This window comes from Microcaecilia unicolor, chromosome 3 (assembly GCF_901765095.1).
Source record: "Microcaecilia unicolor chromosome 3, aMicUni1.1, whole genome shotgun sequence".
NCBI lineage: Eukaryota > Metazoa > Chordata > Amphibia > Gymnophiona > Siphonopidae > Microcaecilia > Microcaecilia unicolor.
The window spans coordinates 534499105-535449104 of record NC_044033.1 but is presented as its reverse complement, the minus strand read 5'-3'; the positions used below and the strand labels follow the sequence as shown (position 1 = coordinate 535449104).

General features: G+C 44.9%; 8 protein-coding genes and 1 long non-coding RNA gene across 15 annotated transcripts in view; 4 read left to right on the top strand and 5 right to left on the bottom strand.

The window, feature by feature from the left end:
- The first annotated feature begins 11083 nt into the window (after window positions 1–11083).
- LOC115465275 (olfactory receptor 2D2-like) lies at window positions 11084–12028 on the top strand. The gene has a single exon (XM_030195675.1). It carries the CDS (start codon window positions 11084–11086, stop codon window positions 12026–12028), a length of 945 nt encoding a protein of 314 aa, XP_030051535.1.
- Window positions 12029–161905: 149877 nt separating this feature from the next.
- On the top strand, window positions 161906–166487 carry LOC115464842 (olfactory receptor 2D2-like). The gene is made up of 2 exons (XM_030195200.1): window positions 161906–162814; window positions 166461–166487. The coding sequence occupies exons 1-2, from the start codon at window positions 161906–161908 to the stop codon at window positions 166485–166487; spliced, it is 936 nt and encodes a 311-aa protein (XP_030051060.1).
- A 27926-nt stretch (window positions 166488–194413) lies between these two features.
- GTF3C2 (general transcription factor IIIC subunit 2) lies at window positions 194414–511777 on the bottom strand. 4 transcript variants are annotated; one of them, XM_030199228.1, is made up of 19 exons: window positions 511676–511775; window positions 507463–507836; window positions 486365–486785; window positions 445334–445640; window positions 409783–409862; window positions 394736–394813; window positions 372312–372410; window positions 365587–365814; window positions 342317–342428; window positions 321440–321557; window positions 315407–315438; window positions 276316–276445; window positions 263703–263847; window positions 258834–258995; window positions 247856–247943; window positions 230874–231002; window positions 215118–215309; window positions 207613–207720; window positions 194414–197683 (listed from the first exon to the last, which is right to left on the bottom strand). In XM_030199228.1, exons 2-19 carry the CDS (start codon window positions 507479–507481, stop codon window positions 197468–197470), a joined length of 2664 nt encoding a protein of 887 aa, XP_030055088.1. In that variant the 5' UTR covers window positions 507482–507836; window positions 511676–511775; the 3' UTR covers window positions 194414–197467. The 4 variants fall into 4 exon arrangements, with proteins under 4 accessions (XP_030055088.1, XP_030055089.1, XP_030055090.1 ...); XM_030199229.1 differs by lacking the exon at window positions 511676–511775 and adding an exon at window positions 508008–508060; XM_030199230.1 differs by lacking the exon at window positions 394736–394813 and having other exon boundaries at window positions 511676–511776.
- A 62-nt stretch (window positions 511778–511839) lies between these two features.
- On the top strand, window positions 511840–662989 carry TRAPPC3L (trafficking protein particle complex 3 like). 4 transcript variants are annotated; one of them, XM_030199234.1, is made up of 9 exons: window positions 511840–511980; window positions 526305–526541; window positions 550581–550707; window positions 570053–570194; window positions 604459–604506; window positions 616801–616898; window positions 623316–623415; window positions 640601–640786; window positions 662499–662989. In XM_030199234.1, the coding sequence occupies exons 4-9, from the start codon at window positions 570147–570149 to the stop codon at window positions 662616–662618; spliced, it is 600 nt and encodes a 199-aa protein (XP_030055094.1). In that variant the 5' UTR covers window positions 511840–511980; window positions 526305–526541; window positions 550581–550707; window positions 570053–570146; the 3' UTR covers window positions 662619–662989. The 4 variants fall into 4 exon arrangements, with proteins under 4 accessions (XP_030055094.1, XP_030055096.1, XP_030055095.1 ...); XM_030199236.1 differs by lacking the exon at window positions 526305–526541; XM_030199235.1 differs by lacking the exons at window positions 526305–526541; window positions 550581–550707.
- CALHM4 (calcium homeostasis modulator family member 4) lies at window positions 534148–549917 on the bottom strand. Its single transcript, XM_030199232.1, has 2 exons — window positions 549344–549917; window positions 534148–534973 (listed from the first exon to the last, which is right to left on the bottom strand). Exons 1-2 carry the CDS (start codon window positions 549902–549904, stop codon window positions 534563–534565), a joined length of 972 nt encoding a protein of 323 aa, XP_030055092.1. The 5' UTR covers window positions 549905–549917; the 3' UTR covers window positions 534148–534562.
- LOC115467354 lies at window positions 657554–661196 on the top strand. Its single transcript, XR_003941681.1, has 3 exons — window positions 657554–657585; window positions 660687–660690; window positions 661103–661196. It is a non-coding gene; the product is annotated as an uncharacterized LOC115467354 (long non-coding RNA).
- A 12123-nt stretch (window positions 662990–675112) lies between the features above and the next one.
- CALHM6 (calcium homeostasis modulator family member 6) lies at window positions 675113–699980 on the bottom strand. Its single transcript, XM_030195199.1, has 2 exons — window positions 699428–699980; window positions 675113–675529 (listed from the first exon to the last, which is right to left on the bottom strand). The coding sequence occupies exons 1-2, from the start codon at window positions 699977–699979 to the stop codon at window positions 675113–675115; spliced, it is 969 nt and encodes a 322-aa protein (XP_030051059.1). The 5' UTR covers window position 699980.
- Window positions 699981–719258: 19278 nt separating this feature from the next.
- LOC115464840 (dermatan-sulfate epimerase-like) lies at window positions 719259–773441 on the bottom strand. The gene is made up of 5 exons (XM_030195198.1): window positions 773026–773441; window positions 761291–761544; window positions 759203–759442; window positions 733223–733430; window positions 719259–720738 (listed from the first exon to the last, which is right to left on the bottom strand). Exons 1-5 carry the CDS (start codon window positions 773439–773441, stop codon window positions 719259–719261), a joined length of 2598 nt encoding a protein of 865 aa, XP_030051058.1.
- Window positions 773442–901091: 127650 nt separating this feature from the next.
- The window catches only part of DSE (dermatan sulfate epimerase), a 167596-nt gene continuing 118687 nt past the window's right edge, over window positions 901092–950000 (bottom strand). The window contains exons 4-7 of the mRNA XM_030199227.1: window positions 941813–942066; window positions 927795–928034; window positions 914925–915132; window positions 901092–905241 (exon numbers count right to left, since the gene is read on the bottom strand). Coding sequence (XP_030055087.1) covers window positions 903489–905241; window positions 914925–915132; window positions 927795–928034; window positions 941813–942066 — 2455 coding nt within the window. The 3' untranslated portion in view covers window positions 901092–903488. The remainder of the gene's footprint in view (window positions 905242–914924; window positions 915133–927794; window positions 928035–941812; window positions 942067–950000) is intronic.

The following is a 950000-nucleotide window of genomic DNA, read 5'->3' as shown; positions in this document are numbered from 1 at the left end:
GCAATACTTATGTACTTATGTACCCTAACCCTAACCCCAAACCCTAACCCCTAACCCTAACCCCTAACCCTCTCATTCAGCCAAATTCCTAACCCCTCACACCAGATTGGCTGCTGATTGGTTAAATAACGCTTAACCGGCTCTTTGCTGATATTTATCAGGATTAACTGGCTATCCTCATCTGAATATCCTCAGTTTGTGGTTAGCAGATAGGCAATTATATCATCCGATATGACTACCTATCCGCCTATTTTTAAACCACTTAATCAGCCATATTTGGCTGCCTGACAACCTGGAATATGTTTTCCTGGTTTGAAGATAACCAGCTGGTTATTTTCAAATCACCCAAAAATACAATGGATATTCAATGCAAGTCACCGGAAATGGCCTGGCTTTCAATATGTAGTGTTACCACCAACTGCGAGAGTTACCAGTCTATCTGAATATTGGCCCCAAAGAATATTATAATGCTTCTGTATTGCTCCATGGTGCAATCTCACTTTGAATATTGCATGCAATGCTGGTTTGCCATGTGTCAAAAAAATATAGTGGAATTAGAAAAGATTCAAAGAATCAAAATGATAAAGGGAATGGAATTCCTCTCATATGCTAAAGGCTAAAGAGGTTACAGCTCTTCAGTTTGGAAAAAGAGACTGTTGAGCAGCGATATCATTGAGGTCTACAAAATCCTGCATACTATACGATGGGTAAAAGTGAATCAATTTTTTACTCTTTGAAAAAGTAGAAAGACTAGGGGGGCACTCAATGAAGTTATATGGTAATATTTTTAAAACAGAAGAAAATATTTTTCACTCAATATATAGTTAAGCTCTGAAACTGATTTCTTGAGGATGTGGTTACATCATTTAGCATATCTGGGTTTTAAAAAGGTTTGGAGAAGTTCCTGGAGGAATAATCCATAGAATGCAATTGAGATTGAAATGGGGAAGCCACTGTTTGCCCTGGAATTGGTAATACGGAGTGTTGCTACTATTTGGGATTCTGCCAGGTACTTGTGACCTGGTAGCAGGATACTGGGCTAGACTGACCATTGGTCTGACCTAGTATGGCCATTCTTACGATCTTATGTACTCTGATCCATACACTCTCTCAGATCTTAAGAAAATTTGTACATGCTCTATTACTGTTCTCTTGATTACAGTGACATTCTATATAGTGGACTGTAATCTATTTCAATATGTGTAATTCTTATTATATAATCAGACAGTGAGGCCGATATTCAGAAAGATATGGCCACTAAAATGGCATTTAGGAGGCTATCTGGCGTTATTCAGCACCGGACTAAATTTCACCGGTTAGCACTTAAAGGTAACTGGTTATATCACATGATATAACCAGCTATTCACCAATTTTAAAAGTCAAACCAGCCAAGGTTTGCTGCCATATGTGGCCAACAAAATAGGTGGAATAACTTTGGCTCATCAGACGTTAACAGGGCCAGTGTTGAATATCAGTTTGGCCGTTTAAAGTCAAACTGGCCAAAGTTAAACCGGGGACCTGATATTCACACTGCAGGAGATAGCTGGGCTCTGTCCCGTGGTCTGTACTTGACTCATATATTCAGTGCTGGGTCATTTCTATTTTTTTCGCCACTTTGAAGATAGCCAGCTATGTTGATATTCAAACATAACTAGTTACCTTTAAACTGGCCACAGATATACCAGGGTTTGACACGGCCAAATATGACCACCAAACCCAGTTTGCAAATTGGCAGGTAGCTGGTTATATCGCGTGATATAACCGGTTATTCTCTAGCCACTAACCATGGATATTCAGAGATGAATAGCCTGTTATAACTCAATGAATATCAGCGGGTATTCAATGCTGATCATTGGAAATGGCCCTGCATTAAATATCCAGGTTCAACGTGGACAGCGGGAGACATCCTAGCTATCTTCCGTGGTCTGAAAATCAGGCGGAGTATTTTTACAGGTCATTATACAAACCACACCACTTTACAAACTAAAGCAAACCATACGCCTGGAAACAACTTCAAAGAAAATACAAATATACCATAAGACAAACTAAAAATTATATTACAAAACTGAAATTGGACCAACCTACAAAGACACACATAAACTCTTCCAACTCGTGAATAAACTACTAGATACTATTCCAGTCGCTACCAACAGTAAAGATGCACCAGAAGCAGACAATCTCGCGAGATACTTCAATGAGAAAATCGTACAATTGAGACTTAAGATACCTGTCAGTACCAACAACTACGCTGAATTCCTTGACTGTCTAGACCCAGACCCTGGCGTATACCCAGCAGACAGAACCTGGACCAACTTCGAGATATTATCAGAGGATATCATCTCCCAAACGCTTAAAAGATTTGCCAAATCTCATTGCAATTTAGACATATGCCCAAACAACCTTATGACATCTGCTCCTCAACAATTTATAACAGAGCTAACGAAACACTTGAATTATATGTTACAAAATGGACTTTTCCCAGAAGGAGAAAGGAAACATTCTACTTACCCCCATACCTAAAGACGCAAAGAAAAGTGCCAGTGACCTAACCAACTACAGGCAAGTAGCATCCATTCCCTTAATAACCAAACTAACGAAAGGGATGGTGACCAAACAACTTACCAACTATCTAAATAAATTCTCAATACTTCACGACTCCCAATCAGGATTTCGGTCTAACCACAGTACTGAAACAGTACTAGTTACTCTCATGACCAAATTCAAACAAACGATTGCAACTGGCAAGAACATACTACTCCTACAATTTGACATGTCCAGTGCTTTCAACATGTTTGATCATGGAATACCACTACACATCCTCGAATACTTCGGAATTGGAGGCAACGTTCTCAATTGGTTCAAGGGGTTCCTAACCACACAATCATACCAAGTGACATCCAACTCGACTACATCAGCCACATGGATACCTGAATGCAGAGTCCCACAGGGATCCCCCCTCTCGCCGACTCTATTCAACTTAATGATGATACCCTTGGCCAAACTACTATCAAACCAAAACCTCAACCCATACATATATGCAGACGACGTAACGATCTACATCCCATTTAAACAAGACTTAAATGAAATTTCCAATGACATCAACCAAAGTCTTCATATCATGCACTCATGGGTGGATGCATTTCAGCTGAAACTTAATGCAGAAAAAACCCAGTGCCTTATACTCACCTCTTAACATAACACAAGCAAATTCACCACCATTATCACACCAAATCTGGCCCTTCCAATTTCGGACACCCTAAAAATTCTTGGAGTTACCATCGACCGACATCTAACACTTGAAAATCACGCAAAAATCATAACCAAGAAGATGTTCCATTCAATGTGGAAATTAAAAAGAGTAAGACCATTCTTCCCAAGGACTGTTTTCCGCAACCTGGTACAATCAATGGTGCTCAGTCATCTAGACTACTGCAACGCACTCTACACTGGCTGTAAAGAACAAATAATCAAGAAACTTCAAACAGCCCAGAACACTGCAGCAAGACTCATATTCGGTAAAACAAAATATGAAAGTGCTAAACCCCTGTGAGAAAAGCTACATTGGTTCCCACTAAGAGACCGCATCACGTTCAAAATATGCTCCCTAGTCCACAAAATCATTCATGGAGATGCCCCAGCCTACATGTCAGACCTGATATTACCACCCAGGAATGCTAAAAGATCATACTGCACATTCCTTAATCTTCACTTCCCTAACTGTAAAGGTCTAAAATACAAACTAATGCATGCGTCTAACTTTTCCTACTTGAGTACACAGCTATGGAACGCATTACCGCGCAACCTAAAAACGAATTACGGACTTACTAACTTCCGTAAACTACTGAAGACCTATCTCTTTAATAAGGCTTACCACAAAGATCAACATACGTGAATATACATAACTCCTCCACATATATTCAGAACTGTCTTATAATATCAGCTTGTTATACAGTGGTGGAAATAAGTATTTGATCCCTTGCTGATTTTGTAAGTTTGCCCACTGACAAAGACATGAGCAGCCCATAATTGAAGGGTAGGTTATTGGTAACAGTGAGAGATAGCACATCACAAATTAAATCCGGAAAATCACATTGTGGAAAGTATATGAATTTATTTGCATTATGCAGAGGGAAATAAGTATTTGATCCCCCACCAACCAGTAAGAGATCTGGCCCCTACAGACCAGGTAGATGCTCCAAATCAACTCGTTACCTGCATGACAGACAGCTGTCGGCAATGGTCACCTGTATGAAAGACACCTGTCCACAGACTCAGTGAATCAGTCAGACTCTAACCTCTACAAAATGGCCAAGAGCAAGGAGCTGTCTAAGGATGTCATGGACAAGATCATACACCTGCACAAGGCTGGAATGGGCTACAAAACCATCAGTAAGACGCTGGGCGAGAAGGAGACAACTGTTGGTGCCATAGTAAGAAAATGGAAGAAGTACAAAATGACTGTCAATCGACAAAGATCTGGGGCTCCACGCAAAATCTCACCTCGTGGGGTATCCTTGATCATGAGGAAGGTTAGAAATCAGCCTACAACTACAAGGGGGGAACTTGTCAATGATCTCAAGGCAGCTGGGACCACTGTCACCATGAAAACCATTGGTAACACATTACGACATAACGGATTGCAATCCTGCAGTGCCCGCAAGGTCCCCCTGCTCCGGAAGGCACATGTGACGGCCCGTCTGAAGTTTGCCAGTGAACACCTGGATGATGCCGAGAGTGATTGGGAGAAGGTGCTGTGGTCAGATGAGACAAAAATTGAGCTCTTTGGCATGAACTCAACTCGCTGTGTTTGAAGGAAGAGAAATGCTGCCTATGACCCAAAGAACACCGTCCCCACTGTCAAGCATGGAGGTGGAAATGTTATGTTTTGGGGGTGTTTCTCTGCTAAGGGCACAGGACTACTTCACCGCATCAATGGGAGAATGGATGGGGCCATGTACCGTACAATTCTGAGTGACAACCTCCTTCCCTCCGCCAGGGCCTTAAAAATGGGTCGTGGCTGGGTCTTCCAGCACGACAATGACCCAAAACATACAGCCAAGGCAACAAAGGAGTGGCTCAGGAAGAAGCACATTAGGGTCATGGAGTGGCCTAGCCAGTCACCAGACCTTAATCCCATTGAAAACTTATGGAGGGAGCTGAAGCTGCGAGTTGCCAAGCGACAGCCCAGAACTCTTAATGATTTAGAGATGATCTGCAAAGAGGAGTGGACCAAAATTCCTCCTGACATGTGTGCAAACCTCATCATCAACTACAGAAGACGTCTGACCGCTGTGCTTGCCAACAAGGGTTTTGCCACCAAGTATTAAGTCTTGTTTGCCAGAGGGATTAAATACTTATTTCCCTCTGCAGAATGCAAATAAATTCATATACTTTCCACAATGTGATTTTCCGGATTTAATTTGTGATGTGCTATCTCTCACTGTTACCAATAACCTACCCTTCAATTATGGGCTGCTCATGTCTTTGTCAGTGGGCAAACTTACAAAATCAGCAAGGGATCAAATACTTATTTCCACCACTGTATAACTATCATGTTTCATCACTATAATGCTACCAAGATCCTTCTGTAACACTAAATGTCTATTTTCAAATCTATTTCCATCATTCATGATATATTGTAAGCCACATTGAGCCTGCAAAGAGGTGGGAAAATGTGGGATACAAATGCAATAAATAAATTATAAAGCAGGTTTAGACATAACTTTCAATCAGCATGATCCAAAATCAACAAACTTGAACTGAAATAACAATGAAAAGAACTCATAAGAGAGAAACATTTTGCATGTGATTAGGATGTGGTCTTCAAAGGTGGAATCTAATTATACAACAGGGACACAATCACAAGGGTATTTTCTAGTCAAATATATCAACCTGAAATTTTGCATTTGAAGTAGCTGGAGCTGTGAAGATTCCTTTATCACAAGGTGTCAATAAATATTTTCTTATGTTAGACAGAAAATTGTTGAGTATATTCTTTTGTACACATTGTTAAAAATAATAATCTTAGAGATTTCAATGTGAACGGAACTGCATCTCCTTGAAATTTAACTTATTGAGAATTTGCACATGCAACTGTGTTCAAAGATAGTGCATGGTCTTAAACTGTTTAAAAATGGCTTTTCTTAAAGTAACAAGGACATTTTCCATCAATAGGCGTTTTCAAAGTCTATATAAGGCCCAATTTACTAAGTTCTCTTTCCGCAGACATAGAATGACAGAGGGAGTTTAGCGAGTCAGTCAATACAGTAGACCATGCCTTTGCTATAAGTCTCAGTACATAAAAGTACTGACAGATACTGAAATTTCAAACCCGAGGCAGACACTTTTAGCAAGTAAAATAAGATATTATACATCAAAAGAAAATATTTTTTGGGATGAACATCCATCACATTTTTCAAATTTGCCACACGTTCATGTCCAGTGAGGAGAATTATTTTATTCTTGATGTGTCAACTCCAGAATAATGAAGGTATGTTCTTTTTCCATCTACTTAACTTCTAATTTTTTAGGATTCAGTGATGTTCTGTCTATTTACTCTAAGAATTTAGCTTTTTGATTTTTTAGTTTTCATCAGGTTCATTTTTAGAAGTTTATGGATCAATATTTAAACACTGCAGTCATTTTTTTTTTTCAAATGCTGGCCACAGTGTTTAAATGTCTACTGGAATATTCAGAACTAGCTGATGTCCAGATATCTGGGTTTAGCGACAATCAGCATCATAATCTGGATAACAGAGTTATTCAGCACCATTATCCGGATAATGACCTAGATATTCAGCATTAGCTGATATCCAGCTATCAGCACCAACTATTCAGATATAGCAACAACTGCCATTATTATATGGATAACAGAGAAATTCAGCCTCACTTAGCTATTCAGCACCAGCTGATTTTGAGATATCAGTATTCGGTACTGAATGTTCAGGTATAGCAACAACTCTCCAGATATGCAACACCATTATCTGGATATTCATTGGCTGATGTCCGGTTCTATTCAAACAAGCAGCAGCTGTAGATTTCTGTATGTGCATTTCCTGGGTCAGTTTTTCAAAAGGAAATTTTTCTCTTTGAACTTGAACGCACCAGTCTGCAGGTGATATGTAATGTTGCTTGAAAGTTGCCTAGTTGGAAGGTAATTTTCAATTTCTGTTTTACTTCACTGAAAACAAAGTGCTCAATGCTTACTTATAGACTGCTGAAAATTCATACAGGCAGTTTTTGTATTTAACTCCTGAATTTTATGCGCATTACGTATCGGCCTGGCCAGATAAATGAAGTAAAACAGAAATTGAAAATTACCTTCCAACTAGGCAACTTTCAAGCAACATTACATATCACCTGCAGACTGGTGCGTTCAAGTTCAAAGAGAAAAATTTCCTTTTGAAAAACTGACTCAGGAAATGCATGTACAGAAATCTACAGCTGCTGCTTGTATGAATAGGTTTTCTGCAAAATTTCTGTAAAAATCAAAAAGTACACATGTAAACGAGACAAGAAAACTTAGAACCCTGACTTTAATCTTATATAATACTCTAAGATACTATCAATGTTTGTTTAGAGCAAAAACCAAATGAACCAGGTATTCTGAACTGTCTGAAGTCTTTTTAATATTTGTTTAATGCACCTAAGCAAGTAAGTGGAGTGGCCTAGTGGTTAGGGTGGTGGACTTTGGTCCTGAGGAACTGAGTTGGATTCCCACTTCTGAGCAAGTCACTTAACCCTCCATTGCTCCATGTAAGCCGCATTGAGCCTGCCATGAGTGGGAAAGCGCGGGGTACAAATGTAATTAAAAAAAAAATAATCCAACATGGACCAATCTAAATTCACCATAATTTTTTTGTTCTAAAGCCCTATTTTATGTGGTGAAAACTTTTTTAAAAATAATATTTTTCTATTCTGAGCACAGCACAATTCTCTTTTCAATTGATTCACAGCAGTTCTTCCCTCTTATGTCTAACCACATGGACTGGACCCATAAGAACAGCTTCCTCTGTTGAAATAATTAATTTGTAAGTCAAATTTATCTTATGTTCTCATTTATTTTATCCTCTTTACTATTTTATGTGTTTTAATTTAATTAACTAAATCACATAAGGGTAATTTTCAAAAGCATTTCTGTCAGTTAAACATTGCTCTGGGTGAAGAAAGATACATTTAAAGAACTTCACTTCCAGTGCACTGGTTATGACCCAACTTAAGTAACTCAACCCTGCAACACTTCACTATTAAAGATCGTACTGGACATTAATGAACTCTTTTACCTCAACCAAACTTGACTGAATCTTATCGTCCCTATCCCAATACAACATTTTGTACCTATCCCATACCGGATTTGGCGAATGCCTTCACGGTATTATGTAAGCCACATTGAGCCTGCAAATATGTGGGAGAATGTGGGATACAAATGTAACAAATAATAATAATAATAATAATAGCCTGTATATACATGAATTTAGATTTAAGAGTAAACACAGTGTAAAAAATCACTGACCTGAATTTTTTAATGCAGGGAATATCAGTTTTGAAATATGACTGTTGGGGACACAAACAATTTTGGTAAAGATACCTATATTGCTTTTATAAAATACATTCATAAAACACACTAATGTTACCTTTATAACATAGACTTAGGACAATCTTACGTGTTACCTTTATAAAATACACTCCAAACATCCAAACGGAAGTGATATTGTAAACAATATCCTTCAAAAAGGACTTTCAATAAATATCCAAAATATTTTCATATCATTTTTAAAAACATTTTTTTAGTCAATGGAGAGAAATATATTTTGAGTTCTGGAATAATCATATATGAGGCAAAAGGCTAGTTCCCAATATACAAAGACTTCTATTGCTTCCAAGATTATAATCATCTGCCCAGAAAATAAGAATACAAGAATATCCATACTGGGTCAGACCTAGTGGTGTGCTGGAGCCAGCTCACACCAGCTTCCACACGCTGTTTCTTAATTTTTAAAGAATTTGGGGAGCTGGTTGTTAAACTTTAACAACTAAACATGTATACCCTGGAGGAAAGGAGAAACAGGGGTGATATGATACAGACGTTCAAATATTTGAAAGGTATTAATCCGCAAACGAACCTTTTCCGGAGATGGGAAGGTGGTAGAACGAGAGGACATGAAATGAGATTGAAGGGGGGCAGACTCAAGAAAAATGTCAGGAAGTATTTTTTCACAGAGAGAGTAGTGGATGCTTGGAATGCCCTCCCGCGGGAGGTGGTGGAAATGAAAACGGTAACGGAATTCAAACATGCGTGGGATAAGCATAAAGGAATCCTGTGCCGAAGGAATGGATCCTCAGGAGCTTAGTCAGGATCGGGAGGCGGGGCTGGTGGTTGGGAGGCGGGGATAGTGCTGGACAGACTTGTACGGTCTGTGCCAGGGCCGGTGGTGGGCAGCGGGACTGGTGGTTGGGAGGCGGGGATAGTGCTGGACAGACTTGTACGGTCTGTGCCGGAGCCGGGGGTGGGAGGCGGGGCTGGTGGTTGGGAGGTGGGGATGGTGCTGGGCAGACTTATACGGTCTGTGCCCTGAAGAGCACAGGTACAAATCAAAGTAGGGTATACACAAAAAGCAGCAAATATGAGTTATCTTGTTGGGCAGACTGGATGGACCTTGCAGGTCTTTTTCTGCCATCATCTACTATGTTACTATGTTACTATGTTAACTGGCTTTCAAAATTTGGGCTCGGGTCCCTTCTCTGCATCATTGTCCTGCTCCTTTTCCCCTATCGCTTGTTCCAGTGGCGTTGCTACAGGGGGGGCCTCAGGGCAGTGGTGTGCTGGTAAATGTTTAACAACGGGCTCTCTCCCCAGTCTCCCTCTGCGCCCTCCCCGGTCCCCCTCTGCACCCCCAGTCTCATAAGGTCCTCTTGAAATTTTTCACAATCCTCTTGCGATTTAACAACTTTGAATAACTTTGTATCGTCAGCAAATTTAGTTAGCTCACTAGTAACTCCCATCTCTAGATCATTTATAAATATGTTATAAAGCAACGGTCTCAGCACAGCCCCCTGGGGAACCCCACTATCTACCCTTTTCCATTGAGAATACTGACCATTTAACCCTAAGCTCTGTTTTCTATCTTTTAACTAGTTTTAATCCACATCTTTTGTCAAGGTTGTGGCCACGGCCTGAAGGATGCTGGGCTGCATAACGAAGGGTATAACCAGCAGAAGAAAGTGGGTGTTGATACCCCTGTATAAATAGTTGGTGAGGTCCCATTTGGAGTACTGTGTTCAGTTTTGGAGGCCATATCTTCCTAAGGACATTAAAAAACTTGAAGAGGTTCAGAGAAAAGTGACAAAAACGGTATGAGTTTTGTGCCACGAGATATTTGAGGAAAGACTTGATGACCTGAAGATGGTTAATATAAGATTGGGGGTTTTTTATCGCCATGGTACAAATGGCCTTATCATCTGGGAAAGACTCATTTTATGCAATGAACTCTGTGCTGAAATAACCCAACTTTTGTTTAAATAACCTGATTGGTGGTAAAATAACTTAACTTAACAGTAGCCCACATTGGTAAACTTCTCCCTAAATAAAAACCACTATTATTATTGTTACATTTGTAACCCACATTTTCCCACCTATTTGCAGGCTCAATGTGGCTTACAGAGTGTCAAAGTAGAAGAAATATGGAGGGAGATTATATATTAATTAATAAATAACAATGAAAGTATAATATGAACAAATTTAAAAAGTACCTCGCTCAAACATGGGACTCTACTGCTCCTTCACCTGAGTCCAGTCACTGTCCTGTTCAACAATAGAAACTGTCTCCTGCAACTGTACAGTTGCTTGAAATAATTAACCACTGGTATTTAATAAAACATTAACCTAGGAAATTTCAAAAAGAAATTCATTCCCAGAGTTTGAAATGTTTTATAACTCCTTGGTGTAAACATTGTGAAAATAATTTCTGCTAAATGTTGGAAAGATTAAGATTTTCTTCTGCTGCTATGGCTTTGTATTGCATTTTGCTTATCATATTCACCTTTGTATTACAGTAAATAAGTATTTTTATTACAGATAAATACAATGAGAAAAATGCAAAGAAGCAACCAGAGCTCTGTGACAGAATTCATCTTGTTGGGAGTTTCAGATAAACCATGGATGAACATTTTGCTCTTTATACTGTTTTTAATAATCTATATGATAGCTCTGGTAGGAAATCTTATCTTAATTACAGTAAGTAGACTTGATTCTCGTCTCCACACTCCCATGTACTTTTTCCTCAGTAATTTGTCCTTCCTGGATATCTGTTACACATCGAGCATTGTCCCCAAAATGTTGGAAACTTTCCTGGCAAAGAAGAAAACCATTTTGTTTCGTGATTGTGCAGCACAAATGTACATCTATCTTTCCTTAGGGGAAACAGAATGCATCCTGCTAGCTGTCATGGCATATGATCGCTATGTGGCGATATGTCATCCCTTGCGTTATACAATTATTATGAACTGGAGAGTCTGTATAATAATAGCAGTTGGTACGTGGACGGGTGGCTTTCTTTTGTCAATAGTACATGTTGCTTTTACACTGACAATGCCCATGTGCGGTCACAATGTAATTAACCATTTCCTCTGTGAAGTTCCTGCTGTGTTAAGTTTGGCATGCGTTGATACTTTCATCAATGAAATTGTGATTTTTGTTGTTGGGGTGTTGATACTATTGATCCCTGTTTTCTTAATATTTTTAACATATATTTATATTATTTCAACAATAATGAAAATCAGTTCTGCTGATGGAAGAAGCAAAGCCTTTTCCACCTGCACCTCTCACCTGACTGTGGTGACGATATTCTATGGAACGGCTATTTTTATGTACATGGCGCCCAAGTCAAGTCATTCTCCAGATAAAGACAAAATGATCTCTGTGTTTTATCTCATTATAACACCAATGCTAAACCCCCTGATCTATAGTCTGAGAAACCAGGAAGTGAAAGGAGCATTAAGAAAAATTACAAGAAAACTGGGGAGGCAGTAATATTCATACATTCGCCACCACATAAGTGTATGAATGAACCTCTTATCCTTATGCCTGACATTCAGTGGTTATATCAGTTTAGGTAAGACTGCTGAATATATATTCCTGAACTTATGGATGTGGTATAATATCACTTTTTTTCCCACCACAAAATTTACCATGTGGTACTTTGTCACTCAGGCTATAGCTCATGCAGTAAATTGAAGTATGTGTCTGTTGTCAGTTATGTAACCATGGGGAGGGGGGGGGTGCTTGGAGGCCTGGGCCCCCCTCAACTTTGCAGTATCCTGAATGGCTGGCAGGGATGCCGAAGCCCCATCAACTGACGAGCTCTGTGGCCTGAACCTCCCTGGAGTGAAGAAGTCGATGGTGTGCTTTCCAGCTGCCAACACTAGCACTCCTCATGCATGCTTTTTGTGTACGTGAACTGAGCATATGCAAGGATGTGGAGCTCTTCAGTTGGTGGGGCTTGGACATCCTCACCAGCAAAGGTAAAATCTTTAACAGGGTGGGGGGGGGGGGGCAGATAGAGAGAGCAAAGAGGAATGAGTGCCCCCCAAATCCACCCTGGGACCCCTCTAAAAATGGCCTGCTGGTGTCTCTGGAATGTGCATTATTCACCTCAGCCATGTACAAATAGCAGGCTCCTAGTTGGACTCACTTATTTTTTTAAAGGATCTCTTGTTTTAAAAATTTATTCTCCCACCCTAATTACCCCTATCAGGAACACCCTTCCAAAATGGCCCCACTCCTGACTCCCTACCCCAGTACCTACTGACGATTTCCCTGGGTGTTAGTAGAGTGGGGCAGCTCCTGCTCTCAAAACAGCTGCTTAAGCCCCTTAGCATTACTACTTTTAGGGGGCTGAGGTGGCCTTTTTGAAAACATGAACTGCTGGGCAGAAGCATCCGACTATTGCTTTTGATCTCACTCCCACTAACTAACATGGGAGGAAGGGATCAAGGGGGTGGGTAGGTACTGTGCAGCATTCTTCTATGTTTTCATATAAATTTAGCCCTTAATTATGCTGCCATTTGGCTAACTTCGGTCCCCAACCTGTCCTTATTGAAAACCTGGGGAACTGGGTTCAATTCCCACTGCAGCTCCTTGTGTCACTTAACACTCCATCACCACACGTACAAATAATCTTCGATTGTGAGCCCCGTATATGAAAAACAATTTGACTGAATCTACTGAAAGGTGGAATATCAAGTGTGGAATAAACATAAACCGTGTACCCCTCCTAATCTTGTATGGATCATGTTTGGACAAATACTATGCATTAAACGACATGGCAAATTGGAATAAAAGAACTTATGTGGTGAATACCTAATGCTAATATGGGGTGTTTTAGAAAATGCAAGAAAAGGCAATTCAAAAAAGCTGGAAACCAAATTTATGCACCAATAGTGCACCTAGTTTATAGTTAGGAATGTAATTACATCCAATATTTAGTATTATATGTGTGGAAGTGCAAGGCACTATTCTATAAACAGTAAGCCAGAATCACATACTACCTAATTCTATATATAGCACTCAAAATTGCATCACAATTTAATTGCAGAACAAGTCAATTAGTGCTGATAATTTGGTACTAATAATCAATTACTGACAGTAATTGGCAAGAATTAGAATTTACATGTGCATCTTTATAGCCACTATTCTATAAAGATGCGTCCACACAGATTTGAAAAGGGGGCATGGCTGTGGGCGGAGCATGGGTGGGTCAGGGACGTTTCTAAGAATTCGGGGATCTGAGCCCAATTTAGGCACAGGTATTTGCACTATTGTTCAGTTGGTATAACTTTTCATGCCCAGCACTCTTCCATAAACAGAATAGTGCTTAGCGTGCATTTTATTTGAACATCATTCAGAGCAATATTGTTGTCACTCACTAATTAGTACTGTACATGAAACACAGTAGATTATAATAAAATAAATACATAAAAACTTATAGAATACTATCAGAATTTTGCACTAGAGTCAGTGGCATAGCAAGGGCGGGGCGGTGGGGGCAGTCCGCCCCGGGTGTCATCAGGTGGGGGGGGGGGGGGGGTGCTCCGCTCCCTCTGCTCCGCCTTTAAAAAAATTTTTTCGAAGCGCCGGAGAGTGGCAGGCAGCGCGCCTCGCATCTGCCCTGCTAGTAAAGAAGATCTCACTGACATCGTCGCCCTTCCCACATTGAGTCCCGCCCCCCTCTGAGGCAACTTCCTATTACTGCGAGGGTGGGCGAGACTCAGTGTGGGAAGGACGACGACGTCGACGAGATCTTCTTTACTAGCAGGGCAGATGCGAGGCGCGCTGCCTGCCACTCTCTGGGGCTTCAAAAAATTTTTTTTTAAGGCAGGACAGGGTAGGAGCAGCAGGAGAACGGATCTCAGCTGTCGGGGGGGGGGGGGGACAGAGGGGAGAAGGGGATTGGGGAGGGGTGGGGGAGCTCAGAGGGGTGCTTAAAGGGGATTATGGAGGGTGGGGGAGCTCAGGGGAGAAGGGGATTGGGGAAGGGTGGGGGAGCTCAGAGAGGGGAGAAGGGGATTGGGGAAGGGTGGGGGAGCTCAGAGGGGTGCTTAAAGGGAATTAGGGAGGGTGGGGGAGCTCAGAGAGGGGAGAAGGGGATTGGGGAGGTGTGGGGGAGCTCAGATGGGTGCTTAAAGGGGATTAGGGAGGGTGGGGAGCTCAGAGAAGGGAGAAGGGGATTGGGGAGGGGTGGGGGAGCTCAGAGGGGTGCTTAAAGGGGATTAGGGAGGGTGGGAGAGCATCAAGGAGGGGCGAAGGGGATTGGGGAGGGGTGGGGAAGCTCAGAGGGGTGCTTAAAGGGGATAAGGGAGGGTGGGGGAGCTCAGAGAGGGGAGAAGGGGATTGGGGAGGTGTGGGGGAGCTCAGAGGGGTTCTTAAAGGGGATTAGGGAGGGTGGGGAGCTCAGAGAGGGGAGAAGGGGATTGGGGAAGGGTGGGGGAGCTCAGAGGGGTGCTCAGAGAGGGGAGAAGGGGATTGGGGAGGGTGGGGGGTGCTCAGAGGGGGAGGGGAGTGCTCAGATGGGAGAAGGGGTCTGAAGCTGGAACTGGGGTCTGACAAGGGGGCAGGAGGGAAAATGGGTCCATGCCTGGGGCAGGTGGGAGAATGGGTCTGGGGCTGAAAAGGGGGGATGCAAGGCATGTGGTGGATGAAGGGGGCTGAAACTGTGGGGACTAGGGGCTTTAAAGGGGACAGGGAGAACTAACTGGGGCTGAAGCTCAGGACTGGTGAGAGAAAAGGGCTGGGGTTGAAACTAGGGGCTGAAAAGAGGACAGGGAGAAGTGGCTGGGGGCTGAAGCTCAGGACTGATGGGAGAAAGGGGCTGGGGACTGGTGGGATAGTGGGGCTGAAAAGGGGGGCAGGTGGGAGATGTGGGCTGGGGCTGGAACTAGGGGCAGGTGGAATAAGGGGGCTGGAACTGGGGACTGAAAAGAGGGGGCAGAGAGAGAGGGGATAGAAGGGGGGAGCGTGAGGGAGGGCAGACCCTGGATGGATGGTAGAGGGAGGACAGACGGATTGAAGGGGCAGAGAGAAAGGGCAGATGGTGGGCGGAAGGGGAGAGAGAAAGAGGGCAGACTGGGGCAAATGGTGGATGGAAGGGGCAGAGATAGAGGGCAGATGTTGATGGAAGAGGGAGAGAGAGATGGCAGACTGGGGCAGATGGTGCATGGAAGGGGCAGAAGTGGATGGAAGGGGCAGAGAGAGAGAGGGCAGACACTGGATGGCAGAGAGAGAGCGAAGACAGATGCTGGATAGAAGGAAGACAGTGAAAAGATGAGGAAAGCAGAAACCAGAGACAACGAACTGTAAATATATATTTTTATTTTTTTGCTTTAGGTTAAAGTAGTATTGTAGCTGTGTTAATAAATGTTTATAATAGAACATGTAAATAAGGTAATCTTTTTATTGGACTAATTTTAATACATTTTACTTTCGGAGAACAAAACCCCCTTCCTCAGGTCAGGATAGGACACTGTAACAGTACTATACTGAATTGACCTGAGGAAGGAGGTTTTGGCCTCTGAAAGCTAAATGTATTAGTCCAATAAAATGATATTATTTGTTTTATTTCTATTTGTTAATTTGTAAAGTGGTGATTGGTATTTGTTAGTTTTTTTCAAATTTACATCTGCTGTCTTTATATTTTGCACAGTACTAGAGGACATTTTCTGTTTCTGTGGTGTTGCATTGTATGCAGAGTCTGGCATCGGGGGTTCAGTTTAATTTTTGTCTAAATAGAAAGTTTATGATTACTTATTCTATAGTGGATTAGGGTGTATCTGTGTTTGTGAAAAAGACATGGCTTTCAGTTGGCATTGACTGTGCAGGATCGACGATCTGTACTATTCTGTCTGTTTTTGTTTTACAATAGGTGAATTGATGTTCTAGTGCTCACTGTAGTGTTTAAGATGCTTTCCTTTTCCTTGTGTGACTCGTACAAATTACTGCTTATGATATGGTAGAACTGCTCTATAGGTCCTGAGTGTTTTGTATTCTCGGTATGCCTAGTACTGGATTTCGGGGGGGGGGGGGGTGTTAAAAAATGACCGGCCCCGGGTGTCAACTACCCTAGCTACGCCACTGCTGCTTAGACTCTTCTGCACCAATGGACCCTTCAGAGCTCCTGCCTGCCTTCTGCTGCATCCCCCCACGAGAAGACATCATCATTAGGTTCTATAAAACCAGCGCTATACTGCTATTGGGTAATAAGCAGGTGTTCCCTAGATTATGGGCCTAGGGCCTAGACATGTGTTTGCTTTAAACCCTTTTTAAAAAGGGTAAGTTATGTTTTTTTATGAAGGGCTGTAGGAGGGAAACAAATAATCCTTTGGATAACAGCTACCCACAGATTATTTACCAAGATTCTCCGATGCAGAAGTCTGTCTAACAAACTCACTAGCTCTGTCTAGGGTGATATATATATCTGTGGCGTACAAAGGGGGGGGCGGTCCTCCTCGGGTGCACGCCGCTGGGGGGTGCCGTGGCGCACGCTTGCTCCGAGTTTGCTAAACTTCGTCGCTCGTTCACTGCAGCTCCCTCTGCCCCGGAACAGGTTACTTCCTGTTCCGGGGCAGAGGGAGCTGCAGCGAAGCGAAGTTTAGCGAACTCGGAGCAGGCGCGCGCTGCGGCACCCCCCCCTAGCGGCGTGCACACGGAGGGGGGTGTCATTTCGCCGGAAGGGGGGGGTGAAGGTGTCATTTAGCGGGGGGCACGCTGCACCCGGGGGGGGGGGGGCGCATCGGCGCTCCGCCCAGGGTGCCATCCAGGCCAGGAACCCCACTGATATATATATATATATATAGGAATCTTGCTTCTGGCCCCCCCCCCTCCAGGTGTTTTTGTTAGAGAAGTGAACACAAGCCACTGTGATATATATTATATTTATTAGAAGTAAGAAAATAGATAAGATACAAAATAGAACTCTGCACAAGCTTCTCTGCACTATAAATCTCTTACTGATAAGAACACTACCAAAATATATGGTCTAACTATACACACTGATTAGCCTTAGACTAAGTACCGTAATGATTAGAACAGTACAAACGATATCCTAATGATCATTATGAGAAAATCACACATCTTATGCAAAATACACAGTAGCAGCTTATTCTCTGACCAAGAGCTGACATAAACTAATTTTACTTAGATAAGCCACTCGCTAACCCCAGACTAGGAAGTAATTCACCGTGATCTCACTGTTCTTTTTATGACGGCTTCAGATGACAGGATTAGATTCCCCAGACACTGTCTCAGCTGTTTGTGTCTTAGATGTCGAGCAGGTCTCTCTCTGCAGCAAGCAGGTTTCCGTCCCTCCTTTGGATCTCAGAGCCAATTTCTCCGCCACACGTAATTGCACCAGTTATGCAGGTCACAATCAAACACAGTCTCTGGCTCACCCCGAGCCTTGCTGGATTTCTCAGGTCCTCGCACCGGTTGCTCCTCTTACGAGGGTCTCCGCCTTACTACCTTCTTCAGTTCCCGCTTTTCCCAGTACCTCTCGGTCATGTGACTGCAGGAACCCAATTATGATCTCGTCCAATTAGTACCTGGGCGAGCAGAGTTCTTTGTTTTGTGACCTTGGAACTTCTGGTGCTAAGTCTGCCTCCCTTCTCAGCTTCTCAGAATGATAAAAAAAGGGAGGGGGTTGGAACACAGAATGTCCTTGGCTTCAGTGAATCTGCCAGTGTTTTTCCTCAAGCTGAAGCTGGATCTCACTGACACAGTAGGATTCATGTCAGAGGTGATAGCATCAATCTTGTTTGTAACAGGATGCACTAGGCTTGTATCAACCAAAGCCATCACAGGTAAGATCACAGGGAAATACCCCTACAGGGCCTCCTCTTATTGTTGCCTCCTGTATTCTAGTAATTTATGTGCTGCTAAAATAAATCTATTTTATTTTTATAATTATTGGCCTGTTTCATTGCTTGTCAATATAACTGGGCTGTGGACTTGGATCCATAAGGGAACATAAGATTGGTTTTTATAAATCCCAGGGTGCTAATCATAATTATAATAAAGTTCAGTCTCAATTGCCCCTTCCTCTGAAAGGAGATGGGGTGATCTGTTTTGCCCCCATATTATCTCCTAAAAATCTTCCAGGACATATTGGAACCTTTTTAAGAAGTTCATTACCTATTATTAGCTCTTCTCCTGTATATCTGGTCATGATTACTGGGCGCTTTACTTTCATTTCACCCATTTGAGCCATACCACAAGCCGCCAGTGGGGTATTACAGGGAGTCAAACAGAGGGCCCCAGGGTCCCACAAAGAGACTTCTAACTTCCTGAGAAGGTTTTGTGTGATCAAAGATTTCCATTACTGTATCTATTAATCTCTTGCACCAAAAAGCTTCCTGAATCAGAACCGAAAGGGTATATTGCTGATCCTTTGGCTGGAGTGCATCTAGGAAGTATTGGTGGCTATGTACAGGGTCTCTAGCTGTGGCTGAGCTCTCGTGCGGTATATTATTAGCATTGGTATTGGCCAAACTTACATAAGCAATAGATGAGCTTACTTCCTGTCCAGAGATATCAGGAGTCAATGGTCTGCAGGTACTTACAGTTTACAGTCCATTCAGACTTTCTCTACCACCCATACTGACATGCAGAACTGAGCAATGTACAATCTAGTATCAAGAAACAGAAAAAGAATTACAATATTCAAAGGACAGATAAAGCATTCACACAATTAGGACAGATCCAATCAACAACAAAAAAAGGAGAAAGTGTACATTTCAGCAACAAAAACATCTTAAAATTCACCAAAGGATAAAGCAAATAGACAGAGAGTGACACTATACCCTACAAATTTATGAATCAAATGCTCACTCAAATAACCATGTTTATATAGCTAGCTTAAATTCCTTAATAGAGGAAATGCTGCGGATAGGAAGTGGTAAATTGTTCCAAAAAGCACTATGACTCGTCGATTCAAGATGTGCCTGTTTGGGGCCAGGAAGGACCAATCGATAATTGTTTATAGAACGCAGGACTCGTGATGGAGAGTAAGGAGATTGTAAGAGTGGCCAAATAATCTGGGAAGCCCACTTTAAATGCCTTAAAGATGAGTAGCAAAATCTTGTAAGCCCCATTTCTGATTGTCTCCAACTCCAGCTCTGTCTTTTCTGGTCCCTGCCTTAGTGCTCTGCTCTGAGAAGGTGGTTTGCTTACTGCTAGCCGATTGCTCATGTTGGATCTTTTCTTACTGTACACCACCTTGAGTAAATTCTTGCCAGGTATTTGTGACCTGGATTGGCCACTGTTGGAAACAGGATGTTGGGCTTGATGGACCTTTGGTCTGTCCCAGCGTGGCAATACTTATGTACTTATGACAAGCTGCATTAGGACCTGCTTCAGCTGGCTGAGAGTATTCTGAACATGCATGTTAAGGGGAAGTCTGTCCATGACAGGATAATATTTTCTGTTCACATGCTGTGGATCTAAATCCCTGTATACATTTTGTATAACCATCTGGATTTGTGTACTCATAAATCCTGTGGTCTCCTGTAATTTACAGGACAAAGATAGTAAAAGTCTGCCCGGCACTGTCCTCGTGTTCAAAGCCACTGGAGTTTCCATCGAAGCTCTCTCCAGCCCACCCTAAACAGGATCGCTATATGCAGGATTCAGACTGTACAAGCCAGCCCAGCATCAGCCTTAGTTGATGCAGCCAGTTACTACTACTACTAATACTACTATTTAGCATTTCTATAGCGCTACAAGGCGTACGCAGCGCTGCACAAACATAGAAGAAAGACAGTCCCTGCTCAAAGAGCTTACAATCTAATAGACAAAAAATAAATAAAGTAAGCAAATCAAATCAATTAATGTGAACGGGAAGGAAGAGAGGAGGGTAGGTGGAGGCGAGTGGTTACAAGTGGTTACAAGTCAAAAGCAATGTTAAAGAGGTGGGCTTTCAGTCTAGATTTAAAGGTGGCCAAGGATGGGGCAAGACGTAGGGGCTCAGGAAGTTTATTCCAGGCGTAGGGTGCAGCGAGACAGAAGGCGCGAAGTCTGGAGTTGGCAGTAGTGGAGAAGGGAACAGATAAGAAGGATTTATCCATGGAGCGGAGTGCACAGGAAGGGGTGTAGGGATGGACGAGTGTGGAGAGATACTGGGGAGCAGCAGAGTGAGTACATTTATAGGTTAGTAGAAGAAGTTTGAACAGGATGCAAAAACGGATAGGGAGCCAGTGAAGGGTCTTGAGGAGAGGGGTAGTATGAGTAAAGCGACCCTGGCGGAAGATGAGACGAGACGGGCAGCAGAGTTTTGAACCGACTGGAGAGGGGAGAGGTGACTAAGTGGGAGGCCAGCAAGAAGCAGATTGCAGTAGTCTAAACGAGAGGTGACAAGGGTGTGGATGAGAGTTTTGGTAGAGTGCTCGGAAAGAAAGGGGCGGATTTTACGGATGTTGTAAAGAAAGAAATGACAGGTCTTGGCAATCTGCTGGATATGAGCAGAGAAGGAGAGAGAAGAGTCAAAGATGACCCCAAGGTTTCGAGCTGAGGAGACAGGGAGAATGAGAGAGCCATCAACAGAAATAGAAAATGGGGGGAGCGGGGAGGTGGGTTTGGGGGGGGGGGGAAATGAGAAGCTCGGTTTTGGTCATATTTAATTTCAGGTGGCATTGAGACATCCAGACAGCAATGTCAGACAAGCACGCTGAAACTTTGGTTTGGATGCAAGGTGAGATATCATGGGTAGAAAGGTAGATTTGGGAGTCATCAGCATAGAGATGGTAGGAAAAGCCATGGGATGAGATTAATGAGCCAAGGGAAGAAGTGTAGATAGAAAAGAGGAGGGGACCAAGAACAGAACCCTGAGGTACACCGACAAGCAGAGGGATAGAAGTAGAAGAGGATCCACCAGAGTGAACACTAAAGGTGCGGAGGGAGAGGTAGGAAGAGAACCAGGAAAGGACAGAGCCCTGGAATCCAAGTGAGGACAGGGTATCGAGAAGTATGCTGTGATCAACAGTGTCAAAAGCAGCGGAAAGATCAAGAAGAATGAGGATGGAATATTGACCTCTGGATTTAGCCAGTAATAGGTCATTGGAGACTTTAGTAAGTGCAGTTTCGGTTGAGTGGAGAGGGCGAAAACTAGATTGTAGTGGGTCAAGAATAGCATGTGAGGAGAGAAAATCAAGGCAGCAGCGGTGAACAGCACACTCAAGTAATTTGGAGAGAAAAGGAAGGAGGGAGATGGGTCGGTAATTAGAGGGACAAGTAGGGTCGAGTGAAGGCTTCTTAAGGAGAGTTGTGACCACAGCATGTTTAAAGGCAGCAGGGACAGTCGCAGTGGAAAGTGAGAGGTTCAGAATGTGACAGATAAAAGGAACAAGAGCAGGAGAGATGGCATTAAGAAGGTGGGTGGGAATGGGATCAGAAGAACAGGTGGTACATTTTGAGGAAGAAAAGAGAAGTGTAGTTTCCTCAATAGTAACTTCAGGAAAGGAGGAAAGGGAATGAGGGGAAGGAGAGAGAGGGGAACGGACTAGTGGAGGGAGAGGTGGTGAGGTAGAGAAAGCAAGGTTTATCTTTTGAACCTTGTTGTGAAAGAATTCAGCAAGGGTCTGAGGAGATAATGAAGGGGGAGTTGGGGGAGGGGGCACCTTGAGGAGAGAGTTCAATGTGGTGAAGAGAAGTCGAGGATTAGAGCCAAGAGAGTTGGTCAGTTGGATATAATAATCCTGTTTGGCACGTAAAAGAGCAGATTGGAAGGAGGTCAGCATGAACTTAAAGTGTAAGAAATCAGCAAGGGCCCAAGATTTCCGCCAGAGGCGTTCGGCGGAGCGGGTACAGGAACGTAGGTAGCGGATATTAGAAGTCAGCCAAGGTTGGGGTTTTGTACGCCTTACAGGGCGGGTCATCAAAGGTGCAAGAGTGTCTAAGGCAGAGGATAGAGTATTGTTGTAAGAAGAAACAGCCTCGTTGACAGACGTGGATGGTGCCACAGTAGAGAGGAGGTTTGAAACATGGGAGGATAGAGATGAAGGGTCAATATCGTGAAGATTCCTAGATAAATTAGATAAGATAGGACGGGACTGGGAGGGAGGAGATTTAAGTGTGAAAGTTATAAGATGGTGATCAGAGGAGGGAAGATCAGAGGCAAGGAAACTACAGGGTGAACAGTTGGAGGAGATGATGAGATCAAGAGAGTGACCATTTTGATGAGTGGGGGAGGTGGAGCATAGTTGGAGATTAAAGGAGGACATTAAAGCGAGTAACTTGGAAATATAAGAGTTGGAAGGATCATTAGCAGGAATATTAAAGTCACCAAGGATGAGAGAGGGGGAGGAAGGATCATGGAAGAAGGCAAGCCAGGCATCAAAGTCACTAAGAAAGGATGAAAGGGACTTATCAGGGGGACGATAAATGACCGCTATTCGAATAGGCAGAGGAGAGAAAAGGCGGATAGAGTGGACTTCAAAGGAGGAAAAACAGTGAGATTGAGGTGGAAGAAGGGGTTGAAATCTGGAGGAGGGAGAGAGAAGTAGTCCAACACCGCCCCCACGGCCAGCAGGGCGAGGAGTATGTGAAAATAGATAACCGCCATGGCACAGGGCTGCGACTGAAGCAGAGTCATCAGGGCAGAGCCAGGTTTCTGTTATGGTGAGCAGATGGAGGTGACGCAAGATAAAGAGGTCCTGGATATAGGCGAGTTTGTTACAGATAGAGCGGGCATTCCATAGGGCGCAAGAGAAGGGCAGAGAAGAGGAGGGGAGTAGAGAAATAGAGATGAGGTTAGAGAGGTCGCGGTGAGATCTGTAGAGTTGGGATAATAGTTGGTGAGGGGGGCCAGGATTGGGATTGATGTCACCGGCTGAGAGTAAGAGAAGGAGTAAAAGAGAGCGGAGGAGAGTAGGAGAGGTGTGGCCACGAAGGCGTCGAAGGCGAGAGGTATTTAGGTGGAATGGGGAAGGCAAAATGGACGGAAGAAAGAGGCGGAGATTAAAAGCCAAGAGGGAGGAAGAGGGTAGGAGAGAAGGTGAGGTGATGAAGTCGATGGATGGGCAGTGAGTTCCTGTAGCGGAGAGAGGTAGGGGGTGAGGGAAAAGATTAGGAAGGGACAGGGCTAAGAAGAGAATGTGAATAGGGGCCATAAATGACTGAGGTACTTTAGCAACTGGGAAGAAGATTAGATGTAAAGAGAAAAATGCCCCGCGCACAGTTGCCATCTAAGCACCACTTGACATGCAAACACATATGCAACCCTTTAAGTTTTTTTTTAAAGTAATTTATTTTCTAATTAAAGATCCTCTGTCTTCATCCCACGCCTTTTTGAATTCTGCCACAGTTTTCTTTCACCAACTCCCTCAGGAGGTCATTCCAGGCATCCACCACCCCCTCTCCATGTACAAGTTGTTGGTGAAGCCCCACCTGGAGTATTATGTTCAGTTTTGGAGGCCGTATCTTGTTAAATATGTAAGAAGACTTGAAGTGGTCCAGAGGAAGGTGAGAAAAATGATATGGGGGCTTGCACCAAAATACAAATGGAAAGAGACTGGAAGACCTGAATATGTATACCCTAGAGGACAGGAGGGACAGAGGAGAAATGATACCGATGTTTAAAAACTCAAAAGTTATTAATATATAAACAAATATTTTCCAGAGAAGGGAAAACTGTAAAATTAGAGGACATGAACTGAGATTGTGGGGTGGTAAACGTAGGAATAATGTCAGGAATGCCCTCCCAAGGGAGGTGGAGAAAAAATGGTGGCAGAATTCAAAAAGGAGTAGGATGAACAAAGAAGATCTCTAATTAGAAAATGAATCTGTCTGCAAGTCAAGTGGTGCTTAGATGGTGACTCTGGCTGTAAAAACTAAGATCAGTGATGGGCAAGCTTGTACTTTCTTGGTCGCGCATATGGAAATCTGGTTTAGGATGGTCTAGAGAAGGTTTCAACAGAATGGTTGGAATGTGAGGACAGTGCTGGGCAGATTTTTATGGTTTATGTCGTGGAAACAACAACACAGATTCGGATAGGCTGGAGTGGGCTTTGATGACAACTCCAGTAGTTGGAACATAAGGACAGAGCCAGGTGGACTTCTACATTGTATGTCCCAGAAACACCAAAGAAAGACCATGATCAAGTATATAATATCATGTTCCTTGTTGATTTAATCATGAATTGAAAATGAATGTGACTGTTGGGCAGACTGGATGGACCATTCAGGTCTTTATCTGCCATCACTTACTATGATACTATTTGTCCTAGGAGGTTGTAGACTCACTAATTTTTGTAATTGTTTAGATTATAAATTTGATGTTAAAACATGGTTGGGTGAAGGAGGAGAGGATGATTAAGTACTGGGTCTTGTATAGTCATTTCTGGTGGATGGAACAGAACCAATAAGGAAGCAAACAAAAAGTGGGCTTCAGGAGTTGAGCTCCTATTGATGGCAGCTGGGAGATAGCTTGCAGTTGGACAGGACTACAAATGTATCAGGTCAATTATTCTTCTTCTGCCATCATCTACTGTGTAACTAAAACATAAAAACATCTGTAACTCAAAGTTAAGTCTCAAGAGTGATATGCCCTTCTAGTGTAAACATTCATGCACTAATGAGACTTAAAACCAGTTGCACTGGGCATTATTAAAAAGTTTGTGTTTCAAGATAAATAGTAATAATGTATTCAAGGTTACCTTGGGAATAATTAAAGTAAATAGCTTTAGCTTGCATAATAGCCAAAGTAAACCAAATAGGCATAATTAAAAAGTTCATAGTTTAAAAACTTAGACATTTCACAGTGAAATAATTTCAACCAACAATGAGGCCATGAAGAATGTGCAACAGCGAAAAAAAGAAAGAAAGAAAATGTTAGGAATTATTAGGAAAGGAAGAGAACATAAAACAAAGACTATTGTAATGCCTTTATTGCTCCATGGTACATAAGTACATAAGTATTGCCATACTGGGAAAGATCAAGGGTCCATCAAGCCCAGCATCCTGCTTCCAACAGTGGCCAATCCAGATCACATATACCTGGCAAGATCCCAAAAAAGTACAAAACATTTTATACTGCTTATCCCAGAAATAGTGGATTTCCCCAAGTCCATTTAATAATGGTCTATGGACTTTTCCTTTAGGAAGCCGTCCAAACCTTTTTAAAACTCTGTTAAGCTAACCACCTTTACCACATTCTCTGGCAGCGAATTCCAGAGTTTAATTACACGTTGAGTGAAGAAACATTTTCTCCGATTCATTTTAAATTTACTACATTGTAGCTTCATCGCATGCCCCCTAGTCCTAGTATTTTTGGAAAGCATGAACAGATGCTTCACATCTACCGATTCAACTCCACTCATTATTTTATAGACCTCTATCATATCTCCCCACAGCCGCCTTTTCTCCAAGTTGAAGAGCCCTAGCCGCTTTAGCCTTTCCTCATAGGGAAGTTGTCCCATCCCCTTTATCATTTTCGTCGCCCTTCTCTGCACCTTTTCTAATTCCACTATATCTTTTTTAGGATATGGCGACCAGAACTGAACACAATATTCGAGTTGCGGTCGCACCATGGAGCGATACAAAGGCATTATAACATCCTCATTTTTGTTTTCCATTCCTTTCCTAATAATAAATACCTAACATTCTATTCGCTTTCTCAGCCGCAGCAGCACACTGAGCAGAAGGTTTCAACGTATCATCAACGACGACACCTAGGTCCCTTTCTTGGTCCGTGACTCCTAACGTGGAACCTTGCATGATGTAGCTATAATTTGGGTTCCTCTTTCCCACATGCATCACTTTGCACTTGCTCACATTAAAGGTCATCTGCCATTTAGACGCCCAGTCTCCCAGTCTCGTAAGGTCCGCTTGTAATTTTTCACAATCCTCCCACAATTTAACGACTTTGAATAACTTTGTGTCATCAGCAAATTTAATTACCTCACTAGTTACTCCAATCTCTAAATCATTTATAAATGTGTTAAAATGCAGCGGTCCCAGCACAGACCCCTGGGGAACCCCACTAACTACCCCTCTCCATTGAGAATACTGACCATTTAACCCTATTCTCTGTTTTCTATCTTTTAACCAGTTTTTAATCCACAATAGAACACTACCTCCTATCCCATGACTCTCCAATTTCCTCTGGAGTCTTTCATGAGGTACTTTGTCAAACGCCTTCTGAAAATCCAGATACACAATATCAACTGGCTCACCTTTATCCACATGTTTGTTCACCCCTTCAAAGAAATGTAGTAGATTGGTGAGGCATAAACAATGTCAGGAGTCAATAAATCAACGACTTCTTGCCCTTTAGAAAAATGCTGAAAGCTCATCTCTTTAAGGAAACCTACCCAAATGCCCCAACCTAATCTCGCCAACTTCCACCCCCAATTCTGGTTTGACTTAAATACCAACCTCCCATCCTTCTCTTTCCATCTCTCCTTAATTTTATCCCTCCTTACCCTTTCTCCCAAATTACACTATCCTATCCTGTCTACCCTCTTTTATCCTAGTCATATATTATCTAGCTCAACTTATCAAACACTACTAAGCCCAACTTTACATTGTTTTACTACTGTTTTATTAAAATTCTATTAACTTTGTATTTCAAATTACTATGTAAGCCGCATTGAGCCTGCATTGTGTGGGAAAGCGCGGGGTACAAATGTAATAATAATAATAATAATAACAATATCAGGAGTCAACAAATTGATCTAAATCAATATGGGTGTCAGTATACACAATTTCATGTAAAAAATGCACAACATGCATAAACTTCAAAAAAAGTGGTAGTGGAATAATAAATAATAAACCTCAAAACCCGAGTAACTCTACAAATGACCCACTCAGTTCACAAAATAAGTGTATGTGAAAACATTCAATATGTATCTTCTTTCAAAAGAAGGAAAAAGCCTCAAGGACCTCCTGACCTTAATGGCGATCAATACGACCTGACATCATAGGCTTAAAAAACCTTCTTATCAAGACTCTCAAAAATAAGTTCAAAAGCCCTTGTGTTAAGCGCCTTCAAATTAAATTATTTAGGTTTCTATTCAAAATTCAGGTTAGTACTTAACTTGTGTTCATATGGATAGTCGTCTCTGCTTAACTCCACAGTACGCGCTGCTGCAGTCTTTCAGTGTGCTGAATCGACTTTGCTGCGGAGCACCCTGGACCAACGGTGGCCAGCGCTTCGCTCCAATTCTAGTGGGCTATGCTGCATCAGGATCCAGTATGACGGGGGCTGCAGATAAATCAAAAGTTCTTAAGCATCCATACATCAACTGTGCATTCATTTCACATTTAAATCCACTCATTCTTGCTTCAATGACAGCATTCCAGCATTCAACAGTGGCCAATCCAGGTCACAAGTACCTGGCAAGATCCCAAAACAGTACAATACATTTTATGCTGCTTATCCCAGAAATAAGCAGTGGATTTTCACAAGTCCATTTTAATAATGGCTTATGGACTTTTCTTTTAGGAAGCTATATAAACCTTTTTTAAAATCCTGCTAAGCTAACTGCTTTTACCACATTCTCTGGCAACATATTCCAGATTTTAATTACATGTTGAGTGAAGAAATATTTTCTCCAATTCGTTTTAAATGTATGTAGCTTCATTGCTTGCCCCCTAGTCATAGTATTTTTGGATATCTCCGCCCTCAGTCATCTTTTCTCCAAGCTGAAGAGCCCAAGCTGTTTCAGCCTGTCCTATAGGGACATCATACCCTTTATGATTTCCGTCACCCTTCTCTATACTTTTTCTAATTCCACTATATCTTTTTTGAGATGCGGCACCTAGAATTGCACACAGTATTCCAGATGCGGTTGCACCATGGAGCGATACAAAGGCATTACAACATCCTCGTTTTTATTTTCCATTCCTTTTCCAATAATACCTAACATTCTATTTGCTTTCTTTGCTGCGCAGCACACAGAGAAGAGGGTGTCATTGTAGAAAATATGCTGAAATCTTCTGCTCAGTGTGCAATGGTGGCCAAAAATGCAAACAGGATGCTAGGAATTATTAGGAAAGGGATGGTGAATGAGACCAAAAAGACTATAATGCCTTTGTATCGCTCCATGGTGGTGAGATCACACCTAGAGTATTGCATTCAGTTCTGGTCGTCGTATCTCACAAAAATATATAGCAGAATTAGAAAAGGTTCAAAGAAAAGAGACCAAAATGATAAAGGAGATGGAACTCCTCTCATATAAGGAAAGGCAAGAGTTTAGGGCTCCAGTTTGGAATAGAGAGATGAATGAGGGGAAATATGATTGAGATCTACAAAATCCTGAGTGGTATAGAACAAATAGAAGTAAATCAAATTTTAACGCGTTCTAAAAGGGGGGGGGGGGTCACTTGAGCAAGCTACATGGAAATACTTTTAAACAAATAGGAGGAAATATATTTCACTCAATGAATAATTAAGCTCTGGAACTCTTTGCTAGAGGATGTAGTAACAGCGGTTAGCATATCTGGGTTTAAAAAAGGTTTTGATAAATTCCTGGAGGAAAAGTACATAGTCTGCTATTCAGACAGACATGGGGAAGCAACTGCTTGCCCCAGGATTGGTAGGACGGAATGTTGCTGCTAATTGGGTTTCTGCCAGGTACTTGTGACCTGGCTTGGCAACTGCTTGGAAAACAGGATACTGGGCTAGATGGACCATTGGTCTGACCCAGTATGGATACTCTTATACATTGTCTTCCCTGAGAGGGGTGACCTGTATTGCAGATGACCTGCTGGTCTATGACTGTGGAGATACCATCAAAGCCATCTTAGATGCAGACATAAATGTATTTATTTAAACAAAGTGAAATTGTGCCTCCACTGCAAATCTTTAGAGTTTATGGTGCAGGTGCTGTTGGTGGAAAGACTGTAGCCAGATCCATTGAATATTAAAGCAATAGACAATAAGCCTGCACTTACAGATAAACATGGAGCCTTGAGATGATTTGGTATGGTGAGGTATCTAACAAAGCTTGTACCCTGGATTCTCTGAAATATGTTTACCCAAGAGAGAACTGTGCGAGCAAAAAAAACAAATTCATTTGGCAACCTAAGAGACAAGGCACAGTTAGATGAGCTGAAGAACTTATTGAGGGAGGCCCCAGTGTTGGGATTCTATGATGCCAACACTGATCTTGTGGTGCAATACGATGCTAGCCAGCATGGTCTAGGGGCTTGCATTTTGCAAAATGGAAACCCTCTTGTATAAAACTTGACCAAATATTACAAGCAAAGGAAAAATCAAAATGTACAATGCTATACATATTTTCCGTCTAAATCCTAAGGAGGCATTCATTCACATTACCAAACTATTCTATGAAAATGGAGAAAAAGACCTCAGTGACTAACAGTATCAGGGTCCCCCTAGAATCGGGATATCCTATTCTACACATCTCTGGTCATAAAAAACTCCATCCCATTTTATCTTTTACCTTATCCTTTAATTTTATAACTCAGATGTTACATAACCATTCTCCTCAGGCTTATTGGAACTAATACTATTCATGACGTCTTTAAGTCTATAGTTCATGTTCAAATGCAAAACCACTTAGCTGGCAGAATATGTCCTTAGATAGCAGTGAATCCTTTTTCAAAATGCTACTCCTTAAAACTGCAGGATAATTAAATCCAAGAAAATCTCCAGAGACAGTTCTTAAACTAGGTAGTTTTGAAACAGGCCTTAGGCTAAGTGAATCAGGAGACAAGAGGCAAATGATTCCGAAAACAGGACACCTTTATTGCTAGCAATGAACAGTACTGAGTTCAGTCTCAGGATACTGCCTCCTGAGCGTCATCTGACATTCGGTCTTATACAAATTAGTGATCATGCGCATAAAACACACCATACATCACACATGCACATGCGCAGTACCTGCACATGCGCAATACATTAGTAATTCTGTAGTTCTCACAGAGAAAAGATACGTCAGTTTCATAGCTTTCATAGAAATTGTTACTTTGCAAGAAAATGTAACGTATTGCAGTGTTCCAGCACGTTCACACAATACAGCCTCTATACATGGGTCACGAGACTGCCTTGGCAGAGCCCGCTGCCTTCCCTACAACCCTGAATTGCTGACTACTACAACTTGTTATCTGACTGCTGGTTAACAAATACATACTTCTAGTAAAAGTCCAAACTGCACAGATTTAGGTCTTAGTCTAGGCCCGATCCGAAACTGCAGGCCCAATCACTCAACTTTCATACGCCACAAGAAACCCTCCCGTTCGGTTTCTTCGCAATGCCTAGTGGGTTTCGGGACCTAGTCCATATTAGCCACTGGCCAAGAGGGTGATCAAGCCTCTTCTTCGACCCTTTACCGGGTCGGTCGCTACCCAGAGTATACTCGCCTGTCCGTCGTCGTTCCAGGCCCGTCAGCGCGCTTCTCTCCGGAGTCGAGAAAAAGGTGTCTTGCCGGAACCACACAGCCCCACCGCCAGCTAGCCAGCGTCTATCAGCCCTCCCTCGGGAGATGGACGCTGAAATCAGCGGTGGCCACTCACCACCTTCTCGGGGGGGGAGCAGATCACCCGACCCGCCCGCGGCGGGGGAGGGGAAAGAATTTAATCCGTTTCCCTGTTGTACTCCTGGCTGGCTCGCCAAATGAAACAGGCCCTAGGCTAAGTGAATCAGGAGACAAGAGGCAAATGATTCCGAAAACAGGACACCTTTATTGCTAGCAGTTTCACAGCTGCCTCATTCACAGTTTGCCACAGTGATTCCATGTCCCGACAAGGGTTCCTTGTTTGGCCATCTAGCGCCTGCCTCAAGGAACCAAAAGCTATTAAATAACAATTATATATCAATACAAAAGCAGAAAATTCACCATTTAAAAAGAATCCTGCCAGATAATGACAAATCAAATATGGCATCTTGCCTAGCAGACCGCACTGAATATAAAGGTTATAGTCTCGTTCCAAATATCACAAGAGCTCAAATACCCAATACAGCATGCCTGAACATAATCTTTTAATCTTGAAAACCTCCTATCCACTCAACATGAATTTTACTTAAAAATTGACGATTCCTTGGATTTAATTATCCTAAGGAGCTGCATTTTGAAAAAGGATACACTCTTCCAGCTATGTACACATTCTGCTAGCTAAGCGGTTTTCCATGGAACGGTTTGTTAATGGGAATGAATGCCTCCTTATGACTTAAAAGGAAAATACTTGTAGCCTTGTATATTAAAACCTCTTGCTGAGCACTGACAAAGATGGAGCAAAACTATGCCCAAATAAAGAAAGAGCTTCTAGCCATAGTTTATGCACTTGAGAATTTTCAGACTTATCTATACACTATGCAAGTGACTATTCAAACTGATCACAAGCCACTGGTCTCTATCTTCAAGAAACCCCTGGCCACTGCACCTAAATGACTACAGAGAATGCTACTTCACCTTCAGACATATATCTTTGAAATACAATATGTACCGAGAAACTGAAGCAGAAAGTTATTTTAGATGTTAATCTGAATACATCATCAATGTTCTTTAAATTTGGTGTGTGCTAAATAAGGAACAGAATGAATATTTACTATGGTGATAATTATTATATACTAGTAAATAAGGCCTGTTTCAGAGACAAAATTAAACAGGCGCTAGCAAGGTTTTCCTGGGAGTGTGTTTGCTTGAGAGAGTGTGTGTGAGAGTGACTGTGTGAGTGAGAGAGTGAATGTGCGAGTGTGTGTGTGTGTGACAGAGAGTGACTGTGTGAGTGAGAGAGTGAATGTGCGAGTGTGTGTGTGTGTGACAGAGAGTGTGTCTGTGAGACAGAGAGTGTGTGCGAGTGTGTTTGTGAGACACAGTGACTGTAAGAGAGAGAGTGTGTTGAACACAGATACACTGTGTATGAGAGAGAGTGTGTGTGAGAGAGAGTGTGCGAGAGTATGTGTGCAATACACAGACTCTCTGTGAGTCCAAGAGAGTGTATTTGAGCAAGGGTGTGAGACCGAGAGTGTGTGTGAGACCAACTGTGTGACACATAGAGAGTGAATGTGATTCTGTGTCGGTGCCGGGCAAGATGGTGGAGGCTATTATTAAGAATAAAATTGCAGAGCATATACAAAAACATGGACTGATGAGACAAAGTCAGCACGGATTTAGTGAAGGGAAGTCTTGCCTCACCAATCTAATGCATTTTTTTTGAGGGGGTAAGCAAACATGTGGACAATGGGGAGCCGGTTGATATTGTATATCTGGATTTTCAGAAGGCGTTTGACAAAGTGCCGCACGAAAGACTCCTGAAGAAATTGCAGAGTCATGGAATCGGAGGTAGGGTATTATTATGGATTAAGAACTGGTTGAAAGATAGGAAGCAGAGAGTAGGATTGCATGGCCAGTATTCTCAGTGGAGGAGGGTAGTTAGTGGGGTCCCGCAGGGGTCTGTGCTGGGTCCTTTGCTTTTTAATGTATTTATAAATGACCTAGAAATGGGAATAACTAGTGAGGTAATTAAATTCGCCGATGACACAAAATTATTCAGGGTCGTCAAGTCGCAGGAGGAATGTGAACGATTACAGGAGGACCTTGCGAGACTGGGAGATTGGGCGTGCAAGTGGCAGATGAAGTTCAATGTTGACAAGTGCAAAGTGATGCATGTGGGTAAGAGGAACCCGAATTATAGCTACATCTTGCAAGGTTCCGCGTTAGGAGTTACGGATCAAGAAAGGGATCTGGGTGTCGTCGTCGATGATACGCTGAAACCTTCTGCTCAGTGTGCTGCTGCGGCTAGGAAAGCGAATAGAATGTTGGGTGTTATTAGGAAGGGTATGGAGTCCAGGTGTGCGGATGTTATAATGCCGTTGTATCGCTCCATGGTGCGACCGCACCTGGAGTATTGTGTTCAGTACTGGTCTCCGTATCTCAAAAAAGATATAGTAGAATTGGAAAAGGTACAGCGAAGGGCGACGAAAATGATAGTGGGGATGGGACGACTTTCCTATGAAGAGAGGCTGAGAAGGCTAGGGCTTTTTAGCTTGGAGAAGAGACGGCTGAGGGGAGATATGATAGAAGTGTATAAAATAATGAGTGGAATGGATCGGGTGGATGTGAAGCGACTGTTCACGCTATCCAAAAATACTAGGACTAGAGGGCATGAGTTGAAGTTACAGTGTGGTAAATTTAAAACGAATCGGAGAAAATTTTTCTTCACCCAACGTGTAATTAGACTCTGGAATTCGTTGCCGGAGAACGTGGTACGGGCGGTTAGCTTGACGGAGTTTAAAAAGGGGTTAGATAGATTCCTAAAGGACAAGTCCATAGACCGCTATTAAATGGACTTGGAAAAATTCCGCATTTTTAGGTATAACTTGTCTGGAATGTTTTTACGTTGGGGGAGCGTGCCAGGTGCCCTTGACCTGGATTGGCCACTGTCGGTGACAGGATGCTGGGCTAGATGGACCTTTGGTCTTTCCCAGTATGGCACTACTTATGTACTTATGTACTTATGACATAGTGTGAGAGACTGTGTGAGAGAGAGAAAGACACTGACTGTGAGAGAGTGTGACTGAGAGACTGTGTGTGTGACAGAGATACCTCGCCCCTCCCTCTGTGGTCTCTGGACTCCCTCCCCCCTCTGAGGTCTGTGGACCCCCTCCCCTTCCTCCCTCCTGTGGTTTCAGGTCTCCCTGCCTCTCCCCCCCCCCCTCTGCGTGGTTTGCAGCACCGTGCGAGTGTGTGTGTGTGTGTGTGACAGAGAGTGTGTGTCTGTAAGACAGTGTGTGTGTGAGGCAGAGAGTGTGTGCGATTCTGCTGTCTCCTCCTGCCCCCCTGCAGCCACCCAGCGTTTCTGCTCTCTCTCCTGCCCCCCCCCCCCAGTCACCCAGCGAATCTGTTCTCTTCCCTGCCCCCCCTACAGCCACCCATTAATTCTGCTGTTTCGCTTGCCCCCCCTACAGCCACCCAGCGATTCTGGTCTGTCCCCTGGCCCCCCCCAGCGATTCTGCTGTGTCCCTTGCCCCCCTTGCAGCCACCCAGCGATTGTGCTGTGCCCCTGGCCCCCCCCCCATCTTCCTCCTCTACATCCACCCAGCGATTGTGCTCTCTCCCCTGCCCCCCCTTCAGTCACCTATCGGTTTTCCTCATCTCTCTTCTCTCTATTTAAAACGCACCTCCAGCGTTCTTTTGAAGCCTCCGTAAGTTCCAACGTTGGTGTAGTGGTGTAGATTGATGTCTGCCCCGCCCTTGCGTCAAACGTGATGACGTTGAGGGAGTAGTGATGCGATTGGTTTAGAGCCATTGCTCCGCCCTTGCTGTCATCATGTTTGAGGCGAGGGCGGGGCAAACACTCATGGGCGAATTTTGATCTACACCACCATGGATTTATTTATTTATTGCATTTGTATCCCACATTTCCCACCTTTTTACTGGCTCAGTGTGGCTTACAATACATCATAAATGGTGAAGATATAATAGAAAAATAGACATTTAGTTTACAGAAGAATCATGGTAACATGATAATGATATAACAGGATAGTAGTATAACAAGCAGATATTATAAGGCAGTTCTGAATATCTGTGAAGGAGTAGTGTATGTTTACATTTGTTGATCTTTGTGGTATGCTTTATTAAAGAGATGGGTCTTCAGTAGTTTTCGGAAGTTGGATAGTTCATAACTCATTTTTAGGTTGCACGGCAGTGCGTTCAACAGCATCAACAGATAGAATCTAACAAGCACTGCAGGATCTAGTTTAGTATTAAGGGGGAATAAAAAGAGAGAGAGAGAGAGAAGCAAGCAACATTAACTAGTTGCCGTGGAGGGGCATAATCGAATGGAAACGCCTATCTCCATGGGCGTTTATCTCCGAGAACGGGTCCGTGAAGGGGCGGGCAGAACCGTATTTTCGCAAAAATGGACTTTTTTGAGCTGGGCGTTTGTTTTTTTTAGCGATAATGGAAACTAAAAACGCCCAGCTCAAAAACGTCCTAATCCGAGCCATTTGGTCGTGGGAGGGGCCAGGATTCGTAGTACACTCGCCCCCCTGATATGCCAGGACACCAACTGGGCACCCTAGGGGTCAGTGTGGTGGACTTCAGAAAAAGCTCCCACATGCATAGCTCCCTTACCACGGGTGATGAGCTCCTAACCCCCCTCCCCCAAAACCTACTACCCACAAATGTACAACACTACCATAGCTCTTAGGGGTGAAGGGGGCACCTACATGTGGGTACAGTGGGTTTTGGAGGCCTCCCATTTACCAGCACAAGTGTTGCAGGTGGGGGGGGGGGGGGGATGGGCCTGGGTCCACCTGGCTGAAGTGCACTGCGGTACCCACTAAAAGTGCTCCAGGGACTGCATACACGCAGGCCTCTAGGACTGGTTGCTGCTATATAACATTGGCACACCAGTTGACACCTGAAGACTAATCTCTCCAAAAACGTCCTTTATTGGAATAACCGCCTTTACTCACAGTTAACTGCAGATCAGAGGTTGTGCCCCACTGGCAACAAGTCTCCCTGGTACTGAGATTAGCAGTAGGTCAGAGCTGGCAGAATGCTGTACAATGCCCTCTTTCAGCCACATTCAAGGTAAGAACTAAGTTCTCTAACGTGGCTAACACAGGAAAGGGAACTAAAACTGGCTTACAAAAATGGCCACTACCACATGGACTACAACAGGAAACACAACAGGGCACACTCTGACCCAGTAGGCAGGGGGAAAAGCACCATGGGAGAAGAGCCTACCAACTACCAACATCGTGAGACTGTAACACAAGCTAATGAAATCACGGAGCCCAATACCCTACACCCACCACTGTGCAATGCTGATGTGACCCTGTACTGCACCCGAGAGCCACATCTGACCCAGGGAAAGGCTGTGACAGGATCAAACACATTCTGTTGTCACGGAGGTGGATGTCCCGTCCGTGGCCGTGACAACCCTCAGACTTACCCTGTTTCTGGGAGTCAGTGTCTGTGCTGGCTTCTGCTTGTCTCTGTGTCTGTGTCTGTCTAGGTTCTCTCTGGCTCTGTGTGCTGATTGCCCTACTGAACCTCACCTGTGTGGGCTTTGCCTCTTCCAAGATGGCTGCCGCCTCCTCCTGCTTGCCAGTATCCAAGATGGTTCCCGCTGTTCCTTCCTATGGGATGACTGCTTTGTGTGTCAAGCCTCTGTTTGGTTGCAAGGTAATTGCTGCAGCTGTGGCTCTGGTGTTGAAGGGCTTTATTAATCACTTGAAGACTACAGTCCTGGCCTTTGCATCTCATCTAAAGGTCCTGGTGTATAGAGTGCTCTGTACACAGTTTCAGTGTTTGCTCTGTGTGAGTTTCTATGTTTGTTTAGACTAGCCAGCTTAGGCACCGTGTGGCTTGTAGCCTGTGTATAGCTTTGCTAGTGTTCTATATTTGTTCAGACTAGCTAGCTTAGGCACCGTGTGGCTTGTAGCCTGTGCATAGCTCTGCTAGTTCTCTGTGTTTGTTTCCAGTGCATGACTAGTTAGCTTAGGCACCGTCTGGCTTGTAGCCTGTGCATAGCTCTGCTAGTTCTCTGTGTTTGTTTCCAGTGCATGACTAGCCAGCTTAGGCACCGTCTGGCTTGTAGCCTGTGCATAGCTTTGCTAGTGCTCTGTGTTTGTTCCTAGTGTAGACTAGCCAGCCTAGGCACCGTGTGGCTTGTAGCCTGTGCATAGCTCTGCTAGTTCTCTGTGTTTGTTCCTAGTGTTAGACTGGCCGCCCTTGCTAGTCACTACATAAGTACATAAGTACATAAGTAGTGCCATACTGGGAAAGACCAAAGGTCCATCTAGCCCAGCATCCTGTCACCGACAGTGGCCTATCCAGGTCAAGGGCACCTGGCACGCTCCCTAAACGTAAAAACATTCCAGACAAGTTATACCTAAAAATGCGGAATTTTTCCAAGTCCATTTAATAGCGGTCTATGGACTTGTCCTTTAGGAATCTATCTAACCCCTTTTTAAACTCCGTCAAGCTAACCGCCCGTACCACGTTCTCTGGCAACGAATTCCAGAGTCTAATTACACGTTGGGTGAAGAAAAATTTTCTCCGATTCGTTTTAAATTTACCACACTGTAGCTTCAACTCATGCCCTCTAGTCCTAGTATTTTTGGATAGCGTGAACAGTCGCTTCACATCCACCCGATCCATTCCACTCATTATTTTATACACTTCTATCATATCTCCCCTCAGCCGTCTCTTCTCCAAGCTGAAAAGCCCTAGCCTTCTCAGCCTCTCTTCATAGGAAAGTCGTCCCATCCCCACTATCATTTTCGTCGCCCTTCGCTGTACCTTTTCCAATTCTACTATATCTTTTTTGAGATACGGAGACCAGTACTGAACACAATACTCCAGGTGCGGTCGCACCATGGAGCGATACAACGGCATTATAACATCCGCACACCTGGACTCCATACCCTTCCTAATAACACCCAACATTCTATTCGCTTTCCTAGCCGCAGCAGCACACTGAGCAGAAGGTTTCAGCGTATCATCGACGACGACACCCAGATCCCTTTCTTGATCCGTAACTCCTAACGTGGAACCTTGCAAGACGTAGCTATAATTCGGGTTCCTCTTACCCACATGCATCACTTTGCACTTGTCAACATTGAACTTCATCTGCCACTTGCACGCCCATTCTCCCAGTCTCGCAAGGTCCTCCTGTAATCGTTCACATTCCTCCTGCGACTTGACGACCCTGAATAATTTTGTGTCATCGGCGAATTTAATTACCTCACTAGTTATTCCCATCTCTAGGTCATTTATAAATACATTAAAAAGCAACGGACCCAGCACAGACCCCTGCGGGACCCCTCCACTAACTACCCTCCTCCACTGAGAATACTGGCCACGCAATCCTACTCTCTGCTTCCTATCTTTCAACCAGTTCTTAATCCATAATAGTACCCTACCTCCGATTCCATGACTCTGCAATTTCTTCAGGAGTCTTTCGTGCGGCACTTTGTCAAACGCCTTCTGAAAATCCAGATATACAATATCAACCGGCTCCCCATTGTCCACATGTTTGCTTACCCCCTCAAAAAAATGCATTAGATTGGTGAGGCAAGACTTCCCTTCACTAAATCCGTGCTGACTTTGTCTCATCAGTCCATGTTTTTGTATATGCTCTGCAATTTTATTCTTAATAATAGCCTCCACCATCTTGCCCGGCACCGACGTCAGACTCACCGGTCTATAATTTCCCGGATCTCCTCTGGAACCCTTCTTAAAAATCGGAGTAACATTGGCTACCCTCCAGTCTTCCAGTATTACACTCGATTTTAGGGACAGATTGCATATTTCTAACAGTAGCTCCGCAAGTTCATTTTTTAGTTCTATTAATACTCTGGGATGAATACCATCAGGTCCCGGTGATTTACTACTCTTCAGCTTGCTGAACTGACCCATTACATCCTCCAAGGTTACAGAGAATTTGTTTAGTTTCTCCGACTCCCCCGCTTCAAATATTCTTTCCGGCACCGGTGTCCCCCCCAAATCCTCCTCGGTGAAGACCGAAGCAAAGAATTCATTTAATTTCTCCGCTACGGCTTTGTCCTCCTTGATCGCCCCTTTAACACCATTTTCATCCAGCGGCCCAACCGACTCTTTGGCCGGTTTCCTGCTTTTAATGTATCTAAAAAAATTTTTACTATGTATTTTTGCTTCCAACGCTAATTTCTTGTCAAAGTCCTTTTTTGCCCTCCTTATCTCCGCTTTGCATTTGGCTTGGCATTCCTTATGATCTATCCTGTTACTTTCAGTTGGTTCTCTTCTCCACTTTCTGAAGGATTGTTTTTTGGCTCTAATGATTTCCTTTATCTTACTGTTTAGCCACGCCGGCTGACGTTTAGTCTTTTTTCCCTTTTTTCTAATACGTGGAATATATTTGTCCTGAACCTCCAGGATGGTGTTTTTAAACAGCATCCACGCCTGATGCAAGTTTTTTACTCTGCGAGCTGCTCCTTTCAGTCTTTTTTTCACCATTTTTCTCATTTTGTCGTAATCACCTTTTCTATAGTTAAACGCTAGCGTACTTGATTTCCTAGTTTCACTTCCTTCAATGCCAATATCAAAACCGATCATATTATGATCACTGTTATCAAGCGGCCCTCGTATCGTTACCCCCTGCACTAGATCATGAGCACCACTAAGGACTAAGTCTAGTATTTTTCCTTCTCTTGTCGGCTCCTGAACTAGCTGTTCCATGAAGCTGTCCTTGATTTCATCAAGAAATCTTATGTCCCTTGCGTGTACAGATGTTACATTAACCCAGTCTATATGCGGGTAATTGAAATCCCCCATTATTATTGTGTTGCCCAGTTTGTTTGCGTCCCTGACTTCCTTTAACATTTCCGCATCCGTCTGTTCGTCCTGGCCAGGCGGACGGTAGTACACTCCTATCACTATCCTTTTCCCCTTTGCACATGGAATTTCAATCCACAGTGATTCCAAGGAGTGTTTTGTTTCCTGCAGAATTTTCAATCTATTTGATTCAAGGCTCTCGTTAATATACAATGCTACCCCTACATAAGTACATAAGTACATAAGTAGTGCCATACTGGGAAAGACCAAAGGTCCATCTAGCCCAGCATCCTGTCACCGACAGTGGCCAATCCAGGTCAAGGGCACCTGGCACGCTCCCCAAACGTAAAAACATTCCAGACAAGTTATACCTAAAAATGAGGAATTTTTCCAGTCCATTTAATAGCGGTCTATGGACTTGTCCTTTAGGAATCTATCTAACCCCTTTTTAAACTCCGTCAAGCTAACCGCCCGTACCACGTTCTCCGGCAATGAATTCCAGAGTCTAATTACACGTTGGGTGAAGAAAAATTTTCTCCGATTCGTTTTAAATTTACCACACTGTAGCTTCAACTCATGCCCTCTAGTCCTAGTATTTTTGGATAGCGTGAACAGTCGCTTCACATCCACCCGATCCATTCCACTCATTATTTTATACACTTCTATCATATCTCCCCTCAGCCGTCTCTTCTCCAAGCTGAAAAGCCCTAGCCTTCTCAGCCTCTCTTCATAGGAAAGTCGTCCCATCCCCACTATCATTTTCGTCGCCCTTCGCTGTACCTTTTCCAATTCTACTATATCTTTTTTGAGATACGGAGACCAGTACTGAACACAATACTCCAGGTGCGGTCGCACCATGGAGCGATACAACGGCATTATAACATCCGCACACCTGGAATCCATACCCTTCCTAATAACACCCAACATTCTATTCGCTTTCCTAGCCGCAGCAGCACACTGAGCAGAAGGTTTCAGCGTATCATCGACGACGACACCCAGATCCCTTTCTTGATCCGTAACTCCTAACGCGGAACCTTGCAAGACGTAGCTATAATTCGGGTTCCTCTTACCCACATGCATCACTTTGCACTTGTCAACATTGAACTTCATCTGCCACTTGCACGCCCTCCACCAATCCGATTCACCCTATCACTACGATATAATTTGTACCCCGGTATGACAGTGTCCCACTGGTTATCCTCCTTCCACCAGGTCTCAGAGATGCCTATTATATCTAATTTTTCATTTAGTGCAATATATTCTAACTCCCCCATCTTATTTCTTAGGCTCCTGGCATTCGCATATAGACATTTCAAACTATGTTTGTTGTTCCTAAGTACATCATGCTTAGTACTTGACAGTATTAATTGGCAATCTTTTGTCTGATTTTTATTGTTATTTAAAGATACCCGATCTACTACAATCTCTTTTGCAACCTCACTATCAGGATACTCTATCTTCCCTGTTATGGTGATATCTTTGAAAGATACCTTATCCCGAACCATGCTCTTTTGGGCGACTGTCGGCCTTCCCCCCATTTCTAGTTTAAAAGCTGCTCTATCTCCTTCTTAAACGCCGATGCCAGCAGCCTGGTCCCACTCTGGTTAAGATGGAGCCCATCCTTTCGGAATAGGCTCCCCCTTCCCCAGAATGTTGCCCAGTTCCTAACAAATCTAAAGCCCTCCTCCCTGCACCATCGTCTCATCCACGCATTGAGACTCTGGAGCTCTGCCTGTCTCTTGGGCCCTGCGCGTGGCACAGGTAGCATTTCAGAAAATGCTACCCTGGAGGATCTGGATTTCAGCTTTCTACCTAAGAGCCTAAATTTTGCTTCCAGAACCTCTCTCCCACATTTTCCTATGTCATTAGTACCCACATGTACCAAGACAGCCGTCTCCTCCCCAGCACTATATAAAATCCTATCTAGGTGACGCGTGAGGTCCGCCACCTTCGCACCAGGCAGGCAAGTCACCAGGCGATCCTCACGTCCACCAGCCACCCAGCTATCTATATGCCTAATGATTGAATCACCAAGTACAACAGCTGTCCTAACCTTTCCCTCCCGGGCAACATTTGGAGATATATCCTCGGTGCGAAAGGATAATACATCCCCTGGTGGGCAGGTCCTGGCTACAGGAGTACTTCCTACTTCACCAGGGTGATGCTCTCCTTCTAGGAGACCTCCCGAGACTGTGTTTGTTCCTAGTGTTAGACTGGCCGCCCTTGCTAGTCACTATCCCGAGACTGTGTTTGTTCCTAGTGTTAGACTAGCCGCCCTTGCTAGCCTCTATCCCGAGTCTGTATTTGTTCCTAGTGTTAGACTAGCCGCCCTTGCTAGCCACTATCCCAAGACTGTGATTGTTCCTAGTGTAGACTGGCCAGCCTAGGCACCGTCTGGCTTGTAGCCTGTGCATAGCTCTGCTAGTTCTCTGTGGTTGTTCCTGGTGCAGACTAGCCAGCTTAGGCACCATCTGGCTTGTAGCCTGTGTACAGCGTTGCTAGTTCTCTGGGTTTGTTCCTAATACTTGACTAGCCAGCTTAGGCACCGTGTGGCTTGTAGCCTGTGTAAAGCTTTGCTAGTGTTCTGTGTTGTTTCCAGTGCATGACTTGTTAGCTTGGGCACAGCTTAGTTGTTAGCTGGTGTATAGCCTTCCAAGTCTCCTGAGTTTGCTCTGTGTATGTTCCTGTGTATGACTGGTTTGCCTGGGTATAGCGTTCCTATTAGCCAGGGTACAGTTTACTAGTCATTGTGTTGATTCCTGCCGACTGCCAGAACCCGGACAGTCCCTGCTTGTCTGCCTTGCCTTCGCCTAGGTGCCAGGGGGCACTCCTGGATCTTCATTCCTGCTGTTCCTGTAAGTCCTACCGGCTGCCAGAACCTGAGGGCTCAACCCTCGGGGAAAGGCAGTCAAGTGTAGGTGAAGCCTAGGTCCAGGGTGTTCCAGTTCCGCGGGTTCCGCTCCAGTGTGTTCCAGCCCAGCGGGTTTCACTCCTGTATGTTCCAGTCCAGTGGGGCCACTCCAGTGTGTCCAGTCCAGCGGGCCCCACTCCAGTGCGCACCCGTCCGGTGCGTTCCAGTTCCGCGGGTTCCGCTCCAGTGTGTTCCAGCCCAGCGGGTTTCACTCCTGTATGTTCCAGTCCAGTGGGGCCACTCCAGTGTGTCCAGTCCAGCGGGCCCCACTCCAGTGCGCACCCGTCCGGTGCGTTCCAGTTCCGAGTGTTCCGGTGTAGAACTCCAGTCCGGAGTTCCGGTCCAGTTTTGTTTCCTCTCTACCTGGAGGGTGATTTTGCCTAAGGACTCACAAACCCGGGGAAGAAGCCTGAAGGTATGCCAAGGTCCTCGAGAGCGCGGCAAGCGTGAGAGACGCGACAGTGGATACGGCATTTGAGGCTGGCATAGAGGCTGGAAAAAAAGTTTTTAAAGTGGGGTTTTTTTTGGTGGGAGGGGGTTAGTGACCACTGGGGGAGTCCGGGGAGGTCATCCCGATTCCCTCCAGTGGTCATTTGGGCAGTTGGAGCACTTTTTTGGGACTTGTTCGTGAAAAAAAAAGGGTTCAAAAAAAGTGACCCAAAATCGCGGTTAAAAATGCCTTTTTTTTTCAATTATCAGCTAAAGACGCCCATCTTTCCTCGGCTGATAACCACGCCCCAGTTCTGCCTCCACCACGCCTCCGACACGCCCCCATCAACTTTATTCGTTTCCGCGACAGAGTGCAGTTGGAAACGCCCAAAATCGGCTTTCGATTATACCGATTTGGGTGCCTTTGCGAGACAAACGTCTATCTCCCGATTTAGGTCGCACTATAGGCCTTTTTCTCTTTCGAAAATAAGCTGGATAGTGTACAAACCCTTTTCCCATAGTTTTAAAGTGAAAATTTCTCTAGAAATAGGCATTTTTCCATAGTTTTAAACTGAAACCTTTTCTAGAGGTAGAAACTAAACAGCCAAAAACTCTTGTTCTAAAAGGCAGTTATTTTCTGTTCCTTGGCTGCTGGAGAGGTAGCTCATCCAGCGACCTCAATTAAGTGTTAATTAAGGTGTGGGGAAGTAGAATATTTGCATAGGTTGCTGAGTCAGCTTCAAAGAGCCTGTTTAAAAGAGGCCCCTTAGATTCAAAACTATATAAAGAGGAAAGGTCCTACTGAACTTTCTTTCTGTGAAGTTCCGAGAGAAGAGGACATTTCTCTGGTAAGTGAATGCTATTTTGCTTTGTGCTTTGGGAACTTAAAGATTGGGGTTTAAAGGAGGAACTGTAGGTTAGTGTTAGGCAAAATAAAAATATAAAAAGCAAATTTTAACAACTAATCGCCATGGTCTTTTCCACTTACTTTTATGTTTCAACATTTTTATTGATGACAGATCAAAATAAACCACCAACGAACAGCAGATACCACAAAGTTCATAACCAAAACATCTAAGCATGATAATAAACACATCATCAACATTTTAACACTTTTCTCCCCCCCCCCCCCCCCCTTATCCAATGGTCTCATAAACCACCCTGTCCCCGGTTGAAACACAGCTAACCTATTGGTTAAAGTAACAATACATAAAACATAGGCCATCATATTTCAAAATGAACTTATGATACATGTTCAGCTAAGTGTCCAGACAAGAGGCTTTGTTTCTTATAGCCTCCCGTCACCCAGCGACAAACACAACCGAAATGTTTACATAAAACAAAAATGTCACTCATCGAAACTTTTACACCTTTCCTCCTCCCCATTCCCTACCCCCCTCTCTTTTCCTTTATGGTTCAACCGTTTTTAGTTGCAACAATCCACCGTACATACTCAGCAGGCTCAAATTTGTGCCTTAACTCGAAACCAAATCTTCTGAATCTGAGCAACGCAAGAGGCTCATCCTCAACCTTTAACCATTTATCCCCCCCCTTTCCCCACTAATCCCCATTTAAGCCCCCCCTCTTGCTGAAATTCACAGGACCGATATGAAACCCACTAACAACAAAAAGAACATTTTAATCATACAATGAACCGGTACCATGTCTCCAAACCCCCCCCCCTCCCCTCCCCCCTTAACTCCTCCATATACCTCATCCAATGCTACAGCAAGCTGGCCTCACCGGATCCAACCTCTAAGGACCCCCCCCCCCCCCACTCCTCCCCCCTTACCCTTCCTTTGCACCTCCAGTAAAAAAAAACACTTCTCTCTTTCCCTCCTCCTCCCCCTTCAAAAGCCATTCAACACAGGCCCTAAGTGACAGTGATTGCATATAAAGGCCCCATACTTCCAAAAACCTGGCTCTTTTCTTCTGGGAGGGTCCCACCGCCTTACATTCTTGTAATAAGAGATCATACAAACTGTTCCTCCAATGCCAGTATTCAGGCGGGGCCCCACTTAGCCATTTATTCATCATCAATTTTTTACCCAGTATGCAAGCCTTCCGCAAAAATTGCTTAATCCCCCTCCGCTGAAGCACAAACAATTCATACTTATCCAACAGAACTACCAGGGGAGAAAAGTTAATCCTAGCGCCCACCAGACCCTCTAAATACTTAAAAATCTCTTTCCAATAGGCTTGTATTAGAGGACACTCCCAAAGATAATGAAACAATGTGCCTTCCTCCTGGTGACACTTGGAACAAAGGGGATCCGGGACTCCTCCCATCCTGAACACCTGCGCTTTAGTCAAAAAAGCCCTAAACAAAATCCTATACTGACACTCTCTAAGATTTGCATTTACTGAGAGCGTTGGCACTCGGGAGACCAGCTTTATATAGTCCAACTCCACATTCGATCTCTTCAGATCTCGCATCCAACGAGCCTTGATCTCCGCTATATCTTTACTAGGCCCTATTTCCCATAACATCTTATATAATCCCGACACTGACAACCGTTCCCCAGGCACCGCCCTAAAGAACTCTCTAACTCTCCGCCCATGACCAGTACCCAGCTTGTCCGGACTAAGGGTCCGAACATAGTGCGCCAGTTGTTGATACGTGAACTCATGCCCAATATCTATATCCACCCCCATCGCCCCCAAACTCAACAATTCACTCCCTGTCCCCAGGACATGCTCTAGTCTCGTGATCCCCAGAGACGCCCAGCTCCGAAACACTTTGTTATCCGAGTTCCACTTAGTTTTAAAAGCTTTGTACCAAAGCATTAACAGATAGAATCTAACAAGCACTGCAGGATCTAGTTTAGTCTTCCCACCCACCCTCCCCAACACCCATCCACCGCTAGGACAATTCTTCAATTATAGTCAGTTATTGTAATTAGGGTAACTAGCAAGGAGTGCTCTTACAGAGTTTTAAATACATTCCATTACCATCTAAGAAGGAAACACTAAATAAATCATACAATATACTATATAAACTAAAAGACACTTTTTTATTAGGCTAATATCCTTAATACTGTAGCAAGTTTTAAATTATTGAAAAACTCAAAAACACTAAGATGGAGTCAGCAGTCCAGCAGCGAGAGGGGTGCTATCCAGTCTTTCGCGTTGAGTGTCGCATGTATGATTATCTCCCAGTTGGTGAGATGTCAGATGTGTGTGCCCGATGCAAACAGCTCCTAGCTCTTAGAGAACGCTCTTGAGGCTAGAGTAGCAGACTTGGTGGAGCTGAAGGAGACAGAGAGGTACATAGAGGAGACCTACAGGGATGTTGTAGAGAAGTCAAACCTCCAGTCTGGTAACCCTTGTGATACCTTGGAGGAAGGAAGTCTCTTAGAAGGAAAGCATCACTCTGGTGAAGTAGGAAGTACTCCTGTAGCCAGGACCTGCCCACCAGAGGATGTACTATCCTCTCGCACCGAGGATATGTCTCCAAGTGCTGCCCGGGAGGGAAAGGTTAGGACAGCCATTGTAGTTGGTGATTTGATCATTAGGCATATAGATAGCTGGGTGGCTGGTGGATGTGAGGATCGCCTGGTGACTTGCCTGCCTGGTGAGAAGGTGGCGGACCTCACGCTGGGGAGGAGTCGGTTGTCTTGGTACATGTGGGTACCAATGACACAGGAAAATGTGGGAGAGAGGTTCTGGAAGCCAAATTTAGGCTCTTAGGTAGAAAGCTCAAATCCAGATCCTCTAGGATAGCATTTTCTGAAATGCTACCTGTTCCATGTGCAGGGCCCAAGAGACAGGCAGAGCTCCAGAGTCTCAATGCGTGGATGAGACGATGGTGCAGGGAGGAGGGTTTTAGATTTGTTAGGAACTGGGCAACATTCTGGGGAAGGGGAAGCCTATTCCGAAAGGATGGGCTACACCTTAACCAGGGTGGGACCAGGCTGCTGGCATCGGCATTTAAAAAGGAGATAGAGCAGCTTTTAAACTAGAAATGGGGGGAAGGCCGACAGTCGCTCAAAAGCGCATGGTTCGGGATAAGGTATCTTGCAAGGATACCTCACAAACAGGGAAGATAGGGTTTCTGGATAGTGAGGTTGCACAACAGACCTTGGTAGGCCAGGTGCCCTTAAATACAACTAAAGATCAGACAAAAGATGGCAAATCATTAGTGTCAAGTACTAAGCATCATGCAAATAGGAACAACAAACATACTCTGAAATGTCTATATGCAAATGCCAGGAGTCTAAGAAATTAGATGGGAGAGTTGGAATATATTGCACTAAATGAACAATTGGATATAATAGTAACATACATAGTAACATAGTAGATGACGGCAGAAAAAGACCTGCACGGTCCATCCAGTCTGCCCAAGAAGATAAATTAATATGTGCTACTTTTTTATTTGTACTGTCCTCTTCAGGGCACAGACCGTATAAGTCTGCCCAGCACTATCCCCGCCTCCCAACTACCAGTCCCGCCTCCCACCACCAGCTCTGGCACAGACCGTATAAGTCTGCCCAGCACTAGTACCGCCTCCCAACCACCAGCCCCGGCACAGACCGTATAAGTCTACCCAGCACTAGCCCTGCCTCCCAACCACCAGCTCTGTCACCCATTCTAGGCTAAGCTCCTGAGGATCCCTTCCTTCTGCACAGGATTCCTTTATGTTTATCCCACGCGTGTTTGAATTCCGTTACTGTTTTCATCTCCACCACCTCCTGCGGGAGGGCATTCCAAGCATCCACCACCCTCTCCGTGAAAAAATACTTCCTGACATTCATCTTGAGTCTGCCCCCCTTCAATCTCATTTCATGCCCTCTCGTTCTACTGCCTTCCATAATAGGCATTACTGAGACCTGGTGGAAGGAGGATAACCAGTGGGACACTGTCATACCGGGGTACAAAGTATATCGTAGTGATAGGGTGGACCGGACTGGTGGAGGGGTAGCATTGTATATTAACGAGAGCCTTGACTCAGATAGATTACAAATTCAGCAGGACACAAATCACACCTTTGAATCATTGTGGGTTGAAATTACATGTATAAAAGGGAAAAGGACGGTGATAGGAGTGTACTACCGTCCGCCTCGCCAGGATGAGCAGGTAGACACAGAAATGAAAAAAGAAATCAGAGACGCAAACAAAATGCGCAATGTGATAATAATGGGTGACTTCAATTATCCAAATATAGACTGGGTAAATGTATCATCGGGATACGCTAGAGAAGTACAATTCCTTGATGAAATCAAGGACAGCTTTATGGAGCAGCTGGTGCAGGAGCCGACGAGAGAAGGAAAAATTCTAGACTTGGTCCTTAGTGGAGCACATGATCTGGTGAGGGACATTAAGGTACTGGGGCCGCTTGATAACAGTGATCATAATATGATCAGTTTTGATATCAACCTTGAAGTAACTATACACAGGAAGTCAAATACGTTAGCGTTTAACTTTAAAAAAGGAGACTATGATAAAATGAGAAGAACGGTTAAAAAAAAAAACTTAGGGGGGCAACTGAGAGGGTAAAAACTGTACAACAGGCATGGATGCTGTTCAAAAATACCATCCTGGAGGCCCAGGCTAAACATATTTCGCGAATTAGAAAACAAAGACGGAAGTCCAAAAGACAGCCGGTTGAAAAGTGAGGTGAAGGAAGCTATTAGGGCTAAAAGAAACGCCTTCAGAAAATGGAAGAAGGAACTGTCTGAAAATAACAAGAAGCAGCATAAGGAGTGTCAAAGCAAATGCAAGGCGCAGATAAAGAAGGCCAACAGGAATTACGAAAAAAAGATAGCATTAGAGGCAAAAAAACATAGTAAAAAAATTTTTTTTGGTATATTAAAAACAGGAAGCCGGCAAAAGAATCGGTTGGGCCGCTGGATGACCGAGGGGTAAAAGGGGCGATCAAGGAAGATAAAGACGTAGCGGAGAGATTGAATGAATTCTTTGCTTCGATCTTCACCGAGGAAGATTTGGGTGGGATACCGGTGTCGGAAATGGTATTTCAAGCAGACGAGTCGGAGAAACTTACTGACTTCACGGTAAACCTGGAGGATGTAATGGGGCAGTTCAGCAAACTGAAGAGTAGCAAATCTCCTGGACCGGATGGTATTCATCCTACAGTACTGATAGAACTGAAAAATGAGCTTGCGGAGCTAGTGATATGCAATTTATCCTTAAAATCGAGCGTGGTACCGGAAGATTGGAGGGTGGCCAATGTAACGCTGATTTTTTTAAAAGGTTCCAGGGGAGATCTGGGAAATTATAGACCGGTGAGTCTGATGTCAGTGCCGGGGAAAATGGTAGAGGCTATTATCAAAAACAAAATTACAGAGCATATACAAGGACATGGATTACTGAGACCAAGTCAGCACGGCCTTTGTGTGGGGAAATCTTGCCTGACCAATTTACTTCAATTCTTTGAAGGAGTAAACAAACATGTGGACAAAGGGAGCTGGTTGATATCATGTATCTGGATTTTCAAAAGGCGTTTGACAAGGTACCTCATGAAAGGCTACAGATGAAATTGGAGGGTCATGGGATAGGAGGAAATGTCCTATAGTGGATTAAAAACTGGTTGAAGGATAGGAAACAGAGAGTGGGGCTAAATGGGCAGTATTCACAATGGAGAAGGGTAGTTAGTGGGGTTCCTCAAGGGTCTGTGCTATGACCGCTGCTTTTTAATATATTTATATATGATTTAGAGATGGGAGTAACTAGTGAGGTAATTAAATTTGCTGATGACACAAAGTTATTCAAAGTCGTTAACTCGCGACAGGGTTATGAAAAATTACAGAAGGACCTTACTAGACTGGGAGACTAGGCGGCTAAATGGCAGATGACGTTTAATGTGAGCAAGTGCATGTGGGGAAAAAATAACCCGAATTATAGCTACATCATGCAAGGTTCCATGTTAGGAGTTACGGACCAAGAAAGGGATCTGGGTGTCGTCGTCGATAATACGCTGAAAACTTCTGCTCAGTGTGCTGCTGCGGCTAGGAAAGCAAATAGAATATTGGGTATTATTAGGAAAGGTATGGAAAACAGGTATGAGGATGTTATAATGCCATTGTATCGCTCCATGGTGCGACCGCACCTTCAGTATTGTGTTCAATTCTGGTCGCCGCATCTCAAGAAAGATATAGTAGAATTGGAAAAGGTGTAGCGAAGGGCGACTAAAATGATAGCGGGGATGGGATGACTTCCCTATGAAGAAAGACTAAGGAGGCTAGGGCTTTTCAGCTTGGAGAAGAGACGGCTGAGGGGATACATGATAGAGGTATATAAAATAATGAGTGTAGTGGAACAGGTGGATGTGAAGTGTCTGTTCAGGCTTTCAAAAAATACTAGGACTAGGGGGCACGCGATGAAACTACAGTGTAGTAAATTTAAAAGAAATCGGAGAAAATGTTTCTTCACCCAACGCATAATTAAACTCTGGAATTCGTTGCTGGAGAACATGGTGAAGGCAGTTAGCTTAGCAGAGTTTAAAAAGGGGTTAGACGGTTTCCTAAAGAACAAGTCCATAAACCACTACTAAATGGACTTGGGAAAAATCCACAATTCCAGGAATAACATGTATAGAACGTTTGTACGTTTGGGAAGCTCGCCAGGTGCCCTTGGCCTGGATTGGCTGCTGTCGTGGACAGGATGCTTGTCTCAATGGACCCTTGGTCTTTTCTCAGTGTGGCATTACTTATGTACTTATAGTATTTCAATGAAAAAATTGCAAACCTACGCAACATGCTACCTCAGGACAACACTGACATCGAAATCTTCCTTAATGAGTTGGACCCAACCACTGGAGAATACCCGGCTGACCGAACCTGGTTAAAATTCGCCCTCCTTACCGTCGATGCAGTTGCACAGGCGATCAGCAGGTTCTCCAACAGTCACTGTAAACTAGTGTTGAGAATTGAGGGGTCCCGAGCCCCCTCAAGAAGGCTAGAGTGACCTTAATCTGACTCCATCTCTAAATAACACTAGTACTGGGGTAATCAAGGAGTTATTGCCTCTAAGGGAGACGTTAGGTCTAAGGAAAAGATACCAGCCTTATGACAAACTGGATTTAGATTACAAGTTATACAATGCATTTATACTTACAGCCTTTGATCATTAAGTGAAGCCCACAAATCATCATCTGGAATGAGGAGTTTATTTGCTAAGGTATAAGTCAAATCAGGGATTGACAATAGGCACGTACAATCAATTAATCATAGGAATATAATAAGCTGCAAACAGGTGTTAATTATTTGCTAATCTTTTATAATTTCTTTTACCAATTAAAAGTTTTACAAGGGAAAGCAATTAGGTAATTTGTTAATTCTGCTGGACACATTGGTTTCCCTTGGAGAGAGAGTGCCAACCCTTGTCTCTCTAACTTAAACCAGGAAATACCCTGATTTTTATAGGTGCCCTCAGGATATGGATAATATGACAGTAGATATACCTGATTGGATCTATGCTAATGTCATGGTTGTCACTGATTGGCTCATGCTAATGAGTAGCTTCTATCTTGCTAACATGGTTTTATCTTTAGCTCGCTTGACCACAAATCTTAAGCAAGACCCTGCTCACAGGAAAGTCTCCCTCCTTTCTTGGACAGCTAGTTCCCTTTTTTTCTTTGCACCTGGCATGACTCACTCACTCATTGCTCAACTTGTTTTTCTAACTAACATTAGAGAATTTTAGGCCTCAATCCGGGCTACAAACTAAGCCATACTTTTCCAGTAAGCTCCCGGTTATGTCAGCCATCAGATTTCTGACTCAGCCAAGGTCTGTAATGGCCTGAGCTCTATGACTGGGCCCTCCACCATTCCAGTGGGGGGGTCTCTGGCTGTACCATAATTATACATTCCCCACTTGTCACCCCCTCTGGGGAGGGGTGACACAAAACTAGTTTGTCACTATCTATTCCAGAAGGTGCCAAACTATCAAACGAGAGGACGAGTTTTGCTCTTAAGGATTGCTAGCAGATATTATGCAAGACAGGAAACTTCATTCTTAGGTGGTATATTTTTGGGCATATGGAATTCCCTTTATATTACCCAACCCCTTGGGCTTAATCCTGATGTCATCTCTCTTGAGACTTACTCAAACCTGTAGTGAGAAAGGTTTTATGAATGGGACAAATCCATGAGTTCATCTACAAAATCTCAAGAAGTATAGGTATGTGGATAATAGCAATTTCAGGTGGATCATGCTAATAAATACTTTCAGGTCTTGCTATGGCTTCTATTGTATCTGTTGCATAGTGCATGGGGAGATAATCTAATGTATCTATCTCAGTGGTCTTGAGAAGGAACAGTGGTTTTGATTAAGCATTGTTATGGTGGCTCAACAAATATATGGTTAGTACTCAGATTGCAGGCTGTTTTAGGTTGTAGGTATTCAGAATCCTTAAACAGGTCGGAATGCCTGGACCTTACTATTACTCATCATTAGCATCCAATCATGAGCACTAAAAAGTGGATAGCAAGTATGAGGTTGCCTCATACAGCAAAAAATGGTCAATCCTAGGAAAATTTATATTAACAAAGGTCATGCATGGATCTTGACATATGCATAACTTAAGTAAGCCTACACCAGAGTTAAACAATTGCATAACTGGTTGATACTAACAGGGTTTACACCTACATCATGATATCATAGTCAGTATTAGGGTTTGATGTTACCCTTGTATCTGAGCAATATCAACTTCAATTTAAATTACATAAACAGAAATAACGGGGAAACTCTTAGAAAAACAATTAGAACAATAAAGGAAATAATAGGAAAATAAAAATAAAACCTTTTCATTATATAGACAGGATTACTGTTAAACTGAAAATAAAACAAAATATGAGTCTATAATGTCCATAAACAGCAACAGTAAATCTCAAGTTAAGTATCAGTTCTAAAGTCTCTTTCATTGATCATGGTTGAGGCGGTAGAAGCGCTGAAGAATCTGGACGGAGATCTGGGTTTTCAGGCTGGCCTGCTGAAGGAAGTGGCCGGTCTTGAGATGGTTAGGCTGGTAACATCTGGTTCTGCGGCTGAGTAAACCCGTATATCTTTCACATGGACCCAAAACTTGTGGTCCAGTAGTTTGCAAGGTGTAAAGATTATTGCCACAACCTTGGGGGATCTAACATCATTTGGGCCTGGATAGATCTTGAAGACATACTTGTGGTGTACAAACTTGGATCTTTCCATGTCTTTATTCTAGGCATGCACCATCATAATCAGTCCATCAAGAGTCAGAGGCTGGCAAAGGAATAATCAAAATAACTGTATGCCTAAATGATACATTGCTATATCTTGGTGGGCATAATCAGTGTGAACTGAATAAGCAAAAATAATATATAGATGTCAAGAGACATGAAAGACAATGTAAACATGGAGAAAACAGTGCTAATTAAGTGCAAAAACAAAATTTACATAAATAGCAATAGTATATATGAAATTATATCTCCTGATTGGTAGGGATCAGAGCTTCAACTTCAACCCTCTTAATACTAGGAATTGGGATTTGCATAATATATCCCCACTTCTGGCTTGCATAATGTGCAAGACAGATTTGTAATTATTACAAAGAGATGATCAAATAACAATAGTTAAGTATATGGAACAAAAGAAAAGAGTACAAAAACTAACAATAAAAATTGATTGTTCGAGTTATTGATGCATGGAGGGGTAGGAATATGGTGAACAAAAATAGTCAAAAGGCACGGGCAATGCATTGAAATCTATCGCCAATAGTTATGGAATCTTCACCTGCGATGACTAACATTCACCAAGGGTTGGGCCCTCAGCTTCAGGAGGCCAGCAGGACTTACGAGTTAGATGATTCAGAAAGAAGGGTAGCTTAGGAAATAGTCATAATCAAAGTAGAAGACTAATGTGCATAAATTTAAAACTCATAACTAGTCCAGGTGATGGAAGTATCTTCTGGAATCACGGTCGCTGTCTGTTGTAATAGAGAGCTCATACGTAAAGTGACATGTAGGTTCTGGAAAAGATGAGCCTGCAAAAATATTCAATACAGCAGAATATTTAAGAGCATAACCACGAAGGTCTAAATTAAGGACATCATTTGGACAAAAGAAAATTCTCATTGGAGAAGTTGGTGCTCCTTTTTCTTGCCAGAGGTCAGTTGCAGTACTAAACTGGAATAGAGGCGGTAGATCAGGAATTGGATTTGCAGTCTTCACTCAACCTACAGGACTTAATAAATAGAGCTGATATAAGAAGTAATATCTAGTGGTCAAATCTCAGTACAGGACCATTAGAAAGAAAAGATCAAAGAATGCATTGCTAGTTCTTTGGGGCACCAATAGGAGCATAGTTTCAATATATAAAATCATAAGTTACAAGTAGAAAACAAGTAGAAAACAATTTTTCTCTGTAGATGAGATGTTGCTGGCACAGGAAGTCAGCAGAGTCTGAGGAAACATTGTGGTCAGAGTCCGCTCCAGGAAAATGCGGCCTTTAACATGATATTTTAAAAGATAGAGAAAAGCCAATATCAGAAAAGAAAGATGTAAAAACTATATATTTCTATGAGGCCTCCTCACGTGACCTTTACAAGGTTTAAATAGGTCAAATGAGAAGGACAATAACTTATAGTCCTCTGTAATAGTTCAGAGCCAATTTGGAAAATAAAAATTATATTTAATTTTAATTTGATCATTTCTATGCTTTCACAATTTGGGCCCTAAATTATGACAGCATATCAAGATTCACATTCAGAGGGATAGCTAAAAATAAGCTTATATATTCCCAGGAATCAATTTACAATTTAAAGTATATTTTAAATACAGAGGATAAGCAGCTTTATAAGCAGGAAACAAGTAGAAGCATTACTTTAAACATTTTAGTAAAATTCAAAAAAGCAAGGATATAATCACAAATCTTATTAAATCAATAAATGCACACAATGGACCATTAGAATATGTTCATATAGACCAGTATGATAAATGGAACAGCTTGTATGCCTACATTGTAAATTGAATTCTAAACAAAGTAGCAAGGATAACACAGAATCACAGAAAAACCCATCTAGTTATTAAAAATCTGAAACACGTAATGAATTCCTGTATCATATACTGAGTTCAAAGCATTTGTAAAGATGAACTTTAGAGAAAATAAGAACTACAAGGGTTAATCTCTGTCATTCGGTCCTAAGGAAATCACGAAATAACGGTGCTTCCTGTGTCTAATTTGAGTTTACTGCTCACTGCAAGCAGTGGATATTATGGTGACTGAAAATAGGTCTATACATCAGACAAAAACTGTAAGTTTAAGTTCTCGTATTAAAACTTCATGCTGGTGTGATTAGTCTTCATAGAATTAATACTTCAGGAGAGGAAAAGGAGGAAAAGAAGATTATTACTTTATCTGTTTCCAGAGATACGGTTCTCAATGAAGAGGAAATTGGCAATTGTAGCTAGTCTTATCTGAACATAGCTCTGAAATAATAGCATCTTGAATTTCTTTAGTTTTGTTTTACCAGTTAGTTATGTTATGCAAGGGTTAATCTCTAAACCCTATCGAGAACCAAAAATGCTGGAACTCTATACAATAATATATCTTAAAACTATAAATCTTTAAGAGGCAGGGAAGGAAGTTTGAAAGTAGTATATAAGACGTGAAAAGAGAAATTAAAACAGTTAATTCATTCTTACGGAACACATCCCCAATAGAGAGCCAGGAAGTGAACATCAGCAGTAGTTATTTTAAACAACGTCACAAATAAACAGTGTTTTAGATGGCACATATTATAAAACCTTTTATAGTAAATATCTGGAATAATTAAACAATTTTCAAAGAATACATACACGGACGCACACCTATAAAATTAAAACTAAAAAGTGCTTGCATTTCTAGTGAAAGCAATTTACCAGAAATCAAAAACAATCAGGTATTTAACATCACGTCACAAATCAAACAAACATTGCTTAAATGAAATAATATACAATCCTGGGAAAAAAACACTCCTTTGAGATTTACTACCACTGCAGTTGATAGGCAATCTCGCAGAGTAACCTTAAAGCACTAATTTAAAACTAAAGAAATGATTCCTTAATAACTAGCTGGTTTAGTTTATGCCAATTATCACAGGACACACAGGAACATATAGACGTAAAATTAAAACAGTAATCAAACCCTGATAAGTAGAAAACTTAAAGCACAGAAGAGGAAGCCAGATATTTCTAAATGTAGTTTAAAACCAATCATTGGAATTGTGCACGGTTAAGGAATTGTTTAGGGTTTCAAAACAAAAGACATAAAAATAAATATTCCAGTAGCCAATCACAAGTCACAGCACACAGACAGAAAAGGAAAACCACACTCATACACAGACACAGTTATTGTCCCACATACAGAGGGGTCCTTGTGAATTGAGGACAAAATCTTAATCCTAAATTTGGTAAAATAAAACATTTAAATTAGAGCTAATCTAACAGGCCATGAAAGTATACAAAGGCAAGCTTAATAGTAACACATATAATAAATGAAAATATACTCACGATTCGTACAATGTAATCTCCAGCGCAGAAAATCAATTGAGAAGGAGGACAGTTGGTGGGATCACTACGCCCTTCCGAACTCTTGGTGGCGTAGGGAGGTCAACCGCAAAATAGAAAGGTTTGTTTCGTACGGAAAGTCCTTACCAGAGATCTGAATAGATGTCAGATCACCAGTATCTGGTGTTGGGTGCGGAGAGGAAGATATGGCATAATGGGTAGTGAACAACATCACCCAATATATATAACAACGGGACCTAGTGAGTAAGTGGTCCACAAACAAACTCCAGACCTGTAACATGCTATAGAAAAATGAACTAGATTAGTAATATATATTGACCAGACCTAGAACCTGGTACAAGGTCAGTGGTTCAAAAGGCAGCTTCAGAGATAACAGGGAGACCTAGAAATGATAATGTGCTAACAGTTTACAAAAACATGCGATGATTATCCTGATAGTAGAACATACAGAGACATAACACATTCATACTCACGCATCTGCTAATGTATTCCAACATAGGGACCCAAAATAAAAATTACTAATTGGCGGAAAGCTCAATGCTTTTGCCGCAGGTTAAATTAACAAAGGAATGGAAGTCACAAGATGAAGGCAGTGTTTAAGACAATAGTGCTAGAGTGCATAGTGTCAGCTATTATATATTTATACTACTCTATCCCAAATTAATAAAGACCACTCCCCAGAGTGTGCTTCTAAAGACAGCTACAACTTGCCTGCCAACAACTTTTCCCGGTTATCGGCCATGGGCTACAACGCCATGATAGAGCCCCCAAAAAGGGACATTGCAATCACTCCCAAAAAGAACCCAAAAAACCTGCGAATAAGGTCCTCTGAGTCGAGGAGTAGCGGTCCAAAGGGTCCCGCTGATTAGCTACAACATAATCACCCCAATGAACCTTAAGTGGTCTACAAACCACTCAGGGGTCTACAAACCCGTAGCGCTACAACGCAGTAAAATAAAAATTTTATAGGTTAGGCTCTCCCGCGTATACATCTAACCATTTCTAAAATTTTTAAATGCCCGAGTCAACCTGTACACAATCACAACGAAAGTCGTTAGACGTCTCTTTATTGTCCCCGCGGTCATGTGTACAAGTAACTCCTACATGGGCAATAATGCCGAATCCGCAGGCCACTCCGAAAATGGAATGGAAGTCTGCTTCTACTAATTGAGATACCGTCATCCATTGAAGGGTCACCTCCGATGGGTGTAAGCCCCGGGCATCGATATCAAAGCCAATGATTATAGCATAACACTGGTATATAAGAAAACAATAAAGGTATAGTATGTATTATACACTAGATACATGTCCCAACTACCTAATGAAATCTGCCCTTGACCGCTTCATAGCAGATCTCACATCCCACCTAAACTACATGCTTCAGCAAGGTCTCTTCCCTAAGGAAAATGGCAATATCCTACTCACTCCGATACCAAAAGACACCAAGGAAAAAAACAAATGAAATCCTTAACTACCGTCCAGTAGTATTCATTCTGTTGTCAGTCAAACTGATGGAAAGCATGGTGTCCAAACAACTTACAGATTATATAAACAAATTCTCAATATTACACGGATCACAGTCAGGTTTTCACCCCCTTCACAGCACAGAAACAGTACTACTCACTCTTCTAAACTAATTCAAGCAGGAAATAGCAATAGGCAAAAACATCCTCCTCCTCCAATTCGACATGTCTAGTGCATTTGACATGGTAAACCATAATATATTAATAAGATTACTAGATAAGTTCGGGATTGGTGGAAACATATTTAGCTGGATCAAGGGTTTCCTAACCACAAGAACATATCAAGTAAAATCAAACTCAAACATATCATCACCGTGGAAAGCAGACTGCGGAGTACCACAAGGATCACCACTATCACCTATCCTCTTCAAACTAATGATGACCCTAATAGCCAAGTCCTTATCCAACCAAGGCCTTAACCCTTTCATCTATGCAGACGATGTCACAATATTCATTCCTGACAAATCTAAACTGACAGAAATCACCAACGAAATCAAAATCGGCTTGAACATCATGGACTCTTGGGCAAATGCATTTCAACTAAAACTAAACAAAGAAAAAACACACTGTCTCATCCTCTCATCCCTACACAGCGCGGATAACCCCACAATTATCAACACCCCAGATTACACCCTCCCTATCTCTGACAGCCTGAAAATCCTCGGTGTTACAAAGGACCGCAATTTAACACTAGAGAGCCAAGTGACATCCACAACAAAGAAAATGTTCCATTCAATGTGGAAACTCAAATGCATGAAACAATTCTTCCCAAGGGGAACATTTCGCAACCTGATACAATCAATGGTACTAAGCCATGTAGACTACTGCAATGGAATTTATGTGGGATGCAAAGAAGAAACCTTAAAGAAACTTCAGACCACTCAAAACACGGCAGCTAGGCTTATCTTCGGAAAAACGTGATTTGAAAGGGCAACACCCCTTCGTGAAAAACTACACTGGCTCCCAATCAAAGAACGCATTGCTTTCAAAATCTGCACTCTGGTTCACAAAATTATCTAGGGTGAAGCTCCGGGATACATGACAGATTTGATCGACCTACCAACTAGAAACACATCCGAATCAACACGAACATACCTAAATCTGCACTACCCAAGCTGCAAAGGACTCAAATACAAATCAACCTACACGGCCAGTTTTTCCTACATAAGCACACAACTGTGGAACGCATTACCAAAAGCCTTGAAAACTACGAACGACCACCTAAACTTCCAGAAAACACTTAAAAGTAACTTGTTTAAAAAGGCATACCCTACCGATCCAACATAAATGCCTGATCTCTGCAACACAACAAAACTAAAGAACGTAATGGACATAACACAACACTTCCGTTGTACAATTCCCTGGTGTGGCTGTGCTACATGAACTTTATCTTACTACAACATCACTTTGTATTTGTTTACACCGTAGTCTGTAACGCCTCTCCGGTACTATGCAAGCCACATTGAGCCTACAAATAGGTGGGAAAATGTGGGATATAAATGTAACAAATAAATAAAATAAATCCATGAACTGTGGAATTGAAAACTGTGTCCAGAGGTGCTATGTGTGTGCTAAAATCTAGTTAGACACTGCCTGAGAAGCCCTATGCCTTTACCCAGCGCCTACTGGGTCATAGCAAAAGGTGAAAATCAACATTTCAGTTTTCAAACGTTGTGTACCTCCTAGTAGTGGGCAGCTTGAGCAATTACTTTGAAATTGAGTGCCTGGATAGGAAAAAGTGCAAAGACATCATACACTGACTAAAAAAACATTTTGCATGCCATGGTATTCCAGAAGAAGTGTTTAGTGACAATTCTCCGTTCAACTTCAAAGAGTTTGCAGAATTTGCATGAATTGTGACATACATGTCTTTCCCCAGATACCCTCAAACAAATGGGAAGGCCAAAAATCTATCTGAATGGCAAAGCAAATGTTATAGAAAGCCTCTAAGGCTTGAGCTGATCCATTGCTGTGTCTACTGGATTGGAGGGATACCCCATCTTAGGTATTAGGAGGATCTCCAGCTCAAATAATATTTGGGTGACAAACCTGGACTCTTCTACTTATTATGAATGTTCTGCTGGAGATTCCATCAGTACAGACAATTCATCATTGCTTAGAGGCAGCTAAGGATAAATATGCCTACTATTACAATAGGAAGACCAAGGAAAGACCAGTCCTGAAAGAAGGCCAGACCATCCAGTTCAAAACTGATGACAACAAGGCCTGAAGGATAGCAGAGCTTACCAAACAACTCCCACATTGCATGTTCTTGGTCAAAATGAAGGACAGATCAGAGAGGAGAAGAATGTCCAGACATATTTGCTTAGTCATGAGCCCCAGTTGCAGTGAAAGATTTGGATTGCAGTACCAGGTTAGGAGAGGTATTGCACTGCCTGGATATCTTATAAAAGAATATTCTAACCAAGAGCCCAAGACACCCAGAAGTGTTGCACTCCACAATACCTGAGACACAGTCAACTGTGGAACTGCTGCAGATCACGGTACCCACTAGGACATGTTTTAGTCAAGTTATAAGAAAAGTAGCCTGATATATATAGAACTGTAAGTTAAAGAGAGGGAGATGTGACAAGTCATGTTGGCTGTTGTGTAAGTCTTTATGATCCCTCTAGGAAGCTAGGAAGTAGAGGGTGTACTTGAGAAGAATACATCACTTCCTGTTGTTGCCGTGAGTTATAATAAACTAAGTAGTTGAGACTGTTTATCTGGCTTGAGTGTGTCTTACTACATTATTTATTTATTTATTTATTTATTTTTGTTTGCATTTTCAATATGACACCAATACAGAATTGAATTAGGATAATAAACTAATCCAAGAAAATTATAATATTAAATTTGAAAAAGGAGAGTCCACAAAGGAAAGAGGAGCAAGAATTGTAACTATTCTAAGCATGGGAGTAGTTTTGGGGGGGCATTGCCCCTCCCCAAACGCAAGGCCGGCGCAGCGCTGAAGGCAGCTCTCCCTCCGTCCTGCCCTCAGCTCTCAGCTCCGCGACCGTCAGCCCTCCTCTCCGTTCCTCCCCCCCCCGCGCATTTACCCTTTTTATTTTCAATGCCAGTAAAGAAGAAAGCACTGCAGGCTCACATCCAGCTTCTCCCTTCCCTCACACAGTGTCCCGCCCTCGCGGAAACGGGAAATGCATCATCGCAGAAGGCGGGACACTGTGAGAGGGAAGGGAGAAGCTGGATGCGAGCCCGCAGTGCTTTCTTCTTTACTGCCATTGAAAATAAAAAAGTTAAACACACTGGGGGGGGGGGGGGGGAGGAACGGAGAGGAGGGCTGTCGGGGAGCTGAGGGAGGGCAGGGAAAATCACAGGACATGGATGGGAGGGGAAGGCAGGGGGAGAGAAGAGATCGCTGGACATGGAGAGGAGAGGAGGGCAGGGGGAGAGAAGAGATCGCTGGAAATGGAGAGGAGAGGAGGGCAGGGGGAGAGAAGAGATCACTGGACATGGAGAGGAGAGGAGGGCAGGGGGAGAGAAGAGATCGCTGGACGAGGAGAGGAGGGGAGGGCAGGGGGAGAGAAGAGATCGCTGGACATGGAGAAGAGAGGAGGGCAGGGGAGAGAGGAGAATTGCTGGACATGGGTGGATGAATGGGGGCAGGGGAGAATGGAAAGTTGCTGGACATGGGTGGATGAATGGGAGCAGGGGAGAATGGAAAGTTGCTGGACATGGGTGGATGAATGGGGGCAGGGGAGAATGGAAAGTTGCTGGACATGGGTGGATGAATGGGGGTAGGGGAGAGAAGAATTTTGCTGGATATGGGTGGATGGAGGACAGGGCAGGGGAGAATGGAGTGTTGCTGGACATGGATGGATGGAGGGGCAGAGGAGAGAGGAAATTAGCTGGATATGGATGGATGGAGGAGAGGGCAGGGGAGAATGGAGAGTTGCTGAACATGGATGGATGGAGGGGAGGGAAGTCAGGAAGGAGATGCACATGGATGGAGGGGAGGGAAGAGAGGAGAAATGCTGGACATGGATGGAGTGGAGGGCAGTTAAGAGAGGAGAAATGTTGGACAAGGATGGAGGGAAGGAAAGACAAAGGAAGAAGATGCACACGGATGGAGGGAAAGGGAGAGAGGAGAAATGCTGGACATGGATGGAGGGGGGGGGAAGACAGATAAAGTAGATGCACCTGGATGGATGGAGGGGAGTGAGGAGAAATGCTAGATATATCTATGGAGGGGAAACTGCTGAATTTAAGGGCTGGATCGGAACACTTAGAGGGCAGATACTGAAACTCGAGGAAGGAAAGGGACAGGGCTACAGATGGTAGACAGGACGCATAAGGACACAGGAGGATGGTGGACATGGTGAGTGAAAAAATATCAAATGGAAAGAAGACACTGCATAAAACAGAAGACACTGGGACCAAAGCAAATAGAAAAACTAAATGCTCAGACAACAAAGGTAGAAAAAAGTATTTTATTCAGAATGTATTAATTGGAATATGTCAGCTTTTGGAAATATGCATCTGTGATATTTTGCATGTAAGTTTCAATTTTTCTAGTATTTCTGCATGCTGAGTCTGACTTCTTGAGTTAACTTTCCAGTTCAGTATTTTGCCTTCATATTTTTTTATTTCTAGTTCCTTGTGTCATACCTGTTGTCATGTGTTTTCCATGTGTGATCAAGGTGCAGTATTCTGCTAGTGTGTAGTATTTGCAGCCCTCTTTGTTTTTTTTTTTTTTTTTCATTAGGTAGTGTACTGGTGTTTTAGAGCCCGGTGTAATTACAGTGCTGCCTTTCCACGCATAAGGTTGTAGCTCGTCGTGTCCTTGGAATTAGTTCTGTTATGGTTTGGAAAGGTTATGAGTGGGTTTTTGCACAAGTTTGTGTATAGTGTTTTGCACTGGAGAGATTGTGTGTTGGCCTTACTGAGATGGCACCAAAACATCAGAAAGGGTGTAGAGCTTAAATCATGACACACTACCTCTTAAAGGATCTACATATAGAGCTTATGCATTTCTAAGGTCTACATTGGCATGGTATGGGAAAGGGGGTGGGGAAATACTTCTAGAGAGGAAGAGGGAGTGCTGGGTAAGGAGGAAAGAAGGAAGGAAGGGAGGGAGGGAGAAAGAGCTGGATTTTTTGTGAATAAGCATAATATATATGTATGAGATAGCTCATACATATTCATTATGGTTATTCCTAAAAAAGCTAGTTCTTTCTCCCTTCCTTCATTCCTCCATATATATATATATATATATATATATATATATATATATATATATATATATATATATATATATATATGTAAGCCGCATTGAGCCTGCCATGAGTGGGGAAGCGTGGGGTACAAATGTAACAAAAATAAAATAAATATATATATGTATATATATATATATAGAGAGAGAGAGAGAGAGAGAGTGATAAACACAGTGACTGCCCTACCCTGAGGAGGCCGCCAGAGGGCGCTCTCCTACAAGAGATCTGGTAAATGCCCTGATCTGGCCACTAGAGGGCCCCAAAGGGGATACACCAGTGTAGTGACCAGAAGAGATAGGTAGGGGGTGCTCATGGTATAGGACCTGTCCTTCCCTGAAGACGTCACCAGGAGAATCTCTCAGAGCAGAAGCTGGAAAGTTGGAGAGAGTTCTGGGTCTGGACCTTTCTGGAAGTAGGGGGAGAGGCCTAAAGAGGTGGGGTGGATTATTAGCCACCCTATAAAAAACACCCTCTAAGTCAAGAGAAGGGGAGATGAGATAGAAGGCTGCTGGAGAAGTACTGGGACGAGAGAGGAGAAGGAGATTCTAAAAGTGAAGGTACTTACCAGGCCAGGCTGTGGATGGATTTGTGAACCAGGCCATGTTGTTGATAGACTTGTGAATTGTTTAAAATGAACTAGCAGCCGTGGAATGGAAGATAGGACTGTAAAGTTGTGGTGAATGAAGAAAGTCCTATCCAGGGGTGGAGGTTGTTTAAACTGGGACCCAGGTCCCAAAGTAAAAGGGGCTCAGTAAAGAAGAAATTTGCAAGTGAATAAGAACTGGAGAAAAGTTGCTTCACAAGACTGAATCCAAGTACTAATAAAGTGAATTTGCATATGATGACTGCCTAATTTGCATATTTGTGAGGTCTGGAGAATCCGAGTTAGAGTCCCAGGAAAAGTGCAGTGGGTCACTGTCCGTGAACCAGAGGCGTGACCGGGGCACACTGGACATAACAGGGAAGGATTTCCAGCAGGAGGAAGGCATGGCAGAGCAGTCACCCTGAGTAAGGAAGGAGCCCAGGATGTAGAGGTGGGTGCTTGCCAGTGACTGGTAGACCAGTTAGAGTTTTGTGTAGGTGTACAGGGCCAGTGAGGCCAGGTGGAGAACAAGAAGTGCTCATGTTTTTACAAGCAGTTCCAGAGCCAAGTACTAGAGAGCCTCAAGAGGGCTTAACACAAGAATACCCTGAGGGGGTTATAAAAGAAACCACTTTGTTTTAAACTGTTTGTTTGAGCAGTTTTTGCTAGAGTTACCAGGGATTGACCACTGGTTGTTTTGAACTGCTTTAGTTGGAACTGTCTGTGGCTGAGCTGTTTGCTTGACCAAGTACAATATATAGCTTGGCTTGGGAGCCAAGGGAACTCCAAGGAGACTGGCAAGTGAGACTCTGGCTAGCAGAGGGCTCCATTGCTGAATCACACAGTGGCCAAGAGCTTTACAACCTTGGCTGACTTCTAATATCCACTACCTATGTTCCTGTACCCGCTCCGCCGAACGCCTCTGGCGGAAATCTCAGGCCCTTGCTGATTTCTTACACTTTAAGTTCATGCTGACCTCCTTCTAATCTGCTCTTTTACGTGCCAAACAGGATTATTATATCCAACTGACCAACTCTCTTGGCTCTAATCCTCGACTTCTCTTCACCACATTGAACTCTCCTCAAGGTGCCCCCTCCCCCAACTCCCCCTTCATTATCTCCTCAGACCCTTGCTGAATTCTTTCACAACAAGGTTCAAAAGATAAACCTTGCTTTCTCTACCTCACCACCTCTCCCTCCACTAGTCCGTTCCCCTCTCTATCCTTCCCCTCATTCCCTTTCCTCCTTTCCTGAAGTTACTATTGAGGAAACTACACTTCTCCTTTCTTCCTCAAAATGTACCACCTGTTCCTCTGATCCCATTCCCACCCACCTTCTTAATGCCATCTCTCCTGCTCTTATTCCTTTTATCTGTCATATTCTCAACCTCTCACTTTCCACTGCGACTGTCCCTGCTGCCTTTAAACATGCTGTGGTCACACCTCTCCTTAAGAAGCCTTCACTCGACCCTACTTGTCCCTCTAATTACCGACCCATCTCCCTCCTTCCTTTTCTCTCCAAATTACTTGAGCGTGCTGTTCACCGCCGCTGCCTTATTTTCTCTCCTCACATGCTATTCTTGACCCACTACAATCTGGTTTTCACCCTCTCCACTCAACCGAAACTGCGCTTACTCTCCAATGACCTATTACTAGCTAAATCCAGAGGTCAATATTCCATCCTCATTCTTCTTGATCTTTCCGCTGCTTTTGACACTGTCGATCACAGCATACTTCTCGATACCCTGTCCTCACTTGGATTCCAGGGCTCTGTCCTTTCCTGGTTCTCTTCCTACCTCTCCCTCCGCACCTTTAGTGTTCACTCTGGTGGATCCTCTTCTACTTCTATCCCTCTGCTTGTCGGTGTACCTCAGGGTTCTGTTCTTGGTCCCCTCCTCTTTTCTATCTACACGTCTTCCCTTGGTTCATTAATCTCATCCCATGGCTTTTCCTACCATCTCTATGCTGATGACTCCCAAATCTACCTTTCTACCCCTGATATCTCACCTTCCATCCAAAACAAAGTTTCAGCATGCTTGTCTGACATTGCTGTCTGGATGTCTCAACGCCACCTGAAATTAAATATGACCAAAACCGAGCTTCTCATTTTCCCCCCCAAACCCACCTCCCCGCTCCCCCCGTTTTCTATTTCTGTTGATGGCTCTCTCATTCTCCCTGTCTCCTCAGCTCGAAACCTTGGGGTCATCTTTGACTCTTCTCTCTCCTTCTCTGCTCATATCCAGCAGATTGCCAAGACCTGTCGTTTCTTTCTTTACAACATCCGTAAAATCCGCCCCTTTCTTTCCGAGCACTCTACCAAAACCCTCATCCACACCCTTGTCACCTCTCGTTTAGACTACTGCAATCTGTTTCTTGCTGGCCTCCCACTTAGTCACCTCTCCCCTCTCCAGTTGGTTCAAAACTCTGCTGCCCGTCTCATCTTCCGCCAGGGTCGCTTTACTCATACTACCCCTCTCCTCAAGACCCTTCCCTGGCTCCCTATCCGTTTTCGCATCCTGTTCAAACTTCTTCTACTAACCTATAAATGTACTCACTCTGCTGCTCCCCAGTATCTCTCCACACTCGTCCTTCCCTACACCCCTTCCCGTGCACTCCGCTCCATGGATAAATCCTTTTTATCTGTTCCCTTCTCCTCTACTGCCAACTCCATACTTCGCGCCTTCTGTCTCGCTGCACCCTATGCCTGGAATAAACTTCCTGAGCCCCTACGTCTTGCCCCATCCTTGGCCACCTTTAAATCTAGACTGAAAGCCCACCTCTTTAACATTGCTTTTGACTCGTAACCACTTGTAACCACTCGCCTCCACCTACCCTCCTCTCTTCCTTCCCGTTCACATTAATTGATTTGATTTGCTTACTTTATTTATTTTTTGTCTATTAGATTGTAAGCTCTTTGAGCAGGGACTGTCTTTCTTCTATGTTTGTACAGCGCTGCGTATGCCTTGTAGCGCTATAGAGAGAGAGAGAGAGTAATAAAGTCACATCCAGGATAGTTGGGTAAGGCAGTGTCAGTTTGAAATACAAGTCCCAGAAGGCATTGCAGGTAAGGAGCCAGGGGATGAGATGAGGAACCCGGATTGGACTTCTAGCTGCAATAGGGGAAGACATGGGTGCAAGCTGGCAGGACATGTAGATGGGCTGCCACTAGGGGGAAAGAGAGATAGGAAACCCTGTGTGCAGGAGCTCATCATTAGTCTAATGCTTAACTCAGCTGGTATGGGTGTGGGGGAAGCTAATGGAAGGAGAATGATTGGCTGTGAGAGCAGAAGCCAGGGATTGATTAGGCAGGTGGGAAGGAGTCCCAGAAGAGAGAAGCAGTTGCAGGCTGAGAACTCTTGGATAAGAGAGGTCCCTAAAGTACTGAAGCAAGCTAAAATCCCTTGGGTGTGAGGAAGTCCCAAAAGTATTTGCAGGCTGAAAATCCTTGGGTAAGAGAGGTCCCTAAAGAATTGAATTTACCAGTGAAGCTGATGCACAGGGTGAAATTCCTTGAGTATGAGGCGTCCCTAAAGTATTGAACTCTCCTGAAGGTAAAGAGAGTAGAAGGTAGAAACTGCTGCTTTGTGATTTAACTGTGATGATGAACTGAAAGAACTGCTTCTATTTGGAATTGAACTACTGTTTATTGTGCACTGGATAAAGAGCCCAGACTGGAGCTGACTGTGAACCTGTATTGAATCCTGGTATGTGCTGATAGCCTACTGCTTAAAGGGGACTATTTGCCACACACTTTCAGGTGGCTTATATGTGCTTAAGATTGAAGGTGAATGCTGCTGTTGGAACTGTGTATCAGGTCTACTAGAAACCTGCATGGAATAAAGTCCTTAAAATTTAAGTTGCTGGTGGACATTTATTTCTTGACTGTACCAGAAGCCTGTGGCTGGAGGAGATTGTTCTATCCTTGGCTGCACTTAGAGGTGCCTGGTGACAATATATATATATATAGTGATAAACACAGTGACCACCCTACCCTGAGGAGACCACCAGAGGGCGCTCTCCACATGAAAACCTGGGATATGCCCATTCTGGTCACTAGAGGAGCCAAAGGTGATATGCCAGTGTAGTGTCCTGAAGGGACAGCTAGGGGTGCTCGTGGTATAGGACTTGTCCTTTCCTAAAAAGACCACCAGGGGGATCTCTCAGAGTAGAAGCTGGAAAGTTGGAGAGAGTTCTGGGTCTGGACCTTTCTGGAAGTAGGGGGGGGGGAAGAGAGGCCTATAGAGGTGGGGTGGATTATTGGCCACTCTATATAAAGCACCCTCTAAGCCAAGGAGAGAGAAACGAGATGAGAGCCTGGAAAGCCTGCTGGAGAAGGAGTAGCGGGAAGATGGAAGAGAGAGAGAGAGAGAGAGAAGGAGACTCTAAAAGTCTAAGAAGGTACTTATCAGAGCGGGTTGTTGATGGATTTGTGAACCAGCCCATGTATTGTTATGGACAATTGTTAAGGAGAATGAACTAACAGCCGTGGGGTGGAGGATAGGACTGTAAGGTCAATGAGAGTGAAGAGTGTCCTATCCAGGGGTGGAGGCTGTTAGACACTGAGACCCAGGTTCCCCACAGTAGATGGGCTCAGTGAGAGAACTTGTGCTAGATGACTAACGGCTGGAAAGAAGTGAGTTCCACAAGACTGCAGTATAGTCTAATAAACTGAATTTGCATTTTGATTGTCTCATTTGCATATCTGTGAAGGCTGGAGAATCCTAGTTGAAGTTCCAGGAGAGTGCGAGGGGTCACGGCCCATGGATCAAAGGGGTGACCAGGGCACACTGGACTGGACAGGGGAGGATTTCCAGCCGAAGGAAGGCATGCCCGAGCAGTCACCCTGAGTAAGGCAGGAGCCCCAGAAATAGTGGTGGGTGCTTGCAAGTGATTGGGAGAAGACCAGCTGGAGACTTGCTCAGGAGTGTGGGGCCAGTGAGGTCAGGTAGAAAGTAGTCAGGGCATCTGTTTTTGCAGATTGCCCTGAAACCAAGTGCCAGGGAGCCTTAAGGGGGCTTAGTTCAAGAATACCCCATGGAGAGGAAGATAAAGAAACCCCCTTTGTTTTGCACTATTTGCTTCTGTGCTGTTTGGTTAGCATTACCAGGGATCTACCACAAGTTGTTTTGAACTGCTTTGGCCTGTGGCTGAGCAGTTTGCCTGGTCAATTGTAGTATGTAGCTTGGTTTGGGAGCTAAGGGAACTCCCAAAGAGACTGGCAAGTGAGACACCAGCCAGCAGAGGGCTGCATTGCAGAATCACCCAGTGGCCAGGAGCTTTACTATATATATATATATATGTACACTAATATGCCCTGCACCATCCTTCCCCCCCCCCCCCCCCCCCAAATGAAACAGTCAAACTACACCCATGATTCTTAAGAAGAGGAAATTTAAAAGAATCAAAACACAAACATAATTCAGCAGGTTGAATGTCCCAATTATAACAGCTCTAAAAAACAGAGAACTCATACTCCATTAACCGCAGATACTTTGCCTTCTAGAAAAAAACTGAAGTTGAGATGCTTCATAAAAGATATAAGTATGATTACCTAAGCATAGAATATATTTACAGGGATATCTCAACTGAAACTTAGCACCAATGTCCAAAACATTTTGATGAAAGGTCAAGGACTGCCTACATATGGCTTGGGTTGATTTAAAGAATATGTTTCCAAAAAGACAACACAACAAGACACTCAGTCTGTGCACAAGACAGTGACCAACAGTGACGATCCTAGGTCGGCTGCCACCCAGGGCGGATCGACGATGCCCATCCCCCTCGGGTGCAGCACGACCCCCCCCCCCCCCAGGGTGCATTCTTAGCTGCTGGGAGCAGCTGCGCGGCTCGCGGGTCCCTGCTCCCTCTACCACGGAACAGGAAGTAACCTGTTCCAGGGCAGAGGGGGCAGGGAACCAGCGGAGCCAACAGGCGTGCAGCTGCTCTCTGCACCCCTCCAGCAGCGTGCACCCAGGGCGGACCGCCCCCACCGCCCCACCCTTGGTAAGCCGCTGGTGACCAATAACACTAGCATAAAGTAGAGAAAAAAAGATCTCAGTAGACATACCACACTCCTTACTGATATATAGAGCTAGGGAGTACAACCATCATGGGACAAAAAAACCACAAAAACAAAGAGTGTCTGCTGTAGTCAATTTCAAAGGAAAGTACATAAGGACTACAATTCAAACAATTAATTCAATGATGAGGAACAGTTCATATCTTAACTTCATGTTGCCAATTCAAAACACCAAGGGAAAAGAAAAAGCTAGGGAGTACCAGAAAGATCTCTACATGTGTTTTATCGATTATTCAAAGGCATTTGATATACCTGAGCACAACAAGCTCTGGACCTTCCCGAAGGAGATGGGCACACCACCACACCTGATTGAACTCATAAGATCACTCTATCAAGATCAAGAAGCTACAGTCTGAACGCCATATGGAGAGACAGATTGGTTCAAGATTTGAAAAGACACACAAGTTTGCATCCTGTCACCAGCAGCTTTCAACATGTATGCTGAAACCGTCGTACGATGAGCAGACCTGAATGACTCCAAGATTGGCATGAAAATAGGTGGCAGAAACATCAACAACCTCCGATATGCTGATGATACCAACCTGCTGGCTGAAAATAAGAAGGATCTTGAACATCTGATCAGGAAATTCAAAGAAGAAAGTAAGAAGGTTGGACTGCACACGAACATCAAAGGCAAAGATCATGACATTACAAAAAAATGTGAAAGTTGAGATCAAGATCAACAAAGAAGAAACTGAAGTTGTCAAATATTTCATCTTTCTTGGCTCCAAAATTAATCACGATGGTGAGTGCATCCCTGAGATCAAGAGACGGCTGACACTTGGAAGAAGTGCGATGGTCAGCATGATCAACATCTGGAAGAGCAAGGACACTGGCCTGGCAACCAAATGTAGATTGGTCAGTGCAATCATCTTCCCAATAGCAACATATGGCTGCAAATCTTGGGCACTGAGAAAGACAGACAGGCAAAAAATGGATGCATTTGAATTATGGTGATGGAGACGACTGTTACGCATCCCATGAACTGCCAAAATAACAAACCAAGAAGTTCTAGAACTTATCAAACCAAAACTCTCACTGGAGGCCAAGGTAGCAAAACAAAAGCTCTCCTATTTTGGTCCCTCAAAAAAGACATTATATTTGGAATGGTTAGTGGCAAAAGAAAAAGAGACCACCAAAGAATTCACTGGATAGTGTCACAGTTGTGGCAGTGCCCCATGTCTATATTCACCTCTCCTCCCAGTGGCCAGGCTCTATGGCTGTTGTGGACTGCTTTTTCCATGTTTCTCAATTGTGTTCTGAATTGATTTGCTCCTTTCTGACACTGACAGGGCAGCTATGACCCATTACCTACATAGCTAAAGGCTCAAACTTCATCTTTGCTGAGAGCTGTAAATGCTGTGAATACAAGGTCATGCTGAACCAGCAAGGAGTGCTCGTCCCCTCCCTGGCAGAATTGGTGCCAGCTCAGACAAGGACATTAAGAATGTATTTACAGTTTGAGAGGGAAGAAGTGTTGAGATTTTAGATAACAACACTATAATAAACATGGGTGCTGGAGAAATTCCTGTAACGAAATGGCAACTACAATTTTAAGTAAGAGAAACCTTGGAAATGCTGTGTTCTATAAACAAATGTTCTGTGTGCTTTAACATTTAGATAGTGTGTTCCATTTTATGTAAACAATAAAGTAAGACAGACATTAGCTGAGTAACACAGAAATTGGCTGAAATTGCAAGTTGTGGACTGAATGGGAGGGGGATTGATGCCCAATCCACTGTATATAAGGCACTGTTGTGTTGTATCTAGTCAGAAGGGTGAGATGGTCAACTGAGTGACTCTTTATCACAGTGGTCTCTCTTTCCCTCTCGTAACAAATTGCTATTACCTGATTTCTTTGCTATTTGTTACTTTGCCTAATTACTTTACCTAATTACTTTGCCTGATTACCCTGCCCAATTGCTTTATTGCCTGATTGCTTTGTTATCATCTATGTTGGAATAAAGACTATCCCTCTAAAAGGAAAATAGTGTCTGTCCTTTCTATCACGGTATTTTGGGGTGGGTGTAAGGACGTAGAAACCCTATTTGCCCTACATTTCCAAATTGTATATTTCTTATGGTAAGTAGATATATCAGATAAATAATTCCCACATAATTACAGCCCTCTCACTGATACTAGGTTGTCAGAGGGGGCCATATAAGAACAGACTCCACTATAAACAGTTCCAGCAATCATTCCAGTCCTACTCTGGTGTTCTTGCAGCCAAGCCTCACTCACTCTGGTGTTTCGGAAGTCAAGCCTCGCTCTGGTGTTCTTGCAGCCAAGCCTCATTCTTAGTTATGACATCATCAGTAAAGTCCTTTACAAAGCACCTTGGAACTTTTATGCTTTGCCTTTGCAACAGAGGTCTTCAGATGAGTTTTTTTTGTTTGTTACATTTGTACCCCGCACTTTCCCGCTCAATGCAGCTTACATGGGGCAATAGAGGGTTAAGTGACTTGCCCAGAGTCACAAAGAGCTGCCTGTGCCTGAAGTGGGAATCGAACTCAGTTCCCCAGAACCAAAGTCCACCACCCTAACCACTAGGCCACTCCTGTCTGTTGCACTTCCAGTGCGCTCCTGCTTTGTCTCTCATCTATAATCTTGCTTCAGTTCCAGTCCTGCTCGTCTTCAGCTTCAGTTCCAGTCCTGCTTGTTCCAGTTCCATGAATATAATGGGTGTCACTACTGTAAGCGTGCGCTAACTTTTAGCACATGCTAAAAAGTTAGTGCGCTTAACAGGGCCCTACATCTTTAGTCTTAAAGCAAAGTCACAGTAAAACTTCCTTATCTTGGTTAAAGGCAAAAGTCACCAATAAGGTTGTTCTCAGCACAACCTCCTCCTGTGATTTCTCCAGTACATCCAGGAAGTTTAGACTGTCCGAAGAAACATCCACCACCAATGATTCTCGTTCAAGAGTAGACTGTTTCTTAGAGATCAGCAAATAATATAATCCATGCAATGGAGGAAGCACATCATTACAATATTTAAAGATATCTTGAAGATATTTATAAAACGTTTCCTAGGTGACAATCCAGCTTATTTTCGAAAGAGATTGCCGGCCATCTTCCGACACAAATCGAGAGATGACCGGCCATCTCCTTAAACCTGCCAAATTGGTATAATCGAAAGCCGATTTTTGGACACACTCGCCGGCATTCCATCGCGGAGGCGGCCAAACTTCAAGGGGGCGTGTTGGCAGGGTAACAAAGGCAGGGCGTGGGCGTGCTTACGAGATGGCTGACTTCAGCTGATAATGGAAAAAAGAAAACCGAGGAGGATTTGGGGGGGACACCGGTGCCGGAAAGAATATTTGAAGCGGGGGAGTCAGAGAAACTAAACAAATTCTCTGTAACCTTGGAGGATGTAATGGGTCAGTTCAGCAAGCTGAAGAGTAGTAAATCACCGGGACCTGATGGTATCATCCCAGAGTATAATAGAACTAAAAAATGAACTTGCGGAGCTACTGTTAGAAATATGCAATCTGTCCCTAAAATCGAGTGTAATACCGGAAGACTGGAGGGTAGCCAATGTTACTCCGATTTTTAAGAAGGGTTCCAGAGGAGATCCGGGAAATTATAGACTGGTGAGTCTGACGTCGGTGCCGGGCAAGATGGTGGAGGCTATTATTAAGAATAAAATTGCAGAGCATATACAAAAACATGGACTGATGAGACAAAGTCAGCACGGATTTAGTGAAGGGAAGTCTTGCCTCACCAATCTAATGCATTTTTTTGAGGGGGTAAGCAAACATGTGGACAATGGGGAGCCAGTTGATATTGTATATCTGGATTTTCAGAAGGCGTTTGACAAAGTGCCGCACGAAAGACTCCTGAAGAAATTGCAGAGTCATGGAATCGGAGGTAGGGTACTATTATGGATTAAGAACTGGTTGAAAGATAGGAAGCAGAGAGTAGGATTGCGTGGCCAGTATTCTCAGTGGAGGAGGGTAGTTAGTGGGGTCCCGCAGGGGTCTGTGCTGGGTCCGTTGCTTTTTAATGTATTTATAAATGACCTAGAGATGGGAATAACTAGTGAGGTAATTAAATTCGCCGATGACACAAAATTATTCAGGGTCGTCAAGTCGCAGGAGGAATGTGAACGATTACAGGAGGACCTTGCGAGACTGGGAGAATGGGCGTGCAAGTGGCAGATGAAGTTCAATGTTGACAAGTGCAAAGTGATGCATGTGGGTAAGAGGAACCCGAATTATAGCTACGTCTTGCAAGGTTCCACGTTAGGAGTTACGGATCAAGAAAGGGATCTGGGTGTCGTCGTCGATGATACGCTGAAACCTTCTGCTCAGTGTGCTGCTGCGGCTAGGAAAGCGAATAGAATGTTGGGTGTTATTAGGAAGGGTATGGAGTCCAGGTGTGCGGATGTTATAATGCCGTTGTATCGCTCCATGGTGCGACCGCACCTGGAGTATTGTGTTCAATACTGGTCTCCGTATCTCAAAAAAGATATAGTAGAATTGGAAAAGGTACAGCGAAGGGCGACGAAAATGATAGTGGGGATGGGACGACTTTCCTATGAAGAGAGGCTGAGAAGGCTAGGGCTTTTCAGCTTGGAGAAGAGACGGCTGAGGGGAGATATGATAGAAGTGTATAAAATAATGAGTGGAATGGATCGGGTGGATGTGAAGCGACTGTTCACGCTATCCAAAAATACTAGGACTAGAGGGCATGAGTTGAAGCTACAGTGTGGTAAATTTAAAACGAATCGGAGAAAATTTTCTTCACCCAACGTGTAATTAGACTCTGGAATTCGTTGCCGGAGAACGTGGTACGGGCGGTTAGCTTGACGGAGTTTAAAAAGGGGTTAGATAGATTCCTAAAGGACAAGTCCATAGACCGCTATTAAATGGACTTAGAAAAATTCCGCATTTTTAGGTATAACTTGTCTGGAATGTTTTTACGTTTAGGGAGCGTGCCAGGTGCCCTTGACCTGGATTGGCCACTGTCGGTGACAGGATGCTGGGCTAGATGGACCTTTGGTCTTTCCCAGTATGGCACTACTTATGTACTTATGTACTTATGATGAGCATTTGGCCGGTTTTACTTGGTCTATTTATTTTCACGACGAAGTCTCAAAAAGGTGCCCAAACTGACCAGATGACCACCGGAAGGAATCGGGGATGACCTCCCTATACTCCCCCAGTGGTCACCAACCCCCTCCCACCCCCCCAAAAACTTTAAAACATTTTTTTGCCAGCCTCTATGCCAGCCAGCTCCATGACAGCAGTATTCAGGTCCCTGGAGCAGATTTAAAGCCAGGTGCACTAAACTGCACGGAAAAGTCCTTCCCTTACGGTAAGGGAAGGGCATTCATGAAGGAAATCGAATGCAAATGAGCTGCTCATTTGCATGTGAATTTCCTTCCCTAGGAGGTGAAGCCAGTCGGCCAACTTGGAAAAAAAAAAAGGATCTTGCTGATCAGTTATGTTATGACTTGTTCTGGAGTCCTGTATTTTGTGATACTGTTTTGAGAAATGTTAAATAAAGACTTCATACAAATTTTGAAAGTCCCTGACGTGCACTTTCCCTTAATGGCTGTCTTTCTCCCCGAAATCAAAACTGTTTTTGCTCACAGCTTTTTTAGTAGTAACAGTGAGATTTGACCCAGCCACCTCTGCATTACAAGACCAGTGCTGTTACTACTTGGCCACAGCTCCACTTACTTGGTGGTCCCTCCCTTTTGATTATACCCCTTCAGGTCTCTCTCAGCCAATCACATCACGTGCCGACGCGGACCTAACTTTTCCCGCCAAGGCAGCATCGGAGCTTTCCGTCGTCTCGGAGTCTAACCGCGATCCTCTTGCTCCGAACCAGACCGAACCAGACCTCCCCAGGCCCCCGGAACAAGCCTCGCATGACCCCGAAGCTGACCTTCGCGCCCCGCAACACGACATAGTAGATGATGGCAGAAAAAGACCTGCACGGTCCATCCAGTCTGCCCAACAAGATAAACTCATATGTACTACTTTTTGTGTATACCCTACCTTGATTTGTACCTGTCCTCTTCAGGGCACAGTCCGTATAAGTCTGCCCAGCACTATCCCCACCTCCCACCACCTGCTCTGGCACAGACCGTATAAGTCTGCACAGCACTATCCCACAAAAGACTGTGGCCAGTTGGTGCCCAGTACAGACCTTTTTTTAAAGAAAGATAAGTGCTTTGTGATTACTTTTCTCAATGTAAAAAGAGGGGGTGGGAAACCCCCATATAATCTAATTTGGCAAGAAGAGGAACACAAAAATATGCTTCAAGGTAATTGGCAAAACTCAGTTAACCAACGTGTGAATTTGCCCTAAAAAGGACCAAGAAGTTCTCAACTGCCACCTAACTTGGGATCGTGCCAGGTATTTGTGACCTGGATTGGCCACTGTTGGAATCAGGATCCTGGGCTTGATGGACCTTCAGCAATACTTATATACTTGGGATTCTGAATGGAATGTTGCTACTCTTTGGAGCTCTACATGGAGTCTTGTTACTCTTTAGGATTCTAGAATCTTGCTACTCTTTGGGTTTCTGCCAGGTGCTTGTTACCTGGATTGGCCACGGTTGGAAACAAGATGCTGGGCTTGATGGACCTTTGGTCTTTCCCAGTATGGCAATACTTATGTACTTATATGGTCCTGTTGTTGTGAGTTTTAGGCTCTGGAATCTTTGTAACGAAGCATTACTACTACTATAAATCACTTTGAACGGTGCTTCACAGATTCCGACGGTACTGACATGGCACAAAAGCCTTACCTCAGTTCCCCAGCTACAGCTGTTCACGTTCTAGTCCAACCGAACTGAAAGCTCTCAGCCCCAGACTTTAAAAGAGTACTGTGGGGAAAGTCCGTCGAAATTAACAACCTGTGTTTTTGTTTTTTGTTTTTTTTAAAGAGGCAGGAGGCTAAATAGCTAATTCATGTAACTTCTTCAGGCTGACAGGGGGAGAAGGGTAGGGACCTGGCACCACCAGGTGTATCCCAAATTGTGCATCAGCACCTCAACCCCAGCAAAAGCTCAACACACCCGAGGGAACGGGATAGGGGCCTTAGCAACAGAGCTGCACAGTATGCTCCCTTCTACCTGCTAGATAGAGAGAATACTGAAGTTAGGATGGCTGCACATGCTCTGTTGAGGCAAACTTCTGAGTTCTCTCTATCTAACCTGCTAGAGGAGGGGCATAACCCACAAGTCTCTGGATTGATCTGAGGGGACGCTATGGAATTAAACTTGCCAATGACACGAAGTTATCCAAAGTTGTTAAATCGCAAGAGGATTGTGAAAAATCAAAAGACGACGTTACAAGACTGGGAGACTGAGCATCCAAATGTCAGATGATGTTTAATGTGAGAGAGTGCAAAGTGATGCACGTGGGAAAGAGAAACCTGAACTATAGCTACGTATTGCAAGGTTCCACATTAGGAGTCACCAACTAGGAAAAGGATCTAGGAGTCATCATTGACTATACTTTGCAACCCTCTGCTCAGTGTGCTGTGGTGGCAAAGAAAGCAAGTAGAATGTCAGGTATTATTAGGAAAGGAATGGAAAATAAAAATGAGGATGTTATAATGCCTTTGTATCGCTCCATGGTGCGACCACACCTTGAATATTGTGTTCAATTCTGGTAGCCGCATCTCAAAAAAGATATAGTGGAATCAGAAAAGGTAAAGAGAAGGGCGACAAAAATGATAAAGGGGATGGGAAGATTTCCCTATGAGGAAAGGCTAAAGTGAATCACTTCTGTATCTCTAAAAGGCTTTTGGTCATTTTGATGAAGATGAATAATGAAGTGGAGTGTTTTTATGACTAATGATTATGTACTACTACTACTTACTACTACTTATCATTTCTATAGCGCTACTAGATGTACGCAGCGCTGTACACTTGAACATGAAGAGATAGTCCCTGCTCGACAGAGCTTACAATCTAATTAGGACAGACAAACAGGACAAACAAGAGATAAGGGAATATTAACGTGAGGATGATAAAGTATGGGTTCTGAACAAGTGAATAAGGGTTAGGAGTTAAAAGCAGCATCAAAAAGGTGGGCTTTTAGCTTAGATTTGAAGACGGCCAGAGATGGAGCTTGACGTACCGGCTCAGGAAGTCTATTCCAGGCATATGGTGCAGCAAGATAAAAGGAACAGAGTCTGGAGTTAGCAGTGGAGGAGAAGGGTGCAGATAAGAGAGATTTACCCAGTGAATGGAGTTCCTGGGGAGGAATGTAAGGAGAGATGAGAGTGGAGAGGTACTGAGGAGATGAAGAGTGAATGCACTTATAGGTCAATAAGAGGAATTTAAACGGATAGGAAGCCAGTGAAGTGACTTGAGGAGAGGGCTAATATGAGCATAACGACACTGGTGGAATATTAGTCGTGCAGCAGAATTTTGAACAGATTGAAGAGGAGAGAGATGGCTAAGAGAGACCTGTGAGAAGCAAGTTGCAATAGTGTAAGCGAGAGGTGATAAGAGTGTGGATGAGGGTTCTGGTAGTGTGCATAGAAAGGAAAGGGCGAATTTTGCTGATATTATAGAGAAAGAAATGACAGGTTTTAGCAGTCTGCTGAATATGTGCAGAGAAGGAGAGGGAGGAGTCGAAGATGACCCCAAGGCAGTGGTGTGCTGGAGCCAGCTCGCACCGGCTCGCAAGAGCCGGTTGTTAAAATTTTTACCGGCTTGCAAGCCAGTTGTTCCTGAGGGTGAGCCGGTTCTCCTTCCTCCCTCCCTCCTTCCTACAGGGTCGGCTCCCTCCCCTCCCTTGTCCAGCACTGACCCTCCCCCGCTGCCAGATCGCTTTTTAAAAATGGCCGCCGAGACTTCCAGTGGCGGCCTCGCGAGACTTCTGCTGAAGTCTTGGAGGCCGCCCTTGTAAGTCTCGGCGGCCATTTTGAAGAGCGATTCGGCAGCGGGGGAGAGTCAGCGCCGGCAGCGGGCAGGAAAGACTGGGGATCTCTCCTGCCTGCCCCGAAGAATCCGCTGGACAACCTCGGTGGCTGGAGGGGGGGCAGGGGAGAGAAGGGAGTCGCTGGACATGGGTGGCTGGAGGAGGGGGTAGGGGAGAGAAGGGAGTCGCTGGGCATGGGTGGCTGGAGGGGGGCAGGGGAGAGAGGAGAGTCACTGGGCATGGGTGGCTGGAGGGGGGGCAGGGGAGAGAAGGGAGTTGCTGGGCATGGGTGGCTGGTGAGGGGGGCAGGGGAGAGAAGGGAGTCGCTAGACATGGGTGGCTGGAGGGAGGGCAGGGTAGAGAGGAGAGTCACTGGGCATGGGTGGCTGGAGGGGGCAGGGGAGAGAGGAGGGTTGCTGGGCATGGGTGGCTGGAGGGGGGCAGGGGAGAGAGGAGGGTTGCTGGGCATGGGTGGCTGGAGGGGGGCAGGGGAGAGAGGAGGGTTGCTGGACATGTGTGGATGGAGGGCAGGGGAGAAGAGGGTCGCTGGACATGGGTGGATGGAGGGAAGGGCAGGGGAGAGAGAAGAAATGCTGGACATGGATGGAGGGGAGGGAAAAGTGAGGAAGGAGATGAGATGAGGGAAAAAGGAAGAGAGGAGAAAAACTGCACATGGATGAAGAAAATAGGCAGAAGCTGGATCCACTGGACAGTCAAGTCTGCGGAGGACCAGAAATGAAAAAGAAAGGAGGAAAGGAAAGAAATAAATGGAAAGGAAGCCCTGGAAACGGAGTTAAGAGGACAGATAGCAGCAGAATCGGATATTGGGCCAGCATGATCAGAAAAACAAAGTCACCAGACAACAAAGGTAGAAAAAATCATTTTATTTTCATTATAGTGTTTGGAATATGTTCACTTTGAGAATCAGGTGCTCAACATTAAAAGTTGATATTTATTTACTTATTTATGGCATTTTATCGCACATTAAACATGAATTAGATTGGAACCTGGGATCATTTAACTTTTTTCCCTGGAGAAATGCATTCCCCCCCCCCCCCAGGCTCTCTCCCCGGCTATAGCCAGCTCTGCAATTTGGGGGGGGGGGGCGCAGAGGTGGACGGGGGGGGGGGGGGCGCAGAGGGGGACCAGGGAGAGAGTCTGTTGTTAAATATTTACCAGCACATCACTGCCCCAAGGTTACGAGCTGATGAGACAGGAAAGATAGAGAATGGGGGAGGAGGAGAGGTTGGTTTAGGGGGAAAAATAAGAAGCTCAGTCTTTGTCATGTTTAGTTTCAGATGGCACTGAGACATCCGGGCAACAATGTCAGACAGGCAGGCTGATACTTTGGCCTGGATTCCTGCTAAAATTTCTGTTGTGGAGAGGTAGATCTGGGAGTCATCAGCGTAAAGATGATACTGAAAACCATGGGATGAGATCAGAGTACCAAGGGAAGAAGTATAGATGGAGAAAAGAAGAGGTCCCAGGACAGATCTCTGAGGTACACCAACTGACAGTGGGATAGAAGTAGAGGAGGATCCACTAGATTATACACTAAAGGTACGCTGGGAGAGATAAGAAGAAAACCAGGAAAGAACAGAGCCCTGAAATCCAAGTGAGGACAACGTATCAAGGAGTAGGCTGTGATCAACAGTGTCAAAAGCAGCAGATAGATCGAGAAGGATGAGGATAGAATAGAGAGTCTCCTATATTCATGAAGGTTTTGCCTTACTAGTAGGTGTATGTCTTATTCATTCTGAAGTTTTTTTTCTCCACTGTCTTTGTTACTGAATTTTACAACACTCCTTGAGATACAGAATAACATTGTTGAAGCTTTTTTGTGCGTTGTGATTTTCAACTCTACAGATTCTGAGTTAGGTTGGTAATTGAAATCACCCGTTATTATAATGTTGCCCAATTTGCCCAATTTGCCAGCTTTCCTAATTTCTGTAAATATTTCTTCACTTGCCTGTTCATTCTGTCCTGAACTAGCCCGTGAGGTCACTTCCTTTTCCAGCCTTCCTTCCGAGTCCCCTACTGATGTGGCGCTTCCGGTAATTGCAACCGAAGTGCCTCCCCTTGACACACCTCCTTCTACTCCTTCGGACTCCACACACTCTGAATCCTATTCTCCAAACACCCCACCTAATTATCCTCAAAATTAGTTGTGAGATTGGGGACAATATGGACCGAGCTACTGATATTATTGGGAACAGTTGTAGAATGCAAAACAGGAGAATCAGTGAGGACAGGAGTAGTCGCAGAGGTTTCAATAGGCTCTGGAGGATAGCCAGTTGAAAAGTCTGTCGTGGCAGATGTGTCTGCCCAGGGGGTAGGATGACTGGTGGCAATGGGACCTATCTTTGAGGTCGTCTGGGGGGATCTGTATCCAAACAGGCGGGTAAATGCGGTGTATTGTTGGGGCTCTGTGTAGGCTGCTGTAGTAGGTGATGGAGCAGGAGTAGATGTAAGTACCGAAGTAGTTACAAGTACTGCTGGAGTAGTTGCAAGTACAGAAGTAGTTACAAGTACTGCTGGGGTAGTTACAAGTACCGATGTAGTTGCAAGTACCGTGGCGTTTCCGGCTGGCAAGGTAACGTTGCCAGTGGGAAAGGCAGTAAGTGTGATCCAAAGATCCAGGAGGTTACTGTCAGCAGTATAGGTAAACAGGGTAGTGAAAAACAAAACCAAACCTATACAAAGTAGGATGATGCACACGAGTCCAACAGCAAACAATCGAGCAGATGGAAAGCAGAAGAAGAGGGTGTATTGATGTAACACCGTCACTGCTGCTGAGACGACGCTCGGACGGGTGCTGGTTCCGTCCGTGTCGTCAGGATTGGTGTCGCCTTCCAAATAAGTGTCGTCGAAGTCGTTCGACCAATGGGAATTGGTTTCAGATACCTGCTCAGAGTTACACTTATCAACAGGGTAAAGTCCAATGTCCAGTGGGTCTGGTGGGATCAGGTTCCTTGATATTGTCGAGGGCAGCAAGGTTCTCAGCAGTTGGTTCCCTGCGGAGACTCTTACCAGCGGGGGAGGGTGGTGGTATCAACACTTTCACAGGAGTGGTTGGGAAAGGTGGTATTGGAATAGGAACTTTATGTAGAGAAATAGTCTGTAAGGGAATGAGTTCTTCTGGAGTGAAAATCGGCGGGAATTGCTGTGGCATTTATCTGACTTGATTGGGGAAGTACAAATGTAGAATGTCAAGCAGCTCACTGATGTTGTTGTGCAAATTCTGTACTATGGCAGACGCAACAGTCTCTCGTTCTTCCACACTCAATTCTTCAGCTAAGTTGCGGATTTGGGTGAGATCCTCTGCAAGGTTACGGATTCGGATGAGACGGATGTGAAGATCTACGTATGGAAGTGGGAGTGCTGGAACAGTTGGAGGAAGAGGTGAGGACGGCAACTCAAAAGCAGGTTGCAATACAGGTGGTTGTTCAGATGGTGACTCTGGAGAATCAGCGAAGGTTTGGATGACAATGTCAGCCAGATCAAGGAGGTGGGATTCAGGAGATGGATGGTCTAAGTTGATTAAGTGGTTAAGTCTTTGGTCGAGTTGGTCAAGATGGTTCAAGAGTGTTGGATGTGGGGTCGGTGGTCTTGGGCTCAGTGGTGGTGGAGATGGAGTTTGTGGTGGGACTGGTCTCTCCAGTGACTGTTGTGCTGGAAACATCAATGGAAACATCCAGGAGGCCTGATTGGGTATTTGGATAGGCGCGGATATCTTTCAGATGGACCCAGGATGTGTGGTCCTCAAGCTTGGCAGCTGTGGCTGACAGAGCTTCTATCTTGAAGGGCCCAACGTAGATGGGATCTCGCCAGGTCTTGTGCGTGTAATAACGCCGGTGCACTAGATCGCCCACTTTATAAGGGGGGGATCTATTGGCATCACAATCCCCGGTCGCTGAGCGTACTCGCTGACCTTCCTTCCTCCCATTTGCACGCCAGAGGGGATATTGACCCTCGAAGAGGGGATATTGACCCTCGAACGCTGTATTTTTACACGCTAATTTTTGAACCCAGAGGGGATACATCTATGTGTTCAAAAATTTCTTTCCTGTCTTTCCATTTTCTTCCTTGTTCTTCTTCTGCCCCTCTCTTCTGTCCATCCTTTTGATTCCTTTCCTACCTCTGTCCGAGCCTTCATTCACTGCTCATTGCAGTTCTTGGACAGTACACTCCATCTGCCCTCCCGTATGTCCTGCGCTCTCCATTAGGATATCTCTCTGTCCTGCTTGCCCTCCCCAATTGCCCTATTTCTATTGCCCCCCTCCTTTTCGTCTCACTTGCCTATTCTGGCTATCTTTGTACTTACTCTGATCTCTGTTCTTGCTCACTGCAGTTCTCTGCCTATACACTGCTGTGAACTCCCTCTAAAAAGACCTGCGCTCTTTTCTCAGCGCTGCACTTAACCTCCGATTCTGCTTCTACCTTGTAAGCAATTGTCCCGCACTGTCTCTGTGAATTGCTGTACATTTCTGATTCTGTCTTGTTACAGCTTTGCTCTGAAACCCTTTTCTTACTATTGCGGTATCTCCTTTTGTAAAGGGATGTCCTTTCTCTGTCATTCCTTTATTCCCTCCGTACTTCTGCCTCTCACGGACATTGCCCACTTGAGGGGTATTGGGCACTATTATTCTGTCCGTTCCTTTCTTACCTCTCACCTCTCTCCCCATTGTCTCCTCTTTTGCTGGCTTCCTATGCTGGACTAATACACCTGTATCTTTCTCCTTGTACGATTCTGTCCATCTGACTGTTCTTATACTTCATCTTGTATTCATCACCTATATACTGTTCCTTTTGAGTGTTTGCTGTATGAAAGAATATGTATGCCATCTCGATTCTGAGTTTTGGGAGACCATACTTAGCAGATGGTGACTGTATTTTCTTTTTCAGCACGATTGTCAGTAAGCGGTCTTATGCGGGCTATTCTTTGCCTAACGCCTTGACATTTCGTGTCTTAAGTCTCTGTCCAACATTTGTTTTCCTCCTTCTTTTTCCCTGAACCCCTGTGTATTTTATGTCCTATCTTCTGTCCTTCTGACAGCCCATGCCCCCCCCCCTTCCTGCCCAAACACTTCTGTTTCATTGCCCTTGCCTGCCATCTAAAAACACTTCGGCTTCGCTGAAACCTGTGATTTGGGTTTCCCCCTTCTTTCAAACTGTATTGCAGCATTTCTATGAAAAATAATTTCTTATAGCATCCTTACACTGCTTGTTTTCTCACTATAAAGCGCATTTCCTGTTCCTTCTTTAAGGCGTTGTCCTACTGACCTCTTTTTCACAACTGCTTTGTTCTACATTTTTTTTTTTACTACTTGGGCGTTGTTCTTGTCCCCCTTTTGTCTGTTTTTGTCGGACTTTTACTTCGTTTGCAAGCTTACAAGACATTAGTGTCACCTTTCAATTTTGATGCCCTGCAAAGCTATTCTTTTTGCAGCCCCATGTAACACAGTTTTTGTGCTTCCGGAACTTCGCTTAATACATTGCTAGTTGAAGTCATAATTGATATATAGTTATTTCCTGTTGAACTAACTCTTTGCTTGCCAGTTACAGAAAAACATATTCTGCTTTCCCTTATACTTCACTTTATAGGATGCCCGTAGTTGTTCTTGGTACACTGATACCGTGCTCACATTTTATAAAAATACTGGATGCCATTGTTTCCTGTGGTATCGCATTTACCGCTTTATACATGTTTAATCTGCCTCATCTGAATGTTAGGTACTTTTTCTCTGCAAGTATCAAAGTAGTAAAATTACTTATCTTTCGATGGCTCATGTTGCCGAGTTCAGTATATGTGCACTTCTGTGCATGTAGCAATGTACGGAAGTATTTTCTTGCTTTCACTTTTAGGCTTACGGCACAGCACGGCACAGCCTTTTAGGGTCTTAAAATTATAATATAACACTAATCTATAGCCTATTTCTTTTCTTCTTTTCTGCATTTCTCGTCTCAGTAGGAAACACCTGCCTCCTCTTAAGCTAGTACAGTTTGTATTGTATACTGAACGTATCTTATCCGAAGAGCTTACATATGCTTACTTTGCTTTAAAATTTTATTCTCTCTCTTTGTCTAACATCGGACATTTTTACATATTGTTCATTCTTTTAGTATGGAACCTTGTCCTTATAAGCCTTTATAAGTCCCGTCTTTCTGTTTTTCTCTCCTTTTTCCTTTCACATTAAAAGTGCGTAGATGCTCCACTTCTCCTTTTTGGGCGGTGCCCACTTCCTTCTTCTTCTCAATATTATATTCTCTCCCTCTTCACTCTGCTAATCTTTAGCTTAGGCATCTCTTGTAACATTTTGTTTAAAAAAATAATTTCTGTTATAACCTCTTGCCCTGCACTTGGTACCGCTTCCGGTGTTTCCCGCATTGGAATCTACTTTTTCTCTTGCCTATATTCCCTGCCCTTATGTCAGCAAGGTTACGTTCTTATCTCTGTCTGTGATTTCTTTGCTATATCATTTTGTTACTCATTGCTTTAACTATACATATTTCTGGTGACAGGTCTGTTGCAAGTTTAAGTATTGTCAGCCCGTGTTTTTATTTTTTTCTCTCTTTGAGAGCTTATTGTCAGGTCATACGTTGTAGAGATTGTGTGTCATCACTTTTGATAAACTGCTACCGTCTTCTGTGCTGTTAATTATTTTTCTTTTTCTGCTAAAACTCCCATTGGGAGTATTGCCTGCCACCTGGCTATTATTGTATTTGAAATGGACAATGCTATTCTCTAATTGCTATCGTACACCACAGTTTGCATATTAAGATTTTTAGAGCTGCATCTGTTTGACCTTGGAGCCTAACTTAAACATATTTAGTAATCAACCTTTTTCTACGGTCCTTTTCAAACACTTGCGTTGTTTTTATTGGCCACTGCTGCATGAGCTTTGGGGACTGAGCTTCTACCATGATTTCTGCTTGCCACGATTAATATGCACTCATTTCCTGTAAAACTGCTTGCCCGTAACTTTCCTGCACACAAGTGATTTAAGCTTACGATACTGTGCCTGCGTTCTATAAATAGATAGTGTACGGCAATGTTCTTAGTCCAATCATATATTTACTTCTCTGTAAGTTTAACCCTGTTTTATGATACATAGTCTCAGTATATGACAAACAGCAGTGTTTGAATGCTTTCGGTTTCAATGTTAGCGATCGTAGCGCTACATCTTTGCTTGTCTAGAATGGGTTTTGTTTTTGCAGTATAATATTATGCGAGCTCCATTATAATGATTTATAGGTTGTTTTTACTAGGGGATTTTTTGTTTCATTACTTGAAAATCCAATTTTGTTGTACAGTTTTTTTCCTCCTCTGATATGGTGAACAGACGAAGGTTGTCGTTCATTGGTTTGCACAGCTTGTCCATCATTTTTTTTCTCCTCTTTCTCTCCAAGTCCCACCTACTCTCCTACTTTGCTTCTGTCACTCTTGTGTTTAACTTTTATGCATGTTTATGCTGTGCAACAGTGTGAATGATTTTATTTTGTATTGTGTTGTCCTGGTTTTGCGGGCCTCTTCACTGTCGGCTGTCTTATTTTAATGCTTTTGAGTCCCTTTTTATGAATTATTTAATAAGCAAATCTATTGTCTTGTTACTCTTTTATGGTACCTTCCCCCAAGAGCTTACATGTGTTTAGTGTTAAGTTTTTCTTCCAATTTTCTTTTAACAAGATTTATCTTATTTTTACTATTTTTGCAGTTTGTTTCAGGGGCTCTTCCCTGGGATGGGCTATACCTTTTATTCTACTTTTACAAATTTTTTTTTTGTTTTTTCTCCCCTTATATACCAGAGTCACGCTATAATTATTGGGCTAGATACCGATGTCTGATGTCTGGGACTCACACCCATTTGAGGGCCACAAAACCCTCAATGGATGACGGTATCATAAATACTAGATTTAAAGCAGAATTCCATTCAATTTTCAGAGTGGCCTGCGGATTCGGCATTATTGCCCACATATGCGTTACCTAGTACAGATGAGCGTGGGTGCAATATAGAGACGTCTGACGCATTTCGTTGCGAGTTTGGACAAGTTAACGAGGGCTTCTCAATATTTTTGAACTGTTAGTGGTAGACGAGCAAACTCCTAACTTTTTCAATGTTTTAGGAAGGTTAGTAGTAGAAGAGCAGACTCCTAACCAGGTTAGTGGTAGAAGAGATGACTCCTGACCATAAATTTTTGCTTGGTTTATAAGGTTCATTGTGGAGGTTAGTTGTAGAAGAGTAAAACTCCTAATCAGCGGAAACTCTGTGGACCGCTGCTCCTTAATTCATGATACCTTGTTCGCTGGTTTCTTGAGTTCTTTTGGGAGTGTTTGCGATATCCCTTTTTGGGGATTCTACCATGGGTTGGAACCCATGGCCAATAGTAGCAGGAATAACTCTTGGCAGGCAGTAGCAGCAGAGAACACTCCTGTCTTTAGAAGCACACTCTGGGGAGTAGTTTTTTTTCTTAATTTGGGGTAGAGTAGTATACACGTTGACACTATTCTCTTAAACACTTTGATCACCTTTGTGGCTTACATTTACCTGTTCATTTAACATGCGGCAAAAGCATTCGGGCTTTCCGCCAATTAGTAATCTCTGTTCTAGGTTCCGCCACCGGAACGCTCTTGAAGACGCGTGAGTATAACAGTGTTTGGTATATGCATGATGCATGTTTTTGTTTAGATAATTTTCCCTTGCACGTTATTGTTTGTATACTTTAGCTGCCCTTGTTATACATCCAAGAAATTTGACTTGAACCATCTCACTTATACATATTGCGTTATATTGAATACGCTCTTCTATGAGTTCCTATGTGGATTGTCTTCCCCCTATTTCAGATCCCACTATGTCCCCCTCCTCATCCCCTAGTCCCCTGGAAAGAGTCCTTAATTTCTTTCCCGCTGATAGAAAAGAACTTACCCGCTTATGTCAAACCTGGCATACCGGTTGGTCCGCTAAGGATCAAGGACTGGAATGGCCATCAAAGGGCTCATTTGATCAGGGCAAACTCCAAGCTTTGGTCTGCTACAATGAGTCCCACAAAACAGGAAAATCTAGGGATAAACATTTAGCTGCCATTAATAAATTCATACTTATTGCACAAAACCAGAACGATAGGAGTTTAGGTAGGTCCGATTGCGACCCAGCTCCCTACCAGGAGGCAGTAATACCTACTGCCCCACCACCTTATGATGCTGCTACCGCTGCAGGTACGACAAAGCTTCTACCATGTGCAGTGGGATATACCCCGATACCCCCAGGATATTGTGATAAACCGGTCACAAGTCCTCTGCTGCAGAATTCTCAAGGATCCCAGACAGTAACACCCCCGCTGCCTGCAGTATCTCCCGCTCCTATATTTGACCCACCCACTACCGTGCACATTGCCGGTGTTGTTGATCTATCTCTTCCCTCATCACAACAAAACTCAATCAGCCCAATATCTCAGGGGTCAGTACAAACTCAGACGCCCTTAACCCCTTCAGCAATACCAGTGGCTCAGACTGTTGCTCAGTCGCCCACGGCCACGACTGCCCCAACGATGCAAGCAACTACCCAAACGCTAACTCCACAACCTCATGTCTATCGTACTATTGGAGGTTATGAGATTGACATACCCCCCCCCATTATTGAACATTACCCTTGTGTCCAGGACCCTTTGGTTCCGGTCTCCATTCACCACCCAACTATCATTCAGACTGATGCGGCTGCCCAGACCTCCACCTGTCCTGTGCCAGGATCAGGATTGACCTCACACATGACTACTCAAACGGCTACCTACCCATACATGGGACATTCAACTCAGACATCACCTCCACCGCCACATTTGGACTCCTCTGTCCAAACTGGTTCCTTGCCTCCCGCATCCCTGCATTACCCTATTCTGTCTCAGTTACGACAGATGGGCTTCATTCCATGTAGTCCTGCTACACAGACACGGGCTATTTGTCAGGAACTCTGTGATCGGGGTTTTATTACAGCGCCCCCTGTTCCAATGAACCCTTCCATGCCGACTCTAGAACCTGAGTGTTCTACTCCTCCTAGATGGGAGCAATTGGGTGCACGCCCCAAGGGTAAAATTCCCCAATTAGCAGAGGAACTGGCTCGTCTCCGCCGTCCTCTCATACTTCCAGCCAAACCAGGTACTGGGGATCTACCAAAAATAATATCCTCCCCATTAGACGCAGCATGGGAAGTTTTACAACAACAACTCCCAGCTAAATCTGACCTGGAGGATATTCGAAATGAACCTCCCCCAGTGCTAAATTTCTCCTCCTCGGTGGAAGGAGATTCATCGCACCTGGAACTACCCAAGACCCGTCCCCCTGACACTCACATTCCTTCAGGGGCATGTTGTATACCACAACAGGGCACCACATTGGCCAGTATGGGAGATGACCTCGCATTCGTTTCAGAAGGACTTCGTTCCTTACGTAAGTCCATTTCAGAACTCCCGGATACTATTGCATCTGCTGCATCAAAATCCAAAATGCCCCAACAACATGATGTTATTTCACATCATACCAGACAACGCCACCCTCAAAGTTATCTTACTGACGAGGGATCTAGTCGCTGCCTTGCAGTCATTGACGGTCCCCGTCACCCTACAGGTCTGAACATTGATACAGAACCTGGCTTATCTGGTCCACCTAGCACACCCGCCCAATATGTGGCATTACATGAAAATTCATGGTATTATGTTCAACCATGGATTGATAATCTTGCAGGATGGTCTGAGGCGCTTCAGCCCCAGTCCGCTCTCTTCCCACGTGAAGGATCCTTGCGGTCTGACAAACTCTCACTAGTGAGAGATCTTATTTATGACCACCCTGACCCCCATTGGGATCAGAAAACAACCCTCTACCTAATCCAAGGTCTTCAGGTTTGGAAAAAGTACGAGAATCAATTTCCCCCAACCGCATCGATCGATCTTCTTACATCTTCATTGATTAAACCCTTTGAGAAAGTAAAACTCTTTCCCCTGCTGAATAAGATGTCAGGTGGTGTTCCTCATACGGAGTACACTCCACTTTCAGCAGTTGAATTAAATAGCCTCATACTGCAACTCCCGGATATTACATTAGGAGGTAACCGATGGTTAAAGAAATTTCAGGACATTACACTAGGGACCACCCTGTCAGTTGGAGACATGAAAGCGCTTTTGGGCAGAACCCCACACGCCAGTGTCACTGACATATTCACTCAATCGGGCTATGCCAAATTTGTAACAGATACCGAGTATGATGGCAATCCTTTAACAGAGATCCAGACCAAAGTATTCCAGAAAATCCGGACCATGTATCCGGCTCTAAAAGACTTTTCAGTTATCACTTCTCAGAGATGGGAAATGGATTCAGAGCCTATTGAGGCTTACTTACTCAGACTCCAAGATCTCTATAAAGAAGAGACGGAGGAAAAATTTGACTCCGATAATGCTCTTCCGGTGTTCTATCATTTACTTAAGGGAACCCTACCTTCACAGATTAAAAACAAACTTGAGGACACAGTTGGTCTCCAACTAGAAAAATGGCCAAAGATTCGTGAACACATCCTTCATCATTGTAGAAAGCTTCTAAAAAGCAAGCAAGATGAAGTCCAACATCGTAAGACAGTACACACTAATCTGGAAGTACTACAAACTGAAGATCTCAAAGAGAAAAGAGCCTCCAAGTGCTCTGACACAGATCCCAATACCCCCGAGACCACTCCCCCTGTTATTCTTATGTATGCTGACCAACGCTATGACAATAACACCCGAAATCAGGGCCCACGGCCCTACCGCCCAGACCGTAGAACTGATTACCCAGAAGAAAGAGGTCGTAGCTCCCAACCTCAGCGAGGTCCCCCAAGGGGTCCCCCGGATGTCTATAGACAACCCAGAGACTACCGTTCCCGACCTAGTCCAGATCGTTATGCAGATGTTCAGTGCTATCGCTGTCAGCAATACGGCCACTACGCACGGGAATGTCTGCAACCCTTACAACACAGACCCAGGGTTCAGGTCCGCCAAGAACGGCAAGAACGTCAGTCATTCCCTTTATGGAACCCAGATCAACGCCGCCCACAGTGACTAGGCGTGGTCCACACTGCTGCAGGATTGGATGATCCCATGATCACCTTGTTAATCTGTGATGTCCCTGTTCCCTTTTTAATAGACACAGGCGCCTCTCGCTCTGTGCTAGCCCATGTCCCGCACAAATTGCAGAAACTTCTTAAAGTTTCCCCTAACAATGTTACCACCACAGGCTTTGATGGAGTCCCAACAGACACACCCCTGCTTGAGCCTTTACCAATTACCTATGCGGATCAACAACTATCTGCTCCCTTTTTGTATGCTCCGTTGTGCCCTGTCAACTTACTTGGGAGAGACCTGTTGACATTGTTTCACTTTGAAATTCATTTTGATCCTTCCCCTAATGAAACCACTTCACTCATTATGGCTGTCACCTCTATGGTTGAGAAACAAATAGAGGTCGCTCTAAATGACCTACCAAGTTTTCTTTGGGCCACACCTGAGAAACCCTATGGTGAGGTTAAAGGCCCTCCCCATCGTATTCAGCTGCTACCGGGTTGTAAAGGCCCTAAAATTGCCCAGTATCCGCTAAAACCTGAAGTTATTGCTGGAGCTCAGGAACAAATTGATTCCTTATTACAGCAAGGTATCATTGAAAAGTGTAATTCACCATACAATACTCCATTATTCCCAGTGCCAAAGAAAGAGCCTGGCGCCTTCCGTATAGTACAAGACTTACGCGCGCTAAATGACCTCACTTACGCGGTATTTCCAAACGTGGAAAACCCAACTACACTCCTCAATAGTATCTCTTTGCAGACATATCATTCCACCATTGACCTATCCAACGCCTTCTTTTCCATCACCCTTGACCCTGTAAGCCGTCCGCTAACGGCTTTCCAATTCAATAACACAACATATCAGTGGACCCGTCTCCCCCAGGGATTTACAGACAGTCCAACAGTCTTTTCTCAAACTTTAGCAGGACACATACAGGAATTTAAACAGTACAGATACGATCTCCCACCACAAACCTCTATTGTACAATATGTAGACGACATGCTCATTACCTGCCCTGATTTTGACACATGCGTTCAGGTCACCTGTGACTTCCTTGGCTTTCTTGCTACGAAAGGCTATAAAGTTAACAGAAAGAAATTAAAAGTAGCTCAGACACATGTTACCTTCCTTGGACACCACATAGGCCCCCGTCAGAAGGGCCTAGGTCCCGATACTCTCCAACATGTATCCTCCTTGCGGATGCCCACTACTGTTTCTGATCTCAGAGGTGTCCTTGGCATGTTGAATTTTTGTCGCCTTTGGATACCCAATTATTCAGCTCGAACACAGCCATTTTATATGAAACTACAGGGTAAACAGAAAATTAAACGAGAACCCATTAACTTCACAGCTCAGGAAACATCAGATCTTATGGCTCTTGTAAAAGATGTTATGCTTTCCTCCCCATTGGCAACTATTGATGTTTCTCAGGATGTACACCTTTGGGTCGTGCATACTGAGACTACTTGGTCTTGCTTAATCACTCAAGAACATGATGATCTTGCCTGTGGTTACCTTTCAGGTACTTTTTCCCCTGTTGAAAGAGCCTTTGCCACTTGTGAGAAAGGCCTTGTTGCCGCCAGCACAGCTGTCACGAAATTATACAGCTACATTCCTCACCTTCCGGTGATTCTTCACACGTCCCATGATGTAAAATATCTGTTGGACAAACAGATTAGTCACATGACTGTCTGCCGCTTGCAAAAGTATCAAGTACTTTTGTTCAGTGTAGTGCACTCTATTCACCCATTAACTTTAACTGACCTTCAACGCCTAGATCCATTACTCACTGTAACAGAGACAGCACAGAATACAATCTTTCCCCATGAGTGCACTACCCAATTGTCTGTTCCCGAATCCCTCCATCTGCATTCAGAAATCTTGCAGAGTGGCGAGGTTTGGTTTACAGATGGTTCTCAGCAAAACGGAGTTGCCGGCTTTGCCGCCCTCCATTATACACCGGAAGAACATATACTGGATCCTATACAATTCAGGTTACCAGATGCATTTACAGCCCAAACCGCAGAACTTGCAGCGGTTTTATACGTCCTTCTGTATAAAGCACTACACTCTGATTTGAGCATTGTCACCGACTCAGACTATGTTTTTGCTTCCTTGCATTCCCATGTTCGCAAATGGAACCAGAGGGGTATGATTTCCTCTACGGGACAACCTCTCAGTCACTTACCTTTGTGGACTGCACTTTTTGATGCGTTGGAGAAGCGCCATCAAAAAGGCCTCCGCACTAGTATCTCCTGGATTAAAGCTCATCAGGAGACAGTTTTTTCTTTCGCCATTAATGGGAACCATGCTGCTGATGAACTAGCCCGTGAGGTCACTTCCTTTTCCAGCCTTCCTTCCGAGTCCCCTACTGATGTGGCGCTTCCGGTAATTGCAACCGAAGTGCCTCCCCTTGACACACCTCCTTCTACTCCTTCGGACTCCACACACTCTGAATCCTATTCTCCAAACACCCCACCTAATTTCCCTGTACCTCCTGTCATAACCTCTTTACTATCTCCTGAATCAGAGCCCCCTGTTACGTCCCCTCCCTCTGAATCCCTAACCTCAGACTTCTCTACCACCCTCACTTCCTCTCTTTCACAAGCAGAACTCACTTTGTGGAAGCACGCTGGATGTTTTCTTAATCCAAATGGTATTTGGACCCATCCTAATGGTCAATTATGTGTTTCACAGCATGTTTTATCCCTTCTTTTGCATGCCCTCCATTATCCTTTACATTTGAATGCTAATACACTGTATGATCAATTGTCTTCCAAGTTATGGGCTCCCCAAATGATGCCCATGTGTCACACTGTAGTTCATAATTGCTACAAATGTTTTCTGTATACACCTAAACGAGGACCTGTCATCCCTTCCGGTCATTTGCCTGTTGTCCAGGGACCTGGCCAACATTGGTATATTGATTTCACAGATATGCAGTCACCTGTGCGTGGTAAACGGTATCTGCTTGTCTGCGTGGACAGTTTCTCTAAGTGGGTGGAAGCTTTCCCTTGCACTAGAGAAACCGCACAAACCATGGCACAGTCACTGTGTAATGAAATTATTCCTCGATTTGGTATTCCTGGCAAAATTACCACAGATAATGGTACACACTTTGTGAATGAACTCTTGCAGAACCTCCTTCCAGCACTTGGCATTACACATAGAACTGTCTGTGTTTACAAACCCACCAGTAATGGTTTGGTTGAAAGATACAATGGGTTGCTCAAAACAAAAATGCGTCAGCTTATGGCAAATGGGATAAAGAATTGGCTTGATGCCCTCCCCTTGGCACTGTTATCTCTCCGTGCCACTCCATCCTCTTCCCTTAAACTGACGCCGTTCCAATTATGTACAGGTCGCCAGATGCGACTCCTACCTGGCAATCCAGACACTCAAGTACCCGATCAATACTCAGTATATTGGGATATCTTGCAGACTATTGTAAGTTCTCTGTCCTCAATTCCACAGGCCATTTCGGACAGAAGAGGGGATTGTGATGCCAATAGATCCCCCCCTTATAAAGTGGGCGATCTAGTGCACCGGCGTTATTACACGCACAAGACCTGGCGAGATCCCATCTACGTTGGGCCCTTCAAGATAGAAGCTCTGTCAGCCACAGCTGCCAAGCTTGAGGACCACACATCCTGGGTCCATCTGAAAGATATCCGCGCCTATCCAAATACCCAATCAGGCCTCCTGGATGTTTCCATTGATGTTTCCAGCACAACAGTCACTGGAGAGACCAGTCCCACCACAAACTCCATCTCCACCACCACTGAGCCCAAGACCACCGACCCCACATCCAACACTCTTGAACCATCTTGACCAACTCGACCAAAGACTTAACCACTTAATCAACTTAGACCATCCATCTCCTGAATCCCACCTCCTTGATCTGGCTGACATTGTCATCCAAACCTTCGCTGATTCTCCAGAGTCACCATCTGAACAACCACCTGTATTGCAACCTGCTTTTGAGTTGCCGTCCTCACCTCTTCCTCCAACTGTTCCAGCACTCCCACTTCCATACGTAGATCTTCACATCCGTCTCATCCGAATCCGTAACCTTGCAGAGGATCTCACCCAAATCCGCAACTTAGCTGAAGAATTGAGTGTGGAAGAACGAGAGACTGTTGCGTCTGCCATAGTACAGAATTTGCACAACAACATCAGTGAGCTGCTTGACATTCTACATTTGTACTTCCCCAATCAAGTCAGATAAATGCCACAGCAATTCCCGCCGATTTTCACTCCAGAAGAACTCATTCCCTTACAGACTATTTCTCTACATAAAGTTCCTATTCCAATACCACCTTTCCCAACCACTCCTGTGAAAGTGTTGATACCACCACCCTCCCCCGCTGGTAAGAGTCTCCGCAGGGAACCAACTGCTGAGAACCTTGCTGCCCTCGACAATATCAAGGAACCTGATCCACCAGACCCACTGGACATTGGACTTTACCCTGTTGATAAGTGTAACTCTGAGCAGGTATCTGAAACCAATTCCCATTGGTCGAACGACTTCGACGACACTTATTTGGAAGGCGACACCAATCCTGACGACACGGACGGAACCAGCACCCGTCCGAGCGTCGTCTCAGCAGCAGTGACGGTGTTACATCAATACACCCTCTTCTTCTGCTTTCCATCTGCTCGATTGTTTGCTGTTGGACTCGTGTGCATCATCCTACTTTGTATAGGTTTGGTTTTGTTTTTCACTACCCTGTTTACCTATACTGCTGACAGTAACCTCCTGGATCTTTGGATCACACTTACTGCCTTTCCCACTGGCAACGTTACCTTGCCAGCCGGAAACGCCACGGTACTTGCAACTACCTCGGTACTTGTAACTACCCCAGCAGTACTTGTAACTACTTCTGTACTTGCAACTACTCCAGCAGTACTTGTAACTACTTCGGTACTTACATCTACTCCTGCTCCATCACCTACTACAGCAGCCTACACAGAGCCCCAACAATACACCGCATTTACCCGCCTGTTTGGATACAGATCCCCCCAGACGACCTCAAAGATAGGTCCCATTGCCACCAGTCATCCTACCCCCTGGGCAGACACATCTGCCACGACAGACTTTTCAACTGGCTATCCTCCAGAGCCTATTGAAACCTCTGCGACTACTCCTGTCCTCACTGATTCTCCTGTTTTGCATTCTACAACTGTTCCCAATAATATCAGTAGCTCGGTCCATATTGTCCCCAATCTCACAACTAATTTTGAGGATAATATTACCTTGCTTGAATTACGACCCACCCCTCCTCCTTATTCTCTGGTTCCTCCTAGTGACGCTCCTCCTCCCACGAATACTACTTTAGCCACTCCAAACATCACCGTCCCAGCCACTCGACCTCCCAGATAGCTCATCATCCTTAAGTAACCATCAATATATGTCCCAGAATTTACCAGATAACCCGCCCTCTCCACCTGATTCTCCCCCACCATCGCCTTTTAGTATAGGTGTACACTTAATCCCTGAACCCCCAGAGTACCTTTTTGATTTAAGAGAGTTAATACATCCTCATTGGGACCCAGCTCCAGAAGACGATCCCAATTGGGACCCCTTCACCCGATATCTGACATTGTGTGAACCTTTGTTTGAGAATTGGACACTAGGTCCTAGCCGAACGGTTACAGACACTGTGATACTGTTTGGAGGAACTTTAGGGTTACAAATAGAACAAACCGACGACCTCCTAATAAGGCCAGCAACTGGTGACGTTGTAGATTTTTGGATTATCACATACGCCGTACTGGGCACTGATTGGATACCCTTTGTGTTCATTAGAGAGGTTGGATTGGGACCTTTGGAAGTATACAGTCTTTTTGTTATCCCCGACACTCCTGAAAGAGGAGCTGTTAGAATTTACCCACCCTACCCAGTCGTTAGAATTTACCAACCCAACCCAAATTCTTCCTAATGATATATCAATCTTTGGTATACCTAGGAATATTAATTATAGCAATTACAGTTCTGGTTAGGACCCTAGGATTTATTGTGTTACTCATTTTCATTAACCGCCAATTACCTTTGGTACAGTCCACATCTTACATTTAACCATGAAAACTACCAACATGAAGTCCTTAGTCCTCCTGTTGTGTATGCTCACCATGCCCACGATACAAGGAACACAGAATCTAGAAAGTTTCCTACAACAATTTATTACCACCTATGAAATAACATTACCCACTACCAAGGACACAACCACAATAACCCTTGATGTGTGTGCTTACACAATGTGTGGGGAACATCCGGTACAGCAATATTTGTCAGCTTTTGAGGTATACCTGTGTCCCTTCTCCAATTGCGGAAGTTGGGCACATGTATGGTGGTACACAGGTTCATGGGTTCCCTACTCAGGTAGTGAGATTCCAGATCTAAAAAAGAGCATTTCCATCATGAAATTGCGATGGACTGGCCTTTGTCCAATGACTAAATGTAATCAAGTGGCTATCACTTTCAGAGGAGTAACGGCTGTTACATACAGAACTTATTCCTTAGGAATTGATGCCACAGGTAGAGATCCCATTGGAAAATTCAAAATTATTCCACCTCCAGCCCAAACTGAAGCGAATCCTTTGATGCCAACAAAAATCCCAGATGTAAAGATTCCTTACCAGATTGTGCCAATTAACAATTCTAAAGATTTGATAGCATTAGAAACAGGATTTGGAGAAACAAACCTATGGCTCGAATGGGCGCATTATACTACAAAGAGTTTGAATGTCTCTAATTGTTATTTTTGTGCCCATGCAAGAGCAGAACCAACTGTAGTTCCTTTCCCTTTAGATCTCTACAATGATCCAGATGGTTTTTGGTGTATGTTAGAATTATTGCAGGTAAAAGACAAAGTCAATCAGTCTTGTCAGCATCTTGACAAGCACCACCCCTACTTACCCCCTCGGCTGAGGGTCCCACCCGCATTCAGGATTCCAGATCCTGCTACCAGATATCATACATGTCTGGAACGATATGGGTTGAAGAATACGCGGTTTCTGGGTAATTTGACCAATTGTAATACAACCCTAGGACAAGGGACTTTACAAAATCTAAATCTCACAAACTTTTCGCAGGCTAGAGCAGACATATGGTGGTATTGTGGAACCTATACTATCCACCATACCCTCCACAGGAGTTGGACAGGCAGATGTGCCTTAGTCAAATTGGTAATTCCAATCATTATAGCATCCTTGCTCCCTCCTCATAGCAGCTCTTCCTCACGAGTGAAGAGAAATGCAATGCCTGGATCTTTTGATGATCGGGTCTATATAGATGCTATTGGAGTTCCAAGAGGGGTTCCTGATGAGTTCAAAGCCAGAAACCAAATAGCTGCAGGATTCGAATCTGCCTTCTTTTGGTGGGCGACGATAAATAAAAATGTAGACTGGATAAACTATATATATTACAACCAGCAGAGATTTGTCAATTATACCAGGGATGCAGTTCAAGGAATTGCAGCGCAATTAGACGCCACTAGCCGGATGACGTTGGAAAACAGATTAGTACTTGACCAACTTCTGGCAGCAGAGGGCGGAGTGTGCCATAAAATAGGTACACAGTGTTGCACCTTTATCCCCAACAATACAGCTCCAGATGGATCAATCGCCAGAGCTTTGGAAGGCTTAACCTCACTGTCACAAGAATTGGCAGAAAACTCTGGCGTTGATACATCCTGGACTGGTTGGATGGATAAAGCTTTTGGTAAATGGAAGACATTTATCATTTCAGCTGCCACAACTATAATCATAGTGGTAGCAATTTTTGTGCTAGTAGGGTGTTGCATAATCCCTTGTGCTAGAGGCTTAGTAGAACGCTTAATTGAAACCGCAATCACGAAAAAGACAACAGCAGGACAATATGTCCTGTACGAAAATCTCCTTCCCAACACCACGGGAGATGACACATTGGACTATCTCCCTCTGAGAAGGACCAATCGCTATGCAACTGCTAGAGACACTCGAGAAATGTCTGCATCTGTATAATCAGGTAATAGCACACACAGGGATACAATTTAACCATATAAAGCTTTATAAGATAAGATATAATCAGTATATAACCAAAGAATTAATGATTAAATAGGTAAGAATAAGATAGAATTTGCATGTTAAAGGGTAGAAGTATAGTAGTTTTTGTATAACCATAGATATTGATAAGTAGAAATGATTGAAATAATTGAAGTGGTGCCAGAATGGTAATCAGAAACCAAATAACTCAGACTGTACCAGTTTGCACTGAGACTCAGAAAATTTTATGGCCTTGTAGGATACCTTCTGGAATGGATGGTACCATGGTATATTTACCCTGGTGTCACCCTATGGGATAGGGTGAAGAGGGGAATGTTAATATATGGCCTGGTTTTAGATCTACCACTGGAATAGTGATGGACAAAGCCACAGGGCCTAAAACATCTGAAAAAGAACTGACTAGGCCAAATAACTAACGAATGAAATAATATTAGATAATCTGCAGAAAGCAGGTCTGAACAATGAGTCTTGACACAAACAGGTATAGGTACAATATTCAAATAATATATAGCACCTGAAATGAAAGAATGATGGATAAAATGGAAAAAAAATGTGGCTTTCAAAATGGAGTCAATTGTTTATATTAATGTATAAAATGATACAGAGATCAGAAGATGTGATGAGAGGTGTTGCAAAAACATTATGTGAAACTGGTATCTCAACAGAAAAAAATGTTAGTAACCGCAAAAACAGTTTGTTCCAAAAAAAACATGTTGATATAACCGGAAAATGTTGCAACCTTGTGAAATACATGGAACGGAAGAGCTGGGTACAAAATGCACAGATGGCAGGACGCGACAGTTTAACCGCAGAAATTGAGAAATATTTGAAAAAAACAGGTCCCAAAATAGGTGCTGCCATAGACTTCAATAGAGAGATGAGAGTATAAAAGAAGGGTGATTTTGGCTTAAGTTCGGAGTCGTCCCCAACGCATCTCAGACGGCAGAGCGCTGTGCCATTGAACCCAGAATCCATCCGATGTCTGTATTAATTTGAAACTTTGGTAAGAATAAATGCCTTCTATCTGAAACCTTTCTCTGTCTTCATTTTCAAGTATTCCTTACCTGTCACTTATTTTACTAACTAAACTAAACACACACCAGACACTCATTTTGTGCACAAAATACTGATAGATTCAAATAGACTATATGTGGGAACATAAATGGCCCAGAATACACCTAGACCCAGAAAGGCAGAAAGCAGTGGTTATGGGAATTAGTTTCGAATTGCGGCTGTTGATGCCTGCCCAGACCAGACCCCCATGGGACTGGGTGACAATGGAAGTAAGAAAAACAATTCAGAACCTTCTGGATGAACTTAGTACGTTCAATCCTCCACATGGAATAGCCCAAGGAGGACGAAAACGAGGTCAAACAAATCAGTAACATAACAACCCCTACCTGAATACTGTTTCAGTCACACATGGAATTTCTATCAGTTTCATGTGGAATGTTTATTTTGTTTGAGTCAATTCCCTGTTTAACATAAAGAGCACCCTCCCTCCAATTTGATCCCCTCTATCATTGTAATATAATTTGTACCCTGATAACACAGAGGGGCATAATCGAACGGCGCCAGCCAAATCGATGGCCGGCCATCTTCGTGGCCAGCTCAGTGAGTGGGCGGAGCCAAGCGCATTTTCGAAATATGCTTGGCGCTGGCCAAATCGCTCACCGAGTTTGAAACAGGATCGCCGGCAGATCGCCGGGTTTAGATGAGATGGCCGGCTTCGATTTTCAGCCATAATGGAAACCGGACCTGGCCATCTCAAACCCGGTGAAATGCAAGGCATTTGGCCATGGGAGGAGCCAGCATTTGTAGTGCACTGCCCCCCCTCACATGCCAGGACACCAACCGGGCACCCTAGGGGGCACTTAAAAAATCTTTTAAAAAATACAAAATTAGCTTCCAGGTGCATAGCACCCTTCTCTTGTGTGCTGAGCCCCCCAAATCCCCCCCAAACCCACTGCCCACATGTCTACACCATTATCATAGCCCTAAGGGGTGAAGGGGGGCACCTACTTGTGGGTACAGTGGGTTTTGGGTTTTTTTGGAGGGCTCAACATTAACCACCACAAGTGGAACAGGTAGGGGGGGATGGGGTCCTCCACCTGCCTAAAGTGCAGTGCACCCACTAAAAACTGCTCCAGGGACCTGCATACTGTATACTGCTGTCAGGGAGCTGGGTATGACATTTGAGGCTGGCATACAGGCTGGCAAAAAAGGTTTTAATTTTTTTTTTGTGGGAGGGGGTTGGTGACCACTGGGGGAGTAAGGGGAGGTGATCCCCACTTCCCTCCGGTGGTCATCTGGTCAGTTGGGGTTCTTTTTTGGGACTTGGTCCTAAAAATACATGGACCAAGTCCGGCCTGTGAAATGCTCATTCGAGCCGGCCTCTTTTTTTTCATAATAAGGTGAAGCCGGCCATCTCGTAACCCCCGCCCCACCCCACCCTCCTTCCTGCCTTCGCTACCCTACCAACACGCCCCCTTGAAGGTTGGCCAGTGCCGCAATGATAAAGCAATTGAGGCCGGCAAAAATCGGCTTTCAATAATACCAATTTGGCCGGGATTGAGAGATCACCAGTGATCTCCTGATTTGTGTCGGAAGATCGCCGGTGATCCCTTTCGAAAATAAGCCTGACAGTGTCCTATTGATTTTCCTCCTTCCACCAGGTCTCTGAGATGTCTATTATATTTACCTCATCATTTAGTGCTATAGTCTCCAACTCTCCCATTTTATTTTTTAGGCTTCTAGCATTTGTATATAGACACTTCAAATTGTTTTTTCATTTACAAGCTGCTTTGAAGTTGATTGGGATCATTTGTATGCTTTACTCTGTTCTCCAATTAAACACTCCTGGATCTCTCTCTCATTATTATTGAAACCTTTCTATTGGGATTCCCTGAAGATCTTGTTTCAGTAGTATCCTTTGAGGATATTCCACACTGAACCAACAGCTCCTAGGTGACTGTCGGCTTCTCCCCCCCTCCCATTTTAATTTAAAAGCTCTCCATCTCTTTTTTAAAAGTTAACGCCAGCAGCCTGGTTACATCCCGGTTAAGATGGAGCCCATCCTTTCGGAATAGGCTCCGCCTTTCTCAGAATGTTGCCCAGTTCCTAACAAACCTAAATCCCTCATCCCTGCACCATTGTCTCAACCATGCATTGAAACTGCAGAGCTCTGCCTACCTCTTGGGTCCTGCGCATGGAACAGGGAGCATTTCTGAAAATGCTACCCTGGAGGATATGGATTTAAGCTTTCTACCTAAGAGCCTAAATTTGGCTTCCAGAACCTTCTTCCCACATTTTTCTTTATCATTGGAACCCACATATACCAAGACAGCAGGCTCTACCCCAGCACTATGGAAAAGTTTATCTAGGTGATGAGCGAGGTCCACCACCTTTGCACTAGGCAGGCAAGTAATCAGGCAATTCTCACATCCACCAGCCACCCAGCTACGTCTAATGATCATATCGCCAACTACAACAGCTATCCTAACTCTTCCCTCCTGGGTAGAAGATCCATCCTGGAGACACATGTTTGGTGTGAGAGGATATTGCATCCCCTGGTAGGCAGGTCCTAGCTACAGGATTACTTCCAGCGTCACCATTACTACTACTAATAATAATTTCTATAGTACTACTAGACATATGCAGTGCTGTACATATTATATACAGGTACTTTCTGTGTCCTTAAAGGGCTCACATCTAAGTTTTGTACCTGGGGCAAAGGAGGGTTAAGTGACTTGCCTAAGGTCACAAGGAGCTGTAGTGAGAATTGAACCCAGGTTGCCAGGATCAAAGCCCACTGCACTAACCATTAGGCCACTCCTCCCTCTAGGAGGGAGGAAAATATCCTTCTAGGAGACCTCCCTCCTCCAAGACAGCATAGTGGCTGCCAGACCGGAGGTGGGACTTCTCTATAACGTCCCTGTAGTCCTCCTCTATGTAACTTTCTGTTTCCCTGTGTCATTTGCTATGTTTCTATGTACAGAGGAGGAAGGGATTTTAGGAGATGGACTTTGTGTCTTAGTACATAAGTACATAAGTATTGCCATACTGGGAAGGACCAACATCCTGTTTCCAACAGTGGCCAACCAGATCACAAATACCTGGCAAGATCCCAAAAAAATACAAAACATTTTATACTGCTTATCCCAGAAATAGTGGATTTTCCCCAAGTCCATTTAAAAAGGGACTTTTCCTTTAGGAAGCCGTCCAAACCTTTTTTTAAACTCCGCTAAGCTAACCACCTTTACCACATTCTCTGGCAACAAATTCCAGAGTTTAATTACACATTGCGTGAAGAAACATTTTCTCCGATTCATTTAAATTTACTACATTGTAGCTTCATCGCATGCCCCCTAGTCCTAGTATTTTTGGAAAGCGTGAACAGACGCTTCACATCTACCCGTTCAACTCCACTCATTATTTTATAGACCTCTATCATATCTCCCCTCAGCCGCCTTTTCTCCAAGCTGAAGATCCCTAGCCGCTTTAGCCTTTCCTCATAGGGAAGTTGTCCCATCCCCTTTATCATTTTCGTCGCCCTTCTCTGCACCTTTTCTAATTCCACTATATCTTTTTTGAGATATGGCGACCAGAATTGTACACAATATTCGAGGTGCAGTTGCACCATGGAGCGATACAAAGGCATTATAACGTCCTCATTTTTGTTTTCCATTCCTTTCCTAATAATACCTAACATTCTATTTGCTTTCTTAGCCGCAGCAGCACACTGAGCAGAAGGTTTCAACATATCATCAATGAGGACACCTAGATCCCTTTCTTGGTCCGTGACTCCTAACATGGAACCTTGCATGATGTAGCTATACTTCAGGTTCCTTTCTCTGTCTTTATGCGCTGAGGATCTCTAAGGGGGAGGAAGGGATTGCAGAGATTAGTAGTTTTAGTATGGATAGGCAGACTCTATAGGCTGTATGGCCTTTATCTGCTGACAGCGATATTCCTGCTTGGCACGTTTTGTAACTGATTCTCCTCCAGTTTTGTTTGTGCTTTCGATCTATGTATCTTGTATACTTGCCAATTACAAGCCTTTTTAAAGACTCCTGAGGCAGGCGTTGTTCGCTGAAACATGGTGCTGTGTTATCTGCTAATAAAGAACATTATTTTATCTCTCGTCTCCGTGTTAAGTGTCCTGTTGATCACGCTACTTCCTTGTCTCTGCATTGGCCTTTATCTGCGTCATTTTCTATTTTTCTATATAGAAAGGATCTTTGAGGGGGAGGAAGGGATTGTAGAGATTGGTAGTAAGTGTGGAGGAGAACTAGATAGGTGATATGGAGGGGCATAATCGAACAGAAACGCCTATCTCCATGGGCGTTAATCTCCGAGAACGGGTCCGTGAAGGGGCGGAGTGAACCGTATTTTCAAAATAAAATAGACGCCCATGTTTTATTCGCCAAGGTGTGAGCTGGGCGTTTTTGCTTTTCAGCGATAATGGAAAATGAAATCGCCCAGCTCAAAAACGAATAAATCCAAGGCATTTGTTCGTGGGAGGGGCCAGGATTCATAGTGCACTGGTCCCCCTCACATGCCAGGACACCAACCGGGCACCCTAGGGGGCACTTTTACAAAAACAAAAAAAAAGGTAAAAGAGCTCCCAGGTGCATAGCACCCTTCCCTTGGGTGTTGAGCCCCCCAAATCCCCCTCAAAACCCACTGCCCACAAGTCTACACCATTACTATAGCCCTAAGAGGTGAAGGGGGGCACCTACATGTGGGTACAGTGGGTTTGGGGGGGTTGGACGACTATGCATTAAGCAGCACAATTGTAACAGGTAGGGGGGGGATGGGCCTGGGTCCACCTGCCTGAAGTCCACTGCACCCCCTAACAACTGCTCCAGGGACCTGCATACTGCTGCCAGGGAGGTGGGTATGACATTTGAGGGTGAAAGTAAAAAGTTGTGAAACATCATTTTTTTGTGGTGGGAGGGGGTTAGTGACCACTGGGGGAGTCAGGGGAGGTCATCCCCGACTCCCTCTGGGGGTCATCTGGTCATTTAGGGCACTTTTTGGGGCCTTATTCGTGAAAAAACAGGGTCCAGGAAAAGTGCCCTAAATTCTAGCTACAAACGCATCCATTATCGGCGAAAGGCGCCCATCTCTGTTCGGGTGATAACCACGCCCCAGTTCCGCCTTCACCACGCCTCCGACACGCCCCCGTCAACTTTGTCCGCATCCGCGACGGAGTGCAGTTGAAAGCGTCCAAGGTTCGGCTTTCGATTATACCGCTTTATTTGTTTTTGTGAGAAAAACGCCCATCTCCCGATTTAGGTCGGAACTTGGGCGTTTTTCTCGTTCGATTATAAGCTGGATGGTCTTCAGCTGTGTCATTTTCTATATTTCTATGTACAGAGGAACTTAAAGGGAGAGGAAAGTTTTGTAGAGTATATTAGTACATAAGTGTTGCCATACTGGGACAGATCGAGGGTCCATCAAGCCCAGTATCCTGTTTCCAACAGTGGCCAATCCAGAGATTAGCAGTTGGTGTGGAAGGTCAGACTGGATAAGTTGTATGGTCTGCCATCAGTTTCTGTGTTTCGACATACAGAGAATTTCAGAGAGGGGGGGAGGAGGAGTAGAGATTAGTAGTTGGTGTAGATGGGCAGACTGGATAAGCCATATGGTCTTATTCTGGGCCTGCCGTTATTTAGACTGGTACCAGGGTAAGTGCCTAGCTTCAGGAAGGAGAGTCTTTTTGCACTGATCCAATTAATGGACTGAATATCTTTACTAACCAGGTAAATCTGCCCGTAGTCCACTTCAGCACTCACAGCAGATTTTTAGTGCCATTGTGCACTTACGTGCAGCTAGAAATCATGAGATGGCCTGCGCTGCAATTTAGCCAGCCTCTGTCCTGCCCTGTTAAATCATTCTGAAGATCTGCTCCTTGGGAAATTCAGCATGACCTGATATGGATATCCTTTTCCTACCTGGACTACCAAAGCAAAATTGGGCATAAGAATATCCATACTGGGTCAGACCAAGGGTCCATCTAGCCCAGTATCTGCTTTCAACAGTGGCCAATCCAGGTCAAAAGTGCCTGGCAGAAACCCAATTAGTAGCAACATTCCATGTAGAACCCCAAGGAATAGCAAGATTCTGGAATCGTAAAGAGTAAAAGATTCCATGCAGAATCTCAAAGGGTAGCAACACTCCCAAGCTACCAATCCCAGGTCAAGCAGTGGCTTCCCCATGCCTATATCAATTATAGAACATGGAATTTTCCTCCAGGAACTTTCCCAAACATTTTTTAAGCACAGAAACATTAACTGCTGTGGGGTGGACTGAGAGTGGTCTTGGCCCCCGGGCACTGAGAGTGGTCTGGGCCTCCCGCCTGACTGCTGCCAGACACAACCTCTACTGCTGCCCCCCTACCACCACAGCTGATGCCCCCGCTTTCCCGGTCCTATCTTAAAGGCCCTGGTGGTCTAGAGGCCTCTGTGGGAGGGGACCATATTCTTTCCTGCCCGCTGCGTTGCCACTATTCCCCTGCCTGCTGGCGCCGCCGTGTTTTCAAAATTGCAGCCAAGACTTCCCACGGTAGTCTCGTGGGTCCAGGGAGTCTCAGCCGCAATTTTTTAAGTAAATGGTGCTGGCAGGGGGAATAGCAGCAGCACATTGGGCAGGAAAGAACATGTCCCCTCCCCCCACAGAGGCCACTAGATCACCAGCGGAATGCCTTTAAAGGTAGGAACCAGGGATAGGGCTGAAGTGTGCCGGTGGGCCCTCAGGCACTGCCCGGTTGCCCCCCTGTCACATCCTCTGGTAATGAGTTCCAGAGCTATTTGTTGAGTGGAAAAATCTTTCCTCCTCTTCATTTTAAAATTAGTACCATGTAACTTCCTTGGTTGTTCCATTGTCTTTGTACTTTTTGAAAGAGTAAAAAATTGATTGACTTTCAGTTGTTCTACACCACTAATTATTTAATCTAGGTAGCTGGATCCACACCTGAGAAGGGTCAGAATAACCCAAAGTGACCAGCCATTGGCTCTCCCTGTCTGATCAATAACTTTGAACTTTGATGCAAAGAATAGTATACCAAAAGTGAAAACATTTTGTAGACTCTTAGGATGTGGTTTTCAATGTTTACATTTACCTTGAAAATCAAATGTTAAATCTAATTGTACGTCTGGGACTCAATCCCAAATGTATGCATACAATGACTATAGTTGCCTCATTTTTAAAATTTGAAGATCCCCAGAACATTTAAAAGCTCTGTGTCACGAGGACCCCATAATATAAAGTGTTATTCTATAAGGAAGTTAGAGATTGTAGAGCAATATCATTCCTACTATCATGTCCTAGATAGAAAGCTTAGTGGTAAGAAGCATGATTCTGTGCTATATTCCAACTGCAATGTGCAAAAGGAAACTGTAGGTCATTTTAAATCCTCTAACATTTTTCTGTGCCTATATTTTGGTTCACTTCAATCAACAGAAGTTCTTTTGACCAGAACCAAAGGAACCCCATTATATATTATCAGTACTGACTGAAGAAACAATTATATCAACTCAAACTCAGACATTTTCATTAAGTAAATATATTCCTAACTGCCCCAGAGATATTCTGTCAGAAAAATTTACACAGGCTTTTAAAAACTTGTGACATGTTTGCATTTGTTAGAACTGTTTCCTGATAATGCATCAGCTCCTGAGCTTCATCGAAGGTAAGTTATTTAAAATCATCCATTAGGTTTCCGGTGCTTTCGTTTTGTTTTTCTGGTGGTAGTATTAAACGCTACAATTGAACATGTTTACAGTATTTTTATATACTTGATAAGGATTAACATAAATTAATATTCATTTTAAACCTGCATATCCTAGCAATGTTGTACAATGAAAGAGTAGAAAAAGATAATTTGATATTCAAACCAAAAATTCTTCCTGGTTCCATGTGGCGCTCAAAAATCAGTGCATGATACTATCAAAGCTTTTATGCTGGAAGAATGTTCTTTCAGTATAGGAACATTAAGGGTTCACCTACTTTTGTGTGTTCATTTTAACAAGTTACATTTGGTTACTTCAATAAAAAAATATCCAGAGTAAATCACAATTATCCACAACATGACAAGTAAAATAAAATGTCACATAACAACTTGCTTTCAAAAGCTTGAACCACTGGGTCAGAAAGGACTCCTGCCTGGCTGCTTCTGGCTCAACCAACTGCATGGACTGTGATGTCTTTAGGTGTTGTTTGCAATACTGCAAACCTTCAGTACTCTGCCTTCTACTTTCCTCTAGTTTGGTGGTGAGCATGTTTTCACTCTGGATACCTGAACCTCTTCTAGCACCTAGCACCTTCTCAATAAAGACACATTCTCTCAGGCTCACTCCGAACCTTCCTCCCTCCTACTTCATACCATAAAAAATAAAATTATGCTTTTGGATAGGAGCTTTCATCTTTCTAGAATTTACAAAAACATGTCAAATGGTTTGAATGTTCACATCACTTACCTCCTTTCCATTTTCCTCCAGTGACTGCAGTGTCTTAAACAGTTTTAGAACAGTTTGTGTTGCCATTTTAATATTCTTTGAACTTTTATCCCCTTAACATCTTTATAAAGCTTTGCATAATGCCAAGAGGAGGCTTAAGTACATAAGTATTGCCATACTGGGACAGAGCAAAGGTCCATCAAGCCCAGCATCCTGTTTCCAACAGTGGCCAGTCCAGGTCATAAATACCTGGTAAGATCAAAGTACAAAACATTTTATGCTGCTTATCCCAGAAATATTTTCCCCAAGTCAATTTAATAATGGTCTATGGACTTTTCTTTTAGGAAGCTGTCCAAACCTTTTTTAAACGATGCTAAGCTAACCGCCTTTACCACATTTTCTGGCAACGAATTCCAGAGTTGAATTACACGTTGGGTGAAGAAAAGCTTCCTCCGATTCATTTTAAATTTACTACACTGCAGCTTCATCGCATGCCCCCTTGTCCTAGTATTTTTGGAAAGCGTAAACAGAAGCTAAAAGTCAACCCGTTCCATTCCACTCATTGTCTTATAGACCTCTATCGTATCTCCCCTCAGCTGCCTTTTCTCCAAGCTGAAGAGTCCCAGCCACTTTAGCCTTTCCTCATAGGGAAGTCGTTACATCCCCTTTATCATTTTTGTTGCACTTCTCTGCACCTTTTCTAGTTCCACTATATCTTTTTTGAGATGCGGTGACCAGAATTGAACACAGTATTCGAGGTGCAGTCGCACCGTGGACCGATACAAAGTTATTATAACGTCCTCATTTTTGTTTTCCATTCCTTTCCTAATAATACCTAACATTCTATTTGCTTTCTTAGCCACAGCAGCACACTAAGCCGAAGGTTTCAACATGTCATCAACGACGACACCTAGATCCCTTTCTTGGTCGGTGACTCCTAACGTGAAACCTTGCATGATGTAGCTATAATTTGGGTTCCTCTTTCCCACATGCATCTCTTTGCACTTGCTCACATTAAACGTCATCTGCCATTTAGACGCCCAGTCTTCCAGTCTCATAAGGTCTTCTTGTAATTTTTCACAATCCACCCGCGATTTAACTACTTTGAATAACTTTGTGTCATCAGCAAATTTAATTACCTCACTAGTTACTCCCATCTCTAGGTCATTTATAAATATGTTAAAAAGCAGTGGTCCCAGCACAGACCCCTGGGGAACCCCACTAACAACCCTTCTCCATTGAGAATACTGACCATTTAACTCTACTCTCTGTTTTCTATCTTTTAACCAGTTTTTAATCCACAATAGAACACGACCTCCTATCCCATGACTCTCTAATTTCCTCTGGAGTCTTTCATGAGGTACTTTGTCAAATGCCTTCGGAAAATCCAGACACACTACACAATATCAACAGACTCACTTTTATCCACGTTTGTTCACCTCTTCAAAGAAATGTAGTAGATTGGTGAGGCAAGATTTCCCTTCACTAAATCCATGTTGGCTTTGTCTCATTAATCCATGCTTTTGAATATGCTCTGTACCGGCACCGGCATAAGACTCACCGGTCTATAATTTCCCAGATCTCCCTTGGAACCTTTTTTAAAAATCGACATTACATTGACATTCAATAGTCACTTCTAGGAGGCCAATAATACTTCTCCTTTTCTGTAATAATTCAATTTGTGTAAAGATGCATAATAATAGTTTGCAATGTTGCATTACTACACTAAAAGGGTAATGTAATAATTGGTCATTTGTATTTAGATACCACTTGCATGCATGAATTTACAGAGTACCAGCATTTTCTGGGTAAGTGCACCAGGGGCGTAGCCACGGGTGGGCCTGGGTGGGCCCAGGCCCACCCATTTCCACCCAAGGCCCACCCAAAAATAGTGGATCGCAACTTCAGTTGTGGCTAAGTCTTCTTTTCCCTCCCTCACCCCCACCGCAAAGCATCTAGTTTAAGGGTCCAGCCGGCAGCGTTTCACAGAGAACCACTCCGAGTCCGGAGCCTTCCCTCTGTGGCTGAGATGAATCTTCTTTTCTCTCCCTCACCCCTGCCGTAAAGCATCTAGTATAAATTAAGGGCGCGGCCAGCAGTGATTCGCTGAGAAGCACTCCGTAGCCTTCCTTCTGCCGCGATCTGCCCTCTCGGAAACAGGAAGTTGCGCTGAAGAGAGCGGCGGAGGGAAGGTCCTGGAGCAGGTCTTTATCTGGGAATCACTATCAGCTGGTGCGCTTAATTTAAGCTAGAAGCAGCGAAGCGAGAGTGAGGGAGGAAAAAGGAGTGGCTGTAACTGCAGGGTGGGAGAGGGACAGGCTGGGAGACAGTGGCTTCACCTGCATGTGTGTGTGTGGGGGGGGGGGGCTTGAGGCCAAAGGGAAGGGAGAAGTTCTGGACCTTCAAAGGGGGGGGTGGGGTTGGCTGGAGAAAAGGGAGAGAGATTCTGGACCTGCAAAAGGGGGGAGATGGCTAACTGGCTGGAGGGAAGGGAGAGAGAGGTTTGGGACCTGCAAGGGGGGGGGGGTGGCTAGAGAGAAGGGAGCCAGGTTTGGGACCTGCAAGGGGAGAGGTTGCTGGCTGGAGGGAATGGAGCGAGTTTTGGATCTGCAAGGGGGGGGCCTAGCTGGAATGGAGGTTCTGGACCTGCAATGGGGGGGGGGGGGGTGGCTGGAGGCAAGGGAGAGAGGTGCTGGACCTGAAAGGGGGAAGGACGATGGAGGGAAGGATGAGAGGTGCTGGACATGCAAGGGAGAGAGGCTGGGGGCTGGAGGAAAGGAAGAGAGTTGTTAGACCTGCAAGGGGTGCAGCAGTGGCGTAGCCAGAAGTCAATTTTTGGGTGGGCCAACAGGTTGGATGGGTGGGCACTAGACAGTGGTGTGCTGGTAAATGTTTAACAACAGGCTCTCTCCCCGGTCCACCTCTGCGCCCGTCCACCTCCCCCCCCCCCTTAAAAATTGCAGAGCTGGCTATAGCCGGGGAGAGAGCCTGGGGGGGGGGGGGGGCAATGCATTACTGTCTCCAGGAAAAAAAAATTAAATGATCCCAGGTTCCAATTTAATTCATGTTTAATGTGGGATAAAATGCCATAAATAAGTAAATAAATATAAACTTTTAATGTTGAGCACCTGATTCTCAAAGTGGACATATTCCAAACACTATAATGAAAATAAAATGATTTTTTTCTACCTTTGTTGTCTGGTGACTTTCTTTTTCTGATCATGCTGGCCCAGTATCTGATTCTGCTGCTATCTGTCCTCTTAACTCCGTTTCCAGGGCTTCCTTTCTATTTATTTCTTTACTTTCCTCCTTTCTTCTTCATTTTTTGCTCTATATCCATAAGTAAAAGCTGGGTCCTCTGCAGACTTAACTGTCTAGTGGATCCAGCTTCTGCCTATTTTCTTCATCCATGTGCAGTTTTTCTCCTCTCTTCCTTTTCCCTCATCTCATCTCCTTCCTCATTCTTCCATCCCCTCCATCCATGTCCAGCATTTCTTCTCTCTCCCTTCCCTCTCATCCATCCATGTCCAGCAACCCTCCTCTCCCCTTCCCTCCATCCAGCAACCCTCCTCTCCCCTTCTTCCACCATGTCCAGCAACCCTCCTCTCCCCTTCCCTTCAACCAGCAACCCTCCTCTCCCCTGCCCTCTCCTCTCCCTTTCTTCCACCATGTCCAGCAACCCTCCTCTCCCCTTCCCTCCATCCAGCAACCCTCCTCTCCCCTTCTTCCACCATGTCCAGCAACCCTCCTCTCCCCTGCCCTCTCCTCTCCCCTTCTTCCACCATGTCCAGAAACCCTCCTCTCCCCTTCCCTCCATCCAGCAACCCTCCTCTCCCCTTCTTCCACCATGTCCAGCAACCCTCCTCTCCCCTTCCCTTCAGCAACCCTCCTCTCCCCTTCTTCCACCATGTCCAGCAACCCTCCTCTCCCCTTCCCTTCATCCAGCAACCCTCCTCTCCCCTGCCCTCTCCTCTCCCCTTCTTCCACCATGTCCAGCAACCCTCCTCTCCCCTTCCCTCCATCCAGCAACCCTCCTCTCCCCTTCTTCCACCATGTCCAGCAACCCTCCTCTCCCCTTCCCTCCATCCAGCAACCCTCCTCTCTCCCCCTACCCTCCCCTCCATCCACCCATATCCAGCAACTCTCCTCTCCCCTGCCCTCTCCTCTCCCCTTCTTCCACCATGTCCAGCAACCCTCCTCTCCCCTTCCCTCCATCCAGCAACCCTCCTCTCCCCTTCTTCCACCATGTCCAGCAACCCTCCTCTCCCCTTCCCTTCATCCAGCAACCCTCCTCTCCCCTGCCCTCTCCTCTCCCCTTCTTCCACCATGTCCAGCAACCCTCCTCTCCCCTTCCCTCCATCCAGCAACCCTCCTCTCCCCTTCTTCCACCATGTCCAGCAACCCTCCTCTCCCCTTCCCTCCATCCAGCAACCCTCCTCTCTCCCCCTACCCTCCCCTCCATCCACCCATATCCAGCAACTCTCCTCTCCCCTGCCCTCTCCTCTCCCCTTCTTCCACCATGTCCAGCAACCCTCCTCTCCCCTTCCCTCCATCCAGCAACCCTCCTCTCCCCTTCTTCCACCATGTCCAGCAACCCTCCTCTCTCCCCCTCCCCTCCCCTCCATCCACCCATATCCAGCAACTCTCCTCTCCCCTGCCCTCTCCTCTCCCCTTCTTCCACCATGTCCAGCAACCCTCCTCTCCCCTTCCCTCCATCCAGCAACCCTCCTCTCCCCTTCTTCCACCATGTGCAGCAACCCTCCTCTCCCCTTCTTCCACCATGTCCAGCAACCCTCCTCTCCCCTTCCCTTCATCCAGCAACCCTCCTCTCCCCTTCCCTCCATCCAGCAACCCTCCTCTCCCCTTCTTCCACCATGTCCAGCAACCCTCCTCTCTCCTCTCCCCTTCTTCCACCATGTCCAGCAACCCTCCTCTCCCCTTCCCTCCATCCAGCAACCCTCCTCTCTCCTCTCCCCTTCTTCCACCATGTCCAGCAACCCTCCTCTCCCCTTCCCTCCATCCAGCAACCCTCCTCTCTCCTCTCCCCTTCTTCCACCATGTCCAGCAACCCTCCTCTCCTGTCTGCCCTGTTTCCTTCCGCCCCCCCCCCCCGCGCCGTACCTTTAAATATTATAGTTTTGCTGGAGTCGCGGGCAGCCGGCATTGAAAAGATCGGCAGGCTTACGCCGGTTCCAGCAGCCTTCCCTTCCCTCGTTGCAAGTCGGATGATGGCTCCGCCCTCGTAGAAACAGGAAATACGTCAGAAGAGGGCCCACCCAGGCCCACCCGTGGCTACGCCCCTGGGGTGCAGGCTGGAAGGAAGGGAGAGAGGTGCTGGACCTGTGGGGAGGGGGGGCTAGAGGCTGGAGGGAAGGCCTGCAGGGGATGCTTGAGGGAAGGGAGAGAGGTGCTGTACCAGGAGGAGAGATTAGAGGGAAGGGACAGAGATGACGGATCAAGGGGATGAAGGAAGAGGGAGACATGTTTAACCCACAGTGGGAGAAAGAGTCAAAAGCTGGAAGAGAGAAGCAGAGTAGCTGGATAGGTGGGATCGGAGAGGAGAGAGAGACATTGGTGTGAGTGAGGAAGAAAGGGGAGATACAGAAACAGACGTGAGATGCTGTATTGGAATGGCATATGAACACAGAGGGGTAATGCCTGACAGAGAGGGGGGAATATAGGAATAGAGAGGCTATGCTGGACACTGGGAGGGAGGGGTTTACGGTCACAGGGGAGACATACTACACATAGGGAACAATAGGAACTCAAAAGGGAGATACTGAGCATGTGAGGGCATAGGGACACAAGGGGTGATGCTGGACACAGGGGTAGGGGGTAGAAGGGTGGTGATGGATGGAGGAATTTGAACATAGTGGAGATACTGGACACGGAACTATAGGGACACAGAGATGGGAGATGGATGGTGGACATAGAGAGAGAAGAAATAAATAGACAGGAGACCCTGGTAAGTGAATTAAGACAGAAGAAAGCAGAAACCAGAGACTAGAACCAAGCTGATTTGAAAAATAAAATAGCAAGACATCAAAAGGTAGAAAAAATAATTTTCAATTTTGTGATTAGAATATGTCACATTTGGAATGTACATCTTGCCAGAGCTGGTGTTAGACATGGCTGGAGCCCAGGCCATAAATTTTGGAGGGAACCCCAAAGCCCATCACCAGACTGCACTGCCTTCAACTTCCATCATGCTTGTGGCTCTCTCTGGCCAGGGGACCAAGAGCAATTGTTCTAGCTGCACTCCAACACCATCCCTGTCACGTACTATGCTTATATTTTGCACAGGAGGAAATGCATTTCTTTCTGTATCTCTGGTATTGTATTACATGCAAGGTCTGGCTTTTTGGGGGCTTGGTTATATTTATCTTTATAATTTTTAGTCAATTATTCTATATTTGGCATTTTTATTCCGTGTGTGTGATCGAGGTATTCTGTTAGCATGAATTTTCTATGTAGCCTTCTGTAGTAAGTTTGGTTTGTTTAGTTTTCCCAATAGATGCGATGAAACTACAGTGTAGTAAATTTAAAACAAATCGGAGAAACATTTTCTTCACCCAATGCGTAATTAAACTCTGGAATTCGTTGCCGGAGAATGTGGTGAAGGCGGTTAGCTTGGCAGAGTTTTAAAAGGGGTTGGACGGTTTCCTAAAGAACAAGTCCATAAACCCCTACTAAATGGACTTTGGAAAAATCCACAATTCCAGGAATAACATGTATAGAATGTTTGTACGTTTGGGAAGCTCGCCAGGTGCCCTTGGCCTGGATTGGCCGCTGTTGTGGACAGGACGCTGGGCTCGATGGACCCTTGGTCTTTTCCCAGTGTGGCATTTCTTATGTACTTATGTATTAATATTTTACGGCCCCACTGTAATATGTAGGGCAATGCCTTTTTCATAGGTAGGATCCTTCTTTTGGAAGTTAGTGCTGGCATTGTAAATTTGCACTAGGTTATGAGTGACATTTTGTTTTAAAGATTGTTTTATTTACCATATGGCGGCTGTTGAGATTACGGTGAGTTTTATGGGGAAATGTCCTAACTCTGCTCTGTACCCATTGGGGGAGGGACAGGGGGTTCTGTGGATGCAGAATTTATTTGCCTTTAATACAAGACTATACTTTCTGAGATCATTTCTATAGCGTGTAACTGGAAAGATATGTTGAAAAGTGTTTGGTCTTGCTATACAGGCTAAGTATGTGTGTTAGGGAACCGAGGCTCAATGGAGGCGGAAGAGTGCAATCTCTTGTACTTCCCCCTGAAGGCTGCACTGCTACCCTTATTGAAGTTATTGGGAGTGGGGTATCAGGTGGCAAGTTTTTCAATTTCAAAAAAGTTGGCAACCCTGGTGCCCACCCATCTGACATGTTGGCCCACCCAAAAATTGTTTTCTGGCTACTACAACTACTTAACATTTCTAGAGCGCTACTAGGGTTACGCAGCGCTGTACAGTTTAACAAAGAAGGACAGTCCCTTCTCGAATGAGCTTACAATCTAAAGGACGTCAATAGAAATCAAACAAAATAAAACATGGAAAAGAAAATAAGATGATACCTTTTTTATTGGACATAACTTAATACATTTCTTGATTTGCTTTCGAAGGTTGCCCTTCTTCCTCAGATCGGAAATAAGCAAATGTGCTAGCTGACAGTGTATATAAGTGAAAACATTCAAGCATTACTATGACAGTCTGACAGGGTGGGAGGAGGGGGGTGGGTAGGAAGTATGTATGGGGACATCAAAGCATATCATTGATATTCTAACAGGATGGGTGTGGATAGGTGAGGGGAGGGTGATCAACAGAGACATACAGCTTTATGGTTTATAATGGGCTAGGAACCCCAAATCCTTGTTAAGTCCTTTCTGTTGGGTGTTAAAATATTCAATCATTCTGACTTCAAAGGTCTTACGTTCTTGTATGGTTTTAAAGTTACCTTTCAGGATTCTCACTGTGAAGTCACTGGTACAGTGTCCTGGTCCTGTAAAATGTTGACCAACAGGCGTGGGAACCCTGCTGGCACCAGTATTGTTCATATGATGTCTATGTAAATTGGACAAAATGTCAAGTTGGGGCAGTTAAGATTTCCTGAATAGAGGTGTAGTGGCTACACCACTGAAGTGCACACGTCTGGGCATAAAAGCTGGCAGGCTGCTTAAATGGCATCAAATGTAAATGCAAGAAGAATATGCATGAGTGGGTCAGAGGGATACAATGGGTGAGGCTCCCACGTACAGATATCACTTATAGAATACTGTACGATATGCACTTAAATGCCAAATTGTCATGACTACAGTTATGCCAGTACTATGGCAGATGCAACTGCAGACATGTAAACGATACACAGCCGGGTATAAGGTTACTCTGAGATATCTCTTTAGAATAGACTCCCACCATGCGCACTCGGGGTGCCCAAAGGAAGATGTTCAGTTATAGAAGTGCCCCTTAGGAGGACAATTCTATAACACAGGTGCTAATATTTATGAATCCATTATGGATGTAAAAGTTTAAAATAATGGCACATATGCACACGTGTGTGTATATACACATGAACATGATACAAATTCTCCCTAAGCGCTATTCTGTAAATACCTGCTTAACTAACAGCAAAAACGTATCCTGAAGTGCACTTATGCAGTATCCAATAGTAGAGTGGAGTCCCACTATTCAATATCTGAATAACTTGGAATGCTCTTATTCAGTATCAGATAGTAGGATGGAATGCTCTTATGCAGTATCTGAGAGTAGGATGGAATGCTCTTATGCAGTATCTGAGAGTAGGATGGAATGCTCATGCAGTATCTGAGAGTAGGATGGAATGCTTATGCAGTATCTGAGAGTAGGATGGAATGCTCATGCAGTATCTGAGAGTAGGATGGAATGCTCTTATGCAGTATCTGAGAGTAGGATGGAATGCTCTTATGCAGTATCTGAGAGTAGGATGGAATGCTCATGCAGTATCTGAGAGTAGGATGGAATGCTTATGCAGTATCTGAGAGTAGGATGGAATGCTCTTATGCAGTACCTGAGAGTAGGATGGAATGCTCTTATGCAGTATCTGAGAGTAGGATGGAATGCTCTTATTCAGTATCAGATAGTATTGTGCAATGCTCTTATGCAGTATCTGAGAGTAGGATGGAATGCTCATGCAGTATCTGAGAGTAGGATGGAATGCTCTTATGCAGTATCTGAGAGTAGGATGGAATGCTCTTATGCAGTATCTGAGAGTAGGATGGAATGCTCTTATTCAGTATCAGATAGTAGGATGGAATGCTCTTATGCAGTATCTGAGAGTAGGATGGAATGCTCTTATTCAGTATCAGATAGTAGGATGGAATGCTCTTATGCAGTATCTGAGAGTAGGATGGAATGCTCATGCAGTATCTGAGAGTAGGATGGAATGCTCATGCAGTATCTGAGAGTAGGATGGAATGCTCTTATGCAGTATCTGAGAGTAGGATGGAATGCTCATGCAGTATCTGAGAGTAGGATGGAATGCTTATGCAGTATCTGAGAGTAGGATGGAATGCTCTTATGCAGTATCTGAGAGTAGGATGGAATGCTCTTATGCAGAATCTGATAGTAGGATGGAATGCTCTTATTCAGTATCAGATAGTATTGTGCAATGCTCTTATGCAGTATCTGAGAGTAGGATGCAATGCTCTTATGCAGTATCTGAGAGTAGGATGGAATGCTCATGCAGTATCTGAGAGTAGGATAGAATGCTCTTATGCAGAATCTGATAGTAGGATGGAATGCTCTTATGCAGTATCTGAGAGTAGGATGGAATGCTCATGCAGTATCTGAGAGTAGGATGGAATGCTCTTATGCAGAATCTGAGAGTAGGATGGAATGCTCATGCAGTATCTGAGAGTAGGATGGAATGCTCTTATGCAGAATCTGAGAGTAGGATGGAATGCTCTTATGCAGTATCTGAGAGTAGGATGGAATGCTCATGCAGTATCAGAGTAGGATGGAATGCTCTTATGCAGAATCTGAGAGTAGGATGGAATACTCTTGTGCAGTATCTGAGAGTAGGATGGAATGCTCTTATGCAGTATCTGAGAGTAGGATGGAATGCTCTCATGCAGTATCTGAGGGTAGGATGGAATGCTCTTATGCAGAATCTGATAGTAGGATGGAATGCTCTTATGCAGAATCTGATAGTAGGATGGAATGCTCTTATGCAGTATCTGAGAGTAGGATGGAATGCTCTTATGCAGAATCTGATAGTAGGATGGAATGCTCTTAGGCAGTATCTGAGAGTAGGATGGAATGCTCTTGTGCAGTATCTGAGAGTAGGATGGAATGCTCATGCAGTATCTGAGAGTAGGATGGAATGCTCTTGTGCAGTATCTGAGAGTAGGATGGAATGCTCATGCAGTATCTGAGAGTAGGATGGAATGCTCTTGTGCAGTATCTGAGAGTAGGATGGAATGCTCATGCAGTATCTGAGAGTAGGATGGAATGCTCTTGTGCAGTATCTGAGAGTAGGATGGAATGCTCATGCAGTATCTGAGAGTAGGATGGAATGCTCTTATGCAGTATCAGAGTAGGATGGATGGTCATGCAGTATCTGAGAGTAGGATGGAATGCTCATGCAGTATCTGAGAGTAGGATGGAATACTCTTATGCAGAATCTGAGAGTAGGATGGAATGCTCTTATGCAGTATCTGAGAGTAGGATGGAATGCTCATGCAGTATCTGAGAGTAGGATGGAATGCTCTTGTGCAGTATCTGAGAGTAGGATGGAATGCTCATGAAGTATCTGAGAGTAGGATGGAATGCTCTTATGCAGAATCTGATAGTAGGATGGAATGCTCTTATGCAGAATCTGAGAGTAGGATGGAATGCTCTTATGCAGTATCTGAGAGTAGGATGGAATGCTCTTATGCAGAATCTGATAGTAGGATGGAATGCTCATGCAGTATCTGAGAGTAGGATGGAATGCTCTTATGCAGAATCTGAGAGTAGGATGGAATGCTCTTGTGCAGTATCTGAGAGTAGGATGGAATGCTCTTGTGCAGTATCTGAGAGTAGGATGGAATGCTCTTGTGCAGTATCTGAGAGTAGGATGGAATGCTCTTATGCAGTATCTGAGAGTAGGATGGAATGCTCTTGTGCAGTATCTGAGAGTAGGATGGAATGCTCTTACGCAGTATAGTACGATGGAATGCTCTTACAAAGTATCTGATAGTAGTGGAATGCTTTCTGAGAAGTTCTGAGAGATGAGAACATCTCTGTGGGTAAGTGACATTATTTTCATCTGAGCTTGGTAACTTCAAGATTAGGGTTTAAAAGAGGAACTGTAGGATATTGATAAACAGTTAGAATTTTAAAAGAAAAAACAGCAAGCAAACTTTAATAGCTAGTCTCTATACCCTTTTCCCCATACCTTTAAAACTTGAAGTTTCTGCCACAGCTGAAAGATTGGGGTTTAAAAGAGGAATTCTAGGATATTGAGAAACAGAATTTTAAAATTTAAAAAAAAGAAAGCAAACTTTATTAGCTAATCTCCATACTCTTATCCCTATAGTTTTATGTTTAAATCTTTTTTATTGAAGAATAATAACAAGAATTAGCAGTTACAGTTCTCAAAGAAGAACACAAATACAGAATGTCATCAAAAGAAGCTCAGACCATTATACAAACTTACAATTGTACAATTTTACATTTTCTCCCCCCCTCCCATCCTCCACCCCCAAACAACCCCACCCCCCTTTCCATACTGTGGTGTCATCTTTACTGTTCAATCAATTTTTATTGATGTGTTAAAACTGAATTGCATCTACTAATCTCTAAACATCTCACAGTCACACGTTATAAATTATATAACAAAGGCCAGGGTAACTTTGGTACCTATAATATTGTCATCAGTTATTTCTTTTATTCCAGCCCCTATCTAATGGTCAATAGATTAATCATACATCATTCCTTCAAATAGTCTTTCCCCCCTAATCCTGTCCTCCCTGGATTCCACTCAACGTTCAATGTATTAAAAGTTCAACAAGGAACTTCTCCCTTTGGAGGGAAGGGTAACCTACAAGGGTCCTCACATTGCCCGTAACCTCAGGCCTGGGGCGCTCTCCAGATCTGTAATTCCACATCCGTCTATACGCATTTGTTTTATTAACTGTGATCTCCAGATTTGTATCAGAGGCCCCTCCTTAAGTCTCCATGACTGTAGAATGGAAGTGATTCCAAAGTATACAGCTATCTTTGCAAAAGCTTTAAATCCCTCTGGGGGGTCCGTCGAGTACTTACAGTTATTAAATAGCAACAAAGGATCACAAATTAGAGTACAATTTCACATCTGTTCCACCCTCCCCAGTACTTTCTTCCAAAAGCTTTGTAGAAGTGTGCATTGCCAGAACATATGTCCCAGCGTGGCAACGTTGCCCACATTTGGGACAAGTCCCGCAAATTGCGAACCCCGCCCAAAATGCTCTACGCGGGGACACATGTGTTCTCAAAATCCACTTATACAGTCTCTCTCTCTGTGGTATGGAAAGTCTCTGCGTGTACAAAGATTTTATATAGGACCTACACACATCGGCTGAGACCTCGCACGCGAGGGATGGAGAGCTGTGCCCCCCATAGTGAAGGTCTCCAACAAGACCTCCACTACATCCTCTGTCAAATCAGTCCACTCCAGGGAGGCAATATAGTGTTTTAATTGGAAGTATTCAAAGACATTACCCGGGGAGATCTTATATTGAGATTGCAATTCCGAGTAGGTGTGTATATGACCCGCTTCTGTTACTACATGCGCTAAGTACACTATTCCTTTCTTGGCCCACTTATTAAATACACTAGCTCCCTGTCCCGGAGGAAGCGCGGGATTATTGCATATGGATAACCATGGTGATGAGGTGGCCGAAAAATGATGCCTCCTACAAATTCATCTCCATGTGGCCCTTAGGGCCTGGTGCATCGGATGTCGCACAAAAACACAATGTGGTAAGGTACCCCCTGAATGTAGGAGATGGCTAAAATGTATCCCTGGGAACAAGGATGTCTCTACTGATGTTAAGGAAAATTCAGAGACCCCCAGTATCAGTCATTAATATGTCGCATTGCGCAGGCAATTGTTAAGAACTTAATATTTAAGAGGTCCATACCCCCCCATTGCACGGGACCGCTATCTTGTCATATGGTAATCTTGTTTTTTTCCCCTGCCACAGATAGTCTTGCACGAGTCTCCTCAATACCCTCTCTTCTCTGTTTTTCAAGTAAAGGGGAAGTTGCTGGAATACATATAACCACTTAGGGGCCACCATCATATTGAGTGGGAGTGCCTTCCACATGGATAGTTTGCATTTAGTCATATCTAGCAGTGGATCAATGTTGTCCTTGTATAGAGATATCTTGTCATTCGTGATGAATACCCCTAAGTATTTCATCTTCGAATCCACCCACTGAAGTGGGAACTCCCCCTTCCACCCCGTCTGCGTCTCACCATCCAATGCCATTGCACATGATTTGCTAGGGTTGAGGGTGAAACCTGACAACGATCCGTACTCCTGTATCAAGCTCAGAGCAGCCTCTAAAGATCGTTGCGGTTCTGATAGAACCAGGAGGATGTCATCTGCGCACGCTAGAGCTCTGACCTCCTGGTCCCATATGGTTACACCCCCAATCTCAGGACTAGAATTCAATAGTTGAAGCAGGGGTTCCAATGCTAAATCAAACAGCAATGGAGAAAGAGGGCACCCCTGTCTCGTTCCCCGACATACCTGAAAGCTTTTTGATATCCCACAATTAGCCGCTATATGTGCCTCCATACCATTATAAAGAGTCTCCACCGCTTGTATAAACCCATCTGGCAAACCTACCCATTCAAGAACCTGGAACAGAAATCCCCACCCAACCTTATCAAATGCTTTGGCTGCATCTAAACTGACTACTATCCCCTGGCAGTGTTGATAATTACATTGGGCCATTGCTAGCAAGGTCTTCCTTATATGTAGAACAGAATGGCATTTAGGTATAAATCCCACCTGAGCTGGCCCTATTATGTTTGGCAAACATGAGCCTAGTGGCCAAGATCTTAGCTAACAATTTAACATCAACATTAATTAAAGAGATAGGACGGTATGACTCAGGTTCCTCTACGGCCTTTCCTGGTTTTCAGCAATAGGGAAATACGTGCTGTATTCTCATACAGTGGGAAGCTCTTCTCCTGGATAACTGCTTGGTGGTACGCAAACAGCGGGCCAATCAGGGAATGCTGCATAATTTTATAGAATTCTCCTGAGAATCCATCTATCCTCGGAGCTGAAAAGGCTTTTAATTCTCTTATCGTCCCCTGTAGTTCTTTCAGCTGTAACGGTGAATCTAACCAGGATGCTGCTGCCTCTTCCAGGCACGGCATCTGCGCCTTAAGGAGGAAATTCCTCACCATTTCCGGTCTTACCAATTGTTCAGGGGCGTATAACTGTTTAAAGTGATCGTCCAGCAGCCTAAGTATTTTATCCGTTTGTTATATTCCCCTTCTTATCTTTCAACACTGGAACTGTTCTATTCCCTCCTTTCTTTTGCATCATTCTTGCCAATAACCCTCCTGACCTGTTACCAAATCGATTAAACCGGTATTTTTGAAATGTCTGATTTTGTTGCATTTGTTCTTGTAACAGGGTATTAATGGTCGCCTGTAGTGATAAATAATCATCTTTATGGGATTCTGTTGGCATCGCTGTATATCTGCGCCTGGCCCTTTGTAACTGTCTATTTAAGTGGAGGAGACTAAGGGGGGGATGCACTAAAGTCGCTGTTAGAGCCGTTCCGTACCGAATTCCATAGCGAATCGGTAGGGAACGGCTATGCATCAAGGAAAGGGAATGCAAATGAGCTACTCGTTGTAGCTCACTTGCATTCTCTATTCCTTCTTAAAACAGTCGGAGAAGGACTTCCGGTGGAGCCGAGCGGGAAGATGGCCGCGGACTAGAGGGCTCCACACCACCGCACGAGGGACTTCTATTCCACCCGCTCACAGGGTCCCCCCGCGACCAATAATGCTGTCTAAAGGTCCAGCGAGTTAAAAATATTAGCGGATTGCTGCCGAAGTGGCCAGCGGAGCGGTAATAGGAGCTTAATCACCGCGTTCGATGCGGCCCAAGATGGCGACCGGAAGAACTCGGGAGCGGACAGAGGAGAGGCGGCAGCATGGTTTAGCGGCACGTAGCAGCATGGCAAACCGCGGGGCTCAACAAAAGAAAGGCCAATAAAGTGGGAGCAACTCAGCGATAGCACACCCCGGCTCTCCCTCCCCCACGTCGCAGAGGGTCCTGGACTGGTATACACCTACCCCTATGGTCGGCGGGAAAGCATGACGAACCGAGGGAAACAGAATGGCAAGCGATGCACAGGTGATTCCTATGGCTTGTAATTCGTTACAACTGCTCTCATAACCTTTGTGGAAATATCTGCTAGCAGACGAGCAGAAGTGCGGAAAGAGTGAGATTCTCATATAGCTGGGACAAAGATTTTTTTTTTTTTTTTTTTTTAGGAGAGTATTATCCTGCTCATAATAATTAATACTATCGCAAGGAACGAAGTAGTAATACGCACTGGCAGGGGGATAGGTAACTTCCGTAGACACCCTCATATACGGGTTCCAGTGTCACAAAGTGGGCGCGCGAAGTGCGGCACAGGGTAATATACAGACTGTATGGAGCAATATCTGAGACCTAAATCTGCTGGCACTACGCGAAGCGGCACCAAATACGATAAAGGGAAAATTACTCCCACACCCATAGCAGGCCAAATGGCTGAAGGAAAACTTGAAAAGCTGGGGGACTTTTCTGAAAAGCAATTGGCTCAGATTACCATGGCAGTGAGCGCTGCACTTAACCCAAGATTTGATCTGCTAGAACGCCAAATGAGTAACATGGAAGCGAATATGACGGATACAGTGAAAAGACTGGGGGAAGCGGAAAGCAGAATCTCAGTCTTGGAAGACACCAGGTCACAAAGCACCCAAGATGTAATCCGGTTGACGGCTCAACTCAAAGCACAACAAGATAAGATTGAAGATATGGAGAACAGAGCAAGAAGATGCAACTTGCGCATTGTGGGCCTTCCAGAGGCAATCCCAGAAAAATTGCTGGGGCACGTTCTGGAACAATGGCTTAAAAAAGAGCTGGCTTTATCTGATAGCTATGGAGAGCTGTGCATAGAAAGGGCGCACAGGTTGGGCAGATGGCAGCAGGAACAGCAAAGGCCCAGACTGGTGATAATCAAAGTTCATAACTACTTGCACAAAGAGGAAATCCTGAGAGGCTTTCGTTTAAAAAGAGACACTCTGAGATATGACGGAGCCCAGATAAAAATCTTCCAAGATTTCTCAGCAGGAGTACAAGAACAAAGGCGCAGATTCCACCCGCTTTGCACAACTTTGGTCAACAGAAAAACAAGATTCTTGCTGCTCTACCCGGCTGTTTTGAAGATTCAGCACGAAAACAGATGGCGCTCTTTCCATTCAGTCCAAGAGGCCCAACAGTTTATAGACGTTGAACTACAGGCAACTAACGAGGCGCCTACTTGACAAAGCTGATTTGCAGATTATCGTTAAAAGCCTAAGCAGCTTTCCAGGTTTATAAGAAAGAGATGATGACATGATCCACTGAGGTTATGCATATTATGCATTTAATGGTGCACTATAGATAAAATACGAATGTTATGTGTTTCATTAATAGGAATTGTATTGAAGGGAGTTTATATATTTTAGGATCTGCATAGAATGGCCCGGCCCAAAACGGGGGGAAGAATTACAACTGAGAGCCGGGGTGGTGATCTGGGGGGTGGGAGAGAAGGGGCTACCTCAAAGCGGTAAATGTCACCCGGAAGTAGAGAAGTAAAGGTCAGGGTTGGGAGGGAGGGGGGTTTAGTTAATGGAATGGGTAAAGGGAGGGAAGAACGAAGATCCGGGAAGAATCAGTATCTAAGGGAGGGAGGGTGCTCCAAAGTTGCAAAGACAAGGTCTCACATACAGGCCAAACAAAAGGGAGGACAACGCTGGTACAGCATGCACATGGGAATGAGAACAATAGGGGCAGTAATATGTACACAGCCGCTGGGGAAGGGCTGGGACCCAGGGGCTGAGCTTTTAGAATTTATACGTTGGAAGATAGCAAATTGGTACGATTGCACACTGTAAGATAGTAACTTGGAATGTGGGGGGCATCACATCTCCCATTAAAAGGAAAAAGATAATAGCGCACTTAAAACATCTTAATGCAGACATAGCATGCCTACAGGAAACGAAGCTAACAGCAGAAGAACACGAAAAACTTAAACAGGGATGGGTAGGAAAAGTGATATACGCATCTCCAGAAGGGCGAAGAGGAGGGGTGGCAATATGTATACATCGCAGGCTGGCCTGTAGGTCAGAAACGATCCTACAAGATCCCAAGGGGCGATTCCTCTTGATTAAGTTATGGCTACAGGGGAGAGAGTTATACTTACTGAATGTTTATGCTCCTACCCCCCCTGATAGTTCCTTTTTCCCGGGGTTGCTGAGGCGGTTATTACCATATGAAGACAAATATCTAATCATAACAGGGGACATGAATATAACACTTGACCCCAGGATAGATTATTCAGGGGAGGGTGGCAGAGGAGTTGAGGGTCGGAGGGGGTCCCAGATGCTAGGTGAATTTGCCAACTCCCTCTCAGTCGTGGATGTGTGGCGGAATTTACACCCTGATCGGAGAGATTACACGCACCAGTCCAGGGCTCATGGGACGTGGGGAAGGTTAGACTACATATTCATTTCTGCAACTCAGTTCCACTGTGTCAGGGACACGAAAATTGAAGAAGTTTTAATATCTGATCATAGCCCGGTTTGGCTGGAGCTGGAGGCACCAGGAGGCTTCCGGCTGGCCAGACGGTGGAGATTCCCTAGCCATTTGGTAAGGGATAAAGTTTTTCAAAAATTTTTAGTAAAAAAGTGGGAAGAATATGAAATGTTTAATAAAGAACACAAATCGAACCCTCAGCTGTTTTGGTGCGCTGGGAAGGCGGTGTTACGGGGTGATTTGATAGCGTACGTAGCTAACAAACGGAAAAAGAATGCAGCTAGCCTTCTGCAGCTTAATAGACGGTTGAGGAATGCTAGACGCCAGTATGCCGAACGACAGTCTGTGGCTAACAAAGAGGCCTATCTGTCTTTACAAGCGGCGGTAAATTCCCTATTACATGAAAGAATGCTAAGGAATGGAACCTTTCAAAAATATAAGTTCTATCGTTTTGGAAATAAAACAGGGGGTATGTTAGCCAGATTGGTAAGGAAGCGAGAAGGAAATAGAACTATATCGGCCCTTAAAGGAAAAACGGGAGATCTCACTAATGATCCAGATAGAATCCTTCAAATATTACAGGACCATTTTAGTCACCTCTACAGGGCCAATCAACCTGCCGTGGAAGCCAATTTAAATGACTTTCTAGGTAGGGCACAAATGCCAAAATTGGGAGAGTCAGAAATAGCATGCCTAGAGGCCCCTATCCAACTTAAGGAGCTGTCTGAGGCAATAAAGGGGCTAAAATCCTTTTCCGCTCCCGGGGTGGATGGATACTCAGGAGAATTTTATAAACTATTACAAACTCAGCTGATAGGCCCATTATATGAATATCACCAGGCGGTAATAAGGGAAGGGAGGCTCCCATTGCATGAAAATACAGCCTGCATATCATTACTGTTAAAGCCGGGAAAGTGCGAGGAGGACTCTGAATCTTACAGGCCTATCTCGTTGATTAATGTGGATATCAAATTGCTAGCGAAGATTTTGGCCACTAGGCTCAATATGTGTCTACCGAGTGTGATTGAGCCTTCACAAGTGGGATTTATTCCCAAACGACACTCGGTGTCACATATCCGAAGAGTTCTACTAACAATGGCAAAGTGCCAGAGTGAGGGAGTCCCGGGGATGTTGGTGAGCCTCGACGCTACAAAGGCGTTTGATAGGGTCGAGTGGACCTTCCTGTTCCATATGTTAGACTGGATAGGTATTCCTGAAGAAATGAGACAAGCAATTAAGGCCCTATACTCTGGTATGGAAGCCTATGTCACAGCAAATGGGGGGATCTCGAGTAGATTCCAAATAGGTAGGGGAACGCGTCAGGGTTGCCCCTTATCCCCACTTTTGTTCGATCTCACATTAGAACCATTACTACGCCTTCTAAATTCGGATCCGGGAATTGGAGGGATTCAATTGGGGGAACAGGAGATACGAGCTTTGGCTTACGCTGATGATGTCCTCCTGGTTCTAACTAACCCACGGGAGTCCTTCAAGACTGCCCTGACATTGATTGAGGAGTACGGGCAGCTGTCCGGGTTTAGCCTGAACCTCTCTAAGTCATGTGCGATGTCTATGGATAGTGATAATAAATTAAGCTGGCAGGGAGATGGATTACTCAGATGGGAGACTACAAAGATGAAATATCTGGGAGTATATATAACTAGAGATGGTGCCTCCATGTACAGAGAGAATATAAGTCCTCTGATAGAGATGACGAGAAACAAGTTGTCTATGTGGAGGGATCTGCCACTCACAATCTGGGGCAGAATAGCTTTGTTCAATATGATGGTTGCCCCCAAGTGGTTATACGTTTTTCAGCAGCTACCACTGTTTTTGAAAAATAAAGATGAAAAACTCCTTCAACGCCTTATACAAAAGTATCTATGGCAAGGGAAGAAACCCAGAATTCCCTATCGTTTAATAACGGCCCCAAGAGAGGGGGGAGGTATGGGACTCACAAACATTAAATTTCTGGCGATTGCAAGTTCCATGAGACACATAAATGACTGGTTTCGGGGGACGTCAGATTTCTCAATTACCCCAGTAGAGACGTCACTATTTCCAGATGTTCATTTTAGTCACCTGCTTCATACTGGGACGGCTCTGCCTGCTGCAGCATTCCGTAGACACCCCCTTTTGAAATCTCTTAGGGAAACGTGGAGGTGGGTGTGTAGGCGCTACCACTTTTCTGCGTGCACATCCCCCTGGTTGTCAATATGTGATAATCCAGCGTTTCCGCCAGGTAACGGTATAAGCATATTTAATAGATGGGCAAAAAAGGGGATGGTATATTTGGCACACATAGTCACGGATCAGGGAAGAATTCTTCCATATTTAGAGCTTCAGACCCGGTATGGGATCCCCCCGACACATCAATTTGCATATCGCCAATTAAGTCACTATGTTGCTTCCCTGAGGTGGACAGACCTCACGGAGGACGTAGTGGAGGTCCTCTCGGAGGAGTTCACACTGGGAGCTCAGCTCTCAGTCCCACTGAGATTTCATCACAGACAGCTGAAGGACACAACAGCAGAATTAGATTTCAGACAGATCGCACGGGAATGGTCAAGGGACCTAGGGTGTACATTCACAGAGGAAGAATGTAGATCATATTTAAAAGCCATTTACAAGCAAAGACTCTCAGTACCTCAAAGAGAGAGGTTATATAGATGGTTGTTAAGAACGCATATATCCCCACACAGAGCACAGAGAGCAGGGTTCTCGGCTGAAGGCACTTGCCCCAAATGTAGCCAAGGGTCGGCCTCTCTGGGTCATATGTTTTGGGGTTGTCCTAATGTGGGGTGGTTCTGGAGACAGATTATAGCAGGAATAGACCAATTATGGAATTGTACTGTCATTTATGAACCCCTAATCCTATTTAATCTCTTTAAATTCACCACGGAGCCCCCAGAGGGCTTTAGGGCATTTGCCAAAATGGCTATATATTTCGGAATAACCACAATTTTGCAATTTTGGAGGGCAAAAGAAACACCCCCATTACAGATATGGCGTACACAGATGGTACGACAAATGAGAATAGATAGATGTGGGGTGACTGATCTAGAAAGCCCATCAGGCCTCAGGTTCAGGGCACAGTGGGAAATGCTTTGGATTACCCTTCCAGCTAAGGCACAAAGTTTACTGTTAAATTTTTGAGGCCTTCACTCATGTCTCAGGGGCCCAACCTATGAATAGGAGTGTTGATGACAGAGACATAAAACATACAACGTCTGTTGAAAGATGGACAGACAGTGTGCAATGAGAAGTACCGCTATTTTGGATGGAGATCTGGTGAGAATTGAATTTCTGACACAGCTGACATGGTAAACGGAGCAAGGGAGGGGAGGGGAGGGGGTAGGATAATGGGTGGGGACAGACAACCAGGGGGGTAGGGAGCGGGACCCTTCCGGATTAATAAAGTTGAATGTCTTACATAACTTAACATCGAATGAAAGAGATTATTTTGAAATGACTCAGACAGATGTATGTCAAGTATTGCTTTGTTCTATTTGTAGTTATAAAATGTGATCAGATAGGGCGGATCATAGGGTCATTAGAAAAGGGGAAGGGAAGGGAGGGGAGGAAATGTAAAACACTTTGTTATAGCTTGATCGGCTGATTTAGCCTGTTGGTTGACAAGTTCATGAATAATTTACTTTGTGGCACGAAACTGGTTTATTTGTCTGTTACAATTAATAAAAATGATTAAACTAAAACAGTCGGAGAATCGGCCCGTCAAGCATGCGCAGAGCAGCAAAGCGTTATGCTGGCTGCTCTGCATGCCAAATACGCCTTTATAATACGTTTTTATTATTGCGGGGGAGGACGCACAAAATGGACGTTTTTTTTTAAGCGAAGCTTTATTTTAAAAATCACAGGCTCCGATGCTGCTTCTGCTAATGTGTTGATAGCAAGCAAGTGCAGTTTGGAAGTTGTTAGTCTTGAAAAGGTTCATGAATGGCAGAATAACAAATGTTCAAATAAATAAATAACAATGGGGAGAAAATAATAAATAACTCCAATTTTAACAAAACTATTAGTGGGATTTGAACCCGCCACCGGTGCTCTAACCACTCGCCACAGCTCTATTTACTTGGATGTCCCTCCCTTACTTCCAGGTCTCTCAGCTGAGTGAAGCACGGGCAAAAAAAGACGTTTTTATTGTGGGGGAGGACGCACAAAATGGACGTTTTTTTTTAAGCGAAGCTTTATTAAAAAAAAATCAAACAGGCTCCGATGCTGCAGGCTCTTTTTTGGACATCATTCAACCCCGGAATAATAAAAACGTCCTTTTTGCCCATGCTTCACTCAGCTGAGAAGTCTCTGAGCCAATCACAGTGTGTTTAGCTCAGCTAAATGTGCTGGGATTGGCTCAGAGACTTCCAGGTTTTTTTTTTTTACATTTTAATAATTTTTCCAATCCCGCCCAGCCCCAATGAGAGGTACAGACCTCTCGTTAGATTTTCCAGCGTTTTCCAGCGTTAAGGCAATCGGAAAAGGTTAGTACATCTCATTACAATAGGGTTTCTACACGATTTGCTCATTTGCATTCCGTTTTTGTTAGCTGCTACCGTCGTCGGAAAAAAGTGTTTAGTGCAAGCCAGGGTTTACACTTGCTCATTAATGGCTTGTTATTGGCTCGTAAAATTTAGTGCATCTGGCCCTAAGTGCAGTTTTCTTGCGCCGCGCTGCTACATAAGCAATCAGTTCTCCTCTCATTACTAGCCAGCGCACCAAAAGACTTGTGGGTTAGATTTGTGTTCCCCATTATGTGCCACATATTCCTTCCACTTTGTATGCAAGAACTTCTGAAAGTTCTTATTTTTTGATAAATAGTTGGGAAATCTCCAGCTCCTGGTCTGTTGAAAGCAACCTGGGGCCTCTAATTCAAACCAGACTGGTGCATGATCTGAAATCACTATTTCCTCCATTCTGGAGCCCTTTATTCACGAAAAAAAGGTCAGTGGTCACCAATGTATAATCAAGGCGTGCCCACGTCCCGTGGGCTCTAGATCTATGTGTGAATTCTCATGCGTCTGGGTGCAAATGCCTCCATACTACCACAGAGAGAGAGAGAGTTCCCGAATTCGTGTAAGGTCCCTCCATCCCTCCGTCCCTCATGTCCTCCCCTCCTGGCTCCAGTACAATCTACATTGGAATCCATCAAAGTATTCATGTCTCCTGGTACAATTAAACTTTTGCCCTGATATGGGAGCAATTTCCTCAATAGCCCTGAGAAGAATTGACTTTCAGATGGGGTGGGAGCGTAAAGATTGAGCAAATACAGTTCTCTGCCCTGTAACCATAATTTAATCATTATATATCATCCCTTGGGGTCTTGTACGACTGTCTCAGCAGAATAAGCTAGCTGTTTGTGAAGGCATATTGCCACTCCCCCTTTCCGGCCATCTGGGGAGGCATAGATCACCTGTCCCACCCAGCCTTGTTTAAGTTTTTCATGTTCTTGGTCTGTTAATATGCAATATCTGTCTTGAGATGTTTTAAATGTACTAAAAAAAATTTCCGTTTAATCGGGGAAGAGATCCCTCCCACGTTCCACGTTGTTATTCTACAGTGTGGTACAATACCTCTTTTTCATAACAGTAGTATTAGCGTAATGTGTAATCTCTGGGCCCCAGCCCTTTCCCAGAGGCTCTTCCTTCTTAATTATACCTTGAATGACACCCATTTCCATAGTAAGTTTAGTAATATGTAGCTTCCCTCCCCTTTCTCCTACTTGAAGATTGCTTGCATAATTCTTGTGCTTCCCTCTCCCTCTTCCCTCCCTCCTCCTAAGTCCCCCCTCCTCCTATCTTCCCTTTCCCCTTTATCCCTACCTACCTTCCCCTCCCTCCCAATCAGTTTTCCCTGAAATTCGTCTCCTATGAGTCTTCCCCTTTCTACTGTAAACCCTATTTCCATCATCCGGTCCCGAGTCATGCCAGGATCCCCACCCCTCCTGCCTCTCATGTTGATTCATAACCGCATTCCCCCATCACGTTAAAATTTCTGTGCAGATTAAATACAATGTATACTTTTATAATAACAATCCTTGGCCTTTTTTTTTTCTTGTTGTTGCCGACCAACCCTGTGGGCACGCTCAATACACAGTGCCCCATAACTGTCGGACAGTGCAAGCTCTTTATTTAGCCATTGCTCTAAAATGTGTCCCAGCGATTTCTCTGGTATTTTTTCCTGTAAGCCAACAAGTCTCAGATTACATCTTCTTGACCGATTTTCCAGATCTTCTAGCTTCTCTTTTTGGGCCTTGATCTGTTCTTTTACACGCGAGACCTCTGGCTCGTTCTGAGCACGCGAGTCTTCCAACGTCGATATCTGACCCTCTGTCTCCCCCAGTCGCTTCACCGTGTCTGCCAGAGATGTTTCTAAGTTATTTAACTGGCTTGCCAATAAGTCGAACCGTGGAGTTAGAGCCGCACTCAGTGCTTCTGTGATTTGCGCCAGTTGTTTATCAGTAAATTCTCCGCCGCCATCACCTTTCACCTCCGCCATCTTGGAGTTTGGTTTTGGTGGTGACAGCTTTTCTTTATCAATTTTTGTTCCCCGACGTGACGATCCTGAAGGCATCGGTCGTAGGAACTGGTCCATGCAGTTAGTACAATGATTTATTGTTGAGTGCTGCTTTCTGGGGGGGGGGGGGGGGGTAAATTCGGCATTTATAATGGATTTAGGGGGTGAGGATCCCGGAGCTGCGCTGAAACACAGCCGCTACTCACACCGCATCGCCAGAAGCATCCCTATAGTTTTAAAACTTTCTAACACAATATTAACAGTCTCTAGAAGGCACAGAAGTTCCAAGTTCAGTCCTCAGGGACGTTATAGAGAAGTCTCACCTCCAATCTGGCAGCCCCTGTGCTGCCTTGGAGAAAGGAGGTCTTCTACAAGGACAGCATCACCCTGGTGCAGCTGGAAGTAACCCTGTAGACAGGACCAGCACACCAGGGAATGCCATATCCTCTCACAATGAGAATGTGTCTCCAGGAGCTACTACCCAAATGGGAAGAGTTAGGATGGCTGTTGTAGTTGGTGTTTCGATTATTAGGCATGTAGATAGCTGGATGGCTGGTGAATGTGAGGATCACCTGGTCACTTGCCTGCCTGGTGCGAAGGTGGCGGACCTCACACGTCACCTAGATAGGATTCTAGATAGTGCCGGGGAGGAACCAGCAGTCTTGGTACATGTGGGTACCAATGACACAGGAAAATGTGGGAGAGAGGTTCTGGAAGTCAAATTTAGACTCTTAGGTAGAAAGCTCAAATCCAGAACTTCTAGGGTAGCATTTTCTGAAGTGCTACCCATTCCACGCACAGGACCCAAGAGACAGGCAGAGCTCCGGAGTCTCAATGTGTGGATGAGACGATGGTGCAGGGAGGAGGGTTTTAGATTTGTTAGGAACTGGGCAACATTCTGGGGAAGGGGGAGCCTATTGCGAAAGGATGGGCTCCACCTTAACCAGGGTGGGACCAGGCTGCTGGCATTGGCATTTAAAAAAGAGACAGAGCAGCTTTTAAACTAGAAACTGGGGGAAGGCCGACAGTTGCTCAAAAGCGCATGGTTCAGAATAAGGTATCGTTCAACGATATCACCAAAACAGGGAAGATAGGGTATCCCGATAGTGAGGTTGCAACAGAGACCGTAGTAGATCAGGTGTCCTTAATTAAAAATAAGAATCAGACAAAAGATTGCAAATTAATACTGTCAAGTACTGAGCATGATGTAAATACGAACAACAAACATAGTTTAAAATGTCTATATGCGAATGCCAGAAGCCTAAGAAATAAGATGGGAGAGTTAGAATATATTGCACTAAATGAAAAATTAGATATAATAGGCATCTCTGAGACCTGGTTGAAGGAAGATAAACAGTGGGACACTGTCATACCGGGGTACAAATTATATCGTAGTGATAGGGTGGATCAAATTGGTGGAGGTGTAGCACTGTACGTTAAGGAGGGCTTTGAATCAAATAGATTGAAAATTCTGCAGGAAACAAAACACATCTTGGAATCCCTATAGATTGAAATTCCATGTGTAAAGGGGAAAAGGATAGTGACAGGAGTGTACTACCGTCTGTCTGGCTAGGATGAACAGAGGGATGTAGAAATGTTATCGGGAATTAGGGAGGCTAACAAACTGGGCAACACAATAATAATGGGTGATTTCAATTACCCCAATATTGACTGGGTAAATGCAACATCAGGGCATGCTAGGGAGGTAAAATTCCTTGACGAAATCAAGGACTGCTTTATGGAGCAGTAGGTACAGGTGCCAACAAGAAAAGAAAAAATTTTAGACCTAGTCCTTAGTGGTGCACATGATCTTTGATTCCTCCCTCTCCTTTTCCGCTAACATCCAGCAGACGGCCAAAACCTGTCGCTTCTTTGTCTACAACATTAGCAAAATTCGCCCCTTCCTCTCTGAATACGCTACCAGAACCCTTATCCAAACCCTTGTCACCTCTCGCTTGGATTATTGCAATTTGCTTCTCACTGGTCTTCTGCTCAGCCATCTCTCTCCTCTCCAGTCTGTCCAAAATTCTGCAGCACGACTTATTTTCCGCCAAAATCGTTTTACCCACACTAGCCCACTCCTCAAATCACTTCACTGCCTCCCTCTCCGCTTCCACGTACAGTTCAAATTTCTCTTACTGACCTGGCTTTAAATGCATCCATTCTGCAGCCCCCCCATTACCTCTCCTCTCTCATCTCTCCCTACATTCCTCCTCATAAACTCCGCTCGCTGGACAAATCTCTCTTGTCGTCCCCCTTCTCCTCCATTGCTAATTCCAGGCTTCATTCCTTTTCCCTCGCGGCACCTTATGCCTGGAATGGACTTCCTGAGCCTGTACGCCTAGCTCCATCTCTGCCTGTTTTCAAATCTATGCTGAAAACCCACCTTTTCACCACTGCTTTTGGCTCCTAACCACTACTCAATTCCCCTATCCTTGTTCCTTCTCACCCAGTACTTTCCTCGCCCTTAATTGTCTTGTCTGTCTGTGTTTTTAGATTGTAAGCTCTATCGAGCAGGAACTGTCTCTCTGTGTCAGGTGTTCAGCGCTGCGTGCATCTGGTAGCGCTATACAAATGTTAATAATAATCTGGTGCAGGAGATAATGGTGCTGGGGTTGCTTGATAACAGTGATCATAATATGATCAGATTTCATATTAGCTTTGGAGTAAGTATACATAGGAAATCCAATATGTTTGCATTTAACTTTCAAAAAAGGAGACTATGATAAAATGAGAAGAGTGGTGAAAACAAAACTTAGAGGAGCAGCTGCAAAGTTCAAAAATTTACATCAGGCACGGATGCTGTTCAAAAATACCATCCCGGAAGCCCAGGCCAAATAAATTATGTGTATTAAAAAAGGAGGGAGGAAGACCAAATGACAGCCGGCATGGTTAAAAAGTGAGGTGAAGGAAGCTATAGAGCCAAAAGAAAATCCTTCAGAAAATGGAAGAAGGAACTGACTGAAAATAATAAGAAACAGCATAAGGAATGTCAAGCCAAACGCAAAGCGCTGATAAGGAAGGCAAAGAACATTGTGTTGGAGGCAAAAACACAAAGTAAAACATTTTTTAGCTATATTAAAAGCGAAATACTGGCAAAAGAATCGGTTGGACCGCAAGAAGACCAAGGGGTAAAAGAAGTGATCAGGGAAGACGAAGCCATAGCAGAGATAATTAATGAATTCTTTACTTCGGTCTTCACCAACGAAGATTTGGGAGAGATATCGGTGCCAGAAATGGTATTAAAGCTGACGAGTCGGAGAAACTGAATGAAATCTCTATAAACCTGGAGGATGTAATGGGGCAATTTGACAAACTGGAGAGTAGCAAATCTCCTGGACTGGATGGTATTCATCCCAGAGTACTGATAGAACTGAAAAATGAGCTTGCGGAGCTATTGTTAGTAATATGTAATTTATCTTTAAAATCGAGCGTGGCACGGGAAGATTGGAGGGTGGCCAATGTAACTCCGATATTTTTAAAAGGTTCCATGGGAGATCTTGAAAATTATAGACCTAGACCCCTGACATCGGTACCAGGCAAAATTGTGGAGACTATTATAAAGAACAAAATTACAGAGCATATTCAAAAGCATGGATTAATAAGACAAAGCCAACATGGATTTAGTGAAGGGAAATCTTCTCTCACCAATATATTACATTTCTTTGAAGGATGAACAAACATGTGGATAAAAGTGAGCCGGTTGATATTATGTATCTGGATTTTCAGAAGACGTTTGACAAAGTACCTCATGAAAGACTCCAGAAGAAATTGGAGAGTCATGGGATAGGAGGTAGTGTCTTATTGTGAATTAAAAACTGGTTAAAAGATAGAAAACAGAGAGTAGGATTAAATGGTCAGTATTCTTAATGGAGAAGATAGTGGGGTTCCCCAGGGGTCTGTGCTGGGACCGCTGCTTTTTAACATATTTATAATTAACCTAGAGATGGGAGTAGCTAGTGAGGTAATTAAATTTGCTGATGACACAAAGTTATTCAAAGTTGTTAAATCGCAAGAGGATTGTGAAAAATTACAAGAGGACCTTACAAGACTGGGAGACTGGGTGTCTAAATGGCAGATGACGTTTAATGTGAGCAACTGCAAAGAAATGCATGTGGGAAAGAGGAACCCGAATTATAGCTACGTAATGCAAGGTTCCACGTTAGAAGTCACAGACCAAGAAAGAGATCTAGGCATCGTCGTTGATGACACGTTGAAACCTTCTGCTCAGTGTGTTGTGGCAGCTAAGAAAGCAATTAGAATGTTAGGTATTATTAGAAAAGGAATGGAAAACAAAAATGAGGACATTATAATACCTTTGTATCAGCCCATGGTGCGACTGCACCTCGAATATTGTGTTCAATTCTGGTCACCACATCTCAAAAACAGATATAGTGGAATTAGAAAAGGTACAGAGAAGGGTGACGAAAATGATAAAGGGAATGGGATGACTTCGCTATGAGGAAAGGTTGAATGGCTAGGGCTCTTCAGCTTGGAGACAGACGGCTCAGAGGAGATATGATAGAGGTCTATAAAATAATGAGTGGAGTGGAACGGGTAGACGTGAATCGTTTATTCACTTTTTCCAAAAATACTAGGACTAAGGGGCACACAAAAAAAGCTACAAAGTAGTAAATTTAAAATGAATCTATGAAAATGTTTGTTCACTTAACGTGTAATTAAACTCTGGAAGGTGGTAAAGGCAGTTAGCTTAGCAGGGTTTAAAAAAGGTTTGGACGGCTTCCTAAAGGAAAAGTCCATAGACCATTAATAAAATGACTTGGGGAAAATCCACTGCTTATTTCTGAGATAAGCAGCATAAAATGTATTGAAGCTTTTGGAGATTTTGTCAGGTATTTGTGACCTGGATTGGCCACTGTTGGAAACAGGATGCTGGGCTTGATGGACCTTTGGTCTCTCCCAGTATGGTAATACTTATCTACTTATGCTCTTGTATAGTATGTGATAGTATTGTGGAATTATCTTATTATCTGGTAATAGTGTGGAATGCTCTTATGCATTATCTATCAATTGTAAAATCCTTTGAGAGAGACACTCCAAAATGTAAAATTAAACAGTAGTCTGTTTGGTATATAGGACACTCAGAAAAGGATTCCATACTCAAAGAAATCATCAACAAATTAAGTTAAAGAAGGAAAACAAAAGGAGAATTCAGTATAGGAGGTTCCCACAGCCGAGCCACGTTTTCAGTGAGTCTAGCCGTAACAACGGCTGACTACCAAGCTCTATAGATCATCAATACTACTTACTCTGAAACCCTAGAAACTTTTTCTTGTGTATAAATTCAGAAAATTCAAAGGTATTCAAAAACGAATGTGAAAAACTTTAATGAAAATCTCTGTAACCCTCTTCTAAGGAACCCTTCAAACAAGTCCAATCAAAAATGTATAAAGATAATTATGTTAAAATGTACTTCAAAAATAGCAGAGCACCAGACATAATGGAGACCAACAGACAGGGGCAATAACTTAAGCTTCTGTTATAGAGTTTGATTTGTCCTTGCCATTCTCAGGGCACAGACCGTAGACGTCTTCCCAGCTCTGTTCTTGTAGTAAAAGTTCTGAAGCTAATGTCGAAGCCCCTTAAAATGTACACTCTAGCCCATCCATATCTATTCAGTCACAATCAGAGAACAGAACGTAGAAGTCTGCCCTGCATTGGTTTTGCTTCCCAATTACCGGTGTTGTCACCCAATCTCTGCTAAGATTCCATAGATCCATTCCTTCTAAACAGAATTCCTTTGTGTTTATCCCACGCATGTTTGAATTCCATTACCGTTTTCATCTCCACCACCTCCCAAGAGAGGGCATTCCATGTATCCACCACCCTTTCAGTAAGAAAAATAATTCCTGACAGGAGTAATGAGTCTGCTCCCCTTCAACCTCAATTCATGTTCTCTAGTTCTACCACCTTCCCATCTCCAGAAAAGGTTTGTTTGCAGATTAATACCTTTCAAATATTTGAACATTTGTATCATGTCATCCCTGTTTCTCCTTTCCTCCAAGGTATACATGTTCAGGTTGGCAACTCTCCTCGTACAGTTTGGAACGCAAATCCCATACCATTTTTGTATCTTTTCATTGCACTGCTTCTAGTTTTTTTTACATCTTTAGCAAGATACAGCCTCCCAAACTGAACACAATACTCCAAGTGGGGCCTCACCAACGACTTGTAGAGGGGCATCGGCACCTTCTTTCTTCTGCTGGTTATACCCCTCTCTATGCAGCCTAGAATCCTTCTGGTCACAGCCGTTGCCTTGTCACATTGTTTCTTCACCTTCAGATCCTCGGACACCAACACCCCCAAGGTCTCTCTCCTGAGTTGAGCTTACTAATCTCTCCCCTCCCATCAGGTATCTCTCTTTTGGGTTTCTGCACCCCAAGTGCATCACTCTGCACTTCTTGGCATTAAATTTTAACTTGAATAACTATGGAAACCTATGTATATATAATCATTTCATATAAAAATAAATACATTTTTAGTGAATAGTGCTCAGAACTGAGTTCATATCTAGATCTGTAAACCAGCTCATTTGATAGCACTACTTCCCACCATCACAGCACTAAAGTCCACCTTCCTACCTATTATATCATTCACTTTAACGTGAAGTAAAAATCAAACTTATCTGAAGGCTTTGATGTTCCGGATTGTGTACTTGAAGTCTCTGGTGGTTAGTAATTTTCTAATGACATGCTCTGTTCCTTGTGCTCCATGAATAATACTGTGAAAATGTAATGTGCCTTGTACTGACATCTTCAGGAGAACGTTAACTGAAACATGAAATATTTATCATATACATCACTCAATAATACTCTTAAACATAATTTTCTCATATGTAGATAATGTATAACCATCATTTTGGGCTAACCTGTGATGGAGACTGATTGTCTGTTCTCTCAACACCGGCAGAAATGCCGACGCATGTGCTCTAGGGCTCTCTAATCCCGCCATGTTTTTAAATACCTTCAGAAGTGTATTAATGATCATCAATCAATTTCTTTGTTTAGCCCCTTTGGAATTAGTGTCTGCCAACGAAAAATGAATTGTTGTTCTTTTTTTTAATAAAATGGCTGAAATATCACCCCCTCTGTCCAGAAATACTTGAGACAAAATTATAAATTGTAAGTCTCGCTCTTCATGATGGTATTGTTCCCAATGGCTGACAAGCGGTGCTTCCTTCTTTTGTGTCCGTAAATTGCTGTGATGTTCAGCTATCCGATGCTTGATCTTCCACTTGGTTTGTCCAATGTACCATTTGTTACAAGGACACATGAACTTAATGACTACATAAACAAATTCATCATACTACATGAGTCACAATCAGGATTTCGACCCCAACACAGCACCCAAACAGTACTACTTACTCTTCTAACTAAATTCAAGCAGGGGATAGCAATAGGTAAAAGCATTCTCCTCCTCCAATTTGACATGTCTAGTGCATTCGACATGGTTAACCACAATATACTGTTAACACTCCAAGATTACTTTGGAATTGGTGGTAACACTCTCAATTGGATCAAGGGTTTTCTAACCACCAGATCATATCAAGCATAAACATATCGTCACCCTGGAAACCAGATTGCAGAGTACCGCAAGGATCACCACTATCACCGATCCTCTTCAATCTCATGATGGCCCCACTAGCCAAGGCCTTATCCACCCAAGGCCTTAACCCATTTATCTACACCGATGATGTTACACTATACATCCCCTACAAGCATGATCTGGCAGAAATCACCAATGAAATCAAGCTCAGCTTAAACATCATGAACTCATGGGCAAATGCATTCCAACTAAAACTCAACACAGAAAAAACACACTGCCTCATCATCTCATCCCAATACAATACATACAAACCTACAAACATTAACACCCCAGGATACACTTTTCCTATCTCAGACAGCCTGAAAATTCTCAGAGTAACAATTGACCGAAATCTCTCACTAAAGACCCAAGCGAAATCGACCATAAAGAAAATGTTTTTCTCAATGTGGAAACTCAAATGCGTGAAACCATTCTTCCCGAGGGAAATATTTTGCAACCTGATACAGTCAATGGTACTAAGTCATGCAGACTACTGCAATGGAATTTATGCGGGATGCAAAGAACAAATCATAAAGAAACGTCAAACCGCCCAAAACACAGCAGCTAGGCTCATATTTGGAAAAACGCATTTTGACAACGCCAAACCACTATGAGAAAAACTGCACTGGCTTCCAATTAAAGAACATATCGCTTTCAAAATCTGCACAACAGTTCATAAAATGAGTTATGGCGAGGCACTGGGATACATGACAGACCTCATCGACCTGCCAACCAGAAACACTAGGAAATCAGCACCATCATACCTAAGATGAAGAAAAAGCAAATTTGCTAAATAGATACTTTTGTTCTGTTTTCACAGAAGAAAATCCTGGAGAAGGACCACGATGGACTGGCAAAAGTACATTTGAGAATGGAGTGGATATAGCACCGTTCATGGAAGAGTGTGTGTATGAACAACTTGAAAATCTAAAGGTGGACAAAACCATGGGACCGGATGGGATCCACCCCAGGATATTGAGGGAGCTCAGAGAGTTTCTGGCACGTCCTCTTAAAGATTTGTTTAATAAATCCTTGGAGATGGGAGAGGTTCCGAGGGATTGGAGAACGGCGGATGTGGTCCCTCTTCACAAAAGTGGAGATAGGAAAGAAGCTGGAAACTACAGGCCGGTAAGCCTCACTTTGGTTATTGGAAAAGTAATGGAAGCGATGCTGAAGGAAAGGATAGTGAATTTCCTGGAAGCCAATAAGTTGCAAGATCTGAGACAACATGGTTTTACCAAAGGGAAATTGTGCCAAACAAATCTCACTGAATTCTTTGATTGGGTGACCAGAGAATTGAATCATGGATGTGCTATAGACGTAATCTACATAGATTTCAGCAAAGCTTTTGACACGGTTCCCCACAGGAGGCTCTTAAATAAACTGGACAGGCTGAAGATAGGACCCGAAGTGGTGAACTGGATTAGGAACTGGTTGACGGACAGACGCCAGAGGGTGGTGGTTAATGGAATTTGCTCGGATGAGGAAAAGGTGAGTAGTGGAGTGCCTCAGGGATCGGTGCTGGGGCCAATTCTGTTCAATGTATTTGTGAGTGACATTGCCGAAGGGTTAGAAGGTAAAGTTTGCCTATTTGCAGATGATACTAAGATTTGTAGCAGAATGGACACCTGGGAGGGAGTGGAAAACATGAAAAAGGATCTGCGGAAGCTAGAAGAATAGTCTAAGGTTTGGCAATTCAAATTCAATGCGAAGAAATGCAAAGTGATGCACTTAGGGAGTAGAATCCACGAGAGACGTATGTGTTAGGCGGTGAGAGTCTGATATGTACGGACAGGGAGAGGGATCTTGGGGTGATTAGTATCTGAGGATCTGAAGGCGACGAAACAGTGTGACAAGGCGGTGGCCGTAGCTAGAAGGTTGCTAGGCTATATAGAGAGAGGTGTGACCAGTAGAAGAAAGGAGGTGTTGATGCCCCTGTATAAGTCGTTGGTGAGGCCCCACCTGGAGTATTGTGTTCAGTTTTGGAGGCCGTATCTTGCTAAGGATATAAAAAGAATTGAAGCGGTGCAAAGAAAAGCTACGAGAATGGTATGGGATTTGCGTTACAAGACGTATGAGGGCTGCGGATCAAGATGGCGGCGCTAACGGTTGTGTGAGCCCTGGGCTCCGCGGTTCCAGCGATCGTAAAAGCAGACAGAAGTTCTCTTTCCGATTAAAAATGGGAAAGAGAAAGGGGAAAACGCAGGCCCCTACCTCCATGGTGCCAACGTCGACTCCAATCTTGAAGCAAACGACGTTGGAGAGCTTCGGAGTCAGGACTCCGGGCGAAAGAATGCCTACTTCGATGAGTTCGACTCCTTCGGGAACCGAACGCAGCGCTGAGGGAGTGACGCTGAGTCCTCCCGATTCCACCCCCCCTCCACAACCCGGAAGTGTGATGGCGCCGGCAGGACCGCAGCAGTTGGTGAATGCAGCCGAGCTGTTTGCGGAAGGAGGATCTTTCGGCGCACAGACTCCTGTGATGGAAACAACGAGTCGGGGACAGACGCTGGACGCTGCCCCTAGAACCCAGGATCTACCTTCCGAGGATATTGGAGGTATGAAGAGACCAATGAGGGTGACAATGGAGACATTGTGGGAGGCAATCCAGGGGTGAACAAGACATTACTGCAGATGAATGTTTCTCTTTCTGGCGAAATTAAGGACTTAAAACAATCCTATCAAACATTGACTAAAGATGTACAAGAACATAAAGGGCAAATTGAGGTGATTGAAAATGAAGTAAAACAATTAAAGAATTTAACAACTACTTTGATTAAAGATAAAGAAACCCAAGAGAGAAAAATAGAATATCTGGAGAATAATGGGAGAAGAAATAATCTGAGGTTTCTGAATTTCCCCAAGTCACCCTTAATCTCAGCAGTGGATATGCTCAAGAAATATTTCAGTGATATATTGGGGATTCCTATGGAGGGATACCCCCCTATAGTGAGGACCCAATATATTTCAGGGATAGCGAAACACCCGATTGAACAACCACAGATAACCCCAAGTTTAAACTTGACTGAGTTTCTTGAAAACTCTCTGGAGTTCGTAACAGAGAGAACCACGCTGATTGTATCATTTGCTCTTGAACTTGATAGAAATAATATTCTGAGACTTTATTTTCGCCATTTAAACGAAACTTTTCTGGGACAAAAAGTTCAAATTTTTCCCGATATGGCAAGAAGTACACAAAAAAGAAGGAAAGAATTTCTCTCTTATAGATCTAGAGTTGTTAAATTGGGTGCTACTTTCTTGTTAAAGTTTCCCTGTAAATGTTTTGTAACTTTTGAAATGAATAATTATATATTTTTTTCCCCTTTGAAATTGTTAGAATTTATCTCATCTAAAGAAAATGTTAAGTCGCCAACTGTGTTGCTTCCCTAATTACAGTGCTGTTAACGTCGGCTGTAGACATTCATAGCCCCTCCCGTTTTATTTTTGATTAATTATATAGATTTAAATTTCCTAGTGTCTTGATCCACTTATTGGGGACAAATGTAAACTATTTTTTCCAGTATAATTTAACCTGTTTAGGTTATTGTAATTTGATTACCTTTATTTTATTGCTGATATTTCAAGTTTATATTATTGGATGTAAACAAAAAATTATAAATAAAGAAATTAAAAAAAAAAAAAAAAACAAGACGTATGAGGGAGAGACTTGCTGAACTAAACATGTATACTCCTGGAGGAAAGGAGAAACAGGGGTGATATGATACAGACGTTCAAATAATTGAAAGGTATTAGTCAGCAAATGAACCTTTTCCAGAGATGGGAAGTCGGTAGAACTAGAAGACATGAAATGAGATTGAATGGGGGCAGACTCAAGAAAAATGTCAGGAAGTATTTTTTTCACGGAGAGAGTGGTGGATACTTGGAATGCCCTCCGGCAGGAGGTGGTGGAGATGAAAACATTAACGGAATTCAAACATGCGTGGGATAAACATAAAGGAATCCTGTTCAGAAGGAAGGGATCCTCAGAAGCTTAGCTGAGATTGGGTGGTGGAGCCAGTGGTGGGAGGCAGGGGTGGTGGTTGGGAGGCGGGGCTAGTGCTGGGCAGACTTCTACGGTCTGTGCCCTGAAAATGACAGATACAAATCAAGGTAAGGTATACACAAAAAGTAGCACATATGAGTTTATCTTGTTGGGCAGACTAGCTGGACCGTGCAGGTCTTTTTCTGCCGTCATCTACTACGTTACTATTTTAGTTCATACCGGAATCGGCTAACGCCATTTACGGTACTATGTAAGCCACACTGAGCCTGCAAATAGGTGGGAAAATGTGGGATACAAATGTACCAAATAAATAAATACTACTGGTGCTGACTCACAAGTTGTAGAATGTCTCAGTTCAAATTGACTTCCTGTTACTGGACGTTCCACCCTGGTTGTAACCCAGGCTCTGTTACATTTATTATGTCCTTCAAATGTGTTAGATGATGTCAAAGGGATCTGCCTTTTCAATAATTCACCCAAATTCCTGCTTCTAGTGTATACAAATCGGGGTTTTGACATTATTCCATGTAGACGTAAAAGGGGCCAATGTTTTTGAATTATGTGCTTTATTTGAATCACTTGTGCTGAATGTGGTAAAACACTACTCTGTTGTCATAATCAGCTTCTATATGTGGTGGTTCTAATAACCATTGTCTGTATGTATTTGTAGCCCTGAGGGATCTTATGGAGGTCTCCTCCCTTGTCATTAGATGAGCAGACAAGGGAGGAGCTATAGTAATTCAAGATAAGGCACAGTATTTGAAAGAAGCTTATGCTCAGCTGTCCCAAACTAGCTATTATGTTCATTTAGCACAGGACCCTACACCAAACATACAGGCACATTGAAGCAAATAGAGCGGGCACTTTGTCATACAAAGAATATAAATATCTATACCGACCCCATCCAAAAATTCCATATATACATTTTGTCCCAAAAATACACAAATCTATTCAGAATTCCCCTGGTCACCTCATAGTTTCGGGCAGGGGATCAGTGCTAGAACTACTTTCTCAATACATAAATTATTGTTTAAAACCTTATGTAGAAAGGGCACCATCGTATATAAGGGATTCAACCCATTTGATGCAAATGTTGATGGATATTCGTATACAACAACATGATCCAGTAATATTTGCTACATTGGATATCACAGCATTATACCACAAATATACCTCAACAAGGGGCTTTAGAGATTATTAATCAATATTTATCACAAGCACATATTTCAGCTGACAAATTGGATCTTTTGAATAACATGAGTAAACTGGTTATAGAAAATAATTATTTTGTATTTGAAAACCAATATTATCAGCAAATCAAGGGGGTGGCCATGGGGCAACTGTAGTCCCCTCAGTGGCCTGTCTATATATGTCCAACTTTGAGGAGCAATTTATATTTGGAAGCTGTTTTATGGGGAAAGTGATGATGTGGAAACGCTTTATAGATGATTATATGGCAAGGATCTGAATGTGAATTCCAACAATTTGTGGACTACATCAATCAAGTAGATAGCCACATCAAATTCACAGGGCAGTGGGATTATACGTCCATATGTTTTTTGGACATAACCATCAGTCGAGTAAATCAACAGCCGGTCACTATGGCATATAGAAAAGAAACTATCTAAATATGATGTTACATTATTCAAGTCACCACCTGAGACATCTACAGTGGTGGAAATAAGTATTTGATCCCTTACTGATTTTGTAAGTTTGCCCACTGACAAAGACATGAGCAGCCCATAATTGAAGGGTAGGTTATTAGTAACAGTGAGAGATAGCACATCACAAATTAAATCCGGAAAATCACATTGTGGAAAGTATATGAATTTATTTGCATTCTGCAGAGGGAAATAAGTATTTGATCCCCCACCAACCAGTAAGAGATCTGGCCCCTACAGACCAGGTAGATGCTCCAAATCAACTCGTTACCTGCATGACAGACAGCTGTCGGCAATGGTCACCTGTATGAAAGACACCTGTCCACAGACTCAGTGAATCAGTCAGACTCTAACCTCTACAAAATGGCCAAGAGCAAGGAGCTGTCTAAGGATGTCAGGGACAAGATCATACACCTGCACAAGGCTGGAATGGGCTACAAAACCATCAGTAAGACGCTGGGCGAGAAGGAGACAACTGTTGGTGCCATAGTAAGAAAATGGAAGAAGTACAAAATGACTGTCAATCGACAAAGATCTGGGGCTCCACGCAAAATCTCACCTCGTGGGGTATCCTTGATCATGAGGAAGGTTAGAAATCAGCCTACAACTACAAGGGGGGAACTTGTCAATGATCTCAAGGCAGCTGGGACCACTGTCACCACGAAAACCATTGGTAACACATTACGACATAACGGATTGCAATCCTGCAGTGCCCGCAAGGTCCCCCTGCTCCGGAAGGCACATGTGACGGCCCGTCTGAAGTTTGCCAGTGAACACCTGGATGATGCCGAGAGTGATTGGGAGAAGGTGCTGTGGTCAGATGAGACAAAAATTGAGCTCTTTGGCATGAACTCAACTCGCCGTGTTTGGAGGAAGAGAAATGCTGCCTATGACCCAAAGAACACCGTCCCCACTGTCAAGCATGGAGGTGGAAATGTTATGTTTTGGGGGTGTTTCTCTGCTAAGGGCACAGGACTACTTCACCGCATCAATGGGAGAATGGATGGGGCCATGTACCGTACAATTCTGAGTGACAACCTCCTTCCCTCCGCCAGGGCCTTAAAAATGGGTTGTGGCTGGGTCTTCCAGCACGACAATGACCCAAAACATACAGCCAAGGCAACAAAGGAGTGGCTCAGGAAGAAGCACATTAGGGTCATGGAGTGGCCTAGCCAGTCACCAGACCTTAATCCCATTGAAAACTTATGGAGGGAGCTGAAGCTGCGAGTTGCCAAGCGACAGCCCAGAACTCTTAATGATTTAGAGATGATCTGCAAAGAGGAGTGGACCAAAATTCCTCCTGACATGTGTGCAAACCTCATCATCAACTACAGAAGACGTCTGACCGCTGTGCTTGCCAACAAGGGTTTTGCCACCAAGTATTAGGTCTTGTTTGCCAGAGGGATTAAATACTTATTTCCCTCTGCAGAATGCAAATAAATTCATATACTTTCCACAATGTGATTTTCCGGATTTAATTTGTGATGTGCTATCTCTCACTGTTACCAAAAACCTACCCTTCAATTATGGGCTGCTCATGTCTTTGTCAGTGGGCAAACTTACAAAATCAGCAAGGGATCAAATACTTATTTCCACCACTGTAAGTAGGCCAATTTCTTCATATGAGAAGGTTGTGTTCATCCAAGGAAGAATCTGTGCATCATGCAAGTAACATGGCTTATAGATTTCAACAATGAGGTTATCCCAACCAGGTAGTGAAAAAAACGTTCAAGAAGGCAAAACATGCTGATAGATGCTGGCTATTGGCAACTAAACCTCGTCAAACAGACCCATCAATGGTGTATGTACTTCCATTTTCATCGATGAAACACAATATAAGATCTTTGATTTACAAATATTGGCATGTGTTGGGTGTGCATCCCCCCTTTCATGAGCTACCTAGATTTGCATACAGCAGAAGCAGAAATTTTGGGGAGATGTTATCAACCCCACTATGTAAAGTGGAGGGAGAAGAAAGGAGGTGTTGATGCCCCTCTTCAAGTCATTGGTGAGGCCCCACTTGGAATATTGTGTTCAGTTTTGGAGGCTGTATCTTGCTAAAGATGTAAAAAGGCTGGAAGCAGTGCAAAGAAAAGCTGCAAAAATGGTATGGGATTTGCGTTGCAAACCGTAGTAGGAGAGACTTGCCAACCTGAACATGTATACCTTGGAGGAAAGGAGAAATAGGGGTGACATGATAGAGACGTTCAAATATTTGAAAGGTATTAATCTGCAAACAAACCTTTTCTGGAGACGGGAAGGTGGTAGAACTAGAGGACATGAATTGAGGTTGAAGGGGGCAGACTCAGGAGTAATGTCAGGGTGGTGGATACATGGAATGCCCTCCCGCAGGAGGTGGTGGAGATGAAAACGGTAATGGAATTCAAAGATGTGTGGGATAAACACAAAGTTATCCTGTTTAGAAGGAATGGATCCACAGAATCTTAGCGGAGATTGGGTGGCAACACCAGTAACTGGGAAGCAAAACCAGTGCTGGGTAGACTAGGTAGACTTTTACAGTCTATGCCCTGATTGTGACTGAATAGATATGGATGGGCTAGAGTGTAAATTTTAAGGGGCTTCGATGTTAGCTTCAGAACTTTTAGTACAAAAACAGTGCTGGGCAGACTTCTACGGTCTGTGCCTGAGAACGGAAAGGACAACTCAGACTCGGGTATACACATAAAGTATCGCATACCAGGTAAAATGAGTTTATCTTGTTGGGCAGACTGGATGGAACGTACAGGTCTTTATCTGCCATCATTTACTATATGTTACTACTACTATATATAAAAATACCTATAATGAGTCAGCCCAGTGGCCAATCCAGGTCACAAGTTTATCCACTCCTACCCTAGCTGAGATGATATTTAACCATCTCTCTGACCTCATGTGCAACTTTCTTCAAATCAGTCACCTTATTTTCTAATTCTTCCTACTTTCTTACTCATCTATATGTTACAACTTTGCCTTACCCTTCACTACCAATTATAACGTTCTATTACATATTGTGTAGTCATTGCAAGTAGTATACCATGCCATACTTTGTATTGTTACTTGAATATTTTTACTGCTGTAATTGCCTATTGCTCATGTTTGATCTATTCTTACTGTACACCGCCTTGAGTGAATTCCTTCAAAAAGGCGGTAAATAAATCCTAATAACTAAATAAATAAATAAGTACCTGGCAGAAACCTAATTAGTAGCACCATTCCATGGTACCAATCCCAGGGCAGCTTCGCCCATAGCCAGACTATGGACTTTTCCTCCAGGAACGTGTCCAAACCTTTTTAAAATCCAGATAGCTAACCGCCGTTGCCACATCTTCCAGCAATAAGTTCCAGAGCTTAACTATTCTTTGAGTGAAAGAATACTTCCTCCTATTTATAAAAGTATTTCCAAACAATTTAATTGAGTGTCCCCTGGTCTTTCTATTTTTTGAATGAGTGAAAAATTGATTCTCCTCTACCCGCTCCACACAACTGAGGATTTTGTAGACCTCAATCATATCCCCTTTCAGCCGCCTCTTTTCCAAGCTGAAGAGCCCTAACCTCTTGAGCCTTTCCTCATATGAGAGGCGTTCCATCCCCTTTACTACTACTACTTATCATTTCTAAAGCGCTACTAGACATACGCAGCACTGTACACTTGAACATGAAGAGACAGTCCCTGCTCGACAGAGCTTACAATTTAATTAGGACAGACAGACAGAACGAACAAGAGATAAGGGAATATTAAAGTGAGGATGATAAAATAAGGGTTTTGAACAAAGTGAATAAGGGTTAGGAGTTAAAAGCAGCATCAAAAAGGTGGGCTTTTAGCTTAGATTTGAAGACGGCCAGAGATGGAGCTTGACGTACCGGCTCAGGAAGTCTATTCCTTTATCATTTTGGTCTCTCTTCTTTGAACCTTTTCTAATTAAACTATATCTTTTTTGAGATACAACGACCAGAATTGAACACAATACTCAAGATGAGGTTGCATTATGTAGTAATACAGAGGCAATATAATATTTTTGGTCTCATTGTGCATTTCTTTACTAATAATTCCTAGCATCCTGTTTGCTTTTTTTGGCTGCCACCGCACACTAGGCAGAATATTTCAGCATACTGTCTACAATGACACCTAGGTCGTTTTCATGAGTGCTGATTTATTTATTTATTTATTTATTTGTTGCATTTGTACCCCACATTTTCCCACCTATTTGCAGGTTCAATGTGGCTTACATAGTACCATCAAAGGCGTTTGACCAGTCGGTGGATAACAAATACAAAGTTGTATAGTGATCATATGAGGTATAAGTGGAGGGTCGGAATGGATGAAGATTGCGTGATGTCCTGTTCGATCATAGTCATGCTGTGTTGGTAAGTGAAGAGGGTTACGTGGGGTTGTTGGGGTGGGCCTTTTTGAAGAGGTTGGTTTTTAGTGATTTCCTGAAGTTCAAGTGGTTGTGGATTGTTTTCACAGCTTTTGGGGGCCCATTCCATAGTTGTGCGCTTATGTAGGAGAAACCGGATGCGTAAGTTGTTTTGTATTTCAGTCCTTTGCAATTTGGGTACTGTAGGTTTAGGTAGGATCTTGATGATCTGACTTTGTTTCTAAAGTGGATTCGTATTATTCTTTCCAATGTGCATCATTTTGCATTTGTCTACATTAAATGTCATCTGCCATTTGGATGCCCAGTCTTCCAGTTTCCTAAGGTCTTCCTACAATTTTTCACAATTCGCATGCATTTTTACAACTTTTAATAGTTTTGTGTCGTCTGCAAACTTAATCACCTCACTCGTGGTTCCGTTTTTCAGATCATTTATAAATATGTTAAATAGCACTGGTCCCAATACAGATCCCTGCGGCACTCCCCTATTCAACCTTCTCCATCGAGAAAAATGGCCATTTAATCCTACCCTCTGTTTTATGTCCAATAACCAATTCCTAATCCATAGGACATTGCCTCTTATCTCATGACTTTTTAATTTTCTCAGGAAACTCTCATGAGGAACTTTGTCAAAAGATTTCTGAAACTCTAGATACAGTACATCAGTTGGCTCACCATTATCCACACGTTTATTTACGCCTTCAAAAAAATGAAGCAAAGTGGTGAGGCAAGACTTCCCTTGGCTGAATCCATGCTGACTCTGTCCCATTAAACCATGCTTGTCTATGTGTTCTGTAATTTTATTCTTTATAATAGTTTCCACTATTTTCCCAGGCACTGAAGTCAGGCTTACTGGCCTGTAATTTCCAGGATCACCCCTGAAACCCTTAAAAAAATCAGCGTTACATTGGCCACCCTCCAATCTTCAGGTACTATGGACAATTTTAATGACAAATCACTAACAACAGATGAGCAATTTCACGTTTGAGTTCTTTCAGTACCCTGGGGTGTATACCAGTGGTTCCCAAACCGTAGATGCATAAGTGCTGATCCATGGAGGAGTAACTACATGCATGTATGTGCTGGTAGAAACCAAACTTATGCATGAATATTAGAACACAGATGCAAAATTGCCACTCCACTGGGAGTGCCTACATTTAATCAACTTATAGTAGATGCAGTTTTTCCTGTAGAAATATTTATTTACTTATTGAGATTTATTAACTGTCTTTATGAAGAGATTCACCCAAGGCAGTGTACAGCTTGAAAAGTATTAATGAACAAATGAACTTTTTCCAAAGATGGGCAATCCGCAGGACTAGAGGACATGAAATAAAGGAAAGGGTAGTGGATGCTTGAAATGCCCTCCTGGTAGAGGTGGTGGGAACCAAAATGGTGACAGAATTCAAAAAGGTATGGGATAAACACAGATGAGCCTTATGTGTCAAGACGATAGAATGAAAGTAATAGATCATTTCACGAAGAGCAAAACTTACAATTTTTATACTTCAAAAGAGGCATAGAGGGGAGTAACCCATATGGAGAGGCAAGTACAACCCTAGAGACGTGACAGTTACAAACCTAAACAAAAGCATGGAGGGGGGTAACCTGCATAGTGGCAGATGCAACCCTGCCCATCTTTCTGGGCAGACTAGATGGCCCATGCTGATCATTACTTGCCGTCAATTCCTATGATCCTCTGTTACTATGGTACTATATTGCTTTATTAGTATGATATTCTGTTACTATGGTACTCTGTTAGTATGGTACTTAATTACACTGCTACTATGATAGTCTACTACTCTTAGTATGGTACTCTGTTACTCTGTTAGTATGATTCTATGGGGCTCATTATCAACACAAATAAATGCAGCACAAAGCAGCAGATGGATTTTTTTTGTCAAAACTTCCAAATCGCTATTTTAAAAACCAATTTTAAAGACAGCTTTGGTTTCAATCATGACTAAATCACAAAAAGGTTATCATCTGGTCATTAAGGGCAACTACAGGGATTAAGACATGATCCTCCCTTTCTTCCCCAGTGCCCTCTGATCTCTTTCCACTCCCCACAGATGTGAAAGAAACAGTATATACCAGCCTCTATAACAGCTTCAGATGTAATTATGTATCACCGTTCAAAGAAGAGCGACCAAAATGATAAAGGGGATGGAACTCCTCTTGTATAAGGAAAGGCTAAAGAGGTTAGGGCTCTTCAGCTTGGAAAAGAGACGGTTGAGGGGAGATATGACTGAGCTCTACAAAATCTTGAGTGGTGTAGAACGAGTAGAAATGAATCAATATTTACTCTTTCAAAAAGTATAAAGACTAGGGGACACTCAATTAAATTACATGGAAATCCTGCTTGCCCTGGGATTGGTAGCATGGAGTATTGCTACTATCTGGACTTCTGCCAGGTACTTGTGACCTGGATTGGCCACTGTTGGAAACAGGATACTAGGCTAGATGGACCATTGGACTAACCCAGTATGGGTATTCTTATGTTCTTATGTTAAAGCCAGTCCTAGTAGAGCAGCAAACAGATTCCTAGAGTAGCCTAGTAGTTGGTGCAGTTCAGTGTAGAGAAGAGAACCCAGGCCCTTATCCCACCCTGTTACACCCTGTTGTGGTGGAAAGTGTGAATCCTCCAAAACCCACCCAAAAACCTACTGAACCCAAATATAGGTGACTCCTCAGGGGGAGGAATGCTGGCTTCGGCCTAACCCCTGGTAAGCCTTTCCTCAGCTGAGAGGTACCCACCTCTACCACCGGCTGCCTTTCAGGTGCTGTGGAGGACTTGCAGCTCATCTGCATATCCTTACAGCCTTCTCCGGGGTGACACCCAGGTCCACCCCGATCCACTCAGGGCCTCCGCTCTAGGTGCCCAGCGCTCCCACCAGGTGCTGTGGAGGACTTGCAGCCCTTCTGCATTTCCTCACAGCTGTATCCGGGGTGACTCCAGTTCCACCCCGACCTTCCCAGGGCCTTCTCTCCAAGTGCCCAGAGTTCCCAGGTGCTTTTTGGCTAGGATCAGGCGACCCTCAGGGGGAGGAATGCTGGCTTCGGCCTAACCCCTGGTAAGCCTTTCCTCAGCTGAGAGGTACCCACCTCTACCACCGGCTGCCTTTCAGGTGCTGTGGAGGACTTGCAGCTCATCTGCATATCCTTACAGCCTTCTCCGGGGTGACACCCAGGTCCACCCCGATCCACTCAGGGCCTCCGCTCTAGGTGCTGCGCGCCTAACGGCGCGCGGGGCATTTTTCTCTTTGTATCTAATCTTTTTCCAGTTGCTAAAGTACCTTAATCGTTTATGGCCCCTATTCACATTCTCTTCCTAGCTCTGTCCCTTCCTAATCTTTTCCCTCACCCCCTACCTCTCTCCGCTACAGGAACTCACTTCCCATCCATTGACTTCATCACCTCACCTTCTCTCCTACCCTCTTCCTCCTTTTTGGCTTTTAATCTCCGTCTCTTTCTTCCCTCCATTTTGCCTTCCCCATTCTACCTAAATACCTCTCGCCTTCGACGCCTTCGTGGCCACACCTCTCCTACTCTCCTCCGCTCTCTTTTACTCCTTCTCTTACTCTCAGCTGGTGACATCAATCCCAATCCTGGCCCTCCTCACCAACTATTATCCAAACTCTACAGATCTCACCGTGACCTCTCTAACCTCATCTCTATTCCTCTACTCCCCTCCTCTTCTCTGCCCTTCTCTTGCGCCCTATGGAATGCCCGCTCTATCTGTAACAAACTCCCCTATATCCAGGACCTCTTTATCTCGCGTCACCTCCATCTGCTCGCCATAACAGAAACCTGGCTCTGCCCTGATGACTCTGCTTCAGTCGCAGCCCTGTGCCATGGCGGTTATCTATTTTCACATACTCCTCGCCCTGCTGGCCGTGGGGGCGGTGTTGGACTACTTCTCTCTCCCTCCTCCAGATTTCAACCCCTTCTTCCACCTCAATCTCACTGTTTTTCCTCCTTTGAAGTCCACTCTATCCGCCTTTTCTCTCCTCTGCCTCTTCGAATAGCGGTCATTTATCGTCCCCCTGATAAGTCCCTTTCATCCTTTCTCAGTGACTTTGATGCCTGGCTTGCCTTCTTCCATGATCCTTCCTCCCCCTCTCTCATCCTTGGTGACTTTAATATTCCTGCTAATGATCCTTCCAACTCTTATATTTCCAAGTTACTCGCTTTAACGTCGTCCTTTAATCTCCAACTATGCTCCACCTCCCCCACTCATCAAAATGGTCACTGTCTTGATCTCATCTTCTCCTCCAACTGTTCACCCTCTAGTTTCCTTGCCTCCGATCTTCCCCTCTCTGATCACCATCTTATAACTTTCACACTTAAATCTCCTCCCTCCCAGTCCCGTCCTATCCTATCTAATTTATCTAGGAATCTTCACGACATTGACCCTTCATCTCTATCCTCCCATGTTTCAAACCTCCTCTCTACTGTGGCACCATCCACGTCTGTCAACGAGGCTGTTTCTTCTTACAACAATACTCTATCCTCTGCCTTAGACACTCTTGCACCTTTGATGACCCGCCCTGTAAGGCGTACAAAACCCCAACCTTGGCTGACTTCTAATATCCGCTACCTACGTTCCTGTACCCGCTCCGCCGAACGCCTCTGGCGGAAATCTCGGGCCCTTGCTGATTTCTTACACTTTAAGTTCATGCTGACCTCCTTCCAATCTGCTCTTTTACGTGCCAAACAGGATTATTATATCCAACTGACCAACTCTCTTGGCTCTAATCCTCGACTTCTCTTCACCACATTGAACTCTCTCCTCAAGGTGCCCCCTCCCCCAACTCCCCCTTCACTATCTCCTCAGACCCTTGCTGAATTCTTTCACAACAAGGTTCAAAAGATAAACCTTGCCTTCTCTACCTCACCAGCTCTCCCTCCACTAGTCCGTTCCCCTCTCTCTCCTTCCCCTCATTCCCTTTCCTCCTTTCCTGAAGTTACTATTGAGGAAACTACACTTCTCCTTTCTTCCTCAAAATGTACCACCTGTTCCTCTGATCCCATTCCCACCCACCTTCTTAATGCCATCTCTCCTACTCTTATTCCTTTTATCTGTCACATTCTCAACCTCTCACTTTCCACTGCGACTGTCCCTGCTGCCTTTAAACATGCTGTGGTCACACCTCTCCTTAAGAAGCCTTCACTTGACCCTACTTGTCCCTCTAATTACCGACCCATCTCCCTCCTTCCTTTTCTCTCCAAATTACTTGAGCGTGCTGTTCACCGCCGCTGCCTTGATTTTCTCTCCTCACATGCTATTCTTGACCCATTACAATCTGGTTTTCGCCCTCTCCACTCAACCGAAACTGCGCTTACTAAAGTCTCCAATGACCTATTACTGGCTAAATCCAGAGGTCAATATTCCATCCTCATTCTTCTTGATCTTTCCGCTGCTTTTGACACTGTCGATCACAGCATACTTCTCGATACCCTGTCCTCACTTGGATTCCAGGGCTCTGTCCTTTCCTGGTTCTCTTCCTACCTCTCCCTCCGCACCTTTAGTGTTCACTCTGGTGGATCCTCTTCTACTTCTATCCCTCTGCCTGTCGGCGTACCCCAGGGTTCTGTTCTTGGTCCCCTCCTCTTTTCTATCTACACTTCTTCCCTTGGTTCATTAATCTCATCCCATGGCTTTTCCTACCACCTCTATGCTGATGACTCCCAAATCTACCTTTCTACCCCTGATATCTCACCTTGCATCCAAACCAAAGTTTCAGCGTGCTTGTCTGACATTGCTGCCTGGATGTCTCAACGCCACCTGAAATTAAATATGACCAAAACCGAGCTTCTCATTTTCCCCCCCAAACCCACCTCCCCGCTCCCCCCGTTTTCTATTTCTGTTGATGGCTCTCTCATTCTCCCTGTCTCCTCAGCTCGAAACCTTGGGGTCATCTTTGACTCTTCTCTCTCCTTCTCTGCTCATATCCAGCAGACCGCCAAGACCTGTCGTTTCTTTCTTTACAACATCCGTAAAATCCGCCCCTTTCTTTCCGAGCACTCTACCAAAACCCTCATCCACACCCTTGTCACCTCTCGTTTAGACTACTGCAATCTGCTTCTTGCTGGCCTCCCACTTAGTCACCTCTCCCCTCTCCAGTCAGTTCAAAACTCTGCTGCCCGTCTCATCTTCCGCCAGGGTCGCTTTACTCATACTACCCCTCTCCTCAAGACCCTTCACTGGCTCCCTATCCGTTTTCGCATCCTGTTCAAACTTCTTCTACTAACCTATAAATGTACTCACTCTGCTGCTCCCCAGTATCTCTCCACACTGGTCCTTCCCTACACCCCTTCCCGTGCACTCCGCTCCATGGATAAATCCTTCTTATCTGTTCCCTTCTCCACTACTGCCAACTCCAGACTTCGCGCCTTCTGTCTCGCTGCACCCTACGCCTGGAATAAACTTCCTGAGCCCCTACGTCTTGCCCCATCCTTGGCCACCTTTAAATCTAGACTGAAAACCCACCTCTTTGACATTGCTTTTGACTCGTAACCACTTGTAACCACTCGCCTCCACCTACCCTCCTCTCTTCCTTCCCGTTCACATTAATTGATTTGATTTGCTTACTTTATTTATTTTTTGTCTATTAGATTGTAAGCTCTTTGAGCAGGGACTGTCTTTCTTCTATGTTTGTACAGCGCTGCGTATGCCTTGTAGCGCTATAGAAATGCTAAATAGTAGTAGTAGTAGTAATAAGAACTACTGTAGTGGTGTATAGTTGGATACAGTAGGTTTTAAATGTGTTTTGGAGGGCTCACCATATAAGGGGGTAACAGTGAAATGTGTACCCAGGACCTTTTATGTGAAGTCCACTGCAGGGACCCCTAGAGTGTTCCACTGCTCTGCCTCTGTGGCCAGTCTACTAAGAATGCTGGCCCCATACATCCCAATGGCTTGTTTTTGTGTGTTTTCCCCTTCTACTTTTTCTTTTTCAAAAATGGTCCAGAAAGATAGATGCACTGAGCATAAAAAACATCTAGCAAATGGTCATTTTTGAGACAAAAGTTGGACATTTTTCTGGTTTGAAAATGGCCATGTTCACTACTGGATTTTTGGACATTTTCCGCAAAACGTTCAAAATCGGATTTAGATGTTATCCCCCGGATTCTATATATCACACCAAGATCTCCATGCGGAAATTGAATCGTATTCCATAACAATGAGCATAACCTAATTGGTTAACAAGCTAATCAGTGCTGATAATTGGATGTTAACCAACTATCAGCACTCATTGGCAATAATTAGAATTTACATGCCCTACTTGCTACGCATTTCTAACTCAGTACTTTTATAGCTTAAATAAGGCACAAGCATTGAGCCATTCTATTACTGTAGTATTCGTTAACTCTAAACCGCTAAATGCTTTTTATATGCTTTTTATGTATCCTATAGCATAATACTGTACTGTAGAACTGTAGCCAGCTAAAATTGACCCTAACCACTTCATCTGTTCTAACCTGCAACATACTGAATTGTGCTACGAACTGTAAGTACATACGTACACTGCACTGCACGACTGACTGTAAATTTCAATCAACTACCACGGTATTGCAAAACGGAACACCAACTCACATCCGTTCAAAATACACTACATGAACCAACGCCATTATGAATATTAACAAATTACTCCTAATCATCTACTGTCTTTCCCTAATCCATCACACACTGACAACTCCTCTTTCACAAACTACGACAATAACCGATTGGATCACAACAGACAATCTGGATTTCCTACTTATTAGCGAAACCTGGATCCATGACCTTAAAGATCCCATTATTTTAGAGCTATGCCCTACAGGATACAAAATCTCCCACTGGACAAGGAATGGAAAAAGAGGAGGAGGCGTAACCATAATCTACAAAACCCAAAATACCGTCACAACAACAGCCGAATCAATACTTCCCCAACTTGAAATAGCTTCAGTTAGAATCAGTCACCCAACCTTACATGACCACCTAAACCTTATCCTGTTTTACAGGCCACCAGGAAACTGGCAAGACTGCCAAACACACCTCATGGATTTCATATCAAATACATGTGTTTCCACCCAAAACCTTCTTATAGCAGGAGACATCAACCTTCATCTTGAGGATACCAACTTAACAAGCGTATGTGAATGCAAGGACTTCCTCCAACTACGGGAACTTAACTGGCCAAACATGCAACCCACCCACATTAAAGGACACTCACTAGACATCATCACATACAAATTCTCATCAGCATTAAATCTCGCACTAATAGACACAAAATGGACAGCTATACCATGGTCCGACCACTACAAAGCAAACATCTCCCTTCACTGGCGAATAAAGGACTCACAACACAAACAAGAACAACGAACCTACACCACGAGAGGCAAAATAGACCCACTAACATTTTGGCAACAGTTCTACAACAACGAATGGACAGCACCAACAAACTCATCCCAATTTCTCCTTGAATGGAACAGATGTAGACCCATATTAGACAACATAGCACCTCTTCAAACCAGAACCTCACACAGAAGGAACTTAACACCCTGGTTTAATGAAGAATTGAAAGAATTAAAAACACAAGTCAGAAGACTAGAACGAGCATGGAATAAGAAAAAAGACGATATCGCACTCAACGACTGGAAACAACTACAAAGAAAATACAAATACACCATCAGACAAACTAAAAGATCATACTATAAAACTAAAATCGGACCAGACTACAAGGACACACATAAACTCTTCCAGCTTGTAAACAAACTACTAAATATCACGCCAGTTACTTCTAATAACATAGATACCCCATCAGCAAATAATCTTGCAAACTACTTCAAAGAGAAAATCATAAAGCTACGACTCATGATGCCTACCAACGCAACTGACTATGTAAACCTCCTTCATTGTCTAGATCCAGTACCTGGGGATATCCAGCAGACTGGTCATGGACCAATTTTGATGAACTCTCAATCGACAGCATCTCCCAATCGCTTAGAAGATACGCCAAGTCACAATGCAAATTAGACATATGCCCTAGTAACCTTATAAGATCCGCCCCTCAGCAACTCAAAATAGACCTCATGAGCCACCTGAACTACATGTTACAAAAGGGTCTCTTCCCAAAGGACAAAGGAAACATTCTGCTCACTCCCCTACCTAAAGACGCAAAGAAAAGTGCAAATGACTTAACTAACTACCACCAAGTAGCATCCATCCCGCTGATAACCAAACTCATGGAGGGCATAGTGACGAAACAGCTCACTACCTACCTAAATAAATACTCAATTCTCCACGAATCCCAATCAGGCTTCTGGTCGAACCATAGCACTGAAACAGTACCAGTGACCTTAATGAACAAATTCAAACAAGCAACTGCTACTGGCAACAACATACTTCTCTTACAATTCGACATGTCCAGTGCCTTCGATATGGTAGACCATGGAATATTACTACACATCCTAGAATACTTTGGAATTGGAGGTAACGTTCTTAACTGGTTTAGAGGATTCCTGACCTCAAGATCATACCAAGTAACAACTAAAGAAGCTATATCAGCCCCATGGACACCTGAGTCCCCCAAGGATCCCCTCTCTCGCCAACCCTTTTCAACCCGATGATGATACCCTTAGCCAAGCTACTAGCCAACAAAAACCTTAACCCATACATATATGCACAAGATGTCACGATCTACATCCCGTTTAAACATGATCCTAAGGAAATCTCCAATGAGATCAACCAAAGCTTCCAAATAATGCACACCTGGGCGGATGCATTTCAGCTAAAACTCAATGCAGAAAAAACACATTGCCTTACACTCACCTCACAATATAATACAAATAAATTCACCACCATAACCCCACCAAACGTTTCCCTTCCCGTCTCAAATACATTGAAAATTCTTGGAATCACCCTTGACTGAAATCTCACACTCGATAATCACGTGAAGAATACAACTAAGAAAATGTTCCACTCCATGTGGAAACTTAAAGGAATAAAACCTTTCTTCCCGAGATCCATCTTTCGCAACCTGGTACAGTCGATGGTACTAAGCCACCTGGACTATTGCAACGCACTCTACGCCGGCTGCACAGAACAGAACATCAAGAAACTTCAAACAGCCCAAAATACCGCAGCCAGACTCATATTTGGAAAAACAAAATATGAAAGTGCAAAACCCCTAAGAGAGAAGCTACACTGGCTCCCACTTAAAGAACGGACCACATTCAAGATCTGCATGATGGTTCATAATATCATCTACAGAGACGCTCCAACTTACATGTCAGACCTCGTTGATTGACCTCCCAGAAATGCTAAAAGATCTTCCCGCACATTTCTTAACCTACACTTCCCGGGCTGCAGAGGATTAAAATATAAACTAACACATGCTACCAGCTTTTCCTACATGAGCACGCAGCTGTGGAATGCACTACCAACAAATCTGAAAACAATTAATGAAATCACTAACTTTCGCAAATCTCTGAAAACCTATCTCTTCAACAAAGCCTATTACGAGAATCCATAGCTTAACTATAACACCCCACCACTCCACCGTACTCTGATTGACGCATTTCTATAACTGTCTGCTTAGTTCTTCTATGTTGATCTCATTGTAATACCAACTGTAACTTCTACCCAGGAATGGCGATGCCATAACAGGTCTTTGTAAGCCACATTGAGCCTGCAAATAGGTGGGAAAATGTGGGATACAAGTGTAATAAATAAATAAATAATGCGTGGTGCCAAAAATGGGGTGGCGTGGAATGGGCAGGCTGTGAGCATTGCAAAAACCTATGCACTGGGTTATAGACTACACCTGCTCCACGCATAACAGGCACTGGCGTAAATGGATGTGCTTAGTGTTAGGTGATGACATGGCCGCTAGGCGTATTCTGTAATCCATATCCAAATCTAGGCACGTTTTATAGACTACACCTAAGCGGACATTTTTTTGGTGCCAATTTTTCAGGCACCATAAATAGAATCTAGTCCAATATTGAAAATGCCCCTCTATATTACTCTGTTACACTAGGGAGGTTTATAAGTACTACTACTAAGAATAACTTCTATAGTGCTACTAGACGTATGCAAGACTGTACACATTATATGCAGGTACTTTCTCTGTCTCTAGTGGCCTCACAATCTAAGTGGGGCATTGGAGGGTTAAGTGACTTGCCCAAGGTCACAAGGAGCTGCAGTGGGAATCGAACCCACTTCCCCAGGATAAAAGTCTGCTACACTCCTCCACAAGTGCCTACTTGAGCCAGTAAAATGCTATTCTAAATGCTCACATCATTTCATAAATTACACTGTATACAATGATTGAATAAACAAGTCCTTATGAATGTTATTTGATGGCCTTAATATTGCATTAATTTTGCTTTCTGTACCTGTTGAGTCCCTATAGGTAAGCCCACTGACTAACATGGAAAGAAGAAATCAGAGCTATATAACAGCATTCATCTTGTTGGGACTTTCAGATAAACCAAATACAAATATTTTGCTTTTTATAGTATTTTTACTCATCTATATAGTAACCCTCGTAGGAAATCTTATCTTAATTACAGTAAGTAGACTTGATTCTCGTCTCCACACTCCCATGTACTTTTTCCTCAGTAATTTGTCCTTCTTGGATATCTGTTACACATCGAGCATTGTCCCCAAAATGCTAGAAATTTTCTTGGCAAAGAAGAAAACTATTTCATTTCGTGATTGTGCAGCACAAATGTACATCCATCTTTCCTTAGGGGAAACAGAATGCATCCTGCTAGCTGTCATGGCATATGATCGCTATATGGCGATATGTCATCCCTTGCATTACACAATTATTATGAACTGGAGAGTCTGTGTAATGATAGCAGTTGGTACATGGATGGGTGGCTTTCTTTTGTCAATAGTACATGTTGCTTTTACACTGACAATGCCCATGTGCGGTCACAACGTAATTAACCATTTCCTCTGTGAAGTTCCTGCTGTGTTAAGTTTGGCATGCGTTGATATTTTCATCAATGAAATTGTGATTTTTGTTGTTGGGGTGTTGATACTATTGATCCCTGTTTTCTTAATATTTTTAACATATATTTATATTATTTCAACAATAATGAAAATCAGTTCTGCTGATGGAAGACGCAAAGCCTTTTCCACCTGCACCTCTCACCTGACTGTGGTGACGATATTCTATGGAACGGCTATTTTTATGTACATGGCGCCCAAGTCAAGTCATTCTCCAGATAAAGACAAAATGATCTCTGTGTTTTATCTCATTATAACCCCAATGCTAAACCCCCTGATCTACAGTCTGAGAAACCAGGAAGTGAAAGGAGCATTAAGAAAAGTGAAAGTAAAAACCACAATGTTATAGAAAATGCAACATCTTCAACTTCATTTCTAAAAATGGAGCGATTAATAGTGATGAAATGTTGTTCATTGATAATAGTTAACAATAAATATACTTATTGTTAAACATTGTCATTGTTATTCAAAATAAAGTGTTTAAAAGAAGTGAGGAGTACGGACAGTGGATTGGGTATACAGGATTGTACTTCTGGTTAATTCACTACATCCCCATTGAATATATATTACACTGATAATAGTGCCAAGGGCCACCCAAAGCAATCTGCTGCCCAAGGCAGAAATGAAATGCCACCCCTGCACTCGGTCTAGCATCTCCCCCCTTTCTTCCTTTACCAAATTATTTCCCCAAAAGGAAGCGGCGGCAGTGATTCCCATAAGCCGCCCTGCCCTGGTGCCACTGGCACTGGCTTTTTCGCTACTGCGTCCTGCCTCTGAGGAAATAGGAAGTTATGTCTAGAGGTGGGTCACAGTGGGAGAAGAGACAGGTGCGGCAGGGCAGCCTATAGGAATGGCTGCAACCTTTTGGAAAAAACAAACTAAGGTAAAGGGTTGAGGAGGGGAGGGGAGAGTGCTGCTCCTCGCCTCAGGTGGCCTAATGGTAGAGCTGCCCCTGAATAGTGCATACCATGTGTAAAGACAGTGCACTGTTCTTAAAGCGTAAGGATCATATATTTAATATATTGCCTTTTTGTACATTTATTATATGTAGGTATCAGAATGCAGACTATCACCTAGATTCTATATCTTGCACTGGGATTTCTGCACGGAAATTGAAGCGTATTACATAACAATGCACATAGCCTAATTGGTTAACAAGATAATCAGCGCTGATAATTGGATGTTAACAAACAATTATCAGCATAAATTAGAATTTATGTGCACTACTTGCTAAGTGTATTCTGTAAAGTGCGGTGTGTAAATTCTAATATGCGCTGCAAAAAAGGGGGTGTGGAATGGGCAGTTTGTGGGCGTTCCAAAACTTTGCACGCAAGGGTACAGAATACACCTGCTCTGCACTTAACTTAAATGCCGGTATTTACACTGAGTCTTCCTTGCCTAGAAGTTAGGAGCTCACATGGTCGCTAGTGTATTCTAGAAACCCACTTAGGTGCACTCTATAAACCTATAAATCTACACACTGTTTATAGACGATGCCTAAGCAGAAATTTTTTCAGCGCCAATTTTTCAGACACCATAAACAGAATCTAGTCCTATGTGCAGAGAGGGTGTACTCTTCTTGCAGAGTGCGCACTCTTTCACAAAATTGTACGTATCTACATGGACATATTCTTGCTGCGTGTGCACTCTTCCCTAATAGTGCACTCATGTATATGCATGTATTCTTGCAAGGTTCACCCTCTTTCCCCTTAGTGTTTGTATGTACATGCACATATTCTTGCAGAGTGCACCCTCTTTCCCCATAGTGCAAGCATGTACAAGAACGTATTCTTGCAGAATGCAAGCTCTTTCCTCATAGTGCACGCATGTAAATGTACCTTATTCTTACAGAGTGCACCCTCTGTCTCGATAGTGCTCACATGTACATGCACATATTTTGCAGAATGCAGCCTCTTTCCTGATAGTGCGCTCATGTACATGCACGTATTCTTGCAGAGTGCGCCCTCTTTCTCGATAGTGCTCATATGTACATGCACATATCCTTGCAGTGCACCCTCTTTCCCCATAGTGCATGCATGTACATGTACACATTCTTGCAGAGTGCACCCCTTTCCCAATACTGTGCGCATGTACATGCATGTATTTTGAGGTGTGCGATCTCTCCTTATAATGCTTGCAAAGTGTGTGCTGTTTCCCAATAGTGTGCTCATGTACATGTATTTACTCTTGCAGTATGTGCGATCTTTCCATATAATGCTTGCACGTATTTTTGCAAAGTGCGCACTCTTTCCCGATAATGTGCTCACGTATATGCACATATTGTTGCAGAGTGTATGCTCTTTCCCAATAGTGTATGCATGTATATGTATGTATTCTTGCAGAATGCGCACTTTTTCCTGATAGTGCATGCATGTACATGCACTTATGATACACTATTGGGTAAGTAGTACGTTCTCATTTACAAAGGGTGCACACTCTTCACAACATTTGTTTGGGAATGAAAAAAAAACCTGGAAAAAAATGACGTGAAAATGTTTTGGCTTAGAAATGATAAGTATAATCTCCCATGTAAATGATTTTATAGTAACTACTGAGGTATCAATAAGGAAACACATCAAGAAAACAGTTAACTGACATTGTGAGCAACTTAGCTGGTACTTATTTTATTTATTTATTTATTTATGTATTTGTACATTTGTTATACTACCTTTCAAATGAATACCAAAGCGGTTTACCATAAATTAACAAATATCCAGAACATTAAGAAAAAAACACCTAACAAACAAGTACAAGAAAAATGAAATGGAAGTGACTTGTACAATTATTTCCATAGACACTGTTTAAGCAGAACACACAAGGGACAATCAATTCAGTTACATGTTCTTACTTGTTCCTAAAATTGAAAATGATAATACTTTAAACATTAAAGAATTGCTGAAATAACCAAGTTTTCAGTCCTTTCTTAAATTTATGATGACAGGATTTTAATCTAAGAGTAAGTGGAAGAGAGTTATATTAGAGGACAGTTCCCAAAGCCTTTTATCTGAGTGAATAAGTTTTTGTGAAAATTGCATGGCTCTGCCTAAGGCCTTCTTTTAGAAGATCATGTATGTGTGAATACCAGCAGCACATACATGTGTCTAAAGCGTACGTCTTTAAAATCCAATTTTACAAAGCCGGTATTTACCTGTCTGTGTCCTATCTATATTTATCTTGAATGTGGCTATGGATTGAGTGGTCTATAGGCGGGGCTGAAATTTACACATGTAACACTTATTGCAGAAGGGGACTTAACAATGTTTGGATTTACACCTGCTCTTTCCACAAACATGTTGTGGCGAGGTGCTCTTTTGGGTAGGAAACATAGTAAAGTAGGCTACTTTCCTGGCCACAATATATTCATTAGCCAAACGACCTTCCCCCATACCTCCATCATTAGTTCACCTCCAGATCAGAAGCCTCCCCCCCCCCCCAGCATCATTTCCCCCCTCCCACATACACACATCAGTTTCCTCTGGAAGAGACCCCCCAGATACAATTTCCCCTCTAGATCAGACCCTCCTATCTGAACCCCCCTCAGAAAACAACCCCCATCCCCTCTTGAATTACCCCCCAATTGAAAGCCCTTCTTGGCTGTGCTGGACTCTCCCCCTCCCCCTTTCTGGGCATCCCAGGTGGGGATCCTGTTGGTCTAGTGGTGGGGTTTGGGAGTGGTCCTCCTCTGCTCCCACCCCATCTGTCCCAGTTACAGAAATAGCAGCCATGACCCCTAGTGAATCTCACTCAGAAGCAGATGTAAATGTACACCCATGATTTATATACACCACACATAAACCATGGTTCCAGCTCTGCTTTGCCCAAAATCTTCCCCAAAACATGTGTACAATCAAGTTATGTTAAGTACCTGGAGGAAAAGGCCATATCAAATCATATAGTAATGCTTGAACTAACTAAAAATACATGGTAGACTTCTGCATAACTGTCATACTTATAATAACTTTGTTTAGGCTTTAACTAGACAAAACATTTTTTAACAGTTTGAAAGAGAAGCCACTTACATAAACTGATCAACAATCTAAATCATATGGAAAGGGATGTGCTGCTTGCACAGTTATTAATGAAATGAGATGATCACAGGCCTTATGTAATAATCTCCTACCTTGCTCTTTGTGCAGTCTCCTCATATCTTCACAGAAAAGTGCAGCCAGGATAGGGTTAATTTGCTTCTTCTGCAGCTCCATTTAAACATGGCTGCCTCAGCCTCTCACTGCCTCACTGGAATAGATCACATGACCAAGAGCCAATGAGAATGCAGAGGGGGATCTGGCTATTGGACAAACAATTTTAATTCTACTTGGGCTTTTGAATTCTATTAGAAATGCAGTAAGAGAGCAGAAGGTCAGTGTTTATTTATTTATAGCACACCTTTATCCAAGGAGGGCAACAAACCAACATACATAATCTAAAATACAATGCACAAACTACTCACAAGCACAATAGAACTAACACAGCAGCAAACAGCAGTACAAATAACATGAAGCATTTCAAATCAATAGGATGGTCCTACAGATAACACTTAAACATCTGTTTAAAAGATAGTGTTCTGCTGAGATTTCAACACCAGGGGCAACTTGTTCCATGCCCAAAGGTCCAGTCACAGAGAGAGAGCACCAGTTCTGGTGATTTGCAGGCGTACACCATCTCACAGTGAGCTAGTGTGGGAAGTGGCATATATGAGTATATGCAGGGCTTTTTTTGAGGGGGTACTTGGGGGTACTGAGTACCGGCACCTTTTCATTTGTCTGCTAAAATTGACCCATGGTCCTTAAGTTTTAATGAAAGAGCTCAGGCTCTACACACCAATTTTGCCTTGTCATAGATTCTTTGGTTGCAGGGGGCCTGGCTATTGTGGGGTGGATCCCTCAGTGATCACGCCATCCCTGAAGGGTAGCCTGGCATTTTGAGTACCGACACCTTTTTCGCTAGGAAAACTGCACTGAGTATATGGCTTGTTATGAAACTATTTTTATTTATTTTATTGCATTTGTATCCCACATTCCCCCACCTATTTGCAGGCTCAATGTGGCTTACATAGATTTGTTAACATTGTCGAATCAGGAGATCAGATACAGTTAGTAGTGTGTAGCGATTAAGGAAGGAAAGAGGGAAGAAAGAAGAGAGTTGTTAGGGTTGTTAAAGAGGTGGGTGTTCATAGTTGAGTGAGTTGGTGAGGTGACTTAGTGAGGTAATAAGTTCTCATTGTAGGTCTTGTTGAAGAAGAATGTTTTGAGAGATTTTCGAAAGATAGTTGTTTCTTTGATTGCTTTCAAGTAATTGCTTTCAAGGTAATGCATTCCATATCTGCATGCTTTTGTAAGAGAAGGTAGTGGCATGCACCAGCTTGTATTTAAGTCCTATGCAGCTGGAGTAGTGCAGGTTGAGAAATTTGCGGGATGATCTTCTGGCGTTTCTGGGAGGTAGGTCCATGAGGTTTAGCATGTAGATTGGGGCATCTGCATGAATGATTTTGTGTACAACTAAATGTATTACCAGGATTTAGTGCCATGACTCTGCTAGTTCTTGTCTTTACAGTTGTTGCATCCTTAATGCCCTTATCCTCCAGGTGAACTCCCTTTACCACTACTCTTGGTTCCTTCCTACGCAACCAATTTCTAACTCAGTCACTTTAGAGCTTGTATTATCAAGGGAGTCTGGTATATGTCAAAACATGTGTTGAAATATAAAGATACCTCATTGACTGCTCTCCCCTGATCCATCACTTTGGCCATCCAGGCAAAGAAATTAATCAGATTCACCTTTCAAGACTTTATTTTGCTATAAAACCATACTGCCTTGGATCCTGCAATGCACTGGATTCCACAAACTGCAATCTTCTGTGTTTTAGCACTATTTCTACTAATTTACTTATCACAGAGGTCAGACTAACTGGAAATGCTGTGGAAAATCTTACATTTAAAAGGATTTTATTCACAACAATAGATAAAAGAACCAGATGCTGCCAACAGAATCCCAACATGGCCCCACATTTTACCTTCTTCGGCTTCCTCAGAAGAAATGTACTTGTACTGTGTTCAAAATGGAACCCCAACTTCCAAAAGACCCACCTTTAAAACATTTCATAGTGGAACATTAATTCCCAGACCAAGGAATATTATAGTGTGGTTATTATTTTGAGTTTGTTGTTTTCCCTTATCTTTTAATTTTCAATTTGCAGAAGACACAAAGGGCCTTGTTTACTAAGGTGCACACGCGAACCGTGTAGGTCCCTATCGGGATATTGTAGGAACGTACACAGTTAATGCACGTTAAAAATGTTAACATGCCTATTACATGGCTTAGTAAACAGGGCTCAAAGTTTGCAAAGTTGTTACTCACAAGAGAATTGTGAGAAATTGCAGGAAAAAGTTTCAAGACTGGGCATCCAACTGGCAGATGAAATTGAATGTGCAGTAGTACAAAATGACAGTGGTGTTCCTGGGGGGGGGGGGCGGTGGGTGCGGGGTGCTGCGCGCCTGTCCGCTACGTTCGTTCTGTGCTCCCTCTGCCCCGGAACAGGTTACTTCCTGTTCTGGGGCAGAGGGAGCATGGAAACGAACGAAGCGGACAGGCACGCGGCACCCCCCCCCCCCCAGCAGCATGCACCCGGGGGGGGGGGGTAATTTCGCTGGGGGGGGGGTTGTCCTTTCGCCGGGGGGCGGGGCGCATCGGCAATCTGCCCCGGGTATCAGCCCCCCTAGGAACGCCACTGCAAAGTGATGCAGATAGGAGTGGAGGAGTATCCTAGTGGTCAGAGCAGCAGACAGTGAACAAGACTAGGGTTCAAATCCCACTCATGCCCCTTGTGAAAGTCACTTTGGACTGAATTCTATAAATGGCGCCTAAAGAATAGTGCTAAGCACTATTCCAGGGGCGTAGCCAGATGGCCAATTTTGGGTGGGCCTGAGCCTAAGGTGAGTGGGCATGGAATTCATCCCCCCCCCCCCCCCCCCGCTTGCTCCTCTCTCCACCTCTCCCTGTCCACAAACCCCAAATATTAAATACTTGAACTGGCGGGGATCCCCAAACCCTGCCAGCTGAAGATTTCCTCCTCCTCAAGCAGCCAGCACTCTTCCAAATGGCAGCCAGCAGCACTTGCTTCAAATTGATGCCATGCGTGATCAGTGCTTTTGCTTGTGCGAAAACTGAGCATGTGCAGAAGGGCCAGTCTCAGCCTCAGTTCAAGGCAAGTGCTGCTGGCCAACATTTGGAAGAGTGGGGACTGCCCAAGGACAGAAAATATTCAGCTGACAAGGTTTGGGGATCCCCACCAGCCACAGCAAAATTGTCACAATTTTGGGTGGGCCTGAGTCCAAAGTGGGTGAGCCCCGGCCCACCCAGGCCCACCTGTGGCTACGCCACTGCACTATTCTACATGTAACCCACCCGGACACGCTCCTTGGACTCATTTCCGGGGAGATCTCTCTCATCCACACATACTCCCCAGAGGCCGGGGAGGGAGGGATTTACAAATACATTTCTTCTTCTCTGCCTCACACTTACAGCTCCAATGACAGATTCACATGAGCTGGGTGTGGGCCTCCCACTTAGTCACCTCTCCCCTCTCCAGTCGGTTCAAAACTCTGCTGCCCGTCTCATCTTCCGCCAGGGTCGCTTTACTCATACTACCCCTCTCCTCAAGACCCTTCACTGGCTCCCTATCCGTTTTCGCATCCTGTTCAAACTTCTTCTACTAACCTATAAATGTACTCACTCTGCTGCTCCCCAGTATCTCTCCACACTCGTCCTTCCCTACACCCCTTCCCGTGCACTCCGCTCCATGGATAAATCCTTCTTATCTGTTCCCTTCTCCACTACTGCCAACTCCAGACTTCGCGCCTTCTGTCTCGCTGCACCCTACGCCTGGAATAAACTTCCTGAGCCCCTACGTCTTGCCCCATCCTTGGCCACCTTTAAATCTAGACTGAAAGCCCACCTCTTTAACATTGCTTTTGACTCGTAACCATTTGTAACCACTCACCTCCACCTACCATCCTCTCTTCCTTCCCGTTCACATTAATTGATTTGATTTGCTTACTTTATTTATTTTTTGTCTATTAGATTGTAAGCTCTTTGAGCAGGGACTGTCTTTCTTCTATGTTTGTGCAGCGCTGTGTATGCCTTGTAGCGCTATAGAAATGCTAAATAGTAGTAGTAGTAGTAGGCCAGGGCTGGAATAAATCCTTAGCCAAGGATATTCTCTCTAGGCACACTGACTCCAAGAATTAGCCAGCAGTCTCAGCTGCAAAATCTTGCTTTACTAACAAACTTGGAAAAACAGTTCATAAATGTCAACTTCAGCTGAAACATTAGGGTGCTTATTTCTACTTCAGATGGCCAGCACAGCACAAAACAGTCAATGATATCAGGGTAATTAGGTTCTCAGCTTCAATCTTATCTCCTCTATTCATACAAATATAACCCAGCTCTCACCCATTTCTAGCTTTGGATCCGGGACACAAAAGACATTCACTCTCTCTCACTTCTTCAAATCTCACAGTCTTTGGTTTTCCGCAGGCCACTCTTATCACACACCTCAATTCCAGTCCATTTGTAGTCAAGATGGAAGTGGGTCAGTGGTCTAGAATAGCAACTTGGGGGTTTGGGAGAAACGTTATCAGTTCTGGGTTCCACTCAGCTCTTCAGTCCATGAACCATGCTGCTTAAACAACAACTCAATCTTTATTGAACTTCTGCAATGAGCAGACGGCAACTTGAAATGATCTTCACCTTAGTCAACTGTATAACTCTCATATAACTTAACCTCAGACTTCTGTCGTTCTGTGGGGAACACCTTTACCACAGTACTTCTCAGGGATATTTACAGTACAAGTTTCTTCATGGGGCAATTTACATTTATGTTTCAATCATTTTTATTCAAAACTTAAGGAACAAGAAAACATCATCATGTATGAACGTCTGATATTTTCCCCCATGTGGCTAAACTAACACATAGTACTTCCAGGGGCGTAGCTACGGGTGGGCCTGGGTGGGCCCAGGCCCACCCAATTTCAGCCCAGGCCCGCCCAGCGCCAGCTCCCATTGCCAGCCACTGCTGCTTTTCCTGATGAGCAGCAGGGCCGGCGCTACAAAAAGAAGAAGCGCTCAGCTGACTGAGCTGAGCGCCAACGCTAATGATGACTCGACGAGAAAAAATGTTTTTAAAAAAAACGCAGCACCGCAGGCAGCCTCGAAGCATTGGCTGCTGGCTCTGCAGGCTCCGCCCGTCTCTTACATCACTGCCCCTGGAGCAAAGCAGGGGCAGTGATGTAAGAGACAGGAGGAGCCTGCAGAGCCAGCAGCCAATGCTTTGAGACTGCCTGCGGTGCCGCGTTTTTTTAAAAACATTTTTTCTCGTCGAGTGAGTCGTAGTTTGCGTTGGCGCTCAGCTCAGTCAGCTGAGCGCTTCTTCTTTTTGTAGCGCCGGCCCTGCTGCTCATCAGGAAAAGCAGCAGTGGCCAGCAATGGGAGCTGGGGCTGGTGGGCCTGAATCGGGAGAGGGAAAATGGATGGCAGGATGGCAGAGAAAGAGGGAAAACGGAAGGATGGGGAGAGAAAGAGGGAAAACAGATGGGAGGATGGCAGAGAAAGAGGGAAAAGGGAAGGATGGGGAGAGAAAGAGGGAAAACAGATGGGAGGATGGCAGAGAAAGAGGGAAAATGGAAGGATGGGGAGAGAAAGAGGGAAAACGGGAGGATGGCAGAGAAAGAGGGGAGATGGATGAAAGGATGCAGAGAAAAAGGGGAGAGACTGGAAGGATGTGGAGAGAGAAGGGACACTGAACAGAAAAGGGTAGAGAGATAGACACTGGTTAGAAAGAGGGACATTAGATGGAAGGATCAGGAGAGAGGGTAGATGGGTGGAAGGATGGGGAGAGAAAGAGTGAAGACGCTGGATGGAAGGGTAGGGAGAAAGAGGTGACACTGGATGGAAGGATGCAGAAAGAAAGAGGGGAGACTACTGGAAGGATGGGGAGAGAGAGGGGAGACTGGAAGGATGGGGAGAGAAAGAGGAGAGCTGCTGGATGGAAAAGGGGAGTAGTGAAAGACTGGAGAATAAGAGGAAGGGGCATGGGGAGAACAAGGGTGAGAAAAAGATGAAAAGCCATAAGTAGATGAAGGAAATTAAAGAATGGATAGTAAGAATGAATTAAATCAGGACAGAGAGAGAGAGAGAGGCAGAAAAATATTGAAGAAAGCAAAGAAAAAGGAGAGAAAAATGACAAATGGCCAGGAAACCCTGGCAGAAGAGTTAAGCGAAAACGAAGGAAAGCAGAATCTAGAGACTGGGAGCAACACAATGAGAAAAAGTAAATGGCCATACAACAAAGGTAAAGAAAATAATTTTATTTTTAATTTAGGATAAAGTAATATGGTGTTAATAAAGTTTCAGAGACCAATACTTCCTTCCTTAGGTCAGGAGAGGATACCGTAACAGTGATGCAGGAATTACCACTATTGTTAGCAGAATCTATGGTACTTCAGGAGTCAAATACCACACACCAGAATGAGAGAGAAAAGTCTTCTTTATTTGCCAGCAAACAAAGTAGGACATCAGCGCTAGCCCTCTCCTTCTCTTGGCTCTCTGTGTCTTGTCTCTCTGTGTCTTATCTCGTCTCCTCTTTCTTTCTAACGTAAGCTGCTTCTGTTCTCATTTATATATGTGGTTCTAAACCCCTCTAGCCCCTCTTTCTCATCAGATGGTAAGGAATAGATTGATTACCTTGTCTTGAACTAATTATCTCTACACTTACTTACAATATCAGTTACATAGGTTTCAGATATTTCCTAAACTGACCTACGACCTGGGGCCTCTCAAACTAGACAATGTGGCACCTATCTCCTGCATTTTATTATTATTAAATTCTCAGATTCCCAGTTAACTTCATAACTTAAAATGCTAACTGGACTCTGGCATTCATTAAGGGGCCAGTCCTACACTTAGCTATAATCAATCAAGGAAAAGAGTTGACTTTTCCTGACCTCTTTCACCTTTAGCTTCATACACAGAACTAGCTAGGAATGTGGATAATTGAAACCAGATGATGACCTCTTAAACTGTAGAAAATCTCACTTGAAAAGTCAGACAAAGATGTAAACACTGAATTGAAAAGGTATTTTACAGGGAGAAATAGAACTTATTAAAAGAAAGTATTAAAATTAAACAGAATAAAACATATTTTAAAATAAGCAGAGATCAGAATTCCTTATAAGATAGAATCTAAATTATCAAGAAATTATTTAAAATCTAAACGATCTCCTATTTCCAGGACTGCCTCAACAGCATTATACTGACCTGAGGCAGGAGGTTTTGGCCTCTGAAAGCTCCCTGAAAAGGATTAGACTATTAAATAAATTGTCTGAAATCTGATGCACTGAAAGCAGCACTTTACTCTGTGTGACAAATGCATCTGAGTGTGACTAAATTTTGCTGGGGGGGGGGGGGGGTAGAGAGAAAATTTTGTGCCCACCCACTTTGGGTTCAGGCCCACCCAAAATTGGCAGTCTGGCTACGCCACTGAGTACTTCTACACCAACACGTAAGACTTAACCTTCCCTCCCAGCAATTTACATTTACAAAGGTTCTCCAGTCCATGCCTATCCTGGGAGGCAGTGCTAAATCCCGAAGGCTTTCTCAATCAGTTTATCTCTAGTGGGCTCACCCTGTCTGACCCCTCTCCAGCGAAGATCCCTCTCTAGATCCGCCCTGGACCTGGGAATGATCTCTCCTAGCTCCAATCCCACTGGTCCCGGGCTGGGACCCTTTTCTGCCCATAAGTACATAAATATTGCCATACTGGGAAAGACCAGCCATAGCACTTGTCATCCACCGGTTGCCACTTTGTGGAGTAGCCCCCTCCTTGTCAGCCAAAGGTTACACTCCTTCCAACAGGCATGGCCACCGAGAAGTGGTGGGGTGCAGGGGGAGCAAAATTCAACCAGGCCCAGCCTCCAAGGGAGGGGCCTGGCGTGAGGGAGCAGAACCTTCTTCCTGCCTGCCTGCTTCCAGGTCTGTCTCTCTCCTGCTCCTGTGTGCTAGGACCTGGATGATTACAGTAATGTGATAACTCGGTCCTGGCACACAGGAGAAGGAGACGACAGACCGAGGAAAGAGCACAAACGTTTACAGCAAAAAAATAAAAAAAACTCTTGGTGTAAATTCCTGTTATTCTATAACAACGCACATAAATTAAAGGAATGCCCTTGATCCACCCCTGACTGTGCCCCCTCTGTGGACCTGCACGTAAAATATGCAGGTAAATTTTAGTTAATGCCAATTAGCAATGATAATTGATTGTTAGAACTGTGGAAATAGCATTTCTATAAATAAATCCAATTACAACTGGTCAGAGAATTAGTCATTTATTTTAGATTTGCATAGCTTGTTAACAAGGAGGAACATCCAGCCAGGAATAAGCTGGAAGGGCTGAACTTAGGATGCAACTCTGGAATACACTACCACGCAACCTGAAAACGATCTATGAACTAACGGACTTCTGCAAACGATTAAAGACTTATCTCTTCGAGAAAATTTACTGCAAGGATCAAAACACATGAAGTCCACACACACTAACAGAAATGCATCAACACACTCTCTTCTGAATTCTCCTACCCGTATCTTCACCACAATTAATACCCCACCCACTTGTAAAATTGCTACACCCTAAGGTTGTCGTGCTATTGTTATATCGCCCTATCTTTTCCCCATTGTAACATTCCACTGTTTATACGCTCTAAATGTTGTTTTGACTTGACTTGTCTTCCCACAACTCCTCATAATGTAACCCATAATTGTACTGTAGCACATTGTATTTCCATCATTCATAATGTATTGTAAGCCACACTGAGCCCGCAAATAGGTGGGAAAATGTGGGATACAAATGCAATAAATAAATAAATAAATAAAAACTGGATAGGAAACTGGTTGTCCGACAGGTGGCAGAGGGTACACTTCACACTTCATCACCCTCTCCCTCAGTCCCGCCCATTACTAACCACCACTTCCAGAAATCTCCAGGCTGTCGACCCTCCCACCCTTTCCTCTCAAATCTCCAATCTCATGTCCTCCGAATCTGTCGACAAGGCTGTCTCTACTTACAGTGCCACTCTCTCCTCTGCTCTGGATATCCTTGCACCATCCATCTCCCGTCCCACAAGACGTACTAATCCCCAGCCCTGGCTGACCCCTTGCATCCGATACCTTCGCTCCTGCGCCCGATCTGCTGAACGCCTCTGGAGGAAATCTCGCACCCATAGTGACTTCTGTCATTACAAATTCATGCTATCCTCCTTCCAGTCCTCCTTATTCCTTGCCAAACAGGAATATTACACGCAACTGACTAATTCTCTCAGCTTCAACCCTCGTCGTCTCTTCGCCACCCTTGTTGTCTCTTCGCCACCCTTAACACCCTCCTCAAAGTGCCCTCCGCTCCCAACCCCCTTCACTCTCTCCTCAATCACTGGCTGACTACTTCCGCGACAAGGTGCAAAAGATCAACCTCGAATTTGCTACCAAGCCACCTCCTCCTCTTCACTCTTTAACCCACTCCCTCAACCAACCAACCCAAGCCTCCTTCTCCTCGTTTCCTGATATCACCGAAGAGGAAACAGCCCAACTTCTCTCCTCCTCAAAATGCATCACCTGTTCCTCTGATCCCATCCCCACCAACTTACTAAACACCATCTCTCCTACTGTCACCCCCCCCATCTGCCACATCCTCAACCTCTCTCTCTCCACTGCAACTGTCCCTGACTCCTTCAAGCATGCTGTCACACCACTCCTCAAAAAACCTTCACTAAACCCTACCTGTCCTTCCAACTACCGCCCCATCTCTCTCCTACCCTTCCTCTCCAAGATACTTGAACGCGCCGTTCACAGCCACTGCCTTGATTTTCTCTCCTCTCATGTCATCCTCGACCCGCTTCAATCCGGTTTTCACCCTCTACACTCAATAGAAACGGCACTTACTAAAGTCTGTAATGACCTGTTCCTTGCCAAATCCAAAGGTCACTACTCCATCCTCATCCTCCTTGATCTATCCGCCACTTTTGATACTGTTAATCATAATCTACTTCTTGATACACTATCCTCATTTGGGTTCCAGGGCTCTGTCCTCTCCTGGTTCTCCTCCTATCTCTCCCACCGTACCTTTAGAGTACACTCTCATGGATCTTCCTCCACCCCCATCCCGCTCTCTGTTGGGGTTCCTCAAGGATCGGTCCTTGGACCCCTTCTTTTCTCAATCTACACCTCCTCCCTGGGCTCACTGATCTCATCTCATGGTTTCCAATATCATCTTTATGCCGACGACACTCAGCTTTATCTCTTCACACCAGACATCACTGCGGAAACCCAGGCCAAAGTATCGGCCTGCTTATCCGACATTGCTGCCTGGATGTCCAACCGCCACCTGAAACTGAACATGGCCAAGACTGAGCTCATTGTCTTTCCACCCAAACCCACCTCTCCTCTCCCTCCACTCTCTATCTCAGTTGATGGCACCCTCATCCTCCCCGTCTCATCTGCCCGCAACCTTGGAGTCATCTTCGACTTCTCCCTCTCCTTCTCTGCCCATATCCAGCAGACAGCCAAAACCTGTCGTTTCTTTCTCTACAACATCAGCAAAATTCGCCCTTTCCTCTCTGAACACACCACCCAAACTCTCATCCACGCTCTCATTACCTCTCGCCTTGACTACTGCAACCTACTTCTCACTGGCCTCCCACTTAACCATCTATCCCCCCTTCAATCCGTTCAGAACTCAGCTGCGTGTCTTATCTTCCGCCCAAACCAATATGCTCATATCACCCCTCTCCTCAAATCACTTCACTGGCTTCCGATCAGGTACCGCTTACAATTCAAGCATCTCCTACTAACCTACAAATGCTCTCAATCTGCAGCCCCTCGCTACCTCTCTACCCTCATCTCTCCTTACGCCCCTACCCGTAACCTCCGATCACAGGGCAAATCCCTCCTCTCAGTACCCTTCTCCACCACCGCCAACTCCAGACTCCGCCCTTTCTGCCTTGCCTCACCCTATGCCTGGAATAAACTCCCCGAGCCCATACGCCAAGCACCCTCCCTATCCATCTTCAAATCCTTACTCAAAACCCACCTCTTCAATGTCGCTTTTGGAATCTACCATTGTACCTCCTCCCAGGTAATCTAGACTGTTCCAATTTTTGATTGTCTGCACTCCTTGTCCTCTGTCCTTCTTGTCCTTTAGATTGTAAGCTCCTTTGAGCAGGGACTGTCCTTCTTTGTTTTTGGACAGCGCTGCGTAACCCTAGTAGTGCTCTAGAAATGTTAAATAGTAGTAGTAGTAGTAGTAGTAGGTAGTGGTAAATGGAATCTGCATGGAGGAAAGGAGTTTCTCAGGGGTCGATGCTGGGGCCTATTCTGTTTAATATATTTGAGAGATATTGCTGAAAGGTTGGAAGGAAAGGTTTGCCTTTTTGCGGATGACACGAAGACAGCCAATAGAGTGGATACCCTGGAGGGAGTAGAAACAATGAGAAGGGATCTCCAAAAGTTAGAAGAATGGTCAAAGGTCTGGCAGTTAAAATTTAATCACTATAATCTATTAGGGTTCAAGTATCTCAAACTGGCGTAATTACCCCAACCACTTGTACTTAACACCAGTAATTTACAATCCATTATTTCATATATCAAGGATTCGACTCATTTATTACATATTTTAGCATCTTTTTCATTACCTACAGACAGAAAAGTCATCTTAGTAACGTTGGACATTCAGGTACTGTACGCCAACATTCCCCAAAAGGGAGCAATAGATGCCATAGAGGCCAGCGTACACAATTTGGAAATATCTCCAGATACAAAAATGATTTCTGCTGACCATAGTGCAATTGGTGCTACAACTCAATTGCTTTCGATTTGAACAAACACATTTTTTACAGATCAAGGGAGTCACCATGGGGGCAACAGTTGCCCCCACGGTTGCTTGCCTTTATATGTCAGAATATGAAAAATCTTATATCCACCCCTTGGAGTATCAGAAGAACATAGTTATATGGCGCCATTTCATTGATGATGTCCTACTCGTGTGGGATGGCAACAGAGAAGAATTAGATTTTTTGAGGTACCTAAATGGAAGTGACCCAACATACAATTTGCATCGTGCATAGGGGATCAAAGTGTGGACTTTTTGGATATCCACATCAAGATAGAACACGGAAAGTTCAATACAATACTATTCAAAAAGCTCACTGACAGGAACACTATTCTTCATTATAATAGTTGTCATCCACTACCTCTGAAAAAGGGACTTCCGATAGGATAATTCCTGCGAGCCAAAAGATTATGTAGTAAAGAAGAATCATTTTAACATCAAGCACACCTGATGCTTAATAATTTCAAGCAAAGAGGCCATCCCGGTAAAGTAGTCAAACAAGCCTACAAACGAGCAAGGTATGCACATAGACAGCGGTTATTGGAACCACGGCCCTTAGACAACAGCTCCCAAAATATGATACAGTGTGTGCTTCCATATACCTCTCATGGGTCAAAAATATCACAGATTATTCATAGGCATTGGCCGATTTTACAACTGCACTCACAATTTGAGAATAAACTTCGTATTGCTTATACCCGGGCCCGTAACATGGGAAAGCGGTTATCCATATTCCGGTGCTTAAACCCGCAGACAGAAGAACAAGATAGAGGACATACGAGGTGTCAACACTGTATTTATTGCAGGCATGCCATGGAGGTGCACTTTGTGATCAGTCCCAATACAGGAAAACGATACTATTTACGAGAGCGCACGGACTGTAATACATCACAAGTGGTCTACGCAATCAAATGCCCGTGTGAGAAATGGTATGTGGGCCAAACAAAATGAAAAATTAAACAACGTATTGGGGAACATGTGAGCAACCTTTGGAACAAGGAAAGGGAAGCCCCTTTAGTAGACCACTGGGATCAATTTAAACATCAGGAATCAGTCGAAGTATGTAATATTATCACACATTCAATTACGGTGGGGGGGGGGGGGAGATGTATCTGCAGTTTTGATTCGGATGGAACAGCAGTTCATTTATCAATGGGACACGGTTCAGCCTAAAGGTTTAAATAAGGAAATAGATTGGTTAATTTAACTCAATTCAATTTAATAGATGCCAATAAGCCTCAGTATTGACCTTAGGTGAATTCTATACTTATTAGCTGGATGATATAAATACATAGGATAAGGAGCATGCGTCAGAGAACTGATAGCATGGAGGAGAACAGACAGGGATCCCATCCCGGAGTGACCGCAAGTAAGGATTTAAAATTACCATATTGATAAGTAAATTTATTTAGATTTTGGTCACAGTAGCTCAAGGTGAGTTACATTTAGGGACACTGGATATTTCTCTGTCCCAGGAGGGCTCACAATCTAAGTTTGTACCTGAGGCAATGGAGGGTTAAATGACTTGCCCAAGATCACGAGGAGCAGCTGTGGGATTTGAACTGGCCACCTCTGGATTGCAAGACTGGTGCTCTAACCACTAGGCCACTCCTCCATGAATAATATCTAAAAATGAATCAATGACGGTATGGTGTGCTATTAACTGTTTTTAGTTGATTCCCCTGAGGACGCCGAGTAGGTGAAACGTGGCACCCACATTGGGAACAGACAACAGCGGAGATGTTAATTTAATCAGTTTTTAAGCACGAATAACACATTTGACACAGACATCAGGAGCACACACCAACAGCACTGAACCGGTCCTGCAGCACTTCATGTTAAGCTAAGTGTCTAAGTTTCTACAAATTCAAGTTGTTTTTTGGATTAAGAATTTAAGAGCAACTGATCCATTATTAGTATAGGCAGGACAGGAGGGGGCAGTGCAATAATGGAATATGGTCACTGTGCTTAATATAGTTGTTATAGAGCACTTAGATGCACACTGAGCACTGCAAACAAAAAACAACAATATTTTTTTAGACACATATTAAAATAGAAATTACTGGTGTTAAGTACAAGTAGTTGACTTAAAATTTAATGCCAAGACGTGTAGAGTGATGCACTTGGGGTGCAGAAACCCAAAAGAGAGATACCGAATAGGAGGGGAGAGATTAGTAAATTAGACTCAGGAGAGAGACCTTGGGGTGTTGGTATCAGATATGAAGGTGAAGAAACAATGTGACAAGGCAATGGCCATGGCCAGAAGGATGCTAGATTGAATAGAGAGGGGTATAACCAGCAGAAGAAAGGAGGTGTTGATGCCCCTCTACAAGTCGTTGGTGAGGCCCCACTTGGAGTCTTGTGTTGAATTTTGGAGGCTGTATCTTGCTAAAGATGTAAAAAGACTGGAAGTGGTGCAAAGAAAAGCTACAAAAATGGTATGGGATTTGCGTTGCAAACCGTACGAGGAGAGACTTGCCGACCTGAACATGTATACCTTGGAGAAAAGGAGAAACAGGGGTGATATGATACAGACGTTCAAATATTTGAAAGGTATTCATCCACAAACAAACCTTTTCTGTAGACAGGAAGGTGGTAGAACTAGAGGACATGAATTGAGGTTGAAGGGGGGCAGAATCAGGAGTAATGTCAGTAAGTATTTTTTCATGGAAGGGGTGGTAGAGACATGGAATGCCCTCCCGCAGGAGGTAGTGGAGATGAAAACGGTAATGGAATTCAAACATGCGTGGGATAAACACAAGGGATCCTGTTTAGAAGGAATGGATCTACGGAAGCGGAGATTGGGTGTCAACACCGATAATTGGGAAGCAAAACCAATGCTGGACAGACTTTTACGGTCTACGCCCTGATCGTAACTGAATAGACATGGATGGGCTGGAGTGTAAATTTTAGGGGCTTCAAAGTTAGATTCAGAACTTTTAGTACAAGAACAGTGCTGGGGAGACTTCTACGGTCTGTGCCATGAGAAAGGCAATTACAAATCAAACTCAGGTATACATATAAAGTATCACATACCATGTAAAATGAGTTCATCTTGTTGGGTAGACTGGAAGGACCGTTCAGGTCTTTATCTGCCATCATTTACTATGTTACTGTGTTAGATGGCCTATCTCTGGATCAAACCGAACAGAGAGGGTAAACAGCATACATAGGAAGTACACGAACAAAAAAGCAACACTGGGCCTTCTAGACTGAGACAACAGGAATATTTTATTGACAAGTGACCCGACACGGGCTGTGTTTCGGCGTAAAACAACGCCTGCCTCAGGGGTCTAGCAACAAAATATATAAGAACATATAAATCACAATAAAATATAACAACAATTAAAAAAATTAGCTGATTAAAAATGATTTATAATGGTAATAAAAACATATAGTAAAAAATCTATAGTAAAGAAACATCACTATGGAGTATATATGTAAAATGTCTTAGTGGCTTTATGTAGACAAACAACATTGAGAGCTTTTCTATATGTAAAAATACATACATTGAAAATTCAAGCTGAATAATAAAATATATATATAAAAAAATATATATACAGAACAAAACAAATATATCTCTCAAAACATGTTCAAAGATAAACATTCATATATAAATATACAAAGGTAATAATTGTGGAAGTACTCAATAAAAATCAAGTTAATTACAAATATATTCTTCTAATTTCTGAATATGTATAATTTAGAAATTAGTGTTTAAACCATATTAAATGTTGAATATTTTCCTTAAGCATTCTAGATTAACATTAACCATTTATTCACCAGATTCCACAGGACCCAATTATCAGTGCTAATTGGCTGATTATTCAATGAAGTTGCATGCACACATTTGAGCACCTGCTCAGATTTACACATGCAACTCATAGTGCCACATATAAAGAATTTGGGGATGAGCTCCTCCATTGTCTCAGGTGCAAGCAGTGGCTTCCCCATGTCTGTCTCAATAACAGCAGGGGCGTAGCCACGGGCGGGCCTGGACGGGCCCAGGTCCAGCCACTTTCCCTCCAGGCCCACCCACCCAACATCCTTCACTGCTGTCGCTGCCTTTTCCTGTGGCTCTGGGTATGACCGTCCGGGAGGCAGCATTCAGTGTTGCCTACCTGCTCTGAAATAATTCTTCTCCCCAGGCTCCGCTGCATCGGTCCCTGCATCCTCTATTTCGCCCGTCGCACAGCGCTGCCATTCTCACAGGCAGCTCCACTCCCCCCTGCCGCGTCCATCTGGCCCTACGTAAACAGGAAGTGCATAGAGGGGGAGTGGAGCTGCCTGTGTGAATGGCAGCACTGCGCAACGGGCGAAAAAGAGGATGCAGGGACCGATGCATCGGATCCTGGGGAGAATTATTTCAGGGCAGGTAGGCAACGCTGAACGCTGCCTCCCGGACGGCCGTACCCGGAGTCGTGGGAGAAAAGGCAGCGTCACAGCAGCGAAGGATGTTGGATGGGCGGGCCTGGAGGGAAAGTGGCTGAGAGCTGCTGGACATGGGAGGGAGAAGAGGAAGGGGCTGGAGAGCTTCTGGACATGGGAGGGAGAGTAGGAAGGGGCTGGAGATCTGCTGGACAAGAGAGGAAGAGGAAGAAGGGACTGGAGGGAAGGGACAGAGCTGCTGGACATGGGAGGGAGAGGAAGAAGGGACTGGAGAGCTGCTGGACAAGGGAGGAAGAGGAGGAGGGGACTGGATGGGAGAGAGCTGCTGGACATGGGAGGGAGAGGAGGAAGGGGCTGGAGAGCTGCTGGACAAGGGAGGAAAGGACTGGAGGGAAGGGAGAAAGAGCTGCTGGACATGGGAGGAAGAGGAGGAGGGGACTGGATGGAAGGGAGAGAGCTGCTGGATGTGGGAGGAGGAAGAGGGGGCTGGAGAGAAAGAGCTGCTGGATGTGGGAGGAAGAGAAGGAGGGGATCTGGATGGAAGGGAGAGAGCTGCTGGATGTGGGAGGAGGAAGAGGGGGCTGGAGAGAAAGAGCTGCTGGATGTGGGAGGAAGAGAAGGAGGGGATCTGGATGGATGGGAGAGAGCTGCTGGATGTGGGAGGAGGGAGAGGGGGCTGGAGAGAAAAAGCTGCTGGATGTGGGAGGAAGAGGAGGGGGATCTGGATGGAAGGGAGAGAGCTGCTGGACGTGGGAGAAAGAGGGGGAGGAGAACTGGAGGGAAGGGAGAGGACTGCTGGTACAGCACAAAGAGGGAGGGAAGGGAAACAGAGATACTAGACCAAGGAGATGAAGGAAAAGGGAATAAATACTAAACCTACAGCATGAGGAAGGAAGGAAGGAAGGGAGGGCAGGCAGGCAGGGAATCAAGCAACCAAACCAGATGTTGGAAAGGGGAGGGCGTGAGAGGGAGAGAAGCTGGATGGGGTAGGGTCAGAGAGGGTACAGATATAATGGCACTGGGGACAAAGAGAGGGGAGAAGCTGGACAGAGAAATATAGGGACACAGAGTAAGGGAGATACTAAACATGGAGGAAGATAGAGGTACAGAGATGGAAGAAGATGGATAGTGGACATGGAGAGAGAGAGAGAGAGAGAGAGAGAGAGAGTAGAAATATCAAATGGACATGAGACCTTGGTGAGTGAGTTAAGAGAAGACAGAAAGATGTAAAAACCAGAGCCTGGGACCAATATGACTTGGGAAAAATAAAATGAGCAGACAACAAAAGGTAGAAAAAAGAATTTTATTTTTCTGTTTTGTGACTAGAATATGTCAGATTTGAAATGTACATCTTGCCAGAGTTGGTGTTAGTAAGCTTTAGGGTCCCCTCCTAAATATCGGCCTTGGGCCCCAGCCATATTCTAACAGGCTGCACCTTCTTCAGCTTCCAGCTGGCCTGGAGTTCTCTCTGGCTAGGGGGCCAAACGCAGTTGCCCTAGTTGTACCTCCCCTAACACTGTCTCTTGCATGTGCTATCATATTTTGCACAGTATAGGAGAAAATGCATCTCTTTGTATTTCTCTGTGCTGTGCTAAATGCAAGGTCTGGCCTCTTGGGATTTTGATTTGTTTATGGTTTTTGGTCACTTATTCTGTATTTGGCATTTGTGTTCTGTGTGTGTGACCAAAGTATTCTGTTAGCATCAATTTTTTATGTAGTACTAGTAAAAAAGGCCCGTTTCTGACACAAATGAAACGGGCGCTACCAAGGTTTTCCTTGGAGTGTGTATGTTTGGGAGAGTGTATGTGAGAGTGACTGTTTGAGAGTCAGAGTGAAAGTGTGAGTGTGTGAGAGAGTGAGTGTGTGTGTGTGTGTTTGTGAGAGAGTGTGTGTGTGAGAATGAGAGTGTGTGCAAGTGTGTATGTGAGACAGTGTGAGAGAGAGTGTGTGTGTGTGGGCGAGAGAGAGAGTGTGTGTGAGACACAGATTCTCTGTGAGAGTGAGTGTATGAGACCAAGCGAGTGTGTGAGTGACTGTGTGGCACATAGAGAGTGAATGTGATACAGTGTGAGACAGAGTGTGTGAGAGTGAGAGTCAGAAAGACATTGTATATGAGAGAGAGAGTGTGAGCCGTGCCCTCCCAATCCATGGCCATCTGTCCCCTGCCCCCTCCATTCATCCTTTTCCAGCAATTCCCCTCTCTCCCTGAGCCCTGCCCTCCCAATCCATGGCCATCCATGTTTCTCTGTCACCTGCCCCCTCCATTCATCCCTATCCAGCATTTCCCCTCTCTGCCTGAGGCCTGCCCTGCAATCCATATCCATCCATGCCCATCTGTCCCCTCCATTCATCCCTATCCAGCAATTCCCCTCTCCCTGAGTCCTGCCCTTCCAATCCATGCCCATCCATGCTCCTCTGTCACCTGGCCCCTCCATTTTTCCCTATCCAGCATTTCCCCTCTCTGCCTGAGGCCTGTCCTGCAATCCATATCCATCCATGCCCATCTGTCCCCTCCATTCATCCCTATCCAGCAATTCCCCTCTCCCTGAGTCCTGCCCTTCCAATCCATGCCCATCCATGCTCCTCTGTCCCCTGCCGCCTCCATTCATCCTTTTCCAGCAAGTCCCCTCTCTCCCTTCCATGACCCCCCCTCACATCCATGCTCCTCTCTCTCCCATGTCCCAGCCTGGCCCGCCCTCTTCTCCCCCCCCCCCCTTTGCATCCATGCATCCCTTTTTATTTTTTTCTTCTTTTTAACTTTACCTCCGTGGCGGTTCGTGCAGCGAAGCGTCAGGGAAGGAGGCGGCGCTCCCGACGTCTAGCTTTCCCTTCGCTGTGTTCCGCCTTGGCGGAACACAGCGAAGGGAAGGCTAGACGTCGGAAGCGCCGCCTCCTTCCCTGACGCTTCGCTTCTGGATTTGTTTGGTTTGAGGCGAGGGCGGGGCAGAGACGGCTGGCTGGCTTGAAGGCTTCACACCACGAATCCACGAACCCTTCAGCCTGGGAGTGACGTCAGATGGCTTCATAGGACGTTGTCCTCAGAACGTTGAGGGTGCGTTTTATTATATTAGATTCTATAGTACTTTGGTTTGTTCAGTTTTCTTCATAGATGTATTGATATTTTAGGGCCCCACTGTAATATTTAGGGCACATTTGGGGGACGCATATGTGTGTTGGTGGACCGTGGCTCAGTAGAGGATGAAGAGTGCACCCTCTTATATGTCTCCTAGCTCTCAATGTGGCCTGCAGCCACTGAGGCCAATACTGCTACTCCCATTGAAGTTATTGGGAGTGGGGTAGGTGTGCGGTAGGAGTAGGGGTGAGGGCAAGGCATATCAGGTGGCAGGTATTTCTCTAGTGCCCATCCATCCAACCTGTTGGCCCACCCAAAAATTGCCTTCTGGCTACGCCACTACCTCTCTCCCACATTTTCCTATGTCATTGGTACCCACGTGTACCAAGACAGCCACCTTTTCCCCAGCACTATCTAATATCCAATTTAGATGATGCATGAGGTCTGCCACCTTCACATCAGGCAGGCAAATGACCAGGCGATCCTGATGTCCACCAGTCACCCAGCTATCTACATGCCTAATAATCAAATCACCAACTACAACAGCTGCTCTAACCCTTACCTGCTGGAGACACATCCTTGGTGCGAGGGGATAGTGAATCCCCTGGTGTGCTGGTGGCTAACAGTTCTTTGCATCGAGCATACACACAACTGGGAGAGGTCATATTGATCGTTATTATTACATTTTGGGTTTTTGCCAGGTTCTTGGGGCCTGGATTGGCCGCTGTCTGAGACAGAGTGCTGGGCTTGGTCTTTTCCCAGCATGGCAGTGCTTATGTACTTATGTATACATGTGACATTCATTGCAAAAGACTGGATAGCACCCCTCTCGCTGCTGGACTACAGTCTGCATCTTAGTATTATAGAGTTGTTTAATTAAAACTTCTTAAGGTACTAGGGATATCAGATGAATACAAAGAGCCCTAAGATTGGTGTAATTTGTAATTTATTTAGTGTTTCCTTCTCAGAAACTAATTAAATGTTATTAAAACTCTAATGAAAACTCCCCTCTTGTTGTCCTAATTAGAATAATTGACTATAAATGAAGAGTTGAGCTAGGGGTGGATGGGAGTTGGGGAAAGTAGATGGGAATGAGAACCGAACTAGGCCCTACTGTGCCCTCTAAAGTCTTATTTGTTAATGCTGTGGCAGAAAATTCAAGTTTTAAAACTATGGGGAAAAGGGTATGGAGACTAGCTAATAAAGTTTGCGTCTTTATGTTTTTTAAAATTGTGTTTATCAATATCCTACAATTCCTTTTTTAAACCCAATCTTTAAGTTACCGAGCACAGAATAATGTCACTTACCCACAGAAATGTCCTCTTCTCTCAGAAATCTTGAATAGTTTTGTATCATCTGCAAATTTAATCACCTCACTCATTGTTCTCATTTCCATATCATTTATAAATATGTTAAATAGTACCAGTCTCAGTATAGATCCCTGTGGCACTCCACTGTTCACTCTTCACCACTGAGAGAAATGACCATTTAAACCTACCCTCTGTTTTCTGTCCAATAACCAATTCCTAATCCACACCAGAACCTTGCCTCCTATCCCATGACTCCTTATTTTTCTCCAGAGTATCTCATGAGGAACTTATCAAAAGCTTTCTGAAAATCTAGATACACTACATCAACTGGCTGACCTTTATCCACATGTTTATTTATGCCTTCAGAAAATGAAGCAAATTGGTGAGGCAAGACTTCCCTCGACTGAACCCATTCTGTCCCATTAAACCATGTTTGTCTAGGTGTTCCATAATGTTATTCTTTATAATAGTTTCCACTCAACGCGTAGTTAAACTCTGGAATTCGCTGCCGGAAAAGGTGGTTAAGGCGGTTAACTTAGTAGCCTTCAAAAAAGGGCTGGACGGCTTCCTGGAGGAAAAAGCCATAGAATGTTATTGAATGGACGAGGGAATACAGTATTTCTAGGATGGGCGGGACAAATTGCTTGTTTTTTTTGGCCGCTGTTGGTGACAGGGTGCTGGGCTCGATGGACCCTTGGTCTGTTCCAGCATGGTGATGCTTATGTACTTATGCACTATTTTGCCCAGCACTGACATCAGGCTTACCAGTCTGTACCGGATCACCCTAGAACACTTAAATTGGCACGCACTGGCCACCCTCCAAATCTTCAGGTACTATGGATGATTTTGATGACAGGTTACATATTACCAACAGCAGACCAGCAATTTCATGCATATGTTCTTTGAGTATTCAATACTTCAGATCCTTAGACCTGATCATGTGAGAACTTACAGGGCATAAATTACAGTACGTCTACATTTCTCTCTTTTGGGAATCCTAAAGCAAGGTGAACGGGTCCCCAAACCATCTGATTGCTGGGTTCTTCATTGTACAGTAGAAAAGGTGGGATAGAAAAAGCTAAACACATGGAAATGACACAGAAACATATAAATGAGCTGACAGAATACTAAAGGAGCAGAAACAGCAACATCCATGTCAGCATTCGGGCACGATTCCAGGGTTGCTTTGGTAAAGGGTAAATAATTAGCATTTAAATATAAGACCACAGAGTCATGGACAATTATGACTTTGGTTGTACTTTTGGTGATGACATGTTTACAAAACGTTAGAGCACAGGATATAAAACTGCGCTTACTGAAGTCTCCAATGACCTATTACTGGCTAAATCCAGAGGTCTCTTCCATCCTCATTCTTCTTGATCTTTCCGCTGCTTTTGACACTGTCGATCACAGCATACTCCTCAATACCCTGTCCTCACTTGGATTCCAGGGCTCTGTCCTTTCCTGGTTCTCTTCCTACCTCTCCCTCCGCACCTTCAGTGTTCACTCTGGTGGATCCTCTTCTACTTCTATCCCTCTGCCTGTCGGCGTACCTCAGGGTTCTGTTCTTGGTCCCCTCCTCTTTTCTATCTACACTTCTTCCCTTGGTTCATTAATATCATCCCATGGCTTTTCCTACCATCTCTATGCTGATGACTCCCAAATCTACCTTTCTACCCCTGATATCTCACCTTGCATCCAAACCAAAGTTTCAGCGTGCTTGTCTGACATTGCTGTCTGGATGTCTCAACGCCACCTAAAATTAAACATGACCAAAACTGAGCTTCTCATTTTTTCCCCCCAAACCCACCTCCCCACTCCCCCCGTTTTCTATTTCTGTTGATGGCTCTCTCATTCTCCCTGTCTCCTCAGCTCGAAATCTTGGGGTCATCTTTGACTCTTCGCTCTCCTTCTCTGCTCATATCCAGCAGATTGCTAAGACCTGTCGTTTCTTTCTTTACATCCGTAAAATCCGCCCCTTTCTTTCCGAGCACTCTACCAAAACCCTCATCCACACCCTTGTCACCTCTCGTTTAGACTACTGCAATCTGCTTCTTGCTGGCCTCCCACTTAGTCACCTGTCCCCTCTCCAATCGGTTCAAAACTCTGCTGTCCGTCTCGTCTTCCGCCAGGGTCGCTTTACTCATACACTACCCCTTCTCCTCAAGTCGCTTCACTGGCTCCCTATCCGTTTTTGCATTCTGTTCAAACTTCTTCTACTAACCTATAAATGTACTCACTCTGCTGCTCCCCAGTATCTCTCCACACTCCTTCCCGTGCACTCCGCTCCATGGATAAATCCTTCAATATCTGTTCCCTTCTCCACTACTGCCAACTCCAGACTTCGCACCTTCTGACTCGCTGCACCTTATGCCTGGAATAAACTTCCTGAGCCTCTACGTCTTGCCCCATCCTTGGCCACCTTTAAATCTAGACTGAAAGCCCACCTCTTTAACATTGCTTTTGACTCGTAACCACTTGCCTCCACCTACCCTCCTCTCCTCCTTCCTGTACACATTAATTGATTACTTTATTTTTTGTCTATTAGATTGTAAGCTCTTTGAGCAGGGACTGTCTTTCTTCTACGTTTGTGCAGCGCTGCGTACGCCTTGTAGCGCTATAGACATGCTAAATAGTAGTAGTAGTAAAACAGTATCGGGGAATCCTATGGGAAATAACACAACAGGGGATGAAGATAAAACACAAAACAAGTTGAACTGTAACATTTCAGTAACTAAAAATCAAAGGAGACAATGCAATAATAAAAATAAAAAGTAGGAAAAGTCCATAATTGTTTTGAAATGTACACAGCTAAAAAACGCTGTTGCAGTAATAGGCAGACAATCTAGATGACAGATGAATCTACAGTAGTCAGGGTTGGTTCTGGTATTGTGAATCAACAGACTTTGCACAGTTGTAGTAGAGACCAGCGCTGGAATGGTTCACACAGTCGGGGTTTCACATGGGAGATGTTATGCTGCTTCTGGAAGGCTTCAACTAATAGTAAATAAGAGTTCTTTGAACCTGCAACATGACTCAAAACAATAAATCAGTTAAACATGTTATCATTGCTTGCAATGAGGGTCTCATATTTGTTAAGGCCACAGATCAATTACTTTCTGCATAAATTCCATCTAGCTGTGTCATTTCTATTAATACTATCCTCCTTTCCAATCTATTTAGTTCTATTGACTATCGTACCATCCCAATTCCTTAACAAAATTCCATTAACTCAATGTTTTTCTCAGATTTTATGCTTTACAAGGTTTTAGTTATTTATATTTCATTCACAATAAAATCAATTGCTATTCTGGCCTATCCCAAAAGATATACAGTGGGGGAAATAAGTATTTGATCCCTTGCTGATTTTGTAAGTGTGCCCACTGACAAAGACATGAGCAGCCCATAATTGAAGGGTAGGTTATTGGTAACAGTGAGAGATAGCACATCACAAATTAAATCCGGAAAATCACATTGTGGAAAGTATATGAATTTATTTGCATTCTGCAGAGGGAAATAAGTATTTGATCCCTCTGGCAAACAAGACCTAATACTTGGTGGCAAAACCCTTGTTGGCAAGCACAGCGGTCAGACGTCTTCTGTAGTTGATGATGAGGTTTGCACACATGTCAGGAGGAATTTTGGTCCACTCCTCTTTGCAGATCATCTCTAAATCATTAAGAGTTCTGGGCTGTCGCTTGGCAACTCGCAGCTTCAGCTCCCTCCATAAGTTTTCAATGGGATTAAGGTCTGGTGACTGGCTAGGCCACTCCATGACCCTAATGTGCTTCTTCCTGAGCCACTCCTTTGTTGCCTTGGCTGTATGTTTTGGGTCATTGTCGTGCTGGAAGACCCAGCCACGACCCATTTTAAGGCCCTGGCGGAGGGAAGGAGGTTGTCACTCAGAATTGTACGGTACATGGCCCCATCCATTCTCCCATTGATGCGGTGAAGTAGTCCTGTGCCCTTAGCAGAGAAACACCCCCAAAACATAACATTTCCACCTCCATGCTTGACAGTGGGGACGGTGTTCTTTGGGTCATAGGCAGCATTTCTCTTCCTCCAAACACGGCGAGTTGAGTTCATGCCAAAGAGCTCAATTTTTGTCTCATCTGACCACAGCACCTTCTCCCAATCACTCTCGCATCATCCAGGTGTTCACTGGCAAACTTCAGACGGGCCGTCACATGTGCCTTCCGGAGCAGGGGGACCTTGCGGGCACTGCAGGATTGCAATCCGTTATGTCGTAATGTGTTACCAATGGTTTTCGTGGTGACAGTGGTCCCAGCTGCCTTGAGATCATTGACAAGTTCCCCCCTTGTAGTTGTAGGCTGATTTCTAACCTTCCTCATGATCAAGGATACCCCACGAGGTGAGATTTTGCGTGGAGCCCAGATCTTTGTCGATTGACAGTCATTTTGTACTTCTTCCATTTTCTTACTATGGCACCAACAGTTGTCTCCTTCTCGCCCAGCGTCTTACTGATGGTTTTGTAGCCCATTCCAGCCTTGTGCAGGTGTATGATCTTGTCCCTGACATCCTTAGACAGCTCCTTGCTCTTGGCCATTTTGTAGAGGTTAGAGTCTGACTGATTCACTGAGTCTGTGGACAGGTGTCTTTCATACAGGTGACCATTGCCGACAGCTGTCTGTCATGCAGGTAACGAGTTGATTTGGAGCATCTACCTGGTCTGTAGGGGCCAGATCTCTTACTGGTTGGTGGGGGATCAAATACTTATTTCCCTCTGCAGAATGCAAATAAATTCATATACTTTCCACAATGTGATTTTCCGGATTTAATTTGTGATGTGCTATCTCTCACTGTTACCAATAACCTACCCTTCAATTATGGGCTGCTCATGTCTTTGTCAGTGGGCACACTTACAAAATCAGCAAGGGATCAAATACTTATTTCCCCCACTGTAACAGATTAATTCATATACATATCCCTGTTCAAATACTTTCACATATATTCACTTCACACATATCTTTCTAGCTAACCTGCAATTTCCTTTCTATACATGCTGCTTATTATACTAGCAGTCACCCCTGCCATGTAAATATTCACAATATGTACTGTTAAACATTTCACACAACAAATAGCTGGTGATCAGGGGTTCTCAATCCAGTCCTCAGGACACATCTAGCCAGCCAGGTTTTCAAGATACCCACAATAAATATACGAGGTAAATTTGCAAACAACAGAGGTAGGGTATGCAAATCTGTCATGCATATTCTTTCTGGGTATCCTGAAAACCTGACCAGCTAGGTGTGTCCTGAGGACTGGGTTGAGAATCCCTTTTGTAGATATAAAGCATTATGAAAAACACCAAACTGGGAGTTGGTCCATTTTCCTGATGTCAGGCAGGATCCACACCTTAACTAGGTGCTCAGCTCTGGTTCTTTTCGGCCATTAAAAGGCTAGGTTTTCAAAAGAGCCAAAATGTGTAAATTACCAAAGTAGTAACATGGCAAGGAGGTTTGATCACAGAAGACGGCATTTATTTTATTTATTTTTGTTACATTTGTACCCCTCGCTTTCCCACTCATGGCAGGCTCAATGCGGCTTACATGGGGCAATGGAGGGTTAAGTAACTTGCCCAGAGTCACAAGGAGCTGCCTGTGTCTGAAGTGGGAATTGAACTCAGTTCCTCAGGACCAAAGACCACCAACCCTAACCACTAGGCCTATCTGGCCGATTATTATTTATTTATTGCATTTGTATCCCACATTTTCCCACCTATTTGCAGGATTATGTGGGATGAAGCCATACATACATAAGTATTGCCATACTGGGACAGACCGAAGGTCCATCAAGCCCAGCATCCTGTTTCCAACAGTGGCCAATCCAGGTCACAAGTACCTGGCAAGATCCCAAAAAAGTACAATACATTTTATGCTCCTTATCCTAGAAATAAGCAGTGGATTTTTCCCAAGGAGCCATCCAAACCTTTTTTAAACCCCGCTAAGCTAACTTTCACTACATTCTCTGGCAACAATTTCCAAAGTTTAATTACACGTTGAGTGAAGAAATATTTTCTCAAATTTGTTTTAAATTTACTACTTTGTAGCTTCATTGCATGCTCCCTCTTTGAGCAGGGACTGTCTTTCTTCTATGTTTGTGCAGCGCTGCGTATGCCTTGTAGCGCTATAGAAATGCTAAATAGTAGTAGTAGTAGTAGCCTGGTATTTATTATTTGTTACATTTGTATCCCACATTTTCCCACCTTTTGCAGGCTCAATGTGGCTTACATTTTACCATTAACGGCATTAGCCAATTCCGGTCTGAACAAATACATGGTATGAATGAATATAAAGTGATATTGTGGTAGAATGGGGTACATATATGGTAAGTACAACTGGGGGGAACTTAGAGAGGGAGCTGAAGCTGACTCTTCCTCTCCTCTCCCCCTCTGAGAGGAAGAGTCAGGTAATGTCCATTACGGTCTTTGGTTACATTGTGTCACAAGTGTTCGGTATTTTATGTTGGGTCGGAGGGGTATACTCTCCTGAACAGGTCTGTCTTTAGTGCTTTCTGGAAATTTAGGTGGTCGAGCATAGTTTTTACTGCTTTTGGTAGTGCGTTCCATAGTTGTGCGTTTAAGTAGGAAAAGCTGGATGCATAGGTGAAAACAGTAAACAAGCGATTCACATCTACCCGTTCCACTCCACTCATTATTTTATAGACCTCTATATCTCCCCTCAGCTGTCTTTTCTCCAAGCTGAAGAGCTTTAGCCACCAGTAGGCGGAGATTACATTATTTTGGGTGTACCAAGAAGGTGACGGCTGCATTGGGGAGAATTAAAACTTGGGTGGAGTGGATCTAGCTTTAGCCTTGTGAGATCATGCCATCTCCTGTTATCAAACCTCTTTGGAGTGGAGGAGTGGCCTAGTGGTTAAAGCACCAGTCTTGACATCCAAAGGTGTCCGATTCAAATCCCACTGCAGATCCTTGTGATCTTGGGCAAGTCACTTAACCCTCTATAATCTCAGGTACGAAAATCAGATTGTGAGCCCTCCAGGGACAGGTAAATACACAGTGTACCTGAATGTATCTGTGTACCTGAACGTATCTCATCTTGAGCTACTACTGAAAAAGGTGTGAGCAAAATCTAAATAAATAAATAACTTGATCTTATAGAAAGAAAAACAGCATTTGAATGTATTTACATATTTTATTATTTTTATTTTTTTACTAAACAGAAGAAATAACAATATTCCCAATTACGCTCAATGTGAGCAAGTTACGTGCTTTTCTCACACACTGAGAAAGAACACAGGATTATCCTACCGAAGTAGTAAAATGCAAAATGTGCAGCAAGGTTCATGCACAGTCCCTCATTTTCTGACATTGTCCAATAAAATATAAGAATTGGATTGAGATTTGGATGTCTAGGTCTTCTGACACGGCAATTTCTTTGCATGAAGTGCCTTCTCACTGTTACAGGTCAGTCCTGAGACAAACTATTTTGTTACCAAAAGGATCCCTACCACAAGTATAGACAAGTATAATTTTCAAATGTCACTCTTCACTCCTGCAGACAAATGCAAGTGACTATAAATATATATCTACACCATGTACAACCCTGGACACGGGTAAGTATATTACAAAAGGACATATTTATCAGCAGTCATAAATGGGATGAGAAAAGCAAATGACATTATAATTATTTAAATTATTTATAACCTGACCTAAAATCACTGTACAACAGAACTTCACTCTAGCTTTGGAAGCTACCAGAGAAATGCTGATGAGACACCGACCATCAATAGGCATTTCTACAATTTTTACATCCCAAACCCATTTGTCACTAAAAATAATAAAAGTGTATGACAAACAGTTGTTTATAATTAGTAGAACAAAACCCAGAAATAAATAGAAAAGTATAGAAGAAAATGCTCTCCTAAAAACAGTTCCTATTCCTAAATAATTGCTTTGGAATTTGAGTGAGGGGCTCATTCTCTCTGCTTGATGACTTTAGTCTCCCCAGGTGTTCACACAAGTTTCAGGAAGAAGAGACAGACTAGAATCTGAGGCAAATGATGTCTACCACCCCCCCCCCCCCAAAAAAAAAAAAAAAAACATCCAAAGAAAATGATAGCAAAAATGTAACAAAACAAGTATCAGGAAATACTCCAGGTAAGTTAGGAAATTACAGAAAATGCTCAAATTGCAGAACTATATATATATATAGCTTCCCAATGTTCTGGTGTTTGTTCCCTCCTCCATTAAAAGAGCCTTATTAAATTAAAATTCTATTTTTCCCCCAACACGAACTGCTGATACAAAAACAAATTAATATTTTCCCTGTTTCAAACCATGGGACAATACTGACCACATAAAAGCAATATCCTCCAACAGGGTTGGAAATACTTCAAGTTGCTTAAGCACCTGGGGCCTGATGTTTTATTTTTGATATTGTCCTAGGCTTGTTGAAGTCCTGTCGTTGCTGGCCTGGGCCTGCTGTAGGATGTCAAACTCAGCAAGACACACCACTGCTGTTGTTACCACTCTCTCAGGCCTCATAAGACCCTCCACAGCCAGTCCAAGTCCGGTGAGAAATCCATCACTGTTAGTCCATGACAAAGGCCCACTGCCACTCTCAGAGGAAAGATGCAGTGAGGATAGAAAGAGGCAGGTGAGAAGAATGGGCAGAAAGGATGGAGGAGGAACTGGAGAACAAAGTGAAAAATTAATGAGAAAAAAATGAAAAAAAAATAAAGCAAAATAAAAAAAAACCCCTATAAAAATAAATTAAAACAAACATGAAATTATCAGGGATACAAATGATTTTTCTGGCTGCTAAAAAGTTTTACCTGGCACCCAAATGCTCAGAACATTTTTCTACCCATACACTGGAGAACAGCAACTACACAATGAAAGTAGCTATAATCTTTGGTATGGAAGTGTACGAACAGTGACTAGAATCTCATTATGCTTCAGATAAAATTGTGGCATGAGAGAAGCATGTCCTCTATCCTGCCTAATTATCAAATATTCTTGTAAATAGAAGGCTAAAATCAGATAGGACAATTCACAGATTGAAAAAGAATGTGAAACCAGGGTGGAAGGACTCCTCTAAACTGGTTACTAAAGGAAGAATAAAAAATCAAATAAAAATTAAATAACGGGAACATCACTAGTGAACCTACCTCCATCTTTCAGCGATATACAAAGTAGCAGCCTTTAGAGCTGTTTAGGGTTAACTATTCCACACGGCATTAGAAAACTGATAAGTAGTAACTGGTTATTCATGTCAATACTCTTGCAGTGAAAAAGTGGGGAATATGTCGAGGAGCTTCTACTCCACCATAAGCTCAGCATCTGCCAGTTCCAACATTACAGAGAGCACTTCTTAAAATGCCCCTTTGAAAATTTGGGGTCTACTGGCACTGTGCATACTTCCTTACAAAGTGAGTTCTCCAATCTCCTCACACGCTTTGCTGACCCTACCCCTTTTTCTACTTACTTACCCAGGTAAAGAGATTTCAAAATAGCCTTTGAGGGTTCAATTTTAAAACTGGGTACCTACCGGAAAAGTACAACAATGTACTTATTTTCTAAATGCAGCACAAAGCACCTGAATGCTATTATAAGATCCCCCAGCAGTTTCCAGTTTACATCTGTTTTAAAGGAAGTGTAAATATGTGAATGCATCCTATTCGTGTTGAAGAGTGCTTTACAAAATGAGTGTACACTTTCAAGCACATCCCCAGAAATGCCTACATGCAGACCATGGAACAGTAGGTGCAATCTTTCAGTATGTCTACACAATTTATAGGAGCCATTTCCCACATGCAGATCATTACTTACATGTGGAAAATGCTTTATAAAACCTCTAGTGCTTCATTCTATTCTTTCATTACTTAAATAATCAACTGAATAAGGCTGGAATGAAATGAAGGTTAACAAACCAATCATATTCCTTAGTCACTTCCTCAAATTCTGAGCCCCTGTTCCAGTCATTGAAAGATAGGAGACTGGTTCAGAGACAGCCCAATCTTCCATAATTATTCTCTACTACAGAAGTCCTTGTTTCCGTGTCTGTCCGATCTTCCACGACTATTCTCTTCTGCAGAAAAAGCCGTTTCCATGGCTTTCGCTGTATGTCTACCCTTTGATGCAGAGTGGAGAGACAGACCAGGGCAGGGCCAGCCGAATAACGTGTAATGGTACGGTAATACTTGCCACTGTGAAACAGCACATGATGGCACAGCAAAAGCACCTATTCCAAGTGTAGAAGATGTGATGGGATAGTGGCATTCAACCCATTACTCCAGCTCCACGAGGGTGTGCATAACAGCAGGGCTGTACGCAGTCTCCTCCACCACATCCTCATACATTGCACTGAACTGGGCCTGGCACTCCATTAAAAGTTTTTCACTGATGTGTGAACTTAGACCTTTCAAACAGTGGACTCGGACGATACCAGCTTGTCCTCCAGAAATTATCCAGCAATATGAGTCCAGATTGGGACTGAATCGAACCTGAAAAAGAAGGGAGGGGGGGAAAAATCAACATGAATTTCTGGAAATAGTGTGTCTCTCTTCTGTGCTGAGACCAAAACTACTAAACACAGCTCATAGAACAAGCAGGCTTTCTGTGGAGCTCTTTCAAATCAAGCAAAAAATCCTGAACTGAAAAACAACCAGTTTCTCCACTCTTTAGCCTCACACAGAACCCAGTCAATTCATCTCCTACTTCTGCATCAGTAAAGCCTCTGCCCCTAACATTGCTATAATACTGTACTTATACCCTAGTATTTACAGATATCAGTGCAGAGCCTCTGACCCCAACATTGCTATGATGCTTTATGGGCATAACATAAGAAAATATGAATAATCATACTGGGTCAGAACAATGCTCCATCGAGCCCAGTATCCTGCTTCAAACAGTGGTCAATCCAGGTCACAAGTACCAGAAACCCAAATAGTAGCAATATTCCATGTAAAATCTCAAAGAATAGAAAGATTCCGGAACCCCAAAGAGTAAAACATTCCAAAATCTCTAATTGTAGCAACATTCCATGCTACCAATCCCAGGGCAAGAAGGCTTGCTCTATGTCCATCTCAAACAAGATATAGCAAAATTAGAAAAGGTTCAAAGAGGAGTGACCAAAATGATAAAGGGGATAGAACTCCTCCCATATGAGGAAAGGCTAGAGGTTGAGGCTCCTGTAATGGAAGTGAATTGTAAAGATTGTTTTTCATCTCTGTCTTGAATTGAAGTGGTGCAAAGAAAAGCTACGAAAATGGTATGGGATTTGCGTTACAAGATGTATGAGAAGAGACTTGTGGACCTGAACATGTATACCCTGGAGGAAAGGAGAAACAGGGGTGATATGACACAGACGTTCAAATATCTGAAAGGTATTAATCCGCAAACGAACCTTTTCTGGAGATGGGAAGGCGGTAGAACTAGAGGGCATGATATGAGATTGAAGGGGGCAGACTCAAGAAAAATGTCAGGAAGTATTTTTTCACGGAGAGAGTGGTGGATGCTTGGAATGCTCTCCCGCGGGAGGTGGTGGAGAGGAAAATGGTAATGGAATTTAAACATGCATGGGATAAACATAAAGGAATCCTGTTCCGAGGGAATGGATCCTCAGAAGCTTAGCCGAGATTGGGTGGCAGGGATAGTGCTGGGCAGACTTATACAGTCTGTGCCAGAGCCGGTGGTTGGGAGGCAGGAATAGTGCTGGGCAGACATTTTTACGGTCTGTGCCCTGAAAACGACAGATACAAATCAAGGTAAGGTATACACAAAAAGTAGCACATATGACTTTATCTTGTTGGGCAGACTGGATGGACCGTGCAGGTCTTTTTCTGTCGTCATCTACTATGTTACTATGATCGACCAGTGCACACGGGGTCTGTATTGTTGATTAGAAGTAATTCTGTTTAAAAATCATTGTAACTTTGATTGTGTGAAAATAAGTTGGAATGCAGAAGAAAAGGCACAGCTCTAATTAATTTGGTATGTGAAGGGGAGGATGGCACTTGTTTTCCAGGCCCAGCTTGGCCACCTGGACTTGGGAAAGCATGTGACCATGTTCCCATAGTATGGCTTGTTTACCTAAACAAAAAAGCATTCTGTAATTTTCCTTAGAAGCATTCTGTAATTGTCCTTAGCTCTGAACATAACCTCAGAGCCTAATAAAAAGGGAGGACTTGTCACAGCAGAGTGGGAGCTCATCTGTGAGTAACATAGGTACTGCGCAGAGGATCTGTTCCTGGTCTAAAAAGCTCCTGGCTTTCACTGTAACGCCCCCCCCCCCCCCCCAGCTGATGATAAGAGCCTGGATGATGTAAGGACCAGTGATGATTGTATGTATAGTGTATGTATTCCTTCCTTTCCAGGTCTAAGAGCTCTTTGCATTGCTTAGGTGTAGAGACCAGTGATGTAATGATTGTTTATACAGCCAATCACTGTGTTTATATAGGTAATCATTGTATATACCTTAATCATTGTAGAATTTAGCTCTGCTAATAAAGGTTTCATTTACTCAATACGAATCCAGTAATTATTGAGTAGTCTGTGTCACTGAGACAGGCTGTAAATTCATAGCAGTTCAGCTCCTCAGCTTGGAAAAGAGACCACTGAGGGGGGATATGATTGAGGTCTACAAAATCCTGAGTGGTGTAGAAAGGGTAAAAGTGAATCAATTTTTCACACTTTCAAAAAGTACAAAGACCAGGGGACATTCAATGACATTACATGGAAATACTAAAACAAATAGTTGGAAATATATTTTCACTCAAAGGACAGTTAAGCTGTAGAACTTATTGCCAGAGGATGTGGTAACAGCGGTTAGCGTATCTGGGTTTAAAAAAAGGTTTGAACAAGTTCCTAGAGGAAAAGTCCAAAGTCTGCTATTGTGATGGACATGGGGAAGCCACTGCTGGCCGTAGGATTGGTAGCATGAAATGTTGCTACTATTTGGGTTTCTTCAAGGTACTTGTGACCTGGATTGGTCACTGCTGGAAGCAGGATACTGGGATAGATGGACCACTGGTCTGACCCAGTATGCCTATTATGTACACTTATTACACGTTAAAGCTGGCTAGTAACGTTCACACTGATGCCTAAACTAGTACCCAAAAGTTAACTATAAATGATCCATTCACTCACTTAGAGCAGGATGAAAAGACCTTATATGTGCTGGATTGAATTTTTTGTGATAAGTACATAAGTACTGCCATACTAGGACAGACCAAAGGTCAATCAAGCCCAGTATCCTGTTTCCAACAGTGGCCAATCCAGGTCACAAATATCTGGCAAGATTCCTGATGTATGAGGTCTTTTCCTCCTCTCTGAGTGAGTGAATGGATCATTTGTAGTTCACTTTTGGGTACTGTAAGGGGTATTTTCCTGTTATCTCACCTTTGCTGGTCTGAGGCCTGTCCATGACAGAACCATCTTTTATCATCTAATATGGATTCTACAGCCTGTGGCCTGAATACACCTGAAATCGAAACCAGCTTTTCTACAAAGGAAAATTACTGCTTGGCATACCCATGATGACTTCATCCAAGGACACGTTGTTTACTGCAAACTAGCCTCCCGTTATCTCCTTGGAAGAGTGGAGGAGCTTACCTCACAGAAGACAAATGTCTCTGGGAGTATATGTGAATCAAGAGGGAGGTTGCTACCAGAAGCCTAGTGACTGAGAAGACTTTCTTTGCTGCTATCACAAGACCATGCATTGTCTACCATGAATTCTGCTGGACAGAATCACGCCTTTTGTGATTGGTCCATAGGTATCACCTGATCCAGAGGGATGCCAAGGTTTGACTGACGAGAGGAGAGAGACGAACAGAAGACTTGTCAGTGGATAGATTGCTCTGAGAAGAGAGAGAGACTGATTTTCCTAAACACCAGAGAAACTGAATTTTCCTTGTAATAAAGCTGACAAGGTCAGTTCTGCTGCAGCACTAAGGCCTTCCCAAAAGACTGTGTAATCAGTATACAGAGTACAGACCTTGGATTTTATAACTGGACTGAGGTTGATTCACAGAGGCTTCTGCTAGAGTCTCAACAGAGGAATATGATTCTTTTCCACTGGTAGTCTGCAATAAGGACTGCAGGGTAAGAGATAAGCAGGATTTACTACCTATGGTTCAGAAGTTTATTTAGTCCATGGTTTTATCAGTGAAAGACTGGGTTGTCCCAGGAGTTGTGGCATGTAGTGATATAACTAGCTGCTAAGTGTATTTTACACAATATATTTTTGTTGTATAATCTCTCATAAAGATCTAGGTGTGGCCGTTGATGATACGTTGAAACCTTCTGCTCAGTGTGCTGCTGCAGCTAAGAAAGCAAATAGAATGTTAGGTATTATTAGGAAAGGAGTGGAAAACAAGAATGAGCATGTTATAATGCCTTTGTATCGCTCCATGGTGTGACTGCACCTTGAATATTGTGTTCAATTCTTGTCGCCGCATTTCAAAAAAGATATAGTGGAATTAGAAAAGGTGCAGAGAAGGGCGACGAAAATGATAAAGGGGATGGGACGATTTCCCTATGAGGAAAGACTAAAGCGTCTAAGGCTCTTCAGCTTGGAGAAAAAGGCAGCTGAGGGGAGATATGATAGAGGTCTATAAAATAATGAGTGGAGTTGAATGGTTAGATGTGAAGAGTCTGTTTACACTTTCCAAAAATACTAGGACTAGGGGGCACGTGATGAAGCTACAATGTAGTACATTTAAAATGAATTGGAGAAAATGTTTCTTCACTCAATGTGTAATTAAACTCTGGAATTCATTGCCAGAGAATGTGGTAAAGGCGGTTAGCTTAGCGGAGTTTAAAAAAGGTTTGGGCAGCTTCCTAAAGGAAAAGTCCATAGACAATTATTAAATGGACTTGGGGAAAATGCACTACTTCTGGGATAAGCACTATAAAATGTTTTGTACTTTTTTGGGATTTTGCCAGGTATTTGTGACCTGGATTGGCCACTGTTGGAAACAGGATGCTGGACTTGATGGACCTTTGGTCTTTCCCAGTATGGTAATACTTATGTTCTTAGCTGATCAGATATCTTTGTATCTAGCAGGGGCGTAGCCACAGGTGGGCCTGGACGGGCCCGGGCCCAGCCACTTTCCCTCCGGGCCCGGCCACCCAGAATCCCCTCGCCCGGGGTTTAAATCTTTTTTTACCTCTGTTGAAGTGGCTGCGTCATTGAAAGCCCTGCCCATCGAGCCTTCCCTTCGTGAGTTTGTTCCCTCAGAGTCTCTCCTTCTGACATCATTTCCTCTTTCCACGAGGGCGGGACTCTGATAGAACGAACTCAGGAAGGGAGGGCTAGAGACGGGCAGGGCTTTCAATGATGCAGCTGCTTCGACGGAGGTAATAAAAAAATATTTAAACCACGCAGGGCGCTGTGGCAGGAAGAAAAAGGGGGATGTTGGGGGGAGAAAAGGGCGGGCAGGTGGATATGAATGGGAGGGGAGGATGGGGGCGAAGGAGAATCACTGGATATGGATAGGAGCAGGAGGAGAGGCAGGGGAGAGAGGAGAATCACTGGGTATAGATGGCTGGAGGGGGGCAGGGGAGAAAAGAGAATCGCTGGGTATGGATGGATAGAGGGGGCAGGGGACAGAATAGAATTACTGGATATGGATGGATAGAGGGGGCAGGGGACAGAATAGAATTACTGGATATGGATGGATGGAGGGAGGCAGGGGAGAGAAGAGAATTGCTGGATATGGATGGAGGGAGGGCAGCGGAAAGGAGAGTTGCTGGACATGGGTGGATGGAGGGGAGGGCAGGGGAGAGGAGAGTTGCTGGACATGGGTGGATGGAGGGGAGGGGAAAGTTGCTGGACATGGCTGGATGGAGGGGAGGGGAGAGTTGCTGGACATGGGTGGATGGAGCGGAAGGCAGGGGAGAGAGGAAGGTTGCTGGACGGGTGGATGGAGGGGAGGGCAGGGGAGAGAGGAAGGTTGCTGGACATGGGTGGATGGAGGGGAGGGCAGGGGAGAGGAGGGTTGCTGGACATGGGTGGATGGAGGGGAGGGCAGGGGAGAGGAGGGTTGCTGGACATGGATGGATGGAGGGGAGGGCAGGGGAGAGGAGGGTTGCTGGACATGGATGGATGGAGGGGAGGGCAGGGGAGAGGAGGGTTGCTGGACATGGATGGATGGAGGAGAGGGAAGGACACGAGAAGAAATGCTGGACATGGATGGAGGGGAGGGAAGAGTGAGGAAGGAAGGAGATGAGACGAGGGAAAAGGAAGAGAGGAGAAAAACTGCACATGGATGAAGAAAATAGGCAGAAGCTGGATCCACTGGAAAGTCAAGTCTGCGGAGGACCCAGCTTTTACTTAAGTATGTAGGGCAAGAAATGAAGAAGAAAGGCGGAAAGTAAAGAAATAAATGGAAAGGAAGCCCTGGAAACGGAGTTAAGAGGACAGATAGAAGCAGAATCGGATACTTGGCCAGCATGATCAAAAAAACAAAGTCACCAGACAATAAAGGTAGAAAAAATCATTTTATTTTCATTATAGTGTTTGGAATATGTCCACTTTGAGAATCAGGTGCTCAACATTAAAAGTTTATATTTATTTACTTATTTATGGCATTTTATCCCACATTAAACATGAATTAGACTGGAACCTGGGATCATTTAAATTTTTTTTTCCTGGAGAGAGTAATGCATTGCCCCCCCCCCTCCCCCACCAGGCTCTCTCCCCGGCTATAGCCAGCTCTGCAATTTTGATGGGAGGCACAGAGGTGGACGGAGGGTGGGGCGCAGAGGTGGACCGGGGAGAGAGCCTGTTAAACATTTTCCAGCACACTGTCTAGTGCCCACCCATCCAACCTGTTGGCCCACCAAAAATTGCCTTCTGGCTAAGCCACTGATATCTAGCTTGGTGATAATCTACATTTTTGTAGTACAAGTCTATTTTTGTAACCTGTTTGCATTTTGCCACATGTATTTTTATATCTACAATAAATAATATATTTCCATTTGTGGCATTGTTCCTTTCATTGGTACAGCTAATCAGGACAAATAAGAGGTACATTCATCCCCTAGAAACGTGTCCAGAATAATTGCTATTTAGTAGTTTTCTGCCAGCCCAAGTACCTCAGACTATACACCAGGGGTTTGTCCTCTAATATATATTCCTACATGTACTTACACACTATAGAAAGGATAAGCTGTAGTGTGTCCAGTATCAGTGCTGAGCCTCTGATCCCAACAATACTGTGATACTGCACTTATACACTATAGAAATGATAGTATTTATTGTCAGGATGGCTGGACATACTTAAAATTAATATAGAGTAATATTAAACCAGCTTCTGACCTCTGAGAACTCTCCCCCTCCCTCAGGAATCATTGAGGATGGCAAAATGGACCAAATGGTGCTCAGAGGCCTGATAGCCCTTTTGTTTCTCAATTACTCCTGATTAACATACCTTTTGTTCTCTAAGAACAAAGGAAGCCAGACATAGAGGCTCCATCACTAGGGACTTCAAACAGGAGAACCTGTGAAAATCATCACCTTCCTGACTTCAGAAAGCAAACTGGAGTTTGGCTGGGAAGGAAGATAAGTTTTTGATCTCTTTGTTCTTGAGGTATAAAGCAGAGCACATGCTCAGGGCACTTCTCTCTGTCTTTCCCCCTGCACCTACCCATCTCCAGCCACCAGAGCTCCGGCACTGGCCCCCCCTTTCTTCCCCAAAGCCTTCTCTCCCAGAGCCCATGGCTTAGCCTTCTTAGGCCCTTCTCTCTCTTCCTTTCTCTCTGCACACATATATACCTCTTGCAGCACAACCCCAAGGCTTCTCTCTTCCTCTGAACAAACACCCTATCCTTTCTTTCTCTCTCTAAACACACACCCAGAGACAGCCTGTACCATTTACCTGTACTAAGTGCTGTGAGCCTATACATATCTGCAAATATAATATACTTTATATATCCCAACTCGTGTGGATTGTGTATTCTTTGGGAACCTACTGCCTCTACGAACTCACTGTCTCTGTGAACTGGACCCCGGGACCAAACCTAGACAACGACTGCTGACACTTATGTTAAAGAGGGAATTGAGTCAAATAAAATAAACATTCCACATGAAGGCTAAAAGAGAATATGAAGAGAAATGACACAGAGGCTAAAACTCACAGTAACAACTTACCCTACATTATTGTTAGCTGGAACTTAGATTTGGATTTAGCCCACACCTTTTCAATAGTACCTCAAAGCGAGCTACTTATCTGCCTGTCCCCAGAGGGCTTACAACCTAAATTTGTACCATTTGGCTACTCCTCTACCCGAAAGGCAATTTTTCTTATTCATATTTGCTTAATGGTACAACCAAGGTAATGAGGCCAGAAGAAAAGAAAGCCTACATACTCTTCCTCTATTCCAGTGCTTCCTAACCTAGCCTTCGGGACACACTAAAAATTCACTTTACTCTCCCCATTACCCCAGGTACAAAAGTTAGATGTAAGCTCACCAAGGACAGAGAAAGTATTTGTATGTAATACGTAAACTGCTTTAGTATGTACCACAGAAAGGTGGTACACTAAGAATGTTATAAACAAACACCCAGCTAATCAGGTTTTCAGGATATCCACAATGAATAGGATTCAGATAGATTTGCAAGCACTGCCTTCTTGGTATGCAGATCTATCTCTTGCATAGTCACTGTGGATATCCTCGAAACCTCAGTGGCTGGTTTCAGAACCAATTTTCTCTATTCTACATCCAAAACTTTGGGGTGAAAGTAGAAGGGAGAGTAGCATTATAAAAGACAGCAAAATAGAGAGGTATTTCAAAATTAAGCTTAGGGACAAAACAGCCAAATTCTCTGGTCATAGAGAAGAAAAAAAGGCTAGAGGTGCTAGGATTCTACTACTACTTATTTCTAAAGCGCTACTAGACGTACGCAGCACTGTACACTTGAACATGAAGAGACAGTCCCTGCTCGACAGAGCTTACAATTAAATTAGGACAAACAGGACAAACAAGAGATAAGGGAATATTAAAGTGAGGATGATAAAATATGGGTTATGAACAAGTGAATAAGGGTTAAGAGTTAAAAGCTGCATCAAAAAGGTGGGCTTTTAGCTTAGATTTGAAGACGGTCAGAGATGGAGCTTGACGTACCAGTTCAGGAAGTCTATTCCAGGCATATGGTGCAGCAAGATAAAAGGAACGGAGTCTGGAGTTAGCAGTGGAGGAGAAGGGTGCAGATAAGAGAGATTTACCCAGTGAACGGAGTTCCCGGGGAGGAATGTAGGGAGAGATGAGAGTGGACAGATACTGAGAAGCTGCAGAGTGAATGCACTTATAGGTCAATAAGAGGAGTTTGAACTGTATGCGGAAACGGATAGGAAGCCAGTGAAGTGTCTTGAGGAGAGGGCTAATATGAGCATAACGACACTGGCGGAATATTAGTCGAGCAGCAGAATTTTGAACAGATTGACGAGGAGAGAGATGGCTAAGTGGGAGACCTGTGAGAAGCAAGTTGCAATAGTCTAAGCGAGAGGTGATGAGAGTGTGGATGAGGGTTCTGGTAGTGTGCTCAGAAAGGAAAGGGCGAATTTTGCTGATATAGAGAAAGAAATGACAGGTTTTAGCAGTCTGCTAAATATGTGCAGAGAAGGAGAGGGAGGAGTCGAAGATGACCCCAAGGATTCATACAGGTCTAGTAAGAGTCACTACAGGCATTCAGATATTAGGCACAAAAAGGCCTCAATTTCTATGTTTTTGTTTAAAAAAGAACTACTTTTATAAGGGTACTTTTACTTTAGGTACACACTTAGAGACCTATGTATTGGCTTCTCCCCTTTTTGGGTCAATGGGATAATGTTTCATAAACAGGACGCTTAGACTCGCTCTGAAATACCAATCAAAAGGCCTGATCTAAATGTGACCCGCTGAGAGAGAAGGTACCAACCAGAGGTAAAGACTATAAAAGTTTGAATGAGTAAATTTGGGCAACTTTCAACTTTTAAAGTTTTGTGTATTACAGGGTCAGTAGAATGGGACTATGCAATTTTTTTTCACAACTTTAATATTTTCATGTTCTACAGCTTAAAAACTGCAAGCGCCTACAAGGTACCTAAAATGGGCTTTTTCATCGATAAACATTTCTCGTTTTTAAAGATGCAATTAGTCTACACCTGAGGCTGAAATTTTGCAGGATTATTGTTTACTATTTATAATCTGCCTATATCCAAGGAGGAGCAGAAAAAAACATACAAAATCATGAAACAAGCAAGAAAACAGCACATATAGCAACTAAAGATAAAAACAAGTCAGCAGTTATGTAGTTGATATCCCTCTATCTTGTGGTATAAGTCACATACCCCACTTTTGGTACCCTTTCGGTCATGGGGTCACAAATGTAAATATTCCCTCTAAGTGTTTTAACTTTTGGTTATCAACATATACATTTACCACCAACCTTATGAATGGATTCAAGCAGCATCCGATCCATGGCCAGGTCTCCTTTGGCTTCAAACTTGTGCATCCTCCTCATAGGCTCACGGCTGAGAAAATGTTTAAAGTTTCGCTGTATTAAAAAAAAGCCATCAGAAAACACTGTATTTATGTAAAGGAAAGTATAGGCTAATGATAGAACGGTTTTCATTCCTATGCTCAGCCTCAAACATTAGTTTTTATTTCCAGAAACTCTGAACTGCCTGTGACTCCAGTTATTGCAGGAGAAGCCTGTGACAAACAGTGGGTTATTTCTTGAAGTGTATTTCTCCAGCTTGGTCAGCAGTGGTGCATGTTTATGTTTAAAGCTGTTACAGAGGAATGACTGTTCCTTCTTTAGTTAGCACACAGAGACGAGGTAACCTGCAGTGATCTGGCCAGCTACTTTTAAAATTCCCTATTCTGAGCTCTGATTGGTCCAGGAGCTCAAATTCAGTTTGGAAATACTAGATTTTTCTCCAGTCTCAGAATGGGAGGGAAGAGAGAAAGATCTCTTCACTGATACCCTGTGAACAGATATATTCTATAACCTGTGAGCAACTATATTTCTTGTACGGTACTATTCAGGCAGTGAACAAATGTTTAGCAATCCATATTAATTACCTGTTATTATGTGCTGTTTTGTTTCATCTGTTTTTTTGGATCACTAGTCAATATTTTTATGACAATAAACATTTTTAGTTTATTGTCTCTGCTTGTCTGGATTAACTAAGAATCCTGGTGATTTGTGTGGTGGGTCTGTGAGTGTTTTCTAGGAACTGTGGGACCACTGGGAGTGTGGCTCCCCCAGTATCCTAGAAATCAATGGGTAATAATTTGAGAGTGGGAGAATTGCCCAGAGGCGATTGTGATCCAGTTGGTGGGAAGAGGGTGCTAGTTTAGAGCACAAACGGCAGGTGCAAGTGGACCTGGGCTGTGCTGGGGATAGACCCTCTAAGTGGCCGCAGGGGTAGCCACAGATGAATGCTAGGCATTTCATGACAAAGCCCATATAGGCATAACACATCAAGGGGGAAACTGGAACGTCCAATTCTACAGTAATTAGAGGCAAACCGAAAGAAGGCTCTTTGTTTGGCTGAAATTTGCCGATTGGTTTCAGCTGAAGCCAAAGCTGAAACTGGCCTAGTCAGGCCCCCCCGAACCGCACCCATTCCCCTCCTTCTGTGATCAAAAAAAGACTCCTTCTCCACGCCCCCCTCCCTATGGCTTGTGACTCCAGTTACACCCTTGGTGGTTAGTGGCCTAACCAGGACAGGAATGATGCCCAGTAGCTTTTGCCCCTGCCGCCTCCACCATCAAAATGACAGCCAAGAACTTCAGCTGCAGTCTCTCAAGACTGCTGCTGAAGGTCGCAGTAGCCATTTTGAGATTTGAGCTGACATAGGCAGCCATTTTGATAGCAAATAAGAATAAAAACCAAAAACCTCAAAACTGGTGGAAAATCACAACTATAGCAATCAAGTTATTAAACTGTATATATTTTAATTTTTTACACATATAGACATTATTGGATTTCAAGGGAGAAAAGACCTCATCTGGTATGCAAGATTGTTGCTTCACCACAGGGCAAAATGCATCATTGCATAAAACGCCCAACTTTTAATCATAATTATTTATTATTTTTAAAGAGTTCAATAATGTCGATATTTTCTTGTAATAAAACTTCTTTGCACAGAACTCCATTTACCCAATAATGCAATTCAAGTATCAGCAAAAACAAGTTACAGAACAAAGCAGCACTTATCTTCAAAATTGATCCCTGATCCCAACGGGGATCTCTGTTTCACCATAATGGCTTTCTCGTGACAGCAGTTTTTGCTCTATCCCCTGAGGAAGCCGTCTTGCAAACCCCATACCATTTTTGATGTTTTTCTTTGAACCGCTTCAAGTCATTTTACATTCTTAGCGAGATACAGCCTCAAAAACAGAACACAATAACCAAGTGGGGCCTCACCAACGACTTGTATAGGGGCATCAACACCTCCTTTCTTCTGATGGTTATACCCCTCTTTTTGCAGCCTAGCATCCTTCTGGCCACGGCCACCACATTGTTTCGTCACCTTGAGATCCTTAAACACCATTACCCCAAGGTCCCTTTCCTGAGCTGAGCTTACCAATCTCTCCCCTCCTATTTGGTACATCTCTTTTGAATTTCTGCACCCCAAATGCATCACTCTGCACTTCTTTGCATTAATTCACCTGGGGACAAATGACCTGGCCAACAATAGCACGTTTACAGCACAGAGAGCGTTTCAGAAGTTTGGTGAGGGACTGAAATCTTTGGTTCGGACTCTGGCTTTTTCTGAAGTAATTCCTATGTTGGGGAGGGGAGAGGAAAGACTACGCAAAACAGAGGAATTCAATAAGTGGCTTGAGTCTTGGTGTAAAGAAGAAGGTTTTAGATACATAGGAGAATGGGGTAATACGTGGAAAAATAACAGGCTGTACTGTAATGATGGGCTACATCTTTCTGTGATGGGAAAAAGGATCCTTGGGGAGAAATTCAGACAGTATGTTTCTAAACATTTAAATTAGAGGGTGGGGGTGACAAAAGGAAACAGGGGATTTCGAAAAGTCACCCCCAGAATAAACATGATGGCAGAGGGAAAGGTCATGCAAATATAAAAACTCACTAAGCACATGGAAAGCCATGTGCACAAATGCTCTTAGTCTAAGTAAAAAAGGTTCAAGACTTGCAAGCCCTGATGTTTGAAGAAAACTTGGATATTGTTGCTATTACGGAGATGTGGTTCAACAATTCTCATGAATGGGATGTGTGACTGTACCGGGCTATAATATTTTTAGGAAGGATAGAGAGGGCTGAAGAGGTGGAAGAGTGGCTCTGTATGTGAGAGAGAATATCAGAGCAGCTGAAATGCGAGGAACCTGGGGAAAAGAAGAAGCTTTATGGATCGTCCTGGAAAGAGAAGACGGAACTTGTATCAACACGGGGGTTATCTACAGACCTCCTGCACAAACAGAGAAGTTAGACAAGGATCTGATAGAAGATATTCAAAAGATTGGTATAAAAGGGGAGGTGCTACCGTTAGGAGATTTTCAATTTGTCTGATGTGGATTGGAACGTCCTGTCTGCGGAATCGGAAAGAAGTAGAGAGATTGTGGACGCCTGTTAAAGTGCCTTGCTCAGACAAATGGTGACGGAACCCACGAGGGAAGGGTCGATGCTGGATCTAGTGCTCACAAATGGAGGTAGTGTCTCCAATATACGGGTGGGTGCCCACCTATGTAATAGTGATCACCACACTGTATGGTTTGATATAAGGGCGAAGGCGGAGTGTAGACGCACAAAACTCAAAGTACTGGATTTCAGATGTACTTATTTTGATAAAATGGGGGAATATCTGAAGAAGGAGCTGTTGGGGTGGGAAGGTGTAGGAGATGTGGAAAAACAGTGGTCCAAGCTAAAGGCTGCTATAAATATGGCGACTGATCTTTTTGTGAGGAAAGTAAACAAAAACAAGAGAAGCAGGAAGCCTATATGGTTCTCCAAACAAGCAGCTGAAAAAATAAGAGCAAAAGAGGCTTTGTTCAAGAAATACAAAAGAATGCAACGAGAGGATCACGGAAAAGATTATCGGATTAAACTGAAAGAAGCGAAGACGGAAATACGCCTAGCGAAAGCGCGAGCGGTAGAAAAAATGGCTAAAGATGTAAAGAGAGGTGACAAGACTTTTTTCAGGTATATTGGAGAAAGGAGAAGAGATAGGAATGGAATTGCGAGACTGAAGGATAATGAGAAAGGCTATATGGAGAGTGATGAAGATAAAGCGAACGTGCTAAACAATTATTTCTCTTCGGTGTTCATGGAGGAAAATGCTGGAGAAGGACCGCGGTTGGCTGCCAAGGGAAAGTCTGGGAATGGAGTGGATACAGCGCCGTTTACGGAAGAAAGAGTTTATAAACAACTGGAGAATCTGAAGGTGGACAAATCTATGGGGCCGGATGGGATGCAGCCCAGGATACTGAAGGAGCTCAGAGAGGTCCTGGCGGGACCTCTTAAAGATTTATTTAATAGATTTTTAAAGATGGGAGAGGTTCCGTGGGATTGGAGACTAGCGGATGTGGTCCCTCTTCACAAAAGTGGAGACAGGGAAGAAGTGGGAAACTACAGACCAGTAAGTCTCACGTTGGTGGTAGGAAAAATAATGGAGTCGCTGCTGAAAGAAAGGATAGTTAACTTTCTAGAAGCCGACGGGTTACAGGACCCGAGGCAACATGGCTTTACCAAAGGAAAATCCTGCCAAACGAATCTTATTGACTTTTTTGACTGGGTGACCAAAGAACTGGATGAGGGACGTGTGCTAGATGTAATCTACTTGGACTTCAGCAAAGCCTTTGATATGGTCCCCCACAGAAAACTCGTGAACAGGGTTGCACTTAGGACCGAAAGTGGTGAACTGGATAAGAAACTGGTTGACTGACAGGTGGCAGAGGGTGGTGGTAAATGGAATCCGCTTGGAGGAAGGGTGGTGGTAAATGGAATCCGCTCGGAGGAAAGGAAGGTGAATAGTGGAGTTCCTCAAGGGGCGGTGCTGGGGCCTATTCTGTTTAATATATTTGTGGGAGATATTGCTGAAGGGTTGGAAGGAAAGGTTTGCCGTTTTGCAGATGACACAAAAATAGCCAATAGAGTGGATACCCCTGGAGGGAGTAGAAACGATGAGAAGGGATCTCCGAACCTTAGAAGAATGGTTGAGGGTCTGGCAGTTAAAATTTAATTGCTTTAATTAAGAAACCGTTATACTGTATATTTTTTGGTTTTTTTTTTAAATTGCTGTGACTCATGTGTTGTCTGTGAAACATATATATAATATTTTTTGTGAGTGCTCAGTAAAACCTGCTGCTGAGGCTGGACTATTTGGAAGCAACATACCATGCAAACATCATTGCACTGTCAGCCCTCCCTACCTCCTTCGAAATTATGGAAGCTAATATGTTGTGATTTATATAAATTCTTTTAAGAATACTATGCACTATCAGTGCTAATACGAAAAAACCTCCAAACACTTAGCTTCGGGCTGGATCATATCTTCTTTTTGTTCCGTGCAGCTTCTGTCAACAGTCTGTGTCTTCGTGAACGATGTGATTTAAAACAATGGTGGATCAGCAGCTCAGTGTGTGTCTTAATTCTCTCATTCTTAATCTTTGTTCTCAACACATTATGTGTTTCGCACTGTAGGCGTCTTCAGGAGAACTTAGTCTTATCGCACCTGATTTCCGCTATTTCTGAACGGCACTCCCTATGAGACATAAGCGATACATAATGTAGGTGATACTTGCTCTCTTATTTTGTTCTCAATACTAGATATTACTACTAATTATTGAGGTGCCACAAGTCCTCATAATTCTGACTTAATCACCAAACTTCTTTACTATATATGCAAGGCTTACCTTATGTCTCATAGGGAGTACAGTTCAGAAATAGCGGAAATCAGGTGCGATAAGACTAAGTTCTCCTGAAGACGCCTACAGTGCGAAACACATAATGTGTTGTGAACAAAGATTAAGAATGAGAGAATTAAGACACACACTGAGCTGCTGATCCACCATTGTTTTAAATCACACCGTTCACGAAGACACAGACTGTTGACAGAGGCTGCACGGAACAAAAAGAAGATATGACCCAGCCCGAAGCTAAGTGCTTGGAGGTTTTTGCGTATTAGCACTGATAGTGCATAGTATTCTTAAAAGAATTTATATAAATCACAACATATTAGCTTCCATAATTTCGAAGGAGGTAGGGAGGGCTGACAGTGCAATGATGTTTGCATGGTATGTTGCTTCCAAATTGTCCAGCCTCAGCAACAGGTTTTACTGAGCACTCACAAAAAATAAGATATATATGTTTCACAGACAACACATGAGTCACAGCAATTAAAAAAAACCCCAAAAAATATACATACAGTATAACGGTTTCTTAATTAAAGCATTTAAATATAGTACTGAAACCAGAAGAGAAAGATACCCCATTGAAACGCGAGTTAAAATTTAATGCCAAGAAGTGTAGAGTGATGCACTTGGGGTGCGGAAACCCAAAACAGAGATACCGGATAGGAGGGGAGAGATTAGTAAGCTCGACTCAGGAGAGAGACCATGGGGTGTTGGTGTCGGAGGATCTGAAGGTGAAGAAACAATGTGACAAGGCGACGGCCGTGGCCAGAAGGATGCTAGGCTGCATAGAGAGGGGCATAACCAGCAGAAGAAAGGAGATGTTGATGCCCCTCTACAAGTAGTTGGTGAGGCCCCACTTGGGAGTATTGTGTTCCGTTTTAGAGGCCGTGTCTTGCTAAAGATATGCGGTGCAAAGAAAAACTACAAAAATGGTATGGGATTTGCGTTGCAAACCGTACGAGGACAGACTTGCTGACCTGAACATGTATTTCATGAGCTTGATTACATTAGCATGCCACTTGCGCTGTTTACATGCTTGTTTGTTTCTGCACTTTGGGCCTCTGTACATTCTGTTCAGGTAAATGTGGGCACTAGCCCAGCGCTAATTACCAATAGCGCCCGTGTTTACCTTTGAACTTCAGGGCTATAGAGAGGGAGAGGAATGGCTATTTGTATTCACTAGAGATTGGGTGGCAGAGCCGGTGGTGGGAGGTGGGGCTAGTGCTGGGCAGATTTCTACAGTCTGTGCCCTGAAAATGGCAGATACAAATCAAGGTAAGGTATACACAAAAAGTAGCACATATGAGTTTATCTTGTTGGGCAGACTGGATGGACCGTGCAGGTCTTTTTCTGCCGTCATCTACTATGTTACTATGTTAAGCTTCTGGGGATCCCTTCCTTCTGAGGAGGATTCCTTTATACCTTGGAGGAAAGAAGAAACAGGGGTGATATGATACAGACGTTCAAATATTTGAAAGGTATTAATCTGCAAATGAACCTTTTCCGGATACGGGAAGGCGGTAGAACTAGAGGACATGAAATGAGGTTGAAGGGGGGCAGACTCAGCACTAATGTCAGGAAGTATTTTTTCATGGAGAGGGTGGTGGATATGTGGAATGCCCTCCCGTGGGAGGTGGTGGAGATGAAAACGGTAATGAAACTCAAACATGCATGGGATAAACACAAAGGAATCCTTTTTAGAAGCAATAGTTCTGTGGAATCTTAGCGGAGATTGGGAAACAAAACGGGAGCTGGGCAGACTTCTACGGTCTATGCCCTGATCGTGACTGAATAGATAGGGATGGGCTGGAGTGTAAATTTTAAGGGGCTTCGATGTGAGCTTCAGAACTTATTAGTGGGCAGACTTCCACGGCCTGTGCCCTGAGAAAGGCAAGGAAAATCAAACTCAGGTATACGTATAAAGTATCACATACCATCTAAAATGAGTTTATCTTGTTGGACAGACTGGATGGACCGTACAGGTCTTTATCTGCCGTCATTTACTATGTTACTATATTAACAGGAAAATAAAGCATAAACAAACAATTTTGTTTTTACCAGATCAGTGTCCTGATACAGGATGGAATATCTGGTGACAGCTGAGTGATAAGACTTGGAGTCCACTGTTGGTGACTGCTCTACATCCGTCCCTGTCTCCTCTGTGGCTGCAAGATGCCCTTCCTCTGAGGCTCCCTCTACAATTGGTGTGTTTACAGAAGCACACAGGAGGAGATCGGCTTTGTAGATTGGCTGTTTGAGGATGAAAAGAGATCGATCAAAGCAGGCAGGTGCTGTATTTCCATGCATTAATTTATATGACATATAATATTCTTTAAAGTGGAACTATTTGCTCCTGGCTCTAGATCAAGAAAAAAAAGGGCAGACTAAACATGCTTTATGGTCTTTCTTTCTTTGAAATGGCATATATCCCAATAGGCTCCGTGGCATCTTATTATCTGCTGAATCCCAGAAGCCACTGCACAGTTCATTGAAGTTTGATACCTGGAAACTTGATGTTTATTTAATACTAGGAAAAAAGGCCCGTTTCTGAAACCAATGAAACGGGCGCTAGCAAGGTATTGGCTTCCTGCAATTAATGTTTTTAAAGGGATTGTTAGGAGAAATGTTTTGTCATGCTAATGAATAATTTACATTGTTGCATTATGTGTAATATCTTTTTTGTTGTTTTTCTGTTTTTTTTTTTTGTGTTGGTTGTGTGTGTGGGTGTGAGTGAGAAATGCTGATTCTGCATGTTAGAGGTTGTGTATTTATTGGGGGGGGGGGGGGGGGGGGGAGTGTGTGGGTGTGAGTGAGAGACAGAGATCTTGATTCACCATGGCAGAGTTTGTGTATGTGTGTGAGTCAGAGAAAGATATGTTGAATTTCCTTGGTAGAGTTTGTGTATGTGAGTGAGATATAGAGATGCTGCCTGTCCATGGCAGAGTGTGTGTATGTTCTTGAGTGTGTGTGTGTGTGGGGGGGGGGGGGTTGTGTGAGTGAGAGATGTTGATTCTCCATGGTACGGCTTGTGTATTTATTGTGGGAGGGGGGAGTGTGTGGGTGTGACAGAGATGCTGTTTCTGCATGCAAACAGAAAGTGAATGATACATACCTGTAGCAGGTGTTCTCCGAGGACAGCAGGCTGATTGTTCTCACGACTGGGTTGACGTCCACGGCAGCCCCCACCAACCGGAACAAAACTTTGCGGGCGGTCCCGCACGCAGGGCACGCCCACCGCGCATGCGCAGCCGTCTTCCCACCCGTGCGCGACCGTTCCCGCTCAGTTGAATGACAAGCAAATTAATGAGTAAAACGCAACTCCAAAGGGGAGGAGGGAGGGTAGGTGAGAACAATCAGCCTGCTGTCCTCGGAGAACACCTGCTACAGGTATATATCATTCACTTTCTCCGAGGACAAGCAGGCTGCTTGTTCTCACGACTGGGGTATCTCTAGCTCTCAGGCTCACTCAAAACAAGAACCCAGGTCAATTGAACCTCGCAACGGCGAGGGTATAACAGAAATTGACCTAGGAAGAACAACTAACTGAGAGTGCAGCCTGACCAGAATAAATTCGGGTCCTGGAGGGTGGAGTTGGATTTAAACCCCAAACAGATTCTGCAGCACCAACTGCCCGAACCGACTGTCGCGTCGGGTATCCTGCTAGAGGCAGTAATGAGATGTGAATGTGTGGACAGATGACCACGTCGCAGCTTTGCAAATTTCTTCAATAGTGGCTGACTTCAAGTGGGCCACCGACGCTGCCTTGGCTCTGACACTATGAGCCATGACATGACCCTCAAGAGTCAGCCCAGCCTGGGCGTAAGTGAAGGAAATGCAATCTGCTAGCCAATTGGAGATGGTGCGTTTCCCAACAGCGACCCCTTTCCTATTGGGGTTGAAGGAAATAAACAATTGGGCGGACTGTCTATGGGGCTGTGTCCGCTCCAGATAGAAGGCCAAAGCTCGCTTGCAGTCCAATGTGTGCAACTGACGTTCAGCAGGGCGGGTATGCGGTCTGGGAAAGAATGTTGGCAAGACAATTGACTGGTTAAGATGGAACTCCGACACCACCTTTGGCAGAAACTTGGGATGAGTGCGGAGTACTACCCTATTATGATGAAATTTGGTATAAGGAGCATGAGCTACCAGGGCTTGCAGCTCACTGACTCTACGAGCTGAAGTAACTGCCACCAAGAAAATGACCTTCCAGGTCAAGTACTTCAGATGGCAGGAATTCAGTGGCTCGAAAAGAGGTTTCATCAGCTGGGTGAGGACTACGTTGAGATCCCATGACACTGCAGGAGGCTTGACAGGGGGCCTTGACAACAGCAAGCCTCTCATAAATCGGACGACTAAAGGCTCTCCAGAGATGGCTTTACCCTCTACACGATGATGGTAAGCACTAATCGCACTAAGGTGATTCCTTACTGAGTTGGTCTTGAGGCCAGACTCTGATAAGTACAGAAGGTATTCAAGCAGGTTCTGTGCAGGACAAGAACGAGGTTCTAGGGCCTTGCTCTCACACCAAACGACAAACCTCCTCCACTTGAAAAAGTAACTCTTTTTAGTGGAATCCTTCCTAGAGGCAAGCAAGACGCGGAAGACACCCTCCGACAGACCCAACGAAGCAAAGTCTACGCCCTCAACATCCAGGCCGTGAGAGCCAGAGACTGAAGGATGGGGTGCAGAAGCGCTCCGTCGTTCTGTGAAATGAGAGTCGGAAAACACTCCAATCTCCACGGTTCTTCGGAGGACAACTCCAGAAGTAGAGGGAACCAGATCTGACGGGGCCAAAAAGGCGCTATCAGAATCATGGTGCCGTGGTCTTGCTTGAGCTTCAGTAAGGTCTTCCCCACCAAAGGTATGGGAGGATAAGCATAGAGGAGGCCGGTCCCCCAATGGAGGAGAAAGGCATCCGACGCTAGTCTGCCGTGTGCCTGTAGTCTGGAACAGAACAGAGGCAGCTTGTGGTTGGTCCGAGAGGCGAAAAGGTCCACCGAGGGAGTGCCCCACTCTCGGAAGATCTTGCATACCACTCTGGAATGGAGCGACCACTCGTGCGGTTGCATGACGACTCTGCTCAGTCTGTCGGCCAGACTGTTGTTTACGCCTGCCAGGTATGTGGCTTGGAGAAGCATGCCGAACTGGCAGGCCCAATGCCACATCCCGACGGCTTCCTGACACAGGGGGCGAGATCCGGTGCCCCCCTGCTTGTTGATGTAATACATTGCAACCTGATTGTCTGTCCGAATTTGGATAATTTGACAGGACAGCCGATCTCTGAAGGCCTTCAGTGCGTTCCAGACCGCTCGGAGCTCCAGGAGGTTGATCCACCCCAGGCGAGATGCATCCGTCGTCAGCACTTTCGTGGGCTGTGGAATTTGGAATGGACGTCCCAGGGTCAAATTGGTCCGAATGGTCCACCAGTGCAGTGAATTGCGGCAACTGATGGAGAGACAGATGACATCTTCTAGATTCCCGGTGGCTTGACACCACTGGGAAGCTAGGGTCCATTGAGCAGGTCTCATGTGAAGGCGAGCCATGGGAGTCACATGAACTGCGGAGGCCATGTGACCGAGGAGTCTCAACATGTGCTGAGCCGTGACCTGCTGAGACGCTCTGGTCTGGGATGCAAGGGACAGAAGGCTCTGCGCCCTTGCCTCGGGAAGAAAGGCCTGAGCCGTCTGAGAATTCAGCAGCGCTCCTATGAATTCCAGCGATTGGAATGGCTGGAGATGGGACTTCGGGTAATTTAGCACAAACCCCAGCAGCTCCAGAAGGTGGATAGTGCACTGCATGGACCGAAGGGCTCCTGCCTCTGAGGTGTTCTTGACCAGCCAATCATCGAGATACAGGAACACGTGCACTCCCAGCTTGCGCAAGTACGCCGCCGCCACCACCACGAGACACTTTGTGAACACTCATGGCGCAGAGGCGAGCCCAAAGGGCAGCACACAGTACTGAAAGTGCCGTGTTCCCAAACGGAATCTGAGATACTGTCTGTGAGCTGGCAGTATCGGGATGTGAGTGTATGCATCCTTTAAATCCAGGGAACATAGCCAATCGTCTTTCTGAATCATGGGTAGAAGGGTGCCCAAGGAAAGCATCCTGAACTTCTCTTTGACCAGGTATTTGTTCAGGTCTCTCAGGTCTAGGATGGAGCGCATCCCCCCTGTTTTCTTTTCCACAAGGAAGTACCTGGAATAGAATCCCTGCCCTTCCTGCCCGGGTGGTACGGGCTCGACCGCATTGGCGCTGAGAAGGGCGGAGAGTTCCTCTGCAAGTACCTGCTTGTGATGGGAGCTGAAGGATTGGGCTCCCGGAGGACAATTTGGTGGAGTGGAGGCCAAATTCAGGGTGTATCCGCACCGCACTATTTGGAGAACCCACTGGTCGGAGGTTATTAGAGGCCACCTTTGGTGAAAAAGTTTCAACGTCCCCCTGACTGGCAGATCGTCCGGTACGGACACTTTGATGGCGGCTATGTTCCCATGGATCCAGTCAAAAACCCGTCCCCGGTTTTTGCTGTGGAGGCGCAGGGGGCTGCTTAGGCGCATGCTGTTGACGGGAACAAGCGCGCTGGGACTGTCCCTGTGCCTGATGAGGCCTTCGGGCCGGCTGGGTGTACCTACGCTTGTTGAAGGCGTAGGGCGCAGCCTGCCGGGCCTGGGAAAAACGTCCATCTGCAGAGGTGGATGCTGAAGGCGTCCGGTGGGAGAGCTTGTCGAGGGCGGTTTCCCGCTGATGTAGTTGGTCCACCAACTGCTCGACCTTCTCGCCGAAAATATTATTCCCCCACCAAGGGACATCAGCCAGCCTCTGCTGGGTGCGGTTGTCCAGGTCAGAGGCACGCAGCCATGAGAGTCTGCGCATCACTATACCTTGGGCCGCAGCTCGAGATGCCACATCACAGGTGTCATAAATACCCCTGGACAGGAACTTTCTGCACGCCTTCAGCTGCCTGACCACCTCCTGAAAAGGCCTGGACTGCTCCGGGGGTAGCTTGTCGACCAGGTCCGCCAGTTGCTTCACATTATTCCGCATGTGTATGCTCGTGTAGAGCTGGTAGGATTGGATGCGGGTCACGAGCATTGAAGATTGGTAGGCCTTCCTCCCAAACGAGTCCAGAGTGCGAGACTCCCGCCCCGGGGGCGCCGAAGCGGTATCCCTCGAACTCCGTGCCCTCTTGAGAGCAGAGTCCACGACCGCCGAGTCATGAGGCAATTGGGGCCGCATTAACTCTGGGTCTGAGTGGATCCTGTATTGGGACTCCGCTTTCTTGGGAATGGTGGGATTAGATAAAGGTCTCAACCAGTTCCGAAGCAGTGTCTCTTTGAGGACATTGTGCAATGGTACCGTGGAGGACTCTCTAGGTTGTGATGGATAGTCGAGGACCTCGAGCATCTTGGCCCTCGGCTCATCCACAGAGACCACGGGAAAGGGAATGCAGATAGACATATCCCTGACAAAGGAGGCAAAGGAGAGGCTCTCAGGTGGCGAGAGATTCCTCTCTGGTGAAGGAGTGGGGTCGGAGGGAAGGCCCACAGACTCCTCTGAGGAGAAATATCTGGGGTCCTCCTCCTCCCCCCACGAGGCCTCTTCCTCGGTGTCGGACATGAGCTCCTATAGCTCAGACCTCAACCGGGCCCGGCTCGACTTCGAGGCACCGAGTCCTCGGTGGCGTCGTCGAGCGGTGAACTCCCGCGCTGGCGGGGATGAAGCTCCCTCCATCGACGTCGACTCCACCTGCGTGGCGGTCGAGACCGGCACCGCAAGCGGCGTCGGCGTCGAAGGCCTCGGCACCGGGCTACAGCACGCCGGCGCCTCCGTCAACGGCGCCGGGGGCGCAAGCACCCCCGGCGCCTGCACAGTCTGGCGCATCAGCCCTTCCAGGATCCCTGGAAGGATGGCTCGGAGGCACTCGTCAAGGCCCGCTGTCGGGAAAGGCGAGGGGGCCGGTAGAGGTGCCGGAATCTGCTCGGGTCCAGGAGACGGCACCGAAGTGCTGGTGCAGTGACGTAGCGATACCTCTACCACCGAGGGGGAACGCTCCTCCCGGCGCTGCCGCTTCCTTGGTGTCGAGTCATCTCTGGAGCCGGTAGCCACATGCGCCGTGGGCGACCGATGACGGTGCTTTTTAGCCTTCTTCCGGTGCCCGTCATCGGCGCTTGGCGGTACCAAAGAGGAGGAGGTAGATCCCCCTCGGCCTCGAGTCTGACAGGGTTCGGTCCCGAGGGCCCTGGGTAGAGGGAGTGACCGGGGCCGAATGCCCACGCGGCCTCTCACCCCTGCCATCTCCGGAAGACCGGCGGGCCAACGGGACCTGTGCTCCTGGGGTCGGTGCCGTCGGTGCCGATTTCGTGGACATCGGTACCGGTACCGAAGATGCGGCCGTCGACACCGATGCCGTCGAAGTCGAGGGGCCGGCGCAAGTTCCGAAAAGATGGTCCCGAAGAACTTGCCTCGCCACCTGTGTCCGTTTCCGTAAACCGAGACACAAGGTGCACGTCTTGGTATTGTGCTCCGGCTCGAGGCACTGGAGGCACCAAGCGTGAGTGTCGGTCTGCGAGATATGCCGGCCGCACCGACCACACTTCTTAAATCCGCTCAGGACCTTCGAGGATATCGATGGAAAAATCGCGTCGGTGAAGTCAAAGTCGTCGATGGTGGCGGTAAAAATCACACCTCGAAAAATAAATCGACCGCCGAGGCGCCCCCGCTAAAAGTACGAGGGGAAAACAAAGTTTTCTCTTTTTTTTTTTTTTAACAGAATAAAAGAAAACAATCAAAGAAAAACAACGAAGAAAAAACTTGCGACTAAGGCGCGGTCCGGTTTCCGGGGCTGACAGAGATGAACACGGCTCTCTCCAACGCGGAAAAGAAAAGACTGAGCGGGAACGGTCGCGCACGGGCGGGAAGACGGCCGCGCATGCGCGGTGGGCGTGCCCTGCATGCGGGACTGCCTGCGAAGTTTTGTTCCGGTTGGTGGGGGCTGCCGTGGATGTCAACCCAGTCGCGAGAACAAGCAGCCTGCTTGTCCTCGGAGAATGTGGATTCCGTTGCAAGCAGCCTGTGCAGTGTGTTAGTGCCAGTTCCTGCACCGCTATCGCCAGGTGTCTTACCAGTGCCAGCACATAGCCCTGCGAAAACGCAGCATGCGGCCGAGATCCAGAGAGAGACAGAGAAGAAAACGGTGAAGTCAGGGCCGAGCCTGGCGCTTTAAATGTTTGGAGGGGTAGTTGGGGAGTGAGCCGCTGCATGTTTACGAAGAATCATTTTTTCCGCTGCCTCCTGTGGCTAGGGGGTTGATGTGCCCGGGGTGTGGGGGGATGATGCATCGAGAGGGTCGATGTCGGGTTGGCGGTGGGAGGGTAGTCTGTGGACGGCGGGAGGGTGGGGTTGATGCGCTAAAACGCACCTGCAATGTTGTGAAGCTGACACCGTGGCTTCATTGAAGGTTTCACATTCATAAGTCTGTCATATCTGTCTGTGCCCTGCACTTGCGTCATGACGTCTTGACGCGGTTCCCTCTGATAGGTCCGCCGCCCTCGACGTCATCACGTTTTGACGCGAGGGCGGGGCAGAGAGAGAGATGTGACAGACTTACGATCTTACGAACCCTTACAAACCCTTCACTGAAGCCACAGAGTCAGCTTCAGAACGTTGGAGGTGCGTTTTATTATAGTAGAGATTTGTTATACTGTCCATTGTCAAACATCTAAGTGATTTATAAGCAATCAGCAAATATATTTAATATATAATCAATTGATATAATCTAGAAAAATGGTTTTCAGTCCAGTCAAGTTTTCAGGATATCCATACCTAAGGAATATGCATGAGAGAGATTTGTATGCACTACCTCCACTGTATGCAAATCTATTTCATGCATATTCATTGTGAATATCCCACTGCCTGGATGTATCCCAAGTACTGTGTTCAGAACCAGGTTTTGGGCTCTTTGGTGGTGAACTTTTATAAAATTTCATAGCCAAACGTGTGTAAAGACATTTATGCTTGCCAATAAGATCATGGGCACTTGTGTGATCCATTCATAGATACAGCCAGGGCAAAGTTGTGAGGTACACACATATTAAGGTCATTCCTCGAGATCTTCATGGACCTGGCAGATGCTGCAGCCGTCAATAACAAAACCATACTATGCTGACACCTCAAACAGTGCCTTATCTTTTGCTGGTCCACTTTTGTAGAACAAATTGCCTGGCACTCTCTGTATGAATCAGGAAACAGTCCACTGGGTTCGGAAACCATAGTGTTCTTAAAAGGATCTATCAGATCAGTGCACCTTCCCCTAATAAGGCTAAATGAGCCTAGCATATATCTGAAAAGGGGCGTAACGCAATCCTTAAGTGTATTTTCTCCAATTTTTTCCGTTTTTAATTTTAAACAACTTTTATATTTTTTCTTTCAGTTATTGCGCACAGCATTTTCTTAATATATTAAAGTACTTAGCTTTTAATTTTCAATTTAGCAGTTTTAGCTTTTCATTATATTCATAGACTGGAGACCAGATGTCAACCGACACAGATCCATGTTTTGCGTTACAAAACGCTGTTTCAAGGCAGTGTCCTATGAAGAAAATACACATTCTCAGAACATATTCATATCACTATGTCCCAGCACACAGCAAGACTTTTACTCACCACGCATATGTCAAACAGTCCCCATCAAAGATGGCCGACATTACATGATGAGCACTTTAGTAGAATCTTGAGCGCTCTTGATTACCATGCTGTTTAAAGCTCTATCAGCTGTTTTGTCTCGGGGATTTGGAGCGGCGCTCTACGTCACAGTTTACGTGACCAGATATAAAACTCATAGAATTGTAATGTCGGCCATCTTTGATGGGGACTGTTTGACATATGCGTGGTGAGTAAAAATCTTGCTGTGTGCTGGGACATAGTGATATGAATATGTTCTGAGAATGTTTATTTTCTTCATAGGAGACTGCCTTGAAACAGCGTTTTGTAACGCGAAACATGGATCTGTGTCAGTTGACATCTGGTCTCCAGTCTATGAATATAATGAAAAGCTAAAACTGCTAAATTGAAAGTTAAAAGCTAAGTACTTTAATATATTAAGAAAATGCTGTGCGCAATAACTGAAAGAAAAAATATAAAAGTTGTTTAAAATTAAAAACGGAAAAAATTGGAGAAAATACACTTAAGGATCGATGAGGATTGCGTTACGCCCCTTTTCAGATATATGCTAGGCTCATTTAGCCTTATTAGGGGAAGGTGCGCTGATCTGATAGATCCTTTTAAGAACACTATGGTTTCTGAACCCAGTGGACTGTTTCCTGAATGAGTATATTGATGGAATAGTAGAGTGAAGTAGAGCATTTATTAAACAGGTTGATTGTGAGCTCCCTTCCACGTAAATAATTTGGTGCTTATTGACTCTCTGTATGATGACATCAATATCTGATTTTAAGAAACAGTTGAAAACGCCATTATTTGTACAGGCCTATACTTAATGCTGTTATGGATTTAAGCTTGGAATCAGTGTTAATTATACTTGTTTTTAGTTTTATTTGTAACCCGCTTAGGGCTTGGACAGATTCCTGAAGGAAAAGTCCATTGAACATTATTAATTTTTTTTTTTTTTTTTTTTTTGGGGGGGGGGGGGGGGGTTGCCAGGTTCTAGAAGCCTGGATTGGCTGCTGTCAGAGAGAGGATGCTAGGCTTGATGGACCCTTGATCTTTTCCCAGTATGGCGGTGCTTATGTGCAGAGGAAGGCAACAAAACGTGTGCCAAAAGATGTATGAGAAAGAGAGTATCTCAATATGTATACCCTAGAGGAAAGGAGGGTTAGGGGGTGTATATCATAGAGGCCATGAAAAGGTGCAATGCAAACCATACATATTTCTAGTTTTTATTTGAATTGATTTGCTCTTTATCATAGGCGGTCGGTGGCCCAATTGTCTGGGGAGGCTAAAGGGGGTGGGGTTTACATCCATAATTGTCTGACACAGAAAAAAAAATAAGTAAAAATAAAATAATCACAATACCTTTTATTAAATTTAGATATTAAATATGTATCATGTCAAAGAATAAAGTGGTTGCTCAATGCATATACTAACCACAATTGCTCAACTGCAAAACAATATGCACAACTTTGTGCAAAAACACACTCATAACCTTACTGTACCATAAATATTACACTGGGCAGAACCTAATACACCAATATACTACCATACGGAAAATGCAGACCGTCAACAATATGAAACAAGGGATCATAATATCATGATACGTGTAGAGCCAAAAAACACCCTTTTAAGGTGGCTAGTGTTCACAATGAGCTCCTTTTATTAACGACCATATGTAGATCCTTCAAGAGGTAGTTTGTCATGATTTAGGCTCTAAAACCCTTTCTGATGTTTTGGTGCCACCTCAGTAAGGCCAACACACAATCTCTCCACTGCAAAACACTATACACAAACTTGTGCAAAAACACACTCATAACCTTACCAAACCATAACAGCACTAATTCCAAGGACAGGACGAGCTACAACCTTATGCCTGGAAAGGCAGCACTATAATTACACCTGGCTCTAACACCAGTACACAACCTAGTGAAACAAAACATAAACAAAACAAAAAGGGCTGCAAATACTACACGCTAGCAGAATACTGCATCTTGATCACACATGAAAAACACATGACAACAGATATGAAGGCAAAATACTGAACTGGAAAGTTACCTCAAGAATTCAGACTCATCACAGACAGTTCCAGGGTCCCCCTCCCTCCCAGACAGTTCAAGGGTCCCCCCTCCCTCCCCAACAGATCCAGGGTCCCCCCTCCCTCCATCACAGACAGTTCCAGGGTCCCCCTCCCCCCTGCATCACAGACAGTTCCAGGGTTCCCCCTCCCTCCCTCCATCACAGACCGTTCCAGGGTCCCCCTCCCTCCCAGACAGTTCCAGGGTCCCCCCTCCCTCGCTCCCTTCGAGTTCCAGGCTTCCTCCAAATTTTAAACATCACCTATCATACCTCGTGGTGTTAGAGCAGCAGTGAAAAGCATTGCAGGCTGCTGGGCTCCGTGCTTTGTTTTGCCTTCTCTCTCTCTCAGCTCTGGCCCGCCCTTGCGTAAACAGGAAATGAGGGCGGGCCAGAGCTGAGAGAGAGAGAGAGAGAAGGTAAAACAAAGCACAGAGCCCATCAGCCTGCAATGCTTTTCACTGCAGCTCTACCACCACGAGGTATGATAGATGAGAGAGAGAGAGAGAGACGCTTGGGGCTTGCGGCTGGGGAGGCTTAGCCTCCCCAAGCCTCTTATACTGGACGCCTATGCTCTTTATCCACTGTTGGAATTCCCTACATTTTTTTTAAAGATGTTATGTTCGCTGTGTCTTAACAAGAAAATCAGTGCAGGATGTTTTGGTAATACGATAGTTGGGTTCAGCTGCAGATTCTCTGAATATTGTCCTGTGATTGCCTCTGTAAGTGCCTAACAGACATCCATTTGTAAGTATAATTTGACTATATCTTTTAAGAAAGTCTATTAGGTTTGTTTTTTGTTGTTGTTTACATTATGGCAAAATTGTAGTAAGATGTTTATTTTTACACAGCGAAAAGAATTAGAATATATTTGTAACCAATGACATGATTGCAACAAAGGACAAACTGATTTTTTTTTGGCCATATAAAGGATCCTTTGATTTACAAATTTTGCAATAATTTATAAATTACTAGTAAAAGAGGCCCGTTTCTGGAGCAAATGAAATGGGCGCTAGCAAGGTTTTCCTCCCCAACACCCCCCCCCTACCCACCCCTTTGTCGTTGTGACGCCATTGCTCCGCACCTCCTGAACGTACGCCATTGCTCCGCCCTCAGTGTGTGACGCCATTGCTCCGCCCTCGACGTCATCACGTTTGACGCGAGGGCGGGGCCCGGAGACTTGGCGATTTCTGTGGCTTCACCACCACGAACCCTTCGAACCTGTCTTGAAGGAAATGACGTCAGTGGCTTGGCTTCACTGACGTCAGTGGCTTCAGAACGTTGAGGGTGAGTTTTATTATATAGGATATTGAAAAAACTAAAAAGAGGTACCTCTCCTGAAGCACCTTCAAGCTTTAAACCAGTAAGTTTTCGTTTCTCAACATGAGAATGACATTGACTCCTTACTTCAGAGTGAAAAATTTCCTCCCCTGCCACATACAGCGTAGCCAAGTTAGTTATTGTTTCTGAGAATAGTTGTTTGTTCCCTTATATCCCACTTAGTTTCACTGGCAACAGATCTAAGGTAGTCTGTGTTGTCAAAAGCCTGTTAAAAAAAAAAAAAGTCTGTTTCTTTTCTTCTTCCCTTCACACAAGGTCATATATTTTGTTTTGTTCTCCTGATATGCACTACTAGCAAAGGCTGAGTAATTAACACATTCCTGTATCTGACAGTTTAAGCTTTAACTCCTAAACCTTTTCTGTTAATTTTCCCTTCTTTATTTCTTGCTCCGTCACAGTTGCGACAGTGCGACACACTGTCATCCTTTTAACCGTAAAGCACTCTGACAAGCATCTCATTTCAACCATAAATCACACACTTAAACAGTGCATTCCAATTCTGTACCTTTCTCATGCTGTTTATCCTGTCTCTAACGGGTTTTTAGATAAGCAAATACTGTTAACAAAATAAACTCATTATTTCTGTTTCAAGATTTCGCATGGAACAATGCAATGATTCCCGGAACTGTGTGATTCACAGATAGTTTCCCTTTGCTGTTCTAAGTTATGCAGACGGGATTCCCATTGAAATAGCTTAGTGCAAGCTTTTTAATTCCAACTCAAATCGCAGAGCTAGATAGGTTTTGCAACTTACAGCCTTGAAACAAGATTTGTCTATGCCTAGTTTAAAAGTTTGTAGCTATTAGATTGAAGATTAAGAATTGTCCCATATACACAGGACCAGACTGTGTGTGCTTAAAAATCCCCAGATGCTTTTCTAAGTTACTGTCTATGTCTGTATCTATGTCTGTTTTTATGTACAAGTGGATAGAGACTGATCACCTCTATCCACTCTTTTTTTTTTGTTTGTTTGTCTCTTATTTCACAAAAATTGTAAAATCTGTTTATATCTTTGCCTTTGTTTGTAATATTCATTAATCATTAACAAACTGTTGCTAGACAAAAATTCTTGCTAGGAGCCTTCTTTCTCAATTATGAAAAATAGTTTATGTTTAATGGTTATGGAATTAATGTCTATTGTTTGAAATGTGTTAGAGTAAATAATATTCATTGGTCATGTTCTTTTGCTAATTGACATAGCTATTCCAGTGGAATATGGAAAGTATATATTTACTTATTCCTCAGTGCATTCCATCGGGGTTTCAGCTGCAGTTTAATCCCGATAGGGTATCTTGTACATTTTTTCTGCCTCTGAGGTAGCTGTGTTAATTCATATACATAAGAAGTACTTCTAGGTCTAAGACACCATTTTGGTAATTTATCATATTTAGTTGAATATAACACCATGTTTACTTTAAAAATTATGCCCAGTATTGAATTTTGATAACATGATCTAATTTATAACCTTTTAATTCCTTGTCTTTCATTTGTTAGTCTTTGCTGCTTTACACAGAATTGAGTATTGGGTTTCATCAATAAAATCCTTGTTGGTAAAAGTGAAAACACTCACCACGTGTCTTTCCTTGGTAACTCAATCTAGTTTACTGTCTGTGTCTTTATTTTTCATTTTCTGCTAGCATGTACCTTGGTGAAGACACACTAATGTGTTGGAACTGGTGCCTAGTGACTATCTTCTAACTCTTCTCTATTATATATCCACTTCTAAACTTCCATCCTTTTTTAAGGTTGGCAACCACTTGTTGTTCTGGCATATATATATATATATTTTGTTACATTTGTACCCCGCGCTTTCCCACTCATGGCAGGCTCAATGCGGCAGGCAATGGAGGGTTAAGTGACTTGCCCAGAGTCACAAGGAGCTGCCTGTGCCGGGAATCGAACTCAGTTCCTCAGTTCCCCAAGACCAAAGTCCACCACCCTAACCACTAGGCCACTCCTTCTCAAGGGCGGTCTTCATGCCAGCCTCACTGAACTCCCATGGGATTTATGCCATTCCAGCTATCATTCTAAGCCTCTCTTCTCCATAAAAGAGAGCATTTCTGACACACAAAGCCTGCTCCGGCTTCGCCCCGTACCAACTTGTGGGAAAGTTAAATATATTCATCAATTTTTATACTTACATAAAGTCTTATCACCGAGAACTGTTTTCGTGTCCTAATACCTAACATTTAAGAACAGCTGTGTTTTTTCTTTTACTACTTCCTGGCAGCAGAGGAGTTAAAAGCCGCAGCTCTGTTTTTTTTTTCTCTTCTCCTTTCTCTTGATGTGTGGGCGTGACTGTAACGTTCCAGTTTTGTTTTTCTTTCAGAGAAAATTCAGCTGCCTGTGAAATTTATTGTACGCAGACCTTTCCTTTAAAATTAACTGGCTTTCCTGCCTCTTGCTTCTTTATTACTTTTTTAACAGCTCAATTTTATTAGATTAAGTTCATGCTGAATGTGAATGGTGACTGAGAGACTGTCCTCAGTGCGTATACCCCTTGAAAAAGCCATAAGGAGCGAAACAGGCACCTGTCGGGGCAAGATCAGCACCTGGACGGACCGGAGGAAACGAGCGAGCATCTTTACAGATAAGTGGAGAATGCAGACGGCCATTATTGACGGTTAAGACGGCTAGTGCTTGGGCGCGAAAAGTATGGCTGCCCGAGCCATGAACAATTAAGCTCAGAGTGAAGACGGCTATTGTTAAGTGTGGACACCCAGTGTAAGGGCGCGTAAAGCATTACTGCAATAACCGAGCATTACGACAAATACCGTTGACATTTTTGGAATAGCAATACCAGAGGGTATAAAGCATATACATAAGTTGTGGAACATTTAAAAAAAAGAAAAAAAGAAGCAATATTAGAAATAAGAAAAATGTATATAAAAACAGATAAAAAAAAACTTTACATATAGTGGAAGGAGGGGGTCAGTTGATGATTACAACTGTCACAGAGGAAGGATACACCCGTGATTGGTGAGATACATTATCCTGGTGACCATATGAGACTGTCCCTGAAGTAAATCAGAATATTCACGCATCTGATACTCTCACAATCACTTCTACTGGTGTATGTGTTTATATTTCTAGAATAAGCAGCATAAAATGTATTGTACTGTTTTGGGATCTTGCCAGGTACTTATAACCTGGATTAGCCACTGTTGGAGACAGGATGCTGGGTTTGATGGACCTTATGCCTGTCTCTGTATGGCAATACTTATGTACTTATGATGTTATCTTGCCTCCTTCTGATTTCATGCTGTTATTGGTTGTGAGACCTTTAAGTAATGGAGCCGTCATGTTTGTGTGAGCCTGGACCAATAGCTGATTACAGCACCGTGTCGATGTATTGAGGTGTTTAAGCCTTTTGATCACTGAATTTATTTCGCACAGATTGTCTGGTATTACTGATAAGGTGTTCTTTTGCAGTTCCCAGTCCCTGAAGTAGTTTGCGAAACGCTGGCAGCATTGGACCCAGAGGCTGAATGTTTTCTATGAAAAATACGTTATTTTGGACTTTGGATATTAATGAAGACAGTTTTTTTCCTGGCTTTATGTGAGACACGTTGTCTGTGGAGGTTTTTATGCCTTTGATTGATTAGCGCTATAACAGGTTGCCTACGGGCCTTTACTCCATTCTTATTTATAATATAAGGTGAAGTTTCTTTTGAAAGATTTGGAATTTTTTTTCTTTTTACACATTTTAGAAGAACTCAAGACACCAACATACAAATCTTCGTTCTGAGGTTCGCTTGATATGGCTAGGATTGAGATTCAGGTCAGGCAGTACAGCAGCAATGACTTCTCCAGTGAGGTCTCCAGCAGTAATGCTGTTCAGCCAGTCTGAGCCAGAGATACTCTGTAAGGGAACATAAAAAAGTGAAAACATGGTGAAATGTCTTATTACTTTTAGACAGAGACAATACTAATTTTACGCACAGAATAGTAGTGGTCAATATTCAGTTTTGTCAAATCCTGTTAACTCTAACTGAATACTTAAAAAGATATCCAATGAAGTCAGAACCATTGAAATATGGCTACTTAAAGTTAACCAGACACTTTTTCTGGTTAACTTATTTCACATTTCAATCTGATTTAATATACCACCTATTACAAAGAGGCATATTTTCAAAGCACTTAGCCTTCCAAAGTTCCATAGGTTTCTATGGAACTTTGGAAGGCTAAGTGCTTTGAAAATATGCCTCTATCTCAACAGAAACTATCTAGGCTATATCTGGTCCAACTTAACTGGTTATATTTATCCAGATAGCATTCAACACTGGTGCCATTCCTGGAGAAATTCTGCACAACTGTCCAATATGGAACACCTGCAGAATTCCTTCACTTTGCACTTGCTCACATTAAACGTCATCTGATTATTGTCATGCAGATTATTGCAACGGAATCTACACGAGATGCAAAGAACAACTCACAAAAAAACTCCAGACCGCCCAAATTACAGCAGCCAGGTTGATATTCAGCAAAACACGCTTCGAAAGTGCCAAACCCCTTTGAGAAAAGCTGCGTTGGATCCCAATCAAAGAACGGATCATCTTCAAAATCTGCACTTTAGTCCACAAAATTATATATGGCGTAGTCCCAGGATACATGATAGACCTTATAGATCTACCAATAAGAAACAGTCGGATCGTCAAGATCATACCTAATCTTACACTACCCAAATTGCAAAGGACTGAAATATAAAACAACTTACACATCCGGCTTCTCCTACATAAGCGCACAACTATGGAATGGCCTCCCAAAAGCTGTGAAAACTATCCATGACCACCTGAACTTCAGGAAATCACTAAAAACCAACCTCTTCAAAAAGGCCTACCCCAACGACCCTACATAAACCTCTTCACCCAGAAGCACAGCATGCCTAATGATCGTACTGGACAACACACAATCTTCATCCCTTCCGACCCTCCACATATACCTCATTCGATCACTATACAACCTTGTATTTGCTAACAACTGACTGGGCAAACGCCTTGACGGTACTATGTAAGCCACATTGAGCCTGCAAATAGGTGGGAAAATGTGGGATACTGTTGAACAAAAGCATAAAAATGTTGAATAAAAGTATTAAAAATTGAAGTGGAATGCTTCAAAGAACAGCAGAGCTAGCTGGTTCAACACTAAATCTCCTGGGACATGATGGGGCCCACATCCATCAGCCAAAGGCAGGCTCCAGAAAGTCTGTGGGCTAAATAGGGGGGTAATAGAAAGCAGATGTTCTGCACATGATTAACAGTTTGTGGTATTCAGAGACTTGCACAGGAATGTTGTATGAGAGAATTAGTCAGAGGCCCGGTATAAAACTAGAGGGAACAAAGAAATAAGTAAGCATTTTGAATTTCTCTTTGTCTGTCTATAGCATTGCTTTAAGCACTCTGATTTCTCTCTCTGCTGTACATTGCTTTGTTTTTAAGCATTCATTCTGACTCCTTAGCTTTAAGCATGCTAATATCTTTGCTGTATATTGCTTGTGTAGATATGATTTGAGTACAGAAATGCTTCCTGACTATCCCAATTAAGGGTAATCAGTAGAATTGTAAATAAACTGTTATATTAAATATGAAATTCGTCTAGTCTTCTCTTCAAAGTGGCGAGCCAGCCAGGAGTACAATTAGGCCGCACACGGAAAAGAGAAGGCGAGACGAATAACAAATTAAGTGTTTGTTGTTAACGAAGTTTTTTACAGGATTTTGAGAGAGCAAGCGTTGTTTACGCCTGATTACTGTGCTCCACTGATGTGGGATTGATCAAACTACTGACGTGGACATACAGGTGACAACTCCTGGGCTTGCTAAAAAGAGAAATAAGAAGACGCGTAAGTAAGCTTACATTGTGGACTTATTAGTAGTATATTTGTTTAGCTTTGTAGTTTTCTGTTTTGTATATTTTCTTGGTTTAGGTGCAGTAGTATATTTTTGTAGGTTGTGGCTTTATAGGAGAAATTGTAATAGTCAGAATAAAATGAAAGGAAAAGGGGCAGATAAGAAAGAAAAGCCTCCTGTATATGCTATGTATTTAGATTTAGATAGTTCAAAAAAATGCACCCCTTTGCAGCATGTCATAGAATTATTCCCATTAGAAAAAAAACAGATTGAAAAAATACATGAGAAATGGGTTAAATATGAAGGAAAAGATTCTGTTTTGAGCTGGTCTCAGGATGGATCATTTGATCGTCCAAAATTATTATCTCTCCTGAGCTATTTACAAGAAAATAAAAATAAAACTAGGCAGAAGAAAAGCTTAGAGAAGCATCTTACAATTTGGAATTTATTTTCTGTAGCAGCAGATCTCTTTCATGCTGATGTAGATAGGATACAAAAAGAGGCAGAAAGAAATAATCCCCCGTCATATGAATCTAGCAGGGACACGTTGTGCCCCCTAAGGGCGACTGATAAAATGAAGGAATTAAAGTCAAAGCGCTCTGTGCCATGCGCTGGGTATTCGGCTCTTGATGACCCCCCCAGTGAGTCAGAAAGTGAAAAGGGAGGGGATAATGAGGACAGTGATGTGGGGACTAGGGAACAGAAAAAGGAAAAAAAACGGGTGAGACAGAAAGAAAAAGGAAAATCTAGTGCAGAATCAGGCACTTACCCTGATTTGAAAACCCTAATTACATCAGAACAATATGATCTGGCAACACAATTTGAAATTGAGGGACGGCTTCGGCTATGTACCGAGTCACCCCCTGAACCTTCCCTTAGAGTAGATCCTCAGACACCCACGTTTAAAATCAGGGAAACACCGCCCAAATTGACACCCAGACCGTCAAAGGCAATTTTTAAGGAAACCCATGTAGCTGCAGAACTTGTGAGATTGGATAAAACTAAATATGGGGCAGAATGGTGGGGAGTTACTAAGAACCTGTTGGAAGTTAAAGATCTCCTTTTCCCCTGTGATAAGGGAGGACCTACCTCACATGAGGACGTACAGAGTTTGACAAAAGTAATAAATAAATATTGCCCCAAGGCGGGAAGCCTGGGCTTTATTAAAGCAGGGCTGGAGTACTGGGACGATTGGTTTTACAAAATGAAACAGGCTGAAGAAGAGGTGGAAGAGGAAGGTAAACAGGAGATTTGCAGTGCTTTAGATAGTAGTGCTTTACACATGCCAGTTATGACGCGCTTGGACGCAGCTGGCAATCGAATACAACATTACAAACCATACACCCCCGTAGATGTTACAACTTTAGTTGCAAAAATTCCCAGTATAGTGAAAGGAGCTCGTATGTGGTTAGATGGGATAGAACAGGCAACTGCAGGGACTCAATTGACTATTGGAGATTTTAAAGCTTTATGTGCAGCATCGGGTATCAGTATTTCTCAACTGGCAGTGCAGTGTGGATATCAGCGTCTGCTGTTACATACTGCAGATGGGGATGTATATGCAGGGAATGTTAAGGCTGCTCTTTCTGCAGCTCTGCATGTAATGTATCCAACCCCGATTGATTTTTCAGCCATAACGGCAAATAAGTGGGACCCTAAAACTGATTTTTCGGCACATTTGACAAAATGTATAAATTTGTATAAGGCTCAAACAGGGCAAGATGCAGATGTGGATCATAATGTAGCAGTATTTTTACACCTATTTATGTCCACACTGCCTGATAATATGCGTAAGAATTTAGATGCTGTTATTGCCCTGTCCTCAAAGCCGTGGCCAGAAATAAGAGAGACATTGATGCATTTTAGTAATGTGCATCGTAAACTGATAGAGACCCCACAGAAAGAACAGGCTAAATTAACTTCTAAGTTAATGACTATGCAGTTAAAGGATTTGGAAAGCAAGGAACAGGATAGAAATAAAAAACAAGAAACAATTGTAACACCCTCTGCCTCACCTCCACAGGTCATTTACTATGTACAACCGGGATATAGCCGGCCGTACCAACCAAGGGGACGAGGTATGGTTAGAGGCAGGGGTAGAGGTCGAGGGATGCAAGGATCAGGACTATCACCTAATAGAAGGGCACATGTACAATGTTGGGGATGTCAGCAATTTGGTCACTATGCTTCAGAATGTTATCAGAATGCAGGAATGCCCCAAGTACAAATGCAGACACAGCAAGGATTGATGCCACAAGTAATAGGGATGCCTGTGAGTGCCCCGCAGACTGCAATACAGCAGCCAGCGACGCAATCACAGGGACCAAGAGCGGCAGTACAGAGACAGGGTACTGTAAATGCTTTTCCAACTTGGCAGAATATTCCAGATCAATGCTATTGACTGGAAGCAGACCAGTGTCAGGAAGAGGGAATGATTTTCAGATTAGACACAAGGGAACCCTTTATTACATTGACAATTGGCAAATATGGAACTCCTGTGAGATTTTTGATAGATACAGGGGCGAGTACTTCTGTGTTGTGTGTAAAACCACTAGGAGTTAAGCTTTCAAATCAGTATAGAACAACAGTGGGATTTACGGGGATAGAACAAAGAAAAAGGCTAACAGAACCGATTCTGGTGCGCTTGGAATGCCAACCGCACGGTTCAAGGGAGGCTGTGGTACCCTTCTTAGTGGCACCTGATTGCCCAGTAAATTTGTGTGGTAGAGACTTATTGTCTCAATTAGGATTGTGTTTAGATTTTGGAAATAAAGAAATACCAAGTTTGCTCACCATGGTTCAACAGTTGAATAATGAAAATAAAGTAAGGGTTATGGAAGAATTACCACAACATATTTGGAGTACAAGTGATTCACCATATGGACTAGCTGTAAATGCAAAACCCCATAAGATAGAATTAATAGAAGGGGCAAAGGGGCCGAAGCAAGACCCTTACCCCATACGACCTAAATTAGTATCCAAAACCCTGGAGCACATTGATAAATTATTGAAATGTGGTATTATTGAACCTTCAGTATCCCCGTATAATACCCCATTGTTTCCAGTCCCAAAAGGGGAAAACAATGTAAGGATAGTACATGATTTAAGAGAGCTAAATGAGGTTACAAAAAATCAATTTCCGATTTGTGCAAATCCTGCTACACTTTTGCACACCCAGAATATATATGCATATAACACTGTTATTGACTTGTCTAATGCATTCTTTTCAATACCTCTTCACCCAGAGTCTAGGGATTTGACGTCATTTATAGTACAGAATGAGGCATACAGGTGGACTAGGATGCCTCAAGGCTTTACTGATAGTCCATCGGTATTCTCAAAACAACTAATGATGGATTTAAAGGATTTCAGGAGTCAATTGCCTGACACGGTGTCATTGTTTGTCTATGTAGATGATATTCTACTGTCTGCTGAGACTGAAGCAGAATGCCTAGAATGGACTAGAAAATTATTTTTGTTATTAGGAGAGCTAGGATATAAATGTAACAAGGAGAAATGTATTGTAGCTCAGTCTACTGTCACCTTTTTAGGACAAAATGTTTCAGCAGAACATAAGGTCATTATACCGGAAGTTATATCTATTTTAAATGAGACTCCGGTACCGCAAACAGTTACCCAGTTACGTGCTGTTTTGGGAATGTTAAATTACTGCAGACAATGGATACCAAATTATACACAAAAAGTAATGAGACTTTATAAACATTTGAAACTGCCCGCAGCCACACCAAAGAATACACTAATTGTATTGGAAGAACAGGATAAGATGGTATTGGCTAAGATTGTGAGGGATTTATTATCCCCAGGACCGTTAGCAGTAATAGATATCCAATCACCTGTGCATCTATGGGTAAAAGACATGGGAAACAGTTGGGCAGCTATGATTAATCAAAATAATGAAGTAAATGCACCAGTAGCTTTTTTGTCAGGCTCTTTTAATCATGTGGAAAAGGGAATGAAAGAGGTACCAAAGTTACTGACAGCTATAGTGGCTGCAGTAGGTAAATGGAGAGCACAAATGCCTTTTGTTCCTATTGTAATACATACCAACCACACGATTAAAACGCTGTTGAGCCCTAGCCAGACGGCATTGACAGCCACTAGATTTGGAAAATATCAAGCAGTACTTTTAGGACAAGATATAAGAATAATACCATTAACTAAAGAACAGAGAAATAAAATAGATCTGCTTTTTCCTGTCAATTTGGAGGGTGAGATTGATACTATAGAAATTCCTACATTTCACTGTCTTACTTTTGAACCCTTATCTGATGGATTAATATGGTTTACAGATGGAGCTTGTGAAAGGACTGTTGCAGGCTTTGCCTGCGTGCAGGTAGATGAGAATCTAAGAAAGATAATGCAAGTACAATATAAAACCCCTCCTGATCATACTGCACAGCATGCTGAACTTTTAGCCGTTATTACGGCCTTACAACACACTGATATGACTCAAAATGTCACTATATATACTGATAGTGGTTACATTGCAAGTTCACTACAGTATCATATATTAAAATGGCAGCGTAGGGGGATGATAACCAGTGCAGGTAAAAATTTACAACATTACACATATTGGAAATTGCTGTTTGAAATTTTGGCAAGAAGGGAACGTGAAGGTAGAAAAACTGCAGTTGTGTGGACCCCGGCCCACACTGAAAAGCCAACTTTTGAGGCACTAGGTAATGCAATGGCTGATGCAGCAGCAACGGAGGTGGTTAAGCAAAGTGAAAAGATTTTGTATAATACTAGACAGACACAGGAAGGGCCACTTACGAATGTAGATAAGATTGAAATGTGGCAGCCAGAGGGACAGGAAAGTGAAAAATGGTTGAAGAGAGGATGTATGAAGTTGGGAAGTGAATGGTTTAATGAGGAAGAAGGATTACCTTGCATGCCAATGAGCCAGGCGATTAAGGTATTGGCTGAGTGGCATGCAACCATGCATTGGAATAAAGATACAATGAAACAACAGTTTGAGCAAAGATTTTGGACTTTAAAAATTGATAACTTGATTCAACAGGTTGTGCAGAATTGCATGGTATGTAATATTAACATACCTAAACGAGGTCCTAAAATATCACCTGGGACACTTCCAATACCAGAAGGCCCAGCAAAAGAATGGTATATTGACTTCACTGATATGATTATTCCAGTGCAGGGAAAAAGGTATTTGTTAGTTTGGGTGGATGCTTTTCAAGGTGGGTAGAAGCATTTCCATGTAAAAGGGAGACAGCACATGAAGTGGTACAATGCCTGGTAACTCATATTATGCCAAGACATGGGTGTCCATCTAGAATAATTTCTGATAACGGGACACATTTTAATAACAGTGTTTTGAAAGAAATGGCAACGATTATGGGTTTAACACACAGAAAGGTATCAGTGTATCGCCCCACCTCCAATGGTTTGGTGGAACGCTACAATGGCATTTTAAAAACAAAATTGAGAGTCTTACTAAAATCTCTCAATAAAGAAATGGTGGGAAAATTATATACCTGGCTTGATTTGTTACCATTAGCTTTGATGGTTATAAGGGCCCAACCTAATGGGCGTACTAAATTGACCCCATTCCAAATTCAGACAGGACGTCATTTCTTCCCGATGCAGACAGCAAGTACTGATAATACAACTCAGTACTGGCAAAAATTACAACCAATGCTAAATTTGACCAGTGACATGATTCGTACAAATGTATCACATCAGGTAGGGAATAATGATGTTTGTGCTTTTAAAGTAGGTGACCTAGTACTGCGAAAGAACTTTACACATAAAACATGGAAGGATCCTGTGTATGTAGGGCCTTTTGCTATCACGGCCCTTACTCAGACCTCTGCCCGTCTGGAAGGTCATACTTCTTGGATACACTTATCAGATATTCGACGAACTAATAATATTGAAATGGACAAAGAATAAACAAACATGTCCCGAAACATGATGGTATTGGGATGTTGTTGTTTGTTAATGGACAATGAACACATATGATAATAGACTTGTTACAGTGGCCAAGATGTTGAATTTGACTGATTGTATCATATGTGCCCATATCCTTGTCCTTGCCAACTATGATATATGGGACTACAATGATAAAACCATGACTGTGATCCCAATAATACCTGTGTAAGAGATGATGAAAACCTTCATTGGACAAATGAGACTATTTATAAGCAAGCCTTGCTTATGGACAAGTACCCACAGACATCATGTTGGTGTCTGATTAATAGTATGACAACTGAACACATTCCCCCGATAAAGTGCACTTACACGCAGAATGTTGTAACAACTGTTAATGAATGTTATGCTTTTAATTTGTGTAATTTTTAATGCCACATCAGCTAATGAAAAGTAAGAATGAATGACAGTGTACTTCCCTTTGATGAAGCTCACTGTCCTATAAATTATATACCTCAAGAAATATGTACCCTAGTACAATTGAATCTGTTTAATGTTGTATAACATGTATTAGCATGTTTGCAAAAATGTGCCAGGATGCTTTTAAAATGATAACTGAAAAAGAATGAATAGAACTTTAATATGTCAGCCAAAAATATTGAAAAAGCGTGCAGAAACTGAATGCCACAAACAAGGGGGGAGGAGATTTAGAAGGGAGGTAAGGAAACAACAGACTGGAGCTGAAACAGATGTTTGAGGCCTGAAACAATTAGTCCTCAAAAGGGAGGATTTGTTGAACAAAAGCATAAAAATGTTGAATAAAAGTATTAAAAATTGAAGTGGAATGCTTCAAAGAACAGCAGAGCTAGCTGGTTCAACACTAAATCTCCTGGGACATGATGGGGCCCACATCCATCAGCCAAAGGCAGGCTCCAGAAAGTCTGTGGGCTAAATAGGGGGGTAATAGAAAGCAGATGTTCTGCACATGATTAACAGTTTGTGGTATTCAGAGACTTGCACAGGAATGTTGTATGAGAGAATTAGTCAGAGGCCCGGTATAAAACTAGAGGGAACAAAGAAATAAGTAAGCATTTTGAATTTCTCTTTGTCTGTCTATAGCATTGCTTTAAGCACTCTGATTTCTCTCTCTGCTGTACATTGCTTTGTTTTTAAGCATTCATTCTGACTCCTTAGCTTTAAGCATGCTAATATCTTTGCTGTATATTGCTTGTGTAGATATGATTTGAGTACAGAAATGCTTCCTGACTATCCCAATTAAGGGTAATCAGTAGAATTGTAAATAAACTGTTATATTAAATATGAAATTCGTCTAGTCTTCTCTTCAATACAAATGCAACAAATAAATAAATTAGAACACTACTACTACTAATGATCATTTCTATACAGTCTATACATTTCTATATATTATCTACGGTGAAGCTCCGGGATACATGACAGACTTGATCAACCTACCAACTAGAAACACATCTGAATCAACACGAATGTACCTAAATCTGCAGTACCCAAGCTGCAAAAGACTCAAATACAAATCAACATACACGTCCAGTTCTTCCTACATAAGCACACAACTGTGGAACGCATTACCAAAAACCTTGAAAACTACGAACGACCACCTAAACTTCCGGAAAACACTAAAAACTAACCTGTTTAAAAAGGCATATCCTACCAATCCCACATAAATGCCTGATCTCTGCAACACAACAAAACTAAAGAACTTAATGGACATAACACAACTCTTCCGTTGTACAATTCCCTAGTGTGGCTGTGCCACATGAACTTTATCTTACCACATCATCACTTTGTATTTGTTTACACCGGAGACTGTAATGCCTCTCCTGTGCTATGTAAGCCACACTGAGCCTACAAATAGGTGGGAAAATGTGGGATATAAATGTAACAAATAAATAAATATACAGCTACTAGATGTACGCCGCGCCGCACACATTACATGCAGGTACTTTCTCTGTCCCTAGTGAGCTCAAACTGCCCCTGTGGTATATCTTATTACCTTGAACAAATAACTTTATCTTCTATCAACACAGGCACCCAATTAGAGTATAAACATGTAGACAGTGAAAAATTGCAGGAAGATCTTTGGAAATTGAAAGACTGGGCATCCAAATGGCAGATGAAACTTAATGTGGACAAATGCAAAGTGATGCACATTGGAAAGAATCATCCAAATCATAGTTACCTAAGGCTAGGGTGCACCTTGGGGGGTCAGCATCCAAGAAAAAGATCTAGATGTCATTGTAGATAATATGCTGAAATTCTCTGCTCAGTGTGTGGCAGCGGAGGCCAAAACAGCAAACAGGATGCTAGGAATTATTAGGACAGGGATGGTAAATAAGCATGAACATACTTTAATGCCTCTGTATCACTCCATGGTGTGAACTCACCTTCAGTATTGCTTTCAGTTCTGGTTGCCATATCTTAAAATAGATACAGCAGAATTAGAAAAGGTTCAAAGAAGAATGACCAAAATGATAAAGGGGATGGAACTCTTCTCATATGAGGAAAGGCTAAGGAGGTTGGGGCTTTTCAGGTTGGAAAACAGATGGATAAGGGGAGATATGATTGAGGTCTACAAAATCCTGAGTGTAGAACGAGTAGAAATAAATCGATTTTACACTCTTTTAAAAATTACAAACACTAGGGAACACTCAATGAAGCTACATGGAAATACATGAGGATAAAAAAGGTTTAGACAAATTCCTGGAGGAAAAGTCCATAGACTGTTATTGAGACAGACACAGAGAAGCACTGAATGTTGCTGCTAATAGAGTTTCTTCCAGGTACTTGTGACCTGGCTTGGCCACTGTTTGGAAAGCTGAATACCGGCCTAAATAGACCATTGGTCTGACCTAGTATGGCTACTTGCAAGTTCTATCTGAAATCTAAAAGCCTTGCAGAACAGACCATAGTAAATAAGGTGTCCTTAAATAAAAATCAGACAAAAGATTGCAAATTAACACTGTCAACTTGTAGGGGTATTTCCCTGTGATCTAGCCTGAGCTGGTCTTGGCCTATACAAGTCTATGACATCTTGGTACAATAAGATGGCTGCTGCAACCCTCTGACCTGCTCATCTCTGTGTCAGCAAGATCCAGCTTCAGCTTGTGGAAAATCACTGACAGGCTTGCTGAAGCCAAGGACATTCTGTGTTCCAACCATCCCCCTTCTATCTCTGAGAAGCTGAGAAGGGAGGCAGAGCCATGGCACCAGAAGTTACTATCTCTATGGTCACAAAACAAAGAACTCTTCTTACCCATGCACTGGACTGTACGAGAAGGATTGGTCAAGGCTAGCAGCCGAGCGAGAGGTCTGGAAGAACGCGGGAAGAGTGGGAGAAAGGTTAGTTGGAGACCCTCGGAGGAGGAGTACCTGTGAAGGAACTGAGAAATCCAGCAAGGCTCGGGGTGAGCTAGAGACTGTATGATACCAACCTTGTGACCTACATAACTGGTGCAAATACCTGTGGCAGAGATATTGGCTCTGAATACCAACGGAGCGACGGAAACCTGCTTGGTTGCTGAGTAAGACCTGCACTATATCTAAGACACAGACAGCTGAGATAGCGTCTGGGGAGATTCTGCTCTGGTCTTATCCGAAGCCGTCATCAGGACAGCGTGGTAAGATCACAGTGATATATTTCCTGGTCTGTGGTTAGGCAGTGGTTTTATCTAAGTACGACTGGTTTATGTCAGCTCTTGGTCAGGGACAGCTGCTAATGTGTATTTTGCATAAGATGTGATAAGTTTTCATAAGGATCATTAGGATGTCATTTGTACTGTTCTAATCATTACTGTACGTAGTCTCAGAATAATCAGAGTGTAGTTAGCCAATATATTTTGTTAGTGTGCATATCAGTAAGAGATATTATATTGTATATAAGCTATTGCAGAGTGTTCCTATTTTTCTACCTACAATAAATTATAATATTATCATCTGTGACGTGGCTTTGGTTCTTTGGCGGGGAACAAAACACTGGCAGGGTGCCAGCAACAGGGTTCCTATATAATTTTCCCCTAGACTGAGCGGGAACCTTGTAATAAGTATTATCAGGGAATAATTATTGCCCTAATTACTTATTTTCACCCTACAAACTACTGAGCAAGATGTAAACAGGAACACCAAACATAGTTTGAAATGTCTATATGCAAACACCAGAAGCCTAAGAAATAAGATGGGAGAGTTAGAATATATTGCACTAAATGAAAAATGAAATATAATAGGAATCTCTGAGACCTGGTGGAAGGAGGATAACCAGTGGGACACTGTCATACCAGGGTACAAATTATATTGCAGTGATAGGGTGGATCGAATTGGTGGAGGGGTAGCATTGTATATTAAGGAGAGCCTTGAAACAAATAGATTGAAAATTCTTCAAGAAACAAAACACATCTTGGAAATCCTATGGACTGAAATTCCACGTGTAAAGGGGAAAAGGACAGTGATAGGACTACTTTCTGGAGAAGCTGGTATAGGAGCCAATAAGAGAAGGAAACATTCTAGACCTAGTCCTTACTGGAGTGCATGATCTGGTGCAGGAGATAACGGTGCTGGGGCCATTTGATATCAGCTTTGGAGTAAGTACACACAGAAAATCCAATACATTAGCGTTTAACTTTCAAAAATGAGACTTTGATAAAATGAGAATAACTTAGAGGAGCAGCTGCAAAGGTCAAATATTTACATCAGGCCTGAATAGTAAAGTTGAATGGAGTGTGTTTTCCTGAAAGGGTACAAATTATATTGTAGTGATAGAGTGGATCGAATCGGTGGAGGGATAGCTTTGTATGTTAAGGAGAGCCTTGAATCAAATAGACTGAAAATTCTGCAGGGAACAAAACACATCTTAGAATCTCTATGGATTGAAATTCCATGTGTAAAGGGGAAAAGGACAGTGATAGGAATGTACTACCGTCAACCTGGCCAGGATGAACAGAGGGATGTAGAAATGTTATCAGAAATTATGGAGGCTAACAAACTGGGCAACACAATAATAATGGGTGATTTCAATTACCCCAATATTGACTGGGTAAATGTAACATCAGGGCACGCTAGGGAGGTAAAATTTCTTGACGAAATCAAGGACTGCTTTATGGAGCTGTTCGTACAGGATCCAACAAGGGAAGGAAAAATTCTAACCCTAGTCCTTAGTGGAGCACATTATTTGGTGCAGGAGGTAATGGTGCTGGGGCCGCTTGATAAAAGCAAACATAATATGATCAGATTTGATATCTGGAGTACGTACACACAGGAAATCCAATATGTTAGCATTTAATTTTCAAAAAGGAGAGCAATGACAAAATGAGAAGAACATTGAAAAAAAGAAGAGCAGTTGCGAAGGTCAGAAATTTACATTAGGCGTGGATGCTATTCAAAAATACTATCCGGGAAGCCAGGCCAGTTATATTTCATGTATTAGAAAAGGAGGAAGGTTGTTTAAGGAATGAGTCCATCGGATCTCTTTAAAAAAATACCTACAAGAAGTAGCTATTCCCCCATATAACAAGATCTACTATCTATCATTGCCTAAACAATCAGAAGCTGGTGTTAAGGTTGGAGAATCATTATCTTCAAAATAACCATTGGTATTACAACAAAATGTTCAAGAGATCCAAGATATCTGAGCTTTGTTAGAAGAATCAATCTCAGAAGTGGCTCAATGTCGAGCTTTAATAGTATCACTAGTTTTTGAGCAAGATCTGAATTCTATAATTAAAATGTACTTTAAAAACTCCTTAAAACCATATTGTGGACAAAGAATCTGGATTTTTCCGGATGTCATTAAATCAACACAAGACAGGAGGAAACAATTTTTGACTTTAACAGAAGAGACCAGGGCAATGGGAGCTACATTTCTATTAGTTTATCCTTGCAAATATTTAGTTAAATAGATGGGAAATAAATATGTATTCTTTGAACCAGAACACCTAAAAAATTTCTTGAAATGAAAAAAAATATCCAATAAGCCAAAAGAGTAAGAGTAAGACAACTGATTACTAAATGTATATAATGGGATATTACAGACCAGGCCATTTACTAATCTTACTTTATAATTTTTCATTATGATCGCCTTATCTTCCACACGTCTCCCCCTTTGATTTAGATTGTGGTCTAAGGAAATGAAAACTTGACTGTGAAAAAGCATTGTTATTTGTTTCTTTGAGAGTTATTCTCAAATTTTTCATTGTATTTCCATGCATGTGTATCATGTAAAATTGTAAAAAAGCAATTAAATAAATGATTAAAAAAAAAAAAAGAAGGAGGAAAGAATGCCAAACGACAGCAGTGAGGTGAAGGAAACTATCAGAGCTAAAAGAAAATCCTTCAGAAAATAATAAGAAACAGTATAAGGAATGGCAAGTCAAATGCAAAGAGCTGAGAGAGAAGGCAAGGAAAGATTTTGAAAAGAGGACTGTGTTGGAGGCAACACACATAGTAAAAACCTTTTTAGGTATATTAGAAGCAAGAAGCCGCCAAAAGAATCAGTTGGACTGCTAGATGATCGAGGGGTAAAAGGGGCACTCAGGGAAATCAAAGCCATAGCAAAGAGATTAAATGAATTCTTTGCTTCGGTCTTCACCGAGGAAGATTTGGGAGAGATACCGGTGCCAGAAATGGTATTCAAAGTCGACGAGTCAGAGAAACTGAATGAAATATCTATAAACCTGGAGGATGTAATCGCACAATTTGACAATTTGAAGAGTACCAAATCGCCTAGACTGGATGGCATTCATCCCATGGTACCAGAAGATTGGAGGATGTCGATTTTTTAAAAAGGTTCCAGAGGTGAGCTGAGAAATTATAGACAGGTGAGCCTGACATCAGTGCCAGGCAAAATGGTAGAGACTACTATAAAGAACAAAATTACAGACCATATTCAAAAGCATGGATTAATGAGACAAAGCCAACATAGATTTAGTGAAGGGATATTTTGCCTCACAAATCTATTACATTTCTTTGAAGGGGTGAACACACATGTGGATAAAGGTGAACCAGTTGATATTGTGTATTTAGATGTTCAAAAGTCATTTGACAAAGTACCTCAGGAAAGACTCCAGAGGGAACTGGAGAGCCATGGGATAGGAGGTACTGTTTTGTGGATTAAAAATTGGTTAAAAGACAAAAAAAACAAAGGGTAGTAAATGGTCAGAATTCTCAATGGAGAAGGGTAGATAGTTCGGTTCCCTAGGGGTCTGTGCTGGGACTGCTGCTTTTTAACATATTTATAAATAATCTAGAAATGGGAATAATTAGTGAGGAAATTAAATTTGCTGACGACACAAAGTTATTCAAAGTTGTTAAATTGCAAGAGAATTGTGAAAAATTACAAGAGGATTTTATGAGATTGGGCATCCAAATGGCAGATGATGTTTAATTTGAGCAAGTGCAAAGTGATGCATGTGGGAAGGACGAACTCGAATTATAGCTACATAATACAAGGTTCCACATTAGGGGTCACTGACTAAGAAAGGGATCTAGAAGCCATCATTAATGATGCATTGAAACCCTCTGCTCAGTGTGCGGTGGCAGCTAAGAAAGCAAATAGAATGTTAGGTATTATCAGGAAAGGAATGAAAAACAAAAATGAGGACGTTATAATGCCTTTGTATCGCTACATGGTGCGACCGCATCTCAAATATTGTGTTCAATTCTGGTTGCTGCATCTAAAAAAGATATAGTGGAATTAGAAAAGGTACAGAGAAGGGCGATAAAAATGATAAAGGGGATGAGACGACTTCCTTATGAGGAAAGGCCAACGTGGCTAGGGCTCTTTGGCTTGGAGAACAGACGGCTGAGGGGAGATATGATCGAAGTCTATAAAATAATGAGTGAACGGGTTGACATGAATCAATTGTTTACTCTTTCCAAAAATAGTAGGACTAGGGGGTATGTAAATGAAGCTAGAAAGTAGTAAATTTAAAACGAATCGGAGAAAATCTTTCTTCACTCAACATTTAATTAAATTCTGGTATTCGTTGCCAGAGAATGTAGTAAAAGCAGTTAGCTAAGTGGGGTTTCAAAAAAGTTTGGACGGCTTCCTACAGGAAAAGTCCATAGACCATGATTAAAATGGGCTTAGGGAAAATCCACTACATATTTCTAGGATAAGCAGCATAAAATGTACTGTACTTTTTGGGGATCTTGCCAGGTACTTCTGACCTGGATTGGCCATTGTTGGAAACAGGATGCTGGGCTTGATGGATCTTTGGTCTGTCCCAGTATGGCAGTACTTATATAGGACATTTCTAGAACATAGCACTTAGAAGGAGCTTATTCTATTGAGGAATGCAACATCTACTTTTCTTTTGTACAATATAAGCCTAACGGTACATATGCATCTAAAAGTTAGCCGAGAGCACTTACACAGCTTTCGAGCTGGTGTCAGTGTTACTGCCTAATTGTCACAGACAGGAACTAAGTTATAGCATTCTGTAAGTCCTCTCCTTGCTCCACCTCTGCACATGTTATGCAAATTAAAAAGATATTTGCACAATAGAGCTTAGGGAGAATTCTGGCTATTATTCAAAACATTTGTGTGTGTAATTGGCATCTACTTTATGCATAAGCTTACCTACATGTCAAAGCCTGTTTGTGTGCCTAAAACATTGTTGTACAATTTTTACATCGTTTCCCCATCTCATTGAATCTCAATGTATGGACTTGAATATGATTGACAGACGATTTTCTTTTTTTCTTTTGTCTTACTTAATATTGAAATATGTTTATTGTTATATCATACTTTTCTGTAGAAGTGCTTTTCTTTGCTTAATTTTTGAATTATTGATAAATTAACCCCCCACTCAAAAAAAATACATTGTTTGCCATTTTAAATGGCTGTACAATTTTAACATCATTCCCCCCTCCCATTTACCCCCCCCAAAAAAATAAAAAATAAAAAACAAAACAAAACAAAACAATGCCTTACCCATACAGTTCCTTTCCTTGGGGCAATAAAAAAGGCCTTGAATCCCAGATAGCCAGCATCCAGGTAGTGAACTCCACAAACTCCGTAACTAAAACAATTTATAGAGAATAATTAGATGTAAAGATGTTTCTGCTTAAATATTCTCTTACTATAGTCCTTGCATGCATACTTTAAATATGATTTAAATTAAATTGAGGCTTCTGTGATGCTCCCTCTGCAAACAGACAGACTACTTTCTTCTCAATTATTGCTCAGTGACACTTGATGTCTCTGATCCCAGTAAAAATCTACAGAAACGTACATTCACTATTTACTAGGCCATTACATTATGGAAATATGACAGATCTAAGAAAACAGAAAGCTGAGAACAAGTATCAAGGGGAATAGAAAACAAGGGCACCTGGCAAGCTTCCCAAACGTACAAACATTCTATACATGTTATTCCTGGAATTGTGGATTTTTCCCAAGTCCATTTAGTAGCGATTTATGGACTTGTCCTTTAAGAAACCGTCTAACCCATTTTTAAACTCTGCCAAGTTAACCGCCTTCACCACGTTCTCCGGCAAAGATTTCCAGAGTTTAATTACATGTTGCGTGAAGAAATATTTTCTCCTATTTGTTTTAAATGTACTACACTGTAGTTTCATCGCATGCCCCCTATTCCTAATATTTTTGGAAAGCGTGAACAGACGCTTCACATCCACCTATTCTACTACTACTACTTAACATTTCTAGAGCGCTACTAGGGTTACGCAGCGCTGTACAAATTATTTTATATACCTATATCTTGTCTCCTCTCAGCCGTCTCTTCTCCAAGCTGAAAAGCCCTAGCCTCCTTAGTCTTTCTTCATAGGGAAGTTGTCCCATCCCCGCTATCATTTTCGTCGCCCTTTGCTGCACTTTTTCCAATTCCACTATATCTTTCTTGAGATGCGGCGACCAGAATTGAACACAATACTCAAGGTGCAGTCGCACCATGGAGCGATATAACGGCATTATAACATCCTCACACCTGTTTTCCATACCTTTCCTAATAATACCCAACATTCTATTTGCTTTCAGAGCCGCAGCAGCACAATGAGCAGGTTTCAGTGTATTATCAATGACGACACCCAGATCCCTTTCTTGTTCCGTAACTCCTAATGTGGAACCTTGCATGACGTACCTATAATTCGGGTTATTTTTTCCCCACATGCATCACCTTGCACTTGCTCATATTAAACATCATCTGCCATTTAGCCGCCCAGTCTCGTAAGGTCCTTCTGTAATTTTTCACAATCCTGTCACGAGTTAACGACTTTGAATAACTTTGTGTCATCAGCAATCAGAATCCACAACAAAACCCTACGCGATCATTTGAATTCTGTCTTGTTTTACAGACCTCCAGGTAACTGGAACAAATGCCAAATTAGCTTCATGGACTTCATCTCAAACACATGTGTAACCAACTCCAATGTACTAGTACTAGGAGACATCAACCTTCATTTAGAAGACCCAAACTCAATCAACACACGGGAATGTAAGGAATTCCTCCACTTATGGGATCGCAAATGGCCACAAATGCAAGCAACCCACGTCAAAGGGCACACACTTGATCTCATCTCACACAAACTTTCAACAGACCAGAACTTAATAATAACCGGTATTAACTGGACTGAAACACCCTGGACTGATCACTACAAACTAAACTTATCCCTACACTGGCGGAAGAAGGGATTACACCAAATACAAGAACACACATCCTACAGCACAAGAGGTCAAGCAGACACGAAAACATTCTGGCAACTGATATAGAACAATGAATGGACTGCACAAACAGACTCCATATACTTCCTGATGGAATGGGATAAAAGATGCAAATGCATACTAGATGAAATAGTACCCTTACGAAAGCATAAATTGATACCATGGTTCAACGATGAACTAAAAAAGCTAAAAACACAATCCAGGAAATTCGAACGAGCATGGAAAAAAAAAAAGACGAACACACACTCAACACATGGAAACAATCACAAAGAAAATACAAATACACAATAAGACAGATAGATCATACTATAAAACTAAAATAGGGACAGATTACAAAGACATGAAGAAATTATACAAACTCGTGAACAAACTCCTAGACACCAACTTGGTCACTACAACGAATACAGACATCCCATCTGCAGATGAACTTGCTAAGTATTTCAATGAAAAAATTGTAAACCTACACAACACGCTACCTCATGACAACACTGACATCGAAAACTTCCTTAATGAGTTGGACCCAACCACTGGAGAATACCCGGCTGACCGAACCTGGTTAAACTTCACCCTCCTTACCGTCGATACAATTACACAAGCGATCAGCAGGTTCTCCAACAATCAATGAAAACTAGATACCTGTCCCAATTACCTAATGAAATCCGCCCCTGACCGTTTCACAGCAGACCTCACATCCCACCTAAAACTACATGCTTCAGCAAGGTCTCTTCCCTAAGGAAAATGGCAATATCCTACTCACTCCGATACCAAAAGACACCAAGAAAAAAACAAATGAAATCACTAATAGCATCCATCCCATTGATAGTCAAACTGATGGAAAGCATGGTAGCCAAACAACTTACAGATTATATAAACAAATTCTCAATATTATACGAATCACAATCAGGTTTTCGCCCCCTCCACAGCACAGAAACAGTACTACTCACCCTCCTAGCCAAATTCAAGCAGGAAATAGCAATAGGCAAAAACATCTTCCGCCTCCAATTCGACATGTCTAGTGCATTTGACATGGTAAACCATAATATATTAATAAGATTACTAGATAAGTTCGGGATCGGTGGAAACATACTTAGCTGGATCAAGGGTTTCCTAACCACAAGAACATATCAAGTAAAATCAAACTCAAACATATAATCACTGTGGAAAGCAGACTGTGGAGTACCATAACGATCATTGCTATCACCGATCCTCTTCAACCTAATGATGACCCCACTAGCCAAGTCCTTATCCAACCAAGGTTTTAACTACTACTACTACTACTATTACTACTATTTAGCATTACTATAGCGCTACAAGGCGTACGCAGCGCTGCACAAACATAGAAGAAAGACAGTCCCTGCTCAAAGAGCTTACAATCTAATAGACAAAAAATAAATAAAGTAAGCAAATCAAATCAATTAATGTGAACGGGAAGGAAGAGAGGAGGGTAGGTGGAGGCGAGTGGTTACAAGTGGTTACGAGTCAAAAGCAATGTTAAAGAGGTGGGCTTTCAGTCTAGATTTAAAGGTGGCCAAGGATGGGGCTCAGGAAGTTTATTCCAGGCGTAGGTTGCAGCGAGACAGAAGGCGCGAAGTCTGGAGTTGGCAGTAGTGGAGAAGGGAACAGATAAGAAGGATTTATCCATGGAGCGGAGTGCACGGGAAAGGGTGTAGGGAAGGACGAGTGTGGAGAGATACTGGGGCGCAGCAGAGTGAGTACATTTATAGGTTAGTAGAAGAAGTTTGAACAGGATGTGAAAACGGATAAGGAGCCAGTGAAGGGTCTTGAGGAGAGGGGTAGTATGAGTAAAGCGACCCTGGCGGAAGACGAGACGGGCAGCAGAGTTTTGAACTGACTGGAGAGGAGAGAGGTGACTAAGTGGGAGGCCAGCAAGAAGCAGATTGCAGTAGTCTAAACGAGAGGTGACAAGGGTGTGGATGAGGGTTTTGGTAGAGTGCTCGGAAAGAAAAGGGCGGATTTTACGGATGTTGTAAAGAAAGAAACGACAGGTCTTGGCAATCTGCTGGATATGAGCAGAGAAGGAGAGAGAAGAGTCCAAGATGACCCCAAGGTTTCGAGCTGAGGAGACAGGGAGAATGAGAGAGCCATCAACAGAAATAGAAAACGGGGGGAGCGGGGAGGTGGGTTTGGGGGGGAAAATGAGAAGCTCGGTTTTGGTCATATTTAATTTCAGGTGGCGTTGAGACATCCAGACAGCAATGTCAGACAAGCACGCTGAAACTTTGGTTTGGATGGAAGGTGAGATATCAGGGGTAGAAAGGTAGATTTGGGAGTCATCAGCATAGAGATGGTAGGAAAAGCCATGGGATGAGACCCTTTCATCTATGCAGACAATGTCACAATATACATATGTTACAAATCTAACCTGACAGAAATCACCAACGAAATCAAGAACAGCTTGTACATCATGGACTCTTGGGCTAATGCATTTCAACTAAAACTCAACAAAGAAAAAACACACTGTCTCATCCTCTCATTCCAACACAGCGCGGACAACTCCACAATCATCAACACCCCAGATTACACCCTCCCTATCTCTGACAGCCTGAAAATCCTCTGCGTTACTATGGACCGCTATTTAACATGCTGCTTTTAACTCCTAAACCTTCAACTGTCCCCTATCCCTGATATGTCCTGTCTGTCCTAACCCTTATCCCTTACTTGTCCTGTCTGTCTGTCTGTCATAATTAGATTGTAAGCTCTATTGAGCAGGGACTGTCTCTCCATGTTCAAGTGTGAAGCACTGCGTACGTCCGGTAGCGCTATAGAAATGATTAGTAGTAGTAGTAGTAACACTAGAGAGCCAAGTGACATCCACAACAAAGAAAATGTTCCACTCAATGTGGAAGCTCAAACACGAGAAGCAATTCGCAACCTGGTACAATCAATGGTACTAAGCCATGTAGACTACTGCAATGGGATCTATGCGGGATGTAAACAACAAACCTTAAAGAAACTTCAGACCGCTCAAAACATGGCAGCTAGGCTTATCGTTGGAAAAACGTGATTTGAAACCGCAAAACCCCTCTGCGAAAAACTACACTGGCTCCCAATCAAAGAATGCATTGCTTTCAAAATCTGCACTCTGGTTCACAAAATTATCTATGGTGAAGCTCCGGGATACATGACAGACTTGATCGACCGACCAACTAGAAACACATCCAAATCAGCACGAACATACCTAAATTTGCACTACCCAAGCTGCAAAGGACTCAAATACAAATCAACCTACGCATCCAGTTTTTCCTACATTAGCACACAACTGTGGAACACATTACCAAAAGTCTTGAAAACTACGTACGATCACCTAAACTTCCAGAAAACACTAAAAACTAACCAGTTTAAAAAGGCATACCCGGCCGATCCAATATAAATGCCTGATATCTGCAACACAACAAAACTACGTAATGGACATACCACAACTCTTCCGTTATACGATGCCCTAATGTGGCTGTGCCACATGAACTTTATCTTACCCACAACAGTATTTGTTCACACCGGAGTCTGCAAACGCCCTCTCCGGTACTGTGTAAGCCACACTGAGCCTACAAATAGGTGGGAAAATGTGGGATACAAGTGTAACAAATAAATAAAAACAAAATCGGATCACCTACGTGTACACTATTCAAAGTCGCATAATTTATTTATTTGTAGCATTTGTACCCCACATTTTCCCACCAATTTGCAGGCTTAATGTGGCTTACATTATGCCGTAATGGCGATCGCCATTATTGGATGAAGAAATTACAAATGATATTGCATTAAGGCACATACATGGTAAAGTGGAATGCAAGGTGGTATTACATAGAAGTTCCTGCTTGATAGAATAACATAACATAAGTTAAATAGTCGACTATAGAAGAACATTTCCAGCATGTGATAAAGTGTTAGTGTGTATTGTGTAGCTTATATTGGTAGCAACGAGGTAGTCCGTCGAGTATAAAGAGTTCGATTTTGTCGAGTTCGTGTAACGTCTAGTTGTCTGGTATTTAGGAACAATCGTTATGGTATGCCTTCTTGAATAGGTCAGTTTTCAGTACTTTTCAGAAGTTTGTTAGGTCGTTCATTGTTTTTATGGTCTTCGGTAGTGCGTTCCAGAGTTGAGTGCTAATGTAGGAGAAGCTGGATGCATATATGGTTTTATATTTAAGTCCTTTACAACTGGGGTAGTGGAGATTCAAGAATGTGCGTGCTGATTTTTTTGTGTTCCTGGTTGGCAGATCTATGAGGTCTGCCAGATAGATCGGGGCTTCTCTGTGAACGATTTTGTGAACCAGGGTGCAAACTCTGAACGCAATGCGTTCTTTTAATGGGAGCCAATGTCGTTTTTCTCTTAAGGGTTTGGCGCTTTTGTATTTCCAAATACGAATCTGGCTGCTGTGTTTTGGGCAGTTTGAAGTTTCTTAATGATTTGTTCTTTGCATCCGGCATAAATGGCATTACAGTAATCTAGGTGGCTTAGTACCGTTGATTGTACCAGGCTGCGGAATATTTCCCTTTGGAAGAAAGGTTTAATTCTTTTAAGTTTCCACATCAAGTGGAACATATTCTTTACTGTGTTTTTCGCATGGCTTTCGAGTGTGAGGTTTCGGTCGATTGTTACTCCAAGAATTTTCGGACTGTCTGAGACAGGAAGGGTGAAGTCTGGGGTGATTATGGTGGTGGGTTTGTTCGTGTTGTATTGTGAGGAGAGAATGAGACATTGTGTTTTTTCTGCGCTTAGCTTTAGTTGGAATGCGTCCGCCCATGAGTTCATTATTTGGAGACTGTGATTGATTTTATTTGCGATTTCGGTTAGGTCGTGTTTGAACGGGATGTAGATCGTGACATCGTCTGCATAGATGTAGGGGTTGAATCCTTGATTAGATAGCGATTTGGCTACAGGTGTCATCATTAGGTTAAAGAGGGTTGTTGAGAGCGGTGATCCTTGGGGTACTCCGCAATCACGCCAACACTTCACAATTCTTTCTCTGAAAGCCAAGTCTCCATACAGCTCCACCGGAAACTTCCAAAAATTGTGTCTACAATTCTTTTGACCCCAAGGCCCAGTCCATACACACCCATGCATGATCCGAAATTGTATAAGGCCCAATCCCTACTGTGAGAACTTTACCAAACAACTCCCTTGAAAGAAGGATATAATCAATCCTTGCCTGGGTAGAGTGCGCTCGTGAAAGATGGGTATAGTCTCTATCTGTAGGATGAAGTACACGCCAGATGTCCACTAAGTCTAACGCCCCAGACGTTGCAGGCCTCTATTAGACACCCCCATATCCCACCTCACCCCTTGCGAGATAATTGGGGATCCCAAACTGTATTAAAATCCCCTCCCACCACCATAGGAGCCCTGGAATAACTAAGTAAATGGCCAATCACTGTGTTGTAAATCTTCTTGTCATACTGATTTATTTATTACAAAGTAGGATTTTTTTGACCCTGGATTTCCAATTCCACCAATACATATCGTCCCCCAGGATCTATGGAAATGGGCCTAACTGCCGCTGCCACCCCCCTACGGATTAAAACTGCTACTCCTCCTTTCTTACCTAGGGCTGCAGCAGACACACAATCACCCACCTACCACGTTTTAAGTTTGGCACGCTCTACTTGACTAAGGTGTGTCTCCTGTAGTAGCGCAATATCAATGTTATGTCTCTGTAAGTGCTGCAATATTTTGGCCCTTTTTACCGGTGAGTTAATACCTCCTACATTCCAAGTTACCAACTTTACCATAAACAAAACAATTGAACGATACTGTTATCAATGAATCTCTAATACCAGCACCCAGGGTGGCGTCCCAGCCAGTGCCTTCCCAGATCATACCATACCCCTCTACCCACACTCCCACCACACAGTAGCTTCCATCCACACTGTGCTCCCCCATTACCCACACCTATGGTTATTATCATCCCCACAGCAAACCTGAAAACCCCCTTCATCATTCCCCTCCCTCCATCCCACCCCCCCGCCCCTCCATCCCTGTATCCCCCCAAAGAGCGTTCCCAGAAGGGGAACTATCATGACTTAATGCCTCCCCATCCGCTCCCCCCAGTGACAAATACTACATATACCCGAACAGTTACCCTAACCGGCCTCTCAAAAAAAAAAAACCAAAAAAACAACAACTTTACACGGCTCACTTGGCTTGCACCCTTAACCTACCCTGAAACAAGACAGAACCTGCTGCAGTTCCTATATCTCTTAGCAAGCCGCCCTTACCCAAGATCCTCAGTCCAAAGACTACCATAAGACCTCCACACCAAAAACAACGCTTTTCCTCTGTAGGAGGAACAAACATATATACCAATGTTCCACTGCTGGCCATTTTAGCCCCTTTTTTCGTCCAATATCCAGACAGCTCCCCAAAGCATCTGTAGGATCCAGATGGACCCTTACATGCACATTCTCCCTTCAAGGAGCCCCCCAAAAAAGGGGGAATTCCCAACTCTCATTTTAGAGCGGTGTTGCTCTTCTGGTCTCTGCTGCGATTTTCTCCTCCAGTTGGGCCACATACACCTTCGCCTCCGCCATCGAATCAAACGAGCGGGCTGTCCCTCTGTGTGATCTTCAGCACGGCTGGATACATCAAGGTAAAACGGATTTTCAAGGAAAACAATTTAGAGCAGAGCGGCGAGAAAGCACGCTGCTTCCCCGCCACCCCCGCTGAGTAGTCTTGAAAACACAGGATATGTTTATTTTCAAATGACAAGGTTTGATCCAAAAGCGAGGTCTGTAAGATGAATTAGTACATAAGTAATGCCACACTGGGAAAACACCAGGGGTCCATCAAGCCCAGCATCCTGTCCACGACAGCGGCCAATCCAGGCCAAGGGCACCTGGCAAGCTTCCCAAACGAACAAACATTCTATACATGTTATTCCTGGAATTGTGGATTGTTCCCAAGTCCAATTAGTAGTGGTTTATGGACTTGTCCTTTAGGAAACCGTCTAACCCCTTTTTAAACTCTGCCAAGCTAACCGCCTTCACCACTTCCTCCGGCAACGAATTCAAGTTTAATCTTGTGAACCTTATCATGAAAGAACTCAGCCAGAGTCTGGGGGGAAAGTGAAGGCACTTTGAGGAGAGAGTTCAGTGTGGCAAAGAGACGATGAGGGTTTGAGCCAAGAGAATTAGTCAACTGGATGTAATAGTCCTGTTTGGCAAGTAAAAGAGCAGACTGGAAGGAGGTCAGCAAGAATTTGAAATGTATGAAGTCAGCATGGGCACGGGATTTCAGCCAAAGGCGTACGGCAGAGCAGGCACAGGAAAGTAGGTAGCGGATTCTAGAGGTCAGCCAAGGTTGGGGTTTGGTACGTTTTACAGAACGGGGAATGAGAGGAGCGAGAGTATCCAGAGCAGAGGAGAGAATAGTATTATAGGAAGAGACAGCCTCATTGACTGACTTGGATAACATAGTGGTAGAGAAGAGATTTGAAACATTGGAGGACAGAGTAGAAGGGTCTATAGCCTGAAGATTCCTAAATGTATTGGTTAAGATTGGACGGGACTGGGGAGGAGGGTGTTTAAGTGTGAAAGTTATCAGATGATGGTCCGAGAGGGGAAGAGTTGAGGCACAGAAACTGGAGAGTGAGCAGTTTGAGGAGAGGATAAGATCAAGACAGTGGCCATTCTGGTGAGTGGGGGCAGTGGAGCACAGCTGAAGATTGAAAAAGGATGTTAAAGCAAGAAACTACGAAGCATAAGAGTCAGAGTCAGAGGGATCATGAATGTTAAAATCCCCAAGAATGAGGGAAGGAGATGAAGGATCAAGAAAGAAGGAAAGCCAAGCATCAAAGTCAGTGAGAAAGGAGGTCGATAAATGACTGCTACTCGGAGAGGCAGAGGAGCAAATAGACGGATGGAGTGGACTTCAAAGGAAGAAAAACAGTGAGACTGAGGTAGAAGAAGAGGTTGAAATCTACAAGAGGGTGAAAGTAATAGCCTGACACCACCTCCGCGGCCAACCGGGCGAAGAGTATGGGAGAAAAGATAACCTCCATGGCATAGGGCTGCAACTGAAGCAGAGTCTTCAGGGTAAAGCCAAGTTTCAGTGAGGGCAAGCAGATGGAGAGTACGAGAGATAAAGAGGTCATGGATGTAGGAAAGTTTGTTACAGACAGAGCGGGCATTCCACAGAGCGCAAGAGAAAGGCAGGGAAGGAGGGGGAAGGAGAGGAACAGAAATTAGATTGGAGATATCACGGTGTGACCTGCACAAATAGGATGAGAGCTGATGTGGAGGACCAGGATTGGGATTAATGTAACCAGCGGAGAGCAGGAGGAAGAGTAAGACAGTACGCAGAAGAGTAGGAGAGGTACGACGACAGCAACGAAGGCGATGAAGGCGAGATGTACTCAGATAGAAAGGAGATGGATGAATAGAAGGAAGGAAATGTTTACGGTTGAGAGTTGAGAAAAAGGAAGAGGAAAAAAGAGATGGTGAGATGATGAATACAGATGGTGCTCCATTCTTGGTTCTATCCTTAGGGATCCACTGTATTTATCCCACTTCTTTCTGAATTCCAGCACCATTTTTGCCTCCACCACCTCCTTCCGTGCTCTCACTACTCATTCAGTGAAGAAATCAGGGTGGCATGCACAAGATAAACGACAGGTACTTACCTGTGATGGAGTAAAAGCTATAAGAAATAAATGCTCCAAAAACAGGATTAGATTGCTAAAACCCTCAACAATCCATATGTAAGTGTCATGTGCAACTGTGTTTATACTGTGACTACACTGTGCCCTGGCAAGCAGTGCGTCATGACAGTTCCTAAATCCCTGAGGCAGTGGCAATGCAAATCGGCGAGTCGGGTCTCTGGGGAGAATGCAGGTGCACATTTTTTTCTAATCAGTACTGTATATGGACAGAGGAAGAGTCCTTTAAAGTATTTTTGATTTTTTGGCTATATTTGATATGTGGATATTTACATGAACTTTAGTTAGAAACACAGTGTGTGGTCACAGTACAAAGCTACCCTGTGACTGTATTTGAAATTTGGTGTTTAGCTTAACATAGTCAATGGCCTTTACCTATCAGCATTCCTCCCTTTTGTATAATTGCATTTTGGCATTTTTATAGATTGATGTTGAGAACTAAAAGCTATGGCACACCGTAACAAAAGATCTTAAGGACATCTCCACTCTGGAGGTTTTGCAGATACTCTAAGCCATAGTTAGAACATGTAAGAACAACAGCAAAACACACAACTCACGAAGCATAGCAGTTATCTTGTGCTACAGTCACTCCACTATAAGGCAACATCCAAGTAACTTCGGTGCTCAGGAAACGCTTCATGCAGTTGATAGGCTCATATGGTCGCCTTAAGTCCCAGAACTTGATTTTTCGATCATTCCCAGCTGTCATCAGAAAGTTGCTGAAAAAACACCCCACAAAAACAAATCACTATGCTTCAAATGAAGATGCTAAATCACTATTACATTGCAGAATAATTCCCTTTCAGATTTATTTTTATTTTTGATACATTTGTACCCCGCGCTTTCCCACTCATGGCAGGCTCAATGTGGCTTACATGGGGCAATGGAGGGTTAAGTGACTTGCCCAGAGTCACAAGGAGCTGCCTGTGCCTGAAGTGGGAATCGAACTCAGTTCCTTAGTTCCCCAAGACCAAAGTCCACCACCCTAACCACTAGGCCACTCCTCCATATATAAGCACTTGAAATATTAAACCCTCTTTTGCAAATACTCTAAGAACATCCAGAAATAAAATACTCTCCAGTCATAGGCCCCGTATAAGAGGCTTGGGGAGGCTAAGCCTCCCCAGCCAGCCCAATCGTGGACTTCCCTTGGCTGCTAGGTGGGGCGCAGGGGGAGCGGTCGCTCCCCCAAACAGATCTTAGTGACCCTCAGACGCGTCCCACCTCTGCGTAAGACAGGAAGTTGCATTACAGGAGGCGGGACGCGTCTGAGGGAGAGGTTCCGACGCAGGCAGATTAAGGCTGGCTATGTGAATCGCCGGCGGCGGAGGGAGAACGCCTCAGGCCGGAGTGACCACGCGGATGGGTGAGAGCGGACGGAAGAGACAGGACCCCGGGGGGGGGGGGGGGGGGGAAGCAAAAGTTACGGATGGCTGGAGGGGGGCGAGGAAGGCTGCGGGACATGAGTGGATGGAGGGGAGAGCAGGGTTGCTGGACATAGGTGGGTGGATGGAGGGGAGGGCAGGGGGAGAGGAGGGTTGCTGGAAATGGGTGGATGGGAGGGTTGGGGGGAGAAAGCAAAAGCTACGGAAAGCTGGAGTGGGGGCAGGGGAGAGAAGAGGTGGGCAGGGGGAGAGGAAGGCTGCTGGACATGGGTGAATGGAGGGGAGGGCAGGGGGAGAGGAGGGTTGCTGGACATGGGTAGATGGAGGGGAGAGGAGGGTTGCTGGACATGGGTAGAGGGGAAAGGAGGGTTGCTGGACATGGGTGGATGGAGGGGAGGGCAGGGGGGAGAAGAGGGTTGCTGGACATGGGTGGGTAGATGGTGGGGAGGGCAGGGGGACAGGAGGGTTGCTGGACATGGGTGGGTGGATGGAGGGGAGGGCAGGATGTAGGGGAGGGTTGCTGCACATGGGTGGGTGGATGGAGAGGAGGGTTGCTGCACATGGGTGGAGGAGAGGGAAGGAAGAGAGAAGAAATGCTGGACATGGATGGAGGGGGAGGGAGGAGTGAGGAAGGAGATGAGATGAGGGAAAAAGAAGAGAGTAGAAAACTGCATATGGATGAAGAAAATAGGCAGAAGCTGGATCCACTGGACAGTCAAGTCTGCGGAGGACCCAGCTTTTACTTATGGATGTAGGACAAGAAATGAAGAAGAAAGGCGGAAAGTAAAGAAATAAATGGAAAGGAAGCCCCGGAAACTGAGTTAAGATGACAGATAGCAGCAGAATTTTTTTTTTTTTAATTGATTGCATTTGTATCTCACATTTTCCCACCTCTTTGCAGGCTCAATGTGGCTTACAATACATCATGAATAGTGGAAGCATATAAGAAGATATACATTTAGCATTATAGAAGGATCTTGGGTAACATGATAATGATAAAACATAATAGTAGTTTAACAAGCAAACATGATAATGATAGAACATACTAGCAGTTTAACAAGCAAATATTGTAAGGCATTTCTGGATATTTGTATTGGAGTTCATATTTGTTGGTCTTTGTGGTATGCCTTGTTAAAGAGATGGGTCTTCAGTAATTTGTGGAAGTTGGTTAGTTCATAGAGCGTTTTTAAGTTGCACGGCAGCGTGTTCCAGAATTGTGTGCTCAAGTAGGAAAAGTTGACGCATGCGTTAGTTTGTATTTTAGACCTTTACAGTTGGGGAAGTGAAGATTAAGGAATGTGTGGGATGATTTTTTGGCATTCCTGCGTGGTAGGTCTATCAGGTCTGACGTAGGCTGGGGCGTCTCCGTGGATGATTTTGTGAACTAGGGTACATATTTTGAATGTGATGCGTTCTTTGAGTGGGAGCCAATGTAGCTTTTCTCGTAGGGGTTTGGCACTTTCATATTTTGAGTTGCCGAATATGAGTCAAGCTGCAGTATTCTGAGCTGTCTGAAGTTTCTTGATTATTTGCTCTTTGCAGCCAGCGTAGAGTGCGTTGCAGTAATCTAGATGACTGAGTACCATTGATTGTACTAGGTTGCGGAAGATGGTCCTTGGGAAGAAAGGTCTTACTCTTTTTAATTTCCACATTGAGTGGAACATCTTCTTGGTAGTGTTTTTCGCGTGATTCTCAAGTGTTAGATGTCGGTCAATGGTGACTCCAAGAATTTTTAGGGTGTCTGAAATTGGAAGATTGAATTTTGCTGCGTTAATGGTGGTGAATTTGTTCGTGTTATGTTGCGAGGTGAGTATTAGGCATTGGGTTTTTTTCTGCATTGAGTTTCAGTTGAAATGCGTCCGCCAATGTGTGCATGATATGTAGGCTTTGGTTGATGTCATTGGAAATTTCCTTTAAATCTTGTTTGAATGGGATGTAGATTGTTATGTTCCTCAGTTCCCCAGGACCAAAGTCCACCACCCTAACCACTAGGCCACTCCTCCACTCCTTTTGTTTAAACATAACTAAATGGGCTATAAGCCCCTAATGCAGTCCATTGGTTTTCTTATGTTTTGCTGAACAGGGAGGAAGGGCAAGACAGTGGGGCAATGTTGGATTGGGGGGGGGGGGGGGGGGAGAGAGAGAGAGAGAGAGAGAGAGAGGGTTTATAAGTCAAAATAAAAATAAATATTTTGTTTCATGCAGATCTCTTGTTTAAACATAACTAAATGGGCTATAAGCCCCTAATGCAGTCCATTTTGTTCTTGTGATGACTTATACTGATACTGTGCCAAAATTGAAAACTCTTATCTCTGTCTGGTCATTAATAAAAGAGCTCATTGTGAACGCTATCCACCCTAAAAGGCTGTTTGTGCATAGTGTTTTGCGGTTGAAGGATTGTGTGTTGGCCTTACTGAAGTGACATCAACACTTTAATTTTAGTTTGTCATAACATCAGACATGATTTTAGAATATTTTGGAGGATATGATGTCGAATTGTTCCATAGATGTGTATGTGATTTAGTGATGGTAAATGCTTGAAATAATTGAGTTTAAAATATATGTCATTTATGATATATAAATCCATTTTTACATGCACATAGAAGCATTACTTGTCAGTAACCAGCAGCCCTTCCTTGGGACTCAGTCTCTTCTCCACCATGACAAAATTATATACCAAATACACTGCAAGAAAACTTTCACTTGCTAACCTTCAATCTCACTAATTAGGGTGGTGCTTGTAACTTTTCACATTTGGGATGTTGTACTTATTTTTTTTTTCTGTGTGTTGACAATTATGGATGTAAGCACCACCCCTAACCCCACCCCCTTTAGCCTCCCCAAACAGTTGGGCCACCGACCGCCTATGGAAATAGGTTGGTTAAGCTGAGAAAAGAAGCAGGGAAGAAAGAGTACTGGGAGTAATGTTAGATTCTTCTCTCCTTTGAAGCACAGATCAAAAATCTATTCAGGAAAGTTTTTTTTTTTTTTAACTGAGAAAGCTGCAAACTGTTTGACCTTATTTTCATGATTTTACTCTTCCAGTCTCGTCAACCCTGAAAATCCTTGGTGTCCTGTTAGACTCTCACTTGCAACTGGATTGGCAGGTTAATCTCATCACTAAACGTATGTTCTACTCAATGTGGAGATTGCGGCATATCAGGAAATTCCTCCTGAGGGACCTCTTCCGTACCCTCATTCACTGGTTAGTCCTCTCCCATATAGACTACTGCAGTGGTATTTATGCTGGTAGCCAAAAAGTTTTCCTGACAAAACTACAGACTGTCCAAAATACAGCTGCTAGACTTGTTTTTGGCAAATCACGCTTTGAACATGCAGAACCTCTTCATTTCAACCTGCATTGTCTCCCCATTTTTGCTCATCTCACCTTCAAAATCAGCACGTTAACTCAGAAGATTATCTATGGGGAGGCCCCTGACTACATGGAAGATTTGATACATCTGTCATCCAGAAATGCTTCCTCGACCGCTCGATCTTACCTCAACCTTCACTTTCCTAGCTGTAAATCTGTTTGATATAAAATGCTCCTTTCCTCATCCTTCACCCATGTCAGCCCAAAGACTTGGAACAGTCTACCTAGGTCCTTAAAGGAGATTGACGACCATCAAATTTTCAAGAGATCCTTAAAAATATTTCTGTTTGAGAAGGCATATCCCAACTATATCTCTCAGCCCAAACCTTCTTCCTCTTGACTGTACCTGCTTATTGATATGTAATTTTTGTAAGCCGCATTGTGCTCGCTTTTGTGGGAAAATGTCGGGGTATAGGTGTACTAAAAATAAATAAATAAACACACTAAACAATGATACTACCATACCATTTAAATTATATTTAGCTCAGGATTTTCATTGTTAACTCAAGGTGAGTTACATTTCAAAAGTGACTGTGCGCAATAAAAATCACTTCATGCAGTTTAAGCACTCATGTACATTTTTTCTGTTTTTCTCAAATAATTTTGAATGATTTAGGTGCACTGTTACATATATCACATAAATAAAGTAACTTAGAAAATAATCTCACCTGTTAGCTTTGCACCATGCAACACTCTTTACAGCATGGTCATGGGCAAGGAAGCAGCTGAATGGATATATCCTGACAATACCATCTGCCTGTCGAACACGCTGAAGTACAGATTTTGTAGTTAAATCCCAAATTGCCACGGTGCCTATTGGTTTGGAAAGAAAGAAACATAGCGCTATTGAAATATAGTGCATATATTTTTCATTTTATTTAGGAGAAATATCTTATCAAATTCACTGTGAAAGAGCAGTATCTTTTAAAAATAGTTGAACATTGTTACAATAATAAATAATAAAAAAGTTATAGAGTATTGCCATACTGGGAAAGACCAAAGTTCCATCAAGCCCAGTGTCCCTGTTTCCAACAGTGGCCAATCTAGGTCCCAAATACCTGGCAAGATCCCAAAAAGTACAAAACATTCTATACTGCTTATCACAGAAATAGTGGATAGTACAGCCTTGTACTGTGCTTCAGCTGTGGTGTTGATGAACACAGATTAAACAGAATATCTTTGTACTATGAAATATGAAAGCCTGACTAACCCTACAGAATGAGGTTTTGACTGCACAAACCATCGGTGCCACTTTGCTGCCTTCTGGAGGTTACATTTACAAATTTATCCAACATAAGTACATAAGTAATGCCATACTGGGAAAAGACCATGGGTCCATCAAGCCCAGCATCTTGTCCACGATAGCGGCCAATCCAGGCCAAGGGCACCTGGCAAGCTTCCCAAACGTAAACATTCTATACATGTTATTCCTGGAATTTTGGATTTTTCCAAGTCCGTTTAGTAGCGGTTTATGGACTTGTCCTTTAGGAAACCGTCCAACCCCTTTTTAAACTCTGCTAAGCTAACCGCCTTCACCACATTTTCCGGCAATGAATTCCAGAGTTTAATTACACGTTGGGTGAAGAAAAACTTTCTCCGATTTGTTTTAAATTTACTACACTGTAGTTTAATCGCATGCCCCCTAGTCCTAGTAATTTTGGAAAGCGTGAACAGACGCTTCACATCCACCTGTTCTACTCCACTCATTATTTTATATACCTCTATCATGTCTCCCCTCAGCAGTCTCTTCTCCAAGCTGAATAGCCCTAGCCTCCTTAGTCTTTCTTCAAGGGAAGTCGTCCCATCCCCGCTATCATTTTAGTCGCCCTTCGCTGCACCTTTTCCAATTCTACTATATCTTTCTTGAGATGCGGCGACCAGAATTGAACACAATACTCAAGGTACGGTCGCACCATGGAGCAATACAAAGGCATTATAACATCCTCACACCTGTTTTCCATACCTTTCCTAATAATACCCAACATTCTATTCGCTTTCCTAGCCGCAGCAGCACACTGAGCAGAAGGTTTCAGTGTGTTATCGACGACGACACCCAGATCCCTTTCTTGGTCCGCAACTCCTAATGTGGAACCTTGCATGACGTAGCTATAATTCGGGTTCTTTTTTCCCACATGCATCACCTTGCACTTGCTCACATTAAACGTCATCTGCCATTTAGCCGCCCAGTCTCATAAGGTCCTCTTGTAATTTTTCACAATCCTGTCGCGAGTTAACGACTTTGAATAACTTTGTGTCATCAGCAAATTTAATTACCTCTCTAGTTACTCCCATCTCTAAATCATTTATAAATATATTAAAAAGCAGCGGTCCTAGCACAGACCCCTGAGGAACCCCACTAACTACCCTTCTCCATTGTGAATACCGCCCATTTAACCCCACTCTCTGTTTCCTATCCTTCAACCAGTTTTTAATCCACAATAGGACATTTCCTCCTATCCCATGACCCTCCAATTTCCTCTGTAGCCTTTCATGAGGTACCTTGTCAAACGCCTTTTGAAAATCCAGATACACAATATCAACCGGCTCCCCTTTGTCCACATGTTTGTTTACTCCTTCAAAGAATTGAAGTAAATTGGTCAGGCAAGATTTCCCCACACAAAAGCCGTGCTGACTCGGTCTCAGTAATCCATGTCCTCGGATGTGCTCTGTAATTTTGTTTTTAATAATAGCCTCTACCATTTTCACTGGCACCGACGTCAGACTCACCGGTCTATAATTTCCCGGATCTCCCCTGGAGCCTTTTTTAAAAATGGGCGTTACATTGGCCACCCTCCAATCTTCCGGTACCACGCTCGATTTTAAGGATAAGTTGCATATCACTAGCAGTAGCTCCGCAAGCTCATTTTTCAGTTCTATCAGTACTCTAGGGTGAATACCATCCGGTCCAGGAGATTTGCTACTCTTTAGTTTGCCGAACTGCCCTATTACGTCCTCCAGGTTTACTGTGAAGTCAGTAAGTTTCTCCGACTCATCCGCTTGAAATACCATTTCCGACACCGGTATCCCACCCAAATCTTCCTCGGTGAAGACCGAAGCAAAGAATTAATTCAGTCTCTGCGCTACGTCTTTGTCTTCCTTGATCGCCCCTTTTACCCCTCGGTCATCCAGCGGCCCAACCGATTCTTTTGCCGGCTTCCTGCTTTTAATATACCGAAAATTTTTTTTACTATGTTTTTTTGCCTCTAATGCTATCTTTTTTTCGTAATCCCTCTTGGCCTTCTTTATCTCCGCCTTGCATTTGCTTTGACACTCCTTATGCTGCTTCTTGTTATTTTCAGACAGTTCCTTCTTCCATTTTCTGAAGGCATTTCTTTTAGCCCTAATAGCTTCCTTCACCTCACTTTTCAACCAGGCCGGCTGTCTTTTGGAGTTCCGTCTTTCTTTTCTAATTTGCGGAATGTGTATGGCCTGGGCCTCCAGGATGGTATTTTTGAACAGCGTCCACGCCTGTTGTACAGTTTTTACTCTCTCAGTTGCCCCCCTAAGTTTTTTTTTTACCGTTCTTCTCATTTTATCATAGTCTCCTTTTTTAAAGTTAAACGCTAACGTATTTGACTTTCTGTGTACAGTTACTTCAAGGTTGATGTCAAAACTGATCATATTATGGTCACTGTTATCAAGCGGCCCCAGTACCATAACGTCCCTCACCAGATCATGCGCTCCACTAAGGACCAAGTCTAGAATTTTTCCTTCTCTCGTCGGCTCCTGCACCAGTTGCTCCATAAAGCTGTCCTTGATTTCATCAAGGAATTATATCTCTGTAGCATGTCCCGATGTTACATTTACCCAGTCTATATTTGGATAATTGAAGTCACCATTATCACATTGCCCATTTTGTTCGCGTCTCTGATTTCTTTTATCATTTCTGTGTCTACCTGCTCATCCTGGCGAGGCAGACGGTAGTACACTCCTATCACCGTTTTTTTTCCCTTTTATACATGGAATTACAACCCACAATGATTCAAAGGTGTGATTTGTGTCCTGCTGAATTTGTAATCTATCTGAGTCAAGGCTCTCGTTAATATACAATGCTATCCCGCCACCAGTCCGGTCCACCCTATCACTACGATATACTTTGTACCCCGGTATGACAGTGTCCCACTGGTTATCCTCCTTCCACCAGGTCTCAGTAATGCCTATTATATCCAATTTTTCATTTAGTGCAATATATTCCAACTCTCCCATCTTATTTCTTAGACTCCTAGCATTTGCATATAGACATTTCAGAGTATGTTTGTTGTTCTTATTTGCATGATGCTTAGTACCTGACACTATTGATTTGACATCTTTTGTCTGATCTTTAGTTGTATTTAAGGGCACCTGGTCTACCACGGTCTGTTGTGCAACCTCACTATCCAGAAACCCTATCTTCCCTGTTTGTGAGGTATCTTTGCAAGATACCTTTTCCTGAACCATGCGCTTTTGAGCGACTGTCGGCCTTCTCCCCATTTCTAGTTTAAAAGCTGCTCTATCTCCTTTTTAAATGCCGATGTCAGCAGCCTGGTCCCACCCTGGTTAAGGTGGAGCCCATCCTTTCGGAATAGGCTCCCCCTTCCCCAGAATGTTGCCCAGTTCCTAACAAATCTAAAACCCTCCTCCCTGCACCATCGTCTCATCCATGCATTGAGACTCTGGAGCTCTGCCTGTCTCTTGGGCCCTGCACGTGGAACAGGTAGCATTTCAGAAAATGCTACCCTAGAGGATCTGGATTTGAGCTTTCTACCTAAGAGCCTAAATTTGGCTTCCAGAACCTCTCTCCCACATTTTCCTATGTCATTGGTACCCACATGTACCAAGACAGTGGACTCCTCCCCAGCACTATCTAAAATCCTATCTAAGTGACGCGTGAGGTCCGCCACCTTCGCACCAGGCAGGCAAGTCACCAGGCGATCCTCACGTCCACCAGCCACCCAGCTATCTATATGCCTAATGATCGAATCACCAACTACAACAGCTGACCTAACCTTTCCCTCCCAGGCAGCACTTGGAGACATATCCTCTGTGCGAGAGGATAGTACATCCCCTGGTGGGCAGGTCCTGGCTACAGGAGTACTTCCTACTTCACCAGTGTGATGCTCTCCTTCTAGGAGACCTCCCTCCTCCAAGGTAGCACAAGGGCTACTAGACTGGAGGTGGGACTTCTCTACAACATCCCTGTAGGTCTCCTCTATGTACCTCTCTGTCTCCCTCAGCTCCACCAAGTCTGCAACTCTAGCCTCAAGAGAACGGACACGTTCTCTAAGAGCTAGCTCTTTGCATTGGGCGCAAACATATGACATCTCACCAACTGGGAGATAATCATACATGTGACACTCAATGCAAAAGACTGGATAGCACCCCTCTCGCTGCTGGACTGCTGACTCCATCTTAGTGTTTTTGACTTTTTCAATAATTTAAAACTTGCTACAGTATTAAGGATATTAGCCTAATATAAAAGTGTCTTTTACTTTATATAGTATATTGTATGATTTATTTAGTATTTCCTTCTTAGATGGTGATGAAATGTATTTAAAACTCTATAAGAGCACTCCTTGCTTGTTACCCTAATTACAATAACTGACTATAAATGAGGAGTTGTCCTAGGGGTGGGTGGGAATACTAAATTAGATCCTGCAGTGGCTGTTAGATTCTATCTGTTAATGCTGTGGTACAAAGCTTTTAAAATTAAGTGGAAAAGACTATGGAGATTAGCTGTTTTCTGTTAGCTGTTGAAATTTGCTTTTTAATTTTGCCTAACACTAACCTACAGTTCCTCCTTTAAACCCCAATCTTTAAGTTCCCAAAGCACAAAGCAAATTAGCGTTTACTTACCAGAGAAATGTCCTCTTCTCTCAGAACTTCTCAGAAAGAAAGTTCAGTGGGACCTTTCCTCTTTATATACTTTTGAATCTAAGGGGCCTCTTTTGAACAGGCTCTTTTAAGCTGATTCAGCAACCTATGCAAGTATTCTACTTCTCCCACCCTTAATTATCACTTAATTGAGGTCACTGGATGAGCTAACTCTCCAGCAGCCAAGGAAAGAAAAATAACTACCGTTTAGAACAAAGGAGTTCCTATCTCTAGAAAAGGTTTCAGTTTAAAACTAGGTCACTGGATGAGCTAACTCTCCAGCAGCCAAGGAAAAGAAAAATAACTGCCGTTTAGAACAAAAGAGTTCCTACCTCTAGAAAAGGTTTCAGTTTAAAACTATGGGGAAAATGCCTATTTCTAGAGAAAAGTTCAGTTTAAAACTGTGGGGAAAGGGTTTATACACTATGGCAACTAGTTAATGATGCTTGCTTTTCTCTCTTTTTATTCCTCCCTTAATACTAAAGTAGGCCCTGCTTGCTTTTCCCTCTCTCTCTCTTTTTATTCACCCTTAATACTAAATTAGATCCTGCAGTGGCTGTTAGATTCTATCTGTTAATGCTGTGGTACAAAGCTTTTAAAACTAAGTGGAAAAGACTATGGAGATTAGCTGTTTTCTGTTAGCTGTTGAAATTTGCTTTTTAATTTTGCCTAACACTAACCTACAATTCCTCCTTTAAACCCCAATCTTTAAGTTCCCAAAGCACAAAGCAAAGTAGCGTTCACTTACCAGAGAAGTGTCCTCATCTCTCAGAACATTTACTTCTGTAGCTAATAGGTCAGCACCTAGCTTTAATGATTTTTAATGGATAAGTGGGATGGATGAGCTCCAACTCTGTGGTTCTTGAGTGGTCAGTTCTCAAGTGGATAAAGAACAATACATCCATTTGGTGAACTGTGAATTAAGTCTCACAAGGTCACCACTGGAACTCTTGGCAGCCATTTTGAAGTGCCGCTGGTAGTGAATGGGCCGAAGAAGCCCCAGGCAGGAAAGAGGGTGCTCTTTCCTGCCCTGAAGAGAGGCAACTAGACCACCAGGCACAAAAAGGAAAAGGTAAGGGATGGGAGGGGAGGACACCCTGAGACTGGCCTGTCCGATTCATATGACGGTGGGAATAGGGATTGGAAGGAGGGGGTTAGTGATGTTCTGAGGGCTGGGAGGGTGGGTTATTGGACAGAGGGGCTTGGTGATGTTCCCGCGGTTTACCGTACAGCCCACCAGCCAGCCTGCACTGATTAGTGTCACTGAAGCCAGTTTAACTGCAACAGGGAAGTAAATTTCAGATCTCTCTACAAGTCGAAGTCTAGTGAAACATTGTCAATAAGGAAGTTTATTGATTTACTATCAATAAGGAAGACTGTATAGCTCTGTTGCAGAGTGTTAATTGTTTGGTTCCTATTAAATCAGTTACCCTTGTGATACATAAGAACATAAGAGTAGCCATATTGGGTCAGACCAATGGTCCACTTAGACCAGTATCCTGTTTTCCAAACCGTGGCCAAGCTAGGTCACAAATACCTGGCAGAAACCCAAACCGTGGCAACACTCCATATTACAAATTCCAGGGCAAGCAGTTGCTTCCCATGTCTGTCTCAATAGCAGACTATGGAATTTTCCTTCAGGAATTTGTCCAAACCTTTTTTAAACCCTGATACGCTAACCGCTGTTACCTCCTTCTCTGGCAAAGAGTTCCAGAGCTTAACTATTCGTTGAGTGAAAAAATATTTTCTCCTATTTGTTTTAAAAGTATTTCCATGTAACTTCCTCAAGTGTCCCCCTAGTCTTTGTACTTTTGGAACGAGTAAAAAAAAATCAATTTACTTCTACTCATTCTATACCACTCAGGATTTTGTAGACCTCAATCATATCTCCCCTCATCAGTCTCCTTTCCAAGCTGAAGAGCCCTTACCTTCTTTAGCCTTTCCTCATACGAGAGCAGTTCCATCCCCTTTATTATTTTAGTCGCTCTTCTTTGAACCTTTTCTAATTCTGCTATATCTTTTTAGAGATACGGCGACCAGAACTGGATGCACCATGGAGCGATACAAAGGCATTATAGTATTTTTGGTCTTATTCACCATCCCTTTCTTAATAATTCCTAGCATCCTGTTTGCTTTTTTGGCCACCACCGGCACACACTGAGCAGAAGATTTCAGCGTATTATCTACAACGACACCCAGATCTTTTTCTTCAGCACTGAGCCCCAAAGGTGGACCCCCAGCATCAAGTAACTGTGATTTGGATTATTCCTTCCAATGTGCATCACCTTGCATTTGTCCACATAAAATGTCATTTGCTATTTGGATGCCCACTCTTCCAATTTCCTAAGGTCTTCCTGCAATATTTCACAGTCCACACGTGTTTTAACAACCTTGAATAGCTTTGTATCATGTGCAAATTTGATCATCTCATTCGTTGTTTCAATTTCCCTATCATTTATAAATATGTTAAATAGTACCGGTCCCAGTACAGATCCCTACGGCACTCCACCCTCCTCTATTAACAATTTAACCCTCTGATTTCTGTCCATTAGCCAATTCCTAATGCACACCAGAACATTGCTTCCTATCACACGGCTCTTTAATTTTCTCATGAGTCTCTCATGAGGAACTTTATCCAAAGCTTTCTGAAAATCTAGAAATCTGAAATCACTGTACCAGTGATTTCACAGTGAGAATACTGAAAGGTAACTTTAAAACCATACAAGAACGTAAGACCTTTGAAGTCAGAATGATTGAATATTTTAACACCCAACAGAAAGGACTTAACAAGGATCTGGGGTTCCTAGCCCATTATAAACCATAAAGCTGTATGTCTCTGTTGATCACCCCACCCCTCACCTATCCACACCCATCCTGTTAGAATATCAATGATATGCTTTGATGTCCCCATGCATACCTCCTACCCACCCCCATCCTCCCACCCTGTCAGACTGTCATAGTAATGCTTGAATGTTTTCACTTATATACACTGTCAGCTAGCACATTTGCTTATTTCCGATCTGATGAAGAAGGGCAACCTTCGAAAGCTAATCAAGAAATGTATTAAGTTATGTCCAATAAAAAAGGTATCATCTTATTTTCTTTTCCATGTTTTATTTTGTTTGATTTCTATTGATAACCTTAAGAGTGGACTAACACGGCTACCACACTCCTCTACTGAAATTCTAGATACACTATATCAACAGGCTCACCTTTATCCACATGTTTATTCACACTTTCAAAGAAACGAAGCAAATTGGTGAGGCAAGACTTCCCTTGGCTGAACCCATGCTCTGTCCCATTAAACCATGTTTGTCTATGTGTTCTGTAATTTTATTCTTTATAATAGCTTCCACTATTTTGACCGGCACCGACGTCAGGCTTACTGGTCTATAATTTCCCAGATCACCCCTAAAATCCTTTTAAAAAATCAGTGTCACATTGGCCATGATTTTAACAAGTTACATATTACTAACAGCAGATCAGCAATTTCAGTCTTGAGTTCTTTGAGTAGTCTTGGATGCATGCCATCTGATCCAGGTGATTTACTACTCTTTAATTTGTCCATTTGGCTCAGTACATCTTCCAGGTTCACCAAGATTTCTTTCAGTTCCTCTGCATCATCACCCTTGAAAACCAATTCCAGTTCAGGTAGATCTCTTACATCTTCCTCCGTAAAGACAGATGCAAAGAATTCATTCAGTTTCTCCGCTATGGCCTTGCCCTCCCTGAGCGCCACTTTTGCTCCTTTGTGATCAAACAGTCCCACGGATTCTCTCACATATTTTCTGCTTCTGATGTAACTGAAAAAGTTGCTACTCTGAGTTTTAGTCTCTGTGGCAAGTTTCTCTTCATATTCTCTTTTAGCCTTCGTTATTAATGGTTTGCATCTAACTAGCCAGTGCTTATGTTGCTTCTTATTTTCATTTAGGTCCTTTTTCCATTCTTTGAAGGACAATCTTTTGGCTGTAATGTCCTCTTTTACTTTACCTTTTAACCATGTTGGCTGACATTTTCTCTTCTTTCCACCGTTGCAAATATGTGGAATACATCTGGACTGTGCTTCCAAGATGGCATTCTTGAATAACATCCATGCCTGATTTAGTGTCCTAACCTTTGCAGCCAATCCTTTTAGTTTCTTTTTAACCATTTTCCTCATTTTATTATAGTTGCCTTTTTGAAAATTAAATGCAGATACAGTAGATTTCCTTTGAGGGTTCATCCCAGATAGTAGCTCAAACTTGATCATGTTATGATCACAATTTCCTAGGGGACTCAACACAGCCACCTCTTTAACTATGCCCGGCATGCCACCAAGGACCTCCAAAGGGGCTCCCCCTCTTGACGGTTCCTGGACCAGCTGCTCCAAGAAGCAGCTGGTCTGTAGTACCTGAAGATTGGAGGGTGGCCTATGTGACGCTGATTTTTAAAAAGGGCTCTAGGGGTGACCTGGGAAGTTATAGACTGGTAAGGCCAAAGTCGGTGCCAAGCAAAATAGTGGAAACTATTATAAAAAATAAAATTACAGAACATGTAGACAAACATGGTTTAATGGGACAGAGTCAGCATGGGTTCAGCCAAAGGAAGTCTTGCCTCACCATTTTCCTTCATTTCTTTGAAGGCATGAATAAACATTGGATAAATGTGAGCCAGCTGATGTATATCTAGATTTTCAGAAAGCTTTTGATAAAGTTCTGCATGAGAGACTCCTGAGAAAATTAGAGAGTCATGGGATAGGAGGCAAGTTTCTGGTGTGCATTAGGAATTTGTTACTGGACAGAAAATATCAACTTAGGCAACCGTTAGGTTGGGTTATTTTACCACATGGCTCCATTTTATACAATGAGACCCTGTGCTAAAATAATCTGACTTAACAGTAGCCCACATTGATAGCTTCTCCCCCTATTGGCTTGTATTTTATTCTGGGATGTTTATTTATTGGGATTTTTTTTTAACTGCCTTTATGAAGAGATTCACCCAAGGTGGTATACAATAGGTACGGTTTAACATAAAACTTATAATTTTGTTAACAGCATAACAATAGTAAAATAACCAAGGATAAACATAAATGCAATAAAAGAGGTAAACTTGAAAACAGTAAATTGACACCTAATAACAGAACTATTGTTAAACAGTATCATAAATGTACACATTTAACAGCAGTGGAATTCAAATACCAGAGATATAATACAATGTTAACATAATACTAATGATACACCTAATAAGCATGCATTAGAGCATTCAACTAACAGATATGATGCTAAAGATTTTCTACAATACGGCTTACCATATAGCTGGTTCTACCTCTCTCTATAAAGCCTAGCATTCTTCTGGCCATGGTCACCAACTTGTCACATTGTTTCCTTACCTTGAGATCCTCAGACACCTTCACTTCAACATCCCTCTCCTGAGCCAAACTTACCAATCTCTCCCCTCCTATTTGGTACACCTCTTTTGGATTTCTGCACCTAAATACATCACTCTGCACTTGGCATTCCACAGTTGGAATGGGTACGGACTGAGCACATTAAAACACATATCACATTGTGAGGGATAGCAGTTGTAGTGAGCTATTTCTTTTTGATTAATTAGTTTTTCTGAGATTTAGTAGTAATTGTTTGACTTAGGAAGTTTAAGTTCTTCCATTTATATATACTTTTGTATTGATTAAATTTTAACTGTCAGACCTTTGACCACTCTTCTAATTTTTGAGATCTCTTCTCATGGTTTCTACTCCCTCCAGGGTATCTACTCTATTGGCTATCTTTGTCTCATTCACAAAAAGGCAAACTTTTTCATCTAACACTTCAGTAATGTCTCTCACAAATATATTAAACAGAATCGGCCTCAACACTGCCCCTGAGGTACTACACTGCTCACCTTCCCTTCCTTTGAGTGGATTCCATTTACCACCACCCTGTCGGTCAACCAGTTTCCAATCCAATACAGCGCTGCGTACGTCTAGTAGCACTTTAGAAATGATAAGTAGTAGTAGTCAATCCAGTTCACCACTGGGTCCTAGGTTCAGTCCTCTAAGCTTATTCATGAGTCTTCTGAGTGGGACTCTATCAAAGGCTTTCCTGATTTCCTCCGCCTGCACTTTTGCTGGCCGTATTTCCTGCTTCGCTTCTTTGAGTTTAATTTGGTAATCTTTTCTGTGATCCTCTTGTTGCATTCCTCTGTATTTCTGGAATGAAGTCTCTTAAGATCAGTTGCCATATTTATAGCAACTTTCAGCTTGGACCACTGCGCTTCACCCAGGGGTGTGCTGGTAAATTTTTAACAACAGGCTCTTTCTCCGGACGTAGCCAGCTCTGCAGTTGGAAGGGCCAGGGGTGGCCAGGGGGTGGGGGGGGGGGGGGGAGCAACACTTGCCTCTCTCTTCTCTCTCCTCCCTCCCTTCGGGCACGCTAGGCATACCTTTGCTGGCAGCCAATAAATGGACTGCCACCACTCCCAACATCTTGCTCTGAGCAGCATGCTGGAACTTCTCTCACATGCTCGAGAAGTCGCAGCCTGCTGCCTAGAGCTGGAAACAAGAAGCGGGGAGCAGCAGTAGTCTATTTACTTGGCTGGCAGGGCTCAGCATCCCCACCAGCAAAGTAAAAGATAATTCAGCAGGGGGCCCAAGCCCACATTTTGGAAGCCAGTTGTTAAAGTAGCCATGGAGGGCCCTACTTTAACAACCGGCTCCCAAAATTCTTAAAAACTTAACAACCGGCTCTTGCAAGCCTGTGAGAGCCTGCTCCAGCACACCACTGGCTTCACCTATGCCTACCCGTACCATCAGCTCCTTCTTCAGGTATTCCCCCATTTTACCAAAAACACCCTCTGATCAGACTCCATCATGTGTATATCTTTTTGGATGTGCGGCCTTCAGAACTGTACTTTGAAATCCAGTACTTTGAGTTTTGTGCATCTGCAGTCTGCTTTCGCTTTTATATCAAACCATATCACTATTGCCTAGGTCTGCACCCATCTGGACACTGGAAACACTTCGTCCATTTGTGATATCGCAAGCAGACTGAAAAATTGCAGGAATACCATAGAAAATTGGAAGACTGGGCATCCAAATGGTAGAAGAAATTTTAATGTGGACAAATGCAAAGTGAAAAATAATCCAAATTATATTTACCTGATGTTAGGTTCCACCTTAGGAGACAGCACCCAAGAAAAAGATCTAGGTGTCATCATGGACAATGAACTGAAAACTTCTGCTCTGTGTAGCAGTAGCCAAATGCTAGGATAAATATTTTTTCTGTATGTTATCCACCGTAGTTCGTGGTTACTGTTTTATTATTGTTCTATGGTTCAAGTCAACAGACAAAGATATTTCAAACAAAATTGACACTTGAAGAAATTATCATCAGTCATCAAGCTAACTGTGGTGTCATTAATGTTCTATAACGTTACTATATTAAGAAGTCTTACCATCATAAAAACCAGCAGCCAAGTGATGGTGGGGTTTGGAAGGCATCCAAGAAAGGCTAAAACACTGCCCACACTCAGCTGATGTGTCAACCTGGACTGCTCCCACGTGCAGGCTTGCAACACATTGTACCTACAAAAGAATGAAGTACTAATAAACTAAGTAATAGTCTTGAAAAGTTGGAAGCTACCAATATGATATTTTCTTTCATCTTCTTCAACAAGACACTTCAACAGAACTTCTCACAGATGCTCTATCCATTTGCTGTGTGTAGATATCTATTATTTTTCAAGGAAAATCAAATGTTCAAATATTATTTACACTGAAGACAACAGCAAGAGTATGAATCAATTTCCTTTCACTATTCAGAAAACTACAAAGGAGAAAGAACTTGGGGTGCAGGTAAAGGGACTAGATTTAGATTATGCCTTTCTCAGTAGTTCAAGGAGAGTTGCATTCAGAAACATCAGGTATCCCCCCCCCCCAAAGGGCTTATAATCTGTTTGTACCCGAGGCAACGGAAGGTTCTGTGACTTCCTCAAGATCACAAGCAGCAGTAGTGGGATTTGAACCTAGATTCCTTGCTGCTCTGTTTTCTTTCAATCAAAGGAAAAGATATAGGTAGAATAGACTCAATTTAGAGACAAACATACAGCTGCTTAACAGATCCAATGGCAAAGATTTGCTGATTAAACATGGGATATACCAGCCTAGTAGGGAGGATTTTAAACCAAGTTCATTGGGATGGAGATAGCAAAAGCCCACAATTAAGCACATCGTATAACTACAATAAAACAGTATAGGAATGGTAAGGTCTATAGAGTTTTATATTAAGTGGATATAATGAAACAGTGGTAAATTGGATGGAAACTGAATGACAGTGAATTAGGAAGAACAAATGGACTGGGAGAATTGTTGCAACTTTTCATAATGAAAAGGTATAAATTAAGAGACAGGGAGCTAGAAAAAAAACTTGGAAAATCATATCTACAAATGTTCTTTGTCTCTACAATAAATTTACCACGTAACAAAAAAAGGTTATCGATAAGGTTTCAGTGACTGAATGTTTATGTTTATTTAGATTTGCAAAACCACTTTGCCTGGACAGAGCAGAGTGGTGTAAAGTGTCAAAACCTTAAATACATAAAGAAAAGGAACTTCAAAAATTTGATAGGAAAGGGTACAATCATGCAAAAAACGATACAAGAACACCACATTACTCAAACACAGAGAAAAGCAAAACCTAATTCAACTGACAGCCGCTTTGAGCCAGCCCTAATCACCAAACGCTTCTCTAAAAAGCCATGTTTTCAGATCTGCCCGAAAGCTGGGAAGAGATGAGTGACTACAAGGGGCAACGAGCTCCAAATGTGGGGGGAGAGAAAGAAGAAAGCGAAGTGCCTAGTTGTTTTCAGTTGGGCAAGTCTAGGGCTTGGCAGAACAAGGCAGTGATCATTTAAGGAACGGAGTATCCTCCCAAGTGAATAGGGAATAATAAAGTGGGAGAGACAGGTGTACCTATCCTAAAACCCTTGAAAGTAAGTAGTGCCACTTTGTAAGTAATCCTATACTCAGTGGTGTGCTGGTAAATTATTAACAGGCTCTCTCCCTGCCCAGCAATTTTTTTTTTTTTGGGGGGGGGGGGGGGGGCGGCGCAGAGGTTGACTGGGGGGGGGGGGGCAATATATTACTCTCTCTACTTCCCCCCTCATGTCAAAGCTCCCATTAAACCATAAGACCCCCATTAAGCAAATCTTTATAGCCCAAATCAAATGCCATTTTCATAGCCAAATAAATAAATAAATAAATAAATATATATATATATATATTTTTTTTGTTACATTTGTACCCCGTGCTTTCCCACTCATGGCAGGCTCAATGCGGCTTACATGGGGCAACGGAGGGTTAAGTGACTTGCCCAGAGTCACAAGGAGCTGCCTGTGCCTGAAGTGGGAATCGAACTCAGTTCCTCAGGACCAAAGTCCACCACCCTAACCACTATATATATATAAATAGATATATATACATATATATATATATATATATATATATATATATATACACACACACACACAGTGCACTCCATTTAAACGCACATTGGATAAGCGCATGCTCTGTTTAACTGCATGCCATATTTCGGTCCTGTTTTTGGCACCATCAATTTCTATGGGGACAAACTTCGGTTTAGCGCACCACTGATAAGTGCAAGATTTGCTTATATGCATGGTTTAAGACCGCTCCCGTGTAGGAAAGACTCTGCATAAGTGCGCGCACGGAATATGGAAGCCGACTGGCGCAAGACAACCAACGAGATTTCAAATTTACCGCCCCTTTAACTGCCACAGGCAGAATAAGCAAAAGAATGTTGTTGTTAGAGTGTACATTGGGGTCGTCGTCGCGCAACTGTAAGACTTTAACACTGGCTGAATGAATAGTTCTTAAAAAATTAGAAAACAAAGTCAAGCATCTATTGCTAAAGAATATGGTGTCAATCACAGTCAAATTTCACGTGTCTTGAAGCAGAAAGACCAGCTTCTGGAAGACTGGCAAAACAATACAAATCCACAACGGAAACGAAAACGGGCGGGAAAAGCTGAGGAGGTAGAAGATGCTCTTCTTCGGTGGTGTTAGGCTTTCTAGGCAGAAACTGGATTTGTGAGCCCTTGGACCACTGCCAAGGAGCGGCAGTGGCAGGCAAAACCACCCCACACCAGAGACAAGGCAGAACTCTGACAGGAACAGCTAGACTTCACCTGCACTTGACCGACGTTCCCCAGGAGTTGAGCCCCTGGGTGCAGGTGGCCGGCAGGACAGGGCAGGAACTGGATACCAACTAGGCTGAACAGGGACTGAGGGTCAGAAGGGAAAGGAATATACATTGGAAGCAAGACAGAATACTGGGCTAGGACTCACAGACAGACAATACAACACTAACCAGGAAGTGGACAGGCTAAAGGACCAGAACTGAAAGCTGCCAGGCAGCCACTGAAAAGGGTACAAAGACAGGTAACAGCAAGGACTGAAAACTGCCAAGCAGCCACTAGAGAAAAAACACTGACAGACAAGAGGGCAAGAACAGAAAGCTGCCAAGGCAGCCACTAAGGAGGGAACTAGCAAAAAAGCTAACAGCTAACCTACACACAGACTAACCAGGGACCAGACAAGGAAACACAATCAAGAAACAAGACTAGAAAACAAGCAACAAAGTACGAGCTAACTACACAAAGACTAGACTAGAACCAAGCAAGGATTTCAGAGAAGAAACAGAATAACCAGAAGTCCAACAGAGCACACCAACATACCAGGGACCTTAGACAATGCAAAGGCAAACACAGAAGTTTCCAGGTGTTAATAAAGCCCATCAGCAGCTGAAGTTCAACTGCAGGAATCACAAGGCAGCTACAGGTGCTGTTCAGGCACAAACAAGAAAAGCAAGTCTGGCAGCCCGGAAGATCTGGACCAGGCTGAAGTCTGGAACGTGTGACAGTCCATAGCAGCCACCTGTTCTGGCCACCACAGGGCGAGGTGAGCACAGCCAAGGAAACAGTCACCATCGTGACAGTACCTCCCCCTCAAGGCCCCCCCGACCTTCACGGGGAATTCAGGTCTCCATGGGTAACAATGGTGAAACCTACGGAGGAGCTTCAAAACATGACCAGGGGTAGCTGGGCTGGGGCTTGAACAGGAGTCAAGACTGGACCTCGGACTGGAATCAGGACTGGAACTTGAACTGGCATCAGGACTTGAATTTGAACTGGAATTCAGACTGGAACTCGGAGTGGACTCAGCATCATCTTGGCTGGAACTCAAACTCGGACTGGACTCAGCATCTCGGCTGGAACTGGAACTCGGAGTAGACTCAGCATCTCGGCTAGAACTGGAACTCGGAGTAGACTCAGCATCTCGGCTAGAAGCTCCACTCGGACTGGACTCGGAGGCTTGGTTCGAAGCACCACTCGGACTGGAATCGGAGGCTCGGTTAGAAGCGTCACTCCGGCTGGAATCAGAGGCTTGAGTGGAAGCGCCACTTGGACTGGAATCGGAGGTGTGGTATGACGCGCCACTCGGCCTGGCCTCAGGGACTTGGCTGGAAGTGCCACTCAGACTGGACTCAGAGGCTTACTGAAAAGCGCCACTCGGATGGGACTCAGAGGCTTACTGAAAAGCGCCACTCGGACGGGACTCAGAGGCTTGGCTGGAGGCGCCACTCGGACGCTGGAATCAGAAGCAATTCGGTGGGAAGCACCCCGCAGGCTGGACTCAGCAGCTAGGCTAGAAGTACCCCTCAGGCTGGACTGCAGGTAAGCCTGGAGCTTGGGATTCTCAAGACGCTTTCTTTCAATGGCAGCCTTCAGAGTATCCCGCAGGGCTGGATAGGAGACAAGTAGGCGGCGGTATTCGCAGAGCGGGGTCAAAGGGTCAATGGCAGAAACTGGGTTTTCAGCAATCATAAGCTCCAGGACACGCTTTCTCTCTGCTGCCACTTCAGGAAGCTTCTTCAAGGCTGGATCAGACAAAAGTGTTCCATGATACTTATTAAGTGTTATGAAAGGATCAAAAACCATAATTAAACTGGAACCGAACTTCACCTGAGAAACAGGAGCTATCCCTGGGCGGTGACCCGGATTGCCAACAGGTGAAAAAATCCTAGGCTGGAAGGGTGATTTTACCGAGCTCATGGCCTTTGCATTCGGTTAGGCTTTCCAGGCAGAAACTGGATTTGTGAGCCCTTGGACCGAGGAGCAGCAGTGGCAGGCAAAACCACCCCACACCAGAGACAAGGCAGAACTCTGACAGGAACAGCTAGACTTCACCTGCACTTGACCGCTGTTCCCCAGGAGTTGAGCCCCTGGGTGCAGGTGGCCGTCAGGACTTACAGGACAGGAACTGGATACCAACTAGGCAGAACAGGGACTGAGGGTCAGAGGGGAAAGGAATATACATTGGAAGCAAGACAGAATACTGGGCTAGGACTCACAGACAGACAATACAACACTAGGCAGGAAGTGGACAGGCTAAAGGACAAGAACTGAAAGCTGCCAGGCAGCCACTGAAAAGGGTAACAGCAAGGACTGAAAGCTGCCAGGCAGCCACTAGGGAAAAACACTGACAGACAAGAGGGCAAGAACAGAAAGCTGCCAAGGCAGCTACTAAGGAGGGAACTAGCAGAAAAAGCTAACCTACACACAGACTAACCAGGGACCAGACAAGGAAATACAATCAAGATTCAAGACTAGAAAACAAGTCAGACGCTGGTGGTAAATGGAGTTCGCTCGGAGGAGAGAAAGGTGAGTAGTGGAGTGCCTCAGGGATCGGTGCTGGGGCCGATTCTATTCAATATATTTGTGAGTGATATTGCCGAAGGGTTAGAAGGTAAAGTTTGCCTTTTTGCGGATGACACTAAGATTTGCAACAGAGTGGACACCCCGGAGGGAGTGGAAAGCATGAAAAAAGATCTGCGGAAGCTAGAAGAATGGTCTAACGTTTGGCAATTAATATTCAATGCGAAGAAATGCAAAGTGATGCACTTAGGGAGTAGAAACCCAAGAGAGACGTATGTGTTAGGCGGTGAGAGTCTGATAGGTACGGACGGGGAGAGGGATCTTGGGGTGATAGTATCTGAGGACCTGAAGGCGACGAAACAGTGTGACAAGGGGTGGCCGTAGCTAGAAGATTGCTAGGCTGTATAGAGAGAGGTGTGACCAGCAGAAGAAAAGAGGTTTTAATACCCCTGTATAAGACGTTGGTGAGGCCCCACCTGGAGTATTGTGTTCAGTTTTGGAGGCCGTATCTTGTGAAGGATGTGAAAAAAATGGAAGGGGTGCAAAGAAAAGCTACGAGAATGGTATGGGATTTGTGTTACAAGACGTATGAGGAGAGACTTCCGGACCTGAACATGTATACCCTGGAGGAAAGGAGAAACAGGGGTGATATGATACAGACATTCAAATATTTGAAAGGTATTACTCTGCGAACGAACCTTTTCCGGAGAGGGGAAGGTGGTAGAACGAGAGGACATGAAATGAGATTGAAGGGGGGCAGACTCAAGAAAAATGTCAGGAAGTATTTTTTCACAGAGAGAGTGGTGGATGCTTGGAATGCCCTCCCGCGGGAGGTGGTGGAGAGGAAAACAGTAACGGAATTCAAACATGCGCGGGATAAACATAAAGCAATCCTCCTCAGAAGGAAGGGATCCCCAGAAGCTTAGCCAGCGGTGGGAGGCAGGGCTGGTGGTTGGGAGGTGGGGATAGTGCTGGGCAGACTTATACGATCTGTGCCAGAGCTGGTGGTCGGAGGCGGGGCGGGTGGTTGGGAGGTGGGGATAGTGCTGGGCAGACTTATATGGTCTGTGCCCTGAAAAAGACAGGTACATATCAAGGTAAGGTATACACAAAAAATGACACGTGAGTTTATCTTGTTGGGCAGACTGGGTGGACCGTGCAGGTCTGAAACGTGTGACAGTCCACAGCAGCCACCTGTTCTGGCTACGAATAACAGATATTAAATGGACAGAAACTCCTTGGTCCGACCACTACAAACTAAACCTATCCCAACACTGGCAGAGGAAAGGATTACACTGTACACATGAATATATAACCTACAGAGGCCAAATAGACCCAAAGGAATTCTGGCAACAGGTATATGGCAACGAATGGTCAGCACGAACGGATTCCATACACTACCTCTCAGAATGGGACGAAAGATGCAGAAGCGTACTAGACGTATTAGTACCCCTAAGAACAAGAACATCAAGAAGACAAAACTCGATACCATGGTTCAACGACGACCTAAAAAAACTCAAAACACAATTCAGGAAACTTGAACGAGCATGGAAAAAAATAAACACACACTCAATGCATGGAAACAAATACAAAGAAAATAAAAATATGCAATAAGACAGACCAAAAGGTCTTACTACAAAACTAAAATAGCTCCGGATTACAAAGACCTGAAGAAACTATTCCATCTCGTAAATAGGCTACTAGACACCAATTCAATTACCACAACCAACACAGACATCCCATCCGCTGACAATCTTGCTAAATACTTTAATGAAAAAAATAATAAAATTACACAATACACATCCTCAGCACAACATCAACATAGAACATTTCATCAATGGCCTGGACCCGACCTTGGGAGAACACCCAGCAGACCATACCTGGTCAAACTTTGCTCTCCTCACCATTGAATCAGTTACCCAGGCGGTTCATAGGTTCTCCAGTTCCTATTACAAACTGGATACTTGCCCCAACCATCTACTTAAATCCGCCCCTGACCGCTTCATAGCAGACCTCACATCCCATCTAAACTACATGCTCCAACAAGGTCTCTTCCCTGAGGAATATGGCAACATCTTACTCACCCCAATACCAAAGGACACCAAGAAAAAAACCAATGATCTTAACTACCGCCAAGTTGCATCTATCCCACTAGTAGTTAAACTGATGGACAGCATGGTGACCAAACAGCTTACTGACTACCTGGACAAGTTCTGTATACTACATGAATCACAATCAGGATTTCGCCCCCTCCATAGCACTGAAACTGTGCTAGTCACTCTCCTGGCCAAATTCAAGCAAGAAATAGCTAAAGGTAAAAGCATACTTCTCCAATTCGACGTGTCGAGCGCATTCAACATGGTAAACCATAATAGTCTACTAAATCTTCTTGACTACTTTGGGACTGGTGGAAATAAACTTAGGTGGATCAAGGGTTTTCTAACCTCTAGAACATATCAAGTAAAATCTAATTCAAACATATCACCACCGTGGAAAGCAGACTGCGGAGTCCCTCAAGGATCACCACTACCACCAATACTCTTTCATCGTAATGATGATTCCACTGGCCAAGTCCTTATCTAATCTAGGCCTCAACCCGTTCATCTATGCAGATGATGTCACAATTTACATTCCCTTCAGACATGACCTGACAGAAATCACCAATGAAATCAAGCTCAGTTTGAACACCATGGACTCATGGGAAAATTAATTTCAACTGAAACTGAACACTGAAAAAACACACTGCCTTATCCTTTCATCTCAACACAATAAGTTCAAACCTACAACCTTAAACACCCCAGATCACACCCTCCCTATCTCAGAGAGCCTAAAAATACTCGGCGTTACAATCGATTGCAACCTAACACTTGAAAGCCAAATAAACTCTACTACAAAGAAAATGTTCCACTCAATGTGGACACTTAAACGGATAAAACCTTTCTTCCCGAGAGAAGTATTTTGCAATCTAATACAATCAATGGTATTAAGCCATTCAGACTACTGCAACGGAATCTACGAAGGATGTAAAGAACAACTTACAAAGAAACTCCAGACCGCCCAAAACACAGCAGCCAGATTGATTTTCGGTAAATCAAGATTCGAAAGTGTCAAACCCCTCCGAGAAAAACTGCATTGGCTCCCAATCAAGGAACGTATTACCTTCAAAATCTGCACCTTGGTCCACAAAATTATTTACGGCGAAGTTCCAGGATACAGGACAAACCTAATAAATCTACCATCCAGAAACAGAACCAGATCATCCCGAACATACTTAAATATCCACTACCCAAGCCGCAATGGTCTCAAATACAAATCAACCTATGCATCCAGCTTCTCCTATATAAGTACACAACTATGGAATGCACTGCCAAAAGCTGTGAAAACAATCTACAATCATCTCAACTTCAGGAAATCACTAAAAACCAACTTGTTCGGAAGGGCATACACCAAGGATCCAACATAAGTGCCTACATCCTGCAACACAGCAAAACCAAGGACTGTAACGGACACTTATAACCCTCCCTACCTTTAACCCCTTTATGCTTGAAACACATGATCCTCATTCGACCACTACACTATTTTGTATTTGTATATCTAACAGACTGGAGACCGCCTTTACGGTACTACGTAAGCCACATTGAGCCTGCAAATAGGTGGGAAAATGTGGGATACAAATGTGATAAATAAATAAATATGCAGAAAGAAACCTGGAATCATGTTACACAGGCAACCATTGTGAACTGATACAAGTGGGCAAGCTTTGTTAAGGATGTGGAGAGGGACGAAACAGATGCAGCTGTTGCAGACACACCAGATGAACAGGTTATTGACATCCCAGCCAGTGTTACTGAAGAGGAGTTTCATCACTACGTAGCTGTTGATTACGATCTACAAACAGCTGACGACAGCACTGATGTTGAGATATGCACCTACATGCAGGGTGACTGGAGGGAGGCAGGGGAGAGAGGACAATCACACACACTCTCTCATACACACACACTCGCACAGTCTCACACTCAGTCACACACACACACACTCGCACGGTGCTGCCAACCACGCAGGGGGGAAGGGGGTCCTCAGACCTGAGAGGGGGGAGGGGGAGGTATCTCTGTCACACACACACTCTCTCATGGTCAGTGTCTTTCTCTCTCTCACACAGTCTCTCGCACTACGACTCACACTGTATCACATACACTCTCTATGTGTCACACAGTCAGTCTCACACACTCGCTCTACTACACTCTCGGACTCACAGAGAGTCTGTGTATTGCACACATACTCACACACACTCTCTCTCTCACACACACTGTATCTGTGTAAAACACACTCTCTCTCACAGTCACTGTGTCTCACATAAGCACACCAACACTCTCTGTCTCACACACACACACTAGCACCCTCACTCACTCTCTCTGTCACACAAACACACTCGCACATTCACTCTCTCTCTCTCTCTCACACACACTCTCCCAGGAAAACCTTGCTAGCGCCCATTTCATTTGTGTCAGAAATGGGCCTTATTTACTAGTATATATATATACTAGTGAAAAAGGCCCGTTTCTGACAGAAATGAAACAGGCACTAGAAAGGTTTTCCTCGAAGTGTGTATGTTTGAGAGAGTGTGTGTGAGATTGACTGTGTGAGAGAGAGTTAATGTGCGAGTGTGTGTGTGTGTGACAGAGAGAGAGTGAGACTGGGTGCGAGTGTGTTCGTGAGAGGGAGAGTGTGTGTATGAGAATCAGAGTGTGTGCCATGGGCCCCGCCCTCCTCCCTCCGAGTTCCAGGGTCATTCCCCCTCCCTCCCTCAGAGTTCCAGGGTCATCCCCTCCCCTCCGAGTTCCAGGATCATCCCCCCTCCCTCGGAGTTCCAGGGTCCCTTCCAGTTTCAGGGTCCCCCCCACCCTCCCTCATAGTTTGAGGTATATATATATATATATATATATATATATATCTCATAGTGCATGATTTTTTTTTGTTACATTTGTACCCCGCGCTTTCCCACTCATGGCAGGCTCAATGCGGCTTACATGGGGCAATGGAGGGTTAAGTGACTTGCCCAGAGTCACAAGGAGCTGCCTGTGCCTGAAGTGGGAATTGAACTCAGTTCCTCAGGACCAAAGACCACCACCCTAACCACTAGGCCTATCTGGCTGATTATTATTTATTTATTGCATTTGTATCCCACATTTTCCCACCTATTTGCAGGATTATGTGGGATGAAGTCATACATACATACATACATAAGTATTGCCATACTGGGACAGACCGAAGGTCCATCAAGCCCAGCATCCTGTTTCCAACAGTGGCCAATCCAGGTCACAAGTACCTGGCAAGATCCCAAAAAAGTACAATACATTTTATGATCCTTATCCTAGAAATAAGCATTGGATTTTTCCCAAGGAGCCATCCAAACCTTTTTTAAACCCCGCTAAGCTAACTTTCACTACATTCTCTGGCAACAATTTCCAAAGTTTAATTACACGTTGAGTGAAGAAATATTTTCTCAAATTTGTTTTAAATTTACTACTTTGTAGCTTCATTGCATGCCATCCTAGGCCTGGTATTTTATTATTATTTGTTACATTTGTATCCCACATTTTCCCACCTTTTGCAGGCTCAATGTGGCTTACATTTTACCATTAACGGCATTAGCCAATTCCGGTCTGAACAAATACATGGTATGAATGAATATAAAGTGATATTGTGGTAGAATGGGGTACATATATGGTAGGTACAACTGGGGGGAACTTAGAGAGGGAGCTGAAGCTGACTCTTCCTCTCCCTCTCTGAGAGGAAGAGTCAGGTAATGTCCATTACGGTCTTTGGTTACATTGTGTCACAAGTGTTCGGTATTTTATGTTGGGTCGGAGGGGTATACTCTCCTGAACAGGTCTGTCTTTAGTGCTTTCTGGAAATTTAGGTGGTCGAGCATAGTTTTCCTCGGAGTGTGTATGTTTGAGAGAGTGTGTGTGAGATTGACTGTGTGAGAGAGAGTTAATGTGCGAGTGTGTGTGTGTGACAGAGAGAGAGTGAGACTGGGTGCGAGTGTGTTCGTGAGAGGGAGAGTGTGTGTATGAGAATCAGAGTGTGTGCCAGGGGCCCCGCCCTCCTCCCTCCGAGTTCCAGGGTCATTCCCCCTCCCTCCCTCGGAGTTCCAGGGTCATCCCTCCCCTCCGAGTTCCAGGATCATCCCCCCTCCCTCGGAGTTCCAGGGTCCCTTCCAGTTTCAGGGTCCCCTCCACCCTCCCTCATAGTTTGAGGTATATATATATATATATATATATATATATATATATATATATATATATATATATATATATATATATCATAGTGCATGATTTCTTTTTGTTACATTTGTACCCCGCGCTTTCCCACTCATGGCAGGCTCAATGCGGCTTACATGGGGCAATGGAGGGTTAAGTGACTTGCCCAGAGTCACAAGGAGCTGCCTGTGGCTGAAGTGGGAATCAAACTCAGTTCCTCAGGACCAAAGTCCACCACCCTAACCACCAGGCCACTCCTCTTGGAATTTCTCCCCTGAGGTTTCTCACCCTGAGACCCATCCACAAAAAATCTTTGCGGTCCAGACCTTCAGTTTGAGAAATCATTCCTGCCTGAGTAAATAACTTGGATCAAATAAACTAAAGGAGAAGGTTGGCATGCTGAAGTACAAATTTTGATAATGAAACAGTGATTGACTGACTCTGGACAGTTCTGCACAAAAGAAACCCTTTCCTCATTAATCAATACCTTCTCTGTGAAATAGTAGTAATGAAAAAAAAAGGCATGTGCATGTTATTATTTATTACTAGTAAAAAAAGGCCCGTTTCGTAAACAAATGAAACGGGCGCTAGCAAGGCTATAGAGAGAGTGAGAGTGTGTATATGTATGTGTGTCTGTGACACAGAGAAAGTGTGTGTGTGTGTCTCTGTGTGAAAGAGAGTGTGCACAGGTAGGGTGAAAATGAAGAGACAGCAGTGAAATTTTACATAGGAGAGCTGAACCATTTGAGGCGTGTTTGTGTGTCTGTGTGAGAGAGTGCGTATATTTATTTATTTTTTGCACTTGTATCCCACATTTTCCCACCTCTTTGCGGGCTCAGTGTGGCTTACAATAAGATATGAATACAGAGAATACAGTTGATACAAATTGGTTATGGGTTACATTGTACAAGTTATGTGAGATAATCAAATTATCATTAGGAATATCATAATGGGACATCAACAGGGAGACTTTGGGAGGAGATAATAGGAAGTTTAAGGGCAGTGTTAAGACATTTAGGCACATGGTTTACCTACTCCTGTAAGTATATGTATGAGTAGTGTGGAATTGGGGGGAATGAGAGATCTTGAGTGGATGTGTGATGCATTGATGTAAGTGAGTGTAGACTCTATGTGTTTTGGTTTTTTCCGTAGATTGACTCAAACAAGTGGGTCTTCAGTAATCTGCGGAAGGATGCTTGTTCGTGGATCGCTCTTAAGTTGCATGGCAGTGAGTTCCAAAGCTGCGTGCTCGTGTGAGAAAAGGTTGACGCGTGTAGCGTCTTGTATTTCACGCCCTTGAAAGTAGGGAAATGGAGGTTGAGGTATGTTCGGGAAGATCTCCTAGCATTTCTGGGTGGTAGGTCAATCAACTCGGACATGTAGGCTGGGGCTTCGCCGTAGATGATCTTGTGGACTAGTGTGCATACCTTGAAGGTGATGCGTTCCTTCAGTGGAAGCCAGTGTAGTTTCTCTCGTAGTGGTGTTGCCCTTTCATATTTTGGTTTTCCGAAGATGAGTCTGGCTGCTGTGTTCTGGGCTGTTTGAAGTTTCCTCAGTGTTTGCTCTTTGCCGCCTGCGTATAATGAGTTGCAGTAATCCAGATGGCTAAGGACGAGGGATTGCACTAGGTTACGAAAGACGAATCTTGGGAAGAGTGGTCTTATCCTTTTCAGTTTCCACATGCAGTAGAACATCTTCTTAGTTGTGTTGTTTGCGTGGGCTTCCAGTGTTATGTGGCGGTCGATAGTGACTCCAAGGATTTTTAGCGTTTCTGAGATTGGAAGGTTTAGGTTTGGTGTGTTTATCGCGTTGAATTCGTTGGTGTTGTGTTGGGAGGTGAGTACCAGGCATTGAGTTTTTTCTGCGTTTAATTTCAGACGGAATGTGTCTGCCCATGTGTTCATGATGTGTAGGCTTTGATTGATTTCGTTGGAGATTTCTTTGATGTCATGTTTGAAGGGGATATATATTGTCACATCATCAGCATATATATGTGGATTGAGGTTATGGTTTGATAGGAGTTTTGCTAGGGGGATCATCATTAGGTTGAAAATAGTTGGTGAGAGGGGTGATCCTTGTGGAACTCCACATTCCGGTATCCATGCCTTGGACGTGGTTGAGTGTGATGTAACTTGATACGAGCGCAGGGTTAGGAACCCCTTGAACCAGCTTAGGACATTTCCTCCAATGCCGAAGTATTCAAGTATGTGTAGTAGGATTTCATGGTCGACCATGTCAAAGGCGCTTGACATGTCAAATTGTAGGAGGAGTATATTGTTCCCGGTTGCTATTATTTGCTTAAATTTGTTCATAAGGGTGACTAGTACTGTTTCTGTGCTATGGTTCGACCGGAATCCGGATTGGGCATCATGTAGTATTGAGTGTTTGTTTAGATAGCTTGTGAGTTGTTTGGTTACCATCCCTTCGGTTAACTTGGTTATTAGTGGTATGGATGCTACTGGTCTGTAGTTGGTAATTTCGCTCAGGTTTTTCTTTGTATCTTTTGGAATTGGGGTGAGTAAGATTTTTCCTTTTTCTTTTGGGAAGAGTCCATTTTGTAGCATGTAATTTACATGATTCGTTAGGTCAGTTGTGAATTGTTGAGGGGCTGATTTCATGAGGCTGTTTGGGCATGCGTCTAGTTTGCAGTTGGATTTGGCATATTTTTTGAGAGCTTTAGAGATGAGGTTTTCTGGTAGTGGTTCGAACTCGGTCCAGGTTCTGTCTGCTGGGTGTGCTCCTTCTTCTGGGTCCAGACAGTCTAGAAGAGTGGCGTATTCTATGGGACTGGCGGGTATTTTGTGTCGTAATAGTATGATTTTCTCCTTGAAGTACTTCGCAAGGTTGTCGACGTCTGGTATATTTTCACCGTTATTTGTAACTGGTGTGGTATCTAGCAGTTTGTTCACAAGGCTGAAGAGTTTATGTGTGTCTTTGTAATTTGGTCCTATTATTGTTTTGTAGTGTTGTCTTTTTGTTTGTTTTATGGCGTATTTGTATTTTCTCCGAAGTAGTTTCCAGTCGTTTAGTGTTTGTTCGTCTTTCTTTTTGTTCCAAGCTCGTTCTAGTTTCCTGACTTGTGTTTTAAGTTTTTTCAGCTCTTCGGTGAACCATGGGTTTGTTTTTTTCCTGTGTGATGTTCTAGTTTGGGTTGGGGCGATTTTGTCTAATGTTGTTGTACATAGCTCATCCCATTCTTGGAGGAATTGGATGGTGTCAGCGTTTGTTGTCCATTCGTACTGATAGATCTGTTGCCAGAATGTCGCGGAGTCTATTTTTCCTCTCGTTGTGTATGTTGTTCGCTCGGGTTTATTGGTCGTGTTTAAGTGTGTTTTTCGCCAGCAGAGAGTGACATTTGCTTTATGGTGGTCTGACCATAGTGTAGGTGTCCAACTTGTGTCCGTGATCATGATGGTTGAATCCGATTCGAATTTGTTCGTTATGATATCTAGTGTGTGTCCTTTTTTGTGAGTCGGTTGCATGTAAGGTGCTTGTAGATCCCAAAGTTTTAGGAATTCTTTGAACTCTCGTGTGCTTAATGAGGTGTCATCTTCTAGGTGTAAGTTGATGTCTCCTAGTATGAGGATGTTTGAGGAAGATACGCAGGAATTTGAGATGAAATCCATGAGTTGTGTTTGGGAGTCTTGCCATTTCCCTGGGGGTCTGTAGAATAGGATTGTGTTGAGGTGGCCTGTTAGATTTGGATGGTTTATTCTTGTCGATGCAATTTCGAGTTATGGGGAGGTAGATTCACCCGTGATTGTGATGGTGAATTCGGGTTTGTAAATTATAGCTATTCCACCTCCTCTTTTTATTCCATTCCTTGTCCAGTGGGTGATTTTGTATTCTGGTGGGCATATTTCAAAGATGGCTGGATCTGTAGGACTATGGAGCCAGGTTTCTGTGATAAATAGGAGGTCTAGTTTATCTGCGATGATCCAGTCTAGTATGTCTACTGAGTTCCTTACTGCTGATCTTGCATTGATGTATCCTAGATGAATTGAGCGATATGGTTCCAAGGGAGGGTTTGACGTGTTTATTTTTATTAGTTGTCTGTTCCTTCGGTGGTTGAATTTGTTGCTGTTATTGTTTTCCTCATTTTGTCGATTGTGTTCGTTTCCGGAGGCTATTGCTCTTGATTGGTTGTTGTGTCTTTGGTTTGGTGGGTTGTCGCAAGGTTGTGCATATGATTGGTGGGTTGGTGGTGAGTTATTATGGGTGCTGTTTGGGGCGTATATTGTGTCTGTGTGAGTGTGTGTGGGTGCGTGTGTGTGTGAGATAGAGACAGTGTAAGTGTGTGTGTGTGCGTCTGTATGAAAGAGAGTGTGAAAGGGTAGGATCAAAATGAAGAGACAGCATTATAATAGTACATAGCACAGCACAAACATTTGAGGCAGTTCTTGCCTTATCTCCCCTGCCGCCCCCTCCATACCCAACGATTCATCCCTTGTCTTCTATCCCCTCTGTGTCCCGTGTGTATGTGTGTGAGAGAGAGATGTGCTAGCAGTCCCTGTGATAGTGGCAGGTCAGTTGCTCATTATAGCCAGTTAAGAGTGAGAGTGTGTGTGAATGTGCTGGTTTTTTTCTTTCCCTCCTATGCCCTCCGTATCCGTTGTTTGTGTGGAAAGCAGATATCTATATGGTCCTTTTAGCTTTGCTGTTGACGTCGCGTAGCAACTGTGTGCTGCTGGTTTTCATTGTTCCGCGATGTGTCTTATGTCACGTTCCGTCGCTTAGTAACGGGTTCGCGATGCGATTGGTTGAGTGTCATTGGTCCGCCCTCGACGTCATGACGTTTGACGCGGGGGGCAGGCCCAACACTCATGGGCGAATTCCTGGTTTCACCACCATGCATTTAGAACGTTGGGACTTGTGGAGGCTTCAGAACGTTGGAGGTGCGTTTTATATAGAGAGATTATTTATTGCATTTGTACCCCACATTATCCCACCTTTTTGCAGGCTCAATGTGGCTTACAGAGTAGGGTTATGATAAAGTCAGTACATTATTTAAATACAGTTGATCATAAGCTGAGGTAAAAGAGGATTTAGATAGGCGGATGTTGGGTATGTTGTGTGAGAAGTGTTTTAGGTGTGCTTGGGTGGTTTGGGGGATGATTTGTATCATTGAGGGTGATTTTTGTAAGCTTTGTTAAAGAGGTGTGTTTACAGAGCTTTATAATATACCACTGCATTCCACAAAACAAAAGGAGTAAGTTTTTTTCTTTTTGTAGGCACAGGATAAAAAACAAAAGATTTTAAATGTTCCCAGGTTCCAATCTAATTCATGTTCAATGTGGGATAAAATGCCATAAATAAGTAAATAAATTGATAGAAACTCTGAATGTTGAGCACCTGATTCTCATAACATGATGTTTGTTTAGTGGCCCTTTACCAGGAGAAAAAAAATCTCTGCACGTTTACAGTATCCTCTCCCCCCCCCCCCCCCCCCCCCCCCACCTAGCTATTCCAGAGCTCCTCCATGATCCCCCGAGCTGCAGAGTGCCCTCCCGGCACAAACATGAAGCCACCCTGGTGGTCTAGTGGATTCTTTGGGGCAGGAAAGATCCCCAGTCTCTCCTGCCTGCTGCTGGCACTGACCCTTTTGCTGCCGCATCTTCTTTAAAATGGCTGCTGAGACTTACCATGGCAGCCTCACAAGACTTCAGCGCATCTGTGCTCTTAAAACGAGGAGGAGACAGCACTCAAAGAACTTGGTACTCGGTAGGCGAGAGGCTGGAGCAAGTGCAGCATACACTTCCACGAGAACCCCATAAGAACTGCTTCTGTCCCCACGGGAACTCAGCAGGAACTGCTTCTGTCCCTACAGGAACCCCGCAGGAACTACTTACGTCCTCACGGGATCCCCGCAGAACTGCTTTCGCAGAACTGCTTCCATCCCCACTAACTTTATGATGGGTCCCCTGCACCTCAACACCAAATATAGAACCATTAGACATAAGACATAAGCATCGCCACACTGGGACAGACCAAAGGTCCATCTAGCCCAGCACCCTGTCTTCGACAGTGGCCAATCCAATGGCTCCATAGCCAATGCAAATAGAATCAGGGAGCAAGGACAGCCCTGACGAGAGCCCCGCTGAAGCTCAAAGGGTTCCGAGTATCCCCGTTCACCTTCAAACGCTCTCTAAAGGCATGGTATAGATCATGCAAATTGAACTCAGAAACCTAGGCCCCAATTCCACTTTCTCTAGAACCCGGAACAAGAAGGCCCAGGAGACCCGGTCAAAGGCCTTCTCTGCGTCCAGGGAGAGCAGAAACATAGCCTGACCAGACCCCCTGGCTCTATTAAGCACATTCAAAACTCTCTGAATATTATCTTCCGTCATGCACCCTGTCACAAACTTGGCCTGATCCTGGTGTACTAACCCAGGCACCCAAAGAACCAGGCAATCTGCCAACACTCTTGTTAAGATCTTGGTGTCTACCCCAAGTAGAGATATTTATTTTGTTACATTTGTATCCCACATTTCCTACCTATTTGCATGCTCAACGTGGTTTACATAGTACCGTAATGGCGTTCGCCATTTCCGGCATGAATAAATACAAGGTGTTATTATATTAGAATAGGGTTCATGGCTCCCAATAAAAGAACGTATTACTTTCAAAATCTGCACCCTGGTTCATAAAATTATCTACGGCAATGCCCCGGGCTACATAGTAGACCTCACACACCTACCAACCAGAAGTACAACAAGATCAGCATTAACATACCTAAATCTTCACTATCCAAGCACAAAAGATCTCAAATACAAATCAACGTATGCATCCAGCTTTTCCTATTTAAGTACACAACTATGGAACGCTCTGCCAAAAATAGTAAAAACAACGTACGACCACCTAAATTTCCGGAAAGAACTAAAAACAAACCTGTTCAGGAAAGCATATCCCACCGATCCAACATAAAAGACTGAGTTCCTGCAACACAACAAAACCAAAGACTGTAATGGACATACCCAACTTCCTTCTTCCTCCCTAAGTTCCCCAATATATCAACCACACACGAACCCTATTCTAATATAATAGCACCTTGTATTTGTTCATGTCGGAAATGGCGAACGCCATTACCGTACTATGTAAGCCACATTGAGCCTGCAAATAGGTGGGAAATGTGGGATACAAATGTATCAAAATAAATATCTCTATTGGGGGTAGACACCAATAAGTTATTAGTAAGCTCAAGAAGGATTCGTATGGGGAAATGGCATAAGTTGTAACTGCAATTGTCTGATGCAATGTGATTTGTTCTAAAATAGTGTAAGATATGAATATTATAATACAGATATAGTTTATAAGTAACATCGGTGCCATAGTTACTTGATTGATGTAGTTAAACCCTTTTGAATACTGACCCCGCCAGTGGGCTCCCACTGAATGCAAAGTAGAATGGAGGCAGACAGCAATATTACTCTTGCTCCAGATTTCTTCTCTGCTAGAATTTGACAACCTCTTCTTGTCGTCTTTATCTGTTTATTTACTTTTAATTTCTGTTGGCTGACTAAGAAGGGGGGAGGGAGGAACCTAGACTCCTCTGGTTATGTCCCAAGACCAAAAATAGATGGAAATTAATTCCTGCAGATCTTCTGGAAATCAGATAGTTAACTAGACAAGGAGTGGACCTCAACAAACCAGAACAGGAGCTGTACAAAAAACCACCTTCTAACTGCTGGTGATAATGAGGCAGCCATGGGCAGAGAAAATCATATTTGTTAATTCTAACTTTTAAGTCCTTGCAAGTAAAGTGAAGGAATGCCAGATGGTTTAGATTACTTAGAAATCTAGCTTTGCTGGGATACAGGGCAGAAAGGTCAGAAAGACCCTTGTGAGTGATGGATTGCTAAATGCTGGCACATCTGTATACTATTATGAATGAACAAAGCATGAGCCAGACATACTGTAGTTTAAAAGTAGGCAGATTAAGAGGATTAGTTTAATGCTAGTTAGAAGTGAATAATTCTAAATAATTCTAGATATTCCTGATGTTTAGATATGTCTTATAAGGAATATTGATTCTGCTTATTTTAGAATATGTTTTTCTGTGTAATTAATAAGTTTTGTTTCTGTGTAGAAGGTCTGTTAAATTCTGTATTACTCTTTGTCTGACGTTTCAAGCAAAGACTGCAGTGAAAATGTCAGCATATGGTTTGAGTTAGCTGCAGTCCTGGCTAGGTGAAAGAGAAGTCAGCTCTCTTCTCCTTGATTAATTATAGGTAAATATAGGAATGGTCCTGAAAGAAATAACAAACTATAGCTGTATGCTATTAAGTAAGATTGGCCCTTGACCTCTTAATGAATGCCGGAGTTCAGTTAGCAGTTAGTACTAGGAATATGAGATCAGATTGGTCCCTTAGTTTCTAAATGAACCCAGTTTAAGCTATAGCTGAGAAATCAATCATAATAAGAACATGTAAGAGATGGGAGCCAAAATGTCTGGTCTGAGAGGCCTCAGGTCATAGGTCAGTTTAGAATGTCTGGAACCTATGTAACTGATATTTTGGAAATATATGTATGGTAATAATTAGTTCAAGGTAGGGTGATCAATCTATTCTTTACCATCTGGAGAGTAAGGGGGGCTAAGAGGGGGATAGAGCGGTATATAAGTGAGAGCAGAAGCAGCTTACGTCAGAAGGAGCTCAGAAGAGAAGAAGGAGAGAGCTGAAGAGGACAGACAGAAGCCACAAGATCCAGAGAGCTGAGAGAGCGAGAAGAGAGCTAGAACTGATGTCCTATTTGTTTGCTGGCAAATAAAGAAGATTTCTCTCTCATTCTGGTGTGTGCTGTTTGACTCCTGAAGTACCACAAGTTCTGCTAACAATAGGGGTAATTCATGCATCAATTCCTGCAACAATTCTTGGTGTCAGAAGTGGGATCCTGAATCCTGCATTAATCCCAGCACCCAACTGACTGAAGAACATTCGCCGGGTATGTATTCTGTATTCTGTATTGTAATCCTAGCTAGGAAACTGTAAACCAGCCCCTCACAAATTGAGGGAAGGGGAGTCTGATCAACTCTCAGCGAAGGCCCTAGTAGCTTCTAGTCATGGGGACTAGCAGTGAAACCGCTTAAGCTTATCTGTATTTGAGAAATCTGAAATTGTTGGGTGGGATTTGCTGTATTGAATGTGTGATGCCTGAATGATTAAATGAGTGCGGACTTCTTATAGCTGCGTTTCCAATTAACGCGAGTTCAATTGGCCAGTGACAGAAGGAAGCGATTGTTGTCTGTCTACCTAGTGTCTCGAGAGTGTGGACCCCTTACTGCACTTTCAAAAATTCCCCCCCTCTTTGTGTGTTGTAACTGTAAGCATTATGGGAGGGACATCATCTAGAAAAATTGATACTCCCCTAGACTGTATGCTTAAGAACTTCAAAAAAGGATTTTTAATTAATGATTATGGACAGACTTTAAGCTCAACTACTTTAAGAACCTTGTGTGAAGTTGAGTGGCCATCTATGGGAGTGAGGTGGCCCCCTAGTGGCAGCTTAGATATTGAAGTAATCCGGAAGGTCTACAGCATAATTGTAGGAGAACCAGAATATTCTGAACAACTCCCTTATATAGATTCCTGGGACAGCCTTGTGACTGACCCTCCCTCTTGGTTGAAAATTTATATGGGATCCCCAGTAAAATTCATGTTAGGCCGTGCTCAGAGACAGATTAGAAAATCTAAACTAGAAGAGGGAAAGAGCCCTAGGAAGCCTACCACCCAATCGGTGGCTTCCGCCCCTACCCTGTCTGAGAAACCCATACTCTCTGATGACCCCTCAGATCTTGAGCCACCACCTTATGGCCCATTGTTGGGGTTCCGTGCTACCCCCAGAGATCCACGCCGCCCAGCCCAAGCTTCTCCAGCACAGGCTTCTCCGGATAGTTCCTCCCCTACTGTGCCACATCCTAGGATGGACCTTTCAGCCAGCCTCTACCCTCCTCTGTCACATCCTCCCCTGTTAACCTCCCAAGACCCGCTTTGGGCTGCACCCCCTGACTCCTCAACTCCCGACAGCCCAGCCTTTCCCTCTAATACCCCTCCCCACTCATTAGGGGCCCGGCATCCCTTTCAATGGACTGAATCACCTGTGACCACCTCTCAGTCTATGAGTACCCCTCCTCATCCCTCAGGGGTTCAACACGCCTCCACTGAATGGGTTAGACCTGCAGCAATCACCTTTGAGCATGATAGGAGGGTAGCTCCTAGCTCTACCTCAGGTTCCATTCCCACCTCCTCGAGAGTTCTGCCCCTGCGTCAGGTAACCACCACTCGACCGGATCCTGATAATGAGGGTCAGGTTATGCAGGCACAGGCCTACCAGTATGTACCTTTCACAACCACTGATCTCCTGAATTGGAAGACGCATTACCCCTCTTATACTGAAAAGCCTCAGGCAGTGGTGGACCTAGTGGCTAGCATTATGGCCACCCATAACCCAACCTGGACTGATTGTCAACAACTTCTCCTGACCCTCTTCACAACTGAGGAGAGGCGGAAGATTTTACAAAATGCTGAGGCCATCACGCGAGCGCGTGCCCCCGAGGGGACACAGAACCTAGAGGAATGGGTTAGAGCTCGGTTCCCTCGCGCAGCTCCAGCTTGGGATCCAAATGATGGGCAGCACTATGAACTGTTGTCTGGCTATTGCCGGGACTTGCTGGAAGGTATGAGGAAAGGCATAAAGAGGCCCATTAATCTGGCAAAGGTCTCAGAAATTCTCCAAGGGGCAACTGAATCCCCTGGGGCCTTTTTAGAGCGACTAATTGAAGCCTACAGAACATACACCCCATTTGACCCTGAAGCACTAGAAAACCAGAGAATGGTGAATAGCGCACTGGTGGCCCAGAGTATGCCAGATATCCGGAAGAAGTTGCAGCGTCAGGAGGGATTCGCAGGGATGAATACCACCCAGCTAATTGAGATCGCAACCAAGGTTTTCATTAATAGAGATCAGGAGGTGCGCCGAGAGGCTGACCGGAAGATGCAGAAGGCCGACCTTTTAGCGGCAGCCATTACTAATTCCACCCTTAACCGAGGTCGACCTCTAGCTAATGGGAAGCCAAAATGGGACCCTGGACCACCAGCCAGGCCCCGAGATTCCTTCAATCAATCCCGGCCAAGGGGGGAGAATCCCAGACCAAGATTGGAGAGGGATCAGTGTGCTTACTGTAAGGAAAGAGGGCACTGGAAAGATGAATGCCCCCAGAGGCGCCAGGGACTGAGAAGGGGACCAGGAGATCGAGGAAGCCGAGGCCGAGTTCGAGAGGGAAGATATGAGCCTGCAGAATCTGACATCATTGGGATAGCCGAGATGGCAGAATGGGACGAATAGGACAGACCGGGTTCCTACAAACTGGGCTCCCAGGAACCTATGGTCAAGTTAACTATAGGGAGCCGCTCAATTCCATTCATGATTGATACAGGAGCTGAACATTCTGTTGTGACGGAGCGATTAGCGCCTGTGTCTGGAAAAACTGTCCGAGTGGTGGGAGCCACGGGGGTGCAGAACCGGAGGCCCTTTCTGACGACCCGTAGATGCCAATTAGGCTCACACATAGTTACTCATGAATTCCTGTATATGCCAGACTGTCCAATCCCTTTGTTAGGTCGAGACCTGCTGTCCAAGCTTAGGGCCCAAATTTCCTTTGACTCTGATGGCCAGACTTCAGTCTCCTTTCGGCCCCCGACATCCAGCCCTAAGGGTATATTGAGTTTCTGCTGCCCTCTTGAAGAAGAATGGCGGCTGCATCAGTCGCAGGGCCAAGTTGACCTACCCCCTGGCAGACAGCTTTCAGGTCAGTGGGGTATGGGCAGAAGATAATCCCCCAGGGTTGGCCCGAAATATTCCTCCTGTTCATGTAGATTTACTTCCAAGTGCCCGGCCAATCCATCTTCGCCAATACCCAATTCCCCGAAAGGCTCTGGAAGTGATTCAAGCACATCTGAATCGTTTGTTATCCCATGGAATTATTCGTCCTTGCCAGTCTCCATGGAATATGCCACTGTTGCCAGTTCAGAAGCCAGGGACTGAGGACTACCGGCCAGTCCAAGACTTACGAGTGGTCAACAAATCCACTATCTCATTACACCCTGTAGTGCCTAATCCATATGTCCTGTTAGGATTGATACCTTCTGGAGCTACCCATTTCACGACACTAGATCTAAAAGATGCCTTCTTTTGTATTCGGGTGGCCCCCGCTAGTCAACTGCTTTTTGCCTTTCAATGGGAAAACCCAGTAACAGGAAGGAAGCTTCAGTATACATGGACCCGCCTGTCACAGGGGTTCAAGAACTCCCCCACCATTTTTGGGACAGCCCTAGGGCAAGACCTTAAGACTTTTAAATCTGAGCCTTCCAAGCGAGTTTTACTCCAGTATGTAGATGACCTCCTGATTGCAGCAGTGACCCAGGAAGAGTGTTTTGAGGCTACCAGAGAATTGCTGGAGCTACTCTTGGATGCAGGCTATAAGGTCTCACGCTCAAAGGCCCAACTCTGTCAGTCAGAAGTGAAGTATCTGGGCTTCTGTATTTCCCAGGGAAGTCGGAGACTGGATGTTAGTAAGAAGCAAGCAGTTGCTGCAATTCCCCAACCCAAGTCCAGAAGAGAAGTTAGGGAATTTCTGGGAGCAGCTGGATTCTGCAGAATTTGGATTCCAAATTTTGCATTAATGGCGAAACCCCTTTACCAGGCCACAAAGGGGGGTGAAAAGGAACCATTTGAATGGGGACCAACTGCTCAACAATCCTTCATTGCTATAAAGAAAGCCCTACTCCAAGCCCCTGCGTTAGGCCTTCCTGATGTGGAGAAACCTTTCTCACTGTATGTCCACGAGCGACAGGGGGTTGCTCTGGGGGTGCTGACCCAGATGATGGGATCCTGGCAGAGGCCTGTTGCATACCTGTCTAAACAGCTGGATGGAGTGGCTAAAGGATGGCCAGCCTGCATGAGGGCCATTGCAGCAACAGCCTTACTGGTCCAGGAAGCTGACAAGTTGACCTTGGGGCAAGAACTGGTTGTTAAAGTCCCCCACGCAGTTCTTACTGTCCCGTCTGTGGCCGTGCCACCCTTCAGACTTACCCTGTTTCTGGGAGTCAGTGTCTGTGCTGGCTTCTGCTTGTCTCTGTGTCTGTCTTAGGTTCTCTCTGGCTCTGTGTGCTGATTGCCCTACTGAACCTCACCTGTGTGGGCTTTGCCTCTTCCAAGATGGCTGCCGCCTCTTCCTCCTTGCCAGTTTCCAAGATGGCTCCCGCGGTTCCTTCCTATGGGATGACTGCTCTGTGTGTCAAGCCTCTGTTTGGTTGCAAGGTGATTGCTGCACCTGTGGCTCTGGTGTTGATGGGCTTTATTAGTCACCTGAAGACTACAGTCCTGGCCTTTGTATCTAATCACATCTCATCTAAAGGTCCTGGTGTATAGAGTGCTCTGTACCCGGTGTCAGTGTTTGCTCTGTATGAGTTTCTATGTTTGTTTCCAATGTATGACTAGTTAGCTTAGGCACCGTCTGGCTTGTTGCCTGTGCATAGCTCTACTAGTTCTCTGTGTTTGTTTCCAAGGTATGACTAGTTAGCTTAGGCACCGTCTGGCTTGTTGCCTGTGCATAGCTCTACTAGTTCTCTGTGTTTGTTTCCAAGGTATGACTAGTTAGCTTAGGCACCGTCTGGCTTGTTGCCTGTGCATAGCCCTACTAGTTCTCTGTGTTTGTTTCCAAGGTATGACTAGTTAGCTTAGGCACCGTCTGGCTTGTGGCCTGTGCTTAGCTCTACTAGTTCTCTGTGTTTGTTTCCAATGTATGACTAGTTAGCTTAGGCACCGTCTGGCTTGTTGCCTGTGCATAGCTCTACTAGTTCTCTGTGTTTGTTTCCAAGGTATGACTAGTTAGCTTAGGCACTGTCTGACTTGTTGCCTGTGCATAGCTCCACTAGTTCTCTGTGTTTGTTTCCAAGGTATGACTAGTTAGCTTAGGCACTGTCTGGCTTGTGGCCTGTGCATAGCTCTGCTAGTTCGCTGTGATTGTTCCTCATGCCAGCTAGCCGTCCTGCTAGCTATTTCTAAGACTGTGTTTGTTCCTCGTGTCAGCTAGCCGTCCTGCTAGCTATTTCCAAGACTGTGTTTGTTCCTCATGCCAGCTAGCCGCCCTTGCTAGATACTATTCCAAGACTGTGTTTGTTCCTAGTGTTAGACTAGCCGCCCTTGCTGGCCACTATTCCAAGATTGTGTTTGTTCCTAGTGTTAGACTAGCCGCCCTTGCTAGTCGCTATCCCAAGACTGTGTTTGTTCTTAGTGTAGACTAGCCAGCTTAGGCCCCTCTGGCTTGTAGCCTGTGTTAAGCCTTGCTAGTCTTCTGTGTTTGGGTCCAGGGCATGACTTGTTAGCTTGGGCCCAGCTTAGTTGTTAGCTGGTGTATAGCCTTCCAAGTCTCCTGAGTTTGCTCTGTGTATGTTCCTGTGTATGACTGGGTTGCCCGGGTACAGCGTCCCTATGAGCCTGGGTCCAGCTTACTAGTCATTGTGTTGATTCCTGCTGACTGCCAGAACCCGGATAGTTCCTGCTTGTCTGCCTTGCCTTCGCCTAGGTGCCAGGGGGCACCCCTGGATCTTCATTCCTGCTGCTCCTGTAAGTCCTACCGGCTGCCAGAACCTGAAGGCTCAACCCGAGGGGGTAGGCAGTCAAGTGTAGGTGAAGCCGAGGTCCAGGGGGTTCCAGTTCTGCGGGTCCCGCTCCAGTGTGTTCCAGCCCAGCGGGTTTCACTCTTGTATGTTCCAGTCCAGTGGGGCCACTCCAGCGTGTCCAGTCCAGTAGGCCCCACTCCAGTGCGCACCCGTCCGGTGCGTTCCAGTTCCGAGTGTTCCGGTGTACAACTCCAGTCCGGAGTTCCGGTTCAGTCTTTTCTCTTTTCTACCTGGAAGGTGATTTTGCCTTAAGGACTCACAAACCCCGCGCTCCCGGGGAAGAAGCCTGAAGGTATGCCAAGGTCCTCGAGAGCGCGTCAAGCGTGGGAGGCGCGACACTTACCCTCATGGAGTATAAGGGCAACCACTGGTTTACAAATAGCCGTATGGTTAAGTACCAAGCTAGCTTGTGTGAGAATCCACGGATACACCTGGAAACAGTGGCTACATTCAATCCCGCCACTCTTTTGCCAGCATCTGAGGGACCACCGGATCATGACTGTATCCAAACCATGGATGAAGTGTACTCCAGTCGACCAGATCTCAAAGATGTTCCGTGGAGGGACCCAGATGTAATTTATTTTACGGATGGAAGCAGTTACGTGGAGAACTCCAAGCGATTGGCAGGCTATGCTGTGGTGACAGAGGACAAGGTGATAGAAGCAAGAGCCCTGCCCCAAGGAACTTCAGCCCAGAAAGCAGAACTTGTGGCCCTCATACGAGCTCTGGAGCTAGCAGCAGGACTGGTGACCAACATCTATACTGATTCCAAGTATGCCTTCACAACTCTACATGCTCATGGAGCTCTGTATAAGGAAAAGGGACTCATAAATGCTGCAGGCCAATCTGTTAAGTATGGACCTGAAATACTGCAGCTGCTAGAGGCTGTTTGGGCCCCTAAGAAGGTAGCTGTCATTCACTGCAGGGGACATCAAAGGATAGATACTCCAGTGGCCCGAGGGAATCGCCATGCTGATCGGGTGGCCAAGGAAGCTGCTCGAGGACCCCCAGCAAGTACTGTGACCCCCCTGTTCCAAATTCGATTGCAAGAATGGACGCCTATGTATACCCAAACGGAAGAGAAATGGGCTCAAGAGGAAGGTGCAGTAAGGAGACCTGATGGCTGGTTACATCTCCCTGATACCAGAGTTCTGGTGCCACGCCACCTAGCTTGGCCTGTAGTGTCTCAAGCTCATGACCTATCACACTTAGGGAAAACAGCACTAGCCCGCCTACTCAGTCGAGTAGTGGTCTTGGAAGGATTGGATAGTCTGGTTGCCACTGCCTCTGCCCGATGTACTCTCTGTGCCCAGAATAATGCTCGTCAGGGACCCCGTATTCCACCAGGAGTTCAGTCTAGAGGACTAACACCCTTTGAGTCCCTAGTTATAGACTTCACAGAAATGCCCAGGAGCGGTAGGCTCCGATACCTCTTGGTCATGGTCTGTACCTTTTCTGGGTGGGTGGAAGCATATCCTACAGTCACTGAGAAAGCCACAGAAGTAGCTCGAGCCCTCCTTAGGGATGTCATCCCCAGGTATGGACTGCCCCTTGCCATAGGTTCAGATAATGGTCCCGCCTTTGTTGAAGCCACACTTCAGGCCCTGTCCCGCGCATTGCGCATTACCTGGAAATTGCATTGTGCCTACCGTCCCCAGAGTTCAGGGCAGGTTGAGCGAGCAAACAGAACCTTGAAAAATAGCCTAGCAAAGATTTGTCAGGAAACCCAACTGAAATGGCCACAGGCACTGCCACTAGCCCTCTTCCGCCTCCGATGCACCCCAACTAAAGGAACAGCCCTCTCTCCCTTTGAAATTGTGTATGGGAAGCCCCCAGCCATTTTACAGGGAATTAAGGGAGACATAGGGACTTTAGGGTCTGCCCAGGTGCAGGAGCAGGTAGCCCTCTTGGGCAAGATAATTTCTGAGCTTCAGTCTTATGTGAGAGAAATAAACCCTGTCCCCTTCCAGGCTCAGGTACATTCCTTCCTGCCAGGGGATAGAGTTTGGGTGAAAGACTGGAGGCTCCAGCCTTTGGGGCCCCGATGGAAAGGACCTTTTACTGTTTTGCTTTCTACCCCTACAGCTGTGAAGGTCGCAGGGATAACTCCATGGGTCCATTGGTCTCGAATTAAGTCTGCTGACCAGACTGAGCCCAGCACGGATCAGACGGAGCCTAGACAGTGGAGAGCAGAAAGTGATCCAGCGGAGCCATTGAAGTTGCGCTTGACCCGAACCAAAGAATCTACTAGCTGAAAAGAAGGGTCAACTGCATACTGCAGGAGCGGCTGAACTTCGGCTTCACACTGAGACTCTTTCTTGCCCAGATTCTGGCTTTCTTGGAATTTGAGAGCTTGATCCTTGTCAGTTGAGGGTCTATCCCAACTGGTATAAGAACTCAAAGACTGAGAACATTATATGAGAGTAATCTGTGACTAGCACAGACTGTTGGAATATTATTGCTTAATTAGTTACTGTATTTGTTTTAGATTAGGAAGAAAGAAAATGTTAGTAGTTTGGATGCTTTTGTTGTTTTCTACTCCTTGCTTCCTTTTTCCTAGTACCCCAACTCGCTCCAACCTTTGGTTACACTCTGTCCAGGAACTAATTAGCCAGGCAAAGATTACTTCCCCTTGTATTGTGTGTTCCCGATTTTCTCCTTATACTACAGATGTCCCCGCTGTTCCTGTCCCTGTGCAGCTCCCAGCTCTTATACCTCCCTACTTTTCGAGTTCAGGCCCTTGGAGCCAGGATTATACTTGGTGGTCCTTTTATAATGCTACTTCCCCCTCTGAATCTTCTCTAAGGCCAGTCTTTACATCTCCCTATCCAGCTTCTGGAGTGTTTTGTTTAACAAGAAACATCTCAACTGTTCTTCCCATTCCCTGTAACTATACTAATGTTCTCCCAGAAAAAGGGGAATCTGTGTGGGTAGTTTCTCCAGGTACTCCTATGTGCCCTACTACTGTACCTGCAGATTATGACCAAGGTGATTATCTGGCTCCTAACCTTACTACTGAGAAGACTATAGTGTCCCGGCCTATTTTCTACTTTCATAAGTCCCCGGGGTATGAAGGGTTTGCACCATATGAGCAGCCTGTCACAATTGGGGATTGGCACCTATGGTGTACAAAGTCTCCATTTCTTCTTAGTTCCCCCTGGGATAGGGGCTCGCATTATGGGCATCCTAGTGTCCATCCTGTGCCAACATTTATTGGGAACTTTCCTCGCCCTCTCCTTGGTCATTACTGGCTCTGTGATAATGTCCTCCACATGATTCTTCCTCCCACATATGAGTTTTGTGTATTGGTAACCTTGAATTATTTTCCTAAAGTTATTCCTCTTCTCAAGCCACCATCCCCGCACCGCTCTAAGCGAGAGGCCTTGTCCTTACCTTCCTCCGTTGCTACAGAGGATGAGGCGATTGAATTAGCCCTCCAGTATATCAACTCTACTTATCCTTTGACTAAAAAGAGACTTGTAGCCCTTTCTGCCACGGCCTGGATTCCAATTGGGGGTCCGGTAGCGGGTATTACTGAACTAGGCATGGCTACCCGGAGACTTCAATCCCTACTCCATGTTTTAGTTCATGAGCTGAACGTGGTAGTCAATGCATTGCAGGATCAAATTAATGAATTAAGTATAGTTTCTCGGTATAACCGTATGGGTCTTGACTACCTCTTTGCAGCCCAGGGTGGCCTCTGCACAGTGCTAAATTCTTCAGAGTGCTGTACTATTGTCATAAATAGGACACATGTAGTTAGGCATGCTATGGATAAAGTCCTACAGTTGGCTAGCCTTAATGTGGAGGATTACCGAGGAGGATTAGACCTTACCTCCTGGTGGTGGTCACTGACTTCCTGGATACGTCCCTTGTTCATTTCCCTAATAGTTTTAGTTTTAGCAGGGTTGTTGTTTTGTTTCCTGGCCTCATGTGCTTCGGCAGTACACCGTCGGACTTTAACAAGTAGGGTAATGGTGGTTCATAAGTCTATTCCTAATTAGGACCACTATAATCTCCAGAGTTTGAGTTGTGAGACTTATCTCTGCATAAGCTGATTTTAGTCTCAAAGGGGGGAATGAGGCAGCCATGGGCAGAGAAAAATCATATTTGTTAATTCTAACTTTTAAGTCCTTGCAAGTAAAGTGAAGGAATGCCAGATGGTTTAAATTACTTAGAAATCTAGCTTTGCCGGGATACAGGGCAGAAAGGTCAGAAAGACCCTTGTGAGTGATGGATTGCTAAATGCTGGCACATCTGTATACTATTATGAATGAACAAAGCATGAGCCAGACATACTGTAGTTTAAAAGTAGGCAGATTAAGAGGATTAGTTTAATGCTAGTTAGAAGTGAATAATTCTAAATAATTCTAGATATTCCTGATGTTTAGATATGTCTTATAAGGAATATTGATTCTGCTTATTTTAGAATATGTTTTTCTGTGTAATTAATAAGTTTTGTTTCTGTGTAGAAGGTCTGTTAAATTCTGTATTACTCTTTGTCTGACGTTTCAAGCAAAGACTGCAGTGAAAATGTCAGCATATGGTTTGAGTTAGCTGCAGTCCTGGCTAGGTGAAAGAGAAGTCAGCTCTCTTCTCCTTGATTAATTATAGGTAAATATAGGAATGGTCCTGAAAGAAATAACAAACTATAGCTGTATGCTATTAAGTAAGATTGGCCCTTGACCTCTTAATGAATGCCGGAGTTCAGTTAGCAGTTAGTACTAGGAATATGAGATCAGATTGGTCCCTTAGTTTCTAAATGAACCCAGTTTAAGCTATAGCTGAGAAATCAATCATAATAAGAACATGTAAGAGATGGGAGCCAAAATGTCTGGTCTAAGAGGCCTCAGGTCATAGGTCAGTTTAGAATGTCTGGAACCTATGTAACTGATATTTTGGAAATATATGTATGGTAATAATTAGTTCAAGGTAGGGTGATCAATCTATTCTTTACCATCTGGAGAGTAAGGGGGGCTAAGAGGGGGATAGAGCGGTATATAAGTGAGAGCAGAAGCAGCTTACGTCAGAAGGAGCTCAGAAGAGAAGAAGGAGAGAGCTGAAGAGGACAGACAGAAGCCACAAGATCCAGAGAGCTGAGAGAGCGAGAAGAGAGCTAGAACTGATGTCCTATTTGTTTGCTGGCAAATAAAGAAGATTTCTCTCTCATTCTGGTGTGTGCTGTTTGACTCCTGAAGTACCACAAGTTCTGCTAACAATAGGGGTAATTCATGCATCAATTCCTGCAACAATAAGAGTAATACTCAAGTACTGGAGCTGCACAGTATCCTTACAGGGCAGTACACAATTCTGTTTTCTAAATCTCTAATTGCTGGTTAAGAACTTAAGAATAGTCATACTGGGTCAGGCCAATGGTCCATCTAGCCCAGTATCCTACTTCCAGCAGTGGCCAATTCAAGTAACAAGTACCTAGCAACAACACTGCATGCTATCAAACTCAGGGCATGAGGGCTTCCCCCATGTTTATCTCTATTCTTCCGCACCCTAGTACAGTCATTAGTGATAAGCTACTTGGACTACTGTAACGCTCTGTACGCAGGCTGCAAAGAACAGACCATTAAAAAACTCCAAACAGCCCAGAACACCGCAGCTAGACTCATTTTTGGAAAACCTAAATATGAAAGTGTGAAGCCCCTAAGAGAGAAACTGCACTGGCTTCCGCTCAAGGAACGAATTCAGTTCAAGATCTGCATGACCATGCACAAAATCATTCACGCAGATGCCCCACTTTATATGTTAAACCTAGTGGACTTACCGCCCAGAAACGCCAAAAGATCGGTCCGCAAATTCCTCAATCTGAACTTCCCCAGCTGTAAAGGAATGAAATACAAGCAGGCCTATGCTACTACCTTTGCGTACAAAAGCACACAGTTCTGGAACGCATTACCCATGGCCCTGAAAACCATGAATAATCTAAGCAGCTTTCGCAAAGCTTTGAAGACACATCTCTTCAACAAAGCCTACAAAAAACATCCTTAATGAAACAAATCATTCCTTTAAACCACCCAAGTACATCAAAAAAACACCTCTCACACGACCTTACCCAACACCTTCCATCTAAATCCTCTTTACCTTCAGCTTATTATCGACTGTATCTAAAATCATGTAATGACTATATCATTACAACACTCTGTAAGCCACATTGAGCCTGCAAAAAGGTGGGATAATGTGGGGTACAAATGCAATAAATAAATAAATAAATAAAGACTATGGACTTTTCCTCCAGGAACTTGTCCAAACCTTTTTTAAAACCAGATACACTAACTGCCGTTACCACATCCTCTGGGAACAAGGATACTCCTATTTGTTTTAAAAGTATTTCCATGCAATTTCATCGAGTGTCTCCTGGTCTTAGCACTTTTTGAATGAGTGAAATTGATTCACCTCCATCCGCTCCACACCACGGGAGGAAAAGCCCATAATTTGTTACTGAGATGGACATGGGGGAAGCCACTCTTGCCCCAGGATTGGTAGCATGGAATGGTGCTACTAATTGGGTTTCTGCCAGGTACTTGTGACCTGGATTGGCCACTGCTGGAAGCAGGATAATGAAGATACATACCTGTAGCAGGTATTCTCCGAGGAAAGCAAGCTGAATAGTATCACTGATGGGTCGTCGTCCGCGACGGCCCAGGAGACCGGAGATTAAACAGCTTAAAAGTTCTAGAAGAAGCGCGACGCGCACGGGGATAACGCACCACGCATGCGTGAATGACTTCCCGCCCGCCACGCCTGCTTCCCTCAGTTATATAAAAAGCAAACAAGAAAATATTAACTCCTACGGGGAGGAGGGTGGGTTGTCATACTATTCAGCCTGCTGTTCTCGGAGAATACCTGCTACAGGTATGTATCTTCATTTTCTCCGAGGACAAGCAGGCTGAATAGTATCACTGATGGGGTATCCCTAGCCACTAGGAGTGGCCTAGTGGTTAGGGTGGTGGACTTTGGTCCTGGGGAATTGAGGAACTGAGTTCAATTCCCACTTCAGGCACAGGCAGCTCCTTGTGACTCTGGGCAAGTCACTTAACCCTCCATTGCCCCATGTAAGCCGCATTGAGCCTGCCATGAGTGGGAAAGCGCGGGGTACAAATGTAAAATAAATAAATAAATAAATAAAACAATGAACATTGGTCAATTGGGCCTTGCAACGGCGAGGACATAAATGAGATTGACCTGAAAACAAACACAACTAAGTGAGAGTGCAGCCTGGAACAGAATAGAAATGGGCCTAGGAGGGTGGAGTTGGATTCTAGACCCCAAACAGATTCTGTATCCTGTTGAAGGCAGTAGTGAGATGTGAATGTGTGGACAGATGACCACGTTGCAGCCTTGCAAATTTCTTCAATGGAGGTTGACTTTAAGTGAGCCACTGACGCAGCCATAGCTCTAACATTGTGAGCTGTGACATGGACCTTAAAGTCAACCCAGCTTGGGCATAAGTGAAGGAAATGCAATCTGCTAGAAAATTGGATATGGTGCGTTTCCCGATGGCAACTCCCATCCTGTTGGGATCAAAAGAAACAAACAACTGGGTGGACTGTCGATAGGGCTTCGTCCGCTCCACGTAAAAGGCCAATGCTCTCTTACAGTCCAAAGTGTGCAACTTGTCCCCTCACCCCATATGTGGACGGGGCAAAAATGTTGGCAAGACAACTGACTGGTTCAGATGGAACTCCGACACCACCTTTGGCAGGAACTTAGGGTGAGTGCGTAGGACTACTCTGTTATGATGAAATTTTAAATAAGGAGCATGCACTACCAGGGCTTGGAGCTCACTGACCCTACGAGCTGAAGTAACAGCCACCAAGAAAATGACCTTCCAAGTCAAGTACTTCAGATGACAGGAATTCAGTGGCTCAAAAGGAGGTTTCATCAGCTGGGTGAGAACGACGTTGAGATCCCATGACACCGGTGGAGGTTTGACAGGGGACTTTGACAAAAGCAAACCTCTCATGAAGCGAACAACTAAAGGCTGTCCAGAGATAGGCTGACCCTCTACACGTTGATGATAAGCACTGATTGCACTACGATGGATTCTTACTGAGTTAGTCTTAAGACCAGACTCTGATAAGTGCAGAAGGTATTCAAGCAGGGTCCGTGTAGGACAAGAAAAAGGATCTAGGGCCTTGCTGTCACACCAGACGGCAAACCTCCTCCATTTAAAAGAGTAACTCCTTTTCGTGGAATCTTTCCTGGAAGCAAGCAAAACTCAGGAGACACCCTCTGAAAAGCCTAAAGAGGCAACTTCTAAGTTCTCAACATCCAGGCCGAGAGAGCCAGAGACGGGAGGTTGGGATGTAGAAGTGACCCCTCTTTCTGAGTGATGAGGGTCGGAAAACACTCCAATCTCCACGGTTCTTCGGAGGACAAGTCCAGAAGAAGAGGGAACCAGATCTGACGGGACCAGAAAGGCGCTATCAGAATCATGGTTCCGCCGTCTTGCTTGGGTTTCAGCACAGTCTTTCCTACTAAGGGTATGGGAGGATACACATACAGAAGACCTGTCCCCCAATGCAGGAGAAAAGCATCAGATGCTAGTCTGTCGTGGGCCTGAAATCTGGAGCAGAATTAAGGGACTTTGTGATTGGTCTGAGTGGCAAAAAGATCCACCGAGGGGGTGCCCCACACTCGGAAGATCTTGTGGACAACATCCATGTTCAGAGACCACTCGTGAGGTTGCATGATCCTGCTCAACCTGTCTGCCAGACTGTTGTTTACGCCTGCCAGATACGTGGCTTGGAAAAACATGCCACGCTGCTAAACCCAAAGCCACATCCTGACGGCTTTCTGACACAGATGGCGAGATCCTGTGCCCCCCTGCTTGCTGGTGTAATACATTGCAACCTGATTGTCTGTTTGAATTTGGATAATCTGATTGGACAGCCGATCTCTGAAAGTCTTTAGCGCATTCCAGATTGCTTGTAACTCCAGAAGGTTGATCTGAAGACCTGATTCCCAGATGGACAAAGCTCCTTGAGTGTGCAGCCCATCTACATGAGCTCCCCACCCCAGGAGGGATGCATCCGTCGTCAGCACTTTTTATGGCTGAAGAATTTGGAATGGACGTCCCAAGGTCAGATTGGTGCGAATGGTCCACCATTGTAGGGAATTGCAAAAATCGGTGGAAAGATGAATGACATCCTCTAGATCTCCCGTAGCCTGACACCACTGGGAAGCTAGGGTCCCATTGAGCTGATCTCATGTGTAGGCGTGTCATGGGAATCACATGAACTGTGGAGGCCATGTGACCGAGAAGTCTCAACATCTGCCGAGCTGTGATCTGTTGAGATGTTCGAGCTGAAGAGACTAGTGACAGAGGATTGTCTGCCCTTGCCTGGGGAAGGTAAGCTCGAGCCATCCGTGTGTCCAACAGAGCTCCTATGAATTCTAGTTTCTGCACTGGGACAAGATGGGACTTGAGATAATTTATTACAAACCCCAGTAGCTCGAGCAGGTGAATAGTCATGCGCATGGACCGTAGAGCACTTGCCTCTGAGGTGTTCTTCACCAGCCAATCGTTGAGATAAGGAAACACATGCACTCCCAGTCTGCGTAGCGATGCTGCGACAACTGCCAAGCACTTTGTAAAGACCTTGGGTGCAGATGCTAGACCAAAGGGCAGTACGCAGTACTGAAAGTGCTGGGTCCCCAGACGGAATCGAAGGTACTTCCTGTGAGCTGGAAGCACTGAGATGTGAGTATAGGCGTCCTTTAAGTCCAGAGAGCATAGCCAATCGTTTTCCTGAATCATTGGAAGAAGGGTGCCTAGGGAAAGCATCCTGAACTTTTCTCGAACCAGATATTTGTTCAGGGTCCTGAGGTCTAGGATGGGACACATCCCCCCCTGTTTTCTTTTCCACAAGGAAGTACCTAGAATAGAATCCCAGCCCTTCTTGCCCGGGTGGTACGGGCTCAACCGCATTGGCGCTGAGAAGGGCGGAGAGTTTCTCTGCAAGTACCTGCCTATGCTGGAAGATGTAGGACTGAGCTCCCAGTGGGCTATTTGGAGGTTCTGATTCCAGATTGAGAGTGTACCCGAACCGGACTATTTGAAGAACCCACCTGTCGGAGGTTATGAGAGGCCACCTTTGGTGAAAAAATATTAACCTCTCCCCAACAGGCAGATCGTCCGGCATGGGTACTTCTACCTCGGCTATGCTGCTCTGGAGCCAGTCAAAAACTCGTCCCCGGTTTTTGCTGGGGAGCCGGAGGGGGCCATCGGTGCATGCCGCTGATGGGAGTGGACCTGCTGGGAACGAGCCTGAACAGGCTGTCGAGAGGCAGGAGTGTACCTATGCCTGTTATAGGAATAGGGAGCACTCCTCCTCCCTCCAAAATACCTCCTAGAGGAGGAGGTAGGAGCAGAAGCTGTCCGGCGTGAGAGAGAATCCATACCATCATGATGCTTCTTGAGGGTATCAATCATATCCTCAACCTTCTTTCCAAAAAGGTTATCTCCCTGGCACGGAACATCCGCCATTCGCTGCTGGGTCTTCTGATTCAGGTCCGAGACACGCAGCCATGAGAGCCTGCGCATCACGATACCCTGAGCAGCTATTCGGGATGCGGCATCAAGAGTGTCGTAAGCTCCCCTGGCCAGGAACTTGCGACACGCCTTCTGCTGCCTGACCACCTGGTGAAAAGGTTCAGCAAGCTCAGGAGGAACAGCGTCAACTAAACTGGACAGTTGCTTCACCGAGTTCCGTAAGTGAATGCACGTGTAGAGCTGGTATTTCTGAATTTTGGCGGCGAGCATTGCAGCCTGATACGTATGCCTCTCAAAAGAATCCAAGGTCCTAGACTCTCTGCCAGGGGGTGCCGAAGCATAGTGCCTAGTGGATCGTCTGAGAGCAGAGTCCACCACCATAGAATCATGAGGAAGCTGGGCCTTCACCATCACAGGCTCACCATGGACTCTGTACTGGGACTCGGACTTCTTGTTGACAACTGAATTAGAGAGAGGACCAGACCAATTCCGCATCAGCACTTCCCTGAGTGTATTGTGCAGAGGGGCCATTGTAACCTCTGTAGGTGGAGAAGGATAGTCCAGGACCTCGAACATCTCAGCCCTGGCCTCATCCACAGCCTCCATGGGAAATGGAATGTCCTTAGACATTTCCCGCACAAAAGATGAAAAAGTAAGCCTCTCAGGTGGAGATTGTCTGAGGTGGAGATTGTCTGACTTCAATAGGCGGAGTAGGATCAGAAGGAAGCCCCTGGGTATCTTCCTCCAAAATATACCTGGGGGTCTTCCTCCTCTTCCCATGAATGTTCCTCCTCGGTGTCGGACAGAAACTCACAAAGAGCAGCCTGAATCCGATCCTGTCTCGACTTGGAGGATCAACATCTTCGTGGGGGGTGTCGAGGAGTCGACCCCTGCCTGGACTCCAGCGAAGCTTCCTCCACCAACGTCAACCCGGTTGGTAGCCTGCTCTGGTACCGCAAGCGGTAGCGAGGGCGGAGACCTCCTCACAGGGGATGGGCCAGGCAACGTCTCAGCAGTAGGTGCGGGAGGCGCAAGCACCTCAGGCACCGAAGCAGAACGACGGAGCCATGCAGCCAGAAGATCTGGAAGAACGGCCCGGAGACGATAGCTTCCATTGGGAAAAGCTGTGGAGCCGGTACAGGAGTCGGTGCCAGAATCCGTTGGGGCTCGAGAGCTGGTACTGGGCTGCCTGACGACCTACGCATCGGCACCTCCTGAATGGAGGGTGAGCAGTCCTCCCGGCGCCGATGCTTCTAGGGCGCCCACTCCCTCGGCTCCCCGGAGCTCTCGGTACCGTGTCTTGAAGGAGATCGATGGAGATGCTTCTTCGCCTTTGCTCGACGCCCGTCATCGACACTCCTCGGTACCGATGAGGACGTGGAATCCTCATGCCTCCTCGGGGCCGGGTCCGACGGTCCAGGGGGCCTGCATAGCAGGAGGTCTTGAGACGGGCGGAGACTCGCTCGATGCCTTACTGCTCCCAGCTGTAAAAGGTCTTTCGGCAGCCATTACCTTATCTCGCGATGCTGTCTCCCTCGACGTCGACGCCCTCGGTACCGATGCCAAAGGACCTAGCCGATCTGAGAAAAGCTTCTCGTGCTGAGACTCTCGAGCCACCTGGGTCCTTTTCTTCATCAACTTACACAACTTGCAAGCAGTTGGAAGGTGATCGGGCCCGAGGCAATGGATACACCACATGCGAGGGTCAGTACATGAGATGGCCCAGTTACAGCGAGAACAGCGCATGAAGCCGCTGGGAGGCCTCGAGGACATGGACGGAAAAATAGCGTCCGCGAAATCAAAGGACTCGATGGTGCCTAGTGAAAAAAGGCACAAAAAGGGAAAAGGAAATGCGGCCCAGCGGCCTAAGGACAGCCGCAAGCGAAAAAGAAAGGAGACTTGAAAAGGGAAAAAAAATAAGAAAAAAACTAAAGACACTAGTACTTTTTTTTTTTTAATTAGAAATTGAAAGAACAAAAAAGGAAAAAAGAAAAAAATGTGTAAACGCGACTCACAGTCTCCTGGGCGAATGAAGAGCACAGGAAAAATCCAACTCTCTCGATCGCAGAAAAAACAAAACTGAGGGAAGCGCGCGGGCAGGAAGTCACTCGCGCATGCTTCTTCTAGAACTTTTAAGCTTTTTAATCTCCAGTCTCCCTGGGCCACCGCGGACGACAACCCATCAGTGATAGTATTCAGCCTGCTTGTCCTCGGAGAAACTGGGCTAGATGGCCCATTTGTCTGACCCAGTATGGCTGTTCTTATGTGCTGACATTTTCTATATTATGAATATACATTAAAATTAAGCATGAAGGCAACAAGTGAGTAAACAGCAAAGAAATATATAAACAGATCACACTCACCTTGCAGATGGTGTACTTAGCCAAATGAGAATCTAGAAAGGGGGGGAAAAAAAACAAAGGAAGTTCCAGATGAAGAAATAAAAAAGCTCAAACTAACACATTTTTAGATGTTAGTTTAGTTTTCAACCCTAGATCCAGAGGCAAGGACAGCCTTGAATTATCTTATCCCCGACACTAATATTGAATTCTCTCCCCACCAGCATTTTCTGCTCTCTCCTTTTGTCCCAAACTAGCTCTGCACACTTCTCTCCTCCCAATCCAACATTATTGCTTCTTTCATTTTATTTATTGCATTTTTCATATCTTATTAAAAAAAATGTGAAAAGTGCGGTATAAAGTTTCTTTCCATGAATCACAAATAAAAGTTAACATACAACACAAATATGTAATATATAATACAAAGAATATCTAATAAATAATACGTTTAATTAAAGTACTCAAAAGTATTTCCAGATCCTAATGTGGATCCCAATAGTTACCCAATTCAATGGCATAGTAAAAACTAAAATAGCATTCTGCAGGCAAAGATGTAAACTTAAAAGACAAAGTTGGAAAAAGCATCCTCAGCTTTTCACCCATTATGAAAACACTTGCATACAAAGACAAGATTTTAAACACATTTGAAAGATAAGGACCTGAGCTCCTTTGAGCCAGAGGGAATTTATTTCATAATTCTGGAACAGCTCCAGTAAATGCTCTGAAATGAATACAAACTAATTAAGCCTCCTTAATTGAAGGTTCCCGTGTGAACTTTAAAGACTGGCCATAAATATACAAATGCTGGCTTAAATTGAGTAAAGTAATTAAAAAAGGTGATAAATAAATCCTCCAAAAGTCTTATACAAAAGATACCATCCTTTCCATACGTATCAAATTGATTATGCGCAATCTCCATTGTTGCCAACATTCTGCTAGTCGCTTATATTCTACTTCAGGGGTCGTGTCCTTTATGTGGCGGTGATGGTGTGCCAGCGGTACTTTCACTTGAACTTCTAGTGAGTAAGCTGATGACAGTTCTTCTTGCACATCTTCTGTTAAATCCGTCCACGACAATGTTTGGATGTAATGCTGCAATTTGTGCATAATGGAAAATGTCCTTCGAGGGAATTAAATACTCTGTTTTCAGTTCTTGAAATGTTTTGAGTTTACCCTCCAAAGTCAGCACTTGTAGAAGGTACATAATCCCTTTCTGCTTCCAGCTAGAAAAGGTTGGGTATATGCATCCTGGTTGGAATTTTGGGTTGTTGACTATAGATAGGAATGGAGTCACTTTGGGAGAGAATTGGTGCAACTGACATATCCATTTCCATGTCGCTTTTGAACTCATTATTCCTGTGACTTTCAGAATTCTTGGTATTTCCCCTCCTCCAGTGTGCAGACAGTTACTAAAATGTGTCTGTGGGAGAAGGCGCATTTCCAGTTCAGTATTTGAATAGTAGGATGTCGAGCGAAACCAGTCACTAATGTGTCGCATTCCACTAGCCACAGTTATGTTTTTTTATACTTATTAAACCCATTCCACCATATTCCGTTGGGGTATACATTGTCTGTAGTGATAGGCGTGCACTTTTCCCTTTCCAGAGAAATCGTCTTAATATTTTGTTCAGCCTGCGTTCTTCTTTATTTTTAAGAAACATAGGCAGCAATTGAAATGCATATAACCATTTGATTAATCATCTTTACCTATATTCTATAAAGAAGATTCTACATCTGAATGTTTTTTTAGGGGTGGAGTTTTCAGCGAGAGCGTCTGACGTCAGCTTATAAAAAACCGCAGCCATCTTGTGATCATTTGGCAAATGAGTTCAGATAGAGACTGTGCCTTGTAAGAGCAGATGAAGTGCTTTTGAGCTCTGTAAGTTCGGGAGGACTGCACTGATGTATGTTTTTCTTTTCTCTTTCTTTTTTCAGATCTTTTTCAGTCAAACACCACGGACCCTGAGGCAGTATTTCGAAACTTTGGCCGGGGTTGGGCCGTGGATGGTGTCTGTTGACTGTTATACAAAAAGATAAGTAACCGATTAGTGAATTTTCACACGGTATATTTTTGGAAAAGTATTTTGAGCATATTAGCCATATTTAGAAGAGGTTTTTGCCTATGATGATTTAGAGGACCTCCTTATGTTGATATTATCGATAGAGTTCTCCTCTAGATTTTGAGGCTTTTCCTCTAATTATAATTACATACATCGATTATCAGTGGATATTGAGTATAGCTGATTTTCTCTCTCATATATTTTTTGCATATCCTTGCTTGCTCTTTATGATGTTTTAGATTCTTCTACTTCTTATTATCCCATTAGCCAAAATTGCTGCTTTTGGTTGATTATATAAAGTTTTCACTGCTTTTTGATACCATTCACCAAATCCCATGTGTTCTAAGGTTTGAAAGAGGAAGTCCCAATTAACTTTATCAAAAGCTTTTTCAGCATCCAAACTTAACAACATAGTGGGACTTCCTTCTTCTTGACACCTGGCCATGGCCACCAGTGCCTTCCTGACGTTCAAGGCCGAGGTCCTATTTCTGACAAAGCCTACCTGATCTGGCCCGATCAATCGAGGGAGGACTGGGGCCAAGCGCTCTGCCAAAATCTTTGCTATCAATTTCATGTCAACGTTTAATAAGGAGATGGGTCTATAGGACTCAGCTAGCTCTTTTGGTTTGTTTGGTTTTGGAATGAGTGTTATCGTAGACGTGTTAGCATATAGGGGAAAGGCACCTCTCTCTATGACCTCTTCAAAATAGTCTAACAGAGCGCCTCTGGCCTTCGGTGGCAACAATTTGTAGTATTCTCTGGAGAATCCATCCGGCCCTGGTGCTGAGTGTAGTTTTAATTTTTTCACTGCTGCCTGTAGTTCCTTCATAGTCAATGGGTCATTCAGAGCCTGCTGCTCCATTTCAGTCAGTTTAGGGAGTTCGGCCTGTACCAAGTATTGCTTTATTTTTTGTGGGTTTCCTAACTGCTCTCGGTTGTACAAAGTGGCGAAATGTGTGGCTAATATTTGTGCAATTTTAGTAGAGTTATTTATCATCATCCCCTGTTGGTCTTTTAAAGTGTCTATCGTTCTAGGGCCACCCCAAACCTTTATTACCTGAGCTAATATCCGACCCGGCCTATTACCATATCTTTCCAATTTATATTTCCCATGTAATTGGGAGTGCGTTTCCTTTTCATGTAACAAGGTGTTGAGAGACACCTGAATTGCCTTTAAATTCTCTAATGTCATTGTGGATGGGTTTTGAGCGTGTGCCCGCCTTGCCTTTTGCAATTGTGTTTCTAGCAATAACACACTGGCGGTTGCACGTTTTTTCTTAAGAGTAATATACGCGATGACATCTCCTCGCAATACTGCTTTGGAGGCCGACCAGTATAGGGACGCTTGTTCTTCATGTTGTGCATTATTTGTTGCATACTCGTCCCACTTCTCACAGATGTATTTTTGGAAATGGGAGTCTGCATATAAATAGGCTGGGAATCTCCAGCTCTTCCCTCCCTTTCCACCATTATTTATTTCTATATCTAACCACACTGAAGTGTGGTCCGAGATCTCTTCCGGCCCTATTGTCACCCCATGTACTCTGTAAAACAAATCTCGTGCTATTAACATATAGTCCAATCTGGCCTGTGTCCAATGGGCCCGGGATCTATGTGTGAAATCTCTCTCTGACAGGTGGAGAGCCCTCCAAGCATCCACTAAGTCTAGGGCCTGCACTACTGATGGTAAGGTTTCCCCTCTGTAGCCTTGATAATGCTGGGAAGTGGGACTTGTACAGTCTAATTCTTGGTCCATAATCAGATTTAAATCTCCCACCATCATTAATGGAATATCTCCATTTTGGTGACATAATTTAAGTATTGTCTGATAAAACTCTGGGTCCTGTTTATTTTGACCATATACCACCAACAAATTCATCTCTAACACTTGTAGCCATATCTTTAGCATCAAATAATGCCCTCTCTGGTCTCTAGCTATCAGCAAGGCTCTGTATGACAGGCCCTTTTTAAATAGGATCACCACTCCTCCTTTCCTGCCTTGAGAGGGACTTGCAAAGACCTCTCCTACCCAAGCTCTTTTTAATTTTCCATGTTCTACCTCAGATAGGCGAGTTTCTTGCAAGCATGCAATGTCCGCGCCATGCCTGTGTAGGGCTGTTAGTATTTTTGCATGCTTGATCGGTGATGTTATCCCACCCACATTCCATGTGATTATACTTGCAGGCATAACCTAGGCCTTGGGAGATTCCGTGATACACCTAGTTCAGTTTGAAGTGTATGGGCTATCAAGTGCATTATTCTCAACTGCTGTGTCTCTCTGGTAATATAACTCCAAGTTCGGTATAACTGAGTGCCTTTCGAATCTGCCAATTGACCACGCAATGCTAGGAATACATGTGTCTTACCACTAACTCTTTCCCCCTCCCACTCTCTCACCGTCTGCCCCTCCCTTCCCCTTACCTCTATATTACCCCACATCATTTTCCCAGGCTGCTATGCCCACGAAAATGTGAAAACCACGATCTCTCGTTGTGAAACCCCCACCCCCATATACTTTGCAAAACATACATTACTTTACTAAAATTACACTTGAACAACAACCCAGTCGTATACAATTACCATCAAGTTTCTTACTCATGTTCTTTCAAGTAGTTGATTGTCTATTAATACTTTACGCGCCTCTTCCACTGAATTAAAGGTTTGCCATCTGTCCTGAAGAAATAATCGCATTTTTGCAGGATATTGCAGCGCAAACTTTATCTTTTTCTCAATCAATTTGGTACATAGAGGGTGAAACTTCTTACGCTGTTCTTGGACTGCCATCGTGTAATCCTGGAAGATCAATATGTTATGGCCACCATATTTTAGTGAGTCTCTCCGGAGCTTAAATCCTTGCAGGATCTCTATTTTGTGCTTGTAGTTGAGGATTTTCGCCACTACTACGCTCGGTCTGTTGTTTGCCTCAGTTCTACGCCCCACTTGATGCGCACGTTCTATTACCAGAGAGCCAGAGGAATCTGTGAGGGCCAACTCCTTTGCCAACCAATTCTCCAGCCAGGATTCTAGATTATTTTCTGGAAGTTGCTCTGGGAGCCCTACTATGCGCACATTGTTCCTTCTTGAGCGGCTTTCCAAATCTTCAAGCTTTTCACCTTGCTCTTTCAGCTGTTGTTGTAAGATTTGGATGTCGGGGCCATATCCACGTGAGTCATCTTCGATCGCCGACATTATGGTTTCCAGGTAGCCCGTTCTGATCCCCAAGCCATCTAGCACCGTCTGAAAACTGTCCAATTTGTCATGCAACACAGACCATTTCGGATCCCATGCTTTTTCGATTGCAGAGGTTAAATGTATCAATTGCTGCTCCGTAAAACTTGTCTGCATCACCGCGGTCAATGAGGCCTCCGCCATTTTCCCATCTGGGTTCCCCGCTTTAGTTTTTTCCTTTTTTGCTGACCGATGCACCATTTCCACTGGCGATTTGTTGATATACTTGTCCATATGCAAGTTACCAACTGTGCTAGCGGTATTAAAAGCGTTCATCTGCAGCGAAGATAGGTGCTCTTGGGGTGAGGGTCCTGGAGCCGAGGCAATTCACGTCTTGCTCAGCTCATAGCATCACGTGGTCCCTCAGTGACATATTTAAAGTTGCAACTATTTTCTATAGTGCTATTAAACACATACCACACTATACATAAAACATGTAAGAGACAGTCCCTGCTTGACAGAGCTTACAATCTATTCAAGACAGACAAACAGAAAAAATAAGGGATTAGGGTGTTATTTATTGTAGGAATGATTAAAACAAGCATGTATACTGATCAAGTGAATAGGGAAGAGTTAAAAGCAGCCCCCAAAAGTTTGGCATTTACCTATAAATATTCAAATTTAGGCTATTTGTAGGAGATGAAAACAGAATATAGCCTGTTTGGTGAGGCTTTCTTACTGCAGTATCTCTAAAAACAAACAAACAAATAAATAAATAAATAAATAAATAAGGCATAGGGCAGTCTGGGAAATGTCTGTCTTTTCCTACCTTTTACCTGCATTTTCTTGTGTGCGTACAGAGAATCTGGGTGTGGTAGACTGTAGATTTCGACATTCCCACCTGAGAACGCAGCTGCCAGAAGGCCCAGTCTTGGCATTTGGGGATTCTGTACAGGAAATTCAATAATTTAATTTGCTGCCTTTTGGAAGAAATTCACCCAAGCAGTGTACAGCAAGAATAAGCTTGACAGGCATAAGACAATTACAGCAGTAAAATTATTTAAATAATACATGAGGTCAGAGAGATGGTTAAATATTATCTCAGCTAGGTTAGGAGTAGATAAACATGTCCTGCTGCATTATGTGCAGCTCATGCCACTCCTTGTGTGTGTATGTGAGTGAGACTAACAAGTCAGTTACTTCTTCCATTAAAGGCCTGGTTGAAGAGCCAAGATTTAGCCTGCTTCCTGAAGTACAGATAGTCTTGTGTTAAGCGGAGCCTTTCAGGGAGTGCATTCCAGAGTGTGGGGGTTAGCCCTGAGAAGGTTCGCTTGAGGGTAGTACTCATGTCTTTTGGAGAGGGTGTGATTATAGTGATACTCCTTGAGAGTACCCTAGTGTCCTTGCAGGTGTGTAGAGAAACATCCTATTCTTCAGGAAATCGTGGACCATTTCCTTTAAGGGCCTTGAAGATCAGATATAGTGTTTAAATTTAGCCCTGTATTGTACCAGTAGCAATCGGATAAAAGGTAGTGTTCTAGTGTAGATTAAAAACTGGTTAAAAGATAGAAAACAGAGAGTAGGGTTAAATGGTCAGTATTCTCAATGGAGAAGGGTAGTTAGTGGGGTTCCCCAGGGATCTGTGCTGGGACCGCTGCGTATTAACATATTTATAAATGATGTAGAGATGGGAGTAACTAGTAAGGTAATTAAATTTGCTGACAACACAAAGTTATTAAAAGTTGTTAAATCGCAAGAGGATTGTGAAAAATTACAAGACTGGGAGACTGAGCATCTAAATGGCAGATGACGTTTAATGTGAGCAAGTGCAAAGTGATGCATGTGGGAAACAGGAAACCAAATTATAGCAATGTAATGCAAGGTTCCACGTTGGGAGTCACTGACCAAGAAAGGGATCTATGTGTCATCGATGATATGTTGAAACCCTCTGCTCAGTGTGCAGCGACGGCTAAGAAAGCAAATAGAATGTTATGTATTTATTAGGAAAGGAATGGAAAACAAAAATGAGGACATTATAAGGCCTTTGTATCGCTCCATGGTGCGACTACACCTCGAATATTGTGTTCAATTCTGGTCACCGAATCTCAAAAAAGATATAATGGAATTAGTAAAGGTACAGAGAAGGGCAACGAAAATGATAAAGGAGATGGGACGACTTCCCTAAGTGGAAAGGCTGAAGCAGCTAGGGCTCTTCAGCTTTGAGAAAAGACGGCTGAGGGGAGATATGATAGAGGTCTCTAAAACAATGAGTGGAATGGAACGGGTAGACGTTAATCATTTTTTTACTCTTTCCAAAAATACTAGGACTAGGGGGCATGCGATGAAGCTAGAAAGTAGTGAATTAAAATTTTTCTTCACACAGAGCTTCAAAGGGAAATGAACCTGGTTTCCCAGGATCTCAACCCACTGCCGACCGTCAGGCAGCAGAGGGAATCAAACCCAGTTCCCTAGGTGCACAACCCAGTGCACTAACCATTTGTCCATGCCTCCACTCCACTACATCTGAGCAGATTCATTCTTTTTAAGCTTCCTTAAAGAAGCCAATACCTTCTGACCTTGATCTCTCATTCTTGGATCATCCAATATCCTGTAAGGAAATTGCTAAAACTATCTCTTCTTGCAGCAGGCAGTGATGAATTCACTACAGAGTTTCATCAGAAATTTTACACATTGTCGTCACCCTAGTTGCAACAATTATATCAACAATATCACGGATAAACAATGCTCCAGTTCTCTTCCTGAAGCTGTTGTGGTTCTATTAGCTAAACCGGGCATAGACCCACTGTCTGCTAGCAACTATAGACCGATTTCATTTCCATACTATGACTGTAAAACATATGCTAAGGTTTTGGCCCATCACCATTCTTCTGTCACTGGGTAACTGGTAGCCCCTCAACAAAGTGGTTTTGTCATTGGGAGACTAGTGATGGATAATAGTAGAGTGTTTAATTAAGTTCTCCATGCTGCCCACCAGCTGAATAATCCAGCATGTGTGATATTGTTGAATGCTGAAAAGGCGTTCAACTATACTGATTGGCCCTGCAGCATGGCAGGGAAACATCACGTCAAAGCTATTGCCTCAGTTACAGCTTCTGCTTCTGTGCAGACAAAAAATGTGATCCAAGATGAGGGGCTACCTTCCATGTTCGAGATGTTTTCAGATTGAATACTACTACTACTACTATTTAGCATATCTATAGTGCTACAAGGGGTATGCAGCTCTGCACAAACATAGAAGAAAGACAGTCCCTGCTCAAAGAGCTTACAATCTAATAGACAAAAAATAAAGTAGGAAAATCAAATCAATTAATGTGTACAGGAAGGAGGAGAGGAGGGTAGGTGGAGGCGAGTGGTTACAAGTGGTTACGAGTCAAAAGCAATGTTAAAGAGGTGGGCTTTCAGTCTAGATTTAAAGGTGGCCAAGGATGGGGCTCAGGAAGTTTATTCCAGGCGTAGGGTGCAGCGAGACAGAAGGCGCGAAGTCTGGAGTTGGCAGTAGTGGAGAAGGGAACAGATAAGAAGGATTTATCCATGGAGTGGAGTGCATGGGAAGGGGTGTAGGGAAGGACGAGTGTGGAGAGATACTGGGGAGCAGCACAGTGAGTACATTTATAGGTTAGTAGAAGAAGTTTGAACAGGATGCGAAAACGGATAGGGAGCCAGTGAAGCGACTTGAGGAGAGGGGTAGTATGAGTAAAGCGACCCTGGTGGAAGACGAGACGGGCAGCAGAATTTTGAACCGATTGGAGAGGGGAGAGGTGACTAAGTGGGAGGCCAGCAAGAAGCAGATTGCAGTAGTCTAAACGAGAGGTGACAAGGGTGTGGATGAGGGTTTTGGTAGAGTACTCGGAAAGAAAGGGGTGGATTTTACGAATGTTGTAAAGAAAGAAACGACAGGTCTTGGCAATCTGCTGGATATGAGCAGAGAAGGAGAGAGAAGAGTCAAAGATGACCCCAAGGTTTCGAGCTGAGGAGACAGGGAGAATGAGAGAGCCATCAACAGAAATAGAAAACGGGGGTGTGTGGGGAGGTGGGTTTGGGGGGAAAATTCCATTATGAAAGAAGTTAAGGAACCGAGAGAGGAGGTGGAGAGGTTGAGAGGCATCTGCGAAAATGAGAAATTCATTGATGAAATAAACTGTGATAAAGAAAGGGAAATGGGACTTGATATACCACCTTTCTGAGGTTTTTGCAATTACATTCAAAGCGGTTTACATATATTCAGGTACTTATTTTGTACCAGGGGCAATGGAGGGTTAAGTCACTTGCCCAGAGTCACAAGGAGCTGCAGTGGGAATCAAACTCCGTTCCCCAGGATCAAAGTCCACTGCACTAACCTCTAAGCTACTTCTCCACTCCATCTAGACTCAAATCACGAGACCCTGAAGTACTGATACCATGACTCCATCTGCCCTCAAACTGAAGAACCAGTATGCAGCCCTGTACTTGAAATTTCAGTTTATTTTTGATACTGCTTGATGTTGATACTGCTTAATGTTGTTACCGTTTGTTGTTAAGACTGCTCAATGCGGATACTGCTTGAAATTACATTACTCACTGCTTAATACCCCTGTATAAGATGTTGGTGAGGCCCCACCTGGAGTATTGTGTTCAGTTTTGGAGGCCGTATCTTGTGAAGGATGTTAAAAAAAATGGAAGCGGTGCAAAGAAAAGCTACGAGAATGGTATGGGACTTGCGTTACAAGACGTATGAGCAGAGACTTGTTGACCTGAACATGTATACCCTGGAGGAAAGGAGAAAAAGGGGTGCTATGATACAGACGTTCAAATATTTGAAAGGTATTAATCTGCAAACAAACCTTTTCCGGAGAGGGGAAGGCGGTAGAACGAGAGGACATGAAATGAGATTGAAGGGGGGCAGACTCAAGAAAAATGTCAGGAAGTATTTTTTCACGGAGAGAGTGGTGGATGCTTGGAATGGTGGAGAGGAAAACGGTAACAGAATTCAAACATGCGTGGGATAAACATAAAGGAATCCTCCTCAGAAGGAAGGGATCCCCAGAAGCTTAGCCGGTGGTGGGAGGAAGGGGTGGTAGTTGGGAGGTGGGGATAGTGCTGGGCATACTTATACGCCGTGCCAGAACCGGTGGTGGGAAGTGGGGATAGTGCTGGGCAGACTTATATGGTCTGTGCCCTGAAAAAGACAGGTACAAATCAAGGTAAGGTATACACAAAAAATGGCACATGTGAGTTTATCTTGTTGGGCAGACTGGGTGGACCGTGCAGGTCTTTTTCTGCCGTCATCTACTATGTTAATGTTCACACTGCTTGATGTTGACACTGCCTAACGCTGACACTGCTTGATGTTCATACAAAATTTCATTCAATAATACCTTCAGGCACAACCAAACACCATGAACCAAAGCCAATATGAACACCAACAAATTGCTCATGATAATCTACTTCCTCCCCCTAATCTACCACGCATGGACTACTCCCAACATAAACAATAATCTACCCACAGTACACAAACCCTACAGACAACCCATTCACAGCTCACCAGACCAAAAGAACAACCAAATAAAAGGAAAAACAAATACATACGGAAATAATCAACAGAAAGGGAAGAAAGGACACAACAAAACCAGATACCAAGAAAACAGGCAACTAATAAAAATTAACACATCTATGTCCAGAACCGAACCTTACCGTTCAATTCAAATGGGATACGTAAACGCCAGATCAGTAGTAAATAAAACAGAGATTATAACAGACTGGATCACTACAGACAATCTTGACCTCCTATTCATCACTGAAACCTGGATCCACGACCTTAAAGACCCCATAATCTTAGATTTATGCCCACCAGGATACAAAATTATCCACTGGACAAGAAACGGAAAAAGAGGAGGAATAGCCATAATATACAAATCCGAGTTCACCATCACAACCACAGCTGAATCCATTCTGCCGCAACTTGAAATCGCCTCGGTAAGAATCAATCATCCAAATTTGCAGGAACACCTAAACGCAGTCCTACTCTACAGACCACCAGGCAACTGGCAAGACTCCCAAACGCACTTTATCTTGAACATTTGTGTCTCTACCTCAAACCATATCATAATAGGAGTGGAGGAGTGGCCTAGTGGTTAGGGTGGTGGACTTGGGTCCTGGGGAACTGAGGAACTGAGTTCAATTCCCACTTCAGGCACAGGCAGCTCCTTGTGACTCTGGGCAAGTCACTTAATCCTCCATTGCCCCATGTAAGCCACAATGAGCCTGCCATGAGTGGGAAAGCGCAGGTACAAATGTAACAAAAATAAAATAGATACTATTGGAGATTCTACATGGAATGTTGCTACTATTGGAGATTCTACATGGAATGTTGCTATTCCACTAGCAACATTCCATGTAGAAGGCTGCGCAGGCCTCTGTTTCTGTGAGTCTGACCCTCCATTGCCCCATGTAAGCCGCATTGAGCCTGCCATGAGTGGGAAAGCGCGGGGTATAAATGTAACAAAAATAAAAATAACAAACCTGCACTTTGAAGATTTAACCTCAACAAGCACCCAAGAATGCAAAGAATTCTTACAACTATGGGATCTTCACGGACCAAACACGCAACCAACTCACACTAAAGGACACACACTAGACATTATCACACACAAATTCGACCTCGACTCAAACCTTATACTAACAGATACAAAATGGACACCCGCACTGTGGTCAGACCACTATAAAGCATACATCTCCCTCCAATCGCGAACAAAAGACTTACTTAACAAACAAGAACGAAAAACCTACACCACGAGAGGAAAAATAGACCCGGTAATATTCTGGCAACAGATCTACCACAACGGATGGACAATAAAGACAGATACAAACTAATTTCTCCTAAAATGGGACGATAGATGCAGATTAATACTAGACAATATTGCCCCCAACTCAAACCAGAACCTGACACAGAAAGAACTCAATACCATGGATCAATGAAGAACTGAAAAAACTTAAAACACAAGTTAGAAGGTTAGAACGTGCGTGGGACAAAAAGAAAGACGACCCCACACTCAATGCCTGGAAACAACTTCAAAGAAAATATAAATATACCATAAGTCAAACTAAAAGAATATATTACAAAACTAAAATTGGACCAAAATACAAGAACACACAAACTCTTCCAACTCGTGAATCAACTACTAGATATCACACCAGTCACAACCAACAGCAAAGATACACCAGGAGCAGACAATCTCGCGAGATACTTCAATGAGAAAATCATAAAACTGCGACTTGAAATACCTGTCAGCACCATCGACTACGCCGATCTCCTTGAGTGTCTAGATCAGACCCTGGTGTAACATAGTAACATAGTAGATGACGGCAGAAAAAGACCTGCATGGTCCATCCAGTCTGCCCAACAAGATAAACTCATATGTGTATACCTTACCTTGATTTGTACCTGCCTTTTTCAGGGCACAGACCCTACAAGTCTGCCCAGCAGTATTTCCTGCCTCCCAACCACCAGTCCCGCCTCCCATCTCCGGCTCTGGCACAGACCGTACAAGTCTGCCCTCCACTATCCTCGCCTCCCAACTACCAACCTCACTTCCCCCACCTGCTCTGCCACCCAATTTTGGCTAAGCTTCTGAGGATCCATTCCTACTGCACAGGATTCCTTTATGCACATCCCATGCATGTTTGAATTCCGTTACCGTTTTCATCTCCACCACCTCCCGCGGGAGGGCATTCCAAGCATCCACCACCCTCTCCGTGAAAAAATACTTCCTGACATCTTTTTTGAGTCTGCCCCCCTTCAATCTCATTTCATGTCCTCTCGTTCTACCGCCTTCCCATCTCCGGAAAAGATTTGTTTGCGGATTAATACCTTTCAAGTATTTGAACATCTGTATCATATCACCCCTGTTCCTCCTTTCCTCCAGGGTATACATGTTCAGGTCAGCAAGTCTCTGCTCATACGTCTTGGAATGCAAATCCCATACCATTCTCGTAGCTTTTCTTTGCACCGCTTCCATTTTTTTAACATCCTTCGCAAGGTACGGCCTCCAAAACTGAACACAATACTCCAGGTGGGGCCTCACCAACGACTTATACAGGGGCATCAACACTTCCTTTCTTCTGCTGATCACACCTCTCTCTATACAGCCTAGCAACCTTCTCGCTACGGCCACCGCCTTGTCACACTGTTTCGTCGCCTTCAGATCCTCGGATACTATCACCCCAAGATCCCTCTCCCCCTCAGTACCTATCAGACTCTCCCCAACATCGAGATACTATCGGAAAATCAAATCTCCCACACGCTCAAAAGATTCGCCAAATCTCATTGCAAATTAGACATATGCCCAAACAACCTTATGACATCTGCCCCTCAACAATTTATATCAGACCTAACGAATCATTTGAATTATATGTTACGAAATGGACTCTTCCCGAAGGAGAAAGGAAACATTCTACTCACCCTCATACCCAAAGACAAGTGCTAATGAACTAACCAACTACAGGCCAGTAGCATCCATTCCATTAATAACTAAACTAACGGAAGGAATGGTGACCAAACAACTCACAAACTATTTAAACAAATTCTCAATACTACACAAATCCCAGTCAGGATTTCGGTCCAACCACAGTACTGAAACAGTACTAGTTACTCTCATGACTAAATTCAAACAATTGATTACAACTGGCAAGAACATACTACTTCTACAATTTGACATGTCCAGCGCCTTCGACATGGTTGATCATGGAATACTACTACATATCCTAGAATACTTCGGAATTGGAGGCAACGTTCTCAACTAGTTCAAGGGGTTCCTAACCACATGATCACACCAAGTGACATCTAATTCGACTTAACACTTGAAAGTCACGCGAAAAAAACAACCAAGAAGATGTTCCACTCAATGTGGAAATTAAAAAGAGTAAGACCTTTCTTCCCAAGGATCATCTTCCGTAACCTGGTACAGTCAATGGTACTCAGCCATCTAGACTATTGCAACGCAGTCTATGCGGGCTGCAAAGAGCAAATAATCAAGAAACTTCAGACAGCCCAGAACACTGCAGCTAGACTCATATTCGGTAAAACAAAATATGAAAGTGCTAAACCCCTACGAGAAACGCTACACTGGCTCCCACTTAAAGAACGCATCATGTTCAAAATGTGTACCCTGGTTCACAAAATCATTCACGGAGATGCCCCAGCCTACATCAGACCTGATAGACTTACCACCCAGGAACGCTAAAAAATCGTCCCGCACATTCCTTAATCTTCACTTCCCCAACTGTAAAGGTCTAAAATACAAACTAACGCATGCGTCAACCTTTTCCTACTTAAACACACAATTGTGCAACGCGCTGCCGCGCAACTTGAAAGCGATCTATGAACTAACTTCCGCAAACTACTGAAGACCCATCTCTTTAACAAGGCATACCACAAAGATCAACAAATGTGAACTCCTACACATATATCCAGAATTGCCTTACAGTATTTGCTTGCTTTACTACTATCATGCTTTATCATTATCATGTTACCCAAGATCCTTATGCAATACTAAATGTCTATTTTCTTATATATTTCCACTAATCATGATATAATTGAAAGCCACATTGAGCCTGCAAAGATGTGGGAAAATGTGGGATACAAATGCAATAAATAAATAAATAAAAGTACTGCAAATCATATAAAGGGGATTGGATGACTTCCCTATGAGGAAAGGCTAAAGAGGCTAGGGCTCTTCAGCTGATATGATAGAGGTCTATAAAATAATGAGTGGAGTGGAATGGGTAGATGTGAAGCGTCTGTTTATGCTATCCAAAAATGCTAGGACTAGGGGGCATGTAATGAAGCTACAATGTAGTAAATTTAAAACGAATCGGAGAAAATATTTCTTCACTCAATGTGTAATTAAACTCTGGAATTGGTTGCCAGAGAATGTGGTAAAGGCAGTTAGCTTAGCGGAGTTTAAAAAAGGTTTGGACATCTTCCTAAAAGAAAAGTCCATAGACCATTATTAAATTGGACTTGGGAAAATCCACTATTTCTGGGATAAGCAGTATAAAATGCTTTGTACTTTCATTATAAATCATTTCTCTAAGCTGTTACAGCTCCAGTATACCCACTGCAAAATAAGACAGCAGATGTAAATTCTCAAATTGGACATATTCCAAACACTAAAATGAAAATAAAATTATTTTTTCTACCTTTGTTGTCTGGTGATTTTGTTTTTCTATCCATATTGGTCCCAGTCTCTGATTCTGCTGCTATCTGTTCTCTTAACTCCGTTTCCAGGGCTTCCTTTCCATTTATTTCATTACTTTCCTCCTTTCTTCTTCATTTCTTGCCCTACATCCATAAGTAAAAGCTGTGCCCTTCTCCGTGGAATTGACTGGAGGAGGTATATCGTGGATCCAGCTTTTGCCTATTTTCTCCATCCATGTGCAGTTTTTCTCCTCTCTTTCCTTTCCCTCATCTCCATCCATGGTTCGGGATAAGGTATCTTGCAAAGATACCTCACAAACAGGGAAGATAGGGTTTCTGGATAGTGAGGTTGCACAACAGACCGTGGTAGGCCAGGTGCCCTTAAATACAACTAAAGATCAGACAAAAGATGGCAAATCAATAGTGTCAGGTACTAAGCATCATGCAAATAGGAACAACAAACATACTCTGAAATGTCTATATGCAAATGCTAGGAGTCTAAGAAATAAGATGGGAGAGTTGGAATATATTGCACTAAATGAAAAATTGGATATAATAGACATTACTGAGACCTGGTGGAAGGAGGATAACCAGTGGGACACTGTCATACCGGGGTACAAAGTATAGCATAGTGATAAGGTGGACCGGACTGGTGGAGGGATAGCATTTTATATTAACGACAGCCTTGACTCAGATAGATTACAAATTCAGCAGGACACAAATCACACCTTTGAATCATTGTGGGTTGAAATTCCATGTATAAAAGGGAAAAAAACGGTGATAGGAGTGTACTACCGTCTGCCTCGCCAGGATGAGCAGGTTGACTCAGAAATGATAAAAGAAATCAGAGACGCAAACAAAATGGGCAATGTGATAATAATGGGTGACTTCAATTATCCAAATATAGACTGGGTAAATGTAACATCAGGACACGCTAGAGAGGTAAAATTTCTTGATGAAATCAAGGACAGCTTTATGGAGCAGCTGGTGCAGGAGCCGACGAGAGAAGGAAAAATTCTAGACTTGGTCCTTAGTGGAGCGCATGATCTGGTGAAGGACATTATGGTACTGGGGCCGCTTGATAACAGTGATCATAATATGATCAGTTTTGATATCAACCTTGAAGTAACTATACACAGGAAGTCAAATACGTTAGCTTTTAACTTTAAAAAAGGAGACTATGATAAAATGAGAAGAATGGTAAAAAAAACCCCAAAAACTTAGGGGGGCAACTGAGAGGGTAAAAACTGTACAACAGGCATGGACGCTGTTCAAAAATACCATCCTGGAGGCCCAGGCCAAACATATTCCACTAATTAGAAAAGAAAGACGGAAGTCCAAAAGACAGCCGGCCTGGTTGAAAAGTGAGGTGAAGGAAGCTATTAGGGCTAAAAGAAATGCCTTCAGAAAATGGAAGAAGGAACCGTCTGAAAATAACAAGCAGCAGCATAAGGAATGTCAAAGCAAATGCAAGGCGCAGATAAAGAAGGCCAAGAGGGATTACGAATAAAAGATAGCATTAGAGGCAAAAAAACATAGTAAAAATTTTTTTCGGTATATTAAAAGTAGGAAGCCGGCAAAAGAATCGGTTGGGCCGCTGGATGATCCAGGGGTAAAAGGGGCGATCAAGGAAGACAAAGACGTAGCGGAGAGATTGAATGAATTCTTCGCTTCGGTCTTCACCGAGGAAGATTTGGGTGGGATACCGGTGTCGGAAATGGTATTTCAAGCGGACGAGTCGGAGAAACTTACTGACTTCACATTAAACCTGGAGGACGTAATGGGGCTGTTCGGCAAACTGAAGAGTAGCAAATCTCCTGGACCGGATGGTATTCATCCTAGAATACTGATAGAACTGAAAAATGAGCTTGCGGAGCTACTGCTAGTGATATGCAACTTATCATTAAAAACAAGCGTGGTACCGGAAGATTGGAGGGTGGCCAATGTAACGCCAATTTTTAAAAAAGGTTCCAGGGGAGATCCGGGAAATTATAGACCGGTGAGTCTGACGTCGGCTTTTGTGTGGGGAAATCTTGCATGACCAATTTACTTCAATTCTTTGAAGGAGTAAACAAACATGTGGACAAAGGGGAGCCGGTTGATATTGTGTATCTGGATTTTCAAAAGGCGTTTGACAAGGTACCTCATGAAAGGCTACAGAGGAAATTGGAGGGTCATGGGATAGGAGGAAATGTCCTGTTGTGGATTAAAAACTGGTTGAAGGATAGGAAACAGAGAGTGGGGTTAAATGGGCAGTATTCACAATGGAGAAGAGTAGTTAGTGGGGTTCCTCAGGGGACTGTGCTAGGACCGCTGCTTTTTAATATATTTATAAATGATTTAGAGATGGGAGTAACTAGCGAGGTAATTAAATTTGCTGATGACACAAAGTTATTCAAAGTCGTTAACTCGTGACAGGATTGTGAAAAATTACAGAAGGACCTTACGAGACTGGGAGACTGGGCGGCTAAATGGTAGATGACGTTTAATGTGAGCAAGTGCAAGGTGATGCATGTGGGAAAAAAGAACCCGAATTATAGCTACGTCATACAAGGCTCCACGTTAGGAGCTACGGACCAAGAAAGGGATCTGGGTGTCGTCGTCGATAATACACTGAAACCTTCTGCTCAGTGTGCTGCTGCAGCTAGGAAAGCGAATAGAATGTTGGTTATTATTAGGAAAGGTATGGAAAAAAGGTGTGAGGATGTTATAATGCCGTTATATCGCTCCATAGTGCGACTGCACCTTGAGTACTGTGTTCAATTCTGGTCGCCGCATCTCAAGAAAGATACAGCAGAATTGGAAAAGGTGCAGCGAAGGGAGACTAAAATGATAGCGGGGATGGGACGACTTCCCTATGAAGAAAGACTAAGGAGGCTAGGGCTTTTCAGCTTGGAGAAGAGACGGCTGAGGGAAGACATGATAGAGGTATATAAAATAATGAGTGGAGTGGAACAGGTGGATGTGACGCGTCTGTTCACGCTTTCCAAAAATACTAGGACTAGGGGGAATGCATTGAAACTACAGTGTAGTAAATTTAAAACAAATCGGAGAAAATATTTCTTCACCCATCGTGTAATTAAACTCTGGAATTCGTTGCCGGAGAATGTGGTGAAGGCGGTTAGCTTGGCAGAGTTTAAAAAGGGGTTAGACGGTTTCCTAAAGGACAAGTCCATAAACCACTACTAAATGGACTTGGGAAAAATCCACAATTCCAGGAATAACATGTATAGAATGTTTCTACGTTTGGGAAGCTTGCCAGATGCCCTTGGCCTGGATTGGCCGCTGTCGTGGACAGGATGCTGGGCTCGATGGACCCTTGGTCTTTTCCCAGTGTGGCATTACTTATGTACTTATGTGCATCTTCTTCTTTTTTCTTTCCTCCACTCCATCCATGTCCAGCACTTCTCCTTTCTCCTCCCCTCCATCCATGTCCAGCATTTCTCCTCTCTTCCCTCCCCTGTATTCTTATAAAGCAATAATTCTCTCTCCCCTCTCCTCCATCCAAGTCCAGCAATTCTTCTCTCTTCCCCCAAACCTCTCCACCCATGTCCAGCAATTCTCCTCTATCTCCTGCTCTCTTCTCCATCCATTTCCAGCATGTCTCCTCTCTCCCCTCCCATATGCAGCGAATCTCCTTTATTCTTTCCAAAATTTCTCCTACTTAGGTACACAAATGTGGAATGCACTACCAAAGAGTGTGAAAACGATCCATGACCATCTAAACTTCAGGCGATCATTAAAGACCTGTTTTGCAAGGTTTACCCTACTGACCCAACTTAAAAGCCTCAACTCTGCAATGCATCAAAACCTTACATCATATTGGACATTACTGGAGTGGAGTTATTGGAGTGGAGGAGTAGCCTAGTGGTTAGTGCAGTGGACTTTGATCCTGGGGAACTGAGTTCGATTCCCACTGCAGCTTCTTGTGACTCTGGGCAAGTCACTTAACCCTCCATTGCCCTTGGTACAAAAAAAGTACCTGCATATATGTAAACTGCTTTGAATGTAGTTGCAAAAATCTCAGAAAGGCGGTATATCAAGTCCCATTTCTCTTTCCCTTATTTCCTTGACCCTTATTGTAATTGTATACCCTAATCTTACCTGACCCTTATTTTATACTGTATTTGTTTAACATCTACCGGACCTGGCGATCGCCTTTACGGTATTATGTAAGTCTCATTGAGCCTGCTAATGGGTGGGAAAATGTGCACCGCTTTATAACCTGATAGACAAACATTTAATAGTGCTGAACTATTTTGATCCATTATCCATGTCTCTGTTATCAGCAGCAAACCTACATCTCAGTCTTCAATCAAATGTTGTAGAATAGTTGTTTCCATGTTTCTCTCATTCACCAAGTGATGATGTAAGCTGTTACTTTTAATGCGCATGCTCGATGCATTTTTCGTTGTAGGCCCAGACGTGGGAATCATGAGAAGACTTCTAGCAAGCTGTGGAGATGGTGCATCTCATTACAGTGCTGAATGATACTGACTGCGGCTTTGCTCTCATTCAGGAATACAGTGACCTCATGACAAAAGATGAGTCACTACTTCAGTTCTTATTGGAAATTATTGAACAGCACCAGCAGGTTTATCCAGATATAAATAAACATAAAACAAAACAAAGAAAGGAAAATAGGAAACCCAGATCTTTGTTAAGTCCTGTCTGGTGAAATGATGAAATATTTTGACAACCACCAGACAGGACTTAAAGATCTGTAACATAGTAGATGTCAGCACATTAAAACCTATACGGTCCATCCAATCTGTCCAACAAGATAAACTCATTACATATGGTGTGTATACCTGTTCTTGATTTATCCTTGCCATTTTTAGGGTATAGACCGTAGAAGTCTGCTCAGAACTAGGTTAGTGGTTAGGGTGGTGGACTCTGGTCCTGGGGAACTGAGTTCGATTCCCACTTCAGGCACTGGCAGCTCCTTGTGACTCTGGGCAAGTCACTTAACCCTCCATTGCCCCAGGTACAAATAAGTACCTGTATATGTAAGCCGCATTGAGCCTGCCATGAGTGGGAAAGCGCGGGGTAAAAATGTAAGAAAAACAAATCTCCTGAAAAGCTCCATTCCGGCCCCTCTAAATCTAATTCACCACCCCCCTCCTCCTGTGGGAGGGCATTCCAGGCATCTACCACCCTTTCAGAGAGAAAAAAAACTTCCTTACATTATTCCCGAGTCTGCCCCCTTTCAACTTCAATTCATGCCCTCTACTTCTAAACCATAAACCATAGTTATAAACCATAAATTTATTTTGCTGTGTCACCCTCTGATCACCCATCCATCTCTCCCTGTTTCTCACCCCCCCCCCACTCCTACTTTCCCCATGAGACTGTGATTGGAATCAAACATATAAATGACAAGTGACCGACTCACTCGCAAATGTGCAATAGAGACTTCCCTCTCTGTCCCGCCCTCGCATCAAGACATGATGACGTCAGAGGGCGGAACAGAGAGGGAAACGGACGCTGACGCTGCCCTGGAGATGAAGGAACATCGCCGGCACACCAACATCCACCCCCCCCATCCCCGACGTCGTCGCCGCTCCCTCCCCCCTCCGTATTGGGCCCCCTGCACTAACATGACAGGCAGCGCTTTCACACGGAGGTGAGAGGCGCTCTCATGTAAGTGCGGGGGCCCGGCATGGAGGGGGGAGGGAGCGGCGACGAGGATGGTAGCTGGACATGGGGGGAGGGAAAGGGGGAGAGAGGAGGGTTGCTGGACATGGGAAGAGAGCATGGCAGAGAGGAGAGTTGCTGGACATGGGGGGAGAGCAGGGCACAGAGGAGGGTTGCTGGGCATGGGGGAGAGCAGGGCACTAGGAGGGTTGCTGGGCATGGGGGGAGAGCAGGGAAGAGAGCAGGGGGGGGAAACCAAAGGAAAGAGGAGGATTGCTGGATATGGGGGGAGGGCAGGGGAGAGAGGAGGGTCAGTGGACGGGGTGAGGCCAGGGGAGACAGGAGGGCTGCTGGACATTGGGGGGGGGGAGGGTAGGGGAGAGAGCAGGGTTGCTGGACATGGGGGAAGGGCAGGGGAGAGAGCAGGGTTGGGGGAGGGGGGAGGCCAAGGGAAAGAAGATGGTTGCTGGATATGGGGGGAGGGCAGGGGAGAGAGGATGGTTAGTGGACGGGGGGAGGCCAGGGGATACAGGAGGGCTGCTGGACATGGAGGGGAGGGCAGGGGAGAGAGCAGGGTTGCTGGACAAGGTGGGGGGAGGCCAAGGGAAAGAGGAGGATTGTTGGATATGGGGGAGGGCAGGGGAGAGAGGATGGTTGGTGGATGGGGGAGGGCAGGGTATACAGGAGGGCTGCTGAACATGGGGGGGAGGGCAGCGGAGAGAGCAGGGTTGCTGGACATGGATCGGGGGACTGGAGGGCAGGGGAGAGAGGAGGTTTGCTGGACATGGAGGTGAGAATTACAAATCTCGCCCATTTTAATGGCCTTAACAGCTAGTGTTTTTATATTTCACATATATATTCTGATATGTCATCATTTGCTCTTTTCTGAATTGAAGAACGTACTACCTTCGAAAACCAATCAAAACATGTATTAGGTCAGTCCAATAAAAAAAAAAAGGTATCATCTTCTTTTCTTTGCTTTATTTCTATTTATTACCTTTAATAGTGAACTACAATGGCTACCACACCACTTTACTCCAGATAGCATGAAACTGAAAAGACTACTAATTTTGGTGTTTTTCTACTGCATTGCTGCATTATAGATTTATAAATGCCAAATGTCTGTCTGAATATGTTGCATAATTGACAAAGAACTGATTTGTGAAACAAATTTGTGTTTCTGAAAATTTTGGTTTTATAAATGTATTTTCACCAACTTTGAGATGATTGAGCTACCTCTAGATATTCAGAAGAGGTTCAAACATTTTGGCAAGTATCTTCACCCTATTGATCAGACAAGACAGTCAGATAAGAGCATCACATCATAAGCATTGTCATACTCGAACAGACCAAAGGTCTATCAAGCCCAGTATCCTGTTTCCAATAGTAGCCAATCCAGGTCACAAGTACGTGCCAAGATCCCAAACGAGTAAAACACATTTTATGCTGCTTATCCCAGGATTTTCTGTGGACGGGGTAAGGAACTGGTTGAGTAGAAAGCGACACAGGGTACAGGTAAATGGCGCTCATTCTAAGGAAAAGGATGTTACCAGTGGTGTGCTGCAAGGTTCAGTTCTTGGGCCAGTTCTTTTTACCATTTTTGTAAGTGATATTGCTGAAGGGCTATCTGGTAAGGTTTGCCTCTTTGCAGATGATAACAAAATCTGCAATAGGGTACACACCCCTGATAGTGTGGATAACATGAGGAAAGACTTAGCGATGCTAGAGGAATGGTCTGGAATTTGGCAGCTTAAATTTAGTACTAAAAAATGAAGAGTCATGGGCTGCAAAAACCTGAGGCAATGGTAAAGTTTAGGGAGTGAAGAACTTTTGTGCACGAAAGAGGAGCTGGACTTGGGTGTGATCATATGTGATGATCTTAAGATGGACAAACATGTAGAAAAGGCAATGCTGAAAGCTAGAAGGATGCTTGGGTGAACAGGGAGAGAAATGATTTCTAAGGGAGAGTACATGGCATGAATGGGCAGACTGGATAGGCCATATGGTCTTTATCTTCCCACATTTTTCCAGGTTTAATTCTACCTTAATAATGATTTATTTTACAAATTTGTCCAAACCTTTTTAAACCCTGCAAACTGTTTTTACCACATTTTCTGGTAACGAATTCCAGAGTTTAATTACACATCGAGTGAAGAAATATTTTCTCCGATTTGTTTTAAATTTACTACTTAGTAGCTTCATTATGTGTCCCCCTAGTTCTTGCATTTTTTAGAAAGAGTAAACAAGCAATTTACATCTACCCGTTCTGCTCCACTTAGTGTTTTATAAACCAGTAAAACTCTGTGTGGTTTTAGTCCACTGGTTACCTTCTATAAACTGTGACTGTTCAACAAATGTTACTAAAGTTGTTATTCATTTGTCATGGGATAGGAGGTAGTGTCCTATTGTGGATTAAAAACTGGTTAAAAGATAGAAAACAGAGAGTAGGGTTACATGGTCAGTATTCTCAATGGAGAAGGATAGTAAGTGGGGTTCCCCAGGGGTGTGTGCTGGGACCGCTGCTTTTTAACATATTTATAAATGACCTAGAGATGGGAGTAACTAGTGAGGTAATTAAATTTGCTGTTGACATGAAGTTATTCAAAGTTGTTAAATCGCGAGAGGATTGTGAAAAATTACAAGAGGACCTTACGAGACTGGGTGTCTAAATGGCCAATGACGATTAATGTGAGCAAGTGCAAAGTGATGCATGTGGGAAAGAGGAACCCGAATTATAGCTACATCATGCAAAGTTCCATGTTAGAAGTCACAGACCAAGAAAGGGATCTAGGTGTCATTGTTGATTATACGTTGAAACTTTCTGCTCAGGTTCTCCGGCGGCTAAGAAAACAAATAGAATATTAGGTATTATTAGGAAAGGAATGGAAAACAAAAAATGAGGATGTTATAATGCCTTTTCCATGGTGCGACTGCACTTCAAATATTGTGTTCAATTCTGGTCACTGCATCTCAAAAAAGATATAGTGGAATTCGAAAAGGTGCAGAGAAGGGCAACAAAAATGATAAAGGGGATGGTATAACTTCCATATGAGGAAAAGCTAAAGCGGCTAGGACTCTTCAGCTTGGAGAAAAGACGGATGAGGGGAGATATGATAGAGGTCTATAAAATAATGAGTGGAATGGAAAGGGTAGACATGAAGCATCTGTTTACTCTTTCCAAAAAATACTAGGACTAGGGGGCATTCAGTGAAGCTACAAAGTAGTTCCAAGATGGCAGTCGTATAGTGGATGCGGGAGCCGTTGGCTCCTGATGCCATCGCCGCAGCGGACCGTTGCCTGACTATGGTCTGGCCCGATCTTTTTGGTAGTTGCTTCGTTGGCTGTCGCGGAGCTCCGATAATCTTTCGGCCGATTCCCTGCTTGATTTCCTCTCATCACCAGCAGCATCTGGCGGAGGGTGTGGCGCACTTGCACTGGGGCGCGGTCCGGCTCTGGTCCACCCAGCAGGGCCCAGTACGCAACAGGGGGCTTGTCTGACCCACCAACTGCGGCCATCTATCTGTTCCTCTAGGCCGATGGTTTCTTCTGCGCTGTGGGTCTCCCCCCGTCGACGGCCTGCTACTCGATCGATCGCTGGCCGTTGCGTCATCGTCGTTGGGACCTTTTGGTGTCTGAGGATCTGCAGGTGAAGAGAGTACATCTTCTGGTGAAGTGCCTTGTCTCCTGGTGTCTTGCTGCTCTCATCTGCGTAAACGGCTTGCTTTGTCTGAAAAATGGAGGCCGGCAAGCAATCAGCTGTTTTCATCGACGATGTTGTACACGTGAGCTGGAGTGGTCGGTTAAAGGAGCGGATTTCAACTTCACTTTCACCATGCACGGTCAACTTGGATTGTTCAGAAGGTTTTCATCTCTTCCAGCCAAACGGTTCAGCCTACTCCAAGGATTCCATATACAACCTGAAGCCCTTCCCAACATTTCCTGGGACCATTTTGGACTCTCTTACCCTTTCCCTATTTCCTCTTCCCTGTTTCTTCTAGTCTTTCTTATCTAACTTAATTGTAATTGTTTCACCACTGGTCTGGCGATAGCCTAATCAGTACATTGTAAGCCACTTTGAGCCTGCTAACATGTGGGAAAAATGTGGGATATAAATGTGCTAAATAAATAAGTTTAAAACAAATCGGAGAAAATATTTCTTCACTCAATGTGTAATTAAACTCTGGAATTCATTGCCAGAGAATATGGTAAAGGCAGTTAGCTCAGCTGTGTTTAAAAAATGGTTTGGAAAGCTTCCTAAAGGAAAAGTCCATAGACCATTATTAAAATGGACTAGGGGAAAATCCACTGCTTATTTATGGGATAAGCAGCATAAAATGTTTTGTACTTTTTTGGGATTTTGCCAGGTATTTGTTACCTGGATTGGCCACTGTTGGAAACGGGATGCTGGGCTTGATAGACCTTTACTGTGTCCCAGTATGGCAATACTTTTGTACTTACGTTGAACTGTCACAGTTCAGAGTTTTATTGATTTCAGTGGGGTGGTTTTTTACGCCAGTGACGCAACTACCTTTTAAGTCCTGTCACCCAAAACCAAAGGGTGAAGGTGGGGTCCTGAGGCTTCCCCCCACCTCCCAATTTATACCAAAGCCTGTTGCAGGAAATTCTGTAATTTTAAGTACAGATTTTGAGTTTTGTCGGTGATTTGGAAGAGAATATTGTATTGATTGGTTAAAATTAAGGATTGACAATTTATGTGTGTCATGCATTCTTGATTTTTTTTCACATTATAATGGTTTTTGTTTGTCTAATTTTGCGATTCATATGTATGTTCATTTATGTTAGACCCCTGATGCAGCCTACATGGGTGAAGTGGCCACATCAGGTACAGCTTTAGCCAGTCAAGGATATTCAGTGGTTGAACAAAACCTTTTCTGAACATTCTTCTGGACTTTGGTAGTGTATATCACAGAGGCCATGAACAGGACCAAACCATACATATTTCTAGTTTTTATTTTAATATAGCTATTTTGCTGGGAGCAGACTTAAGAGTTGCAAGAGAGCTATAAATGTGCTTTTTCTGAAAAATATCTTTCTAAGGCTGTGGTTTGACATTTGGCCTATGCTAACCTATGCTAACTTGTGATAAGTTGCTGGTCAGCAACTAAGAGCCAGAGACTCCTATGACTAAGGACATCTGCTGTATCCAGATAAACAATCAAAAGGAGAAGTAAGTGGGTGTGAGTAAAATTGTAGCCTCAGCTAGAGGGTGGGGGGCAGTAACATGGAAACTTTACCCATTATCTAATGAAAACTTATGCTTATGTGCATGACAGGCCCTGTCAATTTAAGGGAATAAATGATAGAATTTGATGGAACGTACTGGCAACTGGATTCATCATAACAGGAAACAGAATATTCTGGAAAGATGCATATTCATTAGGTGGGAAGGGTAATTATAATTAAGATAATGAAGAAAGGAAGAAAAAGTATTTAACAGGAAACAGAACTGAGGATGGCGAGCCTCAGTGTGTCCACTAGCAGCTGGACATATTGACAGCTCCCAGGGAAAACTCTGTTTTTATTTGCTACATATTATACTGTATTGGGAGTTCATTTGTTACTATTTCAATATTTACTGACTGGCTTCTTTGACAATTTAAATAAACATTTATGTCTAATACTTATTTAGTAGCCAGAGTTTTTCTTGCCTGGAATTCTGCCTGGGGGGCATGGGTCCACCCTCCAGGAGACATCCAGAAGGTTACTCCTTTCTCAGAGGCAGAGATAGGAAATGCAGTAGTTTGGGCTATTTTTTTGTTGTTGTTCATGGTTAGGACACATTACAGAGCAAATCGTATTATACATTCCTATATATTTAGAAAAGAGTCAAGCTCAACATAACCATTATTGTACCTTCCTGTGTGTGCTTGGAAGCTCCCAGGCCCCACTCGGGCAGAATTTTAGATCCCAGATACAGCCAAGATCCACTGCAATTCCATAGGTAAAAGTAGCTTTTGTAGTAGAGCTAAGGAAATAAATAAAAGCAGTGAAATTGTTTATAGTTTATTTCCTTTTGTAGAACTGCCTCTGAACTCAAAGTGTAAGTAGAAATCTTTTGCTTACCATTTTACCAAATTAAGTTTCACATTCTTTGAAATGTAGTCTAAACAGTACCTGGTTTTGTTGAGTTTCTATATTCAAGGCAAGTTAAATACCATATTTTCACACACAACACGCATGTCATATGCGTTTTTAAATTCTGGTTGGCCCCTCTGCGTGCTATGGTTTTTTTTTGTTTTTTTTACATTTAAGCAGCAAGCAGATGCAGGGAAAAAAAAGCACATTTAAAATATCTGTATACAAATGCTAGAAGCTTAAAAAATAAGATGGGACAGTTAGAATATATAGCACTAAATGAAGAGGCAGATCTAATAGGAATCTCTGACATCTGGTAGGAGGTGGTCAATTAAAGAAAAACACTCATTAGGGTAGAAATTATATTGCAATGACAGGAGGATCAAATTGGAAGAGGGTTGTGCTATATGTTAAAGAGGGAACCGAGTCAAACAAAATAAACATTGTACATGAAACAGCAGCATGGAATCCTTATGGATAGAAATTCCATGTGCGAAGGGAAGGAGTATTGTGGAAAGGCTGTACTACCATCTGCCGGGACAGAATAAACAGAAATTAGGAAAGCTAGCACACAGGGTAACAGTATAATAATGGGTGTTATCAACTACCCCATTACTGACTGGGTAGCGCTATAAAAATGCTAAATAGTAATAGTAGTACCCTGATGGCGAACCTATGACATGCGTGTCAGCACTGACACGCGTAGTCATTTTCGATGACTTGCGGCGCCGCCGCAGTGTGGTCCGCCCAGTGCTCCCCTGCTCGCTCCCTGCTGTTTGCACCGATCCCTGCCTCGTAAAACTTATTTTTTCGCGAACCGGCAGACTGAAGAAATAAAACAAACAGCTGACAGGCTTGCCTCCTTCGATCGCGTCGGCCGCTTCCTTTCCCTGCATTCTGAGCACGTCCCGCCCTCCTCTGATGTCATTTCCTTTCCTCGAGGGCGGGACACGCTGAGAATGCAGGGAAACGAAGCGGCCGACGCGATCGAAGGAGGCAAGCCTGTCAGCTGTTTGTTTTATTTCTTCAGTCTGCCGGTTCGCGAAAAAATAAGTTTTACGAGGCAGGGATCGGTGCAAACAGCAGGGAGTGAGCAGGGGAGGGTGAGCAAGTGGGGCTGGGGGGGGGGGTGTGTGTGGCCAATTGGGGCTGGGGGGTGTGTGTGGGCAAGTAGGGCTGGGTGTGTGTGTGGGCAAGTGGGGCTGGTGGTGTGTGTGTATGGGCAAGTGGGGCTGGGGGGCTGGGCAAGTGGGGCTGGGGTTTGAATGATCTCAGGGGCAGGTGGAGGCTGGGGCGAGTCACTGGACATTGAAGGGAGGGGGAGGATAGAGGGCAAAAGAGAATCGCTGGACATGGAGGGGATGGGATAGTAGGGCAGGGGAGAGAGGAGAATGGAGAATTGCTGGACATGGATGGAAGGGGAAGGCAGGGAAGAGATAATTGCTGGACTTGGATAGGAGAGGAGGGCAGGGGAGAGAGAAGAATCACTGGACATGGGAGGGGAGGGGAGAGGAGACATGCTGGACATGGATGGAGGGGAGGGAAGTTAGGAAGGAGATGCACATGGATGGGATGGCAGGAGAGGAAGGAGAAATGCTGGAAATGGATGGAGAGGAGAGCAGAGCAGGAGATAGAGAATTGCTGGACATGGATGGATGGATGGGTTGGCGGGGAGAGAGGAGAAATGCTGGACATGGAAGAAGAAAGGAGGAAAGTAAAGAAATAAATGGAAAGGAAGCCCTGGAAACGGAGTTAAGAGAACAGATAGAGAGCAGCAGAATCAGACACTTGGACCAGTATGGATAGAAAACAGTCACCAGACAACAAAGGTAGAAAAAAATTATTTTATTTTCATTTTAGTGTTTGGAATTTGTCCAATTTCAGAATTTACATCTGTTGTCTTATTTTGCACTGGGTATACTGGAGCTGTAACATCTTACAGAAATGATTTATAATGAAAAAAAATCACAAGTTATTGTTTTTCTCCTATACTAGTATATTTTCAATGATGTCTGTTTATATGCGCCATGGCTGATATAAGGGGTGTGGCTAATGTGGGTGTGGCTATCATAGGGGTGGAGCCATATGTGGTGACCCCACCCATAATGAGTACCGGCACCTTTTTTTCTACAAAAAATGCACTGGGTCCGCCCTCCCTCCTCGCTCCCGGAAACTAACCTTAAAGCCTCCGTTCACGTCGCAGCAAGCAGCAGCAGGGCAGGCCACTCCTTCCTTCTGTGTCCCGCCCTCGCCTGACGTAACGTCTGCGAGGGCGGAGCACAGAAGGAAGGAGGAGAGGTCTGCCCTGCTGCTGCTTGCTGCGACGTGAAAGGAGGCTTTAAGGTTAGTTCTGGGCCCGGTAGCGGGTGGAGGGGGGGGGGGCCCAGCGACCTCGGGTGGGCAGCGATCTCGGGTAGGGGGGGGCCCGGGGGCGGTCCTAGTAGCAGTGATTTTTCTTGAAGTGACACACCACCCGAATTATGCTCGGTTTTTTGGCGAATTTTGACACATCAAGCTCAAAAGGTTGCCCATCACTGTAGTAGTAGTAAGTGTCACATCAGAGAGTTTTAGGGAGGTAAAATTCCTGCCTTGTGGTCCTTGTTGTTCTCATCTGCACCCAGCGATTCTGGGGGTGGGAGCAAGCTCTGCCCCCTCCTGTGACATCAGATACTGTTCTCCTCTTGAAAGGACACAGCATGCTGCTGGTGTGCTGCCTAAGGCGCAAGACGAAGGCGTGCTCCTTAGCACGCTTCTTTGCGAGGCAAGGAGATTTTTCTTTTTAATGTACTTTTTAAATTAAAAACATTTTTTTACTATTGGATTCATTATTTTTAAAAGGGATATTTTTCAAAATGGCCTGGCTTTGGTCGCTTGTTTTTGGCCTTTTGGTTCTTTCTAGTATGAACATTCAAAATTCTGTATTTTTTTGACGGATTCTATGGTTCCACAAGTAGTTCCTGTTTTAAACTCTGGAAAGAAGCTGAAGTCATTCAGAGGTTTTAGAACTTGACTTGATTGCTCACAGGTGATGTCTCATTAACGTAATCACAGGCAAAAGACCATCTTGCCGGAAACAACTACATGGATCTCAAATCTAGAAATGAAAAGCGAGTTGCACAGACAACAGGGAGGAAGGGATACATGCACTACATGGGTTCGGATTAACCAGGGATCTCAGCCTGGTGATAGAAGTCAAAGGAACATGGGAATAGTAGGAATGGATGGATGGGAAGGAACAAGGGACAGGGGGAGGATAGGGATGTAAAGAGATGCAACGTAAGTAGGAGTAGAGAGAAGGAGGAATTGCAACACATAAGGGTTAGTGCTGATGAGGGAGACACAGCACGGAATCTAAATGCCACACAATGCAACAAGCAACAATGTGGAGCATGTCGAGAAAGAAAGGAGGAACCTGGGGAAGGGCTGGGACCCAGGGGCCTCAGATTATAGAACTGAATTTGCAAAGCAACAGTCTCTTGATTTACACACATTGTAGAATAATTACTTGGAACGTGGGAGGTATAACCTCCCCAATTAAGAGGAAAAAGATCTTAACACATCTAAAACATTTAAAAGCAGATATCGCATGCCTACAAGAAACTGGATTGACAGACTTGAAAAGCTCGCCCAGGGATGGGTGGGGCAAGTCCTTTATGCATCCTCTGATGGACGAAAGGGGGTAGTGGCGATAAGCTTAAATAAAAGACTGGCCTACTCTGTAGAGAAGGTCATGCAAGATCCAGCAGGGCGCTATCCACTGGTCAAACTATGGCTGCAGGGAAGGAAATTATATTTATTAAATGTCTATGCCCCCACTCAACCTGAAAGCACCTTTTTCCCCGGGTTAGTGAGGCGCTTGCTTCCATATCAGGGAAAGCAATTGGTTGTTGTGGGAGACATGAATACATCAATGGATCCCATGGTAGATTGCACAGGGGCCAGAGGACGAGGAGGGGGGGCCACAAGGAATATAAATTACTGAAGGAATTTGGGAACTCTCTCTCTGTGGTGGATACATGGAGGACCTTACATCCTGAGGTTCGCGAGTATACGCACAGGTCCAGGGCCCATGGAACTTGGGGCAGGCTAGACTACATTCTAACATCAGAGGATCTCTTCCCCAGTGTCAAAGAATCAAAAATTGAAGAGATAATGATCTCAGATCATGACCTGTTTGGGTGGAATTGGGTGCCCCTTGTAGCTTTCAACCGGCCAGACGCTGGAGATTTCCTAGTCATCTGGTAAAAGACAAATCATTTCAAAAAATTTTAATTACAAAATGGGAGGACTTCACGTTGTACAACAAAGACCATATGTCTAACCCCCAGTTATTTTGGTGTATGGGAAAGGCAGTAATAAGGGAAGACTTGATAGCTTACGTAGCGACAAGGTGGAGGAAAACAGCAATGAGCCTCATACTGTTAGACAGACAACTACGCAAGGCTAAACGCTGTTACCTGGCACAGGCAACAGAGGCGAATAGAGACAAATATTTATCCATTCAGGCAGCTATTAACTCATTATTGCACGAAAAAATGAAGAGGAGCCAGATTTATCAAAAATACCGGTTTCACAGGTTTGGAAATAGAGTAGGGGGACTATTAGCTAGATTAGTGCAGAGGAAGGGGGGGGGGGGGGGGGGGAACAGGACGATACCGGTAATGAAGGATAAGACGGGGGCTATCACTAACAGTCCATATAAGATACTTAAGATATTGCAGGAACATTTTAACTATATACATCCGAACAATCCCGGGGAGGGATAAAGATAAGAGAGTTATTACAGCGGGCCCAGATGCCAAGACTGGGAGAAGAAGAGATATCCTCCCTTGACACCCCACTGCAGCCCAGGGAATTACAAGATGCGATAAAGGGCCTAAAATCCTTTTCGACCCCCGGGATGGACGGATACATGGGAGAATTTTACAAACTTATGCAACCATCCCTGATGGGCCCTTTGTTTGCATACCATCAGGCTGTTATCCAGGAGGGGCAATTCCCCAAGTATGAAAACACTGGAAGCATTTCCTTATTATTGAAACCAGGGAAGACAGCAGAGAAGCCAGAGTCTTATAGGCCCATATCTTTAATTAACTTAGATATTAAACTATTAGCCAAGATTTTGGCAATACGCCTGGCGAAGTGCCTACCGAGTATCATTGGCCCTGCACAAGTGGGCTTCATCCCTACTACTACTACTATTTAGCATTTCTATAGCGCTACAAGGCATACGCAGCGCTGCACAAACATAGAAGAAAGACAGTCCCTGCTCAAAGAGCTTACAATCTAATAGACAAAAAATAAATAAAGTAAGCAAATCAAATCAATTAATGTGAACGGGAAGGAAGAGAGGAGGGTAGGTGGAGGCGAGTTGTTACAAGTGGTTACGAGTCAAAAGCAATGTTAAAGAGGTGGGCTTTCAGTCTAAATTTAAAGGTGGCCAAGGATGGGGCAAGACGTAGGGGCTCAGGAAGTTTATTCCAGGCGTAGGGTGCAGCGAGACAGAAGGCGCGAAGTCTGGAGTTGGCAGTAGTGGAGAAGAGAACAGATAAGAAGGATTTATCCATGGAGCGGAGTGCACGGGAAGGGGTGTAGGGAAGGACGAGTGTGGAGAGATACTGGGGAGCAGCAGAGTGAGTACATTTATAGGTTAGTAGAAGAAGTTTGAACAGGATGCGAAAACGGATAGGGAGCCAGTGAAGGGTCTTGAGGAGAGGGGTAGTATGAGTAAAGCGACCCTGGCGGAAGATGAGACGGGCAGCAGAGTTCTGAACCGACTGGAGAGGGGAGAGGTGACTAAGTGGGAGGCCAGCAAGAAGCAGATTGCAGTAGTCTAAACGAGAGGTGACAAGGGTGTGGATGAGGGTTTTGGTAGAGTGCTCGGAAAGAAAGGGGCGGATTTTACGGATGTTGTAAAGAAAGAAACGACAGGTCTTGGCAATCTGCTGGATATGAGCAGAGAAGGACAGAGAAGAGTCAAAGATGACCCCAAGGTTTCGAGCTGAGGAGACAGGGAGAATGAGAGAGCCATCAACAGAAATAGAAAACGGGGGGAGCGGGGAGGTGGGTTTGGGGGGGAAAATGAGAAGCTCGGTTTTGGTCATATTTAATTTCAGGTGGCGTTGAGACATCCAGACAGCAATGTCAGACAAGCACGCTGAAACTTTGGTTTGGATGCAAGGTGAGATATCAGGGGTAGAAAGGTAGATTTGGGAGTCATCAGCATAGAGATGGTAGGAAAAGCCATGGGATGAGATTAATGAACCAAGGGAAGAAGTGTAGATAGAAAAGAGGAGGGGACCAAGAACAGAACCCTGAGGTACGCTGACAGGCAGAGGGATAGAAGTAGAAGAAGATCCACCAGAGTGAACACTAAAGGTGCGGAGGGAGAGGTAGGAAGAGAACCAGGAAAGGACAGAGCCCTGGAATCCAAGTGAGGACAGGGTATCGAGAAGTATGCTGTGATCGACAGTGTCAAAAGCAGCGGAAAGATCAAGAAGAATGAGGATGGAATATTGACCTCTGGATTTAGCCAGTAATAGGTCATTGGAGACTTTAGTAAGCGCAGTTTCGGTTGAGTGGAGAGGGCGAAAACCAGATTGTAGTGGGTCAAGAATAGCATGTAAGGAGAGAAAATCAAGGCAGCAGCGGTGAACAGCACGCTCAAGTAATTTGGAGAGAAAAGGAAGGAGGGAGATGGGTCGGTAATTAGAGGGACAAGTAGGGTCGAGTGAAGGCTTCTTAAGGAGAGGTGTGACCACAGCATGTTTAAAGGCAGCAGGGACAGTCGCAGTGGAAAGTGAGAGGTTGAGAATGTGACAGATAAAAGGAATAAGAGCAGGAGAGATGGCATTAAGAAGGTGGGTGGGAATGGGATCAGAGGAACAGGTGGTACATTTTGAGGAAGAAAGGAGAAGTGTAGTTTCCTCAATAGTAACTTCAGGAAAGGAGGAAAGGGAATGAGGGGAAGGAGAGAGAGGGGAACGGACTAGTGGAGGGAGAGGTGGTGAGGTAGAGAAAGCAAGGTTTATCTTTAGAACCTTGTTGTGAAAGAATTCAGCAAGAGTCTGAGGAGATAATGAAGGGGGAGTTGGGGGAGGGGGCACCTTGAGGAGAGAGTTCAATGTGGTGAAGAGAAGTCGAGGATTAGAGCCAAGAGAGTTGGTCAGTTGGATATAATAGTCCTGTTTGGCACGTAAAAGAGCAGGTTGGAAGGAGGTCAGCATGAACTTAAAGTGTAAGAAATCAGCAAGGGCCCGAGATTTCCGCCAGAGGCGTTCGGCGGAGCGGGTACAGGAACGTAGGTAGCGGATATTAGAAGTCAGCCAAGGTTGGGGTTTTGTACGCCTTACAGGGCGGGTCATCAAAGGTGCAAGAGTGTCTAAGGCAGAGGATAGAGTATTGTTGTAAGAAGAAACAGCCTCGTTGACAGACATGGATGGTGCCACAGTAGAGAGGAGGTTTGAAACATGGGAGGATAGAGATGAAGGGTCAATATCGTGAAGATTCCTAGATAAATTAGATAAGATAGGACAGGACTGGGAGGGGGGGAGATTTAAGTGTGAAAGTTATAAGATGGTGATCAGAGGAGGGAAGATCAGAGGCAAGGAAACTAGAAGGTGAACAGTTGGAGGAGAAGATGAGATCAAGACAGTGACCATTTTGATGAGTGGGGGAGGTGGAGCATAGTTGGAGATTAAAGGAGGACGTTAAAGCGAGTAACTTGGAAATATAAGAGTTGGAAGGATCATTAGCAGGAATATTAAAGTCACCAAGGATGAGAGAGGGGGAGGAAGGATCATGGAAGAAGGCAAGCCAGGCGTCAAAGTCACTGAGAAAGAATGAAAGGGACTTATCAGGGGGACGATAAATGACCGCTATTCGAAGAGGCAGAGGAGAGAAAAGGCGGATAGAGTGGACTTCAAAGGAGGAAAAACAGTGAGATTGAGGTGGAAAAAGGGGTTGAAATCTGGAGGAGGGAGAGAGAAGTAGTCCAACACCGCCCCCACGGCCAGCAGGGCGAGGAGTATGTGAAAATAGATAACCGCCATGGCACAGGGCTGCGACTGAAGCAGAGTCATCAGGGCAGAGCCAGGTTTCTGTTATGGCGAGCAGATGGAGGTGACGCGAGATAAAGAGGTCCTGGATATAGGTGAGTTTGTTACAGATAGAGCGGGCATTCCATAGGGCGCAAGAGAAGGGCAGAGAAGAGGAGGGGAGTAGAGGAATAGAGATGAGGTTAGAGAGGTCACGGTGAGATCTGTAGAGTTTGGATAATGGTTGGTGAGGAGGGCCAGGATTGGGATTGATGTCACCAGCTGAGAGTAAGAGAAGGAGTAAAAGAGAGCGGAGGAGAGTAGGAGAGGTGTGGCCACGAAGGCGTCGAAGGCGAGAGGTATTTAGGTGGAATTGGGAAGGCAAAATGGAGGGAAGAAAGAGACGGAGATTAAAAGCCAAGAGGGAGGAAGAGGGTAGGAGAGAAGGTGAGGTGATGAAGTCAATGGATGGGCAGTGAGTTCCTGAAGCGGAGAGAGGTAGGGGGTGAGGGAAAAGATTAGGAAGGGACAGGGCTAAGAAGAGAATGTGATTAGGGGCCATAAATGACTGAGGTACTTTAGCAACTGGAAAAAGATTAGATACAAAGAGAAAAATGCTGGGCACCTCTCAGCTGAGGAAAGGCTTACCAGGGGTTAGGCCGAAGCCAGCATTCCTCCCCCTGAGGGTCACCTGATCCTAGCCAAAAAGCACCTGGAAACTCTGTGCACTTGGAGAGAAGGCCCTGGGAAGATCGGGGTGGAACTGGAGTCACCCCGGATACAGCTGTAAGGAAATGCAGAAGGGCTGCAAGTCCTCCACAGCACCTGGTGGGAGCGCTGGGCACCTAGAGCGGAGGCCCTGAGTGGATCGGAGTGGACCTGGGTGTCGCGTCTCTCGCGCTTGCCGCGCTTTCGAGGACCTTGGCATACTGTCAGGCTTCTTCCCCGGGAGCACGGGGTTTGTGAGTCCATAGGCCACTACCGTGGAGCGGCAGTGGCAGGCAAGATCACCTTCCAGGTGGAGATGAGACAAGACTGGACCGGAACCCCGGAATGGAGTTCTACACTGGAACACTCGGAACTGGAACGCACCGGACGGGTGCGCACTGGAGTGGCCCCACTGGACTGGAACATACAGGAGTGAAACCCGCTGGACTGGAACACACTGGAGCAGAACCCGCGGAACTGGAACACCCTGGACCTAGGCTTCACCTACACTTGACCGCCTTTCCCCGAGGGTTGAGCCCTCAGGTTCTGGCAGCCGGTAGGACTTACAGGAAAACCCGGAACTGGCACTTGCAAGCAGGAACAGCAGGAATGAAAATCCAGGAGTGCCCCCTGGCACCTAGGCGAAGACAAGGCAGACAGGCAGGGACTGTTCGGGTTCCGGCAGTCGGCAGGTTTAACACAATGACTAGTAAACTGTACCCAGGCTAATAGGAACGCTATACTCAGGCAAACCAGTCATACACAAGAAACATACACGGAGCAACCTCAGGAGACTTGTAAGGCTATACACCAGCTAACAACTAAGCTGTGCCCAAGCTAACAAGTCATGCACTGGAAACAAACACAGAACACTAGCAAAGCTTTACACAGGCTACAAGCCACACGGTGCCTAAGATGGCTAGTCAAGTATTAGGAACAAACACAGGGAACTAGCAAAGCTATACACAGGCTAACAAGCCACACGGTGCCTAAGCTGGCTAGTCTAATACTGAGAACAAACACAGAGAACTAGCAGAGCTATACACAGGCTAGCAAGCCACACGGTGCCTAAGCTGGCTAGTCTAACCCTAGGAACAAACACAGAGAACTAGCAGAGCTATGCACAGGCTAACATGCCAGACGGTGCCTAAGCTGGCTAGTCTAAACAAACACAGAGCACTAGCAAAGCTATACACAGGCTACAAGCCAGACGGTGCCTAAGCTAGCTAGTCTAAACAAACACAGAGCACTAGCAAAGCTATACACAGGCTACAAGCCAGACGGTGCCTAAGCTAGCTAGTCTGAACAAACACAGAGCACTAGCAAAGCTATACACAGGCTACAAGCCATACGGTGCCTAAGCTAGCTAGTCTAAACAAACATAGAAACTCACACCGAGCAAACACTGAAACCGTGTACAGAGCACTCTATACACCAGGACCTTTAGTTGAGATGCAAAGGCCAGGACTGTAGTCTCCAAGTGATTAATAAAGCCCTTCAACATCAGAGCCACAGCTGCAGCAATCACCTTACAACCAAACAGAGGCTTGACACACAGAGCAGTCAGCCCATAGGAAGGAACAGCGGGAGCCATCTTGAATACTGGCAAAGAGGAGGAGGCGGCAGCCATCTTGGAAGAGGCATAGCCCACACAGGTGAGGTTCAGTAGGGCAATCAGCACACAGAGCCAGAGAGAACCTAAGACAGACACAGACACAGAGACAAGCAGAAGCCAGCACAGACACTGACTCCCAGAAACAGGGTAAGTCTGAGGGTTGTCACGGCCACGGACGTGACACTGGGTGTCACCCCGGAGAAGGCTGTAAGGATATGCGGATGAGCTGCAAGTCCTCCACAGCACCTGAAAGGCAGCCGGTGGTAGAGCTGGGCACCTCTCAGCTGAGGAAAGGCTTACCAGGGGTTAGGCCGAAGCCAGCATTCCTCCCCCTGAGGGTCGCCTGATCCTAGCCAAAAAGTACCTGTGCACTTGGAGAGAAGGCCCTGGGAAGATCGGGGTGGAACTGGAGTCACCCCGGATACAGCTGTGAGGAAATGCAGAAGGGCTGCAAGTCCTCCACAGCACCTGGTGGGAGCGCTGGGCACCTAGAGCGGAGGCCCTGAGTGGATCGGAGTGGACCTGGGTGTCACCCCGGAGAAGGCTGTAAGGATATGCAGATGAGCTGCAAGTCCTCCACAGCACCTGAAAGGCAGCCGGTGGTAGAGCTGGGCACCTCTCAGCTGAGGAAAGGCTTACCAGGGGTTAGGCCAAAGCCAGCATTCCTCCCCCTGAGGGTCGCCTGATCCCTAAGAGACATTCGTTATTGCATGTACAGAGAACCCTGTTAGCAATGGCTCAATGCAGACATAAGCAAATCCCAGGGATTATAGTAAGTTTGGATACCTCCAAAGCATTCAACAGGGTTGGATGAGATTTCTTGTTTGAAGTATTAGAATGGGTAGGACTCCCCGGTGGGGTGCTGCAGGCAATAAAAGCCCTTTACACTAATATGACAGCACACGTCACGGCAAATAGTGGAATATCACAGAGCTTTCAAATGGGTCGAGGAACAAGACAGGACTGTCCCCTTTCCCCCTTGTTGTTTGATTTATTCCTGGAGCCCTTGTTAAGGCTCCTGAACTCTGCGCCAGAGGTTAGTGGGGTAGTGATAGGAGAACATGAGATACGAGCTTTAGCATATGCAGATGACATTCTCCTGGTTCTCACAGCTCCACAGAGGTCACTGCAGGCAGCCTTGAGGGTAGTCAGGGAATATGGCCTGTTATCGGGGTTTACCCTTAATTATGATAAATCAGGTGCGATGCCATTAGATGATAATACCAGAGCAAATTGGAAGGGGGAATTCCTCATTAAATGGATTGACTCCAAAATTAAGTATTTGGGGGTACATCTCTCAAGTGCTCAGGCCTCTCTTTACAGAGGAAATATTGACCCACTATTAGATATGACCAGTTGTAAATTAGCCATGTGGAGGGAATTGCCCCTCACAATGTGGGGAAGAATTGCATTGTTTAATATGGTGATTGCACCTAGGTGGCTATATATATTCCAGACCCGGTAATATTCTGGCAACAGATCTACCACAACGGATGGACAATAAGGGCAGATACAAACCAATTTCTCCTACAATGAGACGACAGATGCAGATTCATATTAGACAATATTGCCCCAATTCAAACCAGAACCTCATACAGAAAGAACTCAATACCATGATTCAATGAAGAACTGAAAAAACTTAAAACACAAGTTAGAAGGTTGGAACGTGCGTGGAATAAAAAGAAAGACGACCCCACACTTAATGCCTGGAAACAACTTCAAAGAAAATATAAATATACTATAAGACAAACTAAAAGATTATACTACAAAACTAAAATTGGACCAAACTACAAGGACACACATAAACTCTTCCAACTCGTGAATCAACTACTAGATACTACACCAGTCACAACCAACAGCAAAATACACCAGGTGCAGACAATCTCGCGAAATACTTCAATGAGAAAATCATAAAACTGCGACTTAAATTACCTGTCAGCACCATCGACTACACCGATCTCCTTGACTGTCTAGATCCAGACCCTGGTGTACACCCAGCAGACAGAACTTGGACCAACTTCGAGATACTATTGGAGGATCTCATCTCCCACACGCTCAAAAGATTCACCAAATTAGACGCCCAAACAACCTTATGATATCTGCCCCTCAACAATTTATATCAGACCTAACGAATCATTTGAATTATATGTTACAAAATGGACTCTTCCCGACGGAGAAAGGAAACATTCTACTCACCCCCATACCCAAAGACGCAAAGAAAAGTGCGAGTGAACTAACCAACTACAGACTAGTAGCATCCATTCCCTTAATAACCAAACTAATGGAAGGAATGGTGACCAAACAACTCACAAACTACTTAAACAAATTCTCAATACCACACAACTCCCAGTCAGGATTTCGGTCTAACCACAGTACTGAAACAGTACTAGTTACTCTCATGACTAAATTCAAACAATTGAGATTGAAGGGGGGCACACTCAAGAAAAATGTCAGGAAGTATTTTTTCACGGAGAGAGTAGTGGATGCTTGGAATGCCCTCCCGCGGGAGGTGGTGGAAATGAAAACAGTAACAGAATTCAAACACACGTGGGATAAACATAAAGGAATCCTATTCAGAAGGAATGGATAATAAGGAGCTTAGCCGAGATTGGGTGGCAGAGCCAGCCGGTGGTGGGAGGCGAGGATAGTGCTGGGCAGACTTATACGGTCTGTGCCAGAGCCAGTGGTGGGAGGCGGGGCTGGTGGTTGGGAGGCGGGGATAGTGCTGGACAGGCTTATACGGTCTGTGCCCTGAAGAGGACAGGTACAAATCAAAGTAGGGTATACACAAAAAGTAGCACATATGAGTTTGTCTTGTTGTGCAGACTGGATGGACCATGCAGGTCTTTTTCTGCCATCATTTACTATGTTACTATGTTACTATGATTGCAACTGGCAAGAACGTACTACTCCTAGAATTTGTCATGTCAAGCGCCTTCGACATGGTTGATCATGGAATACTATTACATATCCTAGAGTACTTCAGAATTGGAGGCAACGTTCTCAATTGGTTCAAAGGGTTCCTAACCACACAATCATACCAAGTGACATCTAATTCGATTACATCAGCCACATGGATACCTGAATGTGGAGTTCCACAGGGATCCCCCCTCTCACCGACCTTATTCAACTTAATGATGATACTCTTGGCCAAACTACTATCAAACCAAAACCTCAATCCATATATATACGCAGACGACGTAACGATCCACATCCCATTTAAACAATGATATCAACCAGAGCCTACATATTATGCATTCATGGGCGGATGCATTTCAGCTGAAACTCAATGCAGAAAAAACCCAATGCCTAATACTCACCTCTCAACATAACAAGAACAAATTCACCACCTTCCGTAACCTGGTACAATCAATGGTACTCAGCCATTGATACTCAGCCATGGAGGAGTGGCCTAGTGGTTAGGGTGGTGGACTTTGGTCCTGGGGAACTGAGGAACTGAGTTTAATTCCCACTTCAGGCACAGGCAGCTCCTTGTGACTCTGGGCAAGTCACTTAACCCTCCATTGCCCCAGGTACAAATAAGTACCTGTATACAATATGTAAGCCGCATTGAGCCTGCCATGAGTGGGAAAGCGCGGGGTACAAATGTAACAAAAAAAAAAATCTAGACTATTGCAACGCACTCTATGCTGGCTGCAAAGAGCAAATAATCAAGAAACTTCAGCTAGACTCATATTCGGTAAAACAAAATATGAAAGTGCTAAACCCCTACGAGAACGCTAAAAAAACATCCCGCACATTCTTTAATCTTCACTTCCCCAACTGCAGAGGTCTAAAATACAAACTAACGCATGCATCAAACTTTTCCTACTTGAGCACACAATTCTGGAACGCGGTGCCGCGCAACTTAAACATGATCTATGAACTAACTTCCGCAAACTACTGAAGACCCATCTCTTTGACAAGGCATACCACAAAGGTCAACAAATGTGAACTCCTACACATATATCCAGAACTGCCTTACGATATTTGCTTGTTATACTACTATCATGCTTTATATTTATCATGTTTACCCAAGATCTTTTTGCAATACTACATGTCTATTTTTTTATATATTGCCACTATTCATGATGTATTGTAAGCCACATTGAGCCTGCAAAGAGGTGGGAAAATGTGGGATACAAATGCAATAAATAAATAAACAATCAGAGGGAGAAGTAAGGGGTGTGGGTAATACTGGAGGTTAAACTAAAGGGTGGAGGGGGCTGGCATGATGACTGGGCATACCAAGGACATTAGGTCAACTCATATCAAATAAAAACTTATGCTTTATATGATAGATTTTAAACTATCAGAAGCTGGAAAAGGCTGAAACTGGATTTTTGCCATAAAAGAAATAGAATATTCTGGAAAGATGCATATTCATTAGGTAGGAAGGGTAATTATTATTAATATTAAGATAATGACGGAAGGAAGAAAAAGTATTTAAGAGGAAACAGAACTGAGGATGGCGAGCCTCAGTGTGTCCACTAGCAGCTGGACATATTGACAGCTCCCAGGGAAAACTCTGTTTTATTTGCTACATATTATACTGTATTGGGAGTTCATTTGTTACTATTTCAATATTTACTGATTGGCTTCTTTGATAATTTAAATAAACATTTATGTCTAATACTTATTTAGTAGCCAGAGTTTTTCTTGCCTGGAGTTCTGCCTGGGGGAGTAATGATTTTCTTGAGGATCCAACCCCCCCAGGATACCTTCAGAAGGTTACTTCTGTCCCAGAGGCAAGTCAGAAGTATACATCACCCTCCTCCATTGAGAGAAATGGCCATTTAACCCTACCCTGTTTTCGGTCCAATAACCAATTCTTAATCCACAGAAGGACACGGCCTCCTATCCCATGACTACTTAATTTTCTCAGGATTCTCTCATGAGGAACTCTGCAAAAGCTTTCTGAAAGTCTGGATACACTATATCAATCAGCTCACCTTTATCCACGTTTATTCATGCCTTCACAGAAATGATGAGTGGAGTGGAACAGGTAGACTTGAATCGCTTGTTTACACTTTCCAAATATACTAGGACTAGGGGGAACATAATGAAACTTGAAAGTAGTAAATTTGAAATGAATCGGGGAGAAAATATTTCTTCACTCAATGTGTACTTAAACTCTGGAATTAAACTCTGGAATTCGTTGCCAGAGAATGTAGTAAAAACGGTTAACTTAGAGGGGTTTAAAAATGGTTTGGATGGCTTCCTAAAGGAAAAGTCCATAGACCATTATTAAAATGGACTTGGGGAAAATCCACTATTTCTGGGATAAGCAGCATAAAATGTATTGTACTGTTTTGTGATCTTGCCAGGTACTTGTAACCTGGATTGGCCACTGTTGGAAGCAGGATGCTGGGCTTGATGGGCCTTCAGTCTGTCCCAGTATGGCAATACTTATGTTCTTATGAAGCAAATTGGTGAGGCAAGACATCTGGAGAAAAATAAATCTATCAAGTGCTATCAAAGCAGATACAGGGAAAACCACTACTTATCCCTGGGTTTTGTGATCTTGCCAGGTACTTATGTCCTGGATTGGTCAGTGTTGGAAGCAGGACACTAGGCCTGATGGACCTTTGGTCTGACCCAGTAGAGCTATTCTTATGTTCATTTATTTATTTATTTGAAAGATTTGTATTCCGCCTACAACTAGGCGAATCACAAGTCAAGATACACAAGATAACAAAAATATTAGAACAAAGCAGTACAATACTCACAGAAAACAAACATCAGCGCCATGCATGTTCAAACAAATATGTCTTCAGCAATTTATCAAATTGAGCCCTGCTGCTACACAATCTTAATTAACCTAGTAATTTTTTTCCAAATTTGTGGACCTGCTATCAAAAAAGTGGAGTTCCAAGCAGTGGTGTGCTGGTAAATTTTTAACAACAGGCTCTCTCCCCAGTCCACCTCGGCGCCCCCCCCCCCCCCCCCGTCCACCACTGCGTGCCCCCCCATCCACCTTGGCGCCCCCCATCCACCTCTGCGCCCCCCCCAAAAAAAATTGCAGAGCTGGCTATAGCCGGGGGGGGGGGGGGGGGGGGGGGGGAGGGCAATGTATTACTCTCGCCAGGAAAAAAAAAATTAAATGATCCCAGGTTCCAATCTAATTCATGTTTAATATGGGATAAAATGCCATAAATAAGTAAATAAATATAAACTTTTAACGTTCAGCACCTGATTCTCAAAGTGGACATATTCCAAACACTATAATGAAAATAAAATGATTTTTTCTACCTTTGTTGTCTGGTGACTTTGTTTTTCTGATCATGCTGGCCCAGTATCCGATTCTGCTGCTATCTGTCCTCTTAACTCCATTTCCAGGGCTTCCTTTCCATTTATTTCTTTACTTTCTGCCTTTCTTCTTCATTTCTTGTCCTACATCCGTAAGTAAAAGCTGGGTCCTCCGCAAACTTGACTGTCCAGCGGATCCAGCTTCTGCCTATTTTCTTCATCCATATGCAGTTTTTCTCCTCTCTTCCTTTTCCCTCATCTCATCTCCTTCCTCACTCTTCCCTCCCCTCCAATTACCAAAACTGACACAGTTCAATCAATAAATCAAAAATAAAATTATTTTTCTACCTTTTTTTGGTCTGGTGTTTTTTCCCCTAATCGTATTGTTCCTAGTTGCTGCTTCTTCTTTCTTCTATCCTCTTAGTGTGCTGCCTGTCCAGAGCCTCCTGCCCATTTGCCATTTATTTTCTGTATTCCTATCTTCTTCATTTCCTCATTGATTTTTTTCATACTCAGCTTTCTTCAATTTATTTTCTGCATCTTAAATTAAATGTCTCCTTCTCATCCTCCAGTCTTCAAGCTCCCTCTTTCTACTGTTTCTATCTAGCTCTCCATTTGTCCCTCACCCTTGTCAAACATCTCTCCTCTTTTCCCTTCTTCTTAAACCACATCAGGCATCTCTCCTGTCTTCCCTTCCCTCATGACGTTATGTCACCCTGATCTTCCCTGTCACCTACCTCCATGTTCAGTACGTCCTCCCATCTCCCTTTCCACTATGTCCAGCATCCCCCCCCCCCCCCCCCCAGTTTCCCATGTTACTCTATTTCCAGGATCTCCCTTTCCACCTTCATCTGTGGCCAGTATATCTTCCATCTACTTTTCCACAATACCCAGTGTCTCCCCCTGATCTCCCCTTCCAGTTGGCTTCCAGCATCTTCTTCTGATGTCTCTTTTCATATGGCCTCCTCTCCAGCATCTTCCGCCAATCTCTCCTTCCATCCACCTCTCTCTAGCGTCTACCCCCCTCCTCACCAACATTTCCCCAATGTTTCCTTCCACCCACTATCCCGTTTGGGTAGAGGGTGGAATAGGGGAGGGAAGGAGGTGCTAGATGCTTGTATCCTAGATGCCGGGGTGAGGTGGACATGGTGGCAGCTGTGATGGGGCAATCCAGTGCAGCAAGCTTTAGGTGCCCCTACACTTGAGCCCTCTAAGCCCAGTTTCCCTATTCTTTTCCCCCCAGAGTCCAGCATATCCCCTTTCCCAAACCAAGAAGGTCTGTCATTTTTCTTCTCCCTCCCCTTTCCCATGTATTCCTACATTTCCCTTCTCTGTCTGTCTTTCTCTCCTTCTTCCCCATCCAACATTGCCCCTTCTTGCCCCCCTCCCTATTCCCTTCTTCCTGGTGTCCAGCAATGCATATCCCAACCCACAACTGTGTGCCATCTTTCTTCTCCCTCCCTTGCCCCACATATTCCAGCATCCCCTCACTCCTTCCATGTCCAGCTTTATCCACCCCCCCCCCCCCATCCACTCCCTTCCCTCAAGCCTGTTCTCGTTCCGTTGCTGGACTTCCCCTGCCCAACGTGTTGAAGGATCAATCTCTCTTTCTCTCCCCTCCCGTTCTGCTTTGTCCCTTCATGCACTCTTCCCCCCGCCCTCCGCTCCCTCACCTCAAACCTGTCCTCGTCTCGTGGATCTTTCCCAGTGCAGCCAGAAGTAGAAACGGCAGATGCGGAGCCTCGTGCTGTTGTGAATCAAGTTGGAAGAGCCGCCCCCTTCTTGGCAGCAGGAAGTGCGTGAGAGCGAGGGAGGGTGCATCCGGCAGACAGAACCCCCCCCCCCCCCCCCCGCTGTAACAATGGAGTCTGTAACCAGCTGGTTTTAGTTTCTGCTCATCGGGGCTCTACTGTGAAGGAGCTGCAGGGCAGTACTAGGACAGATCTGAAGGGAGAGAGCGGGCGGGGGAAGAAGAAGGGGAGAGAGATACTAGAACGCTTTCAGCAGGGAAGGGACAAGGGAGAGTAACGCATTCAGTCCAGCAGCGTTGGGGAGGGATTCACCACTGCGGCTGCTGCTGCGACGATAACGATGAAGGAATCAACTATTTACCCCCCAGAGTGGCGGGTTGCGCCGCCCCTGGGAGCCGGCTCGCCTGCCGGAACAACCGGCTCGCAAGAGCTTTAAAAATTTAACAAACGGCTCTTGCGAGCCGGTGCGAGCCGGCTCCAGCACACCACTGGTTCCAAGTAACAGCATATCTCACAAATTCCATTTTATCATTCACCAATAACTTCCAATTCTCAGACCACAAAGATCTGGCGGGCTGATACTCCTAAATCACATTTTTAAGGTACCAGGGACCACAATCAGAGTACAATGCCTGGTGGATCAAACGTACCACTTTGTACTATACTTGAGAGTGAAGTGGCAACCAATGCAGTGATCGAAGGATCGGTGCAATAGGTTCAAACTGAGACACACTTGCCAGCAATCGAGTTGAAGCATTCTGTATCACCTGCAATGCTTGTTGTTTAGATTTTGACAGACCCAAATACTGTATAACGCATTGCAGAAATCAATACAGGCAATCACTAAACTCTGTATCACAGACTGGAAGTCACACTTTGGCAACCCAGGCCTTAACTGAGCCAACAGATGAAGCTGAAAAAACGCTGACTTATCAACAAGCAGTACTTGATCCTTAATTGCGGTGGAAGGGGAACAGAGAGGGGGATGATTAAGAGGTTTTGCTGTCATGGTCAAAGAGCACGGGACAGGGAGTATAATGTAAACAAACGATATAATCAGAGTGGAAAGCCCATAACTTCAGATTTTGAAGATTAGAATGAGAATTCTGTAGGTGATTCTGTGTGATACTGGCAGCCACTGCGCAGTTATAAGAAGGGGGATGACATGGCCAAATTTCCTAGAATCCACGATCAATTTGATGGAGGTGTATTGAATTAGTTGTATACGGTGTAGGTCTTCCTGCCTGTGAGGCCTTTGTACAGTATGTTGCAATAATCTAATTGAGAATGAAAGAGTGTACTAGTGTGTAAGGCAGACTGTTGAAGAAGTGATTTAATCAATCTGATCATGTGTAGCTTGACGAAGCAATGCTTTGTGGTCTAATGTGATCTCCAGTATCTTTAATGACCTTACTAATGGGACTTGTAGGACTGACTGCATTTAAACATCAGCTAAAGGATCATTTGTTTGTCTCGCCTACCATGTTCCTTTTGAACATGGATCATTTTGATTTTTGCCTGGGCTGCCTTTTACAGTTTTTCTTTACTCAGCGCGTAGTTAGACTCTGGAACTCATTGCCGGAGAAGGTAGTGATGGCAGCTGGCCTTGCTGAGTTTAAAGGGGGTCTGGATAGATTCCTGAAGGAAAAGTCCATTGATCGTTATTAAATTTTGGGTTTTTGCCAGGTTCTTGGGCCCTGGATTGGCCGCTGTCGGAGATGGAGTGCTGGGCTTGATGGACTTTGGGTCTTTTCCCAGCATGGCGGTGCTTATGTGCTATAACCATTCATAATGGATTGTATTGTATGGATGTGTTGATTCTTGACTTTGTTTGATTTTGTTTGTTATTTATGTGTATCTTATCTAGGTTGTATTGTTCACCGCTCTAGATAAAGGTGGGTTATAAATTTATTTATTTAATTTAAAAGCTTAAAACGTTCTTAAACCTAAGTGGCTATCATAAAAACATACACAAAAATACTATACAAAATAACATACAATTAAGACAAATGAGCTACTATCATCCTCCACTGTAGTTGCATAAATGCCACCCTCCCAGAATCAAATTGCCTGGACAAAAGTAATAATAAATCTAAAAGAGAATATGAAGCCAAAAAGTCCAGTATCTGGGGTACACAGCTGTGAGAGGACAGGTGAAACCCCAAATCCGGAAGGTAGAGGCAATTACTCAGGTGCCAAAACTCCAGGCGAAGAAGCAAGTGTGAGCCCTCCTTGGGATCATGAGATATTAACACCGGTTTATGCCCGGGTTTGCTGAAAAAGTAGAACTCCTGCAGAAGGCGGCTCCCGAGAAGGTACACTGGAATGAAGAGTTGGATGTGGCCTTCCAAGCTCTAAAAAGGGCTATTTGTTCAGAGCCAATGCTGGTCAGCTTGTATTTCAACCAGCCCTTTATTGTCCAGGCTGATGTATCAGAGGTTGGGCTTGGGGCCATTCTGGCCCAGGAGATGAATGGGGAAGATCACTCAGTGGCATATATTAGCCAGAAGCTGTTCGAAAGAGAGACGATCTATGCAGTAATTGAAAAGGAGGCTCTGGCTGTCAAGTGGGCTCTGGAGACATTGCAGTATTATCTGCTGGGCTGAACTTCCTGTTAGTCACTGACCACCAGCCCCTGCAGTGGATAGCTCGACATAAAGAGTCGAATGCATAGGTGATGCAGTGGTTCCTCAGCCTTCAGCCTTTCTGCTATCAGGTGAAACATCTGGAGGCCCGAGAGCGTGCCAATGCGGACTTTTTGTCCCAGGAGGTGGACCCTGACAATGCAGACGCTCAACTGAGTGTGGTTGAGCTGAGGGGGAGGGTAGTTGAGGGTGTTTATAGAACACTGCCCCTCACCCTTAAGAAAGATCCCTCTATAACTGGCCAGGACCACCTTAAGAGCACAGGTCTGGCCTCGAGAGGAAGTGAGCCGGGCGGGGTGGAGTCGAGACTGGGGAATTTAAAGGAAAGGGCCCGGCAGAGGTTGAGGAAGCCCAGGTAAGGAAGAGGTGAAGCGCCAGACTACGCCTTTACAACATATGCTTAACTGCGGTGACCTGGCTGAGGTAAGCCATTGGTACTATTTAACTGAACTGTGCAAGCTGCTGGAGGACTGGAAGGAGCCAGACCTGACCAGTGGAGTATAACTGAAAAGCTGTGTTTGGGACAGGGCAACCTCGCAACCGCAGACTGCTTGAGCTGCTAGCTAGAGGCCTACTCAACTGATACTAGCTAAGAGAAACTGTTTTACTTTATAACCCCGGCCCTGTGACGCAACAGGCCGAGAATTGAGTTAAATAAATACTTATGTTTGTTTTATCCCCTTTGTCTGGTTGTTTTCTTTCACCGGCTCACTCCCAACCCTCACCCAGGGTCTCACAGGCCATAATTTAGGCACATTAAAAAGCCTCTGGGGGTGGGGGGTGATATTGTCTGTGCTTGTTGTGACTGTGGGTTCACATCGCCATGAAGAACTAACATGTGCGGTCTGACCCGATTGGCTTGTATTATTTGGCTGGGAAGGGGTGATGGGAGAGGTGAAAATTGAAAATTGCCACATTGCATTGCCTTTTTGGCATGTTTAGTTGTCTTGTATGATTGTAATAAAGATTAATTTTTTTAAAAGCCTTACAGTATTGGTGTGTAGCATGTTGTTTTCAAACTGTGAAGATCCATCTAAGAGGGACTGTATTTCTCCTGTAACCAATTGTTTCTCTTGTTTGCTGATCTGATCCATTAAAGCATTTTGTCCTCTCATTTTGCAAATCCTGTTTCTTTTCCTCCTTGCACAGCTGGGCTCTTGTTCTTTCCTTCTACTGGCCAAGTTTAAGGATGGAAAGTGACTCTTACTTTTGTACTTGGGTTCTATTGATGTTCTTAAATATGTTTGTAGGCTATGGTAGTATTTATGTATAGTCTCAAAGACCTTCTCAAAATTACATCATGGGCATCAGGAAGTTCTTATATCTATTTTTCAAAACCTTTGAGGCCAGTCTACAATTCCAAAGTTCTACGAGAACACAAGGATCACAGATTGATCAATAGTTGCATATTATTCTATGCTGTTAAAACACTTTTAAATATCAGTTTTCAATTCTTCATATTGTTACTATGTAAGCCGCATTGAGCCTGCCATGTGTGGGAAAGCGCGGAGTACAAATGTAATAAATAAATGAAGAGTCCAATACATGCATGCACTTCTGTACTGGTAACACAAACACCCAAAGTCACAGAACGGCAATGAAGTAAATCCTGATCCTTACGCTCAACACTAAAAAACAGTGCAGGAAAAACTGGTGCTGGACTAAGGTAAATCTATACAAAACAAAAGCACAAGAGAAAAAGGCTATCCAAACAGGGATAGAAATATATGAGGGAGAGAACCCCTCAGAACCTAGTTGTATACCTAGGACTTCTGGTCCGATAGGTTTTGAGGGGTTCTCTCCTACATATATTTCTATCCCTGTTTGGATAGCCTTTTTCTCTGGTGCTTTTGTTTTGTATAAATCCTGATCCTTCCCAACAAACATCAATTCAGTTTTAGGACCATCTACAACTTTCTAAGCGCATTAAGTGTTACAGGTGGGTCAGTGTCCAGATTTAGGGTTTTACAGAGTTAGTATTAGATCTGCTGTAGGGCCAAGTTTCAAACTGAAATGTTTATCCAATAATTCTGTACAAACTTACCATGTCTCCTGCTGAAGGTGCCCCAGATTCCAGAGCTGCAGCAGACCTGGGCTGATGTGGGCTTTTTCTATCTTGTGCGTTTCATCCATTCTCTCATTACAGTACAAGGCAACATACTGACAGGCAGCAGAGCCCTCAGGAGTGGGACACCATTCCATGGACCACACAGGACCCCCCACAAAGAACGTGCTGTCCCATCGCTCCTCATGTGGCTGAAGAGAATTAAACCTGAAACATGCACAGAATATGTAAGGCATAGACCAGTTGTGGCCTTCAATTCACACGTGTTTTCAGTTTCAAACTCTCTAAATCCCTAGCAATTTGCTGAACTTCTTCTCTGTCCCTTATGCACCAGACAGCCAGCGAGTCTCAACTTTATTCAGTTTGCCTCTGTCCTTGGTCCTTCTCCTCTATCCCCAACAACAGTTTTTCCTATCGCTTCTATCGCTGTAGCCTAGAACACTCTAAACTCCCAGGGCCCGATATTCAGCCGGTGGCAATCAGCATTTTGCTGCCAGCAGCCAGCGTTATTCCCAGAAACTCCAATGCTGGGCTATGTAAGGGCTTCGGCATTAAATTTCTGGGTTTGCAGAGTCAGCTAATGCATAGCCGGTTAAATGCCAGCTACAGGTTACTGTATAAAGATAGGACTGAGTTTCATGCGGTCCTATTAATGCAGTTAACTTGGTCGGTTAAGTTCTGAATATCAGCACTTAACCAGCCCCAGTGCTGACTCTGTCCCCAGAATGCCTCCAAAATAGCTGTTTCGAGTTTGCCTCTAACTGGTTATTTTCAGCAGTTCTAAAAAGTTAAGGGCTGCTGAAAATGAATGGTTAGCCCCAAACAGGCAATTTGACCAGCCAGAAGCAATTTCAGGCCGGTTAAATCACTTTGAATACTGACCCCGAAGAATGAGTGAGTTTGTACACTAGTGCAAGAATATCCGCAGTTCAGCAAGAAATTCATAACCCCAGAGAAGTATGGAAGACTGAATGGATCCACAGAAGCTTAGCGGAGATTAGGTGGCAACACCGGTAACTGGAAAGCAAAACTAGTGCTGGGCAGACTTCTATGGTCTGTGACCTGAAAATGGCAAGGACAAATCAAGGTCAGGTATCATATATAATGAGTTTATCTTGTTGGGCAGACTGGATGGACCGTACAGGTCTTTATCTGCCGTTATCTACTATGTTACTATGTAAGCACAAAAATATTTATTTATTGGTTCATTGCTTTATTTAAACTATTTGGGTCTGACTTTCAAAAAAACTTGAGCTCCAAATTTTGTGTCCTATTCTCAGTTAATCTATGTTTTCAGATGAAATTCATCTTAATTGGCCACTTTTGTGGACAGGATGCTGGGCTCGATGGACCCTTGGGTCTTTTCCCAGTGTGGCATTACTTATGTACTTATGTTTAAAAGGCCTGCCAGTCATCTGCCTATATTTATAAGCCTAGTGCTGAAAATCAATGCTAAGCTCCTAAAATTATTTTCCCTCAGCCCTAAATCTGCCCCTGTTGACACCCACATTTAATGCTTCTAAATTTAGGCGTTTAGGACTAGATTCTACAAATGTCACCAAAACATTTAAGCGCTGAGTGCTATCCTTTAAAGGATCCATGACCTGTACAGAATAGGGCTAAGCGCATAAATGACATCTGACTTAAGGCACTGGCAATTATGCCTGCTGAAAACAGGTGTAAACACTGGCGCCCGATGGGGTCTATTCTGTAAAAATGCACGTAAATTTGGGAACGTCCGTTGAATTTACACATGGTATGATCCACATGTAAATCCTAATTCAGACCTTAGCCTACTTCTGGTGATGATTGGCTCATTAATCACTTAAGTTGCTGATGTCACAAAGTTATTCAAAGTTGTTAAATTGCAAAAGGATTGTGAAAAATTACAAGAGGACTATACGAGACTGGGCGTCTAAATGGCTGATGACATTTAATGTGAGCAAGTGCAAATTGATGCATGTGGGAAAGAGGAACCCGAACTACAGCTATGTAATGAAAGGTTCCAAGTTTTGAGTAACGGACCAAGAAAAGGATCTCGGCATCGTTGTTGACGATATGTTGAAACCTTCTGCTCAGTGTGCTGTGGTGGCTAAGAAAACAAATAGAATGTTAGGTATTAGGAAGGAATAGAAAACAAAAATGAGGATGTTATAATGCCTTTGTATCGCTCTACGGTGTGACCGCACCTCGAATATTGTGTTCAATTCTGGTCACTGCATCTAAAAAAAAATATAGTGGAATTAGAAAAGGTGCAGAGAAGGGCAACAAAAATGATAAAGGGGATGGTACAACTTCCCTATGAGGAAAAGCTAAAGCGGCTAGGGCTCTTCAGCTTGGAGAAAAGACGGGTGAGGGGAGATATGATAGAGGTCTATAAAATAATGATTGGAGTGGAAAGGGTATATGTGAAGCATCTGTTTACTCTTTCCAAAAATACTAGGACTAGGGGGCATTCAATGAAGCTACAAAGTAGTAAATTTGAAACGAACCGGAGAAAATCTTTCTTCACTCAACGTGTAATTAAACTCTGGAATTAGTTGCCAGAGAACATGGTAAAGGCGGTTAGCTTAGTGGAGTTTAAAAAAGGTTTGGACGGCTTCCTAAAGGAAAAGTCCATAGACTGTTATTAAATGGACTTGGGGAAAAGTCACTATTTCTGGGATAAGCAATATAGAATGTTTTGTACTTTTTTGAGATCTTGCCAGGTATTTGCGACCTGGATTGGCCTCTGTTGGAAACAGGATGCTGGGCTTGATGGACCTTTGATCTGTCCCAGTATGGCAATAATTATGTACTTATTATTATTATTGTCAGTTTTGTGTGTCATACCTGGACCTTGGTTAATCATGAATACCTGTTTTAAGCAAACAGAAGACTGGTCGTAGCCTGGTTTGGACTTTGGGGTTCTGCCATGGTTACCAGCTTTGAATAACTGGAGGATTCATTACAGCCTAGTTACCTATTCAGAATGATCCCCGCTCCCCCCGTTTTCTATTTCTGTTGATGGCTCTCTCATTCTCCCTGTCTCCTCAGCTCGAAACCTTGGGGTCATCTTTGACTCGTCTCTCTCCTTCTCTGCTCATATCCAGCAGATTGCCAAGACCTGTCGTTTCTTTCTTTACAACATCCGTAAAATCCGCCCCTTTCTTTCCGAGCACTCTACCAAAACCCTCATCCACACCCTTGTCACCTCTCGTTTAGACTACTGCAATCTGCTTCTTGCTGGCCTCCCACTTAGTCACCTCTCCCCTCTTCAGTCGGTTCAAAACTCTGCTGCCCGTCTCGTCTTCCACCAGGGTCGCTTTACTCATACTACCCCTCTCCTCAAGACCCTTCACTGGCTCCCTATCCGTTTTCGCATCCTGTTCAAACTTCTTCTACTAACCTATAAATGTACTCACTCTGCTGCTCCCCAGTATCTCTCCACACTCGTCCTTCCCTACACCCCTTCCCGTGCACTCCGCTCCATGGATAAATCCTTCTTATCTGTTCCCTTCTCCACTACTGCCAACTCCAGACTTCGCGCCTTCTGTCTCGCTGCACCCTACGCCTGGAATAAACTTCCTGAGCCCCTACGTCTTGCCCCATCCTTGGCCACCTTTAAATCTAGACTGAAAGCCCACCTCTTTAACATTGCTTTTGACTTGTAACCACTCGCCTCCACCTACCCTCCTCTCTTCCTTCCCGTTCACATTAATTGATTTGATTTGCTTACTTTATTTATTTTTTGTCTATTAGATTGTAAGCTCTTTGAGCAGGGACTGTCTTTCTTCTATGTTTGTGCAGCGCTGCGTATGCCTTGTAGCGCTATAGAAATGCTAAATAGTAGTAGTAGTAGTTTTATAGTGAAAGGACATTTAGCAGTTTTATCATTTCCACTCCAGTACCTATTGATAGCAATTACTGAAAACCAACAAGAAGTTCATATCTGGTACCTAGTCACCCCGGTGGACTGATAACAGGGGACTAGAACGTCACCTACTGGAAATACTTTAATAGGAGGAAATATTTTTTCACTCAACGAATAGTTAAGATCTGGAACTCTTTGCCGGAGGATGTAGTAACAGTAACAGCGGTTAGAGTGTTTGGGTTTAAAAAAGGTTTGGACAAATTTCTGGAGAAAAAGTCTATAGTCTGCTATTGAGAAAGACATGAGGAAGCAACTGCTTGCCCCGGGATTGGTAGCATGGAATGTTGCTGCTAATTGGGTTTCTGCCAGGTACTTGTGACCTGGCTTGGCAACTGTTTGGAAAACAGGATACTGGGCTAGATGGACCAATGGTCTGACCCAGTATGGCTACTCTTATGTTCAGTGTTCATGAGCCCCCTCCCTACCCATCTTCAAATCCTTGCTCAAAGCCCACCTCTTCAATGTTGCTTTCGGCACCTAACCTTTATACCTTTCAGGAAATCTAGACTGCCCCTATTTGACTGACTGTACATTTGTCCTTTAGATTGTAAGCTCCTTTGAGCAGGGACTGTCCTTCTATGTTAAATTGTACAGTGCTGCGTAACCCTAGTAGCGCTTTAGAAATGTCAAGTAGTAGTAGTAGTTATCTTCAGTCAGGATGAACTGCTATCTCCTTGGTGCCTGGTAGTACTTGGATTGATATGGATCCTATTAATTTCAGGATTAGGCTACTGTGTGCTATCTTAGTTCCTTTGACAGGTACTTAACGTACTGTACCACCATCTGAGTGAATTTACATAATTCAGAGTCTCCAATTATATTTGCTACTTGCTGCCGGCATTGCCTAATAGCTCTGCTATCTTTTTATAATAACATCTGAGCCTTGCGTCTGTTACTTTCAGTATTTGCTTAGTAGATATAATTTAGGGCTGTTATGAGCGAGTTATGCGAGTGAAGTCCTGAGCTAATATCCCAGAGTGCTGTAAAAATGTCATCATTTGTCTTATTTGGGTTTCTCACTCACTTACCAGCCTTGCACAGGGTCTGGTAGATGTGGATTGTCCCCATGCGTTTGTACCACATAGGATCCTAATTTAGATGCCTATTTTCAGCTCAACTTGGGAGTCCAACATTCTTCTTGATCTTTCCGCTGCTTTTGACACTGTCGATCACAGCATACTTCTCGATACCCTGTCCTCACTTGGATTCCAGGGCTCTGTCCTTTCCTGGTTCTCTTCCTACCTCTCCCTCCGCACCTTTAGTGTTCACTCTGGTGGATCCTCTTCTACTTCTATCCCTCTGCCTGTCGGCGTACCTCAGGGTTCTGTTCTTGGTCCCCTCCTCTTTTCTATCTACACTTCTTCCCTTGGTTCATTAATCTCATCCCATGGCTTTTCCTACCACCTCTATGCTGATGACTCCCAATTCTACCCCTGATATCTCACCTTGCATCCAAACCAAAGTTTCAGCGTGCTTGTCTGACATTGCTGCCTGGATGTCTCAACGCCACCTGAAATTAAATATGACCAAAACCGAGCTTCTCATTTTCCCCCCCAAACCCACCTCCCCCCGTTTTCTATTTCTGTTGATGGCTCTCTCATTCTCCCTGTCTCCTCAGCTCGAAACCTTGGGGTCATCTTTGACTCTTCTCTCTCCTTCTCTGCTCATATCCAGCAGACCGCCAAGACCTGTCGTTTCTTTCTTTACAACATCCGTAAAATCCGCCCCTTTCTTTCCGAGCACTCTACCAAAACCCTCATCCACACCCTTGTCACCTCTCGTTTAGACTACTGCAATCTGCTTCTTGCTGGCCTCCCACTTAGTCACCTCTCCCCTCTCCAGTCGGTTCAAAACTCTGCTGCCCGTCTCATCTTCCGCCAGGGTCGCTTTACTCATACTACCCCTCTCCTCAAGACCCTTCACTGGCTCCCTATCCGTTTTCGCATCCTGTTCAAACTTCTTCTACTAACCTATAAATGTATTCACTCTGCTGCTCCCCAGTATCTCTCCACACTCGTCCTTCCCTACACCCCTTCCCGTGCACTCCGCTCCATGGATAAATCCTTCTTATCTGTTCCCTTCTCCACTACTGCCAACTCCAGACTTCGCGCCTTCTGTCTCGCTGCACCCTACGCCTGGAATAAACTTCCTGAGCCCCTACGTCTTGCCCCATCCTTGGCCACCTTTAAATCTAGACTGAAAACCCACCTCTTTAACATTGCTTTTGACTCGTAACCACTTGTAACCACTCGCCTCCACCTACCCTCCTCTCTTCCTTCCCGTTCACATTAATTGATTTGATTTGCTTACTTTATTTATTTTTTGTCTATTAGATTGTAAGCTCTTTGAGCAGGGACTGTCTTTCTTCTATGTTTGTACAGCGCTGCGTATGCCTTGTAGCGCTATAGAAATGCTAAATAGTAGTAGTAGTAGTAGTAGGCTGAAAATAAGTTTAACTTCAATTCTGTGGCCCTAAAACTGAGGGCTGCTAGTCACTTTCCTGACACTAGAAAAACCATGAAGCTCCTAACTTCGTTCTTCTACCTCATCCCTCCCCCACTGCACCATTTTTAGGTTTTTATTTAGGCAAAAGTTAGATTCCTAACTCTTAAAGCATATCAGCATCAACAATATTATCTGTGCCAGCTGTTTGCTTGACCTATGACTGTTTTGGCTCCTAGCAGCTCCAGGTGTCCACTATCGCTAGAAAGAGATGCCCTGCTTACTCTTACTCCCAACTCCCTCCAACACAGTCCGTTAGATGAGGGATGCTCAGCTGTACAAATGGTACCTCTTTATTCTGTAGCAGGCTTCATCTTCTGTGATCCCTTCTCGTCGAATAGTAAACAACGGAGACTTTGTTTCCTGTGGTAAGTATTTACAATATTCACTGTAGAGAAAGAATAATTGTGAGCTGTTTTAAAAACTACGGTCCAAAAATTCAGCCACTAATTGTGGCACTTGGTATTTTAAGTGATGTACATAATAGTATTACTTGAGAGATGTTCCTAAACAAGAAAAATGGAGCCACATCTTCCACCCCTCCCTGAATGCACTTTACAAATAAACATATTTCATTCTTTCTCCATCCCACATTGAACAAGCAATACTACAATGCACCTAAACTGTATAACACCCATACACAATTTATTTATTTATTAGGATTTATTTACCACCTTTTTGAAGGAATTCACTCAAGGCGGTGTACAGTAAGAAAAGATCAAACATGAGCAGGAGGCAATTAGAGCAGTAAAAATATTTGAACAACAATACAAAGTACGGCATGGTATACTACTTGCAATAACAATACAAAGCGAATGCTACATACCTGTAGAAGGTATTCTCCGAGGACAGCAGGCTGATTGTTCTCACTGATGGGTGACGTCCACGGCAGCCCCTCCAATCGGAACACTTTCTAGCAAAGTCCTTTGCTAGCCCTCGCGAGCCGATGCGCACCGCACATGCGCGGCCGTCTTCCCGCCCGAACCGGCTCGTGCCCGCCAGTCTCATATGTAGCAAGACAAAGAGAAGGGAAGACACAACTCCAAAGGGGAGGCGGGCGGGTTTGTGAGAACAATCAGCCTGCTGTCCTCGGAGAATACCTTCTACAGGTATGTAGCATTCGCTTTCTCCGAGGACAAGCAGGCTGCTTGTTCTCACTGATGGGGTATCCCTAGCCCCCAGGCTCACTCAAAACAACAACCATGGTCAACTGGGCCTCGCAACGGCGAGGACATAACTGAGATTGACCTAAAAAATTTACCAACTAACTGAGAGTGCAGCCTGGAACAGAACAAACATGGGCCTAGGGGGGTGGAGTTGGATTCTAAACCCCGAACAGATTCTGAAGCACTGACTGCCCGAACCGACTGTCGCGTCGGGTATCCTGCTGCAGGCAGTAATGAGATGTGAATGTGTGGACAGATGACCACGTCGCAGCTTTGCAAATCTCTTCAATAGTGGCTGACTTCAAGTGGGCTACCGACGCTGCCATGGCTCTAACATTATGAGCCGTGAAATGACCCTCAAGAGCCAGCCCAGCCTGGGCGTAAGTGAAGGAAATGTAATCTGCTAGCCAATTGGATATGGTGCGTTTTCCCACAGCCACTCCCCTCCTGTTGGGATCAAAAGAAACAAACAATTGGGCGGACTGTCTGTTGGGCTGTGTCCGCTCCAGATAGAAGGCCAATGCTCTCTTGCAGTCCAGTGTGTGCAGCTGACGTTCAGCAGGGCAGGAATGAGGACAGGGAAAGAATGTTGGCAAGACAATTGACTGGTTCAGATGGAACTCCGACACAACCTTTGGCAAGAACTTAGGGTGAGTGCGGAGGACTACTTTGTTATGATGAAATTTTGTGTAAGGTGCCTGGGCTACCAGGGCCTGAAGCTCACTGACTCTACGAGCTGAAGTAACTGCCACCAAGAAAATGACCTTCCAGGTCAAGTACTTCAGATGGCAGGAATTCAGTGGCTCAAAAGGAGGTTTCATCAGCTGGGTGAGAACATTGAGATCCCATGACACTGTAGGAGGCTTGACAGGGGGCTTTGACAAAAGCAAACCTCTCATGAAGCGAACAACTAAAGGCTGTCCTGAGATCGGCTTACCTTCCACACGGTAATGGTATGCACTGATTGCACTAAGGTGAACTCTTACAGAGTTGGTCTTGAGACCAGACTCAGACAGGTGCAGAAGGTATTCAAGCAGGGTCTGTGTAGGACAAGAGCGAGGATCTAGGGCCTTGCTGTCACACCAGACGGCAAACCTCCTCCACAGAAAGAAGTAACTCCTCTTAGTGGAATCTTTCCTGGAAGCAAGCAAGATGCGGGAGACACCCTCTGACAGACCCAAAGAGGCAAAGTCTACGCTCTCAACATCCAGGCCGTGAGAGCCAGGGACCGGAGGTTGGGATGCAGAAGCGCCCCTTCGTCCTGTGTGATGAGGGTCGGAAAACACTCCACGGTTCTTCGGAGAACAACTCCAGAAGAAGAGGGAACCAGATCTGACGCGGCCAAAAAGGAGCAATCAGAATCATGGTGCCTCGGTCTTGCTTGAGTTTCAACAAAGTCTTCCCCACCAAAGGTATGGGAGGATAAGCATACAGCAGACCCTCCCCCCAGTCCAGGAGGAAGGCATCCGATGCCAGTCTGCCGTGGGCCTGAAGCCTGGAACAGAACTGAGGGACTTTGTGGTTGGCTCGAGATGCGAAGAATTCTACCAAGGGGGTGCCCCACACCTGGAAGATCTGACGCACTACACGGGAATTGAGCGACCACTCGTGAGGTTGCATAATCCTGCTCAACCTGTCGGCCAGACTGTTGTTTACGCCTGCCAGATATGTGGCTTGGAGCACCATGCCGTGACGGCGAGCCCAGAGCCACATGCTGACGGCTTCCTGACACAGGGGGCGAGATCCGGTGCCCCCCTGCTTGTTGACGTAATACATGGCAACCTGGTTGTCTGTCTGAATTTGGATAATTTGGTGGGACAGCCGATCTCTGAAAGCCTTCAGAGCGTTCCAGATCGCTCGTAACTCCAGAAGATTGATCTGCAGATCGCGTTCCTGGAGGGACCAGCTTCCTTGGGTGTGAAGCCCATCGACATGAGCTCCCCATCCCAGGAGAGACGCATCCGTAGTCAGCACTTTTTGTGGCTGAGGAATTTGGAAAGGACGTCCCAGAGTCAAATTGGACCAAATCGTCCACCAATACAGGGATTTGAGAAAACTCGTGGACAGGTGGATCACGTCTTCTAGATCCCCAGCAGCCTGAAACCACTGGGAAGCTAGGGTCCATTGAGCAGATCTCATGTGAAGGCGGGCCATGGGAGTCACATGAACTGTGGAGGCCATGTGGCCCAGCAATCTCAACATCTGCCGAGCTGTGATCTGCTGGGATGCTCGCACCCGCGAAACGAGGAGAAAGCTGTCTTTCAGGAGAGGGATCGGAAGGAAGACCCTCAGACTCCTCGTCAGAGAAATATCTGATGTCTTCTTCCTCTTCCCACGAGGCCTCACCATCGGTGTCAGACACAAGTTCACGGACCTGTGTCTGCAACCGTGCCCGGCTCGACTCCGTGGAACCACGGCCACGGCGGGAGCGTCGAGAGGTAGACTCCCTCGCCCGCACCGGCGAAGCTCCCTCCGCCGACGTAGTCGGGGAGCCTTCCTGGGAGGCTACCGCACTCGGTACCGCAAGCAGCACCGATGTCGGAGACCTCACCCCGGACAATGGGCCAGCCGGCGCCTCGCTCGACGGTACCGGGGGTGCAAAGAGGGGTAGGGCGCAACAGCTCTCCCAGGATCTCTGGGAGAACGGCCCGGAGGTTCTCGTGCAGAGCGGCTGTGGAAAAAGACATGGAAGCCGATGCAGGAGTCGATGTCAGAACCTGTTCCGGGCGTGGAGGCTGTTCCGGGCTGTCCAAAGGGGAGCGCATCGACACCTCTTGAACAGAGGGCGAGTGGTCCTCTCGGTGCCGATGCTTACTGGGTGCCGACTCCCTCGGCGACCCAGAGCTCTCGGTGCCGACACGGCAAGGGGACCGGTGACGATACTTCTTCGATTTTTTGGAACGAAGCGAAGCACGTCACCGGAGCTTCCCAGCACCGACGAGGAGGACGTAGAATCCAGCCGTCTCTTCCTCGGGGCCGAGGCCGAAGAGGGTCGGTCTCGGGGGGGCTGTACCGCAGGAGCCCTCAGGGTAGGGGGAGACCCACCCGAAGGCTCACCGCCACCAGCAGGGGAATGGACAGCCCTCACCTGCACTCCAGACGAAGCACCACCGTCCGACGACATCAGCAGACGAGGAGGTCTCGATACCACCGACGCCGACGCAGCCCTCCGATGTCGCCCCGATGCAGAGGGCCGATGCCTCGATGCACTCGATGCAATCGGGGGCGAGGATGAAGGTCCGGGCGCCGACGACGTCGAAGCAGTCGATACTCCGGGTGCCGATGCCGACGAAGAGCCCGAGAACAGACCGTTCCACTGGGCTAATCTCGCTACCTGAGTCCGCTTTTGCAAAAGAGAACACAGACTACAGGCCTGAGGGCGGTGCCCAGCCCCCAGACACTGAAGACACGACGCGTGCCTATCAGTGAGCGAGATTACCCAGGCGCACTGGGTGCACTTCTTGAAGCCGCTGGAAGACTTCGATGTCATGGGCGGAAAAATCGCGCCGGCGAGATCAAAACTCGAAATGGCGAAAAATGGCACCACAAAAATAGGGAGAAGAAAAACTTCGACCGAGGCCTAAATAGGGCCTACCCTGACGACGAAAGAAAACTTACCGGGGCAAAACTAGAAGTACGGGAAGGGAGAAAACCATAAAGATCTCCTTCCAACACCTTTTTTTTTTTTTTGAAGAACGAAGTCGATAAACGATGCGCGAGGTTAACTTTGGGGCGCAAACGGCGAAACACGACCGTACCGAGCGCGGACAAAAGAAGACTGGCGGGCACGAGCCGGTTCGGGCGGGAAGACGGTCGCGCATGCGCGGTGCGCATCGGCGCGCGAGGACTAGCAAAGGACTTTGCTAGAAAGTGTTCCGATTGGAGGGGCTGCCGTGGACGTCACCCATCAGTGAGAACAAGCAGCCTGCTTGTCCTCGGAGAATATGTAATAGAACGTTATAATTGGTAGTGAAGGGTAAGGCAAAGTTGTAACATATAGATGAGTAAGAAAGTAGGAAGAGTTAGAAAGTAAGGTGATTCATTTGAAGAAAGTTGCACGTGAGGTCAGACAGATGGTTAAATATTATCACAGCTAGGGTAGGAGTGGATAAACATGTCCCGCTGCAGTATGTGCAGCCCAAGTCAATCCTTGTATGTGTGAGTGAGACTAACAAGTTTGTTAGTTCTTCCATTAAAGGCTTGGTTGAAGAGCCAAGCTTTCACCTGCTTCCTGAAGTAGAGGTAGTCTTCTGTTAAGCGGAACCTTTCAGGCAATGCATTCCAGAGTGTGGGGGCTACTCCGGAGAAGGCTCGCTTGTGGGTATCACATTGTGTAATGCCTTTTGGAGAGGGTATAGTACATTTCTACCCCACATTTTCCCATGCATGCAGGCACAATGTGACTCACATAGGATTAAGCAAAATGACAATACAGTAAGAGATATGGTAAGAGACAATTAGGCAAGGAAAAGGAGGGGGCATTACAGTATCGGGATAGGTAAGTGGGATTATTAATCGGTAAGAGTGCAGGGGGAGTAGGCCAGTCCAAATAGGTGAGTTTTAGTGCATTGCAGTAATCCAGTCTTGATGTTACCATGGCATGCACAACTAGAATAAGATTTACTTTCTCAATGTAAGGAGAGAGACAGCGTAGCTGTCGCAAATAGTAGAAGCAGCTCTTGAAGGTTGCTTGGATTTGGGGAATGAGAGTAAGTGTTGAATCTAACTGTACTCCAAGGTTCCTGACTTGTGATTTGAGGGGGAGTTCATACTTCCCAAAAGGGATTTTGATGTCAGATATGTATCCACTTGTGTTAGGGACCCAGAGAAGCTCGGTTTTACTTGGGTTCAGGCAAAGTTTGTTGTGTTTAGCCCATTCTTGAATTGATGTTAGACAAGTGATCAGTTTATTCAAGGCTGTAGGTAAGTCAGGTTCAATGGGTATGAGTAGCTGCATATCATCCACACAGATGTAGAATTGAGTGTCCATTGGCCAAATCAACTCAGCTAGTGGCTTGAAGTAGATATTGAGCAGAATAGGTGACAGTATCGACCCCTGTGGTACCCCGCAGATCAGTGTCCATGGTGGTGATGAGTTGCTGCCAATCATTATGGATTGTTGCCTGTCTGATAGGATCTGAACCAGGCAAGTACTGTTCCATTGATACCTGTTTCTATCAGTCATGCTAGCAAGACATCATGATCGACAGTGTCAAAAGCTGCTGAGAAATCTAGCAGTACTAACATCGAGGCAAATCCCTTGCTTCGGTTTCTGTGAAGATCATCTAGCAGGGATATGAGGACCGTTTCTGTTCCATAACCGGGTCTGAATCCAGATTGACATGGATCTAGCCAGTTACTCTTTTCTAGCCATTCATTAAGTTGAACACAGACTGTTTGTTCTATGAGTTTCCCTAGAAACGGGATGTTGGATACGGGCCTGTAACTTTCAAGTTTGTCCTGGTCAAGGTTGTTTTTCTTCAGCAGAGGGCAAACCACTGCCCTTTCTAATGCTGTTGGTAGTTGCCCATTAGAAAGAGAGGTGTTCACAATTTTTGTGGCGCCTTCTATAAGGCCCATACTTGCCTGCTGCACTATCTTTGATGGGCAGGGATCGAGGGAGCAGGTAGTTGGCTGAAGGTCTCTTAGGATTTTGTCAAGGCTCTCCTCTGTCATTAGGTTAAAAGTGTTCCATCTGTCTCTGTTAGGAGGGGGCGAGTTTGTGCACCCCTGGCTGACTAGTTGGGCACTGGGTGGGATTGCCTGTAAATCCTGGTAGAGACTTTTAATTTTGTTGGCAAAGTATGCAGGAAAATCACTGCAGTTCAGTTTAGACTGGGCAGACAGGTTTTGTTGTGGGGGTTGCAGTAGGCTGTTTACTATACTGAACAGCTGCTTGGTTGAATTGGCAGCCTGTGAAATGCATTGAGAGAAATACTGTTTTTGGTTGCTGTTAAGGCTTGGCGGTATTTTGCCATGTGTTTCCTGCAGTTTAGCCTGTCTTCATCCAGATGAGATTTGCGCCATCTCCTTTCCAGTTTTCGTCCTTCGCGTTTAAGGATCTGAAGTTCTGGAGAAAACCAAGGTGAGCGTTTGTGAATGGGGCATAAGACCTTTTTTAGTGGTGCTGTTTTCTCTAAGGTCTTGGCTAGGTGTGCATTCCAAATGTCAACTTGTTCTGCTACTGTTGTCTTTTCATCTATATGCGGATAGTCCAAGGCCTCTAGGAAATTCTCAGCGGTCAGCTTTTTTTTTGTCTCTGATCTCCTTCCAAACTCAGAGGCGCCATTTGTTTCAGGTGGTCACTTAGGGAGAATTTAATTAGAAAATGGTCTGACCATGATAGGGGTGTTATTTCAATACTGTTATCCCAGAATTCTGGGATATTAACCCCTTTGTAGAATACCAGGTCTAGTATGTGACCCTTTTCGTGGGTTGGAGAATTGATCACCTGTGTAAATCCTAGTGCTGTCATCGTGTCCAGAAAGGCAGCTGTGGTGGTATCTGGGGTTTTGATGTGTAGATTGAAGTCTCCCATGATCACCAGCCTAGGGTAATTCAGGGTCACTTGAGTAATCAGGTCTAGGAGTTCTTGCACAGATAATGTGTTGTTACAAGATGCTCTGTAAATCATGAGCAGCCAGATTGGCTTCTCCTCTTCAAGTTGGATTAAAAGAGATTCGGATCCATGTAGCTGGGGGATGGATATTCTGCGCAGTTTGATTGTGTCCCGAATCAATACTGCTACCCCTCTACCCTATCTTCCTGGTCTTGGTTGATGTTGGATATTGAAACCTGTTGGGCATAGTTCAGCCAGTGGTAAACCCCCACTTTCATCTAGCCAGGTTTTGCTTATTCCTAGGATGTCAAGATGCTGTTCATTTATGGTATCATGAATCAGCGAGGATTTCTTTGCAGCTGATCTGGCATTCACCAATCCTATAGTTCCCAATGGTGGTCTGGGGGTGCTGTGGGTAGCTTTGGTGTGACAATGAGGTGATCTTTTAAGTACTGTTATGTAGGTGTTTGACCTCTTGCACTTTTGCCTTCTCTTTGGTTTGTGAGGGTTATGGTTTCCTCTCCCACACACCACTGGGATGCTTGCATGACACATTTTTGTGTCAGAAGCTAGTTAGGCAAACTTTCACTGGGTGGCGCTGCAATCCACTCTTTGGAGTGCACCCTGTAGATTAGCAGTCTTCCTAGTTGGCAATGCAGGGTTAAGGCTTTAATAGCTGAAAGAACAGACCTTTTAAAGTTATAAATTCAGACCAGGCCTGTGAGATCCAAGTCTTCCATCAAATAGAGAAACAAATGGCTGCACTTAGCACTTCTATGTGAAATTCTTGGAGACAGTGCATACATTTCCTTTAGTTTTAAAGGTAATCAATAGAAATAAAACAAAAAATAAGATGATACCTTTTTTATTGGACATAACTTAACACATTTCTTGATTAGCTTTCGAAGGTTGCCCTTCTTTGTCAGATCAGAAATAAGCAAATGTTGGTAGATGACAGTATATATAAGTGAAACATCAAAGCATTTCAGTGACAGTCTAACAGGATGGGGGTGGGTAGGTGAGAGACCAGGAGATATTCATGGGAACATCAAAGCATTTCAGTGACAGTCTAACACGATGGGGGTGGATAGGTGAGATATGCATGGAGACAGGAGGGTGACAAACAGAGCAATACAACTTTATGGTTTATAATGGGCTAGAAAACCCAGATCTTTGTTAAGTCCTGTCTGGTGGGTGTCAAAATATTTAATCATTCTGACTTCAAAGGTCTTATATTCCTGTATTGTTTTAAAGTTACCTTTCAGGATTCTTACTATGAAATCACTGGTACAGTGTTCTGGTTTTGTAAAGTGCTGCCCCACAGGCGTGGCATCCTGGCTGGCACTGGCATTTTTCATGTGATGTCTATGTAAATTTTATTTTAATTTCTGTTTATTTGTGAGTCAAAGATAATGGAATGTACACTCTTGCAAATCAAGTACAAACTGTCCATAGTAACAAATTACAACTTAACCTTCTATAAACTTATAGACATTTGCAACTCTCACTCCACCAAATTCTCACACAAGTGCAAAAAAGAACAAAGAAATTACTCACAACTTTTCCACCCTTCCACCCCTAATCATTATCCTGCACATTGCATTTATAAAGATTTTGATATACACACATTGGTTCAGGTATTCACAAAAAGTCCTTTCGCTCTTGGAGTCAGTGTTTGCCAAAATGGGGTCCATATACGGAAAAATACTATTTCAGTAAATTTTGAATCAGACTTTGCCACTTGTCTCTCAAACCTCATATATGCAATCATTAAGCTACACCATTGTTGAATTGTGGGACTATTAGGGGAGATCCACTCACTCAGGATTAATGACTTAGCTATGATGGTCAATCTGTGTGCAAACCCCTTAAGGCCTGCCGGAGTAGGGATAACCAATGAGGGCTGCCCAAATAATAACAGTGGGTCACGTCTCCATTTAGAGTGCTATATTTTCGAGATATAATTTAAAAGACGGGTCCAAAATAACACTATTTTCGGGCAAGACCAATACATATGTCCCAAATCTGCACCTGGAGCCAGGCACTTGGGACACGCTCCGTCCGGAGAGACACCTACATAAAATGCTCATCGCGGTGACATGTGGACTCGGAGTGCGAACTTATACTCCAATTCCTGGTGTGCCATCATCTTTGAAGAGTTCCTAATGTTGAGGACAAAGCTTTGTAGCGTGGGTCTATACTGTAACTGCCAAATCTGTACTCCAAGCTCCGGCCAAAGCAGTGAAATTAGGTTCTTGTACAGAGTCTCTAATGTGTCTATGATACATCCTCAGTGGAACTTTGTTTTGAGCCTGGAAGGCAAATGCTGATGACAGCTCATCTTGTACGTCTTCAGTCAATGACTCCCAAGGTAGACTATGCACATAGTGTGTCAATTGAAGATAGTGAAAATAATCAGAGAGTGGCAATGAGTATTGAGCTTGTAGATCTGCGAATGATCGTATCTGGCCCTCTTCTGTTAAAATTTGTATGAGGTACTGAAGTCCCTTCCGTTTCCATCTGGTAAAGGTTGAGTATATGTTGCCTGGCGGAAATTTAGGGTTGCCACAGATCGCCATAAACGGAGTTATTTTCGCTGAAAATTGATGATGGCGGCAAATCCACTTCCATGTCGCCTTTGCAGTGGTAAGAATATGCAAGTCTGCCAGGACTGTTGTTAGTGGGCCCCCTCCCACATGGAGGAGGCAGCTAAAGTGTGTATCCTGAGTGAGTGCTGTTTCCATTGTTGTGGCAGAAAAATCAGAGACTGAGCGGTACCAATCAGAGATGTGGCGCACTCCACTTGCTATTGAAAGATGGCGTATACTCAGAAGGCCCAACCCACCATATTCTCTAGGAGTGCATAAAATCTGTATAGGGAGCCGAGCCCTTTTTCCTCTCCATAGAAATATTTGTAAATGTTTATTCAGTTTCCTCTCATCCTCCAATCTAAGGTAGAGCGGCAATGTCTGAAAAATGTATAGCCACCGTGGCACTATCAGGATGTTATATAACATTATTCTGCCTAACAATGACAAAGGATAATCTTTCCATAGTTTCAGCTTTTGGCATGTCATCTCCATCAAGGGAGTTACATTAGCCTGATACAACTGCGTCAGGTCCTGAGTTATATATGTGCCTAAATATTTAATTCTCCCTCCCGCCCAAGTTAAAGGGACATCCAACTTGCCCGGACCCTCATCTGTGGGGTACATTCGGAGACCGATCGATTTCTGGACATTCAACGTGAAACTCTGGGCAAGTCACTTAACCCTCCATTGCCCCATGTAAGCCGCATTGAGCCTGCCATGAGTGGGAAAGCGTTGGGTAGAAATGTAACAAAAAAAAAACAAACAAAAAAAAAAACCGGAGAATCCTCCGAACACTTGAATTAAATCGATCAGTTTTACGAGTGAATCTTGTGGTTGAGTAGTGATTATCATAAGATCGTCTGCGAAAGCCAGGGCCTTAATTAATTCTCCACCTACTCGTATTCCTGGAATCTCTGCTAAATATTTAATGGCCCTCAAAAGAGGTTCCATAGCTAAGATAAATAGGGTCGGTGATAGGGGGCAGCCTTGTCTATTGCCGCTTTGTATTGGAAATGTTTTTTTCGATTGGACCCCATTAAGTATCACTGATGCTTCAGGATGAGAATATAAAGCTTGAATGGCCCGGAGCATCCACCCCCCAAATCCCATATATGCAAGCACATTAAAGATATATTTCCATTCAATCTTACCGAATGCTTTTTCAGCATCGAGAGAGTACAAACACATTGGGATTTGCTGGTGTTGGCTAGATGCCATAGCTAATAGCATTCGGCGTACATTCCCGGCTGCCTGTCGTGATTTTACAAAGCCCACCTGTTCCTCCCCAACTAATCTAGGTAGGATATTAGATAGTTGATTTGCTAGTATTTTGGCCAAAATCTTAAGGTCTACGTTAATCAATGATATAGGCCTATAAGAGTTCGCCTGTTCTTCTGGATGTTAGGGTGATTAGAGCTAGGTTGAAATGTTTCGGGAATCTACCCTCCCTAATTACCTACTCATAGAACTCGTAAATTTGAGGATAAAAGGAGACCGGTAGCAGCTTATAGAACTCCCCAGAGTATCCGTCTGGACCAGGCGCTGATCCCAAGGGCAAAGTTTTTATTGCCTCATATATTTCTTTAAGCATTAAGCGGCATTCAAGATCTTTCTGCTCCTGTTCCGACAATTTCGGCTGCCTTACTTGAGCCAGAAACTGATAAATTCCTTCTATGTCTACATTTTGGGATGGCTCATACAATGAACTAAAGAAAGTTTGGAGGATCTCGGCCATCTGCTCGCTATTGTTATGTAGCTTCCCACTGCGATCTCTGAGAGCAACAATTGGCTTCTGCGGACTCCCAGCCTGGACTAATCTCGCCAAGAATGCTCCAGACCTATTCCCATACCGTTGAAATTTGTATTTTTGAAGTGCTAGCGACCGACAGGCTCGTTGGTGGAGCAAAGAGTTAAGAGTCACCCGCACTGTGTGGAGTTGCTCTTTTGTGGAGAGAGAGGGATGTTTAAGGTACTGTGCTTTTACTCTTTTTAGATCTTTTTCTAGACGCAGTATGGCATTGGCTATTTTTTTGTTGTGAGCATGGACATAAGCTATTATCTTGCCATGCATCACTGCCTTGGCTGTTGCCCAGAACAACCCTGGTTGATCTTTATGCTGATCATTATTCTTAGAGTAGTCTTCCCATTTCTGGGTAAGAAACATTTTAAAATCTTTATTTTGGTACAGGTAGGCTGGGAATCTCCACCTCTTCGCCTGTTGATAAAAGGTTGGGGCCTCCAAGTTCATCCACACAATGGAGTGATCCGAGACCTCCTCTGGACCTATTTCTGCATTTATCACCCATGGGAAAGCAGAATTAGCAACTAGTATGTAGTCGAGCCTAGAGAAATCTTAAGGTATACGGACTCATGAGTGTAATCACATTCTGTGGGGTGAAGGCTACGCCAGGCATCAACTAAATTGAGGGTGTGCATAAAATGTGGGAGCGCATGCGATCTTGGGCCACCTCTGTGTGCTGACTGAGGATTGGAACAATCTTGTTGTGGATTGGCCACTAGATTAAAATCTCCCATCACTATAAGTTGTGGCAATTTATGAGGCATGCAGAGTTTAATTAGTGTACAGAGGAATTTAGGATCATAGGTGTTTGATCCATATATACCCAAAATCAAGAACTCCCTATCATTTACCCTTAGGCGAATCATTATGTAATGCCCTTCTGGGTCTACTGCAACTACTTCCGATTTTGCTGCTAGGCCTTTCGGTATTAAAATAGCCACTCCTTCCCTTCGGTCTCCCGAGGATGCTGAATGGACCTCCCCCACCCACTGATGTTTTAATTTTTTATGTTCCACCTCTGAGAGCCTGGTTTCCTGTATGCATACAACGTCAGTTTTATGCCTGTTTAGGGCTGTCAAAATTTTTGCTCTCTTAATCGGGGTCGAAATACCCCCTACATTCCATGTACTAAATCGAATAGACTTTACCGTTAAAGATTTCCAGGTTGTCTTATGCTGATAATGGGGTGTTACATTTATTCCTCAGGCGCCCTGCCTCGCCCAAGGGACCTCTCTATTTCCTTGTTTCTGATTTATGAAAAACTGCTCCATGTGTGTATTGTGTCTAGACGTAGGAACCCCTGTGCAGAATTCAATATAGTTATGTCGCAACCAATCTTCCCTCCCATTCCTCCCCCCCTCTTACTTGTCCCAATCCTTTATCCAATTTGACCTACACTCTATCCAATCTGTATCTACCTGTGAGATCAATGATGGTGGTCTCCCCACACCAACTGTGTGATATATAATGTTCAACTTGTCCAGCCATCCACTGTAATACTCACTATTTCAAAAATTTAAGGTACAAGTGTCCCCATGTTTCTCTGATGTCAACCTTCATGGTGGGGAAACTTTGGTCAAATCCGCTGGGACCTCATGCGGGTCTTTGTAAGTCTGCCATCTGTCCTGGTGATATATTTTTTAAGTCATTGGGTATACCAAAGCAAATCTGTGGTTTGAGTATGCCAGAGTTCTGCATACAGGCCCAAATGCCCGACGTCTCTCTTGTAAAGAGGCAGAAAAGTCCTGGAATATTTTGATCAATTTACCTTCAAAATTAAAGTGTCTCTCTTCTGCCTCATCCCTCGCAATATTTCGACTTTGTGGATGTAATTATGCACTTTGACCAGTATCACTCTCGGTCTCTGGTTTGAATCAGTCTTTCGACCCACTCTATGGGCCCTCTCGAGACACAGCGGCCCAACGCTATCGGACAGTGCAAACTCCAATTTTAACCATTTTTCTAGCACATCCGGTAAATGATGTTCTGGGGTGGATTCCAGGAAGCCTACAATTCGTAAATTGTCTCGCCTTGACCGGTTTTCTAATTCATCCAATAGCTGTGAGTGTTTCTGTACCAGGTCGTTCAGCTCTTTCATCCGCGACGCCGTCCCGGCCTCCTCATCCTCCATTGCTGACATCCGTTGTTCCAGCTCTCCGGTTCGCTTAGTGGTATCTGCCAAGTGCGATTCTAGAGAGGTTAGTTGATGAGAGAGCTGCTGTAATTGGGGATCCATCGCGGTCTTGACTGCAGTTACAATTTGTGTGAGCTGTGCTTCAGTAAACTCCGGGGGGGGGGGGGGGGGGTTCGTCTCCGTGGTAGGGCTCGCGGCCATTTTGATTTCAGATAGTCGGGACTTCTCAGTCTCTTTCTTCCCGCTTTTTGGAGGCATAGTTTGATCTTTGCGGGTTACAAACTGGTCCATAAAACTCCGCCGACTCTTCCTTACGTTGATCGATGGTGGTACGCCGAAACAATCTTAATTGGGCGCGGGCAGGAGGGTAAGACCTCGGAGAAGAGCTATTTCGCGTCCGCTCCCCTCAACTCATCACGTGATCTCCCGATGTCTATGTAAATTAAATCTTGTCTTTAGCATCTGGCTTGTTTCTCCAATATAGCATCCTTCGTCACATTTTTTTACACTGAATGATGTATACCACATTGGAAGATGAGCATGTAAATGATTCCTTTATGTTGAATATTTTTCCTTTGTGAATGACTGTGGGGTCCTGTGAAATGCTTTGGCATAGCTTGTAGCTGGATATATTGCAAGGATGTGTGCCATTCTCTTCTTTTTGAGTCTGTGTTGGACGCTTACTTCTGATTAGCTTGTGTTTTAAGTTGGGAGGCTGTCGGAAAGCAAGCACTGGTGGGGATGGCAATATCTCTTTCAGTAATTCATCCTCCTGGAGTAGAGGCTGAATATCTTTTATGATTTTTCTTAAATTTTTCCAGCTCTGATGAAGAAGGGCAACCTTCGAAAGCTAATCAAGAAATGTATTAAGTTATGTCCAATAAAAAAAGGTATCATCTTATTTTCTTTTCCATGTTTTATTTCTATTGATTACCTTTAAAAGTGGACTAACACGGCTACCACACCTCTCTACTTTAGTTTTAAGGAATCTAAAAGATTCAGAGTTATAAAAGTAGATTATGTAGTTAAAATAAAAATTTTTAACACACGGATTGCAGGTATGAACTTTAGAGGCTATTATTAAGAATAAAATTGCAGAGCATATACAAAAACATGGACTGATGAGACAAAGTCAGCACGGATTTAGTGAAGGGAAGTCTTGCCTCACCAATCTAATGCATTTTTTTGAGGGGGTAAGCAAACATGTGGACAATGGGGAGCCGGTTGATATTGTATATCTGGATTTTCAGAAGGCGTTTGACAAAGTGCCGCACGAAAGACTCCTGAAGAAATTGCAGAGTCATGGAATCGGAGGTAGGGTATTATTATGGATTAAGAACTGGTTGAAAGATAGGAAGCAGAGAGTAGGATTGCGTGGCCAGTATTCTCAGTGGAGGAGGGTAGTTAGTGGGGTCCCGCAGGGGTCTGTGCTGGGTCCGTTGCTTTTTAATGTATTTATAAATGACCTAGAGATGGGAATAACTAGTGAGGTAATTAAATTCGCCGATGACACAAAATTATTCAGGGTCGTCAAGTCGCAGGAGGAATGTGAACGATTACAGGAGGACCTTGCGAGACTGGGAGATTGGGCGTGCAAGTGGCAGATGAAGTTCAATGTTGACAAGTGCAAAGTGATGCATGTGGGTAAGAGGAACCCGAATTATAGCTACATCTTGCAAGGTTCCGCGTTAGGAGTTACGGATCAAGAAAGGGATCTGGGTGTCGTCGTCGATGATACGCTGAAACCTTCTGCTCAGTGTGCTGCTGCGGCTAGGAAAGCGAATAGAATGTTGGGTGTTATTAGGAAGGGTATGGAGTCCAGGTGTGCGGATGTTATAATGCCGTTGTATCGCTCCATGGTGCGACCGCACCTGGAGTATTGTGTTCAGTACTGGTCTCCGTATCTCAAAAAAGATATAGTAGAATTGGAAAAGGTACAGCGAAGGGCGACGAAAATGATAGTGGGGATGGGACGACTTTCCTATGAAGAGAGGCTGAGAAGGCTAGGGCTTTTTAGCTTGGAGAAGAGACGGCTGAGGGGAGATATGATAGAAGTGTATAAAATAATGAGTGGAATGGATCGGGTGGATGTGAAGCGACTGTTCACGCTATCCAAAAATACTAGGACTAGAGGGCATGAGTTGAAGCTACAGTGTGGTAAATTTAAAACGAATCGGAGAAAATTTTTCTTCACCCAACGTGTAATTAGACTCTGGAATTCGTTGCCGGAGAACGTGGTACGGGCGGTTAGCTTGACGGAGTTTAAAAAGGGGTTAGATAGATTCCTAAAGGACAAGTCCATAGACCGCTATTAAATGGACTTGGAAAAATTCCGCATTTTTAGGTATAACTTGTCTGGAATGTTTTTACGTTGGGGGAGCGTGCCAGGTGCCCTTGACCTGGATTGGCCACTGTCGGTGACAGGATGCTGGGCTAGATGGACCTTTGGTCTTTCCCAGTATGGCACTACTTATGTACTTATGTACTTATGAGTTTCTGGTTCTGATATCCTTGGATGGTCCAACTGATGCAGGTTGCTGTAAGCTTTTTCTGTATTGTTCCAAAGGAAAGATAGATGTAAATAAGGATCCAGCTCCAATCTCAGAGCACGAGGAGAGTTATTTAGGGGAGATAAAATTACCTTTCTCCAGCCAAAAATAAATGGAAGAAGTTCAGAGTAAAATTGAGGATTGGTACCCCAACACAGACTGAGCAGAAGTCAGTAAAAGTTTGGGTTGTAAATAAGCAGAAGATAAGCAGAATATGCACTTATTGAGTCTACGCTGCAGAGCCTGATGTGAACCCAGCCAGCCCAGCCAGTACCTCTATTAGATCATTGCATTATATGCAAGTTTGTGAGGGAATCCATGAACTCTCAAGTCTTCGGGTTTTTGAGGCTCTCGTCTAATTTGTTTAAAATCACTTGCATAGAGGAGGAAATGACGTCATGCACCAAGGTGGAGGTCTAATTGAGAGCTCTGCTGGAGCTGATAAAAAAAAGGTGCCAAAAAACTTACCCCTGCGACGAGCGACAGATCGGGAGTGAGTCCCTCTGGGTTATGCCACCTAAGAAGACGTAGGAGCGCTTCTGCTTCAGTCCGGAGTGTCGCGAAAAAGCGAGTGTAGTGAAAGCGGGGCCGGAGCTCAGGGGAGCCAAGATGGCGGCCGATCGCGCTCTGCAAGAATCAGCGGTAAGGGGCGAAGAGGTGGCAGAGGCTGCTAGCATGCTGCAATCAGATGTAGCGGGGCTGGTCAAGGAGTTAAAAGCGGACTTTGCTGGGATCAGATTAGATGTCCAGAATGCCCTTAAAGAGATAAGAGCGGAGATACACGGGTTGGGGTCCCGCGTGGGCAAAGTGGAGGAGGGGTTGGTGGCCTACAGTCCGAGGTGGACACCATGAGGAGGAAAGGGGCTGAAGATCAGGGGGAATTGAGCCAGCTCAGGGATCAAGTTGAAGACCTAGAGAATAGGTCACGGCGTAACAACCTCAGATTCAAAGGTATTCCTGAGCTCGACATTTTTGCCAACTGCGAAGTTGTAATAAAGGAGTTCTGTCAGCATATCCTGATGCTTGGCTCGGAAGCTCACCCCCCTGAAATACATATACAACGCGCGCACAGAGCGCTGGGACCACGCGGAGACCTTCAACCTCGAGATATGGTCGCATGCTTCCTGGAATTCCCTATAAAGGAACAGTTCCTGCGTTAGGCCAGAGCAAGCAAGGAAATCACCTGGAAAAACTATAAAATAGAAGTTTGCCAAGACTTGGCCCGCACTACGTTGTTGAAACGTGGAACATTTAAAGATGTTACCAGGTTTATGCGCTCTAAAGGGCGGTACAGATGGTTGTTTCCCTTTGCGGTGTGGATTACAGTGGATGGGAAATCACGGAAGGTCACAACGCCAGAGGAAGCGTGGTTGGCGCTGCGGGCCTTGGGATGCAAAGACGTTCCAGTACAGAATCAGGACATGCGAGCTCCAGCTACTCCTAGGCCGGATTCTGCGTGGCAAATGGCAGTCGGGAGAGGAAAGAACAGGGATAAACAGGCATCCTAAAATGGCCATTGTTGTAGACCTCACAATCGCCTGGGAGAATCAGGTTTAATTTCTGGGCCTGACATGACAGTTTGGACACTTAAAGTTTGAGGACTGGTAAATCTGTGGGGGAGCCGGAGATCTATAACCATATTACTACCTGGGCAAACTCTCAAAGATAATAATTGGATCCAAAGGCGGTCGATGAGCAGACAATGGCAGAGTGGAGGTCGGAGAGGTGGATGCCGGAGAACTGGTGTACTAAGGTTGAATGTGTGGAATGGTAAAGAGGGGGGCCACCAATCTCTGATGGAGGTCCAGGACGTGTGTTGAAGACTTGATGTAATGTTAAATGTTGTTGTAAGGAACAGTGCATTAGATGGGAGGGTAGCATGGTTTTCGAGTGGGGCAGGGCAAAGACGAGGTTTGTATCTGGGAGGGGTGGGGAGAGGGGGGAGTTTTAGAAGGATATTTTAGACCAAAGCTCTGGTATAGTACGTTAAATTTTTTTTTGTTGTTACATTTGTATCCCGCGCTTTCCCACTCATGGCAGGCTCAATGCGGCTCACATATTGTATACAAGTACTTATTTGTACCTGGGGCAATGGAGGGTTAAGTGACTTGCCCAGAGTCACAAGGAGATGCCTGTGCCTGAAGTGGGAATCGAACTCCGTTCCTCAGTTCCCCAGGACCAAAGTCCACCACCCTAACCACTAGGCCACTCCTCCACTGCCTACCGTGGCTGGTCTTTCGACTCAGGGATCAGCAATGGGAGGGTCGGGAGAGGGGCGGTTTAGAAGTGGGGTCGTGGAATGTAAATGGGCTTAACCATCAGGGGAAATGATGCTGAGTATTTAAAGAACTGAACAGGCTAAAATGGGATGTGATAATGCTGCAAGAGACGCATCTGAGACTGAGGGATGCGCATTTGTTGCGGCATAGGTCCTATCAGATTGTTCTGACACACCAGGGACGGGAACCCAGAAGGGCTGGGGGAGTGGCTATTTTGGTGCAACACAACTGTGGGCTGCGCATACATGAGGAGTTTCGGGATTCGAGCGTCAGATGTTTGGGATTTAGGGGGCTTCTTCAAGGTAAAGAAATTACAGTTCTTATGCTCCAAATGAAGGTCAGAAGCAGTTTTTCCATTTGTTGAAGGGAGAAATTCAAGGTTTCACCAAAGGTCAAGTGATTATAGGGGGTGACTTCAGATGCAGATTTGGATCACTCCAAAGGGAGAGGTGGTACAGGGGGTTCGGGGCGCAAGGCATTGCTGTCCTTTTTGAAAGGGTGTGAAGTGGTGGATAGATGGAGATTGTTACATGGGACTCAAAGAAATTATACACATTACTCACACACCGCCCAGTCATATGCTCGATTAGATAGTATATGGGTGTATCGCAATAGCTGGCATCTGTTAGAAGTGGCAGAGATAGAGCCTTGCCAGGTTTCTGATCATGCTCCGGTTTGGATAAGGCTTAAGGGGCTGGAAGGCAAAAGGAGGGGGGAGGGGGCTCTGGAAACTAAATGAAACACTACTGGGAGATGAAACAGTGAGAGAAGATGTCCAGGGGGCAATAAAAGAATTTTACCAGTTCAATGATAATGGTGACGTAGTGGATAGGTGCTTATGGGAAGCCATGAAAGCCGTGGAGAGAGGAGTCTTTATTAAATGGGGGGGCTTGGAAAAAAAGAGAGAGGGGGCGAAAATCCCTGGAGTTACTTACACGCCTTGTGCAGCTGGAGAAACAACACAAAAGACAACCTACCAATAAGTTGGGGGAGGAGCTTAAAGAGGTGCGGGAGGCACTGGCACAGCTGCAAATGATAGATATCGAATATATGCAAACTAAGTTGAAACAGAGAACCTTCGAATTTGCGAATAAATCTACTGCGCTTTTGGCACGCAGGTTAAGGGCTAGGCGAATTAAACACTTATCCAAAAATTAAAAGATGGTAAGGGGGGGTTGGTATTATAAAGACACAGATATAGCTGAAAGCTTTAGGTTGTATTACGAACAATTATACATGGCTGGGAAGGAAACGGATAGGGGAGGGATGGGGTCATTTCTCGACCGGCTACAGTTACACAATCTAGATGAAGTGGAACAAGCGCGATTGGGGGAGCCGGTCAATATACACCATTTTTCGCGATAGGACGGGGGACTAGGCAGGGTTGCCCCTTGTCACCACTATTATTTGAAATTTATATTGAGCCTTTAGCCGAGATGATACGTAGACATCCCGAGTTCCGGGGCATTCGAGCGGGAAAGAAGGAACATCACTTGGCTCTATATGCGGATGATCTGCTGCTTTATGTGACAGACCCTGGGAAGACACTTGAGGTGGTGGAGGAGACGCTGGGGGAATTTGGAAGGTATGCTGGTTTGCAAGTTAACACAGATAAATGTGAAGTTCTGGGCATTTCGGTCATTGAAACTTAGGTTTGCCTTTAAATGAGCCAAGAATTACATTAGATACTTGGGGGTTCTTATTCCTAAGGATTTGAATAAACTTTTCGATCTTAATTACGGGACAATAGTAGACCACATCCAGTTGGAATTGTCTCAATGGAAGGGGATGTGGTTGTCATGGTGGGGCAGGATGGCGGTCATTAAAATGAATACCCTACCCAGGCTGTTGTTTTGTGCCTGCCGGTGGCGGTGCTCAATGGGATAGTGCGTCGGCTACAACATCAGAGTCTCCAATTTGTCTGGGAGGGCAAGCACCCCCGGCTAGCAGGGAAAGTATTATGGGGAGAAGTAGAAAGAGCGGGAAGAGCAGTACCACAACTGGAATGGTATTATCAGGCAGCGAAGGTTAAAATGATTTTGGAGTGGGAAAGGGAAAATTTAAAGCCAGCGGGCCAGGTAGAACAGGAGTGCTTTCCAGGGAGGCGGTTAAAATCGCTATTATGGACTACAGAGGGAATGGGGGATAGATTAGTGGGGGTGGATAACCCATTCTTTAGGCATCTGCTGCAAGTCTGGGAGGAGTTTCGGGGAAAATGGGGACAGGGAGAGGGAGTATCTACTAGGGCGGGTATCCACTGGGAGCCGAGATTCAGAGCAGGGAAGGACAATAGGGTTTTCAGGAAGTGGGACCAGTTGGGCCTTTCGAGCTTTCGGGACCTGCTACAGGGGGATCAGATAAAAAGCTTTGAAGAATTGAGGCAACAGTATGGTCTCCATGAGGGAGATTATTTTTCGTATGCTCAGGTAAAGTTATTTATGGGTGCAATGGGTTGGAGGGGGAGAAAGATACAAGAAAAGGAGAGCTTGGAGAATCTATGGGGAATACTACGGAGGGTGCCTAAGTCCATTTCAGTGCTCTATAGATTTATTAGAGGTAGTAACCCCACTCCATTTCGCTTTAAGGGAGCGCGGGAATCAGATTTAAATTGTAGATTTAATGATCAGGAATGGGAAAAGATATGTGGGGCGGTCCAGAAGGCATCCACATGTGCTTTAATGCAGGAAAATGCATAAAAGGTACTCTCAAGGTGGTATTATACTCCTGAGAGAATTAAGCGTATGTACCCTACTGCTTCTGACCGGTGCTGGAGATGTGGACAGCATAGGGGTACATTTCTACACATTTGGTGGTCCTGCCCAAGGTTGCTACCTTTCTGGATAGCGGTGATAACAGCGATGGTTAAAATGACTGGAGACTCTATGGTGTGTAGCCCACAGGTGTGTTTGCTTGGGATGCATAATGAAAGTGAATCCTGGGAGCAGAGTAAGCTATTGCGTTGGGGCCTGGCTGCGGCAAAGTGCTTGGTAGCTCGGAAGTGGAGAGACATCAATCCTCCTTCCGTGGGCGACTGGAGGGAGAAAATTGAACAACTCATAGTGCTGGAGAGACTCACGCATATCGCAGAGATGGGGAGCTGAGGCGTAAGAGGGGTTGGGCTCAGCTACAAAAGTGTGTGGAGACAATAAGGGCATAATAGGTTCTGGGAGGGAGGGGGGAAGAGGGGGGAGATAGGGAGGAAGGGGGGTAGGGAAGGGAGGAATGGGAGGGGAGGGGTACAAGAGGTAGTAAAGGTCTGGTAAGGAGCTTCACCTTGGAGAGGGAAGGTGGGGGGGAGGTTTGATTTTTCCAGTTTATAGAGTATACCAAATTCACACCTCTAGTTCTTTATTGTTATAATGATAGAGGTATAATGTTGTATAGATTGGTTTTTATTTTAGTATATTATGAGAAGTTGTTGTTTCACATATAATGTGGTGTAAGTGTTTTCAAGCTTCTTTAATAAAAACATTTAAAGTAGGAAAGAAAAATAAAATCACTTGCAGAGCCCCTCTACCCCACGTCCAGCATGTGACCCAGTTTTGTATCTTTACTCGTGTATTCAGTGCAACGCAACTCTTACCTAAAAAACAACTGGGAAATTAGCTGTAAACTGAATGCAAGTTCTCCTCACCTCTCTGACAGGAAAATCCATTTCTTACTAGAGGGAATCCATTCTGAAAACTGCCAAGCAGAATGATGCTGTTCTCTGCTGTAATATATAGAGTTATATCACAAAATAGTAATCATTAGCTTTATTTCTACACGCCTCTCACACTAGTGTCCAGTGGACAACAATTACTAACTCTGTTTATGCTGAAACCAAAACAACCTCTGCATAAGTTAATTTATATAAATACGTAATGTATAGTGGGTGCCTTCAACATTCATAAACAGGAGGTTTCCACAGCTAAGTTGTTATCAATGATACACATAACCATCTTCTGTCACTCACTATCAATGCACATTAAACGTTAATGTATTTATACTCTCATGTAAAGCAGTGTTTCTCCAGCTGTTCTTGGAAGATTCCTAGCCAGTCAGGTTTTCAGAACATCCGCAATGAATATGCATGAGATACATTTACATAAACTGCCTCTATTACATACATAATACAAAGGGGGTAATGAATTTCATATACCGCCTTTCTGTTGTACATCCAAAGCAGTTTACAATGAATATACAGATATTTTCTCTGTCCCTAGTAAGCTGGGGTTTTTTGTGCCTGAAGCAATGAAGGGTTAAATGACTTACCCAGGGTCACAAGGAGCTAAAGTGGGAACTGAACCCAGTTCCCCTGGTTCTCAGCCTACTGCTCTAGCCATTAAGCTACTCCACTACTACATTATGCATATCCTGAAAACCTGATTGGCTAGGGAGTAAGTCCAGGACAGGTTTGAAAAACCCTGGTCTAAAGTATACAAGCCTGAAAACATTTGGAACAAAGTTCTTTGGACTGATTAAATTAAAATTTGACTGTTTGACCACAACCACATAGCAAAGCTACTCACCTGTAGCAGATGTTGTACGTGGAGAGCAGGACATAAGTTCTCTTCATTCTGGAAGCTTTTGGCCAATCCAACTGCACATGCACACGTGCCTTCTGCATGCCTGACTCACACGGGACCCTCAGTTGAATAAAAGAGCATAAAGAATGCAACTCCTAGGGGAGGTAGGAAGGTATGTGAGAACTTATGTCCTACTGTCCTTGGAGAACACTTGCTACAGGTGAGTAACTTCACTTTCTCCAAGGACAAGCAGGACATCAATTACAACAGTTGGGAATCCCTAGCTACAAGGCTCACCGAAAACAACAAACCATAATCAATAGAGACTTGCAATGGCAAAGCCAACCAGAACCAAGAACAAACAACATTCCTGCTGTGAAGGTGCAGCCTGGAACAGAAACGAATGGGCCACAAATTCTGCAGAACTTTCTGACCACAACGGGAATGCTGTTTAAGCCAACAGTGAGATGTGAATGTGTGGACTACAGACCACATTGCAGCGCTGCAAATCTCCTCAATGGAGGTTGACTTCAGGTGGGCAACAGACACCTAGAACACAAGAACATAAGCATTGCCATACTGGCACAAACCAAAGGTCCATCAAGCCCAGTATCTTGCTTCCAACAATGGCCAATCCAGGTAACCAGTACCTGGCATGATCCCAGAACAAAAAAAGATTTTATGCTGCTTATCCAAGAAATCAGCAATGAATTTTCCCCAAGACCATCTTAATAATGGTTTATGGACTTTTGTTTGAGGAAATTAACCAAAACTTTTTAAAACCATGCTAAGCTAACTACATTTAGCACATTCTCTGGCAACAAATTCCAGAGTTTGATTACTCGTTGAGTGAAGAAATATTTTCTCTGATTTGTTTTAAATTTACTACTTAGTAGCTTCATTGCTTGCCCCGTAGTCATAGTATTTTTGGAACGAGTAAACAAGCGATTCACGTCTACCCGTTCCACTCCACTCAGTATTTTATAGACCTCTATCATATCTCCTCTCAGCCATTTCTTCTCCAATCTTAAAAGCTCTATCCTCTTTAGCCTTTCCTTATATGGATGTCATCCCATCCCCTTTATCATTTTTGTCGCCCTTCTCTGTACTTTTTCTAATTTCACTATAGCTTTTCTGAGATATGGTGACCAGAAACTCACACAGTATTCGAGTTGCAGTCGCACTATAACATTCCTATTTTTGTTTTCCATTCCTTTCCTAATAATTCCTAACATTCTATTTGCTTTCTTAGCTGCTGCACACCAAGGAAAGGATGACACCTAGATCCTTTTCCTGGTCAATGACTCCTAACGTGGTACCTTGCATTACGTAGCTATAGTTTGGGTTCCTCTTTCCCACATGCATCGCTTTGCACTTGCTAAAATTAAACGTCATCTGCCATTTGGATGCCCAGTCTCCCAGTCTTGTAAGGTCCTTTTGTAATTTTTCACAATCCTCTCATAATTTAACAATTTTGAATAACTTTGTGTCATCAGCTAATTTAATTACCTCACTAGTTATTCCCATCTGCAGAACGTTTATAACTATGTTTAAAAAAAGCAGTCCCAGCACAGATCCCAGGGGAACCCCACTATCTACCCTTCTCCATTTAGAATACTAACCATTTAACCCTATTCTCTGTTTTTTATCTTTTAACCAGCTTTTAATCCACAATAGGATATTGCCTTTTGAAAATCCAGATACACAATATCAACTGGCTCACCTTTATCCACATGTCTATTCACCTCTTCAAAGAAGTGTAGTAGATTGGTGAATCAAGATTTCCCTTGACTAAATCCATGTTGGCTTTGTCTCACTAATCCATGTTTATTGATATCAGCACCAAAATTGCAGAGCGTAATAGTCTCTACCATTCTACCTGACACCAATGTCAGGCTCACAGGTCTATAATTTCCCGGATCACCTCCAATCTTCCAGTACCATGCTTGATTTTAAAGATAAATTACATATCACTAACGACAGATCTGCAACTGTGGCGTTCAGGCCCACCTAATAGCAGCACACGTTTAGTGGTAGCTGGTGAGGATCCCAAGCTCTACCAGCTGAAGACTTCCCTCCGATGGTAACAAAAACGCTATTCGCTACAATACAGGTACCTGCTCATGCTCAGTTTTCAGCATATTCCTGCTGCACTGCCAAGGTGGAAAGAAGCGTTTTCCCACCAGCTGAGATTTTTTTTTTTTTTTTTTTGGGGGGGGGGGGGGGGGGGGGGGGACACTTGGTGCCCACCCACTTCTTGCCTAGGCCCATCCAAAATCTGTTGTCTGGCTACACCCCTGATCTGCAAGTTCATTTTCCAATTCTATCAGCACTCTGGGATGTATACCATCCGTTCCAGGCAATTTGCTACTCTTCAGGTTGTCAAATTGCCCCATTACATCTTCCAGATTTACAGAGATTTGTTGCAGTTCCTCTGACTCATCAGAACTGAATACCATTTCTGGAACTGGTATCTCTCCCATATGTTCCTCGGTGAAGACCGAAGTAAATCAATCCATTTAATCTCTCTACTATGGCCTTGTCTTCCTTAAGTGCCCCTTTTTACCCGTCAGTCATCTACCAGACCAAATGATTCTTTTGCTGGCTTCTTATATTTTATAGTTTACTTAGACTTGCTAGACTGCTTTAGCTGCCAAGGCAGAGCAGAGCAGTGTACAAGCTACAATCAAAGCAGAACAGAAAAGGACCAGGAAAGATAACACAGGAAAGCAAATGGGCAGAGGCAGGGAAGGGCAAGAGGGGCGAAAGAGGAAAGAATCTCATGCTGGAGAGTCCCATCAGTCCGAGCTCTCCGTATGCCTGTCTAAAAAGCTTTCAGATTAGCCTTAAAAGTCAATGGAAAGTTCACTGTGGAGAAAAAGTGTGAGAGTATTCCAGATATGTGGTAAGGGGAAAAAAAGCAGTGTCTCTAGATTTGTAGTGGGCAAGTTAGGGGCCAGGGAGGACAAGGCGTTGACTATTAAGGGAACTGAGAACCCTCGCAGGGGAGTTAAGGGATGGTGAGGCAGGGAAGATAATCAGGAAGATCTATTCTGAAAGATTTAAATGTTAAGAGGATGATCTTATATGCTATATGTTTTTTAAGGGGCAACCAATGATGACGCTTCATTAGAGGAGTAGTGTGATCATAAAGGCGGTTGCGACAAAGCAGTTTGATGGAAACATTCTGAAGGGTTTGCAACTTTTTTTTTAAGGAAGACCAGGGTAAGCCTTCATAGATAACGTTACAGTAGTCAAGGCGGAAAGTGAAAATTGAGAGGATAACTCCATGGAATTGACTAGAATTAAAGAAATGACGTACACTGCGCAGTTGCCGGAAGAGAAGAAACCTTCTAATATACCTAAAAAAAATTTTTACTATATGTTTTTGCCTACAACGCAAACTTCTTTTCAAAGTCTCTATCTTCCTTAACAGTGCTTTGCCATTCCTTATGCTGTTTCCTATTATTTTCAGTCAGATCCGTCTTCCATTTTCTGAACAATTTTCTTTTAGCTCTAATATTTTTTATTTTTCTTAGATTTGTACCCCGCGCTTTCCCACTCATAGAAGGTTCAATGCGGCTTACATATTACATACAGGTACTTACAGCTTCTCCTCCTAACCTACAAATGCACTCGATCTGCAGCCCCTCACTACCTCTCTACTCTCATCTCTCCTTACATTCCTACCCGTAACCTCCGCTCTCAAGACAAATCCCTCCTTTCAGTACCCTTCTCCACCACCACCAACTCCAGGCTCCTCCCTTTCTGCCTCGCCTCACCCCATGCGTGGAATAATCTCCCTGAGCCCATACGCCAGGCCCCTTCCCATCTTCAAATCCCTGCTAAAAGCCCATGTCTTCAATGTCGCCTTTGGCACCTAACCACTACTCAAGAATTCTAGACTACCCCAACTTGTCATTTCGTCCTTTAGATTGTAAGCTCTTTTGAGCAGGGACTGCCCCCTTTTTGTTAAATTGTACAACGCTGCGTAATCCTAGTAGCGCTATAGAAATGTCAAGTAGAAGTAGTAGTAGTAGTTTTATTTTTCTTAGATTTGTACCCCGCGCTTTCCCACTCAGAGAAAGTTCAATGCGGCTTACATATTACATACAGGTACTTATTTGTACCTGGGGCAATGGAGGGTTAAGTGACTTGCCCAGAGTCACAAGGAGCTGCCTGTGCCTGCAGTGGGAATTGAACCCAGTTCCCCAGGACCAAAGTCCACCACTCTAACCACTAGGCCACTCCTCCACTCCATAGATTCCTTCACCTCACTTTTTAACCATGCCGGCTGTTGTTTGGCCTTCCTTCTTTCTTTTTTAATACACGGAATGTATCTGGTCTGGGCTTCCAGGAATGTATTTTTGAACTGCATCCACACCTGATGTAAATTTTTGAACTTTGCAGCTGCTCCTCTAAGTTTTTTTTTTTTTTTTACTATTCTTCTCATTTTAAGAAAGTCTCCTTTTTGAAAGTTAAATGCTAACATACTGGATTTCCTATGTGTATTTACTCCAAAGCTTATAACAAATCTGATCTTGTTATGATCACTGTTATCAAGCAAAACAAATACTATTTTCGTCACATAAGAAACAGCATAAGGAATGTCAAGTCAAATGCAAAATTCTGATAAGGAAGGCTAAGAGGGACTTTGAAAAAAAGATTGCGTTGGAGGCAAAAACACATATTAAAATTTTTTTTTAGGTATATTAAAAGCAGGAAGCCGGCAAAAGAATCAGTTGGACCGCTGGATGACCGAGGAGTAAAAAGGGCGATCAGGTAAGACAAAGCCGTAGAGGAGAGATTAAATGAATTCTTTGCTTCGGTCTTCACCGAGGAAGATTTGGGTGGGATACCGGTGCCAGAAATGGTATTTGAAGCTGAGTCGGAGAAACTTAATGAATTCTCTGTAAACCTGGAGGATGTACTGGGGCAGTTCTACAAACTGAACAGTAGCAAATCTCCTGGACTGGATGGTATTCATCCCAGAGTACTGATAGAACTGAAAAATGAGCTTGCAGAGCTATTGTTAGTAATATGTGATTTATCCTTTATCAAGAGAAATCAAACAAAATAAAACATGGAAAAGAAAATAAGATGATACCTTTTTTATTGGACATAACTTAATACATTTCTTGATTAGCTTTCAAAGGTTGCCCTTCTTCGTCAGATCGGAAATAAGCAAATGTGGTAGCAGATAGTATATATAAGAGAAACATCAAAGCATTACTTTGACAGTCTGACAGAGTGGGAGGGTGGGGGTATGCATGGGGACATCAAAGCATTTCATTGATATTCTAACAGGATGGTGTGGGAAGGTGAGAGGAGGGTGATAAACAGAGAAATAAACAGAGAAATACAACTTTATGGTTTATAATGGGCTAGAAAACCCAGATCCTTATTAAGTCCTGTCTGTTGGGTGTCAAAATATTCAATCATTCTGACTTCAAAGGTCTTACGTAGTGAAGGAGTGGCCTAGTGGTTAGGGTGGTGGACTTTGGTCCTGGGGAACTGAGGAACTGAGTTCGATTCCCACTTCAGGCACAGGCAGCTCCTTGTGACTCTGGGCAAGTCACTTAACCCTCCATTGCCCCATGTAAGCCGCATTGAGCCTGCCATGAGTAGGAAAGTGCGGGGTACAAATGTAACAAAAAAAAAATATCCGAAAGAAAATGCATTCTAAGAAAAGTGACAACCGTGAGTTAAATTATTGGTTAGTTAGTCCACAAGTAAGAGAGGGATCTATGAATATGTCCAAAGGAAGTTGGATATAGGAAATATTACAAAAGAAAAATACAGGTAGCTACCCCTTTCACTCTTAATCAGCTAAACATTTGGTTTCCTCCCTTGCTACCCTGTGAATTCAAGAAACTGCGCAATTGAAGAGGTTCAAAGAACACATATTTTTTGTCTTTAAAGAAAAGAATACATTTGCATGGAAATCGCAACTGAAAACGAGCATTTAGTGAAAGAGTCTCTTGTTTCATATCCAAGAATTTTTTCCTCCTTTGTTGAGTCGATTTAGAAATATCAGGAAAACTTGTCACTGTCCCTCCTAGAAATTCAGGTTGGGTTTTTTGAAAATAAAGTCTTAATAAGGCTTCTTTATCTTGTAGGAATACAAGAGACCAAAAGTGTAGCTCTAGTTTTAATTTCCTCTTTAGATTGTTCCAGAAAGGTAGAAATATCTAATTTATCCACAGATATAGTAACATAGTAACATAGTAGATGACGGCAGAAAAAGACCTGCATGGTCCATCCAGTCTGCCCAACAAGATAAACTCATATGTGCTACTTTTTGTGTATATTTTTATTTATTTATATTATTTTTTATATTTGTACCCTGCGCTTTCCCACTCATGGCAGGCTCAATGCGGCTTACATATACAGGTACTTATTTGTACCTGGGGCAATGGAGGGTTAAGTGACTTGCCCAGAGTCACAAGGAGCTGTGCCTGAAATGGGAATCGAACTCAGTTCCTCAGGACCAGAGTCCACCACCCTAAACACTAGGCCACTCCTCCCTTGATTTGTACCTGTCCTTTTCAGGGCACAGACCGTGTAAGTCTGCCCAGCACTATCCCCGCCTCCCAACCACCAGCCCCTCCTCCCACCACCGGCTCTGGCACAGACCGTATAGGTCTGCCCAGCACTATCCCTGCCTCCCGCCACTGGCTCTGCCACCCAATCTTGGCTAAGCTCCTTAGGATCCATTCCTTCTGAACAGGATTCCTTTATGTTTGTCCCACGCGTGTTTGAATTCTGTTACCATTTTCATTTCCACCACCTCCCGCGGGAGGGCATTCCAAGCATCCACTGCTTTCTCCGTGAAAAAATACTTCCTGACATTTTTCTTGAGTCTGCCCCCCTTCAATCTCATTTCATGTCCTCTCGTTCTACCTCCTTCGCATCTCCGGAAAAGGTTCGTTTGCGGATTAATACTTTTCAAATATTTGAACGTCTGTATCATATCACCCCTGTTTCTCCTTTCTTCCAGAGTATACATGTTCAGGTCATCAAGTCTCTCCTCATACGTCTTGTAACGCAAATCCCTTACCATTCTCGTAGCTTTTCTTTGCACCGCTTCAATTCTTTTTACATCCTTTGCAAGGTACGGCCTCCAAAACTGAACACAATACTCCAGGTGGGGCCTCACCAACGACTTATACAGGGGCATCAACACCCCCTTTCTTCTGCTGGTCACACCTCTCTCTATACAGCCTAACAACCTTCTAGCTACGGCCACCGCCTTGTCACACTGTTTCGTCGCCTTCAGATCCTCAGATACTATCACCCCAAGATCCCTCTCCCCATCCGTACCTATCAGATTCTCCCCGCCTAACACAGATTTTTCCTGTTGTTCTTGATCTACCTGTTGCTCTCGAGTAAACTGCTGTTTAAATTTTGTATTTAAGTAATATAACTTCTGAACTGGTGGAAAAGATTAATCTGGATATTTAAAATTCTCTCTTAGAAACTTATGAAACATTTCCCTTGGAGCAATAAACTTTGAGTATGGATAATTGAGTATTCGTAGATTTAAGTTCCTTGTTATGTTCTCTAAATTTTCAATTTTACGATGAAGAAGTAATCTATCTCCTGCGAACTGAGCTTGATTCTCTTGAACTTTTACCATGTCCATTTCCAGTTTAATTTGTTTAGCGGAAAAATTTTCTATAGTTTTCTTGACTTCTCTTACTTGCACAGAATTATTTAAAGACACAGATACAAAAGAAGAACAAACCTTGTGCAGGGTGTTTCAAGAGCAGTCCAAATGGATTCCAGCGATATTTCCTGTGGTCTTTTCAGTAGCTGAATCACTGAGGCACACAAGGAAATTTCCTACTGAGAATAGCCAGTAGCAACAACCTCCACCGTTGCCTCTCAAGACGCCATAGTCGGAAATTGCTGGATCCCCTCCACTAAAGGCCGAGGAATAACTTCGGCAGTATTTCCATGAACTGCTTCCTGAGACGTGGTTCGCCTCCCCTTCAAGTCTCCGTTAACCTGTACTCTCAGTACCGATGACTCATCCGGTCGTGGGAGTGGAGGGGTAGCTGGTCCTACCGGGCTGATCAAAAGTTTGCCCTCCTGACCGGGGCTCTTCCTCGCCCCAGTAACGGAAGCGCCCGAATGCGGGGTTGACACTAAATAGGCTGAGATAGAAGCTTGACACGATGAGGGGGCTTCCAGCTTTGGGAGAGGAGGAAGCTTGCCCTTCCTCTTCGGCATACTCGTTGTGAGGAAAATGAAAGTTTTCAAGCTTTTAGTGGAAAAGCATTCTCCTCAGCCTTTCTGTATCGCCGCCATCTTAGATCCCCTGTCAGAGACTATTATTAAGAACAAAATTACAGAGCATATTCAAAAGCATGGATTAATGAGACAAAGTCAACATGGATTTACTGAAGAGAAATCTTGCCTCATCAATCTACGACATTTCTCTGAAGGGGTGAACAAACATATGGATAAAGGTGAGTCGGTAGATATTGTGTATCTGGATTTTCAGAATGCGTTTGACAACGTACCTCATGAAAGACTCCAGAGGAAATTAGAGAGTCATGGGATAGGAGGTAGTGTTCTACTATGGATTAAAAACTGGTTAAAGGATAGAAATCAGAGAGTAGGGTTAAATGGTCAGTATTCTCAATGGAGAAGGGTAGTTAGTGGGGTTCTCCAGGGGTCTGTGCTGGGACTTTTTAACATATTATAAATGACCTAGAGATGGGAGTAACTAGTGAGGTAATTAAATTTGCTGATGACACAAAGTTATTCAAAGTCATTAAATCGTGGGAGGATTGTGAAAAATTACAAGAGGACCTTACGAGACTGGGCGTCTAAATGGTACATGACGTTTAATGTAAGCAAGTGCAAAGTGATGCATGTGGGAAAGAGGAACCCGAATTATAGCTACATCATGCAAGGTTCCACGTTAGGAGTCACAGACCAAGAAAGGGATCTAGGTGTCGTCGTTGATGATACGTTGAAACCTTCTGCGGCTAAGGAAGCAAATAGAATGTTAGGTATTATTAGGAAAGGAATGGAAAACAAAAATGAGGACATTATAATGCCTTTGTATTGCTCCATGGTGCAACCGCACCTCGAATATTGTGTTCAATTCTGGTCGCAGCATCTCAAAAAAGATATAGTGGAATTAGAGAAGAGCAACGAAAATGATAAAGGGGATGGGACGACTTCCCTATGAGGAAAGGCTATAGCGGCTAGGGCTCTTCAACTTGGAGAAAAGGCGGTTAAGGGGAGATATGATAGAAGTCTATAAAATAATGAGTGGAGTTGAAAGGGTAGATGTGAAGTGTCTGTTTATGCTTTCCAAAAATACTAGGACTAGAGGGCATGCGATGAAGCTACAATGTAGTAAATTTAAAACGAATCGGAGAAAAGTTTTCTTCACTCAACATGTAATTAAACTCTGAAATACGTTGCCAGAGAATGTGGTAAAGGCGGTTAGGTTAGCAGAGTTTAAAAAAAGGTTTGGACGGCTTCCTAAAGGAAAAGTCCATAGACCATTATTAAATGGACTTGGGGAAAATCCACTATTTCTACTAATGCACTCAGTCTGCAGCCCCTCACTACCTCTCTACCCTCATCTCCCCTTACGTTCCCACCCGAAACCTCCGCTCACAGGACAAATCCCTCCTCTCAGTACCCTTCTCCACCACTGCCAACTCCAGGCTCCGCCCTTTCTGCCTCGCCTCACCCTATGCTTGGAATAAACTTCCTGAGCCCTTACGCCAAGCCCCCTCCCTACCCATCTTCAAATCCTTGCTCAAAGCCCACCTCTTCAATGTTGCTTTCGGCACCTAACCTTTATACTTATTCAGGTAATCTAGACTGCCCCAATTTGACTGCCCCTATTAGACTGACTGTACACTTGTCCCTTAGATTGTAAGCTCCTTGAGCAGGGACTGTCCTTCTATGTTAGACTGTACAGTACTGCGTAACCTTAGTAGCGCTTTAGAAATGTTAAGTAGTAGTAGTAGGATAAGCAGTATAAAATGTTTTGTACTTTTTTTGGGATCTTGCCAGGTATTTGTGACCTAGATTGGCCACTGTTGGAAACAGGATGCTGGCCTTGATGGACCTTTGGTCTTTCACAGTATGGCAATACTTATGTACTTATGCTTTTCTTTAAACCGCTTCCAGTCTTTTTACATCCTTAGCAAGATATGGCCTCCAAAACTGAACACAATACTCCAAGTGGGGCCTCACCAACTTGTACAGCGGTATCAACACCTCCATTCTTCTACTGGTTGTACCCCTCTCTATGAAGCCTAGCATCTTTTTGGCCACGGCCACTGCTTCGTCGCATTGTTTCATTGCGATATAATAATCTCCCATTATTATTGTGTTGCCCAGCTTGTTAGCCTCCCTCATTTCTGATAACATTTCATCCTCTCCAGGTGGACAGTAGTAGCCTCCTATCACTATCCTTTTCCCCTCTGCATATGGAATTTCTATACATAGGGATTCCAAGATACTACTACTACTTATCATTTCTAAAGCGCTACTAGATGTACGCAGCGCTGTACACTTGAACATGAACAGACAGTCCCTGCTCGACAGAGCTTACAATCTAATTAGGACTGACAAACAGGACAAACAAGATATGAGGGAATATTAAAATGAGGATGATAAAATAAGGGTTCTGAACAAGTGAATAAGGGTTAGGAGTTAAAAGCAGCATCAGAAAGGTGGGCTTTTAGCGGCTAGAGATGGAGTTTGACATACCGGCTCAGGAAGTCTATTCCAGGCATATGGTGCAGCAAGATAAAAGGAACGGAGTCTGAAGTTAGAGGTGGAGAAGAATGACCAAAATGATAAAGGGGATCAAACTCCTCTTGTATGAGGAAAGGCTAAAGAGGTTAGGGCTCTTCAGCTTGGAAAAGAGAAGGTTTCAAATCTCTTCTCTACCACTATGTTATCCAAGTCTGTCAATGAGGCTGTCTCTTCCTATAATACTATTCTCTCCTCTGCTCTGGATACTCTCGCTCCTCTCATTCCCCGTTCTGTAAAACGTACCAAACCCCAACCTTGGCTGAACTCTAGAATCCGCTACCTACGTTCCTGTGCCCGCTCTGCCGAATGCCTTTGGTAGAAATCCCGTGCCCATGCTGACTTCATACATTTCAAATTCTTGCTGACCTCCTTCCAGTCTGCTCTTTTACTTGCCAAACAGGACTATTACATCCAGTTGACTAATTCTCTTGGATCAAACCCTCGTCGTCTCTTTGCCACACTGAACTCTCTCCTCAAAGTACCTTCACCTCCAACCCCCCCTTCACTTTCCCCCCAGACTCTGGCTGAGTTCTTTCATGATAAGGTTCACAAGATTAAACTTGAATTCTCAACCAGGTCACCTCCACCTCTCCTTCCCTTAGCCCAGTCTCTCAACCCTCCAACCCCTGCCTCCTTTTTTTCCTTTTCTGAAATCACTGAATAGGAAACTACACATCTTCTTTCCTCCTCGAAACTAACTACCTGTTCCTCTGATCCTATTCCCACCCATCTACTTAACACTATCTCTCCTACCGTCATCCCGTTTATCTGTCATATCCTCGGTGTTTTGTGTCCTGCAGACTATTCAATTCAAGGCCCTCCTTAACATATAGGGCTTCTTTTACAAAGCCATGTTAGTGATTCCCGCATAGCAAATGAGAGGAAGCCCATAGGAATTGAATGGGTTTCCTCTCATTTGCTGAACCAAGAACCGGTAGTGCAGTTTTGTACAAGAAGCCCATAATGCTACTCCTCCACCAATTCGATTCACCCTATCACTACAATATAATTTGCACCCAGTTATGACAGTGTCTCACTGGTTATCCTCCTTCCACCAGGTCTCACAGATGCCTATTATATCTATCTTTTCATTCAGTGCAATATATTCTAACTCCCTCATCTTGTTTCTTAGGCTTCTGGCATTTGCATATAGACATTTCAAACAATGTTTGTTGTTCCTATGTACAACTTGCTCAGCAGTTGACAATGATAATTTGCAAGCTCAAATATCTGCTTTTTATTTAAAGATACCTGGTCTACTATGGTCTCTATTTCAACCTTGCTATTGGGATGCCCTACCTTCCCTGTTTTGGTGATATCTTTGAAAGATGCCTTGTTCCAAACCATGCTCTTCTAAGCAATGTCTGCCTTCCTCCAGTTCCTAGTTGAAAAGCTGTTCTATATCCTTTTTAAATGTTGATGCCAGCAGCCTAGTTCCACCCTGGTTAAGGTGGAGTCCATCTTTCCAGAACAGGCTCCCCCTTCCCAGAATATTGCCTAGTACCTAACAAATCTAAAACCCTTCTCGATGCACTATCGCCTCATCCATGCATTGACACTCCATAGCTCTGCCTGTCTCTTGGGCTCTGCACATGGAACAGGAAGAACTTCTGAAATGCTACTCTCGAGGTTCTAGACTTGAGCTTTCCACCTAAGAGCCTAAATTTGGCTTCCAGAACCTCCTTCCCACATTTGCCTATGTCACTGGTACCCTCATGTACAAAGAAAGCAGGCTTCTCTGCAGCATTATCTAAAATTTTACCTAGGTGTCACGTAAGGTCCGCCACCTTCGCACAAAGCAGGCAAGTGACCAAGCGGTCCTCACATCCACTAGCCACCCAGCTATCTACATGCCTAATGACCAAATCTCCAACTACAATGGCCATCCTAACCTTTGCAGAAGCCACTGGAGACAAATTCGTGGAGGGAAAATGCATCAGGGACCCCGCAAGGACCACATGAAAACTTTGAGCATCTCTAGAATCTCTGTAACCTCATCAACGAGACAAGAGAACTGTTCAAGACGGAAGAGTCGGATCACATGGAACCACTCGTGGGGGAGCATCATCTAAGTCCGAATCAGAGAGGGACTGAGCATCAGAGAGGACCTCCAGGTTCTCCCTCAATATCCTGGAGCTGGCCGGGACATCTGCAACCCCCAATCTCCCCTGCGGTGCTTGGCCCCCAATAAGGGGGCCCCAGCTGGGAGCACCCAGGCCCCTAGGGGTCAGCCTCCTCCTGCAGGGCTTGTTTGACCATTTAAGTCAAACATTGGAGCTAAAAAACCAGTGTATCACCCCTGCTGGCAAACCCAAGGTGGGTGGGAAGGGAAGGCAAAGCAAGCCCCCCCCCCCCCCAAAACACATCCTCCCAAGATCCAATCAGTGATATGAAGAATCCTGCTGCTGAAAAGTAGCGTGAGAAAAAACAAGCTGGGACAAAATGGCCGTCATTCCTGCTGAGGCTATTAGGACCGAGGATCCCAATGCCTTGGAGAAGGGAGAAGAGGTAGCTCCAGTAGCCCCTAACTCCACCCTGGTGCCTCTTCCGAAGTCAGAAACGGCCCGTCACAGAAGGGGCAAAAGAGCCAGCAGATAGACTGATCTGCTAGCTCTTCAGGCATTGCAGCATTTGCTTGCAGACATGTCCAGCCATGTGTAGGCCTATTCTGCCACTCGACTTGACTTGGGCCCAGGGCTCCAGCATCTCCTCCACCACCCCCTCCCCACTCTCTTGGGTGTGCTGACTTCCCCCAGCAAAAGCTTTACTCCCTGAACCAGGAAAAAAAAGCTGAGCCAGGCAAACCAATTCGTAATATATATTTTTTAAGACTGGTAGCTGCAGTGGAGCCCACGGGAAGTAGCCCAAAACAGGATGAGCGAGCAAGGAGGGTTAGGGGGATAGGGACCCACACCCCTCGGGCTTGGAAGCCTCACCCAGTGGATGCTAATAAGCACAACTGGGGACAGCAAAGCCAAGCTCCACACTCACTAGTCCAGGAGACTCAATAACCTGGGAGCGGCCTTTAGTCTCAACCAAGATGTCCGGCTGCAGCCAGCAGAGCAAGGACCAGGGATACTGGATAGCATGACCTAAAATCTGCTCAGGTAGAGAAATACTGGCTCTTTCCAATAAGCACCATCAGCTAATACCTGTGAGGTCACAGGGTAAAATTCAGTTTTCTCTACCTCCATTTGCTGAGAAGAGGAGAGATACCTACTTGTGCAGAACAGCATCTCTGGAAGCTAAAAAAATGCCTTAGTTTTATATTTAAAAATAAATATTGAGCAGGGGGCTGAAAGTGTGCAGCACTGACTACACCTAGTAATACTATAGAAATGTCAAGTATTAGTAGGACAGAGTTTAAAATACTTACTAGTCCATAGTGACTCTGCAGCATTTCCACACTGGAAACATTATGCAATTGTGAAATCCATTCTCAGACTGTTTGGACTTCTGTATGTGAGGGAAGAAAAAAACACAATTTGCATAAAGCTGAGAAAGTAATAGACTAATAGACATGAAGACAAAGACAAAGTTCTACACTCTCCTAAAGCAGCTCTCTGGAGGACTTTGCACGATTTTAACGCTTACTTCTTGGGATTCCTGTCAGACCTCACATTGATGGAAAAGTCTTCCAGTGGAAATCTGGAGGAGCAACCTAGCGATTAGTGCTGTAGGACAAGTCCCTTCACCCTCTATTACTTCATGTACAAAGAAACCCAGTCCTCTGGGGACAGGGAAATCCACTGTACCTGAAAGTAACTCAACTTCAACTATCAATGAAGAGGTGTAAACTACATATATATATATATATATATATATATATATATATATATATATATATATATATATATATATATATATAAATGCCATTCCCAGCAAGACTCAATATTACTTACTATGTCCAAGCTTGTGCTAGCCTGCCTCAAACAAGAACTGCATACAAATAAACATAGAAAAATGAATGCAGATCAGGACCATATGGCCTATCCAGGCTGCTCATCCATGACATCTGCTCTCCTTTCCTCTCCCTTGGAGATCCTATGTACTTGTCCCAAGCTTTCTTAAATTCAGATACAGTCTTCATCTCCAACTCCTCCACCAGAGGCAAATGGTAGAGACTATTATAAAGAACAAAATTACAGAGCATATTCAAAGCATGGATTAATGAGACAAACCCAACGTGGATTTAGTGAAGGGAAATCTTGCTTCACCAATCTATTACATTTCTTTGAAGGGGTGAACAAACATGTTGATAAAGGGGAGCCGGTTGATATTGTGCATAGGCGCCAGTATAAGAGGCTTGGAGAGGCTAAGCCTCCCCCCTGCTGAGGCAGAATGGATCAGCTGTGGAGTCCAGCTGCTCTGAGGGGATTAAATTGTTGATTTACCTCCATCCTCACAGCAGGAGCCGCAGTGAAAGCCCTCTAGCAGTTGTAGAATTGGTTTATGGTTTGTTTACCTTACTGCTGGGAAAGCAGGGGGGGTTGGCTAGAGGTGTCCTGAGTTGCCAGGGAGATATTTAACGAGGATGACTTCCTGACCTGCACTGAGGACAGATAGCAGCAGAACGGATACTGGGCCAGCATGATCAGAAAATGTCACCAGACAACAAAGGTAGAAAAGATCATTTTATTTTCATTATAGTGTTTGGAATATGTCCACTTTGAGAATCAGGTGCTCAACATTAAAAGTTTATATTTACTTATTATGGCATTTTATCCCACATTAAATATGAGAGTGGAGGAGTGGCCTAGTGGTTAAGGGTGGTGGACTTTGGTCCTGGGGAACTGAGTTTGATTCCCACTTCAGGCACAGGCAGCTCCTGTGACTCTGGGCAAGTCACTTAACCCTCTGTTGCCCCATGTAAGCCGCATTGAGCCTGCCATGAGTGGGAAAAGCGCGGGGTACAAATGTAACAAAAAAACAAAAACAATTAGGGTGTTTGTGGCTCTACATGAGAATTGTGATGATATGATCCCTTGTTCATATTGTTGACGGTCTGCATTTTCCGTATGGGTGGTATATTGGTGTATTACAGTTGGAACAAAAATGGATTTTTCAGTTACATGCAGTAGAACCTGTTGGTTTTAAATGCCAAGATCGATTGGTCTGTATTTTTTTGAGACAGGGATATATACTCTTTGAGCATAACATTATGCCTGTGTAGTCTCTTTTTTTACACAGTTGGGAGGGAAGGGTTGGTTTTTATACCCCTTACCAATTGGTAGCTGTGGGGTTAACATTCAATCCGCGAGGATGTGTGGTTGGTTGAACTGTTCATTGTAGGAAACATATGCGAGTGTGATTGTGGTTTTACATACTTTTTTACCATTTTATTTCCTGCTGGGCCTTCCATAGAATTGCTGTCCCGTTTGGGAAATATAGATGATTAAAGTAGTACAGTAATTTTCCGGCATGCCAGATTTTCCGCCGGTTCTTTAAAAAGATCGGTACATGTGACGTTTAATCACGTCTAATCAGCTGTTCCCCCCCCCCCCCCCCCAGTAGGGTTTAAATGCCCAGGGGTTTGTGGGTATCTTGGCACATATCTTTTCGGCGGCTCCACTTGCTTGTCCGGTAAATGTTATTAGAGTGGCTGATTCAATCCTTAAGGTGTTTGTAGATTTTTGTGAGACATGTAAGATATTGAATGTTTGTTGTATGTTTGCTTTTTAGATACTTACCACAGTTCGATGCTACAGGGAGCTTTTCCCTTGACAAAGCCCTAGTGGCAAAACGGGACCGTTGGGGAGCCTCCTGGTTGGCGCTAGCTATGAGCTAAGTAGCTGTGATGTTTAATATATGTTAAAGACGGGGGCGATAGGCAGCACCGTCATAGAGCAGCAGCATACAAATTAATATGGAGGGGCGGAGGTTGGTAGAGGGCCAGTGATTATATGATTATGGCCACATGAATATCATTTCATTGATTAAAAAGGTGGCACTGGTCTGAGGTCCTCTCCTCCTCTGTTTCTCATTGAGATAGAATTTGTTTCACAATTGTTATTCAACACTCACTGTTTTTCAGTTGTATTAGGTTCTGCCAGTGTAATATTTATGGTACAGTAAGGTTCTGAGTGTGTTTTTGCACAAAGGTTGTGCATAGTGTTTTGCAGTTGATGCGATTGTGGTTAGAATATGCTTTGAGCAACCACTTTATTCTTTGACATATGATACACATCTAATATCTAAATTTAATAAAAGGTATTGTGACTTTTATTTTTATTTATTTTTTCTGCGTGTTATCAGACATTATGGATTTAAGCTCCACCCCTGGCCCCACCCCTAACCCCGCCCCCTTTAGCCTCCCGAAACAGTTGGGCCACCGACCGCCATGATATTGTGTATCTGGATTTCCACAAGGCATTGACAAAGTACCTCATGAAAGACTCCAGAGGAAATTGGAGAGTCATGGGATAGGAGGTAGTGTTCTATTGTGGATTAAAAACTGGTTAAAAGATAGGAAACAGAGAGTAGGGTTAAATGGTCAGTATTCTCAATGGAGAAGGGTAGATAGTGGGGTTCACCAGGGGTCTGTGCTGAGACCGCTGCTTTTTAACACTTATAAATGACCTAGAGAGGGAATACCCACTGAGGTAAATAAATTTGCTGATGACACAAAGATTTTCAAAGTTCTTAAATCGCAAGAGGATTGTAAAAAATTATAAGAGGACCTTATGAAATTGGAAGACTGGGCATCCAAGTGGCACTACTACTACTACTACTTAGCATTTCTATAGCGCTGCAGGGTTACGCAGCGCTGTACAAGTTTAACAAGGGGAAGGATCGTCCCTGCTCAAAACAGCTTACAATCTAAGGTTACAAACTATGTAGTCAGTGTAGGTATCATGAGTGGGGGAAGGTGGTTTATGCGCCAAAAGCAAGGGAGAGAGATGGGCTTTGAGTAAGGACTTGAAGATGGGCAGGGAGGGCGCATGACGTATGGGCTCGGGAAGGCTGTTCCAGGCATATGGTGATGCGAGGCAGAAAGGGCGGAGTCTGCAGTTAGTGGTGGTGGAGAAGGGTACAGATAGGAGTAATTTGTCCTGAGAGCGGAGGTTACGGGCGGGAACATACGGGGCGAGGAGGGTAGAGAGGTACTGGGGGGCTGCAGATTGAGTGCATTTGAAGGTTAAAGGAGAAGCTTGAACTGTATATGGTAGCGGATCGGGAGCCAGTGAAGTGACTTGAGGAGAGGGGTTGATATGTGTCACATCCCTCGCTAACTCCGTCTGTGCTCACCTAGAGGCCGGCCCCGCGGCCATGGCCGGCCTGACCCCGTCGCCGGGCGATGCGCCTGCTCCTCACCTCCGATGCCGGCCATTCCGGTCCTCGAGGCGATACCAGCCAAGAGCGAGGGCCGGCCGCCGCCGCCGAGACTGCGGCCGAAGACCCGGCCTACTGTGACTTCCAGTTCTCCATCGCCGGCCATGGAATCCACGCTTGCTCCGGAAGGGAAGATGGCGCCGGGAAGCTGGAGCCAGCGTTCTCTTCTGCCTAGTGAACGCGGGAACCAAGACCCCGCCCTGGAGGACCCTGATTGGGTGGTTGGAACCAAGGCTCCGCCTGAAGACCGGCCTTGAAACACTCCAAAGGGTTTCCTCGAGGGAGATCATCTGAAGTCTCCACCCCTGTCCGCTGAGGCTCGCTTGCTGATCACTGGTAGTATTTAAGGCATAGCCTCCGGCAGGCATATTGCTCGGCTTCTGTTTCGTGAGGCTCCAGCCTAGTGGTGATTCCTGGACTACTTTGCTTGTTGCCTGTTTTGACCTCCTGCCTGTCCCTGGACTACTCTACTCGCCGCCTGCCTTGACCTCCTGCCTGTCCTGGACTACTCTACTCGCCGCCTGCCTTGACCTCCTGCCTGTCCCTGGTCTACGCTGCTCACCTTGCCTGCTCCTCTCCCCTGCAGGGGTTGGGAGGCTAGTCCCCTGGTGTCCGTACACCCCCGCGGTTCCGGAAGTCCCGTTGGCCACCTGCAGCTGGGGGCTCAACCCCTGGTGAACGGTGGTCGCCGCGGGTGAAATCTCGGGGTGCTCGGCTGTCCTTTGGGGGAACATTGAGGCATTCCTTACGCTCTCCTGGGGGACCCAAGGGCTCACAACTCATCAATCAGGACAGGAAGCCGAAGCCATGAGCTCGCCGACGCAATCTGATCTACGGGACTTGGCAAAGATCCTCCAGCAACAGCAGGAACAGTTGAACGCCCTGTCGGGGGCGCTCCAGAATGTTTGTTCTCAGTTGACGGCGGTTCAGGCTCAGAATCAGGCCGCTGCGGCGGCTCCCCATCCGGGAGGGTCCTTCGCGGACCTCGATTCCCTGAGCCGGGCCGGTTCGATGGAACCCCGGGGAATTGTCGTGGGTTCCTGAATCAGTGCAACCTGTACTTCGCCATGCAGTCGGGGGCCTTCTCATCGTCAGGTGAAGGTGTCCTACATCATTCTCTCCTAACCGGGCCGGCGCTGGCCTGGGCTTCTCCCTTGTGTGAACAATGGGATCCGATCCTGTCTAACTATGAAGAATTCCAGCGTCGGTTCCGCATGGTCTTTGATATCCCAGGAGATCCTCCTCATCCGCTTCTGCCTTGCTGCGGATCCAGCAGGGCGACGGGACAGTGGGCGAATATGCGGTCCGGTTCCGACCCTGGCCACCGAGCTACGGTGGAATCAGGAGGCCCTGTCGGCCATTTTTTTTGGCAGGGCCTCCAGGACCGCATCAAGGATGAGCTGGCCGGTCGGGATGTTCCGGAGGCATTGGACGCCCTAATAGCCCTCTGTATCCGCATAGACACCCGTTTTCGGGAGAGAGCCCGGGAGCACGCTGCCCGGCGCTGGGCCCCGGGACCCGAGCCAAACAGACCTCTTCCCCGCGGCGGACCTCCGGAGGCTCGGGGAGGCACCAGAGGAACCCACGGTTGTCGGCCGTCAGCGGCTAACCACGACCGAGAGGTCTCACCGTCTACGGAGCGGCCTCTGTTTGTATTGTGGCCAGCGGGCCATTTCATCAATGTCTGCCCCTCGCGGCCGGGAAACGCCGCCCCCAAGGCCCAGTAGGGGGAAGGGTCTTGGGTCACTCCAACCCCCTGCCTGATAATTTGATCACCCTTCCCGTGACCTTGCGATGGCAAGAAGCGGTGGTGCACACCCGAGCTTTTTGGACTCTGGTGCAGGAGGGAATTTTGTCAGTTACGAGCTCTTGAAGCAGATGGGGTGGCCCACTATACCCTATCGCCCTGCGTTGCAGGTGACGTCCATCCAGGGTACAGTGCTACCCCAACCGATTACCGAGGCTACTCCGTTTTTAGGACTGCAGGTGGGGAGTGCCATCGGAGGAGGCCCAATTTTTGATCCTGCCCAGAACCATCCACCCCGTGGTCCTGGGCTCCCCTGATTATGGCGTCACGCGCCTGTAGTGTGGACCCGGGGGGATTCGAGCCTGGGGATGTTCTTGCGCGGAGTCCTGTCTGCAGGGCAAGGAGTCCAGCTGCTCGGCCTGTGCGGCCGCCCCGCAGGGGCTACAGCCCTGTCAAGCCGCCCTGCCCAAGGAGTACCGGGACTTCGCGGACGTTTTCAACCCTGTGGAAGCAGATGTGCTACCTCCACATCGATCCTTCGACTGTGCTATCAACTTAGTACCCGACAAGATGCCCCCGCGGGGGCGGGAAGAATCTAAGGTCATGCAAGCCTACATTCGAGAGAATCTCGAAGGGTTTCATTCGGCCTTCCACGTCTCCAACCGGGGCGGGGTTCTTCTTCGTCACCAAGAAGGACGGCTCCCTGAGGCATGCATTGATTATCGAGGCCTCAACGCCATCACGGTGAAGAATCGATACTCCCTTGCCGTTGATTCCAGCATTATTCGATCGCCTTCAGGACGCCCAGATTTTCACCAAGTTGGATTTGCGGGGGGGCGTACAACTTGGTGCGCATCAGGCAAGGGGACGAATGGAAAACAGCCTTCACTACCCATGAGGGGCATTTTGAATACTTGGTCATGCCCTTCGGGTTATGCAACGCTCCTGCTGTGTTCCAGAGCTTCATGAACTTTGTGTTGGAAGACCTTCTCTGCTCCACCGTAATAGTGTACTTGGATGACATTTTGATCTTTTCCAAGGACCCCAGGAACATGTGTCGCACGTCCCGCACGGTGCTTCAACGCTTACGACCAATTCCGACTATTTGTCAAACTCAGCAAGTGCTCATTCCATCAGCATACTCTTCCGTTCCTCGGACCATCATCTGCCTGGGGGGTTGTGCATGGATCCAGACAAACTCCGGGCTATCGGGAGTGGCCCAGACCCCAGGGATTGAAAGCGCTGCAACGATTCCTGGGGTTCGCCAATTATTATCGTCAGTTTATTCCCCACTACTCCCAGCTGACCGCGCCGCTGACGGCGCTCACGAGGAAGCATGCGGACATCAGGAACTGGCGCAGAAGCACTACGGCTTTCGCCCGCTTGAAGGATGTCCCGTCCGTGGCCGTGACAACCCTCAGACTTACCCTGTTTCTGGGAGTCAGTGTCTGTGCTGGCTTCTGCTTGTCTCTGTGTCTGTGTCTGTCTTAGGTTCTCTCTGGCTCTGTGTGCTGATTGCCCTACTGAACCTCACCTGTGTGGGCTTTGCCTCTTCCAAGATGGCTGCCACCTCTTCTCCTCCTTGCCAGTATCCAAGATGGCTCCCGCTGTTCCTTCCTATGGGATGACTGCTTTGTGTGTCAGCCTCTGTTTGGTTGCAAGTTGATTGCTGCAGCTGTGGCTCTGGTCTTGATGAGCCTTACTTAGTGACTGGAGACTACAGTCCTGGCCTTTGCATCACATCTAAAGGTCCTGGTGTATAGAGTGCTCTGTACCCGGTGTCAGTGTTGCTCTGTGTGAGTTTCTATGTTGTTACTAGCTAGCTTAGGCACCGTGTGGCTTATAGCCTGTGCATAGCTTTGCTAGTGTTCTATGTTTGTTCAGACTAGTTAGCTTAGGCACCGTCTGGCTTGTTGCCTGTGCATAGCTCTACTAGTTCTCTGTGTTGTTTCCAGTGTATGACTAGTTAGCTTAGGCACCGTCTGGCTTGTTGCCTGTGCATAGCTCTACTAGTTCTCCGTGTTTGTTTCCAGTGCAGACTAGTAGCTTAGGCACCGTCTGGCTTGTTGCCTGTGCATAGCTCTACTAGTTCTCTGTGTTTGTTTCCAGTGCATGACTAGTAGCTTAGGCACCCGTCTGGCTTGTAGCCTGTGCATAGCTCTGCTAGTTCTCTGTGTTTGTTTCCAGTGATAGACTGGCCAGCGTAGGCACCGTGTGGCCTTGTAGCCTGTGCATAGCTCTACTAGTTCACTGTGGTTGTTGAGTGTTAGACTAGCCGCCCTTGCTAGTCACTATCCCAAGACTGTGTTTGTTCTAGTGTTAGACTAGCCGCCCTTGCTAGTCACTATCCCAAGACTGTGTTTGTTCCTAGTGTTAGACTAGCCGCCCTTGCTAGTCACTATCCCAAGACTGTGTTTGTTCCTAGTGTTAGACTAGCCGCCCTTGCTAGTCACTATCCCAGACTGTGTTTGTTCCTAGTGTTAGACTAGCCGCCCTTGCTAGTCACTATCCCAAGACTGTGTTTGTTCCTCGTGTTAGACTAGCCGCCCTTGCTAGCCACTATCCCAAGACTGTGTTTGTTCCTAGTGGTAGACTGGCCGCCCTTGCTAGTCCCTATCCCGAGACTGTATTATTCCTAGTGTGGACTAGCCAGCTTAGGCACCGTCTGGCTTGTAGCTTGTGCTTAGCTCTGCTAGTTCTCTGTGTTGGTTCCTAGTGACAGACTAGCCAGCTTAGGCACCGTCTGGCTTGTAGCCTGTGTAAGCTTTGCTAGTGTTCTGCGTTTGTGTCCAGGGCATGACTTGTTAGCTTGGGCACAGCTTAGTTGTTAGCTGGTGTATAGCCTTCCAAGTCTCCTGAGTTTGCTCTGTGTAGTTCCTGTGTATGACTGGTTTGCCTGGGTATAGCGTTCCTATTAGCCTGGGTACAGTTTACTAGTCATTGTGTTGATTCCTGCCGACTGCCAGAACCCGGACAGTTCCTGCTTGTCTTGCCTTGCCTTCGCCTCAGGTGCCAGGGGGCACTCCTGGATCTTCATTCCTGCTGTTCCTGTAAGTCTACCGGCTGCCAGAACCTGAGGGCTCAACCCGAGGGGGAAGGCAGTCAAGTGTAGTGAAGCCTAGGTCCAGGGTGTTCCAGTTCCGCGGGTTCCGCTCCAGTGTGTTCCAGTCCAGCGGGTTTCACTCCTGTATGTTTCAGTCAGTGGGGCACTCCAGTGTGTCCAGTCCAGTGGGCCCCGCTCCAGTGCGCACCCGTCCGGTGCGTTCCAGTTCCGAGTGTTCCGGTGTAGAACTCCAGTCCGGAGTTCCGGTCCAGTCTTATCTCCTCTCTACCTGGAGGGTGATTTTGCTAAAGGACTCACAAACCCCCCCGCGGCTTCCGGGGAAGAAGCCTGAAGGTATGCCAAGGTCTCGAGGAGCGCGGCAAGCGCGAGAGACGCGACAAAGGAAGCGTTCAAATCAGCCTCTATTTCCATAGCCCAGATCCCAGTAAACCATTTGTGGTAGAGGTGGACGCCTCTGCATTGGCGCTGGAGCCGTCCTCCTCTCAAATCAATGCCAAGGGAGACGCCAGCCGTGTTTCTTCTCCCAAAATTTTCCCCGGCTGAGCGAAATTATACGGTGGGGGACAGAGAGCTGTTGGCCTTGAAGTTGGCCCTTCAAGAATGGAGACATCTACTCGAGGGTGCTGAGCACCGGTTCACAGTGATCACTGACCATAAAAATCTTCTGTACTTACAAGAGGCCCAGAGGCTGAACCCGAGACAAGCCCAGCTGGTCGCTGTTCTTTGCTAGATTCCAGTTCCAACTGGTTTTCCGCTCTGCCGAGAGAACACCCAGGCAGATGCCCTTTCCAGGGCCTTCGAGGCCCCCGATGATCTCGAGGAACCCCACCCGATGTTGGACCCCGGCCTGTCTACCCGCGGCACCAGGAATTGTCCTCCGGCCCGGGAGTTCGTGTCACCTCAGAACCGGGAAAAGATGCTACACTGGGGACACTCATCGGCACTAGCAGGGCATTCGGGTTTCAGAAGACGCTCCGCCTAATTACCCGACATTATCAGTGGCCCCGCATGAACCAGGATATCCGCCAATTCGTGGCGGCATGCCCTATCTGCGCTCGCACCAAGGCGGCGGTGGGACGACCTTGGGGGGACTTGCAACCCTTGCCAGTTCCAACGCTCCCCTGGGAGGAACTCTCCATGGATTTCATCACGGATCTTCCTCGCTCACAGGGGCATACAGTGATTTGGGTGGTGGTGGGCAGATTTTCTAGAATGGCGCACTTTGTGCCCCTGCCCGGTCCTTCCGTCGGCCGCAGCCCTGGCCCGCCACTTTATTCAGCACATCTTCGCCCTCCATGGGCTGCCGGCCCGGATCATTAGTGACTGAGGAGCACAGTTCACATCACGATTTTGGAGAACATTATGTACCGCTCTAGGGGTAGCTACCCACTTCTCCTCGGCCTACCACCCCCAAACCAATGGGATGGTGGATAGGGTCAATCAAAACCCTGAAAGGGTTCCTGCGGGCCTTTGTTAACAGTCGGCAGGACGACTGGGCGTCTCTCCTCCCGTGGGCGGAATTTGCATACAATAACAGCGAACATTCCACCTCCAAGGAGTCACCTTTCTTCCTCGTATATGACGACACCCACGCCTCCCACCACCCATATCCACAGCCTCGACTAATCCGGTGCTGACGGCAGACCCTGGGTGACCTGCAAAGAGTCTGGAACTCAGTCCGGGAACAGCTTCAGAGGACGGCCGCCAGGTACAAGAGATTCGCAGATCGGCATCGAAGCCCTGCTCCTGTTTTTCCAACCAGGGCAGAAGGTATGGCTGAGCACGAAGTATCTGCGACTCCGACTGCCATCTCGGAGGTTGGCTCCGCGTTTTATAGGACCCTTTATGGTTCAGTCTCGGATTGGGGCAGTAACATACCGCCTCCGACTGCCAGGGAGTCTACGTATTCACAATGCATTCCATGTATCCTTGTTGAAGGCCTCCCGGGGTCCACATGGCATTCTCAGAGGGAGGAGCCGACCGCGCTGGATGCAGAGCCAGACCACGAATATGAGGTCGAGGAGATCCTCGATGCCAAGAGGCGGCGGGGAAGATTATTTTATCTACTCTCCTGGAAGCATTTCGGGCCAGAGGACAACTCGTGGGAACCGGCCGCTAATATACATGCACCAGATCTGGTTCGGGATATTCCATGCCCGTTACCCCCATAACCAGGACCCAGAGGGAAGGGGCATCAGGGGAGGATACTGTCACATCCCTCGCTAACTCCGTCTGTGCTCACCTAGAGGCCGGCCCGCGGCCATGGCCGGCCTTGACCCCGTCACCGGGCGATGCGCCTGCTCCTCGCCCTGATGGCCGGCCATTCCGGTCTCGAGGCGATAACAGCCAAGAGCGAGGGCCGGCCGCCGCCGAGACTGCGGGCCGAAGACCGGCCTACTGTGACTTCCAGTTCTCCATCGCCGGCCATGGAATCCACGCTTGCTCCGGCAGGGAAGATGGTGCCGGGAACCTGGAGCCAGCGTCTCTTCTGCCTAGTGAACGCTGGGAACCAGACCCCGCCCTGGAGGACCCTGATTGGGTGGTTGGAACCCAGGGCTCCGCCTGAAGACCGGCCTTGAACCACTCCAAAGGGTTCCTCGAGGGAGATCATCCGAAGTCTCCACCCCTGTCAGCTGAGGCTCACTTGCTGATCACTGGTAGTATTTAAGGCATAGCCTCCTGCAGGCATATTGCTTCGGCTTCTGTTTTGTGAGCTCCAGCCTAGTGGTGATTCCTGGACTACTTTGCTTGTCGCCTGTTTTGACCTCCTGCCTGTCCCTGGACTACTCTACGTCGCCGCCTGCCTTGAACTCCTGCCTGTCCTGGACTACTCTACTCGCCGCCTGCACTTGACCTCCTGCCTGTCCCTGGTCTACGCTGCTCACCTTGCATGCTCCTCTCCCCTGCGGGGGTTGGGAGGCTAGTCCCCTGGTGGCCGGTCAAGTACCGTACACCCCCGCTGTTCCGGAAGTCCCGTTGGCCACCTGCAGCTGGGGGCTCAACCCCTGGTGAACGGTGGTCGCCGCGGGTGAAGTCTCGGGGTGCTCGGCTGTCCTTTGGGGGAACATTGAGGCATTCCTTACGCTCTCCTGGGGGACCCAAGGGCTCACAACTCATCAATCAGGACAATATGAGAGTATCGGTTCACGCGGTAGATAAGACGTGCGGCAGAATTTTGGACAGATTGAAGGGGGGATAGATGGTTAAGCGGGAGGCCAGTGAAAAGAAGGTTGCAATAGTCAAGACGAGAGGTGACGAGCGAGTGGGACGAGGGTTCAAATGGTCTGTTCAGAGAGGAATGGGCGAATTTTGCTAATATTATAGAAGAAGAAACGACAGGTCTTAGCTGTCTGCTGGATATGGGCAGAGGAGAGGGAGGAGTCGAAGATGACTCCGAGATTGCGGGCTGAAGCGACGGGGAGGATGAGGGCGTTGTCAACAGAGTCGGAAAGTGGGGGAAGAGGAGAAGAGGGTTTGGGTGGAAGACAAGGAGTTCAGTCTTTGCCATGTTCAGTTTCAGATGCCAGTTGGACATCCAGGCAGTGATGTCTGAAAGGCAGGGCCAAAACTTTGGCATGGGTTTCGACCATGATGTCGGGAGTGGAGAGATAAAGCTGGGTGTCATCAGCATAGAGATGGTAACTGGAAACCATGTGATGAGATCAGCGAGCCCAGGGAAGAGGTGTAGATCGAGAAAGAAGCGGTCCAAAGACAGAACCTTGAGGAACCCCAACAGAGAGAGGGATGGGGGTGGAAGAAGAGCCATTAGAATATACTCTGAAGGTGCGTTGGGAAAGATACGAAGAGAACCAGGAGAGGACGGAGCCCTGGAACCCGAATGAGGACAGTGTGTCAAGAAGTAAATTATGATTGACGGTGTCAAAGGCGGCAGATAGGTCGAGGAGGATGAGGATGGAATAGTGACCTTTGGATTTGGCAAGGAACAAGTCATTACAGACTTTAGAGAGTGCTGTTTCTGTCGAGTGTAGTGGGCGAAAGTCGGATTGGAGCGGATCGAGGACGGCCTGAGAGGAGAGGAAATCATGGCAGCGGCTGTGGACAGCGCGTTCAAGTAATTTGGAGAGGAAGGGTAGAAGAGAGATGGGATGGTAGTTGGAGGGACAGGTGGGGTCTAGTGATGGTTTTTTTGAGAAGTGGTGTGACTACAGCGTGCTTGAAGGTGTCAGGGACAGTAGCAGTGGAGAGAGAGAGGTTGAGGATGTGACAGATTGAGGGGTTGACTGTAGGAGAGATGTTGTTAAGCAGATTGGTGGGAATGGGATCAGAGGAACAGGTGGTGCACTTAGAGGAAGAGAGAAGGCGAGCAGTTTCCTCTTCGGTGATCTCAGGGAAGGAGGAGAAGGAGGAGGAGGGGTATAGAGATGAGATTGGAGGCATTCTGGGATCGGTTACGTGGATATGGAGAGGAGAGGTGGGGAGGGACCTGGATTGGGATTGATGTCACCTGCGGAAAGTAGGAGAAGGAGTAAGAGAGTGCAGAGGAGGGTGGGGGAGGAGGATCGACAAGATGACGAAGACGGGATGTGTTAAGGAGGAATGGGGATGGTTAATGGTGGGGAGGAAGTGTAGAAGGTTGAGAGCTAGGAATGACGAGGGAGGCAGGAGAGCTGGGGAGGTGGTGGGGGGAGGTAGGGTAGGGGAGTAATGAGCAGGACGGAGGGGACAAGGGTGGGCAGTGAGTTCCTGAGGTAGACAGTGAAAGGGGAGGGGGGAAGAGGTTAGGAAGGGACAGGGCGATGAAGAGATGTGTATAGGGGCCATATATAGGGGCTAAGGTGGATGCGGGTAGATGTGAAGTGGCTAAGGTGATAGGAGTAGAGGAGGAAGGCAGGAAGGCTAGGACAGGGACAGCAGGCAGCAGCTAAGGCATAGGGAGTGATAGTGTTTAAAGGAATCCTAGCCAAAAAGCACCTGGAGACTCTGTGCACTTGGAGCGAGGGCCCTGGGAAGCTCGGGGTGGACCTGGAGTCACCCCGGATACAGCTGTGAGGAAATGCAGAAGGGCTGCAAGTCCTCCACAGCACCTGGTGGAGTGGTGGGCACCTAGAGCGGAGGTCCTGGGTGGATCGGAGTGGACCTGGGTGTCACCCCGGAGAAGGCTGTAAGGATATGCAGATGAGCTGCAAGTCCCTCCACAGCACCTGAAAGGCAGCCGGTGGTAGAGCTGGGCACCTCTCAGCTGAGGAAAGGCGTACCAGGGGTTAGGCCAAAGCCAGCATTCCTCCCCCTGAGCAAGTGCAAAGAGATCCAATTATAATTATGTGATGCAAGGTTTCACATTAGTAGTCACTGACCAGGAAAGTGATCTAGGCGTGGCATTGATACGTTTAAACCCTCTGCTCAGTGTGTGGTGGCGGCTAAGAAAGCTAATAGAATGTTAGGTATTGTAAGGAAAGGAATGGAAAACAAAAATAAAGACTCTACAATGTCTTTGTATCACTCCATGGTGAACCAACACCTCGAATATCGTGTTCATTTCTGGTCATCGCACCTTTAAAAGATGTAGTGGAATTAAAAGGTACAGAGAAGTGTGAAAAAAATTATAAAGGGGAAGGGACGAGCTATGAGGAATGGCTAAAGCAGATAGGGATCTTCAGCTTGGAAAAAAGAGGGCTGAGGGGAGATATGATAAGAGGTCTGTAAAATAATGAGTGAAGTGGAATGGGTAGACGTGAATCGCTTATTTACTCTTTCCAAGAATACTAGGACTACGGGGCACGCAATGAAGCTACGAAGTAGTAAATGTTAAAAGAATCTGAGAAAATTTTTCTTCACTCAGTGTGTAACTAAACTGTGGAATTTGTTGCCAGAGAATGCAATAAAAGTAGTTAGTTTAGCAGAGTTTAAAAAAAAGGCGTGCATGGCTTTGTAAAGGAAAAGTCCATAGACCATTATCGAAAGATACCTATTTGCCTATTACCTTACTTTTACATAGTTTAATTGTACTTTTTCTGTACTGTAGCCTACTCTACGGTAGTGTGTAAGCCACATTGAGCCTACAACTAGTGGGAAAATGTGGGGTATAAATGTATTAAATAAATAAATTGACTTGTGGAAAATCCACTGCATATTTCTAGGATAAGTAGCATAAAATTTATTGTACTGTTTTAGGATCTTGCCAGGTACTTGTGACCTGGATTGGCCACTGTTGGTAACAGGATGCTGGACTTGATGGACCTTCGGTCTGTCCCAGTATGGCAATATTTATGTACTTATGACCATTTCCAGGATCCACTGATCGGATAGTGAGGTGGACATACTTGTTACAGAAGAGAGACAGCCTGCTATCCACCAGAAATGAGAGGAATGGCGATGGGCTGGCTGAGCAGCTGCAGTCCTGCCTGAGAGACCTGAGGTTCCAGCTTGATTGGGGCCTCAAAGGACCCCTTGCTTAAAGGACCTACTCTGCCCCCCCTACCTGGACCTGAAATTGCCCGCCCCCTTGTGGCTGAGGTTCACTGCTGTCCCCACCCACCTGGACCCGAAATGGCCTGCCCCCTTGAGGCTGAGGTTCACTGAGCACCCTTGCTGCAGTTTAGGGAGCTAGAGAGCCACGCCTCCCCCATATCCTTCACCAACTTATATAATTCTTCACAATGTAACCCATAATTGTACTGCAACCAACTGCACTTCCATCTTTTACAATGTATTGTAAGCCACACTGAGCCCGCAAATAGGTGGGAAAATGTGGGATACAAATGCAAATAAATAAATAAATAAACTTGTCTAAGGCGTCACCAAAGAATAAGTGCCCGCTAAAGGACAGCTGACTCAAAAGCTTCATGGAAGCCACATCCATACCCAGTGGTGAATCCATGACAACAGCGACCCCCAACGCTGCCACTGAGTGGGAACCAGTTGGACCAGATTGAACAGGACATCCACCCAAAAAGACATCACAACTGCAGCCAAGAAATCTCCGGGGACCCCAGCAACCACTGGAACCAATGCAGTATGGAGGTACATAACTGCCCCCACCAAAAATGCTGCTCCACATTCTTTTCATGGAGCTCTTCAACTGCAAAAGTGACTAATATACCTGACCCAATCTACATGAGAGAGAACAGAAGGTTTCAACGTTGTTGATGATACGTTGAAACCTTCTGCTCAGTGTGCTGCTGCGGCTAAGAAAGCAAATAGAATGTTAGATATTATTAGGAAAGGAATGGAAAACAAAAATGAGGATGTTATAATGCCTTTGTATCGTTCCATGGTGCAACCGCACTTCGAATATTGTGTTCAATTCTGGTCCAAACTTCAACAGACAAACAACCAGGTGGGGTTCACACTTTCCACAGGAACGGAACACAAACAGAAACTGGGTTGAAAGGAACCAGTATCGGAGTGATCAGTCACCACATCAAGGTAAATGCTCCAAAAGAAACCTTTATTGGGACCCAACATGGTCCGTGTTTCGGCTAAAACGCCTTCATCATGGGTCTATGAAAAGCTATTCCGTTATTATACTTCCTCTGTGTTCATCCGTATGCTGCACAAGCCGGCATGTTTAAAAATACGTGAGATTAATAAAAATGCTACCAGCAATAAAGAAACGACGGCATAGATGGATGCAGTAACATGTGGAATTAGAAAAGGTGCAGAGAAGGGCGACGAAAATGATAAAGGGGATGGGACGACTTCCCTATGAGGAAAGGCTAAAGCGGCTAGGGCTCTTCAGCTTGGAGAAAAGGCAGCTGAGAGGAGATATGATAGAGGTCTATAAAATAATGAGTGGAGTTGAACGGGTAGATGTGAAGCGTCTGTTCACGCTTTCCAAAAATACTTGGACTTGGGGCATGCGATGAAGCTACAATGTAGTAAATTTAAAACGAATCGGAGAAAATTTTTCTTCACTCAACGTGTAATTAAACTCTGGAACTCGTTGCCAGAGAATGTGGTAAAGGCGGTTAGCTTAGCGGAGTTTAAAAAAAGGTTTGGATGGCCTCCTAAAGGAAAAGTCCATAGACCGTTATTAAATGGACTTGGGGAAAATCCACTATTCCTGGGATAAGCAGTATAAAATGTTTTGTACATTTTTGGGATCTTGCCGGGTATTTGTGACCTAGATTGGCCACTGTTGGAAACAGGATGCTGGGCTCGATGGACCTTTGGTCTTTCCCAGTATGGCAATACTTATGTACAATATAATACTTAGTGGGGCCTGAATGATGTCAAGTGGGATTCCATACTATGATGTCGCCATGATCAATGATATATCATACACTTTTATTGTTCTGTTCTCATATAGATTGGGTCAGGTATTTTGGTCAGTTTTGCATTTCTAGCAAAGTCTTTTTTTTACTTTTAATTGTCTTGACATCAGATGCTTTTGACTTCAAGCATCACATAATGGACAGAAGTCTCAAGAAGGCACATCCTAGCATGGTGGTGAAGCGCGTATTCCTAAAGTGGAAGTTGAAAGGCAGACCTAATGCATAGTCAGTTCCTGAGGAAGATGCGGAATAAGGTACCTTGTTGAGCCGTGGAACCTTCAACTGCCATGCCACATACAGGTAAGTGATGGGTTCAGTATATCTTGAACTGACTTCAATATTAATTTATCTAATCTGAAGAGCAGACATTCTACAGACTTTTAATTCTGACTCACCTGAATTTCATCCTCTGCAGCACTCTTGATCCAGCAAGTAGTGAGGCGTGGGAGAAAGCTCCACTCAAATTGATAACAACAGGGTTTGAGTGCGTCAGCAAGCTCCGCCCACTATTCAGTGATGCAAGATGCTGTAGTTTTTTACAAGGAACTTTACTGCTCAAATTTGTACATCTAATCTGAAGAGCAGACGTTCTACAGACTTTTAATTCTCACTTCCATTCTCTGCAGCCCTCTTGATCCAGTGAGTGTGAAGCATGGAAGAAAGCTCCGCTCAAACTGATAACAACAAGCTATGAACCTGTGGGAGCAAGCTCTGCCCATTGCTTGGTGATGCAAGATGCCACGCGGCATGTTGCCGTTCAGTGCGCTGCCTAGGCACAAGCCAAAGGCTGGAAGGTTTTTATAACATCAAGCAGACAACAGATAGTGATTGTTTATTTAGTTGTATAGCAGAGTGGTGGAGTGGCCTAGTGGTTTGAGCACCCATCTTGACATCCAGAGGTGGCCCGGTTCAAATTCCACTGTTGCTCCGTGCGATCTAGGCAAGTCACTTAACCCTCCATTGCCTCAGATACAAACTTAGATTGTGAACCCTCCAGGGACAGAGAAATACCCAGTGTATCTGAATGTAACTCACCTTGAACTACTACAAAAAGGTGTGAGCAAAATCCAAATAAATAATTTGATTTCCTGCTGTAGTGTAGTTTCTCGCTCTGGTTGAAAGATGTTTTGGTTTTATATTCTATTACTGTATTGGTTAGGTGTTAGTGTATTGGAGTTTGTGTAAAAATTGTCCATTCTACATGAATCGCAATCGGGTTTCCATCCAGCCCACAGTACAGAAACCGTCCTACTCACTCTAATATCCAAATTCAACAGGAAATCTCATTTGGAAACAACATCCTCCTTCTACAATTCGATTTATCCAGTGCATTTGATATGGTAAATCATAATATTCTAACCAAACTACTGGATAAACTTGGGATAGGCAGAAATATCATTAATTGAATAAAGGCTTCATCACCTCAAGATCTTACCAAGTTAAATCAACCTCAACTATCTCATCTCCCTGGTCTCCAAACTGCAGTGTACCTCAAGGATCCCCTTTATCCCTGATCCTATTCAATCTTATGATGATCTCCCTAGCCAAAGCTCTATTCAGGCATGGTCTCAACCCTTTCATTTACACCGATGACATCACCATATTCATTCCTTTCAAATCTAATCTAACAGAAATCTCCGACAAAATATCTTTGGCCATGAACATCTTAACCTCTTGGGCCAATGCCTTTATGATGAAAATGAACAAAGAGAAAATGCAACGCCTAATCCTTTCATCTCAACACTCCGCGCCCCTCCCAACTATCTTAACACCTCCAGCATCACAATCCCCATATCTGACAACTTGAAAATCCTTGGAGTGACATTAGACAACCATCTCTCTCTCGAAAGTCACGCAAAATTCACTACAAAGAAAATGTTCAACATGATGTGGATACTGAAATGCGTAAAACCATATCTTCCCCTGAAAACATTCCGGAACTTGGTGCAATCCACGGTACTCACCCATGCCGACTACTGTAATAGTATTTCTTAGGCTGCAAGACCCATATCCTAAAGAAACTTCGGACTGCCCAAAATACAGCAGCAAGACTCATTTTTGGCAAATCACAATTTGAATGCGCTACACCTCTTCGTAAAAAACTTCACTGGATCCCTATCAGAGAACGAATCAACTTCAAGGTCCACACATTAATCCACAAGATTATCCACGGTGAATCTCCGAGTTATATGCTCAATCTGAATGACCTTCCCACCAGAAACATGTCTGAAACTTCATGAACTTACCTCAACCTATATTATCCCAATTACAAAGGACTCAAGTACAAAACCTATTATTTATTTTTTCTTACATTTTTACCCCGCGCTTTCCCACTCAGAGAAGGTTCATGCGGCTTACATATTATATACAGGTACTTATTTGTACCTGGGCAATGGAGGGTTAAGTGTACTTGCCCGAGTCACAAGGAGCTGCCTGTTGCTGCAGGTGGAATTGAACCCAGTTCCCAGGACAAAGTCCACCACTCTAACCACTAGGCCACTCCTCCACTCCATAGATTCCTTCACCTCACTTTTAACCATGCCGGCTGTTGTTTGGCCTTCCTTCTTTCTTTTTTAATACACGAAATGTATCTGGTCTGGGCTTCCAGGAATGTATTTTTGAACTGCATCCACACCTGATGTAAATTTTTGAACTTGCAGCTGCTCTCTAAGTTATTTTTATTTATTTATTTTTTTACTGTTCTTCTCAATTTAACAAAGTCTCCTTTTTGGAAAGTTAATGCTAACATACTGGATTTCCTTGTGTATTTACTCACAAGCTTATAACAAATCTGATCCTGTTATGATCACTGTTATCAAGCAAAACAAATACTATTTTCGTCGCATAAGAAACAGCATAAGGAAGTCAAGTCAAATGCAAAATGCTGATAAGGAAGGCTAGAGGGACTTTGAAAAAAGATTGCATTGGAGGCAAAAACACATAGCAAAAATGTTTTCAGGTATGTTAAAAGCAGGAAGCCGGAAAAGAATCGGTTGGACCGCTGGATGACCAAGGAGTAACAAGGGCGATCAGGTAAGAAAAAGCCGTAGAGGAGAGATTAAATGAACTATTTGCTTCGGTCTTCACCGAGGAAGACCTGGGTGGATACCGGTGCAGAAATGGATTTTGAACCTGGAGGATGCACTGGGGCAGCTCTACAACTGGAGAGTAGCAAATCTCCCGGACGGATGGCATCCATCCCAGTGAGGCAGCTTGGGCAGAGAAATCATATTTGTTAATTCTGTTTAAGTTGGTTCAGTCCTGCAAGTGATGGATGCCATCTGGTTATTGATTGCTCCAAATGTCTAGCTTTTGCTAGACTAGAGGTTAGAAGGTCAGTGAGAAATGAAACTTTCTTTGTCCCTTTGTGAGTGATGGATTGTTCATAGGTATTATTTACCACATCTGGATGCCATTCTGAGCAAGGCATACTGGACAGTTTCGCAGGCAGTTTAAAAGATTAGGCTGAATGTTGTTTAGAAGAAGATAGTTTAGATATAGATATTCTTGATAATTAGATTTTGTCTTATAAGGAATTCTGATTTCTGCTTATTTTAAAATATGTTTTATTCTGTTTAATTATAAGTTCTATTTCTATGTAAAATATCTTTTCAATTCAGTGTTACATCTTTGTCTGACTTTTCAAGTGAGATTTGTCTGCAGTTTAAGAGGTAATCATTCTGGTTTGAATTATCCACAGTCCTAGCTAGGTGAAAGAGGTCAGGGAAAGTCAAGTCTTCTCCTTGATGGATTATAGCTAAGTGTAGGACTGGCCTTCTGAAAGTAATAACAAACCATGTCTGTGTGCCATTAAGCAAGACTGGCCCCTTAGCCCCTCAATGACCCAGCTCAAGTTATGAAGTTAACCGGGAATCTGATTATGTGATAATAATAAAATGCAGGATATAGGTGCCACATTGTCTAGTTTGAGAGGCCCCAGGTCATAGGTCAGTTTAGGAAATATCAAACCTATGTAACTGATATTTTTAAGTAAAGGTGTAGAGATAATTAGTTCAAGACAGGGTAATCAATCTATTCTTTACCATCTGGTGAGAAAGGGGGGCTAGAAGGGTGTAGGACCCTATATAAAGGAGAGCAGAAGCAGCTTACGTTAGAAGAGAAGGAGCTGAGACGAGAGAGACAACAGACAGGAGAAGACAGGAGACACAGAGAGAGAGCTCAGAAGAAGAGACACAGAAGGACAGGACACAGAGAGAGCTAGAGCTGATGTCCTACTTTGTTTGCTGGCAAATAAAGAAGATTTCTCTCTCATTCTGGTGTGTGGTGTTTGACTCCTGAAGTACCACAGATTCTGCTAACAATAGTGGTAATTCCTGCAACATCAGAGTACTGAAAAATGAGCTTGCAGAGCCATTGTTAGTAATATGTAATTACTTCTCCTTCTTAGGCAGCCAACTCTGGAATGCCCTCCCCAGACCCATCCGATCAATCAGCGACTACCTACCCTTCCGGAAATCACTAAAAACCCACCTGTTCAAGCAAGCCTACCCAAATGAACCAATCTAATCCTAGGATCCCTCCTACCCAACACATATCCAGAAGACAACGACAATGACTCAGACTACAACTCCCACCTAATTTCTCTATATTTTTCCCTTGTCCCATCCCCCTCCCACCCCCTCTACCCCTCCTCCAATGCTCATCTACTCCTTGCTCACACCTCTCCTACTCCCTTCACCTTTCCCCATTTTTACCTACCTATCTCTTTTACTATTCTTATATAATTAACCTATTTTATCTCTATCAATACTCTGTAATACATACCATTATGTAAGCCGCAATGAACCTTCTTTGAGTGGGAAAGCACGGGGTACAAATGTATTAATTAACAAATAAATAAATAAATAAATAAAGAGTGCTACAGATTATAGTCATGAATAACTGGTCACGGTGTTCTAAACCACTTTGTTATAATACAAATGTAATAGATTATTTTAGTGTATGTCCTAGAATAATATCAGTTCTTACGAGTGCTAGAAGAAAGTTGCTTGCTTTAAAGACTCTTCAGTACGTAACAGTCTTGTTGAAATATCTTGTAAGCAGAATAAAAAGGTCTAGTGGAGCTAATGAGGTTATGGAATGTTTATATTTTAAAGCCAGGTCTGTTTGTAGAAAAGCTTTCCGAATAAGGGATTTATTGCTGATCTTTCTCCAGGATTAATTTTCATTGTGGAGACATGGATTCCTATCTCCATTCTCTTTACGTTTTATCATCTGTCCTAATGGTTACAAAATTATTAATTGTGCACTTCAAAAATAAGAAAGGAGGAGAGTTGCTTTGATTTTACGGCTATGGCTTTTACATATTTTTTGGAATCCTTTGAATCTTGTGTTAGATCAATCCTTAATTACTCATCAGAAAGGTCATAAATTGGATTTTATAACTTATTTTAAATATATGGCATGGTGACCAAACAACTCACAGAGTATCAAACAAGTTCTCGGTACTGCATGATTCCCAGTCAGAATTTCAATCTAATCACAGCACGGAAACCGTACTAGTCACGCTTATGTCCAAACTCAAAACAATTGATAGCACGGCGAACAACATACTACTGCTACAATTTGACATGTCAAGGCGCATTCGACATGGTCGACCATGGAATTTGATTACACATCCTAGAATACTTCTGAATCGGAGGTAACGTTCTCAGATGGTTCAAGGTTTCCTACCACCCGCTCATATCAAGTGACATCAAACTTGACAACATCAGCCACAGGACACCTGAATGCGGAGTTCCACAGGGATCCCCTCTCTCACCGATCATATTCAACCTAATGACAACCCTTGGCAAGCTATTATCGAATCAGAATCTAAACCCATACATATATGCTGATGATGTAACAATCTTATCCCATTCAAACACGATCTAAGAGAAATTTCCGACGAAATCAACCAAAGCCTACATATTATGAACTCCTGGGCAGATGCATTTCGACTGAAACTAAATGCCGAAAAAACCCAATGCCTAGTACTCACCTCGCAATACAACAAGAAGGAATTAACCACCATCAACACACCTAATCTAAGTCTACCAGTCTCAGACACCCTAAAAATCCTTGGAGTCACCATTGACCGACACCTAACACTTGAGAACCATGCAAAAAACATAACTAAAAAGATGTTCCATTCAATGTGGAAACTAAAACGAGTCAGACCATTTTTCCCAAGGAATGTCTTCCGATACTGGTACAATCACTGGTACTTAGTCATCTGGACTATTGTAATTCACTCTACGCCTGTTGTAAAGAGCAAATACTCAAAAACTCCAAGAGAGCCCAGAACACGGCAGACAGACATATTCAGCAAACCAAAATACGAAAGCGCAACACCCCTTCGCGAAAAACTACACTGGCTCCCACTCAAAGAACGCATCACGTTCAAACTCTGTACCTTGGTCCATAAATCATCCATGGTGACGCTCCAGCCTACATGTCGGATCTAATAGAACTACCACCCAGAAATGCAAAAAAATCCTCCCGCACATTCCTCAATCTTCATCCTCCAAAATGTAAAGGCTTGAAATACAATCAATGCATGCATCAACCTTTCCTATACAAGCACACAGCTCTGGAACTCACTGCCACGTAACCTGAAATCGGTCTACAAAATGACCACTTTCCGCAAACTCCTGAAAACTTATCTCTTCGACAAAATATATCATAAAGAACAACATGCATAACTCTACTTTCTTCAAGATATCCAGGAATGTTCTTTAATGTCTTTTGCTTTCACACTATCTTGTACCTAATGCCTTTGGCTCTAACACTATCATGTATTTCACCATCATGTAACCAAAACTTCTGCTAAAACAAATGTATATTCTTTTCTATTTCCAATATTATGTATTTCACCATCATGTACCCAAAACTTGCTGTAAAACCAAATGTACATTCTTTTCTATTTCCAGTATCCACGATGAATTGTAAGCCACATTGAGCCTGCAAAAAGGTGGGATAATGTGGGATACAAATGTAATAATAATAATAATATATGGGGTTAATTAATTTGGGTCATATACATTGGGATCAGTTAATTTGGTCTGATCACTTTTTTCTTTCTTTTCATTTAAAGTTGTTTAATGTTCAAACTGTACAAGTAAATGATAGTCTTAAAAAGTTACAGAGGAAAAGGGTGGACCTACTATATTTGGAATGAAATTTCTTCTAAGATTTGTAATGGGGAATCTAGTCTCAGTCCTTAAAAGTCTGGGATGATTCAATAAATGATAATGTAGAAACTTTTGCACCACTTATATGGCAGCGTTTGATGCTTTAAACCATTCTGTTCTCCTTTTAAGTTAAAAAAAAAAATTAGGTATCTCTGGTATAGTATATAAATGTTTTGATCAATTCTTTAAAAATAAGATTTATAGTGTTAAGGGAAGGAAGATCTTCTAGTCGGATGCTGAGTTCCACAGGGCTCTCCACTTTCTCAGTCTCTTTTAATGTGTATTTCAGCTCTCTGGGTGACTATTTTTTGGGCAATATTTTGGTATTATCCTACGCAGATATATATATCTTTTGGGAACTGTTTTACCCCACCCGGGACAGTACTTTACATTTATTAATATTACATGTCTGTGATAGATAAGGGGCTACGAATCACTTTTTGAAATTAAATAAACAGAAGACAAAGGTATTTTGGTTTGGAGATATAACTAAAATACCAAATACAATTATTACTTTCTTCAGGAGAGCTACTGAATGTTGTTAGTCACTCCACGGTGTTGGGTGTGATTTTGGATTCGACTTTAACTTTTGAGAAACAGATAAATGTCCTTAGTAGGAGTTTTTTTTTTAAGCTTCATTAGCTTCAGACAATAAGGGCTTTATTAAAGTAAGATGACTTTAGAACAATAGCTCAGGCAGTTTTGCTACCACAGTTGGATTGCTGTAATTCACTTTATTCTTCAGTTTCAGTGAAGCAGTTAAAGGTCTGCAGTTGATGCAGAATACAGACTGATTAGTAGGATTAGTCGTTTTAATAGTGTTTCTGTTATCTATTGAGATTTTCACTGGCTTATGATTAGTAAACGGATTGACTTTAAGATCAATCTTGAGTTTGAACTCTGAGGGTTTAATTGAGCTATTACCCTTTCCATCTGTAGCGAGGACCTTGGGCTTCCTACAAACACTGAAGCTGATGTTTAGTATAGAACTGTTTGGTTTTGCAGATCAGCCAGCTTTGTATATATAATCTACCCACAGCACACAAACCCAATTACAGCTCACCAGACCAAAAGAAAAATAATCAATTAAATGGAAAAACAAATACACATGGAAATAACCAAACAGAAAGGGAAGAAAGGACACAACAGAACCAAATACCAAGAAAACACACAACTAATAAAGATTAACACATCTTCGTCCCAAACTGAACCCTATCAACAAATCCAACTGGGATACGTAAACGCCAGATCTGTAGTTAATAAAACAGTAATTATAACAGACTGGATCACAGCAGACAATCTCGATCTCTTATTCATCATGGAAACCTGGATTCATCCTAGATCTCTGTCCACCAGGATACAAAATTACCACTGGACAAGAACGAAAAGAGAGGAGGAGGAATAGCCATAATCTACAAATCCCAGTTCACCATCACAACCACAACCGAATCCATTCTGCCACAACTTGAAATTGCTTCGGTTAGAATCAATCACACAAGCTTGCAGGAACACCTTAACACAATCCTGCTCTACAGACCGCCAGGCAACTGGAAAGACTCCCAAACACACCTTATGGACTTTATTTCGAATACATGTGTCTCTACCTCAAATCTTCTCATAGTAGGGGATATCAACCTGCACCTTGAAGATCTTACCTCAACGGACACCCAAGAACGCAAAGATTTCTTACAACTATGGGATCTTCACAGGACAAACACACAGCAAACCCATATCAAAGGACATACACTAGACATCGTCACATATAAATTTGAACCTAACTAAAACCTTGTACTAACAGACAAAAAGTGGACACCAACACCATGGTCCGACCACTATAAAGCAAACCTCTTCCTCCAATGGCGAATGAAAGATTCACCCAACAAACAAGAACGAAAAACCTACACCACGAGAGGAAAAATAGATCCTGTTATATTCTGGCAACAACTCTACTATAATGGATGGACTATAAAGACAGACACAACCCAATTCCTCCAAGAATGGGACAATAGATGCAGCAATATACTAGACAACAACGCTCCACTCCAACCAGAACCTCATAAAGAAAGAAATCAATACCATGGTTCAACGAAGACCTGAAAAAACTCAAAACACAAGGTTAGAAGATTAGAACGAGCATGGAACAAAAAGAAAGACGACTCCACACTTAACGCCTGGAAACAACTACAAAGAAAATACAAATACACCATAAGACAAACCAAAAGGTCATATTACAAAACTAAAATTGGACCAGACTACAGGACACACAAACTCTTCCAACTCGTGAACAAATTACTGGATACCACACCGGTCACCTCTAACAACACAAACACACCAGCAGCAGAAAATCTTACGAAATACTTCAATGAGAAAATCGTAAAACTACGACTTACGATACAGCGAATGCTACATACCTGTAGAAGGTATTCTCCGAGGACAGCAGGCTGATTGTTCTCACTGATGGGTTGACGTCCTCGGCAGCCCCCTCCATCGGAAAGTTTACTAGCAAAGGCCTTTGCTAGTCCTCGCGCGCCCATGCGCACTGCGCATGCGCAGCCGTCTTCCCGCCCGAAACCGGCTCGAGCCGGCCAGTCCAGTATGTAGCAAAACAATACACTTCAAGGGAAGACTCAACTCCAGAGGGGAGGCGGGCGGGTTTGTGAGAACAATCAGCCTGCTGTCCTCGGAGAATACCTTCTACAGGTATGTAGCATTCGCTTTCTCCGAGGACAAGCAGGCTGCTTGTTCTCACTGATGGGGTATCCCTAGCCCCCAGGCTCACTCAAAACAACAACCATGGTCAATTGGGCCTCGCAACGGCGAGGACATAACTGAGATTGACCTAAAAAATTTACCAACTAACTGAGAGTGCAGCCTGGAACAGACAAACAGGGCCCTCGGGGGGTGGAGTTGGATCCTAAAGCCCAAACAGGTTCTGAAGAACTGACTGCCCGAACCGACTGTCGCGTTGGTATCCTGCTGCAGGCAGTAATGAGATGTGAATGTGTGGACAGATGACCACGTCGCAGCTTTGCAAATCTCTTCAATAGTGGCTGACTTCAAGTGGGCTACCGACGCTGCCATGGCTCTAACATTATGAGCCGTGACATGACCCTCAAGAGCCAGCCAGCCCAGCCTGGGCGTAAGTGAAGGAAATGCAATCTGCTAGCCAATTGGATATGGTGCGTTTCCCTACAGCCACTCCCCTCCTATTGGGATCAAAAGAAACAAACAATTGGGCGGACTGTCTGTGGGGCTGTGTCCGCTCCAGGTAGAAGGCCAATGCTCTCTTGCAGTCCAATGTGTGCAGCTGACGTTCAGCAGGGCAGGAATGAGGACGGGGAAAGAATGTTGGCAAGACAATTGACTGGTTCAGATGGAACTCCGACACAACCTTTGGCAGGAACTTAGGGTGAGTGCGGAGGACTACTCTGTTGTGATGAAATTTGGTGTAAGGGGCCTGGGCTACCAGGGCCTGAAGCTCACTGACTCTACGAGCCGAAGTAACTGCCACCAAGAAAATGACCTTCCAGGTCAAGTACTTCGGATGGCAGGAATTCAGTGGCTCAAAAGGAGGTTTCATCAGCTGGGTGAGAACGACATTGAGATCCCATGACACTGTAGGAGGCTTGACAGGGGGCTTTGACAAAAGCAAACCTCTCATGAAGCGAACAACTAAAGGCTGTCCTGAGATCGGCTTACCTTCCACTTGGTAATGGTATGCACTGATTGCACTAAGGTGAACCCTTACGGAGTTGGTCTTAAGACCAGACTCAGACAAGTGCAGAAGGTATTCAAGCAGGGTCTGTGTAGGACAAGAGCGAGGATCTAGGGCCTTGCTGTCACACCAGACGGCAAACCTCCTCCAATGAAAGAAGTAACTTCTCTTAGTGGAGTCTTTCCTGGAAGCAAGCAAGATGCGGGAGACACCCTCTGGCAGACCCAAAGAGGCAAAGTCTACGCCCTCAACATCCAGGCCGTGAGAGCCAGAGACTGGAGGTTGGGATGCAGAAGAGCCCCTTCGTCCTGCGTGATGAGGGTCGGAAAACACTCCAATCTCCACGGTTCTTTGGAGGATAACTCCAGAAGAAGAGGGAACCAGATCTGACGCGGCCAAAAAGGAGCAATCAGAATCATGGTGCCTCGGTCTTGCTTGAGTTTCAACAAAGTCTTCCCCACCAGAGGGATGGGAGGATAAGCATACAGCAGGCCCTCCCCCCAATCCAGGAGGAAGGCATCCGATGCCAGTCTGCCGTGGGCCTGAAGCCTGGAACAGAACTGAGGGACTTTGTGGTTCACTCGAGATGCGAAGAGATCTACCAAGGGGGTGCCCCACACCTGGAAGATCTGTCGTACCACACGGGAATTGAGCGACCACTCGTGAGGTTGCATAATCCTGCTCAACCTGTCGGCCAGACTGTTGTTTACGCCTGCCAGATATGTGGCTTGGAGCACCATGCCGTGACGGCGAGCCCAGAGCCACATGCTGACGGCTTCCTGACACAGGGGGCGAGATCCGGTGCCCCCCTGCTTGTTGACATAATACATGGCAACCTGGTTGTCTGTCTGAATTTGGATAATTTGGTGGGACAGCCGATCTCTGAAAGCCTTCAGAGCGTTCCAGATCGCTCGCAACTCCAGGAGATTGATCTGTAGATCGCGTTCCTGGAGGGACCAGCTTCCTTGGGTGTGAAGCCCATCGACATGAGCTCCCCATCCCAGGAGAGACGCATCCGTGGTCAGCACTTTTTGTGGCTGAGGAATTTGGAAAGGACGTCCCAGAGTCAAATTGGACCAAATCGTCCACCAATACAGGGATTCGAGAAAACTCGTGGACAGGTGGATCACGTCTTCTAGACCCCCAGCAGCCTGATACCACTGGGAGGCTAGGGTCCATTGAGCAGATCTCATGTGAAGACGGGCCATGGGAGTCACATGAACTGTGGAGGCCATGTGGCCCAGCAATCTCAACATCTGCCGAGCTGTGATCTGCTGGGACGCTCGCACCCGCGAGACGAGGGTCAACAAGTTGTTGGCTCTCGTCTCTGGAAGATAGGCGTGAGCCGTCCGAGAATCCAGCAGAGCTCCTATGAATTCGAGTCTCTGCACTGGAAGAAGGTGGGACTTTGGATAATTTATCACAAACCCCAGTAGCTCCAGTAGGCGAATAGTCATCTGCATGGACTGCAGGGCTCCTGCCTCGGATGTGTTCTTCACCAGCCAATCGTCGAGATATGGGAACACGTGCACCCCCAGCCTGCGAAGCGCCGCTGCTACCACAGCTAGGCACTTGGTGAACACCCTGGGCGCAGAGGCGAGCCCAAAGGGTAGCACACAGTACTGGAAGTAGCGTGTGCCCAACTGAAATCGCAGATACTGTCTGTGAGCTGGCAGTATCGGGATGTGTGTGTAGGCATCCTTCGTCCAGAGAGCATAGCCAATCGTTTTGCTGAATCATGGGGAGAAGGGTGCCCAGGGAAAGCATCCTGAACTTTTCTTTTTTCGAGATATTTGTTCAGGGCCCTTAGGTCTAGGATGGGACGCATCCCCCCTGTTTTCTTTTCCACAAGGAAGTACCTGGAATAGAATCCCAGCCCTTCTTGCCCGGATGGCACGGGCTCGACCGCATTGGCGCTGAGAAGGGCGGAGAGTTCCTCTGCAAGTACCTTCTTGTGCTGGAAGCTGTAAGACTGAGCTCCCGGTGGACAATTTGGAGGTTTTGAGGTCAAATTGAGGGTGTACCCCTGCCGGACTATTTGCAGAACCCACTGATCGGAGGTTATGAGAGGCCACCTTTGGTGAAAAGCTTTCAACCTCCCTCCGACTGGCAGGTCGCCCGGCACGGACACTTGGATGTCGGCTATGCTCTGCTGGAGCCAGTCAAAAGCTCGCCCCTTGCTTTTGCTGGGGAGCCGCGGGGCCTTGCTGAGTTGCACGCTGCTGACGAGAGCGAGCGCGCTGGGGCTTAGCCTGGGCCGCAGGCTGTCGGGAAGGAGGATTGTACCTACGCTTGCCAGAAGAGTAGGGAACAGTCTTCCTTCCCCCGAAAAATCGTCTACCTGTAGAGGTAGAAGCTGAAGGCTGCCGGCGGGCGAATTTGTCGAATGCGGTGTCCCGCTGGTGGAGAGACTCTACCACCTGTTCGACTTTTTCACCAAAAATGTTGTCCGCACGGCAAGGCGAGTCCGCAATCCGCTGCTGGAGTCTATTCTCCAGGTCGGCGGTACGCAGCCATGAGAGCCTGCGCATCACCACACCTTGAGCAGCGGCCCTGGACGCAACATCAAAAGTGTCATAAACTCCTCTGGCCAGGAATTTTCTGCACGCCTTCAGCTGCCTGACCACCTCCTGAAAAGGCTTGGCTTGCTCAGGGGGAAGAGCATCAACCAAGCCCGCCAACTGCCGCACATTGTTCCGCATGTGTATGCTCGTGTAGAGCTGGTAAGACTGGATCTTGGACACGAGCATAGAGGAATGGTAGGCCTTCCTCCCAAAGGAGTCTAAGGTTCTAGCGTCCTTGCCCGGGGGCGCCGAAGCATGTTCCCTAGAACTCTTAGCCTTCTTTAGGGCCAAATCCACAACTCCAGAGTCATGAGGCAACTGAGTGCGCATCAGCTCTGGGTCCCCATGGATCCGGTACTGGGACTCGATCTTCTTGGGAATGTGGGGATTAGTTAAAGGCTTGGTCCAGTTCGCAAGTAATGTCTTTTTCAGGACATGGTGCAAGGGAACAGTGGACGCTTCCTTAGGTGAAGGATAGTCCAGGAGCTCAAACATTTCAGCCCTGGGCTCGTCCTCCACAACCACCGGGAAGGGGATGGCCGTAGACATCTCCCGGACAAAGGAGGCAAAAGACAGACTCTCGGGAGGAGAAAGCTGTCTCTCAGGAGAGGGAGTGGGATCAGACGGAAGACCCTCAGACTCCTCGTCAGAGAAATATCTGGGATCTTCCTCTTCCTCCCACGAGGCCTCACCCTCGGTGTCAGACACAAGTTCACGGACCTGTGTCTGCAACCTCGCCCTGCTCGACTCCGTGGAACCACGTCCACGATGGGGGCATCGAGAGGAAGACTCCCTGGCCCGCATCGGCGAAGCTCCCTCCGCCGACGTAGTCGGGGAGCCCTCCTGGGAGGTGGCCGCGGTCGGCACCGCACGCGGTACCGACGTCGGGGACCTCAACCTGGGCGATGGGCCAGCCAGCGCCACGCTCGATGGTACCGGAGGCGCAAGCACCGCCGGCACCGGAGGGGTAGGGCGCAACAGCTCTCCCAGAATCTCTGGGAGAACGGCCCGGAGACTCTCGTTCAGAGTGGCTGCAGAAAAAGGCTGAGAGGTCGATGCAGGCGTCGACGTCAGAACCTGTTCCGGGCGAGGAGGCTGTTCCGGGCTGTCCAGAGTGGAGCGCATCGACACCTCTTGAACAGAGGGTGAGCAGTCCTCTCGGTGCCGATGCCTGCTGGGTGCCGAATCCCTCGGCGACCCAGAGCTCTCGGTGCCGACACGGGGAGGAGACCGGTGTCGATGCTTCTTCGACTTCTTCCGAAGCATGTCACCGGAGCTCCCCGGCACCGACGAGGAGGACGTAGAATCCATCCGTCGCTTCCTCGGGGCCGAGACCGAAGAGGGTCGATCTCGGGGGGGCTGTACCGCAGGAGCCCTCAGGGCAGGAGGAGACCCACCCGAAGGCTCACCGCCACCAGCAGGGGAATGGACAGCCCTCACCTGCACTCCTGACGATGCACCTCCATCCGACGACATCAGCAGACGAAGTCTCGGTACCACCGACGTCGATGCAGTCGCCCGATGCCTCGGCGCCGATGCAGAGGTCCGATGCCTCGATGCAGTCGATGGAGCGGCAGCCAAGGAAGATGGTCCGGACGCTGATTACGTCGATGCACTCGATGCCTCCGGTGCCGATGTCGACGAAGAGCCCGAGAACAAAACGTTCCACTGGGCTAATCTCGCTACCTGAGTCCGCCTTTGTAACAGGGAACACAGACTGCAGTTCTGAGGGCGGTGCTGGGCCCCCAGACACTGAAGACACGCAGAGTGCCTATCAGTGAGCGAGATTACCCGGGCGCACTGGGTGCACTTCTTGAAGCCGCTGGAAGGCTTCGATGTCATGGGCGGAAAAATCACGCCGGCGAAATCAAAAGCCGAAATGGCGAAATTTGAAGCACCAAAATTTAGAGGGAGAAAAATCTCTACCGAGGCCAAAAGAGGCCTACCCCGACAACGAAAGAAAACTTACGGGGCAAAAACTGAGAAATACGGGAAGGGCAGAAAACCCGAAAGGGTCTTCCGGAACACTTCCGGAGCGCTTCCCGAACTTTTTTGAAAGAAAATAAGGAAAAAACACGTCGAAAAGGACGCGCGAGGTCGACTCTCTGGGGCACGAACGGCGTAACACGACCGTACCGAGCGCGGACGAAAGAAGACTGGCCGGCTCGAGCCGGTTTCGGGCGGGAAGACGGCTGCGCATGCGCAGTGCGCATGGGCGCGCGAGGACTAGCAAAGGCCTTTGCTAGTAAACTTTCCGATGGAGGGGGCTGCCGAGGACGTCAACCCATCAGTGAGAACAAGCAGCCTGCTTGTCCTCGGAGAACTACCAATACCATTGAGTACGTTAAACTCCTGGACTGCCTAGACCCAGATCCAGGTGAATACCCAGCAGACAGAACCTGGACCAACTTCGAGATACTAACAGATTATACCATCTCCCAAATGCTCAAAAGATTTGCCAAATCCCATTGCAAATTAGACATATGTCCTAATAACCTTATAAAATCTGCCCCTCAACAATTTATAGCAGACCTCATGAAACACCTGAATTATATGTTACAAAATGGACTCTTCCCAAAAGAGAAAGGAAACGTTCTACTCACCCCCATACCCAAAGACGCAAAGAAAAGTGTTAGCGACCTAACCAATTACCGACCAGTAGCTTCTATTCCTCTAACAACCAAACTAACAGAAGGCATGGTGATCAAACCTCTCACCGACTATCTAAATAAAGTCTCAATACTCCACGACTCCCAATCAGGATTCCGGTCTAACCACAGCACGGAAACAGTACTAGTCACTCTCATGACCAAATTCAAACAAATGATCGCAACTGGCAAAAACATACTACTTTTACAATTTGACATGTCCAGTGCTTTCGATATGGTCGATCATGGAATACTACTGCACATCCTCAAATACTTCGGAATTGGGGGCAACGTTCTCAATTGGTTCAAGGGGTTCCTCACCACACGATCATACCAAGTAATATCTAACTCGACCACATCAGCCACATGGATACCTGAATGCGGAGTTCCACTAGGATCCCCCCTCTCGCCAACTCTATTCAACTTAATGATGACACCACTGGCCAAACTATTATCCAACCACAACCTCAACCCATACATATATGCTGATGACGTAACGATCTATATCCCATTTAAACAAGATTTAAAGGAGATTTCCAACGACATCAACCAAAGTTTCCATATCATGCACTCATGGGCGGAAGCATTCCAGCTGAAACTTAATCCAGAAAAAACCCAATGCCTTATACTTACCTCACAACACAACACGAGCAAATTCACCACCATAAACACACCAAACTTATGCCTTCCAATCTCGGACACCCTAAAAATCCTTGGAGTCACCATCGATCGACATCTAACCCTAGAAAGCCATGCGAGAAACACAACCAAGAAGATGTTCCATTCAATGTGGAAACTAAAAAGAGTAAGACCTTTCTTTCCAAGGACCATTTTCCGCACCTAGACAACTGCAACGCACTTTACGCTGGCTGTAAAGAACAAATAATCAAGAAACTTCAGACAGCCCAAAACATGGCAGCCAGACTCATATTCGGAAAAACAAAATATGAAAGTGCTAAACCCCTATGAGAAAAGCTACACTGGCTCCCACTCAAAGAACGCATCACGTTCAAGATATGCTCCCTAGTTCATAAAATCATTCATGGAAATGCCCCAGCCTACATGTCAGATCTGATAGACTTACCACCCAGGAATGCCAAAAGATCATCCCATACATTCCTAAATCTGCACAGTTGCAAAGGTCTAAAATACAAGCTAACGCATGCATCAAACTTTTCCTACTTGAGTGCACAGTTATGGAACGCGTTACTGCGTACCTTAAAAACGATCTACGAACTGACTAATTTTCGCAAACTTCTGAAGACCCACCTCTTTAATAAGGCATACCACAAAGATCAACACATGTTAATGTAACACATCTCCTCCAAATGTTTTCATTTACCTGTTTGTCTAAATTTTACTACTGTACTATTCAAGATCTTTATGTAACAACAATTGTCTATTTTCTAAACTATTTCCATCAAGATCGATACATTGTAAGCCACAATGAGCCTGCAAAAAGGTGGGAAAATGTGGGATACAAATGCAATGAATAAAAAAAATAAATAAATAACTTATTCCCTTATCTATGATCTATAGCTTGCCTGTGGTCTTCTTGGCTTTCTCAGGGACAAGTTAACACACAGGCTTGCTTGGCCTAAAATAATGGGCCATAAAATGTAAAGCTTCTGTTTGCATCAAACACTCTGAACTAACACAGAGGGACTCTGTGTTAAAATATTAAGGGAGATTTGGGGTTGCAAAGGGCAAATGATGGATAATTGGGAAAAATACCAAAGAAGCAGAATTATGTGAAGGTGACAGAGGTCAGAGTTGAAGAATACCAGATGAGAGAAAATATAAGACATTAAGTGATTGGACAAAATTAAGCTTCACTAATCTGACAAGCACATCTTGTGGCAGTCAGATTTGTTAAGCTTCCAGGGAAATACACAGAAAGACCAGGGAGAGATTTTTATTTTCCTTATACTGAAATTCAGATTGATATATAAATAAGAATTCAATTTTCTGTAAAACTAGGATAAAAGAATTTTTATTGTAATCATTTATTTACTCTAATAAATTTTAGCATTATTATAAAAAAGAGAAACATTAAACTCTGGTGTGTTTTTTCTTGCCAGAAGGGCTTGCTTTCAGTCTCTTCTGAAGTTGTTTACCTCCTCATTAGAGGCAAGAGGGGGGCTATACAATTTGGTTCCTCGTGTGAGGATCGAGCTCACGACCTTCAGATTATGAGACTTCCCTCTGTGACTAAACAGTGGGTTCAAGAAAGCTTGGGACAAGTACGCAGGATCTCTAAGGGAGTAACAGGGAGAGTAAATGGCATGGATGGGCAGATTGGATAGGCCATGTTTATCTATGTTGCTATGTAAAAAGGCAGTCTGCTTCTTTCACTGCCAGGGAGCAGTATTAATAGAAACAAACTGAAGACACAAATTCTGCTATCTTGGTATAAAACTGGGAACTCACATTGCAAAGCGTCCGAGGAAAACTACGCCTCTGGGTTTCCAGCTCAGAGTCTGATGCCTCATCACTGAAGTCATTTCCTTCCTCATCTTGTTCATCCTCCTCCTTCTCCTCCTCTGTCAATACAAAGTCTGCATCCCGAGAAACATCATCATCATCATAATCCTCTTTTTTTTTCTTTGAACCTCGTTTCTTTTGTACTGGGGCATCGAGATCAGAAGGTTGAGTATTTTCTTCCGCATGGTTTGCAACTGAAGCTGGATACGTTGAACTAAGATCTTCTGCCAATTCCTGTAAAAACAACAAAGCCCTGTCCAGAAAAAAAGAAAAGATAATGGTAGAACTGAATGCAGAAGGGAGAATACTTAATATTACTAATTTTCATAGTGCCAGTGGATGTAGCCAAAACCGTACAGTAGTGGTAAGTATACATGTACAATATGTCCCTTCCCAAAGAGCTTACAATCTAAGTGGGTGCCCAAAGCAATGAAAAATTAAGTTACCTGCTAATTTTCTCTCCTTTAATCCCACCAGACTAGTCTAGAACCTGTGGGTTGTGTCTGTTAATCAGCAGATGGAGAAAAAGAAAGTAGTTTTGTGTGGATCGCCCTATAAGGGTACCATGAAAGAACATAAGAATAGCCATACTGGGTTACACCAATGGTCCATCTAGCCCAGCATCCTGTTTCCAGCCATGGCCAAGCCAGTTCACCTGGCAGAAACCCAGATCGTGGCAACATTCCAAGCTACAAATCCCAGGGCAAGCAGTTGCTTCCCATGTCTGTCTTAATAGCAGACTATGGACTTTTCCTCCAGGAATTTGTCCAAACCATTTTAAACCCAGATACGCTAACTGCTGTTACCACATGCTGAGGCAAAGAGTTTCAGAACTTCACTATTCATTAAGTGAAAAACATTTCCTCCTATTTGTTTTAAAAGTATTTCCATCTAACTTCCTTGAGTTAGTCTTTCTACTTTTAGAACAAGTAAAAAAATCTATTTACTTCTACTCATTCTACACTACTCAGGATTTTGTAGACCTCAGTCTTCTCCCATCATCTGTCTCTTTTCTAAGCTGAAGAGCCCTAAGCTATTTAGCCTTTCCTCATATGAGTTCCATCTCCTTTATCATTTTGGTCACTCTTCTTTGAACCTTTTCTAATTCCGCTATATCTTTTTTGAGATACAGCGACCAGAACTAAACACAATACTCAAGATGAGGTCACATCACGGAGCAATACAGAGGAATTAAAGTATTTTCGGTCTTATTCACCAACCTAATAATTCCTAGAATCCTGTTTGCTTTTTTGGCCACCGCCGCACACTGAGCAGAAGATCATCATTATTTCAACTTACAAAGCATTGTGGAATCCCTTTTGGCCAAGTCATTTTCCATAAGTTAGCAAACCAAGATATCACTATTAAATGATTTTGAAAGTTACATCTGTTGGCTAAACCACCGTACCTGGCGTCCACCATTACGGTATTTTGTAAGCCACATTGAGCCTGCTAATGTGTGGGAAAATGCGGGATACAAATGTTACAAATAAATTAACAGTAAACCTAAGCAAAAAGTGGGAGATACTACTGGAAGCCAAAAAGAAAAAAAAAATGCTAGGGTGGACCTTTGGACAGGACCTGTTAGGATTAAAGGAAAGAAAATTAGCAGGTAAAAAATTATTTTTCCTTCATTAGCATCCTCACCAAACCAGTCCAGAACCTGTGGAATCACTTGACTTTGACTCTCGAACTTGTATTTTCCCCCACATTCTATATAAGACACGCACCCAATTTACATGTGCAACTTAATTTCTGAGAAGTTCTGAGAGAAGAGGACATCTCTGTGGGTGACAATATTTTATTCTGAGCTTGGTAACTTAAAGATTAGGGTTTAAAAGAGGAATTGTAAAATATTGATAAACACAGAATTTTAAAATAAAAAAAACAAGCAAACAAAGTTTTAGTCTCCACAGGCTTTTCCACATAGATTTAAAACTTGAAGTTTCTGCTATAGCTTAAAGATTAGGGTTTAAAAGAGGAAATATAATAATAATGGGTGATTTCAATTACCCCAATATTGACTGGGTAGATGTAACATCAGTGCACACTAGGGAGGTAAAATTGCTTGACGAAATCAAGGATTGCTTTATGGAGCAGCTGGTACAGGAGCCAACAAGAGAAGGAAAAATTCTAGACCTAGTTTTATTTATTTATTTTTTTTGTTACATTTGTACCCCACGCTTTCCCACTCATGGCAGGCTCAATGTGGCAGGCAATGGAGGGGTTAAGTGACTTGCCCAGAGTCACAAGGAGCTGCCTGTGCCGGGAATCAAACTCAGTTCCTCAGTTTCCCAGGACCAAAGTCCACCACCCTAACCACTAGGCCACTCCTCCACTAGTTCTTAGTGGAGCGCATGATCTGGTGCAGGAGGTAATGGTGATGGGGCCACCATAATATGATCAGCTTTGATATTAGCTTTGGAGTAAGTATAATCAGGAAACCCAATACGTTAGCGTTTAACTTTCAAAAAGGAGACTATGATACAATGAGAAGAACGGTGAAAAAATAAAGAACTTAAAGGAGCAACTGCGAGGGTCAAAAATTACATCAGGCGTGGATGCTGTTCAAAAACACCATCCTGGAATCCCAGGCCAAATATATTCCATGTATTAAAAAAGGAGGGAGGAAGACCAAACAACAGACGGCATGGTTAAAAAGTGAGGTGAAGGAAGCTAATAGAGATTTTTTAAAATCCTTCAGAAAATGGAAGAAGGGACAGACTGATAATAAGAAATAGCATAAGGAATGGCAAGTCAAATGCAAAGCATTGATAAGGAAGGCAAAGAGGGACTTTGAAAAAAAGATTGCGTTGGAGGGAAAAACACATAGTAAAAAATTTTTTAGGCATATTAAAAGCAAGAAGCCAGCAAAAGAATTAGTTGGACCGCTAGATGACTGAGGGGTAAAAGGGGCGATCAGGGAAGAAAAAGCTATAGCAGAGATATTAAATAAATTCTTTGCTTCGGTCTTCACCGAGGAAGATTTGGGAGAGATACCAGCGCCAGAAATGGTATTCGAAGCTGACGAGTCGGAGAAACTGAATGAAATCTCTATAGACCTAGTGGATGTAATGGGGCAATTTGACAAATTGAAGAGTAGCAAATCTCCTGGACCGGATGGTATTCATCCCAGAGTACTGATAGAATTGAAAATTGAACTTGCGGAACTATTGTTAGTAATATGTAATTTATCTTTAAAATTGAGCATGGTACCAGAAAATTGGAGGGTAGCCCATGCAACGCTGATATTTAAAAGAGGCTCGAGAGGGGATCTATTTATTTATTGCATTTGTATCCCATATTTTTCCACCTCTTTGCAGACTCAATGTGGCTTACAGAGTTGTTGTTGTTATATAAAGAATAGCAAAATTGAGAATTAACAATTGGATGTAAGAAGCAAAACAGTTTTGATAATAGGTACAGGTGTCATAAGGTAACGTGGTCAAGATTTAAACAAGCAGATATAAGCAAAACATTTCTGATAGTAGGTAGGTAGTGTAAGAAATATAAAGAGTTGAAAAAAGTTCACAGCAGCAGGAAGTGCTGACAGTGATTGATTAATGCAACCTCCCCCCCATGTCTTGAGAGAGAGTGCTGCAGAACGGGCAAGGGCAAGGCGCCTGAGTGTCTGTAAGAGAAAAGAAAAGTGAGCAATAATGGGAAGCAGATGCGGCATATGTTCTGCTTTAAGTTAAAGGATTTATGGTATGATATAGCCTGCACGTGATGTTAGAAGAAAGAGCAGGGAAAAACAGTATTTAAGCAGGATGAAAGGAATATGTATTAAGCATTCTGCTTTGTCTAGATATGCTTCCTGGATACCTCCATTGCAGGTACCCGGTAGAATTGTAAATAAACTTTTTATATTAAATATGAAATTCGTCTAGCCTTTTCTTCAAAGTGGCGAGCCAGCCAGGAGAGTTTATGCCGCACACGGAAAAGAGAAGGCGAGATGAATGACAAATTAAGTGTTTGTTGTTGTTAATGAAAGTTTTTACAGGATTTTGAGAGAGAGCAAGCGTTGTTTACGCCTGATTACTGTGTACCACTGATTTGGGAGTGATCAACCTACTGACGTGGACATACGGGTGACGACTCCTGGGCTTGCTAAAAAGAGAATAAGAAGACGCGTGAGTAAGCTTACATTGTGGACTTATTAGTGGTATATTTGTTTAGCTTTGTAGTTTTCTGTTTTGTATATTTTCTTTGTTTAGGTGCATTAGTATATTTTTGTAGATTGTGGCTTTATAGGAGAGATTTTAATAGTCAGAATAAAATGGAAGGGAAAGGGGCAGAGAAGAAAGAAACTCCTGTATTTACTTTGTATTTAGATTTAGATAGTTCAAAAAAATGTACTCCTTTGCAGCATGTCATAGAATTATTCCCGTTAGAAAAAGAACAGATTGAAAAAATACATGAGAAATGGGTTAAATATGATGCAAACTGGTCTCAGTATGGATCGTTTGATCGTCCAAAATTATTATCTCTCCTAAAATACATACAAGACAATAAAACTAAGAAGAAAAGCTTAGAGAAGCATCTTACAATTTGGAATTTATTTTCTGTAGCAGCAGATCTTTTTCATGCTGATGTAGATAGGATACAAAAAGAGGCAGAAATGTATAAAAGAAATAATCCCCCGTCGTATGAATCTAGCAGGGACACGTTGTGCCCCCTAAGGGCGACTGATAAAATGAAGGAATTAAAGTCAAAGCGCTCTGTGCCATGCGCTGGGTATTCGGCTCTTGATGACCCCCCCCAGTGATTCTGAAAGTGAAAAGGGAGGGGATAATGAGGACAGTGATGTGGGGACTAGGGAACAGAAAAAGGAGAAAAAACGGGTGAGACAGAAAGAAAAGGGAAAATCTAGTGCAGAATCAGGCACTTACCCTGATTTGAAAACCCTAATTACATCAGAACAATATGACCTGGCAACACAATTTGAAATTGAGGGACGGCTTCGGCTATGTACCGAGTCACCCCCTGAACCTTCCCTTAGAGTGGATCCTCAGACACCCACGTTTAAAATCAGGGAAACACCGCCCAAATTGACACCCAGACCGTCAAAGGCAATTTTTAAGGAAACCTTTGTAGCTGCAGAACTTGTGAGATTGGATAAAACTAAATATGGGGCAGAATGGTGGGGAGTTACTAAGAACCTGTTGGAAGTTAAAAACCTCATTTTCCCCTGTGATAAGGGAGGACCTACCTCACATGAGGATGTACAGAATTTGACAAAAGTAATAAATAAATATTGCCCCAAGGCGGGAAGCCTGGACTTTATTAAAGCAGGGCTGGAGTACTGGGACAATTGGTTTTACAAAATGAAACAGGCTGAAGAAGAGGTGGAAGAGGAAGGTAAACAGGAGATTTGCAGTGCTTTAGATAGTAGTGCTTTACACATGCCAGTTATGACGCGCTTAGACGCAGCTGGCAATCGAATACAACATTACAAGCCATACACCCCCGTAGATGTTACAACTTTAGTTGCAAAAATTCCCAGTATAGTGAAAGGAGCTCGTATGTGGTTAGATGGGATAGAACAGGCAACTGCAGGGACTCAATTGACTATTGGAGATTTTAAAGCCCTGTGTGCAGCGTCAGGTATTAGTATTTCTCAACTGGCAGTGCAGTGTGGATATCAGCGTCTGCTGTCACATACTGCAGATGGGGATGTATATGTAGGGAATATTAAGGCTGCTCTTTCTGCAGCTCTGCATGTGATGTATCCAACCCCGATTGATTTTTCAGCCATTACGGCAAATAAATGGGACCCTAAAACTGATTTTTCGGCACATTTAACAAAATGTATAAATTTGTATAAGGCTCAAACAGGGCAAGATGCGGATGTGGACCATAATGTAGCAGTATTTTTACACCTATTTATGTCCACACTGCCTGATAATATGCGTAAAAATTTAGACGCTGTCATTGCCCTGTCCTCAAAGCCATGGCCAGAAATAAGAGAGACATTGATGCATTTTAGTAATGTGCATCGTAAATTGATAGAGACCCCACAGAAAGAACAGGCTAAATTAACTTCTAAGTTAATGACTATGCAGTTAAAGGATTTGGAAAGCAAGGAACAGGATAGAAACAAAAAACAGGAAACAATGGTAATGCCCTCTGCCTCACCTCCACAGGTCATTTACTATGTACAACCGGGATATAGCCGGCCGTACCAACCAAGGGGACGAGGCATGGTTAGAGGCAGGGGTAGAGGTCGAGGGATGCAAGGATCAGGACCATCACCTAATAGAAGGACGCATGTACAATGTTGGGGCTGTAATCAATTTGGTCACTATGCTTCAGAATGTTATCAGAATGCAGGAATGCCCCAAGTACAAATGCAGACGCAGCAAGGATTAATGCCACAAGTAGTAGGGATACCTGCGAGTGCCCCGCAGACTGTAATACAGCAGCCGGCAACGCAATCACAGGGACCAGGGGCTGCAGTACAGAGACAAGGCACTGTAAATGCCTTTCCAACTTGGCAGAATACTCCAGACCAATGCTATTGACTGGAAGCAGACCAGTGTCAGGAAGAGGGAATGATTTTCAGGTTAGACACAAGGGAGCCCTTTATTACATTGATAATTGGCAAATATGGAACTCCTGTGAGATTTTTGATAGATACAGGGGCGAGTACCTCTGTGTTATGTGCAAAACCACTGGGAGTTAAGCTTTCAAATCAGTATAGAACAACAGTGGGATTTACGGGGATAGAACAAAGAAAAAGGCTAACGGAACCGACTCTGGTGCGACTGGAATGCCAACCGCACGGTTCAAGGGAGGCTGTGGTACCCTTCTTAGTGGCACCTGATTGCCCAGTAAATTTGTGTGGTAGAGACTTGTTGTCTCAATTAGGACTTTGTTTAGATTTTGGAGATAAAGAAATACCAAGTTTGCTCACTATGGTCCAACAGTTGAATAATGAAAATAAAGTAAGGGTTATGGAAGAATTACCGCAACATATTTGGAGTACAAGTGATTCACCATATGGACTAGCCGTAAATGCAAAACCCCATAAGATAGAATTAATAGAAGGGGCAAAGGGGCCGAAGCAAGACCCTTACCCCATACGACCTAAATTAGTATCCAAAACCCTGGAACACATTGATAAATTATTGAAATGTGGTATTATTGAACCTTCAGTATCCCCGTACAATACCCCATTGTTTCCAGTCCCGAAAGGGGAAAACAATGTAAGGATAGTACATGATTTAAGAGAGCTAAATGAGGTTACAAAAAATCAATTTCCGATTTGTGCAAATCCTGCTACTCTTTTGCATACCCAGAATATATATGCATATAACACTGTTATTGACTTGTCTAATGCATTCTTTTCAATACCTCTTCATCCAGAGTCTAGGGATTTGACGTCATTTATAGTACAGAATGAGGCATACAGGTGGACTAGGATGCCGCAAGGCTTTACTGATAGTCCATCGGTATTCTCAAAACAACTAATGATGGATTTAAAGGATTTCAGGAGTCAATTGCCTGACACTGTGTCGCTGTTTGTCTATGTAGATGATATTCTACTGTCTGCTGAGACTGAAACAGAATGCGTAGAATGGACTAGAAAATTATTTTTGTTATTAGGAGAGTTAGGATATAAATGTAACAAGGAAAAATGTGTTTTAGCTCAGTCTACGGTCACCTTTTTAGGACAAAATGTTTCAGCAGAACATAAGGTCATTATACCGGAAGTTATATCTATTTTAAATGAGACTCCGGTACCGCAAACTGTTACTCAATTACGTGCTATTTTGGGAATGTTAAATTACTGCAGACAATGGATACCAAATTATACACAAAAAGTAATGAGACTTTATAAACATTTGAAACTGCCCGCAGCTACACCAAAGAATACACTAATTGTATTGGAAGAGCAGGATAAGATGGTACTGGCTAAGATTGTGAGGGATTTGTTATCCCCAGGACCTTTAGCAGTAATAGATATCCAATCACCTGTGCATCTGTGGGTAAAAGACATGGGAAACAGTTGGGCAGCTATGATTAATCAAAATAATGAAGTAAATATACCAGTAGCTTTTTTGTCAGGCTCTTTTAATCATGTGGAAAAGGGAATGAAAGAAATACCAAAGTTACTGACAGCTATTGTGGCAGCAGTAGGTAAATGGAGAGCACAAATGCCTTTTGTTCCTATTGTAATACATACCAACCATACGATTAAAACGCTGTTGAGCCCTAGCCAAACAGCATTGACAGCCACTAGATTTGGAAAATATCAAGCAGTACTTTTAGGACAAGATATAAGAATAATACCATTAACTAAAGAACAGAGAAATAAGATAGATCTGCTTTTTCCTGTCGATCAAGAGGGTGAGATCGATACTATAAAAATCCCTACATTTCATTGTCTTACTTTTGAACCCTTATCTGATGGGTTAATATGGTTTACAGATGGAGCTTGTGAAAGGACTGTTGCAGGCTTTGCCTGCGTGCAGGTGGATGAGAATCTAAGAAAGATAATGCAAGTACAATATAAAACCCCTCCTGACCATACGGCACAGCATGCTGAACTGTTAGCTGTTATTACGGCTTTACAACAAACTGATATGACTCAAAATGTCACTATATATACTGATAGTGGTTACGTTGCAAGTTCACTACAGTATCATATATTAAAATGGCAGCGTAGGGGGATGATAACCAGTGCAGGTAAAAATTTACAACATTACACATATTGGAAATTGCTGTTTGAAATTTTGGCAAGAAGGGAATGTGAAGGTAGAAAAACTGCAGTTGTGTGGACCCCGGCCCACACTGAAAGGCCAACCTTTGAGGCACTAGGTAATGCAATGGCTGATGCAGCAGCAACGGAGGTGGTTAAGCAAAGTGAAAAGATTTTGTATAATACTAGACAGACACAGGAAGAGCCACTTACGAATGTAGATAAGATTGAAATGTGGCAGCCAGAGGGACAGGAAAGTGAAAAATGGTTGAAGAGAGGATGTACGAAATTGGGAAGTGAATGGTTTAATGCAGAAGAAGGATTACCTTGCATGCCAATGAGCCAGGCGATTAAGGTATTGGCTGAGTGGCATGCAACCATGCATTGGAATAAGGAAACAATGAGGCAACAATTTGAGCAAAGATTTTGGACTTTAAAAATTGATAACTTGGTTCAGCAGGTTGTGCAGAATTGCATGGTATGCAATATTAACATACCTAAACGAGGTCCTAAAATATCACCTGGGACACTTCCAATACCAGAAGGCCCAGCAAAAGAATGGTATATTGATTTCACTGATATGATTGTTCCAGTGCAGGGAAAAAGGTATTTGTTAGTTTGGGTGGATGCTTTCTCAAGGTGGGTAGAAGCATTTCCATGTAAAAGGGAGACAGCACATGAAGTGGTACAATGCCTGGTAACTCATATTATGCCAAGACATGGGTGTCCATCTAGAATAATTTCTGATAACGGGACACATTTTAATAACAGTGTTTTGAAAGAAATGGAAACGATTATGGGTTTAACACACAGGAAAGTATCAGTGTATCGCCCCACCTCCAATGGTTTGGTGGAGCGCTACAATGGTATTTTAAAAACAAAACTGAGAGTCTTACTAAAATCTCTCAATAAAGAAATGGTGGGAAAATTATATACATGGCTTGATGTATTGCCATTAGCATTAATGACAATAAGGGCCCAACCTAATGGGCGTACAAAATTGACCCCATTCCAAATTCAGACAGGACGTCATTTCTTCCCGATGCAGGTAGCAAGTACTGATAGCACAGCTCAGTACTGGCAAAAGCTACAACCAATGTTGAACCTGACAAGTGATATGATCCGAACAAATGTAGCATCACAGGCAGGGACTACTAATGATGTTTGTGCTTTTAAAGTAGGTGATCTATGAAGAGAGGCTGAGAAGGCTAGGGCTTTTTAGCTTGGAGAAGAGACGGCTGAGGGGAGATATGATAGAAGTGTATAAAATAATGAGTGGAATGGATCGGGTGGATGTGAAGCGACTGTTCACGCTATCCAAAAATACTAGGACTAGAGGGCATGAGTTGAAGCTACAGTGTGGTAAATTTAAAACGAATCGGAGGAGGATCACGTGATGCACGACTAGAGGAAGGACGTCGTCGTGCAGAGCTCCCTCCCTATCTACAACTATTTGAGCCTCTCACTCTTTAATCGGAGGGACCCCACTTACGCAAACCAAATCGCTGAGTGTGGGAAGTGTTACAGACGCTTTTGGGAAACGCGGAGCGCGAATTACAGCAGCGGATGGCAGCAAAATCCGGAAAAAAAGAAGGAGCGCGAAACCGAGCGCCAGAGCAAAAGATGGCGGACGCAGCTGGCGGGGCCTCTCCGACGGTGAGCTCCGCATGGGCTGCGGAGGTGGCGGCGGAGGTCTCCTTGGTGCTTGAGGCATCCGTGGATTTAAAGCTACAAAAGATAGCAGACCAGTTGCAGGGCATCGACGGTAAGCTGGATGGTATACAGTCTGAATTTGCCCAGTATAAACAACGTTTATCGGACGTAGAGGATGCGGTCCAACAACAGCAGAGCTCGGGAAAGGCTTTGCAGCAGAGGGTGGACAGACTTGAAGCGAAGCTGGAGGACCTCGAAAACAGGGCGCGGAGGAGCAACGTGCGAATGGTAGGGCTGCCAGAAACAGTCAAGGACAGCGAACTGAGATCTTTTTTGGAGTCCTGGCTTCCCAAGGCCCTTAAACTGACATCAGCAGCAGGCCCGCTGCGAGTGGAGCGTGCCCACAGGTTGGGGCCAATACGTAAGGAGGATCCGCGCCCTAGAGTGGTGATCTTCAAAGTTTTGAATTTTGCCCATAAGCAAGACATATTTCAGGCTCTCCGGAAGCTAGGGCAGCTGAGATATGAGAATGTGGTGGTGCGCTGTTTTCAGGACTATTCCAACGCGGTATCTTTGCAGCGTAAAGCGTTTCGAGAGGTCTGCCAGCTATTATTTTCCAGGAAGATACAATTTGCCCTGCTATACCCTGCCCGCCTGAAGATTTGGCATCAGGGATCTCAGCAGTTTTTCACCGAAGCTGAAGAAGCATTGAAGTTTGTCCAGCAGGATTTGTCTGGTGTAGACCCGGTTTGAAGATCTGAACCCTCAGATACTGGGGTATTGAAGTGAAGAGCGGAGAGACCGGATCTGGTGTGCGGCTGATGTGCTGTGGAGGCATGATGGCCCAACATGGACATTTAAGTATTTCTTTTGCAGTTCATGATGTAGGAATGGCCTGCCTGTAATGTTATGAGTGTAGTGCGCAGGGGGAGGGTTTTTGCAATGGGATGTTTGTTTTCTTTTCTTTTTCCTTTTCTCTCCCCCTCTTTTTAGTGCTGGAGTGTGTTGGGGATTTAGTTGTATGGGATTGTTTGGAAATATGTAAAGTTGTAATAAAAATGTGCTGGAGAATGTGAGAACATTACTTATTTTAATAAGATGGGGAGGGAGCTCGCGTGATTTGGCTCAGATAGGGCTATGATGGGTAGATCAGGGACGGGGTTGGGGTTTGGGGGGCTAGGGGTTAGGGCGGGGGGGAGAGGGTTTGGGAGATGTCTGGGGTTCCCATGGAAGAGGTTTGATTGGACCAGAAGAGTGTGGGGAGGGTGTTCATGGGCTGGGGGGCACTCTCCGAGATTTTTGATTTGGGTCTGCTTTATAAGGAACATCAAAGAGTACTGGGTGTATGGGTTCACTTAAAATTCTATCGTGGAATGTAGGGGGGGTCACTTCGCCCATTAAACGTACCAAGGTACTGCAAGCACTGCAAAGGCAGAGGGCGGATGTGGCACTCCTCCAGGAGACGCATTTGTCTTCGGGAGAACATGCGAAATTCAAGCAAAGTTGGGTGGGATCTTTGGTGGAAGCTCCAGCGGTAGGCCGTAAGGCAGGGGTCCTGATTCTTTTTCGCAAGGGCATACCGCTCCAGCTTAAATCAGTTAAGGCGGATACAGAGGGGAGGTGGGTTTTGGCGGAAGTAGAGATTGGGGGTCGCTCATTAGTATTATGTAACATATATGCCCCTAATGTTTTCAGTGATAGCTTCTTCCAGGCTTTGATTAAGAGACTGTCTCCGTTCGCAGGGGGGGGAACTGATTTTAGGAGGAGATTTTAATTTGGTGTTTGATCCCCTAATGGATCGTTCCAGTCCGGGTGTCCAGAGTTCGGGGGGAGGAAGCAGGACATTATCATCTTTATGTAAAGTGTTGGAGTTGGTTGACGTGTGGAGGCTGTTGCATGCCTCTGAGAAGGACTTTACTCATCTTTCGAGGGCACACGGCTCTCAGTCTCGAATTGACTACTTGTTTGTCTCCCGCTCTTTATTCTCACAGGTGCAGAAAGCAGAGATTGGTCCGTATGCGGTATCTGACCACGCCTTGGTTTGCTTGCTCTTGGTTAATACGGCGAAAGGCCCAGGCTGTCGGTTGTGGCGGTACCCATTGGAGTTGGTGAGGGATTCGAAATTTCATGATTATTTGGCAAGCCGATGGGATGATTATGTATATCATAATAAAGCACATGAGGATCAACCAGCTCTCTTTTGGGAGACAGCGAAGGCCGTAATACGAGGGGATATTATCTCATATCAGGCGAGAAGGCGAAAGATGAGAGATGGAGAAATAATGCGCCTAAGTGCACTAGTGCAGAAATTGCGGAGAGTTTATGGTCGTTCTCCCACATCCAGGGGTAGGGAGGCATTACTGGAGGTGCAGAAAGAGCTGAATGAATTATTGCATCAAAGAGCGGTCAAGACACAGAGTTATTACAAATATCGCTTATTTCAATACGGTAATAAGGCGGGGAGGTTATTGGCTAGGATGCTTCATAGGAAGGGGGGGGTCAGAGGGGTGCTGCAGGTGAAGGCAAAGGATGGGCGGATGATGCGGAAAGATGAGGACATAGCGGATACTTTCGGGCAGTTCTATAAAGCTTTGTATGCGTCAGATCCAGATGAACTGCAGGACAGTGATATGTATTTAGACAATCTAGAGCTCCCTCAAGTTTCTGATTGCCAGCGGGCGAGACTGGATATGCCATTCGCTGAGGGTGATTTGATGTTAGCTTTGCAACAGTGTGCTTCCCATAAAACTCCTGGTCCAGATGGTTACAGGGTTGAGTTCTACAAACAATTCTTTGATAGAATCAAATCGCCACTAATATCCTTGTTTAACTCGATGGTGGTCAACCAAATGATCCCTGACACCTTTAAGGAGGCCCAGATAGTAGTGCTTCCCAAAGAGGGGAAGAATGCGGTGGAACCGACATCATATAGGCCTATTTCGCTTATTAACGTAGATGCGAAGTTATATGCGAAAGTTTTGGCCAATAGATTAGCACTGATTCTCCCGTCCTTGGTTGATGGGTCCCAGGCTGGATTTGTGAAGGGAAGGTCCGCAGTGAAGAATATTAGGTCAATTTTGACATCCCTGGAGGTGGTGGGCCAGAAACGTCTTTCTTCACTATTAGTCAGCTTTGACGCAGAAAAGGCGTTTGACAGGGTGAATTGGTCCTATATGTTTGCTGTGTTGAGACATTATGGTTTTGGAGCGTCTTTCATAGAGGCAGTTCGAGTCTTGTACCTGGAACCGCGGGCCTATGTTTGGGTGAATGGAGTGCGCTCCGAATCTTTTCGGATTTATCGAGGGACGCGGCAGGGCTGTCCCTTGTCCCCTCTTTTATTTGTTTTGACTCTGGATCCTCTTCTTCGGGAAATTCAATCCCATCCGGAGATTAAAGGTGTGCCGATAGGGGGTTCGGAGTTCCTACTTTCGGCCTTTGCAGATGACTTGCTGGTTCATCTCTCTGAGCCACGTGCTTCTTTGTCAGCCCTTTTGGAACTTTTTCGTGAATTTGGAGACTTTGCGGGGTTCCGACTTAACTATTCTAAGTCTTTTGCGCTACCTTCGGCGGCTGCTCTACAACAGGAGTGGGGGGCGGAGTTTCCTCTCCGGTGGGCTCAGGGATCTTTTCAATATTTAGGTTTGAGGTTATCCATGCGAGTTTCTGAGCTTTATCAATTAAACGTCGCTAGGTTGTTACAAGCATCAGTGGAGCGGTTGCGAGCCTGGAGATCTCTGCCGCTGTCGCTCAGCGGGAGGATCCAGTTGTTTAGAATGGTGGAGTTCCCCAGATGGATATATCTGCTGCAGATGTTGCCTATTTATTTGAGCAAGAGTGATTTGCATAGGCTCAGAGGGGCAATTAGACGTTTTTGTTGGGGAGGGAAAAAAGCCAAGCTTTCGCTGGATGTATTGCAGGGGACATGGAGGGAGGGGGGATTGGGTATACCGGATTTGAGGCGATATAACTGGGCATGCCTTTTGCGTTACTTTGGGGATTGGTTTTTGGCTCGAGATGATTATATTTGTAGACACTTGGAAAACCAGTATTATGCGCCTTGTCAATTTTTTTTTCTGCTACTGGCACCTGGCAAGTTGATTCCGGTTTCGTTGCGTAATAGCATTCTTTTGACCCCTCTGCGAATGCTTTGGCGAGATATGACGCGGCTGTTTGGACTGAACAGATGGGTGTCGGATATCCTCCCCATCCGGGGGAATTTATCGTTTCAGCCAGGTCTGGACAATGTGGTTTTCCGGAGGTGGGCAGGACAGGGCATCACCAGGTTAGAGCATGTGTTAGATCTACAGGGTATGATGTTGAATCTGGGAGCCCTTGGATTGGGCTTTGACCTGGGGGGTATCTTTGCCTACAATCAGCTAAAGCACTATGTTGATTCATTGGATAGGGTGGCATTGGGGTCGAGGCATTGTCATTTTCTGAGACAGTTTTTTCACTCCATAATGGGAGACCGCCTTTCTATCTCAGGTTTGCATAAGGCATTGGGGAAGTATTGGGGTAAAAAAGATCGGGACCTACTTCTTCAGCGGTGGGCAGGAGATCTCTCGAGGCCCCATCTCTCTTTAGATTTTGATATTTTGACATCCAGAATACCTAGTCTTACAGGTAACGCGGGGTTAAGAGAATGTCAGTATCGGATTCTGCATAGGGCCTATCTCACAAAGTCTCAGATTTTTAAGATGGGAGGCGTATCTACGCCCTTGTGTGAGAAATGTGGGAGGGCCCCGGGGTCTTTCTTCCATTGTCTGTGGGGGTGTTATAAGGTAAGAGGTTTTTGGAATTCCATGGTTCACTACTTAGAATCACTTCTCGGATCGAGGGTCATGTGCTCCCCGATGGGAATTTTACTAGATAAGCACGAGGTGTTTGTTTTACAGAATGGAAAGGCGCGTCTGCTGATCAGGAAAGCTTGTTTGATAGGCAAAACGCTTATAATGAGTCAATGGGTGGGGGACTCCCCTCCGGACTTTTGGCATTGGAGGAACAAATTACATGAGCTCATGTTATTTGAAAAGAGGGGTGTGGGGTGTTCCCCTAGGCGACGGAGGCAGTTCCTGGATATTTGGGGGCCATATATTGATAGCTTATCCGCCAAAGGGAGGAGTTTGGTGGTCAATTCTCTTTAGGGTGAGAGTGTTGAGGAGGTAGTTTGGTTGTAAATTCTTTGGGGATCGGACATCTCCCTGGGAGGGGGGAGGGAGGGGAAGAGGTTGGGGGTAGGGGGGTTTACGGAACTTGTAATACTTTAGATAATAAGACAGTTGTTTTGATGCTTGTTAGATGCTGACTTTATCTTTTTGTCGACGGGACGAATTCGAGGAACTGATTTTGGTGTGCACAGTATTGGTGTTGAGATGTTTATTATAAACTGTCGGAACGGAGCAGCACGAAGAACAATACCACATACACCTCATTCTGCCCGGTTGAGGAACTGTGGCTCACGGCTGAGGCACTAAGTCTTTCAGTCTGGGACTAGCAGAAACAAGGTCCCCTCTGTAGGTCTATGTTGCTGATGTCTATGCTGCCTCATGAGCACCTGATTTTACTTGTTTTCTTGTTGCAGGTTTTTGAAGCACATTCAGACTGTTAATACAAGATTTCAAGAGAGAAGGTTCCAATATAAAAGGCTAACAGGCGAATGTAGTAGCGTGGGAGGGGGGATTATCAGGATAAAAGCTCGATGACTATAAGTAGTAAATTGTTTTTACCTCTGTATTCATATAGGCTGGTGTTGGCAGCGGGGAGAATGTAGATTTTGACTTGCGTTCTCATTAACAAAAAAACTGTTGAACTTTCAGGTAAAGATGCTAAGGGGGGTGGGTAAAGGGGGGAAAAATGTTGTAAAAGATTGATGATGCAGTTAAGGAATCTGTATAGAACGCAGACAGGTTATTACGATCACAGAGTGTTTGATTTCTTTGATTCTGTTCAAAATGTTGAATCATCAATAAAAACCGTTGAAACATAAAACGAATCGGAGAAAATTTTTCTTCACCCAACGTGTAATTAGACTCTGGAATTCGTTGCCGGAGAACGTGGTACGGGCGGTTAGCTTGACGGAGTTTAAAAAGGGGTTAGATAGATTCCTAAAGGACAAGTCCATAGACCGCTATTAAATGGACTTGGAAAAATTCCGCATTTTTAGGTATAACTTGTCTGGAATGTTTTTACGTTTGGGGAGCGTGCCAGGTGCCCTTGACCTGGATTGGCCACTGTCGGTGACAGGATGCTGGGCTAGATGGACCTTTGGTCTTTCCCAGTATGGCACTACTTATGTACTTATGTACTATGTACTAAGAAAGAACTTTACACATAAAACGTGGAAGGATCCTGTATATGTAGGGCCTTTTGCTATCACGGCCCTTACTCAGACCGCTGCCCGTCTGGAAGGTCATACTTCTTGGATACACTTATCAGATATTCGACGAACTAATAATATTGAAATGGACAAAGAATAAACAAACATCATGTCCCTAAACATGATGGTATTGGACTGTTGTTGTTTGTTAATCTCAGCAGAGTGGACAATGAATACATGTGAGAATAGACTTGTTACAGTGGCCAAGATGTTGAATTTGACTGATTGTATCATATGTGCCCACTGACTGACATCATCCTTGTCCTTGCCAGCTATGATATATGGGACTACAATGATAAAGTTGGGTGGGCACCGTTATCCCAATAATACCTGTGTAAGGGATGATGGAAACTTCATTGGACAAATGAGACTATTTATAAGCAAGCCTTGCTTACGGACAAGTATCCACAGACATCATTTTGGTGTCTGATTAATAGTATGACAACTGAAAACATTCCCCTGATAAAGTGCAATTACACGCACAATGTTGTAACAGGTAATTGGTCTATAGGAAGAAGTACAGTGATTGTAAATGTCACAGCCACCAAAGAAAAGTGTGGCAATAAAACAAATTGTAATAAGAACAACTGATTCAATGAATGTTAATACTTTGGAATATGCTTTTAATTTGTGTAATTTTTAATACCACATCAGTTAATGCAATTAAGCATTATCCTTATAATTGTTCTTATATGAAAAGTAAGAATGACAGTGTACTTCCCTTTGATGAAACTCACTGTCTGTATTCAAAAGAAATATAAATTTTGTACCCTAGTACAGTTGAATCTGTTTAAGGCTGTGTAACATGTGTATTAGCATGTTTGCAAAGATGTGCCAGGATACTTTTAAAATGACAATGGTAACTGAAATCAAGAATGAATAGAACTTTAATATGTCAGCAGAAATATTGAAAGACGTATGATAAAGATGATGGAAAGACAGAGCTTGCAGGCATAGCATGCCATAAATAATGAGGGGGTGGATTAGAGGAGGTATGTATATGAATGTCCTATTTTCTAATCTTGCAGACAAAAGGAATCCAGTACCAGACCCAAAAGTGCACACACATAAGAAAGTGTGAGATCTGACTGACAAGTCATCAGATCTCAAGGGAGGATTGTAAGAAATATAAAGAGTTGAAAAAAGTTCACAGCAGCAGGAAGTGCTGACAGTGATTGATTAATGCAACCTCCCCCCCATGTCTTGAGAGAGAGTGCTGCAGAACGGGCAAGGGCAAGGCGCCTGAGTGTCTGTAAGAGAAAAGAAAAGTGAGCAATAATGGGAAGCAGATGCGGCATATGTTCTGCTTTAAGTTAAAGGATTTATGGTATGATATAGCCTGCACGTGATGTTAGAAGAAAGAGCAGGGAAAAACAGTATTTAAGCAGGATGAAAGGAATATGTATTAAGCATTCTGCTTTGTCTAGATATGCTTCCTGGATACCTCCATTGCAGGTACCCGGTAGAATTGTAAATAAACTTTTTATATTAAATATGAAATTCGTCTAGCCTTTTCTTCAGTAGGTAGTTAATCGTTGATAGTGGGTGGGCAGAGATGTCATGGAATATATCGTGATCAAGTTCAGATAAACATATATAGTCAGACACGTTCATGATAGTAGGTAAGGTTGTGGTGTATTACATTGGTAGTAGCTGATCTTATTGGTATGCCTTGTTGAATAAGCGGGTTTTCAGGGATTTGCGGAAGTTGGTTAGTTCATAAGTAGTTTTTAAGATGCTTGGCAGTGCGTTCCATAGCTGTGTACTCAGGTATGAGAAGTTTGATGCATGCGTTAGTTTGTATTTTATGCCTTTGTAACTGGGGAAGTGAAGGTTTATGGTGGTGAATTTGTTCGTGTTATGTTGCGAGGTGAGTATAAGGCATTGCGTTTTTTCTGCATTGTTTCAGCTGAAATTCGTCCGCCCATGAGTGCATGATGTGGAAACCTTGATTGATGTTGTTGGTAATTTCCATTAGATCATTTTTAAACGGGATGTAGATCGTTATGTCATCTGAGTATATGTATGGATTGAGGTTTTGATTGGATAGTAATTTGGCCAAGGGTGTCATCATTAGGTTGAAGAGAGTCGGCGAGAGGGGGGATCCCTGGGGGACTCCGTATGCAGGTGTCCATGTGTCTGAGGTGGTCGAGTTAGATATCACTTGGTAAGATCGAGTGGTTAGGAAGCCTTTGAACCACTTGAGTATGTTACCATCAATTCCGAAGTATTCAAGAATGTTTAGTAGTATTCCATGATCAACCATATCAAAAGCGCTGGACATATCGAATTGTAGAAGAAGTATGTTATAACCCATTGCGATTAGTTGTTTAAATTTAGTCGTAAGATTAACTAATACTGTTTCGGTGCTGTGGTTAGATCAGAAACCTGATTGAGAGTTGTGCAGTATGGAGAATTTATTTAAGTAGTCGGTGAGTTGACTGGTCACTAGTCCTTCCGTTAATTTGGTTATTGGAGGAATGGATGCTACTGGACAATAGTTGGTTAAGATCGTTTGTGCTTTTCTTTGCATCTTTGGGTATCGGGGTAAGTAAGATATTTCCTTTATCCTTTGGGAAGAATCCATTTTGTAGCATATAGTTCAGGTGTTCGGTGAGGTCTGTTATGAATTGTTGGGGGGCTGACTTTATTAGGTTGTTAGGGCATATGTCTAATTTGCAGTGAGACTTGGCGAACCTTTTGATCTTTAGGGTGATGATGTCCTCTGATAGCGTCTCGAAGTTGGTCCAGGTTCTGTCCGCAGGCCATTCGTCAGGGTTTGGGTCTAGGCAATCAAGGAGTTCGGTATAGTTTATGGTGTTGACCGGTTTCAGGCGACGTAATTTTGTGATTTTCTCATTGAAGTATTTCGCGAGATCGTCTGCTGCTGGTTTATCTGCAGTGTTGGAAGTTACCGGTGTAGTGTCTAGTAGTTTGTTCATGAGTTGGAAGTTTGTGTGTGTCCTTGAAATCAGGTCCAATTTTGGTTTTGTAGTATAGTCTTTTAGTTTGTCTTATGGTGTATTTATATTTTCTTTGTAATTGCTTCCAGGCGGTGAGTGTGGAGTCGTCTTTCTTTTTATTCCATGCTCGTTCTAATCTTCTGACTTGGGTTTTTAGTTTTTTCAGTTCTTCGCTGAACCATGGTATTGAGTTCTTTCTGTGTGAGGTTCTGGTTTGGAGTGGTGCTATATTATCTAATGTGTTTCTGCATCTTTTGTCCCATTCTTGGAGAAATCGGTTTGAATCAGTCTTTGTAGTCCATTCGTTATCATAGAACTGTTGCCAGAATGTTGACGGATCAATTTTGCCTCTGGTGGTGTAGGTTGTGCGTTCTTATTTGTGGGTTGTTTCTTTCTTTCGCCATACGAGGGAGAAGTTTGCTGTATAATGGTCGGACCATGGTATGGGTGTCCATTTTATATCTGTTAGTGCCAAATTTAAGTCGGGGGCAAATTTGTGTGTGATGATATCTAATGCATGTCCTTTAGAGTGGGTTTGCTGCGTAGTTGGCCTATAGAAGTCCCATAATTGAAGGAATTCTTCGCATTCTTGAACGTTTGTTAAGGTAGGGTCTTCAAGGTGTAGGTTAATATCTCCAACTATAAGTAAGTTTGAGGCAGTGACACATATGTTTGATATGAAGTCCGTAAAGTGTGTTTGGCAGTCTTGCCAATTACCTGGCGGTCTGTAGAGCAGGACTATGTTAAGGTGTTCCATTAGGTCTGGGTGATTGATTCTTACTGAGGCAATTTCAAGTTGGGGCAGGATGGATTCAGCTATGGTTGTAATGGTGAACTGGGATCTGTAGATTATGGCTATTCCTCCTCCTCTTTTTCCATTCCTTGTCCAGTGGATAATTTTGTAGCCTGGGGGACATAGATCTAAAATTATGGGGTCTTTAAGGTCATGAATCCAGGTTTCAGTAATGAGTAGGAAATCAAGCTTGTCTGTAGTGATCCAGTCTGTTATTGTTGTTGTTTTATTAACTACTGATCTAGCGTTTACATCGCCTAGTTGTATTCCTTGGTAGGGGTCGGTTTGGGATGTGGATGTGTTGATTTTTATTAGTTGTCTTTTTTCTTGGCATCTGGATTTGTTGTGTTCTTTCTTCCCTTTCTGTTGGTTGTTTCTATGCGTAGTTGATTTTCCTTTTAATTGGTTGTTATTCTTTTGTCCTGTTGTATTGTAGTTGAGTTGTCTGTAGGGTTTGTGTGCTGTGGGTAGATTGTTGTCTGCGTGGGGGTTTGTCCATGTGTAGTAGATTAGGGGAAGAAAATATATTATTAAAAGCAGTTTGTTAGTGTTCATGTTGGATTTGGTTGGTATAGTGCAGTAATCTAATTAAAAGTATTGGTCTGTCGTGCAGGACGGTGTTAGCTGATGAGGTTTTACAGTCAGTAGTAAAGTGTGGTGTATTGTGGTAGGGTGACTTTACAGTGGTCGTTGGTTAGAAGTCGTCGGTAATAGTTGTTATAACATTTCACAATTATTCAGTGATATAATTGCAAATAATATTACAATTCAAGTATCAAGAATAAATTCAGTGCTATAAATACAGCAAAATTGCTATTAAAAGTACTACGGGAAGTAGAGGCTCAGAAGTCCTCTGCATAACCTGTTCTAACGTTAGAGGTCTAGAGTCCCATCTGAGTGATTTAAATTTTGCTTAGTCCCTATTTCCGCTCTCCTATATTTTCGTCAGGAGCGGAGGAAGTGGTTAAGGGTCTACCCTGGCAGAATAAGTACATAAGTAATGCCATACTGGGAAAAGACGAAGGGTCCATCGAGCCCAGCATCCTGTCCACGACAGCGGCCAATCCAGGCCAAGGGCACCTGGCAAGCTTCCCAAACGTACAAACATTCTATACATGTTATTCCTGGAAGTTTGGAGTTTTCCAAGTCTGTTTAGTAGCGGTTTATGGACTTGTCCTTTAGGAAACCGTCCAACCCCTTTTTAAACTCTGCTAAGCTAACTGCCTTCACCACTTTCTCCGGCAACGAATTCCAGAGTTTAATTACACGTTGGGTGAAGAAAAATTTTCTCTGATTTGTTTTAAATTTACTACACTGTAGTTTCATCGCATGCCCCCTAGTCCTAGTATTTTTGGAAAGTGTGAACAGACGCTTCACATCCACCTGTTCCACTCCACTCATTATTTTATATACCTCTATCATGTCTCCCCTCAGCCGTCTCTTCTCCAAGCTGTATAGCCCTAGCCTCCTTAGTCTTTCTTCATAGGGAAGTCGTCCCATCCCCGCTATCATTTTAGTCGCCCTTCGCTGCACCTTTTCCAATTCTACTATATCTTTCTTGAGATGCGGCGACCAGAATTGAACACAATACTCAAGGTGCGGTCGCACCATGGAGCGATACAACGGCATTATAACATCCTCACACCTGTTTTCCATACCTTTCCTGATAATACCGAACATTCTATTCGCTTTCTTAGCCGCAGCAGCACACTGAGCAGAAGGTTTCAGTGTGTTATCGACGACGACACCCAGATCCCTTTCTTGGTCCGTAACTCCTAACGTGGAACCTTGCATGACGTAGCTATAATTCGGGTTCTTTTTTCCCACATGCATCACTTTGCACTTGCTCACATTAAACATCATCTGCCATTTAGCCGCCCAGTCTCCCAGTCTCGTAAGGTCCTCTTGTAATTTTTCACAATCCTGTCGCGATTTAACGACTTTGAATAACTTTGTGTCATCAGCAAATTTAATTACCTCGCTAGTTACTCCCATCTCTAAATCATTTATAAATATATTAAAAAGCAGCGGTCCTAGCACGGACCCCTGAGGAACCCCACTAACTACCCTTCTCCATTGTGAATATTGCCCATTTAACCCCACTCTCTGTTTCCTATCCTTCAACCAGTTTTTAATCCACAATAGGACATTTCCTCCTATCCCATGACCCTCCAATTTCCTCTGTAGCCTTTCATGAGGTACCTTGTCAAATGCCTTTTGAAAATCCAGATACACAATATCAACCGACTCCCCTTTGTCCACATGTTTGTTCACTGAGCTACACAAAAAGCATTTAGAAAGTATCTAGAGGTTAGGAGTTATCAAACAGTTTAACAATACAAATAATATAAGTATACCCATCAGCTCAGCCAGCCAGTTCAGGGCAGCCAATAGCCAGTAGCAAGTGGCTCGCGATGAAATCTACATGGATCTCCACAGGTTAGGGTCTTGGGCCTGGCGATCTTCTCGTGCTTCGGTCGTCTCCGCAACTGGTGATCCCTCGCTGCTGTTTCCTCCGAGGCTGGTATCGCGGTGCAGCTACAATCAATTGAATTACCTGCTGTTTTGCCGCTGCTGCTCCCTCCGAGGCTGATGTGGTGGTGCGGCTGAGATCGGATGATTTCCCGCTGCTTTCGGCTGCGGTCATATTACGTTGGTCTCGCCGATTTCCCCACTGCAGCCTCCGCTGGTCTTGCCCGTAGGAGTCGGCAAAAGGTAAACGGATACACCGGCCGCTGGGCTCAGTTTCAGCTGGGCCACGTGACTGGGTTAGATCACCTCGGCCTCCGATCCTTGGTCTGTGCTCTCGCATTTTAGAGTTTGATGCTGGGATCTGTCTTCTCTTACTTCGTTCTGGGTCGTTTCCTCTGCCTCCGTAGCAGTGCGAGTGAGGTGTTATGTAGTCGGGCTGTGGGTAGTAGCGCCTCAGTTCTTTTCGCCATCCACCACTCGATTTCTGCCCAGCTCCGCGAGTCTAGATGGCCGGGTAGGAGGATGTGGCTAAGGCGGGGTGTTGGTCCGGGTCTGTAAAGCAGCAGTACTTCGGTCGTCTCCCGCTGCTCGGGTCCGCACCTTCAGGTGGTGATCGGTCGAAGTACCGTTCCGTCTCTATTTGTCTCGCAGCTAGCCGCTCGTCTCCTCTTTTCTGTGCCTGCCTCGTGCAGCCTTCACACAGGTACGGAGCTCATCAAGGTCCGTCTTGTTCCGTCGCCATCTTGGACAATGGATTATTGACTGGTGAGCCTGATGTCGGTGCCAGGCAAAATGGTAGAGACTATTATAAAAAAATAAAATTACAGAGCATATTCAAAAGCATGGATCGAGACAAAGCCAACATGGATTTAGTGAAGGGAAATTTTGCCTCACCAATCTATTACATTTCTTTGAAGGGGTGAACGAACATGTGGGTAAAGGCGAGCCGGTTGATATTGTGTATCTGGATTTTCAAAAGGCGTTTGACAAAATACCTCATGAAAGACTCCAGAACAAACTGGAGAGTCATGGGGTAGGAGGTAGTGGCCTATTGAGGATTAAAAACTGGTTAAAGGATAGAAAACAGAGAGTAGGGTTAAATGGTCAGTATTCTCAATGGAGAAGGGTACAGAGTGAATTTATATATAGTAATATATATAGTAGATGACGGCAGAAAAAGACCTGCACGGTTCATCCAGTCTGCCCAAGAAGATAAATTCATATGTGCTACTTTTTTATTTGTACTGTCCTCTTCAGGGCACAGACCGTATAAGTCTGGCCAGCCCTATCCCCGCCTCCCACCACCAGTTCTGGCACAGACTGTATAAGTCTGCCCAGCACTATCCTCGCCTCCCAACTACCAGTCCCGCCTCCCACCACCAGCTCTGACACAGACCGTATAAGTCTGCCCAGCACTATCCCTGCCTCCCACCACCGGCTCTGGCACATACCGTATAAGTCTGCCCAGCAGTATCCCCGCCGCTCAACCACCAGCCCCGGCACAGACCGTATAAGTCTGCCCAGCACTAGCCCCGCCTCCCAACCACCAGCTCTGCCACCCATTCTAGGCTAAACTCCTGAGGATCCCTTCCTTCTGCACAGGATTCCTTTATGTTTATCCCACGCATGTTTGAATTCCGTTACTGTTTTCATCTCCACCACCTCCCGCGGGAGGGCATTCCAAGCATCCACCACTCTCTCCGTGAAAAAATACTTCCTGACATTCTTCTTGAGTCTGCCCCCCCTTCAATCTCAATTCATGCCCTCTCGTTCTACCGCCTTCCCATCCCCGGAAAAGGTTTGTTTGCAGATTAATACCTTTCAAATATTTGAATGTCTGTATCATATCACCCCTGTTCCTCCTTTCCTCCAGGGTATACATGTTCAGGTCCGCAAGTCTCTCCTCATACGTCTTGTAATGCAAATCCCATACTATCATCGTAGCTTTTCTTTGCACCGCTTCTTTGCACGGCCACCGCCTTGTCACACTGTTTCATCGCCTTCAGATCCTCAGATACTATCACCCCAAGAGCCCTCTCCCCATCCGTACCTAGCAGACTCTCACCGCCTAACACATACGCCTCTCTTGGATTTCTACTCCCTAAGTGCATCACTTTGCATTTCTTTGCATTGAATTTTAATTGCCAAACCTTAGACCATTCTTCTAGCTTTTTCAGATCCTTTTTCATGTTTTCCACTCCCTCCGGGGTGTCCACTGTGTTACAAATCTTAGTATCATCCGCAATTAGGCAAACTTTACCTTCTAACCCTTCGGCAATGTCACTCACAAATATATTGAACAGAATCGGCCCCAGCACCGATCCCTGAGGCACTCCACTACTCACCTTTCCCTCCTCCGAGCGAACTCCATTCACCACCACCCTCTGGCGCCTGTCCGTCAACCAGTTCCTAATCCAGTTCACCACTTTGGGTCCTATCTTCAGCCCATCCAGTTTATTTAAGAGCCTCCTGTGGGGAACCGTGTCAAAAGCCTTGCTGAAATCTAAGTAGATTACGTCTATAGCACGTCCACGGTTCAATTCTCCGGTCACCCAATCAAAGAATTCAATGAGATTCGTTTGGCACGATTCCTCAGGGGTCTGGTCTGTGCTGGGACTGCTGCTTTTTAACATATTTATAAATGATCTAGAGATGGGAGTAACTAGTGAGGTAATTAAATTTGCCGACGACACAAAGTTATTCAAAGTGGTTAAATCGCGGGAGGATTGTGAAAACTTACAAGAGGACCTTACGATACTGGGCATCTAAACGGCAGATGATGTTTAATGTGAGCAAGTGTAAAGTGATACATGTGGGAAAGAGGAACCCCAACTATAGCTACATAAGGCAAGGTTCTATGTTAGGAGTCACCAACCAAGAAAAGGATCTCGGCATCGTTGTTGATGATACATTGAAATCCTCTGCTCAGTGTGCTGTGGCAACTAAGAAAGCAAATAGAATATTAGGTATTATTAGGAAAGAAATGAAAAACAAAAGTGAGGACATTATGACTTTGTATCGTTCCAAGGTGCAACCGCACCTCGAATATTGTGTTCAATTCTGGTCGCCGCATCTCAAAAAATATATAGTGGAATTAGAAAAGGTACAGAGAAAGGTGATGAAAATGATAAAGGGGATGGGATGACTTCCTGATTGTAGGATGGTATGTATTGAAGGAACTGTAAAATTGTTTCAGAGTTTCTTCCCCCTCAATCCAAATCATAAAAATGTCATCGATGTACCGGTAGTATTTTAGGGGTTTGGTCTGGTATGTATTCAGAAATGTCTCTTCCAGCTCAGGAGTTCCATCCCTTTATCATTTTGGTTGCTCGTCTTTGAATCTTTTCTAATTCCGCTATATCTTTTTTGAGATACGACGACCAGAACTGAACACAATACTCAAGGTGAGGTTGCACCATGGAACGATACAGAGGCATTATAGTATTCTTGGTCTTATTTACCATCCCTTTTCTAATAATTACTAGCATCCTATTTGCTTTTTTGGCTGCTGCGGCACACTGAGAGAAGATTTCAGCGTATTATCTACGACATCTAGACCTGTCTTTGAGTGCTGATTCCTAAGGTGGACCTTAGTGTCACATAACTATGGTTCAGATTATTCTTCCCAATGTGCATTTGTCCACAATAAATTTCACCTGCAATTTAGATGTCCAGTCTTCCAATTTCCTAAGGTCTTCCTGCAATTCTTCACAATCCACATGTTTTTACAACTTTGAATAGTTTTGTGTCATGTTCAAATTTAATCCACCTCACTTGTTCCGTTTTCTAGATTATTTATAAATAGCACCAGTCCCAGTACAGATCCTTGAGGCACTCCACTGTTCACCCTCCTCCTTTGAGAGAAATGGCCATTCAACCCTACTCACTATTTTCTGTCCAATAACCAATTCCTAATCCACAAAGAGACATTTAGGCATATTTTCAAAGCACTTAGCCTTCCAAAGTTCCATAGAAACCTATGGAACTTTGGAAGGCTAAGTGCTTTGAAAATATGCCTGATTGCCTCCTATCCCATGACTACTTAATTTTCTTAGGAGTCTCTCATGAGGAACTCTGCAAAAGCTTTCTGAAAGTCTACACACACTACATCAACCAGTTCACTGTTATTCACATGTTTATTCACACCTTCAAAAAAATGAAGTAAACTGGCGAGGCAACACTTCCCTTGGCTGAATCCATGCTGACTCTGTCCCATTAAACTATGTTTGTCTATGTGTTCAGTAATTTTATTCTTTATAATAGTTTCCACTATTTTGCCTGGGACTGAAGAAAGGTAGGAAAGACCAGGCACCCAATGAGTAAAAGAGGTAAGGTTAAAACCATAACTACATTTACTCACTCAGAACACGAGTCTGCCTCTCACTCACTCATCTTCCCTGTCCTCATCCAGCCGTCCCCACACTATCACACTCCACCCACTTAGCCAGTCCAAACTAGCTGATGGTCCTACCAGCATAGAGGTAGGTACCCCTCCCTTTTATTTGTTACATTTGTACCCCGCGCTTTCCCACTCATGGCAGGCTCAATGCGGCAGGCAATGGAGGGTTAAGTGACTTGGCCAGAGTCACAAGGAGCTGCCTGTGCCGGGAATCAAACTCAGTTCCTCAGTTCCCCAGGACCAAAGTCCACCACCCTAACCACTAGGCCACTCCTCCACTCCACTCCTTCTACTTTTAGGAGTGCTAACGCTGCCTCTTCTGCAGAAACAGGCTATCCTGACATCTGCACTCTTTGGCCACTGAACATTCAGTAAATATAAGTACATAAGTAATGCCATACTGGGGAAAGACCAAGGGTCCATCGAGCCCAGCATCCTGTCCACGACAGCGGCCAATAAGGGACATGTGATGCAGGAAAAACTTGTTGATCTCCCTGAAACCACAAGATCAATAAGCTGTTCCTAAAGCATATGGCTCAGATTCACTGAGAACCCACTGCTGCAGTGCAGATGGTAGGAAAGCCCATTTTCTCAGAGAGGCAGCCAGGAATGGAGAACATGAAATTCCAGGCACTGGCGCCCAGGATTTATCAACCCCTGATTTACAGAATTAAATGAAGATACTTACCTGTAACAGGTATTCTCCGAAGAGAGAAGCCTTCATATTCTCACAAGTGGACGACACTGATCCGTGTCGCCCGGTCCAGCATTCTGCCAAAGCTAAAAAGAGAGCTTTGTGGAGCACAAGCCGTGCTCCACCACGCATGCGTGAGTGCCTTCCCGCCCGTCGCGCACACACGTTCTCCTCAGTTTAATTCTAAAGCAAAAAAAATAAAGTAAAAATAACCAAGGAGACAACTCCAAGGGGAGGTGGGCGGGATTGTGAGATTATGAAGCCTGCTGACCTCGGAGAATACCTGCTACAGGTAAGTATCTTCACTTTCTCTGAGGACAAGCAGGCTTCTATCTTCTCACAAGTGGGGAATCCTTAGCATCCAGGCTGACCGAACACAACAAACACTGGTCAACTGGGCATCGCAACGTCAAGGACATAACAGAGATTAACCTGAAACCACATACAATTTGAATGAGAGTTCAGCCTGGAACAGAATAAAATGGGCCTAGGAGGGTGGAGTTGGATCCTAGACTCCAAACAGATTTTGCAACACTGTCTGCCTGAACCGATTGTTCCATCAGGTATCCTGCTCAAAGTAGTAATGTAATGTGAACGTGTACACTGAAGACCACGTCGCAGCCTTGCAAATTTCTTCAATGGAGGCTGACCTCAAGTGGGCTACTGACACAGCATGGCTCTGACCCTCCAAGGTCAGCACAGCTTGGGCATGTGAAGAAAATACATTCTGCCAGCCAAACTATGTGCCAGCTAAAAATGTGAGCGCACCTTAGTAAAGGGGGTCTATATAAGCTGAACGTCCTGTATAGGATAGCACTTAGCACTGAATTTTTTTCAGTGCTCATGTTTCAATGCTGTTTAATGAATTCCTCCTAACTTGTTCGAATATTTTTACTGCTCTAATTGCCTATTACTCATGTTTGATATTGTATATCTGGATTTTCAGAAGGCGTTTGACAAAGTGCCGCACGAAAGACTCCTGAAGAAATTGCAGAGTCATGGAATCGGAGGTAGGGTATTATTATAGATTAAGAACTGGTTGAAAGATAGGAAGCAGAGAGTAGGATTGCGTGGCCAGTATTCTCAGTGGAGGAGGGTAGTTAGTGGGGTCCCGCAGGGGTCTGTGCTGGGTCCGTTGCTTTTTAATGTATTTATAAATGACCTAGAGATGGGAATAACTAGTGAGGTAATTAAATTCGCCGATGACACAAAATTATTCAGGGTCGTCAAGTCGCAGGAGGAATATGAACGATTACAGGAGGACCTTGCGAGACTGGGAGATTGGGCGTGCAAGTGGCAGATGAAGTTCAATGTTGACAAGTGCAAAGTGATGCATGTGGGTAAGAGGAACCCGAATTATAGCTACGTCTTGCAAGGTTCCGCGTTAGGAGTTACGGATCAAGAAAGGGATCTCGGTGTCGTCGTCGATGATACGCTGAAACCTTCTGCTCAGTGTGCTGCTGCGGCTAGGAAAGCGAATAGAATGTTGGGTGTTATTAGGAAGGGTATGGAGTCCAGGTGTGCGCATGTTATAATGCCGTTGTATCGCTCCATGGTGCGACCGCACCTGGAGTATTGTGTTCAGTACTGGTCTCCGTATCTCAAAAAAGATATAGTAGAATTGGAAAAGGTACAGCGAAGGGCGACGAAAATGATAGTGGGGATGGGACGACTTTCCTATGAAGAGAGGCTGAGAAGGCTAGGGCTTTTTAGCTTGGAGAAGAGACGGCTGAGGGGAGATATGATAGAAGTGTATAAAATAATGAGTGGAATGGATCGGGTGGATGTGAAGCGACTGTTCACGCTATCCAAAAATACTAGGACTAGAGGGCATGAGTTGAAGCTACAGTGTGGTAAATTTAAAACGAATCGGAGAAAATTTTTCTTCACCCAACGTGTAATTAGACTCTGGAATTCGTTGCCGGAGAACGTGGTACGGGCGGTTAGCTTGACGGAGTTTAAAAAGGGGTTAGATAGATTCCTAAAGGACAAGTCCATAGACCGCTATTAAATGGACTTGGAAAAATTCCGCATTTTTAGGTATAACTTGTCTGGAATGTTTTTACGTTTGGGGAGCGTGCCAGGTGCCCTTGACCTGGATTGGCCACTGTCGGTGACAGGATGCTGGGCTAGATGGACCTTTGGTCTTTCCCAGTATGGCACTACTTATGTACTTATGTACTTATCTATTCTTATTGTACACCGCCTTGAGTGAATTCCTTCAAAAGGGCGGTAAATAAATCCTAATAAATAAATAAACTGAAATGGTGCATTTTCCCGAGAGCGACCCCCATCCTGCTGGAATCAAAGGAAACAAAAAGCCGAGCCTTTGGGAGGAAGTGACGTCATGGTCCGAGATGGCTGCTTGATCGTATGGCTCCGCTGGGGCTGATGTTTTACCATAAAATTTTACCATAAAATTATGTATCATACCTGATAATTTTCTTTCCATTAATCATAGCTGATCAATCCATAGACTGGTGGGTTGTGTCCATCTACCAGCAGGTGGAGATAGAGAGCAATCCTTTTGCCTCCCTATATGTGGTCATGTGCTGCCGGAAACTCCTCAGTATGTCGATATCAAGCTCCATCCGCAGGACTCAGCACTTAGAGAATTACACCCACAAAGGGACACTCTGCCCAGCTCACCACCGCCGAAACGGGGGAGGGGAATTAACCCAGCTCATCCCCACACAAGTGGGGGAGAGGAATCCGTCCAGCTCATCCCCGTGGAGCGGGGGAGGGACACCACACCCGCCGATGCGGGGGGATCTGGCTTATCCTGCAACCGCAACCGCGGGAGGAGCTGACTGACCCTAACACCGCCGAAGCGGGAGGGGTACAAAGCTGCCCTACAGCCGCACGAAGCGGGAGGGAGTGCCGGCAGAATTTATGTCTCAATCCAGCCCCGTAAAACGGAGGGGAGAGGAATGCAGCAGCTCACTGTTACACAAACTCGTCTCAACTCTTGTAGGATCCAAGTGAAAAAACTTGAACACGAAGTCCTCCTGAAGTAACTGAAGACTAAACTTGAACCTAAAATTCAACCAGAATATAAACAGCACAGATATCTGGGAGGGGCTATGGATTGATCAGCTATGATTAATGGAAAGAAAATTATCAGGTATGATACATAATTTTACCTTCCATATCATCAAGCTGATCAATCCATAGACTGGTGGGATGTACCGAAGCAGTACTCACCCAGGGCGGGACATTGAAATCCCTGACCGCAACACTGTGGCTCCAAACCGGGCCTCCGCCCGAGCAGCCACAGTCAAGCGGTAATGCTTGGAGAAAGTATGGGCCGATGCCCAAGTTGCCGCCTTGCATATCTCTTCCAAGGAGACGGACCCGGCCTCTGCCATCGAGGCCGCCTGAGCTCTTGTGGAGTGAGCCTTCAGCTGGATAGGCGGCATCTTCCCCGCGGCCACATAAGCCGCTGCAATGGCTTCCTTGACCCATCTTGCCACTGTAGGCTTAGCAGCCTGCAGACCCTTACGAGGACCTGCAAACAAGACAACAGATGATCCGATTTCCGGAAATCATTGGTCACTTCCAAGTATCTGATGATGACACGTCTCACATCCAGATATTTGAGAGCAGAGTACTCCTCTGGGTAGTCCTCCCTACGAAAGGAAGGGAGACAGAGCTGCTGATTCACATGGAAGCGAGAAACAATCTTGGGCAGGAAGGAAGGCACTGTGCGAATAGACACTCCTGCCTCAGTGAACTGCAGAAAAGGCTCCCGACATGAGAGTGCCTGGAGCTCAGAAACTCTTCTGGCTGAAGTGATAGCCACCAAAAAGACTGTTTTCAACGTCAGGTCTTTCAGAGATGCCCTCGACAAGGGTTCAAAAGGCGGCTTCTGCAATGCTCTTAGCACCAGGTTGAGATTCCACGCAGGCACCACAAAGTGCAGAGGAGGGCGCAGGTGATTAACTCCTTTGAGAAAGCGCACCACATCTGGCTGAGAAGCCAGGGAAACACCCTTCAGGCGGCCCCTGAAGCAAGTCAGAGCCGCTACCTGGACTTAAGGGAACTGAGCGACAGGCCTTTCTCCAGACCTTCTTGCAGGAACACCAACACTGAAGAAATTGGAGCAGTGAAGGGAGAAAGGGAGCCTGCTTCACACCACGCTGCAACGATACGCCAAACCCTGGCGTAAGCAGTAGAAGTAGAGCGCTTCCTCGCTCTCAGCATAGTGGCGATGACCTTGTCTGAGAAGCCCTTCTTTCTCAGACACTGCCGCTCAATAGCCAGGCCGTAAGACCAAAGGGGGAGGGATCCTCCATCACCACGGGACCCTGATGAAACAGGCCCTGCTCCACTGGCAGTCGCAGAGGATCGTCGACTGAGAGCCTGATCAAGTCCGCATACCAGGGACGTCTGGGCCAATCCGGACCCACCAGGATTATCCGGCCCGGATGCTTTGCCACCCGGTCTAGCACCCTGCCCAGCATGGGCCAGGGCGGGAACACAAAGAGAAGCTCTTGTGTCGGCCACTGTTGGAGAAGAACATCTACTCCCAGGGATCGAGGGTCCCGTCCTCTGCTGAAAAAGCGCGGCACTTGGCAATTGGCCGATGACGCCATCAGATCTAGGCTCGGCTGGCCCCAGCGCTTCGTGATGTCCAAGAACGCCTGAGCCGATAGTTGCCACTCTCCGGGCTCCAAGGCATGGCGACTGAGAAAGTCCGCCTTGACATACATGACTCCAGCAATGTGGGCCGCTGACAGCTGTTCCAGGTTCGCTTCCGCCCACTGGCATAGATTCATGGCCTCCTTGGCTAGAGGGGCGCTCTTGGTACCCTCCCTGGCGGTTGACATAGGCCACAGCCGTGGCATTGTCCGACAGGACCCGTACTGGCTTCAAGGCCAGTACCGGGATGAACTCCAAAAGCGCCAACCGAATGGCTCTGAGTTCCAGGAGGTTGATAGACCACTTTGCCTCTGCAGGAGACCAGAGCCCCTGCGCTGTCCTTCCCAAACAGTGGGCTCCCCAGCCCGACAAAGAGGCGTCCGTCGAGACGACAATCCACTCTGGGGTCACCAGAGGCATTCCTGCAGACAACTTGACCGTCTGCAGCCACCAGCTCAGCGCCTTGCGCACTGCTGGGTCCAAGGGAAGGCGCACAGCATAATCCTCCGACAACGGAGTCCAGCGCTGCAGCAGGGAGAGTTATAGTGGTCTCATATGAGCCCTGGCCCAGGGCACTACTTCCATCGTGGCCGTCATAGAGCCCAACAGCTGCACATAGTCCCAAGCCCGAAGAGGAGAGGCTACTAGGAACTAGTCCACCTGAGCCTGATTGTCTGGCAGGAACACTCTGCCCACTTGGGTGTCGAATCGAACTCCCAGATACTCCAGGGACTGAGTCGGGCGCAGCTGGCTCTTCTCCCAGTTGATGATCCATCCCAGGGAGCTCAAAAGAGCAACTACCTGGTCCACAGCTTCGCCGCACTCTGCATAAGAGGAGGCTCGGATCAACCAGTCGTCCAGATAAGGATGGACTTGTACTCCTGCCTTTCGCAGGAAGGCCGCTATGACCACCAATACTTTGGAAAAGGTCCGCGGAGCAGTAGCCAACCCAAAAGGGAGGGCTCTGAACTGGAAGTGTCGTCCCAGGACTGCAAAACGCAGGAGCGTTGATGAGGAGGCCAGATGGGAATATGCAGGTACGCTTCCTTGATGTCCAAGGAAGCCAAGAACTCTCCTGCCTTCACTGCCGCTATAACAGAGCGGAGAGTCTCCATGCGAAAGTGCCGCACTTTCAAGGCCCGATTGACCCCTTTGAGGTCGAGGATAGGCCGGACAAAACCTCCTTTCTTTGGTACCACAAAGTAAATGGAGTAACGTCCCTTGCCAATCTGATTTTCTGGCACCGGAACGACCGCACCCAGGCGGATCAGGTTGTCCAAGGTCTGCTGCTCTGCCACAGCTTTGACCGGAGACTTGCAGGGAGAGAGTACAAACCCGTCTCTTAAGGGTCGGCAGAACTCTAGCTTGTAGCCGTCTCTGATGACTTCCAGCACCCAAGCGTCTGAAGTTATTGTGGTCCACTCGCCCAGAAACGAGGACAGCCGTCCTCCAATCTGCACTGGGGCGTGGACCAAGCCCCCGTCATTGGGTACGAGACCCTGGGGGAGGACCGGAGGGAGCACCTCCGGGACGGCGGTCTCTGCGAAAGGAATGCTGCTTGGGGGAGAAAGTCCTCTTGAAGGAAGAGGGGGCAGAGGAGCCCGACCTGCCCGGGCGGTACCGACGGGCTTCCTGAAACCGTCCTCTGGAGGTACCGGAACGAGTACTAGCCCGAGCCCTGACCTCTGGTAACTTCTTGCCCTTAGACGTGCCAAGATCGGTCACGATTTTGTCCAGCTCGACCCCAAAGAGCAGCTTGCCTTTAAAAGGCAATCTAGCCAGGCGGGATTTAGAGGCGTGGTCAGCAGACCAATGTTTCAGCCAAAGCCACCGCCGCGCAGAGACTGTCTGAGCCATGCCTTTAGCTGAGGCTCTCAAGACATCATACAGCAAGTCTGCCAAATAGGCTAAGCCCGATTCCAGGGCCGGCCAATCAGCCCTCAAGGAATGATCCTAGGGGGAAGCCCGCTGCACCATAGTCAGGCACGCCCTGGCCACATAGGAACCGCAAACTGAGGCCTGCAAACTTAAAGCAGTCGCCTCAAAGGACGACCTTAAGGCCGCCTCCAATCTTCTGTCTTGGGCGTCCTTTAGGGCCGTGCCACCTTCCACCGGCAAAGCCGTTTTCTTAGTCACCGCAGTGATTAAAGAATCCACGGTAGGCCACAGATAGGCCTCACGTTCACTTTCAGGCAAAGGATAGAGGCGGGACATAGCCCTAGCCACTTTGAGGCTCGCTTCCGGGACATCCCATTGAGCCGAAATTAAGGTGTGCATGGCATCATGCACGTGGAAGGTTCTAGGTGGGCGTTTCGTCCCCAGCATAATGGAAGAGCCAACAGGGGCTGAGGGAGAGACGTCCTCCGGAGAGGAAATCTTCAAAATGCCCATGGCCTGCACTAACAGGTTGGGCAAATCCTCTGAGCTAAAAAGCCGCGCTGCAGAGGGGTCATCCGCTCCAACCGAGCGGGGATCAGTCTCCTCCAAGGAATCCGCAAAGGACCGTTGGGAGAACTCAGATACGCTGCCCTCATCTACATCGGAGGAGACAAGGTCCTCCAAGGCCTGGGAATCAACCCGAGGGCGTTTACCTCCGGGGACCTCAACCTCTTTACCAAACGAGGGAGCAGGGGCAGCGTTTTGCATAAGGAAGGCCTGATGCAGCAGCAAAAACAAACTCGGGGGAGAAACCCCCCAGACTGTGCACTTCCGCAGCCTGGGCTACAGCCCTAGACGCACCCTCAACCGGCGCTCGCAAGAGCGGGGGAGAGACATGCTGCGCATCCAAAATGGCGTCCGGTGCGACACTCCCGCGAAGGAGCCGCACGGGAAAAACGGTGCTTAACTTTAGCCGCTTTGGGTGCCGTCGCCCAAATTAAGGGCGTCCATGGCATTAATGTCTCCCTCAAGGGCCGGCCCACGAAGAAGCCGTCCGTGCCGCGTGGCCGCCAATATGGCGGAGGCGAGCAGCGGGGGAGGGGCGTTTATGGCAGGAAAAACCGCCCACGCCGGAGGAAGGACCGGGACACTCATCGGGTCACGAAACTGGTCACCCAACAAGGCGAATCAGACTTTAAGACCCCCGCATCCCTCTGGAAGCGCCTAAGCTATCTGGGGAGCGACTCTTTGCGCCCTCGCCCTCCGACGCCATAATGCCACGGGGAGAACAATCCGGGGAACCCCCTGCCCGCTATAAAAAAGGTAAAAATTACCTGCTTTCCGCTCCGAGCTTGTAACGACCTGGTTTCCCAGTGAGTAGCTGCAATAAACGTTTAAATAAACGTCGAAATAAACGCCTTAAGGACGTTCAAAATTTTTTTTTTTTTTAACGGAGCCAGCGGAGGGGGGAGAAAAGGAGGGACCTGGCACCACCAGGTTTGCACGTGCTCAAGAAGAGCCCTCAACCCCAGGCACTCAACAAAACCTAAAAATTAGGCTTGGAGGCCTAGCCAGAGCTGCTGCTGTGTGTGACCACCACCTGCTGAGATAGAGAACATACTGAGAGTTTCCGGCAGCACATGACCACATATAGGGAGGCAAAAGGATTGCTCTCTATCTCCACCTGCTGGTAGATGGACACAACCCACCAGTCTATGGATTGATCAGCTTGATGATATGGAATGAGCAAATTTCACTATCCAAGCAGGCTACTCGAGCACAGAAAAGGCGGGAGAGTGATGATCCCAGATAATGCCACCGAAAAAAGCTTTGTAATGGTTCCGCTTCACACCAGAGAGGTGCGAAAAATCGAAAGGAGAAACAGCGGAGCCGGGGTGGAGAGAAAGAAAGATGGCGTCTCTGCAGGCTAACCCAGAAATAGAAAGGCCCTCTGACGGCACGGAGGAAGCTACCAACATACTACTACTTATCATTTCTAAAGCGCTACTAGACGTATGCAGCGCTGTACACTTGAACATGAAGAGACAGTCCCTGCTCGACAGAGCTTACAATCTAATTAGGACAAACAGGACAAACAAGAGATGAGGGAATATTAAAGTGAGGATGATAAAATAAGGGTTCTGAACAAGTGAATAAGGGTTAGGAGTTAAAAGCAGCATCAGAAAGGTGGGCTTTTAGCGGCCAGAGATGGAGCTTGACATACCGGCTCAGGAAGTCTATTCCAGGCATATGGTGCAGCAAGATAAAAGGAACGGAGTCTGAAGTTAGCGGTGGAGGAGCAGAATGACCAAAATGATAAAGGGGATCAAACTCCTCTTGTATGAGGAAAGGCTAAAGAGGTTAGGGCTCTTCAGCTTGGAAAAGAGAAGGATGAGGGGAGATATGACTGAGATCTACAAAAGGGTGATAGTATCTGAGGACCTGAAGGCGACGAAACAGTGTGACAAGGCGGTGGCCGTAGCTAGAAGATTGCTAGGCTGTATAGACAGAGGTGTGACCAGCAGAAGAAAAGAGGTTTTGAGGCCCCACCTGGAGTATTGTGTTCAGTTTTGGAGGCCATATCTTGTGAAGGATGTTAAAAAAATGGAAGCGGTGTGAAGAAAAGCTACGAGAATGGTATGGGATTTGCATTACAAGACATATGAGGAGATACTTGTTGACCTGAACATGTATACCCTGGAGGAAAGGAGAAACAAGGGTGATATGATACAAACGTTCAAATATTTGAAAGGTATGAATCCGCAAACGAACCTTTTCCGGAGATGGGAAGGCAGTAGAACGAGAGGACATCAAATGAGATTGAAGGGGGGCAGACTCAAGAAAAATGTCAGGAAGTATTTTTTCACGGAGAGAGTGGTGGATGCTTGGAATGCCCTCCCGCGGGAGGTGGTGGAGAGGAAAACGGTAACGGAATTCAAACATGCGTGGGATAAACATAAAGAAATCCTGCTCAGAAGGAAGGGATCCCCAGAAGCTTAGCCGGTGGTGGGAGGCAGGGCTGGTGGTTGGGAAGTGGGGATAGTGCTGGGCAGACTTATACGGTCTGTGCCCTGAAAAAGACAGGGACAAATCAAGGTAAGGTATACACAAAAAATGGCACATGTGAGTTTATCTTGTTGGGCAGACTGGGTGGACCGTGCAGGTCTTTTTCTGCCGTCATCTACTATGTTACTATGTAAGTAGAAGTAAACAATTTTTTACTTGTTCCAAAAGTACAAAGACTAGGGAACATTTGAGGAAGTTACATGGAATCACAAAATCTGATGTGGTGGGCTGGTTTCAAGACTTAAAAATGGACTTTGCGGGGATCAGGAAAGATGTGCAAAACGCCCTAAAAGATATTAGGGCTGAAATTCATGATTTGGGGTCCCACGTTGGCGAGATGGAGGAAGGGATGACGACCCTCAAAATGGATGTGGAAACGCTCCGAGGGAAAGCGACTGCGGATCAGGAGGAGCTGCAACAGCTCAGGGAGCAGTTGGAGGACCTGGAAAACAGGTTGCGTCGCAATAATTTGCAATTTAAAGGTTATCCCAGAGTTGGACATTTTCAGTAACTGTGAAGCTGTAATACGAGAATTGTGCCTCTACATATTGACTCCGGGAGAAGGGGCCCAACAACCAGACAAACGCATTCAACGGGCGCATCGAGCTGCAGGCCCACAGAGAGACTCTAATCCGAGGGATGTTGTGGTATGCTTTTTGGATTACCCCACCAAAGAAAAAATGTTGAATCAGGCCCGTGTACAAAAAGAAATACTTTGGAAAAATTATAAGATTGGGGTGTATCAGTATTTGGTGCGCACCACACTGTAGAAGCGTGGAACGTTTCGAGAAGTCACAAGATTTATGCACTCAAAGGGATCCAATACTGATGGCTTTTCCCGTTTGCCGTGTGGATTACGGTGGACAGGAAGTCCCACAGAGCCAAGACGTCGGATGAAGCTTGGTCAGCGATGCGGGCTATGGGGTGTCCTGATTTGCTGATGCAGCGACCAATGGAGTCTACTGAGCCTACAACAGATTCAGCATGGCAGGTGGTGGTGGAGCGCGGGAAGAAAGTCGACAAGCAGGCTTCGTGAGGACCTGGTCTGTCATGTGATGAGGGAGTAACATCCAGCTGGGATACTTGAATATTGTGACAAAGCGCAGGACTTGTTGCTTCAATACCAGGAAAGATTCCACTAAGAGGTGTCTCTTTTAAATGGATGAGATTTGCCATCTGGTGTGAGAGCAAGGCCCTAGATTCCCTTACTTGACCTACACAGACCCTGTTTGAATAACTTCTACACATAAAGGAATCCTGTTCAGAATGGATCCTCAGAAGCTTACCAGAGATTGGGTGGCAGCACCGGTGATCAGGAGGCAGGGTAAGTGGTTGGGAGGCGGGGCTAGTGCTGGGCAGACTTCTATGGTCTGTACCCTGAAAATGACAGATACAAATCAAGGTCAGGTATACATATAAAGTAGCACACATGAGTTTATCTTATTGGGCAGACTGGATGGACCGTGCAGGTCTTTTTCTGCCGTCACCTACTATGTTACTTGTCAGAGTCTGGTCTGAAGACCAACTCCGTAAGGGTTCACCTTAGTGAAATTAGTGCTTATCACCATGTAGAAGGTAAGCCCATCTCTGGACAGCCTCTAGTTCGATTCATGAGAGGTTTGCTTCTATCAAAGCACCCTGTCAAATCTCCAGTGTCATGGGATCTCAATGTCATTTTCACCCAGCTGATGAAAGCTTCTTTTGAGCTACTGAATTCCTGCCATCTGAATTTCTTGATCTGGAAGGTTGTTTTCCTGGTGTCTGTTACTTCAGCTCGTAGAGTCAGTGAGCTTCAGGCCATAGCAATGGCTGCACCTTATACTAAGTTTCATCACAACAGAATATAGTCCACTGCACGCACCCTAAGCTCCTGCCGAAGGCAGTGTCAGAGCTCCATCTGAACCACTGAGGTAGGAAGTTCATCTTTCCACAGCCAAGTCTGGTTTGCGTACCAGTTCATTTTTTCAGAAGATTGTTACGTCTTCCAGAAATTATTTAAGCAACAACATACAGGGACTCCTGAGGCAGGCCTGAGCGGCCGAAACACGACTCGTGTCGAGTCCACATTTTAAGAATTAAACTTATGCTGTGAACTTTGTAGAGTACAGTAGAAGTTTTTTGCCATCATCTTTTCTGTCTCCTTCGCTGTGACTTTTTCCTTGTGGTGACATAGGTAGCAGTCAACACCGGGGCCGCACCACAGGCTGATGCACACCATTTCGTAAGGCCATCCAGCAGCTCAGGGAAGAAGGCCCGGATGCGAGGGCCAACACTGGGAAAAGCTGGGGTGCCAGTTGAGGCACAGGGTGCAGAACTGCTGAGGTCGACGTGAGAGCGGAATCTTGGCTGCTTGGAGACAAGCGCATTGGAACCTACTGTATAGAGGGGGAGCGATCCGCTCGGCACCGACGCTTCTCGGGTGCCACATCCTTCGACTCCCCAGAGCTCATGGCACCATGTGACGAGGGTGACCAATGACAATGTTTATTGGCCTTCGTCCAAAGCATGTCACCGAGGTTCCTTGGTGCCGAGGACGTTGAATCCTCATGTCACTTCGGGGTCGGGTCTGACGAAGGACGGTCCCAAGGGGCCTGCAAAGCAGGTGGCCCCGAGACAGGTGGAGACCTACTCAACACCTCACTGCTCCCTGTGTCTAAGGGTCTAGAAGCAGCCATGTTTACTGATGCTCCTGATACCGGTACGATGCTCGACATCGATGTCAACATCTCCAACCTTGATGCTGAAGAACCGGACTTGGCTCCAAAAATCCTCTCTCTTGAGCCGCTAAGGAAACACAGGTCCTCTTCTTCATATGAAGACAGAGAACACAGTTAGAAGGGTTATGGTTGGACCGAAGACACTGCAGACACCAGGAATGGGTGTCCTTTCCCAAGATAGTCCGACTAAACCAGGTACAGCACTTGAAGCTACTGGAAAAATAAAAGCACGGGTTTGAAAGAGGTCCAAGTAAAGGAGCCACAAGAGAAGACTAGAAAAATAGCTGGAAGGCACTAAACATCTCTCAAAAACACCGGGCGAGTGAGGAAAGGACAAAAAAACCCCCACATCTACTCCTCACATGGAAAAAATAGAACTTATGAGACGATAGAAGACTGCTTGTCCTAGGAGAATTTTCTTTATGGATAGGGTGGTGGATGTTTGCATCAGCCTCTCAGTGGAACATGTACAGAGGATCTCTGAGGGAGAAGGGATTGTAGAGCTTAATGGATGATGCAGATGGGTAGACTGAATAGGCCACAATGTCTTTAACTGCTGTCATACATTACTTAAAGAAGAAATCAGTACATATAGAAAATTAAAAACAAGCAGTCACTTACATTTTCGCTGCTCGTCTTTTGGGACGGCCTCCAGGTGTAGTCTCTGTATCATCTATTGTGTAGCTTTCCTCCAGTTTATGGTTATGGCTCAGCTCTGGTGTTCGACATTCCAAGTCCTGTGACAATCGCATCATCATCAGCTCCGCTTTTGACTTTCTTCCACGTTTCTTTGGAACTTTCAGAGACTGTGAAACCTCAAGGTTTCCTATTATAACCTGAGTCTCAGTTATTCCATCACCTTTCACCTCAGGCTGCTGAGGGGGAAGTTTTGAAGAGCTAGATATTTTTTTTCTCTTTTTGGTTTTCAGAGGTCGGCCACGTTTTCTTTTTGTTTTGGCTATTCCTAACACCAAATTTTCTGTTTGGACTGCTGAGGTTTCCAAAGTTGACGGGACGTTGTCTCGGTTACTCAAAGAATCTTCTGCAACAGGAAGGACAGGATAAAGCACATGAAACTTACAAATATGCTAGAAGCTGTAAAAGATCACTGTTTATCCCTTTATATCTTCAAATATCTTATGACTAAAAAGCAACTGGAAAAAAAAAACACTCCCTCCATCTTTCCTATTTTTTTTTAACCACATATAAAATAGTACATACACATTTCAAGGTACAAATCCAACATAAAATATAAAACAACTACAGATATAGCAGCATGTTAGGTTTTCCATGTATCATGCTAGCTAGTGGTGAGACCGGCTTTTATCCTATTCTACGCTACCTAAGGCCAGGACCAACAATGGGCTTAGTAAAGTACTCATTAAAAGCTGCAAAGTGGGAGAGGGTAGTGTGAATGAAATGTGCTGATGCAGGGGGACTTGGAGAAAGAAATATGTATCTGATAAAAGATGGGGCGTTTATTATTTTTTTTTAACTAACCTTTATTAAAATGTTTCAACAGCAGAAATGACACACACCATGACAGATACACAGTGGTTTCTTCAGTGCATCTATCTAATACAAAAGAAATCTAACTACCCAACACAGACCGCCTCCACCCCCCAAATCACTCTGAATCAGTCTCTGAGAATCAGAAGGATAATCCAGCTTACATCCATTACAGGTCCACAAGTCTACTTCCATTAGATATTTAACACCCAACGTCAATCAAAAGAACGCACCCCTATAGTGACGAGGTGCTGTCAAACAGTACATTGTATACCACTAATCCAGTTTGTGCTTACTGCAGTGAGGCTGGGAGCCTGAGGCAGTTTCCAAATAGCAGCAATCATCACACGGGCCAAAGTGAGACCCAGCCTCTGCAGAAGGTCTGTGATTTGTCCAGATGGGGTACTGGCAGTTAGTGTCAATGTCCTCCTGCAGAATCCGAGAGAGGAATCCAAAAAGGTTGCACCAAAGGACAATCCCACCACATATGATAGTATGTCCCCCAGTATCCACAGCCCCTCCAACATAAATCTGACGAACTGGTCCCCACTTTGGTCAAATTCACAGGGGTAAAATACCACATAAACAGCACCTTATACCCATTTTCCTCGATTAAAGATAGACCCAAGGAGGTCGTCCATTGACAAATAGTTTCCCAGTCCTACATATATTGGTGTTTAAGGGGTCCCCCTCTGGTTCAAACATTGATAGGTTTGAGAGATGGCTCCCCTCTGCACTACAGGACCTAACAATTTTTCAAACTGTCCCTTACCTTTACCTAAATCCATCAACACTGTAGGCCCCTGTAAATAAAGAAAAACATCCCCCAGTAATAGCACATATCGCTGTTGTAGGTCCTCAAAAGTTCAAGCCCCTTCGCTAATCAAAAAGTTGTCCCATGTACACCAACCCCTCCGTTCCCATTTCCTAAACAAGGCTCAACCCTCCCAGAGAAAAACTCTTCATTGTACAACAATGTATAATGTTTACCCCCCAAGAAGTCTCATCCACACTGTCCACCAGAGTAATAAGTACATAAGTGTTGCCATACTGGGAAAGACCAAAGGTCCATCAAGCCCAGCATCCTGTTTCCAACAGTGGCCAATCCAGGTAACAAATACCTGGCAAGATCACAACAAGTACAAAACATTTATACTGCTTATCCCAGAAATAGTGGATTTTCCCCAAGTCCATTTAATAATGGTCTATGGACTTTTCCTTTAGGAAGCCGTCCAAAACCTTTTAGACTCCACTAAGCTAACCGCCTTACCACATTCTCTGGCAATGAATTCCTGAGTTTAATTACACGTTGAGTGAAGAAACATTTTGTCTGATTCGTTTTACATTTACTACATTGTTGCTATTCATCGGCATGCCCCCTAGTCCTAGTATTTTGGAAAGCGTAAACAGACGCTTCACATCTACCCGTTCCACTCCACTCATTATTTTATAGACCTCTATCACGTCTCCCCTTAACCGCCTTTTCTCCAAGCTGAAGAGCCCTAGCCATTATAGCCTTTCCTCATAGGGAAGTCGTCCAATCCCCTTTGTCATTTTCGTCGCCCTTCTCTGCACCTTTTCTAATTCACAATATCTTTTTTGAGATGCGGCGACCAGAATTGAACACAATATTTGAGGTGCAGTCGCACCATGGAGCGATACAAAGGCATAACAACATCCTCATTTTTGTTTTCCATTCCTTTCCTAATAATTCTAACCTAACATTCTATTTCCTTTCTTAGCCACAGCAGCACACTGAGCAGAGGTGTCAACATATCATCAATTACGATACCAGATCCCCTTTCTTGTCTGTGACTCCTAACATGGAACCTTGCATGACGTAGCTATAATTTGGGTTCCTCTTTCCCACATGCATCACTTTGCACTTGCTCACATTAAACGTCATCTGCCATTAGTCACCCAGTCTCTCCAAGATTCTCTTGTAATTTTTCACAATCCTAACTTTGTATCATCAGCAAATTTAATTACCTCACTAGTTACTCCCATCTCTAGGTCATTTATAAATATGTTAAAAAGCAGCGTCCCAGCACACACCCCCTGGGGAACCCCACTACTACCCTTCTCCATTGAGAATACTGACCATTTAACCCTACTCTCTCATTTCTATCCTTTAACCAGTTTTTAATCCACAATAGAACACTACCTCCTACCCTATGACTCTCCAATTTCCTCTGGAGTCTTTCATGAGGTACTTTGTCAAATGCCTTCTGAAAATCCAAATACACAATATCAACCGGCTCACCTTCATCCACATATGTGTTCACCCCTTCAAAGAAAGGTAGTAGATTGGTGAGACAAGATTTCCCTGCACTAAATCCATGTTGACTTTGCCTCAATAATCCATGCTTTTGAATATGCTCTGTAATTTTGTTCTTAATAATAGTCTCTACCATTTTGCCCAGCACCAATGTCAGACTCACCGGTCTAAAATTTCCCGGATCTCCTCTGGAACCTTTTTAAAAAATCGGTGTTACACTGGCCACCCTCCAGTCTTCCGGTACCACACTCGATTTTAAGGATAAATTACATATTTCTAACAATAGCTCCGCAAGCTCATGGTAAAATTATGTATCATACCTGATAATTTTCTTTCCATTAATCATAGCAGATCAATCCATAGACTGGTGGGTTGTGTCCATCTACCAGCAGGTGGAGATAAGAGAGCAATCTTTTGCCTCCCTATATGTGGTCATGTGCTGCCGGAAACGCCTCAGTATGTCGATATCAAAGCTCTATCCGCAGGACTCAGCACTTAGAGAATTACACCCACAAAGGGACACTCTGCCCAGCTCACCACCGCCGAAGCGGGGGAGGGGAATCCGTCCAGCTCATCCCCCACGAAGCGGGGGAGGGACACCACACCCGCCGATGCGGGGGGATCTGGCTTATTTATTTTTTGTTACATTTGTACCCCGCGCTTTCCCACTCATGGCTGGCTCAATGCGGCTTACATATTGTATACAGGTACTTATTTGTACCTGGGGCAATGGAGGGTTAAGTGACTTGCCCAGAGTCAGAAGGAGCTGCCTGTGCCTGAAGTGGGAATCGAACTCAGTTCCTCAGTTCCCCAGGACCAAAGTCCACCACCCTAACCACTAGGCCAGTCCTCCACTTCTTATCCTGGTACCGCAACCGCGGGAGGAGCTGGCTTACCCAAACACCTCCAAAGCGGGAGGGATACAAAGTTACCCTACTGCTGCACGAAGCGGGAGGGAGCGCCAGCATAATTTAGTTATCAATGCAGCCACCGCTGAAACGGGGGGGGGGAGAGGAAGCAGCAGCTCACTGTAACACAAAATCGTTTCAACTCAAGGAAAATCCAATTGGAAGAACTTGAACACGAAGTCCTCCTGAACAGGAACTGAAGATTAAACTTGAACCTGAAATATAACCAGAAGAAAAACAATACAGATGTCTGGACGGGGCTATGGATTGATCTGCTATGATTAATGGAAAGAAAATTATCAGGTATGATACATAATTTTACCTTCCATTTCATCAAGCAGATCAATCCATAGACTGGTGGGATGTACCAAAGCAGTACTCACCCAGGGTGGGACACGGAAATCCCTGAACGCAACACTGAAGCTCCAAACTGGGCCTCGGCCCGAGCAGCCACATCCAAGTGGTAATGTCATGAGAAGGTATGAGCCGATGCCCAAGTTTCCGCTCTACAAATCTCTTCCAAGGAGACGGATCTGGACTCTGCCATCGATGCTGCCTGCGCTCTAGTAGAGTGCGCCTTCAGCTGAACAGGCAGAAGCATCCCTGCAGCCACATAAGCTGCCGCAATCGTCTCCTTCACCCAACATGCCACAGTAGGCTTAGATGCCTGCAGACTCTTACGAGGGCCTGTGAACAGCACGAACAGGTGATCCGACTTCCGGAAGTCATTGGTCACTTCCAAGTATCTGATGATGACTCGTCTCACATCCAGACATTTGAGAGCAGGGTACTCCTCTGGGTAATCCTCCCTATGAAAGGAGGGTAGACAAAGCTGCTGATTCACATGGAAGCGAGAAACAATCTTGGGCAGAAAGGAAGGCACTGGGCGAATCGACACTCCTGCCTCAGTGAACCGCAGGAATGGCTCTCGACACGAGAGTGCCTGGAGCTCGGAAACTCTTCTGGCTGAAGTGATAGCCACCAAAAAGACCGCTTTCAACGTCAGGTCCTTCAGCGATGCCCTCGACAAGGGCTCAAAGGGCAGCTTCTGCAAGGCTCATAGCACCAGATTGAGATTCCACGTAGTGCAGAGGAGGGCGCAGGTGATTAACTCCTTTGAGGAAGCGCACCACGTCTGGCTGCAAAGCCAGGGAAGCACCCTTCAAACGGCTCCTGAAGCAAGCTAGAGCCGCCACCTGGACTTTCAGTGAACTGAGTGACAGGCCTTTCTCCAGACCCTCTTGCAGGAACGCCAACACTGAAGATATTGGAGCAGTGAAGGGCGATTGAGAGCCTGCCTCATACCATGATGCAAACATACGCCAAACCCTGGTGTAAGTAGTAGAAGTAGAGCACTTCCTCGCTCTCAGCATAGTGGCGATGACCTTGTCTGAGAAGCCCTTCTTCCTCAGCTGCTTCCGCTCAAGAGCCAGGCCGTAAGACCAAAGGGGGAGGGATCCTCCATCACCACGGGACCCTGATGCAAAAGGCCCCGCTCCACTGGCAGCCTCAGAGGGCCGTCCACTGAGAGCCTGATTAAGTCCATATACCAGGGGCGTCTTGGCCAATCCGGACCCACCAGGATCACCCGGCCCGGATGCTTTGCCACCGGGCCTAGCACTCTGCCCATCATGGGCCAGGGCGGGAACACGTAGAGAAGCTCCTGTGCCGGCCACTGCTGGAGAAAAGCATCGACTCCCAGAGATCGAGGGTCCCGTCCTCTGCTGAAGAACCGCGGCACTTGGCAATTGGCCGAGGACGCCATCAGATCCAGGCTCGGCTGGCCCCAGCGCTTAGCGATGTCCAAGAACGCTCGAGCCGACAGCTGCCACTCTCCGGGATCCAAAGTATGACGACTGAGAAAGTCCATCTTGACATTCTACTACTACTACTACTACTATTTAGCATTTCTATAGCGCTACAAGGCATACGCAGCGCTGCACAAACATAGAAGAAAGACAGTCCCTGCTCAAAGAGCTTACAATCTAATAGACAAAAAATAATTAAAGTAAGCAAATCAAATCAATTAATGTGATCGGGAAGGAAGAGAGAAGGGTAGGTGGAGGCGAGTGGTTACAAGTGGTTACGAGTCAAAAGTAATGTTAAAGAGGTGGGCTTTCAGTCTAGATTTAAAGGTGGCCAAGGATGGGGCAAGACGTAGGGGCTCAGGAAGTTTATTCCAGGCTTAGGGTGCAGCGAGACAGAAGGCGCGAAGTCTGGAGTTGGCAGTAGTGGAGAAGGGACATTCATGACTCCCGCAATGTGGGCCGCCGACAGCTGTTCCAGATTCGCTTCCGCCCACAGGCATAGCTTCATAGCCTCCTTGGCTAGAGGGACGCTCCTGGTTCCTCCCTGGCGATTGACATAGGCCACAGCCGTGGCATTGTCCGACAGGACCAGTACAGGCCTCAGCCCCAGTACCGGGAGAAACTCTAGAAGCGCCAACCGAATGGCTCGGAATTCCAGGTTGATGGATCACTTCGCCTCTGCAGGAGACCAGAGCCCCTGCGCTGTCCTTCCCAGGCAATGGGCTCCCCAGCCCGTCAAACAGGTGTCCGTCGTGACGACGACCCACTCCGGGGTCGTGAGAGGCATTCCTGCGGACAGCTTGTCTGGCCTCAGCCACCAACTCAGCGCCTTGCGCACCGCTGGATCTAAGGCAAGGCGTATCGCGTAATCCTCCGAAACTGGAGTCCACCGCCGCAGAAGAGAGTGCCAAAGTGGTCTCATATGGGCCCTGGCCCAGGGCACTACTTCCATCATGGAGCCCAACAGCTGCACATAGTCCCAAGCCCGAAGAGTAGAGGAGGCTAGGAACCAGTTTACCTGGGCCCGAAGCTTGAGACTCCGGTTGTCTGGCAGGAACACTCTGCCCACTTGGGTGTCGAATCGAACTCCCAGATACTCCAGGGACTGAGTTGGGCGCCGCTGGCTTTTCTCCCAGTTGACGATCCATCCCAGGGAGCTCAGAAGAGCAATAACCCTGTCCGTAGCTCTCCCACACTCTGCGTAAGAGGGGGCTCAGATCAGCCAGTTGTTCAGATAGGGATGGACTTGCACTCCTTCCTTGCGGAGGTAAGCCGCGATGACCACCATTATTTTGGAGAAGGTCCGCGGAGCAGTAGCCAACCCGAACAGGAGGGCTCTGAACTGGAAGTGTCGGCTCAGGACTGCAAAGCGCAGGAAGCGCTGATGAGGCAGCCAGATGGGAATATGTAAGTAAGCTTCCTTGATGTCCAAGGATGTCAGGAATTCTCCTTTTTTCACCGCAGCTATTACGAAGCGGAGAGTCTCCATTCGGAAGTGCCGTATTTTCAAGGCCCGATTGACTCCCTTGAGGTCGAGAATAGGCCGAGCAGAGCCTCCCTTCCTGGGCACCACAAAGTAAATGGAGTAACGTCCATTGCCAAGTTGATCTACTGGCACTGGAACCACCGCGCCCAGGCGGATCAGGTTGTCCAAAGTCTGCTGCACTGCCGCCGCTTTGACTGGAGACTTGCAGGGAGAGTTCACAAACCCGTCTCTCAAGGGCCGGCAGAACTCTAACTTGTAGCCGTCTCTGATGACTTCCAGAACCCAGCGTCTGAAGTTACCCTGGTCCACTCTCCCAGAAACGAGGATAGCCGTCCTCCGATCTGCTCTGGGGCATGGACCAGGGCCCCGTCACTGGGTACGAGACCCTGGGGGAGGGCCGGAGGACGAACCTTCGGGCCGGCAGTCCCTGCAAAAGGAATGCTGCTTGGGGGAGAAGTTCCGCTTGAAGGAACAGGAGGAAGAGGAGGTCGACTTGCCAGGGCGATACCGACGGGCTTCCTGAAATCGGCCCTTGGAGGAACCAGGGCGAGCACTGCCGGCCCGAGCCCTGACCTCCGGCAACCTCTTGCCCTTAGACGTGCCGAGCTCCATCACGATCTTGTCCAGCTCGTCTCCAAAGAGCAGCTTGCTTTAAAAGGCAACTTGGCTAGTCGAGATTTTGAGGCATGGTCAGCCGACCAGTGCTTGAGCCATAGCCACCGCCGGGCAGAGACTGTCTGAGCCATACCTTTAGCCGAGGCTCTCAAGACATCATACAGCAAGTCCGCCAAGCCCGACTCCAGGGCCGGCCAGTCCACCCTCAAGGAAGAATCCGAGGGGGAAGTCTGCTGCAAAACGGTCAGGCATGCCCTGGCCACATAGGAGCCGCAAACCGAGGCTTGCAAACTCAGGGCGGCAGCCTCAAAGACCAACTTTAAGGCCGCCTCCAATCTCCTGTCTTGAGCGTCCTTCAGGGCAGTGCCACCTTCCACCGGCATAGCCATCTTCTTAGTCACCGCAGTGATAAGGAGTCCACTGTAGGCCAGAGAAAGGCCTCCCGTTCACCCTCAGGCAGAGGGTACAGACGGGACACGGCTCTGGCTACTTTAAGGCTCGCTTCAGGGGCATCCCATTGAGCAGAGATTAAAGTCTGCATGGCTTCATGAACGTGGAAGGTTCTAGGCGGGCGCTTAGTTCCCATCATAATGGCTGAGCCCGCTGAGGCTGAGAGAGGGTTTTCCTCCGGAGAGGAAATTTCAGAATGCTCATGGCCTGCACTAACAGGTTGGGCAAATCCTCTGAGCGAAAAAGCCGCACTGCAGAGGGGTCATCCGCTCCATCCGAGCGAGGATCAGTCTCCTCCAAAGAATCCCTTAAGGACCTTTGGGAGAACTCCGATACACTGCCCTTCCACATCAGAGGAGACAGAGTCCCCTAGGGCCTGGAGATCCACCCGAGGGCGTTTGATCATAGAAGCGTCGTCACCCTTCTCAGACAGGGGAGCAGGGGCAGCGTTTTGCATAAGAAAAGCCTGATGCAGCAGCAAAATAAACTCAGGGGAGAAACCCCCCAGTCTGTGCACTTCTGCAGCCTGGGCCACGGCCCTAGAGGCACTCTCAACCTGCGCTCCCAAGAGCGGGGGAGGGGCGCACTCCGCATTCAAAATGGCGTCTGCCGCGACACTCCGCAAAGGAGCCGCGCGGGAAAAATGGCGCTTTAATTTCACCGACTTTTACTGTCGTCCGAGTCAAGGGCAACCACACTATTAATGTCTCTCCCACCTCAAGGCCGGCCCAAGAAGAAACCGTCCAAGCAGTGTGGCCGGCCACAACCGGGAGGCTGGCCAGCTGGGGATGGGCGCCTAAGGCGGGAAAAACCGCCACACTGGAGGAAAACCCGGGGAACTCTCCCGACTTCGAAAAGGCGCCCAAAAAAATGCGTCTCTGCCTTTGAACCCCCCCGCTTGCCCGCTAGATGCGCGCCACACGGTCCGGGAAGCTTCTTTTCGTCGCCCTTGCCGTCCGACGCCATAGCCACGTGGAGACCGTTCGGGGAACCCCCTGGCCCGCTAGTAAAAGGTAAAATTACCTGCCTTCTCGCTCCGACTGCAACAATTTGGAGCCCCAGTGAGCAGCTGCAACCAAAGACGTTTTTCTCTCAAAGATGTCTATTTTTCTGTTTGTTTGTTTTTTAAAACGGAGCCAGCGGGAGGGGGGAGAAAAGGAGGGACCTGGAACCACCAGGTTTCACTTGTTTAAGAAGAGCCCTCAACCCCAGGTACTCAACAAAACCTAAACAATTAGGCTTGGAGACCTAGCCAGAGCTGCTGCTTTGTGACCACACACCTGCTGAGATAGAGAACATACTGAGGAGTTTCCGGCAGCACATGACCACATATAGGGAGGCAAAAGATTGCTCTCTATCTCCACCTGCTGGTAGATGGACACTCGATTTTAAGGATAAATTACATATTTCTAACAATAGCTCCGCAAGCTCATTTTTCAGTTCTATCAGTAATCTGGATGAATACCATCCGGTCCAGGAGATTTGCTACTCTTCAGTTGTAGAACTGCCCCATTACTTCCTCCAGGTTTACAGAGAATTCATTACGTTTCTCTGACTAGTCAGCTTCGAATACCATTTCCGGCACCAGTATCCCACCCAAATCTTCCTCGGTGAAGACCGAAGCAAATAATTCATTTAATCTCTCCTCTACGGCTTTGTCTTCCCTGATCGCCCCTTTTACTCCTAGGTCATCTAGCGATCCAAGCGATTCTTTTGCCGGCTTCCTGCTTTTAATATACCTAAAAAAAGTTTTTACTATGTGTTTTTGCCTCTAACGCAATCTTTTTTCTAAGTCCCTCTTAGCCTTCCTTATCAGCGCTTTGTATTTGACTTGACATTCCTTATGCTGTTTCATATTATTTTCAGTCAGTTCCTTCTTCCATTTTCTGAAGGATTTTCTTTTAGCTCTAATAGCTTCTTTCGCCTCACTTTTTAACCACGCCGGCTGTCGTTTGATCTTCTGTCATCCTTTTTTAATATGTGGAATATATTCCTTTTTTAATATGTGGAATATATTTGGCCTGGGCTTCCAGGATGGTGTTTTTGAACAGCATCCACGCCTGATGTAAATTTTTGACCCTTGCAGCCGTTCCTCTTTTTTTTCATCGTTCTTCTCATTTTATCATAGTCTCCTTTTTTTTTTTTTTTGATTTATGGAAGTCTTTATTAAGCAATTCGTAAACAATACAGTATGTACTCGGTTCAATACAGCACAACATTCTTCATATCCTATAAATCTAACAGTGAGTAACTAACTATAAATCACTCCAACCTAGACGAATGCTAAAACAGTTACCTATTATACGTCAACATTTTTTGTCACTTTTTTGTTATGTAAGTCCAAACTGCTCCCCCCCCCCTCCCCTCCCCGTCTTCCCTTCCCATGACATTAAATACAGGTATTATCCAGAGCATTTTGTTAAAAACGGTTCCCACACCCTTTTCCACTTAGGCAGGATGTTCCTTTTCACAGCAGTCAATCTCTCCATCTCACAGATATAGCGCACTTTAGTGAGCCACCTCGCCATTGAGGGCACCTGCAAAGTTTCCAGTTTTGGCCAGGTGCACTCTAGCCGCCTGTAAGGAGTTCCTCACCAAAAGCCACTGATCAGACATAATGCCCTCTGGGCGCTTCCCCAGCAAAAAGATCAAAGGATGCCACTGCACAGGCCTACCCACCCACACCTGAATTCTTGACTGCACCCCTCTCCAATAGGCCTGAGCTTTAGGACACAACCACCGAATGTGTCCCATAGTTCCCTCTCCCCCACAGTTCCGCCAGCATCGCTTTGACGTCTGAACAAACATGTGGTGTAATCTTACCGGTGTCAAGTACCATCTATAAAAAAACCTTTATAGCATTCTCTTGCATGGCCACTGATAGGGAGGATCTCAACAACCCCTTTTCCAAAGACACCCAGGCTGGCCTCCGAGAGCGTAAACTGTAACTCCTGCTCCCACCTTATTCTATGTAGAAGGGACGGTTTTCAACATGTCACTAGGTAGGAGTACAAAGAAGATATCATTCCTCTCGTACCCCTCGAATCTACACACACCTCCTCCATCGGATGTATATCCCTTCTCAGGCATCTAATATACTTTTGCCCTTTCAAAAAATGCTGGAGTTGTAGATAGGCATATCGATCTACGGACTGAAGCCCAAACTCTGCCACCAGCGTCTCAAAAGGTACGATGGTCTCTCCCACATGCAGCTAATCAAGCATGTCTAATCCTGAGTCTGCCCACCTACAAAAGATAGTATTCCTATACCAGGCTCCAAACAAGGGATTATCCACTATCGGGGCCAGACCGGACACCGGTGGCTGCCTCTCCGGGAACATGTAGTCCCAGTAGTAGAAGGTGGCCTGTACTGTAGGCGGAAACCTGTCCACCCTCCCTCTATGCTTACCCTCCAGCCACATTAAATGTCCTAACTTCCGGGAACCCACTAAGGCTTGTTCAATGTCCACCCACAGTTTATGATCATCCTTCTAAACCAATCTACCGCTGCCCTGCCTGCGTCTGCGCAATAATACCAAAGCAGATTGGGCACCCCAACGCTCCTGCGCGTTTACTCTTATATAAAGGGCCCGAGAGAGCCACGGTCTCTCTGGTTCCATACAAAACAGGTTAACATGACTTGCAAACCTGAGATAAAGGCTCTAGGCCAATCGCAAGGGGAGGACCTGAAACAGGTACAAAAAATGAGGCAAATATTCATTTGATCGTCGTTTTCCTCCCGAACCAGGATAGGCCCATGGACTGCCATCGGTCTAGGTCTCTCTGCACCTCCCGCTTGAGTGCCGGGTAACTGACCGCAAATAGCTCAGACAATTGGCCAGGAATCCTCACCCCAAGATAACTCAATTCGCTCCCCTCCCACTTGAAAGAGAAGGATGACTTCAGTGTGTCCATCAAGCTCGGCGGGACCCCTACTGCCAGGTCCGTGGATTTACTGGCATTGAGTTTGTAACCAGATACCTGTGCATATTCCTCTATCACCTTCATTAGGTTGGGAAGAGAGACTAATGGGTTTGTTAAGGACAGGAGAACGACATCTGCAAATAGTGCAATTTTATATTCCCGCTCTCCCACCCTGACTCCCGTAATATCATCATTTTCTCTAATCGCTTCTGCAGGGGTTCCATCGCTAAGGCGAACAGTAAAGGAGACAACGGGCACCCCTGTCGTGTTCCCCGCCCCAGCGTGAATGCCTCAGAATTCCCTCCATTTATTCGAATACAGGCTCTCGGCAAGGAGTACAGTGCCTGAATCCAGGTTCTGTATTGCTGACCAATGCCCACTCTATGCATTACCTTATCCAAATATCCCCAGTGGACCTGGTCAAACGCCTTTTCTGCGTCTAATCCCAGCAGTACCACTGGTCTGGCTTTTGTCTGAGCTGCGTATACAATATCTACCGTCCTCCGAATGTTATCAATGGCCTGACGTCCGGTTACAAAGCACACCTGGTCCGGGTGAATTAAACTAGGGAGCACCTTCCCCAAGCGGTTTGCCAGAACCTTTGCCAGTATTTTAACATCTCAGTTAAGTATCAAAATTGGTCGATACGAGGAGCACTCAGTTTTATCTTTACCGGGTTTTGGTATCACAGCCACCCACGCCTCCATCATTGTCTTAGGGAGTGATACCCCTTCTCTCACAGAGTTATTAATCATTATCAGATGAGGCGCCAGGTGCCCCACACATGCCTTAAAGAATTCATTCGTAAACCCATCTAAACCTGGCACCTTACCCGCCGGCAGTTCTTTTATAACCTTAATGACCTCGTCCACCCTCACCGGTTCCCCAAGTTCCCCTTTCTGAGTCTCTGACAGAGTCGGTAAGTCCCTCCAAATAGCCATCTATTTCCCCCGGTCTGTACAGCAGCATCTCCTTGTATAGGGTCTCATAATATTGGGCGAACCAGTCCCTGACCCTGGGCGGACTTTTGGACCACAGCCCCCTTAGCATTTCTCACTTACATTGAAGCAATCTTGTTTTATGGCCGGGGCTTTCTGACCTGCAATTTGATAAAGTACCCCTCTCGATACAGCCTTAAAGGCATTCCAGACCATCCCCAGTGAAGGCCCGAATCCAGGTTAATCTCGAAGTACTCTTCAAGAGGTACAAAACCGGCCACAGTTGTCCAGGTCCTGTAGCAGACTGTTGTAAATTGTCCATCATTTGTCTCTCACTCCTCCCATAGGGAAGGAATGACAAACCAAACGGGGCATGGTCTAAAATGGTAGTTGGACCCAGGGCTGGGCCAAGGGTCTCTGGCGCCCCCCTGCAGACTATCAGTGGCGGCTCCACCCTCCCCCCCCCCCCCCCCCCCCCCCCCCCCCCCCCCCCCCCCCCCCCCCCCCCCCCCCCCCCCCCCCCCCCCCCCGGACCTGCCTGGCTCCAAGGCGCATGGAACAGTGTGAACAGTGTACATTATATTGCTTTTGTCATAGCCATGCCAGTGGCGTAGCCAAACTGCCAGTTTTGATGGGCCTGAACCCAAAGTGAGTGGGCACAAAATTTTCTGTCTACCCCCCCTCCCCCAGCAAAATTTAGTCACACTAATCAGATGCATTTGTCACACAAGGGTAAAAGTGTTGCTTTTCAGTGCATCAGATTTCAGAACATTTATTTAATAGCCTAACACCCTTTTCATGAGCTTTCAGAGGCCAAAACCCTCCTGCCTCAGGTCAGTATAATGCCGTTACAGTATCCTCTCCTGACCTAAGGAAAGAAAGTATTGGTCTCTGAAACTTTATTAACACAGGTACCATATACTTTATCCTAAATTAAAAATAAAATTATTTTCTTTACCTTTCTTGTATGGCCATTTACTTTTTCTCATTGTGTTGCTCCCAGTCTCTAGATTCTGCTTTCCTTCATTTTCGCTTAACTCTTCTGCCAGGTTTCCTGGCATTTGTCATTTTTCTCTCCTTTTTCTTTGCTTTCTTCAATATTTTTCTGCCCCTCTCTCTCTCTGTCCAGATTTAATTCATTCTTACTATCCATTCTTTAATTTCCTTCATCTACTTATGGCTTGTCATCTTTTTCTCACCCTTGTTCTCCCCATGCCCCTTCCTCTTCTTCTCCAGTCTTTCACTACTCCCCTTTTCCATCCAGCAGCTCTCCTCTTTCTCTCCCATCCTTCCAGTGTCTCCCTCTCAATCCCCATCCTTCCAGTAGTCTCCCCTCTTTCTTTCTGCATCCTTCCATCCAGTGTCACCTCTTTCTTCCTACCCTTCCATCCAGCGTCTTCCCTCTTTCTCTCCCCATCCTTCCACCCATCTACCCTCTCTCCTGATCCTTCCATCTAATGTCTCTCTCTCCCTCCTTCTAACCAGTGTCTCTCTATCTCTCTACCTTTTCTGTTCAGTGTCCCTTCCTCTCTCCACATCCTTCCAGTCTCTCCCCTTTCATCCATTCTCCCCTTTCTCTCCCCATACTTCCATCCAGTGTCTCTCTCACCATCCTTCCATCTGTTTTCACTCTCCTCTCCCATCCTTCCATCTATTTTCCCTCTCTCTCCCCATCCATCTGTTTTCCCTTTCTCTCCCCATCCTTCCATCTGTTTCCCCTCTTTCTCTCCCTATCCTTCCATCTGTTTTCCCTCTTTCTCTCCCCATCCTTCCATCTGTTTTCCCTCTTTCTCTCCCCATCCTTCCATGTTTCCCCTCTTTCTCTGCCATCCTTCCATCTGTTTTCCCTCTTTCTCTCCCCATCCTTCCATCTGTTTTCCCTCTCTTCATTCTTCCATCCAGTGTCTTCTCTGTTATTAGTACCTGGTCTTTCCTCCAGGCTCCGCCCAGCGCGCCAGCCCCCATTACCGGCCACTGCTGCTTTTCCTGTTGAGCAGCAGGGCCGGCGCTACAAAAAGAAGCGCTCAGCTGACTGAGCTGAGCGCTAACGAGAAAAAATGTTTTAAAAAAAAGCGCGGTACCGCAGGCAGCCTTGAGGCATTGGCTGCTGTCTCTGCAGGCTCCTCCCGTCTCTTATGTCACTGCCCCTGCTTCGCTGAAGGGGCAGTGACGTAAGAGACGAGCTGAGAGCTTCTTCTTTTTGTAGTGCCGGCCCTGCTTCTCAACAGGAAAAGCAGCAGTGGCCGGTAATGGGAGCTGGGGCTGGCGCTGGTGCGCTGGACGGGCCTGGAGGAAAAGTGAGCACTGCTTGTGGAATGTAGCAGGGCGGAGCTGAGGTAAGTGGCGAGGGTAAGCACCTCGGCGGCGCCCTCCAGAGGTCTGCGCCCCCCTGGTTGGACCTATACCAGAGTCTCCCCCACCCAGACATTGTTTTATCCAAAAAAATATAGTCCAATCTGGAGTAGGAGAGATGCACCGGGGAGTAATAGGTATAATCCCGCCCTCTGGAGTGTCCCATTCTCCACACATCATACAGACCCATTTCATCTACAAAGTTTTTCAGACCTCGAGATATTCTACAGTCCTGTGAAGCAGGAGGAGCCGATCTATCAAGCCCTGGTTGCATAGTAGCATTAAAGTCCCCTGCCACCAGCACCTTGCCTCTGGCAAAAGCCTGCAGCTCTCTCAGGAGACACAAGAAAAAACGTTCCTGCCCCTCATGTGGTGCGTAAACACTAACCAAAGTGTATTCCTCCTGCTCCAACAGAACATGCAGAAAAATGAATCTCCCCTCTCTGTCCCTTCTCGAGTGCAATATCTGCACCTGAACATCTTTGTGGAACATTATAGCCACCCCCCTTTTTTTCGCACCCTTCACATCGATGCACAAGCCACCTGTGGGTATTGTTTAGAAGATAACAGTCCTTCATATTTTTTTAAAAAATGGGTTTCTTTAAGAAAACCATGTGTGGCTTCATCAGACGCATTTCACACATTAAGGCTTGCCTTTTGTATGGAGAGTTTATACCCTTTATATTATAACTAACAAATTTAAGATCCGCCATCTACCCCCCTCTGATACAACCAAACTTTTAATGGAAGACTCCTACCCTCCCCAAGTTCCCCCCCCCCCCACACTTTCTCCCTCCCCCTATCCCCCAACTATACCCCCCCCCCCATTCACTCTCCACCCATCACCAACCAGTGCCATATAGCACTGCTTGGGAACAAGAAGAATGTGACCTCACCATCCGAGCCTGTAACAACAACACTGGCTACAACAAAGTTAAATATAGCCCCCCCGGTCCGCCCGCCCCGCAATCATATCCCACCCCAAACCTTGACAGTCACTTATTCATCTCTCACCATCCAGCTTATTAGTCTCTCGTAACTCCTATCTCCCCCCAAGTCACTGTACATAGCCCCCTGGAGGGCTATTATTCCAGGACCTGCACTCTCACCAACCAGTTCAGCCCAACAGTCTCTCAAGTCTTGGATCTCGTGTCTTGGCCTCTTTCTCCACTCGTTGCCATCTCTGGTAGCCTGGCTTTCGTGGAAGGCATTTATCTCCATCGGCAGGACTGCCGTCGGCGCTAACCCCACTTCATGCAGTGTTTCCCACGCTCCTCCCACATTGCGGCATCGCTGCTGCTCCCCGTTAAGCTCGAAGCATAGAGCAAACGGGAAGGCCCATCTGTAGGGCCTCTTCTCTTTTGTCAGGATCTCAATGACGGTTTCATGGCTCTCCTCTGGTTCAACGTAAACAAAGAAAGGTCCTGGTAGATCGCCACACGTGCCCCATTGAACTCCAGGGCAGGGGTCTGTCGGGCTTTTTGTCAGATCAGGTCTTTGCAGGCATAGTTAGTAAACCGCACTATAATGTCTCCCGGCCTGTTTTCTCTAACTTTGCCCAGCGCGCGGTGTGCTCTGTCAATGCCCATCTCCTGTGAATCAAATTCAGCTCCCATCAGCTGTGCGCACAGGGCTCGCACCACCGTCGGTATATCTTACCCGTCTCCATTTTCCTGGACTCCTCGGAACCGGAGGTTTTGTCTTCGCCCCCGATTCTCGAGGTCGTCCAGCTTGTATTGGAATTCCTCCGCCTGCTCTCCCATTTTTTTTAAAAGCCTGTCCACTTCGTCGTTTTTCTCCTGCTGCTCATCTGCCCGCTCTTCTAGGGCCTCCACCCTGCCTCTCAGGTCCGCACTTATGGCGTCCATGTGCTCCAGGATCTCCTCTTTTGAGGCTAGGATTTCAGCCCTGATCGCTTCCAAGCATTTAGTTAGGTCTTGTGGCAGAACTTACATGAGGGCAGAATCACCACGCTCCTCGCAGGAGGAAGTCGATCCCGATTGTGACGGTCTTCGCGATTTCGGGGATTCACGGCGTGCTGGGCCTTGCTCCGTCTGTCTCGCTGATATTCGCTCACTTTCCCGCTGCGGCGCTCCATCGTCCCTAATTTACAGCCCTTTCGTGCTCTGGGAGAGGGTTTTCAACTTGGATGGCACCTAATTGCTGGTGGAATGGCGCGGAGCTCCGGGACTAGGCTGCCATTCGGCTTCATGACATCACTTCCTCCTCCATAGTCTCCTTTTTTAAAGTTAAACGCTAACGTATTTGATTTCTAATGTATACTTACTTCACAGCTAATATCAAATCCTATCATATTATGATCACTGTTATCAAGCAGCCCCAGCACCATTACCTCCTGCACCAGATCATGTGCTCCACTAAGGACTAGGTCTAGAATTTTTCCTTCTCTCGTTGGCTCCTGTACCAGCTGCGCCATAAAGCTGTCCTTGATTTCATCAAGGAATTTTACCTCCCTAGCATGCCCTGATGTTACATTTACCCAGTCAATATCGGGGTAATTGAAATCACCCATTATTGTGTTGCCCGGTTTGTTTGAGTCCCTAATTTCCTTTAACATTTCTGCATCCGTATGTTCATCCTGGCCAGGCGGACGGTACTACACTCCTATCACTATCCTTTTCCCCTTTACACATGGAATTTCAGTCCACAGTGATTCCAAGAAGTGTTTTATTTCCTGCAGAATTTTCAATCTATTTGATTCAAGGCTCTCCCCACCAGGTCTCACACAGATGCGTAATATATCTAATTTTTCATTTAGTGCAATAAAGGAGTTTTTCTTGCCTGGAATTCTGCCTGGGGGAGTAAGTACTCTAGGCCAGGAGATCTCCAGGTTACTTCTGTCTCTGAGGCAAAACAGAAAGTGAACAGTACCTATTCCATTCCACTCAGTATTTTTAAAATCGAGCGTGGTACCGGAAGATTGGAGGGTGCCCAACGTAACGCCAATTTTTAAAAAAGGTTCCAGGGGAGATCTGGGAAATTATAGACCGGTGAGTCTGACGTCAGTGCCGGGCAAAATGGTAGAGACTATTATAAAGAACAAAATTACAGAACATATTCAAAAGCATGGATTAATGAGACAAAGCCAACATGGATTTAGTGAAGGGAAATCTTGCCTCACCAATCTACTACATTTCTTTGAAGGGATGAACAAACATTTGGATAAAGGTGAGCCGGTTGATATTGTGTATCTGGATTTTCAGAAGGCGTTTGACAAAGTACCTCATGAAAGACTCCAGAGGAAATTGGAGAGTCATGGGATAGGAGGTAGTGTTCTATTGTGGATTAAAAACTGGTTAAAAAATAGAAAACAGAGAGTAGGGTTAAATGGTCAGTATTCTCAATGAAGAAGGGTAGTTAGTGGGGTTTCCCAGGGGTGTGTGCTGGGACCGCTGCTTTTTAACATATTTATAAATAACCCAGAGTTGGGAGTGACTAGTGAGGTAACTAAATTTGCTGATGACACAAAGTTATTCAAAGTTGTTAAATCGCGGGAGGATTGTGAAAAATTACAAGAGAACCTTACGAGACTGGGTGTCTAAATGGCAGATGACGTTTAATGTGAGCAAGTGCAAAGTGATGCATGTGGGAAAGAGGAACCCGAATTATAGCTACGTCATGCAAGGTTCCACGTTAGGAATCACAGACCAAAAAAGGGATCTAGGTGTCGTCGTTGATGATACGTTGAAACCTTCTGCTCAGTGTGCTGTTGCGGATAAGAAAGCAAATAGAATGTTAGGTATTATTAGGAAAGGAAAACAAAAATGAGGATGCTATAATGCCTTTGTATCGCCCCATGGTGCGACCGCTCCTCGAATATTGTGTTCAATTCTGACCACCACATCTCAAAAAAGATATTGTGGAATTAGAAAAGGTGCAGAGAAGGGCGACGAAAATGATAAAGGGGATGGGACAACTTCCCTATGAGGAAAGGCTAAAGCGGCTAGGGCTCTTCAGCTTGGAGAAAAGGCGGCTGAGGGGGAGATATGATAGAGATCTATAAAAGTGTGTTTACACTTTCCAAAAATACTAGGACTAGGGGGCATGCGATGAAGCTACAATGTAGTAAATTTAAAATGAATCGGAGAAAAGGTTTCTTCACTCAACATGTAATTAAACTCTGGAATTCGTTGCCAGAGAATGTGGTAAGGCGGTTAACTTAGCGGAGTTTAAAAAAGGTTTGGACGTTCCTACAGGAAAAGTCCATAGACCATTATTAAATGGACTTGGGGAAAATCTACTATTTCTGGGATAACCAGTAGAAAATGTTTTGTACTTTTTTGGGATCTTACCTGGATTGGCAACTGTTGGAAGCAGGATGCTGGGCTTGACAGACCTTTGGTCTTTCCCAGTATGGCAATACTTATGTAAACCTCTATCATATGCCCCCCTCAGTTGTCTCTTCTCCAAGCTGAAGAGCCCTAATCGCTTTAACCTTTCCTCCTAGGGATGTCGTCCCATCCACCTTATCATTTTCGTTGCCCCTCTCTGTATCTTTTTTTTTTCTAATTTCGGTATGTATTTTTTTGAGATACGGTGAAGAGAATTTGAGGTGAACTTGCACCACAGAATGATACAAAGGCATTGTAACATTCTTATTTTTGTTTTCCATCCCTTTCCTAATAAAAAGCTATAGTTTTTTTTTTTTGACCGATGATTGATGTGGCTCATGGTACACACAATAGACATACTGTTGGTATGACAGTGTGATCACGTAGCGGGTTCTGAGGTCCTTTTTTTTAACCTATAAATAAACATGTTTTCTATTTAATTGCTTTGTTGATGTTGGATGAGTGACATAATCACAAATTAGAAATTCTTATATCATTAGATTTGACACTGTTATATACAGAAGAAATTTATTCTTAAGCCATTTGTTAAAAAAGGTTTGGGCAAGTTCTGGAGGAAATGTCTATAGTATGCTATTGAGATAGACATGGGGGAAGCCACTGCTTGCCCTGGGTTTGGTAGCATGGAACCTTTCTGCTATTTGGGTTTCTGCCAGGTACTTGTGATTGGCTAGAAGTGGGATACTGGGCCAGATGGACCTTTGGTTTGACCCAGTATGGATATATTCAGATTATTATTACTACTTATATTTTGCCCACACCTTTTTCAGTAGTAGCTCAAGGTGAGTTACATTCAGGTACACTGGGTATTTTCCTGTCCCTGGTGGGCTCATAAGCTAAGTTTATACCTGAGGCAATGGACGGTTAAGTGACTTGCCCAAGATCACAAGGAGCAGCAGTGGGATTTGAACCAGCCACCTCTGGATGTCAAGACCAGTGATCTAACCACTAGGCCACTCATCCACTCAGAGCTTTTGTGGTAAAGTGCAGCAATTTGATGTATATACTCTTTCAGTTAATAAAGCTGCCAAAATTAAAAAGGAGGAAAGGGAAACAGACGTAATCAAGGGAAGCTATGTACCTGGAGTCTGCTGTACCATTTTGTCTTCCTGAGCCACCCTGCTTTCATCATGATACTGCTGCCAGGGGACTCTCCTCTCTCAGTATGCAGACATGCTGGTGTCCACGGGGTCATTACAGCTCCTTGATGAGAATAACCTTGCAGTGCTGCCACACTTCCTTCCTGCACCTTACTGGAGTTGGACTCTACAACTGTCAAATGCATCCCATGTACACCTGCACTGACCACACCAGTCGACACCGGAGGAGAAGATACTGCGTCCTGCTGTGGGCCTGCAGCAAACCCTGCTGTATGGCACATCAAAGGAGAAGAGTCCATGAATGCTGTTATGGTGCAGGACGTCTGTCCCCCACACAACGATCAGCTTGTAGCATCTAAATCACAGACACAGAAAAATATGTAAGATCACAACTGCAAAACTCATCCCCAAAGCCTAGTTCCCCCCTCTCCCACTTCTTCCCTGTAGTTTCCCCTCCTTCACTCCTACCTAGTCCTTTCACCAGTTTCCCTTTTTTTCCCCTTTCCCGATGTGCTTTCACCCTCACCTGCGATTCCTCTTCCCGATTCAGGGTCATTAAATTTTGACAGGGCAATCTGAAAACATTGTCAACAATACATAAAATAAGGAAAAATGCATTATAAAGAAAACAAGATAGGAGACCACCATCTCCCAAAGTATCTGTGTATCTTGCATTGTACAGTATTTATTTTCTTTAAACACTTTTTATGTATATCTTTTAGCAACATACATACACAGTGATTTGCCAATAAAGTTTCCTGAATCTGTCTGTATTCCTCTAGTATTCCACTGCAGAGGGAGTAGGGTAAAGGAAAGTTTCCATTTCAAACTAAGTCTGCACAATTCTATTAATAGAAAAGGAAGCTGCCCACCAGATAAACTCCTTCCTACAAGATTACAATATTAAGAATGGAGGCGTAATCTTATGGTTAGAGCAGTGGAATGAAAACCAGGGGAACCGGGATCAATCCACTGTAGCTCCTTGTCACTTTACGCAAGTTACTTAACCCTCCATTATCCCAGATACAAAAAAATTCAACTGAGCCCACTAGGACCAGACCTGTATACCGAATATGTAAAACCCCAAAGGACCTCCTCTCTGCCCCCATTATTTAATATATTTGCAGCCCTTGGGAAAGATAGTGCTTAACTTTAGAGTTACATGTTACACTTTTGCAGAACATACCCAACCTTTGGTCCTCCTAGAAAGCAATTTGAGGCGGAAACTTGCTGCAGTAACAACTTTTTAAGAAGCAGAAAGCCTGAAAGGAAATCCGTGGGACCGTTAGATCACGAAGGAGCAAAAGGGGCGCTCAGGGAAAACAAGGCCATGGTGGAGAAAATGAATTCTTTGCTTTGGTCTTTACGGAAGAAGATGTAAGAGATCTGCCTGTACCGGAAATGGTTTTCAAGGGTGATAATGCAGAGGAACTGAAGGAAATCTTGGTGAACTTGGAAGATATATGAGCCAAATTGACAAATTAAATAGTAAATCACCTGGACCAGATGGCATACATCCAAGAGTACTCAAAGAACTCAAGCATGAAATTACGCTGTTAGTAATATGTAACATGTCACTAGAATCATCGTCCATAGTACCAGAAGATTGGAGAGTGGCCAATGTGACGCCGATTTTTTAAAAGGGTTGCAGGTGTGATCTGGGAAATTATAGATCAGTAAGCCTAATGTCAACGCTGGGCAAAATAGTGGAAACTATTATAAAGAATAAAATTACAGAACACATAGACAAATATGATTTAATGGGACAGAGTCAGCATGGGTTCAGCCAAGGGAAGACTTGCCTAACCAATTTGTTTCATTTCTTTGAAGGCGTGAATAAACATGTGGATAAAGGTGAGCCAGTTGATGTACTGTATATAGATTTTCAGAAAGCTTTCGATAAAGTTCCTCATGAGAGACTTCTAAGAAATTTATAAATAATATGGAAATCGGACGAGTGAGGTGATCAAATCTGCATATGATACAAAACTATTCAAGGTAGTTCAGACACTTGCGGACTGTGAAATATTCAAGGAAGACCTTAGGAAATTGGAAGACTCAGCGTCCAAATGGCAAATGAAATTTAATATGGACAAGTGCAAGGTGATGCACATTTGAAAGAATAATCCGAATCACAGTTAGCTGATGCAAGGGTCTACCTTGGGGGTCAGCGCTCAAAAAAAGGTCTGTGTGTCATTGTAGATAATACGTTGAAATCTCAGCGTGCGGAGGTGGCCAAAAAAGCAAACAGAATGCAAGGAATTATTAGGAAAGGAATGGTGAATAAGACTGAAAATACTATAATGTCTTTGTATCGCTCCATGGTGCGTCAGCACCTTGAGTATTGCGTTCAGTTGTGGTCGCCGTATCTCAAAAAAGATATAGAGAAATTAGAAAAAGTTCAAAGAAGAATTACTACTACCACTTATCATTTCTAAAGCGCTACTAGATGTACGCAGCGCTGTACACTTGAACATGAAGAGACAGTCCCTGCTCGACAGAACTTACAATCTAATTAGGACTGACAAACAGGACAAACAAGAGATGAGGGAATATTAAAATGAGGATGATAAAATAAGGGTTCTGAACAAGTGAATAAGGGTTAGGAGTTAAAAGCAGCATCAGAAAGGTGGGCTTTTAGCGGCTAGAGATGGAGTTTGACATACCAGCTCAGGAAGTCTATTCCAGGCATATGGTGCAGCAAGATAAAAGGAACGGAGTCTGAAGTTAGAGGTGGAGAAGAATGACCAAAATGATAAAGGGGATCAAACTCCTCTTGTATGAGGAAAGGCTAAAGAGGTTAGGGCTCTTCAGCTTGGAAAAGAGAAGGTTTCAAATCTCTTCTCTACCACTATGTTATCCAAGTCTGACAATGAGGCTGTCTCTTCCTATAATACCGTGTTTCCCCGAAAATAAGGCACTGTCTTATATTAATTTTTGCCCCCCAAAATGCGCTACGTCTTATTTTCAGGGGCTGTCTTATTTTTCGGGGAAACATTGGGGTTGGATCGGGGTTGGCCCGCCCTCCGTCGCTCCCGGAACTAAACTTAAACGCCTCCTTTCACCTTCGCAGCAGGGCAGGCCACTCCTTCCTTCCGTGTCCCGCCCTCGCCTGACGTAACGTCCACGAGGGCGGGGCACGGAAGGAAGGAGAGGTCTGCCCTGCTGCTGCTTGCTGCGAATGTGAAAGGAGGCGTTAAGGTTAGTTCCGGGAGCGACAGAGGGTGGATGGGGGGGGGGGGGGGGGGGGGCCCGGGGGCAGCCTTGTCCAGCACTTGGCGGCCCTTCTTTCAAACAAAAATTTGCTAGGTCTTACTTTCGGGGGAGGCCTTATATCTACCAATTCAGGAAAACCTCTACTAGGTCTTATTTTCGGGGGATGTCTTACTTTCGGGGAAACAGGGTACTATTCTCTCCTCTGGATACTCTCACTCCCCTCATTCCCCGTTCTGTACAACGTACCAAACCCCAACCTTGGCTGACCTCTAGAATCCACTACCTACATTCCTGTACAAAGATTAGGGAACATTGGGGTAAGTCTTGCCCCATCCTTGGCCACCTTTAAATCTAGACTGAAAGCCCAACTCTTTAACATTGCTTTTGAGTCGTAACCACTTGCCTCCACCTACCCTCCTCTCCTCCTTCCTGTACACATTAATTGATTGATTTCTTTTTTTTTGTCTATTAGATTGTAAGCTCTTTGAGCAGGGACAGTCTTTCTTCTATGTTTGTGCAGCGCTGCGTACGCCTTGTAGGGTTTAGAAATGCTAAATAGTAGTAGTAGTAGCATTTGAGGAAGTTACATGGAAATACTTTAAAAACAAATAGGAGGAAATATTTTTTCACTCAATGAATAGTTAAGCTCTGGAACTGGTTTGCGGAGAATGTGGTAACAGTGGTTAGCGTATCTGGGTTTTAAAAAGTTTGTCCAAATTCCTGGAGGCAAAGCCCATAGTATGGGAAGCAACAGTTTGCTCCTAATTGGGTTTCTGCCGGGTACTTGTGGGCTGGAAAACGGGATAGTGGGGCAGGTGGACCTCTGGTCTGACCCAATGTTCTTAAGCTAAGGATCCTCTGTGCTTATCTGAAACTCGGCCTCCCTCTCAGGCATTCAGGGAGCGCTCTCCTCTCTCCCCGTGATCTGCCACTCCTCCCTCTCGCCCTCTCCCTCCAACACCCCCGTCAGACTCATACCAGAGAGGTTCCCACCACCAACACAGTTCCGCAGCTTTTCCTTCCCCAGTGCCCCGAACCCTTGGCTAGTTCCGACACACAACTTATCTCTCTCTCTCCGAGGCTCCCGCTTCGCCGGAAACAGGAAGTTACGTCATAAGAGAGCGTCCGTCGAGATGCAGAAGAAGAACTCTGTGGCCGGGAGTTTCCGTTGGTCTGTGAGGGCCTCTCGGCGATCACCGGCCTAGCCAGCGTTCTGCAAAACGGCCAAGTACCGCTTCAGTGCAGTCGCAGTAACTGTTTCCGTTGAATGATACACCAAGCAGGTTAGTTTGAGAAAACAGGAGGCGGCATCACACTATCTGGCCCATACGGACTGAAGTCAATAGGCGGGCCTTGCCGCCACATTGGTTCACCCAAAACGTAGCAAACGCTATTCAAATCAAGGAGGTTTAATAGACAGAAGTGGAAGGGAGCTATCTACTGCACTGTAAGCATGGAAGCCATTTGGTTAATCTCTGTTTCCACTCCCCGTGCAGCCGTCATTGCCATACACTCAAAACAAAGCAAGCAAACCTACTAACAATTGCTGCAAGGAGGTTTAATAGACAGGAGTGGAAGTGAGGCTATCTAGTGCAGTGTAAGCAAGGAAGCCACTTGGTTAATATCTGTTTCCACTCCCCCGTGCAGCCGTCATTGCCATACACTCAAAACAAAACAAGCAAACCTATCAGTTGCTGCATGGAGGTTTAATAGACAGGAGTGGAAGTGAGGCTATCTAGTGCACTGTAAGCAAGGAAGCCATTTGGTTAATCTCTGTTTCCACTCCCCCGTGCAGCCTTCATTGCCATACACTGAAAACAAAACAAGCAAACCTATCAGTTGCTGCATGGAGGTTTAATAGACAGAAGTGGAAGGGAGCTATCTACTGCACTGTAAGCATGGAAGCCATTTGGTTAATCTCTGTTTCCACTCCCCGTGCAGCCGTCATTGCCATACACTCAAAACAAAGCAAGCAAACCTACTAACAATTGCTGCAAGGAGGTTTAATAGACAGGAGTGGAAGTGAGGCTATCTAGTGCACTGTAAGCAAGGAAGCCATTTGGTTAATCTCTGTTTCCACTCCCCCGTGCAGCCTTCATTGCCATACACTGAAAACAAAACAAGCAAACCTATCAGTTGCTGCATGGAGGTTTAATAGACAGAAGTGGAAGGGAGCTATCTACTGCACTGTAAGCATGGAAGCCATTTGGTTAATCTCTGTTTCCACTCCCCGTGCAGCCGTCATTGCCATACACTCAAAACAAAGCAAGCAAACCTACTAACAATTGCTGCAAGGAGGTTTAATAGACAGGAGTGGAAGTGAGGCTATCTAGTGCAGTGTAAGCAAGGAAGCCACTTGGTTAATATCTGTTTCCACTCCCCCGTGCAGCCGTCATTGCCATACACTCAAAACAAAACAAGCAAACCTATCAGTTGCTGCATGGAGGTTTAATAGACAGAAGTGGAAGTGAGGCTATCTAGTGCACTGTAAGCAAGGAAGCCATTTGGTTAATCTCTGTTTCCACTCCCCCGTGCAGCCTTCATTGCCATACACTGAAAACAAAACAAGCAAACCTATCAGTTGCTGCATGGAGGTTTAATAGACAGAAGTGGAAGGGAGCTATCTACTGCACTGTAAGCATGGAAGCCATTTGGTTAATCTCTGTTTCCACTCCCCGTGCAGCCGTCATTGCCATACACTCAAAACAAAGCAAGCAAACCTACTAACAATTGCTGCAAGGAGGTTTAATAGACAGGAGTGGAAGTGAGGCTATCTAGTGCACTGTAAGCAAGGAAGCCATTTGGTTAATCTCTGTTTCCACTCCCCCGTGCAGCCTTCATTGCCATACACTGAAAACAAAACAAGCAAACCTATCAGTTGCTGCATGGAGGTTTAATAGACAGAAGTGGAAGGGAGCTATCTACTGCACTGTAAGCATGGAAGCCATTTGGTTAATCTCTGTTTCCACTCCCCGTGCAGCTGTCATTGCCATACACTCAAAACAAAGCAAGCAAACCTACTAACAATTGCTGCAAGGAGGTTTAATAGACAGGAGTGGAAGTGAGGCTATCTAGTGCAGTGTAAGCAAGGAAGCCACTTGGTTAATATCTGTTTCCACTCCCCCGTGCAGCCGTCATTGCCATACATTCAAAACAAAACAAGCAAACCTATCAGTTGCTGCATGGAGGTTTAATAGACAGAAGTGGAAGGGAGCTATCTAGTGCATTGTAAGCAAGGAAGCCATTTGGTTAATCTGTTTCCACTCCCCGTGCAGCCGTCATTGCCATACACTCAAAACAAAGCAAGCAAACCTACTAACAGTTGCTGCAAGGAGGTTTAATAGACAGAAGTGGAAGTGAGGCTATCTAGTGCACTGTAAGCAAGGAAGCCATTTGGTTAATCTCTGTTTCTACTCCCCCGTGCAGCCTTCATTGCCATACACTCAAAACAAAACAAGCAAACCTATCAGTTGCTGCATGGAGGTTTAATAGACAGGAGTGGAAGTGAGGCTATCTAGTGCACTGTAAGCAAGGAAGCCATTTGGTTAATCTCTGTTTCCACTCTCCCGCGCAGCCGTCATCTCTAGTACACTGAAAACAAAATAAGCAAACCTATGAGCGACTGTTGTTCTTTATTGTTGGTCCATCTGTAACAAGTTTAAAGCTGCTTCAATTGGATAGGCAGTGCCTTAAAAGGTGGAGGACAAGAGGGTTTTTTTTTTTTTACTTATTGGACTGCTTTTTAATTTGTTTGAAAGCATCCCATATGCAGAAGAGCCAGAAGCATGGATCGATGCCCGCTGCCCAGGGTTTGCCGACTCCGGTAGCCGCAGTCGCGGACGGGTCCAGATTCAGCCCTCCATCGCTGCGGGGGCCCAAGCTGTGAGATGGCCGAGTTCGCCGAGTCCGTGGGCGAGTCCGGGTCGGCCGCCGCGCTCCCCGGCAGGAACTGCCGGGGACCGTATCGGGTGAGAGCACCATGTGACCCAGGTGAGTCGCAGCGAGCTCACCCGCGGCCTCGTGGTGCGCACCCGACCTCGTGGCCCGACCCGACCCAGCGATCCAAGAGGCCTACCGCGGCGCTCCCGGTCCCGGCGGCCTGACGCCCACACTGCCCGTCCTCCCTCGGCCTGCCCCCATCGCAGTGCCGAGTCCTCAGAGCTAGGGCAGTCGTGGCGGAGCACTGTGCTTCGGCGGGGCAGACTTCCATGCGCCTTGCTGCTCTGCTGCTTTGTAGGCACCGAGTGTAGCTGCCCAGCTGCTCCAGCCTGCCCCAGTCCACCCTCCCCAGCTTCTCCCTGCTTGCTTGCTCCAGTCCACCGGCTCCAGCCTTCCCCCTGCTGTTTCCAGTTCATCTGCTCCAGTGGGTTCCAGTCCGCCTGATCCAGCTTCTCCCTACTTGCTCCTATTCATCTGCTCCAGCGTGTTCCAGTTTGTTCCAGTCCTCCTATCCATCTGATCCCAGCTTGTTCCAGCCCACAGATCCAGCCTTCTCCCTGCTTGTTTCAGTCCATCGACTCCAGTGTGCTCCAGTGTGTTCCAGTCCCCGTCCCAGTCCGCCTGATCCAGCTTCTCCCTGCTTGCTCCAATCCATCTGCTCCAGCGTCTCCCAGCTCGTTTCAGTCCTCCCGATCCCAGCCTTTTCCAGTCCACCGATCTAGCTTACCCCCAGCTTGTTCCAGTCCATCGTCTCCAGTGTGGTCCAGTCCGCCTGATCCAGACTCTCCAATCCATCTGCTCCAGCGTGTTCCAGTCCTCCTGTTCCCAGCTTGTTCCAGTCCGCCGATCAAGCTTACCCCCTGCTTGTTCCAGTCCAGCGACTCCAGTGTGTTTCAGCCTGCTCCAGTCCGTCTATTCCAACTTGTTCCAGTTCATCTGCTCCAGCCTTCCCCAGCATGTTGCAACTTGTTGTTCCAGCCTGCCCCAGCTTGTTCCAGTCCGTCCATCCCAGCCTACCCAGCTTGTTCCTTCCGTTCCTGCATGACCCGCTTGTGCCAGTCCGTCTGTTCCAGCGTGTTCCAATCCATCCATCTCAGCGTATCCTGTTACTCTGTCGTCTTCTGGTCCAGCTCGTCACAGTCCATCTGTTCCTGTCTGTCTGCGCATCCTGACACAGTCCATCTGTTCCTGCTTGTTCCGGTTTGTTCCAGCTTGCTACAACTTGTTCCAACTTGTTCCGGCTTGTTCCAGCTTGTTCCTGTCCATCTACCCCTACTTGTTCCTGACCGCTTGTTCCAGCTGCTACCCTTCCTGTTAACACATCGAGTAGCCTGCCTGCTTGCGAGCCTCTCAGCCATTGACTTACCTACCTGCCTGCTAGCTTGTCAGCCATTGACTTACCTACTCGCCAGTCCAAAACCCAGCTTTCCAGCTCTATCTATCTGCTTAACACCTCAGTCACTACATAGTCGCCTGTTAACACCTGTTAACTGCTTATCACCTCAGTCACTACTTATGACCCCTGTCCACGTTCTCTTTCTTGCCCTGTCCCTTCCTAATCTTCTTTCCCCCCCCCCCCCACTTCCACTGTCTACCACTAGAGCTCGCTGCCCTCCCGCTCTGCCCGCCATGGCAATACCCCATTCACCCTCATCCCCCTCCACCTCACCATCCCTTCTGTCCCTTGCCTCCTTCCTAGCTCTTAACCTTCAACACTTCCTTCCTGCCATTAACCCATCCCCATTCCTCCTAAGTACACCTCGTCTTCATCACCTTTCCGCCCGACCTCCCCACCCTCCTCCGCATTCTCCTGCTCCTCCTCCTGCTATCCGCGGGAGACATTAACCCTAATCCAGGTCCCCCTCACCTGTCCCCATCCTATCCATGCGAACGATTCCGAGATGTCTCCAATCTCGTCTCTATTCCCCTCCTCCCCCCTCTTCCCTCCCCTTCTCATGCACCTTGTGGAATGCCCACTCAGTCTGTAACAAATTGCCCTTCACCCACGATCTCTTCATCTCTCGTGCCCTTCAACTGCTCGCCCTAACTGAAACCTGGATCTCCCCGGAAGACTCGGCCTCAGTCGCGGCCCTCTTCCATGGAGGTTATCTCTTCTCCCACACTCCCCGCCCAGGCGTTGGGCTACTACTCTCGCCCTCCTGTAGTTTCCAACCCCTCCCCCTACCGCAGTCTCACTGCTTCTCATCCTTTGAAGCCCACTCCATCCGGCTATTCTACCCGCTGCCACTCAGAGTCGCAGTCATCTACCGCCCCCCTGATAAATCCTTCTCTTCCTTCCTCACCGACTTTGATGCTTGGCTCTCCATCTTTCTTGAACCCTCATCTCCGTCCCTCATTCTCGGAGACTTTAACATACACGTTGATGATCCATCTGACCCTAATGCTTCTAAGTTCCTCACCCTAACATCCTCCTTCAACCTCCAGCTGTGCTCCACCACCCCCACTCACCGTGACGGCCATTGTCTTGACCTAGTCCTCTCCTCCTCCGGCTCACCCTCCAACTTCCACGCTTCTGCTCTCCCTTTCTCCGATCATCACCTGATCACATTCACACTTCTTCACCCCCCCCCCCCCGCCCCATCCAACTTTAACCACCACCTCCAGGAATCTCCAAGTTATTGACCCCCCCACTTTATCCTCTAGTATCTCTAATCTCCTCCCCTCCATCATGTCCTCCGAGACTGCAGACAAAGTGGTCTCCGCTTACAATGCCGCTTTCTCCTCTGCTTTGGACACCCTCGCTCCATCCACCTCCCGTCCCACAAAGCGTACTAATCTCCAGCCCTGGCTGACTCCTTGCATCCATTACCTTCGCTTCTGCACCCGATCCGCTGAACGCCTCTGGAGGAAATCTTGTACCCATTCAGACTTCCTTCACTACAAATTCATGCTATCCTCCTTCCATTTCTCCCTATTCCTTGCAAAACAGGACTATTACACCCAATTGACCAACTCTCTCAGCTCCAACCCTCGTCGTCTCTTCACCACCCTTAACTCCCTCCTCAAAGTGCCCCCCCGCTCCCACTCCCCCTTCACTCTCTCCTCAATCACTGGCTGACTACTTCTGCGACAAGGTACAAAAGATCAACCTTGAGTTCACTACCAAGCCACCTCCTCTTCAGCCTGTAGCCCTTTCCAACAACCAACCAACCATGGCCTCTTTCTCCTCCTTTCCTGAAATCACCGAGGATGAATCCTCCCGCCTTCTTTCCTCCTCGAAATGCACCACCTGTTCCTCCGATCCCATCCCCACCAACCTACTTAACACCATCTCCCATACTGTCACCCCCTCCATCTGTCGCATCCTTACCCTTTCTCTCTCCACTGCAACTGTCCCTGACACCTTCAAGCACGCCGTAGTCACACCTCTCCTAAAAAAACCATCACTTGACCCTACCTGCCCCTTCAACTACCTCTCTCCTCCCCTTCCTCTCCAAAATACTTGAGCGCGCCGTTCACAGTCGCTGCCTTGATTTTCTCTCCTCTCATGCCATCCTAGATCCACTTCAATCTGGTTTTCGCCCTCTACACTCAACAGAAACAGCACTCTCTAAAGTCTGCAACGACCTGCTCCTCGCCAAATCCAGAGGCCACCATTCCATCCTCATCCTCCTCGATCTATCCGCTGCGTTTGACACTGTCAATCATGATTTACTTCTTGCCACACTGTCCTCTTTTGGGTTCCAAGGCTCCGTCCTTTCCTGGTTCTCCTCTTATCTCTCCCACCGCACCTTCAGAGTACACTCTCATGGATCTTCCTCCACTCCCATCCCACTATCTGTTGGAGTTCCCCAGGGATCTGTCCTTGGACCCCTTCTCTTCTCAATCTACACCTCCTCCCTAGGCTCACTGATCTCATCTCATGGTTTTCAGTATCATCTTTATGCTGATGACACCCAGCTATATCTCTCCACACCAGACATCACCGCGGAGACCCAGGCCAAGGTATCGGCCTGCTTATCCGACATTGCTGCCTGGATGTCCAACCGCCACCTGAAGCTGAACATGTCCAAAACCGAGCTCCTCGTCTTTCCACCTAAACCCACTTCTCCTCTTCCTCCACTCTCTATCTCAGTTGATAACAACCTCATCCACCCCGTCCCATCTGCCTGCAACCTCGGAGTCATCTTCGATTCCTCCCTCTCCTTCTCTGCGCATATCCAACAGACTGCCAAGACCTGTCACTTCTTCCTCTTCAACATCAGCAAAATTCGCCCTTTCCTATCTGAGCACACCACACGAACTCTCGTCCACGCTCTCATTACCTCTCGCCTTGACTACTGCAACTTACTCCTCACCGGCCTCCCACTTAGCCATCTATCCCCCCTTCAATCCGTTCAGAACGCTGCCACACGTCTTATATTCCGCCAGAACCGATATACTCATATCACCCCTCTCCTCAAGTCACTTCACTGGCTTCCGATCAGATACCGCATACAATTCAAGATTCTCCTCCTTACCTACAAATGCACCTGGTCTGCGGCTCCTCACTACCTCTCTACCCTCATCTCCCCCTATGTTCCCGCCCGTAACCTCCGCTCACAGGACAAATCCCTCCTTTCAGTTCCCTTCTCCACCACTGCCAACTCCAGGCTCCGCTCATTCTGCCTTGCCTCACCCTATGCTTGGAACAATCTTCCTCAACCCCTACGCCAAGCCCCCTCCCTACCCATCTTCAAATCTCTGCTTAAAACTCACCTCTTCAATGCTGCTTTCGGCACCTAACCTTTCGTGAAATATAGTATGCCCTATCAGACGGACTCTACACTTGTCTTTTGACTGTACACTTGTCTTTAGATTGTTTAGATTGTCTTTAGATTGTACACCTGTCTTTTAGATTGTAAGCTCCTTGAGCAGGGACTGTCCTTCCATGTTAAATTGTACAGCGCTGCGTAACCTTAGTAGCGCTTTAGAAATGTTAAGTAGTAGTAGATATAAATATTTATTTATTTATTTATTTGTAGCATTTCTATCCCACACTTTCCCACCAATTTGCAGGCTCAGTGTGGCTTACATTTCCGTAATGACGATTGCCATTTCCGGATAACAGATTACAAGTGGTAATGCGTTAAGTTGCATACATACATGGTAACATACATTTGGCATAACATATATATCATGTGCAATACATGGTAAGGAAGAATAAATTATGGTAATACATGAAAGTTCCAGAGTAAGAAATTGGGTTGTATCATACTTTAGATCATCGGCTATGGAGTGACCATATTCGACATAAAGTTTGAAGTGATAATGCTTATTTATTAATGGCAAAGAGGTTAATCAGTCACGTGATAGGATTCCAGTTATGTCTATGTGGTGTAAAGTCTTATTATTTAGTATTTAAGCTGGATGTTTATGGTATGCCTTCTTGAACAGATCTGTTTTCAGTAGCCTTCTGAAGATAGTTAGGTCTTGCGTTGTTTTTATTCCCTTCGGTAGTGAAATAACAATTAAATACCACTAAAACAGCTAAAAAAATTATTATAGCTGGTAGAAACACCAATTTTAAACTCTGTATTTTGTGCACATTTTTCTACACTAAAAACTAAAAAATACACTGTATACAATACAGATGGCCAAATTTCAGTGAGGATATTCTGTTTCCTGATGGGTTCATCTTAAATGTTGTTGTAATCTGCCATGGGAAGCCTGGTGTTATAAAGATGATGGAATATATTGAAATTAAATGGAAGTAGAATTAAGCTCTCCTTTCTTTGGGGCACATCGAATCCCATTGTCATCTGTTTTGTAGAAGTTTACCTTTTAGGTATACAAATGGATTATTCTGTTTTGAACATGATTCAGCAACAAGGGGTTTTATAAGTCAAAATAAAAATAAATATTTTGTTTCATGCAGATCTCTTTAGTTTACTACTACTACTAATACATTTATATAGCGCTGCACACAGCGCTGTACATTTGACATAGAGAGACAGTCCCTGCTCAAAGAGCTTACAATCTAGGTAAAACACATACAAGACATTACGGGCAAGGGAATTACAGGGTAAAGAGGAACAGGGGAGGAGGAGGGTAGATGAGTAGCAGTTAGGAGCCAAAGGCAGTAGTGAAAAGGTGAGCTTTCAGCATAGATTTAAAAATAGGTAGAGATGGAGCTAGATGTATGGGTTCGGGAAGACGGTTCCAGGCATAAGGTGCCGCAAGATAAAAGGAACTAAGTCTGGAGTTAGCGGTGGAGGAGAAGGGGGTCGACAAGAGAAATTTATTCAGAGAGAACAGAAATGGACTGCGTAACCCTAGTAGCGCTTTAGAAATGTTAAGTAGTAGTAGACTATAAAACCCCTAGGGTAGCCCATTGGTTTTCTTATATTTTGTTCTTTGAATAACTTATACTGTCCTTATAACTACTAATGTACTCAAGCTTGCAAATATTTGATACGAAAATCACAGTATCACACTAACTGTGTTAATTAGTAAGAAACAGGAGTCCGTAGTCACCCACAGATCAATCCAAGTCTTCTACCATATAAAGTGGAGAAAAAAGGGGATTCAGTAACATCTTGGGCTGACTGGGTGGTGTTACTGAATCCCCTTTTTTGTCCACTTTATATGGTAGAAGACTTGGATTGATCTGTGGGTGCCTACGGACTCCTGTTTCTTACTAATTAACACAGTGTGATACTGTGATTTTTGATTTTCATAACTTATACTGTGCCAAAAGTGAAAACTCTTATCTCTATCTGGCCGATAATAAAAGGAGCTCATTGTGAACACTAACGGGAAGCAGTACAGGCCCAACGTGAAGTGGTACAGCAGCTCCAACGGCTGGAGCAGAGCATCGAGGGCCTACGCCGTGACCTGAAAGCACCTAGTACAGCCCTGATGCAGCAACAAGTGGCGTCTACTTCCACCACTGCACAGCAACCACCCGCTAAGAAGAGGAGCTTGAGATCCTCAGCCTCCCCAGCCACTGGTCCAACAGCCACCACACCAGCTCCCCTTCTGGGTCCTGTGCCCAGGTTGCAGGGCAAGCCACAGATTGCAAGGTGGCCGGACTTCCACAGGACAGCCGAGGGTTGGAGGGAGGGGAATATGCAAAGAGCGGATGATGGTGGTGGTGGTGTGTAAATACTATGTCATAGAAATAAATGTCAACTTACTCTCACACAAAACTTGTCTCGATGAGTCTTTGCCTGGCTGTGACCCCTAGCTGGTGTGCACTGTGCTCTGTGGGCGGGAGGTAGAGGGGGCTCCTCATCCTGTTCATTTGGGGCCTGCTGCTGTGGTGGCTGTGACTCTTCTGGGAGGGCCTGTCCTCTGCGCATTGCCAAATTATGTAGCATGCAGCAGGCCAGGAATATCTTTGCCACCTTTTGGGGGCTGTACAGGAGCTCCCCTCCAGAATGGTCCAGACATCTTCTGGGAGGGCCTGTCCTCTGTGCATTGCCAAATTATGTAGCATGCAGCAGGCCAGGAATATCTTTGCCACCTTTTGGGGGCTGTACAAGAGCTCCCCTCCAGAACGGTCCAGACATCGGAACCTGTTCTTAAGTTGTCTGAAGGTGCCCTCGATAATGCCACAGGTGGTCCGATGTCTACTGTTGTAGTTCTCCTCTGACCCTGTTTGTGGGTGCACTATGGGGGCTATGAGCCAACTCCGCTGTGGGTAGCCTCTGTCACCTTTGGGGAGAAGTAGGATGAGAAAGATGAGTGTGGATTGTTTGGATTGGGTACCTTGTGGAGGGGGGGGGAATAGTGGGTTGTGGAGTGAGCTGGAGGGAGACAGTTCTGAAGGTTGCCCAGTGGAGGAGGTATAGTTTGGCCAGATCCATGCTGCACTTACCTAGAAGCCATCACCCGGTGATCTCCCCTTGGTCAAACCTGCGGAAGATTCCTGAGTGCTGCAATATGTAGGCATCGTGGGTGGAACCTGGGTATCGGGCACACACATCTAGAATCTCCCCCTGGGCGTCACACACAACTTGCATATTGAGTGAGTGGAATACTTTCCTGTTCCTATAAGTGGCCTCTCGTGCCCAGGGGGGAGGGGGGATGCGACGTGTGCAGTCAATGGCGCCTATGACCGAGGGGAAGCGAGCTATGGCGTAGAAGTCAGCCATGTTGTTCTGCAGGGCGTGGGGGGTGGTGGGGAGGTGATGTACTCAGAGATGAGGGTAAGAAAGGCATCAAGGAACTGGGTGAGGCAGTTAGAAATGGAAGGCTAGGTGAGACCCGTGTTCACAGATAGGACAGACTGGAAACTCCCAGTGGCCAAAAAAGATAGAGAAGCAGTGATCTTTTGGTGCACAGGGATGGGGTTGTTCCTATGGGTCCTGGGCTGCTGGAGGGGTTTGAGCTGGTCACAAAGGTTCTGAATGGCAGCCCTATCAAAGCGGTACTTAGTGAGACACTGCCGGTCAATGAGGTCTAAGAAACTGCTACGGGGCCTGAAAACCTCCTGCGGTGCCTCCCCTCTTCCTCCAACATATAAGCCACCTGTGCATTTAGTGCCTCCATTTCCCCACACTACAGGTGCAATGCAGTGACACCAGTGCTCACCTATCCCTACCAACTTGGTGAAACACAGCAGCAACAAACAGAAGCTGACACGCACTCTCCCACCACTGACAAACACAGCAGAGCCACACTGCAAGCACTCTCTGACCCACTATAAACTCTCCTGCTACACCCTCTAGCCACTCACTCTCCAAGCAGTCTTCACAAACACGCTGCAGCAGTACACAAGAGAAAGAGACAAACAGAGACTACAAACAGGTGAGGGAATGAAATATGAACTTGGGGACAGTGAATAGAGAGGGTTGGGGGAGATAGAGGAAGGAGTAGTGGTGTCTGGGTTTGGAGGCTAGAAGAGGGTAGGGAAAGCTGAAAAGGTAAAACACAAATGAGGCAGGTGAGGGTGAAAACGTTCTGACTACGGCACACAGACAAGAGTAACAGATACTCAACAAACTCTTTCTCTCCCAACAACGCTCTCGCCACTCTCCAGCGGCACAAAATCACTAATGGGTCTAAAGACAACTTCCCCCTTACCCTGTTCGCTTTTATTTCAGGTCTAAGGACGCCCATGTTCCCGCCCATGCGAAACCATTTCGCTAGCCGTTATACGTTGGGGACGCCCATCTCGTAACGCCGCCCATAACACCCCCCCTGTGGGGACAACCATAGATGGGCATCCTCGCGCTGAGTACGTCCTTACGGCCCTGTTTCGATTATTAGATTTAGGCGACCTTCTTTCACGGGGACGCCCATGTGCCTTTTGTGTCACTTTTTGGACGCCCTTCTCTTTCGAAAATGAGCCTGTTAGTGATATTCAGTTTTGATTTCATTATATTTTTATCTACATATGAGACACTTTCAAATTAAAAAGCTATCAAATAAGTTAAAAAAAAATCTTTTGTCCTCCACATTTTATCCAACTAAAATAAAATTCAGTTCAAATTAAATCTTGTATGTCGCTAATATCCCCTTTCCAGGGTTCATTGCGGTTTACATTCTAGGTGAAACAAAAGCAAATAGTATTAGTGTGAGGTATGAGAAACATTAGAGATCATTAGATTAAGGCATGAGACTAAAAACATTAAGGAAAGGATAATGGATGATACTAGGAGGTAGAAGTCATGATGGATTGTTATGAAGCAGTCTTTTGAGAAGAGAAAGGTTTTTAGCCTCTTCCTGAAGTTGAGATGGTGGTTTTCTGTTCTACTACTACTTAACATTTCTAAAGCGCTACTAGGGTTACGCAGCGCTGTACAATTTAACATAGAGGGACAGTCCCTGCTCAAGGAGCTTACAATCTAAAAGACAAGTGAACAGTCAGTCTGAAAGGGGCAGTCTGGATTACTGAACGGTAAGAGTTAGGTGCCGAACACAGCATTGAAGATGTTCTGATGGGAATACGTGGAGAGTTTAATATTTTGACTCCAAGAACAGAGAATAGAGAGCTGAAAATCTTCTGATTTGTAATTGGGGTACTTTTTTTTTTTTGAACGGTGATTCTAGCATCTGTTGTTGTTTCAGTCTGTTAGACTGGACCAGACATAGCAAAGCTGTCTTAGCAGTTCACAGGTGAAACCCTATAGAATTTGAGAAATTAAACACACAGCTTTGAATCTAAGTCTTTCTGATATGGGAAGCCAGTGCAGTTTGTTTAGATGAGTTGAAACACCAGTATTTCTATTCAATCTATATATTAGTCTAGCAGCTGTGTTCTGTATGATTTCCAGTTTTTTCCTGATATTGACACTTAATATCAAGAAATAGAAGGTTACAGAAATCCAAGTGAGGTAGGACTAACATTTAGACTAGTAGTGCAAAGGGTTTTTGGTGGAAGAATGATCTGACTAGATGTAATTAAACTCTGGAATTCGTTGCCAGACAATGTGGTAAAAGCGGTTAGCTTAGCGAAGTTTAAAAAAGGTTTGGACGGCTTCCTAAAGGAAAAGTCCATAGACCGTTATTAAATGGACTTGGGGAAAATCCACTATTTCTGGGATAAGCAGTATAAAATGTTTTGTACATTTTTGGGATCTTGCCGGGTATTTGTGACCTGGATTGACCACTTTTGGAAACAGGATGCTGGGCTCGATAGACCTTTGGTCTTTCCCAGTATGGCAATACTTATGTACTTATGTAGTGTTTTCTTCCATAGCTGATTAATATGGGAAGCAAAAGTGAGTGAAGAGTCAAGCAAGATCCCTAGTACTCTGGTTTCAGATTTGACTGTAAAGATTTGACCATTGGTCAAGGATATTGATGATGGGACCTCAACTCCTTGATTTTGGAACCACAGGACCTTGTTTTTTTGGGCATTCAATTTCGGTTTATTGGTCAGGGCCCAGGTGCTCTGACAGCAGTCATACCATTCGTTACAGACTGAGTTTGATGCTGTCACTGGTAAGAGAAACAGGATGTCATCCATACAAGGTAATAGTAGTTAATTAAGTTCCAGGTCTATTGAGTCAAGGGATGACATAAAGAGGTTGAACGGGATAGGTGAGAGGGGAGATCCCTGTGGGACCCTGCAGTTAGAAGACCATAAGTTGGAAAGTTGGTTGTTTTGCTTGACAGAATAACTTTGATTTGAAAGGAATTCACTGAACCTTTTCAAAACAGTCCCTATTATTCCTATCTGATCCAGGCATTCGAGTAGCAGGGTGTGGTCAACCGCATTGAATGCTGCCGATATATCAAATTGGAGAAGTACTTGGTCGCCTTTGCATAGATGTTGTTCAACATATGTAGTTAGAAGTAGCAGCAATGTTTCCATATTAGAAAGACCAGGGGACACTCGAGGAAATTACATGGAAATACTTTAAAAACAAATAGGAGGAAATATTTTTTCAGTCAACGAATAGTTAAGCTCTGGAACCTTTTGCTGGAGGAGGTGGTAACAGTGGTTATTGTATCTGAGTTCAAAAAAGGTTTGGACAGATTCCTGGAGGAAAAGTACATAGTCTGCTTGCCCTGAGATTTGTAGTATGAAGTGTTGCCACGATGTGGGGTTCTGCCAGGTACCTGTGACCTGGGTTGGCCACTGTTTGGAAAATAGGATACTGGGCTAGATGGACCATTGGTCTGACCCAGTATGGCTACTCTTATGTTATGCAGGATATATTTCTTTAATATTTTTGCTGTCTGAATTTAATATTCGTTTTCATTTCTTTTCTAGGATGCACTGTAGAAGATGGAAGTGATAGACTAGGACAGATATCCCTGCAGTTTAAAAAAAAAACAATTGTAGGCCTTTCTCAGATGAAGGACCACACCACCCAAGGGATGCACTCATGGTCAACTTGAACTTGACCAATGACAGCAAAAATTGGAGGAGAAACTTGATGAAAAGATCAACATTGTAGCAGTGATGAACAGGCAGAAATACCTGCCACAGATACCAATACAGTTAGAGGTGGACAATGTTGTTGTCTTTTTTGTTTAATGCAATTTACATATTACAGTATACACTGGTACAGAAAAATGCTAAAGATGCAAACTATTATAAATGAGATTTCTGTTTCTTTATTAGATGCAATTGAAATTATATATTTCCTCAGCGACCCTCCAGACCGGTCAAGACGCGTGGGTTATGTACTCCTACCAGCAGAGGGAGACTGAGAAAACACTGAGCTTTGAACACTGCCTATATAACCTGTGCAGTACATACAGTAGCCAGTATTTTCTCAGTCTCAGCAGAGGTAGAAGGACAGCCTGTGCAGTCTTCAATAGTCTGGTGAGGTAGCTTTGATTTTAGGGATTCAGGATTTTGATTTCTTTCAGGGGATTTTTATCCTTTAAGTACCCTGTACGTGGTTTGCCAAAAAAAAAAAAAAAAAAGTGCTTCGGGGCCCTGGGTCCGGTGGGGCCCAGTAGTTCCCCCTGGGGTGTCACACCTGCTTTGGCGGGTCCCTCCCCCTGTGCTGCTCTCCAGTACTGGGTTACTGGCAGCTTTGTGCCTCGGCTGCTGTCTGTGTACTGCAGCCTTGAGAGCCTTGCAATTTTCAGCTGCCAGACCTGTCTCCTGTCTCTTTAAGGGAGATATATTTATTTATTTAGTACGGAACGAACGGGAGTTCTTTTCCGTCTTAGTAGCGAGAGAGCAGTGTTGCTGGAGCCTGTCTGACATTGGGGCCGGTAAGGGGAAGCGCTGGCTTTACCTGTGTAGTTATGGCGGGCAAACTACTCTGTTGTCGCGCGTGCTCGCGCCGGGTGGTCAGTGTCGGTTGTGCGGTGAGCCCAAACGTGTAGAGGCAGTTCCCCCAGAGTTGACCGCGGAAGTCCCGGCGTTATCGGCGGCCCCCTTAGCAGCGGCAACTCAAGCGAGTCCGGCAGCGGCGCTTTCAGTTTCGGCGGGAACGGCCGCCATTTTGAATTCAGCGTGATGTGCAGAGGCTTCTGTGGTTGAGCCAGTTGCTCCCGTGGGGGCACACAAAGTGCCTAATGAGGGTCCAGGAGGGGTTAGCTTTCCTCCAGAGTTTGTTTGGACTCTTTTCCAGGCTTGGAAATCGGGCCCCCCCCTGGGAGTGGAGGGGGTTAGTCCCATGCTGCCTAAAAGACCCCGGATAGAGTGGACAGAGGATGAGGAATGTCTGTCTCAGGTGGGCACGGAAGGCCCATTTAGTGATGGGGGAGAGTCTGAGGGGTTTGAGGGTCCGGTAGATCCGGTGGACTCCCTTCCTGGGGAAGACCCCTCAGTAGTTAGGATTTTTCATAGGGATGAGCTTTCGGAGCTCATTGATCAGGTCACAGCTACCCTTAAATTTAATCCTGAGGTGGCTTCAGGTGAATCTGGGCAGGATCCCTTGGTGAAAGACATTCAGCGTAGAGCTTGGACCTTCCCTATGAACAAGGATCTCAGGGAGATGATTTCCCAGGAATGGGATTCGCCAGATTCGCCGTGTAAGGTTTCTAAGGCAATGGCGAGACTTTATCCCCTGCCGCAGGAGGATAGGGATTCCCTTAAGGCTCCTACGGTAGATGCAGTGGTGACAGCGGTTACTAAAGCGACGGCTATTCCAGTAGATGGTGGGGCCGCACTCCGTGAACCCCAGGATAGGAGATTGGAAGCATTTCTTAAGCGAAGCTTCGACTTGTCGGCGCTAGCTCTCCAGGCCTCGGTGTGTGGGGGCCTGGTGGCGCGGGCGTGTTTTCGCTGGGCCGAGAAGCTCCTGGATGATCCCGGGGAGTTTGGGACCTCGGGTTTACAGGATTTAGCCAAGTTGGAGATGGGTTCGTCCTTTTTGTCTGACGCACTGTATGATTTGTTGCGTGCGTCAGCTAAAAATATGGCTATGATAGTGGGAGCGCGTAGGGCTCTCTGGTTAAGAGGTTGGGTCGCGGATGCGGCCTCTAAGGCTAAGTTGTGTTGTCTTCCCTTCAAGGGTTCTAGGCTTTTTGGCGAAGAGTTGGATAAGTTAGTGAAAGGCCTTAGTGAGGCAAAGGTGCCTCGACTCCCGGATTTTCGTCCCAAGCTGGGAGTTAGGGGTAATTCCTCTCGAGGTAGACTTAGTGAGGCTCGACGGTATAGGCCTGGTAGGTTTAGTGGGGCCTCTAGAGGTAGGTTCTTCCAGCGCACCCAGTCCTTTCGCGGGAGTCGTCGCGGAGGCCGGGGCTCGTTCGGGGGAGGTCAGCCCTCGGGGCGGCTTGCCCAATGAAGGTGTGCGGACCCAGGTTCTGGTGCGTGTAGGAGCTCGGCTGAGTCAGTTTTACCAGAACTGGGTCCACATCACATCAGATCAGTGGGTTCTCGAAGTGGTTCGAGATGGTTATGCCCTGGAGTTCGAGACCTCTCCGCCCGAGCGGTTTCTAGAGTCCCCTTGTCACTCGAGGCTCAAGAGAGCAGCAGTACGAGACACGTTGCGTCGTCTTCTCAGTCTGGGAGCAGTGGTTTCTGTTCCGCCCGCTCAGCAACGCTCGGGGTGTTACTCAATTTACTTTGTGGTGCCAAAGAAGGAGGATGCCTTTCGGCCTATTTTGAATCTAAAGAGAGTCAATGCAGCGCTCAAAGTTCCCTCTTTTCACATGGAGACCTTGCGGTCGGTCATTGTGGCAGTCCGACAGGGAGAGTTTCTAACTTCTCTGGACTTGACGGAGGCGTATCTTCACATTCCCATTCGAGCGGCGCACCAGCGTTTTCTTCGCTTTGCAGTTTTGGGGAAGCACTTTCAGTTTTGTGCCCTGCCCTTCGGTCTGGCAACAGCTCCCCGCACCTTTTCCAAGGTCATGGTGGTGGTGGCGGCAGCGTTGCGCCGGCAGGGTATCTTAGTGCACCCGTATCTAGACGATTGGTTGATTCGGGCCAAGTCCCGGGCGGAGAGCGAAGGGGCGACGTCGCGTGTGGTACAGTTTCTCCAGTCTCTGGGCTGGGTGGTGAATTTCAGCAAGAGTCAGTTGGTACCATCGCAGGCTCTGGAGTATCTGGGGGTTCTCTTCGATACGAGGTCGGGTCGAGTGTTTTTGCCTCCCCCGAGAATCAGCAAGTTGCAGGACCTGATTCGGCGGTTTCTTGCACAGCCGTCCCCGACGGCCCGGGCTTACCTGCAAGTTCTGGGGATGATGGCGGCGACCATAGAGGTAGTTCCTTGGGCCCGGGCGCACATGCGTCAGCTTCAGTCCTCTCTCCTCAGTCGGTGGGCTCCCCTGTCGCAGGAGTTGGAGGTACGGCTGCCGATGTCGCCGGTTGTCCGCCGCAGCCTCCGTTGGTGGCTCAGAACTTGCAATCTGGAGAAGGGAATGCCGTTGGAGTCCCCTCAGTGGGTGGTTCTTGTCACAGACGCAAGCCTGCTAGGATGGGGAGCGCATTGTCTCGGTCAGGTAGCGCAGGGGCGGTGGTCCCAGGCGGAAGCAAGGTGGTCCATCAACCGGTTGGAGACTCGGGCCATTCGGTTGGCTCTTCAGAGTTTTCAGTCAATGCTTCTCCACAAGGCAGTCAGAGTGCTCTGCGACAATGCCACAGCAGTGGCCTATGTCAATCGGCAAGGGGGCACAAAGTGTCAGGCGGTCGCGGAGGAGACGGCACTGTTATGCCACTGGGCGGAAGGTCATCTTCAGGTGCTCTCGGCGGCTCATGTGGCCGGGGTGGACAATGTAGTCGCAGATTTTTTGAGCCGGCATACTCTGGATCCCGGAGAGTGGTCTCTGCATCAGGCGGTGTTCGGCCGAATTGTGTCGGTCTGGGGTATGCCAGTTATGGATCTGATGGCCACGGCGCGCAATGCCCAAGTCCCCAGGTTTTTCAGTCGTTGGAGAGATCCGCGTGCGGAGGGTCTCGACGCTCTGCTGTTACCCTGGCCGCAGGGATTGCTGTATGTGTTTCCTCCGTGGCCGTTGGTAGGTCGAGTAATTCAGCGCATCGAGCGGCACTCAGGCCGGGTAATTTTGATAGCTCCAAACTGGCCGCGTCGACCGTGGTACGGAGATCTGGTGCGGTTGGCGATCGCGAAGCCCCTTCAGTTGTCGGAAACGGTACTCTTGTGTCAAGGTCCGATAGTTATGCCAGACCCGGCTCGGTTCTCGCTTATGGCTTGGCTCTTGAGAGGCACAGGTTGAGGAAGAAAGGGTTTACTGCCAGAGTCATTGATACCATGTTGAAGTCCCGCAGAACCTCCACCTCTTTGGCGTATGTTCGTGTTTGGAGATTGTTTGAGCACTGGTGTGCAGAGCGGACGGTGATGCCTTTTCGTTCCTCGGTGGCAGAGGTGTTGGAATTTCTGCAGGATGGTTTGGACAGGGGTCTGGCCTTGGCTACCTTGAAGGTTCAGGTGGCAGCGTTGTCATGTTTTCGGGGGAAGGTTCAGGGGAAGTCCATTGCTTCTATTCTGGAGGTTGTTCGTTTTTTGAAGGGTGTGAAGTTGTTGCGGCCGCCTCGTCGGCGGTTGGTTCCCCCGTGGGATTTGAATCTCATTTTAGATGCCTTAGTCAGACCTCCATTTGAACCTTTGGTTGCGGCTTCCTGCAAAGATCTTTCCTTGAAGGCGGTTTTTCTGGTAGCTATTACCTCAGCTCGGAGAGTCTCGGAATTGCAGGCTTTGTCGTGTAGAGAGCCCTTTCTGTCTTTTTCCAAAGAAAAGGTGTCTTTGAGGCCGGTGCCTTCCTTTTTGCCAAAGGTGGTGTCAGAGTTTCATGTTAATCAGGTCATTTCGTTGCCTGTTTTAGGTAACTTGAAGGGAGATTCGGAACAGCGTCGGCTGGCGAAGTTGGATGTTCGTCGCATCTTGCGGTGTTATCTGTCTAGAACTCAGGAATTCAGAGTGTCGGATCGTTTGTTCGTGCTTCATGGTGGCCCTAAAAAGGGCGCAGCGGCGTCCAAGGCGACTATAGCAAGATGGTTGAAGGAGGCGATTGCATCGGCCTATTTGGTGAAGGGCCGTGAGGTTCCTAAGGGGTTTTCTGCTCATTCTACCAGAGCAGTTGCGGCCTCCTGGGCGGAGAATAGTATGATTCCGCCTTCAGATATTTGTCGGGCGGCGGTTTGGTCTTCGTTGCATTCGTTTGTGAAGCATTATAGGATTGATGTGCATGCGAAGGAAGAGGCGAGTTTTGGAGCAGCAGTGTTGACCTCTGGCCTTCGTAGATCCCGCCCATAAGGTATTTACTGCTTTGGTACGTCCCACGCGTCTTGACCGGTCTGGAGGGTCGCTGAGGAAGGTGAAATTAGATCTTACCTGCTAATTTTCTTTCCTCTAGACCCTCCAGACCGGTCAAGGACCCGCCCAGATATACTGTAGGCCAGGAGGTAGTTTTTCGGGGAGCATCTCTTGGCAGCTGATGATTGTCATAATCTCAGACTCTTGTTACCAGTTTGTGGCTGGTCTGGGTCTGGTGCAGGTGTGGCGTGGCAGACAGTCCACCTGTGGAAGCACGAATTGACAGTCTTTACAATGCAAATAAAAGAAACAGTGATTGTTCTTGCAGTTGGCGGAAGCCATGTACAGGGTTGCTAGTTAAAGTTCAAGTTGTGTGTTTGTTACTCTGCTTTGTGAGTGGCATACTGGCTACTGTATGTACTGCACAGGTTATATAGGCAGTGTTCAAAGCTCAGTGTTTTCTCAGTCTCCCTCTGCTGGTAGGAGTACATAACCCACGCGTCTTGACCGGTCTGGAGGGTCTAGAGGAAAGAAAATTAGCAGGTAAGATCTAATTTCACCATCAAGCCCACACTAGGAGGAAGACCAGGACAGAACTTTTAAGAAGAAGCAAATAAGTCTGCAATTAAACAAGCAAACAGCAAAAAAGTGCTGTATTCCAGGAGCATTTAGATTTACAAGAGACACAAATCTTAAACTAGATCTACACCCAAAGTTCCCTCTGGTGACTGGAGGTTTGAAAAGTATATTTCACAAAACTGTACTTGACTATTCACTAGTACAGAATTGGACAGTGGTTTTGACAGAAGTTTAAAGGATGTTCATCAATCACCAGTAAGGAGACTGATCAAAGACACACTGGCTGTCCAGCTAGAGCCTCTCATCGTACAGCTTTACCGGTCTATAGGCCGCTTTTGTAGTTAGCTTCAGGTTGCTGTGGCTGATGTAATTGACACAGGCCATGTGTAGCCAGCTGGAATGGACAGAGCATCTGCCTGCCTGAGAGGAGGTGGTATTTTAAAAGTTTGTAAATTCCAGGCGGTTCTTTTTTTCTGTTAAGAAATCCTCATTCCTTTAAACAAAATCATGAATAAAGCAGACTCTGGTATCCCCACCTACCTTGTGCATTTCAGAGCTTTGTGGAAATTAGTAAATTCGGCCATTGTAGAGCCACGCTAAAAAGTGGCCGGAGCACTTGGGAAACCCATGTGCTAAAAGTACCACTAGCCACTTTTTAACACGGCTTAGTAAAAGCACCCCTAAGTCTACCTCAGTGAGTTTTTGTTTTTAACCCTTTTGTGAAGTTTTAATATATTGCTGATAGTTTCTGAGTTAGTAAAATTAAAACTGGGCAGCTGTCCGGCTTATTTTCAAAAGAGAAGGACGCCCACCTTCCGACACAAATCGGGAGATGGGCGTCCTTTCAGGGTCGCCCAAATCGGCATAATCGAAAGCCGATTTTGGGCGTCCTCAACTGCTTACCGTCGCGGGGATGACCAAAGTTCACTGAGGTGTGTCGGCACCGTAGCGAAGGCGGGACTGGGGCGTGATTAGGAGATGGGCATCCTTGGCCGATAATGGAAAAAAGAAGGGCGTCCCTGACGTGCACTTGGCCAACTTTACTTGGTCCATTTTTTCTTGCGACCAAGCCATGAAAAGGTGCCTGAACTGACCAGATGACCACCGGAGGGAATCGGGGATGACCTCCCCTTACTCCCCCAGTGGTCACTAACCCCCCTCCCACCCTAAAAAAAAAATTTAAATTTTTTTTTTTTTTTTGCCAGTCTCAAATGTCATACCCAGCTCCATGACAGCAGTATGCAGGTCCCTGGAGCACTTTTAGTGGGTGCAGTGCACTTCAGCCAGGCAGACCCAGGCCCATCCCTCCCCACCTTTTACACTTGTGGTGGTAATTGTGAGCCCTCCAAAACCCACCCGAAACCCACTGTACCCACATGTAGGTGCCCCCCTTCACCCCTTAGGGCTATGGTAGTGTTGTACAGTTGTGGGGAGTGGGTTGGGGGGGGGGGGTTGGGGGGCTCAGCACCTAAGGTAAGGGAGCTATGCACCTGGGAGTAATTTGTGAAGTCCACTGCAGTGCCCCCTAGGGTGCCCAGTTGCTGTCCTAGCAAGTCAAGGGGACCAGTGCACTATGAATTCTGGCTCCTCCCATGACCAAAGTGCTTGGATTTGGTCATTTTTGAGATGGGCGTCCTCTATTTCCATTATGGCCGAAAACCAGGGACAACCATCTCTAAGGTCGACCATCGCAACATTTAGGTCGACCGTCTCTAAGGTTGACCTAAATGTTGAGATTTGGGCGTCCCCGACTGTATTATCGAAACGAAAGATGGATGCCCATCTTGTTTCGATAATACGGGTTCCCCGCCCTTTTGCTGGAACGTCCTTAGAGATGGTCGTCCCTGTTTGATTATGTCCCTCTGTATGGAATTTACACACTGTAATCTAACTAGTCAGTATCATTTATTGTTTGGGTTGCAACCATTTTGTAATTCTAAAGTCATTTTTTCAGAATGATGAAATCAGACCTAAAAGTGATAAAAATGCAATGAAGTATTTTTCTTCCTAATTCCATCATACTAGATAAGAAAATAAGGTTTGTCAGACATTGTTCAGGAGCTCATTTCAAATCTAAATGTGACAGATCAAGATCTTGTAGCTTATCATCTTCTAAAGAACGGCACCCACATTTTAAAGACTATATTCTCTTCCTGGCTTCAGCAGAATCCCCTACGTATCAGGATTATTCCTTCTCTTCTCTGCAACAGACCGAAGCAATCTTGTTTGAAAATCAAACTGCTGGAAGGTCCGAAAAACAGCAAGAAGTTTACGATGGTGCTGGAGCAAGATTGGAAGCGTCTTCATCTATATGAACATATTTCTCATCTGGAGGATCTTCATCAGCCCAGGCGTGAAGGAGACTATAGTGATAGTGATCTTCATTTACTATTCTTAAAAGATCAAGTCCTGAAACCTGTTGCCAGTCTAAGCGAGAAGGGATTCTGATGTCTCTAATATTCTTACTCTCTGGGGAGAAACCAAAGAACTTCTTGATATGCTGTAAGGCAAAGATCCTGGAGTGCTTGTCCATCGTCTGCTCAAAGAGTGCCCTCTCGCTGTTCACATAGCTTCTCCAGTACTGAAGGTGCAGGAAAGTGAGAGGAGACAGGAATCTTGCCAAGCAGAGCGACAGGAAAACAGTGACAGCCACGACAGCTATCAGAACCCAGCCAGACACCTGTATTATGAAAAAGAAATGATACAGTTCAGAGTATAATGTAGAACTCTAGTAGACGTATCATTCTTAAAAACAATTACAAGTTGTCACGGAACGCCTAGCACCCACCTGAGGCTAACCCCGCGGCCACCTGGAGGGTCTGTCCCCAGCACTGCTCAGACCCGCCTGCACCTGGGAATGTGCTCTATAACAGTCAACCCTCACACACTAGGTTCCACTTGCCTCTGGGCAAGTCTCCTACCCACAAGTTATTCCCTGGTGCTTTCTAGGACACTGGGGCCAAACAGGGCTCCCACAGTTCCTGGAAAGCACCCACAGACCCAACACACAAACCACTTGGATTTTTAGTCAGTCCAGACAAGCAGAGTCAATAAGCTAGAAAAAGGTTTATTGTCATAAAAATATTGAACAGTAAACCATAAAAACAAAAGGATCAAGAACAGCACACAACAACAGGTAACTGAATATGGATAAACTATTTAAATCACTATTTAGTCACTATCAGGCTTATTTTCGAAAGAGGACGACGTGCATCGTTCGACACAAATCGGAAGATGGGCGTCCTTCTTGCAGGGTCGCCCAAATCGGCATAATCGAAAGCCGATTTTGGGCGTCCCCAACTGCTTTCTGTCGCGGGGATGACCAAAGTTCACGGGGGCGTGTCGGAGGCGTAGCGAAGGCGGGACTTGGGCATGCCTAACATATGGGCGTCCTCGACCCATAATGGAAAAAAAAAGAGTGTCCATGACCAGCACTTAGACGACTTTACCTGGTCCTGTTTTTCTTACGACCAAGGCACAAATAGGTGCCCGAACTGACCAGATGACTACCGGAGAGAATCGGGGATGACCTCCCCTTACTCCCCCAGTGGTCACTAACCCCCTCCCACCCTCAAAAAAAATCTTTAAAAATATTTTTTGCCAGCCTCTATGCCAGCCTCAAATGTCATACTCAGGTCCATTGCAGCAGTATGCAGGTCCCTGCAGCAGTTTTAGTGGGTGCAGTGCACTTCAGGCAGGCGGACCCAGGCCCATCCCCCCCCCCCCACCTGTTACACTTGTGGTGGTAAATGTGAGCCCTCCAAAACCTACCAGAAACCCTCTGTACCCACATCTAGGTGCCCCCTTCACCTGTAAGGGCTATGGTAGTGGTGGGTAGTGGGTTTTGGGGGCTCAGCACACAAGGTAAGGGAGCTATGTTCCTGAGAGCAATTTCTGAAGTCCACTGCAGTACCCCCTAGGGTGCCCGGTTGGTATCCTGGCATGTCAGGGGGACCAGTGCACTACGAATGCTGGCTCCCCCCACGACCAAAGGGCTTGCATTTGGTGGTTTCTGAGATGGGTGACCTTAGTTTCCATTATCGACGAAAAACAGAAACAACCAAGTCTAGGGACAACCATCTCTAAGGACGACCTAAATGTCAAGATTTGGGTGTCACCAACTGTATTATTGAAACGAAAAATGGTCGCCCATCTTGTTTCAATAATACAGGTTTCCCCGGCCCTCCACCGGGATGTTTTGCGAGGACGTCCTCAGCAAAACTTGGGCGTCCCCTTCGATTATGCCCCTCTGCGTGGATAGTGCCTGGGGAGTACAGGTTACCCGGTTACCGGTGGGTTATCACAGGAGCCCTTACCACCACCTCTATGGCTGGCGGTAAGTGCTCCCTCCCCCAAAATGGTCACCTTTACCTCCACATCAAAAATGAGCGATTCACGTCTACCCGTTCCACTCCAGTTGTTTATAGACCTCTATCATATCTCCCCTCAGCCGTCTCTTCTCCAAGCTGAAGAGCCCTAGCCGCTTTAGCCTTTCCTCATAGGGAAGTCATCCCACGTCCTTTATCATTTTCATTGCCCTTCTCTGTACCTTTTCTAATTCCACTATATCTTTTTTTGAGGTGCAGTGACCAGAATTACCCAAAATATTCAAGATGCGGTCACATCATGGAGCGATACAAAGGCATTATAGCTCCTCATTTTTCTTTACCATTCCTTTCCTAATAATACCTAACATTCTATTTGCTTTCTTGCACTGCATCACTGCACACAGAGCAGAGGGTTTCAGTGTATCAAAGCTTAATGGGAAATCTTACCTCACCAATCTACTACATTTCTTTGAAGGGGTGAATAAACATGAGAATAATGGTGAGCCGGTTGATATTGTGTATCTGAATTTTCAAAAGGCATTTGACAAAGTACTGCATGAAATACTCCTGAGGAAATTAGAAAGACATTGAGATAGGAGGCAATGACCTATTGTGGATTAAAAACTGGTTAAAAGATAGAAAACAGAGAGTAAGGTTAAATGGTCAGTATTCTCAATGGAGAAGGGTAGATAGTGGGGTTCCCCAGGGGTCTGTGCTGCAACCGTAGCTTTTTAATGTATTTATAAATGATCTAGAGATGGGAATACCTACTGAGGTAAATAAATTTGCTGATGACACAAAGATTTTCAAAGTTGTTAAATCGCAAGAGGATTGTAAAAAAATTGCAAGAGGATCTTACGAAACTGGGAGCCTAGGCATCCAAATGGCAGATGACATTTAATGTGAGCAAGTGTAAAGTGATGCACGTGGAAAAGAAGCTTCGTTTAGACTGCTGCTGCAGGCTTTAGAAGTATCACTCTCAAGTTATTTGGATTGTGACATCCAATAACATAACCACAAAAGAAAATTTGTTTTCTTTTTAAACCTTTGGAACATCACAAGAGTCCTGAAGCAGAAGCATAGGTGCTGAAACACAGCTGCTGTGTCGAGTCACTTGATGCTTTTTAATAAAGACTTTGTGGTGTATACCCGTCTCCCTTAGTTATTGAAAGAGCCAGATCATCCTACTCTTTTTGCTGCACTACTTTGACGTAGGAATTGAGGGTTCCTCCATCTTCTGTGGCTGCTCCTCGCTGGCCACTGTTGGAAACAGGATACTGGGTTAGATGGACCATTGGTCTGACCTAGTATGGCTACTCTTATGTTCTTATGTTCTAAATTTGGTTATCTAGAGTGAGGAATTGGTCAATTGTGACTCCTAAGATTTTCATAGTTGAGTCAAAGGGATATGTGATATTCTCAATGGTAAATGATTTAAGGTTTTGTAGCGTGATGAGGATTAGTAACTATTAAGAATTTAGTTTTATTGGTGTTGAGTTTTGATTTAAAATTGGATGCCCAAGATTCCATTAGAGAGATACCTAATCTGAAAATATGAGTAATTTCATATCTTTCTTTAGTGAGTGGAATATAGATGGCAATATCATCTGCATAAGTGAATGTTGTGAGACTATTTTTCTCCAGTAAATTGCTTAATGGAATCAACATGATGTTAAATAAGATGGGGGACACTGGAGAGCTCTGGGGCACTCAACAAACAGGGGACCGTGCTGATGAAATTGTACCTGATTATTTCACGTGGTATCATCTAGACCTTAGGAAGCCTGATGTCCATTTTAACACAGCGCCATAGATTTCATAATGGTCAAGGATGTTTAGAAGGATATTATGATCAACAGTGTCAAAGGCACTAGACATATCAAATTGGAGTATTAATACTTTATTACCAAAGCTAAATTCTCATCTAAATTTAGCTGGGAGGGTGGTGAGAACAGTTTCAGTACTATAAGAAGGTCTAAAACTGGATTGTGAGCTATGTAAAATGGAGTGAAGTTGGAGGTAGTCCATTAGTTGGTGCGTGACTAACCCTTCCGTTACCTTTACCAATAATGGGATTGTATTGGTAAAGGTAACGGAAGGGTTAGACTGGTTTGGATATTCTTCGGTATGTTTCCCCTGAGATAGCATTAAAAATATGTTTGAGTGCAAATAGCTTATGAGTAAATTAGGGGCTGATTTGAGAAGGAAACTAGGGCAGTTATCAAGTAGGCATTGTGATTTAACCAATTATCGGCCAGTAGCATCTATCCCGCTGATAACTAAAATTATGGAAGGCATTGTGACGAAACAAATCACAAATTACTTAAATAAATACTCAATTCTCCACGAGTCTCAATCAGGATTTCGGTTGAACCACAGTACTGAAACAGTACTAGTGACTTTAATGAACAAATTTAAACAAACAATTGCAACAGGCAACAACATACTCCTCTTACAATTGGACATGTCCAGTGCTTTCGATATGATCAACCATGAAATATTACTATATATCCTAGAATACTTTGGAGTGGGAGGCAACGTTCTTAACTGGTTTAGAGGATTTCTGACCTCAAGATCATAGTAACATAGTAGATGACGGCAGAAAAAGACCTGCATGGTCCATCTAGTCTGCCCAAGACAAACTCATATGTGTATACCTTACCTTGAATTTGTACCTGTCCTTTTCAGGGCACAGACCATATAAGTCTGCCCAGCAGTATTTCCCGCCTCCCAACCACCAGTCCCGCCTCCCATCACCGGCTCTGGTACAGACCGTATAAGTCTGCCCTCCCCTATCCTCGCCTCCCAACCACCACCCCCTCTTCCCCCCAACTGCTCCACCACCCAATTTCAGCTAAGCTTCTGAGGATCCATTTCTTCAGCACAGGATTCCTCTATGCATATCCCACGCATGTTTGAACTCCGTTACCGTTTTCATCTCCACCAGCTCCCGCGGGAGGGCATTCCAAGCGTCCACCACCCTCTCAGTGAAAAAATACTTCCTGATATCTTTCCTGAGTCTGCCCCCCTTCAATCTCATTTCGTGTCCTCTCGTTCTACCGCCTTCCCATCTCCGGAAAAGATTCGTTTGCGGATTAATACCTTTGAAATATTTGAACGTCTGTATCATATCACCCCTGTTCCTCCTTTCCTCCAGGGTGTACATGTTCAGGTCAGCAAGCCTCTCTTCATACGTCTTGGAACGTAAATCTCATACCATCCTCGTAGCTTTTCTTTGCACCGCTTCCATTTTTTTAACATCCTTCGCAAGATATGGCCTCCAAAACTGAACACAATACTCCAGGTGGGGCCTCACCAACATCTTATACAGGGGCATTAAAACCTCCTTTCTTCTGCTGGTCACTCCTCTCTCTATACAGCCTAGCAATCTTCTAGCTACTGCCACCGCCTTGTCGCACTGTTTCGTCGCCTTCAGGTCCTCAGATACTATCACCCCAAGATCCCACTCCCCGTCCGTGCCTATCAGACTCTCCTCGCCTAACACATATGTCTCCCTTGGATTTCTACTCCCTAAGTGCATCACTTTGCATTTCTTCGCATTGAATTTTAATTGCCAAATGTTAGACCATTCTTCTAGCTTCTTCAGATCTTTTTTCATGTTTTCCACACCCTCCGGGGTGTCCACTCTGTTGGAAATCTTGGTGTCATCCCCAAAAAGGCAAACTTTACCTTGTAACCCTTCGGCAATGTCACTCACAAATATATTGAACAGAATCGGCCCCAGCACCGACCCCTGAGGCACTCCACTACTCTCCTTTCCTTCCTCCGAGCGAACTCCATTCACCACCACCCTCTGGCGTCTGTCCGTCAACCAGTTCCTAATCCAGTTCACCACTTCAGGTCCTATCTTCAGGCCGTCTAGTTTATTTAAGAGCCTCCTGTGGGGAACCGTGTCGAAAGCCTTGCTGAAATCTAAGTAGATGACGTCCATAGCACGTCCTTGATTTAATTCTCCATACCAAGTAACATCTAATGAGAATACACCCACCCCATGGACACCCGAATGCGGAGTTCCCCAAGGATCCCCCCTTTCACCAACCCTCTTTAACCTAATGATGATACCCCTAGCCAAGCTACTAGCCAATCAAAACCTCAACCCATATATTTATGCAGATGATGTCACGATCTACATCCCGTTCAAACATGATATAAAGGAAATCTCCAACAAGATCAACCAAAGCTTCCAAATAATGCACACCTGGGCAGACGCATTTCAGTTAAAACTCAACGCAGAAAAAACACAATGTCTCATACTCACCTCACAACATATAACACAAGTAAATTCACCACAATAACCACACCAAATGTTTCCCTTCCCATCGCAAACACACTGAAAATTCTCAGAGTCACCATAGACCGAAACCTCACACTTGAAAACCACGTGAAGAATACAACTAAGAAGATGTTTCACGCCATGTGGAAACTTAAAAGAGTAAAACCTTTCTTCCCAAGATCCATCTTTCGCAACCTGGTCCAAGCAATGGTACTAAGTCACCTGGACTACTGCAACACACCATACGTTGGCTGCAAAGAACAGACTGTCAAGAAACTTCAAACAGCCCAGAACACCTCAGCCAGACTCATATTTGGAAAAACAAAATATGAAAGTGCTAAACCTTTAAGAAAGAAACTGCACTGGCTCCCACTCAAAGAACGAAGCACGTTCAAGATATGCACGATTGTTCATAAAATCATTCATGGAGATGCCCCGACCTACATGCTAGACCTCATCGACCTACCTCCTAGAAATGCTGAAAGATCTGCCTGCACATTTCTTAATCTACACTTCCCCAGCTGTAAAGGATTAAAATACAAACTAACACATGCGACCAGCTTTTCATACATGAGCACACAACTGTGGAATGCACTACCAACAAAATTGAAAACAATTAACGAAATAACTAACTTTCACAAATCTCTAAAAACCTATCTCTTCAACAAGGCCTACCACGAGAACTCGTAGCTTAGCTATAACACTTCACCACCCCACCCAATTTTAAACGATGTCTTTCTTTAAATGTCTGCTTAGTTCTTCTCTGTCATCATTGATCTCTCTATAACACCAATTTGTTCCTTTCATCTTGTCATGGCGATGCCATAACAGATCTCTGTAAGCCACATTGAGCCTGCAAATAGGTGGGAAAATGTGGGATACAAGTGCAATAAATAAATAAATATTTGTGAAGACAGCATTTGACTTGATCAGTTGTAAACGGGTGAAAGGCCGACCAGATTCTGACTGCTTGGGAGACCAGTGGTGAAGGATCATATATATTAAGAAAATGGCCTGTTGATGTTAGGATTTAGTTCTTGTCTGATTTTAGTTATTTTCTGCTCGAAATATTATTATGCCAGCTGATCAGCTGTTGGAGTGGGTTCGTTTGTAGTAGTTACAGGTTGAGTATTCAATAGATTATTTATTAGTGTGTAAATGTTTGTCCAAGTCTTCCCCCTCCCTTGGCACAGACCACCCCATCCACCTTGCTGCAGCACTCCCCCCACCCATGGTACACAGACCCTCCCCTCCCATGACATACACCACTCTATCCAGCTCCCTCTCTGCATATATACCATTGCAGGGCAAGGAGGAGCTGCCCGGCCACACATTGGCTTCTTCCTCTGCCATCCCAGGCCCGACTCTTCTTTTGAGCCTGACAGGCCTTAAAAGAACTGCCGGGCAAGTCTGGCTCCTAGATTTTTGGGCTGGCTCCTAGATCCTGCTCTAACATATTATCTGGAGCTTACAACACTTCATAGGAAGTTCGCCCAGCTTTTTGTATCCTTCAACCCTAATAGATTATGGATTTCCATCACCAAATGTGTAACATCGAGTTGGTTAACTGACTGTCCACCTTATAATTGAAAGAGAAAAACGCCTAGATTTTGACCCAAATCGGGAGAAAGACATTTATCTCACAAAAATGAATAAATCGGTATAATGGAAAGCCGATTTTGAACGTTTTCAACTGCACTCCATCGCGGAAGCGTACAAAGTTGACGGGGGCGTGTCAGAGGTGTGGCAAAGGTGGAACTGGGGCGTGGTTATCGGCCAAGGAGAGATGGGCGCCTTTCGCCGATAATGGAAAAAAAGTATGCGTTTGTAGCTAGAATTTAGGTCACTTTTCCTGGACCCTGTTTTTTCACGAATAAGGCCCCAAAAAGTGCCCTAAATGACCAGATTACCACCAGAGGAAATCGGGGATGACCTCCCCTGACTCCCCCAGTGGTCGCTAACCCCCTCCCACCACAAAAAAATGATGTTTCACAACTTTTTATTTTCACCCTCAAATGTCATACCCACCTCCCTGGCAGCAGTATGCAGGTCCCTGGAGCAGTTGTTAGGGGGTGCAGTGGACTTCAGGCAGGTGGACCCAGGCCCATCCCCCCCCTACCTGTTACAATTGTGCTGCTTAATGCTTAGTCGTCCAACCCCCCAAACCCACTGTACCCACATGTAGGTGCCCCCCCTTCACCCCTTAGGGCTATAGTAATGGTGTAGACTTGTGGGCAGTGGGTTTTGAGGGGGATTTGGGGGGCTATACACACAAGGGAAGGGTGCTATGCACCAGGGAGCTCTTTTACCTTTTTTTTGGTTTTGTTAAAGTGCCCCCTAGGGTGCCGGTTGGTGTCCTGGCATGTGAGGGGGACCAGTGCACTACGACTCCTGGCCCCTCCCACGAACAAATGCCTTGGATTTATTCGTTTTTGAGCTGGGCGCTTTCATTTTCCATTATCACTGAAAAACAAAAACACCCAGCTCAGAAATTGTCGAATAAAACATGGACGTTTATTTTTTTTCGAAAATACGGTTCGGTCCGCCCCTTCACGGACCCGTTCTCGGAGATAAACGCCCATGGAGATAGACGTTTTCGTTCAATTATGCCCCTCCACATCTCCTACACTTAGGCTGGAATGACTCTTCATGGGTGAGTCATTGCTCACAATGTAAGAGCATGGTGGCTTCAATAGCCCATTTCCGCTCTGCCTCCATTGAAGATATTTGCGAGATTGTTACTTGGTCTTCTGCTCACTATTGTGTAGAGTAGCATTCTAGGTGGGATAGCCAGTTGGTTAAGCAGTCCTGCAGAATCTTTTTACTACCCATGAAAGGCTACAGGGGAAATTGGAGGGTCATGGGATAGAAGGAAATGTCCTATTGTGGATTAAAAACTGGTTGAAGGATAGGAAAGAGAGAGTGAGGTTAAATGGGCAGTATTCACAATGGAGAAGGGTAGTTAGTGGGGTTCCTCTGCTTTTTAATATATTTATTAATGATTTAGAGATGGGAGTAACTAACGAGGTAATTAAATTTGCTGATGACACAAAGTTATTCAAAGTTGTTAAATCGCGACAGGATTGTGAAAAATTACAAGAGGACCTTACGAGACTAGGAGACTGGGCGGCTAAATGGCAGATGACGTTTAATGTGAGCAAGTGCAAGGTGATGCATGTGGGAAAAAAGAACCCGAATTATAGCTACGTCATGCAAGGTTCCACGTTAGGAGTTACGGACCAAGAAAGGGATCTGGGTGTCGTCGTCGATAATACGCTGAAACCTGCTCAGTGTGCAGCTGCGACTAGGAAAGCGAATAGAATGTTGGGTATTATTAGGAAAGGTATGGAAAACAGGTGTGAGGATGTTATAATGCCATTGTATCGCTCCATGGTACGACCGTACCTTGAGTATTGTGTTCAATTCTGGTCGCCGCATCTCAAGAAAGATATAGTAGATTTGGAAAAGGTGCAGCGAAGGGCGACTAAAATGATAGCGGGGATGGGACGACTTCCCTAGGAAGAAAGACTAAGGGAGGCTAGGGCTTTTCAGCTTGAAGAAGAGAAGGCTGAGGGGAGACATGGTAGAGGTATATAAAATAATGAGTGGAGTGGAACAGGTGGATGTGAAGCGTCTGTTCACGCTTTCCAAAAATACTAGGACTAGGGGGCATGCGATGAAACTACAGTGTAGTAAATTTAAAACAAATCGGAGAAAAGTTTTCTTCACCCAACGCATAATTAAACTCTGGAATTCGTTGCCGGAGAACGTGGTAAAGGCAGTTAGCTTAGCAGAGTTTAAAAAGGGGTTAGACGTTTTCCTAAAGGACAAGTCCATAAACCGCTACTAAATGGACTTGGAAAAATCCACAATTCCCGGAATAATATGTATAGAATGTTTGTACATTTGGGAAGCTCGACAGGTGCCCTTGGCCTGGATTGGCTGCTGTCGTGGACAGGATGCTGGGCTTGATGGACCCTTGGTCTTTTCCCAGTGTGGCATTACTTATGTACTTACAAGTAAACTCTGCCCACCAACCCTTTTTTTTTTTCATCAGGCTCACTTTCTACTTAGTAACCAGAACATTCATTTATCTTGTGAGCCTGGTAACTAGTGAGTCCCACATTTATTTATTTTTATTTATTTGGATTTTTGCTCACACCTTTTTCAGTAGTAGCTCAAGGTGAGTTACATTCAGGTACTCTAGATAGTTCTCTGTCCCAGGAGGGCTCACAATCTAAGCTTGTACCTGAGGCAATGGAGAGTTAAGTGACTTGCCCAAGATCACAAGGAGCAGCAGAGGGATTTGAACCAGCTACCACTAGGCCACTCCTCCACTCCTCACACATGTGAGAATATTATACCTGCTTGTTCTCAGAGAAAGCTGTTACTTACCTGTAGCAGGTGTTCTCCGAGAATAGCAGCCATATATTCTGACATTCTTCCTGCCTCCCCTTGGAGTTGTCTAGTTAGCTTTAATACTGTACTACTGGTCCCATGCTTGAGTATTGGGCGGGAAGGCACCCGCTCATGCGTGATAGGGACACTGCCTTAAAGATTTAAAGTGACAGTGCAGTTGTCCGCACCAGGCTCTGTGGATGATGTCATCCATGTGTGAGAATATATGCCTGCTGTTCTCGGAGAACACCTGCTACAGGTAAGTAACTTAGCTATATTGCCTGTAAATCTCTCAGTTGGAGCAGTTTGCCCTTGACAGTGAAAGCAATGGAGGGTGAAAATGTCTTGTCCAGCTTTGCTGGTTCTGAGCCCACTGCTCCAGAACTGCCAATTTATCAGGAGGGAGACTTTGGCCAGTTGTGTTTTTGAACTTGCATGCTAATTCATTCATTTATGTAAGTATTTATGTATCACTTAGACCTAAGCCGTTTACAGTTTCATTTTACAGATACTGCTATTTTGTAATCCCTGATTTTACCCATTAATATCAGTGCTATATGTCCCATAATGCACCATGATATAGTTATCAGAAATCCAGAACTAGCCTAGAATCTCCCTCCTGGGAGTTGGTAACTTGGGAACCCTCCAGCTCAGATCATTAAGCTGCTCCATTGAAAACAACTTGGCTAATCCCAGTGCTCATTAATAAACTATTAAGCACTGACACACCCACTGCTACAGTAAGCTCTGCACTGTTCTCTGCTATTTTTGGAGAGGTGAAATGTTGAGGGAAGGCCCATGATGCAGGGGCAGCACTTCAGCGATTGCAGCGGTCTGTCTCGGAGCCTTGGCCTTCCCTACCACGTGTCTTATTTGTCCTGTTTGTCTGTCCTAATTAGACTGTAATCTCTGTCGAGCAGGGACTGTCTCTTCATGTTCAAGTGTACAGCGCTGCGTATATCTAGTAACGCTATAGAAATGATAAGTAGTAGTAGTAGTAATTAATATCTGAGGGGGTAGAGGGAGCCAAATGGCTAGTGCAGTAGCCTGAGAACCAGGGGAACTGGGCTCAATTCCCAATGCAGCTCCCTGTGACTCTGAGCAAGTCACCTAATGTTCCATTACCCCAGGTACAAAATAAGTGCCTGTATAGAATATGTAAACCACTTTGAATTTATTTATTTATTGCATTTGTATCCCACATTATACCACCTCTTTGCAGGCTCAATGTGGCTTGCAATATATCATGGTTAGTGGAAATGAAAGGAGAATTGACATTTAGTGTTACAGAAGTATTTTGGGTTGCATGGTAATGGAAAACATGATAATGATATAATGTAAGGCATTCTTAACATTATTAGATATGTGTGGGGATTTCACATGTTTTGGTCTTTGTGATATGTCTTGTCGAAGAGATGGGTCTTCATCAGTTTGCGGAAGTTGGTCAGTTCATAGGTCGCTTTTAGGTTGCGTGGCAATGCATTCCAGAATTGCGTGCTCTTATAGGAAAAGGTTGATGCGTGCATTAGTTTATATTTTAGGCCTTTGCAGTTGGGGAAATGAAGATTAAGGAATGTGCGAGATGATCTTTTGGCATTCCTGGGTAGTAGGTCAATCAGGTCAGACATGTAAGCTGGGGCCTCGCCGTGGATGATTTTATGTACTAGGGTACATACTTTGAACGTGATGCATTCTTTGAGTGGTAACCAGTGTAGCTTCTCTCGTAGGGGCTTTGCACTTTCGTATTTTGGTTTTCCAAATATGAGTCTGGCTGCTGGCTAGCCACAGAAAGGCAGTATATCAAGTCCCATCTCCTTTCCCCTCTCCCTCTTAACTATGGTGGCCAAGCAGGCCTTGTAATGCTCTATTTCTGCCTTTGCTTCATACTCAACTGTGAGGATAATCTTATAAAAGTACCTAGACAAGGATGGTACATAGGTGCTCAGAGGCAGAGGTAAGCTTGCACATGTGCTGGAATGTGACTGGGAGAGAGAGGAAATAAAAAATGGGGTTCTTTGGTGGGGGGGGGGGGGGGGCACAAATGCATGTTTGCCTAGGGCCCAATATAGTTTTAATCCGGCCCTGCCATCTACTATCTCTTCCCTTCCCTTACAGATGCTAGTTGCTTGTCCCACTCTTGAATTCAGATACAGTGTTTGTCTCCTCCACCAAGAGGCCATTCCACACATCTACTACTATTACTACTCTATGCAGGTACATCCACCACCCTTTCCATAAAGAAGTAATACTCTGAGTCTATCTCCTTTCACCTTCATCCTATGCCCCTTCATTCCAGAGCTAGGAATTATTAGGAAAGGGATGGTAAATAAGACCAAGAATATTATAATGCCTCTGTATTGCTCCATGGTGTGACCTCACCTTGAGTATTGTGTTCAGTTCTGGTCGCCGTATCTCAAAAAAGATATAGTGGAATTAGAAAAGATTCAAAGAAGAGCGACCAAAATGATAAAGGGATTGGAACTCCTCTCGTATGAGAAAAGGCTAAAGAGGTTAGGGTTCTTCAGCTTGGAAAAGAGACGGATGAGGGAGGATATGATTGAAGTCTACAAAATCCTGAGTGGTGTAGAACGAGTAGAAGTAAATAGATTTTTTTTTTCACAAGTTCCAAAAGTACAAAGACTAGGGGACACTTGAGGAAGTTACATGGAAATACTTTTAAAACAAATGGGAGGAAATATTTTTTCTCTCAACGAATAGTTAAGACCTGTAACTCTTTTGCTGGAGGATGTAGTAACAGTGGTTAGCGTATCTGGGTTTGGACAAATTCCTGGAGGAAAAGTCCATAGTCTGCTATTGAGACAGTCATGGGAAAGCAACTGCTTCCCCCAGGATTAGTAGCATGGAATGTTGCTACTATTTGGGTTTCCACCAAGTACTTGTGACCTGACCTGGCCACGGTTGGAAACAGGATACTGGGCTAGATGGACCATTGGTCTGACCTAGTATGGCTATTCTTATGTTCTTATAAAAGCCTTTCAGCAATATCATTCACAAATGTTAAATAGAGCTGGACCACAGCCCGATCCTTGTGGCAAACTACTGGTAGCATCTGTCCTTGGAGTGAAGTCCATTTGCCATTACCCTTTGTCATCTTCCATTTAACCAGTTTCTAACCCAATCAGTCACTTTAGAGCCCGTTTTGTTTTTTACAAATTGCCCATGTGGAACCATGGCAAAGGCTTTGCTATAATCTAAGTACACCACCTCTACAGTAGCTGAAAAAGGGTTTAATAAGATTGTAACTGGTATCTAGTGAAATGAACCAAGATATAAAATGGTGTAGTGGATCTTTTTCAGGAGTTTGCTTCAGTCTGAACCAGTTCTGATGGATTCTGAAGTCAAAGGCCTAATCACTTACTGAGTACATTTAGGCCAGAACCAAATGTAATTCTGGTTCACTGAGGCAAAATAACCCCTTAGTCACTAATTTGGAGATCTAACCAGTCTGCTTATCCCAAGGATATTCATTTATTATGATTTTACATGTCTGTAAATCTACAAGTGTATAATATTAAAAAAAAAAAAAAGCAATCTACTTAATTCATTTTGAAAATTTCAGTCTTTATTTAAATTATGTAAATATTTTAAAGGAGAACAAATTTTGTGTATCCCATACAGCGGTGTAGGGTAGGGTGTGGTTAGACGTGAGGGTATGCTGGTAACCGAAAAAGAGTTGTGAAATGCTACTTGGGTCAGATATTTATCCAAACATCACTGTGCACAATCCCCAGCTTACATTTCTCAGAGTGTTCATTATATGAATCCATCGCTTTGGCTTATGAACTAATATAAACAAAATGATAATGCAGTTACAATCTTCTCCTATCAACAGCATAATCCTTTAGGAACAAAATTGTTTATTATATCCATATGGCAAATGACATTTTAAAATGAATTTCAAACCAAAGCGTATTATATGTAGCATATTGCTTTGACAATATTGAGAGAACAATCACCCCCCAAGAACATTTTTACAGATTTCTTAAAAGAAATAATCTTGCTAACTTGCCTGTGACTGATACCTAAGGTAAAGAGTCACCTCGTCCTTTATCCTGGTCATGTTTACGGGTACCAGCTGGGGACAGGGAAACACGGCAAGGACCTCGCTGCGCTCAGCAGTGCTAAGATTCCTGAAGAAATCATATCCCTCCACTGAGGCAAACTCACTTAATGCACAGACATAGTAGGATCCGTTGAGTAGGGTGCCAGCAAGCCAGGTGACTGGAGCTACCAGTGCTCTCCCGGTTATATTACAGAAAACCAGACAGATGAGTTTGTATCTTAATAGGCAGCTGCGTCTGCTGTGCTCCTGCAGGAAAGAGCTTTGGGAGTGTCCGGTGATCAGTCTCCAGGTCTGGTCATTAAGGACATAGCCAAAAATGAGCAGGATGAGAGCAGGCACACCAATGAAAGCAAGGCCATAGTACAAGTTGCTTCTGGTATGACATGGGCAGCTGAAGGCAAAAATAGAGAATAGCTGCTGTCCACCAATGGTCAGAAGTGCAACAATAGTGTTGAAAATGATTGACTCTTTGCTTTTCAGAAATGATGCTACACTCAAAAACGACATATTGATTTGTCAGTGTCTGATCTGCTCGTTTCTCTGGCTTGTTCTTCCTGTTTTCACACATTTGAGTCAGATATTATGTGATCTTTCTGGTTTTACTGGGAGTGCCCAGGTACAAAACACCCTGTTTATCCCTGACTCCACCTTCCCCTCTCCCTCTGCTTTCTAGTAGAAGTGCTGTAGGCCACTCACAGATCTTTCATAGAAACAGAGAAAAATGAAGGCAGATAAAGACCATGTGGCTTATCCAGTCTGCCTATCCATGCCATCAACTCTCCCCTCCTCTCCCTTACAGATCCTCTGTACTTGTCCCAAGGTTTCTTAAATTCAGATACTGTCTTTGTTTCCACCACCTCCACTGGGACAGAAATTCACCATCCTTTCTGTGAAGAAGTATTTCCTCAGGTTACTTCTGAGTCTATCTCCTTTCACCTTCATCCTAAGCCCCCTCATTCCAGAGCTTCCTTTCAATTGAAAGAGACTTGCCTTCTGTGTATTTATGCCGTGTAGGTTTTTAACTGTGTCTCTATCGTATCTCCCTTCTCCCACCTTCTTCCAAAGTATATATATTGAGATCTTTAAGTCTGTCCCCAGACACTTTATGACAAAGTCCACTGACCATTTTAGTAGCCACCCTCTGGACTGACTCTATCCTGTTTATCTCTTCTTGAAATTGCAGTCTCCAGAATTGAACACAGTACTGTAAATGAGGTCTGGCTCTGAACTCCTCAAGGGCTCCCATGAGTAAATGTGAAGACCCATTTTTCAAAAAAGATTGAGATGAGACTTCAGATGTCCAGGTTGAGGTATTCACAATTTTACAAAAGGCTCTTATGTGTGAAGATTGATATGGATGTTTATAGGTCTATATATGTATTTCCCTTATTCCCTTTCATCATATAGTTGGGGCATTTATCTAGTACAGGGGTAGGCAACTCCGGTCCTCGAGAGCCGCAGGCAGGTCAGATTTTCAGGATATCCACAATGAATATGCATGAACTTGATTTGCATACACTGCCTCCATGGTATGCAAATCTATCTTCTGCATATTCATTGTGGATATCCTGAAAACCTGACCTGCCTGTGGGTCTCGAGGACCGGAGTTGCCTATCCCTGGTCTAGTAGGTCGTGTGTGTGTATTTTGTCAATAGTTCCTTTACTGTGCTTACTTTGGGTGGTTCAAATGAGGACCAGATTCTATCTGCTATGGTGTGGGCTTTGTTGGTTTCGCATTCTTCTAAGAAGTCTGTGATGGATGTTTGCAGAGTCACGAGGTTAGTTCTTGTCTTTTCTAGTTTTTGTTTGAAATATTGTGTGAGCTTGTTTGCAGTAGGTGATGTTTCAGTTGATGCCAGTACATCCTGGGTTTTCAAATCTAATAGAACTACCTATACACAATGCAATTGAAAGCGCTAGAACCTATCTCACCCTGCACTTCCCCAAATGTCAAGGAATAGTATACAAATCTTCGTACTCAACCAACTTCACATACATCTGTCCCAAAATATGGAACACATTACCAAAGGCCCTCAAAGGCAAGAACAACTACTTGGCATTCAGAAAACACATTAAAGCCCAGTTCTTCAAACAATCCTTCCCTGATGACCATCAAAACTGAACAAGACGGAGGAAGTGACGTCACCCACGAAGATGGCGGTTTAGCGCTTTTGCTCCCGCTCATCGCAGCACAAAAAGCACAAGGTCTCCCGACAGGGGTAGCGTTGCTGCAATTTCTTGACCCCCAGCGATAGCCACAAAGTGCGTGTATCGAATTGCGATGAGCACGCAAGCGGACCTGAGCCAATTCGGCTTTAAAAGCGGAGCATCGGCGAACCGCGAGGCAGGAGCAGGCGACCCTCCCCCACGCGCCGGAAAACCAACGGCTGAGGTCACTCAGAACAGCCCATGCCTTTTCGGGGAGGAACCGGAGCCGTCAGCGGTGGACCCCTTAGCGGAGTTGAAAGAATGGCTGCAGGAGATCCGGACTGATGTAAAAGCGGTCCGGGCGGAATTGGAAATGCTGGGATCCGACCTCCGAGGTAAAATCAGAGACTTGGGGGGTCGCGTGGAGGAGGTGGAAACCCGGATAGAAGAACACTCGGAAGAGATTGGGGCCCTGGACAGAGCGGTCGCAGATGTTCGTTTGGGCCAGCAACAACTGACAGATAAGTTGGAGGACTTAGAGAATAGAAGTAGAAGGCATAACCTACGCTTCAGGGGCATACCTGAAACCCCGGAATATATTGATTGAGAGGCGGTGGTCCAGAAAGTGGTGAGCGCCATCTTGGAAGAGGCGGGAAATCCGCTGGGGGCCGAGGGAGTAGGCCTGGAACGCTCCCACAGATCTTTGGGTCCAGCGAGACAAAATCTACCCCGTGATATTATTGCCTGCTTTCAAGACTACAAGTTGAAGGAACGGGTGCTCCAGGTGGCAAGACGCCTCCAAAGTTTTAAATGGGACACATTCCCAATAGAAATCTATCAAGATTTGGCGGCGGCCACCTTAAAACGCCGCGCGGAGTTGAAACCAGTCACAAGGCGGATGCAGGAATTGGGTATCCGATACCGCTGGAAACACCCTTTTGCTCTAGTATTTTATAAAGATGGGCGGATGCATCAGGTGAGATCACTGGCTGAAGCTCGAGCAGTGTTACCAGAGGCATAGCAGGAGGCTTCCTCGGAGACCCCCGGGAGAGTTAGCAAGAACAAGACCCAGACGCCCCACTCGAAGTGGCAGCGTGTGGGTAAAGGGCACAAGCGCCTACAATGCCAGCAATCTGCTGGTCATCTTACATGACTGCGGGTAAGGGGGGGGTCAATGCAATGCTGCTATATGTCGGGTGGAGACCTGACATTTGTTAAAAGGTAATAGCCTTGTAGTTCTTGTCAGTTAAGTTTACAATGGTTTGGTAATTATTGGCGGGAGACCTGTACGGGAGTTATAACGTTATAACACTGCGGTGGGGGGGGGAGGGGAGACGATTCCTCCACTAGATACTTCCTCAGACATGAGGGAGGATCAAGGAGTAGTTCGGGGGAGATGGGTGGGAGGGAGGGGAGGGACATCTGGAGGGAGGTTACAGGGAAAGGGTTTGGATAGCAGCGTGGACTGAGTGGATGACAAAAAACACAAATGTGCCAGGGGGGGCTTTGGGCGCTTAAAGATGATGAAGGGATGCAGGAAGTAACACTGGCGCTCCTGAATGTCAGGGGCTTAAATGTGCCAATGAAACGGCAGCTTCTGTTTAGGGAGTTGACCCGCTTAAAAGTAGATATAGCCCTGATACAGGAGACCCATTTAAAGAAACAATATGAGGGGATGTGCAAGCACCGCCAGTATCCACATATCTTCTATGCCTCAAACACACTGGGCACTAAAAGTAAGGGGGTCATGGTGGCATTTAATGATTCTCGCCCCTGGCAGTTTCAAAAAGTTATTAGGGACAAAGGAGGTCGCTTTCTTTTGATAACTATGCAAATGGGGGCACAAAAGTACACTATATTGAATGTATACGGGCCCAATGAAGATCATGCGGAATTTTTTCAACACCTAGATCGGGTGCTTTTGGCACACGGGGAGGGGAATTTGCTAATAGGTGGTGATTTCAATATTACCCCTGACCCACAGCTGGACAATTCCTCTACATCAGTAAAATACGCCCGACAGGGATGAGAGGCACTCCAGACTTTTTTGGCTAGATGGCATTTGGGGGATACCTGGAGGCAGGCCCACCCCACCCAACGAGATTACACATATTTTTCCTCGGTCCACAACTCGTTTTCCCGTATTGATTTTTGGTTAGGGGACGCGACTGTCATGGGAAATATCAGGGACCAACGCATTGAGCCCCGAACATGGTCGTACCATAGCCCAGTCATGCTTGTGCTGAGGACATCAAAGGGGCGACAGACTGCTCCACAGTGGAGGTTGGATGATGCATTGCTGGCTGAGGTGACCCAGGTGCTCCAATTTGAAAGGCTTATTAAAGAATATTTCCAGTTTAATGATACTGGGGAAGTCTCACCAGGGGTGCTTTGGGAGGGCTTCAAGGCAGTCATGAGGGGTCACTTTATTGCGTTAAAAGCCCATATCCGCCGAGAAAAAACCCAGGCAGAGGACAGTGGACGCAGGAGACTAATGCAGGTGGAGAAAATAATTCGCAGACAGGGCCCGGCAGTCCCCGCACAAAAGTTGCTAGACCAAGCTCATAAAATTAGACAAGAGATTCGCGAGCTTCAGTTGGCAGACATCTCAGAGCAGTTACAAAGGGTACGCCAGTCACATTTTGAGTTTGGAAATAAAGCCAGTAGGCTCTTAGCATATAAATTAAAACATCAAGCACTTAGATCACATGTCCCCCGCTTAAAAGACGAAAAAGGTGATTGTACCACAGATCCGGGGTCCATACAAGCAGTTTTTCAGCGTTATTATGAGAAACTTTATACCCCGGACATTAACCCAGAGGAGGGGGAGATCACCGCTTTCTTGGACCGGGTGTATCTGCCAACACTTACGGAGGGGGCACAAGCTAGGCTCTCCAGGCCAATTGAGCTAGAGGAGGTAATAGGTGCTATTAAAGAGTTGGCGCCTAGTAAGGCCCTGGGCCCCGACGGCTTCACTAATAAGTTCTACAAAACCTTTGCATCTCTGGTGGCTCCGGTGCTGCGAAGGGTATTTAATGACCTAGGAAGGAGAGGATCTCTGCCAGAGACTTGGCATCTAGCGAACATAATAGTTTTGCCTAAACCAGGCAGGGATCCTCAATTGAGCAGTTCTTATAGGCCCATCTCCCTATTGGGGGTGGACTATAAAATTTTCACCTCAATATTGGCAGCTCGCCTGCAGCAGTACCTTCCACAATTAGTTCATGAAGATCAGGCGGGCTTTGTGCGGGAGCGTCAGACATTTGATAATATCCGCCGGACACTTCACCTTATTCAGTATGCCAATCTTAAGGAAATCCCACTTTGTATAATCTCACTAGATGCAGAAAAGGCATTCGACCGGGTGCACTGGCCATTCTTATTTGCAACCTTGAAGAGGGTGGGTATCTCAGGGGATTATTTACATTGGCTATCCTTGTTGTATAGAGCTCCAACAGCATCGGTCAGGGTCAATGGGAGCCAGTCATCCCCGTTCCTACTGAGACGAGGAACACGGCAGGGCTGTGCCCTGTCGCCTCTCCTCTTCGCCTTGGTGGTGGAACCACTAGCAGCATACATTAGATCACAACCGGATATTAGGGGAGTGAGGTTGGGACCAATAGAGACTCGGATTTTGTTGTTTGCGGATGACATTCTTCTCACACTAACAGACCCCATTAAGTCACTTCCCATTGTAGGGGCGGCCCTGCGGGACTATGGCTGGGTGGCTGGATTTAAGGTCAATATGGAAAAATCAGAAGCCTTAAATATTACTATACCAGCAGATCAAGTGGGGGAGCTGCAAGCTCAATTTCCCTATCGATGGGCGCCTAAATCAATTAAATATTTAGGAGTAAATATCACGAAACAATGGGAGGGCCTATATGAGGCCAACTTTCCAGCAAAGGTATGGGAGTTATTTCAGGAGTTAGATAAATGGGAGGGATTGACGATCTCGTGGATGGGGCGGATCAGTGTGGTTAAAATGATTTTACTGCCCAAAATATTATATCTATTCATAGCGCTACCTATCCCGTTGTCCGACAAATTCTTTAGAGGCCTGCAGCGGAGAGTTTTCTCCTTCATTTGGAAGCGGAAGCCACCACGGGTGCGTAGGTCAGTAATGCATCAGCCACGGGCACATGGGGGGATGGGAGTGCCTTAATTTCTGCTTTATTACAGAGCGGCCCACCTCCGTATCCTAGCTGAGTGGCATAATGGGAAAGCGAAGGCTTGGAAAGTTATGGAGCAGGCCTGGTGCGAGTTCCACTCGTTAAAAGCCATACCCTGGCTGCCTGATAGGGAGCTAAAAGAGATAATAAAGGTGGCCCCTCCACTGGTGGGGGGGCCATTTACTACATGGAGTAAAATTCGCATTAGCTTTTTTCGTGGACGAACTTTTTTCCTGCACATGATGATTAGATACGCGCCGGGATTCGGCCCGGGATCCTCAGATCACTGCTTTAAGAAGTGGAACAGAGGGGACTGTGGGAGCTGGGTCAGGTATGGGACGATGGGGAACTTCTTACTTTTGAGGAAGTGCAGGAGGAATATGGGATTCCTGCCTCCAACGCCTTTCAGTTCCGCCAATTAAGAGATTTTATTCTGAGGCATACAAAAGAAGAGCTGTGTTTGGAGGAAACACAATTAGAGCGGGCACTGGCTGGAGGAGGAGGAAGAGGAGGGGTATCTAGATTATATAAAGCGCTCCTATTACACTCGCAGCCCATCTTGCACTACACACAGAAGTGGGAAAAACTATTGGGGGTGTCTTATGAATACCATATGTGGGAAAGGGTGTTTACATCTTTACTTAAAGTGTCAATCTCTAATGCATTGGTAGAAAATGGCTATAAAATATTATACTGTTGGTATTACACACCGCAGAGACTAGCCAAGATGTTTAAGGTGGGGTCTGCTCTCTGCTGGTGCCAATGTGGCATGGAGGGTGATATGGTCCATATCTGTTGGGCTTGCCCGCAGGCCCAACAGTATTGGACGAGGGTTCTGAAGTTGATTGTGAGTATAACAAAAATTGTTTTTCCCATGAAAATGGACCACTGCTTGTTACACATAAGACTTCAGGGCAGTAAAAAATATGCGCACCAACTGGCCACTCAGATATTGGTGGCCAGCAAATTGGTGCTGGCGGCGGCATGGAAGCAGCAGACTCTGCCGGGACTGAAGTCGATTCTGCGTAAATTGGACTATATTCAGCTGATGTCTAAGTTGACTGCGATGCGTCTGGGTCGTTTGCTGCCATACCACCGAATTTGGGACCCCTACACGGAGTGGTTGGCACGACCAGACTCTACCCTGACAATTCAATAGGGGGGAGGGAGGGAAAGGGGGACATAAACAGTTGGTTAAAAAATGTATTGAAGATGTTATACTGATATGTTGGAGGGTGCTCGACTGTGTATTTGAATTTATGGTTGTATGTTGGATCTTTATTCAATAAAAATTTGGAAAGTTAAAAAAAAAAAAAAACTGAACAAGACAATACACGATGGTACTGGATCTCGAACAAAAGCTGAACTAGATAAGCTCAAACAGATAACAACGATGTAACCATAATAACTTGTAAGCCACATTGAACCGATTCCCTATTGGGAAAATGTGGGACACAAATGCAGAAATAAAATAAAATATTTTTCAGGCTACATAATTAAACTGCGACTTCAAAGGTATTTTATCTGTTTTATTAATACAGCTTTATAAGTAATTTATATTTGTTATAAAGCAAAGTTGAAGGATTTGTGCTATTGTGGTAATTATTTTGCCAGATACTGCAATATGTGTTGAGATATTGACCAGACACAAGTCTACTATAATGGGATAATGCTACTATATTTTAAAATGTTAGTGTTCCCAAAGTTTCCATAAGTATGTATGGGGTTATTGTTGATGCAGGACAAACTGTTTACTTAGAAATCCATTATCAAGTGTACTCTATGGCATTATTTAGTATATTAAGAACTACTCACACCTATATGCCTAGTGCTCCTCCCTCCCAACTGTCAGCCACTGCTGGGCACTCTCAGCAATCTGAGTGTTAAACTTCAACTTGTTTTGCTAACAGTAACTTGAAAAACAGTTCATAAACTTGTCAACTTGGTCTGTAAAATTTTGGGGTGTTATTCATCAGATGGTCAGCACAGTGCAAAACATAATCTCCTCATGATACCAGAGATTTCAGACTCATAGTCCAGTTCTATCGTAAATCTCCTCTATTTGCAACCAGAACAAAGTACTTGGTAATGTTGTGTAACCCGGGTCTCACCACTAGCTCAGTCCAACCCAGGTCACAGGAACAATTCCACCAGTTCACCCACACTTTACCTCTCCTCATACTCTTTCAGTTCCAATCCTCACTCTAGTCGAGCTCAGAGTGGGTTATAAGGTCTGGAATAGTGATCCGGGGGTTGGGAGACATTCAAGCTTTCTATCCACAATAAGTACACTATAGGCAATAGTCTGTGCAAAACTGAAACTTTTATTCTTCAACTCTGCAATCGGCAGCACTTCAATCCTTTACTCATTAGTTCAAACAGCATAGAAACTCCAACTTAAATTCAATACTTCTGTTGTTCCTCAGGGGAAATCCTGTACCACTTCTCCTCTCAGGTACAGTGGTGGAAATAAGTATTTGATCCCTTGCTGATTTTGTAAGTTTGCCCACTGACAAAGACATGAGCAGCCCATAATTGAAGGGTAGGTTATTGGTAACAGTGAGAGATAGCACATCACAAATTAAATCCGGAAAATCACATTGTGGAAAGTATATGAATTTATTTGCATTCTGCAGAGGGAAATAAGTATTTAATCCCTCTGGCAAACAAGACCTAATACTTGGTGGCAAAACCCTTGTTGGCAAGCACAGCGGTCAGACGTCTTCTGTAGTTGATGATGAGGTTTGCACACATGTCAGGAGGAATTTTGGTCCACTCCTCTTTGCAGATCATCTCTAAATCATTAAGAGTTCTGGGCTGTCGCTTGGCAACTCGCAGCTTCAGCTCCCTCCATAAGTTTTCAATGGGATTAAGGTCTGGTGACTGGCTAGGCCACTCCATGACCCTAATGTGCTTCTTCCTGAGCCACTCCTTTGTTGCCTTGGCTGTATGTTTTGGGTCATTGTCGTGCTGGAAGACCCAGCCACGACCCATTTTTAAGGCCCTGGCGGAGGGAAGGAGGTTGTCACTCAGAATTGTACGGTACATGGCCCCATCCATTCTCCCATTGATGCGGTGAAGTAGTCCTGTGCCCTTAGCAGAGAAACACCCCCAAAACATAACATTTCCACCTCCATGCTTGACAGTGGGGACGGTGTTCTTTGGGTCATAGGCAGCATTTCTCTTCCTCCAAACACGGCGAGTTGAGTTCATGCCAAAGAGCTCAATTTTTGTCTCATCTGACCACAGCACCTTCTCCCAATCACTCTCGGCATCATCCAGGTGTTCACTGGCAAACTTCAGACGGGCCGTCACATGTGCCTTCCGGAGCAGGGGGACCTTGCGGGCACTGCAGGATTGCAATCCGTTATGTCGTAATGTGTTACCAATGGTTTTCGTGGTGACAGTGGTCCCAGCTGCCTTGAGATCATTGACAAGTTCCCCCCTTGTAGTTGTAGGCTGATTTCTAACCTTCCTCATGATCAAGGATACCCCACGAGGTGAGATTTTGCGTGGAGCCCCAGATCTTTGTCGATTGACAGTCATTTTGTACTTCTTCCATTTTCTTACTATGGCACCAACAGTTGTCTCCTTCTCGCCCAGCGTCTTACTGATGGTTTTGTAGCCCATTCCAGCCTTGTGCAGGTGTATGATCTTGTCCCTGACATCCTTAGACAGCTCCTTGCTCTTGGCCATTTTGTAGAGGTTAGAGTCTGACTGATTCACTGAGTCTGTGGACAGGTGTCTTTCATACAGGTGACCATTGCCGACAGCTGTCTGTCATGCAGGTAACGAGTTGATTTGGAGCATCTACCTGGTCTGTAGGGGCCAGATCTCTTACTGGTTGGTGGGGGATCAAATACTTATTTCCCTCTGCAGAATGCAAATAAATTCATATACTTTCCACAATGTGATTTTCCGGATTTAATTTGTGATGTGCTATCTCTCACTGTTACCAATAACCTACCCTTCAATTATGGGCTGCTCATGTCTTTGTCAGTGGGCAAACTTACAAAATCAGCAAGGGATCAAATACTTATTTCCACCACTGTATATGCAGTTCACCTGTCCGTTCCTATCTTGCCTATTATTCCCAATGGCTGTTTCTCCTTCTATCAGTACAGATTTGATCTCCACAGGCTCAGACACTCCTCTGATCTGACCCTCTTCCAGCAGTAACCCCTCTCTGGATCCACCCTGGTCTCAGGATTCAGCTCTCCCTGGCTGGGTCTGTCCTCTGCCCACCCGTAGTGCACACAATCTCTCGATTGCCACTTTCAGGAGCCGCAACCCTCCTTTAAAGCCTGTGATAACACTCCTCACTTAGGATTCCCCTTTCTCCTCCTGGTCTCTTGACAGGGGACCATCAGGCTACCAAAGACCCCCTCATAGGCATAATTCCAACCTTTATTCCCTTTGTCACTCCTCCTCCCTTATCATCCACTATAAGAGCAACTCTTTTCCCCCGCATTCTGTTTCAAAACCACTCCCCATGGGTTGGTTCTCCCCCCACTCCAGCCCACTAGCAGGGATGGCTCTGGAAATCTCCAACACTTTTAGGAATGGAGTGGAAAGGAACTATTTGGGAATGGAGTGGAAAGGAAAGGAATATTTGGGAATGTAGTGGATACTGCGCCGTTTACGGAAGAAAGAGTTTATAAACAGCTGGAGAATCTGAAGGTGGACAAAGCTATGGGGCCGGATGGGATACATCCCAGGATACTGAGGGAGCTCATGGAGGCCCTGGCGGGACCTCTTAAAGATTTATTTAATAGATCTTTAGAGATGGGAGAGGTTCCGCGAGATTGGAGATGAGCAGATGTGGTCCCGCTTCACAAAAGTGGAGACAGGGAAGAAGTGGGAAACTACAGACCGGTAAGTCTCATGTCGATGATAGGAAAAATAATGGAATTGCTGCTGAAAGAAAGGATAGTTAACTTTCTAGAAGACAACGGGTTACAGGACCTGAGGCAACATGGCTTTACCAAAGGAAAATCCTGCCAAACAAATCTCATTGACTTCTTTGACTGGGTGACAAAAGAAATGGATGAAGGCCTTGCGCTAGATGTAATCTACTTGGATTTCAGCAAAGCCTTTGATACGGTCCCCCACAGAAGACTCGTGAATAAGCTGAAAGGGCTGAATTTAGGACTGAAAGTGGTGAACTGGATAGAAAACTGGTTGACCTACAGGTGGCAGAGGGTGGTGGTAAATGCAATCCGCTCGGAGGAAAGGATGGTGAGCAGTGGGGTTCCTCAGGGGTCAGTGCTAGGGTCCATTTTGTTTAACATATTTGTGAGAGATATTGCTGAAGGGTTGGAAGGAAAGGTTTACCTTTTTGCGGATGACACAAAGATAGCCAATAGAATGGATACCCTGGAGGGAGTAGAAATGATTAGAAGGGATCTTCGAAAGTTAGAAGAATGGTCGAGGGTCTGGCAGTTAAAATTTAATACCCTACTAATTTTGGGGTAACAATGAGGCATATTTTCAAAGCACTTAGCCTTCCAAAGTTCCATAGGTTTCTATGGAACTTTGGAAGGCTAAGTGCTTTGAAAATAAGCCTCAATCTGTTCTGGTTTCATTTCATGCTACCATGAACCTCTTGTAGAAACCGTTCTTTTGAGTACCTCTCTTTTTTTTACTTTTTAAATATGCTATTAAACTAATATTTTAATATTTTAGTGCTCAGTAAAATTCATATTGCTCCAGCTGGTCTACTAATAGCAATATATAGTACTCAACATCATAGCACTGTAGCCCTACCTTCCTCCTTTTGCATGCATATATGAAAATATATGAGGATGATCACTTAGCTTGGGGTTGGACTTTAATTGCTGCTGCTGAGTGCGTCTGAGTAGACCTCCGAGGCAATGCTGAATGTGCGATCGTGCTCGTGACATAAGTGAATTCATTCTTCTATTCTCTCACATGTCAGCTTTGATTTTCCTGTGTCCTTGTCGTTAAAATTTAATTCCCCTGGTTAGTTCAGAGCCACGGCAGTTGGGTCCCGGCCTGAGAAAGTCCTTTGTTGGCACGCTGCCAAACAGAATTGGTTAAAGTAAGTGTAGTTATAATATATAAAACATTGTATTTTGATGAGAAATTAATTTGTTTAAAGGTTTGAATTGAAGGGGTGACAGTGGAATTGTGTAATTTTAGGGGATATGGTGGTTCCTCCTGATGAAGAGAACGAAATGCGGTCCTGCATAGAGGAGCCGATGCTTGTTTAAGAACTGGAGTAACAGCAGTTATGAGATTGAAAGTCTCATCCCGCTAAAGTAGTGCCTGAAATCTATTGCAAGTGGAGTTGTTTACCCCCAGAGAAGTGTGTTGGGGTTTGTCTTGAACTTTCATGAACCTTTATGTGAAACCGGAAACCGGAAGAGCAGAGTGAATGGACATATGCAAAGGTTTTTTATTCCTAATTCTGTGAAGTCTCTTTGAGAGACGAGAAATCATGAACTCTGACACAGTGTGTAATGATATTCAAGAAAGTCATGTATATATAAATCCTCCTTGTTATAGATTTTCTATGCAGGTACTATAAGGTGTGAATGAGTATGAAAGATATAAGAGAATATTGTTTGTGAGTAAAGGTTTTAAAGACACGTGAGCAGGTTTTGAAGCACACGTGTTTAATAAAGATATTTTGTATTCAATAAGACTGGGGCTATTTAGTGATTGATAATACGAGTGCTCCAGCAGCTCTATTGAGTCCCTAATTGTATAATATTGTTAAAATTTAATGCCAAGAAGTGCAGAGTGATGCATTTGGGGTGTAGAAACCCAAAAGAGAGATACTGAATAGGAGGGGAGAGATTAGCAAGCTCGACTCAGGAGAGAGACCTTGGGTTGTTGGTGTCGGAGGATCTAAAAGTGAAGAAACAAGGTGACAGCCATGGCTAGAAGGATGCTAGGCTACATAGAGAGGGGTATAACTAGCAGAAGAAAGGAGGTGTTGATGCCCCTCTACAAGTCGTTGGTGAGGCCCCACTTGGAGTATTGTGTTCAGTTTTGGAGGCCGTATCTGGCTAAAGAGTAAAAAGACTGGAAGCGGTGCAAAGAAAAGGTACGAAAATGGTTTTGGTTTTGCGTTACAAACCGTATGAGGAGAGACTTGCTGACCTGAACATGTATACCTTAGAGGAAAGGAGAAACAGGGGTGACTTGATACAGACGTTCAAATATTTGAAAGGTATTAATCCGCATACAAACCTTTTCCAGAGATGGGAAGGTGGTAGAACTAGAGGACATGAATTGAGGTTGAAAGGGGGCAGACCCAGGAGTATTGTCAGGAAGTATTTTTTCATGGAGAGGTTGGTGGATACATGGAATGCCCTCCTGCGGGAGGTGGTGGAGATGAAAACGCTAATGGAATTCAAACATACGTGGGATAAATACAAAGGAATCCTGTTTAGAAGGAATGGATCTATGGAATCTTAGCGGACATTGGATGGCGACACCGGTATTTGGAGAATAAAACCAGTGCAGGGCGGACTTCTACAGTCTGTGCCTTGAGAATGACAAGGACAAATCAAACTAGGATATACACATAACGTATTACATACCATATAAAATGAGTTTATCTTGTTGGGCAGACTGGATGGACCGTTCAGGTCTTTATCTGCTGTCATTTACTATGTTACTATGTTACTTCTGCACTTTTAATAATACTCATTCCTTGGGGTATTACACTTGATTAAACTCTCAGGGGTGCTTTTACTAAGCTGTAGTAAAAAGTGGCCTGTGGTAGTGTTGGCGCGTGTTTTTGGTGTGCGCTGGGCCATTTCTTTTTTTTACTGCGACCTGGGAAAAAAGGCTTTTTTAAATGGGGGCAGTAAATGCCCACGCAATAAATTAAAAGTAGTGTGTGGCTGTTTACTACTACTACTTATCATTTCTATAGCGCTACTAGACGTACGCAGGGCCGTACACTTGAACATGAAGAGACAGTCCTTGCTCAACAGAGCTTACAATCTAGCCAAGACAGACAAACAGGACAAATAAGGGAAAAGGACAAAGAGTAGCAAGATTCCGTGCAGAATCCCAAAGAGTAGCAAGATTCCATTCAGGATCCCAAAGAGTAACAAGATTCCGGAATCCCAAAGAGTAGCAAGATTTTACTACTTATCATTTCTATAGTGCTACTAGACGTACGCAGCGCTGTACACTTGAACATGAAGAGATAGTCCCTGCTCGACAGAGCTTACAATCTAACCAGTACAGACAAACAGGACAAATAAGGGATAAGGACAAAGAGTAGCAAGATTCCAGAATCCCAAAGAGTAGCAAGGTTTTACTACTTATCATTTCTATAGCGCTACTAGACGTACGCAGGGCCGTACACTTGAACATGAAGAGACAGTCCTTGCTCAACAGAGCTTACAATCTAGCCAAGACAGACAAACAGGACAAATAAGGGAAAAGGACAAAGAGTAGCAAGATTCCGTGCAGAATCCCAAAGAGTAGCAAGATTCCATTCAGGATCCCAAAGAGTAACAAGATTCCGGAATCCCAAAGAGTAGCAAGGTTTTACTATTTATCATTTCTATAGTGCTACTAGACATACGCAGCGCTGTACACTTGAACATGAAGAGATAGTCCCTGCTCGACAGAGCTTACAATCTAACCAGTACAGACAAACAGGACAAATAAGGGATAAGGACAAAGAGTAGCAAGATTCCAGAATCCCAAAGAGTAGCAAGGTTTTACTACTTATCATTTCTATAGCGCTACTAGACGTACGCAGGGCCGTACACTTGAACATGAAGAGACAGTCCTTGCTCAACAGAGCTTACAATCTAGCCAAGACAGACAAACAGGACAAATAAGGGAAAAGGACAAAGAGTAGCAAGATTCCGTGCAGAATCCCAAAGAGTAGCAAGATTCCATTCAGGATCCCAAAGAGTAACAAGATTCCGGAATCCCAAAGAGTAGCAAGGTTTTACTATTTATCATTTCTATAGTGCTACTAGACATACGCAGCGCTGTACACTTGAACATGAAGAGATAGTCCCTGCTCGACAGAGCTTACAATCTAACCAGTACAGACAAACAGGACAAATAAGGGATAAGGACAAAGAGTAGCAAGATTCCAGAATCCCAAAGAGTAGCAAGGTTTTACTATTTATCATTTCTATAGTGCTACTAGCTTACAATCTAATTAGGACAGACAGAGCTTACAATCTAATTAGCACAGACAAACAGGACAAACAAGAGATAAGGAAATATTAAACTGTTTACTGCCTGAGCCATTAATGCCAGCCACTGACCTAGTGGTAAGGACTCACACGCTACATGCATGGTATTTATGCAGTGCCTGCCAATGTGGCTGCACTGCCAATTACTGTCAGGAACATCCCCCCCCCCCCCCCCCCCCCCCCCCCGTAGAAAATAGAAAAATATTTGCCACTACAGGAAACAGCATGCACCAACTTTGAAATTACCACCAGGTGGGTGTGCTTACCGGGAGGTCGTGTCAATTTGGCACGTGCTACACATGCAATGTCCCTACCACTGCTTTTTAAAATGGCCCCTCAGTCCACATAATCTCTTCAGTTGCTCTCTGGTCCATCCTGAACAGGGTCATTCACACATGCAATGAAAGTCCTTCCAGAAGTCAGACACCTGCTCCCACTTCTCCTTCCTGAGGTGTATCGTCCCCCAAGCACTCCCACCTTGGAGGAGGGAGGTCTCCTAGAAGGAGAGCATCACCCTGGTGAAGTAGGAAGTACTCCTGTAGCCAGGACCTGCCCACCAGGGGATGTATTATCCTTTCGCACCGAGGATATATCTCCAAATGTTGCCCGGGAGGGAAAGGTTAGGACAGCTGTTGTACTTGGTGATTCGATCATTAGGCATATAGATAGCTGGGTGGCTGGTGGACGTGAGGATCGCCTGGTGACTTGCCTGCCTGGTGCGAAGGTGGCGGACCTCACGCGTCACCTAGATAGGATTTTATATAGTGCTGGGGAGGAGACGGCTGTCTTGGTACATGTGGGTACTAATGACATAGGAAAATGTGGGAGAGAGGTTCTGGAAGCAAAATTTAGGCTCTTAGGTAGAAAGCTGAAATCCAGATCCTCCAGGGTAGCATTTTCTGAAATGCTACCTGTGCCACGCGCAGGGCCCAAGAGACAGGCAGAGCTCCAGAGTCTCAATGCGTGGATGAGACGATGGTGCAGGGAGGAGGGCTTTAGATTTGTTAGGAACTGGGCAACATTCTGGGGAAGGGGGAGCCTATTCCGAAAGGATGGGCTCCATCTTAACCAGAGTGGGACCAGGCTGCTGGCATCGGCGTTTAAGAAGGAGATAAAGCAGCTTTTAAACTAGAAATGGGGGGAAGGCCGACAGTCGCTCAAAAGAGCATGGTTCGGGATAAGGTATCTTTCAAAGATATCACCATAACAGGGAAGATAGAGTATCCTGATAGTGAGGTTGCAAAAGAGATTGTAGTAGATCGGGTATCCTTAAATAACAATAAAAATCAGACAAAAGATTGCCAATTAATACTGTCAAGTACTAAGCATGATGTACTTAGGAACAACAAACATAGTTTGAAATGTCTATATGCGAATGCCAGGAGCCTAAGAAATAAGATGGGGGAGTTAGAATATATTGCACTAAATGAAAAATTAGATATAATAGGCATCTCTGAGACCTGGTGGAAGGAGGATAACCAGTGGGACACTGTCATACCGGGGTACAAATTATATCGTAGTGATAGGGTGAATCGGATTGGTGGAGGGGTAGCATTGTATATTAACGAGAGCCTTGAATCAAATAGATTGAAAATTCTGCAGGAAACAAAACACTCCTTGGAATCACTGTGGATTGAAATTCCATGTGCAAAGGGGAAAAGGATAGTGATAGGAGTGTACTACCGTCCGCCTGGCCAGGACGAACAGACGGATGCGGAAATGTTAAAGGAAATCAGGGACGCAAACAAACTGGGCAACACAATAATAATGGGGGATTTCAATTACCCGCATATAGACTGGGTTAATGTAACATCTGTACACGCAAGGGACATAAGATTTCTTGATGAAATCAAGGACAGCTTCATGGAACAGCTAGTTCAGGAGCCGACAAGAGAAGGAAAAATACTAGACTTAGTCCTTAGTGGTGCTCATGATCTAGTGCAGGGGGTAACGATACGAGGGCCGCTTGATAACAGTGATCATAATATGATCGGTTTTGATATTGGCATTGAAGGAAGTGATACTAGGAAATCAAGTACGCTAGCGTTTAACTATAGAAAAGGTGATTACGACAAAATGAGAAAAATGGTGAAAAAAAGACTGAAAGGAGCAGCTCGCAGAGTAAAAAACTTGCGTCAGGCGTGGATGCTGTTTAAAAACACCATCCTGGAGGTTCAGGACAAATATATTCCACGTATTAGAAAAAAGGGAAAAAAGACTAAACGTCAGCCGGCGTGGCTAAACAGTAAGATAAAGGAAGTCATTAGAGCCAAAAAACAATCTTTCAGAAAGTGGAGAAGAGAACCAACTGAAAGTAACAGGATAGATCATAAGGAATGCCAAGCCAAATGTAAAGCGGAGATAAGGAGGGCAAAAAAGGACTTTGAGAAGAAATTAGCGTTGGAAGCAAAAATACATAGTAAAAATTTTTTTAGATACATTAAAAGCAGGAAACCGGCCAAAGAGTCGGTTGGGCCGCTGGACGAAAATGGTGTTAAAGGGGCGATCAAGGAGGACAAAGCCGTAGCGGAGAAATTAAATGAATTCTTTGCTTCGGTCTTCACCGAGGAGGATTTGGGGGGGACACCGGTGCCGGAAAGAATATTTGAAGCGGGGGAGTCGGAGAAACTAAACAAATTCTCTGTAACCTTGGAGGATGTAATGGGTCAGTTCAGCAAGCTGAAGAGTAGTAAATCACCGGGACCTGATGGTATTCATCCCAGAGTATTAATAGAACTAAAAAATGAACTTGCGGAGCTACTGTTAGAAATATGCAATTTGTCCCTAAAATCGAGTGTAGTACCGGAAGACTGGAGGGTAGCCAATGTTACTCCGATTTTTAAGAAGGGTTCCAGAGGAGATCCGGGAAATTATAGACCGGTGAGTCTGACGTCGGTACCGGGCAAGATGGTGGAGGCTATTATTAAGAATAAAATTGCAGAGCATATACAAAAACATGGACTGATGAGACAAAGTCAGCACGGATTTAGTGAAGGGAAGTCTTGCCTCACCAATCTAATGCATTTTTTTGAGGGGGTAAGCAAACATGTGGACAATGGGGAGCCGGTTGATATTGTATATCTGGATTTTCAGAAGGCGTTTGACAAAGTGCCGCACGAAAGACTCCTGAAGAAATTGCAGAGTCATGGAATCGGAGGTAGGGTATTATTATGGATTAAGAACTGGTTGAAAGATAGGAAGCAGAGAGTAGGATTGCGTGGCCAGTATTCTCAGTGGAGGAGGGTAGTTAGTGGGGTCCCGCAGGGGTCTGTGCTGGGTCCGTTGCTTTTTAATGTATTTATAAATGACCTAGAGATGGGAATAACTAGTGAGGTAATTAAATTCGCCGATGACACAAAATTATTCAGGGTCGTCAAGTCGCAGGAGGAATGTGAACGATTACAGGAGGACCTTGCGAGACTGGGAGATTGGGCGTGCAAGTGGCAGATGAAGTTCAATGTTGACAAGTGCAAAGTGATGCATGTGGGTAAGAGGAACCCGAATTATAGCTACATCTTGCAAGGTTCCGCGTTAGGAGTTACGGATCAAGAAAGGGATCTGGGTGTCGTCGTCGATGATACGCTGAAACCTTCTGCTCAGTGTGCTGCTGCGGCTAGGAAAGCGAATAGAATGTTGGGTGTTATTAGGAAGGGTATGGAGTCCAGGTGTGCGGATGTTATAATGCCGTTGTATCGCTCCATGGTGCGACCGCACCTGGAGTATTGTGTTCAGTACTGGTCTCCGTATCTCAAAAAAGATATAGTAGAATTGGAAAAGGTACAGCGAAGGGCGACGAAAATGATAGTGGGGATGGGACGACTTTCCTATGAAGAGAGGCTGAGAAGGCTAGGGCTTTTTAGCTTGGAGAAGAGACGGCTGAGGGGAGATATGATAGAAGTGTATAAAATAATGAGTGGAATGGATCGGGTGGATGTGAAGCGACTGTTCACGCTATCCAAAAATACTAGGACTAGAGGGCATGAGTTGAAGCTACAGTGTGGTAAATTTAAAACGAATCGGAGAAAATTTTTCTTCACCCAACGTGTAATTAGACTCTGGAATTCGTTGCCGGAGAACGTGGTACGGGCGGTTAGCTTGACGGAGTTTAAAAAGGGGTTAGATAGATTCCTAAAGGACAAGTCCATAGACCGCTATGAAATGGACTTGGAAAAATTCTGCATTTTTAGGTATAACTTGTCTGGAATGTTTTTACGTTGGGGGAGCGTGCCAGGTGCCCTTGACCTGGATTGGCCACTGTCGGTGACAGGATGCTGGGCTAGATGGACCTTTGGTCTTTCCCAGTACGGCACTACTTATGTACTTATGTACTTATGTACCTGTTCCCAGTTTGGGAATCTCTATAGCAGAGGCTTCCAATCACCACAAACTGAAAACTTGGCCTGGTTTGGTTCCCAGGACTTCCCCTTTGGTGTGATGGGTCTTGGCGGGGTTGGGCTACCAAAGAACAGAATTTTCTCCAAGCTTGACTTTTATTAACTTCGCTGTCCTGCCTCCATGGGCTGGGATTTACTCTGAGTTCCTCATCAGGCAGTCAATACCAGCTCTTTCTTTTAGGGATCACCCTGAAAATCCTTCTCACCCTTCAGGCATGGGCGTTTTCAAGGGGGGTGGGTCACATTTATGAATCTTATGTGTTATATTTTGCTGCCTTCCAGAGCCAGATGTAAAGGGGAAGGGACGTGTTTTCCCCGAGGGATCATAGATCAGTGGTGCTACAGCAACTGTTTACCCAAGGATTTGGCGCCCTAGGCAGTTGTCTGGTTACCTATTCCTAAATCCAGGCTTGCTGCTCTGTCTAACAAAGTGGGGGGGGGGGGGGGTGGATGTGGTTTTCATTTTTGTGTGTTTTAATATTGATGAATGCAACATTTCTCTAATATTTTGAAGGTTTTTGGATCACATTTTACTCTGGTTATCCTACGAGAACATATTCATATTCTCAAAAATTAATGGCAGGACATGTTTTGGCCTAATTTCACACTGCGATTGTTGTGGACTGCAACAGTGCTGGGCAAAAGAGCGTCATTATTTGATCTGTGGCTGCTTATTGTGTTTGCGAGCATATCTACTACCAATCAATTTATTCTTAAATGTTTAATGCATTTTGAAAGTGGGAGGAGTGAGCAGAAGTGCCAGAGCTGCTGCTGCTACACTTAAGAAGAGACGTCGGAGAGAAGAAATGCAAAGAAGAAAAGAAATGTATTGATGGCCATGTCTCGGCCAACCAACAGAAGACCAGAAAACCACAAAATAGTGAGTAAGACGTGAAAATATTATTACTTACAGTCTAGTCCTATAAATTCAGTCCTGTTTCAGGCTATTCCGCTGCTTTAGGACAGCTCACTTTGATGTTAATCTGTTTCATGTTAGGTTTTATCTTCTTAAATATGTGATATATCTGAGTTTTGCCATAGAAAGTTATTACTGAAAAAGGAATCAGCTGTCAGCAAATGGCTCTGCTTTTCTGTTTTCTTTAATTATGAAAGAGAAGGAAGAGATTGGTCTGAATGATTCCTGAAAACGTGTCTTTGGGGAGGCTCCTAATGCATTCTGCTTCCATCTCTACTTCTTAATGTCATTTGAAATGATAGTCAGTATCCTGAAGTTGCTGTAGCTTAGGGGATGAGGACGGTAAGGGTGACTCAGTCTGCCAGAAACCTGTTCTCATGTGGAAGGCTCAGTACAATTATTATCACAATGTAACAAATTAGAGATGTAAAATTATTTAATTATGTTTGTTAATCACCTTACTTGAAGACTCAAGGTGATGTACACACAATAATTAGAACAGCCACAATCAAACATGAATACTTACCAATTAAATAAATAATCATGTAGAAGGAGGGTAATTTTAAAAGTTATTGACATGCATAAAACGGAGACTTGTTTGCCAGAAATAGCTTCTTGTAGCATAGTCTGATCTCTATGTAAATAAGTTAATTCAACCTCACTATTGGCATTTCTGAGAAGGGGGGTGGGGAGGGGTCAGTACACACACAGGGCCAGATTCTGTAAGTGGTGTCTAAAAAATAGCTGTGTCCAAAAATAATAATTAGTGCTAGTCTATGAACCTCGCCTAAAGTTAGACACGGTTTATAGAGCCAGGGAAGGTGTCTACATTTAGATGCACTCCAAAAATAGATCTGATTAACAGTTACCTCCGTTCTACAACTAAACACAATGTGAATCACTTATACACACTTACAAACCACTGCGGCTATGCGCATATATCTTATTCAAAAATTGAGAGGAAAAACCTCATACTACTGTGGCTAATCTCGGTTACCGTCACCGGAAAAACAGCCAAAAAAGCTATCAGCTCACAGTGAAAAAGTAATAATTGGCCAAAAAAACCTCTCGTTCAATCTTTGAGCGATGAAATAACATAGTAACATAGTAGATGACGGCAGAAAAAGACCTGCATGGTCCATCCAGCCTGCCCAACAAGATAAACTCATATGTGTATACCTTACCTTGATTTGTACCTGCCTTTTTCAGGGCACAGACCGTACAAATCTGCCCAGCAGTATTTCCCACCTCCCAACCACCAGTCCCGCCTCCCATCACCGGCTCTGGCACGGACCGTATAAATCTGCCCTCCACTATCCTCGCCTCCCAAACACCAACCTCTCTTCCGTCACCTGCTCCGCCACCCAATTTCGGCTAAGCTTCTGAGGATCCATTCCTACTGCACAGGATTCCTTTATGCATATCCCACGCATGTTTGAATTCCGTTACCGTTTTCATCTCCACCACCTCCCGCGGGAGGGCATTCCAAGCATCCACCACCCTCTCCGTGAAAAAATACTTCCTGACATCTTTTTTGAGTCTGCCCCCCTTCAATCTCATTTCATGTCCTCTCGTTCTACCGCCTTCCATCTCCGGAAAAGATTTTTTTTGCGGATTAATACCTTTCAAGTATTTGAATGTCTGTATCATATCACCCCTGTTCCTCCTTTCGTCCAGGGTATACATGTTCAGGTCAGCAAGTCTTTGCTCATACGTCTTGGAACGCAAATCCCATACCATTCTTGTAGCTTTTCTTTGCACCGCTTCCATTTTTTTAACATCCTTCGCAAGGTACGGCCTCCAAAACTGAACACAATACTCCAGGTGGGGCCTCACCAACGACTTGTACAGGGGCATCAACACTTCCTTTCTTCTGCTGATCACACCTCTCTCTATACAGCCTAGCAACCTTCTCGCTACGGCCACCGCCTTGTCACACTGTTTCGTCGTCTTCAGATCCTCGGATACTATCACCCCAATAAGAATCAAAACCACTTATCTGTGTTCGTGCTGTGCTGTGCTGCTTCGTGAATATTCTTGCAAGGAGTGAGGTCCCAATGGACCCGTTTCGCTTATGCTTTTTCAAGAGACCTCACCATCTGACCTAGAACGGCAGCAAAACACATGATGAATGCTGAAAAATCAGACCACAATCGTTTGGTGCGTAGATACTAAGTCCTTATGTACCTTGAGAGCTACAAACCCAAAACATACTGAACTTTTTTTGGTTCCAAGATTAACTTTTTTGGCAAACATCGGGAGTAGCAGTGGGTGCAACCTTTGCTCCTTCCATAGCCAACCTATATATGATTGACTTTGAGAAGAAGTGGTTGAAAGACTCTCCATTCCAGATCCACATAAAACTATGGAAACGTTTCATAGATTACATGTTTGTATTGTGGGATGGAGATGGATCGAGGCATATTTTCAAAGCACTTAGCCTTCCAAAGTTCCATAGGTTTCTATGGAACTTTGGAAGGCTAAGTGCTTTGAAAATATGCCTACTGTCAGATGACTTTGTCCAGGTTCATTGATTGGTTGAATACCAGAAACTCATCCCTCATAGTCACCCACAGTGTCTGAGGAACAGATTCCCTTCTTGGATGTGTGGGTCCTTAAGCAACAAAGGAGTTTTAAGACCATGGTGTTCAAAAAACCAGCTGATAGGAACACCTTGTTACAATTTCAGAGTAATCACCCAGTTGCCTTAAAACACAGTTTACCTTTTTCACAGTTTTTGAGACATCGAAGGATCTGCAGTGAGATTAATGATTATAAAACCCAAGTGGGGGATCTGTTGGAAGCTCTGGGTACTCTGGGATACCCAGCACAGCTTTTGAGGCGCTCATACACAAGAGCGAGGGTCAACAACCGGGACCTTTTGTTAAACAGTAAGTGTCAACCCAAGCAAAGGGACCCTTGTGAGACGTTCGTGGTACACTATCCAGCTTATTTTCAAAAAAGAAAAACGCCTATATTGCGACCCAAATCGGGAGATGGGCGTCTTTCTCCCATGGGCGCCCCAATCGGTATAATCGAAAGCTGATTTTGGGCGTTTCCAACTGCAATCCGTCGCGGAAACGGGTAAAGTTGACAGGGGCGTGTCAGAGGCGTGGTGAAGGCGGAACTGGGGCGTGGTTATCGGCCGAGGAGAGATGGGCGTCTTTAGCTGATAATCGACAAAAAAGGTGTTTTTACCGCGATTTTGGGTCACTTTTTTTGGACCCTTTTTTTTTCACGAACAGGTCCCAAAAAAGTGCCCCAACTGACCAGATGACCACTGGAGGGAATCGGGATCACCTCCCCGGACTCCCCCAGTGGTCACTAACCCCCTCCCACCAAAAAAAACCCACTTTAAAAACTTTTTTTCCAGCCTCTATGCCAGCCTCAAATGCCGTACCCACCTCCATGACAGCAGAATGTGTTCGATCCTCTCACAGCCTTTCCCTGGGTCAGATGTGGCTCTCGGGTGCAGTACAGGGTCACATCAGCATTGCATTGTGGTGGGTGTTGGGTATTGGGCTCCGTGATTTCATTAGCTTGTGTTACAGTCTCACAATGTTGGTAATTGGTAGGCTCTTCTCCCATGGTGCTTTTCCCCCTGCCTACTGGGTCAGAGTGTGCCCTGTTGTGTTTCCTGTTGTAGTCCATGCGGTAGTGGCCATTTTTGTAAGCCAGTTTTACTTCCCTTTCCTGTGTTAGCCACGTTACAGAACTTAGTTCTTACCTTGAATGTGGCTGAAAGAGGGCATTGTACAGCATTCTGCCAGCTCTGACCTACTGCTCATCTCAGTACCAGGGAGACTCCTTGCCAGTGGGGCACAACCTCTGATCTGCAGTTAACTGTGAGTAAAGGCGGTTATTCCAATAAAGGACGTTTTCGGACAGATTAGTCTTCAGGTGTCAACTGGTGTGCCAATGTTATACAGCAGCAACAAGTCCTAGAGGCCTGCGTGTATGCAGGTCCCTGGAGCACTTTTAGTGGGTACCACAGTGCACTTCAGCCAGGTAGCCCCAGGCCCACCCCCCACCCCCCACCTGTAACACTTGTGCTGGTAAATGGGAGGCCTCCAAAACCCACTGTACCCACATGTAGGTGCGCCCTTCACCCCTAAGAGCTATGGTAGTGTTGTACATTTGTGGGTAGTGGGTTTTGGGGGAGGGGGGTTGGGGGCTCTGCACCCGTGGTAAGGGAGCTATGCATGTGGGAGCGTTGTCTGAAGTTCACCGCACTGACCTCTAGGGTGCCCAGTTGGTGTCCTGGCATGTCATGGGGGTGAGTGTACTACGAATCGTGGCCCCTCCCACGACCAAATGACTCGGATTAGGACGTTTTTGAGCTGGGCATTTTTACTTTCCATTATCGCTAAAAAAAAAACCACCCAGCTCAAAAACGTCCATTTTTTCGAAAATACGGTTCGGCCCGCCCCTTCACGGACCCGTTCTCGGAGATAAACGCCCATGGAGATAGGTGTTTCCGTTCGATTATGCCCCTCCATGTGACGGGAGGGGAAGAGGTGGCTAGGATCATCCACAAGAACTGGGACATCATTCAAACACACAAGTTGTTTCAACACCATCGACTACGTATAGCCTTTTCACGAGGTCACAATCTAAAGGAGATCATCAGCCCGGCCGACCTAGTGGAGCACAACGTGGGGGAGATAGGAGGCTATTTCAGATGTGGCTCCTGTCGGTATTGTGATATGTCCACTGAATGTACCGAATTCATTAATCCTAAAGATGAGGGTATTTACAAGTTGCGATTTAGAACAACATGCACGTTGGAATATGTGGTTTATGTACTACAGTGTCCTTGTTTGAAGTGGTATGTAGGGAAGACCCAGCAAAGATTCTCCGTACGACTAAGTAAACATAAATCATGCATATCCAACAATAAGTTGGGAGCACCGCTGGTAGCCCATTGCAAAGAATATGGCCACCCCTTTGATTCTTGTAAGGGTTGGATAATTGACAGTGTTCCCCTGAATAAGCATGGGGGTGATCGCGGGAAAGCTTTATTGCAGTGTTTGCAGCGTTGGATTTACAGACTGGATACCTTGGAACCTAAAGGATTGAATTCTTGGATTCATTGGACTGCTTTTTTTACATGATCAGGATTTCCACATGATTGGTTTTCTATGAATGGATTTTTCATGATCAGTTCTTCATGAAGACAGGATTTCTTGCCTTGGTTTGGAGTTTCCCAGGTTTTGTTGAATTTTTATTTTCATTTTTACTTTTGTTATGTTTCAAATTTTGTGGGCGTTTGGAGCCTATTGACATCAGGGTGCAAGAACATCACGACGCAATGATCCACGCATGCGCGTTTTGAAGAAGCGCAGCTTTAAATTTCAGAGGCGCCATTTTGCAAGCCTGCTTGCTGGCTTTGTATGTTTTGGATTTGTAGCTCTCAGGGTACATAAGGACTTAGTATCTACGCACCAAACGATTGTGGTCTGGTTTTTCAGCATTCATCATGTGTTTTGTTGCCGTTCAAGGTCAGATGGCGAGGACTCTTGAAAAAGCATAAGCGAAACGGGTCCGTTGGGACCTCACTCCTTGCAAGAATATTCACGAAGCAGCAGAGCACAGCACGAACACAGATAAGTGGTTTTGATTCTTATTTCATCGCTCAAAGATTGAACGAGAGGTTTTTTGGCCAATTATTACTTTTTCACTGTGTGCTGATAGCTTTTTTGGCTGTTTTTCCGGTGACGGTAACCGAGATTAGCCACAGTAGTATGAGGTTTTTCCTCTCAATTCTTGAATAAGATATATGTGCATAGCTACAGTGGTTTGTAAGTGTGTATAAGTATTCACATTGTGTTTAGTTGCATTTAGATGCAGCCATGTACACCAGTAAAAACCTGGTGAAAATACCCATGCCCAAATACAGATGCACTCCCCTGAATTTTATAACCACACACTGTTAAGACGAGGCTTCTCCTCCCGCTCTCCAGCAGGCCCCACTGGCTTGTGGCTCCTGAGCAGGACTCCGGCCGGTCTTTTCCCAGCACCCTGGGCACACCAACCTTCAGGATCCTAGGCCCCTTGTTCACTCAGGGTGACCTTGTTCTTAATATGCAAATTAGATGTAGATTAAACAGTTCTCAGCAACAGCATATTCCTCAGGCAGCTCTTTATTCCAGCCCCCTGGGCACAGTTCTTCCAGCTTAAACACTTCCACAGGTCTTCCCACTGAGCCCCCACACAGAGACACCTGGGCCCAGTGCTAACAGCCCCTCTGGCCTGAACAGGATGTTCTTCCCTCACTCTGAGGGTACAGCTCTGTCCTCCAGCCCCCTGGCTGCTAGTTCCTTGTTCTTAATAAATAGTTCTATCTACACACAGTCCACCAAAAGTCCAGAGTTCAGCCAGTACCTTCAAGGGGATCTTCTTCTTCTAGCTGCCAGATCTCCAACTCCTCTCTCTTCTCTTTCCTTTCAAAACTCAGGTAGGTATAAGGTGGTTAATTAGCTTCTCCACCCCTTTAGGCTCTTCCCCCTAATTCCAGGCAGGACCCAGCCCATAACAACTTCCACCTGTTTCCACCCCAGGACTCTCCCTGGTCCTAGCAACCTCCACCTGGACATTCCCCCTACTGGCTCCCTCTAGTGACTCATCCTCAGTAATGACATGACCTGGACATTTCCCCTCATTTATATGGGACCAGCGCCCTCTAGTGGCCTACCCAGGATAGGACAGCCCCTTATTCTTCACAACACGTACCCCCAACACGCCAACGTCCCTCCCATGACCACACCACCTTTTCAGCTATGCTCATTAGAATTTACGCGTAACTCTTTTTTAGAATACGTCTAAAAAGATGCGTGCATAAATTACAATTACTTCCAATTAGTGCTGATAATTGATTGTTATCAGTAAATTATTTAATAAAAAAAACTTATATACCACCTATAAATAGGTGGTTTCCATAAAAACATTCATATTCAACAACAAATACAAAAACATTACTCAGCATCAAACAACAGACTCGAATAATTACCAAAATGCAGAAACAAACAGTTTTGTTTTCAACCGTTTTTTAAACTGCTTAACGTCAGAGAATTGCCGAAGCTGGCCAGATAGTTTGTTCCATCACTGATTGACTCACTACTAAATTAAGGTGTGTGCTTAAATTGGGGTTGCACCGAACTTAAGTCAAGAGTAACCGATAAAGTTTGAGAAGGGAGAAATGGAAGAGCTTGTAAAGCTCTCAACAAATACACTGTATCTTTGATATAAGATTTATTCTTCATTACTTGTGGTTTGAAAAATAAATCTATGAATTCAATTCAGTTCAAATCAATTCTTGTATACCGCTAATATCCCCTTTCCAGGATTCAATGCGGTTTACATTCTAGGTGATACAAAACCAAATAGTGTTTTTGTGACGTTTGAGAAACATAAGTACCTAAGTGTTGCCATACTGGGACAGACCGAAGGTCCATCAAGCCCAGCATCCCGTTTCCAACAGTGCCCAATCCAGGTCACAAGTACATGGCAAGACCTCAGAACAGTAAAACAGGTTTTATGCTGCTTATCCTAGAAATAAACAGTGGGTTTTCCCAAGTCCATGTTATAATGGCATATGAACTTTTCTTTTAGGAAGTTAGGCAAACCTTTTTTAAACCCCAGTAACCTAACTGCTTTTACCACATTCTCTGGCAACGAATTCCAGAGTTTAATTACACATTCAGTGAAGAAATATTTTCTCTAATTCATTTTAAATTTACTACTTTGTAGCTTCATTGCATTCCCCCTAGTCCTAGTATTTTTGTATAGAGTAAACAAGCGATTCACGTCTAACTGTTCCACTCCACTCAGTATTTTATATACCTCTATATCATATCTCCCCTCAGCTGTCTTTTCTCCTGCTGAAGAGCCCAAGCCGTTTCAGCCTTTCCTCATAGGGAAGTCGTCCCATCTCATTTATCATTTTCTCTCTCCCTTCTCTGTACCTTTTTTAATTCTACTATCCTGTTTATTTTTTAAGGAGATCTCCGGCCATCTTCCGACACAAATCGGGAGATGGCCGGCCATCTCCTGAAGCCGGCGAAATCGGTATAATCGAAAGCCGATTTTGGCCGGCTCCAACTGCTTTCTGTCGCAGAGACAGCCAAAGTTAAAGGGGGCGTTTCCGCAGGGTATGGAAGGTGGGACGGAGGCGGGATGGGGGCGTTGTTAAGACATGGCCGGCTTCAGCCAATAATGGAAAAAAGAACGCCGGCTCGGACGAGCATTTGGCCGGCTTCACTTGGTCCATTTATTTTTAGGACTTTGGCCGTCTTTACAACATCTGTAAAATCCGCCCCTTTCTTTCCGAGCACTCTACCAAAACCTTCATCCACACCCTTGTCACCTCTCGTTTAGACTACTGCAATCTGCTTCTTGCTGGCCTCCCACTTAGTCACCTCTCCCCTCTCCAGTCGGTTCAAAACTCTGCTGCCCGACATACTGGTTCAGACCAATGGTCCGTCTTGTGACCTGGATTGGCCACTGTTGGAAGCAGGACACTGGGCTAGACTGCCTTAATAGCAGACTATGGACTTTTCCTCCAGGCACTTGTCCAAACCTTTTTTAAACCCAGATACACTAACCACTGTTACCACATCCTCTGGCAAAGAGTTCCAGAGCTTAACTATTCGTTGAACGAAAAAATATTTCCTCCTATTTGTTTTAAAAGTATTTCCACTTAACTTCCTTGAGTGTCCCCTAGTCTTTGTACTTTTGGAATGAGTAATAAATCATAAGTACATAAATATTGCCACACTGGGACAGACCAAAGGTCCATCAAGCCCAGCATCCTGTTTCCAACAGTGGCCAATCCAGGTCACAAATAACTGGCAAGATCCCAGAAAACTCAATACATTTTATGCTGCTTATCCCAGAAATAAGCAGTGGATTTTCCTCAAGTCAATTTAATAACGGTCTATGGACTTTTCCTTTAGGAAGCTGTCCAGACCCTTTTTAAATCCCGCAAAGCTAACCACCTTTACCACATTCTCTGGCAACAAATTCAAGAGTTTAATTGCACGTTGAGTGAAGAAACATTTTCTCCGATTCGTATTAAATTTACTACTTTGTAGATTCATCGCATGCCCCCTTATCCTAGTATTTTTGGAAAGAGTAAACAAATGATTTACGTCTACCACTCCACTCATTATTTTAAAGATCTCTATCATATCTCCCCTCAGCCGTCTCTTCTCCAAGCTGAAGAGCCCTAGATGCTTCAGCCTTTCCTTATAGGGGAAGTCGTCCCATCCCCTTTATCATTTTCATCACCCTTCTCTGTACCTTTTCTAATTCCACTATATCTTTTTTGAGATGTGGCAACCAGAATTGAACACAATATTCGAGGTGTGGTCGCACCATAGACTGATACAAAGGCATTATAATGTCCTCACTTTTGTTTTCCATTCCTTTTCTAATAATACCTAACATTCTATTTGCTTTCTTAGCTGCCGCAGCACACTAAACAGAGGATTTAAACGTATCATCAACGACGCCAAGATCCCTTTCTTTGTCGATGATTCCTAACGTGGAGCCTTGCATTATGTAGCTATAGTTCGGGTTCCTCTTTCCCACATGCATCACTTTACACTTGCTCACATTAAACGTCATCTGCCATTTAGACGGCCAGTCTCGTAAGGTTCTTTTGTAATTTTTCACAATCCTCTCACGATTTATCCACTTTGAATAACTTTGTGTCGTCAGCATATTTTATTACCTCACTAGTTACTCCCATCTCTAGATCATTTATAAATATGTTAAAAAGCAGCGGTCCCAGCACAGACCCCTGAGGAACCCCACTATCTACCCTTCTCCACTGAGAATACTCACCGTTTAACCCTACTCTCTGTTTTCTATCCTTTAACCAGTTTTTAATCCACAATAGGACACTACCTCCTATCTCATGAGTATGCAGTTTCTTCTGGAGTCTTTCATGAGGTGCTTTGTCAAACGCCTTTTGAAAATCTAGATACACTATCCAGCTTATAATCGAACGAGAATAACGCCCAAGTTCCGACCTAAATCGGGAGATGGGCGTTCTTCTCACAAAAACAAATAAAGCGGCATAATCGAAAGCCGAACTTTGGACGCTTTCAACTGCACTCCGTCGCGGATGCGGACAAAGTTGACGGGGGAGTGTCGGAGGCGTGGTGAAGGCGGAACTGGGGCGTGGTTATCACCCGAACAGAGATGGGCGCCCTTCGCCGATAATGGATGCGTTTGTAGCTAGAATTTAGGGCACTTTTCCTGGACCCTGTTTTTTCACGAATAAGGCCCCAAAAAGTGCCCTAAATGACCAGATGACCCCCAGAGGGAGTCGGGGATGACCTCCCCTGACTCCCCCAGTGGTCACTAACCCCCTCCCACCACAACAAATGATGTTTCACAACTTTTTACTTTCACCCTCAATTGTCATATCCTCCTCCCAAGCAGCAGTATGCAGGTCCCTGGAGCAGTTGTTAGGGGGTGCAGTGGACTTCAGGCAGGTGGACCCAGGCCCATCCCCCCCCTACCTGTTACAATTGTGCTGCTTAATGCTACTAGTCGTCCAACCCCCCCAAACCCACTGTACCCACATGTAGGTGCCCCCCTTCACCTCTTAGGGCTATATTAATGGTGTAGACTTGTGGGCAGTGGGTTTTGAGGGGGATTTGGGGGGCTCAACACCCAAGGGAAGGGTGCTATGCACCTGGGAGCTCTTTTACCTTTTTTTTTGTTTTTGTAAAAGTGCCCCCTAGGGTGCCCGGTTGGTGTCCTGGCATGTGAGGGGGACCAGTGCACTATGAATCCTGGCCCCTCCCACGAACAAATGCCTTGCATTTATTCGTTTTTGAGCTGGGCGATTTCATTTTCCATTATCGGTGAAAAGCAAAAACGCCCAGCTCACACCTTGGCGAATAAAACATGGGCGTCTATTTTTTTTTAAAAATACGGTACACTCCGCCCCTTCACGGACCCGTTCTCGGAGATTAACGCCCATGGAGATAGGCGTTTCTGGTCGATTATGCCCCTCCATATCAACTAGCTCGCCTTTATCCACATGTTTATTCACCCCTTCAAAGAAATGTAATAGATTGGTGAGGCAAGATATCCCTTCACTAAATCCATGTTGGCTTAGTCTCATTAATCCATGGTTTACTTCTACTCATTCTACACCACTCAGGATTTTGTAGACCTCAATCATATCTCCCCTCATCTGTCTCTTTTCCAAGCTGAAGAACCCTAACCTTTTTAGCCTTTCCTCATACGACAGGCATTCCATCCTTTTATCATTTTGATCGCTCTTCTTTAAACCTTTTCTAATTCTGCTATATCTTTTTTGAGATACAGCGACCAGAACTGAATGCAATACTCATGGTGTGGTTGCACATTGGAGCGAGATAGAGGCATTATCTATATATATAAAACTCACCCTCAACGTTCTATTGGCTTCTGACGTCACTGAAGCCAAGGATCGTATGTTCGAAGCTCTGAAGCCTCGAAAATTACAGTCTCTGGGCCCCGCCCTCATGTCAAACGTTATGACGTTGAGGGCGGAGGCGGAGCAATTCACCGCCCTCGCGTCAAACGTTATGACGTTGAGGGCGGAGGCGGAGCAATTCACCAACATCGACGACGGGTGGGGGGGGGCCACAGGAAAGCCTTGCTAGCGCCCGTTTCATTGGCTCCAGAAACGGGCCTTTTTTTACTAGTACTACATAAGTATTGCCATACTGGGAAAGACCAAAGGTTCATCGAGCCCAGCATCCTGTTTCCAACAGTGGCCAATCCAGGTCACAAATACCCGGCAAGATACCAAAAATGTACAAAACATTTTATACTGCTTATCCCAGAAATAGTGGATTTTCCCCAAGTTCATTTAATAATGGTCTATGGACTTTTCCTTTAGAAAGCCGTCCAACCCTTTTTTAAACTCCGCTAAGCTAACCGCCTTTGCCACATTCTCTGGCAATGAATTCCAGAGTTTAATTACAGGTTGAGTGAAGAAACATTTTCTCCAATTCGTTTTAAATTTACTACATTGTAGCTTCATTGCACGCCCGTTAGTCCTAGTATTTTTGGAAAGCATGAACAGACGCTTCACATCTACCCGTTCAACTCCACTCATTATTTTATGGACCTCTATCATATCTCCCCTCAGCCGCCTTTTCTCCAAGCTGAAGAGCCTTAAACGCTTTAGTCTTTCCTCATAGGGAAATCGTCCCACCCCCTTTATCATTTTCATCGCCCTTCTCTGCACCTTTTCTAATTCCACTATACCTTTTTTGAGATGTGGCGACCAGAATTGAACACAATATTCGAGGTGTGGTCGCACCATGGAGCGATACAAAGGCATTATAACATCCTTGTTTTTGTTTTCCATTCTTTTCCTAATATTCTATTTGCTTTCTTAGCCACAGCAGCACACTGAGCAGAAGGTTTCAACGTATCATCAACGACGACGACACCTAGATCCCTTTCTTGGTCGGCGACTTCTAACGTGGAACCTTCCATGACGTAGCTATATCAACCGGCTCGCCTTTATCCACATGTTTGCTCACCCCTTCAAAGAAATGTAGTAGATTGGTGAGGCAAGATTTCCCTTCACTAAATCCATGTTGACTTTGTCTCATTAATCCATGCTTTTGAATATGTTCTGTAATTTTGTTCTTAATAATAGTCTCTACCATTTTGCCCGGCACTGTCGTCAGACTCAACGGTCTATAATTTCCCGGATCTCCTCTGGAACCTTTTTTAAAATTCGGCGTTACATTGTATTTTCAGTCTTATTTACCATCCCTTTCCTAATAATTCCTACCATCCTGTTTGCTTTGTTGGCTGCTGCTGCACATTGAGCAGAAGATTTCAGCGTATTATCTACAATGACAATCTTTTTCTTGAGTGCTGACTGCCAAGGTGGACCCTAGAGTCAGGTAACTATGATTCGGATTATTCTTTCCATTGTGCATTACCTTACATGCCACATGTTTCTCCTACCCTCAACCAAGACCTGGAACTCTCTATTTTCAGATGTCAGAAGAATCACTGACTAATTAATCTTTCAAAAATTAGTTTTGCACGGAGTTCTGGTCGCCATATTTTAAAAAGGATATGTCAGAATTAGAAAATGTTCCAGGAAGGGTGACCAGAATGATAAAGGGGAGAGAACTCCTCTCATATGAGGAAAGGCTTGGAAAAAAGATGGCTGAGGGGAGATATAATCGAGGTCTAAAAACTCCTCAGTGGTGTAGAACGAGTAGAAGTGAATCAATTTTTACTCTTTCAAAAAGTACAAAGACCAGGGGACACTCCATAAAGCTATATGGAAATACTTTTATTTATTTATTTAGCATGCATGTTATCTAAAACAAGTTTTGGTTCAAAGTGGCTTACAATTTACAGTAAGATGATAATGTTTTACAGTTTTGACTTAAAAGAGGACATGTGTGCCTTGCATGGTTAGCTATGTGTTTTGAGTTCTTTTCTGAACTGAAGATAGTTATAGGTGCTTCTTATGGCTTTTGGTATCGAGTTCCACCATTTTGATCCCAGGTAGCTGAATCCTGCTGTGTAGATGGTTCTCTATGTTATATTTCTGCAGTTGGGTAGGTGAAGAAGTAGGTAGCTTCTAGTTTCTGGACTTGCGTTTCTTGGTGATAGTTCTATCATGTCTTGCATGTATGCAGGTGCCATTCTGAATAGTATTTTGAAAATGAGGGTGCCTGCTTTGAAGATTAGTCTTGCTTTGATCAGTAGCCGAGTAGCAGTCATTTATCGACTCTCTTTCTTCCTTTCTCACTGACTTTGATACCTGGCTTTCCTTCTTTCTTGAACCTTCATCTCCTTTTTTTTTTTTTTTTTTTAATTTGTACCCCGCACTTTTCCCACTCATGGCAGGCTCAATGCGGCAGGCAATGGAGGGTTAAGTGACTTGCCCAAAGTCACAAGGAGCTGCCTGTGCCGGGAATTGAACTCAGTTCCTCAGTTCCCCAGGACCAGAGTCCACCACCCTAACCACTAGGCCACTCCTTCCCTCATCCTCTTTCAATCTTCAGCTGTGCTCCACTGCCCCCACTCACCAGAATGGCCACTGTCTTGATCTTATCCTTTTCTCAAACTGCTCACTCTCCAGTTTCTGTGCCTCAACTCTTCCCCTCTCTGACCATCATCTGATAACTTTCACACTTAAATACCCTCCTCCCCAGTCCCGTCCAATCTTAACCAATTCATTTAGGAATCTTCAGGCTCTTGATCCTTCTACTCTGTCCTCCAATGTTTCAAATCTCTTCTCTACCACTATGTTAGCCAAGTTTGTCAATGAAACTGTCTCTTCCTATAATACTATTCTCTCCTCTGCTCTGGATACTCTCTCTCCTCCCATTCCCTGTTCTGTGAAACGTACCAAACCCCAGCCTTGGCTGACCTCTAGAATCCGCTACCTACGTTCCTGTGCCTGCTCTGCCGAACGCCTTTGGCTGAAATCCGCTGCCCATGCTGACTTCATACATTTCAAATTCTTGCTGACCTCCTTCCAGTCTGCTCTTTTACTTTCCAAACAGGACTATTACATCCAGTTGACAAATTCCCTTGGCTCAAACCCTCGACGTTTCTTTGCCATACTGAACTCTCTCCTCAAAGTGCCTTCACCTCCAATTCCCCCTTCACTTTCTCCCCAGACTTTGGCTGAGTACTTTCTTGATAAGGTTCACAAGATTAAACTTGAATTCTCAACCAGGTCACCTCCACCTCTCCTTCCCTTAGTCCATTCTCTCAACCCTCCAACCCCTGCCTCCTTTTCTTCCTTTTCTGAAATCACTGAAGAGGAAACTACACATCTTCTTTCTTCCTCGAAACTAACTACCTGTTCCTCTGATCCTATTCCCACCCATCTACTTAACACTATCTCTCCTACTGTCATCCCTTTTATCTGTCATATCCTTAATCTTTCACGTTCCACTGCAACTGTTCCTGATGCCTTCAAACATGCCGTAGTCACACCACTCCTTAAAAAACCTTCATTGGACCCTACCTGTCCTTCCAACTATCGCCCCATCTCTCTTCTACCTTTCCTATCCAAGATACTTGAACGTGCTGTTCACCGCCGTTGCCTTGACTTTCTTTTATCTCAAGCTATTCTTGATCCACTTCAATCTGGCTTTTGCCCCTTTCATTCAACTGAAACAGCGCTTGCTAAAGTCTCCAATGATCTGTTCCTGGCCAGATCCAAAGGTCTCTATTCTATCCTCATCCTTCTCGAACTATCTGCTGCTTTTGACACTGTTGATCACAGCCTACTCCTTGATATGCTGACCTCACTTGGATTTCAGGGCTCTGTTCTTTCCTGGTTTTCTTCTTATCTCTCCCAGCGTACCTTTAGTGTATACTCTAGTGGATCCTCCTCTACTTCTATCCCACTGTCAGTTGGTGTACCACAGAGATCTGTCCTGGGACCTCTTCTTTTCTCCATCTATACTTCTTCCCTTGGTACTCTGATCTCATCCCATGGTTTTCAGTATCATCTTTACGCTGATAACTCCCAGATCTACCTCTCCACACCAGAAATCTCAGCCGAAATCCAGGCCAAAGTATCAGCCTGCCTGTCTGACATTGCTGCCTGAATGTCTCAGCGCCATCTGAAACTAAACATGACCAAGACTGAGCTTCTTATCTTTCCCCTTAAACCAACCTCTCTTCCTCCCCCATTCTCTGTTTCTGTGGATAACACTCTCATCCTTCCTTACTTATTAGCTCGTAATCTTGGGGTCATCTTCGACTCCTCCCTCTCCTTCTCTGCACATATTCAACAGACTGCTAAAACCTGTCGTTTCTTTCTCTATAATATCAACAAAATTCGCCCTTTCCTTTCTGAGCACACCACCAGAACCCTCATCCACACTCTTATCACCTCTCGCTTAGACTATTGCAACTTGCTTCTCACAGGTGTCCCACTTAGCCATCTCTCTCCTCTTCAATCTGTTCAAAATTCTGCTGCATGACTAGTGTTCCGCCAGGGTCGTTATGCTCATATTAGCCCTCTCCTCAAGTCACTTCACTGGCTTCCTATCCATTTCCGCATACAGTTCAAACTCCTCTTATTGACCTATAAGTGCATTCACTCTGCAGCTCCTCAGTACCTCTTCATTCTCATCTCTCCCTATATTCCTCCCCGGGAACTCCATTCACTGGGTAAATCTCTCTTATTTATTTGTTGCATTTGTATCCCACATTTTCCCACCTTTTTGCAGGCTCAATGTGGCTTACATTATTCCGTAATGGCGATTGCCATTTCCGGAATGAGAAATACAAAGTAGTATTGCATTAAAGTTCATAAATGTTGAAGCACCCTTCTCCTCCACCGCTAACTCCAGAGTCCTTTCCTTTTATCTTGCTGCACCATATGCCTTGAATAGACTTCCTGAGCCGGTACGTCAAGCTCTGTCTCTGGCCGTCTTCAAATCTAAGCTAAAAGCCCAACCTTTTGATGCTGCTTTTAACTGCTAACCCTTATTCACTTGTTCAGAACCCTTATTTTATCATCCTCACATTAATATTTCCTTATCTCTTGTTTGTCCTGTTTGTCGTAATTAGATTGTAAGCTCTGTCGAGCAGGGACTGTCTCTTCATGTTCAAATGTACAGTGCTCCGTATGTCTAGTAGCGCTATAGAAATGATAAATAGTAGTAGTAATATTTGGAGTAACGGGATAGCTTTTTCATTTTTCGACTTTTTGAAAATGTCTTGCTGCTGTGTTTTGGAAGTTTTTAAAACAAATAGGAGGAAATATTTTTTTCACTCAACAAATAGTTAAGCTCTTGAACTTATTTGGGTTTAAAAAAGGTTTGGACTAGTTCCTGGAGGAAAAGTCCATTGTCTGCTATTGAGATAGACATGGAGGAAGCCACTGCTTTCCCTGGTATGTGGAATGTTATGTTCTTATGAGAAAGGCAACTACCATTTCTATACTGTGGTACTGTGGAAATCCTGTTGGACGAGGGTGAAGTACAAGTGTGTATTTGGAATGAGAGAGGAGTTGATTTTTAAAAAAACAACTTTTTCTTGAGCTTAGAGAGAAAGCAGAATTTGGAGACCAGCCGGTAATTGGACAGGTGAGTAGGGTGAAGAGAAGACTTTTTCAAAATAGGAAGTACCACTGTGTGTTTCCATAGTAGAGGGACAGAACCAGAGAAAAGACTGATTGATTAATGTTAGTGCAAGAGGAAGTAAACCTTGAACTGAAGAATGTAACCAAGAGGAAGAACGTGAGTCTAGTGCACGTTTTCAGTCTCATAGAGCTTAGTGTGGTAGAAAGGGAAGCCAATGTAGGAAGAGAAAATCTGACCAGAGTAAGGACCATGACTGACTAGTGGGGGAACTAGAGGGAGGGGAGACACATACAGTGGTGGAAATAAGTATTTGATCCCTTGCTGATTTTGTAAGTTTGCCCACTGACAAAGACATGAGCAGCCCATAATTGAAGGGTAGGTTTTTGGTAACAGTGAGAGATAGCACATCACAAATTAAATCCGGAAAATCACATTGTGGAAAGTATATGAATTTATTTGCATTCTGCAGAGGGAAATAAGTATTTAATCCCTCTGGCAAACAAGACCTAATACTTGGTGGCAAAACCCTTGTTGGCAAGCACAGCGGTCAGACGTCTTCTGTAGTTGATGATGAGGTTTGCACACATGTCAGGAGGAATTTTGGTCCACTCCTCTTTGCAGATCATCTCTAAATCATTAAGAGTTCTGGGCTGTCGCTTGGCAACTCGCAGCTTCAGCTCCCTCCATAAGTTTTCAATGGGATTAAGGTCTGGTGACTGGCTAGGCCACTCCATGACCCTAATGTGCTTCTTCCTGAGCCACTCCTTTGTTGCCTTGGCTGTATGTTTTGGGTCATTGTCGTGCTGGAAGACCCAGCCACAACCCATTTTTAAGGCCCTGGCGGAGGGAAGGAGGTTGTCACTCAGAATTGTACGGTACATGGCCCCATCCATTCTCCCATTGATGCGGTGAAGTAGTCCTGTGCCCTTAGCAGAGAAACACCCCCAAAACATAACATTTCCACCTCCATGCTTGACAGTGGGGACGGTGTTCTTTGGGTCATAGGCAGCATTTCTCTTCCTCCAAACACGGCGAGTTGAGTTCATGCCAAAGAGCTCAATTTTTGTCTCATCTGACCACAGCACCTTCTCCCAATCACTCTCGGCATCATCCAGGTGTTCACTGGCAAACTTCAGACGGGCCGTCACATGTGCCTTCCGGAGCAGGGGGACCTTGCGGGCACTGCAGGATTGCAATCCGTTATGTCGTAATGTGTTACCAATGGTTTTCGTGGTGACAGTGGTCCCAGCTGCCTTGAGATCATTGACAAGTTCCCCCCTTGTAGTTGTAGGCTGATTTCTAACCTTCCTCATGATCAAGGATACCCCACGAGGTGAGATTTTGCGTGGAGCCCCAGATCTTTGTCGATTGACAGTCATTTTGTACTTCTTCCATTTTCTTACTATGGCACCAACAGTTGTCTCCTTCTCGCCCAGCGTCTTACTGATGGTTTTGTAGCCCATTCCAGCCTTGTGCAGGTGTATGATCTTGTCCCTGACATCCTTAGACAGCTCCTTGCTCTTGGCCATTTTGTAGAGGTTAGAGTCTGACTGATTCACTGAGTCTGTGGACAGGTGTCTTTCATACAGGTGACCATTGCCGACAGCTGTCTGTCATGCAGGTAACGAGTTGATTTGGAGCATCTACCTGGTCTGTAGGGGCCAGATCTCTTACTGGTTGGTGGGGGATCAAATACTTATTTCCCTCTGCAGAATGCAAATAAATTCATATACTTTCCACAATGTGATTTTCCGGATTTAATTTGTGATGTGCTATCTCTCACTGTTACTAATAACCTACCCTTCAATTATGGGCTGCTCATGTCTTTGTCAGTGGGCAAACTTACAAAATCAGTAAGGGATCAAATACTTATTTCCACCACTGTACCATGAATGTTTGTATGCGTTTCCAGTAGGTTCCTGGGAAGTACCTCAAAGATACCTGTAGCACTCCCTCCCTCCCGTTCTTCTCTCCCCCCCACCCCAACCTATCTATTATTGTAGTTCTACCTTCTGCTCTGATAGTCATGTCTAAATCCCCTCTATCTGTATTTCTATTTCTCTCTTTATTTTAGACTAGTAAAACAGGCCCGTTTCTGATACAAATGAAACGGGCGCTAGCAAGGTTTTCCTCGGAGTGTGTATGTTTCAGAGAGTGTGCGTGAGATTGTGTGTGAGAGAGAGAGATTGAATGTGCGAGTGTGTGTGTGTGACAGAGAGAGAGCGAGACTGCTGGGTGCAAGGGTGTCTCCTCTGTCCCTTGCCCCCCCCTCCAGCCACCCAGCGATTCTCCTCTCTCCCCTGCTCCCCTTCCAGCCACCCACCGATACTCTTCTCTCCCCTTCCCCCCCTCCAGCCACCCAGCGAGTCTCCTCTGCCCCCTGCCCCCCTCCAGCCACCCAGCAATTCTCCTCTCTCCCCTGCCCCCCTCCAGCTACCCAGCGATTGTCCTATCTCCCCTTTCCCCCCTCCAGCCACCCAGCGATTCTCCTGTGTCCCCTGCCCCCCCACCAGCCACCCAGCGATTATCCTTTTTTCCTTGCCCCCCCCCTCCAGCCACCCAGCGATTGTCCTATCTCCCCTGCCCCCCTCCAGCCACCCAGCGATTCTCCTTCCTCTTACAGCACCACAAAACACATGCATGGCCGTGCCACAGCCCTACTCGGTGATTGGTTTCCACAGTGCACCTGCACATGCCCACCTTAGCAGCTGGGCGTGCGCATTACAAAGCAGCCCCACCCATCGACCTCTCTGGGCGCGCGCTCTGCACGGTGAACCAGCCTACCCGTCAGCCGGCCAATCGGTGCTATGTACACTGCTCAGCGCCCTGCCCCCCCAACCGCCACAGCGTTTTGGGTCTAACGATACCGCCCAAATCTCTGCCCCTCCGCCAACCGCCCAACCTCTGCTGCCGTGCACAGGTCAGTGTGCACGCCCACTGAAAGATAGACCCAATCGCCGCTGTGCCCCCGCCCTCCCACCTGTGGTTGGTCAGTGCTGCATGTGAGGTACCTGGAAGTACGCTGACGTCAATTCAGGAGATGGATACAGCCTTACAGAGAGCACGAATGCTTCAAGGCTTCACTGCCACGGAGTCAGCTTCAGAACGTTGGAGGTGCTTTTTATTATATAGGATTGTAAGCCACCCTGAAGGCCTTCCATAGGGCAGGATAGTAAATTACTATAAACTTGAAACTTGAATATCAAACAGGGGAGGGGGTAGGGGTGTTGATTTATCCCTTGATGAAGGAGGTAAACATTTTCATCAAAATACTGAGCCAATGAATCCGTCATTGGCAGAGAAGTGGGAGGACAATTAGTTTTGTTAGTGGACACCTGTGTGAATATCTAAAAAAGACATCTAGTGGGATTGGGAGAGGAATTGGTTAGAGATGTCAATTCTTTTTACTTGTCTCAAGTGAAATTTATTATTTTTTTAAATTCTTTATTTATTAGATGTTGCATTTATATCTATACAACATAAATGTGATGAAATACAGAAAATAAAATACTATAGAGTAATACATTACCCAGAATATAACACAAGAAGAATTTTCTTTTTCAACATTTGTCCACAAATTTTTGGGTCAAGAACTAAGAAATTCTAACATAGGAAAAAAACTCAAATTTATAACAATAAAGAGCAGATGGGAGATACAAGCCCCCTCAGCCGATTTTACCAGCATTACCATTATTATGGGTTCTGTTCCACGGATGGAGCATTCCTTTCCTTTGCTTCAATGAAATCTAATAATTTCTTGGGGCTAAAGAAGAGGTAGTTTATCAACTTCAAGGTAATAAAACACTTACAAGGGAATTTCAAGATAAAGGTGCCACCTAACTTTAGAACCCTAGATTTATACGTCAAAAATTCCTTTCTTTTCCTTTGAGTAGCTCGCGCCAGATCAGGGAAAACTTGAATTTTATGTCCCATGAATAAATCATTTATATGCCTGAAGTATGACCTTAAGATGTTATTACGGTCAAGTTCAAGTGCAAATGTCACCAGCAATGTAGTGCGTTCAGAAATAAATTCAAGGGAGGATTCCAGGAATTCTGTCAGATTCAAATCAGTAGAAGGAGCAGCTTGGGCTTTATCTTTAGGCAATGAAGATATCCCTGTGATATACTGGGTTCTCGTTATAGGAGGATATGCCTCCTCTGGAATCCCCAGTACATCCTTGAAATATTTTTTTAACATATCCAACGCATTTATTAAAAGAGACTTTTGGAAATTCAAAAATCTCAAGTTGTTCCTTCGTCCGTTATTTTCAAGGTATTCAAGTTTTCTATCCTGGATGTCCCGTTCCTTGACTAAAGCCTCTGTAAGATTTTGTAATTTCACAATTTGTTCTTCAGTTTTTTGAGATTTAACTTTCTGCTCCTGAATTTGTTCAGACATTAAGTGATTAGACTTCTTTAAATCAGTTATTTCATTTTTAAATGAAGTATTCAGCAAAAGCAAGGTATTGTTCACGCCCTGAATAGCGTCCCATAAGGCATTCATAGTTACCACTGCAGGTCTCTCTAATACTCCAGTACTCACGGTGCCGATCTCCAGGGCATTTAGTGCAGATCCTCGAACCGAGTCCTGCATCGATATTCCTTTGCCCGGGGTAGAGGTACTCGCGGGTCCTCCTGCAACAAACACTGAAGAGCTGGGAGATTCCACGGCATCCAAAGGCTGTAACCCCGCATGTAACAAATCGGTTCCGGGTCATGGAGGTGCAGTGTGAGAGGGAGGGGTGAGCGTAACTCTCTCAATGCTGCACTCAGCCCTCGACGGGGCCGAGTTAATCGAAGTGGGTGACTGTTCTCCAGGGACCCCGATCCCGAAGTTATCCAAAGTTGTTTGGCATGTGGAGGAAATTGATTGCGGGACCCCGGAGGTAGGAACCGCTATCTTTCCTTTTCTCTTCCCCATCGCTAGGTCAGAGAAACTTCTCACTCGCCAGATCGTCAGTGAGCAATTCGGGAGCTGGTGAACCCGACTCCGCTCACGTCACCATCTTGATCCGTCTCAAGTGAAATTTAAAGTAGTTTAGATATTACATACCTGTGTCCAATCTCTCTTTTTTATCAAAACTGACAGAAAAAGTGGTCCATATTCAGCTTCTTTATCACATTGAAGAAACTCAAGTTCTCCACCCATGTTTCCATCAGCATCATAGTACGGAAACTGTTATCACTTCTTAACTCAATGATCTACATCACTTTTTTGATAGAAGTGACTTTGTTTTTTTGTCTCACTAGGTCTGTCTGCAGCTTTTGATTTAGTTGATCACTGTCTTTTACTTTCTTGGCTTTCGTAAATAGGGCTCATGGGTACAGTTCACAACTGGTTTTCTTCTTTCTTATCTAATCATTCTTTTGCCGTTCATGTTAGGTTGTTAGGCTGTATAGAGAGAGGTGTACATAAGTACATAAGTAATGCCATACTGGGAAAAGACCGAGGGTCCATCGAGCCCAGCATCTTGTCCACGACAGCGGCCAATCCAGGCCAAGGGCACCTGGCAAGCTTCCCAAACGTATAAACATTCTATACATGTTATTCCTGGAATTGTGGATTTTTCCCAAGTCCATTTAGTAGCGGTTTATGGACTTGTCCTTTAGGAAACCGTCCAACCCCTTTTTAAACTCTGCTAAGCTAACCGCCTTCACCACTTTCTCTGGCAACGAATTCCAGAGTTTAATTACACGTTGGGTGAAGAAAAATTTTCTCCGATTTGTTTTAAATGTACTACACTGTAGTTTCATCGCATGCCCCCTAGTCCTAGTATTTTTGGAAAGCGTGAACAGACGCTTCACATCCACCTGTTCCACTCCACTCATTATTTTATATACCTCTATCTTGTCTCCCCTCAGCCGTCTCTTCTCCAAGCTGAATAGCCCTAGCCTCCTTAATCTTTCTTCATAGGGAAGTCGTCCCATCCCCGCTATCATTTTAGTCACCCTTCGCTGCACCTTTTCCAATTCTACTATATCTTTCTTGAGATGCGGCGACCAGAATTGAACACAATACTCAAGGTGCGGTCGCACCATGGAGCGATACAACGGCATTATAACATCCTCACACCTGTTTTCCATACCTTTCCTAATAATACCCAACATTCTATTCGCTTTCCTAGCAGCAGCACACTGAGCAGAAGGTTTCAGCGTATTATCGACGACGACACCCAGATCCCTTTCTTGGTCCGTAACTCCTAACGTGGAACCTTGCAAGACGTAGCTATAATTCGGGTTTTTTTTCCCACATGCATCACCTTGCATTTGCTCACATTAAACGTCATCTGCCATTTAGCTGCCCAGTCTCCCAGTCTCATAAGGTCCTCTTGTAATTTTTCACAATCCTGTCGCGATTTAACAACTTTGAATAACTTTGTGTCATCAGCAAATTTAATTACCTCGCTAGTTACTCCCATCTCTAAATCATTTATAAATATATTAAAAAGCAGCGGTCCTAGCACAGACCCCTGAGGAACCCCACTAACTACCCTTCTCCATTGTGAATACTGACCATTTAACCCCACTCTCTGTTTCCTATCCTTCAACCAGTTTTTAATCCACAATAGGACATTTCCTCCTATTCCATGACCCTCCAATTTCCTCTGTAGCCTTTCATGAGGTACCTTGTCAAACGCCTTTTGAAAATCCAGATACACAATATCAACTGGTTCCCCTTTCTCCACATGTTTGTTTACTCCTTCAAAGAATTGAAGTAAACTGGTCAGGCAAGATTTCCCCACACAAAAGCCGTGCTGACTCGGTCTCAGTAATCCATGTCCTCGGATGTGCTCTGTAATTTTGTTTTTAATAATAGCCTCTACCAGCAGAAGAAAGGGGGTGTTGATGTTACTATAAGTCGTTGGTGAAGCCCCACCTGGAGTATTGAGTTCAGTTTTGGAGGCCGTATCTTGTTAAGGATGTAAAAAGAATTGAAGCGGTGCAAAGAAAAGCTACGAGAATGGTATGGGATTTGTGTTTCAAGACGTATGAGGAGAGACTTGCTGAACTAAACATGTATACTCTGGAGGAAAGGAGAAACAGGGGTGATATGATACAGACGTTCAAATATTTGAAAGGTATTAATCCACAAACGAACCTTTTCTGGAGATGGGAAGATGGTAGAACGAGAGGACATGAAATGAGATTGAAGGGGGGCAGACTCAAGAAAAATGTCAGGAAGTATTTTTTCACGGAGAGAGTAGTGGATGCTTGGAATGCCCTCCTGCGGGAGGTGGTGGAAATGAAAATGGTAACGGAATTCAAACATGCGTGGGACAAGCATAAAGGAATCCTATGCCGAAGGAATGGATCCTCAGGAGCTTAGTCAAGATCGGGAGGCGGGGCTGGTGGTAGGGAGGCAGGAATAGTGCTGGGAAGACTTATACGGTCTGTGCCAGAGCCGGTGGTTGGGAGGCAGGGCTGGTGGTTGGGAGGTGAGGATAGTGCTGGGCAGACTTATACGGTCTGTGCCCTGAAGAGCACAGGTACAAATCAAAGTAGGGTATACACAAAAAGTAGCACATATGAGTTATCTTGTTGGGCAGACTGGATGGACCATGCAGGTCTTTTTCTGCCGTCATCTACTATGTTACTGTTTTACTATGTAGGTCAGTCTGTTTCTTCGTCTCATTCACTGCATTCTGGAATCCCTCAGGGCTCTATACTCTTTCCCCTTCTTTTTAATATCCATCACTGTATTGGCAACATTAATTCAATCCAACAATATTAGATTCTTTATCTATGCAGATGGCATCTTGTTATATTTCCCTGTTTCTCCCCTGAATATTAGGTCAGAGCCTCAGAAGCTCCAGCAGAGTGTGAGCGACCTTTTAAAGGTTGCTTTTTAAATCTTAATTCTCCTAGACTGCCTCGTTTGTATTGCATAGTTTTCAGCTCGTCTGTTCCCAAGGAAGTTCTGCACTATTAGCACAAATATATCCCAAGCTGCAAGTTCCACAGGGTTGAGTTTTGTTCTGAATGTGTCATCATGCATTAGTTTGTTGATTTCGGGGCCAATAAAAATTCCGGCCTTTATTTTAGCCTCAGTTTTCAGTGTGCTAAACATTTCCTTCAAATACTGGAAACCATTTCCATCACTATCAAGTGCAATTACAAAATGTTTTATTAAACCAAGTTTAATGTGAAGTGGTGGAAGATAAACTTGAAGTGGATCGACCAGTGATTTGTGTTGTACATTGTACGGGCCAACTGTGTGCTCGACACTGAGAGGCCACTGTCTCATTTTGTAATGATTTTTGTCATCATGACTGTTCCATAGGCACAAGAAACACATATGCTTCGTGTACCCTAACTGTAGGCCAAGCAGCAGTGCTACCACTTTCAGGTCAGCACAAATATTCCATTTATGTTCAGAGTATTTGATCATTTTCAAAATTAACTCCATAGAAGCATGGGTCTCTTTCATTCCAACCTCATGAGCCAATGGAACAGATGGTTTTTCGCAGTGCTTTTTTTATGCCGGTACGCAACGGTACGGTGTACTGGCACCTTTTTTTTGCCCCTCCCCCCCGGTGACCCCTCCCTCCCGGCGAGTCCTGCACTTCCTCTGTCCCGCATCCGCAATCTTTCCCGAACCCCATTGCCCCTCCCAACCTGTCTTATCCCATCTCTTTCTGCCCCTTTCATCCACCCACCTTGCAGCATAATATCCCTCCCGTTCCACTTTGCTTGCTCTGCGCTAATAAACAAGCATGGCAGAAGCACGGGACCGTGGCTCTCTGCCTGCCGCTACTGCTTCTTGTGAAGAGAAGAATCGCTGGACAGGGAGGGCAGGGGAGAGAGGAGAATCGCTGGACATGGGAGGGGAGGGCAGGGGAGAGAGAAGAATCGCTGGACTGGGAGGGGAGGGCAGGGGAGAGAGGAGAATCACTGAACTGGGAGGGGAGGGCAGGGAAGAGAGGAGAATCGCTGGACATGGATGGGAGGGGAGGGCAGGGGGGAGAGGAGAAGTGCTGGGCATGGATGGAGGGGTGGAAAGAAAAAAGAAGATGCACATGGATGGAAAGGGAAGAGAGGAGAAAATAGGCAAAAGCTGGATCCACGTTATACCTCCTCCAGTCAATTCCATGGAGGAGGACACAGCTTTTACTTATGGATGTAGGGCAAGAAATGAAGAAGAAAGGAGGAAAGTAAAGAAATAAATGGAAAGGAAGCTCTGGAAACGGAGTTAAGGGAACAGATAGAGAGCAGCAGAATCAGAGACTGGGACCAATATGGATAGAAAAACAAAGTCACCAGACAACAAAGGCAGAAAAAAATCATTTTATTTTCATATTAGTGTTTGGAATATGTCCAATTTGAGAATTTACATCTGCTGTCTTATTTTGCACTGGGTTTACTGGAGCTGTAACAGCTTACAGAAATTATTTCTAATGAAAGAAATCATGTTATTTTTTTCTCTTATACTAGTATAATATTTTCAATGATGTCTGTTTATATGCGCCATAGCTGGTATAAGGGGTGTGGATAATGTGGGTGTGGCTATCATAGAGGTGGAGCCATATGTGGTGACCCCGCCCATAATGAGTACCGGCACCTTTTTTTCTACAAAAAAAGCACTGGTTTTTCGTTACCATTGTGCAACAAGACAGCTTTCAAACTCGTTTTGCTAGAGTCTATGAATACCCTCCATTCATTGGGAACATGTGTACCATCTAACTCCATCATAAGACCATTTACATCAGTACAGAAATAGACATCGCTTTCCATTGCATAGTATGCAGCTAATTTGGTGTATCGATGACGAAAGTGTGAAGTTGTGGTGCTTCGTTGTAGCAAATTCCATTCCTGAAGTCTAGAAGCTAGCAGTTCTGACTTTTCTTTAGATAACGACAGATCTCTTACCAGATCATCTAAATCTGATTGGCTCAGCAAGTGCGGCTGACCCTCCAGTTGTTCTGGATCAGGAAATACATCACGCCAATCAACATCTTCTTCTTCATCAGGATCAGAAGCGTCAGTTTCAATTGCCATTCCTGCTGTGGGAGGGGCAGGCACTGGATTCTCTACATCGTGTGGTACTGGTTTAAGAGCAGACTCACAGTCAGGATACACAATTTGTGACTTGTTTCTCTTTGAATATCCGGCGATTTTAGTCATGCAAAAATAACAGTCTGAATGGTGATTTTTCTGCTCATGCCAAACCATCGGCACTGCAAAAGCCATTCCTTTCCTTTTACCATTCAACCACCGCGTTAGCCCAGAGTAACACACTGTGCAACAAACATGAGGTGCCCAGCTTTTATCTTGATCTCCAATTTGACAGTCAAAGTAATACTTGTAAGCAAGGCGCACTCACTTTGTCAGATTCTTGCGCTGATCACTGTATTTGCCACATATGTAGCAGAAATTGTCCGGATCGTTAACACATTGGCGTCTATCCATCTTGCCTTATATACTTACTGCTGACATCAGCCAATAGACCTGCGTGAGCGCATCCGGACAGGTCCGGGCATGTCCGTTGGAATATTTCCAATATATAATGCATTAATATTATAAGTGAATAGGCTTTGCATATATAACTTATCAATAGAAATCAAACAAAATAAAACATGGAAAAGAAAATAAGATGATACCTTTTTTATTGGACATAACTTAATACATTTCTTGATTAGCTTTCGAAGGTTGCCCTTCTTCCTCAGATCGGAAATAAGCAAATGTGTTAGCAGATAGTATATATAAGAGAAACATCAAAGCATTACTTTGACAGTCTGACAGAGTGGGAGGGTGGGGGTGTGCATGGGGACATCAAAACATTTCATTGATATTCTAACAGGATGGGTGTTGGTAGGTGAGAGGAGGGTAATAAACAGAGAAATAAACAGAGAAATACAGCTTTATGGTTTATAATGGGTTAGAAAACCCAGATCCTTATTAAGTCCTGTTTGTTGGGTGTCAAAATTTTCAATCATTCTTATTTCAAAGGTCTTACGTTCCTGTACTGTTTTAAAATTACCTTTCAGTATTCTTACTGTGAAATCACTGGTGCAGTGTTCTGGTCTTGTAAAGTGTTGTCCCACAGGGGTGGGGGCTTCACTGGCACCGGCTATTTTCATGTGATGTCTTTGCAGATTGAATCTTGTCTTAAGCATCTGGCCTGTTTCTCCAATATAGCATCCTTCGTTACATTTTTTACACTGAATGATATATACCACATTGGAAGATGAGCATGTAAAATAGTCCTTTATGTTGAATATTTTTCCCTTTTGAATGACTGTGGGGTCTTGTGAAATGTTTTGGCATAGTTTGCAGCTGGCTGTGTTACAGGGAAACGTGCCCTTTTCTTTTTCCGTTTGCTTATTTCCGATCTGAGGAAGAAGGGCAACCTTCGAAAGCTAATCAAGAAATGTATTAAGTTATGTCCAATAAAAAAGGTATCATCTTATTTTCTTTTCCATGTTTTATTTTGTTTGATTTCTATTGATAACCTTAAGTAGAGAGGTGTGGTAGCCGTGTTAGTCCATTCTTAAAGTTATCAATAGAAATCAAACAAAATAAAACATGGAAAAGAAAATAAGATGATACCTTTTTTATTGGACATAACTTAATACATTTCTTTCCGATCTGAGGAAGAAGGGCAACCTTCGAAAGCTAATCAAGAAATGTATTAAGTTGTGTCCAATAAAAAAGGTATCATCTTATTTTCTTTTCCATGTTTTATTTTGTTTGATTTCTGTTGATAACCTTAAGTAGAGAGGTGTGGTAGCCGTGTTAGTCCACTCTTAAAGGTTATCAATAGAAATTTGTTAAATTGTACAGCGCTGCGTAACCCTAGTAGCGCTCTAGAAATGTTAAGTAGTAGTAGTAGTATTGGACATAACTTAATACATTTCTTGATTAGCTTTCGAAGGTTGCCCTTCTTCCTCAGATCGGAAAGAAATGTATTAAGTTATGTCCAATAAAAAAGGTATCATCTTATTTTCTTTTCCATGTTTTATTTTGTTTGATTTCTATTGATAACCTTTAAGAGTGGACTAACATGGCTACCACACCTCTCCTATATAACTTAAAATTTAGACGTGTAAGGCAAATTCGGAGTTCATATTTGGAATCGGTGGGTTCAATTTAGTATAAATCACATGTTTTTCTCTCAGTAGCAAAATCATTGTTGCGTTGTGTTATGGACTTTTTTTCCAGGAACTTGCCCAAACCTTTTATAAACCCAGGTACGCTAACTGATGTTAACTGTTCAGTGTTACTTCCTTTCTAGCCCCAGATTGGTGACATGCCCTCACAGTTTGTCCACAAAACCAGGATATACAGGCACCATGCGTCTTCCTTCACCACTGCCAGCACCACATTGTCAATCATTAAAGTCAGGCATGAAAGTTAAATACGGTAGTTCAGAGCTTAAATATCCTTATGATGTTTGCCTGTTGTATCTGTGTCCTTCCTTGCTACAGCCTATAGTCAACCACTACATTCAGGGTTGTGGTTAAACACTGGCCACAGTGGCAAAATAAAGTCCGGACTGCAGCAGGTTTTGAGATTTTGTGCAGTGCCCTGAGTGCCAGCACTAGCTCAGTATCTAGATAGATACAGTGGGGGAAATAAGTATTTGATCCCTTGCTGATTTTGTAAGTGTGCCCACTGACAAAGACATGAGCAGCCCATAATTGAAGGGTAGGTTATTGGTAACAGTGAGAGATAGCACATCACAAATTAAATCCGGAAAATCACATTGTGGAAAGTATATGAATTTATTTGCATTCTGCAGAGGGAAATAAGTATTTGATCCCCCACCAACCAGTAAGAGATCTGGCCCCTACAGACCAGGTAGATGCTCCAAATCAACTCGTTACCTGCATGACAGACAGCTGTCGGCAATGGTCACCTGTATGAAAGACACCTGTCCACAGACTCAGTGAATCAGTCAGACTCTAACCTCTACAAAATGGCCAAGAGCAAGGAGCTGTCTAAGGATGTCAGGGACAAAATCATACACCTGCACAAGGCTGGAATGGGCTACAAAACCATCAGTAAGACGCTGGGCGAGAAGGAGACAACTGTTGGTGCCATAGTAAGAAAATGGAAGAAGTACAAAATGACTGTCAATCGACAAAGATCTGGGGCTCCACGCAAAATCTCACCTCGTGGGGTATCCTTGATCATGAGGAAGGTTAGAAATCAGCCTACAACTACAAGGGGAGAACTTGTCAATGATCTCAAGGCAGCTGGGACCACTGTCACCACGAAAACCATTGGTAACACATTACGACATAACGGATTGCAATCCTGCAGTGCCCGCAAGGTCCCCCTGCTCCGGAAGGCACATGTGACGGCCCGTCTGAAGTTTGCCAGTGAACACCTGGATGATGCCGAGAGTGATTGGGAGAAGGTGCTGTGGTCAGATGAGACAAAAATTGAGCTCTTTGGCATGAACTCAACTCGCCGTGTTTGGAGGAAGAGAAATGCTGCCTATGACCCAAAGAACACCGTCCCCACTATCAAGCATGGAGGTGGAAATGTTATGTTTTGGGGGTGTTTCTCTGCTAAGGGCACAGGACTACTTCACCGCATCAATGGGAGAATGGATGGGGCCATGTACCGTACAATTCTGAGTGACAACCTCCTTCCCTCCGCCAGGGCCTTAAAAATGGGTCGTGGCTGGGTCTTCCAGCACGACAATGACCCAAAACATACAGCCAAGGCAACAAAGGAGTGGCTCAGGAAGAAGCACATTAGGGTCATGGAGTGGCCTAGCCAGTCACCAGACCTTAATCCCATTGAAAAGTTATGGAGGGAGCTGAAGCTGCGAGTTGCCAAGCGACAGCCCAGAACTCTTAATGATTTAGAGATGATCTGCAAAGAGGAGTGGACCAAAATTCCTCCTGACATGTGTGCAAACCTCATCATCAACTACAGAAGACGTCTGACCGCTGTGCTTGCCAACAAGGGTTTTGCCACCAAGTATTAGGTCTTGTTTGCCAGAGGGATCAAATACTTATTTCCCTCTGCAGAATGCAAATAAATTCATATACTTTCCACAATGTGATTTTCCGGATTTAATTTGTGATGTGCTATCTCTCACTGTTACCAATAACCTACCCTTCAATTATGGGCTGCTCATGTCTTTGTCAGTGGGCACACTTACAAAATCAGCAAGGGATCAAATACTTATTTCCCCCACTGTAAGCAGGTAAACTTAGGACAGTCATTTTTCTGGCCTAACTTTAATCTGGATACACATAACAGTGTGAATAGCGTCACTTTCCAGATAAGCATTACTTCTGCCCTGGCACTGTTTGGTTTATTAATTATTTAATATTAGTAAATAAGGCTCGTTTCTGACACAAATGAAACAGGCGCTAGCAAGGTTTTCCTCGGAGTGTGTATGAGAGAGTGTGTGAGAGAGTGACTGTGTGAGAGAGAGAGAGAGTGAATGTGCGAGTGTGTGTGTGTGACAGAGAGAGAGTGAGTCTGGGTGCGAGTGTGTCTGTGAGAGAGAGAGTGTGTGTGTGTGTGAGAGAGAGTGTGTGTGTGAAAATGAGAGTGTGTGTGTTTGAATGAGAGTGTGTGCGAGTGCATATGTGAGACACAGTGACTGTGAGAGAGAGAGAGTGTGTTTCACTCAGATACACTGTGTGTGAGAGAGTGTGTGTGAAAGAGAGAGAGTGTGTGAGACAGAGTGTGAGAGAGTATGTGTGCGATACACAGACTCTCTGTGAGACCGAGAGTGTGTGAGAGTGACTGTGTGACACATAGAGAGTGAATGTGATACAGTGTGAGACAGATTGAGGCATATTTTCAAAATGAGCCCCATAGTGTGAGAGACTGTGAGAGTGAGAGAGAGAAAGACACTGACTGTGAGAGAGTGTGTGTGAGAGAGTATGTGTGTGACAGAGATACCTCCCCCCTCCCTCTGTGGTCTCAGGACCCCCTCCCCCTCTGGTCTGAGGACCCCCTCCCCTCCTTCCTCCCCCTGTGGTCTCAGGATCCCCTCCCCTGTGGTCTCAGGATCCCCCTCCTCCCCTCTGCGTTCCCCTCCCCTCCCCTGTTGTCTCAGGACCCCCTGCCTCTCCCCCCCTCTGCGTGGTTGGCAGCACCGTGCGAGTGTTTGTGTGTGACAGAGAGAGAGTGAGACTGGGTGCGAGTGTGTCTGTGAGAGAGAGAGTGTGTGTGTGATTGTCCTCTCTCCCCTGCCCCCCCCCCCTCCAGCCACCCAGCGATTGTACTGTGTCCCCAGATTAGCTCCGTCGAAGCGGAGGCGTTATTGAAAGCCCTGGCCGTCCACGGAGTCAGCTTCAGAACGTTGGAGGTGCTTTTTATTATAGTAGATTCCGCCTTCCTCAGCTGATACTGCCAAGGTGGTCTGTAAAGGATGTTCAGTGGCATTATGCAGATAGTTCAGCTGAATACTCATGGACAGCACTAGCAAAGGCATTTAGCTGAAATATTACCTGGATAAATGCCTTTGAATTCTGACCCGTTCTAAGAACTGTTCTGGATCATTTTCATTACACCAATAGAATCATCACCTACTAGAATAGGTCTATTATTGGCTGAGGCCTAGAGCTCTGGAACAAGCTCCACAAGGATATTAGAGACATTACTGATTACTTTAGTTTCCTAAAATGATTAAAACTTTCTTCTTTATTCAATATCTAATGGATTTCTCTGTTGATAGTTAAGTCTATTTGGTCAATCTATTGTTATTTTACAGACCCTCAGCACTGTCGCACACCAATCCAGCACTTCTACTGGCCCAACATGGGAGCCGGCAGCAGTGCCACCCCCAGTGTGCAACCAGAAATATTTTTTTATTTTTACCATTGGGCTCCCTCAGAAAATGGCCACGTGGCAACTTTGTACTTACCACACAGCCACTTCCTTTTTTAAAAAAAAAGCCCTGCTATGGTAAAAGGGGCCGTGGCGAGTGGCAAATCCACGAGTTGATGCTACCACAGGGCCTCTTTCACCGCAACTTTGTAAAAGGGGCTCTATGTTTTAAAAAAATTTTTGTTTAATTAAAATCTAATGGATTTGTCTTCTGACAGCTGCATTTGGTCAATCTACTGTAACTCAATGGGATTTCTTCTCCTACTTTGTTCTTTGTTCTGTTCTTTGGGATCCGCCTTGAGCCTGCTGGTAAAGCGGAATAGAAATGTCAAGATTAGATTAGATTAGATCTGGGTTTGCTGGCCATGAAGACTTTTCATTCAGATGTAAGAGCAAGTCAGAAGGAAGGAAGCTCATATACACCATGGCTCCAGAAAAAGGAGGACAGGTTGAGCCAGTCTGGGTTTTACTTCCATTGCTTTCAATGGAAGCAAAACCCGGACTGGATCAATGTGTCCTCCTTTCTCTGGAGCCATATGGTAACCCTACTTCATGTCGCCGACATGAAGTCTCAGAACAGATGTTAACACTTGAGGGGTCATCAGAAGTGTCAGATACCTGGCTGAGTATTAAATTTTCAGAGAAGTACCTGCTATATCTGTGCCTGAGATTGGGGAAGGTCTACATACATTTCAAAATTCGGTAAATGTATTGAGTCATCCAACCAGCAGGGGTCAGCGTTGTTTTAAATACTGGCTGACACACACTTTCTATACCCAGATATTCAGATCTCGGCCGTTTCCACGTACTGGCACTGAACAAATGGTTATAATGTGACCACTGGTTCTTACCCAGGACCAGCAGTATTCGGACTGGTACCGGATACCTTCCAGCCTTTTTCTTGTCTAACTTATGGACAGAATATTGCTGTTAACCAGCAAATACTTGGCTGTGCCCAGACTCTACCCTTGAGCCATCCCAGTACTATATGGATACTACTGAGGTGGTCTTGGCTCTGTCCAGACTCTGCCCCTGGGCCATCCCAGTGCCACGGATAGTGCTGAGCTGGCCTCAGCAGATTGTCAGCAGAGGTATCTGGGTAACTGCCGCTGAAAATCCAGGTGTGATGTGGAGAGTGGGGCTTAGACATATGAGTCCTGTTAAATACTGGGGCCCATATGTATTTAACCAGGCAAATCATTTAGGAAATGACCTGATTCATATCTACTTACAAAAAAATCCTTTTTAAATAGATTGTATTTTATATTTAGACTTGTTTGCAAATGCTGTGACATGGTTTTCTTTTGTTTGTTTTCTATGTTAAAGGACTGGCATTTACCAGCCATTTCCTGCTCTGCTTCAGCGCATAACATGGTACGTACGTTGCACGCCATTTTCTCATTTAATTTTTCTCCAGGAATAATTCCTTTTGCTAATTATTTCAGATACTATGGGGCCCTTTTACTGAGCTGGACTAGTAAATGGGGTTTACTACTATTTAGCATTTCTATAGCGCTACAAGGCATACGCAGCGCTGCACAAACATAGAAGAAAGACTGTCCAGCTTACAATCTAATAGACAAAAAATAAAGTAAGCAAATCAAATCAATTAATGTGTACAGGAAGGAAGAGAGGAGGGTAGTTGGAGGCGAGTGGTTACAAGTGGTTACGAGTCAAAAGCAATGTTAAAGAGGTGGGCTTTCAGTCTAGATTTAAAGGTGGCCAAGAATGGGGCAAGACGTAGGGGCTCAGGAAGTTTATTCCAGGCGTAGGGTGCAGTGAGACAGAAGGCGCGAAGTCTGGAGTTGGCAGTAGTGGAGAAGGGAACAGATAAGGTAAGATAATGCTACTGTTCTAGTCGTGCTGACTTTCATACATGTTCCACTCTGTACACATAAAATCTCCTCGTTTGGTTGTAGCCCAGTATGACTTTACTGTCAGTGTAGAATTTGACAGTATCTATTTGAATGTTCATTTCATTGAGTATCATTTCTGCTATCTCTACTGCCAGCACTGCTCAACACAATTATGAGAGTGGAATGGTATGATTGGGTTGTGGTGCTAACTTGACTTTGCCAAAGGTGAATCCCACATGAGATAGCCCATCTGAATCTATAGCTTTCAGGTTGGCCACTGCAGCAATAGCTTTTTCAGAAGTGTCTGAGAAGATGCAGATTTCTGTGCAGTTGTTCAAGGGTCTTTAGAGAATCTTAACTTCTCACAATGTAATCCATAACTGATTTGTAACAAATTGTATTTCCATTATTTACAATGTATTGTAAGCCACACTGAGCCCGCAAATAGGTGGGAAAATGTGGGATACAAATGCAATAAAATAAATAAATAAATCTTTCCATCTGTCACATTTCTGGTGGCAATGGGACATCCCACTCAGTACTTTCGGAAAGCTCCCTCAGTAGGGATCTTCGTTGAATGGTGACTAGAGCCACAAACTCCCATGGATCATACAGACCCGTTGACTGTAGCCAAGACACCTCTGTGTGTATATGGTTTCTCATGGGTGGAGACTTGAAAGGTGAAAATGTCTCTAGATCCCAATGTAATCCAAGGCTTCTCTGAATAGGAGGGGTGCCTACTCTTAGATCTAGATCCGTTAAATGTTTGGCATGATCCTCTGCAGGAAATGCGCTCATTACTTCTGGACTGTTGGAGGCAATTTTATTAAGTCTCAAATTGGACTCTGCCAGCATTCCTTTAGCAACTCAATGGCTTCTCCTACAGTAGGTAAGGATTTCAAACCATCGTCTACATAAAAGTCTCTCTCAATGAAGCGTCTGGCATCCGTGCCATATTCTCTTTCTGTCTTTCTAAGCCTATGGGTTACTACTGCGTGATGAACTGTTACCAAAGACATGACCTCTCATTCTGTATTCCATGATTTCCTGTATTCCATGATGTCATTGTCACAGTACCACAGGAATCTCAAGTAATTTCTGTAGTCTGTGTGTAAGACAATGCAATAGAACATTTGCTGGATATCTGCTGTTAGGGTTATAGAATCCTTTCTGAAGTGAATCAAGACTCCTAATAGGCTGTTAATAATGTCAGGCCCAGAAATCAGCACATTATAGAGTGAGATTCCTTGAAATTGAGCACTGGCATCAAACACAATCATGATTTGGCCTGGTTTTTGCGGGTTATACACACAAAAGGTAGGTAAGTACAAGCATTCTTTGTTGTCTTTTAACGGTGGATCTGGCTCTGAGGGGAGATATGATAGAGGTCCATAAATTAATGAGTGGAGTGGAACGGGTAGACGTGAAACATATGTTTATTCTTTCCAAAATTACTAGGACTAGGGGGCATGAAGCTACAAAGTAGTAAATTTGAAACAAATTGGAGAAAACATTTCTTCACTCAACATGTAATTAAACTCTAGAATTCGTTGCCAGAGAATGTGGTAAAGGCGGTTAGCTTAGCGGGGTTTAAAAAAGGTATGGATGGCTTCCTAAAGGAAAAGTCCATAGATCATTATTAAAATGAACTTGGGGAAAATCCACTGCTTATTTCTGGGATAAGCAGCATAAAATGTTTTGTACTTTTTGGGGATCTTGCCAGGTATTTGTGACCTGGATTGGCCACTGTTGGAAACAGGATGCTGGGCTTGATGGACCTTTGGTCTGTCCCAGTATGGCAATACTTATGTTCTTAACAATGAGTTCCAGAGCTTAACTATTTTTTGGGTGAAAAAATATTTTCTCCTATTCCCTCCATATGTTACATTTGTTTATCTTTGATATAGTTAACTTTTGTCACAACTGTCAGGAATGGTGAGCCCTTGGACCAAAACCGGAGCTTTGGCAGACAAATCACCGGGGCTGGCAGAGGCAGGAATCAGAACAGACTGGACTATGATAAACTAACAGACTCAACAAGGCAGGACAGAGGTAACTAAACACAATGGACAACACAAGAACCGGATCCAGACTAGGCAAGGAAAAGAAGGCAAAGGGCCAGAGCTGGAACCCAGACAGGACAAGGCAAGACTCGGAACTGGATTAAAACTGGGACTGGGACCCAGAAATGCAAGACAAGGCAAAACACAGAAGTAGATTAAAACTGGGTCCAGAAAAGGGCAAGACAAGGCAAGAACTGGATCCGGACAGGACTAGACTGAAAAAGACAAGACAAAGCATAACTAGACAGGCAAGACAGGGTAGGAGCTAGACAACAAGAATAACAGAAGCAAGACAATAAACAAGGCAGGAACAGGAATCTGGATTCTCGAACAGGATTCAGGATTCTCAAACAGGATTCAAGATTCTCAAACCGGATTCTGGAACGGGCTTGGCTTGACTGGAACAGGATACTGAAAGGGTTAGCAGGGAACTGGGTCAGAACTAGCTCAAACATAGAGCAGGAGCAGAACCTGGCTCAAACACACAAGAGGAACAGAACTTAGCAGAAACAGAGTTTAAGAGCCAGGAAGCAAACATAGCAGGCAAAGGATTAAGCAGACTAAGGGAGGACAAACAAACATAGAAGCAATGTGCTTACCAGCATCCACAGCTGGAAGGGAAAGGCCAGGCAGATTGAAAGGCAGCAGACACACCTGCACAGCAGTGAGATAATGAGGGACAATGCTGGCTTTTACAGACTCTCAGAATTAACAGACTACACACACAGGAAACAGAACAGGAAACAGGAACAGAGCTTGGTTAAACACAGAGATTGGCTTAAACATGGAGCTTAACTATAGCCAGAGTCAAAAGCAGGACTAGACTAAAAACAGAAGCCAAGGGAAGTCAAACAGATACCGACACCAAGGGCAGGGTGTGGCTCTAGAGCCAGGCCTTCAGGATCAAGGTTCAAAAGCAAACTCACAGAAACAAAGCAAGCATTGAAACACAAGACTTGAGGAAACGCAGAACAGACCTTCAGGAGTAAAACCCTCAGGAACAAAGCCAAGCATGGATATGATCTAAACAGGTAACACAAGATTAAGAGACCTCTTGCAAAGGCAACGTAGGAAAGCTCCCTGGGTCCTTATAAAGGAGTAGGCTGATGATGACACAAGTAGGAAATGAAGCAGAAGCAGGCTTGGCTAACAGGAAGAACAACAGGAAATGAAGCAGAAGCAGGGAGACAAAAGCGAGGCTTGGCTAACAGGAAGAACAACAGGAAATGAAGCAGAAGCAGGGAGACCAAAGTGAGGCTTGGCTAATAGGAAGAACAACAGCAACAGGAAATGAAGCAGAAGCAGGGAGACCAAAGTGAGGCTTGGCTAACAGGAAGAACAACAGGAAATGAAGCAGAAGCAGGGAGACCAAAATGAGGCTTGGTTTACAGGAAGAACAACAATAGGGAAAAAGGCAGACTGGAGAGATCACAGAGGTAGATACAGAGAAACAGTAGGTCTGAACATAAGGGCACGGCCATAACCATGACAACTTTTTCTAGTATTTTAGTCAGGTTTTGCTTTATTTAAAGGTACCTGGTCTACTATGGCCTTTATTGCAATCATGCTATCAGGATGCCCTATCTTCTCTGTTTTGGTGATATCCTTCCATGATAACTTGTTCTGAACCATGTGCTTTTGAGTGACCGATGGCTTTCCCCCAGTTTCTAGTTTATTCAATATTTACTATACTGCTAATCTTTAACAAATCAAAGCAGTTTACAATAAAAGAGTAAAATAAATATTTTAAAAACAGAAAGAAAAGGAGCTCCAGTAATATAAATGAAAGACACATACTCTCAAGACCAAGCGTATCCATCAGTCAAAACGACTTTCCCACATATAATTCTCAATAAAAACTCTCCAGAAAATGCATTTACAACACTGGAAAACCACAGGCACAGAAGCCTAATCTTCTAATCCAGATGCTAAAGCAAAGTAATATGTTTTCAACAAACTCTTATATATATATATTTTTTTTTTAAATATTTATTTATTCGTTTTAAATCAAATTAAACATCTGTTACATTTGAACAGGAAATACAGACATGTAACATTTATTTAGAGAGAAACTCTCCATAAGGGAAAAAAAAAATCAAGGAAACATTTTTTAACTCTTCTTTAGACCACCATAACAGGGGGCTAGTCTAAATTAGGAAGACTACTAATAGAAAAAAGAAGAAAAAAAAAACAAGAGTGGTAATATGCTTAGCATGCAACCTATCCTATCGATTCATATGTCTCATCTAGATCGGCAGTTGACCAATTTTCTTCATATTTATAAATGCTTTCAGCTGTTCAGGCTGGTAAAAGATGTATTTTAAACTCATATACTTAATAACACATTTACATGGGTAATTAAGGTAGAAGGAGGCTCCTAAAGATATTACATCTGTACGCATAGCTAGAAACAGTTTTCTCCTTTCCTGAGTCTGTTTAGTAATATCAGGATAAATCCAGACTTTTTTACCTCTGAACAGAGCTTGCATTTTTTTAAAGTACATTCGCATTACCGCATCAATATCTTGTTGGAAAATAAAAGATGCAATTAGAGTAGTTCTTTCAGAGTTCACGTTCAAAGTTAATTCTAAAAGTTCAGATACATTTAAAGATTCCTCTTGATTTCCATCTGGAACAGCTTCAATAGACATTTCAGGTAATTTTTTTGTTGGAATATAGTAAACCTTATTCAATGGTGGTATAGTTTCCGGGGAAAAATTTAGAACTTCCAACAAATATGCTTTAAAGGCATCCTGGGGATTAATTCCCAATTCCTTCGGAAAATTCAAGAGTCTCAAATTCAGCCTACGATTAAAGTTCTCTATTTATTCTAATCTGCGCTGTGTAGACAGATTGTCTTTCACAATTGAGGCTGAAATATCGTTCATTTTAGTGACATCTTTCTTGAGAGCTCCCATTTGCTCTGATGTTTCTTGTTTTGCGGCATTAAGAGATACGGAAAGGTTTTCAACAGTACTTACTAAATCTTTTATTTCTTTCGCCGAATCGGCAACCGTCGCTTCTACCCTCTGAAGAGCATTCCAAATGCTCTCCAGTGACACAGCCGCTGTTTTTCTTGTCAGAGCTAAACGCTCAGCCCCTGACTCGCACAGAATCGGGCCTCTCTCATGCGCTGCTTCTCCCATTCCTCGAACCGCCATCATACCTTCAACCACTTCCGGGTCAGGTCGATCGCGTCGGGAGAGACATGCTTCGGGGAGCGGCGGGGGATTGAGATCCGGAGGGGAGAGTGAAACTTCCAGCCCCAAGTCTCCCAGGGAGTCTTCACCCACCGAGACAGCGGGGCCCCTCTCGTTATTAAGGGTAGGTGGTTTAGTAGCGTATCTCTCTATAGTTTGCTGTACCGGAGAGGATGTCTTAGCAGTCGAGGCAGCTGCTTTAACAATCCCCTTACATTTGGTATGGGGCATCTTGTCACGAAGAAAATAGAAGTTCAGCAAACCGTAGCAGAGACTCGCTCACACAACTCAGCATGCCGCCATCTTAAGACACGCCCCCCACAGAGCTCAAACTCTTATATTTTTAATGAGAACTTTCTGCTCTAATAGCAACAGGAAGCTGATTCCACAAAAATGGAACCAACCAAAAAAAGGCTTTCTCTCTGGTAGTTTCCCATCGTGCCTTAGAAAATGGGGGTACAATCAATCTATGTGCCATGGTACACCTAATAGCCCTTCCTGGCATATATGGCAAAAACCATACATGCTAAATAAGATGGAATATCTGTATGTAACGCTCTATGAGCAAGGGTTAATCATTATGTTCTATATTGAACTGGCAACCAATGATAAAACAAATATAAAGAAGTCACTCTATCAAATTTTTAGAAACATAGAATATGACGGCAGATAAGGGCCAAATGGCCCATCCAGTCTGCCCATTCTCACTAACTCTTCTTTCCTAAGGAATCCCACATGCCTATCCCACGCTTTCTTAAATTCTGACAGTCCTCGTCTCCACGACCTCCACCGAGAGGCCATCCCACACATCCACCACCCTTTCTTTTTGAAAGAGTATTTTCTTAGATTCCTCCTAAATCTGTTTCCTCTTAACTTTATTGTTTGCCCCCCCCCCCCCCGATTCTAGAGTTTTCCTTCATTTGAAAAAGGCTCGCCTCCTGTATATTGACTCTACTGAGATATTTAAATGTCATATCCCCTCTCTCTCACCTCTCTTCCTGCATATACATGTTAAGGTTCCCAAGCCTGTCACTATGTGGTTTATGGCAGAGATCGCTTACTAAGTTTGTAGCAGCCCTCTGGACTGACTCCATCCTGTTTATATCTTTCCGTAGGTGTGGTCGCCAGAATTGCATGCCTCACCAGGGACTTACATAAGGGCACTATATCACCTCTTTTTTTTTTCCTGCTGGTCATTCCTCTCCTCATGCACCCGCGCATCTTTCTGGCTTTGACCATCAACTTTTCTACCTGTTTGGCCACCTTAAGGTCATCACACACAATCCCACTCTTCTTCCATACACAGAAGCACTTCACCCCCTATATTGTACGATTCCCTTGGATTCTTGTACCCCGATTTCATGACCCTGCATTTCTTAGCATTAAATTTTAGCTGCCAATTATTGGACCATTCTTCAAGCTTCACTGGATCCTTCTTCATACCATCCACACCCTCCAGGGTGTCCACCCTATTACAGAGTTTGGTATCATCCGCAAAGAGACAAACCTTACCAGACAGACCTTCTGCAATATCACTCACGAAGATGATAAAAAGAGCCGATCCGAGGGCCGAACCCTGTGGCACACCACTGATTATACCTTTTCCAATATATGTCTCCCTTATTGATTGGAAAGAGCCTATCTTCCCCCACTCTTCTCTTTTTTCTTCCTGCACACCACTGATAACATCCCTTTCCCCAGAGCAAGCTCCATTTACCAATACCCTTTGTGTCCTTCCATTTAACCAGTTTTTTTTAACCCTGTCAGTCACTTTAGGTCCCATTTTTGTGCATTAGCAAGCAAACAGTAGGAGTGGAGGAGTGGCCTAGTGATTAGAGCACCGGTCTTGAACTCCAGAGGTGGCTGGTTCAAATCCCACTACTGCTTCTTGTGATCTTGGGCAAGTCACTTAACCCTCCATTGCCTCAGGTACAAGCTTAGATTGTGAGCCCACCTGGGTCAGAGAAATATCCAGTGTACCTGAATGTAACTCACCTTGAGCTTCTACTGAAAAAGGTGTGAGCAAAATCCAAATAAATAAATTAAAAAGCTGTGTTTTGCAGTGTATGCAAATGCCTAAGATAATCCAGTTGTGAAATCAGAAAAACATGAATTGAAGTATGTACCGCTGCCTCAGTGAGCAAAAATCTACCCTGAAACAATGAAGAAACAGAAACCCCCTAGACACTAGACTGTCAACTTGCTCCTGAAAAGTAAGTTGGGAATCAATAATAACTCCTGAATACTTAAACGTATGCACAGGTGAAACAGGAACCCCAAAAAGAACAGGAAATCGTGGATGGACATTCTAAGTAATCAGTTAGCCAACAAACAGTGGTCTTTGACATATTTAAAACCATTTTAAAAGTTGATCTATCTCCATTTTTTAAATGTTGATGCCAGCAGCATGGTTCCACCCTGAATAAGGTGGCGCCCATCTTTCTGGAATAGGGTCTCCCTTCCCCAGAATGTTGCCCAGTTCCTAAAACCCTCCTTCCTCTGCCATTGTCTGATCATGCATTGAGACTCTGGAGCTCTGCCTGTCTCTTGGGTCCTGTGTGTGGAATGGGAAGCACTTCTAAAAATGCTACCCTGGATTTCAGCTTTCTACCTGAGTCTAAATTTTTTTTTTGTTTATTACATTTGTACCCCGCGCTTTCCCACTCATGGCAGGCTCAATGCGGCTTACATGGGGCAATGGAGGGTTAAGTGACTTGCCCAGAGTCACAAGGAGCTGCCTGTGCCTGAAATGGGAATCAAACTCAGTTCCTCAGTTCCCCAGGACCAAAGTCCACCACCCTAACCACTAGGCCACTCCTCCACTCCTTCCAGAACCTCCCTCCCATATTTTCCTATGTCATTGGTACCCACATGTGCCAAGACAGCTAGCTGCTCCCCAGCACTGTTTAAAATCTAGGTGATGCGTGAGATCTGCCATCTTCACACAAGACAGGCAAGTGACCAAGTGATACTCATGTTCACCAACAACCCAGCTATCTCTACCTGCCTAATGACTGAATCTCCAGCTAGAATGTCCATCCTAACCCTTCCCTCCTGGGTGCAAGAGGATACTGTCATATCCCCTTATATATACCTTATATATATGTACACGATGTATATATATACCATGATCTGCTTCATGTATGTCACCACCTTAATGTAATAACATATGTAACTCAGTTACCCAGAAATGGCATTCGCCATTACGGCAAATGTAAGCTACATTGAGCCTGCAAATAGGTGGGAAAATGTGGGATACAAACGCTACAAATAATAATAAATAATAATAATAATACTGTATCCCTTGGAGGGCATTCTGTGAAGTTACATGGAAATACTTTTAAAACAAATAGAAGGAAATATTTTTTCACTCAATGAATAGTTAAGCTCTGGAACTCTTTGCCAGAGGATGTGTTAATAGCAGTTAGCATATCTGGGTTTAAAAAAGGTTTGGACAAGTTCCTGGAGGAAAAGGTCCACAGTCTGCTATTGAAACAGACATGGGGAAGCCACTGCTTGCCCTCGGATTGGTAGCATAGAATGTAGCCATGATTTTGGGTTGGCCACTGTTGGATACTGGGTTAGATGGACCATTGGTCTGACCCAGTATGGCTACTCTTATTTTATTTTTATTACATTTGTACCCTGCGCTTTCCCACTCATGGCAGGCTCAATGCAGCTTACATGGGGCAATGGAGGGTTAAGTGACTTGCCCAGAGTCACAAGGAGCTGCCTGTGCCTGAAGTGGGAATCGAACTCAGTTCCTCAGGACCAATGTCCACCACCCTAGTCGGCCCTTGCAGATCACCAATGTGGCCGCACAGGCTTCTGCTTCTGTGAGTCTGACGTCCTGCACGTACGTGCAGGACGTCAGACTCACAGAAACAGAAGCCTGCGCAGCCTTCTACATGGAATGTTGCTTGTGGAATAGCAACATTCCATGTAGAATCTCCAATAGTAGCAACATTCCATGTAGAATCTCCAATAGTATCTATTTTATTTTTGTTACATTTGTACCCCGCGCTTTCCCACTCATGGCAGGCTCAATGCGGCTTACATGGGGCAATGGAGGGTTAAGTGACTTGCCCAGAGTCACAAGGAGCTGCCTGTGCCTGAAGTGGGAATCGAACTCAGTTCCTCAGGACCAATGTCCACCACCCTAGTCGGCCCTTGCAGATCACCAATGTGGCCGCACAGGCTTCTGCTTCTGTGAGTCTGACGTCCTGCACGTACGTGCAGGACGTCAGACTCACAGAAACAGAAGCCTGCGCAGCCTTCTACATGGAATGTTGCTTGTGGAATAGCAACATTCCATGTAGAATCTCCAATAGTAGCAACATTCCATGTAGAATCTCCAATAGTATCTATTTTATTTTTGTTACATTTGTACCCCGCGCTTTCCCACTCATGGCAGGCTCAATGCGGCTTACATGGGGCAATGGAGGGTTAAGTGACTTGCCCAGAGTCACAAGGAGCTGCCTGTGCCTGAAGTGGGAATCGAACTCAGTTCCTCAGGACCAATGTCCACCACCCTAGTCGGCCCTTGCAGATCACCAATGTGGCCGCACAGGCTTCTGCTTCTGTGAGTCTGACGTCCTGCACGTACGTGCAGGACGTCAGACTCACAGAAACAGAAGCCTGCGCAGCCTTCTACATGGAATGTTGCTTGTGGAATAGCAACATTCCATGTAGAATCTCCAATAGTAGCAACATTCCATGTAGAATCTCCAATAGTATCTATTTTATTTTTGTTACATTTGTACCCTGCGCTTTCCCACTCATGGCAGGCTCAATGCGGCTTACATGGGGCAATGGAGGGTTAAGTGACTTGCCCAGAGTCACAAGGAGCTGCCTGTGCCTGAAGTGGGAATTGAACTCAGTTCCTCAGTTCCCCAGGACCAGAGTCCACCACCCTAACCACTAGGCCACTCCTCCACTATGTTCTTATGTAACTTTGTGTGTTTTGAAAATGAGCCTTAGTGTCCTGAATAATGGCAACTTAACAACATAAATGCCACCCTCCCTCTGACTGCTTTCCCTTTAGTGGTCTCTGTGATATTCCCGTATTATCACATCACTCATACCTTTACTCACAGAAAGATATATACCATACGCCTTCATGCCTTTTTATCGCCTTCTAAGCTCCCATTGTTTCCTTCCAAAGTTGCAATGCCTATGTTCCATTATTACATTCCTTAACGACACCTCAATTGTTTTGCTTACCCTGCACAATGTAATCCATAACTATCTGTAACAAATTGTATTTCCAACATTCAACTCATATTGTAAGCCACACTGAACCCGCAAAAAGGTGGGAAAATGTGGGATACAAATGCAATAAATAAAAATATTCAGCTGCCACTGGATTTCAGTGGATTTCCCCACACAAGAGATTTAAGCAGCCAGGAGCCATTTGTGGCTGGTAATATCACATTGAATGTTGACCCCTTAGGTTTTATACTCCTGCTAGGTCCTTCCAACAGGTTTTTACTCCTTCCGCCTGGGCTAAGTTTACAGTTTTGGGATCTTGCCAAATCCTAGCTCTCTAATACTGTCATCAATCATTTGCTTCTGGAGTGGGAACACAACTTGAAAAAAATCTATTTCACCATGAAATACCTTTCCATTTATTAAGCTAATATCAAAATGAATTCACAAATTAAGCTTTAAAACTATGACCACGCAAGTGTCCTAAGCTAAGTGGTCATAGTTTTATAGCTTAATTTGTGAATTCATTTTGATATTAACTTAATAAATGGAAAGGTATTTAATGGTGAAATAGATTTTTGCACTCCAGAGGCAAACGATTGATGACAGGATTTGGAACAGCTTTGAGCTGTAAGAGATCCAACAGCTGGTGTCCAATACTCTTCTGATGCCTCCGGGCGTAATTTATACTACTGCTAAAGTTTTCTCCTCTGATTCTTTTCGAATGTTATTGATATCATATGTAACTAACTGTGATGAAGACAATTGAACCCAATAGGCCTCCATTTCTTTTCAAGTTACTTTACGCTGTTACTCTGGAAGAATTAGAAACGGAAGTGCTACCTAAGAGGAATCCAAGGAAATAGTCCACAGGCTGCCACATATTTTCTTTACGTATGTTTATTTTCATCCATCTTATATTTTCTCATCTGAACAATTTGAGCATTCTGGAAATTGTTGCATATAAAAGGGTGTTTATCCATGGAAAGAAAACCTTTGAAAATTATCATCCAACAAAAGTGGGTGAAGGGGTTGGAAATTTTCATTTTAAATTCCACGTGCATTGTTTACTCTGTATGTTTCGAAGTGTTCAGGCTAAAAGAAATCCCCTAGATGCAAGCAGCTGTACCAGTTCCCCTTTGAAATTTGTCTTGCCTGCAAACCCCTTGGCCAGTCTGAACATTTCCTTCTCAAGGTTCACTTGTTTCCCATAGAAGTTAAGCAGCAAGAAATGATACACATCAAAATTTGTTCATATGACAAACCTGATGAATGTGTTGAGACTCATGTGAGGTGTGGGAGGATGATAATATAAAATGAACAAAATTGTCTTTTTTTCAGAGTAGAGAACTGTTCGTGCTGACCTATGGAGCTTTGGTAGCTCAGCTGTGCAAAGATCATGAGGCTGATGAAGATGTCAATAAATATCTAGACCAGATGTAAGTGGAACATCTGTGTTTCATATTATAAATGGTTTATGTATGGGATTTATTGCAGGAATCTGAAATGTTCTCTTGATAATTTGTCTTAATCCAGAGCGATGGTTAAGATCCCCTTTGATCATGAGGAATCACGTCTGCTTTCTGGATTGTTATTCAAAGAATGTTTATGTTTATTACAGGATTTACTACACCACCTTTGAACAGGCATAACAAGGCGGTTTACAGGCTAATTGAAATGGAAAGGAACAGCAAATTAATTAACAGCACAAGAAGAGGAAATGGAGGTTACTATAGAAATGACTAGAAAGTCTTGCAAACACACCACAGGACACACCAGGACATCTGCCTTGTGATGCTGCCCCTGCAAAGGCTGTGGTCTTAAGACCTGCCTGAAATCTCACCAAACAACCCTAGGAATGAAGAGCAAGGGACGGGACATTCCATAGTGTCATTGTTTGGTTTCTCATTTTGAAGTTATTTATTACTATTATGTAACACTGCTTTGATATTTGTTTTTAAAAAGCAGTATAACAAATGGTCTGAAATAAAAGAAAAAGGCTTTCCTGAGGGTAGAAGTGAGTCTTTCCCGACAAATCGAAGGGAGTGCTACATGATGTTCGTGACTGGAACAGAATGAATGTACAGGAGCATAACAGATCACAAGAGAGCAAAGATATGATGGAGAGACTGTATAAAAGATCTTATGTGCCAGAACAAAAGTTTTAAACAACACAAAAAGAAACAGGAAGCCAATAATGCTGAGAAAGAAAAGAGCAATGTGATCACATGTCTTAGCTTGGAAAAGGATCTGCAGGGCTGTATTTTGGACAGATTGTGGTTGCTTCAGAAGGGATACTCACATAAACAACATTGCAATCATCCTTCCTAATCCTGGAAGCTACGAGCAAACACAAGAGAACAATTTGAGCCACAGTGTCAAGACAATTGCACAGTGCTTGGAACTGTTGGACAGTAGGATCTAACAGTGGAAACGTAGATCAAAGTCAAGTCCACTATCAATGATGACCCCCCCTCCCCCCCCCCCCCCAGGTTTCTACCATTGTTATAGGCGAACCATCCAGGAGGAGAACCACAAAAGAGGAGAGGGAATGCCTTGTAATCCACAAGGCAACCGTCTTACCCTGATTCAGAACCAGCATATTCAAAACCATCCAGGTACTAATAGCATCAAGACAGGAGTAAAGCTGAGTGAGATCCGGATTATTCACATCTGTTGATTACACCAATAAAATGTCATCCACATAATAGAACAAAACCATAGTCCTGATCAAGAAAGGCCAGAGGACTTAAAAAGATGTTGAACAGCATAGAAATCATAAGTAGTAGTAGTAGTAACAGCAGACAGCTAACACCAAGCCCTGCAGAACTGCACTGTTCTTTGTAAAAAAATAACCTCATAATTGCTTATAAGCCTGCCTAATTAGAACTTTGTCATCACAGATTCGTCACTTCTCAAGCTATAGTTATAGTTATTTTATTTACGTTACACCTATAAAATTGATGGCTATAACACTCAAATTAGTATGGTGGCTACCTGACATATTTTTACTAATCTGGTTAATAACTCACCAAATTAAAGCCTATGAAGAACTTCATAATATCCCAGTTATTTACACTATAGGACACCAAGAGGGTTTTTATGAAGCGGCGGTAAGCCCAATGTGGGTTTACCACTCACTAATCCAGAACTGCTGCCAGGCTATCTCCCTGGTTCACTTCAGATATTTTGGAGGTGAAAAGACGTTGCAGACATCTAGAGAGAACCTGGTCCAAAGCCAAAAACTCTGAAAAGTAAAAAAGCCAAATCTACTTACTATGCAAAATTCATTTGAAGACACTCACTCAATTCAAGAAAACTCTGTGCTCTAGTGAACAATCTGCTAGATACAAAACCATTACCAATGAACCAACTCCAATTGCTGACCAATTAGTGAAATACTTCGAACAGAAAATAATTAAAATTAGGAAATAAATGAAGGACTCTAATATCAATATAGAAAAATATGTCAAGACTCCCACCAATTCTCTTGCGGGCATAACAGCCGATAGAATTTAGTCATCTTTTTCCCTACCCATTCCATCTTCACAATACATTCTTAGCTCCCGAACAATTTATTGATTGTTTAAATTCACATATTTCCTTCATTTTATCTCATGGCCTATTCCCTGAAGACAAAGGCAACATTATTTTAACTCCTATTCCAAAAAACCTTCAACTCAGCAGGAGTGAGGTCTCTAATTACAGACTGGTTGCCTCAGTTCCTCTGCTTGTCAAAGTGACTGAAGGAATAATTGCACATCAACTTATGGATTACCTTCATATCTTCTCCATTTTATATAGTTCTCAATCCAGATTTAGACCTTCCTACAGTACAGAAACCGTACTAACCACTCTCATGGCAAATATCAGAAAAGAATTGAATATAGGTAGAAAAATAATAATTCTTCAGTTCAACATGTCAAGTGCTTTCGATGTAGTCGACCACAACATATTATTGCATTTGTATCCCACATTTTCCCACCTTTTTGCGGGCTCAGTGTATTATACTTATTAGATCTATTCGGGATCTGTGCTAAGGTCTTACATTGGTTCAATGGTTTCTTAAAGTCCAGAAGCGATCAAGTAAAACAATCTGGTCACTTATCTTTGCCATGGTCATCCAGTTGCGGTGTTCCTCAGGGTTCACCACTTTCATTCATATTATTCAATGTCATGATGATTCCTTTGGGTAGTATACTTGAAGCAAATGGTTTTAACACCTTCATGTATGCTGATGACATCACAATTTATATTCCTTTGTGAATGACTTACAAGAGATCTTACCTATCATTAAATCAGCCCTAAACTTAATGGCATCCTGGGCAGCTGATTTCAAATTGAAACTTAATAGAGATAAAACTAAATTCCTTATATTAACCAAATCATTTTCATCCCACACCTTATAGTAAATTCACTATTAACAATATAACATACCCATTAGATACAACAATGAAAATCCTGGGAGTATACATTGATCAACATCTGACATTTGACTTTCAAATTTTAAAAACAATCTCCTCTATCTTCAACTTACTATGGAAGTTGAAAAGAATCAGGCCTTTTTTCCCTAGTTCAATATTCCACACATTGGCCCAATCCTTAATACTTTCCAAGCTTAACTATTGCAACGCAATTTATGCTGAATGCAAAAACCATCAAATTAGAAAACTTCAAACAGCACAGAATGCCACTGCCCGCCTGGTCTGCAGGGTACCATGCTACTTGAAAGCCTCCTCTTCTAAAATTACATTGGCTTCCATTAAAGGCCAGAATTATCTTTAAACTACCTGTTTATATATCAGATCTTGTATAGTATGTCTCCATCATTCATTCAAAACCTCATTTAACTACCTAAATGAAATACTCTAACCACTTCTAGAGACTTCTTATCTCTTCACTATCCTTGCTGTAAGAAAGTTATCTACAAATCTATTCATACTGCAGGCTTTTCTTATCAAAGCTGAAATAAATACTCTAAAACAGCATTGACCAACAATAAAAGGTTAACAGTAAGCATAGATTATTAAATCACGTCAAAAGACACAGATAATAAAATAGACACTGGAATTACCTATTTAACGCCCAGTCTACCTTTTGAAGAGTTTGAATGGACTTTTCCAGTAGGTAATATTTATTTATTTACAAAATCTATATTCTGCACTATTGCAGATGGTCTAGTGGATTACATTCAATCACATACACAAACAAGTAAGACAGATACATAATAATCAACAATAACTAAAATTTTCATTAACTAAAATATAAAAATTGCTCAAAACGACTCCCCTCATAATATTTGGATTTTGCTCATACCTTTTTCAGTAGTAGCTGAAGGTGAGTTACATTCAGGTACTCTGGATATTTCTCTGTCTCGGGAGGGATCACAATCTAAGTTTGTACCTGAGGCAATGGAGGGTTAAGTGACTTGCCCAAGATCATAAGGAGCAGCAGCAGGATTTGAAACCTTGGCCACCTCTGGATTGCAAGACCAGTGCTGTAACCACTAGGCCACTCCTCCAATCAGTAACATTCCATGTAGAATCACCAATAGTAGCAACATTCCATGTAGAATCTTCAATATTTATTTAGATTTTGCTCATACCTTTTTTCAGCAGTAGCTCAAGGTGAGTTTCATTCAGGTACTCCTGGATATTTCTCTGTCCCAGGAGGGCTCACAATCTAAGTTTGTACTTGAGCCAATGGAGGGTTAAGTGACTTGCCCAAGATCACAAGGAGCAGCAGTGGGATTTGAACTGGGCACCTCTGGATTGCAAGACCGGTGCTCTAACCACTAGGCCACTCTTCCACTCAGCAACATCATTTCATGTAGAATCTCAAATAGTAGCAACAGAATCTCAAATAGTAGCAATGTTCGATGTTCCACTGCACTAACCACTAGGCTACTCCTCCACTAGCAACATTCCATCTAGAATCTCAAATAATAGTAACATTCCAAGTAAAATCTCAGATAGTAGCAACAGAATCTCAAATAATTTATTTAGATTTTGCTCCCACCTTTTTCAGTAGTAGCTCAAGGTGAGTTACATTCAGGTACACTGGATATTTCTCTGTCCCAGGAGGGCTCACAATCTAAGTTTGTACCTGAGGAAATGGAGGGTTAAGTGACTTGCCCAAGATCACAAGGAGCAGCAGCGGGATTTGAACCGGCCACTCTAGCTTTCAAGACTGGTGCTCTAACCACTAGGCCACTCCTCCACTAATATATATGGAGTCTCATTTTCAAAGCACATAAACTTACAAAATTATATAGGTTTCTATGGGGCTCATTTTCGAAAGAGAAAAACATCCAAAAAGTGTCATAAAGCACCATTTGGGCAAATTTCTTCTCAAAACATCCAAATTGGTATTTTCAAAACCTGTTTTGCAGACGTTTAACTATGCAGTTCGTGTGCAGTTTGTCCAGATCTTGATACACTACATCAACTGGCTCACCATTATCTACTGGTTTAATCATACCTTCAAAAAATATATAGTAAACTGGTGAGGCAAGATTTCCCTTGACTGAATCCAGGTTGACTCTGTCTCATTAAACCATATTGGTCTATGTGTTTAGTAATTTTGTTCTTTATAATAGTTTCTATCGTTTTGCCTAGCACTGACGTCATTGTCCCAATATTACATATAGGACCTGCATTACCAGACAAGGCTGAGGAAAGAAGTACTGATAATCTTCTGTAGAAGGCAGGCTTGCCAGATGGTGGTGCTTGTACGCTGTTTCCCACAGGAGTGAGTGAAGAATCTAGGGATTTTGGGCTATGTAGGTCATCTTGAGTCGTTTCTAGTAGCCTGACTAGAAGCATGGAGGAAGTAGGAAGTTCATCTTCCTTGAATTTGAATAGGCCCCAGGTCATAATTCTTGAGGCTCTGTGGCTGGCCATTAGCTTCATGCAAAAGACTTTGTCTACTCATATTGACCAACCTCTAGGGGTGACACAAGAACTGGAGATGGAGACACAACAACAGGATTTTCGTTTAGCTGGCCAAGAGACTAAGTGTGGAAGAATTGTCCAGGAAAGTCACTGATTGCCAGAAGTGTACCATTGCACTAATTAAAGATAAGATGAGGATACATAAAAGGTCGGAAACTTTAGATAACCAAAATCGGAGATTAAAGTTCTGGTTCTCTAACTTTCCCATGTCCCGCTTAGTTACACTTCAAAGCATTTAAGAAAGTGTTTGGTGGAGGTGTTGAAAATTCCAAAGGGGAAACATAAGAATTTAAGAATAGCCATACTGGGTCAAACCATGTTACCAATCCCAGGACAAGCAGTGGCTTCCCCATGTCCATCTAAACAGCAGATTATGGACTTTTCCTCCAAGAAATTGTCCAAACCTTTTTTAAACCCAGATACGCTAACTGCTTTTACCACATCCTCCAGCTTATTATTTAAAAGGAGAAGGGAAAGGTTTTAAGAACAATGAGAATCTGTGGATGATGGGTAACATCTGTCTGTGGACAGTTTGAATCTTGAAACTTTCCAGAGACTGAAAATCTGATAGAGCCACTTTTGCCTTTGTTTATGACTGGAACTGAATGTTGAAATTGCATTTTCATTATAGAAAGGTTCTTTTTTTGGAAAAATAAATCTGTGTTGTCTGATTTGTGTAAGGTAACACAAAGAAGAGAAAAATTTTCTGTTGTTGAAAGAAAGAGTTGGTGCCCTTGGCATCAATTTTCTGCTACATTGTCTTTGTGTGTCTTTACTTTTCAGCATAATTCCTATGTATTTTTGACCCAGCTCAGTTACGCTTATAAATTTAAGACTGCTAGATTTAGGAGGCTAGTCTGTGAGGCTAGGGCTGAAAATACTTAATTTGTTTCTTGTCCATAGGGGTTATAACATTGGTGTAAGGTTAGTGGAAGACTTTCTAGCTCGTTCCAGTATAAAGAAATGCCGAAGTTATAACGAGACTGCTGACATCATTGCAAAGGTAATTTAAATTCTGCTCTCTTTGCGTGAATGTTATAGTTTGTAGATACTTGTATGCTGGTTATCATAAAACCATCTAAAGTTACAAAAATTATAGGTGCAGGATTATCAATGCAATAAGGCAATAATAACAAAATAATCCAAAACAATGTCAAAATAGTATCAAATAATGCAATATACGTATAATGAAAAAAGGAAGGAAAAGCCACAAAGAAGCTCAATATACCTTAATGAAGGTTTAGAGAGCTGATGTGATCCCAATGGATCCTTGCTTCAACATAGGCAAAAACCTTCCAAAAATAACATCATATAAATCGACATGAAAATATCATTCTATGTCAAAAATCAAAAGTCACTTAAGTCAAGAACAGAGGCTGAACACTTCAAACAGCTACTGATTGCTTGCACGCATGCCCCCGGGCCAACGATGGCCAGCGTTTCGTTGAAAACTGCTTCAGGGTCCAGAAGGCAAAAAATGCAATGTTGACAGAGCACTATGGACAACAGTCTGCGTCTCAGACTGACAACAGACACAGATGCAGACTGTTGTCCGTAGCGCTCTGTCAACATTGCATTTTTTGCCTTCAGGACCCTGAAGCAGTTTTCAACAAAACGCTGGCCATCGTTGGCCTGGGGGCATGCGTGCAAGCAATATGGACCCTCCTGTGCTAGGGTGTGAGATATTTATTTATTTGTTGCATTTGTATCCCACATTTTCCCACCTATTTGCAGGCTCAATGTGGCTTACAATATTCCATCATGGCATTTGCCATTCAAGAGTAAAGAAACAATTGGTAATACATAAAGAACAAGAATAACATAATAGAGTTAAACAATCTGGTATAAAAAGAAGACAATCAGAATATCAGGTAAGTGGTGATGCCATATAATTCCTATTATTGATCATTGTGGTATGCCTTGTTGAAGAGATGAGTCTTCAGTGATTTTCAAAAGTTGATTAGGTCGTAAATAGTTTTCAGGTCAAGTGGCAGTGTATTCCACAGCTGCATGCTCATGTAGGAAAAGCTGGACGCATGTGTTAGTCTGTATTTTAGTCCTTTATAGCTGGGGAAGTGAAAATTTAGGAATGTGCGTGCTGATCTTTTAGCATTCCTGGGTGGCAAATCAATAAGGTCTATCATGTAGACTGGGGCATCTCCGTGAATGATTTTATGAACCAGGGTGCAAACGTTCTTTAATTGGAATCCAGTGTAACTTTTCTCTTAGGGGTTTAGCACTTTCATGTTTTGTTTTTCCAAATATGAGTCTGGCTGCAGTGTTTTGGGCTGTGCACAGGCATCTCCTTATCTGTGTGTAGTTGCATGTCACATGCACTCACACCATAGGCACGAGGACATTCCCAAAATGGTGGACCATGGGAGAAAGTCCAGTTTAGGTAACCAAGACATCCTCCTCCTGGCAATTCTTTTCCAGGGATGGAAACACCATCTGTTCCCAGTGCCTGGCCAGAGGAGGTCTTCAGTGGGATGGGCAGGGCCTGGGAAAGGCTGTGCAGGTTCTACAATGGACCGTCCTCCTATCCCAGAAAGAAAAGTGTCAATAGGGGACAGATCTGGGAAGGGTGAACTTGGCCAGAGGCACATGGTAAATTATGAGAGATGTGTGACAGTGTCTTATGCTAATGAAAGGTCCACATGCAAATGATAGGTGGGTGGCTCAGAGACAAATCATCAACTCTTAATAAGAAGAGGAGCTCTCTGGAGCTGGTGAAAGGAAATTGAGTGGAGACTAAATGAGGATAAGGTACAAATGGCCCAGCCACAGTCACAAAGGAACAACCCACCTCACCTGCCCAAACGCAAAGCATTTCTGCTCCTAACTTTGAGAGTTATGCTCATAAATTTACAAGGGCCGAGTACATACATTTTTACTCAAAATATCACTAAGGGCCCAATATTCACACTGTGGGAGGTAGCCGGGCTGGGCCGTTTCTGGTGACTGGCATTGAATATCTGGTTTAATTTTGGCCAGTTTGAGCTTACTGGCTGGTTAAGTTGGAACTGGCCAAAAACATTCCACCTATAGACACAGGCCATATTTGACTGTCAAACATAGCCACTCAGATTCTGAATATCGGTGCTGACCGGCTATGTCACGCAACATAACCAGTCATCCAGCTAGCCACTAAGCGCTAATATTCAGCTGAGATAGCCAGGTATCTCATGCTGAATATAGCGCTTAGCCAGCTAAGTACCATTTAACCGACTAGCTGTCGTTCCTTTGAATATCGGGAGTAAACTCCTAAATTTAGAAGCATAAAGAGTGGGTGGCAACAGGGGTGGATTGAAGTGGGGAGAAGAAGTTAGGGGTCTTAGCACTAGGCTCATAACCCAGGGAAAAGACTGGCAGCCGAAATTTATAAGCATAAGTTTTTCAGCTGCTAAAGTAAGATGAATTTTCAGCTGAAAACTTATGCTCATAAACTTGGCTGAAAATAGGGCAGATCTTTAGAAGCATAAATTTAGGAGTTCAGCTTTTTCTGAAGCCCGAGTCCCCTTTTGTATTGTATGCCTAGGCAGAGTCCGGGATAGTAGGGAGAAAAGGCACACAACTCTCTTTGTTTAGGACCAGGGTCGGGCTCAGGTATAACCTGGCAGTACAACACCAGACTTTATGCTCTATGAATAACTTAGTCCACTCCTGTTGTCATCTTAAACCAATAAAACTTTATTTGGGCTTTAATTGAGGAAACCAAAAGAAATAGCAATATTTACATAGTAGCAGAGTAACATAGGGGGTCTTTTACTTAGGCACGCTGGCATTTTTAGCGTGCGCCAGAAATAGGCGTGCATTAAACACTAAAGACGCCAATGTATTCCTATGGGCATCTTTAGCATTTAGCATGTGCCTATTTTTAGCACGTGCTAAAAATGCCAGCATGCCTAAGTAAAAGACCCCGCAGTAAGCGACGGCATATAAAGACCTGAACGATCCATCCAGTCTGCCCAACAGTCACATTCATTATCAATTCAAGATTAAATCAACAATGAACGTGATATCATAGTCTTTCTTTGTTGTTTCTGAGACATAGACCATAGAAGTCTGCCTGGCTGTGTCCTTATGTTCCAAATTACTGGAGTTTCCGTCGAAGCTCTCTCCAGCCGATCCTAATTGCTATGTGCCCATCCAGATTGCTATATGCCAGACTCAGACCATACTAGCCAGCCCAGCACCAGCCTTAGTTGATGCAGCCAGAGTTACTACTACTACTATTTAGCATTTCTATAGCGCTACAAGGCATATGCAGCGCTGCACAAACATAGAAGAAAAACAGTCCCTGCTCAAAGAGCTTACAATCTAATAGACAAAAATAAAATAATCAAATCAATTAATGTGAACGGGAAGGAAGAGAGGAGGGTAGGTGGAGGCGAGTGGTTACAAGTGGTTACGAGTCAAAAGCAATGTTCCCATCTAATCACCACTCGACATACAAACACATATGTAACTCTTTAAATTTTGTCTTTTATATAATTTATTTTCTAATTAGAGATCCTCTGTGTTCATCCCATGCTCTTTTGAATTCTGCCACCGTTTTTTTGCTCCACTACATCCCTTGGGAGGGCATTCCAGGCATCAACAACCCTCTCAGTGAAAAAGAATTTTCTGACATTACTCCTAAGTCTACAACCCCACAACCTCAATTCATGTCTTCTAGTTCTACCATTTTCCTTTTCTGGAAAATACTTGTTTCTATATTATTGTCTGTGTATCATATCTCCCCTGTCCCTCCTCTCCTCTAGATTATACATATTCAGGTCTTCCAGTCTCTTCTCATATGTCTTTTGGTGCAAGCTCTATATCTTTTTTGTCGCCTTCCTCTAGACTGCTTCAAGTTTTCTTACATTCTTAGTAAGATACGGCCTCCAAAACTGAACACAATGCTCCATGTGGGGCCTCACCAATGACTTGTACAGGAGCATCAACACCTCCTTTCTTCTGCTGGTTACACCTCTCTCTATACAGCCTAGCATCCTTCTGGCTATAACCACCGCCTTGTCACAAAGTTTTGTCACCTTCAGCAACTCAGATACTATCGCCCCAAGATCCCTCTCCCTGTTTGTGCATATCAGGCTCTCACCGCCTAGAACATACATCTCCCTTGGATTTCTACTCCCTAAGTGCATCACTTTGCACTTCTTTGCATTGAATTTTAATTGCCAAACATTAGACCATTCTTCTAGCTTCTGCATATCTTTTTTCATGTTTTTCATTCTCTCCAGGGTGTCCACTCTGTTACAAATCTTGGTATAATTCGCAAAAAGGCAACCTTATCTTCTAACCCTTCGGCAATGTCGCTCACAAATATATTGAACAGAATCGGCCCCAGCACTGATCCTTAAGGCACTCCACTACTCATTTTTCCCTCCTCCGAGTGAATTTCATTAACCACCACCCTCTGGCATCTGTCCATTAACGGGTTCCTAATCCAGTTCACCACTGAGTTCTAACTTCAGCCTGTGAAGTTTATTCAACATCCTCCTATGAGGAACCGTGTCAAAGGCTTTGCTGATGTCTAAGTAGATTACATCTAGCTCATGTCCTCGATCCAGTTCTCTGGTTGCCCATTCAAAGAATTCAATCAGATTTGTTTGGCACGACTTATCTTTGGTAAAACCATGTTGCCTCGGATCTTGTAACCTATTGGATTCCAGGAAATTCACTATTCTTTCAGCAGCGCTTCCATTACTTTTCCAATAAGCAAAGTAGGCTTACCAGCCTGTAGTCTTCAAGGATTTATTAAACAAATCTTTAGAAGGACCCGCCAGAACCTCTCTGAGTTCCCTCAATATCCTGGGATTGATCCCGTCCGGTCCTATGGCTTTGTCCACCTTCAATTTTTCAAGTTGTTCATAAACACTTTCTTCCATGAATGGTACTATATCCATTGCATTCTCATATGTACCTTTGCCAGTCAATCGTGGTCCTTCTCCAGGATTTTCTTCCATGAACACAGAATAGAAGTGCTTTTTCCTCATCATTATCCACATAACGGTTCACAGTGTCTTTGAATCTCACAATTCCATTTTTTGTCTTCCTTCTTTCACTAATACTTCTGAAAAAATTCTTGTTGCCCCTCCTTACATTTCTTGCCATTTATTCTTCCATTTCCGCTTTTGCCAGATGTACATCTCTCTTGGCTTCTTTCAGTTTCATCCAGTATTCCTCTCTGTGTTCCTCTTCTTGAGTTTTTCTGTATTTCATGAATGCCAACTATTTAGCCTTTATTTTCTCAGCTACTTGTTGTTTGGAGAATCATATCGGTTTCCTTTTTCTCTTACTTTTATTTGCTCTCTTTACATAAAGGTTAGTAGCCATATTTATAGCTTCTTTCAGCCTGTACCACTGCGTTTCCATTTCTTGTATGTCCTTCCAGCCCATCAGCTCTTTCTTCAGATAATCACCCATTTTACTAACATCAGCATGTTTGAAATCCAGGACTTTGAGTTTTGAGTGCCTGCCCTTCACTTCATCTGTTATCAAACCAAACTGTTTGACGATCACTGTTGCCCAGGTGGTCACCCACTCGGACATTAGACACAGTTTCCCCATTTGTGAGCACCAGATCCAGCGTCTCTCCATCCCTCTTGGGTTCTGTCACCATTTGTCTGAGGAGAGCACTTTGTAAGGCATCCACAATTTATTTATTTATTTATTTACCTCCTTTTGAAGGAATTCACTCAAGGTGGTGTACAGTAAGAATAAATCAACCATTAGTAATAGGCAATTACAGCAGTAAAAATATTCAAATAACAATGCAAAGTATGGCATAGTATACTACTTATAATTACAATGTCAACACAATATGTAATAGAACATTTTAATTGACAGTGAAGGGTAAAGCAAAGATGGAACATATAGATAGGTAAGAGATTAAGAGGAGTTAGAAAATAAGGTGACTAGTTTAAAGAGAGGTGCACATGAGGTCAGAGAGATGATTAAATATTATCTCAGCTAGGGTAGGAGTGGATAAACATGTCCTGCTGCAGTATGTGCAGCCCGTGTCACTCCTTGTGTGTGTGAGACTAACCAGTTAGTTACTTCTTCCATTAAAGGCCTAGTTGAAGAGCCAAGCTTTCACCTGCTTCCTGAAGTAGAGATAGTCTTGTGTTAAGCAGAGCCTTTCAGGCAGTACATTGCAGAGTGTGGGGGCTGCTCCGGAGAAGGCTCGCTTGCGGGTATCACATCGTGTAATGCCTTTTGGAGAGGGTGTGGTTAGTGATAGTCCTTGAGAGGACCTTAGTGTCCTTGGAGGTGTGTAGAGGGTCATCCTATTCTTCAGGTACTCTGGGCCATTTCCTTTAAGGGCCTTGAAGATCAGACATAGAGTTTTAAATTTAGCCCTATATTGTACTGGTAGCCAATGAAGGTTTTGTAAAAATGGTGTGATGTGGTCATGTCACACGCAACCTTCTATGAGTCTTGCTACAGCATTCTGAATCAATTGGAACTGGTGCAGGCCCTTTGTAGTCAGACCATTGTATAGTGCATTGCAGTACTCCAGTCTTGATATTACCATGGCATGCACAACTGGGGTAAGATTTACCTTCTCGATGTAAGGAGAGAGGCAGCATAGCTGTTGCAAATAGTAGAAGCAGCTATTGAAGGTTGGATTTGGGGAATCAGAGTAAGTGTTGAATCTAATTGTATTCCAGGGTTCCTGACTTGTGATTTGAGGGGGAGTTTGTACTTCCCCAAAGAGATTTTGATGTCAGGTATGTATCCACTTGTGTTAGGGACCCACTCGGTTTTACTTGGGTTCAGGCAAAGTTTGTTGTGTTTTTCTCTACTTCTTTCCGATTCCACAGATGGAACTTTCCAATCTGCATCTAGCAGGTTGAACTCTCCCAGCAACATCACCTCTCTTTTCTTTCCCATCTTTTGGATATCTGTAACCAGATCTTTATCTAGTTTCTCCGATTGTGTCAGAGGTCTGTAGACAACAACTATGGAACAGAGGTTCCATTATCTCTTTTCCATATCGCGTCTTCCTTTCCCCAGGCCCCTGGCATTTCAGTCACTGGGATATCGTTTCCCACATACAGAGCTACTCCTCCACCTTTACGACAATCTCTATCCTTCATAAATAGATTGCAGCCTGGTATATTACATCCTATTCATGGGAATCATTGAACTATGTCTCCGTGATGGCAACAATGTCTTCTCTCCAGTACATAAATACATTACTGATATTACTTACTGTCCCAAATAACAGATGTTTAACGTTTTATAGACAGTACCTTGATGGAAAAAAAGATACCTAGTCTGCAGCTGAAAAACCTTGAGGATCTTATCTCTGCCCTCTTCATCAAAGAACTCTCATTTTACGGGAAGGAGGAAAAGATCTCAAAATTCCTCGCTCGGTGGCAAGCATAAAAAACTTAATGCCGGCTCATTATGGACTGGGATCATATCCATAGGTCAAAAACCTCCCATCTTCCTAGCAATGTACTTTTCTTTTGATTTTGCAATATTTTTATTTTTTCAATTGTTAATTTTTAATTTCTCTGTCTCTGCTCAACACTCATTCTACGGGAAGGAGGAAAAGACCTCAAAATTCCTTGCTCGGTGTCAAACATAAAAAACATAATGCCGGTTCATTATGGACTGGGATCATATCCATAGGTCAAAAACCTCCCATCTTCCTAGCAATGGTCAGTTCCGGCACCTTTTCGTGGCTTGGTCGTAACAAAAAAAGGACCAAGTAAAGTCATCCAAGTGCTCATTAGTGATGCCCTTCTTTTTTCCATTATGGGTCGAGGACGCCCATGTGTTAGGCACGCCCAAGTCCCGCGTTCGCTATGCCTCCGACATGCCCCTGTGAACTTTGGTCATCCCCGCGACGGAAAGCAGTTGGGGATGCCCAAAATTGGCTTTTGATTATGCCGATTTGGGCAATCCTGTGAGAAGGACGCCCATCTTCCGATTTGTGTCGAAAGATGGGCGTCCTTCTCTTTGAAAAATAAGCCTGATGGTAAATGAATTAAAACAATCAAAATTTAAAGGAAATGCCCATATCAATTGCTACCAAGTATTACATATTATGGGCATTTGCTTTAAATTTTGATTGTTTTAATTAATTTATCCAGACCTTATATGCACATGGTTTTGCTTTTTAAACCCAAATGTGAATCCTAAGGATGGTTGAATGATTAGGGATAAAATGTGTTGTTTCTGACTTTATTTGTTTTGGACTGCTTTGGGTCGTACTGATCTATACATCTGCTGCCTGGCATTTTGGAAGATGGAAAAGTGGAAATAAAAATTAAGGGCCCTGTTTATGAAGGTGCTGTAGCGTTTTTAGCACGTGTTAAATACCAGAGACACTTATATATTCCTATGGGTACCTCTAGCATTTAGTGCATACTAAAAATGCTAGCGCACCTCTAGCATGGCTTAGTAAACAGGGCCCTTAGTTTTGGATGTACTGTACAGAAGTTATTGTTTACTTTTGCAATGTGTGTATGGATGCCTGTTCTGGTGTGTTCATGTGATAATGTTTGAATAACTGTTTATACGTATGGCTATGATTTCTGAACATGCGGCATCATTAAAGGACAAATTTTTAAATGCCCAGCTGGGTATATGCTAATCTCAATTTTGTTAAATGTTTTAGACACATCCACCTACTTGCTCCCATGATGTTACTGAATCCTATTATTCTGTCTCACTGTATTTTCAAATGTAAGCCACATTGAACCCAAGTTTGCTTGGGGTAATGTGGGATACACATGCCCACTTTTTAAGGCACTGCCTATCCAACTGGATGGTGTTGGCACAAGGAAAGCAAGTTTGGTCAAGTGAAGACTAACTCAAAATAACCTGTTCCATAGCTGGGCTCTAGTATTACCATATTAAAAATGTGACCATACCATGCCTCGGTGGTTATGTTCCACTAATAAGTTAAATGAATAACTGGATTTCTTAAAAGGATTATATAACCTTTGGATGCATGACTAGAAACAAAAGCACATACTTATTTATCATTATTCCTCATTTACAGCCACAACACAACCCTTTAGGGTGGATAATGTTCACAGTGAGCTCCTTTTATTATCCATCAGAAGGAATGGATGATACTAAGATTTGTAACACAGTGGACACCCCGGAGGGAGTGGAAAACATGAAAAAGGATCTGAAAAAGCTAGAAGAATGGTCTAAGGTTTGGCAATTAAAATTCAATGCGAAGAAATGCAAAGTGATGCACTTAAGGAGTAGAAATCCAAGAGAGGTATATGTGTTAGGCGGTGAGAGTCTGCTAGGTACGGATGGGGAGAGGGATCTTGGGGTGATAGTATCTGAGGATCTGAAGGCGATGAAACAGTGTGACAAGGCGGTGGCCGTAGCTAGGAGGTTACTAGGCTGTATAGAGAGAGGTGTGACCAGCAGAAGAAAAGAGGTGTTGATGCCCCTGTACAAATCGTTGGTGAGGCCCCACATGGAGTATTGTGTTCAGTTTTGGAGGCCGTATCTTGCTAAGAATGTAAAAAGAATTGAAGCAGTGCAAAGAAAAGCTACGAGGATGGTATGGGATTTGCGTTACAAGACGTATGAGGAGAGACTTGCGGACCTGAACATGTATACCCTGGAGGAAAGGAGGAACAGGGGTGATATGATACAGACGTTCAAATATTTGAAAGGTATTAATCCGCAAACAAACCTTTTCCGGAGATGGGAAGGCGGTAGAACGAGAGGGCATGAAATGAGATTGAAGGGGGGCAGACTCAAGAAGAATGTCAGGAAGTATTTTTTCACGGAGAGGGTGGTGGACGCTTGGAATGCCCTCCCGCGGGAGGTGGTGGAGATGAAAACGGTAACGGAATTGAAACATGCGTGGGATAAACATAAAGGAATCCTGTGCAGAAGGAAGGGATCCTCAGGAGCTTAGCCTAGAATGGGTGGCAGAGCTGGTGGTTGGGAGGCGGGGCTAGTGCTGGGCAGACTTATACGGTCTATGCCGGGGCCGGTGGTTGGGAGGCGGGACTAGTGCTGGGCAGACTTATACGGTCTGTGCCGGGGCTGGTGGTTGGGCGGCGGGGATAGTGCTGGGCAGACTTATACGGTCTATGCCAGAGCCGGTGGTGTGAGGCAGGGATAGTGCTGGGCAGACTTATATGGTCTGTGCCAGAGCCGGTGGTGGGAGGCAGAACTGGAGGTTGGGAGGCAGGGATAGTGCTGGGCAGACTTATACGGTTTGTGCCAGAGCTGGTGGTGGGAGGCGGGACTGGTAGTTGGGAGGCGAGGATAGTGCTGGGCAGACTTATACAGTCTGTGCTAGAGCTGGTGGTGGGAGGCGGGGTTGGTGGTTGGGAGGCGGGGATAGGGCTGGCCAGACTTATACGGTCTGTGCCCTGAAGTTGACAGTACAAATAAAAAAGTAGCGCATATGAATTTATCTTCTTGGGCAGACTGGATGGACCGTGCAGGTCTTTTTCTGCCGTCATCTACTATGTTACTATAAATGAAGAGATAAGAGTTTTCAGTTTTGGTACAGTATAAGTCATCACAAGAATAAAATATAAGAAAACCAATGTACTACATTAGGGGCTTATAGCCCATTTGTTATGTTTAAACAAATGTGAGATCTGTGTGAAACATTTTAATTATTTTAATTTTTTTTTAATTTATAAAACCGCCTGTCCCTGAAATATGCTCAAACCAGAATCATCCATTTGTGTATCTAAAATGCAAACTTCTACAAAAGAGATGACGTGAAGATATGCCTGGTAAAGTTCCAAAAAGTGCAAATACCATGGTATTTAACCTTGGGGATAAGCAGGGATCTTCCCTAGGTCTACATTAATAAGGGTTTCTGGCATTTTTCCTCCAGGAATTTGTCCAAACCTATTTCAAACCTAAGTACATTAACTTCTGTTACTACTTGCTCTGTCAATGAATTTCTGAGCTTAACTATACATTGAGTGAAGCAATTTTTTCTCCTATTTGTTTTAAATGTGCTATTATGTAACTTTATGGAGTGTTCCAAAGTCTTTGCATTTTTTGGAAGAGTAAACAAGAGATTCACGTCTACCCGTTCCACTCCACTCAGTATTTCAAAGATTTCTATCATCTCCCCTCAGCCATCTATTCTCCAAGCCATCTCTTCAGGGGTCGGTGCTAGGGCCTATTCTAATATACTGTATTTGTGGGAGATATTGATGAAGGGTTGGAAAGAAAGGTGTGCCTTTTTGCGGATGACACGAAAATAACCAATAGAGTGGAGGGAGTAGAAACGATGAGAAGGGATCTCCGAACCTTAGAAGAATGGTCGACGGTCTGAGAACAATAATTTGGGGCTAAGGAAACAGCACTCAAGCATAAGAAAATGAAAAAAGAGACTAAGAGTATCAACCCAGAGCGGTTATCCAGTAGCACACCCTTCACTATGAGAAGATCAACAAACATCACGACAAGATAAGTTATTCGATTTAAAACGATCTTGTACAGCTTGTTAAATTGTTGCATTTTAACCATGCACAGGCAGGAAGGGAGGTACTACTACTACTACTACTTAACATTTCTAAAGCGCTACTAGGGTTACGCAGCGCTGTACAATTTAACATAAAGGACAGTCCCTGCTCAAAGAGCTTACAATCTAAAAGACAAGGTAGGGACCTGTAGTGCAATGATGGATGGGTAATAGTGCACTGGTATAAGCTGCTACATAACTGAAATACAGGCACTAATCACTGAGCACTATCACATATTGTTTTACCTCACTGAATAACTTGATTCATTTACATATATGACAAATTGATAGGTTTCTATATAACTATTAAGTTAAAATTTAATGCCAAGAAGTGTAGAGTGATGCACTTGGGGTGCAAAAACCCAAAAGAGAGATACCAAATAGGAGGGGAGAAATTAGTTAGCTTGACTCAGTAGAGAGACCTTGGGGTGTTGGTGTCTGAGGATCTAAAGGTGAAGAAACAATGCGAAAAGGCGACAGCCGTGGCCAGAAGGATGCTAGGCTGCATAGAGAGGGGCGTAACCAGAAGAAGAAAAGAGGTGTTGATGCCCCTCTATAAGTCGTTGGTGAGGCCCCATTTGGAGTATTGTGTTCAGTTTTGGAGGCCGTATCTTGCTAAAGATGTAAAAAGACTGGAAACGGTGCAAAGAAAAGCTACCAAAATGGTATGGGATTTGCGTTCAAACCGTACGAGGAGAGACTTGCTGACCTAAACATGTATACCTTGGAGGAAAGGAGAAACAGAAGTGACATGATACAGACGTTCAAATATTTGAAAGGTATTAATCCGCAAACAATCGTTTTCCGGAGACGATAAGTGATAAGGATAGTAGATGGTATGGATGGGCAGACTGGATAGGCTATATGGTCTTTATTGCCTACATTTTTCTCTGTTTCTATGTTTCTATTCATATGGAATGGAGACACCATCTTTAGCAGAAAGGATGAGACCATATGCAAGGACATCAGTCCTTCGCAAAGGACAGATATGGATTTCAGCAGAACAGGGCCCGAAGTTCTTAGAACCTCCAAGCAGAGATGATTGCCACCAGAAACACCATCTTGAGTGTGAGGTCCATGATGGAATTCAAGCGCATGGGCTCAAACAGAGCCCCTAACAATGCCTGGAGAGCCAAATTGAGGTCCTATGAAGGAAAGGAAGGGCGAAGCGGAAGGTTCAAATGTGCCACCCCCTTCTAGGTTAGAGCCACCTCCCTGTGCAGAGTCAGAGAGGTGCCCCTTACCTTTCCCCTAAAGCTGGAAAGCACAGCCACTTGAATCCTCAGGGAGCTCAATGCGAGCCCCTACTGCAGGAACTCCAAGATATCAGGAGCCTGAGCCTTCCTGTGAGATAGGGATTTTTCCCCACACCAGTATTCAAAAACCCACCAGGTCCTGACAAAAGCCAGGGACAGAGGTCTTCCTGGACTGCAGCAGAGTAGAAATCACTGCAGGGGAAAGCCCATGCCTCTCTAAACGCTGCCTTTCAATGGCCATAACGTAAGCCAATAGGGATCCAGATCCTCCATGTCTACCAGTCCCTGCCAAAGGAGCCCCCAACCCTGGGCAGAGAAGGAGGGTCACCTACCAGGAGGCGCAGGAGATCCATGTACCAAGGTCTGCAGATCCAATCCAGCACAACCAGCAAGACCAAATAAGAATGACGTGCAATCCTGCTCTTGGCTCACCAGAGGCCACAGAGGGACCACATAGAGCAGCTCGGCTGAACCAGGCCATCTATTCCCTGAGAAGCCGGGTCCCTCCATCAACAGAAGAAAAGCGTCACCTTCACAGTGGTTCAAGAAGCCATCAGGTCAAACTGATGAGGCCCCCAGTGGTCTACTATGAGCTAAAAAGCCTGCTGCCCTAGCTTCCACTCTCCCAGATCCAGTAGAGTGTAACTGAGAAAGTCTGCTTGCACATCGCCCACAATATGGACTACTGAAAGAGCCTGCAGTGGCACTTCCACCCAGCGACAGAGGAATGTTGCCTCCAGGGCCACTGCCTGACTGTGGATCCCGTCCTGCCTCTTGATGTACTCCACCACTGTTGTCTGACATCACTCTGATCACTTTCTCTTCCTGGAGTGGTTGAAACCCCAGCAGAGCCAACTGGATCGCCCAGGCCTCCAGGACCAGGATGCCTCCTGGCTGGACCAGGTGCCTTGTGCTATTTGCCCCAGGCAGTGAGCTCCACAGCCAAGAAGACTCACATCCATGGTGACCAGCACCCATTGAGGAGAATCCAGGAGGACTCCCATTAAAAGGTTCACCGGACTGTCCCACCAGATAGTGTGTTTGTTAAGTTCCACAATATACAATTGGAAATCCATTGAGTATGGTACCATGGCAGATAAAAAACCAGCATGATCTCTACATAAAAGTAAAGGAGCTTTTCAAGCAAATTGTAGCATGCTCTCAAACACTGTAGTATCGCTGCACACTACAATTTGCGTGAAAAGCTCCTTTTACTTTTATGTAGAGATCATGCTGGTTTTTTATCTGCCTTGGTACCCATACTCAATGGATTTCCAATTGTATATTGTGGAACTTAACAAACACACTATCTATTTTTTTTTGGTGATGAAGATTCCAGTATAGCCCCTGATGCAGCCCTTTTGGGTGAAACACGGCCTGTGTCGGGCTTTTTATTTGATTCAGTTTCTACAATAAAGAATGATTTGAACTGATCATCAATCTGCTTTGGTTATTCCCAGGATGCGTCAGGCAGGGGCTGGGTGCCGCTGTTTTGAAAAGGGCGGGCCCAGAGGTAGGAGGGAGTAAGCATTGCTCCTGCCCACCTGCCTCCAACACTTATGAGGTATGGGGAGGGAAGGGGGGTCGGTTCACATCACTAGACCACATGGGTAGGGGACATGGGGGGGGGGGAGGGGGTTCCACTAGACCACCAGGGGAATTTTTGGAAGGGGATGGGTTGGGATCACTAGACCACCATGGAGTTTTCTGAGCCCCCCTCCCTTGCACAACCCAAAATAATCCATGGTGGTTGCATTTGACAGCTTACCAGTTACAAACAGCGACCAATGCACAAAAGGGACGACATGTATGGAAGTTTAATGGAGACCTTTGTACATAAGCTGTTAAATTTCTGTGCATCTTATTTGCATGCCATCCCCTTTGTGCATCAGTCACTATTTGTGACTCAGTAAGTTTACCCATGACTGCCATATTTAACGACGACCTTTGTGCATTGGCCCCTCTGTCCCATTAAACCATGTTTGTCTATGAGTTCCGTAATTGTATTCTTTATAATGGTTTCCATTATTTTGCCTGACACTGAAGTGAGGCTTGCTGGTCTTTAATTTCCCATATCACCCCTGGAACCCTTTTTGAAAATCGACGTTACATTGGTCACCCTCCAATCTTCAGGTACTACAGATGATTTTAATGACAGATTACAGATCACTAACAGCAGATCAGCAATTTCATGTTTGAGTTTTTTCAGTACCCTGGCTTGTATACCATCTTGTCCAGGTGATTTATCACTCTTTAACTTGTCGATTTGGCTCAGTATGTCTTCCAGGTTCACTGAGATTTCTTTCAGTTCCTCCACATTGTCACCCTTGAAAACCATTTCTTGTAGAGGTAGATCTCTTCTTCCATAAAGATCAAAGACAATAATTAATTAAATTTCTGTGCTATGGCTTTCACCTCCCTGAGTGCCCCTTTTGCTTCTTCATGATTTAACAGTCCCCCAGATTCCCTCACAGGCTTTCTGCTTCTGATGCACCTGAAAATGGTTTTACTATGGGGCCGATATTCAGACTGCGGGATGTGGTCAAACTGCCTTCCGTGGTCAGCGTTGAGTCCAGATATTCAATGCCGGCCATTTACAGTGGCTGGTATTAAATATCCAGCATATTTTTGGCCGGTTTAAACATAACCTACCAAGCCGACATTCTGCACTAGCCATTTGTTTAAACTGGCCAACGATATTTGAGGTATTCATGCAGCCAAATATGGATAGCTAGTTATATTGGGCTAACTGGCAATATTCAGCAAGAGAGAGCTGGCCGTCTCCCACTGAATGTCACCGGATAGCCGGCAAAGTACTATTTAACCGGCCAGGTGCCGTTCCTGGCTGGTTAAATGGTTTTGAATATTGGGGGGACATGAGTTTTTGTCTCTGGGGGAAGTTTTTTTCCCCCCATATTCTCTTTTAGCCTTCTTTATCAATGCTTTGCATCTAGCTTGACAGTGCTTATATTGCTTCTTATTTTCTTTATTTGGATCCTTTTTCCATTCTTCGAAGGATGTTCTTATAGTCTCTTTCACCTCACCTTTTAACCGTGCTGACTGTCATTTGCTCTTTCCACCTTTATTAATACATGGAATACATCTGGTCTGAGCTTCCATGACGGCATTTTTAAACAACATCCATGCCTGATTTAAGGCCCTAACCTTTTATCTTCTTTTTAACCATTTTCCTCATTTTATCTTAGTTGCACTTTTGAAAATTTAATGCTGCTACCGTAGATTTCCTTAGTGACTTCACTCCAGATTTCAGCTCAAATTTGGTCATGTTATGATCGCCCGACTCCGCGGGTTTCAATCACTTTCCTCAGGGACAAGAGTTAAGGCAACATGATTCCTTTCTTCCTTAGGCAATCAGACAGACAAAGCGAGACCCGCGGAGTCGGGCGGTTTCAGGGGAAGGCGTGGGATGAATATTTCAGCGAGGCAAGATAAGTGCACAGTTTTCACCAAGTATATATTTTTAAGTAATAAGTGATTTTATAGCACTGAGGTGATTGGGAATCATATGAAAATGAGCAAGTGTTGCTCCCCAAAAAAATCTGTTAGAGTTCCCGATGAAAGAAGTGCAATACCACTTTACAGCAGCACTATTGACTGCAGAAATAGTGGGAAATATCTGAGGGTACTCTACATACAAAAAATTTATATTATACTGGTGTGAACTGTTATAAGCACTTTAAATTAGTTGGTGGCTAATAGTCCTGGTTTATGTATATATGACTGGTGCTGGGCATAATGGTAGAGACCATTATAAAGAACAAAATTAGAGAGCCTATCAATAAACATGGATTAATGAGACAAAGCCAACATGGATTTAGTCAAGGGAAATCTTGCCTTACTAATCTACTACATTTCTTTGAAGGGGTGAATAGACATGTGGATAAAGGTGAGTTGGTTGATATTGTGTATCTGGATTTTCAAAAGCTGTTTGACAGTTAAGAGTGGGTGAGAGGGAAGAGTTGCTACCACATCTTCCAGTTTAGTGTACACTGGATGGCAGGATTGATTCTATTGATAGATGACAGGGTTAACTCTGATGAAAAATGTTTCATGGACAATAGATTACAGGATTTATTCAGTTCAAAATTATTTTTTGGAGAGGATTGCACAAAGTGGAGGAGTGGCCTAGTGGTTAGAACACTGGTCTCACAATCCAGAGGTGGCCAGTTCAAATCCCACTGCTGTTCCTTGTGATCTTGGACAAGTCACTTAACCCTCCATTGCCTCAGGTACAAAACTTAGATTGTGAGTCCTCCTGGGACAGAGAAATATCCAGAATACCTGAATGTAACTCACCTTGCGCTACTACTGAAAAAGGTGTGAGCAAAATGTAAATAAATTTTTCTGCTCTTGCTTCATTGTTTTATAAACAGAAACTTAAAGGATTTGGGCTGCAAGTAACTGTTTGTTTTATTTTCCAGATAGCTTTCAAAATGTACCTTGGAATTACACCCAGTGTGATATGCAGCAAAGAGTCAGGAAATGAATTTTCCCTGGTGCTGGATAAAAATCCTTTAGTAGACTTTGTGGAAGACCTACCAGTGGGACGATCTTCACTCTGCTACTCTAATCTGCTGTGTGGAGTTATAAGAGGTGCTCTGGAGATGGTAAGATACTCGTTCGGTTTCCTTTCTCTTTATTTGCTATCCTCATTGCAACACATGCTAATATATGCCCTCTGTACAATGCAAGTTACTTTTTTATTCCACAATAAATTTTATTGAAATTTTCAGTATACAAACAGAAGCCCAAAGCACAAAAAGTACCAAGAGCCTTCAAAATCGGAACAAATCCTTTTATTCCACAGCATAGATCAATTTTAATACATCAATGACCTGACACGGGCCATGTTTCAGCACACAGTACCTGCGGCAGGAGTTGTTTGACATCAAAAAGTCCAATATGATCCTGCCCAGCATCTCAGCTGAAGGCAAAAAATAGGAACCTTATCTGTCCACTGAATAGAGATTCCATCATGGCGTAGCCTAGTGAAAGTCCAAACAGGAACAATTTGTTTTCTACAGGTGTTTCACATGTTGAAAAACATTTTACAGTTACAATTATTTTACTTATAGCCTGCTAAAGCCGACAAAGCACTTGAAAGCGGATTACATAATTAAAATTCTAGATAAACGATCTAGGATTTAACATAGCAATATTAATAAAACAATGAACAACTCATTCTTCATCAAAATTAACATCTTGTTTTTTCATTGAAACATCCTTCCGGAATAGAATTGTTTTTAAGTCATATAAGTACATAAGTACATAAGTAGTGCCATACTGGGAAAGACCAAAGGTCCATCTAGCCCAGCATCCTGTCACCGACAGTGGCCAATCCAGGTCAAGGGCACCTGGCACGCTCCCCAAACGTAAAAACATTCCAGACAAGTTATACCTAAAAATGCGGAATTTTTCCAAGTCCATTTAATAGCGGTCTATGGACTTGTCCTTTAGGAATCTATCTAACCCCTTTTTAAACTCCGTCAAGCTAACCGCCCGTACCACGTTCTCCGGCAACGAATTCCAGAGTCTAATTACACGTTGGGTGAAGAAAAATTTTCTCCGATTTGTTTTAAATTTACCACACTGTAGCTTCAACTCATGCCCTCTAGTCCTAGTATTTTTGGATAGCGTGAACAGTCGCTTCACATCCACCCGATCCATTCCACTCATTATTTTATACACTTCTATCATATCTCCCCTCAGCCGTCTCTTCTCCAAGCTGAAAAGCCCTAGCCTTCTCAGCCTCTCTTCATAGGAAAGTCGTCCCATCCCCACTATCATTTTCGTCGCCCTTCGCTGTACCTTTTCCAATTCTACTATATCTTTTTAAAAAATGTTAATACTGCACATATATTATAAATCTCGTGGAAGGGAAGTCCATAAGCTATTTGCTTGATTTGTAAACAAAGATGTAAACATTTTTGTAGAAATAATTGGGAAAGACAACGTCATTGCATTTCATACATTATAGAATCAGCCAACCACTGGTCTACAAACAAGAGGGTTCATATACTAAGGTTCCTGTTTACTAAAGTGCGCTAGCATTTTTAGAGTCAGCTAAAAATTTACACATACTAACGCTACAGACACCCATAGGAATATATGGGTCTCTCTAGTGTTAGCAAGTGCTAAAAACGCTAGCGCACCTACAACATATATAGTAACATAACATAGTAGATGACGGCAGAAAAAGACCTGAACGGTCCATCCAGTCTGCCCAACAAGATAAACTCATATGTGCTACTTTTTGTGTATACCTTACCTTGATTTGTACCTGTCCTTTTCAGGGCACAGACCGTATAAGTCTGCCCAGCACTATCCCCGCCTCCCAACCACCAGCCCCGCCTCCCACCACTGGCTCTGGCACAGACCGTATAAGTCTGCCCAGCACCATCCCCGCCTCCCGCCACTGGCTCTGCCACCCAATCTCGGCTAAGCTCCTTGGGATCCATTCCTTCTGAACAGGATTCCTTTATGTTTATCCCACACATGTTTGAATTCCGTTATCGTTTTCATTTCCACCACCTCCCGCGGGAGGGCATTCCAAGCATCCACTACTCTCTCCGTGAAAAAATACTTCCTGACATTTTTCTTGTGTCTGCCCCCCTTCAATCTCATTTCATGTCCTCTCATTCTACCGCCTTCGCATCTCCAGAAAAGGTTTGTTTGCGGATTAATACCTTTCAAATATTTGAACGTCTGTATCATATCACCCCTGTTTCTCCTTTCCTCCAGAGTATACATGTTCAGGTCAGCAAGTCTCTCCTCATACGTCTTGTAATGCACCTACAACATGGCATAGTAAACGGGGCCCTCAGGTACTAAACTAGACAGCCTAATTTAGGGGTCCTTTTACCAAGCTGCGGGAAAAAGGACCCTGTGCTAGCAGCAGGTAAAAAAGCCCCTAGCACACGTGAGGAGGTGATAAGGGTTCTTGCACTAACCCAGTGGTAACCGGGCAGTGCACGGCAATTCCTGATTACCTCTGGGTTATTGCCGTGCAAGCCATTTCTGGGGGGGGGGGGGGGGGGGGGGGGGTCTTTTTTCCACGGAAATGACGCGCACTCAGGGTAGGACTACCACCAGTGTCCATGTTGGGCCAGTGATAGTCCCAGAAGAGCAAGCGGTAAGCCTGCGTTGGGCTTACTGCCAGTCTGTAAAAGGGCTCCTTAAACAGTATTCTAGCTTCTATTGGGAGCCAGTGTAAACTCACTAAAAAAAGAGTAATTCTATCTCTGTACTGACACATTCTGAAGTGTTTGAATTTTCTTTAGCACCTGTTTGAAAAGCCCTAAATAAACAACATTGCAATAATCAAGTTTACTCAACATCAGTGATTGAACTACCAACCTGGTCTTCCTGCAAGTATTTCCTGATACTTCTCAATTTTCTTAAAGTACAAAATGTACTTCTTACAAGAGGATTAACTTGATTCTCCATAGTCATTTTATGATCCAAGGTAATATGTCAAAGTTTAAATGAACAATCTAATGCATAAACTTACATAAGTACATAAGTAATGCCATACTGGGAAAAGACCAAGGGTCCATCGAGCCCAGCATCCTGTCCACAACAGCGGCCAATCCAGGCCAAGGGCACCTGGCAAGCTTCCCAAACGTACAAACATTCTATACATGTTATTCCTGGAATTGTGGATTTTTCCCAAGTCCATTTAGTAGTGGTTTATGGACTTGTCCTTTAGGAAACTGTCCAACCCCATCCAAACTTCTCCATCAATTTTAAAATTTTGTTATACAACTTAATTCGATCTAGGATCAACTAATAAAAATGTTGTTTTATCCTTATTCAATTTTAAATAATGAGTATTCATCCAATCAGTAATTAAAGAAAAATGGTGAGAAATGCTTTGATATGTATCTTGCACTTCACCATTCACTAGAAAGAATATAGATATATAATCTGCATAAGTAAAAGCATGATAACCCACATTCTCTAAACTCCTACCCCAGGAGGGCATTAATACATTAAAAAGCACAGGTGGGAGACCCCTGGGGATCACCGGATGGTGGAGACCACCTCTCCAACACAGTTCTGTGCATTTTAACTCGGTAGGCTGTATATGATAAAAATCCCTCAAACCATCAACATTTTTCCAGTCACTCCAAAACTGTCCAGAATTTCAAGTAACACTTTCTTATCAACAGGATCAAATGTACTGGAAAGATCCAGCTGCATGATAAAAACATGCTGACCTCTACGTACAGTTTGCCTGATATGTTCCATCAACGTTGCAAGTAACGTGTCTGTGCCGTGAGCTGCATGAAATACAAATTGAGACCAGGCTGCTGGCATCGGCATTTAAAAAGGAGATAGAGCAGCTTTTAAACTAGAAATGGGGGGAAGGCCGACAGTCACTCAAAAGCGCATGGTTCGGGATAAGGTATCTTTCAAAGATATCACCAAAACAGGGAAGATAGGGTATCCTGATAGTGAGGTTGCAAAAGAGACCATAGTAGATCAGGTGTCCTTAAATAAAAATAAAAATCAGACAAAAGATTGCAAATTAATACTGTCAAGTACTGAGCATGATGTAAATAGGAACAACAAACATAGTTTGAAATGTCTATATGTGAATGCCAGGAGCCTAAGAAATAAGATGGGAGAGTTAGAATATAATGCACTAAATGAAAAATTAGATATAATAGGCATCTCTGAGACCTGGTGGAAGGAGGCTAACCAGTGGGACACTGTCATACCGGGGTACAAATTATATCGTAATGATAGGGTGGATCGAATTGGTGGAGGGGTAGCATTGTATATTAACGAGAGCCTTGAATCAAATAGATTGAAAATTCTGCAGGAAACAAAACATGTCTTGGAATCACTGTGGATTGAAATTCCATGTGTAAAGGGGAAAAGGATAGTGATAGGAGTGTACTAACCTCCGCCTGGCCAGGATCAACAGACGGATGCAGAAATGTTAAAGGAAATTAGGGACGCAAACAAACTGGGCAACACAATAATAATGGGTGATTTCAATTACCCCAATATTGACTGGGTAACATCGGGGCACGCTAGGGAGGTAAAATTCCTTGATGAAATCAAGGACAGATTTATGGAGCAGCTGGTACAGGAGCTGACGAGAGAAGGAAAAATTCTAGACCTAGTCCTTAGTGGAGCGCATGATCTGGTGCGGGAGGTAATGGTGCTGGGGCTGCTTTATAACAGTGATCATAATATGATCGGATTTGATATTAGCTTTGAAGTAAGTATACATAGGAAATCAAATACATTAGTGTTTAACTTTAAAAAAGGAGACTATGATAAAATGAGAAGAACAGTGAAAAAAAAAAACTTAGAAGAGCGACTGCAAGGGTCAAAAATTTACATCAGGCATGGATGCTGTTCAAAAACACCATCCTGGAAGCCCAGGCCAAATATATTCCGCGTATAAAAAAAGGAGGACGGAAGACCAAACGACAGCTGGCGTGGTTAAAAAGTGAGGTGAAGGAAGCTATTAGAGCTAAAAGAAAATGGAAGGAACCAACTGAAAATAATAAGAAACGGCATAAAGAATGTCAAGTGAAATGCAAAGCGCTGATAAGGAAGGCTAAGAGGGACTTTGAAAAAAAGATTGCGTTGGAGGCAAAAACATATAGTAAAATTTTTTTTTAGGTATATTAAAAGCAGGAGCCGGCATAAGAATCGGTTGGACCACCAGATGACCGAGGAGTAAAAGGAGCAATCAGGGAAGACAAAGTCGTAGCGGAGAGATTAAATGAATTCTTTGCTTCAGTCTTCACCGAGGAAGATTTGGAAGTGATACCGGTGCCGGAAAAGGTATTCGAAGCTGACGAGTCGGAGAAACGTAATGAATTCTCTGTAAACCTGGAGGATGTAATTGGGCAGTTCTACAAACTGAAGAGTAGCAAATCTCCTGGACTGGATGGTATTCATCCCAGAGTACTGATAGAACTGAAAAATGAGGTTGCAGAGCTATTGTTAGAAATATGTAATTTATCCTTAAAATCGAGTGTGGTACCGGAAGACTGGAGGGTGGCCAATGTAATGCCAGAGGAGATCCGGGAAATTATAGACCGGTGAGTCTGACGTCGGTGCCGGGCAAAATGGTAGAGACTACTATTAAGAACAAAATTACAGAGCATATTCAAAAGCATGGATTAATGAGACAAAGCCAACATGGATTTAGTGAAGGGAAATCTTGCCTCACCAATCTACTGCATTTCTTTGAAGGGGTGAACAAACATGTGGATAAAGGTGTATCTGGATTTGCAGAAGATGTTTGACAAAGTACCTCATGAAAGACTCCAGAGGAAATTGGAGAGTCATGGGATAGGAGGTAGTGTTCTATTGTGGATTAAAAACTGGTTAAAAGATAGAAAACAGAGAGTAGGGTTAAATGGTCATTATTCTCAATGGAGAAGGGTAGTTAGTGGGGTTTCAAAGGGGTCTGTGCTGGGACCACTGCTTTTTAACATATTTATAAATGACCTAGAGATGGGAGTAACTAGTGAGGTAATTAAAGTTGCTGATGACACAAAGTTATTCAAAGTCGTTAAATCGCGGGAGGATTATGAAAAATTACAAGAGGACCTTACGAGACTGGGAGACTGGGCGTCCAAATGGCTGATGACGTTTATTGTGAGCAAATGCAAAGTGATGCATGTGGGAAAGAGGAACTCGAATTATAGCTACGTCATGCAAGGTTCCACGTTAGGAGTCATGGACCATGAAAGGGATCTAGGTGTTGTCGTTGATGATACATTGAAACCTTCTGCTCAGTGTGCTGCTGCAGCTAAGAAAGCAAATAGAATGTTGGGTATTATTAGGAAAGGAATGGAAAACAAAAATGAGGATGTTATAATGCCTTTTTATTGCTTCATGGTGCGACTGCACCTTGAATATTGTGTTCAATTCTGGTCGCCGTATCTCAAAAAAGATATAGTGGAATTAGAAAAGGTGCAGAGAAGAGTGACGAAAATGATAAAGGGGATGGGACAACTTCCCTATGAGGAAAGGCTAAAGCAGCTAGGGCTCTTCAGCTTGGAGAAAAGGCAGCTGAGGGGAGATATGATAGAGGTCTATAAAATAATGAGTGGAGTTGAACAGGTAGATATGAAGCGTCTGTTCACGCTTTCCAAAAATACTAGGACTAGGGGGCATGCGATGAAGCTACAATGTAGTAAATTTAAAACAAATCAGAGAAAATATTTCTTCACTCAACGTGTAATTAAACTCTGGAATTCATTGCCAGAGAATGTGGTAAAGGCGGTTAGCTTAGCGGAGTTTAAAAAAGGTTTGGACGGCTTCCTAAAGGAAAAGTCCATAGACCGTTATTAAATGGACTTGGGGAAAATCCACTATTTCTGGGATAAGCAGTATAAAATGTTTTGTACTTTTTTGGGATCTTGCCAGGTATTTGTGATCTAGATTGGCCACTGTTGGAAACAGGATGCTGGGCTCGATGGACCTTTGGTCTTTCCCAGTATGGCAATACTTATGTACTTATGAGTAACTCAAATTGGTCTAATTGATTTGTAACCAATCCCTCTGTAACCTTAAAGAAATATGGAATGGATGCCACCGGTCTATAATTAGAGGTATCATTCCTTGATGCTTTTGGATTTTTCACTGTAGGTGTCAAAATAATCTCATCAGATTCAGATGGGGCTCACTTCATAAGGTATTTAGGGCAGCCATCGAGTGAACAATGAGATCTTGCAAACTTGTCACAAGCTGTATCCATTTCTTCCATAGATATTTTGGAAAAACACTCCAACTACGATCCGTTGGCATGCCTTCACATGAGGAGAGATTGAGCATGTCCCTACTGTCACTCCTGTCAATTTTACTCCTTTTTTTGTGATTTTACACTGCCTTCCAATAGAAACTAGAGAGATAAGGTAGCCGTGTTAGCAGGGCCGGTCTTAGCAAGTGCGGGGCCCTATGCAGACCAATTTGATGGGGCCCCACCCTAGCCCTGCCCCCACCTAACTCCGCCCCCACCCTAGCTCCAGGGCCGGCTACCCCTCCCTCTGAGTTCCCGGGCTGCTCCCTCTGAGCTCCAAGGTCCCCAGCTCCAGGGCTTCCCCCCCTAGGGCTCCCAGCTCCAAGGCCCCCCTCCCTCCCTCCCGGTCATTTTTTAACACCCCCTCCAAAATCCACTACTAGGTATGCCGAGAATACAAAACACTCTAGGACCTATTGAGCAATTCTACCATACCATAAGCAGTCATTTCTACGAATCACACAAAGAAAAGGAAAACATCTTAAAACACTACAGTGAGCACTAGAACATCAATTCACCTATTGTAAAATGAAACCTGACAGAATAGTACAGATCGTCGATCCTGCACAGTCAATGCCAACTGAAAGCCATGTCTTTTTCACAAACACAGATACACCCTAATCCACTATAGAATAAGTAGTAATATTTAAACTTTCTATTTAGACAAAAATTAAACTGAACCCCCAAGATGCCAGACTCTGCATACAATTCAACACCACAGAAACAGAAAATGACCCCTAGTACTGTGCAAAATATAAAGACAGCAGATGTAAATTTGAAAAAACTAACAAATACCAATCACCACTTTACAAATTAACAAATAGAAATAAAACAAATACAGAAAATAAAATAATCCCATTTTATTGGACTAATACATTTGGCTTCCAGAGGCCAAAATCTCCTTCCTCAGGTCAATACAGTATAGTACTGTTACAGTATCCTATCCTGACCTGAGGAAGGGGGTTTTCTTCTCTGAAAGTTAAGTCGAAATGTATTAAAATTAGTCCAATAAAAAGATTACCTTACTTACATGTTCTATTTATAAACATTTATTAACACAGCTACAATACTATATCCTAAAGCAAAAAAATAAAAATATATATTTTATTTACAGTTTGTCGTCTCTGGTTTCTGCTTTCCTCATCTTCTTTTCACTGTCTTCCTTCCATCCAGCATCTGTCATCCAGTGTCTGCCCTCTCTGCTGTCCCCTCCATCCAATGTCTGCCCTCTCTCCCTGCCCCTTCCATCCACATCTGCCCTCTATCTCTGCCCCTTCCATGATCCATCCACCATCTGCCCCTGTCTGCCCTCTCTCTCTCCCCCATCCATTCACTGTCTGCCCTTTCTATCCCTGCCATCCACTGTCTGCCCTTTCTCTCTGCCCCTTCAATCCACAATTTGACCTCCCTCTCCCATCCATCCGGGGTTTGCCCTCCCTCTCGTTACCCCATCCAGGATCTGCCCCTCTCTCCGCCCCTTTTTCAGTCCCCAGTTCCAGCCCCACTATCCCACCAGTCCCCCATTTCAGCCCCAGCCCTTTTCTCCCACCAGTCCTGAGCTTCAGCCCCCCAGCCACTTCTCCCTATCCCGTTTTCAGCCTCCAGTCCCAGTACTAGCCCCCTTATCCCACCTACCCTCCTTTTCAGCCCCCAGTTCCAGCCCCCTTCATCCACATGCCTTGTATTAGGGCCCCCTTTTCAGAACCATTCTCCCACCTGACCCACGCATGCCCCATTTTCCCACCAGCCCCAGGCATGGCCCCCATTTTCCCATATGGCCACTTCTCAGACCCCAGTGCCTGCCCCCTTCTTCCATCCGAGAAGCCCCTCCCCAGTCCCCTTCTCCCATCCAAGAACCCCAGTCCCCTCCCCACCCATCCCCTTTAACCATCCAAGAACCCCCTCCCCACCCCCTTCTCCCATCCGTGAACCCCCTCCCCACCTCGGTCCCCCATCCAAGAACCCCAGTCCCCTCCCCACCCGTCCCCTTCTCACATCCGAGAACTCCCTCCTCAGTCTCCTTCTCCCATCCAAGAACCCCAGTCCCCTCCTCACCCGTCCCCTTTAACCATCCAAGAACCCCCTCCCCACCCCCTTCTCACATCCGTGAACCCCCTCCCCACCTCGGTCCCCTTCTCCAATCCAAGAACCCCAGTCCCCTCCCTACCCGTCCCCTTTAATCATCCAAGAACCCCCTCCCCACCCCCTTCTCCCATCCATGAACCCCCTCCCCACCTCAGCTTTAGAAATGTTAAGTAGTAGTCTCCTTCCCATTTGAGAACCCCCTCCCCACCCTTCCCCCACCTGAGAACCCCCACCCCAAACACCCTTCTCCCATCTGAGTCCCCCCCTCAACCTACCTACTAGCTTTGTTCTCCGGTCCCCACCACCCTCACTGGCTTTAAAAAAAGAATTTGGAAGCGCCAGAGGGACAGGCAGCACCTCGTGTCTGCCCTCCCTGCTACTAAAAATGTCTTCGACGTCGTCATCATTGGGCCTTCTCACATTGAGTCCCGCCCACCCTCGCGGTAATTGGAAGTTACCTCAGAGAAGGGTGGGACTCAATGTGAGAAGGCCCAATGACGACGTCGAAGACATTTTTAGTAGCAGGGAGGGCAGACACGAGGCGCTGCCTGTCCCTCTGGCGCTTCCACAGTCTTTTTTTAAAGGTAGGACAGGGTGGGAGCAGCGGGTGCAGGGCACCCCCCACCCGCTGACAGCCGGGGCGGACCGCCCCCACCACTCCGCCGTCGCGCACCATCCGAGGGAGGGAGGACTGGAACTCGGGCGGGTGGGGCGACCTTAGGCGCGCCGCGCGGGGCCCTATGCGGCCGCCTCGGTCGCCTCGCCTTAAGACCGGCCTTGCGTGTTAGTCCACTTTTAAAGGTAATCAATAGAAATATATAGTTTTAATTTGTTGCAATAAATGCCAGTTCATCGTAAATGAACATAATATGATCTGACCAAATTGGTTTTGAAAAAGTGATAAAAAGTGATTTCATTTAAAACATCACTAGAATATGTTATTAGTTCAAGTTAATGTCCTTTTTCTTGGATTGGTAAACAGGTGTCACCAGATCTAAATTATTTAGGAAATCTCTTAAATTTAGAATTTCCTAACTGTTCCAAAGCTGACGAGTCAGAGAAACTGAATGAAATCTCTATAATCCTGAAGGATATAATGGGGTAATTTGACAAATTGAAGAGTAGCAAATCCCCTGGACCGGATGGTATTCATCCCAGAGCGCTGATAGATTTGAAAAATGAACTTGTGGACTATTATAAACAACAAAATTACAGAGCATATTCAAAAGCATGGATTAATGAGACAAAGCCAACATGGATTAAGTGAAGGGAAATCTTGCCTCACCAATCTATTACATTTCTTTGAAGGGGTGAACAAACGTGGATAAAGGTACATAAGTACATAAGTAATGCCACACTGGGAAAAGACCAAAGGTCCATCGAGCCCAGCACCCTGTCCACGATAGTGGCCAATCCTGGCCAAGGGCACCTGGCAAGCTTCCAAAATGTACAAACATTCTCTACATTTTATTCCTGGAATTGTGGATTTTTCCCAAGTCCATTTAGTAGCGGTTTATGGACTTGTCCTTTAGGAAACCGTCTAACCCCTTTTTAAACTCTGCCCAGCTAACCGCCTTCACCATGTTCTCCGGCAACGAATTCCAGAGTTTAATTACGCGTTGGGTGAAGAAAAAGTTTTCTCCGATTTGTTTTAAATTTACTACACTGTAGTTTCATCGCATGCCCCCTAGTCCTGGTATTTTTGGAAAGCGTGAACAGACGCGTCACATCCACCTGTTCCAATCCACTCATTATTTTATATACCTCTATCATGTCTCCCCTCAGCTGTCTCTTCTCCAAGCTGAAAAGACCTAGCCTCCTTAGTCTTTCTTCATAGGGAAGTCGTCCCATCCCCGCTATCATTTTAGTCGCCCTTCGCTGCACCTTTTCTAATTCCACTATATCTTTCTTGAGATGTGGCGACCAGAATTGAACCAGTCGATATTGTGTATCTGGATTTTCAAAACGCATTTGACAAAGTACCTCATGAAAAACTCCAGAGGAAATTGGAAAGTCTTGGGATAGAAGGTAGTGTCCTATTGTGGATTAAAAGCTAGTTAAAGGCTAGAAAACAGAGAGTAGGGTAAAATGGTCAGTATTCTCAATAGAGAATACTAAATCATCACACCGTATGGTTTGAAATAAGAGCGAAGGTGGAGTGCGGACGCGCAAAACTCAAAGTACTGGATTTCAGATGTACTGATTTTGATAAAATGGGGAAATACCTGAAGAAGGAGCTGTTGGCGTGGGAAGGCGCAGAAGATGTGGAAAAACATTGGCCCAAGCTAAAGGCTGCTCTAAATATGGTGACTGATCTTTATGTGAGGAAAGTAAAAACAAGAGAAGCAGGAAGCCAACAAGTAGCTGAAAAAATAAGAGCAAAAGAGGCTTTGTTTAAGAAATACAAAAGAACGCAACGAGAGGATCATGGAAAAGATTATCGGATAAAATTCAAAGAAGCAAAGAGGGAAATACGGCTAGCGAAAGTGCAAGCAGAAGAAAAAATAGCTAAAGATGTAAAGAGAGGTGACAAGAGGTGACAAGACCTTTTTCAGATATATTGGAGAAAGGAGAAGAGATAGGAATGGACTTGCGAGACTGAAAGATAATGTGAATGGCTATGTGGAGAGTGATGAAGATAAAGCGAACGTGCTAAACAGTTATTTCTCTTCGGTGTTCATGGAGGAAAATCCTGGAGAAGGACTGTAGTTGGCTGCCAAGGGAACGTCTGGGAATGGAGTGGATACGGCGCCGTTTACGGAAGAAAGAGTTTATAAACAGCTTGAGAATCTGAAGGTGGACAGAGCTATGGGGCTGGATGGGATACATCCCAGGATACTGAGGGAGCTCAGAGAGGTCCTGGCGGGACCTCTTAAAGATTTATTTAATAGATCTTTAGAGACAGGAGAGGTTCCATGGGATTGGAGACTAGCGGATGTGGTCCCTCTTCACAAAAGTGGAGACAGAGAAGAAGTGAGAAACTACAGACCGGTAAGTCTCACGTTGGTGATAGGAAAAATAATGGAGTCGCTGCTAAAAGAAAGGATAGTTAACTTTCTAGAAGCTGATGGGTTACAGGACCCGAGGCAACATGGCTTTATCAAAGGAAAATCCTGCCAAACGAATCTTATTGACTTCTTTGACTGGGTGACCAAAGAACTGGATGAAGGACGTTTGCTAGATGTAATCTACTTGGACTTCAGCAAAGCCTTTGATACGGTCCCCCACAGAAGACTTCTGAAAGGGTTGAACTTAGGACCGAAAGTAGTGAACTGGATAAGAAACTGGTTGACCGAAAGGTGGCAGAGGGTGGTGGTAAATGGAATCTGCTCGGAGGAAAGGAAGGTGAGCAGTGGAATTCCTCAGGGGTCGGTGCTGGGGCCTATTCTGTTTAACATATTTGTGGGAGATATTGCTGAAGGGTTGGAAGAAAAGGTGTGCCTTTTTGCGGATGACATGAAAATAGCCAGTAGAGTGGATACCCTTGAGGGAGTAGAAACGATGAGAAGGGATCTCCGAAGCTTAGAAGAATGGTCAAGGGTCTGGCAGTTAAAATTTAATCAAATATAACAAGTGTGCTCTGATAGTAACATAAAACAAATTTGTGATTTATTAATATATGATCATGTAACAACATATCCAATTAGAATTTCCACAGCTCTCCCAACCCAATCTCGCAGCCACTCTAACATGCACCCCCATGCAACCAACTAAATCATTCTACTCTAAGTACCGCTAATTAATAAATACCCATTGACCCGAGTTTGTAACAATTCAGTCTGTAAAAACAACTGATAGTGAATCCAAGGGTCATGGCAATTCACAGTTCAAGCTCGTGAAATGATTTTTCTTGACGTATTTCTTCAATGGTACAAAGGAGAAGACAAATGCAGCAAAATTTCAAGCTTTCCCAGTTACCCATGTTTCAAAAAACCTTGTAGATACTCTTAATACGAAACAAGATGTAACTTCAGCTTTTGTCCGTGCTTGGCTGTGCAACTTGACTGAGGGAGAGACTCTCTGAAACCCATCCAAATCCTGCTATTAAGCATGAGTTTTATTCATTCTTGTTCCTCAATGCGAGACCGCATTTCGGTGTTTCTTCATCAGGAGGAACTTATTCTCGAAACCTACAACATTAATCAAAACGTGTCTAAACTCTCAAATATCACAGTAATCTCATAATAAATTCAATTGATACTATATATTATATGGCTGCTTACCTTCGAGACTGCATTCTAAGCGGGGTGTCCCAGGCACCGCCCCCAAACATCACTGATTCTCTTGCGTGTTTATGAAATTTAAATACCCAAACAGCGCCGCCCACCAAATAGTTTCCTCCCCTAAATCCATTCTAGTTAAAGATTAAGTCCCCTAGGGGCCACCATTCCCCATGTGAAAATAAAACGTTGCTCCATACTGAATAGTTGGGCGCTGACATCACCACCTCTATTCAACAAAGGAATTTGAGCTAACGCTAAGCATTTTAAATCCTCCAATGTATGTCCCTGATCGATGGTAACCCATTGGATCGATCAGGTAGCCCAATGGGCCCAATGGGCCTCTCTTTTCTGAATTCTAATATTACTAGTGTGCTCTGCAAGCCTATGTTTAAGCTGTCTCTTGGTGTGTCCAATGTAATATAATTGACATGGACAAAATATGCAGTAAACTATACGTTCACTTTTACACGAAGTGTTAGCTTTCAGATAAAATTTACATGTGGATCCTGGGATAATGATCCATTTTGTGGTCACAGAATATTTACAATAAATACAATTGCCACACAGCGCATGACAACCATCAAATCCTTCAGGGCTTGATCTTTTAAGTAATTTGCCCAGGTTGGCCTTACGGCAATATGAGATTTTCGGGTGTTCATTGAAAACAGAATGCACAGACAGCACATGCCAATATTTGTGGATTAGATATCCTATTTTGGGTACACAATGTGAGAATGGAAGCACACATGCCAATGGAGTGCTAGATGTCTTTTGTGTAGATGAGAACAACATGCCCTGTTCACATGCAACGCTCTTTTATATGCCTGCTTTAAAACTTTTGCTGGGTAGCCTCTTTGCAAAAACCAACATCATATCTTTAGATTGTTTTTTAAACTCTTCAGTTGTGGATTTGAAATGCTTAGCGTTAGCTCAAATTCCTTTGACAATGTCACTCACAAATATATTGAACAGAATCGGCCCCAGCACCGATCCCTGAGGCACTCCACTGCTCACCTTTCCCTCATCCGAGCGAATTCCATTAACCACCACCCTCTGGCGTCTGTCCGTCAACCGGTTCCTAATCCAGTTCACCACATCGGGTCCTATCTTCAGCCTGTCAAGTTTATTCAATGGTCAGACCATTTTCTAATTAAATTCTCCCTAAGTGACCACCTGATACCTCCCAGAGTTTGGAAGGAGATCAGAGACAAAAAAAGCTGACTGCTGAGAATTTCCTTGGACTATCCACATGTAGATGAAAAGACAACAATGTGTGTCAGAACAAGTTGACATCTGGAATACACACTTAGCCAAGACCTTAGATAAAACAGCACCACTAAAAAAGGTCTTATGCCCCACTCACAAACTCTCACCTTGGTTTTCTCCAGAATTTCAGATCCTTCAACGCGAAGGACGAAAACTGGAAAGGGAATGGCGCAAATCTCACCTGGATGAGGAAGCACATGGCAAAGTACTGCCAAGCCTTAACAGCAACCAAAAAACAGTATTTCTCTCAATGCATTGCACAGGCTACCAATTCAACCAAGCAGCTATTCAGTAAACAGCCTACTGCAACCCCACAACAAAACCAGCCTGCCCAGTCTAAACTGAACTGCAATGATTTTGCTGCATACTTTGCCAACAAAATTAAAAGCCTCCACCAGGATTTACAGGCAATCCCACCCAGTGCCCAACCAGTCAACCAGGGGTGCACAAACTCGCCCCCTCCTAACAGAGACAGATGGAACACTTTTAACCTAATGACAGAGGAGAGCCTTGACAAAATCCTAAGAGACCTTCAGCCAACTACCTGCTCCCTCGATCCCTGCCCATCAAAGATAGTGCAGCAGGCAAGTATGGGCCTTATAGAAGGCGCCACAAAAATTGTGAACACCTCTCTTTCTAATGGGCAATTACCAACAGCATTAAAAAAAGGGCAGTGGTTCGCCCTCTGCTGAAGAAAAACAATCTTGACCAGGACAAACTTGAATGTTACAGGCCAGTATCCAACATCCCATTTCTAGGGAAACTCACAGAACAAACAGTCTGTGTTCAACTTAATGAATGGCTAGAAAAGAGTAACTGGCTAGATCCATGTCAATCTGGATTCAGATCTGGTTATGGAACAGAAACGGTCCTCGTATCCCTGCTAGATGATCTTCACAGAAACCGAGACAAGGGATTTGCCTCGATGTTAGTACTGCTAGATTTCTCAGCAGCTTTTGACACTGTGGATCATGATGTCTTGCTAGCATGACTGACAGAAACAGGTATCAATGGAACAGTACTTGCCTGGTTCAGATCCTATCAGACAGGCAATAATCCATAATGATTGGCAGCAACTCATCACCACCATGGACACTGACCTGCAGGGTACCACAAGGATCGATACTGTCACCTATTCTGCTCAATATCTACCTCAAGCCACTAGCTGAGCTGATTCGGTCAGTGGACACTCAGTTCTACATCTATGTGGATGATGTGCAGCTACTCATACCCATTGAACCTGACTTACCTATACCCTTGAATAAACTGATTACTTGTCTAACATCAATTCAAGAATGGGCTAAACACAACAAACGTTGCCTGAACCCAAGTAAAACTGAGCTTTTCTGGGTCCCTAACACAAGTGGATACATACCTGACATCAAAATCTCTTTGGGAAGTATGAACTCCCCGTCAAATCACAAGTCAGGAACCTTGGAATACAGTTATATTCAACACTTACTCTGATTACCCAAATCCATGCAACCTTCAAGAGCTGCTTCTACTATTTGTGACAGCTACGCTGCCTCTCTCCTTACATCGAGAAGGTAAATCTTATCCCAGTTGTGCATGCCATGGTAACATCAAGACTGGATTACTGCAATGCACTATACAACGGTCTGACTACAAAGGGCCTGTACCAGCTCCAATTGATTCAGAATGCAGCAGCAAGACTCATAGAAGGTTGCAAGCAATGTGACCACATCACATCATTTTTGCAAAAACTGCACTGGCTACCAGTACAATACAGGGCTAAATTTAAAACTCTGTGTCTGATCTTGAAGGCCCTTAAAGGAAATGACCCCAAGTACTTCAGCAATATGACCCTCTACACGCCTCCAAGGACACTAAGGTCCTCCCAAGGGGTATCCCTAGCCACACACTCTCCAAAAGACATTATGTGATACCCGCAAGCGAGCCTTCTCCGGAGAAGCCCCCACACTCTGGAATGCATTGCCTGAATGCATTGCCTGAATGCTCCGCTTAACATAAGACTATCTGTACTTCAGGAAGCAGGTGAAAGCTTGGCTCTTCAACCAAGCCTTTAATGGAAGAAGTAACCAGTGCTTTTTCCTGAGGTCCGGCTCACTTGCCCGCTCCCTTCCATTCCTGCTCCCGCGCTTCAAAATCTTTTGATTACCCGGTCGCCCTTCCCTCCATGTCCAGCAATTCTCTCTCCCCTCCCCTGCCCTCCCTTCCATGTCCAGCATGTCGCCTCTCTCCCCTGCCCTCCCCTCTCCAAGTCGCGGCGAACCGGAAATGAAGGCAACAGTGATCACTGAGGCAGGCAGGTTCGTCTCCTCTTGCATTGCTTTCCTCTCAGCACTTCCCGCCTTCGAGGGCGGGACACACTGAGAGGGAAGCAACGTGAGAGGAGACAAACCTGCCTGTGTGCCTGCCTCAGTGCCTTCACTTCCAGTTCACCGTGACTTGGAGAGGGGAGGGCAGGGGAGAGAGGCGACATGCTGGACATGGAGGGGAGGGGAGAGAGAATTGCTGGACATGGAGGGGAGGGCAGGGGAGAGAGGAGAATCACTGGACGGAGGGGAGGGCAGGAGGGAGAGGAGACATGCTGGACATGGACAGGGGAGGGCAAGGGGGAGAGGAGAATTGCTGGGCATGGATGAGGGGAGGACAGAGGAGAGAGGAGACATGCTGGACATGGAGGGGAGGGGAGGAGGGCAGGGAAGAGAGAATTGCTGGATATAGACAGGGGAGGGCAGGGGAGAGAGGAGAATTGCTGGGCATGGATGAGTGGAGGGCAGGGGAGAGAGGAGACATGCTGGACATAGAGGGGGGAGGGTAGGGGGAGAGAGAATTGCTAGACATGGAGGGGAGGGCAGGGGGAGAGGAGACATGCTGGACATGGAGGGGAGGGGGAGGAGGGCAGGGAAGAGAGAATTGCTGGACATGGACAGGGGAGGGCAGGGGAGAGAGGAGAATTGCTGGGCATGGACAGGGGAGGGCAGGGGAGAGAGGAGAATCGCTGGGCATAGATGAGAGGGGAGGGCAGGGGAGAGGAGACATGCTGGACATGGAGGGGAGAGAGAATTGCTGACATGGATGAGAGGGGAGGGCAGGGGGCAGAGGAGACATACTGGACATGGAGGGGAGGTCAGCGAAGAGAGATTCGCTGGATATGGAGGGAAAGGGAGAGAGGAGAATCGTTGGACATGGAGGGGAGGGGAGAGGAGGGCAGAGAAGAGAGAATAGCTGGACATGGACAGGGGAGGGCAGGGGAGAGAGGAAAATTGCTGGGCATGGATGAGAGGGGAGGGCAGCGGAGAGAGGAGACATGCTGGACATGGAGGGGAGGGGAGGGCAGGGAAGAGAGAATCACTGGACATGGATGGAGGGAAGGGCAGGGGAAAGGAGAATCACTGGACATGGATGGTAGTGGAGGACGGGGCAGAGGAGAATCGCTGCACATGGATGGGAGGGGAGGGAAGGGGAGAGAGGAGACATGCTGGACATGGATGTGAGGGTAGGTCAGCGAAGAGAGATTCACTGGACATGGATGGTAGGGGAGGGCAGGGGAGAGAGAATCACTGGACATGGATGGAGGGAAGGCAGGGGAAAGGAGAATCACTGGACATGGATGGTAGTGGAGGACGGGGCAGAGGAGAATCGCTGCACATGGATGGGAGGGGAGGGAAGGGGAGAGAGGAGACATGCTGGACATGGATGTGAGGGTAGGTCAGCGAAGAGAGATTCACTGGACATGGATGGAAGGGGAGGGCAGGGGAGAGAGGAGAATCGTTGGACATGGATGAGAAGGGAGGTAAGGGGAGAGAGGAGAATTGCTGGACATGGGAGGGGAGGGCAGGGGAGAGAAGAGACATGCTGGACATGGCTGGAGGGGAGGGAAGACAGGAAGGTGATGCACATGGATGGGAGGGGAGTGCAGGGGAGAGAGGAGAAATGCTGGAAATGGCTGGTGGAGAGGGAAGACAGGAAGGAGATGCACATGGATGGGAGGGGAGTGTAGGGGAGAGAGGAGAAATGCTGGAAATGGATGGAGAGGATAGCAGGAGATAGAGGAGAATTGCTGGACATGGATGGATGGAGGAGTTGGCGGGAAGAGAGGAGAAATGCTGGTCTTGGATGGAGGAGAGGGGAGGAGAGGGGATAATTCTCCCGAGAGAATTATTGCTTTATATTGTGAATAAGGGGCTGTCCTAGCCTGGGTAAGCCACTAGGTGGTGCTGTTCCCATAGGAATGGGGGGAAATGCTTATGATTAGGATGAGTCACTAGAGGGAGCCATTAGGGAGAAGGTCCAGTGGAGGTCGCTAGGACCTGGGAGAGTCCTGGGTTAGAAACAGGTGAAGGTTGTTATGGGCTGGGTCCTGCCTAGAAGTAGGGGGAAGAGAATAAAGTGGTGTAGAAGTGAGTCACCCATTTTATATCTGCCTGAGGTTGGAAAGAAGGAAGAGAAGAGAAAGGTACTGGAGAGCTGGCAGCTGAGGAAAGCGGATTCCCTGAAGGAACTGGCTGGGCTCTAGAGAGACTGTTGTGTTAATCTGTTGTATATAGAACTGTGTAAGAAGACCATGGAACTAGCAGCCAGGCCAGGGGCTGGAGGACAGAAGGCTGTTAGCACTGAGCCCAGGTGTCTATGGGTGTGAGGCTCAGTGGGAAGATCTGTGAAAGTGTTTGAAGCTTGTGATAATGTTTTAAGCTGGAAGAAGTGTGCCCCAGGGGGCTGGAATAAAGAGCTGATTGATGAATATGCTGTATTGGACTTGAGTAATTTGCATCTAATCTGCATATTCCATGGAGCTCACCCTGAGTGAAAAAGGGGCCCAGGATCTTGAGGTTGGAGTGTTCAGGAGCCTGGTTGGAGTCCTGCTCAGGGGCCAGAGGCCTGCTGGAGGAGAAGCCTCGTCTTCACAATATGGATACAGGGGAGAAAAGAGGGAGGTGAAATGATGGACATGGATAGAGGGAAGGAGAGAGGAGAAGTGCTGGACATGACTGGAGGGGAGAAAATAAAAAAAGATGGAGATGAGGGAAAGGGAAGAGAGGAGAAAAACTGCACATGGATGGAGAAAATAGGCAAAAGCTGAATCCACGTTATACCTCCTCCAGTCAGTTCCACGGAGGAGGACCCAGCTTTTACTTATGGATGCAGGGCAAGAAATGAAGAAGAAAGGAGGAAAGTAAAGAAATAAATGGAAAGGAAGCCCTGGAAATGGAGTTAAGAGAACAGATAGAGAGCAGCAGAATCAGAGACTGGGACCAATATGGATAGAAAAACAAAGTCACCAGACAACTAAGGTAGAAAAAAAATCACTTTATTTTCATTTTAGTGTTTGGAATTTGTCTTATTTTGCACTGGGTATACTGGAGCTGTAACAGCTTACAGAAATTATTTATAATGAAAAAAAAATCACGTTATTTTTTTCTCCTATACTAGTATAATATTTTCAAGGATGTCTGTTTATATGCGCCATGGCTGGTATAAGGGGTGTGGCTAATGTGGGTGTGGCTATAAAGGGGTGTGGTCATATGTGGTGATCCCGCCCATAATGAGTACCGGCAGATTTTTTTCTACAAAAAAAGCACTGGAAGTAACTAACGTGTTAGTCTCACTCGCACACACAAGGATTGACTCGAGCTGCACATACTGCAGCGGGACATGTTTATCCACTCCTACCCTAGCTGAGATAATATTTAACCATCTCTTTTACCTCATGTGCAACTTTCTTCAAATCAGTCACTTTACTTTCTAATTCTTCCTACTTTCTTACTCATCTGTATGTTACAACTTTGCCTTACCCTTCACTACCAATTACAATGTTCTATTACGTATTGTGTAGTCATTGCAAGTAGGGTCGCTTTACTCATACTACCCCTCTCCTCAAGACCCTTCACTGGCTCCCTATCCGTTTTCGCATCCTGTTCAAACTTCTTCTACTAACCTATAAATGTATTCACTCTGCTGCTCCCCAGTATCTCTCCACACTCGTCCTTCCCTACACCCCTTCCCGTGCACTCCGCTCCATGGATAAATCCTTCTTATCTGTTCCCTTCTCCACTACTGCCAACTCCAGACTTCGCGCCTTCTGTCTCGCTGCACCCTACGCCTGGAATAAACTTCCTGAGCCCCTACGTCTTGCCCCATCCTTGGCCACCTTTAAATCTAGACTGAAAGCCCACCTCTTTAACATTGCTTTTGACTCGTAACCACTTGTAACCACTCGCCTCCACCTACCCTCCTCTCTTCCTTCCCGTTCACATTAATTGATTTGATTTGCTTACTTTATTTATTTTTTGTCTATTAGATTGTAAGCTCTTTGAGCAGGGACTGTCTTTCTTCTATGTTTGTGCAGCGCTGCGTATGCCTTGTAGCGCTATAGAAATGCTAAATAGTAGTAGTAGTAGTATACCATGCCATACTTTGTATGAATATTTACTTGAATATTTTTACTGCTCTAATTGCCTACTGCTCATGTTTGATCTATTCTTACTGTACACCACCTTGAGTGAATTCCTTCAAAAAGGTGGTAAATAAATCCTAATAAATAAATTCAGCAACAGTTTGCTTGGTTAAAATTCTGCATACTACGACAGGTGAACTGGAACATTCACTGAAGATAGTTGGTTAAAGTTAGCTGTCTGGTTATCTTAGATCTCCTGTTCATATGGCCTGACTTAAACTGGAAAGCAGTGACTCTCGCCTTCACCGCTGCCCAGAGCACCTCTCTTACTCTTCCTTTCTTTAAATTAGTAACTTCTGGCCACACATTGAGTCATTGATGTAAAAGTTGTCAATTCACTGGCCCAGTAAATGAAAAAAACCTTTTCAGGCGCTTAACTCCTGATTTGTCCATATGAAAGATTTAAGGTTACCATTTCCTCCTTTGTCATTCAGAATGTTTTGCTTGCAATAGTCGCATAGTAATAGCCTGAAGGAATTCGTTCTGTGTCGACATTAATTAAGAAATGTGATATTTTTCTATTCCAGATTAATTTGCCAGCCGATGTACAATTTATTCAAGATCGACTGAAGGGCGGGGATGTGACAGAAATAGGAATAACCTTTCTGAGAAAGACTGACGACAAAAAACACAGAAGAAATAAGTAGAAATACATAAAGGAAAAATCCTGAAGAAACGAACCTGAATGTGTACTGCAGTGTAGGGCTATCAGCGACTGGATTTGCACTCACTTAACCTTCTTGAAGACTGCACAGAGAAATAATTTCTTTCTCCCTTGCTGAGTTTAGTGTAGTACGTGGTGTGGAGAAATTCTTAATGTAGCTTTCCAGCACCCCGTCAATAAAATGCCCCTCTCAATATCTGCTTAATCTCAGTCTGCAATCCTGTGTCTGTAAGCATGCACGAAAAAGATTGCTTTCCACTGCAATGTGATGCCCCTCTCCGTTTGATGTACTCAGTTTCACCGCACTGTATGGAAAGAATATAAAGCTAAAATAAACACCTTTGTCAGCCTTCATTCATGCCTCTTTGTCTCTCAAAAGAAAGGAGTGGTTAGATCAGTGGCCTGAGAGCCAGGGCTGAAATCCTGCTAATTCTCTGTGTGACTGTGGGTCAGACACTTAACGCTATAGGAAGTATCATACTAGCATGTTATTTCTTGCAGGCCCCAAGTTATGCAATGGGACTTACTATGGCTACTCTTATGTTCTTATGAGTCAGACTAATGGTCCTTCTAGCCCAGTATCCTGTTTTCCAAACATTGGCCAAGCCAGGTCACAAGTACCTGGCAGAAACCACATCGTGGCAACAATCCAAACTACAAATCCCAGGGCAAGCAGTTGCTTCCCATGGCTGTCTCAATAGCAGACTATGGACTTTTCCTCCAGGAATTTGTCCAAACCTTTTTTAAACTCAGGTACACTAACCACTGTTACCACATCCTCCGGCAAAGAGTTCCAGAGCTTAACTATTTATTTTAAAGTATTTCCATGTAAGGAGGACATATTTTTTCACTCACTGAATAGTTAAGCTCTGGAACTCTTTGCCGGAGGATGTGGTAACAGTGGTTAGTGTACCTGAGTTTAAAAAAGGTTTGGACAAATTCCTGGAGGAATACTAATAACACACATTAATGGCTTTAAGCACAGAAGTGCCTTTTAGTAAATCAGATTTTTAATCCACAATTTACATAGCTGTATTAATTGGTATTGACTAGCAATACTATCAGGCTTATTTTTGAAAGAGAGGGGTGCCCATCTTTCAACACAAATCTGGAGATGGGCGTCCTTCTCCAAGGGTCGCCCAAATTGGCATAATTGAAAGCTGATTTTGGGCGTTCTCAACTGCTTTCCATTGCAGGGACGACCAAAGTTCACGGGGGCGTGTCGGAAGCCTAGTGAAGGCGGGACTGGGGCATGCTTAACACATGGGCGTCCTCAGCCAATAATGGAAAAAGAAGAGCGTCCCTGATGAGCACTTGGCCGACTTTACTTGGTCCATTTTTTCTTGCGACCAAGCCTCAAAAAGGTGCCCGAACTGACCAGATGACCACCGGAGGGAATCGGGGATGACCTCCCCTTACTCCCCCAGTGGTCACTAACCCCCTCCCACCCTAAAAAAAAAAAAAACTTTAAAAATATTTTTTGCAAGCCTCAAATGTCATACCCAGCTCCATCACAGCAGTATGCAGGTCCCTGGAGCAGTTTTAGTGGGTACTGCAGTGACTTCAGGCAGGCGGACCCAGGCCCATCCCCCCCTACCTGTTACACTTGTGGTGGTAAATGTGAGCCCTTCAAAACCCACCACAAACCCACTGTACCCACATCTAGGTGCCCCTTCATCCCTAAGGGCTATAGTAGTGTTGCACAGTTTGGGGGGGGGGGGTTGGGGGTGCTCAGCACCCAAGGTAAGGGAGCTATGCACCTGGGAGCAACTTGTGAGGTCCACAGCAGTGCCCCCTAGGTTGCTCGGTTGGTGTCCTGGCATGTGAAGGCGACCAGTGCACTTTACGAATGCTGGCTCCTCCCACAACCAAATGGCTTGGATTTGGTCGTTTCTGAGATGGGCGTCCTCGGTTTCCATTATCGCTGAAAACCGGGGACAGCCATCTCTAAGGTCGACCTAAATGTTGAGATTTGGGTGTCCCCGACAGTATTATCGAAACGAAAGATGGACGGCCAACTTGTTTCGATCATACGGGTTTCCCTGCCCCTTCGCCGGGACGTCCTGTGAGAACGTCCTCAGCAAAAGGTGGGCCCCCGTTCGATTATGCCCCTCCATGTGTAATTTTGTCAACAAAGCAGCTTAATACAGGATATCTTTTATCACAAGGTGTTTGGAATACAAATACATGTAAAGCAAAATACATTCCACTTCTTGTATTGAACCTCACATGGAAAGTTGACATCTCAAGTGCTGTGAACTTTCCTCTTTGGGAGCAACTGATCTGCTAACAAGTGGCCTGAATCTCTCAGACAGCAGCTTAAAGGAAAACCTTATTTGCAGCCTAGTACCTCTAGGGGTTCTGAGTTCACCATTTTGAGTGAGGAAGGCACCTGGTAGGTACCAAGGGAGATAGGAGGAAGGGTGGGGGGGGGGGGGGGGAAGGATGGTTCATTGCTAATAGATTTGGGTGTCAGGGTTTATGAGAGGACTCATTACAAATTGCTCAGGGATAGGGGTGTTTCATTACAAATAGATTAGGGGGTCAGAGGTATGGGCACCAGAGAAGGGAGTGCACTTTTATTTTTAATGGATCGAGGTACTGACATAACTTTGCTGGCTGGCCATTTAAATAGTGGTCTTACTTAGGGTCTCTAATATTAGCATTGACACTGCCAAGGAACATGTGAGGCACCACACATTAATAAATCCAAATAAATAAAGGCAAAAGAGGCTTTAAAGAGCCTGTTTTGGAAAAAGTCCCCTTAAATTCAAAACTATATAAAGAGGAAAGGTCCCACTGAACTTTCTTCCTGAGTTCTGAGACAAGAGGATATTTCTCTGGTAAATGAACACTATTTTTGCTTTGTGTTTTGGGAACTTAAAAGATTGGGGTTTAAAAGAGGAATTGTAGGTTACTGATATGCAAAATAAAAATATAAAAAGCAAATTTTATCAACTAATCTCCATAGTCTTTTCCACTTAGTTTTAAAAACTTTGTATCACAGCATTAACAGATAAAATCTAGCAGGCACTGCAGGATCTAGTTTAGTATTAAGGGGGGGAATAAAGGGAGAGAGAGAGAGAGAGAAAAGCAAGCATCATTAACTAGTTGCCATAGTGTACAAACCTTTTTCCCATAGTTTTAAACAGAAATTTTCTCTAGAAATAGGCATTTCTCCCATAGTTTTAAACTGAAACCTTTTCTAGAGGTAGAAACTAAACAGCCCAAAACTCTTGTTCTAAAAGCCAGTTATTTTCTGTTCCTTGGCTGCTGGAGAGTGTTAATATGTGTCCCAGCTTGAGACCCATCCACTGGAATAGTGGTGGGCCGAGTTACATACAGTGTTGCCAGGTGGGAAATTTTTTTCCCACCCAATCCAGCACAAAAACCGCCCAAAACCTGCCCAAACTCAAACCCCGCCCCTGACACCCCCACCCCCGCGTCATCACCCCCGCCCCCGCCGTCATCAACCCCGCCCCCGCCGTCACCGGCCCCGCCTCCCCGTCACCGACCCCGCCACCCACGTCATCGGCCCCGCCTCCTACGTCACTAACCCCGCCCAAAAATGTCACTAACCCCGCCCCCCGCGGCCGAAAAAGCCACACAAAAAACCGCCCTGAAGCCCAAAAAACAGCCCAAAAAACCGCAACCCGCCGCAGGCAAAAATTTCCTGCGGCGGGTCGCAGAAAACCGCCCAATTGGGCGGTAAAACCGCCCACCTGGCAACACTGGTTACATAGCTTAAACTGCTGAAAAGCACTGACTAGGCCTAAAAATCTGATGATGGCCTTGTTGCTGAGCACCTGCAGAAGCAGGGCTGCTTGATAAGCCTTATTAGAATTTAGTGTGACATTCAAAAGCAGTGCAAAAGCCAAGATCAAGGAATTGATGGCTAAAATCCTAAAAAGTTTGGTTCAGAACATGGAGTCTGTTGCAGTTAAAATGGCTCCCAGAGTCACAAGATACAAAAAAAACTGATCTCTCTATATTAGGAGAGATGTTTACAAGTCCGGAAATTGACGTTATTAAGAAATATCAGAAAGGAGGGGCAGGTGGGCACCTGACCTGCGGTTAAGTATGATTCATAGATGAAAAAAAAATAGAAAAAAAGTCTTTCTCAATTGAGTTGTATGGACTGCAAATACTATATAAGGACTGTGAATCTGAGTTAAAATCGGAGTCCTTCCCCGAAGGCAAAGCTACGGTCCGTTGAACCCAGAATTTGACTGATGTGTGCACCAGCTGGCAGTTTCATTTGGTGAGAATAAAAGACTATCTTTATCACTAAACTTCTCCAGCCTCAGTTTCAGTCTTTTCATTATGTATTTGTCTCTTTGAACCAGGGGCGTATCTGCGTGGGGCCTCAGGGGCCTGGGCCCCCGCAGATTTCGCCCTGGACCCCCCTACCGCTGCCAACTCTCTCCCTCCGTTACTCGCCTACCTTCGCTGGCGGGGGACCCCAACCCCCGCCAGCCGAGGTCCGCGTCCTCCTGCCGCTGCCAGCTGCCTTTAAAGAATTCCGTCAGCTGGCGGGGGACCCCCAACCCCCGCCAGCCAAGCCGAGGTCCTTTCATTTTTCCACTGAAGCTGGCGCCGACGAAAGTTTCTTTTGAGTCTGACGTCGCTGCACGAAGGTAGGCGAGTAACGGAGGGGGAGGGTTGGCAGCGGCTGGGGGAAGGGGGATCGGCAATGGGGGCGGTGGCGGGGGGGGGGCTATAATGTGCCCCCTCACTCTGGCCCTGGCCCCCCCTACCGCCGCAGTTCAGATACGCCCCTGCTTTGAACTGTCTCACACAAATAGTACACACACAAGTAAATTATCTTTCACTCATGTAGACATTATGTGGGAAAATAAATGGCCAAAGATTCACATAGATCTTAGAAGACAGAAAGTTGAGGTCATGGGAATTAGATTTGAACTTCGCCTTCTGTCACCCCCTCTACACCTCCGTGTCCGAAGGCGGTCCTTTGGTCCCCTGTTTACCTCACCGTAGAAAGGGATTCCACGGAGGTCTAGAGAGGGGTGGATAAAACAACTCCTGAATAAACAAGAGTTAGATCATCGAGCAACCTCAATTAAGTGTTAATTAAGGTGTGGGGAAGTAGAATAGTTGCATAGGTTGTCAAGTCAGCATCAAAGAGCCTGTTTAAAAGAGGCCCCTTAGATTCAAAACTATATAAGGAGGAAAGGTCCCACTGAACTTTCTTTCTGAGATGTTCTGAGAGAAGAGGACATTTCTCTGGTAAGTAAACACTATTGTGCTTTGGGAACTTAAAAGATTGGGGTTTAAAGAAGGAATTGCAGGTTAGTGATATGCAAAATAAAAATATAAAAAGCAAATTTTATCAACTAATCTCCATACTCATTTCCACTTAGTTTTAAAAACTTTGTACCACAGCATTAACAGATAGAATCTAGCAGGCACTGCAGGATCTAGTTTAGTATTAAGGGGGAATAAAAAGAGAGCGAGAGAGGAAAAGTAAGCAGGACCTAGTTTAGTATTAAGGAGGGAATCAAAAGAGAAAAAAAGCAAGCATTATTAACTAGTTGTCATAGAGGGGCATAATCGAATGGCGCCGGCCATCTCCGAGGATGGCGCCATGAAGGGGCGGAGCCAACCGTATTTTCAAAAAAGATGGCCAGCCATCTTTTTTTTCAATAATACAGTTCGTGCCGCCCAAATGTCAGAGATGGCCGGCCTTGGTTTTTGCCCATAATGGAAACCGAAGCCGGCCATCTCAAACTCGGCCAAATCCAAGACATTTGGTCGTGGGAGGGGCCAGGATTCATAGTGCACTTGTCCCCCTCACATGCCAGGAAACCAACTGGGCATCCTAGGGGGGCACTTCTAAAAAGTAAAAAAAAAAAAAAAAATTAAAATAGCTCCCAGGTGCATAGCTCCCTTACCTTGGGTGCTGAGCCCCCCAACCCCCCCCAAACCCACTCCCCACAACTATGCACCACTACCATAGCCCTAAGGGGTGAAGGGGGGCACCTACATGTGGGTACAGTGGGGTTCGGGTGGGTTTTCAAGGGCTCCCATTTTCCACCACAAGTGTAACAGGTGGGGGGGGGGGATGGGCCTGGGTCCGCCTGCCTGAAGTCCACTGCACCCACTAAAACTGCTCCAGGGACCTGTATATTGCTGCGATGGACCGGAGTATGACATTTGAGGCTGGGATAGAGGCTGGCAAAAAAAGCTTTTAAAGTTGTTTTTTTGAGGGTGGGAGGGGGTTAGTGACCACTGGGGGAGTCAGGGGATGTCATCCCCGATTCCATCCGGTGGTCATCTGGTCAGTTCGGGCACTTTTTTGGGACTTGGACCTGAAAAAAGGGACCAAGTGAAGCCGGCAAAATGCTCGTCAAGGCCGGCTTTCTTTTTTCTATTATCGGGCGAAGCCGGCCATCTCAATGCACGCCCCCGTCCCGCCTTCGCTACCCTACCAAAACGCCCCTTTGAAGTTCGGCCAGCTCCGCGATGGAAAGCAGTTGACGCCGGCCAAAATCGGCTTTTGATTATACCGATTTGGCCGGCTTTAGGAGATCACCGGCCATCTCCCGATTTGTGTTGGAAGATGGCCGACAATCTCCTTCGAAAATGAGCTGGACAGTGTACAACCCTTTTCCCATAGTTTTAAACTGAAACCTTTTCTAGAGGTAAGTGAACACTATTTTGCTTTGTGTTTTGGGAACTTAAAGAAGGAATTGTAGGTGAGTGATAGGCAGAATAAAAATATAAAAAAGCAGAATTTATCAACTAATCTCCAAAGTCTTTTCCCTTTAGCTTTAAAACTTGAACTTTGTACCACAGCATTAACAAATAGCCTCTAGCAGGCACTGCAGGACCTAGTTTAGTATTAAGGGGGGGGGGGGGGGGAATCAAAAGAGAGAGAGAGAAAAAGAAAGCATTATTAAAATAGTGTACAACCCTTTTTCTCATAGTTTTAAACAGAAATTTTCTTACATTTTTCCCTTAGGTTAAAACTGAAACCTTTTCTAGAGGTAGAAACTTAACAGCCAAAAACTCTTGTTCTAAAAGGCAGTTATTTTCTGTTCATTGGCTGCTGGAGAGGTAGCGCGCCCAGCGACCTCAATTAGGTATTAACTAACGTGTGGGGAAGCAGAATATTTGCATAGGTTGCTGAGTTAGCTTCAAAGAGCCCGTTTAAAAAACCACCCCTTAGATTCAAAACTATATAAACAGGAAAGGTCCCACTGAACTTTCTTTCTGAGAAGTTCCAAGAGAAGAGGACATTTCTCTGGTAAGTGAACACTATTTTGCTTTGTGCTTTGGGAACTTAAAGATTGGGGTTTAAAGGAGGAACTGTAGGTTAGTGATGGGCAGAATAAAAATATAAAACAGCAAACTTTATCAACTAGTCTCCACACTCTTTTCCCCCTAGTTTTAAAACTTTAACTTTATACCACAGCATTAACAGACAGCCTCTAGCAGTCACTGCAGGACCTAGGGGGGGTCACTTGATAACAGTGATCATAATATGATCAGGTTTGATATTAGCTTTGGAGTAAGTATACGCAGGAAATCCAATACGTTCGTGTTTAACTTTCAAAAGGAAGACTATGATAAAATGAGAAGTACGGTGAAAAGAAAAAACTTAGAGGAGCAGCTGTGAGGGTCAAAAATTTACATCAGGTATGGATGCTATTCAAAAATATCATCCTGGAAGCCCAGGCCAAATATATTCCGCGTATTAAAAAAGGAGGAACGAAGAGCAAACGACAGTCGGCATGGTTAAAAAGTGAGGTGAAGGAAGCTGTTAGAGCTAAAAGAAAATCCTTCAGAAAATGGAAGAAGGAACTGACTGAAAATAATAAGAAACAGCATAAGGAATCTCAGTCAAATTCAAAGCGCTGATAAGGAAGGCAAAGAGGGACTTTGAAAAGAAGATTGTGTTGGAGACAAAAACACATAGTAAAAATATATTTAGGTATATTAAAAGCAGGAAGCCAGCAAAAGAATCACTTGGATGACTGAGGCTAGATGACCAAGGGGCAAAAGGAGCAATCAGGAAAGACAAAGCCATAGCGGAGTGATTAAATGAATTCTTTGCTTCAGTCTTCACCTAGGAAGATTTGGGAGAGATACCAGAGCCAGAAATGATATTCAAAGCTGACTAGTTGGAGAAACTGAATGAAATCTCTATAAACCTGGAGGATGTAATGGGGTAATTTGACAACTTGAAGAGTAGCAAATCTCCTGGATTGGATGGTATCCATTCCAGAGTACTGATAGAATTGAAAAATGAACTTGTGGAACTTTTCTTAGTAATATGTAATTTATCTTTAAAATCGAGCATGGTACCGGAAGATTGGAGGGTGGCCAATGCAATGCCGGTTTTTAAAAAAAGTTTCCAGAGTTGATCCAGAAAATTATAGACCTGTGAGCCTGACGTCAGTGCCGGGCAAAATGGTAGAGACTATTATAAAGAACAAAATTACAGAGCAAATTCAAAAGCATGGATTAATGAGACAAAGCCAATATGGATTTAGTGAAGGGAAATCGTGCCTCACCAATCTATTACATTTCTTTAAAGGGGTGAAAAAACATGGATAAAGGTGAGCCAGTTAATATTGTGTTTCTGGATTTTCAAAAGGCATTTGATAAAGCACCTCATGAAAGACTCCTGAGGAAATTGAAGAGTCATGGGATAGGAGGTAGTGTCCTATTGTGGATTAAAAACTGGTTAAAAGATAGAAAACAGAGAGTAGGGTTAAATGGTCAGCATTCTCAATGGAGAAGGGTAGTTAGTGGGGTTCCCTAGGGGTCTGTGCTGGGACCACTGCTTTTTACCATAGAGGGCTGAGGGGAGATATGATTGAGCTCTACAAAATCGATTTTTTGTAGAAGTGAATCGATTTTTTTACCCCTTCAAAAAGGGGACACTTGAGGAAGTTACATGGAAATACTTTAAAAACAAATAGGAGGAAATATTATTTCAATGAAAAAATAGTTAAGCTCTGGAACTGTTCTGCCGGAGGACATGGTAACAACGGTTAGCATATCTGGGTTTTAAAAAGGTTTGCACAAGTTACTGGAGGAAAAGTCCATAGTCTGTTATTGAGATGGACATGGAGGAAGTCACTGCTTGTCTTGGGATTGGTACCATGGAATGTTGCTACTATTTGGGTTTCTGCCAGGTACTTGTGACTTGGATTGGCCACTGTTGGAAGCAGGATACTGGGCTAGATGGACCATTGGTCTGACCCAGTATGGCTGTTCTTATGTTTTTATCTGTGTTGTCTAGCACCAGCTCAAAATCTGAGTAAGCAGAGTATGCGATATAGATGTGCAAATGTTGATATTTACACATATAAATTGTGAGAAGGGCGTCTAAAATAAGGGCCATTGTGATGATTTGATAATCAGCTATTGCTACGTTACATTTAATTCACATTGGAGAATTTTATTTATTTATTTATAGGGATTTCTTATCCGCCTTTATGAAGAGATTCACCCAAGGCTGTCATTGTAGACAATTATAATAATTATGCATGATTTGCGGTGCTAACATTTCTTTACGTGTTCTGCCAAATATATTGAAGTATGTATAACAGCGAACTGAGGACTCAATTTAGAAATTTACTTCTGAATAGCATCTATTACATTTGAGTTATGACTAACCTGGGTGATGGGTTGGAGTGGTGCTAAGTCTGAGAAAGACCTACCCAGGAAACATGGAAGTAGCACTTTCCTCTTTTGTGAAGGGACAGTTGGATGTAGCTAAATTGTGTGATTTCATTTAATGTATGCACTTTATCAATCCTTACATCTATGCTGATGATGTCACGATATATATCCCGTTCAGAAATGATTTAACAGAAATCACAAAGAAAATCAATCACAGCTTCCAAATAATGAATTCATGGGCCGATGCATTCCAACTAAAGCTTAATGCTGATAAGACTCAATGCCTTATCCTTTCATCGCAATATAACAAGGTCAATTATGCTAATATTAACACTCCAAACCACGTTCTTCCTGTCTCGGATACCTTGAAACTCCTGGGAGTCACAATTGATTGAAATCTTACCCTAGAAAGCCATGCAAAAAATGTAACAAAGAAACTGTTCCATGCAATGTGGAAACTTAAAAGAGTTAAACCTTTCTTCCCAAGGGAGGTTTTTCGGAACCTGGTGCAGTCAATGGTGTTAAGCCATTTCGACTATTGCAATTCCATTTATGCCGGATGTAAAGCACAAATCATTAAGAGACTTCAGACAGCCCAAAACACTGCAGCCAGACTCATATTTGGAAAGGCGAAATATGAAAGTGCCAAACTCCTCAGAGAAAAAATTACACTGGCTACCATTAAAAGATCGAATTACATTCAAAATCTGTACCCTGGTCCACAAAATTATTCATGGTGAGGCCCCAACATATATGTTTGACCTCGTCGATTTACCAGCAAGGAATACAAAACGTTCGTCACGTACTTTCTTGAATCTCCATTATCCCAATTGCAGAGGACTTAAATTTAAATCAATATATGCATCTAATTTCTCCTACATTTGTACGCAACGTTGGAATGCACTGCCGAATGCCATAAAAACAACACACGATTTGGCAGCCTTCCGGAAACTATTAAAGACTAACCTGTTCAGAGAGACTTATCAAAAGGACCCTTCTTAAAAAACAGGATATCAGAACTGTACCAGAATTAGTTAACATTGAATTATACTAATTTCGGTTACTTTATCACATTGTCATTATTGAACACTTTTCACTAGCCTTGATTTCAGCACCTGAAATGTATTGATTACCGATTTTATTCTAATTTACTGTGTACTCTATATACTCTGATTGGAACATTCTTCTGTATTTCTTATTCCGGAAATGGCGATCGCCACTACGGTATTTGTAAGCCACATTGAGCCTGCAAAGAGGTGGGAAAATGTGGGATATAAATGCAGAAAATAAATAAATACACCACTCAATGCAACCAAGAGATTGAAGCATGACAGCTGTGATATTTTATTATTTCTTACTTATCTAATTTATTAGCCACCTTGTATAGCAAAAACATGATAGCACCCAAACACGTTATTATTCTGAATTAATCAAGATGCTATTTCATTATTTTTGTTGTGTGATATTTGTATGTGTTTGTAATATAATAGCTGTACGATGCAAACCATATAGGACACATTTGCCAGATCAGATGACATACATTTTAATAAATGGAAATATCAGAATAAACCCAGACCCTCTCTTTACATACGGTTCCTCCCTTACAGTTTAATGGCTACTGTAAAGATTATAACCAGGTATTTTTTGGCTCTCTCATTAGAATTGAGTTCAAAAGAGAGTCAATGCACAGGCAAAATCCCCCACACCTCCACATCTTTTCATACTGATTTCTTCCAGGATAAGGAGTCCTGGGGGGATTTAGACTTCTCCCAGGGATTTACAAGTTCAACCTGTCCTTCGAGTATTCAGGACATTCGTCTGCCATATTTCTAAAAGTTACAGCCTGCAACAGTTTTTGCAATGCGCAGGGTCGTAGCCAGACACCCAAGTTTGGGTGGGCCTGGACCCAATGTGGGTGGACAGAACACCGCCTTGTCCTACAAGTGATTTGGTTTCTCCCTCTCTCGCCTGCATGCCATATGGTCTTTCAAGCATCCCCTCTCCCCCGTATACCTTTTAAATAGCAGATTTTCACCGGCAGCAAAGAGTTGTTGGGAGTTTTTGGCTGGTGGGGCTTGGGGTCCCTGCCAGACACATTATAGGTGTACTGCTACTTGGTGGGCCTGAACCTAAAGTGGATGGGCCTGGGCGCACCCCGGCCCACCCTTGGCTACGCCACTGGCAATGCGAGACCTATGGAATGATTTAACTCTCATCAGGGTTCAATGTCAGTTTTGTTACACCAGCAAGTAAACTCTTACAGTAATCTAGCAACTGGTTACACTGGCTAAGTCAGTCCTAGGCTAGAAAAATGACGATTACAGAGTTGCCAGAGAAGGGGAGTTTCAGAAATATTCTGGTGTACCTTAATTTCAGCTGAATGGATGAGCGATGGAAGCAACAAAGGTTGATTCTAAGTGTCAAAACCATTGGGACACATGAAAATTGTGGGCTGAGGGAGGGGGAAAGATATGTGTATGTGTCTGTGCACTTGGGGAGGGGATTGGAGGGGTGGCACACTGCCACGTGTGACAGAATTTTGAACGAAGTTGGATGGATGGTTCAAGAGATATTGGGGAACAGACAAGCACACAGATAATCTGATTTTAATAAGCTTTCCATTGTAGCCAACTATGCTGAATACTTTAGTTGTATTCAAAGGTTCAGCATTCTATACTGCTCTATAACAGAAAACAACTGAAACGTTCACTTCAGGACCAGCACATGTGAAAAGAAGCTAATTTACCACAACTATCTTGGAGAGTAATAAAAATGGCCATAACTGAAGCAGTGCTATGAAATATTTACGAGATCTCAGTCCCTTTAAAATCCAGCTTCCCCACAATTGTCCACAAACTCCAGAACAATGGGTGGGGATCCGTCCCCCTCTGAAAGCCGGATGCTGGTGGTTCCCTCAGCACGTTCCACATATTTGTGTAACATGCTGTAATGTTGTTCCTTGGCATTGAACGTGTAGAGGGAGGAGACCTGCTGCCATTCTTTGGCGCTTGGAGTTAAAAATGGCGCTGGTTTTGTGGACTCAAAAAAGCTCTTCAGGTTTCTCTCTGCCAGTTCACGTGCATGTTCTTTAGACTTCTGCTCAAACAATTCTTGTTCCCTTTGTGAATAGGTTTTCCAAAATTTGAGTTGCAGGAAACTAACAGGGGAGCAGCAGTGGGAGATGCACATGAAAACCAGACCTAAGGTCATGATGCCAGCGATCAGGAGCCATCCCATAACCTAGAAAACAGAGATAGGACTTTCAGTCAAGAGCAATGATCCTGCAAAATAAAAGTAGTCAGTAAAGAGACATCATTGATCAAGCCAGGTATTATGAATGAAAGAAATGGGGGAAAAATAGAAGAATGGGGAAAAGCCCACTGATGCCTGTACACATGTGCAGCTTTAAAAAAGTTTTTTGGGGAAGAAATCAGTGATTTATTTATTTCTGTTTCTGCTGCTTTAAAACAGATACATTGTGATACTGGTGTACTGCCCCCTCCCTCCCCCATAGTTTATCTGACCAGTTATCTGATGGCTTTTCTTGCAAAACAGCATTGTAGTCAGGTAGTTTAATACAACCTTGGAGATTATGTTAGCTGTGAAACCTTTCTAGAGTTCCTTGGTTGGTTAGACCCTCCCACCCTGTCCTTCATCCCACCCCTCCTCCTAGGGGTGCCACTTCCTATATAGTTGCCTAATCCACTGTCTACCTCCAAAATTAATTAACTAAATCCAATTTGCAAATATTTTTTGAAGAAACAATCATCCCTGAAGGCAGTAGCGCTCTAGCTTTCTGCTCTGTACCAGGTAGAGAGTTGCACGGGGACAGAAATCTTACCCATCCCCACCCGTCCCTGCTGGAATCTTACCCATCCCCACAAGAATTTAATGATACATAAAAGAAAATTCCAATCAGCTCCCTCAGTCTCTCTCTGGATTTGAGCCACAGCACTGTAGGCAAGGAAGGAATGGAAGCTGAACCTTGGAACACTCTGGTGTGCACAGCACATGTAAGATTTGTCTCTGATTTACTGGCACTTGTGATAAATAAGAGGCTGTCCTAGCCGGGGCAGGCCACTAGATGGCACTGTTCCCCTAAAAATGTCCAGGATGTCCGGGGTAGGCCACTAAAGGGTGCTAGGAGAATAGATAGAGGTCGCTAGGATCGGGGAGAGCCCTGGGAGGTCCACAGGTGTAGGAGGTTATGGGCTGGGTCCTGTGTAGCTAATTAACCACTTTATACCCCACCTGAGATGTGAAAGGAAAGGAAGAGAGCTGGTAGCTGAAGGAAGAGAATCCCCCTGGAAAGAACTGGCTAAACCCTATGGACTTGTGGTGGACTGTGTGCTCAAGGAAGAGTCGTCAGGTGACCCCTTTCTTGGAGGGATCGTGGTGAGGTCGGATGCCCCAGGAGGTAGGAGGTGGCTGCAGTTGGAGGGTCAGAGAGGACCTGCTGCGGTTAGGCACCTCAGGTCCCCGGGAACGGGGGAAAGGGCCAAGCCATGTGAGGTGCTAAGAGAAAGATAAGGGACCGGGGCGAGCTAGGTGACCCCTCCCTCAGAGGGTGCATGGTATCGTCGGGCGCCTAGGAGGTAGGAGGGGGCTGCAGGGGACAAGGGTCAGATAGGGCCCGCTGCGGTGAGAGCCCCTCAACGCCTAGTGAATGGGAAGGGCCCGGGCCATGTGATGTGCTAAGAGGGGGATGAGGAGCCTAGATGGGGTGGTGAGGCCCAGGGATAGAACAGGGATGGGCCTCCCACTTAGCCATCTATCCCCCCTTCAATCTGTTCAGAACTCTGCTGCACGTCTTATATTCCGCCTGAACCGATATACTCATATCACCCCTCTTCTTAGGTCACTTCACTGGCTTCCAATCAGATACCACATACAGTTCAAGCTTCTCCTTCTTACCTACAAATGCACTCAGTCTGCAGCCCCTCATTACCTCTCTACCCTCATTTCCCCTTACGTTCCCGCCCGTAACCTCCGCTCACAGGACAAATCCCTCCTCTCAGTACCCTTCTCCACCACCGCCAACTCCAGGCTCCGCTCATTCTGCCTCGCCTCACCCTATGCTTGGAATAAACTTCCTGAGCCCTTACGCCAAGCCCCCTCCCTACCCATATTCAAATCCTTGCTCAAAGCCCACCTCTTCAATGTCGCTTTCGGCACCTAACCTTTATACCTTTCAGGAAATCTAGACTGCCCCTATTTGACTGACTGTACATTTGTCCTTTAGATTGTAAGCTCCTTTGAGCAGGGACCGTCCTTCTATGTTAAATTGTACAGCGCTGTGTAATCCTAGTAGCGCTTTGGAAATGTCAAGTAGTAGTAGAATTGCTGCTCCTCAGTGGAGAAAAAGGGTTGCTGAGGATGAGCAGCAATTAGCTTAAGGGTGGGGATACCTCCATCTCACACCAGCCCCTCATCTGGTCTGATCTGGAACCCGACTGCTCCCACATGGAAGTTCAGTACAGATCACACCCCTGCCACCACTTGTGAAGATGAAGCTTCTGCGCCCACTCTCCAGCAGGCCTCACTGGCCTGTGGCCTCTAAACATGACTCCAAACAGTCTCTTCCCAGCATCCTGAGCAATCCATCCTCAAGCTCCTGGGCCCCTTTCTCACTCAGGGTGAGCTGGTTCTCAGTATGTAAATTGTATTCAGATTAGCATGTTATCCTTTCACGCTCAGGGTGACCTGGTTCTCCAGAGGCAAAATTAAACAGGTCTTACCAACAGCATATTCAGTCAATTCTTTATTCCAGCCCCTGGGCACAGTTCTTCTAGCTTAAATACTTTATACATTTTCATATCTTCACACTGAGCCTCCCACACAGATTCCTGGGCTCAGCATTAACCTCAATACTTTGGGGACTTCTAACCCCAGGCTTTGCAGCCTGCTTCTCAGTACTGGGACACACAGCCCTACTTCTTCTTTGGACACCCAGTCCTTCCTTCCTTGGACACCCAGTCCTTTCTTTGAACACACAGTTCCTCTAAGTACTGAGGCTACACAGTCCAACACTAATGCTTTAGGGACTTCTTACCCCAGCCTGTTTTTCTTCCTTGAGCACACAGTCCACCACAAGTCCATAGGGTTTAGCCAGTTTTTTCCAGGGGGATTCTCTTCCTTCAGCTACCAGCTCTCTTCCTTTCCTTTCACATCTCAGGTGGGGTATAAAGTGGTTAATTAGCTACACAGGACCCAGCCCATAACCTCCTACACCTGTGGACCTCCCAGGGCTCTCCCCGGTCCTAGCGACCTCTATCTATTCTCCTAGTGCCCTCTAGTGGCCTACCCCGGACATCCTGGACATTTTTAGGGGAACAGCGCCATCTAGTGGCCTGCCCCGGCTAGGACAGCCTCTTATTTATCACACACTGTGTGCTGAGAGGTCACCACATGCAAGCGCCAGTAGGTCAGGTGACATCCGATGCTCATGCCTGTGTCAGAGCTGAGGTCCTGGGAACAAACAGGATTAATTGTAATATAGTAAATGACAGCAAATAAAGACCTAAATGGTCCATCCAGTCTGCCCAATAGTCACACTTATTATCAATTCATGATTAAATTAATGTGTGATATTATATACTTGATTATTGTCTTTCTTTTGTGTTTCTGGAACAGACCATAGAAGTCTATCCAGCCTTATCCTTATGTTCCAACTGCTGGACTTGTCGTCGAAGCCCACTCCAGTCTATTCATCTTCTCATTTGTGAGACAGACCGTAAAAGTCTGTCCAGCACTGTCCTCATGTTCCAGCCACTGAAGTTGTTGTCTAAGCCCTTTCCAACCCATCCTAAACCAGATTGCCATATATGAGACACAGACCATACAAGTCTGCCTGGTATTGGCCCTAGTTCATCACAGCCAGAATCACAATCTAAGCATCACTTGACACATCCACACACATGCAGCCATTTAAGGTTAGGGTTTTTATAACTTCCATTTTTTAATTTCATCATCATTTGTGCCTCTACCACCTCCTTAATTGAAGACTTTCCGCATTTCTGCTGTTAAAGCAAGAAGGAGGAGGAGGAGGAGACAGCACTCAAAGAACGTGGTACTCAGTAGATGAGAGGCTGGCGCAGGTGCAGCTTACACTTCCATGGGAACCTCGCAGGAATTGTTTCCATCCCCACAGGAATCCCGCAGGAACTGCTTCTGTCCTTGCAGGAACCCTGCAGAACTGCTTCTGTCCCTGCAGGAACCCTGCAGAACTGCTTCCATCACCGCGGGAGCCCCGCAGATTCCACAGGATTCCCGCAAACTCCATTCCCATGCAGGTCTCACAGGTACCCTTCCTATTTTAGAATAACATAACATAGTAACATAGTAGATGACGGCAGAAAAAGACCTGCATTGTCCATCCAGTCTGCCCAACAAGATAAACTCATATGTGCTACTTTTTGTGTATACCTTACCTTGATTTGTACCTGTCCTTTTCAGGGCACAGACCGTGTAAGTCTTCCCAGCACTATCCCTGCCTCCCAACCACCAGCCCCGCCTCCCACCACTGGCTCTGCCACCCAATCTCGGCTAAGCTCCTGAGGATCCAATCCTTCTGAACAGGATTCCTTTATGTTTATCCCATGCATGTTTGAATTCCGTTACCGTTTTCTTTTCCACCACCTCCCGCGGGAGGGCATTCCAAGCATCCACTACTCTCTCCGTGAAAAAATACTTCCTGACATTTTTCTTGAGTCTGCCCCCCTTCAATCTCATTTCATGTCCTCTTGTTCTACCTCCTTCGCATCTCCAGAAAAGGTTCATTTGTGGATTAATACCTTTCAAATATTTGAACGTCTGTATCATATCACCCCTATTTCTCCTTTCCTCCAGAGTATACATGTTCAGGTCCGCAAGTCTCTCCTCATACATCTTGTAACGCAAATCCCATACCATTCTCGTAGCTTTTCTGTGCACCTCTTCAATTCTTTTTACATCCTTAGCAAGATACGGCCTCCAAAACTGAACACAATATTCCAGGTGGGGCCTCACCAACGACTTATACAGGGGCATCAACACCCCCTTTCTTCTGCTGGTCACACCTCTCTCTATACAGCCTAACAACCTTTTAGCTAAGGCCACCGCCTTGTCACACTGTTTTGTCGCCTTCAAATCCTCAGATACTATCACCCCAAGATCCCTCTCCCCGTCCGTACCTATCAGACTCTCCCCGCCTAACACATACGTCTCCCATGGATTTCTATTCCCTAAGTGCATCACTTTGCATTTCTTCGCATTGAATTTTAATTGCCAAATCTTAGACCATTCTTCTAGCTTCCTCAGATCCTTTTTCATGTAAAAAGATCTCTTTTTAACATACTACTACTTAACATTTCTAAAGCGCTACTAGGGTTACACAGCGCTGTACAATTTAACATGGAAGGACAGTCCCTGCTCAAGGAGCTTACAATCTAAAAGACAGGTGTACAATCTAAAGACAAGTGTAAATCTAAAGACAAGTGTACAGTCAAAAGACAAGTGTAGAGTCAGTCTGATAGGGCATACTATATTTCACGAAAGGTTAGGTGCCGAAAGCAGCATTGAAGAGGTGAGTTTTAAGCAGAGATTTGAAGATGGGTAGGGAGGGGGCTTGGCGTAGGGGTTGAGGAAGATTGTTCCAGGCATAGGGTGAGGCAAGGCAGAATGAGCGGAGCTTGGAGTTGGCAGTGGTGGAGAAGAGAACTGAAAGGAGGGATTTGTCCTCTGATCGGAGGTTACGGGCGGGAACATAGGGGGAGATGAGGGTAGAGAGGTAGTGAGGAGCCGCAGACCGGGTGCATTTGTAGGTAAGGAGAAGAAGCTTGAATTGTATGCGGTATCTGATCGGAAGCCAGTGAAGTGACTTGAGGAGAGGGGTGATATGAGTAAATCGGTTCTGGTGGAATATAAGACGTGCGGCAGCGTTCTGAATGGATTGAAGGGGGGATAGATGGCTAAGTGGGAGGCCGGTGAGGAGTAAGTTGCAGTAGTCAAGGCGAGAGGTAATGAGAGCGTGGACGAAAGGTCGTGTGGTGTGCTCAGATAGGAAAGGGCGAATTTTGCTGATGTTGAAGAGGAAGAAGCGACAGGTCTTGGCAGTCTGTTGGATATGCACAGAGAAGGAGAGGGAGGAGTCGAAGATGACTCCGAGGTTGCGGGCAGATGGGACGGGGAGGATGAGGGTGTTATCAACTGAGATAGAGAGTGGAGGAAGAGGAGAAGTGGGTTTAGGTGGAAAGACGAGGAGCTCGGTTTTGGATATGTTCAGCTTCAGGTGGCGGTTGGACATCCAGGTAGCAATGTCAGATAAGCAGGCCGATACCTTGGCCTTGGTCTCCGCGGTGATGTCTGGTGTGGAAAGATATAGCTGGGTGTCGTCAGCATAAAGATGATACTGAAAACCATGAGATGAGATCAGTGAGCCTAGGGAAGAGGTGTAGATTGAGAAGAGAAGGGGTCCAAGGACAGATCCCTGGGGAACTCCAACAGATAGTGGGATGGGAGTGAAGGAAGATCCATGAGAGTGTACCATGAAGGTGCGGCGGGAGAGATAAGAGGAGAACCAGGAGAGGACAGAGCCTTTGAACCCAAAAGAGGACAATGTTGCAAGAAGTAACTCATGATTGACAGTGTCAAACGCAGTGGATAGATCGAGGAGGATGAGGATGGAATAGTGGCCTCTGGATTTGGCGAGGAGCAGGTCATTGCAGACTTTAGAGAGTGCTGTTTCTGTCGAGTGTAGGGGGCGAAAACCGGATTGAAGTGGATCGAGGATGGCATGAGAGGAGAGAAAATCGAGGCAGCGACTGTGAACGGCGCGCTCAAGTATTTTGGAGAGGAAGGGTAGGAGAGAGATGGGGGCGGTAGTTGGAGGGGCAGGTAGGGTCAAGTGATGGTTTTTTTTAGGAGAGGTGTGACTACGGCGTGTTTGAAGGTGTCAAGGACAGTTGCGGTGGAGAGAGAAAGGTTAAGGATGCGACAGATTGAGGGGGTTACAGTATGGGAGATGGTGTTAAGTAGGTTGGTGGGGATGGGATCGGAGGAGCAGGTGGTGCATTTCGAGGAGGAAAGAAGGCGGGAGGTTTCATCCTCAGTGATCTCAGGAAAGGAGGAGAAAGAGGCCATGGTTGGTTGGTTGTTGGAAAGGGCTACAGGCTGAAGAGGAGGTGGTTTAGTAGTGAACGCAAGGTTGATCTTTTGCACCTTGTCGCAGAAGTAGTCAGCCAGTGATTGAGGAGAGAGTGAAGGGGGAGTGGGAGCGGGGGGCACTTTGAGGATGGAGTTAAGGGTGGTGAATAGACAACGAGGGTTGGAGCTGAGAGAATTGGTCAATTGGGTGTAATAGTCCTGTTTTGCAAGGAATAGGGAGGAATGGAAGGAGGATAGCATGAATTTGTAGTGAAGGAAGTCTGAATGGGTACGAGATTTCCTCCAGAGGCATTCAGCGGATCGGGTGCAGGAGCGAAGGTAACGGATGCAAGGGGTCAGCCAAGGCTGGGGATTAGTATGCTTAGTGGGACGGGAGGTGGATGGAGTGAGGGTATCCAAAGCAGAGGAGAGAGCGGCATTGTAAGCAGAGACCGCTTTGTCTACAGTCTCGGAGGACATGATGGAGGGGAGGAGATTAGAGATACTAGAGGATAAAGTGGGAGGGTCAATAGCCTGGAGATTCCTGGAGGTGGTGAAGAAGTATGAATGTGATCAGGTGATGATCGGAGAGAGGGAGAGCAGAAGCGTGGAAATTGGAGGGTGAGCCGGAGGAGGAGAGGACGAGGTCAAGACAATGGCCGTCACAGGTTTGTTGCTCTTTGCATACCTTCAGTAGAATTATATCAATTTACCTTCTCTTACCCTTAAACTTACTAGAGACTTACCATTGCCCACTTCAAAAGGGGACAAGAAGTCATACTCTTTTCTATTCTCTATAGTAACATAGTAGATGACGGCAGAAAAAGACCTGCACGGTCCATCCAGTCTGCCCAACAAGATAAATTCATATGTGCTACTTTTTATTTGTACCTGTCATCTTCAGGGCACAGACCGTATAAGTCTGCCCAGCACTATCTCCGCCTCCCACCACCGGCTCTGGCACAGACCGTATAAGTCTGCCCAGCACTATCCCCGCCTTCTACCACCGGCTCTGCCACCTAAACTCGGCTAAGTGTTTAAAATTAAACTGTCTGCTTCCAGAACTTACTGAACAGGTGAAGGAAAAAAAAATAGGGTTTAGTCTTTGGGAGGTCTCTTCACTTCTTTTATCCACAGGTACAAATAGCTCCTGCAATTGTAGTATGGCAAGAAACATTGTGCCGTTAAAGCTGAGGCTCTCATTACAGCTCCTGCCTTTGTCCAGACTGAATGCTTTGCCCAAGACAACATTCTGGTTTCATGCAATAGATGTATGCACTTTCCAGCTCATTTTCGAAAGAGAAGGGCGCCCATCTTTTGACACAAATCGGGAGATGGGCGCAGAGGCGTAGCCAGGTTTTGATCTCAGGGGGAGCAGACTTTTATAAAATAGGCGCTGGTTGGTGTCAGCTAGACAGCAGTGTCTGTGTTGTTGCTCAGGGGCTGTGGCGGGCAATGATTAATACAGGCTGTCTCTGTTGCGTCTTGCCTACAAGGAAACAGTAAGTTACATCATGAGGCAGGATGCAGAAGAGGTCCCTGGACTGGCCAGAGCATGCAACCTTAACTTCAAATAAATATATTCAAATCGTGACCATCACCTGAGGAATAGCACACCCAGTCCTTCCACTGCTAGACACCTTGTTTAAATCAGATGGGCTTTTGTTTGTGTGACGACTCTACAGGAGGTGAAGAACACTAGTCTTGAGCATTTTTATTTTGGGTGGCCTTTGGTGGCCCTTGCCCCAGAGCCTACTTTCAAATAGGGCTAGACACTTTGTGAAATAACACAAACCCCTGCAAAAAGACACCCACAACCTATACTGAAAACTTACCACACCAAAACAGCCCTAACCCACCTATGAAAAGACAGTGTTATAAATATTACAGTGGGACCTAGAGAAGTGTTTCCCTAGGTGGTCCTGGAGTACCCCCTTGTCATTCAGGTTTTCAGGCTATCCACAATGAATCTGCATGAAAAAGATTTGCATGTAATGGAGGCAGTATATGCAAATCAATGTCATGCATATTTATTGTGGATATCCTGAAAACCTGACTGGCAAGGGGGTACTCCAGGATTGCCCTAGAACACAAAACTTACCACCCCCTAACAGCCCTAAACCACCTATCAGAAGATAGTGCTATATATATTACACTGGGCTCTAAAACACCAATATACCTACTATTGGGAAAGTGGAACAAGCTGTACTGTTACACATTCCTACACAGATACTACATGCTAGCAGAATCCTTCACCTCAGTTACACATGCAGAACATGGGCAGACCCTCATCTTCTATATAACATAAGAGTGGCCATACTGGGTCAGACCAACGGTCCATCTAGCCCAGTATCCTTTTTCCAATGTGGCCAACCCAGGTCACAAGCACCTGGCAGAAACCCAAATTGTGACAACATTCCATGCTACCAATCTAATGCAGAATAGGGAGCCACAAAAAAAACCCCAAAAAACAACAACAAAAATTGAAAGAGAGACCCCCTGCCCATGGAAGCCAGACTCTAAACAGTGCAATACTAATGTGTTGCTTGGGTATTGCAGCCTGCTCACTTGATCACCACAGACTGCTCACAGAATAAAATACTACAGATTCTTTTATATTCGTATTGGGTAAATACTAAAGGAAAGCTATAGAAAAGTAAAGTAAGATATATATATATATATATATATATATACACATACATACATACATCACTGGTCAGGAATTACATCATTCAGGCCCTTGTCTCATCAGCTGGGGGGCCCGTTTGCAGCAAAAAGCCTGAAGGGTCCAGACCAGGAACAAGTCTTTTCTGCACGATGCGTCCACCCACAGAATGAGCCCCAAGGCTCTGCTGCAAAAAGCCCCCCTTTTTGTTAAGCTAAAACGTATCCAGGCACGTGAGGATTCAGTCATATGCTCTCAGTTCAGGCAAACAAACCACTGGCCAGGTGGGTTATCTGCCAGACTTCAAACATACCCCGCCTCCCTCCTGCACAAGCTGACTTCAGAGACATTTCAACCTGTTCTGGAGATGTGCCTTATCTCATACATTGTTCACTGAGATATACCAGGAAAGTCACTTTTGGGTCAAACACAGGGGATTTAAAAAAGGTATTATTGATTAAAGCAAGACTGAAAAGCAATTTTTAATATTTTCCATCACATACTGGTAAAAAAAACTACAACAACAACAACAACAACAACAACAAAAAGAGACAGAAATGCATTTTCTCCCATCTCAGTGCTTACTCATTTAAAGTATTAAATAAAAATATTTTTCTACCTTTGTTGTCTGGGAATAGTCTTTTTTTCCATGTTCCATGAGTCAGCCTTACAAATTCTTTTCCAGGTTGACCTATTTCTTCTCTTGCCTCTTGTCTTCTTCCTTTCATTCTCTACATCTGTTTGGCTCTGATCTTTCATTTTATGTCCCCACTATCAAATAGCTGTGTATAGAGCTGTCAAGTGATCCAGTTCCAGAAGGGAGATTTTTCAACCAGTCCTAGTGTGAACTCACATCCCAAATTCATGTGGGATTTGCAGTCCCTGGTTCTACCCATCAAAATCTGTGCTGCAGTACATCCAAAATGACTTGAGAAAATGCACTCGGACCCCTCTACTGTTTTCTCATTTGCTTTGGTCCCACTGTCTCTTTTCTGTTTTTTTCTGTTTCTTCTGCCTTTACAGGGTCTCTTGCCCATCTGACATTTCTTCTGTCTCCAAGTACACCATCCTTTTTTCCTCTGCACCACTATTTGTCCTGTCCAGCATCTCCTTTCTGTGTTCCTTGTCCCTATCCTACCCCCAAGTTCAGCATCTGCCCTTTCTGTGTCCCCATCTTCCCCCTTTTTCAGCACAAGTCTACCTGGTTTCCTCATCTCCCACTTTCTAGCATCTGCCGTCCTGGTGTCCCCCACCTCTCCCTTTTTCTAACATTGTCCTGTATCCCCATCTTCCCCCTTTTCCAGCATTACCTCTTTGTCCCCATCTCACCCATTTTTCACCATTGTCCCCATATCCCCATTCCCCTTTCCACTGGTGCCCCTCTCTGTCCCCATCTCCTCCTCCTCTTTCCAGTAGTGCCCTCTTTGTGTCCCTATCTCCTTCCCCTCCCATGTGATAATCTTTGAATAACTGTCTATACTTATGGCTATGATTTCTGAACATGTGGTATCAATAAAGGACAAACTTTTAAATGCCCAGTTGGGTATATATGCTAATCTCAACTTTGTTAAATGTTTCAGACACATCCATCTATTTATTCCCATGATATAACTAAATTATATTATTCTGTCTCACTGTATTTTAAAATGTAAGCCACACTGAATCCAACTTTGCTTGGGATAATGTGTGATATAAACATATATAAAAAAAAATCCTTTATCCTCCACCTTTCAAGACATTGCCTATCCTGCTGGATAGTGATGGCACAAGGAAAGTAAGTTTGGCTCCCTTGTTAAAGTGGACTAGATTGACCAGAGTGGAAGTGAGCTTATTAAACCTTCCCCGCCCGCTTTCTCCCTTCTTCAGCACCCCCCCCCCCCCCCCCGCGGCTTTCTTCCTTCTCCAGCCTGCCCGCTTTCTCCCTTCTTCCTTCTCCAGCACAACCCCCTGCCCGCTTTCTCCCTTCTTCAGCCCGCTCGCCCGCTTTCTCCCTTCACCAGCACCCCCAGAGCGTTGCATCTTTCAGTTTCACCTTCTCCTCTGCCCGTCGTCTCCCTCCTGCGCAGCACCGGCGATTCAGAGTGAGCCTTGCTTCTGCCGGCATTGGGGCCTCTTCTCAGGCATGTCCCACCTCTGCAGAAAACAGGAAGTTGCAAAAGAGTAGGCGGGACGCGCCTGAGAAGAGGCCCCGACACCGGCAGAAGCAAGGCTCACTCTGAATCGCCGGTGCTGCGCAGGAGGGAGAAGACGGGCAGAAGAGATAGGACTCAGGAGGGAGCAGAAAAAAAAATTATTGGCATAGGGCGCATAGGTGCCTTTTTTTCGGAACAGCTGTTTGGGGGAGCGACCGCTCCTCCTGTGCCCCACCTGGACCTGAAAAAAAGAGATCAAATAAAGTGGACCAAATTCTCACTTTATTTGATCTCTTTTTTTCAGGTCCAAGTCCCAAAAAAGTGCCCGAACTGACCAGATGACCACCGGAGGGAATCAAGGATCACCTCCCCTGACTCCCCCAGTGGTCACTAACCCCCTCCCACCGTCAAAAAAACAACTTTAAAAACTTTTTTTGCCAGCCTCTATGCCAGCCTCAAATGTCATACTCAGGTCCATCGCAGCAGTATACAGGTCCCTGGAGCAGTTTTAGTGGGTGCAGTGGACTTCAGGCAGGTGGACCCAGGCCCATTCCCCCCCTACCTGTTACACTTGTGTCGGAAAATGGGAGCCCTTCAAAACCCACCTTAAACCTACTGTACCCACGTGTAGGTGCCCCCATTCACCCCTTAGGGCTATGGTATTGGTGCATAGTTGTGGGGAGTGGGTTTGGGGGGGGGGTTGGGGGGCTCAGCACCCAAGGTAAGGGAGCTATGCACCTGGGATCAATTTGGGAAGTCCACTGTAGTGCCCCCTACATAAGTACATAAGTAACGCCATACTGGGAAAAGACCAAAGGTCCATCGAGCCCAGCATCCTGTCCCCAACAGCGGCCAATCCAGGTCAAGGGCACCTGGCAAGCTACCCAAACGTACAAACATTTTATACATGTTATTCCCAAAATTGTGAATTTTTCCCAAGTCCATCTACTAGCGGTCTATGGACTTGTCCTTTAGGAAACCATCCAAACCCTTTTAAAACTCTGCCAAGCTAACCACCTTCACTACGTTCTCCGACAACGAATTCCAGAGTTTAATTACACATTGGGTGAAGAAAAATTTTCTCCTATTTGTTTTAAATTTACTACACTGTAGTTTCATCGCATGCCCCCTAGTCCTAGTATTTTTGGAAAGCGGTTGGTGTCCTGGCATGTGAGGGGGACCAGTGCACTACAAATGCTGGCTCCTCCCACGACCAAGTGGCTTGGATTTGGCCGGGTCTGAGATGGCCAGCTTCAGTTTCCATTATGGGTGAAAACCGAAGCTGGCCATCTCAAACCCGGTGATCTCAACATTTATGTCTAGATTTGGCCGGCCCAACCGTATTATCGAAACGAAAGATGGACACCTATCTCGTTTGAAAATATGGTTGGCTCCGCCCCTTCACGGCACCGTCCTTGGAGATGGGCACCCCCAGTCAAAAATGCCCCTCTTTGAATCCCTCATGAAAGAAGTACATGAACTAAGAGAGAAGGTGGCAAAACTAAGAAGCATCTGTGACAATTAGAAAACCATCCTGGAGATGCATGATGAAACACTGAGGATCACCAGCAAATGGAGTGAAGATTTTGTTCAAAAAGAAGACAGCTGGACACAGGTCACCAAATCCTGAAAAATCAACTCTATCTTCTGTTGAACTGGAGAATCGGTTCACAGCCCTGGAGGTAAAAGAACTGAAAACATCTCGAGAACAAGAGGAAACAATGATCAAAAATCCCAAGGCCACTGGATTGGTGGCCAATAAGAAGCGAAAGGTAGTGGTGGTCGGTGATTATCTTCAGAACGGTAATGATGCACCCATCTGCCGACCAGACATAATGTCCGGGGGGGGGGGGGGGGGGGGGTGTTGTCTGCCTGGTGCCAAGGGTCGAGATGTAGCGGAAAGATTGCCTAGACTCATCAAACCTACTGACCACTATCCTATGCTGCTAATTCAGATCATCTTCAAAATTTGCACCTTGGTCCACAAAATTATCTAAGGCATAGTCCCAGGATACATGACAGACCTCATAGATCTACCAACCAGAAACAGAATCGGATCATCACGATCATACCTAAACTTACATTACCCAAATTGCAAAGGACTGAAATACAAAACAACTTACGCATCCAACTTCTCCTACATAAGCACACAACTACGGAATGGACTCCCAAAAGCTGTGAAAATAATCCATGACCATCTAAACTTCAGAAAATCGCTAAAAACCAACCTCTTCAAAAAGGCTTACCCCACTGACCCAATGTAAATCCCCACACCCAGCAACACAGCACAACCAATGAACGTACTGGACAATATACAATCTTCACTCCCTTCGACCCTCACGATGCCTGACACACACCTACCTCATTCAACCACAATTCAACCTTGTATTTGTTCTCAACTGACTGACGAACGCCTTTACGGTGTTATGTAAGCCACATTGAGCCTGCAAATAGGTGGGAAAATGTGGGGTACAAATGTAACAAATAAATAAATAATCCATGTGGGCACAAATGATATTGCTAGGTATCCTACTGAACATATCAAATGCGACTTCATGGCTCTGGGTTAGAAGCTAAAGCACCTAGGTGTGCAGGTGGTGTTCTCATCGACTCTTCCTGTTGGAAGTAAAGGCCAAATGAGGGAAGCTCGCATCCTGGAGCTAAATGTGTGGCTGCGTAGATGGTGCCAACATGAGCACTTCGGTTTCCTTGACCATGGGATGATTTTTCAAGAGCTACTGAGCGGCGATGATATCCATCTAAGAAAGGGATGAAGTGTCTTCAGTAACAGACGTCATCCCTTAGATTTATTTACTAAAGGAAAGTTATATTCTAGTGGAATTTGAAAGTTAAATCAACTGAAAATTCTTTGATCAGACTGTATCATTTGTAACAAAAATAAAAATATGAAGGTACCCAAAGAGAAAAGACACCCCCAAATCACTAATGTTGAAACTCATACCAGGAAACTGTTGCTACTAGGGGATTCCATTATCAGAGGCATTAACTTTGAAACACAGTTCAAGGGGCCATGCAAATTGAAATGCCTTCCAGGCTCTTCAGCTACCAGGAGTACCAAGCAAATAATCTCTATAATCAGAGGAGTCAAACACTGATGTTGTTATCCACCTGGGAACAAATGACTTGTCCAGTAATACCCCACTTGCCACACGGAGAGCTTTTCAGGAGCTGGGAGAGGGGTTAAAACCTTTGATATAAACAACAGCTTTCTCTGAAGTACTACCTACCTTTGGAAAGGGAGAGAAAAGATTGAGAAGTACTGAAAATTTCAATAGCTGGCTCAAAGCCTGATGTCACCAAGAAGGATTTAGGTACATAGGAGGATGGGGCAATACATGGAAAAACAAAAGACTATACTGTAACGATGGGCTGCATCTCACTGTGGCAGGAAAAAAACTCCTTGGGGAGAAATTCAGACAATATATTTCTAGGCATTTCAACTAGAAGGGGGGGGGGGGTGGCATATGGAGGCAGTTCACTTCAAGTGGTCACCCCCAACTAAAGCTAAAGACAAGATGCATCAGTAGAAAAGAAAGCAATGAAAACAACTATCTTAGCAAATCACTTCTTACCAACACAGCAGGAAGTGAGACTAAACAAAAAAACTAAACAGAAGATAAAAATTCCACTGGAATGTAGATGGAAAGCGATAACCACAAATGCTTGCAGTGTAAGCAATAAAGTTCATGACCTTCAAGCCCTGATGTTGGAGGCAGACTTAGACGTTGTTGCAATCATGAATGGGATGCAAACATACCAGGCTATAATCTATTTAGGAAGCATAGAGATGGTCATAAAGGTGGAGGAGTAGCTCTGTATGTGAGAAATTATATCGTAGCGACTGAAATGACAGGGACCTGGGGACTACTGCAAGTTACTCCTCACCGGCCTCCCACTTAGCCATCTATCCCCCCTTCAATCTGTTCAGAACTCTGCTGCACGTCTCATATTCCGCCAGAACCGATATACTCATATCACCCCTCTCCTCAAGTCACTTCACTGGCTTCCGATCAGATACCGCATTCAATTCAAGCTTCTCCTCCTTACCTACAAATGCACTCAGTCTGCTGCCCCTCACTATCTTTCTACCCTCATCTCCCCTTACGTTCCTGCCTGTAACCTCCGTTCACAGGATAAATCCCTCCTCTCAGTACCCTTCTCCACCACCGCCAACTCCAGGCTCCGCTCATTCTGCCTCGCCTCACCCTATGCTTGGAACAACCTTCCTGAACCCTTACGCCAAGCCCCCTCCCTGCCCGTCTTCAAGTCTTTGCTTAAAGCCCACCTCTTCAATGCTGCGTTCGGCACCTAACCCTTACCGTTCAGTGAATCCAGACTGCCCCAATTTGACTGCCCCTATCGGATCGACCGTTCACTTGTCTATTAGATTGTAAGCTCTTTGAGCAGGGACTGTCTCTCTTTGTTAAATTGTACAGCGCTGCGTAACCCTAGTAGCGCTCTAGAAATGTTAAGTAGTAGTAGTAGAAAGGAAGAAGCGATATGGATCACTTTAAAAAGAGATGAGAGAACCTCTGTCCACGTGGGTGTTGTCTACAGACCTCCGACACAATTGGATGATCTAGATAAAGATCTGATCACAGATATCCATAAGTTGGGAAAGAAGAGAGAGGTGCTGTTGCTGGGAGATTTCAATTTGCCAGATGTAGATTGGAAGGTTCCATCTGCGGAATCGGAAAGAAGTAGAGAGCTCGTGGATGCTTTTCAAAGTGGCAATACTTATGTACTTAAATGCTGAAGGAACCCACAAGGGAGGGAGCGACGCTGGATCTGGTGCTCACAAATGGGGATAGTGTGTCAAATGTCTGAGTGGGTGCCCACCTGGGCAGCAGTGACCATCAAACAGTTTGGTTTGATAAAACAGCTGAAGTGGAGGGCAGCCACTCAAAACTCAAAGTCCTGGATTTCAAGCATGCTGACTTTAGTAAAATGGGGGAATACCTGAGGAAGGAGCTGATGGGCTGGGAGGACATATGAGAAGTGGAAGGACAGTGGTCCAGGCTGAAAGAAGCTATAAATATGGCCACAAACCTTTATGTAAGGAGAGTAAATAAAAGCAAGAGAAAAAGGAAACCAATATAGTTCTCCAAGCAAGTGGCTGAGAAAATCAAGGCTAAAGAGTTGGCGTTCCTGAAATACAGAAAAACTCAAGAAGAGGAACACGGAGAGGAATACCAGATGAAACTGAAAGAAGCCAAGAGAGAGATACGTCTGGTGAAAGCGCAAGTGGAAGAACAAATGGCTAGAAAGGTAAGGAGGGGTGACAAAAATTTCTTCAGGTATATTAGTGAAAGAAGGAAGACAAATAAGGGAATTGTGAGACTGAAAGATGCTGCAAACTGCTATGTAGATAATGATGAAGAAAAAGCAAATTTGCTAAATAGATACTTTTGTTCTGTTTTCACAGAAGAAAATCCTGGAGAAGGACCACAATTGACTGGCAAAAGTACATATGAGAATGGAGTGGATATAGCACCGTTCACGGAAGAGAGTGTGTATGAACTACTTGAAAATCTAAAGGTGGACAAAGCCATGGGACCGGATGGGATCCACCCCAGGATATTGAGGGAGCTCAGAGAGGTTCTGGTGGGTCCTCTTAAAGATTTGTTTAATAAATCCTTGGAGACGGGAGAGTTTCCTTGGGATTGGAGAACAGTGGATGTGGTCCCTCTTCACAAAAGTGGTGATAGGGAAAAAGCTGGAAACTACAGGCCGGTAAGCCTCACTTCGGTTATTGGAAAAGTAATGGAAGCGACGCTGAAGGAACGGATAGTGAATTTCCTGGAAGCCAATAAGTTACAAGATCTGAGACAACATGGTTTTAACCAAAGGTAAATCATGCCAAATGAATCTCATTGAATTCTTTGACTGGGTGACCGAAGAACTGAATCATGGACGTTGTTACGTCCCTCACCTGGTTCCAGGCCTGCGCGGCCGATTCGCCGGTGGGTCGCAGGCCACCGGAGATAGCCGGCCATCTTGGATGTGGTTCTTCAGGGTAGGTCGGCCATCTTGGGATGGGCATCTCAGCTTGAGGCAGCCATCTTGGAGTTGGGCAGATTCAGGAAGGAAGCCCATATTTGGACGTTGGGCTTCTCTGCTGATGGGGGAAGCCATCTTGGATCAGCTGCACATGTTTGAGCTTGATTCCTTCACTATTTAAAGCCCTGCCTCCAGTCCTTCGTTGCTTCGGTCTCAATTGTGATTGAGGTCCACGCTGGTGCTCCTTGTCTTCAGTTCCTGTGTTCCTGACCTTGGCTTGTGCCTGGACTACGCGTTGTGTTGCTGCCTGCCCTGACCTTGGACTGTTTCATGACTATTCTTTGCTCTGCTGATTACGGGCTCCTGGACTGTGTTTGTTTGTCCACCTGTCTTGTCAGCGGTCGTGCAACCCCGCCAGTTCCAGAAGTCCTGGTGGCCGCCTGCACCTGGGGGCTCAACTCTCAAGGAACGGCGGTCGCTTCCCAGGTGAAGCTAGTGGTTGTCTGGCTGCCTGACCGAGTGCGGTGTCACTCCATCTTTGCTGTGCTCAGTCGGGGCACAAGGGCTCACACATCCCCTGTCATAACAGACATGCTATAGACGTAATCTACTTAGATGTCAGCAAAGCTTTTGACACGGTTCCCCACAGGAGGCTCTTGAATAAACTTGACAGGCTGAAGATAGGACCTGACATGGTGAAATGGATTAGGAACTGGTTGACGGACAGATGCCAGAGGGTGGTGGTTAATGGAGTTTGCTCGGATGAGAGAAAGGTGAGCAGTGGAGTGCCTCAGGGATTGGTGCTGGGGCCGATTCTGTTCAATATATTTGTGAGTGACATTGCCAAAGGGTTAGAAGGTAAAGTTTGCCTTTTTGTGGATGATACTAAAATTTGTAACAGAGTGGACACACAGGAGGAAGTGGAAAACATGAAAAAGGATCTGTAGAAGCTAGAAGAATGGTCTAAGGTTTGTAATCAAAAACAGCGAAGATGACGCAAAAAACGGAAAAAAGGAAACAAAAGAAAAAAAAGGAAAAAAATCAAAAGTAAAAAAAGAAGAACAGTGGAAAATAAAAAATAATAAAAAGTGAAAAGTGCAAAATACACAAATGGAAGAAAAAACTATAAAAAACAAAACTATAACTGAAATACAAAAATAAAAAAAAAGGGGACGACACAAGCAAAATGGAAAAAACTAAATGAATTTATTGAGGTGATATGACTCGACACAGCTGTGTTTCGGCCCAACTGGCCTGCATCAGGAGTCTAAATAAAACAAATAAAGTTTAATTTAAAACATATCAAATTTAAACACCATTGGTATATAATAAAAGATGAATCAATATACAATAAAAGACAAAAAACAAATAAACTACAATCATTGGTCCATTGTTTTCTTTAAGTACAATTTTAAGAGGGAAACTAACCAAAGGTTTGGCAATTAAAATTCAATGCGAAGAAATGCAAAGTGATTCACTTAGGGAGTAGAAATCCACGGGAGACGTATGTGTTAGGTGGTGAGAGTCTGATATATACAGACGGGGAGAGGGATCTTGGGGTGATAGTATCTGAGGATCTGAACGCGATGAAACAGTGTGACAAGGTGGTGGCCGTAGCTAGAAGGTTGCTAGGCTGTATAGAGAGAGGTGTGACCAGCAGAAGAAAGGAGGTGATGATGCCCCTGTATAAGTCGTTGGTGAGGCCCCTGGAGTATTGTGTTCAGTTTTGGAGGGCATATCTTGCTAAGGATGTAAAAAGAATTGAAGCGGTGCAAAGAAAAGCTACAAAAATGGTATGGGATTTGCGTTACAGGACATATGAGGAGAGACTTGCTGACCTGAACATGTATACCCTGGAGAAAAGGAGAAACAGGGGTGATATGATACAGATGTTTAAATATTTGAAAGGTATGAATTCACAAACAAACCTTTTCCGTAGATGGGAAGGTGGTAGAACTAGAGGACATGAAATGAGATTGAAGGGGGGCAGACTCAAGAAAAATGTCAGGAAGTATTTTTTCACGGAGAGAGTGGTGGATACTTGGAATGTTCTCCCGCGGGAGGTGGTGGAGATGAAAACGGTAACAGAATTCAAACATGCGTGGGATAAACATAAAGGAATCCTGCTCAGAAGGAATGGATCCTTGGAAGCTTAGCCGAGGTTGGGTGGTGGAGCCGGTGGTTGGGAGGCGGGGCTGGTCCTGGGCAGACTTCTACAGTCTGTGCCCTGAAAATGGCAGATACAAATCAAGGTAAGGTATACACATAAAGTAGCACATATGAGTTTATCTTGTTGGGCAGACTGGATGGACCGTAGAGGTCTTTCTGTGCCATCATCTACTATCAATATATATAAATGGCGAGTGTCGTACTCACTCGCAAATGCGCAGTAGAGACCCTCTCTGCTCCGCCCCCGCGTCAATACGTGATGACGGGGGCGGAACAGAGAGGGTCTGTACTGCGCATTTGCGAGGGACACCACCGTCGCTAACGCTCCCCCCACCCGGAGTCGCCGCCGCCACCCACCTTCCACCCGGTCGGGCCCTCGCTCCACTATTGAAACAGCGAGGGCACGCAGCACACAGCTCTACTGCTGAGCTTCCGTGGCCTTCCTTCTTCTCTGCCTGTGTCCCGCCCTCATGTGACGTAACGTCATCGAGGGCGGGACACAGGCAGAGAAGAAGAAGGAAGGCCACGGCAGCTCAGCAGTAGAGCTGTGTGCTGCATGCCCTCGCTGTTTCAATAGCGGAGCGAGGGCCCCACCGGGTGGAAGGAGGGTGGCGACGGCTCCAGGGGGGCGAACTCGGAGGGGGAGCAGCAGCGGCGAACTCGGTGGCGGGGTGGGGGGCCTTTCAACCCCCCCTTCCTATACTAGCCCGTTTTTACGGGCTGAACGGCTAGTGTTACTATGTTCCGTTTTCTGAAGGATTTTCTTTGAGCTCTAATAGCTTCTTTTACATCACTTTTTAACCATGAGAGCTATCATTTGGCCTTTCTTCCTTCTTTTTTACTACATGGAATATTTAAGGTCTGGACTTGCAAGATGGTATTTTTGAACAGCATCCATGTCTGATGTACATTTTTGACCTTCGCAGCTGTCCTCTAAGATTTTTTTTTCACTGTTCTTTTCATTTTATCATAGTACTAACGTATTGGATTTCCTGTGTATATTTACTCCAAAGCTAATATCTAATCCGATCATATTGTGATCACTGTTACCTCCCGCACCAGATCATGCGCTCCACTAAGCACTAGGTCTAGAATTGTTCCTTCTCTTGTTGAATCCTGTACCAGCTCCATAAAGCAGTTGTTGATATTAGGGAATTTTACCTCCCTATCATGCCCTGATGTTACATTTACCCAGTCAATATTGTGATAATTGAAATCACCCATTATTATTGCGTTGCCTCCCTAATTTCTGATAACATTTCTGCATCTGTCTGTTCATCCTGGCCATATTCTACAACTTAATTGTATGCTGCATGAAAAAAAGACTTGTGTGATCTGTTTTTATTCTGCTAATTTTTGGTTGAGGAAAAAATGGGAAAATGGAGGGGGGAAAAACCCCCCAACTGCACTTAAAAATAAAATCACAAAAAGAGGGCGAATGTAGCATGTGAAAAAAACCCTGAGAGAGAATAAACTATGAAAACCAGGAAAGGAGCTCCTGAGTAGAGAAAGGAAGCTTGAACTGTCCAAAGCCAGTCACAATGCAGTGTGAAACAAGCATTTGGGGTAAACACGCAGAGTGTGGCTCATAAGATTCTTTTAAATCCCTCTGCTTGTAAATGTATGTTTTTGTGTTCGGGGAGGGAGGTTGGGATGTGTGTATGTATGTGTTTGTGCGTGTGAGTGATCAGGAAATGAGAAGGAAAGGCAGTCTGAAAGGCGCAATTCTGATTGGAGATCTGCAGAGAGAAGTTTTAAACTCAGAGAAATGCCCAGACATATTACCTACCCTTTTGTCTTCTAAACATTAATGCATCATTTTGCTGACTTCTAAAAGCAGTGTCCTGAACACATCTCACAGTTGTCAATGGTTTATCCCCCTATTTACTAAGCTGTGCTGGCGGGTGCTGTGTGTGTTCACTTTGAACAGGCTGTGTTGGCATTGCTGTGCGGCTTAGTAAACAGGGGGGTTAAGTCTGGTCCTACGCATGGCATATAGAGGTAATTTTCAGGGACTAGATTTGGGGGTAGTGAAATTTATGAAAAGGTGGGGCAGTCGCAGGGGGTAGTTTTGGAGGTTGGGGCAGTTTGCTGATGGTGGGTACTTTTGGGTTCTAGGTTTTCAGGTTCAGGCAGTTTATATGATGGTGAGTTGAGTAGGGTAGTTTTAAGTGCGAGGACAGTTTGTTGGGTGTTGTGTCAGTTGCAGCTGGGGTAGTTTTTGAGATGATGGGGCAGTTGCTGGGGAGGGGGGTTAGTTTTTGGGGTGGGGTAATTTGGTGATGGTGGGTACTTTTGGGTGGTAGGCTTTCAGGTTGGGGCAGTTTGCATGATGGTGACCAGTTGGAGTAGCTTTTTGAAGGGGGTAGTTTAAGGAGTGAGGACAGTTTGGTTGTGGTCTGGCAATTGCATGGTATATTTGTGGGTGTAGTGGCAGTTGTATGTGTGGAGGAGTAGTTTTAGGAATGGGGCAGTTGTGGGAGGGTAGTTTTTATGCTGTGGGGACAGTTTGGGAGGTGGGGCAGTTGCAAAGGAGACAGGAGCTGTTTGGGGGTTTGTAACAGTAGGAAATTTCACCTCATGAACTGCCTTGCCCTATTCTCTAACTGCTATATTTCATTTTAAGTTTCTATGTGACAGAAGCAGTAAATCCTTTTCCCATTTTTTTTTGGAGGGGGCCTCATTGTTCTAGAATTCCTGATCCAATTTGGTCCATTTTTTAACTCAATGGGTTCGATATTCAGCCAGCGCTGATCAGCGTTTTGCTGACCGCTGCAGGAGTTATACCTGGAAATACAATGCCAGGCTACCTCTGAGCTCTGGAGCCGCTGAAAACAGCCAGTTAAGTTCAATATTTGGCACTTAACCGTATGAAGATAGAACTGCATTTTATGTGATCCTATTTATGTGATTATCTTAGCTGGTTAAGTGCTGAAAATCAGCTCTTAATCGGCTATGTGTTGACTCCATCCCCAGAACACTACAAAATTATGGGTTTTGGCTTGGATGCTACCTGTGTGTTTGTCACTGAAATAGTCAGTTATCCCTGGGTTAGCATTTAAATTGTTTTGAATATCGGACCGTGGTGTGTCTTTCTACCGGTTTTCCCCAATCCTAAGATTCGTCCCAACCCACTAATTTTTCTGTGTCACAGAAACTGGAATTCTGGTTCCCAATGAAAGGCATTGAGCTATTTTGAGGGGGGCTTATTTCTCTGGGCACCCCAGTCTAATTTGGCTTATTTTCAAATTAATTTTGCTTTCTTACCGTTTCTTCACTCGTGTCAAGTTTGTTCTGTTAACTTTTTAAAATTATTTTATCCTGAGACTTTTGCTGGGTTGGAAAGAATAAATAAAAGAAAAAGTGCTACAGCAGGAAAAGAAGTTCCCAACAGGCGGAGGATGGAATCTAAGCTCTATAGAGCTAGATACACCAAGCTCTCCCCTACATCAGTGGCATAGCCAAGGGTGGGCCTGGATGGGCCTAAGCCCACCCACTTTGGGCTCAAGCCCACCCAGTAGCAGCACACCTATGATGTGTCTGGCAGGGATCCCCAGGCCCCACCAGCCGAAAACTCCCAACAACTGTCCCTCCTGCATACCAGCCTTCCCTCTGATGTATTTCCACCTATGTGGAAACAGGAAGTTGCATCAGAGGGAAGACTGTGGGGCCAACATGAGCAGTGTGTATTAGTTGCTGCTCACTGTCAGTGAAAATGTGCTATTCAAAAAGGTATGCGGGGTAGGGGGGATGTTTGAGAGACCATATGGCGTGCAGGCAAGAGAGTGGGAGACCAAATCACTTGTGGGACAGGGCGGAGTTCTTCTGCCCACCCATCTTGGGCCCAGGCCCACCCAAATGTAGGTGTCTGGCTACGCCCCTGCCCTACATGTGTCTGCAATAGGAAATAGCAAACTGATCTTTCTTTCAGTGAATAGATAAGTGTTGGAATAGTCCCATTTCCCTTTCCCTTGTACAACAGTCTTACATTAGAAAGTCATATCAAGAAGAATATTATTACTCCAGTACCTGAGACTCTGCTCTGCGTTGCAGTAGGATTTCTTCCACCTGGGACTTTTTCATATCCAAGTGCTGGGTATTGGCACAGGGCACGCGGGACACTTCCTGTGGGCATGTTGCATCCTTTCCCAGGCACAGAGACTTTCCCAAGGTGATGTTTGGATAGCCGCTCATAGCACATTCATAGAAAGTGGCATTCAATAAAGCTGATGCGATCCATGTTAGAGGTGCCAGAGCCACAGCTGCAGTAACCTGGCAGAAAATGCACAGGCATGGACAATACTGGCCACCCCCATACAGTCGGGGTCTTGGCGAAGCGCAGCAGCCTGTAAAAAGCTTCCACATCCGGGTGCTCAGCACATATCCAAGCAGCAGGAGTACCAGTGCAGGCACCAGCAGGAAGACCAGACTATAGGAGAAGTTCCAGGAGTTACAGGGGCACCTGAAGACCACAGCAGAGAACAGTTGCTCCCCACCAGCAGCCAGCAGGGACAGGGTCCCATAGCCAAGCAGAGCCGAATGCTTCACCACTAGATTCAGCACTGGCTTAAAGGGAGCCATCTGCTGAGACTCTTTTAATAATCTTATTCTGCCTCCTCCTCTCCTAAACCTTCCTCTGCCCCGCTCTCCCCTCTTCTTTCCCTGATCTCCTTCTGCCCCTCTGTATCCTCCTTTGTTGCTTCTCCCCTAACCCTTCTTTTCTATTCTCTGCCTACCCTGACACTTCTTCTGTTTCTCCCCTGTTCTGTCGCCTGCTGTAGTGCAGAGTTCACATCAAAGAAAAACAAGAAGAAATCTGAGGTTTCAGAATTGTAAGAAACTTTCAGGTTTCACTTTCTTTTACACTGAATTCCAGTTTATGCATCCTCTGAGGATGCTCAGCCAAGGGTAGGTGGGGGAAAGGGTGAGAGGCATTTAGGAGGTAATTTTAAAATGCATTTCAATGGGTAAATAGTCTTCTATGTGCATAATCCTCTGGACCACATGCACATGACTGTATGTGGATAAGGTTTTATGGCCTGAGAAAGGTGTTCCCAGGGACAGGGTTACAGAGGGACTGGCATTTACTATAAATGGACATAAAAAGAAAGCAGGAAATTTGTGCTTACTAAGTGCTTGCAAAGTGATGCATTTAGGGAGTAGAAATCCAAGGGAGATGTATGTGTTAGGCGGGGAGAGTCTGATAGGTACGGATGGGGAGAGGCACAGGAGCCAACTTTTCAAAATTATTGGGGGTGCTAAGCCCAATGGAAGTAATCCCTCCCTGGACACATACAAGGAATTTTTCCAATATTGGGGGTGCTCAAGCACACACAGCACCCACAGAGTCGGCTCCAGGATCTTGGGGTGATAGTATCTGAGGATCTGAAGGCGACGAAACACTGTGACAAAGCGGTGGCCCTAGCTAGAAGATTGCTAGGCTGTATAGAGAGAGGTGTGACCAGCAGAAGAAAAGAGGTTTTAATACCCCTGTATAAGATGTTGGTGAGGCCCCATCTGGAGTATTGTGTTCAGTTTTGGAGGCCGTATCTTGCGAAGGATGTTTAAAAAAATGGAAGCTGTGCAAAGAAAAAGCTACAAGAATGGTATGGGATTTGCGTTACAAGACGTATGAGGAAAGACTTGTTGACCTGAACATGTATACCCTGGAGGAAAGGAGAAACAGGGGTGATATGATACAGACGTTCAAATATTTGAAAGGTATTAATCCACAAACGAACCTTTTCCGGAAAGGGGAAGGCGGTAGAACGAGAGGACATGAAATGAGATTGAAGGGGGGCAGACTCAAGAAAAATGTCAGGAAGTATTTTTTCACGGAGAGAGTGGTGAATGCTTGGAATGCCCTCCCGCGGGAGGTGGTGGAAATGAAAACGGTAACGGAATTCAAACATGCGTGGGATAAACATAAAGGAATCCTGTTCAGAAGGAAGGGATCCTCAGGAGTTTAGCCTAGAATGGGTGGCAGAGCCGGTGGTTGGGAGGCAGGGCTAGTGCTGGGCAGACTTATACGGTTTGTACCGGGGCTGGTGGTGGGAGGCAGGATTAGTGCTGGGCAGACTTATACGGTCTGTGCCAGAGCCGGTGGTGGGAGGCGGGACTGGTGGTTGGGAGGCGGGGATAGTGCTGGGCAGACTTATACGGTCTGTGCCTGAAGAGGACAGGTACAAATGAGTTTATCTTGTTGGGCAGACTGGATGGACCGTGAAGGTCTTTTTCTGCCGTCATCTACTATGTTACTATGTAAATAGCATATATGAAGTGTGTGCACTTTCTGAAGGATAATTTTCAAGAGGAAACGATGCGCATAATTGTCTATGAAAGGCAATGCAAATAATATGCATAACAGGCAGACTTATCACTGTCAACTGCTGAGCAAGTTGTTAATGGAATAAAACATTTTTGGAAGTGTCTGTATACAAATCCCAGAAACCAAAAAATAAGAGGGGAGATTTAGCACTAAATGAAAAGATAAACATAATATACTATAGTGCAGTGATAGGGTGGATCAACCTTTGTATGTTAAAGAGGGTCTTGAATCAAATAAACTAAAAATTCTACAGGACAGGCATCCAGTCTGCCCAACAAGATAAATTCATATGTGCTACTTTATGTGTATACCTGACCTTGATTTGTATCTGCCATTTTCAGGGCACAGACCGTATAAGTCTGCCCAGGACTAGCCCCGCCTCCCAACCACCAGCCCTGCCTCCCACCACCGGCTAAGCTTCTGGGGATCCCTTCCTTCTGAGCAGGATTCCTTTATGTTTATCCCATGCATGTTTGAATTCCGTTACCGTTTTCATCTCCACCACCTCCCACGGGAGGGCATTCCAAGCATCCACTACTCTCTCCGTGAAAAAATACTTCTTGACATTTTTCTTGATTCTGCCCCCCTTTAATCTTATTTCATGTCCTCTAGTTCTATCGCCTTCCCATCTACGGAAAAGGTTTGTTTGCACCACTTCAATTCTTTTTACATCCTTAGCAAGATACGACCTCCAAAACTGAACACAATACTCCAGGTGGGGCCTCACCAACGACTTGTACAGGGGCATCATCACCTCCTTTCTTCTGCTGGTCACACCTCTCTATATACAGCCTAGCAACCTTCTAGCTATGGCCCCCGCTTTGTCACACTGTTTCGTCGCCTTCAGATCCTCAGATACTATCACCCCAAGATCCCTCTCCCCATCCGTACATATCAGACTCTCACCGCCTAACACACACATCTCCTTTGGATGTCTATTCCCTAAGTGGAGTGGAGGAGTGGCCTAGTGGTTAGGGTGGTGGACTTTGGTCCTGGGGAACTGAGAAACTGAGTTTGATTCCCACTTCAGGCAGAGGCAGCTCCTTGTGACTCTTGGCAAGTCACTTAACCCTCCATTGCCCTATGTAAGCCGCATTGAGCCTGCCATGAGTGGGAAAGTGCAGGGTACAAATGTAGCAAAAATAAAATAGATACTATTGGAGATTCTACATGGAATGTTGCTACTATTGGAGATTCTGTTGCTACTATTGGAGATTCCACATGGAATGTTGCTACTATTGGAGATTCTACATGGAATGTTGCTACTATTGGAGATTCTACATGGAATGTTGCTACTATTGAGATTCTGTTGCTACTATTGGAGATTCTACATGGAATGTTGCTACTATTGAGATTCTGTTGCTACTATTGGAGATTCTACATGGAATGTTGCTATTCCACTAGCAACATTCCATGTAGAAGGCTGCGCAGGCTTCTGTTTCTGTGAGGATGATGTCCTGCACGTACGTGAAGGATGTCAGACTCACAGAAGCAGAAGCCTGCACGGCCACATTGGTGATCTGCCAGGGCCGACTTCTACATGGAGGAGGAGTGGCCTAGTGGTTAGGGTGGTGGACTTTGGTCCTGGGGAACTGAGTTCGATTCCCACTTCAGGCACAGGCAGCTCCTTGTGACTCTGGGCAAGTCACTTAACCCTCCATTGCCCCATGTAAGCCGCATTGAGCCTGCCATGAGTGGGAAAGCGCAGGGTACAAATGTAACAAAAAAAAAAAAGTGCATCACTTTTTATTTCTTCGCATTGAATTTTAATTGCCAAACCTTAGACCATTCTTCTAGCTTCTGCAGATCCTTTTTCATGTTTTCCATTCCCTGCCGGGTGTCCACTCTGTTACAAATCTTAGTATCGTCCGCAAAAAGGCAAACTTTACCTTCTAACCCTTCGGCAATGTCACTCACAAATATATTGAACAGAATCGGCCCCAGCACCAATCCCTGAGGCACTCCGCTACTCACCTTTCCCTCATCCAAGCGAATTCCATTAACCACCACCCTCTGGCGTCTGTCCGTCAACCAGTTCCTAATCCAATTCACCATGTCGGGTCCTATCTTCTTCAGCCTGTCAAGTTTATTCAAGAGCCTCCTGTGGGGAACCGTGTCAAAAGCTTAGCTGAAATCTAAGTAGATTATGTCTATAGCACGTCCATGATTCAATTCTCCGGTCACCCAGTCAACTAATTCAATGAGATTTGTTTGGCACGATTTACCTTTGGTAAAACCATGTTGTCTCGGATCTTGTAACTTCTTGGCTTCCAGGAAATTCACTATCCTTTCCTTCAGCATCACTTCCATTTACTTTTCGAATAACCAAAGTGAGGCTTACTGGCCTGTAGTTTCCAGCTTCTTCCCTATCACCACTTTTGTGAAGAGGGACCACATCCGCTGTTCTCCAATCCCACAGAACCTCGCCCGTCTCCAAGGATTTATTAAACAAATCTTTAAGAGGACCCGCCAGAACCTCTCTGAGCTCCCTCAATATCCTGGGGTGGATCCCATCCGGTCCCATGGCTTTGTCCACCTTTAGTTTTTCTAGTTGTTCATACACACTCTCTTCTGTGAATGGTGCTATATCCACTCCATTCTCATATGTACTTTTGACAGTCAGTCGTGGTCCTTGTCCAGGATTTTCTTCTGTGAAAACATTACAAAAGTATTTGTTTAGCAAATTTGCTTTTCCTTCATCATTATCCACATAGCAGTTTGTAGCATCTTTCAGTCTCACAATTCTATTTTTAGTATTCCTCCTTTCACTAATATACCTGAAGAAATTTTTGTCGCCTCTCCTTACATTTCTAGCCATTTGTTCTTCCACTTTCGCCAGACGTATCTCTCTCTTGGCTTCTTTCAGTTTCATCCGGTACTCCTCTCCATGTTCCTCTTCTTGAGTTTTTTTCGTATTTCATAAACGCCAACTCTTTAACCTTTATTTTCTCAGCCACTTATTGGAGAACCATATCGGTTTCCTTTTTCTCTTGCTTTTATTTACTCTCCTTACATAAAAGTTTGTGGCCATATTTATAGCTTCTTTCAGCCTGGACCACTGCCCTTCCACTTCTCATATGTCCTCCCAGCCCATCAGCTCCTTCCTCAGGTATTCCCCCATTTTACTAAAGTCAGCATGCTTGAAATCCAGGACTTTTGAGTTTTGAGTGGCCGCCCTCCACTTCAGCTGTTTTATCAAACCAAACTGTTTGATGGTCACTGCTGCCCAGGTGGGCACCCACTCAGACATTTGACACACTATCCCCATTTGTGAGCACCAGATCCAGCGTCGCTCCCTCCCTCGTGGGTTCCTTCAGCATTTAAGTACATAAGTATTGCCACTTTGAAAAGCATCCACGATCTCTCTACTTCTTTCCGATTCCGCAGATGGAACCTTCCAATCTACATCTGGCAAATTGAAATCTCCCAGCAACAGCACCTCTCTCTTCTTTCCCAACTTTTGAATATCTGTCATCAGATCTTTATCTAGTTCCTCCAATTGTGTCGGAGGTCTGTAGACAACACCCACGTGGACAGAGGTTCTATCATCTGTTTTTAAGGTGATCCATATCGCTTCTTCCTTTCCCCAGGTCCCTGTCATTTCAGTTGCTACAATATCATTTCTCACATATAGAGCTACTCCTCCACCTTTACGACCATCTCTATCCTTCCTAAATAGATTATAGCCTGGTATGTTTGCAACCCATTCATGATTGCAACAACGTCTAAGTCTGCCTCCAACATCAGGGCTTGAAGGTCATGAACTTTATTGCTTACACTGCAAGCATTTGTGGTTATCGCTTTCCATCTACATTCCAGTGGAATTTTTATCTTCTGTTTAGTTTTTTTGTTTAGTCTCACTTCCTGCTGTGTTGGTAAGAAGTGATTTGCTAAGATAGTTGTTTTCATTGCTTTCTTTTCTACTGACGCATCTTGTCTTTAGCTTTAGTTGGGGGTGACCACTTGAAGTGAACTGCCTCCATATGCCACCCCCGCCTTCTAGTTGAAATGCCTAGAAATATATTGTCTGAATTTCTCCCCAAGTAGTTTTTTTTCCTGCCACAGTGAGATGCAGCCCATCGTTACAGTATAGTCTTTTGTTTTTCCATGTATTGCCCCATCCTCCTATGTACCTAAATCCTTCTTGGTGACACCAGTCTTTGAGCCAGCTATTGAAATTTTCAGTACTTTGCAATCTTTTCTTTCCCTTTCCAAACACATCTTAAAAATTCCAATATGGATTGACAGTGATAGGAGCGTACTACCGTCCACCTGGCCAGGATGAACAGAAAGATGTAGAAATGTTATCAGAAATTAGGGAGGCTAACAAACTGGGGAACACAGTAATAATGAGCGATTTCAATTACCTTATTACTCACTGAAGAAATGTAATATCAAGGCATGTGTAAAGGGGCTTTAAAAACATAGGATTTTTTTTTTTAAAGAAGAATTTTACCTCTCCAGGGAGGAGGGTCCATGAATCCGTGGAGTTGCAGTGCCCTATTTTTTTTTTTTTTTGCTGGGACCTATTCCTGAGTCCATTTTGGATCTGGGGGTTGGCTGGGTGGTCCAAATCTTTTTCAGGCTATTTTTGCCATGATTTCTCATGGTCACTGGCAGCACTGGGCTCTGGAGGGGGGCTGGGGCTGGGAGCCACTGTAAAACGTGACCAGTCACAATAGGCACGTTGGCTGGGAATGCAGTAGGCAACCCGGCAGGAAAATGGCCAGTCTGAGGCCTAGCCTGCCGGGTGGGAACAAACTCAGCTTGTGAGGACTTTTCCATATTCTCAGTTCAGCTCTGGAGCCCAAAGTAGGACCAGTCTGAACTTAGCCAGGGCCTCAATTTTTGAGCCTGCCTGACAGAGCTCCATGAAAATTTGCGCTTTTAAACAAAGCTGTGGAGGAGTAACTGGACTGAATTGGAGAGTGAAGGTAGTCTTGCAAGCCTGTGAGGAAGTCAGGTTAAGAATGTTTTGGACCTTTGGACTCTTGAGGCTAGAAGAGTAGATTTGGAGGAGCTGAGAGAGAGAGAGAGAGAGATAATGCTCTCACTTCCACACGCAGGATTCGGTGTGGAGTATCCTTGAAGGATACTATTGTAAGGTTACCATATATCCGGTATTACCCAGACAAATGGGCAGGCTGGTGGGCAGGCCTAGTGGTGTCCCATCCTAGTCCCCTCCCCTTACTCTACTGCCCTGGTGGTCTAGTGACCTCGGGGCAAGAAAGAGCCCCCTCTTTCCTGCCCGGAGTGCTATCCTTCATACTTTCTCCTTTCTGACAGTCCCGGTGCTGATTAAAAATGGCCGCCGAGAGTTGAAGCAGCCTTGTGAGACTTCTGCAATGATAGAGATGGTCAAATTGGAAGGGGGTTGCGCTATATGTTAAAGAGGGAATTGAGTCAAATAAAATAAACATTCCACATGACACAGATAGCAGCGTGGAATCATTATACATAGAAATTTCATGTGTGAAGGGAAGGAGTATTCTTGTAGGGCTGTACTACCGTCCGGCAGGACAGAACAAAATGTTTATAGAGATTAGGAAATCTAGCAAATTGGGCAACACTATAATAATGGGTAATTTTAATTACCCCAATATTGACTGGATAAATGTTACATCAGGGAGTGCCAGGAAGATAAAATTTATAGATGTAATAAACGACTGCTTCTTGGAGCAAGTGGTCCAAGAACTTGACAAGCGGGGGAGCCATTTTAGATCTAGTCCTTATTGCTGTGCAGGGCATAGTATGAGCGATAACGGTGTTGGGACTCTGGGAACACGAACAAGTTTGAGCTACTATGTGGAATGATACCACAAATCTACTGTAGCCGCATTTAATTTTCAAAAGGGCGACTATAATAAAATGAGGAAAATGGATAAAAAGAAGCTGAAGGATCAGCTGCAAAGGTTAGGACACTAAATCAGGCATGGACATTGTTTATAAATACCATTTTGGAAGCCCAGGTTGGATGCATTCCACATATTTACAAAGGTGAAAAGAAGAGAAAACAACAGCCAGAATGGATAAAAGATGAAGTGAAAGAGACTATTGTAGCAAAAGAATGTCTTTCAAAGAATGGAAAAAGGACCCAAATGAAGAAATTAAGAAGCAACATAAGCACTGTCAATCTACAAGCAAAAGAAGGCTACAAGAGAATATGAAGAGAAAATTCCCGCAGAGAGAGAGAGAGAATAGCAAGCATTATTAACTAGTTTCCATAGTGTACAATCCTTTCCCATAGTTTTAAACTGAAGTGTTCTCTAGAAGTAGAAATTTAACAGCCAAAGGTGAATCGGTCGATATTGTGCATCTGAATTTTCAAAAGGCATTTGACAAAGTACCTCATGAAAGACTCCAGAGGAAATTGGAGAGTCATGGGATAGGAGGTAGAAGGGGCCGCTGAGAGGGAGAGCAGGGGGGGGCAAAATTCCCCGGGCCTCCAAGGGGGGCCTGGCGCCGCAGTCCCCTCCACCCGCCCCCCCTCTGTCCACTACCAGGCCGAGCACCCCTGAATTCAAATCATAGCGCCTCACCTCGACCTCGCTCCGTGTGAAAGAAGCGCAGCAGTGGCAGTCTGCAGATTGCCTCCCTTCGGGCCTTCCCTCCCTGTGTCCCGCCCTCGTGCAAGTTACGTCAGACGAGGGCGGAACACAGGGAGGGAAGGCCCGAAGGGAGGCGATCTGCAAACTGCCGCTGCTGCGCTTCTTTCACACGGAGTGAGGTCGAGGTGAGGCACTATGATTTGAATTCAGGGGGGCCTGGCCCGGTGGTGGACGGAGAGGGGTGGGTGGAGGGGGGGGGCGGCGGCAACGATGACAACCTCGGGGGGGGGGGCAGCGGCAGTGAGGGCGGGGCCCCGGGGGCGGACTTGTCCCGGGCCCAGCCCAGTCTCTCGGTGGCCCTGGGAGGTAGTGTCCAATTGTGGATTAAAAACTGGTTAAAAGATAGAAAACAGAAAGTAGGGTTACAAGGTCAGTATTCTCAATGGAGAAGGGTAGATAGTGGAGGTCTCCAGGGGTCTGTGCATCCTATATTACAGTTCATTCAATAGCCCCTGACGCAGCCCTTCTGGGCGAAACACAGCCTATGTCAGGCAATTTTTTTTACACCATCTAAAGTTTATTTATATCTACTACTGATCTGCTTTTCTGTTTTCCATTTTCCACGCTCGAGAGCAGAGCAGGCAATGTGGCGGTGTTGCCGCAGACCAGTGCTGGATGAATTCTTCAGCTGGAGGGGTTGGGGACCCCCACCAGCCAACCAGGGGCCCAGAGCAAATGTGGCCCCACCTATCTATGCCACTGAGCAGTAGTAGATTCTATATATTGCGTCTTAATTTCTGTGCAGAAATCATAGCGTATTCTATAACAATGCATGTAACTTAATTAACTAGGTAATCAGCGCTGTCAATTGGATGTTAGCAAGCAACTATCAGCACTAATTGGCATCATAGGCAGTCGGTGGCCCAACTGTTTGGGGAGGCTAAAGGGGGCGGGGTTAGGGGGTGATGTCAGGGGTGGGGCTTACATCCATAATTGTCTGACAACACAGAAAAAAAAATAAGTAAAAGTCACAATTAATATCTTATATTAAATTTAGATATTAGATATGTATAATATGTCAAAGAAAAAAAGCGGTTGCTCAAAGCATATATTAACCAATGTATACTATTCAAAAATGTTATCAATTATTAAACACTGCTATTTCCATCCATGGAAAATCCCAAAATGAAATGGTCACATTAGTGAAGTAACATCCGGCAACTAGACTTCACATCATAGGTGTCAATGATCTGCTCAGGTTTAATATCTCCAACAAGATCACTTTCAATGTTCAGTAATCATAAAGCTGTCAGTCTTTCTTGACCCATTGTGGATCTCAGACAGTTTCATACACATCTCATATGAAGGCAAATTACTAAACTGGAAAGTTACCTCAAGAAGTCAGACTCAGCATGAAGCAGTACTAGAAAAATTAAAACTTAAATGCAAAATATCACAGATGCACATTTCCAAAAGCTGACATATTCCAATTAATAAATTCTGAATAAAATACTTTTTTCTACCTTTCTTGTCAGAGCATTTAGTTTTTCTATTCACTTTGGACCCAGTGTCTTTTGTTTTATGCAGTGTCTTCTTTCCATTTGATATTTTTTCTCTCACCATGTCTACCATCCTCTTGTGTCCTTATGCGTCCTGTCTACCATCTGTAGCCCTGTCCCTATCCTTCAGTGTTCCGATACAGCTCTTAAATTCAGCAGTTTTCCCTCCATCCATATCCAGCATAGTAACATAGTAAATGACGGCAGAAAAAGACCTGCATGGTCCATCCAGTCTGCCCAACAACATAAACTCATATGTGCTACTTTTTGTGTATACCTTACCTTGATTTGTACCTGTCCTTTTCAGGGCACAGACCGTGTAAGTCTGCCCAGCACTATTCCCGCCTCCCAACCACCAGCCCCGCCTCCCACCACCAGCTCTGGCACAGACCGTATAAGTCTGCCCAGCACTATCCCCACTACCCAACCACCAGCCCTGCCTTCCACCACCGGCTAAGCTTCTAGGGATCCCTTCCTTCTGAGCAGGATTTCTTTATGTTTATCCCACGCATGTTTGAATTCCGTTACCGTTTTCCTCTCCACCACCTCCCGTGGGAGGGCATTCCAAGCATCCACCACTCTCTCCGTGAAAAAATACTTCCTGACATTTTTCTTGAGTCTGCCCCCCTTCAATCTCATTTCATGTCCTCTCGTTCTACCGCCTTCGCACCTCCGGAAAAGGTTCGTTTGCGGATTAATACTTTTCAAATATTTGAACGTCTGTATCATATCACCCCTGTTTCTCCTTTCTTCCAGAGTATACATGTTCAGGTCATCAAGTCTCTCCTCATACGTCTTGGATCGCAAATCCCTCACCATTCTCGTAGCTTTTCTTTGCACTGCTTCAATTCTCTTTACATCCTTTGCAAGGTACGGCCTCCAAAACTGAACACAATACTCTAGGTGGGGCCTTACCAACGACTTATACAGGGGCATCAACACCTCCTTTCTTCTGCTGGTCACACCTCTCTCTATACAGCCTAACAACCTTCTAGCTACGGCCACTGCCTTGTCACACTGTTTTGTCGCCTTCAGATCCTCAGATACTATCACCCCAAGATCCCTTTCCCCGTCCGTACCTATCAGATTCTCCCCGCCTAACACATACGTCTCCTCACTCCCCTCCATCCATGTGCATCTACTTCCCTCCCCTCCATCCATGCCCAGCATTTCTCCTCTCTCCCTTCCCCTCCATCCGTATGCATCTCCTTCCTTTGTCTTTCCTTCCCTCCATCCCTGCCCGACATTTCTCCTCTCTTCCCTGCCCTCCACTCCATCCATGTCCAGCACTTTCCCTCTTTCTCTCCTACCCTTCCATCCAGTGTCATCCCTCTTTCTCTCTCTATCCTTCCACCCATTACCCTCTCCCAATCCTTCTGGCCATTGTCTTCCTCTATCTCCCCTTCTTTCTAGACAGTTCTCTCTCGACCGTTTTCCATTCAGCATGTCCTCTCTCTCCCCATCCTTCCAGTATCTTTCCTCTTTCCCTCTCTACCCTTCCATCCAGTATCTTCCCTCTTTCTGCCCCCTCCTTCCAGCATTTTCCCTCTTTCTCCATCCTTACATTCAGCATTTCTCCATCTGACAGCTAGGGTCTCCCCCAGTTTCTACCCAGCAGCTTCTCTCTCCTGCCCATGTCCCCTCTTTCTTTCCCCATCTTTCTACTCATCTCTCTCTCTCTGTACCCCTCTTCCATCCAGCATCTTCTCTCTGGCTCTCCCCTGCTCTTTTCCATGTCCCCTCTTTTTCTCCCCATCTCTCTCTGACTCTCCCCTGTTCTTTCCATGTCCCTGGCTCTCCCCTTCTCTTTTCCATGGCTCCTCTTTCTCTCCCCATCTCTCTCTGGCTCTCCCCTGCTCTTTTCATTATCTCTCTCCTCCAGCATCCTCACTTCCTTACCGTTTCCAGCCATGTTCTCTCCCTCCAGTGATTATAACTGGGTCTGCCAGAACGGTTGGGGCAGCGGAAGCACTGGGATTTCTACTACCCTGAAAAGGACTGCATATCCCCATAGAATACTTAATTACTCTGACCTTGTATTTGCTCATGACTGCTTTACGCAGTCTGGGCAGTAGCAAGCTCCATAATTAGAAAGAAGCCCAATAGTCAGTAGATATTATAATATAGTTTATTAGCATTAGTATCTTACCCAAAGGCAGTACAGGCAAATTAGGCATTCATCTCTGGATCATGATGGGACAATGTTTCACACAACAGGTGCAGTCTGATCTCTCTCTTCAGCCTTCTGGAGCCTTCTGCCCTAACACCCTTCAGACTGCCATTTTTATACCCTTCTGACTCTATTCATCCCAATGGACCCTAGCTTTCTCACCAGAACTCTTTGGTCCTTATCAGTTGATAAGAATGACATGTTCCCAAGCCTTCCTCTAGCCCCCCTTTTGGATGTTCTCATCCTACTTGCACCTGACCTACTCGTATCTTCCACTAGCCAAAACATCTTTGCTCATGACTTCTCGCAGGTGCCAGTCCCAGCATTGTTGACAGAGCAGACTCCCCCCTCCCCTGTCAGCTCTCTGAGAACTCACTTCAGCATTTGCTGCAGTGAAATGTATTTTGTGTCAGAAATGATCTTTGATTTTTACCGGCCTAGTTCTTAGCCTGAGCCATTGGCCTGTATTTCACTGAGCGCAAGTGACAGCATATTTCTACACCAGACCTCTCTACAGCAGCACTGACACAAGAACAAAAAGATGCGCGGGGCTGCAGCAGCCTTCAGGCATGCACTGTCAGCTCTGCCGGTCCTCTGCCCCTGGAACGGGAAATTGACATCAGCGGAGGCAGAGGACAGCAGAGCCGACAGCGCATGCCTGAAGGCTGCTGCGGCCCCGCGCTTCTTTTTGTTCTTATGCTGGCTGTGGAGAGAAGCGGTGGCAGCAGTTCAGTGCGGTGCTTGTTCCTGCCACCGCTCAACAGAAGCGGCGGCGGCGGCAGCTGAATTCAGCGGGACTCGAGTCGGGGCTACATTTTGAGGAGGAGGCAGGCAGGGAAGGTCACAGCTGGGCTGTATGCTAAACCTCGTGGACCTACCTCCCAGAAACGCCACAAAATCATCTTGCAAATTTCTCAAGTTGCACTTCCCCAGCTGCAAAGGATTAAAATACAAGCTGATGCATGCTACCACCTTCTCTTACATGAGCACGAAGTTATGGAACACACTACCTAGAGACCTGAAAACAATCAACGAAACAACTATCTTTCGCAAATCCCTCAAGACATATTTCTTCAACAAAGCCTACAATGAAAACCCAGAACCTCACTAATCCACTTCTGAAAACCCACCTTCTAATATACCTAATAAATTCCTCTCTCTTCTCTCTACTTTCTTCCCTTAATTAATCTCTGCACATCAGCCACATGGATACCTGAATGCGGAGTTCCATAGGGATCCCCCCTCTCACCGACCATATTCAACCTAATGATGACACCCTTGGCCAAACTACTATCGAATCAGAACCTAAACCCACACATATACGCTGATGATGTAACGATCTTCATCCCATTCAAACAAGATCTAAGGGAAATCTCCAATGAAATCAAACAAAGCCTACATACTATGAATTCCTGGGCAGATGCTTTCCAGTTGAAACTTAATGCAGAGAAAACCCAATGTTTGGTACTAACCTTGCAATACAACAAGAATAAATTTACCACCATCAACACACCTAAACTAAATTTACCAGTCTTGGATTCCCTAAAAATCCTTGGTGTCACAATTGATCGACACCTAACACTTGAGAACCACGCAAATAACACTATTGAAAAGATGTTTCATGCAATGTGGAAACTAAAAAGAGTCGGACCATTTTTTCCAAGAACTGTCTTTCGCAATCTGGTACAATCATTGGTACTTAGTCATCTGGATTACTGCAACTCACTTTACGCTGGCTGTAAAGAACAAATACTTAAACTCCAGACAGCTCAGAATACAGCAGCCAGACTAATATTTGGCACACCAAAATACGAAAGCGCGAAACCCTTGCGGGAAAAATTACACTGGCTCCCAGTAAAGGAACGTATCACGTTCAAACTCTGCACCCTGGTCCACAAGATCATCCACAGTGACACCCCAGCCTATATGTCAGACCTGATAGACCTACCACACAGGAATGCAAAAAGATCCTCTCGCACATTCCTTAAGTTACATCCTCCCAAATGCAAGGGTCTGAAATACAAATCAATGCATGCATCTACCTTTTCCTATACGAGCACGCAACTTTGGAACGTGCTGCCACGTAACCTGAAAACGGTCTATGAATTGACCAATTTCCACAAACTATTGAAAACCTATCTTTTCGACAAGATATATCACAAAGATCAGCATGTGTAACTGTATAATTCAACATGTGTAACTGTATAGTCTTAAAACTTCTAGACTGTCTTATAATGTGTTGTAATGTCTTTCTGCTCTAACGCCCTCATCTATCTTACTACCATGTAACACAAAACCCTCTGAAAACCAAATGTATACTCAATGCTACTTCCAGTATCCAGGACGAAATGTAAGCCACATTGAGCCTGCAAATAGGTGGGAAAACGTGGGATACAAAAGCAATAAATAAATACACTGGAGGTAGAGCTCTTTCGATTGAAAGGAAGCTGGAATGAGGGGGCATAGGATAAAGGTGAAAGGAAGTAAACTCTGTAGTAATCTAGGAAACAGTTCTTTTGTGGAAAGGGTAGTGGATGTTGTGTGAACAACTTCACATTGGAGGTGGGGGAGAAGAGGAAAGTATTTGAATTAAAAAAAAAAAAAAAAAAAAGAGTACGATATAAGCACAGAGGATCTCTAAGACAGAGAAAGGGACTTCAGAGTTGTTATGGTTATGGCAGATAATTACCATATGGCCTTCATTTTCTATGGGGTCAACATTCAAAGCAATTTTAACCTCTTGCCTGGTTATATGACTTGTGGCTACCTGTCAGTGGCAGTTAAGTGGACAGTCCTGCTGGACAGCAGCACTACCTAGGCCACTGCACCATCAGGTTAGTTAGAGCTTGGGTGGACCTGATACTTAACCAATTAGTAGAAATATTCAGTCCATTAACTGGCTAAGGACAGCAAAAAGGTTGTGATAACTTGATCTGCCCAGCTAACTGGGCACCAGTCTGAAAAAATCAGCTACTGCCCAGTTAACCCAGGCTCAGTTTGGCAACTCAAAAACTGCTGACCACTGCGAGCTGAATATTATCCCCTGTGTGTTTCCAGGTTTCCATGGTTAAATTGAGGACAGATAATTTTATCAAGTAAAATCAAGCTGTGCCCCCAGCACGCCTCTAAATTCCCCAAAGACAACCAAATAAATTGTTTTCAGTAAATGATGAGCTGGGGAAGGGGGCAGGGGGACGATAGGAAGAATTTAAAAAAAAACAAAAGATTTGAGTGGTGAACTTAAGTTACCCAGACAAATCCTCTATCAACTCCACAGAGATTATAGGTTAAAAGTTTTAACAATTTTATTAGAAAATTCACAAAGCGTCTTCAGCCAATCGTGTCATATTTTCAAACTTTAGTTGGGATCTATGCATATAACACAACATTGCTCAACTGACCAAAGTCGCATCAGCTACCGGAAAGTTTACACATACAGGTCAGTGTTTTTTTTTTTTGCTGCAATGGTCAAACAAATCTGGCTATTCAGTGTGGCTATTGGATAGTGACCAGCGCTGAATATGCAAATAAGGCAGTCAGTGCTAAACCTTATCCCAAAAGTGGAAATACTCAATCTGCTATCAAGATAACTTAACACGTAGGCCTCAGGAATTAGTATGGAAAGCAAGAGCGACATGACACAGGCTGTTTCCCCGCAAATGCCTGCTTCAGGAGTCTTCAAAGTAAATAAAACATATGTAAACAATAAAATATAAGACATGAAATGAATGTTTTAAAAGATAAAAATTATACAAAAAGCTACAATTTTATATCATCATCAAACCAGGAGATAATGTGGGACTGGCACAGAGGCAACCTGAAAGGATATAGACAGGAAGTCTGAAGGAAATTCAGAGACACTATCTGGATTATGCCTTTGAATAACTTGTCAGCAGCACTTATCTAGATAAGACCCCCTGCTATCCAGATAAGTGCTTCTGAATATTGTATCCCCCCCCCCCCCCCCCCCCCCCCAGTTCCCATTGTAGTAGACAGGGCTCACAGTCACTATTTGTTGTCATCTTCTATCTTTTTATTATGTAAAATCAATGTGCCTCTATCACACCAACTTTATGCCTCCCGTTAACCCTTTTGTACCCATATTCCTGCACCCATAGATGCTTTAACTCATTTCAGTAACCATATGGCAGCCAGAGAGCAGAAGTTTTTAATAAATCATTTTTATTAACAAAATGGAACAAACCAAACAAACCATACAGATATCAATATTACATATCAAGGAGCATAATTCAGCCCTATCCCCTACTCAAACTATAACCATATAGACTGTGCCAGTGTGTTAACCATTCAATATATGACTCCGAGCTAAAGGCATCAAAGTGGCCAAAAAAGGAGACCAAAGCGGAAGATAACGTTCACCCTTGGCAGAAGAAAGTCCTGAATGTCTCTACGTCCCAGTGCACTCAGCATAATCATGGAAGCCCTCCAGTACTGTATAGAGGGAGGGTCTGGCAAGAGCCTCATGCTTAGAATAGTTCTTTTACCCATAAGGGATGTATACTTTAAAGAGGCCTCTCGCAATTGAAATACTTCAAATAAAAAGAAATGGGGTAGGCTTTGCCAAAATCATGATACTTGGGTCCAAAAACATAAGACAGGCAGGCACAACCAAAACATATGACCTAGGTGCACTCGGGCCAATTATCGTTGGGATGCAGTGTAGCTCAAAATGTTCTATGGGGGGAAATATAAAGACACAAACTTAAATTGTAATTCCCAGAACACTGTGAATTTATATCCACCCAATAAGCAAGTCCTGACCTGGGTACCCTGCAAAGAAAGGTCCAAATCTTGTGACCATTTCTATGCCAATAGCAGGAGTTTAAAAAGGCCTAACTTAAGCACTTAGTTTAAAGCCACAACGCAACTCAGTTTTCAAACACGTATTTCACATTGTGTTTGACTTTAAGGCCGAGATGTGCAGTTTATGCAAAGCATTGAAGTTGGAGGCCCTGTTGAAAGTTCACCCTAAAAAAGAAGTTAGAATTAACAGATGTGAAGCCACAGGTGGGCCTAGGCCTGCACCCTTGTTGCAGCTAGTAGGATACCCAAGCCCCACCATGCCCTGAACTTCCCTCCAGAACCCCTCAGTCGGTGGCAGCTTTAGTGATCCACCCCTGATTCCGGCATTGGGAGTAGTTGACCAAAGCTGTCACCAAGTGAAGTGTGCTGAAGGGAGTTCAGGGTTCACAGATACCTTCAGCTGGCAGGGCTTGGGGACCCTTGGCAATTCAGGTATTTAATAATTAAACTAGTGGGTGGGTGTGAGGGCAGACAGCGGGGGATGGGGTGGGCTGTGGTGAGGACAGTGCTCATACGTTTGGGCCATAGGCCCATCCAAAATTTGGGTCTGAATAACCCACTGGAAGCCGCATTTTAAATAGGATTTCTAGGCTGGAAATAGAATGTGGATGTTGACAATTTCCAGCCTATTGTACTTTATTTTCAAATTTATATACCGCTGATACTGGTGAATAGTTCGCAGTAGTTTTACAAATAAAATCAACAGGAAAGGAATGCCATAAAATTTTTATTAGGGTTACCATATGGCTCCAGAAAAAGGAGGACGGATTGAGCCAGCCGGGTTTTACTTCCATTGCTTTAATGGCACCTCACCTGAGGACAGGCTGTGATGAACCGTATTTAAGGCGAGCAGTAGAAGGCTGTGACGGGTGACTTTTAACTGAGGTGAACGCAATGGATTCACAATGCAGGTGGTATTATGCATGGAGCTGAGGATGGAAGTTAAGTTAATGAGAGTTGGAAGATTAAAGGCAGTCCAATGAGAAGTAGCATTACAGGACTCTGAAGTAACTAACATAGGTGTTTGTACAGCCTGCATCAGGTAGTGAGAACTAAATTTGCTAAGAAGCATATCAATTTTATTTTGAAAAAAAACAGAGGCAGCATCAAAAAAGCAGAATGAGATTTCTTACCCATCAATCGGGAGAAAAGAGAAAAAAGATTTTAGCAGGGTTAGGCGAGTTTGTAATTAAGGCTGAGAACTAAATCCTTTTAGCCGGTTTTATATGAAAATTGTATAGAGTTCCCTCTTACAAAGGTCACGAAGATCAGAAGTTTTATGTTTGCACCAAAGGTGCTCTGCTTTTCTCACTCTTTGTTTCAATAGACAAAGATTGTGAGAACACTGGAATCTGCTGTAGCAATGCAAATTGATCTAATCCCTTTTGGAGACAGATGTCCAAACTTAAGGCTTGCTCCTCCAGGGATAAAGAAAAAATATTATCTTGAAAATAATTAAAGAGGGGCAAGCAGGGTGTATGATCAATAAGATGATGTTGATGAGAAAATATCTCTTTACTAAAAGAGGACGAAGAATCCCTAGGAGAATCGACAAAGACAGGCATATTAAAAGACAAAAAATAGTGGTATGACCCTGAGACCTGTGTGCTTCTAATTCTAGCGAAAGAAAAAATTGAGGCCGAACCAGATAAGATTAGGTCCAGTATATGGCCAGCCATATAAGTAGCACAATCGACATGCTGTTTAAGATCTAGGGCATCCAAGATAGCCAAAAAAGCTTCAGATTGTGATTGTATAGGATCATCAACATGGAGATTGAACTCTCCCAAAATCAAAGGATTGGGAAACTTCACTGATGCATCAGTAAACGTTTGTAGCAAAGTGTCCCATAACCCCAGGGACATAGAAGGGGATCTGTAAAGAAATAGGGAAAGAATCTGGATTCTAACATATCCGGGTAGGCAAACATGGCCATTTCCCTATACGTACCATGGGAGCAACCTTTCCATAAAACTATGTTCACAAAAAGAGCAGAAACACTCAACAGCATATGTACTGGCGATTATACATATTAGAGCTACATTTCAGAATATTACAGATGCACAAGTAACAATTAAGGAGACAGATTCCGAAAGGTGATGTAGATTACCAGAGGACTAAGTGCAAGGTGCCTCCTCAATCACCCTTTTCAATCCCTGGCCAAAATAAGCATTTTGCTGTAGGGTATGTGTATTCTGATTGTCCACACAAACAATGCCTGAAAATTGGAATATTCCCCCCTCAGCAACTGTACATGTAAACGGTGGCATTCTAAAATCAGCCCACTTAAGTCATCTATATATATAAATGTTGTTGTTTATCTACAGAATTTCCGTTCAAGGCTTCTAACACGACCTCCCTAAGGCTTATTGGTTTTTCACATACTGGAAGCAGTTAACAGTTTGGGAACAAAGTTGTGCATTTTTTATCACTAGCATAGCGACTTGAAGCAGTAATAATATAACCACAATAATATACAAATGTCAAGAAATATTATTATATATAAGCACCTTCTGCTGTATCTTGCACCTATGAAACCAAGGTATAATCTCTTGGCTGTTTTAAACTCAATGAGCTGCAAAACCAGCAAGAGTGTGAAAATAGATATATTGAAAATTAAGAAGAGTCTTGTATAGGAAATAGTTTTTGTTTGAAGTTGGCTCTGAACAGTTGTCCTCCACCTCAGTGTCACGTCAGGTCTGCTAGTCTGGGTGAACATCTTATCAGTCATTGTTACCAGGGATGAAATACGCCTCTTCAATTTTTGAAACATCATCTTATACAGCTGCAGGTTCTGTTCCACAATTCGGGAATAGTGTTTTCCTTCCATAACTGGCGAAGGTTTAATGACAGAGGTTTCTTCAAACACTGTTTTTTGGTGATCTATATATACTTCTGCAACAGCCAATTGCTTTGGGACTTCAGCAGTGAAAAGACTCACTGCATATTCATGTTCTCCAGTTACTAGGTTCACGCTCACTTGCTCATGTTCTCCATGGACATTGATACTCTTCACACCCAGAGAGGGCCCTAAGAAGACATACACAGCTCTTGTGACTGGTTTTCTGAGATAAGTTGTAACATTGACATAATTAGTCCCATTGTATGGGTAGCCTCTTGGATAACCAACTGATGCAATAACAGCCTTCTGACTATAACCAGTGTCATCCATCCAGTACATTTTATATGTTCCATCTTTGTGTCTTAGACAAGCGCCATGGACACCGTCTATAACTGCCTCCTCAAATGCTTTGTCCACATTATGGAAGAAACTGGTTGTTGCTTCCAAAGGGCTGTCATTTTCTAGATGGATTTGGTCCACTAAAAGAAGCAGTTGTGGATGGAGAAGGATGAGGTGTCTTTGAAAGCTTTTTAACTTTAATTCAGGATTGTAGGCGCCCACTCCTTCCCCCTTAATGAAAACAATCCCGTTCTTCTCCAAAGCTGAAGTCACTTGCCCATGGGAACTTGCAGCTGGGTCAAGTTTGTATTTTAACCACTTTGATGAGCATTCCTCTGTAACCTGCCCTTCCCAAGGAGCAAAACAGCTCTTAACATTCACAGCAGGAGAAAACATTAACACATTGTTTAAGAAAGTATACTTGGGTCCATACAAAGCTTCTGTTATGAATGGCACACCATTCGGAGCAAATGTAAAAGAATTCTGGTCTGGGTGCTCATGACCAGCATTAAAGTTCTTCCATCCTTTGATCCAATCTTTGTACTTGTTTCTGTGGACAATATCATAGATTGCACGCCCTCCCAATTTTCCTGACTTGAAGGAAAGAAAGGGCCTGTTGACTTCAGCAGGTAAGGCACTTCCATAGGTTACAACTCCCCAATCCTCAAAATAATGTAACTTTGGAATGCCAAAATCTGGTGGTGGCACAGAACCCAAGCTTGCATCATACCTACAAAGGAACAAATATATATTAATAGCTATAACAACAGAATGCAATGTTTCCTACTGTGAAAAAAATAATTACATATTTTAAACTATGTACTGGGTGAGTAGTTTACAAAAGCAATTTATCTGCCTAAATATAAATAGGCTGTGTAAAAATTGCCCACCCTCTTCCATACACTTAAGTATGAAAATCACACATATTTTTTACCAGCAAGGAAAAGGGTTGGGATAGGTCAGAGAAATTTACACAAAGAAAAGCAGGTGGAAATCACTACAGACACTTTTTCTTTATTTCAACTTCTTAACCACTTTCTTTCCTCACTGGAGCTTCTTTTCATCTCCTCAGACAACTCCAATGCTCAATAATCCATGTTTTAATCATACAGTTAGTCTTCCCAATGTAAGTTATGTGGACAATGGATGATTTACATGTTGCTTCCTGTGATGATGACAAGAAGCTTTTATTGTTTCACTTCCAGATCACTGTCTCGCTTACAGTCATGCATTTGAAGACTTGGTCTGGTTTGTGATCCAAAGGAAATGTATGAGATAGGAAGCAAGAAAATGATATGCACTGTTTAGGAGAGGGACGATAGGGTGATATTGTCTGTGGATCTCAAGGTGGTGAAACAATGTGACAAGGTGGTGGTACCATGCTTGATTTTAAAGATAAATTACATTTCACTAACAATAGCTCTGCAAGTTCATTTTTAAATTCTATCAGTACTCTGGGATGTATACCATCCGGTCCATGTGATTTGCTACTCTTCAGTTTGCCAAATTGCCTCATTAAATCTTCCAGGTTTACAGAGATTTGTTTCAGTTTCTCTGACCTTTTTGTGGCTCTTCTCTCCCTTTGCTCTTGTATTATATCACCTGGTCTAATGGTTACTGGAGATAAGTTGATCCTCTGTTTAGAGATTAGAAGAAGGCCAATCTCACCCCTTTCCTCAGGTACTTGATTACAATCTGTCTGAGTAATATTGAACTCTTGAAAATATTTTCTTGTCACACTGCAAAGCTTTTTATTAACTATCTAACTTTTATAACAAACATTTTATCAGTGCAAAATACAGGGTTAAGTTCATAAGTGTTTCTTGATGTAAAAAAAAACAGTTTATGTATAGAAATAGATTCTTATAGAATTGCTTGATGTATACATGCATTAAAACATGAAATACCAGCACAAACAGTACATATTCTATAGTGCAGAATACTTGCAGATTATTGTAACATTTTTTGTGCAGGTGTTCTGGCCAAATTTATAAAGAAACTTCAGGTGCTTCAAAACATGGCAGCTTGGTTGTTATTGGGGACAAAGAATGGGAGAGTGTCAAACCTTTTCTGCTTAAATTGCTGAATATCGCACCTAACCAGATAAAGGATAGCTGGATTCACAAATCCGGATATTTTATTCCAGAGGAGATCTGGGAAATTATAGACCGGTGAGTCTGATGTCGGTGCCAGGCAAAATGGTACAGACTATTATTAAGAACAAAATTACAGAACATATTTAAAAGCATGGATTAAGGAGACAAAGCCAACATGGATTTAGTGAAAGGAAATCTTGCCTCACCAATCTACTACATTTCTTCGAAGGGGTGAACAAACATGTGGATAAAGGTGAGCCGGTTGATATTGTGTATCTGGATTTTCAGAAGGCGTTTCACAAAGTACCTCATGAAAGACTCCAGAGGAAATTGAAGAGTTATAGGATAGGAGACAGTATTCTATTGTGGATTAAAAACTGGTTAAAAGATAGAAAACAGAGATTAGGGTTAAATGGTCGGTATTCTCAATGGAGAAGGGTAGTTAGCGGGGATCCCCAGGGGTCTGTGCTTGGACCGCTGCTTTTTAACGTATTTATAAATGACCTAGAGAAGGGAGTAACCAGTGAGGTAATTAAATTTGCTGATGACACAAAGTTATTCAAAGTCGTTAAATCGCGGGAGGATTGTGAAAAATTACAAGAGGATCTTACGAGACTGGGAGACTGGGCGTCTAAATGGCAGATGACGTTTAATGTGAGCAAGTGCAAAGTGATGCATGTGGGAAAGAGGAACCCGAATTATAGCTACGTTATGCAAGGTTCCACATTAGGAGTCACGGACCATGAAAGGGATCTAGGTGTTGTCATTGATGATATATTGAAACCTTCTGCTCAGTGTGCTGCTGAGGCTAAGAAAGCAAATAGAATGTTAGGTATTATTAGGAAAGGAAGAAGGTTCATAATAGGCGAAAATGCTGAAGCAACCTTACCCCTCCATCAAATGCAGTTCAGCAGATGAACAAGAATCCAATAAGGACCTTGTTGGCATAATTGAAGACACAATCTATTCCACTACCTGTTCACCAACTCCTTCCATTTCTCCAACTCCCTCCCTCACTTCCTCCGCAACACCACCCATGGCCCAGGCCAAAACAAAAAAACAAACCTACTGGTTTAATATTTACCCCTCTGTGCGCATCTGACTGTGTAAAATGTTGTTTTACTCACTTAAGTGGTTTATAAAGCATACAGTAAAGCTAAGTTACTTACCTGTAGCAGGTGTTCTCCGAGGACAGCAGGCATATATTCTCACATGTGGGTGACTTCATTCACAGAGTCCAGTGCGGACACTGCCACGAGCACTGTCAATTTAAATCTTTGAGGCAATGCCCCCATTGCATATGCGCAGGTGCCTTCCTGCTCGATGCTTGAGCACGGGACCAGCAGTATAGAAGACAACTCCAAGGGGAAGCAGGAGGGATGTGAAAATATATGCCTGCTATTCTCGGAGAACACCAGATACAGGTAAGTAACTTAGCTTTCTCCAAGAAGGCATAATATTCTCACATGTGGGACTCATTAGTTGCTGCATATGTCTAGTAGCGCTATAGAAATGATAAGTAGTAATCAGTTACCAGGATATCAATATAATGAAAACCTCACAACTAAGAAGAAAATGAGCCTGGTGGAAAAAAGGGCCGGAGGGCGGAATAGACTTTTACAAAGATATCACCAAAACAGGGAAGGTAGGGCATCCTGATAGCGAGGTTGCAATAGAGAGCATAGTAGACCAGTATTCTTTAAATAAAAAGCAGACAGATTTTCCAGATTGCACATTATCATTATCAACAAACATAGTTGGAAATGTCTATATGTGAATTCCAGAAGCCTAAGAAATAAAATGGGAGAGTTAAAATATATTGTACTAAATAAAAAATAGATATAATAGGCATTTACATAAGTACACCTGGTGGAAGGAGGATAACCAGTGGGACACTGTCATACCAGGATACAAATTATATCGCAGTGATAGGGTTGATGGAATTGGTGGAGGGGTAGCATTGTATGTTAAGGAGGGCCTTGAATCGAATAGACTAAAAATTCTACAGGTCACAAAACATCTTGGAATCCCTATGGATTGAAATTCCATGTGTAAAGGGGAAAATGATAGTGATAGGAGTATACTACCGTCCACCTGGCCAGGATGAAAAGACAGATGTAGAAATGTTATCATCCATCTTAAGTAGAGGAGTGTGGTAGCCGTGTTAGTCCACTCTTAAGGTTATCAATAGAAATCAAACAAAATAAAACATGGAAAAGAAAATAAGATGATACCTTTTTTATTGGACATAACTTAATAAATTTCTTGATTAGCTTTCGAAGGTTGCCCTTCTTCGTCAGATTGGAAATAAGCAAATGTGCTAGCTGACAGTGTATATAAGTGAAAACATTCAAGCATTACTATGACAGTGAGAATACTGAAAGGTAACTTTAAAACCATACAAGAACGTAAGACCTTTGAAGTCAGAATGATTGAATATTTTAACACCCAACAGAAAGGACTTAACAAGGATCTGGGGTTCCTAGCCCATTATAAACCATAAAGCTGTATGTCTCTGTTGATCACCCCACCCCTCACCTATCCACACCCATCCTTTTAGAATATCAATGATATGCTTTGGTGTCCCCATGCATACCTCCGACCCACCCCCATCCTCCCACCCTGTCAGACTCTCATAGTAATGCTTGAATGTTTTCACTTATATACACTGTCAGCTAGCACATTTGCTTATTTCTGATCTGACGAAGAAGGGCAACCTTAGAAAGCTAATCAAGAAATGTATTAAGTTGTGTCCAATAAAAAAGGTATCATCTTATTTTCTTTTCCATGTTTTATTTTGTTTGATTTCTATTGAAATGTTATCAGAAATTAGGGAGGCTAACAAACTGGGCAACACAATAATAATGGGTGATTTCATTTATCCCAGTATTGACTGGGTAAATGTAACATCAGGGTACGCTAGGGAGGTAAAATTCCTTGATGAAATGAAGGACTGGCTTATGGAGCAGCAGGTGCAGGAGCCAACAAGAGGAGGTAAAATTCTAGACCTAGCCCTTAATGGAGCATGTAATCTGGTGCTGGGGCTGCTTGATAACAGTGATCATAACATGATCAGATTTGATATAAGCTCTGGATTAAGTACACACAGGAAATCCAATATGTTAGCATTTAACTTTCAAAAATGAGATTATGATACAATGAGAAGAATGGTGAAAAAAAAACCAGAGGAGCAGCTGTGAAGGTCAAAAATTTACATCAGGCCTGGATGCTGTTCAAAAATACCATCCTGGAAGCCCAGGCCAAATATATTCAGTCTATTAAAAAGGGAGGAAGGAAGACCAAATGACAGCCGGCATGGATAAAAAGTGAGGTGAAGGAAGCTATTAGAGCTAAAAGAAAATCCTTCAGAACATGGAAGATGCCATTTTTTATTATTTTCAGTTGGATCCTTCTTCCATTTTTCTGGTTATCCTCCTTTCACCAGGTCTCAGAGATGCCTATTATTATATGCAATTTTTCATTTAGTGCAATATATTCTAACTCTCCCATTTTATTTCTTAGGTTTCTGGTATTTGCATAAAGACATTTCAAACTATGTTCGTTGTTCCCATTTACATCTTGCTCAGCAGTTGACAGTGATACTTTGCAATCTTGAAAATCTGTCTGCTTTTGATTTAAAGACACCTGGAGGGGCATAATCGAACAGAAACGCCTATCTCCATGGGCGTTTATCTCCGAGAACGGGTCCGTGAAGGGGCGGGGCGGATCGTATTTTTTAAAAGAAAAAGACGCCCATGTTTTATTCATCAAGGTGTGAGCTGGGCGTTTTTGCTTTTCAGCGATAATGGAAAATGAAATCGCCCAGCTCAAAAACGAATAAATCCAAGACATTTATTCGTGGGAGGGGCCAGGATTCATAGTGCACTGGTCCCCCTCACATGCCAGGACACCAACCGGGCACCCTAGGGGGCACTTTTACAAAACCAAAAAAACAGGTAAAAGAGCTCCCAGGTGCATAGCACCCTTCCCTTGGGTGTTGAGCCCCCCAAATCCCCCTCAAAACCCACTGCCCACAAGTCTACACCATTACTATAGCCCTAAGAGGTGAAGGGGGGCACCTACATGTGGGTACAGTGGGTTTGGGGGGGTTGGACGACTAGTAGCATTAAGCAGCACAATTGTAACAGGTAGGGGGGGGATGGGCCTGGGTCCACCTGCCTGACGTCCACTGCACCCCCTAACAACTGCTCCAGGGACCTGCATACTGCTGCTTGGGAGGAGGGTATGACATTTGAGGGTGAAAGTAAAAAGTTGTGAAACATCATTTGTTGTGGTGGGAGGGGGTTAGTGACCACTGGGGGAGTCAGGGGAGGTCATCCCCGACTCCCTCTGGGGGTCATCTGGTCATTTAGGGCACTTTTGGGGGCCTTATTCGTGAAAAAACAGGGTCCAGGAAAAGTGTCCTAAATTCTAGCTCAAAACTGTTCCATTATCGGCGAAGGGCGCCCATCTCTGTTCGCCCGATAACCACGCCCCAGTTCCGCCTTCACCACGCCTCCGACACGCCCCCGTCAACTTTGTCCGCACCCGCGACGGAGTGCAGTTGAAAGCGTCCAAAGTTCGGCTTTCGATTATACCGCTTTATTTGTTTTTGTGAGAAGAACGCCCATCTCCCGATTTAGGTCGGAACTTGGGCGTTATTCTCGTTCGATTATAAGCTGGCTGGTCTACTATGACCTTTACTGCAACCCTATCCATTTTCGCATCCTGTTTAAACTTCTTCTACTAACCTATAAATGTATTCATTCTGCTGCTCCCCAGTATCTCTCCACACTCGTCCTTCCGTACTCCCCTTCTCGTGCGCTCTGATCCATGGATAAATCCTTCTTATCTGTTCCCTTCTCCACTACTGCCAACTCCAGACTTCGCTCCTTCTGTCTCGCTGCACCCTACGCCTGGAATAAACTTCCTGAGCCCCTACGTCTTGCCCCATCCTTGACCATCTTTAAATCTAGATTGAAAGCCCACCTCTTCAACATTGCTTTTGACTTGTAACCACTTGTACCTCTTGCTTCTACCTATCCTCCCTCTCCTCTTTCCTCTACACATTAATTGATTTGCTTACTTTATTATTTGTGTCTATTAGATTGTAAGCTCTTTGAGCAGGGACTGTCTTTCTTCTATGTTTGTGCAGCGCTGCATACGCTTTGTAGCGCTATATAAATGCTAAATAGTTGTAGTAGTAGTAACCTTGCTATTGGGATACTGTTTTGGTGTTATCTTTGAAAGATACCTTGTTCCGAACCATGCGCTTTTGAGCGACTGTCGGCCTTCCCCCCCGTTTCTAGTTTAAAAGCTGCACTATCTCCTTTTGAAATGCTGATGCCAGCAGCCTGGTCCCACTCTAGTTAAGGTGGAGCCCATCATTCGGGAAGAGGCTCCCCCCTTCCCCAGAATGTTGCCCAGTTCCTTACAAATCTAAGATCCTCCTCCCTGCACCATCACCTCATTCACACATTGAGACTCCGGAGATCTGCCACTCTCTTGGGCCCTGAGCGTGAAATGGGGAACACTTCTGAAAATGCTACCTAGAGGTTCTGGATTTGGATTTGAGCTTTCTACTTAAGAGCCTAAATTTGGCTTCCAGAACCTCCCGTCCATATTTTCCTACATCATTGGTACCCACATGTACCAAGACAGCTGGCTATTCATTGAGTGAAAAAAATATTATTATTATTATTTTTTTTTTGTTACATTTGTACCCCGCACTTTTTCCCACTCATGGCAGGCTCAATGCGGCAGGCAATGGAGGGTTAAGTGACTTGCCCAGAGTCACAAGGAGCTGCCTGTGCTGGGAATCGAACTCAGTTCCTCAGTTCTCCAGGACCAAAGTCCACCACCCTAACCACTAGGCCACTTGTCCACACATATTTCCTCCTGTTTTAAAAATATGTCCCCAGCACTATCTAAAATCCTATCTAGGTTATTCGTGAGGTCCGCCACATTCGCACCAGGCAGGCAAATGACCAGGCAATTCTCACGTCCACCAGCCACCCAGAATCTACATGCCTAATTATCGAATCACCTACTACAACAGTTGTCCTAACCCTTCCTTCCTGGGCAGAAGCTCTTGGAGACACATCCACGGTGTGACAGAATATTGCATCCTTTGGTGGACTGGTCCTGGCTACAGGATTACTTTCAGCTTCACCAGGGTGATGCTGTCCTTTCAGTGCAAAGTAATTGTAATGGAAGATTTTAAAGATGGTCAAGGCAGAGTTGAAAAACGGACAGTGCACTCTCTCATTAAAGTGATAATTCTGTTTGTGTGAAAATGATTTGGAATGTGGAAGAAGATAAGACACAGTCCTAATTAATTTGGAATGTGAAGAGGGAGGTCGAGCCTGTTTCGAGTTCAGAATGGTCACCTGGACTGAGAAACATATGACCATATTCCCACATGTTCAAGCATATTTTGTATGGCTTGTTTACCAAAACAGAGAAATTCTAAAGCTTTCTGTAATTTTCCTTAGCTCTGAACATGAGTTCTAAGCCTAATAAAAAAAGGGGAATTTCTGCCAGTGAAATTGGGAGCTTGTCTGTGAATAACGTAATACTGTGCAGAGAACTATATTTCCTGGTCAAAGAAACTCCAGGCTTTCGCTCTGAACAGACCCCCAGCCCCAGCTGATAAGAGCCTGGATGTAGAGATTAAGGACCAGTGGTGTATGTATAGTTATGGTGTATGTATAGTGTATTATTGCTTTTCCTGGTGAAGAGACTCCTAACTTTGCTTGGATGTAGGGACCAGTGATGTAATGATTGTTTCTTTTAAACTATAGATAGATATTTTTTATTTTATTTTTTATTTATTTAGATTTTGCTCACACCTTTTCAGTAGTAGCTCAAGGTGAGTTACATTCAGGTACACTGGATATTTCTCTGTCCCAGAAGAGCTCATAATTTAAGTTTGTACCTGAAGCAATGGAGGGTTAAGTAACTTGCCCAAGGATCACAAGGAGCAGCAGTGGGATTTGAACTGGCCACCTCTGGATTGCAAGACCAGTGCTCTAACCACTAGGCCACTCCTCCACTTGTTTCTTTTTAGGTATATAGCTTAATCATTATGTATCTTAGACAATAATGAACCTCTAATAAAAGTCTCATTTACCTAATACGATTCCAAAAGAATCCACAGTAATTGAGTAGTCTGTGTCAGTGAGGCAGGCTGTAAAACCAGGTCAAAACAGTAATCGGGAGGGTTTTTGTTTTCCATATTATGATTTTCCCTTCCTAAACTATTATTTTAACGAAGCTGTCATTTAATAAAGCTGCCTTATTACATACCACTTATATACCAAATTAAGATAAAAACACAGGTTTTCCATACACTATGTGGTTTTGCCTTTGTCATGTGCCACAATACAGACTATAATTCACCTGTATTATGTTTGTTTATTGCTGACATTTGTTTTCATTTGTGGTAAGATTTTGCACTTTACTGTTTCATTGTATTGTCCATGTGTTATACTCTACTGTTAAACATGCATTAAATGGAGTTTGCTTTTCACTAAGTTTACTTTTTTCTTTTTATACCGCATAATCAGAGACTGATTATAGCCTGGTGGCACTTGCCATATTCATCCAGCTATTGCTATTACTATAGACATTACTTGTATTGTGCATAGACAATTCAGCAGGTTTATTTCATTTTATCATTAATTTTGGTAGCATTATTTGTTTGTTGTTATTTCCAGCTGTTGCAAGTCTTATTGGCATCCAGCCTCCCTTGATGAACTGTTTTGACACCCAAGAGAATGGCTGGCCATCACTGTGCCCAATATGTTAAAAGCATGCTTGATATATTACCATCCTGAGAGAAAACCATCTGCCATCTCAGCTGCGTTGCCTGCTTCCTTCAACAACATCCTGTCTCCGGATCCAGAGTTTGTGAGAGTGGGGGAGCCTTCTACATCTGTCAGGTTAAACTTTCCTTTCTTTTCATAGTGCCTTTGGGATTCAGGTCTAGGTTATGTGTGTGTGCTCTACTCTACCTTGACAGGTACATTAGTTTCATACTTTACCATCATTTGGGGGTAATTCTGCATTTTGTCCTTTAGATTGTAAGCTCCTTTGAGCAGGGACTGTCCTTCTTTGTTAATTGTACAGCACTGCGCAACCCTGGTAGCGCTTTAGAAATGTTAAATAGTAATAGTAGTAGTCGTATTGTCTCTGATTTACATTGCTTTTTCTGCAAATATATCTAATAAATCAGTTTTTTCTATTTTCCTTAAAATATCTGAGCCTTGTGTCCTATTCTTTCAGTGTTTATTTTTGGGCTTCTGTGAATTTCATATCTGTAGGAGGGACGTATATAATCCATCTAATCCCAGAGTGTTACAAAAATAAAACAAAATGGTAAAGTACCTTCCCTCTTTGTCTGCTTTCTACCTGAGGCACAGCAAATGTGATTAGCCCTCACAAAACAGTGATTTCTTCTCTAGGAGAAGAGTCAGTCTAGAACCTCAGAGTTCTGAACAAGGTTCTTCTTCAGTCTCTAATTTGAAAGGTATGGCTTGGGACATCTCACAGACAAAACCAGGAAAGGATATATTTTCTGGTCTCCTCCAGAAAGTATATGAGCAAAATCCGTCCCTTCATCTCTGAGCACTCTACCAGAACCCTTATCCACACTCTTATTACCTCTCGCCTAGATTACTGCAACCTGCTTCTCACCGGCCTCCCACTTAGCCATCTCTCTCCTCTTCAATCAGTCCAAAACTCTGCTGTGCGACTCATTTTCCGCCAAAGTCGCTATGCTCACATTAGCCCTCTGCTCAAGTCACTTCACTGGCTCCCTATCTATTTTCGCATTCAATTCAAACTTCTCTTACTGACCTATAAGTGCATTCACTTTGCCATTCCCCAATACCTCTCCACTCTTGTCTCTCCCTACACCCCCCCTCGGATACTCCGCTCTGTAGATAAATCTCTCATCTGTCCCCTTCTCCTCTACTGCTAATTCCAGATGCCGTTCCTTTTATCTCACTGCACCTCACGCCTGGAATAAACTTCCCAAGCCTGTTCATCTAGCTCCATTGTTGGCCGTTTTCAAGTCCAGGCTAAAAGCCCACCTCTTTGACACTGCTTTTGACTCCTAACCTCTACTCACTTGCCCTGTACCCCACCTCTTTAATTCCCTTACCTCTTAGTTGTTCTGTCTGTTTACCTGTCTTATTTAGATTGTGAGCTCATTGAGCAGGGACTGTCTTTTCGTGTTTAATGTACAGCGCTGCATATGCCTTGTGGTGCTATAGAAGTGATAAGTAGTAGTAGTAGTCTCTCAGTTGGCAGAGAAAGATCAGATGGGATGCTATAGGACTCCTCAGGTGAGATGTCCTGTGGGTCCTGATCCATCCCTCAGGTGAGGTCCGAATCTGACTTACTGTTCATGGGAAGTACGTGGAAGGGAGCACCAGCTCTGTGTCAAGGCAGAAGAGTCTCAGAGGTTGAAGAAAAATCCTCTGCCGATGACAAATGTGTCGGTCGAGTTCGTTCTGCCCCTGATGGTCGGGGCCAAGCCAGTGTGTGGGACCTCTCCTGTGACTCCTGTGATGTATTGACAGGCTGGGGCTGAGGCAAGCACCCTGTAAGCCTGTATAGACTGCCAATACAGTAGCCCTGAAAGCTCCTCCTTGTGCATATCCCAGATTTCTCCTTATAGAGTAGGCGTCGGTACTTGCTGAGAAAGCAGTGTGCATGCAGCCTGAGTTATAGCCTGTGCAGGAGTTGGAGATCTTAAAGACCTAGAAGGCTCTCAATAAGTTGGGGAGAAGGAGAGCAGTCACTGCGGCATGGATGCTTCCCATGCATCGAGGACATTGATGCAGGGGAAGTGTTGGCAGAGTGCCTGAATGGAGAACAGTGGTGTTGCTTCTTAGATTTTTTTACGCTGCAGGTTCCTCAATGTATGTAGCACAAACGAAGAGGACATAGAATCCAGAGTCCGACATCCCCTGCCATGCTCAATGCGGATGATGATGCAGACCCAAAAGTTTTTTTACACTGGACTTTGCAGGCTTTAAGGGTCTTTGCTTGAATGCACAGGCAGAGGCTACTCTATATGTCCTAGTGCTATGGACCCAGCACTAGACACAGCAGTTATGGGGATCTGTGTCTGAAATGGTCCTATTGCACTGAGTATACTTCTTACAGCCATTCGGCACCCTTGTTCACATGGAAGGAATAATGGCCAACACAAGGTCAAAAGGCTTTGTGGCCTGAGGAGCTCAAGTAGTTGCGTACCCGAATATGGTCGATGATTCCTGAGCAAAAGAAAGAGGCCCTAAAGGCCATAAATTGAAAAAATAAAACACATTTTTAATAAATGAATATATTGAACAAATATAGAAGAAAGAAGAATATGAAGAAAAAATATGCCAAAAGAGGGAAGGGACCAAAAAGGAAAAAGTTTGATGTGCTGAGAGATTTAAAAAAACAACCTCTCTGCTCCACGGAAAATGATAGACTGCTGGTTCCATGCTTGAGCATTGGGCAGGATGGGCATGCATGGTGGGGGCACTGCCTCAAGGATTTGAAATAACAGTGCACTTGGCAGTGGCTCCATGGATGACATTAGCCACATGTGAGAATATTACGCCTGCTTGTCCTTGGAGAAAAGAAGAATAGAAACGGACTCAAAACGTCAATATAAAACAAAAATACATGTTCTGATAACTTTGAGAAGTAACTAGACACATCGCTCCCTCTGCATAGCAGTTCAGTTTTGTCTGACCAATTCACCAGCTGCACAAAATTTAACTGGTCAAATAGAGGTAGAGTTGGAGGTGATCTGGGAACGCCATTACAGTGCAGCAGAAGCTGTCAAAACAGTAGCCCATATCCTTCCAGATGCATCTTTTCGCCTTGATTCCCTCTCTCCATAACCTTATTCCTGCTCCCAGTCTTGTGAGAGTCACCGTTTGAGTGAAATCTGGAGGAAAAAAAACCTTACAAATAAATCAGTTTTCTTTAGAAGTAATATTACCAGTAGAACTCTGCACTTCTTGTGTGCAGAACAGAAATATAGTCCAGGTAGCCACAGGTTCTTCATGTCTTTCATTCATGTACAAAAATATACGGTATTATGTCACCTACCAGAGGAATTCAGTGTGTAGGGTGCACCAGCGTTGCCCTTTAACTGGAGATCCTGGACCCTCCCTTATACGATTCCTTTGAATCTGATCTGCCAGCCAGTTCCCACTGCCGTTGCGCATGACAAATTTATCCAGAAACACCAGCTGGCTTTCAGGTCCATAAAACCAGTTGTAGTTTGAGTCAGCAATTGCTACAGTCCTCTGGAACCCTGAGAAAAGAAAGAATAACTGTAACTAGCAAATGAAGACCAATAAAGACTGATTGGCCCAGTTGCCCTCCATATATGTCATAAGGGGACTTGTGGATATTTACACTCTCTTTTCCACACAGATCACCTTAAATGGTGAATGTATAAAGATATGTATAGAGTAAGTACAGAATACAAGAAAAGAACCCCACAACACTAAGTAAAGTCTCAGGGCCTAATATTTAAACCACTTTAATGGGCAGAAGACGCTCCTGTTCAGTTATTTATTTACTGGTATTAACCGCCTTTATGAAGAGATTCACCCAAGGCAGTGTACAGGAGCTGCAGTTTAACATGAAACTTACAATTTTGTTAACAGCATAAGAATAGTAAAAATGACCAAATATAAACATAAATACAGTAAGGGATGCATTTACTAAGGTGCGTTGAAAAATGGCTTGCGGTAGTGTAGGCGCGGGTTTTGGGCATGCGCTGATCCATGTTTTAGCGTGTCTGTAAAAAAGGCCCTTTTTTTCTTTGCAGAAAATGGACGTGTGGCAAAATCAAAATTGCTGCGCTTCTATTTTGAGTCTTAAACCTTATTGCCAGCCATTGACCTAGCGGTAAAGAATCCAGGCGGTAATGACCTACACGCGTCAAATGCCACTTGGTGCGTGTCCATTACGTGAACCTGAAAATAAAAAAATATTTTTCAGACTAGCATATCGGATGCACGCCAAAAATGAAATTACAGCAAGAGCCATGCGGTAGTCGGGCGGTAACTCCATTTTGGCGCGTATTGGGTGTGCATAGACGCTTATTTGGCTTAGTAAAAGTGCCCCTAAATGAAGTAAACTTGACAACAGAAAATTAAAACCTAATAGGATTATCATGAAACAGGATCAAAAATATATACATTTAAGAGCACTGAAATTGAAATAACAGAGATATAATACGATGTCAGCATAATACTGATGAAACATCTAATAAGCACATATTAGAACATTCATATAGCATAGATGTGATATTAATGGCCAAACCTGGATCCTGGATGGTGCTCCTGAGTAGCTGGGCAGACCCACTGCTGCACTATCTGGTTAGTGCCAGGGGCAGTTTGGGGCAGAGTCAGGGAGAAGCCAGGAGTTATCTAGTTAGTGGTGATTTTATAGTTAGGAACAGCAAAAAGGCTGTCCTAACTTTATCTAGGGAGTTATCTGGGTACCTGCACAAATATAGCTGCTTAGGTATGTCACAGGAGACTGTGTGGGGGAAGAGGGTGATAATGGCCCTAGGAGTCCCCAGAATCCTCAGCAAGTCAGCCCAGGATCAGGTGAAAGTCATAGAAGAAAACCCATGATGAGCCAAGATCCTAGGATTTGTGGGGTGAGGGGGATGCTGGAAAAGGCAGGCTTGTCCCAGGGAAGAGTGGTGTCAGTTCAGGTAGATTTAGGCAGGCAGCCAAGCCCCTAAGATGAATGTGTACCATGCCCTACTCGGGTATAGCACAGCTAGGATCCAAGAGGGAACCTTGGGAAACTGACATTATGAAGTAGCCCTAAGGGGACCCCCCCCCCCACCACCAATAATAAGCATGGGAGGAGCAAGAGAGGAACAGACTGCAAGCAAGTCCTTTTCTGAGAAAATGACAAAAGGTGATAGGGTTTGGAGTTTAGGATCTGTTTTCGTAGGAGATGGTGTCCTGGGAAAGGTACTGTCCTCAAGAATGGCTGAGAAAGTCAAGAGGGGGAAGGGAAGGCAGCAGACCTTCATGCATACGGGGCAGAACCTCAGAGGAATGCTAGTGGTAATGTGGAGGAAGGGCAGGCATAGGCTGAAGCAGTCATGCAGGAAAGATCCTGTGGGCTGGCTGGGGAGTAAGAGTGGCTAGAATGTGCTCCTGACAGAAAGGAAAGGGTGGCACTCAGAAGCCACCGTAGAGAGGAATGCACTAGAAATGGTGGTTTGCAAAGAAGCAGAAGGAGACAACCACTCCCAGGGGGAACAGAGATTTGCCCTACTTCTGAAGTTGGGAACAATGATGTTAGGAGAAGATATTGATTTTGTGATTACAAGAAGCACTAAAGACCATAGTCCCAAGATGTTGTCCTTCAATGGCAACAAACCAGACCCATTCCAGAAATGGATTCCACCCATCTACCAAGCCAAGCAAAGCAAGACCCACACACGCATCCTGACCAGTAGGAGGCGACACTGACTAACTTCTGGGAGCTGCAAAGTGTCCAAATATTCAATTCCAATGCCCTGATTAGGTCTGTCATTGAATATCTGGGTCAAATTCAGCACCTTTAAAATCAGTGACCTCTGCTGTCTGAATATGGGAGGGGGGGCATTGTCAATGTCCAAAATGAGGTCATATATATTGAGCATGGATTGGCACCAGACATGGGTAAGATGAAAGTCCCTTTATCCAGGGCTTTTCAGGCTTCTGTACCCCAGGGGTTGTCTGTATCATCTGGAGACTGTGTATAACCAGCATAGTTTATGCAGTTTATGCCCAAGTGCTTTTGCCAGTCAGACAGAATTTGATTTTAATTTAACCCAGCACATATATATTCCATGCCATAACCTGGCATCTTACGTATGATGATTTTATTTATTTATTAGAATTTACCATTTCTGAAGAAATGTGCCCAAGGAGTTCAATAGCAGGAACAGTCTGGACATAAGCAATAGACAATTTCAGCAGAAAAACTATTCAATAACAGAACACATTATGGCACAGAAGGCTATTTATAATGTCAACACAGAGTGTCAGTGGAGTAGGAACATTAGACGGATAAGACAAAGTAACAGGAACGGGGTTTAACTTAATGACAGAAAGGTGCACAGAAATGATCTCAGCAAGGACAGGAGTGGATCAGCTATTCCTGCTACTGTTTGTCCAACCGGTCTTCGGCCTCGTGTATGTGATTATCTAGTTTAGTGAAAAGGAGTAGTGTAACCAGATTTATTTGCCTTGTTGCTACATTTGTGAATCCTGCATAGACTCTGGTGTTTGTCTGGACTGCATCATTTTCAAGACATTTTTCCAGTTGGCCATACTATTCAGTGATCTTTCAAAACAAACCCCTGATGTAGGCTTTTTTGCCGAAACAGTGCTGTGTCGGGTCATCTGCAGAATAAAAGTATTTATTTTCTTAATCAATCGTCCTCTGTTTTCTTATGAAAGAGCTTTGCTGGTTACATTACTCCTTTTCCTTGTGCTTCTGTCGTAGTGCATCACAGTCTTCCACTTTTGTTCAGTAACATGGTGCCCTAAACCAAAATTTCCTTTATACCTAATCTTGTGACTCAAAGAATCAATCAAGTACAGAGTTTCAAATTAATGATGACGGATCTAAGTCTAAATTTAGCCCACTTTGAGAAGGGTGTCATGGTGGGAATGTGGACATGATACTTAATTACAAGGAGCAGCGATGGATTTTTACTTTCAAAACCATAGTCCCTAATGGGTCCAATTTGGACTTAGATTGGTTATCATTAATTTGAAATTCTGTACTTGATTGGTTGCTTGAGTCACATAATCAGGAAATCCCTGTTTAGGGCGCAATGTTACTGAGGAATGAGAAGATTGAATGCCGTTATTTATACAGGTCAGTTCAATTGAGAGATGGAGCCTACTAATAGAAATATGTTTAACAAGGTTAAATGGACTTGGGAAAAATCCACAATTCCGGGAACAACATGTATAGACTGTTTCTACGTTTGGGAAGCTTGCCAGGTGCCCTTGACCTGGATTGGCCGCTGTCATGGACAGGATGCTGGGCTCGATGGACCCTTGGTCTTTTCCCAGTGTGGCATTACTTATGTACTTATGTTATTATACACTTACATTTTTAAATTTTACGTTAAAGGATCTACCTTTGAAGCAGTGTGTTGGAGTATAATACTTATGATTTCATACTTATGCTGACCCAGAATATTTGTTTTCTGACATGCAGAATGTTTGTTTTGACCTGTTGCTACCAGAATATTTGTTTGACAGGTTGCTACCACAACGTTCCGTTGCGGTGGGTAACTCACTACAGGACTGTGCTGAGAAACAAGTCCAAAGGCTGGTGTTTTCATCATAGGGTGCCTGGGAGAGAGGAATGTAGATTGGCCACCTCATTGTTCTGCTCCAGGCACACTTGTTTGTGAGCTGTTATAAAAAGAGGGGAAGCCCTGGCTGAAACAGAAGCTTTGTACCTGGTTGGAGGGACGCCTCTCTCCAGTGTGGAATTGTCCCACAGAATCTCTGGGCGGTCATCGGTGCTTCCCCGATTGCTGTTATGGCTCAGATGAAGGCTACAATCCTGTGGTGATGTATGCATACTGCATAAGAGTGTTATGTAATATGTGTGTGCCTATCCAGTGTGGAATTGTCCCACAGAATCTCTGGGCGGTCATCGGTGCTTCCCCGATTGCTGTTATGGCTCAGATGAAGGCTACAATCCTGTGGTGATGTATGTATACTGCTGGAATTGTCCTACAGAATCTCTGGGCGGTCATCGGTGCTTCCTCGATTGATGTTGCAGCTCAGATGAAGGCTACAATCCTGTGGTGATGTATGTATACTGCATAAGAGTGTTATGTAATATGTGTGTGCCTATCCAGTGTGGAATTGTCCCGCAGAATCTCTGGGCGGTCATCGGTGCTTCCCCGATTGCTGTTACGGCTCAGATGAAGGCTACAATCCTGTGGTGATGTATGTGTGAACTGCATAAGAGTGTTATGTAATATGTGTGTGCCTATTGATGTGTGAATAAACAGTCTTTAAAGCAATATCCGAACCCTTGATTTGCTACAAGCAGCTATTGCGAAACATGGCCCATGTCCGTGATGGGGTCCTTTTATTTGCTGAATTGGGTTATTTCGTAATTTATTGAAAACGTTTTTAGCTCGATCTTCAACAACATTAGAACTCAGTGCTGAATATTTAGTTCCTTATGTTTCACTTCTTCCTGACTCCCCACTGAATTTGCCCCATCACTTCCTGTATAATATTTTTTATGATGTATTCTTTAAATGTAACTCTAATTTATTTTCTTTTCTTTTATGTTTATATTGTAAGCCACATTGAACCTGAGTTTCACTTGGGCTAATGTGGGATAGAAATGCCATAAATAAATAAGTGTGACATTTTATATAGAGTTTGAAAATAGATATAAATGAACAGTTTGAAAGTTGAATTAAAGTATAATACACAAAAACGTTCTGACCAATGAAAAAATTGGTGAGTCATGAGTTCACATTGTTCATTGTTCATGTGAAATGAGTTACCACCAAAGTGTTTAGGACTGAGAAAGAGATTTGAAGTAGTGGAGCAGTGCGGCATTGGATTTTTCAAAATTGATAAAATTAGCAGGCTCCTTAGAAGTTCCTGTGAAGATGGATTGTTCTGGCCAGGGCTTTTTTTGAGGGGGTACTTGGGGGTACTGAGTACCAGCAACTTTTTCATTGTCTGCTAAAATTGACCATTGGATTGCAAGTTTTAATGAAAGTGCTCAGGCTCTACACACCAATTCTGCCTTGCCATATATTCTGTGAGTGGTTGCAGGGGCCCTGCCTATTGTGGGGTGGGTCCTTCAGTGATCACCCCACCCCTGAAGGATGGCCTAACATTTGAGTACCGGAACCTTTTTTGCTAGATAAAATGCACTGATTCTGGTAGCTACAGTGGCTTTTTTGTATGCCGTGGTTATTTCACCCCCCTCAGTACTAAGGAAATCTCCTCAACACTATCCAAACTCTCCAAGTCTCATTGCCACCTGGACCCATGCCCCAATTATCTTATGAAAAATGCCCCAGAACGATTCATTACAGAACTCACCACCCACTTAAATTTCCTATTTCAACAAGGCTCCTTCCCCTCTCAACACGGCAATATTCTACTTACACCAATACCGCAAAACCAGAAACCAGCGAATGACATCATTAATTATCGACCTGTGGCCTCCATCCCTCTTCTAACCAAACTGATGGAAAATAGAGTGACCTCCCAACTTAATGAATTCATTCAAAAATTCTCCATATTACATGAATCACAATCAGGTTTTCGACCTGCACACAGTACAGAAACTGCTCACCTTGATATCCAGGTTCAAACAGGAAATTTCAATTGGCAACAAAATACTTCTTCTGCAGTTCGACTTATCCAGTGCATTTGACATGGTAGCAGTGGCGTAGGAAGGGGAGGGGGAGGGGCGGTCCTCCCCGGGTGCACGCGCTCGGGGGGTGCCGGCCCCGCTGGTTCCCTGCTCTCTCTGCCCCGGAACAGGTTACTTCCTGTTCCAGGGCAGAGAGAGCAGGGAACCAGCGGGGCCGATGCAGCTCCGAGTGACATACACTCGGGGCGGTTCGGCCCTCCCTCAGCTAAGAATGTGGTCCGGGGGGGGGGGGGTTGCGCAGCGGCGACCCGCCCCGGCTGCCATTAGCCCTCGCTACGGCACTGCATGGTAGACTACAATATTCTCACAAAATTACTAGACAAATTAGGGATCGGCGGAAACATCATTAAGTGGATAAAAAAGTTTATCACCACCAGATCATATCAGGTCAAATCAACCTCATCAATATCGCCTACGTGGTCATCAAAATGCGGAGTCCCCCAAGGCTCACCTCTATCCCCGATCCTCTTCAACCTTATGATGATTCCTCTGGCCAAATCCCTATCCAAATCCGACCTTAACCCTTTCCTCTACGCTGATGATGTCACAATATTCATCCCTTTCCAATCCAACCTTACAGAAATCTTGGAGAAAATAATCACAGCCATGAACATCCTAACATCCTGGGCCAACGCTTTCAAGAAGAAAATGAACAAAGAAAAAACTCAATGCTTAATTCTTTCATCACAACACGCTACTCTGCTCCCAACCACCCTGATCACCCTCGATGTTACAATCCCAATATCTGACAATCTAAAAATCCTAGGAGTAACATTAGACAACCACCTAACTTTGGAAACTCATGCAAAAGCCACAACGAAGATGTTCAACATGATGTGGGTATTGAAAAGAGTAAAACCATTCCTCCCAAAGAAAACTTTCCGCAATCTAGTACAATCCACAGTACTCACCCATGCCGACTACTGCAACAGCATCTTCATCGGCTGCAAAGCCCAAATCATGAAAAAACTCCAAACCGCCCAAAACACAGCAGCCAGACTCATTTTTGGCAAATCACGATTTGAAAGTGCAACACCACTTCGTGAAAAACTTCACTGGCTCCCCATCAAGGAACGCATAAACTTCAAAGCCCACACAATGATCCACAAGATCCTCCATGGTGAATCTCCAAGCTACATGACCAACTTGATCGATCTTCCAGCTAGGAATGGGTCCAAATCTTCTCGAACATATCTCAATCTTCATCTTCATAATTGCAAAGGCCTCTAATACAAAACCTACTACGCATCCAACTTCTCCGTTATAGGCGGCTAACTCTGGAACGCAATACCTCGACACATTCGAACAACCAAGGAACACCTACCCTTCCGAAAGCTGCTGAAAACTTACCTCTTCAAACAAGCCTACCCAAACATACCAACTTAATTCTCGAACCTAATCCACACCACTAGCACTACCCATACTCCAATCCTCTCCCCCACGTCTCTTCCTATTGTCCTACTCTATATAACTGGGTTATCTCTGTGATACTTTGTTTTCCTAGTAGGAGGTGTATTGATGTTCTAGGGAAGTGGTTTCTAATCGGTGATCATGGTAAACTGGTGAACTGCTAATGCTCATCTCAACCCTTCATTATGTTTAAAATGGCTTCCTTCAGAAATGTCTAAGGTGCAGCTTCGATAAGCGTATATGTTCCTTGTTGATGTTACACCCAGAGCCGTAGCGAGGGGAGCTGACACCTGGGGCGGGTCGCCGCTGCGCACCCTCCCCTGGGTGCAGCACGGCGCACCCTCCTCCCGCTGGAGCGTATACCTCCCCCCCCGGAGCGCATACCTCCCCCCCCCCCCCCCCCCCGGAGTGCATACCTGCGGCGAGGGACGGGCAGGAGGGCCGATCCGCCCTGACTGCACGTTGCTGGAAGTAACCTGTTCCGGGGCAGAGAGGGCAGTGCACCAGCGCGGAGCCGACACCCCCCAGCAGCGTGCACCCGGGGCGGACTGCCCCCCCCCCCTTCCTACGCCACTGGTTACACCCTGCATACTTCTGAAGGAGGCTGGATTTGACATAATGAAGTATGTTGAGATGAGCATTAACAGTACATCTGAAAGTCTGAGATCATCTCCAGGCAATGTACTCTGATTTAAGAGTGAGGTTCATTCCTGTAACTGGTATGGAATACATAAAACTAACTCATCTGAAAATGTTATTATGGAAGATAAGAAACTACTTGCTGTCACTGTCAGCCATTTTGCCTTCCAAAATGCAGCATTTCTACATCTAGTGCCTGTGTATTTCTAAGATTCACACTGGCTTGGTATAGGGAAAATACTAGAGTTCTGGGGGAAGAGGGAGAGGTAGCTAAAGAAGGAGAGAGCAGGCCACAGTAGTGCGAGGGTGAACTGTCCTTGATAATTCATGGAAATGTGAGTAGGGGCACCATTAGACATATTTCTCTTGGTTCTGGCTCATCTTCCTGCATTCACTCTGCAGCTCCTCAGTACCTCTCCACTCTCATCTCTCCCTACATTCCTCCCCGGGAACTCCGTTCACTGGGTAAATCTCTCTTATCTGCACCCTTCTCCTCCACAGGTACAAATCAAAGTAGGGTATACAAAAAAAAGCAGCAAATATGAGTTATCTTGTTGGGCAGACTGGATGGACCGTGCAGGTCTTTTTCTGCTGTCATCTACTATGTTATGTTCTCCTCCACTGCTAACTCCAGACTCCGTTCCTTTTATCTTGCTGCACCATAGGCCTGGAATAGACTTCCTGAGCCGGTACGTCAAGCTCCATCTCTGCCCGTCTTCAAATTTAAGCTAAAAGCCCACCTTTTTGATGCTGCTTTTAACTCCTAATCCTTATTTTATCATCCTCACTTTAATATTCCCTTATCTCTTGTTTGTCCTGTTTGTCTGTCCTAATTAGATTATAAGCTCTGTCGAGCAGGGTCTGTCTCTTCATGTTCAAGTGTACAGTGCTGCATACATCTAGTAGTGCTTTAGAAGTGATAAGTAGTAGTAGTAGTAAGGAAACTGCAAACTGCCCAGAATTACTGCAGCAAGACTTGTCATGCATGTACCACTGCAACTTACTCCTCACCAGACTCCCACTTAGCCATCTATCCCCCCTTCAATCTGTTCAGAACTCTGCTGCACGTCTTATACTCCGCCAGAACCGATATACTCATATCACCCCTCTTCTCAGGTCACTTCACTGGCTTCCAATCCGATACCGCATTCAGTTCAAGCTTCTCCTTCTTACCTACAAATGCACTCAGTCTGCTGCCCCTCACTACCTCTCTACCCTCATCTCCCCTTACGTTCCTGCCCGGAATCTCCATTCACAGGACAAATCCCTCCTCTCATTACCCTTCTCCACCACTGCCAACTCCAGGCTCCGCTCATTCTGCCTCGCCTCACCCTATGCTTGGAACAACCTTCCCGAGCCCTTACGCCAAGCCCCCTCCCTGCCCATCTTCAAGTCTTTGCTTAAAGCCCACCTCTTCAATGCTGCGTTCGGCACCTAACTCTTTCAGGAAATCCAGACTGCCCCAATTTGACTGCCCCTATCAGACTGACTGTTCACATGTCCTTTAGATTGTAAGCTCTTTGAGCAGGGACTGTCCTTCTATATTAAATTGTACAGCGCTGCGTAACCCTAGTAGCACTTTAGAAATGTTAAGTAGTAGTAGTAGTAGTAGAGAAGGCCTTTGTTCACAAAAAAAACTTTGGGAAGATAGCAAGTTTCTGTGAGTAGTTCTTAAATTGGGTGCAAAGCAGCTGAAAGCCAGAAGCCTCATTCATACTAATTTTGCCCTCTTACTGACTTACAAATGCATTCACTCTGCAGCTCCTCAGTACCTCTCCACTCTCATCTCTCCCTAAATTCCTCCCCGGGAACTCCGTTCACTGGGTAAATCTCTCTTATCTGCACCCTTCTCCTCCACTGCTAACTCCAGACTCCGTTCCTTTTATCTTGCTGCACCATATGCCTGGAATAGACTTCCTGAGCTGGTACGTCAAGCTCTGTCTCTGGCCGTCTTCAAATCTAAGCTAAAAGCCCACCTTTTTGATGCTGCTTTTAACTCCTAATCCTTATTTTATCATCCTCACTTTAATATTCCTTTATCTCTTGTTTGTCCTGTTTGTCTGTCCTAATTAGATTGTAAGCTCTGTCAAGCAGGGACTATTTCTTCACGCTTTAGAAATGATTATTATTAGTAGTAGTAGTAGTAATTTCAGGAAACAATCTTCTGTCTAATAAATTGGGTTCCTATCTAGTCTATTTTTTGACTATTTCTTCTCTTCAAAGGCTGCCAAAGAGTGAACCTTTTCTCTTAGAATATCCACAACCTAAACATATAATGAATCCAACAGTTTCTGTGCCACAATGCCCAAACCTAATTTGGGTTTGAAATATTTATTGCAAGTTAGCTTTTGCCAAGATATAAAATAGAAGTCTGTAACTGAGTGAAATCATTGCCCTGTGGTTCTGTCTCATCTTCATGTTGATTAGAAGTGGTCTGCAGCATAAGAAAGAGGAAGGGAAAGAAGAACCAAGAGAAACAAGCTGACATCTCACTCTTTCCTGTTCTCATCACAAAAACAGCTGAGCAGACTGACAAAAAAGGAAGCTGTGATCTGTATGGGGCCTCTCCTATTTATGCTTTCCTTCTCCCCTCTGTCAAATTAAGTAACTACCACTTCTCTGCAGATACTTTTTCTTACTTTTTTTTTTTTTGGGGGGGGGGGGGGGGGGGGGGGGGGGAAGAAAGCAGTCACCTGTATTCAAAATTTTCTTTAAAGAGGTATACAGCTGAAAGACACATTCATCACATTAACCCTCTTGTTCCAGCCAACCCACAACTATATCTTACCCAGTCTGATGGTACCGGAAGATTGGAGGGTGGCCAATGTAACGCCGATTTTTAAAAAAGGTTCCAGGGGAGATCTGGGAAATTATAGACCGGCAAGTCTGACGTCGGTGCCGGGGAAAATAATAGAGACTATTATTAAAAACAAAATTACAGAGCACATCCGAGGACATGGATTACTGAGACCAAGTCAGCACGGCTTTTGTGTGGGGAAATCTTGCCTGACCAATTTACTTCAATTCTTTGAAGGAGTAAACAAACATGTGGACAAAGGGGAGCCGGCTGATATCGTGTATCTGAATTTTCAAAAGGCGTTTGACAAGGTACCTCATGAAAGGCTACAGAGGAAATTGAAGGGTCATGGGATAGGAGGAAATGTCCTATTGTGGATTAAAAACTGGTTGAAGGATAGGAAACAGAGAGTGGGGTTAAATGGGCAATATTCACAATGGAGAAGGGTAGTTAGTGGGGTTCCTCAGGGGTCTGTGCCAGGATTGCTGCTTTTTAATATATTTATAAATGATTTAGAGATGGGAGTAACTAGCGAGGTAATTAAATTTGCTGATGACACAAAGTTATTCAAAGTCGTTAACTCGCGACAGGATTGTGAAAAATTACAGAAGGACCTTACAAGACTGGGAGACTGGGTGGCTAAATGGCAGATGACGTTTAATGTAAGTGCAAGGTGATGCATGTGGGAAAAAAGAACTCGAATTATAGCTACGTCATGCAGGATTCCATGTTAGGAGTTACGGACCAAGAAAGGGATCTGGGAGTCGTCGTCGATAATACACTGAAACCTTCTGCTCAGTGTGCTGTTGCGGCTAGGAAAGCGAATAGAATGTTGGGTATTATTAGGAAAGGTATGGAAAACAGGTGTGAGGATGTTATAATGCCGTTGTATTGCTCCATGGTGCGACCGCACCTTGAGTATTGTGTTCAATTCTGGTCGCTGCATCTCAAGAAAGATATAGAACTGGAAAAGGTGCAGCAAAGGGCGACTAAAATGATAGCGGGGATGGGACGACTTCCCTATGAAGAAAGGCTAAGGAAGCTAAGGCTTTTCAGCTTGGAGAAGAGACGGCTGAGGGGAGATGTGATAGAGGTATATAAAATAATGAGTGGAGTGGAACAGGCGTCTGTTCACGCTTTCCAAAAATACTAGGACTAGGGGGCATGCAATGAAACTACAGTGTAGTAAATTTAAAACAAATCGGAGAAAATGTTTCTTCACCCAACGCGTAATTAAACTCTGGAATTTGTTGCCGGAGAACGTGAAGGCGGTTAGCTTAGCAGAGTTTAAAAAGGGGGTTAGACGGTTTCCTAAAGGACAAGTCCATAAACCACTACTAAATGGACTTGGGAAAAATCCACAATTCCAGGAATAAGATGTATAGAATGTTTGTACGTTTGGGAAGCTTGCCAGGTGCCCTTGGCCTGGATTGGCCGCTGTTGTGGACAGGATGCTGGGCTCGATGGATCCTTGGTCTTTTCCCAGTGTGGCATTACTTATGTACTTATATAGGATAGTTGTCTCTAACTGTAAGATCACAGCAGAGCATTTCTTCTGAATACCTAAATCTGGGAGCAGTAATATTTGGTTGGTTACAGGTTTTTCATCTATGTCCAGTTTCACACAAATCTCCCCTATGAAGGTCATTAAGATCTTCCTCAGATCATTTATTCAGATTTTCCGAGACTGCCTTAACTGATGCAAAGGACCATCTACTGTGGATAAATGAAAGCAGTTTCTTTTTAAGAATCTCACTGAAGGCAACAGTCCTTATCGCATTTTCTTGCTGTGCTACATACATCTGTGAGATCTAAATAACCCAACTTGCAGAGATAAATAGTATAGCCCTATTTCCCTACTGAATTATGATGCAAAGTTGTTGGCAAAGGTGCTTGCTAATAGGCTAGCGCGCTTGCTGCTACGCCTGATTCATGATTGTCAGGTTGGCTTTGTAGGAGGTAGGTCAGTGGCCAGAAGCCTTAGGACGATCTTGACTACATTGGAAAGCAGTTCTCATAAGGAATTGCAGTCGCTGTCAGTTTTGACGCTGAAAAAGCCTTTGATAGGGTATATTGGGATTTTCTCTTTGCCACCCTGGAGAATTATGGGTTCTCCGGACGATTCGTTGCAGCAGTTCAAGCCTTATATGCAGTGGTGTGCTGGTAAATGTTTAACAACAGGCTCTCTCCCCAGTCCACCTCTGCGCCCCCCTTGTCCACCTCTGCATCCCCCCCCCCCCCCAAATTGCAGAGCTGGCTATAGCCGAGGAGTGAGCCGGGGGGGGGGGGGGGGGGGGCAATGCATTACTCCAGGAAAAAAAATTAAATGATCCCAGGTTCCAATCTAATTCATGTTTAAAGTTGGATAAAATGCCATAAATAAGTAAATAAATATAAACTTTTAATGTTGAGCACCTGATTCTCAAAGTGGACATATTTCAAACACTATAATGAAAATAAAATGATTTTTTTCTACCTTTGTTGTCTGGTGACTTTGTTTTTCTGCTCATGCTGTCCCAGTATCTGATTCTGCTGCTATCTGTCCTCTTAACTCCATTTCCAGGGCTTCCTTTCCATTTATTTCTTTACTCTCCTCCTTTCTTCATTTCTTGCCCTACATCCGTAAGTAAAAGCTGGGTCCCTCCACAGACTTGACTGTCCAGTGGATCTAGCTTCTGCTTATTTTCTTCATTCATGTGCAGTTTTTCTCCTCTCTTCCTTTTCCCTCATCTCATCTCCTTCCTCACTCTTCCCTCCCCTCCATCCATGTCCAGCATTTCTTCTCTCTCCCTTCTCTCTCCTCCAACCATGTCCAGCAACCCTCCTCTCCCCTGTCCTCCCCTCCATCCACCCATGTCCAGCAACCCTCCCCTCTCCCCTGCCCTCCTCTCCATTCACCCTCCCATGTCCAGCAACCCTTCTCTCCCCCTGCCCTCCCCTCTATCCACCCATGTCCAGCAACCCTCCTCTCCCCCCTGCTCTCCCCTACATCCACCCATGTCCAGCAACTCTCCTCTCCCCTGCCCTCCCCTCCATCCACCCATGTCCAGCAACCCTCTTCTCCCCCCCCTGCCCTCCCCTCCATCCACCAATGTTAACCACCTCCTTCCAGCCTCCCCCCCAGCAGCCCATGTCAACCATCTCCCTTCTAACCCCTCCCCTACTCAACGCCAGACATTTCCTGCCTTCTTCCAGCCCCCCCCCCCCCCGCTTCCCAATTCCCTGCTCATCCATCATCTCCTGTCTGCCCTCAACTCCAGGATAGCCCTCGTTTCCTTCCTGCCGCCACCCTGCCTTTAAATATTGTATTTTTCCTCGAGTCGCAGCGTCAGCCTTCCCTCGCATGGTTCCGCCCTCTTCTGCTCGAGCCGAGCCTGCTGCTTTCAATGCCGGCGCCGCGACTCGAGGAAAAATACAATATTTAAAGGCAGGGCGGCGGCAGGAAGGAAACGAGGGCTATCAGGGAGCAGAGGGCAGACAGGAGATGATGGATGACCTGCGGAGCGGGGGAGCCTGCAGCTCGTGGGGTGGGGGGGAGGAGAGGTAAGCCGGCTCGCACTCAGTAAACAGCCAGCTCGCAAGATGCCAATAAATTTAACAACCGGCTCTTGTGAAACGGTGCAAGCCAGCTCCAGCACACCACTGCTTATATGTTAATCCCAGTGCAGCAATTTTGGTTAATGGATTAGAATCATCAAGTTTTCCTATTAGGAAGGGCACGAGGCAGGGTTGTCCCCTTTCGCTGCTTTTATTTGTTCTGGTTTTGGATCCTCTTATTAGGGACATTATGGGGAATCCATCGATTAAAGGGATTCAAATAGGCTCCCATGTTTTTAAGGTTGCAGCATTTGCTGATGGTCTCTTGGTGCACCTCACGAACCCTAGAGAATCTTTAGAGACGCTCTTAGAGGTTTTTCATGAATATGGGGATTATGCGGGATTTTGCATAAATCTAGATAAATCTGAGGCTTTGGCCTCTCCGGCGGTCCCTGATAATGTTTGGGGTTTGGATTTCCTCTGAGGTGGGCAAATGAATCCTTTAAATACCTGGGCATTTGGCTCACAATGAGCACCTCAGCTTTATATCGTTTGAATGTGCGGACCCTATTAGAGGATACAAAAAAACAATTGGATTGCTGGATGCGCCTCCCTTTATCGTTGTTGGGCAGGATAAATTTAGTAAAAATGGTCTTATTTCCCAGATGGCTTTATGTTTTGCAGACATTACCTCTCTGACTTTTGAGGAAGGATTTGAAGCTGGTGACCAGGCTCTTTAGTCGTTTCTGTTGGGCCCGCAAAAAGCCAAAATTTAGCCAAGAAGCACTGATTCAAGGTTGGAAACAGGGGGATGTGGGATTCCCTGATCTGTTCCTTTACAATCAGGCATGCCTCCTCCGTCATTTGGGACATTGGTTTACCTCTATGCAAAAGTATACACCTACAAGCCTTGAGCAAGACTTCTTTACTCATAATTTCTTCGCTCTTTTACATCTTCCCCATGGTCATGTTCCCCCAAATTTTAAAGGGAGCTTGTTGCTCAGACCTCTGCTTGAGGTGTGGCAATGGTTGATGCGATTGGTGGGGGGGGGGGGGGGGGGGGACCCGTATGCTACTGACCAAATGCCTGTCACTGGTAATATCGCTTTTCAGTCAGGAGTAGACAATCCGATATTTCTTTAGTGAGACCCTGGAGGAGCGTCTTTTGGTTTTGGGACTCCATGGGGCCTTGGTTAGACGAAGACCTGGGAGGAATTATGATTGCCTTAAAAGTAGGTGGGAGAAAGATTTAGGACTTTCTTTAGCGTTTTGGGATGTGGCAGCTACATTGAAGGGCATTCGAGCGCTGGTAACGGATGAAAGACTGTGGGTAAAGAGTGGTCTTAATAGGTTACATGTCTAAAGCACAGTTGGCGCATGCGGTGGGGTCTGACGACTTGGTTTGTTCAGAATGTGTGTGTGGGGGGGTCCCAGCTCATTTTATCATGTAATGTGGAAGTGTCCTGAGGTGCGGGCATTTTGGCAGCGGGTGCGAGGCTTCCTGATCAGGTTGGGGAGTAAGATCCGAGGGATGGAGGGGCAGTTTCTGTTGGATCAACCTAGGGCTTTTACCTCCCTGAACCGCCATGCAAGCCTGTTGTGTTGGAAGCTGAGTTTGGTTGCTCGGAAATGTGTTCTACAATATTGGACTTCGTCGGAGACCCCTGCCTACTGGCACTGGCAGAACCAGGTGCATCTTTTGGCATCCTGGGAGGTGAGACAGTCCTCCAGATGCAGGAATCTCTTTCTCCAGATTTGGTCACTGTATTTGCAAATTCTTAGTCCCAAAGGGTGTAGTTTGTTAATTAACGCATAAGAAAGGGTTCTTAGGAAGTAATTGGAGCAGGTCTAAAGATACAGGAGTTGGTAAGGGGTATGGGAGGTAGGGAGGCAAGGTGGGGGCTTTGGTTGGGGTGGAGGGAGGGGGACTTCTTTTCCTGCCACTATTTATACAGAAGAATAGCTATGACTATGGGGGGGTGGTTGTGTTGTGGGGGGGGGGGGGGGAAGAGGGGTGTTGGGTAGGAGGGAGGGAGGAAACAGGAATGGTGCAATTGTTTGCATGATTAGCTGGACTTGTTGGTTACCAGTTCTGACATTGTGAGTTACATTTATTGTTGGATGATGAAGAAATGAATATTTGTACCTTCTGTCACGATTGTGACTGTTTTCCTTGGCTGTGCTCACCTCGCCCTCTGGTGGCCAGAACCGGTGGCTGCCATAGACTGTCTTGCTGTCTCCCTACACATTCCAGACTTTCTTTCTGGTCCGGTCCAGATATTCTAGCCCTCCAGACTTGGTTTGAAGTTTGGCAGCTAGCCTCACCCTTAGCTGCCTTGAGATTCCTGCAGCTGAGCCTCAGCTGCTGATGGGCTTTATTAACCACCTGGAAACTTTCTACTTTGCCTTTGCAACGCCAAAGGTCATGGTTGTTGGTGTGCTGTTAGGAGCACTTCTGCCTGTTTTGCTTGAGCTTCCCTTATTTACCCTTTTGGCTTCCCTGCTTTTCCCTTTTGGTGCTGTTAGGAGCACTTCTGTCTTGTTGGTGTGCTGTTAGGAGTACTTCTGCTTTGCTTTGTCTGAGCTTCCTTGCCTTTCTCTTTTTAGCTTCCCTGCTTTATCCTTTGGTGCTATTAGGAGTACTTCTGCCTTGCTTTGGTTTGTGCCTGTATGCCTTGTCTTGTTCCCTCCAGTGTTTGTCTGCCTTGTCTGTCTTGTGTTGTTTCTCTAGTCCCCTCTGCCTTTACCTTCAGTCCCTGTTTAATCAAGCTTGTTGCTATATCCTGTCACCTGAGGGAGTACCCTCAGTCCTGATTCCTGGTCCTTGTTTAGTCAAGCTTGCTCTAGAGTCCTATACCCTGTGTGAGTTCCTATATCCAGTAAGTCCTGCCGGCTGCCCGCACCTAGGGGCTCAACCCCTAGGGAACGGCGGGCAAGCGCAGGTGAAGTCCTGTTCCAGTCACGCTTGTTTCTGAATCCTGCTTATGTTTCCTGATTCTGGTTCCTGCCTCGCCTGCCTACAAGTCCTTATAAGTAGGTGGGTTTTGCCTGCTACTGTCGCTCCTCGTCAGCAACTCATGGGCTCACGATTCCAGACTATCATTGAGAACCTGACACCTTCACTAATAAAAATATTGAAACATAAATTACACTCATTCTTGTGTGATAAGCGAGACTCTGCATATATTGCAACACCAGAGATGTGTGCAAAACAAAGATAGCAACTGAAATTTTCAAAAACTGACATATTCCAATCACTACATTAGAAAGTAACAAATACAAATAAAACAAAAATCAGAAAATATAAGGTGGTATCTTTTTATTGGACTAACTTAATACATTTTTATTAGTTTTTGAAGACTAAACTATCTTTCCTCAGTTCAGGACAGTATAATGCTTTTATGGTATACTGTCCTGAGCTCAGGAAGTTGGTTTTGGCCTCTGGAACCTGGTCAAAAATATATTAAGTTGTTCTCAATAAAAAAAAAAAAAAAAAGAAGTATCACCTAATTTTTCATTTGTTGTTTTATTTTTATTAACCTTTAGAGTGGACTAACATGGCTTCCACACTATCCTTAATTAAAATAAAAATATTTTCTACCTTTCTTGTCTGGCCACTTAATCTTTCTACCCATCTTGGGTCCAGTCTCTGGTTTCTGCTTTCTTCTATTTTCTCTGAACTTTCTTGCCAGAGTTTTCTGTCCATTTCTCCTTTTTCTCTCTCCTGTCTTCTATATGTCCTCCATTACATCCTTCTCTGATACTCCTCTTTCTCTTTCAGCTTTTTTCTATTTTAATGCCTCTGTATCTATTTAGATTGTATCCATTCTTACTGTCTAATCTTTAAACTCCCTTTTTTCACTGAATCTAATTAACAGCTTTCCATATCTTTCCCTCACCCAGGCCCACCCAGGCCCACCCATTTCCCTTTCTCTTACTCCCCAGCCTTTCATTAACTCTTTACTCTCTCCCTTTGTCATATAAAATCTCTTCTCTGTTTTTCTCTCTTCCCTGCTATGTAGCATCTCCTCTGTCTCTCTTTCCCCTGCCATGCAGCATTTCCTTTCAGTCTTTCCTTCCCCCACCTGACTGCTATGCAGCATCTCCATTTTACTTGTCTCTCTCTCCCCCTGCCAACCATCATTCTCCCATCTCTTTTTCTCTCTCTCTCTTCCCCTATCCAGCATCACCCGCTCTGTCTCTTCTTCTCCCTCCAGCATTGCACCACCTGTCTCTCTTTTCCACATCCATCATCCTTGTCTTTCTTTCTTTATCACTCACTTTCTCTTCTCCCCATCCAGTATTACCTCAACTTCCTCTCTTTCTCTGCTACCCCCATCCAACATTGTGCTGTTTCTCTCTTACCCCATCCAGCTCCTCTCGTCTCTCTCTTCAACCTCCCCTCCAATTCAGCATTATCCCATCTATCTCTCTTCCCATCCACCATCACCCTGTCTTTCTCTCTCTTCCCCCATTGAGCATCTCTCACTCTTCCTTCCTGTCCATCACCCCATCTCTCTCTGTTCTCCACATCCATCACCCTGTCTTTCTCTCTCTTCCCTCATTGAGCATCTCTCACTCTTCCTTCCCATCCAACATCACCCCATCCCTCTCTCTCTTCTCATCCAGCATTATTCCAATGTCCTCTCTTTCTCTGCTACCCCATCCAGCATTGTGCTGTTTCTCTCTTACCCCATCCAGCTCCTCTCGTCTCTCTCTTCAACCTCCCCTCCAATTCAGCATTATCCCATCTATCTCTCTTCCCATCCACCATCACCCTGTCTTTCTCTCTCTTCCCCCATTGAGCATCTCTCACTCTTCCTTCCTGTCCATCACCCCATCTCTCTCTGTTCTCCACATCCATCACCCTGTCTTTCTCTCTCTTCCCTCATTGAGCATCTCTCACTCTTCCTTCCCATCCAACATCACCCCATCCCTCTCTCTCTTCTCATCCAGCATTATTCCAATGTCCTCTCTTTCTCTGCTACCCCATCCAGCATTGTGCTCTCTCTTCCCCCATCCAACATCACTTTCTCTCCTCCCCACAATCAAGCATCACTCCATCTCTCTCTCTTCCCCATCTAGCATCACCCCCATTTCTCAATCTCTCTTATTGATCTCCCTTCATCCAGCATCATCCCTTTTGTCTCTTTCCCTCATCCCATTTGTCTCTTCTCCCTTCTCTCCCGATCACCTTACAACATTTCAAGTTCGTCGACAGGCAGCAGCAGTATCACATGTAAAAACAAACTGAAAGCACGCAGGACCATTTTCTTGCTCACGCCGCTGTTGCTCCACCAAACATGCCCCCTCTGAAGCAAATTTCCTGGGTCGAAGGGAGCATGACCAGCAGAGCAGCATGCAGGAAAACGGTGCCGTGTGCTTTCACTTTGCTTTTAGAGCTTAATACTGCTGCTGCTTGCTGCCAAACTTGAAATTGTGTAAAAGGATGATTTGGAGAGAGGGAGGAAAAGAGAGACTTGTGAAGGGAGTGGGATCAGCAGCTGGAGAGATAGGTGATTTCATGTATGTACTTTCTCTGTCCCTAGTGAGCTCACAATCTAATTTTTTGTTTTTGTTTTTTTTTGTTTGTTTACTTGGGGCAATGGAGGGTTTTTTTTTGTTACATTTGTACCACGCGCTTTCCCACTCATGGCAGGCTCAATGCGGCTTACATGGGGCAATGGAGGGTTAAGTGACTTGCTCAGAATCACAAGGTGCTATAGTGGGAATTGAACCTGGTTCAACAGGAAGTAGATAGAAAATAAGGGGACTAACTTATATGAAATTGCATGTGAAGTCAGAAAGGTGCATAAATATGATCTCAGCTAGGGTTGGTGTAGATAAACAAGCCCTGCTACAGTATTTGCAGTCCATATTAGCTCTTGTGTGTGTATGTGACTAGCTAGAGCAGAACAGCTCTGAGGAGAGTGATGAGGATAAAGCAAACGTGCTAAACAAATATTTATCCTCAGTGTTCACGGAAGAAAATCCCAGAGAAGGATCACAGTTGTCTGCTGAGGGAGTATCTGGGAATGGAGAGGATATTGTACCGTTCACAGAAGAAATATTTATAAATAGCTTGAGAAACTGAAAGTGGACAAAGCTATGGGGCCAGATGGGATACATCCCAGAATACTGAGGAAGCTCAGAGAAGTCCTGGTGGGATCTCTTTAAGGATTTATTTAATAGATCCTTAGAAACGGGAGAAGAACCTCAGGACTGAAAATGAGCTGATGTAGTTCCTCTTCAGAAAAGCGGAGAAAGGGAAGAAGTGGGAAACTACAGGCTGGTAAGCCTCACATTGGTGGTAGGAAAAATAATGGAGTTGCTGTTGAAGGAAAGGATTATTAACTTCCTAGAAGTCAACGGGTTACAGGACCCGAGGCAACATGGTTTTACCCATAGGCGTAGTTTGACTGTTTCATTTGGGGGGGCAAAGAATGGGCGGAGCATATTAGCATATCATTTGCATATATAAATATGCAAATGAATATGCTAATATGGAGGAAGGAAATGAAATTTACAGGCAAAATATCACAGATGCATATTTCAAAAAGCTGACACATTTCAATTAATAAATTATGAATAAAATACTTTTATTTACCTTTGTCTGATCATTTAGTTTTTCTATTCGCTTTGATCCCAGTGTCTTCTGTTTTATGCAGTGTCTTCTTTCCAGTAGGCTTCCCTCTGCTCCCCACCCTCCCAGTCCCATCCATCTCTTGCTCCTTCCCTCTGCTCACCATCCCTCCGTCCCATCCATCTTCTGCTCCTTCCCTCTGCTGTGCCTGACCTCTCCCAATCCCATCCATCTCCTGGTCCATCCCTCTGCTCCCCACCCCTCGCAGTCCCATCCATCTCTTGCTCCTTCCCTCTGCTTCCCACCCCTCCCAGTCCCATTCATCTCCTGCTCCTTCCCTCTGCTTCCCACCCCACTCAGTCCCATCCATCTCCTGCTCCTTCCTTCTGCTTCCCACCCCACCCAGTCCCATTCATCTCCTGCTCCTTCCCTCTGCTTCCCACCCCACCCAGTCCCATCCATCTCCTGCTCCTTCCCTCTGCTTCCCACCCCACCCAGTCCCATCCATCTCCTGCTCCTTCCTCTGCTTCCCACCCCTCCCAGTCCCATTCATCTCCTGCTCCTTCCCTCTGCTCCCCACCCCTCCCAGTCCCATTCATCTCCTGCTCCTTCCCACCCCTCCCAGTCCCATTCATTTCTTGCTCCTTCCCTCTGCTTCCCACCCCTCCCAGTCCCATTCATCTCCTGCTCCTTCCCTCTGCTTCCCACCCCTCCCAGTCCCATTCATTTCCTGCTCCTTCCCTCTGCTTCCCACCCCTCCCAGTCCCATCCATCTCTTGCTCCTTCCCTCTGCTTCCCACCCCTCCCAGTCCCATCCATCTCTTGCTCCTTCCCTCTGCTTCCCACCCCTCCCAGTCCCATCCATCTTCTACTGCCCCCCCCCCGCGAGGTCCAAGATCGTGACTCCGTTTACCCCCTCTCTCCTCCCTCCCTCCCTCCGGCGCAGGCAACAGTCTTCAGCTTTTTCAGCGTTCCTGGCAGCGGTAGCGATGTACACGCTGCCTTTGGTCTGCCCGGAAGCCTTCTCTTCAAGTTCCTGTTCCCACCTATGCGGGAACAGGAACTTGAAGAGAAGGCTTCGGAGCAGAGCCAAAGGCAGCGTGTACAACGCTACCGCTGCCAGGAACGCTGGAAGACTGCTGCCTGCGCCGGAGGGAGGGAGAAAGAGAGAGGGGTAGACGGACACGCTCCTCTCGGTCCGCTTGGCTTCCCTGCCCTCTCTGTCTGCGTCCCGCCCGAAAGGAAATGACGTCAGAGGAAGGCGGGACGCAGATAGAGAGGGGGCAGGGAAGCCAAGCGGACCGAGAGGAGCGCGTGCCTGCCTGCATGTGTTTTTTTTTTTTTTTTTTAAAACTAATGGCGCGGCGGCGCCTCGCGTCGTTTGGGGGGGCATTGCCCCCCCTCGCCCCCCCCAGTCTACGCCTATGGTTTTACCAAAGGAAAATCCTGTCAAACAAATCTTATTGACTTCTTTGACTTGGTGACCAAAGAATTGGATGAAGGACGTGCTCTAGATGTAATCTACTTGGATTTCAGCAAAGCCTTTCATACGATCCTCCACAGAAGAGTCCTGAATTAGCTGAGAGGACTGAACTTAGGACCCAAAGTGGTGAACTGAACTGGAAACTGGTGGACCGACAGGCGGTACCAGGCTGGTGGTAAATGAAATCCACTTGGAGGAAAAGAAGGTGAATAGTGGAGTATTTCAGGGGTTGGTGCTGGGGCTGATTCTGTTCTGTTGTGAGAGACATTGCTGAAGGGTTAAAAGGAAAAGTTTGCCTTTTTGCGGACGACACGAAGATAGCCAATAGAGTGGATAACCTGGAGGGAGTAGAAGCCATGAGAATGGATAAGGGTCTGGCAGTTAAAATTTAATCTCTAACTATTTGGGTGCTATATCACTATAAACCGGTATACAATAAATACTAATGTGTTTTACTATTACTACCAGTACTCCTAATGTATCACATCAAGACGCTTTTAATATTCTATTTTTTTATTATTTTTATATTGCAGTGCTCAGTATGTGTGGCTGTGCCTTATACCATTAGTCGCGGTAATTTTTTTTTGTTACATTTGTACCCCGCGCTTTCCCACTCATGGCAGGCTCAATGTGGCTTACATGGGGCAATGGAGGGTTAAGTGACTTGCCCAGAGTCACAAGGAGCTGCCTGTGCCTGAAGTGGGAATCGAACTCAGTTCCCCAGGACCAAAGTCCACCACCCTAACCCCTAGGCCACTCCTCCACTGTTGCTACTATTTGAGATTCTACATGGAATATTGCTATTCCACTAGCAACATTCCATGTAGAAGTCGGCCCTTGCAGATCACCAATGTGGCCGCGCAGGCTTCTGCTTCTGTGAGTCTGACGTCCTGCACGTACATGCAGGACGTCAGACTCACAGAAACAGAAGCCTGCGCAGCCTTCTACATGGAATGTTGCTAGTGGAATAGCAACATTCCATGTAGAATCTCCAGTAGTAGCAACATTCCATGTAGAATCTCCAATAGTAGCAACATTCCATGTAGAATCTCCAATAGTATCTATTTTATTTTTGTTACATTTGTACCCTGCGCTTTACCACTCATGGCAGGCTCAATGCAGCTTACATGGGGCAATGGAGGGTTAAGTGACTTGCCCAGAGTCACAAGGAGCTGCCTGTGCCTGAAGTGGGAATCAAACTCAGTTCATCAGGACCAGAGTCTACCACCCTAACCACCTTATACCATTAGTCACGGTAACTGCTGACAGCGCACTAACTTCGAACATCACCGGGCTGGGCCTGCCTATCCTCCTTAGTTCATGGTCAATTCACTTACTTTCAGAATTGTTTTTTATGACACATGAGCACTTACACTGGTGGAAGAGAGTCACGGCTGCAGACAACATAGCACTACTAGGGACTTGCCTTGAACTAACATCAATTCAGATATGTGGACAGACATTATTTATTTTCTCAATGTTTATATCAGTGTATCAGAAGTGAATTGACCATGAACTAAGGAGGATAGGCAGGCCCAGTGCGGTGATATTTGAAGTTAGTGTGCTGTCAGCAGTTACCGTGACTAATGGTATAAGGCACAGCCACACATACTGAGCACTGCAATATAAAAATAATAAAAAAATAGAATAGTAAAAGCTTCTTGATGTGATACATTAGGAGTACTGGTAGTAATAGTAAAACACATTAGTTAAAATTTAATGCCAAGAAGTGCAGAGTGATACACTTGGGGTGCAGAAATCCAAAAGAGCAACATAATGTTCACTTATCCAGAGAGATCTCCTCTTCTCTCAGAACTATCTCTAGGGGTCTGCACACACAATTTCCTCCCCCCCCCCCCCCCCCGCTAAAATGTCCTTGCTCCCCAGATAAAATCCACTCCCAAGATAAAATTATCTCTCTCCACATAAATTTGTTTTGCCCACATATGATCTCCTTCATTACTCTTCTTCCCTATCTCCCTTCCCCACTCCTATGGTCTTCAGAATCTCTCAAATTCCTTTCCCTCCCAGCAGTCTCATGCATCTCTCTCCTTCCTACCCCCTTCTATCCAGCTGCTCCAGAATCTATGTACCACAGTAGTTCCTCTTTCTCTTCCCAGCCCCAAAATTCCGTGTGCCCTGATTTCCCTCTCTCTTCCTTGTCCCAAAATTCCATGGGCACCAGTTTCCCTTTCTCTTCCCTGTTCCAAAATTCCATATGCCTGAGGTCCCCTCTCTCTTTCCTGTCTCAAAATGTAATGTACCCCAGTTCTCCTCTCCCTTCCCTGTACAAAAATTTCATGTGCACCAGTTCCTCTCCCTATCTTCCTGATTCCAACATCACCCCTGGTCTCTTTCCCTCACTCACCATAAGCAGATCTCCCTTTTTCTATTCTGGTCCCATAGGAGCAAAGAAAAGTCTGTGCCCAGCTCAGTATCGGTAATGAACTTCGGCGTAGAGGACACATGCGGGAAACCCCTTCTTGTCCCACCCACTCTGTCATGTTCCAACACAGAATATGTCAGAGAGGGTGGGACATGCTGGGTCTTTGTACATGTGGTGCCAAGGCTCTTCCATGCCAAAGTTCATCACCATACTGAGCTGGGCAGGTACTTGTCTTCAGTCCTGCAGGACTAGAAAAAAGAGGGGATCTGCTTGTGGGCTGCATAAAATTCATTGTCAGGCCGCATGTGGCCTGTGGGCCCATAGGCTGCCCACTCCTGCATTAGACAACATTATCAATAATATATAATCCAATAATATCATTTAAATAGCATAGCATACAAGGATATATCCACTACCCAACACAGCACTCACAGGCCACACGAGGAGTAGGGAAATCAGACTTTTTCTTATTTTAAAAACAGAGGGGCAACTTCTGTGGTCTGGGTATATAAATTAACCCCCTCCCCCATAGTAACTGACAGCAGAAAAAGATCATTGGTCCATGTGGTGTACCTAGTTATCCATATTTACTGCAGAGATATATGCCAGATGTAGAAGCTTGGCCTTTTATAGGACACCATGAAGAATAGTTGGTGAGATTGCTAACCGTAATCTCACCGACAGCACATCCATTTCCAAACCGATCATGTGTCTCAATACTGTAAGTTATAATTAGGAATTTTTCATTAGAAAGAGTGTAAAAAGTAGGAATTTCTTGAATTACTTACCTGAAAGGATAGTTCTGTATAAAAAGGCGAAGTGCTGTTTAAGCCATGGGTGGTTGAAGTGGTTGATACCAAAGTGTCTTTGCACAATGAACATGTATTGAAAGAGAGACCTGGTAGTGTAGCTTCCATAGGCCACTCCTTCATAAAGAGATCCATCAGTTACTTCTCTCAGTATGATCAGAGACTTCTCCATGACTGTGAGAACTTGCTTAGTCCAGAAGTAAGCTTCCTGAAGATATCCTGAAAGACAAATGTACAAAACCAGATCCAATCTGGAAGAAAGCAGAGATACTTTAACCAAAATCTAATTACCGTATATACTTGCTCTGCCCCCTAAGTTAATGCCTCTGATAATAGAATCTTCTACCAGTAAGAATTTTCTGCTTTGCACCGATCTGTCATTATTTTGGATATGTTTCTTGGATTGTGTTACATACCTTGCCTCTGGTTTCACATCAGTACTTCTTTTCGGAGTATCATAACGCTCCAATTCAGCAAAGGAGTTAAATAATGGCGATGGTTGGAAGGGTGAATGCCTCTGTGCCATAGGTCATAATCTACCAGAGCCTACGTGACCCATCTATTCCTCTGTTGCTTTAATCTCTGTGGCAGTGCCGGTGGTAAATTGGCTGGAAATTGAGTAATTTTGGATGCTTCCTTAATTGTAGCCAATTCCTTCCTGAGGTTGTTGATTTTCATCTTTCATAGATATTTGGAGACAGATGGGGAAAGCTCTAAGGTTCTACATTGTTTGCCCAACATATATTGCATTGAATGAAGGTCATGTTGATGTGATTCACAGGTGTGAAAAGGTGAACTGTGTTAAGGGATATGAGTGAGGAGGATTGACCAATGTAGGGTTTATTGAAGATATTTGTCTTTGGATGTTCCTATATAGGTAGAGTTAACCTAGGGGTGGGTGGGAGAGGGATGGGCAGGGTAGGACTATAAAGTCAGGATCAAGTCAGATATAGTAACCTAGAGGCCAGAATCCCTGCAAGTGAAAAGAAAGGGTTGGGGGGGGGGGGGGGGTTGTCTTTTTCAGATAAATTTAGCAGATAGGAGATACTAAGAGAAGGAAACACAGGTAAAGGCAGATTAGAATTTGACTCAAACCAAACCAATTTGAAATTTCTCTGCTTAGACCTTTGGCAGGCAGCAATCCAAGTGTTCTCTTGTTCAGGATATACCGGACAATGAGTCACCAGATACAATGGAACCCAATTGATTAGCTAAAAATCACAGATGGTTCTGCAGTGAATTGCAGGTACCAAAACAATCCAGATAATAAATAAAATAGCACCTTGAAAGCAATTTCAGCATAAAATGCAAAAGAGCTATTATAAGTTATAAGGAGGAAAAGGGGGAAAGAGAAATGGGACTTGATATACCACCTTTCTGAGGTTTTTGCAACTACATTCAAAGCAGTTTACATATATTCAGGTACTTATTTTGTACCAGGGGCAATGGATGGTTAAGAGACTTGCCCAGAGTCACAAGAAGCTGCAGTGGGAATCGAACTCAGTTCCCCAGGATCAAAGTCCACTGCACTAACCACTAGGCTACTCCTCCACTCATAGAATGAAGTCAGATATAAGTCAGATGAAGCCAGATAGCAGATGATTTGAAAATAATATAAACCTCACATAGTCTCTTCACTGCTTTATTTTAGATCATGCATATTGGTAAGGTATGATTTAACTTATGTTGTACTGTTCTACTAATGATGTATTGTTTCTGGTTATTCCATTGAAAGGTGGCATATCAAGAATGTAACAAACAACTTTTACCTGCACTAAGGAAGGATTATGTGCAATATTCAAACCACATATTTTTACACAGATAAATGCATTTGGTCATTTAAACCTTTTCATTATTACCACAAAAATGACTTGCAAAAGGTCACAAGGTCTGTCAGTGGGAGAAGCAGGATATGAACTCATGTTAATCACTAGACCCTCTTTATCTCCCAAATATACCAAAGACAAATGAAGCAACACTTGTCATCAGTTCTTCCTTGATAGCTTAGCTCATGGTTTGTGCATCTTGCTGTATTCGTTCACTCATCCAACTTTGATCACTACTTACCCTGACTCATAAGAACCAGGCTTCCTGTTAGGAGTGCCATACAGTTGGTAGGCTGATGGTTGTGCAGGTATTGGTAGCCCCATCCACGTATGAGGGATGTTTCATAGATATATCGGGAAGTATTAGCAATTACTTCAAGAAACTGCTTTTGTTGAGCCTCGTTAAGGTAATTGTACAGAAAGTCATAAGCAGTGGCAAAGCCAACCAGTGAATGTGCGAAAGGAACTTCATCCTTAGCAGCGCCAGTCACCAGCCTATCAGAAACAACAAAGAAGAATGAGCATTCATTCTTGCTTGGATGATTTTCACTTGCCTTGAGCATGTCCAGATATTTTCCCATGTTCTGCTGGTAGGAGGGAAAGTTAGTTATTATTACAATTATTGTAATTTATATTCCACATAATACAAGCAATGCTCGATCTCAGTGGAGTACAACATCCCATCGATGTAAGTACATAAAGAATTTCAAACACTTAAAACCCCCAGTCACCCCTTCAAAACCTTAAAACCCCACTACCACCCCCCTCAAAAAAACCAAGCAATCAAGGGAAGTCCTCACACCATTTTAACCACAAATCTGACCAAACAGCCATTGCAGAAAACTAAATAACTGTTCCACCTCCAACGGATTAGGAAGATTATTCCAAGTTCAAGGTCCTGTAATTGAAAGGCAGCCTGTCAAACTGGTGAAACCCACAACAAATTTGTTCCCAATGACCATAATATCCTTCCATTCTGTTGAAGCAGCAAGTTGTCCCTCAAATTAACAGGGAATGTCTCCCTGCAGGGCATGAAAAATCAGGCAGCATTTTTTTTAACCACATCTGTTATTTAATGGGTAGCAAATGCAATGAACTCAAAATAGGGGAAATATTTTGCCTAATAGTACAACCAGACAACACAAAGGGGCAGCAGGTTTTGTATCATTTGACAAGCATTGTGCTGAGAAGTAGGATAATGCAGAATGAAAGTTTTCCTTCCTGAAGCTGCAAGAATGGTTTGCGAAACGAGACGTTAAAAAGAAATTAGAAGCACTACTGAATAAGATAAGTGTACTTGTAGCTGTGAAGTACTAGAAAGTTTGAATATTCTCTATAGAAGTGTTACTGACTGATGTGGGTACAAATAAGAAAGTAAGTGAAAATAGTAACAAAATAAGAAAAGTCAACAGGTGACAGATTTCTATTAATTTGTTTGTTGAGTATTGTTCTCTCAATAGTAGGATATATTTATGGACGTAGGGCCCGTGGTTAATGGTTTTTCCTCCTAGGTTTTGTTTTTGTTTTGTTTTTTTTACATTAACTGGTGAGCACCGGGTCCTTTTGAAAATGGACCAATGATAAGATTAGCTCCAATAATAGCGTGGCCCCTCTTTTAAACATTGAGCAAAGGGTGATCTCTTGGAGACCAGTCAAGCTTGGAAGCATTGAGGTCCAATTGGATAAAAGCAGTAATTCAGATATCTGTTGGGATAGCAATATTCAAGTGCCAACTAGATTAAAACCAGTGGTTCCCATAATGTAGATTGTGCTGAGAAGTAGGTACAATAATTCAGTTGCAATGTCCAGCCTACAAAAATAAATCAAAGACTGCAACTAATGTAGTAACTAATGGTAAAGAAACAGTTCAGCAATTTTTGTTCAAATTAGAAAACAGGAGGATTATCATTTATTTACTCCAATGTCTTCTAATGATTTACAATATGGGGGGGGGGGAGGGGGAGGGAAATGGGACTTGATATACCGCATTTCTGTGGTTTTTGTATCTACATTCAAAGTGGTTTAACATTACTTTTGACTCGTAACCACCTACCCTCCTCTTCTCCTTCCTGTACACATTAATTGATTTGATTACTTTATTTTTTGTCTATTAGATTGTAAGCTCTTTGAGCAGGGACTGTCTTTCTTCTATGTTTGTGCAGCGCTGCGTATGCCTTGTAGCACTATAGAAATGCTAAATAGTAGTAGTAGTAGTAGTCTCTTGTAATCAGAGGTGATATTGTGATGTCATAATGCCTCAGGCCACCAATAAGAGCCAACCTCATCAGTGATGTCACAATGGCTTGATTGTCCTATACTTGGCTCACTTTTATTACATAGCTCTTTGAGCAGGGACTGTCTTTCTTCTATGTTTGTGCAGCGCTGCGTACGCCTTGTAGCGCTATAGAAATGCTAAATAGTAGTAGTAGTAGTAGTCTCTTGTAACCAGAGCTAATATTGTGATGTCATAATGCCTCAGTCCACCAATAAGAGCCAACCTCATCAGTGATGTCACAATGGCTTGATTGTCCTATACTTGGCTCACTTTATTACATAGCTCTTTGAGCAGGGACTGTCTTTCTTCTATGTTTGTGCAGCGCTGCGTACGCCTTGTAGCGCTATAGAAATGCTAAATAGTAGTAGTAGTAGTCTCTTGTAACCAGAGCTAATATTGTGATGTCATAATGCCTCAGACCACCAATAAGAGCCAACCTCATCAGTGATGTCACAATGGCTTGATTGTCCTATACTTGGCTCACTTATATTACATAGCTCTTTGAGCAGGGACTGTCTTTCTTCTATGTTTGTGCAGCGCTGCGTATGCCTTGTAGCGCTATAGAAATGCTAAATAGTAGTAGTAGTAGTCTCTTGTAATCAGAGCTAATATTCTGATGTCATAATGCCTCAGGCCACCAATAAGAGCCAACCTCATCAGTGATGTCACAATGGCTTGATTGTCCTATACTTGGCTCACTTTTATTACATAGCTCTTTGAGCAGGGACTGTCTTTCTTCTATGTTTGTGCAGCGCTGCGTACGCCTTGTAGCGCTATAGAAATGCTAAATAGTAGTAGTAGTAGTCTCTTGTAACCAGAGCTAATATTGTGATGTCATAATGCCTCAGACCACCAATAAGAGCCAACCTCATCAGTGATGTCACAATGGCTTGATTGTCCTATACTTGGCTCACTTATATTACATAGCTCTTTGAGCAGGGACTGTCTTTCTTCTATGTTTGTGCAGCGCTGCGTATGCCTTGTAGCGCTATAGAAATGCTAAATAGTAGTAGTAGTAGTCTCTTGTAATCAGAGCTAATATTCTGATGTCATAATGCCTCAGGCCACCAATAAGAGCCAACCTCATCAGTGATGTCACAATGGCTTGATTGTCCTATACTTGGCTCACTTTTATTACATAGCTCTTTGAGCAGGGACTGTCTTTCTTCTATGTTTGTGCAGCGCTGCGTACGCCTTGTAGCGCTATAGAAATGCTAATAGTAGTAGTAGTAGTAGTAGTAGTCTCTTGTAACCAGAGCTAATATTGTGATGTCATAATGCCTCAGACCACCAATAAGAGCCAACCTCATCAGTGATGTCACAATGGCTTGATTGTCCTATACTTGGCTCACTTTTATTACATAGCTCTTTGAGCAGGGACTGTCTTTCTTCTATGTTTGTGCAGCGCTGCGTACGCCTTGTAGCGCTATAGAAATGCTAAATAGTAGTAGTAGTAGTAGTAGTAGTCTCTTGTAACCAGAGCTAATATTGTGATGTCATAATGCCTCAGACCACCAATAAGAGCCAACCTCATCAGTGATGTCACAATGGCTTGATTGTCCTATACTTGGCTCACTTTTATTACATAGCTCTTTGAGCAGGGACTGTCTTTCTTCTATGTTTGTGCAGCGCTGCGTACGCCTTGTAGCGCTATAGAAATGCTAAATAGTAGTAGTAGTAGTCTCTTGTAACCAGAGCTAATATTGTGATGTCATAATGCCTCAGTCCACCAATAAGAGCCAACCTCATCAGTGATGTCACAATGGCTTGATTGTCCTATACTTGGCTCACTTTTATTACATAGCTCTTTGAGCAGGGACTGTCTTTCTTCTATGTTTGTGCAGCGCTGCGTATGCCTTGTAGCGCTATAGAAATGCTAAATAGTAGTAGTAGTAGTCTCTTGTAATCAGAGCTAATATTCTGATGTCATAATGCCTCAGGCCACCAATAAGAGCCAACCTCATCAGTGATGTCACAATGGCTTGATTGTCCTATACTTGGCTCACTTTTATTACATAGCTCTTTGAGCAGGGACTGTCTTTCTTCTATGTTTGTGCAGCGCTGCGTACGCCTTGTAGCGCTATAGAAATGCTAAATAGTAGTAGTAGTAGTAGTAGTAGTCTCTTGTAACCAGAGCTAATATTGTGATGTCATAATGCCTCAGACCACCAATAAGAGCCAACCTCATCAGTGATGTCACAATGGCTTGATTGTCCTATACTTGGCTCACTTTTATTACATAGCTCTTTGAGCAGGGACTGTCTTTCTTCTATGTTTGTGCAGCGCTGCGTACGCCTTGTAGCGCTATAGAAATGCTAAATAGTAGTAGTAGTAGTAGTCTCTTGTAACCAGAGCTAATATTGTGATGTCATAATGCCTCAGGCCACCAATAAGAGCCAACCTCATCAGTGATGTCACAATGGCTTGATTGTCCTATACTTGGCTCACTTTTATTACATAGCTCTTTGAGCAGGGACTGTCTTTCTTCTATGTTTGTGCAGCACTGCATACGCCTTGTAGCGCTATAGAAATGCTAAATAGTAGTAGTAGTAGTAGTTTACATAGTATATACAGGTACTTATTTGTACCTGGGGCAATGGAGGGTTAAGTGAGTTGCTCAGAGTCACAGGGAGCTGCAGTGGGAATTGAACCCAGGTCCCCAGGATCAAGCTCCACTGCACTAACCACTAGGCTGCTCCTCCACTTCTTACTTTTGGGGATTCTGGAATTTTGCTATTCTTTGAGGTTCTACATGGAATATTGCTACTCTGAGATTGTGCATGGAATCTTGTTAATGGGACTTGATATATCGTCTTTCCGTGTTTTTTTTCCTACTACATTCAAAGCGGTTTATATAGTATATACAGTGGGGGAAATAAGTATTTGATCCCTTGCTGATTTTGTAAGTTTGCCCACTGACAAAGACATGAGCAGCCCATAATTGAAGGGTAGGTTATTGGTAACAGTGAGAGATAGCACATCACAAATTAAATCCGGAAAATCACATTGTGGAAAGTATATGAATTTATTTGCATTCTGCAGAGGGAAATAAGTATTTGATCCCTCTGGCAAACAAGACCTAATACTTGGTGGCAAAACCCTTGTTGGCAAGCACAGCGGTCAGACGTCTTCTGTAGTTGATGATGAGGTTTGCACACATGTCAGGAGGAATTTTGGTCCACTCCTCTTTGCAGATCATCTCTAAATCATTAAGAGTTCTGGGCTGTCGCTTGGCAACTCGCAGCTTCAGCTCCCTCCATAAGTTTTCAATGGGATTAAGGTCTGGTGACTGGCTAGGCCACTCCATGACCCTAATGTGCTTCTTCCTGAGCCACTCCTTTGTTGCCTTGGCTGTATGTTTTGGGTCATTGTCGTGCTGGAAGACCCAGCCACGGCCCATTTTTAAGGCCCTGGCGGAGGGAAGGAGGTTGTCACTCAGAATTGTACGGTACATGGCCCCATCCATTCTCCCATTGATGCGGTGAAGTAGTCCTGTGCCCTTAGCAGAGAAACACCCCCAAAACATAACATTTCCACCTCCATGCTTGACAGTGGGGACGGTGTTCTTTGGGTCATAGGCAGCATTTCTCTTCCTCCAAACACGGCGAGTTGAGTTCATGCCAAAGAGCTCAATTTTTGTCTCATCTGACCACAGCACCTTCTCCCAATCACTCTCGGCATCATCCAGGTGTTCACTGGCAAACTTCAGACGGGCCGTCACATGTGCCTTCCGGAGCAGGGGGACCTTGCGGGCACTGCAGGATTGCAATCCGTTATGTCGTAATGTGTTACCAATGGTTTTCGTGGTGACAGTGGTCCCAGCTGCCTTGAGATCATTGACAAGTTCCCCCCTTGTAGTTGTAGGCTGATTTCTAACCTTCCTCATGATCAAGGATACCCCACGAGGTGAGATTTTGCGTGGAGCCCCAGATCTTTGTCGATTGACAGTCATTTTGTACTTCTTCCATTTTCTTACTATGGCACCAACAGTTGTCTCTTTCTCGCCCAGCGTCTTACTGATGGTTTTGTAGCCCATTCCAGCCTTGTGCAGGTGTATGATCTTGTCCCTGACATCCTTAGACAGCTCCTTGCTCTTGGCCATTTTGTAGAGGTTAGAGTCTGACTGATTCACTGAGTCTGTGGACAGGTGTCTTTCATACAGGTGACCATTGCCGACAGCTGTCTGTCATGCAGGTAACGAGTTGATTTGGAGCATCTACCTGGTCTGTAGGGGCCAGATCTCTTACTGGTTGGTGGGGGATCAAATACTTATTTCCCTCTGCAGAATGCAAATAAATTCATATACTTTCCACAATGTGATTTTCCGGATTTAATTTGTGATGTGCTATCTCTCACTGTTACCAATAACCTACCCTTCAATTATGGGCTGCTCATGTCTTTGTCAGTGGGCAAACTTACAAAATCAGCAAGGGATCAAATACTTATTTCCCCCACTGTACAGATACTTATTTGTACCTGGGGCAATGGAGGATTAAGTGACTTGCCCAAAGTCACAAGGAGCTGCAGTGGGAATTGAACCCAGTTCCCCAGGATCAACGTCCATTGCACTAACTACTAGGCTACTCCTCCACTCCAGGCAATGGGTTCCTTTTACTGTGTAAACGATTAATGTACGCTAACAGTTAATGTATTGTAAGTGCTAAGAAGCCCATTTTATTCCTATGAGCTTCTTAGCATTCAGAGCGTTCTAATTGTTAGCGCAAGCTAAATTCATTAGCTCACCTTAGTAAAAGAAGCTCAATATAAGTAAACAATAAAAATACATCATTAATGTATGAACCTGTGGGTTTTTCCACAGGCATTGTGCTTTTAAAAAATACTTCAGGCTCCTATAACAGTGCTATGTTATTAAAGTGCAGTGGTGTAGCCAGAAGGCAATTTTTTGGTGGACCAACAGGATGGATGGGTGGGCACTAGAGAAAATAAATGCCACCTCATGTACCCATGCCCCATCCCCACCCCTACTCCCAATAGGGAGGGTTTCAAAGTATCGTCAATGATGACTCCTAGATCCTTTTCATGATCGGTGACTCCTAATGTGGAACCTTGCATCATGTAGCTATAGTTCGGGTTCCTCTTTCCCACATGCATCACTTTGCACTTGCTTGCATTAAACGTCATCTGCCATTTGGATGTGCAGTCTCCCAGTCTCGTAAGATCCTCTTGCAATTTTTCACAATTCTCTTGCGATTTAACAACTTTGAATAACTTTGTGTCATCAGCAAATTTAATTACCTTACTAGTTACTCATAACATAAGAATATAAGAACATAAGAGTAGCCATAATGGGTCAGACCAATGGTCCATCTAGCCCAGTATCCTGTTTTACAAACAGTGGACAAGCCAGGTCACAAGTACCTGGCAGAAACCTAAATTGTGGCAACACTCCATACTACAATTCCCAGGGCAAGCAGTTGCTTCCCATGTCTGTCTCAATAGCAAACTATGGACTTTTCCTCCAGGAATTTGTCCAAACCTTTTTTAAACCCAAATACGCTAACCACTGTTACCTCCACCTCCGGCAAAGAGTTCCAGAGTTTAACTATTCATTCAGTGAAAAAATATTTCCTCCTATTTGTTTTAAAAGTATTTCCTTGTAACTTCCTCAAGTGTCCCCTAGTCTTTGTACTTTTGGAATGAGTAAAAAATTGATTTACTTCTACTCATTCTACACCACTCAGGATTTTGTAGACCTCATTCATATCTCCCCTCATCAGTCTCTTTTCCAAGCTGAAGAGCCCTAACCTCTTTAACCTTTCCTCATACAAGAGGCGTTCCATCCCCTTTATCAGTCGCTGCCATCTCTAGAACATTTATAAATATGTTAAAAAGCAGAGGTCCCAGCACAGACCCCTGGGGAACCCCACTAACAACCCTTCTCCATTGAGAATACTGACCATTTAACCCTACTCTCTGTTTTCTATCCTTTAACCAGTTTTTAATCCACAATAGAACATTACCTCCTATCCCATGACTTTCCAATTTCCTCCGGAGTCAACAATCTCTCTTCTGATTCTGTAGATGGGACATTCCAATCTGCATTTTACAGGTTGAAATCCCCCAGCAACAGCGTCTCCCCTTTCATTTCTTACTTTTGGCATCACCTGTGGTTTCATCTTCTGTTTCCAAGATGATCCATATTGCTTCTTCCTTTCCCTAAGCCCCTTGCATTTCAGCTACTTTAATATTGTTTTCCGTATAGTGCTATGCCACATATTCTCCCTAAAGATTATAGCCCAATATGTTCTCAGGGCTTGAATATCATGAACTTTGTTGATTAGATTGTGAGAGTTTGTGCTCATTGCTTTCCAGTTATACTTTGTTGCACTCACATCTTCTATATAAAACTTTTCACCTAGTCTTCATTTCTGCTTGGTGGACATAACATGGTGCTGTGAAGGACTTGCAGCCCATCTGTATATCCTGGGGTGACTCCCAGGTCCACACCAAACCATCTAGGACAATGATGGCGAACCTTTCAGAGACCGAGTGCCCAAACAGCAACCCAAAATCTAATTATTTATCGCGAAGTGCCGGTACTCATTATGGGTGGGGTCACCACATATGACTCCACGCAATAGCCACACCCCCTTACACCAGCCATGGCGCATATAAACAGACATCATTGAAAATATTATACTAGTATAGGAGAAAAAAATAACTCTTTCATTATAAATCATTTCTGTAAGTTATTACAGCTCCAGTATACCAGTGCAAAATAAGACAGCAGATGTAAATTCTCAAATTGGACATATTCCAAACACTAAAATGAAAATAAAATTATGTTTTCTACCTTTGTTGTCTGGTGACTTTGTTTTTCTATCCATATTGGTCCCAGTCTCTGATTCTGCTGCTCTCTATCTGTTCTCTTAACTCCGTTTCCAGGGCTTCCTTTCCATTTATTTCTTTACTTTCCTCCTTTCTTCTTCATTTCTTGCCCTCCATCCATGTCCAGCAACCCTCCTCTCCTCTCCAGCCACAAATGTCCAGCCACCCTCCTCTCCCCTCCAGCCGCCCATGTCCAGCCACCCTCCTCTTTCCCCTGCCCTCCCCTCCAGCCACCCTCCTCTCCCCCTGCCCTCCCCTCCAGCCACCCATGTCCGGCCACCCTCCTCTCTCCCCTGCCCTCCCCTCCAGCCACCCTCCTCTCCCCGTGCCCTCCCCTCCAGCCACCCATGTCCAGCCACCCTCCTCTCCCCCCTGCCCTCCCAGCGGCAGGCCTCCCTCCCACCCAGCACCAGGCAGGCAGGCCTCCCTCCCACCCAGCACCAGGCCACCCAGCACCAAGCCTCCCTTCCTCCCACCCAGCACCAGGCCACCCAGCATCAAACCTCCCTCTCTCCCAGCCAGCACCAGAACACCCACCCAGGCCTCCCATTCAGCACCAAGCACCAGGCCTGCCACCCAGCACCAAGCACCAGGCCTCTGACCCACCGGGCACTCCCACCCACCCAGCACCAGGCCTCCCACCCAGCACCAGGCACCAGGCCACCCACCCAGCACCAGGCCATCCACCAGGCCTCCCTCCCAAGCACCAGCCCGCCCGGCCTCCATCCCTCCTTTCGAGCACGAAATTTAAAAGTCTTCCCTTGTTGGGATTAAGGCGGCGTCAGCAGTAACAGTGAAAAGCGTGCTGCTGGTTCGGCGTGCCTTCAGCCTTCCGTCTCTCAAACTCTGGTCCCGCCCTCATTTCCTGTTAGGGTGGGACCAGAGTTTGAGAGATGGAAGGCTGAAGGCAAGCCGAACCAGTAGCACGCTTTTCACTGCTACTGCTGACGTTGCCTTAACCCCGAAAAGGGAAGACTTTAAATTTTGTGCTCGGAGGGAGGGATGGAGGTCGGGCGGGCTGGTGCCGGGTGGGAGAGAGGGAGGAAGGAATGCTTGACGACGGGTGGGTGGGAGGGAGGGAGGGCTGGAACGGGCTGAGGCAACAGGCAGCGCGCGTGCCAACAGAGAGGGCTCTGCGTGCCCTCTCTGGCACGTGTGCCATAGGTTCGCCATCACTGACCTAGGGCCTCCACTGCAGGTGCCTAGCACTTCCACCAGCTGCCTCCCAGGTGCAGTGCAGGACTTGCATCCCATCTGCATATCCTCCCAGCTTTCTCTAGGGTGACTCCAAGGTCCACCACAAACCACCTAGGGCCTCAGCTCCAGGTGCCTAGCACTTCCACCAGCTGCCTTCCAGGTGCTATAGAGGACTTGCAGCCCATCTGCATATCCTCCTAGCCTTCTCCAGGGTGACTTCCAGGTCCACCCCAAACCTTACAGGTCCTCTGCTCCAGCTGCCTAGTGCTTCCACCATCTGCGTATCCTCCCAGGCCCACCACGAACCACCCAGGGCCTCCACTCCTGGTGCCTGGTGCTTCCACCAGCTGCCTTCCAGGTGCTGTGGAGGACTTGCAGTCCATCTGCATGTCGTCCCAGGTTGACCACGAACCACCCCGGGCCTCTGTTCCAGGTGCCTAGAGCTTTCACCAGCAGTCTTCCAGGTACTGTAGAGGACTTGTAGCCCATCTGTATATTCTCCCACCTTCTCCGGGGAGAGTGCCATGTCCACCCAAAACCACCCAGGCAGTAAGTTCCAGCTAATCCTGATCCCCAAAAGCTTGTCTGAAAATCCAGGCTTTAAGGTTTACCTTAAAGTTTTTAAGGGATGGTTCACCACAAAGAGAAAGAGGCAAAGAGTTCCAAATATGGGGAGAGATAAAAATGAAAAGGCACCATGTCTGTTTCTAGCTGGGCAAGTTTTGGACCTAGCAGGATGGGACAATGGTCGTTTAAAGAATGGAGGACTCTTGCTGGTGAGTAGGGAATAGTAAGACTTTACAGATAGTCTGGTATCTAAAAGCCTTGAAAGTCAACAGAGTGATTTTTCAAAATTCTATAGGGAGCCAGTGATGTTGTTTTAAGTAAGGGGGATGTGTGATCGAAGCCACCAGTGTAGTGTGACAGAGTAATCTTATAGCCATGTCCTGTAACGTTTGAAGTTTCTGAAGAGCAGAATGAGGTAAACCTGAATAGATGATGTTGCAATAGTAATTCTATCATTTGTGCATCTACTTTTAAGCATGACCTAATTTTATAAAAGGCCCTTAGACATTTTATTACATTATCCTCTGTAATACAGAAAGAATGTTTTAATACTTAGGAACCCTTTAACTTAAGTATATTTGGCAGCTGGTGTGCATGAACTGCTACTGCACAAGCACAGTAACTGGTTTTGCATTATTTCAATAGCTAGCGCGGTAAGGGCATTTTGTGTTAAAGGGCAGTAACTGGATAGGGCACAGAGAGTATACTGCAGTTAGCACATGGCACAGCTTAATAACCAACAACTGTGCAGTTAGCGTAGGTCCACTTCGTGTGTCCTTAACAGAAGACGCTAAGTACATCTGCGCTAATTATAACTAGGGTACCATGTACTAATGGACATTTTAACACAAGACCTGCAAAGGACATGCTGGGCCACTTACTGGATGATAATTATTGTGTTAAGGCATGGTAACTACAAAATCTAACCTACTTTGTTGAAAAGTATCCAACTCTATGTAACGATAATACCAAATTACACCCTGTAAGCCACATTGAGCCTGCAAAAAGGTGGGATAATGTGGGGTACAAATGCAATAAATAAATAAATAAATAAAAAGGTCCCTAAAAAAACAAAACCCCAAATTTACCAGCTAGGCTGAGCTGCCATCCTTTCCATATACTCCTTGGTCAAGTTCAGAGCTTTGGTGTTCTCAGGATACAAGATGCAGAACATTGCCAGAGCACCCAGGTTGTTGCCATAAATTTCATTCCATCGAGCACTGAAGTCCTTGGGGTCCCAGGGAGGAAGATATTCACCAGGATTTGCCAGCATAGCGTCTGCAGCCTGAGTTATGCGAGCCGTAATATGCTGATGAGTGCCCTCTGCATTAAGTCGTAGCTCCTTTATGTCTTGATTAGAAAAGTAGAGCATAGGGTGGCTGTCATAGTTTGCATTGAGGAATGGAATTACAGGACTTGGATTTTTAGCTGCTTTAAAAGCTACGACACAGCAGACCAAATATATGAAAAACACAGTGGACAACCTCTGCGTGTACGTCCTCATTGTGGCATTGAATTTCCAAATCCTTTTGGGGATTTCCTAAGAAAGGGAACAAAGTGAAAATTAGAGGACATGAGATATTGTGGAAAAGAAACTTTTTTCCGTGGAACTTTGTAATGCAACAAGTTTTAATAACTGAAGAAATAATTTCAATTAGTATAAAGCTATCCAATCATCAATTTTCTTTTGGCCCAACATTCAATGTGATGTAACTGGCCAGAAACAGCTCCTGGCTGGTTACATCGCCTGTTCACACACCCGGAAATTCACTGCTGGTGCCCAGACATGGCCTTGCATTAAATTTCCAGGTTTAACACTGATTTAACAGTTTGCAAAATGCTGATTGCCGCCGGCTGAATATCAGGCCCTTTAGCTATAGCTCACAGAAAATAGACAGAGCAATAATCACAAATGAAAGGCTAGAAGGGTCAGAGTATTTCATCTACCATGCAATTGTCCTCATCTGACCAATTGAAGGACTAACAAATCACTAACCTTTTGGGCCTTATTAACAACTTTAAAAATTAGTAATAAATCTTAAGTGACTGTAAGGGTGTCCAAACTTTCCTCGATTACTGTAACTCTTTATATTGTCAGATTTCTCATAAGTTACATAATCGTTTACAGTTATTATAGAATACAGCTGCAGGCTGATATTTGTATTGGGTTGTTTTGACAGTTTTTCATCCTTTATGAAAAACCTTTGCTGGCTAATGGTACATCAGCAAATTAGATTTAAAATAATTTGTCTAGTTTTTAAATCAATCTTTGGTCTAAATTCAGGAGGACTTGTAAAACTGAGATTCCTTCTTTTGGTAGAAGTTTGTGCTTCTACCGAACTCTTAACCTGCACTACCCTACCATATAAGATGTGCGGCTAAGATCAATACTCGAGGGGGCATGATTTTGGAATAAGTTGCATAAGTCTTTGAAGAGTTTACCATCTTATGTTCTTTTTAGGAAGATTTCTTATTTGATAAGTAAGTTGAGAAATCGGATGTTTAGATAGTTTAAGATCATCTTTGTAACTTCCTCCTATGCAGAGGATCATCTTCCTTTTGTTAACCGCCATGAATCCTTGTTGGAACAATGAGCGGTATATAAGACCGAGACAGAGTAGATGGAATAGAATATTTCACTTTTTTTATTATTTCCATCTATTAAAATCTACAAATAAATAGTAGTTTAGAATTAAAAACTGCAGAACAAAGTTGTCTTTAATTTTGTACAATGTAGAAGTTGCCAGCTTCTGATCATTTAGGAATTCATTGAAACATACAATTTGACCAAGGATGGCTAAGCTTTGGTACACAACTGTACAACTGCTACTACTACTAATCATTTCTATAGTGCTACTAGACGTACGCATCGCTGTACACATTATATGCGGTACTTTTCTCTGTCCCTAGAGGGCTCACCATCTAAGTTTTGTACCTGGGGCAATGGAGGGTTAAGTGACTTGCCCAAGGTCAAAAGGAACTGCAGTAGGAATTGAACCCAGGTCACCAGGACCAAAGCCTGCTACACTAACCATTGGGCTGCTACTCCACTCTTCTGTTTGCAACTTTCCTTAAGCTCGTATTTGGAAAAGGTGAGCAATGAAACCTAAATCCAAAATCTGGCAGGCCTGGGGTTGAGTTAGGTTGGGGATTGCTATATTCACTGAGAATGCAGTGGATAAATGAAGACTGAGTACTGGTAGCTGTCAATATTACCACCATATAGTATGCAGATTATCTAGGACTATCCCCTTACTTCTTTACAGATGGCTTCTCTGTGCTTATCACATGCCTTTTGAAGACACATTTCACTAGAGCCTATTGGGGAGGGTCCACCCATCTATCTACCTGACTGTTCATCCATACCCATATGCATAGGCTTGTTCAAGCAAACCTCTGCGTTCATTGTTTGAAAAATGTGGTCCTTTTACCCTGAAATAACTTTAAAAGTGAAACGCTGGCCACTGTTGGTAGTAGGACCATCATAGTATTTTTATGGTGATGCCCTGTTTTTCCAAAAAGTAGATTGAGATATTGCTGTTTTATAAGTGTGTGTGTGTGTGTTGTTGGGGGGGGGGGGGGGGGGGGTTTCACCGATTAAGTTAGACAGGTCACAAAGAGACGCATTTTCAAAGCACTTAGAGTTACAAAGTTCCACATGTTACTATGGAACTTTGTAAGTCTAAGTGCTTTGAAAATAGCCCCTTAGTCAGCTTACCGCTATTATTTATACTGCTTCCCCCCCACCCCCCATTCTATTTGACGTTTAAAACTTTTTGACCGTTTATGAAATAATCATCAACATTAGACAGTGGGAGTTTGCTTCTGTCTGCTGGTTTGATTTTGACTCCACTCCTTAATATATTTAGCAATTTTGCATAAGTAGTGGCTTTCCCCATGTCTCCCTTAATAGCAGTTATGGATTTTTCCTCATGGAACTTGTCCAAATCTTTTTTAAAACCCACTCCGGCAATGAATTCCAGAGCGTAACTATTGATTGAGTGAAAAAATAAAGTTTTCTCTTATTTGTTTTAAAGGTATTACCTTGTAATTTCAAAGAGTGTCCTCTAGTCTTTGCACTTTAAAACAAATAGGAGAAAATATTTTTCAATCAACAAATAGTTAAGCTCTGGAACTTGTTGCCAGAGGATGTGGTAACAGTGGTTAGCATATCTGGGTTTTAAAAATGCTTTGCACAAGTTCATGGAGGAAAAAATCCATTGTCTGCAATTGAGATAGACATGCTTGCCCTGGGATTGGTAGCATGGAACTTGCTAGTATTTGGGTAAAGAACATGAGATAGGGTTGAGTGATTTAGAGGCACCTTTTCCATTTTAGATGGTAACATTTTCTCGTAGAGGATTTTCTGGAAGCAAGTAGTATCTGAGAGATTGCATGGAAAATGTTTAAAGAACACAATTCTATGTCATCAAGTACCATGCTGTGAGGGCTAGAGAATAAGGGTTTGGATGAAGAAGGGATCCTTCGTTCTGAGAGTTAGAAAAGGATCCAAATTGAATGGTTCCTTGGATGACAACTCTAGGAATAGAGGAAACTAAATTTGTTGAGGCAGGAGCAACCAGAATCATGGTTCCTTGGTCTCAACGGAGTTTGAGGTGCATTTTCCCAATTAGGAGCAGTGTGGGAAAAGCATAGAAAAGATACTTCCTCCAGTGAAGCAGGAAGTCATCTGGAGCTATGTGGCTAGGAGCACAGAACGAGGAACAGAATTGGGGAAGTTTGTTGTTCTGAGGAGAAGCAAATAGGTCTATCTCTGGTGTTCCCCACTGCTGAAATATCTGGTAGATGACTGAGGAACTGAGACCATTTGTGGGGACTCTGCTGAGTTTGTCTGCCAAGACATTGTGTTTCCTGGCTAAGTAAACAGCCCTGAGGAAGATGTTTCAGGAATCTGCTCATGTCCTTATCTGGATTGCTTGCTGATAAAGGAAGTAAGATCTGGTTCCTCTCTGCTTGTTCAGGTAATACATTGCCACCTGATTGACAATGAGGCATACTTTCAAAGCACTTAGCCTTCCAAAGCTCCATAGAAACCTATGGAACTTTGGAAGGCTAAGTGCTTTGAAAATATGCCTCTATTTGTACTAGTATTACCTGGTTGAGAATTCAGTCCTGGAAAGTCTTGAGAGTGTTCCAGTCTGCTCGCTACACCAGGATTTTGATATGATACCTCTTTTCTTGCAGGGACCAGGAACCCTGTGTATGGAGACCAATGAGGTGTGCTCCTTACACGATCATTGAAGTATTTCTGGTGAGAATCTTGTGATGTGGAAGGGGTTGGAATGGGATGCCTTGGGTTAGATTGTGCGATATCATCTACCACTGAAGAGAGTGGCGGAGCCATGGAGCCACCTGGATACAGGCAGAAAGGTGCTGAGTGGCCTGAGTCCATTGCAAGGAGAGTGTCCATTGAGGAATTTGAAAGTGAAGGTGAGCCAATGGTGTCACATGAACTGTTGAAGCCATGTGACCGAGGAGGCAAAGTATCTGAAGTGCAGATATACGTGTCACCTGGAATATCTGAGCAGTAATATGTATTACATTGTTTGCCCTCTGCTAAGGAAGGAACGTTTGACCTTGAGTTGTGTCGAGAAGAGCCTCTGTGATTTCCAAAGACTGTATTGGTTGAAGATGTGAATGTGGTAACTGACTACAAATCCAAGGAGTTCTAGGAGTTATATTGTTGACTTCATGAAATCGACGGTGGATTTTTGATTGGCTGCTTTTATTAACTAGTCGTTCAGGTAAGGTGTCATAACTGAATGGGTTGGTGGAGTGGATTAGTGGGGCTGTAGGTTCTCATTGTAGGCCTTGTTGAAGAAATATGTTTTTCAGAGATTTGCGAAAGGTAGTTGTTTCGGCAATTGTTTTCAGATCTGTGGGTAATGCATTCCATAACTGCGTGCTCATGTAAGAGAAGGTGGTGGCGTGCATCAGCTTGTATTTTAGTCCTTTATAGTTGGGGAAGTGTAGGTTGAGAAATTTGCGAGATGATCTTTTGGCGTTTCTGGGAGGTAGGTCCACGAGGTTTAGCATGTAGGTTGGGGCGTCTGTGTGAATGATTTTGTGTATTTATTTTATTTATTTATTTATGTTGATTTATATACCGTGTCTTGTTGCAACTGCAAAACAGAACGGTTTATATATATATAAAAAAATTGGTATATACAAATAAACAAACATAGGAATTCCATTCGTGACAGGAAAGCACAGCAATCAAGATAGACTACATAATAAATCAATACAAATTAAAAATCTAGTATACAATTAAGCTATCCCATTTTTCTTTGTCTTTTTGACCTTATCTCATTATGCCAAGTTCTGTTCTACATAGCTTATAAAGAGAAAGGTTTTCAGAAGTTTTCGGTAATGGAGATAAGATTTCTCTAGTCTGATCTCCTTTGGAAGGCTATTCCAAAGAGAGGGTGACAGGTAGAAAAAAGCCGATCTCCGTGTAGATTCCCACCTAGCCTTAGTAAGAGGGGGAATGACTAACCTGTTATCTGTTAGGGATCTGAGAGTTCGCATAGCGGTGTACAATCGTGCAGATCTTGAATGCAATGTGTTCCTTAAGTGGGAGCCAGTGGAGTTTCTCTCTTAAAGGTTTTGCACTTTCATATTTAGTTTTTCCATACATGAGTCTGGCGGCCGTATTCTGGGCAGTCTGGTACAAGGCAAGCTGAACCTAGGCAAGAACCAGGGTAGGAATGGGCAGGGTAAGGCAAGACTAGACACGACTAGGCTACTCAGGACATGACAGAACTAGATAAGTCTAGGACTAGACAGAACTGGGCAAGGCAAGGTTAGGCAACACACAATTGGACATGACAAGACAGACAAGACAGGAAATGGATCAGGACGAGGCAAGGAAAAGCAAATCAGCAGGGCTAGAACTGGAACCCAGACAGGACAGACACAAGAGACAGGCAGAAATCCAGAGTCTCAATGCATGGATGAGACAATGGTGCAGGGAGGAGGGTTTTAGATTTATTAGGAACTGGGCAACATTCCAGGGAAGGGTGAGCCTATTCTGAAAGGACAGGCTCCACCTTAACCAGGGTGGGACCAGGCTGCTGGCATCGGCATTTAAAAAGGAGGTAGAGCAGCTTTTAAACTAGAAACAGGGGGAAGGCCGACAGTCGTTCAAAAGCGCATGGTTCGGGATAAGGTATCTTTCAAAGATATCACCAAGAGAGTGACAATGTAGGCGGGACTCGCAGAGGGAAGCTCTGACGCTGACAGCCTCTCTCAATCGCTGCCTGCACCATTCGTGCTGCCAAGTTGATGTCAAAGTAAGTAGGGGAGTGAAAGAAGGGTCAGGACTCGCCGGTGGAGGGGGGGGGGGGGGAGGAAAAAGGTGCCGGTACGCCGTACCATTGCGTACCAGCACAAAAAAAAGCACTGCATCTCTGAGACCTGGTGGAAGGAGGATAACCAGTGGGACACTGTCATACCGGGGTACAAATTATATCATAGTGATAGGGTGGATCGAATTGGTGGAGGGGTAGCATTGTATATTAAGGTGAGCCTTGAATCAAACAGATTTAAAATTCTGCAGGAAACAAAACACTTCTTGGAATCACTATGGACTGAAATTCCATGTGTAAAGGGGAAAAGGATAGTGATAGGAGTGTACTACCGTCCGCCTGGCCAGGATGAACAGACGGATGCAGAAATGTTAAAGGAAATTAGGGATGCAAACAAACTGGGCAACACAATAATAATGGGTGATTTCAATTACCCCGATATTGACTGGGTAAATGTAACATCGGGGCACGCTAGGGAAGTAATATTCCTTGATGAAATCAAGGACAGCTTTATGGAGCAGCTGGTACAGGAGCCGACCAGAGAAGGAAAAATTCTACACCTAGTCCTTAGTGGAGCGCATGATCTGGTGTGGGAGGTAATGTTGCTGGTATTTGCCCTCTACACTCGACAGAAACAGCACTCTCTAAAGTCTGCAACGACCTGCTCCTCGCCAAATCCAGAGGCCACTATTCCATCCTCATCCTCCTCGATCTATCTGCTGCGTTTGACTCTGTCAATCATGATTTACTTCTTGCCACACTGTCCTCTTTTGGGTTCCAAGGCTCTGTCCTTTCCTGGTTCTCCTCTTATCTCTCCCACCGCACCTTCAGAGTACACTCTCATGGATCTTCCTCCACTCCCATCCCATTATCTGTTGGGATCTGTCCTTGGACCCCTTCTTTCTCAATCTACACCTCTTCCCTAGGCTCACTGATCTCATCTCATGGCTTTCAGTATCATCTTTATGCTGATGACACCCAGCTATATCTCTCCACACCAGACATTACCGCGGAGACTCAGGCCAAGGTATCGGCCTGCTTATCCGACATTGCTGCCTGGATGTCCAACCGCCACCTGAAGCTGAACATGTCCAAAACCGAGCTCCTCGTCTTTCCACCTAAACCCACCTCTCCTCTTCCTCCACTCTCTATCTCAGTTGATAACACCCTCATCCACCCCGTCCCATCTGCCCGCAACCTCGGAGTCATCTTCGATTCCTCCCTCTCCTTCTCTGCGCATATCCAACAGACTGCCAAGACCTGTCGCTTCTTCCTCTTCAACATCAGCAAAATTCACCCTTTCCTATCTGAGCATACCACACGAACTCTCGTCCACGCTCTCATTACCTCTCGCCTTGACTACTGCAACTTACTCCTCACTGGCCTCCCACTTAGCCATCTATCCCCCCTTCAATCCGTTCAGAACGCTGCCGCACATCTTATATTCCACCAGAACCAATATACTCATATCACCCCTCTCCTCAAGTCACTTCACTGGCTTCCGATCAGATACCGCATACAATTCAAGATTCTCCTCCTTACCTACAAATGCACCCGGTCTGAGGCTCCTCACTACCTCTCTACCCTCATCTCCCCCTATGTTCCCGCCCGTAACCTCCGCTCACAGGACAAATCCCTCCTTTCAGTCCTTCTCCACCCACTGCCAACTCCAGGCTCGCTCATTCTGCCTTGCCTCACCCTATGCTTGGAACAATCTTCCTCAACCCCTACGCCAAGCCCCCTCCCTACCCATCTTCAAATCTCTGCTTAAAACTCACCTCTTCAATGCTGCTTTCGGCACCTAACCTTTCGTGAAATATAGTATGCCTTATCAGACGGACTCTACACTTGTCTTTAGATTGTACACCTGTCTTTTAGATTGTAAGCTCCTTGAGCAGAGACTGTCCTTCCATGTTAAATTGTACAGCGCTGCGTAACCCTAGTAGCGCTTTAGGAATGTTAAGTAGTAGTAGTAGGGCCGTTTGGTAACAGTGATCATAATATGATCGAATTTTATATTTCCTTAGCGTCCCTCCGGACCGGACCAGGATTGGACTGATGGGTTGTGCTCGCCTACCAGCAGGTGGAGACTGAGAAAAAACTCTGACTCTAGAGAGCCAATAGGAGCCCTGGCCATGTGACCTTAGCACTCAGTATTTTCTCAGTCTCCCAGCAGGTAGGAAGTGAGCCCATTAGTCTCTCTCCTTTTCTCTTTAGATATTACAGATATTTGTGATAATTCTTCTGTGCCTGGAATCTTATTTAGAGGCTTGACAGGGTTTCCTTTCTCTTCTTTCTTGACAGCCTCGGGGGTGTTAAACTCGGGTGTCTCGAGTCCACCCCCCTTCCTCCCCATCTCCCTGGCCTAGCAGGGAAGGGCCGTCCCTTTCTCTGGAAAGGTGTACCGTCTTTGGGAGAGGCAGCCACTTTTAACAGGTAGCTGCTTTTAAAGAAATTAAATCAAATAAAAGGAAATTCAAAGAAGCAGCCTTTCTTTCCCCAGACTTTCTAACGAGCAGGCAGCTCCAGTGTTTTATTATGATTGAGGGGTTATAAAAAAAAAAAAAAAAACAAACAGAAGAAAATAATTCAGTATCTGTGACTTTAAACAGCGATTTTTCTCGTCAGATTTAATTTCCTCCATTTTCTTGCGTTTTTGGCGGCGGCCAGTTTAAACAAATGAAAAAAAAAAAAACGAAATGTGCGAAACCGCGTAAGCGCGGGCCACCTGTTTTTTTCCGATATGGCTTAAAGTTCAAACAGCTGCTGTCGGTCAGCATCGCGCAGTTCACGCAGCCGGAACGTGTAAATTTTGCTCTCCCTTCAAGGTTTTCTTCGGGTCCGGTGCTGGCCTCCAGTTTTTTTCGGGGCCTTTTTCGCCGGCTGTTGTTTCTTCGCCGTTCCACTGGGCTCCGCTTGTTCGGAGGTGTCTGGCGCGCTGTCGACGATCGCCACAGGGCCAAGTGGAGCGAACGGCGGCCATTTTGTTTCTCCCTCATCTTATCAGTCGGGGATCTCTCTGCTGAAGTAAGGCTGCAGTTCATAGAGCAGTTCGGCTCCAAGATGTGTACACTTTTGTATGTGCTGAACGGGTATTCTAAAATGCTCTTCACATCAGCAGGCAATATTTGGTTGAAAGGGGCTCCTTTCATCTATGAATATATAACAAGCTTTTCTTCTTTTAAATTTCTATGTGTCACGGGGCTGTTAACACTAGTTTTTTCTGGTGCTCAGTCATTTTTCATTGCCTGGTGGAAAATCTACATCTTATCATAATATCATAATTCATTTCAAGCATTCTCCTCAATAGCTGTAGTATTATACAGTGTTTTAAGAACTTTAGAAACTTTCTCTATAGGCATAGAGTAAATTTCTGTCTTTCTCATTCCCTGGTGAATAGGACTACATTGTCTAAGAGTCAATGATTGGTACTTTGCAATTCTGACCATAATATATTAGTTCCTTTCAAGCATTTTACTCCATGCCTATGATGTTATATAGTGTTTTAAGAACTTAACAGACACTCTCAATGGCTGTAGTGCTATACAGTGTTTTCTTTTTCCGACTTTAAGAAGCCTTCTCTAGAGGCATACAGTATATTGTTCAGATGCCATGGGGATATATCAGCTCTTTCATATTCTCTGAGGGACAGTCCTGTCTACCAAGCTCCCAATCACTCAGCTGCCTTAGCAGGCATGCTTTATTCATGTCTTCCCTTCTTTTCCAACTGCCTTGAAGCCTCTCATTTTTCATTTTAGCTTTCTTCTGGTTTTTACAGGACATATGGTCACTTAGAGAATAAAGTCATCCTTTCACTTAAAGATAGTGGACGGTCCTCAAACCATCTACTCGTGTTTGTCTCTACTCTATCAGTTCAGCATTGGCAGATTATAAACATCCTGGTTTGGTCCAGTATGCCTATACATACCATCTGCTATCTCTTCCTCTTCCTTAGAGACCTGATGTTATATCAAGCTTTCTTGAATTCAGATACAGTCTTGTCTACACTGCCCTTCACCAAGTGGCTGTGGCACAACTTCACTTTTTTCGTTACAGGTAATTTCCAAGTTTGTCCCTTTTTCATTTTCATTCTATGCGCCTTCACTCAGAGTGTTCTTTCAATTGGAAGGGGATTCACTCACTTCCTGTGTATTTATACCATAGGTACATAAGTATGGTTATGCTGGGTAAGGCCTAAAGTCCATCAAGTCCAGCATTCATATCTAATGGGCATAGGTACATAAGTTTTGCCATTCTGGGGAAGCTCAAATGTCCACCTTTCTACAGCCAGAACAGCATTAAAGAAAAGAAAAAAAAAAAAAACCTCTCACGAGAGTATCGAACAGAAATCTCTGCTCCAAAAGCAAGGCTTTGCAGTAATTCTGCAAACTAACGCATACAATATTTGCCATGGCTGTTCACCACTAGGAACACCGGGGACCCTGGGCCTAGGTTCGGTGTTTTAACCTGAAACAAGCTCAACATTCATATCTATTGGGTGTGAGTCTGGTACTACTACTACTACTTAACATTTCTAGAGCGCTACTAGGGCTACGCAGCGCTGTACAAATTAACAAAGAAGGACGTTCCCTGCTCAAAGGAGCTTACAATCTACATCTCAGTGAGGGAGGACGCATGACCGTGGTACGTGGATTAGTGGTATATGGATTAGGGAGATCCAAGAAATTACAGGCCGGTGAATCAGACGTTCATACTGGGACAATTGTTTTCTGTCCGGAGCGTACTACCATAGCTGGTGGACTCCTATATTCAGAACTTTCTATATTCAGAACTTACCCAACTATGGAACGCCATAAAGATAGGGTTGGAGTTTGTAGCCCTATTTAACTGGTGTCCTTGGTCACCCTTCCTCTTCTCCTCAGGATCCAGAGAATGGCTAGTTTTTTGCTTATGCATTAACCGGTCATTTTCAGCAGTACTCTCTCTTCCGTTCTTTTATAGATCTAGAGGATGTCATTGCGCTCTTAGGGTCATTTCATTTCTTACCTAGACGACTGCCTAATGGGAAGAAGTCTTATCAGCAGAGTTCTCAGGTCACGCACCGGGTGTTGCATTTCTTACAGTCTCTAGGTTGGGTGGTGATTGTAGCCAGGCCTCTCATTTGATCTCTCATCAGATATCTCTGATTTTCTCTTTGTTTAGTCAGGTTGGCGCACAGTCTTTTGTCTCCTCTGCAAACATCCCAGTTTATATTTTTCTTGGAGACCTTGGGCCTTCGGCCATTTCCTCGCTCTATTCTGCAGAATGCAATTTTACTTTCTAATGCCCAAGAAGGAATTTTCCTTCATCCTATTGCGAATCTCAGGGTCATCAATCGCACTATTTAAGTGTCATCTAGTTATCTCAAGAACCTTAGTTCTGTCATTGGGATGCTTCGTGCAGTACACTTTTTGGCAGAAGCTTGTTTGTATATATTTTTTTTCTGGGGGACCTCAGCAATTCGTTTTACCTTCGGGTGAATTTTGTTTTCCCTACTGACAAACAAGGCGGAGAGAGCTATGTTGGTCTTGCCATGGCAATGGGTTATGTCATCCGCCAAGGAGGAGTTAAGAGTATACTCTTGAGTTTGTAATCATTTTTTCTTAGTTGTGTCACCCTGCATTTAGGTGAATGGACTCTCATTTTTTTCAGCCTTACTTCCTCACTGCGACACTTCAGGGCTATCTCTTTTTGCCTTCAGGCTCACGAAACATTTCTTGCTTCTTCCGTTCAGCAACAGTCTTGACGGAGACAGGGACCAGATGCCAACGTCCAGCAGGGGTTTTTTCAGCCTTCTTTATGCGTTTCTTCCATCATCTCACTAGGTGTTTAGCAGAACCAAGGCACCCTTTACATCCGGACCCCCAGTCACTCAAACTTATGGCGTGGTTACTGGGTCTGCAACATCTTTGATATTTTCGCAGGAAGTACTTCAAGTTTTAATTGCTTCCAGACAGAAATCTACATTAAAGTCCTATGAATCAAAGTGGCGACGGTTCACTCTGTGGTACTCCTCTCGCCACTTCATTCCACAAACAGTATCCATTTTGCATGTTTTGGAATATCTTCTGCATCTTGCGAAATCTTGTCTGTCTTACTCATCCATTAGAGTTCATTTGGCAGCTCTATCAGTGATGCATGATACTGTGACAACCGCACGCTTATGCAGCATCACTGTCAAAGCGGTTTCTTAAAGGAGTCCTGCACCTGTACCTCCCGCTTCGTCCACCAGCTAGGTGAACTAGGTGAACAGACTCTTAAAGTTCTGTTTTCTAGTAGCCATAACTTTTTCTATAAAGTTTTCCTCTTCAAGCAGTGTTTCCCAGTAGCCATTGCAGCAAGTAGATCTATGTGTGGAATACTTCTACGGTTGGTAACTTCTTTTCGGTCTGCTGTAGTTTAAAGTTTTCACCTTTCCCAATCCTTTTTTTCTTATTGGTTTTGTCCTTCTAGCCAGTAGGCGTAAAGTTTTTCATTGTTTCTAACCCGCTATATCGCGAAGGATCAAGGAAATGAGAATGTCTATTTCTCTTCTCGCTGAGAGGGCAGTTCCACAGCGTATTACAACATATTCCACAACTTCAGAAGCGGGCTCTATTCTTACTACTGCGATTTTTGGTGCTCTCGGTGCACATTGGTAAGTTGGCAACTTAGTCCTAGTTTCATTTTATTTTGCTCATTGGGACACACTACATGTTAGTTGTCGCCAGGTGGCCTATGCAGCATGAACATTTCTCTGCAGTTTTCATAGGGTCCCTCCCTTCAGATTACTGCTTTGGTACTTCCCATCAGTCCGGAGGGACGCTAAGGAAGGAGAAATTAGATCTTACCTGCTAATTTGCTTTCCTTTAGTCCCTCCGGACCGGACCAGGCCCCTCCCATGTTCTCTCTACTCTTTAGCTTCTTTTATTAAGTAGGAAGTGTATTCAGTAGGAAGTGTATTCATTCCTTTACGATTCGTGGAACAATACTATATATATACAGAACTTTACGTGGTCTATACCACTTCTCTGGTGGTTGCTGGTGAGCTCAATTGCTGGAATCTATCTATAAAACCTTAAATACGCCATACCACTTCTCTGGTGAGAGTTGTGGCTGAGCTCAGTTGCTGGAATATCTATAAAACCTTAAATATGATTTACCACTTTTCTGGTGAGAGTTGCTGGTAAGCTCAGTTGATGGAATATATATAAAATCTTAAGTGGGCCATACCACTTCTCTGGTGAGAGTTGCTGGTGAGCTATAAGACAAGTGAGCCATACCACTTCTCTGGTGAGAGTTGCGGGTGAGCTATATTATGCGTGAGCCATACCACTTCTCTGGGGAGAGTTGCTGGTGAGCTATATTACATGTGAGCCATATCGCTTCTCTGGTGAGAGTTGCTGGTGAGCTATATTATGCGTGAGCCATACCACTTCTCTGGGGAGAGTTGCTGGTGAGCTATATTACATGTGAGCCATATCGCTTCTCTGGTGAGAGTTGCTGGTGAGCTATAGTACAAGTGAGCCATACCACTTCTCTAGTGAGAGTTGCTGGTGAGCTGTAATACATATCGGGCCATACCACTTCTCTGGTGAGAGTTGCTGGTGAGCTCTGATACTTGGCATTGCCGAGTGCTTTGTGGCTGCTAGGATTCCATACGGCACAGAAGGTCTTTCTTTCTTTCCTGCTTTGTTATTCAAATACTGAGGCTAAGGTCACATGGCCAGGGCTCCTATTGGCTCTCTAGAGTCAGAGTTTTTTCTCAGTCTCCACCTGCTGGTAGGCGAGCACAACCCATCAGTCCAATCCTGGTCCGGTCCGGAGGGACTAAAGGAAAGCAAATTAGCAGGTAAGATCTAATTTCTCCTAGCTTTGAAGTAAATATACATAGGAAATCGAATACATTAGCGTTTAACTTTCAAAAAGAAGACTATGATAAAATGAGAAGAGCGGTGAAAATAAAACTTAGAGGAGCAGCTGCGAGGGTCAAAAATTTACATTAGGCGTGGATGCTGTTAAAAAACACCATCCTGGAAGCCCAGGCCAAGTATATTCAGTCTATTAAAAAAGGAGAACGGAAGACCAAATGACAGACGGCTTGGTTAAAAAGTGAGGTGAAGGAAGCTGTTAGAGCTAAAAAAAATCCTTCAGAAAATGGAAGAAGGAACCAACTGAAAATAAGAAGAAACAGCATAAGGAATGTCAAGTCAAATGCAAAGCGCTGATAAGGAAGGCTAAGAGGGACTTCGAAAAAAAGATTGCATTGGAGGCCAAAACAGATAATTTTTTTTTTTTTTAGGCATATTAAAAGCAGGAAGCCAGCAAAAGAATCAGTTGGACTGCTAGATGACCAAGGAGTAAAAGGGGCGATCAGGGAAGACAAAGCCGTAGCGGGGAGATTAAATGAATTGTTTGCTTTGGTCTTCACCGAGGAAGATTTGGGTGGGATATTGTTGCCAGAAATGGTATTCAAAGCTGACGAGGTCAGGGAAACTTAATGAATTCTCTGTAAACTGGAGGATGTAATGGGGCAGTTCTACAACCTGAAGAGTAGCAAATCTCCTGGACCAGATGGTATTCATCCCCGAGTACTGATAGAACTGAAAAATGAAATTGCGGAGCTATTTTTAATAATATGTAATTTATCCTTAAAATTGAGCGTGGTACCGGAAGATTGGATGGTGGCCAATGTAACGCCTATCTTTAAAAAAGGTTCCAAAAGAGATCCAGCAAATTCTAGACTAGTGAGTCTGACATCGTTGCTGGGCAAAATGGTGGAGACTATTATAAAGAACAAAATTACTGAGCATATTCAAAAGCATGGATTAATGAGACAAAGTCAATATGGAATTAGTGAAGGGAAATCTTGCCTCACCAATCTACTACATTTCTTTGAAGGGGTGAACAAACATGTGTATAAAGTGAGTCTGTGATATTGTGTAGTGTGTCTGGATTTTCCGAAGGCGTTTGACAAAGTACCTCATGAAAGACTCCAGAGGAAATTGGAGAGTCATGGGATAGGAGGTAGTGTTCTATTGTGGATTAAAACTGGTTAAAAGATAGAAAACAGAGAGTAGGGTTAAATGGTCAGTATTCTCAATGGAGAAGGGTAGTTAGTGGGGTTCCCCAGGGGTCTGTGCTGGGATTGCTGCTTTTAAACATATTTATAAATGACCTAGAGATGGGAGTAACTAGTGAGGTAATTAAATTTGCTGATGACACAAAGTTATTCAAAGTCGTTAAATCGCAGGAGGATTGTGAAAAATTACAAGAGGACCTTACGAGACTGGGCATCTAAATGGCTCACCTTTAATGTGAGCAAGTGCAAAGTGATGCATGTGGGAAAGAAGAACCCTAATTATAGCTACGTCATGCAAGGTCCCACATTAGGAGTCACAGACCAAGAAAGGGATCTAGGTGTCATCGTTGATGATACGTTGAAACCTTCTGCTCTGTGTGCTGCTGCAGCTAAGAAAGCAAACCAGAATGTAGGTATTATTAGGAAAGGAATGGAAAACAAAAATGAGGACATTATAATGCCTTTGTATCACTCCATGGTGCGACTGCACCTCGAATATTGTGTTCAATTCTGGTCGCTGCATCTCAAAAAAGATATAGTGGAATTAGAAAAGGTACAGAGAAGGGCGATGAAATGATAAAGGGGATGGGACGACTTCCCTATGAGGAAAGGCTAAAGCGGCTAGGGCTCTTCAGCTTGGAGAAAACGTGGCTGAGAGGAGATATGATAGAGGTCTATAAAATATTGAGTGGAGTTGAATGGGTAGATATGAAGCGTCTGTTTACGCTTTCCAAAAATAGTAGGACTAGGGGATGCGATGAAGCTACAATGTAGTAAATTTAAAACGAATCGGAGAAAATGTTTCTCACTCAACGTGTAATTACACTCTGGAATTCGTTGCCAGAGAATGTGGTAAGGCGGTTAGCTTAGCGGAGTTTTAAAAAAGATTTGGACGGCTTTCTAAAGGAAAAGTCCATAGACCATTATTAAATGGACTTGGGGAAAATCCACTATTTCTGGTATAAGCAGTATAGAATGCTTTGTACTTTTTTTGGATCTTGCCAGGTATTTGTGACCTGGATTGGTCACTGTTGGAAACAGGATGCTGGGCTTGATGGACCTTTGATCTTTCCCAGTATGGCAATACTTATGACCAGGAACTAGGCTAAAACTGGGTCCAAGACAGGCAAGACGAGGGCATGGCAACAACTGGATCCGGACAAGACAACGAAAAAAACAGACAAGACTAGGACTAGATGCAAAAGGCAAAGCAAGGTAAGAAGGATGGCCAGGTCTAGGTAGGACAAGACTAGTCGGGGCAGGAACAAGAGTCCAAGGCACGGATAAGGCTGGAGTTTGGCAGGAACCTGGAGACAAGGCAAGGCTAGGCTGGAGCTTGGCAGGAATTTGGAGACAAGGCAAGGCTAGTATGGAGCTTGGCAGGAATTTGGAGACAAAGCAAGGCTCGGCAGAAAAAGGGAACAAGGCAGGAACACAAGGAGTCCAGGAGGACCCTACAAGGCAGTAGACCACAAGGTGTACTAATCCCCTGGCTGACCCCTTCGCTCCTGCGCCTGATCTGCTGAACGCCTCTGGAGGAAATCTCGCACCCATAGCGACTTCATTCATTACAAATTCATACTATCCTCCTTCCAGTCCTCCCTATTCCTTGCCAAACAGGACTATTACACCCAATTGACTAATTCTCTCGGCTCCAACCCTCGTCGTCTCTTCGCCACCCTTAACTCCCTCCTCAAAGTGCCCTCCGCTCCCACCCCCCTCACTCTCTCCTCAATCACTGGCTACTACTTCCGTGACAAGGTGCAGAAGATAGACCTCTAATTCACTACCAAGCCACCTCTTCCTCTTCACCCTTTAACCCACTCCCTCAACCAACCAACCCAGGCCTCCTTCTCCTCTTTTCCTGATATCACTGAGGAGGAAACCGCCAACCTTCTTTCCTCCTCGAAATGCACCACCTGTTCCTCTGATCCCATCCCCACTAACTTACTAAACACCATCTCTCCTACTGTCACCCTCCCCATCTGTCATATCCTCAACCTCTCTCTCTCCACTGCAACTGTCCCTGACTCCTTCAAGCATGCTGTAGTCACACCACTCCTCAAATAACCCATCACTAAACCCTACCTGCCCTTCCAACTACCGCCCTATCTCCCTCCTACCCTTCCTCTCCAAGATACTTGAATGCGCCGTTCACAGCCACTGCCTTGATTTTCTCTCCTCTCATGCCATCCTCGATCTGCTTCAATCCGGTTTTCGCCCTCTACACTCGACAGAAACGGCACTCACTAAAGTCTGTAATGACCTGTTCCTTGCCAAATCCAAAGGTCACTACTCCATCCTCATCCTCCTCGACCTATCTGCCGCTTTTGACACTGTCAATCAAAATTTACTTTTTTTTTTTTATTTGTACCCCGTGCTTTCCCACTCATGGCAGGCTCAATGCGGCTTAGGTACTTATTTGTACCTGGGGCAATGGAGGGTTAAGTGACTTGCCCAGAGTCACAAGGAGCTGCCTGTGCCTGCAGTGGGAATTGAACCCAGTTCCCCAGGACCAAAGTCCACCACTCTACACTATCCTCATTTGGGTCCAGGGCTCTGTCCTCTCCTGGTTCTCCTCTTATCTCTTCCACCGTACCTTCAGAGTACATTCTCATGGATCTTCCTCCACCCCCATCCCACTCTCTGTTGGAGTTCCTCAGGGATCTGTCCTTGGACCCCTTCTTTTTTTCAATCTACACCTCTTCCCTGGGCTCGCTGATCTCAATCTCATGGTTTCCAATATCATCTTTATGCTGATGACACCCAGCTTTATCTCTCCACAACAGACATCACTACGGAAACCCAGGCCAAGTATCAGCCTGCTTATCCGACATGCTGCCTGGATGTCAACCGCCACCTGAAACTAAACATGGCCAAGACCGAGCTCATTGTCTTTCCACCCAAACCCACTTCTCCTCTCCCTCCACTCTCTATTTCAGTCGATAACACCCTCATCCTTCCCGTCTCATCTTCGACTCCTCCCTCTCCTTCTCTGCCTGCCCATATCCAGCAGACAGCCAAGACCTGTCGCTTCTTTCTCTATAACATCAGCAATATTCGCCCTTTCCTCTCTGAGCACACCACCAGAACTCTCATCCACTCTCTCATTACCTCTCGCCTTGACTACTGCAACCTACTCCTCACTGGCCTCCCACTTAATCATCTATCCCCCCTTCAATCCGTTCAGAACTCTGCTGCGTGTCTTACCTTCCGCCTAGACCAATTTGCTCATATCACCCCTCTCCTCAAGTCACTTCATTGGCTTCCGATCAGGTACCGCATACAGTTCAAGCTTCTCCTACTAACCTACAAATGCACTCAATTTGCAGCCCCTCACTACCTCTCTACCCTCATCTCCCCTTAAGCTCCTACCCGTAACCTCCGTTCACAGGACAAATCCCTCCTCTCAGTACCCTTCTCCACCACCGCCAAATCCAGACTCCGCTCTTTCTGCCTTGCCTCACCCTATGCTTGGAATAAACTCCCTGAGCCCATACGCCAAGCCCCCTCTCTACCCATCTTCAAATCCTTGCTCAAAGCCCACCTCTTCAATGTCGCTTTCGGCACCTAACCATTGTACCTCTATCCAGGAAATCTAGACTGGCTCAATCTTGATTGACTGCACTTTTTGACCTTTAGATTGTGAGCTCCTTTGAGCAGGGACTATCCTTCTTTGTTAATTGTACAGCGCTGCGCAACCCTGGCAGTGCTTTAGAAATGTTAAGTAGTAGTAGTAGTATGCATACAACAATTGGCCCAGACCTTGCTAAAGGATCTGGAGATTTGGGGCACTATCGGGGGAGGTGTCCTAAACATGAGAAAGAAGAGGGAACATTTAAGGAATATAGTATTGAGACCCTGCTGGGAGGCTCTATGGGAGCAATTAAGTATCATGTTAGGAGTGAGGTTACAAAACACTCCAATGACATGTCCTCTTGCTAAGATCAATGATTTACCAGTCTGATCTAGTGCAAATGACTATTTGTTCATAAGGCATGCTTAATTGTGAAAAAATGTTTCCGAATACAGTGGATCAGTGCAGATCCTCCTAACATGATTCTTTGGCAGAACCAAATGCAAGAATTGCTGAAGACAGAGCATTTGTCAGTAGAAGCTGTAGGGTGGCTAAAAAATGTTTTATGAAAACCCAGGAACCCTTTCTGTGAATGTTGGCACCATGAGTGGGGGATGGAGTCAAGGGGGTATAGGTTGTGTGAGATTCTTGAGGAGAGGGACGGATCAGAGACATTTGCTATTGAGATATGAGAGGTTATGGTAGGTTTCAGAGGCATGTAGTCTGATTTTGTAATGACAATTGTACCCTCCATTTCAAAGTGTTCTGTATTAATTTATTTGAAACAATAAAAAGATTTAAACATAAAATGAAAAATCCTGTAAACAACACTGGAAACTAAACAAAACAAACATTTTTGGCCTCCATAATCCTAATATTTTCTCTGATTTCCTGTGTCATAGGTAATGACAGTAACATGACAGATATTTGCAAGCTCTGAAGAACAGTCATTACCAATTTGTCACAGCTTTTCTACAGTATCTGTAAGTAGTAAAAACTTGCCACATTTTACAAGAAGTCAGACTCATAGTGCAATGTCCCTACTCATAAACCCAGCCTGTCACAACACTGAAGAAGGATCTCCACTTTTCATTCCATAGGCAATTACAGAGAGACACTGTAATCAAGAGCACTATTTTCTACTGAATCATGATAATACATTTCTGGTCTATAAAAAATGTTACTGATCCAACTGGATTCATACCTGTAGACTGTGTCATGAGAAGTATGCGCAGCGCAGCAGCAGAAAGAGCTGAGTGACCCTAGAGTAGATTAATGCACGCAGAGTGCTCTGAGCCAGTCTGAAAGCACCACATAACAGGTCTAGCCAGGTGACTGTGTAAAAGTCTCACACACTGACTGGTTTATCTACATTCTACTGCTACATGACTTTAAAAGCTGTATTAACTGAAGCATAGGAAAAAAAATCACTCTCAGTAGGATAGATTTTAGAAAAAAATTCTATTTATAAAAATAAAGAATTTCCACTAGAGAAATGTGTTTTCCATCCTCTTTACTGGGTTCATATTAAACTTTTAGGGGTAGATAGCCAGTGGCGATCGACGTTTTCTGGGGCTGTCATCAGCTTTATCCCCAGATGAAGTCCGGACACCAGAATGAATAACCGGGACTATACCGCTGGTAAAAGTATTCGGTTAGATGAACCTCATAAGATGGGACTCTGTTTATGCAGTTATGTTTTGTTTCTTTACATTGATTTTCTTCTTGCTTGCGTGACAAACTTATTCTTCTCCTCTTTTTATTTTTTTATTTTTTAGTGTGGCCAAGACTAGATTCTCATTAATGGGTGTGTCTCTCTGGAACTCCTTTCCCTATCATGTAAGGATTGAACAAGATTATTTGAAATTTGGGAAAAAGTTAAAGCCTTCTTATTTGATTGGTTATAACCACTGAATGCTGCCAATTTTTGATGTAGATTACATATTTTATATCCTATTTTGTATATTGTTACTTTTATTCTGCCATGTTGAACCTATTATGGGAAAATTGTGATCAATAAGAATTATATTGACATTAATTGTCAGCACTTAACCGTATAAATGCCGACTCTACCCCCAGACTGCCCACAAAATAGCTGCTTTTGGTTTAGGTACTAACTAACTGGGCATATCCACTACTACTACTACTTAGCATTTCTATAGCGCTGCTAGGGTTACGCAGCGCTGTACAAGTTTAAACATGGGGAAGGACAGTCCCTGCTCAAAAGAGCTTACAATCTAAAGGTAAAACTATGTAGTCAGTGTAGGTATCAGGAATGGGAAGGTGGTTAGGCACCAAAAGCAAGGGAGAAGAGATGGGCTTTGAGTAAGGACTTGAAAATGGGCAGGGAGGGCGCATGGCGTATGGGTTCAGGAAGTCTGTTCCAGGCATAAGGTGATGCTAGGCAGAAGGGGCGGCAATGGCATTTAACTTAAATGCCATTTAAATGGCACTTAACTGGCTAGTTAGTACCTAACAGGCAAATCAGAGAATAGTACCACAAATTGTTGTAAAGTGCAAAGAGTCTAACCGGCCACAGATGAAATCAGAAAGCGGAGTCAGAAGTCAGAAGAAGCAAAGTTTATTCAAAGACCGAACACGAGTCACGACACTGGCAACTAACATTGCTTTTTGTAGCTATGTGCAGAACTTTCTGCATGTTTTTTATCATTCTTTTTGAGAAGAATCTTACAGAGTGACATTGCTTCTTCTGACTCTTCTTCGTGATTCCATATATGGCCAGTTACACTCTTAGCACTTTATGACAATTTGTCTTCTTATTCCCGCTGATTTGCCTGTTAGGTACTAACTTACATAGTAACATAGTAGATGACGGCAGAAAAAGACCTGCACAGTCCATCCAGTCTGCCCAACAAGATAAACTCATATATGCTACTTTTTGTGTATACCTTACCTTGATTTGTATCTGCCATTTTCAGGGCACAGACCGTAGAAGTATGCCCAGCACTAGCCCCGCCTCCCAACCACCAGTCCCGCTTCCCACCACCGGCTCTGGCACAGACCGTATAAGTCTGCCCAGCCCTATCCACGCCTCCAAACCACCAGCCCCGCCTCCCGATCTTGACTAAGCTCCTGAGGATCCATTCCTTCGGCACAGGATTCCTTTATGCTTATCCCACGCATGTTTGAATTCCGTTACCGTTTTCATTTCCACCACCTCCCGCGGGAGGGCATTCCAAGCATCCACTACTTTCTCCGTGAAAAATACTTCCTGACATTTTTCTTGAGTCTGCCCCCCTTCAATCTCATTCATGTCCTCTCGTTCTACCGCCTTCGCACCTCCGGAAAAGGTTCGTTTGCGGATTAATACTTTTCAAATATTTGAACGTCTGTATCATATCACCCCTGTTTCTCCTTTCTTCCAGAGTATACATGTTCAGGTCATCAAGTCTACTCCTCATACGTCTTGTAACGCAAATCCCATACCATTCTCGTAGCTTTTCTTTGCACTGCTTCAATTCTTTTTACATCCTTAGCAAGATACGGCCTCCAAAACTGAACACAATACTCTAGGTGGGGCCTCACCAACGACTTATACAGGGGCATCAACACCCCCTTTCTTCTGCTGGTCACACCTCTCTCTATACAGCCTAACAACCTTCTAGCTACGGCCACCGCCTTGTCACACTGTTTCGTCGCCTTCAAATCCTCAGATACTATCACCTCAAGATCCCTCTCTCCGTCCGTACCTATCAGACTCTCCCCGCCTAACACATACGTCTCCCGGGGATTTCTATTCCCTAAGTGCATCACTTTGCATTGAATTTTAATTGCCAAACCTTAGACCATTCTTCTAGCTTCCTCAGATCTTTTTTCATGTTTTCCACTCCCTCCCGGGTGTCCACTCTGTTACAGATCTTAGTATCATCCACAAATAGGCTAACTTTACCTTCTAACCCTTCGACAATGTCACTCACAAATATATTGAACAGAATCAGTCCCAGCACCGATCCTTGAGGCACACCACTACTCATCTTTCCCTCCTCTGAGCGAATTCCATTCACCACCACCCTCTGGCTTCTGTCCGTCAACCAGTTCCTAATCCAGTTCACCACTTTGGGTCCTATCTTCAGCCCATCCAGTTTATTTAAGAGCCTCCTGTGGGAAACCGTGTCAAAAGCTTTGCTGCAATCTAAGTAGATTACATCTATAGCTCGTCCCTGATTCAATTCTCCTGTCACCCAATCAAAGAACTCAATGAGATTTGTTTGGCACGATTTCCCTTTAACTAGCCAGTTAAGTGCCACTGAATCTGCCTGGTTACCCCAGACAAGAAATTTAAACGGCCAGGAGCCGTTTCTGGCTGTTTAAATTGCTTTGAATTACAACCACTTAGTTTCTTGCAGGGTCCTGCCTTATAGGCTGTATGAACAGATGCTTCTCTTACTGCTGCTTAATATCGAGGTGTGGAAGAACTCACCACTACTCTCAGCATAGGAGTACATAAGTATTGCCATACTGGAAAAGACCAAAGGTCCATCGAGCCCAGCATCCTGTTTCCAACAGTGGTCAATCCAGGTCACAAATACCTGGCAAGATCCCAAAATGTACAAAACATTTTATACTGCTTATCCCAGAAATAGGGAAGTCCATTTAATAATAGTCTATGGACTTTTCCTTTAGAAAGCCGTCCAAACCTTTTTTAAACTCCGCTAAGCTAACCGCCTTTACCACATTCTCTGGCAACGAATTCCAGAGTTTAATTACACATTGAGTGAAGAAACATTTTCTCCGATTCGTTTTAAATTTACTACATTGTAGCTTCATCGCATGCCCCTTAGTCCTAGTATTTTTGGAAAGAGTAAACAGACTCTTCACATCTACCCGTTCAACTCAAACTCTGGCAAAGCTCAAACTCTTTGCCAGAGGATGTGAATCAATAGAAATCAAACAAAATAAACATGGAAAAGAAAATAAGATGATACCTTTTTTATTGGACATAAATGAATACATTTCTTGATTAGCTTTCGAAGGTTGCCCTTCTTCGTCAGATCGGAAATAAGCAAATGTGCTAGCTGACAGTGTATATAAGTGAAAACATTCAAGCATCACTTATATACACTGTCAGCAAGCACATTTGCTTATTTCCGATCTGACGAAGAAGGGCAAACCTTCGAAAGCTAATCAAGAAATGTATTAAGTTATGTCCAATAAAAAAGGTATTATCTATTTCTTTTCCATGTTTTATTTTGTTTGATTTCTATTGATAACCTAAGAGTGGACTAACACGGCTACCACACTCCTCTACCAGAGGATGTGGTAACAGCAGTTGGTATATCTGGGTTTATAAAAGGTTGGACAGGTTCCTGGAGGAAAGTCCATAGGCTACTATTTAGACAGAATGGGGAAGCCACTGCTTGCCCTGGAATTGTAGCATGGAATTTTGCCATGATTTGGGTTTCTGCCAGGTACTTGTGACCTGGATTGGCCACTGTTGGAAACCTGATACTGGGCTAGATGGACCATTGATCTGACCCCAGTATGGCTACTCTTATGTTCTTATGTAACTCCACTCATTATTTTATAGACCTCTATCATATCTCCTTCTCAGCAGCCTTTTCTCCAAGCTGAAGAGCCCTAGGTATTTTAGCCTTTCCTCATAGGGAAGTTGTCCCATCCCCTTTATCATTTTCGTCGCCCTTCTCTGCATCTTTTCGATTTCCACTATATATTTTTTGAGATACTGCGACCAGAATTGAACACAATATTCGAGGTGCAGTCGCACCATGGAGCGATACAAAGGCATTATAACATGCTCATTCTTGTTTTCCACTCCTTTCCTAATAATACCTAACATTCTATTTGCTTTCTTAGCCACAGCAGCACACTGAGCAGAAGGTTTCAACGTATCATCAACGATGACACCTAGATCCCTTTCTTGGTCTGTGACTCCTAACGTGGAGCCTTGCATGATGTAGCTATAATTCGGGTTCCTTTTTCCCACATGCATCACTTTGCACTTGCTCACATTAAACGTGACTGGATGGACCGTGCAGGTCTTTTTCTGCTGTCATCTACTATGTTACTATGTATTGTGAAGGAGAGGACCTGGGGGTAGATAAGATGGAAGTGGAAGAGGAAGAAGGGAGGCGGCTCACGAGCAGACATAGGCAGAACAGAGCCTGCCCTCCATTCCATCCCCAGAGAGCGAGAGAAGTAGTAATGCCCCCTAGAAAAGGGTGGAGGGAAAAAAGACTACATTACCCAGCATCCCCCGAGAGAGAGCAGAGAAAGGTTCGTGACCCCTGTAAAATGGAGGAGAGGAAGAGACTACATTTCCCAGCAACCTCGGGGCAAAGCCTGGTACAGAGATTACCTTCCCCAGCAGGAACAGGGGGAGAACTCTAACAAGGAAGGGTGGTGCCCCTGCAGGGTAATCAAGGGAAAGAGGAACAGCTGCAAAGTGGGTGGGACAGGGAGCCCATGGAGTGTCAAGAAGCTGGGCAGAGAGAAAGAGAGGAGAGCGAGGAAGAGCCTATGGACCTCTCAGCCTGGGCTCACTCCTTAGGTAACAAGCTAAGGGACAGGTAACTTCATGGTATGGTAACTGGGCTAAGAGAGGAAAGAGGAAAGGCCAGTGGGAGGATGGGTCAGTGCTTAGAGAGAGTGACCCAGATGGATGGGGCCTTTTCATTTTCCAGAGCTCAGGCTGTGAATGAACTTTGAGTTTAAAGAGTTCTGGTTGAAGAGGGACGAGAGATTTTTCCCGGAGTGGGCTGAACCCAGCAAGAAGAAGGTGGAGTGTGAACTGTGGCTAAAAAGCTAAAAAAAAGCTGAAGGGGTTTGAGCTGTGTGCTGAAGCCTCAAGAACTGTGTTTGTTTGTTTTTTGGAACTGCTTGCAGTGTTTTGGCCCCTCCCAAGGTAGAGGGGGGGGGGGGGGGGTGGAGAAAGAAGACCCAGGGCTATAAAACTGTGTAAAAGGAGCCCAGCTGGGTGCTGGAAGCCTGGGAGTTAAAAGTTTTTTTTTCTTGCTGTGTTTGTACCCCTGAGAGGAGCAACAGGGGGAATTGTGAGGTTTTTTTTTGTTGATTCAAGTATTGTGTCTTTTTGCACTGCTGGACTGTTGGATCCCAAGCAAAATAAAGAACTTGTTAAGTTTACTTTGAAGTGGATTTCTTTGAGCCCTGCCCTGTGGACTGCAGTGAACCAGGAGGTTGGGCAGCAAGGGTGAAGGGGAGATCCCGAGGACCCTCAGGCGGAGGGGAGGATCATTTTCACAGTATTTAGAAGCCCAGTCTCCCAGTCTCGTAAGGCCCTCTTGTAATTTTTCACAATCCTCCTGAGATTTAACGGCTTTGAATAACTTTGTGTCCTCAGCAAATTTAATTACCTCACTGGTTACTCCCATCTCTAGGTCATTTATAAATATGTTACAAAGCAGCGGTCCGTGCACAGACCCCTGGGGAACCCCACTAACTACCTTTCTTCATTGAGAATACTGACCATTTAACCCTACTCTCTGTTTTCTATCTTTTAACCAGTTTTTAATCCACAACAGAACACTACCTCCTATCCCATGACTTTCCAATTTCCTCTGGAGTCTTTCATGAGGTACTTTGTCAAACGCCTTCTGGGAAATCCAGATACACAATATCAACCGGCTCATCTTTATCCACGTTTGTTCACCCCCTTCAAAGAAATGTAGTAGATTGGTGAGGCAAGATTTCCCTTCACTAAATCCATGTTGACTTTGTCTCATTAATCCATGCTTTTGAATATGCTCTGATATCAGACTCACCGGTCTATAATTCCCAGATCTCCTCTGGAACCTTTTAAAAAACAATCAGCGTTACATTGGCCACCCTCCAATCTTCCGATACCACGCTCGATTTTAAGGATAAATTACATATTACTAACAATAACTCCGCAAGTTCATTTTTCAGTTCTATCAGTAGTCTGAGATGAATACCATCAGGTCCAGGATATTTGCTACTCTTCAGTTTGTAGAACTGCCCCATTACATTCTCCAGGTTTACAGAGAATTCATTAAGTTTCTCCGACTTCTCAGCTTCGAATACCATTTCTGGCACCGGTATCCCACCCAAATCTTCCCCTAATTTCCTTTAACATTTCTGCATCCGTCTGTTCATCCTGGCCAGGCGGACAGTAGTACACTCCTATAACTATCCTTTTCCCATTTACACGTGGAATTTCAATCCATAGGGATTCCAAGATGTGTTTTGTTTCCTTCATAATTTTCATTCTTTTTTATTCAAGGCCTTCCTTAACATACAATGCTACCCCTCTACCAATTCGATCCACCCTATCACTACGATATAATTTGTACCCCTGTATGACAGTGTCCCACTGATTATCCTCCTTCCAGCAGGTCTCAGAGATGCCTATTATATCTAATTTTTCATTTAGTACAATATATTCTCTCCCATCTTATTTCTTAGGCTCCTGGCATTCGCATATAGACATTTCAAACTATGTTTGTTGTTCCTATTTACATCATGCTCAATACTTGACAGTATTAATTTGCAATTGTTTTTCTATTTTTTATTTTTATTTAAGGACACCTGATCTACTATGGTCTCTTTTGCAACCTTACTATCAGGATACCCTATCTTCCCTGTTTTGGTGATATCTTTGAAAGATACCTTATCTCGAACCATGCGCTTTTGAGCGACTGTCGGCCTTCCCTCCGTTTCTAGTTTAAAAGCTGCTCTATCTCCTTTTTAAATGCCGATGCCAGCAGCCTGGTCCCACCTGGTTAAGGTGGAGCCCATCCTTTCTGAATAGGCTCCCCCTTCCCCAGAATGTTGCCCAGTTCCTAACAAATCTTAAACCCTCCTCCCTGCACCATTGTCTCATCCACGCATTGAGACTCCGGAGCTCTCCCTGTCTCTTGGGCCCTGCACGAGGAATGGGTAGCATTTCAGAAAATGCTACCCTAGAGGATCTGGATTTGAGCTTTCTACCTTAAGAGTCTAAATTTGGCTTCCAGAACCTCTCTCCCATGTTTTCCTATGTATCCACATGTACCAAGACAGCCGACTCCTCCCCAGCACTATCTAAAATACTATCTAGGTGACACGTGAGGTCCGCCACCTTCGCACCAGGCAGGCAAGTCACCAGACGATCCTCATGTCCACCAGCCACCCAGCTATCTATATGCTTAATGATTGCATCACCAACTACAACAGCTGTCCTAATCCTTCCCTCCCGGGCAACAGAGACATATCCATGGTGCGAGAGGATAATACATCCCCTGGTGGGCAGGTCCTGGCTACAGGAGTACTTCCTACTTCATCAGGGTGATGCTCTCCTTCTAGGAGACCTCCCTCTTCCAAGGTAGCACTGGGGCTACCAGACTTGAGGTGGGACCTTTCTACAACATCCCTGTAGGTCTCCTTTATGCACCTCTCTGTCTCCCTCAGCTCCACCAAGTCTGCTACTCTAGCCTCAAGAGAACGGACACATTCTCTGAGAGCTAGGAGCTCTTTGCATCGGGCACACACATATGACATCTCACCAACTAGGAGATAATCATACATGTGACACTCAGTGCAAAAGACTGGACAGCACCCTTCTCGCTGCTGGACTGCTGACTCCATCTTACTGTTTTTGAGTTTTTCAATCATTTAAAACTTGCTACAGTATTAAGGATATTAGCCTAACATAAAAATGTCTTAGTTTATATAGTATATTGTATGATTTATTTAGTGTTTCCTTCTTAGATGTTAATGAAACGTATTTAAAAACTCTGTAAGAGCACTCCTTGCTTGTTACCCTAATTACAATAACTGACTATAAATGAAGCGTTGTCCTAGAGGTGGGCGGGAAGACTAAACTAGATCCTGCAGTGCCTGCTAGAGTCTATCTGTTAATGCTGTGGTACCAAGTTTTTAAAACTAAGGGGAAAAGACTATGGAGATTAGTTGATAAAATTAGTTTTTTTTAATATTTTTATTTTGCCTACAATTCCTCCTTTAAACCCCAATCTTTAAGTTCCCAAAGCACAAAGCAAAATAGTGGTCACTTACCAGAGAAAGTCCTCTTCTCCCAGAACTTCTCAGAAAGAAAGTTCAGTGGGACCTTTCCTCTTTAAAAAAGGCCCCTTAGATTCAAAACTATATAAACAGGCTCTTTGAAGCTGACTCAGCAACCTATGCAAATATTCTACTTCTCCACACCTTAGTTAACACCTAATTGACGTCACTGGATGTGCTACCTCTCCAGCAGCCAAAGAACAGAAATAACTGACTTTTAGAGCAAGAGTTTTGGGCTGTTAAGTTTCTACCTCTAGAAAAGGTTTCAGTTTAAAAACTATGGGAAAAGGGTTGTACACTATCAGGCTTATTTTTGAAAGAGAAGGATGCCCATTTTTGAACACAAATCGGGAGATGGGTGTCCTTTTCCAAGGGTCGTCAAATCGGCATAATCGAAAGCCGATTTTTGGGCGTCCTCAACTGCTTTCCGTCGCGGGGACGACCAAAGTTCACGGGGGCATGTCGGAAGCATAGCGAAGGTGGAACTGGGGTGTGCTTAACACATGGGCGTCCTCGGCCGATAATGGAAAAAAGAAAAGCGTCCCTGACGAACACTTGGACGACTTTACTTGGTCCATTTTTTCTTGCGACCAAGCCTCAAAAAGGTGCCCAAACTGACCAGATGGCCACCGGAGGGAATCGGGGTTGACCTCCCCTTACTCCCTCAGTGGTCACTAACCCCCGTCCCCACCCTTAAACAAAAAAAAACAAACAAAAAAAAACTTTAAAAATATTTTTTGCCAGCCTCTATGCCAGTCTCAAATATCATACCCAGCTCCCTGACAGCAGTATGCAGGTCCCTGGAGCAGTTTTAGTGGGTACTGCATTGCACTTCAGGCAGGCGGACCCAGGCCCATCCCTCCCCTATCTGTTACACTTGTGGTGGTAAATGGGAGCCCTCCAAAACCCACCACAAACCCACTGTACCCACATGTAGGTGCCCCCTTCACCCCTTAGGGCTATGGTAGTGGTGTACAGTTGTGGGGAGTGGGTTTTGGGGGCCACTGGTGCTGACTCCATGGGTGCTGGGGGTGCTCGAGCACCCCCAATATTGCACCCACCGGAAGTCGCAACTCCGTCTACCCCCTTCTCTTCCTCCCTCCCTCCAGCGCAGCAGTCTTCAGCCTTTCTGTTCTCCTGGCAGCGTTAGCGACGCATACACGCTGCCTTCGGCTCTGCCCTGGAAGCCTTCTCTTCAAGTTCCTGTTCCTGCATAGGTGGGAACAGGAACTTGAAGAGAAGGCTTCTGGGGCAGACCGAAGGCAGCATGTATACTTTGCTACTGCTGCCAGGAGCACAGAAAGGCTGAAGACTGCTGCGCCGGAGGGAGGGAGGAAGAGAGGGGGTAGATGGAGTCGCGATCGCCGTTTGGGGGGGCTTGCACGATCCTGGACCTCGCAGCGGGCAACAGAGGGAAGATGGATGGGACTGGGAAGGGTGGGGAGCAGAGGGAAGGAGCAGAAGATGGATGGGACTGGGAGGGATGGTGAGCAGAGGAAAGGAACAGAAGATGGATGGGACTGGGAGAGGTCAGGCATAGCAGAGGGAAGGAGCAGGAGATGGATGGGACTGCAAGGGGTGGGGAGCAGAGGGGAGGAGCAGAAGATGGATGGTACTGGAGGGGTGGGAGCAGAGGGAAGGAGCAGGAGATGGATGGGATTGGGAGGGGTGGGGAGCAGAGGGAAGGAGCAGGAGATGGATGGGACTGGGAGGGGTGGGGAGCAGAGGAAAGGAGCAGGAGATGGATGGGACTGGGAGGGGTGGGGAGCAGAGGAAAGGAGCAGGAGATGAATGGGACTGAGAGAGGTCAGGCACAGCAGAGGGAAGGAGCAGAAGATGGATGGTACTGGGAAGGATGGTGAGCAGAGGGAAGGAGCAGAAGATGGTCAAAGCCAGTAGGTAGATGGATACTAAGGACTAAAGAGTGAGAGAAAAGTGTGTGGGTGTGGGTGTGTGTGTGTGTGTGTGGGGGGGGGGTACGTAAAATGAAAGATCAGTGCCAGACAGATGCAGAGAAGGACAGTAAGAAGACAAGAGAAGGGCGAAGAAATTGAAAAGTCAACGTGGAAAAGAATTTAGGAGAATATTGATACATGGAAAGTGGAAAGGAGACTGGGACCAGACCAACTAGAAAAATAGAATGCTCAGGCAACAAAGGTAGAAAAGAAAACATTCTTTGTATTTAATGCTTTTTAAGGACTAAGATGTGCCTGCTTTGTGAAATGTACATTTTTTTTCTATTGTATTTTGCAGAGTACGGGAGAAAATACATTTCTGTTTCTTTTTTACTAGTATTTGCACTGCTTACAGAGTCTGGCTTTCTTAAAGAGATCTATATTTCAGTTTTTGTGGGTATGTTTTTTGTGGTTCCCTATTTTGTATCTCATGAGGATCTGTCCCTGTTCTGCATATGTGACTGACGTGACGGATTCTGCTAGCATGTAGTGTTTGTGTAGGAATGTGTAACAGATCGCAAAAATAAAACAGTAATTTATTATTAAACCCTGAAGTTATATATACATAAATAGCCCGACACAGGCCGTGTTTCGCCCGACAGGGCTGCTTCAGGGGCTATACAACAATCCTTTACTCACAAGTTTAATTGATAATATTGGATATGTGCTGAGATGAACTGAAATTTCATACATAGGAGATCACCTTGATTAATTTAGAAAAACAACTCTATCAGAGATGCCAAAAGAGTATTGACATAACGTCAAACGATCAGTCTCTTATCTCTGAAATTGATTGTGAGTAAAGGATTGTTGTATAGCCCCTGAAGCAGCCCTGTCGGGCGAAACACGGCCTGTGTCGGGCTATTTATGTATATATAACTTCAGGTTTTAATAATAAATTACTGTTTTATTTTTGCCATCTGCTTCGTTTGTTTTCCATCTTGGAGCTTGCAGACCGTTTGCCCTTGTGTTTTCTTGGAATGTGTAACAGTCCAGCTTGTTGCAGTTTTCCAGTAGCAGGTATATTGGTGCTCTAGGGTCCAGTGTAAAATTTATACCACTGTCTTTTCATAGGTGGGTTAAGACTAAGTTTTCTGTATAGGTTTTGAGTGTCTTTTTGTAGGGTTTTGTGTTATTTCATAAAGTGTCTGGCCCTATTGTTTTTTATATGCTGGCTTCATATTCAGCATTTTAGTCTGGTGCGTGTGTGCTGCACACTTTTCACTCAGCCTCCGTACCCCCCCCCCCCCCCGCCCGATGACAAGGTACGATTACTTTAAAATTCGGAGGGAGGGGGAGGCCTGGACCTGGGGGGGCTGGAACGGGAGGGGGAGGGGGAAATGCACCAACTTAAAAAAAAATTCAACACCACCAATAATTTAAAAAAGTTGGCTCGCATGTTGGGGGCTCAGCACTGAAGGCAAGGGAGCTATGCAGCTGGGAGCAATTTGTGAAGTCCACTGCAGTGCCCCCTAGGGTACCCGGTTGGTGTCTTGGCATGTGAGGGGGACCAGTGCACTACAAATGCTGGCTCCTCCCACGACTAAAGGGCTTGGATTTGGTCGTTTCTGAGATGGGCGTCCTTGGTTTCCATTATCACCGAAAACCGGGGACGACCATCTCTAAGGTCGACCTAAATGTTGAGATTTGGGCATCCCTGACCGTATTATTGAAATGTTTCGATAATACGGGTTTCCCCATCCCTTCGCGGGGACGTCCTGCAAGGACGTCCTCAGGAAAACTTGGGCGCCCCGTTCGATTATGCTCCTCCACAGCAACTAGTTAATAATGCTTGCTTTTCTCTCTCTCTCTCTTTTTTTTTTATTCCCCCTTAATATTAAACTAGATCCTGCAGTGCCTGCTAGAGTCTATCTGTTAATGCTGTGATACAAAGTTTTTAAAACTAATGGGAAAAGACTATGGAGATTAGTTGATAAAATTTGCTTTTTTATATTTTTATTTTGCCTATCACTGAGCCTATGTGCTGAGAGTGGAGAGAGGACTAGGAAGAAATACGTATTCTCTGGTGACCCTGGGATGTGAATCCAGCAGTGGCCAATGCTGCAACCAGGGCATCACCCTTACACCGGTGTTGCTGGCAGCTTCTCTCCCCTGGCGCTGCCCCAGCCCCAATGTAGCAAAGAAGCCAAAAAGAGATTTCCTGGAACAGTTAAGCACCTCCCCTCTCCCCAGGGTTATTGGGATCAGGCAGGCTTGCAGAAAGGTAATCCTGTTTTGCCCATCCAACTCAGCTGACTCCAACTCAGGATGATCAAACAGCAATGGTAATATGCAAAAATATTTCAGAAGAGAGAAGGGTAGGCCAGGGCAAAGGCGGGGTAAAAGGGCAGCCTGGTACTGCGGTCATGCTAAGTGCTGGTCAGATCACTCTCCCTCCCATCCTCTTCCTTACCAGGATGCTGGACAGATGGTACTTCTTCCTCCTCTTTCCCTCCAACCCCCCCCCCCCCCCCCGACATTCTGGGCATGCGCTCAAGAGCTGTGCTTAAAGCATAATTCTTGAGCGCATGTGCCAGGCACAGTCCTCCTCCTGGGCTCCCTAATACTCAACACTAAAAGCATGCCTAAATTTGCATGTCATTAGCGCTGAGTATTAAGGAGATGTGTTGCAACACTGAAAAAAGACTAAGGAGGCTAGGGCTTTTCAGCTTGGAGAAGAGACGGCTGAGGGGAGATATGATAGAGGTATATAAAATAATGAGTGGAGTGGAACAGGTGGATGTGAAGCGTCTGTTCACGCTTTCCAAAAATACTAGGACTAGGGGGCATACGATGAAACTACAGTGAAGTAAATTTAAAACAAATCGGAGAAAATATTTCTTCAACCAACGCGTAATTAAACTCTGGAATTTGTTGCCGGAGAACGTGGTGAAAGCGGTTAGCTTGGCAGAGTTTAAAAAGGGGTTAGACGGTTTCCTAAAGGACAAGCCCATAAACCTCTACTAAATGGACTTGGGAAAAATCCACAATTCCAGGAATAACATGTATAGAATGTTTGCACGTTTGGGAAGCTTGCCAGGTGTCCTTGGCCTGGATTGGCCGCTGTCGTGGATAGGATGCTGGGCTCGATGGACCCTTGGTCTTTCCCCAGTGTGGCATTACTTATGTACTTATGTGGCAGTATTTTTCTGACGCAGTACTGAACAGCACCAGAGTTTTGAGCATTGTGGCATCAATGTTTAATAACTCAAATGTAAAATAATTAAATAAAATAAATACAAAACAGGAACTTAGGTCAAAAACAAAAAAAAAAAACGAACTTAAAGTATAGGAAATAAATTTAAACACAGCATAAGTAAAATAAACCTAAACTATATAACAACATAAAACTAACTGTGCTCCTCCCTCCCTCCCCACCAAACCTCCAGACATGTACCCCACCCCTCCTAGACCTGTACCCCTCTCTCTTCCCAGGCTTGTACCCTTCCATCCTCCCTACAAAGGCTTATACCCTTCCCTCCTCTCCCCTAGGCTTGTAACCTTTTTCCTTGCACCCTCAACTGGTACCCCTCCTTTCCCATCCCCCAGGCCTATACCTTCCCTCCTTATACAACCCAGGCCTATACCCCTCCTTCCCTGCCCCCAGACCTGTACCACTCCCTCCCCAGACTTGCATACTTCTCTACCGCCCCCCCCCCCCCCCCAGGCTGTACTCCTTCCTTCCAGCCCCTAGTCCATTGTACCTGAAAGTTGAACTGATTTACAAGCTTTCCTGAAGGACAGATACTCTCTGTGTGTGCCAAGCCCAATCTCCATGGAAAGAACTGGGACAGCACTAAAACAGACCCTTTTTCCATGAGTCTGAATATTTCATTCCTGCCACAGATGAGATTTTAACAATTTACCTTGGGAGGAGTGCAGAGATAACTTGGGCTCAAGGAACTAGCAAGCCCTTGAACCATTACAGATTCTCTAGAGATAGCATATCTTAAAAACAAACATGAAATACCTTAAACTTTATTTTAAAGACAATAGAGACTGGTGTAAAGAATACAACACAGGAGTAATGTGGTCAGAGTTTCAGACCCAATAGACTATATGTAGCTGTATTTTGCAGAAGTATATTTAGCTGCATTTTAAAAGCCCTATCTTGCAATAGCCTAAGCCAAAGTCTACCAAACTATAAATCTCTGCTACAAGGCAGATAAATAAGGCCATACACTAAGGATATGCCACAACTGGACAAATGAAAATTTCAAAATACTGCTCTCTGACTGAATTAGGGAATAATTTTATAAACTACCCACCACATGCAAACTTTTTTTCTAGGCAGGCTCAGGAAAATTATGATACACCTTTTATTCACTTCTCCATGAAAAATTACGCACAGACATGTGCATGTGGAAACCCAATCCTGCCACCAGGATAGTAAATGTAGACACATACAGGCTCCACGCACAGAATTTGTTAAAAGCTCTGGTGGGTAAAGCAGGAAGTTGAATTTCACAGCGTTTCTGCGGATAACGCTGTGCTATACCTTTAGAAATGGCCCGCTATAAAACTGACCACAGATATAAGGGTAAACCTACAAGTAGAAAGGTGGGGACATAGCCACCGAGAGGGGGGGGGGGCAGGGGGGACAAAATTCCCCGGGCCTCCAAGGGGGGCCCAGTGGCTGCAGTCCGACCCGCCTTCCGTCGTTGACCGTCTGCCCCCTGCATTGAAATCGCAGTCTCACCTCCGTGAAAGCAGCAAAACGCTTTCCTTCGGCCCTCCTTCCCTCCCTGTGTCCCGCCCTCATCTGACGTAACTTCTGCGAGGGTGGGACACAAGGAGGGAAGGAGGGCCGAAGGGAGGCATTCTGCTGCCTGCAGCGCTGCTTTCACGGAGGTGAGACTGCGATTTCAATGCAGGGGGCCCGGCCTGGTGGCGGACGGAGGGGGGAAGCGGTGGTGGCGACCTTGGAGGGTGGAGGGGGCAGCAGTGGCTGCGGCGATCTCGGGGGGAGCGGTGGCGACCTTGTGGGGGTGGAGGGGGGAGCTGTGGCGGTGACCCTGGGAGGGGGGGCGGGGCGACGAGGGCGGCAGGCCTGGCCCAGTCTCTCAGCGGCCCTGGGTGGGGATGGCTTATGTACTTCACATCTTAACCTAGAAAAATGATGTAAACCAAACAGGAGACGTAAATGTCAGCATATCATTTTATGGGAGTAATTTTTAAAGCATAATTGTTCTCACCACTGAAACTTCAGATTCCCTTAGAGTATGTATTACACTCACCTATTCGGATGTGTTAAGCAACAGTAGCAGCCGGCAAACTCCAGAGATCTCCAGGACAACTGCTCTTGTTAAGGAATTCCCCAATTCTTTCTCCTGCTTGTTGCTCCTCCACTCCACTGGTTCACTGTTCACAACTGGAAAACTGAGAAGATACTGGATAAAGGAAAATCTTGGTCTTTCAGCTGCTGACTCACCAGAGCCAGGTAACTGACCCTCCCTACTCATTGTTTTCAAGTATCAGTCCTGCTGGTTCTTTTCCTATCTTCCTTTCCCCAACAAACAAAACTGATTTCTAAACAAAGGCTTAGAGAGAACAGAGATATTAGATCATGTTGTAAAAAATACCTGCTAAAGTTTAAAGCATATTTTCTTTGCTTTCACATTAAGAAAAACAAGCCATCTCCCAATGTAGTAAGCAAATGACATACAAATGTAAAAGCAATCCACCCCCCCCCCCCAAAAAAAAAAACATAAAATGTTCTAAGAAGAATAAAAATATTCCAAGAAAGACCCAAAGCTGATATAAGCATTTCTTTTCAAATTTTTAATACTTTATTATTTAATTAGTTATTGGGATTTATTTACCGCCTTTTTGAAGGAATTCACTGAAGACGGTGTACAGTAGGAATAGATTACACATCCATTTTAAAGCAAGTCGATCTGTGATACTTTAAAAAGGATGTGTAACAAAGCATTAAAATTTGTAAAAATGCTTATATCAGCGCTGGCCCTTTCTTGGAATATTATTGAGAACCCCTGTTATAGAGATCATCTCTACTGATTTCAGTTAGATTTAAGACGAGTAAAAAGGCATGTCACGTCCAGCATACCTAGTGAGACAGCTAGGTTGCAGGTCACCCCTAACTCTTCCTTTTCCTAAACGATCCCACGTACTTATCACATGCTTTTTAAAATTCTGACACAGTCCTCGACTCACAACCTCCACCGGGAGGCCATTCCACGCTTCCACCACCCTTTCCATGAAATAATACTTTCTTAGAATACTCCTAAGCCTATTCCCTCTTAACTTCATCGTATGCCCCCTCATTCCAGAGTTTTCCTTCAGTTGAAAAAGGCTCATTTCCTGTACACTAATGCCCTTGAGTTATTTAAACATTTCTATCATATCTCCTCTCTTCCAGCGTGTATACATGTTGAGGTTCATAAGCCTGTCCCTATATTTTTTGTGTTCCAGGCTGCTTACTAATTTTGTAGCAGCCCTCTGGACCAAATCCATCCTGTTTATATCTTTTCGTAGGTGCGATCTCCAGAACTGCACACAGTACTCCAAATGGGGCTGCACCAGAGACTTATACAATGGTACTATCACCTCCTTTTTCCTGCTGGTCATCCCTCTTTTTATGCACCCAAGCATCTTTCTGGCTATGACCGTCGCTTTTTCTACCTGTTTGGAAGCTTTAAGATCATCAGACACAATCACCCCCGCTCTTCCTTCGTACACTGAAGCACTTCACCCCCTATACTGTACCGCTCCCTCGGATTCTTGTGACCCAAGTGCAGAACCCTGCATTTTTTAGCATTAAATCTTAGTTGCCAAATATGTTTCGCCAGGTCCTTCCTCATGTCTTTCACACCCTCCAGGGTGTCCACCCTGTTGCAGAGTTTGGTATCCGCAAAGAGACAAACCTTACCAGACAGCCCTTCCGAAATATCGCTCAGAAAGACGTTAAAAAGAGCCGGCCCAAGGACCGATCCCATAACAAATTAAGAAGCAGCATTACAAGACAATATTAATACAAGAATAAAACTATTAAAAATTATTTTCATATTAGTTGAACATAGATCTAAAGAAGTGGGCTTTAACTACTCAGATTTTGAACAGGTGAATAAGACGCTAAGAGTTAAAAGCAGCTTTAAAAAAATGGGCTTTTAGCCTAGATTTGAATAGGGCCAGAGATGGACCATGACATACTGACTCAGGAAGTTTATTCCAGGTATACAGCACAGGAAGTGCAATGTATTGAGACACTCTCACATAAGATAAATATTTGCTTTATTGTAACTCGCAGCAACAACAGGAAGTGATATATTTTACCCAAGTGCATCCTCCTGGAGGGATCAAAGAAACTTAAAAAAAAAAAACCAGCCAGCATGACATGTCCCTTTCTTTAACAGTTTTCTATATATCAAGCCAATTTTCTTATGAATCAGCCAAAACGTGTCCTGGTGGGTAATGTGATCTGTAGCAGTTCCACAGCTGATTGTGGCTTAAGTATTCTGGGTGTCTTGGTCTCTTATGTTAATATATGGCCTGGCTTTGGATCTACCACTGGAATAGTGAGGGCCAAAGCTATGAAGCCTAAAATAACTGAAGAAGTACTGACTAGGCCAAATAACAAGTACATGATTTAATATTTGAGAATCTGTAAAAAGCGGTTCTGAATAATGAGTCCTGCTACAAATTGGTACAATTTTTAATTCAAATTCAGCTCCTGTACTGGGGAAAACAAAAACAAAAAGGATGGCTCAGATGAACAAAATGGAGCCTATTACATAGTTCTTAAGATGAACAAAATGGAGCCTATTACAGAGTTCTTAAGATGGTGTGAAAAGTATGTGAAAACTATTGCAACAGGGAACAGGTGTCTCAGAAATGAGATGTGAAAAAAGAACTTGTTCCCAAAACATACTGATAAGCCCGCGTGGGAACGTATCATCTCAGAAATTGAGAGCTAGGTTTCCCACCATTGACTTCTATGGAGAGGTTGTGTATAAAAGAGGGGAAAATGTGCCTTAACTGGGAGTTTTCTCAGAGGGCGAAGCTCTGTCCGGTTGTACTCAGAATCTCTCTGCTGAATGTACCTGATTAAAGTCTGATGTCTGTATTTGTACCAACTTGAAGACTTGTCTTTGGGTAAGAAATAAATAGTATCTATCTATTTAAACCTATCTCTGTCTTTATACTATCTTCTCTTTACCTTACATTTAGCTTACAAGGCAGATCACATACACTCAGTCTCTGGAGAAACTTAGACAGAATTTTAATAGGCATTATCTGGGAACATAAATGGCCCAGAGTATACCTAGATCCAGGAAGACAGAAAGCAGTAGTTATGGGAATTAGATTTCTATTACAGCCCCTAATGCAAACCCAGAGCAGACCTCCTTGTGATTGGGTGACAATGGAAGTTGGAGAAACCATACAGAACCTGGTATGTGAAATAGGTATCTTTAGTCCCCCGTGTGATCTGGAGTCAGAAAGAGGTCCAAGAGGGGGAAATTAAAACACTTAGTTGGAGTACTATTTTGTAGGGTGTTTTGTGCAGCACCTCTTTGGTGGTAAAGAAGGCACCCTTACCCAGTAGCACAATCCAGATTTTTCCACCGCAATTGGGGACTCATGACTCAGTCGAATATGTCTGGATGTTCTTCTGTGATCCATCCTCCATTCTGATCAATAATGAGCAATGTGGAAGGTGTTTGGCAACCTCTGCCTTCCTCTAGTCACTATTATCAATTTTTACCCAGATAGTCTGACCTTCTTTCAGGATGGTCTTTTCCTGTCTGTGCTGATGGGAGTCTCCCATAGAGCATTCATTGCCGGCAGAAGAATTTGGGTCCACTGTCCAAATATAATTTGTGAATTCATGATGGGACTGCAGGTTATTAGTGATGTGCTATTGATAATTTTCATCTAGTTTTTGTGATTTTCCTAATGCCTCAGATGGGTTATACCTTAGATCTGTACACCTGGACATTTCTTCTGGTGAATTTAAGTGCAGCTCTTCAGATAGGTTACAGCGGAGGCATTCCTATAGTCTTAAGCTTAAGCCCACCCACCCTGCCCCTCAACCCACCGACCCCAAGACGGACACTTCATAAATAACTTCCCCAAATACACTACTTATCACAAATTAACTCCACCCATATTACAACTGTTTCTGAAAAGAAAACCCCTCATTATCACAGGAATCCCCAGTCTTCTACTCACCAGCTAAGGATTACTGCTCTAATAATAAGAATCTCAGCCAACAGATCCATAGGCTGCTGTTCTCACTATATCACACCTGTTCATACCCATTTCAACCAATCAGGATGACTTTTATTCTCTGTAATAATTGTGGTGCTTTAGTTTCAAGACCAATTATCTGGAGACTTAAGGCTTGTCCTATCTGTCTGCAACTCACTAGATTAAAACACGAGCTCAGTAAAGTAAAACAGGAACTAGATGCACTTAAAGCAGCATCTAGGACCGCACAATATCATACTGCACAGAATCATACCAAATTATCACCACTACCACAAAGGATAAAACCACCTAAAAATAGATGGATCACTGTAGGTTCAGGCAGACTTCGTTATGTGACAAGAAAACATCCTACCTCACAAGTGTTACCACTACAAAATTCTTTTACTCCATTACAGCACTGTGATGTTCGTGAAAACAGAACGGAAGCCAAAGAAAAAATAATAAAAGTGGAACAAAAAGATATGAAGGTACCCAAAGAGAAAAGAAACCCCCAAATCACTAATGTTGAAACGCATACCAGGAAATGTAGATGGAAAGCGATGACCACAAATGCTCGCAGTCTAAGCAATAAAGTTCATGACCTTCAGGCCCTGATGTTGGAGACAGACTTGGATGTTGTTGCAAACACAGAGATGTGGCTAAATGGTTCCCATGAATGGGATGCAAACATACCAGGATATAATCTATTTAGGAAGGATAGAGAGGGTCGTAAAGGTGGCGGAGTAGCTCTGTATGTGAGGAATGATATCACTGCGACTGAAATGACAGGGACCTGGGGAAAGGAAGAAGCGATATGGATCACCTTAAAAAGAGATGATAGAACCTCTGTCCACGTGGGTGTTGTCTACAGACCTCCGACACAATTGGAGGAATTAGATAAAGACCTGATCGCAGATATTCAAAAGTTGGGAAGCAAGAGAGAGGTGCTGTTGCTGGGAGATTTCAATCTGCCGGATGTAGATTGGAAGGTTCCGTCTGCGGAATCGGAAAGAAGTAGAGGGATCGTGGATGCTTTCCAAAGTGTTTTGCTCAGACAAATGGTGATGGAACCCACGAGGGAGGGAGCAACACTGGATCTGGTGCTCACAAATGGGGATAGCGTGTCAAATATCCAAGTGGGTGCCCACCTGGGCAGCAGTGACCATCAAATGGTTTGGTTTGATATAACAGCTAAAGTGGAGAGTGGCCACTCAAAACTCAAAGTCCTGGATTTCAAGCGTGCTGACTTTAGTAAAATGGAGGAATACCTGAGGAAGGAGCTGATGGGCAGGGAGGAAGTACAAGAAGTGGAAGGACAGTGGTCCAGGCTGAAAGAAGCTATAAATAGGGTCACGAACCTTTATGTAAGGAAAGTAAATAAAAGCAAGAGAAAAAGGAAACCGATATGGATCTCCAAGCAAGTGGTTGAGAAAATAAAGGCTAAAGAGTTGGCGTTCCAGAAATACAGAAAAACTCAAGAAAAGGAACACATGGAGGAATACCAGATGAAACTGAAAGAAGCCAAGAGAGAGATACGACTGGCAAAAGCGCAAGTGGAAGAACAAATGGCTAGAAATGTGAGGAGGTGTGACAAAAATTTCTTCAGGTATATCAGTGAAAGGAGAATGACTAAAAAGGGAATTGTGAGACTAAAAGATACTGCGAACCGCTATGTGGAAAATGATGAAGAAAAAGCAAATTTGCTAAATAGATACTTTTGTTCTGTTTTCACAGAAGAAAATCCTGGAGAAGGACCGCGATGGACTGGAAATAGTACAATTGAGAATGAAGTGGATAGAGCACCGTTCACGGAAAAAAATGTGTATCAACAACTTGAAAAGCTAAAGGTGGACAAAGCCATGGGACCGGACGGGATCCACCCCAGGATACTGAGGGAGCTCAGAGAGGTTTTGGCGGGTCCTCTTAAAGATTTGTTTAATATATCCTTGCAGACGGGAAAGGTTCCGAGGGATTGGAGAACGGCAGAGGTGGTCCCTCTTCACAAAAGTGGTGATAGGGAAGAAGCTGGAAACTACAGGCTGGTAAGCCTCACTTCGATTATTGGAAAAGTAATGGAAGCGATGCTGAAGGGAAGGATAGTGAATTTCTTGGAAACCAATAAGTTGCGAGACAACATGGTTTTACCAAAGGGAAATCGTGCCAAACGAATCTCATTGAGTTCTTTGATTGGGTGACAGGAGAATTGAATCAGGGATGAGCTATGGACGTAATCTACTTAGATTTCAGCAAAGCTTTTGACACGGTTCCCCACAGGAGGCTCTTAAATAAACTGAAGGGGCTGAAGATAGGACCTGAAGTGGTGAACTGGATTAGGAACTGGTTGACGGACAGACGCCAGAGGGTGGTGGTGAATGGAATTCACTCGGAGGAGGGAAAGGTGAGTAGTGGAGTGCCTCAGGGATCGGTGCTGGGGCCAATTCTGTTCAATATATTTGTGAGTGACATTGCCGAAGGGTTAGAAGGTAAAGTTTGTCTATTTGCAGATGATACTAAGATCTGTAACAGAGTGGACACCCGGGAGGGAGTGGAAAACATGAAAAAGGATCTGAGGAAGCTAGAAGAATGGTCTAAGGTTTGGCAATTAAAATTCAATGCGAAGAAATGCAAAGTGATGCACTTAGGGAATAGAAATCCATGGGAGACGTATGTGTTAGGCAGGGAAAGTCTGATAGGTACGGGCGGAGAGAGAGATCTTGGGGTGATAGTATCTGAGGATTTGAAGGCGACGAAACAGTGTGACAAGGCGGTGGCCGTAGCTAGAAGGTTGTTAGGCTGTATAGATAGAGGTGTGACCAGCAGAAGAAAGGGGGTGTTGATGCCCCTGTATAAGTCGTTGGTGAGGCCCCACCTGGAGTATTGAGTTCAGTTTTGGAGGCCGTATCTTGTTAAGGATGTAAAAAGAATTGAAGCGGTGCAAAGAAAAGCTACGAGAATGGTATGGGATTTGCGTTACAAGACGTATGAGGAGAGACTTGCTCAACTAAACATGTATACTCTGGAGGAAAGGAGAAACAGGGGTGATATGATACAGACGTTCAAATATTTGAAAGGTATTAATCCGCAAACGAACCTTTTCCGGAGATGGGAAGATGGTAGAACGAGAGGACATGAAATGAGATTGAAGGGGGGCAGACTCAGGAAAAATGTCAGGAAGTATTTTTTCACGGAGAGAGTGGTGGATGCTTGGAATGCCCTCCCGTGGGAGGTGGTGGAAATGAAAACGGTAACGGAATTCAAACATGCGTGGGATAAGCATAAAGGAATCCTGTGCCGAAGGAATGGATCCTCAGGAGCTTAGTCAAGATCGGGAGGCGGGGCTGGTGGTTGGGAGGCGGGGATAGTGCTGGGCAGACTTATACGGTCCGTGCCCGAGCGGGTGGTGGGAAGTGGGACTGGTGGTTGGGAGGCGGGGATAGTGCTGGACAGACTTGTACGGTCGGAGGCAGGGCTGGTGGTTGGGAGGTGAGGATAGTGCTGGGCAGACTTATACGGTCTGTGCCCTGAAGAGCACATGTACAAATCAAAGTAGGGTATACACAAAAAGCAGCAAATATGAGTTATCTTGTTGGGCAGACTTGATGGACCGTGCATGTCTTTTTCTGCCGTCATCTACTATGTTACTATCCTGCTTATAATCGAAAGACAAAAACGCCTATATTACGACCTAAATCGGGAGATAGACGTTAGTCTCACAAAAACGAGTAAATCAATATAATGGAAACCAATGTTTCAGTGCGTCCGTGTCGCTCGTACGTTCACGTAAAAACGTCCAAATAAGAGGCGTGTCGGGGGCGTGTTAGGGGCGGTGATACGATGTGGACGTGTACAACGTATAACGAATAGCGAAATGGCTCTGGTTGAGCGGGAAGATGGGCGTAATATGATGGACCCGAAATAAAAGCGACCAGAGCAAGGGGGAAAGCATCTTTAGACCCATTAGCGATTGTGCGTAGTTGGAGAGTGGCGACATTGTTGGTGGAAGAGCTGAAGTGGTGGTTGCAGAGAGAAAGCCGAGCGTGTTGAGTACCTGTGACGGTCGTCTGTGTGCCCTGCCTCTTTTTGTGTCATACCCTTTGACCGTTCCTTACTCCTACTCCTTTGCTCCATCGCCCCCTTCCCCTCCCCCTATCCCTCCCCATTCACTCCTCCCACGTGTATACTCTATTCCCTGACCTCCATTTGTCTCTGTGTTCCTGTACTGTTTGGCGAGTGAGTGGCCAGAGGGCGTGGTGACTGGAAGTGACAGATCTGTGTGTGTTGCTGTTTGACTACTAGTCCTAATACTTGCACTGGTGGTGGGGATATGGATGCACTTAATGCACTTGTGGCATGCATGCTACACGAAGAGGCCAACCACCACAGGAGGTATTCACGGCCCCGAGTGTTTAGGCCCCGCACCACCTTCCTACAACTCACTGACCAGCAGTGTCTAACAAGGTTCAGGTTTGATAGGGCCACCATTCGTCAGCTGTGTGAGCAGCTGAAACCCCTCCTTCAGCCCCAGACACGTAGGAATAACCCCATCCCTGCCCACCTCAAAATCACTTCCTCTCTCTCTGTCCTGGCCACTGGCTGTTTTCAATCCGTATTAGCTGCTAACACAGGCCTCACCCAGGCTTCTATTTCACACTGTCTCACCCAGTTCCTGGATGCCTTCATAACTCACACCTCACACTACATCACTTTCCCCACCACCCCCCAGGCCCTGCACAACAACATGGCCGCCTTCTATGCTCTTGCTAGATTCCCCTCGGTCATCAGTGTGATAGACTGCACACACGTAGCCCTCAGACCCCCCCCGGGCACACGAAGCCACCTACAGAAATAGGAAGGCATTTCATTCTATGAACATGCAAGTTGTATGTGATGCCCAGGGGGAGATATTAGACGTGTGCCAGGTACCCCGGCTCCACCCACGATGCCTACATCCTACAGCACTCGGGCATCTTCCGCAGGTTTGAGCGAGGGGAGTTCATTGGTGGATGGCTACTAGGTAAGTGCAACATGCATGTACCACCCATACTATACCTCCTCCACTGGGCAACCCTCCGCCCTGGCTTCCTCCACAACCCACTATCCAAATCCCCCCGCCCCCCCTGTACCTGCTCCAAGCAATACACACTCATCTATCTCATTCTGCTTCTCTGCAAAGGTGACCGAGGCTACCCGCAGAGGACATGGCTCATGACCCCCCTGATCCACCCACAACCAGGGGCAGAAGAAACCTACAACAGGAGACATCGCAGCACCCGGGGGATCATTGAGCGCACCTTTGGTTTCTTGAAAAACCGCTTCCGCTGTCTGGACCGGTCTGGAGGAGAGCTGCTCTACAGTCCAGAAAAGGTGGCCAAGATCTTTGTGGCATGCTGCATGTTACACAATTTGGCCCAGCGCAGAGGACAGCCTCTCCCAGAGGAGCCACAGCCACCACCAGAAGAGGCCCCAGATGAGCTGGAAGAGGAGCCCCCTCCACCCCCAGCCCACAGAGCAGAGCTCAATGCCTACCAGCTTGGCGTAAGAGCAAGACAAAGACTCATTGAAATAAGTTTTAGGTGAAAGTAAGTGAACATTTATTTATTTACATTAAGTGCATGTGTGTGTTCAACCCCACCACCACCACCACCATCCCCCTCCCACACCCACCCCCCTCCCACCAACCCTCACCCTACAGCATGTCCCATCACTTTCCCCTTCCCTTCCCCCGCCCCCTCCTACCCCTCCCACGCCCTTCCTTTGCAGCTGGTGCTGCACGGGAAGTCTCTTCACCCTCTTCTGAGCTGCTGCTCCCAGTGTCCTCCTCCCTATCCCCACGGCAGCCTGCGGCTTCGGCTGCACCGTGGAAATCGGGCCACCTTGTTGGTTCTAGTGGTCTGGCCACAGGACCCAGAATGGGAGCAGATTTGGTGGGTGCTGCAGGAGTGGGTGCGGAGGCCGATGATCGCAACGCCCACCTCTTAGCTGGTGGTGGTCAGTGGAGGAGGACGTTGATGGCAGGGGCTGCTCCAGCAGCACGGGGGCTGGAGTAGGTGCTGTGCCCTGAGGGCGCAGGTGTTGGATGCTCTGCTCCAGCCGTTTCAGTTGCTGGAGCACCTCCTGGTGGCCTTCACGTTGCGCCTGGAGGAGTTCCTGGTGGGCTCGCTGCAGTGCCTCCAGTGCTTGGCGCTGCAGCTCGAGTTTCTGGTGCCAGTACTCCTCCAAGCGCACGTTGTGGCGGAGTAATTTGGTGGCCAGCCGCAGGAGTTGCCTCCTTTGGCCGGATGGCCTCTGGCGGGGAGCTGGGCCCTCCTCCTCCTCCTCACCAAAGTCCTCCGGTGCTGGAGGTGCGGCCTCTGCTGGTGGTGCATGTGCCTGTGCTGCAGGTGGTGGAGGCAGAGGCTGGACTGGTGCAGGTGGTGGTGGTGGCAGAGGCTGGACAGCTGGTGCAGGTGGTGGTGGAGGCAGAGGCTGGACAGCTGGTGCAGGTGGTGGTGGACGCAGAGGCTGGACAGCTGGTGCAGGTGGTGGAGGCTGGACTGCTGGTGCTGCAGGCTGTGGAGGTTGAGGCTGGACTGCTGGTGTAGGGCGTTGGCCTTGCAGGCTACTAGGGCCAGCCTCCTCTGAGTCATCACCTGTATAGCACAAGAGTGAGGAATAGTGTTGGTGCAAATAACCCACTTTTGTCTTTCAGCATTCATATACATTGGCATGTCCCCCAACCTGATGACCCAGCAAAGAGATGGTGAGGAGGAATGGAATTTACACGGGTGTGAAAGAGAGAGGCCCACAGGCAGCTGGGTAGAGGTGGTGGATGAGCAGCCAAGAGAAGGACACCACTCACAACGTTGTGGACAAGCTGTTAGTTGTATAATTGTTAAATTGAACAACATTGCAGCATGTGTTGTGTTACTAGTGACTTGCTAGACTGCATAGAACTGCTTTATGACCCCCATTACAGGCTCCTTCAGTTGAATACATGTGGCCCACACTTAGTAGATCACAGAGGTCACAGAAGGAACTAGGCACAGTTTGGTAATGGGAAAATAGGAGGGAGTAGTAGGGAAGGACGGCCCCCAAAGTTCTGCCACAGTAGTAACCTACACACACCCATAGGAGCCAACTGCAAAGTAGTATTGGGGGTGCTAAGCCCAGTGAACAACACTCCTCCCTGCACAGCTACATGATCTTTCCTCAATATTGGGGGTGCTCACACACCCACAGCACCCACCCTGTCTGCTTGCTCCTATAACACACATGACCACTACCACTACTCAAATAGAGCTTACAATTCAATTAAGATGGGCACACAGGACAAGTAAGAGGAAACCCAATGACAACGGTAGGGATAGGGAGTAAGGGTACAGAGCTAGTGAGTAGGGGTTACCAGGTCACAACAGCATCATAAAGGTGGCCTGTTAATGTACATAAAGACAGCCAGCGACACTCCCCCCCCCCCCCCCACCTCCCTTCTCCTGCCCCCCACTCCTCACCTCCCTCCCCCTGGCCCCAACTTCTATAACACAAGTGTACTGCAGCACAACAGATACCCCAACTGCATAATGAAACACCTACCTGAGTCCTCAGCCTGGCCCGAGGTGTCCAGGGAGCCAATCCCGTGGATGCCCTCCTGGGGTAGGAGAGAGTGCACCATCAGCTCCATGGGCATGAGGTTGGCTGTGTCATTGCCTGGGGGATTGGCCCCCACCTTCCTCCGAACATCCCTCCTCAGCTTCCGCCACTTCCTCTTGCAATCCTCCACGTCTTTCCCAGCATGGAACACAGCATTCAGGCTGTCCCGTACTGCCTCCCATTCGCGCTGCTTTGTCGTTGCAGCCAGCCTCTGCCCTGTGGGAGCAAACAGACTCCGGTGCCGCTGTAGTATTTCCTGCACCAGGAGCTCCACCTCACCTTCAGAAAAAATTACCCTTCCGGGTCGGGGGCATACGTGGTGGCACTGTACCAATGGGGTTATCGAAAATACGGAGTGGGCGTTTATATAGTCGCCAAGAACACCCATTGAGACGGGGGAATAGGCGTTTCTGATATGGGCGTTTCTTTTTCAATTATACACATAATTCCTAAGCGTGCCCAGCTCAGATAGCGATTAGGAACACATGATTTCGATTATGAGTAGATAAGTATGGGCGTCTCCACCTGCCTTCCCTTTCTTCATTGCCATTTAACCTGCCATTTCCTGCACTGAGACCTTGCCGGTTGTTCGTAATAATCATTTACAGGGTTTTACCCTCACTTATATGAAGGTATGTGTTTAGCAATGTATGCTTGGGTACACCTGTGTATTTAGGGGGGGGGGGGGAATTATTGTTGGCCCTCAGCCACCACGCCTTCCGTTTCCTCTCTTCCACATCCCCTGATGCTCCCTTCCTTTCTCCCATTCTCTCTGCCTGGTTGTAGCAGGCAGTGTGTGGGGGCCACGAATTTACTACACTCGCCCCAAATCAAGCACCCCTCGGTAAGGGTCATTTCAATCAGGGAGATGTGCAGCTAATGTTCCAGAAGATAAAAGGCGCACTACAGTCTTGAAACAGACGTTCATGGTAAGCTCTCATTTGTCTGCCACCTCTTCTCTTTGTGCTCATAGTCAAGGAGTGTGCATTCACTGTATGTATGTAGTCTAGAGTCAGGTAGCTCTCTTTTCACCAGGTTCCTGTGCACTGTACTGTGGGGTTGGCAGGTCCTCAGTGGTGTGGGCCAACTGTTGGAAGTGCTGTATTGGTTCCCGGTAGGTTCCATCTTCCTTGTTTATGTGGTGTACCCCAGTCCCCATTTATGAAGTGGCCACCCATTCTCAAGGTCCAGAGGCGGGGGAGGGGAGAATGATTTATGCAATGGATGTGTTTAGCACATTATGGAACACCTTCCTAAATTCCTCCATAGGTAGTAGGGAACATGAACATTGTTTTTAATCGGTAGCCTGGACAAAATGCTCAAGGTGGCTACAGGTACTGCCACTGAGGCCTAAGACGTGGTGGTGAGGGAGAGGGGTGTGTGTACAGGTCCCAACCCAAAGTACCTGCAGGTGGCTAAAGCCTGGTGGCTGCTGTGGTCTAGTGGTTAGAGCACCAGCCTTATAATCATAAGGTTGCTGGTTCAAATCCCACCTAAGGCAAGTCACTTCAGGGACAAACTTTGACACAAACCCAGAATACCTGAATGTAATACACCTTGATCTACTACTGGAGAAAGTGTGATCACAGCTGCAAATAATGAGCACCATTTTTATTTGTGCCCTTCTCTAACACAAGTATTACATTGCAACTGTGATGAAGTAACCATCCATCTATTGGGTTTCCCATTGTTTCCCCTTTTCTCCTCAGCATTATATACCATAGCTGATGTATGAGGCAGCTGTTTGTAGGTCCTTCTTGCCCCCCCCCCCCCCCCCACCAATGTGGCTTGTGAGTAAGGATATGTGTCCATCACACAGCAAACACTGTGTATGTGGTACCTGGGGTTATGTGGAAGTGTCTACTTGGCAGATCACACGTGGTACACTATTAATTTCTTATTGATGGCACTCTGTGTTGTGGGTCAGTATGGTGGAGGGGAGGGAGGGAGGGAGGGAGAGATGCTGGCTGGCCATTTGTATTCATGAACACAAATATCCATCCAGACTCCCCGGCCCAACCCCCCTGCACATATGGCCATGCAGGTTGGAATGAACAGGTGGCCTTCTGTATGGCCAACATTCTCACACATACATCACCTTCTCATTCACACAGCACATTTAATGCTATGCATATTGCTGCCTCCTTCCTCTCAACTCAACAGCACCATTTGCTGATATGTAATGCACAAGGGAGACAAACACACACACACACCCCCTGATAGTTATAGTGTAAGAGAAACATTTATTTCCCCCCACCCCCACCCCTACAAAATAACCCCGAACAATGCCCTCCTCCCCCCCCACAACTCCCCACAGAACCCCAACAATTCCCTCCCCCCACACACACAACCCCAACATTTCCCTCCCTCCCCCCACACACACAACCCCAACAATTCCCTCCCCCACCCACTCCCCACACCCCCAACAGGCCCCCCCCCCATTTAAATTAAGGGCGGCCACGCCCTCTGACCAAGGCCCTCTATAGCAGGGCAATGAGCAGGCCCAGCAGTACCCTTAGTGGGCCCTGGAGCTGCTCATTGCCCTGCCGTAGGGCTCTCACCTCCTGCAGCAGCTGGTGCTGGCCAACTACAAGCTGCTGCAGGAGGCGCATCATGGCCCCTGCACCTAGGCCTGGTGGAGGTGGGGCAAGGGCTGGAGCAGGCCCAGGGGACGGAGCAGACCCAGGGGACGGAGCAGACCCAGGAGAACGTAGTGGGGCAGGTGATGGTGGTGGTGCTGCTGCTGCTGCTGCTGCTGCCGCAGGGGATGTGGATGGCTGAGGGGAGGGAGAGGGCTCTGCTGCTGGTACAGGTGGGGAGGGGGCCTCCATATAGTCCTCATCTATGATGAGCACCCCCTCCTCCAAGCCCGATGACTCCTCCTCCTGCGCATCCTCATCCTCCTCCTCCTCTTGGCGTTCCTCCTCCTCCTCCTCCTGCTCCTCCTCATGCCTTTCCGCCTCCTCCTGCTCCTGCTCCTCCTCCTCCTCCTGGAGGTGGTGGCCCTCCTCATCTTGGCGCTCGGTTTCCTGCTGGTGGAGCCCTGTGTATGTAAAAGGAGTGTGATTGAGATCAGCGCATACAACATGGCTTGCATAGTGCAGTAGCTGGGTGGCGTGAGGCAGGGGATGGGGCAGGGTGTGGTAAGGCGTAACCTATGCCCATGGGGAATGAGCTGCATCAGATGACATGACACAGAACCCTGGACCCTCCTCTGACACACACCACACAGGACATGTTGCCATACCAAATTCATTGCTGACCAGCATGTTTGCATTGTGAGATGCAACGAGGGGTTGATGGGCAGTTGTTGTAGGATTTATTGGGGGGGGGGGCAGTGGGAAGGGTGTTGAGCACAAATCTTTTATGTGAGTTAGGCCATGACATGCAGTAAAAGTAGGGCCTCAGGCAGGTCTACCAGGACACACTAATCAGCCACCACAGAAAGGGGAATAGTAAAGTGAGGCATATCATCTCATTCATCTCGGGGGGATGGTCGGAAGTTGCAGGCACGCTCATGGGAGAACCCCTGCAACCTTGATCTGGGACAGATATGTTATTACTTACTAGTTGGCTATTAGGCACATGGGAATTGATATTGTACAACACATTTGCATTATTCAAGAAATGTATGTACTAATGTGTACAGGTGTCCTGTTTTTGAATACTTACGGCGAGCCCTGAGGTGCCTTCGCACCGCCCGGATGAGGTCGGGCCTCTCCCGCCTCACACGGTGGAACCGCCTCCTGAGGGACTCCAGGTCCCGGTGGACTCCAAAGCGTCTGTAAGATATAAGTTTGTAGAGCAGGGGTCAGGGGGGGGATGGTCCTTTTTGTCCTCTGCACACATTCATTTGCTATTCAAATACCAGAGAGAGAGGGTCAACAGTGTTGGGGGGGGGGGACCACCTCCATTGGTACTGAATCATAGGAGCCACCTTTTTAACATTTTGGGGGGGTGGAACCCCCAGTGGAGATGACCCCTCCCTCCATACATACAAGGCATTTATTTTATATTGGGGGTGGTCAAGCACCCACAGCAGCCACCGAGTTGGTTCCTATGCAGATGATGCCAGAGAGGTGGGCATGAGGCCAGACAGTACCGTTTGTATACATTATAATGTATGCTTGTTAAACTACTTTATATGTGTTATCATGACCATGTTATAAAGTATGGTATAGGTTTCATTGGTCTCATGTTTCCACTATTCGGATGCGTTGTAAGCCACATAGAGGCTGCAAAGAGGAGTTGGAAAATCTGGCCTTCACATAACTAACGAATTTGTCACATAACACTAATATAATAGTCACATAACTAACGAAATACATTCTTGTAGGGATATGGGAATGGTCGTCGTTTCAATAACATACAATTTATTAGTGATTGTGCATGTTCCTATATTACTCATGATCCTTGCATGGACACTCCAGTTACTGCTGGTAACATTGATGACGGAGCTGTTATATGTGTAGGTACAGGAGGGGAGGGGGGTTGGCCCATAACCTTACCTTTCCAGCCTGTCCCGGATGCGGGACCAGGCTCGCATGGCCTGGAGCCTGGGGGGCAGGTGATGGTGCTGCACAAACAGCCTGTGCCGGTGCCTTAGGCACAGCCGCACCAGCAGCAGGCTCTCCTCCTGTCCGAAGTTGGGTTCTCTTCGTTGTGCCATTTTTCCACGTGTTGGAAAAGAAGTGCCTTATATAGACGACCTTGCGTGAGGGACGTCGTTTCATGCACAGCTCCATATATGGATGACCATTCCATATATGGCCCCTATCAGCACGTGGACGCCCTCGTAAGCATAGACATCTTTGACGTGCACATGCCTGCACGTGTGTGGAACGTGTCTTATATAGATGAGTATGACACACCCCACCCGACCCTTTTCACATATACACAATATGCATATAGCTGCATGTTCAGTAGGTGTACAGTGCATGCAGATCCGGACATGCAGATGGGCACATATGATGAAAGTATGGGTGGAGCAGCATGATATGTCTGTAGTTGACACATATACGCGTTCCTCATATTTTCCCGTACCCGGATGGCCTGAACAACATGTACTGTACTTGCGATACACCTATGTACATTATTTTACACACCACGTGATTTGGTCGTTTGCACCTGCAATAATCGACCGTCTTAGGGCGCCCAATTTAGTCATGCTTATGCGCTCGTCATTTGATTGTTTTCTTACAGGGATAATCGATTATCGAAAAACGCCCACACTATTTTCCCATTATACATGTCTATTTTTGGACGTTTTTGTAAGAACGTCCTAATTCGTACTTGGACGATCTTTCGATTATGCCCCTCTATGTATGTTACCTTCAATCCAGTACACACAAGAATAGATCGACTTGGGCTTTTGAAGGCTTTCTGTGAAATGCACTTTGCCATTCAGACACCATTTCCTGCCTTTCCATTTGATTGTGAGAGTATCTGGGAGAGGATGCTGCTCAGAATCCCTATCTACCAGGCTCAGTGAAAACAAAAATGCTAGGACAATAGAAACTCGAAACATTGAGCCAATTTAATCAATCAACCTGAAAATTTGCTTACTAGTTGTAGAGGTGCAGCCTGGAACAGAAGAAAACTGGGCCAAGGGGATGGAGTTGGATTCTAGACAACGAACAAATTCTGCAGGTCTGCTCGAGTAAACTGGCTGTCTTATCGGGTATTCTGCTCAAGGCAGTAATAAGAACATAAGAATAGCCATACTGGGTCAGACCAATGGTCCATCTAGCACAGTATCCAGCTTCCAACATTGGCCAATCCAGGTCACAAATACCTGGCAGAAATCCAATTAGTAGCAACTTTCCATGTTACCAATTCCAGGGCAAGCAGTGGCTTCAGGGCCGATCTTAGGCAGAGGCGACCAAGGCGGCCGCATAGGGCCCTGCGCCTAAGGGGGCCCCGCTCAGCGTGCCTCAACTCTGCCTCATGCCTCCACTCCGACCCGGACCGGGACCGCATCGAGTCACTCAACCTCTCTCCAGCCGTAGGCAGATAAAGCATTCCTGGCATACCTTGTACACTGTAGCACTGTGCTGGATCTTTTCTTAATATTTTTCCTTATTTTCTCCTTTGTTATGAGAATTGGAACTTCTAATTGTAATGGACTTGAACTGAATAATTTCTGGGGAGGGGAGGTTTCATGATGATAGCATTGTGCTTATTATTTCAATCAGTTTTTTTTGTACAAGTTTAGCTTCATTTGTCTTTATTTGAAATTTCATAAATAAAAAAAATTTCTAAAAATGGAATAATCTTATCAATGGGGTGCAGCTAGGGTGGGGGGCGGAGCTAGGGTGGGGGCAGGGCTAGGATGGGGCCCCACCAAATTGTCTGCACAGGGCCCTGCACTTGCTAAGACCGGCCCTGAGTGGCTTCCTCCATGTCCATCTCAATATCAGACTACAGACTATTGCTCCAGGAACTTGTCCAAACCTTTTTTAAACCCAGAGAGGCTTTAAACGCTGTTACCACATCCTCCGGCAGCAAGTTCCAGAGCTTAACTATTGTTTGAGTGAAAAAAATATTTCCTCCTATTTGTTTTACATATATTTCCATGTAATTTCATTGTGTGTCCTCTGGTCTTTGTACTTTTTGAAAGAGTGAAAAATTGATTCACTTCACGACCTATTCTACATCACTCAGGATTTTCAGACCTCAATCTTATCTCCGCTCATCCATCTCTTTCCCAAGCTGAAGAGCCCTAACATCTTTAGCCTTTCCTCATACGAGAGGAGTTCCATCCCCTTTATCATTTTAGTCATAATTCCGCTATATCTTTTTTGAGATACAGAGACCAGAACTGAACGCAATACTCAAGGTGCGGACGTGCCATGAAGCGATACAAAGGCATTATAGTATTTTCAGTCTTATTCACCATCCCTTTCTTAATAATTCCTAGCATTGTGTTAGCTTTTTTGGCCACCGCCACACACTGAGCAGTAGATTTCAGTGTATAATCTACGACGACACCCAGATCTTTTTCTTGAGTGCTGACCCCCAAGGTAGACCCTAGCATCAGGTAACTGATTCAGATCAGTGTTTCCAATGTGCATCACCTTGCATTTGTCCACATTAAATTTCATCTGCCACTTAGACGCCCAGTCTTGCAATTTCCCAAGGTCTTCCCGTAATATTTCACAGTCCGCATGTGTTTTAACAACCTTGAATAGTTTTGTATCATCTGCAAATTTGATCACCTCACTCGTTGTTCCGATTTCCATATCATTTATAACTATGTTAAATAGTACCAGTACAGATCACTACGGCACTCCATTGTTCACTCTCCTTCATTGAGAGAAATGACAATTTAACCCTACCCTCTGTTTCCTGTCCAATAACCAATTTCTAATCCACACCAGAACCTTGCCTCCTTCTGGTGCTTTCCTTTTCTGCCCATATCCAGCAGACAGCTAAGACCTGTTGCTTCTTCCTCTATAATATTAGCAAAATTCGCCCTTTCCTCTCTGAACAGACCACCCGAACCCTCGTCCATTCGATCGTTCGTTACCTCTCGCCTTGACTACTGCAACCTTCTTCTCGCTGGCCTCCCGCTCAGCCATCTATCCCCCCTTCAATCTGTCCAAAATTCCGCCGCACGTCTTATCTACCGCGTGAACCGATACTACTACTTAACATTTCTAGAGCGCTACTAGGGTTACGCAGCGCTGTACAATTTAACAAAGAGAGACAGTCCCTGCTCAAAGAGCTTACAATCTAATAGACAAGTGAATGGTCGGTCCGATAGGGGCAGTCAAATTGGGGCATCACCCCTCTCCTCAAGTCGCTTCACTGGCTCCCAATCCGCTACCGCATACAGTTCAAGCTTCTCCTATTGACCTTCAAGTGCACTCAATCTGCAGCCCCCCACTACCTCTCTGCCCTCCTCTCCCCGTATGTTCCCACTCGTAACCTCCATTCTCAGGACAAATCACTCCTATCTGTACCCTTCTCTACCACCGGTAACTCCAGACTCCGCCCCTTCTGCCTCGCATCACCTTATGCCTGGAACAGACTTCCTGAGCCCATATGCCATGCGCCCTCCCTGCCCATCTTCAAGTCCTTACTCAAAGCCCATCCCTTCTCCCTTGCCTTTGGCGCCTAACCACCTTCCCCATTCATGTTACCTACACTGACTACATAGTTTGTAACCTCTAGATTGTAAGCTATTTAGTTATAACCTTTAGATTGTAAGCTACCTACACTGACTACATAGTTTGTAACCTTTAGATTGTAAGCTCTCCTGAGCAGGGACTGTCCTTCCCCATGTGAAACTTGTACAGCGCTGCGTAACCCTGGCAGGGCTATAGAAATGCTAAGTAGTAGTAGTAGTATTTTTCTCAGGAGTCTCTCATGAGGAACTTTATCAAAAGCTTTTTGAAAATCTGGATACACTACATCAACCGACTCACCTTTATCCATATGTTTATTCACACCTTCAAAGAGATGAAGCAAATTGGTGAGGCAAGGGTTCCCTCTTTTCTTCTGCTGGTCACTCCCCTCTCTATACAGCCTAGCAACCTTCTACTTACGGCCACCACCTTGTCACACTGTTTCATCGCCTTCAGATCCTCAGATACTATCACCCCAAGATCCCTCTCCCCGTCTGTACATATCAGACTCTCCCCGCCTAACACATACGTCTCCCGTGGATTTCTACTCCCTAAGTGCATCACTTTGCATTTCTTCGACTTGAATTTTAATTGCCAAACCTTAGACCATTCTTCTAGCTTCCGCAGATCCTTTTTCATGTTTTCCACCCCCTCCCGGGTGTCCACTCTGTTACAAACCTTAGTATCATCCGCAAAAAGGCAAACTTTACCTTCTAACCCTTCAGCAATATCTGGCACAGACCATATAAGTTGCCCTCCACTATCCTCGCCTCCCAAACCCAACCTCTCTTCCCCCACCTGCTCCGCCACCCAATTTTGGCTAAGCTTCTGAGGATCCATTCCTACTGCACAGGATTTCTTTATGCATATCCCATGCATGTTTGAATTCCATTACCGTTTTCATCTCCACCACCTTCCGCGGGAGGGCATTCCAAGCATCCACCATCCTCTCCGTGAAAAAATACTTCCTGACATCTTTTTTGAGTCTGCCCCCCTTCAATCTCATTTCATGTCCTCTCGTTCTACTGCCTTCACATCTCCGGAAAAGATTTGTTTGCGGATTAATACCTTTCAAGTATTTGAACGTCTGTATCATATCACCCCTGTTCCTCCTTTCCTCCAGAGTATACATGTTCAGGTCAGCAAGTCTCTGCTCATACGTCTTGGAACGCAAATCCCATACCATTCTCGTAGCTTTTCTTTGCACCGCTTCCATTTTTTTAAACATCCTTCGCAAGGTACGGCCTCCAAAACTGAACACAATACTCCAGGTGGGGCCTCACCAACGACTTATACAGGGGCATTAAAACCTCTTTTCTTCTGCTGGTCACTCCCCTCTATACAGCCTAGCAACCTTCTACTTACGGCCACCGCCTTGTCACACTGTTTCATCGCCTTCAGATCCTCAGATACTATCACCCCAAGATCCCTCTCCCCCTCAGTACCTATCAGACTCTCACCGCCTAACACATAAGTCTCTCGTGGGTTTCTACTCCCTAAATGCATCACTTTGCATTTCTTCGCATTGAATTTTAATTGCCAAACCTTAGACCATTCTTCTAGCTTCCTCAGATCCTTTTTCATGCTTTCCACTCCCTCCGGGGTGTCCACTCTGTTGCAAATCTTAGTATCATCCGCAAATAGGCAAACTTTACCTTCTAACCCTCTGGCAATGCCACTCACAAATATATTGAACAGAATCGGTCCCAGCACCGATCCCTGAGGCACTCCTACTACTCACCTTTCCCTTCTCCGAGCGAATTCCATTTACCACCACCCTCTGGCATCTGTCCGTCAACAAGTTCCTAATCCAGTTCACCACTTCGGGTCCTATCTTCAGCCCGTCCAGTTTGTTCAAGAGCCTCCTGTGGGGAACCGTGTCAAAAGCCTTGCTGAAATCTAGGTAGATTACGTCTATATCACATCCCTGATTTAATTCTCCAGTCACCCAGTCAAAGAATTCAATGAGATTCGTTTGGCACGATTTCCCTTTGGTAAAACCATGTTGTCTCGGATCTTGCAACTTATTGGCTTCCAGGAAATTCACTATCCTTCCCTTCAGCATCGCTTCCATTACTTTTCCAATAATCGAAGTGAGGCTTACCAGCCTGTAGTTTCCAGCTTCTTCCCTATCACCACTTTTGTGAAGAGGGACCACATCCGCCCAGGGGCGTAGCTACGGGTGGGCCTGGATGGGCCCAGGCCCACCCAGTTTAGCCTCAGGCCCGCCCAGAAGCAGATCCTTGCCGTGACCGTCTCCCACCCCTGCCGCAGCGCTTCATTTAATGTTGTCGGCGCTGCTCTTAGTTTCCCACCCCCGCGGTGGCGCTTTACACTTTACCCAACGGCAACGCTACAGATGCAGCGCTGACATCCGACGTCCTGCTCCGGGGCCTTCCACGCTGATGTAAGTTCCTGTTACGGAGGCGGGACGCGGAAGGCCCCGGAGCAGGACGTCGGACGTCAGTGCTGCATCTGTAGCGTTGCCGTCGGGTAAAGTGTAAAGCGCCGCCGCGGGGGTGGGAAACTAACAGCAGCGCCGACAACATTAAATGAAGCGCTGCGGCAGGGGTGGGAGAGGGTGAGGAAGTCAGTGGGGTGCTGCATGCTGGCCCAGTAAGGGGAGGCAGGGAGGGGAGGGAACAGAAGGGTGCTGGACTTGCAAGGGTTGGAGGGAAGGGAAAGAGATTTTGGGATTTGCAGAGGGGAGGTTGGAGGGAAGGGAGAGAGGTTTTGGAATTTGCAGAAGGGAGATTGGAGGGAAGGGAAGAGGTTTTGGAATTTGCAGAAGGGAGGTTGGAGGGAAGGGAAGAGGTTTTGGATTTATAGAGGGGAGGTTGGCAGGAAGGAGAGAGAGGTTTTGGGATTTGCAGAGGGGAGGTTGGAAGGAAGGGGAGAGGTTTTGGATTTGCCGAGGGGAGGTTGGAGGGAAGGGGAGAGGTTTTGGATTTGCAGAGGGGAGGTTGGAGGGAAGGGAGAGGTTTTGGATATATAGGGGGGGTGGAAGGAAGGGGAGAGGTGCTGGATATGCAGGGGGGTGGAGGGAAAAGGGAGAAGTGCTGGATATGCAGAGGGTTGAAGTGAAGGGGAGAGGTGCTGGACATGTGTGGGAATTGGATGAAAGGGAAAGAGGTGCTGAACATGTAGGGGGGCTGGATGAAAGGGAGAGATGATGGACGTGTGTGTGTGTGTGTATGTGGGGGGGGGGGGGGGGGGCTGAAGGAGAGGTGCTGGATATGCAGATGATGATATGCAGAGGGAAGGGAGAGAGATGCAGGGAGAAAGAGCCAGATGCATAAGGGGAAGGAAAGAGAGGAAGAGAAGCTGGTTGGGGGTGAGATCAGCGATGAGAGGGACACATTGGTGTGGAGGAGGGAGAAAGGGGACCTAGGAAAGTATACAGATACAGAAGGGAGATGATGGGCATTAGGTGGGAGCATGGGGACAGGGACACAAATGTGAGATGCTGTATGGGGATGGCACATGGGCACAGAGGGGTAATGCCTGACCAAGGGGGGGGGGGATATAGAATAGAGATAAAATGCTGGACACTGGAGAGGGGGGTATATGGACACGGGGGGTGGGGGGGAGATACCAGACAAGGGAGAGAATAGGAATGCAGAAGGGATATGCTGGGCATGGGGTGCATAGGTGCACAGAGGAATGATGATGGATGCGTATGCCTTGTAGCGCTATAGAAATGCTAAATAGTAGTAGTAGTAGTAGATATGAACACAGGGGAGATACTGAACAAGGAAATATAGGAAAACAGAGATGGGAGATGGATGATGGACATGAAGAAAGAAGAAATGTCAAATAGGAGACCCTGGCAAGTAAGTTAAGAGAAGACAGAGGGAAGCAGAAACCAGAGACTGGGACCAATATGATTTGAGAAAAAATGACCAGACAACAAAAAGGTATAAAAAATATTTTATTTTCAATGTTGTGAATATAATATGTTGGATTTGGAATGTACATCTTGCCAAAGTTGATGGTAAACATGGCTGGGGTCCAGGACAGAAATCTAGGAAAGGACCCCAAAGTCCATTACCAGGCTGCTCCTTCAGCTTCCAGCATGCAGGCTTTCTCTGGCCAAGGAACCAAGCACAATTGCCCTAGTTGCATCCCCTAACACCATCCCTGGCATGTGCCATCTTTATATTTTGCACAGGAGCAAGTGCCTTTCTTTCTTGTTTCTCTGGTGGTGTACTACATGCAAGGTCTAGTTTCTTGGGGTTTCCGTTTAATTTATATTTCTAGAGTTTGTGGTCACTTATTCTGTATTTGGCATTTGTGTCTTGTGTGTGTGACTGAGGTATTCTGTTAGCATGAAGTTTCAATGTAGCATTCTGTAGTAATTTGGCTTGTTCAGCTTTCCTGATAAATGTATTTGTATTTTAGGGCCCTACTATAATATTTAAGGCACTTCTTTTTCATAGGTAGGATCTTTGTTTTTGGAAGTTAGTGTTGACATGGTAGATTTGTTCTAGGTTCTGAGTGACTTTTGTTTTATAGATTTTTTTAAGTTAATTTATAATATGTCTGTAATTGAGATTACACTAGAAAACAAAATTTCTTTATATGATGAGTTTTATGGTGAATTGTCCTTGCTGTGCTCTGTATCCATTGTTGGTGGACGGCCAGGAGGTTCTCTGGATGCAGAATGTGTTTGGCTTCAATACCATATATGTGTTGGAGGACCATGGCTCAGTGGGGCTGAATAGTGCAGTCTATTGTACTTCCCTTAGCTCTCAATTGGCCTGCAGCCACTGAAGCCTGCACTGCAACCCTCATTGAAGTTATGGGGAGTGGGGTAGGGACAGAGCATGGGTGCATCAGGTTTGCTGTTTTTTTCTTTTTCAAAAAAGTTGGCAACTCTAGTGCCCACCCATCCAACCTGTTGGCCCACCCAAAAATTGCCTTCTGGCTACGCCACTGCATCCGCCGTTCTCCAATCCCACAGAACCTCTCCCATTTCCAATGATTTATTAAACAAATCATTAAGAGGACCCGCCAGAACCTCTCTGAGCTCCTTTAATATCCTGGGGTGGATCCCGTCCGGTCCCACGGCTTTGTCCACCTTTAGCTTTTCAAGTTGTTTATACACACTCTCTTCCGTGAATGGTGCTATATCTACTCCATTTTCATTTGCACTTTTGCCAGTCCATCACGGTCCTTCTCCAGGATTTTCTTCTGTGAATACAGAACAAAAGTATCTATTTAGCAAATTTGCTTTTTCTTCATCATTATCTACATAGCGGTTCACAGCGTCTTTCAGTCTCACAATTCCCTTATTTGTCTTCCTCCTTTTACTAATATACCTGAAGAAATTTTTGTCACCCTCCTTACATTTCTAGCCATTTTTTCTTCTGCTTGTGCTTTTGCCAGACGTATCTTTCTCTTGGCTTCTTTCAGTTTCCTCCAAAAGAAGCCAAGAGAGAGATACATCTGGCGAAAGCACAAGCGGAAGAAAAAAATGGCTAGAAATGTAAGGAGGGGTGACCAGTGGCATAGCTACGTGGGGCCTGAGGGGGCCAGGGCCCCCGCAGATTCACCCCAGGACCCCCCTCCCGGCGAACCCGCCCCCGCTGCCGCCTACCTTTACTTTTGCTGGCGGGGGATCCCACTCCCCGCCAGCCGACGTCTTCTCAGTCCTTCCTGCTCTTCAATGTGTTTGCTGACGTCCTGCACGTAATTGTACGTGCAGGACGTCAGACTCAGAGAACAGTTCTGTTCTCTGAGTCTGACGTCCTGCACGTACAACGTGCAGGACGTCAGCAAACACATTGAAGAGCAGGAAGGACTGAGAAGAAGACGTCGGCTGGCGGGGAGTGGGATCCCCCGCCAGCAAAAGTAAAGGTAGGCGGGTTCGTGGCGGGAGGGGGGGGGGGCGGCAATGTCGGCGGTGGGGGGGCGGCGCCGGGGGGAGGGCTAAAATGTGCCCCCTCCCCCCGGGCTCTGGACCCCTCACCCACGGAAGGCTGGCTACGCCCCTGGGGGTGACAAAAATTTCTTCAGGTATATTAGTGAAAGGAGGAAGACAAAACTCTTGTCTGTTAACATCCAGTACGGTAGAAATACCTCATCATTCCTTGCTAATGGAGATAGCTTAACAACACTTATCTGCGTGCAATACCAGGTGTGGCTGCAATCCCGACAGGTGCCTGTTTCGCAATTCTAGCTTTGTCAAGGGAAAATCTCACACTGGACCTGTGAAAGCAAGACAGAAGCTCGTTAGCAAAACTCCATAGATGTTGCACTCCTGCTGATAAAATCCAGCTCATGGCTTACAGTACTACTACTACTATTTAGCATTTCTATAGCGCTACAAGGCATACGCAGCGCTGCACAAACATAGAAGAAAGACAGTCCCTGCTCAAAGAGCTTACAATCTCAATGCCTCTTCATAAGGCTCCTACCAAGGAACAAAAAACATGGTGGCAGCGTTCTCTATATATCATACCGGAAGCGCCCAGCTCTTCAAGGTATTTCCGGAAACCAGCTGATGATCATCACATGATCAGCCCCAATGTATATACGTATTTAACCTGTTGGGTTCTACAGTATCAAGGTGATAGATCCAAAAAGTTTCCCGCTGCAATATTCTTCTCTTCCAATCACCACCTCTTGAAATTGGGGTAACATGGTCAATCACCATGCAGCGTAAGGTGTCTATTGTGTGGTTGTTTTTTTACACAATGCTGCACAAGTGGAGCACCTAGATTCTGTGCTGTGATCCGCGCACTATGTTCAGTCATCCTGGCATTCAAAGACCTGCTCGACTTTCCAATGTAAACTTTGTTACACAGGCAAATTATGTAATATATAATATATGAGGTGTGGCAGGTTGTGTAATGTCTTAATTGGCAAGACTGGCCATTATGACTAAAACTAGCAGCCTCCATAGCCAATTCACACGTCTTACAACTAGTCTTGTTGCATTTAAAATGACCAGTCCTCATCACTAAGGTGTCTCGATTATCCATAGGTAACTCGGCAGGGCTTAGTAACTCCTTCAGATTTCTTGCCCGCGAAAAAGCTGTCCTGACATGTCCTTTTTAATTCCACTATTTTTTTTAATTAACATTTTATAATATATCACAAAACAATGTGATTAAGAAATCAGCATTCATTTTACAAGAAAATTAAATACAATAAGGAAAAATAATAATAACATGCAAGGTTCCACGTTAGGAGTTACAGACCAAGAAAGGGATCTGGGTGTCATCGTTGATAATACACTGAAACCTTCTGCTCAGTGTGCTGCTGCGGCTTGGAAAGCGAATAGAATGTTGGGTATTATTAGGAAAGGTATGGAAAACAGGTGTGAGGATGTTATAATGCTGTTATATCGCTCCATGGTGCGACCGCACCTTGAGTATTGTGTTCAATTCTGGTCGCCGCATCTCAAGAAAGATATAATGGAATTGGAAAAGGTGTAGCGAAGGGCGACTAAAATGATAGCAGGGATGGGACGATAGCGGGGATGGGATGACTTCCCTATGAAGAAAGACTAAGGAGGCTAGGGCTTTTCAGCTTGGAGAAGAGACGGCTGAGGGGAGACATGATAGAGGTATATAAAATAATGAGTGGAGTGGAACACAATGTCTCATTCTCTCATCCACCCATGCCCAGATAACCGACACAATGCTACCACTAAAGGGCTATTCTCTCCTAATTTCCAACAGTCTGCGACTCTTAGGAGTGCACCTGGACAAGCACCTCCAGTTGGATAATCATGTGCATTTGGTCTCCAAACGAATGTTTCATGCTATGTGGAGGCTCAGACGCATATGATGCCTCCTTACCAGAGTCCTATTCCGTACCCTTGTGCACTGGCTAGTTCTCTCCTACCTGGATTACTGTAGCGGAATTAATGCGGGCTGCAAGATCTCTTTACTGAAAAAGTTCAAGACAGTCCAGAACACTGCCGCGAGACTGATTCTGGGAGAACGTCGTTATGCACACGCCGAGCCTCTGCGCTTCAGGCTCCACTGGCTACCTGTAAAGGAGCGTATCACTTTTAAGCTCTGCTCCTTAACCCACAAAATCATCTATGGGCTTGCTCCGGAGTACATGCTCCCATTGATCGACCTTCCACCCAGGAATGCCACGCCTGCTGCACGGACGTATCTCCATCTACACTTCCCAAATTGTAAGGGTGTCAAGTACAAAAAGATTTTCACCTCTTCCTTCTGCTACTGGTGCCCTAAATCTTGGAACGCTTTCCCGCTGCACCTTAAACCACAAATGGACCACAGCCTTTTCAAGAAGCTGCTGAAAACCCACTTCTTTACCAAAACCTTACTCCCCTAGTTACTCCGCTAATTGATATCCCCCTCACGCTCCCCACCCTGCTCTGCTTTGCGTTGCTAGTTACTTCTCCCACCGTCTATCCTCTGTCTCCTCTGCAATGTATTTCTGCTTTATTGTATATTTTCCTAATTTTTGTAAGCCACATTGTGTCTGCATGAGTGGGAAAATGTGGGATATAAATGAACCATAAATAAATAAAAAAATTAAAAAATAAAAATGTGAAGCGTCTGTTCACGCTTTCCAAAAATACTAGGACTAGGGGGCATGCGATGAAACTACAGTGTAGTAAATTTAAAACAAATCAGAGAAAATGTTTCTTCACCAAACGTGTAATTAAACTCTGGAATTTGTTGCCGGAGAACGTGGTGAAGGCAGTTAGCTTGGCAGAGTTTAAAAGGGGGTTAGACGGTTTCCTAAAGGACAAGTCCATAAACCGCTACTAAATGGACTTGGGAAAAATCCACAATTCCGGGAATAACATGTATAGAATGTTTGCATGTTTGGGAAGCTTGCAGGGTGCCCTTGGCCTGGATTGGCCGCTGTCGTGGATAGGATGCTGGGCTCAATGGACCCTTGGTCTTTTCCGTGTGGCATTACTTATGTACTTAGCCTTTCCGTCCACAAATAGAGAAAAACTGATTCCAAGATTTCAAGAATCTAGCAATAAGGAAAATTAAAATCTCACAGTTGCTACCTCTGTATTTAGACCCCAGCCTGCTATTTGGGAGGACATACAACATTCACATCAACTCTAGCATCAAGAAAGTCTTTAAGCTGTTTAGTGTCCATAAACTGAAATTGCTTACCCTCAAGCATTACATTACAAATACAAGGAAAACGTAATACAAAATTTGCTCTCTGGATTGAACTCTGGGGCGCAGTTCTAAAAAAGCCCTACTACTACTACTTAACATTTCTAAAGCGCTACTAGGGTTACGCAGCGCTGTACAGTTTGACAAAGAAGGGCAGTCCCTGCTCAAAGGAGCTTACAATCTAAAGGACAACATGTGCAGTCAGCTTACAATCTAATGGACAACATGTGCAGACAGTCAATTGGGCAGTCTAGATTTCCTGGATAGAGGTAAAGTGATTAGGTGCCGAAGGTGACATTGAAGAGAAGGGCTTTGAGTAAGGATTTGAAGATGGGCAGGGAGGGGGCTCTGCGTATGGGCTCAGGGAGTTTGTTCCAAGCATAGAGAGAGGCAAGGCAGAAAGGGCGGAGCCTGGAGTTGGCGATGGTGGAGAAGGGAGCAGAAAGGAGGGATTTGTCCTGTGAGTGGAGGTTTCGGGTAGGAGCGTAAGGGGAGATAAGGGTAGAGAGGTAGTGAAGCCCTGCGCCGCATCTGTGTAGGCTTAGAAAGATCTGGAAAAATCCTAACTTTTGAGCCCAAAAACAGGTTTTCTAAGTGTCTTAGGGAAAGTCTTAATACAGCGTTCCGATCTGGCTCCAGCACAAAGGTGACCAGCATAGTCACCTTTGGGTAATCGCATCCAGCGAATTTTCTAGGAAAGAAGTAAGGTTCATTTCTTCACCCATCACAGGGGGGTTTCCTACCATCCCCTTAAAATTCCAGATATAATAAGCACGTGTAATGGGAGGTAATGAGTCTTTGTCCATTCCTAAAATTTCAATCATATATTTTTTCACCATTTCTAAAGGAGAAATTAACGGAGACTTGAGGAAATTGAGAAACTAAGGTTAAGTCTTCTAGCCTGATTCTCCCGGTATTCCAAACGTTTATGGAGAAAATTATTATCCTTAACTAAAGCGGTTTCCAAAGTCCCCATTTCCTGAATTTTAACATCCACATTTTCCATTTTCAAGGATTGCTGTGCAGTCACTTGTGCCTGTATCAGAGCAGCTTCCGAGAGAACTTTAATATCGTTAGTATTTTCTTTCATAGTACTTTGCATAGAGGATTGAATATTGTAGACCATATCCCACAGTGACTCAAGCGTCACAATGGCCGGTTTAGTTATACCACTTGCTGGTAAAGGAGAGTGGGGCTGAACCTCAGTACGAGAAAGTTTAGAAACTATATCTTGAGGCAGTACCTTTAAGGCTAATTGAGCTAATGTTTCTCGAGCCTGGGATCCGCTCGCCACTGCTTCAGTCCTCCCCTCGAACAGGTCAGGTTGCACCCCTTCGGTATCCATCTCTGTTCGGGCTGCTGCAAACAATCCACTCCCCGGCTGGCGTAGTGCCATGCATGCCACAGGGCTCAAGGAAGCCCCGTTGACGCTTTCTATCGACGTCAATGCGTCGACAGTTGCAGAGGGGGTCGAAGTACCCAGAGGACCCGGTTGAGTCTTAGAGAACTGCAAGGTCGTTTGCTTCAACGACGACAAGGCTCCAGGAGCCGAGGGGTACTCCTTCACTTTTCCCCTCTGTTTCCCCATCGATATCGACGGGTCGAGGGCAACGAAAGAAGCTTAAGACCAGAGTGACCTCTAAGAGCAAACACAGGTGCATCTGTTCAGAGCGCCATCTTGGAAGCCCCTTCTTAATTCCACTATATCTTTTTTGAGATACGGTGTCAAGGATTGAACACAATATTCGAGGTACGGTCGAACCATGGAGCAATAGACAGGCATTATAATGTCCTCATTTTTGTTTTCCATTCCTTTCCTAATAATAGCTAACATTCTATTTGCTTTCACTGAGCAGAGAGTTTCAATGTATCATCAACGATTATTATTATTATTTATTGCATTTGTACCCCACATTATCCCACCTTTTTGCAGGCTCGATCTCTTTCCTAGTCGGTGACTCCTAATGTAGAACCTTGCATTACATAACTATAATTAGGGTTCCTCTTTCCCACATGCATCACTTTGCACTTGCTCACATTAAACATCATCTGCCAGTCTCCCAGTCTCATAAGGTCCTCTTGTAATTCTTCACAATTCTCTTGAGATTTAACAACTTAGAATAACTTTGTGTCATCAGTAAATTTAATTACCTCACTAGTTATTCCCATTTCTAGATCATTTATAATTATATTAAAACGCAGCTGTCCTAGCACAGGCCCCAGAGGAACCCCACTATCTACCCTTCTCCATTTAACCCTACTCTCTGTTTCCTATCTTTTAACCAGTTATTAATCCACTATAGGACACTACCTCCTATCCCAACTGCCTCCGGAATCTTTCATGAGGTACTTTGTCAAACGGCTTTTGAAAATCCAGATACACAATATCAACCGGCTCATCTTTATCCACATGTTTGTTCACCCCTTCAAAGAAATTTAATAGATTGGTGAGGCAAGATTTCCGTTGATTAAATCCATGTTGGCTTTGTCTCATTAATCCATGCTTTTGAATATGCTCAGTAATATTGTTCTTTATAATAGTCTCTACCATTTTGCCCTGCACCGACATCAGGCTCACCAGTGTATAATTTCCTGGATCTACATAGTAACATAGTAGATGACGGCAGAAAAAGACCTGCACGGTCCATCCAGTCTGCCCAACAAGATAACTCATATTTGCTGCTTTTTGTGTATACCCTACTTTGATTTGTACCTGTGCTCTTCAGGGCACAGACCGTATAAGTCTGCCCCGCACTATCCCCGCCTCCCAACCACCAGCCCCACCTCCCAATCACCGGCTCTGGCACAGGCACAGACCGTATAAGTCTGCCCAGCACTATCCTCACCTCCCCACCACCAGCCCTGCCTCCCAACCACCGGCTCTGGCACAGACCATACAAGTCTGTCCAGCACTATCCCCGCCTCCCAACCACCAGTCCCGCTTCCCAACACCGGCTCTGGTACAGACCGTATAAGTCTGCCCAGCCCTATCCCCGCCTCCCAACCACCAGCCCCGCCTCCCGATCTTGACTAAGCTCCTGAGGATCCATTCCTTCGGCACAGGATTCCTTTATGCTTATCCCACGCATGTTTGAATTCCGTTACTGTTTTAATTTCCACCACCTCCCGCGGGAGGGCATTCCAATCATCCACTACTCTCTCCGTGAAAAAATACTTCCTGACATTTTTCTTGAGTCTGCCCCCCTTCAATCTCATTTCATGTCCTCTCGTTCTACCACCTTCCCATCTCCGGAAAAGGTTCGTTTGCGGATTAATACCTTTCAAATATTTGAACGTCTGTATCATATCACCCCTGTTTCTCCTTTCCTCCAGAGTATACATGTTTAGTTCAGCAAGTCTCTCCTCATACGTCTTGTAACGCAAATCCCATACCATTCTCATAGCTTTTCTTTGCTCTGATTCAATTCTTTTTACATCCTTAACAAGATACGGCCTCCAAAACTGAACACAATACTCCAGGTGGGGCCTCACCAACGACTTATACAGGGGCATCAACACCCCCTTTCTTCTGCTGGTCACACCTCTCTTTATACAGCCTAACAACCTTCTAGCTACGGCCACCGCCTTGTCACACTGTTTCGTCGCCTTCAAATCCTCAGATACTATCACCTCAAGATCCCTCTCTCCGTCCGTACCTATCAGACTCTCCCCGCCTAACACATACGTCTCCCGTGGATTTCTACTTCCTAAGTGCATCACTTTGCATTTCTTCGCATTGAATTTTAATTGCCAAACCTTAGACCATTCTTCTAGCTTCCGTAGGTCCTTTTTCATGTTTTCCACTCCCTCTGGGGTGTCCACTCTGTTACAGATCTTAGTATCATCCGCAAATAGGCAAACTTTACCTTCTAACCCTTCGGCAATGTCACTCACAAATATATTAAACAGAATCGGCCCCAGCACCAATCCTTGAGGCACTCCACTACTTACCTTTCGCTCCTCCGAGCGAATTCCATTCACCACCACCCTCTGGCGTCTGTCCGTCAACCAGTTCCTAATCCAGTTCACCACTTCGGGTCCTATCTTCAGCCCATCCAGTTTATTTAAGAGCCTCCTGTGGGGAACCGTGTCAAAAGCTTTGCTGAAATCTAAGTAGATTACGTCCATAGCTCGTCCCTGATTCAATTCTCCTGTCACCCAATCAAAGAACTCAATGAGGTTCGTTTGGCACGATTTCCCTTTGGTAAATCCATGTTGTCTCGGATCTTGCAACTTATTGGCTTCCAGGAAATTCACTATCCTTTCCTTCAGCATCGCTTCCATCTCTGGAACCTTTCTAACCTAAATGTCTGAGAGTGACCAAACCAGTCTCCCAAGTGATGCAGAAGACATACCTGATTATATCAGTACAGTTTGGGAAGTCCCAGGCCCCCTGTTTCCAGTTACCCATCCTAGAGGCTAATCGGATCTTTGTTTTTTTGCGTGCCCACCAAAAGTAACTGAAAAGTCTATAGATGATTTTTAGATCCTTATGCAATACATGAAGGGGTAGCGTCTGCAGAACATATAACCATCGAGGGAACAGGACCATTTTCAGGAGACCACCCTGCCCATTATTGACACAGGAAGGTCTCTCCAACTCTCCAATTGCCTTCTAGAGTCTTCCAGGAGAGCCGAGATGTTAAAATGATACAAGGACAAGACATCCATAGTAAGTCAAATACCCAGATATTTGAAAGAGTTATCCGCCCATCATAGAGGAAAGTCCGGTCCCCAAGATTGCTTTACCAGTTGGGACGATGGTAATGCCTCTGATTTGGCTAAGTTCAATTGGAACCCTGCATAATGCCCGTATTCCCGCAATGCATCAAGCAGTGCTGGGAGAGATACCTGTGGATTCGTAAGAAGTACTAAGAGATCATCAGCAAAAGCTGCAATCTTGAAACAATGGGAGCCAATCTGAACACCATGGATCGAGGGATTTGCCACAACATCCCAGATAAGGGGGTCCAATGACAACATCAAAGTAGGGGAGACAGGGGGCAGCCCTGCCTCCTCCCTTGTAGTATAGGAAAGACCTGGGACTCCTTCCCATTAGCCATCACCGTAGTACAAGGAGAGGAATAGAGTGCCCTAATAGCTGAAACAAAATGCCCCGAGAACCCATATGCCTCCAGGGAAGCAAATAGAAATTCCCAGTGGACTCGGTCAAAGGCCTTCTCAGCATCAAATCAAACAAGCAACGATTATATGTTGCATTGGCTACCAAATTCCAAAGTGACCAGGGTTTTCTTTAGATTTTTTGCCACAGATCTGCCCTCGATAAACCCACCTGCGCATCATGTAGAAGGCCCGGCAAGAACAGAGCCATACAGCTGGCCAAGATTTTTGCGTTTGGCTTCATAGTTCAGAAGAGATATAGGGCGACAGGACTCTGGTTTTGAGGGATCCTTACCCGGCTTAGGTAATTCAATAATTTGTGCTAGCGCAACAGTAGGGGCCAAAGATTCCATGTCAGAAATTTTATTCAAGAAGCTGATGATCGGGGGTATGACTTCTGTACCCATAAGTTTATAAAACTCAGCTTTGAACCCATCAGGTCCCGGAGCCCTGAGTAAGGGGCTACAAGCTATCTCTAACGCAACCTCTTCGTCTTGTATCAGTGCAGTTAAGAAGTCTTTTTCAGCCTAAGAGAGGGTAGAGACACGTTATCTATGTATAACTTCCGGGAAGTCCCCAATTCGGAGGCAAGGCATAGAGATGTAATAATTATGAATAATATCGCATATGGCCTATCGTCCTGAATTGTTATGATTTTTTTGACCCCCCCCCCCCCCCCTCCAGGATGAATTAGTCTAGCTAGTAAGCGTCCCGCCTTGTTACCATGCCTATATAGCATATATTGGTAATATTTAGATTGTAAGCTCTCTTGAGAAGGGACTGTCTCTTCTTCATGTTCAGTTGTGAAGTGCTGCATGACTGGTAGCGCTATAGAAATGATTTGTAGTAGTAGTATGTCTGAGATTTAAGGGCATGCTGATGCAGTAGCTTATTCAGTGCCACCTGGAGATCTAACATACGTTGTTTATGAGCCTTCACATGGGTCAATCTAAATTGTTTCCTGGCTCTGCAAAGTTGCAAGCCCAATCGTATAATCTGTCTATCACGTGCAGCTTTAAAGAAGTGAGAGTAGCTTATAATTTCCCCCCAAAGTACTGCCTTCGCCACCTCCCATTATAATAGGGGATCTGCTACATGTGTGGTATTTTGGGACTCGTATGTTTTCCCACAAGTTAAAAGCTTTTCTCTGAAAGCTGAGTCTTTACACAATTAAAGCGGAAATACCCATCGTCTACACGTCTAGTATCAGCAGGACCCATTACTTAGTCCATCCATACCCATGCATAATCTGAAATAACGTGGAGGGGCATAATCGAAAGGGATGCCCAAGTTTTGTTGAGGATGTCCTCGCAAAATGTCCCGGAGAGGTGGGGAAACCCGTATTATCAAAACAAGATGGATGTCCATCTTTCATTTCGATAATACGGTCGGGGACGTCCAAATCTTGACATTTAGGTCGTCCTTAGAGATGGTCGTCCCTGATTTTCGGCGATAATGGAAACCAAGGACACCCATCTCAGAAACAACCAAATGCAAGCCCTTTGGTCATGGGAAGAGCCACCATTTCTAGTGCATTGGCCCCCTGACATGCCAGGACACCAACCGGGCACCTAGGGGGCACTGCAGTGAACGTCATAAAATGCTTCCAGGAACATATCTCCCTTACTTTGTGTGCTGAGCCCCCAACCCCCCCTAAAACCCACTACCCACAACTGTACACCACTACCATAGCTCTTACGGGTGAAGGGGGGCACCTAGATGTGGGTAGAGTGGGTTTCTGGTGGGTATTGGAGGGCTCGCTGTTTCCTCCACAAACGTAACAGGTAGGGGGAGGGGGGTGGGCCTGGGTCCGCCTGCCTGAAGTACACTGCACCCACTAAAACTGCTCCAGGGACCTGCATACTGCTGTCATGGAGCTGAGTGACATCTGAGGCTGGCAAAAAATATTTTGAAAGATGTTTCTTTGAGGGTGGGAGGGGGTTAGTGACCACTGGGGGAGTAAGGGGAGGTCATTCCTGATTCTTTCCAGTGGTCATCTGGTCATTTCAGGCACCTTTTTGTGCCTTAGTCGTAAAAAAAAATAGGTCCAGGTGAAAAAGTCCAAGTGCTCATCATGGACGTCCTTCTTTTTTTCCCATTATGGGTCAAGGACATCCAAGTGTTAGGCACGCCCAAGTCCCGCCTTCGCTACACCTCCTTGAATTTTGGCCATCCCTGCGACGGAGTGCAATTAGGGATGTCTAAAATCGGCTTTCGATTAAATCGATTTGGACAACCCTGTGAGAAGGACGCCCATCTTCTGATTTGTGTCAAAAGATGGGCATCCTTCTCTTTCGAAAATGAGCCTGATAGGGTCCTATCTCTGCTTTGCAGATAGCTCCAAACATCTGCCGCAAGACTAGAAGATAGTCTATTCGGGCCTGGGTAGAATGTGCATGCGAGAGATGGCTGTAGTCTCTATCCAGAGGATGCAACACCCAACAGACGACCACCAAGTCCAAAAATTGACTCATGTGGAGTAAGCCTTTGTTAGAGTGATATGAAGCAGTCCTACAGAGGATCTGTCAAGAAGAGGGTCCCAAACTGCGTTCAAATCCCCTCCCACCACTAAGGCAGTGTGCTGATGCTGTAGGAGATGGTTAATCACAGAATTTTTTATCATTTTGATTAGGGGCATATAAACAGCTTCTGATGGCTTACTACTACCTCTATAAGTACGAACCTACCCGCCGGGTCTATTGAAAGGGGCTTTACTGCCTCCGCTACTCCTTTTTTTAATACTGCAACCCCACCTTTTTTTCCCATGAGCTACAGCCACCACACATTCTCCCACCCACCAGGATTTTAATTTGGCATGTTCCAACAAGTTAAGATATTTCCTTGCAACAAGAGATACATCTATTTTGTGTCTTTGTAGGTGCTGTAAAATTTTTGACTTCTTTATTGGTGAGTTAATCCCCCCTACATTCCATGTTACTATTTTCACCCTTGAAAGTGATCTGGAATGGTGCATAGATGAGCAATGCTCAAATATGAGTGCCCGAAGGGACGTCCCAGCCAGCGTACCCCCCCCAGCAAGCACTACCTCAAGGTCATCATAGCTCAAAAAGATCTTCATCCGTCACTTGTCCTCTTTCCATCTCTTCACACCAAGACCAAGCCTAAAAGATCCATGGGACTGGAAATCCAATAAGCTCCCCCCTACCATCTCCCTCCTCCCATACTCTGGGAATAGAGTTCCTCCTATGGGAACTGTCACATCTAACACCTCCCAAGTGTTCCCCCCACTGCAACAGTGAATAATTGTATAAAACATTGGACTCAGTCATTAGGTTTATAAAAAAAAAAAAGCTGTTATGCAATTCCTATAAGTACTGACACAAGAAATACACATCATCTTGTCCAGAAACTTTGTACCAATCTAGATTGTGGGACCGTTAGTGCAGCTACCAAACCAGCCCTTGAACCTCCACGCCTCTGAACTCCGACGATCACTGCTTGATCATTCTAATTCGATGCACGGGAATTTCTCCCCAATTCTCCCAGGTCATTTCTTTGGGTTTAGGTCAAATTCCACCCAGTATAAACAGTCCGTGTCTCAAACAACAGCAGAACCATCTAGAGGCATAGGGAGCACTTCTCTTCCCTTTAAAAAAACTTCCTAGATGAGGAAGTAGATGCAGAAGGCGCCCGGTGGGAGAGAGAGTCCATAGTGTTATCACACTGATAGAGATGATCAATCAGCTCTTCAACCTTCTCACCAAAAAGATGATCCCCCCCGGCAAGAGATATCCGCAATCTTCTGCTGAGCTCATTCCTCCAGGTTAGAGGCACGCAGCCATGAGAGTCTGCGCATCACTATACCCATAGCAGAAAAACTGGATGTCACATCGCAAGTATCATAAATGCCCCTGGACAAGAATTTGCGACACGCCTTCTGCTGCCTGACCACTTGACGAAAAGGCTCGGCCTGCTCTGGCGGGAGCGCATCAACCAAGCTCTCAAGCTGCCTCACTGAGTTCCGCAAATGAATGCTCGTAAAGAGCTGGTACGATTGAATTTTGGATGCAAGCATGCCATCCTGATACGCCTTTCTCCCAAAAGAGTCCAAGGTTCTATGTTCCCGCCCCGGGGGCACCGAGGCAAAGTTCCTAGAACTCTTGGCCCTTCTGAGAGCGGAATCCACCACTGCAGAATCATGAGGCAACTGAGGCCGGATGAAACTGGGTTCCCCATGGATCCGATACTGGGACTCGGCCTTTTTGGGGATAGTTGGACATGAAAGAGGCTTCTCCCAATTCCTCATCAGCACTTCCCTGAGCGTATCATAAAAAGGAACTGTGGTAGAAGACTTAGGTGGAGATGGATAATCCACGACCTCGAGCATCTTAGCCCTGGGCTCATCCACAGTCTCCACAGGGAAGGGAATGGCCTCAGACATTTCCCGTACAAAAGATGAAAAAGACAAGCTTTCCGGAGGGGAGAGCTGCTTTTGAGGTGAGGGAGTAGAATCAGATGGAAGACCTAGAGAGTCCTCGGCAGAGAATACTCCAGGCCTATCATCATCATTAGATGAGCCATCATCGGATGGGGCCAAACGCTCAGAAAGAGCAGCCCGGATCCGAGCCCGTCTTGACATAGAGGTACAGCGACCTCGATGACGGTGTCGAGAAGCCGACTCCCCTAGAGACTCCAGTGAAGCTTCCTGCACCGACAACAATGGAGAGTCAGCCCGGGAGGCTGCCGACTCCGGTACGTGAAGGAGACCTCACCACCGGCAAAAGGCTAGGTGCCGCAGGAGCCTCCGGCAACATTGGTACCGGTACCTCCGGTGCAGGCGCAATTGGTGCAGCACTGCTTCCATAAAATTGGGAAACAAAGCCTTGATGCGCTCATCCAGAGAAGCTGTTGAGGAAGGCTGCGGTGCCAGTGTGGGCTTCGGAGGCAGAACCTGCAGAGGTCGGGGAGCCGGTACCGGACTGCCAGACGACTGTCATGTCGCCACCTCCATCACAGAGGGAGAGAGATCCTCTCGGCGTCGACGCTTCTCGGGTGCCGAATGCTTCGACGACCCGGAGCTCATGTTACCGTGTCGAGAAGGAGAACGATGACGGTGCTTCTTGGCTTTCACCCGACGCCTGTCATCGAGACTCCTCGGTACCGGTGAGGAGGACGTGGAATCCACACGCCTTCTCAGTGCCGGGTCCGATACAGGTCGGTCCCGGGGGGGCCTGCAAAGCAGGAGGCGCCGAGGCAAGTGGAGACCTGCTCGACGCATCACTGCTCCCAGCGTGCATCGGTCTTTTGGCAGCCTATACCTGGTCTCCCGACGCCAACACTGCCCTCGCTGTCGACGGTACCGATGTCAACGCCGACGCCGAGGTACCGGACCCAAAAAGCTTCTCTCTCTGAGCCTCTCTGGAAAGCTGGGTGCGTTTCTTCATTTTGAGGCACAACTTGCATCTCTCCGGAAGATGGTCGGGCCCAAGGCACTGAAGGCACCAGGAGTGCGGATCAGTGCCAGAGATGGTCTGGTTGCAGCGGGCGCATGGCTTGAAGCTGCTGTACGTCTTCGATGACAATGCGGGGAAAATAGCCTCCACGAAATCAAAAGATGCGATTGTGTCAGAAAAATAGACACAAAAAAAGGAAAAAGCCCGATCGAGCGACCTAACAGCGGTCGCAACGAAAAAATAAAGGAAACTTATAAAACACGAAAAAAACTAGAAAATAAAGGAAACAACTTTTTTTTTTAATATGGAGCCCTCGTAAAGAGGAACAAATAAAGAATCTCACGAAGAGAGAAGAAACTTCAACTCCGGCGGCCAGGAAACGCGAAGCGCTAAAAAGAAACTCTGTGCCTCCTCAGACGTGGAAAAGAAGAAACTGAGGAGCGTGACCGTCCGATGGGCGGGAAACTACGTGTGCACATGTGCGGTGGAACGCTCCAGAAGAGACTTGTGTTTGTGCAGTGCTGCGTATGCTTGTTTGTGCAGCGCTGTGTATGCTTTGTAGCGCTATAGAAATGCTAAATAGTAGTAGTAGTAGTAGTAGACTTCTGTAGATTTTTTTTACTGAAAATCTTCCGGGCCCAACGTGACGTCACCCACACGTGAGAATATCAGCCTGCTTGTCCTCGGAGAAATATCATATACAATATACCATAATGCATACCCTCACCAGACCCACCCAAAGAACATAAGCAACTCACGCATCCAGCCATCAGAACAGTGGAGGAGTAGCCTAGGGTGGTGGACTTTGGTCCTGGGGAACTGAGGAACTGAGTTCGACTCCCACTTCAGGCACAGGCAGCTCCTTGTGACTCTGGGCAAGTCACTTAACCCTCCATTGCCGCATGTAAGCCGCTTTGAGCCTGCCATGAGTGGGAAAGCGCGGGGTACAAATGTAACAAAAATAACATGGTCTTCCTAGAAGCCCACAGTAAATAATAACCAAAATGAACACCTTTAAATTACTGCTAATAACCTACTCCTTAACATTGCTCCACCTTACATCAACCACTCCTCTCACGGAACATAATACTGTACGCATACTATACAACCACCAAAGACTGATCAGACACACCACACCTCATCAAACTGACAATAACTTAAACAAAGGAAGAATACGATACAAATGTAACAAATAAATATGCAGACAATTACTACAGAATGCAAAAAAGGGTCCAAACATTTATTTATTTATTTATTTATTTGTAGCATTTGTATCCCACATTTTCCCAACAATTTGCAGGCTCAATGTGGCTTACATTTGCCATAATGGCGGTTGCCATTTCTGGGTAACAGAATTACAAATGGTAATGTGTTAAGTTGCATACATACATGGTAACCACCACCACCAACTCCAGGCTCCGCTCATTCTGCCTCGCCTCACCCTATGCTTGGAATAAACTTCCTGAGCCCTTACGCCAAGCCCCCTCCCTACCCATCTTCAAATTTTTGCTCAAAGCCCACCTCTTCAATGTTGCTTTCGGCACCTAACCTTTATATCTTTCAGGAAATCTAGACTGCCCCAATTTGACTGACTGTACATTTGTCCTTTAGACTGTAAGCTCCTTGAGCAGGGACTGTCCTTCTATGTTAAATTGTACAGTGCTGCGTAACCCTAGTAGCGCTTTAGAAACGTCAAGTAGTAGTAGTAGTAACATAACATACGTGAACAGATCATGGTATAGATATATATCATGTGCATATATATGTTAAGGAAGAATAAATTATGGTAATACATGAAAGTTCCTGCTTAAGAAATTGGAAGAATAAATTATAGTAATACATGAACGTTCCTGAGTATGAAATTGGGTTGTATCATTCTTTAGGTCATCGACTATGGAGAGACCATATTCGACAGAGATTGAAGTGGTTATGCTTATTCATTAGTGGTAAGGAGGTTGATCAGTCAAGTGATAAGATTTCAATTATATCTATGTCATGTAAAGTCTTATTTTTTGTGGTTTAAGATGGGTGTTTATGGTATGCCTTCTTGAACAGATCTGTTTTCAGTAGCCTTCGGAAGATAGGTCGTGTTATTTTTATGGCCTTTTGGTAGTGCGTTCCATAGCTGCGTGCAGATGCATGAGAAACTGGTCGTGTATGTGGATTTATATTTTAGTCCTTTGCAGTTAGGGTAATGGAGATTGAGGAATGTGCGTGCTGATCTCTTTGCATTCCTGGTAGGCAAGTCTATAAGTTCTGACATATAGGTCGGGGCTTCCCCGTGAATGATTTTGTGGACCAGGGTGCAAACTTTGAACGCAATTTGTTCTTTTAGTGGGAGCCAGTGTAGTTTCTCTCTTAGGGGTTTGGTGCTTTTGTATTTTGCTTTCCCAAATATGAGTCTGGCTGCTGTATTTTGAGCGGTTTGAAGCTTCTTAATGATTTGTTCTTTACATCCAGCATAAATGGCATTGCAGTAGTCTAGATGGCTTAGCACCATTGATTGTACTAGGCTGCAGAATACTTCCCTTGGGAAGAAAGGTTTGATTCTTTTAAGTTTCCACATTGAGTAGAACATTTATTTTGCTGTATTTTTCGCATGATCTTCAAAAGTGTGAGATTTCGGTCGATTGTGACTCCCAGAATTTTTAAGCTGTCTGAGACCAGGAGGGTGTAATCCAGTATGTTTATGGTATTGGGTTTGTTTGTATTATATTGTGAAGACAAGATGAGACATTGTGTTTTTTTCTGCGTTCAGCTTTAGTTGGAATGCGTCTGCCCATGAGTTCATTATTTGGAGACTCTGTGTGATTTCATTGTGATTTCGGCTATATCTTGTTTGAACGGAATGTATATCGTAACATCATCTGCATAGATGTACGGGTTGAGTCCTTGGTTGGCTAGCGATTTGGCTAATGGTATCATCATTAAATTGAAAAGGGTCGGCGAGAGCGGTGATCCTTGTGGTACTCCGCATTCAGGTTTCCATGGTGTTGACGTTTTTGAGTTTGATATCACTTGATAGATTCTTGCTGTTAAGAAGCCTTCAAACCATCTAAGTACGTTTCCTCCAATCCCAAAATAATCCATGATGTTTGAGAGTATTTGGTGGCTGACCATGTCGAATGCGCTGGACATGTCAAATTGTAGGAGGAGCACATTGTTTCCCGTTGCAATTGTTTGAATTTGGTTATGAGAGTAGTTAGCACTGTTTTAGTGCTATGATTGGATCGAAATCCTGATTGTGATTTGTGCAGTATGGTGAATTTGTTTAGGTAATTGGTAAGTTGTTTGGTTACCATACTTTCCATTACTTTGACTACCAGGGGGATTGATGCTACCACAACAAACAAACGACAACTAATAAAGGTCCACACAACACCTTACGCAGAAAACCCATACCAAACAATCCAAGTGGGTTACATCAACACCAGATCCACAGTAAACAAAACAGAAATACTAACAGACTGGATCATGACAGAAAACCTTGACCTACTCTTCATCAACAAAACCTGGATCCATGACCAAAAGGACCCCATAATCCTAGACTTGTGCACCCTCCAGGATACAAAATCATACACTGGACCAGAAAGGGAAAGAGAGGCGGAGGCATAGCACTAATTTATAGATCCCACTTCACCACCGAAATCAATGCCAAGTCCATGACACCCCAGCTTGAAATAGCATCAATTAGAATCCATAGCAAAACATTACGTGACCATTTGAGTTGTGTCCTGTTCTACAGACCCCCAGGCAACTGGAACGAAGTCAAAACTAACTTCATGGACTTCATCTCAAACACATGTAGCCGACTCCAATGTACTAATACTAGGAGACAACAACCTTCACCTAGAAGACCCACGTCAAAGGGCACACACTGGATCTCATCTCACACAAACTCTCAACGGACCAGAACTTCATAACAACAGATATTAAATGGCCAGAAACACCATGGTCTGATCATTACAAACTAAATCTGTCCCTACACTGGCGAAAGAAGGGATCACACCAAACCCAAGAACACACATCCTACAAAACAAGAGGTCAAGTAGACACGAAAACATTCTGGCAACTGCTTTACAACAATGAATGGACAACACAAACAGATTCCATACATTATCTCTTGGAATGGGACAAAATATGCAAACACATACTAGATGAAATAGCACCTCTACGAACAAAAACATCACATAAGAATAACTCTATACCATGGTTCAACGACAAACTGAAAAAAATTAAAACACAAGCCAGGAAACTTGAACGAGCATGGAAAAAAAACAAAAGATGAGCACACACTCAATACATGGAAACAATCACAAAGAAAATACAAATACGCAATAAGACAGACCAAAAGATCATACTAAAAAACTAAAATATGGACAGATTACAAAGTCATGAAGAAATTATACCAACTCGTGAACAAACTCCTAGACACCAACTTGGTCACAGCAACAAAAACAGCCATTCTATCAACAGACAAACTTGCCAAGTACTTCCATGAAAAAATTATAAACCTACGCAACACACTACCTCACGACAACACTGAGATCGAATACTTCTTTAATGAATTGGACCCAACTAATGGAGGATACCCGTCTGACCCAATCTGGTTAAACTTTGACCTCCTCACCGTTGATAGAGTCGCGCAGGCGATCAGCAGGTTCTCCAACACTCACTGCAAACTAGACACTTGTCCCAACTACCTACTGAAATCCGCCCCTGACTGCTTCATAACAGACCTCACATCCCACCTAAATTACATGCTTCAGCAAGGTCTCTTCCCTAAGGAAAATGGCAATATTCTACTCACCCTGATACCAAAGGACTCCACTAAAAAAACAAATGAAATCAATAACTATCGTCCAGTAGCATCCATCCCGATGTCAGTCAAATGATGGAAAGCATGGTAGCCAAACAACTCACAGAATATATAAATAAATTCTGAATTCTACACAAATCTCAGTCAGGTTTCTGTCCCCTACACAGCACAGAAACAGTATTGCTCACAATCTCCTTTCCAAATTCAAACAGGAAATAACAATAGGCAAAAACATCCTCCTCCTCCAATTTGACATGTCTAGTGCATTCGACATGGTAAACCACAACATACTACTAAGACTACTACATAAGTTCGGGATTGGTGGTAATATATTAAGATGGATCAAAGTTTTCCTAACTACAAGAACATACCAAGTAATATCAAACTCAAACATAGTAGATGACGGCAGAAAAAGACCTGTATGGCCCATCCAGTCTGCCCAACAAGATAAACTCATATGTGCTACTTTTTATTTGTACCTGTCCTCTTCAGGGCACAGACTGTATAAGTCTGTCCAGCACTATCCCCGCCTCCCACCAACCGGCTCTGGCACAGACCGTATAAGTCTGCCCATCACAACCCCTTCCTCCCAACCACCTGCTCTGGCACGGACCGTATAAGTCTGCCCATCACTATCCCCTCCTCCCAACCACAAGTCCAGCTTTCCACCACCGGCTCTGGCACAGACCGTATAAGTCTGCCCAGCACTAGCCCCGCCTCCCCCCACCGTGGAAAGCAGACAGTAGAGTACCACAAGGATCACCACTATCCCCAATCTGTTGGATTATTTGTAGTAAATAATTAGCAGATTTTAGTACACACAGCTTCAGCTTTAGAAATGTTAATTTCTTTCTTCATCTCTCTCTCATTCACCCCTGAATAATTCACTGCTGAGTCACTTTAAAGTTGAAGTAACAAAACATCTGTTTACTCACAGTTTGTAGTTAGATTATAATCAGACAGGCTTATATATACATATTACTATACATTTGTCTTATCAGCTCCTTCCATCTGCTTAGATGGTAATGGATGCTCACACCACCATAGATCCTCTCAGGTTAGGAGAGATCATGAGCTCCATGTGCTCCATGTGCTGCATCTGCTGCATCTAAACCCCCACAGGAAGTTACATAGCTGTGTGACCTCTCTAAGTAATTCACATCAGAGGTCACAGAGTAATCACAGAGAAATAATAGGTGACAGGCAATGCATGCAAAAATACAATACATTCCAACAAACCCCTTCTCATGCATAACTGTCATGCAATTATTTATTCATACAAAGTCCAAGCTTTATACGCAGATTCACAAAATGTTCTCTGGGTAACGGTTTGGTCATGATGTCAGCTGTCATCTCACTGGTGTGACAATAGTGTAGACTGATGACCCCTTCTTTCGCCAACTCTCGCACGTTGTGGTATTTCGTTGCGATGTGCTTGGTGCGTGACTGAACCTTGTCATTCTGTGACAGTCGGATGCAGCTCTGATTATCTTCCATTATCTGGATTGGTCTCTTTTCAGCTATTCCAAAAATCCAGCAAAAGTTTTTCAATCCACATCAGTTCTCTGCATGCTTCCGATACGGCCACGTATTCAGCTTCTGTAGAAGACAGACTCACAATACTTTGTTTATGACTGGCCCATGAAATTTGTACATTTCCATACATAAACACATATCCACTTGTGGATTTATAGTTAGAATGATCCCCTGCCCAATCTGAATCACAGTAACATATTAGTTTTGGATTACTATTGGCTGAAACCTTTAATTTACAATCAATGGTACCCTTTAAATACCTTACCATCCTTTTAACTGCAGTCCAATCTGATTTGGTAGGTGAGCTGACCCTTCTGCTCAAAATTCCTACTGCATTTGCTATATCAGCCCTGTATGTGGTAGTTAGATATAAAAGCTTACCTATGGCTGATCTATATTGGATGTTATCTGGTAAAGGTTCTCTTACTGTTTCATCCTTCAGAAAATCAGTGATCATGGGAGTGCTTACAACTTGGGCATCTTGCATACCTAAACCTTCAATAAGCTCATTTATTTTCTGCTTCTGGCTTAGAAGATAAGAACCATCATTTTGTTTCTCAATTTCTATACCAAGATAGTATGACACATTACCAAGTTCTTTTATCTCAACATTGTGGTTTAAACACTTTACAATGTCCTTGTACTCTTGCTCACTTTCGCTTGCAATGAGCAGATCATCAACAAAAGCTAAAATGTATGCATATTGTCCATTTGTGCACCTAGTGTACAAGCATTTATCTGCTTCACCTTGCTTAAATCCTAAATTTGTCAATATTTCATGCAATTTTTCATTCCAACATTTTGCACTTTGCTTTAATCCATAAAGACCTTTGTTTAATTTACACACTAGCTGTCTTTGTTTTGTATTTATGAAACCTGTTGGCTGTTCCATGTACAAGTCCTCAGTTATATCTCCGTGAAGAAATGCTGTTTTCACATCAATGTGGTTGACTTGCATGCCTTTTGAGACTGCAATGCTCAGAAGTGTTCTAATTGTCGTGTGTTTCACTACAGGTGCAAACACTTCATCAAAATCTTCTCCATATTTTTGAAGATATCCCTTTGCCACTAATCTGGCTTTATACCTTTCCACTTTTCCTTGTGCATTCCTTTTTAACTTGAATACCCATTTGCATCCTATAGCTTTCTTGCCAGGAGGTAATTTTGTAAGAATCCAAGTATTATTTTTATCCAATGCATCAATTTCTTCTTGTGCAGCTTTATGCCATTCAGCAGCTTCTTCTGCTGGCATTTTCTCAATCTCATCCCATGTTAAGGGCTCTTGAGCTTCTGCTGACTTTGTTAGGTAAGACAGTCTTGGGGGTGGAACACCTTTGTTTTCCCTGGATGAGCGTCTGACAACAGGTTGGTCTGACCTTTCCGCATCCTCTAAATCTGAGAGTTCTTCTCCAATTGATTCCCCTTCTCCAACTGTACTGTCTTCTTCAATGATCCTTTCTGTGTCTGCTTCCTCTGCCTGTTCCTCGTTAGATACAGATGAGTTGCTTTCAGACATCTGCCTTGGTATGGCATTTATATACACTGGCATGTCTATTATGGTTCTAGTTTCATATTCTGGATGATAAGGCTCATCTGGGATAATCCAGCCTTTATCAACCCTTTTGTTTTCATCAAAATATGTAACATGTCTTATGCCAACAATGCCAGTTTTCAGATTCAAAATTCTATATCCTTTGTGTCCTGGAGCATAGCCAACTAAAATGCCCCTTTCTGTTGTGGAATCCAGCTTATGCCTTCTTTGCTTTGGTACATGAGCATATGCTGTACTTCCAAATGTTCTTATGTGTGACAGGTTTGGCTTCCTACCATGCCATGTCTCATGTGGTGTGCGCTCAGCGCCTTTAGTTGGCATTCTGTTTTGTAGGTACACTGCTGTGAGAATGGCTTCCCCCCATAGTTTTTTAGGGAGATTGCTATCTGACAGCATACATCTGGTCATTTCCACAATTGACCTAAATTTTCTCTCTGCAACAGAATTTTGCTCTGGTGTATAAGCTACTGTTGTGATATGTTGAATGCCTTCTTGTTCTAGAAATGTGTGCATGCTTTGTGAAGTGAACTCACCACCATTGTCGGTCTGAAGAACCTTTGGTTTTCTTTCAAATTTATTGCTCACCATGGCTACGTATTTCTTCAGCATGTCTGTGACTTGACTTTTCTCTTTCAGCAAATAGGCCACACAATATCTAGAGAAATCATCCAAGAATATTAGCACAAATCTGTTATTTCCCAATGATGGGATATTAAACGGTCCACATAAGTCACTGTGTATTAAGTCCAGCACTTTATTACTCCTATTTCCTGTGTATGCAGGAAATGAGGGTCTCACACCTTTTTGAGTAACACAGTCTATGCATTTCTCCATTTTACCAGCATCTTCACTTATCTGAATGCCGGTGGCCAGTTGCTTACTGTAAAGATCCTGGATCACCTTAGAATCACGATGTCCCAGGCGGCGGTGCCAGATTTCCAGACTACATTTACCATCATTCTTCCTTACTTGCGCCATATGTGAGGCTTCACCTGAAATGTTCAGCTTATAAACATCATTATGCATAAAAGCTTCAGCATACACTTCATCATTTTTAGAGATTGTGCACTTACTGTTTTCAAAATGAATCGCAAATCCCTTCTTATCTAATGTAGATACACTAAGCATATTGCAAACTGCTTGGGGAATATACAAGACATCACTTACAGGAATTTCTTTAACTTCATTAGACACTTTGCATTTTAAGAATCCAATTCCTTTTGCTTGGATCTTAGCAGTCCCTGCGTTTGCAGTTTTAAGAATACCTTCCTCTGGACACATTTCCTGAAAGAAATTCTTACAATTGGTTAAATGGCATGTGCTCCCTGAATCCAAAATCCAAGTACTTTCATTTGAATTATTATTTACCATAGTCAAAGATTTTTCTGCCATTAGAAAGCCCTTGTGTTTATCTTTGTCCTTCATACATTTCCTGGTTTGAAAATTCTTTAGTTCCATTGGCTTAGGTGAGCTAGAGGGAGTGTTTTGTGTTTCCTTACACCATTTAGATACATGTCCCTCCTTTCCACATGAGTAGCAAATCAGCTTGCCCTTGGGTGGAGTTTTCCCATAGCTCCGCCTTTCTCTGTTCTTTGCCAAGAAATTTGTTTCATTTCTCTCTGACTTGCTTTGAGAACACATCTCCTCAGAATCATTTATTATGCATTCCTGCCTTAGTTTTGATGTTGCCTGTTCAAAGATTGCCCTTCAATGGCCTCATTTACAGACCTAAAAACATCAAACTTCTTTGATAGTGAGGTAAAAAGAAATGCTCTTTTCAATGCATCACACATGGGAATTCCAGAAAGTTCTAGCTTTTGAAATGAAGACATAAGATGCATAATGTGATCATTACATTTACTTTTATCCCTTAATTTGGTTTCATTCAACTCTGCCAGCCAAATTGGTTGCTGCTTTGCATATGTAGTTGCATACATAGTTCTCAGTTTATATAAAATGTCCTTTGGTGTATCTTTTCCCTCCACTAATATGGCTTGTTTCTCTGAGAGAGCTTCCAAAAGCATGCACTTCACATAATAGTTTGCATTGTCCCATTCAGCCATATTTTCAGCTGTTCTGTCTTGATCTAAGCATATATTTAATCTTTTTGCTCGAAGGAGACATATGAATCTTAATTCCCACTGCCGATAATTAAACTCAGTTAATTTAGGCACCTTGAGAGAATAGAACAATGGTGAATTTCTTCCCTCAGCCATTTTCTTAGCCTTCTGTCTGCTGTGTGGGGGGAGAGAGAGACAGACTGAATCTTTCCTTTAAAACTTAAGAGAAAAATGTGGCTTTTTTTTTTTTTTTTTCTGCCTGGTAATATTTCTCTTCTTTTTCAATTCCTGGGCCCTGGGCCCATAACCCTTTTGTTGGATTATTTGTAGTAAATAATTAGCAGATTTTAGTACACACAGCTTCAGCTTTAGAAATGTTAATTTCTTTCTTCATCTCTCTCTCATTCACCCCTGAATAATTCACTGCTGAGTCACTTTAAAGTTGAAGTAACAAAACATCTGTTTACTCACAGTTTGTAGTTAGATTATAATCAGACAGGCTTATATATACATATTACTATACATTTGTCTTATCAGCTCCTTCCATCTGCTTAGATGGTAATGGATGCTCACACCACCATAGATCCTCTCAGGTTAGGAGAGATCATGAGCTCCATGTGCTCCATGTGCTGCATCTGCTGCATCTAAACCCCCACAGGAAGTTACATAGCTGTGTGACCTCTCTAAGTAATTCACATCAGAGGTCACAGAGTAATCACAGAGAAATAATAGGTGACAGGCAATGCATGCAAAAATACAATACATTCCAACACAATCCTCTTCAACCGAATGATGACCCTGCTAGCCAAGACCCTATCCAACCAAGGCCTTAACCCTTTCATCTATGCTGACGATGTTATAATATATATTCCTTACAAAGCAAATGTCTGAAATCACCAACGAAATCAAGATCAGCTTCAACATCATGGACATTTGGGCAAATGCATTTCAACTGAAACTCAACAAACAAAAAACACACTGTCTCGTTGTCTCATCCCAACACAGCGTGGACACCCCCACAATTATCAACACTCCAGACCACACCCTCCCTATCTCAGACAGCCTGAAAATCCTCAGCATCACAATAGACCACTACCTAACACTAGAGAACCAAGTGGCATCCACAACGAAGAAAATGTTTTGCACAATGTGGAAATTCAAACGCGTGAAACAATACCTCCCGAGTGAAACACTTCGCACAATGTGGAAATTCAAACGCGTGAAACAATACCTCCCGAGTGAAACATTTCGCAATCTGATACAATCAATGGTACTAAGCCATTTAGACTACTGCAATGGAATCTATGTGGGATGTAAAGAACAAACCTTAAAGAGACTCCAGACTGCTCAGAATATGGAAGCCAGACTTATCTTCGGAAAAACCCAATACGATAGCGCAAAACCCCTCCGCAAAAAACTACATTGGCTCCCAATTAAAGAACGCATTGCTTTCAAGATCTGCACAATGGTTCACATGATTATCTACAGTGAAGCCCCGGGATACATGACAGACTTGATCGACCTACTTACGAGAAACACATCCGAATCATCACGAACATACCTAAACCTGTGTGGAGGAGTAGCCTAGCGGTTAGTGCAGCGGACTTTGATCCTGGGAAACTGGGTTCGATTCCCACTGCAACTCCTCGTGACTCTGGGCAAGTCACTTAACCTTCCATTGCCTCAGGTACCAAAACTTAGATTGTGAGTCCTCTAGGGACAGAGAAAGTACCTGCATATAATGTGTACAGCGCTGCGTATGTCTAGTACCGCTATAGAAATGATTAGTAGTAGTAGTAAACCTGCACTACCCAAACTGCAAAGGACTCAAATACAAATCAACCTACACATCCAACTTTTCCTACATAAGCACCCAATTGTGGAACGCATTACTAAAAGTCATGAAAACCTCGTATGACCACCTACACTTCTGGAGAACACTAAAAACGTATCTTATTAAAAAGGCATACCCTACCAACCCAACAAATGCCTGATCTCTGCAACACAATAACACTAGAATTCAAAATGCACAAAACACAACTCTCCCACTGTTCAGTGACCTTTTGTGACTGTCCCACACAAACTTTATCTCATCTGGTATATATACCTAACGTAATACCATTTGTAATTCTGTTACCCGGAAGTGGCAACCGCCATTACGGCAAATGTAAGCCACATTGAGCCTGCAAATTGGTGGGAAAATGTGGGATACAAATGCAACAAATAAATAATAAATAACCAATACCTAATCCACACCAGAACCTTCCTCTTATCCCACAACTCTTTAATTTTCTCAGGAGTCTCTCATGAGGAACTTTATCAAAAGCTTTCTGAAAATCTAGATACACTACATCAACTGGCTCACCTTTATTCACATGTTTATTCACACCTTCAAAGAAATGAAGCAAATTGGTGAGGCAAGATTTCCCTTGGCTCAACCCATGCTGACTCTGTCCTATTAAACCATGTTTGTCTATGTGTTCTGTAATTTTATTCTTTATAACAGTTTCCACTATTTTGCCTGGCACTGACGTCGGACTTACCGGTCTATATTTCCCAGATCACCCCTAGAGGTCTATAAAATAACGCATGGAGTGGCACGGGTAGACGTGAATCATTCGTTTACTCTTTACAATACTAGGACTAGGGAGCACACAATGAAGCTACAAAGTAGTAAATTTAAAAGAAATCAGAGAAAATATTTCTTCGTGTAATTAAACTCTGGAATCAGAGAAAATATTTAATCGTGTAATTAAACTCTGGAATTCGTTGCCAGAGAATGTGGTAAAAGCAGTTAGCTTAGCGGGGTTTTAAAAAAGGTTTGGATAATTTCCTGAAAGAAAAGTCCACAAGCCATTATTAAGATGGACTTGGGGAAAATCCACTGCTTATTTCAAGGATAAGCAGCATAAAATGTATTGTACTGTTTTGGGATCTTGCCAAGTACTTGTAACCTGGATTGGCCACTGTTGGTGGGCTGATGGACCTTCGGTCTGTCCCAGTATGGCAAAGCTTATGTTCTTAATCTAATGTAATGTAAATTAAGAGCACAGAGTGGGAAGCACAACCAGAGCCTGGGAACAAGATGATCAGAAAATAAAACCACCATACAACAAAGGTAGGAAAAAGAATTGTTTTTTCAATTTAGCACTTGAAATATGTCAGTTTTGAGAACTATTTTTTACGCTCTTCAGGAAGAAATGCATTTATTTTTCTCTGGTGTTGCACTGCATGCAGAGTCTGGCATCTTAAGGTTTTATCTAAATTATTACTTTTAGTTTATGGTCCTGTATTTGAAGAGAAGCTAATCTGTGTTCTGCATGTGCGACTCAAGACCAGGAGCTCTGGTGAGTTTAAAAATTTGATTAGTAGAAAGAATAGGGGACACTCAAGGAAGTTACATGGAAATACTTTAAAACAAATAGGAGAAAATATTTTTTCACTCAACGAATAGTTAAGCTCTGGAGTATGTGATGTTGGGGATGGATGTCAACATACATTGGTCAGTGCCATAGTGCAAAGTAAGAAGAAATTTGTCAGCTGTCCTTCAAATAAAAGAGCACAGAAGAGTGTAAGCTGCACAAGACAGCAGGTATAACTCTGGCCACATATGGGATAATCTTCTATTTATCTAAAGTCTAATCCACGCTCAAATTATAAGAATTTGCCGGTGGAATAGTCAGCCCACATCTTTTACAGATAAAGACCGAGGCAAAGCATGGCTGAAAAAGCACATAATAACCCCCAGACTTGGATGGAATGAGAGGTGTGGATAGTTGAAGACTTGAGGTTTACTTTTAGTGTTTAGAACTACTATATATTTTAAATTTTGCATGTTAAGATATCCATTATGATGAGAATGCTATATATGGCACAGAAAAATGCTATTCTATAAGCTGTGCTTAATGTTAGATGCGGTTTATAGAATAGTGCTTACGCCTGGAAATCCCACCTAGCTTTAGCCGTAGCCATTCGCACCAACTGAAACATGGTGTAAATCTATGTCCCTAAATTAGATGCATATCCTCCTTCATTCTACAACATGCATAAATGTTAGGAATGCTTCCATTCCACCTCTGACCCTCCCATTTCCACGTCCCCTTTTTGAAATTACACATAAAAGTTTAGGCATAGATCCCAAGCCTAAATTTACATATGTAAATTCCAATTTAATTGAATAACTGCCAATGATTGGTTGTTAATAAGCCAATTAACAGCACTAGTTCATTATTCAACTCAATTGTGCATGTGCAATTTCAGCGACTTTTATGGAATTAGTGGTATGTGGAGAAGTCTTTGAAACATTTTTCCGTTTACTAAGCCATGCGGCAATGCCAACATAGCCCATTCAAAGTAAATGGGCTGTATCATCATTAGTGCATGGTAGTAAACGGGGGGGGGGGGGGGGGGGGGGGGGGGGGTTATTTTGTAATCCACCTTGAACTGATGGTTGGGTGGAATAAGGTGTGAGGAAGTAGAATATTTGCAAAGATTATTAAAGACAATCTGATTACTGAGGTTTTTTTTTTTAAACATTTGTACCCCGCGCTTTCCCACTCATGGCAGGCTCAATGCAGCTTACATAGGGTAATGGAGGGTTAAGTGACTTGCCCAGAGTCACAAGGAGTGCCTGTGCCTGAAGTGGGAATCAAACTCAGTTCCTCAGTTTCCCAGGACCAAAGTCCACCACCCTAACCACTAGGCCACTCCTCCACTTGAAAGGGTCTGTTTGAAGCAGTCCCCTTAGATTCAAAACTATATAAAGAGGAAAGGTCCAACTTAACTTTCTTTCTGAAAAGATCTGAGAGAAGAGGACATTTCTCTGGTAAGTGAACATTATTTTGCTTTGTGCTTTGGGAACAAGATTTGGGTTTAAAGGAGGAATTGTAGGTTAGTGATAGACAGAATAAAAATATAAAAAGCAAACTTTATCAACTAATCTCCATACTCTTTTCCCCCTAGTTTTAAAACTTGAACTTTGTACCACAGCATTAACAGATAGCCTCTAGCAGGCAAAGCAGGACCGAACAGGCCCATAGCGTGGCAACAGTGCAGAGCCAAGGGGTTCAATTTAATTGCATATCCAGCACTGGGTTTAAAGAGGCACCAGAAAAATATTCAAAGCCAGAGGATGTTTTCACTGCCATTGTTGTGCATGAAGCCTCAATTATGAAAGCTTCCCAGGGCTCTGCGTTGCCTGGTAGCTGCATCCTTCGTCTGAGGAACTGGAGCGGTTGGTTGGGGAGCAGCTTTCAACTTCTTCTGCAGCCTGCTTCTTTGCAATGGACTGCTAGGTCGCTCTCATCTCATCCTGTTGCCACTGTTCAATCCACTGTGTTCTCTACAGGCAGCAAAGGGGGGTTCAGCCTACACCTCGACCTTCAAATATCATCTGAAGTCCTTCCCACCATCATATCTATGGCCCATTTTGGACTTTCTCACCTTTCCTTTTTGTTTCTTTTTATCTAATCAATTTCTGTTTTCATTGTACTTGTATCCCCTCTGATCTGGCCACAGCCTTTCAGTGCGTTTTCCCTTCCCTTCTCCCTTTGATTCTTCTGCCCTCTTTACTGTCATTGTACTTCTTTTCTCAGTTCACTGTAAGCCGCTTTAAGGCTGCTTTAAGTGGTATAAAGTGGGGTATAAATGTTCTGAAATACATAAATAAATGTATTGTAATTAGTATAACAAGCAAGGAGTGCTCTTACAGAGTTTTAATTACATTTCATTACTTTCTAAGAAGAAAACGCTAAATAAATCACAAAACATACCATATAACAGTGGTTCCCAAACCTGGTCCTGGAGGTACCCCAGCCAGTCAGGTTTTTGGGATATCCACAATAAATATTCATGAGATCTGCATGCAGTGGAGGTGGGGGGATCACATGACGCGATGAGCTGAGCAGACGTGCTTTGTCTCAGCTCGAGAGCCCTCACTCCTTAATTGCATAAAATACTGCAAAAAAAAGTGTTTATGAGTGGGAAATCGGGTTTCGCATACCTGTATGGACAAATATCTCAAGCAGTCTCCAACTGGAATGGCGTTGCGTGCGGGGAAAAAAGAAAAAGAGAAGACTAAAGCACCCACCCCGGAATCTAAGATGGCGGAGGAACCGCTCCCAGTGGGCCAAACGTTTTCGGCATCGCAACTTGAGCAGCTAACTATTGCAGTTGCGAAGGCTTGGCAGCCCAAGTGGGACGCATTAGATCAAAAACTGGACGCCTTCCATACGAAACTGGAAGGATTAGGGACCTGAATGGAGGATCTTGAGACCAGGGTATCTGCACTAGAAGATGACTCTCAGGGCTATAGTGCAGACCTAGGTGATGTTAAGCAACAGCTCCAGGAGCATATGGACAAGTTAGAAGATCTTGAAAACCGCTCCCGCAGGAACAACGTGCGGATTGAGGGCCTTTCAGAAAACATACCCGATAGAAATTTGGTGGATTGGCTCACGGGATGGTTATCTAAGGAGCTGGCGCTGTCGGATTCCTTTGGCCCCCTGGTAATTGAAAGAGCGCACCGGGTGGGCCGCAGCAGGGAAAACCAGGAAAGACCACGTGTGATAGTAGCGCGGCTGCTAAATTACCGGCATAAAATGGAAGTATTGCAAGGATTTAAAATCCGCAGAGGAGAGTTAAAGCACGAAGGACGACAAATCCTGATGTTTCAGGACTCTTCAATAGGAGTCCAAGAGCGGCGACGCAAATTTCATTCCTTGTGTTCTACATTGGTTCAAAAACAAATCCGCTTTGTTCTTCAATACTCAGCATCATTGAAAGTTCAATTCCAAGGACAATGGCGGACATTCAAATCACCGGACGAAGCAAAAGTTGGACTCTGTGAATGAGGCATTCTAGAAGGAGACTAAAGACAGTGGTAAACCTCACTGGAGTTTAGCTTTTTAATGTATATTTGTAGCATTAAGTAATACAAATGTTTACTGTTTATTGGAGTAGAGGGCTCTTGGCAAGTCAGGTGATCTTTTGCCAACTCTGGGTTTCGACCTGGGAACATGGCTAAAGGGTTGGATTAAGGTTGGGGATTAAGGGGGGTTAGGGTAAAGGGGTTAAATTTAATAACGGAATAGCAGGATGCCAGTGGATCAGGGATACGATTAAGCAGGATTGGGAGGGGTTCTTGCCTGTTTTAATGGGGTTATCAGAGGTCTGTTCCTGGAGAGGGATTCTGGAGCTGGGGGGAACCCGTAATTCTAGCAACAGAGGGAGCTTGGCACTAGGAGTGGAGGTTCTGGAGATGTCTACAAGGATAATATCTTGGAATGTAGGTGGTATTAGTTCCCCAAGAGATCTAAAATTCTCTCAGCACTAAAGAGGCACAGAGCTGACATCGCATGTTTACAATAAACTCGCCTCACAGACTTAGAACATTCCAAGTTGCAAAAACATTGGGTCAGTGAGGTGTTTGCGGCGTCATCCCAGAGTCGTAAAGGAGGGGTGGTGGTGTTGTTCCAGAAGGGACTCCCATACAAAGCAACTGTACTCGATAAAGGGGCCTAAAGGGATCATATATTGTTAAAAATATGGCTGTCAGAGACATCTTGCTTCTGGTTCTCTATGGGCCCAATAATCATGATGCGTCCTTCCTTACCAACTTAGCAGGGAAGTGCTTGCAGAGTAGTGGTGGAGAATTGATTGTAGTGGGAGATTTTAATGCAGTAATTGACCCCTGGCAGGACTGCTCCAATGCAATGGAATCTCAATATAGGGGAATGCGGGCTAGAGAATTTCAGGTATTCAATCGGACCCTCGACCTGATAGACCCGTGGAGGGTACATCACCCAGGAGAGAAAGATTACATGCACAGGTCGAGGGCCCATGGCACATTTGCTCGGATTGACTATATTCTGCTGGCCCGCTCCTTATTCTATCTTGTAGAAACAACATCTATATAGGTCCAGAAGAAGTAGCGGACCATGCGTTGGTGTGGATGGATCTTAATATCACCACAGATGCCAGGGGAGGCAGAGGGTGGAGATACCCGGCGGGCTTATATCATGATCCACATCTGCGGACGCATGTGCAAAAGAGCTGGGAACAATATATAGAACATAACAGCTGGCATGCTGTTCACCAGCCTGAGCTGTTTTGGACAGCCTCTAAAGCAGTTCTGCGGGACGCCATTGTAGCTTACTGTAGCATTAAAAATAAAAAGAGAGCAGCATGGAGGCAGTATATGAAAATCTCTCTCATGAATATTCACTGTGGATATCCCAAAAACCTGACTGGCTGGGGTGCCTCCAGGATCAGGTTTGGGAACCACTGCCATATAAGCTAAAGCCATTTTTTTATATTAGGTTAATATCCTTAATTTATTTATTTTCTGCATTTATATCCCACATTTTCCTACCTCTTTGCAGGCTCAATGTGGCTTACACGTACCGTAGTGGCAATTGCCATTTCCGGGATAAGAAATACAGAGTAATGTTCTAGTTAGAGTATATAGAATATACAGTAAATTAGAAGAAAATCAGTAATCAATACATTACAGGTTTTGAAATCAAGGGTAGTGAAAAATGTTCGATAATGAAGATGTGATAAAGTAACCAAGATAAGAATAATTCAATGTTGAGTAAATCTGGTACAGTTCTGATGTCATGTGTTTTTAAGAAGGGTCCTTTTGATAAGACTCTCTGAAACAAGTTAGTCTTTAACAGTTTCCGGAAGGCTACCAAATCGTGTGTTGTTTTTATAGCATTCGGCAGTGCATTCCAACGTTGAATGCAGATGTAGGAGAAACTAGATGCATATATTGATTTAACATAGTAACACAGTAGATGACGGCAGAAAAAGACTGCACGGTCCATCCAGTCTGCCCAACAAGATAAACTCATATGTGCTACTTTTTGTGTACACCTTACTACTACTACTATTTAGCATTTCTATAGCGCTACAAGGCATACGCAGTATTGCACAAACATAGAAGAAAGACAGTCCCTGCTCAAAGAGCTTACAATCTAATAGATAAAAAAATAAAGTAAGCAAATCAAATCAATTAATGTGTACAGGAAGCAGGAGAGAAGGGTAGGTGGAGGCGAGTGGTTACAAGTTGCAAGAATGTAAAAAGAATTGAAGCGGTGCAAAGAAAAGCTACGAGAATGGTATGGGATTTGCGTTACAAGACGTATGAGGAGAGACTTGCTGACCCGAACATGTATACTCTGGAGGAAAGGAGAAACAGGGGTGATATGATACAGACGTTCACATATTTGAAAGGTATTAATCCGCAAACAAACCTTTTCCAGAGATGCAAAGGCAGTAGAACGAGGGTTATACCTTACCTTGATTTGTACTTGTCCTTTTCAGGGCACAGACTGTATAAGTCTGCCCAGCACTATCCCTACCTCCCAACCACCAGTCCCACCTCCCACCACCGGCTCTGGCATAGACCGTATAAGTCTGCCCAGCACCATCCCCGCCTCCCGCCACAGGCTCTGCCACCCAATCTCGGCTAAGCTCTTTAGGATCCATTCCTTCTGAACAGGATTCCTTTATGTTTATCCCACGCATGTTTGAATTCCATTACCGTTTTCATTTCCACCACCTCTTGCGGGAAGCCATTCCAAGCATCCACTACTCTCTCTGTGAAAAAATACTTCCTGACATTTTTCTTGAGTCTGCCCCCCTTCAATCTCATTTCATGTCCTCTCGTTCTACTGCCTTCACATCTCTGGAAAAGGTTTGTTTGGGATTAATACCTTTCAAATATTTGAACGCCTGTATCATATCACCCCTGTTTCTCCTTTCCTCCAGAGTATACATGTTCAGGTCAGCAAGTCTCTCCTCATACGTTTTGTAACGCAAATCCCATACCATTCTTGTAGCTTTTCTTTGCACCGCTTCAATTCTTTTTACATTCTTAGCAAGATACGGCCTCCAAAACTGAACACAATACTCCAGGTGGGGCCTCACCAACGACTTATACAGGGGCATCAACACCCCCTTTCTTCTGCTGGTCACACCTCTCTCTATACAGCCTAACAACTTTCTAGCTACGGCCACTGCCTTGTCACACTGTTTCGTCGCCTTCAAATCCTCAGATACTATCACCCCAAGATCCCTCTCCCCGTCTGTACTTATCAGACTCTCCCCGCCTAACACATACGTCGCCCGTGGATTTCTATTCCCTAAGTGCATCACTTTGCATTTCTTCACATTGAATTTTAATTGCCAAACCTTAGACCATTCTTCTAGCTTCCGTAGGTCCTTTTTCATGTTTTCCACCCCCTCCCGGGTGTCCACTCTGTTACAGATCTTAGTATCATCCGCAAATAGGCAAACTTTACCTTCTAACCCTTCGGCAATGTCACTCACAAATATATTGAACAGAATCGGGCCCAGCACCGATCCTTGAGGCACTCCACTACTCACCTTTCCCTCCTCCGAGCGAATTCCATTCACCACCACCCTCTGGCGTCTGTCCGGCAACCAGTTCCTAATCCACTTCACCATTTCGGGTCCTATCTTCAGCCCATCCAGTTTATTTAAGAGCCTCCTGTGGGGAACCGTGTCAAAAGCTTTGCTGAAATCTAAGTAGAATACGTCCATAGCTCGTCCCTGATTCAATTCTCCTGTCACCCAATCAAAGAATTCAATGAGATTGGTTTGGCACGATTTCCCTTTGGTAAAACCATGCTGTCTCGGATCTTGCAACTTATTGGCTTCCAGGAAATTACTTTTCCAATAACCGAAGTGAGGCTTACCGGCCTGTAGTTTCCAGCTTCTTCCCTATCACCACTTTTGTGAAGAGGGACCACATCCGCCGTTCTCCAATCCCTCGGAACCTCTCCCGTCTGCAAGGAAATGAGGTGATCCAACATGTGTATATATACCTGATCTTGATTTGTTCATTCCACTTTCAGGGCATAGGCCGCTGAGGTTTGCCCAGCACTGTCCCCGTTCCAAAACTTCTGAAGATGTCATCAAAGCCCTTGAAAAGCTCCAGTGCAGTCCCATCCACATGTATCCAGGTCACAATCAGGGCACAGACTGTAGAGGTCCGCCCAGCGCCGGCTTTGCTTCCCAATTATTAGTGTTGCCACCTAGTTTCCGCTAAGCTTCTTTGGATCAATTCCTTCTAAACAGGATTCCTGCGTGTTTATTCCATGCATTTTTTGAATTTTGTTACAGTTTTCATCTCTACCACATGGCGCGGGAGAGCATTCCAAGTATCCAACCACCCTTTCGGTGAAAAAATACTTCCTGCCATTTTGTCCTCTAGTTCCACCATATAAAACAAATAGAACGCTAGGTATTATTAGGAAAGGAATAGAAAACAAGAAGTGAGGATGTTATAATGGCTTTGTATTGGTCCATGGTGCAACCACAACTCGAATATTGTGTTCAATTCTGGTCACCACATCTCAAAAAAGGTATAGTGGAATTAGAAAAGGTACAGAGAAGGGTGACGAAAATGATAGAGGGGATGGGACGACTTCTCTATGAGGAAAGGCTGAAGTGTCTAGGGCTCTTCAGTTTGGAGAAGAGATGGCTGAGGGGAGATATGATAGAGGTCTAAAAAATAATCAGTGGAGTGGAATGGGTAGATGTGAATTGTTTGTTTACTCTTTTCAAAAATACTAGGACTAGGGGGATGCGATGAAGCTACAAAGTAGTAAATTTAATACGAATTGGAGAAACCTTTTCTTCACTCAACGTGTAATTAAACTGTGGAATTCGTTGCCAGAGAATGTGGTAAAGGCGGTTAGCTTAGTGGGGTTTAAAAAGAGTCTGGACGGCTTCCTAAAGGAAAAATCCATAGACCATTATTAAATTGACTTGGGGAAAATCCACTGCTTAATTCTGGGATAAGCAGCATAAAATGTATTGAGCTTTTTTGGGATCTTGCCAGGTATTTGTGACCTGGATTGGCTACTGAAACAGGATGCTGGGCCTGATGGACCTTTGGTCTGTTCCAGTGTAGCAATACTTAATTTATTTATTTGTTACATTTGTATCCCACATTTTCCCACCTATTTGCAGGCTCAATGTGGCTTACATAGTACCGTGGAGGCGTTCGCCATCTCCAGCAGAGAAACAAATACAAAGAGTTATTGTGGTCGAAGAAGGTTCACGTGTTATAGACACATTGGGGATTCGTAGAGAGGAAGAGTTATGCAATGTCTGTACTATCCAAAACACTGCTGAAGACTGACTGGTTCTTTTCACTGCAGAAAAGGGTTAGTATTTTAAACAAATCTTTAAGAGGACCTGCCAGAACCTCTCTGAGCTCCCTCAATATCCTAGGGTGGATCCCATCTGGTCCCATGGCTTTGTCCAGCTTTAGCTTTTCAAGTTGTTCATACACACTCTCTTCCATGACCGGTGCTCTATCCACTTCAATCTCATTTGTACTTTTCCCAGTCCATCGCAGTCCTTCTCCAGGATTTTCTTCTGTGAAAACAGAACAGAAGTATCTATTTAGCAAATTTGCTTTTTCTTCATCATTATCCACACAGCGGTTTGCAGTATCTTTTAGTCTCACAATTCCCTTTTTAGTCATTCTCCTTTCACTAATATACCTGAAGAAATTTTTGCCACCCCTTCTTACATTTCTAGCCATTTGTTCTTCTGTTTGCGCTTTTGCCAGACGTATCTCTCTCTTGGCTTCTTTCAGTTTCATCCGGTATTCCTCCTCGTGTTCCTTTTCTTGAGTTTTTTTTGTATTTCTGGAATGCCAACTCTTTAGCCTTTATTTTCTCAGCTACTTGCTTGGAGAACCATATCGGTTTCCTTTTTCTCTTGCTTTTATTTACTTTCCTTACATAAAGGTTTGTGGCCCTATTTATAGCTTCTTTCAGCCTTGGCCACTGTCCTTCCACTTCTCGTATTTCCTCCCAGCCCATCAGCTCCTTCCTCAGGTATTCCCCCATTTTACTAAAGTCAGCACGCTTGAAGTCCAGGACTTTGAGTTTTGAGTGGCTGCTCTCCACTTTAGCTGTTATATCAAACCAAACCATTTGATGGTCACTGCTGCCCAGGTGGGCTCCCACTCGGATATTTGACATGCTATCCCCATTTGTGAGCACCAGATCCAGCGTCGCTCCCTCCCTCTTGGGTTCCGTCACCATTTGTCTGAGCAAAACACTTTGGAAAGCATCAACGATCTCTCTACTCCTTTCCGATTCCGCAGATGGAACCTTCCAATCTACATCAGGCAGATTAAAATCTCCCAGCAACAGCACCTCTCTCTTGTTTCCCAACCTTTGAATATCTGCGATCAGGTCTTTATCTAATTCCTCCAATTGTGTCGGAGGTCTGTAGACAACACCCACGTGTACAGAGGTTAAGGTTATCCATATCGCTTCTTCCTTTCCCCAGGTCCCTGTCATTTCGGTCACTGTGATATCATTTCTCACATATAGAGCTACTCCTCCACCTTTACGACCCTCTGCAATTGGGATAATGGAGGTTCAAGAAAGTACGTCACAAACTTTTTGTATTCCTTGCTGGTAGATCAAACATATATATCGGGGCCTCAGCATGAATAATTTTGTGGACCAGGGTGCAGATTTTGACTGTAATTCGATCTTTTAATGGTAGCCAGTGTAATTTTTCTGTGAGGGGTTTGGCACTTTCATATTTCGCTTTTCCAAATATGAGTCTGGCTGCAGTGTTTTAGGCTGTCTGAAGTCTCTTAATGATTTGTGCTTTACATTCGGCATATATGGAATTGCAATAGTCCAGATGGCTCAACACCATTGATTGCACCAGGTTGCAAAATACCTGCCTTGGGAAGAAAGGTTTAACTCTTAAGTTTCCACATTGCATGGAACATTTTGTTACATTTTTTGCATGGCTTTCTAGGGTAAGATTTTGATCAATTGTGACTCCCTGAGACAGGAAGAACGTGGTTTGGAGTGTTAATATTAGCATAATTGACCTTATTATATTGCGATGAAAGGATAAGGCATTGAGTCTTTTCAGCATTAAGCTTTAGTTGGAATGCATCGGTCCATCAATTCATTATTTGGAAGCTGTGATTGATTTTCTTTGTGATTTCTGTTAAATCATTTCTGAATGGGATATATATTGTGACATCATCAGCATAGATGTAAGGATTGAGTCCTTGATTGGATAATGATTCTGCCAGTGGTGTCATCATTAAGTTGAATAGAGTCGGTGAAAGCGGCGATCCCTGAGGCACTCCATATTCGGGTTTCCATGGAGAAGATGTAATAGAATTTGATTGCACTTGCTAATTTCTAGCGGTTAGGAAGCCTTTAAACCAGTTCAGTACATTTCCTCTAATTCCAAAATATTCTAGGATGTTCAATAGAATATTATGGCTAACCATATTGAACACGCTAGACATGTCAAATTGTAAGAGAAGCACATTGTTGCCAGTTGCAATAATTTGTTTAAATTTAGTTGAGTGTTATTAGCACTGTTTCAGTACTATGATTAGATCAAAATCCTGACTGAGATACATGTAAAATTGAAAAGTTATTTAAATAGTCAGTAAGTTGTTTAGGAACTAGACTTTTCATTAACTTGACGATAAGAGGAATGGATGCAACCGGGCGGTAATTACTTACAACACTTAATTTTTTCTTTAAGTCTTTGGGAATCGGGGTAAGCAGAATACTACCTTTATCCACTGGGAAGAGACCATGTTGGAGCATATAGTTTAAGTAGGAGGTGAAGTCTGTTAAAAAATGTTGAGGAGCAAATTTTATTAGGTAACTAGGGCATGGGTCCAATTTGCAATGGGACTTGGCGAATACCTTAGCAAGCATTAAATTAGTGAAAAACTCAAAATTACAAAGAAGGAGAAAACATTCCAACAGCAAGAGGGGTGCTTCCCAGTTTTTTGCATTGAGTGTCACATGTATATCTCCCAGTTGGTGAGCAGTTATATGTGTGTGCTTGATGCAAAGAGCTCCTAGGTCTCAGAGAATGGGTCCGTTCTCTTGAAGCTAGAGTAGCAGACTTGGTGGAGCTGAGGGAGACAGAGAGGTACATAGAGACCTACAGGGAGGCTGTAGAGAAGTCCCACCTCCAGTCTGGCAGCCCCTGTGCTGCCTTGGAGAAGGGAGATCTTCTAAAAGGAGAACATCACCCTGGTGCAGCTGGAAGTAGTCCTGTAGCCAGGACCAGCACACCAGGGTATGCAATATCCTCTTGCACAGAGGATGTTTGTCCAGGAGCTACTGCCCAAGAGGGAAGGGTTAGAACAGCTGTTGTAGTTGGTGATTCGATTATTATTGACCACATTGACCAATAAACTCAACAGCTGAAAGGAAAAGGCACAAGATCACAGCGACCAACCCAAATCCAAACATTCATTTGACTACGTTGTAACCTTATTCAACTCCTTCTGTAACTATCTATCTAACAATGAATCATGTAAACTTCATTGAGCCTCCTAAGGACTTAACCTGGCACTATACTATCTGCGAGAAAGCTCTACAGACTCTCACTGTTATCCTTGCTCGATACTTTGTAACTGCCTCCCATTGTTCCATATTAACCGCATTGAACCTACCAATAGGAGGGAAAATGCAGGAACTGGCTGTCTTGGTACATGTGGGTACCAATGGCATATGAAAATATGGGAGAGAGGTTCTGGAAGCCAAATTTAGGCTCTTAGGTAGAAAGCTCAAATCCAGAACCTCTAGGGTAGCATTTTCCGAAGTGCGCTGCCGAGCCCGGTACTCGGACTAGGTTCTGCTTGCCGGCCGGACAACCCCGGGTTTCACCTGCGCTGACAACCATTCCCCAGAGGTTGAGCCCCTAGGTGCGGTAAGTGGGGTGATGAACGTGACAGCCAGACAGGCAGCAGACACGAGAGTGATCCAGGTACAGGCAGAGTCAGTAGGCAGGCAGCAGACACGAGAGTAATCCGGGTACAGGCAAGGTCAGGAGGCAGGCAGCAGACACGAGAGTAATCCAGGTACAGGCAAGGTCAGGAGGCAGGCAGCAGACACGAGAGTAATTCAGATACAGGCAAGGTCAGAAGGCAGGCAGCAGACACGAGAGTAATTCAGGTACAGGCAAGGTCAGAAGGCAGGCAGCAGACACGAGAGTAATCCAGGTACAGGCAGAGTCAGTAACGAAGAACAAAGTAGAGGAGAAGCACACTACTGAGCAAGTAACACCTACCAAAGTAGAATCCGAAGCAAGGAGTCTAGGGAGTGCTCAGCTTATAAAGTGCTGGCGTCTGACATCAGCTGGATGAAGGAACACAGCCATAGGACAAGAGTAGGGGAAGGAGGAACCAGAAGACCAATAGGGAACCAGAAGACCAATAGGAGAGAAGCAAGGGAAGCCAGACTGAGGAAGAGCAGTCCCAGGTGGGTGGAAGCAAAGCAATCAAGGAGCCTGGAAGCCAGAGAGAGAGAGAGAGAGAGAGAGAGAAGAGCCAGGTGCATGGAAGCAAAGCAATCAAGGAGCCTGCAGCCAGAGAACCACACACACATGGCTCAGGGCTGTGCCAGTCAAGTGTGCGTGTCGACAAGACCCTGCGCAGCCTGAGGACGCCGCTTGCTTTGAGGTAGGGGACATGACAGCAACCCGTTCCACGCGCAGGGCCCAAGAGACAGGCAGAGCTCCGGAGTCTCAATGCATGGATGAGATGATGGTGCAGGGAGGAGGTTTTAGATATGTAAGGCACTGGGCAATATTCTTGGGGAGGGGGAGCCTATTACAGAAGGATGGGCTCCACCTTAACCAGGGTGGGACCAGGCTGCTGGCATCAGCATTTAAAAAGGAGATAGAGCAGCTTTTAAACTAGAACCTGGGGGAAGGCCGACAGTCATTTAAAAACGCATGGTTCGGAACGGTATCTTTCAAAGATATCACCAAAACAGGGAAGATAGGGTATCCCGATAGCAAGGTTGCAAAAGAGACCATAGTAAGCTAGTGTCAAATAAAAATCAGACAAAAGCTTGCAGATTAACACCGTCAACTACTGAGCAAGATGTAAATAGGAACGACAAAATGTCTATGTGTGAATGCCAGAAGCCTAAGAAATAAGATGAAACAGTTAGAATATATTGCCCAAACTATTGCAAAATGACTATAGAGTCTCTCGCTTTGAGAGAGCCTCACCATTGTTGCTTAAGCTGCACTGGCTCCTATAAAAACTAGAGTTGGACAAGGAAGAAGCCACTGCTTGTACTGGGATTGGTGGCATGGAATGTTGCTACTAATTGGGTTTCTGCCAGGTACTTGTGACTTGGATTGGCCATTGTTGGAAGTAGGATACTGGGCAAGATGGACCATTGGTGTGACTCAGTATGACTATTCTTATGTAAACTTTGTATATTTGTCTTTCAAATACTATATGGCATAGCCCCTGATTATATGCAGCCTCTTATAGAACTCCCCTTATGCAACACTGTACATAAGCATCGCCAAGCTGGGACAGACCAAGGGTCCATCGAGCCCAGCACCCTGTCAACCGACAGCTGCCAAAAGAACAAGCAATTTGTCCCGCCCATCCTAGAAATAGTGCATTATTTCCTCGTCCATTCAATAACATTCTATGGCCTTTATCTCCAGGAAGCAGTCAAACCCTTTTTCAAGTCCGCTAAGTTAACCGCCTTAACCACTTTTTTCCAGCAGCGAATTCCAGATAGGGACTATTGAATTCTCCACTTCACTAGTTGCAAGAAAATTGTTTACAAATTAGATCTTGAAGAAGGATTCACTTATCATGGTACTAAGTGATGGAATTCCTTTTGAAATTAATCAGATGTCAGTACAATTATATGAAATTCCATAAAATACTAAAAACGTTCAAGAAATTCTTATTAGTGGAAAATGAATTTCCAGTCCAGTGAATGGATAATTTGTACATTAGTGAATTTCTGTTCCATAGGGTTTGATTCTTATTTTTAGCTCCGTACAGTTTTTTTTGTACCATACTCTCTAATATCTATTGTATTATCATGTCATACTCTTTGTGATATTACTACTACTACTTACTGCTTATTGAGATAAGCCGCACTGAACTCGAGTTTTCTTGGGATAATGTGGGATATAAGTGTCATAAATAAATATATTTTATTAAACCAATCTAAGGATTATCCAGAAATAATGTGATGTTCAGAACATGAAGGTTACCTCCTCTATACCTTTGTTTACAGCTATACCAGCAACTCTGTGGGTGGTGGATATCTGAACACCCTCCCGGTATTGGTTGTTGAGACAAAAATAGTGACAGAATTCAAAAGGGCATGTGATGAATACAGAGAAAGCAAGTATACATGATGCACCACAAAGTAGAGGGTGACTCACAACTCTGAAGATGGGAGTAGTAGATGAACAGTCTTTATTAAGGAACCAAAGTAAGACCACACACGGATCTGTGTTTTGGTGGACTTTCCGTCTGCCTCAGGGGTCACAGGACTCAGCTGAGCCACTGTTCTGTGCATGGTACCTTATGCAATGTGTGTGTAAGTGTATACACAGCAAACGGATACTGCCAGTGGAGGGCAGGTTCGTTAAAGAATAGCAAGGTTCAAAGGAAATGCTGTTATCCACTGGTAGTATCCTTTTGGGATCAACCAAGTCCTGAGGCAGGCGGCAAGTCCACCAAAACGTGGACCCATATGTCACCTTCTACTTTGTATTACATAAATACAGAGTATCCCTATCTTGCAAGAGGATGGGATTAAAGTGAAGCAAATGATAAGGTTACAATCATAAACACAAAGGTATAGAGGAGGTAACCTGCATATTCTGCTCAGAGCAGCAGGTATGACTCTTGCTACCATGCTGGGAAGACTAGATGGACTATGCTGGTATTTAGCTGTCATCTGTTACTGAAGCTTTCAAGATCATGTACGTATCTTTGGTCACATCACTACTTACAAAAAATATGGTCGTTAATGTAGTGGAGTGGAAGAGTGGCCTAGTGGTTAGCGAACTGGACTTGACATCCAGAGGTGGCAGGTTCAAATCCCATTGCTGCTCCTTGTGATCTTAGGCAAGTCACTTAACCCTCCATTGCCTCAGGTACAAGCTTGGATTGTGAGTCCTCCAGGGACAGGGAAATACCTAGTGTACCTGAATGCAACTCACCATGAGCTACTACTGAAAGGTGTGAGCAGAATCCAAATAAAGAAACAATAACCTTTTCATTCAAAAGTTATATAGCAAGCAATTAATTTAGCTTAATTATTTAGAATTAGGGCTGGATAAAAAAAAAAAAGAAAAAAAAAAAAAAGAATGTATATACTACTTCATCACTCTTACACCAAGTCAAGAAAAAACATTTGCTAGACTTTTTTTTTTTAACACAGTTTATTTCAAAATGTGATATACCACATAGTTCAAACTGCTGGTTAAGGCAGTCTACAATAAACAATAAATATTAGAAAAGAAATTCAGAAAAATGAAAGGAATGTTTGGACATACACATCAGAAGAAACAACATCCAACTGAGCATAAAAGCAAGTAGACTACCTGGTTGAGCACACTGGCACATCTCCGAACATTTTACAGAAAAAAATGGTTTTTTTTAGGGCTGTTTTGAACTTTGTAAACAATTGCTCCTTATGGATATCTGGAGGCAGATCATTCCAAAGCTTTAGGGCCAAAAAGTGAAAAGCTGATTGTCATATGATTCAAAGTGAGCTAATTTGCTGCTGGGCAACACTAGGCGATAAGACCTTAATGCCCTTGATGGGGGGTATAGGGAACAATCCAACAACAAGGGGATAATATTAATATACCAGAGTCTATATTACAAACCCACTTTTACAAGGACTCCAGTGTTCCAACTGTATCAAAACAAGTTTCTTTTATTACATCAAGTGTCTATATTAAACATATGACACATACAAACTGTTAACCTACTCATTCATCACCATTCATACTCCACTCACCCATTGTTGCTGATGCTATGAAATACATGTGCTAAAATGATTATAAAGCGTCAACTCCTAAACAAAAACTTCTAGCAGCTGCTAATTATCAAGTAATGTCTCTTTAAGTTGATCTCATTTGATGCAGCGAGAAGTCAAAAACATGGTTAGGTACGCCTGATATTTAAACGGGGCTACTTTTGTTAAGCTAGTAATCTTTAGTGGAGTGGCTTCCGGTCCACTCCTGTGAGAACGCCAATCCGGCAGGCAGCCGTCTATAACAGCGACAGTAAGTGATTTACTATGTGAATTATAATAAGTATTAAGATTGAACATAATGGATTCACTGTAACAGCGATAATTCCGGTAATGTTATAGATCAATGGGTGGTTCCTCCTGAGGAAGTGTAACGAAATGCGGTCCAGCATTGGGGAACCGTGTTGCACATGAGAGTTATCTCTGCCTGAACAGCAAATTTTGGTTCTTCTCACCCATGAGTTGCAAGGTGTCTAAGAATTATGCCACTTAAGGTCTGCAGTTGTGGTAAACAACAGCAGTCAGCTGGAATACAGTTAGTGCTGTATCGTCAACGAGATTTGCAACGGCGTTTACAGTGAGAGATAAGTGCTTGGACGTTTTTGACTTCTCGCTGCATCAAATGAGATCAACTTCAAGAGACATCTCTATATATAAAAGGCACCTCCAACGTTCCAATGAAGCCTCAAGCCGGAAACTTGAGGCGCCAGAGATATCCGGTTTGGCTGGCCTGCAGTGTAGCTCCGCCCTCGCATCAAAATGCCATGACGTCGAGGGTGGGCCGGGGAAGGCACAAGGCATGAGTTCAACAAAAACGCGAGCCACGCAGGGGCAGGAGTAAAGAAATATGCCAGCCTTTCCGCCGCCCTCGAGGAAACCCTTGCTACCGGCCGTTTCACACGCTCCCCTTCGCATCAGGTACACGGATGGCAGCTGAAACTCGCAACGAAGTGAGGGAGAGAGGGACAGGGGGCTGTGGAACTCGGAAGGGAGGGACGGAGGGGGGTCTGGAACTCGGGAGGAAGGGTGGTGTGTGTGTATGTGTGTGTGTGTGTGTGTGTGGGGGGGGGGGGGGGGTACTACCTTGCTAGCGCCCGTTTCATTTGTTTCCAAAACGGGCATTTCTTTTATTAATTTTTTTATTTATCATTTTAAACATTTTACAAGCCTACACTTGCGTAGGAAAAACAGATTTAACATATATTGTAAGAATATATTCAACAAAGAAATCTAATCTTTTCATCTTATCTTAGACCACTTTTCAGGGGCGTAAGCCAAAATCTTTCAGGAGAAAAAAAAATTAAAGAAACTATAAAGAAAGGCATTAACGGATATCCACTGTATTTCTACATTCTTATCCCAAGGATTAATGTGGTAGTTTCCCAACAGTTTTCATGATATTTTTTTCTGATCTGTAAATTGTTTTAAGTAGTCCGGTAAAAGAAAAACATATTTAACATCCATATATTTTATAATGCATCTACATGGATAATTTAAATTGAAAGTGGCACCTAACGCCAAAACAGCCGGTCGTAAAGACAAAAATTCTTTCCTTCTCATTTGTGTTATTTTAGTAACGTCTGGGGAAAACCCAGATTTTCCCTCCATAGAAAAGATTATGGAGGTTTCTTAGAGCCAGTTTCCTCACCAGCTCCAAGTCCTGTTGAAATACAAATGAGACCAACAGTGTTTGTCTATCTGTTGTAGAAGTCAAAGAGGTTTCCAACAGTTCTGAAACATTTAAATCACTTTGCAGAATCTGTTGAGCCTCATTGAGATTTTTTGATGGCAAGTAATAGATTTTATTCAGAGGTGGTATTTTGTCCGTAGTAAATTTTAAATTTTCCACCAAATACCGTTTAAATATGTCCATTGGAGAATACACTGCTATCTTAGGAAAATTTAACAATCGAAGATTTAATCTCCGATTGTAGTTTTCAAAGTACTCAAGTCTATTGTGTATAAGTGTATTGTCCTGTATTAACTTCACAGTTGTTTCTTTCATTTTGGTGGAATCAACATCCAATAGATTTATTTTCTCATTGACCTCATCTCTCATTTTAGTAAATGCATTATTCAAAGTTTGTACATTTTCAAAAAGAGTATCAATCTTGCCTGTTGAGGTCCTGACCGCATTGTCCAAACGCTGGAGCACCTCCCATATTGTCTCCAGCGTTACCTTCGCATTCAAGGCCGTAGAAGTTATTGGCCTTTCCTGGGGAGCAACTGCGCCCTCCGGCTCCATTTTCGAGGAAGCCCCGATGAAAAATCCAACTTTCTGGCCTGGCGGTGGAGCGCTTTCTCCGACTTCCGGGGTCAGCAATCCACCCGTCAAGTTGAGTATCGCCGGTTGCAAAGGTGGGCAGAGGGTTGGAGGAGATAACGACGTGTCTATTCCCTGGATTACAGCGTCTCCTATCGCCGTTACATCAGCGGGAACTCCAAACCCTTGAGCAGTGGAATGCCGCGTCAGGAACTGCTCAATCGTCTGCTGGTCGGGCGTTGACGTTAGCGACGGCCGGGTCACCGTCCTAACAGTCCCTTTCCTCTTTGTATGAGGCATATGGCAAGTAAGAAAAGTTTTAAAGCAAGAAAAACAAAGAGGAATTTATCCCCAGCAGCGTTGAGCTAGTAACAAGCGCGGGCAGTTGGTACCGCCGCCATCTTGCTCCGCCTCCTCCAAAACGGGCATTTCTTACTAGTTACTTGATAATTAGCAGCTGCGAGAAGTTTTTTGTTTAGGAATTGACGCTTTATAATTATTTTAGCACATGTATTTCATAGCATCAGCAACAATAGGTGAGTGGAGTATGAATGGTGATGGATGAGTAGGTTAACAGTTTGTATGTGTCATATGTTTAATATAGACACATTGATGTAATACAAGAAACTTGTTTTCATACTATTGGAACACTGGAGTCCTTGTGAAAGTGGGTATAGGGAACAGTCAAGGATTTTAGACTGAGAGGTAGAGCCAGAGAATTTTTAAGAGAACTTGGTAGTTAAATGGTAGCCAGTGCAAACAAATATAAAGAGGTGTGAGGTGGTCAAACTTTGAAGCACAGCAAAAAAGTCTTGCAGCTGTATTTTGGAGAGTCTACAAGTGTTTTGATTGCTGAGAAGTGATAACAGCATAGATAACATTACAGTAGTCCAGCAAGAATGCCTGTATAAGGGTGTGAAATGCAGAGAAGTCAACAAAACTATGCAGGTAGTGCAATCTGTACAGGAACAGAAAAGCCAGATTTGACTACCTTGGAAATTTGCGCATGGAAGTTCAGCCTAGAACTCAGCGACTCCCAAGTACCGAAAAGGAGGAAGAAGTACTATCGGTAGGTCAAAAAGCCTCAAAAGCATTAAAGCCAGCAAGCCACTGTCTTTAGATTCTATATTAGATTAAAAAGGTTGAAACCTTTTTAATTTAATTTAGAATCTGCTGGGAGTAATTTTACTAGGTTAGTTGCAGATTCATCTAATGTAGGATCTGTTGTAATTTTACTAAGTTATTTGCAGCTTCTTAATCCGTTACACATTTAGTCCTGGATTCTATATAGGACACCCAATTATCTGTGCCCAAATCTGCGTGCGATCCCAAGATGTGTACTCAACCTAATTGATTAACAACCCAATTGACATAATTGGATGTCATCAACTGATGTTAATCGGCACCAATTAGGGGTTGCACGTCAAAAACCACATCATCAGAGCCAGAAAGTGGGGGTCTGGATGCAGGAGGGTCTCCTTGTCCTGTGTTATCAGAGTTGCAAAGGGATCTAACCTCAACGGTTCCTTGGACAATAACTCTAGAAGAGGGAACCAAATCAGACTTGGCCAGTAGGAAGCAATTAGGATCATTGTCCCTTGGACTTGACATACTGCTACTGCAACTGCATGCTACTCTGTAAGCCTGGGCACCCAAATCCATAGCATGGAATCAAAGGGGGGGGGGGGGGGGGGCGTGGCCATGTGAGGCATAGGCAGGTCAGGGGTGTCCTCAAAAGGTGCACGCAGTGTTACAGAATTCTGGGGATCAGTGCCCAACTTGCTTGCATGTCAGGATTTACACAAGGTTTCAGCTTACCCAAAAGCAGGGTGTGGGAATCCCCACTATGCCTTATTCTATAAAAGGTGCTCATCCCAGAGAACCCTTTATAGAACAAACCTCGCAGTCCCTTTTCTCATTGTATGAGGCATATTTTCAGAGGTAGATAAACAGGAAAAAAAAAACAGCAGAGGATCAGCGTCTCACACGCTGCCAGAATCATGCCACCATCATGCCTTGCAGAATGTTTTTACTGTTTAAAATCCAACTCCGTCAACCCATTATTTCCACCAGGCTCACCATCTACTTAGTTACAAAAATTCATCTTTCCTGTGAGTCTGGTAGCTAGCAAATCCCATATATGAGAATATCATGCCTGCTTGTCCTCAGAGAAAACTAAGTTAACTTACCGTAGCAGGTGTTCTCCGAGGACAGCAGGCATATATTCTCACATCCCTCCTGCTTCCACTTGGAGTTGTTGTCTTAGCTTTAACACTACTGCTGGTCCTTCACTTGTGCGTCAGGCTGGAAGAAACCTACGTATGCACAGTAGGAGCACTTCATCAAAGATTTAAAGTGACAATTCACTTGGCAGTGTCCGCACCAGGCTCCATGGATCACATCTCCTATATGTGAGAATATATGCCTGCTGTCTTTGGAGAACACCTGCTACGGTAAGTTAACTTAGTTTTCTCTGAGGACAAGCAGGCATGATATTCTCATATATGGGATTTGCTAGCTACCAGACTCACAGGAAAGATGAATTTTTGTAACTAAGTAGATGGTGAGCCTGGTGGAAATAATGGGTTGACGGAGTTGGATTTTAAACAGTAAAAACATTCTGCAAGGCATGATGGTGGCATGATTCTGGCAGCGTGTGAGACGCTGATCCTCTGCTGTTTTTTTTTTCCTGTTTATCTACCTCTGAAAATATGCCTCATACAATGAGAAAAGGGACTGCGAGGTTTGTTCCCCCGCCTACCTCAACGTCATCCCCAATCCAGCAGAGACTGGATCGTTTCCTCACCGGAGCCTCTCCATGTGAGTTGAGGGAGGTGAGCCCTGCTGTAGAGGAAATCGGAGGAGCGAAACCTCTGCTGGGACATGAAACATCTCTTTCTCCCCCCTCTGCTTCCAACATTCCTCCGGCGTAGCGAATGCTACATACCTGTAGAAGGTATTCTCCGAGGACAGCAGGCTGATTGTTCTCACTGATGGGTGACGTCCACGGTAGCCCCTCCAATCGGAACACTTTACTAGCAAAGGCCTTTGCTAGTCCTCACGCGCTCATGCGCACCGCGCATGCGCGGCCGTCTTCCCGCCCGAACCGGCTCGTGTTCATCAGTCCCGTATGTAGCAAGACAAAACAAGGGAAGACTCAACTCCAAAGGGGAGGCGGGCGGGTTTGTGAGAACAATCAGCCTGCTGTCCTCGGAGAATACCTTCTACAGGTATGTAGCATTCGCTTTCTCCGAGGACAAGCAGGCTGCTTGTTCTCACTGATGGGGTATCCCTAGCCCCCAGGCTCACTCAAAACAACCACCATGGTCAATTGGGCCTCGCAACAGCGAGGACATAACTGAGATTGACCTAAAAAATTTACCAACTAACTGAGAGTGCAGCCTGGAACAGAACAAACAGGGCCCTCGGGGGGTGGAGTTGGATCCTAAAGCCCAAACAGGTTCTGAAGAACTGACTGCCCGAACCGACTGTCGCGTCGGGTATCCTGCTGCAGGCAGTAATGAGATGTGAATTTGTGGACAGATGACCACGTCGCAGCTTTGCAAATTTCTTCAATAGAGGCTGACTTCAAGTGGGCTACCGACGCTGCCATGGCTCTAACATTATGAGCCGTGACATGACCCTCAAGAGCCAGCCCAGCCTGGGCGTAAGTGAAGGAAATGCAATCTGCTAGCCAATTGGATATGGTGCGTTTCCCCACAGCCACTCCCCTCCTGTTGGGATCAAAAGAAACAAACAATTGGGCGGACTGTCTGTTGGGCTGTGTCCGCTCCAGATAGAAGGCCAATGCTCTCTTGCAGTCCAATGTGTGCAGCTGACGTTCAGCAGGGCAGGAATGAGGACGGGGAAAGAATGTTGGCAAGACAATTGACTGGTTCAGATGGAACTCCGAAACAACCCTTGGCAAGAACTTAGGGTGAGTGCGGAGGACTACTCTGTTATGATGAAATTTGGTGTAAGGGGCCTGGGCTACCAGGGCCTGAAGCTCACTGACTCTACGAGCTGAAGTAACTGCCACCAAGAAAATGACCTTCCAGGTCAAGTACTTCAGATGGCAGGAATTCAGTGGCTCAAAAGGAGGTTTCATCAGCTGGGTGAGAACGACATTGAGATCCCATGACACTGTAGGAGGCTTGACAGGGGGCTTTGACAAAAGCAAACCTCTCATGAAGCGAACAACTAAAGGCTGTCCTGAGATCGGCTTACCTTCCACACGGTAATGGTATGCACTGATTGCACTAAGGTGAACCCTTACAGAGTTGGTCTTGAGACCGGACTCAGACAAGTGGTGAAGGTATTCAAGCAGGGTCTGTGTAGGACAAGAGCGAGGATCTAGGGCCTTTGCTGTCACACCAGACAGCAAACCTCCTCCACAGAAAGAAGTAACTCCTCTTAGTGGAATCTTTCCTGGAAGCAAGCAAGATGCGGGAGACACCCTCTGACAGACCCAAAGAGGCAAAGTCTACGCTCTCAACATCCAGGCCGTGAGAGCCAGGGACCGGAGGTTGGGATGCAGAAGCGCCCCTTCGTCCTGCGTGATGAGGGTCGGAAAACACTCCAATCTCCACGGTTCTTCGGAGGACAACTCCAGAAGAAGAGGGAACCAGATCTGACGCGGCCAAAAAGGAGCAATCAGAATCATGGTGCCTCGGTCTTGCTTGAGTTTCAACAAAGTCTTCCCCACCAGAGGTATGGGAGGATAAGCATACAGCAGGCCCTCCCCCCAATCCAGGAGGAAGGCATCCGATGCCAGTCTGCCGTGGGCCTGAAGCCTGGAACAGAACTGAGGGACTTTGTGGTTGGCTCGAGATGCGAAGAGGTCTACCAAGGGGGTGCCCCACACCTGGAAGATCTGTCGCACTACACGGGAATTGAGCGACCACTCGTGAGGTTGCATAATCCTGCTCAACCTGTCGGCCAGACTGTTGTTTACGCCTGCCAGATATGTGGCTTGGATCACCATGCCATGACGGCGAGCCCAGAGCCACATGCTGACGGCTTCCTGACACAGGGGGCGAGATCCGGTGCCCCCCTGCTTGTTGACGTAGTACATGGCAACCTGGTTGTCTGTCTGAATTTGAATAATTTGGTGGGACAGCCGATCTCTGAAAGCCTTCAGAGTGTTCCAGATCGCTCGTAACTCCAGAAGATTGATCTGCAGATCGCGTTCCTGGAGGGACCAGCTTCCTTGGGTGTGGAGCCCATCGACATGAGCTCCCCATCCCAGGAGAGATGCATCCGTGGTCAGCACTTTTTGTGGCTGAGGAATTTGGAAAGGACGTCCCAGAGTAAAATTGGACCAAATTGTCCACCAATACAGGGATTTGAGAAAACTCGTGGACAGGTGGATCACGTCTTCTAGATCCCCAGCAGCCTGAAACCACTGGGAAGCTAGGGTCCATTGGGCAGATCTCATGTGAAGGCGGGCCATGGGAGTCACATGAACTGTGGAGGCCATGTGGCCTAGCAATCTCAACATCTGCCGAGCTGTGATCTGCTGTGACGCTCGCACCCGCGAGACGAGGGACAACAAGTTGTTGGCTCTCGCCTCTGGGAGATAGGCGCGAGCCGTCCGAGAATCCAGCAGAGCTCCTATGAATTTGAGTTTCTGCACTGGGAGAAGATGGGACTTTGGATAATTTATCACAAACCCCAGTAGCTCCAGGAGGCGAATAGTCATCTGCATGGACTGCAGGGCTCCTGCCTCGGATGTGTTCTTCACCAGCCAATCGTTGAGATATGGGAACACGTGCACCCCCAGCCTGCGAAGTGCCGCTGCTACTACAGCCAAGCACTTTGTGAACACCCTGGGCGCAGAGGCGAGCCCAAAGGGTAGCACACAGTACTGGAAGTGACGTGTGCCCAGCTGAAATCGCAGATACTGCCTGTGAGCTGGCAGTATCGGGATGTGTGTGTAGGCATCCTTTAAGTCCAGAGAGCATAGCCAATCGTTTTCCTGAATCATGGGAAGAAGGGTGCCCAGGGAAAGCATCCTGAACTTTTCTTTGACCAGATATTTGTTCAGGGCCCTTAGGTCTAGGATGGGACGCATCCCCCCCTGTTTTATTTTCCATAAGGAAGTACCTGGAATAGAATCCCAGCCCTTCTTGCCCGGATGGCACGGGCTCGACCGCATTGGCGCTGAGAAGGGCGGAGAGTTCCTCTGCAAGTACCTGCTTGTGCTGGAAGCTGTAAGACTGAGCTCCCGGTGGACAATTTGGAGGTTTTGAGGCCAAATTGAGGGTGTATCCTTGCCGGACTATTTGGAGAACCCACTGATCGGAGGTTATGAGAGGCCACCTTTGGTGAAAAGCTTTCAACCTCCCTCCGACTGGCAGGTCGCCCGGCACTGACACTTGGATGTCGGCTATGCTCTGCTGGAGGCCAGTCAAAAGCTCGTCCCTTGCTTTTGCTGGGGAGCCGAGGGGCCTTGCTGAGGCGCACGCTGCTGACGAGAGCGAGCGCGCTGGGGCTTAGCCTGGACCGCAGGCTGTCGAGAAGGAGGATTGTACCTACGCTTGCCAGAAGAGTAGGGAACAGTCTTCCTTCCCCCGAAAAATCTTCTACCTGTAGAGGTAGATGCTGAAGGCTGCCGGCGGGAGAACTTGTCGAATGCGGTGTCCCGCTGGTGGAGCTGCTCTACCACCTGTTCGACTTTCTCTCCAAAAATATTATCCGCACGGCAAGGCGAGTCCGCAATCCGCTGCTGGATTCTATTCTCCAGGTCGGAGGCACGCAGCCATGAGAGTCTGCGCATCACCACACCTTGAGCAGCGGCCCTGGACACAACATCAAAGGTGTCATACACCCCTCTGGCCAGGAATTTACTGCACTCCTTCAGCTGCCTGACCACCTCCTGAAAAGGCTTGGCTTGCTCAGGGGGGAGCGCATCAACCAAGCCCGCCAACTGCCGCACATTGTTCCGCATGTGTATGCTCGTGTAGAGCTGGTAAGACTGAATTTTGGCCACGAGCATAGAAGAATGGTAGGCCTTCCTCCCAAAGGAGTCTAAGGTTCTAGAGTCCTTGCCCGGGGGCGCTGAAGCATGCTCCCTAGAACTCTTAGCCTTCTTTAGGGCCAAATCCACAACTCCAGAGTCATGAGGCAACTGTGTGCGCATCAGCTCTGGGTCCCCATGGATCCGGTACTGGGACTCGATCTTCTTGGGAATGTGGGGATTAGTTAGAGGCTTGGTCCAGTTCGCCAGCAATGTCTTTTTGAGGACATGATGCATGGGTACTGTGGACGCTTCCTTAGGTGGAGAAGGATAGTCCAGGAGCTCAAACATTTCAGCCCTGGGCTCGTCCTCCACAACCACCGGGAAGGGGATGGCCGTAGACATCTCCCGGACAAAGGAAGCAAAAGACAGACTCTCGGGAGGAGAAAGCTGCCTCTCAGGAGAGGGAGTGGGATCGGAAGGAAGACCTTCAGACTCCGCGTCAGAGAAATATCTGGGGTCTTCTTCCTCTTCCCACGAGGCCTCACCCTCGGTGTCAGACACAAGTTCACGGACCTGTGTCTGCAACCTCGCCCGACTCGACTCCGTGGAGCCACGTCCACGATGGGGGCGTCGAGAGGTAGACTCCCTCGCCCGCATCGGCCAAGCTCCCTCCACCGACGTAGTCGGAGAGCCTTCCTGGGAGGCGACGGCAGCCGGTACCGCACCGACGCCGGAGACCTCACCTCGGGCGATGGACCAGCCGGCGCCACACTCGACGGTACCGGTGGCGCAAGCACCGCCGGTACCGGAGGGGTAGGGCGCAACAGCTCTCCCAGAATCTCTGGGAGAACAGCCCGGAGGCTCTCGTTCAGAGTGGCTGCAGAGAAAGGCATGGATGTCGATGCAGGCGTCGACGTCAGAACCTGTTCCGGGCATGGAGGCTGTTCCGGGCTGTCCAGAGTGGAGCGCATCGACACCTCCTGGACAGAGGGTGAGCGGTCCTCTCGGTGCCGATGCCTACTGGGTGCTGACTCCCTCGGCGACCCAGAGCTCTCGGTGCTGACACGGGAAGGAGACCGGTGACGATGCTTCTTCGACTTCTTGGAACGAAGCATGTCACCGGAGTTTCCCGGCACCGACGAGGAGGACGTAGAATCCAACTGTCGCTTCCTCGGGGCCGAGGCCGAAGGAGGTCGATCTCGGGGGGGCTGTACCGCAGGAGCCCTCAGGGTAGGGGGAGACCCACCCGAAGGCTCACCGCCACCAGCAGGGGAATGGACAGCCCTCACCTGCACTCCAGACGAAGCACCACCGTCCGACGACATCAGCCGACGAGGTCCCGGTACCACCGACGTCGATGCAGCTGTCCGATGTCTCAGCGCCGATGCAGAGGGCCGATGCCTCGATGCACTCGATGCACTGGCGGCCGAGGATGAAGCTCTGGACGCTGAAGACGTCAATGCACTCGATACCCCCGGTGCCGATGCCGACGAAGAGCCCGAGAACAAAACGTTCCACTGGGCCAATCTCGCTACCTGAGTCCGCTTTTGCAAAAGGGAACACAGACTACAGGCCTGCGGGCGGTGCCCAGCCCCCAAGCACTGAAGACACGACGCGTGCCTGTCAGTGAGCGAGATGACCCAGGCGCACTGGGTGCACTTCTTGAAGCCGCTGGGAGACTTCAATGTCATGGGCGGAAAAATCACGCCGGCGAGATCAAAAGTCGAAATGGCGGAAAAGGCACCCGAAAAACAAGGGGAAGAAAACTTCGACCCGAGGCCTAAAAGCGGCCTACCCCGACGACGAAAGAAAACTTACCGGGGCAAAAGAGCTGGAAATAGCGGGGGGGGGGGAAAAAGACTGAAGAGTCTCTTTCCACACACAGAATGGATTTTTTTTTTTTTTTGAAAACAACACGAAGAACGCGCGAGGTCGACTTTGCGGGGCACGACACGGCGAAAACACGACCATACCGAGCGTGGACAAAAGAAGACTGACGTACACGAGCCGGTTCGGGCGGGAAGACGGTCGCGCATGCGCGGTGCGCATGAGCGCACAAGGACTAGCAAAGGCCTTTGCTAGTAAAGTGTTCCGATTGGAGGGGCTGCCGTGGACGTCACCCATCAGTGAGAACAAGCAGCCTGCTTGTCCTCGGAGAATGGCTGCTTCACTGGGAGATAGCTTGCACGTTTCCGGAAGTGTGGCGTGCGGGGTCTCTGGCGAGGGTCCAGCGTCGCAGCGAAAGAGCCTGGAGAATGGGACCCAAGGTGAGACCGGAGTCCCAGATACATCAATGGAGGTGAATCTTGGGAAGATTTGGCTGATGCTTCATAGGATGGACTCAACTCTCCAGAAATACTCAGGTGAGGTAACAGATTTGAATCTTAAGTTTGAAGATCTTGTTAAGACAGTTGAGTCAGTGAAAGAAGCTCTCTCCACTCGGGTAACCACTCGCCTCCAACTACACTCCTCTCCTCCTTTCTGTACAAATTAATTGATTTGATTACTTTATTTTTTGTCTATTAGATTGTAAGCTCTTTGAGCATGGACTGTCTTTCTTCTATGTTTGTGCAGCGCTGCGTATGCCTTGTAGCGCTATAGAAATGCTAAATAGGGTCAAGCAAATTCAAAATGATGTGAAACAGCTTCAAGATTTCAAGTTTACTACTGTTAAAGATAAACTGGCTCTCCATAAAAAGATAGAGCAGATAGAGATAGAGAATCTTCGCCTTGTGAATTTTTCCAAAGTTCCTGGGACTCTGCCTATGGATTTATTTAAAAGATATTTGGTTGCAAATGTGAAAATACCACAGGACGGGAGAGGAAGAGACGTCACGGTGCTTGATGGCGGCTTCAGTTCTTAGCTCCTCACTCTACCCACAGAAATTAGCGATTATTTGGCTGTTTTTGAGAGAGCAAGGGGGTGCCCGATAGCGTTATAGCTGTGTGAGCCATGAGTAAATTAGCGGCGGTTTCTAGAAAGGAGGGCGAGCGCCATTCTACACGACAACAGGGAAAGTGCTCGCAACGCCACGTGTCGCCGGCCAGGCTTTCGGGATCGGATTCGGAATCGGCACTTTCCCATGCGAAGCAGTTGGAACAGAGCTCCAACCATCGCGTCTCTCATAGCTTGGCGAAAAGCCTGGAAGCGATCAGGGCAGAAATCAAATCATCAAAAGAAGAGATCCTGGAAAGGATTGATGTCATGAGTGCAGATATCCGAGAATTGGGCGGCAGAGTCGAAGATCTGGAGGCGCGCATGGACGACCAGGGGGACCAGCTAAATACGGCGGAGACACGCCTTACTCAGGTGCTAGCGGTTTGCGACGATCTCCAATACAAGATTGATGACTTAGAGAATCGGGGACGTCGCAAGAACCTCCGTTTCCGTGGGGTACCGGAGGCGCGAGATGTTGAGGATGTTCCCGCCATTGTGAGATTTCTCTGTGGTAAGCTGATCGGAGCGGAACAGGATCTACATGAAGGTACTGTAGAGCGAGCTCATAGAGCTTTGAAAAAAACAATCTGACAATCGCCCTCGGGATATAATTGCCCGGTTTGCTTCGTTTGCATTTAAAGAGAAAGTGATGCAGTGTGCCCGCCAGTTGGGTGCAGTGGAATATAATGAAGCCCGAGTGGGGGTTTTTCAGGACCTCTCGCTTTTTACATTGGCGCAGAGAAGAGCTATGAAGCCTGCACTTGATATTTTAAGCAAGGAGAAGATAATATACCGTTGGGCTTTTCCATTTGCGTTATGTTTTGCTGTCAAGGGTGCAGCCTATAGGGTGCGGCATCTGTCGGAGGCCTGGAAAAAGCTGCATGAAGCTGGCCTAACGCCACTTGCTTCACCTCCTGTGGAAATGGTGGCGGAGACGAGGGAGAAATTGCAGAAATGGAAGCGTGTTTCTCACAAGGAGAAGTGAACAGTTAAAACTCGAGCTGCTGTTCTCTGCTTAGTGACTTTAATGTTTGAGGAACTTCGTAGTTGTTTTTCTCCTGGACTGTCAGTATGTTGACTGAATTTATGCTTCAGATTATCAAAATTAGGCTTTCGATAATATGCGTGATGTGGGGTGAGATAGGCTTGGGGGAGCAGATAGAGGGGATAGGAAGGGGTCCGGGATAGGGTATGCATGGTTAGTGGGGACTGAGAGGGTGGGTGGTTAGTGCGGAGTGAGTTGGGGGGCTTAGGTGTTTGATTGATGACAGAGGAGGAGGTAATGGAGTAGTGGGTGGACGGGTCGAGTGGCTGTTCTTGGGTATAAGCTCAGGCTGGGGGGGGGGGGGGGGGTAGTGCTGAAGTGTAGCTGTTTGAATGACATGGGTATGTGGGAGGAGTGGGGGAGGGATTTGGGTGCGCTGTGGGGTACTGTGGTTGCTTGCTCCTGGTGTCCTGGACAGGAGGCTTTGTTGGGTCTTCAGTCTAGTGGTTTTGGGTGGGGGGAGGGAGGTTGGGGTTGGGAGGGTGGTAAGCTCCTTTTATTAGTGATGTATCTCTACCAGAAACTACCAAATGGCAAACTTTAAGATACTTACCTACAATGTAAATGGCTTGAACTCTCCATATAAAAGACACGCATTGCTGCGTGAACTACGCTTGATGCACCCACAGGTGGTTTTCCTCCAAGAAACACATTTGTTAAGAAAACATGAGGGATTGTTATTCTCTAGACTATATCCGAAGGTGTATTATGCCTCAGATGCAAGGGGGGCTAAGAAAAGAGGAGTAGCCATTATGTTCCATAAAGATGTACAGGTACAAATATTGCATGCAAGAAGGGATTCGGAGGGTCGTTTTCTGTTCTTGCATGTTAGGTTGGAGCAGGAGGAGTATACATTGGCAAGTGTTTATGCTCCAAATGAAAAGCAGGAGAGATTTTTTGTATATCTCCACAAAGAGTTACAGAATTTTGTTCGTGGCAAAGTGTTAGTGGCTGTAGATTTTAATGCCACTATGCAGTCTGGGATGGATAGGTCTGCTCCTCCTGCTCCTAAGGATTATGGAGTCTCGCAGGCTTTAAAGAACTTGGTTGATGCTGTGGGGCTGTATGACGGGTGGAGAGTGGGACATCCAAGAGGATGGGATTATAACTTTTATTCACAGGTGCACCTTTCTTATTCTAGGCTAGATTATGTATTTCTTGATAAAACCCTGACGAATGGGGGGGGGGGGGGGGGGGGTGATTCTTTTATTGGCCACATTACGATCTCTGATCATGCGCCGGTCTGGGCCATTATTCCTTCTTTGAGGGAGGAGATTAGAGATTGTAGATGGACATTTAATAACTCTTATGCTACAGGATCCAGATGTTGTCGCAAACTTTCTTCCTGTCTTACAGGAGTACTTTGCAATTAACATCGACTCTGGGACGTCGCTGGGAACAGTGTGGGATGCTTTTAAAGCCGTCTCTAGAGGTTATTTTATTAAATGTGCCAGTCAGAAAGCTAGGGTGCATAAGGAACGTTTGTATCAGTGTATGAAAAAAATAAGTGCTCTGGAAAGGGCCTACCGAGCCTCAGGAGCGGTGGCTATCTTTCGAAAGTTGCAAGCTGCGCGATTGGAGTTGACTGAGCTGCATGATGAGAGTTTGAAATTTGTGACTGCGCGCTTGAGGCAGGTGCATTATATGAATGCTCTAATAAACCGGGTAGGGTGCTGGCTGCTAAATTACGAAAGTTGAGAGCAGATAGACAAATCTTGAAAGTAAGGGATGAGAGGGGGGGCGGTGTTACATAGCTCTGCTCAGATCAGGGAACGCTTTGCTAAATTTTATGAGACGCTATATAGGGAGGATGCTGCTGTTCAGACTGGGGAAATTGATCCTTACTTGCAGAACCGGGATCTGGCTGTTCTGACATACAGAGAATGGAGTTGGAATCTCCGGTGGTAGTGGATGAAGTGTTGCAGGTTATTAAAGCTTTGCCGTCGGGTAAGGTGCCAGGTCTAGACGGTTATACGAATGAATTTTTTAAAGCTTTTGCGGGGGTTTTGGCGCCATATTTGACATTGGTTATTAATTCTGTGAGGGATGGAGCACCTTTTCCCCGGTCAATGATGGAAGCGTGGGTGGCAGTAATTCCAAAACCAGACAAGGATAGAGCTGACTGTGCCTCCTATCACCCTATTTCCATTCTGAATACTGATATTAAAATATTAGCTAAGGTGCTTGCAAATCGTTTGGGAAAGGTCCTTCCTGATTTAATCCACCCTGATCAGGTGGGTTTTGTTCCACAGAGGCAGGCAAAGGATAATATACGTAGAACTCTAGATTTGCTCTACGCGGCACAAAGGAAGGCTTGGCCACTGGTGTTATTGGGACTGGATGCAGAAAAGGCCTTCGACCGGGTTCACTGGGGGTATTTGGATAAGGTCTTAAATAGACTGGGGATAGGTCCGTTTTACAGGGCCTGGATCCAAGCGCTATATACATCGCCGATGGCTTGTGTGAGAATTAATGGGGGGAATTCTGGTTTGTTTTCCTTGGGACGAGGAACCAGACAGGGTTGTCCGCTTTCACCCTTGTTGTTTGCTCTGGCGATGGAACCACTAGCAGCGGCTATACGAGAAAATGGAGATATCAGTGGGGTAAGGGTGGGAGCCCAGGAGCATAAAATTGCGCTATTTGCGGACGACGTACTGTTGTCCTTGGCCAAGCCTTTGATTTCATTCCCCAACCTGATGAAGGAAATAGAGCAATACTTGCGGGTATCTGGCTACAAGTTGAATGCTTCTAAGTCCACGGGACTGGTAGTGGGGCTCCCTTCACAGGTGAGGGAAACATTGAAAGCATCTTTTGCTTTTAAGTGGTCAGATAGAGATATACGGTATCTAGGGGTTCGGATTCCAGGGGACTTGTCGGAGTTGTTTGCTATTAACTATCCGACTCTTCAGAAGACTTTACAAAGAGATTTGGATAGTTGGATGAATATAGGGTTGTCTTGGCTAGGAAGGGTTGCAGCGATTAAAATGAACATCTTACCGCGCTTGCTGTATGTGCAGCGATTAAAATGAACATCTTACCGCGCTTGCTGTATTTGTTTCAGGTTTTACCCTTGCAGGTTTCCCGGTCCTTTTTGTCTAAATTGCAAGACATGCTGATCCGTTTTATATGGAATCAGAAGAGGCCGCGTTTGCCAAGAGCCTTATTATATAAGAGTACTCGGGCGGGGGAATTGGGGGTACCTAATTTGTTCTGGTACTACTGTGCGGCACAGGCTAGATCAGCGGTGGAATGGTTTAGGAGGGAGGCTCACAAATTGTGGGTGTATATCGAGCAGTCCCTGATAGGTGTGCGTCGGTTGGGACATTTAATGTGGCTCCCGAATAAACACAGAGGACGGGTCACTCGGTTTCCGCCAATGGTGCAGACCACCTTTTATTACTGGGATCTTATGTTTCCGGAGGGCCGCCCGCTGGTTTCAGGTTTGGCGCCAATTGTGGACAATCCTTTGTTTGAGCCGGGGGTGGGTGGTATGCCCTTTGGGCGGTGGGCGACATCCGGATTGGATATGCTAGGACAGTTGCATGTTGGTGAGGAATTGATTCCTTTTGAGACATTAAAGGGAGATTATAGGCTTGAAGCTAATGACCATTATGGTTACTTGCAGTTGAAACATTTCTTAAAGGGGCCTGTGTATGCAGCGTGTCTAAAGAGGGAGGTACACTCACTGGAGGAAGTGTGTGTGGAACACAGGAGTACGCGAGGGATGATTACCTTTTTGTATGGGATTCTGGCTGCTCGGCAACAACCATCCATGGAGCATAGGAGGAAGTGGGAGCAGGAATTACAGTTTGTACTTTCAGATAAGGAGTGGTTGAATTTAGAGAATAGCATATTGCAATCCTCACGAGCGGTGGGGCTATGAAAGAAAATGCTATAAAAGTCTTTTATAGATGGTATCTTACACCGGCTCGTTTGCATCATATGTTTGCAAAAGTGTCAAAGTATTGTTGGAGGAACTGTGGGGACCATGGGACATATTTGGTGGTCTTGTCCTAAAGCTAGGGCATATTGGAAAGGAGTGCATTCCCGTCTGCAGGTCTGGGTGGGGAAGTCTGTGCAGTGGCATCCTTTGGTCTTTTTGCATGGGCAGCGGCCGGAGGGTTTGTTTGTGAGTCAGTGGGCCATGGTGAGGGGGGCTTTACTCGCAGCTCGAATGAATTTGGCCCAAAATTGGAAATCACCTGTGGTCCCCTCTCTAGTAGGTTGGATTACTAAGGTGCATTACATCTGTGAGATGGAGAGATTGACGGCTGTTAAGAGGAGAATGTTGCCAAAATGGGAGAGAATTTGGACACCATTTTTGTCAGTTTGTTCTGGATGATTGTTCACTGGAATGGCTGAAACAGGGGAGCTACCGGGGGAGGTTGGGGTTGCGGCTATTAGGGGGAGGGATGTTTTGAGTGTTTAGATGGGATAGGGAGGGTCTTGGTTATGGGGGGGGGGGGGGGGGGGGTAACCTTCTGGAAAAATGGAAAAACATTGAAGTCTAGTTGTTTGTTGTAACGGATTAGACCAGTGTTACATATTTCGTTCTTTGCTTGCTTAGCATTTTATGTTAGATACATTTCAAATGTTTATTCTTTGTGTATTGGGCTATGCTGTTTCTGCTTTGCTATGTCTCAACAAAGCTTAATAAAGACTTCTATAAATTTAAAAAAAAAAAAAAAAAAAAAAGAAAATACCACAGGACGCTATTCCTCCTCTTAATAAGATTTTCTATCTGCCTAAGACTCCAAGGAAGAAAGAAGGAGAAGGTGGAGGCGGAGAAGATATAAATATTGATGTGAACAATATATCTGTCACTTCGGAACAATCGATAGAAAATGCTACAGAGCGCGCCACGCTTCTAGTTTCCTTCATGTTTGAACAAGATCTCAATGCCATGTTAAGGCTTTACTTTAAAAACTCAAATGTGTTCTTTGGAGGGGGAAAATTTGGATTTATCCGGATGTTCCTAAATTAACTCAAGAACGGAGGAAAACGTTTTTGGCTATGAAACTTTGAAATTAGGGGGAACTTTTTTCCTTGCTTATCCATGTAAATGTTTGGTCCGATATGGAGAGACGAAATATATTTTCTTATTCCCCAGAGTGATTAAAAGCTTTTCTTGATTTAAAAAAGTTAAAATAATGTTGGCACTAGTAATACAGGACAGGTAATCATGCATAGTTTTAATGTTTATATTTGTTGTTACTTATGAACATCTCCTATGATCTAGCCACAGTTCCCAAATAATGGTGGTCTAAGAAAGTTGACTTTATTTTGCTCTATGATGTTTCTTCTATTTGCTTTCGGCTTCTACTGTTTTTCTGAATGACAAGTGTATGGTTTGTAAAAAGTTTGTAAAATTATTATAAATAATAATAAAAAAAGATTCTGTAGGACTGCTTGTCCAAACTGGCTATCCTACCTGGAATACTGCTCCAGACAGTAGCAAATAGTGAAAGTATGGATAGAAGACCATGTAGCTGCATTGCAAATGTCTTGAATAGAGGAAGAGTGGAAATGGGCTACTGAGGTCGTTATTACTCTCACATTATGAGCGGTGACCCGGCCATGAAGGGAATACATGTAGGAGACAGCGTCAGCCAACCAAGTAGAGACATACATAGTAACATAGTAGATGACGGCAGAAAAAGACCTGCACGTTTCATCTAGTCTGCCCAACAAGATAAACTCATATGTGCTACTTCTTGTGTATACCTTACCTTGATTTGTATCTGCCATTTTCAGGACACAGACCGTAGAAGTCTTGCCCAGAACTAGCCCCACCACCCAAACACCAGCCCCGCCTCCCAATCTCAGCTGTTTGGTGATTGGGAATTCCCAACTTTACTTGTTAGGATCAAAAGATACCAAAAGTTGGGAGAATTTCTAGTGAGGTTTTGTTTATTCTAGCTAGCATGCTAGAGCACGCTTGCAGTCTAAGGTATGCAATGCTGCTTCTCCAGGTTAAGAATGTGGTTTAGGAAAGAAGACAGGTAGTACAACAGACTGGTTGAGAAGGAGCTCCGAAACCACCTTTGAGCAGTTTGGGATAGGTTCGGAGTACAACCTTGTCGTGGTGGAACGTGGGCTTAAAGCTCACAAGGGCTTAAAGCTCACTGACTCTTCTGGAAGAAGAAAGATATTAAGAACAGTATTTTATATGTGAGGCACTTCAGCGAACAGGAATGAAGTGGTCTGAACGAAGGTTTAATAAAAGCATTGCGGACAATACTGAGATCCTATGCTACTGGAAGTAGTTTCATAGGTTCTGTGTGAAATAAACCCTTCATGAATCTAAGCATCAAAGGATGAACTGAAATTGATGTATTATCAATTTTAGTATGAAAAGCACTGATGGTGCTCAAATGTACTCTCGGTTTTGAGTGCAGAATTTGAAAGATGGAGGAGGTACTCCATAGGCGTAGATAGAGAGCATGTAGTAGGGTCGAGTGACCTAGTTGAACACTAGAGAATTGTTTCCACTTTAAACAGAAACATTTTCTTGTGGAAGGTTTTCTGGAGACATTGTACAGACTTCATGAATGCAGATCTATGTAGTCAGGTACCAAGACATCAGGGCCAGCAAGCAAGGATTTGGAAGAAGAAAGGACCCTGGACAACAACTGTAGAAGAGGGAACCAGATTTAACAAGGCCAGTAGGGAGCAATTAGAATTATGATCCCTTAGTCTCAGCGTAGTTTGAAAAGAGTTTTCCCTGTGAGCGGCAGTAGGGAATAAGCAGGGAAGCTTGTTGTTCTGAGGGGAAACAAAAGTCTATCGCTGAGGTTTCCCACTGCTTGAATATCTGATCAAGGTGCTGAGACTAAAAACTGGTTAAAAGAAAACAGAGTTAAATGGTCAGTATTCTCAATGGAGAAGGGTAGACGTGAGGTTCCCCAGGGGTTTGTGCTGGGACCGCTGCTTTTTAACATATTTATAAATGATCTAGAGACGGGAGTAACTAGTGAGGCAATTATATTTGTTGACAACACAAAGTTACTCAAAGTTGATAAATTGCAAGAGGATTGTGAAAAATTACAAGAGGACCTTATGAGACTGGGAGAATGTGCATCCCAATGGCACATGACGTTTAATGTGAGCAAGTGCAAAATGATGCATGTGGGAAAGAGGAACCTGAACTACAGCTATGTAATGCAAAGTTCAACACTAGGAGTTACCGACCAGAAAAGGGATTTAGGTGTCATCGTTGATGATACGTCGAAACCCTCTGCTCAGTGTGTGGCGGCAGCTAAGAAAGCAAACAGAATGTTAGTTATTATTAGGAAAGGAATGGAAAACAAACATGAAAACATTATAATGCCTGTGTATTGCTCCATGGTGTGACCGCACCTCGAATATGGTGTGTAGTTCTGATCACCGCATCTCCAAAAGGATACAGTGGAATTAGAAAAGGTACAGAGAAGGGCGATGAAAATGATAAGAACATAGGAGTAGCCATACTGGGTCAGAACAATGGTCCATCTAGCCCAGTATCCTGTTTTCCAAACAGTGGCCAAGCCAGGTCACAAGTACCTGGCAGAAACCCAAATCGTGGCAACACTCCATACTACAAATCCCAGGGCAAGCAGTTGCTTCCCATGTCTGTATCAATAGAAGACTATGGATTTTTCCTCCAGGAATTTGTCCAAACCTTTTTAAACCCAGATGTGCTAAGGAGCTTAGCTGAGATTGGGTGGCAGAGCCGGTGGCGGGAGGTGGGGATGGTGCTGGGCAGACTTATACGGTCTGTGCCAGAGCCGGTGGTGGGAGGCGGGACTGGTGGTTGGGAGGTGGGGATAGTGCTGGGCAGACTTATACAGTCTGTGCCCTGAAAAGGACAGGTACAAATCAAGGTAAGGTATACACAAAAAGTAGCACATATGAGTTTATCTTGTTGGGCAGACTGGGTGGGTCGTGCAGGTCTTTTTCTGCCGTCATCTACTATGTTACTACGTAAACCCAGATGTGCTGACCGCTGTTACCACCTCCTCCGGGAAAGAGTTCCTGAGCTTAATTATTCGTTGAGAAAAAATATTTCCTCCTATTTGTTTTAAAAGTATTTCCATGTAACTTTCTCGAGTGTCCCCTAGTATGACTTTAAATATGATTTTATTCCCTGGCACTCCCTAATGTAACATTTATCCAGTCAGCTTTCCTCATTTATCTCTTCATTCTGTCTTGGTGGACAGTAGTACAGCCCTACAAGAATACCCCTTCACTTAACACATGGAATTTCTATCCATAATGATTCCAGGCTGTTATCTTTTTCATGTGGAATGTTTATTTTATTTGACTCAATTCCCACTTTAATATATAGCACTACTCCCCCTCCAATTTGATCCTCTCTACCATTGCAACACACTTGTATCCTGTTAACCCAATGTCCCATTGATTGTCCTCTCATCATTTAGTGGAATTAGAAAAGGCTCAAAGAAATGCCACCAAAATGATAAAGGGAATGGAAATCATCCCGTATGAGGAAAGGCTAAAGATGACAGGCTCCTCAGCATGGAAAAGAGACTGCTGAGGGGAGAAATGACTGAGGTCTATAAAATCCTGAGTCGTATATAACGGATAGAAGTGAATCAATTTTTCACTCTTTCAAAAAGAACAGGGGACACTCAATGAAATTACATGGAAATACTATTAAAACAAATAGGAGGAAATATATTTTTTTTCACTCAAAGAATAGTAAAACTGTTGAACTTGCTGCCTGAGGATGTGTTAACAGCCGTTAGCATATCTGGCTTTAAAAAAGGTCAGGATAAGTTCCTGGAGAAAAAGTACATAGTCTATTATTGAGATGGACATAGGGAAGCCACTGCTTGCCCTAGGATTGGTAGCATGGAATGTTGCTACTAACTGGGTTTCTGCCAGGTACTTGTGAATTGGATTGGCCTCTGTTTGAAGCAGGATACTGGGCTAGATGGACCACTAGTCTGACCCAGTATCTACTTCTAGGCAGCAACATTCAGTTCCTAAAGTGGAAGTTATACATCTATGACACCTGCATAAAAAGGATAGATAACTTGAAAATTCTAGCCTGGATAGTTCAAGTTATACAAATATATTCAACAGCACTAACTAAATGAATAGCATTATTGAATACAGATATAATTAGACAATAAGATATTTTTATATTATGAATCAAATTCTATAAATGGTGCCGTAAAACAACGCTGAAAAATAAATAGTGCTAAGCAGTATTCTACAAATGGTGATCAAAGTTATACGTCGTTTACAGAATACGTTTAGTGCCAAGGTCTGCGACTAAATTTAGCCATGAAGATTTACACCATCTGAACCCTGCTGTAAATCCTCGTGCCTAAATTAGGTGCGGACCCCCCTTATTCTATAAGAGCGTGCATAAATTGCAGGAATGCCCCCAATCTGCCCATGATCCTCCCATGGCCACACCTCCTTTTTGGACCAGCACGTAAATATGCATGTGTAAATTTAAATTAGTCTCAATTATCACCAATAATTATTAGGGTCCAATTATTGGTGCTAATTAGCTTGTTAATTAAGTTGCGCAAATTGAGCATGCGGACACATTTGTGCACACAATTCTGAGCAACATATATACAATTTGGGGGTATGTATCCACTATGCACTGAATTTTGACCTCAGAATCTTCAGCTGAAAATGCAAGGTCAAATGCTTTTTGCAGATTCATTTTATGAAGATCAGTGCAGAAACAGAGAAATGTTTAGATCTGAACTGGTAGCAGCTGTTTTAGAAATAGGGAATTAAAAAAATAAAAGGATCTGTGTCATTTGCCTTTTTGTGGATGACGCAAAGATCTGTAACAGAGTGGACATCTTGGAAAGTATAGTCAAAATGAGAAGTTCTGAACAAAAACTAAATATCTGTTTGGATGTTTGACAGCTAACCTTTAATCCAAAGAAATGCAGAGTTATGCATTTGGAGTGCAAACACTCAAAAGAACTGTACCAAGTAGGAGAGTATAAGCTGAACAGCACCATGATGAGGATGCAAGATTACAAGTATGGCAACTCCCCACTGGGTAATAAAAAAAAAGGCAGCATAACATGAAAGAACTCTTGTGGAACCAGAGATGGTAGGTTCCAAAGTACTACCTAAGCAACAGGCACCTGAGTTATCTAGACCACTCCCTGCTGTTAAAAAGGAACCTATAACCTTAGAGAAGAGCTCCAGTTTCTTTGAAACCATATAAGACTGCTACCCGTCCCTAGGGAGGATGGACCCTAAGGATACTGTGTGGCTGCTGAGAAAGCTGAACTTGAATTCATTTAACTGGAAACAGCTGAAGATTACCAAGAACCTCTAGGAGGGGAGGAAATGGAGGTGCTGGAGCACTGGTAGACTATTTCATAAAGGAATTGGACTTATCTTAATCAAACCCAGGTGAAATTTTCCATTTTCACACACAGGGGTGGGAAATAGCAAACCTACTCTAAATAAGAAGCTATCCTACGGATGGGGCTGTAGAAATGCTGGTTTAAAGTTGGTCAACCTGAAGACCTGGTCAATCTGGGAGAGGAAAGGAAATTGGGAGAGCTAATCAAAGACTGTTGTCCTATATGGTCCAATCTGGTTACTGAACTGGGAGAATGAAAGACTGATGAATAAGTTGGGCACGATTTGTTTGGGATGAAGAAGTTAAAAGGGAAACTAGAGGAGGAATTATGGGAGCTTATTTACATAAGTTAATTTGTATATTTGAGCAGAACTTGTTTGCTCTGTTTGAGGCTCCCTTCTTTCTGAACCAAAAGCAAGGTTAAATGTTTAAAGAACCTTTTATCTGTGAGAATCTTCTCCAGTGTAGATTTAGGAAAAAGACTGATTCACTCTTTGGAAACTGAGCCTGAGTCTACTAGTCAGAACTACAAAAGACCCCTGCTGAACTACAGCTACACCAACACACAAATTCCTCTTTATTCTAGACTGGAGTCTTTCCTGGAACTGTAGAGGACAGCATGCCAAGAAGACATGCCACAGCACGGGCCATAAGACCAACCTTGTGGTGGTAGTATCCAAGGATCTCAAGGTGGTGAAACAATGTGACAAAGCAGTGGTGAATGACAGAATGATCATGCAATGCCTTTGCTATGCAGTCTACGCAGAAAGGAGGTCATAATGCTCCTACACAGTATGCTGATGAGGCCTCACTTGGAGTACTGTGAACAAACAAATCTTTTCCAAACAAGGAGAAGCTATAGAACTATAGGACATGATTATAAAGTTACAGGAAGGGTGACAGATGTCTGGTATGCCCTCCTGAAATAAGTGATGGAAGCAACAATGTTGCAGGAATTCAAAAAGGAGTGGGATATACACAGTGGATCCCTAAAAGGCAAGATGATATAAACCAAGCATAAAACACTTCCGCTCTAAATCATAGGGAAAGAGAGCTACACTGTAGGGCACATACAACCCAACACTACAAGCAAGGGGAAAGTAACCTACACTGCGCGGCAACCTTCTTGGCCAGACTCTATGGTCATGCTGGTCTCTCTCTGTCATAATTTATTATATAATGATGTTACCATATGAAACTAAGAACAGTTTAACTTCAGACTGTAAAGCAGGTACATTGCCTGACACTGTACATATCCCAAGCATGTGCCACAATTAGTTATAGAACCACAATTAATCAAATACAGTACATTTGTTTATGTCACAATTTTCATTTCACAGCACAGTCAAGTAGTTTTATCTTATACTTGCCGAGTTCATACAGTGTGACTTTGCACTCATAGCAGAGCCATTCCATGGAATGTGGTGTGGAGGAAGTTAAACTGGAAGAATAGAGATATTATCACAGTTAATATTTTGGCACAAATGGCCTTGGGCTGACTGAGCAAAAGTGTTCATCGCTGTTGTTAACAGGTATACTATAGAAATGCTGTGATGATTGTGTAATAACCAAATATTATGTAATGTTTATCCCTAACATTGTGACTGAGAACAAGAGGAATACAGCCATAATAATATACAACTATCAATTAATAGAACTGAATAAAGGCATCTTTGGCCATGTAATCTCTTGGACTTCTGAAATCGAGTCAGCTGCAGTACCAGCAATACCACAAAGATGGTAATGTTTAGAACTAAGAAGAGTCTAGTATAAGATGTGGATATTGATGATGCTCTACTTCGAGCAGTGCTTATCTGTGAAGGACCATATCTGCCTACTCTGACCGAAACATTATTTCTCTGTTTTATATGGGGAACTTCTACAAAGTCTAAAAGGTCTTTCATCTCCTCTTCTTCATTCACTGGCAACTCTTTCTGTGCAAGTGCCAACACATTTTGGCGTATTTTCTTTTCGTTCACTTCAATTTGAGCAAAAATATCTGGAATGGCATCCACAAACTTGTAGCCTTTGGGGCCCTTCCTGCTTCTTTTTGTCTTGCCCTGATGCTGCTGAGAGATGGCAAATATCCTTTCAATGGCCTCCTCAGTATTTCTCTTATCTGAAAATCTCAGCAAACGCTCTGCGGTCTTTCGAAAGCTGTCTGTGTTTTGAACCTGGGATAGGATCTGCTTTTCAAGCTGTTTGAAAACTGGTTTGAAGTATAAGAGGTTCTGTTCTACAATTCTGGCATAGTCTTTCACTTCCTTTACCGGAGGGTTCTTTATAAAAGACGCTTTCTCAAATACAAGTTTTTGTCGGTCTACAACTACCTGTGCAAAGACCGACTGGTGAGGGGTATCAGTGAAGAGATAAACTGCATAAGCATGCTCACTTGTGGCTAAGTATACATCCACCTGTTGATAATCTCCACGAACATTAAAACTCTCCACTTCCACAGAAGATCCAATGAAAAGGTACACAGTTCTTGTGACTGGTTTTCTGAGAAAAGTTGTAACATTGACATAATTAGTCCCATTGTATGGGTAGCCTCTTGGATAACCAACTGATGCAATAACAGCCTTCTGACTATAACCAGTTTCATCCATCCAGTACATTTTATATGTTCCATCTTTGTGTCTTAGACAAGCGCCATGGACACTGTCTATAACTGCCTCCTCAAATGCTACGTCTACATTATGGAAGAAACTGGTTGTTGCTTCCAAAGGGCTGTCATTTTCTAGATGGATTTCATCCACTAAAAGTAGTAGCTGTGGATGGAGAAGTATAAGGCTTCTCTGATAGCTTTTTAACTTAAATTCAGCATTGTAGGCACCTGCCCCTTCTCCCTTAATGAAAACAATTCCATTCCTCTCCAAAGCTGAAGTTACCTGTCCATGGGAGCTTGCAGCTGGGTCCCGTTTGTATTTTAACCACTTTGATGAGCATTCCTCTGTAATCTGACCTTCCCATGGAGCAAAACAGCTCTTAACATTCACAGCAGGAGAAAACATTAACACATTGTTTAAGAAAGTATACTTGGGTCCATACAAAGCTTCTGTTATGAATGGCACACCATTCGGAGCAAATGTAAAAGAATTTTGGTCTGGGTGCTCATGACCAGCATTAAAGTTCTTCCATCCTTTGATCCAATCTTTGTACTTGTTTCTGTGGACAATATCATAGATTGCACGCCCTCCCAATTTTCCTGACTTGAAGGAAAGAAAGGGCCTGTTGACTTCAGCAGGTAAGGCACTTCCATAGGTTACAACTCCCCAATCCTCAAAATAATGTAACTTTGGAATGCCAAAATCTGGTGGTGGCACAGAACCCAAGCTTGCATCATACCTGAAAAGAAACAAAAACACAAAATAAATTTAAGAATAAGAACACCTACTTTATATCATCCATTTCCTTCTCCCTAAATCTGTTATTTCCCATACCTGCACCTACCTACATGGGCATTAGAAATATTGAAAGGTGTGGTGATAGACTATGATCCCGATATTCTAAAAAAGTTAATTGCTGGAAATCAGGGGCTAGAAAATGAGTTTACTAGGTTGAAGGCTTCCCATTGATTCTCTTAAGTTTAGGTGCCTAGTACTGGAATTGAGCACTGAGTGCCAACTTAATTCTCCATCCATATACTTCCCATACATACATTTTAGGTGCCTAATTTAGCAACTTTGCAAAATAAAGTTCCCAAATTTAGGCAGTGAACTGGGAAAATGTTTAGGAAGCCAGATCTAGGCATCTAACTCTTAAAATGGGAAACTTATGTAGATGCTCAAGTCCTGGAGTACTCATGCCATTCAAGCCTATGACCAGGAAGTAAAATATTCTTTCTGCTGAAATGTCTGAAAGACTCCATTCTTTTTGTGGGTATTTATATTTAAACATTTCTAACCTCCTTAAACCTAAGTAACTTACATCATTAAACATACATAAAATGAAAAGCAGAACCACCCACCTACAAATCCCCAATTAAACTATTAAAGACAATTTTTTTTGCAATACTTCCACTTACACATATCAAATAACAACTTACAGCATTACCTATAAAGGAACCCCTGGGCAAAAAAAAAAAAGACCTTCAAAGTTTTCTTAAAATGCTGCAATGTAGTACTGAACTTTAAATATCCAGGAATAACATGTATAGAATGTTTGCATGTTTGGGAAGCTCGCCAGGTGCCCTTGGACTAGATTGGCCGCTGTCATGGACAGGATGCTGGGCTCGATTACTTATGTAGCTTATCCCAAAGCAATGGTCCAGCAGTACAGAATGCATCTTGCTTAGTCACTATATCTGTCAAAGATGGTACAGAAAACCTTTCGTGAAGTCTTAGATCGAAGTTGTCTTGGGACACAGCGAAGTTTCTTACCTGAAGCATATTCTCCGAGGATAGCATGCTGGATATTGTCACGTGTGGGTGACGTCACGTCGGCCCCCGGAGGATTTTTAGTAAAAATCTACAAAAGTCTCTTCTGGAGCGTTCAACCGCGCGTGGCGCTCCCACTGTGCATGCGCACACATAGTTTCCCGCCCGTTGCGCGGTCTCGCTCCTCAGTTGAATTCAATAGTTGAAAAGAAAGAACAACTCCAAAGGGGATGTGGGAGGGTTTGTGAGAATATCCAGCCTGCTGTCCTCGGAGAATACCTGCTTGAGGTAAGAAACTTCGCTTTCTCCGAGGACAAGCAGGCTGATATTCTCACATGTGGGGTATCCCTAGCCCTCAGGCTCACTCAAAACAACAAACATTGGTCAACTGGACCTCGCAACGGCGCGGGCATAACAAAGATTGACCTGAAACAAGAAACATCTAACTGAGAGTGCAGCCTGGAACAGAATAAAAATGGGCCTAGGAGGGTTGGAGTTGGATTCTAAACCCCAAACAGATTCTGCAGCACCGACTGCCCAAACCCACTGTCGCATTGACTGTCCTGCTGAAGGCAGTAGTGAGATGTGAATGTGTGGACTGATGACCACGTCGCAGCCTTGCAGATCTCTTCAATAGTGGCTGACCTCAGATGAGCCACTGACGCAGCCATGGCTCTAACATTATGAGCCGTGACATGGCCCTCTAAAGCCAGCCCAGCTAGGGCAAAAGTGAAGGAAATGCAATCTGCTAGCCAATTAGATATGGTGCGTTTCCCGACAGCAACTCCCCTCTTGTTGGGATTAAAAGAAATAAACAACTGGGCGGACTGTCTGTGGGGGCTTGTCCGCTCCACGTAAAAGGCCAATGCTCTTTTGCAGTCCAAAGTGTGCAGCTTGCTTTCGCCAGGACTTGTATGAGGATGGGGAAAAAATGTTGGCAAGACAATTGACTGGTTCAGATGAAACTCCGACACCACCTTTGGCAAGAACTTAGGGTGCGTGCAGAGGACTACTCTGTTATGATGAAATTTAAGATAAGGAGCATGAACTACCAGAGCCTGGAGCTCACTGACCCTACGAGCTGAAGTAACAGCCACCAAGAAAATGACCTTCCAGGTCAAAAACTTCAGATGGCAGGAATTCAGTGGCTCGAAAGGGGGTTTCATCAGCTGGGTGAGAACGACATTGAGATCCCATGACACTGGTGGAGGTTTGACAGGGGGCTTTGACAAAAGCAAACCTCACATGAAGCGAACAACTAAAGGCTGTCCAAAGATAGGCTTACCCTCTACACACCAATGATAAGCACTAATTGCACTGAGGTGAACCCTTACGGAGTTGATCTTGAGACCAGACTCTGACAACTGTAGAAGTTATTCAAGCAGGGTCTGTGTAGGACAAGAGAGAGGACCTAGGGCTTTGCTGTCACACAAGACGGCAAACCTGCTTAGACGCTCGAACTGCGGACACCAGGGACAGGAGGTTGTCTGCCCTTATCTCGGGAAGATAAGCCCGAGCTGTCTTCGCGTCCAGCAGTGACCCAATGAACTCCAATTTTTTTAAAAGGAGCGAGATGGGACTTGGTGTAATTTATTACAAACCCTAGTAGCTCTAGCACATGAACAGTCCATTTAATAACAGTCTATGGACTTGTCCTTTAGGAAGCCGTCCAAACCTTTTTTAAACTCTGCTAAGCTAACCGCCTTTACCACATTCTCTGACAACAAATTCCAGAGTTTAATTACACGTTGAGTGAAGAAACATTTTCTCCGATTCGTTTTAAATTTACTACATTGTAGCTTCATCGCATGCCCCCTAGTCCTAGTATTTTTGGAAAGTGTGAACAGACGCTTCACATCTACCCGTTCCACTCCACTCATTATTTTATAGACCTCTATCATAACTCCCCCTCAGCCGCCTTTTCTCCAAGCTGAAGAGCTCTAGCCGCTTTAGCCTTTCCTCATAGGGAAGTTGTCCCATCCCCTTTATCATTTCATTGCCCTTCTCTGCACTTTTTCTAATTCCACTACATCTTTTTTGAGATGCGGTGACCAGAATTGAACACAATATTCGAGGTGCAGTTGCACCATGGAGCGATACAAAAGCATTATAACATCCTCATACGCCTAGCATAGGAATAGGGAGCACTCCGCATCCCCCCCTCAAAAACCTCCTGGTTGTGGAGGCTGTAGCAGAAGGCGCCCGGCAGGAGAAGAGCAAATCCAAGAAGACAGGAGAAGCCATAGCATCATTATGCTTTTTGATCTGGTTGATCAGGAGGGGCATAATCGAATGGGGTGCCCAAGTTTTCCTGAGGGCATCCTCAGAGGATATCCCCACGAAGGGGCGGGGAAACCCGTATTATCGAAAAGATGGGCGGCCATCTTTTGTTTCGATTATATGGTCGGGGACGCCCAAATCTCAACATTTAGGTAGACCTTAGAGATAGTTGTCCCCGGTTTTCGGCGATAATGGAAACTAAGGACGCCCATCTCAAAAACGACCAAATCAAACTCATTTAGTCATGGGAGGAGCCAGCATTCGTAGTGCACTGGTCCCCCTGACATGCCAGGACACCAATCGGGCACCCTAGGGGGCACTGCAGTGGACTAACTGATGCACTAACTGAATGTAAAATGCCCTTCCCTTACTAATCCTTTAGCAATTCGGAAAGGAACGGGCATGCATGAAGGAAATCACATGCAAATGTTAGTTCATTTGCACACGACTTCCTTCCTAAGGAGGGGACGCCAGTGGAGAGCAGCCAAGCGTTACGCGTGGCTGCTCTGCACATGCCAAAGACGGCTTCATACAACGCAGACAAGCTGCGTGTATAATACAACCTTAAAAAAACACAAGTCCAGGTGAAAACGTCCAAGTGCTCGTCAGGGACATCTTTTTTTTTTTTTTTTTTTTTGAGTATGGGTGAAGGACGTCCAAGTGTTAGGCGCATTCGCTATGCCTCCGTCCCTGCAACAGGCAGTTGAGGATGTCCAAAATGTGGATATTTCTGTGAGAAGGACGTCCATGCCTTTGCTATGCCTCTGACACCCACTTTATTTACTTGGATTTTGGATCACAAGTAGCAGCAGTGGAATTTGAACCGGCCACCTCTGGTTTGGAAGACCAGCACTCTAACCAATAGGCTACTCCTCCACTCCACTCCCTTGAAATCTGGCCATCCCTGGGGTGGGCAGGTCAGGACTTCCAAAATGTTTGAAAGAAGGACGTCCACGCCTTCCCTATGCCTCCGCTGACACACACACACACACCTCTCCCCCAGGGACCTGCATACTGCTGCGATGGGCCCGAGTATGATAGTTGAGGCTGGCAGAAAAAGTTTTTAAAGTTGTTTTTTTCAGGGTGGAAGGGGATTAGTCACCACTGGGGGAGTCAAGGGAGGTAATCCCCGATTCCCTCTGGTGGTCATCTGGTCAGTTCGGGCACCTTTTTGAGGCTTGATCGTAAGACAAAATGGACCAAGTAAAGTCACCCAAGTGCTCGTCAGGGACGCCCTTCTTTTTTCCATTATCGCTCGAGGACGCTCATCTGTTAGGCACGCCCCAGTCCCGCCTTCACTACGCCTGACATGCCCCCGGGAACTTTAGTTGTCTCTGCGACAGGAAGCAGTTGGGGACACCCAAAATCGGCTTTCGATTATGCCGATTTGGGCGACCCTGAGAGAAGGACGCCCATCTCCCAATTTGTGTCAAAAGATGGGTGCCCTTCTCTTTCGAAAATAAGCCTGCAGGTCTTCCACCTTCTCTCCGAAAAGATTATCCCCCCGGCAAGGTACATCTGTCATCCTCTGCTGGACCGAACGATCCAGGTCAGCGACATGCAGCCACGAGAGTCTGTGCATCGCTATACCTTGAGCACAGATTCTGGATGCCACATCAAAAGTGTCGTAAGCGCCCCTGGCCAGGAATTTACGACACGCCTTCTGCTGCCTGACCACCTGGCAAAAAGGCTCGGCCTGCACCTGAGGGAGGGCATCAACCAAGGTATACAGCTGCCTCACTGAGTTCCGACAGTGAACGCTCGTGAAGACCTGTTAAGATTGAATACGGGCAGCGAGCATAGCGGCCTGATAAGTCTTCCTCCCAAAAGAATCCAAGGTCTCTGCCTGGGGGTGCCGAAACAGTCTAGTATTCTTGGCTCTCGAGGGCGGAGTCCACCACTATGGAGTTGTGGGGTAACTGAGACCTCATCAACCCAGGTTCACCGTAGATCCAATACTGGGAATCAGTCTTCTTAGGGATCACGGAAGCAGAGGGAACGACCAGTTTCACATAAGGACTTCCTTGAGTACCTTATACAAAGGAGCCATCACTGCCTCCTTAGGTGCAGAGATGTAATCAGCATCTCAGCCCTGGGCTCATCCTTCACCTCCATAGGGAATGGAATGGCCTCAGCCATTTTCCGCACAAATGAAGAAAAGGAGAGGCTCTCAGGAGAAGACAGTCTCCTTTCAGGTGGAAGGGAAGGTTCAGAGGAAATCTCAAAAGGCTCATCGGAGGAAAAGTATCCGGGATCTTCCTCTGAATCCCACGAGCGCTCCTCCTCAGTATCGGAAAGCACTTCCCTAAGGAAGCTCCGAGACTGAGCCTGCCTCGATGCCGAGGACCGGCGTCCTCGATGGCAATGTCGAGGGGACGACGCCCTCATAGACTGCGGTGAAGCTTCCTCCACCAATGTCGATGGGGAGTTGACCTGGGTGGCAGCAGACACCGAAGCCGCAAGTGGCACCGTGGACGGGGACCAAACCGCAGGTGAAGGGTCAACGTAGGTGCAGCAGATGGCACGGCAGGCGCAAGCACCCTCAACGCCGAAGCAGACTGGCACAGCAGTCCTTCTAGAAGTTCCGGAAGCAGAGCCCGGATGTGCTCGTCAAAAGCCGCCATCGGAGAAGGCTGGGGGGGGGGGGGGGGGGGGGGCGGTGGAGCAGCCGGTGCAGAATGGGTTGAGGCTCAGCAGGAACCGGACTGCTAAGAGGCCGACACATCGGCACCTCCTGTATGGAGAGGGAGCGGTCCTCTCGGTGCCAACGCTTCTCGGGTGCCGAGTCCTTCGACATCCCCAGCACCGTGTGTCGAGGGAGAACGGTGACGGTGCTTCTTAGCCTTTGCTGGATGGCCGTCACCGAGGCTCCTCGGTGCCGACGAGGACAAAGTCCAATTCTCATGTCACCTCGGGGTTGGGTCCGACGACGGTTGGTCCCGGGGGGCCAGCACAGCACGAGGCCTTGAGATAGGTGTTGACCCACTCGATGCCTCACTGCTCCCAGTGTGTCTTGGCCTCTCAGCAGCCTTCTGTACCTCTGCTCCTGTCATTGATGCGTCCCTCAATGTCGTGCCGCCGACCTCAGTACCGATGCTGAAGGACCGGACCAAGCCACAAAATGTTTCTCGCGTTGGGCTTCTCAAGCTAGTTGGGTCCTTTTCTTCATATGAAGACACAGGGCTCAACGAGCTGGGCTATGGTCGGGCCCAAGGCGCTGAATACACCAAGAATGGGTATCTGTACCCGAGATGGTCCGGTTGCACAGAGTACAACGTTTGAAGCTGCTGGGTGACTTCGATGACATGGAAGGAAAAACGGCACCGGCCTTATCTTGGTACTGAACTGTTGACAACCCAGATTTGCCACCCTACTGTCTGTAAGCAGTGGTAATGGTGTTCCTTATAGATCCATTCTACTGGTTCCTCTTAGCAACAGCAAGGCTGTTCATGACTACTCATCTCTTTCTTTTCAGTGGCATGAGGGCTTTTGGTATTTCTCATCTGCTGTGAAAATCAACTAACTACAAGCAAGTAGACAAGTATTAAAGTCAAGATGTTATATTTAACTTTTAAGACTAACACAAACAATAGACTCAAGGAATAAAGTATAACAAATGCTAGTAAACATGTTTCACAACAAAATGTCCTCTAGGCGCCCACAACCATGAAATATCATAAATTTTGTAAATTATTTTTTCAGGAAGGAAAAAGCCTCGGATACATATAGGTCAAAATTCTTCAGACTGATGAAAAACAGATTGCATCTGAGGCTTTTTCCTTCCTGAAAAAATAACTTGATAAAAATTACAAAAAATTATATATTTTCTGGTTGTGGGAGCTTAGCGCAGTGTGTTTAGTAGCATAACTTTTAAGTCTTCCATGATAGTACCCCCCACTCCAAATATCAATCAAATGTGTTGATTCCCTATGAACTTAAAAGGAACCTTCAATCTTCCCAGCTTTCTTTATTAACTGCTTCCTCTCGTATAGTATTACAGTAAACCAGACAGCAGGATTTTGCCTTCTTTGGAATAAAACTGCGACTGAAATACTGCTGTCCCATTGGTTACAAAGTACCTTGAGGTTTCTGAGGTTGGCAAATGCTTGACTATTTCATAATTAAATTATATCTGTTATCTTAAGGATGATTTTTAATGCTGTTGATTGGGATACAAATATTTATTATGTTTGACTATACAAGGATGGCTACAGAAGTGATTTCTATGTGTCTCGTTACGCTTTTCAAAAATACTAGGACTAGGGGGCATGCGATGAAGCTACAAAGTAGTAAATTTAAAACGAATCAGAGAAACTTTTTTCTTCACTCAACGTGTAATTCAACTCTGGAATTCGTTGCCAGGAAATGTGGTAAAGGCGGTCAGCTTAGCAGAGTTTAAAAAAAGGTTTGGACGGCTTCCTAATGGAAAAGTCCATAGACCATTATTAAAATGGACTTGGGGAAAATCCACTATTTCTGGGATAAGCACCATAAAATCTTTTGTACTTTTTTGGGATCTTGCCAGGTATTTGTGACCTGGATTGGCCACTGTTGGAAAAAAGGATACTGGGCTTGATGGACCTTTGGTCTGTCCCAGTATGGCAATACTTATGTACTTATGTAACCTTTACTTGTAACTCACTTAGAGTTTGTAGAGTTAGGCATATAATCATATAAACAAACATTTTTTTCAGTTTCTGAATTGCACACTCCATCAAAGGATTATTTGTTTGAATGATTTTCCTTTTGTGAAACCATCTAATATAATAATTTGCTCCTGCAACGTTCCAATGTGTCTACCTGCGTTCGTAACCATCTCCTGACGTCAGGCAAGCAGGCTTCTACTTTGGGAGAGTGACGTCAGGAGATGGGTACGAACGCAGGTAGACACATTGGAATGTTGCAGAAGCAAATTATTATATTAGATTTGAACTTGGGGGGAGGGACAAATTGCGTTTTTCCTAAGTGGAGGGCAAGCTGGAGCTTGCAACCGAGCAGGGGAGAATGCGGAAGTAGCCGAGCTTCACAGTCTGCGCTATCCCCGGGACCCTGGAACTGATAGTACAGCACAAACACAATGCCACAACCGTCACCAGGCACGTGGCGGGAAAGAGCACCGAAGAGGAAGGACGGTAACGGGCTGCCCCCCCTCCTCTCTGAACCGCTTATTTTAACCAGTTTGTGCACCCTGCAAGTTTCCACGCATTAGCCCCTAGACATTTCCATCCCCTCGGGGTGAGCAGGAACTGGCAGGCGCCCCTTCAATTAAGTGAAAGTGAGTGGCGGCCCGGAACCGGCTCCACACCTTGACGCCTCTGCCCAGGCCTGGAACAGCAGGCCCCACTTCCTTCCCGCTCACCCGGATGCGGCGCTCTCGAGCTTGAGCGTCAGGGTTTCTTCGATGATGCGGTTGTTGACCTCCAGCAGGATCATGGCGGCAGCGGCGGGGAGAGACCGAGCGAAACAGGGGAAGAATTGCCGACACTCCGGGACCGCCCTGCACCGGCTGCTCCTCGCCCACACACAATTTCCACCCCACACCAATAGCCCCCATCCCTACCAGTCAAACCCCAGATCCCACTCCCCCCCAAACTAGCCCATTGTCATGCACACACCCCTCTGCTTCCTCTCGCCGCGGCCACCCTGAGGCGGAGGGGGTGCTCTCACAGACACACTCGGACCCAGTCTCACTCTCTCTGTCATACACACACACTCGCACATTCACTCTCACACATACACACTCCGAGGAAAACCTTGCTAGCGCCCGTTTCGTGTCAGAAACGTGCCTTTTTTTACTAGTATTGCATAAATTCCTATAAACCACTGGCTTTATGGTATTAAATTATTCTGCACTTTCGTAGTATTTTCATTGTTTTGCACAGTACTAAGGTTAACGTGTATGGCTTTTCTGCTTCTTCAATTCCATCCTTGTGCAGTGGTACAAGATCTGCTATTCTTCTGTCTTGCGATAAGAGAGCTGTGAGGAGTTTAGCCAACATCTATATTAGCTCTTTCAGTGTCCTATAATGGATACTGTAATATCCAACTATCTTGTCCATTCATAACTGTCCTTGTGCCTTGAATACTTCCTCAATTTTTAAATCTGCCCCATAATTTTTTTTTATTTGTGCAGTTAGTGCAGTGGCCTAAGAACCATGGGTTCCAGTCCTACTGAAGCTCCTTGTGACTCTGGTCAAGTCACTTAACTCTCCATTGCTCCAGGCATAAAACTTGTATATAATATGTAAGCCACCATGACTGTAGCCAGAGAAAAGCAATATATCAAATCCCATCCCCTACTGATGTCATGTTTACTCACACTAAAACCTGCTGGGTGTCACTATTTCAAGTATATTCACCCATGTAACTTACCACAAAAATTCAGTGTGTAGGGTGCACCAACGTTGCCCTTTGGCTGGAGTCCCTGGACCTTCCACTATACGATTCCTTTGAATCTGATCTGCCAGCCAGTTCCCACTGCCATTGCGCATGACAAATTTATCCAGAAACACAAGCTGGCTTTCAGGGCCATAGAACCAGTTGTAGTTTGAGTCAGCAATGGCCACAGTTCTCTGAAACCCTGAGAAAACAAAAAAAATACAGATAAAGAAATTACAATATATAAATGGTGAGGTGCAACAGGATTGGGATGGATTAAAAATCAGTAATTCTTTTTAAGATCAATGAATAGGAATAAAACAAAACAAAAATAGATCTTTTTTTTTATTACATTTGTACCCCGCGTTTTCCCACTCATGGCAGGCTCAATGCGGCTTAAATGGGGCAATGGAGGGTTAAGTGACTTGCCCAGAGTCACAAGGAGCCGCCTGTGCCTGAAGTGGGAATCGAACTCAGTTCCTCAGTTCCCCAGGACCAAAGCCCACCACCCTAACCACTAGGCCACTCAATACATTTTTGACCTGATTTTGAAGGCAGTCATTTTCCTGTGCAGTAGGAATGGATCCTTAGAAGCTTAGCCGAAATTGGGTGGCGGAGCAGGTGGGGGAAGAGGGGTTGGTGGTTAGGAGGCAAGGATAGTGGAGGTGCTTTAAATCTAAACTAATTGTTTCAGAAGCGTGAGTGGATAAAATGGACTGTGATGTAATATCTAAGGGGCAGAGTTATGATGTTGGGGTCCTATTTGAATGTCCGCCATTTTCTGAGCTATTGTTCACGATGGATTGAAAAGAAAAAAATTTTTTTGTTTTTTGTGTTTCTCCTGATGAAGGTTGCGAAACAGTGGGGTCCCTTGCTGTCGGGAAAGTTTATAAGACATTGCGAGTGTGGAAGATTGTAAATTCATACCCACTTAAAAATTGATAAGACAAATCGTAATCAACTTTAAGACCTTCTTGCAAGTATGACTGGAAGGATTGAGTCAGCACCTTGAGACATTATTATTGCTATTTGAGAGTCAGGACAACGCAAGACTCCAGAAGAGTTATAAAACAACAATTCAAGCTAAGTTATTGATTTTTGGAATGTTTAGTTGCTGTTATGCGGTGAGCGGCTGATACTGCAATTGTGTTGCGTTTTCTATCTTTGATACCTTTCAGTTTAATTTCACCTAAGAGGGTTTAGTAGTGGATACTGTAGTTTTTCAGATCCATTAGTATTCACTATAGAGGGGTGTGTAGACTTTGATCACTTTTTGATATTGGAAGATACTCCGCTTTCCGTTTTTTTGCTCACAGAATCTTTTTCTCCCTGAGTAGGGATTGTTTGGGAGTTTTTTTGATGTCTGTGATTTTTTTGGAAGGCGGTAGGAGCCTATGATGTTGGCCTTTCAGTTGAGTCCTAATGTTAGGTTCCCTGGGCTGTTGAGGCTATGTTATATATATATATATATATATATATATATATATAAAGAATTTTATGTTTGATCAAAGTCCCACATCCAACTATAGATTGAATAAAAGAGTGATATCTAGTGTTTTTGATACATATTCGCACTCTTTGCAGTTTGAAATATTTTTGATAGCCAAAGAAGTGAAAATTGTGATCTGAATCCATACGCTCACTGCTGCAGATTGGCTGATAGATGGGACTTGGATAGTGTTCTCCTTAATGTAGCTCTCTCTTTCCTTATGAATACTCTTTTTTGTTCTCCCCTTTTTATCTTGGATCCACTTTTCTTCACTTGTGGACCAAGTCAGTATAAGGTAAAATTATGTATAATCATACCTGATAATTTTCTTTCCATTAATCATAGCTGATCAATCCATAGACTGGTGGGTTGTGTCCATCTACCAGCAGGTGGAGATAGAGAGCAAACTTTTGCCTCCCTATATGTGGTCATGTGCTGCCGGAAACTCCTCAGTATGTCGATATCAAAGCTCCATCCGCAGGACTCAGCACTTAGAGAATTACACCCACGAAGGGACACTCTGCCCAGCTCACCACCGCCGAAACGGGGGAGGGGAATCCGTCCAGCTCATCCCCGCGGAGCGGGGGAGGGACACCACACCCGCCGATGCGGGGGGATCTGGCTTATCCTGCAACCGCAACCGCGGGAGGAGCTGACTGACCCTAACACCGCCGAAGCGGGAGGGGTACAAAACTGCCCTACAGCCGCACGAAGCGGGAGGGAGTGCCGGCAGAATTTTAAGTCTCAATCCAGCCCCGTAAAACGGAGGGGAGAGGAATGCAGCAGCTCACTGTAACACAAACTCGTCTTAACTCTTGAAGAATCCAAGTGAAAAAACTTGAACACGAAGTCTTTCTGAAGTAACTGAAGACTAAACTTGAACCTGAAATGCAACCAGAATAAAAACAATACAGATATCTGGGAGGGGCTATGGATTGATCAGCTATGATTAATGGAAAGAAAATTATCAGGTATGATTATACATAATTTTACCTTCCATATCATCAAGCTGATCAATCCATAGACTGGTGGGATGTACCGAAGCAGTACTCACCCAGGGCGGGACATAGAAATCCCTGACCGCAACACTGAAGCTCCAAACCGGGCCTCCGCCCGAGCAGCCACAGTCAAGCGGTAATGCTTGGAGAATGTATGGGCCGAAGCCCAAGTTGCCGCCTTGCATATCTCTTCCAAGGAGACGGAACCGGCCTCTGCCATCGAGGCCGCCTGAGCTCTTGTAGAGTGAGCCTTCAGCTGGATAGGCGGCACCTTCCCCGCGGCCACATAAGCCGCTGCAATGGCTTCCTTGACCCATCTTGCCACTGTAGGCTTAGCAGCCTGCAGACCCCTACGAGGACCTGTATACAGGACAAACAGATGATCCGATTTCCGGAAATCATTGGTCACTTCCAAGTATCTGATGATGACTCGTCTCACATCCAGATATTTAAGAGCAGAGTACTCCTCTGGGTAGTCCTCCCTACGAAAGGAAGGGAGACATAGCTGCTGATTCACATGGAAGCGAGAAACAATCTTGGGCAGGAAGGAAGGCACTGTGCGAATAGTCACTCCTGCCTCAGTGAACTGTAGAAAAGGCTCTCGACACGAGAGCGCCTGGAGCTCGGAAACTCTTCTGGCTGAAGTGATAGCCACCAAAAAGACTGCTTTCAACGTCAGGTCTTTCAGAGATGCCCTTGACAAGGGTTCAAACGGCGGCTTCTGCAATGCTCTTAGCACCAGGTTGAGATTCCACGCAGGCACCACTGAGTGCAGAGGAGGGCGCAGGTGATTAACCCCCTTGAGAAAGCGCACCACATCTGGCTGCGAAGCCAGGGAAGCACCCTTCAGGCGGCTCCTGAAGCAAGCCAGAGCCGCTACCTGGACCTTAAGGGAACTGAGCGACAGGCCTTTGTCCAGACCTTCTTGCAGGAACGTCAACACTGAAGAAATTGGAGCAGTGAAAGGAGAAAGAGAGCCTGCTTCACACCACGCTGCAAAGATACGCCAAACCCTGGCGTAAGCAGTAGAAGTAGAGCGTTTCCTCGCTCTCAGCATAGTGGCGATGACCTTGTCTGAGAAGCCCTTCTTCCTCAGACGCTGCCGCTCAATAGCCAGGCCGTAAGACCAAAGGGGGAGGGATCCTCCATCACCACGGGACCCTGATGTAACAGGCCCTGCTCCACTGGCAACCGCAGAGGATCGTCGACTGAGAGCCTGATCAAGTCCGCATACCAGGGACGCCTGGGCCAATCCGGACCCACCAGGATTATCCTGCCGGGATGCTTTGCCACCCGGTCTAGTACCCTGCCCAACATGGGCCAGGGCGGGAACACATAGAGAAGCTCTTGTGTCGGCCATTGTTGGAGAAGAGCATCTACTCCCAGGGATCGAGGGTCCCGTCCTCTGCTGAAGAAGCGCGGCACTTGGCAATTGGCCGATGACGCCATCAGATCTAAGCTCGGCTGGCCCCAGCGCTTCGTGATGTCCAAGAACGCCTGAGCAGATAGCTGCCACTCTCCGGGCTCCAAGGTATGGCGACTGAGAAAGTCCGCCTTGACATTCATGACTCCGGCAATGTGGGCCGCTGACAGCTGTTCCAGGTTCGCTTCCGCCCACTGGCATAGACTCATAGCTTCCTTGGCTAGAGGGGCGCTCTTGGTACCTCCCTGGCGGTTGACATAGGCCACAGCCGTGGCATTGTCCGACAGGACCCGTACAGGCTTGAACACCAGTACCGGGATGAACTCCAAAAGCGCCAACCGAATGGCTCTGAGTTCCAGGAGGTTGATAGACCACTTTGCCTCTGCAGGAGACCAGAGCCCCTGCGCTGTCCTTCCCAAGCAGTGGGCTCCCCAGCCCGATAACGAGGCGTCCGTCGTGACGACAATCCACTCCTGGGTCACCAGAGGCATTCCCGCAGACAACTTGTCTGTCTGCATCCACCAGCTCAGCGCCTTGCGCACTGCTGGATCCAAGGGAAGACGCACAGCATAATCCTCCGACATCGGAGTCCAGCGCTGCAGCAGAGAGTGTTGTAGTGGTCTCATATGAGCCCTGGCCCAGGGCACTACTTCCATCGTGGCCGTCATAGAGCCCAACAGCTGCACATAGTCCCAAGCCCGAAGAGGAGAGGCTACTAGGAACTGGGCCACCTGAGCCTGAAGCTTGACAATCCGATTGTCTGGCAGGAACACTCTGCCCACTTGGGTGTCGAATCGAACTCCCAGATACTCCAGGGACTGAGTCGGGCGCAGCTGGCTCTTCTCCCAGTTGATGATCCATCCCAGGGAGCTCAAAAGAGCAACTACCCGGTCCACAGCTTTGCCGCACTCTGCATAAGAGGGGGCTCGGATCAACCAGTCGTCCAGATAAGGATGGACTTGTACTCCTTCCTTTCGCAGGAAGGCCGCTATGACCACCATTACCTTGGAAAAGGTCCGCGGAGCAGTAGCCAACCCGAACGGGAGGGCTCTGAACTGGAAGTGTCGGCCCAGGACTGCAAAACGCAGAAAGCGTTGATGAGGAGGCCAGATGGGAATATGCAGGTACGCTTCCTTGATGTCCAAGGATGCCAGGTACTCCCCTGCCTTCACTGCCGCTATAACAGAGCGGAGAGTCTCCATGCGAAAGTGCCGCACTTTCAAGGCCCGATTGACCCCTTTGAGGTCGAGGATAGGCCGGACCGAACCTCCTTTCTTTGGTACCACAAAGTAAATGGAGTAACGCCCCTTGCCAAGCTGACTTTCTGGCACCGGAACGACCGCACCCAGGCGGATCAGATTGTCCAAAGTCTGCTGCACTGCCACAGCTTTGACCGGAGACTTGCAGGGAGAGAGTACAAACCCGTCTCTTAAGGGTCGGCAGAACTCCAGCTTGTAGCCGTCTCTGATGACTTCCAGCACCCAAGCGTCTGAAGTTATTGTGGTCCACTCGCCCAGAAACGAGGACAGCCGTCCTCCAATCTGCACTGGGGCGTGGACCAATACCCCGTCATTGGGTACGAGACCCTGGGGGAGGACCGGAGGGAGCACCTCCGGGACGGCGGTCTCTGCGAAAGGAATGCTGCTTGGGGGAGAAATTCCTCTTAAAGGAAGTGGGGGCAGAAGCACCCGACCTGCCCGGGCGGTACCGACGGGCTTCCTGAAACCGTCCTCTGGAGGTACCGGGACGAGCACTCGCCCGAGCCCTGACCTCCGGCAACTTCTTGCCCTTAGACGTGCCGAGATCAGTCACGATTTTGTCCAGCTCGACCCCAAAGAGCAGCTTGCCTTTAAAAGGCAATCTAGCCAGGCGGGATTTTGAGGCGTGGTCAGCAGACCAATGTTTCAGCCAAAGCCACCGCCGCGCAGAGACAGTCTGAGCCATGCCTTTAGCTGAGGCTCTCAAGACATCATACAGCAAGTCTGCCAAATAGGCTAAGCCCGATTCCAGGGCTGGCCAATCATTCCTCAAGAAATGATCCGAGGGGGAAGCCCGCTGCACCATAGTCAGGCACGCCCTGGCCACATAGGAGCCGCAAACTGAGGCCTGCAAACTTAAAGCAGCCGCCTCAAAGGACGACCTTAAAGCCGCCTCCAATCTCCTGTCTTGGGCGTCCTTAAGGGCCGTGCCACCTTCCACCGGCAATGCCGTTTTCTTAGTCACCGCAGTGATTAAAGAATCCACGGTAGGCCACAGATAGGCCTCACGTTCACTCACAGCCAAAGGATAGAGGCGGGACATAGCCCTAGCCACTTTAAGGCTCGCTTCTGGGACATCCCATTGAGCCGAAATTAAGGTGTGCATGGCATCATGCACGTGGAAGGTTCTAGGCGGGCGCTTAGTCCCCAGCATAATGGCAGAGCCAACAGGGGCTGAGGGAGAGACGTCCTCCGGAGAGGATATCTTCAAAGTGTCCATGGCCTGTAACAACAGGTTGGGCAAATCCTCCGGGCGAAAAAGCCGCGCTGCAGAGGGGTCATCCGCTCCATCCGAGCGGGGATCCGTCTCCACCAAGGAATCCGCAAAGGACCGTTGGGAGGCCTCAGACACGCTGCCCTCATCTACATCGGAGGAGACAAATTCCTCCAAGGCCTGGGAATCAACCCGAGGGCGTTTACCTCTGGGAACCTCAACCTCTTTACCAGAGGAGGGAGCGGGGGCAGCGTTGTGCATGAGGAAGGCCCGATGCAGCAGCAAAACAAACTCGGGGGAGAAACCCCCCAGACTGTGCACCTCCGCAGCCTGGGCAACAGCCCTAGGCGCGCTCTCAACCGGCGCTCGCAATAGCGGGGGAGAGACATGCTGCGCATCCAAAATGGCGTCCGGCGCGAAACTCCGCGAAGGAGCCGCGCGGGAAGAACGGCTCTTAACTTTAGCCGCTTCTGTGCCGTCGCCCAAATTAAGGGCGTTCATGGCATTAATGTCTCCAACCTCAAGGGCGGCCCAAGAAGAAGCCGTCCGAGCCGCGTGGCCGGCCAAGATGGCGGAGGCGAGGAGCGGGGGATGGGCGTTTATGGCGGGAAAAACCGCCACGCCGGAGGAAGGACCGGGACATGCATCGGTCGCGAAACTGTCACCCACCAAGGGCGAATCCGGCTTGAAGACCCCCGCATCCCCTCTAGAAGCGCTCGAGCGACCCGGGGAGCGACCCTTTGCGCCCTCGCCCTCCGACGCCATGAGCCACGAGGAGAAGAATCGGGGAACCCCCGCCCGCTATAAAAAGGTAAAATTACCTGCTGTCCGCTCCGAGTTGTAACGACCTGGTGTCTCAGTGAGTAGCTGCAATAGACGCTTAAATAAACGTCGAAATAAACGCCTTTAAGGCCGTTCAAAATTTTTTTTTTTTTTTTTTTTTTTTTTTTAACGGAGCCAGCGGGAGGGGGGAGAAAAGGAGGGACCTGGCACCACCAGGTTTGCACTTGCTCAAAAGAGCCCTCAACCCCAGGCACTCAACAAAACCTAAAAATTAGGCTTGGAGGCCTAGCCAGAGCTGCTGCTGTGTGTGACCACCACCTGCTGAGATAGAGAACATACTGAGGAGTTTCCGGCAGCACATGACCACATATAGGGAGGCAAAAGTTTGCTCTCTATCTCCACCTGCTGGTAGATGGACACAACCCACCAGTCTATGGATTGATCAGCTTGATGATATGGAATTATTATTTCTTTGGCTATTTAATTTCCTTTGTGTCTGAATTCTATTGTATCCTTTGTAAAAGGTTACCTCTGTTATATTGTAAAGTGATAGTAACATAGTAAATGATGGCAGATAAAGATCCGGTCTGCCCAACAAGATAAACTCATTATACATGGTATGCGATACTTTATTTCTGAGTTTGATTTGTCCTTGTCATAAATAAATAAATGAAAAATAAATAAATAAAAAGAACATAAGAGTAGCCATACTGTCCAGCAGTGACCAATCCCGGTCACAAGTACATGACCGAAACCCAAAGAGTAGCAACATTCCATGCTACCAATCCTAGGGCAAGCATTTGGCTTCCCTCATCTCTCTCTCAATAACAGACTATGGACTTTTCCTCCACAAACTTGTCCAAACCTTTTAAAATCCAGATATGCTAACCACTAATACTACATCCTCCAGCAAAGAGTTCCAGAGCATAACTATTCGTAGAGTGAAAAAATATTTCCTCCTACTTGTTTTAAAAGTAATTCCATATAACTTCCTTGAGTGTCCCCTAGTCTTTGTACTTTTAAAACCAGTAAAAAACTGACTTACTTCTATTCATTCTTCACCACTCAGGATTTTGTAGACCTCAATCATATCTCCCTCATCCGTCTCTTTTCCAAGCTGAAGAGCCCTAACCTCTTTAGCCTTTCCTCATATGAGAAGAGTTCCACCCCTTTATCATTTTGGTCGCTCTTCTTTGAACCTTTTCTAATCCCGCTATAACCTATGCTCACTGAGAGAAAGGCAGCCAGACTGAAATGAGCCACATTTACACACTATAAAAATAATCCATCACCCCTACTCAGCTGCTGTCTCTGAAGACTATGCAGCATGTGCTGTCAGCATGCCCTACTCCATGTCAGATGCATGTTGGCCTGCCTGACTGTCCTGGCCTAACTTGTCCTGGGGCTCCACCATCTCTGCTGTCCCTGGCTCTCTCAGTGTGCCTACAGGGGAATTCCTTACTTAGTACTTTACGCCTGGAATAAACTTCCCGAGCCCCTACATCTTGCCCCAGCCCTGACCATCTTTAAATCTAGAATTGAAAGCCCACCTCTTTAACATTGCTTTTGACTTGTAACCTCTCGCTTCTACCTACCCTCCTTTCCTCTTTCCTCTACACATTGACTTGCTTGCTTTATTATTTTTTTGTCTATTAGATTGTAAGCTCATTGAGCAGGGACTGTCTTTCTTATATGTTTGTGCAGCGCTGCGTACGCTTTGTAGCACTATATAAATGCTAAATAGCAGTAGTAGTAGTAGCATTAGCCCCTGACAAAAGGCATAAAGCTAGCCAGGCCAACTGAATATTTTTTTTTTTTTTTTGTATACGTGCTGCCAAAGTGAGCACTTTTGGAAAGCCTGGGAGCTGCAGGGGGAGCCTATGGGGCATACACCAAAACAAGGTGAACAGGCAACAGGGGTGGGGAGATGGGGACCCACACCCCTCAGACATGGCCCCACAGGGCCAAGTCAAGCCTCACACAGTGGCACTAAGTATCTAATCTAATCTGGTTCTTATATACAGACCGTAGTTCCATTAGGATTCACAGTAGTTTACAAAATTACATAATTAGGGAATCGCTGGGAGTGCAGGGTAGGGATTACGGGGAGGTTGACAGGAGTGGGCGGTAGGATGCTGTGAGCTAGGGCAGTGGTCTGGTGAAGCACGACTGGGGGCTGCAGAGCCATGTTCCAAGCTCAACCAGGTGATCCTATTTGATCCTGAGACCGTGATCTGGGAGTAGCTGTTAGGCTTGACCATGCTGTGTGGCAGCAACCAGCAGAGCGGGGAGCTAGGCCAGTGGACAGGAGCACCATCAGCACAACCTATCTACCTGCTGAAGGTAGAGAAAAATACTGAATTTTTCCAGGGAGCACATCTGCTTATGCTAGTGATGTCACTGGCAAAATTCAGTTTCTTTCTACCTGCACCTGCTGGTAGGAAGGTATAACACCCAATGGTTCAGTACAATGGAGTTGATGCTAAGAAAATCCCCTGGATTAAGATGGTGAAGTCTTTAGGGATAATATTAAAGGAAGGAGGAATTGGACAGAAACAGGTAAGCCACATTACTAAGCAGGTCTATTGGAAGTTGAGAATGATAAGTAAATTATCTTCATGTTTACAAGATGAAGCCTTGACGACAGTGATGCTAGCAATGGTAATTACCTCTTTGGATTATTGTTATACTGAAACCGTACTAGTTACGCTCATGACCAAATTCAAACAAATGATAGCAACCGGTAAGAACATACTACTTCTACAATTCGACATGTCAAGCACCTTCGACATGGTTGATCATGGAATTTTATTACACATCCTCGAATACTTCGGTATCGGAGGCAACGTTCTCAATTGGTTTAAGGAGTTCCTAACTACACGCGCATATCAAGTGACATCAAATTCGATTACATCAGCCACATGGACATCTGAATGTGGAGTTCCACAGGGATCCCCCCTCTCACCGACCATATTCAATCTAATGATGATACCCTTGGCCAAACTCCTATCGAACCAAAACCTCAACCCATACATATACGTTGACGATGTAACTATCTTCATCCCATTCAAACAAGATCTAAGGAAAATTTCCAACGAAATCAACCAAAGTCTACATATCATGCATTCCTGGGCAGATGCATTTCAGTTGAAACTTAATGCAGAAAAATCCCAATGCCTAGTACTCACTTTGCAACACAACACGAACAAATTTACCACCATCAACACACCAAAACTAAATCTACCAATTTCGGACACCCTAAAAATTCTTGAAATTACCATTGAGAATCATGCGAAAAACATAACCAAAAAGATGTTTCACTCGATGTGGAAATAAGAGTAAGACCATTTTTTCCAAGGACCGTCTTCCGCAATCTGGTACAATCATTGGTACTCAGTCATCTGGACTATTGCAACTCACTCTACGCCGGCTGCAAAGAGCAAATACTCAAAAAACTCCAAACAGCCCAGAACACGGCAGCCAGACTAATATTCGGAAAATCAAAATATGAAAGTGTGAAACCCCTTTGAGAGAAACTACACTGGCTCCCACTTAAATAACGCATCAAGTTCAAAGTATGTACCCTAGTTCATAAAATCATCCATGGTGAAGCCCTAGCCTAAATGCCAGACCTAATAGACCTACCATCCAGGAATGCAAAAAAATCTTCTCGCACATTCCTTAATCTTCATTTTCACAACTGTAAAGGTCTAAAATACAAATTAATGCACGCATCTACCTTTTCCTATATGAGCACGCAACTCTGGAACGCGTTGCCACGCAACCTGAAAGCGATCTACGAACTGACCAACTGCCGCAAACTACTGAAGATTTATCTCTTTGACAAAATATATCACAAAGATCAACACATGTAAAAATCTCCAAATATATCCAGAAATGTCTTATGTCTTCTGCTATACCACTATCATGTATTCCACTACCATGCAACCCAAAATCCTTCTGTAAAACCAAATGTATATTCTCTTCTTATTTCCAGTATCCATGATGTATTGTAAGCCACACCGAGCCTGCAAAGAGGTGGGAAAATGTGGGATACAAATGCAATAAATAAATAAATGCTTTGTATAAGCTTGGTGAGTAAATTAAGCTATAGAGATTGTAAATAATGCAAAATACTCTTTCTAAAAACAATAGGGAGAGTGCAAGGCCATCAGTGGTTCTTCATTGGCTGCCTGTTAAGGAGAGATGTCTATACAAGATAATGGTCCTAATATTGAAGTTTTACATGGCCATAGTCCAGGACAACTGAGGGAGAGACTTGAATTATATACGCCTAAGTGATCATTATGTTTGTTGGAAAAGAACCTTCTGATTTTACAGTGAGAGAAGTACAGTTAGAAAATGGAGAAATGTGGCATACAGGGTAACTGGAGCATAATGGTGGAATCAGCTCTCTGAGGAACTCAGAACAACTCTCTTGTGTAGTGCTTAGGGAGGTTTGAAGTACTTTTTTGGTTTATGCAAAAATGATATGATGGGTTTGATTAGTAATTTGGGTATCCTATTGCTGAATTGTACTTTTATGGTTTTTATACCTTATAAACCATCTTGATTGGAAATTCCAAAGTGGTCAATAAATGTATATAAGAAATTTTAAAAAAAGGCTAAAATTTAGCAGTTTTATTTTGTTTTTAACTGTTCTCATAGTACTGACTCTTAAATATACAGGGTGGGGAACAGAGGATTATCTGAAGAAAGTGTGCCACTTCACTTAAGATTACTCAAGATCCCAAGTGGGCCCCAAGCCTTCTGACCCCACAAAACAAAGCCCTGGTGGCCCAAGTAGCATCCCCTGAACCTTCCACCCCAATCCCACAGAAGGTAGCCTTGGTGGCTTCAAAATGTTCACTCCCACCCACAAAAGAAAGCCATGGCTGCCTATATGGCCTCCCTCCAGCCCCTCACCCCCATATCCTGACTCCACAAAAGTAGATCCTTCGGTAGCTTAAGTGGGTCCCTGGACCCAGGTTCCCCATGAACATCCAAAGCTGGAAGGCAGGAGCAATGCCCATTCACTCCTGCCTCTTCTGCTTACCATCTTGTAAAATGACAGTGCTTGACCCTAGCAGTATGTTGGGATGCACACTTGGGGTCAGTCTACCAAATAAGGCAATACAAAGGAAGTATTACCTTATTTGGTAGTCAGTTAGTGGTACATTGGGAAACACCACTAGGGCTCAAATGCCACTTTTTTGCATAATGTTGGCACTGGACGCAGGAGCAAGTGGGTATTGCGCCTGCCTCACAGCTTTTGAAGATGTCTGTGGGGGGGAAGGGGGTGTAAGAATTATTTTCGCATGTGTGCTAGAACACGCGTGAAAGCTTAGCACAGTGTTCTGACATAGTACTGACTGTATCAAGGCCTAAGCTAGGTTTGCCAGCTATGTCCCCACTAAGGAGGGCTATGGCTGTTGGGCCCCTTAAAGAGGACTGGGGACCTGTACTGTATCCTCCTTCTCAATATCTAACTGGAGCAGATTCTGTTGCCTCTTCACTTGATTGCAATATGACTCAAACAGAACACATGTATTGTTAGTTGAATATTTTTACTGCTGTAATTGCCTACTGCTCATGTTTGATCTATTCTTATTGTACACTGCCTTGAGTGAATTCCTTCTAAAAGTAAATAAATCCTAATAAATAAATGACTGCTTTGATTTTTTTAAAATATAACTTACCTGGCAGAACAGTTCTGTATAAAAAGGCGAAGTGCTGTTTAAGCCATGGGTGGTTGAAGTGGTTGATACCAAAGTGTCTTTGCACAATGAACATGTATTGAAAGAGAGACCTGGTAGTGTAGCTTCCATAGGCCACTCCTTCATAAAGAGATCCATCAGTTACTTCTCTCAGTATGATCAGAGACTTCTCCATGATTGTGAGAACTTGCTTAGTCCAGAAGTAAGCTTCCTGAAGATATCCTGAAAGACAAATGTACAAAACCAGATCCAATCTGGAAGAAAGCAGAGATACTTTAACCAAAATCTAAATTACCGTATATACTTGCTCTGCCCCCATATTCATAGTAGCAGCGTGCATTGTTATGCATACTTAGTATGACTATTTGTGTTCAATAGAATTGTCTGTGTAATACCGCTGTGCACTAGGGCTGCTATCCCTATAGGTTGCAGTATCCTGTGATTGACTCCTTGTGAGCTTTCCCCCTCCCTCTCTGCCCCTAGGGCAGTGATGGGCAACCTTTTGAGCTTGGTGTGTCAAAATTCGCCAAAAAACCGAGCATAACTTGGGTGGTGTGTCACTTCGAGAAAAAAACCATAATTTCGCGATATTTATAGTTTAAATAACAAAAATGTATAATTGTAATATATAACTGTATTTAATAAACCAAAAACTAATTATTTAACTTACCTACTTAGTGACTTCTTTGTTCATCTGTCAGTCGGTTTCTTTTGTTGGTCTTGATATTATTTAACTTGTGTGGGGTGCCGTGAACTAAGATAAGTGAGGGGGAGGGGGAATTCTTTAACTAATCTGCCTATTAGTGACTTTTTTGTTGCTGAATTTCATTGGCTAAATCTTCAATTGAAGGTTGGTATTTTGTACACTTCAAGCCCAAGCAAGCGCTACTAACTTCATCTGTCAATCTGTTTCTTTTGTTGGTTTTGATATTATTTAACGCTGAGAATAAGGTTTCACAAAAGTACGTAGAGGGAAAAATTGTGAGTAAAGCCATTGCTATATTTTTCAGGGTGCTAAAAGTGTCTGGTAATCGGATCCAGGCACTCCAAATTTCCTGGTAACTCAGATATTCTCTTAATAAAGTGAATGATACATACCTGTAGCAGGTGTTCTCCGAGGACAGCAGGCTGATTGTTCTCACGACTGGGTGACGTCCGCGGCAGCCCCCACCAACCGGAAAGAAGCTTCGCGGGACGGTCGGCACGCAGGGCACGCCCACCGCGCATGCGCGGCCGTCTTCCCGCCCGTGCGCGACCGCTCCCGCCAGTTGAATGACTAGCAAAAGATGAAACACACAACTCCAAAGGGGAGGAGGGAGGGTAGGTGAGAACAATCAGCCTGCTGTCCTCGGAGAACACCTGCTACAGGTATGTATCATTCACTTTCTCCGAGGACAAGCAGGCTGCTTGTTCTCACGACTGGGGTATCCCTAGCTCTCAGGCTCACTCAAAACAATAACCCAGGTCAATTGAACCTCGCAACGGCGAGGGTACAACAGAAATTGACCTACGAAGAACAACTAACTGAGAGTGCAGCCTGACCAGAATAAATTCGGGTCCTGGAGGGTGGAGTTGGATTTACACCCCAAACAGATTCTGCAGCACCGACTGCCCGAACCGACTGTCGCGTCGGGTATCCTGCTGGAGGCAGTAATGAGATGTGAATGTGTGGACAGATGACCACGTCGCAGCTTTGCAAATTTCTTCAATAGTGGCTGACTTCAGGTGGGCCACTGACGCTGCCATGGCTCTAACACTATGAGCCGTGACATGACCCTCAAGAGCCAGCCCAGCCTGGGCGTAAGTGAAGGAAATGCAATCTGCTAGCCAATTGGAGATGGTGCGTTTCCCGACAGCGACCCCTAGCCTGTTAGGGTCGAAAGAAATAAACAATTGGGCGGACTGTCTGTTGGGCTGTGTCCGCTCCAAGTAGAAGGCCAATGCTCTCTTGCAGTCCAATGTGTGCAACTGACGTTCAGCAGGGCGGGTATGCGGCCTGGGGAAGAATGTTGGCAAGACAATTGACTGGTTAAGATGGAACTCCGACACCACCTTCGGCAGGAACTTTGGGTGGGTGCGGAGCACTACTCTGTTGTGATGAAATTTGGTATATGGAGCATGAGCTACTAGGGCTTGAAGCTCACTGACCCTACGAGCGGAAGTAACTGCCACCAAGAAAATGACCTTCCAGGTCAAGTACTTCAGATGGCAGGTATTCAGTGGCTCAAAAGGAGGTTTCATCAGCTGGGTGAGGACGACGTTGAGATCCCATGACACAGTAGGAGGCTTGATAGGGGGCTTTGACAAAAGCAAGCCTCTCATGAATCGAACGACTAAAGGCTGTCCAGAGATGGCTTTACCTTCCACACGATAATGGTAAGCACTAATCGCACTAAGGTGATTCCTTACTGAGTTGGTCTTGAGGCCAGACTCTGATAAGTGCAGAAGGTATTCAAGCAGGTTCTGTGCAGGGCAAGAACGAGGTTCTAGGGCCTTGCTCTCACATCACACGACAAACCTCCTCCACTTGAAAAAGTAACTCTTTTAGTGGAATCCTTCCTAGAGGCAAGCAAGACCCGGGAGACACCCTCAGGCAGGCCCAACGCAGCGAAGTCTATGCCCTCAACATCCAGGCCGTGAGAGCCAGGGATGGAAGGTTGGGGTGCAGCAACGCTCCGTCGTTCTGCGAGATGAGAGTCGGAAAACACTCCAATCTCCACGGTTCTTCGGAGGACAACTCCAGAAGAGGGAACCAGATCTGACGGGGCCAAAAGGGCGCTATCAGAATCATGGTGCCGCGGTCTTGCTTGAGCTTCAGTAAGGTCTTCCCCACCAAAGGTATGGGAGGATAAGCATACAGGAGGCCGGTCCCCCAATGGAGGAGAAAGGCATCCGACGCTAGTCTGCCGTGTGCCTGAAGTCTGGAACAGAACAGAGGCAGCTTGTGATTGGTCTGAGAGGCGAAAAGGTCCACCGAGGGAGTGCCCCACTCTCGGAAGATCTTGCGTACCACTCTGGCATGGAGCGACCACTCGTGCGGTTGCATGACTCTGCTCAGTCTGTCGGCCAGACTGTTGTTTACGCCTGCCAGGTACGTGGCTTGGAGGAGCATGCCAAACCGGCACGCCCAACGCCACAGCCCGACGGCTTCCTGACACAGGGGGCGAGATCCGGTGCCCCCCTGCTTGTTGACGTAATACATTGCAACCTGATTGTCTGTCCGAATTTGGATAATTTGGCAGGACAGCCGATCTCTGAAAGCCTTCAGTGCGTTCCAGATCGCTCGGAGCTCCAGGAGGTTGATCTGCAGATCCTTTTCCTGGAGGGACCACAGACCCTGGGTGTGAAGCCCATCGACATGAGCTCCCCACCCCAGGCGAGATGCATCCGTCGTCAGCACTTTCGTGGGCTGTGGAATTTTGAATGGACGTCCCAGGGTCAAATTGGTCCGGATGGTCCACCAGAGCAGTGAAGTGCGGCAACTGGTGGAGAGGCGGATGACATCTTCTAGATTCCCGGTGGCTTGGAACCACTGGGAAGCTAGGGTCCATTGAGCAGATCTCAGGTGAAGACGAGCCATGGGAGTCACATGAACTGTGGAGGCCATATGACCCAGAAGTCTCAACATCTGCCGAGCTGTGATCCGCTGAGACGCTCTGGTCTGCGAAGCCAGGGCCAGGAGATTGGTGGCCCTCGCTTCGGGAAGGTAGGCCTGAGCCGTCTGGGTATTCAGCAGAGCTCCTATGAATTCCAGAGACTGGGTTGGCTGGAGATGGGACTTTGGGTAATTTATCACAAACCCCAGCAGCTCCAGAAGTTGAATAGTGCACTGCATGGACCGGAGGGCTCCTGCCTCCGAGGTGTTCTTGACCAGCCAATCGTCGAGATATGGGAACACGTGCACTCCCAGCTTGCGTAGGTAGGCCGCTGCCACCACGAGGCACTTGGTAAACACTCGTGGGGCAGAGGCGAGCCCAAAGGGCAGCACACAATACTGAAAGTGCCGTGCGCCCAGGCGGAATCTGAGATACTGTCTGTGAGCTGGCAGTATCGGTATGTGAGTATAGGCGTCCTTTAAATCCAGGGAACATAGCCAATCGTTTTCCTGAATCATTGGCAGAAGGGTGCCCAAGGAAAGCATCCTGAACTTTTCTTTGACCAGGAATTTGTTCAGGCCTCTCAGGTCTAGGATGGGACGCAACCCCCCTGTTTTCTTTTCCACAAGGAAGTACCTGGAATAGAATCCCTGCCCTTCCTGCCCGGGTGGTACGGGCTCGACCGCATTGGCGCTGAGAAGGGCGGAGAGTTCCTCTGCAAGTACCTGCTTGTGGCGGGAGCTGAAAGACTGAGCTCCCGGAGGGCAATTTGGAGGCAGGGAGGCCAAATTCAGGGCGTATCCGCACCGCACTATTTGGAGAACCCACTGGTCGGAGGTTATGAGAGGCCACCTTTGGTGAAAAAATTTTAACCTCCCTCCGACCGGCAGATCGTCCGGTACGGACACTTGTAGGGCGGCTATGTTCCCATGGATCCAGTCAAAAGCCCGTCCCCGGCTTTTGCTGTGGAGGCGCAGGGGGCTGCTTAGGCGCACGCTGTTGACGAGAACGAGCGCGCTGGGGCTGTCCCTGTGCCTGACGAGGCCTTCGGGCCGGCTGGTTGTACCTACGCTTCGCAAAAGAATAGGGTGCAGCCTGCCGGGCCCGGGAAAAACGTCCACCTGTGGAGGTGGATGCTGAAGGCGCCCGGTGGGAGAGCTTGTCGAGAGCGGTTTCCCGCTGATGCAGTTGGTCCACCATCTGCTCGACCTTCTCACCAAAAATGTTATCCCCCCGGCAAGGGACGTCGGCCAGTCTCTGCTGGGTGCGGTTGTCCAGGTCAGAGGCGCGCAGCCATGAGAGCCTGCGCATCACTATACCTTGGGCCGCAGCACGAGATGCCACGTCACAGGTGTCATAAATACCCCTGGACAGGAACTTTCTGCACGCCTTCAGCTGCCTGACCACCTCCTGATAAGGCCTGGACTGCTCCGGCGGGAGCTTCTCGACCAGGTCCACCAGTTGTTGCACATAGGTCCGCATGTGAATGCTCATATAGAGCAGGTATGATTGGATGCGGGTCACGAGCATGGAGGATTGGTAGGCCTTCCTCCCAAACGAGTCCAGAGTGCGAGACTCCCGCCCCGGGGGCGCCGAGGCGGTATCCCTCGAACTCCGTGCCCTCTTGAGAGCAGAATCCACGACCGCCGAGTCATGGGGCAATTGTGGCCGCATTAGCTCTGGGTCAGAGTGGATCCTGTACTGGGACTCTGCTTTCTTGGGAATGGTGGGGTTAGTTAATGGTCGCACCCAGTTCCGAAGCAGCGTCTCCTTTAGGACATTGTGCAGCGGCACCGTGGAGGACTCTCTAGGTGGTGATGGATAGTCGAGGACCTCGAGCATCTCGGCCCTCGGCTCTTCCACAGAGACCACGGGGAAGGGAATGCTGATAGACATATCCCGCACAAAGGAGGCAAAAGAGAGACTCTCGGGAGGTGAGAGTTTCCTCTCCGGTGAAGGCGTGGGGTCCGAGGGAAGGCCCGTAGACTCCTCTGAGGAGAAATATCTAGGGTCCTCCTCTTCCCCCCACGAGTCCTCATCCTCGGTGTCGGACATAAGCTCATGTAGCTGAGTCCTGAACCGGGCCCGGCTCGACGTCGAGGCACCAGGGTCTCGGTGTCGTCGAGCGGTGGACTTCCGCGCCGGCGGGGACGGAGCTCCCTCCATCGACGTCGACGGGGACTCCACCTGCGTGGCGGTCGAGACCGGCACCGCAAGCGGCGGCGGTGTCGACGGCCCCGGCGCCGGGCTAGAGCTCGCCGGCGCCACAGTCATCGGCGCCGGGGGTGCATAGCCTGGCGCATCAGCCCTTCCAGGATCCCCGGAAGGATGGCTCTGAGGCACTCGTCCAGGCCCGCTGCCGGGAAAGGCGGTGGGGCCGGTAGGGGTGTCGGTGCCAGAAGCTGCTGGGAGCCAGGAGACGGCACCGAGGTGCCGGAACCCCGACGCGTCGGTACCTCCACAACCGACGGAGACCGCTCCTCTCGACGGTGACGCTTCGGCGTCGCCTCCTCTGCGACATCGGGCTGCACCGAGGGCGACCGGTGACGACGCTTCTTGTCTTTTTTCCGATGCCCGTCACCGGCGCCGGAGGGCATGGAGGAGGAGGAGGTCGATCCCCCTCGGTCTCGAGGTACCGGGTCAAACAGGGTTCGGTCCCGTGGCCCACGAGCTGAGGGAGTGACCGGGGCCGACTGCCCACGCGGCCTCTCACCCCCACTCTCACCGGAGGACCGGCGGGCCGACGGGACCTGTTCTCCTGGGGTCGCTGCCATCGGTGCCGATGTCTCGGGCATCGATACCGGTACCGAAGGACCGGGCGTCGATACCGATGCCTTCGAGGTCGACGTCGAGGGGCCGGCGCAAGTTCCAAAAAGACGGTCCCGTAGAACTTGCCTCGCAACCTGAGTCCGTTTCCGGAGACCGAGACACAAAGCACACGACTTGAGATTGTGCTCCGGCCCGAGGCACTGGAGGCACCAAGCGTGGGTGTCGGTCTGCGAGATCGGCCGGCCGCAGCGACCACACTTTTTAAATCCACTCGGGACCTTCGAGGACATCGACGGAAAAATCGCGTCGGCGAAGTCAAAGTCGTCAATGGTGGCTGAAATCACACCACGAAAAAGCAAAACGACCGTGCGGCCACTAGGCCGCAACGTGGCGGCCCCGCTGGAAGCGAGGGAAAAAAGGGAGCGCGTGCCCCACACGCGCAGGGTTTCTTTTTTTTTTTTTTGGTAAAAAGAAACCGGGCGGTAACGAAAACCGTTAGTAAAAAGTAGGAAAAAAAGCACGATCAGCGTACACGCGATCGAACAATCCGGCGGCTGAACAGAGAGAGCGGCAAGGCACGACTCTCTCCAGGCGCGGAAAAAAAGGAACTGGCGGGAGCGGTCGCGCACGGGCGGGAAGACGGCCGCGCATGCGCGGTGGGCGTGCCCTGCGTGCCGACCGTCCCGCGAAGCTTCTTTCCGGTTGGTGGGGGCTGCCGCGGACGTCACCCAGTCGTGAGAACAAGCAGCCTGCTTGTCCTCGGAGAATTGCATCTTTATTCTGCATATCGTGAAATAGAACTGGTGCACATCTTAGGAGAGTTTCTTTAATAAATCCTCCCTCACTGAGTGCTTTTCCATGCTGAGCTATGGAGTGAGCAATGCTCAAACTTGCAGATGTTAAATTTGTAGAACCTTTTACAAATTTAAGGATGGACTGGCTCTTATAAAAGTGTAGCTGCCTGGAAATGTATTCCTTCCTTTCATCCTCACTTTTTTTCAAGAGCTGGGAATGATTAGTTTCAAAATGTCTATTTATATTCCACGTTCTGCTTACTACCGTTTCAGTACATAGAACGCAAAATGATCTGCCATTTTTTTCTATAATGCCATACATCTCGGTCCATGTCTCTTGAAAGGGTCGGCTACTGCTACTACCACTTCCTTTACTTAACCTTGGTTTTTTATTTTTTGGGTTCTCCATCAGAGGGGCAGAGACAGAAGATAGAATTATAGATAGCCTGTTAGCCCTGCAGGCAATTAGGGGTTAACTAGCCTAACTGACCACCTTATGTAAATTAAGATGGCTGCCGCTATTTCTAATGGCGGGAAACGGCACCCATAGCACATGCCCTCGCCTCTCCCAGCCTCCCCCTCACCTATCTCAGTAATGATGGTCAATTACAAATCCACGACACCCCAGAACAGTAGATTGGATGATGATTGCTGGTAATGGTGATCACAGGGCCCTCAGAGATGCGTCCCCCACGGCATTCCGCTGCTCTCTGCTCCGCCGGCCGGAAGTGAGGTCAAAGATCCCCTAACGGCCGTGCAGGAGCCGGGGCAGAGGGAGCAGCAGGGAGGGAACAAGCGGAGGACTCGGAGGGAGCCAATAGGAGCGCACACGGCACCCCCCCAGCGGGTAAACATGCACCGGGGGGGGGGGGGGGGGGGGGGGAGGTCGCGCTGCACCTGGGGGGGGGGGGGGGGGGGGGGCGCGCATCGGCGATCCGCCCCGGGTGTCAGCAAGGAACTCCGCTGCTTCTCTGTATGCGGCCACGTGTCACCGAAAATGGCTACGCGTGTCAGTACTGACACGCGTGTCATAGGTTCGCCATCAGGGCCCTAGGGGCTGTGTGATAGAGTCCCAGTCTTGCTAGCATACCTTTATGATCAGCAGCTGTTCTAGGGGCTGATCCTTCCTTAACCTACTGTGTTTCCATCAAAATTCTTCACCAATTTATTCCCAATATTCCCAAACGTTTCCCTTTGAGTATTACAGCTGTTCCTCTCAGCTGAGCTGAGGTTCTCTCCATCTACTTGCAACTGAACTGAAAGTTGATTTTCTTTGTTTGCTATGATTACTACATTAAAGGATAGTTGGATTAACAATTGAGAGGTAGAGTTTTTACTTGGGTATGGGTTTAGCTAGCTGTTGAAGCTTTGCGATTTCACCTAGTCCAGAACAGCAGAATACTTGAATATAAACCGAGATTTTGGGGCCAAAAAATGGCTCAAAAATAGGGATCTTTGTTTATATTTGAGCCTTTTTTTCATTCCCCCTCCCCTCCTACAGTTGCTGACATTTCTTCCTCCACCCACTGATTCACCCCCCCCCCCCCCCCCCCCCCCGCAGGTTACTTGTATTGTAGCAGTTCAGCTAACACTGAAAAAGAAAGCCGTGTGCTGGTCAATGCAGGGCCTTGAGCATCTGCACATGCAAGCACGAGGAGTGGATGGGGAAGGTAGGTGGCAAAACTGGTAATTGGAATAAACTCCCTGAGCCCATACGCCAAGCCCCCTCCCTGCCCATCTTCAAATCCTTGCTCAAAGCCCACCTCTTCAATGTCGCTTTCAGCACCTAACCATTGTACCTCCATTCAGGAAATCTAGACTGCCCCAATTTGATTGACTGCACTTTTTGTCCTTTAGATTGTAAGCTCCTTTGAGAGCAGGGACTGTCCTTCTTTGTAAAACTGTACAGCGCTGCGTAACTGCGTAACTTCAGAACAAGAACAGTGCCGGGCAGACTTCTACGGTCTATGCCCTGAAAATGGCATGGACAAATCAAGATCATGTATACATATATTGTATCACCTCATAACTTATTTAATGAGTTTATCTTCTCAGGCAGACTGGCTGGACCATATAGGTTATCATCTGCCAACAAGGAGGCTTCCAGCAATTGGAGCTTAGCCGAGATTGGGTGGCAGAGGGAGGCGGGGTAGTGCTGGGCAGACTTATACGGTCTGTGCCAGAGCCGGTGGTGGGAGGCGGGACTGGTGGTTTGGAGGCGGGGATAGTGCTGGGCAGACTTATACGGTCTGTGCCAAAGCCGGTGGTGGGAGGCGGGACTGGTGGTTTGAAGGCGGGGATAGTGCTGGGCAGACTTATACGGTCTGTGCCAGAGCCGGTGGTGGGAGGAGGGGCTGGTGGTTGGGAGGCGGGGATAGTGCTGGGCAGACTTATATGGTCTGTGCCAGAACCGGTGGTGGGAGGCGGGGATAGTGCTGGGCAGACGGTCTGTACCCTGAAGAGGACAGGTACAAATCAAGGTAGGTTATACACAAAAAGTAGCACATATGAGTTTATCTTGTTGGGCAGACTGGATGGACCGTGCAGGTCTTTTTCTGCCGTCATCTACTATGTTACTATGTAAGGATAGCTTTATGGAGCAGCTGGTGCAGGAGCCGACGAGAGACGGAAAAATTCTAGACTTGGTCCTTAGTGGAGTACATGATCTGGTGAGGGACGTTATGGTACTGGGGCCGCTTGATAACAGTGATCATAATATGATCAGTTTTGATATCAACCTTGAAGTAACTATACACAGGAAGTCAAATACGTTAGTGTTTAACTTTAAAACAAGAAGCAGCATAAGGAGTGTCAAAGCAAATGCAAGGCGCACATAAAGAAGGCCAAGAGGGATTACGAAAAAAAGATTGCATCAGAGGCAAAAAAAAAAAAAACATAGTAAAACTTTTTTTTTGGTATATTAAAAGCAGGAAGCCGGGAAAAGAATTGGTTGGGCTGCTGGATGACCAAGGGGTAAAAGGGGCGATCTAGGAAGACAAAGACGTAGCGGAGAGATTGAATGAATTCTTTGCTTCGGTCTTCACCGAGGAAGATTTAGGTGGGATACCGGTGTCGGAAATGATATTTACTACTACTACTACTATTTAACATTTCTAAAGCGATACTAGGGTTACGCAGCGCTGTACAATTCAACATAGAAGGACAGTCCCTGCTCAAAGAGCTTACAATCTAAAGGACAAATGTATAGTTAGTCAAGTAGGGGTCATCAAATTGGGGCAGTCTATATTTCCTGAAAGGTATAGAGGTTAGGTGCTGAAAGCAACATTGAAGAGGTGGGCTTTGAGTAAGGATTTGAAGATGGGTAGGGAGGGGGCTTGGCGTAAGGGCTCAGGAAGTTTATTCCAAGCATAGGGTGAGGCGAGGCAGAATGAGCGGAGCCTGGAGTTAACTGTGGTGGAGAAGGGTACAGAGGGATTTGTCCTGTGAGTGGAGGTTGCGGGCGGAAACGAAAGGGGAGATGAGGGTAGAGAGGTAATGAGGGGCTGCATACTGAGTGCATTTGTAGGTAAGAAGGAGAAGCTTGAACTGAATGCGGTATCTGATCGGAAGCCAGTGAAGTGACCTAAGGAGAGAGGTGATATGAGTATATCGGTTCTGGCGGAATATAAGACGTGCAGCAGAGTTCTGAACGGATTGAAGGGGGGATATGTGGTTAAGTGGGAGGCCAGTGAGAAGTAGGTTACAGTAGTCAAGGCGACAGGTAATGACAGCGTGGATGAGAGTTCGGGTGGTGTGCTCAGAGAGGAAGGGGCGAATTTTGCTGATGTTAAAGAGGAAGAAGCGACAGGTCTTGGCTATCTGCTGGATATGCGCAGAGAAGGAGAGGGAGGAGTCGAAGATGACTCCGAGGTTGCGGGCAGATGAGACGGGGAGGATGAGTGTGTTATCAACTGAGATCAAGAGCGGAGGAAGAGGAGAAGACGATAAGCTCGGTCTTGGCCATGTTCAGTTTCAGGTGGCGGTTGGACATCCATGCAGCAATGTCGGATAAGCAGGCCGATACCTTGGCCTGGGTCTCCGTGGTGATGTCTGGCGTGGAGAGATACAGCTGGGTGTCGTCAGCGTAAAGATGATACTGGAAACCATGGGATGAGATCAGTGAACCCAGGGAAGAGGTGTAAATTGAAAAAAGAAGGGGTCCAAAGGCAGATCCCTGGGGAACTCCAACAGAAAGCGGGATGGGGTGGAGGAGGATCCACGAGAGTGTACTCTGAAGGTACGGTGGGAGAGATAGGAGGTGAACCAGGAGAGGACAGAGCCCTGGAACCCAAATGAGGATAGTGTGGCAAGAAGTAAGTCATGATTGACAGTGTCAAAAGCGGTGGATAGATTGAGGAGGATGAGAATGGAGTAGTGGCCTCTGGATTTGGCAAGGAACAGGTCATTGCAGACTTTAGAGAGTGCTGTTTCTGTTGAGTGTAGAGGGCGAAAACCGGATTGAAGCGGATCGAGGATGGCCTGAGAGGAGAGAAAATCAAGGCAGTGGCTGTGAACGGCGTGCTCAGGGTAGGGGGGAGATGGGGCGGTAGTTGGAGGGACAGGTAGGGTCAAGTGATGGTTTCTTGAGGAGAGGTGTGACTACGGCGTGCTTGAAGGTGTCAGGGACAGTCGCAGTGGAGAGAGAGAGGTTGAGGATATGACAGATGGAGGGGGTGATAGTATGAGAGATGGTGTTAAGTAAGTTGGTGGGAATGGGATCAGAGGAACAGGTGGTGGATTTCGAAGAGGAAAGAAGGCGGGCGTTTTCCTCCTCGGTGATATCAGGGAAGGAGGAGAAAGAGGCCAGGGTTGGTTGGTTGGTTGAGGGAGAGGGTTGAAGGGTGAAGGGGAGGAGGTGGCTTGGTAGTGAACTCAAGGTTGATCTTTTGCACCTTGTCGCGGAAGTAGTCAGCCAGTGATTGAGGAGAGAGTGAGGGGGGGGGGGGGGGGTGGGAGCAGAGGGCACCTTGATGAGGGAGTTAAGGGTGGAGAAGAGACGACGAGGGTTGGAGCTGAGAGAGTTGGTCAATTGGGTGTAATAGTCCTGTTTTGCAAGGAATAGGGAGGACTGGAAGGAGGATAGCATGAATTTGTAATGAAGGAAATCTGAATAGGTGCGAGATTTCCTCCAGAGGCGTTCAGTAGATCGGGCACAGGAGCAAAGATAACGGATGCAAGGGGTCAACCAGGGCTGGGGATTAGTATGCGTTGTGGGACGGGAGATGGATGGTGCGAGGGTGTCCAGAGCAGAGGCGAGAGTGGCAATGTAAGCGGAGACAGCCTTGTCGACAGACTCGGAGGACATGATGGAAGGGAGGAAATTAGAAATACTAGAGGATAAGGTGGGAGGGTCAATGGCCTGGAGATTCCTGGAAGTAGTGGTTAATGTTGGGCAGGGCTGAGGGGGGGGGGGGGGGGGTGAAGAAGTGTGAAGGTGATCAGGTGATGATCAGAGAGAGGAAGAGCTGAGGCGTGAAAATTGGAGGGTGAGTCGGAAGAGGAGAGGATGAGGTCGAGACAATGGCCATTTCGGTGAGTAGGGGTGGTGGAGCACAGCTGGAGGTTGAATGAGGATGTTAGAGTGAGGAACTGAGAAGCATGAGAGTCGGATGGGTCATCAACGTGTATGTTAAAGTCTCCGAGAATGAGGGACGGAGATGAAGGATCAAGAAAAACAGAAAGCCAGGCATTGAAGTCAGTGAGGAAGGAAGAGAGAGATTTTATCAGGGGGGCGGTAAATGACCGCCTCTCTGAGTTGCAAGCGGACGAGTTGGAGAAACTTAATGACTTCACGGTAAACCTGGAGGACGTAATGGGGCAGTTCAGCAAACTGAAAAGTAGTAAATCTCCTGGACCGGATGGTATTCATCCTAGAGTACTGATAGAACTGAAAAATGAGCTTGCGGAGCTACTGTTAGTGATATGCAATTTATCCTTAAAATCGAGTGTGTCCTCTCCTCACTGCGGGGAAAAAAAAGAAAATTGCTGGTCCTGCGCTCTTGTGGTGGGCGGGAAAGCACTCATGCACTCATGATGTAGCATGTCTCGCACTCAAAGACTTATTTTTCAGCTTGTTACAAATTCCAGACTGGCAACACAGACCACAAGTTAACCACCTGTGAGAATTATAGGCCTGCATGTCCTAGGAAAACATAAAATGATTAAAAGTTGTTAAGTTGTATGCAAACTGCAAGAAACTAAAGAAGGACTTTGGGAGGCTGGAAGACTGGACAGATGAAATTTAATGTGGACAAGTGCAAAGAGATACACATTGTTAAGAATAACCCAAAGTATCCTATATAATAATTCTCACCTCCAACGTTCTGTGCCTGGGACCATAGCTCCCTAGGCTGGAGGTGGTCTGATAGGCAGACACGCACTGACGTCATGACAGCTGATTCCAAGGCAAGGGGAGTAGGGAAACGCCTCGGAATCATGTCACCCCCCGCGCTACGGCCCCCTCCACCCCCCCTCCGCGAACCTGTCGCCCCCCGCCCCCCCCCCCCCCCCCCCGGACCGCCGAAAACTGCCCCTAGCCGCCGTTGTGTACTACCTGTGCTGACGGGGGACCCAAACCCCCGACAGCCGAAGTGTTGTTGTGCCCTTCGCGCTCCTTCCTTATCTTCTCTGGAAGTTCCTCTGCGTGCGTCTGACTGCGTGCGTATTCATTTGGGCTACTTTTTGTGTTGCTTTTGTTATGGATCATATATACCATGCAGACTACTTCCTAATGTTTTCAGATTTATGTGCACATACCCTGAAGAATTTTAGGCATGCCTTTTAAACTTTCCTCTATAGTTAGGCTTTTTATATGTAAATGTTAATATGTATTACTACTTACCCTGATTCATTAGAATCAAACTTCCAGTTAAAAGGGCCATGCAGTTGGTAGGCTGATGATTGTGCAGATACTGGAAACCCCATCCACGCCTGAATGATGTTTCATACATATATCCAGATGCACTGGCGATTACTTCAAGAAATTTCTCCTGCTGGGTCTTGTTAAGATAGCTGTATAGAAAGTCATAAGCAGTGGTAAAACCAACCAGAGAGTGTGCAAGAGGGACCTCATCCCAGGGGGCATCCTTCACCAACCTATAAAAGAAAATAAAAATTATATTGTTTATGGTTAAAGGAAGTATATACCCTCAAATAAAAACTAGTAATAGAACACAGGATACGCCATTTACACAGTGTGTGCACCTGATGAAGAAAGGAGCTGCGAGCTGCGCTGGCCATTTTCAGACTTGGTTTGATTGGTAACTGAGGTTACCTGTGTCCTGCTCTTAATAGCTTCCTGATAAACTACTGACTCCTTTATTCTATTTCACCCCCTTTTTATTCTATCCTATTAACACAAAAAACAACAAAAAAAACCCCTGTCCTTTCACTTGCAGAGGGTCTGACCTCTATAAGTTACGCTACTCATTTGCCCTCCTCCCCTGTTCCTCTTTACCCTGTAATTTCCTTGCCCGAAACGTCTTGTCTGTTTGTGTTACCTAGATTGTAAGCTCTTTGAGCAGGGACTGTCTCTCTATGTCAAATGTACAGCGCTGCATGCGTCTGGTAGCGCTATATAAATGCTATTAGTAGTAGTATCTGTCTCTATCCTATTGCCTATATTGCACTGTGATTTTATATTTTTACTAGTAAAAAAGGCCTGTTTCATTTGTGTCCAGTCCTCTCCCCCACGTCTCGTCCTATTGTCCTACTCTCTCTAACTGGTTTGTGATACATTGTACCATACTTTGTTTTATCTCTGTGATACTACTACTACTTATCATTTCTATAGTGCTACCGGACGTACGCAGCTCTTCACACTTGAACATGGAGAGACAGTCCCTGCTCGATAGAGCTTACAATCTAATTATGACAGACAGACAGGACAAGTAAGGGATAAGGGTTAGGACAGACAGGACATATCAGGGATAGGGGACAGTTGAAGGGTTAGGGTTAGGTTTAGGACTTGTCCTTTAGGAAACCGTCCAACCCCTTTCAAACTCTGCCAAGCCAACCGCCCTCACAACGCTCTCCGACAACGAATTCTCTGTACCATACCTTGTAAGCCGAACTGAACCTGCTATCGAGCGGGAAACAGCGGGGTATAAATGCTATAAATAATAAATAAGAGAGAGTGAGTATGGGAGAGAGAGTGAGTGTGGGTGGGTGCGAGAGTGAGGGTGGGTGCGAGTGTGTCTGTGAGAGTGAGTGTGGGTGCGAGTGTGTATGTGAGCCACAGTGAGTGTGAGAGTGTGTTTCACACAGATAGTGTGTGTGAGAGACAGTGTTTGTGTGAGGCAGATATAGTGTGAGAGAGTATGTGTGCGATACACAGACTCTCTGTAACAGCGAGAGTGTATGAGATTGAGAGAGTGTTTGAGAGTGACTGTGTGACCCATAGAGACTGAATGTGATACAGTGCGAGACAGAGTGTGTGGTAGACAGTGTATGAGAGTGAGACAGACACTGACTGTGAGAGAGAGAGAGAGAGAGAGAGAGAGAGAAAGAGTGTGTATGTGTGGCAGAGATACCTCCCCCCCTCCCTCTGTGTGATCGCAGGACCCCTCCCCCTCTGGTCCCCCTCCCCTCCTCTCAGATCAGGACCCCCCTCCTCCCTCCGTCTCTGGTCTCGGGACCCTCTCCCCTCTGGCCCCACCCCTGCCGCCCTCGCCACCACGCCCCCCCCCCCCCAAGGTCCCAGCCGCTCACCCCTCCACCCCCCCAGGGTGCCATGGTGCCACCACTCCTCTCCTCCACCCCCCCATGTCGCCGCAGCCATTGCCCCCCCCTCCACCCCCCTGACGTTGCCACCGTCGCTCCCCCCCCTCCGTCCGACGTCAGCTCAGCTACCATTTCCAGCCACTGCTACTTCTCCTGTCGAGCAGCAGCGGCCGGTACAAAAACAAAAATTAAACCTGCAGAAATGCTTTTAAAAAAGGAAGCGGGGCACTGCAGGCAGCCATCGGCAGTGAGCTCTGCATCCGCTCCTCCTCTCAACTCTCACGTCACTGCCCCTGGAGTAGAACCCCGGAGGAGCGCAGCGACGTGAGAGGTGAGAGGAGGAGCGGATGCAGAGCTGACAGCCGATGGCTGCCTGCGGTGCCCCGCTTCTTTTTTGAAAGCATTTCTGCAGGTTTAATTTTTGTTTTTGTACCGGCCGCTGCTGCTTGATAGGAGAAGCAGTAGTGGCCGGAACTGGTACCTGAGCTGATGTCGGACGGAGGGGGGGGGGGGGGGGGGGGGGGGAAGGGTGGAGCTGTGGCTGCTGCGACCTTGGTGGGGGGGGGGGGGGTTGCGGTGGCAACCTGGGGGGGCATGGCAGGCTGGCGACCTCGGGGGGCATGGCGAAAGCCTGAAACTGAACCTCCAACGTTCCGAACGCTGCTGATTGGGCATTGTCACTCGTAACGCATCTGGAAGTGGGAGACAGAAGCACAAATGCCTCAAGGCTTATGTCCACGCAGTCAGCTTCAGAACATTGGAGGTGCTTTTTATTATATTTTTATGCTGGTATTGTCTTAAAGGGATTTTAGAGAATTGTGTTTTGAATATTTGTGCTAGTGATTTCATCTTTTTATGCTGGAATCGTCTTAAAGGTGTTTTCATTGGAATTGTGTTTTAAACCTGTGACTTAGGGGGGGATGCACTAAAGTCATCATTAGAGCCGTTCCGTACTGAATTCCATAGCGAATCGTTAGGGAATGGCTATGAATGAAGGAAAGGGAATGCAAATGAGCTGCTCGTTGCAGCTCGCTTGCATTCTCTAATACTTCGTAAAACCGTCGGATAATCAGCCGGTAGAGCGTGCGCAGAGCAGCCAAGCGTTATGCTGGCTGCTCTGCGCATGCCAAGGACGTAACCCCCCTCCTAAAAAAAAAACCCACGTCCTTTATGGATGGCCTTGCCCCCCCCACCCGAGGTCACCGCCGCCGCTCCCCCCTGCATTGAAATCAGAACTTTTCCCTTCCTTCCTTCCTTGAAATGACAGCTTCCCTGCCATCCTCCGCCCCCGTGGCCCCGCCCCCGCCGCTCCCCCCTCCGTCTGCCACCGGGCCCACACAGCGGCTCTCACCTCTAACTTACGTCAGACGAGGGCGGGGCAGGGAGGAAAGGAGGAAAGTCCGGAGAGGCGATCAGCTGTTGATGCCGGTGCAGCGCCTTCACACGGAGGTGAGAGGCGGAGGATGGCGGGGAAGCTGTCATTTCAAGGAAGGAAGGAAGGGAGGGGGGCCGTGGCTGCGTAAAGTTCTAATTTCAATGGCGGGGGGGGGGGGGGGGGGGGGGGAGCGGCGGCGACCTCGGGCGGGGCGGGCAAGGACGTCCTTAAAGGACGGTCCTGACGAGCATTTGGTCGTTTTTGCCCCCTCCCGATTTTTTTTAAAACATTTTATAAGTTTTCCAAGCCCGCGCAGCCCCAACGAGAGGTACAGACCTCTCGTTAGATTTCCCAGTGTTAGGGCAAGCGTAAAAGCTTAGTGCATCTCATTTCAATAGGGTTTCTACACAATTTGCTCATCTGCATTCCGTTTGCGTTAGCTGCTACTGTCGTCGGAAAAAAGTATTTAGGCCCAGATGCATCAACCAAACGTTAAAAAATAAGAATCGTAAAAGTGCTTAACGATTTTTAAAAAACGAGGCTTGCACTACAAAAACACTCCAGAAATGTTCAGATCGGTATTGCAAAGTAGGATGTATCACAGAATCGTTAAACCCGTCGTTAATCAGCGCCTAAAGCATGCGCAGAGCAGCACATGCCACAAAGGCCCAGCTGTCAAAACAAGAAACCCCCCCCCCCCCCACAAACATGTGTGTTTCAGGAGGGGGCAAAGGCACTCGTCATGAGCGTCCTGTATGGACGCCTTGCCCCCCCCCGCTGCTCCCCGCTTCCCCCCCCCCGCACGAAAAATCTCCAATTTTAGCAGCCCCGGGCCAGCCCTCCTCCCTTCCTGTATTCTCCCACACTAGCTCCGCCTCCTGCCATGCTCCGGTCCCGTGCCCCGCCCCCACCGCCCCCCCCTTTGGTCGTGGCTGCCGCTCCCCCCGTCCAACGACCCCCCCCCCTTTGCCTTACTGGCCCGTGCAGCGCCTCTCACCTCTGCTGCACGGGCAAGAACAGCTGATCGGCGAGTCAGAAGGCCTCCTCAGACGTCCCTTCTTTCTTCCTGGGCCCGCCCTCCTCTGACGTAGGTAAACTAGGGGAAAAACGTCCACCAGTGGGGGCGGATGCTGAAGGCGCCCGGTGGGAGAGCTTGTCGAGAGCGGTTCCCTGTTGGTGTAGTTGGTCCACCAACTGCTCGACCTTCTTGCCAAAAATGTTATCCCCCCCGGCAAGGGACATCCGCCAGCCTTTGCTGGGTGCTGTTGTCCAGGTCAGAGGCACGCAACCATGAGAGTCTGTGCATCACTATACCCTGGGCCACGGCTCTGGATGCCACATCACAGGTGTCATAGATACCCGCTGGACAGGAATTTTCTGCACGCCTTCAGCTGCCTGACCACCTCCTGAAAGGGCCTGGACTGCTCCGGGGGGAGCTTGTCAACCAGGTCTGCCAGTTGCCGCACATTGTTCCGCATGTGGATGCTCGTATAGAGCTGGTATGATTGGATCCTGGTCACGAGCATGGAAGAATGGTAGGCCTTCCTCCCAAACGAGTCCAGAGTGCGAGACTCCCGCCCTGGGGGCGCCGAGGCGGTATCCCTCGAACTCCTTGCCCTTTTGAGAGCAGAGTCCACGACCGCTGAGTCATGTGGCAACTGAGGCCTCATCAACTCTGGGTCTGTGTGGACTCTGTATTGGGACTCCGCTTTCTTAGGGATGGTGGGATTAGATGAAGGCTTCAACCAGTTCCGAAGCAGTGTCTCCTTGAGGACATTGTGCAACGGTACCGTGGAAGACTCTCTAGGTGGTGATGGCTAGTCGAGGACTTCGAGCATCTCAGCCCTCGGCTCATCCACGGTGAGCACTGGGAAGGGAATACTAATAGACATGTCCTGGACAAAAGAGGCGAAGGAGAGGCTCTCTGGAGGCGAGAGCTTCCTCTCCGGTGAAGGAGTGGGGTCGGAGGGAAGACCCGCAGACTCCTCGGAGGAAATATCTGGGGTCTTCCTCCTCCCACGAGGCCTCCTCCTCGGACATGAGCTCTCTTTCCGACCGCAACCAGGCCCGTCTCGACCCCGAGGAACCACGTCCTCGACGATGGTATCGAGAGGTGGACTCCCACGCCAGCGGGGACGAAGCTCCCTCCATCGACGTCGACAGGGATTCCACCTGAGTAGCAATCGAGACCAGTGCCGAAGACCACATCACAGGGCCAGAGCCAGCCAGCGCTTCCATCAAGGCCTGGCGCATCAGCCCCTCCAGGATCCCTGGGAGGATGGCTCGGAGGCACTCGTCCAGGCCCACTGTCAGGAGAGGCTGGAAGCTGCCCAGATCCAGGAGACGGTACTGGGGTACCTGACGACCTGCGCATCGACACCTCTTCGATAGAGGGGGAGTGCTCCTCCCGGCGCTTCTTAGGGATCGAGTCTTCTCTCGACGTCCCGGAGCTGCCAGTCCCATACGCCGTGGGCGACTGATGACGGTACTTCTTCGCAGCTTTGTTTCGATGCCCGTCATCGGTGCTCCGCGGCATGGACGAGGAGGAGGTGGAGTCTCCGCGCCCTCTGGGGGTCAGATCCGACAGGGTTCGGTCCCGATGGCCCTGAGCAGCGGGAGTGGCCGGGGCGGACTGCCCACATGGTCGCTCACCGCCGCCGTCAGGTCGTCGGGCCAAGGGAACCTGTACTCCTAGGGTCGGTGCCATAGTCGGCGTCGAAGACGTCGACATCGGTACCGAAGACCCGGCCGTCGGCACCGATGCCGCCGAGGTCGACGTCGAAGGGCCGGCGCAAGTTCAAAAAAAGACGGTCCCGAAGAACTTGCCTCGCCACCTGCGTCCGCTTTCTCAAGCCGAGACACAAGGTGCACGCCTTGGAATTATGCTCCGGGCCGAGGCACTGGAGACACCAAGCGTGAGGATCGGTCTGCGAGATCTGTCGGCCTCACCGACCACACTTTTTGAATCTGCTCGGGACCTTCGAGGACATCGACGGAAAAATCGCGTCGGCGAGGTCAAAATCGTTGATGGTGGCGGTAAAAGGGCACACCACAAATATAAAGAACGGACGCACGGCCACAAGGAACCAAAACAAGGAGGCGAAACAAACGAAGAAACTCGACGAAAAGGAAAGGAAAATCCCTTTTTTTTTTATTTTTTAAAAGGGGCGCGCGAATGTGCAGCAAGCAATCACAATAAAGAAAATCGCGGACTAGGCTGCAAATCGGTTTCCGGGGCTGACATGGAAAGGGAGGAAGATGCGTCTCTTTCCAGCGCGGAAAGCGAAAAAACTGAGCGGGAACGGTCTCGCACGGGCGGGAGGATGGCCGCGCATGTGCGGTGGGCGTACCCCGTGTGCGGGACTCCCCGTGAGATTTTTTCTTCCGGTTTGAGGGGCTGCCGTGGACGTCAACCCAGTCGTGAGAACAAGCAGCCTGCTTGTCCTCGGAGAAAGCGAATGCTACATACCTGTAGAAGGTATTCTCCGAGGACAGCAGGCTGATTGTTCTCACTGATGGGTGACGTCCACGGCAGCCCCTCCAATCGGAATCTTCACTAGCAATGCACACCGCGCATGCGCGGCCGTCTTCCCGCCCGAAACCGGCTCGTGCCGGCCAGTCTCATATGTAGCAAGACAAAGACTAGGGAAGACACAACTCCAAAGGGGAGGCGGGCGGGTTTGTGAGAACAATCAGCCTGCTGTCCTCGGAGAATACCTTCTACAGGTATGTAGCATTCGCTTTCTCCGAGGACAAGCAGGCTGCTTGTTCTCACTGATGGGGTATCCCTAGCCCCCAGGCTCACTCAAAACAACAACCATGGTCAATTGGGCCTCGCAACGGCGAGGACATAACTGAGATTGACCTAAAAAATTTACCAACTAACTGAGAGTGCAGCCTGGAACAGAACAAACAGGGCCCTCGGGGGGTGGAGTTGGATCCTAAAGCCCAAACAGGTTCTGAAGAACTGACTGCCCGAACCGACTGTCGCATCGGGTATCCTGCTGCAGGCAGTAATGAGATGTGAATGTGTGGACAGATGACCAAGTCGCAGCTTTGCAAATTTCTTCAATAGAGGCTGACTTCAAGTGGGCTACCGACGCTGCCATGGCTCTAACATTATGAGCCGTGACATGACCCTCAAGAGCCAGCCCAGCCTGGGCGTAAGTGAAGGAAATGCAATCTGCTAGCCAATTGGATATGATGCGTTTCCCCACAGCCACTCCCCTCCTATTGGGATCAAAAGAAACAAACAATTGGGCGGACTGTCTGTTGGGCTGTGTCCGCTCCAGGTAGAAGGCCAATGCTCTCTTGCAGTCCAATGTGTGCAGCTGACGTTCAGCAGGGCAGGAATGAGGACGGGGAAAGAATGTTGGCAAGACAATTGACTGGTTCAGATGGAACTCCGACACAACCTTTGGCAAGAACTTAGGGTGAGTGCGGAGGACTACTCTGTTATGATGAAATTTGGTGTAAGGGGCCTGGGCTACCAGGGCCTGAAGCTCACTGACTCTACGAGCTGAAGTAACTGCCACCAAGAAAATGACCTTCCAGGTCAAGTACTTCAGATGGCAGGAATTCAGTGGCTCAAAAGGAGGTTTCATCAGCTGGGTGAGAACGACATTGAGATCCCATGACACTGTAGGAGGCTTGACAGGGGGCTTTGACAAAGCAAACCTCTCATGAAGCGAACAACTAAAGGCTGTCCTGAGATCGGCTTACCTTCCACACGGTAATGGTATGCACTGATTGCACTAAGGTGAACCCTTACAGAGTTGGTCTTGAGACCAGACTCAGACAAGTGCAGAAGGTATTCAAGCAGGGTCTGTGTAGGACAAGAGCGAGGATCTAGGGCCTTGCTGTCACACCAGAGGGCAAACCTCCTCCACAGAAAGAAGTAACTCCTCTTAGTGGAATCTTTCCTGGAAGCAAG

What these genes read in the sequence shown, in the direction of transcription:
- LOC115465275 (XM_030195675.1), top strand. Translation starts at nt 11,084, where the DNA reads ATGAGAAAAATGCAAAGAAGCAACCAGAGCTCTGTGACAGAATTCATC.
- LOC115464842 (XM_030195200.1), top strand. Translation starts at nt 161,906, where the DNA reads ATGGAAAGAAGAAATCAGAGCTATATAACAGCATTCATCTTGTTGGGA. An exon ending in TGAAAGGAGCATTAAGAAAA is followed by an intron (nt 162,815 to 166,460) that starts GTGAAAGTAAAA and finishes AACTTTGTTTAG; the next exon opens with GCTTTAACTAGACAAAACAT.
- GTF3C2 (XM_030199228.1), bottom strand. An exon ending in TTCCAAGCACACACAGGAAG is followed by an intron (nt 321,558 to 342,316) that starts GTACAATAATGG and finishes TTTCCTGTACAG; the next exon opens with AATCCCCAAATGCCAAGACT. An exon ending in TGTATCAGGACACTGATCTG is followed by an intron (nt 207,721 to 215,117) that starts GTAAAAACAAAA and finishes TTTTTAATACAG; the next exon opens with CGAAACTTTAAACATTTTCT.
- CALHM4 (XM_030199232.1), bottom strand. Translation starts at nt 549,904, where the DNA reads ATGTCGTTTTTGAGTGTAGCATCATTTCTGAAAAGCAAAGAGTCAATC. An exon ending in ACCTTAGGTATCAGTCACAG is followed by an intron (nt 534,974 to 549,343) that starts GCAAGTTAGCAA and finishes TTCATAATACAG; the next exon opens with GTGTCTGGCTGGGTTCTGAT.
- TRAPPC3L (XM_030199235.1), top strand. Translation starts at nt 570,147, where the DNA reads ATGGCCATGTCTCGGCCAACCAACAGAAGACCAGAAAACCACAAAATA. An exon ending in AATAAATATCTAGACCAGAT is followed by an intron (nt 616,899 to 623,315) that starts GTAAGTGGAACA and finishes TCTTGTCCATAG; the next exon opens with GGGTTATAACATTGGTGTAA. An exon ending in CTGCTGACATCATTGCAAAG is followed by an intron (nt 623,416 to 640,600) that starts GTAATTTAAATT and finishes TTTATTTTCCAG; the next exon opens with ATAGCTTTCAAAATGTACCT.
- CALHM6 (XM_030195199.1), bottom strand. Translation starts at nt 699,979, where the DNA reads ATGGCTCCCTTTAAGCCAGTGCTGAATCTAGTGGTGAAGCATTCGGCT. An exon ending in AACGCAGAGCAGAGTCTCAG is followed by an intron (nt 675,530 to 699,427) that starts GTACTGGAGTAA and finishes TCTGTTTTCTAG; the next exon opens with GTTATGGGATGGCTCCTGAT.
- LOC115464840 (XM_030195198.1), bottom strand. Translation starts at nt 773,441, where the DNA reads ATGAGGACGTACACGCAGAGGTTGTCCACTGTGTTTTTCATATATTTG. An exon ending in CCTGGTTCTTATGAGTCAGG is followed by an intron (nt 759,443 to 761,290) that starts GTAAGTAGTGAT and finishes TTTGTCTTTCAG; the next exon opens with GATATCTTCAGGAAGCTTAC. An exon ending in ATACAGAACTATCCTTTCAG is followed by an intron (nt 733,431 to 759,202) that starts GTAAGTAATTCA and finishes TTCTTTTCTCAG; the next exon opens with GGTTCCAGAGGACTGTAGCA.